The sequence below is a fragment of the Podospora pseudocomata genome, chromosome 7 (assembly GCF_035222375.1).
Source record: "Podospora pseudocomata strain CBS 415.72m chromosome 7, whole genome shotgun sequence".
Taxonomy (NCBI): domain Eukaryota; kingdom Fungi; phylum Ascomycota; class Sordariomycetes; order Sordariales; family Podosporaceae; genus Podospora; species Podospora pseudocomata.
In genome coordinates this window covers 2,317,283-3,355,853 of record NC_085891.1, presented here as the reverse complement: position 1 = coordinate 3,355,853, position 1,038,571 = coordinate 2,317,283, and the positions used below count along the sequence as shown (strand labels likewise).

General features: G+C 53.0%; 317 protein-coding genes and 15 non-coding genes across 332 annotated transcripts in view; 154 read left to right on the top strand and 178 right to left on the bottom strand.

Moving 5' to 3' along the window:
* CRN1 (Coronin-like protein crn1) overlaps positions 1-6,250 on the bottom strand; it is a 6,312-nt gene extending 62 nt beyond the window's left edge. The window contains exons 1-8 of the mRNA XM_062884336.1: positions 5,817-6,250; positions 4,923-5,715; positions 4,106-4,861; positions 2,497-2,585; positions 2,289-2,431; positions 2,081-2,227; positions 1,448-2,021; positions 1-1,389 (exon numbers count right to left, since the gene is read on the bottom strand). The exon at positions 1-1,389 is cut by the window's left edge and continues 62 nt beyond it. Coding sequence (XP_062739820.1) covers positions 514-1,389; positions 1,448-2,021; positions 2,081-2,227; positions 2,289-2,431; positions 2,497-2,585; positions 4,106-4,861; positions 4,923-5,610 — 3,273 coding nt within the window. The 5' untranslated portion in view covers positions 5,611-5,715; positions 5,817-6,250 and the 3' untranslated portion in view covers positions 1-513. The remainder of the gene's footprint in view (positions 1,390-1,447; positions 2,022-2,080; positions 2,228-2,288; positions 2,432-2,496; positions 2,586-4,105; positions 4,862-4,922; positions 5,716-5,816) is intronic.
* Positions 3,694-3,766, bottom strand: QC762_0114250. The gene has a single exon. It is a non-coding gene; the product is annotated as a tRNA-Val (tRNA).
* Positions 6,251-6,473: 223 nt separating the features above from the next.
* QC762_711140 (uncharacterized protein) lies at positions 6,474-8,301 on the top strand (the record flags this gene model as incomplete). The annotated part of the gene is made up of 1 exon (XM_062893965.1): positions 6,474-8,301. One exon carries the CDS (start codon positions 6,474-6,476, stop codon positions 7,905-7,907), a length of 1,434 nt encoding a protein of 477 aa, XP_062739819.1. The 3' UTR covers positions 7,908-8,301.
* Positions 7,942-11,376, bottom strand: QC762_711130 (uncharacterized protein). Its single transcript, XM_062893964.1, has 3 exons — positions 10,826-11,376; positions 9,324-10,601; positions 7,942-9,265 (listed from the first exon to the last, which is right to left on the bottom strand). Exons 2-3 carry the CDS (start codon positions 9,436-9,438, stop codon positions 8,523-8,525), a joined length of 858 nt encoding a protein of 285 aa, XP_062739818.1. The 5' UTR covers positions 9,439-10,601; positions 10,826-11,376; the 3' UTR covers positions 7,942-8,522.
* Positions 10,587-13,138, top strand: QC762_711120 (uncharacterized protein). Its single transcript, XM_062893963.1, has 6 exons — positions 10,587-10,617; positions 10,856-11,271; positions 11,443-11,651; positions 11,714-12,304; positions 12,355-12,608; positions 12,660-13,138. Exons 3-6 carry the CDS (start codon positions 11,478-11,480, stop codon positions 12,871-12,873), a joined length of 1,233 nt encoding a protein of 410 aa, XP_062739817.1. The 5' UTR covers positions 10,587-10,617; positions 10,856-11,271; positions 11,443-11,477; the 3' UTR covers positions 12,874-13,138.
* A 203-nt stretch (positions 13,139-13,341) lies between these two features.
* On the bottom strand, positions 13,342-14,512 carry QC762_711115 (uncharacterized protein; the record flags this gene model as incomplete). Its single annotated transcript, XM_062893962.1, has 4 exons — positions 13,342-13,621; positions 13,674-13,819; positions 13,911-14,160; positions 14,226-14,512. 4 exons carry the CDS (start codon positions 14,510-14,512, stop codon positions 13,468-13,470), a joined length of 837 nt encoding a protein of 278 aa, XP_062739816.1. The 3' UTR covers positions 13,342-13,467.
* An 849-nt stretch (positions 14,513-15,361) lies between these two features.
* DCP2 (mRNA-decapping enzyme subunit 2) lies at positions 15,362-21,179 on the bottom strand (the record flags this gene model as incomplete). Its single annotated transcript, XM_062893961.1, has 2 exons — positions 18,266-21,179; positions 15,362-18,207 (listed from the first exon to the last, which is right to left on the bottom strand). The coding sequence occupies exons 1-2, from the start codon at positions 18,294-18,296 to the stop codon at positions 15,362-15,364; spliced, it is 2,877 nt and encodes a 958-aa protein (XP_062739814.1). The 5' UTR covers positions 18,297-21,179.
* Positions 19,068-20,404, top strand: QC762_711100 (uncharacterized protein; the record flags this gene model as incomplete). The annotated part of the gene is made up of 2 exons (XM_062893960.1): positions 19,068-19,792; positions 19,852-20,404. Exons 1-2 carry the CDS (start codon positions 19,503-19,505, stop codon positions 20,402-20,404), a joined length of 843 nt encoding a protein of 280 aa, XP_062739815.1. The 5' UTR covers positions 19,068-19,502.
* A 296-nt stretch (positions 21,180-21,475) lies between the features above and the next one.
* RNR2 (Ribonucleotide-diphosphate reductase (RNR), small subunit) lies at positions 21,476-23,325 on the top strand (the record flags this gene model as incomplete). Its single annotated transcript, XM_062893959.1, has 3 exons — positions 21,476-21,505; positions 21,580-21,834; positions 21,899-23,325. 3 exons carry the CDS (start codon positions 21,476-21,478, stop codon positions 22,841-22,843), a joined length of 1,230 nt encoding a protein of 409 aa, XP_062739813.1. The 3' UTR covers positions 22,844-23,325.
* A 349-nt stretch (positions 23,326-23,674) lies between these two features.
* QC762_711080 (uncharacterized protein) lies at positions 23,675-24,453 on the bottom strand (the record flags this gene model as incomplete). Its single annotated transcript, XM_062893958.1, has 2 exons — positions 24,172-24,453; positions 23,675-24,094 (listed from the first exon to the last, which is right to left on the bottom strand). The coding sequence occupies exons 1-2, from the start codon at positions 24,241-24,243 to the stop codon at positions 23,675-23,677; spliced, it is 492 nt and encodes a 163-aa protein (XP_062739812.1). The 5' UTR covers positions 24,244-24,453.
* Positions 24,454-24,503: 50 nt separating this feature from the next.
* On the bottom strand, positions 24,504-26,045 carry QC762_711070 (uncharacterized protein). Its single transcript, XM_062893957.1, has 2 exons — positions 25,599-26,045; positions 24,504-25,546 (listed from the first exon to the last, which is right to left on the bottom strand). The coding sequence occupies exons 1-2, from the start codon at positions 25,951-25,953 to the stop codon at positions 24,783-24,785; spliced, it is 1,119 nt and encodes a 372-aa protein (XP_062739811.1). The 5' UTR covers positions 25,954-26,045; the 3' UTR covers positions 24,504-24,782.
* Positions 26,046-26,215: 170 nt separating this feature from the next.
* Positions 26,216-28,517, top strand: OAC1 (Mitochondrial oxaloacetate carrier protein). Its single transcript, XM_062893956.1, has 3 exons — positions 26,216-27,036; positions 27,113-27,789; positions 27,861-28,517. Exons 1-3 carry the CDS (start codon positions 27,020-27,022, stop codon positions 28,097-28,099), a joined length of 933 nt encoding a protein of 310 aa, XP_062739810.1. The 5' UTR covers positions 26,216-27,019; the 3' UTR covers positions 28,100-28,517.
* A 116-nt stretch (positions 28,518-28,633) lies between these two features.
* CTU2 (Cytoplasmic tRNA 2-thiolation protein 2) lies at positions 28,634-30,125 on the bottom strand. The gene is made up of 2 exons (XM_062893955.1): positions 29,894-30,125; positions 28,634-29,832 (listed from the first exon to the last, which is right to left on the bottom strand). The coding sequence occupies exons 1-2, from the start codon at positions 29,989-29,991 to the stop codon at positions 28,719-28,721; spliced, it is 1,212 nt and encodes a 403-aa protein (XP_062739809.1). The 5' UTR covers positions 29,992-30,125; the 3' UTR covers positions 28,634-28,718.
* Positions 30,126-30,311: 186 nt separating this feature from the next.
* Positions 30,312-31,302, bottom strand: QC762_711040 (uncharacterized protein; the record flags this gene model as incomplete). Its single annotated transcript, XM_062893954.1, has 3 exons — positions 30,312-31,117; positions 31,168-31,233; positions 31,284-31,302. The coding sequence occupies 3 exons, from the start codon at positions 31,300-31,302 to the stop codon at positions 30,312-30,314; spliced, it is 891 nt and encodes a 296-aa protein (XP_062739808.1).
* A 546-nt stretch (positions 31,303-31,848) lies between these two features.
* Positions 31,849-33,449, bottom strand: QC762_711030 (uncharacterized protein; the record flags this gene model as incomplete). Its single annotated transcript, XM_062893953.1, has 4 exons — positions 33,242-33,449; positions 32,840-33,162; positions 32,306-32,787; positions 31,849-32,251 (listed from the first exon to the last, which is right to left on the bottom strand). Exons 2-4 carry the CDS (start codon positions 33,083-33,085, stop codon positions 31,849-31,851), a joined length of 1,131 nt encoding a protein of 376 aa, XP_062739807.1. The 5' UTR covers positions 33,086-33,162; positions 33,242-33,449.
* Positions 33,368-36,377, top strand: QC762_711020 (uncharacterized protein). Its single transcript, XM_062893952.1, has 2 exons — positions 33,368-34,797; positions 34,858-36,377. The coding sequence occupies exons 1-2, from the start codon at positions 34,561-34,563 to the stop codon at positions 35,887-35,889; spliced, it is 1,269 nt and encodes a 422-aa protein (XP_062739806.1). The 5' UTR covers positions 33,368-34,560; the 3' UTR covers positions 35,890-36,377.
* Positions 36,378-37,580: 1,203 nt separating this feature from the next.
* Positions 37,581-38,882, top strand: QC762_711010 (uncharacterized protein; the record flags this gene model as incomplete). The annotated part of the gene is made up of 1 exon (XM_062893951.1): positions 37,581-38,882. One exon carries the CDS (start codon positions 37,581-37,583, stop codon positions 38,880-38,882), a length of 1,302 nt encoding a protein of 433 aa, XP_062739805.1.
* Positions 38,883-38,945: 63 nt separating this feature from the next.
* QC762_711000 (uncharacterized protein) lies at positions 38,946-40,885 on the bottom strand. The gene is made up of 3 exons (XM_062893950.1): positions 40,379-40,885; positions 40,175-40,321; positions 38,946-40,117 (listed from the first exon to the last, which is right to left on the bottom strand). The coding sequence occupies exons 1-3, from the start codon at positions 40,457-40,459 to the stop codon at positions 39,146-39,148; spliced, it is 1,200 nt and encodes a 399-aa protein (XP_062739804.1). The 5' UTR covers positions 40,460-40,885; the 3' UTR covers positions 38,946-39,145.
* Positions 40,886-41,884: 999 nt separating this feature from the next.
* Positions 41,885-45,892, top strand: PUB1 (E3 ubiquitin-protein ligase pub1). The gene is made up of 5 exons (XM_062893949.1): positions 41,885-42,980; positions 43,045-43,140; positions 43,199-43,846; positions 43,908-44,034; positions 44,093-45,892. The coding sequence occupies exons 1-5, from the start codon at positions 42,609-42,611 to the stop codon at positions 44,308-44,310; spliced, it is 1,461 nt and encodes a 486-aa protein (XP_062739803.1). The 5' UTR covers positions 41,885-42,608; the 3' UTR covers positions 44,311-45,892.
* Positions 45,893-46,105: 213 nt separating this feature from the next.
* On the top strand, positions 46,106-50,931 carry YAK1 (dual specificity protein kinase yak1). Its single transcript, XM_062893948.1, has 6 exons — positions 46,106-47,500; positions 47,566-47,765; positions 47,824-47,983; positions 48,037-48,775; positions 48,832-50,753; positions 50,819-50,931. The coding sequence occupies exons 1-5, from the start codon at positions 46,691-46,693 to the stop codon at positions 49,650-49,652; spliced, it is 2,730 nt and encodes a 909-aa protein (XP_062739802.1). The 5' UTR covers positions 46,106-46,690; the 3' UTR covers positions 49,653-50,753; positions 50,819-50,931.
* Positions 50,932-51,761: 830 nt separating this feature from the next.
* QC762_710970 (uncharacterized protein) lies at positions 51,762-53,399 on the bottom strand. Its single transcript, XM_062893947.1, has 3 exons — positions 53,272-53,399; positions 53,066-53,208; positions 51,762-53,012 (listed from the first exon to the last, which is right to left on the bottom strand). Exons 1-3 carry the CDS (start codon positions 53,330-53,332, stop codon positions 52,197-52,199), a joined length of 1,020 nt encoding a protein of 339 aa, XP_062739801.1. The 5' UTR covers positions 53,333-53,399; the 3' UTR covers positions 51,762-52,196.
* Positions 53,400-53,896: 497 nt separating this feature from the next.
* QC762_710960 (uncharacterized protein) lies at positions 53,897-56,251 on the bottom strand (the record flags this gene model as incomplete). The annotated part of the gene is made up of 1 exon (XM_062893946.1): positions 53,897-56,251. One exon carries the CDS (start codon positions 56,249-56,251, stop codon positions 53,897-53,899), a length of 2,355 nt encoding a protein of 784 aa, XP_062739800.1.
* An 834-nt stretch (positions 56,252-57,085) lies between these two features.
* POL1 (DNA-directed DNA polymerase alpha catalytic subunit pol1) lies at positions 57,086-62,263 on the top strand. Its single transcript, XM_062893945.1, has 3 exons — positions 57,086-57,519; positions 57,587-59,964; positions 60,016-62,263. The coding sequence occupies exons 1-3, from the start codon at positions 57,228-57,230 to the stop codon at positions 61,768-61,770; spliced, it is 4,425 nt and encodes a 1,474-aa protein (XP_062739799.1). The 5' UTR covers positions 57,086-57,227; the 3' UTR covers positions 61,771-62,263.
* QC762_710940 (uncharacterized protein) lies at positions 62,015-64,313 on the bottom strand. The gene is made up of 4 exons (XM_062893944.1): positions 63,801-64,313; positions 63,479-63,748; positions 63,224-63,428; positions 62,015-63,172 (listed from the first exon to the last, which is right to left on the bottom strand). The coding sequence occupies exons 1-4, from the start codon at positions 64,041-64,043 to the stop codon at positions 62,301-62,303; spliced, it is 1,590 nt and encodes a 529-aa protein (XP_062739798.1). The 5' UTR covers positions 64,044-64,313; the 3' UTR covers positions 62,015-62,300.
* A 35-nt stretch (positions 64,314-64,348) lies between these two features.
* On the top strand, positions 64,349-70,596 carry QC762_710930 (uncharacterized protein). Its single transcript, XM_062893943.1, has 10 exons — positions 64,349-64,376; positions 64,439-67,695; positions 67,753-67,767; positions 67,837-67,990; positions 68,067-68,104; positions 68,186-68,845; positions 68,914-69,549; positions 69,617-69,748; positions 69,813-69,915; positions 69,977-70,596. Exons 2-10 carry the CDS (start codon positions 65,014-65,016, stop codon positions 70,381-70,383), a joined length of 4,827 nt encoding a protein of 1,608 aa, XP_062739797.1. The 5' UTR covers positions 64,349-64,376; positions 64,439-65,013; the 3' UTR covers positions 70,384-70,596.
* A 327-nt stretch (positions 70,597-70,923) lies between these two features.
* QC762_710920 (uncharacterized protein) lies at positions 70,924-72,012 on the top strand (the record flags this gene model as incomplete). Its single annotated transcript, XM_062893942.1, has 1 exon — positions 70,924-72,012. One exon carries the CDS (start codon positions 70,924-70,926, stop codon positions 72,010-72,012), a length of 1,089 nt encoding a protein of 362 aa, XP_062739796.1.
* A 1,190-nt stretch (positions 72,013-73,202) lies between these two features.
* Positions 73,203-74,637, top strand: QC762_710915 (uncharacterized protein; the record flags this gene model as incomplete). Its single annotated transcript, XM_062893941.1, has 3 exons — positions 73,203-73,650; positions 73,716-74,170; positions 74,230-74,637. The coding sequence occupies 3 exons, from the start codon at positions 73,203-73,205 to the stop codon at positions 74,635-74,637; spliced, it is 1,311 nt and encodes a 436-aa protein (XP_062739795.1).
* A 1,330-nt stretch (positions 74,638-75,967) lies between these two features.
* TRP3_2 (anthranilate synthase / indole-3-glycerol phosphate synthase) lies at positions 75,968-78,731 on the bottom strand. Its single transcript, XM_062893940.1, has 2 exons — positions 78,136-78,731; positions 75,968-78,082 (listed from the first exon to the last, which is right to left on the bottom strand). The coding sequence occupies exons 1-2, from the start codon at positions 78,447-78,449 to the stop codon at positions 76,126-76,128; spliced, it is 2,271 nt and encodes a 756-aa protein (XP_062739794.1). The 5' UTR covers positions 78,450-78,731; the 3' UTR covers positions 75,968-76,125.
* On the top strand, positions 78,172-84,790 carry QC762_710900 (uncharacterized protein; the record flags this gene model as incomplete). The annotated part of the gene is made up of 4 exons (XM_062893939.1): positions 78,172-78,590; positions 78,641-79,176; positions 79,241-83,342; positions 83,396-84,790. The coding sequence occupies exons 2-4, from the start codon at positions 79,106-79,108 to the stop codon at positions 84,788-84,790; spliced, it is 5,568 nt and encodes a 1,855-aa protein (XP_062739793.1). The 5' UTR covers positions 78,172-78,590; positions 78,641-79,105.
* Positions 84,791-85,431: 641 nt separating this feature from the next.
* ATG1 (Serine/threonine-protein kinase) lies at positions 85,432-90,399 on the bottom strand. Its single transcript, XM_062893938.1, has 3 exons — positions 89,208-90,399; positions 86,491-89,035; positions 85,432-86,439 (listed from the first exon to the last, which is right to left on the bottom strand). Exons 1-3 carry the CDS (start codon positions 89,343-89,345, stop codon positions 86,297-86,299), a joined length of 2,826 nt encoding a protein of 941 aa, XP_062739792.1. The 5' UTR covers positions 89,346-90,399; the 3' UTR covers positions 85,432-86,296.
* A 3,268-nt stretch (positions 90,400-93,667) lies between these two features.
* On the top strand, positions 93,668-98,730 carry GPI10 (glycosylphosphatidylinositol anchor biosynthesis; the record flags this gene model as incomplete). The annotated part of the gene is made up of 3 exons (XM_062893936.1): positions 93,668-96,929; positions 96,983-97,213; positions 97,267-98,730. Exons 1-3 carry the CDS (start codon positions 96,675-96,677, stop codon positions 98,728-98,730), a joined length of 1,950 nt encoding a protein of 649 aa, XP_062739790.1. The 5' UTR covers positions 93,668-96,674.
* CAR2 (ornithine aminotransferase) lies at positions 93,760-96,467 on the bottom strand. The gene is made up of 2 exons (XM_062893937.1): positions 94,442-96,467; positions 93,760-94,371 (listed from the first exon to the last, which is right to left on the bottom strand). Exons 1-2 carry the CDS (start codon positions 95,648-95,650, stop codon positions 94,234-94,236), a joined length of 1,347 nt encoding a protein of 448 aa, XP_062739791.1. The 5' UTR covers positions 95,651-96,467; the 3' UTR covers positions 93,760-94,233.
* A 591-nt stretch (positions 98,731-99,321) lies between the features above and the next one.
* On the top strand, positions 99,322-100,125 carry QC762_710860 (uncharacterized protein; the record flags this gene model as incomplete). The annotated part of the gene is made up of 3 exons (XM_062893935.1): positions 99,322-99,531; positions 99,588-99,736; positions 99,809-100,125. The coding sequence occupies 3 exons, from the start codon at positions 99,322-99,324 to the stop codon at positions 99,945-99,947; spliced, it is 498 nt and encodes a 165-aa protein (XP_062739789.1). The 3' UTR covers positions 99,948-100,125.
* An 89-nt stretch (positions 100,126-100,214) lies between these two features.
* On the bottom strand, positions 100,215-101,189 carry QC762_710850 (uncharacterized protein; the record flags this gene model as incomplete). The annotated part of the gene is made up of 1 exon (XM_062893934.1): positions 100,215-101,189. The coding sequence occupies one exon, from the start codon at positions 101,187-101,189 to the stop codon at positions 100,215-100,217; it is 975 nt and encodes a 324-aa protein (XP_062739788.1).
* A 325-nt stretch (positions 101,190-101,514) lies between these two features.
* On the bottom strand, positions 101,515-105,095 carry QC762_710840 (uncharacterized protein). The gene is made up of 3 exons (XM_062893933.1): positions 103,524-105,095; positions 102,169-103,467; positions 101,515-102,104 (listed from the first exon to the last, which is right to left on the bottom strand). The coding sequence occupies exons 1-3, from the start codon at positions 104,379-104,381 to the stop codon at positions 101,667-101,669; spliced, it is 2,595 nt and encodes an 864-aa protein (XP_062739787.1). The 5' UTR covers positions 104,382-105,095; the 3' UTR covers positions 101,515-101,666.
* Positions 104,996-106,750, top strand: QC762_710830 (uncharacterized protein). The gene is made up of 3 exons (XM_062893932.1): positions 104,996-105,513; positions 105,572-105,953; positions 106,008-106,750. The coding sequence occupies exons 1-3, from the start codon at positions 105,511-105,513 to the stop codon at positions 106,424-106,426; spliced, it is 804 nt and encodes a 267-aa protein (XP_062739786.1). The 5' UTR covers positions 104,996-105,510; the 3' UTR covers positions 106,427-106,750.
* Positions 106,751-107,219: 469 nt separating this feature from the next.
* Positions 107,220-110,930, top strand: QC762_710820 (uncharacterized protein). Its single transcript, XM_062893931.1, has 3 exons — positions 107,220-108,613; positions 108,699-109,860; positions 109,914-110,930. The coding sequence occupies exons 1-3, from the start codon at positions 107,884-107,886 to the stop codon at positions 110,152-110,154; spliced, it is 2,133 nt and encodes a 710-aa protein (XP_062739785.1). The 5' UTR covers positions 107,220-107,883; the 3' UTR covers positions 110,155-110,930.
* A 134-nt stretch (positions 110,931-111,064) lies between these two features.
* On the top strand, positions 111,065-113,618 carry SEC63 (secretory subunit). Its single transcript, XM_062893930.1, has 2 exons — positions 111,065-113,373; positions 113,425-113,618. Exons 1-2 carry the CDS (start codon positions 111,411-111,413, stop codon positions 113,592-113,594), a joined length of 2,133 nt encoding a protein of 710 aa, XP_062739784.1. The 5' UTR covers positions 111,065-111,410; the 3' UTR covers positions 113,595-113,618.
* An 841-nt stretch (positions 113,619-114,459) lies between these two features.
* Positions 114,460-114,998, bottom strand: TIM9 (protein transporter tim9; the record flags this gene model as incomplete). The annotated part of the gene is made up of 3 exons (XM_062893929.1): positions 114,460-114,723; positions 114,843-114,912; positions 114,991-114,998. 3 exons carry the CDS (start codon positions 114,996-114,998, stop codon positions 114,529-114,531), a joined length of 273 nt encoding a protein of 90 aa, XP_062739783.1. The 3' UTR covers positions 114,460-114,528.
* Positions 114,999-117,148: 2,150 nt separating this feature from the next.
* On the bottom strand, positions 117,149-117,604 carry QC762_0113860 (uncharacterized protein; the record flags this gene model as incomplete). The annotated part of the gene is made up of 1 exon (XM_062884335.1): positions 117,149-117,604. The coding sequence occupies exon 1, from the start codon at positions 117,440-117,442 to the stop codon at positions 117,149-117,151; it is 294 nt and encodes a 97-aa protein (XP_062739782.1). The 5' UTR covers positions 117,443-117,604.
* SAC7 (GTPase activating protein (GAP) for Rho1p) lies at positions 117,162-121,577 on the top strand. The gene is made up of 3 exons (XM_062893928.1): positions 117,162-118,585; positions 118,700-119,071; positions 119,157-121,577. Exons 1-3 carry the CDS (start codon positions 118,360-118,362, stop codon positions 121,286-121,288), a joined length of 2,730 nt encoding a protein of 909 aa, XP_062739781.1. The 5' UTR covers positions 117,162-118,359; the 3' UTR covers positions 121,289-121,577.
* Positions 121,578-123,499: 1,922 nt separating this feature from the next.
* TNA1 (High-affinity nicotinic acid transporter) lies at positions 123,500-125,852 on the top strand. Its single transcript, XM_062893927.1, has 5 exons — positions 123,500-123,950; positions 124,010-124,743; positions 124,870-125,389; positions 125,443-125,648; positions 125,709-125,852. Exons 1-5 carry the CDS (start codon positions 123,932-123,934, stop codon positions 125,739-125,741), a joined length of 1,512 nt encoding a protein of 503 aa, XP_062739780.1. The 5' UTR covers positions 123,500-123,931; the 3' UTR covers positions 125,742-125,852.
* A 175-nt stretch (positions 125,853-126,027) lies between these two features.
* HET-Q1 (Gasdermin-like protein HET-Q1) lies at positions 126,028-126,864 on the bottom strand (the record flags this gene model as incomplete). The annotated part of the gene is made up of 1 exon (XM_062893926.1): positions 126,028-126,864. The coding sequence occupies one exon, from the start codon at positions 126,862-126,864 to the stop codon at positions 126,028-126,030; it is 837 nt and encodes a 278-aa protein (XP_062739779.1).
* A 791-nt stretch (positions 126,865-127,655) lies between these two features.
* Positions 127,656-128,798, bottom strand: KTI12 (kti12, chromatin associated; the record flags this gene model as incomplete). Its single annotated transcript, XM_062893925.1, has 2 exons — positions 128,686-128,798; positions 127,656-128,624 (listed from the first exon to the last, which is right to left on the bottom strand). Exons 1-2 carry the CDS (start codon positions 128,689-128,691, stop codon positions 127,656-127,658), a joined length of 975 nt encoding a protein of 324 aa, XP_062739778.1. The 5' UTR covers positions 128,692-128,798.
* Positions 128,799-129,723: 925 nt separating this feature from the next.
* Positions 129,724-130,314, top strand: QC762_710760 (uncharacterized protein; the record flags this gene model as incomplete). Its single annotated transcript, XM_062893924.1, has 1 exon — positions 129,724-130,314. One exon carries the CDS (start codon positions 129,724-129,726, stop codon positions 130,312-130,314), a length of 591 nt encoding a protein of 196 aa, XP_062739777.1.
* A 613-nt stretch (positions 130,315-130,927) lies between these two features.
* QC762_710750 (uncharacterized protein) lies at positions 130,928-133,268 on the bottom strand (the record flags this gene model as incomplete). The annotated part of the gene is made up of 2 exons (XM_062893923.1): positions 132,214-133,268; positions 130,928-131,926 (listed from the first exon to the last, which is right to left on the bottom strand). The coding sequence occupies exons 1-2, from the start codon at positions 132,292-132,294 to the stop codon at positions 130,928-130,930; spliced, it is 1,080 nt and encodes a 359-aa protein (XP_062739776.1). The 5' UTR covers positions 132,295-133,268.
* A 279-nt stretch (positions 133,269-133,547) lies between these two features.
* On the top strand, positions 133,548-137,899 carry QC762_710740 (uncharacterized protein; the record flags this gene model as incomplete). The annotated part of the gene is made up of 2 exons (XM_062893922.1): positions 133,548-135,784; positions 135,920-137,899. Exons 1-2 carry the CDS (start codon positions 135,725-135,727, stop codon positions 137,897-137,899), a joined length of 2,040 nt encoding a protein of 679 aa, XP_062739775.1. The 5' UTR covers positions 133,548-135,724.
* A 284-nt stretch (positions 137,900-138,183) lies between these two features.
* On the bottom strand, positions 138,184-139,934 carry cyp8 (cyclophilin peptidyl-prolyl cis-trans isomerase Cyp8; the record flags this gene model as incomplete). The annotated part of the gene is made up of 2 exons (XM_062893921.1): positions 138,184-138,450; positions 138,477-139,934. 2 exons carry the CDS (start codon positions 139,932-139,934, stop codon positions 138,184-138,186), a joined length of 1,725 nt encoding a protein of 574 aa, XP_062739774.1.
* A 156-nt stretch (positions 139,935-140,090) lies between these two features.
* Positions 140,091-142,508, top strand: PTM1 (Membrane protein ptm1). The gene is made up of 4 exons (XM_062893920.1): positions 140,091-140,579; positions 140,644-141,277; positions 141,328-141,570; positions 141,623-142,508. Exons 1-4 carry the CDS (start codon positions 140,505-140,507, stop codon positions 142,342-142,344), a joined length of 1,674 nt encoding a protein of 557 aa, XP_062739773.1. The 5' UTR covers positions 140,091-140,504; the 3' UTR covers positions 142,345-142,508.
* A 6,871-nt stretch (positions 142,509-149,379) lies between these two features.
* QC762_710710 (uncharacterized protein) lies at positions 149,380-151,658 on the top strand. Its single transcript, XM_062893919.1, has 2 exons — positions 149,380-150,515; positions 150,570-151,658. Exons 1-2 carry the CDS (start codon positions 149,839-149,841, stop codon positions 150,907-150,909), a joined length of 1,017 nt encoding a protein of 338 aa, XP_062739772.1. The 5' UTR covers positions 149,380-149,838; the 3' UTR covers positions 150,910-151,658.
* Positions 151,659-153,095: 1,437 nt separating this feature from the next.
* On the top strand, positions 153,096-153,524 carry QC762_710705 (uncharacterized protein; the record flags this gene model as incomplete). Its single annotated transcript, XM_062893918.1, has 1 exon — positions 153,096-153,524. One exon carries the CDS (start codon positions 153,096-153,098, stop codon positions 153,522-153,524), a length of 429 nt encoding a protein of 142 aa, XP_062739771.1.
* A 1,087-nt stretch (positions 153,525-154,611) lies between these two features.
* On the bottom strand, positions 154,612-155,958 carry QC762_0113740 (uncharacterized protein). Its single transcript, XM_062884334.1, has 3 exons — positions 155,597-155,958; positions 155,088-155,258; positions 154,612-154,948 (listed from the first exon to the last, which is right to left on the bottom strand). Exons 1-3 carry the CDS (start codon positions 155,618-155,620, stop codon positions 154,808-154,810), a joined length of 336 nt encoding a protein of 111 aa, XP_062739770.1. The 5' UTR covers positions 155,621-155,958; the 3' UTR covers positions 154,612-154,807.
* An 8,581-nt stretch (positions 155,959-164,539) lies between these two features.
* On the bottom strand, positions 164,540-166,856 carry QC762_710700 (uncharacterized protein; the record flags this gene model as incomplete). The annotated part of the gene is made up of 2 exons (XM_062893917.1): positions 165,635-166,856; positions 164,540-165,582 (listed from the first exon to the last, which is right to left on the bottom strand). Exons 1-2 carry the CDS (start codon positions 166,398-166,400, stop codon positions 164,540-164,542), a joined length of 1,809 nt encoding a protein of 602 aa, XP_062739769.1. The 5' UTR covers positions 166,401-166,856.
* A 2,573-nt stretch (positions 166,857-169,429) lies between these two features.
* On the top strand, positions 169,430-170,074 carry QC762_710690 (uncharacterized protein; the record flags this gene model as incomplete). The annotated part of the gene is made up of 2 exons (XM_062893916.1): positions 169,430-169,498; positions 169,577-170,074. The coding sequence occupies 2 exons, from the start codon at positions 169,430-169,432 to the stop codon at positions 170,072-170,074; spliced, it is 567 nt and encodes a 188-aa protein (XP_062739768.1).
* Positions 170,075-171,043: 969 nt separating this feature from the next.
* SLC1 (1-acylglycerol-3-phosphate O-acyltransferase) lies at positions 171,044-172,853 on the top strand. The gene is made up of 2 exons (XM_062893915.1): positions 171,044-172,352; positions 172,410-172,853. Exons 1-2 carry the CDS (start codon positions 171,635-171,637, stop codon positions 172,607-172,609), a joined length of 918 nt encoding a protein of 305 aa, XP_062739767.1. The 5' UTR covers positions 171,044-171,634; the 3' UTR covers positions 172,610-172,853.
* Positions 172,854-173,149: 296 nt separating this feature from the next.
* TUP1 (General transcriptional corepressor TUP1) lies at positions 173,150-176,662 on the bottom strand. The gene is made up of 4 exons (XM_062893914.1): positions 176,076-176,662; positions 175,923-176,004; positions 174,454-175,858; positions 173,150-174,401 (listed from the first exon to the last, which is right to left on the bottom strand). The coding sequence occupies exons 1-4, from the start codon at positions 176,215-176,217 to the stop codon at positions 174,159-174,161; spliced, it is 1,872 nt and encodes a 623-aa protein (XP_062739766.1). The 5' UTR covers positions 176,218-176,662; the 3' UTR covers positions 173,150-174,158.
* Positions 176,663-182,005: 5,343 nt separating this feature from the next.
* Positions 182,006-184,000, top strand: ERG3 (c-5 sterol desaturase). The gene is made up of 2 exons (XM_062893913.1): positions 182,006-182,822; positions 182,890-184,000. The coding sequence occupies exons 1-2, from the start codon at positions 182,575-182,577 to the stop codon at positions 183,677-183,679; spliced, it is 1,038 nt and encodes a 345-aa protein (XP_062739765.1). The 5' UTR covers positions 182,006-182,574; the 3' UTR covers positions 183,680-184,000.
* Positions 184,001-185,093: 1,093 nt separating this feature from the next.
* QC762_710630 (uncharacterized protein) lies at positions 185,094-187,257 on the top strand. The gene is made up of 5 exons (XM_062893911.1): positions 185,094-186,026; positions 186,050-186,295; positions 186,366-186,484; positions 186,540-186,664; positions 186,728-187,257. Exons 2-5 carry the CDS (start codon positions 186,256-186,258, stop codon positions 186,894-186,896), a joined length of 453 nt encoding a protein of 150 aa, XP_062739763.1. The 5' UTR covers positions 185,094-186,026; positions 186,050-186,255; the 3' UTR covers positions 186,897-187,257.
* On the bottom strand, positions 185,096-185,485 carry QC762_710640 (uncharacterized protein; the record flags this gene model as incomplete). The annotated part of the gene is made up of 1 exon (XM_062893912.1): positions 185,096-185,485. One exon carries the CDS (start codon positions 185,483-185,485, stop codon positions 185,096-185,098), a length of 390 nt encoding a protein of 129 aa, XP_062739764.1.
* A 324-nt stretch (positions 187,258-187,581) lies between the features above and the next one.
* QC762_710620 (uncharacterized protein) lies at positions 187,582-189,749 on the top strand. Its single transcript, XM_062893910.1, has 8 exons — positions 187,582-187,823; positions 187,919-187,963; positions 188,042-188,073; positions 188,141-188,251; positions 188,319-188,406; positions 188,473-188,935; positions 188,989-189,133; positions 189,178-189,749. The coding sequence occupies exons 2-8, from the start codon at positions 187,951-187,953 to the stop codon at positions 189,316-189,318; spliced, it is 993 nt and encodes a 330-aa protein (XP_062739762.1). The 5' UTR covers positions 187,582-187,823; positions 187,919-187,950; the 3' UTR covers positions 189,319-189,749.
* A 585-nt stretch (positions 189,750-190,334) lies between these two features.
* Positions 190,335-191,493, bottom strand: QC762_710615 (uncharacterized protein; the record flags this gene model as incomplete). The annotated part of the gene is made up of 3 exons (XM_062893909.1): positions 190,335-190,736; positions 190,792-190,902; positions 191,152-191,493. The coding sequence occupies 3 exons, from the start codon at positions 191,491-191,493 to the stop codon at positions 190,608-190,610; spliced, it is 582 nt and encodes a 193-aa protein (XP_062739761.1). The 3' UTR covers positions 190,335-190,607.
* A 950-nt stretch (positions 191,494-192,443) lies between these two features.
* On the bottom strand, positions 192,444-194,863 carry pli1 (E3 SUMO-protein ligase pli1; the record flags this gene model as incomplete). The annotated part of the gene is made up of 6 exons (XM_062893908.1): positions 194,162-194,863; positions 193,653-194,048; positions 193,302-193,603; positions 193,140-193,239; positions 192,857-193,082; positions 192,444-192,804 (listed from the first exon to the last, which is right to left on the bottom strand). Exons 1-6 carry the CDS (start codon positions 194,307-194,309, stop codon positions 192,444-192,446), a joined length of 1,533 nt encoding a protein of 510 aa, XP_062739760.1. The 5' UTR covers positions 194,310-194,863.
* Positions 194,864-194,905: 42 nt separating this feature from the next.
* Positions 194,906-195,546, top strand: QC762_710605 (uncharacterized protein; the record flags this gene model as incomplete). The annotated part of the gene is made up of 3 exons (XM_062893907.1): positions 194,906-195,263; positions 195,320-195,367; positions 195,422-195,546. The coding sequence occupies exons 1-3, from the start codon at positions 195,101-195,103 to the stop codon at positions 195,544-195,546; spliced, it is 336 nt and encodes a 111-aa protein (XP_062739759.1). The 5' UTR covers positions 194,906-195,100.
* An 802-nt stretch (positions 195,547-196,348) lies between these two features.
* Positions 196,349-199,277, top strand: LAS21 (major facilitator superfamily transporter protein; the record flags this gene model as incomplete). Its single annotated transcript, XM_062893906.1, has 7 exons — positions 196,349-196,572; positions 196,635-196,679; positions 196,744-197,035; positions 197,093-197,220; positions 197,272-197,872; positions 197,922-198,170; positions 198,375-199,277. 7 exons carry the CDS (start codon positions 196,349-196,351, stop codon positions 199,275-199,277), a joined length of 2,442 nt encoding a protein of 813 aa, XP_062739758.1.
* A 411-nt stretch (positions 199,278-199,688) lies between these two features.
* On the bottom strand, positions 199,689-201,989 carry NOP4 (RNA recognition motif-containing protein; the record flags this gene model as incomplete). The annotated part of the gene is made up of 1 exon (XM_062893905.1): positions 199,689-201,989. One exon carries the CDS (start codon positions 201,987-201,989, stop codon positions 199,689-199,691), a length of 2,301 nt encoding a protein of 766 aa, XP_062739757.1.
* A 229-nt stretch (positions 201,990-202,218) lies between these two features.
* Positions 202,219-206,109, top strand: YCG1 (chromosome condensation complex Condensin, subunit G). Its single transcript, XM_062893904.1, has 2 exons — positions 202,219-205,352; positions 205,414-206,109. The coding sequence occupies exons 1-2, from the start codon at positions 202,607-202,609 to the stop codon at positions 205,944-205,946; spliced, it is 3,279 nt and encodes a 1,092-aa protein (XP_062739756.1). The 5' UTR covers positions 202,219-202,606; the 3' UTR covers positions 205,947-206,109.
* A 109-nt stretch (positions 206,110-206,218) lies between these two features.
* QC762_0113590 lies at positions 206,219-206,329 on the bottom strand. The gene has a single exon. It is a non-coding gene; the product is annotated as a tRNA-Leu (tRNA).
* A 526-nt stretch (positions 206,330-206,855) lies between these two features.
* On the top strand, positions 206,856-209,222 carry ade1 (Bifunctional purine biosynthetic protein ADE1; the record flags this gene model as incomplete). The annotated part of the gene is made up of 1 exon (XM_062893903.1): positions 206,856-209,222. One exon carries the CDS (start codon positions 206,856-206,858, stop codon positions 209,220-209,222), a length of 2,367 nt encoding a protein of 788 aa, XP_062739755.1.
* Positions 209,223-209,678: 456 nt separating this feature from the next.
* On the bottom strand, positions 209,679-209,796 carry QC762_0113570. The gene has a single exon. It is a non-coding gene; the product is annotated as a tRNA-Gln (tRNA).
* A 550-nt stretch (positions 209,797-210,346) lies between these two features.
* Positions 210,347-211,090, bottom strand: QC762_0113560 (uncharacterized protein; the record flags this gene model as incomplete). The annotated part of the gene is made up of 1 exon (XM_062884333.1): positions 210,347-211,090. The coding sequence occupies one exon, from the start codon at positions 211,088-211,090 to the stop codon at positions 210,347-210,349; it is 744 nt and encodes a 247-aa protein (XP_062739754.1).
* An 890-nt stretch (positions 211,091-211,980) lies between these two features.
* QC762_710560 (uncharacterized protein) lies at positions 211,981-214,184 on the top strand (the record flags this gene model as incomplete). Its single annotated transcript, XM_062893902.1, is given in 2 exon segments — positions 211,981-212,009; positions 212,021-214,184. The coding sequence occupies 2 exon segments, from the start codon at positions 211,981-211,983 to the stop codon at positions 214,182-214,184; spliced, it is 2,193 nt and encodes a 730-aa protein (XP_062739753.1).
* A 3,045-nt stretch (positions 214,185-217,229) lies between these two features.
* Positions 217,230-223,316, bottom strand: QC762_710550 (uncharacterized protein). Its single transcript, XM_062893901.1, has 2 exons — positions 221,218-223,316; positions 217,230-221,156 (listed from the first exon to the last, which is right to left on the bottom strand). Exons 1-2 carry the CDS (start codon positions 221,498-221,500, stop codon positions 217,663-217,665), a joined length of 3,777 nt encoding a protein of 1,258 aa, XP_062739752.1. The 5' UTR covers positions 221,501-223,316; the 3' UTR covers positions 217,230-217,662.
* A 625-nt stretch (positions 223,317-223,941) lies between these two features.
* QC762_710540 (uncharacterized protein) lies at positions 223,942-226,496 on the bottom strand (the record flags this gene model as incomplete). The annotated part of the gene is made up of 1 exon (XM_062893900.1): positions 223,942-226,496. The coding sequence occupies one exon, from the start codon at positions 226,494-226,496 to the stop codon at positions 224,682-224,684; it is 1,815 nt and encodes a 604-aa protein (XP_062739751.1). The 3' UTR covers positions 223,942-224,681.
* A 1,087-nt stretch (positions 226,497-227,583) lies between these two features.
* QC762_710530 (uncharacterized protein) lies at positions 227,584-229,995 on the top strand. Its single transcript, XM_062893899.1, has 3 exons — positions 227,584-227,994; positions 228,159-229,391; positions 229,454-229,995. Exons 1-3 carry the CDS (start codon positions 227,953-227,955, stop codon positions 229,583-229,585), a joined length of 1,407 nt encoding a protein of 468 aa, XP_062739750.1. The 5' UTR covers positions 227,584-227,952; the 3' UTR covers positions 229,586-229,995.
* Positions 229,996-230,559: 564 nt separating this feature from the next.
* Positions 230,560-230,631, bottom strand: QC762_0113510. Its single transcript has one exon. It is a non-coding gene; the product is annotated as a tRNA-Met (tRNA).
* Positions 230,632-231,313: 682 nt separating this feature from the next.
* QC762_710525 (uncharacterized protein) lies at positions 231,314-232,877 on the top strand. The gene is made up of 2 exons (XM_062893898.1): positions 231,314-231,699; positions 231,780-232,877. The coding sequence occupies exons 1-2, from the start codon at positions 231,579-231,581 to the stop codon at positions 232,355-232,357; spliced, it is 699 nt and encodes a 232-aa protein (XP_062739749.1). The 5' UTR covers positions 231,314-231,578; the 3' UTR covers positions 232,358-232,877.
* Positions 232,878-233,043: 166 nt separating this feature from the next.
* On the top strand, positions 233,044-235,622 carry QC762_710520 (uncharacterized protein; the record flags this gene model as incomplete). Its single annotated transcript, XM_062893897.1, has 2 exons — positions 233,044-234,155; positions 234,236-235,622. Exons 1-2 carry the CDS (start codon positions 234,112-234,114, stop codon positions 235,620-235,622), a joined length of 1,431 nt encoding a protein of 476 aa, XP_062739748.1. The 5' UTR covers positions 233,044-234,111.
* A 1,216-nt stretch (positions 235,623-236,838) lies between these two features.
* QC762_710510 (uncharacterized protein) lies at positions 236,839-238,870 on the top strand (the record flags this gene model as incomplete). The annotated part of the gene is made up of 3 exons (XM_062893896.1): positions 236,839-237,318; positions 237,374-238,319; positions 238,378-238,870. 3 exons carry the CDS (start codon positions 236,839-236,841, stop codon positions 238,695-238,697), a joined length of 1,746 nt encoding a protein of 581 aa, XP_062739747.1. The 3' UTR covers positions 238,698-238,870.
* A 1,714-nt stretch (positions 238,871-240,584) lies between these two features.
* POB3 (FACT complex subunit) lies at positions 240,585-242,794 on the top strand (the record flags this gene model as incomplete). The annotated part of the gene is given in 4 exon segments (XM_062893895.1): positions 240,585-240,650; positions 240,663-240,962; positions 241,036-241,258; positions 241,325-242,794. The coding sequence occupies 3 exon segments, from the start codon at positions 240,952-240,954 to the stop codon at positions 242,792-242,794; spliced, it is 1,704 nt and encodes a 567-aa protein (XP_062739746.1). The 5' UTR covers positions 240,585-240,650; positions 240,663-240,951.
* Positions 242,795-243,457: 663 nt separating this feature from the next.
* On the top strand, positions 243,458-247,090 carry LOS1 (pre-tRNA nuclear export protein; the record flags this gene model as incomplete). The annotated part of the gene is made up of 3 exons (XM_062893894.1): positions 243,458-243,469; positions 243,600-245,133; positions 245,182-247,090. The coding sequence occupies 3 exons, from the start codon at positions 243,458-243,460 to the stop codon at positions 246,681-246,683; spliced, it is 3,048 nt and encodes a 1,015-aa protein (XP_062739745.1). The 3' UTR covers positions 246,684-247,090.
* Positions 247,091-249,138: 2,048 nt separating this feature from the next.
* Positions 249,139-252,739, bottom strand: QC762_710480 (uncharacterized protein). The gene is made up of 5 exons (XM_062893893.1): positions 252,676-252,739; positions 252,020-252,618; positions 251,748-251,986; positions 249,327-251,689; positions 249,139-249,214 (listed from the first exon to the last, which is right to left on the bottom strand). The coding sequence occupies exons 2-5, from the start codon at positions 252,145-252,147 to the stop codon at positions 249,152-249,154; spliced, it is 2,793 nt and encodes a 930-aa protein (XP_062739744.1). The 5' UTR covers positions 252,148-252,618; positions 252,676-252,739; the 3' UTR covers positions 249,139-249,151.
* A 568-nt stretch (positions 252,740-253,307) lies between these two features.
* Positions 253,308-256,648, top strand: QC762_710470 (uncharacterized protein; the record flags this gene model as incomplete). The annotated part of the gene is made up of 2 exons (XM_062893892.1): positions 253,308-254,881; positions 254,932-256,648. The coding sequence occupies 2 exons, from the start codon at positions 253,308-253,310 to the stop codon at positions 256,646-256,648; spliced, it is 3,291 nt and encodes a 1,096-aa protein (XP_062739743.1).
* A 1,285-nt stretch (positions 256,649-257,933) lies between these two features.
* QC762_710465 (uncharacterized protein) lies at positions 257,934-259,121 on the bottom strand (the record flags this gene model as incomplete). Its single annotated transcript, XM_062893891.1, has 4 exons — positions 257,934-258,437; positions 258,505-258,567; positions 258,640-258,795; positions 258,846-259,121. 4 exons carry the CDS (start codon positions 259,119-259,121, stop codon positions 257,934-257,936), a joined length of 999 nt encoding a protein of 332 aa, XP_062739742.1.
* Positions 259,122-259,780: 659 nt separating this feature from the next.
* On the bottom strand, positions 259,781-265,443 carry QC762_710460 (uncharacterized protein). Its single transcript, XM_062893890.1, is given in 5 exon segments — positions 259,781-259,902; positions 259,915-261,722; positions 261,781-264,321; positions 264,424-264,526; positions 264,593-265,443. 4 exon segments carry the CDS (start codon positions 264,805-264,807, stop codon positions 260,358-260,360), a joined length of 4,224 nt encoding a protein of 1,407 aa, XP_062739741.1. The 5' UTR covers positions 264,808-265,443; the 3' UTR covers positions 259,781-259,902; positions 259,915-260,357.
* A 6,147-nt stretch (positions 265,444-271,590) lies between these two features.
* On the top strand, positions 271,591-274,366 carry QC762_710450 (uncharacterized protein). The gene is made up of 2 exons (XM_062893889.1): positions 271,591-272,907; positions 272,969-274,366. Exons 1-2 carry the CDS (start codon positions 272,625-272,627, stop codon positions 274,351-274,353), a joined length of 1,668 nt encoding a protein of 555 aa, XP_062739740.1. The 5' UTR covers positions 271,591-272,624; the 3' UTR covers positions 274,354-274,366.
* A 414-nt stretch (positions 274,367-274,780) lies between these two features.
* On the bottom strand, positions 274,781-276,831 carry MMT2 (mitochondrial metal transporter). The gene is made up of 2 exons (XM_062893888.1): positions 275,675-276,831; positions 274,781-275,595 (listed from the first exon to the last, which is right to left on the bottom strand). The coding sequence occupies exons 1-2, from the start codon at positions 276,564-276,566 to the stop codon at positions 274,982-274,984; spliced, it is 1,506 nt and encodes a 501-aa protein (XP_062739739.1). The 5' UTR covers positions 276,567-276,831; the 3' UTR covers positions 274,781-274,981.
* Positions 276,832-277,182: 351 nt separating this feature from the next.
* Positions 277,183-285,604, bottom strand: QC762_710420 (uncharacterized protein). The gene is made up of 2 exons (XM_062893886.1): positions 278,739-285,604; positions 277,183-278,673 (listed from the first exon to the last, which is right to left on the bottom strand). Exons 1-2 carry the CDS (start codon positions 279,172-279,174, stop codon positions 278,519-278,521), a joined length of 591 nt encoding a protein of 196 aa, XP_062739737.1. The 5' UTR covers positions 279,175-285,604; the 3' UTR covers positions 277,183-278,518.
* QC762_710430 (uncharacterized protein) lies at positions 277,245-278,465 on the top strand (the record flags this gene model as incomplete). The annotated part of the gene is made up of 1 exon (XM_062893887.1): positions 277,245-278,465. The coding sequence occupies one exon, from the start codon at positions 277,245-277,247 to the stop codon at positions 278,463-278,465; it is 1,221 nt and encodes a 406-aa protein (XP_062739738.1).
* On the top strand, positions 279,791-286,231 carry ESP1 (separin protein; the record flags this gene model as incomplete). Its single annotated transcript, XM_062893885.1, has 1 exon — positions 279,791-286,231. The coding sequence occupies one exon, from the start codon at positions 279,791-279,793 to the stop codon at positions 286,229-286,231; it is 6,441 nt and encodes a 2,146-aa protein (XP_062739736.1).
* A 969-nt stretch (positions 286,232-287,200) lies between these two features.
* QC762_710400 (uncharacterized protein) lies at positions 287,201-288,094 on the top strand (the record flags this gene model as incomplete). The annotated part of the gene is made up of 1 exon (XM_062893884.1): positions 287,201-288,094. One exon carries the CDS (start codon positions 287,201-287,203, stop codon positions 288,092-288,094), a length of 894 nt encoding a protein of 297 aa, XP_062739735.1.
* A 244-nt stretch (positions 288,095-288,338) lies between these two features.
* CAF17 (ccr4 associated factor) lies at positions 288,339-289,604 on the bottom strand (the record flags this gene model as incomplete). The annotated part of the gene is made up of 1 exon (XM_062893883.1): positions 288,339-289,604. The coding sequence occupies one exon, from the start codon at positions 289,602-289,604 to the stop codon at positions 288,339-288,341; it is 1,266 nt and encodes a 421-aa protein (XP_062739734.1).
* A 4,874-nt stretch (positions 289,605-294,478) lies between these two features.
* QC762_710380 (uncharacterized protein) lies at positions 294,479-295,318 on the bottom strand (the record flags this gene model as incomplete). Its single annotated transcript, XM_062893882.1, has 1 exon — positions 294,479-295,318. One exon carries the CDS (start codon positions 295,316-295,318, stop codon positions 294,479-294,481), a length of 840 nt encoding a protein of 279 aa, XP_062739733.1.
* Positions 295,319-300,226: 4,908 nt separating this feature from the next.
* QC762_0113330 (uncharacterized protein) lies at positions 300,227-302,002 on the bottom strand (the record flags this gene model as incomplete). Its single annotated transcript, XM_062884332.1, has 1 exon — positions 300,227-302,002. One exon carries the CDS (start codon positions 302,000-302,002, stop codon positions 300,227-300,229), a length of 1,776 nt encoding a protein of 591 aa, XP_062739732.1.
* A 189-nt stretch (positions 302,003-302,191) lies between these two features.
* On the bottom strand, positions 302,192-305,018 carry QC762_0113320 (uncharacterized protein; the record flags this gene model as incomplete). The annotated part of the gene is made up of 3 exons (XM_062884331.1): positions 302,192-303,986; positions 304,076-304,864; positions 304,939-305,018. 3 exons carry the CDS (start codon positions 305,016-305,018, stop codon positions 302,192-302,194), a joined length of 2,664 nt encoding a protein of 887 aa, XP_062739731.1.
* Positions 305,019-306,091: 1,073 nt separating this feature from the next.
* On the bottom strand, positions 306,092-308,564 carry QC762_710360 (uncharacterized protein; the record flags this gene model as incomplete). The annotated part of the gene is made up of 3 exons (XM_062893881.1): positions 306,092-307,155; positions 307,210-307,360; positions 307,416-308,564. The coding sequence occupies 3 exons, from the start codon at positions 308,562-308,564 to the stop codon at positions 306,092-306,094; spliced, it is 2,364 nt and encodes a 787-aa protein (XP_062739730.1).
* A 769-nt stretch (positions 308,565-309,333) lies between these two features.
* On the bottom strand, positions 309,334-313,045 carry QC762_710350 (uncharacterized protein). The gene is made up of 4 exons (XM_062893880.1): positions 312,589-313,045; positions 312,028-312,520; positions 311,691-311,967; positions 309,334-311,607 (listed from the first exon to the last, which is right to left on the bottom strand). The coding sequence occupies exons 1-4, from the start codon at positions 312,633-312,635 to the stop codon at positions 309,617-309,619; spliced, it is 2,808 nt and encodes a 935-aa protein (XP_062739729.1). The 5' UTR covers positions 312,636-313,045; the 3' UTR covers positions 309,334-309,616.
* A 400-nt stretch (positions 313,046-313,445) lies between these two features.
* Positions 313,446-314,879, bottom strand: VPS21 (Vacuolar protein sorting-associated protein 21). Its single transcript, XM_062893879.1, has 3 exons — positions 314,368-314,879; positions 314,215-314,278; positions 313,446-314,158 (listed from the first exon to the last, which is right to left on the bottom strand). Exons 1-3 carry the CDS (start codon positions 314,440-314,442, stop codon positions 313,602-313,604), a joined length of 696 nt encoding a protein of 231 aa, XP_062739728.1. The 5' UTR covers positions 314,443-314,879; the 3' UTR covers positions 313,446-313,601.
* A 581-nt stretch (positions 314,880-315,460) lies between these two features.
* Positions 315,461-317,563, top strand: kri1 (Kinetochore protein Spc24; the record flags this gene model as incomplete). Its single annotated transcript, XM_062893878.1, has 1 exon — positions 315,461-317,563. The coding sequence occupies one exon, from the start codon at positions 315,461-315,463 to the stop codon at positions 317,561-317,563; it is 2,103 nt and encodes a 700-aa protein (XP_062739727.1).
* A 3,148-nt stretch (positions 317,564-320,711) lies between these two features.
* Positions 320,712-321,137, top strand: QC762_710316 (uncharacterized protein; the record flags this gene model as incomplete). Its single annotated transcript, XM_062893877.1, has 2 exons — positions 320,712-320,801; positions 320,880-321,137. 2 exons carry the CDS (start codon positions 320,712-320,714, stop codon positions 321,135-321,137), a joined length of 348 nt encoding a protein of 115 aa, XP_062739726.1.
* A 1,753-nt stretch (positions 321,138-322,890) lies between these two features.
* On the top strand, positions 322,891-326,297 carry QC762_710310 (uncharacterized protein; the record flags this gene model as incomplete). Its single annotated transcript, XM_062893876.1, has 2 exons — positions 322,891-324,008; positions 324,062-326,297. The coding sequence occupies 2 exons, from the start codon at positions 322,891-322,893 to the stop codon at positions 326,295-326,297; spliced, it is 3,354 nt and encodes a 1,117-aa protein (XP_062739725.1).
* A 907-nt stretch (positions 326,298-327,204) lies between these two features.
* On the top strand, positions 327,205-329,620 carry QC762_0113240 (uncharacterized protein; the record flags this gene model as incomplete). The annotated part of the gene is made up of 3 exons (XM_062884329.1): positions 327,205-327,999; positions 328,645-329,510; positions 329,562-329,620. The coding sequence occupies exons 2-3, from the start codon at positions 329,330-329,332 to the stop codon at positions 329,618-329,620; spliced, it is 240 nt and encodes a 79-aa protein (XP_062739723.1). The 5' UTR covers positions 327,205-327,999; positions 328,645-329,329.
* On the bottom strand, positions 328,204-329,448 carry QC762_0113250 (uncharacterized protein; the record flags this gene model as incomplete). The annotated part of the gene is made up of 1 exon (XM_062884330.1): positions 328,204-329,448. One exon carries the CDS (start codon positions 329,446-329,448, stop codon positions 328,204-328,206), a length of 1,245 nt encoding a protein of 414 aa, XP_062739724.1.
* A 381-nt stretch (positions 329,621-330,001) lies between the features above and the next one.
* Positions 330,002-332,473, top strand: QC762_710290 (uncharacterized protein; the record flags this gene model as incomplete). The annotated part of the gene is made up of 5 exons (XM_062893875.1): positions 330,002-330,043; positions 330,105-330,652; positions 330,761-330,937; positions 331,014-331,316; positions 331,524-332,473. The coding sequence occupies 4 exons, from the start codon at positions 330,002-330,004 to the stop codon at positions 331,147-331,149; spliced, it is 903 nt and encodes a 300-aa protein (XP_062739722.1). The 3' UTR covers positions 331,150-331,316; positions 331,524-332,473.
* Positions 331,329-333,118, bottom strand: DBP8 (putative RNA helicase; the record flags this gene model as incomplete). Its single annotated transcript, XM_062893874.1, has 2 exons — positions 331,329-332,391; positions 332,451-333,118. The coding sequence occupies 2 exons, from the start codon at positions 333,116-333,118 to the stop codon at positions 331,329-331,331; spliced, it is 1,731 nt and encodes a 576-aa protein (XP_062739721.1).
* Positions 333,119-333,727: 609 nt separating this feature from the next.
* Positions 333,728-336,903, top strand: MKK1 (Protein kinase C signaling pathway involved MAPKK protein). Its single transcript, XM_062893873.1, has 4 exons — positions 333,728-334,509; positions 334,711-335,451; positions 335,510-336,171; positions 336,235-336,903. Exons 1-4 carry the CDS (start codon positions 334,465-334,467, stop codon positions 336,368-336,370), a joined length of 1,584 nt encoding a protein of 527 aa, XP_062739720.1. The 5' UTR covers positions 333,728-334,464; the 3' UTR covers positions 336,371-336,903.
* Positions 336,877-341,787, bottom strand: PUS7 (multisubstrate pseudouridine synthase 7). Its single transcript, XM_062893872.1, has 3 exons — positions 341,124-341,787; positions 340,957-341,065; positions 336,877-340,899 (listed from the first exon to the last, which is right to left on the bottom strand). The coding sequence occupies exons 1-3, from the start codon at positions 341,240-341,242 to the stop codon at positions 338,110-338,112; spliced, it is 3,018 nt and encodes a 1,005-aa protein (XP_062739719.1). The 5' UTR covers positions 341,243-341,787; the 3' UTR covers positions 336,877-338,109.
* Positions 341,788-343,361: 1,574 nt separating this feature from the next.
* On the top strand, positions 343,362-346,392 carry ain1 (alpha-actinin). The gene is made up of 3 exons (XM_062893871.1): positions 343,362-344,130; positions 344,203-345,182; positions 345,262-346,392. Exons 1-3 carry the CDS (start codon positions 343,393-343,395, stop codon positions 346,160-346,162), a joined length of 2,619 nt encoding a protein of 872 aa, XP_062739718.1. The 5' UTR covers positions 343,362-343,392; the 3' UTR covers positions 346,163-346,392.
* A 208-nt stretch (positions 346,393-346,600) lies between these two features.
* Positions 346,601-350,010, bottom strand: QC762_710240 (uncharacterized protein). Its single transcript, XM_062893870.1, has 2 exons — positions 346,995-350,010; positions 346,601-346,925 (listed from the first exon to the last, which is right to left on the bottom strand). Exons 1-2 carry the CDS (start codon positions 349,194-349,196, stop codon positions 346,752-346,754), a joined length of 2,376 nt encoding a protein of 791 aa, XP_062739717.1. The 5' UTR covers positions 349,197-350,010; the 3' UTR covers positions 346,601-346,751.
* Positions 350,011-350,511: 501 nt separating this feature from the next.
* ATG15 (putative lipase atg15) lies at positions 350,512-352,978 on the top strand. The gene is made up of 3 exons (XM_062893869.1): positions 350,512-350,935; positions 350,998-352,367; positions 352,418-352,978. Exons 1-3 carry the CDS (start codon positions 350,714-350,716, stop codon positions 352,728-352,730), a joined length of 1,905 nt encoding a protein of 634 aa, XP_062739716.1. The 5' UTR covers positions 350,512-350,713; the 3' UTR covers positions 352,731-352,978.
* Positions 352,979-353,140: 162 nt separating this feature from the next.
* QC762_710220 (uncharacterized protein) lies at positions 353,141-356,812 on the top strand. The gene is made up of 2 exons (XM_062893868.1): positions 353,141-353,699; positions 353,756-356,812. The coding sequence occupies exons 1-2, from the start codon at positions 353,640-353,642 to the stop codon at positions 356,465-356,467; spliced, it is 2,772 nt and encodes a 923-aa protein (XP_062739715.1). The 5' UTR covers positions 353,141-353,639; the 3' UTR covers positions 356,468-356,812.
* A 102-nt stretch (positions 356,813-356,914) lies between these two features.
* On the bottom strand, positions 356,915-358,156 carry QC762_710210 (uncharacterized protein). The gene is made up of 2 exons (XM_062893867.1): positions 357,815-358,156; positions 356,915-357,724 (listed from the first exon to the last, which is right to left on the bottom strand). Exons 1-2 carry the CDS (start codon positions 357,996-357,998, stop codon positions 356,994-356,996), a joined length of 915 nt encoding a protein of 304 aa, XP_062739714.1. The 5' UTR covers positions 357,999-358,156; the 3' UTR covers positions 356,915-356,993.
* Positions 358,139-359,313, top strand: RER1 (retention in endoplasmic reticulum protein 1; the record flags this gene model as incomplete). Its single annotated transcript, XM_062893866.1, has 4 exons — positions 358,139-358,622; positions 358,687-358,804; positions 358,862-359,161; positions 359,228-359,313. The coding sequence occupies exons 1-4, from the start codon at positions 358,296-358,298 to the stop codon at positions 359,311-359,313; spliced, it is 831 nt and encodes a 276-aa protein (XP_062739713.1). The 5' UTR covers positions 358,139-358,295.
* A 675-nt stretch (positions 359,314-359,988) lies between these two features.
* Positions 359,989-361,583, top strand: QC762_710190 (uncharacterized protein; the record flags this gene model as incomplete). The annotated part of the gene is made up of 3 exons (XM_062893865.1): positions 359,989-360,241; positions 360,306-361,368; positions 361,502-361,583. The coding sequence occupies 3 exons, from the start codon at positions 359,989-359,991 to the stop codon at positions 361,581-361,583; spliced, it is 1,398 nt and encodes a 465-aa protein (XP_062739712.1).
* A 246-nt stretch (positions 361,584-361,829) lies between these two features.
* On the bottom strand, positions 361,830-364,010 carry QC762_710180 (uncharacterized protein; the record flags this gene model as incomplete). The annotated part of the gene is made up of 2 exons (XM_062893864.1): positions 361,830-362,152; positions 362,221-364,010. 2 exons carry the CDS (start codon positions 364,008-364,010, stop codon positions 362,101-362,103), a joined length of 1,842 nt encoding a protein of 613 aa, XP_062739711.1. The 3' UTR covers positions 361,830-362,100.
* An 822-nt stretch (positions 364,011-364,832) lies between these two features.
* RPS22 (40S ribosomal protein S22) lies at positions 364,833-365,519 on the bottom strand (the record flags this gene model as incomplete). Its single annotated transcript, XM_062893863.1, has 3 exons — positions 364,833-365,022; positions 365,077-365,146; positions 365,387-365,519. The coding sequence occupies 3 exons, from the start codon at positions 365,517-365,519 to the stop codon at positions 364,833-364,835; spliced, it is 393 nt and encodes a 130-aa protein (XP_062739710.1).
* On the top strand, positions 365,395-367,200 carry RPS12 (40S ribosomal protein S12). The gene is made up of 3 exons (XM_062893862.1): positions 365,395-366,228; positions 366,362-366,674; positions 366,731-367,200. The coding sequence occupies exons 1-3, from the start codon at positions 366,226-366,228 to the stop codon at positions 366,853-366,855; spliced, it is 441 nt and encodes a 146-aa protein (XP_062739709.1). The 5' UTR covers positions 365,395-366,225; the 3' UTR covers positions 366,856-367,200.
* A 57-nt stretch (positions 367,201-367,257) lies between these two features.
* QC762_710155 (uncharacterized protein) lies at positions 367,258-367,977 on the bottom strand (the record flags this gene model as incomplete). Its single annotated transcript, XM_062893861.1, has 3 exons — positions 367,710-367,977; positions 367,468-367,570; positions 367,258-367,412 (listed from the first exon to the last, which is right to left on the bottom strand). The coding sequence occupies exons 1-3, from the start codon at positions 367,860-367,862 to the stop codon at positions 367,258-367,260; spliced, it is 411 nt and encodes a 136-aa protein (XP_062739708.1). The 5' UTR covers positions 367,863-367,977.
* Positions 367,978-368,302: 325 nt separating this feature from the next.
* On the bottom strand, positions 368,303-371,269 carry GEF2 (chloride channel; the record flags this gene model as incomplete). The annotated part of the gene is made up of 2 exons (XM_062893860.1): positions 369,955-371,269; positions 368,303-369,897 (listed from the first exon to the last, which is right to left on the bottom strand). The coding sequence occupies exons 1-2, from the start codon at positions 371,075-371,077 to the stop codon at positions 368,303-368,305; spliced, it is 2,718 nt and encodes a 905-aa protein (XP_062739707.1). The 5' UTR covers positions 371,078-371,269.
* QC762_710140 (uncharacterized protein) lies at positions 369,201-373,483 on the top strand (the record flags this gene model as incomplete). Its single annotated transcript, XM_062893859.1, has 3 exons — positions 369,201-371,359; positions 371,439-371,877; positions 371,929-373,483. The coding sequence occupies exons 2-3, from the start codon at positions 371,498-371,500 to the stop codon at positions 373,481-373,483; spliced, it is 1,935 nt and encodes a 644-aa protein (XP_062739706.1). The 5' UTR covers positions 369,201-371,359; positions 371,439-371,497.
* Positions 373,484-373,980: 497 nt separating this feature from the next.
* QC762_710130 (uncharacterized protein) lies at positions 373,981-375,989 on the top strand (the record flags this gene model as incomplete). The annotated part of the gene is made up of 3 exons (XM_062893858.1): positions 373,981-374,416; positions 374,476-374,990; positions 375,147-375,989. The coding sequence occupies 3 exons, from the start codon at positions 373,981-373,983 to the stop codon at positions 375,987-375,989; spliced, it is 1,794 nt and encodes a 597-aa protein (XP_062739705.1).
* Positions 375,990-376,139: 150 nt separating this feature from the next.
* Positions 376,140-377,683, top strand: QC762_710120 (uncharacterized protein). Its single transcript, XM_062893857.1, has 3 exons — positions 376,140-376,343; positions 376,417-376,443; positions 376,505-377,683. The coding sequence occupies exons 1-3, from the start codon at positions 376,269-376,271 to the stop codon at positions 377,609-377,611; spliced, it is 1,209 nt and encodes a 402-aa protein (XP_062739704.1). The 5' UTR covers positions 376,140-376,268; the 3' UTR covers positions 377,612-377,683.
* A 14-nt stretch (positions 377,684-377,697) lies between these two features.
* QC762_710110 (uncharacterized protein) lies at positions 377,698-379,524 on the bottom strand. Its single transcript, XM_062893856.1, has 5 exons — positions 378,978-379,524; positions 378,536-378,800; positions 378,334-378,474; positions 378,049-378,277; positions 377,698-377,977 (listed from the first exon to the last, which is right to left on the bottom strand). Exons 1-5 carry the CDS (start codon positions 378,990-378,992, stop codon positions 377,893-377,895), a joined length of 735 nt encoding a protein of 244 aa, XP_062739703.1. The 5' UTR covers positions 378,993-379,524; the 3' UTR covers positions 377,698-377,892.
* A 1,056-nt stretch (positions 379,525-380,580) lies between these two features.
* On the top strand, positions 380,581-381,831 carry SUR2 (Sphingolipid C4-hydroxylase sur2; the record flags this gene model as incomplete). Its single annotated transcript, XM_062893855.1, has 2 exons — positions 380,581-381,292; positions 381,362-381,831. The coding sequence occupies 2 exons, from the start codon at positions 380,581-380,583 to the stop codon at positions 381,829-381,831; spliced, it is 1,182 nt and encodes a 393-aa protein (XP_062739702.1).
* A 2,003-nt stretch (positions 381,832-383,834) lies between these two features.
* QC762_710090 (uncharacterized protein) lies at positions 383,835-387,048 on the top strand. The gene is made up of 2 exons (XM_062893854.1): positions 383,835-384,883; positions 385,214-387,048. Exons 1-2 carry the CDS (start codon positions 384,849-384,851, stop codon positions 386,541-386,543), a joined length of 1,365 nt encoding a protein of 454 aa, XP_062739701.1. The 5' UTR covers positions 383,835-384,848; the 3' UTR covers positions 386,544-387,048.
* Positions 387,049-387,262: 214 nt separating this feature from the next.
* On the bottom strand, positions 387,263-402,297 carry MDN1 (AAA ATPase midasin; the record flags this gene model as incomplete). The annotated part of the gene is made up of 2 exons (XM_062893853.1): positions 396,711-402,297; positions 387,263-396,652 (listed from the first exon to the last, which is right to left on the bottom strand). Exons 1-2 carry the CDS (start codon positions 402,198-402,200, stop codon positions 387,263-387,265), a joined length of 14,880 nt encoding a protein of 4,959 aa, XP_062739700.1. The 5' UTR covers positions 402,201-402,297.
* Positions 402,298-402,483: 186 nt separating this feature from the next.
* Positions 402,484-403,690, top strand: MNP1 (54S ribosomal protein L12, mitochondrial). Its single transcript, XM_062893852.1, has 2 exons — positions 402,484-402,981; positions 403,138-403,690. The coding sequence occupies exons 1-2, from the start codon at positions 402,775-402,777 to the stop codon at positions 403,465-403,467; spliced, it is 537 nt and encodes a 178-aa protein (XP_062739699.1). The 5' UTR covers positions 402,484-402,774; the 3' UTR covers positions 403,468-403,690.
* A 737-nt stretch (positions 403,691-404,427) lies between these two features.
* cdc17 (ATP-dependent DNA ligase Cdc17) lies at positions 404,428-407,624 on the bottom strand (the record flags this gene model as incomplete). The annotated part of the gene is made up of 4 exons (XM_062893851.1): positions 404,428-405,030; positions 405,094-407,019; positions 407,110-407,494; positions 407,590-407,624. The coding sequence occupies 4 exons, from the start codon at positions 407,622-407,624 to the stop codon at positions 404,494-404,496; spliced, it is 2,883 nt and encodes a 960-aa protein (XP_062739698.1). The 3' UTR covers positions 404,428-404,493.
* An 832-nt stretch (positions 407,625-408,456) lies between these two features.
* On the bottom strand, positions 408,457-410,373 carry PDA1 (alpha subunit of pyruvate dehydrogenase; the record flags this gene model as incomplete). Its single annotated transcript, XM_062893850.1, has 4 exons — positions 409,918-410,373; positions 409,550-409,683; positions 409,027-409,481; positions 408,457-408,968 (listed from the first exon to the last, which is right to left on the bottom strand). Exons 1-4 carry the CDS (start codon positions 410,062-410,064, stop codon positions 408,457-408,459), a joined length of 1,248 nt encoding a protein of 415 aa, XP_062739697.1. The 5' UTR covers positions 410,065-410,373.
* Positions 410,374-410,792: 419 nt separating this feature from the next.
* On the bottom strand, positions 410,793-414,553 carry QC762_710000 (uncharacterized protein). The gene is given in 6 exon segments (XM_062893846.1): positions 410,793-411,763; positions 411,831-412,179; positions 412,237-412,599; positions 412,658-413,235; positions 413,295-413,891; positions 413,901-414,553. Coding segments are annotated over 5 exon segments (1,968 nt in total). The 5' UTR covers positions 413,733-413,891; positions 413,901-414,553; the 3' UTR covers positions 410,793-411,523.
* Positions 414,554-415,843: 1,290 nt separating this feature from the next.
* On the bottom strand, positions 415,844-418,134 carry QC762_710030 (uncharacterized protein). Its single transcript, XM_062893849.1, has 3 exons — positions 417,546-418,134; positions 417,446-417,462; positions 415,844-417,375 (listed from the first exon to the last, which is right to left on the bottom strand). Exons 1-3 carry the CDS (start codon positions 417,576-417,578, stop codon positions 416,460-416,462), a joined length of 966 nt encoding a protein of 321 aa, XP_062739695.1. The 5' UTR covers positions 417,579-418,134; the 3' UTR covers positions 415,844-416,459.
* HAT1 (histone acetyltransferase 1) lies at positions 418,020-419,865 on the top strand (the record flags this gene model as incomplete). The annotated part of the gene is made up of 2 exons (XM_062893848.1): positions 418,020-418,319; positions 418,388-419,865. Exons 1-2 carry the CDS (start codon positions 418,298-418,300, stop codon positions 419,863-419,865), a joined length of 1,500 nt encoding a protein of 499 aa, XP_062739694.1. The 5' UTR covers positions 418,020-418,297.
* A 222-nt stretch (positions 419,866-420,087) lies between these two features.
* QC762_710010 (uncharacterized protein) lies at positions 420,088-421,720 on the bottom strand. Its single transcript, XM_062893847.1, has 2 exons — positions 421,057-421,720; positions 420,088-421,003 (listed from the first exon to the last, which is right to left on the bottom strand). The coding sequence occupies exons 1-2, from the start codon at positions 421,501-421,503 to the stop codon at positions 420,353-420,355; spliced, it is 1,098 nt and encodes a 365-aa protein (XP_062739693.1). The 5' UTR covers positions 421,504-421,720; the 3' UTR covers positions 420,088-420,352.
* PRO3 (delta 1-pyrroline-5-carboxylate reductase) lies at positions 420,848-423,736 on the top strand. The gene is made up of 2 exons (XM_062893845.1): positions 420,848-422,093; positions 422,149-423,736. Exons 1-2 carry the CDS (start codon positions 422,036-422,038, stop codon positions 423,078-423,080), a joined length of 990 nt encoding a protein of 329 aa, XP_062739692.1. The 5' UTR covers positions 420,848-422,035; the 3' UTR covers positions 423,081-423,736.
* A 335-nt stretch (positions 423,737-424,071) lies between these two features.
* On the bottom strand, positions 424,072-426,651 carry SSL2 (DNA repair helicase RAD25; the record flags this gene model as incomplete). Its single annotated transcript, XM_062893844.1, has 1 exon — positions 424,072-426,651. The coding sequence occupies one exon, from the start codon at positions 426,649-426,651 to the stop codon at positions 424,072-424,074; it is 2,580 nt and encodes an 859-aa protein (XP_062739691.1).
* Positions 426,652-427,139: 488 nt separating this feature from the next.
* On the top strand, positions 427,140-427,911 carry QC762_709970 (uncharacterized protein; the record flags this gene model as incomplete). The annotated part of the gene is made up of 2 exons (XM_062893843.1): positions 427,140-427,449; positions 427,545-427,911. The coding sequence occupies exons 1-2, from the start codon at positions 427,445-427,447 to the stop codon at positions 427,909-427,911; spliced, it is 372 nt and encodes a 123-aa protein (XP_062739690.1). The 5' UTR covers positions 427,140-427,444.
* Positions 427,912-428,012: 101 nt separating this feature from the next.
* Positions 428,013-429,357, bottom strand: PRE6 (Proteasome subunit alpha type-4). The gene is made up of 4 exons (XM_062884327.1): positions 429,163-429,357; positions 429,065-429,071; positions 428,562-429,002; positions 428,013-428,505 (listed from the first exon to the last, which is right to left on the bottom strand). Exons 1-4 carry the CDS (start codon positions 429,191-429,193, stop codon positions 428,178-428,180), a joined length of 807 nt encoding a protein of 268 aa, XP_062739688.1. The 5' UTR covers positions 429,194-429,357; the 3' UTR covers positions 428,013-428,177.
* Positions 428,787-429,258, top strand: QC762_0112900 (uncharacterized protein; the record flags this gene model as incomplete). Its single annotated transcript, XM_062884328.1, has 2 exons — positions 428,787-429,017; positions 429,202-429,258. 2 exons carry the CDS (start codon positions 428,787-428,789, stop codon positions 429,256-429,258), a joined length of 288 nt encoding a protein of 95 aa, XP_062739689.1.
* A 374-nt stretch (positions 429,358-429,731) lies between the features above and the next one.
* DLD2 (D-lactate ferricytochrome c oxidoreductase) lies at positions 429,732-431,438 on the top strand (the record flags this gene model as incomplete). Its single annotated transcript, XM_062893842.1, has 2 exons — positions 429,732-431,345; positions 431,406-431,438. The coding sequence occupies 2 exons, from the start codon at positions 429,732-429,734 to the stop codon at positions 431,436-431,438; spliced, it is 1,647 nt and encodes a 548-aa protein (XP_062739687.1).
* Positions 431,439-433,067: 1,629 nt separating this feature from the next.
* QC762_709940 (uncharacterized protein) lies at positions 433,068-434,937 on the top strand (the record flags this gene model as incomplete). The annotated part of the gene is made up of 4 exons (XM_062893841.1): positions 433,068-433,071; positions 433,192-433,224; positions 433,330-433,922; positions 433,987-434,937. 4 exons carry the CDS (start codon positions 433,068-433,070, stop codon positions 434,935-434,937), a joined length of 1,581 nt encoding a protein of 526 aa, XP_062739686.1.
* Positions 434,938-435,932: 995 nt separating this feature from the next.
* On the bottom strand, positions 435,933-437,938 carry QC762_709920 (uncharacterized protein). The gene is made up of 3 exons (XM_062893840.1): positions 437,659-437,938; positions 436,355-437,587; positions 435,933-436,301 (listed from the first exon to the last, which is right to left on the bottom strand). Exons 1-3 carry the CDS (start codon positions 437,758-437,760, stop codon positions 436,185-436,187), a joined length of 1,452 nt encoding a protein of 483 aa, XP_062739685.1. The 5' UTR covers positions 437,761-437,938; the 3' UTR covers positions 435,933-436,184.
* A 127-nt stretch (positions 437,939-438,065) lies between these two features.
* On the top strand, positions 438,066-441,008 carry QC762_709910 (uncharacterized protein; the record flags this gene model as incomplete). Its single annotated transcript, XM_062893839.1, has 1 exon — positions 438,066-441,008. The coding sequence occupies one exon, from the start codon at positions 438,066-438,068 to the stop codon at positions 441,006-441,008; it is 2,943 nt and encodes a 980-aa protein (XP_062739684.1).
* A 1,696-nt stretch (positions 441,009-442,704) lies between these two features.
* TRK1 (low affinity potassium transporter) lies at positions 442,705-447,293 on the top strand. The gene is made up of 3 exons (XM_062893838.1): positions 442,705-443,996; positions 444,051-445,750; positions 445,809-447,293. The coding sequence occupies exons 1-3, from the start codon at positions 443,858-443,860 to the stop codon at positions 446,745-446,747; spliced, it is 2,778 nt and encodes a 925-aa protein (XP_062739683.1). The 5' UTR covers positions 442,705-443,857; the 3' UTR covers positions 446,748-447,293.
* Positions 447,294-447,556: 263 nt separating this feature from the next.
* On the bottom strand, positions 447,557-448,781 carry QC762_709890 (uncharacterized protein; the record flags this gene model as incomplete). The annotated part of the gene is made up of 2 exons (XM_062893837.1): positions 448,574-448,781; positions 447,557-448,492 (listed from the first exon to the last, which is right to left on the bottom strand). The coding sequence occupies exons 1-2, from the start codon at positions 448,628-448,630 to the stop codon at positions 447,557-447,559; spliced, it is 993 nt and encodes a 330-aa protein (XP_062739682.1). The 5' UTR covers positions 448,631-448,781.
* A 711-nt stretch (positions 448,782-449,492) lies between these two features.
* QC762_709880 (uncharacterized protein) lies at positions 449,493-451,931 on the bottom strand (the record flags this gene model as incomplete). The annotated part of the gene is made up of 1 exon (XM_062893836.1): positions 449,493-451,931. One exon carries the CDS (start codon positions 451,929-451,931, stop codon positions 449,493-449,495), a length of 2,439 nt encoding a protein of 812 aa, XP_062739681.1.
* A 2,919-nt stretch (positions 451,932-454,850) lies between these two features.
* Positions 454,851-456,784, bottom strand: QC762_709870 (uncharacterized protein; the record flags this gene model as incomplete). Its single annotated transcript, XM_062893835.1, has 2 exons — positions 454,851-455,131; positions 455,208-456,784. The coding sequence occupies 2 exons, from the start codon at positions 456,782-456,784 to the stop codon at positions 454,987-454,989; spliced, it is 1,722 nt and encodes a 573-aa protein (XP_062739680.1). The 3' UTR covers positions 454,851-454,986.
* A 1,327-nt stretch (positions 456,785-458,111) lies between these two features.
* cdc42 (GTPase Cdc42) lies at positions 458,112-459,994 on the bottom strand (the record flags this gene model as incomplete). Its single annotated transcript, XM_062893834.1, has 4 exons — positions 459,155-459,994; positions 458,760-458,879; positions 458,249-458,627; positions 458,112-458,177 (listed from the first exon to the last, which is right to left on the bottom strand). Exons 1-4 carry the CDS (start codon positions 459,172-459,174, stop codon positions 458,112-458,114), a joined length of 585 nt encoding a protein of 194 aa, XP_062739679.1. The 5' UTR covers positions 459,175-459,994.
* Positions 459,995-460,504: 510 nt separating this feature from the next.
* Positions 460,505-461,245, top strand: QC762_709850 (uncharacterized protein; the record flags this gene model as incomplete). Its single annotated transcript, XM_062893833.1, has 1 exon — positions 460,505-461,245. One exon carries the CDS (start codon positions 460,505-460,507, stop codon positions 461,243-461,245), a length of 741 nt encoding a protein of 246 aa, XP_062739678.1.
* Positions 461,246-461,983: 738 nt separating this feature from the next.
* Positions 461,984-464,863, bottom strand: QC762_709840 (uncharacterized protein; the record flags this gene model as incomplete). The annotated part of the gene is made up of 1 exon (XM_062893832.1): positions 461,984-464,863. One exon carries the CDS (start codon positions 464,861-464,863, stop codon positions 461,984-461,986), a length of 2,880 nt encoding a protein of 959 aa, XP_062739677.1.
* Positions 464,864-465,384: 521 nt separating this feature from the next.
* Positions 465,385-466,527, top strand: CYS17 (Cysteine synthase 1; the record flags this gene model as incomplete). Its single annotated transcript, XM_062893831.1, has 1 exon — positions 465,385-466,527. One exon carries the CDS (start codon positions 465,385-465,387, stop codon positions 466,525-466,527), a length of 1,143 nt encoding a protein of 380 aa, XP_062739676.1.
* A 115-nt stretch (positions 466,528-466,642) lies between these two features.
* On the bottom strand, positions 466,643-468,418 carry QC762_709820 (uncharacterized protein). The gene is made up of 2 exons (XM_062893830.1): positions 467,810-468,418; positions 466,643-467,735 (listed from the first exon to the last, which is right to left on the bottom strand). The coding sequence occupies exons 1-2, from the start codon at positions 467,922-467,924 to the stop codon at positions 466,654-466,656; spliced, it is 1,197 nt and encodes a 398-aa protein (XP_062739675.1). The 5' UTR covers positions 467,925-468,418; the 3' UTR covers positions 466,643-466,653.
* On the top strand, positions 468,105-469,096 carry QC762_709818 (uncharacterized protein). Its single transcript, XM_062893829.1, has 2 exons — positions 468,105-468,432; positions 468,500-469,096. Exons 1-2 carry the CDS (start codon positions 468,264-468,266, stop codon positions 469,060-469,062), a joined length of 732 nt encoding a protein of 243 aa, XP_062739674.1. The 5' UTR covers positions 468,105-468,263; the 3' UTR covers positions 469,063-469,096.
* Positions 469,097-469,534: 438 nt separating this feature from the next.
* QC762_0112740 lies at positions 469,535-469,605 on the bottom strand. Its single transcript has one exon. It is a non-coding gene; the product is annotated as a tRNA-Gly (tRNA).
* Positions 469,606-471,081: 1,476 nt separating this feature from the next.
* On the bottom strand, positions 471,082-471,181 carry QC762_0112730. Its single transcript has one exon. It is a non-coding gene; the product is annotated as a tRNA-His (tRNA).
* A 323-nt stretch (positions 471,182-471,504) lies between these two features.
* QC762_709790 (uncharacterized protein) lies at positions 471,505-474,259 on the bottom strand. Its single transcript, XM_062893827.1, has 2 exons — positions 472,796-474,259; positions 471,505-472,735 (listed from the first exon to the last, which is right to left on the bottom strand). Exons 1-2 carry the CDS (start codon positions 473,364-473,366, stop codon positions 471,525-471,527), a joined length of 1,782 nt encoding a protein of 593 aa, XP_062739673.1. The 5' UTR covers positions 473,367-474,259; the 3' UTR covers positions 471,505-471,524.
* Positions 474,260-476,628: 2,369 nt separating this feature from the next.
* Positions 476,629-481,531, bottom strand: TIF32 (eukaryotic translation initiation factor 3 subunit A). Its single transcript, XM_062893828.1, has 4 exons — positions 481,474-481,531; positions 480,523-481,381; positions 480,057-480,320; positions 476,629-479,997 (listed from the first exon to the last, which is right to left on the bottom strand). The coding sequence occupies exons 2-4, from the start codon at positions 480,523-480,525 to the stop codon at positions 477,070-477,072; spliced, it is 3,195 nt and encodes a 1,064-aa protein (XP_062739672.1). The 5' UTR covers positions 480,526-481,381; positions 481,474-481,531; the 3' UTR covers positions 476,629-477,069.
* A 100-nt stretch (positions 481,532-481,631) lies between these two features.
* On the top strand, positions 481,632-483,753 carry STE18 (Guanine nucleotide-binding protein subunit gamma). Its single transcript, XM_062893826.1, has 2 exons — positions 481,632-482,492; positions 482,553-483,753. The coding sequence occupies exons 1-2, from the start codon at positions 482,035-482,037 to the stop codon at positions 482,671-482,673; spliced, it is 579 nt and encodes a 192-aa protein (XP_062739671.1). The 5' UTR covers positions 481,632-482,034; the 3' UTR covers positions 482,674-483,753.
* Positions 483,754-483,902: 149 nt separating this feature from the next.
* QC762_709760 (uncharacterized protein) lies at positions 483,903-484,891 on the top strand. The gene is made up of 2 exons (XM_062893825.1): positions 483,903-484,098; positions 484,371-484,891. Exons 1-2 carry the CDS (start codon positions 483,994-483,996, stop codon positions 484,773-484,775), a joined length of 510 nt encoding a protein of 169 aa, XP_062739670.1. The 5' UTR covers positions 483,903-483,993; the 3' UTR covers positions 484,776-484,891.
* Positions 484,892-485,279: 388 nt separating this feature from the next.
* On the bottom strand, positions 485,280-487,091 carry QC762_709750 (uncharacterized protein; the record flags this gene model as incomplete). The annotated part of the gene is made up of 1 exon (XM_062893824.1): positions 485,280-487,091. One exon carries the CDS (start codon positions 487,089-487,091, stop codon positions 485,280-485,282), a length of 1,812 nt encoding a protein of 603 aa, XP_062739669.1.
* A 181-nt stretch (positions 487,092-487,272) lies between these two features.
* Positions 487,273-488,734, top strand: RPO26 (subunit common to RNA polymerases I, II, and III). Its single transcript, XM_062893823.1, has 4 exons — positions 487,273-487,517; positions 487,598-487,864; positions 487,925-488,044; positions 488,101-488,734. The coding sequence occupies exons 1-4, from the start codon at positions 487,483-487,485 to the stop codon at positions 488,135-488,137; spliced, it is 459 nt and encodes a 152-aa protein (XP_062739668.1). The 5' UTR covers positions 487,273-487,482; the 3' UTR covers positions 488,138-488,734.
* A 318-nt stretch (positions 488,735-489,052) lies between these two features.
* On the bottom strand, positions 489,053-489,155 carry QC762_0112660. Its single transcript has one exon. It is a non-coding gene; the product is annotated as a tRNA-His (tRNA).
* Positions 489,156-489,162: 7 nt separating this feature from the next.
* QC762_709730 (uncharacterized protein) lies at positions 489,163-489,852 on the bottom strand. Its single transcript, XM_062893822.1, has 2 exons — positions 489,384-489,852; positions 489,163-489,290 (listed from the first exon to the last, which is right to left on the bottom strand). Exons 1-2 carry the CDS (start codon positions 489,419-489,421, stop codon positions 489,200-489,202), a joined length of 129 nt encoding a protein of 42 aa, XP_062739667.1. The 5' UTR covers positions 489,422-489,852; the 3' UTR covers positions 489,163-489,199.
* Positions 489,853-491,140: 1,288 nt separating this feature from the next.
* On the top strand, positions 491,141-495,962 carry GLC7 (type 1 serine/threonine-protein phosphatase catalytic subunit glc7). The gene is made up of 5 exons (XM_062893821.1): positions 491,141-493,043; positions 493,240-493,587; positions 493,688-494,089; positions 494,166-494,465; positions 494,522-495,962. The coding sequence occupies exons 2-5, from the start codon at positions 493,408-493,410 to the stop codon at positions 494,609-494,611; spliced, it is 972 nt and encodes a 323-aa protein (XP_062739666.1). The 5' UTR covers positions 491,141-493,043; positions 493,240-493,407; the 3' UTR covers positions 494,612-495,962.
* A 2,382-nt stretch (positions 495,963-498,344) lies between these two features.
* On the bottom strand, positions 498,345-500,798 carry PFS2 (pre-mRNA cleavage and polyadenylation factor (CPF) complex subunit). Its single transcript, XM_062893820.1, has 3 exons — positions 500,463-500,798; positions 500,185-500,328; positions 498,345-500,129 (listed from the first exon to the last, which is right to left on the bottom strand). The coding sequence occupies exons 1-3, from the start codon at positions 500,526-500,528 to the stop codon at positions 498,444-498,446; spliced, it is 1,896 nt and encodes a 631-aa protein (XP_062739665.1). The 5' UTR covers positions 500,529-500,798; the 3' UTR covers positions 498,345-498,443.
* Positions 500,799-501,095: 297 nt separating this feature from the next.
* On the top strand, positions 501,096-503,508 carry QC762_709700 (uncharacterized protein). The gene is made up of 3 exons (XM_062893819.1): positions 501,096-501,990; positions 502,052-503,069; positions 503,129-503,508. Exons 1-3 carry the CDS (start codon positions 501,619-501,621, stop codon positions 503,368-503,370), a joined length of 1,632 nt encoding a protein of 543 aa, XP_062739664.1. The 5' UTR covers positions 501,096-501,618; the 3' UTR covers positions 503,371-503,508.
* Positions 503,509-503,620: 112 nt separating this feature from the next.
* On the bottom strand, positions 503,621-504,671 carry STE14 (farnesyl cysteine-carboxyl methyltransferase; the record flags this gene model as incomplete). The annotated part of the gene is made up of 2 exons (XM_062893818.1): positions 503,621-504,380; positions 504,637-504,671. The coding sequence occupies 2 exons, from the start codon at positions 504,669-504,671 to the stop codon at positions 503,642-503,644; spliced, it is 774 nt and encodes a 257-aa protein (XP_062739663.1). The 3' UTR covers positions 503,621-503,641.
* Positions 504,672-505,194: 523 nt separating this feature from the next.
* On the bottom strand, positions 505,195-505,855 carry QC762_709680 (uncharacterized protein; the record flags this gene model as incomplete). Its single annotated transcript, XM_062893817.1, has 3 exons — positions 505,724-505,855; positions 505,366-505,665; positions 505,195-505,315 (listed from the first exon to the last, which is right to left on the bottom strand). The coding sequence occupies exons 1-3, from the start codon at positions 505,735-505,737 to the stop codon at positions 505,195-505,197; spliced, it is 435 nt and encodes a 144-aa protein (XP_062739662.1). The 5' UTR covers positions 505,738-505,855.
* Positions 505,856-506,150: 295 nt separating this feature from the next.
* QC762_709670 (uncharacterized protein) lies at positions 506,151-508,226 on the top strand (the record flags this gene model as incomplete). Its single annotated transcript, XM_062893816.1, has 1 exon — positions 506,151-508,226. One exon carries the CDS (start codon positions 506,151-506,153, stop codon positions 508,224-508,226), a length of 2,076 nt encoding a protein of 691 aa, XP_062739661.1.
* A 428-nt stretch (positions 508,227-508,654) lies between these two features.
* QC762_709660 (uncharacterized protein) lies at positions 508,655-509,366 on the top strand (the record flags this gene model as incomplete). The annotated part of the gene is made up of 2 exons (XM_062893815.1): positions 508,655-508,855; positions 508,902-509,366. The coding sequence occupies 2 exons, from the start codon at positions 508,655-508,657 to the stop codon at positions 509,364-509,366; spliced, it is 666 nt and encodes a 221-aa protein (XP_062739660.1).
* Positions 509,367-510,068: 702 nt separating this feature from the next.
* On the top strand, positions 510,069-510,749 carry QC762_709655 (uncharacterized protein; the record flags this gene model as incomplete). The annotated part of the gene is made up of 1 exon (XM_062893814.1): positions 510,069-510,749. One exon carries the CDS (start codon positions 510,069-510,071, stop codon positions 510,747-510,749), a length of 681 nt encoding a protein of 226 aa, XP_062739659.1.
* A 3,413-nt stretch (positions 510,750-514,162) lies between these two features.
* YTA7 (TAT-binding protein-like protein 7, AAA ATPase) lies at positions 514,163-520,167 on the bottom strand (the record flags this gene model as incomplete). The annotated part of the gene is made up of 3 exons (XM_062893813.1): positions 519,813-520,167; positions 516,567-519,705; positions 514,163-516,508 (listed from the first exon to the last, which is right to left on the bottom strand). The coding sequence occupies exons 2-3, from the start codon at positions 519,597-519,599 to the stop codon at positions 514,163-514,165; spliced, it is 5,379 nt and encodes a 1,792-aa protein (XP_062739658.1). The 5' UTR covers positions 519,600-519,705; positions 519,813-520,167.
* Positions 520,168-520,961: 794 nt separating this feature from the next.
* On the bottom strand, positions 520,962-522,802 carry RPA49 (DNA-directed RNA polymerase I subunit rpa49; the record flags this gene model as incomplete). The annotated part of the gene is made up of 3 exons (XM_062893812.1): positions 520,962-522,225; positions 522,285-522,598; positions 522,658-522,802. 3 exons carry the CDS (start codon positions 522,800-522,802, stop codon positions 521,392-521,394), a joined length of 1,293 nt encoding a protein of 430 aa, XP_062739657.1. The 3' UTR covers positions 520,962-521,391.
* Positions 522,803-523,514: 712 nt separating this feature from the next.
* On the bottom strand, positions 523,515-523,884 carry QC762_709630 (uncharacterized protein; the record flags this gene model as incomplete). The annotated part of the gene is made up of 2 exons (XM_062893811.1): positions 523,515-523,689; positions 523,814-523,884. The coding sequence occupies 2 exons, from the start codon at positions 523,882-523,884 to the stop codon at positions 523,515-523,517; spliced, it is 246 nt and encodes an 81-aa protein (XP_062739656.1).
* Positions 523,885-524,703: 819 nt separating this feature from the next.
* QC762_709620 (uncharacterized protein) lies at positions 524,704-525,839 on the bottom strand (the record flags this gene model as incomplete). The annotated part of the gene is made up of 3 exons (XM_062893810.1): positions 525,579-525,839; positions 525,439-525,517; positions 524,704-525,382 (listed from the first exon to the last, which is right to left on the bottom strand). Exons 1-3 carry the CDS (start codon positions 525,784-525,786, stop codon positions 524,704-524,706), a joined length of 966 nt encoding a protein of 321 aa, XP_062739655.1. The 5' UTR covers positions 525,787-525,839.
* A 40-nt stretch (positions 525,840-525,879) lies between these two features.
* Positions 525,880-527,271, top strand: QC762_709610 (uncharacterized protein; the record flags this gene model as incomplete). Its single annotated transcript, XM_062893809.1, has 3 exons — positions 525,880-526,235; positions 526,292-526,491; positions 526,606-527,271. Exons 1-3 carry the CDS (start codon positions 526,139-526,141, stop codon positions 527,269-527,271), a joined length of 963 nt encoding a protein of 320 aa, XP_062739654.1. The 5' UTR covers positions 525,880-526,138.
* Positions 527,272-527,362: 91 nt separating this feature from the next.
* On the bottom strand, positions 527,363-532,173 carry SWC5 (swr complex subunit). Its single transcript, XM_062893808.1, has 2 exons — positions 528,124-532,173; positions 527,363-528,068 (listed from the first exon to the last, which is right to left on the bottom strand). The coding sequence occupies exons 1-2, from the start codon at positions 528,450-528,452 to the stop codon at positions 527,411-527,413; spliced, it is 987 nt and encodes a 328-aa protein (XP_062739652.1). The 5' UTR covers positions 528,453-532,173; the 3' UTR covers positions 527,363-527,410.
* Positions 529,086-530,126, top strand: QC762_709590 (uncharacterized protein; the record flags this gene model as incomplete). Its single annotated transcript, XM_062893807.1, has 2 exons — positions 529,086-529,141; positions 529,202-530,126. 2 exons carry the CDS (start codon positions 529,086-529,088, stop codon positions 530,124-530,126), a joined length of 981 nt encoding a protein of 326 aa, XP_062739653.1.
* On the top strand, positions 530,477-532,225 carry QC762_709580 (uncharacterized protein; the record flags this gene model as incomplete). Its single annotated transcript, XM_062893806.1, has 1 exon — positions 530,477-532,225. One exon carries the CDS (start codon positions 530,477-530,479, stop codon positions 532,223-532,225), a length of 1,749 nt encoding a protein of 582 aa, XP_062739651.1.
* A 268-nt stretch (positions 532,226-532,493) lies between these two features.
* SNF2 (transcriptional regulator) lies at positions 532,494-537,657 on the top strand (the record flags this gene model as incomplete). The annotated part of the gene is made up of 3 exons (XM_062893805.1): positions 532,494-533,217; positions 533,290-537,339; positions 537,400-537,657. The coding sequence occupies exons 1-3, from the start codon at positions 533,125-533,127 to the stop codon at positions 537,655-537,657; spliced, it is 4,401 nt and encodes a 1,466-aa protein (XP_062739650.1). The 5' UTR covers positions 532,494-533,124.
* An 805-nt stretch (positions 537,658-538,462) lies between these two features.
* Positions 538,463-538,534, bottom strand: QC762_0112470. The gene has a single exon. It is a non-coding gene; the product is annotated as a tRNA-Thr (tRNA).
* A 110-nt stretch (positions 538,535-538,644) lies between these two features.
* ZRT3 (Zinc transporter) lies at positions 538,645-541,658 on the bottom strand. The gene is made up of 2 exons (XM_062893804.1): positions 540,548-541,658; positions 538,645-540,415 (listed from the first exon to the last, which is right to left on the bottom strand). The coding sequence occupies exons 1-2, from the start codon at positions 540,609-540,611 to the stop codon at positions 538,932-538,934; spliced, it is 1,548 nt and encodes a 515-aa protein (XP_062739649.1). The 5' UTR covers positions 540,612-541,658; the 3' UTR covers positions 538,645-538,931.
* Positions 541,560-542,741, top strand: NUC1 (nuclease; the record flags this gene model as incomplete). The annotated part of the gene is made up of 1 exon (XM_062893803.1): positions 541,560-542,741. One exon carries the CDS (start codon positions 541,560-541,562, stop codon positions 542,739-542,741), a length of 1,182 nt encoding a protein of 393 aa, XP_062739648.1.
* A 3,769-nt stretch (positions 542,742-546,510) lies between these two features.
* Positions 546,511-547,272, top strand: QC762_0112440 (uncharacterized protein; the record flags this gene model as incomplete). The annotated part of the gene is made up of 1 exon (XM_062884326.1): positions 546,511-547,272. One exon carries the CDS (start codon positions 546,511-546,513, stop codon positions 547,270-547,272), a length of 762 nt encoding a protein of 253 aa, XP_062739647.1.
* A 1,583-nt stretch (positions 547,273-548,855) lies between these two features.
* QC762_709540 (uncharacterized protein) lies at positions 548,856-552,801 on the bottom strand (the record flags this gene model as incomplete). The annotated part of the gene is made up of 3 exons (XM_062893802.1): positions 551,142-552,801; positions 550,050-551,077; positions 548,856-549,999 (listed from the first exon to the last, which is right to left on the bottom strand). The coding sequence occupies exons 1-3, from the start codon at positions 552,603-552,605 to the stop codon at positions 548,856-548,858; spliced, it is 3,636 nt and encodes a 1,211-aa protein (XP_062739646.1). The 5' UTR covers positions 552,606-552,801.
* A 2,620-nt stretch (positions 552,802-555,421) lies between these two features.
* QC762_709530 (uncharacterized protein) lies at positions 555,422-559,576 on the bottom strand (the record flags this gene model as incomplete). Its single annotated transcript, XM_062893801.1, has 2 exons — positions 555,422-559,480; positions 559,544-559,576. 2 exons carry the CDS (start codon positions 559,574-559,576, stop codon positions 556,952-556,954), a joined length of 2,562 nt encoding a protein of 853 aa, XP_062739645.1. The 3' UTR covers positions 555,422-556,951.
* Positions 559,577-559,679: 103 nt separating this feature from the next.
* QC762_0112410 (uncharacterized protein) lies at positions 559,680-561,879 on the bottom strand (the record flags this gene model as incomplete). The annotated part of the gene is given in 5 exon segments (XM_062884325.1): positions 559,680-559,766; positions 560,659-561,021; positions 561,099-561,293; positions 561,310-561,439; positions 561,854-561,879. The coding sequence occupies 5 exon segments, from the start codon at positions 561,877-561,879 to the stop codon at positions 559,680-559,682; spliced, it is 801 nt and encodes a 266-aa protein (XP_062739644.1).
* An 8,251-nt stretch (positions 561,880-570,130) lies between these two features.
* PDX1 (pyridoxine biosynthesis protein) lies at positions 570,131-571,943 on the bottom strand. Its single transcript, XM_062893800.1, has 2 exons — positions 571,601-571,943; positions 570,131-571,540 (listed from the first exon to the last, which is right to left on the bottom strand). Exons 1-2 carry the CDS (start codon positions 571,677-571,679, stop codon positions 570,297-570,299), a joined length of 1,323 nt encoding a protein of 440 aa, XP_062739643.1. The 5' UTR covers positions 571,680-571,943; the 3' UTR covers positions 570,131-570,296.
* On the top strand, positions 571,891-573,214 carry QC762_709510 (uncharacterized protein; the record flags this gene model as incomplete). Its single annotated transcript, XM_062893799.1, has 2 exons — positions 571,891-572,129; positions 572,195-573,214. The coding sequence occupies exon 2, from the start codon at positions 572,195-572,197 to the stop codon at positions 573,212-573,214; it is 1,020 nt and encodes a 339-aa protein (XP_062739642.1). The 5' UTR covers positions 571,891-572,129.
* On the bottom strand, positions 572,657-575,462 carry cbp3 (Serine carboxypeptidase 3; the record flags this gene model as incomplete). The annotated part of the gene is made up of 2 exons (XM_062893797.1): positions 572,657-574,909; positions 574,967-575,462. 2 exons carry the CDS (start codon positions 575,460-575,462, stop codon positions 574,332-574,334), a joined length of 1,074 nt encoding a protein of 357 aa, XP_062739640.1. The 3' UTR covers positions 572,657-574,331.
* On the top strand, positions 573,626-574,231 carry QC762_709500 (uncharacterized protein; the record flags this gene model as incomplete). Its single annotated transcript, XM_062893798.1, has 1 exon — positions 573,626-574,231. One exon carries the CDS (start codon positions 573,626-573,628, stop codon positions 574,229-574,231), a length of 606 nt encoding a protein of 201 aa, XP_062739641.1.
* A 165-nt stretch (positions 575,463-575,627) lies between the features above and the next one.
* QC762_0112360 lies at positions 575,628-575,701 on the bottom strand. The gene has a single exon. It is a non-coding gene; the product is annotated as a tRNA-Val (tRNA).
* Positions 575,702-575,872: 171 nt separating this feature from the next.
* CEM1 (Mitochondrial beta-keto-acyl synthase) lies at positions 575,873-577,412 on the bottom strand (the record flags this gene model as incomplete). The annotated part of the gene is made up of 3 exons (XM_062893796.1): positions 576,864-577,412; positions 576,087-576,809; positions 575,873-576,034 (listed from the first exon to the last, which is right to left on the bottom strand). The coding sequence occupies exons 1-3, from the start codon at positions 577,293-577,295 to the stop codon at positions 575,873-575,875; spliced, it is 1,317 nt and encodes a 438-aa protein (XP_062739639.1). The 5' UTR covers positions 577,296-577,412.
* Positions 577,413-577,495: 83 nt separating this feature from the next.
* Positions 577,496-580,845, top strand: QC762_709470 (uncharacterized protein). Its single transcript, XM_062893795.1, has 4 exons — positions 577,496-579,214; positions 579,277-579,691; positions 579,750-579,955; positions 580,017-580,845. Exons 1-4 carry the CDS (start codon positions 577,914-577,916, stop codon positions 580,744-580,746), a joined length of 2,652 nt encoding a protein of 883 aa, XP_062739638.1. The 5' UTR covers positions 577,496-577,913; the 3' UTR covers positions 580,747-580,845.
* Positions 580,846-581,743: 898 nt separating this feature from the next.
* On the bottom strand, positions 581,744-590,600 carry QC762_709450 (uncharacterized protein). Its single transcript, XM_062893793.1, is given in 10 exon segments — positions 581,744-582,407; positions 582,429-582,634; positions 582,696-583,083; positions 583,120-584,986; positions 584,999-585,351; positions 585,370-586,565; positions 586,622-587,667; positions 587,733-587,950; positions 588,024-588,468; positions 589,383-590,600. 5 exon segments carry the CDS (start codon positions 589,461-589,463, stop codon positions 585,659-585,661), a joined length of 2,697 nt encoding a protein of 898 aa, XP_062739636.1. The 5' UTR covers positions 589,464-590,600; the 3' UTR covers positions 581,744-582,407; positions 582,429-582,634; positions 582,696-583,083; positions 583,120-584,986; positions 584,999-585,351; positions 585,370-585,658.
* On the top strand, positions 583,895-584,929 carry QC762_709460 (uncharacterized protein; the record flags this gene model as incomplete). The annotated part of the gene is made up of 1 exon (XM_062893794.1): positions 583,895-584,929. The coding sequence occupies one exon, from the start codon at positions 583,895-583,897 to the stop codon at positions 584,927-584,929; it is 1,035 nt and encodes a 344-aa protein (XP_062739637.1).
* Positions 590,601-591,457: 857 nt separating the features above from the next.
* Positions 591,458-595,299, top strand: QC762_709440 (uncharacterized protein; the record flags this gene model as incomplete). The annotated part of the gene is given in 3 exon segments (XM_062893792.1): positions 591,458-593,864; positions 593,920-594,986; positions 594,997-595,299. The coding sequence occupies 3 exon segments, from the start codon at positions 593,288-593,290 to the stop codon at positions 595,297-595,299; spliced, it is 1,947 nt and encodes a 648-aa protein (XP_062739635.1). The 5' UTR covers positions 591,458-593,287.
* A 135-nt stretch (positions 595,300-595,434) lies between these two features.
* Positions 595,435-599,892, bottom strand: QC762_709430 (uncharacterized protein). The gene is made up of 4 exons (XM_062893791.1): positions 599,592-599,892; positions 599,394-599,514; positions 596,540-599,313; positions 595,435-596,483 (listed from the first exon to the last, which is right to left on the bottom strand). Exons 1-4 carry the CDS (start codon positions 599,592-599,594, stop codon positions 595,818-595,820), a joined length of 3,564 nt encoding a protein of 1,187 aa, XP_062739634.1. The 5' UTR covers positions 599,595-599,892; the 3' UTR covers positions 595,435-595,817.
* Positions 599,893-599,905: 13 nt separating this feature from the next.
* On the top strand, positions 599,906-602,622 carry QC762_709420 (uncharacterized protein). The gene is made up of 2 exons (XM_062893790.1): positions 599,906-600,492; positions 600,548-602,622. The coding sequence occupies exons 1-2, from the start codon at positions 600,154-600,156 to the stop codon at positions 602,504-602,506; spliced, it is 2,298 nt and encodes a 765-aa protein (XP_062739633.1). The 5' UTR covers positions 599,906-600,153; the 3' UTR covers positions 602,507-602,622.
* A 246-nt stretch (positions 602,623-602,868) lies between these two features.
* On the bottom strand, positions 602,869-603,873 carry QC762_709410 (uncharacterized protein; the record flags this gene model as incomplete). Its single annotated transcript, XM_062893789.1, has 1 exon — positions 602,869-603,873. The coding sequence occupies one exon, from the start codon at positions 603,871-603,873 to the stop codon at positions 602,869-602,871; it is 1,005 nt and encodes a 334-aa protein (XP_062739632.1).
* A 1,307-nt stretch (positions 603,874-605,180) lies between these two features.
* Positions 605,181-606,272, top strand: QC762_709400 (uncharacterized protein; the record flags this gene model as incomplete). The annotated part of the gene is made up of 1 exon (XM_062893788.1): positions 605,181-606,272. One exon carries the CDS (start codon positions 605,181-605,183, stop codon positions 606,270-606,272), a length of 1,092 nt encoding a protein of 363 aa, XP_062739631.1.
* Positions 606,273-608,800: 2,528 nt separating this feature from the next.
* DUS1 (tRNA dihydrouridine synthase) lies at positions 608,801-610,751 on the bottom strand. Its single transcript, XM_062893787.1, has 2 exons — positions 610,395-610,751; positions 608,801-610,331 (listed from the first exon to the last, which is right to left on the bottom strand). Exons 1-2 carry the CDS (start codon positions 610,521-610,523, stop codon positions 608,844-608,846), a joined length of 1,617 nt encoding a protein of 538 aa, XP_062739630.1. The 5' UTR covers positions 610,524-610,751; the 3' UTR covers positions 608,801-608,843.
* Positions 610,752-612,104: 1,353 nt separating this feature from the next.
* On the bottom strand, positions 612,105-616,572 carry BNI4 (bud neck involved protein). Its single transcript, XM_062893786.1, has 4 exons — positions 614,317-616,572; positions 613,228-614,206; positions 612,798-613,174; positions 612,105-612,743 (listed from the first exon to the last, which is right to left on the bottom strand). Exons 1-4 carry the CDS (start codon positions 615,382-615,384, stop codon positions 612,696-612,698), a joined length of 2,472 nt encoding a protein of 823 aa, XP_062739629.1. The 5' UTR covers positions 615,385-616,572; the 3' UTR covers positions 612,105-612,695.
* A 4,420-nt stretch (positions 616,573-620,992) lies between these two features.
* Positions 620,993-621,784, bottom strand: QC762_709360 (uncharacterized protein; the record flags this gene model as incomplete). The annotated part of the gene is made up of 1 exon (XM_062893785.1): positions 620,993-621,784. One exon carries the CDS (start codon positions 621,782-621,784, stop codon positions 620,993-620,995), a length of 792 nt encoding a protein of 263 aa, XP_062739628.1.
* A 2,518-nt stretch (positions 621,785-624,302) lies between these two features.
* Positions 624,303-627,101, bottom strand: QC762_709350 (uncharacterized protein; the record flags this gene model as incomplete). Its single annotated transcript, XM_062893784.1, has 2 exons — positions 624,303-624,449; positions 624,504-627,101. The coding sequence occupies 2 exons, from the start codon at positions 627,099-627,101 to the stop codon at positions 624,303-624,305; spliced, it is 2,745 nt and encodes a 914-aa protein (XP_062739627.1).
* A 1,126-nt stretch (positions 627,102-628,227) lies between these two features.
* Positions 628,228-630,335, bottom strand: QC762_709340 (uncharacterized protein). The gene is made up of 2 exons (XM_062893783.1): positions 629,018-630,335; positions 628,228-628,955 (listed from the first exon to the last, which is right to left on the bottom strand). Exons 1-2 carry the CDS (start codon positions 629,542-629,544, stop codon positions 628,682-628,684), a joined length of 801 nt encoding a protein of 266 aa, XP_062739626.1. The 5' UTR covers positions 629,545-630,335; the 3' UTR covers positions 628,228-628,681.
* An 875-nt stretch (positions 630,336-631,210) lies between these two features.
* On the bottom strand, positions 631,211-633,498 carry QC762_709330 (uncharacterized protein). Its single transcript, XM_062893782.1, has 3 exons — positions 632,796-633,498; positions 632,566-632,647; positions 631,211-632,451 (listed from the first exon to the last, which is right to left on the bottom strand). The coding sequence occupies exons 1-3, from the start codon at positions 633,092-633,094 to the stop codon at positions 631,762-631,764; spliced, it is 1,071 nt and encodes a 356-aa protein (XP_062739625.1). The 5' UTR covers positions 633,095-633,498; the 3' UTR covers positions 631,211-631,761.
* Positions 633,499-633,822: 324 nt separating this feature from the next.
* On the bottom strand, positions 633,823-636,590 carry QC762_709320 (uncharacterized protein). Its single transcript, XM_062893781.1, has 3 exons — positions 635,854-636,590; positions 635,154-635,728; positions 633,823-635,020 (listed from the first exon to the last, which is right to left on the bottom strand). Exons 1-3 carry the CDS (start codon positions 635,866-635,868, stop codon positions 634,255-634,257), a joined length of 1,356 nt encoding a protein of 451 aa, XP_062739624.1. The 5' UTR covers positions 635,869-636,590; the 3' UTR covers positions 633,823-634,254.
* Positions 636,591-641,029: 4,439 nt separating this feature from the next.
* QC762_709310 (uncharacterized protein) lies at positions 641,030-642,205 on the top strand (the record flags this gene model as incomplete). The annotated part of the gene is made up of 2 exons (XM_062893780.1): positions 641,030-641,753; positions 641,807-642,205. The coding sequence occupies exons 1-2, from the start codon at positions 641,652-641,654 to the stop codon at positions 642,203-642,205; spliced, it is 501 nt and encodes a 166-aa protein (XP_062739623.1). The 5' UTR covers positions 641,030-641,651.
* Positions 642,206-642,546: 341 nt separating this feature from the next.
* Positions 642,547-643,415, top strand: PAM18 (mitochondrial import inner membrane translocase subunit TIM14; the record flags this gene model as incomplete). Its single annotated transcript, XM_062893779.1, has 2 exons — positions 642,547-642,660; positions 642,716-643,415. The coding sequence occupies 2 exons, from the start codon at positions 642,547-642,549 to the stop codon at positions 642,986-642,988; spliced, it is 387 nt and encodes a 128-aa protein (XP_062739622.1). The 3' UTR covers positions 642,989-643,415.
* A 128-nt stretch (positions 643,416-643,543) lies between these two features.
* QC762_0112170 lies at positions 643,544-643,633 on the bottom strand. Its single transcript has one exon. It is a non-coding gene; the product is annotated as a tRNA-Phe (tRNA).
* A 2,423-nt stretch (positions 643,634-646,056) lies between these two features.
* STB3 (DNA-binding proteins Bright/BRCAA1/RBP1 and proteins containing BRIGHT domain) lies at positions 646,057-648,024 on the bottom strand (the record flags this gene model as incomplete). Its single annotated transcript, XM_062893778.1, has 3 exons — positions 646,057-647,542; positions 647,776-647,871; positions 647,910-648,024. 3 exons carry the CDS (start codon positions 648,022-648,024, stop codon positions 646,359-646,361), a joined length of 1,395 nt encoding a protein of 464 aa, XP_062739621.1. The 3' UTR covers positions 646,057-646,358.
* A 2,378-nt stretch (positions 648,025-650,402) lies between these two features.
* Positions 650,403-653,566, bottom strand: TOP3 (DNA topoisomerase). Its single transcript, XM_062893777.1, has 3 exons — positions 652,927-653,566; positions 650,992-652,876; positions 650,403-650,931 (listed from the first exon to the last, which is right to left on the bottom strand). Exons 1-2 carry the CDS (start codon positions 653,365-653,367, stop codon positions 651,344-651,346), a joined length of 1,974 nt encoding a protein of 657 aa, XP_062739620.1. The 5' UTR covers positions 653,368-653,566; the 3' UTR covers positions 650,403-650,931; positions 650,992-651,343.
* A 77-nt stretch (positions 653,567-653,643) lies between these two features.
* On the top strand, positions 653,644-655,057 carry QC762_709270 (uncharacterized protein; the record flags this gene model as incomplete). Its single annotated transcript, XM_062893776.1, has 3 exons — positions 653,644-654,214; positions 654,271-654,335; positions 654,391-655,057. Exons 1-3 carry the CDS (start codon positions 653,855-653,857, stop codon positions 655,055-655,057), a joined length of 1,092 nt encoding a protein of 363 aa, XP_062739619.1. The 5' UTR covers positions 653,644-653,854.
* A 1,259-nt stretch (positions 655,058-656,316) lies between these two features.
* QC762_709260 (uncharacterized protein) lies at positions 656,317-659,270 on the bottom strand. The gene is made up of 4 exons (XM_062893774.1): positions 659,060-659,270; positions 658,661-658,995; positions 658,206-658,592; positions 656,317-658,099 (listed from the first exon to the last, which is right to left on the bottom strand). The coding sequence occupies exons 1-3, from the start codon at positions 659,095-659,097 to the stop codon at positions 658,426-658,428; spliced, it is 540 nt and encodes a 179-aa protein (XP_062739617.1). The 5' UTR covers positions 659,098-659,270; the 3' UTR covers positions 656,317-658,099; positions 658,206-658,425.
* On the top strand, positions 656,974-657,780 carry QC762_709265 (uncharacterized protein; the record flags this gene model as incomplete). Its single annotated transcript, XM_062893775.1, has 1 exon — positions 656,974-657,780. The coding sequence occupies one exon, from the start codon at positions 656,974-656,976 to the stop codon at positions 657,778-657,780; it is 807 nt and encodes a 268-aa protein (XP_062739618.1).
* A 3-nt stretch (positions 659,271-659,273) lies between the features above and the next one.
* Positions 659,274-662,264, top strand: YKU80 (ATP-dependent DNA helicase yku80). Its single transcript, XM_062893773.1, has 4 exons — positions 659,274-660,015; positions 660,070-661,053; positions 661,105-661,789; positions 661,844-662,264. Exons 1-4 carry the CDS (start codon positions 659,519-659,521, stop codon positions 661,853-661,855), a joined length of 2,178 nt encoding a protein of 725 aa, XP_062739616.1. The 5' UTR covers positions 659,274-659,518; the 3' UTR covers positions 661,856-662,264.
* Positions 662,265-662,897: 633 nt separating this feature from the next.
* Positions 662,898-663,320, bottom strand: QC762_709246 (uncharacterized protein; the record flags this gene model as incomplete). The annotated part of the gene is made up of 1 exon (XM_062893772.1): positions 662,898-663,320. The coding sequence occupies one exon, from the start codon at positions 663,318-663,320 to the stop codon at positions 662,898-662,900; it is 423 nt and encodes a 140-aa protein (XP_062739615.1).
* A 223-nt stretch (positions 663,321-663,543) lies between these two features.
* QC762_709245 (uncharacterized protein) lies at positions 663,544-664,493 on the top strand. The gene is made up of 2 exons (XM_062893771.1): positions 663,544-663,737; positions 663,796-664,493. Exons 1-2 carry the CDS (start codon positions 663,575-663,577, stop codon positions 664,104-664,106), a joined length of 474 nt encoding a protein of 157 aa, XP_062739614.1. The 5' UTR covers positions 663,544-663,574; the 3' UTR covers positions 664,107-664,493.
* A 417-nt stretch (positions 664,494-664,910) lies between these two features.
* On the top strand, positions 664,911-669,604 carry QC762_709240 (uncharacterized protein). Its single transcript, XM_062893770.1, has 3 exons — positions 664,911-665,987; positions 666,105-666,183; positions 666,297-669,604. Exons 1-3 carry the CDS (start codon positions 665,981-665,983, stop codon positions 669,571-669,573), a joined length of 3,363 nt encoding a protein of 1,120 aa, XP_062739613.1. The 5' UTR covers positions 664,911-665,980; the 3' UTR covers positions 669,574-669,604.
* A 534-nt stretch (positions 669,605-670,138) lies between these two features.
* Positions 670,139-670,230, bottom strand: QC762_0112070. Its single transcript has one exon. It is a non-coding gene; the product is annotated as a tRNA-Phe (tRNA).
* Positions 670,231-670,365: 135 nt separating this feature from the next.
* dpm2 (Dolichol phosphate-mannose biosynthesis regulatory protein) lies at positions 670,366-671,320 on the bottom strand. The gene is made up of 3 exons (XM_062893769.1): positions 671,157-671,320; positions 671,010-671,090; positions 670,366-670,919 (listed from the first exon to the last, which is right to left on the bottom strand). The coding sequence occupies exons 1-3, from the start codon at positions 671,157-671,159 to the stop codon at positions 670,722-670,724; spliced, it is 282 nt and encodes a 93-aa protein (XP_062739612.1). The 5' UTR covers positions 671,160-671,320; the 3' UTR covers positions 670,366-670,721.
* A 300-nt stretch (positions 671,321-671,620) lies between these two features.
* On the top strand, positions 671,621-674,551 carry CWC22 (pre-mRNA-splicing factor cwc22; the record flags this gene model as incomplete). The annotated part of the gene is made up of 1 exon (XM_062893768.1): positions 671,621-674,551. One exon carries the CDS (start codon positions 671,621-671,623, stop codon positions 674,549-674,551), a length of 2,931 nt encoding a protein of 976 aa, XP_062739611.1.
* A 254-nt stretch (positions 674,552-674,805) lies between these two features.
* On the top strand, positions 674,806-677,882 carry QC762_709210 (uncharacterized protein). Its single transcript, XM_062893767.1, has 6 exons — positions 674,806-675,370; positions 675,675-675,905; positions 675,967-676,286; positions 676,366-676,418; positions 676,476-677,174; positions 677,233-677,882. Exons 2-6 carry the CDS (start codon positions 675,755-675,757, stop codon positions 677,798-677,800), a joined length of 1,791 nt encoding a protein of 596 aa, XP_062739610.1. The 5' UTR covers positions 674,806-675,370; positions 675,675-675,754; the 3' UTR covers positions 677,801-677,882.
* A 2,977-nt stretch (positions 677,883-680,859) lies between these two features.
* Positions 680,860-683,712, top strand: PACC1 (pH-response transcription factor pacc-1). The gene is made up of 3 exons (XM_062893766.1): positions 680,860-681,519; positions 681,578-681,872; positions 681,976-683,712. The coding sequence occupies exons 1-3, from the start codon at positions 681,259-681,261 to the stop codon at positions 683,208-683,210; spliced, it is 1,791 nt and encodes a 596-aa protein (XP_062739609.1). The 5' UTR covers positions 680,860-681,258; the 3' UTR covers positions 683,211-683,712.
* A 4,236-nt stretch (positions 683,713-687,948) lies between these two features.
* QC762_709195 (uncharacterized protein) lies at positions 687,949-690,084 on the top strand (the record flags this gene model as incomplete). The annotated part of the gene is made up of 1 exon (XM_062893765.1): positions 687,949-690,084. One exon carries the CDS (start codon positions 687,949-687,951, stop codon positions 690,082-690,084), a length of 2,136 nt encoding a protein of 711 aa, XP_062739608.1.
* A 531-nt stretch (positions 690,085-690,615) lies between these two features.
* Positions 690,616-692,388, top strand: QC762_709193 (uncharacterized protein; the record flags this gene model as incomplete). Its single annotated transcript, XM_062893764.1, has 1 exon — positions 690,616-692,388. The coding sequence occupies one exon, from the start codon at positions 690,616-690,618 to the stop codon at positions 692,386-692,388; it is 1,773 nt and encodes a 590-aa protein (XP_062739607.1).
* Positions 692,389-692,984: 596 nt separating this feature from the next.
* Positions 692,985-693,773, bottom strand: SOL1 (suppressor of los1-1; the record flags this gene model as incomplete). Its single annotated transcript, XM_062893763.1, has 1 exon — positions 692,985-693,773. The coding sequence occupies one exon, from the start codon at positions 693,771-693,773 to the stop codon at positions 692,985-692,987; it is 789 nt and encodes a 262-aa protein (XP_062739606.1).
* Positions 693,774-695,034: 1,261 nt separating this feature from the next.
* PHO13 (p-nitrophenyl phosphatase) lies at positions 695,035-697,112 on the top strand. The gene is made up of 4 exons (XM_062893762.1): positions 695,035-695,968; positions 696,034-696,055; positions 696,118-696,186; positions 696,238-697,112. Exons 1-4 carry the CDS (start codon positions 695,903-695,905, stop codon positions 697,005-697,007), a joined length of 927 nt encoding a protein of 308 aa, XP_062739605.1. The 5' UTR covers positions 695,035-695,902; the 3' UTR covers positions 697,008-697,112.
* Positions 697,113-698,680: 1,568 nt separating this feature from the next.
* QC762_709170 (uncharacterized protein) lies at positions 698,681-700,432 on the top strand (the record flags this gene model as incomplete). The annotated part of the gene is made up of 1 exon (XM_062893761.1): positions 698,681-700,432. One exon carries the CDS (start codon positions 698,681-698,683, stop codon positions 700,430-700,432), a length of 1,752 nt encoding a protein of 583 aa, XP_062739604.1.
* Positions 700,433-703,212: 2,780 nt separating this feature from the next.
* Positions 703,213-704,963, bottom strand: efg1_2 (rRNA-processing protein efg1; the record flags this gene model as incomplete). Its single annotated transcript, XM_062893760.1, has 2 exons — positions 703,213-704,386; positions 704,450-704,963. The coding sequence occupies 2 exons, from the start codon at positions 704,961-704,963 to the stop codon at positions 703,566-703,568; spliced, it is 1,335 nt and encodes a 444-aa protein (XP_062739603.1). The 3' UTR covers positions 703,213-703,565.
* Positions 704,964-705,239: 276 nt separating this feature from the next.
* On the bottom strand, positions 705,240-706,094 carry efg1_1 (rRNA-processing protein efg1; the record flags this gene model as incomplete). The annotated part of the gene is made up of 2 exons (XM_062893759.1): positions 705,708-706,094; positions 705,240-705,652 (listed from the first exon to the last, which is right to left on the bottom strand). The coding sequence occupies exons 1-2, from the start codon at positions 706,024-706,026 to the stop codon at positions 705,240-705,242; spliced, it is 732 nt and encodes a 243-aa protein (XP_062739602.1). The 5' UTR covers positions 706,027-706,094.
* Positions 706,095-706,477: 383 nt separating this feature from the next.
* QC762_709150 (uncharacterized protein) lies at positions 706,478-709,775 on the top strand (the record flags this gene model as incomplete). Its single annotated transcript, XM_062893758.1, has 2 exons — positions 706,478-707,690; positions 707,758-709,775. 2 exons carry the CDS (start codon positions 706,478-706,480, stop codon positions 709,773-709,775), a joined length of 3,231 nt encoding a protein of 1,076 aa, XP_062739601.1.
* A 3,740-nt stretch (positions 709,776-713,515) lies between these two features.
* Positions 713,516-719,002, bottom strand: FUN31 (serine/threonine protein kinase). Its single transcript, XM_062893757.1, has 4 exons — positions 717,867-719,002; positions 717,592-717,778; positions 714,357-717,499; positions 713,516-714,296 (listed from the first exon to the last, which is right to left on the bottom strand). The coding sequence occupies exons 1-4, from the start codon at positions 717,898-717,900 to the stop codon at positions 714,028-714,030; spliced, it is 3,633 nt and encodes a 1,210-aa protein (XP_062739600.1). The 5' UTR covers positions 717,901-719,002; the 3' UTR covers positions 713,516-714,027.
* A 2,988-nt stretch (positions 719,003-721,990) lies between these two features.
* On the top strand, positions 721,991-724,072 carry QC762_709130 (uncharacterized protein; the record flags this gene model as incomplete). Its single annotated transcript, XM_062893756.1, has 1 exon — positions 721,991-724,072. The coding sequence occupies one exon, from the start codon at positions 721,991-721,993 to the stop codon at positions 724,070-724,072; it is 2,082 nt and encodes a 693-aa protein (XP_062739599.1).
* Positions 724,073-724,619: 547 nt separating this feature from the next.
* On the bottom strand, positions 724,620-726,309 carry HUT1 (UDP-galactose transporter; the record flags this gene model as incomplete). The annotated part of the gene is made up of 3 exons (XM_062893755.1): positions 724,620-725,138; positions 725,231-726,021; positions 726,080-726,309. 3 exons carry the CDS (start codon positions 726,307-726,309, stop codon positions 724,906-724,908), a joined length of 1,254 nt encoding a protein of 417 aa, XP_062739598.1. The 3' UTR covers positions 724,620-724,905.
* A 1,425-nt stretch (positions 726,310-727,734) lies between these two features.
* Positions 727,735-728,983, bottom strand: HEK2 (RNA binding protein, heterogenous nuclear RNP-K like protein; the record flags this gene model as incomplete). Its single annotated transcript, XM_062893754.1, has 3 exons — positions 727,735-727,884; positions 727,940-728,517; positions 728,578-728,983. The coding sequence occupies 3 exons, from the start codon at positions 728,981-728,983 to the stop codon at positions 727,735-727,737; spliced, it is 1,134 nt and encodes a 377-aa protein (XP_062739597.1).
* A 111-nt stretch (positions 728,984-729,094) lies between these two features.
* QC762_0111900 (uncharacterized protein) lies at positions 729,095-729,809 on the bottom strand (the record flags this gene model as incomplete). Its single annotated transcript, XM_062884324.1, has 3 exons — positions 729,095-729,199; positions 729,426-729,482; positions 729,777-729,809. The coding sequence occupies 3 exons, from the start codon at positions 729,807-729,809 to the stop codon at positions 729,095-729,097; spliced, it is 195 nt and encodes a 64-aa protein (XP_062739596.1).
* A 4,951-nt stretch (positions 729,810-734,760) lies between these two features.
* Positions 734,761-739,233, bottom strand: QC762_709100 (uncharacterized protein; the record flags this gene model as incomplete). The annotated part of the gene is made up of 2 exons (XM_062893753.1): positions 736,937-739,233; positions 734,761-736,815 (listed from the first exon to the last, which is right to left on the bottom strand). The coding sequence occupies exons 1-2, from the start codon at positions 738,413-738,415 to the stop codon at positions 734,761-734,763; spliced, it is 3,534 nt and encodes a 1,177-aa protein (XP_062739595.1). The 5' UTR covers positions 738,416-739,233.
* An 838-nt stretch (positions 739,234-740,071) lies between these two features.
* Positions 740,072-740,167, bottom strand: QC762_0111880. The gene has a single exon. It is a non-coding gene; the product is annotated as a tRNA-Ile (tRNA).
* Positions 740,168-743,829: 3,662 nt separating this feature from the next.
* On the top strand, positions 743,830-746,730 carry CPP1 (tyrosine/serine/threonine protein phosphatase; the record flags this gene model as incomplete). Its single annotated transcript, XM_062893752.1, has 1 exon — positions 743,830-746,730. The coding sequence occupies one exon, from the start codon at positions 743,830-743,832 to the stop codon at positions 746,728-746,730; it is 2,901 nt and encodes a 966-aa protein (XP_062739594.1).
* A 524-nt stretch (positions 746,731-747,254) lies between these two features.
* TPT1 (tRNA 2'-phosphotransferase) lies at positions 747,255-748,653 on the bottom strand. Its single transcript, XM_062893751.1, has 2 exons — positions 748,040-748,653; positions 747,255-747,978 (listed from the first exon to the last, which is right to left on the bottom strand). Exons 1-2 carry the CDS (start codon positions 748,253-748,255, stop codon positions 747,289-747,291), a joined length of 906 nt encoding a protein of 301 aa, XP_062739593.1. The 5' UTR covers positions 748,256-748,653; the 3' UTR covers positions 747,255-747,288.
* Positions 748,654-749,763: 1,110 nt separating this feature from the next.
* On the bottom strand, positions 749,764-751,706 carry STE3 (a-factor receptor; the record flags this gene model as incomplete). Its single annotated transcript, XM_062893750.1, has 2 exons — positions 749,764-750,995; positions 751,049-751,706. The coding sequence occupies 2 exons, from the start codon at positions 751,704-751,706 to the stop codon at positions 749,764-749,766; spliced, it is 1,890 nt and encodes a 629-aa protein (XP_062739592.1).
* A 798-nt stretch (positions 751,707-752,504) lies between these two features.
* Positions 752,505-753,264, top strand: RIM1 (ssDNA-binding protein, mitochondrial; the record flags this gene model as incomplete). The annotated part of the gene is made up of 2 exons (XM_062893749.1): positions 752,505-753,146; positions 753,209-753,264. The coding sequence occupies exons 1-2, from the start codon at positions 752,771-752,773 to the stop codon at positions 753,262-753,264; spliced, it is 432 nt and encodes a 143-aa protein (XP_062739591.1). The 5' UTR covers positions 752,505-752,770.
* A 550-nt stretch (positions 753,265-753,814) lies between these two features.
* On the top strand, positions 753,815-756,186 carry MTO1 (Mitochondrial Translation Optimization; the record flags this gene model as incomplete). Its single annotated transcript, XM_062893748.1, has 2 exons — positions 753,815-753,918; positions 753,977-756,186. The coding sequence occupies 2 exons, from the start codon at positions 753,815-753,817 to the stop codon at positions 756,051-756,053; spliced, it is 2,181 nt and encodes a 726-aa protein (XP_062739590.1). The 3' UTR covers positions 756,054-756,186.
* Positions 756,187-756,229: 43 nt separating this feature from the next.
* QC762_709040 (uncharacterized protein) lies at positions 756,230-758,568 on the bottom strand. The gene is given in 5 exon segments (XM_062893747.1): positions 756,230-756,610; positions 756,666-756,915; positions 757,079-757,425; positions 757,490-757,915; positions 757,930-758,568. 4 exon segments carry the CDS (start codon positions 757,747-757,749, stop codon positions 756,466-756,468), a joined length of 1,002 nt encoding a protein of 333 aa, XP_062739589.1. The 5' UTR covers positions 757,750-757,915; positions 757,930-758,568; the 3' UTR covers positions 756,230-756,465.
* Positions 758,569-759,415: 847 nt separating this feature from the next.
* TOS9 (Gluconate transport-inducing protein required for gluconate-H+ symport) lies at positions 759,416-760,957 on the bottom strand (the record flags this gene model as incomplete). Its single annotated transcript, XM_062893746.1, has 1 exon — positions 759,416-760,957. One exon carries the CDS (start codon positions 760,955-760,957, stop codon positions 759,416-759,418), a length of 1,542 nt encoding a protein of 513 aa, XP_062739588.1.
* A 3,147-nt stretch (positions 760,958-764,104) lies between these two features.
* On the bottom strand, positions 764,105-769,881 carry QC762_709020 (uncharacterized protein). The gene is made up of 11 exons (XM_062893745.1): positions 768,392-769,881; positions 768,088-768,300; positions 767,825-768,018; positions 766,951-766,991; positions 766,778-766,851; positions 766,656-766,716; positions 766,406-766,539; positions 766,156-766,343; positions 766,026-766,082; positions 765,412-765,876; positions 764,105-765,240 (listed from the first exon to the last, which is right to left on the bottom strand). Exons 1-10 carry the CDS (start codon positions 769,295-769,297, stop codon positions 765,723-765,725), a joined length of 2,022 nt encoding a protein of 673 aa, XP_062739587.1. The 5' UTR covers positions 769,298-769,881; the 3' UTR covers positions 764,105-765,240; positions 765,412-765,722.
* A 636-nt stretch (positions 769,882-770,517) lies between these two features.
* QC762_709010 (uncharacterized protein) lies at positions 770,518-773,111 on the bottom strand (the record flags this gene model as incomplete). Its single annotated transcript, XM_062893744.1, has 3 exons — positions 770,518-770,773; positions 770,843-773,011; positions 773,086-773,111. The coding sequence occupies 3 exons, from the start codon at positions 773,109-773,111 to the stop codon at positions 770,518-770,520; spliced, it is 2,451 nt and encodes an 816-aa protein (XP_062739586.1).
* A 209-nt stretch (positions 773,112-773,320) lies between these two features.
* On the bottom strand, positions 773,321-774,376 carry QC762_0111780 (uncharacterized protein; the record flags this gene model as incomplete). Its single annotated transcript, XM_062884323.1, has 3 exons — positions 774,040-774,376; positions 773,662-773,814; positions 773,321-773,400 (listed from the first exon to the last, which is right to left on the bottom strand). The coding sequence occupies exons 1-3, from the start codon at positions 774,089-774,091 to the stop codon at positions 773,321-773,323; spliced, it is 285 nt and encodes a 94-aa protein (XP_062739585.1). The 5' UTR covers positions 774,092-774,376.
* Positions 774,377-776,172: 1,796 nt separating this feature from the next.
* QC762_709000 (uncharacterized protein) lies at positions 776,173-781,750 on the bottom strand. The gene is made up of 4 exons (XM_062893743.1): positions 779,420-781,750; positions 779,222-779,300; positions 778,797-779,155; positions 776,173-778,739 (listed from the first exon to the last, which is right to left on the bottom strand). Exons 2-4 carry the CDS (start codon positions 779,236-779,238, stop codon positions 776,923-776,925), a joined length of 2,193 nt encoding a protein of 730 aa, XP_062739584.1. The 5' UTR covers positions 779,239-779,300; positions 779,420-781,750; the 3' UTR covers positions 776,173-776,922.
* Positions 781,751-785,468: 3,718 nt separating this feature from the next.
* On the bottom strand, positions 785,469-786,044 carry QC762_708990 (uncharacterized protein; the record flags this gene model as incomplete). Its single annotated transcript, XM_062893742.1, has 1 exon — positions 785,469-786,044. One exon carries the CDS (start codon positions 786,042-786,044, stop codon positions 785,469-785,471), a length of 576 nt encoding a protein of 191 aa, XP_062739583.1.
* Positions 786,045-786,339: 295 nt separating this feature from the next.
* ARP8 (Actin-like protein arp8) lies at positions 786,340-789,319 on the top strand (the record flags this gene model as incomplete). The annotated part of the gene is made up of 3 exons (XM_062893741.1): positions 786,340-786,976; positions 787,039-787,117; positions 787,180-789,319. The coding sequence occupies exons 1-3, from the start codon at positions 786,937-786,939 to the stop codon at positions 789,317-789,319; spliced, it is 2,259 nt and encodes a 752-aa protein (XP_062739582.1). The 5' UTR covers positions 786,340-786,936.
* A 1,441-nt stretch (positions 789,320-790,760) lies between these two features.
* Positions 790,761-791,957, top strand: QC762_708970 (uncharacterized protein). Its single transcript, XM_062893740.1, has 2 exons — positions 790,761-791,148; positions 791,198-791,957. The coding sequence occupies exons 1-2, from the start codon at positions 791,076-791,078 to the stop codon at positions 791,914-791,916; spliced, it is 792 nt and encodes a 263-aa protein (XP_062739581.1). The 5' UTR covers positions 790,761-791,075; the 3' UTR covers positions 791,917-791,957.
* Positions 791,958-791,960: 3 nt separating this feature from the next.
* Positions 791,961-794,805, bottom strand: QC762_708960 (uncharacterized protein). The gene is made up of 2 exons (XM_062893739.1): positions 793,749-794,805; positions 791,961-793,586 (listed from the first exon to the last, which is right to left on the bottom strand). Exons 1-2 carry the CDS (start codon positions 794,347-794,349, stop codon positions 792,232-792,234), a joined length of 1,956 nt encoding a protein of 651 aa, XP_062739580.1. The 5' UTR covers positions 794,350-794,805; the 3' UTR covers positions 791,961-792,231.
* Positions 794,806-795,073: 268 nt separating this feature from the next.
* On the bottom strand, positions 795,074-796,075 carry QC762_708950 (uncharacterized protein; the record flags this gene model as incomplete). Its single annotated transcript, XM_062893738.1, has 1 exon — positions 795,074-796,075. One exon carries the CDS (start codon positions 796,073-796,075, stop codon positions 795,074-795,076), a length of 1,002 nt encoding a protein of 333 aa, XP_062739579.1.
* Positions 796,076-797,029: 954 nt separating this feature from the next.
* Positions 797,030-798,483, top strand: QC762_708940 (uncharacterized protein; the record flags this gene model as incomplete). Its single annotated transcript, XM_062893737.1, has 2 exons — positions 797,030-797,036; positions 797,114-798,483. The coding sequence occupies 2 exons, from the start codon at positions 797,030-797,032 to the stop codon at positions 798,481-798,483; spliced, it is 1,377 nt and encodes a 458-aa protein (XP_062739578.1).
* A 70-nt stretch (positions 798,484-798,553) lies between these two features.
* On the bottom strand, positions 798,554-799,135 carry TIM13 (protein translocase subunit). Its single transcript, XM_062893736.1, has 2 exons — positions 798,885-799,135; positions 798,554-798,826 (listed from the first exon to the last, which is right to left on the bottom strand). Exons 1-2 carry the CDS (start codon positions 798,966-798,968, stop codon positions 798,656-798,658), a joined length of 255 nt encoding a protein of 84 aa, XP_062739577.1. The 5' UTR covers positions 798,969-799,135; the 3' UTR covers positions 798,554-798,655.
* Positions 799,136-799,525: 390 nt separating this feature from the next.
* QC762_0111690 (uncharacterized protein) lies at positions 799,526-800,263 on the top strand (the record flags this gene model as incomplete). The annotated part of the gene is made up of 1 exon (XM_062884322.1): positions 799,526-800,263. The coding sequence occupies one exon, from the start codon at positions 799,526-799,528 to the stop codon at positions 800,261-800,263; it is 738 nt and encodes a 245-aa protein (XP_062739576.1).
* A 1,793-nt stretch (positions 800,264-802,056) lies between these two features.
* QC762_0111680 (uncharacterized protein) lies at positions 802,057-805,647 on the top strand (the record flags this gene model as incomplete). The annotated part of the gene is made up of 1 exon (XM_062884321.1): positions 802,057-805,647. The coding sequence occupies one exon, from the start codon at positions 802,057-802,059 to the stop codon at positions 805,645-805,647; it is 3,591 nt and encodes a 1,196-aa protein (XP_062739575.1).
* Positions 805,648-806,058: 411 nt separating this feature from the next.
* On the top strand, positions 806,059-807,656 carry QC762_708900 (uncharacterized protein; the record flags this gene model as incomplete). Its single annotated transcript, XM_062893735.1, has 4 exons — positions 806,059-806,588; positions 806,658-806,681; positions 806,756-806,826; positions 806,888-807,656. The coding sequence occupies exons 1-4, from the start codon at positions 806,496-806,498 to the stop codon at positions 807,654-807,656; spliced, it is 957 nt and encodes a 318-aa protein (XP_062739574.1). The 5' UTR covers positions 806,059-806,495.
* Positions 807,657-810,061: 2,405 nt separating this feature from the next.
* On the top strand, positions 810,062-812,650 carry TPK2_2 (cAMP-dependent protein kinase catalytic subunit; the record flags this gene model as incomplete). Its single annotated transcript, XM_062893734.1, has 4 exons — positions 810,062-811,003; positions 811,061-811,689; positions 811,751-812,046; positions 812,090-812,650. 3 exons carry the CDS (start codon positions 810,062-810,064, stop codon positions 811,776-811,778), a joined length of 1,599 nt encoding a protein of 532 aa, XP_062739573.1. The 3' UTR covers positions 811,779-812,046; positions 812,090-812,650.
* A 274-nt stretch (positions 812,651-812,924) lies between these two features.
* QC762_708880 (uncharacterized protein) lies at positions 812,925-815,425 on the top strand. The gene is made up of 4 exons (XM_062893733.1): positions 812,925-813,512; positions 813,573-813,656; positions 813,719-814,615; positions 814,685-815,425. The coding sequence occupies exons 1-4, from the start codon at positions 813,426-813,428 to the stop codon at positions 815,162-815,164; spliced, it is 1,548 nt and encodes a 515-aa protein (XP_062739572.1). The 5' UTR covers positions 812,925-813,425; the 3' UTR covers positions 815,165-815,425.
* MRH4 (RNA helicase) lies at positions 815,419-817,281 on the bottom strand (the record flags this gene model as incomplete). The annotated part of the gene is made up of 1 exon (XM_062893732.1): positions 815,419-817,281. The coding sequence occupies one exon, from the start codon at positions 817,279-817,281 to the stop codon at positions 815,419-815,421; it is 1,863 nt and encodes a 620-aa protein (XP_062739571.1).
* A 585-nt stretch (positions 817,282-817,866) lies between these two features.
* Positions 817,867-821,850, top strand: QC762_708860 (uncharacterized protein). The gene is given in 9 exon segments (XM_062893731.1): positions 817,867-819,052; positions 819,111-819,815; positions 819,874-820,286; positions 820,344-820,479; positions 820,532-820,556; positions 820,612-820,677; positions 820,951-821,126; positions 821,180-821,692; positions 821,705-821,850. The coding sequence occupies 8 exon segments, from the start codon at positions 818,874-818,876 to the stop codon at positions 821,361-821,363; spliced, it is 1,884 nt and encodes a 627-aa protein (XP_062739570.1). The 5' UTR covers positions 817,867-818,873; the 3' UTR covers positions 821,364-821,692; positions 821,705-821,850.
* A 2,019-nt stretch (positions 821,851-823,869) lies between these two features.
* TPK2_1 (cAMP-dependent protein kinase catalytic subunit) lies at positions 823,870-825,939 on the bottom strand (the record flags this gene model as incomplete). Its single annotated transcript, XM_062893730.1, has 1 exon — positions 823,870-825,939. The coding sequence occupies one exon, from the start codon at positions 825,937-825,939 to the stop codon at positions 823,870-823,872; it is 2,070 nt and encodes a 689-aa protein (XP_062739569.1).
* Positions 825,940-829,363: 3,424 nt separating this feature from the next.
* UTR4 (enolase-phosphatase E1) lies at positions 829,364-834,095 on the top strand. The gene is made up of 5 exons (XM_062893729.1): positions 829,364-830,634; positions 830,783-830,823; positions 831,232-833,138; positions 833,189-833,564; positions 834,069-834,095. The coding sequence occupies exons 1-3, from the start codon at positions 830,592-830,594 to the stop codon at positions 831,850-831,852; spliced, it is 705 nt and encodes a 234-aa protein (XP_062739568.1). The 5' UTR covers positions 829,364-830,591; the 3' UTR covers positions 831,853-833,138; positions 833,189-833,564; positions 834,069-834,095.
* Positions 831,213-836,881, bottom strand: BMT2 (25S rRNA (adenine2142-N1)-methyltransferase; the record flags this gene model as incomplete). The annotated part of the gene is made up of 3 exons (XM_062884320.1): positions 831,213-831,957; positions 832,019-834,855; positions 836,019-836,881. The coding sequence occupies 2 exons, from the start codon at positions 836,879-836,881 to the stop codon at positions 834,804-834,806; spliced, it is 915 nt and encodes a 304-aa protein (XP_062739567.1). The 3' UTR covers positions 831,213-831,957; positions 832,019-834,803.
* Positions 836,882-837,088: 207 nt separating this feature from the next.
* RPL25 (60S ribosomal protein L25) lies at positions 837,089-838,054 on the top strand. Its single transcript, XM_062893728.1, has 3 exons — positions 837,089-837,230; positions 837,440-837,504; positions 837,565-838,054. Exons 1-3 carry the CDS (start codon positions 837,206-837,208, stop codon positions 837,943-837,945), a joined length of 471 nt encoding a protein of 156 aa, XP_062739566.1. The 5' UTR covers positions 837,089-837,205; the 3' UTR covers positions 837,946-838,054.
* A 67-nt stretch (positions 838,055-838,121) lies between these two features.
* On the bottom strand, positions 838,122-838,815 carry TIM8 (Mitochondrial import inner membrane translocase subunit tim8; the record flags this gene model as incomplete). The annotated part of the gene is made up of 2 exons (XM_062893727.1): positions 838,122-838,650; positions 838,701-838,815. The coding sequence occupies 2 exons, from the start codon at positions 838,813-838,815 to the stop codon at positions 838,475-838,477; spliced, it is 291 nt and encodes a 96-aa protein (XP_062739565.1). The 3' UTR covers positions 838,122-838,474.
* Positions 838,816-839,493: 678 nt separating this feature from the next.
* HSP98 (Heat shock protein hsp98) lies at positions 839,494-842,274 on the bottom strand (the record flags this gene model as incomplete). The annotated part of the gene is made up of 1 exon (XM_062893726.1): positions 839,494-842,274. One exon carries the CDS (start codon positions 842,272-842,274, stop codon positions 839,494-839,496), a length of 2,781 nt encoding a protein of 926 aa, XP_062739564.1.
* Positions 842,275-842,806: 532 nt separating this feature from the next.
* On the top strand, positions 842,807-844,729 carry QC762_708790 (uncharacterized protein). Its single transcript, XM_062893725.1, has 2 exons — positions 842,807-844,379; positions 844,433-844,729. The coding sequence occupies exons 1-2, from the start codon at positions 843,284-843,286 to the stop codon at positions 844,462-844,464; spliced, it is 1,128 nt and encodes a 375-aa protein (XP_062739563.1). The 5' UTR covers positions 842,807-843,283; the 3' UTR covers positions 844,465-844,729.
* A 1,225-nt stretch (positions 844,730-845,954) lies between these two features.
* QC762_0111550 lies at positions 845,955-846,025 on the bottom strand. The gene has a single exon. It is a non-coding gene; the product is annotated as a tRNA-Gly (tRNA).
* Positions 846,026-847,399: 1,374 nt separating this feature from the next.
* Positions 847,400-849,636, bottom strand: QC762_708780 (uncharacterized protein; the record flags this gene model as incomplete). Its single annotated transcript, XM_062893724.1, has 5 exons — positions 847,400-848,515; positions 848,563-848,821; positions 848,905-848,961; positions 849,017-849,301; positions 849,355-849,636. The coding sequence occupies 5 exons, from the start codon at positions 849,634-849,636 to the stop codon at positions 847,566-847,568; spliced, it is 1,833 nt and encodes a 610-aa protein (XP_062739562.1). The 3' UTR covers positions 847,400-847,565.
* Positions 849,637-850,018: 382 nt separating this feature from the next.
* QC762_708775 (uncharacterized protein) lies at positions 850,019-851,104 on the bottom strand (the record flags this gene model as incomplete). The annotated part of the gene is made up of 1 exon (XM_062893723.1): positions 850,019-851,104. The coding sequence occupies one exon, from the start codon at positions 851,102-851,104 to the stop codon at positions 850,019-850,021; it is 1,086 nt and encodes a 361-aa protein (XP_062739561.1).
* A 729-nt stretch (positions 851,105-851,833) lies between these two features.
* Positions 851,834-853,616, bottom strand: LEU2 (3-isopropylmalate dehydrogenase; the record flags this gene model as incomplete). The annotated part of the gene is made up of 4 exons (XM_062893722.1): positions 853,275-853,616; positions 853,122-853,214; positions 852,128-852,854; positions 851,834-852,069 (listed from the first exon to the last, which is right to left on the bottom strand). The coding sequence occupies exons 1-4, from the start codon at positions 853,323-853,325 to the stop codon at positions 851,834-851,836; spliced, it is 1,107 nt and encodes a 368-aa protein (XP_062739560.1). The 5' UTR covers positions 853,326-853,616.
* A 2,534-nt stretch (positions 853,617-856,150) lies between these two features.
* On the bottom strand, positions 856,151-857,416 carry QC762_708760 (uncharacterized protein; the record flags this gene model as incomplete). The annotated part of the gene is made up of 1 exon (XM_062893721.1): positions 856,151-857,416. One exon carries the CDS (start codon positions 857,414-857,416, stop codon positions 856,151-856,153), a length of 1,266 nt encoding a protein of 421 aa, XP_062739559.1.
* A 965-nt stretch (positions 857,417-858,381) lies between these two features.
* HRT1 (RING-box protein hrt1) lies at positions 858,382-859,704 on the top strand. The gene is made up of 3 exons (XM_062893720.1): positions 858,382-859,095; positions 859,153-859,231; positions 859,297-859,704. Exons 1-3 carry the CDS (start codon positions 858,970-858,972, stop codon positions 859,464-859,466), a joined length of 375 nt encoding a protein of 124 aa, XP_062739558.1. The 5' UTR covers positions 858,382-858,969; the 3' UTR covers positions 859,467-859,704.
* On the bottom strand, positions 859,664-860,815 carry QC762_708740 (uncharacterized protein). Its single transcript, XM_062893719.1, has 3 exons — positions 860,346-860,815; positions 860,223-860,282; positions 859,664-860,168 (listed from the first exon to the last, which is right to left on the bottom strand). The coding sequence occupies exons 1-3, from the start codon at positions 860,394-860,396 to the stop codon at positions 859,971-859,973; spliced, it is 309 nt and encodes a 102-aa protein (XP_062739557.1). The 5' UTR covers positions 860,397-860,815; the 3' UTR covers positions 859,664-859,970.
* Positions 860,816-860,842: 27 nt separating this feature from the next.
* On the top strand, positions 860,843-864,382 carry QC762_708730 (uncharacterized protein). Its single transcript, XM_062893718.1, has 2 exons — positions 860,843-863,355; positions 863,407-864,382. The coding sequence occupies exons 1-2, from the start codon at positions 862,070-862,072 to the stop codon at positions 863,990-863,992; spliced, it is 1,872 nt and encodes a 623-aa protein (XP_062739556.1). The 5' UTR covers positions 860,843-862,069; the 3' UTR covers positions 863,993-864,382.
* Positions 864,383-866,083: 1,701 nt separating this feature from the next.
* On the top strand, positions 866,084-867,311 carry QC762_0111470 (uncharacterized protein; the record flags this gene model as incomplete). Its single annotated transcript, XM_062884319.1, has 5 exons — positions 866,084-866,215; positions 866,296-866,366; positions 866,447-866,876; positions 866,931-866,966; positions 867,021-867,311. 5 exons carry the CDS (start codon positions 866,084-866,086, stop codon positions 867,309-867,311), a joined length of 960 nt encoding a protein of 319 aa, XP_062739555.1.
* A 1,478-nt stretch (positions 867,312-868,789) lies between these two features.
* Positions 868,790-869,912, top strand: ADI1_3 (1,2-dihydroxy-3-keto-5-methylthiopentene dioxygenase). Its single transcript, XM_062893717.1, has 2 exons — positions 868,790-869,659; positions 869,733-869,912. Exons 1-2 carry the CDS (start codon positions 869,258-869,260, stop codon positions 869,850-869,852), a joined length of 522 nt encoding a protein of 173 aa, XP_062739554.1. The 5' UTR covers positions 868,790-869,257; the 3' UTR covers positions 869,853-869,912.
* Positions 869,913-870,023: 111 nt separating this feature from the next.
* QC762_708700 (uncharacterized protein) lies at positions 870,024-871,909 on the bottom strand. The gene is made up of 3 exons (XM_062893716.1): positions 870,968-871,909; positions 870,436-870,904; positions 870,024-870,380 (listed from the first exon to the last, which is right to left on the bottom strand). The coding sequence occupies exons 1-3, from the start codon at positions 871,145-871,147 to the stop codon at positions 870,271-870,273; spliced, it is 759 nt and encodes a 252-aa protein (XP_062739553.1). The 5' UTR covers positions 871,148-871,909; the 3' UTR covers positions 870,024-870,270.
* A 279-nt stretch (positions 871,910-872,188) lies between these two features.
* On the top strand, positions 872,189-874,086 carry CSE4 (centromeric DNA-binding histone H3-like protein cse4). Its single transcript, XM_062893715.1, has 3 exons — positions 872,189-872,708; positions 872,765-872,889; positions 872,978-874,086. Exons 1-3 carry the CDS (start codon positions 872,639-872,641, stop codon positions 873,197-873,199), a joined length of 417 nt encoding a protein of 138 aa, XP_062739552.1. The 5' UTR covers positions 872,189-872,638; the 3' UTR covers positions 873,200-874,086.
* On the bottom strand, positions 873,805-878,433 carry QC762_708680 (uncharacterized protein). The gene is made up of 3 exons (XM_062893714.1): positions 876,010-878,433; positions 874,010-875,522; positions 873,805-873,914 (listed from the first exon to the last, which is right to left on the bottom strand). The coding sequence occupies exons 1-2, from the start codon at positions 876,142-876,144 to the stop codon at positions 874,305-874,307; spliced, it is 1,353 nt and encodes a 450-aa protein (XP_062739551.1). The 5' UTR covers positions 876,145-878,433; the 3' UTR covers positions 873,805-873,914; positions 874,010-874,304.
* Positions 878,434-878,498: 65 nt separating this feature from the next.
* QC762_708670 (uncharacterized protein) lies at positions 878,499-880,603 on the top strand. The gene is made up of 2 exons (XM_062893713.1): positions 878,499-879,714; positions 879,774-880,603. Exons 1-2 carry the CDS (start codon positions 879,673-879,675, stop codon positions 880,527-880,529), a joined length of 798 nt encoding a protein of 265 aa, XP_062739550.1. The 5' UTR covers positions 878,499-879,672; the 3' UTR covers positions 880,530-880,603.
* A 761-nt stretch (positions 880,604-881,364) lies between these two features.
* On the bottom strand, positions 881,365-883,233 carry QC762_708660 (uncharacterized protein; the record flags this gene model as incomplete). The annotated part of the gene is made up of 1 exon (XM_062893712.1): positions 881,365-883,233. The coding sequence occupies one exon, from the start codon at positions 883,231-883,233 to the stop codon at positions 881,365-881,367; it is 1,869 nt and encodes a 622-aa protein (XP_062739549.1).
* A 1,168-nt stretch (positions 883,234-884,401) lies between these two features.
* On the top strand, positions 884,402-888,735 carry CTR9 (protein required for normal CLN1 and CLN2 G1 cyclin expression). The gene is made up of 2 exons (XM_062893711.1): positions 884,402-887,395; positions 887,452-888,735. The coding sequence occupies exons 1-2, from the start codon at positions 884,786-884,788 to the stop codon at positions 888,664-888,666; spliced, it is 3,825 nt and encodes a 1,274-aa protein (XP_062739548.1). The 5' UTR covers positions 884,402-884,785; the 3' UTR covers positions 888,667-888,735.
* A 13,712-nt stretch (positions 888,736-902,447) lies between these two features.
* On the top strand, positions 902,448-905,197 carry CUP9 (homeodomain superfamily). Its single transcript, XM_062893710.1, has 2 exons — positions 902,448-904,164; positions 904,218-905,197. Exons 1-2 carry the CDS (start codon positions 903,309-903,311, stop codon positions 904,481-904,483), a joined length of 1,122 nt encoding a protein of 373 aa, XP_062739547.1. The 5' UTR covers positions 902,448-903,308; the 3' UTR covers positions 904,484-905,197.
* A 5,306-nt stretch (positions 905,198-910,503) lies between these two features.
* Positions 910,504-913,746, bottom strand: QC762_0111380 (uncharacterized protein). The gene is made up of 8 exons (XM_062884318.1): positions 913,525-913,746; positions 913,013-913,468; positions 912,667-912,910; positions 912,435-912,599; positions 912,338-912,379; positions 912,083-912,289; positions 910,891-912,034; positions 910,504-910,835 (listed from the first exon to the last, which is right to left on the bottom strand). The coding sequence occupies exons 2-8, from the start codon at positions 913,223-913,225 to the stop codon at positions 910,658-910,660; spliced, it is 2,193 nt and encodes a 730-aa protein (XP_062739546.1). The 5' UTR covers positions 913,226-913,468; positions 913,525-913,746; the 3' UTR covers positions 910,504-910,657.
* A 475-nt stretch (positions 913,747-914,221) lies between these two features.
* Positions 914,222-914,317, bottom strand: QC762_0111370. Its single transcript has one exon. It is a non-coding gene; the product is annotated as a tRNA-Ala (tRNA).
* Positions 914,318-914,412: 95 nt separating this feature from the next.
* On the bottom strand, positions 914,413-916,607 carry QC762_708610 (uncharacterized protein). The gene is made up of 3 exons (XM_062893709.1): positions 915,954-916,607; positions 914,807-915,889; positions 914,413-914,751 (listed from the first exon to the last, which is right to left on the bottom strand). Exons 1-3 carry the CDS (start codon positions 916,027-916,029, stop codon positions 914,579-914,581), a joined length of 1,332 nt encoding a protein of 443 aa, XP_062739545.1. The 5' UTR covers positions 916,030-916,607; the 3' UTR covers positions 914,413-914,578.
* A 266-nt stretch (positions 916,608-916,873) lies between these two features.
* QC762_0111350 (uncharacterized protein) lies at positions 916,874-917,279 on the top strand (the record flags this gene model as incomplete). The annotated part of the gene is made up of 2 exons (XM_062884317.1): positions 916,874-916,991; positions 917,203-917,279. The coding sequence occupies 2 exons, from the start codon at positions 916,874-916,876 to the stop codon at positions 917,277-917,279; spliced, it is 195 nt and encodes a 64-aa protein (XP_062739544.1).
* A 323-nt stretch (positions 917,280-917,602) lies between these two features.
* On the top strand, positions 917,603-920,509 carry QC762_708600 (uncharacterized protein; the record flags this gene model as incomplete). Its single annotated transcript, XM_062893708.1, has 3 exons — positions 917,603-917,901; positions 917,948-918,824; positions 918,880-920,509. 3 exons carry the CDS (start codon positions 917,603-917,605, stop codon positions 919,999-920,001), a joined length of 2,298 nt encoding a protein of 765 aa, XP_062739543.1. The 3' UTR covers positions 920,002-920,509.
* Positions 920,510-920,585: 76 nt separating this feature from the next.
* On the top strand, positions 920,586-922,389 carry QC762_708595 (uncharacterized protein). The gene is made up of 2 exons (XM_062893707.1): positions 920,586-921,263; positions 921,322-922,389. The coding sequence occupies exons 1-2, from the start codon at positions 920,922-920,924 to the stop codon at positions 922,309-922,311; spliced, it is 1,332 nt and encodes a 443-aa protein (XP_062739542.1). The 5' UTR covers positions 920,586-920,921; the 3' UTR covers positions 922,312-922,389.
* On the bottom strand, positions 921,816-924,176 carry QC762_708590 (uncharacterized protein). Its single transcript, XM_062893706.1, has 3 exons — positions 923,293-924,176; positions 922,649-923,233; positions 921,816-922,573 (listed from the first exon to the last, which is right to left on the bottom strand). The coding sequence occupies exons 1-3, from the start codon at positions 923,539-923,541 to the stop codon at positions 922,436-922,438; spliced, it is 972 nt and encodes a 323-aa protein (XP_062739541.1). The 5' UTR covers positions 923,542-924,176; the 3' UTR covers positions 921,816-922,435.
* Positions 924,177-925,104: 928 nt separating this feature from the next.
* QC762_708588 (uncharacterized protein) lies at positions 925,105-925,215 on the bottom strand (the record flags this gene model as incomplete). The annotated part of the gene is made up of 1 exon (XM_062893705.1): positions 925,105-925,215. One exon carries the CDS (start codon positions 925,213-925,215, stop codon positions 925,105-925,107), a length of 111 nt encoding a protein of 36 aa, XP_062739540.1.
* An 873-nt stretch (positions 925,216-926,088) lies between these two features.
* QC762_708585 (uncharacterized protein) lies at positions 926,089-926,742 on the bottom strand (the record flags this gene model as incomplete). Its single annotated transcript, XM_062893704.1, has 1 exon — positions 926,089-926,742. The coding sequence occupies one exon, from the start codon at positions 926,740-926,742 to the stop codon at positions 926,089-926,091; it is 654 nt and encodes a 217-aa protein (XP_062739539.1).
* A 187-nt stretch (positions 926,743-926,929) lies between these two features.
* QC762_708584 (uncharacterized protein) lies at positions 926,930-927,619 on the bottom strand (the record flags this gene model as incomplete). The annotated part of the gene is made up of 1 exon (XM_062893703.1): positions 926,930-927,619. The coding sequence occupies one exon, from the start codon at positions 927,617-927,619 to the stop codon at positions 926,930-926,932; it is 690 nt and encodes a 229-aa protein (XP_062739538.1).
* A 2,417-nt stretch (positions 927,620-930,036) lies between these two features.
* QC762_708580 (uncharacterized protein) lies at positions 930,037-932,414 on the bottom strand (the record flags this gene model as incomplete). The annotated part of the gene is made up of 3 exons (XM_062893702.1): positions 930,037-931,156; positions 931,211-931,326; positions 931,389-932,414. The coding sequence occupies 3 exons, from the start codon at positions 932,412-932,414 to the stop codon at positions 930,382-930,384; spliced, it is 1,917 nt and encodes a 638-aa protein (XP_062739537.1). The 3' UTR covers positions 930,037-930,381.
* Positions 932,415-934,185: 1,771 nt separating this feature from the next.
* QC762_708560 (uncharacterized protein) lies at positions 934,186-935,379 on the bottom strand (the record flags this gene model as incomplete). The annotated part of the gene is made up of 1 exon (XM_062893701.1): positions 934,186-935,379. One exon carries the CDS (start codon positions 935,377-935,379, stop codon positions 934,186-934,188), a length of 1,194 nt encoding a protein of 397 aa, XP_062739536.1.
* Positions 935,380-936,011: 632 nt separating this feature from the next.
* PDS5 (Sister chromatid cohesion protein pds5) lies at positions 936,012-940,619 on the bottom strand (the record flags this gene model as incomplete). The annotated part of the gene is made up of 3 exons (XM_062893700.1): positions 936,012-936,740; positions 936,792-940,229; positions 940,281-940,619. The coding sequence occupies 3 exons, from the start codon at positions 940,617-940,619 to the stop codon at positions 936,012-936,014; spliced, it is 4,506 nt and encodes a 1,501-aa protein (XP_062739535.1).
* A 1,505-nt stretch (positions 940,620-942,124) lies between these two features.
* QC762_708540 (uncharacterized protein) lies at positions 942,125-943,873 on the top strand. The gene is made up of 4 exons (XM_062893699.1): positions 942,125-942,388; positions 942,706-942,824; positions 942,887-942,986; positions 943,054-943,873. Exons 2-4 carry the CDS (start codon positions 942,737-942,739, stop codon positions 943,649-943,651), a joined length of 786 nt encoding a protein of 261 aa, XP_062739534.1. The 5' UTR covers positions 942,125-942,388; positions 942,706-942,736; the 3' UTR covers positions 943,652-943,873.
* A 113-nt stretch (positions 943,874-943,986) lies between these two features.
* Positions 943,987-945,112, top strand: NIP7 (ribosome biosynthesis protein nip7). Its single transcript, XM_062893698.1, has 2 exons — positions 943,987-944,436; positions 944,498-945,112. Exons 1-2 carry the CDS (start codon positions 944,392-944,394, stop codon positions 945,002-945,004), a joined length of 552 nt encoding a protein of 183 aa, XP_062739533.1. The 5' UTR covers positions 943,987-944,391; the 3' UTR covers positions 945,005-945,112.
* Positions 945,113-945,277: 165 nt separating this feature from the next.
* Positions 945,278-947,315, bottom strand: PRO1 (Glutamate 5-kinase; the record flags this gene model as incomplete). Its single annotated transcript, XM_062893697.1, has 5 exons — positions 947,062-947,315; positions 946,914-946,955; positions 946,657-946,844; positions 946,485-946,595; positions 945,278-946,420 (listed from the first exon to the last, which is right to left on the bottom strand). Exons 1-5 carry the CDS (start codon positions 947,081-947,083, stop codon positions 945,278-945,280), a joined length of 1,506 nt encoding a protein of 501 aa, XP_062739532.1. The 5' UTR covers positions 947,084-947,315.
* Positions 947,246-948,665, top strand: ATP23 (Mitochondrial inner membrane protease atp23). Its single transcript, XM_062893696.1, has 2 exons — positions 947,246-948,235; positions 948,308-948,665. The coding sequence occupies exons 1-2, from the start codon at positions 947,645-947,647 to the stop codon at positions 948,533-948,535; spliced, it is 819 nt and encodes a 272-aa protein (XP_062739531.1). The 5' UTR covers positions 947,246-947,644; the 3' UTR covers positions 948,536-948,665.
* Positions 948,666-948,695: 30 nt separating this feature from the next.
* Positions 948,696-951,208, bottom strand: IPL1 (spindle assembly checkpoint kinase). The gene is made up of 3 exons (XM_062893695.1): positions 950,128-951,208; positions 948,999-950,075; positions 948,696-948,939 (listed from the first exon to the last, which is right to left on the bottom strand). Exons 1-3 carry the CDS (start codon positions 950,236-950,238, stop codon positions 948,811-948,813), a joined length of 1,317 nt encoding a protein of 438 aa, XP_062739530.1. The 5' UTR covers positions 950,239-951,208; the 3' UTR covers positions 948,696-948,810.
* Positions 950,876-953,773, top strand: TIP41 (Tap42 interacting protein). Its single transcript, XM_062893694.1, has 2 exons — positions 950,876-951,920; positions 951,975-953,773. Exons 1-2 carry the CDS (start codon positions 951,123-951,125, stop codon positions 952,122-952,124), a joined length of 948 nt encoding a protein of 315 aa, XP_062739529.1. The 5' UTR covers positions 950,876-951,122; the 3' UTR covers positions 952,125-953,773.
* QC762_708480 (uncharacterized protein) lies at positions 952,513-954,369 on the bottom strand (the record flags this gene model as incomplete). The annotated part of the gene is made up of 1 exon (XM_062893693.1): positions 952,513-954,369. One exon carries the CDS (start codon positions 954,367-954,369, stop codon positions 952,513-952,515), a length of 1,857 nt encoding a protein of 618 aa, XP_062739528.1.
* Positions 954,370-954,753: 384 nt separating this feature from the next.
* On the top strand, positions 954,754-955,538 carry QC762_708475 (uncharacterized protein). The gene is made up of 3 exons (XM_062893692.1): positions 954,754-955,073; positions 955,140-955,223; positions 955,355-955,538. The coding sequence occupies exons 1-3, from the start codon at positions 954,809-954,811 to the stop codon at positions 955,402-955,404; spliced, it is 399 nt and encodes a 132-aa protein (XP_062739527.1). The 5' UTR covers positions 954,754-954,808; the 3' UTR covers positions 955,405-955,538.
* QC762_708470 (uncharacterized protein) lies at positions 955,313-959,125 on the bottom strand. Its single transcript, XM_062893691.1, has 4 exons — positions 957,586-959,125; positions 956,393-957,476; positions 956,076-956,337; positions 955,313-956,023 (listed from the first exon to the last, which is right to left on the bottom strand). Exons 1-4 carry the CDS (start codon positions 957,854-957,856, stop codon positions 955,598-955,600), a joined length of 2,043 nt encoding a protein of 680 aa, XP_062739526.1. The 5' UTR covers positions 957,857-959,125; the 3' UTR covers positions 955,313-955,597.
* Positions 958,322-962,416, top strand: PDR6 (member of the karyopherin-beta). The gene is made up of 9 exons (XM_062893690.1): positions 958,322-958,709; positions 958,821-958,846; positions 958,909-959,016; positions 959,096-959,277; positions 959,342-959,683; positions 959,733-959,859; positions 959,919-961,707; positions 961,761-961,951; positions 962,016-962,416. The coding sequence occupies exons 3-9, from the start codon at positions 958,972-958,974 to the stop codon at positions 962,409-962,411; spliced, it is 3,072 nt and encodes a 1,023-aa protein (XP_062739525.1). The 5' UTR covers positions 958,322-958,709; positions 958,821-958,846; positions 958,909-958,971; the 3' UTR covers positions 962,412-962,416.
* A 434-nt stretch (positions 962,417-962,850) lies between these two features.
* Positions 962,851-962,921, bottom strand: QC762_0111150. Its single transcript has one exon. It is a non-coding gene; the product is annotated as a tRNA-Gly (tRNA).
* A 1,100-nt stretch (positions 962,922-964,021) lies between these two features.
* On the bottom strand, positions 964,022-968,706 carry QC762_708450 (uncharacterized protein; the record flags this gene model as incomplete). The annotated part of the gene is made up of 4 exons (XM_062893689.1): positions 964,022-965,010; positions 965,067-965,845; positions 966,101-966,197; positions 966,257-968,706. The coding sequence occupies 4 exons, from the start codon at positions 968,704-968,706 to the stop codon at positions 964,371-964,373; spliced, it is 3,966 nt and encodes a 1,321-aa protein (XP_062739524.1). The 3' UTR covers positions 964,022-964,370.
* Positions 968,707-970,269: 1,563 nt separating this feature from the next.
* Positions 970,270-972,079, bottom strand: QC762_708440 (uncharacterized protein; the record flags this gene model as incomplete). The annotated part of the gene is made up of 4 exons (XM_062893688.1): positions 971,805-972,079; positions 971,471-971,659; positions 970,525-971,337; positions 970,270-970,448 (listed from the first exon to the last, which is right to left on the bottom strand). The coding sequence occupies exons 1-4, from the start codon at positions 971,998-972,000 to the stop codon at positions 970,270-970,272; spliced, it is 1,377 nt and encodes a 458-aa protein (XP_062739523.1). The 5' UTR covers positions 972,001-972,079.
* Positions 972,080-972,457: 378 nt separating this feature from the next.
* SNF5 (SWI/SNF chromatin-remodeling complex subunit) lies at positions 972,458-974,861 on the top strand (the record flags this gene model as incomplete). Its single annotated transcript, XM_062893687.1, has 2 exons — positions 972,458-974,362; positions 974,427-974,861. The coding sequence occupies 2 exons, from the start codon at positions 972,458-972,460 to the stop codon at positions 974,859-974,861; spliced, it is 2,340 nt and encodes a 779-aa protein (XP_062739522.1).
* Positions 974,862-977,077: 2,216 nt separating this feature from the next.
* PBN1 (protease B nonderepressible form) lies at positions 977,078-978,830 on the bottom strand. Its single transcript, XM_062893686.1, has 2 exons — positions 978,478-978,830; positions 977,078-978,423 (listed from the first exon to the last, which is right to left on the bottom strand). Exons 1-2 carry the CDS (start codon positions 978,762-978,764, stop codon positions 977,223-977,225), a joined length of 1,488 nt encoding a protein of 495 aa, XP_062739521.1. The 5' UTR covers positions 978,765-978,830; the 3' UTR covers positions 977,078-977,222.
* A 114-nt stretch (positions 978,831-978,944) lies between these two features.
* QC762_708400 (uncharacterized protein) lies at positions 978,945-982,644 on the top strand (the record flags this gene model as incomplete). Its single annotated transcript, XM_062893685.1, has 4 exons — positions 978,945-979,423; positions 979,487-979,588; positions 979,646-979,953; positions 980,007-982,644. The coding sequence occupies exons 1-4, from the start codon at positions 979,325-979,327 to the stop codon at positions 982,642-982,644; spliced, it is 3,147 nt and encodes a 1,048-aa protein (XP_062739520.1). The 5' UTR covers positions 978,945-979,324.
* Positions 982,645-982,744: 100 nt separating this feature from the next.
* On the bottom strand, positions 982,745-988,499 carry QC762_708390 (uncharacterized protein). The gene is made up of 3 exons (XM_062893684.1): positions 987,054-988,499; positions 983,727-986,985; positions 982,745-983,650 (listed from the first exon to the last, which is right to left on the bottom strand). The coding sequence occupies exons 1-3, from the start codon at positions 987,302-987,304 to the stop codon at positions 983,645-983,647; spliced, it is 3,516 nt and encodes a 1,171-aa protein (XP_062739519.1). The 5' UTR covers positions 987,305-988,499; the 3' UTR covers positions 982,745-983,644.
* A 2,529-nt stretch (positions 988,500-991,028) lies between these two features.
* Positions 991,029-994,024, bottom strand: CLA4 (Protein kinase; the record flags this gene model as incomplete). Its single annotated transcript, XM_062893683.1, has 4 exons — positions 991,029-991,438; positions 991,513-991,612; positions 991,670-993,650; positions 994,008-994,024. 4 exons carry the CDS (start codon positions 994,022-994,024, stop codon positions 991,029-991,031), a joined length of 2,508 nt encoding a protein of 835 aa, XP_062739518.1.
* A 20-nt stretch (positions 994,025-994,044) lies between these two features.
* On the bottom strand, positions 994,045-994,887 carry QC762_0111070 (uncharacterized protein; the record flags this gene model as incomplete). The annotated part of the gene is made up of 3 exons (XM_062884316.1): positions 994,045-994,131; positions 994,252-994,359; positions 994,837-994,887. 3 exons carry the CDS (start codon positions 994,885-994,887, stop codon positions 994,045-994,047), a joined length of 246 nt encoding a protein of 81 aa, XP_062739517.1.
* Positions 994,888-996,748: 1,861 nt separating this feature from the next.
* On the bottom strand, positions 996,749-999,433 carry GRS1 (Glycine--tRNA ligase 1, mitochondrial). Its single transcript, XM_062893682.1, has 2 exons — positions 997,378-999,433; positions 996,749-997,317 (listed from the first exon to the last, which is right to left on the bottom strand). The coding sequence occupies exons 1-2, from the start codon at positions 999,181-999,183 to the stop codon at positions 996,919-996,921; spliced, it is 2,205 nt and encodes a 734-aa protein (XP_062739516.1). The 5' UTR covers positions 999,184-999,433; the 3' UTR covers positions 996,749-996,918.
* Positions 999,419-1,001,057, top strand: RPF1 (Ribosome production factor 1). The gene is made up of 2 exons (XM_062893681.1): positions 999,419-1,000,370; positions 1,000,426-1,001,057. Exons 1-2 carry the CDS (start codon positions 999,665-999,667, stop codon positions 1,000,986-1,000,988), a joined length of 1,269 nt encoding a protein of 422 aa, XP_062739515.1. The 5' UTR covers positions 999,419-999,664; the 3' UTR covers positions 1,000,989-1,001,057.
* Positions 1,001,027-1,003,460, bottom strand: QC762_708355 (uncharacterized protein). Its single transcript, XM_062893680.1, has 4 exons — positions 1,003,078-1,003,460; positions 1,002,293-1,003,016; positions 1,001,423-1,002,246; positions 1,001,027-1,001,372 (listed from the first exon to the last, which is right to left on the bottom strand). The coding sequence occupies exons 2-4, from the start codon at positions 1,002,623-1,002,625 to the stop codon at positions 1,001,327-1,001,329; spliced, it is 1,203 nt and encodes a 400-aa protein (XP_062739514.1). The 5' UTR covers positions 1,002,626-1,003,016; positions 1,003,078-1,003,460; the 3' UTR covers positions 1,001,027-1,001,326.
* QC762_708350 (uncharacterized protein) lies at positions 1,003,442-1,006,136 on the top strand. The gene is made up of 5 exons (XM_062893679.1): positions 1,003,442-1,004,291; positions 1,004,482-1,004,676; positions 1,004,743-1,004,884; positions 1,004,941-1,005,476; positions 1,005,536-1,006,136. The coding sequence occupies exons 2-5, from the start codon at positions 1,004,631-1,004,633 to the stop codon at positions 1,006,117-1,006,119; spliced, it is 1,308 nt and encodes a 435-aa protein (XP_062739513.1). The 5' UTR covers positions 1,003,442-1,004,291; positions 1,004,482-1,004,630; the 3' UTR covers positions 1,006,120-1,006,136.
* Positions 1,006,137-1,008,368: 2,232 nt separating this feature from the next.
* On the top strand, positions 1,008,369-1,010,643 carry QC762_708340 (uncharacterized protein; the record flags this gene model as incomplete). Its single annotated transcript, XM_062893678.1, has 2 exons — positions 1,008,369-1,009,555; positions 1,009,617-1,010,643. The coding sequence occupies exons 1-2, from the start codon at positions 1,009,185-1,009,187 to the stop codon at positions 1,010,641-1,010,643; spliced, it is 1,398 nt and encodes a 465-aa protein (XP_062739512.1). The 5' UTR covers positions 1,008,369-1,009,184.
* Positions 1,010,644-1,011,150: 507 nt separating this feature from the next.
* Positions 1,011,151-1,014,561, top strand: PEP3 (tethering complex subunit; the record flags this gene model as incomplete). Its single annotated transcript, XM_062893677.1, has 3 exons — positions 1,011,151-1,011,729; positions 1,011,785-1,014,401; positions 1,014,477-1,014,561. Exons 1-3 carry the CDS (start codon positions 1,011,471-1,011,473, stop codon positions 1,014,559-1,014,561), a joined length of 2,961 nt encoding a protein of 986 aa, XP_062739511.1. The 5' UTR covers positions 1,011,151-1,011,470.
* Positions 1,014,562-1,014,742: 181 nt separating this feature from the next.
* On the bottom strand, positions 1,014,743-1,016,527 carry QC762_708320 (uncharacterized protein; the record flags this gene model as incomplete). The annotated part of the gene is made up of 3 exons (XM_062893676.1): positions 1,015,344-1,016,527; positions 1,015,273-1,015,285; positions 1,014,743-1,015,204 (listed from the first exon to the last, which is right to left on the bottom strand). Exons 1-3 carry the CDS (start codon positions 1,015,376-1,015,378, stop codon positions 1,014,743-1,014,745), a joined length of 510 nt encoding a protein of 169 aa, XP_062739510.1. The 5' UTR covers positions 1,015,379-1,016,527.
* QC762_708310 (uncharacterized protein) lies at positions 1,015,989-1,019,507 on the top strand. Its single transcript, XM_062893675.1, has 2 exons — positions 1,015,989-1,017,898; positions 1,018,095-1,019,507. Exons 1-2 carry the CDS (start codon positions 1,017,674-1,017,676, stop codon positions 1,019,310-1,019,312), a joined length of 1,443 nt encoding a protein of 480 aa, XP_062739509.1. The 5' UTR covers positions 1,015,989-1,017,673; the 3' UTR covers positions 1,019,313-1,019,507.
* A 1,080-nt stretch (positions 1,019,508-1,020,587) lies between these two features.
* Positions 1,020,588-1,022,425, top strand: QC762_708300 (uncharacterized protein). The gene is made up of 3 exons (XM_062893674.1): positions 1,020,588-1,020,937; positions 1,021,155-1,021,639; positions 1,021,716-1,022,425. Exons 2-3 carry the CDS (start codon positions 1,021,164-1,021,166, stop codon positions 1,022,002-1,022,004), a joined length of 765 nt encoding a protein of 254 aa, XP_062739508.1. The 5' UTR covers positions 1,020,588-1,020,937; positions 1,021,155-1,021,163; the 3' UTR covers positions 1,022,005-1,022,425.
* A 194-nt stretch (positions 1,022,426-1,022,619) lies between these two features.
* On the bottom strand, positions 1,022,620-1,025,856 carry GPI13 (mannose-ethanolamine phosphotransferase gpi13; the record flags this gene model as incomplete). The annotated part of the gene is made up of 1 exon (XM_062893673.1): positions 1,022,620-1,025,856. One exon carries the CDS (start codon positions 1,025,854-1,025,856, stop codon positions 1,022,620-1,022,622), a length of 3,237 nt encoding a protein of 1,078 aa, XP_062739507.1.
* Positions 1,025,857-1,027,132: 1,276 nt separating this feature from the next.
* On the bottom strand, positions 1,027,133-1,028,233 carry QC762_708280 (uncharacterized protein; the record flags this gene model as incomplete). The annotated part of the gene is made up of 2 exons (XM_062893672.1): positions 1,027,133-1,027,700; positions 1,028,160-1,028,233. 2 exons carry the CDS (start codon positions 1,028,231-1,028,233, stop codon positions 1,027,133-1,027,135), a joined length of 642 nt encoding a protein of 213 aa, XP_062739506.1.
* A 1,232-nt stretch (positions 1,028,234-1,029,465) lies between these two features.
* On the bottom strand, positions 1,029,466-1,032,880 carry QC762_0110950 (uncharacterized protein; the record flags this gene model as incomplete). Its single annotated transcript, XM_062884315.1, is given in 3 exon segments — positions 1,029,466-1,029,748; positions 1,029,974-1,031,830; positions 1,031,843-1,032,880. 2 exon segments carry the CDS (start codon positions 1,030,126-1,030,128, stop codon positions 1,029,466-1,029,468), a joined length of 438 nt encoding a protein of 145 aa, XP_062739505.1. The 5' UTR covers positions 1,030,129-1,031,830; positions 1,031,843-1,032,880.
* Positions 1,032,194-1,037,836, top strand: PUF3 (mRNA binding protein puf3). Its single transcript, XM_062893671.1, has 7 exons — positions 1,032,194-1,032,940; positions 1,033,272-1,033,705; positions 1,033,802-1,033,997; positions 1,034,053-1,035,572; positions 1,035,623-1,036,178; positions 1,036,229-1,037,720; positions 1,037,745-1,037,836. The coding sequence occupies exons 2-6, from the start codon at positions 1,033,652-1,033,654 to the stop codon at positions 1,036,585-1,036,587; spliced, it is 2,685 nt and encodes an 894-aa protein (XP_062739504.1). The 5' UTR covers positions 1,032,194-1,032,940; positions 1,033,272-1,033,651; the 3' UTR covers positions 1,036,588-1,037,720; positions 1,037,745-1,037,836.
* The last annotated feature ends 735 nt before the right edge of the window (positions 1,037,837-1,038,571 follow it).

Genomic DNA, 1,038,571 nt, shown 5'->3' with positions numbered 1-1,038,571 from the left:
TTTATTGATCTTGTCATGTCTCAGAAACGGTGACTTTAAATGTACATATACGCATAACAAGAAAAATAATGAAAAAATCATGGGTATTTGAATTTTTTTTTTGCTTGTTCGCTTTGCCTGCTTGCTTCCCCTCCCCTCCTCCCCCCCAGTAGTCTTCTTCCAAAAAAACACCTCCCTCCCCTATTCTTCGCTAGAAAGACTTTGCAAAACAACCCAAATCAAATCAAAAAAGCCAGAGATAGACCAGGACTTTTCTCTTTTTTTCCATCCGACCATGTCTTCACAAACAGAAAAACACAGGAAAGAAAAAATCCCTCCAGTCCTTCCCCCCCCCCCTCCCCAAATTAGTCTTTAATAAAGAGAAAAAAAAACTCAAACAACCCATATCGCTCGTAATGACATACATCTCACATGCATTGTTCTGTGTGTGTGAAATTCGCTTCCCAGAAGCAAAACCAAAAAAAGATCCAACGCCAATCTTTTCAACTCGAGGTTGGTCAAAAAGTTCACCCTTCAAGATCGGGCCTCTTCCAACTCCAGCTCCAGAAGCCGGATCCGCTCGCTCTGCTCTTGCGACCCGGCCTCGACCCGCTTCTTCAGGGTCTCGACGTCGCTGGCAAGGCGGTTGATGACGTTGGTCTGGGAGGTGATCTTCTCGCTCTGGGAGCTGATGATGACGGCCTGCTGGACCAAGAGGTGCTTGATCTGCTCCAGAGACACTTCGATAGGAGTCCCAGAGGGCGTGGCCGCCGCAGCCGCAGCAGCGGCGGTAGCTGCCGAGGGAGTAGGGGTATGCTTCACAGAAGGTGTTACATTGCCGGGGGATCTGACAGGGGACACCTGACTAGGAGAGTGCTTGGTGCCGGGAGGGGGAGTAGTCGCGATCGGGAACGGCTTGTTCGGTGACTTGATGATGATGCTCTGGCGCTGAGCGGGACGCGAGATCTCCTCGAAGCTCGAGGCCTCGGAATCATTGCCAGACTCTTCATCGTCCTGGAACTTGTTGGCCATGGCCGAGATGGAGGTCTTTTGGTCAGCAACCGAAGGAGCAGGGGCGCGGGCGACAGGAGCCGGCTCGGGCTCCTTCTTGGGCGAGGCAACAGGCGCGGTGGCCGGGGCGGGAGCCGGAATCGCAACAGGAGGCTTGTAGTCGGAAGCGACCTCCACAGGAGCATTGCCGTCATAGATGCTTTCCAAGTCGATCTTGTTGGGAAGACCCTCCTTGCCGTCGAACCACTCCTTGGCAGTCATGGCGGGCTTGACACCGGTAGCGGGAGGGAAAATGTCGGATTGGAAGGTCTCGGCGCGACGAGGCACGGTGAAAGAGATGGGCTCAATGTAGGTATCGTTGACCGTCTTGTAACCTCTCATAACCTCATTCTCGTGAACCTGTTGTCTGTTAGAGAATCTGTTGCCGAAAGAAAAGAAGAACAAAAAAGCGACTTACGTTGATACCGCGACGAGGAACAAAAGCAACACCACGCTGGGGATCACCAGACTTGTACTCGGCGAGAAACTCGAACTTGTCGTTCTGATACTCAAAGTAGCGAATGTTGCCGTCACCCTTGCCAGCGAGATAAAGGCAGTTGGATCCGTCGTCCCAGAAGGGCATGCAAACGCCAGAAATGGAGTCGAGAGAAGTGAAGCCACCAATGGGTTGCGCGCGACCAGGTTCCCAGAGAGCGATTTGCCGCTCACTCATCCTCGAAAAGCCGGTAGTGGCAATGCGGTTGTGCTCGCCGAGCCACACAGCGCGGCTGTTTTTGGCACCCTCGTGGCCGGGGTGCTCGTGGACCGGCTTCTCCTGCCTGACATCCCAGACGCGGAGCTTCTTGTCTCTCGAGGTAGTCACCAACATGGCGCCATTGGCGCTCCACGACAAGCTCTGCACAATCTCGGGGTGCTTCAGAGTGTGACCAGCCTGCCCGGTACCGATATCCCACAGCTTAATAGTCTGATCGCCGGAAGAAGAGGCCAGGATGTTCTCGGCGGCTGGGTTGAAGAGAACATGTCCAACTTTCCTGGAAACCAATCAGCCTCGCAGCCCCTTTCGACAAGCAGCCAAAGCATCACTCCCTACCTGGAATGTCCACCCAGCTTGCTAACAGGAGCTACATCAACAATCTCTTCCGCATCGGTATGGAGTGTGAACCCTTGCGGCACCTCCCAGATGAACACCTTGCCGTCATCCGAGGCCGAGGCAATGATGCGATCGTTGAACGGGTTCCTAATCGCAAGTCAGACCATCTCCTTTCGAACCCCCAACACTCCAAGGATATTATGCGCACCAGTCGGTATCCAACACAGCAGCAGTGTGTCCACGGAACAGCGGTATTTGGTCGGGGAGCTTGCCGCGCTCGTTTACGGGGATGACAGCGAAAGCACCACCACCACTTGACTCCCAGTTCACGGAGATGTACTCGGGGTTGACCTAGCCAGAAAACCAACATTGGTGAGCTTCACCACTCCGTTTCTTTCTCGGGTAGCAACACCTACCTTGAGCAAGTTGGTGTCCCAAGCATTGCGGCTGATGTGAAGGTTGTCATAACAAAACTCCTTCTTGGTGGGCTTGCCAAAGACGTGTCCTAAAACAAAAAGAAAGCAAACGGCCTGTCAGTATAATCCTTCCTCTTACTACAACACTCTTTCAGTCACAATCGCATGCGCTGGCGTCGGGAACTGCCCAAAAACACCAGAGCACGCGACTGATGAGGCTCGGTGATTATGCAATGCAACAAGCTGCTCGTCGGAGTAGTCGGTCGGTCGGTCGGTCGGTCTCTCTCTCTCTCTCTCTCGGTAGGTAGGGGAGGTGGGTTCAAAAGCTTACGATATTTCGACGCGCGCACGAAACGGCCAGCCATCTGGAATTGCTATTTGCTCTTGCTGTTGACCAAAAAAAAGAGAGAGGGGATATTGAAAGAAAAAAAAAGGAATTACAAGAAGAACGAAGAGAGACGGGTGGTGGTGTGTGTGTGTGTGTGTGTAAAAGTGGTGAGAGTAGTTAAGTGTGACTTTTTTTCCTTTCTCTTTCCGTTCACAAGAAGTCGTCGCTCGTTGAAATGCTCCTAGGTTAATGAAGGAAGATCGGCCCTGTTGAAGCTGAGATAAACCACCCCCTCCTCCCCCAGGTTGCTAACGAAAAGGCAGCCAGGCCTATGCACACCGTGCACGGCTCCAAGATTAGCGCGGTCTGAGGCGCCCGAGGTGGTGTTCCCTGGGAGAAGGTGGTCCGTCCACTCCCTGCTCCGTGCAAGACATTGGTTGCTTAGCAGTCGCTCCCGCCGGGAATGCCCCTCCACCAGTGTCCAGCGTCCATCATTGGGCTTGGAGATCGCTTCTATCTTTTGTAGTTTGGTAACTGTACGGTCGCATTCCACCCCTCTTGCCGGCCTTCTAGCGTCAAGGGAGAAGAATTCTTTTGTCTTCCTGGTGTGGGCAGAAAAGGGGTCAGATGGAGAAAAGCCATTTACTCAGCGACGGGCCTTTGTTGACACTGTGATAAAAAAAAAAACCGAAACTCGCATCGGTCGATTCAGGGGAATTAGGGGGGTCGCAATATTGACAGGGTGGGGCCCTCCTATTTCTGTCTCCATTCGCCATGGAATTGCTGAAGCTCCTCCGCGGTCCCCCGCAACTCCATACCGTCATGCATCTCCATTATAAATCACATCAGCGACTGCCATCTTCATCCGAGGCCGGCTGGTGTAGTGGTTATCACGTTTGTCTCACACACAAAAGGTGCCAGGTTCGATCCCTGGGTCGGTCAAAGTCAGTATCATCAGGGTCTCTTGAAACAGTTCCTCCAATTCTTTTGACCATTTCTTTTTGTTTTCATTTGGGCATGAGAAACATCTTTTTGTCTCCCAGGCGCATTAACAACAACACAGGTCACAAAACTAAAAGCTGACCAACTGTTTGTATAACTTCTGCCTAAACACTATATCTTGCCTTTCGGCCTTGCAAGCTACTCTCTTCCTTTCAATGTTCCCAAGAGCAGCACCAATAAGACCACCAACCGTTGAACTCCAACTCCAATCTGACTACCAAACCGCTTTTTTCGTACCATTACTCTGATATCATGCTTTGCTTCATTACTCCATCTCACCCTCAAGCTGCTGTGAGGTACTCCAGCTAATCTGCGATGCCTCCCCAACCTGCAACAGCTCCTCCCGCAGAGACCGCCTCGGAGTGCTCGCACACATGTTCGAATCCCCTTCCAAGATACTCGCCGTTGTATTCTTGTCATCTTGCTCCTCTGCTCTGTTCAGCTCCAACTCTGCTGCCTCGTCAGCACCAACCTTACTGCCGCTGCCATATGGACCACAATGTCCCCTCGATGAGGCCAACGAAACCAGTGACAACCCCCCAAGTTTGTTCCTGAACAGTGCCTCCAATTCCTCATCACTGAGTTGGTTGAGCTCGCATAGGCTTCGCTCCATCAGACGAGACTGGTTGGCGCTTCCGCAGGCGGTGCAAACCGGTGCCTCTGGTGACTCTGGCGACCAGGAAGAATCCGACAGAATACGGCGCTGGCGGGAAGGGATGCTGACATTGGATGAAAGCGTCTTGGGGCTGCTCAGCGAGTTGCTGTTGCCATTCACCGTCGTGTCCAGCGATGTCCGAGCCGAGTCTTGCTGGCTACTGCTGGGAAGAGTTGGCGAGTCCGAGGAAAAATCCCGAGGGGTCCCCGACGGGTTTGCACAAGTTGACATGCTTGGACTAGTGAGGCAACCGTCCCTCGCACTGGTCAGCAAACCGATTCTTGTGTCATACAGACGTGAAGCTTCCTCTAGTGAAGAATTCATCGAAGCTATGGTAGCAAGCGGTGGCAATGTCGGACGGCTTCGTGGGCCAAGGGATACTATGGAGGTAGGTCCTGGTCAGCCATGTCCGTTGTGATGTGCAGAAAAGCATAGACTTACCAGGTGTGTCACAAGCAGAGTCCAAAGAGAAGTTCTTATCGACCGTGTCCTGGACAGCCTTCTGAACGCCTAGTTGAAAAGAGCTTCGGCGGCCTAGCCAACCTGCTCTGGTCTTGACATCCGCCGGCAAGGCCAGGACGGGAGCTTTTGGTACGACTGGATCGCAGACGCCGATGACATGGTCACTGCCATTGTCATCATCATTGCTAGCCCTTTGCTGATAGTGACTCTCGGGGCTGGTGGGGCTTTCTTGTTGAAACCTGCCACGGAGCGAGAGAAACATGGAGCTAGTCGTCCTCAACAACCGCCTGGCGGGCGAGTGAGGAGGGGTTGGGCCATCTCTGTTCGAGTACGGTGTTGGTGTAGTTGGTGTAGTTGGGGTTTCTGTCCTTTCGTCGCGCTCAAAGTGGTCCCGAATGTTCTGCCGTTGAGAGTGCCGGTTACCTACAGAGTTGAACCAACGTCGTCTTTGCTGTGGTTGATAATCTGTAAAGGGCACTGGTGTTTGTGAAGGTGTGTTTTTGGTAACAAAAATTCGGGAAGTCTTGCGACGAAGCGTGGCAAAGATGGAAACGCGAGACTTGGGGTTCAACTTGGTCTCCTTGTCCGTAGCCGTTGGGGACATGGAGCTCCCCGATGAGGCGCTAGTCAGGTTTTCCATTCTGACAAGGGAGTCTGATGATAACATAGAGCAAAAGAAAGCAAAGGCCTGAGATGGTAACGACAGGCCGGGAGTACAACAGTGGCAGGGAGAAAGCTGATGCCACTGGGATGACGATGGAGGATGCAGACACTGGAGCTGTCAGCAGAGAAAGGTGGGTAGAAGATTCCATAGTTCTGGGAGTTTGAAGGCTCGACCAAGCCTCGTATCCTCTGAGGCTTCGGAAGGCGCACCGAAGCTCTCCCGCTCCGGAGGGGAAGGTGTTGTTGAAAAAACAGCAAGACCAGAGTGGCATATTGTGGGGAAAAAAAGGAGAAAAAAAAGGAAAAAAAAAAAAAAAGAAAAAAAACAAAAAAAAAGAAAAGAAAAAAGGAAAGTCATGTTTCGGACAACAAGATTGATGAGATCTTTCCTCCCAAAATAACCAAGACAATCGCTCGCGGCTTCCTCGAACGGACATCATGTCATTTCTCAGCACCGAATAAGGGGGCAAGAGCGCCCCCTATTCGCATCTTTTTGCTCAATGCCTCTTTTGATGCAGATACCAAGAAGCAAAAAAGGAACACGGTTGACCCATCACGTCAAAAAAGTATCAAGAGATATTTGAACGGTATAGCTGCGCTGGCCGTGTTATTATCTGCCGTCCGGTCCCAGGCGTTGAGCTGTGGTTGTTACTTGGAGAAGAAGCTTTGACCAACCAGGAAATGTCCAAATAAACCAAGCGCATCTTGAATCTTTGAATCTCGAAGCTCTTGCATGCATTTGAATCCCACGCGACAACGCGCCCCCCAGCGAAAACAGCACTTCTTTTATTCAAGACACAACATCCAGCGCCTCCAGTAACACAAATTTTTATCCCGATCCAGTCTCCTAGACATTAGTGAATCACCATGGCAAGCAAAGCCAAGTCCCGCTGGGCAGACGACGAAGAAGACGCCCTGCGCGAAGTGCAATTGAAAAGGGAAAAAGAGGAAAAGAAGCGCCTCAAAGCCGAAAAGGCGCGCAAACTCGAAGCCGAAAGAAAAACTCGCGAAGCTGCCGCCGCCGCCCAACAAGAACAACCACCGCAACCACAACCACAAGAAAGCCCCAACGGCCCTCCCCCAAAACGAAGACGAGTCTCCCCCGAACAACAAGAAACACACAACGGAGTCCCCCGAGAAGAACCAACCACCACCAACCTCCTCCGCTTCACCCCCGGAACCATCTCCCGCTCCCGCAGCGTGGAAAACTACGACAAGCTGAACGACATCGAGGAAGGCGCGTACGGCTGGGTCTCCCGCGCCCGCTGCCTCTCCACCTCCAAAATCGTCGCCCTCAAGCGCCTCAAGACCGATCCGAAAGACCGCTCCGGCCTCCCCGTCACCGGCCTGCGAGAGATTCAAATACTACGAAACAGCTCCCACAGAAACATCGTCCCCCTGCTGGAAGTAGTGGTTTCAGACTCGACCACCCCCTTGGAACCATCCATCTTTCTCGTCCTCGAGTTCCTCGAACACGACCTCAAGTCTATCCTCGAGGACATGCCCGAGCCGTTTCTGGCCTCAGAAGTCAAGACGCTGATGTTGCAGCTCTGCTCCGGGGTGGCGTATCTACACGACAACTGGATCCTTCACCGGGATCTCAAAACGTCGAATTTGTTGTTGAATAACAGGGGCCAGCTAAAGATTGCGGATTTTGGTATGTCGAGATATGTGGGCGATCCGCCGCCGAAACTGACGCAGTTGGTGGTTACGCTGTGGTATCGTGCCCCGGAGCTGTTGCTCGGGGCAACGACATATGGCAGCGCGATTGACATTTGGAGCGTGGGGTGTATCTTTGGGGAGCTTCTGGCCAGGGAGCCGCTTCTGCAGGGGAGGAACGAGGTGGATGAGCTCACGCGGATATTTGAGCTGTGCGGGCTGCCCTCGGAGGAGTCGTGGCCTTCTTTTCGGAGGCTGCCGAACGCGAGGGGGTTGAGGTTGCCGAATAACCCGACGCCGGGATCGACGAACTCGAGGATAAGGACAAAGTTTCCGCTTTTGACGTCGGCGGGGGTGGGGTTGTTTAATGGGTTGCTTGCGCTGGATCCGGAGAGGAGGCCGGCGGCGAGGGAGGTGCTGGAGCATGAGTATTTCCGGCAGGACCCCAAGCCGAAGCAGGAGGCCATGTTTCCTACTTTTCCGAGCAAGGCGGGCCAGGAGAGGAGGAGGAAGAGGGAGACGCCCAATGCGCCGGTTAGGGGACAAAAGGCGGCGGATTTGGGGGCGGTGGACTTTAGTGGGATTTTTGCTGGGAGGGAGAAAGAGGAGAGGGGGGGTGGGTTTGCTTTGAGGATGGTTTGAGAAGGAGGTGGTTTACATGGACGAGAATAATGATGTGATGTAATAGCACCTAATGAACATAGACTGCGACACATGGATACCAAAAAGCCGTGGAAAGGGGGCGGCTGTATATATAATGCAATATCAACAAGACCAACAAGACAGAAAAGTCAAGCTATACCCTTCGTCATTAAAGCTACCTGAAATATATGTATGTATGCATGAAAGTCGTCATCTTTCCGGAAAAAGCTCGCCATGAATGTGTGTGAGATGTCCAAAAAAACAGATACAGGTGAAAACGAGAAATCCATCCCCTTAGTCAACAACTCAACCGCTCTGCCGCTTCTGCTTTCGACTTTTTCGAAACCAAATCAAGCGTACCGAAAAATATGTTTCTAGCCAACGCCCCCAGCCCCGAAAAATAGAACCAATTCTTTGTGCCAAAGACAGAAAAAGTAAACAGCCAACCAAATTACACTTTTCTGTCTTCCCATATTAAGCGTAAGTATTCCTCACCTCTTTTGGAAAAGACATTACAGCACTGTAGATCTCGCCCCCATTTTCATTTTATTCTTTTTCTCCTCCCACTGTACGACGTGACGAAATCAACCATTTTCAGATCAATTACAGACACATCTACATCAACCCACCAAACCCAGCCACGAACCACGTGAAGCTCAATACTGTGATCACACTCATCACGCCCGCGGCAGCCACGGCCTTGCTGTCAATCGACATGCCACCCGCACCATTGCAAGAGGCGCATTTCCAGCCGTCGCTGATGGGGGTATAGACCTTGGGGGTGTATAATCCGAATTTGAAGCTGTTGAAGGGCGCAAGCATGCCCGCAGGTGCCGCGCCAGTGGGCTCCGAGTCAGAATCGTGGATGATGAGGGTGTACTGTTCCACCAACAGAGGAGACGCCACGGCTGTCCGGTCGTATGCGCCCGTGTCCCAAGTGTAACTTCCTTGCTCCTGAAACGTCATGTTCTGGGTGAGGGTCCACGTCTGCTTGGCTACGGTGTTGGTAACGAGCACGTCGATGGCGGTGGGAGTTCCTTGCAGGTTGGTATAGTTCCAGGCCCAGGTGATGTAGTCGCCAATCTTATACAGCTGGTAGCCTTCCATAACCGAAGGGGTGATCATGACGACGGCGCCGGCTGGGTCTTGTGGATTGAATTCGGTTTGGCGGGGCTTGCCGGAAGTGGTGCCATTCGGTGCTGCGCTGCCTGTGGCCTTGCCCGATTGCGAAATGCCGGCTGTGTTGAGGTTTGTCCTGAGTGGTGTGGCTGGGCCCGTTGTGGTCTTCTCTTTCTCCTCTTCGTTGTTGTTATCATTGCTCGAGGGTGTGTTTGTTGGCTTCGGGGAGTTGGTCGTTTCTACATGTCCTTGTTAGCCGCAGCCGAGTAATGACGAGGCAATTGGGGTGTTCCGTACCATCACTGTTCTGCCTTACCACCAGACTGTCAAGTTCTGGCAAGAAACCGGGCCATGCGAGCGCGGAGACTGAAGAGGAGAGGCCCAGGAGGGCAACGGCCGACGAAAACTTCATGTTGACAAACTCGGATCGATCGCGTCTGAAAATGCTCGAGGGGCAGGCGACCAGGTCGACCAGGTACCGAGAAGAGGGAAGCGAAAGTAAAGATGTCTGTTCAACGTCGGAGAAAAGGCTCGGTCGCAGTGGTGTTTGTGCCGGTGTTCACGTCGGGTGTCTCTCTCAAAGTGGTACGGGTGCGTTTGCTTGCTGGGCCACGGCGGGTAACCCCTATTGGCGGTTTGGCCGAAAATGAGACCCGCGCGAAACGGGCGTGGAGTAAAAGTAACGAGGGTTGGCCAGGTAGGGTATGTGCGTGAAGGTTCAGCGAGAGTAGGCGTCACTTGGGACAGCTAGACAACAAAAGTAGCGAGCGTTCAGAAAAGCGAATGTGCGGTTCCGGTTGCCCAAGGAACAGAAAACGATGGAACAAGCCCAAAAAAAAAAGGCAGCGCTTTCAAGGCACGATGGAGTTGGGAGGCGGCTGGAATGAGAAAGTCGAGGGTTGGAGTTCCAGGCTTTGCGTGCATTCCACGACCAACGACAGGCCGGCGAGCGAGCGACTCCACTCAATGCTGCAACCAATTAACAGCGTTGCAGCATCGGGCTTAGCGGGAGCCCTGAAGTGGCGTCGACAAAACAGGAGACCGCGTTACCCACTCAACCCTGGCTTTTTTTTAATGCTCCTTCGTATCCTGGCTTCGTGTCCAGATGCACGGCTAAAAATATCCTGATCGTTGTGTTCATCATCGTAACCGCATAAATACCCAAGGTGATCTCTTCTTCGCCGGTGACAATTGGCCGTATGCCGGTATATCTTCTTGCTGTTTCCACCGCAGATCGATCACCATCGCCAAGATGCTTAAACTGTGGGGACCAACCAGTCGGTGGTCTGTCGGCCATCGACCTCGCATCTCCGCACCTCTTCTTTGCACGTTGGCTGTTGAAGTGTTGGCCGTGCAACGCTCGAGTACCGGCAGCATGATAGAGATGTCTTTTTCAGGTGAAACTTCGCCGCCCAAAACCCCGCCGTCCGGACATCGCACTTGAGACCAAGCAATGGCCGAGCGCTGGATCAGTGGCTTCGGAGTGAAGAGGCAATATCAGGAATCGTTGTGCCTCTGCTCCTATACGGCACTGGATGGCGCAAGTGGTTGCAGCTGTCAGTCATGCTGTTCCTGCTGTTCACACATTCCAGTCAGTCTAAATATTATGGCTGCAGTCGTGCCATGTAAACACTTAAAACTGTCACAGCCAGTCCAACGGTTTTCAAGGGAAAGATATGAGCCAGTGTCCATGTCATCCCATCTTTTCCCAATGACCTGCATGAAGCCATGAACGCCTGGTCCCCAGCCTCTGAATCTGGCTTTCACGGCTGCCATCTCATCATCCCGAAGTCACTCACTCACTGACAGCCGTATGGTGGGACATCCAGCCAGCCTCATGGTATCATTTGCAGGCTCAAAGACAACAGAGAGGCAAAAAAGCGGTGGCCATGGCGGGATACTTTGACGCTAAGCCGGGAGATGGTGAGCAATTGGGAAGCAGCTGGCTGCATCATTCACACCGCACACGTGAAGATAAGCGTGCGATTGGGGAGAGAGCTGGAGGCTGCTCCCAGTGGGAAAGTCAGTTCACTTTGAATTGGATGAAAAGGAAAGAGCTCGCAGCAGGGTCCATATCATGGCGCGGGCAGCTTCCACCAACCAATACTTTGTTTAAATATTTTGGTTCTGCACTTTACAAGCTCCCGATACCCTCAGTCTGCGAATTCTGAGTTCTCGTCAAAATGTCGTCCTCTTCTGACACGGTCACCATCGCCCGTGCCGATCTTGATCTCCTCTTGCAAAGGTATGTTTTGTGTCTTCTGTTACCGCCTTATCCTTATCCGCGCAACATCCCGAACCCGACTCTTTGGGAAACCGTTCACCAACGTTGTCACCTAACGCTGACCTGCATCTCCCGCTTCTAGGGTTCAGCTTGTAAGTTAAATTCGACACACTAATTCGACACTTGACATAGGGAAAGAAACATTCTGACTCGCATCAAGAGCATCAATGCTCCAGACTCGTTGTCTGTTTCACAGGTTGAATATGACCAGCTCAAGTCCATTGCAAGACAATATGGTGAGATCTATTGCGATATCTATCAGTTCAACCAAGCTAAGTTATTTTCCAGAGAACCTCAAGCGCAACCTCCTACGTGGTGGCGTAGACGAGGCTACAGTAGCTGTAAGCCCATGTCCCCACCATAGTCATTAAGTTTGAGTTGCGGGTTGCTAACGGTTTGACAGCTCCTTAGCCAAGGTGATGAGGCTTTCCAATCCGAGAATAACGAGGATACACACGCCTCTACTACGGACCATGGAGGTGTTGGTCTCTCCTCATCCTCGACGACGCAGCGTCATCATGCCTCTTCCCACCAACATGGAAACGGTTATTCGCATTCCCATTCGCATACTGATTCCAGCAGCAACTCCTACGGCCATTCCTACGACCATCCCTGCCACCGTTCTCATCGCCAGTACCAACAGCAGACCGCTTCAACATGGGATGAAGGAGACTATGACGAGGAGGACGAGGGGGACGAAGATGTCTCAATCGAAGAAGGGTCCCCTGTTCCTGGCGCAAACTACACAGGACCACCTCAGGAAGTGAAGCGCCATCAGTACGAGCGCAACTGCCATCGTACCCTTCAAATCATGCATCTCGCCGAGGGTACCACTCATTCTGATATCACAAACTCCGTGCGCGGCGGCCAGCTCTTAGACGTGTATCTTCGCTCTCACGACCGCTCAGCTTCCGTCTCGTTTCTTCATGCGGCCGATGCTCAGAAATTCTATGGCTATTGTCGTCGTAATGACTTGTATATCAGAAACAAGAGGGTAGGCAACTTGGTTTTTGAGTAGGTTGACTTTTGCTAACATGAGGACAGGTCGAGGTCAAGTGGAACGAGCGTCAGTTTGTGCTGCCAGGCCATGTGGCGGGCAAAATCTCGGCCGGAGCCAGTCGCAACCTTGTCATCATGAACTGCGCCAGTCAACATACCGAGGAGGTGATTCGCGAAGACTTGGATCATATCCACAACCTGGTTGTGATCAAAATACAGTTCATCGGCGGAAACTGTCATATCGAGCTCAACTCGGTGCACAATGCCATCTATGCTCGCACCTGCATGCTGAGCCGAATGTATGTTTCATTACGCAGATTCTCACTAGGGGAGGCTAACATGTTGGACAGGAAGTACAAAGGCAGAAGAATTCAATTCGACGTGGATCAGTGTGCCCACCCTTACACAGCCCCCATAGTTCTGAAGACCAAGGAAGCTCCTCAGCCAAAGAGGCAATCATCGGTCAGCAATCGCTTCCAGCTCTTGAATATCGACGATTCTGAGGACGAGGAGAACGCGCCACCCGGGTTTCGGTCTAAGAAGACTCCCCTAGTGGTGGCCTGAGCTGGCCACGGGCTCGTCATTTGCAGAAGGAGATTGTAATTGGGACGTTTGTTTGGTCTGAAAAGTTATGAGATGCTGTAACTAGCGTTGGAGATACCCATGGTTACGTCTTACCCCTATGTTCAGTGGAGATACAAGAGACATTATTGAGCGACGTCTGGCAAGATTGTGGAGGAACCTATGACGGTGTCACTTGGCACCTTGTTTCTAGTGTAGCAGTAGTAACTGACACCTGTAGCCAATGTTACTTTGACCCTGTCACTCATTGTGTTCTGGTAGTAATTCATCTATCTGTCTTCAGGTGACCAGAAGTTGGGGAACGGTCAGAATAGGGCTGAGTTTCCCCACCTTCCCCGCATCTGTCAGGTGGGGCTTGGGGTTGTTCGCTACGTCAGGGTGGGATGGGGCTACCCTGTATCTAGCTTATCGCGATCTCCTGATGTTGATGCTTTCAAGTTTCTGATGAGATGTAGCACTCGAGAAATAAATCAACTTTTGGGCTGACTACGGAAAGTAACTTGCTATGGGACACAAAGAAACACAACCGCCGGAACCAACCAAAACCCAAGGAAAAACCGCATTTATACGCATCATCTACACAACGCCCCATGCCCGATCAACAGGCAACTCAACCCCGTTGATGGTCCTCGCCTGATCACTTACCAGAAACAGGATCGTCTTGGCGACCTCGAGGGCGGTGATGGGTGGTAGTGGTGCGATGGGGTTTGCCTGAAGGGCGTGGACTGGTCTGTCACTGTCAGTCGATTTGTTTAATGAGATAATGAGGAGGTTGAACATACTCGACAGCTCTGTACCCCTCCAGATCAACCCTTTGTTCTTTTGTTATCCTGTTCCCGACTGAGGAGTCGACTGAGCCGGGGAGGACGGCGTTGGCGCGGATGTTTTCGTTGCGGAAGCGCCAGGCGACGTTTTTTGTTGCTCCTATCTGCCCCGGTACTTCACGTCAGTTTTGATTGGGTTGGGAAACGAAGTAGGGGAAGGGGGATCTAAAAGGGGAAAAAAGGGCGAGGGATTACCAGCCCGTGCTTTGAAGCTGTGTAGGCAACCCCAGCAACAGCACCACTCCTCCCCGCGGTGCTAGCCACATTGACAATCACGCCCCCTTCCGGCCTCTGTTTGAGGTAAGGAATCACGGCCCTCATCATTTTCACGGGGACGGTGAGGTTGACGGCGATGACGTTGTCCCAGTCTGGATCGAGGAGGGTGTCGGCTGAGGAGAAGGTGTCGAGGATGCCGGCTACATTGACCAACACATCAACTCTCCCGCTAAAACAAGCATTAGTGATAACACAAAAGGGGGGAAACGGGGGGGGGAGGGGGGGAAGACATACCCAAAATGGTGAGCAATTCTCACACCTTCTTCTATCTGTCCTGGGAGGGTTAGGTCCCCTAGATGAAAATGAAATCTACCGTGGTCTTCCACCCGCAAAAGGTCGTAGTCAAACGGTGCGATGTCCAGCCCCACGACCTGGAACTGGTGGGAAAGAAAGAGTTGCGTTGTGGCGAGGCCTATGCCGGAGGAGCAACCGGTTATGATTGCTAGGCGGGAGTACCCTAGGGGATCGATGTGGTGAGGGGGGGGGTGGTAGAGGGTGTCTGGGGTGGGGGTGTAGAGCATTTTGTTTGGGTGCTATACGTAGGTTGGTTGAGTAGGTAGATGTTGTAAGTCAGGTTGGTTGATGTGTAGCCTCAACAGCAATATCTCAATGCTGCCCTCGATCTTCGAGATATCTTAGGTAATCAAGTCAATTTGATGAAGACAAAGGCCAAGTTCAGTCCTGAGATGGGCGAAACAAACTCCAGGTTACGAACCTTGCCCCTATCTTATACCTCTTCTCTCCTCATTCCATCCCAACAATTCCCTCTCCAACATCCATCACACTCACAAAAAAAAGAAGAAAAAAAACACCAGCGGCGACGCGGCCGGCCACGCCCACAAAGTGGTATGATCCATCCTGACTCCTCATCACAGCGAGACTTCATCTTCAGCCCGCTCCCCCCCAAAAAAAAAGGGGGGTCAGCCAAGCAAACCCCAAGCTCGTGGGGTGGTCTGTTCTACGTGGGGGAGCACACCCTCTCCAACTAGAACATCAGACCACTTTCTTGCGTGCCTCACGACACCAACACACAGCCAAATGATCACACAACCGCCAACTCACTATACTGAGAAAGTGACCCAAACACCATCCAGAACCAGAGTCATCATAATACATGTATCCTTTCAATAACCTAAGTAGCTAGCTAGCAAGAGCCTGCTTCATAAGCACCTTTGTGCAGCAACCGCTGCAAATAATGTAAACCATTGATGGAAATTTCGCTTTGATGTATGCACCGGTCCAAATTACAACCACCATTTGCTGTTGGCAAGAAATCACAAAAATCCTCACCACCATATAAAATCCCTTTACACTAAAAGTCCCCAAGAACAAACAGAAAAACAGCATATGCCCTACTTCAAACCCAGATATTATGTTTGGGAGCGCGCCTGATTAGACACCGACTCCAAATACAAAAGCAAAAAGTTCCGATCGGCCGGGGAGATGGGTGTCTGGCTGCCCCGGCGAGAGTTGGTTGCGCTCGGTACCCGACTACTGTTGCTGGTTGCATGGACATTCTCCACGCCTGTGACTGACGGAGCCATGCCGCCGGCGTTGCCCTGTGACGCAAGAGACGCAACTCTCGATCTGGGAGTAGTAGAGCGGACTTGATCATACACCATGGACTCCTTCATCTTGCCGTTGGCCGAAAGCCCAGTGGGCGAGGGCTGTGCCTTTCCGAAAAGCGACAGCAACTTCTGCTTCTGGTCCGCGTTGCCACTAGGTTGACGCTGATGATGCTGATATTGCTGATGCTGCTGCAGTTGCTGGGGCGGAGCAACAGGTTGCTGAGGCGGGAAAGTAGGACTTGCGTACGGCGACTGGCGCTGAGGCTGAGGCTGACCGTATGGAAGGCTGGCCGCCTGGGCTGGCGGGAGCTGGGGGGACCTCTTCGTCTCCTGGTCAAGCTGATGGAACAAAGAGCGGTCCCGCGGAGACGGAAGACCAGAGCCTGAATTCCTGGCATCCTTCCTCTGGGGGCTCAAGCGTCTCTGAAGACGATGGATTTGCGAGTCCATCGAGTCATTGCTTTGGGCCGACTCGGGCTGCTTGGGCCGAGTGAGGATCTGAACGGCCCTGTATGGAAGGTTGAGCTCTGGATTCATCTGGACGGGAGCACCATTGGCTTCAGCAGCTCGGGCGATGGCCTCCGCATTGGAAGGTCCGCCATATGGCTGGCTATTATTGGACCCATATCCTGGCCGTCCACCGTCCGACTTGATGGAAAATCTTGTGATTTCGTTGCTTAGGGGACTTCCACGGCCTGGTTTTTTGAACATGTCCAACAACGCCGAGCGGTGCGACTCCGTTGATTGCGGCGGTCTTGGGGCCACAACTGGGTTTGCGGCGGCGTGTTGTGACACTTGTGGAGCCACTGCATGCTGCGGCTGAGGCCCATACCGCTCACCATAACCCTGAGGAACATTCGCCGCGTGGTGCGGCAAATACTGCGCAGCTGGGTTGGGAGCTTGTGTATGGGATGGAGCACTGGGCCAGCCCTGTCCAGACGGATGATAGCCAGCGTGCTGCTGTCCCGCGGGAGCGACATCGCTTTGAGGGGTAGCCACCGGCGTTGTTTCTTGTGTACGGGAGGTATTGCTCTTGAAAGCATTCAGAAGAGACATGTGATGATGTGTCAGCTGAGGAGCAGCCTTTCGAGGTGCTCCTTGATTCTGATAACCAGTTCCATCTTGCCCCTGAACCGGGATCGAATGGTGGCTTCCCTGCGGCGCTTGCATACCATTGTGGTGAGCAGTCTCTGGAATGTTGGGAGTCTGAAGAATGCTTCTGGTGAGAAGTGATTGCTGAACCTGGGGGGGCAACGGCTGCGGGTGGAGAAGAACGGGTTCCTTCTGCACTGGACGCGGGCCAGCCATGTACGAGTTATCCCCGTAGGCCTGGGTAGGCATCTGGTGGGGGACCCGCTGTTGTGTAAAGTATTCTTGAGAGACATTTTGATTCCCGTGAGGCTGGATAGGGAAGTTGGGCGGCGGCTGATTAGGTGGTACAGGTAACCGGTTGGTTGGATGATGATGGTGCGGAGTGTGCGGCTCCGGAGCAGTCGTGTAAGTGAGCTCCAACGGCGTGTGCGGGACTTGGTTACCGTACTGCTGCTGCTGGTAATACTGATGTTGATGCTGCGGAGGCTGTTGGTGATGTTGCTGGGGCAGCTGTTGATAATGCTGGGGCTGCTCGTGATACCCTTGAGGAAGATGAGCCGCCTCGGTCTCAGTATTCTTTTGAAGAAGGGCCAACAGAGCGTTCCCTTTGTTGGCTGTCACCGCCGGAGCAGGGTGCGGGTTCACATGTGTCCCACTAGGGGGAGGCTGCACCTGGAGAAGACGCTGAAGCTCAGCCGTCGCCCCTTCAATGGTTTCGATGCTCTCCGTGGGCCCAGCAACAGGCTCTGTCTGGGTACCGAGGTCATCCTCTGTGAGAGGTTCTTCGATAGGAATATGGACAGGTACATGCGATCCGCGGGCTGCGTCTTTCTGCTTTTGCTGTTGGACCCATTTCTTGAGTTGGACAAGAAAAGGAGCCACCATGTAGAACTTGTTCGCATTCGAAGCCGCAGCGGCATCATCCTGTTGATTCCCCTTGCGGTTCCGAAACGCGGGAAGCTCAGAGAGCTTGTACCACTGAATTTTACTGATCTCTTTCCTGGTCTTTGGATGGAAGTTGGTGTCCATGGGCACATTCCGGAAAACATAGAGTCGAATTTGCTGATCCCGCATCGACATCTGGATGTACTTCACTTCATCATCCCTAGGCACCAGCCCAGCTTCCCTGATGTCGAAACCTGTTTCCTCGTAGACCTCTCGAATGGCGCAGTCCAAGTCATCCTCGTCCTTGTTGATTTTGCCTCTGGGGAAACTCCAGTTGGCGCCCTTCTTCCAGCCCTTGACCAACACAGTCGAGTCCATGGCCTCATTCAGCAGGATAGCTCCTCTGACGGGAACTCTGGTCTTGTACTGGAGAAACTCCTCGAACGCTCGCATGTGGTTTTCAGCCGAGAAGGAGGCCAGCAGGGGACAGTGCTGGAAGATTCGAAGACAGAAACTTCGGAGCGACATCGACGGGAGTGTAGGGTCCAGCGGACGTATAAAATCTTCGTAGAACCATTGTGCCTCTTCGACCTGGAAGCAAATTCGGGCCACGGATGACAGATCCTCCTTGGGCAGGTTTATGATGAATCGGACACAAAGGTCGTCCAACCCTGGGCAAACAGGTCAACAGGTGTCATCCAATAGAGCGGTACCAAAAAAGATACATACAATCTTCGAGTTGCATCTTGTTTTCGGCCATGACAGTGTGCTGTGGTGTGGCATATCAACAGCCTGGTTTCCTGAGGGGTGGTCGTCTGTAGGGCAGCAACAGCGCAAAAGGCAGTCCAGGTTGCGTGGGAACTACTTTGCGGTTCTAGGTCGGAGGTGTTTGCGGGTACGGAGTGAGGTAAGGAAGTGGTCTGTGTTTCTGGTCGATCGATTTGTGTTTGTTTGGCGAGGGCTTCGCTGGGGGACTGGCTCGGCAGGTTCAGGCTTGGACCGCCAAATCGCAAAGGTAAGAGTTTCCCCACCGCAAGGCAATGCGTGCGCTTCAGAGTCTAGACTGGACAAGCAAGAGAAAATTTGCAAAGATACAAAGCAAAGCAGTGATAGGCAGGTGAGAGAAAAGGCTCAGGTGGTGGCCAAATTGGGTGGGAGCTGTCGACAAACGCTATCGGCGGGTCAACCATGGAATCTTGAATGGGATGGGGAGAGACGTGTGCAGACGTGGACGGCAGTGATTTGTCTCCACTGGCGCAGACTGGAGATGTTCACAGAACCCAACTGTGGCTAGAGCCCAATTCACCCCACCAGTCCAGGGATTCAACGCCACATCCTGCTCCAGTTAAGCTTCTGCCAGGAGCGGATGTGGCGGTGCAATGCCCCTCCCCGCACAAGATGGTGCATCTGGAAGAGGCCAACCACAACACACAAGTGTGTGGCAGTCCCGCGCCACACGGGCACGCTGAGCAGGGGTTACACCTTGAAGCTGCAGGGAGGTCGCCCAAGAACGTCATCACGCGGAAACAAGAAGACGTTTGATGCACCGGGCTAGATGTTGAGCCATGGGGCCAGCCAGCAGACATAAAGCAAGACGGGAGCTGCCACGGTCCAGCTGGTGCTTTTTTACTTGACCTTGTCGCTTCTTGTCTCTCTAGTACACCAGACCAACACCCCGACCCTCTGGTTCGTTGACTCTGGCGCCAAAAGTGTTTCCAACTTGGGTCTGACAAGCGCGAACCTGAAACCGACAAAGAGCCTGCCGCGACCAATACCTCACTTACAACCAGCTGGAGGCCAATTTGACAGCCGCCGGAGCCCGCAACAAAGCGTCGACTTTTATATCAACTCTCGGCCTCTATTTTTTTTGTGTTTCTCGTGCTCTGTATGTTTTGTTTCCATTCTTTTATTTCATATACATTCTTTTGAATTTTTTTTTGATCGACATCGATCACCGCAAATCACCATGAACGTGGCCATCAAAATCCTGGAGAAGAAGGCACTCAAGAAGCTGGGGAAGGACAAGACAAATACCAACTCGGAGAACCCTTACCTCGAAAAAGTCCCGGTCTACAAGAACGGCAAGGTCGCAAAGTACAAGACTCAGGAAAGACCTATTCCCCAAGGGCTTTCCAAGAATGACGCCAAGATTCTCAGAAAGATCCGCCGAAGAGCCTATCGTTGGGACATGGGGTTCAGTTGTTGCTGCATCCCCATCCGGTTCGGCTGGTCCGCCATCATCGGTTTGATTCCTGTGTAAGTATACCAGCAGCTGTCTCTGTGTGACCAAACATGGGCTAACAAATGTTCTGTAGCATTGGCGACTTTGCAGATTTCCTCATGGCTCTTGCTCTCATCAAGAAGGCCTCAAAGGTCGATGGTGGTCTTCCCAAGCGTCTGTATGGCATGATGTTCACCAACATCATGCTCGATCTGGCAATCGGTTTTATCCCTCTCATTGGCGACATCGCGGACGTATTCTACCGAGCCAACACGAAGAATGCCTGGCTGCTCGACGCTTTCTTGACGGAAAAGGCAAAGGCACTCCAGGCTGGTGTCGTTCAGGATCCAGAGACGGGCAGTATTGTCGAGATGCCGGACGAACTTGCAGGGGCCGAGGGGGATCGGGATGTCGAAACCGGGGTCACAAGAACGGGTACGATACCATCGCTTGCCACTCCAGCCGCCGTAACGCCGGCACACTCTGGACGGCAGACAGGGGACATGACAGCGGCCCCGCAAAGTGCACCGGTAGCTCCCGTGAGGAATCTTACACCACCGCGAGCTCCGATCGGGGGAGGCCTTCCGGGTCGTCAGATTACACCAAAGGACCCCAGAGACAATCGTGGGAAGGCTGGTCGGAGATAGTGTAGTTGCCCAGGTGACGTCAGGAGGTGTCAGGGGCCGCTTGGATATGGTGCTAGGAGGGCAATGCTGAAGCGATGTGTTTTTATATTTCATTTGTTGCTTTTCATGAGCGAGGAGTTTTGGGAAACAGACTGCATCAGGATACCCAGAGGCAAAGGACATTTGAATAATAATAGTTTTCCTCGTCTGCGAGACAGCGGGAATGTGTATTCTTCGAGAAAAGGTCTCAATGTTCCAAGACCGGGGACAGGGCTGGGTCAAAATCAATTAATAATGAAGCCGCGAGACAGACGCGATTTGACGCGTCTCCCAGTTTGATCTGGTCAAGGATCCCATCTGATAATCTTTTCAACCCCACCTCTGCCCAGAGAGGTCCATGGCTGCTCACGGTGCAACAGCAGGATGGGTCAAAGTCTTGCAAGTTGCAACAGGGGAACCACAGTGTAGGCCGATTCCAGGAGGACAGATCGGGACCCGTCGGAGCTGCGAACAGTTCGCGTGTTTGGATTCTTGGAAGTGGAAGCCCAGCTGGTTCAATTCCAGGCAGGATGGGCCCGAGTGTGTCATGGTGGGGTCCATGGTGAAATTGTTGCAACGTGCATCCGAATAAATAAACTCTGACAAACGCCCACCCAACAGGCCGCTGGAACAGGCATTGAATGGCGCGGTTGATGATGGATCTGATAAGAGCGAGAGGGCCGACTAGGAACAGGGAGCAAGGGACTGGTGGGATTGCCCGGTGATGCCCCTCTTGGAACAACCAAATGAGAGGCTGGTGTTGATGGAGGGCATCAGTGACGCCGCACAAAGTGCCTGGGCCACCCTGGAAAGAGACTATAGGCGTGTCGACGCGTATCCCTGCCATGCAGATTTAGTAAAGTGGGCCGCGTCCCGACGTGCAGCATTTAAGAGAATTCGCGACGCCCATATTTTGCTTGAGAAATTCTCTTTGTCTACACTCACAACAACTCTCCCAATCCCGCTACAGTCGTCACTCAGCAATTGCCTCTGCTATTTCTTCTTCTTGTGGCCTTTGCACCTCCCATCTTTCAGCCCTCAACTATCTTCACAATGGCCGCCGAAATCACACCTTCCAAGCAGGTCAGTAGCTAGCTACCTTTCCACGCGTCAGCTACTTTACGCGTCCACAAAGCTAACATCCTCTACTTTTGCAGGCTGCTTCCGCCATTGACGCCTTCAAGATGGAGTCTCCCGTCAAGAAGCTCAACTTTGCCCCATCCGACAAGGAAAACAAGCCCTTCGATGCCGACCTCACCACCCTCGAGGCCGAGATGGATGCCAAGTTTGAGAACAAGAAGGAGGAGATCAAGACAGTCGCTGCCCCAGAACCAAAGCAAGAGCTCCTCGATGAGCCGCTCCTCACCGAGAACCCTCAGCGCTTTGTCTTGTTCCCCATCAAGTACCATGAGGTATGTGACGCGACTTTGACGCGTTCTCAAGTTGGATCACGCGTACTAATTAAAACCCTTACAGGTCTGGCAAATGTACAAGAAGGCCGAGGCTTCCTTCTGGACTGCTGAGGAGATCGATCTCTCCAAGGATCTCCACGACTGGAGCAACAAGCTCAACGATGACGAGAAGTTCTTCATCTCCCACATCCTCGCCTTCTTCGCCGCCTCCGATGGTATCGTCAATGAGAACCTTGTCGAGCGTTTCAGTGCCGAGGTCCAGATTCCCGAGGCCCGCTGCTTCTACGGCTTCCAGATCATGATGGAGAACATCCACTCCGAGACCTACTCCCTTCTCATTGATACCTACATCAAGGAGCCATCTCAGCGCACCTACCTCTTCAATGCCATCGACACCATTCCCTGCATCCGCAAGAAGGCCGACTGGGCCCTTCGGTGGATCTCCGACAAGGATGCCTCCTTCGCCCAGCGACTTGTTGCCTTCGCTGCTGTTGAGGGTATCTTCTTCAGTGGTGCTTTCGCCTCCATATTCTGGCTCAAGAAGCGCGGCCTCATGCCTGGTCTCACCTTCTCCAACGAGCTCATCTCCCGTGATGAGGGTCTCCACACCGACTTTGCCTGCCTTCTGTTCTCTCACCTCAACAACAGACCCAGCAAGCAGCTCGTCGAGGACATCATCCGCGATGCCGTCACCATTGAGCAGGAGTTCCTCACCGAGGCTCTTCCCTGCGCCCTGCTCGGCATGAACTCGAACCTCATGAAGCAGTACATCGAGTTCGTCGCTGACCGTCTCCTTGTCGCCCTTGGCAACGACAAGATCTACCGCTCCACCAACCCCTTCGACTTCATGGAGAACATCTCCCTCGGCGGCAAGACCAACTTCTTCGAGAAGCGTGTCGGCGAGTACCAGAAGGCCGGTGTCATGAACAGCACCAAGAAGTTTGAGGAGTCTGCTGAGGAGAGCAAGAACGAGAACGGCGGCGACTTTGCCTTTGACGAGGACTTTTGAACGTCTTGTCATTTGCGCTGCTGCTGATTTCTCTGCTCTTTTTATCTTTTTATAACGACTAATACCCTCCACGCATTTCTTTTTTTCTTCTTTTCATAAACTTCTGGTATAGACAGAAGGATAACGTCACACAGGCGGAGCGGGCGGACAAACCTTGTATGTTGGATAGTAATCCCCTGAAGGTCATGTACAACAAAGACTTTTTTGTTACGGGTTACGGTAGGCAGGCGTGGATTTCCAAATCATTGAAAGGCGTCTGGAGTTTTGTTTTTGCTGAACGCGCAAAACAAAGAACGAAATGGGTTCTTTTAGGGATGGATGATGGATGCCTCATGAGTATGAGGTGGGATATTTGGGAAGGAAAGAGACATACATAAGTAGTATGGGATTGTATGAGTAGGACCTCATCTAATGAAGGGATTACACTGCACTGTTTCTCGCATAAAATATCTTGGTGTCGAATGTGATTGTGTCCAGTTTTGATGTCTCGGTTGTTACTATGCCATTTTTGTTGTCGTGTGGGAAAGACTGGCGTTCACCCATGTTGTCCACGACTTGATGCTGCCCATTTTGTCTAGAAATCTTGATAGTCCTCTCCTGCTCGCACCCTGCGCCTTTAACGAATGCTTCCCATTCCCAACAGTCACACGCGTTCAACCGTCTTGTGTGGCCCTTTGAAACTCTTGGGCTGGTTTCTTTATTATATTTAATGATTTCGACTCTGCGGTTACCTCTTGACGTCCCCTTCCTCATCATCCCCCCTACCCTCCCTTATCATCCCCCTACCCTCCCTTATCATCCCCCTACCCTCCCTCATCATCCCCCCACCCATTACCTCTTCCCCTTCTTCTTCTTCTTCCCCCCACCACCACCTGCCCCTCCCACCTGCGGTACTTGCTTCTCAGCAGCAGCCACAACCGGCATAGCAATCCCACTCCCCTGTCCCTCCCCAGCTCCCCCGTCCGCCGCCGCCTCCCCCATCTCCACATCCCCCTCCTCCTTCTTCACCCCCCTTTCTTCCTCCCTCCCAGCCGCCCTCCCCGCCAACGTTCCAAGCATCTGCACCAACCTCCCCACCTCCTGCGCCTTGCTAGTCTTGTACTTGAGACTAACCCCGCTCTTTGGGTCAAACGTCGTGATCACCAAGTGTCCCCTCTTTCCCCTCTTCTCATCCTCAACTACCCGCTCGGGCGTGGCAGACTTGGGGGTTCGGCGGGCGGGGGAGAGGTGGTAATTTGTTGATATTCTTGTCTGCCATACCACAAAATTAGTTGGGACAATAAACAGGAAAAAAAAAAGAGGGGGGGAGGGGAGGGGGGAAGACAAACGGTGGTAGGTCGAGCGGCGAGCAAGAGGGAGGAGTGATGCAGCCAGTCTTCTGATTTGGAGTAGTAGGGCATCTTGACGGTGTTGTTCTGACACTCGGTTCGCAGCGCGTAGTTTGTGAAAAAAGTTAAATGGGGACAGGAAAAATCAATTTACGCACGCGCTGCGACTGGGAGAGGTCGTGTCGTCAAGGTTGAATGATCAAACAAGGTCGCAAGCTTCGATAATTGGGTGTCATCGGTGAATGTCCACACCTTGAGCGACAGTTTCCGGTGGGGCCAAACTGGCTGGACTAAAATGCGGGGCGCTTGGAGAGCTTTCTTCCCCTAACTTCAAACAGCATCGATGTCTCAGCAGCTCAATAAATAAAAATAATGCTCAAAAGATAACCCCAAATCAAATTATTCAACAACACTACTTTTGTCCACAAAGCTTTTTTGCCCGCGCCAATACGCCCGAAATATCCCATGGGTATCATAACTGCTACTTTACAACCAAAAAATAAATAAAAAATGGCACGCCCCTAACCATCCTCTGGAACATTGTCGTCCCAAGGGATCTTGTCCTGCCATAAGAAATACTCGTCTGCCGACTTCACCCCATACTTTTCTTTCTACGAATTGGGGGGGTCTGGAAGCCAAAACAGCAGCTCCTGGTCTGCCGTCGCAATCATGTTGTACCGCGGGTTGTACGCCACCACGGCTGCCTCTCTCTTCTCTTCCAAAATATGCGCCGGCTCTAAAACTTGCTTCGAGTCTGGTGTCATGAGCGTGTCCCAGACCAACAAGTCTGATTTTCCACCGCTCAAGACATAGCGACCGTCAGGGGTGAAGCAGCACTCGCCGCTGCTTTCCACGTGTCCGCCGTCGTTCTCGCCGGCGGCAAGCCGTCTTGTACCACCGTTGGGCTTCCTAAGGAAGGCTTTGAGGCTGCCGTCAAACGAGTCCAGCAGGAAATGGCCGTTGCCTCGCGACCCAAGAAGGATGTGCTTCCCGTCGTTGGAGAACTCCAGCTTCGTCCATCCCCTAAAAGCCATTTCTGGATCGGTGGGCCCTCTGGCTTTGACGAGGTCGAACGTCGAGAACGGCGCTTTATGGTAGTTGCGATAGTCGTAGAGGAGAATGCTTCCGCTACTAGGGCTAGCAACCGCGAACACCTGGCCCGACGGGTCCCACGCCGACAGGTAGGGGGTGTTGAGATAGAGTGTACCAGTCCAGTTCTTGGTTTGGGTGTTCCATAACCTAACCGTGTTGTCAAGGCTGCAGGAGATAAAGTTGTCGGTGCCCGGGTGCATGGCGAGACAGGTCACGGCGCCTTCGTGGCCGTCAAAGTAGCGGATGAAGGAGCTGTCGTGGGTTGCGAGATATCTGATCGCGTCTGTTCTCACTTGTTAGAAGCCATTGGGTAGTCTGGCGGCAGTGATTCCCACCATTTTCGCGAGTACTGGCGTAAATGACACTTGAACTTGTGTGGGTGAACTTGGCAAGCTTCACACCATACTTCTTGCTGATGAGCATCTTGTCATGTCGACCCTCTTTGACATTGTAGATCTGAATCGTCCTATCGCTCTCAGAGGTCATGCAAAGCTCACCCGGGTCGTCGAAATCGATCGAGAGAATGTAAGGATTCGACTTGTTGTCCTCGATGTCTTCACGACTGAACAGCTTGGTTGGCCTGAAGTTTGCAATCACCTCGGTGACTGGTGCAGTGGGAGGGCCATTCACACCACCTAGACCCCGCAAGGCAGGAGACGCGTCGTCGAGGTCCATCGGTACGGGCGCCATGGTGAAATATGTTTGGATGTAGCGAACGCGACGTACAGACGAGTATGCAAACTGATGTTTTGATGGCTGACCGAGTACAGAAACACGGCCGCAGTTGAGCAGCACGACAAATGGGCCCCACCAACTGCCCGGTTTCTGCCAGGCGGTCAAAATAAAGGCGGTGAGTGTCTGACCGGCTGGCAGCGGGCTTGTGCACCAGCAAGCATTGGCCAATCAGTCCTGGAGAAACCCTAACCCGGAGTACCGTACAACCACACCGAACGTTCATCTCTTCCCCACACCGCAAGCGGCCCTGCGATCCACACCTGTCAAAGGCCAGGGTTCCCAGTTCCCCAGATTAAACCGTCCGACAGCCGTCCACCCGCCCACCATCCCTCCCCGAAAGCCGGAGCTCCCAAGTCTTTGACCCTGCATCGCGAAGACTGACAGCGAGGAACAAATCCCGCGAAATCCCTTCCTGTTGAGCTCCGACTCCGCAGTTTTCCCATCTCGCCGGTCATCCCGGTACTCGGGGCGAGCTGCCGGGATAGGTACAGCTGTACCTTCCCAGTTGAAACCCCCAGCAGCATTGCGTGACACGGTGACACAGTGACACGCAGTCCCAGTTTAACCATAATCGAGTCAGCGTGTGAGTCCAGACGATGTTCCGGGTATAAGCGGTCCTCTCACTATCCTAGTCCCCATTGTTTCATCCGCTCGTTTTTCAAAGGTCCTAGTATCAGTCTATCTCATTTACTCTTTTCCCCGACATCCCAAGCCTACCCGCGACCTTTTGTACCTATCGTGAAGTTCAAGAGAGAGTGGTGCTGCCACCCGGGGACCTCGACCCTCGTTAAACCCGCGTCCCCCCTTCCCTAAGGAATCGCAGCACCGAGAAGTATTTGGGCTCCGACAACCGGCACCAGACCCGGCATTGGTTCTTACCAGGTTCGCTGGCCGCTTCAAGCCGTGAAATAATTATAACCGCGAACCAAGCACCACTACCCCTCGGTCAAACTTGTTGTCAGACAACACTTCGTAGAGCTTCTGCACAAAAGAAGATAGCCCAACACTACTCTCTTGCACAATGTCGACAACAGCTGGGTAGGTTTTCCGTCATACACATACCTACTTCACAAGAGAGAAAGAGAGCTCTAACATGTCCCCTCCCGTCCTAAAGCGCCTTCATAGCAGGCGGAATCGCCGCCTGCGGGGCCGTAACGGCCACCCACCCCTTCGAAACAGTCAAGATCCGCATGCAGCTCCAGGGCGAGCTCCAGACCAAAGGCCACCAACCTCACCACTACCGCGGCCCCCTCCACGGCGTCTCTGTCATTGTCCGAAACGAAGGCATCCGGGGCATCTACCGCGGCATCGGGTGCGCCTACATCTACCAGGTCCTCCTCAACGGCTGCCGGCTAGGCTTCTATGAGCCCATGCGCGCCGGGCTGGCGAAGCTGATACTCAACGACGCGGCCAAGCAGAACCTGGGCATCAACATGTTTTGCGGCGCGGCGTCTGGTATCATGGGCGCCGCGGCGGGGAGCCCGTTCTTTCTGGTCAAGACGAGGCTGCAGAGCTTCTCGCCTTTTTTGCCGGTGGGGACGCAGCATCGGTACAGGAATGCGCTGGATGGGTTGAGCCAGATTTTCAGGGCGGAGGGGGTGAGGGGGTTGTATAGGGGTGTTGGGGCGGCGATGATCAGGACGGGGTTTGGGAGCTCGGTGCAGCTGCCTACGTACTTTTTCGCAAAGAGGAGGTTGCAGAAGCACCTTGGGATGGAGGAGGGGGCGCCGCTGCATCTGGCGAGCAGTACGGCTAGTGGGTTTGTGGTTTGTGTTGTTATGCATCCTCCTGGTATGTTTTTTCCGCCCTCTTTGCAGATCTCCCCCTTGCAAAGCCAATGCTGACTATGAGATTCGACACAGACACAATCATGTCCCGCCTCTACAACCAGAATGGCAACCTCTACAAGGGCGTCTTTGACTGCCTGGCCAAGACGATCAAGACGGAGGGCTTCTTCGCCATCTACAAGGGCGTGTTCCCACATCTGGCCAGGATCCTGCCGCACACCATCCTGACGCTCAGCTTGGCCGAGCAGACCAACAAGTTGATGAAGAAGCTCGAGGAGAGGATCCTCTCGCCACCAGAAACACAATCGATTTAGACGGCATGATTTTAGCGCTTACATCCTGTTTCTGCTTTCTTTTTTCTCTTTTTCTTTCCCGCATTAGATACGGCGTTTATATCTTTTCGGCTTTGTTTTTTTGGGCGGGCGAGCTTTCCTTCAATGGGTTGGTTGTTTGTGGATGGGCGGTGGTGGTGACTTTTTTGAAAAATGAAGACATTTTTACACTCGACGCCCCTCATGGATCAATCCCCCCCGTCGTCTTTGAGATTTCTGGAATCTTGGCTGGGCTGGAGGATATTTGCTGTGTTTTTGATCCTGTCTGCCCTTTGGGCGTCAGGGATAGAGCGGAGAGCGGGGTTTTGTGTTGATACACTTGTCAAAGTTTGGTGGGGGTAATCATGGCGTGTTGTTGTTGTTGTTGTTGATACCATTGTGTGTGGATATGGACTGGGGGATTGGGTTGGGGGGGGGGGGGCAATCTCTCTATACAAAAGCGATTGTGTACATAAGATAAAGACAAAAGGGGACGGATGGACGGGGAAAAGATGACCAGAGATCGTGTCAACCAGCGATCTCTTTTTACTGGTGCTTTTTTTGATCTCATTCTACTGATGCTTTTTTCTCTCCTTCCATATCTGGTGGCTGAACAAGTACCCTACCCCAAAGCACTCCTCTGACACCCATAACACAACCACCTCCTCCCCTCTCTCCTCCGTGTCTCCCCCTCCTCCGTCTCCCCCTCCTCATCGCCCACATCCCCCTCCCCCAGCTCCCCTCTCCACCTCTCATCCCCCTCCCCATCCATCGGCATCCCACAAAGCCCACACCCCTTTCTGTCCTCATCAAATATCCTCACCAACCTCGCGCTCGTCCTAGCAACATTGGCAACCACACTGGGGTAACTCCTCTCCACATCGGCAAAATACCTCGTCATGACCTCCTCGATGCTCAAATCCTTGTGGTTCAGCACCTGATGAGCCTCAGGGTTGTTGCTCTTTTCCACGTCAGGGATCAGTCCCGTCAAAGGCGGGGAGGTGAGCTTGGTGAACTCGACTAGTTCCTTGCGGAGGATGTCTCGGAGGGGGTGGAACACCAAAACGGGTTGGGAGAGATTGGGAAGGGAGAGGAGGCCGTCGTTTATTGTCCAGGGGAGGGAGAAGCCGCGGCCCTTGGCGGTTTGGGAGAGGGTTAATTCGGCGATGGCGGTGGTGCTGTGCCCTAACAGGAGGGCCTGGCTGGAGGTGGAGAGGGTGAGGGAGAGGAGGATGTGGCGGGTTAGGAGGCTGATAATGTCTGATTGGGAGGCTTGGGAGGGGGGCAGGGAGGAGAGGAGGGTTGGTAAGGTGGGGACTGGGGATGGGGGGAGGGATAGGGCGGAGAGAAAAGAGGGCCAGTCTATCGAGGGGAGGGTGAGGGAGGATGATAGAGGGTGTGAGAGGAAGGTGAATGTTGGGTAGCGGGTTTTGTGTGGAAGGAGGAGAGAGTCGGCGGTGGAGGGGGTGGTGAAGGTGTCGTTGTAGATGTGGACGACTGTTAGCTCAAAGGGGGCTGGCCGGCCTTTTGAGAGTTGGAACTGGCAGTTTTCGTGGAGGAGCTGGAGGAGGCAGGTGGAGGAGACGCCCAGGGAGAGGCCGAGAAGGTAGCGACGGGTGCCGATTTGGGGAGGGCCGGAGCCGGATGGGTTGGGGATGATGGGGGGTTTGGTCTCTTTGCCTAGAATGCCGAGCTGTTTGACGGATTTGGTGTTGATGAATTTTGTGAAGCAGTCTCTGGGGGGGAATGGTTAGTGTTTGATCAACCGGTTTTGTGAAGAGAGAAAAAAATACTTACACGCATACGGCGTGACTTCTCTGGTCATGCGTAGCCTCCTGAGTACGGCATTTTGTACAGAGCTGGGGTGATGACCCCGCTGTCGAGTTCGTCGTCATTTTTCACGGGGGACTGCGGTTTGCAAGTCGAAATAAATCGTTTCAAATGAGTTGAACTGCCGAATGCTGAGCCTGGATCGGATTTCCCTTGGTTCTTTGTGTGTAATATCTCAGGTTGCCATCTCACTTGTGTTCTTGAGTCACCGAAAGTTCATCCAGGGTTTTGCCTTTTGAACTTCATCTGAGATAGGGTTAGGGTTCATATAATGACTGGGCACGCTGGGACGAATAGGGGATCCAACCCTCTCCCACTGTTGTCTCTGTCTTGAGCACTAGATTTGGTCGCTTAAGAACTTCCGGTGCTATTTCACCATCCAAAGTCAAGGAAACACCTCATACGCCGGCCTCCTCATAAACATCCTCGACATCCTCTCCCTATCACCCACCTGCCCTCCCGCCGTTGTCTTTTGCTTCCCCATGGTCCTCCCAGCAACAAAAGCATCAGAACCTACATCCCCCCCAGTCAACAATGTGTTAATCACCGCCCCAAGAATCGTCAGAGTAACAACCCCAGCAAACAAACTACTTGCCGTCCCTCCCATGCTAATGTCTACCATCGCCCCCGACATCAACACTCTTATCAACCTCGGCGCAGCAGCAACAATGCTCTGATAGGCACTGAACCCCATCACTGCCCCCGCAGCAGCCGCCCAGTCGAGACTTCTCGCCCACAAGGCCGCTTTGGCGTGGAGTTCGATCATGCCCTGAGAGGAGAAGTATATCTGGATCATGTTGGCCAGTATCGAGGCGATGAGAGAGAGTAGAAGTGGGAAGCCAGACAAAACGATGAAACTGGACTGGAGGCTGAGGGCTAGGCCGGCGAGGGCGAAATTTCCGCCGCCTTTGGACAGCGGGATGGAGCGAGCGAGGTCGGATTCGCGCTTGGAGTTGAGGATGCTGGAGGAGGAGGTGCAGAAGAGGGGGGGTGGGCCGAGGCATATTCCTATGACGGAGGTGAGCATCAGAGTTGATGGGACGGATAGGATGGGAGATGGGGTACCATAGAAGCCAACTCGTAGGTCGACAACAATGTCTTGCCCGCCGATGTTTATTGAACTGTCGGTGCGGGCTATGACTGGGGAGATGTCGCTAAGGGAGGTGCTGCTGCAGCCAAGGGAGAGGATTACTGCTTGTGTGAGCATAACCCAATAGGGGTATTGGAGAAAAAAGTCTCACGGTAGAGAATAAAGTTGAGCATTGGAAACACCACCACAAGAACCACCCGAGGAGCCTGAAGGATCCCTATGATATGTCAAAACGATTGAGAAAGGGATTAGAGAAGCTCAACCTACCAGAGGATCGCGGTGCCATTGTTTGCGGCTACACACCCTTCAGTCCTGGAATTGGTTAGAGGCCCAGATGCTATGTGCTTTGATCAGTTTATGGAGGCCAGCGGGCTTGCATCATCACTCCAAGCCGAGTGAAAAGAGATAACTCAATGGGTGGAAACCAATTCAGAGCCCATATGGCATCACCAGTAGCAGCGAAAAGATGAACGCAACGTCCATAATACAACAAGGAGGCAACAGTCTTTATTCAATCCCAGACGAACCAACAGGCCAGATCATTGATGCCATTCCGGAACGCTCGGAATTCCAATCCGCCGTGTTTTGCAGACCGAGCCGGCCTCTCGAGACTCGCCGTCCAGAGTTTCAAAGCCCAGCAGGAGCCAATCCGTCTTGTCAAAATCTTGCATACTTGCCTCTCCAATTTCGACGAGCCGTCATTCCCCCATCCGGACTTCCCAAGGCGGGAAATGGAGGTAAAGGCGGCTGTTTGCCCTCTCGTCTCACATCACCATCACCACCCAACAGCCGCCGCCGGCAAAACCATCCCGCGGATCACGGAAATCGCAGATCACGACCTGCCACTAAACAGACAAGCCAAATCCCCTGCCTCAAACCACGTGCGATCTTCATGCCACGCCTTGACAATGATTTCCTTGCCTTTCGCCATCACTTCTGCGACTTGCTCTTCTGTACCCCAGCCTTGGGCGCGAGATCCCCAGACGATGAGGTGAGTGCCGAGTTGGATGGCAATGCGATAGGCGAATTTGTCGTCGATGTTGCCGTAACCAGAGACAAAGCCCTCGATGATCCACTTGCCTTCTTCGATGCCCTTGAAGAGGAATAGTTCGTAGAGTTCGGCCATCATTTGCCCTAGATCAAGGGGGTGGACGTTGAGCTGGCACATTTCCCAGTCTACGATGAAGATATTTGGGCGTTTGCCATCTTCAAGGGGCCGGTCTGCGAGAAGTGTGCTGGGGATACTGTGAACAACGGGACCGACACAAGGGTGCTGGGTATCGACTTACTTTCCCGTCCAGAAGTCACCATGTATGACTTCCAACTTCCCGCTCCCACGTTCTTCTGCTGCCATTTTTTCCACTTTCTCAAAGACCTCCTTTGCATCCGAGAGTATCTCTGGACAAGTGTCAACATCACTAACCAACGTCTGGTAATTCGTCATGTGTCTCAGTTCTTGGAGGTTGGCATTCAACTTTAGTGCTCCACGCAGACCAGACTGCTCTGACTGATTTGCCCAGTGGTGGAAACTGCGGAGCCATATGCCTAGACTCTTGCCAATGTCGAGACATGCTGGTTTTCTGGACACATCACGGGCTGCGGAGAAGTGCTTGAGGGCGTAGTCCTTGAGACTGATGGCATCTGGGAGATATTCCTGGACTTGAGTGTTGGTATCCGAGTTGTAGTAGTAGAGTTTGGGTGTCCGGGTCACACAGGGCGCTTCTGGAATTGGCATGCTTTGAACGGCTTTGAGACACTCTTCCTCTACTTGCTGGTCTGTGTTAGTGACATCGAGTTGTAGATAAACCGGCCGGAAACTTAACGCAGCGAGTTGTGGGAATCACCCAGTCACTTTCGGGCATTCCAGCAATGAAGCTCTCCCCATGCTTGATGGCAACATTGTGGGACGAGTCGGGTAACGGATTGGTGAGACGACCTCTGAAGAGGAAATTGGCAAGTCCTCCTGACAAGGGTTCAAGAGATGTGAGCTTGTACGGGGTGCCGTTGAGTTCTTCCTGAACCTGCTCGGCCACCTGCTGGCTCCTGGGATGGGACTTGGAGGCGGCCATGATGGTGAGCTTGGAGCTATCGTTGAGTGATGGGTGTCAAGTCACACATGATGGCTAGGCAAGGCGTTCAAAAGCATCTTGTAGTAGATAGTGTCACTTGTAAGTCAACTGACGGTTCAAAGTCAGTCCGGCCAGCCAATGGCGTCTTGCTCTTACTGTCACTGACCGGCTGACTCCTCCCCGGCAACGTTTGGCATTCCGGATGCTGCGATGAGACGCATCTCCACAAACAATCGGAAGCCTCGCCCCCTCCAACTCGGACAGAACCGACCTTCCCTTCTTCGGTCGACACCGGTCGGTTCGGAAAGTTGTGTGTTGTCGTGAGAACAGTGTGATCTCCGCCGAGGCCGAAACCCACCCCTCATTTCTCGTCCATCATTTCTCATCTCCGGTCTATTGGATTTGGGTGGGACACCCCAACGGCCTGAGAAAACCGTTTCATTCTTCTGGCTGCATTGCATAAGTCTCTGTCTGCCCGTGTATATACTGTAGGTATTTGCAGTCCTCGTGATTGCTGCTTCAGTATGCAGCATGATTCGACTACGTAATTATGGAAGCAGAGCAGCGCGATGATGTCGAAAGCCCCTCCACCATCAGCAAAGAAAAAGAAGCATTTCCCCAGCTTTTTGCCCTGTCGGATGGGTCTTGGCGACATTGGCAGCCGGCAGATTGGCGCTGACCCACCCGGGCATGATGCTTATCCACCACCGATGCACCAATCAGCCCCTGGAATGCAATACAAAAGCCAACGGTGGAGAGCCGCCGTCATCTCTGAAACCCAGTCGCAGTCTCACGCTCACTCGTCTTTTTGTCTCGTCTTCTTTGTTTTTGGACTTTTGATATCGCCGCCCTTCCAAACAAACAAACAAAACTGTACTTTCCGTATATTCAGATGGAGATTCTCGCCTCGTCTTTTCGAACCGACCCAGCAACAGCTCACGAGTTCCGAGAAACACATTAAGCTCGAGTTGGCCGGCTTCAACCGTCGGCGCGCGGCTACGACTCAGCTAACATAGACTATAACAAACAGGCCGCATCTTCGGAGGCCATCCTGACAACATCTGGTGGTTGGCAACGCCCAAGTTTTGCAGACGGTTTCACCACCCACAGTCTGTTGCGGCACGAGCCCAGCGGACTCGTCCGGTCCTGCGGTGCGCGCCTTGTGAAGCAATCCTGGGGCACAAGACACTGACATTCCACGCATCTTGGGAACTGTGACCCACTCGTGGTGTTGGACTTGTTATTTTTCTTGTGATCGGTTGGTTCCTGCATCGCAACATCGGGAGCCCCTGCGCCGCTGTCTCCTGCGCTGTCCACGCCTTCACACCACTTGACTACCTGTCATTCGGGCTCGGTCATATATTCTGTCTCTTACCACGAGGGTGTCCTTCGCTTAGCATTCCCGTCAACCCGATCGATCGACCAACCCTCTACTCACTGCTCGATACTACCTCTCATCTACATGCACAAACACCATGGCCGCCGAGGTTCAGACACAGTTGGCGACCATGTCGCTTGGTGCCAAGCCAGAAGAGGCTCGTCGCGAATACGTCGAGCTCCCGCCTACCTCTATTGCGATCCCACCGCAGCCGACAGCCAGGTTGATGAGCCGCCTTGCAGACACCTACTCTCCAGTCAACCAAAATGGCAGTTTCGAGTTTGACCGGGTTATCAAGAGTGGTTACGTACAGAAGCGTGCGCGAAAGACAAAGGTAGGTGGACCATTGAACTTGGACTGTGCGTGTCATGATAACTAACAAGGCATTGTGTAGACATGGAGAACTTGCTACATCGTCCTTCGCCCAAGCACACTCTCAATCTACAAGTCGGATAAAGAGGAAAAACTCCGGCACAAGATCCACCTGGCAGATCTGACTGCCGTCGCCATGCTCAAAGACCCCAAGAACAAGCGCCCGAATGTGTTTGGCTTGTTTTCGCCCTCCAAAAACTACCACTTTCAGGCTTCGTCTCAGCAAGATGCGCAAGAATGGGTGGATCTGATCAGACAGGGTGCCAGGATAGAAGAGGAGGAGGAAGAGATGTTTTTGGCGAGCCCGGCAGTGCGACGGCCTTCTTTCTTCAACACCTCTCCGACTCACGAAGTAGATCCGCAGAACACTGCGAGCGCAATGGATCGGCTCGCATCAAGCTCCCCAGAGCCGCTCGAACCCCCGCCACGAACCTTTGCCAGGCCCTCCCCGCGGCGGCCATCGCATCTGGAATCCTCGGGCATGTCGGGAACTGAGCTCGCATCGCATTCGGACTTTTCAGATTATGATGTCCAGAGGGTTCACGGAGCGTCATTTGAGAGTCTTGGCGTCCAGTCTCCCCCAACGGCATCGAGCGTACCAAGCAAGGCGCCGCAAGGAGGAGGAGCACCAGGGGCGCAAGCCGTACCTAGTGCCAGCCAGGCAAGCGGCATCAATCTCGAGCAAGACCCTGACCGGATCATCTGGCAAGGGTGGATGTCTTTTTTGAGGAGCAAGGGAGGTGTGCGACAGTGGAAGAAGTCATGGGCCGTACTGCGACCCAGAAACTTCAAGCTTTACAAGGACGACTCGGAGTCGTCAGTTTTGTTCATCGCCTACCTTTCCAACATTGTCAACGTGGTCGATATCGACCCCATGAGCAGGACGAAGAAGCACTGCTTGCAGATCATCACGGACGAGAAGAGCTACAAGTTTTGCGCGACAGACGAGGAGGCGCTGGTTCGATGCCTGGGAGCATTCAAAAGCCTCTTGGCCAAGAGGAGGGAACTCGAAGCCAAGGTGGCAGCGCCAGCACCCGCCCCTCCCGCTGCTTGAATCTTTTTTTTCTTTTTCGTGTTCATTTTCATGGTTGGCTCTTCAAAAAGGATAGATACCCTTGTTTCTGGTTCGTTGGACATGTTTCTCTTTTTTATTCTTCTTTTTTTTTCACACTGTCGGAATACCCGATGAGACAAGCCAAGTCACTCTTTTCTTGTCTCGGACAGAGAGGTTTGAGTTTGACTGGAGTTGTTGTCTCATCACATCACGACAGACTTTTGGGGTTGGGCTTAGCACACATAGTTTTGGCGTATGCATGCATGGCACACACATCGCTGTTTTTTTTGGGGGGGTGGTACAGAAGCATGAGCATGGCGGGCTGCTTGCTTTGGTAATAGCGTTGAGAAAGTGCGTTCGTTTTTTGGACTTTGTTAATGTTTCACTTTACGACGTTATGACGCAGACATAGCAATGATGAGAGGGTTGTAGGTATATATTTATGGGTGGGGGTTTAATGAAGATTGAGGTTTGGGGTGGAGAGATAGAGGGTGAAGATGTTGTGGTGTGGAAGTTGGAGGGAAAGAGAGAGTAGCATTTTGGAATAATATTATTCGGGGTGCTGACCTGTAATTCCTGGCCTTCTTTTCCCGTGTATGAGCATTTGACTTGAAGCGTCACCAGACTGAGACGGGTTTGACGTGATGTTTGTTGTACAACACAAGAGAGATGGGTATCCGAGACAAGCCATCACGCAGCTGAGGCCTCACATTTACATATGAAAGTTATTAGCCCCGCATCATCACATGGTGGGAGTGTTGTCCATGTGGTTGGCGTTTGGGTGCCAAAACTCAACACTATTTTCATCCGACCAATCAGATAGCTGTGCCTGACTTGCTCTTTCGCCGAGTGAATCTCTGGCGGACGGGAGCAAGTAGAGCTCGTTTTGCCTTCTTGATGGTGGCAATATTGATCCCGTTCTTTCGCAGATTTAGGGGAGCGAAGGGTTTTAAGGAATCATACGAATGGAAAGGGACCTTATATGCTGCAAGGGGTTTGGGATGTGAGGGTGGGGCTGTTATTCGTTGAAGAGGAAAAGCCTGGTCACAGGTGCGTATCTAATGGGTGGCCAATCAGATGGGTTGGGCAGGGGGTTAGGGAGAAAGGTAACATACAAAGTCAGCTTTTGACTATGTTGATTACTACCGAATGATTGTTTTTTTTTCATGGGGTTTGGGGGATCAATTTGATGGAAACGTGTGCGGTGAGCGGTGGTGGTAGGTAGGTAACGTCACGGAGGTACGAAACCCTGTCTTTGATGGCAGATTGTAACCCACCCGGGTTTTGTTTGGTTATTGGTTGTTTGACCGGTGACCTATCCAGCCTGTGAGAGGGGAGGGAAAGGATAGGGGGTGGCTAATGGGTGGTGTAGGGGAGGATGTTCGTTGAGATGGGAGGGTATATAGATGGGTGGTATGGACGGTGGCGAGGTTGTAAGGGGTTCTTGGACTTTTTGTGGTTCACGATTCCTTCTTCATACCTTCCACTCGTTTTTTTGGATGGTGGTTTTCATGATTGGTGTTTGAGAGACTGATTGCTTTGCCGAATAATACTCTGTCCTACCGAGAGGGGGCTAATAGCCGTTGCTTGTCACCGGGGGAAGACTTGACTCGTCCAGGGGAGGGTATATCTACCCTTTGAGGCTTCCCTTTCTATTTCCTCTGAGCAGGTTTGTTTCTTCAACCAGCACCATGAAGGTCCTGTCACTCCTTCTCACCCTCGTCACGGGCATATCCGCCCTCCCCAACCCTCTCCCTCAAGACCCAGCCCCAACCCCGGGAGTGAAAACCCCCCCACCCCTCCCCCTATCAACCTCCTCCCGCTGGATCCTCGACGCAAATAACAAGCGCGTCAAACTCCGCTGCATCAACTGGGCCGGCCATCTGGAGACAAACATCCCCGAGGGCCTCCACCGCCAACCCCTCGACTACATCACCACCTGGATCGCCACCCAAAACTTCAACTGCGTCCGCCTCACCTTCTCCTCTGACCTCACCTTCTCCGGCCCCACCACCCCCGTCCACACCTCCTTCACCACCGTCTCCCAGCAGCAGTCCAAACCCGCCCTGATAAACGACATCTACCCCCTGATAATCACCAAAAACCCCTGGATAACCCCCAACACCACCACCCTCGACGTTTTTGCCGCCGTAGTCGACACCCTCTGGTCAAAAGGAATAATCACCATCCTCGACAACCACGTTTCCAAAGCCTCCTGGTGCTGCAACCTCACCGACGGCAACGGCTGGTGGGACACCGCCTCCGGCTACAACCCCTTCAACTCCCGCTTCTTTTCCACCTCCTCCTGGCTCTCCTCCCTAGCCTTCATGGCCACCTGGGCAAAGTCCCACCCCGGCGTCGTCGGCCTCGGTTTACGTAACGAACTTCGCGCGTTTCTCCTGCAGGACTTGAACGGCAGAAGGGACTGGTACGCCAACATCCAGAGAGCGGGCAATCTAGTCCATCAAGCAAACAAAGACTTGCTCATCCTCGTCGGGGGCGCCCAGTCGTCAACTGATCTGGTGCATCTCAAGACCAGAATGCTCGACACCTCCGGGTGGGAGGGAAAAAACGTCTGGGAGATGCACGCTTACTCTTTCACCGTGACATTCCCCGACCCGTTCAAAAACTGTGACTTGGTCAAGGCTGGGTATGGGTTCTGGTCTGGGTTTGTGCTGGAGCAGGACAGGCCCTACACTGGACCTTTAATCATGAGCGAGTTTGGGGTTGGGATGCAGGGGAGTGAGGTCGACTCTCAGTACGGGGGCCTCAACGAGCAGGATCATAGGTATTTGGACTGTTTGGTGGGGTACCTCGAGGGGAACGATGCCGAGTGGGCTGTTTGGGCTATCCAGGGGGGTTACTATATCAGGGAGGGGACGGTGGATTATGACGAGACGTGGGGGTTGATGGATCGGGAGTGGAAGGGGTGGAGGAATGAGAGGTTCAGGCAAAAGATTCAGGGGTTGTATGCTGTTACTCAGGGGCCTTAGAGAGTTGCTGGCTGGGAAGTGGTGGTTCGTTTTGTAAATATTTCATGTTGTTACTCAGGGGCCTTGAGGGTTGACTTGCAAGTAGTAATTCGTTTGCATATATTTCATGTTCTTATCATCGTGCTACTCAATATCATATCACCACTAAAAAGACAGACCGCAAGAATTATTCGACTTTGCCTGCAACTTCCGTTTGATCCATTCGCTATGCCGTAACGCTTCAAAGAACAACTCCAGACCCCGCGCCTCTGCCATAACACCCATTATTGAGGGAACCCGAAATCATCCAGCCCAAGATTATTGCCGCCGCCGCCGTTATTATTGTTGTTGCCCGAAGTGGCAGCACCGCTGCTGGCCTCCAGGTCAAAGTACATGTCGTTGAAGTTGCTGTTATCGCCCGCAGAATCACCTCCTTCCAAATTGTAGTCCATATTCATGCTTATGTCTTCAAACAAGTTGTCAATCTCGTTGTCAACGTCCATGGTCGATGATCCGGACCCCACACCAAAGTTATTCGAACCATCAAGCTTGGTCAGATCGATTTGCTGTGGTTGCTGGTGCTGACCTGGCTGTTCGGCTGAAGGTGCAACAGTAAAGGTCATATCGGTGAAGAAGTTGTCGCTGTTGGCCTGTGGAAGTCCCTGGGATTGTTGTGGTGCCGCTCCAGCAACAGGCGTGCTGTTCGCCATGGCTGGAGATGCGGACATGTTCCGAGCAGGGACTGAAGCGGCTTTGGCCTGCATGGTAGGAGGCCCCGAAGGAAACTGTGGTGCCGCAGTACCCGGCCTAGGGATCTGCGGTGGGAGGATCTTGGATTCCTTCTTGGGCGGAGCACTGGCAGGTCGTCCTGCGGCAACGGCAGCAGCAGCCACTGAAGCCAACTGCGGTGAGTTCTTCACCGGCTTGTTTCGGGGGACTGTTTTCGGACTGGGTGAGTGCTTCAGTTCGGGAGATGAGAGATCAATGCCCCCCATGTTTGGAATGGGTGCCACTGGTTTGTTCTCCTGTTTGGTGGGATGTACAGGAACAGCCACAGGCGAAGACGCTGGTCGACTGGAGCCTGGCATATTTCCCTTGAAGACCTGAGCTTTCTTTGCCATGACAGGCGACTCCATAGGCGCCGGCGGGATGGAGGCAGCTGAAGGAGCTACCGGCTTTTGCTTTGGCGGTGGAGGTGGTTTCCGGCTTGCCTTCAACTGATTCAGATCTCGAAGGAGGACGGCTTTTGCTCGCAGCTGGTATTGCTAAGTGTTTGTTCATTGGCCACTGGCGGTTGGAAGACCTTGACTTACGAGATCACACTCTAGATCATCCAGCGCATTGTTGAATCTTCCTATCACCGCCGGGACCTGCGCGTTGATGGCTGCGGCTGTCTCTTGCGGTGTTCCCTTCTTGGGATCTTTGCCAGCTGCTCTGAAGGCCTTACCGGTGAGGACAAGCTGGAGGTTGTGTTAGACAGAGACATGTGCCATGGTCTTCTGTGAAAAGAAGCGTACTATTTCGTTGAGTCCCTTCTCAAGAGGTTCAAGCACAGGCACTTTAGGCGCTCTCACTTGCGAAGCAGAGGGTGCCGCCATCCTGAGTTGATGCTGAAGATGTTACCCAGCCGTGGTGAGTGGGCAGCTGGTGTTGAGGCCGAGGACCGGAATGAAGTGCTGCGTGGTACCGATGATATGGATCGTGGAGCGCGTCCGTCCCAGGAGTTCTTTGTGAGTACGGTAGGACTTGGCGGGATTGGTTGGGTGGTTGGCGAGAAGAAAACAGACGCTCAAACGCACCAACAACTGACAATGGTCCTTATCTCCATTCCAATCGTTTGTCTTTGCCAAAAAGCGGGCCTGACAAGAAAAAACAAACTTGAAAAGGCGATATATTAAATCCTGGTTTTAGCTCTCAAAATCCTTGCTCTCAGTTGCTGAAAGCTTTGGAAGTTGAAGTCGTTGACCCTGACTTGATTGCTTACAGCGCTTCTCTACTCCAGAGTATATCGTTGCCTGGTGACCAATAAGAGAAATTGTAGTGGGACACACCCCATAGGTGGGGCCAGTTCGTTTCTTAAGAGCTGCCCCCAGTGCCCCACTATCTCACTCACTAGTGTTATCCCAGTGAACCCGAAAGCAATCAGTGAGCAAACGCAACAAAGGAATAGATGGAAAGACCTTTTCAAACTGGCGGAGAAGAAATTGTAGGTGAAAATAACATCTGCCCGACAGAAAGATAAGGTATGTATATATATATATATATACAAGTATCCCCGTCTTTAAGCTTAATTTTTTTTGTTTTGGTGCAGTGGGCAGGGCCATTGCTGAAGCGTTGTATCTCACGTACCCAGGGTTTCCTGTGGTTTTTATGATTGTGTACTCAAATTCTACAAGTATTCTTTTGCTCCTTTTGCCCTTTTTGCCCCTCAAGAAATGGAGGAAATCTTTGGTCTTTAAAACAACGAGGCCTTGCGTGACAGGAACTTAAACATGTGTGTGCCCTAGCACCTCGGGCTACAGCTAGGCAGATGTTGCCTTGGGGTGAGACGCACAAGATGCGAATGCTTTGGAACATGCATGCATGTCACTTCACTTGGCCTTGCTTGGGATAGCCAAAGACTCGGCTAGCAAACACGCCACATCCAGAACGCAAACAGGCAACTAGGTGATTGTGTTCGAAGCGTACCATCACGAGTCCAGTTGCACTTGTACTCGTCTCTCCATCTCTCTCTAGATGGTCCCAAACAGCCTCCGTTAAAGGTTGGTGCCCGGTAAACGCTCCCACCAACACCAACACCACCCCTCCTCGGTTCCCCGTAGATAGCCTTGCGTGATAGAAGGCTGGCCACTACATCCAGGCCAATTGACAGCTGCCCTGCAGGGAAAAACACGGGACGACTTCAGAGCACGGATCACCGATAGGCATAGCGTGCTCCAGAGGGGCCAGGCCGTCCCTCCCAATCAAGGTGCCGCCGCACTGTGTGCCGCTTCTCTCAATTCCAGGACAATGGCACGATTGGAGCAAAATCCTTCCCCTCCCATCACCTCCTTACTCTCCTCACTCTCTGGGTTTTTTCTCTCTTGTTTCCCCTCTCCTTCGTCAAGTAGTCGGCGCAGATACCGGGCTGCCAGCTGCTAGCAACTCTCGGGGGTTTCTCCTTTGATTGTCTGTTTTTCTCACTGTTGGTCTCGGTTTCTCTTATCATCATCACCAACCTTACCTTTCAGTTTTGCCTGGCTGAGCTTGTCTCCGCTTTCCTACCGTTAGCTGTCATATCGCAAGTATCGCAAAGCTAGGACGACAGCCCTCAACTCCAAACTTCTACCCCCGTACACTCTCGGCGCGGAACTCAACGGAATCCATCGACACCGGGAAGGAGGTGCTGACGCTGTCGTTATCCCCCCCGCTTTCCGCATCTCGCATCGTTGGCCAGGCTCAAAACAGCCCCGCCAGGTTCAGTCGCGACTACAAGAGTCGGAAATTTTTCTGCTCTATTTGGCGCTTTTCCTCTTCTTTCACATCTCTCTCCGCTTTGCGACAATAGGAACCAGCACTCCGGTTCTTTTCTTTCGCAAAGTATTCTTGCTCGCTTGCTTCCTTGCCAGCCCAGCTTCACAGTGGGGCTTTCTTTTGCCAAGAAGACGACAGTCTTCCTTGCCAGCTTCGCCCAACGTCGCGATTCTTCGAACTCTTCAAGAACTTCCGTATAAACATTCATCGGCCACCAGCGAACAAACAAACAAAATGGCTGACAACGGTTCCGCTTCGGCCTCCGGCCAACTCCCCCCTCCTCCCCAGGCCAACGCCGGCGCGCCCGGCTACGAGAACGGCCAGGGCAATGGCAACCCGGCGCACATGCCCCCGCCGCCCCTCCATATCCCGCAGAACACCAACCCTATCCCAACTGCGATCACATCGCCGTTGGGCGGCGGCGACAAGAGTGGGATCATCTCTCCCACGAGCGGTGGCCCATTCGCCCGTCGTGCCGCTCCCGAGCCCAACAAGCGGGCCCTTTACGTGGGTGGCCTCGACCCCCGCGTCACCGAAGACGTTCTCCGTCAAATCTTCGAGACCACTGGACACGTCCAGAACGTCAAGATCATCCCGGACAAGAACGTGAGTCGCACTGTCGAGTTCATGGCCTGATACAAAGCAACATTGACTGACTTGAATGCCACAGGCGAAGGGTTACAATTATGGCTTCGTTGAATATGATGATCCCGGCTCGGCTGAGCGTGCCATGCAGACTTTGAACGGCCGTCGTGTTCACCAGGCTGTAAGTTCGAGTTTTCTTGGATGATTTGTTACTTGAAGCTGACGCCTTTTCTGTACAGGAAATTCGTGTCAACTGGGCTTATCAGTCGAACAACACGAACAAGGAGGACACTTCGAACCACTTCCACATCTTTGTCGGCGATCTTTCTAACGAGGTCAACGATGAGGTCCTTCTTCAGGCCTTTTCCGCTTTCGGCTCGGTTTCCGAGGCTCGTGTCATGTGGGATATGAAAACTGGCCGTTCTCGCGGTTATGGCTTCGTTGCTTTCCGCGACCGTCCCGAGGCTGAGAAGGCTTTGAGCTCCATGGACGGCGAGTGGCTCGGTTCTCGCGCCATCCGTTGCAACTGGGCCAACCAGAAGGGCCAGCCTTCGATTGCCCAGCAGCAGGCCATGCAGCAGATGGGCATGACCCCGACGACCCCCTACGGCCATCATCACTTCCCCACCCACGGCGTTCACTCTTACGATATGATTGTCAATCAGACTCCGGCCTGGCAGACAACTTGCTACGTGGGCAACTTGACCCCGTACACCACCCAGAACGACTTGGTCCCGCTTTTCCAGAACTTTGGTTTTGTGGTTGAGTCCCGCTTCCAGGCGGACCGTGGTTTTGCCTTCATCAAGATGGACACCCATGAGAATGCGGCCATGGCCATTTGCCAGTTGAACGGCTACAATGTCAATGGTCGCCCCCTCAAGTGCAGCGTATGTACCATTCTTTCATCCTGACTTTGTCATGTTCGAGTGCTAACAGTACAATATATAGTGGGGCAAGGACAAGACTCCTCAGGCTCAGCAGGCTCAGTTCGATCCCAACCAGGCGTACAGCCCTCAGAGCGCACAGACCCCCGCTTATCCTGGAACTCCTTCTACCTACTTTAACCAGTACGGTGGTATGTTCTTTCTCCATTCCGATCGCGATTGTAACCAACTGGCTAACCGTGTTTGTAGGCAACTTTGGTCCTGGTCAGCAGGCCGCTTACACTGGAGCTCAGGCTCAGTCTCCTGCTGCGTACGGCGGTGGCCCCATGGGCTACAGTGGTCCCCCCAGTGCTGGCGGTTACGGGCGCGGTCAGGGTCCGAACCCGAACAATGCTCAGCAGTGGAACCAGGGCCAGGCCCCGCCTCAGAACTTTGGCAACAACGGCTATTCTGGTTACCAGGGTTAGTTGTCCGGGTCTCGTCGATACCAGAGATGCGGCGGCGGAAAAGTTGCGAAGCCTCTTTCCTTTCTTTCATCTGGCCAGAAGGCCCTGGCGCGTGGGCGCATGAATCCACGTCGTACCGTTCGCGCTCGCCATGCGGTTTGAGGATCATCTGAACGATGAACAACGGTTCGGATGGATATTTCGGGAATATGGGTTTGGGATCTGGGGCCTGCTATTGCGTTTCTTCCTCCTCTCTTCGGATGCTTTACTCTTCTCGTTTTCGAATGCGTTTTCTCTCTGTTGTTTCTCTTCTCCTTTGCTGGTGATATTTTCACGTCACGATTTACCTCTGTTGATCTTTTTTGATTTTGGTTTGATTTTGATCTTGGACTTTCGACATTTCTTCTCGGGATTTTGTAGTTTTGTTTTTTCTCTGGTTCTGATCTGACTAACGCCTCTCACAATGATTTGATCTGTTCTTTTCTTCTTCACTGCTCAGGATACCACATGGGAGCACACTTTCGGGCCCTTTTCCTTAGCTTGACTTCCCATTTTCTCATTGCTCTTGATATCTGATGAGAACACGACATTTTTGGTATACTTGCTCTATTAAAAGGTGGAACGTGGAGTCGCTCTGCTAGTTTTCCTGTACGTCTGTCTTCTTTTCCTGACAGGTCCCACGACCGACACCTAATATCGGATGGAGTATGCACTTGGACTGGGGACTGGATTGGGATGGAAAGCGGGAAGATTGTAAAAAATCGGTGCTAAGGCTTGGACACAATGGGCCTAACGGGCAAAAACCACGCGAGGGTTATGAATTGGAAAGTCGATGATTCCCCTTTTTTCCTTCTACTATTACGCATTTTCATCTTTTGAGCTGTGAGAAGTTGTACGAAGTGGTGATATCTGTGTGCAGCAGCGCGGATCTTGATTGGTCGCCCGGTGCGGCATTCTTACGATTGGCTCACCGGTGGCTATCAACCCAATGCATGCAAACAGCAGGGGAAAAGGTTTTTTTTCTGGGCCGGACGATTGCTTGACTGCTGCGGAAAGACGGGCGGCTATGCTGACTCCTGCTGCTTGAAGGGGCACTGAGACATGGGGGGTTGAGGAGTTGATGCCCAACATCACAAGTTTGCTGACGTCTGTTCATCTTCAGATTGAACCCCAATGACAACCTCTGTAGCCTTGGTGTTGTCAATTCGAATAGTCGACGGTGAACCCGGGCGGGACCAGCACCAGAATGCAACCACTGTAAGTCGCTATCGAAGAGGGTGGTCACTGATATCGTTTACGGAGGTAGGTTTGTGATTATGCCAGCCATCAAGACGAAACTCCGTAGTCATGTTCAGCCACCTCATATACTGAGGGTCAAGAGAATCCCGGCTTTTCGAGTGGCGTGGAAGTTTGAATGAATAGCTGCATCCCCGTCTAGGTATGGCAACTGATTCTTGCTCACACACCCGGTTGGATCCCGAAGACCACACTCGATATGCATCTCTGTTATCGCGCTGCACCCTCTGTTAATATAGATTTAGTAACAGTCTTCATCTTGCTGAAATCAGCTTGGAAGGATCATCGCGAAAAGTGTCGTAATGCGGTAACATTCAGATGCCAGATCAGCGGTTTTTTTGCCCCTCCAGCGCGTATTCGGTGGTATCAAGCTTGGGCCACATCTTGTTGTGTCGTGTGTGGCATGTGTGTGCCAAAGACCTCCAGCTGCCACAGGCAGACCTGAAACGACAAGATAGAGAACAAGATAAAGAGTTTTCTCGCAACGACAGGGGAAATGTCATTTTGTAGACAGTAAAACGAGTAAAGAGCCAATTCCGTCGAAAAAGGAATTGTCAGCAGGCAGCCCGAAGCTGGCTACCGAGCGATTACTTTGCAAATTGCTTTCACGTTGGCGCTGACGTGACACGGCCAAATCGTGTGGTCCCCACGGTGCCGTAGATACAGTGCGTGGTGTTGCTCTCCCAAACTTTCCCACTCCCGCCAAACTCAGCTCTTTCAACCCCCCACAACAGGTACCTCCTACCTCTGGCACAATGAGATCCTGATCCGTCTGTCCTAGGTATTTCTCGTCCATCCTTTTTTTGTTCTGCTCTCTCTCCCGCTTCTCCTAGCTCGCGCAAAACAAGAGAAGATCCCAAGCGCCCCTGTCCTGCTTTGACCTAGGCTCCAAGCTCAGGTCGTGCTGAGAAACGGCTCCATCCCTGAGACCTTGCCCGGTTGCTTGGCTCGACAGTGACCCGCCTCCGCCGTCGCTGAGCGGGTCCCCCCTCCCACTTTCGAGCCCAAAGGCCCCAAACCCTCTGCGACACAAGCAACTCCAACATCGCATCGCAAACGACGACGCAACCCACTCCGAGCGAAGCATCTCGAGGTGCCCGCAGCCATGGAGCAGTGGCAGTCATACACCGAGCCGACCAGCGCTGGCGGTTCACGACGATACAACGGCTCCAGCCAGATGTCGCCCAGAGAGTACTCCAGCAATGGACAGCCCGCGGCGCAACCTCCAGCCGGCTTCAAGTATGACCAGTACCAAGGCGGCTTAAACCCGCAACAACAACAACAACAGCAGCAGCAGCAGCAGCAGGTGCAGCAGGCATCTTCATCGTCTTCGCCCATGACCAGTCCCCAGATTCGCGACGGCAACGGAGACGTCGCCATGCAGGATGCCCATGATGGCTACTCCGGCGTCAATTCCAGCGTCAAGTATCCCCTGCGCCCCCATCATTCCCACCACCTCTCTGGTGGACGAGCCGCGAACTTGCAGCAAGAGCCCTCGACCGCTGCGCAACGATACTCACCCATGGAAGTCTTGTCTCCTACATCACCATACAAGTCAACTGGAGGTAGCCAGTATGCGCAGCCCCAGCAACGACAGTCGCCGACCCGGTCGTCGGACTATGCCCCGCAGAACCCGTACTATAACAGTAGTCGCCAAACCGCCTCCCAGCTACCTCCTTTAAACCCCTACTCCTCCATTCCAGACAACTACTCGCCGTCGAATAACATCTCGGCCATGGACGGTTCTTACATGGATCCCAAGTCTCCCAAGCGTGTCCCCCAACAAGCCATGCAATTGCACGACAAGGGCCCGGTGCCCGAGTTCAGGAAGATCCGAGGGCCATCTGACCTGAAGCCCAAGATCAGCGCACAGCCGCCGTTCCGGAGAGCCAACCCTGAGGGAGGCTTCATCAGTGTACGTCCAGATTGCCGAGATTTTGAACCCATGCCGGTGACGTATGTACTGACACTTCTCAACAGCCTCTCCAAGCTCTCACGGCGCACCTTCCAGCCACGTACCAGATTTGCAATCCCAGTTTCAAGTACTCTTCGGCACGGAATCCCCGCCGTGTCCTGACGAAACCGAGCAAGGGTGTGAAGAACGATGGGTTTGATAACGAGGATAGTGACTATATCCTCTATGTCAACGATATCCTGGGCTCTGAGGAAGCCGGGCACAAGTATGTTGGAGTCTTGATTGGGATAGAGGTTGAAGCGAAAGCTAACTGCGAGGGTCAGGAACCGTTACTTGATTTTGGATGTTCTTGGCCAAGGTACTTTCGGCCAGGTTGTCAAGTGCCAAAACCTCAAGACCCAAGAGGTCGTGGCTGTCAAGGTGATCAAGAACCGGACCGCCTACTTCAACCAAAGTATGATGGAGGTGTCTGTGCTTGACTTGGTAGGTCTATCTCCCTCACAGAGCTGATCTTGTGTTCTAATCGCGGCTGGCAGCTCAACACCAAGCTCGACAAGAACGACGATCATCATCTGCTCCGGCTCAAGGATACATTCATTCACAGGCAGCATCTGTGCTTGGTCTTCGAGCTGTTGAGCGTCAACTTGTACGAGCTCATCAAACAGAACCAGTTCCGCGGGTTGAGCACGACGCTGGTCCGAGTCTTTGCCCAGCAGCTGCTTAACGGGCTTACGCTGCTCAACAAGGCGCGGCTGATTCATTGCGATCTCAAACCCGAAAACATCCTGCTGAAAAACCTCGAGAGCCCGATTATCAAGATTATTGACTTTGGCTCCGCCTGCGACGAGCGTCAGACTGTGTACACGTACATCCAGTCGCGTTTCTACCGATCACCCGAAGTTCTACTAGGCTTACCATATTCGTCAGCAATCGATATGTGGTCGCTGGGGTGCATCGTGGTCGAGCTGTTCCTGGGTCTACCCTTGTTCCCAGGATCCTCCGAGTACAACCAGGTTTCGCGGATCGTTGAGATGCTTGGAAATCCACCAAACTGGATGATCGAGGTGGGCAAACAAGCTGGTGATTTCTTCGAGAAGAGACAGGATGATTTTGGCAGGCGGACATATCACCTGAAGAGCATGGAGCAGTATTCCCGGGAGCACAACACCAAGGAGCAGCCCAGCAAGAAGTATTTCCAGGCGAACACGCTGCCTGAGATTATCAAGTCGTATCCAATGCCCCGAAAGAACATGAAGCAGTCGGAGATTGATAGAGGTATGTTGGAGCCTATACGCAGGCGAGGGGGGAAAAGGCTGACTTGGATTTTGCAGAGATGAATAACCGCATCGCGTTCATCGACTTTGTCAGGGGCCTCTTGACGATCAACCCACTCGAGAGATGGTCGCCACAGCAAGCGAAACTGCACCCTTTCATCACCCAACAAAAGTATACCGGCCAGTTTGTGCCGCCAATGAACCTCAAGTCTAGCGCCCTGAACAGATCGCCTGCCCCAGGCACGACGCAGCAGATTCAGGCCGAAGCTCTGAGCAAGCAGAGGGCACAGCAAGCGCAGGCTCAGGCTCAGGCCAGCTCGGCGGCGCAGGGAGCATACGGGTCTATGGGTGCACCGCAGTATCAACAACCAGTGCATCCACAGCAACCACCTTTGTACTCCAACAACACCATGTATTCTCCTAGCGGGTCACATACCGGCGCGCCACCTGCATATGCCAGCCAACCGAGCGGGTACGGCCAGATGGGCGTACAACAACCGCCTGCCCAAATGCCGCCAGCAAACTATGCTGCCGGCGGTATTCCACAGGCCAATATGTATTCGCAGCAAAACCGTCAGCAACAACAACCCAGACCGCGTGCCTCGACCATGGAGCAGCAACAAAGCGGTATTCCCGCTGCCATTCAAAGGGTGGCCAGCCACCTCGACCCAAGCCAGCCGATTCGATTACAGCCAAGTCCTGCCTATTATCCACCACCTCCTGATGGCTTGGTGGGCATGGACCAGGGCGGGCCATCGACCAGGACAGGCAGAAGAGGCAGTCGCGCCCAGCAGCCAGGACGCAACTTCATCCGCAACCTGGAGGAGCGAACACTCGAGGAAGGGTTCATGGGGAATAACCAGAGCCCCTGGCACTGATTTCACCAACCAGTCAAGCCACAAGTTGGATAGATGGGCGCAGCCATGGACCTATGCTGGGCAGGGGGGCGTTGGAGTTTGCTACATGCAGCGGATGGTTTTGACATGCGGCTCCTTTGGACGCATGTCGTGGGTCTTGATCTCCCAACAGCCAAACATTGTTTCTGGAGCGCAATGTGGAAAGATTGTTACAAATTAGCCAAAGGCAGGATGCATGGCCGATCGACCGGAGTCGCAAAAGCCGAGATTGACAGCAAGCGCCGGATATCATGGCGTCTTATTAGCCCCCCTCCCTTATTGCATTCAGAAGACCTGGTACGCCCACATGGACAGCGTGAGGTATACAGAACTACACTCTGTTGTTGACTACGAAACGCTGCGGCGACCCAGCCATCAACGATTACAACCAGGGAGAAACATGGGAAAGAATTACGAGGAGCAAGCGAGGAAGGAAGCGAAGAGGGAGGGAATGGATAAAGCAGAAGGAATTTCAAGCAGGGACAGCGGCAGGGAAGGAAGGGGGCGAGGGCAAGAGAAAGCAAGAGAAGCAGGCAGCAGGCATGAAACGCACTTTGGCTTTTCTTTTTCTTTTGCTTTTTTTTAAACTTTTTGTACTTCCCTGTCCTTTTATACCATTATGTTCACAGTCACAGTCACACACACAGAGAGCACAGCACATTCTACCCCGCTTTGAAGTTGACTTGCTTGCGCTTTTTTTGTCTGCTGAAGATTTGTGTTAGTGCTGGTTGTTGATGTGAGGAGAAGGGGGGTTGTTGGTATTGAGGTGGCTTGGGGATGTTTTGTGGTTGGGAGGTTGCTCTTGAAATGGTTTCTTTACTTGAGTGTGGTGGCTCTATGATGTCTGGGAGGTTGTGGTCGTGGGAGGGATGGGTTTTCTTGTCTTGTGTAATTAGCCAACGTTTTTTTTTCTTGCGAAATTACTTTTTTTTGATGAAATGATGTGATGTTTTGCGTGGTGATAAGTCTATAGGGGTCGGGTGGGATGTAGGATGAAAGATGTCCGGGGTACATGGTGATTAGTGAAGGGGTGGGGGAATAAAGGGGGTGAGAGTGAGGTTAGGTGGGTAGTGAGTTTATGAGGTGAGCTACATGCCTATCTTGTCATGTATATTGTGGGATGCTGATAGCTTTTTGCATCTTTTGAGATCGAATCTAGATTTATATGTCCGAGTTGCTTTGTTTACTGTTGCTTTTGACATATCTTTTGTGTAGGAGAGAATGTGTGTATATAACTTTGAGGATGTAGGAAAATATTTGCAGAGAAGATGTGTATATCTCGGTGTAAAATACTTACCAAGACAGCAGGTTAAAGTTAGGTACTACAGGAAAATGTGACAGCTGTTCTGAATGGATAAAAAAACCACCCCCAACCGCTCCCCCAACCAACTCGAATAAAACCCTCCAAAAGACCCAGTCCTCTCCGCTTGTCCTGAAGTAACTAAATCAAAGACAACCACCCCAAGATTTCCTCATCAATACTCCACCCCTACCATCACCCCTACCACCACCATCACCACCATCCCCACCCAGCATCCAGTCAAAATGTCGTGAGTGGGAAATGGAGGAAGGCTTACACATATGGGGCAGCTGTTGTGACCTCACAGGCATATCACATGAGTGGCAGTCTTGTTTTTAAATCTGGGTGGTAAGTCTCCCTATGAGTATCTCTGTCATGCACCTAAAGACAGACAGCCGTAACTATACAAGTGGAAAAGGGAGGTCCGACAACAAAAAAGAGAAGAATGCCAAAGTTAGCATGGTGGCCAAGTTAATACTGGGTCATCGTGAGTAGACAATTATATGCCTGTAAATTCGACAAGATATTTGGATATGAGGTACGTTATGGAAAGATCCCAAGTATTGATAGCCAACGGCAACGGTATGCCTTTCGGCTGGATGGGTTGTAAAGATGGTAGTTAGTCGTCATAAATGAAGGTAACTATGTAAATAATGAAGCTTGAAGAACAGCTGTAATATATTGAATTGTCCACCCAAATCATTACCCCACAACCGCTTCACACTGATTATCTACATTTGCTATCATTGATCGAGGCAAGCTCAAAGTAATAAGAGCTATCCATGTCGGGGGCAGAGGGGTTACCAGCAGAAAGAAAAAGCAGAAAAACGCCCTCCAACGCCATGCCAGTCCCCTTCTTTTTCCTCCTTGTCCCAATGCCCTCATCCCATGTTATACCCCCATATCCTTTGTGACTGTTGCATAGCCATGAATAAATCCTCGCGCTTGCTCTGCTTCGTTGCATGCTTTGCAGGGACAGTCTTTGCGACTATTTGTCCCATCGTAGGTCTTATAAAGCCAAAACTCCCTCCCAACCCATCCTCTGCCCCTCATGATGCCAGCCTTGTCCGCCCCTGAGAAGACTGGCCAAGGAATATCAACCTCCAACTCGTCACTCGTAGCAATAATTGGAGAGGAAGATGGCGTTGCCATGTGATGTCGGGGGAGGTCGGCTAAACATATGATACAGATCCTCGCGTTTTTGCTGCTCCTTCTCTCGGGTTTATTCATCTTCTGAAACCCCTGCCCCATCGGTTGGTGTTGGCCTTACTAACCAAGCTATCAGAGTACAGGCTCGGTCCAGTAGGAGGTGGCTTGCCGTTGCCACCAGAGGATGATCCATTAGAGTCAACCTGCATGGGCTCTTCAAACCCCCACCTACCGTCGACAACGCTATCGTCCTCATCGTAACCGCTGTTTCGGTTATTCTGACTGCTGGTGTGAGGGGCGCGAACATTCGGCACTTTGTGGTAAACGCTCAGAACCCTCCCATCGGCTGTTTGTTTGTCGAACATGGCAATAGCATTATCGGCACCCTCCTTGCTTTCGAAGATGATTTCGGCGATGACGATCGGGCTCTGTTTGAGTATCCGGCACGATGTAATAATTCCACCAACAGGGGTCATGGCAGACTCGATATCGGCCGCGGTAGTGCCTGGGGCGAAGTTTTGGGCCATGACGACATAGGGCCCAGCAAGACCACGGATGCTGAGGCCTTTGTTGAATGCGTTGTTGTTGGCAGAGGGACCAGTGGGAATCGGCTTCTGCTTTTGCTTGGGACCTGAGGGTGGCTTGGGGCCTGAGGGTGGCTGGACCTGAAATCCCGATCTTTCCAAGCCATTCGCTATCTGCGCGGCGCGACGTTTCGCACGGGGGCCGGTGGGTGCGTGTGATGGGGGCGCATTGGGGTTCGTGATGCGGGTGGCGAGAGAGGAGGTATTGCCGTTCATGGCCTTGGGCCCTTTCGGAGGTTGGGTGTGGAGATCGTGAGTCCATTCACCGTTGATGTTGCCGGTACTATGCCGGGGGCCCTTGGGAGGTTGCTAATATGGTCAGAATAGGAGCCGCAGGTGTAAAATAAACGAAGAGATCGAACCTTCTTCACACCAGCACGGCTGGCGAGAGTCCCGCCAGGTGCGGCGACCTTGGGAGCACTGCCATTCGAACCGGAAGTGCTCGAGCGACGACCTGTACTAAAGATTTTGGCAGCGAGCGCCTCGTTCTTCTTTCTGGCGCGACCTGTGGCCAACAAGAGGGATGGTTAGAACTCGTCATCAAAACCTTTGACGCAAATACTCTTACCGTCCTGAATGATTTTTTCAAAGTCGCTTGCGACTTTGACAGTATCCTTGGTGGGAGCCATCTCGAAGTTGCTGGGTGATTTCGTATGCCAGCTCCAAGTTGCACCCACTGCATCGCGCTTTGGAGCGCGTTCAACCGGGCGCAGGGCCCGAGCGTGTCGGTGGAGCTGGCCTTCACTTGCGCACGTGCCAATGTCAAACCCAAGTCTTCACTATACACTCCAATCCCTGAAAGTTTGTTAAAGTGGGGCCGTCTTTAACAACTTCACAACTTTCCTCTACAACCACCAATGTTTACGCGGAAAAAAGGGTATTGCCAAACTCGAGGGCCTTTATTCACCTATTTTACCAATTTTCCCGCTTCGTTGTAGTTATTATAAGCCAAAAGGCATGGTTATTTAAGTTACCGGTCCGAGCGCCCGAGCTAACAGACCTTCAAGTCGTAGGCTGTATGAGGGTAACATGCTTCAGAGCACCAAACTGCAATTCTTGGTTCAAAGACATCTCGGTTGATTAGATTAGTCCATCGAGATACTTGCAGCAAATAGTCTTATACGCCAACATCGTACATCCGTATGTTTGCTAACTATACACAGAGACACCACGAGCCTCTCACAACCCCTTACTTATTCCCACCTCCAATTCTCCTTTACATCCTCCGTGATCTCATCAGTACTCGCATTCTTTACCCAGTCTTCATCCTTCAGATCTGGGCTTGGGTTCTGCCGCCCTGCTCGCCTCTCTGGATATAACCTCTCCAAAAACCCTTCAATCATAATACTGAGACTCCTCCTCTTCCCCATAAGCTGCTTCGCCACCGCCGGTCTCACAAGCCTCTCATGACAAGCCACATCAATGGCCGAGATCATATGCCGTGCAGTAGCCATCGCCTCCTTTACCTCTTCCTTGTTGGCTTCGAGCGCTTCCAGCGGAGACTTTGTCGGCTCCTCCGACCAGGCCAGGGTCCTCGCGTGTGTGTTCAACACTGGGAAAAGCCGGAGGATGGTGTTGCTAATCTGCTCTCCGTACTGATATCTGGTCTCAATATCCTGCTTTCGGAACTTGGTCTTGGCGATACGCGCCAAGTGCAGGTACAGACGCATGGTCAAAAGATCGGGCTTCTTCAGCTCCTTGAGCATGATGTCGATGATTTTCGTTCCGTTGTCAAAGACGTTGGTGTTGTTCCGGTCGTTGACGCACGAGTTCATACCGAGACGGAAAGTCACTCGGTTGAGCATACTCGGAGGGTAAGAGGCAATGATTTTGGCCACCTCACCTGATGCATGACCAACTCGCAAGCACTTGAGGTATGTGTTGTAGTTGATGTGATCGGGCTCGATCTCGAGCATCTCAGTCATATACTCCCAGTACTTTGGCGCAATCGCTGTCTGCTTCAGATCAGAAAGAACCTCCATGACCAATGTCAACGTTTGTCGTCCCGGGTTGGCGTATTGAATCGTGGCAGCCGGTCCTGTCCTGGCAAGACCTGCCCTCAAGGCGGGCGGGGGAGGGGCCTTTCCAACTTCGTCAACCTCTTCTTCCTCCAAACCCTCCTCCTCTTGCTCCCGTGCTGCTTGCTCTGCCGCCCTTTGCTCTCGCGCTTGTGTTGCCCGACGAAGCTTCCTGCTGATGGAATCTGGCACCGGGAGCAACATGGTCTGTTTCAAGAGATCAAAAATGCTCCCCTTCTCCTTCTTGTCACCCGGCAACAAAACTTGGCTCATGGCCAACACCAGCTGCTCATCCATGATGAGCCTGCCGCTTCTCCATCTCGCCACCACGTCCTCCCAGACTACTCTCGCTTTCTGGATGGACTGCTCCACATTTCGTCTGATCTGGGCATCCGAAAACTCGGAAAACTTGTATGTGTGTGATTTGACCTCGAATCTCAGGGCGTTCAACACGATGGTAAACGTGATCGAGTCGGGGCTTCTCAAACCGTTATTGGCGGTTTCAAGAATTTGAAACATGCTGTCGAGATCGTTTGCTCGCCCGCAGACGTCAAGGACCGCATTCATGTGAATGGTTGTCGGCTCGAGTGTCATGCCTCCGACTTGGTGTTTGCTGAGCATGGAGCGGTAGATCTTTGTGGCTTCGGCCACTGCTGTCTTGGGATGCGCCGAGGCAGCACAGCCTCTGAAAAGAACAGTGTATGTTCTTGCGTTTGGCCTTTGTCCTCGCTTTTTCATTTCATTGAAAGTCTTGATGGCAGCCTGGAGGCGCCCCTTGTCCAGTTGATAGTCGATCAGGTGGTTCCAGGACACCTCAACCTTGGTATCCACCGAGGCCATACGGGTCATCATGAGGGCCTCGTCCCAGTTGCCGGCAGCGAGTGCTTTCTTGACGTGGTTGCCGATGTGAAGGGGGTCTTTGAGGTACTGGAGATGCTTCTTGGCGACCTTTTTAACCTTGAGCAATTGTTGACTGGGCAATTCTTCAGATCCAGTATCCGTGAGCTCCTTGTTGCTCGGGTACGAATTTCGGAATGATTCCTCGGGCGTACTGGCAACTTTTGGTTCCTCTGATTCTTGCGCCTGCTTCAACGCCTCCTCAATATCCTCGGTTGTAAGAACGCTGGACTGAGGCGGTTCGGAACTCGTTTCCCATTCGGCATTGGATCTCATGGCCTCCCGCATTTTGAGCTTCTTCGGTCGTCGGAGAGCCTGCTTCTCTTTTTCTCGCACGTAGGGCCCGTTCCGCCTGCCATCCTCTCCTAACGCTGCTCGGATCTCGTTCTGGTCAAGAACCATCTCTGCTGGCACATCCACCCCTATCCAGCCCTTGACCTGCTCCAACCCTTTTTCCAGGTCTCTTCGATTGACGCCATACGCTTCGGCGAGGGACTTGTGTATTGAATATTTGCGGCGGGCAGAACTGGGGTTGCGGATGGCTAGTTGCAGAGGGCGCAAGAGCCTTGATTCGAGCAGTATTGGGGGGCGCATCCCGCCCATGTTGATGATGCATGATCGACAGACGAACATGACTGCGGTATCTAGTGCGCAATGCGCAGCACTTTACTTTGTTTGATAACTCCGTCCAAGTCCTCTCCCGTTGGCTCCTTGACACTCTGGCGCAAAGCGATCCTTGGAGTTCCTGTGCCGTACAGATTTTCGTGATAATTTGTTTCGGCCGGTAGTTTGACAAGAGTACTCGGTCAATCGATCAAAGGTCCCTCGAGGTTGGGGGTTGGCTGATGGTTGAGCTGTGCTGGCTTATCGGGTCCTCGATGTCCATATTTTTTTTTATCCGTCCAGCCCACTTGCGTCAATCTTTGGCGGGCGGGATTGCCAAGGCCAGCTAGACGGGTGCGGGTGGGGCCATAGATCGGCACTGGGCTTGCACCCCATAATCAATGTCGTGCAAGAGTTCGAAGTTCGAACAGCAGGATGCTTGTGGTTTTTGGAAGTGAAAGAAGCTTAGAAGAGAGTTATGAATCTCTTTTGAAAGAGAGAAAACAGAACACAATACCTGATAGGCTTGTGCACTAGAGCTCTACATATAACTACCGCGAGCTTGAAGGTATTGTCCTATCACCATGGACCCATGTCATGATCTTCTGGTTATTGAGGCTTCAAGTTACTCAGGAAACTGCAATCTACATGAATATACCATCCTGAAAAACTTCACGTAAGTATAGCAAGTTGTGGTTGAACACGGCACACATATGTTGCTGTCTTTGGTGTAAGTGACGTTGAATTTGGCGGTTTGATCCCAGCTTTGTTGCTGAGTGACCCTTGTCACCAATCAAACAGGGGTACGCGCCTCGAGACGCGACACACGAAAAGGCGCGTCCAACCCACTTTAACACCAGCGACCAATTAATGGACAAAAGTTGAAGCCCACCCTCGTGACAGCATCCAGCATTGCCCACCGCCGCTTCCTGTCTAGGACAACCAACAGAGTCCCCAATCTCTATCCATTTTCCTGTAGTTCGGAAAACAACACAACCTACCAGCCATGTCGAGAGCAGGGAGCAAGCGGGACAAGTTCGCCGAACTGCGCGCCCTTCGAGAGTCCGGCAAAAAGAAGTTCGACACATACGAGGTCGAAGAGGTGGAAGATTTGTACGAGGAGGTCGACGAGAACCAATACAAGAAGATTGTGCGCCAACGTCTTAACGAGGACGATTTCGTTGTTGACGACAACGGGGAGGGCTATGCGGATGATGGCCGAGAGGAGTGGGATCGCATACCAGCTGCCTGTGACTCGGAAAGCGAGGATGGAGTTGAAGAACGAAAGGAGCGTAAATGTATGTTCTATCTTCTTCTGGATTTGGGCCCATCAAAGACCGTTGGCTAATCTAGCTACAACTTCAGCCAAGAAACAGCGAGACGAGGAAAAGGCGAAACGGGACGCCAATGATCGAAATATTACCGAATACTTCACCAAAGGCGCCACCAAGAGACAGCCCAAACCCAAAGTCGTTAAGACAGAAGATGACGACAAATTCCTTGCCGACCTCCTCGGAGAGGTTGACGCCAATGTTCCCGCCCCCGTCGTGAGATCATCCAAGAAGAGAGACCGCTCAGCCGAAAGGAGAACGACCCGCGCCCTTTCTCCAGCACGAGAAGCTCGTCAACCGGCCCCCAAGAAGAAGAAGGTGATCGATGACAGGCTTTCTTCACCATCCCCCGACTATGATATGGGTGAGGACAACTTCTTGCCTCCTGCCGAGGACGAGCCAGCAGCAGCTCCGGATGTCATGATGAGCGATCCTCCGTTGCCATCTTCCCCTGCTGCAAAGGTTGCGCAACGGAGAGTGCAACCAAAGGCTGTCATAGAAGAGGAGGAAGAGGACGAAGATATGATGGAGGTTGCTTATACTGGCGCGGTAACTGCTGCTAGCGTCAACATCTCTGCTTCTCGTCCGGTCAAAAAGATTATCAAGGCGGAGCCTCTGCCCAGCGCCGCTATTACATCGTCTCCTATGAAGGCTGCCGAGCCTGCCATTGACGCCTCCTCTTGGAACGGCCTAAACCAAAAATTAAACGTCGTTGGAAGCTCGCAGGCCGAGGCCAGAGGGATAGGCAAGATCGACTACAAGGATGCTATCGAGGAAGATGGCAGTCTCAACCTTTTCTGGACCGACTACACAGAAGTCAACGGGAGTCTCTGTCTTTTTGGAAAGGTACTCAACAAGAAGACCAATCACCATGTCAGTTGCTTTGTCAAGATTGACAACATCTTGCGCAAGCTGTATTTCTTGCCCCGCAAGACCCGTGTTCAGGGCAAGGTCGATACTGGAGAAGAGGTTGAAATGATGGATGTCTACAACGAGGTCGACGCCATCATGACCAAGAAGAATGTTGGCATGTACAAGATCAAGGCTTGCACTCGAAAGTACGCCTTTGAACTTCCCGACGTCCCGCAAGAGGGTCAGTACCTCAAGCTTCTCTACCCCTACACCAAGGCCCCCATCGACATGAACACTACCGGGGAGACCTTTTCACATGTTTTTGGCACCAACACAGCTCTGTTTGAGCAATTTGTCCTGTGGAAGAACATCAAGGGCCCTTGCTGGTTGAAGATTGAAGATGCCGATTTCGGTGCGCTGAAGAACTCGTCTCACTGCCGTTTGGAAGTCTTGGTGGATCATCCCAACATGGTCGCGCCCTTCAAGGACAGCGAGAATGTGGAAGCGCCTCCATTGACTCTCATGAGCATTGCCCTGCGCACCATCTTCAACGCCAAGGCCAACAAGCAAGAGATTCTTGCCATTAGCGCGAGAATCTACGAGGATGTCTCTCTTAGTGACACCACACCTGCCGACAAGCTGCCATGTCGAACATTTACTGTTGTTCGGCCCCAGGGTACTGCTTTCCCCTTGGGCTTTGAAACGATGGCCAAGGAGCGCAAGAGAGGGCTCATCAAGCTCGTGAAGGAGGAGTCAGCCATGTTGTCTTTCTTCTTAGCGCAGGTGGATGTGGTGGATCCAGATGTCATCATGGGTCATCAACTAGAGGGCGTGGACTACAGCATTCTACTTAACCGCCTTCACGAGAAGAAGACTCACCAGTGGTCTCGTCTGGGAAGGCTGAGAAGAAGCCAATGGCCGGCATCGATGGGCAAGGTTGGCGGCAACGTATTCGCCGAGCGCCAGATCATGTCTGGACGACTGCTCTGCGATCTTGCCAACGACGCCGGCAAATCAGTCATGATGAAGTGTCAATCCTGGAGCTTGACGGAAATGTGCAATCTGTACCTGCCTACCGACGTTCCTCGCAGGGATCTCGACAATGAAGCAGCGCTCAAGAGCTTGGCTGTGACGAAAGACGGCCTTATGGACTACATCTCGCATGCTGAGATTGATACGTACTACGTTGCTGCTTTGGCTCTCCGAACTCAGATTTTGCCGTTGACCAAGGTTCTTACCAACCTTGCTGGTAATTCTTGGGCCAGGACGCTGACGGGTACCCGTGCTGAGCGCAACGAGTACATTCTGCTGCATGAGTTCCATCGGAACAAGTATATCTGCCCAGACAAGGAGCCTTTCAAGGGTCGTGCTCGGCCTGAGGATGAGGAAGACGGTGGCGATGCTGGCAAGAAGAAGGACAAGTACAAGGGTGGTCTCGTTTTCGAGCCCGAGAAGGGTCTGTATGACAAGTTTGTTCTTGTCATGGACTTCAACTCGCTGTATCCCTCCATTATTCAGGAGTACAACATCTGCTTCACTACTGTTGATCGAACGTTTTTGGTGAGTTGACAACAGCCCCCCTTTTGGGTGCCTTTACTAACATGAACATAGTCCGAGGAAGATGGCGTGCCACAGGTCCCTGAGAAACAGGACCTCGGTGTTCTCCCCAGACTCATCGCCACCCTCGTCGACCGCCGTAGGCAAGTCAAGAGCCTAATGAAGGACAAGACCGCCACCCCCGAACAACTTGCAACATGGGACATCAAGCAGCTCGCCCTGAAGCTAACAGCCAACTCCATGTACGGCTGTCTGGGATACACCAAATCCCGCTTCTACGCCCGACCCCTCGCCGTCCTCACCACCTTCAAGGGCCGCGAGGTTCTCCGCAGCACCAAGGACCTCGCCGAGAGCATGCAGCTCCAAGTCATCTACGGCGACACCGACTCGGTCATGATCAACGCCAACGTCGACAACGTCGCCGACGCCCTTCGCGTCGGCCGCGAGTTCAAAGCGGCCGTCAACGGCAGCTACAAGAAGCTCGAAATCGACATTGACAACATCTTCCGGCGCATCCTCCTCCAAGCCAAGAAAAAGTACGCCGCTGTCAACCTGGTGGAGACGGACGGGAAGTATGTCGAGAAGATGGAGATCAAGGGTCTGGACATGAAGCGCCGCGAGTACTGTCCTCTGTCGAGGGAGATCTCCAAGAAACTTCTGGATGAGATCTTGTCAGGCAATGACATTGAGGACTCGGTGCAGAAAATCCATGATTACCTCCGCGAAATCTCGTCCAAGATGCGCGAGGGGAAGGTTCAGATCCCAAAGTACATCATCCTCACCCAGCTGGGCAAGTCGCCTACCGAGTACGGCCAGAACGGGGATACGATGCCCCAGATCCAGGTCGCGCTGCGGGAGATGGCGAGGGGAAAGACGATGCGGAAGGGGGATGTGGTGTCGTACATCATTACCGGCGACGTGAAGCAATCCTCGGAGCACTTTGCCAAGCGGGCGTACACACCCCAGGACGTGCTAAAGGCTGGGTCGGAGCTGAGCCCGGATGTGGAGTGGTATATTGGGAAGCAGATCTTTCCTCCGGTTGAGCGTCTTTGCGCGAATATCACCGGGACTTCTACAAGTCAGTTGGCGGAGAATCTTGGGTTGGACCCGAGGAGGTTTGCGAACAACAACTCCAACTCTGGGAGTGGTTCTGCGGGGGGACAGGATCTGGAGATTCACCCGCTGGAGTCGCAGATTCCGGATCAGGTTCGGTTTGCGAATTGTAAACGGCTTTTGTTGAGGTGTAGGGCGTGTAAGGGGACGGCTGCGTTTGAGGGGTTGTTGGGGTCGGTGGAGATGGTTACGCCGAAGGGGCTTGCCTGCCCTTCTTGTTCGGCTACGCTGTCTACACTCTCTATTGTTGCGCAGGTGGAGGCGCAGGTGAGGGAGCAGACGTCGCGGTATTATGAGGGGTGGCTTGTCTGCGGGGATGCGGATTGTGGCAACCGAACTAGACAGATGTCAGTCTATGGGGACCGGTGTCTTGGGCCGAAGGGGCTGGGGAGGGACTGCATGGGGAGGATGAGGTGGGAGTTTGGGGAGAGGGATATGTATAACCAGCTCGTGTATTTTGCTTCGTTGTTTGATGTTGACAAGGCCAAGGAGAAGGCTACGAGCAGGGCGACGGGGGGTGAGACGGGGGAGGTGGTGACTGGGGAGACGAGGGAGAGGGTGATGGTCATGGCGGAGCATAATAGGGTTCGGTTTGGGACTGTGAAGGGGGTGGTGGATAGGTATCTGGATAAGTGTGGGAGGCAGTGGGTGGCGATGGATGCTTTGTTTGGGAAGTTGGGGTTTGTGGCCAATTGAGGGAGTGGCTGGTGGAGGGATCACTGCTTATGGATCTGTCACGTCTTTTCTGGTTTGATGGGTTCCATAGTAATAGTCTGGCATAGGCGGATGGCGTTGTCTTGCTTTGGCTTTGATGATTTTGTAGTTTATCACTAGGCGTTGCCTTTTTATTGTTATGAAATAATACACACCTTATATACTGCTCCTCTGCACCTTCCTGCCAGCGAAGTAGCTGATAAACTTGAAGCAATGGCAGCTTCGGCAGCTTTTCAGACCACTCTGGTGGTGTTTGGGTTACTCCCTTCGCTTTCAGTTCGATTTCTGGGGATGCTTTTTTTCGGTAATTTTCTCCCACTTTCTGGGAGCAACATGCCGGTCTGGTTGACCATTTAGAAAGAAGGAGCAACTTCGCAGTTGTTAGCTGTTCCTACTTTTCTGTCTTGATTCCATTGTTCACACCGGTCAAATACGCATTGAATAATCTCTCGTATACTCTTACACCACCTCCCCCCCACAACACCCCCCATCTTCCACACACCCCCAATCCCTCACTGCACCACATCCCCCCCAAACCCAACCGGCCTCCTCCTCCCCCCATTCTCTGGCAATATCGCCAAAGCCTGATAAACCTTCCCCATCCCCCCGGGCCCCCTATCAACCAACCTCCTCCAAGCCTTCTCCACCGCCCTCCCCTTCTCCTCCTTCACCGCCCTCTTAGCCAGCACCTCAGCCCGTTCCCTAATCCCCATCAACTCCAAGAAATCCCCCTGAGCAACAGGTCCGTGAACCTCCACCCCTTCACTCGCTTTCGTAGCCGACTCCGCAATGCCCGCAAAATCGACATCAACTGACAAATCAGTAAGTCCGGGCTCGGCAAAAGGGGAGACACGCCTATGTTTGCGGATGCCACGGAGGGAGTTGGTGGGGATGGTTCCATCTCCGGGCCCGTAATCAAGAATAAGAGCTGCGCCGGAGGGTTTGGGTTTTGGGTGCTGGGGGGAGCCGCCTATCCGGGCTGCAAAGTCGCTTGCGTAGAGGGAGGCATCGGGGCAGACTTCTAGGAGGGCGCCGGGGCCGACGGTGGATTTGAGAGCGCGGAAGCGGGGGGAGGATTCGGGGAGGTAGAGGGAGTGACGGGTGGAGGAGGTCGCACGAGTGAGTTGGAAGTCAGGGGGTGGTGTCTCCCTGGATTGGGTGGCTGGTGTCTTGAGGGATTCGTGGGTTGAGCCGGGGGGTGTGGGGGAGACGAGCATTTCGCGCCATTGGAGGGTTGGGGTGGTGGTCTTGCTGGAGGGGGAGGAGTTGTCTGTTGAGGAGGGAGCTTCTGATTTGGAGGCGGGGATGGAGACGAGTTCGAAAGCGTGGATGGGAAGGGCGTCGAAGAATTCGTGGGCGACGATGAAGGGCATTTTTTGGGGGGCTATTGAATGTTAGGTTTGAGCAGTGTAGATGAGGAGTGGAAGTCACTTACCAGTAGGAATTGACTTGATGGTCTCAGTCCACACGATGGGCAGGGCGTTGTATTTGCATACGCTGTGATAGCCAACCTTGGACTCGGTCATGGGGGCATCTTCGCCGCAGAGAAGGTTCTTTTGAGCCATTCTGAGCTCGGGACTGGCCTCAACCATGTAGATGGCGTCTATGCTATTGGCCATGGCTGGGAAGCTTTGTATTGTCTACCAGTTGTTAGCTATGACCTCAATTCAGGAGACATAGTTGTACATACCCTAAGAACATCATCCATGAGAGTGCCACGTCCTGGCCCAACTTCAATTAACTCGACGCCCCGACTCTGGCGTCCCTGAGCTAGCCATTCCGTCAGGAACCATACACCAATGAGCTCGCCAAATACTTGGGAGATTTCTGGTGATGTGACAAAGTCACCCTTTAAGCCAAACTGATCCCGGTCTTTCTCAATGGCTCCAGTGTAATAACCTCCGATATCAGAAGTCAAACACATGCGCATAAAACTGGCGAGGGGAATTGGTCCAGTCAACTAGTGATATTATGAGTATGAGCATGAGATAGGTACATGAGTGAGAGCTCACCTCAATGGCAGCTGCCAGCTGCTTGGCAAGAGGAGTTGACCATTTTCGATCTTTATCCTCATCAATATCTCGTAACCCCGTTGTAGCAGAAAAGTTACGGTGTTGTGATGTCAAAGTGGTGGTGCCACTCAAACGGTTGTTTCCAAGTCTTGGTAATGAGCTTAAGCTCGAGCTCCTGGTGGAGGAAGCTCTTGGGAAGATACGGCGAGCGTTGCGAAGGGCTCGAGGCACGGCAGACTTCATGTTGGACGACTGATGCAGAAAGTCTCAGTCATGCATCTTCTAGAAGATCATGAAATTTGGAACAGAGAATATATGACGGGCGGGGAAAAGATCTCTCAAAACGTTCGAACCTGCCTGGTGTGTTACACATGCGCTCTTGCTTGATGCTAGATCTCCCGAATGATTATCGTTATCTCTTATCTTGTCCGAGACCTCATAGAACCCTAACCCGATATCACCCAACGACCTATCCGACCCAAGTGGTGACCTTTAACTCAAACACCAAAAGTGGATGGCTTCTTGATCCTTTTCTGTGTCGTGTAAAAAGCAAATCGAAAATTCGACTCCATCGAGGTAGGTTATTTTGACACCCTCTAAATCACCACGTTGCCTGTCATTTGTTTAACCAACTGCAGAAAGCTTGAATAATGAGGGGCTACCAACAATTGCTTGTTTGCACCACCTCTCGACCAGCCACCATGCAAAGATCTTTCTCAGTTATGCCCAACAGGCCGGGACCGCGGGAAGGATGCAAAATCCCTCCTATCCGGGCTTGCTCCTCCGCGGAGCCTCGCCTTGGCAATGTCACAAGTTCCAACAACCAGTCCCACGATTTGGAGTCGCAACATGACCCCTTGACCAACGAGCTGTTTTTTTTGACAAGATCTAACAAGAGCTAACCTGTACGACTAGCTGGAATCCTACCATCCTATGCAACATTGGGGCCGCAATTACAGCGTTTGTGGCGCTGCCTGCAGCCATCATGCACGATGTACCACACACACGGTTTTTCTCAGCCTCCTCTCCTGGCCTTCGAGACTTCTGACCCCTGTACATGTTCTCAACCAAGACAGACATAATAGGCGCGGCATGTATAACAGCTTTTTCCCTGCTCACAGCAACGTGATGGCACTAGGCTGGCGAACCATTGTCTAGCCTGCCACTGGACAACTTCACGCCCGAAACGAACTGCCTACCAAATCACTACACCATGGCGAGCCCGCATCGCGGCAATGAAACAGAGAAAACCCATCCGCTCATCGAAGCCGCCAAAGCAAACGATTTTGAGAAGGTCAAGGAGCTGCTGGATCAGGCAGAGGATGTGAATGTGAAAGATGAAGCGTACTATGGACAAACCGCCATATCGTGGGCTGCCGAACTGGGTCTTTTGGAAGTCTTCAAGCTTTTATATGAACATGGCGCCCGTTTGGACATTCTGGACGTCGACGGCAACAGCCCAGTCTTCTGGGCTATGAACAAGGAATACGTCAACGTGATTGAGTATCTCCTCGCCAACATCAAAGAGGAAGACATCTCACACAAGTACTGCGCCGGCAGGAGCATGCTGTTTGTGGCTACCGAGTATGGCTCGGCAGAGGATGTCAAACGTTTCGTTTCTTCGGACTCTAACGTGCGCGACGACGATGGGCTGACGCCGCTCATGTTTGCGGCTCTGTATTCTCGCAATGCAGTTTCCAATGCTGCTGCATTGCTCGAGGCCGGTGCGGACCCTCTCTTGGAGGATGATGAAGGCCGCACTGCGATATACTATGCTTGCCAACGGGGGAAAGCCGAATTGGCCAAATTGTTGCTCGATAGGGTCGACGGCGGCTTTGATGTCGACGGCAGAGGACCCGAGGCAAGACCTCTTATCGAAGCTGCTAAACAGGGCGATGTCACGATGATCCAGCTCCTGCTTGAACGGGGCCCTCAACTCGAATTTCCCGATGAACAAGGCAAAACACCACTGTATTGGGCTGCAAAGAACGGCCATATCGAAAATATATGTGCCCTCATAGACGCTGGCGCCGACCCTTACAGACTATGTCGCCCACCAGTTCCTAACGGAGACTGGAACCTGACTGCCTTTGCTATTGCAGCAACCAACTGTGAAGAAAAGTGGCACGACTTTATTCACCAAGACCTCAAGCCGGACCTCACAATCCGGAATGACGAACGTGGCGCAACGGCTTTCCACCTCGCTGCATATTTCGGCGTTGAACCCGCAGCTCTGCAGCGGATGTTTGCCGCCGGTTGTTTAGTCGACACCCCAGATATGGATGGCAGGACGCCGCTTCTCTTGGCCTCGGAGCGTGGCCATAGTTCAATCGTTGCTATTCTTCTTGAGCATGGCGCAGATACCGAAGTGACGGACAGCAGGTTCAACATGACGGCACTCATGTTGGCCGCAGCGAATGGGCGTGATCAGGTCGTGGAACAGCTTATCCCGGTTAGCAAAGTTGATGCCCGAGATGGCGAGATGGCCACGGCTCTGCATTTCGCAGCCCGTAGTTGTTCTGCCAGCACTGTAGAGGCCCTGATCAAGGCCGGCCCATCTCTGATCGACGCTCCCAACAGCTACGGCGGGTCGCCTCTTTTTTGGGCCGCTAATCATGATCGCCCAGAAGCCGTCCAGGCTTTGATCAGAGCTGGGGCAGATATCTACATGGTCGATGTTAATGGAAGGCCAGCGATATCATTCTGTATTCACAACTTGAATATGATCAAAGCCTTTGTCGATGAGGAGAGAGAGCAACCTGCGCCTGGGAATAAGGAAACGCCCCGTGTGCGTGCGATAGAACTAGCTCTGCGGTATGCGTGTGACGAAGAGGAATATTCTGGTTCTAGATCTCCAATCTTCCCTCTGGACAGCACAGACGACGAGGTGTATCTCAAGGCCGTGGACGGGAACGGCAGGAACTTGGTGTCGTGGGTAGCCCAGTACGGACACTCTTTGGAGATGGAAAAGCTGTGTAAGAAGCCGAATCTCGACTTCAGAACGGCAGATGACCAAGGTCGTACCCCTTTGCACTGGGTGGCCCAAAACAAAATCACAAGCGCCACCGAAACGGTAATGATGGTCAGAAGTCTTCTCGACCTCGGGGTTTCTCGTGACTCTCGGGACAAAGCCGGTCGGACACCACTTTCTTATGCAGCAGAAACCGGTCTCTTGGAGGTCATGCAGCTTTTGGTAAGAAAGGGCGCAGAGGAGGACAGCCAAGACAACAATAAGAGAACGGTGCTTTCTTGGGCTGCCGCAGGGGGGCACGAAGACTGCGTCCGATATCTTCTGAGTGTCAAGAGTGTAAGGCCAGACAGCAAAGACGTCGACGGCAGAACTCCACTCTCCTGGGCCGCTGGAATGGGCCGCTTGGAAGTTGTCAAAATGCTGCTTGCTCGGCGTGATTGGAAGGGCCCGGGTGAGGATAGTCATAATGGTCGGAGCAAGAAGGGTGCTTCGGCGACAAATGAGGCGGCTGTGGATATCAACTCGCGTGACAACAAGTCACAAACACCACTCTGGTATGCGGCTGACAATCAACATCTGCCTGTATTCGAGACGCTGCTCTTGTATGGGGCAAAATCAGGCATCAAGGACAACAAGGGAAGGCTTCTCAAAGACTACCTCGACGAGAGGATACAGAAAGATTCGGTATCGGAAACAAGAACTCTGAGGACCATGTTTGGGAAGCTGAATCCATCCGGATTTCTCTGGCGTGAACCATCAACTATGACTACTCGGGTTGACAGTGAGTTCAGCGCAACCCTTCTGTATTACTCGAAAGATAATCTCGAGATACACACCCCGACAGTCGCGTCAATCCTGCAGGGGAAGCGCCCACCTTCCAGAGAAGACATGGCGTGTGTCTGGACACATCTTCCTGCCAACAACGTGAGTTTGACTTCAGCTCACCGTATAGAAACCATGCTAACGGTTTCACATGCGTAGATGCGATGGGTTGAGGTATGTTCGTCAAATACACAGATTAAACAACCTCACCTTAGGTGACTAACCCTGTGCCGAAACTCTCAGGTGCTCATGGCGAAACATTATGAGGCTTTTGGAGAGGGCTGGCGAGCCAATGTTGTTTTGAAACCAAGGTTGTGGGAGCAGCATCAACACAAGTCACAAGATGGGCAGTACCACGCAAGGTTCATGCGTCCGGCGTGTCGTCCGTTCGCCTTTCGTAAGCCTCGATTCCTCAGACACAGATTCTCTGGGACTTTCGACAGGGGCTAACTAAGCCGGTTTGACACTCGCAGCCGAAGAAGATCCAACTGAACAAGGCTTGGTCCTTTTTGTGAGTAGTTGGCGTCTAGTCTTGCCATCTCCTTGCTCTTTAGATAGCATGGTTCACAGTGAACTAACCAGCTGACCACAGATGCCGTATTTGCATTGGGAGCAGGAAGAAGAACAGCGAAAGCTCAAAGACGTCCTGGTAAAAAAGTCCGAAGCCAAGAAGAAGATATTTCCGACCGAGGATGCCGCCAAAGAGTATCGCCGTAACCTCGTCCGAACAGCACTTGATGATAGGAGTCTCTGCGGAACCGAAAAGCTGTATTGGGCCTACCTCGACGAAGAGCACCCGCTGCATGGTCGACGTACGCTCGACCAATTCTATTACCACACGCTCGCGGACACGGAGAAACGTGACCAGGACCAGACCTCTTTGAGGTACTTTAATGAAAGACGACAGACCCTACACTCGAAAGAGTCAGAGGATTTGAAACCCACAATTACCATGGTAGACCAGCTATGGATGTGGGTGCTGCCAAAGTGCGGGAAATCGCCGAGAACCATCATCACTGCCTTTCCACAACGATCCAACAGGATGACGACAAAAACCTCGAAGATTATGACATCACTGGTATCTAATATTTTTGATCGATTTCGCGAGCAGTCAGCGAAAGGTGATGCATCGGTTGACGAACTGGCAAAAATCATAGTCGCAGAGTGTGCTCGGATATACTTTGATCCTATGAGTAACCGGAATGAGTTGGTTCAGTTTGTCGAGATATATCGGACATCAATTGGTGAAATTGTGTGCCTCCCTCTTTAAACTGTCCCCGGCATTAACTGTGACTCATTCTAACAAACCTGTGCCACCAGACTGAGGATGAGACCAACCGCTTCCTGTCTTTTCAAAACAACATTCCAACCGCCGATGAGGAACAGCCTGACGCTTCGTCTGACAACAAGGCAGGCGAATCAAAGGCTCTATCGTCACATGCCGAGTTTGATGAGGTTCCCAAGAAGTTGAATGCCATGATTGACATCAAAGCCGATATTGAAGACTTGAGAAAAATCAAGGACATTCGCGATGAGCTTCACATCATCTCATCGATTTTCCATATACAGAAGAACATTGTGGAGACTCTAGATCATATTCTCGAAGACTTTGAAGAGCAAAGAAACACCGTGATCCTAGAGCAAGAGCGGAACCTCGGGCCGCCACCTCCATTCAGAAGACGAGATGACAGCCGTGCTTTCTCGAGACGCACTGTTAGCCCACCTTTCAGACGCCGAAGCTCCAGCCCCCCATTTAGAAGAGGCAACCCCTACCCGCCTTCTAGGGGGTTCCGCTCGCCTTCCCGGAGACGAACCCCAGATATTATTTACAACAATGCAGGGATCGAACAGGATTCGGATCGGCAGAAGTACCATTCGCCAATGCTGGAGGTTGTTACTCGCAACATTGCAGAGGTCGTGCGCCTGGAAAAGTTTGCTGAAAGAGCTATCCAAGCGGTAAGTCAACATGGTTGTCTTCCCTGTTGTTCGCGAAGCTTATACTAATAAGATGACTGCTGCTTAGATTGAACAACTGCTGGATTTGAAGCACAAGCAGGCTAACCTCCAGCTGACGAGGGGAATCTACAAGATCAACGATGAGAATGACAGGCAGGGCAAGACGATCATGTACTTTACTGTTGCAACCATTATCTTTGTAAGTTTCCCCTTGTAACCTGAAGTTATTTGCACTTGAGCAGCTTCGCTGACCGGAAATACAGCTTCCGCTATCATTCATGGCCTCCTTTTTGACCATAGAGGTTGAGGAATTTCCACGTGGCGACACCGGGAACCTGTCGTTGAAATTCGTCCTCATTATCATATGTGCGTATAGAAACATGTCGCTAGGCTCGCTGCACACTCGCTGACCGTCTTGGAAAAACAGTTTCGATTTCTGTTGGCCTAATCATTCCATCGGTGTTCCTGGCTTTCAATCTTGACAAACGAACTCGTGACCAACGGTGGCAGAATTTGCTGAATAGCTTCAAAGAGATCATGGGGCTCACGGTGAGGAGTACAAGTGACGGTTTGAAGGCAGGCAAAAGTTGGGTGAAGAGGCGGGGCGATCGGGCGGTCAAGACCAAGCAGCGGGATCCTGAGATTGGGGGTGGTGTCACCTTGGTTGGTGTTGACAATTCCCAGTTTCGGTCGGGAGTTGAGAATAGGGACGGTGATGTCGGTCAAAAAGGGGTGACGGTCACTACGGTGATCGGCTCGGGGGGTCTACATAAGCGGCAGGAGGCGAAGGCTACTTCTCATGTGGGTTCTAGCACTACGGATGGTATCAAGTAGGGGACTCGTATGTTGATGCTGGTACCTTAAGGAAGGCGCCGAAGACAAATCCCATACTATGACAGAGGTTTTACCCAGCTACACCTTACAACATGGATTGAACATCAGAAGGAGTTGAACGATTGGTAAAAATACTTAACGATGATGGTTGGGCACATGTCAACCTCTATTGGCTTACCGTACGATACTGATCCGTTAACATTTCACCGCCACCAAAGTCCAACACACTGTTATATATCGAATATTAGTTAATCCTACGGGGGTTACGGACTTCGAGAATTTTCCTTAATCAACGGTAACGGACGTGGTCGTATAAGTTGTTCTTTGGCTGCTGCATACGTACCAACGTTGTACCCCCTGACAAGGGTTAGGGTTGCCATCGCAGAGTGATGTCAGGCCGCAGCGGGAGCTTGGGGAGCTCCGCCAAGTGTCCGTACAGTGCTCGCCAGCCAGCAACGAACAACTGTCCAACCTCGACATCTGACACCTTCAACTTTGCAACCCTAGAAACAAACCACTTCACACCCACCAACCAACACCATGGTTCGATTCATACCCGGAGTGACGGCGAAATCGCCAGTTACCAACATGAACGGCAGCGATCCCCTGACGGACCTCACCCTACTGCTCAACCGCCTCCAGCGCACCATCCTCCACGCCGACGCCGAACGGGAAGCCAGGCTCAAAGAGAGCGAGTTTGAAAGAGAAAAGGTGCTGCGCAATATCACTTATGCCCGGTCGCTGCTCACAAAGGTCGAGCAAGACACCCTGGGTATCAAGATCCATGCGCGTCGGCAGGATCTCCAGAGGGATCTCGTGCGAAAACGGGAGTTGCTTGAGCAGTTGGCGGAACGGCTGGCTGATTTGGCTGAGGTGGGGAGCAGGCGGGATAATGAGGAGGAGAATGAGGATGATACTTCGGAAGGGGAGGATATTCTAGCTGATATCATTGTTACGCCGAGTGCGAGTGAGAGTCAGGATTCCATTTCGAGACCGACGGATGAGGAGGAGCTGGATGAGGATGATGATGATGATGGGGTGTTGGGGACGCCGCAGTTTCAGGGCGAGCCAAGGCTGCCGAGGCTACCGCCGCCGCCAGTGCATACGCCTTCTCAGGAGAATTTACAGGCTGGGATAGCGGCTGCACAATCAACGACGGAAACGAAGGCTGAGCTTCGGCCGAGGAAGGGTCGGGATGATGGGCCGACGAAAGAGGACAAGCCGTCGGCGATATCTTCGTCTTCTGCGCTGTTTGGGGACAGGAACAATAAGTCTGCGCCTACGACTGCTCTCTCGGCGGTGACAACGACGGAAGCTATTCTTGACCACCAGCGGGCGGAGCAGGATGCCTTGTCGGAGTCTATTTTGCAGCTTGCATCCCAGCTTAAGGCATCCTCGCAGGCGTTTTCGATGAGTTTGGAAGAGGATAAGGAGGTGGTGGAGAAGGCGGGGGAGGGGATGAACAAGACGGGGGAGGGGATGGATGCTGTCACGAGGAGGATGACGACGCTGCAGAGGATGACGGAGGGGGAGGGGTGGTGGGGGAGGATGAGGTTGTATGCGATTGTGTATGGGCTGATGGTGGTGTTGGTTTTGGTGGTTTTTGTCATGCCCAAGTTGAGGTTTTAATTCCTGTGGCATAGATATGAGAGGGTGTATTCATGATATCTGTTTGGTGTCTTTGGTTAGCATCTTTTATATGGCGTCTTGATGGGCTATACTCGATCGCGCCCTCCGTCTCTGGTAGCAGCCCGTTCTTGCCATTCCAAGTATTAAAGCCAACGTCATCTTATTTCTCAACAAGGCAGGGTAATTGACCTGGACAGGAAGGAGCGGCCTCTTTTACTTCGAGGTTGGCGATATTCTGAGATCATTATCTCAAGTCTTTTCGATCCTCACCCACAATTTCACCTGTGCCACATCATTCCAGCATTCTTACTCACACTATTTACCATCAGTCCCGCTTGACCGAAGCAGAAGCTACCGACGGACAGACATTCACTCATTCGTCTGTTCACAACAGAGTCCCTGAGATGGTGACCGGTCGAGGAGGTCGTCGATAGGTATTCGAGATATCCTATTATGCATTCTAATACAATTTACACGCCTACTTATTCTTCTTTGACATCTGTTGACTATCTTTCGAGGCCTCACATACTGGCGGCATCTTTCAGATTTCCTTCATCCGATCTATCGTCGTCTTGAGGAAAGAGCAAGCCAGCGAAGCCATCACGATAAGGGGCAGCTCATCTTTTTTGTGGCAATTTCCTGGCAAGTCTCTGCGAGTCTTGTCCACACCCGTTCGGTCCAAGGACACATTATTATCTTCTCTGCTCTTAAAGGCAGTAAGCTGACGAAGCCATCACGGAGCACAGAAGATTATGATTCAGCAGTCTCTGACAGTCTTTACTGACCCCTATTCATACCAGCACTGTTCCTTTTGACATATCGATACCTACTCATCCCAACTTACATATCTTTGAGAGCTTCGCCCACGTACCAGCTTCAGAACTCACACCATACCTTGATCAAACTACACCACAGTCCATTCCATCCCTTCTACGCCATGAATATCTAGGAAGGAGCAGACAAAAAAGTCAGCACGATAAGATATTATCCCCTCAAACTTTTCTCCCTCTCTTATCGAATTAATCTCGTTCCTCCATCCATATTTATGAATATCTTCCCCAGCTTCAAATATCCTCGGCGACTTCTACCAAGCATCACACTTTGATCCACGTCCATAGTCTGAACTTCGACCAGAACCCCCAACACATTTCGACATCTCACACAAGATACACATACACAAGCTCATCATCATGCCCCGCGGCATCCGCTTCAAGGTCAAAGACCTCACCTTTAAGGAAAAGGGCATGTTTGCCAAGTTCACCATCGCTGTCTGCGGGTCCTTCAAGAACAACCCCAACACCCACTGGAACGACACCAACCTCCACCGCTGGATCACGCTCCGGGGCGGGCGGTATCATAAAGGAGCTACCATCACGAGGGACGTCACTCATTTTGTGACGGACGAGGATGAGCTGAGGTCGAGGTCTCCGAGGGCGGTGGAGGCGTTGAGGAACAAGAGGATTCAGATTGTACCGTTGGAGTGGTTGGAGTTTAGCATGATCAACAGGAAGGTCTTGCCGGCGGTGAAGGGGGGGGAGTATGACTTGCGGGAGGGGGTGAGGAGGGAGGGGGAGAGGGTTAGGAGGGAGAGGAGGGTTGAGATGGGGAGGGTGTTGGGGGAGAGGGCGGTTAATACTAGTGAGTTTGGGATGCGCCCTTTTTCGTTGGTCGAGGTGGGAGGGGACTGACGTGATGATATTTAGATTTATACCGGGTTTACACGGATGGGACATTTTACCGGTATGAGGTTGAGTTGTTTCGGGAGTCGAATGCTGTTCAGGGACCAACGCCGGAGACGACGCAGGTGAAGCTGCAGCTTCCGGCTTTGTCTAAGGGGGTGTCAGATCTAGACTCTGAGGTTGAGACAAAGGCAGAAATGGGATCAGAGAATCAGACACCGACAGAAAAAGAACCGGGTTTCTCTTTGCACCATCATGTGGTCATCTTTGAGGATGGCCCTGAGCTGGATGCTCAGCCCAAGTATCGCACACCCATGGATTTGCAGCTGGCTTATCGTCAGCTGCCTACTCTCACGACTGTTACCCCCGAATCTCAAGACAAAGTTGACCCTGAGGATGTTGAGATGGACATTGAGGCTGAACCAGAGACACCCACCAAGACGGCCAGAGTTGACCGTGGGGAGAAGTACACACTTACGGTAAGCCTGTTCACCCCCTCCTCATTACCCCTCTACGTACACTAATTTCCACATGTCAGCTCTACGAATCCCTAGCCCAACCCCCCCTCTACTTCTTTTGCGCCAAGTACTCCAAGTCCAGCACGGACACCTTTCCCAAGTATTACCGTCCCTCGGAGACACCGCAGCTCTTTTGGACAGAGTACACTCACTTTATTGAGTTCTTCCACAAGAAGACGGGGGTGGAGTGGCGGAAGAGGTTGCTGTTCTGTGGTGAGGGGAAGTCAGGTGCGGGAAGTAAGAGGAAGGGGAAGGGGAAGGAGGAAGATGATAGGGAGGCGGGGGAGGGGGAGGGGGTGGAAAAGGGGTGGTTTACGTACTCTCCTCCTGGGGGTGGGAAGCCAGCTGGGTGGGTTCCGGAGGAGTATATCCCCAAGGAGAAGGAGGGAGAGGTAGAGCGCAGTGGGGGGACGGATGGGAGGGAATAGAGGATGGGAATGGGAATGGGAGGGTATTATGAGAAGACAGAGAAGGCATGAAACAAAAAAAAAAAAAAAGGGGGGGGGGGGAGGCGTTAAGTTCATATACCGAGGGGAGTTTTTATTGTTGTATGCGTTCATCTATTTCATTTAAATGCTACTATCATGGTTCTATACCATGCTTTTACCCAACTATGCATGTGCTTTCCTTTCTATACGCTGTTTTTATCTTTCTATGCGTTCATTTATCTTTCACTTCCCTGTGTACACAGTATAGCTACATGATCGTGCACCTTTCGTATCAAATATAACACGGTCGCTTTATGTTGATCTACCTTGTTATACAACGTGAAGGTGCCTAGGTGTTATAAGTCGTATATAAAGTCCCATTTCAAGGTGTAAATGATGTGAATGAATCAGCTGTGTCAATGATATGAGAGCCTTTTGACAAGTTCTTATGTATACATACGAAACTAGACAACAGAAAGGCATTCTACGACTGAAAGAAACATATATACCCTTTCCATATATCAGGGAAATACCTATACAATGGGGCTGTCAGCCAATGGGATCTACCCCTTACTCTAGGTTTATTTACATACTTGATAAAGCTGTTCAATGTCAGGTACACAGATGTCCGTCTATGAACGAGCTCGGACAGTGTTTTCGGGTGTGGTGCTGTGATGAGGAGAGTTTAATAACCCAAAGGGGAGTAATTCGATTATGGAATTTCGTCCCGAAGCATATCCAGAAATCTTGTTTTGTGAAACTTATCCCAATAACTACAGGAATTCAGGTGCTATCTTTATATAGGCTACTTCGACAGCTTCAAGACTAATATTAATAGTGTTCGTCCGAGCTGGCGGTGATATACCCAATTAGTAATAACCTCTTTTCCTAACTAACTTCAGCACTTTAGTTGTTGCTTCGTCCGAGCTACTACAAGAACATAAAACCCAATGGGAACATTGTTCGTCCGAGCTGCCTTGAGAACTATCACAGGGAAGGGTAGGCGCAAAAAGGTCTCGTCCGAACAAGAACATGCCGAAGACTTCAGACGGTTAGGCTTTTACTCTTCCGACTACCACGAATTCGACTCATACTTGGACCTGGGTTTTCGACTTCTACGGTAATGAAAGCTGTGGAGCTTGACGACTATAAATACGACTATCACCACGACTATTACCACGATAACGCCGAACATGAAGTAAAGTTCCAGCTCGCTAATCACACCACCTTCACCAGTTGCGTCACGTTCTTGGTACTAACCTCCCTCTCAGATGGTGGCGAGGACAGAGTTTCGTCTGAGCAATCACAAAAGACTTGTATGACAGCAGCACTTCGGACGAAACAGTTAAGTGATTTTAGGATGTGAATAACAAAACAAGCAGTCCATCAACCCCCTCACAGTAAAATGAGCAAATCACCCTATACATAATGACCACCAACTCTATCAAGAATACTCATCTATGATCCCACAACACCGCCCATTAACCTCTACCGAATAGCCTTCGCAGCCTTGACAAAAGCCCTAATCTTTTCCAAGCTCTGCTTCCCATCCTCCTCTACCCCACTGCTAACATCAACACCAATAACCTGCCCGCCCAACGCACCCAAGGCCTTCACAGACTCGGTCACGTTCCCTGGCTCCAGACCACCAGCCAACAACACCTGCAACTCAGCATCCTTCTCCAACTCGGCCTTGACACTCTCAACATCAAGCAACTTGCCTGTGCCAGCGCCAGAATCTAGGAGTGAAACAGCGTGGTACCCCCTCACTCCAACGCCAACCTGCCCAGGCTTGAACTTCCGGATGACTGGTACCGAGATAAGGGACGCCCACTCAAGTGGCTCGTCACCGTGAAGCTGGACGATATCAAGGTTGTACAGCCTCTGCTTCTCGAGCACTTCCTCCAGGGGCTGGTTCATAAACACACCAACAAGAAGAGGGCGGTGTTTCCTCAGGAGCTCAGCCGAAACAGAAAAGAAGTCCGTGGCTGTCTTGGGGAGTTTAACCGCCTCACCAGCAGTGGCCTGCGCATCATGAACAGCCTTCGAGATGGCCAGGGCCGTTTCATCAGAAACACACCGTTTCGTGCCAGGCACAAGAATCATGCCCACAAGGTCAGCACCAGCCTTGATAGCTTCCGTGGCCGCCTCGGCAGAGCGGGTGCCGCAGATTTTGACAAGCAGAGGGTTGGTAACACTCTGAGGAGCAGCCGCCTCAGGACCAGCACAAAGCTTCCTGATAAACTTGGACGCGTCGGGAGCGCGCATTATGGCCTCGCCAACAAGAATGCCGTTGATACCATCCCTCTTGCAGTCGAGAATATCCTGGTGGCTGTTGATGCCGCTGAGAGCGAGCAAGAATGTGTCCTTGGGCACCATTTCCTTCAAGCGCCCCGTGGTTCCAAGATCGACCTCGAAATTCTCCAGGTTGCGGTTGTTGACACCAATGACCTTGGCACCAAGCTTAATGGCAATGGTCATCTCTTCGGCGTTTTGTACCTCTACTAATGGTTCCATGCCGAGTGAGAGCGAGTACTCGTACAGACGCTCGAGAAGGTCGGTCTCCAACATCTTGACAATGAGAAGCACAGTATCGGCACCTGCCAGACGGGCTTCCAAAATCTGGTACTCCTCAAAAATAAACTCCTTTCGGAGAACAGCCGGGCGGTTGGGCATGCCATTGAGTACTTGGCGCACAGCGCGGAGGTCTTCAATGCTGCCCTTGAACCACTCTGGCTCGGTGAGAACGGAAATGACACTGGCTCCGGCAAGAGCGTATCTGCGGGCCTGGGTTGGGGCGTCGATATCGAGAGCAAAGATGCCCTTGGATGGTGACCCTCTCTTAATCTCTGCCGCCAAAGCTACATCGAATGGGGACTGACGAAGACGGTCGACGAGGGAGATCTGAGGAGGGGCGAGGTTGAGGTTGTACGCCGCTTGCAAGTCGGATGGTCTTTGTGAGGGAATCTGCTTCTGGGCGGCCACGGCCTCCTTACGATGAGCATAGATCTTTTGAAGGATGTTGTTCTTGGCTGGAGTGGCCTTTTTCAGGACAATCTTGGACTCTTGGGAAGCCTTTTGCAACCGCTCATTCTCAGCCCAAGTGCCCCCCTGCATGTACAAAAAGTTCTTGAGCATGAGGCGGCCATCGGCAGACAGGATACTTTCTGGGTGGAATTGCACACCCTCGATAGTGTACTCTGTGTGGCGAACACCCATGATGACACCCTTGGACCCATCTTGATTGGCGATCCAGGAGGTGACCTGGAGGCATTTTGGAAGAGTAACGTGAGTGCCGGCGAGGGAGTGATAACGTGTTACTGGCAGGTCCTGGTCCAGGCCAGCATAGACACCTTTTCCATCGTGACAAAGGGGTGAGGTCTTGCCATGCAAAATCTCACCAGCAAAGCTCACTTCTCCACCGTACAGATCAATCATGCATTGCCTGAAGACGTATTAATGAATGCTTTGAAAGAGCAGACTTTTGGCCAGACTTACTGCCCCATGCAAACACCAAAGATGGGCACCTTGCCAGCAAAGTGTTTGATGGCATCACGACTGATACCCGAGTCTGTACCTGGATGGCCGGGACCGGGGCTGATGACCAGTTGTGTTGGCTTCTTGGCAATGAGCTCTTCAAGAGTGATCTGGTCGTTTCTGAAGACGGTCACTTTGGCGCCCTCCAGAACAAGATACTGATAGACATTCCAGGTAAAGGAGTCGTAGTTGTCGATGAGGATTAGGTTGGACGCCGTTGGAACGAGGGGAGACGGATCGGGATGGTGGGGTGAGTGATCGATAATGGCAGGCATTTTGATTTGTTTTTGGCCCCGAACTCGGCAGCTGAGGCTGGTACAAGGGACGTCAGACTTTTGGGTTCTCAGGGGGTGTATAGTCTTTCTCAAAGACTCTGGAAGGCTCTGGCGACGATGGTATCAAGTGTCTTGAAAAATGTAGTGAGTCACCCCTCTCTTGGTTGAATGTGTCTCTTACAAGGGAGCAGCACTCTGGACTTCTGGACATTCACTTCAATTCACGGCAGCTTTCGGAAAAGGCCCCGATGGACCATAAAGGCAATGGTCCGTGCGTTTATGGATTCCAAAACAAACGCTAAGCCAGGCACAGGGCCCCAGCTTATCGATTAGAAGCTGGGAAGCACTGGTGGACCCCCTTGGCTGAAAAATAGCGGGCTGCGTTGGGTTGGCAATCGCTGGAAGATCCATGATATGGGAGCTCTGCAATTGCAGCCCGCGTCTGAGCTGCCAACTGCAGAAGCGCGTCCAAAGTAAATTCTACTTTTTGCGATCCTGAAACCAAACAAACCACCACTTGCCGATAGCTCCACCACCAACACCACCGACCATCTCCTCTGTCGGCTCATCATCGCGAATACTTGGACCACGCTCGGGGCATCGCATATTGCTGGTCATTGGTGGCAGAGTCGACAAACGAATGGAGAGCAGCACCAATGGCTGCCCCAACTGACAAAACATACTTCCCCCCCCTCGAGGACTGCTTGAAGGGCAGGGCTCCTCTTCTGTAGGTTTGCGCTTCCCCCAATGCTTGTTGCCTTTCTCTAACCTCGCACCCCCCGGCTCTGTAGCTCATGGAGACTTGTCGCATCCGCCCTCGAAGATTCGAATAGCGACCGACTGACCAGCACTGCCGTATCGGATTTTCTTCGAGATGGCTTCGTCCATCAGCTATTAAAAGAGCCCACCAAGCCATTTAGTCCCCCAACAAACCAGTCCAAGCTCGATTTCCAAACCAGGACGGGCGCCATTAATGTTGTACCATCACCAAAGGACCCCTACGACCTGAAGCAGATCAAGGAGGACGCAACATGGCTAAGCAAGAATGCGAATGTCAACGAGGTGGCTGCGCTGCGCATTGTGGTGGTGGAATATCAGTCGCGCGCCCACAGCCATCTTACCGGACCCTTCTCAACACAGGATGCCGCCAACATTCGGGAAGCTGCCGGTGTCAGCGATGCCCAGGCCTCGAGCTTCCTTTCTAGTCTCAACGTGGTGGCAGTGGTGGATGCCGAAGCAAACTGGGCCGAGTTCGAAAGCGAGACGAAACGTCGCCAGCGCCTTATCACGACGTTTCTAACCGAAAGACGGTCTTTCTTCGCCTCGGCTGATGCCTTTACAACCTTTTTGCTACATTCGCGACCCGGTAATAGAACGCCAGCGGCAGACGAGTTACGGCAGGACATTATGAAGACTGCCTTCAACTGGGATGACCGCGACTTCCAAGTTGCCGACCCATCGCTCCTCAAAGCCATAGCACCCACCTATTTTGCAGTTCTTCCCGAGTTGGTCGAGGAGGTGGAAAAGGGTCCACGGGAGCTCGAGAAGACGGTCTTGACCTCCCAGATCGAGTTGGATTGGAGTCGGACATCCATCACCGAAGTTATCCACGCCATGTCGGTGGCATTTCAGATCATGGATCTTGAAGGCCCACAATTCCATTCTCCGGAACTTGTTGCGCAATGGTTTACCCTCATGGATAACTACCGATTCCTGGAGCCCATCATGCCGATTCTTGAACAACATGATATGCTTGCCGAGCTGGTCCTCCCTGTTCGGAGCTTAATGACTGTCATTTCACTCAAGTTTCTCAATATCGACCGTGCGCTTTTGTACCTGTCGCCCCCAGATGATGTCGATCGGAGTGAGGTGCTGGTGGATGGTGAAGAGCCCTACCTCAACTCGGCCGAGCTTCTAAAACAAATCCATGACATCCTCCAAGCGGCTACCAGCGTTGGTGTACCAATGGCTGTTCCGCTTGCCTTTGCGTGGTCCTTGATCATTCACCAGATGCACGTCGGCTACCAGGATAGAGCCGAGCGGAGGGATTTGATCAACAACCAAAGGGCCAGAGGCACGTTCGAATCAGAGGCCATCGCACCTCCTACACCGCCAGAAGGGCGACAGCGACGAAATTCCGGCGGAAGTTTGATCTCGATCGAGCAATCGCCCTACGACGCCTTTCTGGAAGTTGCAAACCTGGAGCGAGACATGCAAGTGGCCGAAACAATGGCCATGGTGGCTACCTCGAGGGGCCATGTCTACAATATCATCAGCGAGATGATTAGCTGTCTGGGCTATGGCGAGACGGCTGCTTTTCGACCGATGATTGGTGCTCGTTCACGCGTGGTGTTTGAAGACCTCTTGAAGCGGACTTTCCACGTTGTGGGCTACCAGACTGAGCCTGTTGCATGTCTGCTGTATCTGTTGTCTGGCAGCAAATCATACTGGGACATCTCTTCAGATGTCCCCAACTCGGCCGCGCTAGACATATACACTCAGATGCTCACAGACCCGCTCTTGAGAACACAGTACACCGAACAGTCGCACAATAGATACCCATACGAATTCATTCCCTTCACCGAGATATGTCGATCGTTGTTGGCAGCTCTGGTGTCCGACAAGCAGAGCTCGGAGCAGATAGTCGGATGGCTTTACAGAACACCAAGTCTGACCATCGAGTGGAATCCCGTGTGGGATCGATCATATCATCTGGTGAATGAAGATGAAAATACGAATTCATTCTGCGTGGATGAGGACATCGACCTGTTTAGCGCACGATCCTTCAGGAAAGTCGCGCCTCAAGAAAAATTCACCATTCCGAGCGGAACATACGGCCGGTTCGTCACCGATGTTGGCAGAGTAGCCAAGCTCGAGTTTGAACACTCGGCTCTGGCGCTGCTTGGGAAACGCCTCGAGGTATACCTGTCGGACGGGGCGTGGGACAGCGGGTTAGGGCAACTTACCACGGACGACCTTGCGGAAGCGATATCCCTCCTGGCTGTCGTGTTGCGGACAGAAGTTCTCAGGAGCACGGGTAGATCACCCAAACCAAACACAGAAAGCGCCATCAAGGTTCTTCAAGAAACCAGCAGCAGCCTCCCGCGTAACAACGACATCATCAAAGTCGTGTGTGGGATCCTGAATGGCTTGATTGAAGAGGATCCTACTCAGCTGGATGCCGGCAAGTTCAAGGTGATGACGGCCTCCCTCCAGTTCCTCCATGCGTTGCTACCAGTGGTCCCCGGCCGGGTTTGGTCATACATGTCCAACTGTGGTCTCATCAGCAGCGAGGGGCGGTCCGGTCGACTCTCCAGAATCACCGGCAACCTGGACATGTACGCCGAGCGGGTAGACTTCCTGCAGTCCGCTGTGAAGCTGTTCTCCAGCTTGGTGGAAAACGCAATGTCGAGTGCTGCGCAGCGGAAGACGGCGGCAAGCCCCAATGCCCGCGTCAGAATTGACGAGAACCCATGGGCCGGCATGTCGGAGAAGATTCTGTCTCAAGTGTGCCTTGCGATAGCCCAGACCGCTGTAGACATCTTTGAAAACTCAGCGACATGGAGATTCGAGTCAGAGGTGGGCGAAAGCATTGTGATCACAGAGGTGGTGAACATCATGACCAGCCTGCTCTTCTACACATATAGCATGGGTTCGCCGGAATCGCCCAAGAACTTGACAAGCTGCCTGTTGGAGGCTTCTCGGTACATCATTGAAGGCTTTTTGGCTCCCGCGTCCAGCTCGCTTCGATTCCAACCACTGTTGACCTCGCTCCTGGCCGCCTTCAAAATCACCGACTCGACACTCTACCCTTATCGATCCCGTATTGTATCGGAAAGACTCACGGGGGTGGTCTCGTTTGCCACCATTATCCTGAGAGTTGCTAGCTACCTGGACCACCCCACGGCCGCCATCCAAACACAGCTATTCAAGTGCGCCGCCCTTGTTGCTAGACTTCCAGCCATCAAGCACTCCTTCAAGATGCCTGTCATAGCACTGCTGAGCGCACTGGTCGAAAATGCCGGCAAGGGTTCCGGTGAACCGCCATCATTGCTTGGCTACCTTGGCCCGCAAGTGTCTCACTCGTTCATTCAGATTGCCTCCCAGTTGGACAAGCCCTTTGACAGGATACCCGAGGTGGTGAGGACCTGGAACTTCTTTTCCATCATCCTACGCAACCGGCAACAGTGGATGGCGAACTGTCTTCTCACCGGCAAGACCCCTCGCCAGGCTCTCAAGGGTGACGCAAAGATGGCAGAGATCTCACCAGACTCGGTACTGTCCACAGCGTTGGAGAAGCTTCGGTCTATTGCCACGCAGCCTAGCCAGGAAGCCCTCGCCATTCTGGACTTTTTCACGTCGGCACAGAACTACTGGGCTTGGACCATCTTTGCCATGCAAAAGGATAAGTCCTTTTTGGGTAGCCTGCGGTCCTATGTCAAGAACCTCAAAGCTCCCGAGCTCGTCTTTAAGAACGACCCGGCCGAGGCGGGTTACCAAGCCAGGATAGCAGCTTACATTGCCGAGACCTTTGCAATGCAGCTTTACCACTTGCGGCAGATGCGGCAGGCGCAGGACTTTGCCACCAAGATTGTGGAAGACCTCGACTATTTCCTTAGGCATGGTGTTCAGGTAGCGGATTATAATGTCTCGCTACACTCTAACTTTGCAAAGAATTTCAGTCAGAGGTATCCAGGTCTTGAGTTGGATGACTTTAAGAGGACCGTCCTGGTACCCAAGAATCTTGGAGCACAGTACTATTATGGCATGGATTTCGCTGAAAAGATGCTCGGATATGATGCGGGTTGGGCGGGAGCCGGGTCTAAGAAGAATGGTTTCCGGACAGAGATGGAGAAGGCCAATCTCAACCTGTCGCTTGTGGAAGCCGAGGTGGTGAGTGTCTTTCTGTTCATGCGATGCAGTAGTAGATTACTAACTGATTGCAGGCCCTCTTCCATGCTTGGGAGTATCTCATTCTCGAACTCAGCAGTTGCTTGTTGCCAAAGAGCGGCATCATTTCGAGGCAAATGATTCAGGTGGCAGAGCAGTGCCTGGAGGCCAACCAAAGACCTTCAGCTCCGGACCACATCTTTGTCCGACTTGCCGAGTCGAGAGCTAACTTGACCCTGACGCTGCTGAAGCGTTTGGCTGATTGCTCACAGCTACCCAAGGACTTTACCCAGCTCCTGACTCTGGTTGCCACAACCATCAATGTGGTCGACAACCCTTTTGCCACAGAAAACATTACCTACTTCCGCACACTCCTGAGGATACTCTTCGTCACGCTCCGCGGAACCAAGCTCTCTTCCAATGCACCCGCTCCCGCAAAGGCGGGCCCCGAGACCTCGGTAGCGGCCACGCAGTTGGTGATCACCATTCTCGACCGTGTAGTGGCTCAGTCTTTCCGTGCATTGGCTGGTCTTGTCCACGAGCCTGGCTCCCCTACTGAGCCTGACGACATGGCTTTGGTGACTGGCATCCTCCAGGCTTGTCTCGCCGTCCCCGGCCTCGACCAATGCCAGGGGCAGATCATCACCATCATGTCCAACCACAACATCTTCCAAGTCGCCACCTCACTGTTCAGCTGGTCCGACAAGCTCGTCGGTCGCAACGGCGACCCAGTCTACGGCGAGATCTCCTTGCTGTTCCTCCTCGAACTCTCGTCCCTCCCCCAGATCGCCGAACAGCTTGCCGTCAACGGCATCCTGGGTCACATCACCTCGGCCAACATTGCCGGCTTCCTCCGCAGGAAGAACATCACCCCCTTTACGGAATCAGTCAACAAGATGCGTTGCTACTCGATCTGGTCTCGTGCCCTTCTGCCAATGCTAATCAACATCCTCGGCGCCTTGGGTCCTACCATCGCGCCCGAGGTAGCCTTTGTGTTGAACCAGTTCCCGAACTTGCTTGAATCCTCTATCGAGAGGCTCGCAGCCCCTGGAATGGACAGAACAACCCCCACCATGTCCTTTGGCTCAGAAGACAGCACCAGAACCCACCCTTTTTACATTACCCTGGCGACGATGAACGAGATTCACTCTTTGAGTCTGCTGGCGAAGGTGTTGGGGGCGTTGAGGGAGAACAACACGAGGGATATACCCGAGGTGACGGGGTGGGACTCGGGAAAGGTGCTGGAGCATGTCGAGTTTTGGCTGCAGAGTAGAAAGGTGCTGAGGGAGAGGTTGCTGCCGCTGACGGAGAGGGAGAGGGAGTGGTGGGGGATGAAGACCAGGGAGGGCGCAGGGGGGGGGGATTGTCAGACTGTGCTGGAGGAGAAGGTTGTTGGGGTTTTGGAGGGGGTGAGGGATGTTTTGATGGCTGGGGAGGAGGGGGAGGAGTAAGATTGGGATGATGAGGGTGGAGGGGGGATGTTGGATGGAAATTAGGTTGAGTAAAAAGGGGGGTGGGATGATGGTTTTGTAGGAGTTGATATCATCATGGTTGTTTTGGTGTTTTGTTTTCATTAGGGTCGGGGTTGGGCGTCTTTGATGTTTTTGGGTGATTTGATAAGGGGAGAGAAAGTGGATAAGTGTAATTGAGCGAGAGAAGGAAGAAATTTTTTATTTTTTTCTGTTTCAGGATTCGTGATGATGATTGATTACTGTGACCACCTTGGATGTTTTTAACTTTTCGCGTTGTCTGTTTTTAAAGCGTGTTTGGCCGCTGCAGTTGAAGACAGAATCAATGGCAAATTTTTTTTTTTTTAATCTTGAATCTGGTGGTTTTCAGTTCAACGCTTTGTTAGTTTTCAGTTTTCCCTTTCTCCTGAAGGGGGGCACATGTTGTCAGTCCTTTAGACTTTTGGTGAAAATTGATAGCCAACAATAGACACTCCAAGTGATCAAAACATTTTGTAAAGAAAAAACCATGCAGATTCTCAAAGGGCAACTACCCATTTATAAATCTCATGTCTAGTAATATATTATCCGGGGGGGGAAAAGCCCATTCCCTGTACCATTTACACCACTTGCTCTCAACAACATGTTGTGTTGTCTATTTATTATCTGCATTCACATATATTTATGAATTTTTCATATGTTTCACATGTTTTGATAGTTTCCCATTCTCTTAGCATAAGGGTATGCCTATTTGCTTCCTCCTCTCCTTTCTTCTCTCCTCAACTCGACCCAACCACACAAAAACACAACGGGAGATATGCAAATAATAAAAACCCCACAAGGAGTCACCAGAACAAGACCAAGAAAAAAAAAGCAATGTGATAAAACACTGCTAATACTGCTCCCCATTCCGGTTCCTTACAGTAATAACCAAGAGAGGAGAGAAAACAAAGATCCCCATTTCCCCGCTAAACCCCTCCGTTTCCTTTCCCGTTTGTTGCCCCCATAAAAGATTGATAACAATAATATCTACGCCCCGAACCAAAACCAACAAGAGAAAAATTGTTTAAAATAGGCCACCTCCCGTGCCAAGGGTCCGAATACAAGAAAGGTCCGAAACCAAAAAAAAAGACAAAGAAGCGGCAAAAAGAAAAAGAAAAACGCGCTGGTCTGTCCCCAAGCGCCCTCAAATTCTGAGGCATGAAATGCATAGGCTTGATTCCGGCTTCATCAAGAACGAACAGCCATGCTAACCGCGCCATATATGCCCCCAGGAAAAAAAGTATAAATATCGACGAAATAATCAGCGGTCAAACTCCGTTATAATGTATGATGTGCCAAACCATAAACACGAATTTGCACAAGGAAAATAGTCCCCGAAGCGATCGTCAGGCCTTTGAGGCCCTGACAAGGCCGGCAAGACCGTTAGCCGCGGGGCTCAAGTGTGTAGTAGCAGCGTGTATAGGTGTCGTTTGTTCGTTAGTCGTCAGCTTTGGGATCGTCAGACGTTCAGACCGGGACACTGCGTGGTGCCAGCTCGCCGCTACGACGTCTGACAGAAATTATGTCCTGTTGCTGCTGTTGTTGAGCTCGAGAGATGGCAAGCATCTTCTTCTGGAGGTTTGCGAGACGTGCTTTAACCATCTGGATCACTGTCAAGCTGTTAGTACGGTAACCAAAACAAAAGAGGTAAATCTACTCACTCTTCTGAATAGACTGCTTGTCCTCGCTGCTCATCTCGGAGGTGTCCTCGCGGACAGCAGCTTCAGCCTTTTCGTCCCTAGACGAGGTTGATATCCTGCGCTTAGGAAGATGGTCGTCATCGCTATCCAAGACAGCCTCGAGCATGCGAATCGCAGTCGAATAGAATATCTCGCAGCCGGGGAGGTCTTCGCTCGCAATCTCGTTGATGGCTGCAGTTCTACTCATCTCAACGGCGCGGTCGTACATGAGCTTCTCGGCGCTGATACCAGGCGAAAGAATGACACCTTCGGCACCCGTCACCGAGCCGACCTCGGTTTGATGATTGCTGGGGTGGCTGGGGTGATCTTCGGGAAGCTGCTTTTGAGCCTCGATGAGTTTTAACCGCACAATCTCAGCCTTCTCCAAGACCTCATTGAACCGGGACCGGATCCACTGGACCACCCTATTGATCTTCAGTGCCAACGCCTGGCTGTTAACCGAGTCGCGAGCGGCTGAGTGGATGCTGTTGCTGTTGTCTGACCTGCTCTTGCGTGTCCACCATAGGCTAGCAATGTCCATGGATTTGGCAAGAAGAGACAGCGCCTTGACGTACAATACCAGGGCCTCTTCTGATAGAGAGACTGTTGCCTCGAGGGTGAGGCCATCTTCTTCCTCCATCTTGTCGGCAGGAACGCCGCCGAGGCCATAATCCATGGAAGGGGCCAATGGAACAAGTTGCTTGTACTTGACCTCGGCAAAGCCATAGACCACATCGCTTCGGGTGGCCCAATCCTCAATGCACTGGGCCACGCGGGAATCCTCGTCCACCGGCGTGGTGTGCTTCCCATCCGAGATCAGCCCGGCCGGTGCAGAGGGCGTCGGGTATGCCGGGAAAGGGCTGTAGATCTGGGGCGGAGACTGGCCCTTGCTGAGCAGATGAGGCGCCACGTTGAACCCAAAAAGCCGAAGACTGGCGTCCTGAATTGCCTTGGAGATGGCAGAAGTTGTCGAGCCGGGGCTGCTAGAGAGTGGCTTGTCATATGACCCTTGTCGAAGGTGGTTGTTTCGGGCGGAAACAGCACCAGTCGTTGATGTTGGGTGCCCTTGCTGGGTAGCGCGCCGCACAATCTGACCCGACTTGGGGACCGATTGCGGGTACATGGAGATTTGGTCAGCCAGTGCATTGACCTCCACGCCCTTCTTGTCGATGAAGATGTAGTCACGCTCCAAAGCAACATCCTGAGCAGCCTTCTCCTCCTCTGTCAGGGGCTTGGTCGGCCTGCTCTTTGGTCGAGGTTGCGATGCAAGGGTTTGTGAAGGATCCGGCACGATGGATTCTCGTGGTGGTCTCTGCGAGGCGGTCGAGTTTGCTCGAGAGCGGTCCACGTACATGACGGGGCGGGCTGGCGCTGAAGTAGATGGCTGAACAGCTGGCCGGCGGGTAATTCCCAACCCATCTCCAGCAGGCGAGTAGCTCAAGCCAGCACGAGGACCTGGCACTTGCTCCAGTGGGTTCGGTTTCTCGATTGGTGTCGCCAGTGGCGATGATGGCCGAGGCCTGGGGGAGGACAGAACGCCTGTGGCCGCTTTGCCACGCTGGGAATCCCGACGTGATAGAGACAGTGACCCTTCGGGCCGCACTGTCTCCTTCACCTGCTGTGGTTCTGGCTTCGGGAGGTCATCCTCGTGGAGATTGGGGATGGGCCCTGTGATGACGGTGTGGTTGAAAAAGTCGGCGAAGCTGATCCGTTCCACGGGATTCCGCTTCAGGAGAGCTCGGACGAGGCTCTTCAACTCCGGACTGACCACGCTCTCGCGAGGAAACTTGACCTGGTCCTCAGCAGCTTCTATCTTCCTAAGCAGCTCCACATGATTCCCGGCCCTAAAGGGAGGTCTCCCTGTCGCCATCTCGTACAGAACGGTGCCCACCGACCACAGATCCGCTTTGGCATCGTACCGTTCATACCGGAGAATCTCAGGGGCCATGTAGAGCGGTGACCCACACAGCGTCTCAGCGAGTGACGTCGAGGGCAACACGCGAGCAAAGCCAAAGTCGGCAAGCTTGAGCATAGGCAGCGACGGAAGTCCTGCTGCTGGCATCAGCGAGTCGTAACTAGCACTCAAGATTTGCTTGGCCGATTGGTGAGTTTCCCGAAAGAGCGGCGACGGCAGCAGCAGCAGGTTCTGTGGTTTGACATCTCGGTGAACAAAATTTCCTTCCCTCAAAAACTTGAGCGCACTTGCGAGCTGCTTGAGGAAATGGCGGGTGATAACCTCGTGCAAACCCTGGTTATGCTCAATGGGATACCTGCGGGCAATATCACGGGTAGCCGAGTGTGTAATCAGCTTCTCCCGCTTCTTAATAAATAACGACAGATCACCAAGCTCGCAGTATTCCATAATCAAGTTGATGTGCGTGGCCGACTCGACACAGTCATGAAGGGCAACGATATGTGGGTGGCGCAACGTCTTGAGGATCTTGATTTCGCCGTACAAGTTTTCCTTTAGTTTCTTGTTCAAGCGACTGAGCTCTACGGACTTGATGGCGACCAGGGCGCCCGTGACCTATCGTAGGGGACCATGTTAGCGGATTCGGCGCAACCGAGACGATGAGATTAAAGACACGTCCAACTCCCACTCCACCTGATCTGGCAGCACGGCACGCCATCCGATCGGCAACTCGCTGTCTTTCTTCCCGGGGGGGTCAACTGGCGCAAAAGAAATGGGGAGTTCGAACCTTGTGCCGGCCAGAATAGACCTGGGCAAAGCTGCCCTTTCCAATCTCCTTGTCGATGACGAACTGCCCGACGGCACCATCGGTTGGCTGTTTTTGCCGCCTCGACGACGAGGCGGACGATAACTGTCTGTCGGCCATGGCTACCTGCTGATGTTGGCAAGCACGGGGGAGCTGGCTTGAAAAGAAAAAGAAAGCCCGAGGGCCTATGCTATGCGAAAGACGTGGGCGGGAGGCTCGATCGACATGTATACTTCGTGGGTCTCGGTTGACAGCTATGGATGTGGCCAAGGGTGACAAAGCTGATATGCACGGCGCTCGAAGGTGAAAGAGGGGAGGGTTGAGGCAGAAGCCAAGGGTAGTGTTGCCTATAGGACAGCGCAGGACTGGAGGACGAGAGAGACCGAAAGGTAGATATCCGATAGGTTGGGTGGTGTAGGAAAGTGGAAGCGGCTCCAAAAGCTGAGGGAGGAGAGAATGGGCAGAGTTTCTTTTGTGGGTACGAAGAGACACGCGGGGACGCAACAGCCACTATACTGGGTGTCTTGAAAGCTTGTTGGTGATGCAAAGGTTGATGGGTGATGGGTGCCCCGACAGGAAGGGTGGCGGATAGAGTGGGTGACTGATTACAGCAGCTACTTGTTGAAAGCGAGGAGCCGGCTCGGTCGACGGACACAGCAGAGTTGGTGGTTAGCGGCGGTGGTCCCAGGCTTTCTAGTCTGGGGTAACGGCGGTCCGACGGTTGCGACGGTGAGGAGATACCGAGAGAGTGAGAGAGAGACTGGAGGAGTGGCACGGAGGAAGAGCAGTGGTGAATGGTGATGGTAGATCGGGGATACGCTACTACTACAGCGCCTGGGAGTTTATCGCTATCAGTAGGGTCAGGCTGGGGGAAGCTAGCTCCACCGCGGCACGCTGACGTCCAAAGTCGACTGAATGACTCAGATTCGATCGACTGCAGGATCCAGAGCTCGAATTCCCCAGGTTTCGCAACAATAGAAGGGGCGGGCTAGAGTACAGAGCGCAGAGGGCGAGGGCACAAAGGGAGGAGGGAAGATGAAAGACGGGCGGTGTTGGGAGAAACAGCAGAAAAAGAGCAGGAAGCTGGGAGAGACCTGTGAATGAACGAGGGTGACGACGATACGGACACAGCAGATGGAGCCAGGCCTCTTCTGTTGCTGGGGGTGCTGCAGCGGCAGAAAAGCAGGGGTTTTGCTGTGAATGCTGCTCGTGATGCTTCAGAAGTAGTTCGAGGTATCGATGCACTGGCCACCAGCCGTCAGGGTACGTTGCAGGTACCTCGAGTCTGTTACGTCGAGAGAGAGACCGGAGGCCACGGCTGTCTCCCGTGACTGGTCCCAAAACGGCATTTGGGGCGATAAGCCCCGCGATAACAGCACAGTGTTCACAGTGTTTGGAGCTCTGTAACCTTGACGAACACCTGAACCCAGACACAAGCCAGAACCGCCATCTGCATCATTTACCGCTGGTCTTGCGTCTTGCGCCTTCGGAGGCCATCCTGATGAGCTAAGCACGTTTGCGCCCTCAAAATGGCGAGATGACTGACCAACACAAGATACAACGGCGAGCTCGCCCTTCTTCCCCCATGTGTGGTCCAGATAAAACAACCGGTTCACTTCTCTCGTTCAATACAACGGACTCGCACTTACAAGACAGCCCGTCATGATGAATCGACCAACCGGAAGTCGAGTGGCTGCTCCACCTCCACAGTGGAGTCACAGACAGACAGCCAGACAAGACACCCGCACAGTCACCGGCTGCCCCCCACCCATAATGTACACCACCTCTCACCTGCATCGGGGGGTGCATCGATGTCGATGCTGGTGAGCCGTTCCATTGCTGCTGTCATGGTCATACAAGCTTCTTATTTTCAAGAAGAGAGAAACACAAACCAGGCGGAGCCAGGGCACACATCCGATCGACATGGACACTGGACACAGAAGGGCGGCCACCCAAACGAGCCACGGAGGAATGGCACGGCGGTATCGTCAGGTGGTCAATACGCCCGCGCCGTCGACGCACCACGGCTAGGAACGATTACCAAAGAGGTTCCAAGCTTGTTCCATGCTCCAATGCGCCAGCAGCCCAGCTCCATCAGCTCCAGCAGCATCGGACATCTGGACACAGCTCCGCCATCTCTAGTAAACTTCTGCTTCTAGCGCCTTTCTACGCCGGTCTTTGGCTTTTGCTCAATACTCCGTACCACAAGTTGTCCCAAAAGCCGGTGGCTGCCCGTTCTATGGTTCCAGCCAAAAACACGGGCGGATGGCGCATGCAGCAACCAGGCCTGCCGGAAGTTTGTCTCATTTACACAGCAGCCTCCGAGAGTGAGGCTGTCGAACGAACAGTTTATCGGACAGGGCAGGGGGGCCGGGGGCCGGGGGGCCTGCCTTATCCCTTATCGGTGTTGTCGGTGGGACTCTTAGCGCAGCCATCCATCTTCCCGCCCTTTCGCCCTTTCGTGTCCGACCTCCTCCTCTTGACATCTTCCACCTGTTAATGTGTGTGAGCATGGCGTCTTCCGGTTGGCCGCTGCATGTGTTTGTCCAGAACTCCAGCAACTGCCTGCCACCGCACGCGTGCTGTTTGAAGCTTGCTCACTGGTCAATCCCAAGAATCCGTGCACTGAGCCAAGTCTGAGGACAGAAAGAGGATGACTCTGTCATATGCACCTCCGGACGTCTATTGTTATTACTACTGACACCTTTTTTATCAGATGTGCTGGTCATCGGATACAATGGGATACAGCTTGCGAAACAATGTCTATTTGTTCCCCCATATCAGGGCCCTTCTCTTCACCAGCGTCATATTTCCTCAATCCGTCGATCGATTATCAGAAGGGGGCACAATCGTGTTGCTTGTCCTTGTTTTTCTTTTTTTCTTTTTTTGGTGGTGGACCACCCCCCCGCACTCTTGTTCAAGGCACAGGGACTGCCGGCCTTGGAAACCAGCTGCCAAATGTCTTGTCCTTTGGCTTGTGTTTTGTAGTGGTGTGGTGGTGGTGGTGGTGATCCGGCAAGTCCCAAAGAGGAAGGGTAACACGGCTGTAAGCCACTCAGGGCATTTTTTTCCCTCCCACACATGTCGACCCCTATCCGCAGGCCTGCATCTCGCTAGCTCAGATCTCGTGCACCTTCCCGGCTCCGACTCTACATACAGACAGATACACACTGCTACCTCTCAATCTAGACAAGATAGCGTTCGATAACGGGTTGGGGGGGGGGGAGTGTGTTCCTCCGACGGATCATCGACCTCGCACACACACATCGGAGTTAGATTGTTCGATAAGGTAGCTTAAGGCCGACAAGTCGATATGTTGTTGAGGTTGATCTATCAACTACCCATCCGCCCACCCACGAAAGATGGTGGTTGGGCGGATGAATGGGATGGTTTATGTACGTAGACAACGCACGGTAGGACTGTAACCTCTCACGTGCCTGCCGCTGGTCTTAATTGAAACAAATCCAAACGGGAAATATATCACTCGAATGATACAAGGACACACACACACACAACTGCTCCGCCATCATCATCGTTTACCCAGCAAACGATGATGATGGCGGACGGAGGGTTATTCATTGGCTACTACTAAAAGCTAAAAAGGGCACACCCAGCTTTTGGAAAAAAATACGGACACTGTGTGTGATTTAGCAGCAACAGAGACTCAATGGTGGTGTCAGAGAGTGTGTGTACCCGTACCCGTTGGATAAAAGGACATGTAGGTAGTGTGGTGGTTGGGGAGGAGGGAAGCCTAAAAGGCAGCAGCAGCAGCAGCAGTAGCGGGTAGGTGTGTAGGTATGCATGGATCTTGAACTTACACAACAGGACAACACAGCAGCTAGACCGTGGGGATTGGACAATTGCTGGGTTCTGCCTTGTGAGAGAAAACAACTCATAACTGATGTGGACCCCTGGGGTAAGTAACACATCGCCTATAATTTGACCCAGTAGAGGTTCAGTCCCCTCAACTGTTCTGTTACACTGCCTGTTATGCTATCCCCTGAATAGCAAAAACCAACTCGCAGCTTTTACAATTGGAAATTGACATGTCAAAAAGTTGCCCTGACCGACGACTGTATAGCGTTAAGTTACACAATATCTACCTGCGGACCTCCATCGAGGATTCGTCACCAGAACCCGTGACAGGAACAGGAATACTCCATAATAGCTCGTCTCATCAGGGTGCTGAAGTATCATGCACATAGATCCAACTGGAGTGTACCTTGTCTCTTGTCTAGGTAGATCATAACCCGACACTCTCCCCCACTCTTACTTTCTGCCTCACCCACTCAACCAGGGCGTAGAGAGCACCTACATATAGAACTTGTCACATCACTTTCCCTTAGCCAAACATCTATATGCAACAGATCGAATGAACAACTCATCACTCACCACCCATCGGCCGAAAAGACACCGGTTCCAGGAAATTATTTCCGGTCAGGACACTGGCAAATCATCCAACACATTTCCACTTCACCACACACATACACACACACACATACACATACATACACACACAACCAATCAATCCAACTGATCCTACTAGGCAGGGACTTGGTATTATTCTGGTACTTCTCTGCCCAAATATCCATCCATCCAATCAAACCCCCTCTGGACTTCATGTCAAGTCTAGCCCAGCCCAGCCCGGCCCGGCCCAGTCCAATCTCCTTGATGCAAACATCTCGGTATCATTTCCATGCATATACTACCATAAGAGCCAAACTCTGCTGTTTTACCCAATCTAAATAATGCTTGTAGTGGTATCAAAACATCCAAAAAGGAAACCCCATTGAAAAAAAGATGTGTCATGATCCCGGGGAACATATTCCGGTTCCCCCCTGACTTCTTCACCTGCCTGCATTTTGCCCCAGCAAATCGGGTGGTCTTCCTTCGGGCCGTCCCCGGTTCCCCCCCCCGCAAGATCCTTCCCCGGATTTTTCTGAAAAGCGATGTCTGTGGTGGTGGTGAGCGGCGAGTGACTCATGATCATGGTGCGCTGATATGATAATCAGTGCGCCTCGTGCTTGGTGGCATTTGGCAACTCCTCCAGCGCCTCCTTGATGGTCTTGAGGGCGCTTCTGAGTTCATCTTCGGTGATGACCAGCGGTGGTGCGAAGCGAATGATGTTGCCGTGGGTCGGTTTGGCCTGTTCAGCATGGTGGTGAGTTATCATTGTCGGGAACGGAAAAGGAAAGGGAGGCGAAAAAAAGACATACCAAAACACCCTTCTCCTTCAACAACATGCACAAATCCCACGCCGTCCTCCCATTCGTCTCGCTCTCATCAATCACCACCGCGTTCAACAACCCCCTCCCCCTCACCAGCTCCACAATCTTGCTGTTGAACCCTCTGATCTCGCTCCTGAAAATCTCACCCAGCTTCTGGGCCTTGTCGACCAAGCCTTCCTCTTCGACCAGCTCCAAAGCCTTGATACTAACCGCGCACCCAAGCGGGTTTCCACCGTACGTGCTCCCGTGAGTGCCAGGCTCAATAACCCCCATAATCTCCTTCGAGCTCAAAACACAACTGACAGGGTACATCCCCCCGCTGATCGCCTTCCCCAACGTCACCACATCCGGCTTGATCCCATCCCACTCGCTGCACAGCATCCTTCCCGTCCTCGCAATCCCCGTCTGGATCTCGTCGCAAATCAAAAGCACATTATACTCCCTGCACAGCTCCTGAACTCTTTTGAGATATCCATCCTCCGGCACCACCACCCCGGCCTCACCCTGAATGGGCTCAATAATAAACGCCGCCGTCTCCTTCCCGAACTCCCCAAGTATCTCCTCCACATCCTCCACACTCCCATACCTAATCGCCTTCCCCGTGCTCGGGTGTCTCGCCCCAATGAGCGGCACATACGGCCCATGATTATCCCTACTCTCCGGATCAACACTCAGACTCACCGCCACCATCGTCCTCCCGTGAAAGTTCCCATCCACACTCCACACCCTCGCCTTCCCTTGCTCCACCCCCTTGACCTTGTACGCCCATTTTCTTGCCAGTTTGATGGCCGTCTCGACCGCCTCGGCGCCCGTGTTCATGGGCAGGACCATCTCGTACCCAAACACGTCCCTGACCTTCTTGGCCCACTGGGGAAAGACGTCGTTGTGGAAGGCGCGGGAGGAGAGGGTGAGGCGGGCGGCTTGGTCGGTGAGGGCCTTGACGAGGGCGGGGTGGCAGTGGCCTTGGTTGACGGCGCTGTAGGCGGAGAGGAAGTCGAGGTAGTGGCGCCCTTCGGGGTCCCAGACGTGGCAGCCCGAGGCGCGGGCGAAGACGATTGGGAGGGGGGAGTAGTTGTGGGCTGCGTAGGTGTTTTCTGTTGTGATGGCTGTTGTGGTGGAGGAGGCGTGGTAGGGGTCGGTTGGTTTGGTGGTGGTGGTGGAGGAGGAGGAGGAGGAGGAGGAGGCGTGAGGGGCCATGGTTGGAATTGTTCGTGGTATTGGGGGTTGGGTGAATTGGTTGTTGAATTGGCGGTTGTTCAAAGGTAGGCAAGATATGACGGTAGATGGGAAGACAGACAGACAGACAAAGTAGTAGGTAAGAAGGTAAGTTTGCCCGCTGGGAGGAGATTAAATCAGCGGTGTAAGAACAAACAAAGTGTTGTCAAAACTACGCCACCTTTATGAAATTCCAACAAAACCTTGGATGGCCAATTGGTACTAATATATGTAGATCCCAAGCAGAAGAAGGCAATGGGAAAACAAAGAAAACAATCGCAGAGAAAAAAGAGGGGAATATATATAAACCCGCCTCACCCTGCCTCTCCCTACCTTCACCCTCCCAAACCTACACTACCTCCGCTTCGGAAGGTGTTGCCGTTGCAATCATGCAATTCCACCGAACGACACTATACCTCTAAGTGCAAGTCAGATAGTCCCAAGACGCTCACAACACCTCACGTGGGCCCAGCATCCTTGGACAGTCCCGCAAAAAGCATGCCGAAGGAAACCGCTTTTATGACGAAAGGTCCTGTAACCTTCCTTTAAAAGTGTGACAGGTCCGGGGTCTTTCAGCTCATGAAACTAAGGGTGTGGCCTGTCATGGAAGTGGCGATATTATTCATACAAACTGGAAGCTTAAAACTTGATAGGTACTCAGACACAATACATTCACGATACCGGATATCTTTCAGAATCAAAGATAGATAGATAGATAGAAGGTGTCATCCATCCATTGCTGCGATGCTGTGGTTCCAGCGGGGGAGGGGCGGGCGGTGGGAAATGCAGGGATCTCTTGAGCTTTCAGCCAATTGTGGGTCACTTGATTACCGCAGCAAGCTCGGTAGGGCTGCGGGGGAACCAATCAGCTGCAGGGGTGCTCCGTGTCAGAGCTGCCAGATGGCAAGCAGCTCTGTCTGACTGACCGACAGTTGACGCGACTTTGGATGAGATTAGGTGCGGCCCCCGAACTTCATCAAGAACTACACTTGACGAGTCGTGTTTGATGGTCAAGATGGAGAAAGATACCGTCAAGAAACCCCCAGGGCCGAGAATAGAAAAGCCAGCCGAGAAAGATGGCAGGGTGCACGCGCAGGTCGCGGCTGCTCAAGTCGGGGATATTCTCAGTGTGTTGCTGGCATTTCGGTTCATCAACTCTCTTTTTGTCAAGACATTCTTTCAACCAGATGAATATTTCCAGGCCTTGGAGCCGGCGTGGAGGATGGCTTTTGGGGAAGGCAGTGGTGCTTGGATGACTTGGGTATTTTCTCTCATTGGATTTGATGAGAACCATGTGCTGACTGATATGGTCAGGAATGGGAATATCAACTGCGGTCTTCACTTCACCCAGCCGTATTTGGCGCCGCGTACAAGCTTGCCGAGACTGTCATGAGTGCCATGCATTTGTTTCCACCCTTCATCGCTTCCATGTTGGTGGTTTTGCCAGGGGCTTTGCAGTCTGTGTTTGCTGCCTTGGGAGACTTTTACATGTGGAAGCTGGCCATGGATGTCTATGGGAGGGAGAGTTATGCTCCTTGGGCTGCTGTAAGCATCCCGACTCATCTGAACTACCGGGATGTATCTAACGATGAATGTAGTTGTGGATGACCGTTCTCAATCCCTGGCAGTGGTACTGCTCAACAAGAACATTTTCCAACTCTCTCGAGACAACCCTCACCATTGCTGCTCTTTCCTACTGGCCTTGGGAGCTCCTTGCAGATGCCAAGGAAACCAAAGAAGAGCGCCTGAAGCAAAAAGGGAGACTCAACAGCTTGAGAACATCCCTCTTCCTAGCAGCCATCGCCGTCCTCCTTCGCCCAACAAATCTCTTCATCTGGCTCGGCATCATCGCCCTGACCCTCACCCGCCTCACTCTCGACGGCCAGTCCCCCATCACACACACCACCTTCCCTGCCTTCCTCAGAGAAACCGTCCTCTGTGGTTCCGTTGCCCTCGCCATCTCGGTTGTCTCTGACCGCCTCTACTTTGGCTTCTGGACCTTCCCTCCTTACAAATGGCTCTACTTCAACATGTCCCAGTCCCTCGCCGTCTTTTACGGCCGGATGCCCTGGCACTATTACCTCTCCCAGGGCATTCCTCTCCTCACCACCACCTTCCTCCCCTTTGCCCTGCTGGGCATCTACAAAGCCACCCTCACCTCCGCCAAACCCACCACCCTCCTCTCTGCCCGTCCAACATCCCTCTCCACCACCTCATCCAACACCCTCAAGACTTTGTCTTTTGCCCTCATAGGCATGATCACCATCCTCTCCCTAATCTCCCACAAAGAAGTCCGCTTCATCTACCCCCTCCTCCCCATCCTGCACATCCTCGCAGCACCCTACGTAACCAGCTTCTTCACCACTCCTCCCACCACCCCATCCAAACCTTTGGTGCTGCGCCACAAAATCTTCCTCGCCAACATCCTCTCCATCAACCTCCTCCTCGCGGGGTATCTCTCCCTCTTCCACCAGCCCGCGCCCATCTCTGTCCTTTCCTTCCTGAGAAGTGAATACGAGCGCCTCCACCCTGACTCCCTTTCTTTGAGTGCTCCCCCACAGGAACAAAAAGAATTATTCGCCCTATTCCTCACCCCCTGTCACACGACACCGTGGAGGTCGCATCTTGTCTGGCCGGGGCTGAGGGCTAGGGCGTTGACCTGTGAGCCGCCGTTGCATACTGCTCCGGGGACGCCTGAACGGGAAAACTATCTCGACGAGGCGGATAGGTTTTACGCGGAGGATGCAGAGACAGGGAAGTATGGGGGGGTGTTTCTGAGGCGGGAGATGTGGCCGCAGTTTTTTGATGGGGGTGACGGGAGAAAAGGGGAGGAGATACCGAGGTTTGTGGTTGGTTTTGAGGGGATTGAGGGGGTGTTGGGGGAGTTTTTTGGGGGTGAGGGAGAAAAGATGGGGGTGAAGATGAAAAAGGTTTGGGAGGGGTGGAATGGGCTTGTTAATGAGGATTGGAGGAGGGGTGGGAGGTTGGTTGTTTGGGACACGGGGGTTTATCCTGATGGCGGTGGGGAGGTGGTGGATGGGGGAAGTAAAGATGAGTTGTGATGGAACGGGAGTAGAATGTATGTATGTTATGGTGGGAATTGCTGTTTATTTCTTTCCTCTGTGGTGGATTTGATTTTGTCAAAACCCACGCTGAATTTTGTAGAATATGTGGAACGGGCTCTAGATACCTTCTTGACTTGCCAGGTGCTCACCAGATTGTTTGAGATATCGTCCTTCTTTTGAAAGCCCTCTCGCAGTCTATTTCAACCTCGACAAGCAGTGAGCTCTACTCTACAAGCTTCCTGCGTCTCCCTCCTACCCAGGTTCCCTCCCGTGATGCAACACAGAATACCAGATACTGGCCAAACAAGGCCGCCATTCCGTGAAACAATCAACCCCTAATCCAGCAAACAATCCGAGGCAGCCCACAAGCTCGCTTCCCTGACCTAACCTCGCACAGAGCCGCACACCCGGAGTCAATAATACCCTGCCTTCTGGTGCCACCCATCACCACGTCACTGCCACCACTGGAATGCCATGACGTTTGTTGAAGGCGGCTGTTCTGTCAAAATGCGCCTTCCACATCTGCCATCCGAACTCGGACGATTCGCCCTCCTGACCGTTCGAGAAAATCAACTATTCAGCTTCTAGATGTCCACCAAACCAAGGCTACCGAACAGCACACCATACCACCCTTCCACTCTCTCTTACCCAGCCACCAACCACGCACACACAACCGCCATCACAGCTAACATGTCTCCCCTCCCCAAACGCACCATCTTCCTCCTCGGTCTCTTCCTTATGACCACCCAAGCAAACCCCCTGGACGCCCACCCCAAACCACGGCGTTCCATCGGCGGCGTAAGTCCCCTCCCTTCCTTTCCCATCATCACCCCCTCATAGCTGATATGGTTCAGGTCCTAATCTGCACCAACCCCAACGCCACCGGCGTCTGCACCCACGAAACCTACCAACTCAACAAGTGCTACAACCTCCCCGACGCTCTTCGGAACAACGCTGCCACCTTTGCGCCAGACCCCGGTAATTTCTTTTGTTATCCTTACCTGTGAGTCTCTTTTTACTTTTATTTTTTAAATTGTTTTTTAATGAGGCAGGATATATGTTGACAAGAATATAGCAAGGTCTGCGGCGGTATTTGCACCTCACCTGAGGGTTGCACCATGGGACCTGTCGACTCTGACTACCCCCACCGGTACAACCTTACGGCCGTGAGCTGGGACCGGTTTATTACTTCGTTTGATTGTCTTTTGAAGTGATCTGAGAAGGGGGGCTGTCGTTGGTTGGGTTACGAACCTGTCGCAGGAAGAGAGGCTTCTTTCTTGTCGATCACAAGCTGTATTGGTAGTCAGACGCAATCCTCACAACATCAATACGCAGAAAAGCAAACAGCAAAATAGATCACTGTTTTGATAAGCAAAAGTGTACAAATCCCGAATAACCCCATCATAGCTTGCCATGAATTTTAACCTGCCTGCTTGCTTTCAAAATACAATACATAACCCCCCCCACCCTTTTTCTCCCCTTCAAAGCAACCCAAGATGCCTCGCCGCATGCTCAACATGCTCCCCACTAAAACTCGCCATAAAGTAATAACTGTGATCATAGCCCTCATGATACCTCACCTTCAACCCCTCCAACCCCATCTCCTTGACCACCGCCTCCAGATTCTCGGGAAGCAGCTGCCCATTCTTGTAGAAATTGTCCCCGGTGCCAACATCGACGAGGGCCTTGAGGTCACCCCCCTTCCAAATCCCCGATCTCAACAACTCGACAGCGTCGTGCTTCTTGCCTTCCTCGAGTCCACCGGCTAGGTACCCCTTGAACGCCTTTTCCCCCCAGGGACACTTTGTCGGGTTTGCAATCGGGGCGAAGGCACTGACAGATTTGTATTTGTCTTGGTGCTTGAGGTAGAGGGTTAACGCCCCGTGTCCGCCCATGCTGTGACCCGTGATGGAGACTCGTTCCTTATCAAGGTAAGGACCGAGATGGGGGGAGGAAAAGAGGACGGAGGGGAGTTCGGTGGTGATGTAAGTTTCCATCTTGTAGTTTTCCTTCCAGGGATCGGCAGTGGCGTCGAGGTAGAAGGATGCCGCCTCGCCAAAGTCCCAGGAGTCGGATTGCCCCGGGATGGAGAGGCCGCGGGGGGAGGTGTCGGGGTAGACGAGGGCTAGGCCGAGCTGGGAGGCGCGGTGTTGGAAGAAGCCTTTTTCCGTGCAGTTTTCCGGGGAGCAGGTCAGGCCCGAGAGGTAGATTAACACGGGGGCGGGGGTGGTTTTGGAGAGGGCGGAGGGGGGGATGAAGAGGTTTAGGGACATGGGGGTTGAGGTTGTGGTGGAGGGGTGGGTGAGCTTGTAGAGCTTGCCGTTGAAGGTGGTGATTTCGGCTTTGATTTCGAGGGCCATTTTGACGGTGGTGGTGAAGGAACGGGTGGTGGTGTGAGTAAGTTGGGGGACTTGACGAGTGAGTTGACGACGGGCGAGAGTCGAGATGAGGGACATGAGAGTTGTTATTAAAGACCGCTATGGAGATAAGTTTTGGTCAATAAATCCCCCCTTTATCAGCTGCTACCCCGCCCTTGTTATTCCCCAATTTGACTTTCGTCATGGTAATTGCTGTTAAGCAAGAGACGTAAATGGGTGACAGGAGAAACCCCACCTTTATCGACTGCCGACGAGGGGTAAAAGACGAGAGGGTGGAACACACTTTTGCCATGCGGTGCCATGCGGTGCCATGCGTGTGCCATGCCGTCATTGCAAGCCAAGCTCTCTTGTGGGAACAAAACAGATCCCGAATACCGAATCATAGCCAGCCACCTTTGGGGCTCTGCAAGACATGCACCTCTAGCAACGACTCCAACTGTATAGTCTGACAAGATAAAGCCCAGGGAGGGGGCTTCATCATAAAAACTTCCTTAACATCTCCAACAATCGTTTCATTTCAAACCTCTTGAAACCAACCCCCTAATTACAATGCCCTTATATCACCCTTCTCCCAGAGCTAACCCTCTTGCTATCAACAGGACTCACCACGCCCCCCTCCCTCCCCCCTCTTCCCTCCTGCTCAACCTCCTTCTTAATCCTCACATACGCCAGCTTCTCAAACCGGCTCAGGCTCCTCCACCAATGCTGGCCCGCCTCATGCTCAGCAATCCTATCCAGCAACTCGGCCGTCTTGACCCTCACGTCCCTATCCTTGTGGAACAGTCCCAAGGCAATATAAAACAGCCCCGCGTGAGACTCCGGCGCAACACTCAGCAGCAAACAAATCTCGTCATAAGACCAGACATAGTTGTAAAGCGCCTCAAAAATCTCCTTGCTCTGCTGGGGAGTCAGCTTCTGCGTCCGCAACCGGTCGTGCATGTGGGCCAAATCCAAACCCTTGAGCGGGCGGACCGTGTATGACTGAGCGACGTCCTAATTGTCTCCCGCATTAGCAAACCCATTCTCCCTTTCCAATGAAAAGAAGCGTTAGACAAACCTGGATAAACGAATAGTAACTCCTAGTATTCCGCCACCCCTCAATCCTTGTCACATTCCCCGCCAGCTCTTTTGCTTTAGTCGCCTCATCGGCCCATACGTACCCATGCCCCATCGCCGCCTGCCCCAGGTTCCCATCACCCCCCCCTCCACCACCATCCCCATCCCCATCACTCCCGATATAAAGCGCACTAGCCCCGAAAACCGTCTCCTCAAACGCCGCCGCGATCCTCGTAAACTTGAGCACCCACTCCCTCCACTTCGCCCTCACCACCCTCTCCCCCGACCGGTTGGCAATACACCTCAGTATATCCGCCATGAACGCCGCATCCCCCGTCAAATCCCCCGTCTGCTGCCCCGCCGCAGCCGCGCTCCCCGACCCGGCCGACGCCCCGTTGATGAAGTTCGCGTACGCCGGGTTCTGCTGCTGAAAGTACACCAACCCCTCCGTGATGGGCGCCGACTCAATCTTGGACGAGATCTTCATCTTGCCCGAGGGAATGTCGCACAGCAAATCCCACCACTCCGGGTGGTGCTCAAACGTGGGGTTCGTCACCCCGGCGATGAACCCGGGCACGTTGAGCAGGTCGTCAATCTTGGTCAGGTCCGTGTAGGGAAACGCGTGCCGGGTGAAGCCCCTGAGCAACCCCCCTGATACCAACGCGCAGGCGGCCAGGACGGCCTCGGCTACTTCGCCCGAGGGCATGTTGTGGCCGAGGAAGATGACTCTCTTTTGGGTCAGCAGAGCATTGGCCAGGACGATGATCGGGTGGGTTGTCGGGCCGTTGGTGGTTAGGTGGGGATGAAGGGCAAAGGTTTGGGGGGATTTGGCGTGGGAGTCCGAAAAGTTTTGGATTAGTTTAATCAGGGAGAAGTCACCGACCGTTTCGGGCATGACGGCGACGGGGACTTTGATCGGGATGGGGATGCCTTTGTACATGACTTTGCTTTCGAATTCGTGAGTGTCCCGCGGCACGGCGTAGGCGCCCGTGTGAGTTTCAATGTAGGATTTCGTGCCTGAGCGGAAGATACCTGGTCGTTTTGGGGGGCTGCGGCTGGCGTCAAAGGGCTGGTCTGCCACGTCTTCTGCTGTTTCTTCCGAGATGCGGGCTTGGATCATGCGCTCAAACTTTTCGACGAATAGGTCCTTGTTATCGCTGGCTTGGAGCAGGTGTCTTTCCAGCAGGCTGAGCTTTGGCATGAGAGAAAGGTCCATTTCGTTGACGGCGTTGAACAACATGGATAGTGTTTCTGGTACTGGTGATTTGAAGTACTCTTCTAGAGCGAGTAGTAATAGGGGCTGTGGAGTGAAATGTAAGTATGTACGCCGTGAAAATTCACCTGGTCAGATCTCACCTTGTATATGTGAAGAAATGGATGCCGCGTGCAAATAGCCATAGCCTTGACCACGGCACCTCTCTTGACCGTTTTGTCCTGCTTGGTATTGACCAAGTTCAACACATAGACCAACGGCGGTCCCTCGCCGCCTTCTGGCTCCTCATCGGTTGACACATCATCATCCCAGTCGTCGTCGTCATTGTCCAGGTCCTCCTCACCACCGTCGTCCTCATCATCCGATTCATGTAATATCCCCTTTGCCCGGTCCCGTCTGCGCCGTCTCCGGGCTCGCCTACTTTCTTTGGCCTGCCGTTCAGCATCGTCCTCTTCCTGGCTGCTATCTTTGTGAAGAAAGAAAACTGTCCAATCCTGATTTCTGACGTGAGCCTGATCCGGAAGCATCAGTTCCGCAAGCATATGTTCATCTCCAGTGATAGCGACAGGATACTGGTGCTCCATGATCGGCCCCCTATCGATATCGAACGAAGCGACCAGGATGTACTCGACGTGGCTCTCGGTGCTACTCCTTGGGTATTGAGAGCGCGGCTTGCGCGCCCGGCGCAAAGACGGGTCATGGCGTACTTTTGGAAGGGGCACCGAGAGAGAGCTGTGCTGCGATGAGGGGTTGGTGCCGGTTGAAATGATCTTGTCCTTGACATTTGGGTCGGATAGGCGGTCCATGTCGGCGGGATTGAAACCATGGGGTAGCGGGGAGCGAGCGGGGCGCGGGGGAGGTTGAGACATGTCGGCGGCGAACTTGGACGTCGGGACGGACGAAGATGATCGGCGGTGGGAGTCGCTGGGGGGGGCCTCTACAAACGCGGATATGCTGCTTGTTCTCGGGGCATAAGGCAACGGTTGTTCGGCCGATGCCATTTCTCGAGTGTTGGGTTTTTGTTTGCCGCCCCCTTATTCCCACGAAATCCTTCCAAGTATCCTATCCTGGGTGCGGGTGGTACACACTGCTTTGCGACCCGATCCAAGCTATCGGTTTGTGGAGTGGTGTCAATTGATCCGAGAACTCGATCACATCGAATTGGCGCCTGTACCCCGTTGTATGTTGGTAGCTGAGCACAGATCGACACCGGGTGACCCGCGGTTGTGGTCGTGGATCTGTACCTATTATTGTTTCTATTAAAGGTCGGCGCCGGGCCTGTGCTATCGTGTTGTCTTACAACAACAAGAGGAGGATTCTGAGTCGGGGAGGATCCTAATGGTACGGAGTAGCGTTGCTGGATATCGGATAAGGTATGGTATCGGGCGGTGGAAACGGTGACCGTGACTTGGCTCCGGTCTCCGACTTTCCCTCGACGGCTTGGATCTTGGCTCCCGGGGTTAATGCGGCTGCCCGCGTGTCTACCGCTGTGCAATGCAAAGGCAGACTGCCGAAACCTGCATTTGCGTGTATGTCTACCTTTTCTTGAGATGTCTTCCTCTCTCCAGCTTACCTGCCTCCTGACAGGGGTCTGTTATCGATATCGACGCAGAGACCAGCTGAAAGGTGAGGGGTCCCCCTTCACCCCCTGTACATCCCATGCGTCTTTGGGAGGCCTTGAAACAAGATGCCCGCGCGGCAAGCAGAAACAGGTCACTGGAAAATGGCCCCGCACCATCTTTTCCAGGGTCCCTGCCACTACTCTTCCAGAAACGCTCGGGCCATGTAACACTGTTGGTGGTTGTCTGGTCACTTTGTTTACTTTTTGTTGTCCCCGCCATCGAACTTTCATCCAAGGCTAGACCGTTGATCTCCAGTGACGATATCAATCACCCACTCAGAGCCAGACAAGCGACCGGGGGATATTCTTGATTTCGAGGCGCCGAAAGTGAGTTGTTCTGGCCGTTATTATTGTTCAAATTAGTGATACAGACAAAGGCCATTGGCGCGTCTTGTTGCTCCGTTGGCAATTGCTGACCGCATCCCTCAAAAAACAACAAACCAAGAGGTGGTTATTCCCCTTGCGTTTTTGACCGCTAATAAGTCGATACAGATCTCTGCAAGATCACGATGGTAGGAGACGATTGTGGGGACAAGGACAGGATCTGAACCCACTGACATCAGGACACAGGCCATGCCATTCAAACCATCCCCGCTGGGCTATGGGTCGCCCCGGACTTCACCTTTCCGTCGCCCAGTGTCGCCAGGATCTCCCAACACACTACGTCAGACCACACCCACCGCATCGCCAACAAAGACAGCAGGTCCCCCGAGTCCAGTGCTAGATTTCAAATCCTCACGAGCCTCTCCGGGTCGCGAACTGCCAACTCCACAAGCTCGCCTTTCTCCCAGACCTGTAGCATCCAAGACCGGACCAGTAGGTCACGGGAGCGCCATGTCTCAATTACAGCCGTCGCAAGTCAGAACGTTGCGAGAGGGATTCCAGATTCTGGATAGAGACAGCGATGGTGTTGTGAATAGGGAGGATGTCGTGGATATGTTGAACCAATTGGGTGAGAGGCTGCGTTGTATTGGTCCAATTGGCAGTCATCTAACAATGGTGTAAGGTCTTCCATCAAACGCGTCAGAGGTCACCCAATTCTTCCCTCCCTCGGCGCCACAAACAATGACGATGGCTTTGTTCATGAACTCGATAGCAGGGTCTCTGGCGGCTCTGTCGCCCAGCGCCGAGCTCCTATCGGCCTTCTCGGCATTTGACGACGACGATAGCGGGCAGATTGACGTGGCCGAGCTTCGGGACGCGCTGCTCAACACGGCGCCCGAGCCGGGCCAGCAGCCGTTGACATCGCTAGACGTCGAAAAGGTAATCAACGGTTTCACCAGCCGTCGAGCCTTCACCAAGAGCAAGACGGGTGGTGGGCTGGGCAAGCGGGGGGAAGTATTCCGGTACCAGGATTTTGTAAACTCGGTGGTTGGAAACAACACGGGCAGCGAACGGGCGTCGGAAGATTCAGAGGAGGCGTAATGTGTGTCGAGGTGGTGGTGCCAGAGGACGAATGGTGGCCAACCAGTGATTGCAGGCGCAGGGGCGTTTGTGGGGTCCAGTTATCATGGTCAACAGGAACGGCGAGGACATTGGGTAACGATAACGGCATGCGTAGGATACCACGGATACGTAGTGTACCGTGTTCGGTACTTAGCTAGGTAATACTCGGTAGTGTGTAGTTTTGGCGCTTCTGGAGGGCGGGGAATTTGCTGTTCATTGTCCAATTAAACAAACGTCACATTTGGACTGCTACACTGCCAAATTGTCACCCTCTGCCAAAAAAATGTTGTGTGTGTGGTTGTGCTGGGTGGCTGTCACAAATTGCTCCCCAGACGGTTCGCCAAAAGGCGCGGGAAGCGCTTGCGGATGATCCCTCCAATCTGGCCGGGTTGGACGAGCATATTTATTTCTGACTGTAGCACTATGTATTGAGAAGTACCGAGAGGGGAGGGGAGGGGAAAGAAAGAAAGAAAGAAGGGAAGTAGCTGATGATACCTACTGATGGATATCTTGATATCGAGAGATGAAGATATGGACGTCAGCCTTGCAACTGACCGCTCATTACAGCGAAAAGCCGCCGACTGCGGACGGGCCGACCCACAGAAGCTTCGAGAACTAGTGTGTCAACCCCCCCTATTACGGTTGTGATTTGTATTTTATATTCCTCAAACGGGGCACCAGCCTTGGACATTTGGTGTCTTTCACCAGGAGATCGCTGGGGGGTACTTGACGAATGGCATCACTGGTCCAGTTGCTGGTCTCGCTGGTGTCCCAAATTTCCAGAGCAACGCTCGCTTTTGCCCCCAGCCAGCCAGCTTGATGCCTGGCTCTGCCTGTGGCTCTTCGAATTGGAAGAGACCCGAACGGGGCACAGGAGAGGGCTCCATCGTCCATGTGTCCATGATTTGCTTGATTTGCTTGGACGGCTGAGAAAATCATCTAAACCCTTTCAATCAATCCACCAGGAGTTAGAAGAGACCATTTGGCTCTGACTCCTTGACTCCTTGACTCCTTGACTCCATCCCCGACCTCTTGACTTTTCCACTTTCTTCTGTATTCTCCTGGTTCCCACGTTTTCCACCAGCTACCAGAAGAACTTCACTGTACGGCTGCTCCCACACTCCCGCTTCGCCCACACTTCAACCCCCCCCCGCGCCCTTCCGCCCACCGCCGCAACTGCACCGCACAGCCCTTGAGCCGACCTGCCAAAAAAAAAAAAAAAGGTGTACCTTGACGCCCGGTACCTGCCGCCAGCCTATTCACCTATTTTTGCCTTGATGCCGCTGCATTGATACAAAGGGTGCAGCTTGCCAAAAGTCACCAGTATCTTTTTTGCTGTCTTTTGTGACTGGGTCCAACGGCAGAATTACTGTATAACAATCAGGGCCTTGGGTGAGACGGTTTTTAGTGTTAAGCCACTGCGGAACCCACTGCAAATGAAGTTTTTCTCCAAAATCTCGAAGAAGCCCAACTCCCCGGACGAGGAGGAACCGTACGCTTACGAGGATCTTCCTCCAAACTACGAAACCGTCATCCAAGAATCCCAACAGCAGCAGCAGCAGCAGCAACAGCAGCACCCTCCCTCGCCCACAAAGGCGCCCACTCCCAAAACATCCTCATCCCGGTCCCCGACCAAAAAGTCACACCGGTCGACGTCGCCGCCCACGCGCGAGTCAAAGCCGCCTTCTTCATCTTCTTCATCCTCGAGACCCTCCCGCTCTTCTGCCCGGCACGCAACCGACCCCATCTCTTCGTCGTCCTTCCGCCGCAAGAAGATCGACCCCGAAGAGCATCCCCTCAACCTGCCTCCCGAGGTGCGCAACAAGCGTTTTTCCGAGCTGTCTGGCCTGAGCGAAAGAAAATCAATGGACGTCGAAAAGGACCCCGTGAATGGCGGCGCCGCTGCGGCTGCCTCTGGCCAGCAGAAGCCCACCGCTCCTCCTCACACCAACTCTTTCACGGTGCCTTTGAGCAACGGTACAGACGCCTCAGCAAACGGTGCTGCCACTCCGGCTGACGAGGCCGTCCCCGCTCCCCCGCCTCACCGGTCGTCGCCTTCCAGCCCCGTGCAATCAGAGGCTGAGCAGGCAGAGTCTTTCAAGAACGATGGCAACAAGTTTTTCAAGGCCGGCGATTACAAGCATGCTATTGAGTTCTATACCAAAGGTGGGTCACCAACAAACACTGAAACGCAATTTTTTTCGGTCGAGATGCGGGTGTGACTAATGCTTTTTTTTCTTTCCCTGTGTAGCTGTCGTTCTTCAGCCAAACTCGGCGACCTACCTGGGCAACCGGGCTGCTGCTTTTATGTCTGCGTGCAGATGGACTGAGGCTTTGCAAGACTGCAAGAAGGCCGTTGAGTTGGACCCTCACAACATCAAGATTTTGTTGCGCTTGGCTCGTATCTACACCAGCACCGGCCAGCCAGAGGAGGCTATCGCTACCTTCAGCCGGATCCAGCCAGCACCATCAGCCAAGGACACGGCCCCGGCCAAGGAGATGCTCCGTCATATCAGAGCTGCTCAATCAGCGCTCAGGGATGGCACCGCCGCCTCTATGGTTTTGCACCCTCTGGACATGGCCGAAAAGTTGCTTGGTATGGGCGCTCTGAAGCCAAGAAAGTGGCAACTGATGCGCGGTGAGGCCCTTCTCAAGATGGGCGACGTCAACTCTCTCGGTGAGGCCCAGAACATCGCCATGTCCCTGCTCCGCAACAACAGCCGGGATCCTGAGGCTCTTGTTCTGCGTGGACGTGCTTTGTATGCCACTGGCGAGAACGACAAGGCTGTCCAGCATTTCCGGCAGGCGCTTAACTGCGACCCCGACTTCAGGGATGCTATCAAGTGGCTCCGTGTGGTCCAGAAACTCGACAGGATGAAGGAGGAGGGTAACAGCGAGTACAAGGCCGGCAGGTGGCAGTCTGCTTTCGATCTCTACACCAAGGCTTTGGAGGTTGACCCCGCCAACAAGGGCACCAACTCCAAGCTGTACCAAAACCGGGCGTTGTGCCGTATCAAGCTCAAGCAGTACGATGAGGCCATTGCCGACTGTGAGAAGGCTGTCAGCCTCGACCCTTCGTATCTGAAGGCTCGCAAGACCAAGGCCAACGCTTTGGGGCTGGCCGAGAAGTGGGAGGCGGCTGTCCGGGAATGGAAGGCGATCCACGAGCTCGATCCCGAGGACAGAACAGTTGCCAAGGAGGTTAGGAGAGCCGAGCTGGAGCTCAAGAAGTCGCTGCGCAAGGATTACTACAAGATTTTGGGGATCGAGAAGACGGCAACCGAACAGGAGATCAAAAAGGCGTACCGCAAGCTCGCCATTGTTCACCATCCTGACAAGAACCCTGGAGATGCGCAAGCCGAGGCTCGCTTCAAGGACATCAGCGAGGCTTACGAGAACCTGAGTGATCCTCAGTAAGTTTATCCCGGGATTTGACAACCAAGCTTGTTTGCTAACAGCATGATAGGAAGCGTGAGCGTTATGATAGCGGCGTTGACCTGCAAGATCCGGCTGACATGTTCGGCGGTGGCGGCGGCATGCACGGCGGCATTGACCCCGAGATTCTCTTCTCCATGATGGGCGGTGGTGGTCCCTTTGGAGGCGGCGGCGGTGGTGGCTTCCCAGGTGGTGGCTTCGCTTTCAACGGCGGTGGCGGTCAACCTCGCGGAGGCAGAGGTGGATTCCCGCACCACTTTCAGTACTCTTGACAGCCCGAGGAGCGAGACGCTGCCGACACCGGGAGCGAAGATGATGGTGACGAGAAACAAGACAGCAGACATACGAATGAAGCAGAGGCGAGCGGCGTCAAGGCGGCGTGGAGGGCCGAGGCCGACGACGAACAGGATAGGTGGATTGAAAAGCTGCGCCAGATTGGGCTCTTTGGAATGGCTGCTGTTGTGCTTCTCCCCCCGGAGCTCTTGCCTGTGCTCCTGATCACGGCTGGAGTGTTGTACATGTGTACGATTATGGTCAGGCGATACATGGAAGCACAGTGAGGAGCCGGGGGACTAGACAGGTGAAATGGATACGGGGTGCTGCTGTTCTCGCCATCGGTTAAAAGATTGGGTCTAACGGTTTTCTTTTTCTCGTCGTTTTTCTCGGGGGTGGGGAGGGGGGCATAGACTACCGGTCTGTTTCATATACTATCACAACAACATCATCATCATCATCATCATCATCATCATCATCATTGGAGGAAGGCGTTCCCGATGGCATTTTATCATGAGTTTTTCCTTTTTGACGGTTTCCTCTCATGGCGTGTGAACTCTTTGCTCTCGATACCTCGTTTCAGCATAGTACTGCAGATAGATAGGGTAGACAGGGCAGCTTGTATGCTTGTGATCTTGGCTATGATGATGAAGCAGATCAGCGTTTATTGAGTTTATGTTGAAGTTCAACTTGTGCGACAGCGTAGTGTACTGGTACTGGCTCTAAAATGGCTCGAATAGGAAAGGAATATGAATATAATAATCATCATAATTATACACCTGACGGTCACGTTGCAGCCACCGATGGCCACCGAGCCAAGAGGCGGCAAAGCGGGCGGGCAGTTGGCGGGGCTGATGCCAAGGGGGCAGCCAGGGAGCTTGGACCCCCTGCTCTGGATTTCGAGGCCACGATTCACTTCCGGGCAGGCGCTGCCGCTGGCCGCGAAAAAAGTATCCAGACAAGCAGCACCTTGTGAGAAGCCGCCACATTGCATCCAGCACCCGCCCGAACTCTTCAGGTTGTGTGGACTTTGACTTCCAACCTTTGTCAATCTGTCCCCTTGGTGCAGTAGCAATATAGGATTTGGATCATAGTTTGTCTTTTCTTCCCCCCAATTGCCCACACCACGCTCGCCTTCGGAGGACACCTACCTTGTTGGCAGCTTGATACTTCACGACCCTCCCGAGAAAACAACAGCAACCAGACTGCGACACCCAGCTTAACCTAGTCGTGCCCACTCGGCAGAACCGCCGACATGAGCACCGACTACGCCTACGACGAGGAGGGCTACCTCTGGCCCTTCTTCGTCTTTACCCTGACGCTCATCATCACCCTCCCACTTACATACATCCTCGTCAAGAGGTCGCGAGACCCCGCCGCCTCGTTCCCGCGCATTCGGACAAACTTCAAACATAAACACACCGACGTTGTCGACTCATTACGCAAGAAGGAGAAGCGCAAGGACCGCAAGCTATGGCTCATCATCGCCGTGGCCGTCGGCTGGGTTGTCATGGGCTACATGCTCGTCCTCATCCAGAACACCGAGACGCCAACGCAGAAGCTATGGAACCCATATGACATTCTCGGCATCTCCGAGTCGGCCACCGAGAAGCAGATCAAGAGCGCCTACAGGAAGCTGTCCCTCAAGTTCCATCCCGACAAGATCAAGCCTGATGCTTCCAAGAACGAGACCATGGACGATCTCAATGCCCGCTACGTCGAGATCACCAAGGCCCACCAGGCCTTGACCGACGAGGAGGTGCGCAACAACTATATCCAGTATGGTAACCCTGATGGCAAGCAGGGTTATAGCATCAACATTGCTTTGCCAAAGGCCATTGTGTCTGACGGCAATGGCAAGTATGTTGTGCTTCTGTACTCTGCGCTCTTTGGTATTCTGTTGCCATACCTGGTTGGGTCATGGTGGTACGGGACGCTTAGACGGTCCAAGGAGGGCGTTCTCATGGAGAGCGCCAACCGGCTGTTCAGGGAGTACAAGGACAACATCGACGAGGGCGGCGTCATTAGCGCCCTCAGCACGGGTCAGGAATACGACGAGCTGTTCAGGGGCGACAAGGCCGATTCTGGCTTGTCCAAGGTTGAGTCCAGAATTCTTGCCGAGGGCGAGCTCTCTCCTCTCGCTGGCGGTCTTTCTGTCAAGGACAAGGAGAAGTTGGAGGATCTCGAAAGTGGCCCCCAACGCAAGGCCTTGGCACTTCTCTGGGCCTACCTCGGACGCGTCGAGCTTGACGACCCCATCTTGGAGAAGGCTAAGTTCGCCGTCGCCCCAATTGCCGAAGCTCTCAACAAGTCTCTTACCGCCATCTCTCTTGCCTACATGAACACGGCTCCTCTCCTGTCTTCATACTACGCCAGCCAGCTCCTCATTCAGGCTCTCCCACCAAAATCTTCGCCCCTTCTCCAGCTTCCTCACTTTACTCCAGCGACTGTCAAGGCTGTCGATGGCGACTCCAAGGTTCACACCAACGTGCAGGACTTTATGGACAGGCCGGACGCTAAGCGCCGCAGCCTGGTTGTCGGCAAGGGTCTTCTCACTGATGAGCAATACCGCGAAGCCGTCTCTGTTGCTAAGCAGCTACCCTTCTTCCGCGTCGCCAAGGCATACTTCAAGGTTACTGGTGAAAAGTTCATTCTCCCCTCTTCTCTCGTCACACTCGTCGTCAAGGGCCGCTTCGTGCCACCAGGCAGCGAAAACGTGCCCGAGATTGAGCCATTGGATCTCGAGGATATCGACCCAGCCGAAGACGACCTTGACGCCATCCTCGGCCGCAAGGCCAAGAAGCAGATTGGCAAGGACGAGAAGGGCAGACCCATTTACGAGGAGGCCCCTGACGAGCCCATCTCTGCGCCATTGGCCGCGTCCCCATACTTTGCGCGCGACCACTCTCCAAGGTGGCACGTTTTCCTCACAGACTCGAAACAAGGCCGTGTGGCGGTGCCACCATTTACCTTTGCGCAGTTTGACAAGCCGATCTTTGAGGCGGATGGCAAGACGCCTACTTTTGCGATGCAGACCCTGAAGGCGCAGTTCCAGGCGCCACCACAGGCGGGGCACTACACTTTTGTGATGCATGTGGTTTGCGACAGCTATGTCGGGTTTGACACCAAGATGGAGGTGACGCTGATTGTGGAGGAGGCGAGCAAGGCTGCCGAGATGGAGCAGGTGGTGGAGGATGAGATTAGCGAACCGGAGGAGGGTATGTTACAGTCTATTGCCCTGGAGGTATCTGATGCTAATGTGAAGACAGATTCTCTGGCGGGAATCATGCACGCCGCCAAGGGTGGTGCGCCACCAAAGCCCAAGAAGAAGGTGGTGAAGGAGAGCGACGAGGAGGACAGCGACGAGGAGAGCGGGACGGACGAGGAGAGCGATGATACCAGTGATACGAACACGGACACGGAGGAGGAGGATAATTAGGTTTCTGATCCTCTTGCGGTGGTGGTGGGGTGTGTTTTGTCGACAATTATTTATTTGTTTTTTGAACGGAACCGCCTGATGATGAGTGAGTGAGATTTGATGTTGAGTAGAGATGTTGTTGTTGTTGTTGTTGTTGTTGTTGTTGTTGTTGTTGTTGTTGTTGTTGTTGTTGTTGTTGTTGTTGTTGTTGTTGTTGTTGTTGTTGTTGTGGTGGTGGTGGTGGTGGTGGTGGTGGTGGTTGTGGGTAGTAAGAAGGGGGTGGTTGGTTGTACATATTTTTTTTTTGATGGATTCTTTTTGGGGGGGAGGGTTTATGTTATTTTTAAAGGGCGTTTAGAGAGAGTTTGTTTGTTGCCGAAGCGGAAAACAAAGAGCGTATGAGGGGTGAGAAGGGGACTCTGGCATGGCGTTTTGCATCTTTAGCTACTTTTGAGAGAGGGAGGGGTGGTAGAGGGGGGAAATTGAGAAGCATGAGAACAGTTTTGTGATGGTGTTGGTGAGTTTGTGATATGGTCAAGGTCTCCCTATTATCCATTCTGGTATCACTTGGCTCTGTTGCTTTTGCAGCAGCTGTTCTTTTAACCGATTGTTCGAGGGCTAGGGAGTTGTGTCACGTTCCAGAGCGAGTGGTTGGTTGATATCTGAACAGAGAGTTTTTTTCCCCCCTCCCTTTCCACTCTATTATCCTCAATCATCATTCCCTGTATCGGCTTGATAGAATACTCAAAACATGATTTCGCCAACCAACAACAAGGCATCAATTCCATATTGTTACACGGGATATTTCCCCCCATCCGCCATCTATCCCAGCCCCCCCTTTGCGTTCCCACCCTTCCCCCCCCTAACCCCCCTCCCCACACTAAAACAGTGATATTGCCCTGCCCCCCACCCCTTGTGTTTTATATTGTGTCGTGTAGGTATGGTATGGTGTAGTTCAACGACCCCCCCTCTGCTGCCTCTCCATCTCAGCAGCATTCAACTCGGCGAACCGCTCGCCCATCCGCTCGTTGGTCGCCATCCACTTGGAGACGCAGCGGGACAGGCAGCCGGTCTCGCGGCCGGAAAGGGCTTTGGACTGGAAGTCGTCGACGCAGGAGGTGAAGCAGGAGTCTACTAGGTTGCCGAAGATCTGTACGTACTCTCAGCGTCAGCGAAGAGGCCCCCCCTTCCATACGAATACCACCACCACCACCACCACCACCACTACTACTACTACTACTACACCCTCTTGGGAAGAGGGGAACGTACGCCCATAAACTGCTTCATCTGCCGCTTTTGGATGCGGTCGGCGAGGATTTGCTGTTCGGAGTTTGTGAGGCTTTTCACATCTTTATTAGCGACATTCTTGCGGGACTGAGGGGAAAGGAAGGGGGAGCGGGGGAGGGAGGGGACATACCTGTCCATTTTGGTTGTGTGGGTTGTGTGGTTGTGGTGATTGTGGTGGTTTGACGATGGTAGGCAGCGATGATGTCGATTGAGACTGAGCTTCCACTAGGTGTTATCGCCGATAAGAAATTTCCGTGCCTTGGGACTGTTAAAAATGGTCTGTGCGCAGCGTTTGTCCTATGACGAAGGGGAGCGGGTTGTGCCGAAGCCGAGCCGGCAGGCCGGGGAGGTAGGTTCACAGCAACAGGAATCTTTCACCATATGGGGATGTTCCAAAAAAAGAAAATGGTATTTTTTGGGGGAGTTTTTCGGTTAATGGGGCAAGAGCGGTGAGTGAATTGGGGAGTTGGGTTGTGTACAATGAGAGGGGATGGGGAGTTCACTATGGGTTAATATGATATGAGGCTGGAGTTTCCCCTGCATCTGGATGACTTTGTGTTGAGGTAGACTTCTCTTGAGCATATCCGCTTGGCTATTCATCATGTTTGGTGGCCTCTTAGTAAAACGTGTTGAACATCCGCGAATATCTTAAGCCGGTGTTTTCCTCTGGAGAATCCCCTTTCTGGTACAGACTTGGCCCGCATATCTAGATGGAGATGTAGGGATGGCCAATCAGAGATGCCCCAATGGCGCCGGCAGCAAGCTGAAGGAAGAACGACCTATGACGTTGGCAGAGAGAGCTCGTATCACTCGAGAGGGCTGAGAGATGAAACAAGCGCTTTTACTTCTGGTCTGGAAGAAGGAAGAATATTGATTACCTACCTAGCTATATTGCGGGGTCTGGATGCTCTGGAGTTGAGGTTCCAGAGTCTCTTGTAAAAATAAAAAATGTGACCTGTAAGGTACCACCAAGCATCTGCCGCACTGTGTTGAAATTCAAGCGGGTGCACATGACCCCCAGAATGGCGGATGATGGGGTCGACCATAACCAGCCCGTCGCGAATCAAACCCGCTGGAAACCAACGACCCAGAACTCTGGGGAGCTATAGGAGGCCACCATCATCCTCGGCCGCATCCAGCGCCTGGTTTCTCCAGGCCTACCTTACCCGCCGGCGAGGGAGGTTGCAAACCTGCTATAGATCGCCAGCGTTATTGCGTCTGTTGCCGGCGGCGGCGGCGGAGGGAGGTTGCGCTAATGGATCCCTGCAGGATCGAGCAGTTCCCCAAATCGAAGAGCTGAACAACACATCGCGATGGGGAGAGGCTTTCTTGCTCGATATTTTCCATGCAGGGTCAGCTGACGACAAGCCAATTGCAGCCGCATACTTGGTGAATAACTGCAGGCAAGCTCTAGTGGACGCTGTCAAGAAGGGTTTCATTCACATAACAAAGTGATGAAGGAGGGGCAAAAAGGATGACGAACTCCCCAGAGACACCGCTGTGCTATATTTGGAAAAATATATCGCGTGGCCAGCAAGGGAAGAAAAAGCCGCCGTCAATCTCCGTTTTCCAGTGGACCGGTTTGGCGCTCCAAAAGTTGGGAAAGGCTGGAGTTGGTTCCCGGCGGACAAAATAACAATGAGCGAAAACGAAAGACTCCCCGGAGACGAAAGACCTTTTTTGTTTGTTTTTCTTTGTTTTTGTTTCTTTGCATTGTTGATTCATAAAAAGCTCAAAATGCACCATCAAACAAGCAGATGCACGTCGCGGCAGCGGCTGTTGAGAAACCACAGTCTAGAAGTTGTCTATTGCTGCAGTGAACCCTACATACGTCATTAGTCCCATCTCTCGATATGGGTTTAGATAGAATAGGTAGATGGCTCCCTCTTCCAGGCTTCAGCTGTTGCTGAGAGGAGCAATTCAGGGACAATTTCCATGGCATCGCTTCCACGATTGGACTGATTTCGTGCGCCATAAGCGACCCTCCAAAGATGGACAAGATCTTCCTGTCGACTTGCAGATGGTGAATCCTGTTCTGGGAAAGCAAGTGTGCTGTAATTCTGAGCAAGGTCTCAAAGTCCCACCACGCCAGGCCTGGTTTGACATGTCTTGTGAGGGCCGAGGCAGAGGCTGGTGCGACAAGCGTGTGCTGCGGCAGGGACCGGGGGAGCTCGACTTCGGGGGACGGAGGAGGGGGCCAGCTGAGCGTTGAAATGGAGGGGTAGCATTTTTGACTGTTGAGAGAGCGTTTCGTTCACGATGGTAGCATGGTGGTTATTATAGCCGTATCAAATGCCGGGATCTGCGGTGAAGATCTCTGTGGTCATTCCCCCTTCTGAAATGCTATTCCCGCGAGCAAACCCATCGAGAAACAAATGGCCAGGTGGTCGCCGGCCAGAATTAAAACCCCTCCCAGGACGGCTATGACTGGGGGGCTTGAAAAAGAGCTGGGCAGCGGGCACGGACGGGCAGGGCTGTCCACTTTGATCCATTGTCCGGAATCCAGAATCGAGCCTCCAAAGAACCACGTCCCTGGCAGCCGCAGTCTTGGGGGAGGGCCTGGCCAAGTCGGAGTCTGCCATCCTTTGTGATTTTCTTGTCTTGGTTGCGGGCACGGCCCTGTATTCTTGAAGCAAACGATCCGTGGTACCTCAGACTCTCCACGTGTAGTGTAACCGGGAATCTAGGTAATCTACCGTGGCGGGTAATGGAAATGAAGAAACGATCTCCAAATACGTGTACTCTCCAATATTTACTCTTGCAAGAAAAACAACTTGACTCGCTCCAGGCTGGGGGTTACGTACGGAACACCGTTGAGTGAACATCGTCCTGACGCCAAGGTCAGTGCGGGGACAAACTTGGCACTGTGGGCTGGTTCTGGGGCAGGTCGCTGGGGGAAGCTCCTGTCCCCTGTTCATTCTGCCCAAGTGTTCCCGGGGCAGTCTTGAAAAGCAACCGGCCGTCCCTTCCTCCTGCGTCGCACACCAGGTCCATTTAATCAAACTCACCTCTGCAAACACGACACGCCCTCCGTCTCGTCTGCACAGCGAATACCCTCCCTCCCCTCCCCGCGCGACATATCGCCGACCGTCGACCGTCCTTCGAATGTGTCCCCGACCGAGCTCGAATCACTCGAATCCATCCGCCGTCCTTGCCGACTACTACTACTACAAGAAAACGGGGCCCAGCCAGCCGCCGCCGCAGCAGCAACGGGCAGTAACAAGTCCAAGTCAACCACCATCGCGCGTCGCAGAACCCCTACCGACAACTCCATACAACCTCGCCCCACGCGCATAATTGTTTTGGCACCTGCCCACACCCGTCCCGCCGTTTTTGGTTGTTTTTGGTCCCGCCAGCAAGCATAGCAAGCATCGCGATCTGGATTTCTGATTTCCCTCCACATCCCACGTTGAACCTGGCGAACTCCAAGGCAGAGCCCTCAGCCTCGCCAGTGCTGTGGCACTGATTCAGTTGCCAGCCTACGCGCCGACACGCAGCCATGACGTCCGCCGCACTACCAGCACCACACCCGCCTGTTGCTTCCCAGCAGCAGCAGCAGCAGCCCTCCCAGCATCATCATCAACATCAGCACCACCACCAGCATACGCCCTCCATCCCCGCGGCTCCCACCCAGCTGTCATCTGCTGTTTCTCCGCCCAGCAAGCGTGATCTCAAGTCTTGGTGGAAAGGTTTCAAACTCCCTTCCAAGCACCAGGAAGCAAATGGTAACGCAACCTTGTCCACCCCGTCCTGTAACACCAGATCCAAGCAGCCCGGAAGGAGACCCATATTTGCGGAGGACATGGAGGGATTGTATAAAGAACTTCCGTCCGCCGCAGTCCTGCTCCAGAACATTGTGCTAGAAGAAGAGAAGCGAGCAGCTCATTCAGCAAGTGCAAACATGAGCCCGCCGCTGCCCGAGAGACCGAAGCGACCAGAGGTGCCCAAGTTGGATGCCATCGCCCGCATCCTAACCTGGCGCCTCAGGAGATTCGCGAGAGGATCGTGCCCAAAACCGTTGTGCCGAGCCGGACCGAAACTAATAGTCGCAGACCAAGCCCGTCCCCAAGGCATCTTTGGTGTTCCCCTCCGGCAGAGCATCACGTATGCCAACGTCGCCATCTCGCTCGTCGACGAGGACGGCAAGAGCTACATCTATGGTTATGTGCCGATCGTGGTAGCAAAATGTGGTATTTTCTTGAAGGAGAGAGGTGCGTGTCCCGTTGTGTACTGTAATCGGGATGGAATAAAGCCGGGCTTTTGTGACTGGGTGTGAGAACTAACATGACGTTGAAGCCACTGAAATTGAGGGCATCTTTCGCCTCAGCGGGTCTGAGAAGCGAATCAAGGAGCTCAAGAACATCTTTGACTCGCCCGATAGGTACGGCAAAGGTCTCGTCTGGGACGGCTACACGGTTCACGACGCCGCCAACGTGCTTCGCCGATACCTGAACGATCTCCCCGAGCCGGTCGTGCCCCTGGATCTTTACGAGAAATTCCGGGAACCTCTGAGAGGGGCCACGAGGCCGGGCGCCGGTGAGGCCGAAGGGCCGCAATTCGTCGAGACGTTCGATATGGACGCCGCCATCAGGAGGTACCAACAGCTCATTACGGAATTACCGCCCCTCAACCGCCAGCTTCTGTTGTACATCCTGGATTTGCTTGCGGTCTTTGCGGCCAAGTCGGACCAGAACAGGATGAATTCGCAGAATCTGGCTGCCATCTTTCAACCCGGCATGCTTTCTCATCCTCACCATGCGATGGCGCCTGAAGAGTACCGGCTGAACCAACTCGTCATCATTTTCCTCATCGAAAACCAGGATCATTTCCTCATTGGCATGCAAGGCACAGGATTGGACGAGAAGACGGCTCAGCAAGTGCAGAACCCCAAGCCTCCGCATACTCCCAACAGGAAGTCTGGGGTTCATCGGTCTGCTTCGACCGCGAGCGCCGGAGCCGAGAGCGTCCGAAAGAATGGGTCGATTCGTAGGAACAAGTCGACCTCTTCAAGACGTTCCATGGCCTCCAACGGCGCCCCGAGTCCTGCGAGCCCAGCTGTTGCCACCACCCCGACCGGTGGACTCAACAGGAGCAACACTGTCCCATCAAAGAAGTCCCCAGCACTGCAGGCTGGCAGGTTTGGTAATCGCGGGGAGGCAGTTGTCAGTCCACTGACGCCGGTGGCTCCTCCTACCACCGCAGTCATACCTCCCCCAGCAGTGCTAGAAGAAGTTGCTACGCCGGAAGAGACGGAAGCAAACACGCAATTACCGCCAGCTCCGGTACCGGTACCGGTACCGGAAACCACGGCACCAAGCGGGCCACGACCCGAACATCTAGCCGTCCCGCTACCAAACCTGGCTGTGCCAGGTCAGGAGAAGTTGCTCGAGCCCATCTCCCCTGTTCCTGAAGTCACGACACCATCCAAGGAACGGAAGCTGCCAATTTTGTTCCAACGGATTGCCACAAGCGACGGTGAAGGCGGAAAGCCAAACAAGCTGAGGAAGAAAAGGATGCCAGGTAGCGCCAACCCCAGCGCACACAGCTCACAAGCATCACTGTCGCACTCCGCAGCCGCGTCACCAAACACCGAAACACCCAATCCTCTGGAGACAATCTCTTCTGGCTCCAAGCTTGCCATTCCGGGAGATGCTCCAGCTGAGCCAAAGTCGGAAACAGCATCTGACACGACGCCACAGGCGCCAGCACCTCCAGCACCTCAGCCTACGGTTGCCGATGCAGAAACTCAACACCACACTCTTTTGACGCCCAACGATGCAGAAAACACCTTGAAATCGAAAAAGTCCCCGCCGACGTCACTGAACAGCTCGTTCAACGAGAGCTCGGACATGGACCAGGTGGATGAGCTGACGGCTGTGACGTCAGAAGTGACCAGTCCTGAGTCGGGAGAAAAGAGCCAAAAGAAGAGATGGCGTCTGTCACGGAAAAAGGAGGACACGGGCCCGTCTTACCCCCCGCTATCCTCTCCCCGGCTGCTCGGAACGCATTCCAACGCCGAAACCAGCACCACGTCGATCGGAAGCTCGGGCTACAAGGGGAGGCAGAGCATGACGGGCGACTCCCTCGATCGGGCCATTGCCAGCGGCGAAGTGTCTTCAGGCGAAGGCGGCGGAAATGGCGGTAAAGATAAGATCTCGAGCTGGATCAAGAACAAGTACCGTGAGCACAAGGAGAATGTCGAGCAGCGCAGGGCCAAGTCGCCGCCTGGTGGCGAGAGGACGGTTTCGATTGGTTCCAGCCTTTTGTCGTCTTCGAGAGGGAAGAGTCTGGATCTTAAGCGGGCAGAGGAGGAGGGTAACAACGTGGCTGGCAGCGGCGGCGTCCCCGCTCCGGCTCCTCCTCCGGCTGTTCCCCCGTTGCCGGCGGCACCACAGCAGGGTACGAATACGGAACCGCAAGAGACGTAGCAACAATGATTAAAGAAAGGGTGGAGAAGAAGGGTACGGGAGATCTGCGCAACTCCACACACAAACGGGCTCGGTTACGGCTTACCTAGTTGGTCGGGATGGGGTTCATTTCTGATGATGACGGCAAACGATTGTTTATGAATTGGGTTTCTGTCCGGGTGGGTTTCTTGTTTGTTTATTACAACTTCTTTTTTTTTTTTGGTGTGTGTGTGTGTGTGTGTGTTGTGTATTTGTGGTGTAAAGAGGGAAAATTGGACGGTGGTTTTATATACAAAGTTTTGGAAGAACGGGGGGTGTGTGTGGTATAAACAGTTGGCTTTTGGTGGTGGATTTGGTGGAGCTGTATGTTGTGTGGTGGGGGGAAGGATTCGTTGACGGGGATGGGGATGGGGATTGGGGGGTGGGGGGTGGGAAGATAGCGAGGTGTCTTGGTGCGGCAACGGTTTTGCGATCCAGGATACCCAGGAGTGTGTTGGCTTATTACGATTGTTTGGTGTTGTTGTTGTTGTTGTTGTTGTTATTTACCCTTTTTTATTTTTATTTTACACACACGACAACACACAGACACACCCCTTTTGAACATGGTTTTTTTTCTCTCTTTCAAGAGGTTTATGATTATATTTTACGAATCTTTTTTCTTGTTATTGTTGTTGTTGTTGTTGTTGTTGTCATCATGGTGAAAGAACATGATAATGGATGAATTGTCTTTTTCATTTTATGAGAGGGGGGTTAAAAGGGGGTTGGGGAGGGGAGGAGGTATAAAACTGGGTGGGTGGGGAGAGGGAGTGAGTGTATGTGTGTGTGTGTGTGTGTAGCAATGGACAATGCCAGCAAATGAGAGAGTTGCTCTGTAGGGAATGGCAGGGGACGTGTAAAATACAAATGGATTCCCATATCAACACTTTTTTCTTCTTGATCTGTGATGAGAGCTTCAACGGCTGGTTTATAAAAGTGAGGGGAAACAAACACTGATGACGTCTTGGCATTTTGGGGACAGTGTTCTTTTCCCCGCAGTTGGAACGGGCTTAAAAACGAGCCTGTCAGAAAATGGGGAGGGGCGGAGGGCGGGGAACCCTGCATTGCTGAAGGAAAGTGGGAACAAGCCACGGAAAGCTTTGCTTTGACTCTTGATGTTGTTTTTTGATGAGATGGCAGTTGGACAAGCTGCGTATATGTCGAAGAAATGAAGGTAACCGTTTATTTATTTATTGTTGGCTCAGTAATCAACAGTTCGGTATCACCGTGAGGGGAGAGTGTTCTGCAATGGGCTTACGGGGTACACACCTGCTGTGCTGAACAATCGGATTCTCTTGCCCCCCAGCTTTTTGGCAGTTACATTACACCATCATGGTTTAGTGGTTGGAGGTTTTTGGAGGCGAGAAAAACAGCGATTTTTGGGGGGGATTTTTTTATATATTTTATATATATTTATTTGGACAAAAAAACCCGGAGTACGCCGGTCAGATATGGACGGAACTGATCCGCGTTGCTCACCGATGCTAGCCACCTTTTCTACTGAACAAGAGCACATGGCAAAAACCTTCCTTGCCGCTAGGTCGGCTGCCGGCCGAATCCCGTGACACTTCAACCTCTCTCCACAACGTCCGATGCTCGGCGATGTTGACCGCCGGTGAGCAAAAAATGCCGGAATTGTTATGTCCGTGAAGCCCAGACCGAGAACGGCCAAACTAGTGAGGAGACTAAGAAATGGGCCGGACTTGATGGTCTGTAGGGCTGTTTGAATAGAGTTAGCATTAGAAGAGTAGAATTGGGGAGGCTATTTGATATCTATGTGGGTTATATTTGGTGGAGCTAGGTGTGGGGGGTTGGTTGGATGAAGGTTGTGTATAAAGATGCTGTTTTGGGTATATAGATGCATTGAGTATTTATCTCGAGCAAAGTTGGTCAGGTGAGCTGATGAGTTTCATCGTTAGGATCGAGATGGTTATCTACGGGAGCTAATCACGTGGTGATTGGGGGGGGCACAAGAAAGGGAAGATCATGAAGACGTAATCTAGATCTCTCTCCAGGGGACATGGAAAAGAATACCCAACAGACAAGTCAGATAATATCCACTTTCAGTGTCAATATTAGGAAGTGCTGCTGCGAGACCGCACATGTGTCATGCCCAAAGCGTTGACGAAACAGGAAGGTGGATGATGTAAGTGAGCTTACTTTTCCCTGCGGCAGTTTGGAGTTCAACAAGAATATCCGGGGAAATGGAGTTTGTTGCGGGTGTAAGACAGATTCTGGATTCGCACGCGCGCCTGTCGATCATTGACTGACAGGGAAGGAAGGGGGGCGACAAGACCTCGGGTTAGTCCGCCGAAGGTAGGAGGAGGGAAAAGGTTAAGAGTAACGTTGTGGGTTTGGGAATGTGCGTGTGTGTGCGTGTGTGTGTGACCGGGTACTGGGAGGAGGAGGAGAGATCGGCGTGGTATATAAAGTCGGGTGTGTGACCCTCGCACAGAATGCTTGCTCGCATGGTTTTGGTTTTTGCGTCACCTTTTTTGTGTTTCTGTTCGGTCGGTGCAAGTCAACGGTTCGCCGTCGGTTGGAGTTTAGGACTTAGTCTGTTCAATCAAGTCCGCTTGACTCGACTGTGAGGTGCTCATCCTATCGTCATTGACGATAAAGTCCAAAATGGCGTCTCAACCTCAAGGTGACACTTACCTCTCACCCACCGTGTTCCTCACGATAACCTCACTAACACCTCGTCAGTCCCTCCACCAGGGCCACCACACCAAGATGAAGAAAAGGCCGCTCACCGTCACCACACCGGCTCCTCCTCCTCCTCCTCTCTAGGCATCACCCCCACCGCTCCCGCCCCCGTCATCTGTCCCTCTCACACCACCCCCCGCAGGCTGACAACCAAAATCGACCTCCACCTCGTCCCCTTCGTCATCATCCTCTACCTCATGGCCTTCCTCGACCGCGTCAACATCGCCAACGCCCGCGCCTTCGGCCTCGAAACCGACCTGGGCCTTTCAGGAACACAATTCAACACCGCACTCACAATCTTCTTCGTCCCTTACATCCTCTTTGAAATCCCCTCCAATATACTCCTGAAGAAAATCTCACCGAGGATATGGCTCAGCGGGTGCTGTATCGGCTTCGGGTTCATCACCATGATGCAAGGCCTTGTGCAGAACTACGCCGGGATTTTGACAACGAGATTCTTGCTGGGGTTGTTCGAGTGCGGCATGTTTCCTGGGTGTTTTTACCTGCTGGGGATGTGGTACAGACGAGAGGAGGCACAAAAGAGGTTTAGTTTGTTTTTCTCGAGTACGAGTTTGGCCGGGGCGTTCGGGGGGCTGTTGGCGAGCGGGTTGGGGAGTATGGATTATATGAGGGGGTATAGGGGGTGGAGGTGGATTTTCTTGATTGAGGGGGCGGCGACGGTGGTGATTGGGGCGATCTTTTTGTTTACTTTTCCTGGATTTGTCGAGGAGGCGGTACGTGATCTCTTTTTTCCCGTTGTTTAGGTGGGGGGGCGCGAAAGGGGGTTTTGGTTGAAAATCTTCAACCACCGGAACAAAAATATCCAAATGATGGGAAAAGGAAGCTAACAATACTAACAGAAATGGCTCCGCGACGACGAAAGAGACTACATCAAAGCCCGTCTCCACGCTGACCAAGGCCACTCCGCCGCCGAGCGCAGCATCACCCTCAAGGACGTCGGCAAGGTCATGTCCGACTACAAGGTCTGGCTCGGCGGCTTCATGTACTTTGGCATTATTGTCCCCGCCTACTCGTACGCATACTTCAGTCCCACCATTGTCCAGAGTTACGGCTACGACAAGATCCAGACCCAGCTTCACTCTGTGCCTCCCTGGGCAGTGGCGTTTGTCTTCGCCATGGTCATCGCCACGGCGTCAGACTGGCTGAAGCACAGGTTCTTGTTCACGGTTCTCCCGATCTGTATCTCGATCAGCGGGTTTGCGATTCTGCTGAATGTGCACGATAATTTGCCGGTGCAGTATGCGGCTTTGGTGCTGATTTGCATGGGCATGTACTCGGCGATGCCGATTCAGGTTTGTTGGTTTAATATGAACTTGGGTGGGCATCACCGGAGGGCTGTGGGGAGTGCGTGGCAGATTGGTGAGTTTTCCTGGGATATTGCATTTGGAAACAAGAGACTGAACATGGGATAGGTTTCGGCAACATTGGCGGCATCATCGCTACATACTCGTTTGTTGGAGGCGACTTCAGAAAGGGGTACATCATCTGCGTGTCCTTCATCTGCCTGAGCGCTCTGTCGTGTATCATTTATGCGGTATCCATCATGGCTGAAAACAGGAAGAAGGCGAACCAGACTCTCCCTGAGGGCATGACGGAGCAGGAAAAGGCGGAGCTTGGGGTGAGTTTCTTTCGTAAACACCGTTGATCGACGAGACGGTATACTGACAATCATGGATAGGATCTGAACCCCGATTTCAAGTATATGCTTTAATTTTCACAATGGAAATCGGGATGGTAGCTGTTATGTAATGAACAAATGAATGTAAAAGGAGGTAGATGGGATGAATTCCAAGGCGCTGATTACTTTGAAGAATTTACCGAACATCAACTTAGACTCTTGGTTGACAGAATCCTCCAGTGATTGTAATTCGAACCATCATGTATTCCAGCTACATATCCAAAACATTGTACTCCTCAAAGCACAAGAAATTAAGCCCGTCATCCAACCCGTCATCCAACCCGTCACCACTATCATCACACATCGATTATAACCTTCCTCACGCCTTGGCGGCAACATCAAAACTCCCCGTCGCCCTCAGTTTAACCTCGCCCTCCTTAAACTCCTTAAACACCGGCACCACCTCACCCCCCTTCTCCACCACCGGCCCCTTTCCCCCAGCGAAGAGGACCTTCCCCGTCCAATCCCCCTTATCCTTCACCGTCCCCCTCACCCTCGAGTAACCAAACTCCCTCACCCTATAAGCAAAATCCAACCCGCCCTCCCCCCTCACCTCATTACAACTCTTATCGCTCCTCTCCCTCTCCAACCCTACCTCCACCTCCCCAATCACCTCCACCCCCACCTTCCCACTCACCCCAGCCTTCCTCGTCGCATGCCTCGTCTCTTTCATCTCCACCCTCCCAGCAGTAGCCACCCCAACAACAACAAACATCGGCTTTCCCAACCCCCTCTTCGCATAAGAAATCACATTTTTATCCTTAAGCAGCACATCCATGTAAGATTTATCCGCCCGAAAAACAGTCGCCTTGACAGTTCCCGAGATGTTAAGAGACGAGCTCACCCCCTGGGAGCGGGAGGCTTCCACCCCGCCGCCGAGGGTGAGGATGCCCTCCAATGCCGGGGCGGCTTTGGCAAGGGTGGAGTCTGACTTGCTGAGCTCAGTCTGGACAGACATTCGCACCTCTGGGGTGGCGTCGCGGAGGAGGTTGGGGGGGATGGGGGGGATGCTGTCGAGGTTGAGGGAGGATTCCAAGTCTTCTGGGTCGGTGAGGACAGACCCGAGTCGGATGAGGGTGCCTGGTTTGGAGGAGTAGCGGGGGACGACCCAGCGTTCCGAGCCGGCGAAGGCGTGTTGGGAGGTTTTGGTGGGCATGTTTAGGTTCTTCTGAAAAGAGATATTATGTTGGTGATTATGACAGAGAGGGCATACACAGTATGCTCGAGTTACCTATTATTGATAAGTTAGGTAGGAAAGAGATAAGAGAAGATGGTGCTGATGATGATGATGACTCCATAGCGCGGCAAACAACGTGGTTTGTATACTTTTCGTCTCCTTGCTTACTTGGACAGCTCATCAAGCGAGTGGTGGCCGACTCTACCCAACCCCCAGCCTGATCACCACTACATCGACCTCCCTGCCTGTGGCCCACCACCTGACTGTGGACTCAACTCCAAAAATAATCTCATTGAATATGACCGCGCTTGCCCATCGGCCATGTTGAGACATGATAACAGGAGAGGTAACACAGTAAATGGAGATGTCGTGAATGGATTCAGCCAATCAGAGCCCGGGAAGTAAAACCAACAACCGCCCAGATGGGTACTAGTCCCACCTCCATGGCACCATCCAGTGTTTGATGCGTGTCGACGGCGGCTAGTACCAGACTGTCGGGACAGCAAATCTGGATAATGCTCATACTGTGGTCAAAGGTTGAATATGGAGGGGGCCAAAAGCCTTCAGAAAGCTCGGTGAAAGAAACTTGTACTGTGGACAAAGCAGGTCTCCAGGTCCCATCACAACCCTTCGTCTTGATCGATCGCTATGCGCGCGGCTGCAATACCGAACTGGTTGTTTGATCGTTTATTTTCGGATTGAACAGGCGAAACACACACTGTCGGCCATGCAGGTCAACTCGACACACCACCATGACCTCGCGTCTCACCTCACCCATCCTTCTCAAAAGCATCATTCAGATACCCCACAAAACTCTCCCTCAACCTCCCCGCCGCCAACTTCCCGACCCCCTCCAGTCCAATCCCACCCCTATTCAACCCCACAAACGCCCTCCTATACCTCAGCAACTGCACCATCCCCAGCTTCCTCCCGGGCAACTCCAACACCAACTCCTCCCCCCCATCATCCCCCCCCTTCACCTTCGGCAACCTCACCGTCCCCCCCTCCCCCGCCTCATTTTGCTTCTCCAATATCCTCTTCACAATATCCTGCGTCTCCTTCTCCAACACATACAAATAATCCCCCCCGGGATCCTTATCCCTCTGCACGGTACTCTTATTGGGTATAACCTTCTTCTTGGCCCCCTCCCCAGCAACACTATCCCATATCTGCTCGTACACCCTCCTCGCCTGCTCCTCATCATCATCCCAAATAACCGTAAACAACGGCGAGTCCCACCTCGTCATGGGATTCGGCTCCTCATACCGAAATACCAGATTGTCCCAGTTCCCAGTTGAGTAACCTTCCAACCCACCCTCAGTCCGTAACCTCTCCTCATTAATCTCCCTCGCCTTGTCGACAGGGCATCCTATCTGTAATATCACCGACGGTGTAGCGAGGTTTTTTGCTTCACAATGGAGCTGATACCGCCACCCCTTGATGTAATTCATGCCATCGAGGATGACGATATCTTTTGGGGATAGGACTCGCTTGACGGCGGCGTAGATGGAGGCGCGGGCGTCCTTTTCGGAGGCGTTTGCGCTGCGGACGTGGGCGGGGAGGGAGGAGGGGTCGAGGTCGTAGACAGTGCGGGAGACGGACTGGGTTTCGTCTGAGATGAGGTGGAGGCGGTAGGGGGATGGGGGGTTGGAGGAGGCGATGCGCTCGGCGAGGTAGGTTTGTAGCTGGGCGGCTCGGTGGGATTTGCCTGAGGTGGGGAGGCCGGTGAGGATTATTAGCTGGTAAGAGTTGGTTAGGTGGTCTAATTGGTAATGTATTGTAAGGGGAGGGGGGGCATACAGGCATGTTTGCAATGGTTTATAAAGACAAACTGGGTCGCGCGCGTCGTGGTGGTGGTGGTGGTGGTGAGAAATGAGAACCTTGAAAACCTGGAGGGGCAGAGCTGTGTGGGGCCCATTTGATGGTACCCATCGATGAGGAAAACATGGTGGGTTAGGGTTGTTTGTGATGATAAGGGTGAACCTTGATGGCCAGCCTTCTTCCATCCAGTTCAACATCTGTTTACATAAAATCCACTCCCTGAGTACCTGACACCATCGGCTCGAAGATGAAAGCGACATGAATTTTGTTGAATATGACGCAGTTTGTGACAGCCCTTAGCTTACTCGCCTTGAGCTGGAGAGAACGGCTTCCCTCGATAGATCAGTTTCAAACCACCTGAGCGGCGTTGGTGAGCGACAACCAATGAGACGTGTGGGGCAACAAGACAAACACGCCAGACGCAAGCGCCTTCATGAGGCTGAATCGGCTGTTAAGGCCCATAATGGTCCGTTTATGTCAGCTTTCAGTCTTCAGCCCACGGTTGGAACAAGGACGGTTTGGGAGCTCCGGCCCAGCCTAGTGGTCAAGAGCTGACATGAGCTTGGTTGAAATGTCCTGCCAAGAGACAATCAAAGGAATTTGTATCCTCAGCTTCATGCTCGTCTTCTAATTATCAAGAAAAAACTTCATTCTTGAACCAAACGATCCAGTACGTATACCCATGACTGAGAGTACAACATCTGACTGTGAGCCCCTCAGCACATTCCTAGTCCGGAATGACCTCCCTCTGTATTCTTGTCCTCCCTCAGTTGTACCTAAATGTAAATAATTACTTCAAAATGGCCCTCCACCCCTCAACAGCATCTCCATCGTCGAGCTAGCAATCTACACCCCCGCCCTCCTCATCGCCATCCTCCTCTCCACCCGCCATGGCTTCCGCAAAAACCCGGCTGGTTCTACCTCATAATCTTCACCGCCCGCATCGTCGGCTCCTCCCTCAACCGAGCCACCATCGCCTTTCCCTCCAACCCCAACCTCATCGTCGCCTCTCAAGTAATGTACTCCATCGGCGTCTCCACCCTCGTCATCTGCCTCTCCAACCTTTTAGGCCGAGTCCTCCTGGGTATCCGACAACAAGGAACCCAGACGTTCATCAGCCCACGCCACCAGAGACTTGCGCAAGCGGTGATGTTGATAGGGTTGATACTTTCGATTGTAGGGCAGAGTATGATGAGTGGTGAGATTGGGGATGCGGTTAGTGGGACGACGGGACAGCAGGCGGAGGTGGTGACTGTGCCGAATGAGAGCCAGGCTGGGTTGGGGTTTGTAGTTTTGGGGACGTTGGTGACGATGGTAGAGATACGGGCGGTGGAGCCAGGGGAGAAGAGGTTGTTGTTTGGAGTTGGGCTGGCGTCGCCGTTTATGATTGTCAGGATCGTGTTCTCAGGGTTGGCTACATTTGGGACAGATCCGAGGCTCAAGAGTTATGGCGGGGTGGGGAGTTTTGTGTGGTATTTTCTCGGGATGGGAGTGATTATGGAGATGATGGTTGTGTTGATATTGGAGGGCGCTGGATTGACGTTAAACAGGCAGCCGAGTGCTGTGCCGGTTGGGAGGTGGAGAGAAGGAAAGTTTGAGGGTTATTGATGGGAAGAGGTCACGATGGATATATTTGTCGGGCTATGTGTATTAATTTCATTCTATCCCTTTGTCCATCACCTGGCATTCTGCTAAATGTCCGCTCGAATTCTTTCCTACAATATGTATGACAGAAAACTCCTTGTTATACTTGGCAACAGACTGATTTTCTTTTATCCCCTTTTCTATTCCGAACCTCCAAAGCTGGTCACTGCGATCATGACCGAAAGTAACCTTCAATAAACCAACTCGCTGATACTTGATGGGTGAATTCCCCCCAACCTGCTCCAGTATAATACAAGTCAGAGTACGAGTATCATACTCTATACCAAGGGGTAGACATGTAATTGTGAACCCGACACTAGCACGGACATCCACAGTATCCCAGCACAGGCACGCAGACATAAACGTGTGTTCAATCCGCAACTGGCAGGTCTGGGGTTCCTTTTCACCGTCAATACTATGAACAATTGGGAAAACCAGGTAACCGGAGACCTCAAGGTGTGCTCTAAAGACCCTTCCGAAATACTGTGGTCCTTTAGTTACACAGCTAACGCTTTCAATCCTCGGGATGGTATGGAAACAGTGGCCGAGCTTCTCCAGCTTATAATATAAGGACGGTTCAATAGCACTGGTCACAGGACCACGAAGGTGCGCGGTAAGGAGTGGAGAGTCTGTTTCCCGGAGTGTTCACCTTCCAGCCTAACTGCCCTTCAAGATTCTCTCTCCACATGCCTGCAAGATACGTGCGAGCTGGTTTGTCTCGTAGAAATGCCTTGGCTAGGCCCGCCAAAGCAGGTAGCTTGTCCTCGTCATAGGTCAAGCTACAGTTTGAGTAGATCGCGACAACTGATTTCCAACCATCCAGAAACACATCATATTCTTTCCCAACATGGTTTACCGCAGGCGTCGACGAAGATAAGGAGGCAGACGATTCCGCGTCGTGGTCCGCAGTCACTTCCAGTCTGTTCCTCATTCCTTGATATTGGATTGACCCTTTTGTGCTCTTCTGGGACAGAAGAGTCGTATAGAAAGGAGCTGCTTCGCACTGGGTCTCTTTGCGACATTCCCACAACATCTGGCTGTCTGCAAAATGAAGAACCCGTGGCGACATGATTCGCTCCTGGAATGCCCAGCCTCTTGACTGTAATGGCCCACTGGAAATACACCTTTCTGCGAAGCCTGGATCGAAAACATGATAATCATGATTGTCGCGACATGGATGTCCGCTAGGAGCCTTGATCTGTCGAGTGAATGGTACGGGGTCTCTCTTCCGAAACAAGCCATCTTCTGGACTTGTAGAGGCGGTAGCTGCAATTGTGCAAAGCGAATTCGCGTAAACCTTCCACATGGCGGCACCTTCGTGCTCCCAGTCTTCAGTAGAGTCCTGGATGATGCAGAGGGCATCGATCCACATGTAACGAACGCCGAATGCCCGGGCAAGCACAATCAGATCCTGAAATGTTCGAGGAAGCTCACTGATCGGCAGTCCCTGGCGGAAGAAGTCTAAGGTTGAAGATAAAAGCATGACCCGTTGAATCTTTACCCCCACATGTAGCTCAGAGTAATGTACTGGGCTCGGGCGTCCACCCCGTCCTCTCCGGTTAACACGAGTCTCAAGCTTCCAGTCGCTTCGGGTCCGATATCCAGAAGCCGCGAAGGAAGGTTAGCTGTATTGTGACCCGAGGGTTCCAGTGTTGATGCGCATTCCTTATGAGATGTTTGACAATGTCTAAGCCAATGAATGGCCAGGCGCATGGTTGGACTTGTCCCCATTGATGTATCATTGTCCCGCGATATATCACGGTGCATGTGATGAGCCCGCAAATTATCTGTGTGTAGTTTGCTGAACTCAGCATATTAACAAGCTTTCCGATGAGTAGTGTCTGGTAACGAACGGGGTCTTACCAAAGTATGGGACCAAAGTGAGGCTGGTGAAGGTGTATTCATGCTCGTTCCGGTATGTAGCAATGAAAATGTGCTTGCCATGTTTGATCCAATCTTTTGGTCCACTGGTGATTGTAGATGATGTAGTGTCAGGAAACTGGCAGTCTGGTTCTACCCCTGACTTTTGTTTCCCTTTCTGAGCCCATGAAGTCTGACGTCTTGCATGGCAATGCAGCAGATCGCGCAGCCGTTTTGCACGGCGTCTCGAAAGGACAGCTGATCATGGTGGCATAATCTAAACGTCCCATATCCCTTCACCCTAAGGTCCATAGGGTGAGGAGGATAAATGAGGCTGGTGCAAGCTGAGCGAAGGGTTGTAGGGGACGTAGAAATCGGCCTACTACCCTCAACTTCTTCCACTCGTGGACTGCACCGCTGTCTCTTTCTTTGCATCATATTCATTACCTTCTTCATAGTTCTCCGCAATGTTTGTATTTGAAAGTAAATTCAGAAGCCTTCAGGAGTAAACGAGGTTTTCATGAATGACGTCCGTGGAAAGATCGGTGTAACGCCTGGGGGGGCCTTGTTGCTGCCTCACTCTACCAGGCTGATTCGTCGGCCTGCGATAATATTGATGCGGGTTGCTGGCTTGGCCAATCGGGCGGAGATGATGGCAGCTCTTTGGCTGCGTGACCGGACGCGTGACAACCACTGTACGGATTATTTGATGTCCATCAGCAAGAAGGCTCATGGGTAAGTCGATGACGAACATGAATGCAGCATTTTGCCCAAGTGCCCAGCTTGGAGGGTATCCCCCAAACGTAAGGTAGCTACTGTGAGCCGATGAAAATTTCAGGTGTTTGATTCAAAGATCCAACGTCCCACTGCCGGTGCTCATATGATGGGCGTTGTTGGTTGTGGTTGGTAGGTATAGCCCGCAGCCTTGTCTGCGGTGTGCCTAGGAGCCTCAAAGCCCCGGGAACTCAAGGATAAGCTCGGGCGGGGTAAGCCGCCTCGATCAAGAGGTTGTAGAGCAAGATCTTGAATATGGATTCGTGTGACGATCAGCCTTATTTGATATCGCAATTTTCGCGTATCCTGGCCTATGAGTTCATGTTGGACAATCGAGAGCTGTGGTGGTTGTGGTACTTTACTGTGCAGTACAGGAAGTCAATCCAAATTGTCTCATTGGACAGAAGGGGTTAGGTGGGTAATGGGGTTCATCCGAAGTGGGGGAAACGGGTCCCGAACCGATTTGGGATCCGGGCTCGGCCCGATAATGCCAAGAATATCATTGAACCCCACGCAAACACTGATTGATCACTGATTTTCATCCTACACTCCTCAACCACTGTTCTACATACAGTCCACTGGCTTCAAAACAATCGACTCTGACTGCCGATATATGCGACACATGACTACAAGAAGCCACAATGTGATTCAAGATGCTAGACACCAGTGTGTCGACAAAATATTGAAACACCGCCACAAGTGCCACTTCCTCACAAGCGCCGGCAGTGGTAGAGAAAGTTCCACAGCGTACCAATAGCACAGCGGCCCGACAACTCTCCTGACTTTCGGGAATCCCATATACTGACCCATGAGTATAATCTCCATCCATCTTATGCCGCATCCATCCCCTAATTTGCGCGCTCGTAATAACTTGAGCTTACAGATGCATGGTGTTAAGCCTCTGCCTGGGGTTATGTTCGAAATACTCGACAGAATAGGAAGGCCAGAACTGACATCTGCCGGCCCCTGCATGGCGTTCTGCAGCCATAAGCTTCGTGGAATCGTGATGATGCTCTGGCAAGGGGCTATGTTTAATTGTTGTAAGAAGTGGTCAATGCATGGGCTTTTCCCCCAGCTTTGCCTGATGGAGTCTAGTGTAGGGCTGTGTGCGGGTTAGCGCCATCTGGAGGATCTGCGTGATTTGACATCTGGTGAAGGGAAGGGAAGCCCTTCTGCGCCTCTTGGATATTTTGTCCAGATTCGGCCACTAACAACCTCTGCTGCGAGAAAGTCTCTCGCCTCAAGATGATTCCATCTTTGGGACGTTACACCGAGACGCTATTCGCCAAAGACCGACCTGCCTTCGGGCGTCTGCAGTTGCTACACACACACACACACATACACACACACACAGAGCATCTCCATCCGGTGCCCGGTGCTCAATGACGTTCGTGGGGGGACCAATGTCACATGCTGACCGAACACAACTCCCCGCTCGGTCCTGAAGATGTCTTCAACAACGATGATCCCCGATATACCGTGTGAAGACAAGTCTGCCAGCCATATGCCCTTCCATCCGGCGAATCAGTCATAATATAAAACAGCATCGTGCCATGGTACGTGTCGACGCTTTGTCTAGGCAGAGGCAGCCGTATCCACCCCCTCGCTAGCTAGCTCGACGTCGTTTAAGTATGGGCGGTGACGGCATCACAGCATCTCAAACGCCCCAAAACGTCTTCCGGACTAGCAATTCCGCACACTCTCGACATTTTCCATCCCGTATTCCGCACTTGGCGGCACATAAGTGAGCAGCCACGCCGGCGAGAGAATGTTTCTAGAAGGGCTCTCCAGACCCAGCATGCAGCCATCGCCAGCCATGGGCGCCATGCCACCCATAGCGAGCTCTTCCCCTTCTCGCTTGAGGTGATCTCGTTGACGAATCAGATCTCGCGGGGACCTTTTTAAGATTCGAGCCCCGGTCTCGTCTGGGAGCGCCGCCAAGCCTGATCATGTCCCCTTCTGCTGGGAGAACGCCTTCGCACAGGTGTCCCAACTAGGAAAGACCCCTGTCATCTTCGTCTCTGCTCCACACCAGCACCGGCCAATGGTTAGATGGTGACAACACCATCGAGAATCGAGGGTTCAGACACATTGGTGAAGGTCTCGCTTCACGACAGCAACACGCCCAGTTGCCCCGAGCGCCAAGGTACCCGTCTAACTAGAGGCTGTGGTGCCGCTGTCAGGGGCTGTGTGGGCAATATCATGTCGTGGGCAGCGGGGGCTGCTTGGCGTTTTCTCCAGCTTCATCACATTTGCAGCCAGTTGCAGCCCATAGCCCTATGAAAATCAACCCATGAACCGAGGAATTGACTCAAGGGTTCCGCGGGAGACACGATACAACTCTGGTCAACCTCAACCGCCCCGGACTTGAACCTGCGGCCTCCTGTGCACCTCCTCCATCCTCCACACCCCAACTCTGCTTATTATAAGACCTCAGCCGGACAGGCTCCTTCCTAGGCATTCTCCCCACACCTCGGCCGCCACTCAAACACAGCATTCTCGTTCTCATTCGACATCCTCAACGACTGCCTTGTGCCTCCTTCCGGATAGCGTCAGCTCCCTCCCGGTGAGCAGCCATAGCAGACGGCCACTGAGACGGACGACCGACCCCAGCTCGGGAGCTAACTTGAGGCTCTTTGGTCGATGCCAGCGGCGAGTGAGACTGTGCCGTCAGACGCGTTGTGTTGAACCCGGGACTTGTACCGTGTTTGGCATCAACCAGCCAGTTCCAATCTTCAAAATGGTCTATTGTGGGAAGCCAAGTAAAGGATGCTCCAACTGTCGTGATCGAAAGATTCGCGTGAGTAGCCATTTCCTTCAGCCTATTTGCCACCGATCCCACTCAAGGGTGCTTGTATAATCAGCAGACAATCCATCGCGACTCCATCTTCTGCCCTCACTATCAAGCCACCGTCCTGGCTAACATAGCGCCCAGTGTGATCAGAGAGCACCAGGATGCGGCCAGTGCGAAAAGAGGCATCAGACATGCCCTGGCTATCGAAATCTAGTGGATCTCATGTTCCGCGATGAGAGCTCCCACGTCATCAAGAAGGCCAAGGCGAGGGCCCGCAAGAAGGGGAATCTGATCGTCGAGCCATCAACACCGTCTGGATCCGAGGGGAGGTTGTCAGTCACACCAGAACCTCGGGGAAAGCCATCGGTAACGATAGTAGTTCCCGCCACGCCAGCCCCAACCAGTCCCGCAGATTCGGATGCATGGGGATTCGACGACAGCCTACTGATGTCACCAGAATCGGGAAGCTGGCCAACAACACCTCCCGCCATGGCACTCTACAACATTCCGGCGGTATGCCAGGAACACGGCTTTGCCTTCTTCTTTTCACGATTTGTGACAGCACACGAAACGGCCTGTCACCAGAAATTCGACTTTGTCCGAGAAGTCTGGAAGCCCTCCCGGACCAAGCGGGAGCGGCAGGTCGACTCTGTCCTCGCCAGCTTGACAGCGGTGGGACTGATGGGCATGGCTAGTTTACAACGGAGGAACGATCTGATGGATGCTGCGAGGAAGTCGTACGGGGTAGCGTTGGGACTGACCAAGGATGCGTTGAAAGATCCGGCAGAGGCGGTCAAGGACAGCACCATGCTTTCCATCTTGATCCTCGGTGTCTTTGAAATGATGGCCGAGAGCCCAGCGCGAGCACGAACAGTCACTGCTTTCCAGGAGCATGTCAACGGTGCTGCCGCCTTGGCTAGAATACGAGGACCAGCCCAGTTCCAGACCCGAGCCGGAAGACGAATGTTTTCGATGCTCTGCCAAAGAGTTGTGATCAGCTGCGCAATGAAAGATATGCCTATGCCACAACACTTGAAGGAGCTTTGGCATGAGATGGCCAAGACTCTGGAGCCTGAGGACCCTACCAGACACCTCATGCCCCTGGTGTGGCGGGTTCTTCAACTCCGTCACGATATCAAGAATCATGTCCTTACCGATCCAGAGATCATTGTCGAGCAAATCCTCTCTATCGAGAACGACCTCGAAAAAGTGACAGACAACATGGCCCCGTCATGGCGATACCGTCAGTTCAAGGTAACCCAGCACCACGACGCCGTCTTCGAGGGCTACTGCCACCTATACCCCTCCCTCCACCACGCCAACATCTGGAATTGCATCCGGACTACCCGCATTCTGATACTGGAGACCATTCTGTCTCAAATATCCGAGGACTTTTCCTCTTTCAACCCACGTCTCAATTCGAGCCGCTACATCGAAGAGTACAACCACGCCCGCCGTAAACTCAAACGCCTCGTCTACGATATCTGCGCCTCGGTCCCCCAACACCTAGGACTAATGGACCCAGTAGACGGCTCCATCGGCTCCCAAGACGAAGACGACACCTCCGCCCGCATCGCCACCGTCGAGGTCCGCGAGACCCCCAGCCCACCAACCTCGCCTTCCTCTCGATCGTGCGACTCCACCAGCCCTTCCGAACCCCGCCGTCACCTCGCCGGCCTGACAATCCTCGACGTGACAAAAGCCCGCGACGAAGACGACGAAGCAGAGCGGTACATGCTCCTCGTATCAGCAACCAGCACCGTCGTCTGGCCGTTGTATCTGGTGGGGATGAGCACTGCTTGCACCGAAGAAATGAAACACTGGGTTGTGGGAAGACTGAGAATGGTGACGATGGAGACGGGGATCAAGCAGGCGGATGCGCTGGCTAATCTTATTGCTGATGAGGGGGGTGTTGGCGGGGTGGACTGGATTGATCCTACTTTGGAGCAGACAATGGGGGGAGATGGGCTGTTGTTGTCGCCGGATATGCTATCGCATGATGGGTGGGGGAATGGAGGGGGGTTGTATGGATTGGGGTTGTCGCCGTTGCAGGTGCCGATGGAGTATATGGGGGATGATTTTGGGGTGGGGGTTGGGGGGGGGGATTTGGTTTGGGTTTGAAGAATGGAAGGGGAAAAGATGATGAATGATACCAGACTATATGAAATTCTTGTACATTTGTTTTTTTTTTTGTATATTATTATGGCCGCTGCCGCTGATGAGAAACGCAGATGTGATGATGACCTGAAGTCATGAAATCTCGAAAGATTTATTACAAAAGCCACTTCTTGCAGTGTGACAAAAATTTTAATTTTATTGCCGCTTTTCCTGCCAACATATACACATGAATCATTCGCATTGTTCAGGTAACCCCCAAACGCCAACAATGCTTTTTCCACCCATAATCACCACCCATCAAAATTCCCAAACCCCCCTCCCCGCACCCTCGTCTTCTTCTTCACCGGTTCCTCCCAAGTATCCGTCTCCCCTTCCCCCTCCCCCTCTTGTCTCTGTCCCTTCACCTCCTTCAAATACTTGCCCACCCCCCCTTCCCACCCCCCTCCTCCCCCCCTCAACCTCTTCCCCGTCCAAGTAGTCCTATCATCCTCCGTCCCCCCCTTCCTCTCCACCTCCTTCTTCTTCTCCTCCTCCCTCTCCTTCTCCCCTTCTCCCTCAAAAACTCCTCAAAACAATCCACCAATACCACCACCTCCTTGATCTTGATATCCTCCAAAGGCCTACTATCCCCCGCCACCCTCGCCCCCTCCATTTTTGCTAGTGTCCCCTCCGAATCAACCACCCTCCCAAAAACGGTGTGCTTCCTGTCCAAATGCCTCGCCTCCCGATAGGTGATAAAAAACTGACTGCTGTTCGTGTTCTTCCCCTTATTTGCCATGCTCACCACCCCGCGTTTATCATGCTTCAACGGACCCTCCAGCTCGTCATTAAACGTCTTCTTCCATATACTCGTCCCACCTCTCCCCGTACCAGTGGGATCACCACCTTGGATCATGAAATTTTTGATGTTTCTATGAAAAAGTGTGTTATTGTAGTATCCTTTCTGGGATAAGCGCAAAAAGTTCCAGACGGCTTTGGGGGCGAATTCGGGGAGGAGTTCTAGGGTTAGGTCCCCCAAGGTGGTGGAAATGCGGACGTAGGCGGGGTGTTTACTGTTGGAGAGGCGGCGGGGTTTGAGGAGGTATTCTTCTTCTGAGAGGAGGGCTAGCGAGCCGGAAGTGGAAGGGGTGAGGCCGGTGGAGGTGAAGGAGGCGGCGGCGGCACCGGTGGTGTAGATTGCCGAGTTGGAGGGTTTTTGATTTTCTTGGATGAGGGATTGGCGCGGGGTGGTGGTGGAGGAAGAAGATTTGGTGAGGGTTTTGGAGGAGGCGGATTGGTTGATGTCTGATGCCGACTGGCGAGCCTCACGGGCGCGGGCGACGGCTTCTTTTGCGCGGAGGACTTTATCCCCTATTCTTCCCAGGGCGTCGATGTTGATGCCGCTTTCCTTGCGGGTTTCGGCTTGTTCTGGTGTGAGTGCGGCTTCCTCGCCGTCTTGAATATGTTTAAACTGGCTGAGATCACGGCTGGCGGCGTTTTGGGGGTCTTGCAAGGTGATGATGTCTTTGCGACCGAACTCGGCGTCGTCGACGAGGTCGCGCCACATTTTGGGCTTGATGTTCATCCGCTCGACGGTTTCCCACGCAAAAACGTTGGCGTAATTGCCGTGGCGGATCGCAACGATGTGGGTGTTGTCGGTGAAGACCTTGAAGGTGACGGGGTCGATGAAGTCGCCTTTGCCGTCGGTGGGGATGCCATTGCGATCGTTGCTGTCGTTGGTGTCGGCGTTGCGCGCAAAGTTGAGCTTGATCAGGTCCTTGGCGGAGAGTGGTTTGCCGTCGACGGGGTTCGTTCCTTTCTTTTCGAGCCAGGCGCTGATGACTTCGACGTCGAAGATGGTGCCGTCGGCGGTGCAAACTGGGTTCTTGAAGGGTTGGAGACTGGCGGCGCAAAAGTTGAAGGGAAGGCGCTTGAAGCTCGCATGCGCTCCAGTTCGTTGCGCGCGTGATCCTGCATTTGCGCCGACACTGGCGCCGTAGGCATCGGCGGATGACCACTCGGAATGGGTGATATATAACTTGTCCGTTCCTTTACCCATCTTTGCGACAAGTTTGGTTGGGGGGTGGTCACTGGTGATTGGGGTGTGACGTAGAGATGGCGGGACGGGAGCAAACAAAACAATTGTTGATTTCCAGAAGGTTGTCAGGCACACCTCTTATCTTATCGGCTGGCCAATTCACTAACTGAATCTGACAGGGGGCCAGGGGTTCAGCTCGCAGTTGGCGATGACGCCTCGCACGGCACAGTGTGCTGATTGGCTCCAGCTGCGTTTCATACAGTGGGTGCCCGTTGGAGCAGGGAGCTTGCGCAACGTCGACCAGCGCACCCCAGACAGTGATCAGTGCAGTAGCAGCCCATCTCCAACTTCAACCTGGCCTGCATCTTAAACTTTTTGAAAATCGACCTCTTTTTTTTCTTATCAAGACGAAACTCAAGTCTCACCCGACGAAAGCAGCCACCAGACACTGAAGCGCGAGACGGTCGAATCCATGGTGCAATTCGCCGCTTCAACTTTCTAGACCACATCGGGACACGTACGCTCGCTGTTTAACATCAACCCGAACCGACATTCGACGACAGCCAGACACACACGACATCACCACCCACCATGAGGGGTTGGGCATCCACTTTATTCCTACTGGCGTCGTCCGCATGGACTGCCAAGGCGTTGGAGATCGCATTGGTGAGCACTGTGCTCTGCCAGCTTTGTTCTCTAGCCATGAGCTAACAATGCGCCGGAATAATAGGACCAGACAGACGAAAACAGGCAACGATGTGCCGGCATGTACGATAAGCAAGCCTGGGGCGGCCCCGTCGACCCCTTTATCCTCGTCAAGTTCACCGACGTCGGCAAGGACTCGGGACCCGATCCGATCACCAGTCTCCTGATTGTGGAATGGAAGGACACAGACTACATCGGCGTGGGACAAGAGGGTGGCGGTAGGGAAGCCATCTGCCGGCCGAAGGATGTCGAGATGGGATACTGCAAGGAGGCCCAGCTGGGTGAATTCATTCTCGCGCCAAACGCTACCGAAAAGTCCGAAAACTTGATCCTCACCAAGGCCGTCCACCTCAAGAAAGCGAGCCCGATCAACTACCCCATCACCAAGACTGGTTACTACTGCGTCATTACCGATCAGTTTACTGACAATGATTACGAGGCTATCGTGGAGTTTAGAAACGCATATGGAGAGCTCCCGGCCACACAGATCCCGAAGCTGCCGTTTTATGGAGGAATAACGATCCTCTATGCGCTGGTGTTGGTGTACTGGGGCTTTCTCTACTATCAGCATCGCACCGATATCTTGGCTGTGCAGAACTATATTACAGCAATCCTCATCTTCCTCGTCGTGGAGATGTTGATGACATGGGGATTCTATGGTGAGCATGTCATGATGTTGCTGGTGGACTGTTTCACTAACGAGACCTAGACTATCTCAACAGACATGGGTCAAATCTTGGGTCCAAGATCTTGCTGGTCGTGGTTGCCGTCCTGAACGCTGCGCGCAACTCGTTTTCGTTCTTTCTGCTCCTGATCGTCTGCATGGGTTATGGTGTCGTCAAGCCCACACTCGGCAAGACCATGATCTATGTCCGCTGGCTCGCCATTGCGCACTTTGTCTTTGGCATTGTCTATGCGGTGACAAGTTTAGTCATAACACCCGATAACGCCGGTAAGCCAGGAGTCCTACCCCTTTGTCGAAGCTCACAAGCTAACCCAATTAGGCCCCTTCGTACTCCTGATTGTCTTCCCCCTGGCCGGCACTCTCACAGCCTTCTACGTCTGGACCCTCAACTCGCTCAACTTCACCCTTAAGGACCTCCGCGAGCGCAAGCAGCACGTCAAGGAGACCATGTACAAGAAGCTGTGGTGGGGCATACTGATCTCCATCATTGTCATCTTTGCCTTCTTCTTCTTCAACTCCTTCACCTTTGCCTCGGCCAGCGACCCGGATTTTGTGCCCTTCCACTGGAAGAGCAGGTGGTTCATTCTCGACGGCTGGCTTAATATTGTTTACTTTGCCGACGTGGCCTGGATCGCCTATGTCTGGAGGCCGACGGCGAACAACAAGCGCTTCGCCATGAGTGACGAGATTGCGCAGGAGGACGACGGGACGTTTGAGATTGCCAATCTTGATATTGGGAATCCGGATGAGAGCGATGATGAGGATGAGGAGCAGAGGATTGGGAAGAACCAGCAGCAGGAGAGAGGGTTTGCTGGGGCGAGTGTGGCTGGTGGTGTGTTGCATCCACCTCAGCAGAGTGGGGTTGCTTCTTCGTCTTCTGGGCAGGGGCAGCAGCAGCAGCAGAGGAAGGCCAGTCCAGAGAGGGACTCGTTTGATGGGGAGACGATTTTTGCGGTTGGGGAGGATGGGGATAAGTTTTCGAGTGATGATGAGGATGATGATAGTGAGGAGGAGGCTAAGTTGGTGAGGGGGAGGAAATAGATTATCTCTTTTGGGTAGGGGGGGGAGAGTAATGAGGAAGGGAAGGTGGTATATAATGTGGATATGAAGTAGGGAAGAAGGATGGTGGTGAAAGGGGGAGGTGGGGTAAAAGGACAACAACAACAACAACAACAACAACAACAACAACACCAACAACACCAACAGACGATGTTCTTTAGAACAGATATAACGGACGTGCTCGAAAAGGCGGCAGCTCGTCGGAATATTGAAAGTTTATTCGTGTACTTGTAGTGTTACATTTTCGCAAGGTCTGTCTTATGTGTTGACGGTGGGTAGGCATAGGCGTCGTCGCATTTTTGCATTTTTGTTTGGATTAATGGGAGATGGGAAAAAAGAGAAAGCATTCTACTACTGTTCGATGGTTTATTGGGATGTGTTTCACCACCATGATCTTTCATCTACAACAACCTCATCAACACCAGCACCCTTACACACCATATGGGTTTATAGTGTCTACTCTCATTGTAGTGAGGCCTTTTGAGATATTAGCACCGTCCAAGCCATGGAAAGCCTCCCTTGGATGCCTTTCGGCTTTGGAGCCCGGTTTAACAACGTCTACACTCATTAAAGAGAGCATTCAGCACCGTAAAAAACCATTATGCTCCGGGGGCAGCCAATTATAGGCTTGAGGCTTGAGTAGTAGCAGTAGGCGAGGGTACCAGGGCTTGTTGTTGGTGCTGCTCGAGATGTCATAAGGCAAAGAGGGCGGCGGTTGTGGCTAGTAGAACGCAAACATCTTCGTAGGCAGTCTTGACGCTCGAACGCGAGAATACAAGTTATGGCAGAGCAAGCCACATGGTCGGCATAGCCAACACAAAATTCGTAGTCAACCGCTCTGGTCAGCCAAACTGTATTTTGTCAGGACTTCGTACACCGCCTCCGATTTACCATAAATTTCCTTTTACGTTTAACATCCGACTCTGCAGCCCGAAACATACCTTGACCTGCCAAAAGATAAAGGCTTGCGAATATACCATGTCCTCCTCCATATGCGTATGGCCCTACTGGGCCCGGTTACCAGCAGAAATACGTCAACTTGTGCTGGAATCGCTTCACTAAATCACCCCATCGAAACCGATAGCAGTGGGATCCATCCAATAACCCAGCTGGCAAATCATCAAGCCTGCAAAGGATCGTTCTAAATACGCTGCTGTTAACAGAGAGTTTCAACACTTCTTTGAAGCCATCAACTTCCGCCACCTGGCGCTCTCACAGCACGACCTCCCCGACTTTGGCCGGCTTGTATCTGGCCGACGCATTTATAGATTGGGCTGCACTCGCTACCTCTGGTTGCGTGTGCTCCTGCCAACTTAGGGATGCGATGCTGCCAGAAGGACGAAGACTCAACCACCCAGGAAAACAACAACGCGACATTCACTAGGGCTCTCATTCAATTACTGGATATTCTGTCTCGGTGGAAGAGAAAAGACGCACTCGTGGAACACTAGGACCCAACAAAAGGCATGACCTTGGAGCTCTGATGCTCAGACACGTCTCTGCTGAGGCTAGATCGCGACTTATGGGTACAGAGCCGTTGTATTTGAACTTTAGGAACAGCCCGTTGCGCGGTGGCCGATGCAAGGCGATCAAGACTCCCTCGGTGTGAGATTGTCACAGGACTTACCTTCCGCCGGCAGTTTCATCGAGCAGTGAACCCATATGTTCGTTATAGGCTGCTTGGGGAGAGCTTTGTTTGTATGCAGCGCCTCAGGCTCGAGTTTTGGTGTCTCAATCTGGTGGACGGAGTTTATGATGACACGAGCAGAATTTACGGTATGTTACCTCTCCCTACTTTGGTTTCTCCCACAGCTTTAAAAGTTATGTCAACTAACGCAATTCAAAAGGCAATTCAGAGAGCTGTGCGACCTCGTCCTTTTTCAAGTCTTCAGAAGGCCCCAACAAACCCGCGTCATCAAGCTTTATTTTTATGTGGATTTTAACCTCTTGATTAACGGGTGGGATTGCTTCCATAAGCCTCCAGACGCAGTTAACATTTTCGGAGCTGCGTTGGATGTCGGGAGTTACGACCTCGAAGCCTTGGCGAGTTCGTGGGATTCGGACGCCGAGGATTTCTTTGCATCATTCGACGTTGATCTTTTTCACCACCACCGTTATGAATTTCGCCTAGAAGATGGGTTTGTGGGGTGGGAGCCTCAGTGGTCGAACCTCAAGCGTCTTGCTTTGACAACAAGGGTCCTTCACCCCGAAAGCTCGCACATCAGAAAGAATCAGCTGCTCCTTTGGGCCGCCCACGCTGCCATCAAAATGCCAAAACTGGAGATGATGGAATATGGAACTGCTCGGGCTGGACGGTTGAGACGTCGCAGGCCTGCGTCTTTCGCTACAGCTTCAAGGAGAGAGACGCCCTTCATAGCCGAGGATGACCTTCCACTTGATGAAGGATGTCATGCCTGGCGCAACAATACGGCCATTATAACTGAGCTTGAGCTGGGGTCGGATATAATCCATTTACTCTCAGCATTTCAGATATGCGGAAACAGCACAACGAACGTGGGCTTCTTTGCAGTGATCGAGAGTGCTACTCACCACCTCCCGCGCTCGCAAACCCTCTATCCTTGCGTCAGCAAACCATCACCCGTGCAACCGCCAGACTTGCCCCTTTTCTCGTTGTATTTTCAACTTCGCTTCCTCGCATACCACCCACCACCGTTCCCAAGCCACCACCATCATCGTTCACAAGGCCCCCCTTCCTTTATTGTTCCTCGCTTGCACGCACTCCCGGTTTCTGGTTCTTTGCTCACTCGCGCCCCTGTTTTTTCCATCAAAAAAATGCCTCCCAAAGGAGCGCCCGCCCAGGGAACCTGCCGCTCGCGGCGCCAAGCCAGTTAGTTGATGTGTGTCTTTGTCGTCTGTACTCGTCTAACTTGGTCCAATATAAATAGACGAGGAGCCCGAGTTTGAGAGGTTGCCCTCTCCTAAGCACCCCCACCGCCAGCACCACCAACACCTCCAGCGCGGCTGCCTCTGCTTTGAATTTATGACCCGGCCGACTACCCCAAGGATAGGATCAAGAACACTTACATTTCTGAGGATCCGGAGGACGAATCCTTTTTTTTTTTTGTTGTGATTTTTGTTTGTTTTGTTTATGTTGTTGGAATAGGGGGAGGAAAAGGGGAAGGGGGTTGCTGTCCGTGGGATTGTTTTGTTTTGGGTTTTTTTTTTTTGCTGGCTTTATTGGGGTAGGTGTTATTTTATATTTTTCTTAGGGGGTGGTGGGTTTGTTTTTGGTATTGTTTTTATAGGTTGGGTGATTCGCCCGGTGGGCAGGGGGCTTGACCCCAATATTATAACCATTTGTTTATGGCTACACTTTGTCTCTAATGCTGCTGGTTTGTGACGTGCTTGTTGGACTTTGTGCGTTGTGGGTTTAGGAATGGATTTGGAAGTGGATGGAGCACCGGGTTGACAGTTAATATAGTTGAAGGGTTAAGTGAGAACGCCTGTGGTGCTATAGGTTGAGGCCCCACGGAATTGTACATTACAGCAGATACATGAGCACTCCGCAAATGTATTGCGTGGCGCTTCTAAATAATTAAGGTGTCAAGTGTAAGAACGGGGCTCGCAAGGCCATGAACGAGTCCTCTTGCAGGGTCGGGTGCAGCTTAGGGATGGGCTCGTAACTTTTGAACAGTATCATCCTCAGGTATAAGCTATAAGTTCCATTCAAGCAGGCAGTTCTGCATGGAGGTGAAGCAGAGTTGCTAATGGGACGCACATTTTTCAGGTGTGGTTCCCATGGTACAGTAGGCCTTGCGGCATATTGGCGAGGGAATTCTAATCTGTCTTTGCCTTTTTTTGTCTGGCTTCTGAAGAATTTCAGGGAGATATATCATTTCAATCCGAAGAGGTGATAGTAGCTCAGAATTCTTGGAAGCTTATCCTGTTACCGGACGACGCCAGGAACTTTGGTTTGACAATCTTTCAGATGTTGATGGCATCAGAGTGTGGCTAGATCCCGAGCATTATAGCGAGTTGTTGAGGCTGGGTGAGAATGCATCATAGTCCATATGAGAAATGGAACGTGAACCGACCTGCAATAACCAATGATTGGACCAGAATGTACATTCTCCGATATGCAAGCCATCGAATATGGGTGGATGACTGCATAGAGCTGCTGTCGAAAACTGGACAAATACGAGGTCGGCTCGAACGGGAAGAATTGAGGCTCCTCATGTGAGATATCACTGTTGATCTTACAATGAAATACCGGTTTTTGCTGCGAGTGTGTGTGGGCCTGGACAGCCGTTGGAAATCTTGCATCATGAATCGAACATGTGCCTCAGGATCACCGTCTAAAATCCTGAAAGGTTTCTTGTCACGGCCATGTTGGGGACCCTGCTGGAGGAGGTGCAAAAAATAACTCGATGCTGTCAGAGAGGAAAAAAAAAGAGAGAGAGGTCGGATGAAGTGGTCGGGCACAGGTTGATGTTGGGTCTCACAAAAGTTGTTCTGACGTTGCATTAACGGAAAGCTTGCACCACAGGCTGTGGGGAAGCGAGGGTGGTGTGGTGTGGCTTGGTGGCTGGGGTTGGTGTGGCTTGGTGGCTGGGGAAGTGGCTGAGATTAGATTATCGCCAAGAGAGGCTAATGGGTGTGTGGATCCCTTTTCGTACTCCATCTTTCTGGCAGCCTTCTGGGACTTGCAGCTTTCTCCAGTTACCTAAACACCCGACTCTCGACTTACACATGTGTGATGTCTCAACGGGTTACCTATTTCGAGCTACTTTGCACCTCACAATAGAACGGCACGTGAAGCAGCCAGCACATATTTCAACCTAACCATGCTGTGGTGTAACTCTAGCATCTTCGTGAAACTTTTATCACCAGGTCGCTGGAACCGTCACCCTCAAGGGGCAAGGGAAACAGTTGAAAGGTAGGGTGGTCCCGTCTATCTCCCTTCTTCCCGTGGCCGACTCTACTGTGCCAGGCCGGTCGTCGCTATTTGGCCGCCAAGGATCGTAACATCTTCGCTGGCACCTGTCGACAGTGGCCGACCTTGAGATAAGCAGAGGTGGACTGACTTCGTCAACCACCACCCGCAACATCTGCCTCTCGTTCTGACCACGGAATTGGTTCGACGAACACGCCTCTTCGCTTGGGGGGCTCGAGATACGACATGGGGACTCACCTTGCATATGCACCCAGGAAGCCCAGCCAATTGCTAGCAAGTTGGAGACACGATGCAGTGGAAACTTCGAGTCGACGAGTCTTGTCCTTGATTTTGTTGTTCTGATATGCAGCATTCGGACATCTCGCAACTACCATCTGACAAAGCAGCAGCAAACATGGCACAAGTGAGCCCTCCCGAGGGCATACAACCTGGACACAAGCAACTCGGATCCGACTTGCACAAAGGCGGGATGTGCTCTGTGACAGCTCTTAGGTCCTAGTCCATCTAGGTCCAGCCCCGCCCATGTGCGATCGGGATCTGTTTACTGGGGGTTGACCCCACGGTCCAATGGCGTGCCGTTGTCGCCCCAGTGCCGGTAAACCGAGCCAGCGTCCGTGGTCCAGCTGGTTGATTTCTCGGGTATGACGCCATGAACACCTCTGACCCCTCGGCACGAAAAGGGTCGATAGTGAGGGGAGGAGGTTTGGTCGCATTAATATCGCACGAGCCGTGAATTACGTGTGGGAGAGCGAGCCGTCCCCACGTCAAGTTGTCGAACCTGCAGATCGAGGAGCTGCCCGCACTAGCCTCTCTCAACACGAACAGAGAAGCGGCCGTGGCGGCATGCATCCTCTGGAGAAGCAGGTTCATGACAGACAAGCACACGCCTGATCTACAAGCATTCGGCCGGGCAACAAATCAGCCAGCGAGCGGTCAGCCACGACAAGTACTGTACCTACACCACAGGACGGTAAACAGTCAACGAGGGCAACAGGTCCGTTCCTCCCTCTGCCCTGATCCGCTCGGTGCGCGGTCGAATGCCCCGCACTCTGTGCCATCAGAACCGGCTGCCCATCGCCAGTTTTTCCTGTCCATCACCGCCCTTCCGGCATGGACGAGATGCAGGGCCCTACACTACAGACTGGGCATGCAAGAGTTTGTGCTGCAGACAGCCACCCTAGACACGGTTTCTGACAACAAAAGCTGAAGGGCACATAAACAGCGTCAATAGCTCCAAGACAGAATGTGTTGTTTCCCAGATTAGACGCAAGCTTCGCCCGAATCGGTCAACTGTCGGCCCGGTCGACAGCGAGGTCTGGTCATGGCCGGAAACACGTCAAGGCAGGGCCAAGAAGACCAAGAAGAGCGCCAAGTCTCGACGCAGGGGCTTGGCGAGCTACCGTCATCGCCCCGAGGGGAAACGATGTCATTGGCAGGGGTCGAGATCGTCCCAAGAAATCCACAGACAACAGACGGTCAGGGGTCAGCCGCAACCCCTGCCATCACTTGGTGGAGTCCCGTTACCCCCCCCAACGTCAACCGCCTTGACGGCCACTTCCAGGCTTACACCACCCTCGCTTCTGTTTCTCACGCAAAGAGTTGGGCCTTGTTGGCAGACCCTAAAAGGACGATAACATTATGAATAAGCACAGATGGCAAAGCCGTGGGAATCCCAATGGCTGCAAGCTGCCGTGCCGCTGCAGCTCTGTCTTCTGAAACAAGCACAAGTGCAGCTTTCTTCTTTTCTCCCTATGCTTGCCTGAGGACTCTACGGGCACCCATTGCGGCCGCCTCTATCCGTTGGTTGCTCGAGTCAGCCGAAATCGGTTTTTTTTTCTCGCGATTACTTACTTGTATGCTCTTCCTAGGTGGTGCGCAGGGGGGTTGGCACAGACACAAGCACTGCACATGCAGCGCAAGGACCTACATACATGCGACTCTGCTATGTACTTGGGTACAATGTGTCAAGAATCTTGCTGTTAGCCTCCTCCTGGACTGAGCGGTCTCTTCCTGCATGACCCAGCAAGTGGCCTTACTGGCCAACCAGAGCTGTGGTGGGTGGTGCTCGCTCAGGTACTTCGATTTCAGTCTTCCAACTAGGGCGGAAGTGCGGGCATCTGCCCAACCTCACAGTTCGCGGGAGGAGAAGCTCCATCCATTTGTCCAGTTTTGCGACCTTTCAAGTCTCCACTCTCCATCCTCCATGGCCGGCACCACGCAGTCCAGTGGGCTTGTCTCAAGCGTCTTTGTTGGACAGCAGCAGGATGTCATGGCATCTCCGCCGTCCCTCGCTCCCATGCTACCACCTCAACCGGGGTGTTGCCCTCGTTGTGTATAAACATCCTGCCTCCCGGTTTCCCTCGTGCTTCCTTCTCTACCTCCATCACCAGCCTCCTCGCAGTCACTCGTGATACCAACCGGCTATTTCTTAGGTTCTTTCTCCCTGCCATCAAGTAACTCGTTCGCTAAGGTTACTTATAAGACCCTCGTTGCTTCCGTCCTCTACGACCTTCGCTACAAGCCAGTCAGTCGCTGTTGATATCCCCACTCACTCAGTCAACATGAGAGCAGCTCTTTCCCTCCTCGCCCTCGCGGCCACCACCCTTGGCGCCAACATCCCCCGGGGTAAGAAGTGGGAGACCGTGGTCACCGAGGTTGTCGTGACCTACACTACCGTCTGCCCCGTCACCGAGACCTACACCAAGCCTGGTCACACATACACCACCACCTACACCACCACCAGCACCGTCAAGACCGTCAAGCCCACAACAATTGTGGTTACCGAGACTGGCCCTGCCGTGACCAAGACTGCCGATGAGGTCGTCTACACCACCCTCACTTCCCTCTGCCCTGTCACTGAGACCACTGTCGTCGATGGCTCTACTGTCGAGGTGACCTGGACCTCCACTTCCACCATCATCAAGGTTGCTCCCACCGAGGTTGTTGTTACCCAGACTGCTCCTCCAGTGACCAAGACCAACGCTGCTGTCGTTGTTACCACTCTCACTGAGCTCTGCCCTGTCACCGAGACCACTGTTGTCGATGGCTCCACCATCGAGATCACCTGGACCTCGACTTCGACCATTGTCACCAAGGTTGCCCAGACCGAGACTGTCTACACCACGTCCCTGGTCACCGAGTATGAGACTACTGATGTCTACGAGACTGTCACCTGCCCCGAGACCACCTACACCACTGTCATCGAGGGCGAGACTGTCAAGGTCACCAAGACCAACACGTAAGCTGTCCCCTCCGTTCTTTTGTTTATGCCCGACTCTAACACATTGCACAGTATCACCAAGGCTGTCACCGATGTTCACTACGTGACTGAGATCATCCCGGTCACCATCACGGAGCAGGTCGATTACATTGCCACTGTTCCCGTCACTGACCGCAAGACTGTCACCGGTTACTCCACCGTTGTCGTCTCGGCCAGCAACATCATCTACACCTCGGAGCCCCTGCCTCCTACCACCATCATCATCCCCACCTCGGTCACCGCTGCCCCCATCCCTACCACCACTCCCAACAACGGCACCGCCCCCATTCAGACTGCCGGTGCCAACGCCAACAACAAGGCCCCTGCCGCGGCCTTCATTGCTGGTCTCTTTGGTGCTCTTGCCATGCTCTGAGCTTTCGGCAACTGGGATTTTCTGTTTTCGGCTTAACATTCTTATCGATCCTTTGATTGAGGAGCTGTTCGGTTCTTTTCTTCACTTCACAATGGTTTCCAAGCGAAGCACCTTTTTGCTCGACTCAGCTCACCGGGGCTGTTGATTTCTTTTTTTTGAGATACCACTTGCGTGAACAGCGAAGAGAACATACCGGATACACTGGACACACCACACCACATAGGCGCATACAGGGCGCACCACGCACACATACGGAGCACATTCTGCCTAGGAGGTACACATGGGATCGGATCGGATCGGACATACGACACACTGCACTTCACTGCGCAGAAAAGGGGTCGGCTTATCGGAGTTCTTTTGGCTTTTTTGACTTTTCTACCATTCGATGGGGTGTGGTGCAAGCAGACGCAAACGCAGGGCCAAGGCGAAGCTGATACCCCTAGACCCGGATCTTCCTTTTTACAAAAAGGAAAAGGTTTGGGGGCGTGATAGCTTGGAAAGGGGGGGAGGGGAAGGGGGTTGATTGGTCGGCTGGATCGGGAGTGGTGGGAGTGATTGGGTGGCAACACACATTTTTAATACCTAACTTCGTGTACATAGCCAACTTGAGGGTAGGCATAGGGACTTAACAAATAGATTGGGGAATATTCACACTACTATCGTGACGACTTTCTTTGCTAGTGACTCCATCATGGACCAATCCACCATAGACTCTTCATAAGACATGAGGATTCAAAGCTTTCTGCGTGTCGATGCCGATTGGCTGGTCCCGATCAGTTGCCCTCGCTTCAAGGTGGTCTGTTTCGTTTCATCCCTTGGCTATGCGTTTTTCCCATTTGCAAGACATCGCAGCCCAAGGGCCGAGAGCAAAGGAAAGCTTTTGTACCTGCATACGGCAGAGCAAGCCCCCTCCCTCCCTTTCGATCACAAACAACCTGGGCCTTGCCGTAGCCTCAAAAGAGCCGGCATACACCATTGCATTATGGCTGGCCGAAATGTCTACAGGCTGAACTATGTTCGTGGTCTTTGGCTTCGAATTCTGTTACCCAACATATGATTGCAGTTCGTGCTCCTTGCCAGAGGGTGCTATCACCGTAGCCACCGACAATGCCGTCGTGACCAGAGCTCTGCTATTATTGCTGGATGTCCTATCGCGGTGGGAGAGGAAAGATGTGCTCGACCACGACCAGGCACCGAAAGGCATGAGCTTGGAGATCAGTATACAGTCACCAAGTGATTCCCCACACTGGTTTCAGCACTTATTTTCTCTGCGGGAATGTCATCCATACAATCCGTTTCCCCCAGGGAAGCGGCTCAAGGAACGATTTGGCGACTGGTTCGGTTTCGTTGATAGCCAGTTTTCCATCAAGCATAACACTGATGAGACACATTGCATTCGTAACGGTGCGCTGAGATACTCAGATTGTCCTGATGGGGCAACACTACGGCTGTGTGGAAACTTGTTGGACTTCAACTACAGGATTGCTCCCCGTCATGGAACCCGTCGCAAACGCAAGACATTCCCAAGGGTCGAGATCGCGACTGGCCTCGCTTTTCGGCGGCAGTGTCACCGAAAGCTATCTCCGAATGTTGTCAGTAAAGTCATCACAGAAAGTTTTGTCTATTTGGAGGACATGCGGAGTGAGTTCAAGCTTCCGTTAACGTCATTATCTTCCAATTATCAAAAAGGTATGTTGTGTTGTATCAAACCATCCCAGCCTTTTTTCTTTTGTCTTCTCACATGGGGCAGGGCCACTCTCGGGCTTATCTTGGGGGTCTTCTTCTTCTTCTTCTTCTTCTTCTTCTTCTTCTTCTTCTTCTTCTTCTTCTTTTACATTAATTATATATGTAAAAAGGCCGAAACTAATCCGGTGTTATTTTCAGAGCTCAAAAAGCTTGTTAAGACTGGTTTCCCGAGTACGCTTAGGCGGCTCAGTATATGTAAAGACTTTGACCGACGACATGAAAGTTTCACAAGGCCATCAAGATTAGCCCTGGGCCGCGTCCTCAACAAAGCAAGCCGCGAACTTGAAGTTCTGGCCGGTCCTTGATATATAGAAGCGGAGGTTTTCTTTGAAAAGCCCCCTAAACTTCAGTATGGACCAGAACTGTCCCCTCAGTGATCAAGTCTCCGTCGCCTCGCGCTGACCACAGCCGAACTTCATCCAGAGAAACTCGATAGCACAATGAACAGGTTCCTTGAACTAGCCATGCAAACGGTCAGCTGGATGCCAAAGTTGGAGATAATGGAGATTGGGAATAGCGGGGAGTGGACCGAAGAAAAGGGACATGCCTGTATGTCTCGCTACACCTTCAACGAGAGGGATGGACCGATGGTAACGTGGTCTAGCACTTGGCCAGCCGAAAAGGAGCTCGTGCTGAGCCCGGATTTGATTCAAAAGTGGCAAGTTATAACGTCGCATACCGGCCACCAGCTTAAGGTTGAGAGAAAGCCTTTGGTCGGTGTAGGACTGGAATGGCCCTACCAACTATCGTGCCTCCATGTGGCTGTGGTCCCCTGGCTTCTTCTCAAGAAGGACATTCTAAGCGGATTGTCCAGATTTCAGCTCATCAGCGAGTTGCACTCACGCTTTCGGGATAGGGAGTTGTGTTGAAACCCAAATTCGGGGGTTTGTGGCACTTTCATCTGTTGACGGAAGTACTATTACTGTAAAGTAAGCTGAATTGACTGTGAAAGATAGCCAAGATACCTTAAAAGATGGTCAAAATACTGTGAAAGACAGTCAAGATCCCCCAAAAGATAATCATGACCCCTTGAAAGATAGTTAAAACTCCTTAAAAACAATTAAACGCCATTGAAAAATAATAATTACACTTTTAAAGATAGTTGACGGGCCTATTTATCTATCATCTTGAAAGGCATAATTTAACGGGTATTATACATTTGCTGACTTGCAGGACCGATTATTCGTGGGCTAGGGGCGCCATTGCACAAACATCAATTCAGAACCGCATGCCCACAAACCATACAGCCCCTTCCTTCTGTAACATGAAAAAAACAACCCGAGAGAAGATTCCATAAAAAGCAACCAGGAACAAACCCCAAACACCACCCCCCGCCAGTCACAGAAAGACATACCCTCCCTGTATTCTCCCCCCTCACCCCTCCACTAAACACCCCTCAGCTATATCTAAAAACCCTTCCGTCTATATTGTCAAGACCTTATTACTATCTTTCAAAGCTTGCAAAATTTGGGTGGATTATTCTTTTAATTAGGAAGGAATTTACCACCATCGATTTCCCGCAGGTAAGCATTACCAGACTTCAAAGATTAAACAAAAACTTAATTCATGGCCCAAGGCCTAATCCAACCAACCTCCAACTACCTATAAAACCCCTCTCAAAAAACAACCAAAAGAAAACCAGGTCCTAAAAACAAAAAACAAAAAAACAAAAACCACCCCAATCACCCCAGCAACCCCCTATTAACCCCTTTTTTTTAAAAAAAAAAACCAAAAAAAAACGAAAAAAAAAAAACCAACTACAAAACCACCTTCCCCAGCTGCCCCACCCTCAAAATAAAAAGAAGAAAAAAAGAATCATTCCCCTTCTTTGTTATGAGCCTCCGAGCCACAGTTGGGAGGATCACACTAAGTCTGGGACCCTCACTAGCCATAGTTTAAAAGGCCTTGCCTTGGGGACGCTTCTTAGGGTCTCCTTATTTTTAAATCACTTTATACCTTAGTTTATATTTTTTCTTTTACATTGTATTATTCATTCCTTCTATATTTTCCTTCATTTTTACGGCAGCAGAGTATGCCCGGTGACCCTCCCAGCTACTTTTCCTATAGTGAAACCAGCTCTTTCGAGTTACTCCGCATCCTCCTCCGCCAGAGACTCTCCCAGCGAAGCCTCACCCTCGTGCGCCTCCGCTGTCTACGCCGCAAGCCACTTCCAGGACCCCCCTACCGGAAGGCCACAACATTCTTCCTCATCATCCCTCCTCCACCACTTCCTCTTCTTGGTCTGCTCCGGGCCGAAATAGAAAGGCCCTTGCTGGTGCAGTGAGCGTGATAACTATAAATAACCCCAAAAGTTAGCTTTATCTATTAACCGAAAAAAAAAGGGATTGAATGAAAGAAAGAGAAAAAGAAAGAGGAAAAAAAAGAGAAAAAAAAGAACAAAGAAGGAGAAAAAAACACAGAAAGGGACTTACAAGGGACGCTAGTGCTGACGACTGGCGGCTGGGGGGAAGTAGGGTGGCCCGAAGAGCAGCAATTGCTGCCGCGTTTTGCGCGTCGCGGTGGGCGCGCTCCGCTGAGGTAACCGCCCGGGGCAGGCGTGGCGGCAGCGGGGGGGCTGGGGCCGACCGGGGCTTGCGGAGGGGCTAGCGGAGAGGCCGGAGGAGGGACTGGAGAGGCCGAAGGAGGGACCGGGAGAGAGACCAAAAGAGAGGCCGGGGGAGAGGCCGGAGAAGCCGGGGGGGCCTGGGAAGGGATCGGGGAGGCCGGGGGAGAAGAGAGTGGGGAGTCTGGGGGAGAGGAGAGAGGGGACGAAGCCACTGCTGGTTGTTGCTGCTGCTGCTGTGGTTGTTGTTGTTGTTGCTGCTGCTGGGGGTGCGGCTGGGCTGGGTTGGAAGTTCTGGTTGCTGAGACCTCGTGTCTAAAGAGAGAAGAGAGGAGAAGAGAAAAAGAACTGGAAGAGTTGGGGAGATTCAACACGTACCAGCTGTAGCGTACGAAACGTCATTTCGAAGACAACGAAGGATAATCGAGAAGGTACAGGGTAGCAGGAGATTACTGACACAGTATGGAAAGTATCGAGATGTTGGTGGTTGCGGTGATTCACGACGAAGGTAACGACGAAGGAAACGGCGACATAGAACACGGAAGGGGGCCAGGGCTGTCGAGGATATCGTTCTTGACTTGGCTGGACGCATACCAAGAACCATTTCTACATCCATCTCCACGCAGCTTTCTGCTTACCTTATGGACTGATTGCCAGTACGGTGTTGAAGAGTGTCCGCGGTTGGGTGGCTTTGACGTTAGGAAGCGATAGAGGCTTACGAGGGGGCAGCGACGACATCGAACACGAAGGGAGGCGTTTCGAGTAAAGGATGGGGCCTGTAGCTTTAAGAGATATGTCCTGGCTTTGAGCAACGGATTGGCCGTGGGATATGGAAATCGTGGGTGAGCAATATGTGACAGTTGACGGAGAGCTCAGCTTCATTGGCGATAGGTGATAGAGGTGTCGTACCTGAAATCAAGTGGCGCGACTCTTGACAATGGGAGAACAAACTGAAGGATGCTTGGGCCGTTTGAAAACATGCCAGGCTGGGTTCTTTCAAAGGAGTATCGTACCGACCCAGATGCGCCTGATGGAAGATGATTGGTTGGTTGATGTAAGTCGCGTTCACGACGTGGTCTGGGATGGACAAGTTCTGCCGAGGTTGCGCATGCGCGACACGTTAGACCCAACTGTGGAAAGAATGCGGTATAGACAACCATGATGAAAGAGCTAAGTGGCTAAGTAGCTGGTTGAGCAGTCTCTTTGTAACCTGGATAGACACAAATTATCTCGTGCCTTCTGCTTTTCCAAACCCAGACACGCGGTCCCATGGAAGTCAGCCGCGTCGGTAGATCAATGCGGCACATCGAAGATTGCGGCGAGGAAGGTGTACGTATTCTTTGTCACAGGCTGGAAGGTAGGCAAGAGTCATAATTTCAAAGGACCATCTTACTCGGTTGCACCAAACTCCAACTGATCATCGCTTTCTTTATTCATGTCTCCTCAGATTCAGGGGGTAACCGTGGCAACCATTTGGTCAAGATGGAAGGGGTTTGTTTACTTTCAGGGGGACATTTAAGAGCCCTCAACATCTGAGTCCTTGCGCTGTCAGTCACTGTCAGTCAGCCTGTTCCTTCTCTGGCGGTCACTAGAGTCGTGTTCTTTCTGCCATTGCATTTTGGATGCTTGCGCATGCGAACCTCGGCAAGACTCGTGCATCCTGGACCTCGTCGCAGGCTGCTTACACCAGCCAGCTACCACAATATGCGCCTAGCCTTCCCTCATCGCACATCCTGCTACTCAATGTCAGGTACGACATGTCTATCCGCTGGCACATTAAGCTGCCACAGCTCAAGATTACCAATGTCTCTTTCGCACAGCCTATCCGTTACTCGAAGTCAAGAACGATATCCTGGAAACTCCAGTCCCCTTCCCTTCGTACCTCGATATCGTCATTACCTTCATCGCGAGCCTTTTCAACTTCTGAAGGTCGAAACCACCCAAACATCAACACTACTTCCCCACATCAGATTGTCGATTGGTCGGTCGATACCATAAGTCGGAAGTTGCATAGAGATGGATATGCCTGTGAGTTTTTGGTGTGCGCCCTCCCAAGATAAGAGCGATATACTTGAGCAGTCCAACCCCCCGTCGTACCTCGATGTTAGCGTTGCCTTCGTCGCGAGCCTTCCAGCCTTCCAACTTCCCAGCGTCAAAACCACCCAACCATCGACGGTCGTCTCCCACACCGTGCCTGGTATACGTACCTCCTCCCATTGGTCCGTTCCTTTACCGCTCATACTTTCTCATCGGTCCCGGTTGATGCTGTTTCCCTCTTTTGAGTATGACGTTTCTAGCGCCGCCCAGCTAATATGTATTCAATCCCTCTATCTCCTCCAGCTCTTCTCTTCTCTTCTCCTCTCTCCTCTCCTCTCTTTTAACCTCGACAGTAATAGCAACAGTAGCAACAGCACCGCCAGCAGGCCATGACTATCACCGCCCGCCAACCATTACTCGCACTCGCAGGCCCTCTTCCCCGGCACCCGCAAGCCCTGACTCCTTTCCTGCTGCTTCTTCAGTCTCGCTCCCTCGTGCCCCTCGCCCGCTCCCTCACGCCCTCCTTTTAAAAAAGAAAAATGTGGCTGGAACTCGCCGCTCCCGTCGTCAGTTGATTGTTGTATTCCTGCTGTGTGAATCTGACCGGTGGACTGACTTTTTTGTGATGACAGAATCATCCGAGGCCGACTTGCCCGCCGCTAAGCCCCTCCGGCCGGGGAGGAGAAGAAGGAGAAAAGAAGGAGGAGGAGAGGAAGAAGGAGGAGGTGGTGGTGGAGGAGGAGAATGAGGACGAAGATTGGGAGGAGATGGCGAGGGATGATGATGACCTTACCTCGGACGCCAACGATGATGATCACAACGGGGGTGATGAGGGAGGTTTTTATGAATGGGTGTAGTTTTCGTGGTTTGTCAGAGGGGTGTATGTTAACCACGTCCGAGCAATTTCCAGCTGGATCGTCGAACCTGGCTACTTAGCGTCCAGCGTTAGAGGACTGATTGGGTGGGGTGCCATGCCAATTAGGGACTAGATAGGACTTAAAGCTGTTACGTTTCTAGAAAAAATAAAATGAAGTAGAGATCACCGACAGGAATAAAGGCTTTTAAAGATAGCTAGCATACCTCTTAAGATAGTGAGTAGGCCTTGAATATTATTGATAGGCCTTGAATATTATTGATAGGCCTTGAATATTATTGATAGGCCTTGAATATTATTGATAGGCCCTGGAAGGTAGCTACAGGGTCTTTAAAGATAGTTGCAAGGCCTTAATAATATGGGTAATAAGCTCAATTGGCTTTGGAAAATAAATATTTATCTATATATTACGACTATGAAGGATGTAAACTTTATGTTAGATATGCGATTGTGAGATATAAAGGAATTTAGTGATAATGATGGGTAGTATATTTATTATTCATGGAGAGTAGAGTCAATAAAATATTGAAACCTGAAGGGGGAGGTTAATAATCATTAAAAATAATACGTTAGATTTAAGTGATAAATGTAACAGGCTGAGCCTGGCATGGACCTCGGCAACCCTCGGCCCTGGTGAAGCTATTCCCAGAACGCACAGACCACTACTCCAGAACCTTCTATCACCGCGCACTGGCCAACACCCTCAGCCATACCAGAGGCTCATGTCGACAAACCTTCTATTCCCCTTTTCCTTTTCTTCTTCAAGTTCGGTGTACTCGTAGAGTCGTCACCAGATAGTTGTAATACACTCCTGGAACCGTTACATTACACCGAACTTTCACCTCGCGGAAAACAGTTGGAAGAGCCTCAGCGCAGACCCAACTAGCGGAATTCGGCGCATTGAGTACGTGCGTGAATTCAACAGTAGTGACCTCGGCACGAGGGCCAGGGACAATGACGCAGGAGGACACCATGGCGGCGCAAGCCGAGACCTCCATGCTGATGCAGACGATGCGTCAGTTAGCGGAACAGATTGCTGCTCTTCGACAGGAAGGGCAGCAGGCGAACGAAGCAAACCAAGCGCAAATCCGAACCCTTCAGGATACCATCGCATCTATGCAGGGAGAACGATCTACTTCGGGTGTCTCGACCCTCACACCAGCGACGAGCGTAGGCACTGCACCGGTGGTACATTCGCCAACGATACCAGATGCGAACGAATATTCGAAGAGAAAGAAGCCGACACTTCCTGACCCTCCCGCTTTAACGGACTTAGGAAGAGGTTCCGCACATGGGAATTGGAGATGAGGAGTAAGCTCCGAGTCGATGGTTCGGCGATCGGCTCCCCGACCGATCAGTTCGCATATATATACGCCCGCTTAGAGGAAACACCTCAAGCCATGGCCGCCGCTTTCTTTAAAAGAGGTGGCCCAGATGGAACTTCGAACCCTGAGCACTTTCTCGTTTACCTTGCGACCTGTTACGGCGATCCTAACATCGAACAACGAGCTCTCGGCAGGTTGGAATCAATGGGTCAAGGGGAAAAAGAGAGTTTCGCTTCCTTTCTTCCAAAGTTCGAAAAAGAGCTAGCAGATAGCGGAGGTGCCGAATGGAGCGACGTCGTGAAGATCAACTACCTCAAACGGACCATTAACAGGGAGATGAGGACCGCCCTGGCGAGCCAGTTGAACTTACCTAAAGATTATCCCGAGTTCGTTAGCAACCTACATAACCTGGGCGCTAATCTCGACGAGCTGCGCTTTTATACGCGGAAACCGAAGACCAGGTCACGCTCTTCAACCCCTGATTTTTAAAGCACCAGAACCGAAGCACCGACCAGTCATCACCACCGCAGCGGTAGACGAGATGGACTGGGAGCCTACGAAGATTAGCCAGGCTGTCCACAGAGCTAACAAGGAGCTGGAGGGAAAGCGCGCAAAATGGGTTAATCAGAGCGAGATCGACCGCCGGAAAAGCGAGGGGCGCTGCTTAAGATGCGGGAGGACAGGGTGCAAAATAAGCAAGTGTCCTCTTTTGCCTGCAAGACGTCCGCGCCAGGACAACGAGACCGGGATTAAAAAGACTAAACCAGTATTGCGAGCGGAGGTGGAAGAAGAGAATGAGGAGCAACCACCAGAGTAAGCGCTGGCTTGGTTAAGGGCGGAGATCAGGATCAGGAGTTAGACGACCCCGCGGATAAATCGGACCCCCCAGAGAACCCCTTTTCCGAGGAGCCTTTGAAAAGCTTATGGGACCAAGGATTGGAAGCCAATCACCGCTACTGGCTGATCAGACGTATGGTCTTAAACGGAGAGCGTCAACTGCCCTCACAGTGGGGGTTACCAATATCTATTGCGGAATGTTTTATCGACGAAGGAAAACGCTTGTGTTGGAGGGGCCGAATATGGCTCCCTCACTTTGAACCGCTACGTACCCGGGTTATCCAAGAGACGCACGACTCTACGCTGGCTGGCCATCCTGGAAGGGATATGACGAAGAGCCTTATCAGCCGAAAGTTTACTTGGCCAGGCCTAAGTCAAGATGTAAGGAGATTTCTAAGGAATTGTGATGTTTGTGGAAGGACAGCTGTATGGCGGGAGAAACGAAGAGGATTATTAAAGCCCCTCCCTATTCCCGATCGGATATGGTCAGAGCTTTCCATCGACTTTGTTTCCGGATTACCTCCATCGGGCCCTGACAGAGCAACCGAGATTATGGTAATTACGGACAGACTGTCCAAGAATGTGATCTTCGAGTCTATGGCATCTACGACGGTAGACGCAGTAGCAGATCGTCTCATCCGCTGCTTGATCCGACACCATGGCCCGCCGAGGGCCATTGTCTCAGACAGAGGACCCCAGTTCGTAAGCCATATGTGGGCTAGGATATGCAACCTGCTTCGAATCACACGACGACTATCGACAGCAAATCATCCGGAGACGGACGGAGCCACTGAGCGGATGAACCAAGTCCTTGAAGAATACTTACGCTCCTACACAACTTATTGGCAAGACGACTGGGTTGCACTTCTCCCGATGGCTATGCTAGCGATCAATAACCGCGATGCGACCTCGACCGGTATCAGCCCCTTTTTTATGACCCATGGCTACAACGTTGACCTTCTGGATCTGATCGATGCAAAAGAGCCCCTAAGGACTACAGAGAAGTCGCCAATCGCTCGGGGAGAAGCTCTTGTAGCCCGGCTACGGGAAGCAACAGAAGTAGCTCAAGCAACAATGGCCTCAGCTCAAGAACGTCAGGAAGAGTACGCCAATAGAGCTCGTCAGATAGCTGAACAATTCCGTGTTGGGGACAAGGTATGGCTACGATTAAAGCATATCAAGACAGATAGACCCTCGGCGAAACTCGATTGGCTAAACGCTAAGTATACTGTCACTGAGCTGATCGGCTCCCATGCTTGTCGGTTGGATACTCCACCGGGGATTCATAACGTCTTCCACGTTATGCTATTAAAAAAGGGCAGCGGAAGACCCTCTACCATCACAACAACAGGACGACACTCAGCCCCCAGCGCTGATCGGAAGCAACGACGATGGAGAAGGAGAAGCGGAGTGGCAAGTCGAGGAGATCTTGGAGGCAAAGAAGGTGAGAGGAAGGACAAGGCTCCTAGTGAAATGGTCTGGCTATGCTAAGCCTACATGGGAGCCCCTAAGTAATTTCTGAGGAAACGGAGGCGTTGGATATATTTGAGGAGAAGCATGGAAAGATCTCTCCCCTGATCGGGCACCTTGGGAGAGGAGGGGTATTGTAACAGGCTGAGCCTGGCATGGACCTCGGCAACCCTCGGCCCTGGTGAAGCTATTCCCAGAACGCACAGACCACTACTCCAGAACCTTCTATCACCGCGCACTGGCCAACACCCTCAGCCATACCAGAGGCTCATGTCGACAAACCTTCTATTCCCCTTTTCCTTTTCTTCTTCAAGTTCGGTGTACTCGTAGAGTCGTCACCAGATAAGTTGCAATACACTCCTGGGACCGTTACAATAAAGGCTAAATACCGTAGTAAAATATAATGATAAGGACGTGAATAGGGAAAGTATTTAATGTTTACTAAGTCCTTTCCTCCATAAATCTAGTTTAAATCCTTTATTTTATAATTCTATATTACTACCGTCCTCCTATAAGTAATTTATTCAAGAAGAATAAACTCCGAGGTTTATATCTTAGTATATCATATAATGGAATCTTATTATTGACCTCCTATATATACTCTCCCCTTGCAACTATATATACAAAAAAGTAAAATATCACTAGTGCCTGTGCCTTCACAATATGTTTGGCGTGGAGCGAAATACAGTGCTTTTGACCGAGACAGCATCATACAGCTATCAACAGGATGAAAGACTCAGTATCGATCATTTCCGACTATCGAACCCAATTAATATTACCACATATCTAGACAGCCAACTATGCAGTCACCAAGCCCAGTGCAAGACGTCAGCTACAAACTACATCCTACCAGCAGTTGGGGGTATCATTTCCTTCGGTCTCTCGATCTCCCTCCTTCTCCCTCCCTACACACCCACTCCTAAAATCCAGCAAAAATATCATCAAACTCATCCCCCTTCTTCTTTTTCTTCTTCTTCTCCACCACTCCACTCCCACCAACCCTCTTCCTTGGTTTCTCACCCCCCAACCCGCCAAAGATATCATCAAACTCATCCCCTCTCTTCTTCTTCTTCTTCTCCGGCTTATCCTCCCCCAAATCACCAAAAATATCATCAAACTCGTCTCCTGCCGCTTTCTTCTTCTTTTTCTTGGGGGGTGTCTCCTCACTTAGGCCACCAAAGATGTCGTCGAACTCATCGTCTGGCTTCTTCTTCTTTTTGCTGGCTGGTTTTGATGGTTGGGATGTGTTATCGCTGTCGTTGTAGGGGCAGTTAACCTCGTTGGATGGTGTATCTCTCTTTTCGGCTGCCTTTTTCTTGGCGGATTTCTGGTTCTCAAAAGAGCCAAAAATATCATCGAATTCATCCCCACCAGCAACCCTCTTTTTCTTTTTCTTTTTCACCACCCCCCCTTCCTCACCCACTCCTCTCATCACCACCTTCCTCTTTTGTACCGTATCGACATCCCCTTCCACACTCTGCAGTACCTCCTCCCTCTGAACCTTTACACCCAAATCCTCCCGCTGAATCACATCCCCTATATCCACCTCCCCCTCCCCATATTCTACCCCCTCATTTTCCCCCTCCACCCCCTCCATCCCCTCCATCTCCCCATCCATATCAGGCACCAACCCCCCAAGCACCATACTCACCCCCCCCAAAACCCCCACCAACCCCAACCCAACCTGCGCAAACTGCCTATCCCCCACCAGCCTCCCAAACCCCACCCACCCCTTCACCACAACCCCCTCCTTCATGAACCTCACCCGTTTCAGCACCCTCTCCACCCCCTCCTCCCACTTCCTCGTTTTCTCCCCCTTCCCTTTGCCTTTCCCCTTTGCCAACTGGCCTGACGATGGTGGTGAAGGGGCATAATCAAGACAGTCCTCGATTTCGGAGATCAGTTTCCCCGTGTTCCTCCTCAAAATATCAAACGCCGACCACCACCTCGACGAAAAATGCTGGTTCTTGTTGCGGTGGTGCAGCCGCTGGAGAATTTCCCTCAGCGGATAGAGACGTTCGAGTGATGACTCCAATAAGGGGGGGTCGATTATGGCTGTTGGTTCCGCCATTGTGAAATGGTTCTGGGGGTGATGGGAAGTTGTGAATTCTTTTCCCAAGATTTAAAGAGAGAGTTCAGTTGAATAGTTGGACTGGTGGGTGGTGAGATTTTGCGGGGGGGGGGATGGTGGTGCAAGGGCTGAGGTTGTTCCAAAAGCGTGTAGGTCAAGTTAGTGTTGAAAGAAACCTAATGAATGAACCTTGAATGGCTTTTGATGGTGAAAGTGAAAACTGAAGGTCCAAGCTCCCCGAGATAAGCTGGGTTAGGGTTAACGCCGTCAACACAACATCACCGGAGATAAGCTGGGTGAGGGTTATCTTAGCTCACTCGCACATCACCGGAGATAAGCCTCACACCTTGCAACAACCCATCTTCGTTATTTGAATAGTCCAAACCAATATCCCTATGCATACTCCCTAAATTACCATTCCCCCAGTTCCAGAATCATAACGCCATGCAAAGTATATACATCCCCCCTTCTCATCTTGTCAACAAACCTTAACCCCACAAACCTCCACCCCCTTCGTCACCACCGCCGCCCTCTTCCCCTCAAAATACCTCCCCACCACCTCCCTCACGAACTCAGCATCACCCAGACTCCACACATCCAACCCCATCTGCGCAAGCGCATCGCTATCCACCCTCACCCACCCCCCTCCCTCCCTTCATACCCTCTTCCTGATAATCATCACTCTCACCCCCAAGCAACCGTCCCTTTCATCCTCCCCCTTCCCTTCCGCCACCCCCACCCCCAGGCGTCTCCCCATAATCCAAATCCAGACTCATCAAATCATCATCATCCCCCGAGTCCACAATCTCGGCCAACACCCTCAAAATCCCCGTCGTCAACCTGTGGAAATACGCAATAATCGCCAGCTCCACCCCCGCCTTCTCATCATCCTCCTCCGCGTCCTCCCCCGGTTTTCTTGCTGTCAAGGACGACAAACTATCAATCATTGTCCCCGAAACCGCCGTCCCAAAACTCGGCCTCCGTTGCGGCACAGCAGTCATGGAAGGCGACATGGGCGGCCCCAAATCAGCAAGCAGACTGGCGTCGTGGCTTTGCTCGTCGATTTCATCAGAGTGTCTTTTTTCACCGGCCGAAGCCCACCACATGAAGCCGTTGTAGGCCAACGCAGCCCAGGTGGTTGGTTCGACGATTTGGTCGGCGTCTTCGTCGGATATGATCATTGCTTGGCGGGGGTGGTTGCCACTTGATGTCCCTGGTCTCGAGGAGGAGGTAGCTGCGGGTTTGGATAGGCGGATGGCTGGCGCGGAGGGGGTGGGTGCTTCGTCTGGGGTTTGCACCTCTGGTTGGGGTTGTGACGCAGAGTGAGAGACTTCTGCTGCAGCGGCGAGGTGCGCCAGGCCTGCTCGGAGAGTGCGGAAACGGCGGAGGTCGCGCTGGGTGGCCTTTACCGGGACGCCCTTGGGGCATTCGATTGTTGGCCATGCCCTTTCCTTGGCGTTGCTCGAGTAGACTGGGGGCAGGGTGATCAGCATGTCCCAGAGATCCCCCTTCATAGCGAGAATGCTGTCTGTGGTGCAGGCTACCCAGCCCGAGGTAGAGTCCTCGGACGGATCAAAATGCTGATCGTCTTGATTAGGGCGCTTTTTCATGGCGGCCTGGTGTTCCATAAGATACGAGATATCATGCACACCGATGGTAAAAAGAGGTCGCAAACGCTGTACAGGTGCTGATGGGTCTATCACGTCGCAGATGGACAGGGGAATGTTGGACAAGACAGAAATATCATACACTAAGATTCGTCAGCAGACATCAAATACCAGGGAGTGTCCCGGTAAACATACCAAAATTGCAAACTTCATGCACCGGTGCATGGCAAGAAATCAAAATGCGCTTGCGCAACAGGGCGGCACGATGAACCGGAAAGATCAGCGGCCCAAACGTATCCAGCAACGACGTCAAACTCCACGCCGGATGATAAGGCGACAGCCTGTGTCCGGGAGGTATCAGGGCGGTGCCATCCGAAGCAGACCTATTCCTAGTATGGCCTCTCCCCAGCGGCGGACGGACAGCCCTAAAGCTAAGCGCGGGGGAGGCCAGAGGTTCATCCTTCAATGGCTGCGGCGCCGACGTCTCGCGCGCGCCGTTTCTCTCCCAGTACTCCTCCAGTATTTGCGTCTGCTTGCGATCCTGAACCAGCTTGCTGGCCATCTCCTTCAACCCCTCGGCATGGCGCCATGCCCTCCCCAGACGGCCATAGCTTAGCGGCACCAAGACACCCACAGCAATCATGCGCGCATGACGTGTTTCCTCCTCATCGGTGGGGGTGTTGATAAACGCGCTGAGCCCGGCGTGGCTGGCATCGTGGACAAAGTAGATGAGGTCGTCGGTGACGGTGTGCAAGCCCGACGGCAAGCTCTTGTATTCGACAGCGCCCTCGAGCTCGAGACCGGGAACGGCCCGTTTCCAGACGATGGTGTAGCCGGCCTTGACGTCGAAATCGATCAAAAAAAGAGCAGAGACGGGAGGGAGATCGGGTAGAGCGACCGAGGCGCCGGGCTGCGGCAGCCGTACGGATAGGTTCGGGTGTCCGCGACGGGATTCGGCCATTGTGACTTTGGGGATGTCTCGATGGTGAGGATAGCTGGGATGGGACTTCGATTGTCCGAGACAGACATGCGCTTGGGGTGAATCGGAGGGGCTATCGCTGGACCGGAAGCATCATTGGCGCCCAGGGGCGACCGGAGGCTGTTGATGCAAAAGGCTCGAACCTATGCCGCTGTGTAGCTGGTGAAGTAGGCGGGAAGCTGCTGTGTTGCTGCGGCCATCCGGAATGTTTTGGTGAGCTTTGTTGGTGTTCAGTGGACGTCGAATCAAGCAGTTGGATGAACCATGGCTAATGTGCTAGGGCTCCCTTGGCCTAGGCCATAATTAGTGGGGCTTCTAGAACAGCAGGAGGCGCTACGACCACATCTTGTTTTCATTCATTGTAGTCTCCCGAGACATGAACACGTACCTGTACAGTGTGTATTGTGTTTCCATGTTAGGTATTGAAAGAGATTGACCCTGGAACTATTCTCAAGACCAAACACTAACCTTGGTAAATATTTGTATTGTAAAGGCAAGTCTCGGAGCCTCGTCCGTGCTGATCTGAGCCCTGTTGTGTTCACAAGGATGATTAACGTGATCCACCATCGAGCGGGACACCCCATCGACCGGGACACCCCATCGACCGGGACACTTTTCCAGACCACAACCACAACAAACTCTAAAATCCCATAAAACACTAATCAAATCAATTGCAGCTACTCAGCATCACTTGAAGCATCTGTTTCCCCAGCCTCTGGGCATGTCCTTGCATTGTGGCCAGTCTTGCGGCAGATGCCACAGTGCCGCGAACCCATCCGACGCCTCTTTGACGACCCTTCATTTCCGCTTTCGACGCGTCCTTCCGCTTCAACTACGCCCTTCTCTGCCATTATATCCCTAGCCTGGCTTCCATTAATGGCCCTCTCCATCTTGGAGACGCGTCCGTTTGGCCCTCCGGCGCTTGGAAAGTGCTTCGTTGGCCTCCTGAAGTGTCCGTACCTCGGCTTGTAAAAGGGTCACCTGATGGGAAAATACCTGCATTCCTTTCGAAAGCTGATCAACAGCAGCTAAAATCGGAGTCGGAGAGCTCGACTGATGTCTTGCAATCCGAACTTTAATAAGGGTAGACTGCGAGAGGGCTTCGTTGGTAGTCTTGGGCGTCTTAAAGAACCAAGGTGTTGGTGGCCCATCAGGGGTCCCAGGGGGTTGGTGTCCGCAACTTGACATCTAGCTTCGAAAGGACGGCCTGCGGGTCGTAGGGGATAAGTCCAGACCCCGAAAACCCCGAGAACGTTTTCTTGGGTGAAAGTCCGGCTGAAGGCGGCTTTGAACGCAAGGAAGAACTCGGGCTTCGTGATATGCGTGATCCGGGCTTTGATGAAGTGCTCGATTTCAGCACCGTACATCTTCTTTAGGACGCTATAACAACCCACATTGAGAGGCTGGGTAAGATGCGAGGAATGGGAAGGCAGACAAATGGTGACAATGTTATTCTCCTTGCAATAGTCCTCGAATTCGGCGTTAACATGGCTCTCATGGCCGTCGAGCACCAGCATCCGATATACACCCCTCCGACGGTGTTTAGTGTGCTCATCAAAATGCTGCAGCCATTCCAGAGCAGTCTTATTATCTGTCCATCCGTTGGTTGTTGTTGCGACGGCCCAGTCGTCAGGTATCTGATGTTCGGAGTACCAGCTGGCGAGGTGGAAACGGCCCTTCACCACCAAGAAAGGCGGCACCACATACCCGTCGCCAGCAATAGTGCAAATCGCTGTCGCCCATTCTCGATTGCCCGGCTGAATAGCCTTTGGTTTGCCGACCCGATCGGAGCGCGTGACCACCATCCCTGGCCGTATCATGCCCATCATAAAGCCCGTCTCGTCGAAGTTGTAGAAGTCGCAGTCGAGGATGCCGTATTTCGCACGCATGTTGGCAACCAGTCGGAACCATGGCTCGATAATTGCAGGATCTTCACAGAGGCCTCTTTGATAGTCATAGACGCGATTAAAACGCGTCTTTTAACTCTGGACGTCGGGTAACGAAGCGGTCTGGCCAGTTCTTTCCGACCTGTCGCGCACCGCGTTTCCGAAGCAGGAGATTGGCCATATCACCCACGTCGACAATCCGGGGCGAAAACCCTCGCGAATCTCGGTCGAGTACATATTGAACAATCACCTCCTCTTCTATCGTAGTCAAATTCGAACGTGCGTTGTAACTGTCGAACTTCGCAACTCGGCCCTTCATTCTCGCAGCAATTGTGGACTTGGGCACGTTGTATATTTCTGCGGCGCGTCGGATGCTCAAGCGCGGTGTTGATCGAATCGCATTGATCGCTAAAAGGACTCGATTTTCTGGCAAGCTGTCGGACATTGTTGTGATAGAGAAAACGCGAATTGAAGTTGGGTGGTTATAGTGGGAGAAAAAGTGTCCCGGTCGATGGGGTGTCCCGCTCGATGGTGGATCACGTTATATGATCTTGGCTGAGGCTAACAAAAAGCCAATCATGAACTTCATGATGACAGGGCGCTTAAGAACACCACATTGGAGCTGTAATATTCGAAGTTGGCTTCAGGCAGGCCTTGGCCAAGCTCAATGTGTCATCATTAACATCGTACCAGAACCCAGAGCCTCGCCCGTACCCATGTATATGGGTGTAAGACACCAGGAAGGAGTATCACCGTCATGGCTGAGCAACGCCCACTAGACCTCTACAGAAGCCCTAACTTGCTTGCCTGCTTCCTGTGTGCGTATGAAAAAGACCAGACGAGGAGATGTGATATCTATAAGCGCGTGGCTGCAGACGGCCACCAACTGGCTGGATCACCGCGATTCATCCTGAAAGCCACCCACAGTTTGCACAACTAGCGCTGAGAGGCTGAAACACCCATGATGGAATCCCCCGAGAACCTCGCCATACTGTTGGCCCCGTCTTGCCCTCAGTCAGGTATATAGCTTGAGGGAACAAAGTAACTCCAGTTTTCGTTCTGTCAAGTTAGCCAGCTTCTTGTCACTACAGTCATCAGCAAAACATCAACATCAAGAACCGCACAATGGGTGGACTCTCCGCACCGTCTCGGTGTATCCTTTTCCTCCTCTTCATATACTTCGAACCCATCGCAGTGTGGAGAGGCACCAACACGAACCAGTTTCGCGAATGGTACCCCCAACATGGCCACATATTTGAAGCTTTTAGGTAGAAGTACTGCATGACCAAATACCGACAATACCTTACTGGCAACACATCTGCCGTCGAACGTGACATTCTCGGTGGGGGTGGAGCCAACACTGTGTTGACACAGCCTGTCATCCAATGTGTCCTGAACAGCACGAGCGAGCATGTCAAAAATGGCATGACAGCAGCCCAGGTTCTCCTCGGCGTCATGCCCACCGTCCTCGCCCTGATGGGTCCTTCGACCGAGGAAATGAGCATTCTCGCGAATGTAGCACGGCGACCTCTCCTCGCACTCATGCTTGCCGCCGGATCGCCCAGCGTGTACTTCAGCCGGGCCTTTGAATACCATGATCCCGCCCAGATCCTCCACGACCACCCGAGCAGACTCCCACAGTGGCGCCCAAGCATGTGGTACTACAAGCTGTCCATCTCCATGGCCGAATACATCATCGCCCTGGCTGCCATAGCCAACATTGCTACTCTCAACTGGGAGCTCGGCGTCAAGGCCACATGCACCCTGTGAACGAATCGCACCTTCGGGCCAACGATATGGGCACTGCTAGGCCTGATCGTACACATTTTCGAAACCATAGGTCTGCGGCTGGCGAGGTCCAAAGAAAGAGGTTCTCGAGGCAGTCAAGAGAAAGGAAGGGGCAGCCAGGAGAAAGGAAGAGTCGGCCTTTCATATTCGAGAGAGGCTCGCGCCGGCAGGCGGATGGATTTCGAGCATTCCCAGGCGCTTGCTCGGCCTTCTCAAGACAGAGCCCATACCGAGTGCCTCGGAAGGTTATGACGTGCGCATCGTCACCTTCCAAGAGAGCAAGCTCTTTTTGGTCGCGGCCTGGGTTGGATCCATGGCCACCGTCCTTCATATCAACTTCGGGACCCTGATCTTTTCAAGCACCATCTTCGTGGGCGTGGAGGATGCGCTATCCACTGTGGGACGGTACATGGTTAGTGTTTCCATCTGTCGAATTATCCTCATGTATGAGCTGGCTGGACTTCGAGAGTCGGTTGAATCCATCCTCCTTCTGCCCAGACGGGACACAAAGGTCCGGGAGGTGTCAACACAGACAACAACCCTTTCCCATGATTTCGGCGATGACCAGATGATCAAACGGCAGGTAGGCGCAACGGTGTGGTGTCGTCGCAGGTTTAGCGATGTTGGATGATCATATGGTGGGAATTATCACATGCTTTCTTTTCTCCAACTTAAACATTTTTTGTATCTCCGTTCCCGTCCCCGCACGATCCCAACAAAAGATACTTGGGGGGGTTAGGTGAAACTACACTGTGGCCATGAGATGAGACTTGTAGCAATTCAGTGATGAAGAGAGGATAGAAAACACCAAATACTATTCAGCAACACATGCACATGTTGGGTGATGTTTGTTTGTGCCCAACTAATCGACAGATGATGCGGCGAGACCCGAGTTTTTTAAGTGAAGCTTGACTTCTCAGTCTTGACACGATATCCCCGCGATTGCCAAGTTTTCTGGTCACAAGGGTTGCAAGGGGCTGCAAGGGTTGCTGGCACCTGCCCCACGTCCCGCAAATTTTAGCCTCAACGATTCCTCAACCTCGGACACCCCACACTCTCACAGTGCATTCTGGCTTTGATTTGATTGGGCTGCAACTTCGAGTGCCGGCCCGGGCCATGAAGAACGAAAGTCAATAAGCAAGACCTTTTTGGTGCCACGGAGCCCATGATTGCTTGTTTCTTAGTATTCCATATCCTTAATCACCAACAAATCGTCCATCGTTTGGCTTAGAAACCCCTCGACGCACAACGACACCACCTGGATTGGGGTCGCCTGTCTCTCTAGCATCCACTAGCCCTGTAGTATCCCCATCCAGACGCCACATCGCCAGTCCCCGTCCCCCCAAAAAACTTTCCGGCCACCCGCTGCTCGAGCACCGGTCCGGCAAGCCCATTCATCATCACAGGATCCAAGCCGAAAAACGACTCAAAGCCTTGCGACTGCGCATCCCCCCGTGTCGGCCTTCCGAGTCCCCTCCTCCCCCTCGCCGTCCTTCGGGCTCAACCCCGCCCCTCCTTCGTCGTTCCTTCTCAACACCAGCTATGGCGGCAATTATAACATACACCGGCTACTTCTTCGCCTACTACGCCGCCCTCATCATGTTCTTCCACCTCCTCGGCCTAGTCAGCTCCAAAGCCGCGTTCGTGGCGCGCTCGCTGGCCATGTACATCTCGATACTCATCGCCTCAGCATACGGACTCGGCGCTGCTGTCTTTCTCTCCTTGATTGGCAAGCGCGGTCTCTCACAATGGGCGGTTGGGCGGTGCTTCAAGCTGTGCATGTTGCTCGGCACAGGCCTCAAGTTTGACATTGAAGACCCAAAGAACCACCTCGGCACCGTCCGTCCCGCCGTTTTCATCGGCCCCCACCAGACCGAAGTCGACCTCTTGATGCTGGGCACTATGTTCCCACAATACTGCAGCGTCACGGCCAAGACTCAGCTCAAGAAGATCCCATTCTTGGGCTGGTTCATGACCCTGAGCGGCGCCGTCTTCATCGACCGCAAAAACTCCAAGGATGCGCGACAGGCGATGCAGGGAGCTGGCGAGCAGATCACCAAGAGGAAGCAGAGCGTGTACATGTTCCCCGAGGGGACCCGGAGCTACACCAAGGAGCCTACCATGCTCCCCTTCAAGAAGGGCGCCTTCCACTTGGCTGTCCAGGCGCAGGTGCCTATTGTTCCAGTGGTTGTGGCCAACTACAGCCATGTGTATTCCCTCAAGGACATGGTTTTCAAGTCGGGGAGCGTGCCGTGCAAGGGTATGTTTTGTTTCATTTTCTTGAATTTTTCACCGCAGCAGGCTGACACAACCACAGTCCTCGATCCCATCCCCACAGCCGGTCTCACCACAGCCGACGTCGACGAACTCGCCCGCGAAACCCGTGAGGTCATGCTCAGGGAGATGATTGCCCTGACGGAAAAGGCCCGCGGGAAGACGGTTCCTCTGACGGTCCCCGCCAAGCAACAAAACGGCGTCGTCAAGGTCAGCGGGACAGACATGCGCGTTGCTGCGTAAAAAACCTCCTCTCCTCAAATGAGAGGGTTGATTACAAAAACAAAACCTGCCATGTCAAACGGGCGGGTCTGTGATGTCTAAACGGCACAACGAGGCGACTGACAAGCAAACCGAACGACGATGCTACTACTACTACGCCGTGCCAGGTGTATGTGTTGTGTGTGTGTGTATGTTTGTAAGGAAAGGACCGGGAAAAGGGCATTTTGATACCCCATCTAATAGAAAGAGGATGGATGGATGGGATGGATGGATGGGATGGATGGGATGGATGGATGGGATGGATGGATGGGATGGATGGGATGGATGGATGGGATGGATGGGATGGATGGGTGGGTGGAGTGGGGGGCAAGAAAGGGGAAGCGTAAGTGGAAAGGGGGGAAAGCGAAAGCGAAGCAAGCGTGTATTTTACCAACAGGCGTTTTGGAAAGAAATGGGGGATCTCTTTTTTTTTTTGGTTTTTTGAAAGGGTAGATGTGGGGGGGGGGGGTGACTAGGTAATTAATCTAGAAGGGAGATAGATATCTAGGATGGGTGGTGGGTGGTGGTTGGTTGTATGATTTGTTTGATGTTGGGGGTTAGAATGAATGGGAAATGAAATGGCCATGTCCATTTGAGACTTGTGTGTGTGTGTATCATACAAAGAGACAACAACAACAACAACAACAACAACAATGGCACTCTTGTTCCCCCCTGACTGGTGTACACACCACACCTTTCTTGATAGGACAAACTTGGGAACAACAACCGCGCAGAAGGCGATGTGTTGATTTCCAGGTAGGTAGGTAAACTTATATGCATCCATCCCTTTTTCATGTTTTGTTTGGAGGGAAAAATTCTTGATAGATTCAGCACATAAGGTAGTAAAAAAAAGACCCCTGACCGAGCATAGATACTGACAGCAAACCAAAGGGGTTCCTTGACTTTAGACAGAGAGAGAGAAAGAGAGAGTGTGTGTGTCGAGGTTGTCAGAGTGTGCCTTGGTTGGAAACGTCAGAACAGCAGCAGAAAGTGTTGGAAGATGGTTGTCCAAGGTAGGTCACAAACAGGGCTCAGGGGTAAATCCACACCACCCCCTACCCGAGGTCCCATGCTCATTCAAGTCACCCAAATCACAATTCACCATGATCCTTTCAAAGAAAACCCTTTCAGTTCAATACACCCCCCCGCCCCCCGAACCCACCACTACCATAAAGCCCACCAACTAATAATACCCTTTGTTATGTTGTCAAAGTTGTGTGTGTAAAAAAAAACAGACAAAAATACCCTATCAAACAGACAAAAAAAGAGAAGTAAGAAAATAAAAAAGCAAAAAAAGTAGGAAACAAGAAAAGTTCAACAACCCGAATTTCCGCTTCCTACTTGCTTCAAAAGTTCCACATACTCCTTTCCCTTTCCTTTCCATTTTATCCCACACACACGTTATTCAACTTTCCATTTCCGTTTGAATTTGGATTAGTTACAAAGGTCCCAACCCCTCTGCTTCAAGCTTGCGTAGAACGCTTGCGAAGTTAGCAAGCTTCCGTCTGATTGATCGCATCCTTTGTTCCTTCTAGTGGCGGATACGACTGTACGACCAGATGCGTGCCCTCATGTCACCCGAACCGGTCGCAAACCAGCCGCCCGAGTTTCCTGACGCAGGGCTTGGAGCCACAGAGATAACCGAGTTCTTGTGTCCCTGGAGCATGAGCTGGGTGTGTCCGGTGCGGGGATCCCAGAACTGAACGCCGCGGTCCTTGGAACCGGAGAGAACCCATTCATTGTCGGGGGTGAGCGCAACACTGAGGACGAAGTCCTATTAAAAAGTTAGCAACGAGGCCTCGGCTTCAAGACCTAGAAATACATACCCTGTGTCCCTCAAAAGTCCTGATGCAGCGGCCGACCGGCTTCATGATACCGCCGGGCATCTGGTTGTGATTCCGGGGAGCGGCAAGCTCCCACATCTTGATGGTCTTGTCCAAGCTACCGCTGACGAGGTCACGAGAGTTGGGCGAGAAAGCAACAGAGTAAACACTGTCCTTGTGGCCCTCGGGACCCTCGAGACGCTCCAGCAAGAGGCCTGTCTTGACATCCCAGACCCTGACACTCTTGTCAAGCGAGCCGGCGGCGACATACTTGGCATCGGGCGAGATGGCAACGGTGGTGACGCCGTCCTCGATGGTGAGCGTTGCCGTGTTCAAACCAGTCTCAATATCCCAAAGCCTGACAGTGCGATCGCCACTGCCAGAAGCAATGGTGCGGCCATCACGGGCAAAATCCAAGCTGTAGATATCCTGCTCGTGACCAGCGAAAGTGTTGCGAATCTGCCTGTTCTTGATGTCCCAGACTCTGATGAGCTTGTCTTCAGCACCGGTAGCCAGGTACTGCCCGTCTGGACTGAAGCAAACGCTTCTGATATAAAGATCGCCGTTGAGATCAATACTCTCGTCTTGGAGAATGCAGACCTTGTCACCGGTCTGAACATCGTAGATCTGAGCAGATCTGTTGCATCCCGTCGCGACAAATTTGCCATCGGCGCTGAACCTCACGCAGCAGACCACACTCTCGTGCTGGAGAGTGTGAACCAAATCAACATCCAAAACACGGGGCACCGCTTGGTTGAAAATGGCCCACCAATCGTCCTTGACCTTCTTGATGTGGCTTGGGAGACGCTCGGGGTCCAGGTCGCTCAATGCGTTGCTCTGAGAAGAAATCGGGACAGGCTGGTGCTGCTGCTGTTGCTGCTGCACCATGCGGGTGTGGTCGGGGGTGGGATGGGTCGGGACCTGGGGAGACTGGCCGGGGCCGTTGTAGGGAACCGGAGTGTTGATCTGGGGGGTGGCGGGACCGCCGGCAGGGGGTCTCCCGATCGGCTGGCCTCTCTTGCTGCCGGGGCCGGGGCTAGCGGTGCTCTGGGGGGGCTGAGATGGAAAACCGCCGGGGGCTGGTCCTTGGTACTGTTGCTGGAAAGGGGGCTGCTGAGACGGCGGGGGAGGAGGGGGAGGAGGTCCCTGCTGGAGTCCCGGTGGCGCGGGGGGCATGTGGGGAGGCTGCTGTTGCTCTTGAGGAGGATGAGGAGGGGGGGCCAGGCCGCCCTGTCCGCCCTGCCCGGAGAGGATCCCGTTGAAGACACCACCTCCCCCCATGTTGCCTATCTGAGGAGGGGGTTGCTGGGAAGGGCCAGCATGCTGTGGTGGCGGGTTCATAGGTCCCGGGGGGCCACCGCCGCGAGTTTCCAGCTGACGACGAAGGAGGTTGATTTCATCCTCGTATCTGAACAGGCGCGCGCCGCGTTAGAAGGCTTGTGTAGTTTGTCCAAGACATGCTTCAAGCTTACTTTTGCTTCAGTTGGACATGCTGCTGCTCCATCTGATAAACCTTCTCGCGAATCATTTGCATCTCTTGAACCTGGGCCTGGACTGTGGCGGAAAGACTGTCAGCATTGTCGGGATGGGACAAGGCACGGCGGTGTTGTCGAACCAAAACTTACTTTGGTGTTCATATCCCTCGATCTGTCGTTGATGCGATTCAAACTCGGCGCGGATGCCCTCCAGGAGCTCGTTCTGGCGGCTGCCATTGGGGTTGGCAGGGGGCGCGACGCCCATGCCGCGATGGCCGGGATACATCGACATTGTGTGCAGTGGGCGACGATGATGTCGGGGTGGATTGGGTTGATGGGGGGCGATGCACCAGAGAATTTACGAATTTACGAGTAGACAAAAGTCTTGGCGAGAAATGGGTGCACGTCGCCCGATTGCGGCGGCGGCTCGGTCGAGGGCTGTGAGCTCTTGGTTCCCCCGTCGATGGTGTGGATGAGGCCGTCGCGCGTTCCGAAGAAAGAAAGAAAGAAAGAAAAAAAGAAAAAGACACGGCGCGGGTGGTGTCGGGTGTCGGGTGAGTGGTGATGTTTTTGACGCAGGTGTTTTGGTGGAGGTTGTGGTTGCAGACAGAGAGGCAGGGAAAGGAAATGGAAAGAAGGTGAAGAGCAAGCAAGAGGGAAGGAAAGGTGCCAGAGTGGAGGGGGGCGTAGGGGCGGCTGGAATCTACCTGGGACGGTCAAGCAGGACAGAAAAAAAAAAGGTACCTTTGCCGACGTGTGGCAGTAGCGCTGGAGTCAAGTACCACGTCCCGGCAGGGACCAGGACCGGGGGGCAGATGCGGCGCTCCTGCTCAAGAAGACCCACCCCAATGTGGACCAGGGACCGTGCACGCGCAGGCTGTCTTAGCGTGCGCCGTTCTGGAAAGTGGAAAGGAGGAAAGTGGGGGAGTGGGTCAAAATGGGGGCGTGTGCAGCAACCTGCAGCGGCCCCAGGGATGGGGTGGCTGCAGCATCGAGCACACACGTTTTGTTTCCCGAGAGACCAACCATTTTCAGCAAAAGCCTGGGCTCCTGGAAATTTGTGACAGAAGTGAAGTCAACCTCTCGTGCCTCTGTGGGTGACACAAGTTTGTCTTTTCCTTCTCACCTCACCTCACCCTCCCACCTCACTTCTCACCATGCACAACACAAGCAGCAAACCACTCTGAAGGGAAAGCACAAGGCATCCGTATTCCGATAATGAAACACAAAGTTTCGAGGGTTGGGTGAGATATCTCATCTGTGTGGTAAGAAAATAAAAACGAGCACAAAGAACAGGGGTCCAATTATCCGGTTCGTCACGGTGCTGCAACAAGTGGCCCTCGGCAAACCAAAGCAACATCCCCGCTTGCCATCCACCCCCATCCACACATCCACCCCCATCCATCCCATCTCGTTCATCACATTCCATCGGCATCGTCGTGGTGGTGGTGGTGGTGGTGAGGAATACCCGTTTGGGCTCCCATGCCAATGTTCGGGATGACCCCCAGCCTGCGTTCCGCACCCGAGAATAGCCCCGCTGTCAGCACATGTGCCGTCATGGCTCTGTCTCGAGCACAGATCACAGCAGGCAGCATGTCTGCATTACATGTCTGCACATTATCTGCCCAAGTCTGGTTTGCCTAGAGGGAAACGGAGGTCTTATCACCGCAACGTTTTGATCTTGCCTGCTCTAACGCTTCCTAGATCCTGGAACACCGAAGAGGCTCACCGCCGGCTGACAGTCTTGTAGTAGTTAACACCATGTCAATGCGGGGAAGTGGTCCGACCATTTTACCAGCATACTTTTCTTTACCTATGTTTTAGACCTGGCCGTGATAGGTGGCCACCGAGGAGAGCCCAAGATATAACGAAATCTGACCCGACGTAGCCGATGGGGATCGACATCTGCATCGATGCACTCCCAGGCTTTGGGGTCATCACCTGGAGGATACTCGGAAGCTCTCTGCCATGACGGAAAGTTCCCCCGGAGATGGGGGCGCACATTCCAAGGGAGAGAAAAGAAGCGGGTCCCTATCTCCGCACCAGCTGGGCCGAGCCGGGAACCTGTCCAGTGCGGGCCGAGACAAAGCCACCGGCTCAGCCTTGTTGATTATGTGATCGAGAACCACTACATCTTGTTGTTGTTGCTCAAGCTCAACGGTCATCCAGCGAGGCCGCTAAATCTCGTCACTAGTCAGTTCCAACATGGAAATATGGTGGCTTCCTTCTACTTCACGAATTCCCATACCAAACAACATCACACCTGCTTTACCATCCAGTCACAACCGTCATACCAAAATCGCTCGGAATAAGTTAAACTCACCTCCTTCACGCCTGTTATGCAGCAGCCCTCTTTTTGTATCACAGGCCGGCCGCATGTCTGACCGCAGAAAGGCCTGCGGAAGCTTTACTACTAGCACTCCTACGTCTTGAATCTCATTCTCGATTTGGACACTGGGTATTTGCTTGAAACAAAAGTTCTTGCGTAAGGTATCTCATTCATGTCAGAGACAGCGAGGTGCATCCTTATTCTTCTCATCATCTCATAGTCGATATATGTTATTGTTAACAAGTAGCTAGAGAGAGAGTCTCCTCGGCCTCCATCTACCGCTTTAAGCCCCCTCACGAGCACGCCACCGAAGTTGCTGACGACCCCTCCTCAATCACTCCCCGTTTGAACTGTGTCGGCATCCTCAACGTCACCCCCTTCGGGAACCTCCACGGACAGGTACCTGGCAACCCCGGGCTCGGGCAGAACGCGGATCGTCTGTGCTTCTATTGGATTTGGTTCTCGTATTCCATGGGAAAATCATGTACGACATCGGGGCTGTAGAAATATGGATTGGGCCAGAGTTTGGGGTCAAACTTTCTTGGTCATCTCACCGGGTTGGCCCAGCGTGTTGGCTTTTGGCGATGACGGCTTTGAGCTGCTTGACGCCGCTCTCTGTCTGCGGGTCCGTGACCCGAACCCCAAACATTTTGGAAATTCCCGCATATAAACGTCTTGTATTGCCAGGTTTGGGCAGACTGCAGTAGATGCAAAGTTGCTGTTCAGTTGTTGGTGGTGTGATAAGTATGGAATCGGGTAGGAAGTCGCTTGGGCGGGGATATGGAATGTGTGTGGATTTTCGGGCTGGGGGAGGTTAGCTGGAGTTTGGTTTAAGGGGGAAAGGGGGGTGTATGTACCCTTGGATACGGTTGGCAAGGTATGAATGAGAGAGCGTGGGCCTCTGGGATTATAGTTGTGAGAGGAGAAAGATGATACTGGTGAGAGGAGTCATGTCGTTGAAGGCGAGGGTTTAGGTGGTGTTGATGGTAGATGGTTGGAACTCGAGCTGGTTGGTGACTTCTGTTTTGAAGGAGGGGAGGGGGAAATAGTTTTTATATCATACTGGCGTTGGTTCTCTTTTTATTATTTCTTCGTTTCGGGTCCAAACTCGACAGAAACCGATTCAGTCGTGCTCTGGAATATTTCCTTCGTGACAGCCCCGTGTTGTCTGTGTTGTCCCGCCTTATTGGTGTCTCTACCGCTTACAGCTTTGACCCCTTGGTTGATGGTGGTCTCCGCCGTACACCGGCTCTCTTGGGTGTTGTATTCCCTAACCTTGATGAAAGCGTCCAGCCTTTTGGCAACTTCCAAGCGCAGGTAGATGTTGCTTGATCTGGATTCAATGGGGCGGTTTTTCGTATATGCTCGGGTGATCTTCCAGTTGATATCATGCTCAACCAGGGCCTTTCCATCTCGGGGAACCGCGATATTGGACATCTGCCATCAATCCCACAATGGCGGGACATGGCGAGGGCCGGGGAGAAGAAGACGAAAATGATGAAGAAGCATGTAAAGGTGTGTTTGAGCATTATGACGGTGGTTTGTTCAGCAGTCATTTTGGTTCTGTTGGGAAGGTCTTCACGGAAACTGCGGCAGGAATAAGAAGATTTGGCCACGAGGTAGTCTACTCCAGTCATATAAACTATCCCGACTGTCCCCTCTTCTGGCTTCTTGGGCGGCCTTCCCATAATGGCAACACTTGGCGATGAACACGAAGCAGAGACAAGACTTTCAAGGTCGTAAAAGATGTCACCAAATCCATCCACTCGGATGTCGGCAGTCATTCTGGCGTGCAAAATTCGGCGAGAGGTTGCCGAGAATGACGCCGCTTTCAGGGGAGGCCGTGGATAAGGTCGGCTGTTGACGCCGTTGGCGTGTTTTATGATCTTCGCGCATCATGAGGCACGGCTAAAAATAAGAGAAGGCCAAGAGGCAACATTTCTAGAAGATGGTTGTGTGTTTGCTTGGGATGTTAGAAGAAGGTGTCACATGCTGGTGGAACAAGAGGTGAGAAAGGGGTTGCTACATTGATAGCCGCTACGCCAAGATGGTTGAGTGACACTTCATATTTATTGTACACTGTGTTACTAGGAGGATTTCAGAGCACGTACGGTCAAAATGGGATGAGATTGCTATGATGCTCATGATCTGCCTCACAGGAAATCAAGATCACCGCGTTGTTTCCATCGTTACCGAAGCTCAGGAGTCGGTGGTCGAAATGGGCATCTCAAACAAAACTTTCAGAGACATCCCCTGTTATCTTGGCAGTTTTGAGAGGGTGCTTTGGTTTCATTATGCCCAGTTTGGCTTAGGTTACATCTGTGACATCAGGATAGGCGACATCTGGGGTCTCTCTCAGGGGTAAGGGTTTCGAATGATTGGAGATGGTTGACTCTTTGTGAACAGGTCCTAAAGATCGCCAGCGACACTGGTGTTTGTAGGCGAGTTTCCGACCTTGATAACTACGCTTTGCATGGAATAACTACACTGCGAAGTAAGCCAAAGCAGAATATTACTTCAAACCCACCTCAAAAACTGTTAAAACACTTCCAAAGACAATCAACAAGCCTCGAAAGATAGTTAATAGACGTTGGAGAGCAGTGACCCAGTATGTTTCCTATCTCAAAAGGTGTAAGTAGACGATCACCACAGGTTTTACTGACTTGCAGTAAAACTTTCATGTCCAGGGCGTGCATGGTAGGGATGTGATAGCACCTGATCGATCAACTACCTTGGACCCAAAGGTTTGTAATATTCAAGGTGGCGTGTAGAGTCCAGAATGGTATCCCATGGGCACCCAGCACGCTGGTTTCCGGGCGACTGGTCAACTATACTGGAAGCGTCCCATGTGACACAGAAGGTTTCGACGATTGTGTCGACAGACAGTGTTCATGAGCTGGCCATAGAGCGATAAACAAGGCTGACAAGTACCTCTGAGATGAGACCTCGTGTTGTTGGTTCGAGCTGCAACTTTTGTTTGGGGCTGGACAACTCAAACTATCAAGATAAGGGGAAGACCAACCCTCATGAAGACGGTCGTGATCTAGGCTGAACATGACCTCTCGTGATAGCCACGTTGATATCCAGCATCTGTCTCGACTGGAGCTACCAACTAAGTGTCGTGCAGACAGTATGTAGAAGCAGAGAAAACTGCCGCACGGCCTTGTTAGTTCAGTATCGCGTCGGATTGCTTCGAGAGGGGATCACTTTTCCACGGGGATCTAGGCATATCGGTACGTACACGGTGATGGCAGATCACAAGATCACAAACCAGACAGAGCGACCGTCGAACAAGATTTGTAGGAGGTTTTGATGGCATGCCGAGAACTCCGGGCGACATGGCCCGTGAGAATGGCAGAAGCTTGGGCCCCAATGGGATCAGAGATGTGCCTGGCAGGGTTCGGTGGCTTCGGGCTCGGTGTCGCTGCTAGACAGACCGTGGTCGGTGCGCGGAAGCCGCTTGATCTCGCAGGTGCTTATCAATCTATGTGGGGAATCCAAGCCAAATCAGTCTGCGATTGGCCAAACCACAGTCTGGTTAGCAGGCTCGGCCTCGGGTCGTTGAACGGACACCATCCCATCGAATCAAGAGCTCACGCCATTTCTGCCGCATGGCAGCTTCGAATCTCCGGGAGTTAGTGCCAGATCTGGGCGAATCAAAAGCTTGAGAGCCAAACGGATCATGCAACTCGACAGTTTGGTTGCACGACCACCGCCAAAGCGAATTGGATTGACGGCTGTTGTCCCAATTCTTCATCCCAACTGGTGCCATTCCAGTTTGTCGAGACCTGCTCGGTCCAGGGGTTGCGGTCCAAGACGGACGATGATGGACAGCTTCTTGATTAGGAAGCTCAACCCACTGCCCTTTTTCAATGTCTATCAGCAAAAGTATATTATGTGTATACAGCATTCCAGTCCGATCAATTCCAATCTCAAAGATACCGGCCCCCATCTTCCAGACACCTCTTTCACTCTGCAGGGCTCCGTTCTTGTGCAATCATCCCCGTCCCGTTCGGAAACAGCGCGGCCGAAGAATCAGAGGCTCCACCGTTCTTAAGATTGCCCCCTGCGTCCCTGCCAGCGAAGGTCGTTGCCAAGGGTGTGGAAATCGCACTAGAACAAGCCGGGGAGTCGCCCTCTCGCTCACGCAATTTTCTCGACCGCTGCTTCTTTTTCTCTCGCCTCCTCCCCCCCTCCCCCCCATTCTCTTATCTAGAGCAAGCTCGCGTCGCGTGGGAGAGGGACCGTCTCCGTCAACTTTGTCTTTTGCTTCTCATTTTCTCCCGTTTTGCGCATTCCACTGCGCACAATTCTTTCAAGATGGACGTCGTCCTCGAAGTTTGCGATACCTTTCTGTTCGATTACATGTACCAATGGGTGCTCCCAGCGCGTCCAGCTCCATCCGGCCTCACATCCCAGACCTTTGCCAATGGCACCTCCATGTCAACATGGCAGTACAAGCCCGCGACAGAGTACCTGTACCTGACACCATCACAAGCCGCATATGGCAGTTTATGGGCTAGAGATAACATCTGGCGCCAAGGAGTGTCGCTGTTCCTCATTCTCTGGTTGGTTTACCCCTTCCCTCTCACACGCAATGCCCACCCGCAAGTGACACTAACCCTCCCTCCCCAGGATCTTCGGCTTCCTCGTCTACTTCGTCTTCGCCTCCCTCTCCTACCTCTTCGTCTTCGACAAGAAAACCTTTGAGCACCCCAAGTTCCTCAAGAACCAAATCTGGCTCGAAATCAAGCAAGCCAACGAAGCCATGCCCATCATGGCCCTCTGCACCGCCCCCCTCCTCGTCGCCGAGGTCCGGGGTTACGGTTTCCTCTACGACACGCTCGACGAAGCCCCCTGGCCGTGGTGGAACTGGTTCCAAATCCCCCTCTTCCTCTTCTTCACCGACTTTGGCATCTACTGGATTCACCGTGGCCTTCACCACCCCTGGGTGTACAAGCACCTCCACAAGCCTCACCACAAGTGGATCATGCCCACGCCCTTTGCCAGCCACGCCTTCCACCCTCTTGACGGCTATGCGCAGAGCCTGCCGTATCACATCTTCCCCTTCATCTTCCCGCTGCAAAAGGTGGCGTACGTGGCGCTGTTTGTGTTTATCAACTTTTGGACGATTATGATTCACGACGGGGAATACATTGCCAACAACCCCATCATCAACGGGGCGGCGTGCCATTCGATTCATCACTTGGCCTTCAACTACAACTATGGCCAGTATTTTACTCTGTGGGATCGGATTGGCGGGAGTTATAGGGCGCCGGAGCAGGAGATGTTCCAGAAGGAGGTCAAGATGAGCGAGGAGCATTGGAAGAAGGAGGTGGAGGTGATGGAGCAGATCCAGCTGGAGGTGGAGGGGGAGGATGATAGGGAGTATGAGCCTGAGATGGAGACGAAGAAGAGGCAGTGAGAAGCTGCTTCTTTCGATATCAAAACTTTCTTGGGGGGGTTGGCTTGGGGTTGACCGTTCTTTTGGGTTACCACCCCGCGGCGGCTGGTGGTCTGGGGTGAGGTTGAGCAGAAAGCTCACGGTCGGTGGTGTTCATGATGAAAATGTAATGGAGGGGTGGTTTCATGTTGGGCTTTTGGGAAAGTAGGGTTTTTTGTCCAGTGCTGGATAGTGAAGGGTTTTTTTTTATATGAGGAATGCGCGTCTGTATATAATAATTATCTTTGGGTTGGTTTGGACATGTTAATATCATTGGGAGGAAGGAGGACAGGTGGGGCGGGGGGAAGGCATGATCCAAATGGACAGCAAGCAAGGCGAGGGAGTAGGGTTGGCGTTTTTTTTAATGAATGAATGGTTGGTTGGGTGGGAAATAGGGGGTGGGGGGAGGAGGGTGGAGGACCAAAACACAAATTAGGGGGGTATTTCCTGATGGGAGATCGCTCTTGAGATACGTACATATTAGTATAGGTATTCTTGTAATATGACCCGTTGGCAATGGGTTGGGTTTGAGAAAGGGATGAAAGCTTGTGGTTGGAGAGTAATGGTAGAGGAGGCCTCGGTGGCTCTTAGTAATGATGAATGGATGTGTCCATTTTGAAGGAGAACACTATGTCTGGATATAAGGGTCTCACCGTGACATGTCAAGATTGGGATATGGTCTTCAATATCTGCTATAGTAAGTATCAAAGATCGCCTGGTCAACCTGAAATCGCACAGATTAGCAACTATAATCCGAGTTTTATTAAGAACCATGCTTCTAGTTTTAATGACTGTTCCTTCAAGCACATTTCCCATCTTTTATTGAGGCCTATATAAAAGGCAAGAAGCTCTCGAGAAACACTGGAAAAATGGGATAGCTCTTTGAAGACATTTTGGTATATCTCCAAAAGACATCCAGTCATCAGGCTTCTTCACCCTGAAAACAACACTGAAACCTGATCGAGCGGGATACATCTCTTTATTTTTCGCCTGCGTATGTAAAAACCTTCAAACTCCCTCCTCCCCAGTGGTATCAAATGTCCCTCCTTCCTTCTTACCCCCCTTCCCGCCCCCCCCTTTCTCGCCACATCATGTGCAATCCGTCCGGCCAAGGAAACCCGTCCCATGTAAACGCCTTCGCAGATTATCCCGCTCCAAAATATGAAAAAAATCAACAAAAAGAGTAAAAAGTAGTGGAATATGTAAATAAAAAAAAACAATAAAAAAATCAAGATAAAGAAAAAGAAGGAAAAGTAATTAACGATAGTGGTTGGTTGGTTTATGAAGCCAAACCCATGATATATGCTCTGTTTTCCAAACAGCAGCAGCGAACAGGAAAAACCTTAACCAGACCAAACAACACCCCCCCAACAGACTCTCGGATTTGCATTTTCCCCCTCACGAGAAACTAACAAACTTTGGATCCCTCGGCCTCCCATCCGCCCCAATCCCATTCGCCGCAAACCTCTGCTCCATGTACACCCTTCTCGCCTCGTCAAACTTCAACCTCCTCTTCTTCATGATCTGCAAGATCTCCCTCTTCGCGCCCTCGTCCAGCCCCGACCTGGAATCGCCCGCTGCCAGGTTGGCGTTTAAATCGAAATTCGACGACGAGAGACCGGCTTCCATGTCGGCTTCAAAGGACGAGTTCCCCGGGAGGCGGGAGTAGAGGTACGAGGCTGTGCGGGATTGAGAGAGATGGGGGAGCCAGGTTGCGCGGAAGAGGTAGGCGAGGGTGGTGAGGATGAAGGTTAGGAGGGTGAGGGTTGAGTAGAAGAGGTAGGTCATGGCTGCGGTATATCGTGATGGAAGTTGATGTGCGCCGCCTTGGGAAAGGTTGAGAGAAAACGTGTAAATCGACGTCCTGGCGAGGGTGTTTAGTTTATGAGATGTCGTCGGGGCAAAAGGAGGTTGCGTTTGCGGCCCGGAGATCTGGTGGATGTAGTCTTGCGGCGGAGGCCTCGGTTCGTTTCACTTCGGGGAGATCTCGAGATGCGGCGTAAAGCACTGACGTGATGTGATGGTTATGGAGGGGTGGTGATAGCGTCGGAAAGCAAAAGGAAAAAGAAACAAAAAGAGTGAATGAATGTAGAAGGGGTCAAGACAGCAGCAGTCAGAGGAATGTGGTTCTGGACATTGCAGTTGCGCTAATGCGACTGGTGGTTGATTGACAACTTCCCGGGTTTCCGGATGGTTTGGTTTGCTGCCGAATGGGCAACGAGGCGATGATCAAGCTGATGACATTTCTTGGGGCTTGGGGCCAAGGCCCGAGCTTCGTCAGCAGGTGAAATGACGGATGCGGTGCTTGGGAGAACAAAGCACGGGCCAGCTTATGCAAGCCAGCTCGGCCAGCCGCCAAGAGTTTGCTCTCAACTGATAAGAAGCGATAAGAAATTATGGACTAAACCCCTTCGGGATAGTTAGGCGAGCCCACATTGCTGCGAGCCAGGCAAAAAATCCAGGCGTTGGATCTCGAAATTCAAGATCACGAAACGATTTCGCAGACGACTTCACTCGAACCGCCTCGCCCAACCCCAAACCACCCACACACCGCCAAAATGTCCAACGTCTCTGCTGATCTCATCTGGGAGGTTACCCGTATGTCTGGCCCGAGAATCCGTCACGAACCTTCAAGCGAGCCCCAGCTAACGAAAATGCACACACAAAGGCCTCCAGAACGCCTTCCTCGTGAAGCGCAAGGAGAGCGGTGGTATCCAGTTCTCCCGCGACCCCCTCAACCTCACCAACGTCCACTCCCGCAAGTACGCTGGTTACGTCAACGACAAGGTAGGATAAGATACGAGTGAAGGCGTCAACAGGAACTGATATATACATGGGTTAGGCTATCGGTGTCGTTGCCGGTGAGAACAACACTATCCAGGTCATCTCCAAGAAGGTGTCCGCTGGCAACAAGCCCGCCTCCGGCAGAACCGTCTCTACCATTGGCGCCTCCAAGGCCAACCGCAAGTCAGTAGCAACCCACTCGAAGTGAGGGTATCGCCAGCCATGCTGACAGTGATGGATTTACAGGACCTACAAGTCTATTGCCAAGCAGACCGCCAAGTACCGTGGCGATCTCCGCCAGGTCGCCGTTGCCCGCGCCTCCGCCATCCGTGCTTCCCAGAGACCTGTGAAGCCCTCCCCCGAGCCCAAGCTCCGTGGCAACGCCGCCAAGAAGGCCGCCGAGAAGTCCGAGTAAAGGATGGAAACGGGAAAAAAAGGGAAAACGTTTATAAAGCTCTGATGTTGAGTCCGCAACTCCTCGGGTAGACAGAGAGTTGCATGACACGAATGGGATGCCGGGGCAAAATCGGGACAGGGACGGATTGTCAAATCTTGCATTCAGGAATGGGCATGGCGTTTGATATCCACAAACAGAGGATCACCCACTCAGTCGGGATCTGTTTTGCAGCCAACGGGCGGTGTTGCGGTCAATATACGAGGCATTCATAATGATCATTCGCTGAGGAATCGACGAGCTCAAGTGACGACATGTGTAGTGTAAAAGATGTCTTTTGGTTCAGGGGTATTTATTTATGAAAACAGCCATTGAACCCGCCGGCGGGTTCTCACGAGCCTGTTTGGGATTCAAAACATGGAATGCATCCCGATCTTGCCCGAGTCCAGTACCCGAGTGTCGGGCCTCGGAACCCACATGTCGGCCAGTTCCCGCAGTCATGGCCGGCCCGTGCCGCGAGTTGTTCGCGACTGAGGACTGATGACCGACGGAGACGTATCACGGCTGTGGTAGCTGTGGTAACTGAGGGAGGGCAGCAAAAGGGGATGCGTCAATTGAGTTTTTCCAGGCGGGAGTCTCCCCGAATAGGCCGATGGCGTCTTTGCTCGCCTCATGTTTCTGTGACACACTGTTGTACACTTGGCCCTCCGGCAATAGTAACGGACCCCTCCCTGGCACCCCAGCAAGACGCCGGCTGAGGGGGAGGAACGCGGGGCAACTGACGACACGGGATCGCGGTCAGCCAAGCATAACCCCGCCAACTCTACTTAAGCTTGAGCCCCCCAAGCTTCCCCCTTCTCCCGGATCCAGCTCAACCAGATTCCCATCATCCCAATCCATTGACCGTTAGATTTTAACTCTAACAGCCCCTACGCACTCGCCTTCATTGTAGGTATTCCCATGTGATTCATTGCTGATTCTGAACCCCCTTTATCTCCTTCTCAGAAACACCGCAAAGCTGACAATCACATTGCGCTCAACAGCTACCCCTCTATATCCCCTTTATATTTTCAAGATGGTCAAGGCCGGTAAGTGTTTGCCCGAACCGCGCAACATGTGCGCATAACTGGCATGGAAACGAGACGGGAGTCTAACATTGGGAATAGTGGTTGCTGGTGCCTCTGGCGGTATTGGTCAGGTATAGCTTCCTCCGTCACTACCATCGCCGTCATGTTTGAGCGGCATTACTGACCGGACGTCCGCAGCCGCTCTCCCTTCTTCTGAGCCTCTCCCCGCTCGTTGACGAGCTCGCCCTGTACGATGTTGTGAACACTCCCGGTGTCGCTGCCGACTTGTCCCACATCTCCTCCAAGGCGGTAAGTGACAGACACACAATCGCGAACCGCGAACCCGCGAACTCCGGCTGACCTTTGCCGCAAACAGAAAACCACCGGCTACCTTCCCGCCAATGACGGCGCCAAGGCCGCCTTCAAGGATGCCGACATCATTGTCATCCCCGCTGGCATTCCCCGTACGTCCGACTGGTGCCGTGCTGCTGTCCCGGCGCATAAGTGCTGACGATGACCCCCCACTCTAGGCAAGCCCGGCATGACCCGTGACGATCTCTTCAACATCAACGCTGGTATCGTCAAGGGCCTCATCGAGGTTGCCGCCGAGGTCGCCCCCAAGGCTTTCATCCTTGTCATCTCCAACCCCGTCAACTCTACCGTCCCCATCTCCGCCGAGGTCCTCAAGTCCAAGGGTGTCTTCAACGCCCAGCGCCTCTTTGGTGTCACCACCCTCGACATCGTCCGCGCCGAGACCTTCGTTGCTGAGATCGTCGGCAAGGCCAACCCTCAAGAGCTTACCGTACCCGTCATTGGTGGTCACTCCGGTGAGACCATCGTCCCTCTCTTCAGCAAGGTCACTCCTTCCGTCACCATCCCCGATGACAAGTACGATGCTCTTGTCAACCGCGTCCAGTTCGGTGGTGATGAGGTCGTCAAGGCCAAGGATGGTGCCGGTTCTGCCACCCTCTCCATGGCCTATGCCGGTTACAGGTGAGCATAATCATCAGAGAAAGAGGTTGGGCTATTGCTGACACACATACCAGATTCGCTGAGAAGCTCCTGAAGGCTGCTGCTGGTGCCAAGGGCCTCGTTGAGCCCAGCTACGTCTACCTCCCCGGTGTCCCCGGCGGTAAGGAGATTGCCGAGAAGACTGGTGTCGACTTCTTCTCCGTCCCCATTGAGCTCGGCGTATGTCCCCCCAGTCTTGACCTCTTATGCTGACAAGCGAATAGCCCAACGGTGCCGAGAAGGCTATTGACATCCTTGGCGACATCACCGAGAAGGAGAAGGCCCTCCTCGCGGCCGCCGTGTCTGGTCTCAAGGGCAACATCTCAAAGGGTGTCACCTTTGCCCACAACCCTCCCCAGAAGTAAACAAACCCCCATACCCAAAAGTTTCTTTTTCTTTTCTCTTTCCTACCTCTCTTCGCGCGCGACAAGCCATGTGTAGTTTACCAAGTAACTTCTTTCGTGGCTTTTGTTTGTTTGTGCTGGAGCTCAGAGTGATGAATGTGTGACAATGACCCCCCGATAGAGAGCAAACAAAATAGAAATGCACTGTTTGAATTTGTAACAGAAACAGGGTAGCTGATTGGTCTTTTTCTCTCTCTTTAGGTTGTAAAGGGCATCGTCTGCGTTCATGACTAAGCGATAAGGCTGGCAGGAGTGCCTTGTGAGCTCTTGAGATCCTTCTAGACGGTTGGAAGGACGGGGGAGGTTGTGGAGTCGACAAGGGGGTTGGGGGGAGCATATAGAGTGTAGTCTTTGCCAGTTTTTACATAATATACGCGGTTATTTCTCTTTGAGCACAGTGTGAACTTGTCTGCAGTTAGGAAACATGGTGTGGATGAGGAGGTGTTCAGTGTTGGGTGTGGGTGTCTTTTCTTGGTAGTCATATATGGGTGGGTATGGGGGGTGAGGATCTGTCGAGTCTGTACTGTGTGGGAAGATCATTCCAAGCATTGGCATGACAGCAAATGGGTGTCATGCATGAGAGAGTATGCAGCTGCGGGTACGTGTGTAGAGGGGCTGGTAGATAATCGAGGTCAAATATGGAGCATATATCTCGAATTTTCTACCTCTTCAGTACCCTAACATTGACCTCTTCCTGGTCCTCCAAATCCTATATCTGTATACACTCTTCAGTCTATCCTATCTAGCTTGGCAGAACGGGGCTGGGAAATGATGGTGAGGAGAGAGACAATGTGAAAGGTGTATGTGTATGTGTGTGTGTGTGTGTGTGTGTGTGTGTGTGTGTGTGTGTGTGTGTGTGTGTGTGTGTGTGTGTGTGTGTGTGTGTGTGTGTGTGTGTGTGTGTGTGTGTGTGTGTGTGTGTGGACAAGCAAACGTAGATATTATTCTCGCAAAGACATTGTAATTTCACACGGATGTCGTCTCTAAAGATTTGAGGCCATGATATAAAGTCATCAGGTGGTCACAGCAACACAACACATTAGATATAGAGATACAAAATTATAATTCAGTCAAACCCCCTCTCATAAGAATCCATTAGGTATCACTACCCCGGCCGTTCCTTTGAACTCCAAAACTCCCATATGCACCTTTAAACCCGGGATGATGCTGTTCATAAAGTTTCAAAACCCAATGCTTGTCCTGTCTCTAGGCCCAGCTATGATCAACGATGAAAAGGAGAGAGAGGCCAGCTATTTCGCAGGCAAAGTCTTGATCTGAAACACCGCCCCTGGCAGCTCCGTCGTCTCGGCTTGAACAGTGGCTTGTATCCCCATCGCCGCGAGGGCTCCCCTCACGATGCCGCAGGGTACCCATAGGAACTGTTTACGTCAGTGTATTTGTGAAGATTGGGTGAGAAGGGTGGGTAAAACTTACCGGTTGGGCTCTTACAACAGCGGCCTGTTGCGCCCCTCCACTTCTTCCTCCCGTCTCGACGCTCATCCGACTTAGTGGGCGGAAGTTGTTGTCCGTCAGGACGTACACGCCCTGTTTCCACCAAAATAAATTGTCAGCATGTCCTTCCCATATAAAATTTCCCTTTCACGTTGCCCCCCTTCCCGGTAATCCCTCTGTGATATCCAACTCCTTTCCTAGAACACATCTCTGTCCAAATGCGCCTGACATCTCCGTGCCTACCCCAATCCAGCACCCCCTTCCCCTTTCACCCATCTTGATCCCCTTCCCACCATCACACAACCCACCACCCCCCCCTTTGACAGAAAAGAAGAAACTCACCCTATGATTAGTTTTCAGATTATCCACCTGCTTCCTAAAAACCAACCCCCAAAGATCCTTACACACAAACTTGATCACATCCAGCGCGTCCCCAAACTTTCCCCTATCCTTCGCAAACCTCTCCACCAGCCCCTGCCCAACCCGGTACCCTATCCCCTCCAACCGGTAAAACGCGGCCTCCCTTTCCTCCTCTTCTTCACCCTCACCCTCAGAAATCTCCGAGTTTATCCGATACGACATTGGCACAACCTCAATCAACAAAAAATCCAACGCCGACGACGAGAGGAAGCGCGCGGTGGGATCGAGGTGGTTGTAGGGTGGGGGGACGGGGTCGAAGGACATTTTGGATGGGGTCAATCAGTTCGCGGTGGGGTGATTGTAGGATGTCGCGTCGGGGAGGTGAGGTGGTAGTTTAGAAATCGCGGGTTTGTTTGTTGCAAGTTGGAGCTCGAGATGATGCAAGTTGTTGAACAAGAAGTGATCCCCGCCAGTTGCTTCCCGGGAGCTTGAAGCGCAGAGCCAAGCCAAGCCAAGCCAAGCCAGGGACTGTGGGGCCAGACGCATGTAGCAATACAAAATATGCAACTAAGACGTGTATCTCAGGAAGCTGATGACAAGACAAATCATAACCATCTCATCTATCCTGGGTGCTTCTAAACTCTGAAAAAATATGCCAACTGCTTGAAACATTCAATGCCTATCTCCCAAAGCCATCTGTTACATTTCAACAAAATCACATTGGCTTCACCCAATTTCAGTCCACTCTCACAACCACATCACCAAAATCACACCACCTTTTATAAATCATTTACCAAATTTCTGGTCGCAAAGCAACCAATGGCTTAAAAACAACCCACAAACCATGGGTATATCAACCCTCATTCCCTAGCAGAAAAGAATACCTGCTGCACAAGATTCCCTAGCCCGCAGCCTAGTCAACTCCCGCTCCGTCCCGGCTGCCCGTTTGTGATGACGCCCAAAATGAAAATTGCTCCCGCTCAAAACGCCAATGCCATGCCCAGCCACAATCGGGAAATGCAAAAAAAAAATCCCGGGGTTTTGTAATTATACACATCAAAAACATCACACCAGCATACCTGTCCCCAACTCACCAGATTCACACCGCATAACCAAGCCCGATTTGTGTATCTGTGCACCGCCGGGTTTACCTGCTATGCTCCTCTTTACGGTGCAAATCAGTCCCGGTAACGTCCTCTCGACCGGCTCTGGGGGAAGAGTTTTCGTCTCAACACTGTTGCGCCAAGTGCTCCCACTTCATCAATATCCTGCCTCTAGTAGTACCTCGGGCGCTTTGCGGGCTGGGCATCATCTTCATCGTCAGAGGAAATCAGGTCAATGACCTCGGGAGCGGATCGCTTGCTAGAGGACCGGGGTGCAGCAGAGGTGTCTCTGGAAGCACCACTCTGTGGCGTCCCCAGATAAGCAGCACTCGACGGATGCTGTGCAGAGCTGTAACTTGGCTTTCTGGGGTTCTCATAAACCACGAGATCATCGTCGTCAATATAGCTAGCCTCCTGACTCTTCGAAACTCCTGTGTCCTTTTTGGCACCAGGAAGAGCCCATTCTCCATTTGGCTCAATGGTGACCTGCTCCGTAGATTCCGATGTGCGAGCCAAGATGTCACGCGCGTACCTGGAACATGTCAGCGAACCACATGCAGAACCACCACCGCAGGGATACCTACTCATCAATCGCCAGCTGCTCAAACGGGGTGACCTTGTTGCAAATGGGACACACCCACAATGGGCTTTGCTCTTGCATCTGGAGATAGGAAGATGCATCGAAACACTGAATGTGGTTGCACTTGACGCCGCGGCATGGATTTGTCAGACGCATGTATGTGATGGGGCATTTGAGGCTCAGGTTCTGCGATGTCGCAACCACATCTGGATCACTGGCCGCCTTGGTAACTGTGCGAACAAATATCAGCAATGATCCACAAATACAAACAATAATCGTGTGCCTACTTTCATCAATAACGTGCTCCTTCCGGATCTTCTGCCTGATCTGCGGCACCAGAGCATCCACCGTGGTCGTTTTGCAGAGGACCACGGACAGATAAAACTTCTGCAGCAAAAATGTTAGCGTTTCCAAAGGTAACCACGCAGGGATTGCCGCACCGTGGGCACCTTTTGAGTCAAGGCATATGTCACCTCGATGCGGTTGGTATAGCTCGGAGGTCGAAAGCGCAACAGGTGCGTCACATCGACAGGCTTCGTCGAGCCGGGCTTGTTTTTCAACCCTCTCAAGTTGGCCTTGACCTCCTCGCCATTTACTCGTAGTTCGCATTGATAAGGAAAGGCAATGTCCTGAATTGGCGTTGTCCCGTTGGCACAAAACACCAGAACCCTCATGGATGGGTTTTCATCGCACACAGACATCTCCGACCCTCTCAACTCGATCTTTTCCGTGTTCCTATGACTCGTCATTACTATTGCGTTGTCAGCAGATGCAGTAACTCTATATATAATTCAACATACCCTCCAACTCTCGGGGTTTGCCCAGCTGGTGCCTCAGCTCGTAGAAAGGGCTCGACTTAAAGGCAAAATGCTCGATTAGTCGAGCAGGTGGTGGTTTCTGGATGGGCATCCCGGCCGAGTGCGAGTTGTAGCCGCCATATGCCGCCCGATAACCCGAAGAGCCATAAGAGGACGCCATGGTAGCATATTGGGGCGGGGTCGCCGGTCGTGGTGGTTGGTATTGCGACTGACTGTTGTACAATACAGCTGGAAGGGCAGCTTGCGGAACAACTACCGCAGGGCTGGCTGTCGGGGTGGCTATAGGACGAGATGCTGGAGGAGTGGCACGCGCCAAAATGTTCTTGCGGAGTTCCTCGAACTGCTGCCAATCTTGCTTTTCAGACACGTTTGATAATTCTGGAGGTAGGCAGTTAGTCACTCTGCGCGATTGAAGCGTGGGATGAAACGCAACATAGGTAGGGTTGTAAATAAATAGCAAGTAAACCGGAAAAGAACTGGAAGGGACTCACGTTGGGTGATCCGCCTTTGTAGATCGACTTTGTTGCCCGTCTTAGCGAGGCCATTGACCTGACATATCTGTTGGAGCACCGTCTTTTGCAGAGCAGGATTCTGGACGGTGCGGGTCAGGTTCTGCAGTTCGGCTGTCTTGTCGGCCATGGCCCGATGTCCTTGAGAGCGAGGGCGCGGCAAATTCAGGCCGCCGACCTCCAATATTTAAACAGGGCAGCCACCCCAGGGTTCTCGGGGCGAGGGCGCGGGAAAGAGGGAAGGAAGGAGTGATGCACCGCACCTCTCTCCCGGTCTCCGGGGTCTCTAGGTCCCGTTTGCTTACGGTAAGAAGCGGGTGCGCGCAGCCTGTTGATGATGCCCTGAAGCGATTCTTGTTCAAACTCGATATCCTGGATGCTGTGATGCCTGATGAAGTATCGGAGACGCGTGTAACCTGCTAGACTTTGACGCCCTCGTCACCGGCAGCTCTGCGCTGTCGCGAAACTCTAGGGTGGTCGTCGATACAAAAAGGCGGAGTTAGGCGGCAGAAAAGCCCACGACCAGCGATCGTCCACTGTTGCCCTTTGGCAAGGGTACCGCCACTGTCGCCGTCGGATCCTCGACCGAGTGCGGAGGAAGTCTCGGGTACAAATAGTTGATTGGGTCTGGAGGTCTTGGCTGCCTGAAGTTGTGCTAAAATAGAGTTCGGCAGGGGAATTTGGTATCCACCAAAAAGTACCAGTACTTATCCTAAGTTTGGAGCTTGGACCAGGGTTTTGGTTATCGAGGCGTCGAGAAAAAAAATCAACTTTGATCCCATGCTCTTATCCGTGCCTTGACTTTTTGGCCCCATCTTCACTCACCAAGTTGCTCCCATTCACCAGTTGTCCACCACCACCAAGAAGTTTTGATAGTTCCGTTTCGCCAGCAATTTCACGTTACACACACAAACCGCAAAAATGGGCAAGAGTTCGAGAGCCAGCACTATCAAACAAAACAACCGGAAACTCAAGGCCAATGTCTTCGGGCCCGTCGAGGCGGCTCGTGCTGAGCGTCTACATGCCAAGTTGGCAGAGCTCATTGCGCAGCCCAAGCCTGTGAAGGAGGTCGAGATGAACGACGGTATGTCTGGAAATATTTAACACAACTGAGTAAATATGTGCTAACACTGTCTGCAGAGCCCGTGGATGAGGAGGCCAAGGAGGTTGAGGCTGAGAAGGAGGAGGGTGAGTTTGACTCTCGGAGTGAAGTCAAGTGAATTTCAAACTGACATAATTCAGCTGCCATGGAGGTTGATGAGAAGCCAGCGGCGCCATACAAGGAGAAGGAGCGCAAGCGGAGAGGCAAAAAGTCCAACATTGTCTTCCGCAAGAAGGGCCCCAAGACCAACAGCAAGAAGAAATGAGTTTTGTGGTCTTTCAGAGGCTTTACTTTTTTTGATACCCAACAGGTCAATATTCACATCGGGGCCATGGCCAGCTTCAGACTTGGAGTTGGCCACTCAGTTCTGAGCCTATAATGGGCGAGGAGAGACAAGGGGCCAAGGATCATTGCCTTGACGGAGCGGAGGCACACGCAGCATGGAGACAGCGCAACATTGGACTGGTTCAGGCGTTTGGTCATTTTTCTGGCGTTAATAATGGGTCGTGGAAAATTGTTGGAGTCGATGCTCGTCTGATTCAAGGCGAGTTCTGATACCCTCGGTGGAAAGCAACAATCACTCGGTGGCAATGACCCGGAAGAGGAGGGCACCATCTCGTGAGAAATACATTTGTGTCATGCCACAGTTTTCCCCCATTTGCTAGCTTGCGAAGATTGATCAAAGACCTTCCTCATGGTGTTCAGACCTGCCGTTTTGGTGCAACGGCTTGCGGCAAAGTGTGGGGCCTCGACGTCTGGGGCCAATCTTGGACTAGGGGTCCGTCCAATCACGAACCCCGCCTGCTGCTTCAGACATTCCAGAAGGTCCAAATCCCAAGACATGGGGTCAAACTGCACCAAGATGGATATGTTCAACCTTATCTCTGAAAACTGAGTTGACAGTTGTCTCTTTTTCTTCTTCTTCTTGGAGTTTTTGGGGATGGCCTGTTGTACGCAATAGACTGGAATTTCCTTCGAAAAAGAAAAAGAGACATCTCTTACCACACCCCACCAAGCTTCAATTCCTGCTCACGCGCGCCTCAGATACCGGCGTTAGAAAGTTGGACATGTCGCCGCGTCGCAGTCGCGATGGCGGCATCTTGAGCACTCTGCTGCTGGTGGCAGCAAATCTTCTGGTTCCAATCGCCATATTCGTCTTTGGCAAGGGGTTTTTTCCCTACAAGCCACTTCTCCCTGGTCTTGCGACGTATGGCGAGAGCTCCGTTTATGGCGAGCCACCAAAGGCGCAGTTTGACAAGCTGGTGTTTATGGTTGTTGATGCGTTGCGGAGGTATTTCCCCCCTTAGCCCTTCTTCATACAGTGTGCGCTTTATGCTGACCCTTTTGCGACAGTGATTTTGTCTACACAGCAAACAGCGGCTTCAAATTTACCCAATCGTACGTCTCTGAATACTGTCCGGCGCATATTGGGGGGGGGGAAGGCTGACCGAGAAGGGAATAGACTGATTCGCGATGGGGGTGCTCTACCGTTCACGGCACATGCCACTTCGCCGACTGTTACGATGCCACGGCTCAAGGCGATAACCACGGGGTCTATTCCTTCGTTCCTGGATGTGGTGCTTAATCTGGATGAGGGGGATGAAAGCTCAAGCTTGGCGTCGCAGGATACGTGGTTGGCGCAGATGAAGAGGAAGAAGAAGGGGAAGCTGGTCATGTACGGAGATGATACATGGTTGAAGCTGTTTCCGGGCATGTTTGACCGCTTTGAGGGGACGACTAGCTTTTTTGTTTCGGTAGGTGGGATGGCTCTGTGAGAGATGGTTTAGGGGGCTGACTGAGGGGTTGTGTAGGACTTTACCGAGGTCGACAGTAACGTCACGAGGCATGTTCCAGAGGAACTGGAGAGGAAGGATTGGAATACTCTGGTTTTGCATTATCTTGGGTTGGATCATATTGGGCACAAGGGCGGGCCGAGGAGGTAAGCCACTGCTGGTAAACGGACATGTGCTGGTGGTACTGACGGTTACAGCCCCCATATGCTCAACAAGCAGCACGAGATGGACGGCATCGTCAAGCAAATCTACCAGGCCATCGAGTCCAAAGACCACCTCAAGTCAACCCTCTTTGTCGTCTGCGGAGACCACGGCATGAACGACGCCGGCAACCACGGCGCCTCCTCCGCTGGAGAGACATCCCCAGCCTTGTTGTTCCTCTCCCCCAAGCTCAAGAAGCTCAACAAGAGACTTCGAGCACCGCTGCCAGAGAACCCCGACTTCCAGTACTACGACACCGTCGAGCAGTCCGATCTGGCGCCCACTCTTGCCGCCTTGATGGGCGTTCCAATCTCCAAGAACAACCTCGGCGCGACCATCCCTGACTTTTTGCCGTTTTGGTCTAGCAGTGAAGTCAAGGCCGAGATTCTCATGCGCAACGCGGATCAAATCATGCAGGTGGCCCACGCGGCTTTTGGCCAAAAGATGTATGAGTGGTCCTTTAAGGAAGACGGCAAGCCCGAGACAGACGATGAGAAGCTAGCTGCCGGTTACATGGAATTTGAGCAGTTGTATCAACAAGTCTACCGAGGAGCCAGTCCTGACCTTTACCAGGAAATGATCCCCAAAGCAGGAAACGTAAGTTCCCCCCGTCTCTTCCCGCAACCACCTTGACTAACAAAAGCAGTGGCTCCACGAAGCCCAATCCTTCCTCTCCGGCATGGCGAGCAACTATGACACTCCACAAATGCTCCTCGGTTTTGGAATCGCCCTTTCGGCCCTCGTCCTCGCTCTCATCTCCTCCCCCACCCTCCCATCCATCCCCTTCTCCCTCGTCACTCTCGCCTACGGCGCAATGATGTTCGCCAGCAGCTACGTCGAAGAGGAGCAGCACTTCTGGTACTGGGGCACAACCGCCTGGTTCGGCTACCTCCTCGTCCGGGGCCTCAACCGCAAGGCAGCCCACCCAATCGCCCATGCTGTCTCCTTTGGTGTGATCCTCCTTGCAGCTCGCATCATCAGATCCTGGAACCAAACCGGTCAGAAATTCGCTGGAGAGCCTGACATTGTCACGCTCTACCTCCAGACGTCCCCAGTCCTGTTATGGTGTCTAGTCGGGGCAACATACTTTTGGATCCAGCAACATCTCACCTTTGGTCTCTCCAGCCTGCCAATCTGGCTTTCTTTTGCGACGTCGATTGGACTTGTGCTCGCGGCATTCACCTTCAAGGTTGCCTTTGTGGTGGAGGATGCGCCGGAATTGTTGACAGAGTTTGTGAAGAAAATGCTGGAGATTAATTTCAGTGGTGGGGGGAGGGAGCTGGTGGAGAGAGCGCGGGCGGTGTTTATCGGGTTGGGGATCCTGATGGCTGCTAGTCTGGGATTCATGGGGGCGAAGAAGCAGATTAGCCAGGGGCAGCCGGGGGTTTTCACTGCTTTGACGGAGCTGACGCTTTTTTTGGTGACGCAGAGCAGGGTTACTGATATCCCGCTTTTTTTGCTTTATAATCTTCAGTTCAGGCTACTACTCTCGTATGTACCGGAGTTGGAGCTGGGGGAGATTACGCTGTCGAGTCTACTGCTGCAGTACGCCTCGTTCTTCGCACAAGGCGGCTCCAACGCCATCAGCTCGATCGATTTATCGTCGGCGTATAATGGGATCGCAACGTACAACGCGACGTTCGTGGGGATATTGACGTTCTTGTCGAACTGGGCTGGGCCGGTGTATTGGGCGGTAGCGACGGTGATTTTGCTGCTGAGCAAACGACAACATCTGCTGAGCCGCCGCCGGGGAGGGGAAGAGGGAAATGTGTACAAGTTGCACGTCTCCCTCATGACGGTGTTTATCACCGCGGCGACGGCTGCGGTCATGGGGGCTTGTGGGGTGTTGAGGGATCATTTGTTTATTTGGACGGTTTTCAGCCCAAAGTATCTTTATGTTGTTGCCTGGGCTGGGGGGGTGCATTTGGGGGTGAATGTCGGGATGGGGGGTTTGTTGTATTGGCTTGGGGTCAGGGAGGGGAGTGGGAGGGAGAAGGCGTGAAATGGGGAACGGGGAGAGAGGACTTTCTGGAAGATGGGCACCTTGTCGTCTTTCCCCTTTTGGATGATCACAAGACGCATTCTGTCAATAATACTTGGGACCTTTGTCGTGTCGGACTGAAAAGGGTGGTATATAGTAGAGATACTTTTGGCATCATTTTGTGTAGGAGTCAGATCATCATGCGAGTCAAAATAACCTCCAACGGTTGGGTTACGGCAGAACGAAAATAAATGTGATTCAGTTGGGCTCCCGAGCAGTAAAAAGCCTCCATTTCATGGTAGACAGAGCACACACACGACGGTGTATTGGCGCAGATAATATCCTCATTGAATTACACCCCTTTGATAATGCTAACAACAACCGCTCGAATCTATCTCTCCCAAGCCCATACACAAAACAACTCCATCAGCCTTACTTCTCACCCCTGAGCTCCGCCTTCTTCTTCCTCATCTCCCTCTTCCTCGCCACAATCTTCGTCCTCATGGCCAACTTAGCCTCCGCATTCTTCTTCCCCTCCTTCGTCTGCGGCTCCGCCTTACCCTTCTCCTCCTTGGGAACAGCACTCTTCTTCCCCTTGCTACTCTTATTCCACGTATCTGGCCTCTTCTTCTCCTCCTTCCTCTCCCACCTGTTCTTCCTCCCCCTCTCCCTCTCCCTCTCCCTCTTCTCCCTCTCCGCCCTCGACCCCGGCGCCCTCGGCCCCTCCTCCCGAATCTTCTGCTCATGCTGCCTCCTCCTCTGCACAACATTCGCATTCTCAATAGCAAACTCCACAATCAACCTGCTCGTCTTCCCCGCCTCACTCTTCATCGCATGACCATTCAGCCACCTCAACCCCATCAACGCCCAGCGGTGCGAGGTGTACTCAATAAACCCATACCCCCTGCTCTTCCCCCCTCCCTCCGCCTTCTTCTCATCAATCTTGCTCCCCTGCACCGTCTCAAACACAATCTTGGCTTGCTTAACCACCCCCTTCCCCTTCTCCTTCCTGTGCCTCTCCGCCTCCTTATCCTGCTCACCACCCCGGAGATTCTCCTCCTTCGAAAGCGGCGCCCTCTTCCCTTCCTTGACATCCTTCGCAAAACCCACCACCGCCTCCCTGGCCAACGCCTTCAGGGCCTTAGAGTCCATATTAGCAGGAATATTCCTTACCGCCAGGCGGGTGAGCGAGATGTGAAGCGCCGGGTTGCTCTCAATAAGCTTCTTCCTCTGCTTCGCGCTCGCCTCACGCATCTTGATCTCCTGATCGGAGAGCGTCCTGAAAACGGGCGAGCTAGCGGGGATTTGACCCTCCTGAAGCAGAAAAAGACGGCGCTTGTCCTTGTCCTTCTTGGACGCGCTCATTTCTTGCAGCCGCGCAGCCTCGCTCTTGTCAACGGCAGGGGCGACCTGGAGGATGCGGCCGTCAAGGGTGTACGTTCCCTCGGGGTCGAGGGTTTCGTCCTGCAGGACGGAGTGCTTGGCCAGCGTGGGGGCAGGGCGACGGGGAGCGCCCTTGAGGCAGGAGACATAGTCGTCGTGGTTGAAGAAGCAGACGAATCCAGTACCCGCGGGCCGGTCGGTGCCGCGCTCTTTGACCACGCGGGCGTACCTGACTGCACCAAAGGTTTCAAAGTGGGCCTTAAGCTGCTCGTCGGTGGCGGTGTAAGGGAGGTTGCGGATGAAGACGGTGGTGGAGTTGTCAGTGGACAACTTCTTTTCCGGCTCTGCCTCTTCCTCCTCGTCGTCTGATGCATCCTCAAACTCGGCATCGCCATCCTCGTCCATCTCCTCGTCTGAATCCTTCTCCTCGTCATCATCTTCGTCCTCGTCCTCGCTGTTGACATCTTCATCATCATCCTCCACCTCATCCTCAAGATTCTTGCCGTAATTCTTGAAGAAATTCGCTAGATCGCGATCCTCCTGTGTCATGTTCGGGTCCTCCTCCTCTTCCTTCTCCTCCTCCTTTTTCGCCTTCTTGGCCTTCTTCTTCTCAGTCTTGGTCTCCTCACCACCCTCCTCTTCCTCCTTGTGCTGCTCCCAAGTCTGCTTATCAACCGCCCAATCAACCGCCACCGTCCGCCCGTCAATCTCCTTGCCATTAATAGCCTCCAACGCCTTCTCCGCATTCTTGCGACCCCGAAGCGTGACGAAACCAAAACCAGAAAGCTTCCCCTTCGAATTGGGCAAATCCGCAAACTTGATCTTGCCAAAAGGCTGGAACAGCTTGGCGAGCTGCTCCGACGACTTGATGCTCCAAGGCAAGTTACGAATAATAAGCTTGGGTGCCTTTCTCTGCTCAGCCAGCTCCTCCTCCCGCTGGCGCTTTTCGGTGACGACTCTTGCAGCGACCTCGGTGCTAGCCTTCGCGGCATCGCGGAGACGGGGCTGGGCAATGTCGAGCCTCAACCTGCGGCCGTCGAGGAGCTCGTTGTTGAGCTTGATCTTGGCCTCGATGGCATCCTCGGGGTCGGCAAAGGAGACGAAGCCGTAGCCGCGGGAGGTTTTGGTTTTGGGGTCGAGGACGACGGTGGCGTGTTTGACGGGGTAATGTTGGGAGAAGAAGTTGGTGAGGGACTCGCTGGTGGCTGATGGGGGGAGGGATCGGACGAAGAGGGATCGGTTTTTGTCGACTCTGGGTCTTTTGTTGGGGTTGGAGGAGGATTGGTCGGTGGAAGAGGTGGTGGCCTCGACGGGGCCGTCCTCGCGTTGGCGTTTTTTGTCTGCTCCCATTGTGCGAGTTTGGTATGTGAATTTTGGTGGTTTTTCCGAGGAGCTGGTCCCTGGCTCAATTGACAATTGGAAAGAAAAAAAAATCCCAGGGAGATGGGCTGATAAGAAGCTTATCGTGCGAAAAGTGGGGGCTTTCGTGCTCCTTGCCGCTAGAATCACGGCCTTTGAAGATGGTCGTGATGCCTTCAAAGATGATTGATAGGCCTTACATAAAGTGCAATAAGCCTTTCAGGATGTTAAAATGCCTTTACACTTTTAATAAACCTCCAAAGATAGTCTGAAGGCCTTTAAAAATACTTGGAGAGGTTGTTGAAGATGGTCGACGGTATCGCTGTTATCTTGTTAGGCCTTGCGACGTCCCTGCCAAGCTGTGGGTCATACCCCTCCAAACTTTCGCGCGCTAAGCTAGAACAGGAAATTGCTGGGTAAACAAACAACATTCGCAAAGTCGCCATTCACTTGTCAGGCTCCTTTTCTGTAACAACCACTGTCATTCTCCTACGACACGACGACACCCTTCACAACGACACCCCCAATGTGATTCCTGAACCGGATGAAAAATACAACTTGAACATTTAGAAACCAGTCCACGGCGCGCACAAAACCCCGTCGCCAGCATGGCCCCCCGAGCAACAAGATCAACCCGCTCCTCCACCGCCGGCGGCGGCGCCACCTCCCGCGCCAGCACAACAGCAACAGCCACCTCCCGCTCCTCCCCAGCCGTAAACTACAACATCCCCGAAGAAAGCCCCGACAACGCCCTCCGACAGCAAGTCGCCGCCGTCTTCCGCGACGCCCAGCGCACCACCGCCTCCCACCGCAAGCTAGCCGTCACCCTCCGCAAGATGCAGGAAGCCTGCTGCTATGAGCCAACGGCTACCAAGAAAACTGCCACGACTACCAACCTCGGCGACTTTGACGAGGATGACTTCAACACCGAGTTTGTCCGCTGCGTTCTGCGCGTCATGCCCGTCAAGAAGTCGGAAGGGGTAGGCGAGAAGACGGTCAGGTTCATTGGGCTGTTTTTGCGGCATGCGATTGACAAGGACAATGAGATTACGGGCGAGGCGGATATGGATACTAGTACTATGCCTGAGACGCCTGCTACGAGACTCACGACGTATCTGATGGTTACGATTTTGCCGTTGCTGCAAGCGAAGGACAAGTTTGTGAGGTATCGGTCGACGCAGTTGATTTCACACATTATCAGCTCGCTGGATGCGATTGATGATGATTTGTTTCAGAAGCTGAGGTCGGGGTTGTTGAAGAGGATTCGGGACAAGGAGGCCATGGTAAGGGTGCAGGCTGTGCTCGGGTTGGGGAGACTGGCGGGGAATGAGGTCGAGGCTGAAGAAGATTCGGAGGATAGCGAGGGGGGTGGTGCGGGCAGTGGTCTCTTGGATAAGTTGCTGGAGGTGTTGCAGAACGATCCTAGCGCTGATGTCAGGAGGTCGCTTTTGGTGAATCTGCCTATTCTGCCCAAGACGTTGCCTTTTCTGCTTGAGAGGGCGAGGGATCAAGATGCGGCGACGAGGAGGTCGGTGTACTCGCGGCTGCTTCCCGCGCTGGGTGATTTTAGGCACTTGTCACTTTCGATGAGGGAGAAGCTGCTCCGATGGGGCTTGCGCGACAGAGATGAGAACGTCCGTAAGGCGGCCGGTCGTCTGTTCCGTGAGCGCTGGATCGAGGATTGCGCGGGGACGCCACCGCCTGCTGAGACCGGTCAGCCGGCTGAGGTTTCACCCCCTAACCTCGACGCGCTCCTTGAGTTGTTAGAGCGTATCGATGTCATCAACTCTGGTGGCGAGAACGGCATCGGTCTTGAAGCCATGAAGGGTTTCTGGGAAGGTCGTCCAGACTACAGAGAAGCCATGGTCTTTGACGACACCTTCTTTGAGACTCTGAGCGCCGAGTCCGTCTTTGTCTGCCGAACCTTCAACGACTTTTGCCGCAGCGAGGGCAACGGCAAGTTTGAGCAGCTCGTCGAGGAGAAGCTCCCCGAAGTCACCAAAGTAGCCTTCTACCTCGAGCGCTACATCAAGGTCCTGATCGACGCCATCAAGCGTGCCGAAGAGCAGGAAGACCTTGAAGAGGAAGAGGAGGAGGACACGGTGGAGCAGGAGTTCATAGCAGAACAGCTCCTCCACATCGCCCTCACACTCGACTACTCTGATGAAGTCGGTCGTCGCAAGATGTTCTCCCTCCTCCGACAGACCCTCTCCATTCCCGAACTCCCTGACGAGGTGACTAAGTTGACTGTCAACGTCCTCCGCGACATTTGCGCCCCTGACGCTGCCGGGGAAAAAGAATTCTGCTCCATCGTCCTCGAAGCCGTAGCCGACGTGCACGACACCATCGTCGACGAGCCGCCCGCGAGCGAGAACGATAACGACGATGAATCGTTCCACTCGGCTCAGTCAGAGGTGTCCACCCCCGACGGCGACACCACCCCGACCAAATCCTCCAAGAACAAGAACGTCCCTGCGCTGTCCGAGGAGGAGGCGGCCAAGAAAGCGATCAAGGAGATCATGATCAACATGAAGTGCTTGCATATCGTGCAGTGCATGCTCGCCAACGTGACGGGCGATCTCCAGCAAAACGACCACTTGGTTTCAATGCTTAACAATCTTGTTGTGCCAGCTGTCCGTTCCCACGAGGCGCCTGTGCGGGAGAGGGGTCTGGTCTGTCTGGGTTTGTGTTCGTTGTTGGATAGGTCGCTAGCGGAGGAGAATTTGACGCTCTTTATGCACTTTTTTAGCAAGGGGCATACGGCGCTGCAGATTACGGCGCTGAACATCTTGACGGACATTTTGAATGTGCATGGGTCACAGCTGTTGTCTGCTAACCCTACACTGTTGAAGGTCTACATCAAGGCTTTGAGGTCGGGGGCGAGGCATCCTGAGGTGCAGGCTTCTGCTACGGTGGCGGTGTCGAAGTTGCTGCTTGGGAGGGTGATTTCTGATCATGACTTTTCCGCGGAGCTGCTCAAGACGTTGGTTGTGGCGTACTTTGAGCCGGCGAGCAGTGACAACCAGTCTGTCAGGCAGGCGCTGAATTATTTCCTGCCGGTGTTTTGCTACAGTCGGGCGGAGAATCAGGACTTGATGAGGATTGTTGCGCTGGATGCGCTGCACACGTTGTATAATGTGAGGGAGGGGCTGGAGGATGATGACGCGGATGTGGATGAGGAGATGGTGAGTTTGGCGACGATTGGCGCTTGCTTGGTGGACTGGACGGATCCGAGGAAGTGTTACTACCCGGGCAAGGAGGAGGGGGTGGAGGGGGAGAGGAAGAATGTGAATGCGGATGTGCATTTGGAGTTTGCGAGGGGGATTTTGGAGAGGTTGTCTGGGAGTGTGCCGAGTAAGTTTGATCCGTTTCCCTCTCACGTTTGGCCGTGTGGAGAGTGCTAACGAGACGACAGGAGAGGAAAAGAAGATTATTGCTGCGCTGCTTGGCAAACTTTATGTGTCTCCGGCCTCAAGTGAGGAGCTCACTAGAGACATCTATGCCCTGGTTTGTGAGGCTGTTGAGAATGGTCTTTTGACTGATGCGACGAGTCGGAACTCGCTGTACAAATTGCATGTTGGGCTTGGCAAGATTGTCAACCAGCTTGATGCTGCTGCTGTGGCGGCGCAGATGAACTCGGCTGAAGGTCAGGTACAGAGGTACAGGAGGAGCGTTAGCAGGGCTAGTTCTGTTGGGCTGGGGAGTGTGGCCGGTGCTGGTGCTGGAAACAATGCTGGAAGGGAGGGCTCAGTTGTTTCATCCAGGGCGGGGAGCGTCATCAAGGAGGAGGATGAAGAGGAGGAGGAGGCGACGGTTGTGTTGAGCAGGACGGAGCCGGTGATGAAGAGTATTGAGGAAGATGATGCGGAGGAGGATGGAGATGATAAGAGTTTGGTCAGTGAGTTGCTGGATGAGGATGAGGAAGATGAGGGTGAGGACACTCTGTGAGTGCCCGGGGATGATGGTGTTGGATAGTGGTGTAGGGATGAACATATGGGATGGCGGGCTGGAAGGATAGCATGACTGGCTGGGTTGTTTGTTTTGTTTGACATGTTATGAATATGATTTGAAGACTGATGTTATCTTTTGAAAGACCTCGCGCGATATGGGACATATGAGGAGCTCTTGTGGACGGTTGGTCTTGAACATTCGCTTGGTCGGTTGACCTTGAGCAGCATCATGAGCCGTCGCTCTGAGCTTGTCCTTCAACAAATCAGTACGGTGAGATGGCCGAGCGGTCTAAGGCGCCACGTTAAGGTTCTCCTTAATCAACATCTTCTCAAAAGATTCCGTGGTCCGAAAGGGCGTGGGTTCGAATCCCACTCTCATCATTCATTTTTGGAATTTTTGCATTCCTCACTTCATGCAACCCTTGAGAGTTTCAAAATGGTGTTGGCGAACAAGTCAGGAACCCTGGTTTCACGATAGAGCAGTGTGAAGATCAGAAATTGGACAGCTCGGTTGGTACTGAGAACAAGGGGCGCCCTGAAGCATAACGCTAAGGCTGGTGAGAGCCAGAACTCAGCGACAGCTCACAGAGAGCTCCAGTGTTCACTCTATCATCAGCTATTGCGTCCAGCTTTTCCACAGCCCAACTCACATGCTGAGCTTTTTTTTTTTTTTTTTCCTCTTTCTCTCAAGGTACGTACTCCGTCCCCATCCGCTAATCAAACAGGGAATTGGCCAATCAGCGGTGCCCTGTCGATAACAAGCGCGGGGGAGGGGTAAAATTTCTCTGCCCCGGATTTTCATTTTGACAGAAATGGAGGGGCAATCCGAGAGCGCTGCTGGGTCAGGGACGACTCACTTTGCTCCAGTCACGCAAGTGTGACAACCACCCCCAAACACAACTCAAAAATGTCGTCTCTTCGGATCCTGCTGGTCGGCAACGGTGGCCGCGAGCACGCCCTTGCCTGGAAGCTCTCCCAATCGCCATATGTGGAGTCCATCATCGCCGTTCCTGGCAACGGCGGCACCGCGGGGTTGCCCAAGGTGACCAACACCACCGCCGTTAAGCCCAACGACTACCCCGGCCTCGTCGAGTTCGCAAAGAAGAACAACATTAACCTCGTCGTCCCTGGCCCGGAGGCGCCCCTCGTCGACGGCATCGAGGGCTACTTCCGCGAGGCCGGCATCCCGGTCTTTGGCCCCTCCAGGGAGGCCGCGCGCATGGAGGGCAGCAAGACCTTTTCCAAGGACTTTATGAAGAAGCACAACATCCCGACTGCCGCCTACGAGAACTTTTCCGACTACGAAAAGGCTAGCGAGTATCTGAAGACTGTCAAGCACAATGTTGTCATCAAGGCCACTGGTTTGGCTGCTGGCAAGGGTGTTATCCTTCCCCAGACTCAGGAGGAGGCTCAGCAGGGTTTGAAGGATATCATGCAGGACAAGGCGTTTGGTGATGCTGGCAACGAGGTCGTCATTGAGGAATTTTTGGTTGGTGATGAGCTGAGCATCCTGTCTTTCTGCGACGGTACCACGATCAAGTCCCTGCCTGCTGCCCAGGATCACAAGCGAATTGGCGATGGCGACACTGGGCTGAACACTGGCGGTATGGGATGCTATGCGCCCACTAAGCTCGCTACCCCTGAGCTCCTCGCTCGTGTTGAGCGCGAGATTCTTCAGCCTACCATTGATGGTATGCGCAAGGATGGCTTCCCCTTCAAGGGCTGCCTTTTTACTGGCCTGATGATTGCCCCTGATGGCACCCCCAAGGTGCTCGAGTACAACGTCCGCTTTGGCGACCCGGAGACTCAGACGGTTCTGCCATTGCTCGAGTCCGATCTCGCCAAGATCATGTACGCCTGCGCCGGCCCTATCCCCTACCTCGAGGACGTCCCCGTCAAGGTGTCCAACAAGTTTTCCACCACCGTGGTGGTTGCTGCCCCTGGATACCCCGAGTCATACCCCAAGAATATCCCCATGCAGGTGTCAGCTGCTCCCCAAGATATCACCATCTTCCACGCTGGTACCAAGCTCACTGGTGACGTTTTGGTCACTGATGGTGGCCGTGTCATTGCTGCGAATGCTGTTGGCGAGTCTCTCCGTGCCGCTGTTGATAAGGCGTATGAGGGCGTCAAGCTCATCAACTTTGATGGCATGTACTACCGCAACGACATTGCTCACCGTGCTTTCCGTGAGTCAGAGGCTTCTGGCAAGCTCACTTATGCCCAAGCTGGTGTGAGCATCGATGCCGGAAACGAGCTTGTCGACCGCATCAAGGCTGCCGTGGCCACCACCCGCCGCCCTGGCGCCGACGCTGTGATCGGTGGCTTCGGTGGAGAGGTCGATCTCTCCCAGGCCGGTTTCCCCGGTGCACCCATCGTTGTCGGTGCCATCGACGGTGTCGGCACCAAGCTCATCATTGCCCAGAAGATGAACAAGCACGACACCGTTGGTATTGATCTCGTCGCCATGAACGTCAACGATCTTGTCGTCCAGGGTGCTGAGCCCTTCATGTTCCTCGATTACTACGGCTGCAGTCGCCTTGATGTGTCCGTTGCTGCTTCTTTCGTTGAGGGTGTTGCCAAGGGCTGCCTCGAGTCTGGCTGTGCTCTTGTTGGAGGTGAAACGGCTGAGATGCCTGACCTCTACACTGGCGATGACTACGATGCTGCCGGCGCCGCCATTGGTGTCATGAAGGCTGAGCAGCGTCTCCCCCGCAAGGATGCCATGGTTGAAGGCGATGTCCTCATCGGTCTTACTTCTTCTGGTGTTCACTCCAATGGTTTCTCTCTCGTCCGCAAGGTCGTTCAGAAGTGTGGCCTTGAGTACACAGATGCCTGCCCATGGGACGGCTCCAAGTCTGTCGGCGAGGCGCTTTTGACCCCCACGAAGATCTATGTCAAGCCTTTGCTCAAGGTTCTGGCTTCTGAGCCCGGTGCTGCTGCTGTCAAGGGTATGGCGCATATCACTGGTGGTGGTCTGACTGAGAACGTCCCCCGCATGTTGCCCAAGCACCTCTCTGCTGAGATTGATGTCGCGGCGTGGGAGTTGCCGCCTGTGTTCAAGTGGCTTGCCGAGAGCGTTGAGCCCGCGGAGATGGGCAGGACGTTCAACACTGGTATTGGCATGGTGGTTGCTGTTGCTGCTGAGGGTGTTGAGGGTGTTGTTAAGGGGTTGGAGGAGGCTGGTGAGAAGGTGTATACTTTGGGTAGGTTGACGAAGAGGCCGGAGGGTGGTAATGGGTGTGAGTTGAGGAATTTGGAGAGCTGGGCTTAGTTATGAGGGGACAATGAGATGATAGAATAAAAACGTAAGATAATGAAATGGGTTGGGAAATCAAAAATGTAAATAGTGAGAGGGTTAATTATGAATTTTGAGGCATTGGGGGGGCTTTTCTTTGATTTTACTATGATGACTTCGCATTAAGGACTGTGAACTCGCCAGTTGTGTATGATTTAACGGTTGGTTCTCAAACAATCGTCTGTCACACTACACTCTTTTGTTCAATTTCATTCCATAGTTTTGAATTGCACATACCACACCCAAAGATACAATAGGATTGTTTTTTTGGTTTTTTTTTTCTTTTTTTTCCCCCTCGGAATGAATTGACCTTGAGATGTTTCAGTGTTGAGATGTTGGCGAGTGCTTTTCTGTATCCCGTTCCACGCCGCCACCACATATGTTGAGTGATATGGCAGTCGTCTGACCTGTATGGGCATGTTCCAATAAATTGGTTCTATAGTGTAGCGGTTATCACTCCGGATTCTGAAAACAATCTCTCGTGCCCCATCATACAAAGTACGTAAGAGAAATTCTTCCGGCAACCCCGGTTCGAGTCCGGGTAGGACCTTTAGTTTTTTGGGTTTTTATATGTGTTTTGGGGGGTTAGGCAAGTGGTGTTTGGTTTGTTGTTCTGGTAGATTTATGTTTTTGGTGTTTATAGTTTCTGAAAGGCGGAGCTGTATGTGAGGGGTTGGGGAAGTGTTTTTGTCGTCCTATCTTTTGAGGGTATTTGGGAAGCGCTGTTCTTGTGGGTGTTTGTGTATTGTAAGAGGGAGATTTATTGTGGTTGTTGTGTCCTTTCTGCTCGTCAGGGTGTGTGTGCGTATGCTCAAAATATCCCCAGGATTAGCTCCCTTTTCTTCTTCTTCCATGCTAGATACTCCACACTCGCTTTTTTCTTTGGGCAGACCCTTACCTCGCCCTGATACCCCCGGAGAAACGATGGAAATATGGCCTGGGCTTCATCAGCTTGCAGATGAAATGATGACCTGCACAAAATCTGTCGCCAATGGTAGTGACGCATTATCAGAGCGTCATCCTAGAGCTAAATACGCCTTTCGAGCATATTTACCCTCCAAAAAGCCTTGTTTAACGACGCGCAAAGTTTCCCACATCGTCTACGATACGAAAAGTTCTTCCGGTTTCCTGTCCCACTTCGCCTTGCCCTCCTCAAGTGTCTCCTTCTTGGGGCTAAATTGTTGGCAGAGCCACCTGAGAGCAGGTTTGTGAGGGTTCTCCACATCTTGTAGCATCAGGGAGTGGTGGCGATGGAGATTCCCCAAGAAATTCTTGATGAACCATTCTTTCCCCTCGCCCACCCTATCCCTAATTTTTACTATGCCATCCCAATAGTGGAAAAAACGGCCCTGATTAACCAACAGGCTATAGTCGCGGGAAGGCCTAACAGGATGATCTGTGAACATGCTTATGAGGGTCAACATGGTGGCGAGAGGCCAACTTTGTTCGGGGGGTCGTTGAGACAAGGCCGCTTCATGCTCAACCAGGTCTCCATTTCGGAGCTGGTAGTGCATCAATGGAAGAGACAAAGCCAATGCGCCGAAGAAAGACGAGCCGTCCTTGTCCACGGCCAGGTGCTCCTCGGGGGGATTGCGCACCCCTCGAAACCATTGGGCTTGTATAATATTGTTCACATCCATGCCGAGCAGTTTTTGAAACCGTTTGCGCTGCTCCGTCAGCTCATCCCGGGAAGTCCAGAATTCCCTCTCCTGTTCCCGAGCCTTGAGCCACTCTTCGGGAGTGTTTGGTGATGTCTTCCCCCCCTGGCGAAGAAATGAGGGAAACCAGAGATGCCAAGAGTTGTTTGACCACGTGTTGATGTGAAACATCATGTTTCGCAACATGGCGAAGTCTGGGGAACTCCAGGTCGCCTCTATTCGTCCAGGAAAGATGCCATAGTTTGTGGACGGTGGCGTGCTTCATGTCTAAATCTGATAACTCCAGACCAGAGTTGACTCGCATCAGGTCCTCGAATGCATCGAGCCAGCCAAAAATTGGCTTTTGGTCTGCAAATTCGGGACGATAAGTAACATCGAGCGGGTTAGTACCGTCGAGAGCGAAGGACTTGGGTGGTGTGTAGCCACGGGGGGTGGGTTCCCAGCCTAGTTCATTGGCGAGACGGACAGGCGAGTAGACACTTTCGTGAAGAAAGGTGGCTATGAGTTTTGGCAGTTCCACCGAGAGAGACTGGGCTGGAGACATCAGTGTCGATGCCCTCCAGTTCGACATTTTTTTTTTTGGGAAGAGCAGGCTTCCCATCGGGGCCTGTCTCGGACCGATAAACAGTGATCTGGGCGGGTGGCACTCCTCAACAGAGGCTTTATACAGCCCCCCTGCTGGTCCGTAGAGTCTAAGTTGTCGACAATCATGTGGGAGGCTTTTCGACTTGAGAGGTGAATCGGAGATGTTAGGCATATATGTTTATGAATGAAACGTGGTGTTGATATATGTCTCTCTGGTCTTGATCGACCAGCCAATCAGAGGCCTTTCCAGCTGGACTGGGGTAGAATGACAAGAGCGGCAGGCAGATGGCCGGTCCACTTCTCCCCCATGTTCGATGGTGCGCCAGCGCCACTTCGCATCGCGGCACGAAACCAACGACCCATATCTAGTGTGAGAAATTACAACCAAATTTACTACTGAGTACCGAGTGCTGAGCACTCAGCACTACTCGGAACCCGACAGCTAGACCGACCGACCGACTGACCGACTCACTTACTCCCACAAACCACCCATGACCAACCTCGAAACCGAGCGACACCGGTGCGCTTCAGTTTGCCGGGGGACGACAACAACAACACCAAGATGTACCTCCACCCAGCTTCGAGTCCGCCATTAACAGGCCGCGCCTGGCCCGGCTGGCTACCCTCCTTTTCCAACGATGCTGGCGGTGGGCATGACGATGGGGACCATCCCGACAAGGATCTCCAGAACTGGTCGAGTCTAATCGGCATAATAACCGCCATCTGCGGCAATGTCCTCATTGCTCTGGCTCTCAACGTCCAGCGGTATGCGCATATTCGGTTACACAGACACAAAGTGGCAATGCGGGAGCGCGCAAGGCAGGCACTGAAGCATGCCAATTCTGCGTCGCAAAGCTCTGGACTAGGGGGCTATGGAGCGGCCGAGACATCCCACTCGGACGGTGTGCTGAGCGAGATCAGTGAAGAAACCCGTGATTCGACCGAGACGGACCCCCTCACGCATTCGTTCCGGTCCGACGACTCTCGCTGGAGCGGAAGCTCTGACAGTGACGAAGCCAAGGTCCCCTCGACGTATCTCAAGGACCCTTACTGGTGGTTGGGGCAGGTTCTCATCACGGTGGGTGAGATGGGCAACTTTTTGGCCTATGGCTTTGCGCCGGCGTCTATTGTCAGCCCGCTCGGCGTGGTTGCTCTTGTTTCGAATTGTGTGATAGCGCCCATCTTTTTCAAGGAGATATTCCGCCAACGCGACTTCTGGGGTGTCGTTATTGCTATTGGAGGCGCGGTTACGGTGGTCTTGAGCGCAGATTCGGAGGAGACCAAGATGGGGCCGCACGAGGTGTGGGATGCCATCACCACCATGGAGTTCAAGATTTATATGGGCGTCAGCTGCGGTCTGATTGCGCTGTTGATGTATCTCAGCCCTCGGTACGGGAATCGTACCATTCTTATCGATTTGGGCCTGGTTGGCTTGTTTGGAGGCTACACAGCGCTTTCAACCAAGGGTGTATCCTCGATGCTCTCATCAACCCTCCTCGGTGCTTTCACCACTCCAGTCACCTATGTCCTTCTCTTCGTCCTCCTCTCAACGGCCATCATGCAGGTCCGCTTCCTCAACAAGGCCCTCCAGAGATTCGACTCCACCCAAGTCATCCCGATCCAATTCGTCCTGTTCACGCTCTCCGTCATCATCGGCAGCGCTGTCCTCTACCGCGACTTTGAGCGCACTACCAAGGAACGCGCCGCCAAATTCATCGGTGGCTGTCTCCTCACCTTTTTCGGCGTCTTCCTCATCACGAGCGGCCGGCCCCGCCACGACGACGAAGACGAAGCCGCCCTCTCCGACGCCGAAGGCATAGAAGAAACCATCGGTCTCTCTAACCAAGATCCCGGCACCAACTCCCTTGCCCGGACCTCCTCCCGCAGAGGTAGCGACTCGGCAGTTGTAGGACGATCCAGGCGGTCGTCCCGCGTGAGCTTCACAAACAAACCCTTAGCCGCCCTTTCCAAGCAGAAACCCTCTCTCATCAACGAGGACGATTACGATGAAGACCACGAGGATGCGCCTTTGTTAGGTCCATGGAGGGACAGCACGCCCCCTAATCCTAACCATTTCCGCCACCCAGGGATGGGGGCACATACCATTTCTTCGGATTCCGTTCCCTCCGTTATACCGTCAGCGGCAGTCTCAGATACAGACCATAACCCATTGGTGACTTTGTCTTCAACTCCCCCACCAATAACCACCATCCCACCTACCACACCCAGAAGCCACCCTCATCCGAGGATCTTCACCACAGTAGGCGTAACAGCGGGGGGAAACCCGGTTATTTCCCCCTCTCCCTTCTCCACCACCTTGACAGCAGTGGTGACAGACAAATTGTTATCACACCTGGAAGGTTCCCCAACCCAACTCCTCCCAACCCACAAACGAAACCGACCTTCTCTCAGAAACAGCCTTTTTGTCCCGTCAGAAGAGGTCTCAGACACGGAACAGGGTCAGGGCCAGGGTCAACAAACTGTCAGCGCGGGGGTGGAAAGTACTGGTAATGAAACGGGGTTTATCAGAAGGCGGGCAAGAAGTTTGAGTCATACATTAGGGGAGTTCCTGGGTGTTAGTGCTGCCCCGTCAAGAGCGGCTTCTCAAAGTGAAGAGGATGGAGGGGGTTTGGCTAGAGCGAGGACGTCGGGGGGGGAGGAGAGAAGGGGATATAATAGTGTGGAGACTTTATAACCTGAACTAGCATTGTTTGTGCTTGTTTTCTTTAGGGTGGGTAGGTGGGTGTGTTTATTGGGAAGGAGACTTTGGCTTTAAAGATCGTTAGCATTTGTTTTTGTGTGGCGTACTAGCATAGGCATTTGGACATGGGCGTTTTTGTGGCTTGGAGTTTGGGTTCAGGATGGGGGAGGAATATATATGTTTATGGGATACACTTTGTTTTTATGGGTGACAGAGGGGCAGCAGGGGGGGGGAAAGTAATCAGGAGGTTGTATAAATCATCAGCTTTGTTCAATACAGCGTTAGGAGATGGGGTAATATGTCATCTATTTCCACCCCCCAAAAAACCGTTACGGGGTAACTGAGGGGGCTGTGACTGAGTATGGGGTGTCTCTAAAGTTTGTTGTCTGATTGTGACTCTTTACCTCGAGAGCAGTGTCATGTCATTGATAGCACCTCGGTTGGGGAGGGCAAAATTTGTATGACAGATGTCATCTTTTTTTTTGAAGGTCCTTGTGGTTCCAGTCATTGTCCTGCCTGCCAGTATGTCCTATTTATGATCTGCTAAGGTGTCCAAGCATCTATTCTGTACACGTCCTCTCGGCTATCTTTAATGTCTTCCATAGGAATTTCGTCAATATCATATCATCACTCTCGTACAGGTGTGTAATTATTGAAGTTGAACGAAGCCAGGCAATACTCTTCACAAGGAAGGAGCGTGTGGGAAGGTGGGCTATCGCTCCTGCCTCGTTACCTCAACCCCACGCGTTCCTTCCCTGAGCTGTTGCCCTGCCTAAAACGCGAACCTGTTTTGCACAAAAAAATCGAAGCCCTAATTCACCCTGCAACTGCCCGCAATTAGAGTTTTCGTCTCAACATCTTTGTCTCAGCATCTTCAACCCAGCTTAGCCACCAGGTCAACACCTCCTCAGAGCCCCCCCACTACCTCGACTAGGGGTGTATTGAGGATGGGCCAAAAAGCGATCGATATCGAGGTATGTTTTCGACTTTTATTGTGTTTTGTGCTAGACGGCCATTGATGGGTTTGTAGATGGTGATGAATCCAAACACGATATCGATTCAAACTCTCCCACAACTTAACAGTCTTGATCTCAACATCTTTGGCTGTCTCCAACTACCAAGTCAACGCCTACTCAGAGCTTCCTCCCTATCCCAGCTCTCAGACGGTTACTATTGAGGTATGTTCGACATTGGTTGTTTCATTGACCATCACTAACGTTTCTGCAGCACAAGGTGAGCTTCCCGCCTGCTGGCGGTCAAGTGTGGCTTGCTCGCGCCCAAACCAAGTATTATCTTTCGCGCCTTGACGACCAGACGCCCACCTCGCCAAGCTTGTAGGCTTGTTTCAGCAACGGGATGCGGGCAATCTTCTTGACTCGGGCATAGTACCGGCTTTTCATGAGATCAAGTCGCACAGTACCTATCTCGTCCGATCCCGCGCTGTCATATCCCAGTCTGCCCTTTCCCAGATTGCCTCCTTCTCAATCAACATCGTCTTTCCCCATCTTGACTTTAGACTTGGGACTCCTGGTGCTAGGGACATAACAACCACCAAGGAGGCCGTGATGAAGCATCTTCATGCAGCAGCAGACAACAAACTCAAGATCAAGATCCGGCGTTTGCCATCACAAAAGGTGGCTCATGCCCAAATCATCGCACAAGCGGCCGTTGTCCAAGTCGCTGATCAGCTCCTCGCCGTCTATTCCCCTGCGAAGATGACGATGGACGCGCATGCAACCAGTCTTCGTTATGTCAAAGCACGTAATCCCGAGCTTGGTTTGCATCAGTCACTTCACAAGTATTATCTGGATCACCTAAACCGCTTTCCCGACCTTCAACAGGCGCTCTCGTCTGCGAGCGCACCTGCAGCACTCCCCGGAACACGAGGACGAGACGCAGCCGAGTCCGAAATCGTACTTCCTCCGGCGAGAAGCGAGGGCCCGCATGTTGAATACCTCTTCGCCGTGAGCGAACGCGCGGACCTCTTTCCAGACCTCCAACAGGCGCTGGATACATGCACCGGTGCGATGACCGAAGAAATTTGAGGGCTCATCAAGGACGTCTACGCTCAGTATCTGGAGCAGTTTTCCGGTGTTGTGCTGGCAACGCCTTATGCTGTCACCAGACCAAAAGTCGTCCGTACATACTCTGCGACACCGCCATCGTTGGCGAGGCAGGCAAGTTATCCGCATGGTCGGTGATCCAGCCCAGCACGGACCCTTTATCGGAGTTTGCTTTGGGGCGCTTGTAAGCGTTGATATTGTCTTGCTGTTTATTTTGCCTATTTTATATGGTTACTCCAGCATATTTTTATCGGCGCTTGCAGCTGGCAGCTTTCCATCCAAACTCTCTTTCAACACCGTTCGCGGGCTCGAATGAACATTATCAGCAGCGTTTACTAGCCTAATATCATCCATCCGAGCCTTGGATCAGCTGTGTTTGCGAGCGCTGCATGACTCAACCGAGCTTTATATATCCACAAATGAGTAATGTCTTTGATGGCTCCGTTGTTGGAAGACTGGGTTTTACTCGACGAAGATAAGATGAGACACTGGAAAGGCTTTGAGGGTTTGAGACAGTCCTTGATGACGAAGACGGTACAAGGTGAAATGAAAGGATGGTGACTGGGTTTTGGAACGGGCCGTCAAAGATAGTTGATATGTCTTTGAGAATAGTCAGTAGATCAAGCGCAGCGCCGGCAAGAATACAGTAAAATGTGACCCGGTTGGCGAACATGCATCGACCAAAGGGCAGAGTATGGCGAATCTTGCATGCAGAAAGGTCATCTTCAAAGATAATTACTGGGTTTATGAAGATGGTTTCTAGGTGTTGAATGTGTATCGATGGGCCTGTGAGGATAGTTTAAAGGCGTTGAATGATAGTTGAAAGGGGATTTAATACAAGGTAACCTCTATCAGGAATGCAGACTTTATAACAACTCTCTTCTGTAATACTGGGAAACATATATCATGATGCTGGGTGCGTGCCGTTTTTTCGGGGATAGCTAAACATCACCAACAAACATAACCCACAACAAGGTCTGACTCTAACAACTACTCAATATACTATTAATTATTCTCTAACCCATCCAGTCCGACTCTATGCCCCCATCCATCCCATTCACTTTCTACCTTGTCCTCCCCAATAACCGTCATGCTATGCACAAAAGACTCAGCAAGTAATTACAAACCCCCAATCTTGATTAAAAGCTACCTGTATACATCAACCTTCCGTAAAACCGTACCGCCATGCCGTCATCGTACTCGTACTCATCTCGGGGTCATGTTTCCAAAAACAAACAAGTCATCAGACATCCCCCGCAAGCCAAATACAACAGTAGTGGCAAAACAGACACGCCTGCCTCACGCTATACGTCCGACGTTTTGCCATCTCGTCATTATATTTCTCCAATTCATCCCATAACATCATTGTTTTCTTTTTCGCAAAAAAAAAAGAAAAAAGTCATGACATCTCAAACATCCCTCACACCCCTCTGTATCCTCCTCATGGCATCCCGGTGCGCCTCCAACATCCCCCGATCCCTCCTCATCCGCTCCTCAAACTCCCTCTGCCTCCCCTCCCTCTCCAGCCTCGTGCTCTCCAGCCTCGCCGCCTCGGCCTCCTTTTGCTCCATCATCACCCCGCGTTGAATGTCAATGTTCCTCTGGGCTTCAACACTACTCCCAGGGGTGTTTCCACTGTGCCGATCTCCTACGGATTGGAAAGCACCCTTGAGACTGGTCATGGAGGTGGTACTTCCTAAATTAAGCAACCCCCCCGAAAGAGGCGGGCCGTGGTGGAAGCCATCACCTCCGACAGACCTGTGTCGGGCCAACGTCTTTGGCCGTGCGTTGGCCCGGAGGTCAGCTTGGACGCTGTTGCGGAAGTTGGCGAGCTGCGCCTGGCGAACAGCTTCGGTGGGTACTGTGCTATGACGGAGAGGCTGGTATGAGTCGAAAGTGGTAGACTCTGTTGTTGCGCATGGGGAAGGGTGAGAGGTAGCAGGTGGCGTAGGACTTCGCAGCCCTGAACGCTGGCGTATAAGCGCCTGCTGGGGCTGCATAGACATACTGCTCTGTCGGATCAACGCACGGCGTTGGGATAGTGGCAGGTCATCGAGGTCGACGCCGACTGCTGGGCTGGAGCAATCGCTAGGGACATTGTTAGGTGCAGAGTGGCTGTGCAGACTCTCGTGTTCAGAGGAAGGCCTTGCGACAGGAAAGGTTGGTATTCCGTAGGGAATTGGTTCAGCAGTCTGAGCGTAGATTGACCCAGACGCTTTATTGCGGAGGAGCGTCTCGCGCACACCCATGAGAGTAGGCGGAGAGTACAAGGATTGTTGGCTGATCCGTGTCATGTTCGGGACCGAGGTTGAAGACAACAGCCCATGAGGGAACGCAGATGCCGAGTTTGTGTTCGGCATGGTCCAGGTTGTATCTGAGGGAAAAGAGGTTGAAACGTGTTCAGTTGGCTCATGATCGCCCTCTTCCGCGATGGGCTCGGCGATAAGTCTCGAATTTCGCCCCTTGAGCATCACGCCCGTCATGGAAGAGGAGCGATAGGGACTGTTCAACTTTCCTTGCTGCAAGTCAGGCGAAGAGCCAGGCTGGATAGCAGAGGCATTCGAATCTGGATACGCCGAGAACGATGTCCTGGAACTGCTCCTGCTGACAGGTTGGCCTGTGTAGTTTGACATGGCGCTAGCCGATCGAGGGGCGTATGGAGGAATGGTCGCATTCTCGGCTGTTTGCTGAAGGTCGACAATGTCAAGGGGCGCCGGTTCTTCGTCTGAGCCGTCTTGTGCTGCAACGATCTCTTGCTGGAGCTCATCTGGGTCAGGGATCTCAGCCACACTCAGGTGTTTCGCCCACTCATTTGTACGATAACACAATGCTACTCGGGACAAGGCTGGTGGAAGATTCCCTCTCGTCAGACTGGCGGCAACGGAATCCAATGATTCCCCTCTGACCGCAGCATCATCCCCATCTTTTGCACCGTCCTCATCATGCTTGGGGCTTCCCACAGGGTCCGCCCGCGAACTGTCCTCGTCAGGATCCATCTTCTTCTCGACCTCGAAGTCGGCCTGGAATTGCGGTAAGGGTGCAGGATTCTTTTCTTCAGGAACAAAGCCTCCTTGTTCAAGAGCCGGCGAGGACTTGGCCAAGCGTGACTCGGCAATAGCAAGTACGTCCACGTCGGAGAGCCTTGTGGGTATCTCAGGAATCATATCACCAACCTCCCCAGAGCTCAGCGACGTTTCCTCCTCTTGTTTCATCTCAGGGACTGCCGCCTCTGTCCTTTTGGCTCCCGGCGTACTAGAGTCGGCCGACTGGGGTTTTGATTTCCAGGCGGGCAGTTCCATTTTCACATCAGTAGTTGGCGATGGTGTCGCCGAGACTTCTCCCAGAGAGCTCAAGTCGTCCAAAACCGCAGCAAGAGAGTCGAGGTCGTCCCTATTTTGGACAGACTCGACAGCCAACTCTTCTGCGCTTTCGCCCACTCCCTCGATGATCCCACGCTTGCTGTGGGCAGACCGCCGGGAAAGGCCCCTAAGCAGCTTGGCCGAACCACTTGACAGTCTCTCGGCAAGCTTTTCCGCCGTTGAATTTCTAATCCGAGGTCCAGGCACGTTCTCCCGGCCTTCCTCGTCGGCACAGGTTGCAGCAAACGAGGAACGACCCTCCTCGCTTTTGGCATTAGACAGCGGGAAAGGCAGACTGAGAATGGGAACCTCAGGGGTGTGAAGCGAGTTTCGTTGAGAGTTACGTTGTGAGCTGCGTCTGGAATTCATCATGATATAACTCTCGCGCCTCATATGACCATCGTGAGTGTGCGAAGAGGTAACCTCAGGGGTCGAGCGCCCGCGAAGCTCGTCCTCACTAATCCTGACCGTGAATCTTCTCCCATCGCCGACGTCTCTGGCGATAACAGTCTCATTCATGTCGGCCTTCTCCGAGGGCGTAGGGTCCGCCAGAGGGTCGACATAAACCTCGGCCGCTACAATCCCATCAGTATCAGTCGGGGACTTGGTGCGTCTCGAGTAGGCCAGAGTGGCAGAGCTGTGACGAATTCGCTTCTCGTCATCCATATCGCCCAATGCCGAGTCGGAGGCCTGGTGGGTCGGGGTGTTCTCGCCATAGATACGCTCCCAGCGACGGAGCTCGCGAGCCGTCATCTCCTCAACTTGGCGGCCGATGATCTCCTCTTCGATACGAAGGTTCCGCTCTCCTTCGGCAATCTCCTCCTCACGTTTGCTTCGACGGTCTTTGATGAGACGCCAGAGCCTGAGCTGAGAAACAATGCCGGCGAGGAAGATGAGTATTGTGACAGCGAGTTCAACCCGAATGCCGCGTGTGAGTGGGTAGGTATTCGCGCCAAGGGGGAACAGCTTGTCGTTGAGTGCCCAAATGTACGCCCAAAACTCCTTGAGACCAGCGCGAGTGAAGCAATCGATTCCGAGAACAGTCAGGGTGGCCCCTGAGAAGGAAATACATGCGATAAGTGCATATGCCCGAATCTGAGTCCATGGCACAAAGTACACCCCAAAGCCTGAAAAGGTGAACGAGGCAATGAACAAAACCTTGCCAACAGTTGATGGGACAAGTCCACCGGGCTGAAGAGTCAGCAACCACATGCTGAGACAAAAGCCGCCCAGAAGACCGGCCAGACACTCGGTGAGTTCCTTAAAAACGATGGCAAGGCCACCTAGAACAGCTCCGGTGCAGACAGCTGCTACCACGTATGCTCCTTGGACAGCGTCACTGACTGGTGGCACCATGACGTACAAGATCAGCGCTGTTGTCCCTAAACTTGCCAGGTAGGCGGTTGAGAAAAAGGTATGTAGCCATTTTGTCTTGATCCCCACGATAGCATAGACGAAGCCGGTGATGAGCATAATGGCACCGGAAACAGCCCATCCGGGGGTGATGACAGGCTGTAGGGGAAGCTGGTCATCTGGAAGCGGAGCTGGAGAACGGTAAGCTATGGTGCTCAACAATCAGATGCTGGCAGACCAGATCCCACTTACCATCGAGGGCGCTGGTGTTGAACAGAGAGGCCGGATCAACAGTTGATTTGGCAGAAGGCGGCAATGTGGACGAGGGATTTAGAGTACCAATGACCGGAGAGCCAGAGGGGGCGATTGACCTTGTCGTTTCCGATCCGGCCTCTGTCAACGTCCGAGTCGGCGTGACCGTTGTCGAGGGGGTCACTTCGTCTCGCTTTGCTGGCCCGAGACCACCCGCAGCAGCGAAGCCAGCCAGAAGCCCCAGACAAACTAGAGCTTTTCCAGAGCTCTGTGCAAGCTTCATATTGGCCAGCCTGCGAGTTGCGCGCTCGATATCGTGACCGTTATCCTAAGTTGCGCGGAGGCCCTACTGGAAACCGACGGGAGCAGTTTGCCAGCTCATAGCACGGTGAAGAAGCAGCGATGTTCTTTGACACCGGATCGCCTTTCAACAAATACTGCCAGCGTTGGGTGGACTTGATGGCGGTGATACGGAACGGATCAGACTGAAGGAGGCCCGGCAGCAAACACCGGGTGCTGAAGCTCAGTCTAGACGCTTGCCTGGGACAGGAGGGGAAGAAGACGAGGGACATGCGGCAGATCAAACGATATGACAAGGCGGAGAACATATAACAGGTAGCTGAGAAAAACCAGGGATTACTGGCGGGCGGGGAGGGGGGTTGGAGCCAGTGTCAAGCCACTCGAGGCAGGCCCCAAGGATGAACTGGTCCATGATCCGCCGACAGTAACTGGCATAACCCGTCCACGAGAAACAAGATCTGAGATGGGGCTGCTCGTCTAGATCACGGTACGGTTAACGGGATGGATATCAGGAGACGCCGGGAAACAGCAGGAGGCACGAGCGCCTAAGGCGTCCGCTGGGAGGCCGGCCATGGCACACCAGGAGACGTCCATCGTCGACATGATGCTGGGCAAGCTGTAGTTCGAGTGGATGGTCAGCGAGGCCAGCACTCGAAGCAGGAGATTAGCGGGACGTCAACGAGGTTGACGACTCGACGTGGGGTGCTCAATGGGGTGTGTGACTGCGGCAGAGGCGTCCAAGCTAACGACCGGCCTCCGCAGAGCCGACAGGGTTCAGCAACGCCGCCAAGGGGTTGGCGCATGCCGTATCCGGACCTGAGGTTGACAAAAGTGGGCGCTTTCATCCAAGATTGCCCAGATCAAGACGCATCGTGCGGCCGTGATTCGCTGTGATGTGCTGTTGCCCATGCCTCGAGCTCCGCTTCAACGACACCCCAAATCTTGACACAGCCAAATTCGTGGAAATCCAGTCCAACGTCGGACATTTTCCTCCCCCATGCTGGAAACCTTGTGGACTCGTGTAGTCTACGCTACCACTCTAGACGCAGTTCGTCCCCAAAAAAACCTGGTGTCTCTCCGGATGAGACAGAGTTGACGCAGGCTAAATTACCGACCTTTCGCTGGTTGCTGTACGGAATCAGCCCGGCAGTGAGCGGCGGGAGGCATGGTGAAGAACTAATTTGATGGCGGCTGTTGTTACCGAACGTGGCTCAGCTTGCCATCTTCTGGCTAGGCTGGTGAGGACTGGTTTGTTATCCCGGTCTCACATGTCGAGAGCACGAGATGCAATCGGCCGACTGACTGCCGGAAAACCGAAGGAAGTTGTAGTTGCTCCCCCACAGATAGCCGGTACCTGATTTCCATTGATTAGCAGTTTGCGACGCCAAGACGCGGGATGTTACTTGGACGCGCCCAACCATCCAGAGGCCATCATACGGTCCACGTACCGTGCGGATGAAGAGATAGATGAGAAACAAACCACGATAAACAAAGACAAAAGAAGAAAGACCTGCGTCCTCCGCTGCACAATGCTCGTCGATGATCTCGGGTTTATTGGATATGGATCTGCCAGCGTGACAGCCAGCAGCATGAGCGGGGAATGAGAAAAACGAGAAAAAGCTGGTATTTTCCCCTGCTGTGGCTTAAGACCTGCCCTGATCTGGCAAATGGGACACACTATCAGTCAGTACATTGGCCCCTCTTCAAGCGGTCAACTTCTTTCTGTTCTTGGGTTGTTTTGTTCCTTCCACTTCATATACCAAAAGTCCCTTCCCCAACCTCCTTCTGATGCAGAAAAATTATCGTTCTCAATTGGCAGTGGTGATGTCACAATGCGATGTTAAAAAGCTCCGGCCTCTCCACTCTTCCCGCAAGGCTAACTTTCAGCTAGCGCCATATTCCCGCCAAGCTGGAGCTAGAAAAGGACAAGTGGAGTGGCTTTGCAGGGCCCACAAGTGCACGTCCCTCATCGAGGCTGCCATGGGCCGAACCTGAAGCTGACCACTCTTCAACCATCATGCCTTCCACATTTGGCACCAATGCATTTATGCACGCCCTTTCTTGGGCTTGTGTTTGTTTGAAGACTCGATGAGGAAGGACAGTCCACCTCCGGACGCCTCAACTGCCCGTCTCGGCGCCTCTTCCAAGACGTTGACAATGACAACCGTCACAACTGTAAGCAATATGAGACAGACAGTGGAAACATACAGATACGAACATGTTCACTTTTTGATCTGATAACTGTAGCCGAAAAGAGCTGGACTTACCCAACCCTGCCAGGATATCCTTGCCTTCTGAACCTGGGCCATTTACCGGCTCGCAGACGGGCAAGAACCAAACTGTCAGCGTGAGCCCGGCAACGAGGAAGACTACTAGACCATGAACAAAACACTATCTGCACCAGGCCCAACTATCCAGGAAGCTAGTTAGTCCTGGTAAGTCGTTGACAACTGACAACCTCCTATGGTTCAACATCTGGGGCCCAAAATGGCATCAACGCTCAATATCCCTGGCAAGCAACATCTTCGGCATGTACAAGTATCTCTGCAAATTGGAACCCCCCCAAGAGAAAGAAAGAACGGAAAAGAAAAGAAAAGGGTCAAAAAGAGATGGTGTTCACATTTTTATGCTATCCCACCCATTCAACGCCTGTAGCAACGTTTTAATATCTACATCAAGTACACACACTATACTCCAAGGTAGATCTTCGCACCAGAATAGTAGAAATAACTCCACCGACCCGCTTTCGACCTCCGTGTCTCAAAAAGCTCTCTCCTATCCTTTACATCATCCAAAAGTCCAGTCCCTCCCACAGTGTAACACCCCCCAGATGTACCCAACACTCAATCAAAGAACATCACCTTCTTCCTTAGCTTCACCGCTTACAACCCACACCACAGCCTACCATCTTCGCCCCAACCACAATATCGTCAAGACTTTATAAACACACACATTCCCTTGCAATAAAAGACGTCTGTGTAAAGTCATAGTAAATAAAGTTCATAAAGAGCCATTGCTATCGAGTAGCTAACGCTATAGCCAAAAGCCACCTCCCTGTTTTCATTATCCACATAACCCATTCCAAACCAACCCCCATCCGCTAGAAAGAAAAAACACTCTCGCCTCATTCATACATTAACCTACATATCCCCACCCCACCCCAATCACATCCTCCGTCCAAGATACCCCTTCCCCCCACTGGCACCACTCCCGCTTCCACTCCTACCACCACTCATCCACTTCTCCACCCCTTTCCCTTTTACCACTGATCCATCCATCTCGCCATTCCCCCCACTAGCACCACTCCCACTTGTACTCCCGCTCCTCCTCGTCTCCCTCTCCATCCCTTTCCCTTTTACCTCCGATCCATCCATCTCCCCCTTCTTCTTCCCCCTCATGACTTCATCCCCCCCTTCCTCCTTAATCCCCATCAACCACCCCACACCCGCCAACACCTTTGCCAACCCCCTAATCACCTCCCTGACAGGCAACATCAAAACCCAAACCGCCCCCCCCAAACACCACCCCACCAAATCCCACTCCGTCCCCTTCCGCCCCCTCCCCGCAACAACAGCACTCAGGCTAATAGCATCATCCACCCTCTGCCTCAAATCCCTCAACCTCCCCTCCGTGTGCACCGCCAGGACCCTAGCCTTCTTCTCATACCTCCTAACCGCTCTATTCAACGCATCAATATCAGGCTGTATCTGATTCCTCACCTCCCTGACAAGACTGGCATGCACCCGCCTCGTGTTTGCCTCCACTGGTGACGGAGCATTGGTCAGTCCCCGTGTTTCGAGTTCATCCAACCTCGCAATCAACTCCCTCCATTGATTCATCGTGACTTTTTCCTGCCGGTAGGGGTTGGAGTTGCTGTGGACCAGTCTCTGGAGGTGGAGCGTCTGGGCCTGGATAAGCTTCATAAAGTGTGACACGGGCGATATCTCCGCCGCAATAAAAAAGATGACAAGGTTAAAGTTTGACACCAACCCCTCCGAGCCTCGCGACAAAAGGTTCCGGCCGTGGTGGAGCATCCAAGCCGCCAACCCGGGGGCGACAAAGCAAGCCAACAAAGCGGCACACTCCAGAAGACCGAGCAGCGTGAGGGCTTGGCTGGCGGTTTTGGCGCGGCGGTCCATCTTGCTGGTCTGGGGATCTGGCTGTGATGGCTGTTGTTCATCCGGCCCGGGGTTCTGTTGCCGAGGGCTGACAGCATCATCGCTCCCGCTGTCGTCCGGAAAAGCACTCTCCACAACCGACCCCTCCTCCTCCCGAACCTGCTGTGACGCATGATACCACTTCCACGGCACCGTTACCGACCAGTGCAAAAACACGGCCGCCAGCCCCAACAAAATGAGGTCGGTGATAACCGAGCTGCCGTTTTTGAAGACTAGCCCGACCAGTGCCGGGAGGAGGGCAAATACCAAGGGAAGTGTCGCTCCCCATGATACCTCGCTTCGGTGTATAAACGGCCCTGGATCGAGAATCTCATCGTGAAGGCCACGCCCAGCTTCGTTCAAGCTGTACACTGAGAAAGTGGAGCTTCGACGTCGGCCGCGGTCGTCCTCGAAAGCGCTGGGGGCGGTACCACCGGACATTGGTGAGCGGTGCCCGGAGTGGACAGACTCCGACTCCTCGTGCATGGTTTCCAGGGCCGTTGATATGCCCTGGGAACTTGGACCAGGGCATGAGTCCAACGAGGTCGTGAGTCTGAGGCGATGATTCATGACTGGGATATGGAAGAAATGTTTCCCTTGATGTGATGGCAGGGATGTCCAGTGTCTCGGTTCAGCTGGAGGGCGTGACGTAGCGATGGGTGGTATTATACTGGCAAGACGCATGTAACAGAACGGAACAACAACAAGATAATAAATCTTTTTCAAAAAGCGGTTGGAAAAGTCATAATGGTGACAGGAATAAACAGAACAAGAACCAACAGTTGAGCTTCGAGAGAATTGGAGAGAGGTGGGTGACGGCATTGACCTGCCCGTTCTTTCCCCACCCCAATAAGCTTTGCGGGGTCCCGCGTTAGGTGCCGGCCTCCCGGCGCCTTCCCCACATCTTCAGCGGGGGATCTGTTACGTTCCCACTAATGATTTTCTGTGGTGATACCCTAGTTGCAGTTTTGGATATGTACCTTCCTTCCAGGTTGTCTGCTTGCACTTGGTAGGCGCGCATTGTATTTTAGAGCATCATGGACGTGGGAATGGGCACATTAAAGAGGCGGGAAGGTTTCGGAAAGAAATACCCTTGCAAAGTTGAAGAATTGTTGCTCGATGAGCAAGTATGGGAATGGAGCGGCCAGTCGAACGGCTCGTGGGGGATATAGTTTAGGATTTTGCAGAGATATAACACGGGGCGGTAATGCCTCGGAGGGTGGTTTGGTCAAGTGGTATTATGGTACGCTCTGTTTACTCACGAAACCAGATCACTCCGAAAAGAGATACGTAGGTGTTCTGACTGTCATCAACCGACGGGTTCGATTCCACTTTCAGGCGCTGAACTCTTTTTCTGTTTTTGCTCCAAGACCTGACACTTTTTAGGATCACTTTTTATGAGCATTGTCGACCGGCTTATAGCCAGGCCATTCATGGTTCACGTTTCTTCTGTTTGGTTCTCCAGGCAAATTTGAAGTTGACGTTTTCTCTCGACTCGACTCGACCAACTCCGCGATAGAGTCTCAGATGTAACAATCAACCCGGACTTGAAGTACTAGAACCGAAATGAAAAAGAATGATGCAGAAGAACTCTTCCTCTACGAAAAAAGACAACGGACAAGAATGTCGATTACACGACTGATCCACCTACGTGGAACACACACAAATCAGGCAGTGTCTACCTAGCAAGTGAATGAGGCTCAATGAATTCAAAAGTCTCTGGCCTCGAAGCTATAGCTACGAAACTCATCAGTTAACCCCCCGAAGATGATCATCCTGTGAAGTTGTGTTGATGAAGATCGTACTGCCAAGATAGACACAGCCGCCAGCTGCCGCCGGGTGGCACATGTAAAAAACCGCGGCACTCCAACACGTCGTCGCAAATCAGAGGTCGGCGTCACGCTGTGTCGGCCATCACAGCGATTTCCAATTTATCCCGTAGTCCAATCGTTTTCATTTCTAGAGAGTATTCCATCAAGTCCGCATCCCACGCCGCCGACCACTGTCAATCGTTTATCCCCTGGGCCACGACTCCGACAAGATTGGCAGTCGGCAATCCACAGGCGCGATACAAGATTTTACTAGCAGGGAGGATACTAACTGCTAGTAATTTTGATGAGCTGATTGTGATTGCACCAGCCGAAGATTGCGCCTGCCCACCGTCTCCAGACACTTACACATTCTGTACCTAGAGGAGGCCGTCCCCGAGACGGCCATCCCTAGAACATCTTTCCGACGGCTTCCCACGCGCCCCCCCACGAGCAAGATACCGCCCTAGATGCGTCAACCGCCGCCCGACCGACCCAGCACACAAACACGAGTCTGTCGTCTCCGCCGACCAAGCAGCCCCCTTACCCCTTCGATTCTCCCGTGCCCGCCGCTCCGCCATTCGAACCAGTAGCGCCCGGCCGGCCGTTGCGCAGAAAAAGCAGTTTGTTACGGCGGGGCCGACCCAGCGCCCAGGAATCATCCTTCCCTGATCAGTCCCCATTCCGGACCCGCGGTACCCCTTTCCACCGACCACTCCAACGAATTTCGCCCGCCCGTCTGTGGAACCCCACCAACTCGACCCCGAGAACACCAACCTCTTCCGACGGCACTGCTCGCAGACGCCGTGCTCCGTCTTCACCTCCTCCTCCGCCCGTCCCGCTGACAGTTACCTCTGCCACTGCCGAGGAGCCCAGCAGGGCCGCCGCTGGTGAGCACCCACTTTTACAGAGTCCCGAACAGCGACCGCGTCAATCCATCTCAAACCGGATCAGTCTTCACCTCGAACGCAACGCCGGCGCCGAGCAGCGCATCAGCCTTCCGCCATCGGTTCGCGCCACACCTTCACCCTCGCCGGTCGAGGCTTGCCATCCAGGGCCATCCTTTTTGCGGCAACAGCCCCCATCCCAGCACCTCTTCTCCGTGTCCGAATTCCGAAAAACCAGAAGCCGCGGCCAGAGCATCTCGTCACGTCTTCGAGTACCATTCGGTCTCAGTTTTGATCAATCGACAGCGAAACACCAGAGGGGAGACAGCAAAGGAAAAGGGAAAGGCAAAGAAGTCATGGCGCCACCACCATTACCGTCCCAGCCGGACAACAATGTCGGCGCAGGAGATCGTTACTCCTGCGACCTGGAACGTGGGCCGGACGTGGCCAACCCCCGTCTGTCCATGGCCTCCCGCATGTCAGGCATCGGCTCCGAAATGTCATCTGACTCCTCCATCATGGGCGACCCAGATGAGCAACCTGACAATGGCGAGGAATGGGGCCCCCAACATCCCTGCTACCCACATCTGAACCCTCACGTACCGATAGACTCGCCAGAATATACCACCACACGTATAATCCGCATCCGTAGGGACTGGCTGTTGGAAGGTGACCTCGCCCCGACGTTCTCCAACCTCTACCCGGACATCTTGGACCCAGCAGGAGTAAGCGAGCAGGAATTTAGGAGAGTAATAGAAAAACTCAACAGCGAGCTCGTGCCGGCTTTTAGCGCGTACAACTGGAGGAACATTTTGGACGGTGTACTCGGTTTGGCGACGGGATGGTTGTGGGATGACTTTGGACTTACGGGGGTGAAGAGCAGGCTGAAGGGGTTGGAGAAGTGGATTGAAGAGTGGAATAAGGAGATGGAGAAGACGGTGAGGGCGGATCACCCTGGGGATGAGGGGGGGAATGTGATCCCGCCCAAGATTGTGCCGTTGAGGAGGACGGGGTACATGAGTGTGAGTTCTTGTTTCTTCTTGGGAGTTGGATGGGGTGGCAGATGGCTAACTTTGCGGGATAGCTTGATATTCAAATCCCCGATCCAGAAATCGCCCCGGCGTCGCCTACCATGTCTGGGGCCTCGGGCGGTGAAGGTGATGGGCAACCGCAAGTACCAGACTTGACGGTTCCTCCTCCTGCTTTGACTGCTTAGGTTTTTTTTTTCTTTTTCTTTTGCACAAACCACTGTTATCGGTCTTGACATATCTTGTACGCGTATGACTGATGAGTTTTTTTGTTTTTTTTTGTTGTTGTTTTTTTTTCATCTTTGCACATAAGTTTTATCACTGTTACATACCCCTTTTTGTCTTTTGGTGTTTAGTTATTTGTTGTTTGTTAGTTGGGTGGAGGGGGGTTGTAAGATGATGGGGAAGTTGTTGATGAGATTCTGCTCTAATATACCACGGGACCATGAACCTAGGCGTTTGTTCTTTTTTCTGTTTGATCACTGACAGAGGGAGGCGGTGGTGATGTTGAGGTGCTAGGATAGGAGAGGCAGAGGCTGCTAGGATATTTGAGTTGATGTATAGAGGAGGGGAGTTAATGCTATGATTCATAACCCCTATTGCCCTTCTCATCATTGATGTGTTACTGGTATTTTTGCCTTGCTCCCCTGCAGTGGACAGAATAATTGGTGCTGTACAAGTAGTAAGCCAATGTACATCATATTCTGAACCATGCCTTGATAGAAGGTGAATAGGCGTCTTGACTATTTGAAGGCGTCTTGACTATTTGAAGGCGTCTTGACTATTTGAAGGCGTCTTGACTATTTTGAAGGCGTCTTGACTATTTTTTGAAGCCATATTGACTATCTTTTAAGGCCTCTTGACAATCTTTCAACACCATTTTTTTTTTAAAAAGCTACAAGTTGACAAAGATTGCACACTTTACTGACTTGCAGTGCCAATTCTTCTGTTTGTTCACAGCCTGACAGTGAGGATGGCTTATGCAACCTGCATGTACCCGCTCAGAGCCACATGCGCATCCTTGCCTTTCATTCATCCACAAACCCACAATGCCGTCCTCAACTTTTTGAGGACGAAAAAAAAACCCACAATAGTAGTGCCCATTAATCCACAATGATAAGCAAACTTTTCATCTGCAGCAAACATCAAGAGGTGATTAACAAGCTGCATGGCGCAGCGGAAGCGCGCCGGGCTCATAACCCGGAGGTCACTCGATCGAAACGAGTTGCAGCTAATCTCTCATTTTTTGCATTCATTTTTTTCCTTCAGGCAATCCAAGTTATTAGCATCAACGAGGCTGCAATCACGCAGTTCATGATAATCAATTAAGATACAGCACTCATGGGCAACGCTGAACAGCGCTCGATAGTATTGTTCTCCTAATCTCACCAAATTTCCTTGAACATCTTGGCTGGCAAACCACTCGACGGCATCGGGAGACCATAGACGTAACCCTACTGGGCTGACATCTACCTACACTCAGTATTCTCCGAGCAGCCTGCAGCAATCCCACAAACGCTCATGCAGCAGGCTACCATGCCTAGCCAGCATGGCAGACTAGTCCGATACGTTGCACTTTCATTGTGTGCCCATTCTCTTCTCCTACCTAGACCACCGGGAATGAACACAAGCAACAAAGAGCGCCCCTCCCGTCTCGCGGTAATTAGATAGGCATATTCCAGGTAGCACCGTAAAACCTATATGGAAACTGTCTGCAAATCCGGTTCCGGGATATAAGTTAAGTAGGTTGGGTAGGTGTCGACACCTTCTAGAAACCTCTCGATCCTGGCTGTCACTTGCAAGGACCTCTCGGCTCGTTTGCTCCGGCTCCTGCTTGCTAGGTTATAACATCACTCCCATCTGATGTCAAGCGGCAGGTGTGTGTGTGTGTGTGTGTGTGTGTGCACATTTTCTTGTCAATAAGAGCATTTTAGACTTTCTTGCTTCCCAACCCCGCGCTGCGCACGCACTATTTGACTGACTTGACAAACTGTCGCTTTGTTGCTATCGACTTTGGGAAAGCTAAACACCACCGCCCCCGCTTCACGACTTCAACACCACCACCACCAGCTTAAGCCTCGATTCGGTGGCTGTGATAACTTCGATCACCTTGTCAACAAAACCTTTTTTTTCTCTCTCTCTCTCTCTCTCCCGATAACCACCCCCTCCAGCCCAGTGAAAATGTCCCTCCTCCACGGCGGTTGCCAATGCGGTCGGAATATCTACATTGTGCAATTCCCCAAACAAGAAACACCGTCTTCTTCGACGGGTAGTCAAGCTGCTCGTCTGCTGTTTAATCAACGTACGCACCCTCCTCCCCCCTCCCCTCCCCCAACATCTCCCCCCTTTACATCCCAAGCCAAGCTAACCACCCCCTCTCAGGCCACCCCCTCACCCCCCTCCTCCGCGTCCCCCTCTCGTCCTACCGCTCCCTCACCCTCCCCGTCCTCCCAGACGAGTCCCACTCGTTGATTCACCGGTCTTATACACCCCCCAACGCACCGAATACTCTGCATACGTTTTGCGGGTACTGCGGGACGCCGCTGTCGTATCACACTTCGAGTCCTGAGGGGGAGGGGGAGTATATACAAGTTACTGTCAACTCCCTCTGGGAGAGCGATTTGGGCAAGATTGATAACCTGACTGGTACGTCGCCTGGTGATAGTGATGCTGAGGAGGAGGGAAAGGGACAAACGGGGATTGATGGGTTGGAGGTGAAAAGGGGGAGTGATTGGTTTGAGGGGTTGGTGGAGGGGAGTAGATTGGGGAGGTTGAGGAGACGGGAGATGAGGAGGGTTGTGAGGGAAGAGAGGGGAGCCCGGGGGGTTAGAAGGGTTGAGTATGAGATTAGCGAGTGGGTTGATGGGGAGGAGCTGGAGGGGGAGACTGAGGGGGAAGGGGGGAGGAAGAGGAAGTTTGAGTTGGCGGAGGGGGGTGGTGGGAGGGAGATGGGCAGTTGAGGGGGGGGCATGATGGTGAGGTTGATGGTGACCGGTAAAAAAAAGGGGGCGTGGTTGTGCTAAGGGAACTCAGTTGGTATTGCTTGGGTTGGTTTTTCTTCGGTATGGTGAATCGGGGTCTTATTGATCATCTCTTCTAGAGAGGACAACAGTACAGGTGGGACGTTGTTTGCAGAGAGAGGGAGGGAGCATATCTGGAGTTTATTACACAGTAATTATCACGTCTTTATTACGAGTTGTTGAAAGAGAGAACTAACTTACTTTACTTAACTTTACCGTTTGTAAGAATAATGTCAGGTGGTTGTCTGGTTTTGGACCAACATCAAGACACAAATATGGCAACACCAAGACACCAGACAGGAACAATCAAAACAAAACAAGATGTTGGGTCACCGCCAGAGAATATAATCATCGGAACGAATTACCGTCTCTCTCTCTCTCTTTCTCTCTCAACCCGAAGATATCCCGAAGCAAGTGCTCGGCTGAGTAGATCGTAAGATAAATTCATGTAGGTCCGGCTTGCCGGGAGATGCAAGGAATGAGAGAGGGATCAAAAGGGACGGTGTTCCGGACGAACAAGCAAAGTTGAAGCTTGTTCCGGGTGGGTTGATGATCACTGAGGGATGTGAATCGTCAGTTCGGCCGAGGATTAGCCACAGCCGGCATTTTGCCCTACGCGACACCGCTTTTGTATCTAGGAGTTTGGTTGTTTTCGCGTAGATACTCCGGGCGGCAGGTTGAAGAGGCTCATCTCGGCAGCGCGGGCGGTGTCCTGCCGTTGATTGAATTGCCACCCCTGCCTGTTGAGAGGGGGGAGGGACTCGTGATCGATAAACCTGAAGAGTTTCCCCGAGGTTTACCCAGCCGGAAGGGCGCGCTTGATTCTTTGCGGCCCGGGATTCCGAAAAGCGGGCTGTGGGTTGGGAGAGAGTTGATCAGTTGGTGGAGGGGGAAAAAGTGTTGGTGGGGTTTTGCGCGGGTTTAAAGGATAATATCATTTTGTGATTCACATGAGATGTGTTGTTGTTGAAGAGGGGTTTCGAACGGGGCAGTCTTTTTCATGAGAGAGAACAGTGCTGGGTCTTTTGCGGCTCTACGAGAAAGCCTTGCTGTAAGGTACGGGAAACAAAAACTGGGGTTTGCTGCTGCTGCCGGGGGTAGGACCGTTTCGACCGTCTTTCTGGAATCACTGGGCGAATGCCAAAAGTCCGGATCTTTCTTTGCTTTCCTCCGACGCTTGAGGCTGGGCGGGGGGTTGTGATTGGGTCACGGATATGTGTGTGATCGTGGGAAAGGGTCCCCCTCCCTCTCCGCTTCCACGGGATCTGCAGGTCACTTTTGTGAGGAAACACAATCACAATGTTACCCCCATGCCCCATATCTCCTCCATCTTGTTGTTGCTTGAGCTAACACGCAAGAAAACTGATATTACCCCGCGGTGGAGAAGCAGACAAACTGGGGTCCTTGACCCGGTCTTACAGCGGTATGCGTGCCATGATGCAAGTGCGCAACGCGGCTAGGTACAAACCCGCCCATCTCAGCCTATGCCTAGCCTTTTTCTCGGTGTCGACGGTCCGAAACACGGGAGAATGGGGGGGACAATGGGAGGAGTAACGGCCATGAAACCCATGGCAGCATATCAGAGGTTTGTGTATATATAACACATGTCCTCCCCCCAAATCTGTGTTGGCTGCTTGAGAGATTCTGTCTTCAACCTACACCTCCCCCAGAAACAAAAGAGTTAGCTGCCCATCATGTCTCTTCCCAGTGATTTCCTGTGGGGTTTCGCTACCGCTGCGTGAGTTTGTCCCTCATCCACCTCTTATCTGCCTTACCTACCTCATCAGCATGGCTGACGTTGTTCTCCCTCACACACAGGTACCAGATCGAGGGTTCCGCTGATGTCGATGGCCGTGGCCCCTCCATTTGGGACACCTTCTGTGCCATCCCCGGCAAGATCGCTGATGGCAGCTCCGGTGCCGTCGCTTGTGACTCGTACAAGCGCACCAAGGAGGACATTGACCTCCTGAAGTCGTTGGGCGCCAAGGCCTACCGCTTCTCCATTTCCTGGTCCCGCGTCATCCCCCTCGGTGGCCGCAACGACCCCGTCAACCAGAAGGGTCTTGACCACTACGTCAAGTTCGTCGACGACCTCCTCGAGGCCGGCATCACCCCATTCATCACCCTCTTCCACTGGGATCTCCCCGACGCCCTCGACAAGCGCTACGGCGGCTTCCTCAACAAGGAGGAGTTCACCGCCGACTTTGAGAACTACGCCCGCGTCCTCTTCAAGGCCATCCCCAAGTGCAAGCACTGGATCACCTTCAACGAGCCCTGGTGCACCTCCATCCTCGGCTACAACTCTGGCTACTTCGCCCCCGGCCACACCTCTGACCGCACCCGCTCCGCCGTCGGCGACAGCGCCCGCGAGTGCTGGATCGTCGGCCACAACATCCTCATCGCCCACGGCAAGGCCGTCAAGGTCTACCGCGAGGAGTTCAAGCCCGTCAACGGCGGCGAGATCGGCATCACGCTGAACGGCGACGCCGTCCTCCCCTGGGACCCCGAGGACCCCGCCGACGTCGAGGCCTGCGACCGCAAGATCGAGTTCGCCATCTCGTGGTTTGCCGACCCCATCTACTTTGGCAAGTACCCCGACTCGATGCTCAAGCAGCTCGGCGACCGCCTCCCCACTTTCACTCCTGAGGAGGTTGCGCTCGTCAAGGGCTCCAACGACTTTTATGGCATGAACCACTACACGGCCAACTACATCAAGCACAAGACCGGCACTCCTCCCGACGACGACTTCCTCGGCAACCTCGAGACGCTCTTCTACTCCAAGAGCGGCGAGTGCATCGGTCCCGAGACGCAGTCCTTCTGGCTCCGCCCCCACGCCCAGGGTTTCCGGGACTTGCTCAACTGGCTGAGCAAGAGGTACGGCTACCCCAAGATCTACGTCACCGAGAACGGCACCTCGCTCAAGGGCGAGAACGACATGAGCCTGGAGCAGATTGTCGAGGACGACTTTAGAGTCAAGTACTTTGACGACTATGTCCACGCCATGGCCAAGGCCTTCTCCGAGGATGGCGTCAACGTCCGGGGTTACCTGGCCTGGTCGCTGATGGACAACTTTGAGTGGGCTGAGGGGTACGAGACGAGGTTTGGTGTGACGTATGTCGACTATGAGAATGATCAGAAGAGATACCCCAAGAAGAGCGCCAAGGCGATGAAGCCGCTGTTTGAGAGCTTGATTAAGAAGGAGTAAGAAGGGGTTCGTGGAACATGGGATGGATGGGTGGAATAGCGAGCATTGATAGTTTTTCCTTTTTTTTTTCTTTCTTTTTTTTGTATGTATGTATGACATGGAATGGAAATGTCCTCCCCAAAGGGAAGAGGATGATGAGATGAAGATTGATGGGTAGTTGATTACCTGGTCCTTGATGTGTGAATGTGAATGTGAAGATGAAACGACATAATGCTTGTTATTCCGATGTGGTTGCGAGGCTGACCCTGCCGCGAATAGCATCTCCCCGAAAGAGCGATTCGATGTCGTTGCCACTTTCCAGGCTTTGGTTGATGATGCTGGCCCAGGTTAGCTTGCTGAGAAAAAACAACGTGGGCTGCTCCGTAGAGGCCAAGATTGGGGAAACTGTGGGGTAATTCCAGGTACGGTTTTCTGAGAAGGGACTAGACTTAGACCGGAACGTGGGGTGAAACTCTTGTTTTCCTCTGACAAGTTTGCCTTCTCTGGATATCTTTTCCATCTCATCTCTTGCTGTCTCTCTCTCTTTGGAATACCAACACTTGATGATACACAGAAAGAGTTGAACATGTGAGAATGAGGAGCGGCAATCACCGGCACCTCCGCCCTCTCGGTCGGTCAAGTGGATTACCCCAATCCGGCCTAGCCCTGGGCATTGCGCGGATGCGGGGAAGTTGGCCCGCTTGGCGATCCTGTTGCTTGCACACGGCGGCGGCACGCTGTGGTCCCGGGGCCGCGCTGTTCAAGCTTTGTGGACTCTGTGTGGGCTTCTCGATGCCGAGGAAAGGAACCCCCCCTTTGAACACGGTTATGCTGGAGATGTGATGTAGGTATGGGGTGCCCCGGACGGCTGGATGTTTTACCTGTTTTTGACAGTCATATATATATATATATATGTAACTATACCTCTCCTCTCCTCTCCTCTCCTCTCCTCTCCTCTCCTCTCCTCTCCTCTCCCCATCCTCTCTTTTCTGTTGCTGCTACTAGGTACTAGGTGTTCGCTCGCTCGTCGCTGGTTCCCTGTTCCCCCTTTTTCCTTGTCCCTCGCTGTTGACGTGGTCGTTGGCGTGTTGCTATCGTCTGTTTTCTCACTGGTTTGGTTTTTTTGGTCTCTCGGTCCAACGGCTTTTTCCCCATCTTTGGTTACTACTAGTTCACCGGTGTTTGTCGTTGCTTGGTTCCCATCCGCCGTCACCGTCAACCCTCATCGTCATTCACAATGTCAGGCCCCTCCAACCGCCTCAGAAACGTCCTCGGCCACATCTTCCACTCGGCTACCCCTGAATCAGCACCCCACCACTTCTCCCACCTCTCGCCAACTTACTTCCTCGAACGCGCCGCTGCCATTGAGCCCGATGCCGAGGCCGTCTACCATGTCACAGCCAACAACAAGATCCTCCGGCGGTCCTACATGGAGCTCGCTGACCGTGCCCGTGGGCTGGCGTACTACTTCCGCAAGCATGGCTACAAGCGCATTGGTCTGCTAGCACCCAACACGCCGGCGTTTTTGGAGAGCATCTTTGGGATTGTTGCTGGTGGGGGTGTGATTGTGCCAGTAAACTACAGGCTGAAGCCAGATGATATCACCTACATCTTTGACTTTGCCGAGGTGGACTGCATCATTGTCGACAAGGAGTATGAGAATCTGTTAAAGGCCTTTACAGAATCTCACCCCAATGTCAAAATCATCGTTGATCTTGTAAGCCCCCCACGCTCTCTCATCTCCCATAAAAGCTAATAACTAACACTATCAGGACACCGACGCAACAGAAGGCGTCCTCTCCGGCCCCTTTGACGAAGCAGTCCTTGAAGGCCTCATCCTCGACCGCACCACCGGCTCAAAAGGCTGGTCAAACCTCATCTCAGCCCGCGTCCCCGACGAAGATTCCACCATCGCCCTCCCTTTCACCTCTGGCACAACCTCCCGCCCAAAGGGGGTAATCTACACCCACCGCGGGGCCTACCTGGCAACCATGGCCAACATTGTCGAGTCGGGCCTCAACCTCCCAGACGGTAGGTGCAAGTATCTCTGGACCCTCCCCATGTTCCACGCCGTAGGCTGGACCTTTCCCTGGGCCATCACCGCCGTGAGGGGAACCCACGTCTGTCTGAGGAAGATAGACTACCCGCTTATCTGGTCTCTTCTCAAAAACGAGGGGGTCACCCACTTCAACGCAGCACCAACAGTCAACACCCTTTTGTGCGCCGACCCCAACGCCGAAGTCCTCCCCAACCCAGTCCGTGTCACTGTTGCTGCGTCCCCCCCAACAGCGAGGTTATTCGAGCAAATGACCGCGTTAAACCTCTACCCTGTCCACGTCTATGGTCTTACCGAAACATACGGTCCAATCACCAGGGGTTACCTCCTACCAGAATGGGACCTCCTGCCCCCCCACGAGAAGTTTGCAAAAATGGCAAGGCAAGGTCATGGATTTCTCACCTCGCTTGGTGTGCGTGTCGTCAAGACGGCCGAGGATGGGAGTAGCCTAGGCGGGGAGCCGGTAGACGTTGCCAAGAACGGAAAGGAAGTAGGCGAGATTGTTTTTGAGGGGAATATCTGCTGCAAGGGGTACTACAAAGACCCGGAGGCGACGAGGAAGCTCTTTGAGGGGGGTGTTCTCCGCTCTGGGGACCTGGCAGTCTGGTGTGAGGATGGGAGTATTTTGATTCAAGATAGGCAGAAGGATATCATTATCTCTGGTTGGTTCCCCTTCCAAAAAAAAAAAAAAACCTGACAATTTCTGTTTGTTTTATATAGGTGGTGAAAACATCTCCTCTGTCGCCCTTGAATCAATGCTAGTCGAGCACCCCTCCGTCCTCGAAGCCGGCGTCGTCGCAGTGCCAGACTCTCACTGGGGGGAGAGGCCAAAGGCTTACCTCACAGTCAAGCAAGGACAGACGATTGACGAAAAGGAGTTTATCGACTGGGCGAAACACCAGAGCAGTATCAGTAAATTCATGGTGCCGAGGGAGGTGGAGGTGGTGAGGGAGTTGCCAAAGACGAGCACGGGGAAGATAAGGAAGAACGTCCTTCGGGACTGGGCCAAGAAGGGGACGCCCGGGGATGTTGAACTTTGAGTGAGTGAGGGGGGTGGTGTTTGTAAAGGGGTTTATTCAGGGAACTATATAATTAGCGAGCAAAGGCGGTTTATAGGTTATGCATTTTATTTCATCATCAGCAGTGATTGTTATGCACAAAGTAGAAGAAGTCCCCAGAACCAACAGCTTATTAATGCTACGTGGAATATTACATGCTTGGAAACTACGGAAGGAGCGCTTTAAGTAACTTGGTACGAGCGATGACACAAAACGGGCAAAATAATTAGCACCAAAGTAAGTAGGTTACCTCTATTATAGTGTAAACTATACCTTGAAGGATAATTATTAGGCCTTTAAAGATAGCTAAAAGGCCTATTGGTTTTCCTTGGAGGCATGGCTCACAATATGATATAGGTTAACTGACTTTTGCTGTGCCAATTGTTGTGTGCGGAGGGTGCTGATATAGCTACAAAACTAAAACACAGATCCTGAACACTGACTTTGAACGAGCCTTGATTTTTCTATGTTCTGGTAGTTTCTCGAAGGTTTGACTTGATCACTTCAACCTCACTCATCCGCCCCACAATCATCCACAATAGTATTGAGCTCTCAGATCCTTCCTTCAACCCAAACCAAACCCGTTACGCTATGGCGCTCGAAAAGCCTTGCTATTCAACTAAACGAAGTAGCCTCACGACGATCATAAACTATAAAATGACCTACAGCAGTTAGTATCTATGTACACGTATGTATGAAGAAAGCAGGGGTGCTTGTATGTTGATACTGGGTAAAGTAAAGTGAAGAAAGCTTACCATATCCCGCAACTGCATGTGGTCGTCCACCTTGCGATTGATTCTCAGTTCAAACTTGTTCATCTTTGCGTTCACGTCTTGCCGCAATGCTTCATGCTTCTCGCTCAAAATTTTTGGAGGCATTGGTGATCTCCCGAGAAAGTTGATTGTACAGGACATCTATGTGCTGCTCGAGACCATCGATTCAAGCCTCAATTCTGCCGATTGCAGTATTAATAGTCGAGATACTGCTGTTGTTGTTGCCCAATATTGTGTGCCTGAGATTTTTTATCTGTCAAATTGTGTGAGGTTGTTGAGACTTTGCGTGGGTCATCGAGGTTGTCCATTCGGCTATTGATGTTGGCGAAGCCCGTCTCGATAGGTCTTGAGTTGGTTAATGCGCTGATCCATGTTGGTGAAGAACTGCTCCATGTGGGAGAGACTCTGCTCCATGTGGGTGAGGCGCTCCTCCATGTTGGTGAGGCGCGTATCCAGGTTGGTGGAGCGCAGATCCATGTAGGCCTTTATTTCCTGGGTAAACTAGGACAAATTGAAACCGTCCATTTTGGGATTGGTCCGTGTATCTTGAGAGATGGTGTGTGGTGTGGTTTGACGGTGATGCTTGGATAGCTGAACCAAAGATAAGATGGTGCGTTGCAAACTGTTCTGAACCAGTGAAGGTGATGAGGTGTAGCCTGTTCTGAACCAGAGAGTAGATTTTGGGATGCAATTGGGAGAGACAGGTGGTGGCAGGTATTTAAACTTTGTGATAGGTGTCGATTTCTAAGCAAGTAGGCTTAACTTTCGAGCAAGTGGGCTCGACTTTCGAGCAAGAGAGGCAAGAGGGCTTAAACTTAGGCAGGATTAAAGAGAACTTTGGACAAGAGCGTGACATTCTGCCCCAAACTATATTAGTTGTTTCCACTGAGGCGCGAAAGTTTCCCAACATGGACGGCATACATACGTACTTACATGGACGGCATACTCAAGGTAGGGGAAATTGGGGCTGCAAACTAAGTCAACACTCGATAATATTTCACGGTTTTGCGGTTTCCCTGTTAGCCACTTGTTCACTAGGCCTAATTTGGGGAGCATAAGAATAAGACAGCCAAACGTATGTTTCTTTATACGTGCCGTCCAGCAGCACACTCGGGAGCGTTGTAGGTGGTGCTCCGAGATAAAAGTGAACAAAAGAGTCGACCCCTCGATACACCCCCCACCTTTCTAGGGGCTCTCCTGGCCCAAGCTTTTCCCTGCAAGCCAAAAGCCACCTGCTGTCCTGGAAGCCACACCGCCCGGCAGTTCAGCTACTGCCCCAGAGCCGCCAAGAAAGGGACACGGACCACCAATTTAGCTTGTCGCGTCACGGCGCCGATTCCCTTTCAGAGGCGCGCCGAGTGGAAGTTCTTTCGACGCCGCCTTCAATTCTGTCTCCGACAACCTCCAGTCACCCACAACGCCATCCAAACCATCTCCGAGACTTTGGATAGGAAACCATCACCATGGCCGCCATGTACGTTGTTTACTTCTGAACTCCATTTCCATGCGCCTGATCGCTTGACCTTCCCAGACTGACCGCTGCGCAGTGAGAGTTTCGACAACATTTACCTGGACCTGTCCAAGGAGCACGGAAAGTGCAGATTCGCGGAGACCGGTCTCGGCTGGAAGCCAGTAGGCGGCGGCGACACCTTCACACTCGATCAGGGCAACATTGGCGGTGCGCAATGGAGCAGAGCCGCCAAGGGCTACGAGATCAAGATTCTGCAGAGGAATTCGGGCATCATTCAACTAGACGGTTTTCAGCAAGAGGTGGGTGCCTAATTTTCGACATTGACACAAGCCGAGACAGCTGCTGACAGCCCCCCGCCCCAACAGGACTACGAGCGCTTGAGCAAAATCTTCAAGAACTGGTATAGCACGAACCTAGAAAACAAGGAGCATTCGCTGCGCGGCTGGAACTGGGGCAAGGCCGAGTTTGGAAAGGCGGAGCTCACATTCAACGTCCAGAACCGTCCCGCCTTCGAAATCCCCTACTCTGAAATCTCCAACACCAACCTTGCCGGCAGAAACGAAATCGCTGTTGAGTTTGCTGTTGGCGAGGGTGGGAAACCCGGTCAGAATGGTGCCACCCCTGGAAAGGGAAAGAAGGCGTCCGCCGGAAAGGACCAGATGGTCGAGATGAGGTTCTACATTCCAGGAACAACCACCCGGAAAGAGGCCGAGGGCGGTGATGCTGGCAGCGATGCAGACGAGGAAGAGAAGAACGCCGTCACTCTCTTCTACGACACCCTCATTGAGAAGGCCGAGATTGGCGAGTCGGCCGGCGACACGATTGCCACCTTCCTCGATGTCTTGCACCTCACGCCAAGAGGTCGTTTCGATATCGATATGTACGATACATCCTTTCGTCTTCGCGGCAAGACATACGACTACAAGATCCAGTACGAAGCCATCAAGAAGTTCATGGTTCTTCCCAAGCCCGACGAGGTTCACTATCTCCTCTGCATCGGGCTGGATCCACCCTTGCGCCAGGGTCAGACCAGGTATCCATTCCTTGTGATGCAGTTCAAGACGGACGAGGAAGTGACGCTGGATCTGAACCTCCCTGAAGAAGACCTCAACGAGAAGTACAAGGGCAAGCTCGAGTCTCACTACGAGCAGCCCCTGCACAGCGTGGTGGCCCAGATTTTTAGAGGACTCGCGGGCAAGAAGATTCTCTCACCTGCCAAAAACTTCCAGACACACCGGGCCCAGTCCGGCATCAAGTGTTCGATCAAGGCCAGCGAGGGCTTCTTGTACTGCCTGGAAAAGGCGTTCATGTTCGTGCCCAAGCCAGCCACCTACATCGCATACGATCAAACGCAGTCCATCACCTTCTCTCGCGTTGGGGGAGCTGTCTCCGCCCTGTCGACGTTTGATATAACAGTCCACATGAAGGGCGGCGGCAACTCGCAGTTTAGCAACATCAACCGTGAAGATCTTAAGGGACTCGAGGACTTCTTCCAGTACAAGGGTCTTCGCGTTAAGAACGAAATCGATGAGGATGCCAACATGCTTGCTGCGGCCATGAGAGCGGAGGACATGGCCAGCTCAGACGAGGAAGTGGTCCAGAACAAGGCCGATCGCGGCTCAGCCGACGAAGATGAGGAGAGCGTGGATGAGGACTTCCAGGCTGACTCGGACAGCGACGTCGCCGAGGAATACGACAGCAATCACGAAAGTGATGGTTCAGGCAGCGGAGAGAGTGATGTTGATAATGAGGTGGATGATGACGAAGACGAGGAGATGGAAGATGCTGAAGAGGAGGAGGAAGAGCGGCCAAAGAAGAAGAAGAAGACTGGTTGAGTCAGCGGGGGGACAGTCTTGAATTGGGGTAATTATGAGGAAGGAAAATAGGGGGTCTGTTTTGGAGCCAATGTATCTGGTTATGGCGTTGGGGGTTTGGCAAAGGATTTATGAATATCCGTATGCAGTGTATCACAATGGGCATTCATTGTCTTGTGTTCTAGAGAGGAGAGAGAGATGGTGGCACGTGCGCGTGCCCCACCAATTCAGGTGGCAGTCTGGAAGCCTGGCCTTTTACTGTAGAGGTTGACTTTTTTGACTCCCTCTGCCCCACCATCTTTTGCAGCATCCCATTTCCATCCACCGCTTTGTTTCCCCAGATTGAGAACGAGTCGAAATAGAAACAAACTTCCAAGCAACTCACGCCGCGGCTGTACACACTGAACAAGAGTGTGTCTTTAACTGTGCACTGTCTCCATCCGAACAACCCCCCATCCCTCACCGCCGCCCTACCTTGCTTATTCCCCGCAGACCATGGAGGCCAACTGAAGCAAGGTCGACTCATGTATCTTCGGCGCCACATCTGCCGTATCTGAGAATGCCGAGTGCTCTTCCACCACAGCTTCCACAGTTATAGCAGCCTCGCGTCAAAAATAATAGCCCACCGAAATATAAAGACTCCGAATCCCTCACCACACACCACATTAACCACTGTGTCCGGCAATGGACGCCCAGGTAAGCCCATGATCTAGTTCCCCGCAAAAAGCGCCCAATCTCCCAACCCCGCTACCACCAGAGGAGGGATAACCGTCGCCGTTGTCTGGGCCGTGTCGCATGACCATGCTAACATGCTCTGCCCTCATAGATCGAGAATGCGATCGAGGTCGCCTGGAACCCTAGTTCCAGCCAGGAGCTCAAGGGCCAGGCTTTCGAGTACCTTAACCAGCTGCGAGTAGACCCCCAGGCCTGGCAGGTCTGCATCGGCCTCTTTACCCGATCCCCCCCAGCGTCCGAAGTCGTACGACTAGTCTCGCTCGAAATCATAAACAATGCCGTTCATTCAGAAGCCCTGGATGCAGCCAGTCTCGTGTACCTGAAGCAGTCTCTCCTCGAATATATCGGACGGACATACACGAGCAACACCCAAAGTCAGGTCGACCCAGCACATCTCCAAAACAAGCTGACGCAAACCCTCACATACCTCTTTGTCTTCTTGTACAGGGAACACTGGAGCAGCTTCGTACAGGACTTTTATGCCATTGCCCAGAATGACAACCTCCCTGGCGTCATATTATACCTCCGCATTCTCAGCTCGATTCACGACGAGATTGCCGACTTGATGCTCAGCCGGCAGGAGCAGGAGGCGAAGAGAAACAGTGATCTCAAGGACCTTATTCGTGAGCGAGATATGGCCAGAATTGCCACGTCATGGACCGATATTCTGTCTCGGTACAGCAACCAGCACGATGGAGTCGTTGAGATGACGCTCAAAATCATTGGGAAATGGGTGAGCTGGATCGACATCTCGCTGGTCATCAACCAACAAATGCTCGGTCTTCTGCTGCCCTTGGTCGGGAGGTCAAATGCTTCAGGTGGCGAGGACAAGGTCAGAGATATAGCTGTTGACACCTTTACCGAGATTGTCAGCAAGAAAATGAAGGCGAGCGACAAGATCGAGATGATCAACTTCTTGCAGCTTCGCGAAATCATCACAGAATTGCTGGCCAGTCCTCCACTCAATGAGTGGAAGGGAACCTCCCAGTACGACACGGATCTGGCCGAGGTGGTCGCCAAGCTTGTCAACGCCGTCATGTCAGATATTGTTCGCGTGCTTGAGGACGGCAAGGTTGACAACGATACAAGGGCGAAGGCTGAGCAGCTTCTGCAATACTTCCTGCCGTCCCTGCTCCGCTTGTTCTCGGACGAGTACGACGAGGTCTGCTCGACAGTTATTCCCTCATTAACCGACCTCCTCACTTTCCTTAGAAAAGTCGGGACTCTTCCAGCGACCTATGCCGAAATGCTTCCTCCCATCCTGAACGCCATAGTTCTCAAGATGAGGTACGACGAGACGTCCAACTGGGGCCTCGAAGACGAGCAAACAGACGAAGCAGAGTTTCTGGAGCTGCGTAAAAGGCTGCAAATTCTCCAAAAGAGCGTTGCTGCCGTTGATGAGAACCTCTGCATTGAGTTCATGAGCAACCTAGTCGGAAACATGTTTTCCACCCTCCAGCAACAAGGGTCTCAGATGGACTGGAGAGATCTGGACCTGGCGCTTCACGAAATGTACCTGTTTGGAGAGCTTGCGCTGCCCAACATGGGACTGGCTGCCAAGAGTCAGCCAAACCCTGTAGCCGCGGAGCGCCTGGCTCTCATGATGAGCAAGATGGTTGATTCTGGTAAGTTTTCTTCCCGTCTTGAATACGAGCAATGCTGACACATCAAAGGTATTGCCAACTACGCCCACCCAGCTATCTTGCTCCAGTACATGGAGATTTGCGTCCGCTATCACAGCTTCTTTGAGTCTCATCAAAACTACATCCCCCGGGTCCTTGAGAACTTCGTAAGGCTGGTGCACCATGAGCACGTCAGGGTGCGCACACGCTCTTGGTACCTGTTCTTGCGCTTCGTCAAGACTTTGAGGGCGCAGGTGGGCAATGTCGCCAAGACTGTGATCGAGTCCATCAGCGACTTGCTGCCCATCAAGGCTGAGGTCCCTAGTAATGACGCTGACGACGACATGTCCTCTGATGAGTCTGATCACTCTGCCGATGCCGTCTTCAATGGCCAGCTCTACTTGTTTGAGGCTGTTGGCTGCGTGTCTGCTACATCTGCCACCCCTGTTGCCGACCAGGCCTTGTATGCTCGGTCTGTCATGGAGCCTCTTTTCTCAGATATGAGCGTCCATCTCGAAAGAGCCAAGGCCGGGGATGCGCAAGCCATTCTCCAGATTCACCACATTATCATGGCCCTCGGTACTTTGGCCAATGGCTTTGCCGACACGCCCCTTGGCCACACCAAGGCGCGGGCTCAGCCAGCACAGGAGATCTCGGCCGAGTTTACAAGAGCTTCCGAGGCGATTTTGATTGCTTTGAACCAGCTCAACTCGAGTGACGAGATCCGGGCGGCCTGCCGGTCTGCCTTCTCCCGCCTGCTCGGCGTCCTCGGCTCTGCCGTTCTTCCACAATTGCCACAGTGGATCGAAGGCCTGCTCTCTCGCAGCTCCAGCAAGGACGAGATGGCTATGTTCCTTCGTCTGCTGGAGCAGATTGTATACAACTTCAAGGGAGAGATTTCCAACATTCTCGATCTTCTCCTTACACCACTTCTTCAGCGGGTCTTTGGTGGCCTTTCTGAGCCGATCAACGGCACCGATGATGAAATTCAGCTTCAGGAGCTGAGGCGGGAATACGTTTCTTTTGTTCAGGTTATCTTCATGAATGATCTTGGAGGCGTTTTGGTGTCTGCGGCCAACCAGGGTAACTTTGAGTCTCTTGTGTCGTCCATCTTCAGCGTCGCCAAGAACCTCAACCATGGGAACCTTGTGGCCAGCCGGATCGCCTTTAACGTTCTCAGCCGCATGATTACGCAGTGGGGTGGTCCCGACATCATCACCCCGGGTGAGAACCCAGTCGCTACCGGCCCTCCCTCTCCCACCATCCCCGGCTTTGAGCAGTTTATGCTCTCCCAGTTCCACGGCGTGTGCTGGGACGTTTTGCAGGACGGAGGGTTCCGACCGAGCAGCGACGCGACATCTAGACAGATCCTCAACGAAATCGCCGGCATCCAGCAGGCCATCTGGATGAAGACGGCGGATCTCTATATCAACCATGTCCAAAACCAGCTTGGTCAGGACAGCAACGACTTTTTGCGGACGCTGACGACGACGACGACGGGGCGCAAGCCACTGGTCGATTGGTTTTTGGCTCTGCTCAAGGGCCGGAAGTAGGTTCTGGCTTGCAAGAGGCCAGTGTGGCTGTTGTGTACTATTTAGATAGAGGAGGAAATGGAGAGAAGGGGGGATGGAGGATGGGAGGGGTGGAGGTTTTGATTGATTGCCTATACAATTCCCCAAGAGCTTGTGCAGATACATATTTTCTTATGTCTTCAGAGAGACAAAAAATGATGCATTTCAGATAAATTCTTTTGTTGCGTCGTTGGTGTTGGTTATGGTTTGGTGAAGATGACGTGAGGGTTGTGAATCTTAGAGATGGTGTTGGCACTTCATTATGTGCGGCGTGGCACTTGGTGACGCGGCGCGGTAGAGTAAATAAAGTCGAAATGGCTTTTTGGGGCTGCCGAAGTGTTTTGAAGAAACTGATATAGGTATCTCGATAAACTTGAAACTCTTTTGCCTCGCCGCCCACAATGACGTTCACAAACGACCAAGATAATATTCACAAGCAACCAGTATCGCCCGTCTGCCCGAAATGTACTACTACCAAACCGCTGCCGGGCGAGTACGGGTCCTCACAAGCTGGGAGATTGCCCAAATCGCAGGAACTTTGCCGCCTACTTTTCCGAGTCCCTCGGCCTGACATCCAGGTCGCAAATCGACAGTATGTACCTATCGTCACACCACCAGACGGGACTGCATGCTGGGTGGGCTGAGGGTGTAGGGTGTGTTGCCTCTCCCTTTTGCAATCTCATTTTGGTTTCCGCTTGTGGTAATGGGGTCATCACATCATATTCACCTCTGTTGCAAACCCCTTATTTACTTCCCCCCAACCCCCTATCCGTTGCCCCACCAACCAACCAACCCCCTTTTTAAAACCCGCCTTCCCCCTACAGATTCTCCCCCTCCCCATTGGTACCATTCTACACCACCACCCACCTTGGCCTCTGTTCGTGGGGGAAAAGTAGATTAGGAAGAGTTCTCGGGATTAGTTTACGGGAGGAAGAGGACCTTCAGGCGGGAAAGGACTCGTGACGGAGGAGGCTGACTGTGCTAAAGCACAGGATACAGATGAATGAAGGAATGTGACTCTGAGGTTGGGGCTGCTAATCATAGGCTCATGGTACATGCTTTATTTAAGACAAATCCACCGCGACTTCTCCGCTGTGTTCGTCCAAAAAATTCAAAATTTAAAAAGAACTCGGTCAAGTCTCTCCTGTTTACCCCTGAGTAGCAGGATATTTAACAATGATAACAACCCTTGTCAAGAATCGCAAATTGCCTCTCCCAAAACCTTCCGTCCCAAAAATGTGATATGGGAAGGAGTATATGTACTCTCCCGCTCGCTCGCGCGCCCTGATCCGTCCGTCCCAGCTTACCTGACTCTCCCACTCGCTCGCTCAAGCAGCCAACCAACCACCCGCAGGCCGGTCCGGCCCGGTCCGTATGGAAGCGAAGATGATTTTCGCCCACGCCCCGCATGATACCTCTGCTTGGCCTGTGCCTCGGCTCTCCCACCAGCAAGATCCCGCCTCTCTCGTCCACAATGACGCCGCCTGGGCAACCCCGAAGGTCACCACACCTCGTCTCTCTGACGGCACGGTTGCCCAACGGTATAGGATCCCGTCAGCGAGCCCTCATGATGATGGGTTGCCCTCGGGTAGGCAGTCTTGCGTGGCCTCGCTATATCAAGCAGCATCACCCGCGCCTACTCGCTCATCCAAGATGGCATCACACTCCGAAGAGACGACCGTGCCCCGAAGTCCTCTGGCCCGGTCATCTCCGCAGGTGGCCCAATGGTGGTTAAGTTTCCGTGACCGACAGGCGAGAGGACACAACGGAAAGGGAAGATTATGTTATGCCAGACTGTACACGTTAGAAACTATCTGATGATGATGACCTGGTTAGAATCTACAGTGTGTCAAAGACGGTTTAGATACCCCTGCAGACAAGCCGTGAGAGAAATACTACACCGTCAAGACGATGGACAGCTGTTACTAGTTAACAACCTTGGGCCGAAGAAATCTATCCAATCTAGGTCAGAATTAGCGATAGCTGTACGACTGTCAATGCCGAAGTGTCAAAAAGCTAAAGAAATAAACACCAAAACTCCCAGACTCGAAAGCCATAAACCTCAATCATCAGCCTTAAAGAGCCGCTAGCTACAGAAAACCATCATTACCAGCTGTGCGTAACCCCATGCTCTATCCAAGTAAGACACATTCAAACATCAATCACATCTTCATTTCTCATTCTATCCTCTCATCTCATCTCAGTCTCAATCTCAGCAACTCATCCTCACACACCAACCTCAACAGCACACAAACTAATTACATCAACAATCTCAACAAACAAAAACAATAAAACCCATAAAAAGAAAACAACGCCATGCTAACCCCTCCATATTTAATTCAAATGCAGTAGCACACGCACCCGACCACCACCATCGTACACACTTTCCCCAGTGTAACAACAGGTACTTTCACCAAGACTATCAAGGTAATCGGCCTCAAGGAAAAAAATTACATATGTCCCTCCTTCTCCTCCAACTCCCTCATGTACTTGACAAACGTCTTCTTGTGAGTCTATGATTTCCCACACATGTTAGCTTTTTTTCTTTCCTCTTATCATTTTTTCACCACAAAAAAAGAAACATAAAAAAAACATTAAAAAAAAAACAAAAAAAAAAAAACTTACCATCCCCGCATACTTCCCATCCCTCAGTATGCAAATATACCTCAACCCCAACTTGACAAAACACTCATACACCAAGTCCATCGGCGACCTAATGTCCAGCGCCACCGGCGCAGGGTCAATGTACGGCGTGAAATCCGTCGGATCTGGCATCCCATCATCCGAGTCGTCAATCGTCGGCACGCTCGCCATCAGACACAGGCTCGATCCCTCATCCTGCAGATTATCCAGCGCATACTCCAAATCCGGCGCCGGAATCAACCCCACCAGGATGCCGTGCCTGACGATCGGCAACCCCCCGTCCAGCTCGCCCGCCCGGTGCAGCAGCTCCAGCTTCGTCCTCAGGCTCATCGCCGGCACCACAGGGCTGGTGCTGATGTCAATAATCCTCTCCTTCCTCACCCTCGGCACAATGTCCGCCAGCTCCGACGTGAAGACGGGCTTGTGCTTGTTGTTGAGGAAGGGGTAAGAGTTCATCTCGGTCAGCAAGTCGTAAATGCTCAGCGGCTCAATCGCGTCAGCCACCCACTTGGCCACCAGAATCGCCAGCGAAAACGGCAAGACATAGTCCAAGCTCCCCGTCAGCTCAAAGAGAATGACCGCCAGCGTGACCGACAGCCTCGTCACCCCACACATGGTCGACCCGGCCGCAATCAACCCATACACCCCAGGCTGGATACACGTCGCGCTCGTCGCCGAACAAGTCCCCCAAACCGGCCACTCCCTCGTCGCCATCACCCACCACTGCACCACGTGCCCAATCGTCCTCCCCATCAACCCCCCCACCACCATGGACGGCACATAAATCCCCGCCGGCACCTTGATACCAAACGTGATGATGGTCAAGAACCCCTTGATCAAAAACGCCGTCAGCAAATCCCTCAACACGGGCGGGATGTCCTCCGCCCTCTCCGGACACAACCCCAGATCCTCCAGGTTGTTATCCCGGTCATCACACGGCGCCGCCAGGTTGTACAGCAACTTCGCCACCGGCAACTTTGTAAACACGTTCCAGTACCCAATCAACCCCGTCACAAAAGCCACCAGCACCACCTCCAGCAGCGGGTACGACTTGATGACGGGGATCCGCCTGAACGTCTTGGCCCAGCGCCTCGAAGCCTTGATGAACAACGCTCCCGCCGCTCCTCCCAAAACCCCCACCAGAATGAAGCTCCCAATCTCGAAATACTCCCAATCCACCAGATACCTCACCTGAAACATGACAATCTTGTGCGTGCCGTAGGGGTTCAGAAACTTGAGCGTCAACGCCGCCGTGATGCAGCAGAAAAACGTCCTAAACAGCGTCTTGGCGGGAAAGAAATACGCAACCTCCTCCAGCCCAAACAGCACCCCCCCCAGCGGCGCGCCAAAAGCGACCGCCACACCGGCCGCCGCGGCAGCAGAGAGGACCTCCCTCCTCTTGGCGTCGTTCCGGTCATACTTGCTAAACAATCTGCAAGCGATATTCCCGACACAAGTGGCGATATGCACATACGGCCCTTCCTTGCCAAGCGACAAACCAGACGCCACACTGAGGATCAACCCCAAGCTCTTGATCAGCAACGTCTTGAGACCCAAGAAGCCGTGAAGAACAAAACCGCTGAGGATGACCCTCACCTCGGCGACACCACTCCCGGCGGCGGAGTAGTAAATCATGGGCGCGCTCTCCGCAGACGACGACCCCTGCCCATCGACACACGAGTGGCGCGGGCTGATGTTAGCACCATCGTCATTATCGTGATCCCCCATGTGCGCAGCATTCTCCGCCGCCAGGTTCTCATCCAGCGTCGTGAGCCGATACGCCGAAGGCACGACCGTCTTGGTCGTTAGCGTCATCAGACAAGACGCCACCGCCAAAGCGATCACCATGACAATGTAAACAAACCACTCGGTCCAATCCTTGCCAAACGGCCACCCATTCAACACCTCGCCCCAATCCCTCCAGTCAACGCAAGGCCCGTGAGGGCAGCACCTCTTTTCGTTGATCAACCACCCTTTTTGGCAATACCCATCCTTGAAGTCAAACACCGTCGCCTCGCTCACATTCACCGCGTAAGCCAGCACCGCAACGATGAACCCGACCAAGGCGCTCAGGATCCAACCTTGAGCCCCGTCAAAAAGAACATAGACCCTCCCCCAGAAATCTTTTCTCTGCCTGAGGGCCTTGACGCGGTAGGCGTCGGCGATGGAGTCGTGGACCCAGTCGGTCGAGGTGAATTGATCGTACCAGACGCGGTCGTCGGGATAGAGGGAGGATTTGGAGTCGGCGATGCCGCCGTAGGATTCTTGCCTGTCGCCTAGGGCTTGGATGAGGCGGGAGCCCCACGAGTTGGCGCGGGAGTGGTGGCGGTGGGATTTGACACTGTCTGTAGATAGCACCGTCAGTGATGACTGCCAAAGGGCAACGTAAGGAGGGGGACACACCGGCGTAGCTCTGGTTCCTAGACAGATGCGGCACCCTAGGTGACCCATGCGCACTCGCGATCCTTATCCGCGACGTCCGGTTCGCGCCGAGCAGGGAGGTGCGCTCGTCCGGGACACCCTCCGAGTTGGACGGTCGACGGGACATGATGCGGGGCCGGCGGAAGGAGGTTGGGGAGCTGGGGAGGGAGAGGTATTGGGATGATTGGGAGGGTTGATTTGATTCTTCGTTGTTGTTGTTGCTGTTGTTGTTGCTGTTGTTGTTGCTGTTGTTGCTGTTGTTGCTGTTGCTGTTGCTGTTGTTGTTGTTGTTGTTGTTGTTGTTGTTGCTGTCTGTATCGGTCCCTCCGGAGGCATCTCGGAAGACGTCCCGCAGGCGCGGGGTGTGTCTCCTTCCTGTCATGATGACAGTGGAGATGATGAGGTGTCAGGTGGTGTTGTTGATAAGACGATCGGCGGCGGCGGCAGGCGCAGGACTTGTTCAGGTCGCTGCTTGCTTGCCCGGTTTGAAGAGGGTAGGTTAAATCAGGAAATCGAGATTCGAGATTGCGTCGGTATTAGTTTCCGAGTTGGAGGGCCATGAGACCTGGACGGGTAGGTGCAGGATGCGGGTTTCCGACGGGTGTTGTGATACGGCAGTATATCGCATGAGGGAAGGAAAAAGCCGGAGAAAAGAAGGAGCAGGAAACACAAGCAACTATCCTATCCAACACATTTTCTTCAAAAAGAGAGGAAGGAGAAAAAAAGAAAAGCACCTCCGCCGCAATGTGGGCGGCCTTGTTCACCGGGAATTTCTGGTCAGTTCGGTAGGTAGGTGGTGGTTGGGGGGAAGCAGATGTTGGATGGATGGCTAAGCCCCCAGTTTATCGAGTCCCTGTTGGAGGTGGTGGTGTTAGGTGGTGCTCCACTGTGCATACAGCGAGTGTCTCACTTGGCGTCATAGGCTCGCGGCGGTGCTTGCTCAGATGATTTGCTTTTCTGGCAGCCTTCTTCCCTGTTTTGGACTGTATGATCTGGTGTCAATATCACTCTCATTCACTTGTCAGTCAATCAGTCAATGTCAACAACCTGATCAGACGGGAACAAAGCGGCCGCCTCGGTCCAGGAACCCGGAGCCGGTGTTGTTCTGTCGGGGGGGGGAAACACGCTATGTCATAATGGTCCCCCCCCATTGCGCACCCTGCGTCTGTCATTGGTCATCTTTTTTAGGCGCCGGTGCCGCGACTGTTGCGGTAAAGGGTCCCTCCCGGCAGGCAATTGAGGCCTGAAAGCTGGGGAAATGCCAGCAACAAACAAATCCAACGGGCGGCCCGTTGGAATGTAACCGTTGGTTGAAGACGACACCAATTATATATCTACCGACAGAATAGACGGGCTTCTTTTCTTTTTCATGTCAAGCCCCATACATACCCCATCTCCATCATCCGACACTCAACTCAAACGTCGCGTGTTTGCATGACTCAATCACAAACACCAGGAGGCTAAGCGGGGGAAGGAGAGGAGAGGCGAGGAAAGGAGAGGAGAGGAGAGGAGAGAAGAGGCAGTACAGCATCAGCTCGTACGATGTCGTCAAAAGAGGAGCAGAAACGGCAACGCGCCGTGCCCAAGTTCGGATCCTTCCAGCCGAAATCCACACCCGAGCCCGAAGCAGGACCCGCATCGGGGGAGGCACAGAAACCTGTCAGAGACCGGCACGGGGACCCCGGTGGGGAATCCAAAAGGGGGCATGATGGCCGTCACCGTGAGAGACGCCGTGATTCTCGGAATCGGGGAGATGAACGTCGTCGGGATCGTGAGAGGGACGGAGACAGAAGACGAAGTGGGAGCAGGGATGGGGATGGGGAGAAAGAACGGGACAGGCACCGTGAGAGAGACCGAGATCGAGACAGGAAAAGGCCCAAAGACAGGGAGCAGCACCATAGCTCAAGAGAGGATTCGGTCCAGCCCAAGACTCTCAGCGACAACTTCTTCATTGACAAAAAAGGCGACCCTCTCATCCTCCGCTACAGCGGCAACGACCGCTCCAAGATCCCAGCTTACCACCGCTCTGGCCATGGCAAAATCCTAGGGTCAAGAGGCCATCTCATCCTCCACCGTGACGGCCCCAGAGATTTATTTTCTCTCTCCTTCTCCCGCGAGGGTCTGGGTTCGGCCTTTAGGGACAAAGCCCTCCTCTCACAAATCCGACGCGCCAAATCTCGCCGGATCAGGTCCTCCACCAAACCACCTCCCTCACCAACAGATCAGTTCATCTCTTTGACACCCCCCTCCTCCAAAAAGCGAAAACGCGGCCGGGAAAGCCCCTCATTATCAGACCCGGAGGATCAACAGGACCGAAAGCCAGACTACAGGTCTATTTACGGCAAGGCCAAACCTCCCCCATCAGACTCCGAGTCTGAGTCTTCAGATTCGGAGACCTCATCCCCAGAACAAGAGAAAAAAGAGGTTTCCTCTGCCAGAAAAGAATCCGTCACCCTCACCCGCCACCTCCGCTCCTCACCCGCCGACATCCCCTCCTGGCTCCGGCTGATCTCCCTGCAAGACGCCCTCTTTGCCCAAGACGTTGGTCATTCCCGTCCCCGGACAGGCAATGAAACCATCGCCCTTGCCGAGTTGAAGCTGTCGCTTTATCAGGAAGCGCTTGCCCATCTGCCATCTCGATCTAGTGGTGAAAAGGAGGTTCTCATCCTAGGCATGATGACCACGGGGCTTAACATATGGGATGACAAAACCGCTGCGAAAAAGTGGGAGAGTCTCCCGCAAAAGTATGGCGTAGCACCGGACGGGAGCTTTGAGCTGTGGCGCGCGAGGGTGGGTTGGGAGATGGGGAGGGTGGGGTCGTGTACGGTGGACAGGATGAGGGATGTGTTTGTTGAGAAGCTGGGGGGTTTGTCAAGGGGGTTGGTTGGGGTGGAGGAGGGGGATGAAAGGGGGGAGGTGTGCCGGCAGATTGTCTATGTCTTTTTACGCCTGACAAAGCTGTTGTTCGAGGCTGGGTATACCGAGCGGGCGGTGGCTTCTTGGCAGGCGTTGTTGGAGATGACGTTTTGCCGGCCCGGCACGGCGACATCGGCGGAGGGGTTTGAAGAGTTTTGGGAGAGTGAAGTTGCGAGGTTTGGGGAGGAGGGGGCGAGGGGGTGGAGGTGTTTTGTTGAGAGTGGGGGGATGAGTTGCTGCCTGATCCAAGGTTTGAGGACAAAAGGGATGGGGTTGATGTTGAGGATTATAAAAATCCGTACCAGCTCTGGGCGGCTGTGGAAAGGAAGCGGGCTGCGAGGACGAGGATGCCGGCGAGGACGCTGGATGAGGGGGTTGATGAGGATCCGTTTAGGGTGGTGATGTGGGGAGATATCAAGGACTTTGTCGTCTGGTTCCCGGCCGGGGTTTTGGACACTGCGAAGAAATTGGTGGTGGAGGCGTTTGGGGTGTTTGTTGGGATTCCCTCCGGTTGTGAGGAACCGTTTGTGAAGGACTGGCGGCGAGATCCATTCTTGGCTCCCAAAAGCCAGGCTTTCCGGCCTTGGGAGAGACGCGAGGGACAAAACACGGAGAGCGTGGATGTTGATCTGTCAAAACGCCCCCCTGAATTCGCTCAACAAGGCGGTGACATGGCCACCTCACCCGAGCTTCTCTTCACCAAGGAGGGCTGGTTCAAATGCCTGGACTCCTGGGACAAAACCCACCCCCCTGAAGAAACCCAACTCGACCTCCCATGGGTGCTAGCCACACTCGAACGACTAGTCACAGACCATCACCGTGAAGACCTAGCAGAAATCTACCTCGCCACGGTCTGGCTCAACACCGACGCCAAAACCACCAAAAAGGTTGCCAAAACTCTGCTCAAGCAATACACCACCAACACCTCCCTCTACAACGCCTACGCCTTGTTGGAGCACTCCAACAACAACCCGGAACTCGCTTTCAAAATCCTCGACTCAGCCACCAACCTCCCCAACAGCCAGCTCCTGTTCAACACCCAAACCTGGCTCCACCTCCTCTCCTCCCGCAACGACCTCGCCCTGACGACGCTCTGCCGCTCAGTCGACCCCTCCGTCTCCTCTCCCCCCTCCCCAGCAACGCTCCTCAAAGCTCGGTCTCAATTCTCCACCACCCTCGACTTTTCCCTTTCTTCCCTCTCCCTCCCCACCGCCGCCGCCCACGCGGAGAGTCTCCTCTTACTAGCCTACCTCTCCCCTTCCTCTCCTCCCAGTGAACTAACCTCGTCCTCCCAAGGCAACATCTCATCAGCCCTGGGTGCAATCACAGATATAACCCAGAAATTCACCTCCCGCTCTTTAGAATCCACCCCCTGTTTGGAAAAGCTCCTGCAAACCGCCTGCAGGCTGTCACACCACCACTCCCAGACAGGGCCTTACCGCCCGGCGCTTTTCTGTTCAACTGTCCTCTCTCACCTGGAGCTCTTCCCTTCCAACACCATCTTCCTCGAACTCCTATCCTGGGCACAACCCCCCCTGTTGGTCAAGGATCCAGTCAGGGAGCTTCTCCAAACCATCGCCCTCCAACCTGGACATGACTCCCCCAGCACCCAGCGGTTTGCCATCATGCACGAAGTCCGCAACGGGAGTGCCCACTCGGTTAAAAAAGCTTTTGAATCTGCCATCACGGGGAGCGGGAAAGGGAATGGGGAGATCTGGAGGGGTTTTGTTCGTTTCTGTGCGGGCAGGAAGGAGGGAAAAGGGGTGTTTTACCGGGGAGTGGAGGGGTGTTGTCTGGATAAGGGGTTGTATCTTGCTGCTTTTGAGGAGGGGATGGTGATGAACATGACGGGGGAGGAGCTGAGGGGGGTGGTGGGGACTTTGGTGGGCAAGGGGGGAAGAGTGGGTGTTGAGTTGGAGGAGTTTCTGGGGGGGGGGCGGTTGGAAAGTGTAATGTTTCTCAGGTGAATAGCACATTATTCAGAACCAAGCGGCACACGTTGTAGACACCGCAACGCGTGGTGTCAAGGCCTTGGAAGAGATGAATAGATATGCTTTTGGACGTTGTGTTGGAGGCTTTTGCAACCATCTTTCAAGGTCTATAAAAATACTGAACAGGCCAAATATCATCTCAAAGGCATCTTGACCACTTCGACAAGACGTGCCAACTATCTACCAGTCTGTTCTCTCCCCCTCCCCCCAACCTTGTCCACGTCTCTCATTTCTTTACCCCAAACACGACACTCTCTTCCACGCAAACCACACTTCCCACTCCCAACCCCAGAGCCCTGGGCTTCTCACCAAACACCATCCATCTCTTGGCAAACCCCCTTCCCCCCCCTGCCCGCCATTTGACCACCCCCACCATCCCCAAAATAGTTTGGCAACAATCCAGCTAGACGCGCAAAATCTCGCGTTTCATCAGTTTTTGTTAGCCCCCTCCCCTCCCAAACGCGGTTAATCCTCTCCCGCTAAGATAGTGGCTGCCACGTGGGATTTACACCGCTAAACCCCTTTGGGTTTTGCAAAAAAAAAAAAAATGAAAAAAGAAAACCACTTTCCTGCATTTTTAAACGTCTTTACGGTTGGAACGGTCCCGCCACCCCCTGTCTCTTACTCTGTCTGTCTCGACAACACCACCACCACCATCACCAGGCACCCCAAAGCTGAGGGGAATGTGACAGCTCCCTTACTTTCTCACGCGTGGGATTCATTCGAAGCCGAACAATGACACTGGTCGATGTTTTGGTTGGAAGTTCTTTGCTGAGCATTCGAGCCGGACGTGGGGGGTTCACCACATTCCAGACACACAAAGACAGCACGACTACTACTCACACGCGGCTCGCCGCCAACGTTCACGATGGGTAGGGGGCACAGTAATGTTGCTGAACACCAGAGCCAAAGTCACAGAGAGCAAAGCAGTGGCCTGTGTGTAAATAAATCAAAGTTTTGAGTCAAGACAAACAAGTAAAGTCAAATCCAACATGTGAAGTAACTTCCCGTTTTAGCAACCAAAAACAAAAGAACAAAAAAAAAAAAGTAAATAAACCCCCACCAAATAAAAAAACCGGCTTGGTATCTATAACCCCTTACAAAACCCCAGACATGAAGCGTGTGCAGCAAGCCCAATAAACCCCAAACTCTAGCAAATTAAAAATTTCAAAAGCAAAAGATGCGTCCGTATGCTCCCTTTCTACGCCCTGAAAGCCATGAAAACAAACAAGCCACCCCCTCCCCTTCCCACCAACTCGGGCTAACCCCTAGCCAAACTCAACAACCCCCCCACAGCCTCCAACCCCCTATTATCCCCCTCTTCCCTCGGCAACCTAGGCAGTTCCAACTCCTCCCCCTCCCCCTCCGTCTCCTCCCCCCTATCTTCCTGCGATAGTTGCTGCTGCTGCTGCTGCTGCTGCTGCTGCTGTTGTTGTTGTTGTTGTTGTCTCTCCGCCTTCCTCCGTCCCATGACCTCCCACAACCTCTCCCTCCAATTTTCCTTCTCTTCCACAACCCCCGCCCCACTGCTCCTCCTCTGATGATGCGTCCCCCTAGACGTCGACGGCGGTAACATCTGCTGCGAACCACATCTCTGATGCTGTTGCTGCGACGACCTCTCACCCCCCTGCTCCCTCACCCTCCCCTCCCCACCCCAAAGCCTCACCATCAGCCTCCTCTCCAACTGATCCAACGAAACATCCTCCTGCCCCGTCCTCACCTTGTAATTCGCCAACCCAAGCCTCAGCCGTAAGATTTCCGCTTTCTTCATCACACCATTAGCTGATTCGCCCAACAACAACCAAAAAAGGATTACTGGACAAAAAAAATACCTGACGAGCCTGTTCACGCGTCAAACTCCTCCTCTGCACTGATGCCGATGCCGATGCCGATACCGATGCCGATACCGATGCCGATACCGATGCCGATACCGATGCCGATACCGATGCCGATACCGATGCCGATACCGATGCCGGTGCTGGTGCAGGTGTTGAATCAGGAATGGTGGTAACCATCGAGACATCCCCCTCACCCTCCTCGAGGAGGAGGAGGTGGTGGTGGTGGTGCGGGCTGGAAAACACCGACGATGCTGGCCCTGCTGATGCGGGCGGTGATGAGGAGTACTACGTCTGTCAACAACCGGAAAATTATGGAAAGGTGGGGAGGGACATACGCTTAACCTAGCTTTCTTTACCACCCTCTCCTCTTCCGCCACTGCCCTCGAAGCTGTGGGCGAGGAATCGACTGTTCCAGTCCCAGACAACACCCTCTTCTTGACCCCCGTCTCGGGCGGCGTACGCGTTTGCATCATCTTCGTCTGTGACTCGAACGGGCTTTGCAACATCCTCTTCTTTGTTGGCGAAGACGCGTTGTTGGGATTCAAAGAGCTGAGTGGGACGCGGGGGGTTTGGGTTTGGGTTTGGGTTTGGGTTTGTGTGGTGGCGTCCATTGCTATCACCAATCTTTTCTCCCGAGTAAGGTATTGAAAGCAAAATCGCGTCCAAATCCCTTTAACGCGTCTTGTATCTGTTGAGAAAAGGAAAGGGAAAACCAGGAATGAGATCAAAAGGTAAATAAGTAGGACGTGAGTGAGAGGGGCACAAAAGTCGCGTCCAAAAACCACACAAGTCGCGGTTTAAAGCTTGTGGATGGTAGGTGGGTGCTGAAGAACAATGTGAGCTACAAGGTGTAAGTACCTACACTAGTGAGCCCCTGTCCCCCGAAAGCTAACGAAAACCCCACTGTGCGGCGCCTAAAGAGAAGCATCGGGTACCTACCTACCTAGGAGGGTACGTACCTCTTGTCTTTGGTGTGACAAAAAGCTCGTCGCGTTCAAGAACTGAGATTACTGCTGAGGAAAAAAGCCTTGATCAGGCAGCAGTTTATTCAGTTCCCCTTTCACTGCCATCCACACACCGAATACAATAAACCTGTTCACATCTCATTCTCCACGTCAACTAAAAGACCCCAGTCCTTGGCACCCAGCCCACAGTGGATCATCGCGTCTTCCTGCATGGATTGGCGCGCCCCCGTCTCTACTCCCGATGCCCCCGCAGCAGCAGCAAGCATCATCAATGTGAACTTCAACACATGCCAAACAAATTGTCATATGGTGTGATACTTTTGATCTCTCATTCAATGTCCCCCAAAAACCCCCCTTTTACTAGTATAATATACAATTCGTATACATCCAATAAATCCACCCAAAATACATCCATCCATCCATCCATCCATCCATCCATCTTTCTTCAACCTCGATGCAAAAAAAACAAGAAAAAAACAAGAGACAAACTGGAAAAAAAAGAAAAAAAGAAAAAAAGAAAGCAAGTTCACGGGGGGTATCACCCTATCTGCCTGACCTGAGAAACCGTCCATTCGACCCGCGAGACAGAGAAAAAAAATAAGAAATATAGAATGCTTCCGTATAGCCCAATCCGCACAATTACCAAACTCCCTCCCTGCCCCGAAAACAAAACCGCAGCAACACTCATATAAAGAGACGCTGAGAGAAAGAGAGACAAGGAAAAAAATAAAACCAATAGAAAAGAGGTATTAGACTACCCTTCTCGTGAATGCCCAGACCAACCCTGCTAGCTTTTCCCATATACCATGTACCCATGCACATTATATATATAAAACTGCCACTCCGCTTCATCATCATCATCATCACCTAGGTATCCAGAACCTAAACCGATGCATCCATCATGTACCCGCTGTTGTCAAACTGAAACGGCTTGCTAAAGTCGTTCCCCATCGTCATGTCTTCAAAGGTGAACTGGTACGCCTCCTGCCCGCCGCCAAAACCACCACCCGGGCCGTACAGGTCGCTGTCCACCAAACTATCCAGCGAATCCATGTTGATCCTGTTCATGTCCATCAGCACATCCTCGTTGAAGTTCTGGAACGTCAAGTTGATATCCAGCCCGGTGCCCTCGAGGATGTCGCTGTTCGGCTCCGAAACCCCGCTGTCCTTGCTGGCCGTCGACTCGGGCGTGTCGTTGGGCGTGATCGATCGGTACGTCCCAAATTCGTGCATCATGTTGCCCGTGGTCGCGTCTATCGTGGGCCCCAGCCCGGCAAACAGATTCTGCGGGTCGATCGTCGTGCCCGCCCACATCTCGTCCACCGGCGCCATGGGTGTGCTCGCCGCCATCCGTGGTGTCGCCGTGCTCTCCCGTCCTCCCGCGGCACTGCCCTGTCGTCTCATCGACGCGTCGCGAGACATGGGCGTCGCCGCCAGATCAGGCTTGCTCATGGGTGTCTGGCCTTGCTTGGAAAGACTGCCACCCATGGCCGGCGCCGAGACGGGCCTGCCCTGTTCGTCAAGCTTCAGTGCCGCAGCCATGTTCTCCCGCATGAAGGCGACAGGATCTTGGAATGGCCGGATGTGCTCGTCCTGCTTGTGCATGCCAAGCGCTTCCTCGCTCTCGAAACCCACAGACATTTGCTCGCAACCGGGTTCGGGACACATGAATTTGGGTGCCGTCTTGGCCGGCTCCTGCTTCCGGCTGACAACGGGAGAGGGCGCCTTGACGTTGGGCGACAGGGAGCCAGTGCCCGGCTGAATGGCCGGCGGCGAGCTGTGGTTTGCTCCCGTCTTGGGCTTCTTCCTGGCAGGTGGTGCCTGGAGCCCGTCTCGTGTGAGAAGCGGCTCGCTCAGGTATTCCGGATTGCCGGCCGGCGACTTGTGAGCCCCAAACGAGAAAGGCGGCTGCGTGGTCGTCGGAGCGGCCGGGGCGGCAACGTTCTTCGCGGCCGTGCGGTTCTGCGCCTGCTTCAACGCCTGTGTCTGCTTCTCCAGATTGGCTTGGCTCAGAGGCGTGGGTGCTTGCGCGGGCCGCTGGGTTGGCGTCCCGCCGTTCGCCTGACTCCAGCTATTTTGCAGACCAAGCGAAGGTACGCAATAGGTCTTGATGTCAGTGGCCATGTTCTTCAGCATCTGCTGTATCTGGTCGAGTTCCTGGGGCGAAATGGTGAGGACGGGCCGCAAGATGGTTGACGGCTGTGATGCGTCCTTGTTTGGAACGAGCTGCCTGTAAAGTTTGTGCCGCTACACGACATGTCAGTCAGCCTCCCGTGATGCAGAGACTCGATCCGGATATACGTACTGCTCGAAGGAAAATCCTCAGACGTTCCTCGTCCTTGGTCTTGAAGAACCATGCCTGCGACCACGCGCTTACACCTCTCATGGTGCTCAATGCTCCCAGGAGCGTCCTGCGGGTTTTCCCCAATAGTTCTGCGTCCATGGGCACCGGCACCTCGTTCTGCCCTTGGGCTAATAGCTGTTCTTCCGTGGTGATGGCCGTGATGCGCTGATGAAGTCGCAAGGTGGCATCATACTCGGCCCTTTCCTGCGACCCCAGGGCCACAACCTGTTCCTCAGGAAGCGGCTTGAACGGTGGGGGTGCACGGATATTGGTCTGAGCTCCAGGTCCCGGCGCTGGTCGTTGAGCGGCATTGTTCGCTTGGGCCGCACCTTCGGAATCGTCCGGCTTTCGCTTGAGGTTGTGCCTGGGGGCGGGCACGGGGGAAGGGTTCGGTCCATGTTGCCCCGGCTGTTGCTGTGACTGCGGCGCCGGCTGTGACTGCTGTTGAGGTTGCGGTTGTTGAGGAATCTTGGGCGTCTGTCTGGCCGGCGTGGATGCTGGAGGAGCCACCGGGGTGCTCGAGGGCTTTGGCGGCATGTTCGGCTGAGCCATCGGAGGGGCACCTGGTTGTGTGGTGGGTGTTGGGGGTACTATCTGTGACGGAGCCTTTTGGCCGCCAGCATTGGCATTGTTGATTCCCTGCTGCTGCTGCTGCTGCTGCTGCTGCTTGTTGTGCTTCTCCCAGATCTTCTTGGCGTAGTCGGTGTACTTCAATCTTCTAAGTATCTCCGAGACCATGGCCGGGTTCTGGTTCGCATGATTGGCACTCCTGCTCATGAATGCCTGGACCTCTTGCGGGGTCAGCTGGGCGACGTGCGGGGGGTATTCCTCGCCGGGGGGCAGCTGGGGCGGCTGGAAAGGAGCGCCGGGGTTGCCTTGGGGTTGGTTTGCTTGCTGCCTCTTCTGTTGTTGGTTCCACATTACTGTGAACTGCCTGTGCTGGACGGCCTGCAACATGTTCAGTTGCGCCGGGTTGTTGACTGCCAGGGCCTTGAGCTGAAACCATTTCTTAATGTTTGGCCCCACATGCGTTCCGTTGTTCGCAAGCATGCCGAAAACACCAGGCGCTATGTCCATGTTGTCAATGGCCGTCTTGCCGTGTGGGGTTTGCAAGTATTCCAACATCTTGGCCTGCACTGCTGGGTTTGGTGGCCCGTTCGGTCCCGGTCCCTGATTCGCCATGTTCATCTGGCCGGCTCGGAGTTGTTCCGGTGCCCCGGGCATCTGGCCAGGTGTGCCCATCGACAAACCACTCATCATGGCCGCCCGTTGCTGTTGATTCCAGTTGCCCATTGCTCCTTCGGGTATTCCTCGACCTCCGGCCAGCGCCGCGCCGTTCATGACACCTGGCATCGCCGAGGGCGGTCGTGTGTTGTTCTGATGGCTGAATTGCGGGTTCAAGCTGCCCATGGCCGGGTTACCTGGGTTAACGGGCGGTTGTCTCCCCACATGCCCCATCGGAACGGGCGGCTGCTGCATCGGCGCGTTCAACGTGTTCATGGCTGGACTCTGAGACGTGGTAGGGGGCCCGGCGAGACCGCCCGGTTGTCCTTGCATCGGGTGTCCCATCATCGGTCCTCGGGCAACACCAGGCTGCTGAACGCCAAAATTCTGTCCCGCCGGCATTGGTCGAGAAGCTTGGTTCACGCTCGGTTGAGCGCCCGGCATCCCGTTCATCGGGCCTGGCGTAACAGTTCTGGCCTGGCCGTTGCTCGCCGGGACAACCATCTGTCCCTGCTGCTGGGCGAGCAGAGCTTGTTGACGCTCGTTCCGTATAGTTTCGATGTTGGCGCCGAGCATCGGGCCATTCGGCATGACTGGCTGCTGTGCTAGTGGATTGATCATGAGTTGGTTCGGGTTCATCTGTCCTGGTTGGCCCTGCGGCATTCCGTTGGCCATTCGTTGCTGTCCAAGAGCTTGAGCTTGCCTCTGCCGGCTCGCAGTCATTTGCCGCAGGGCCTCTTGCTGAAAATGCCACACGAGTACATCCCCGTGGAACTGAGCAGCACGCGGGCCCAGGTTCTCCATGATTTTCTGGCGCATTTGGGCTTTCTGGGGTTCGGGAACTTGGCTCATCAGCCTCTGCGCGACCTCGTTGACGGCATTGATCTCATTAGGCTGCAGTTGGCCCATGGGACCCATAGGACGTGCAGGCTGTCCCATCTGCATTCCGAACGGTGGTTGCCCGGGCCTGTTCTGAGGGTTCCCAGCCAAGCCCATACCAAGCTGGGCTTGTGGGGTTCCTTGAGGAACTTGCATCGGGTTTTGCATGCCTGGAAATCCAGGCTGGCCGGTCGGCCCCATTCGAGCAGCAGCCATCTGGTTCATGAGCATCTGTTGCTGCTGATGCTGCTGCTGACGTTGCTGCTGCTGCTGATGATGCTGCTGTTGTTGCTGCTGCTGCTGCTGCTGCTGCAGCTGGTTCTGAAGCTGTTGCGTGTTGCCCTGTCTGCGTGCGACCATCTCGTCGATTTTACCTTGCAAGGCCCTGTCGTACATGGCCTGGAAAATGTCAGAATACAGTCCGAGCTTCTGTCTAAAAAGAAAAAGAGAAAAATGCAAACGGTGCAACGAATATACTGGAAGGGGACGTGTGGCGCTCACCTTATTTTCAGAACTCAGCCAAACCTTTTTCTCGAAGTCGGTTGCGTGTTGAAAGACAGCAGTGAAATTGCCGGTCGACATGGCAAGTATTACGTTTGTGACGCTGCAGTCCCGTTAGTGACCCAGGCTTGTCATGCACTCAGTTGCATCTCAACAGTCCAGTACTTACAGGTTCAGAGTCTTTCCATATCGCTCGTTATGAGACATGGCACTCTGCCATGTGTTTGGAGCGGCCTCAGGCTGCGTATTGACAACATAGGTCATAACAAGTTGGTTGATTTGCTGCTGCTGCTGTTGGGATTTGGCTCGCTGCTGCTGCTGTTGCTGCTGCTGAAGCAGCATCATATGGTTGGGAACCATCTGTGGCGGTATGTTGGCGGCCATGGCCGCAGTTGAGTAGTGGAATCAACTCCTTGCTATCCTTTTCTGCAGCGCACCGGGGCGAGAGGGTGAGGCAGCTGCGGAGCCAAGCGTCGGCGTGTTGGGATGTTGACCGTGGCGGATTCCCATATACCTACGGCTTTGATGGCGATGGCAAGCTTCGGCGCGCGTTCAAAGCGGCGGTGTCGCTGGGGCGACAGCGGTTAGGCCTTTGATCAAGATGTCGCCAAACAAATCCCCTCAGTGTACGTTGACCAAGATCAATTCGGCGCTCGTGGAGCCCACAAATAACAGAATGTCAGTGAGAGAAGTCGAGGGCGACCGAGAGCGCGTGAGCTAGGGTCAGAAACAAAGCTGCTGTTCGTTGTGGTCGTGGTCGTGTCGTGTCGTCGTCGTGAGAGAAGCGGCCCAAAAAAAGAGGTGGAGGACGAGGTTCCGGAGCCGGCACGCAGCACCTAGCAGTTCAGTTGTTGCAATTATTAGACACACACGGTGGTTGAGTGGCCGAGTGGCTAGGTGAGAGCAGTTCCAATACTATGATGAAAAGGTAGGTAATGGAAGAGAGAGAAAAGCTTCAGTGAAGGTTGAGGTTGAGGTTTGGCGACAACGCAACGGTGGTGGGCACGGAAGAAGAGGGAGGCAGGCGGTGGTGTGCCCAGGAGTGGGAATGGAAAGTTGGGAAGGGAGAAAAGAACCTGGAAGGATGGGGATGTGGGGCCTACTACGATGGGCTCTGGCTGCTCTGCCCGCCGGTGTCAGACGCTACTTGGTTGGAGGCGGAACCCCAGGGCAGCCTGTACCAACAGGTACCCTTGGTACTCGCGAGGTACCTTTGGTGCAGGGGTCTCTAGCGCCTGGTGTCTGGCGCTTCTTTTCTCTCTCTCTGTCTCTCTGTCTCTCTGTCTCTCTGTCTCTCTTCTCTCTGTCTCTCTGTCTCTTTTTTTTTTCAAGACGATAGCTTTCATGTCTATTATTCTCATCCATCTTGGCTTCAACTGACTAAACGACTGATCACTCCCCGCCACCCGTGAGCAGACAGCAATGACCGCCCGCCCAGGTCGACCTAGCATGGTGTCACGGTCTTGGCGACAAATTCAACGGAAGCTGATAATGCTCTGCTTCCACCACCAACAAGCGAGGACTCGAAGTAATGAAGCAAACCCTCAACTTTCACTGCCGAGATGGTGACAGTGACAGTGACAGTAAAGGGGTTGGGCCGATCGCAGCGAGAGCCCAGCAACCAAGCACGTCTGGCGGGCGTGGCCGGGGTGGGAGAGCCAAGTACCTCGAGTACCTCAGGTACTCCATCGATACCTCGATGGTAAGAGGGTCTACCTGCCCGCCTACACCACAAACCGTCGGGCGCCCCCCCTGCACCTGGAACCCAAAAGCGACCAGGGGCAGCAGCGCAAGATGAAGACGAGAGAGCGAGTGAGAACAAGCTGCAGTGCTGCCGAGCACATCAGTCCAGTCCCCCAATTCACCGAGAAATTCATCATCTCGCCAGCAGACAGCAGACAGCAGACAGCAACTTGAGCCCAGGGCGGCGGCCGTTCAAGAAAGACAGGCAAATTGAGCCCAGCCCACCTCACCCACCTCACCGCGCACCGTCCGCCAATGAGCCATCAAAAGCCAAATACTCAATCAAGGTGAGTATCTGGTTAGGCCCCCGCGGCCCCCAACCCCAGAGCCTACTGTGTGTGTACAACTCCAGAGATCGATAGATAGGCCTCCTTTTCTGGAACTTTCATGGGCACTACCCGAGTGGGAATTCTTCTTGATGAGCTTTCTATACGACAGAGAAGGCGATGGGCTTGGCCTATGACGGGACCTTGCGTAACTGTTCGGGTCCGAGGTTCAACAACGTGGAATTCCCCTATGGTCTTGAGAGGAACCAAGTGCATGATCAAGGAAACTCGAACGAACACCTCAGCCATTGTCAGATTTCACGCTTCGATTGCGGATTTCTGTCAGATTCGTCTGTCGAGTAGCGATGAGCTGCTGACAAGTGGTCACGTACGCTTGAGTGCAGCGGTATGGGACTGTACAACCAACGGCCTCGCTGTCGCCGTTGGCCAGCATCGGTAGACGGTGGAAAGCATGACTGTCACAGTCATCCGGGCGTGACAAGGCAGGCTCTCCAGACTCTACCGCCTTGCGATGATCGGTCGGTCGTCCGCCGTGCGTTGCCGTGCCCTTGCACCGAGCTCTCCCGCCCGTCGCCCCCGTGCTGCGGCTGCCCTACAAGGCCCCGATAGCGCAAGAGCTCGCTGCGCTCTCGGTGGGCAACCGTGGTTCATCATCTTCTTTCCATACAGCCTAGAGTGCGCACCTACATGGAGTCATGGTGCTGCCCAACTAATGCCTCCCGGCTGTTGAGATCGAAAGAGGAAGTGCCAGGGCCAAGGGCCCGGGCCCAGGATGACCCCCTTGCTCAGCCGCTGCCGCCCACTCTACCAAGCCCGTTTCGGATTCTTGGAGCTCTCTTGGGCTGCTTTTGCTCACGCTTGCTTGCGAGGGAGAGGACGGTGAAGCAGAACCCCGCGTCGGCTTCCTCAGCGTGGGGGAGGGCCTCTGTGAGGAGTAAACCTCTCTGATTGAAAATAAACAAAGACATTTCGTCGAGGCGAGGTTTGGCATCGAAGCTGGACAATCAAACTCTCTCAGGCCCTCGTGCGCTGGGGTTGGTGGGGACCATGAAAGAGGCGGGTATCCCTCCACCAAAGACTCCGCTGATTTAAAAAAAAACCACAAAGCTTGACGGTGGTCTGTGCACACAAGTCTCGCTGTCTCTCTTCAGACAGGATTCCCACAGTCTGCGCTTGAGGATCTACGAGAGCTAAACTCAATCGACTGGACCAACGTCGAGATCTGAAGCACAACACCTTTCAAAGGCATCTGTCAGTTTCGGTCCATGTGCAGCCATTGACCAGTCTGATACACCGATATCAACTTGAAAATGAAGAAACATGTTTGATTTCCTCTGTTTAATTCGAATCCGAAGCCTCTTGAACCCCCTCCCTCATTTTCTCTCGCTGACAAGGGCTCAAGCACCATCCCAAAAAGTGGGGCGATCAAGTGACAAATGACAACGCCATTGTTCACCATTTCAGAGTGACGCTGCATCGTCCACCGTCATTCCGTCCAGCTCCTCTCTCCCAAGCCATATCGCTCTACAATGATCATACGAACGCGAGAGAGGACCAAAGCTGCCTATAAAAGGAATCCCCTATTGCATCTCCTCCTACAAACTCCAATCAGTCCCCCATGATCCATTCCCGTTTTTCTCCAACATCCGCAATATATCTCCCCACATAATCACTCTATTAAAACGCACATACATCCTCCCGTTCCCCGCCTCTCTCTGTCTTCCGTGTGTAGCAGAGACCACGAGTTCAAGCAGAATAACCTTTTGTTTTCTTAGCTATAGCATCACCTTACACAGGTAAGTTTTGTTGGTTCTGTACAACCCGTGTCACAGGTGATTTAGCCTGCCATGACATCTACCACCCCCCCAGACTTTTGGGGTCAGGGACAGAGAAAAAGTCACGATCTGTACAAGCGGTCATGTGAGGTCTCACTTACTCACCTCATCGAGCCTTACTTGTTGTACATTTTCATGAGAACAAGGACAGCAGCAGCTCTTATCTGAACAGCACCTTTTTTCTTAATCAAGTCTATAGGCTTTCATCCCAACCAACTATCCATCCCTTCCTGCGCGCTGATCCCCCACGCTCTTTTGTCCTCCTAGATACCCTACCGTAGACAACCCCCCCATCTTCATCCCATCCAGGTAGTCGACCCGGAAGACCGGGATCAAGCCAGCTCATCCTCACACGCAATACCCTCGCGCACAGCCAACTCTCTATAATTCCAAAAACTTCCTCCTCGACTGATAACCTGTACCTTTCTTTTTTTTTTTGCGGCGATTCTTGTTGCCAAGAAAAGAGGTGTGCCAGCCTGCAGCGTTGGGACGGAGCTGGAGCCACACAACCACCCACTCAGAGACCGCAGAGACCACACCTACAAAAAAGATATTTTTTGCCACATTGGCTTTTCTATCGAAATAGACAGTGTGGAATGTGGAAGTTGGAATACCTAGAGATTTGCTGGAGAAAGGCGGGAATAGTTGCCACTGATACTCAGCTACGAGTGCAAAATGGGTCGGAACTTTAGCTGCAAGGTACGAGGGGGATGAAAAGAAAACATGATAAGAATGAATAGCTGCAAGGTACGGGAGGTGGGTGAAGAATATCTGTAGAGTGTAAAAAAAAAGAAAAAAGAAAAAAAAAAAGAAAAAGTAAAAAAAAAACGAAAAAAATGAATGAAAATGTGGTGGTCTTTTTGCCTTGGTTCAGAAGTGTCCAACACTGCTGCATCATCATCCTCGCTCATTTCACCACAACCAAAAGGCTACGGTCCCCTTCGCCTCACAAGGTAGCAGCAGCCATCATCATCCCCGGATCTTCCACGACAAACCCTTTCCCATCAGATATGTCGGGTAGCTATGACATTTCCTGGAGAATGTTGCTTTCGACCGAGAGTTGACAACAAGGAGTTGACACAAAATCCTTGTCTGATCGCCCGCCGCCCGCACCCGCCAAGGATCGTCATCGTTTGTGCAGCCCTTCGCTCGATCTGGGAAGGTTGAGCTTGGGCCAAATCCTATTTCCGCTCTCTCTCTCTCTCTACCTTGATCGGTTCAGAGTGTCTTTGTTGGTATCATGGTCGCAGATTTGATCTATCATGGGGATATTTGCAACACACACTGTGTGTAGGGATTGGGACGTCATATTTCGCGTATCTGCTATCCGCATCTCTAAATCCTCCGCTAATTGAACAAGGGGGAAGGGGTAAGGGAGAAAAGAAAAGACGAAAGACAAAGGCGCGTCACTATCCCTCCCTTTCTTTCTTTGGTTTTTTTGGGGGGAGGATTTTTTTTATTTGAATTTTATTTTATTTTAAATTTCGGATGAAAAATTGTAACGGGGAAAAGATGGGGGAAATTCGCCGATGTAAACGGTGAGTGGTGGTGGTGGTGATTGGAGATGAGATGTAGAGATTGGCGAGGTGCATCTACCAAGCATGTCGACCCCTAACCCTGAATGGTGTTGAACACCTTCATCTGGGCAAATGGGACCGCTGGAAGGTCCGGAGTACGAAGCAAAACGGGCTGATTAGTTCAACAGCATGAGAGAGGTGAGGTGACCAAAAGGTGAGAAAAGCCACGCAACGCGAGATGCTGGGATCATAAGTTTAAACTTGGGAAGAGTGGGGCGGGTGGGTTGGCAAAGGGACGGAGCAGGCAAGGCAAAGGTCCAGGTGAGCAGGGGTTTTTTGAGGTACTTGGGAGTACATCCAGCTGCTTCAAACTACCTGGCATGTCACCAACAAGACTTGCGAGGCTTCAAGGCAGGGACCTGGATTGCAAGACACCAGCTTCCATTCGATCGTATTCCAGAAAAAAACGGTCTATCACTCAATTGGGAGTTTGAGGACGGGGGTAGGAATCGACTTTGTACCTGGAGATCACACCTCGCCACACCTTTCCTGAACTTGGCTCCCCCCGTCCTCGCCTACCTACCCAGTGACGGCCCGGATGAATTGACAAGCTGACAACGGACAGATGGAGAAGGAGGAGAAAATAGATCTTCGCCAGGAACGAGGACTGCCCCCGATGGACAGGTGCTATGCCATGCCATGCCATGCGAATGTGTCCTGCTGCTGCGATGCGCGCGCTCGTGATATGCGACGTAACCCTAATTTTTTTGGAGATTCCGCTTTTGCCTTTCAGCTATTTCTTTTTCAGGCACCTCACACGAGGAGAAGTTGCAGGTGGCTCCATCTTTTTGATATATATATATATATATATATCTATAGAAGATGTATTTCAGCTCGGGGCTCGAACTAGGTGTATCGAGGGTTTTCTCCAGCCTGATCACCATGTTGGATACATTTGTGCACTATAAACACAGGCCAAAATCCCCATCCATGCAACCAACTACCCACTATGTAAAAGCCACAGGCTAGGAAAAGACAAGACGGGAAAACTGGAGAGGATGTAACCTGACAACGTGGACCAAAAAGCTTGGAAGCGAATCCCCCTTCTGAAGCGACGGTATTACTCATCTGATGATGATGATGATGATGATGATGGGAGGAGAGTCACACCGAGCTACGAAACCGGACTGGAAGCTCCAGGCTTCCACCAACTTTGGGTTAGCCATGGGATTGTTTACCATCAACATCATGTTGAGCCTCATGGTAACAGACGGGAATAATTGCTGGTGGAATTGCTCAGCAAGAAGGGTAAGTAATACTCCAGAATAGAAACATAACAAGCAAACAAACCTCTTTTCGTTGATGCAAACCCCGAGACTAGCTCCAGGAAGGATGTTTGCCTCTAGAAGAAGCGTTTCAGATTTTGAACCAAGGATCGGACTGAGAATGAGTCGCTTCTAGAAAGTTGCCTAGGTGTCTATGGTGCTGGGCTTGGAGATAAGAATAGATGTTTGCTTTTGGACACTGCAAGATGCAAAGCATGGGACTTTGCAAATGAAGTTCAAGTGCTCATCCAAATGCAGCAGGTGTTTACAGAGTCGAAGCGAGTGTGAAATGCACAAGATACACTGACAGCAAAGCAGATGCAAGCCTCCGAGGTGGTCATCACCAAGAAGGCCTCTCACCAGCCCACGCGACTGACCACCTGGTGTGTTTAAATGACTAAAGTAGATCTAATAGGCCTTTTCTTTTTCCACTGCGATTGTGAAGCGCAACAGTCATTATCGTGCCATATCCCTTTATCGAACTCTACAAGAGGCAGCCTACCTACAACACCGCCGTCCAACCAATCACCACTTGCTAACATTACAAAAGAGCAGGACCCTCCTGCTTGGTGCCTGGTAGGGCTGGCATCATGGCTGTACCCCGTGCCCGCTGCAAGGCCTCCCTCCCTATCTTGCCTGACCAGGCGAGGCGAGGCAAAAAAGGTGAGGCGAGATTCAGGCGGCCAGATAGACACCTTCCCCAGGCCTGCCTGCCCACTCACTCGTGTCAACCGTATTAGGCTAGGCGGTGGGTCACCCTACGTGTAATCCAATTCGGTGAGGGTGACTGATTGAGGCTCAACTCCTGTCATGAGTTTTTGGATTTGGGAAGTCGTGGTGGTAGGTAGTTCCGGAGCTGCCTGTTTGGTGATGGTGAAGACGGAGTGGCGGGATAGCTTAGACGCTTCCCGGTCCTTGCTGTTGATCATCGGGCCGCTCTCGTGCCGAGTAGTGGTTCGGCGGAGAGGTGAAAGGAAGTGGGGAAGCGGGAGAGAGAGGGGATGCGTAGGCACGGTGGGTAGGTAATGCCGGGTGTTTGATTGGTTGTATGGTTTTTGATGGGACGGGCGGGTTGGGGATGAAAGCTTCCAGAGCAAAATACCTATTGAGCCCATCATTAACCTAATAGCAAAATCCAAAGCTCAACAATTGAGAGAAAAAAAGCATCAAATATAATACCCTCCACAGACAATATTTCATGATAAATCCAACAAGGAACCCTCAACCCTCTCCCCTTCCCCCCCCCCCCGCGCCGGCCCCACGGAACCCCACCGCGGCTACCGACTCCATCAGGCCAGTGGGGTGATGATGTTGACCTTCCTTCCCCCGCCCTCCGAGCTGCAAGCTGTGACTTGAAAGGGAGAACTAGCAGTTTTTACCCCGCCAAAAACGTAAGAGAGAGTGAAAGAGCGAGCCACCACCCAAGCAGCTGTTTCTTCTTTTTATTGATTCCGTCTTTTTCTTTCTTTTTTTTTCTAAATCCCTTTCTCTCAAATGCTGTGTATAAAAGGCTGCCATCACCAGCGAATTGCGTTGAGGACAACAATAACAGCAAAACAACACACCACTGCTGCTGCTGCTGCTTGTAAAAGGGCGTTCACCTCGTTTTCTTCTTCTATTGCTCGCCCCTCTTTGAAAACCCCATTTCGACTTCGACCTCTTCATTACACAACAGCTCGCGTGCCCTGCTATTACTTCTCCTCCACCTCATCCAAAATGGCACCCCCTCCCGCCTCCGCCCACGAGTTCCTCGACTTTGTCAACGCCTCTCCCACCCGTTTGTCTCCCCCTCCTCTTCCTTTCCTCCCATCAACTAACCCCCCCCCTCCCCCGTCTAGCCTACCACGCAGTCCAAACCGCCACCTCCCTCCTCCAAAAAGCAGGCTTCCACCCCATCTCCGAACGCACCCCCTGGACCCCCTCCACCATCTCTCCCGGAGGTAAATACTACCTCACCCGCAACGCCTCCTCCCTCATCGCCTTCGCCGTCGGGTCTCGATGGTCCCCCGGCAACCCCATCGCCATGATCGGCGCGCACACTGACTCCCCCTGCCTCCGTGTCAAACCAGTCAGCAAACGCACCGCGAACGGGTACCTCCAGGTCGGTGTCGAGACGTACGGGGGCGGGATCTGGCACAGCTGGTTCGATAGGGATTTGTCGGTGGCGGGGAGGGTGCTCGTCAGGGTAAAAGAGGGTGGGTTTGAGCAGAGGTTGGTGAGGGTGGAGAAGCCAATTGTGAGGATCCCGAGCTTGGCGATTCATTTGCATAGGCAGAGCAATTTTGATCCGAATAAGGAGGAGGAGATGGTGCCTATTGCGGGGTTGGTGGAGGAGGTTCTTAACAAGAAGGGGGATGTCGAGGAAGGGGAAGAGGAGGAGTTTGAGCCGCTGAAGGCTATTGACGAGAGACATCATTCGGAGTTTTTGAAACTCATTGCCAAAGAGGCCGGGGTGGACAAAGTGGAGGACATTCAGGATTTCGAGCTGATCCTGTATGACACGCAAAAGGCGGTTTTGGGCGGGATGAATGAGGAGTTTATCTACAGCGGGAGGTTGGATAACTTGGACATGACGTTTTGTGCGGTCAAGGCTCTGATCGGGAGTGTGAAGGATGGGAAGGGTCTGGAGGAGGAGACGGGGATCAGGCTGGTGGCGTGTTTTGACCACGAGGAGATTGGGAGTTTGAGCGCCCATGGAGCGGACTCTAACTTGCTGCCGGCTGTCCTCAGACGGCTGTCCGTCCTCCCTGGGGTCGACGGGAACCAACAATCCGAAAGCAACGAGACGGCCTTTGAGCAGACCCTCGCGAAAAGCTTTTTGATCTCGGCGGACATGGCGCACGCTGTTCACCCGAATTATGCGGGCAAGTATGAACGGAACCACCAGCCGCAGATGAACAAGGGGACGGTGATCAAGATTAACGCCAATCAGAGGTATGCGACGAATTCGCCGGGGATTGTGCTGGTGAAGGAGTGCGCGAGGAGGAAGGGGGTGCCGCTGCAGCTGTTTGTGGTCAAGAATGACAGTCCCTGTGGGAGCACGATTGGGCCGATGCTGAGCGCTAAGTTGGGGGTGAGGACGTTGGATCTGGGGAACCCGCAGCTGGCGATGCACAGTATCAGGGAGATGGGGGGGAGCTGGGACGTGGAGCATGCGATTGGGTTGTTTGAGGGGTTTTTGGAGGGGTATGGGGGGTTGGAAGGGGGCTTGGTTGTTGATTAGGGGGTAAAGGCAGTATGGGATTATGGGATTATGGGGTTATGGGGTTATGGGGTTATGCCATTATGGGGTTATGGGATGTGGGATGGGGGGTTTGTTGAGTAGCTGTAGCTGTCGATATGTACCTGGGTAGCCCCTGAAATGAGAGGCTTGGTTTATCAACTCTCTTGTTGTGAAGGGTGTGTCCTGAATGCCATGTGCTTGGACGTGACAGGGGGGGAAGCCTTGCTTGGTGGGACAAGAATGACGTTTGCCTGCGCGTGTGCTTGTGTGTCATTGATCTGAAGAAGCATCTTGGGAGCTGGACATCAGAATAGATCGAGCTCATAGTTGCTCATCTCAGAAGAAGAATCGCGTCCATGATTAGCTGTACCGGTAGTGTCAATCCCATGCTCAATATCACCCATGCTTGCTTGTGTACAGTTGCGGTTAGGGTATCAAATTTTTCATGTTCTGTTTGTCAGCTGTGTGTCCTGCTATATAAATCTAGTAACTAAGTACAGTAAAAGTAAAAGTAAACAAATATGTGCAAGTAACCCAGGCCTTCAGTGGGCGAGTATTCCAGCCGCCCCCCTTCTTTCCCCAGCCTGCTGTTGTCATGCCATACGATACTCCTCCCCTCCTTTCCCCTTTACAACTCCTTCTTATGCTCATGCCCATGATCATGCCCATTCCCCTCCTCCTCGGGCTCAGGACTACTCCTAGCACTAACCTCCCCAGCAATAAACTCCTCCCCCAGCCCCCTTCCCCCTTCCAGCCCTGTAGGAACAAACCTCACCCTAACCCTCCTCACCCCCCTCACCTTCCCCCCGACCCTTTCCCTAACCTTCTCCTCCACTTGTCTCACCTGCTCCACCGTCCAATCCCCCGGAACCCCCAGCTCCAAATCAACAAGGTAGTTCTGCCCCGACTTGACCCCGCTCACGTCCGTCAACTCCACGTTCCCCGACTCCCCTAGCTCTCCAATACTCTTTGAAACCTGTGACTTGATCGAACTGCGAACTTCCTCATCAATAGACCGATCAGCGAGCTCGTACAGTGCAGAGAGTGTATTGCTCAACCCAGCTTTGATGACAAGTAAAGAGATCAACAGCCCGCCGACGGGGTCAAGCCAGGCCGCATTCGACAAAAAGTTCGCTCCGAGGATGGCAAGGAGGGTTACGATGCCGGTTAAAGAGTCAACCCTGTGATGTACCGCGTTTGACGCCAGGACGGAGGATTTTCTTTCGCGGGCTACTTTCATTGCTGTTGCACGGGGAAAAAAAGGTTGGTTAGTGATGGGATGGGAAAGGGAGGGGGGGAGGGGAAGGGGATATATACGCACTGGCATGATACAACCACTCCTTAACAGCCACCGTACCAGCCGCAAGCCAAGCAGCGTGTAGACTCGGCGCTCCTCCTCCATGACTATGCCCATGCCCATGCCCATGATGGTGATGACCATGTCCATGTGACAGCGCCTCTGCCGCCGCGGCGGGATCCAACATTATGTGAGCGTAGAGAGTCTCGCAGCTGGACATGCACATGAATATTCCTCCAAAAAGCAACATGCTAGACACCCCCAGCGAGCCGAGACTCTCGACTTTTCCAAAGCCCATCGGGAAGTTGGCCGTTGGTGGGCGGAGGGACCAGGACACGGTCGCGAGGGTGAGGACGTCAGACGCCAAATCGGTGAGGGAGTGCCAGGCGTCGGCGATCATGGATTGGGAGTTGAAGGCGTAGCCTCCTAAGCCTTTGGCGATGGCCATGCCGAGGTTGGAATAGAGGCCTATTCTGGTGATGCGGACGCCGGCGTCGGATTTGTTTTGGGAGGTGAGGTAGATGTTGTCGTGGTGGTGGTGGTGGCCGTGACTGTGGCCGGCGTGAGTGCGGTGTTGTTGACCCATTTTCAGGGGTGATTGTGGTGGTGATGACGACGTTGTTGGTCTTGTTGTTGTAGAGAAGTAATTGTCTGTTGTGGAGAAGGAGGAATTGGGATGTAAAGAACGGTCGGAAAAGGCCACCCTGGAGGCTGGGGAGAGGGCAGTGTAGTACACGCGTCGTTGTAGGGGTGGTGGTGGTGGCCGAAGTGGGTGATGTGTTCTCGGGCTAAATTGAAATAATAATGGAGGATGATAGCTCCGTGCCTGTCTTGTTAGACGGAGCCGTGACGACGCTGCTACCGGAGACGCCGTCGCACAGATGCGCAATCCCGGACATGGCCTGCAGGCGAGCATCTGGGGTTACAGGAGGTGAGTGAGAGTTGATATTGCGTCTTGAACCGCCCCAGTAATCGTGTTCAATGGCAAATATTGTAAATAACGGCTTCTTCGGAGAGGTCGGTCGGTCGGTCGGTTGATAATGGAGCGACTTGAGTGAGGGAGCGAGAGGAAGAGAATGAAACAAAATGTCCCTTATCGACCGATAAGACACCAAAGAAATTAACACAAAAGGTGAGTATCAATAAGAAGAGAACTGCTTATTTCAAACTTTTAGGATCTGACAAAAAAAAAAAAAAAGAGGTGGTGGACACCGACATGAGAATGAGGTGCTCGAAAATAATGGCCCGACATCGCACCACCGACCACTCAAAGCTGCATCCCCAATTGCAGTGCCCTGAAGATGGCTGCATTCCTGGATTAGCGCCATCTAACAGGGGTTCAACGGAATCCCACAGCAGCCAAGCAGCCAAGCGAAGGACGCTAAGCTCTGCCCCACACCTCACATTCTGGGGGAAGTGGTGGGAAGTGCCGTGTCTTCAGCCGCATCTTTCCATTTGATGTCATGACGTCTTTATCAGCTAAATATCAAAAGATCTGATATCTCGGTTACATCTCCCGTCTCCATCTTGGTTGTAGTCTCATTGGATCTAGTCTCACCTAGTCTCATCTAGTCTCATCTATTCCCACCCAACAATGCCAACCTCATTCATGCGAATCCCCTACCGAGATCTCCTCCCACCACCAAACATCATCCCCCCATCAGCATCCACCCTCCCCGGCGCCATCACCGCCCTCCAAGAGTTCTTCCACAACCCACCCCCATCAGGCCTACCGCCCTCAACAGTCGTCCTCACCGGCGCCGGCCTCTCAGTAGCAAGCGGACTGGCCGATTACCGAGGCGTCAAGGGCACCTATCGCGTCAACAAGACTCACCGCCCCATCTACCACCACGAGTTCATCTCCAGCCATGAGACCAGAAAGCGATACTGGGCGAGAAGCTTCCTCGGCTGGACGACCATGAGCATGGCCAACCCCAACTCTGGCCACTACGCCATCCGAGACCTCGGGAAACTTGGTGTCGTGAAAGGCGTCATCACTCAAAACGTCGACTCGTTCCACCCTCGAGCCCACCCGGACATGCCCACAGTTGAACTCCACGGCTATCTCCGGTCTGCCGTCTGCATCACCTGCCGAAATGAGTACCCGAGAGATGTCTTTCAAACCGAGTTAGCCAGATTGAATCCGGTTTGGAAAGACTTTCTGAAAGAAGCCATCTCCTCTGGAGCATTAGAAACCGAGGACCCAAACGAGAAGCGGACGCGGGGCGTCAAGATGAACGCCGATGGCGATGTTGAGGTCCCCGGCGCGCCATACACCACCTTTCGGTATCCAGCTTGTCCAACATGCCTGACTCGCCCACCACCATTGGCGGATGGCACCAAGGGTGTGGTCGAGGTAGATCAGGACGGCGCATTGGAGCCCATCAGCAATGCCGGTATATTGAAGCCGGCCGTGGTCATGTTTGGCGACAGCATCTCTCCCGAAGTCAAGCATGACGCTGACAAGACCATCGATAACGCCGGCAGGTTGCTCGTGATGGGTACCTCTCTCGCGACATACTCTGCCTGGCGGCTAGCCAAGCGCGCCAAAGACAGAGGGATGCCCATTGCAGTGATAAACATGGGCGGTGTGAGAGGGGAAGAGGCTTTTTTCACCGATTTGGATCCGAAGCAGGCAGGGGGTCAGGGGGTGAGAACCGAGATATCCACCGAGAGCCTATTGCCAGCCCTCGTTCAGGCAATGCGCAAACCGGAAGCTCGGAGCCGCCGCCACCACCACCATCATGATGCGCCTCATGCGGTGGCCTTTGAGCGAACAAATCCCGCAGAGGTTTTTAAGGATTTCTTGTCATAGATTTTTGTAGAAATATACCGCGCGCACCTTAAGGAATGGGGGTGTTTAGCTTGCTAGAAGAAGCCTTGGCTTGAAAGAGCAGATTTGGGGGCTGGGCGTCTTGCAGCAGCAGCTTCAGCATCAGCTTTGACCTGAGCAGCAGCGGCAGCAGCAGCCTCTGCCTGCTGTCTCTTTCGTGTAGCCTCCTGTCGCTCGATTTCTTTGAGGACTATGAATAGTGTCCGTGTCAGTGTTTTGTTTGCTTTCACCTGTTCTCTGGTATAAAAAACAAACCTTCATCCCACTCTTTTTCGCGTTCTGGATCACCTGTGCCCAAGACCTTTTCCACGTCGACGTCTTGGCCGGATTGGAGTTTTTCGACTACTTCGCGGAGGAGGGAGATGCGGGCGTCGGACTGGCGGGTGAAGGCTTCGTAGTCTTTGCGGAGGGCGATTTGCTGGATGGACATGGAGCCGATGAAGAGGAAGATGCAGATGAAGAATGTGGCGGGGTTCCAGTCTTTTTTGGGGGATTGTTTTTGGGCGGGGAGGGAGCGGTGGTGGTTGTCCTTTCGGAGGGGCTTGGGGATCATGGAGCGCCAGAAGGATGGTTCGGTGACTGTGCTAGATGCCCGAGAGGGGAGGGCTGTGGTGGCTTGGAGAAGAGGGGTCGCTGTCGTTTGGGAGAGGAGGGGGGAGAGGAGGGTGAGGCGGAGGGTTGGGCGGTACATTTTGACTTGCGGATCGAGAGGGCAGTTGGTGGGATCGCGAATTGAACTGGTCGGTGGTGGTGGTGGTGGAGGTTGAGACGTTGAAGATCAAAACTTTGAACACGAATGGATCCCACCAACGGCTGTTCAACCAACCCCTGCAGGAGAAAGCACCCCACCCCATCTGAACGTTTCTCTTCCCGGCAGGCAACAAGTGTGGAGATGGCTAGATTGTTGCCTGGTCAACCACCCAGCATGCACTGACTTTTCTCCGTGGAGTCAATAATCTCTTGGCGAGCCCCATTCTGGGTGGTAGGAAACACATTCAAACCAGTCCATCCAGTCCACTGCCTCCACGCCAGACGACATCACTCGCCCACCCACTTCTTCGACAACATCCTTGTCTTCTTGTCTTGATAACTCCATCACTTCGTATCGACGTCAACAACTTTCTTTTCCTCTCCTCCCACCATCTTTTTGGTCGTTTGTTTAGAGGAGACAGATGTTTTAACGAATTGCGACCTCGCTTTTGGCTGTTTTGCGACAATTGCGATTAGAAATGATATGATTAGGAAATCAGAAACTCGTTTGTAAATCGACAGCCACAAGCAGACATTTTCTCTTTTTTCCCTTCGTAATGGATACAAACAACAACAACGCCACCACCAGTCAAACGGCTGCTGCCGCCGTCCGCAGCGCTGTTGCCTCGGTCGCGACGTGCACCCCCGCGACGTCTGCGTTGTTGAAGAGTTTACTCCTCCCAAAAGAAGAGAGCAGCAGCGGCAGCAGCACACCTGCAGTGGACGAGCCACCGTCACGAACAACCTCCCGCGCCGCGACTGCTCGATCGCGGGCTAATACTGCTACCTCAAATGTATCCCGAGCACCCTCCCGCCGGGGCAAGACTCCCGCCCCAAACCCCCCAGTAGATACCGCCGGCGGTCTCTCAAGCCGTGACAAAGCCACCCTCGCGACGCAGGTCATCAACGCCGCGCTGAAAGCCCTGTCGGAAGCAGCCAAAGCTTCATCTACTGTCACCCCCGCAACAGAAGACCCCCCGCCGTCGCCGTCATTAGTCAAAACCGCGACGACAAGGCAGACGTTACGACGAACGAGCTCAGCACCGATCTCACCCCTCCAACCCCGCCCGTTGAATCGGCAGTCGACGTCCCCTTCTGTCCCGCGACATGTACGATCACCTTCCAAGCCGAGCCTGTTGGGTTCTTCCCCGAATTTGTTATCGCTAGTCGAATGCGCGCGCGTTGCGCTGAGTACATTGAGGCAGATTGTCACCGCGGGAAAGGTCACGCTGCCGGAGCTCCAGCTCGAGAGTGGGATTTCTGCTCTGGTGAGCAGGTTGATCACACTTGGTTTGCACGAGCAGGCTATTCGGGAACTAAGAACCCTGAAGAGGAGATTGGAGACTTTGTCGGGGAATGAGAAGAAGGCGCCAGTGACAGAGCCGAAAACCACGGCGGAGGCGTTTTCCGAGATTCTTGACTTTGGCTCTGTCAAGCTGTCCGGTCCGGCGCTGCTGCTGGCTGTCACGACGCAGATCCAGGCGTTGAGGGTGTTGGGACTGGGAAAGAAGCCCTCTGCGATAGAGGCGGTGGTGGCGCATTTGGGATATGACAAGACTTGTTCCCCAGTCAGGTTGCTGCTGCAGGCTGCCGCGGAAAAGGGAGCGGACAAGGGGAAACTGGGAAGGCAGATGGAGACTGCGGCTCAGTGTCTGCTGGCGCTTTGCCCGAGTGTGTCGGGTAAGGATGATGGGGTTGCTACGGAGCAGAGGCTGAGTGTCTCCCCCGGCACAGCGCTGGAGCTGCAGGTTTTGGGACTGGAGATGAGGTTGCAGTGGTGGGAGATGGTGAAGCATCGGGGGGATGTCGAGAAGGAGGTGATGGTGCCGTTGTCGAGATTTTTGGGCGCCTTTATAAGGAGGACGGCGGCCGATGCGAAGACGAGTTATAAGGTTGTTGTGGGGGCCTGGGAGAGGGTTGATACCCGGGTGAGGGGGCTGAATTTCAAGCCGAACGAGGGATCGAGGATGCCGCTTGCGATGATTTATCAGACTTTGGCTACGCTTGCGAAGGAGGGGGGATTGGTGAAGGAGGCGGTGGGGTGGGGGGTTAGGTTGAGGGATATGATTGGGGGGGGAGGGTCAGCCGAGTCGGTTGTGAAGAAGGTGTCTGTTGCTGCGCAGTTGTTGGGGTGCCAGCTGAAGGATAGGACAAAGTATTTGCATGATGATGGGCTGATTGGGGAGGTTGTGGCGGGGATGATGGGGCCTTTGAGGGGGGATATGAGCGAGTTGGATGAGCTGCTGGGGAATGTGGTGCAGGCGAGGAAGGCGGCGATTTCGGTGCTGGTGGTGGAGAGGAAGAGTGAGGTTTCGTCACTACAAAAGGGGACGAGGGACCAGTTGGAGATGTTGGTGTTGCAGACGCCGAGGTTTTGTTTGAGGTGGTTGGGGAAGCCGCCTGGACCTAAAGGCAGCACGAAGGATTATTTGAGGTATGAGCAACGACGACAACTGCTGCAGGGGAGTTTGCAGCAGAATCTGGAGTCGGCTTTTTTGGTGGTCAAGGTTAGGTTGGAGGAGGGGAGGATGGCGTGGGAGGTGACGGATAGTGTTTTGGGGGATTGTGTCACGTTGTTGGAGTATACGGGGAGTAGTAACGGTGGAGGAGAAGGGAGTTCGATGTATGTCAAGATATCGCATTTTTACTACCTGCAGTATAATGCGCTCCGGCAGACGATCGCGGATCCCAAGGACCCGAGTCCGTTGAGGGCGCTGAGGAGGTCGGTGGACTGTGTCAAGTATCGGAGTGGGAAGGAGAAGGAGAAGGCGCAGTTGATTCTGAAGTTGGAGAGGCAGAGTGAGTTGGCAAAGAGGTTGGGCAGGGGAGAGGAGGCGATCAGTGCGCTCTTTGCCATCAGGACGAGTTTGCTTGAGGATGGGGTGCTCGCTACGGTTGCCAAGGGGCTGGCTACACAATCACCGGTGGCGGTCTGGGAGCGTGATGAAAAAACCGAGGCGCTGTCACGGGCCCTGGTGGCCATCGCGCAGATGGAGCAGGTCTGGATGGATTGGACTGTCGATTTATCCGAGGCTGAACGGGCGGCTGCTTTGGAGCACAGACTGAGGTATGTCTTGCTGAGAGCAGGAAGCAGCTACACGGATGTCACGCTCGAGCACCCCTGTGTTGATCAGCTGTTGAGGATATACATCCCCACGAGGTACCCGATCCGACGGCTTAGGGTGCTGCTGAGTCTGCTTTGTGCTGCTCTGGGGAAGCTCGATAAGGCAGAGGAACTCCTCGCGGTTGCGAAAGACGCCTCGCAGGTGGAGGATTTGGGCGAGGACACAGGCCTGGTTGGGTATCTGCAGCACATGAAAGCTCTCTTTGGGAGTCTGGCTGCGGCAGTGGACGGATACAAGAATGCAGGCGCCCTTCGGGAGAGCGTGGTTGTCTGGCAGGGCATCATCAAGTCATGCCAGGACAAGGCCGCCCTGGAGAAGCAAGTGGACGATGTTGCCGGTCTTCTCGACTATCTCCAGTCTATCGCGGACTTCCTCCGGATGAAAGGCAAAGACGAAATGCTCGCCTCCGTACTCGAGCTTGTCACAGACATCTCCCAGGTAGCCGCTACCCAGGGCTCCAAAGCCGAAGAGCTGATTCAGCACAACTCTGCCCTGGCCATGCAATACACCAACCTAGGCCGGTCTACAAAGGCAGAGCAGCTCTTCACCAAGGCCCGTCAACACCTCGGCCCGCAAGCCTCGGGGGAAACCACCGCCGCGTTTTACCTCGCCTGCGCTGAGCACGCTGTTGCCTTGGGCGACTTTCAACAAGCGGAAGAGCACCTCGCCTCCGCCCGGACAGCCTACACCACTTCCTCTACCAGCACACACACCCGCCTCCAGAAAAAACAACTCGTCGCCTATGCGTTTTATCTGCATTCGATCCTCGCCCAAGAAAAAGGCGACTCCCACCACGCGCTGGTGTACTCTAGAGAAAGCGTCAGGGCGATCATGGCGGAGTGGGTAAAGTTGGAAGCCCAGCTCGTCGCTTCTTCTATCACCTCCTCCTCCTCCTCCCCCGATCCAACCGACCTGTCCCTCGCTACCGCAACCCAACACCTGCCTGTTGCTGCTTCTGGACCGGCCTTTTGGAAAATGTTTCATGGCTTGTTTCGGAACACGATGAGGCTCTCTTTCGTGTACGCTCACTTGGGCTTGTTTCAGGAGACGATGTACTATGCTGAGCAAGCGGGGAAGATTGCGGGGCAGGTGGACAGCGAGTTTTACAACTGTGCGGTGGCGGGGTGGATGGGGGAGGTTTCTTGGAGGTCGGGGGGGATTGAGAAGGCGGGGGAGATGTTGGGGAAGGCGACGGGGTTGTTTACGGAGGTTGCTGGAGAGGGGAACTGGTTTGGGGCGGCCGAGTTGGCGGTTAGGTTGTCAGAGATTTGTGTTGGGGTGGGGAATTTGAAGGGGGGGGGTTGGTTGCTGGAGAGGGCGGAGGGGATTGTGAAGGGGTTGGTGAAGGACAAGGGGGTGGAGGACGTGGAGGAGGGGATGAAGAAGTTGAAGATTGAGGAGGGGAGCAAGGGGACGACAGCGAGGGGAGGGGTAGGGGGGAGGAAGGTGGTTGGTGGTGGGGGGGTGAAGAAGCCTGTTCGGAAGACAGGGGCTGCTGGGGCGAGGGCGGCTGCTACGAAGGCGAAGCCGGTTGTTAAGGCCGCGGCTCCTGCTCCTGAACCCGTGGTAGTAGTGGAGGATGCGCAACTTGCGAAACTTCGGGCTTCCATTCTCGTCCAGAAAGCGGTGCTGATGCTCAAGCAAAAGGAGTGGGCTGGGGCTCAGAGTATTTTGGGTGAGGCCGCTTCTGCTACGACGGTCAAGTCTTCTGACCTGTTACCTACGCGGCAGCTGGCTATGGCGTCGTGCTTGTTGGGTATGAGCATGGAGCAGATGGCTCAGGATCCGGTCTTTTCCGTCATTCAAGATTCCACCATTTCATTCCCGGCGCTATCGGGCATGGAGAGGCTCTCTTCAGTGCAAGCCTCGCCCATGAACGCAGCTACGTCACCTAAGAAGGGTGCGAGGGCTGCTGGCAAGGGCGAGGGTGCAAAGGACCTGTCACAAGGTGTCTATGTCGACAACCTGAGAGAAGCACATGATTATCTGCTCGAGGCTCATTCTGTCGCGTCCAAGAGCGGGGACTCGGCGCTGATCCACAAGATTTCTGGCATGTTGCAGCATGTTGGGTTGTTTCTCACTGCTACTTCCTCCTCGAGAACCAAGGCGACGATTCACTCTGCTCAAACATCTTACTCTGTCGAGCTGGCGAGGAATCTGATCTGGAGAAGGGAGAGAAAGGCGATGATCCAAGAGAAGCACGCGCCCAGACATGACGGCACCGAGTGGCCGCCCGCGTTGCAGTCTGTCACCTCCCGGAGATCAAGTCTGGGATTCACGCTGGACTTGCACAAGATTCAGAGGGACTACATTGACATTGTCCCCAAGAATTGGAACGTCATCTCGATTGCGCTTAGCGAGGGGAATCAGGACTTGTGCATCACCAAGCTTCAGGCTGGGCAGAACCCGTTTGTTATCCGGTTACCGCTTGAACGCGCGACGTCACGAGATGCGGATAGCGACGTGTTCAACTTTCAGCAGGGAAGGTCTGAGTTGTTGGATATCATCAAGGAGATTAATGCTACTTGCCACAGCGCAAAGGATATGAATCAAAAGGGCGCGAAAACGGAGTGGTGGAATGCGAGAGAGGCGCTGGATGAGAGGCTGAAGGAGTTGCTGGAGAACATCGAGCAGATTTGGCTCGGGGGGTTCAGGGGCATCTTTTCGCAGCACTGTCGGAGGGCGGATCTGTTGGCCAGGTTTCAGAAGAGCTTTTTGGCCATGATGGATAAACACCTCCCCTCGCGAAGACAGGTGAGAGGAAAAAAGACCAAGGTTGCTGCTGCTGGTCAAAAGGTGCAGCTGGACCTGAACATCCTCGAGCTGTTTATCGGGTTGGGGGACGCGACGAGGCCGGGCACGGACTTTGACGACGAGCTCACCGATCTGCTGTACTTCGTCGTGGACATTTTGCAGTTTCACGGCGAGAGGAACGCGTACGACGAGATCGATTTTGACTCGATGGTGGTGGAGACGTTTGATGCGCTGATGGGGTATCATTCGGCTGTGAATGAGGGGAGGAGTAGGAGTAGCAGGGGGGTGGAGGAGGAGACGGGGATTCATACGGTCTTGTTGCTGGATAAGGCGCTGCATGTTTTTCCTTGGGAGTCGCTGCCTTGCATGCAGGGGTTGGCGATTAGTCGGATGCCGAGTTTGGCTTGTTTGAGGAGGTTGATTTTGGAGCAGAGGTTGAGTGAGACGCCGGTGGGCGAGGGGGGGTTGTTGGATGTGGAGGGGCATCATGTTGATTTTGGGAAGGGGAAGGGGAAGGGGGCGTATATTTTGAATCCGTCGGGGGATTTGGCGGCTACGCAAAAGACTTTTGGGCCGGCACTCGAGAAGAATCTTTCATCGTTTGAGAGCATCATTTCGAGACCTCCGACGGAGCCTGAGTTTGAGAGGTTTTTGGCGGAGAAGGACTTGTTGCTGTATTTTGGGCACGGGTCTGGAGCGCAGTATATCCGTGGCAGGACCATTCGTCGTCTTGATCGGTGCAAGGCTGCTGTTCTGCTCATGGGTTGTTCCAGTGCGGCCCTGACAGAAGCTGGAGAGTTTGAACCCTCTGGTCCAGCGTGGAATTACATGCTCTCTGGCAGCCCAGCGGTGGTGGGGACGCTCTGGGATGTGACAGACAGAGACATTGATCGGTTTGCCGGCCGGATGCTGGAGACCTGGGGTGTCTTGCCCAAGGGCGCGGTGGAGGATGATGGCAAGGGGCGGGATACAGGCAAGGGGAAGAGAGCCAGAGGGGATAAGAAGAGGAGTTTGGTAGAGGCGGTAGCGGAGGCGAGGGAAGGGGGGTGTAGGTTCCGATATGTGACTGCGGCGGGAGTGGTTGTTTATGGGGTGCCTGTTTATGTCTGGAAGGAGTAGGTTGGTTGGGTAAACTGTCGAGAGTATTTGGATGATTAAGAATTGGGGGTCGTTGAGACAGTGGTCGTTGTGAAGCATATGATTACTACAAGGCATGGGAAAGGATAGATGATGAATGTCTGATGGGATAGGGAGTTTTGTTGGTATTATGGAATGTGGGATTATTAATTGGTTTGAATAGGGGCGTTTGAGGGATGAGGAGTTTACTTTGTAGGGATAGGGAGGGGAATTGGAAGAGTTTCACGTTGTAAATGATAGATGTGTTTTGAGGGTGGCATTATTCTCTATTACTTGCTTTTACATGATGTGACCCAGATATTGTACCTACTTGGTTGATGTCTTGATCGCAAGCAAATCAATTTAAACATCGCCCCAGCATGCAAACCACACACAAGCAGACGAGAGTCTACCACAAGGGGTCCTCCCCAGAATAGCCCTGGCGCTTCCAAACGGAGACCTCCCCACGGTCGAGCGTGAACGAACTCGGCTCTCTAATCAGAGGCTGGTAGGATTCATCTGAGCTGTATACACCTAGATAGACCATACTTTGAAAGAAAGTTAACAGGCCTCGTGAATATCTTTGAAGGCCTCTTGACTATCTTTCGAGGCCAATTTTCTTTTCAAAAAGGTACAAATCAACATTTTATCTCACTGGCAGTCTTTTGTCCACGAACAACGTGTTAGGCGTTCAGTGTCCGGTTCAGGCTTAGCGTGACTCATTTAAAACATCCCATATAACCGACCCAACTACACAAGCCCGCAAAGCGCCTCGACGTCCTCATTCATTCATTCGCATTGCATCACATTTTCTCCCCAGCGCAAAAAAACAAAAAAAAAAAAAGGAAAAAAAAAGAAGGAGAAGAAAAGAAACGACACACACACACCCCCGACACAAAACACCACTCTCTCTCTTTCCCAACCCTGTAACTCTCCCCACCAACAAATCCAACCCCCAAAACAAAACAAAAAATGGCAGACCAAGACCTCCTCCTCTTCGCCCGCGAATCCGCCTCCCGGTCCGACGACCTCTACGCCCTCCTCTCCCTCGACGCCACAGCCACCGACCAGGACGTCCGCCGTGCCTTTCGCAAAAAAGCCCTAACCGCGCACCCCGACAAGGCGGGCGACAACTACGACCCCGCGTTGTACGAGCGGCTGGAGCGCACGAGGGATGTCCTCCTCAACCCTGAGGCTAAAGAAGTCTACAACAATGGGATGAAAGCCGTTCTTGAAAAGAAACGACAGAGGGAGCAGATGGGCGCGAAGAGGAGGCAGTTGGTTGAGGAGCTGGAGCGTAGGGAGGAGGAGGCGAAACGGCAGAAGACGGATGGAGAGGGGGATGGCGGGAGGGACAAGGTTAGGGATATGGCTGCGCGGGGGAGGCGGAAGATGGAGGAGTTGAGACGGAAGAGGGAGGAGGCCGAGGAGCGGGAGAGGGCTGTAAGGGAGAGGGAAGAGGCGGAACAACAACAGCAAAAGCAGGAGGAGAAGGTGGAGGAAAAGGATTATGATGGGGAGATTGCCGAGCTGGAGAGGAAACTGGCCGAGAAGCAGAGGTTAAAGGCGGAGAAGAAAAAGGCCAAGAGGAAGGAGGAGACCAAGAATGAGGACCAGGCAACATCATCATCACTCCCTTCTGACACCATCAGGAAAGAAAAGGATATGGCTGACCGTGGTGACAAGGTCTCGGCTGCGACGACGACGACAACCACGACAAATGCGAATAGTGATGCTGGGGCGACGGGGCAGCCGGGGAACAAGTTTGCTTCTACTATGGCGAGACTGAGGGCTGCACAGGCGAAGAAGGATGAGGAGAAGAGAAGGAGAGAGGAGGAGGAGGCGAAGGCAGCCGCTGCTTCGTAGATTTTGCACCCCGTTGTTAGATTTTCTAGACGTTTTGCTCATGATACCCAGAACAGATCTTTCTCTTCAATGCATTGACGCAGTTCCCAGCTAGGCCTATCTATAATCATGCGTCACTGTACTAACCCATCAGACTATAATGCTAGGGCATCATGCAACAGCACAATTCCATAAGCCCAAGACTTGTTGTACAGTATTATACATGTGCAAGTATCTCACAATCAAGATACACATTTCATCATCATCAATGTCTCTTCCCCTTCTTCTCCATCTTCTCCTCCAACTTCTCCCTCAACCACCCCGGCACAAAAGCCTTAACCCTCACCTTCTCCCCTTCCTCCCCCTTAACCTCAACCTCAAACTCATCCCCCTCCTTAAACCCCATCCCCGTCCCCACCGCCGCCTCGCCCGGCAGCTTCAAATCAGTCATCATCTCCAACCTCCCCAACACCAACCCCAAATTCCCCCTCCCCCCAAGCCACTTCCCCGCTGGTCTCCCCCTCGCGCCCACTCTCGTAACATTACTCCCCGCCTGAATCCTCCCCGCAAGATCCCCCTCTTCATACCGCAGTGATGTCGGTGGGGAGGACGCAGAGGAAGGGTAGAGCATGGCAGGCAAAATCCTCTTCCTCACCACCCCCCTATGCTCCGTCCTAATAGTCAACTCCTGCCCAACATAGCACCCCTTCCTAAAATCAACCCCCCCCAACAAATCCAGATTCGACTCGTGAGGCAAACCCCCATCCCTCACAATCTCCTCCTGCCCCTCCGCCACACCATTCGCGTACCGCAACAGAGTGTAGACCTCCTCCGATTGCATCTCAACCCCTTCCAATCCACTCCCACCCCCCAAAACTAAACCCCTTTGCCAGGATGGAACCCTCGGGTCGGGGCAGTAGCGTAAACTCTCACCTTGAGCCGGGATAGAATCCGGACTCCCCCAAACAGCAATCACGCTCGCCTCTTCCTGCGGGAGAAGGGCGATGGCGCATTTAGAGCGGAGTTTATACCGCTTCAGATGCTTGACTAGCGTTGCTGCTTCGAGGGTGGAGACCTCGATGAGGAAGCTATCTGGTGGTGAGGAGGTTGACCTCGGGTCGAGGTAGATGAAGACGTCGTTTAGGATCCTGCCTTGAGCAGACAAAAACGCGGCGTAGGTTAGGGTTGAGGGGGTGGTGGGGAGCTCGTTGGTGATGATTCCTCTTAAGAACTTGGCGGCGTCTGGGCCGGAGAGGGAGATTAATGATCTGGAGGGGAGGGGGGAGATGCCTGAGTGGGGGAGGCCATTGTCTACCGGTGTTGTTTCGGAGGTGGCTTCTTGACGGAGGAGGGGAGAGGTGGAAAAGGGGCGGTGTTGCCGGGGTAGAGAAAGGGGTGTTTGTTTTGGTCGTGATAGTGGTGGTGGTGAGTAACTTGGCCGGGATGATGATGAAAAAACCCTTGCAGTGGTGGTGGTGCTCGGCAGGCTACCGGCAGCGATTGCTATCCTCCTTCTTACGACAGGCTGCATTTCTGAGATCGTAATGAAACAGAACAATTACACCCGTTGTAAGGATTTCACAAAACCAATGTGTTTCGTGGAAGCTCTCGTCGGATCAGAATCTGGCCGTCAGTGACGTAGACTTTTCGATGTTCGGCAACGACAGTTTTGCCGATCGGCGAAAGCGGGACTTGTCTAGGCCGAGGGGTGGTGATCTGTGCGCGGGCTATCAGCCTTGTGAAAGAGAAAGAGACTCGGCGTTGTCGGGGTTGGCTCCGGGCGGTCGGGTGTATCGATAATCTCCGCTCGTTATCTGACACACCTCACCCACTGACTGATGGACAGTGACTGGATCAGTTTTTTGCGGGGGACGAGAGATATCTCCGTTCGCTCCGCTTTGTTGATTGATCATCCCGTTGATTTTTGGTGGGGGTTTTTAGTCCGCTGTGGATCGCTTATTACACTAACACTTACACTGGCCCAAGTCAACAACATATCGGGCGTTTTCAAAGAAAAGGGCGTGTGTGTGTCCCTCAAGAATGTCTAATTACATTTGTACTTTGATGCCGAGAAATCCACGGTGACAAACCTTCCGGGCAGTAAGCGATACGCAGGGATGAGCAATTTCAAGGACTCTGCAGCAGTACAGTATTTTTCATCAAAACATATCCCGTCAAAGCTGACAAAACAGGGGCGACAGTAAACTCCGGGATGGCCCGGTGAAGTGTGGAAGAAAGGGAGGTGGATGACTGAGCCACATGTCATCGACTACGACCCTTTTCCCGTGTGTGTGTTACGGAAGAAGCTCCGTTCAACGGACGGAATCGGGGAGGTGGGTGTCAGTTGACTCACGCCGAAAGTGCCGCAGACAGAGACGAAAAGAAAACCTGATGGGAAAATTCCCTCGCGCTATTTCCTCATGACTTGTCGACTTGTTCCTATCGCGAGTCTTGCTGTCCTGCGTATCCTCTCTGCCCGGCTGCACCCGTACCCGATCGTCAAGGAGCGAGCGAGCGGCAGATGCCCCGGGTGACCCCGCGGTGGCTTCGCGTCTCCAGCAAATTGAGGTGTGAGCCTGACCGATGAGAATCAAGACCTCTCAAGGAAAGGGGGGTGTCCCTTGTCTCACCCCCCACAGTTTACCGATCGCCAAAACATCACGAACTGGGACAATCATAAAAATGAGCCTTGCAGCCTTCAAACAGGGCAGTCGGTCACGAACTTCATCGTGTCAGACATGGTCATGATGTTGATGTCCTTCACCGCCTTGGGTATTAACTCGCTGCCTGGGCGCATGCCATAGGTCATCATGGTCCTTCCCGCCTTTTTGCACCTGCATACGCAGGAGAACACTGCCTCTGCCCAGAGGCATAGGGAACGTAACATCTCGCTCTTTGGAACAGTCACACAAGGCGTCCAGTTTTCTCCCTTCCCCATAGTTCTTGACGGGTTCCTAGTTTCTGATCCCTCACGTAATCATCATGTAGGGCTGAGAGGGAATTCTCATATCAAGATGCAAAGAACTTTTCTGTTGAACTGTAAATTCATACAGATTACCTGCTGTATAGAGCTGTGATTGACTGATCGGAGGGCATCAGTCGCACCGCAGTGAACAGGATCATGAGCATCAGGCCGGGAAGAGCCCGGCACCGAATATAACGAACTGATCGTCTTGCACCCTCGGATTCAGGCCATGCCGTGATGTTGTGACGATCCCCAGTTCCAACGGGCACAATCAACATCGAAAGCCCTCAATACGAAAATTACAGGCCGATGTAGACGGTCGTCAAGATTACTCATGTTGCGCTCATGATACCTTTTCAATGTTGTTTCCACTAGGTCAACTGATGGCCTCCAACACAAGAAGAACCTGCAACCGTTTCACACCTGACCCTGACTGGTGAGGCCTGAAAGTGTGGCCGGTGATGCGATCCGCCTACAGCACCGTTCCCTTGCCGTTCCCTACCCGCGCAACCCTAAAAAGAGGTGCCGAACCCGGCAGTCTGGGGCAGCGGGTCGTCGTTGCGGTTTCGTTTGGGTCGATTTTCGAATCGCGGCGCCGCTGCATCGAAACACCAGTGAAAGACACCACGCCGCCGCCGCCGCCAACGCCGCCTCCAGTGTTGGCCGCCATCATCTTCAACATTGAAACCCCCGCATTTTTTGTATTTTTATTTTTTTGTTTCTGTCTTTAAGAGAGAAATGATCTCGTTTTGGCTGTGCTATATGCCGCCGGGTTCTGCAACCTCAGGCAGGCTGTGTGATACTGCGTTATACTGAGCGATTTTCTTGTCCCAATCCCGAAGGTCTGATGTTGATAGAGGCCAGGCCAGACCAGGTGGTGATACCACTCTCCAATCAATCTTTTGCTTCATCTTCAAACCTCCGGTGTCGTCCACAAGGGCAGTGCCCATCATTCACTGCATTCTTTTCCCCAGACAAGCAACGTTTCCGTCCTGTCGTGTGTCGCTGTCGTCACGCGTAGGGTATGCACAGCCCTCTCCATGGTACACACATCAATCAATCAGTACAGTACTCGGAAATTCCCCCCTTTCGGTCCAAAAAATCCCAGACCCAGCTCTCTGGAAAAGTGGCTTTTTTGTGGCTGGCTTTGCGTTCTCCCCCAGTCAAGTTGAGTGTCGATCCAGTTCGACAATTCAACTTCTGGAAACGGGAGGCTCTAACTGGACGGATTACGTTCCCCAAGTCCCAGCCCTACGATGATGTTCGCTAACCCCTGCCATTAGGGGTTTCTGGAGCAGAAAACGGAAATACCGTACTGCGGCGTAAAGAAGAAGAAGAAGAAGAGATCTGATTCCTTTTTCCCGATCTTTGGGAAATTTAGCGTCGTTGTCAGGGTATCAAGATATGTACACAACAGCAGGTACGTGCGCAAGTGCGGTGAGCATACCTAGCCAACAAAGCGATGCGTTTGCACCATTTCAATCTAAACTGAAGCAAAGCAACCCTCAGGAGGTGTTATCACAAATTGTTTGATGATGCATTGCGATCAGATCACTGATCGATAGCTAATACCTTGACCGCCTCAACATTTTTGCTTTTTGCTCGGTAGTTGCTGTTCAGCTCTCATCAGACTGCCACTTACATATGTTGGTGATTTCCCTAATCGGAACCGCTGCCGAGCTGCGACATTATCAAAACACCAAAACAAAGACCCGGATATCTTCCCCCGTATCATGATCCCCATCAGCCGCAATTCGTTTGTATTTATATAGGGTATGAAACACATCACCCTCCCAATCTGACAACGGAAACAAGACCCGACCCTTTGAAAGGGCTCCCGGCCGCCGCGACCCGCGGACATCAATCCCGAGTGCCGCCCGAAAAATCATCGCAGACAAGCTCGGAAGCCCGAACCAATTCTTCCCACAACCCGTATCTCAGCTCCACCTCATTCACGTTTTTTTTTCTTTCATCCACATCGTCGTGCAGGAACCCCATCGTGTAGAGAACTCCTCTCACCCCCGCTCCGGGGAGCATCCCGGTTTCTTAACTCCCAGTCACTCACCGCTATCGTCATAGGTTTTCACCAATTGTCAACAAGCTATGTAAAATTTGACAACGCACACAATACTTTTCCCTCTGTCTGAAACTTTAGTTTTGCGGGGAATGTTGTGAGGGGGTTGAAGCAAACGTGCAAAAGTAGCTGCCTGACGGATGATATTGGACGTTTGCAACAAGAAGAGGCTGTGAAGCTGACCCGTTCGCCCGCCCAGCTGTGCAAAAGTCCCATCTTGTCAGTCAGATCCACCACCAGTGTATCGTATTCTTACAGCACCACTCACTACCAATACCAAAGGAAAAAAAAAAAGGAAAACAAAGCCCAGCGTCCACGTAAGAGACTTCATCACTGCTGTTTCTGTCAATCCGACCGAAGCAAACACGAGCACCCCCCGCCCCATATTACCGTTGGCTTCGAAATCATTCTACCCAACCGGTAGAAGTTTTTTTCGCTATAGAGATCGCATTTACAAATCCTCACCCAAGCCAAGACATCGATTGGAAATTGATGTCAATGTCAAAGTCCTGAATCCCGCCCAAGTGTTCTACAAGGCTTCACCCCCCCCCCCACATCCCCAACACTCCGGCGTGCACCTAACACTTCCATTCAAACCACCCCACCAAATTCCAGGTCCCAAAGTTCCAAATCCCAAACCCTTCCTCCAAACTGTCCAAAAAATAAAACGGCGCGCGCACTACAAACTAACTCTTTCAAACCATTGTGTTAATCCCAAAAAGAAAAATATGTCTTTTGTTATATCAAAGTTCCATGCTTCATGTCTTGTGTAGAACTTTAACCCCGAAGCCTCACATCCCGTGTTCTCCAAAAAGGCGAAGAGCCGAGGTCTTGGAGACACAGTATTCGTACCCAAAAAATGCCGAATCCTCGGTTAGGACTTCCCTACCATTGGCACCGTTTGCCAGAAACACATGCTCAATTGAGACACACATTCAATTCACGATTGCAAACAGCCAACTGTAAAATGTTGTGGATTATTTTGGTATTGAATAGAGCTTGCACACTCAACCCTCAGGGAGCGAAGCAAGTACTCTTGTGAATAGTAAATAAATAATAATATGAGTGTGGTTTTGTTTCCTTCCCCATTGATTTCATCCCGCTTTCCTCCCATTGCATCATGCTTTCCTTATTCCTTTCCATATATATCCCCACCACCCCCCAAAATGATGATATAAGAAATGATGCCGCTGTGTATTTTCCTCCTCGCTCGCTGTGTGATAATGACCCAAGCAAAGAAACAAAAGAAACCAATGGTATCAAAGTGTAGAGTGAGTTGTTGTCTCTCCTCGAACCCTCCCCTCCTAAAAAATAAAAAAAAACGCCTACCCAATGCAAATGATGACAAGAGAGGAAAAGACGGCGACTAGTAGATCGATATCCTCGCCGGGTTTCTCGGCGGGAGATAGAACCCTTCCTCATAAAAGGCGTCCTTGTCCCCGTGCCCCGTCGCACTTTGTATCGTTGTGCTCTTCTTGTCGTCAAAAGCGGGTAGCGTAGTGGTTGGTGGTGATGGTGGCATGGACGACTCGTCGTCGGTGGTGGAGTCGGAATCGTCGAGGAGCTCGGGTGGGGAGGATGGTGCAGAGTGAGAAGATGTTCTCTGGAGGGCGAGCTGGGTGTAGTCCTCGTCGTCGTCTTCCATGTCGTAGTCCTCCTCTTCTTCGTCTCGGTAGTTGTAGCCCTTTGGTGGGAGCATGCTGGCGTGGGAAGGTATCCTCCTGAGGGCAACGACCGCGTCGGCCATCTCAACGTCCTCGTCCGAGTCGAGGTCATCCTCGTCCTCGTCGTAGCTGCAGTCCGAGTCGTCGGAATCAGAGTCGGCGTCCTCGGCTCTCCAGTCGTGCTGGGGCTCTTCCATGTGGTCGGCCCATTGGATGTGGCGGTTGTTGGTGGATGGTGGTGGGCTCTGGGTGGCGCCACGGACGGATTGGTTGAACCACGATTCTTGTTCCCTCTCGGCGTCGGCGAGATCTAGCATGAGGGAGTCGAGCAGGTTGGCGTGTCCGACGAGCAGGCGGAGGTTGTGATCAGGGCGGGCGGCTTCCGAGGAGAGCTTGGCCCTTGCCTTGTGGGCGAGGAAGTACGTCTGGGCAATCGACATGGTGGGACTCTTTCTGAGGTGGTATGGTGATGGTGAAGCTGGGTAGATTGATTGCGAAGCTGCCTGGAGCTTTTGAGAGTGTGTTTGGGTTGTTGTGGACATTTTGTAATCGGGGTGCTGACGGCAGCAGGCTTCCCTAATATTTGTTGCTTTTGGCGTATTTTCTTGCGAGTGACTCAAGGCACCGACGAGCCCGATCCCGGCTGGACCCAGTATTGACAAAGTTACAGGGTCGGGGGTGCGTGTGGTGGGTGGTGGAGGGGTGTGGGGATAGGCTAGGCTGTCCTCTGTCCTCAGGTAAGGTACAACAACTCAGTGTCAAGATGTCAAGATGTTTTGTTGACAAGCAGTCACAGTGTTGAGTCTGGAGTAGAGAGCAAAAAGCTCATGAAGATGGACACTTTCAACTGACGGAGAACGGAGACATCAGAGGGGGGGCGGTCATGCTCCTTTTGTAAACCCCTTGACCGTCCTTGTTGGTGTTCGGCTCCGTCCAAGACACCGCAGGGTCACCAGCGAATGTATCATCCGCAGCAGCTGACAAAAACCGAGAGTCCGACACCCCAGTCCGCCCGCTTCCCGCCCTTTTACTTCTACCCTTGCAGGCTAGCAGGAACGCGGCCTTAAACCACCACGCCTCACCGCTGTAATCTTTCGTTTTGTTACAGACTGGGCCAACGCCTAGGTCTTTGTCTGCCCCCTCAACCTGCCACGCACGTCCATGTCTTGATGCCTTGCCCACCGACGTGGCTCTCCTCCTCAGACTGGCACGAGGCCGATTGATTGACGTGCCCTGCAATGTTTGGCACGTCTGGGCATTATCCAGAGGACTGCATGTCATTTGGGTTTCCTCCCAGGTTTCCCCAGAGTTTGAGGGTCCTAAAGTCCACGAATCTCCGATCTCCGATGGATATCGCTTGATGATGCCATATCAGAGAGATCAGAGAGATCCATGAGCTGTTACTAATCAGCAATCAAAAGCTAAGCTATAGCTGCCCGCACCCGACCGACCGGATGGAAGAGAGAAAACGGCGGAGAGTTTCGCCCTTCTGTCGGCTTCTTCTGCAACCGTCCTCGCGGCATTGAGAGGTTATCTAATCAACGCAGCTCGTCCAATTTCACATAGAGTCGGTTGCCTTGATTTCTAATGGGTTCCGGCATAGAGTCATTTTGTCATCCACTTGACCACCACCCACCACAACAAGGCAGCGAGGCAGCACCGCTGAGCAAAAGCAACCAAAGCCAAGCCAACCCCAACAACCCCTCCCATTCTACCCCTCGGCAACAATCCACGTCATGAGCCAACGACTCGAACACGACGACACGACGACCACCCCATCACCAACCACATTTGAACATCCCACATTGGCAGACTGGGCAGGCTATACCAATACATGCGCCCTGTCTTGAACGCATACGGTACATAGCTAAGCTACCAGCGCGTTCGGTAACAGGATCCCGCGGACACGGAGACGGCACCAGTATCTGTGCAGTACAAGACAGTCATCTTCATGCCCTGGGGAGGTTAAATAAAAAATGCGCCGCATGCAATTCGTCGGTTCGTTAACATGGTAGCATTTGCCCTATCCGTATGCACGGAACCCCTTCGCAGCGAACGCAATTTACCCCAGATGGGACACAGGAACGAGAGAGCACCGCCTCATTTGAAAAGGACCATTGTCTATGTAATACCGGCGGTGTGAATGAGATGATTCATTAGCTCAGAGTCGCCTGTCGATATCTGGCGAGCTGTACGACACCACAAGAGTAACTAAACTCCGAGGGCGTCAACCACCACCACCGAATAGAATATCTTTTTTGCACCGCCTCCGAAAATGTGTGTGGCTACGGGACGGGACAACTCGAGAATTCCTCGTTCTCCTCCCCGCACAATCCCCCCCTCCCTTTCTGAGCAACGAACAAAAGGCCGCGAACGCCGCACACGTTACAAGACCCCTAAGATGGGTCTTGGCACGGAATTCGGGCCCTGATTCGTGCCCATTGGCCCCCACAGATAGGGCTGATAGACACTGGGTGGAATTGGGGTCCAGGGGTTTATCTCACTCTCTGTCTGTCTCTACCAGTCGGGGTCCAAGGGGAAGGTAAAACCGCAACCACCACCACCACCACCACCACCACAGTCAGTAACTGGGAGGCACAGCCCGCGAGACCCGTGGAGTTCGTGGAAGAAAACCACATGGCGGTCCCGGCGGCGTTGAGCTTGCACCGGGGGTTGTTGGCTGCTGCAGAGCGGGAGCGGTGGTTTTCTCCTGATGGAGATGACCGTCTGCCAGGACGGAAAGGTGAGCGGCGTGGAGGCGCTGGGCGGGGAGCACAAAATCACGACATCGCGGGCGTCACAGCGCCAGGGGCTGTCGATGCGATGGTATCATGGCTTCGATTAAGGGACAGGGCTGAGCTCACAGGCAACAGAGTATCACAGGTCGGGTCTGCATGAAGGGATCGTATCGTATCGTATCTACCACCGCCAGCTATCACGGATCACGGATCGTCATTGATCAACTCTCTAAAAATCCGAGCAATGCTGACGGTAAACTTACAGGACTGAAAATCACCCAACGCAGATCAGGTCATTTTGAAGAAACCCCCAAAGGCAACGTTAACATTTTTTCCCCATATTTTCTTCGTACTCCGGACCCCATTTTACTTTAAAGGGGGGGTATATCAGATCGTATAGGTATAATACATATCATCAGGACTTTTGTTGTCAGCCTTGTTGTCCATCAATCTGTCTGTTACAATCCCCAGTTTAAATCCGACCCTCATTTTTGGGGGGTTTTTTTTGCGCTGTTGCGTTCTCCTAGTCCCCCGTCAACGGCGGTAACAGCACTAGTATACGAGCCTGAATGTTACTCTCTCTCTCTCTGTCGTTGCCCATCTCTACCGCCTGCGCGCGCTGCCCGCGGTTGCAGCATCGTAATGTCACAGTAAGGCAGTGCTGTGCCTCGCAACCCAACCAATCGCTGGACGGGAGACCTCAGGCCAGCAGCCGCTTTTTCTATCCCCCCCACGGATCTCGGTCGGCGGACGGGCAGACGGTAATACCGCGAGTGACAGCGTGCCAGTCTGTCGGTGCCGCGCCACTGCGTACCTACCTACTGTCGTATTTGGAAGGTGGGTGGAAGGTTTGGAATGCTTCTATGCATGCATGGGCGAAGGAGGTCTGGGAACTGTCGGTTCCGGGGTTTGACATTTTAGGGGTTGCCGAAATGGGGTTGAATCATGGTGCTGTTTTGGGACAGTGAGGATGACTGGAATGTAACAAAGGCTGAAAGTGCTGATAGTGCTGATAGTGGAGTGGTGAGAGGTGAGAGGTGAGAGGTAAGGGAGAGGTTGTTTCACCACGGATGCGGTCCGATGCGTGAGTGGTGTCGTGTTCAACATCCGGTCCGGCGTTCTGGGTCAGGAACGAGGGGGGAATGTGGCTGGAATGAAAATCATGCACAGGTCAGCTCCGGGGAGGTGTCTGGTGGCTGGCTGGGGAGGGAAAGAATACCGAGGGAGGTGATTGGGGGGGATAGGGGGGACACTGCCGTGGAATTTCTGTATTGTAGGGCTCTACATGTCTGCTTATTGGTGTACGAGCCTTGCATATGACGCTCGGATTGCTGGTAAGTGAGGTGATTATGAAAGCAGTTTGATTACCTCAGGTATGGAGTGTTGGGTGACTAAGTGGTGAGTGTTTGTGACAACGGTTGGGCTGACCTTGTTATGTAAGGGGAATGTATGTCCACTTAACGATACAAATGAATAAGCTTTACATTTCTCATCACGATATTCCTCGTCCTATCGAGCATCTCATATCTCAAACCTTTCCTTGGGATAACCAAAATCTACTCATAAATAATAATAACAGTTCTAATCAAGGTCACGACCGGGACACTGGCTCTACTACAAAACTCATATCGATTCTAAATCTCAGCTAGTCCCCACGATAACATAGCAAGTCGACCCCCAATCCATAAATGGATAACACACAACTACCCCCATCATGTCTAATCTTCTCTACCCCCTTTCCAATCCAGCTCTCTCCCCTTACCCCCCTCTATTATCTTCCATTACTAGCAACACCCACCAACCAAACACCAACCCAAAATTATCCACCAGCAGCAGCATGATATACATCCTCTATGTGGCCGGGGTTAGGTCCGGAAATCCCACAATCACTACCCGCCTACGACATGTGTCAAGGGCAGCTTATACAGGGAATAATTGTGGTGCAACCGACCAAAGCTTTGTAAAGAGATTCTTTAGAGATCAACAATATCAGACTACTATTTTTACTCGGCGGATATGGGACATGACCTATCGGCTGCTCCTCTCGTTGCAGTTAAAAGGGGAAGGTTAAAAGATATTTAATAAGCCTTAAGAGATAGTTAAGAGGCCTTAAAAATAGTAAAGAGGCTTTAAAACATAGTTAAGAGGCTTTAAAAGACAAGTAGGAGGCTTTAAAAGATAGTTGAGAGGCCTGAAAAGATAATTTGAAAGCCGCTTGCTACAGTCATAGGAGAGATGTGCACCACTATTCTGCCGCCTTTCTCTGCGATTTCAAAGCACCACCCAACATTAATATGATAAGTATAATTGCATAGGTACCATAATGTACCTATTAGCTGTCTAGGTAGACAGACCCGAAACACTCGACACATATAGCTCTTTATGCCTGCAGTGAAGTAGTTACCTATGTGGGCATTCCCGTCATCAATGCTTTTCCTCAGAGTTGTCTTCCTGAAATGCAGGACATATCAGCTCATTATTGCTACAATCTATATATTTAGCCTTCTTGCATCCTGGAACTATTATTATAGTGTATATTCATGAAAAGAAATTGCAAAAAGTATTTATCTTCCCAAAGTCATCGAGGACATTTAAGGTACTTCAAAAAGATCGCTCTGGTATTATTTGAGCATGTCCTATGATGATTTACGACGAATAAAAGTAAATACCCTAAGAAACAACTTAGCCATACCTCTGTAATAGTGGCCATCATCAGTAAAGCAGCTCCGGATTTGGCAGACCGCTGAACCTTCCTTCTTTATACTCTTGCAACATTTTAACGACACTGTTTCCTTTTCTCCACCAGCGATATCTCCCTTCATAGCTTGTGCCCTTTCCGTCAATCGCGGCGGCGATATCAAGCGCTGTGCGGTCCCGGTTATCTGTCAGATCAACGTTGACTCTACCAGTCTTGAGGAAGGCAGTGATGATGTGAAATCCTCTCCTCCTGTCGAACCTATCCGATACATTCGGTAGTAGATAATCCAAGGCGTGTACAAGTGGTGTACGGCCTTGCAAATCCCTTGCGTCCACATCCACTGTGCCAACCAAAAGAAGCTCTTTTACAGAGTGATAAGGCCCGTTCCCCGCCGCCCAACTCAATGGCGACCGCCCACCATCGTCTTTGGAATTTATGTCAACATTCCCAGTCCCTAGGAGAAGTTTTAAGTTGAGCTCATTTCTCGAACGGGCAACAGCATAGCTAAGTGGCGTGCGGCCATCATTGTCCTTAGAGTCAACCTCGACCTTCCCGGTGTCGAGTAGTAGCTTCACCGTAGCGTGATTATCCGAACGGGCAACAGCATAGCTAAGTGGCGTGCGGCCATCATTGTCCTTAGAGTCAACCTCGACCTTCCCGGTGTCGAGTAGTAGCTTCACCGTAGCGTGATCATCCGAACGGGCAACAGCATAGCTAAGTGGCGTGCGGCCATCATTGTCCTTAGAGTCAACCTCGACCTTCCCGGTGTCGAGTAGTAGCTTCACCATAGCGTGATTATCCGAACGGGCAACAGCATAGCTAAGTGGCGTGCGGCCATCGTCATCCTTAGAGTCAATCTCAACCTTTCCTGTAGAGAGCAGAAACTTCACCACGTCCTGACCTTTATAAGAAGCAACAGCGTAGCTAAAAGGCGTCCGCCCTCTTTCATCTCGAAGATTGATGGCACTGGCTCCATGCTCAAGAAGCCACTCAACCATCTTCTGGTGACCCCCTTTAACCGCCATCATCAGCATCGTTTCTCCCCACTTATTCTTCGCTTCAAAATCGAAGTCGCTGCTAACAAGAATCTTGAGACAATCCACATGGCCCTTCTTGACAGCGTACACTGCAGGTATGTTCTGATAGGCATCCTTGGCATTTAAGTCAGCCCCTTCTCGAACAAGAAATGACACAATAGCCGTGTGGCCTCCTTCAGACGCGTATGAAATAGGCCTTCTCTTTGTGCTGTCGGGTTTGTTGATATCTGCACCCTTCTCACAGAGGAACTTCACAATGTCGACATGCCCTGCCTTAGATGCACATGAGATAGGCGTTGTGCCAAAATCAGAACTTGCTTCAATGTTGGCACCTTTCCGATAGAGGCATTCCACAACCTTCAGATGTCCGTTGTTGTCTGCAGATAAAAGAGGCGAGATATCGTTCTTTCCAACAATGTTGGGGTCTGCTCCTTCTTGACAGAGAACCTTCACAACATCGCTGTGTACCCCCAGAGCGGCATACCATAGAGGCGTTCTTCCCTCCTGGTCGCGCTTGTTGATCTCCTCGTGGCCAAGAATCCTGCCAACAAGATGGCAAAGTGCCACGTCCCCATATTCCACAGCATATGATAAAAGACCCCTTTTCTGCGAAAACCGAAAGCTAGTAGTGGACATTGACGGGAGTGTTCCGGTTTCTGACCTCCATTCACCAACAGTCGATGGCGGAATCTGCTGAAGGGCCGCTAAATAATCCACGAAGGCATCAACTGCACCCCGACTCTTGGATGCCATCGCGGCAAGGACAGGTGAGCCATATCGCTCTTGTTCTGTGGCGAGACAGGCGGAAGCACTGAACTTGGGTAAATATATTCTGGTCAAGGCGGGTAGGTTGTGCTCTGCCACCACATAAAGCAGACTGGCCGTATATGTGGAGTTGTACCGGCGAGCCTCATGTACTTCCAGAACATTTCGCAACAGCAACTATATCCGTAAGTCGAAGTCTTTATCGAGGAACCCTTGTTGCGAAATAGCGCCAACTTGAGTAATTTGTGCACATTCAGCATGCCAGAGGACGTTTAGGGTAGCATAACCTAGAAATGGAAAGGTCTCTGTAGCCTTCACGCGGAGGGCACGGCCTTCCTCAGCTGAAGCTTTGGGAAGTGCAATGTCGAAACCAACGCTGAGGATGGTCAGAATGTCCCTCCGCATATAGTACTGGAAACAGCATTGCTTCAATCTCTCATGGCTTTGCGCCTCAAAATCGTCGCCAAGCTCGGGCCAAACCACTCGCAACCCCCTTTTTTCTTCTTTCAGAAGAAAATCTCGCACCGATTCATGGATGAACTGCACAACTGGGGCTTTCTTCGACTGTGTGATCTCAGCAAGGCCCTTGGAAATACTCCGAATGAATCTAGGGATATCAGGAACTGTGGCTCTCAAAGCATCCCCGGTCGCAGAAGTGCCTTCATCTAGGGAATGTGAATCCTTGTCTGGATCTGATTGAACATGAAAACTTGGACTGTGCTCAGAATCAGAGTTCTCCCCGAGCACTGCGTAGTCGTCGAACTCTGAGTTGTCCTCAAACACTGAATCGTCGTCAGTCTCAATCCCGGCAAGAAGAGCATGGTAAAACTCCTCCGGACCCAACGGTTTTCGCGTGAACAATAGCAACTGGATACAAAGCAGGAGCTGGTCTTTGTCCTCCTGGTCTCGGTTCAAAATGCTTTTGAACAGCTCCCATAGATCGCCCGGGATCTTTTTGAGTTTTTTGGTGACTAAGTGATTGGGTGTCCCTTTGCGCTTCTCCTTATTCAAGATGTCCACGACCAGGACAGTCCACATGAAAATCCCTGATGCCCTCAACAGTAATTGATCCTTAGTCTGCTGATCACCAGCCCTCAATTCCTTCTGAATATAAGTCTTGATATCCCTGACATGCCCCTCCTGGCCGTCAAGCAAGAGGTTGAGACAGGTGTCCAGTGAGATATCTGGATAAGGTCGACTAGAAAAGAAGATACGAAAGCGCAGGCCATTGGAGACAACTTGTTCGCCGATTCTCTCAAAAAGTCGAATCATCGGCTCAACCTGCTCGTCATCACATTCGTCCAGCGCGTCGATGAAGCATGTCACTTCTTCCTGACCAATAGACAAAATGGCGTTTTCGAAAAGCTCTTCCAGAATTGCGACGGACCACTCGCGACCTTCTCTTACATTCCAAGTTTTGATAGCAGCCGACCTGAAGACATCCCTTTGAAAATGGGGCATTTTCTTCTGCAGTATCTCCAGTAGTTGAACGAGAAGTGCCCGGTACATCCCTCTTGTGGTCTTCTCCAGCTCAGCACCCCGCGCGTTGAAGAAGAAGTGGATGACCGTAGTACCCTTGCTGCTCTTGGAGTTTTGAAAGCTTCTGAGGGTCGATTTGATCAAAGTTGACTTTCCACTTCCTGCTTTTCCTCTCATCCAAAGGAAGCCGTGATGATCCTCCATCTTGTTGATGTCAAGCCAGTCTTTGTATTCTCGTGTTTTCGTTACCCAGACGCAAGTGTTTTTGTGCGCCACCCGAATGCTTTCCTGCCGTGAGTCGATCTGCTCAAATCTCAACGAATCCAGCAGTGTTTGAATGCTCTGGTGGTCCAGCGAAATCGCCTCCGGGGGTTCTTGCTCATCAGGAAATGAGGCGGGCAATCCCACGTCAGATGTTGATGGGGACACCGAGACTTGTTCCGCAATACGATCCAGAGCTGCTGCCACCTTTTGATACTGGGGGTCATAGACGCTAGAAAAACGACTAGGCGACGAAGAGGTCTGTCAGCTTAAATTTCAGGCTGTAACAGCAACGCACAAAAGAGGGATGTTTGAACTTACCACATTTCACGGTGGTCCTTCCCAATTGAGATGGTCATCTCAGTCTTCGGGAAGTTCAGGCATGACGAACTATTTTCCACGACCCTTTGTCCAAGACCCGACAGTGCAAGCCCTTCTTGAAACGAATAGATGATCCAGTTTTGATCTTGAAGGACCGGATTGAACTCGTCCCTCAGCTGCCTACACTCCGAATCCGGCAGCAAAGTGTTGAGAACATGCTGGTTAGCCTCGAATCCCAATCCTTTGGCAAGTCTCTCGATAATTCCCACGACAAGTCCACGTGGATCAGCGCCTCCGTGAGGTGTCCCAAAGAAGAGTATGCCAATGGTCGAGTCGAATGTTTGTCTAAGCTGAATATGTCGATTCTGATTGTTGTACGCTTGCCGCAAGGCCTCTTTGACCATTATGCCGCCAAGGCTGTGAGCGATGAAAAGGAGAGGCCTGGAGCTATTCGATCTGCGAAGGGCTTCGAGTCGATACAAGAAATCTTTCGCCATGTCATAAATGGTACTTTTGTTGAGCATTGGACCGACATGTCTATGTCTGATATTGGTATCGTAACCGAAGGTAGCGACCCGGGCATGCGGTAGGTTCTTTGGAAGAAGGTCTTGGGGCCAATATACAGAGGCAGAAGAAGGAGTCGATTTCTTTTGTTCGTGGGGCCTTGAGAAGATGTTAACTTTTCTGGCTTTGGGTGGTGGCTCAGAAGCCTGATCCAGTCGTTCAGATCCTCCGTTGTGAGTCCATGTCCGCACTGGATGGCCCGTAAACCCATGTACGAAGACTACACTGTTTGCGGATGTCAGCTCATCGGTCCGCCGTCGATGATGCGCGAACAGATGCTTGGAAATAGAGCAACTTACTCCAAGTTTGCCTCCCCCTCAGGCTCATAAATGACGGTCAGGCCAATAGCAGGTATCTTGTCTCTGGATATAGCAGCCATGTTGAGTACACACTTGCAAATCCCAACAGAGAAGTTGTAAAGTTTGGAAGTGGTTTTCGAAAATGGGAAACCCCGCTTCGTGCCTGCCAGCCTCATCAAATTCTGCACTTTGTGTGACTCTGCGGCTGAGCCTGCTAGGCATTCTCAACAGAGAAGGAAGCCGCAATGCAGCTGCCCTATTAGATGCCGCCATCACACACATACATGTCACCGCCATTCACAGGCGTTTTATTGTGTCCGAAGGCTTGTTGATAATCTTTCATGGCCCAAATTTCACGTGGCAGCCTCCATTACTTTGGAAAGCAGCTTTACGGAGCCCCCTATTTATCTAACCAACACCCCCCCTTTAAATAGAGTTTAACTATATTTCGAAGGATGATTATTAAGAGTTAAAAGATATTTGATAGGCTTTAAAGGATAGTCAAAAGACGTCAGGAAAATAGTTAAGAGGCTTCAAAAGATAATTAGAAGGGCTTAAAAGATAGTTTCGAACACCTTGAAAGATAATTCAAAGGCTCATTAATTTTCTTTTAAGACCTTTTATTATAAGGAGGGTGAGTGAAAAGGTAGAGAGCGGGGCGCTGGTAAGCCCCTACCTCCCACAACAGCGCCTCTTCTCCTCCACCAAAATGAACAAGACCACCGAGACCACTCGATCACACACACACATAAGCTCCTACACATTCCTTTACAGTGAGCAAAACGGCCGCCATTCTGTGTTCTTACGTTTCTTTGACTCTCCAACACCATCACATCTACACACCTCACACTAGTTCACACACTTGACCAAGCTCCCCCAAAGCAGACCACAAGATAAAAGTCCCCGCTCACCCAACTCAACACAGTGGAAGAGTCTTTACAAACTTAAATATCCATTTCTTTCTCACTATATATACCCCCAACCAAAAATTACATGATATATCCTCCTCAACACCCCCTACTCCCAAGTCCCATATGCTCCATTCTTTCAAAAAACATGGCACCATTCTCAGATAGTACCATCTGTATTATATACCCCCTTAAACCCCCTAAATCACCCCTAACCTCTCCACCCATCACCTCCCCACCCTAAATCACCTCCCCTCCCACCACCTCTCCCACTCCCCCAACACCCACCCAATAGCCTGCACATGCACCCACCGATCAACAACCCAAACCACCACCCCGCCCAAAACCCCAATACTCCCCAACACCTCCAAAACAACCACCCCCTTCCTCCTCAAGTCAGCCGCCACTTCCAACAACCCCAACGGGTCATGATCCGAGTTTTGCTGCTGCTGCTGCTGCTGCTTCCCCTCTGGTTCCTTCCTCAAATTACTCTCCCTATGCACCTGCCTCACTTGCTGCTGTCTCCTCACATTATTATACCTCTGTGACTCTAACCCATCACTCCCACTCCTTCCACGGTGGCGGTGGGTATGCTGTCTACTATTCACTGGGACTAGACTCCCCTCTTGGATACACTCATTAAGCCGTTCCGTCAGCCAGAGGGCACGGTCACCACGGGCAAGGGCCAGATACTGAGCCCTCTCGTTGGCAATGGATTTCTGCAGGTCAGCAGCCCAGTTGGCAAAGCGGACTTGGGCGAGGCGTTCCTCTCTTTGGGTGTGGTCTGTGATTCTGGCTAGGGCGTACGATGGAGGGCTACCAAGCGGGTTGAGCATCTGGCTTCCAGAGACAGAATTTTGGCTGAAGGAGTTGGACATGCGGAGGGACCGCTGTGACAGCGATGGTGGGCTTGGGGACTGGGTCTTTCGCCATTGGATGTATTTACGGGCGGCTGCGTGACGGAGGCGGGAGATGCCATCTTTGTTGAAGACTTGCTCGACGAGGGTGGCGAGTTCAGTTGGGAAGAGTGGTTGGACGTAGTCGGGAGACATGAGCAGGCTTGCGTCCATGTTGTCGTGGTCTGAGCCGTTGGCACTGGATGTGGCGTATACCCCTTGCTTATCGGAATTGAAAGAGGTTGTGTTGAAAGAGAAGAGGCGGATATTGGCCTCTTTCAGCTGGCTGTAGATTTGCTCCTTGCTTGCGGCAACCTGGTCCGCAGACATAAGGTCAGTTTGCGCCAACAGGATAATGATGTTGGTCAAGGGTGAGAGCTGTTGTAAGTAATGAATATCAACAGGGCGGAGGCCTAATATCGAAGTCAGCATATACCGGACCCCAGACAACGAGGACCTCTACTCACGGTTCGACACCATATAAAACACCACATCAACCTGCACACCCCCCTCCCCACCCAGCATGCTCAACACATCCCCATCACTCAACGAACCACTACTAATTCGCTGAAGATGACCGTGAATATACTCCGTCACCGGCGTAATAGTATCCATAGACTGCCATCACAAATTAGCCCTCATTCATCTCAACCCCCTCGCTCATAAAACTCACCGAACTCCCAAACCCATACCCCATCGTATCAACAAAACAAACATTCCTATCCAGCACTTCATCCCCCAAACTCTTCCTCCTCCCCAACCCACCACCACCCGCCTCTACCTCACTCCACCACTCAGGATAAGGCTTCGTACTAGCCCAAACCTCGGTAATCTCCCTCGTCTCCCCACTCCCCTTCCCCTTCCCCCTCCTGCCTCCCACAGGCAAACTCCTCAACATCCCATTCCCTTCTCCAGCAACAATCGAATCAACATGCACAACACTCTCACAGCTCTGCACCACAGCCTTGATCAAACTAGTCTTTCCCACACCACTATCCCCCGCAATCAACACCTTCAATCTACCCATCTGTTTCCCCTGTTCGGTAAACGGCCGTCGAGAAGGCATCTGGATACTGGGCATAACCAGCTGCGGCACACTCCCGCTGCTTTCCATGATTTCTGTCTCTTGCAATTGTTGCTCGTCTTCGTCGGGGTATAAATGATCGTCGTAGTCGGTTCCGATAACAGACGGGGCGGAGGATAACGACAATGAGTTTCGTCGAGAGGAGATACTTCCCAGTGTTGAAGCTGGACCGGCGGACAGAAACGGGGTGGTAGGGCGGGAGTTGGAAGTAGTCGATAACGGCGGTGGAGGACGGGGTGATGATAACTTTGGGAAATTGCCCGAGGTCACTGGCATAGGCGTGGCCAGGTCATCGCTGTCATTAGGTTTGGAATCGACAGCAGTGTTATCAGCAGCAGCCACCACAGCTTTGCCTTTGGAGTTTGAGCTTGAGCTTATCGCTCTACCGCCGCTGACGTCGCGGTCTTCGTACTGAACAGCTGGTGAGCTGCGTGGCGGATATTGTTTGGGAATATGATGCGAATAATGATCAGGATGATCCAGCGAAGGGAACCTCTTGCTATCCTTCGACCTACTATGATGATGATGATGATGATGATGAAACGAAGCAGGTGGTCTCGCATTCGAAGAATCCCCAATGGAAGCTTCATCAGCAAAGAAATAAGTCATTTGCGGAGCAGCAGCAGCGGCAGCAGCAGAAGACATGTTCAAAAAGGCGGGTGTGTCGCTGTCGCCGCCCGCCATGGTCGAGGTCCGAGGACGCCCACCAAAGGCGTCATCACCGGGGAGTGGACGCATCGCTGTGTCGTGAATAATGGGATGGAAATGTATGAGTGAGGCAAGAAAGTTACATAAGATGGAGAAGAGGAGCTGAAAGTGGTCGGTGTGGTTTACAGACAAGTAGTAAAATGTTTTGATTTTTTTCTTTGATTGCAGTGTAATCAGTTGTCAATGAATAAAGCTGGACATCATCAGAAAGAGCCGTCGTTAAAGTTCACGCCCCAGGGAGGGGTTGGCAGCAGATCTAGTGGTAGGACACGGGAAGAGAGAGATGGTACGGAGGCAAACGGAGGTTGTCAAGATGCGGTAAGTGATATGGAGAGAGGTACCCATGCACCCATGTACCCCCACCACGATAGGGAGCTGTCAGTTGGAGACAAGCCCCCCGTTTGGGGGCACAAGCGTCAGCCAACCCCGCAGTTCCCGCCCGGAAGTCAACCAATGCTTCCCCTTAGGGGCCACCATCTCCACGCCACTAACACCTCACTGGGTGCTAAAACCGACCACGCGGACGCTTGTTGACGATGATGTCTGGGCGAGCTGGGCATGGGATTGGACGGTGAGGGAGGGATGATGCAGGCTGTGTTTCTTGACTGGGAAATCTGTGTTGATGAATGCCGGTATAATAAGCTGCGACCCTGCATATCACTGTCACCTCAATGGCATGGTTGTGGTAACCTTTGGTGTGGCTGAATGAAGGCGTAACTAAAACATGGTCGACTGAGTGTGCTCAACTGGCTAAGTAGAACACGAGCTGATGGCGTGGTAGGGACACAGTAACCTGAAGCATAGAAACACCTTCATTCTGTGAATAGCGTTGATAAAGACGGTAGGTACAAGACACAATTATACTCCGATCCCCAGTCTTATAAATACATCACACTCAACCATAATTATATACACCAAACAACACCCCACCACCAATGCCAACGTGAACATCGCTTTTCATCCTCTTTTCCATTTCAGCCCCAAAAAACCATCTTCACAAAAAGGGCGCTTTTGATTTCCGAGTGACAACCCCCCTATGTAAATCTACAACCACCCTACAACACCATGCATCTCACCACCCATCAATCATAATCTCTTCTCTCCCTTTCCTCTCCCTCCCCATCCACTACCTCCCCCCGTCTCCCCTTCCTCCTACTCCTCCTCCTCTCCCCATCATCCCCCTCCCCATCCCTATCCCGTCCCCTCTTCGACCCAGCAATACTAGCAAAACTCGCCATCCGTCGCGTCTCCTTAAGCAACCGCTCCCTATCCCGAGCAGCCCGTTCGGCAGCATGCGGATCCTGCACCGCAGGCCCAGTCGTAGCAGCACTTGACCTTCTCCCACCAACGACGCTATCACCAGCAGCATTCTCTCCATGACCCTTCGACCCACCACCACCACCCTTAATCTCCAAACCTTTACTCTTTGACGAGCTCCCATCCTCAGCCCCATCAGCAGTAGACTTCCCACTCCTATGACGCCTCTCCTTATCCCTATCCCGCCTGTCCCGATCTCGATCACGACGCTCCTTCCTGTCCCTATCACGATCTCTCTCCCGGTCACGGTCCCTATCCCTATCTCTTTCCCGATCCCTATCCCGGTCACGATCCCTATTGCGGTCCCGGTCCCGCTCTCTATCACGGTCTCGGCCGCTGCGATCCTTATCGTAGTCCCTATCCCGATGAGATGACCGATGGCCGCTAGATTTATGTCTGCTGCTCTCATGCTCCCCATCTCTATCCCGATCCTTCTCCCTATCCCGTCTCTTATCCGAGTCACGATCCTTCCTGCTGCTGCGATGGCTCGATCTTCGGGACTCATCCGCCGGAGGTGACGCCGAGCGCGAGCGGGTATGCTCATCCTTCTCCTTCCGATCATCATGCTTCCTACTGCTGCGATGCGACCTATGCCGGCGGTCCTCCCCATCATCTTCCCTATCCCCATCAGGCGAATGCGACCTCTGCCGTCTACCACCCCGATGCCTCTCCTCCTTCTCCTTCCTATCCTCACTCCGACTGCGACTCCCACTCCGACTCCCCACCGCAGAAGGCGAATGCGTCCTCGTCGACTGCCCCTCGTGCCTCGAAGACTTGCCCCTCTCTCTCCTCGAAGAGTGATAAGCCTCATGATCCCTATCCCTGTGAGAGTGATGGTGATGGTAATCCTCACCACCACCGCCCCTCCGCGAGCCACTCGGGGAACTACTACGTGACCGGGGGTGATCGCCCGCCTGGCTAGGCGCCGCAGTGCCATTCGCACTGTTGGGGGTATTCGGCTTCCCGTCATCCACCCAGCCTCTAGCTTGTAGGTGAATGTAACTCGTGTTGGGAAGACCGCGCAACATAGCCTTGGGACCCTTGGGTGCATTAATCAGAACTTCATCAGCTGGCTGGGCTGGACCGCCCTCTTCGCCTTGGTGTGCCCCCTCTTCACCACCCTCTCCCTGATGATGCGGAACCCCGTCTTGGTGGCCATCAGCGGCGCCCTCAGCACCGTCATCAGCGCGAATAGAGCGCCCAAACTCATCGACGGTACCATCATTCGGGCCAACAGCACCTTCGCCATTCTCGCCGCCACCAAACTCGCTGCCCTGACCGTTCATACTGCCGGGATACTGCTGTCCGTTGTTGAAATTCTGATCATTATAATTCCCACCCCCATACCCCCCATTGTGGAAGTTTCCTCGTCCATACCCGCCGCCGCCATACCCGTACCCGCGGCCGCGACCTCTACCACGGGGGAAACCCCCCCACTGATTCCGGCGATAGTCATTGAACTGATTTGGGTGGCCATAATTACCTTGATTATATCCTGTTTGGAAGCCAGAGTTAAACGAGCCATAATCACCATTGCCCATGCCAGAAGCGCTTGGATGATTGTAATTATCTTGGCCGACATTCCATGATTGCTGTCCGCTCCAGTTATCGGCCTCGCCACCGTACCCTGCTGCTGCTGCTGCTGCTGCTGCTCCCATGCCCATATTCATGTTCATGCCGTTCATGCCCATGCCTTGAAAACCCCCGCTCCACATTTGCATCATCATCGCCGGGTCCATGTTCATGCCTGGCATGCCTAAAAGTTGGGAAAAAGAGTTAGCATCCGAGAAACTTTACACACAACATGGCAGGATTACACGCAGGTAAAGTTGGACTGACCCATCATTGGAAAACTGCCAAAGCCGTTGTTCATGGCCATCATCATTGGCATTTGTTCAAAGTTGCCGCCAAAGCCCATGCCGAAACCGCCAGTCACGGGCTTGGCTGTACCATCTGCATTCTGCTCTTGGTCATTCCCATTTCCATCCCCCTCCTCGCCGTTGACTTCCTCAGTTTCCTCGCCCTCGGCAACTTCAGTGCCTTCTTGCTTCACCAATTCGGTTGATGTGGCTTCTCCTACGCCCTCGCCCTCGGGAGCAGGATGTGAAGGTTGGTCCTTGATCATGGTTAGCAAACTGTGTGTTTTCCGTAGAGGTACAAGTCCAAGAGAACTTACAGAATCAGCAGCATCATGCTCTAAAGTCTCGTCATTCTGACCAGGTGCCGCTTCACCATTTTCCTGGCCATGGGAAGTCTCGACGGAAGTTTCAGCAGCAGGTGCCTCCGAGCTGGATTGTTCTTGATTATCCCCAGCAGGCGCCACAGACTCAGCCGATTGCTCATTCAGCTCAGGTGGCACTGGGGCAGTTGCCGAAACCGGGCTAGGATCGACAGGAGTGATGGGAGTAGCCTCCTTTGGCCGATTTGACTCCCTCTTCTTCTCCTCTGTCCGAAGAAAAACCTTAATGGTCGTCCGCAGTGCTTTGTGAGCCTTGCAATCGTCGGCCGAGAGCGGGGAGTGTTCGCAAACAGGACACGACGCAGGCAGGGTCGACTGACAGCCCTCGCAGATGGCCTGGTCGCAGCAGGGCAAACGGAAAGCGTTGACAGCTAGTTTGCTACAAATAGCACATCGGAGCTTCGCAGGTATGTCTTCCTGGGGTAGAGACCTGTGTGGTGCGACTTTTTGTTAGTGTCATCCCTTGCAAAAAGAGAGCGGCTTGGGACAGAGACGTACCGAATAAGCTCGGCCTGGGCCTCGGTGATGGTGAATGACGCCGCCATGATTTCCCTGCAATCCGCGATAGTTGCGGTGCCGCCGCCCAAGAAAAGGGTCAAGTAGAGTGGTGGAGTGTCGCCGGCATCGAAATTGGGGATGTTGCGTTACACTTGCGGAGGCGAGAGCGGGCAACGCGCGAAGCGAAAAGTCGCCGGTCGTAGCCTGGCAGCGAAAGACGTGGCCTTGGGGAAGGGAAATCGACGCCGGTGGGTTCTTCTTGTTTCCAAAAGTAACGGCTCAAAAATATGAGCTATCGAATGTCGTTTTCAAAGGCTGAATCAAAAGCGATGGCGGTTTGAGAGTCGAGCTGGATGCGCTCTGCTGTCGCGTTTCGCAATCTGGGCTCAATAAAATTTTGGGAGACCAATTCAAGCAGCACGTGCCCCACCGCCGCTTGGGCCACCATTAAATATTGGAGCGCCAGAACGTTGCACTTCACTCACTCAGTGGGGCAACTTGGAGAAATTCCCATGGTGATGTAGACAATAGGGGCAATTGATGGAGTTCGCTTGCGAGTATTGTCATTCTACCTTGTTCGAGCTGATGTTCAAACTGTTTTGCTTCTGCCACATTCAAGACTGCGCGTATGTGGCTTCCTGTGAGGCATTCATGAGTGGCACCAGCAAGGACACTCTGAGGTCCAACCGTTGAGGCATGGGAATCCGCCTCGAAAGAAAATATACTTTACAAAGGCTGGTTCAACATGAGATTGATTCAAGTCTTGATGATTTTGTGACGATATGTTCACTCTTGTCAAAAGATACGGACATCACAGGGTATCGAGTCCCTCAAACACCAAGACACCATACAGGAACGCAATGGCATTAAAAACGACAGAAAACACCTAAACCACTATTTACTCCTGCCCAAATGAGAAACCAGACACTCCTGTACCCATAAAATGCAAATCCCGTCGCAGCCCTCTCCCATCCACCAAAAGAAAGCCCTCCACTCCACATCCCAGCCCATCATCAACAAGCACATCCCTCCTTGGCATTTGGATCCCGAGGACCATTGAGGTTGACCCTCTGCTCCTCCGTACGAGCAGCCGCAGAAGAGGCACCAGGACCCCGAGCTGTCTTGAGCGATGTCTCAGGGATGGCATTTGCAATAGCCGTGAACACCTCAGTGACGTTGTAGCCCGTCTTGGCACTGGTCTCGAAGAAAAGAAGCCCCTCCTCCTCAGCATACGACTTGGCCTCCTCTGTCGTCACCTTTCTGGCATCCTCTCCATCACCAGCACCAGCCCCTTCCCCGTCTCCACCAGCACTATCGTTTGTGAGATCGAGCTTGTTGCCGACAAGAGCAATGACAATACCGGGCGAGGCCTGCCGTTGCAGCTCGGCAACCCAGTGTTTCGCCTTTATCAACGAGGTGGGCTTCGTCAGGTCGTAGACCACAAGCGCTGCCTGGGCGTTGCGGTAGTACATGGGGGCGAGAGAGGCGAATCTTTCCTGGCCGGCGGTATCCCAGATCTCGAACTTGATGGTGCGTGTGGGTAGATTGCATTTTTGAGTCAGGAAGGCAGCTATTTGAGAAGGAGTCAGTATTGCAAACATCAGAGTGTACCCCGAATCAACATACCTCCTATTGTTGGCTCCTTGTTCTCTTGGAAATCGTTATTGACGAACCGCAGAACGAGAGATGACTGGAACAGGTCTTGTTAGCAGTCGTACGATGGAGATGGAGCGGGAGGGGTAAACATTGACGGTGTTTAGAGGCAGCAAAGAGACGTACTTTTCCCACAGCAGCTTCACCGAGCAGCACCAGCTTGACGCTGCTGCTTGGTTTGGGAGCACCTGAGTCGGCCATTCTGGGATATTGCAGCGGGAGAGAGATCGGAACACCGGTCGGCGAGGGCTTCAGCAAGCAAAAAAAGACAAAAGCAGGGCAGAGCGAGAAGAGAAGAAATGGCAGATCCTCTTGGTGATGGCAAGATGCGTATGTGGACTTGCAAAGTGTTGCGTGGTGTTGGCTTCGATGCTGGAATCGAAGTGACGTGATAGGTAGACAGCGTTCGGGAACAAGGATGCATGCGACGACGGCGGCGGCGATGCATGGGCAATGGGAGTTCCGAGCCAACTCCAAATCAGGCTTAGTGTCAAGGCGATTGCGCCCCAACAGTGCACGTGCCACATTGGCACCAAGAGGCAAGACAGCTTCAGGATGAAATGGAATTTGACTGCAAGTAGCTTAAACAGGTACATTTTCCAAAGCTGAAGAACCAGAACATATTGTCAGAGAGTTCCAGTGTCTTTTCTACATTGCCATCCAATCTATAGAGATACCTGGAGAAGTGATTTATAGCTGAAGGCTTAGGTAACAACTAACAACACATGAAGATCTAGGCAGCTGCCAACCCTGTGTACTTTTGAGAATAACCTGGAAGTTATACGCGTGTCATGACGTCCCATGTCAGGTAGATATGAAATGAAGAGTCTGTTTTTCCTATTTCCAAGCCGTAGCAGTCCAAATAGCATCCCAGGATGGTGTGAGAAAGACACGGGAGCTGCCAGGACATCCACTCCTCATCCTCTATCCTCTACCAATATCTTGCCAATTCCATTCCCATAATATTATGCTGTAAAATCATATGTACATATCATCCATCATCGAAACTCTTCTTGGAGTCAGTGTCAGTGTAAGTGACCCCGCCACTGGTGGAGCTTTGTCTTCTGATCGTTACATGTGGTCTGTGCATGAGCCCATCTCCACTTCTAAGTAGCCCCACTAAAAAGTTCAACACCGGTGTTTGCAGCTCCCTCTTCCTTCTCCAAAATTTTTCCTTTTTTCGAATTGGCCGCCCAAAGATTGCAAGGTTGACCCAAAAATGGCCTCAGCTTCTGCGAAAACCGCCCGGAGCGGCGACAAGATTGTCCCCAAGAAGCAGTCCCTTTTCGATGACTCTGCCTCCAGCAGCGAAGATGACCAGGAAGATGGCGGCGTTACTCTCGGTGGCCAGACACCCGGCCTCAACATCAACGAGGAATACGCCCGCCGCTTCGAGCACAACAAGAAGAGAGAGGAGCTTCACCGCCTGCAGGAAAAGTACGGCGCCGGCGAGGAGTCCGAGTCCTCTTCTGACGACGAATCCGAGGACGACGAAGCCGCCTTGATCACCGAGGACTTGGACGCCGAAATCTCAGCCACGCTCGCCGCTATCAAGAACAAGGATCCGCGCATTTATGATAAGGAAGCCGTCTTCTACAAGCCTTTCGACCCTACCACAGATGTGAAGAAGGACGATGAGGAAAAGAAGGAAAAGCCCATGTTCCTCCGCGACTACCACCGCGAGCGCTACATGGCTGGCGACGTCGGCGCAGACGATGATGCCACCGCCGCCGACCCCAACGTTCCCAGGACCTACGTCCAGGAGCAGGCCGAACTCAAGAATGCCATCATGGCCGAAATCAACAACGCCGCCGGCGCCGACGACGAGGAATGGAGCGACGACGACGCCTTTATCAAGCCCGTCAAAAAGGCCGAACCCGCCCCTGCTGCCAACGGCGTCCACCCTTCCAGAGCCGCCGTCGTCGAGGTGACGGAGCTTGATGTGAAGAACGCCGACAAGAACCCGGAGGAGTTTCTGTCCAAGTTCATGGCTTCCAAGGCGTGGGCGCCTGACCACAAGTGGCAAGCATTTGACTCTGACGAAGAGGATGCCGAGGACGATATTGCTGACGAGTTCGAGCATGCCTATAATATGCGATTCGAAGACCCCACCAAGAGCAATGAGGTCCTGAAGACGTACTCGAGAAACCTGGCCAATGCGCGCTCCGCTCGCAAGGAGGAGCTGACTGGACGTAAAAAGCTGAGAGCTCTCGAGAAGGAGAGGAAGGAGGCTGAGAAGAAGGAGAGGGAGGCGGAAAGAGCGAGGCTCAGGAGGCTCAAGGTGGACGAGGCGTCTGAGAGGTTAAAGAAGATTAAGCAGGCGGCGGGCATGAGCGGCAAGCAGCTTACGGATGAGGAGTGGGTTGAGTTCTTGGATAAGGCATGGGAGGATGACGACTGGGAGGAGGAAATGAAGAAGCGGTTCAATGATGACTACTACAATGAGGTCGACGACATGGTCCTCGACAGCGAGGAGGAGGAAGCCTCTGGCAGCGAGGACGAAGACGGCAAGAAGAAAAAGAATTCCAAGAAGCCCAAGAAGCCCAAATGGGACGACGATATCGACATCAAGGACATCATCCCTGACTTCAAGGAAGACGAGGAAGAAGCACCCGCTATTGCCCTTTCCGACCTCGAGGCTGATCAGCCTGCCCCTTCAGTTGAGGGTTCCGACTCTGATGATTCAGACGACTCTGACCGCCCAGCCAAGAAGCGCAAGACCACCAAGGATCTCAAGAAGGAAAAGGCGGCAGCCAAGAAACAAGCCAGGGCCGAGCTTGCCAAGATTGAAGCCTTGGTCGACACCAAGATGGAGATTGACCAGCCCCGCGCGCTGGAGAAGAAGGGCAAGGAACAGTTCACCTTCAAGTACCGCGAGACCTCCCCCACATCATTCGGTCTCACGGCCCGTGATATCCTTCTGGCGCCCTCGGACGCGGCGCTGAATGAGTTTGCGGGGTTGAAGAAGCTGGCCTCGTTTAGGGACGCGGAGAAGAAGAAGAAGGACAAGAAGAAGCTGGGGAAGAAGGCGAGGTTGAGACAGTGGAGGAGGGATACTTTTGGGAAGGAGTTTGAGGAGTCGGGGCCGACGTATGGGTTTGAGAAGCTGTTGGATGAGGGGAAGGGTAAGAAGAAGGAGAAGGGGAGTGGGGCTAATTCGGTTAGGGTTGAGAAGAGGGAGAAGAAGAAGGAGGGTGGAGAGGAGAAGGAGCAGGAGAAGAAGGTGGCGGTGGATGGGATTGTGGAGGGGGAGAGGAAAAAGAAGAGGAAGAGGTCGAAGAAGGGGAAGGCTGCTGGGGGTGATGGTGAGGGTGACGAGTAAGGGTGTAGGAGGGAAGATGTGATTTTGTGCATATAGCGAATGGACGTTTAATTGCTTGGTGGCTTTTTCATAAGGCTTTCTTTTGTATGGATTTGCTTGTGTATATAGAGGAGAAGACTGGTATTGGACTCGGTGTTGAGATTTAAACCACCGGGAGGTGTTTGTTGCCCTTGTGCAGTTATTTATTCAGAAACTGGACTGCCACCCCCAACAATTCATATCACTTTGCCAACAATACCTATCAAGTCAGCTACCTAGGGTATTGGCCTCTTGGCTCTGCCAACCTGCTACATATATAGTTCACAGCTTGCACGCTTCTACGTATAAGAAAGCTGTCCGGTTAAACATTGTCTTTCAAGAACACTCTGGTTGCTTTTGTTGATATCCCTCGCTACATTTCAACTCCATTTCAAGCACAAGTGGTCAAAGGCAAATACTGTTTTTGAGCAGCAACTAACTGCCTTCAAAATTCGCATTCTTATTTTCCTAGCTTGGTTTGGGCTTGGAATGGGAAGGCTTGGTCGTGATAATCCCAAGGTTGGTAAGTCATGATAGGCCTAAATTGATAGGTATCTATCTAGGATGGGACATCTTGATCAAAGCCTCGAGTTCGGTGGTGGGGATGGAACGGGAGCATGCGATTGCAGAACCTGGGAGCTGTGAGGAAGAAGGGTCGAAATAAAAAGGCCCAGAAAAAAATGAAGAGCGTTGGGCTTTGATTTTTGGGAATGACCACGAGCAATCGATAGAGTATTTGCTTGTAGGTTGGTATGGAACTTGATCTCTCGGTCTGTAGAGTGCAATGGCTATGTGGCCATACCCAAGGACTCAGGGATTTTATGACAGCTGTATCCACACTGTCAGAACCATTCCCTGGCCTCCTACACACCGGAGTTGCAATTCTTTTCACATGTAGTCTTCTCAAATCGGATGAACCGGGACCGACTACACTGTCAGTGATGCCTTGCACCCCGCCCGGAAACCCAAATCGGGCTTCTACCTCGTCCCAATCGACTCTATTCAAGCCATCAAATCAAGCATGATGGTCCGTGAGACCAAGGAATAACACCCTACCTGTCCTGTCCCCCATGTCTTTCCTTGACCGCCAGGGTGCCTACCGCGATCTTGATGAATGTAAACCAAAAAGAATTGTCAAGCGGGAAAGGCATCAAGCGAACTTCTCCATCAGAGGGAAAGCAATCATGATCGGTACGATGAACCGAGCCGAAGTTGCCCCCGAAATACAACCTCTAAATACCCGATTGGTTGGGAGTCAACACAACGGCAAGCCAAGACCTTTCTGTAAGTGTATGTATGTACCAAGATGTAAGTCGGGCAGGTAGAGAAGAAGAAGAAAGGAAATGAAGGGAGTGCTTGTTTTTCATATATGCGTGGCGCTGAAGAGATTACCTCAGGGACGATCAAATTTGGGTTGATTGGTGATGCTAGTGGTTTTTGTGTTCGGTGAGGGAAGAGGTAAAGGCTTAGAATTGTACAACGGTTGCCCTAGATGTGAAATGAGTCCTTTGAAACAGCCTGTTCGAATTTACCCCGTTTTCTCTTCATCAAAATACTTCCGCCCGCCCCCAGATTTCATGACTGGATAGGAAGGAGCCTTTGCCAGCCGAGCTATGTCGAAGGACTATTCTAGTCAGCCATCCACCACAACTCTGTCACGGTTGAACCCGCCGTTGTCTAAAGCTGCGGGATAAACTCCGCCAAAGTGGTGTGTTTCTGACGTGTAGTGTGAGCAACGATCCAGGCTGGCGGAGAGCAGCAGCACACATCAAGACGAAGGCCTGCATCGTCCTGAAGCAAAGAGCCGTAAGCGGACCATCCGAGGTTCCGATTGGATCTTGGAGAGGCAGAGATTGAAGGCAGACACGGCGTAGCATGCGTGCGATTCCTGGTCGTGCTGCAAGTGGATGCAGAGGTAACCCCGACGTTTCAATCCAGACCTCTACAGAGCATTCCCCTCGTGACTATAACTGACCAAGCGCAACATTTCCCAAAGGGGGCAGACGGGACCGCGAGGAAACACGATCATCGCTGGGGCCGTTGAAACTAATATGCAGATCCCGTGCCCACGAGCATATAATGCTGTGTGATAACGTCCACACACCACGCAGACGACTCACTTGTTGGAAGCGCCCTTTGATGACGGGCAATATTCGAGGTCGCAATGATGAACAGAGTCATCACCATGAAGCTCAACCTTGGGTTGGATGACAGGTTGGCCACTTGGCATCTGCGAGGACGATGAGAAACGCAACGCTGTTCTTGTGAGCTTGGTAGGTCGCTAAGACCAAACCTGAACGCTAGGCGGCCGGTTTGATCCTGGATTTGAGGTGGTAACGGTCCGGAAGAGGGAGACGGTGGCTCTGGGGTAGTAGTCATGGAGGTGGAGGAAGGCTATGAGCTGCACTGCGGATAATTGTCGGTTTGACAAGCCAATATAGCAAATGCCAATTCGGAAGCTGGAGGAAAAAGGACGGATCGAATCGAGCCGTGTAACCCCCCTCCATGTTTCCCGCTTCCCCAGCTTGGACGGCTGGGCTCGCTCTTGACTGCTGCAGTCATGCCTGTTGTAGCACGAGCAATGCTGACATTTGGGGTGACTGTAAAGATAGCTACAGTGAATAGCCCAGCTGGTGGCGATCCCGCGCGATCCGAAGCGTGTTGGAAGGCAGAGAGGGATTTGTTGGCTGCCATTTATTTCGTAGGTGGTGTGTTGCTGTAACTTAAAATCGATATTATATGTTGAGAGGGCTGTGACCATCTTACCTCGAGATACATGGCTCCTACGAGAGTTGGTGGCGACCCAATATGGGCCAGGCTTCTCGCATCAGCATCGACCTGCAAGAGAAGGCACCGAAGCTTCCTTTATTGTTTCTTATGCCTACGGAGAATTCATGGCGGCACGAGACGAGAAAACCGCCGAAGGGGTGACTAGTTCCGCTCAGAGTGAGAGAGTGTATATCGTTGTCGATGTCCACGTAAGTATTGAATATGGACTCGTAGTCGACGATGCAGGTCCACCAAATATTGACGATGATCCTTTCCAAGCTTGTGATCTTGGGCAGATCTGACAGACTGACACTGACAGGAGCAAGAGGTTGATTTTGGGCCTTGCTCCAAGTGGGGTTGGATGGAGCGCCACAAAATTGGCAAGGTCACGCCCACACGCCGCCTTCCCACGAGTTCAGCAAGGGTTTGTGGAACATTGTTTCCGTCAACCGTAGCTGTCACTCGCTCGCTGTGTTACAGAAGGTGGTATTCTCCTTTTTGCTCGTTCGCTCTGACATTGAGCTAACAGAACACATTGTGCGGCCTGGAGCTATCCTCGAGAAAAAAGCAAGGGAAACTGGGCATCACCGGAGTTTCTGCCACCCGCCAAGACACGGCGGTCATCAACGGAGACGAGTCAAGACGCTTCGGCCCCAGCTGGTCCCGGCTTTCTGGGCGCGACGGGACTCGCTGTTTGCTCGGGGCTTGGTCGACCGAACCCTGCTCCGAACCCCGCAACATTACCCGTCTTCCGGCCCATCCCTGCCACTCCCCACAAACGTCTTGATGCCTCTGGGTTGTGACAGAGATAGAGACGGCCTGTACGACGAAAGGGAGCAGGTCTGTATCGACAGAATCCGGGGATAATATAGAATAGGCACACATCGCTGATAAGCCCAATCGACGGCACCAGCCAAGCACCCCGGTCATGCTGTACATCCTATATTGCCTGGCGGCGTATTCTCGGAATTTTGCCATGGCAGGCTGGCGGATGGATCAAGATGACAGGCCCTCGCTCATACAATTATATCCGCGCGCTGAAAGCTGTTGCTCCCACCACCCCTCCGACACCGACTCGACAGACGAACGAACCGGTTCCTGGCCCTCCCACCCCCATCTCAGTTCGTTTTGCCCGCTCTATGTATCATAACAGGGGATAAGAATATCTACACACACCACCTACAGTACATCCCCGGACGAAGGAGCGGGCGCCCGTGCGCGGCGTAGGTAGTGCCTAGCCTGGAACCAGTCCACTCGCGAGAGCTCTGTGAGCATCCATGATACTGCTTGGTGTGGTGGCTTGCTTCAGCTGCAAGGAAGAACGTGTGTCTCTTGTGCATGCAGGAGGGGTGGTAGGTGGCCCGCCTCGACCTTGTCTGCTGTGAGGTACGAGAGTTCCCCATGCTCTCGTCTTGATATGACGGAAAATGAGGGGAGAGGGCGCTTGATAGGTGCCATTAGAGAGCCAGCCGGCCCGCCGTGGGCTTTACGACATCCTTTGGACCAGCCTGTCACCCTGTCTCCGCGATCAATCTATTTGCCCCATCTTTTCCTTGATGCTCCCCCCATACTCTCCATCCTCTCTCTGGCCTCCCCGTATATTGACTTGCAGGCCCCTGTTTCCCTGTTCCCCACGTCGTCACATTCTCAACAAGACCGAATCCGACTGCGACTAGGCCGGCTCAAGCACCCAATTGCAGACCAGACAAAACAAAAAGGACATAACGGCCTATTCGGTATTACGAGGTGGCTCCCTGCCTGTCCTCCTTGCCCTGGGCGGTCTAGCTTCTGGATCGTCCACACGCAAGAAAACCGAAACAGCATGTTACCCCACTGGACAGCCGCCGAAAACGCTTCTCTTCGCTAGTTCCGCCAGACCCTTCTCTTGCTGATCCACCAAGCCGGCCTTGGAGACGCCTGTGGTTGGGAAACGCCAAACGCCAAAAGACTCGAACCCCGGTTGCTGTCGCCTGTCGCCTCCCCCTTCTGCCAGCTTCTCGGAGTTGTCTTTTTCCACTACTTTTCTCTCTATCCTGCTGACTCCCCTCGACGGCCCGTACGAACGACCGCGACGACCTTTTGCATCACCTCTACCTTACCTTGCTACTCGAGAACACACGGCCGATCGCATACCAAGAAATCGACAAGACAGTCAAGGCCGGGAAACACTCCGGGTATTACGCTTCGACAATTCGCATCCTGGAAAGCGCTTTGTCGGAAATCCTCAGGGGACATGTCGATGTCAGGTAGTAGCTCGTGACACCACACCACCGCCCCCTATACCATGCGATATTCCTGTGCACCACTACAAATCATCGTCGCCGTCCCAGATATTCCCAAGTGAAGTGAAGGAGAGCAAAGTTGGGGTTTGGTCTGGTCGTATAGTAGGAGTTTCGCAAACTAGCTACGGAGTACCGAGTCTTTTTGACGGTATCTCGCTTGACCGTTGCTACCGTTACTTGCCCAGTGGAGGGTACCTACTAGGTCACATACCCACCTGTATTTTGCACGAGCCCAAGAGTGCCATCCATCCTTTCGCCATGTCGCTGGAGCTCGATTTCTCGCCCTCGGCGGACAACACGGACGGTCACCACGCGCAACCTGAATCATCCGCTGCTCTGCAAGCCCTCAAGCTGGAGTCATCCAATGACGGGATGGGAACCATTACGGCAGCAACCCACGATCTTGTAGATGCGACCCATTTTGGCGACTTTCAGTTCTCCTATCAAGACGACTCACCGATGGCTGGTCTAGCTCCAAACTTTGACGATCACACTCCAGACGTGTTTGCGCATTCCCATCCACCTTCGGTAACCTCGATGCATGACCAACAGAACCAGGCCACCTCCATCACTGTCCAGACCTCTTACAGCGACACCAATGGCCGGCGGCAAGAGAGCATGGACACATCCGAGAATGGCAGCCCCGACAGCAACCAGAACGGCGGCAATTCCTTGGAGGAGCCAATGTCGGACGAGTTTGGTCTTGCCACTGGAGGCTTGGGGGATGGGACAGACATGGGTGGAAAATCAAAGGGTGATAAGACAGATGCGACACCGGCATGGAGCGAGCTGAAGACGAAGGCGGGCAAGGAGCGCAAGAGATTGCCCCTGGCCTGCATCGCGTGTCGGCGCAAGAAGATTAGATGCTCGGGAGAGAAGCCAGCATGTAAGCACTGTCTACGGTCTCGCATTCCATGTGTCTACAAGGTGACAGCGCGCAAGGCGGCGCCGAGGACTGATTATATGGCCATGCTGGATAAGCGGTTGAAGAGAATGGAGGAGCGCATCATCAAAGTGGTGCCAAAATCAGAGCAGGATTCTATGGCGGCGTCGGTGACCAGAGCGGTTGTCAAGCCGGCTATTCCAGGGACTCTCACCAGCACCAAGGGCGCGGCGAAGAAGCGCGGTGCTGATGAAGCTTTCGGACCAGACTTGGACAATTGGGCTCGTGGCACATCAAGATCCAAGCTGGATGGACCTCACAAGCCTTCAACGATGTTGGTTCAAGAGGCGGAGGAATCGAAGCTGTTGCTCGAGGGCGGCGATGCTCTGCCATCAAAGGAGATCCAGGAGCACTTGGCCGAGGTGTTTTTTGAGAACATTTACGGCCAAGCTTATCACATCCTTCATAAACCAAGCTTTATGAGAAAACTCAAGTAAGTCGGCTCGCAGCTGATCTGTGAGTTTCATTATTGACTGTTCGAAACAGGGCCGGCGCTTTACCTCCAGTGTTGATCCTCTCGGTATGCGCCATTGCTGCACGCTTTTCCAACCACCCAAAGCTAGCCACGAACCCGAATTTCCTTCGTGGAGAGGAATGGGCTTCGACGGCCCGCGATATTCTCACCAAGCGATACGAATGGCCAAATATCACGATTTTGACCTGTCTTCTGATTCTGGGTCTGCACGAGTTCGGCACATGCCATGGTGGACGGAGTTGGTCTTTGGGAGGACAGGCCATCCGGATGGCTTTTGCGCTTCAGCTTCACAAGGATCTCGAGCACGACCCCCTCCGGATGACGGGAAAGACACAGCTGAGCTTTATCGATCGAGAAATCCGGAGACGAACGATGTGGGCGTGCTTCTTGATGGACCGTTTCAACTCATCAGGAACCGATCGGCCATGTTTCATCAGAGAGGAAACCCTCAAGATCCCACTGCCCATCAAGGAAAAAAACTTTCAGTACGACATGCCCGGGCCGACCGAGACGCTCAGTGGGCAAGTTCTAGAGCCCACGACCGAGGGTCAAGCGACCGAGGCCAAGGACAATATGGGCGTGGCAGCCTGGATGATCAAGGCCATCGCTTTATGGGGGCGCATCATCGGGTACCTCAACCAGGGCGGAAAGGAGTTAGATCCTCACCCCATGTGGAGTCCGGAATCCGAATACGCGAAACTACTCAAGCAGACCGAAGACTTTGAGCTGCCGGAGTCTTTGGCTTACACACCAGAAAACCTTCACTTGCATGAGACAGACAACATGGCCAACCAGTTTCTGTTTCTGCACATCTCGGTCCAGCAAAACATTCTGTTTATGAACCGGTTCGCCGTCTCATCGCCAAACGGTCAGTCACAACAGGACGTGCCGAAGGCGTTCGTCACCAAGGCAGGCGCAAAGGCATTCGCCGCCGCGAACCGGATATCAGAACTACTCAAGGATGCCGAGTCACATTTCATCACGGCACCCTTCACAGGATACTGTGCCTTCTTGTCTAGCACAGTCCACATCTTTGGCATCTTCTCGGGCAACCCCTCGATGGAGGCAACCTCGAAGCGCAACCTCGCCACCAACGTCAAGTTCCTCTCCAAGATGAGACGGTACTGGGGCATGTTCCACTGGATGTCGGAAAACCTCCGCGAACAGTACCGCACCTGCGCTGACGCAGCCAGGCAAGGCAACCCAGCCCAGGAAAACGCCGCCTCGCCCATATTCCAATACGGCGACTGGTTCGACCGTTATCCTCACGGCGTCTCTCAGTCCGACTTCCTCGACCCGGCCACGTACAAGAAGAAGGAAAAGGGCGAGGACGCGGTGCTAGAACAGAAACCAGAACTGCACACAGTCGAAGAGTTTTTTACCACGCTCTCTCCGCAAAGTGGCGAACATGCTGGTGGTCCGAATGGCATCTCCCGCCCCGGCCAGCACCTCAAACGGAAATCCATCGTTAGAAAGGCTTCCACTGCTGGCGGCTCCCAGCGAGGTGCCAACGACCAGGTTTTATCACCGTTGCAAACCGACTTTGCCCGCGCCCAACAACATCATCATCATCATCAACAAGGCGCGGCTGAGCAGATGCATGCTGCTGCGAGGCTTCATCAACGGTCTTTCTCTGCCAATGCGGGTGTTGGTCCGCAGTCTAGTGGTCCCAGCCCGTTCAACCCCTTGACAATAACGAACGCGTCGGCGTATCATGCCTTGTCGCCTGTCTCCCCGGTGGCGGTCTCACATTTGTCGCATCATCACCCTCATCATCCGCACAATTCGTTTTTCCCCCCGGATCCGTTTGCCTTGGGCGCGTTGGGGGCTCATGGGCTGCCGGGGCTGGATAGGCAGTTGGTGTTTGGGGCGTATGGGAATGGGGTTGAGCATCATCCGCTCGCGTCGGGTCTGGCGGGGTGGGCGGCGCAGGATCATGATGGGACTGGGGGTGGGAGAGGGGGTGGTGGTGATGGGGGAGGGGGGAGACATCATGGTGGTGGTGGTGGTGGTGGTGGTGGTGGTGGGAGGGGGGGACATACTGCTCAGCAGGACGCTGCGCTGCATGCTGCTTTTGGGGCGGAGCCGAGTTCGGCCTGGTTTATGCCTTTTAATATGGAGCCGCCTGAGATTGGGGGGCCGGGGGATGGGCTAGGGGGTGGGGTTTTGGGTGGGCAGGGGGGGGTGGGAGGGGGGATGGATGCTTTTGGGAGTATGTTTGGGATGGGGGGGATGCATCATCATTAGGGGGATGGGGGGATAAGGGGGGTGTGTTAGTATGAGATGGGAGGGGGTTTCTTTGGTGTGTGGTATATTTGAGTGTGTGTGTGTGTGTGTGTCTGTGTGTGTGCGTATATTTCGCTTTTTTTGATCAATTTTCTGGATCGCATCTTTTAGCAGGCGGGTTATTGGAAAGGAAGAAGGTTATTGGGATTTGGATCAGGAAAGGGTATGGATCTGGAAAAGGAAAGGGGGGAGTTAGCTTTTTGGAGGGTTCAAAGAGGGCGGGAAATACCAGTCGTGATGACAACGTTTGATATTGAGGATGAGATGGGGAGATGGGGTGGTGTGTATCTACAGTGTGGTCTGGCTGGTAGGGATTGGTGTACACATTAGGGTTGCGTATCCGCGTGAATGTGTGTGTGTGTGTGTGCGTATGGGCAGCTATCTGAGAGATGTGCTTGGTTTCGAAAGTTGATATAGTCACTTTTTCCTTGAGAGATACCAAATTCCATTTTTGTCCCTACCTAAGCGTGGGCATGCATTGTGCCTGGCTTTGAAGATGTGTATCTGAGTTGGGAGTGGTGACTTCATCTCAGGGGATGGTTGCGGACATCAGTCTACATTATGTATATATCCTGCTGAGGTTTACTTGATCCCGTGTCGCGATTACTCCTGAACAAAAGGTAAGGGTGCTACCCTCTCGGTCAAACCTATCAAACCACCAAGAAGATAATGATTTTGACAGCTTTTGGCTCGGTGTGTGCTTTAGTATGGTCAGGGTTTGGTTTGATTTGTAGCCAGCCTCGCTTGGTTGTAATCATTTCCCCGAGATCTGTTCGCCCCACGGACAAACATCTCTTTCGTGTTGTTGCTTTCCACAACTGCGCAAAGCCTACTTCTAGAATAAATAGGTAGCTTTACCGGGCATGACAGACGAAGTAAGGTAGGTAAATCGTCTGAATACTAATTATTCAAACAGAAGCTCGGCTCGTACTACCTGCCTCCTCCCGTCGACTAGGCGTTCTTCTCTCTACAGCCTACAAGTCGATTGGATGGTTTTGGAGGTTGTAGGCTAACACAAACTGTCAGGCATCATGCATTTAAAAAAGAGATGCAGAGCAAACAGTGGGGATTGACTGAACTGCTCGAGGGTTTTTGCACCCATTGACTGGGCAATGATATATACCTGGAAGGGCTCGACCCCGAGGTTTGGCATCCTCATTCATTTCCCTCAACTCCCCTCTCTTGACAGCAACAACCGCACTCTACCCTCAGTGTACTTTCTCAATGCTTGAGGTACCAGTCCCGAATTACACCTACAACACCTTGAACAGACACACATATCAAACCACTTTACTTCCAACCCAAAAGGAACTTACCACCCAGCTACCCATCATGCCCAACCCCACAAACCCTTCCACTCCCGGGGGAAGGGAGAATATACGGGAGTTTGGTTCTTTAGTTACTTAGGGGTCTGGTGGTGACTGAAAGGGCAGTGACTATGTTTTGGGGAGGCAGCTTGACATAGAGAGGGATGAGGGTGGCAATTGTAGGAGTTATGATGGAGGCTTATTGCTGGTGGGCAAGATGTGCTCGACTCGGCCGCTGGTGATATTGGGAGTTTTTGGTTCTGATTTTGGGTAAATGGAGTTTTCCGGTTGTATATGGTTGGGTGTTGAGGATTTTTTCGAAGCGAAAAGGTCCGGGATGAAGGATGTACATTTGTGTATGAATATGGTTGTTTTTTCTTTTTTTCTTATGTGTTCTTCCGTGGCTCTTTCCCTTCTCAAATGTTCCCAAGAGTGTCAAGTCCATTGCACCTTCCCTTCTCAGGTTGCTCTTCCCCAATGCCTTATCGCGCCTTCCTGAAATAGGTATACAAAGGTACAGCTGGAGGCAATTGCTACCCGGCGAATCCAGTCAGCTGATCTCAGGGTTTCTCCAAGTTCAAAATCTTGATCGCATTCTCCTCCAACACCATCCTCGCCTCCTTGCTCCCCTCCCCCAGCCCCTTATTCACAGCCTCAGTATTCATCACCACACTCCCCCATTCCTCCTCCCCTTCCTCTAACGGTGGGAAGAAGGGATGATCAGTCCCAAACATCAGCCTCTCCACCCCTCTCTCCCCCGACGCCTGAATCGCCGCTTTCAGTCCAACCTCCCCATACACCACCGCATCCAGATACACCTGACTGTTCAACACCTCCCATATCGACCTTTTGATCTTCCCACGCCCTTCCTTCTCCTTCTTGTGCAAATACCCATCATGCCGAATGCAACTCTCAATCCTCGCCGCCAAAAACGGCAACGTCCCACCCCCATGCGCCAGAATGACTTTTAGCTTGGGAAACTTGTCAAACATGCCCGACAGATACATCCTCGACACCGCCACCGTCGTCTCCATCGGGAACCCTAACGCCAACGATAACACATGCCCGTACTCCCCCTTCTCCGCCCTCTCTCCAAACACCTGATTTGGCAACCCATAATGCGGGTGGAGAAATATTGGCAGGTCATCTTCCTCCAACATTTCAAAAACGTCCTCCATGTCCGGATCATCGAGACCTTTTCCCAGCCCATTGGTGCCGATGATGACACCTCGGCAGTGTTTGAATTTCATCTTCATGGAGAGAACCAATGGGAGTGCACACAAGGTGTTTTCGGGGTGGAGGGGGAGGACGCCGAAAAAGTAGAGCCGGCCGGGGTGTTGATTGCACATGACTTCGAACTCGACGTTGATTCTGAGAGCGGGTTCCAAGAGGGATGAGGGGTCGGGGGAGGTGGAGAGGAACTCGAGCCAGGGGTTGGCGAGGGAGAGGACCGAGATGGAGATGTTGTGCTTGTCCATGAAGGCGATCTTGGCGTCGAGGGAGGTGTAGGCTTCTGTCAGGGGGCGTCCTGGAGGGTGGGATGGGGAAGGGTTGGAAAGGAGGGGGACCTCAGAGGGGAGGAGGACGAGGCGAGGTTCAGGGTGGCCAGGGAAGGACCGGATGAGGGGAATGGTGTTGCGGGATTCGAGAAGCTTGATGTAGGAGGCGGGGTACATATGGGTGTGGATGTCGACGATGTTGGGCTTGTTGGTCTGGGGATCTGTTGTTTCGACTGCGGGGGCGGTTGGGTTGGAGGGTTCCCCCTGTGCGGGTTGCTGGGGCTTCTTCTTCTTGCTGGAAGGCATTTTGGGTGGCTTGTTGGGGGTGAAGCTTGAGGGTGTGAAGGAGATGTGGTTGAAAGAAAAAGGTTTGGGAAGATGAAGTATGCTATGTAAGGCAAGTTGACTGATGTGAGTAGCGAACGAGGGGTGCTTGCTGCAAGCCAAGACGGGATATGGGAGAGCTCCTGCTGTGTAAGTCAACGTCTATCACCCCACATTCCCACCTTGAGTGCCCGCGCTGTTATCGTTGTCGAACAGGGGGCATGTTAGTCTTATCATTGACTACCACTGTCTGCATATGACCGTCAATTCCTCCGATAGGAAGGTCTGGAATATGGCACATGACAATGCTGGCTGTGAGATATGATAGCTCCTTGCGAGGGCTCTGAGACATACATTATGGGCGGCAGTACCCCTCCCGGACAGCAGCACGGAGAGCTCCGGGTTGATGTTTCAACGGCTTTGTAGCACAAAGGGAACTCTGCAGCAGCATACTTGAAGCTTCACCCCGCTCTTGAACCTGTATGCCTGTTATGTCTTTAGTTCTTCAGTCATTTCCCTGAAGTGAAGCTTCAAGATGGGCTCAACAGCAGTGGAACAAGACGGCCTCGTCATTCCTGTAGCTACCCCCCTCCCCCTCACTCTCATCCCCTCCCATATCTACTAACACTCGCCCTCAGATCATCAACTTTTCCGATTTCCTCTCTGGCTCCCCCGAATCCAAAGCTGCTACCGCCAAAGCAATCCTCACTGCCTTTCGGACTTCAGGCTTTCTCTACCTCTCCCACACCCCCATCCCCCCCGACCTCTTGACCTCTGTCTTTGTCAACTCTGCCAGCTTTTTTGATCACGGAGAAGACTTCAAGAAGAAGTACCTGTGGACCACACCCGATGCCAATAGGGGGTACTCGGCCCCCGGCAGAGAAAAAGTGACGCAGCTGACGAAGCCGGACGAGGTGGAGAGTTTAAGGGAGAAGGTGCCCGATCTGAAGGAGAGTTTTGAGATTGGGAGGGAGGATGAGCCTGGTCATCCTAACTGCTGGCCCGAGTTGGCAGGGTTCAGGGAGGTGATGACTGAGTTTCACAGACGGTGTCATGAGCTGAATGTGGAGGTTATGAGGGCTATTGCTGTGGGTATGGGGTTGGGGGAGGGGTTTTTTGATGGGTTTGTGGACAGGGGGGATAATACGTTACGGTTGTTGCATTATCCGGCTGTGGGAAAGGAAAGGTTTGAGCAGGGGGCGATTCGGGCGGGGGAGCATAGTGATTATGGGAGTATCACGCTTTTGTTTCAGGATGGGAGGGGGGGTTTGCAGGTTAGGGCGCCGGGGGGGAGGTTTGTGGATGCGAGGCCTGTTGAGGGGACGGTGGTGGTGAATGCGGGGGATTTGCTGGCTAGGTGGGCGAATGATGGGTTGAAGAGTACGATTCATCGGGTTGTTGAGCCTCCGCCTCCGAAGGAGGAGGGGGGGAGTGAAGAGGTGAAGGAGTATCCGGCCAGGTATAGTGTTGCGTGAGTACTTGCTGGGAGAGAGAGAGAGAGAGAGAAAGAGTAGAAGGATGTGATGTGTGCTGATGAAGGAAAACAGGTACTTTTGCAACCCGAATTTCGACAGCTTCATCGAGGCTATTCCTGGGACTTATGGGGGCGAGAAGGGGGAGAAGAAGTATAAGGGGATATATAGCGGGGAGTATTTGGTGCAGAGGTTGAGTGCTACTTATTGATGTTGATGTCTTGTGGTTCGGTTCAACTGGATGAGATTGTCATAGGCTGATTGTCGAACATAGCAGACCGTGGAGTGTGTCGTTCAGTCAAGTGTTGTGCAAAGAGCAATTATGGATTATGATGAATGAATCGGGTATCTTCGTTGTCCCACTCAACATAGCTACATCACCACAAGCACTCAAGTAGCCCTCAGCTTCTCCATCCCCCTCTTCCTCTTCCCGCCAACCTCCTTCCCCTCCTCCAACTCCAGCAACGCCTCCCTCTTCTTCTCGCTCACCAACTTCAACGCCTCCCTCACCACCCTCGTCTCCAAGTTCACGCCCTCCTCCTCCCACGCCTCCATCTTCCTCCCCACTCTCTCCTCAATCGCCAGCACCAAATCAACATCCCTCTGCCCAACAAACGTGACCGCATCGCCCTTCCTTCCCGCTCTGGCCGTGCGACCGACGCGATGAATGTAATCATCTGGATCTCTCGGGATATCATAGTTGATCACCATCTTCACTTCAGGAATATCCAAACCTCTGGCCGCCACATCCGTCGCCACCAAAATCCTTGCGGCCGACGCTCTGAATCTGCCCAGGTTGTCTATCCGCTGCCGTTGGGGCAGTTTAGAGTGTAGACTCGTTACCCTATGGTCCAACAACCGAAGTAAATGATGGAGGAAATCAGCTGTTGACGTCCTGTTGCAAAAGATAATAATGCTCTTGTCGACGTTTTGCTCCGTCAGCAAAAACATGTGCAAGTAGTGCTCCCTGTGTGTAACAGGAACCTGTAAATGCATCTGCTTAAGCGTTGGTGGAATCGCCAACTTCTCCGTGTCAACTTCACACACAAACACCGGCTCTCTCCCAGGTTTTCTGGGTATATTCTTGAGAGCCATGACTTCCGGGGTGATGGTAGCGGTGAACAAGAGTGTCTGCCGTTTCTCGGCCGGTGGCAAGGCGGAGAGACACTCTTCCACGTCTGGGAGCATGGAACCAGGACCGTTGTCGGCAAGCAACCTGTCTGCTTCGTCTAGCACGACGAATCTCACGCGACCCAAGCCGCAGACTGTGTCGTAGCCGGAAGTGCGGATGTGGTCGGCTAGACGGCCGGGGGTGGCGATGACGATGTGTGGCCTTTGGGCGAGGGCGATGGCCTGGGCCCGCATGTCTGCGCCTCCAGTGACGAGGATTGCTTTGAGGGAGTGAGGGGAGGAGATGGCCTTGACTTGTTCGAAGATTTGGAGGGCGAGTTCACTGTGAGTCGAAATTAGTATATGAGATGAAATCGTGCGAGGGTGAGAGGACAATCTTGCCGAGTAGGAGTGAGAATGACGCCAAAGATGGCCGATGGATTCTCGGCCCATTGTTGAAGGATGGGGACTGAAAAGGCGACTGTTTTGCCGGAACCTGTCCTACTGCCACCGATGCAGTCTCTTCCTTTGAGAAGCATGGGGATGCTTTCTCTTTGAATGGCGGTGGGCCGTTTGATAGCCATGTTGGCGAGGGACTGAACCAGCCACGGGCGGACTCCTAGGGACTCGAAGGTGGTGTTGGAGTCGGTAGAGACCGTGACCCCGGTGGTGGGCTCCGGGAGGGTCGCCTTTACGGCCTCGGCCTCTTTGTCGGCCTGGGATTTTTGAGGCTTGATGCGTGACGCTACGCTGTAGGCAGACTGGATGACTTTTGGGACATCATCTTCATCATCATCGTTGTCGTCGTCGTCGACGACTTGAACATCTTTTGGTTCTGTTCGGCGGCGTTTTCTGGGGCTGTCGCTATCCAGTGAATCCGAGTCCCAGTCTGAGTGATTGGAGTCGTCTGAATCAGAGCCAGAATCTGGTCCTGAGTTTACATCATCTGAATGGATATCCTCATCCACCGGCACCGGCTTGACCTTTCCGGTCTTTTTTGAGGCAGCTGATGGCATGACGTCTGTGTGGTGTGATGAGATATAGTCCTCGATGAGATGTGTTGCTGCCATCAAAAATTTTGGTTGGAGATTTGACGTCTAAAATGTGGGGCGGCTTTTAGCGACCCACAGGAACGACAAGATGCATCAACCCCACTGTGTGGGCGGGCGCTTATTAGGACTAGGGCTGGGCGCTTGGGAAAAGCCGTTGCCTTTTTGATATTCGACGCCGTCACATCAAGGTCTCACGGAGTGAACCAACAGACAGCCGCGATGTGCCCGAGGCGTCCATTCAACAGTAGGTAATTTCTGGCGATCCATGCACCCTTCGTCGCTTGTTGAACTGCTCACGTCAGTGGTGTGTACGAAGTGTACGGGGACGGCTCCCACGGCTCCTCCGCGCTCTTCCTTGCCTCAGGGCGGCATGTGCTGGTAATTAGCTTTGCTAAGATGTAATCCCATCTTGACCGAAAAGCCATTCCTCATCAGCCACCAGTCATGACAGCCTTCCTTTCTTCTCAGGATAAGTCCTAAAATGGCCATATCGGTCGAGGCGGCCCCGTGTAGTTTCCGCTTTTCAGGTACCTTAGCCACGAGATTATGGAAATGGAAATGGACAATGCTGTCAAAATGTTCGCTAGTTCAAACTTTGAAACTTGGACGTTAAAGAAAGTCTTTGTCTGGTGATGGCACCAGACGGTGCCCCGCCTTTCACCCCCAACGGCCACCCCTGGACACCCGGGTCCTCGCATTGGCCAGCGGCCGGCCAAGCAAACCTCAGAGGCCCCCTGGTCCTAGAACCACAGGCGCCCGGCTTGCCTCGAACGTGCAGATGTCTTTCTTGTCTTGTTCGTCTGGTCTCAGCAGCACAGGGGCAAATATCTATCTAGGACGATTGGACTATTCTATCTCTGACCACCACCTCAACTCCTCCATCACCCTCAAATCCCTCTTCCTCGCTCTTCCCGAATCTGCGGTCACCCAGGACTCCCTACTCCGTAGTCAAGGACAACTCATCGAGAACAGGACAGGACAGATCTGGCCCGATTCCAAACCGGCCATATCCCTAGCGAGCACCACACCACCCCACCACCTGAAAGCCGTGCCTTGCCTGCCTGCCTTATCCGTGCGTTCCATCGCTGTCGGCTCGCTGCTGTTCGTCGCACGAGCTCTTTCCACCGCACCGCACTGCACCGCATCGCATTTGGCCATTTGCCCTCAGATATCTCGAAAGGGAACCTTTCTCAGCCCTACATCCTCGAGATAATCAACAGTTGCATTCGCACGACTCGATCGTTCGCCCACCGCCGAGTCTAGCAGCCCTGTTTACTCGACTAGCTGCCGCCCCGTTCCCCGCTAACCCCCCTCCTCTGCTGTGAGGTGACCCGACAGCGCAGGAGTTTCCAACAGCGCCCAGAATGGTCGCTTCAGACAATCAGAGCAGCGAGGCCGCTGCGCCTCGGGTATGGACCTTTTTCTTTCCAATCAATAAAAATTTCTCATCTCTTTCTCTCTCCCTCTCCCCGTCAGTGCCTGTCTGTGCCGGGGCTTTTCTCAAACAATCAGGCGACTGGTGGACCCATCCCACCGGAACCTTGGAACAATCAGTCCTCTCCAGTATCATTGTAGATATCCTCAACTAACCATTGCCAACCATGTCAAAGCCTCAGCCACCAAACCTTACCCTGGAGTTCCCATCACCACAGCCCTCGCCCGGCTCCTCCGTCCCGAAGATGAACAGCGTTCCCCTCCTCCGTCCCGCCCTCCCAGGAGGTAACCGCTCCGGCGGACGTGCTCCCCGTCTCGGCCTCGCCATCCCTCCATCCCCCAACGCAAAACCACTCAGCAACCCCGGCCCGGCCCCAGGTAGACCAGCACTCCCGACTCTTCATCTTGCTACCCCCATGGGAAGCAGCAGCGTGGTCCCGCAAGAACAACCACAACACATCAAGCCCGCCCTCAGTCTCCAATCCGCCAGTGGCGGCAGCGAATCCAGCGCCGCCCACTCCAGATCCGGCTCTTTCGGCCCCTTTGACGGCCGCGCGAGCAACCCAACCAGTGCCGGGTCGCAGTTCAGCGCTTTGTCGTTTGCTGAGCAGTATGGCATTGGACCGACTAGACACGCCGGGACAGGGGACCCGGTATCAGCCGTGGGATCGCTCTACTCAAACGCCAGCGAGAGCGTCGGCATGGAAAGAGAAAACAGCCTACACGGGCTGGAGAGCTTCGACAAGCTGAGCCTAGACAAGGCGAGGAGCGCGGATGTGGAGGATCTGGACGATGAAGGCTGGAGGATCGTGAGCATGGAGAAGAGGATTGTCGAGCTGGGGAGTTTGGGAGAGGGTGCGGGTGGTGCGGTGACGAGGTGTAAGCTCAAGGGGGGGAACACGGTTTTCGCTCTCAAGGTGCGCGCCCTTTTGACCCCTTTATCCATCACCATGTCTAAACTAACGTACCCAAAAGGTCATCACAACCAACCCCGACCCCGACGTCAAACGCCAAATCGTCCGCGAGCTCGGCTTCAACAAGGACTGCATGTCGGAGCACATCTGCAGGTACTACGGCGCCTTTGTCGACCCCTCGACCGCCACCATCTCCATCGCGATGGAATTCTGCGAGGGCGGCTCGCTCGACTCCATCTACAAGGAAGTCAAGCGCCTCGGCGGCCGCACAGGAGAAAAAGTCCTCGGGAAGATTTCCGAGGGCGTCCTCCAGGGCCTGACCTACCTCCACAGCAAAAAGATCATTCACCGTGACATCAAACCGAGCAACATCCTCCTCTGCCGCAACGGGGAGGTTAAGCTTTGCGACTTTGGTGTGTCGGGTGAGTTTGGCACCAAGGGAGATGCCAACACTTTTATCGGAACGAGTTACTACATGGCTCCGGAACGGATCACGGGGCAGTCATACACCATCACGAGCGACGTCTGGTCGACGGGCGTGACGCTGCTGGAAGTTGCGCAGCATAGGTTTCCGTTTCCTGCGGACGGGACCGAGATGCAGCCTAGGGCGGGGTTGATTGATTTGTTGACGTATATTGTGAGGCAGCCGATTCCCAAGCTGAAGGACGAGCCCGAGGCGAGCATTTTTTGGAGTGATAGTTTTAAGTATTTTATTGAGTGCTGGTAAGTGATCGCCGACAAAGGGAAATGGTTGGGAAGATTGCTGACTTTTTTTGGGGGGAATAGTCTGGAGAAGGATCCGCTTAGGAGGGCAACGCCGTGGAGGATGCTGGAGCACCCTTGGATGGTGGAGATGAAGACCAAGAGGGTGAATATGAGCAAGTATTTGACGCAGGTTTGGGGGTGGGATGATAAGAAGTGAGGGGAAGAGTGTGAAGATGTGGGAGAGTTGAGGGTAGAAGCCTCTCCGAAATGGAAGGGGTGATTGAAACGACATTTTGACTAGGAAGAGGAGAAGAAGATACTAGCTTGTTATGGCTAGGAGTCACGGTCGGGGTTTAGGGTTGGTGATCTGGTACGATATTTCCAACTTTATCTTGGTTAGATATACGGACGGCAATATGGGAATTGGGGTTGGGGTTGGGGTTGGGGGGGGGCAGGTTGGCGCTGGCAGGAAGGGATGGATGATGATGTTGGGCCAACACGCACGAACTACATTCTACAACAACGAAACACACACACACACACACTTACTTACTTACTTACTTTACGCCTTCTTGTCTCTATCCTTAATGATGAATGCCTTGAGATTTTAGGTCGAGTATTTTACAGAAAGATTTTACCGAGATGAAATATATACACGGGCTGGGCCTATTTACATTACACTTTTCTTTGATGCTGTGACAATTGGGAATGTGGGTGGCTTCACAAATTACAAGGCGGTTTCAAGATTGGATCTAGGTGTAGTTATCACTTCAGTGAGGACCATGCTTCAACTGCTTGTAACATACATAATCACATCACCAAAACAAAACAAAAGAAAAGAAAATAGCAGTAGACTTCTCCTCATTACCCCCAGCCATCACACACTAGCTAACAAAGTCCATCATCTACTACCCTTCCCTCTTTTCTCGAGAGGGAAATAGAAAACCGAAAACCGAAAACCTAGTGTTGTCCTTGTGTTGTGATGTCTCGGAATGCTCGCCATAATCCCACCAATCTTCTCACCCTACAAATCCCAGCACCCATTTTCTTCCCTTCCTCACAGGGATATCTTCCTTTTCTCCTCTCCTCAAAATCGCAAAAGTGGGTATCTCTTATAATCAATCAAATCTTGACGACCAAAAGAAGAAAAGAAATGAGAGAGAAAGAGAATGAAGAAAACAACCATCCCAAACTTTTGCCCTTGTCCCATCCATCCGTCTATAAATCCCAAACACCGTTTTTATGTATGCCGAACCGGAACTCCACGCAAAGCAAACCCACCCCGAAGGAAAGAAAAAAAAAAGACAATGACGACCAATGAAGAGGAAAAGAACCCCCAATGCCTCAAAACTCGGTAACGTCCCCAACTCGATGAGAACCTCCCGTCGTGCCAAAGATTTTGTTTCGGTAATGTCCCCAACTTAATGGGAGCTTCCCGCTAATGGTGTGCCCCCCCAACTCAGTGAGAGCGGCTTTCTGACATGTCCCCAACTGAATGAGAGCTTCCGACGCGAGAATGAACAAAAAAGTCCTTGGCTTTGAACATGGCTTGCAATGTCTCGAGGTCGCTAACTTAATGGCAACGCTTGCTGAATTGCTTGCAAGAAAATCGAGTCGATGTGCTTGGTACGGCAGTAGCCGTGCAGCGAATAGTGTACAGGTCGAAGACAGTTGATGTAGTTATGCTTGAGTCGAAGAAAGTGAATAGTTATGCTTGTAGGATCGAGCTATGAAAAGCGGCTGCGTATCCGTCAATGTGTATACGGCAAAATGAACCATCGTGGCAATCAGGAGCCCATGTGCTCCACCAGATGTTGCCGAGACGCGATGACATCGCCTCAAATGCGATCAGAAAACAGAGGGACAAGAAATTTCAGTACAATCTCGTCCTGTTGTGGATAGCTTCGGTTGATCAGGCAAAGCCACCTGTAGGGTTGGTGTTGAAAAGTGGGCACACTACTCGACGGTAGTACCCATGAGCTCACGGAGCACAACAGTGGCATAGTTGCTAGTCTTGAGCTGAAATTTGAGAATGACAGCAATCTTGCGCGCCCTGGGGTCGAGAGTGTCGACGTCGACAATGTTCTTGGGAGGCAACAACGGGTTGTTGGACGCCGTGTAGAATTTGGGCAAGGGGACACCATTGATCAACTCTTCGACACTGGAATCCGACTTGCAGTCGTCCTCAACCTTGACGAGCGCCTGGGAGGTAGAGGGCGCTGCGTCGTCTTCCTGCTCAGTCTTGACGAGAGCAGTCGGGCCGCCGAGGAGACCAGCCAATTCCTTCTTCCCGTACCATTCATCGGATTCTGACTTGGCAACCGAGTCGCTCTCTTCTTTCTTCACAATGGTCGTAGGAGGCGAAGTTTGGCCAACAAAAGGGTCGTCCCCGCCAGCGGCGTAGAACGTGTCAGAAAGACCTCGGGCGCCAGAGGTATTGGGACCCTTCGGGACGCCGAGACCGCCATCCCCAGACAAAATACCAGGCTTCTGCTGGAGAGGAGCGGCAGGCTCAGCGATGGGAGAGTACGAGTCAAGAAGGGAAACACCCTTGCCGACGGGGGGCGACTTCAAGAGGAAAGCAGGGCCCCTGGCAGGTGTAGGGGCGCAAGGGGTGTCGACCATTTCGAGATCCTCTTGGGGGACGACAGCCGGAGCCTCCGTGTTCCCAGGGAACAGCGCGGCTTTCATGCGAGCCTGAAGCTCGGGATCAGAAGAACGCCTGGTCAAAGCGTCGGCCTGAGGAGTCTCGGGCGGTGACTCAATCTCTTGCTGATGACGGGCAACCTTGACGCGCTTAGCGGAGCCGTTGACACCAGTTTCGACCCAAGTCTCCTTGATGACTGTCTTGACTTCAAAAGCAGGCCCTTCGCTAGCCTTGCGCCGGCGCTGAAACTCAGCCAAAGCATCATCAAATGCCGCAGGATTGGCGGCAAAGGCATTCCAAGAGTTGGCAGCCTGGCTGGCTGGCTTGGGCTGGGCCAGAGACTTCTTCTGCTGGGCCTTCTTGTGAGTAGCAAAATCCAAGTCAGTGGGGTACATTTGCTCAGTGTCATCGACATAAGCCCGAATGGCGTATTGGGGCTCAGTAATGAAGCGACCCATGAGGGCGCGGTAGCTGCCGCTGAGAGAGAACTCCCGATTCTTGCGACGCATGTCGTAGGGATTCAGACCGCCATTTTCCTCCTTGCCCATGAACTCGACGTAGAACTCGCCAATCTCATTCTGGGGATAGACGACATCATAGCCGGGAGTGGGGAGAACGACATCGAAGATGGTGTACTTCTCAGCGGCCAGGTCCTCGGCAGTAACCACGTGAGCTTGGGGGAAGACATGAGCGACCTCATTGTCGTCGTAAGTGTCGAACTCATCATCCTCGCTGGGACGAGTGGTGGCATCCTCAACATCCTCGTTCAAGACAATGTCGCCTTCAATGACACGAGCGCCATACTTGGACCAACGACGGGATGCAGCGTGGTTCCAGACGTAGGACTGGAAGGCGTGAATGTACATCATTCGCATACTACGCGTGATGCTCAGAATTGCACCCGTAAAGTCCTTTGGGTTCTTGCCAAGGTGGCGGATGAGAGCGATTTCAGAGCTGAATCTCTTGGGTAGGCCCTCCACAGCCTTGCTCGCATTCTTGGAAGTCTTCCAGATGGTGATGGCGCGGGCACGATCGTAGTCATCGCGGTTGGCAGTGCTGGCGTTGTTGCCATTGCCGTGGCTGTGATCAAAATCACGCTTGGTCCCGTGAGATGAGCCAACGTTATTGAAGGCCTCCTGAATGTAGTGATCATCGACATAAAGAATGGCGTCGATGACGCCCTCGAAATCGCCTTGCAGGATCTTCATGCCAAGAAGGTGGGTCCCGATGGTGTGGGTGCCGAAGCGCTGAAGACCAAAGTAGTTGATGTATCCGTTATGCTTAAGATAGGCAAGGCCGCACTCGACCGTCTGTTGAATCATCTTCATGCGCTGAGCAACAGAGCATTCACTGCCACCGAGAGGGGAGCAGTTCTTGAGAGTGATGATGAACTCATTGCCACCGTGTTGACCAAGAGAGAGTGGCTGCTCCTTGTGCACAAAATCACCAACCTTGACGTTAGGGATACGGGTGTTCAACCAAGTGAGGTTCGAGGCCCTCTGGTAGCGGACACTGATCCGCTGAACAGTCGCGGCACGGCGATCTTTGGTGCCGGCAAAGCCAAAGTTTGTGGCCTTGATCTTCAAGAGACGGGCGATTGTGTTGATTGCGTCCATCGTATCCTTGTTCTCCTTGTACATGGTGAAGTGGAGATATTCACCACCCAGCTTGGCGAAGCTGACGTTGCGATCTTGACCTCTAGTATTGTCGCGACGGGAACCAAATGTCTGGCTAGGAGTGCGGTTGTTACTGCTGCCACGGGTGACAGCCCACTTGGAGGGGGTCGCAGTGATGACGCCTTCAGAGTTGGCAACAGTCTCCACACGGCTGTTGAAGATGCGACGAATCTCCTGATGGACTTCGGCACGTTGAGAGCGATCGTCAATCGGGTCGAAGACGACAGTGCGGTTTTCGGCGCTCATGAGCACTTTGCGTTGCACATTGTTGTCGACCTCGATGAGCTTCTTGGCTGTCGACTCGCCGATCAACTTAATGAGCTTCTCCTGGTCCTCCTTGGAAATCTCTTGGACCACAATAGGGGCTTTGTTTTCCTGCTTGCGAGGCCCAGTCGAAGCGGGAACAAGAGCAGTCGACTTGTTCTGGAAATGGGGTTAGCACAGTCTGTTGGTCAAATCACATCAAGACAACCATCTCACCTGAAGCTGACTCTCAGTCGGGGAGTGAGCCGGCTTGTCTTCAATGAAGTCGTAAAGGTGGATGACAGAACCATCTATGTTGATCTCATACACAAGGAAATCGGTATATCTGCATTTTCCAGTCAGAAAAATCACAAAAGACAGCGATCAAGGACAGAAAGACTTACCGCTTGCGGATATCGCCAGTCCAGGCAAAGTTCAGGGCGGCAGAACGATGGGTGATGCCCAGATTCTTCTCAGTCTCCAAACGCACCGCGGGCAGGTGTGTGTTGGGACGCTGAGCCATTGTTGATTTGATTCTTGGCTTTGATCAACAAGGACTCTTGTGATGCTGCGTGATTTGCGGTTGTGATTGTTACAGTGTTGGCAGAACGAAGCGGTTATTGCTGCACGACTCGATGTAGCTATAGCTCAACTAGCAGGTTAACTCAAGGCCAGGATGATGGAGTCGCTGTGTCGGTAGTGTCGATGGATGTGAAGGAAGAGAGGAAGGCGTGGGAAGAGAGAATGAGGCGTGAAAGACAGAGTGAAGATGAATGTTTTGATCTGAGAGGTGCAGTGTAGGTGGGGCAGTGAAAATGGGACCGAGTAGTGGCAGTCAAGGCGACTCGATTGGGGTGAGAGGAAAGGTGGTGGTTGAAGGAAGGGAAGGTGGAATTGTGAGAGAAAAGAAGATGTCTACGTACCTTGTGAATGCAATGAAGCAATGGGCAGCTCGCCGGCGATGGCTCGGCGGGTGCGGAAACGGGTCACTTCTTGTACTGCAGCTATGTCGGCAAAGTTGCAGGTCGGTCTGTGCCTGTTATTTTTCTTTGGTTGTACAGATGGAGGAGAGTCAGCGAACCGTAGGGACGTCAAAAAAAAGATAAGCCAAGCCGATTAGTGGGGGAGTTTCCTGGCAGAATAGTGGGGCTGGCATCCGGCAGGTCGGGCGGTGAGCCCTGCCAAGCTCGGGCCAGGGCAAGTGAAGTGCAGGGGTGAAGAGCATTCAAGCCCCCCTATTGGCTGGCTGTCAACAGATCTGGTTCCCCCACAGATGGGGTTCAACGGCGTGTCCAGATCAGTGGATCTCCTGGTCAAGGGGTGCAATGCCAGGGACATTCAGGAACAGCCTCCAGTTGCCAGCTCGTCATGGAGAAAAGGATTGCGATGCATTATTACTATATAGATGGCAGTCATGTTCAAATCTCAAGCCTCGTATCACATGGTCTGTCAACATGATTTTGGAAACCTTCATACTCACCAAGGCAGTCTGGGCTTGAGACAGCCATCAATTCCTTAGATGGCGCAATCTGCATCTCATCGTGACACAGCAGATGACTGTCAGAGCATGGCTGTTCGGCTCCAACATTGGGTGAAATGGGGCACCTCGTGAACAAAAGTAGTGGACTTCTACACAATTTTCTTTTCAGAACAGGATTGCAACCTGAAATTCAAGGGCTTTTGACCTTCATGTCTATTTTTGTCATAGCCAACTTTCAAGGCCTTGAGAACATGTCAAAATTGGGGTTTAATTATGTTGTCAACACTTGCTGGCTTATTGCTCCTCAGTGCCGACTTCGATGTCTGCAACCTGGGTGGCCGAGGTCAAGCTTTCTCTGCTTGGAGACTGAGCAGTTCCTGTGGCGACCCGAAAGCCTGATGGCTAAATACATCACAGTATTCATCGGCTACACATGAAGCAGATGCCGTCGGATTCTGCTCGCTTGAAGGACCCAATATTCATGCGACAATGGGCCGTCTATCGCTGACCAGGACTTTGCCAAACACAAAATGAACATCGACTTCATAAAAGGATCTATTGAGGGCACAGATGTCGGTGATATTTTCGTCTCTTTCCAGCCAGGATGCCACCAGCATGAATGACTGGCAGTCGATTTTCACCAGTAGAGTGGTATCGATGTGTGTCGCTGCCCAGCAGTCAGGGTTCTTGGTGGCAACTGTAACTTGGGATCGTCTTCCTCCCCACCTAGGAACAAACAGCCGGATCTACGATCTCGCTCTACGATCGGCACGAGGCCGGAGTCCCACCAGGGTGCGACATTTCAAAATACTTGACAAGATGCATTGACAACAGAAGGCCGGCGGGCTGCTGTTGGAACGGGAGACCTTGGACCGTGGTGTTTCATCCTCTCAGCTGTAAGAGAGTGCTTGCGAAGGATAGCATATGCCGTGCCGGACATACCATGGAGTTGGCTGTTGGCGGAAGGGACAGAGAGAAATATAAGCTGTAGATCCCCCAGGAGACAACTGCAAGACACATGTTGCATCTTGTCTTGTTCTTGAAGCCCGGCGCTGTTCGACTCCCCTGGATTTTTTTCTTTTTGTGTTCGATACCCAGGTGCTACATACCCCTGAGCAGGCTCGGCGTGGTGCATCCGATCTTGGGACCAACCTTATTTTCTTATCGTTATCAGGGGCTCTGTCGGGCCAAAAATGGCAGGATTTGACAGTTGTGCCGCTGGCAGACAGCCGGCACCAGGCCTGCCCGGCAACAGCGTGGGGTTGGGGTTGGAGCTGGAGCGATTCCCTGATCTCGATTGTTTACAGCAACACTCGGGCAGCCACAGCGCCACCACCACCACAACCATTGTCAACCGCCCCTCCGCGCTCTCGGTGTCCTCGGTAGCCTCCTCCAACGGCTCATCCGAATACTCCACGGATACCACCTTTGACATCTGCGACAACAACGCCGACGACGACGAATACAGACGGGCATCCATCGCCAGCACCGCTTCATCATCGTGCACTAGCCACACTACCCACTGTACTGACGACGTCCCCACCGCCAAATCTCCATCATCCCCACCTGGTGGTCTCGGTGTTCACACGGGCAGTCCCCAACCCCAACGGCCACCACTCACCCGCAGCCGCCGCGACGCCAAACAGCTGCATGCCGCCCGACTGCAGCGTTCAGGCTCAACCAGCCTAGCCCTCGCCAGCAAGAGGGAAAACTCGTTGAAAGGCCGCTTCAAGCGGGCCTCGAACACCCCCGCCGCCGACGCTCTCGCCGCCACCGAACCTCCCCACGAGCAGGGCCTGACCAGGATGGCCTTCGCCGAGCAGCAGCGCTGGATCACCGTCCAGCAAAAGACCTTTACCAAATGGCTAAACACAAAGTTGGAAGTCCGGAACCTCGAGGTCAAGGATCTGGTGCAAGACTTGAGTGATGGCGTATGTTTTTTTTATTATTATTCTCTGGCAAAAGCCGTCGGAAGTATATATGCTGACCGTTTTTTCCAACAGGTAATGCTCATCCACCTCCTCGAGTGTCTCTCGGGCGAATCACTCGGCCGATATGCCGCCAAACCAAAGCTGCGTGTGCAGCGCTTCGAGAACGCCAACCTCGCCCTCAACTTTATCAAATCCCGAGGGATTCAAATGACGAATATAGGCGCCGAAGATGTCGTGGACGGAAACAGAAAGATTATCCTGGGGCTGATATGGACGCTTATTTTGCGTTTCACCATCAGTGACATTAACGAGGAGGGTATGACGGCCAAAGAAGGTCTACTTCTGTGGTGTCAACGTAAAACAGCTTGTTACGACGAGGTCGACGTACGGGATTTTAGTGCGAGCTGGAATGATGGCCTGGCATTCTGTGCCTTGCTTGATATCCACCGTCCCGACCTGATCGACTATGACGCTCTCGACAAATCGGATCACCGGGGCAACATGCAGCTGGCGTTTGATATCGCTCATAAGGAGATTGGCATCCCCAAGCTGCTTGATGTGGAGGATGTGTGCGATGTGGCCAAGCCTGACGAGCGCTCGCTCATGACGTATATTGCCTACTGGTTCCACGCCTTTTCTCAGATGGAAAAGGTTGAGAACGCGGGTCGGCGCGTGGAGAAGTTTGTGAACAACATGCAGGGTGCCTGGGAGATGCAGAGCGCTTATGAGAGGAGAATGGCTGCTCTTCTCAAGGCCATCCGTGCCCAGATTGAGAGCTGGCAGACTGCAAAGTTTGAGGGGACTTATGCTGACGCCAAGGCGCAGGCGGGTGAGTTTGCGTCTTACAAGAGGGGTGTCAAGAGGGAGTGGGTGGCGGAGAAGAGCGAGTTGGCGACGCTGTTGGGGAACATCAAGACCAAGTTGGGGACGTATCGGTTGCGGCCGTATGATCCACCGGCGCATTTGAGTCTAGATACGCTTGATAGGGAATGGTCGAATCTGACCAAGTCTGAGATGGCGCGCGGTCAATTGATCAATGAGACCATTAGAGAGTGAGATCTTGCCCTCATCCTTTTTTTTTTTTTCTTTTTCTTTTTCTTTTTTTTTGGATTCCAAAACTGACAAAGACAGCATCAAAAACGCCCTCCGCAAGTCCTTTGCCGACAAGGCCAACGATTTTGCGCTCGCCCTCAACACGATGCAACTAGCCATATCAGGGCTGGAAGGCGATGTAGAAGACCAGCTGCACCATGTCAGAAAGCTGTCGGATAACTTACCACCTCTAGACGCCTACCTGGTGACCATCGCGGCAGTAGACGCCAAGTGCCAGGAAGCGAACATTGAAGAAAACGACTTTACGACTTACACGTACGACGAGCTGGTGTACGAGCTCTCGCTCGTCAAATCGTCAGTTTCGAAAAAATTGGCCTTCTTGGACAACCAAGTCGTGGCACGGAGCATGACGAACCTCACGCCTATCCAGCTCGAGGAATTCGAGTCTGTCTTTAGGCACTTTGACCGAGACGACAGCAATTCCCTGTCGGAAATTGAGTTTTCGGCCGCGTTGGCGTCGCTGGGCTTGGTGTTTTCCGAGGATGAGATGCACGAGTACTTTTTGGCGACGTCGAACGGGCGGGACAGGGTGACGTTTGAGCAGTTTATTCGGTTTATGGTTGATGTGACAGAGGATCAGAACACGGCGGAGCAGGTGTTTCAGAGCTTTAGGGAGGTGGCGGACGGGAAGCCGTATGTGACGGAGATGGATCTGCGGCATAGCTTGGTGCCGGACGAGGTGATTGAGAAGCTGGTGGAGATTATTCCTGAGCACAAGGGGCCGGATGTGAAGGAGGACAGGGGGAAGAGGCAGTTTGATTATATTGCTTTTATGGAGAGGTTGATTGCTGATGAGGGGGGCAGGCCGGCTAGTAGTGGGAGTGGGAGGAGTAATGTTAGTGGGATTTTGGGGGAAAGGACGAATGGAAGGACGAGTCCGGCGAAGAGTGTGGCTAGTGGGAAGAATGGGGTTTATTGATAGAGGAAGGGGGCGGTTGAGCAAAGGAAGCGGGTTAGTGTTACTGGTGCACCACCCTGCCCCTGGATTTTTGGTTTGCCTTTTTGGTGGGTTTCTTTATTGTATACGGGTTTTTTGATTTAATCTTTGTTGGCTGGTGGCATTTAGGTAGGTAGCATCTGATATCAGGTTGGTGTGGCTGGGTGGATAGTTGCTGCTACTGGGTGGTGTATCGTGAATGATGAAAAGGTGAATGAATGAATGGTTGGCTGGGATGGAAGGAAGCATTGGGTGGAAAGCTGGATGGATGGATGGAGGTCAAATTTGGTTTTTTTACACCTCACACAAGCAAAGCAAAAAGGATAGGAAAGGGGAGGGGAAGGAAGAAGTAGGGTAGGATTAGAAAAATAAAGAGTACTCTTATACAGTTTTGCTGATTTCAATTTTTATGTGCTTCAAACTGCTGATAATGATGATTTCATCTCTCTTGACACTTTCTACCTGTCATATCCTAGATTTGTTTATCCATTCCGAATGCAAGATGCCACTCACCACATACATCCAACCTTTTACCCTCATCTATTCCAACACACTTAGGTACCCAACATCATCACTCCTTGAACCCCCCCATCTCCTTGATCGCCCCAGCCAACCTCTTGTAGTCCTTGAGCAGCTCAAACACATCCCCCACTTTCATTTCGGCGGCATTCTGCATGTTCACAAACTTCTGTATCGGCCCCTCGATTTTCTTTGGCGGGAGTGACCCTGCCAGATCGGGAAATGCCTTTTTCGCACAGTCGTTAGCACCGCTTGCCCTTGTTATATCACCAGTTGTGGTTGGACTTGGACTCACAGTAGCCAAATCACCCCCTTCTGTCCCCGCAGCCCCGGTCGTGACTCCCAACCCACGGGTTGAGAGAGTAGAAACAGCATCCTTCGTCGGCGTGGGTGGCGCAGGTGATGACGGTGTGGGCGTTGAACGGCCAAAGTTGCGAAAGCCGCCGATGCCGGCCGAGATCCGACCCAAGGGGTTGAACGAGTTGCCTAATTGTCTCATGGAGTCTAGGGGGCTGGTCACAACTGGACTACCGCCCCCTCCTGTGGCTACTGCTGTTGTTGTTGTTGTTGTTGATGCGGGGGGGCGTAAATTGGGTTCGTCTAGGGCGCGTCGTGAGCCCCCGCTGCGGGTACTATCCGCGGAAGGGTCGCGAGATATTTTGCGGCCTGTGCCTGAGATGAAAGACAATAATGGGGGGCGGTCTTCTGACACCGGACCCGGGCCAGGGGAGGGGGAGTCAGCCCTGTCGAGGGGTGGTGGCGGTGTCCCGATCAGTTTCCTTGCGTCGTCGAGGGTTTTGGGCACGAGGACTTGGCCGTCGGGTTGGGAGAGAGGTTCGCGGAGCTTGCCGAGGAGGAATTTGTAGCTGTCACCGAGGGAGTTTCCTATTGTTTTTAGGGACTGGTCGGCGGTGTTGACTGTTGAGAGGACAGCGTCGGAGGCGGCGTTGAAGGCTTGGGCGGGGGTGTTTACTAGGTCTGAGAGGCGGCGGTTGCGGAGCTGTTGCGAGACTGTGGAGCGGAAGCCCGCTGCGGCTGCTGAGGAGGGGGAGGGGGAGGGGGGCCTGATCAAATTGGCGGAGAGTGAGGCTGTTGCTGTGTTGGGGTTTGGACTGGAGGCGGCTGCCGCCGCGATGGCGGTGGCGGCGGTCGGGGGAGAGGGTGAGGTGGGTGAGAAGGCTGGGGGAAAGGTGTTTTCTTTAGGGGGTGAGCCGGGGGCTTTCATAGGCCCGCCGGGGGTTTCGTCGGCGCGGAGGGTGGATAGATCCACGGTTTCGAGGAAGCTGATTGTCGCTTCGAGAGTTGTTAGGCAGTAGGAGGCCTCGCCGGTTAGCTTTTGTTCCCAGCGGAAGCGCTGGATGAAGTTGATGTCACTGATGGCGTTAAGGTTCTGTGGTGGGAGGGTGATGAGAGTGTAGATGAGCATGGGCATGAGCTCATCGGCCGAGGACGAGGGGTGGAAATGTGCCAGGGTATCAATGATGCTCTTGAAGGCGGCCTTTAGGTGGTTGATCTTCCGAAGGGGATACCGCGCCTGGCTCATCAACGTGAGCTCTTTCCTTGCGCCCTCTAACCACTCCTTGACCTCGGCCGTCTTCTTGGCGATCGCTTCTGGATTATTTTCCGGTGTGCCGAGCTCGACACCGAGATCCACGGGCCCAATATCAACCACGGCGAGGGCAGCAGTTTTTGACCGAAGTTTGGCATCCTGTGCTTCGTCTTGAGTGGTACGATGGCGGTAGATTTTGCTGTAGACTCCTTCACATAACCTCCTCTCCACGGCTTCCTCCAAGAGTCCCTTCTTCTGCTCCAGCGCTCTCCGCGCCTTTTTCCTTTCCGCCAGCTCTTCTGGTGTCAACATCTCTGACTCCCTTCTGACAACTCCTGGCTTCGTCTTCTCCTTGGTACCCAGCGAAGCAGCCTTGGCCCGGAGCAAGCTGGCAGCAGATGCTCTGGTCGACAGGGCTGGCGTCGGAGACACATCTCGCCTCTGCAGAGTAGCCAGGCTGTCGATATGGGTCCTGATATGGGCTGAGGCAGTAGCATAAAAGTCCTGGAACATTTGCGACAGCCTGTCAATATTTGGCGGAGTGGAATGGACCTTGGCCGACAATGAGTCAATGAAGCCGTCGGTCAAGCTGACCAGCTCGATGGGCAGATCGTCCAGGTCAACTGAGGCCCTCGGTGGTTCAGAATCGGCATTCTCCTCACTAATCCGGCTCTCAAAGGTGTCTGGCCTTTCCGTCTCGCTGCCCAGCCTCACATGCGTGCCAGACGCAGTACGGACCATGGACTTCGCACCAGGCGTTGGTCCCGTCATGATGGTACTGGCTCTCTTTGGACGAGACGTTGGTTCCGGGGAGGGTGAGCGCTCGACACGAAAGGAACGAAGAGGTCTCGAGGAGCCAGAGCGCTCTGTGGCACTTGGTGGGTTGGACGACATGATGCTGCTGTCGGTGCTGCTGTTGCTGGGGTTTGGGCTCAGGCTGGACAACATGTCAGTGCTGTGTTCAAGTCTCTATCCGCAGGATCCGTGACCACAATGCGCTTCCTTCAAAGCAGGGGGGTTTCTGGAGAACAATAGCAGAAGAAAAGTCTACAAAAAGATAAACGAGCGGGAGATCGCCGCATCCCTTGCGGCTGCACTGGGCATAACCTAATGACAGAAAAAAACACAGGATGGTCAACATTGGCCGTTTACCTTACCTGGCTGGCTGATGCTGTCGCAGTGGCTTATGGTAGTAATTTTAGGGGAGCCTTGAAACCACAGGCCCAGCCGTACAGACCACCCACAGACCGAGCCACTTCAAAGAGCCAACCCGTTGGAGAAACAGAATGAATGAACACTGAAGCTGGCGGTGAAAAGTGAGGAAGGGATTGAGAGAGGGGAGGAGAATTCGGAACGACGCGAGTCGCTAGAACAGACAAGAGACACTGCGTCGCGGGAGAAACGGAGCTCTTGTTCGAGCTGTCACAGTTGAGGGTGCCGGTGCTGGGCGAGGTACGTACTCGTGGTGGGTCCGATAAGAGGTTTGTTATCGGACGCCGCCAGCCTTCAAGGTGCGCACGAGACTGGCCTCGCCTTCTGGAGGACCCGAATTCTGAAATGACTGGGAAAGAAAGGAAAGGGGCTGCAAGGTGAGACTCGTAGCCGATGACGATTGTAGGGACAGACGGAAGGTATGCATGTTTATAGCACATGGACTACGATCTTGGAGCATCACTGCTTCAACCAGTCATGGCCTTGGGATTACACTATACAATGGATATTCTTCGAGAGCTACTGAGTGCTGAGAATATACTGAAGAGAAGTGGTTCAGCGAAATCTAGTTGGAAGATCTAAAAAGACGAAAAAAAGGTCTTTGTCACCGCCTTCAGTCATCAGCAGGCACCAACCAACTCAACGGGTGAGTTGTTGATGTATGTCATGGGACAACGAGGCCCAGCAGATCCGGGGTTAGATGAGGCTGTTATCGCTCCACTCGAAGCGGAGTACCTTTTGCTGTCCAATGGCAGGGAAGATACTTGGCCTGCCAGTTGTTGTTATCAATGCCATGCATCTGCTCGCAGCAGCGTGACACATGCTCTGGAGGTATCTTTGGGAACAAGGTCCATAAGATGATGTTGAGAAGGGAGGCAAGATAGATATATTCAGCGATTAAATGACTTAGGAGACTTCAATATTATGAACTACGCATAGATGAAGATGAGAATATCGAGTAACCAAAAGTTGAGCCTCTTTGATGCGCCATAGGCAGGTACCGCAAAGGTTTAGCGGCGCTGATTGGCGGTGGCGTATCCTTTTCCGATCAGCGCGCCCATGCACCCAACCTTGCGTCGTCATATGGATGCCAGCAACACGCGGGGATCTAGTCTCTCTCTCTCTTTCACCGTTCATTCAACCAGCGATTTCACTCATGATTCACCCGTAGCCAACAGTTGACGGACAGCATCTACCATCAACCGTCATCACCTTACCCTCAACCCTCCCATCGCCACAATAACACGCCGGCCATGATGTGGTGGAGGAGGAAGGAGGCAGGTGCCCAGTGCACATCGAATGGACGGGTCACCGCCCAGCTACTGTTGTCCTTCCTCGCCCTCTCCGGGACTACCATCGCGACAGCGCCCAGAAATCACCAGGGAGATGCGCAACAGGTGCTACCTATACCAATAGACATCTCTCCGATTCCAGGTCTATCACCAGAAGCCCCACAGCCTGCCGAACACACCTTTGTAAGTCTTGTTATCTTATCGCTGTGTATGACGAGTGGGCTAACCCATCAATCTGCCACCAGACCTTGCGCCACGTCTTCCACCATGGTACTCACAAGCACCCCGGCCTTCACCGAAAACAGGATGTCGATGCGACAAAAGCGAACATCTTTTTGGCCGCCGAAGATGGATACGGCCGCGAGCGCATTGGCCCGCTCCGAGCGCAGAGTGACGCGGTGACGATACAGCGGTTGGTCGACCGCAGACCCGCCGTGGTAGACCCCCTCGTGGCTCAATCAAGACAACAGGGTTTTGTTTCGGTTCTTGCCCCATCGGCGTGGACCATGGACGAGGTTCCAGGGCCCAATATTACCGATAAGCAGACAGTCCTGACGATGGCATACATGGCAGCCGACGCCTACGTGGAGCACGAGGGAGAGGCCGATTGGGAAGAGGTTGGAAGGCCGTTCAACAGAAGTGCCGACTTTGGTTGGCAGGGCGATGGATTGCGTGGACATATCTTTGCGGATCAGACCAACTCGACGGTAGTGATTGGCTTGAAGGGCACCTCGCTTGCCGTCTTTGACGGTGATGGCACGACGACCAACGATAAAGAAAACGATAACCTCTTTTTCAGTTGCTGCTGCGCTCAGCAAGGACCCTGGACATGGCGGCAGGTTTGCTCTTGCGCGACGTCGACCTATACTTGCAACACGACGTGCGTTACTCAGGCGTTGCGGGAGGAGAACCGCTACTACCAGGCGGGCCGTGAGCTCTATGCCAATGTTACGGAGCTCTATCCCAATGCCAACATCTGGTTGACTGGCCACTCTCTCGGAGGTGCTGTCAGCTCTTTCCTCGGCCTTACGTATGGCGTTCCGACCGTGACCTTCCAGGCCGTTCCGGAAGCCTTGCCGGCCAGCAGACTGGGCTTGCCCGTGCCTCCTGGTGCTGACCCGGAAGCACCGCAAGCTAGGCGGTACACGGGCGCCTTTCACTTTGGACACACCGCCGACCCGATCTACATTGGTACCTGCAACGGAGCCACTGCTTCTTGCTCGTACGGCGGTTATGCTCTAGAAACAGCCTGTCACACAGGCATGGAGTGTGTGTACGATACGGTGGCTGACAAGGGGTGGCGCGTCGGAATTGGTACGCACAAGATTCGATCCGTCATTCACGATGTCATCCTCAAGTATGATGAAGCGGCCAAGTGCAAGTTTACGCCAGAGTGCAGAGACTGTGGCAATTGGAAGATGTACGAGAGCAACGGCACAGAGACTACGACGACGTCGACATCGGCCACGTCCACCGAAAAGACAAGGACCCGAACTGAGACTTGCAAGACACCAGGATGGTGGGGCTGCCTGGATGAGACTACCACCACCACCACGGGCACAATTACTACTACTACTGTTACCACAACGGCAACGACCACCACGTGCCTGACTCCGTAAGTTTGTGAATATGGACTCAATAGAAACACTGCGCTAACAGATCTAGGGGATGGTTTGGTTGCAAGGATAAGACAACCTTGACAACGACAATCACTTCAACAACTCCCACGCCCACTCCCACTCCCACCACCTCATGCGCCACCCCAGGCCGATTCTGGGGATGCTATGATGATATCACAACAATAGGCACAAGCTCCACGACAACTACCGAGCAGTCCACTATTACCCCTCCACCAACCATGCCCAGCACGACGCCTGCTCCAACAGTAACAGAAACAGCCGGCTGTCGTTCTAGGGCATGGTATGGTATGTGCAAAGAGTACGAGGGCGAGCCATCCGTCAAGAACGACGAGATGTAACAACAGGCTTCTTTCCATGTTTTTTTTCCCCTTTCTGTAATATCGGTTTGGTTTGAAAGGCGTAGGGTAGGATAGGGGGTTTAGGCGTTGATGAGTGTTCCAGATTCAGAAACTTGTTTTTTTTTCCTTTTTTTGCATAATGTCATATACATGGGTTTTTTTTGGGGGGGGGGTTTTTTGGTAGTAGTTGGAATCACAACATGCACGGAAATCCGGCATTGGTTCTCACGAGGAGGCGGGATGATAGCGAGGTGGGAGAGTGTTGAGGTATGAATAAGGGGGGAAGGGGGGGGGGTTGGGTGGTCGTCATTTAGTTGGGTAGATTGCATAGACGACATGGTGTGCGTACATAGCCTTGCATTATTTATAGCTGTAATGAGTTTGATATGACGAGTTTGTGTGCATTTCTAGACGATTTGAATCTGGGAATCCGGTACTGATCGTTTATCCATCGGTATATGCATGATCCTGGGGGGACATCAGTGGAGATTATGGAGAGCCCCACGATTTGCCCCGCCTGGTGATGGGCGGGCAGGGCGAGCTGCAGTTGGATGGAGAGCGATGTCAGCAAGCTCAGCCCTGCACTTTGAGGTTGATTTTGACGGTGCCCAGTTTTCTCGGCGTGGATTCGTATTTGTGTATGTATATACTCGGGACCCCGGAGAGGGTTCTAGTGTCTTTTTTATCTCGGGTTTCTTGCGGATTTAACGCTGTAGATCTTTACCTATCACCCCCGCCGATTTGGTGGTTCACACCGATACTTGCAACGATTCAAGGACAAGAACACAGCAGTTGGGCCCTTATTTTTTCGTCAACTCACCTTACCCCCCGTCCCGAAATCGATCCCGCCCGCCCGTTCGTTCAACCACACTCTCGGGTCCGGGGGCGACGGGCCCTTACTGTCTCACGATGTCGACCTCAACCAACCCAGGCCCGGCGATTTCCCTAGAGGCGGAACTCACCTGCTCCGTAAGCCCCATCCCTCCCCTCCTACCCCGACGACTACTGATGTTCCCGTGCTGCAGATCTGCACCGACCTCCTCCACACCCCCCTAACCCTCCTGGACTGCCTGCACACCTTCTGCGCCCCCTGCCTGAAGTCCTGGTTCTCCTTCCAAGCCTCCTCCCTCCTCTCCCGCCCCGGTCCCCCTCCCCCGCCCGATTTCGCCGTGTACACTTGTCCGAGTTGCCGGGATAGGGTAAGGGACACGAAACATGATGCTAGGGTGGCGACACTACTAGAAATGTTTGAAAGGATCAATCCTACTTGTGAGAGGATCAAGAGCGAGGAGGAGAAGAGGGAGATGGATGGGCAGTATAAACGGGGAGAAGACATAATGCCGCGACTGCCGTTTCAGGATAGGACGAGGGAGGAAGTGGAACGGGATGAGGAGGAGAGGAGGTTGTTGGAACGGGTGCAGGCTGTTAGTTTGAGGGAGGCAACGGAGGGGTTGGGGCGGAGAAGGGGGGATAGTGGTGAGCGAAGGAGGGAAAGGAGGAGGGAGAGGGAACGGGAGGTTACTCACCAGAGCAGCCTCAGGAGTTTAATCAGTACGGAAGGGGTGGATGCGAGGGATATTGAACGGGAGGTGGAGGAGTTTGCGAGGCAGATTCAGGAGGAGGGGTTGCTGGATGGGTTGGATTTGGACAATATTGATTTGGAGAACAATGATGAACTTAGTCGGAGGATAACGGAGGCGTATAGACGGAGGCATAGGGAACGGGTGAGGAATAACGAGGGGGGGAGGGTGAGGGGGAGTGGGACTAGTTCGAGGAGTCATAATACTGAGGGGGTCAGGCCGAGGAGTAGGACGGCGACTGGTGTGGTTACGACGACGAGGGAGGGGTCACGGCCGGCGAGTAGGCATACGGTTCACTCACGGGCGCCGAGTCAGAGTGGGAATGAGAGTGACAGGGAGCCTAGGGGGAGGTATCCACCGAGTACCAGTTTTGCTGGGAGACTGGAGGTGCAGGAGCCGGGGAGGAGTAGGAGACGGACGTCGAGTAGTGGGAGGAGCGCCACGGTTCCGTTGCCGCCGGCGCAGTTTCCTGAGCCGGTTAGGGTGGGGAGTAGGGTGCAGACTGATCCGGTGGCTTTGGGGGATGCGCCTGCTCCGTTGAGGCCGAGGTTGAGAGGAGGGACTTCGAGCTCGCCTACTTCTGCTACGGTGACGACGACGACACCTTCGTCTCGGAGGGAGTCGCCGGGAGAGAGGGCTTCTCCGCTGAGGGAGCCGATACCGCTTGTACCTGCGGGAACGATGCCGATACCTTTGATACCAGCTGGAACTATACCAACACAGCAATCACCGACGGAGTTGCCGGCCGAAGTTGGTCCGGCTAGGAGGGAACTCGCTCGACATGACTCTCCTACTCTTGCGCCGACGTCAGGGCCGCTGAGCAATGATATCAACTCTCCGCCATTAGCGTCCCCACGACGAGCCCAGCCAGTGTGGTATAAAGAGCCCCTGATCCAATGCAACCACTGCTCCAGGGAACACATCCAATACGATCTCCACTACAACTGCAATCTCTGCCACGAAGGCAACTGGAATATTTGTCTCGACTGCTACCGCCGCGGCAAGGGATGTCTACACTTCTTTGGGTACGGCCCAAACGCCCTCCAGAAGTGGAAACGACTTGGCCCAGACCTCCCACCGCCGCACACACTGGTTGGGAGCCGCTACCTCCCCCCCTCTAACCTTCCGGGAGGAGCAGAAGGTCGCCGGACATTAACAGCTGAAAACCCAGCCGATCGGTTACAACGAGGCACCTTCTGCTCAGGGTGCTCAGCCTTTACGCGCAACGACCTCCACTGGGGATGTGACACCTGCAACGCTGGGGACTGGGGGTACTGCAACACCTGCGTCAGCAAAGGAAAATCTTGCCCCCACCCCCTCACCCCCTTCACCTACATGTCTAAACCCTCCCCTCAGCAATCCCCCTTTGCGCCATCATCAATAGCCGTCGCAAACAGTACTACCCGCAGCAAAGGAGTCTACCACCCGTCCGACCCAAAACAGCACTGCGAGCAATGCACCAAGCCCATACCTCGCAATCAAGTTTATTATCACTGCTACTCCTGCCCTTCCCAACTCCCCTCTGCCACTGCTGGGGATTGTACAAATCTCTGCGTGGCGTGCTACAACCACTTCCTCAACATGAACCACCTCCCCGTGGAAAACGGCCCAAAGGGATGGCGCCGCTGTCCAAAGGGGCACAGGATGGTCATGTTGGCTTTTTCGCTTTCTTCCCCCAGCGCGAGCGAGACGGTTTACAAGAGAAGAATATTCAAGGACCTTGTCGGCGGGCGACGGTTACGTATCGAATCTATTCCAAAAAACTCATCATATCAAACATGGAGTTGGAAAATCGACCCCAACAGCAGCAGCAGCAGCAGCGGCGGCGGCAGCACGAGAAAAGCGAGGTTGGTTGGGGTGGACATGGTTACGTCAACAAAGGGGGTAAACCCCAGGAGTGTTGCCGATCTAAAACCAGAGCAACTCTCCGAACTTGTCCAGGACGAACACGATTTCCCTCCCGATGGGGGGACAGACCCAAAAGCAGTGGCGAACTGGGGTTGGGTTCCGGCCGAGGGGGTAGGTGATGAGTTGTTTTTCCCTAAAGGGGCAGAGATTGGGGAGGTGGAGGATGTGAATGGGGAGTGGTTTCACGGGTGGTATCAAGGGAAGGGGGGGCTGTTTCCTGGACCGTATGTAAAGGTTCTTGGGGGGTGACAGCCCAACCAGAGGGGGTTGGATGGAGATGCGAAATAAGAAGAGAAAAATCAATCTGGAAAAGCCTTCAGATTGCGGCGCACACCGCTACAGTGGCCAGGCCCGAACTGCTATTATTTACTGCCCTTGCGAAGGACTTTGGTGTACATATATTACCATGATATGGCTGGACCTGGCGTTCCGTTTGGGCAGTCGTGTGGCAGTGCGCCCTCTGCCCACTAGTGCGGCTTGCTCTGCAATCTGGGGCGTTTTTCGGGGTGCTTTTGAGTAATAATATCATTATACTACTTGCCGTATGCAAATTGTTGAGGACATGCCTGGTGGACAGTGTATATGATGCGGCCGGTCTTTAGAGAATTATTTTAGATTCTAACAAAAGGCAAAGGCATCAAGAGCTGTAAGGTCACACAAGACTGTAGATACATATCCAGGACAGGTGGAATAAAAACTTGATAACTTTTCACAGATCTTTTACACCACAACTATAAACACCTCTTCCTTTCTACCAGCATCACTCCCCCCACCTCTACTGATCCTTCCACTGAGCCTTCCTCTTCTCACCAAAAGCCCCCATCCCCTCCTTCTGATCCTCACTCCCAAACAACGCGTGAAAAACCCGTCTCTCAAACTCGACCCCATCCCTCAACCCCAACTCCTGGCTCTTATTCACCACCTCCTTGGCCGCCTGCACCGCAACCTTGCTGTACCCCGCAATCGTCTCCGCAGTCTTGAGACTCTCCTCCATCAACTCCTCATAACTCCCAAACGCCCTCGCAGCAACCCCCCACTGTTCCGCCTCCTCCCCAGAGAAACTCTTCCCCGTCAATATCAGCTCCATAGCCTTTGCCTTGCCCACCGCCCTCGTCAACCTCTGCGACCCGCCCGCTCCGGGGATGGTTCCAAGTTTGATTTCCGGCTGCCCGAAATTGGCGGTTTTGGTGCAGTAGATTATGTCCGCCATGAGGGCTAACTCACACCCTCCGCCAAGTGCGTGGCCGGAGACGGCGGCGATGAGGGGTTTTTTGAGGGTGGTGGTGAGGTTGGACCAGGATTCGATGAAGGAGTTGAGGTAGGCCGAGCTGAAGGTTAAGGGTGCCATTTCCTTGATGTCGGCGCCGGCGGCGAAGGCTTTCTGGGACCCGGTTAGGAGGATTGCGCGGATGGAGGGGGTTGATTGGAAGGTGAGGAGGGCGGTGTTGAGCTCGGTTATGAGGGGGGTGGAGAGGGCGTTGAGGGCTTTGGGGCGGTTGAGGGTGACTGCAATGGGCGGTTAGTAAGTGGGTGATGGAAAGGGGGAAAGTAAATAATGGATATGTGGTTGAGGGGGTGATAGTTCAGGAGACATACTCTGCCCGACGCCCGGACGGGGCTCAGTCACTTGGATGAACTCATACTGGGGGTTTGATCCAGAGGAAGAAAAGCGGACGACGACACGGGGGAGTGTGGATGGCTGGAAGCGGGAGAGACGAGCTGTTCCGGCAGCAGCACGGAAGCCGCTGCTGCGAACGGCGAGGCGGGCGGTGGGGTGCATTTTTACGATGTGTGAAGCTCACGAATGGAATTGAGAAATCTAAAGTCTTATATTAAAGACGAATTCCATCAGACGGAATGGAATGCGGGACGGCAATGTTTAGGATCACCCTCCCCCCATTCTTCGGGACAATGGGGTAGCTTCTTCCCCCCACATGCTCGTCCCTTCTTAACACCCAGACGTCACCGGTAAAACATGACCACCCCTGCTTGCGGCAACTGAACAAGGGGTTGCTCGCTACCAAAAAGTCTCAGCCACACTTTAGTGTGAAAGGTGCCGACCCCACACCCTGGCCAGATGTGGCAGGTTCTTGGTCAAAAATTTCCACTTGTGGGTAGGCCCCCTAAACTTGCGGGAAGTTTTGTGTGGCTAAACCGATTGATCTGTCACGTATCCTCCTATCTGAGAACGCGCAATCAGCCACTGCCACCTTTCTGCTGCTGCTGCGCTTGTTCTGCTGTCCACCAGCCTTTGATAACTTTGTGTCTTTTCTTCAGCTTCACAACGCCAACGACCACGACGATCCTATTTTTTGACGGGAGAATTATACACAAGATGGACGCTGTCGAGGAACCAATGTCGGCCTTCGGCGCCGTGACTGCGCAAACGAACAAGCTGTCGAGGGTATGCGATACCAGACTCTGGGTTTGGACATAGAGGAAGAGACAGAAAACTAACAGAAAGACAGCAATACCAAGCGCTCCTCGACCAGTCGACTCCCCACACTCTCTACCGATGGGTCGGCACCGGCGTGCTGCTCGTCTTTTTCTTTGCGCGCGTCTTCTTTGCGCAAGGCTGGTATATCGGTATGTCTACCTGACCTCTCTTCTTGTACCGCGTGCTAACGATGGAACGATTCACAGTGGCCTACGCCCTCGGCATCTACCTCCTCAACCTCTTCCTCGCCTTCCTCCAGCCCAAATTCGACCCCTCCAACGAGGCCCTCGACAATGACATGGAAGACGGCAGCCTCGGTTCTCTCCCTACCAAGCAGGACGAGGAGTTCCGCCCCTTCATCCGCCGCCTGCCCGAGTTCAAGTTCTGGCACGCCGCCACCCGCGCCATTTCCATCTCGTTTGTGTGCACCTGGTTCGAGGTGTTCAATGTGCCCGTGTTTTGGCCTGTGTTGGTGATGTACTGGATTATGCTTTTTGTTTTGACCAGTAAGTCTTTTCCCTATTTATCCTTATCCTCTGCAATTTTCAGCATCTGACACCAACTTGCAACAGTGCGCAAGCAAATCCAGCACATGATCAAGTACCGCTACGTGCCATTTACCGTTGGCAAGGCGCGCTACACCAAGAACAGCTCATAAAATTGCAGAGTGATCATGTTTGGCTTTTTTTTTGGACGGAACACAAAAAGTGATTTGGTCGGCGGGCGGGATGGAGGCGTTTTTCTAAAGTCAGGCACACGCGCTCGCAACGGAAATGGATAAGCATTTTTTGCGCGGGTGGATGGATGGGTTGGTTCAAGGTGGGATAGACAACAAACTCTCTGGCAGGGCAGGCTAGATTGCATGTATCATGACACATGGTGAAGATGAGGGGGGAAGGACTTTACGACAACCCCTTGTATTAATGTTATATATTTGTTTTAATCGAGTCGAGGGGGTTGTTCTTTTGGGAAGGGAGAGACAGAGAGTTGGGTAGCGGTAATTTGAGGATAGTTTTTGGAGTGATATTCGGAGTTTGAGTGAGGATTGAATATGTGATATATTACGTCTCTGCGATTTCAAGTGCGATCAAATGTCAAAAAGAATGATTCTCTTAATAGGTAGGTACCTGTGTTTGGCCACAGCGCTGAAGCTGGTCGGGCCCACTCTTATTCTCAACTCGAACTTAATCGTCCACCGGCTTGGACCGCGCGACTCCAACAAATTGAACCGCGAACACGCGCCTCGCCAAATTCTTTCTCTCTCTCTCTCTCTCTCTCTCTCTCTCTCTCTCTCTCTCTCTCGACAACCAGGACCACAACCAAACCGGCCATCATGTCGCGACCAGAAAAGTACTCGCAGGATTACATTGCGAGAATCCGATACTCCAATGCCCTCCCTCCACCTCCCATCCCGCCGAAGCTGCTGAACATCCCCAGCGTTGGTCTAGCTAGCGGCCAGTACACCAACCCCAACTTCGCGTCCCATCTCGCCCGCATTCAGCCATTGAACATCGAGGCCGATGGCGAACTCGGAATGCCGCTCGATCTGGTGGGGATGCCGGGTGTTTTTGATGGCGATGAGAGCTGTGCGTCTTGTCTCGATTTCCCATTTTCGAGTCGTTTGTAACGTAACTGACTTTCAGCAACCAGCAATCCAAGCCCCCTCCGAACCTCCCCCGATCCATCCCCACGACAGAGCCCTCCTCCGTCCCCTCGGCAGCCTAGGCAAGCCCAAGTCCCAGAACCAGGGCGTGTCCTTCCTCCGCCGGACGGAATACATCTCCAACACTCCCACCACCGTCTCCCGCCCCAAAGCCGACCCCTTCCTTCGACCCTCGGCCGGCAACGCCGCTCCCAAGCGCCCCATCAAGCGCAAGGCCTCCCCAGAGCCAGACAGGGGAACACCAGCCTGGATCAAGCGGCGCATCGAGAAATCATTCGAAGCCGCGGCCGTCGGCCTGGCGGACAGGACCAAAGTCAAGCACCCCTCCAAACGCACCAACTGTACCATTGTCGAGTCGTTCCCCCTCCTGCCCGACCTGGAAGCCTTTCCCGACTCTGGCGCCTACGTCACGGTCAAGTTCCAGACCAACCCCGTCACTGCAACGGACAAGTACGACACCCGCATGCTGTCTGGTATCCTCAAGCCCATCACCCGCTCCCAGGCCGAGGACGAGGCCTACCAGCAGGCGTATGAGGCTTGGGCTCGCGATCCGGATCACACCCCCAAGCCGTTGCAGATGATGAACTACGACTTTTACCTACCGCAGGATGGCAAGACGGGGGAGAGGTTCCGGGAGAAATTCGATGTGGACAACCCGGATAAGGAGAAGGAGTCGTTGTATACCGCTACTGATGGCGAGGGTAGGGGTGTTTTCAAGTTTCCGAGGGTCAGGGCGTATGAGACGGCTACGGAGAAGGAGATGGATCACCATACGAAGTATGCGGAGGAGGTTATCCTTGCGTATCGGAATGATGAGACGGGGAGCAAGGGACGGAGGGATGATAGTGCGCAGAAGGGGGTTTATTACTACCCTGTCATGCAGAGGACCACGATTCGGAACCAGAGGACGAAGAATATTGCGAGGACGATTGGGGTGCTGCCGCAGGGTGAGGAGGAGGAGGCGAGGGTGGGGGAGCTGGAGGTTACGGTTGGGGAGCCGAGTGAGGAGTTGAGGCAGGAGTTGGAGAGGTTTAAGAGCATGCCTGTTGGGTACTTTGGGGGGGAGGATGAGGAGGAGGAAGAGGAGGAACAAGATGGGGGAAGGGAGCAGGAGAGGAGGGGGAGTGTGGGGAGTGAGGAGGGATATGGTGGGGAGAGGAGAGAGGTGTCTGGGGGGGAGGAGGATGCTGAGGGGGATGAGGATTGAGTTGGAAGAAAAAGTGGCTTTTTTAGGCTCGGGGCTTTGGCGCGTTATTGAGGGTTGATGTGTGGTATGTTAATCAAGCAGCGAGAGAGATGTATGGGTTAATAGATTTATTGACACCTTTTCGGTCAAATCTTTGCGTGTTTATTTTGATGATTGGGGCCTCTGAAAGTTTGTTTGAAGTGGCTAACACACCTCGTGGAACGGTTGAACCAGACCTGCGTTGGTGATTGATCTTCATTGTTGATAGCACAACCCTTGTTGTTTTCAAGTGCAAAGCAGGTAAAACGGAAGCAAGATGATTCAGATTGTGTTGCATTTGTGATCTTTGATATGTTTGAGTGTCTGTGTTCTATACCTGTCCTGAAATCTACGCATCCCCGGTACCTTGATTGTGTACATGTTATACATATTATTATAATTCATAACTTACCCGCCCACCACCACTGCTGTAGACATTGCTTTGTTTCCCATCCGCCATTATCCAACCCGTTATAATGTCGACTGTTTTTGCTGTTAACCCTTGACCCCTTATATACTCACTCCTGTTTTTGAAATGTAAAAGAACACATAGTTTTTCACATATCAAACCCGATCCTCTCCCTATCATCATCCACCACCCTCCCATACCTATTTTTTTTTCTCACATGTCAGCATCAAACCATCATCACACATGATCCAGGACAGGGAAAACTCACTCCAACAACAACCTAAAAAACCAAACCTCCATGTCCTCCCCCCTCAAAACCTTGCCCGCCCACTCCCTCCCCTGCATCGCCACCCTCTCCCCCTCTCGTTTTCCCTCCCCCTCCTCCCCGAAATACCTCACCAGCTCCAGCCACTCCTCCCCCTTGAGGCTCATGGGCACATAGTGCGCCCACGGCCTCAACCACTCATAATGCCACTCCTTGAAGATGGCAAACTTGAAAACCAAGCTCTTGCTCTTCAAAAACGCGTGAAATCTCCCCGAAAAGGCATTCCCGTCCATGTCAAGCACATGCTTGTACTTGAGCGCGTCTTCCTGCTTGGCATACTCTTTAACCTCAAAGAATTCTTTCTGCGCGGCACAATCGCCCGGGTCGCACTGCCCAATGTGGCTGAAATAAACATCCAACAAAGACTTGTAGTCCCCCCGGGGAACAGAAGCAACCGTCCAGTTAGGCGAGGTAGAACTGCCCACATTGGTAAGAACATTAGCCTTGTCCACCGCATTGAACTTCTTCACCACCCTCTGCCTGTGCTGCCTCCTCCAGCCTCCATTGCGCGAGAAACCCCCCGTCGTCGAGCCACGCCAGTACAACCGGTTCATCTTCTCTTCCCAGTCCGGATCCTTCTTCGGGTCGTACGGGACTTTCCCCGAGTAATACCACGGAGAAGGAAAGATCAGATCCTGATAGCTCGAAATCTTGCTCGGCGAAAAAACCGGAACAAGATCATGAACGACAGAATACGCGTTCGGTCTGTCAAAAAACCCAAACGTCGACTGGAGCGAAGGCGTAAGACATATATCTGCCATCGCAGTCCAGTTCGTCACAAACCCCAGCTCCCCCATCGAGTACCTCCCCCGATCATCAAACTGCTCCCCCTCCTCCAATATCCTCGCCGGGCTCCCAGGCGGGCACGAGATCCTCGAGTGCGTCCAAGTAGGCTGATGAGCAAAAGTGTTAAACCTCGTCAGCTTCCCCTCATCAAACCGTCCCTCGTAGTCCAACCCTTCCACTTTTCCCACATCAGTCCACCCATTCCTCGGCTCCTTTTCCCGCTTTAGTTTCGCCATGTTAACCCCCAACCCCACCTTCACCAGCCTCTCCAGATCCTCAAACGGCACCACAACTCTACTCTCATCATTGACATTAAACGCCAAGTCCATATCCGGCAACCAACCCACAAACTTCTCCAGCATCCCCAGCACACCCCTCTGATGCCACTCTGCCGTCCTAGCCTTGAAAATACTAGTGACATTCCCCTTCCTGATCTGCACCCCCATAAGCGAATCATCAAACCCGATCACCTCCCTCGCCCTCCTCCTCGTCGTCGCCGGCTTCAGCCCCCAGAATGGCGTGACTAACTCCATGACGGTATCAAACTCATCAACCAGCACCACCCCCCTCTCCGTTGCAAAATCCCACCACTTGTCAAAGTTTGGGGGGGGCGGTATCCCGTACCGGCGTTTATACTCCCCCACCGCTTCTCCCAAAGTTCTGCTCTGCCTCCCTTTCACAGCTTCAAACTCCTTCTCTGCTTGGTTGGTCAGGTACCATATCGGATGCGACCCCTCTGGGGCAGGGGCGGGTTTGGTGTCTTTTGTGTTGGAGTCGTCGGTCCAGGTGATGGGGATTGCTATCCTGGGTGGTTCAGGCGGCTTGTCCTCCGGTTCCTTTTGCGGTGAACGGGGCCGGGGTAAACCCCCTGGGCTTCTTGACAGAGAATAAACACAAAACACCAAGAACAGAAACGCCCCCAGGACGCCAATCTGCCTGTTGCGCATCGTGACCGCGGCCGGGGTGCGTCGCCCGGCGGTTTAGATCTCCGAGGGCCGTTTCCTTGCCAAGTAGCGGTTGTTGTCGGAGTAGAGCGTGTTCATCGAGGTATCAAAATGTCGGTCTCATACAAGATGTCCGAGTCGCATATGTTATGTACAATAGATAGGTCGTTCTCGTCAGTGAGCGCGCTGTTCTTCGTCTCTGGTCGTCGTCGTCGTCGTCGCGGGCGGTGGTAATCCCGCTTCGGTTCGCATCGGTGGCAAGACAGGTTTGATAGATTCAAAAGGGGAAAAAAGGAGAGACCTGGACAAAGTTGATGCGAAGCGTTGGCACTGGATCCATCCCCCCAAAATTAACAACCACTGACGCATGTCGCGTTGGTTTAAAGGTGGGGCCAAAGCCGTGAAGTCGCCTTGCCAAGCTTCCATCGAGCTTCCCCAAGGGGCTAGGCCACGCCTGTAGCCTGAACCCCTATCGTGGTCTGCCTCGTGTCTATCAACGACATGGATAGAATTGTACGAATGACTTCCTCAACATAGAGCCGGCCCTACGGGAGTGGATGTCCAGTCTTACAAACATATCACAAGACATTGCCATCACACGTTGCAGATACACCAGTGTCACGCTCAAAATGCTGGGGTCCCAAATGGAGACACGATTTCAGGTATTGCTCATATCTGAATCCTCCATGCGCAACCAGTGCCGTCTGAAAGATCTAACCATTTTCCAGATCAGAACTCCCAATGAAACAGGGGTATCAGTCACAACGCCCAAAATATGCCATCGCTCTTGGTAGTCAGATTTTCATTGCCTTTGTGGTTGCTTGTCTAGTAGAAGAAGCCAATGATCTTGCCAGAGACGTGGCGGCGACGGGCCTCCTCCTGGTCCATGATACCGGCCGAGGTGGTGAGGATGACGTAGCCGAACTGACGGGCGGGAAGGAGCTTGACAACCCACTTCTCGAGCTCAGAGAGGCGGACGTTGTAACGGGGGGAGATGACACCGCACTTGTTGAGGCTGGGAATGGTTAATTTGTGCTCTTCAAGTCAGGTCAGACAGACAAAAACATACCGGCCGTTGAGCTGGACAACGATCTTGCCGGAGCGGTGGTCATCGATCTCCTCGAACTCGCCAATGTAGCCTAGGAAAGAATGTCAGAAGAAAATGTCGCGAAGATTTAAACATTGGGTCATCATTGGCAACTCCGATAACGTGTAAGATCCCCGCGTGGTGTATAATTTATCGGCAACTTAAAGGGCTAAGTCGTGGAGCAGATTGAGACAGTCGCCTAGTTATCATGCCGAAGTTTGTGCAAGGGAAATCGTCGCGAGGATCTTGTCGTTTCGGAGGCCCAATGATTTCCCATCTGACAACCACATACCGTGCTTCTGCATGACCTGGAGGAACTTGACGATGACCTTGGAGGAAGGGCGGATCAAGACTTGGCGCTTGCCGGCCTTCTCGGCGTTGTTGATGCTGTTGAGGGCATCGTGGAGGACGGAAGTGCGGACCATTTTGGCGGTGTTGAGGAGACGGAGATTCTCAAATCGGAGATGTGGAAATGAGGTATCTGCCAGAGGTTCGAGGTTTGTGTTAGCCTTTCGGTCGAGGCTCGACTGGGTGGAAGAGTGCCCTCGTTGATGATTCTTCAAGAGGGTTCTGCCCGCCAGCTGCTGACGAGGAGGAGCGTATCATGTCGTCGACCCGCGTTTTGCCAACACGGGCCTCCATGATTGCCCTCCTCAGCCTGTGCGAAAGGCGTCGTCCTGCTGTTGAGTCATGTCCCGAGAGCGGGATGAATATACATACCTCGTTGGTGATTGACGGATAGTGGTCGCGGAGAAGGTCGGTGGGCGGGCGTCGACTTTTCAACAAGGCCTGGCAGAAGCAACAACCCCAGAGAAATTTGTCGTCGCCTAGCTTGTGGGTCGTGGTGGTGGCCCGTGCTCCTCGAAACTTTGCCCTAATGCCTACTGCAGCAACATTTCGCCAATCCCCTTCTGGCAGAGCGCCCCGCTTTCGCGAAGCACACACCAAAATTTTGATGGATCCAGCCAATTGGGTGGGGCGCTCGGGGCTCGCACATTATTCTCGAATTTCTGTCCACCGGCCTGTTCTAGCTCCCCTCCCTCCTGATACCTACACACGAATAAAAGGATCATTACCAATTTACTCTTCGAGGATCGCACCGGCACTTTACTTGGAAAGTAAATCATCAAGATGGTGAGTACCGTCCACCCACCAACGACGACAACGACTTGAAGTCGACGATCACCTACACCACCAAACACAATGACACCGCTCTTTTCTCGCCGCCGTCGAGGATGACACCCCGCTAACAAAGTCGTGTGTCTAGTCGGACGTAGAAGAGACTCAGCAGGTTGCCGACGTCGAGGTCGAGGTTTCGGCCGAGGCCAGCAAGGGCCAGATGTCTGTCCTTGACGCTCTCAAGGGTGTTCTCAAGCTCTCCCTCATGCACGACGGTCTCGCCCGCGGTCTCCGTGAGGCTTCCAAGGCCCTCGACCGCCGCCAGGCCCACATGTGCGTCCTCAACGAGTCCTGCGAGGAGGAGGCCTACAAGAAGCTCGTCATTGCCCTCTGCTCCGAGCACAAGATCCCTCTGATCAAGGTTCCCGATGGAAAGCAATTGGGCGAGTGGGCTGGTCTCTGTGAGTACCCTTTACAATCTTATAGTGTCGCCACCAATACTGACTCTCTTCCACAGGCGTCCTCGACCGTGAGGGTAACGCCCGCAAGGTTGTCAACTGCTCTTGCGTCGTCGTCAAGGACTGGGGTGAGGAGTCGCAGGAGCGCTCCATCCTCCTCGACTACTTCCAGTCTGAGGCTTAAATTTCTTGACACCACCGCCGCTTAGGGGAGTGGGGGGAGGTAGCTTTTAGTCGTTCTTCACTGCAACGATTGAACTGGAAGAGAGAAAGGGGGTTTTCATACCTGGGACGGGTTTTTTCGGCGTATCAAAACGAATTCGGCATTAGACTCGGAACACCTCTTTCACAGCCACGACCGTGGATGGGGGCAAGGGCAACAAATCTCTGGGCGCATTTATGGTCACAAACGGATGGACACGACAAATTGGGGAAATTCGGGCAAGCTACCTCCTTTTTCTTCCCTCAGAATGAGGACGAGACAAAAATCAAGACAGTCAAAAAATTCAAAAGCCTTTTGATCTGGGACGGTCAACCAACTTTTGTTTGTTCCACTCCTGACTATGTGATTGGTTGATGTTAAAAACTACTTGCGTCCCTCGACCATGATGACATGATAACCCTCGGACGTCTTGGCCATCCCCCAGCTTGGCTTGTTGGTCGTGCTGGTGGGTAGTTCGTAAGCCACCTTTTCAAACTCGGGCAGCAATGACCCCTTTGTTTTCCAGCCTAGTGATCCTCCTGTATAGCTTGATTAGTTATCATACTGGCTGGGCACCTCAAAGTGAGAACATACCGGACCTGGCCTTATCCTGCGACATCTCCATCGCGACAGTGTTGAAGCTCTCACCGTTCTGGAGCCGCTCGATGGCTTTTTCTGCCTCGCCCATTTTGTTGCACTGGTTATTCTGTCAGCTTCTTGAGTTATGATATGTCTAGTTTCTGGTGGTCCAACAGGCAGTACTGTTTGGTAGGTAGGTGTGTTGGTAGATAGCACCACACCAGTAAAGACCGAAATAGGAAAACAATGAAACTTACAAGAATATGTCTAACGTTGATGCTCTGGGCGCCCTTTTGCTGCTTCCCTCCACTGTCATCACCGCCACCTCCCTTTCCCTTCCCACCTTTCCCACCCTTCCCGGCGTCTTTGCTGCCTCCTCCTCCGCCGGATTTGTTGTCTTTTTTGCCCATGTTGAAACCTGTCTTTACTTGTTCTACTAGTGACTATGTCGAGGAAAGAGAAAACCAGGCAAGATGGGGAGTAAGAGGTCCAGAGTGACAGGTGGAGGGGTTATCCAAAGTGAGGGAGTGAACAAATATGCCCCGCTATTTTTCGAGTGTCTTCAAAGCTTCATTCACTTGAGAAAGGTGCGACTGGGAGGGAAAAGGGTTAGGGTTGTACACTTCTCATTCATCTCTTCTTAAAGGGGAGGGGGAGGGGGGGAGAAAAGGGGTAACCCAACCACCAGTCTTTTCTCCAACACGAGCATACCATTCGAGAGTCAACCAATAACCAACGTTCCGAAAAAAAAAACCAACATAACCGTTAAAACCATCTTTTGTAACCTTAAATACCCAAAAACACCCGCTATCTATCATATATCATTACACATTCCCCCTTCCCCCCCCTATCACAAAAGATTACTCCCCCCATCCCCAATCGGACTAACCACCTCAACCTCCTCCTCCCCCCTCCCAACCCCCAACAACCCCTCCCTCTCCCCATCGCCCCCCTCCCTCGCCACCCCGCCACCCATCGGTTCCCCCCTCCCCGCCGTCCTCCTCGTCTCCTCCGCCCCATTAAGCACATACCAAACATCCTTCTTAGTCAACAACCCCTGCAACACCCCCCTATCCACAAACATCACATACCTCAACCCCAACTTCTGAAAGTACGACACCGCCAAATGCAACCTACTCCCCCTAGGCAGCGTAAGCGGCGTCTGATCCATCCACTGCCTCAAATCCAACGTAGTCCTCGGATCAGCCAACGGCTGATGCGCAAAAAACGCCTCCGTCTCTGGGGGTAACAACCTCGGTGGCTGCGTCGACGCATGCAAAATATACGCCAGCTCCGCCCTGGAAATATACCCCAGCAAAATCGCATCCCTCGGGTCCGACACAACCGGAAAGCCACGATACGGATGCTGCTCCATCACCGCCGTCAAGCTAGCAATCGTATGCCCCGTAGCAGTCAGAACAACCAAATCCTCAATCCGAGTCATGATTTGGCTTGCCGGGATGTCAGGAATCGGTATCTCCTCGCTGTTGTCGAGGTAGGGGTACTCGTTGAAGTGAATCCAGGATTCATAAATCCCCCTCCGGGAAAACGCGTCGCCTACCCATTTTGAGATCATCACCGCGACCATGATGGGGAGGACATATGTCAGGACGCCGGTGAGCTCAAACATGATGACTACTATTGACACAGTCATCCGAGTGACACCGCCCAGGGCGGCGGCGGCACCGATGATGGCGTAGGTGCCGGGGGTTATGCACGGCACGTCCGGTTCGCAGGAGCGAAAGGCGATAAAGTTGGGGTGGTTGTGTTGCCAGATTTCCATGATGATGCCTATTGCGCGGCCGACGAGGGCGCCGATGGCCATGGAGGGGAGGATGATACCGGCGGGGATCTGAAGACCAAAAGTGATGGCCGCGAGGAAGAAGCCCAGGACCGCGGCGAAGATGAGGAGGATGATTGTGCCTGCTGAGGCGGCGCCTGTTTTGCAGAGGCCGAATTGGTCGTCTGTGAGCTTTGAGCACTCGGAGAAGAGGTTAGAGACAAGATCGGAGCACTGGGCTCGCATGTAGTTGTTGGGGTAGTTGAGAAGAGCCGTCAAAATCGCCACGGCAACTACTTGGATGACCGGGCCAGGAAGCCAGGTTGCCGACTTTCTCCATCTTGCAACCCACATGTTTGCTTTGATGAACAGCCCTCCATACACCCCCCCGAGAAGACCGAGGAGGACGAACGGGACAAGCTCAAAGCCGTGCCACACCGAGCTGTAGGTTACCTGGTACATGACCAACTTCCCCGATCGAAACGGGTCAAAAGCTTCCAACACCATGGCAGCTGTCATGGCACACACAAAGCTCTGCCACATGGTCTTGTCGGGGAAATAGTACGACAGTTGCTCAAGACTGAAGAGCACACCCCCGATGGGCGACCCAAAAGCAACCGATATCCCCGAAGCCGCAGCAGCGGACAAGACCTCTCGTTTTCGAGCTATGTCCCAAGTTAGCTTTCCCCCAACCGAACAACAACCCGGACCAACATACATACCCTCATTGTTATTGATACTCGGAAACAACTTGATAAACAAGTTCGCACAGCAACAAGCAACATGCACCAGCGGCCCCTCCTTCCCCAACCACATCCCCGAAGCCACCGCTAACACCAACCCCAAGCTCTTCGTAATCAACGTCCACAACCCCAAAAACCTCCTGATAATAAACCCACCCAGCACCGTCTTGATCTCAGGAATACCAGAATGCTTAGCATAAACAGCATACTCCTTCACCAACAAACTCGCCGACAGCGCAAACATCACCGCCAACACCAAGTAAACCGCATACTCCACAAACCAAACACCCCCCCTTGACGTCACCCCCAGCGCATTCCCCCACGTCTTCCACCCCTGACATTTACTAATCTCATCATACCCATAACAACAAGCAGTTTTACTCAGGTAAAACGCCCCCCCATCCGTCGTCGAACAAAACCCATACTTGATATCCCCCAGCCAATCCGTCGTGACGTCTATCCCCGCCGTCAAAGTCCCCACCGCCAAGCCAGATAATATGAGAATAACCCATACTTGTGAGGCATCCAACACCCGTTGTAAGAACCCCAATAAAGGAAACCCAAGAGAGGTCGTCCGTGAGAGTAGTGATCTCTGTCGCTGGCGCTCTTTGGTGTACTCGAAGATCCAATCGATGGCTGTCAGGTCTTCGTATCCTACCCTCCTTCCTGGCCCTTCGGCAAGCCAATCTGTAGGTAATGAGTCTGATTTGGAGCCTCCACTTCCGGGGATGTAGTCTAGTCTTGTTGCGCCGGTGGGGGGTTGTATTGGTGGTGGTGGTGGTGGTGGGGGGGGGATGTCGGCGCTGTTTCTTGGGGGGTTTGCTCGGCCGGTGAGGGCGTTGAATAACCTGGCTGGTTGAGAGAAGATGCCCGTTCGTTTCTGCTTGCGCTTGAAGGAGAGGGGTTGTTGTTGTTGATGTTGTTGTTGGTGGTGGTGGTGGTGGGAGAGGGGGTCGTTGTCGAGGATGGCGGCTGTGTCGGTGTCGTCGAGGAGGTCTAGTTCGTCGGCGTCGGAGGTGGCATAGTGGTGGTCGTTGTTGAAGGGGGGGAAGGGTTCGGAACTCGACGATCCGTTGTTAATCGGGGACATGGTGGGCTGCATATGCCATTCTTGATTGCGGCGGACGAGGGCTGCTTTTGCGATTGGGAGGTTCTGGGGGGTGGATCGCGTTGGCTGATGGGACTTGGTCTTTGGATGCGCGTCCCCTGATCTTATGTAAGTTGCTGCGCTGGGTATGCGCGGCGGGGCACCGTTGTTCGTCGTCGATGTCAACTGGGATGGCTGGTGAAGAAGATGGTGGACAGGAACGACAGCTATCAGTATCTTATCGATTGCGCACGTTGTTGCGGCCACGGTCTGTGCACTCTTGGCAACCTTAAATCGGTACGTACCTCTGCTCTCCTCCACTCTAGATCACACCCTGGACCTGGGCATTGCTTGTCGAGTTGACTTCATCCAGAAGAACTTGGATCATAATGTCTGTCTCGACTAGTTTTATAATTTTCAACAGTGGCAGACAAGATGAGTGAAACGATGCCATCAACAGCTGAGGAACAGCAGGGTCCAGCTGCCTCGCTAAAAAAAATCCAGACCCTACTCAGCGCAAAGGACGACACATCTCGATTCGTTGGGCTGGCACTGCTCAAGTCTGTCCTGGATAATACACCAGAACTAAGGGCAAACGAAGATGGAATCGCCAGCTTGTGGAACAGTATTCCCCGAAAGTTCCTGGATCGTCTGATTCGGACTGGGTCGAAACAGCAAGCAAAAGGCACCAATGATATGTTGGATCTTGCTGTTTCTGTCCTCCACACCTTCACTGTGCTATTACCAGAGAAGTCAAAACAGGAGAGCAAGTTGATAAACAGGATACCTCAGTTGGTGGCTTGTCTTTTGTACTGGTGAGGAGCTCTCTTTTCTTGATATCCCATTCCTTTGCTAACAGTGCCTAGTTCTGATGAAACTACTAAACTGGTCCTTGAGACTCTTATGAGCCTAGTAAACCAGCCTGAGGGTGCTGAGGTCTTTGACTCTATAGACGACTTGTCGACTTTGACTGAGATTGCACCTTCTCAGCCTCTCGTCCTGGACACTTTGTATTACGCATGGCTAGGTGCCATGGCTACAACAGCAGACAAGAAGGCTCTGCGCGCCAAGATTGACCAGGCCATCGGATCATTGGTCATTTCTTTCAAAGGCACTGATGGCGTCACTTTGTTGAAGTTTTTGGGAAATTTTCTTCCAAGACTCGACCCAGAGCTGCTCCCACCCAACCCGAAATGGCTTACACCACTGGCCAAGTTCGTGAGAGACCTTGTCATCAGTCGTCCTACTGCCGACGGCCGCGCAGCTTTGGCCAACCTCTCCGCCGCTCTCCTCGAGTCTTACCCAGTACAATCGCCTCAACTTCTCTTTGCCGACGATGTCGACAGCAAATCAACAGCTACAAGCGAAAGTCCATTTGCGTTTCTACTAGTCAACCTACTTCTCATCGACATTCGCTCGACGATACCGACTCTTTTAGGGCAGCTAAACAGCCCATCCTACAGCATAACAGCTCAGCGGCTCACCTCTGCCTATAATGCTGTCTCCAACTTTATGGGCTATCTCCTCCGAACACTGGAGGCGTTAGACAGCGGTGAAAGCAGCAACAATCAGTGGATCATGAAGCCTGACTTGCTGCTCAAGCTTCGCACATCCATCTCAGAAACCATGTCACTCACGGCCGAATACCTTCGTGACCGCTGGGACGCCTCGATAGCTGGTGCCATGGGCTTGCATCCCGAAGCACGAACCGGGGCTGCCAACGAAAGCGGCATTTCGCATTTTGCTCTGGCGTGGGACTCCAAGAGTGTACACTCCAGCCAAGACCCATTGATACTTGCAGCCATCAGAACACTGGCAATTTGGCTGAGAGAAGACGACGGCGAACAGCTAAGAAAAGAAGCAGCCGGGTTAAGCGACATGTTTGTCGAGCTCTATCAAACCAGCAGCAGCCCTGAGAAAGGTCTAGACTTTAGAAGACCAGTCCTCGTGGCATTCGAGGGCATCCTGGAAGAAAGAAAAGGCAGGGAAGCCTTTTTGGAAAATGGAGGGTGGCAAGCGCTGGTCAACGATCTCGGCAACATCCTTCAAGCCAGTTCAACGACAAGTGATGAAAACGAGGCCGCACGAGGGGTGGAGATTGTGAGGAACTTGCTTCAGATTGCCGAGGCGGAACGACCGGGCACTCGGGAGGACTGGATGGACTTGATCACTAAGACGGCAGCGTGGGTGGTTCCGGATGAGAAGCAGCCGCCGATGGTGGAGGAGTTCCAGGTGGCCGTGCTGCAGCTTGCCACGGCGCTGTTGGTGAATGCCCATCCGGGTCTTCGCAGGAGGTACACTCATTCTACCACTGCGATTGTTGGCATTGCGAACCAGCTGCGGGACAAGGTGAAGAGGGATGAGGGGCTGGTGGAGGCCCTCTCGGATGTACTCGAGACTTTGACCGTGTTGCGTCAGTGAGTACAGATACCTATCAGTCCGGCGAGCCCGGCTTGATCCGTCTCGATCAAAGGCGCCACATAGCACTCTCACCTTGTTTCACTCAGACTTGAATATGCCTCCACGGCACCTTCCTTCACAAGCCTCACGATTACGGCCAAACCACGTGGGAATATGGGAATATGGGCCCTGGTCTTTGTTCCTTCCCTTTTCCCAACCAGCACGCTGGTATCGGGCTCGGGGCCGAGACGGGATAAACAAGTCGGTCATACCTCACTCTTTTACTTTCACTCAGGTAGTCGAGATGGACCTCCTCCCACCAGCCGCTGGACCATCCTTGGTTGATGTCATGTGGTTTTTTTCGCTCGATGTCCCGACATGGGAACAAACAGCTTCGATAATCAATACACCTCCTTCTTCCTCTCGTTATCCTTTCCTCCCTCAATCCTCGAGATGGACCATAGTATCATGTATCTTACATAGACCTTTCCTTCAACAGCAGCAGCAGCAGCAGCAGCATGTCCTCCATCTTCCGCTTCTCCCGCCACCGCGGCGGCGGCACCCCAGAACCCAACGGCCCCAAGGCCGTTCTCCAAAGAATCCACGAAGTCTTCCACCCCCACCACCGACATTCCTCCATCTCCTTCTCCCAAGCCGAGGATACATGGGCCGACTCACAGCGGAGGCGCCTCAGTATCACCAGCACGAGCGACACCACGGTCAACGACAGCAGCAGGCCGGGACTGGCTATCAGAACAGGAAGCTTCTGGCGGAACGACCCTCTCAGGAGCGCAGCAGCCGCCGACGATGATGATGACGGCAAGCTCGCTCCCCCATCTCACGACAGACGCCGTGTAGCACAAGAAGACGGGAGTTTCTCCCTGCAGCAGTCAAGACACACTTCCAAGTCTGACAAACAGGGTGGTCAAAGTAGTGGTGTTGACACCCGCTCCAGTATGCTTCCCTCTTTTCCCCTCCTACCTACCACAATGTATACTAACGCCCGCTACCAGGCTCAACAACAGACCCCTTCTCCCCGTCCGAACTCCTGACCCTCTCGGACACAATCCGCTCCTCCCTCCCCGACTCCCTCCTCTTCCCCGACCCCTCCGAACCCACCCAGCAGCTCATCTCCTTTCTCGAATGGGCCCTCACGGCAGAAACCACACCCCCCCACCACCCCTCGCACGACCACCGAATCGAGTTCAACACCATACAGCATGCCCACTTGGACAAACTTTTGTCGGAAATTTTGCTCACTGGCAAATCCCTCCTCCCCCCGACCACCACTCCCAACTGGCCGCTGTCTCAATGCATCGACCTGGCCGACTCGCTCCAGCGGGCCTGGAGGCGGAGGTTCAAGGAGAGGTACTTTCGGATTGACGAATCCCGAACCAGACAGCTCCTCACAAAGGGTGGGTTGCAGGGTGTTTGCTGGTCTGATGACAACCCCTGTCCTTCTGGGGAAAACAGCCCGTCCCCGGTGATGCCGCGGCAGGAGCAGGAAAAGTGGCGGCCGAGATTGGAGGTTGACAAGTATGATGATGACAAGAAGCAAAAAACCACGGGAGGGGAGGGGCAGCTGGAGGGGGATGACTCGTTCCAGGCGGGGGATTGGTGGTTGAGCATGGCCTGCGCGAGGAGGGACGGGATGGTGGGGACGGAGGAGGAGAGGGTCAGCCAGGGGAGGTATAACGTTTACACGCTGCCGCTGTTGAGTGGACGAGAAGAAGATATTGGGGGGCATGGGAATAGAAGCAAGTATGTGAGGACGGGGGGGTTGAAGGAGATGCATGTCAAGCTGATTACGCTGGTGGGGAAGGAGGTGAGGGTTTTGAGGGGGTATTTGCTCCGGAGCGGGATCGCGCCGGGGGTGGGGGTGCGGTTTGATGGGATCTGGAAGCTGGCGAGTTATAGACATAAACTGGACTTGGGGACGGGGGAGTACAAGCTCGAGCTGGGGTTGGAGAGGGTGGCGAATGGGCAGAGGGCGATGAGGGAGGTGTTGAAGGTGCCGAGGCCGAGCCAGATGGATGAGTGGGACTTGTTTGAGAAGTTGGAGGCTGACAAGGTGAGGCAGGTGCAGGGGGAGGCGGCGAGCTATGCTTGGAGGATGCAGAGGGAGGAGGCGAGGGTGGAGAGGGAGATGTGGAAGAGGGCGCATAGGTTCAGGGAGAGCATTTGTTCTTTAGGGTCTGGGGGGTCGTTTGTGGAGGGTCTGGGGGGGGTGATGAGGAAGAGGAGTGAGGTTGTTTTGAAGACCGTTTTGCCCGCGCCGCCGGGGAAGGTGAAGGGAGGGGGGGAGGAGGCTAGGAAGAAGGTGAGAATGGATAGTAGGGCTAGTATGGTTGTTTATGATGTTAGTACTGGGGAGGCGTGGGAGGAGGAGGAGGAGGAGGGGGTGAAGAGGTCGTCGACGAGGATTAGCTGGGAGGATGTGTTGAATGATGCTTTGGAGATTGCGAAGGGGAGTGTAGGGGAGTGGGGGCCGGGTGGGGGTGGCTCTGTAGATGCAGGAGAGGTGTAGACTGTAGAGACTGTGATATTATGTTTTGAGATTGAACGTACTACTTTGAGATTGGTGGTTGTGAAAAGTGGGATTACGTCACCGTGCCAAGCATTTGACTATTTGACAGCATGTGAGTGGGACCGGACCCTGGAATTCATTTTCACTTTTGGACAGTCCGCCCGCCTTTTGGACATCGCCCTCTGTTTGTCTTAATTCTTGTTCGGCTTTTTCACTTTTAGTTTCTCGAGATATCCGCAACGAGTTAACTTTCGGGTCAGCAAGTATACAATCTTCAACATGCCAGACTACAAAGACTTGCTCAAAAACGGCTGGCACCCCGAGAAATCCGGGACCTCGATCAAGGGCTCAGTGGTACGTCGATCTCCTTTATGTAGGATAAGCTTTTCTTCTGGGCGGATGACAGCTAATCTTTCTTGATTTCTAGAAATCTCTAGTCGGTCGCGGCGACGATGTGTGTCTCCATCATATCCCCCTTTCTCGACACTCCCTATTAACCTGAGCTTGCTGGTCAGAAAAACAAATACGAGCACCACACCCCCCGCCCGCTTTCGTCTCTCCAAGACCCTGCCAGCTTTGCCCCTCCCCCGAAAAGAACAAACACCGGCTCGATATCGTTGCAGGAACAGCAACAGGCAGCTGGAGAGGAGGAGGAACGGGAACGGCCGAAGCCACCGAAGCCATGGTCGTTGAATACTACTGGTTTGTCGACCGCTAACCTCCCGCCCCCACCGGCAAGAAGGGATGTGCCGTCGCGGCCGTCTTCCACTTCTAGCACCGGGGGGTTGGGAGGACCGCCGCCGCCACCAGCTCGTTCCTCCCCGGGAGTAGGACAGAACCCGCGAGTACCACCACCAGCATTACCGCCCCGTCTCCCGCCCCGGTCACCAGCAGGGGGAACGAACGCGCTGGATAACCTGACAAAGTCGATTTCTGCCGCGAGCATCAACAACGACCCGACAGTCCCAAAACCGAATCAAGGAGCAATGGGGAGGTTAGCCGCCGCGGGTGTGAATGTCCCCGGTCTTGGCATCGGTACCGCTTCCCACCCACCACCTCCCCCACAACCGCCACGGACATCCTCCCCATCATCATCATCATCCTACACCGGTCTAGCAAAAGCTGGCCTCAACCACTACCGATCCTCCGCTCCCGAGCAAAAAGCCTCCCTCCGAAACGCTGCCGCAAACTCCCTTACCCAACAACCCCAGGACAGCACCACGCAATCATCCTCCCCCCACACCTCTTTGGCAAAAGCAGGCCTCAACCGCTACAACAACTCCGCCCCGGAGCAAAAAGCTGCCCTCCAATCCGCTGCCAAGACGGGCTACCACAGATACCAGTCCGCCACACCGGAGCAAAAGGCTGCCGTCCAAAACGCGGCGTCGTCGGCTGTGAGGGGTGGTCTCGAGCGTTATAATAGTGCTGCCACAGCGCCGGAACAAAAGGCTGGTGTTTCGGGAGCAGCAACCTCGATGTTCTCGGCCGCGATAACAGCCAAGAAGAAGCCCCCTCCGCCTCCTCCCCCGGCCAAGAAGCCGCAGTTTTTGGTGGGGAGGAATAATACGGGGGAGGACGGTGATGCGCCACCACCTATTCCGTTGGGGACAAGACCTTTCTAATGGGAGCATTTAATAAGTGCATGGATATTGGAGGATAACCGCATCATAATCACACGCATTAGCATTGTACAAGAACTTAATTTTTGGTAGAAGACACCCCGACAATTCCAGATTTTCATCACAGCACTCAAGTCTATCTAAGATGCGAACACCTAAATGTTGCCTGTTGCCTTTTTGTGTGAAGAAGATCTGTGTTTTTGCCATATGAGCCCACAAACCGGCCTCACACCTTCCCCCCCCCTTTTTTTATTTTTATATACTAAATGTTTTGGTCAAAACATTTAGCACTTTTGGCCCTTGAGGCCAGCCTTCCAGAAGAGGAAGTAAGGGGAGACACCGTCCTCCATGTAGTTGGAGAGGATGACCCTGTTGTTTTGACATCAGCTCTGCACTCTCGGGGGAGAGGTTAGGTTGGAAGAAGGGGAGAGTAAACATACATTCCATCGGGGTTCATGGAGGCACCGGTGTAAAAGTCGAGGTCCTTGAAGTTGGCCTGAATCCACTTGGCGAAGGCCATGGCCTTGGGCTCGAAGATGGCGATCTGCTGCTCGACCTTCTTCTTCTCGGCCTCCTGCTCCTCGGCGGAGAGGGCCTTCCACTGCCAGTCGTTCTCCTCGCGGTTCTTTTGGGCCCAGGGGATGTACTGCTTGGTGGACTTGAGGTAGCCTGCGGGGGCAGTTAGTTTTGAGGGGAGAAAGGGATGGGGGGAAGGGGAAACGCACCCTTGAGGTAGGCCATGTAGGACTTCTTGTCGAAAGAGGTGGACTCGAGGAGGCCGGAGGAGACGACGTTGATGACCTCCTTGGCGGTGTCCTCGGCACCCTCGTCGTCACCACCCTCGGCGGAGGCGTTGGCACCGGTGTCTGCGGGGAGAGGGTCAGTGTTTGTTGGTGAACGATATTGCGAGGTAATGGTGGTACATACCGACGTTGGCGGCAGCCTCAGTCACGCGCTCGCCTCTGACAAAGTAGAGGATGGACTCGGCCTCCTTCTTGGCCTTGACGTCGGCGGGCTGGCGCTCCCACTCATCGTCGACACCGAGGACGTCGCCGACGGTCTTGGCGGGCTTCTTGGCGAGGGCATCGATCTCGTCGGCGTTGCAGGGGATGAGGGTGTAACCGTCGGAGATAATCTCGTCGTTGGGGGCGAAGGCGAGGGGCTCGTCGGCGCTGGAGGTCTTGATCACATCCTGTTTGGGGGTTGTCGGTGTTAGCTATCTATCTGGTGATGTTTGATGTTCCAGGTAGATAAAGTGGTGTGGTCTGGCACTATGCGCCCACAGCTGCAGAGGCACAACGGGGTTGAATTTCTGCGCCGGGGAAAATTGTGCGATGGTGTGAGATGAGATGGTTGGGGGGCAACGTACAGAGTAGACAATCATCTTGGCGGTGTTTGCGAGGGTGACGAGATTATGAGGCTGGTCTGGTCTGCGGTGGGTTGTCAAAGGAATGGAAGGCACAGGAAGGGGGGAAAAAATTGATGGATGGCGGCGGGCGGGGTGGTGGGTGGTAGTTAACAAGGCAGGCCAGCGCGGGGGACGGATTCAAAGAATTGAATGGGGAGGGGTAAAAAAGATCGAGCGGGGCAACTTTTTTTTTTTAAGTGGTTCAGGGAATCGAGATGGACCCACATTGGGCCACCCTTTTTCAACAACAGACTTTGGATTCACTTGATGAAATACTTTGATACTTTGCACAGGCGGCAATTTACCTGGGTTATTTGGTTGTGGTGTGATGATGATAAGTGGGAGGATATTGAAGATATTGAAGAATAAGTTTTCAGAGGTGTAAGTCGAAGGCTGTGTGAGTTGTGAGGGCAAGCCATGCACCACCGTTGAGTTGAGGTGGACGCCATTCACGTGGTTTTGTGGTGCAGTACGAAACTCAAGTGAGAGGTGAGTGGCAACATGCAACAATGTCACAAATGTCTATAGGTTGAAGTTCAGCCTCGTTGGGCGATTTGACTGCCGAAGCCTCCAGGAACCATTTCTGTTTTTTCTGCATATCTACTTCTCTCTCTTCTTCTGTCAACAACGTCAAAATCTCAATCTCAAGATAAAACTCAAAAACTGTCTGGCCGTTTCACGTCACAAAGGAAAACCCTGGGACAACCCCGTTGTCAAAGTTCTGGAACTGATCTTCGGAACCACCGCCAAGAACTGCGGTGGCGGACAGTTCTGCCTCTGACCTCCCACTAACCAATGACAGCGCATCATGCAGATAGGGGTCGCGAACGCGTTGCTAACATAAGCCAGCCATGGATATCGATGATCGATCAAGCAGAAAACTCCCTCCGACAAACGGGCGCATGGGATTCCCGTCGTCACCATCGGATCAGATAACACCAAGTGGAAAGACCATCGTCCCATCGGTCACCCGACGGCGTCTAGATACGGAAATTGGAGCACACCTTGTCACCTTCTGTAGGGGTTTAGGTGTGTTGAAGTGTTTTGTAGCGCATTTCCAGGGGGCCAAGGCGTTCTTATTCCAAGGTACCAATCGGGAACCGCGGATGGATTCCACCCCGGGGATCACTTACAAACCGCCCGTTTTTTTCCTCAAAAACACCGAACCACTTTCTTTCTCTTCCGCCCAGTCAGCAGTTTCGCCTCTCTCTCCCTCTCTCTCTCTCCCCCTACCTCCTCAAAAAAAACAACAAATGAACTTAAACAGTGGCGGTCAACGTCGTTGTTTATGGTTTTGTTTGTTGCCCTTTTTGTTAAACTCTGTTGTTTGGTTTTTCCCTCCCCTCAACTAACTAACCAACTAAACTAACTATAACCCTCCATTGATGCGGTCAACCTAACGTTTTCACCACCGCGCGCGCTACCTACCTTACCCTCCTCTGTTTGAGCACATCGCTTGCTCTTTAAATCTTTTCCAACGTAACGGGCAGCACCCACCACCGCCCATCATCATCATCATCAATCAATCAATCAATCAATCAATCAATCGATCAATCAATTCACCATGGCCTCCTCCTCAAACACAACCACCGCCTCCTACCCTCCCCTCCCACCCCTACCATCCTACGAGCTAAAACCCCTCCCGGACCTCTTACCCTTCATCTCAGACTTTTGGCTCTCCATCATCCTCCCCCACGTCGCCTACTGGGTCGTCTCGGGCATCTTCCACCTCATCGACACGTACGACCTCTTCCCCCAGTACCGCCTGCACACGCCCGAGGAGATCTCGCAGCGCAACCTCGCCTCTCGGTGGGAGGTCGCGCGGGATGTTGTCTTGGAGCAGATCCTCCAGGTGGCGACGGGCGCGTTCTTGAACCTGACCGAGGCGAAGCAGATGACGGGGTCGGAGGGGTACGATGTGGCGGTGTGGGCGAGGCGGATCAGGATCGCGCAGAGGGCGCTGCCGAACATGCTCGGACTGGTGGGGTTGAACGCGAGGGGATTGAGCGAGAAGGTTGCTTTAGGGGGGTACCCTCTGCTGGCGGGGGCGCTGGCGGGGGGGGATTACCCTTTTCTGACGACGGAGCTGGTTGTGGAGGGGGGGAAGAAGGCGGTGATGGAGACGGTGCCGGCGTTTGCGGTCTGGGAGGTTGTGCTGGCCAAGTTGATGTATTGGGTTGTTGTGCCGGGGTTTCAGATGTGGGTTGCGGTTGCGGTGATGGATACGTGGCAGTATTTTTGGCATAGGGCTATGCATGTGAATAAGTGGATGTATAGTATGTTTCCACCTCCCCTATTTTGTTACTTGAGAGTAAGGGAAAGCTAACGTGACTGGTGCCGTGTAGCAAACTGGCACGCCCGCCACCACCGCCTTTACGTTCCCTACGCTTACGGCGCGCTTTACAACCACCCGGTCGAAGGCTTCGTCATGGACACGCTTGGAGCTGGCATTGGGTACAAGCTCTCGTTCATGACCAACAGGATGGGCATGCTGTTCTTTGTGACGAGTATGATGAAGACCGTCGACGACCACTGCGGGTATAAGCTCCCCTGGGACCCGCTGCAGCACATCACGAGCAACAATGCCGCCTACCACGACATTCACCACCAGAGCTGGGGCATCAAGTCCAACTTTTCCCAGCCCTTCTTCACCATCTGGGACAGGTGGCTGGGGACCAAGTGGGAGGGGGATGTGCAGCTCAAGTATGAAAGGACAAGGGCGAACGCGGCGGCCAAGGATGAGAAGAAGAGGTTGGTGACGGGGAAAGAAAGGAATGGGAGTGTGACGGTGAATGGGAAGGTGAAGGCCAAGTGAAGATACTGGGTCTGATAAATATGATATATGGGACTGTTAATGAAGGGATAACGCTACCTATGTGCTTTTTTTTTTAATGGAGGAGGGGTGGTGGGTTTGGAAAGGATAATTTGGAGGGGGTAGGAAGGGAGGTGGGAAAACCAAGTGGGCTTGGTGGTTGTGGTTTTTTTTTTTTTTTTTTTTTTTTTTTTTGTTGCTTTCAAACAAACCTGTAATAAGATTCTTCTTGTGGGGTGGTGGTGGTGGTGGTGTTTAGTAATGGAGACTCCTCTGGCTTCTTTCTTGGCTCCTTTCTTGCTGGGCAAAAGGGGGTTGAGGGAGAGGGGTTTGGGGGAATTTGTAGTTACTGAAGTTGTATTTTTTGGGGTGGTTTTTGATACTTTTTTTTGTTTCGGCTGGGTGTCAGTGATGTGTTGTTGTGGGTTTTGTGAGTATCATAGCAGGGAAGCTATACAAAAATATATGTTCTGGGGGAGGTGGGGGGCGTCGGTTGATGGGACGCTTTGTTTTTGATGTGGTAAAGGAATTGGATGGTTGGTACCTGCGTGTTAGGTAGGTACGGTTGGCTGTTGTGATCGATGGGAGGACAGCAGCAGGGAGATGGGTTCGTTCGCGTGTACGTACGTGCAGATATGATGAATGGGTTGGGTTGCCTGGGTGGTTGCAAGCAGTCGGGGAGAGGCAGAGAGACGTGAGGGGGGGTCATGAATATAATGTGTAATATGACTATTTGAATCAGGCCTCCCTTTATCATCATCACAATACTACTACTCCTGATCCGCCATGTCTTATTGGGATTGTATATAGTGAGATTTTCTGGGATACATGGGCGTCTCGGTATCCTCAGCGGCACGACACACATTTCGCCATGGGGAACTTGTTGTTTTGTTTGCTTCTTGTTTTGTTTGGGCATATGACTCGGGTAGGGGCTGTAAGCAGAGCGCAGAGGAAAGAAATCGGGAGGTCGGGGAGTCGGTCTTGAAAACGGGCCTGGGTGAGGGTTGTGCCACTTCCCTCGAAGATGGCGGGTCTTATAAGACCCGTTTTCTTTCAATCTTATATGAAGGTATTGTGGGGCAACATCAACGGGAACGGGGACGGCGCGGTGGCGCGCCGGGTGGCTGCATGTGGGTTATTATCTGTTGTTGTTGAGGGGGGGTTGTTCGTCCGAAGCTGATCAAATGTTTACAACAAGCTTGATACATACATGATGATGAGAAATATTCCGGACTATTTTACTATTACCACTACCAAGATGATGATGATGATTGCGGACGTAGGAGAATTATGATCTGGAGGAGACTTTGACTCATGGTGATGTCCGAGACATATAGCACAGTGTACACGTACGCAAGGTAAGGTAAATGGTGATGCTGCTGCTGCTGTGAGATGGTGGGACTGCATGATGGGATGTAGAGCTGGGGAAGGGAATGGAATTTGATTGCTTCTGTTTACGGGGGAGACTTGGAGAAATGTTCTTTTTTGCCGATCTGTATGACCTGTTGTTTCTGATCCGCAGACGGACGGAAGCAAAGGAAGGAAGAATGGAAGAAAGTTTGCTTTTGATCAACGGTTTGGAAGGGTGGAGGATGCATATTACATATGTGAGTCTCGGTTCCTTCGGGTGGGATGGTCCGAGAGGGGGTGGGTTGGTGCCTGAGTTGAGTTGGGGGGGAGGGCTGGTTGTCAGCAGGTTGTTGTCCCTGAGGAGGAGGAGGAGGATGAGATAGATGATGGTTCGTTCCGGGTGCCTGGATGGTGTGAGCGGAGGGATGAGGCGGGAGATGTTCATATTTGATTGAGTCAATTCGAAGCAATTATTTACGGAGGGCATTTTATCGTCTGGTGAAAGCGCTTCTCTACTTGAAACATGGCGATTGCTGCAGCATAATGCGCCCATTGGCCAATCAGTGTCGTTGGTAGTGGGTCCCACGGTCCAGATTTAGCTGCTGGACCCCTGGCAGTTGATGGGACGGCGTGAATGATCTCACCATCCCAGCCCGCTCCATCGTCGTCGTCGGCCGACAGGGCCACACAGGGCGCATGGACGGCTGAACTCGAAAGCCCTGAACCAGATTTTTGTCTTTCTTTGGGTTTCTATCTTTTTTTGCGCAGTCTCCTCTGATACCTCTGAGGTGTCACCAACCCCAGTTCAGAGCCTCGACGAACTCGAGAATCTCACATGATCCCACAGCTCTGTCTCTATCCGGACTTGTGCGACAAACACACAGAGCAGCAGTTCTACTGTAAACAATTGCCCAACAATGAAATGCCTCGAGAAGCGGGAAGTGATGCAACCATCCGCTAGATCGACTGCACCCTCGATCCAATTTGACAATCGATGGTGCATGAAGGCCAGGGGTCTCCCGGCGACGGCCCTGGCGAGATTGGCGGTGCATGAGGACGGCCCAATCCCAAGCCAGCTTGCGTCCCTCCAAGCTGTCCCAATTCGATCACCAAAGACACCAGGGTCGGCCAGCCCGGGGCAAGCCTGTGAGGGCTGGGGACGATGGGTGGTCCACCGTGTTGACACAGGTGCGAGACAAGCAGGTTTATTGCTTTAAGCAAGCCTGGTCCTCGTCACCACTCTCACAGCCCCCCTCCCTCTTTCTCATCTCATCCTCCCTCGATGATTCTTCACCATCGTCTCTCCGCTTCTCTCTCTCAGGGTTCCATCGCTTCACTTTAACCGCGTTGACGCTGCGGCACAGGATTACGGCATACTACCCACCCTGAGACAGTCGACCGTGAAGCGTGGTTAAGCGCCAACCACTCAGTCGCTGTTTGCTCAGAATCACGGCGCTTCCGGGCCCTCTCTCATCCCTTCCATTGGCTACACGCCGCATCCTCCAATTCCCTGCGTCTACACGTTGCATCCCAACAGCCTGCCACGCGTGGACCAACAAAGCCATTGTTCCACTTATAAGACGATCCGGGATCACCCATTCACCACAGCCCTGCCTTGCCTCCTCTGAGAAGAGACTCGCACTTGAGTCTCAGCCTTTGTGTAATTCGGCATGGATCCGACCGCTACCCTCTTTACCTTTATGTTGTGAGTTCTTCTTGAGCTTTGGTCTACTTTTACTCTCGTTTTATATACCTCGACACACAAACCAATCTCGATATCTCTCTCCATCTCTCAACAACCTGTCACTCTCTCTCAACACACGCAAAACATATTCACTCTTTTCATATCTTGTCTTGTGTGTTCGGCATCTAGCTTCGCAGTCTGGCCCTGTGATTGCTACTTTTCGGTCTCTCTCTCTCTCTCTCTCTCTCTCTCTTTAATAATCAAGCTGTTGCTGTATGTTTTGATTTTTGATTTTGATTTCTCAAGTCTATCAAGTCTACTACCCTTACAGCCCACTGACATACAGCACAGGCAAACCCATCCTTCAGTAAATACTGTACATCTTATTGGATCCTGGGACAACTTCAACAAGCCATACACAATGGAACGCGACAGCAGACGGAACAAGGGTCAGTGGAGGGGGTGCCACAACTTTGAGGACATCATCTGTGATGGCGATGTTGGAAACGCCCCAAAGCGGAGTGGTGGACTCAAGATGGGACAGACGTACTACTACTATTATGAGGTCAACGGGTCATCCGAAATTCACGATCCCTCCTTGCCCTCGACCACCGCCTGCCCATACCTTCCCGGCCAACCAGTCAACACCCTCTGGATCCCAGTCGAGCAGTCTCTTCGCAAGCGTAGCGGGTCATTGAACTCCCTTCGCTCAACCGACTTCAAGACCATGGACCCTGCAGCCAAATATGCGAAGCTCAAGCCAGCCGCACCCATCGTTGACACTGCCGCTGCACCTCGGCGCTTAGACACGGCGCCGCAGCGCATGCAGCAGCAGCACAAGCGCTCAGCCCGCAGCATCTCTCCCGGGTCGGGCTGGTCTTTCTCGCCGCGCAAGCTCTTCAGCCGCAAGACCAGCTCCTCTTCGCTCAAGGAGTCGACTCTGCCGCCAACAGCAATGTCTGATGATGAGCGAGCCACCGCGCGCTCGGAGGGTTCCCGGTCGAGGGACATCTCCCCCGAGTCTCTTCGTCGGTTCTTGGTGGATGACGCCCCTTTGGAAGAGGAGCAGTCTGCCAACAACACACTAGCCATCCCGGAGGACATTGTTGAAGAAAACGAAGACGACGACAACTTTGCTACTTCGGCTGTGTCAGAGTTTATGCAGTACACTGGGCTGTCTCCCCCTCCTCAACGGGGTGCTTCGCCCGCTCCTACTATCGCCCCTGCCTCGCTTTCAGTAGAGTCGGTGGAACTCCCTGGCTCATCACCCCTCCCCGTCAGCAGGTTTAGCAACCTCCCTAATCAACCTTCTCCTATCGTCCCTGTTTCATCGCGCACTGGCGTCCTCCGATCCAGGTTTACCACTGCGCCACCGGCGGTGTCGGAGCCGCAATCCCCTGACTCGGTCGGTGGCGTGCCCGGGTTCTACCACTCGGACAATGATGATATCGATGCTGAGGATGATGATGGGGAGGAGGAAGAGGTTGAAGAGAAGAAGAGTGAGGTGGCGGGGTTGGGATCAAAGGTCAACAAGTCAACATACAGCCTGCCAAAGACTGCGGGCACGGTGGGGGATAAGCCCTTCGAGAGTGGACTTCCGGTGTTGGGGGGGTTGGGGGGTGGGTTGGTGGATGATTTGAGGGAGGAGTTGGGGTGGATGGCGGATTTTATTACTGCTTAGATTTAGCTATCTGGCTTGGGGTCACAAAAAGGGGTTTTTTTTTTCATCTTTTTTTGGGGGGTTTGGATTTGGCATAGCAAATGGATAGAATTGGGGTGGGTCAGCGTTTGGTATTTATAAAAAGGGGAGGCAAAGGGAGGGCTGGGACTTTCTTGGGAGGGATTTTTTAATGGGGTTTTGGTGTTTGGGGGGTAGGGGAAATGAGGGTATGACAGAACCTGATTGATGGGTGATGGATGGTATGGTTGATAGGATAAGGGGGGGAAATGAGAGGAGAGAGGATATAATATTTCAATTATAAGGTGAAAACCTGTCTTGATGTTGCAGTTCGAGGTGAAAAGAGAAACACAGGATTTTCTTTTTACCTCGAACTACAACATCGAACGGTTTTTTATCTTGATATAACCTACTACTGCCCTTACCACTGTGAACATGACCAAGTTGGAATATATGTAGACTCCAGAGTTGACACGCATAGTCTCGGCAAAATAAAAACAAACAAAACACCATTTTATTTTCCATTCCCCATGCATGAACCAAAAAATTTGCAAACGTTTCCCATTCCTTTCCCTTCCCATATTTCCCAGCCCATAAAACTCCCAAAAATGCAAACCCTCTCCCAATCTATCTTCTCCCTTCTTTTTGTTTATTTATTTATCTTCATTTTCTCCTTTTCATATTTTCTCCTCCCCCATCATCACCACCTACCCACCCACCCCCTAAGCATTCACCTCCTGAAACCAACTCCTCAACACCCCCGCCAGCGCCCCCGGCAAGTCCTCCAGATTGTGCACAATCAAGTAATACTCAAACGGAAAACTATCCAGATACCGCCTCACAACCGGCACTCCATCAGCCCCAAACCTCGCCTCCTTCAGCTCGAGCACGCTATGCCCCTTCTTATCCCTGACGTCGTCCATGACAACAAAAACAACCATCACCCTCTGCTCCGTCGCCTCCCTCAGCAGCGGTCTCAGCCTGGCATGATCCCTCGACTGGACCAGGCCGTCAGACAAGATTAGCGCTAATTGCCAGAGATCCTCCCCTCCCTGGGACATTAGGCGGGCGTCACGGAACTGATCGATCACCCCGCGCATGAGCTTGATCATATCCGTCCCGGCAGACTGAAAGGTGAAATTCTGGAGGACCCTCGCGCCTGTGTCGCCAGAGGAGAAGGAGGGTGAGGTTAGCGAGTGGGCGGTAAAGACTTCTTCTCCGAAGCCCAGGACTCCAATTTGGCCTGATTCGAGGATTGTCAAAGCGCGGGCGACCATCACTAATGATTCGAGCGCGAGACGGCCAGAGGAAGACCTGTTTTCGTCAGACATGGAGCTGGAGTCATCCACACATAACAGGATTTGATATGCGCGCTTGGAGGGGATGGCTCTCCTCATCCAGATCTTGTCCCGCTTGTACGACGAGGCGATGTAAGGGATTATTTTCTTGATGTTAAGTCGCTTTCCTGTGCGGAAGGAGCCCGAGAGCTTGGTTGATTGGGTTGGGGCGAGGATCAGCCTCAGTTGGGAGGACAGAGACTGGGAAAGGCCTTGGGTTTTCTGCTGGAAGGTCGACCAGAGCTCTAGTGCCTCGTCGTAAGGGCGGAGAGGGCGGTCTTCATCCGTAAGATGGGTGGCGGAGAGTTGAGTAGAAGTTTCTTGAACGTCTTCGTCTTCGGCGCCGTTCGGGGCGGATTCGTCACCGGGGTTCTTGTTGTTGTCTGGAGCGCCCCGGTGGGTAGCCACGCCTGAACGGCCGTCCTCACGCTCGTTCTTGATGCCATCTTGGGGTTCGGCCGGCTCGGCATCCTCCATATCGACATCGCCCCCTTCCTCGGGTTGTTCATCTTCGGGAAGAACCTGCTGCCCTTGCTCCTCCATCTCGTTGTCGATGGCCATAGCATCATCCATGGGTTTTGCCTCCTCGTCCGTCGCCGTCCCCAAAGCCTGCGCGTCTGCCTCGGCGGCGTCATCCTGCAGATGCTGAAACTCGGCCTTGGACATGTCCTCCGCCTGCTTCTCGGGCCTCTCTTGATCGTCAGCCGCCTGGATGTCCTTTTGGTTGCGATACCACCTCTCCAAAGCATCACCCAGCTTCTTGAACGGCTGAGCCTGCTTGGAGTCATCCTCCGGCTGATCAGAAGGACCCTGCTCCTGGTCCATCGTCGACAATTGACCCTCCGTACCAGGCGCCTTGTCTTGCTCGGCCTGCTGCTTGCTCACAGCGCCAGACTCCCTCTGCGCAGCCTTGTTCTCCGTCTCATCCTGCTCCACATCATTCGCATCATCTTGCGCCTGACCACCCCCGTTCTGAACCTCGCTAGGCGCGACTTCATTCTGATCAGCACCACCGCCATCATCCTGCATCGGCTTGGGCTTCTCCTCTTCATCTTCCCTGCCTTCGTCCCCTTGCTCGTCAACATCCATCTCCTCTTCTCTCTCACCCGCCGCATCAATCTTTTCTTCTTCTTCTGCCCCCGCCTCGTCAATCTCCTCGTCTTTCTGATGTTCTTCCTCTCCCTTTTCTTGTTCCTCGCCATTATCGCTATCAGCATCATCCTCCCCAGTTATCTTCTCCTCTTCATCAATCTTATCAGGATCAACGTCACTCAACCCATCCAAATCATCTTCCTCCTCCCCTTCACCATCACTGATGTCAACATCCATATCCTCGGGCAACGCCAACGTCTCCTGCTCATCCACATTTTGATCCTGCTTATTCAACTCCTCCATCGCCACCCCCTCATTCTCATCCCCCGGCTCCCCTTCCTCTTCTTCATCTTCCCCTTCTTTATCTTCCTCTCCTTTCTCATTCCCCTCCCCTTTATTTTTTTCCTCCTTCTTTTTATCGTCTTTCTTCTCCTCAGCAGCAACAGTATCACTCTCATCCCTCTCCCCCTTCTCCCCCTCCCCCTGCTGATCCTTCTCCGCCTCATCCTCCCCACTCCCATCCCACATCTTCTCATCCACCGCCGTAGGATCAAGATCATCCACATCCCCAGCCTGCTCATCCACATCCTCATCATCCCCCTCATCATCACTCCCGTCCTTATCCTCCTCTTCCTCATCCTTACCCGCCACATCCCCAAGCTCACCCTCCAGCTCATCATCCCCCATGTCAACCGCGTCGTCGTGCTCCTCAATGTCACCCTGCGTGTTATTATTCTTGTCTTGAGCCAGCTCGGTGAGGTCCTCGTCAGGTTGGATGTCCTTGCTGATATCCTCTGCTCCTTCCCCGTCGCCGAGGCCAGTGCCGTCGTTTTCGACGTTGCCGGTTTCGTTGGACTTCTCGTTGGACGGTTCGCTGGGCGTGCAGAAACCTTGGGAGGAGATGATGGCGAAGGAGGTGGAGAGGGTGTAGCCTAGGCGGCAGAGGGTGCGGTGGAGGGAGGTGAATTGGGTGATGTTTTCAAGGCAGGAGGCCGAGTATTGTTGTAGGATGGGTAGAACTAGTCGTAAAATCGGGGTGGCGACTGATGGTGTGGGAATGGAGCGGAGCTGGGAGATTAGAGAGTTGATGTCGTTTGTGATGGTGGGCATACGGAGGGCGTCGATGGACTTTTGGAGGGCCTCCCCGTATGTCACAAGCCAGCTTGGGTCTTCTGTTGTTGCGGGGAGGGTGGAGGCGACCTTTTGGAAGTTTTGCAGGGCGACCAAGATTTTGCTTGAGAGGGTCAGGGCTGAGTTGGCAAAGGTGTCGATACCAGAGTGTTGGGGGCCGTTGGTGATTTCGGCGGTGGTTTGGATGTCGGTCCAGAGGTTGATTTGCTCCATCACAAATGCCAGATCAGGACGCTCTTGAGCGAGGACTGGAAGGTCAGTCTTCAAAGCGGCCAACTCCCTCTCGACGTCGGCTTGGAGAGTCTCCTGGGGCAAGGAAACAAAACCCTCGGGAAGCTGAGGCAGATTCAGCTGAGTCTTCTCCAACTTGGCAAACGTCTCAACCCAAGCACCCAACCTAGACTCGACAGGCTCATTGTCAATCTGACCAAGCTTGCCGTGAACATCAACAAGATGAACACCAAACTTGACAATCTGCACCAACCACTTCAGCACCTGAGCGTAGTTGGTCTGCTTGGTCTCCGGCGCAAAAGAGCCTTCTCCAGCAATAGAAAGCTGCCTGACGTAGGCAATCGCCTCCTCGAGTGCCTGATCAGCATGCGCAGTCTTGGACAAAAACTGCCTCTGCTTGAACATGACATGCAGCACGCCCTCAAAGAAACCAACACTCCTCCCCACAACCTCCCTGTTGAGATCCTCATTATGATCATTGGCAGCCTTGCGGACCTTGGGAGCTAGGTCAAGAGTCTTGTGGTAAAAGTACTCAAGCGCGTCCAATTCCGGCCCAGAAAGATGAGGCACCAACCCCGACCCAACAAGAACCTTTTGCGTACTGCTCTGCTTGTCGAGAATGTTCGTGCCCAAGTTGCGGCTGAAGCCCATAGCGCGAAGGGTCTTGAGGGTCTCGCTAAAGAGCGTAACCTTGCGAGTCTTGAGATGTCTCACAGCCTCCTTATTCTCATCCGTAAGGGTGCTAGGCGTCTCCTTCCTCAACTCGGCAATTGAAGAGACCAAATCAGTGATGTACTCATCCACCGTCTTCGCAGCCCCAACAACACCCGCAGGCAGCGAGCCATGTCTCCCCATAGCCTTCAGCACCCCGGGTAGATTCACCATCCGACTCCACTGAGGATGAGCCTCAATCCCAGGGACCATCTCCCGACACACCTCGGTAGCCTTGGGATCCACACTGTGCTCAACCTTTTTGACCACCATCTCCCCCTCAACAACCCCCTCATACTTCTCCTCCGGCAGCCCCTGATCAGTAATGACCCTGACAGGCTGCTCCAACACCGCCCTGAACTTCCTCACAAGCTTAAACAGCTTCTCATGAGACTTCCGTGCACTCGCCCTCAAAGCCTCAATATTCTTATCCCTCCACTTCCCCATCAACAACACATCCTTCATACTCCTATCCAGCGGCTGCCTCCCATTCTTGATATATTCCTCCACCTTGCCCAGATACCGTCCATAGTACCTGATACTATTCTCCACCGCATCGCCAACAACGCCAAACTCCTTCTCATCCCTCGTCAGCAGATCAAGCTGGCTCTTCAACTGCCTCAACAACCCCAACCGCGCTTTGAACTGCCCAACAGTGCAGCGATCACCAGTAAAGTACGTCGAGAGGGTTTCCAAAAGTTCAACCGCATACTCCTTGAGCAACCCCTCCTCAAGAAACACGCACGACTTGAGGATAACGTCATTGTACGCGTCGAACCAGAAAGCTTTGGCCGCATCATGCGTCTTCTTGACCTCGACATCCAGCAACCGCGACCAAGACGACAGCTCCAACCTCCTCCAGTCACAAATCGTATCCCGCAGCTTCTCATACAGCGCCACAGCCTTATTAGCAGCCGTAGCCCAGCCGCCTTCATGCCACTCGTAAACATGAGCATGCAGCTTCTCAATCGCTGTGATAATCTTGGCAAGCGGGTCGTCAATAGCCATCTCGAGAACCTTGTCACACGCAAGGATAACATCAGCAAGCGTTTGATGATGGCCAATCTCGTCGATCCCTTGCAGTTCAAGGAACCGATTGCGGATGGCATTAACCAGGTTCAAGACCTTGCGAACCTCAGCGAGGTGGGCATCAGTGTAAAAGTTGTAATCGCCCGTCTCGACACTAGCCGAAAAGGCCTTGACCGAGTCCTCAAACACAAGCAGCGTAGCGGGGAGTAGCATGGCGTCCATCTCCGGGCCCGTTTGCCCACCCTTTGATCTGGCGACTGTCCTGGCAACCTGTGTGCAAAGCTCCTTGATCATCACCTGCGGCTCTTGATTTCCAAGGAAAATCTTCTCATGCGCCTCGGCGAGCATCACCGCGAGATCCTTGCCCGACCGCTTCGACTTTTTGGGCTTCCTGACCTTGGTCTTGTCGTGATCATCATCGTCGCCCTCGTCTTGATAATCAGGGAAGAGGCTGTCGAATTCCTGCCGGTCATACTCCTTCTCGTCCTCCAAGCTGCCCTTGTGGACATAACTCAGTCCGCTAGCTTCGACTTCCTTGCGCTTGTCCTCTTCAAACTTCTTGCTGTAGACTTCGTGGATGAAGGCCAGTGACTCAAAGAGCTGTTTCCTCATGGATGGGGGAAGTTGATTCCTGCCTTCAACAGCAGCAACCGTCTGGACAAAATACAAGAACGCAAAGTTTCTCAGGGGAAGATCCTCCGTCTCGGCGCGGTAGACCGTCCCCTGAAGGAAGGGCGTGACAGAGACCAAGACCTCGGATTTGTTGTCCTCGTCTTCGTTATCCTCAGATGCCGTGGCAGGGGGTACAACACCCCTCCCAAGGGAAAGGCCCATCTTGAGGCAGCGAAGGAAACTGACCAGCGGCATGGTCAGATCCTGATAAGCCCCAAACCGGGAAGTCAACCGGTGAATAAGAAGCGAGACGTTCTGCTCCACCAGCGAAAGCTCCTCAGTAACCTCAGTCGAAGACGACATGATAGACTTGAGATGCGTCGTCGCAACATCGTTCGCCAAAAGGGCACCGAGAACATTGCTAAACTCCCCCTGCAAACTGCGCAGCTCACCACCCCCAGGACGGTAAATCGACTGAACCGCAGGCGGCTCTCCCAACCCACCCGCCTCCTCAGCCAGAGCTTTCAATCGGATGCCCGTCTTCTGCCCGGTAAACGCCACCTCAAAGGCCTCAAGAGCGGCAATCTCCCTCTGAAGACCCACGTAAAGCTCATGATGCTCCTCGGCCTCAATCTGCGCCCGATGATGCGGATCAAAGATCTTATCCGGCACAAAAAGCGTCACACACCCCAGCGCAAACCTCACCCACGCAATGCTCGCAAACGCCGACCTAGGCTGCAACCCCTTCCTCGCCGCCACCAGCGCCAGCAAAGCCTTTGCAAAGTGACCTCTGAAAACCTCCACCACATGCCCCGGCCAATCTCCCCCCTCCATCATCTGAAGCTGCTCACTCTGCTCCAACCACCCCCCCAACTCCCCCAACTCCACCGCCCCCATCCTAGCCCCCTTGACCAAACTCTCAAACAACACCTCCACTGCCCCTTTCCGGGACGGGTCATGAGCACTCATCACCTCACCCATCAACCTCACCAAAAGCCCCTCCGCCTTCCCCAGAGGATCAGCAGCAAGCGCCTCACTCGCCCCCGCCAACGCCCGCCCCATGATAGGCATCTCCACCTCCAAACTCCTCAGCTGGCCCAAACTCGCCGAAGCCGCAGCCTCATACCTCCTCAACAACGCCTTTGAAAGCTCCCCCTCCCAAGGGTGCACCACCTCACTCCCCTGTCCCTGTTGCGCAAGAACACAATCCACCCCCTGCAAACCCGTCCCCTTCATACACTGAATCCTCATCAGACTGGCAGTAGGCAAGCTCGACAAAACATCCACATCACCACTCCCCTCCCGGATCCTCCCCCCGGTTGATATCCTATGCAACACCTCCACCTGCCTCAACCCCTCAAAACTACTCGCGAAAAAGGGCTCGTGAGCGGCAGAGTGCACCCCAATCTTTGCCTCCAACGCAGAAATCTCCTGTTGGAGGTCCTTGACGAGAGAGGCACCATCCACCTTCCCCGTGCGAACAACAGCATAGATCCTCGCCATGGAATCCTGAACTGTTCTCAGGGTGGCGATATCAACATCAACCCTCCACCTCATCTCATCAAACCTATCCGCCAACCTCTCCAGCTCCATCACTTGCTCAAGCGTAGCCTGGTCAGCAATAGGATCAGGACGTAAAGCCCGCCACATCGTCTCCATGGAGAGACCTGTCAGAAGCTTGAACCCAACGACAAAGTCCCGCTCGAGAAATTCCCCAATCGAGACAAGTAGTTTCTGAATCCCCTCATCATCTCGACCAGCCATGGCAAGAGATCGGCGGAGGAGGTTAGCACCCTGAGTCAAATGGGACTGGAATCTCGCTTCCTCAAACTGAGACGCAATGAGGAAGGAGAATGTCCTCTTCCAAAAGAGGACCACGCGGCGGAGGATAGCGCGGCGCTGTTTCCAGTTTCCAGGCTCGGCAGTGCTGGTGGAGATGTACCCCTTGATCGCCTTGGCAACCGACACCAAAAACCGGACAGAGTTGACCGTGGAGTCCTTGGCGAGGGAAGCGACCTTGTCCGCGACAAACGACCTCTGCAGGCGGTTCAACGAGGATGGCTTGCTGACGTTGACCTTGGAGAGTTGGCCAGCCATGGCTTTTTCTGCTTTTAGGATGTCGATAAAGAGCTCGTAGCAGACTGCCAGCCAGCAGGTGAGTCCCTCGCGGGCTTGGTCCAGGAGCGGCATCATAGGGGAGTTGATCAACGGGTGAAGAGGCATGAGCATCTTGTCCGGGGACGGGGTGTACAACCCCGCGATGGCCTCGCGGAGTTCACCGGCGTCTTCATGGTGGATGTAAGACAAGAGCAGGTCAAGATGTTGCAGGACGTCGGGTGATTGAACAGGAGATGGCGAGCCATCGCTGAGAGCCTCGCGGATGATGTTGATGTAAGCATCAAGACGGCTGCTGTCTCCAAGGGAGATGGCATCAAACGCCAAAGGAATAAGCTGTCCCTCTTCGGTACCCTGAGACGACGCCAACTTCGCAGCAGTATGGTATCTCTGAAGCGTCCCATCAACAGGTGCAATCCTCTCAACAACAACACTTGTCTCAGCAGGAAGAACATCAAGATAAATCTCCACCGAACGATTCCTCATAGCCCTCGACAGCTCTCCATACCTCGGATCGACCGTCAGGAAAATCCTAAAATCAGGATGGGGCTTAATGATCCTCGGCTCACCACCCGGACCACTGTGCTCATTGATGCTGAGGATACCATTCGGCCGTTCCAAGAGCGAGTTCAGTCTGTCCAGCACAGAAGCACTGCAAAGGTTGGCATTATCGAGGACCAACCAAGCGCCAGTCTCGACAGCCCGAACAATGACACCATCGAGCCACTCGAATCTCGGGTTCTCGAGCGTCAACGGCTTGTGCAAAGCCTCCTTTGCCTGATCCAAAAGAGTGGCGAGCTCCTGGTTGACAGCTGGATCGACCTGAAGGCTCTCAATGAGTGGCAGAAGAGTCTCATACTGATGAGCCTCCCTGGTCAAGGAGGACCCCAAGGTAGTCAACACATCTAGAGCCACACGCGCCACCATGCTTGGCAGAGTGCTGAGAATCTGGTCCTGAAGAGCCTGTCTGAACCTGGACAATGCCACTTGCACCTCACGGTGAGGATCAGCCTGCTCAAAGCCACCAATAAGATCCATGGCATCGACATCCGCATTAAGCGGGAAGATGACCATAGGCTTACCAGCCAAAGCCGCAACGTGGGCCAAAAGAGACGACTTCCCACTACCCGAAGGACCAACCAAGATACACGGCAGGTCCTGCTCAATAGCAATCAAAATCGACTCAATCTCCTTGAGCCTGGCAATTGGATCAATCGCCGGGAAATGCGTCGGCTGCGACAGCGCATTCCGCTTGATGGTAGCAAGCCCGACCTGGCAGAAATAGGGATTGATATCATGGTACAGGCCATGCTGCTCAGGCATCCGCTCAAAGATCTCAGCAAAGAGCTTGTTGACCGCCTCACGGTCACGCTCCGACCGGAAACGCTGTCGAATAATGACATCAAGATAGTCATCCGGCTTGCGGTCGGCCAAGAGGGCTTTGTCGGAAGTCAACAAATCGCCCCAGCGAAGGGTATCACGCAAGTTGAACTCCCACGGAGACCCGAGCGCACCAAACGACCGTCTGCCAACAACCTCATCATCAAGCTTCGACATAAACTCAATAAGACGATGCTGAGTATCCTCCCCAATCTTGGCGAACTTCTTGGCCGTAATATGAAGCAAATCCTCCTTGGTGAAGACGTCCGAGTAGACCACAGTGAAACGGTTGACAAACGAACTAGGAAGACCCTTACGACCACCGCCCTGGTGATGAGGATTCTGGGCAGCAAACAGCTTGAAGTCGGGATGGCGCTTGAAAACCTGGTCCAGTTCGGCAATGTACACCTCTCCACGATGGTCAAGACAGGCGTTCAGACCCTCCAGAACCGTCTGAGAAGCCAAGTTCATTTCCTGTAGAATCATGTCAGTCACAGCCCCCCTATCCCTGATCCAAAACAGTGTCACTTACATCCAACAAGACCCACTCCCCCTTCTGCATCGCCTCCAAAAACGGCGCATTCTGCCAGACAAAATTACCCGCCTCCGCCCCCTCCACCGGCACATCCGTACCAAACAGATCCATCAGATCTGTCTGATCACTCAGGTTGATCCTCGTCAACGGCCGTCCACAAGCCCTCGCCAAAGCCGTAATCAACGTAGTCTTGCCCACACCAGGGTTACCCTCCAGCAAAATCGGCTTCGTCCCTTGCAGCGCTCTAATCACGCGCATGGCATTCATCTTGGTGGTAGGAACGGCAAACTCATCACCGGCATCAGGCTTGGCAGCCTCGGACCTCTCGACACCAAAATCCCCTATGGAGAGAGCTCCGGGGGTGATCTCGAGCTCTGGCTCTTGAAAGTACAGTTGGCTGAGGTCCTTACCGCAAAGAGAACCAAGCTGCTCGAGACATTGCTGGCGCTGTGAGGCCATCTCCTTGGGGTCGACCGAGATGAGAGCGGAGGGGTTGGCACCGATGGTGTCGATAAACACCATGGCCGCACCGTGAAGAAGGGCGAGATCAGTGGATTTGAAGGGGCACGTGTTCATGAACTGGACCCAGGAGAGGATATCTCTGACCGAGAAAGCAGTAGCCGAAGAAGGACGGAAGGTCTTGCCAAACCAATAAGCGAACTCGACGATGATCTGGGAGACAGGCTTTGACTTGATGCTCTTCCCCTGCTTGAATCTCTTGTCGAGCTTGGAGACGACAATGTCATGAACATCCTCCACATCCGAAAAGGCGGGCACCCAAATCTCAGTGAAACGGTTGCGCAAAGCCGGAGAAAGCTCCTTCTTTCCAAAGTCGCCACCGGGGTTCATGGTAGCAAAGAACTGGAAGCCTTCGGTGCCCTGAACAAAAGAGTCGTCGACGCCCTTCTCGGCCAAAAGAAGCGTACGCTGAGGCTCAAGGACCGAGTTGAGACGCTCCAGGACCGAGTCATCTGCGAGAGAAATCTCATCAAGAAGAAAGTAGCTGCCCTCCCTCATGGCATGAACAAGACTACCGTCACTCCACTCAAACAGGGCCTTGCTTCTCGTGATCCCAGCATGAATCTTTGACCTCAACGCCTCCGGAACCCTCGCCAGCTCGTCAGCCGACAGAGTCCTATACCACTCCTGCAACTCCTCCAAAGCCCCCCTCTCCCTCCCAAGCAAACCCGCCAGCTCCTCCAAATCCCGGAACAGAGCATCCACAACCGCCCCCCTATTCCTCACCGGCCTCTGACTACCAATCAAATCCCCCGTCTCCGTATTCTGATGCGCATTCACAATGTGCAAACCCTGCCCCTCAAACTCGGCCAGCAACTGCACCACAGTCGTCTTACCACAACCCGTCTCACCCACCAGCAAAACCGGCTCATTGTTCTTGATCGCCCTCTTGACCAAAACATACAACCGCCTCATCGCCCTCGTCCAGATAACCCCCTGGCTATTCCTCGCCTTGACATTTCTCAGCTCAGGCGCAGTGTCAAGATCATACAGCTTGGCCGAGTCAATAGTGACCCTGAACTCCTGCTCGATAACCTTCCTAACCTCGTCCCTCTCCTCCGGCTTGCGGACTCTCTCAGCCAAAAGCATGTAGCCATGCTCAGCGATCTCCTGTCGTGTCTCCGACTCTCTAAGAGCCCACCTGAACAAATCTCTCAACGTAGCAAAAGAGTTCTTTTGCTCAAAAACACGGGACTCCTGACGGAGGCGGGTGAGCTGCTTGTAAACGTTGACGATTCTCCCGCAGTCAGAAGGGGCCGTGTTCCTGCTTCTCTGCTGCAAAATCTCTTTGAGTTCGCTTTCTGGAATATCATCAAAGTGAAGCTCCAAGAATCTGTTTCTGAAAGCGCGGGACAAGACTTTGCGGCCACCGTACAAGCCAGGGGGATTCTGCGTGGCGAACAAACAAAAGTTCTCTGCCGGCCGGACAATCTCTTGAGTTTCGGGGATGAGCAGCTCCCTGTTGTCGTCCAACAGGCGGTTGAGAGCTTCGAGGACATCGGTAGGCGCCAGGTTCAGCTCGTCGAGCACGATCCAGGAGCCTTCCCGCATGGCCTGGACGAGCAAACCCTCCTGGAACCTGAGCTTGCCTTCCGAATCAGAGACATAAGTGCCCAGGTATTCTTGGAGATCGGTGTGCTCGTGGTTGTTGATGCGGACAAACTTGTTGCCAGTGTAGTTGGCCAGGTACTCAATCATGCTTGTTTTACCTGCGGATGTGGGACCTTGGATGAGGATGGGGTACCTCCGAGTAGAGGTGGCGCGGACAAGGTTGAGAAGATTGCGCTCCACGTAGCGAGTGATGATGTAGTCGTCTCGCACAATGGGCTCGTGGTTGCCTTGGAGCAAGAAGTACTCATGGGTCTTGTCCCTGTTCTTGAAGGAGATATAAGGCTTTCCATCGAGGGGCTTCTTCGGTGGTTGAGTGAGAATATTGGACTTCCTGAGGAGATGCTGGTGGATAAGCGGCCTGACTGTGCGCTCCGACTCCTCGCTGAGCAGAGTAGTAAAGCACATGCAGAAACCCTCATACAAGGCACGGTCGAGTCCATACACAGGAGCCACATCGTTGGCGTATGTCAGGACCCGCGTCAGGGTACGCAAACTGAAGTGAGGAACCTCACTGGCCTGGTCGACCAACTGCTTCGCCTCTGCCCTCTGCTTGATCTCAAGATACAAATCAGCAACATCATCAGCCAAGCGGTCAATGGTGCTGTTGTTGCCCTTCAGATAAGTCTTAATGATGGTAAGCAAATCCTTCTTATCCCGATCGGGGCTCTGAACATATATCTCGGTGAAGCGAGATCTCAGACCGAGTGGGAGATCTCGCTTGCCCACATCGGTGGCTGGGTTCATGGCGCCGAAAACACGGAAGTTTGGATGTGCCTGGATCCTCTCGATTTCTCCCGTCTCTGAGAGAAGAAGAGAGGGTGTCGTCTGGAAGAGACCAGCAATGCTCTCCAGCGTGTCGGGCGAAGCAAGGTTGATTTCGTCCAGGAGAATCCAGTCGCCATTCCTGGCAGCCTTGACAATCTTGCCCTCGACAAAGGCAAAGGCGAAAGCACCCCCGCTGGCAACCTGCCTATCGAACTGATCGAGACTCTGAGAAAAGGTATCCCAGCGAGGTCTCAAGTCACGCAACCGTTGCAGCTTTGTCGACCCAGTCTTGCGGCGCTTGGCTGGCTGCTCCTCGGCTGGCTCATCTTTGGTCTGGGCGCTCTCCAGCTTCTCAAGAATAGCCTCAAACATCTTGGGAGCCTTCCGCCACTCCTTGGAGACTTCTCTCCACTTGCCCCTGACAAATCTCTTGGCAATACGATCGAGATATTCCCTGTTCTTCTCAGCAGAGACACCGGTCTTCTCAAGAAGATCCTCAAACTCCTCCTTGATGGGCATGGCAAGACTTTGGGCGCTGACCGGCTTGAAACCGCCAAGCAAATCACTGGCTTCGCTTTGTTGAGACAAATTGACGGCAACGAGCTGGTGACCGAGCGACTCGGCAAGTTGCTGAACCACCGTAGTCTTACCGATGCCGGTCTCACCGACGAGCAAAAGGGGCTCACGGTGCTTGACAGCAACGGCAATCTGCTCGAGCAGCCTCTTAGCATGAACGGTAGTAGCGAAGGGTCTCTTTGACTTGGTGATCCTGCCAGACCTCCGTGACTTGACAAAAGAGGCACGGCCAATCGTCAGCCGTGACTCGGAGTCCACCATATCGGGGATGTAATGTGAGAGATAATGCCGAACGCGTTCAGGGGAAAGATGCATCTCCTTGGCAATAGCTTGAATCAACAGATTGCGAGCAGCAATTTCATGAATGTTGCTGACGAAACAGTCCACAGCCTCCAGGAACATCCGGTCTCTCGTAGTATCCGTGACGGGCTCCTCCCCAGTCTTGACACCAGCCGAGCGCAGGATATCGTCCAATCTCCCGCACCACTTCAAAAGATCCCTCGTACCAATGGGCCGGTCCAACACCGTCCGCCCAAGAGACAGTCTCGAAGAACCACTCGTCGAAGCAATAAGCCTGTCGAAAACGGCCAAAATCCCAACCGTATACCTGTGCAGCAACGGATATCTCCCAACGATGACCTCCCTCAAGTCATCCCTCGGAAGAGCCTTGATATGCAGCAACTGCCACAACCGCTGCCCAATCATATTCGGTAGATTCTCCTTGTCGTTCATTCCCATCAACGTCCGAACCGTCGCAAACATCCGGAACCCACTGGTAGCCTGTATCCTCTCCCCACGCCCCGGAATCAGAAGCTCTCCACGCTCAATAAGGGGCAGCAGCGTGCTCATAACCTCGGTCGGCGCACGATCCAGGTCCTCAATCAAGACCCATCTTCCTTCCCTGACCGCTGTCGTCAAAACACCTGGGCGCCACGAGAAGGAACCGGGCTTCTCATCTGTCGTGTACAGCCCCAGAAGCATCTTGGCGTCCGTCTGCTCGTTCAGATGCAGCGTGACCATCTCACTCTGCTTCCCCAACTCCCTCGCAACCTCCTGAACCAACGATGTCTTGCCCGCACCGGACAGACCATGGAGCAGAACAGGACCTGGCTTCTGCAAAAGCCTGCCGAGATTCTCGAGATTTTCCACCGTCGTCGAAGTGAGCGCGAGAGTACTTGGCGTGTTCACAGGACCGAGGGGCCGTGGAAGGACAGTCTTGCCATATGTGACAACAAGAGGGGTAAGATTTTGAATTACTGGAGCAACCGGTCCTTCTTGCTGTTGCTGCTGCTCAGTCTGGATACTACTGCGAAGGCGCTGGACCTCTTGGCTCCTCGCATCCTCATACAGGCTCAGAAACGAATAATCCGCCCTTCTCCCGTCCAAATCCGCAATCAGGCTGGTGTCCTGGGCAATGTATTTGGTGAACAAAGCCTCCAGCTTCTGGTCCGAGGCGTCGTGGAGCTGGCAGAAAATCCGGATGGCGAGACATCTCACTGCAGGGTTGGCATGGGTGGTGAACAGAGACTGGAGCTGTGACGGGCTCGAGAGTGGTGAATAAGTTCTCTTGTCAAAATTATTGAGTCTCCATAAGGCGAGGAGAATAATGGGGAGGTCGATATCACTAAACGATGTCAAGTCAAGGTGGTCGAGTATTTGCTGTCCTGGTCTCAGTCCTCCGGCTCCTCCTCCCCCTTGAATATGCGATGTAAGAAACACAGACAGAGCCGGCGCAAACGGCAAGATCCTGGCAAACGACGCAAAAACTTTTACATCGAGCTTTGGGTGGGACAAGACCCATCTGGCGCAGATGTCGGCAAAACAGCTGTCCAAGTGGGCGAATATCCTGTCTGTGGCGGGCGCAATGAGGGCGGCCGTCGCGATGGCCTCTAAGAGCTGGCTCGAGTGAGTGTGGTGGTCCTGGATGATAAGGACCAGTTCCCGCGGCAGGAATTGGAGCGTGGCCGCGTCTCGGAGCAGAGACCGTCTCTGCAGACTCACGTCGATGGTGGCCATGATCGAGGATCCGTCGAAAATGGCGTGGAATTGTTTGTATCAAGTCTTGTAAAACAAAAGACTTGTTTGTTACTATCAAAAAATGTCGTTCCTTATCCCAACTTTTTTTTTCTTCACCTTCTCCAAATCGCCCAAAAAAAAAAGGTGGGGCAAGGGCCCGAGTCTCCAAATTCTCGACCTCCATGCATGAGCGGCCAGTGCCCACCTGCAGCATTTCAGCGACTGGGGGTGACCCACACAGCGCACCACACCGGGCACTGAAGCCGTCCCTTGTCACAGCGCCAAAACAGCGCCCTTCAGCACACCGGATTTATTTTGCTCCAGTGCAAGACTTTTAAGGTACAGAGTAGATGGCCCAAGCTTTCTTGAACATCATATTGCCAAGCTCTCCAGACGAACACCCCTGCGCCCAAGCTTCCCAGCCAATCAACCGCCAGCCAGAACTTTTCGTTCAACGACGGGCGAAAAAATCTCCGGGATTCACGACGACGACGAAGACGGAAGAGAACCAGCACGGCCGTAGCCACCCACAAGCTCACCACCTCGAACCTCTCACTTCACAATCCAGATCAAAATGTCCGTCTCGTGCAGATACGCCGCGCAATCCTGCGCCCGCCAGCTCCGCACCACCGCCGCCAGAACACCCCTCCGTACCTCCTCCGCCGTGGCCCTCCAAAGGAGATACAACTCAACCGAGACCAGCCCCAAGATCTCGGCCATCGTCGACCAGATTAGCCAATTGACCCTCTTGGAGACGGCCGACCTTGTTGCGAGCTTGAAGGTAGGATTATGTTCCCAGGAGGGGATTGTATACACGGTTGGAGGGGCAATATCAAATTACCACCACCGATAACCGAACTCAATAACCGGAACGGGACTACATTACAAGAAGACCATGTCACTAACGTGGCCTTTTTCTTTCCTTCCTTACCTATAGTCCCGCCTCAACATCCCCGACCTCCCCGTCGGTGGCTTCGCTGCCGCCGCCGCCCCAGCCGCCGCCCCCGCTGCCGTCGAAGAAGCCGAGGACGCCGCCCCGGCCGCCGCCGAAAAGACCCTCTTCTCCGTCAAGCTCATGGCCTTTGACGCCGGCGCCAAGCCCAAGGTCATCAAGGAGGTCAAGAATTTGCTCGGTCTCTCCCTAGTAGACTCCAAGAAGTTTGTCGAGAGCGCGCCCAAGCTCATGAAGGAGTCGGTACCAAAGGACGAGGCTGAGAAGATTGTCGCGACGATGAAGGAGTTGGGTGCTACTGTGGTGATGGAGTAAGGAGGGGAATTGGGGGATTTGGGTTGTTTGAAAGAATGGTTTTGCTATATCTGACTGGGAGGGGAAGAGGAGAGGTTGGATGGGTTGGGCAAGACCAACAACATGTGTGATGATGTATTAAAAAGAGAGAGAGAGAGAGAGAGACAGAGAGAGACAGCCCGTGGCTTTATTCGCTGCATGTACAAAAGAGAAAGAGGCATGTAACATTACAACTGATTATACCAACATCACCCCTACTTTATGATCATGTCTGTGAGGTGTCACAGGGAAACATACATCGCAAAGTTCTCCCAGAGAGACCCCTTCATCAACAAAGCACACTGGTGAACTGGAACAAGAACAAATTTTTATCTTTTTATACTATTTTCATGAATTGACTACCACAGCACACCAAACCCCGAATGTCATTTCACACTCGGTAAAAGGTCTATCAGCAAGCCTTCACTCATCTCACAACCCGCTATGTATTCTCCTCCTCTTTTATCTACACCCTTCCCTTGATATGTTCTACCAAAATCACCGCTCACCTCATTCTCAGCATCACCAACCCCTTTCAGTCGTCACAAATATCCTTCCCAAATCCCCTTACCCAACTCCTACCATTTACCTACCGACCTCCCCAAAGGTAAGATACCTCCATCAATTGATGTAAAAAAACTAAAGTAGACACCAGTTCCTTTTTTTTCTTTTTCTTGTCAGACATGACCATACATACTACACTTTGCCAAAAACCAAAAATGCCCAAAACTGGAAAAAAAAAAAATAAACACTATATTTTCATCAACACCACCTCTCAAGCTGGTATTAATCAAGTTCATGGCATCCATATATCCCAAAGCTAAACAGAATATTGATAATGACCACCAGACCACACATGCAAAACAATCATAGACATACAAGCACAAAAAAAAAAACACCACAACTCTCAATATCAACGACTGATTATCATCTAAACTCCCATACCTCACTTTTATGATAAAGAGGAAAAGATTATACAACAAGAAACACCCCTCCTCCAATGAGTACCTAATACTCAAAATCATCATCCACACTCGGCCCCTTGCTCTTACTCACACTCTCCTGCTTCCGATACATCTCCGCCACCTGCCGACTGCTCGTCGCCTCGTCCGGCTTCTTGTCATCCCTCACCTTGATAAACCTCGGAAACCTCAAGCTGATCCCCTTCTCCCCGCTCGGGTCAACCCCCTCCTTCATCCCCGCCTTGTACCTTGGGCTCAGCGTCAAGTCCGCCGTCTTGACCTCCCAGACATATTTAGGTTCAAACCACACGTCCGGCTGGTGCTGGCCCCCGCTGCTGTGGGCGTAAAACGGCTTGGGGCGATCAATCGTGATCTTGGAGAGCTGGGCATGCAGCTCCTCGAGAACAGCCTCGCTGAAGCCGGTGCCAATGTTGCAGACCGTTTCGTACGTGTCCGTGCCGGGGTTGTAGCACGCCAGCAAAAAGGCGCCGTAGACAGAGGTGCGCTTGCCCTTGCCAAAGTAGGCGCCGAGGACGACGAGGTCGAGCGAGTCGCCGATGCCGGTGAGGTAGTCTTTCTTGATCTGTTTTACATTAGCACACTTTTTGCTCGCCTGTGACGATGTGGAATGAAAGACCAAACACACCTTCAACCAATTCCTCGACCTCTTACTAGGCTCATACCCGCTCTCCTCCCCATCCAGCATCTTCACCATCAACCCCTCACACGAAGCCTTGACCGACTCATCCAAGAACGTCTGAATCTCATCCAGCTCCTGCCCATTCATCGACGTCGCAAACGCAAACTCGCCCTCGACAGGAGTAAACGACTTGTGCAACAGCTCCCTCCTCTCCCTGAGCGACTTGTTCACCACCGCCTCCCCGTTCAGATAAAGCAGATCAAACGCAAAGACGCAAACCTTGACCTTGACTTCCTCAATCTTGACGTCCTTCTTCTTGCGCGTCATCAGCTGCTGGAAAGGCAATACCTTCTTCTCATCCACATCCCAAGCAACCGACTCACAGTCCAAGACAAAGCTCTTCGTGTCATCCTTGACCCAAGTAGACAGCTTGGCCAAGACGTCAGGGTACTTCTTAGACAGATCCTCCGAGTTTCTCGAGAAGATCGCCGCAACACCATTACCCACCTCCTTGCTGGCATTCGCGGCCGACTGGCTGAGCTCTTCAGCAGTGTCCTTGGCCACATAGTGAATCTGCGCTCTTTCACCATCGTACTTGTACTCGCAAGTGAACAGCTTATTCTCAAACCGGTCCAGAACCTCGGTGATAGCCTTGGTAGGATTGGCCAACATGGGCTTGAGGGGAACACCAGGCCTCAACTTGCAGTGATCCCTCAGGTTCATGATCCCGTGCTCAACCATAGCCGGAATGATGACATCGTAGCTTGGCAGCTCGCTGTAGACAGTCTTGAGGATCGCCTCGCCCTTCTCAAAGTCAGCCGCACTGGGCGCAACCCCCTTTTGAGCCGCCTCGTGCGCAACCACCGCCTGTGACAAGCTGACAATGACCGACTTCTCCGCCAGACCTAATCTCAGCTTCCCCTCCAGGAACCTGACCAGATACTTGGCTTCACTCGGCCCGCCCTTGTCCTTAGTGATATCAACCTTCTTCGCCCCGTTGGCATCAGCCTGGGAAAGCAATTTCTTGATCCCATCCACCTTCCTTCCCTGAGCTCCATTGCCCGTTGTTGTGGCAATGCCCATCAGCCCCTTCAACACACCCCTAACAGTCAATGGCTTTGGTTTAAACATGGTCGGCTGCGTCGACCTGCTCTTGACCGCCACCAAGCCCAGATCACCAATCTCCTTCTGATCTTGCTTGATAATCGCCAGACTTCTGCCCGTCGACTCTCCGATAGCCTTCATGATCAAACTCTCTCCGATGCCCAGCTCGATACCCGCATAGTCAGGAGCAAGCTTGTTGATCATAAGCAGCACCACCGGTAAAAGATCATCCGGCGTGAGCCTCAAAACCTGTCTCAAAAACAGCGCACAGTGCGCCATAATCTCCAGCCTCTTCGTCGTGAGCTCCACCAGCGAAAACGTAGTGCAGAGAGCAGCATACGGCACCGGCTCCCCAGCCTTCCAGTCAGGAAAAGGATGCTCATCAGCACTCTTAAGCGTAGCCTGCACCTTCTGCCTCGCCTTCTTGGCCACCTCCGGCTTCTCCTCCTCCTCCTCCTCCTCCTCCATCTCCACATCCGAAGCCAACGACGCCGTCTCCTCTCCCTCCTTGACAACCTCCTCCTCCTCCTTCTCAACCGCCTTCTTCCCGGCCTTCTCCCCCTCTTCCTTCCCCGCCTCCTCCTTCCCAACCTTCTTCCCCCCAACAGCAACCAACCTATCCCCCTTAAAAAGCTTCGGTGGACTCCCACCCTTATAATCATACCCCTCCGGCGACTCCACCCCGAAATTCCACTCCTTCTCATCCTGTCTCACCTTCTTCCCCTGCCTCTTCTTCGGCGTCGCATTCAACATCCTCGGCTCACTCCCCTTCTCATACTGATACCCCTCCGGCGAGGACACCCTGTCATCCCCAACCGGCGCCGGCGCCGGCGCATCCTCCATACTCTCATCCCCATCCTCCTCATCCCTCACCACCCTCCTCCCCCCCTTCCTCGCTTTTTTCTGCGCAGGTTCCGCATCCTCCATACTCTCATCCCCATCCTCCTCATCCCTCACCACCCTCCTCCCCCCCTTCCTCGCTTTTTTCTGCGCAGGTTCCGCATCCTCCATGCTCTCATCCCCATCCTCATCAACCTCCTTCTTTCTCGTCTTCTTTTCCGTCGTAGTGATGATGGCAGCCTTAGCAGGCCGGCCCCGTTTCTTCTTTTTCTCCACCGGTTTAAACCCCTCCTCTCCCCCCTCAGCATCAGATCTCACCTCCTCCTCTTCATCCTTCTTCTTCCTCTTGGGGCTCTGCTCCCCCCCCACCTTGGTCGAAAAACTCAACTTCGTCTGCGTTTTATTTTGCGCCGCCACCTTTGGCTCCGGAATCGCAGCGCCGTTGGCCTGGGTGAAGAATTTCCTGTACCGTTCAACTCAGTCAGTCCCAACTGTCCTCTCTGCCCCAATAAATCGCAACAAAACAACCGCCCCTCCTCCCAACCAGGCAATACATACCCCAGCGTAGCCTGCCTACTCCCCTTAGGAGGCATCGTAATCAACCCACCACCAGCACTAAACAATGACCTCGAGCAATAAAATCCTCGTCGTAAAAGTTGTTGCTGTCGCGGGAAGATCGCAGTAAAAGACAAAAATGACAAAAGCCGAGGAGCCAGCTTTTCTTGAATTTGTTGTTGCTGGAATTAGCAAGTGCTTTATAAAAAGTAGTCGCAAAAAAACCACAAAAAAAGTCCACGTCCAATAATGATAATAATAATAATAATAATAGGCAGCAGGCAGGGCGGCAGGCGGGCAGCGGTGACAGGGTGCTTCAAATCGGCAGGTATGTACGACGACAAACCAATTGGAAGGACAAAAGAGTGACGCGCTTCCGACGCGTTTTCCCTCCCCTAATCTTCTCGCGTAAAGTAGCATGGTCACATGAGCATAGTGGGCCATTTTGTTCATCCTCAGGCAGCATCGAAGGGTCCAAGCTTAGGCATCAGCTTAATGCATCGAGGGACTTGCCCTCCATGTGAAAATATCCTTCTCAATCCCATATGTATACCACCGTCCGCATATTCTAAGCATTACTCAGTCGCAAAACGCAAAGCAAATAGAAAAGAAAAGCACCATTGTCCCATTCCCAAATCTCAAAAATCATTTTCTTCATAACCGTATTTTTCCCTCCGAAAGCTCTATGACGGACGATTAGGAAGGTAATGTACAAAAAAAGGCCAACCACACGAGAAAAAAAACCAAATGCTCAGCGGTAAAGCTCGAGTAATTTCACTGTTTGTATAAACGGCTCTCTCTCTCTCTCTTTTCCTCTTGTTCAACCCCTCACCACCTCACCACCTCATCACCACTCTACTCTCCAACCATTTACTGCTTGAAGTAGTAGTTCTCATCCAGGATGCGGCCACGGATGAAATCGGGCTCGGAGCCTCTGACGTAAATGTCCTCGTACAGGATCTTGGGGGTGGCCTCAGGGACGGCCATGGCCTCGGCGGCGGCCACCTCCTCGTTGACGAAGCTGCGCGCCTCCTTGTCGATGTTCTTGAGCTCGTCCTCCTGAGCAACGCCCCAGTCGAGAATGTGCTGCTTGAGGCCGGCGATGGGATCGTTGGTGGACCGCATACGCTGAATTTCCTCACGGGTGCGGTAGGTGGTGCCGGGGTCCGACATACTATGACCACCGTAGCGGTAGGTCACGTACTCGAGAACCAACGGACCATTGTCCTCCTCAGTCCACTGCTTGCCGTACTGGACGGCCGCCTTGACCGCAAGGACGTCCATGCCGTTGACCTTGAGACCGGGGATGTACTGGCCGCGCTTGTAGTAGTCGGTCAGGGCGGAGGAGCGGGCAGCGGAGGTACCCATACCGTACTTGTTGTCTGAGAGCCACAATGTTAGCAATGACCCCTATGTTCGTAGCAGTGTCTGGAAACTCACTCTCGCACCCGAAAAGGGCGGGCAACTTCCAAAGCTTGGCCATGTTGAAAGCCTCAAACACCTGACCCTGGTTGGAAGCACCATCACCATACAGGATAACAGTAGCCTTCTTGCCACCGGTATACTTCTGGGCAAAAGCCAACCCGGCACCGACAGGCACCTGAGCGCCGACAATGCCGTTGCCGCCATAAAAGCCCTTGGCGAACATGTGCATAGAACCGCCCTTGCCGTACGCAATACCCTCACGGCGACCAAGAAGCTCGCCAATGATGGAGCGCACAGTGCCGCCTCTCATATAGGCAAAACCGTGGCATCTGTAAGAGGTGATGACATCGTCCGACTTGTTGATCGCATGCTCGATACCGACGGCGACGGCCTCCTGACCGGTGGAGAGGTGGCAGAAACCCCGAATCTTCTTCTCCTTGTATAGTCTGTCGGCAGCCATCTCCATTTGTCTATGATCCGGTATCGTTGCGTCAGCACAAAGATCACGGACCTCCGAAAACCCATGTGCCTTTCATACCTGACGACAACCATATCCTTATACATCTGCTTCAACTGCTTCTTGGTAACCTCAAGCTGGTAAGGTGGGGGGTCGAGCTCGTACGTCTCGAAGCTCTCGTCGGAAAGGGTGACATGGAAGGGCTCATCTTCGGACTGTTGTCGTGATAATAACAACAATATCAGCAACAGACAAAAAAAAAAGTGACGCAAAACCTCAACAATAAAAAAAAGAGCGATTTGACAACGTTCGCAAATAAAAGAGATATATCGCAAACATTCCCGCAATGCAAACGATAATGTCCCCTCGATATCCAAGCATCCCGGTGGGTCCGGAAAGCACAGTTCCTACTCATGACACAAGCTGCTACACCTCCACACTGAACATACCTGGGGGACGGAGCTCTTGTCAACCTGCGCCGAAGCGGCATTGGTGGTGACGGTCCTCCGGGCAAGCGAAGCCGTGACAGGGCTGGCGCGGGCAGCAGCAACGCGGACGGGCAGCGCCCTTGTTAACCGGGTGGCTCGCGAGAACATTGTGTGATGGGGTGAAGGGCTGGTTGCGCAATGAAAAAAAAGGGAAAAAGAAGGTGAAGGGAAAAAAAAAAAAAGAGGACGGAGAGGGATGGTCAGATCCAAGCGAGAAGGGACCGCGATGTCGGGAGCTGGATAGGGTGGGAGAGGTAGGTGTGGCAGCTTCTCAGCAACAGCAGGGCCCAGCAACAGCACAGCAGCACTGCAAAAAAGGAATGGGTCCCCCAAGTTTTTGGCGTTGGGGTGGGCGGTGATGCTTGTTGAGAATCTACGCGCTAGCCTTGTTTAAGCGAAGCCAAACATGGTTGGGGGTTTCTCTCTTTGCTGCAAAAAGTCCCCACCTGCCAGCATTTCCAACAGTGACAGCACCACACAAGAGGGGCCGCAAGCACGGATACAACCGAACCTCAAGAGTGGGACTTTTCCAGAGCTGTTTTTGCCCATTCTCGGCCCTTTTCATTTTATGGAATAAAAAAAATCGCTCTTTCTTAGTCAATTGCTACGGTATTATCAACCTTCGTGGAAGAAAAGTCCCTATCGGAGCCCACGGGGGGAAGTCCCGTAAGCATTTTAGTTTTGGTGTCACCAAATCTCAGATCTAGAAACACATCTTGTCCGTGCTATGTCCGCTGACTTCATCTTCCTTGACAGGGACTTGGAAACTCCACCACTGAACGGAGTAGGTTCGGAGTTAAGGACTGGCAGCTTTTCAATTTCAAGATATCAAGGACAAAAGACGAGAATATATCTTTTACTCTCTCTCTCTTTCTCGTCTATACACGGGTTGATAAAAGTCTTACTCCGTACTTGGACACAAAACACCGCCGCACCGCATCGCTCTCCGGCCCATCCGACCCGACCCGACCGATCTGATAAGACACCGATACACCCCCCCGACGCCCAATGCAAATGATATCAGCAACGGAATCCACTCACTGAGCTCACCCCACACTCATCCCCCTCAAACCCCCTCCACTTTACACCACCACCACCGTCATCTCTCATTCATGTTTGATAACAAAACCACTGCTCTCATATTTATTCAGCTGTCTTCTATACAGAGTTGACAGCACCGTCCAAAAAAGAAAGCCTGAAGATGAGAGAGAAATAAGTGTGTAACAAAAAAACAACGCCATAACAATGCGCTATCACATATTTCCTCCCTCCAGTTTCCTAATAACCAACATACAACAAACATAACAAAAAAACTCCATCCAGTCGATACCCTTCGTTTCCATACAACCAACCACCTCCCCCAATTCGATACAGAACGATCATGTTGCCGTTGAGACCCAAAAGATAAATAAACCAACAAGAATGGGGGTATGCGCAAAAATAATAACCAGCCAAAAAAGAAAATAAGCAAATCAGCGGATGACGCCAACAATGATAACCCCCCTTTCTCACTTCACATCATAAGTGTATGTGTGTATGTACCATAGCGTTGAGAATCATCTCGTATTCATGGATCCCGGAAAAACATGCCACCGCTCTGTTGAAGTGGCGCGGTGGATGGTCCTGCGTCGGGCATATCGACGTCAAGCATTCCATTGCCGCTACTACTGCTTCCAGCACCCCGGTAGTCCAGAGCAAAGGCGCTGAGTGGTCTGCTGCCGTCTGGTGCTGGGGCGTCGAGGGTTCTCTTCAGTGGGATAACAGGGCGGTCGTTGAGCATTTCTTCTGGTGGCGAGAAGTTCCAAACCTGTACACATGTCAATACTCCGCTGCGTGCTCAGGACGGAAAAAAAAAAAAAAAAAGGGGGGCTTACCTCCATGACGGTCCGGCTATTCTTCAGCGCCATCGCGACGCACTTCTCATCCTCAAACGCAACCCTCCACACAGCCTCGCCCTGCGTGATAAGCTCGCGAACCAGCTGGCCAGTCTTGAGATCCCAGACCTTGACTCGCCCGTCGCTACCTCCGCTGACAACCCTCGTGTCGTCAAATTGCAAGCTCGTCACGCTGTTGTCGTGGGCGGCGAGCCGGTGAATAGGGCAGAATCTCTCGAGCGACCATACTCTCACAGAGCCATCACTGCCGCCCGTGACGAGTGTGCCGCCACGCATTTGCAGTTGACCCACGAGGGAGGTGTGGCCCTGGAGAACAGCTTGACATTCACTGTGGAATTGTGTTAGTTAGCACTGGACTTTGACGAGATGTCAGATGGAAACCTACCCTGTCTGCGCATTCCAGATCCTGACACTAGTGTCAAGACTGCCAGTCGCCACCCGGTAGCCATCAAAGGCGATTGCATAGATTTGGCTGTAATGCCCCGAAAGCGTGTGAAGGCAGCGACCTTCGGAAATACTCCACACCTTGGCGGTGGTATCATAACTGCCAGACACCACGATGTCACCCTTGATCTCCAAACACCGGACGCTGGCCTGGTGGCCGACAAGCAGCTTGATCAGTGTGCCGTTTCTGATATCCCAAACCCGAAGGGTCGTGTCTCTGGATCCGGAAATGGCCGTGTTGGCATCTGACATCTTAAGACAGCGGACCGTAGAGGTGTGACCCCTAAGCGTATGCAGGCAGTTTCTGTGATCCAAAAGTCAGCCCAGAACCGAATGACCACCAAACCCATGATGAAACTTACCCAGTCGTCAGGTCCCAAACCCGAACCTCTCTGTCACAGCCACCACTGACCAGGATATCATCCCAGGGCACCATAGCCCAGACACCCATCACATGGCCCTGTAGGGTGCGAAGCGCGTTTCCTTCGGTATCAAACACGTGGATCCTGGCATTATCAAGAGCCACAATGATGTACTTGGAGGTCAAATGCAGACTCGTGACCACGCCGCCATCCTGGGTGAGATTCTTGGAGATGTTCCGCCCGCCCGTCCTCCAAGCCACATCAACCAGATATCTCTGCTTAAAGTGTGACTTGTACGACGTGAGCCTCGGCCGCGCGCCGGTGCTGCTTCCAAACGACGCGGGTAGCGAGTTGGACGTGAGCGCGCCGGAACAGTCCCCGGCGGCCGCACCGTCGTCTCGCTGAGCATGACCGTAGAATTCTGCCCGCATAGCCTGGACTTCCGACATCCTACGCTGATAATCGTGCTTTACGCATAGATTCTTCCACGTCATGTCATCACTCAGCAAATCCCGCCATCTTCGGGACACTTGCGATGCGCGCACAAGCACCTTGGGATCGTCGATGAACGAGAGGATCTAAGCGGCACACGGTCAGTTACATGCAAAGGCGTAAAGCCGGGGAGCGCGAGACCAACTCTAAGACACAGTTCATCTGGGAGAGTAGTGAATGGATCCTTCTTCAGCAGCGGGCTGACAAACTGGTGTACAAAGCTCAGCTGTTGACTGGTGCAGAGGTTCAGCAGATCAGACAGCAGCCGCCCCCTCTGAGCACTGTTGCACTTGACAAAGTACTGGCGAATCGTAGCAAGGTAGGCCTCCTCGGTTTCGTCGGCGCTCTTCCAATCCGGCCTCGAGTTGGATGGTCCTGGGGATGCCGCCGGCGTGGGTGGAGGTGGTGGAGAGCCGGTAACCTGATCGAAGTCTGCCGCGGGCGTGCTCATACTCGGTGTTGGTGGCCCTCTGGGACGCGGTTGCGCCAGGCTCTTGATGCCATGATGTGTATTCAGCGACAACTCCTCGTTAAAGACGGCCCCTCTCCTCTCGGAGAAACTCATTGGTGGATTGTAGGACATTTCGTATGTGTAGGCACACTACCAGTTGAAGAGGTAGGTGGTGTTGAGACGGCCTGGCGGGTCAGGCTGGGGACTCGAGAGAAAGACGACAGCGATGTCAGGGACCAAGCAATGATTTTTTTTTCTCTTCCACCACACCCTCACGAAATGCAGGTACACAAAAAAAAAAAAAAAAAAGAGTGAGCGGCGTAAGAACACTTGGGCAGTTTCGAGTACGGCAGCGGTATGTTCGAGTCGCGGGTGCCAGGAAGCGCTAACCGCTAAAGGTGTGATTCTCGGGATATCCCGACTCAAATCGCCGCGGTGACGGGAGGAGCTCGGAGGTTCGAACGGGGGGAGAAGTGTCAAGAGAAAGAAAAATGAAGTCGTCGAGGCCGAAGAGGATTGGAGGTTCCAGGCCAGGGGGGAAGGTCGCCAGTTGGTGGTTGGTAGTGGTGGTGGTGGTTGGTGGTCAGCGTTAACCGGCAATTCAATCTGAAAGTTGGCAGGAGGAGACGGCAGAGCCGAAACCGAAACAGGGAATTGTTAAGGGCGACGGGAGGCGCGCGCGCGCGCAAGTTCGAACGGGTCCGGCTGGGGCTGCCCGAGCTGAGGCGTTTGGAAAGAAGGGATGGATGACGGAACAAAGAATGGCTACGAGACACACACAACCATAACTAGCTACACATCAAACCAAAGGGTGAGTGAGGTGAAGGTGAGGGTGAGGGTAAGGGTGAGGGTGAGGGTGCGAGTGAGGGCTGAGAAGGGGAGGTGAAGCAGAAGAAATACGAGGCGGGAAGGGGGCGTCCCTTTACCTTTCCTTTTGCTCTGTTCTGTTCGAGACTGGGACTTGTAACTTGGTACCCGCCCGCCCTCTCTCTCTCTCCCTCTGTGTATGTGTCAGCGGTTGGGCCCCACCCAAGCCTAAACCTGCACGCCCAGCGCCCCTCCGCGACTCCAGCCAGGGAGTTACGCCACCTGCAGACCACTGCGATCAAGACCCCTTCGAATGGAGCCAGCGACGATGTGTTATCGAGCAATACTACCGTTTGGCCCATCTGGCTGGACAGGTATATGTTGCCATGGCCGTTGCTGGCAGTTGGGCATTTGACATTTTTCACTCTTGGATCTCTACTTAAGTCTGTGATCAAAACACGGCATCGCATCAGCATCAGCGAGCGACACACCAAACCCGCAGCAGCCTTAGCGGTGGTCCCCCTCCAGCCCCCTCCCGTGAGACTCTCAACGGGACTTTCTCTCCTCTCGAATCCACCATCTCAACTCACAACCTAACAATAACATGGAGCAACACCCCCTTTCTCTTTTGACTTTGCCCCCCCTTCGGGCCGGAGTGACCTTCGCACAGAACTCGTCCAAGAAGCAAATCCGGCGTTTGCATTTTACTAGGGCACCCCCGACCTCCTACCTCATCTCCATGCCCGTCATGCATACACCGATCTCACACATTCATCTATCTGTCTACAACAGGAATAGCAGCGGCATCCCCTGAACTAACAACCACCTAGCTGGAAATATCACTGGGTATACAAACCCACGCCTCTTCGCCGCTCATTGCATGAAAAGCGCCACGGTAACAAACACGCCGTAAACTGACTGACCCTAGGTCCTGTCTGCTTAAACCACAGGTCCCTGGCTAGGTAGATTGCATCACAGCCCACATGGAAATTAACCTACCTATACACAACAGGTATTATTTCTAGGATTTACATCATGCCCTGCAGCAAAAAGGCAGTCCATATATTATTAACTGCAGTCAGCTCCCAAATCCGAACCCTGGTGTCACTGAAACTGAACTGTGTAAGTCAAAACCCGGATGTCTGCCAAAGATTCTTAGGATTCTTGAATATCCCATCCATCCATCCATCCATCCATCCATCTTTTGACACCCACCCCAACGATTCATCGTAGCATCCAACGCTCCCTTCCTGTCATAACAAAATGATCGTCTAAACCTGCCGCTCATCTTTCATCTCTCAAAAACCCAAAACATCCGGACATGCCCAAAAAAAACCTGACTACTTCTCTCCCCTCCCCCAGAATCTGAAACGTCCCACCACCAGGAGCAGGCCAACAGTCCCAGCCCCAGGCCCGCCCATCCGCCCCGCACACACGCACAAGCATATCCACACCACCCACCTCACCACCAACTTTGTTAGTGTAGTAGCTTCGAAGAGCAACATTTTCAGCCATCCATCTCAGAATCCTGTATGGATTTCCCCCTGACCCTGCGGACCTACAGGCCCTTCCTCCATGGATGTGGCCGGTTTATTTCGGGCCCGTAATCAAGGTACGGAAGGAAAGGACGACTTTGTACAACCTGACTCGAGACCTGCTTTCCGAACCGATGTGTGAAGTCCAAATCTTACACACACGTTAGGTCTCCAGAACGAGTAAGCATACATTCCCATATACCAATGATAAAGCCAGGAAAAGAAACCTGATATGATCAAGCAAGGTAGTGGTAGTCGTACATTTAGACCCTTACCTAGTAAAAACAACGCCTTTCGTTCAACCCCACTGCTACGCTGATAATCATACACACCCATCACCCCCCTTTTTATCCCACAGAAACAATAAACATCGCTATCCAAGCCCGCCCTTGTCCCAATAACGCCATCTGGAAGAAAAAAAAAACCACACATCACCTCTCCTCCCCCTAATGATGATGATGCCCAAACCTCGTCGCCAAAGGCAGCAACATCCCCACCACCGTCCCCAAAGTATCCCTCAACTCCAACCTCCCCCCCCTCCTATTCCCCCCATTCCCAACCTCTGAATAACCCCCTCCACCTCCCTGCCCAGCATGATCATGCCCCCCAACCCCAAAAGAATTCTCCTCCTGCATAGCATGCATAGCCACATACAAAAACGTCCCCCGCTGAACAAGAGCAGCATCCCCGTCCACCACTTCCCCCCCCTCCTCCCCTCCAAATGCTCCCCCCCCAGCATGCCCACCATGAAATACGTCACCAGCGCCCCCACCGGCGCCGCCAGGCTGAACACCATGAGATGCACCCTCGCCGCTCGTTTGCTCAACCCTTGCTTAAGCAGCGTAGACGTGAGCCCAAACGCCGCGGGGGCCTTGTGGACCAGAATGGCGAAGAAGATGATCAGGCCGACGTTCATGTTTGATGTTGTCGCTGACGCCCCCATCGCAACCCCGTCTGCTGCCGCGTGGATCACCAGTCCTATTGTCGTTGCTAGTGATCGTGATTGTTTCGGAGAGGGTGTCAAACCCCCGAGGAAGGACTCGTCTTCGAGGTCGGAATCGGGTTGGTGAGTGGAGAGGTTGTCGAGGGATACGTGGCGGGATTGGGGGGGAGGGGTGAAGCGGTCTGTTAGATGGCGGGGGAGGCGGTCGATGAGGAACATGAGGGCGAAGCCGAGGATGAGGGAGAGGCCGATGTGGAAGGCTGGGAGCTCGTCGTCTTCGGTCTGAGGGAGATCATCGCGACGGTGACGGTGCGGGGCATTATCGTCGTGGTGATGGTCGGAGGAGGCGGAGGCGATAGCTTCTATGCCCTCGGGGACAATGACTATAAGGCATGATCCAACTAAAAGACCCGCGCCGAGGGAGGCGACGAAACGGAGTTGGGATTGGGTGAGGCTGATGGATAAGGGGAGTGCGCCGGCGAGGAAGGAGCTGTAACAAACGCGAAGAGAGGGGGGTCAATTAGATGGTGGCTTGAGGAAGAAGGTTGTGATGAACATACGCCACGGCCATGACCACCTATGGAAGCGAGAAACAGTGAGTTAGCCCGTTGTCTTACAAATCGCCGCGGGGAGGGGTGGCTGGCGCATCATCAAACTTACCGAGGTCACGACGAGGAAGATTAAGCCACTCATGATGGGGCACCAGGCAGGTAGATATTTGAAATTAAATAGGTATATCTATTATTTGACGGGGGGAGCAGGAGGAGAGCGGAAAAGACCCCTTTGTCGATTCATGAGGGTCAAGACGGGCCCAACCACCAAATTTGCAACGGCCGCACAGAAAAAGATAACGGTGGTGTCGTCGCAAGCGCAAAAAGGTTGGTGATCAAATGGCGGACGATCTGGCCGCAAGATGCGCAAGACGGCCCCACCAGCCCGTTACGCTTGGCTGAATTGGGTTAGGGTTGTACAGATTGAGGTGAGAACCCCTGGTGGGAGTCTCGATTGGGAAGGGCTGGTTATTGCAGAATGCGAGGAAACTGCGAGGAACTGCGAGGAGAGGATGGGTTGGACTGTGTGAATGAGGGGTGTTGTGGTATTGGGTAGCCAGTGAACACATGGACTTCGTACAGTCTCTTGTTATTCACCTAGTTGTGAACGTTGTGAATGTTGCCAGTTGGAGCTCAAGTGGCAGCAAGGATGTCAAAGGTGGTCCGAGCTTTCAATTAAACCGTCCCAGTGGAACGCGCCGTACGATTAGAGCGCGTCGCGAACCACTTTCACGTCGACGACTTGAAGCTTTTGTTGTCGCATTCAAGCCGCACAACCTCACCAGCCGCAGAACTTATTTTGCTTACCAGCCGCATACCAGCCGCATACATCCTATAGCAACCGCCAGCCGCATCACCACCATGGCCGACGACGACGGCGCCTGTAAGCTACTCCAGCTTTCTTCACTCCACGCAAACCAATTTACTAACCAGCTTTCCTTACCTACCTAGGGACGGCCTCCGCCAACGAGGCTTTCGTGATCTCTCTCGTTGCCCCAGGCTCCAATGGCAAAGAGTCCAAATTCCACCCCAGATTCACATACCCCATCTTTGGCGAAGAGGAGGAAATCTTTGGCTACCAAGACCTCCAAATCAACCTCCGCTACAATGCGACCGATATGCGCCCCAACCTCCAGATCAAGTTCAGCAAGCAGTTCCCCGCCATAGGCGACGCCGAACCCCTCGACATCAAGGAAGTCCTCTCCGAGTTCCTCCCCGAGGTTGCCTTCCAACCCCTGAAAGATTGGAAATCCGAACTTGCCAAGCCCCGCGACGACTGGACACCCCCCGGTGAGCTCCTCACCAGCTTCACCAACAAAGCCGGCCGCTTTGAAGTCTGGAAAGGCTCCCTCTCCGACCCAGCCGTCAAGCAGCTCGTCAAGCGCATCCAGATCCTCGTCCCCCTCTTCATCGAGGGCGGCACCGCCATCAACGTCGACGAGAAAGACGCCGGCCACTGGACCGTCTTCTTCCTCTACCAAAAGAAAACCGACCCCTCCAACAAGAAACCAACCTACATCTTCGCCGGCTACTCCACCGTCTACCGCTTCTTCTTCCTCCACCTCACACCAACCCCACCAACCACCCCCCTTTCTGACAACACCTCCCCAATCAACGACCCCATCGTAATCAAGGAAGACTTCCCCCTCGGCACCCCCACAGTCGACATCACCACCCTCCCCTGCCGCTCCCGCATCTCCCAGTTCCTCATCCTCCCCCCCTTCCAGCACCTCTCCCTCGGCTCCCGCCTCTACCACACGGTCTACCAAACCTACCTCTCCCACCCCCCCACAAAGGAAATCACCGTCGAGGACCCAAACGAGGCCTTTGACGACATGCGCGACATCAACGACCTCCGCCGTTTGCGTTCCCTCCCCTCCTTCCAAGCCCTCCAGATCAACACCTCCACCCCGATCCCCAAAACAGGGCCCGTACCCAAAAACATCATCGACGAGGCCGCCGCCGAAAAGGTACGCAAAGAGGCAAAGATTACAAAGAGGCAGTTTTATCGCGTCCTGGAAATGCAGCTCATGTCCCGGCTGGGAGAGTCTGTCCGTCCGGGCATCGGCCTGGACGAGAGCAAAAAAGTTGCCACTGCGACGGAGAGGAAGGAGTACGCGCTCTGGAAGTTGATGCTCAAAAAGAGGCTGTACGTGCACAATAGGGACGCGCTTGGACAGCTCCAACTAGAAGAGAGGGTGGAGAAGCTGGGGGAGGTAGTGAAGGGGGTCGAGTTTGATTATGCGAGGTTGCTTGTCAAGATGGAGGATCAGGAGCAGAAGCTGAGGGAGGAGGGCGAGGGGGTGGTGGTGGTGATGAATGGGAAGGGGAAGAGGAAGGCGACGACGGAGGGGGTTGACGATAATGGGGAGAGTGTGAAGAAGAAGGCTAGGGTTGAGGATGAGGATGAGGAGGAGGAGGAGGAGTAGTAGTGGTGGTGGTGGTAGTAGTAGTAGTAGTAGTAGTAGTAGTAGTAAATTTGGTAGCAAGCAAAGCTTGCTAACAGGCCAGGATCATGCGGATTATTTCTCTGGTTTTTTTTTTCTTTTTTTCTTTTTGTACGTTTACTTTTGTGTGTAAATTTTACAGCGGCGTTTCTGGTTTGGTGTTGGGAGGCAGGCAGGCAGGCAGGTAGTCGGTATAAAACAGCACCCCGTGTCAATAATTAAGCTACAGTTCTTTTCCCAGACGCTTCTTCAAAGAGGCCTGTACCTACCTCCAACTCCCACAAGATATATATATACACACAAGCACTATAGGTATGGTATCACACCTAATCAACAGCCGTCCAATCCTGCTTTTCCTCCCCATCAAAATAAAAATAAACGCCCCAAACACCCGCTGTTTCCCCAAGTTATTATTTCCCCCTTCCCAAAACGCCATACGTACCATAACAAATCTCCACCAGTAAAACACTCAAGAGTGATGATCCCCATTAGTCCTCTCCCCCCAATGCCCACACCCACCCCCCATCGCCTCCTCCCACTCCTCCCACTCCTCATCACACATCCTCTCATCATCCTCCCCCAGCTCGCTCGTCTCCTCCCACAACTTGCTCAACTCGGCCTCATTCTCCGGACTAACCGCCCAAATCCCCTCCCTTTGCCTCTTATGCCGCTCCCTATCCTCCTCAATCCTCTGCTCAACCTGCTTCCTATCCAACTTCATCTTCCCTTTCCCACCACCACCACCACCACCAGTAGAAACCCTAGTCTGCGGCGTAGGCACCCCCCCACCCCAACCCACATCACCATCCCCAACAGCAGTAGTAGGCGACGACATGAGCGCCAGATCCTGCTGCGCGGCAGAATACCTCTCCCTCAACACCTCCTCAATCTGACTCAGCAGCTCCCCATCAAGAAACGACTTTGCCGCCAACGCCTGCAGGACCTTCCTCGCAACTTTGACGTTTGCGATCCCGGTCCCATCTTCGGGAGCGACAGCGTCAACGACGCGGATGATGTCACGCTGCATGAGAACAACGTATTCAGGGTGGGATTCCTTCTGGGCAAGGTCGAGGAAGTGTTCGATAAAGTACATAATGTTGGCGCGGGTGTTCATGTTGTTCTGTCCTTTTGTCAGTAATGATGTGTGGATTAAGGGGCGGAGGGTAAAGGGACCTTTTCAAGCTGCTCCAAAATGCAAGAATGCAAATCCTCCCCCATCTCATGGTGTTTAAGCGCGAACTGGGCCGCCTTTTGGGCAGACGTAACCGAGGCGTTGAGTTGCCTCAGCTGGTTTGTGAAGCGCATTCGCACTTCGAAGGGGTCGGCCATTTTTTTGGTGGAGTGATGGTGGTGATGATGATGATGATGATGATGATGGTTTGTGCCGGTTGGGTTGTTGTTGTTGATGTAGTTGGAAAGGTTTTTTATTTTTTGGCTATTGTTTTTGGACCATTTTGTATTGTTGGGGGTGTTATTGACTTTTGGACCATGACCAGCGGCGGCGCGTTCTGGTTGTGGGTTTTGTGGTTGCTGTCTTGGCACAGTTGTATTTGAAGATGATGGTGGTTGTTGAGCTGCTGGACCTTGATGGGCAATTGGAGGCTTGTGAGAGTCGTCCATTACCTAGTGATGGCTCGTGCACCACCGCCCTGGGGATACGGGTAATCTAGGCGCTTTTTGGGTAGGCGGTGAGGATTGTGGCGGGGGATAGTGGGGTGAGTTTTTGGCCACTTGGACCCTGGGAAATGGTTTTGGAATTTTGAGAAAAAGATGTTGGTGACACAAGAAGAGGGTGTTGGAGATGAGTTGTGATGGGTTTGGTGATGAGAGTTCGGTGTGATAAATGGTAGAAACAAAAAAAAAATTTTAAAAAGAACGGTCAGCTGTTGCCCATGATTGATTATAGTGTGTGTGTTCATGTTGCTCTTTCCTTTTCTTCTGTCTGTTATATTATCAAAATTGCCCCTCTCCGTCACAAGAGTGTCCACAAAAGTTGAGTGAGTCTTCAAACGCAGCAACTTACACGCACCTTCTTTTTTCACATCTCACTCCGAACTTTGGCACAAGTTTTCTGTGAGCACATCTCAACTCACATAACCCATCGGTCAATCTCACATTTATACTACACATCTAAACCCAACTGCACAACACAATGAGCGCTTCTCAAACCACCAGCTCCCCCGAGCTCACCATGGCCGTCATCGGCTGCGGTATGTCCCCCCCTCACCCCCCTTCCCACCACTCACATAACTAACTTTCCCCCAGGAACAATGGGCATAGCAATCCTCTCCGGCATCCTCGCCTCCCTCGACGAGAAATCCATCTCCCCCACCCCCTCCGGCACCTCCACCCCCCTCTACGAAACAACCACCACCCCCCGCCTCCCCTCCAAATTCATCGCCTGCGTCAAACGTCCCGAATCCGCCAAAAAGCTCAAGACTGCCTTCTCCTCCTACACCACCCCGGTAACAATCCTCACAAACTCCAACCTCCCCGCCGTCCAATCCGCCGACATCATCCTCCTGGCCTGCAAACCCTACATGGTCAACGAACTCCTCTCCGAACCCTCCCTCGCCCCCTCCCTCAGTGGTAAACTCCTCATCTCCATCCTCGCCGGCGTAACCGAAACCCAGCTCTCCCAAACCCTCACCACCGCCAACGGCGGCCAGCCCGTAAACTGCCAAATCGTCCGCGCAATGCCAAACACTGCCTCCCTCATCAGGGAAAGCATGACCGTCATCGGAATCAGCAACCCCCCTCTTGACCCCGAGACGATGGGGACGGTTACCTGGATTTTCAAGCGGATTGGCGAGGTGGTCTACCTCCCTCCGTCAAACATGGATGTTTGCACTTCGCTGTGTGGGTCAGGGCCGGCTTTTTTCGCGTTGATGCTTGAGGCTGCTATTGATGGGGCTGTTGCGATGGGTTTGCCGAGGGCGGAGGCGCAGAGGATGGCTGCGCAGACTATGAAGGGGGCTGCGGGGTTGGTGCTGAATGGGGATCACCCTGCGTTGTTGAGGGATAAGGTTAGCACGCCGGGGGGGTGCACCATTGGGGGGTTGTTGGTTCTGGAGGAGGGGAGGGTGAGGGGGACGGTTGCTAGGGCTGTGAGGGAGGCGACGGTGGTGGCTAGTCAGTTGGGGCAGGGGGTGCAGGGGGTTAATGGGACGCGGTTTCCTGGTAATAACTTCCAGTAGGGTGGGGAGTGAGGAAAAATCTCATGGGGGTGGTGAAGATAAGGGGGTTTGGGTGAGTTGGGACGTGGTATCCTCCTGATTACTTCCAGCAGGATGGTGGGAATGGGGGAACCGGTGTGAACTGTCAGCAGTCTCGGTGGGGGAGTGATGTGGTGAATCATGGGACTTGGACGGCGAATTCTTCAAATAACCGCCTGCCAGATTGGAAGATGAGAGAAGGAGAGTATGGCATGAGGCCGTCCGACAGCGACTATTCCCAGCAGGATGGGAGAATGAGAGGGAGACAGCTTGAGATGAGGTCGTCTGGGAGCTACAATTCTCAAAAAGACGGGGCGTCAGTAGATGGGAGGGCGGCATCAGATGGTGTATCATTCTCTCCAAAAAGATGGGAATCAGTGGGTAGAGGGGTGGAGGACAATCTTGGTGCTGCTCGTGGAAGGGGGTTCGGTTTGTGCGAGGTTCTCGCCGAGGCAGTGAAGGGGGCGTATAGATCTCTCACAGATTCATTAGACTTTCGAGCATTGTTTGAAAGAATACCAACTTGGGTTGAAAAGGATGATCTTGATTAGACTGTTTACCTCTTTGAAAGGGGGGGGGGAGATTTGCCATGGCAGGTGTATACATCAAAGACACTATGCCCGACTTAGATCATGGCTCTAGAATTGGTTTTATTTTTTTTATAGAATTTTGATGTTCCAGAGCAACAGGCAAATGCAGTTCACGATGGCATCATGTATTTGTCATGCAATTAACAGTTCTCACGAAACAGAGCCAAAGGCAAACTGTCTATATACCCCCTTCTCGGAGCAAGCCATCCAGCCCAACCCCATCCCAAGTCCAACGCCATTGGTGATATGATGCTGTGTTAATCTTGTTGATCCAAAAAAAACAAAAAAATACAATCTAATACACCCTTTGCCCTGCTCGCTAAACGTCTCAAAACGCCAAAAGCCACTGCTACGACAACGCAAAGCCGCAATGGACACGCCCCTTATCTTGCCCCCTTAATCTTTTCCTTCTCCCTCTGAATCTTCTTGAAGAACGAATTCTGCCCCCCAGCATCCGCCTTCTTCCCCGCCCCCTTGCCCTTCAACCCCTTATTCGCAGCCTTGTTCTGCTCAATATACGCCATATCCTGCCCACCCGACAGCTCCCCAAGCGTACCCGCCGTCCTCCTAACCCCATTCCCAGCCTTCCTTCCCCTGGCACCCCCAGCACCTCTCCTGCCAGAGGGCTTCCCAAACAGATCATCAGTCTCGGCGTCTTGCTCAAAGCCCTTCTCATTGTCGACCAATGTTCGTTGAAGAAGCTCCCGGCGTTCCTGAGGCGTGGCAAAGGCAAGATCGGGCGTGTCGTTGATGTTGGCTAACTGAGTGATAACCTTGAAGGCGTACCCCTGATCAACGAGGAAGGCCTGGCGCTTGGAGGAGTAGTACATCTCTTGGGTGTCTTTCGATACCAGAGAGTAGAAAAAGGCGTTGAAGCCTTCATCGTTACGGCGCTTGGCTCGTAGGATACGGCCGAGACGCTGGGCCTCTTGCCTACGGGAGCCGAAATGAGAGGAAATCTGGATGAGACAGGTTGCTTCGGGCAGATCGAGGGAGGTGTCGCCAATCTTGGACAAGAAGAGAGTGTTGACATCGGGATTGTGCTGAAAGTTTTCGAGGACTTGCATGCGCTCCGCCTGGCCGGTGCCGCCGTAGATGAAGACCTTTTTGAGTTTGAGAGCATACTGTTTGAGAGAGTAAAGCTCATCAGAGAAGACGATGATCTTGTCGCCGCGCGCTTCGTGATAGTTGATCAGGTACTGGCAAGCTTGGAACTTCCTCGGGTTCATGGCGTAGAGCGTGCGCTTCATGTGGGAGTTGGCGCGGAGATACTCGTCGTAGAATTCCGGGGGCATGGAACACCACACTTCTGCGCACTGGACCTTGGCGATGTGGCCTTGTTGGGATAATTCCATCCAGTTGGCCTCATAGAGCTTGGGGCCGATGAGGAAGTTGAGATGGGAGATCTTGTCATCCTCACGGAGGAGGGTGGCGGTGAGACCAAGCTTAGAGTGCGACTTGATAGACGAGATGACGCGGCGGAAGACATCGGCGGGGACGACGTGGACTTCGTCGAGGAGCATCAGACCCCATTCTCGCCCTCTGAGGAAATCCATCATCTTCTTGCTGTCGTGAGACCGTTCTCTGGAGTTGGTCACCATGGAGTATGTGGTGACAATGATGCCAGTACTCCCCGAGAACTTGTTCTTGCTGTCGGCTGTGAAGACAGCGATGTCCTCTGGGTTGATGTTGGACCACTTGAGGAACTCCTGGCGCCACTGGACGACTGACATAGAACTCGTGCAGAGGACAATAACTCCCTTCCTGATGGTACAAGCAGCCGTGATACCCACCAACGTTTTGCCCGCTCCGCAAGGCAAGACAATGATACCGCTCTTGGCTCTGCCGTTGCCAAACATCTTGCTGAGACTCTTCTCCTGGTACGGCCGGATCAGAGTGTTGGGCCGGAGGTCAATCTCGAGGTTAGGGTTCACATTGTCGTTTCGGAAGTCGTACTCTTCGAGGATTGGGAAGCCGATCTCCAGGCACTGTTTCTGCACCGTTTCGACCGAGGCATCCGAGATCTCAAAAGAGTGAACGGCTTCCTTCTCGTCATCATCATCTTCTTCATTCAAGGCAGCAAAGACATCGGCCTCGGCGCCTGCCTGCCCTTGCTCGCCATTTTGATTATTCCCCTGCTTCAGATCGGCCTGGTGGACGCCGGCAGCGTTCTTGGTGCCGGGAATGACCAAGCCGGCCATGGTGGGCGCATAGCTGGTGCTGATGTCAGTAGTCCCAGAGATGCGGGCTGCACGAATTTGTGGATCAGCCAACAGCTTCTGAAGCAGTTGTGTATCAACGCTCTCTACAAAGTACTTGTTGTTCTTGAGCACGAGCTTTACCTTGCCGTAGCTCTGGGTACAACTGCTAATGAAGTTGAGAATCCTGGGAGGCAGCGGTGTCTTCAGGAAGCGATCGAGCGTGTTTATGATATCTTGCGGCCTGAGACCAATCGACACAGCGGCATACAAGCTGTGCGTTGTGATGCGGTACTCGTGAAGCAGAGATGGACGCGACTTTGGCTCGGCAATGGTGATCAGAAAGTCTGTGGCCTGCTCTGACAGCGGGCTGAAGCGCTCTAGCACAATGGTCCCGTCCGGCTCGATCCAGAGCGGGCGGTTCTGGTGATCGGGCTTGAGCTGGTAGTGAGAGTAGTCTCTCTTCTTGAAGTACTGAGAGGCGGCATCGTAGGTTCTTTGACCCGCCTCCTCACCGCCGTCCACATTCTTGGAGGTGAGGGCCCACTTGTTCACGAACTGGTCCGCCTCCTTCGCGAGCATGTCCTCGCGCTGCTTCTGAGCCTCATCGACATCCTCGTCGTTCAAAAAGTCCTCATCCTCCTCGGACATCATGGAGCTATCAAGACTGCGCGGGGTGCCAGGACCGGGCGTTGAGAGCGCCGAGGTGCGACCAGCTTTCGCCGCCGCACCCTGAGTGCCAGGCGCCTTTCTTTTCGGCGGCATCTTGTCCCAATGTATCTTATCGGTACGGGCGCGGCGAGGTTGCCGCAAACAAACGCCGGGCGATGGGATGGCAGCGACTCTTTTGTCAGTGGCAATTGGGTGGTGAGAAAGAGAAGTTGAAAGTTCAATGGCAAGAGTTGAAACGGCGCTCTGACATAGTGGCTGCGGCTTGGTTGCCTGTTGGTTGACTAATCCAAGGGTGTGCCTTGCGAAGCCCCACAGTGCAGTTCTTCCCACAGCCCCTTCCACGTGCACGGTGCGCTCCCGAGTCCCGACCACCGGTACCTGTTCACCCACTTCCCGGGTACCTCTTCACTGGTCTCTACAAAGTAAAATATTCACTACAAATCTTACTTAAGCCCCAAACCACCAACCGACCAACAACATCCCTCTTACACACCAACAGCCCCATTCTAGAAGCTCCATCTGTTGGTTCTAAACCTAGATCTTCTCATGCACAGTTCCTGGAGTGCATCCATCTCTTGCCCTGTAGAAGCCCCACGTAATAAAGGTACATGTCCCCACACTTCTTATAAATAATGCCAAGCTTTTATCACCGGCCCCACTCCACCGCTTCCGCCACGCCCCCCCACCCACCCACTACCTACTACAACTTTCTACACCATGATGATGAGGGCTCCTCCAAAGCCGATACCTAATTTAACAAACCACGGGATAGCCAAGCCGTATCTCCGATCCTTGCCCACCCTCCGAATCTCACAAACCAACTGCCTCACGATAATCACCAACGAAAGCTTAACCACCACCGCAAGGACTACCCCCCTTTGACAACATGTGGTACGTACACCTCATTTCCCCAAACAACACCATCACACCTTATCCCAACCAGCCCATCACAACATAGGTCTCGCTCGCTGACGCTCGCCTCCCAGTAAACACATCCTAAACGCCCAAGTCTCGATCCGCTCCCCCTGCTGCAGGAAATGGTTCGACTGCGTAGACTGCCACACCGAATCCCAAACCCACCCCCTCCTCCAGTCCTTCGAGATGGTCTTCGCCTGCAAAAAGTGCAAAAAGTGCTTCCGCAAGGACGTCAAAGAGTTTGAGGAGGCGGACGAGTACTGCCCCCACTGCGACAATCACTTCGTCCTCGACGCCCTCACCCCCAAGGCCGCCATCACCGTCGAGGCCGACGACGTCCGGGTCGACGCCAGGATGCTCAAGGATGACAGGGTAGCCGCCAAGAAAGAAAGGCCGACCGTGTTTGATCCCGATGCCGATGTTGACAAGTTGGGTTAAGTAAGGAGGAAGAAGACCAAGAAGCATATATATAAAACAAAGCGAGCGTTTACTACTTACTGGATTTACGATACCCATGGAAGAAGAATAAAAACATACATCTGGGAGACTACAGCATGGAGTCTTGCCATCTTTGATATGAATTCATCGTGTGAGCTGCAAGTGGGTGGTATTATCATACATTTGAATTCCTCAACCAACCAGCGCTCGCTTCTGCTCTAAAAGCCAGGCGCCATCCCATCTATCTCTGCTCCTTGACCAACACCCTACTGCTCAGACTCATCCTTTTGCCGAGTCAATATGGCAGCACTGCCCTGCCCTGGAGTCCGGCCCTTCTTCTTCTTGTCCGCCTCTTCTTGCTTCTCCTGCTCGATATTCTTGACGTAATTCTCAATATCCTCCACCGGCAGCAACTCCAACGTCTTGCCAGGCGCCATGATGGCAATCTCGATATTCTTGGCGCCAGTTTGCACCACCTCCAACAAAGACTTGATGGCGAGTCTAACAGTGGCTTCCCGGTCCATATCCTCCTTGTAGTTGCGCTCGAGGAACTCGCGGACTGTCTTGCTGGAACGGCCGATGGCATTCGCTTTCCTTGAATGGGTATCAGCATCCTTCTACCCCAAAATCCCAGAATCAAAAATCCTTACCAAGCAGAATAGATCCCCGACGGCTCCGTCTGATACAACCTCGGCACCTCACTCCCCTTATCAAACCCCACAATCAACGTGGAGATGCCAAATGGTCTCACGCCACCGCTCTGTGTGTACCGCTGCTGCACTCCGGCAACGTACTTGGTGATGTACTCGATCGTGACGGGGTCCTCGAGGTTGAGCCTGTGAGACTGGGCCTCTAACCGGGCCTTGTCGACGAGGATGCGGGCGTCGGCGTTGAGGCCGGCAAAGGCGAGGCAGACGTGCGTGTCGATGAGGCCGATCTTGGAGGGGGTGATGCGGGTGTCTTGGAGCTTCATGGCCGAGCGCTTCTCGCAGCCGAGGACGACGACATCTTGGCCTTTGACGCCTACGGCGCAGGTTCCTCGCTTGACGGCCTCGCCGGCGTATTCGACTTGGAAGACGTGGCCGTCGGGACTGGGGAGGGGGGGGGTTAGTTTGGGTTTGAGGAGAGAGGGTGGTGGTGGTGGGAAAGGTACCTGAAGACTGTACGTGGTAAGGGTTGTTAGTGATGGCTGCAAGCAAGGATGTGGGGAATTGGTGGTGGTGTTGGGGTTGGATGGGAGGTAACACGTACCTGAGAGCGCTCTATCGTAGCCCGATGCCATGATTGTAGATTTCTGGGGGTTTGGATGTTAATTCTGGAGGTTCGAGTACTGGTTCGGAGGTTTAGATGGCAATTCGGGCAGTGGGGTTGGGCAGTGGAATTCGAGGTCGTGGTGGTTGATGTTGGCTTTGGTTTGGAAGGGCAGGCTACCACAGCTGTGACGACGAGCTTGAGGCTGACAGCTCCCCCCAGCCCAGCTCCAAGAGGGGAAGCACAGACCATTCTGCCAAGCCATATCTCTCAGTGTTCTCGCGGGGCAGCTGCTGCCGCTGCTGAAAGTCAGTTGCAGCTGGCAGCGGGGTTTAGGCGGGCCGGCTGTTTTAACAGTGTGTGAACCGATGTCGCTGCTCTCATTGAAATCTCAAAGTTGAAGTCATACTCTCTGTTATATATCGGCCCCCAACCCACGGTCTTGGACGAGACAGGCGCTCAGTTTATAATCAGTTCCTCTGCCGGGCGCACCATATAGATCCAGCTTTCCCCCCGAATTTCTGTTCAGCTGGGAAAAAAAAGTTGGATATCTACCTAACAAGCTCACAATGGCCGCCCGTTGCCAGTTAACGCCCATCTTGAGAAGGCTCGCCAGATCCACCACAGAAGTGAGCAGACAACCACTCCTGAGGCAGTCCCTCTCCCGCCATACTGTCAGACACATCAGCACATCGAGGCCAAGACTTTTCCAACCGACAGCCGTGTCCCAAAAGGGCGAGCTCACCAGTGAAAAGTACCCCGACATCCAACGAGACTCGAGATTCGCCCAAGTCACCCCAGAACATGTTAAGTTCTTCAAGGACGTACTGGGAAGTGAGTCTGCCGTGGTTGACGGTGTGACAAGCGACGCTGCCGACGACATCGCCCCCTTCAACAGTGATTGGATGAACAAATATCGCGGCCACTGCAGATTGGTGCTCAAGCCGGGTACCACGGAAGAGGTCAGCAAGATCCTCAAGTACTGCAATGACAACATGTTGGCCGTGGTACCTCAGGGTGGCAACACCGGTCTGGTTGGCGGCTCTGTTCCGGTCTTTGACGAGATTGTCATCAACATGAGCCGCATGAACAAGATTATCGAGTTCGACGAGGTCAGCGGCATCTTGGTGGCAGAGGCGGGAACTATTCTGGAAGTGGCGGATCAGTTTCTGGCGAGCAAGGGTTATATCTTCCCATTGGATCTCGGGGCCAAGGGCTCATGCCACATCGGAGGAAACTTGGCTACCAACGCCGGAGGCTTGCGTCTTCTCCGCTACGGGAGCTTGCACGGCACCACCCTGGGTATTGAGGCTGTTCTGGCCGACGGCACCATTGTGGACGACCTCTGCAAGCTTCGCAAGAACAACACTGGCTACGATCTGAAGCAGCTGTTCATCGGGGCTGAGGGCACCATCGGCATCATCACCAAGGTCTCGATCCAATGTCCCCAGCGGTCGGCGGCCCAGAACGTGGCCTTGTTCGGCATTGAGTCCTACGAGCTGGCCCAACAGGCTTTCCGTGAAGCCAAGGGTCAGCTGGGCGAGATTCTTTCAGCTTTCGAGCTGATGGACGAGGGCAGTCAGCAGCTGGTACGAGATGTCACAGGCAACAAGAGCCCATTGGAGGAAAAGTATCCCTTCTACTGCTTGATCGAGACCAGCGGTTCCAACGCCGAGCACGACGCAGAGAAGCTTCAGTCATTCCTGGAGGACGTCATGGAAAAAGGCATTGTGGCTGATGGAACGCTTGCCGAGAACGAGACACAGATCAGGTCGTTGTGGACATGGCGTGAGGGTATCACCGAGGCGCTGGGCCATCTGGGCGGCGTGTACAAGTACGACGTTTCGATTCCCCTGAAAGAACTCTATCAGATGGTCGAGGACGTCAAGGCCCGGATCGACGCCGCTGGTCTGCTTGGCGACACGGACGAGTTCCCTGTCAGAGCGGTCGTCGGGTACGGCCACATGGGCGATGCCAATCTGCACCTCAATGTGTCCACGCGGCGGTTCGACGAGCGGGTGGAAAAAGTGCTAGAGCCATATGTCTATGAGTGGATTGCGGAAAGGCAGGGCAGCATCAGCGCCGAGCATGGGCTTGGCCTCATGAAGAAGAAGTACATCGGCTACAGCCGCAACCCGACCATGGTTGGCCTGATGAAGAACATCAAGAACACGTTTGACCCGGTAGGATCTTTTCTCTCTTTCCCCAGACTTTGTGGCAGCCAAGGCTGACCTAGGCGATAGAACGGTATCCTCAACCCATACAAGTACCTGTGAGAAGGTATTTCTTGCACACGCCAATATCCGAGACGCAACACTACCAACAGCATGACAACGGCTGTGCTAATTGGTAAGCTGGCACGACGCTGATGATACCTCCTACCGTTCTTGTACATAAGTTTCGACAGCGGCTGGCCCCAAATTTCAGGCGACGCGGCAAAGTCGACGGTCGTCTCTAATATGACGGAGTTGAAACCCGAATTCCGGAACTGTTCCGTGTGGATGATGCAAGGTTCAAAAGATGCTTAAACTGAGTCAGCCTGTGCACACCATCTGTGGATATCTCGACATCACACGCCGAAGGCTACCTACCTACCTACAACTGCAGCGTGCTCCCTCACGGTTCCCTTCAAGGCAGTCGGCGAGTTTCTCTCCAGATGCCCAGTGCCCCATGATATGCGATGCCTTCATCGGGGAGCAGTTGGCGCTTTCCGTTGGTTTCATTGGTTCGGTTGCGATAATTGGATTGGATCATGTATGGCCTCCTATGGAGCTCCCGCCTGCGCCGCATGCCAAACTTGGTAGTCGGCCAATAGCCAATTCGTCCAATGAAACTGTCGCTGGCTTACCCCTTACCGTCCCCCCTCGTCAGCCACCTCAGCCTGCGTCCCGAACATGCTTGCACGCCTTCTTCACCTAACCATTTTATCATGCCCCATGCTGCAACGCCCGTGTGCTCAGCCCTATGCCTTATGACTTCTCGTTCTCGTTCAAGCCTCGGCCGAGTATACCTGTCTCTTGGTGGAGTACGGCTGGAACTGGCCGAGTGCCCTCCCTCCCGCTCGTTTGGGAGACCACACATGACGGCCGGTCAGTTCCAATCTTATTGTTTCTTTGAGTCCGACTCCGCTCTCAAAGCAAGTGAGTTCTTACTGCGTGGGTCCGCATACCGCGACTGCGACTCAACGCCAACGGGGCATGCTCGTGTTCTCACCAGATGACCCCATGCAGCTAGCATCAATGTTCTTTCTTTCTACCAGGCCCTCTATGACGTGCCTTGCCTCTCAAGCTAGGAGGGGGTGGGGGGTGTTGGAAAAAGCGAAGAGAGGGTGGGGAGGGTGTTGATCTCAGCCTACCACCATGTGGTCGTGGTGAGTGCCAAGGTAGACGCCGTTTGGTTAGGAACTCTCCAAGATCCAACAAGAAAATAAAAGTTACTAAACAACCGCGCTTTCCCAACTTGAAGATATCTTTCACGAGTTACCTGCAGGTCATGTACGGTAGCCCAGTCGCAGGTCTTTGATGTTCTAGTACCTAGTTGACCCCCCCTCTCCCTTCCCAACGGCAGTGCCGATCCAAGTCACCACCCAACGATATGAGCCGGACGGCGTCGGGTACTAGAAGAGTGACCTGTTGGATCGAAGAGTGTACCCATCGCCCATCATCCAGTTTATTCTGGAGCCAACAAGAAAATTACGAAGAAAGGTGTATTGCGTGGCTTGTTTTCTGAACCCCCCCCTTGATGGATGAGTTACCTGAAGGCAAACCATAGGGGGAAGAATAAGTACAAATGGGCCGCGGAACACACCACCATGAGCATCTGTCTTGTCTGATTTTGTCGTTATTGCCGTTTCAGTCTGCCGAGTCGTCGCTGCATATATACCTACTAAGCTGATAGTCATCAATATGGGTGAGTTTTCTTACTTCTCCTTGTGGCAAGACGTCACCGGCCCTAGCACGGGCTGTTGGGTAGTTACGGTACTGTCCTTGTCCACAGAGGGAGATATCTTGCTGACTATCCCCGGTACAGTCGGAGTTCCAGGAAAGTACAAAGGCTGCAACAGTAAGTCTGGCGTCCAAGCTGTCGGGTTTAAGTGGGAGGAGTCATAGCTGACGGTGATATCTAGCTTGCCGAGTTCGTCGAGTCAAGGTAAATTCTTCCATATAGCCAACCTCGAGGATGACCATCATCTTCTGGAAGAGTCTCAGAAACTAACCCAGCATCTCCAGTGTGACAACGAGCGCCCTCTCTGCAGAAAATGCCTCGACAGCGGCCGAGAATGCGCCGGCTACGAGCGCGAGACGGTATTCATCATCGGCACTATTGAAGACCAAGGGCGGTGTTCCTCGCACCCTCCCCGGGTGGTCAAATCCAAAAAGAGCAGCGGAAAGCACTCGTCATCCAAACGAAGCGACGACACCGGCAGCTTCCAGCTCGTAGCCAATACGCCCCTTCGGCCGGCATGGGATGACTTGATTTCAGTCTCTTGCGGAGGACAAACCTTTCAAGTCCAGATCGCGGCCCTTTTCACACCACTAAGCTCAGTGACCAGAGCCTACGCCACCGATGAAGACGAGGGGGAACAAAACCGGACAATCTTTGTGTCGTTTCCTACTTACCAATCCCCTGATCTGACGCCCTACCCCGGGGAGGACGATTTCCAGCTGTTCTCGCAGTGTATGGTCCACCTCGCACCACCGAGCGAATCCCGAGGAGGCCAAGGAACGCAGACGGATAGTATATTCATGTTTCTCTACGAGGTATCTGCCCCTTTTTCTCCCCTCCCCTTCCCTCTCCCATTCTTACCCGTGATGTGACGTCTAGCACAACAACTCCATCACATACAACTCCACCCTCCCACCATGGAAAGACCCCTCCCTCCAAACCTCCACCGTCCGCCGCCTCGGCCCCTCCGGGTTTCGTCAGTTTCCAAACCACCACTTCTTCGCTCGCATCTACCGCCCAGCAGCAATCTGGACGGCCCTCCTCTCCTCCACGCCAACCTTTTTGTCAAGTCCAGAATGGCAAACCACACCCTACGAATCCCACCCCCCATCCCCGCTCGACAATCTCTTGTCCCTCCTATCCCTCCTCCCGGCCTTGTTCGCCAGATTCAACAGCATCACCTCCCCTGACACACCCCCCACCCTCTCCCGCCGGTTACTTGCCCAAGACCTCTTGTCAAACATGATGGATATTGAACTCCGACTTTCAGCATGGTTCACCTCCCTCCCCCGGTCAGCATTCTGGATAGCGGACCCAGCCACCCTGCCATACCAACCGGAGATTCCGTTTATGGAAACGTTTGCGTTTAGGGATACACAGACTGGGCTTGGGTTGTTGTTTTACTGGTCGGGGTTGGTGCTGCTTTGGCCGAAGATGTGGAGGCTGTATTGGGTTTTGTTTGAGGCGGTAATCGACGGCCCAATAGGGGTGGAAGTTACTTTATCCGGGAAGCTAGCGGGCGTTGACCCGATGAGGTGGGGGTGGAAGGAGACGAGGGGGGTGGCGGAGAGTGTCTGTCGGGGGGGATATTGGGTTTTGCAGGGGGCTGCGCAGCCGGATTTGGTGGGGTGGGTTGTTGAGGTTCTGGACTGGTTTTATGGTGAGCTGCCGGGGATGATGACGGGGTGGGATGAGGGGGTCATGGTTGGCGGGGACGGGAGGTTGGAGATGGGGTGGGTGAGGGGGTTGAGGGAGAGGGTGCAAGGAAGGGGGAGGGATATTGGGGAGGTTGTTGGGGGGAGGGGGTGGGTTGATTATGTGAGTTTTTGAGGGGGAAATGGGATTTGTGTAGAGATGGATAAAGAGAGAGAGAGAGAGAGAGAGAGAGAGAGAATACAGCGGGACTGTGTTGGGCTGTACTAGAGAAGGTATTCCTTTACTGGACGAGTGGGGGCTCTGTTCTTCTTTTCTTTGGTATATATACTGATATCCGGATTGGGCTTTTGGACGCTTCTCACTGCTTTTGTTGTTTTACGTTGCATTCTTTTTCTTTGCCTTTTCGGTTTATTTTCTTCCAGAGACTTTGGGTTTGGTTGGGTGGTAAATAGATTTTAGATGATGTATGGCATACATCAACATTTGAGACGGCTTTAGATATATTATATTGAGATTCAAGTGTTTAGGTCAAGATACTATCTCTCTACTTTCTCACAGGTAATTTATCATGAAAACTTTAGCTACATGTCATGGAATCGTCTCACTCGCCTTGCCCTTACATCACAGCTGACATCAGCAGCATGTCCAGGATCACTCTCAGGCACACTCTCAAGCGGATCCGACCTGCAAATGTCTCAATAATGATACTGCAGATCCTACTCTTCTCAAAATCAAACTCTCCTGGCAGAGCCACCTCCAAAAAGACCGATGTCAAGTTTAAATCCAGGGCATCTCCCTAACTGGTTACAAGCTGCTACTTTGCCTACAGTCCCCTGCGCCAAGAGAGAGTGTACAAGTGCCAGCTGAACCTTCGCTCCAATCACACATAACCTACGCAACCGCAACTCTTTACTCCAGAACAAGGAGTGTTCCGAATCTCGTTCAGCTCGTACTTGCTGTTCGGTCTTCAGCATGTCAAAACATGGAAATTCACAGTAAAACAAGTCCGAGGGAGGCCGCTCATCGCTCTCTCCCGAGGGAACAGGAAAAGAGGTGTGGTCAATATAGACTCGAGCCTCACCCGCAAACAACCAATGAGGATCAAGACACACGTTCCTTCCCGCTTTTAACTCCCCCTTTATTGTTTGGTCAGAAGCTGTTTCTTTCGTCCGTTCGGACACCGACCAAGCCACATACTACACCCCAGTGGTTGAACTTCATCGACATACACACAAGATGATGTATCATGATTGCCAAACCCCAGGACTGGCACTCAGAAACTCAAGGCATAGCTGAGCTTTAGAAGGTGTGCTTTCATGTGATGATAATGTACGATGGTTTCCTACCATATGCAACCACCCAGCTCCAGCCTACGCACTCGGCCAAATGCATCTACTCATGCTCCCACAGTCTCAAAGCCATCAATACCCAGCCGGCTCCGGCACCTTCGGCAAAGAAACCGTCTCCCCTCTGCTCATCCGACATTCCTGCTTCCAGTTCTTGGGCGTGAACTTATCCACAATCTCCTTAAAGGCAGCCTACATCCCAGTCAGCAAACTCACCCATCCCAAACACATCAAGTCTCACTCACCAGAGTACAAAACGACTCATCCCCCTCCAAATGCCTCCCCTCCATCCTACACCCCGGCACAGTAACCACCTCATCATTATACCTCAACCTAACATAATACCCCTCCAACTTCTTCTTCTCCTCTTCCCCCAACTCCTCCGCCGGCCGTCTCCCAATCTCTTTCCCCTTTCCAAACAAACCCCCAAACCACCCCTCCCTTTCCCTTCCCCCTTTCATATTATCCCTAAACAACTCAACAGCAACATGACTAGTAAACGGCACCCACCTCTCCGTCCCAAAAGCCCCCAAACTCGCCAGCATCCCCGCAAGCGTAGTATCATGACACCCAAGCAACCCAAACCTCACCCCATCACCCCTCCCCTCCACACTCTTGACCATCCGCTCAACCAAATCCCCGACCAACCCCCCAATCCCCAACCTCCTATACTCTTCCGATTCTCTGTAACCCTGAAACCATTCCTCCACCCCAATCTTTTCGATTATCCCCCTCGCCTTTTCATCATAAAACTCCTTCGGTAGTTTTGTCTCGGGTCCATGCGCCAAAGTAGCATTAATCGTATCCATCACACCAGAAAGTCTCGGCCTGCTGTCAACCGCCACCTTCCCCCCGTCCATCCACTTGCCTATCAGCTGGTTGAGGTATTCCATGTCAGGCGTGTTGTTATGTCTATCCGCCGCCCTCTGCGCAAAAGCCCGTGACAAAGCCGCAAAGCGCCTGCAGTTGCCATCGTTGGGGTAAAGCGTTTCATCCGCATGGGCCCGCGTGATGATCACCGGTGTAGGGAAGATGCCCGTTTCAGGGGAGGGAAGGCGCGTGTTAGGGGGGTAGAGGGTAGAAAATGTCTGTTGGAGGGATTCCAACGCGCGAGGGACGGGGGTGGTGCGGAGGTAGATTTGGGAGGGGGAGGTTATTGCCGGGGGGAGGAAGCCTAAGCGGGTGATGTAGAGGTCCCGGAGGCGGGCGCCGAGGGAGGAGGTTGTTTGCCGGCCTAGGTCGGTCAGGGTGCCCATGTCGCAGATGTTGTCTGGGTGGGAGGTGGGGGAGAGGGCGAGGGTGGGGGAGTCGGATTCCCGCGAAAAGGTCTCGAGGCGGCGGGTCCATTGGAGGGTTGTGAGAGAGGAAGAAGAGGGGGAGAGGATGGTGGAGGTTATTTGGCGGACTGAGGTGCAGTAGGGCCAGAAGGGGGGGAGGCCGGTGTTTTGGAAGCGGGGGGAGACGGGGGTGCGTTCGCCCTGGGGGATTGGGGGGGGTTGGTTAGACGTATGTTGGGTTCGTGGTATAGGACGGTGAAGGAATGGCTTACATGGCGCATGAGGATCTGGACGAGCTGCAGGTCCAGGTTGGGGGGGTAGAGCTTCTGCAGCTCGGCATCGGTATACGGCGGCCGGGGTTGGAGGGTGGTCATCTTGATATTTGTTGATATGATAAGATGAATATCACCAAGATATCAGGTCAAAGGTTACAATGACGTATCGGGAGACCAAGTTGCCCCTTTGGGGTACCCTCGGGTGCCAAGCATGTCAATGGATGCTGCCTGTTGTCGAAATGTGGGGGATGTGGGGCATTTTTGTTCCTGGTCCCCCCCCAATTGGCTTTGGCCGTTTCGCTTTTGTCCCCAAAATTTTGAAAGCTAGAGCTTCTTTTTATATGTAAACCTCGACACAACTCGCAATCGCAGTTGACAAAAGGTCGGCGCATTCAAAACGGAACATGCGCGATCTTGGGAGGAACGTCTGTCTACGATGCGAAGTCCAGCTGCTGGCCGCCGTCAGAGGGCGGGGTCCTCGTCCTTCAACACCACGAAGTTATAGCTCCAACTCCAGCCCCAGACCGAGACCTGCTCGAACAGCTACGAACAGCACCCGGCAGCAACATGAAGAACCCGAACCACCGTCCGATCTACTCGAGGCTGCCTCGAGAAAACGTGCCGCTGCCGTGGCCATGTTTAGGTCCATTCTTGGGGATATAGCGCAACCAGATGGTCCAGTCCGACCTCCACCTACTCCCGCACCACCAGCTCCTTCTGTGCCGTCGATCAAGCCGAGTGGACCAAGTACTCGCAGTGTCAAACTCTCTTCGCCCTCGGTGCCCCAAGCAGCCCACCCTGCGCCGGTCTCGGCTCCAGCTGAGGCACCAGAGAGGATAGAGCCAGCGCCGATGCCAGAGAGCAAGGAGACGATAGTGGAACAAGCCGTCATGGAAACGACAGAGACGCCCGAGAAAATCGAGACACCAGAAGCACAAGAGATACCCGAGGTTTTAGAAGCAGCAGAGGAACCAGAGAACCCCCAGCCAATATCGGAAACGCGCAACGCACGGGAAGAGACACGAGAAGAGAAGGAGGGCATCAACATCAGTCCCGTGGGCAGCAGCCTTGAATTTTTCGAAGATGTGGCCAAGTTGAAGCAGATGATGACTGTCGACCATGACTACGAGGCCGCCCTTGCCTTCTTCGAGGAGAAACTGCAGCCACTGATGGAGGCCAAGGCCGGCATACGCGAACTCATGAAGGACGAAGTGGCTCGCGATTTTCTGAGCTATCTCACAAGAGTCAAGATCGCCAACCCGGACGACCCCAGGCTTCCCTCTGTCTCGCGTATCACCGAAGTCACGTTTAGGCTGTCCAATTTGTACTATGTCGCCTGGGGCAAACTGATTCTCACGTTGGTCCAGCACATCACCCGGCAGGAGACAACACCAGATGCCTTTCAGACGTTGCAAGACTATGAGGCCGCCATGGCCAACCGTGCAATCCTCATAAGAGACCTGCTGCAGTCGTGGGACGTTTTCATCGAGCACAACCCCGAGTTCCTGAAAGAAGTGCCTCGACGAAACGCCGCTCCGACGCCCGATACGAAGACGCTCCATGAAACAGTCCATGGCTTGGAGACGAGCTTGGCAGTGCCTTATACTCAGCTCTTTATTTCACTGTCCCCTGAAAAACTGCAGCTGAACACCTCTCGGTACAACATCAGCTGGGCAGCCTATGCGACGTATCGAATGCTCACCGACCGCATCAACACCAACTACCAGACGAGGGATCAAGCCTCGATGTTTACCAAGATGATGAAAAATGTCCTGACGCGGGCGAAACCGCCGAATGATCGGGATCTAGAGTATAACTTTGCCGAGTATCAGGATCTGCTCAGGTACATCCGCGACCTCGGCGAGGAAGACGGCAATCACATTTGGTACATGCGGGTGAGGACTCCGGAGGCGGAGCGACGTCAACAACGGGAGGGGATCCACCGCAGGATTGGAACCGCTCTCAAGAGGGCCAACCTTCGAGAGGTGAAGGCGGCGTGGGTTGACTTTTGGGGACCGGACAAGAACCCGGACGAGGAGAGGATCAGAGTCATGAGTGAGGATCCGACTTTGTTTGACTATTTTATTCAGGCGTTTATGCAGCTCAGGCAGACGGAACTGACGAACCATGTCTGGGAGAGCATGCACAGGGTTAATGTCAAGCCTACGATCAGGACCTGGAGCGCGCTGATTGAGGGGTGTAGCAGGGCTCGGTCCAAGGGGGCGCTTGATAAGATGTGGGAGAATTTGATCACGGCTGGGGTGAAGCTGGATACGCATATCTGGACGTCTCGCGTGGCGGGGTTGTTCAAATCCGGGGATGCGGAAGGGGGGATCAGGGCGTTAGTGGATATGGAGAGGACGTGGGCGAGCAGGGAGAAGAATCCGCTTGTGGCGGTCAAGCCGTCTATCGAGCCTGTCAATGCCGCGATATCGGGCCTGCTCAAAGCGAAAAGGCAAAAGGATGTCATGACTGTGCTTGCGTGGGCGGGGAAGCAGGGGATTAACCCTGATATCCATACATTCAACATCCTGCTTCGGCCGTTGGTTCTCAAGATGGATATCCCTGGCATTCGGAGGCTGCTGTCTCAGATGCAGGACGCCGGGATTGAGGCGGATGCCGCGACGTTTACGATTCTGTTCGAGGGCACGATGAGGAATTATGCTGACCGGCCGAAGGGCGAGCAGCTCGCGCATGTGAGGAAGTTTATCAAGGAGATGGAGGCTAGTGGGATAAGGGCGAATATGATGATTTATGCCAAGATTATCAAGCTGCTGGTTGATCAGGGGGAGGAGGGGAAGGAGACGCTCAAGGCGGTGTATGGGCAGATTTTGCAGTCTGGGTTGGAGCCGACGCCGCATATCTACACCATGTTGGTGGAACACTTTTTCAATCAGAACCCGCCCAACTCGAAGGCGGTGGCGGATTTGATCAAGAACAGACGTCTTCACGGGCCAAAGGCGAATGTGGACAGGGTTTTTTGGGAGAGGGTCATCAGCGGGTTTTGTCAGGCTGGGGAGGTGGAGAAGGCGAAGGAGGTTTTCCGGAAGGAGTTTGAGGGGGAGAAGGAGGTGGGGATGACGTTTGGGATGCTGTGTGATTATTTGGTCGGGTTGCTGAACAGTGGGGATCGGGAGGGGGCGAGGAGGTTGGTGAGGAGGGCGAGGGAGGTGAGGGAGGATTTGGTTGTTGTTGATGGGGTGAAGGACGGGAAGGGGGGGATGAGGTTGGAGTCTGTCAGGCCTGGGGCGGGGATGGGGAGGGAGGAAGGCGAGTTGGTGATGAAGGCTAGGTGGTGGAAGCATAGGTTTTGGCATATTGCTGAGAGGGCAGGGGTTATGAATTAGGCTTGGGGGGCCAGTTTAAGTACATAAAGTGTATATATATATATATATAGATGGGAGTGTAAGAATAGATGAGATATAAAAGGGTTCTTGCGGGTTAGACAATAAAATCAAGGTTGACATGATGATATAGAACTTGGGAAAAATAGATGCTCGTGCAATGTTGTGGTCAAACAAGTGGGCTTTCTTTCTCTCTGTATGCAGCTGGAATAAGTTGATAAAAATGTTTTGTGATGTTCCTCAATTTCAGGTTTGGCAGGTTGTACAGCCTGGCTACCTAGAGGCTCAGTGGCCAACAGCAACATAATGGCTCCTGTTGGCAACCTGGCACGCTATGGACAAAACAACAAGCCTACTAACATCTTTGGAGATCATGTGTGGTAAAGAGCTACTTGTGTAGGTCACTGGACGGCCGTAAAGTAGCCCACCACGAGCCATTGGGCATATTCGAGGTTGACAAGATGTCAGTTGGCATCCCTACCCACTTTGGGCGTTTGTGGCATGCAAGTTATCACGATGGCTGAGGTGTTTGATGTCTTGTCAGTGTGTGTTGTTGGTCTTTGAGTAGATGAGTTTTTCCATCCAGTGGCCGTAAAGATTCTAGTTTGTACGGGAAAGTCCTTCGGCTCTTGAGAGATTCAGGCACCTGACAGTGTTGACCGTTGCTTATGTTGAGCCAGGTGAGCAATCAGGGGTGTTAGGTGTGCTTGACACCAAATGGGAGTTGTCCATCTGAACTTTGGACTTGGGAGAAATATGCAAGCTTCCCAAATTGCTGCCTGTCTAGCGGCGCGGCCATCAAGAGCTGCCAAACTTGCTTCAAAACGCAGTCATGCCGTGGCAGATGCGATATCGCAAGAAAACCATTTGTTTGATATATATCCCACAGAGCTACTTCTGCTCCCATTTGCAAGTTGAAGCCCACCAACCTCACCCCCAACTGTCGTGACAACATATCACAAAAATGATCACGAGCCCTCAGTCCGGTCCCAAGTTATACGTACTACTTTCGGAGACAAGCAAGCCACTCTCAAAGTTGCCAACTGTGGTGACATGAAACAAACCCAGAGTGTGGTGGAGGTGGTGGAGGAGGAGGAGGAGGTGGTGGTATGTTCCGAGAGTTACACACTGAAGAATCTCTGGGGAGGAGACAAGTGGCGTATCAGAACCAGTACCGAAAAAGGAGCAGGCGGCAGTTGGGTGTGGCTCGGGTGTGTGTTGTGTCTGTTGTAGCGCCATCTCGGTGCCCTTTGTGCCGCCCTCAGTTGAGTCCCATCCCGTCATCTGGTCCTTCCGAACAAAGCTTGTCTTGTCATACCCATCTCATGCGGGGTTGTTATTGAAGCAAGAAGGGAAACAAAATTGCGCATATAACTAAGTGTTGCATGTCAGCGGTGTGGTGTTTGTGAAGCTTCGGCGGTAGGGAATATGCCGTGTCGTACATCATCAGAGTAAGCTTGAGGTTGCAGTTCTAGACCGTGCTCCCCTCTGATCTTCATCCGACATCGTGGTTCTTAACAGTGACGACATTGTCGAGACAACAGTAATGGACGGGATCCGGTTGGTTGGCTTGGCGATGGAGACCCCTGTCGCAGGGTGCATATCGAAGACTGTGAAACACTGACACTCGCTGGTGGAATTTTTTTATATTTCTGATCCATGATGCAAACTTTCCGAGGTGGTTTGAACAAGCGTGACGCTCGCTCTTAGGGAGCACAGGACGCTAATGCTGTGCAATTGGCACTGCCCTCTGATTATTCTCCTTTGTCAGCGAGACCGCTTTCAGGGCGTCTTCCCGATGCTGGATGTTGCCCGCTGGATGGAAAGCTTGGGAGATCTTGGCTGGGAGGCTGTGCAAAAATTCCATTGATCCGCAAGCGCTGCTCGGGAGGGAGCAAAGAGCGCGGGGGAAAATCGAGACACAAGACGGGAGCAGGTAGACAACATGGAGATATAAAGATATCCGTACATACAGTGGTATTGCTGTTGACAGAATCAAGTTTTGCTCTTGGTGGTTGTCCTCACATTTTGTTCATCGCCCCCACGTGTCCCAGAGGTCCTGCTGCCAAAGCGCACAGGATTCACCATTGACCGGGGTGCGCGGTCTGGACCCATGCCTCAAATGCTCACCAACACCGGGACCAAGTGGCTTGGCAACTTGGCACCTTGGCAACCGTCCCTCGGATCTCTACTTCTTGAATCTTTTCCTTGGCACTTAAACTGTTGGTTTAAGTGGTCAGCCACCACGCCGCTACAGCGCTACAGCGAACAAAAAGGTCATCTACGTCCATCGCTTGACGCTCTGCTCGCCTTATTTTAACTTGCTCCGAAGGGCCATTACCCTACCAAGAAACTGCTACCCCAGATAGGAGATTTTAATTCACTCTGCACCGTTTACGACCCTGCCAAGTCCTGTTCGCTCACCGCCGGGATTCCACCTATTCTGGGCAGCTACCTACTACCCAAGATATCTATCGCCTTCAGCCACCACCACTACCGCTTACCTTCGCGACCAGCTGCCCGCCCGCCTTGCTACTTCCCCCACTGTTCACCTCTTCCTCAAGGTCGTCATGTTGGTCAACCGCGCCTGTAAACGTGGTTAGTTCCTGCATCGCAGGAAGCCGCAGACTTCTCGAGGAGAGGCCAACTCGACTCTCGACTGTTCACAGCTCTTATGTGATCTATCCAGACTTTGCGTTTTACCCTCTCATCTACCGAAAACACATCAAACCATCTGTTCTAGCCGCCACCTACTTGGCTTATCCTCTCAACCTACGTCTCAACCCGCATCATTCTAGACTCGCTGCTATCCTACTACCCTTGAGCCCTCCCAGGACACAACCACCTCCACCATGGAGCGGTTCAAGCAATGGATCGCGACCAAGCCTTTCACGGCCCAGCGCTGCAAGCAATTCATCTATACTAGACCCCGCTGGCTCTTCGAATTCATCTTTCCGCAGAACCAGGGCTTCCCCTTCATAAGATATCACTGTAGGTGGCCGTGTCTTTCCCCTGTAGTCCTCGCGGTGCTGATTGTGATGGCAGACTATTTGATCATATCCCTCGCGCTGATCGGCGCCCTCATCACTTGGGGAGCTGGCAAACACAGTGGTGGTACTGCCGAGATTAGATTTATCGACGCCCTCTTCTTCACGGCCGGCGCCTCCACCCAGGCCGGCCTGAACACGGTCGACATCAACCTTTTGACCACCTTTCAGCAAGCCATTTTCTACCTGTGGCCTATGATGGCAAATCCCATCACGGTAAACTCGCTTGTTGTTCAACTCCGTCTCTACTGGTTCGAAAAGAAGTTCCAGCACATAACCCGAAATGCCCGACTCGTCAGGGTCCCTCTCGCGAAATCGTTTACCAAGTCGCGGACTAAGGCGAAGCAGCAGGATGGCGACGTCGAAAAGGGTGTAAATGGCAGAAAGATTACCGTTATGTTGAACGGAAAAAAGTCACGCATCAACAACGACGGGACCCTGCTGGACGATGCTAAGAATAAGGGCAGGCATGGTCTCGGCCTCACGGCGGCAAACCGGACTGCCACAGATGGGGGCTTGGACGGCCCATTGGATAAGGCAGATCGGCATACAGGCCCAGCCGTCACATCATCCATGACGGAACCCCGGAGGCCAGCTCTCAAGTTCGCCGACACGGTCACGAAAAGTGACGGTCTGGGCGAGGATTTCCTCAAATTCCCACGGATGCGATCGGACGAGGAGCATATTGCCATAGTCGAACGACAGAAGAAGGGAGACGACGAGGTGCTGCGAATCCCGAATCCGAGAGACGTAGAACGCGGCCTGGGCCCCAAGCGTGTTGAGGCTGGAGACAATGAGGACGAATTGCTGTCACCTCATGCGGAAGCTTTCAATTTGGATGGAGAACCTCGAGCCCAAGCAGCTGACGGCCGCCATCCGGCCATCACTATTGAGGAGCCTGATCGTCGCAAGTTGCAGGAGACAGATTCGGATGACTTCGTGGACGATGTTAGAGCCGCTGCCCACACGTTTGACTTTTTGAAGCCGCATTTTCCTCGGCACAAAAAGAAGCAAGACGACGTGGAAAAGGAACCCGTCATTCCCGGCCCTTCCCAGAACAGGCGTCGTCAGTCGATGCAGACGCTGCGAACCGCCTTTTCCAACAACAAGGCCGAAGGCACGCCGTATCTGAGCTGGGAGCCCACCGTCGGCCGCAACTCTCTTTTCCCGGAGCTTACTGAAGAGCAGCGCGAAGAGCTGGGAGGAATTGAGTACAGGTCTTTGAAGACGCTTGCCCGGGTCCTGACGGTCTACTTCTGGGGCTATACGGCGCTGGGTGTGGTTGGGCTCTTGCCGTGGATTCTGCAGGCCACTCAGTACGGGCAAGTTGTCGAGGCGGCAGGCCCAAACAAAGTATGGTGGGCTTTCTTTACTTCGCAATCGGCTTTCATGGATCTTGGTTTTACTTTGACGCCAGACAGCATGAATTCATTCAGCACCGCGACATGGCCACTTCTGTGGATGAGCTTCCTGATCGTCATCGGCAACACTGGATTCCCCATCATGCTCCGCTTCATGATTTGGGTGCTCTCGCTCATTGTACCCAAGAATTCTGGCATGTATGAGGAGTTGCGGTTTTTGCTCGACCACCCTCGCCGCTGCTTCACACTTTTGTTCCCTTCCAAAGCCACCTGGTGGCTGCTGGGCTTCCTTGTCCTCCTAAACGGCCTCGACGTGATGTTTTTTATCGTCTTAGATGTAAGCTCATCTCTGTTTGGTTCCGAGGCGATGACCAGGCATGCTAACTCTCGACCAGCTTGGGCAAGAGGGCCCTGTAGCCTCGATGTCGGACGGCCAAAAAGTTCTTAATGGTATTTTCGAAGCCGCATCCACGAGGACCGCTGGTTTCTCCTGTGTGAATCTCTCACTGCTTCACCCCGCCGTCCAGGTTTCCTACATGATCATGATGTACATTTCGGTCTTTCCCATCGCCATATCGGTTCGTAGGACGAATGTGTATGAGGAGAATGCACTGGGAATCTACTCGCACGGCGAAGAAGAGGAACACTCCAAGGCAAACCACAACGACTGGTCGCACGTCGGCACTCACGCTCGCCGCCAGCTCTCGTTTGATTTGCCGTTTATTGCCTTGGGCCTCTTCATTTTGGCCATCTCGGAAGGGCCGCGTATCATGAACCCCGAGGACGCCGCCAATGGCTTCACCATGTTTAGCATGCTCTTCGAGTCCATCAGCGCTTACGGCACAGTCGGCATGAGCTTGGGGTACTCGACAATCAACGCATCACTTTCGGCCGAGTTTTCGGACGTTGGAAAGCTGGTTATTATCTGCTTGATGATACGCGGCCGACACCGTGGTCTCCCGTACGGTCTGGACAGGGCCATTCTTCTGCCCAGCGATGCGCTCAATGCGAAGGACGCAATGGCTGCAGATACAGAAGGCAGATTGGCTAGGCAGATTTCTCGCATGTCTGTGGCGACACACCGCAGCGACACGACGCACAACCAGAGGGGCCTGGGACATGTCCTGGCTGCCATTTTGCATCCAGGTCCTCCCGTGCCGCCCGAGCCCCCGATGGAAGCTATTCATAGGAGATCGACCGACCCTTGCTCGGACGCGGAGCCGCAACCTATGCGGGTCACCTCGAGACGTACCGAGCCCGGTGTTGTGCGGAGATCGGTTAGTCACTTGTTTTCGCCCAGGCCTAGGACTGCTGGTGGGCATGAGGATGATTAGACTTGGGCTTGAGGGTTTTAAAAACATGGCGGTTTTTTGGGGGGTTTTTTGTGTTGATTTTTTTTTACAGGGTTTGTTTCATTTTCGCTCGTTTCGAGAATTATACCCCCGGTTTACTCAACACGAGCATAGCACATCAAATGGGTTTTATCCTAGACAGGGTGGGCGTTTATGTGTGTTTTTCTCATTTTCGTTGTTGATGGTAGTTGGTGTTAGATGAGGGTTCGTGGCGTTTATGTACAGGGAACAAACACGTTATGACAGTAACGTGATGCATGGTCGGCATGACATGGTGTTTACATTATTTATTTTTGGTATCAGGTTACCTTCATGATTTAAGAGAGATGGTTGAGAGGGATTGTGGTAGGAAAGGGTTACAAGAAGAAGACTGTTGTTGATGGTGGGGAGGGAATATGTATATGCTGGGGGTGGTAAGGAAAAGGAGAGTATATATGGGATGTTAGGGTTATGGAAATATAGAAGGGTAATGTATGTAGAATCTAATATATGCCGCTGCTGGGAGGTGGTTGCGGGTGATATCTTACGGATAGTTGGTGTGTTATGTGCTTTGTATTTCTGTGACATGTTGAACCGATAACTGATTATTCGGTTCATTTGAGTTTAGTGAGGCTCGATATTGCGAGCTTAGGGCATCAAACAAAAACATCATTGGCAAACAGAGTCCTACTCGTTCGTACATGAGAGTACCACAAAGAAAACAAATCAACCGCCACGTTCACTGGTATCACAACATTCATCCATCACAGCCTACCATCCCAAACGTCTGCCCACAGATAAAACAAGAGAAATCAAGACTCGTCCATCCTATCCCCCTCCGCCTCCTTCCCCGTCCCCTTTTCTTCTGCTTCCCCCACCCCGAGCAACCCAACCACCCGTTCCAAATCCCCCACCTCCATCGTCTTCGGCCCCCCGACCACCATCTCAGCATTATCATCCCTCACCGCCCCGTCCCTCGTCAACTCCAACCCCCGCACATTTTCCAAATGCCTCCTCGCAGCAGCCTCGACATATTCCAGCCTCTCCCTCCTCCAATCCCTCGTTGTTGCTCCTCCATCCTCCGCCGCCGTCTCCTGCGCCAACCGCGGCAGCAGTCCCCCCAACTCCACGCTCAACTCCCTCAAGCTCCCCAGCTGACTCCTCCCAAACCTCGCCGTCGTCTCCAACGGCCTCTCCCTGTCCACCCCCTCCAGTCCCCTCCGTCCCTCAGCCAGAAACCCAAAAACCGACTTCTCTTTCCCCCCCTCATTCCCCTCAGATTTAACCCCCCCCTGTGTCCCAACCAACCGTCTCAACTCCCCCAGCAACCCCTCATTCCTCGCCCTCTCCGCCTCGAGCATAACACCCAATTTCATACTCTCCTGCAGTCTCCTCCTGATTTCGTTCACCCCGCGGACTCCCACCTCCTCCTCTCCGGTTTCAAAATCCAACCCCCTGTAGTGCGACAGCGTGGTGTACGGCTCGTCCTCAGGGTTAACAGTCAAAAGAAAGCGCATGGTGTAGATCTCGAATTTGTCAAAGTTCTTGTCCAGCGCCGCGAACAGCAATGTCTCGAGTTTATGCACCCCCTCCTCGACTTCGTTCCGGTGGCTGTCGGCAGGGGAGGAAAACGCCGGGGGTCGGAACCCGAGCGCGGAGGGGGGCGCGTTCAAGAGCCCGGATTCGATTGAAGTGAGGGCGCGGTCGGCTAGGGTGTTGGTTGTGTTGATTATCAGGTCTAGCAGGCTCTATGGACACGGTTAGATGCAGAGAAGGTATAGGGGCTGGAGGACAGGAAAAGGGAACGGAGGGGGATGGTTAAAACATACCACCGGGGGATACCCAAAGTGCTCAGTCAAGAGCTCAGTGTCGGATCGGCTCGCCATAATGTGCGAAACTTTCTCTTTTGATCAGGACATAAACTTCTCCTCTGAAAAGTGACCTAAAACACGCGCAACGGCAGAAAAGCGAACAAAAAGTGTGAGCGAACAAAAAGTGTGAATGACCAAAAAGTGCCCCCCCTCCCCCAAAATCGACCTTGACAAATATGACGTTGAACAAAATCCGACGACGCGTCTCAGTCGCGTCTTACCTTCTCAAATCAGGGTTAGGGTTACCCTTTCCATCCCCTCACATCACCACCCATCAAACAAAACAACCCCCTTTCTCATACCGTGCACATTCCTCACATACCACACATCACACATCATCACAAGAACACACACACACACACAAGTAATTCATACCCTTCAATTCACTCCCTAACCTATCACCCCCTCACTCCCAACTCCAACCATGTCACCACCACCCTACCCTCCCCGTATACCAAATCCAAAACTACCGCTGTTGCCAAATGCCTTGCTACCATGCCATCCATCTCTCCCTCCCAAAAATAGTGCATATATCATTCCCCCTCTTCACCCTCCTCCCACCTGGACTTTTCATTTTCGGGATTTGAAAGTTAAGAGAAATGCCAAAAAAAAACAAAAAAAGATACAATCGAAAAAGAAAAAAAAGAATGGGCTTATTACAAGGAGCGAAGGGTTTTGCAAAAGGAGCAACAACAACACATGGGTAGATAAACAAGAAAAAACGAAAGTGAAACAAGAGCTATCACCCAATTAAAAAAAAAGAGCAAGATTACAAACAAATACCCTCAAGTATAAAAAATAATAAAAACTTTGGATCCCGATTCCCACCCCCTTTTGTCCATGCTCTCTCTCTCTCTCTCTCTGTCTCGGTCTTCCCTTAGTTGACAACCTCCTCCTCAACAGTCCATCCATTCATGTTTCCCTGAATGGCCAACCCGAAACCGGATCCCATGCCACCGTAGCTGGCCTGGTACTGGTGTCCACGGCGCTGGCCATCATCGTTTCCACCGCCCATGTTGCCGTTTCCAACGCCGTTCTCGAAGCCGGGGGCTAATACTGGCAAGCTGACGGCCCGGTTGTGAGAGCCCCTGGTGTTGACGGGAGCGAGAAGACCGCCGATGGTGGTCGCGCCAGAGCTGGTGGCGTAGCCGTTGGAAATGCTGGCCGACTGCTGGTGGCCCATGCCTCCATGACCCTGGGGGACCTCGAGGGAGATGCCGGGCTCGTTGGGCGAAGACTGAGCAGTGCCGAACAGAGCAGCCTGTTGAGCGGCCAGCTGGTGGTGCTGGTGCTGTTGTTGCTGCTGGGCCTGGTGAGACACATGAGTGAGATACATGGTCAAGGGGTTGCTGTTCTGGTTGAACAAGGCGGCAGCAGCCTGGCCGTTCTGCTGGTTGTGACCGTTGCCGGTGGGCGAGTGGCCGCTCTGGCTAGACCCGTTGGCCGAAGGGGAAGGCACCTGCTCGCCACGAGGGGACTGCTGAGCCTGCTGCTGGAGCTGGCGGGGCGGGTTGCCGCAACGATCCTTGCCAAAGTTGACCTTGAACTTCCTGTACTCCTCCTTTCCACGGACAGCTTCGATAGCCTTGATGGCGTTGGCAATGTTGGTGAAGTTGACAAACGCGCAGCTCTTCTCACGCAGCGTGTTGACCAGCTCAATTTCACCGTACTCGGAGAAATCCTGTCTCAGTCTGTCTTCGGTCCAGGTCTCGTCGAGGTTACCAATGTACACGTTGCGCGAAGCACCACCGCTGACAGCCAGGGCAATGGCGGGAGGGAGAGCACCAGAGTGCTTGCCCCAGCCAATCTTGAGTCTGCGGTTGTGAATCATCAGACCCTGCAGGTTGCTGAGGGCATAGAAAGACGCAGCAGCTGTGGGATCAATAAAGGTCACAAAGCAGATGTGCTTGTCGGGAATGTACCGGATGTGGTGCAAAAGACCGCCGCGAACAACATTGCAAATCTCCTCGATGGTGGTCTCGGGATGAATGTTGCCGAGGTAAATGGTCCGGTTGCCCAGGTTGGTGATGCCACCGGCCGTCGTGGCTACGGCAGCGGCAGCGACCGACTGCTGAGCCAGGGCGCTGGAAATCAAGTCACGGTCGGCACCCGTCAACATGTGGGCATAGCCAGGGGCGATTCCAAGGTACTGGGCGGCATTCTGCTGCTGAGTCTTGGACACATAGGCGCACCGGTCCTTGCCATAGTACACCCTGCGGGGCGCCTGCCACTTGGCCTCCTGGGGAAGCTGAGAGACGGCCTTGATGGCATTGGCAATGGACAAGAAGTGCACAAAGGCAATGTTCTTCTCGCGCACAATCTTGATGGTATCAATGGCACCAAACTTGCCGAGATCCTCACGAAGTTCCTCCTCAGAAATGTCCTCGGGCAGGTTGCCGAGGTACACATTTCTGGAAGCACCAGACTGCTGAACAGCCAGGTGAACCGAGGTGGGCACCTGCGAGGGCTTGCCCCAGCCAATCTTGATATCCTGTCCTTTGATGCAGAGCTTTTTCAAGATGGCATCAGAGTGGAAGTGAGTGGCCGAGGCAGGGTCCAGGAACGAGATGAAGGCGCAGTTCTTATCGGGAAGAAGACGGACCGACTCGATCTGACCGCTGCGAACGTGGCCCAAAATCTCCTCGGCCGAAGTGTCAGGGGGAATGTTGCCCAGGTACACAGTTCTACTGGTACCAGTCACAAGACCTGGTGTCATCGGCATGGGAGAAGCAGGCTGAACGGGCATCTGCAGGCCAGCCATATTGTTAAAAGACGCCGTGGGCGACTGGGGCGAATAGAACTGGGGGGCGCCATAAGCCGAAGGAGAGACGATTCCGCCGTACATCTGGGAAGAAATGCTCTGCTGGATCGGGCTCGACGCGCCATTCTGCTGCTGAAGGTTTTGCTGCTGAAGCTGCTGGAAGCTGCTCACATTCTGGAAATGAGGGCTCGCAAATGCGGCAGGAGTGCCGGGCTGGAAGGGGCTGAGGAGAAGCTGGGACGGCAGCAGCGAGGCAAACTCGAAACCAGTGCCAGGAGAAGTCAGCTCGCCATTGTGATGGTTCTGCTGCTGCTGCTGCTGCTGCTGTTGGTTATATTGCTGCTGCTGTTGTTGCTGTTGCTGCTGCTGCTGGTGAGAGACAGGCTGGGTGTTGATGGTCGGAATGTTTCCGCGTCTCGGATGCCTGTCAGCAAAGCCAGAGATGTTGGAGGCAAAGGCACCGTGGGAAAAGCCGGTATCGCTGTTGGAGGGCTTGGAGGCGTGGCCGAAACGGTGGCTGCTAGACCCCGTCTGGGGGGCAGAGATATCCTGCATCCCGAGAAGATGCGGGGGGACAAGACTGTCCCTGGTGACGTGAGATAGAACCGCCGTTTTGAAGGATTAGACGTGCCTGGTGAGAGGCACGGGAAGAAACAGACGCGTGCTGGAATGTATGGCCCCGGAAGATGCGGTGAAGCGAATCACCCCCTGTTCACCAAGTGTGTTTTGTCTTTTTCAGAGGGCAAAGACGGGCTAAAAAAGCGGGATAAGCGTGGCAGATTCGTGTGAAAGAAAATGCTGGCTATCAATGAAAGACGACGACCCAATTGACCGAGGGGTCCGACGTGTGGCTGGCCGACCGAAAGGACTCAGGAACGTCTTCGTGCGGGCTGTTGGCGATTTCGAACAAAGAAGAATGCTTCGTATTAAAGTTGTTATCGTATAATCGATTCGACGAGCGAGGGCTTTAGGTCCAGTCCGAGAGAGCGAGAGTTCTCTGAAGACGGGTGTCGACGAAGGGTGGGTTGAGATGGTCGTCGACTAGGGGTCAAGTCAAGGGGTTGCGTGGGCGGCTCCAAAGAATTATTACCTAGGATATAGTAAAAAGAATGATGCCGAAGGGAAAGAAAAGGCAGGTTGGTTAGGTTAGAAGGCGGAGGAAAGGCGGCAACAAAAATGAAGAAGCGAGAGGTGCCAGCGACAATAAAAGAGAGAGGACGCTCAGGACGGAGCGAAAAAAGGGGAGAGGTGAAAGATTGGCAAGGACAAGAAGGTGAAGTGGATGGAGCTTTAATTGCCTGGCCACTTAGCGCCGTACCTTTGTCCAAAGTCACTGTGGCTAGTCACTAGTATGCATGAGATACTTGGCCTAAAAGTACCCTCAGGGAGTCCCCCCCTGCCGCTCAGCATTGCAACCAGCGTCGCTTTAAGGTAGGGGAATGGGGTCGGCCCAGCACAAGACCACGCATTTCTTCTGCATTGTCCCTACCGTTGAAGGACATGTCATCATGCCTCTTCCCGTCGAGTCCATCTGAAGACGACGACCAAGACGACATCGATTGCCCCTCTCTTTTGTCTTGTCTCTTGTCTCTTGCTCTCACCGTGTCCAGGTACCGTAATCCGAGACTTGACAGCACGAGGCTTTCGCTTCAGAGTTCAGACCTCACGAGACAGACAGACAATCACAATCCTCTCTTCACGGACAATGTCTGAACAACAAGAAAGAAATCACCAGCAAGCAACGCAAGCAGTGTCCGTGGCCACAGTCTGCCCGTTCCGCGCTCTCTCCCGACCTCCCGACCGCCCGTCCCACCCGGACCACCACCACCACCCGCCTCATCATCATTGCCTCCGAACCAAGCCATCCCAATCTTTGTCACATTTTACCATTCAATTCTCCCGATTGGGCCCAGCCATTATCTTGGCTTTGCTGACATTGTCTCTCTCTCACATCTCAGCAATTGTTCTGTTCTTTTTTACTCACCTTACCCTCTCGAAATCCTTCCCAATATCAATTTCCGGGAGTCCGGGCACCGTTTTTCCCCCGTTCCCCCATGAATTACGTCGCCCTGCCACGAATTAGCATCTTTTTACAATTGAGTTTAGATCCCACACTTCAATGAATCGAAACTTTTAACTTTCCCCAACCACACACCCCAAAATAGTTCTCCATAGCACCAAGAGAACAAAGACCGTTACCTGGGGTAAGGTAGTGGTGTGGTGAAACCAGGGGAAATAACGCCCCAAGCATTCTCACCTCTCTCTCTCCACACTGTGTGTGTTATGCAACCTAAACCAAAACCAAACCAAACCAAACCACCCACCGTTGAAAGAAAGCTTCGGTGGGAAGAAGAAAAAAAAAGAAAAAAAAAGACCAAAATGTCTTCGTGGCACCATTCAACATTTTGCTTCACTAGGTATGTAGGCGCCTGCAGGCTGCACAGGTCAGTACATACACATCCGACATAGAAATTCTGTTAGAAGTCGAGAAAAATAATGCTCGCATTTGGATGGTCAGGAATCGCCAATGGCTGATGCAGGTACCGCGGTGGTGGCCGCCTTATCCAGACCGCCGAATTTGATACTACCCCTGAATAGATGGATGGATGGACGCCCGAATCACTTGACCACACGCACATTGGCCCCCAACAAGGCTTATCAACGGCTACGCATTCCGTGTTTACCCAAGACTCAAGTCTGAAGGAAACACTCTTTCACTCTGTCCCGTATGCATGGATATTCGCATGATATCCCACCCTTTCTAGAATCATAACCCACAAGCCCCCAGGGTCCTCTCCCCCGAAACCACCCGTTTCAGATATTCTCCCCGTACATCCTGGAAAGACAGATATTCAAGGGTCCAGTCCAGATCTACCCGCCCGACCGCCTACCTGCCTGCCTGCCTGTTGTTGATCAGTTAACCCAAACAAATCCTCACATCTGTATCATACAGAGTCAAACCCGAGAACCCGGAAAAGGAACAAAAGAACTGCGCCGTCTTTCCCCCAAAGGATTTCCCCCCCAAAAACCCGAAGATGTGGTTCTCCCCAACTGTGGCCAATTTGACTCGGCCGAGTACCTTCGCCTGATTCCTTCAACGTAGGCAACATGCTTATATATATGTAATCCATTAGGCTCGAAACAAAACAAATACGAATCCAACAAATGAGAGTTTTTTTTAAAAAAAAGAAATTAAATTATAAAAAAAATTATAAAAAAAAGGCATCTCATCATCCATTTTGCACAACTTCAAGATCAGGGTTAGGGTTGGGCTAATCTTCAACCACGACTTTGACCTCATCATCCAACCCCCGACTGCACCGCAGCCACACTCATGGCATAAAACAAACAACAACGCTATTCATCTCCTTCAACTTCACATAGTCCGAGTTCTCTTGCATCTTGGCGTTGATAGCTCCCTCGCTGCCGGATGGAATCCAAACAGCATGACACACACATCACCACTCAAACCCATAACATCTAAATCCATCTTTTCATCTATGAGAGAAAGACTAAAATGTAAACCTAAAGCCTAACCTCATCCCCCAAACTCCAAGCCTTCTTTTTCCCCCTCCTCTCTAAAAGAACCCCATCCCAGTTCACCTTTTCTCTAAGGCTTCGCACGCCCCATAAATCTAGGATACAAACTGCACGTCCTCACAGTATGCTGGTTGGCAATCCAAGCAATAAACCGCTCCAACCCCAACCCATACCCACCGTGCGGGCTGGTGCCGTACTTTCTCTGCTCCGTGTACCTATAATAACCATCATCATATTAGCATCATCATCATCCTCTAACCCTCCCCCACCCCCCGGCCTAAGAACACATACCAGTAGTAAGGCTCATGCCCAATATCATTCTTCTTATACGCCTCAATCAACTCCTCATAATCAAACATCCTCATCGACCCGCCCACAATCTCACCCACCCCCGGCATCAGCACATCCACCGACTCCGTCACCCTCAAGTCTTTGGGGTCCTTCTGCATGTAAAACGCCTTGATCTCGACAGGGAAATGCGTCAAGAAGATGGGCCGGTTGATAATGTCCGTCATCTTTCTCTCCGCAGCCTCGGCAATGTCATCACCAAACACGTGGGGCTTGCCCTCCTCGTTGAGAATCGGCTCCTCCTGCGCGTTGAGCCAGTCGATCGCGTCGGCGTACCTCATCCGCATAAATGGCCTGCTCGGCTTCTGGAAGCCGGGGTTGAGAAGCTTGAGGTAGGCCGCAGAGGTGGGGTTGGCAAGCACCTTGTCGACGACGCGGCAAATCAGCTCCTCAATGTGCTCGAGCAGGTCGTCAAATTCGATAAAGTCCATCTCGGCCTCGACGTGCGTGTACTCGGATAGATGGCGGCGGGTGAGCGACTTCTCGGCTCTGAAAGACTTCTCGATACAGTAGACGTTGCCGAGCGACTGGATCACAGTCTCGAGGTACAGCTGAGAAGACTGGGTAAGGTAAGCCTCCTCGCCATAGTAGGGAAACCCGAAAAGAGTAGAACCACCCTCAACCTGAGTCTGGACCATGGCAGGAGGCGACACCTTGGTGAACTCCATCTCCCTATAACTATCCACAAACGCCAGCTCAATCGCCTCCCTCAACTTCATCACCGCGCTCGCATTGTCCCCCCTCAGCACCAAATGCCTGTTGTCCAACATGCTCGCTTCCCACGGGTCCTGATCCTTGCTAACCTTGTTGCTAAACGCCTCCAAATCACTCGGCGCACCACCCACCACCTCAAAATAATCCACGTGCAGCTCCCTCCCATCCGGCGCCTCAGCCCCCTCGGGAACCCTCTTCAACAGCCCATACACCGCCAGCGCAGTCTCCTGCGCAAACAACAGCGCATCATGGTTCCTGGTCAGATCCCCAGCAGGAAGGATACACTGCAGCTTCCCATACCCGTCCTTGATCTCCAGAAACGTCGCCGCCTTCTGCACCCTAATCCTGTGAATCCGCCCAAACACCTTGACCCTCTTCCCAATCAGCCCCTCGTCCTTCTGGCTCAGTTTGATCCTCTCCGCCTTGGGGAGCGACTCGTCCTGCTTGAGGACGATCTTCTTGCTGTCCTCCAGGTTCTTCAACCTCTGCAGCCGCTCCTCCTCCTCCTTCCTCGCGGCGTCCTTCTCCTTGGCCAGCTTCTTCTTGTACGCGTCCACGCGGCCGACGGCCTTTTTGAGCGCAGACTTGGCGGGTTCCTCCCACGAGGTGGCAGCGTCCTCCTTCTTGACGAGCGTCAGGTACGTGGGCGCGGGGGTGGTCTCGAGGTGGGTGATGAGGGCGTGATACAGCGACTGGAAGGGCTTGGCCTCGGTGCCGTCGGCCGAGGCGTCGTCTTTGCCCGAGGCGGGGTCGATGTACACCTTTTGGGCAGCGGTGCGGTCAGCGAGATCTTGGGTCGCGGCCATGATTGCGGCGGCTGCTGCTGGTCGCGATAGGTATGTAATGTCCGTGTGTGTCTTTTTGTGGTTGGGGGAAAAGAAAAGAAGAGGGAGAAAGAGAGATGGTGGGGGTGAAGAAAAGCGTATGGCGGGGCACCACTTGTCGATTGAAGGGGACCAGACCCCTCACACAAGGGGAAAAAAAAGGCCAATGACTCAACGGCGCGCACCTTCCGTGGTCGGTAGAGCTATCTGTTATCAAAGCAACCCTCAAAAGCCACAACCTGTAAAAGATAAGATCAAGTTTCACATGATTCACCTGTAACACGTTTCCTTATCAACTTCGCCCCCAGGGGTGAGAAACAGACAAGACACCTCCTGGATTGAGTCAGGGCGGTGAACCTTGAAGTAAATACCAAGCCCTCTTTGTAGATAAGACCAACCTCGGTCCTACACTACGACTCTTTGGCAGCTGCACTCAAAGGATATTTCTCCCTGGTTTGTCGAGTTCGGGTGATTCTCTCCCCGTGTTCATCTCAGAACCCAATCAGACCCCTCGTCCGATTTGCAGACAAACCAGCGGAGTTTTGCTCAGACCTGTTACACATACATGACCCGGATATCAATCAGTCAGAATCAAGTGTAGCTCTCCAATACCCCGAGTTATCAAAAAATCAGCACAAGTAAACAAAACAAAAAAATGGTAAGCTTTGATTCAATTGCACTCCAATCACCAAACTGTCCTATCGAAAGCTTCCTGTATTCTCGGAGCAGGTACCTTACACGGTGGCCCACCCGCGCAGCAACAAGGGGAGGGGAAGGGGGATAGAATCAAGAAGGAAGAAATGTGCTAAACAGGCCGTGGAAGAGATACCAAGAAGTTGTTCGACTGGGTTTGGAAGATGGGGAGGAAATTCCGTAGAAGAAAATGAAACTCTGTTCCAGCCTGACCATTTCGTTCCCAGCTTCGGAGAAGGCATCTCCCATACCAGAAATTACCCATGCCTGTCCCGGACCCAAGCAGCTGAGGACGGCGGTTGGCGCATAGTTCGTCGTTGAAGATCGAGGCTGCCGTTCAAGGTAGGGAGGGGGATGAGAATAGTGGTGCGTAGGTATCGGGGGGTGTGCGTGTGTGTGATGACGATAATGATGATGCTAAATCCCAGGCCTGTAGCGTTGCCGCTTTATGGTGCATTGATCTCTAGAAATCACCCAACCTGCCAGAGGTCTATTTGGTTTGCTGAAGACAGGGCTGGGTTAAATCAATGTCCAGATTCGCTCTTCCAACTTTGACGCTGCTTTCCACCCTGGGTGGTATTTTGACTAGACAACAAGATATATCCAAACTCGTGACTCAAAGAATCTGGCACTTGTGGCGGCTCTTCTTGGGTGTGGGTGGTTCTAAGGCAGCAACAATAGCCTAGAGCAATAATTGTCAGTTTTTTTTATTCTTTTTTTCTTTTCCAAGGCAAGAACTCTGCCATCACCTACCTCATCAAAGACATCCTTCAACTTGTACTGCGTGAGGGCACTGCACTCGACATATTTGACAGCACCGAGATCCTTCGCCATCCTCTCACCGTCGGCTTTTGACACGGGCGACATCTTTTGCTTGGCCAGCTTCTGCTGGACCGAAGGATCGTCACGCAAATCCACCTGAGTGCCGACGATCAGGCAGGGAACGCCAGGGCAATGGTGGTGCACTTCGGGGAACCACTTCTCGCGGACGTTTTCGAACGAGGCCGGAGATGTGACGCTGAAGCAGACCAAGAAGACGTCGGTCTGTGGATATGAGAGAGGACGCAGGCGGTCGTAATCTTCTTGCCCGGCAGTATCAAACAGGCCCAATGTGTACGGCTCATCTCCGATCCTACATAGTTCTCGTCAGAACAAAGGGCAACAAGCAGCGGGTTTGCATGTGGAAGCACAAGCGTGTCTCGGGTAGGGCGCCATGGCAACTCGTCGTGACCATGTCGCCAGCGGGATAAGGGTTTCAACCTACATGACTGTGACGGCATAGTTGTCGAAGACGGTCGGGACATATTCCGAGGGGAACTTGTTTGTTGTATAGCTGATCAGAAGACAAGTCTTTCCGACAGCACCGTCACCGACGACCACGCACCTAGGTTATCGCAGTACATGATTAGCAACAGGCTCTTGGAACTATAGATTTGCAAACGGATGCGCCGGCTACAAAATCGCTGTCGGGAGACGCGTCCAGGATGGAAATGTCGCTGTTCCGAGCCATGATGGTCGAGTCGAGTCGAGTCGAGCGGTGTGGACTTGATCGGACTCGGCCGCATCGCGTGGGGAAGCAGTCGGTTTGTGTTGGCAGCGACTTATAGAGCGCAGCTTGCGTCAGGCTGGGAGGGAGAGTAAATAAAAGGGCTCACACACTTGATGGTTCCTAAAACCATTTTGACGGATGGCACAGGGCTCTCGGTTTGTCTTGCCGGGCTGTTCGATCACAGGGCTCTATCGTCGACCGCCTCTCGTTCAGAAGCCTTGCGTCCAACAGCAGCTCTCCCCTTATCGCGCGACTGAACAGCTCAAAGGGAATGGACCCGGCAAATGCAATTCGAGGGTGCGAAGGGGACCGATGTGGAGTCGGTAAGGGATGCGATGGGGGGGAAAAGCGGGAAGGTCAAATGGGTGTGGTGGTGGCAGTGGGCAGCGGGCAGCAGCGGGCGATGACGAGGTGTGTGAGGTCTGAAAGTAATTCGTCGGTGTGTGGTATGCGGCTGTCGACGGGTGACTGACTCCTGCACGGACAAAGAAAGACGACAACCTTGGACTGAACGAAGGCGGGACACAGCGTGGAGCAAGATGAGCAATTGGGTTTCTTGGGGGGGGGGGGAAGAGACGACAATTGAATTTACGGATACCGAAGGGGGGGATGGTGGTTTTGTTATGCAGCCAGGCCAGCAACCTCGTAAGATTACAGGCCGTGAGGGAAGCACGAGCATAGGAGTGATCAGTGGGCGAGTTCCTTGTTTAGGTCGTCCGCTGCCTGTGGGGGAGTGGTAACCGAACACCGTATTATTACTAGCGCAGTACTATCACCCGCGCTAAAGTCCTACTATCAGAACTTAGCACAGTTACGCCTCGCTGTAATTCGATACGCCTCTTGAGAGCCAGGGCAGCGATAGCTCTTCGCATCCACTTGCCTCTTTCATGGCAAGAGAGGAAATAGGACTGGGAGCACGAGAGTGGGAGAAGTGGGAGAAGTGGGAGAAGTGGGAAAGTGGAAGAAGTGGGAGAGAAAAGCACATCATTTTTATGAACAGGCGTGTTTGTGCAGTCCTGTCCTATCAGAGAGGCAGCAGTCTCATCAGATGCCAGCTCACTCAAGAAGGGGGGACCAGTTGCACGGCGGACGCCTGGCCGCGGCACCAGGGTTATGGCCTCCGTAGCTTGAAGAATGCATGTCTTCAGTGGTACAACTGCTTCCATTGCATAAAAGGTCTGCAGTAGAGGCATTCACAGTCCACCTTGGCAAGGGTCCTGCAGTTGGAGTAGGTCCTGCGTGTAATTACTTGTTATACATGAGACAGCAAACAGCCATCAGCTGCCTCGGAAGCACTATCCAAGTTGATGAAGCTGAGACGGAGCCGTGCTTATCGCGGAATAAACAATTAAATGGTGGAAAGTGGGGCGTTTGGTCTTTCCAACATCTCACAACGCATCAGCTCACTTCAAGCTCACTTACTCACTCGTCAACACCACACATCGATAACTTCAACCAAGATGTCTACCGACAAAATCGACTCCCTCCTCCAACAATACCTCCTCCTCCTCAACGAATACACCACCCTCCGCACCACCCTCAACAACCTCCAGTCATCCCTCTACCAGCACCTCGCCCGCGCCAACTTTTCCGCCCAACCCGGCGTGAGACACTACGGCCAAGACTACTACGATGAGCGAATGCAATCCACCTCCCATCTCGACATCACCATCTCTTCCGAAACCGACACACCCGAGTTCAGCCTTGTAAGACCACCAGTCACAAATGATAAACCATCAGAGAAGCCAAAACCCAACGACAACACCAAAGAGCAACCCCAAACTCAGGACGGGCCAGGATCAACACAGCATGCCAACAACAGCAACCCATCGTCACCACATCCACCGCCCAAAGATGAAGCTGGTGATGGCAAGGCCAGAGACGAAGCAGAGTCGAAAAGGGATGATTCGCAACCAACCCCAACATCAAAACACAAGAACTCCACCAACCCCCTCCACTGGTTCGGCATCCTAACCCCCCTCCCCCTCCGCCTCGCCCAAGCAGACGCCAAAACCGCCGTCGAGGATATCATCCCCAAACTAGCAACCCTCAGCGAGCAGATGAAAGCCCTCGAAGTTGAAGTCAGACGTGAGAGAAAGAAGAGGGCCAAGGCCGAGAAGGAAGAGTCCAAACAACAAAAAGATCAAAACAGAGGCCGCTGTGGAGGTATAAGCAACTATCAACCTAAACGTGTAAAGTAAACAGATAAAAATAAAAACTTGACGAGTAAAACGACGGGCAATCTTGAGCTGGTCTAAAAGATGATAGATTCAAACTACGTAATTGAACAGTTTGCTTCCGCTGTTATGCCAACATCACTGCTGGTTTATTATGTTTTCTTTTCCTTGTCATCATCATCATCATCATCATCATCATAATACCAATACCCATCCTACAACGTCGTATACCTGCCCAACATTTATTAAACTCGCTGTTCAAACCCAAGTGCAACGACACATAGTCTCTTTAACCAACCATCCCAGCCCCGCAAAATCAAAACTAATCAACAAACAACCAACTCTTTTCAAACGTTGTATCAGATTGTTCTTGACTCGGTATCTACCCACTATAACCCGTTTCTCGTCAACATCAGAAGACACCCGTTTCTGAAAACCTCCTTGCTTCTGCCTCGAGCTATATAATATACATACCCACCTACCTAAATAACATATCTAAACTGTCCCAACTTTGACTAACTAACGCAGCCGAAAAAGCCCATAACAATGCTTGTTCAAATACTCTTCCAACATCCATGGTTAGGTATACAACCAACCAACCACCGATTATTCTTTTTCTTCTCTCATCAAAGCAACTTTTTCCTCACCCTCCTAACATATATCCCTCCCTCTTTCTACCCTCCTCCTTGTTTATATACCTGTCTCCTCTTCCTGCCTCTCCAGATGCCCCACCACAAACCTAGCCTGCACAAAAACCACATCCTACTGCGTTTGCACAGGCTGGTGGTGGTTATTCTGGTCAGCAGCCATACCCACCTCCGGGACAGCAGGAGGGGCATCAACTACTACTGGTGACACAATTGGAGGACGAGGACAAGGAGGAGGGTTCATCACCACTCCAGCTGGAGCAGCGGGCGCAGAACCACCACCTGCATGCGTTACAACCTGCCCAGGAGAAGAAGGCATCACAACCGGAGCAGCAGCAGGCACAACAACACCCTGCTGCCCCCCCCCTCCCTCCATCTTCACCACCGACTCCGCCCCCTCAATAGGCACCAACCTCGCCTCCACCACCCCCACCTCCTCCGGCATCTCCCCCCGAGCAACAATCCCGCTCGGCCTGCTCGGATCCGTAAACCTCTCCGGCACCCCCTTCGCCGCAAACACTCCCCATCCCCTCCCCACATAACTCCCCAGCAGCGAGCTCCACTTGTAATCCCCCTTGCTCACCCTCTGAATCTCCTTGTACGCATAACTATTATAGTAATGCAACCCCGTCTTTGGGTCTCGGTATCGGGCAGGATGGTTGGTAATGACACACAGCGGCGGGTGCGCCGGCTTGGCCAGCCGGTTCATCTTCCGACCGAACAAGATCTGGTTCTGGATCTGCTTGTCCTTGATGGCGGCGTCGTCAAAGTTTTGGAGGATGATGCAGCTTCTGGTGACTTTGCCCTGTGGTTGTTGGTCTTGAGCTGGCGGTTCTGGGTTGGTGGCGGCGGACTGGGGGAGAGCTGATTGGGGTGTGTCGGGCTGTTTGGCTGTTGTTGGGGTTGCCGAGACTGGGGCTGCTGATATTGGTGTCGCCGAGACAGGTGTTGCTGATACCGGCGTCTGAGCTGGCGCCGACTTCTGCTGAGCAGGAGTTGACGGAATAGGAGGAGTGGGAATGTTCAGTTTTGGTACAGTTGGTGGTACAGGGGCGGACATAGTTGGGGTAGATAATATGGGCAGCGCTGGTGCGGGAACAGCCGGAGCAGAGAGCGGCATGGAGAGTGGTGATGGGGTATGTGATGTATTGGGCAAAGCGAGGACATTGGATTTCCCGCCTGACGGAGGAAACCCCAACATTGGCATCTGGGCTCCAAGCATTGGGCCAGGTGGTGGTGCGAGAATAGGGGCAGCAAGAACCCCTGATGTGGGCGGTCTCGCCTCTGGTGGTGGTGGTATCGGCGGTGGTGCCATTGAGGAGGCTGTTGGAGGTGTCATTGATAGTACCGGTGCTGCCGGCCCCTTGGGTGGTGATACTGAGGTTGTTGGTGGAAGTGGAGGCGCAAAGACTGGACCTGACGGTGGTGCCGAGGCAGCCGTGGGTATTTGAGCGGGTGGTGGTGGTGGTGGTGGTGAAGGAACTGGCGGTTGGAATGTCCCCAAAGCAGGAACCGGTGCTGGTGCTGCGACGGTTGGCGGTGGTGCGGGCATTGCTACTGCTGGAGGTGTGGGCGTTGAACCTGGAGCAGAGACAGCCGGTGCTGGGCTTGCCAGTGGGGTTGGGAGAGGTGCTGCTGGTGCCGAAACTGGGGCAGTAGATGGTGGCTGCGTTGCTGGAACAGACACTGGTGGTTCCGTGGTTGGAGCGAAGACTGGCCCCTGTGTTGCCGATGTTGATGTCGCTACCGGCACAGCAGGTGAATTCACCGGAGCAGCTGTCGTCCCAGCGTTTGGCGTCTCTGTTGGAACAGTGCCAGCCAACATCTTCGCATCAACCTTTTCAGCCTTGACCTCCCCCTCCTTCCCACCCACCTTCATCTTCTCCCCCTCCACCGGCGTCGTCGTCGGCGTCCCCGGCTCCTCACCAACCCCCATCTCCTTCGCGGCCAACACCGCCGCCGCACTCTGCCTCTTCTTCCTCGGCGCCCTCTCCTCCATCGACACCAAGTTCCCCACATGCTTCCCCTGCCCCTCACTCAACTCTTGAATCCCACTCCAAAAAGTCACCACCGGCCCATCCAGCTTCCGACTATTCAACGCCGCAATCTTCTTCAGCCTCTCCTCCTCCCTCTGCTTCTCCGCCTCCTCCCACCGATTCAAACTCCTCGCATTCCTCTTCTCCACCTTGGCCGCCTCAGCCAACCTCTCCGCCTGCGTCATAGGCGGCTTCTTCATCGCCTCCAGCAACTTGGCCTTCTTCTCCATCCTCTCAATCTGCTTCCTCCTCCTAATCTCATCCGTCACCATCTTCTCATGCAGCTGCTGCTTGCTCATCCTCGTCGTCGACCGCTCCGACGCTCTGGTAGGCATATCCGCTAGCGTAGGCAACCAACTAGCCCTCTCACTCTTCTTCTTCGGCCTCGGCGGCTTCGGCGCCGGGCTGGCAACCGTGCTCCCCGCGTTTGAGCTCCCCGGCGGTTCTATCCTAACCTTTTTGCGGAACTTGGCCGGGATAGCCTCTTGAGTTTTCCTCTTCCGCTGAGCCGCTCTCTTTTCTCTGGCTTGTCTCTCCAGCTCTTTCTCACCTTCGTCCTCGTCGGCGTTGGCGGCATCGTTGTCTTCTTCGTCCGAGGAGCTATCCATTTGGACGTCGGACGCGTCATCTTTGGCTTCGGGGGTGAAGCCGGCGTCGTCTTCATCTTCGGCGAACAAGAGTTCGAGGTCGTCGGCGTCGGCGTCGGTCGAGGTTGTGGTTGTGGTGAGGAGGGGGGCTTCGTTTGCGAGGAGGGCTTTCATGCGGTTGCCAGCTGTGGAGCGCTTGGTGCGGGAGGTGGCGAGCCATTCTGTTTGTTGTAGGTGGGGGGATGGTTTCTTGACGGAGGTGGCGTCGATGTCGGAGTCGGAGTCGGAGTCTGATGAGGATAAAGAATCGAGGACTGGTGTGGAGGGTTTGGTGGAGGTGGTCTCGTCGGGGAGGGGGGTTGGGGGGGTCATTTTTGGGCGATGAAGCCTTCAAGCGGCTGGGTTCTTAATAATAATGATGATTTGGAGCAATTCGAGCCATGGAGAATGATATCAGATTTGTGGTATATCCGACAAGAGGTAGTGGTGTGAGGAACTGGGTTGATGGCATTTACGTTGAACTTGAAAGGCTTCGTTCGTCACTGTGCACCGCGAACAAAATACAGTGGAACCGCGACTCTGAAGATGTGGCAAGGATTTGACACTGGCCAAAAACTGCCGGCCGGCAATGGCGGGAGGTTCCTTACGTAGCTTAACCTTTCAGGCGGGTTTAGCGCTTGATTGCGCCATTGACTGTTGCCCCACCTCGGTCTACAAGCCGCAACGGTGCTCTCGGGGGTGAGGGGGGGGGTGTCATTGAAAGAGACGAGGCGAGCGAGGTCGGATTTTTATTTTCTTTTGACTTGGGTAGAGCTTCAGTTTCTCATTGTTTTCTTTCCTTTAAGTCTCCCGCAGTATAGTTGCCTCATTGGCAACCACAAACCACCGAGAAGATGTTCCGCCCACGTCCCTCCACCATCCGCACCTTTGCGACCACCACCCGCCGCCTCGCCAACGCCCCCCTCCCCCCAGCACCCCCCTCCGACTATCTAATCAACCTCTCCAAATCCCAAGGCGTCGCCCAAGGGCTCACCGGCGCAATCGGCTACACCCCCCTCATCCGCCTGAACCACCTCTCCTCCCAAACCGGCTGCGAGATCCTCGGCAAAGCCGAGTTCATGAACCCGGGAGGCTCAATCAAAGACCGCGCAGCCCTCTACGTGGTCAAAGACGCCGAAGAAAGGGGTCTCCTCCGCCCCGGCGGCACCGTGGTCGAAGGAACCGCAGGCAACACCGGCATCGGTCTCGCCCACGTCTGTCGGTCAAGAGGTTACAAGCTGGTCATCTACATGCCCGACACCCAGTCCCAGGGCAAGATCGATTTGTTGCGGTTGTTAGGAGCTGAGGTCTACCCCGTGCCTGCGGTCGCGTTTGAGAACCCACAAAACTACAACCACCAGGCAAAGAGGCATGCCGAGAGGTTGGACAACGCCGTTTGGACAAACCAGTTCGACAACACCGCCAACAGGAGGGCGCATATCGAGACGACGGGACCGGAAATTTGGTATCAGACTGGGGGCAAGGTCGATGCGTTTACTTGTGCGACTGGTACCGGCGGGACGTTGGCGGGGATTACGAGATATCTCAAAGACAAGTCCAACGGGAAAGTCAAGAGCTTTTTGGCCGACCCCCCTGGGAGTGTCCTCCACTCTTACCTGCAGTCGGGCGGAAAACTGATTGAGAGGTCTGGGTCGAGCATCACGGAGGGTATTGGACAGGGCAGAGTAACCGACAATCTCGCTCCTGATGTGGAGTTGCTGGATGGCAGTTTGCACATCGGTGATGAGAAGAGCATCGAGATGGTGTATAGGTGTTTGGATGAGGAGGGCTTGTATCTCGGTGCCAGCTCCGCGTTAAACGTGGTAGCAGCCAAGGAGGTTGCGGAGAAGCTTGGCAAGGGGCACACCGTAGTCACGGTTCTCTGCGATGGCGCATACAGATATGCCGACAGGTTGTTCTCCAAGAAGTGGCTTGAGAACAAGAATTTGCTGAGCGCGATCCCGGAGAATCTCAAGAAGTACATTGTCCTCCCATAATAAGCATCTCGATACCAAAAAGAAAAGAAATATTGTTACAAGTAAATACTCTTACATATGTACTGGTACATAGTTTGGGAAATATGTCATCATATTTACTGCTCCTCTCTTTTTGAAAGGGGCCTCTCATGGGTTCACTTCCGCTTCCACCTTCTTCTTCTTCTTCTCCGCCTTGATACGCCCCAGCATCTCCTCCGTGTTAAACAACCAGTTATACATGACCTCTCCCGACGCCGGCATCCGCTCGTCCCACTCATACGCCTGTCTAATCTCGTCCTCCAGCGCATCCGCCCTGTTCTGAAGCTTCATCGAAAGACCCGGGTCCACCACCTTGGCAGCCATCTGCAAGCCATGAAGCACAGGCGACACATGGTAAAGGAACTCGTTGCGGTCGAGGAGATATTGTACGTTTTGCGGGTCCTCATACGCAGCATCGGGCTGGAGGTCGAGGATGCCAGTGTTTTCAGGCCAAAAGTGAACCATCTGCTCAGCGTACTGAGTCACCTTCCCGTCCTCATCCTGGCCGTCCCTGGCTTTTACCGCAAGAGTGGCGGCAAGGTTGAGTCTCAAACCGAGGAACATCGGCTCGTGGTAGAAGGGCCTTTGGGTCTTGGACCTGTTGCTAGGCTGGTGCCTCTTGCCTTCGAATTCCAGCAAGTCAATCACTTTCTCCGTCTGCTTGAGCGCCTTCTTTGCTGGCTTAGGATTAAAGCCGGACTCGATCGCCCTTGTCTGCGCCCCTACGAGGAGGGAAGACAGCTTCAAGGGTGAGTCGAGCTTGAAGCCCGTCAGCTCGACCTGTTTGGCGCAGTCGATGACAGCGTCGAGGCGGTCGGCTTGGTGGGCTTTCCTGATGATGTGGAGGGCGAGCTCGTCGTGAAGTTTTCTGTTGGCGCGCTTGAAGCCTTTCAGGATGAGGTGGAGGTTGTGGTAGTCTTCGTGTTGCATGTGTTCGACAGCCTGTCTGACTAGTTTGGATGCGCTGGGAATGTCCTTTGTGGGATCTACGTAGCGGAACTTGTGGATTTCGCCGTCGATTTCCATGGTGATGGGGTCGTTTCGGAGCTGTTCTTTGTATTTGGTCTTGGTGAGCTTGCGCTGCTGCTCCTGGCTGAGGTAGGAGGGGAGGACGATCTTGTTGTAGAGGGTGTCGAGGCGCTCTTGGAGCTCGGGGTTGGAACCCTTTTTGAAGACGATGAAGCCGCCGGCTAGAGTAAGGGGGTAGAGTCAGTTTTAACCCCTCTACAAAAAGAATCTATCATATAGAAGTGCTGTGCTGTACCTCTTTGCGAAGTTACTGAGAATAACCTCCTCTGAAGGCTAGCATTGTGACACACCGTCGTCTCCAATCTCCTCGCTCCGGCCCTGAGGGCACCGGCGCTCGATGTCGTGAACATGGCGCACTTGCACTTGGGCCTGCTTCTCCCCTCGGTTCCAAAGCGGTGTATATCAAATGAGCGTCACAAGAGCTTGAACTTCCTCACCACACCTCGAAAGCCGGTACCGTCGTCCAATCCCACTGCTGGTTGGCGGGTCAGAAAATTTTGTGGAGCCGCACCTAATCCCCTGTCACCCCACCACAGCAGTCTAGTTTTGACCAATCACAGCCCGCAATTCAGGCTCAGGTTCAACCATCTTGAACGTCTCTTCCCCAGACAGCCAGCCGTGAAGGTTGGTAGAGTTGTCAACTAACCCCCTCTCCGAGATCCCGCGGGAGATCACCACACTCACCCAAGATGAACGTCACCCCTCTGGCTAGACGGCCTCTAAGCTGTCTCAAGACCAGCCTCCTCCGCCAGGCGAGAGAACAAAAGATGTTTTCCCGCTCCTTGGCGACAGAGGTTCAAGCTGTTGCTGCTGCTGCTACATCAAAAACACCATCACAAGGCCCCGACCAGAACTTTTGTATGTTTCTCTCTCTCTCTCTCACCCCCTCCTCTCTACCAACTAGTTGCTAACACCTGCAAAACAGACCGACTAGTCGACAAAAAAACCAAGTCCGTCCGCTCCGCCTTCGCCCTCTACCCCCCACCCCTCGCCGCCGCCGGCAAGCCCCTCTCCCCCCCCTCCACCACCAACCCCGTCGCCGCCCTCCACGACCTTCAAATCAAAAAGCTCGACCCCACCGGCGCCCGCACCGCCCTCTTCGCCCGCACCCGCGAGGCCGCCAAAGTAGGCGACATCCTCCTCGTCACCCACCGCCGCGGCGGCGAGCCCTTCGCCGGTGTCTGTCTCTCGATTCGCAGGGCAGGTATTGACACTGCGGTGCTGCTGCGGAACCACATCGGCAAGGTGGGAGTTGAGATGTGGTTCAAGATTTACAACAGGAACGTTGCCGGGATTGAGATTGTGAAGAGGAGGTTGAAGAGGGCGAGGAGGGCGAGGTTGACATACATGAGGAAGCCGAAGCATGATATGGGGAGTGTGGCTGAGTTTGTGTCTGCTTGGAGGAAGAGCAGGAGGGTGTTCCAGACTAAGGGGGCCAAGGGGAAGGCTGCGGGGCAGGGTGGGCAGGGTGGGAAGAAGAAGAAATGAGGGTGAGGATAGAAGGGGTGAAGGGGAGGGGGCAATGGGGGAGGGGGGGAGGGGGGTTGCCTGTGTATATCACTTGTGGAATATTGAAAAAAGATTTGTTGTTGGGTTATGAATCTATTTGGATGCGTGAGAAGGGGGATGAGTGAGATAGGAGGGGCGGGTGGCTTGGAAAAGCCTGTCAAGCAATGATCTTGAAGATGGGTGACATGAGCAGTCATCTCGCTTTTGAGAGAAAGTCCAGTCTCGCATTCTATGAGACAATTTCTCAAGGGCATTGTCGATCTGACTGGTGCAGCTCATATCTGTACAAAAATCCCCTTGAATTAGATACAAGCTCGAATTTGTTACTGTCTTGGAGGTATGTGACCATCGTGTTAGCTCTTCTGGACTCCATTCATGGGTTTGTCATCAGACTCAGGCTCTGTCGATGTTGAACCCACATTCCGAATGGATACAACATCCCAAAAGATCAGCATCAGTGGTTTAGTGGTAAAATCCATCGTTGCCATCGATGGGCCCCGTGTTCGATTCACGGCTGATGCATATTTTGCAACATGCATGTCCTCGGACAATCATGTTGTCAAATATTTTAGTTCTTTTTCACCCGCATTATGCTGTAGGAGTTAACCAAGTGGTGTGTGGTTATGGAATAGTTGTGCAAGGATTTCTCACTGGTGCAGGTATGTATGTCAACAGCTTTTTCTCCTCTCTTGTTGACAGAAATGTCATTTCGCGATTCCTTCACCAGATGAAATCCTTCGGCACAAGGCGGCGGAAACACAGCAGGTGGTTTTCTTTTCCTTTCCCTCCTATGCAACGATCAGCACGAACCTGAAGTCTCCAAATGCCCACCCACCTCGCCCTTTGATTTCAAGTTAAGTTTTTCTACAAAGTCTCCTCACAGACAAAAGGCAAAAAGAAAGCGAAGCTATCCACCGTTTCAACCCCGTACCCGGCCAGGATTTCAATCACCGGCCTGTAGCTACTTCCTCGAATAGATTCGCTCCGGCTCCCCAGGAAGAACCATCCTAGCGAGACTCCGTCCGGGTTTTCACAAGGCAGGCAGAGGCAGGAACACGGGTTTACTTTTGGTGGATTGTGGGTTCTTTTAGTTGAAAGAGGAGTTCCGCTACTTTCGCTGGAAGAAGGGGGGAAGGGAGGTTGTACATATCGTGTGGGTGTTTGCTTATGACGGAGCGGCGGGTCATTGGGGGGGGGAACTTGAAACAAAGCTTAGTAGTTGGGTTGGAAGAATGAGAGTTGGAAGATAGAGTGCTGGAGATGTTGCTAGTATCTGGGTGGGTTGTTCCAACAGGCGCTGATCAGGGTAGGTAGGTGTACACTCGAAACACCTTACACGGTTGTAATTCGTTACCAAGAACTACCTTAACGTTCACCCTCTTTTCTCTTCCTTCAACATCATCTCGATACTTTACATCTAACACAATTAAGTTGTGTAGTGATTAACTCGGACAGTGACTCTCTCCCCCTCTTCGTCTCTCCGTCACTCATCATTGCGCCCAACTTTCTTTCCTCTTGATATCCATATCCGACCTGGGTAATCTCCATCTGGTCTCATTTCCTTCTCCGCCTTGGCGTCTAGCTTTTAAACTCTCCGCTGAATTACATCTAGTCTCCCACACATAAAGCCACATCATCAGATAAAACTACAGTTTCCTTTCACCAACCACATAATCACACCCCTGCAAGAGCTTCAGGACTTATACTCTCCCGACATTGGTATCATCACTTATAGACGACAGCAAGATCAGGGTATGAAAGCCAAGGTAGATGGGGCAGGAGAAAACGGTCGAGATATCTTCCTTGAATGTCATGAGACACCGTCAAGAAGATAATGCGGCAGATGCAGGGCCATGCATGCCTCATCAGATGCTGTGGAGGAAGCAGCTACCCCCGAAGAAAAAGAAAACTCTAGTGCAAGTGTTTTCCAGATTGCTTCAACTCCAAGCCAAAAGAGAAGAAGAGTGGGGAGTAAAAAAGAAGAGAGGACAAAAGATATGGGCGACCCCGGAATCGAACCGGGGTTTCTTCGGATCGTATGTGATGTTTCTTTACAAACAACCACAACGAAGCGTCCTGACCACTAGACTAGTCACCCGGTGAGGTATTATTGATTGATGCTGTGTGGGTGCGGAATTACCCCTCATATTGTTAAGGCAACCGCCACCTTCTTTCAGCCAACCTACCCTCTCCCCCAACACCACCATTTCTTATCCACATCAGTTTTTCCAGCCACAACAGCCTGCAATACCCTGCTTCTCTTTTCTGCGTAATAAAATCATGTCGCAAATAACAAGAAACAGCAACATACCAACAAACGGTAAAAATCTCATTAATAATTACATGTCAACTCACATACCTCCAAAGAGCGTAAGAACTGTATCCCATACCTATCATATCACACCTCCCCTCTTTCCCCCCAACCTCTTTCCCTTCCCCCTTTACTCGCAAAACTTATTACACTTCCCCTTAACATCCACATTCCTATTCACACTCAAACAGTCATTATACTGCGCCCTGCACTTATCCTTCGCCCCATTAAAGCTGTCGCTCCACCCCCCCCAGAAAGTCCTCTTCTCCATCTGCTGAAAGTAACTATCCTGCCTCGGCCTAAACTTATTATTCCTGCACCCCTCGGCATAAACATCCAAGCAGTCCTCGTACTGCTCCTTGCACGCGTCCTGGCAGGCAGTGCTCGGCGTCGAGCGGCTGTACTTCTTGCACTTTCTCGTGTCAGGGTTCGAGTACCGCTTGAAGGGGTAGCTAGGCCAGTCCGAAACCAAGTCGTTGCAGGTCACGACGGGCATGTCAATCCCGCCGACGGGCTTGCCGGGCTTGTAGCCGTAGTAGTTGTTGGTGGGCTGCTTGCAGATGTTGGTGGGCGCTGGGGTGGGGCAGATGGTGGTGGTCGTCGCGGGCTTGGTGGTGGTGGCAGGCTTGGTGGAGGTGGGAGCGGCAGTAGGGCAAGCGGTGGTGACGGTCACGGTGGTGGCGGGGCTGCCTCCCTTGGGGGGTTTCTTGCCGAAAAAGTCGTGCTTCTTGCCCTTGGGGGTCTTGACGCAGTAGTCGTCGACATCGGCGCACCACTGGCCAAAGTTGAAGCACTCAAGAGACTGGGGGAAGCCGGCGTTCTTGAAGCAGGAGGCAACCTGCAAGAGGCAGTTGGTCCAGGCGGCCTTGCACGACTTGGCGTCGTTCTCCCAGTCGGGAAGGGGGTTGGAGCACCACTTGCCGCACTTGTACTCGCACTTGGGAGGGATGACGGTGGTGGTCACGCAGACGGAGCTGGTGGTGGAGGTGGTGCTCACGGGCGCGGTGGTGGAGGTGGTAGGGGGGAGAGTAGGAAGGGGAGTGCTGGTGCTGGTGGGCTCCTCGACAGTGGTGCTGGTGGTGGGCTCCTCCTCGACAGGGGGGGTGCTGGTGGAGGACTCGGTGGTGACAGTGCTGACGACAGGGAGCTCCGAGCTGCTGGAGACAACGGGGGGCTCATAGCCGCAGGGCTCGAGAGACAGGAGCTCGTCGGCGGCGTAGAGGTTAAGGCGACCAGGGCCACCGCACTTCTCGTCAGGGGCACCGTTGCAGGCCATGTTGCACTCGGAGGCGGGGGCAGAGTAGGTGTCATTGCCAATGACAACACCGCAGTAGCATTCACCTGCGTCATGTTAGTTTCACGAGATTTGCTGACAGAAGCCTCGGATAGATGGATACATACCGCCATACTCAGTACCGGCAAAGGGGAAACCGCCGGCATGGCAAGCCTGCAAGCACTTCTCAGTGGTCATGGTGGCGCCATCGACGGAGTCCTGGCGGTAAGAAAGGGCTCTCCCCTGAGGAGAGTTGTCGGTCCAGCATCCAAGAGGATCATAGTCGGCAATGGTGGTCTGGTCGACGGGGACGAAGGTAGGGTCCTGGTAGATGGAGAATTTGCCGTTGGCACCGCAGATCTGGGTGTCATCACCCTTGCAGGGGAAGCTGCACTCAGACTCCTCGGTGAGGTCACCCTTCACGGTTTGACCGCAGTAGCAGACGCCGTAGTAGACGAGACCGGCATATCTGTAGCCATTGCCCTTGCACTCAGCAACGCACTTCTCGACGGTCATGTCATCAGGAGTTGCCGGGCTGCGGTAGGGGAGGATCTGGGTGCCACTGGCCTCGGAGAAGCACCCCGAGTAGACGAAAGGCTGGAAGGGGTCCAGGCATGGTGGGAGGAAGACCTCGGTGGCGGTGACACGACCAACCAAGGTGACTGCCGCGAGGGCAGCCACGGCCTTGAGGCTGGCCATATTTCAACAAAGTCGAAAAGAACGAATGTATCGACAAGTAAAGAGGCCTTGTCGTAGATTAGTTGATTAGGTATCACTGTCGTGTTCGCGGCTATGAGGAAGACCCTGAAGAGCAAGAGAAGAAAAAAAAAAAGAGAAAGCATCGTGAAGTCGGGGAAGCTGGTCTTATGTAAATACTCCCCCTCCCCAATCCCGTCGCCGACATGGCATGGGAAGCATCCGCACACTATTGGATCCATGGAAGGTGGGCCAAGCCATCACCGTGGTAGCGCTTCGACACCAAGGGTCAAGGCAGAAGAGACGTGGAAAGCTTGGCTCCAAGAGTGTACCCAATATCCGATTTCCGGGCCTCGTCGATGGCCTGTTTTTGGCAACTTCGGCAAGCCCAAAAGCCCCAAATCAGGTACCCATAGACGAGCGGCGTGATGGAAGCAGAGCACCCGGGGAGAGAGCCTCATCGACCAATTCTAAGCCGCCACAGCACATGTCTCTGAGACATTGTTCTTGTTCCTGGCGGCGGCACATCGACAGCGGAACAGCAGTCCCTCATCTCTACTCCTAGAACCCAAAATAAACAGTGAAGACGAGAGAGTAAACCAGAGGGAAGGCTGCTCGGGTTCGGACACACACTCCACCGCGGGATGGACAGTCGGTTACATTGTCAATGTGACTCTCTTGACGTGTTGCTCCTTCAGCTCGGGGACCCAAGTGGGTAGGTTTGCAGTCATTCGCAGAGCTTGCTGTTGTCGCACAGAGCGCCTGTGGAGATGAAGAGGTCGTCCCAAAGAAGAAAAGTCGACGTCCTTAAGAACCCTGCCATTGGTCGGCGTACCTGCAGCTCCCGTTCTCCACACCCGCTTTGGCCAGACCCCCTCCAACCCTTGCCAGCTTGGACCCTGAACGCATCGACCCCCCTTTTTTTTTTCCTCTGCATCTCACAGCCTCGATCGATTTGACGGGAGGGAAGGGGGGCAAGCCCTGATGTCAGCGACGGGCATCTCACAGGAGAATTCAAGCACGCAATGGGTATTTCTGTCTCTTCATTCGTCCTTCTGTTCATTGATTTTCCGGGGAAGAAAACAACAGAGAGACGGACCCAAAATCCCGGGTTCTCCTCGATTAAGGCTGCCTGTCAACTGAGAAGCGAAGAAAACCACCCCCTGAAATTGATCAACCGCTACGGCATATCCTCGACGACCCCACCAAATCACGATTCAAGCTCTGTTCGCTCGCTCCCAGCTTCAATGCCGAGCCTTTTTTGATTTATTTTTTCTTTCCTTCAGGCTCTGTTCAGCCTTTCCTTGGCCACTGAGGTGGCCTCCCCGTCAGCTGACAGACATGATCAAATAAACCCTCACATCGAAAGATGTTTGCCCACGAGACGCGCCAATTTTGAAGTTATTGGAAAAGCTCGCGTACAAGTTCTCAGCTGGAAGCTGCACCTAGAGAGTTGGCGTCGTGTTGGGGACTGGAGAGCTATGCTGCACTACGACCTGGTATAAGCCACTCATGTAGAGGGCGTCCTACCCCCAACTGCTGCAATATCTCCTGTCATGCAGACGACGCACCATGCAGACGCCAATTTCCGCTCTTCCCAAGAGAAAAATATTTGTACAACAGAGCCATCAGAAGAGACAACCTACCCAAACTCCGGGTTGGCAACACACACAACACACACACACACACACACACCGTCATCATCACAATCTTTTTTCTCTTTCAGCTTTCAATCTACACAGCAGTGAAGGACCTCCGGATTTATATGAGCTTGTCCACCCTGTTCCTCATCCACAAAAACCCACCGTACAACCCACCGAACGTTCGCAGCACTTCCATACCAGCCAGCACTTCACGGAGTATTATTATAGCGTCTTTCTCTCGGCCTTGACCGGACTATTGATTTCTTAGGGCTGAGGTAGTCGTAACAAGTCACCATCACCATCACCGCTTCTTTTTACGTCCCAACCCATCCATCTGCAGTACACCCCCCTCCACACCCATCACCGATCGTGATCTCACGCACGGCTGCCCATATCTTCCGATGTGGCTGCGGGGTAGCACGACACCCCATCCCATCACAAAAAAAGGTACCCTGCCCGTGCATACGAGCTAACCACCACCCCTTTCCCAACCTTTTTTCTCCTTCCAGCAAAACGTCCTTCTGGCCGCAATTGGCAGCTTTTCAGGTGAGCAAGGGTCTGAACGCTAGCTTTTTGGCTTGGGCATCAACCTCCGCCGGACAACCGATCGCAGCTGCTTCTTCAGTTTTGAAGACCGTTCGTTTTGTGCTGGGCCACGTGTATGTATCGCTTCAAACAGGCGAAGCCGAGAGGAAGATGATGAACGAGATTTGTTCGAGAAGATATGGCTTCTGGCGCGGGGTTCTTTCGCCACTGGAGGATGTCTACCCCGTAAACAGGGAGCGAAACATTATTTCAGAGCTCATCTTGGTTTCCATCCTTTGTTCTTTCACCTTCGGCAGGAGGTAGGTGGGCTCAACTGAAACACATCACAGCCTCAATTACCAAGGAAGAGCAGCCAAAGAAATACCAAGGACAATAGTCAAAAAAGACGAGAAAATAAAACGTTTCAGCCTAACTTTTCACTGCGCTCTATTTCCCAAGACGTATTTGTTAGGTAAAAGAAAAGATGTCTGTGCAAAAGAGGACGACGACGAGACTGCCATTCTCGGAACTCAATGTGGAGTCTGAAGAGAGAAGGATCAAATAAATATAAACCAAAAACATCCCGGAATTCAGATACATCCAACACGCCGGAGGGCTGTCAACTTTGCGAAAATTCCCCTAACCGCCGTACATAAATCCATACTTCCACAGACTCATCGCTGCCACACAACCGCATGCCCGCCCCCCAATCAAAAGTGTGGGTAGCATTTCCTCGTGTTAGATATCATGATGCCCTCATCATGCCATGTTCCTCTCACCGAAGGAAGTGGCCCTGCGAAAGCCTGCCTGCTACTTTTCCATCCATGGTGCAGTGGGTGTTGGAAAGGTCAATATTGGACCCTTCAACGGCACGGGATCCCACGCCATGTTCAGTCAATTAAGTTCTAGATTGCGTCAAGCCCTATGAGGAAGTGATCGACAACAATTTTCAGCATCCGATGGCGCCAGATCGGGTAGCTCGTTGCGATTCGCGATTGTCAGTCGAGCGGGTGGGTTGTGGTAGCCGCGGCTTGATGATGATCTTCCCCGGTATCTGGAATTGTCGATCACTGACCTCAGTCCGAACTTTCTCACATGAGTGCCGATGTGGTTTTATGCCTACCCACACAACTCATACACAGCAAAACAATACACACATGCCATGCAATTTATATTCATCAACTCAACAGTAAAAGTAAAACACAACCTCATCCATTCCTGTCATTCTTCCTAACGCAGCAATCACTTTTGTTCATTGCTGCCCCTGCCTCCCTTCGCTATCGAATGACGAGAAATGCTACTTCTACACACATGCAAATCCGGAGCAAGGAAAAAGGATCAAGGACCGAAAAAATAAAAACCTTTTCTTTCCCGTACCCCTTCCAGACCCAGAAATCAAAACTCCAGAAGAAGCTGCATCATGCCCATCCTTCGTGTCGCATGTCATGTGTGTCATGTATGAACCGGAACCCAGCAAGCGCGAGAGATGGAGGGAAACAGAAAAATGCCAGAAACTCCCAATACATGCCCGCTTTTGTTTAAGCATTATCTCTCCGCCACTTGGGAACATACTTGCCCGGAGCGCCGCTAGCTTTCAGGGGCTCAGGAGTAGCACCATCCTTGGCAGGCTCACCACGGCCGGAACCTTCCCTCTCAATGGGGGCACCACCGCGACCAGAGGACACTCTGCCTTGAGGAGCAGGGCGCTCGGGAATGGGAGCACCGCCGCCAGCAGCTCTAGCAGCCTCTCTCTCACGCCAGCTGGAGCCTCCAGTCTTGCCAGCAAGGGCGAGGCGGGGAGGACCACCAGCGGCAGGAGGGCGCTCGTTGGAGTCGGTCCGCTCGACAGGAGGAGCTCTGGCCGGAGGAGGAGCGGCGGCAGCGGGCTCTGGTGGGGCACCACCGGCAGCCTTGGCCGCTTCGCGTTCTCTCCAGCTGGGTCTGTTGCCGGCAAGGGCAATACGGGGGGGGCCGGCGGCCGAGGGGGCCTCCACTGGTGGAATCTCCCGGCGGATAGGAGCAGTGTCGGCAGCCTTCTCGGCCTTGCGACGGGCCATAGCTTCCTCCTCGCGTTGTTGCTGGCGGGCTTGGGCCTCGCGAGCCTTCTCGCGCTCCTTCTCGCGTTCCTCCTTGATTCTGGCCATCTCCTCCTTTTTGGCCTCCTTTCTCCTCTCCTCCTCCTCCTTCTCCCTGGCGGCACGCTCCTCGGCCTCGCGGAGGGCACGCTCCTTCTCCTCACGCTCCCTCTTCTCGCGGATCTTGCGATCGCGGTACTCCTTCTTGCGAGCATTGATCATCTTCTCCAACTCGCGGTCGGCATCACGACGTCTCTTCTCAAACTCGTCGCGGCGGCGCTCGTGGAGGTTAGATCTGAACGACTCGTAGAATGGCATCAGGCGAGACAGGCGGTGCTTGATCTCGACATCAGCCTTGTGCTTCTCCTCGGCCTCCTTGAGAGTTTGGGCCTTGGTCAACTCATAGGCCTTGAGATCACGCTCGCGCTGCTTAGCATAGTCCTCGGGGAGTTTCTTAGCCTCCTCCTTTCTGAAAGCACGCTCCAAGTGGTCAAGACGCTTGCCGGTGATGCGGAGCTTCTCAGCAACCGTGTTCTTCTCACGTTCAAGCTGCTGCAGCTTGATCATGCGGATCTTGTTGCTGTCCAGGGTATCGAGGTCCTCACCAGCCAGATCCTCAAGCTTCATATCCTTGAGCATGCTCTCGACCTCCTTGCGCTTGATCTGCTCCCGTTCGTTGGCGAGACGCTTGGCTTCACGAAGCTTCTGCTCCTCAGCCAAACGGGCAGCCTCGGCTTGCTGGAGAAGCTGCTCCTGAACCATCTTCTTGCGAGCGTTCTCCTTATCCCGGGCGGCCTGAGCCTCAGAGGCCTTGTCCTTGCGCTTCTGAATAATCTCCTTTCTGGCGAGGATCTCGAGGTGCTCCTTCTCAGCACCAGCCTTGGCACGAGCGAAAGCAGCATCGCGAGCCTGGATGCGGGCCTCGTTGAACTTGGGATCAATGTACTGGCATGTGGTGTAAAGAACCTCGGCGACGCGGGTGAGCTGAGAGCGCACAATCTGGGAAGGAGTGCTCTGGAGACGCTGAACGGAGCCAGTCTCGCTTTCAGCAGAGCCGGCAGAGGAGCCAGCGTGGGCAGCCTTGGCGGAGGAGAAGACATCGGCATCGAAACTAAGGACACCGGTGGCATGGTCCATGCGGATGGCGAGATCGCCCTTCTTGTTGCCGTTCATGATGAACTTCTCAATCGTGGCGCGGGTAACCTGGAAAGGCTCGGGGAACTGAGCTAGGGACTCGACAAAGTCCAGGTCGACAGTCTCGTACACCTGAGAAAGCTGCTGGAAGAGACGAGTGAGAATGACCTGCTGAAGAGGAATGATGTACTTTTGCATCTCCTCATCGGCCCCAATCTTGGCCAAGATGGGGGAGATCTTCTTGCAAATCGAGAGGGGGTGGAAGTCGACCTCGAGAATGTTGTAGAGGTCGCGGATCTCGGGGCGGCAGCGGCGGATCAAAGACTTGGACAGAGCATCACGGAAGAGGAGCGCACGGGTAGGGGCCTGAGACATGCCGAGGAGGTGAGTGAGACGCGAGTTCTTGTTCTTGCGAGCCTCGTCGAAGTCGACCATGGCACCGCGGGAGCGGGAGGTGCTGATGACGGGAATGGACAGGGCCGAGAGAACGACGAAAGTGGCAGCCTTCTGGAGATCAGCCTCACTGGTTGGGGGGTTCTCGGACTTTTTGCCACCGGCCGCAACAATGGCAGCAGACTGGCGGAGCAAGTTGTAGTAGCGGGACCAGGCAGCGGCGTGGAACAGGTAGTTCTCGCCGACGAGGAAGATACGGGTGAGCTTCTCGTAGTAGTTGGCCATCATGATGTTCTTGGGGGGGCGCTTGCTCAGGTTGAGGAGGGTGTGGATGTCCTCAACACTGCGGAAAGCCTCCTGCCAGAGCTCAAGCTCGACCGCCACGTTAAGCTGCTGGAAACGAGTCTCGAGGTGGCGCTGTAGGGTATCCGGGTCGCTCAAGTTGATGGCATGCATTTGAGCCGAATACTTGGCAGCAGTTTGGACATGGTTGCGGAGAAGCTCGCAAAGACGGCGGAACTCGGTCTTGCGGGTGTACTTGAGGCAGAAGTCGAACGCCTGCATGGCAGTGCTCTGGTAGAGCAACTCGAGACGAGCATTGTTGCGGAGAATGTCCAGAACTGTGCGGTACGCCTCCCACAGGAACTTTAACCAGGGGGTGACAATGGCACGGTCGGTACGATCGCGGGATTGCTCGCCGGAGACGGTGGCCAAGAGGATGGACTCGGGGGTTTCACTGGCTTCGAGATCCTCAACGTTGTCGGAGGTGGTGGTCGCCTCGATGCTGGACTGAACCTCGTCGGCCTTTTGCTGAGCAGCGGTGACCTTTTCGGCAGCCAACTCGATGAACTTCTTGAGAACAAGCTGCAGTACTTTTGTCAATACCGGCAATATAACCCAACTTGACTCCACTCATAACCCACCTCGATCGTGCCAACATTGGTGTTCTGAGCAATATTCTTGTACTGGTAGAGAGCATCCTTGGCGAGCTTGCCCTTCTTCTGTTCGACCGAGAGCTCGACCAACAGGAGCATCACAGGCTCCAACGATGTGATGGGGACATTGCGAGACCGCTTCGATGTGATGTGCTCGTGGAGGAGGGTGAGGGCCGCGGGGGCCTGCTTAACTCCGATGAGTTCGTGGGCCCTCTTGAGAACATTCTCGGGCTTCTGATGGGGTGGGGGAGGCTATGAGAAGGTCAGTCGAGGTGTTCGTGGTCATAATCGGCCCGTCCGACGGCGGCGTAGTGATAGATGACGACAAGGTGTAGTAGAGGTGGCGGCGGGGAGGAGGGGAGGGGGGGGGGCAGTCGATATGGGCATTTGCAGGCGAGATAGTCGATATAGCTGCCTTCCGGTGGGGGATATGTAGAACAGGATCGCGACTCACCATGATGGGCAACCTCCTCTGCGCGTTGGCAGGTCTCAAGGAAGTTTAATGGGTTTCTGGAAGAGCAGCGCAAGGCGGCGTGAGGGGTTGCTTGCGACTTGGCCGGCCTGTACCAGAGATTTTTTTTCGCCTCGTGGAGAATGCTGCGTTGGTCGAAGCCCTGACAGGGCAGTTTGGCACCGTTTGCTTAAAATTTGTGGGTTCAAATTGTACCGTGGGTCACGTGACGGCAGCCTGGAAATGGATGTGGTTTTCAGCACCAAGAGCAGTGTATTTGATTTCAGTTGCCAGAAACTACTTGGGAAGGCCTAAAGAGTATGCTCTCGCGGGCGAGTTTGTCTTGCTCTTTGACCGGGCAGCCTCTTCACCTCGCTGAGCAGAGCACAAACTTTGGGGCTTCCCTTGTTGTTTTGGACTTTGCATTGCAACCTTGGCCGTGGTGGGGCTCTTCTCCCTTATATGCACATTGCGGGGCCCTAGGCAAAAAGGCGTTGAGAACAATGTCAAAACGCTTCTGCCAAGGCACATTGTCGATGCCTCATGCGGCCGAGAGCCATCGTTGCAGACCTTGCAGTCATAGCGGATGCGCAGAAAGGCATCATCAGAAGGGAGTTGTCGGCATTGGTACAGTATCGGTCTGAGAAAGCGGCCCGAGAATGTCGAATCTCGAAAGACCCAGTTTGTTCTTATCCCGAGACAAGCTCTCGAGAAGAGACAGAGGTCAAGGTTCCCCGTCCATGAAACAGCAAAAACCCTCAGCTGCTGCAAGCATGCGCGAGTAGCTAGCCACTGGATGGGGGCCCGCCATGTACCTGTCGGACACCTCTTAGCTAGGTCGCTAGAGGTCAGTCGATGACGCCTGCACAAGAGCACGACATATAGTCGGTCGGTATTCTGGATATTGATTGAATGGGCAATTCCCTCGGAGAATGGAAACGGGATCTATTGTACCTAGAAGATATCTATTGCATCTAAACAGACAGAGGATTCACTACATGCTCACCCCCGAGATGCGTTAATTGGTCGTATGATTTGCTATCGGGCTAATCTAACCTCCCCTGGACATCTCATTTACTTTTCGCCCAGCTTTTTGGTAGTAGGCAGTCAGCACGGACCATCACCCGCTCCTGAGCAAGAGAGAGAGAGATTCCTGAATCAACCCCCTTCCCGAGTTCTTGCTCCCGCTCGCCGTGTGTCGCTTCGCCAATCCCATCCGCCCATCCGCCCATTCCAACCAGCTTGTGGTCAATCGAGGCAATCGCATACCAGTCATCCGCGCGCCTCTTTCTCTTCAATCCATTCATTCCTTGACAACCGCCACAACCGAAACACAACCTTTATCTGCTTTGAACACAGGTGAGTGCCAGCTTCCCGTCTCCAGCAATGGGGGACAAACTGTGCGACCCGCTCCTTCTAGCCTTTTCAATTGGATTGGAAGACGACAGCATCAGTCACCATCCATCAAAGCACAATTCGTTTGAAACATCGCGATAGGGTCACTGACACGCCGTAATGGACCAGCAGCCACGAAAATCTCACAACTCGTCGGCGTCGTCGCGGATTCCGACCGCCGAGCCGCAGCACCAGGGCGACATCAACGACGCCAGCCCCCGTGAGCCGCCGCAGCAATCAGAGCAACAAGAGCCATCGCGGCCAGTTAATTCTCCTTCATCAATACCCAACGGCCGGCCTCGGTCGCCAGTTTTTTCTGCCAAGCCAGAAAGGAAGCCGCCACCAGCGTCTCTCCCCTTAATTCCCAAGCGCGACTCTGCTGGAACCCCAAAGTCAGCACCGAGAAAACCTCCCAAGATGCCCCAATACACATCGCGCGATGTCGGCGACCCGTCGCAGATCAAGAAGACCAAGCAGAGCATGGCGGATCTCAAGCTTCGTCGATTGACAGAATTGAACAATCGGCTACGTGAAGATCTCGAAAGAGAGCGCATCCCCGTAAGCCAAGCATCGAAGAGGTAGGGCGCACCACACCCGCATCGCGTCGTATCCCCTTACTGACGCGCATTTCTCTCTAGTATCATCGCCTATTGCAACAGCACCAGAGACTACATGGTGCCCAGCGTCTGGGGACCTGTGCCAAAGGGCGAGGATCCCTACGCACCACAACAGAGCAACGGCTGCTGTGTAGTGATGTAGGATGAGCTACAGAACATGTCGAGTCGGAAGCGCAGACCCTTTGCTCGTGTCCCTGGCACGGCTCGGAATCGGCTGTGTATTTTCTGAGTGTCTTTGATGTGGTGCACCCCCTCTTTCGCCGGTGTCTTGTTCGATTATTCCGCCTCGACCCCGACGAAAAGGCTTTGTGAGAACAGAAACGTCTTTTGGTATTTTAGGAGCATTCGGATTGGGTGGAATTTGGGCCGACAAAAATGGGACATGCGCGTTGGATGGAACTGGGAGGACAGCGACCGATGATTTTTCTTTTTCCTACAACCAAACCGCCATCGCTCTCACTCACGATCCAGCACGGACGGACAGACCTCAACTTTCACCTTGACCCATGGCAAACCAAGCAAAGAGAGAGGAGAGGGAGGGAGAGGGGGGGGGCATCGACAGCAAGAAAAAAAAAGGGGGGGAGGATCGAGAACGACGACAGCAACGGCTTTTCCTACAACGATTACGCCCTCAAAACACCAAAACTCATACCCCATTTTTTTCTCGGAACCTTTTTATTTTATTTTCTTCTACTACTACCCTACCTTTGACGGCGAATCGCAAATTCTTTTTCGGCAGGGAAGGTCTCGGACGGACAGACTGTGCAGCTTTTCGGCCTGTAATACCTAAAACTTCCTTCCTGTTTTTTTTTCTTCCTTCTTAGTTTTGTTTTTTTGCTGTTTTGACTATTCCCCCAAAGTTGTAGCTGTAGCTCGGCTCTCTTGTCGTTGCCCGTCTCTGCAAAGCTCCCCCTGTTTTTTGTTCTTCTCTTCACCCTCTCTCTCCCTCTCCTCCCCGACCACACAACACCCCCTTATTATTTCTTATTATTATATCTGGTCTGGTTTTTTTTCCTCTCGGGCTCTCTGTATATAAAGTACGCTATGGTTATTGTGTTTTTTTTAGCCCATGGTGTGGGTTCCTGCTAAATGGGTTCACGAATGAGGACTGAAGAAAGGCGAATGAAGATATACCACTATTAAACTTTAAACGTGTGTGTGTGTGTGTGTGTGTTTTGCGATGTGAAATTGTGTCTTGCCATGGGGATGTTTTGAAGGAGAGTTATAAAAGTGATCTTCAATATGGGAAAACCGTTTTGAGAGTGGATTTTCTGCAAGTCGAATGACGCAGTTTACGTACCCATTTTATGCAGGTACCGCTTTTTTAGTCTGCTTTCCTAATGTATGTATGTATGTATGTATGTATGTACGTCTTTGTTAAACGAACGGGGGAGACAACTCATCACGCATATCCGCCAGCCATCGGTTTGAGATTGTTTGGCAACCAGCAAATCGGGACACGATGGCAGAGCAGCAGGTTACCGAAAGTACGGCCACGACGACCCGACTGCCGAGGGTGACGATACAGTTTTGTACGCAGTGCAAGTGGATGTTGAGGGCTGCTTATGTGAGTTCTTTTTCTCATTGCATCGTCTCGAACCGTTATTGTCGGTTGAACTTGGGAGAACTATTTCCTAAACGCCCCGTGTGTTTTGCCAGGTCCAGCTCTTGTTTCAATCCAGGGAGTTGATCTGCTTTTTTTCTTCTTCTGCACCTCATACTATTATATCGCCTGGCACAGTTCATTCCCCGCCGATGTATACCACACCAGCACTTCGTCACTCCTCACCCCTCCCAATAGATTCGCTAGCCTTCAACTAACACAATAACCCCTCAAAGTTCGCCCAAGAGCTCCTATCAACCTTCTCAACCTCCCTAGGCGAAGTTGCCCTCCAGCCGTCAACCGGAGGTGTATTCATCGTCGAGATCACCACCTCTTCTCCCGCTACTACTACTGAAGCCGGGAGTAGCGATCAAGTCAAGCTTCTGACGAAAATCCTCTGGGACAGGAAGACCGACGGTGGATTCCCCGAAACAAAAGAGCTCAAGAGACGCGTGAGGGACGTTATCGATCCCGGGAGGGGGTTGGGGCACGTGGACAGGGATTATTCCAAGCCCAAATCTGGTGAGGGAGAGGACAAGGGAGAGGAGGGGGTAGAGAAGGGGAAAGAAGAAAAGAAAGTCGAGGAGGAGGGAAAGGTGTGCACCATTGAGGGGAAGGAGAATTGTGAGGATTGTCAGTAGGTGGTGGTAGTTATCAGTTATTCTTGGAATATAGTCCCTCAAATGAACACTAGTCAACAATCGTCTAGTAAAAAGAGGCTGGGCCGTAGCATGTCTACAACATTGAAGGAAGTGGCTTTGATTATGATCAAAACTGATTTGTTGTTAATTCATATAACGCTCTGGCTCTCCAAGATAAATGATACCTACCTTACAGACCCACCCTTCGCTGCCCACATTTCTCTCTATAGTATATCTATCGATATTACCCCTAGAAAGGGTGTCAAACCGCTTTTGTTGTAGAAAACATAACCGAACTTTTTGATACCATCATAGACCCCATGCCATGCCTAGCACAATATATCCGTCACCCCCAAAAGAAACAATACATACGTCGCTATAACACAATAGGAAACCGACCTGTGCCAAACATAAAAAAACTGGTATCTCTAATTTAAACCCCCAAACGCCATTCCCATGCCCATGCCCTCCGAATTCAGCAAACTACAAACCAGCCCAGTCTCCCTAATACTGACCATGGCCAAGCAGTTCGTTCATCACATTCCAATCGGCGTTGGCGTGGGTGTCCCCTCCGAGCATATTCGCCAAAGCAGGATAAAAGTTGGGATCTAGATCCTGCTGTTGCTGCTGTTGCTGATCATCTGGCCCCTGAAGCCGCATGTCCATTGTCGAAGCCTGCAGCTCCGGATCAAGTGCAAGATCGTGAGGCGCATCCCCAGTCAGATCTGGGATCCCCGGCTCGTTCTTAAGATCGTTGAGAATATGGTCCTGGTTGCCGTACCTGTTGGTCGGAGCAACGTAGGCGCTGTTGGCGGTGAGAATATGGCCTTGATCGCCATACCCAGCATCAGGCACGACAAGCATGTGGTCCTGGTTTCCATATCCGTCTTGAGCGGCAGAAAGAATAAAATCTCGGGGCTCATATCCTGCCTCGACGGCAACATTGGGCTGCGCTTGTTGAGCATATCCATCATCGATGCTTGAAGCCTGTCTCTGATGAGATTCCAAATGCTTGTTGAGATCCGCATATCTGATGAACCTCGCTTCGCACCCAAGTACACTGCAGGCAAGCTTCTTCTTGTCGACTGCCGCCGTCATCTCGTCCACCTCGTCCGGTCCGTCAAAGTTCAGGGTGATGGTTCTCTCCGGACGCTTCCTTCCTAGGTGAACAAATCGGATGTGCTCCTCAAGCTTGAGCTTGCTAACAAACGGAGCCTTGCAACCCTCCTCTTGCCAGTTCCAATCCGCGATATCGGGCGTGTTGAAAGTGTTGACCTCGCCACAGACAAACTTCTTGCCTTCGTGCGCACTTCGGTAGTGCGTCATCATGTTGGACTTTCGGGTGAACATGCTCTCGCACCCTGGCCAGTTGCAAGGCACATCCTTTCTCTCCTCGACCGATTTTCCAGAGTGCATATTCTCCATGTGCTCCTCCAGTTGAAACTGCCGGCCGATCTTCTTGTCGCAGAAAGGACACGCTCGGTGCTCGGTTCTGGCATGAGTCTTGAGCATATTCAACGTCGTAAACCCAACCCTTTTCTCTTCACCATCCTCGTCCGTCTCCTTGGCGCACTCGTCGCACCAAAACCGTAGTTGCCCATGCTCGCGCTCCGTGTGACGCCGGAGAGCACCGGCGCTGTCGAAGCCCTCTTGGCAACCGTCTTGCAGACAAGGGAAACCGGCCTGGTTGAGGTGCCTGGTCCGAATGTGCCGCTGCAGAGTCTCACGCTTCCGGAAGCTCTCACTGCAACCCTCATAGTCTCGGCATCGAAATCGCTCGGCACCTTCATGAACGGCAGCATGCCTCTTGAGTCTCGTATTGGTGACGAAAGCTTTGCCGCATCCTTCGACGTTGCAGACGTAGTTCTTCTCGTGGGTGTGGGAACCCTTGATGTGTTGCGTCAGGTGTTTCTCTTCGAGGTAGGATTTGTCGCATCCTTCATAGGTGCAGCGGTGGATTCGATCGCCGGTGTGGCTTCGAAGATGAGACACCAGGCGAGCAGGTCGGTTGAAGCTCTTGTCGCAGCCAGGGAAAGTGCACTTGATCGTCTTCATATCGGAGGGGAACTTGCGGCCTCGGCGGGAGGTAGAGATCGAGGTTGCCCCAACGGTATTGGTGTCGCCTGGGGGAGAGGCAGTATCAGAAGCAGCATCGTTGCCATCGTAAATGGAGGTGGATTCTGCAGTTTCTTGCTCCGGGCTGCCCTTGTCGAGCTCCTGGTCGGCCAGGTCGAGTTGCTGGCGCTTGGTCGAGTCTGCCGACTCGCCGCCGTTATCAGCCTTTCGTTTCATGGCTCTTGTTGCTCTGGCAGACATGACTGGCCAGAGCAAGCAAAGAGGGTGGGTGACGGGAGTCTTGAGGTCAAGGACCAGTGCGTTGCAAGAACAAGGTTCAGCTCAATGCGATAACGTCGATATCGAACTTTTTGGTAGGTGCGCCTGAGCTCCCGGCCGGCAAAGCACCTAGACCCACACCCCCCCGCGTCGCCAACCAGTCGCGCTGAATGGTCAGCCTTGCGCATTGCGCAGGGGCCCACTTAAATAATTTTACGATCCCTCCTTCAGCCGCCTGCCAGACTTGCTTCACCCAGTTCAACTCAACATCCATTTCATCGCCGCAACAAAGCCGACATTGTTGCCCATCACCACTACGCATATCCTCACACCCAGTCTCTCTCGGATCGTATCATTCCATCAGATCAACAACATGTCTGACTTTGGCGACGACGACCGCGATCCCATGTACGCGCCTCCCCGAGTTTTCTGCTTTGCTTCTGCTTCCTTCTGCCGAGGAAAGGCCAATCGCTGACTGATTGATACAGCGCCGATGAGCCCGCCTTCGAGGAGGACCCCGATGAGTACTACGAGCCAGTGGAAGATGACGAAGCCGACAACCGCCCCGTTGGCGATGACGAAGACCCAAACCAAGTAGTCAACTCTGGCGACCCCAACGCGGCCGCCAACCACGGCAAGGGCACTGAGAAGTCGCACAAGGACAAGAAGATTCCCAACGACCAGCGCAAGACAACACCATATATGACCAAGTACGAGAAGGCGCGCATTCTCGGCACAAGAGCTCTCCAGATCAGGTGAGTCGCGTTGGTTGTAGCATTTGAGAATGATGCCTGGGGATTAACAGCAACCAACAGCATGAATGCGCCTGTGCTGGTTGACCTTGAGGGTGAGACGGATCCCCTGCAGATTGCCATCAAAGAGCTCAGGGAAAAGAAGATTCCCCTCATTGTGCGCCGGTACATGCCTGATGGAACGTGAGTTTTTCGCCAGCTTAGCGGTCTGAGCTATCATCCACTGACATGCTTTTTAGGTACGAGGACTGGACCTGCGAGGAACTCATGCAATGATTAATTCACGTTTATACGAGCACATACAACAAGAATGAGAAAAACCAAAACTGCATTAGCGACGGCGTTGGGGTATTTTGCCATTGGTGCGTTGGATTAGACAGAATGGGCTAGGTGCGTCGTGGCGGTTGTTGTGGCTGTTTGCACGAGTCTTCTCTGCGGTAGTCACAAGACTCGACAGTTTCGCAGACAGGCAAACACGCGCCGCGGTGGAAGGGCAGCATATTTGAGAGCTACATAATTTGAGAGCTGACGGAATCAAACTGTCGATGTCTCTATTTGTGGTAGCAGCTGGGCTCGACCAAGAAAGCGCCTAGGTGGATAGGTTGGTCTGTTCAAGCTGAAAGAGGTCTGGACGAATTGAATCTTCGCTTATCGCGCTCATTCTAGTCTTCATTCGCCATCACTTTACTAAAGGCTTAGGGTGCCTATGAGCATCAATCATTCTCACAAGGATGACAGAAAGTATCTCGCGATCTTCAAATTCGAAGGAAGACGAGTTCTTCTTGTGGAGAGTTTGATACTTGGCAAGCACAGCGAGCCAATACCACTATTGCAGAAGATATCACAATGCATATTGCCCGCCGAAATTCTGTCTTGTGTATCCTCTTTTAAAGCCTTTAGCTGTGTGTCATCCTCTCAACAGATATCTGCATTTGCATTCTCGATCATCTTCCTGTGGCTCGGGTGCATGCTAGTCAAGCTTCTCATCTTACGACAAGTTGACAACCGTCCCCAACCCAAGCCTCTTTCCAGCTTCCCACAACCTTTAAGCCACAACCCTCTCATGCCCACCCACCTACCTCCACATTCTTGACTCACATAAAGCCCCACAAAGGCAACCCACAGTGAGAGGCTTCGAAAAGCCCTCTTTCCACACCGGCCAGACATCAAATTCAGGTAAAATACCTCACCGGGTGACTAGTCTAGTGGTCAGGACGCTTCGTTGTGGTTTGTTTGGGAGACAAACATCACATACGATTCCGAAGAAACCCCGGTTCGATTCCGGGGTCGCCCATTTCTCTTTTGGACTTTTTTTCCCCTTACCTGGTAAGTTTAGATTCAAATTGGAACCTTGCCCCCGGTTCCGTCTATGGGGGATTTGGTTTCTCTTTTACAACTCGAGAGCCCCTTTTGAACCAGAAGTACATTGCTGAATAAAGTGGACATGATTCAGCTGAGAAGTATGTTCCGTGTCGGAAGTAGACATCGAGCGAGAATTTTGACAAAAAGGGAATTTGCTCACATATTGTTTGCAGCCCAATATGTAGGATAGAGTAACATTGGGTTGGAATCATGTGGAGAGAAGAAAAAGAAGAAGATGAAAGAGATCTAGACCACAGAAACGAAAGACGGAGAGCAAAAGAAGGAGCGCAAGATCTCCGGAAGGAAAGAGGTGATGTTTGTGAGTCTGGTTTTGGGCTGAGGGGGGAGGGAGGAAAGAAGAACGGGGAGAAGGGGGTTGGATACGAACCCTCCTTATTGTGAGTGTTGTGTTGAGAGGTGGATAACTTAACTGTTTGGTGGTAAAGGGAGAGGAGTAGCAGCAAACGCGTGGTAGTAGTGACAGCAGTATTTTCTTTGCTGATGATGAAAGATATGTCGTGGTGTGGTTGGCTTGTGGTTGCTGTTGAGTATAAAACTAGGAAAAAGTTCGGCGGCTGCTTTTGTCAGTAGTGAGTCTGGTGAACTGAGGGTATCATGAAAATTGATTTAGCTCTTGTAAGGGGTCTCAGTATATGGAATGCAGTCAGTCTCATTATAAGTTGCTGCTTTGTGTGTTTTGGTTACACATGGAGATGGTAGTTTTGTGTAACTGACATCGACTTTTTTTGTCGTACCCGAGGAGATAAGCTCTCTGCTTCTGACGAGTCATCAATTTGGAACTCTGGGGAACAAATTCTTGTGTAATGTTACTGGGCAAGGTGGGTTGTCTGGTGTATCGTGAATATTCCGTGACACAGGGCGGCTGGTGCACTTCTTTCTGAGAAGTCAACATCCCCGTGTTACGTAGCCTCGGTTGATTTTGTCGACATAGGTACCCGGCCGAGATGGGCAATCCTGGGGCTATGATACCCTCCCCAACCTATCCACTGCAAAAGAGGCTGTTCTAGCGCTTACTCCTACATCAGTCCATGATCATGACTTCAGTTTGCCTTGCCATCATCATAATGGGCCCTGTCGCAGCAAGGTGGCGCTGGTTGCCTTGGCTATGCCGTGTAGATTTTCAAGGGTAGCTGCATGACCCCAATTATCAGCGATGTTGATGTGATCTCGTGGATACCATGACTGCATAGAGAAGCAAACCAGGCCGGCAACTGCCTGCCGCGGGTATGTTTTTTCCACAGATATCGTTGTGTCGGTCCTACGTAAAGGGTTTCAGCGTGATTGTCAAAATTACACTGATCGCTCTCTGATCAGCAATCCAACGGCTCCAGCATGACATATACCCGTCGAGAGACCATTTGCTGCGAGTAGCCGAACAGGGAAGGTATTTGTGGAGTTTCTACCCCAGAGAGAAAACGAAGAGGAAAAAGAACGGTATGGACTTGATTGGCGCGATGTACTACCGATCGGGTTACATACAGAAACGCTCGCCTGTCTATCCTCGACTTGGGCGGAGTGATTGGGTAAGAGAGTGGAAGGCAGACGGGGTGATCATGTGATTTGTGGTCTGGTCTGGAACCTTTTTCAATCAGAAATGGATCATTGCTATGACAGCATCGTTGGAGGGGCAGAAATGGGCGGGCAGGAAACGAGGGGCAGAGGGGAGAACCCCGCCTTGGCCGACAGTGTGTAGGTGGTGCTCAACGCAACGCCCAACAGAAGTCCATTGCGGCAAATGAGGGGGAGCACAAGAGGGGCAGGTGTCCCGGTGCTCTGGTGCTCTATCCGGTCGAAAGGGGGGGACAAGGTCATCTTAGCTCTCTCTGGTGGGAAACCCCTTCATGGGAATCCGGTCTTGTTCTTAATTCGCAACGTCTCTTCACCGAAAGGAAACACAGTGGATAGTGCCCGGTGAGTCACGAGTAGCCTCTTGGTGGAAGCTGGGTGCTGCACCTGTACGATTTGATATGTAAGCCATGTAGAAGCACCCAGTAGCACCCAACCAGGTTCAACGCCACCACCTATAGAAATATTCGGCCAGAAGGGGCTCGGCTAAGGTAGTCTGCGAGAGGTCTCGCTCGGTGCTGGTTCTAGTTGCTATGGTGTGAAACCAGAATAGGGGGAAACATGTTTCCATGAGGGGGGTGAGGTAGATGATTGCCATGTTAGGGGAGACGTCGGCGAAGGGAAGAGTGACAGCGAATCAGAAAGGATCCCACGACTAAGGCAAGCGGCAACGCGCTCAAAGGCACAAACTTGATACCTTTGGACCACCTGGCCTGGGAATCCCCTGGGGCGCAGTCCAGGAGACCCGGCGCCAAGTCTAGGTCTGCGTGGGAGACATCCAAACTCGAGTTGGTCGAGGCCCGGCCCCCACCAGCACCTGGTTGTATAAGCAGGCAGGTTAAAGAGCTGATGAGGATTGAAGGGCAAGTACAAAGAGCTTCACAAAGCACCTGGGCCTATCGTATATCCGTAGAGACGTGCTCGGAAACAGCGAAGCGAAGCCCAGTCGTTTTCTTCTTGGGTTGTTTGGCTACCGTCATAGCGTCGTGTTGAACAGCCAGGAGAAACGGGAAACTGGGCACGAGTGCTTGGTACACGAGGCTACCATAAAAAAGAGGCGTCGGCGGTGAGATAAGACGGAGGACGGCCAGCTGCTGGGGACCAGAGACCAGAAAAAAAGAACAGAAAGAATAGAATAGACAACCATAGGTAGCTCGGCCCTTTTGGGGAGAAATATCAGGCCTCGCCGCCGTGGGGTATTTGGCAGGCAAAAGTAGCACTGCTTGGGGGGGAGGTCAAAGAAGATCCGTTTTAGATTGCCAAGGGCGAAATGGGCAGGGAGGAGAGGGTCGAGGGGTTGATATCCACAGCCAATCCCGGCTCAGGAGTCGACAATGCATCTAGTAGGGTAGACGGACTAACACTTGGGGCACTGGTCTGCGGGCGATTATTGTTAGCAGATGACGCGCTTCTCCCTGTCCTGCAGTATAATTTTTCGCGGGTAGTGGATGGAGCGCCCCAGTTGTCGGACAGTCAGTGTGTGCCCCCCCGTGGTCTCCTCCTCCAAAAAGTCTCAAACAAACTTGCCAACTCTGAATTTTTCCGACCTCTATCCCAACCCACGGGTCCATTCGTCAACACATCAACACACAGAGACGGGCTTAAACCACGGCGACACGATTGTGATCACACAGAAAACTGCGCAGTTGACGATAACAGCCTCCATCTGAAATTAAGACACCGCCCGCGAATTCCTGCCGACGGAGCATCATTTGCACCACCCGCAGAAGAGCAGAGCGCAGAGCAGAGCAGGCCAGAGCCCATCCCGTTCCCATTCCCGACAGTGGCAGCCTCTCATCACCCTCCCGTCCCCCGAACACCCTCACTTTCTCGACCAAGACGACCGGCCCAGCCGACCCCTTTGCCTCCTCCCTCTTAACAGGACGATAACAAAGCGGCCATCCTGCTGCTGACCCCATAGCGATCTACCCAGCGACACGTGATTTACTTTTTTTGCAGTTCAGGTTTACTCCGTTGACGACGCAGCACCTGCTCTCCGCGGTCGCCCTCGCTGAAAGTTGTCCGCTGCAATCCCGCCAGACCCGGTGACGACAACCCACTTTCGCCATCTAACGGCCAAGGTACCCAAAAAAAATAAAAAATAGAACCTCTGCAAATACCAAACCCCCCCAAAAAAGCAGAGAAACACGAAGGGGCCTCTCTCCCCCCCGAATCTCCCTCTCCCGTCACAGCCACTCGTTGCTGAGATCGCTTCTGTTTTGCAGCGTAATAGGTGAGTCGCTGCTGCTTTCCACAAACACTACTAGCACAAAGCAAACCCACGCTTCGATTCGTCGCGCATTCACTCTTCCCTGGCATCTGGCATCTGGCATCTGGCCTGCAAGAGACCCGCTCCGCGACTTTTCATCCCAAGTTTTGTGTTTCGAGCTTGACTAATTCATCTGTTATTGTCCATTCTCTACAACCAGCTCCCAGAAGTGCATCATCGCTCCGGTTTTCCAGCGCGCTCGCCGTTCTTTTTTCTTGTCCTGTCTCTGGCTGCCTGGGATCTGCCGGTCACTACCAACAACTCGGTCTTTTTTTTTTTTTTGCGTGCGCCAAAGCCGAAGGCTGGTGAGGATTGAGGAATATTTACAATGGCGGACCAACACGAAGTCGACCTTGACTCGATAATCGATCGCCTCCTGGAGGTGCGGGGCAGCCGACCGGGCAAGCAAGTCCAGCTGCTCGAGGCCGAGATTCGCTATCTTTGCACCAAGGCTCGCGAGATCTTCATTTCGCAGCCCATCCTTCTTGAGCTTGAAGCTCCCATCAAGGTAAGACCTTTTCCGCTGACGCGTGGTCTGGAGTGGAACACCGTCCTCCCCCAAAATCTTTGCCTTGCGCACCTGGCTAACATTGTCTCGTCCTACGCAGATCTGCGGTGATATTCACGGGCAATACTATGACTTGCTCCGGCTGTTTGAGTACGGTGGATTCCCCCCCGAGGCCAACTACCTCTTCCTCGGTGATTATGTCGACAGAGGCAAGCAGTCCCTGGAGACCATCTGCCTGCTGCTCGCCTACAAGATCAAGTACCCCGAGAACTTCTTCATCCTCCGTGGCAACCACGAGTGTGCCTCCATCAACCGTATCTATGGTTTCTACGACGAGTGCAAGCGTCGCTACAACATCAAGCTCTGGAAGACATTTACCGACTGCTTCAACTGTCTCCCCATTGCCGCCATTATTGACGAGAAGATCTTTACCATGCACGGTGGTCTTAGTCCCGACCTCAACTCTATGGAGCAGATCCGCCGTGTCATGAGACCCACTGATGTAAGTTGTTTTACGTTTGCTTCTAACCCTACCGGGCTCGGAATGCCTGAGCCAGATACTAACCGCATGCTTGCAGATCCCCGACTGCGGTCTGCTCTGCGATCTCCTGTGGTCCGACCCAGATAAGGACATCACCGGGTGGAGTGAGAACGATCGTGGTGTCTCGTTCACCTTTGGCCCTGATGTCGTCTCTCGCTTCCTGCAAAAACATGACATGGATCTTATCTGCCGTGCCCATCAGGTTGTCGAGGATGGTTACGAGTTCTTCTCTAAGCGTCAGCTCGTTACGCTATTCAGCGCCCCCAACTACTGCGGCGAGTTCGACAATGCTGGTGCCATGATGAGCGTCGACGAGAGTCTCCTTTGCTCATTCCAGGTGTGTATTTGCCCTGCCACAATAACCAGTTTGCATATGGCTAACACCATCTCCAGATTCTCAAACCCGCAGAGAAGAAACAAAAGTATGTTCACGGCCTCGGAGGCGGAAGCAGAACCTCCACCCCCCGGAAAGCTTCCAAATAATTGTCAAGTATTCATACGAACTTTTCTCCCCCATCTTTTAGGTTCGGACGTCGATAAATTCCCCCTACCGCATCGCCAAATCACGAACAACCAAAGTCACTTCCCCTCGTCGGCTTTTTCCACCACCGTCCCCTTCTCCACGAGTCTTTGCCCACCACCCAGGCACCCAGCCTCGTCTCTCTCACCGTTTCTTTCGACCGCTTCCTCCGCATCTTATATCGGGCCACGGCTTTCACACATTAGGCTGCCCACTCCCCATCGCCACCATCGTCCATCGACTACCGAGCGAACAGAAAAAAAACATTAATCTCTGTGTAAAATGGGTTCAGAAAGGGGCAACTGCAAAACTTTTTGGGAGGGGGACGAATAACGACTTTCATTGTCACGCCTCATAATGATGGGAAAGGTATAGATAAGCGGGTCTCCATTCATGTTAGGTTCAGGGAAAGGGAAGGGAGGGGTTGGGGAATTATCAAGTTGTTGTCTTCTTCTCTCTTCTGTTCTTTTATCGCAGTGAACAACGTCAGGGGAGGGGGGAACTGCTTTTTGGTTTCTCTTCCTTCTCTATTTTCCTTGTCTCTGGGCTTGGCTGCCCGATGCTGCCGAATCTATCATTTTTTTTCTCTACCCAGGGGTTGTCGTTGTTCGTTCACCTTTTTATTAGTCTACTTTTGTTGGTAGCCCGCCAGTTTTCAGATCCAGTCAGTCGCACACACACAAAACACCCGTTCGGTTTTTTCCACATGACGAGAAAAGGTTGTTGGGGGGGTTGTGGTAGGAGAATGGGGTGGGAATGCTGTATGGCGCCTGTACAATTTCAGCACAAGCAAAACTTTTTCTTGTCACTTTATTCCTGCAGCCTGCATTGATCCTTGTGACCTTGATCATGACTCCATGTTGGGGTTGGAGGGACACAACAAACCAGAGAGGGAAATGAGCGGGACGAGGGGTTGGATGTTGTAATATGACTCTCTTAGGAGTTCCAAGGCTTGATAGGCGTGGGAAAATGGGGATGGGGAATGGGAGGTGTAAAGAAGTGAAGAAGTGTGTGTATGATAGTTTTGGAGGCGAGGTATAAGGGGGTAATGGGGGGGGATGAGAGGTGGGGGCGGTTGTTGGTTTCTGTTTGTGTTATGTTTTTTTTTTGTTGTTGTCTTGTCTGTTTATGGAGGGTTGGGGGTTTAAAGCCGGGAGTATGAGAAGGAAGGCAGGGGGCTGTTGTTGTTTTTTCGTAGTAAGGGTGTGTGTGTGGTATAGTTTATGTCAACTTATACTGTCTGCTATTACTTTGTGTTATGTAAATGCTTGTGGGAAGGACCCCGGAAAGATGTGTCCGAGCCGGGCCGGCCGGGTGGCGAACGACAAACCACATAAAACACGAGATCGGATGGATGACTCTTTGAGCGGAGTCGAGACGGAGGCTAGATATTGACGATTTGAGTCCTGCTTTGGAGTGCCCCAGCACGCTGTGGGCATCATCAAAACTACCTACCTACCTACCTAACTACAATTCATCTTGCTCGATCTGACAAAGTAGAATCTATTTTCTGCCATCACAACTACTCAACTCATGTCCCCACTCCAAGCGCGAAGCGCACACCTTAAGTAAAATTTATCAGTTAAATTTCCAAAAAAAAATTAAAAAAATAAAATAAAAATAATTTAAAAAAAAAAACCAAAAAACAAAAATAAAAAAGACCCGAATCTACCTAGCTGGAGGTATGATTTGTGTTTTATGTGAAGAAGAAAAAGTGTGAAAGATACCCAAGCCAGTGTGAATGAATGTATCATTGTTGAAGACTAAGGCAACAAAGATTGAGAAGAAGAAAATAAAAATGTAAAGCGAAGATGTTGTACCCTTTCTGTACCTAGCTGGAACAGATATCAGTCTCCTTTTTTCCTCAACCACTAACCCGAAGGACGCGAGAGGGCGGGATTCTGACGGAGAGGCGGGGGTTTGTTTCCCTCCTTGGATGTTTGTCGTATACGGAAATTCTTTGTTGGTTGGTTAGGGGAAACCTTGGCTACTTTCGCTGGGGGAGGGAAATGGAAGGAGGTATATATTGTGTAAAGGTAGGCAAGCTTGTTGGTGTAAGCTGGGATGGAAGAGGGTGTGTTTGCTGGAAGGGGACTTGTCATGATGGTTGGATAGATGGCTGTATGGATGGTGTAGAAGTTTGACTTGTGAAAAAGAGGGTGGATTTGGGTTTGTTTAGATTGTAAATAATATCCATGTACAGAAGAACTCCCTAAAAGTGGTACGTATGATAGTAAGGTATAGTCCTTTCCGGTACAGCACTGTTATCATCACCCAACAATCCTCCCATTCTCACCGGCCTATATCCCCGTTGATGTCCCCCCTAATTACCAAAACCAAGACGCCACAAAGATATCCCGTTCAAATCTATCAACAATACCCGCCCCCCCCCCCGGTGTCTCCCAAGACATCCCTAACCTCTTCATACTCCCCCCAATCCCAGGAAAAAGGTTTATACCTCCTAGCACCCACAGCCAACTCAACCTCAGAGGGATCAGTCACGCCCTGTACCCAGGGATCGCCCACAGACATAGCGGCTCACCCGCTCGTCCCAACGGAGGTGGCCTCCAAAGGGGTAAAAGATTTTCCAGCAGGTTAAACACTGGGCCATATCATTACATACTGCCGTACACGTGTGGTTTTGATAGTCTCTCAAGTGGGAAAAGTCTTTCGAGCAGGTTAGACACCGGACCACATCTACTGCCGCACCCACAGTTGAATTGGTTGCCGTGGTTGTCGGTGTCATGATTGGTGTGGTTGGCACGGTGGAAGTTGGGGTGGCGAAAGGGTCGGAAGCAGCAAGAGTCGTGACCAAGGCCTCCAGTTCTTCTACACGGACTTCAAGATTGGGGATTGTGGATTGCTGCGTATCAGCCGTAGTGTTCTTGTCCAGAGAGGTGGAGGAGGAACTGTCATTTTCCGATGCGGAGGAAGTAACGTTGGCGAGAGCCTGGGAGAGCGAGGTTAACGTGGTATATGACCTCTGAAGCTCGGCTTCCAATAATTCGGCCCTGGCTTGCGAGTAACTCGACTCTTTCTCCAAGCTCTGGATTCTCTCCTCTTTCTCCTTAAGTCGTAGAAGAGCCACATGGGCAAATTGAACCCAGTACCTGAAACGGAGATACCAGAATGGTCCTGGTGGCTCGCCTGGTGTTCCGGCTAGGCGGCAAGCTTCGTTGACGTGATCGTTGCATCGTGTTGTGAGCTTGGGGACGTCATCGAGATCGGAGGTTTGGACGTCTTCCTTGTTGGTGGGTAGTTGACACGACGGATTGGAACGAGGTCGGATCTGTTGCTGAGATGGATCGCTGTGGATGGAAGGAAGATGTTTAAATAAAAGAGAGTGGTGATGAGCCGAAAGATCTGACGTGGCGCCTCTTCCACCTTTCATGGTTTGTAACATGCTATCCGTAAGAAACTTTATCTCGGGTTTAGACTTCCAGTCAGGCGCCTGGGTGAGAGATTGGGTTGTGGCTGGGTGAGGAAACTCAACCTTGACACAGTCAAACTCTCATTCTATGTGGCTGAAGCTAGCCCTGCCTTGAGACATCACTTCATATAAGGTCAGTAAAGCAATCATGTGCGTACTCTCGGCAGAACAATCTCTCGACCACAAAGCATAAAGAGGTACACCCTGTCTAATAATGTAGCACTCGATGGAACCCGATGCCCGACTCTCATGGACACACTCAAGTTGTAGAGTGCATATGTGATCAATTCGCTTGGTTTAAACATTATGATACAAATACGAATCTCCACTAGTCCTTTGTCCTTCCTCTCCACCCGGCCTCTTTCCTATCTCGCTCTGGTATAATGCCCCCGGTTCTGTTCCATCCGCAGACTCTCCTCCTGACTAGGAAGCGGTGCTCGTCTTCGGCCGCCCGCCTCACGATCCCCATGACCGCCGTCACCAAAATTCTGGGCCGCAGCTTGAGCAGCCAGATGGGGCGGCGGAGGAGGGAAACCAGGTGGCAGAGGAAACCCTGGAGGCGGAATGAGGCCAGGCGGAAGCATCCCTGGCGGGGGAGGCGGGATACCACCCGAGCTGGGAGGTGGTGGCGGTGGAATACCAGCCTTTTTCATCATCTCGGCAATGGCAGCGAAATCGGGAGGATTCTTGGGATCGATTCCGGGGAGCGGAGGCGGTGGGAGTCCTGGTAACGGGAAGGGTAAGTTGGGTGGAACACCGGCACCTCTTCCGGCAAGACCAGGCGGCGGTGGAGGACCTAGGCCGGGCAGAGCTGAAACTCCTTGCATGGGCAGGCCTGGAATGTTGCCAAACCCAGGAATGCCAGGTGGCTTGATGGGCATCTTTTGGTCGACAAGGCCGTCCATCTCATCCTCCATTTCTTGTTCTTCTTCGACTTGACGCATATGACGGTTCCCACGGCGATCCCATGTGCCTTGGGCCTCAGCGGCGGCTTCGCCAATGTGGTAGCGATCATTGAATTCAGTTTCGCCCGGTCGAGAGCGGGTCCAAAAACGGGTGATGCGGTCGTTGGAGCCCGATGCTAGAATGTGGCCAAGCGGATGCCAGTCGAGCGACCAGATAGCAAAGTCGTGAGCATAGGGTATCTTGTGGGCAGGGTAAATAGTCTGGGCAGGGCATGACTGAGGATCGGGGCTGTCGTATACAGCAATGGAGGGCGCGTGGCCCGGAGGGGTGTTGGGCTCGTCAAGCAAGTAGTGAAAGAGCGAACCTTCGGCGCCGCCAGTGCTAAGAAGATTTGGGTGGATGGGATGCCATGTCAGGGTGGAGATATCCTTTTCGTGACCGCGGAGGAGGACAATATCTCTCATCATGCGCAGGTCGAACACACGAGCAGTTTGGTCTCGGGCAGACGTGGCGAGGCATTGGCCTCGTACCTTCTCAAAGGAAGTCTTTGTGATGGTGTTCTTGTGGCCATGGAGTGTGGTCAGGCAGCGACCTGTTCTTGGATCCCAGAGCTTGACGAGATGGTCCTTTGATCCCGACACAATCAGTCCCTTTGTGGGATGCCAGTCGCAACTCTTTGCATCCCATCCATGACCCGTCAGTGTCTGTTCAGAAGCGGCAGCAGCAAAGTCGAAAATCTTGAGAGTAGAGTCGTCCGAGGCGGTCACAAACTTGGTGTCGTTCGGGCTAAAGGCAAGATCTCGAACAGGATCTTGATGAGCGCGGAAACTCTCCAAGTTGTTGAAATTGGGTTGCCAATATTTGATCATGCCGTCGTGATCAGCAGACACAAGCCAATCGTCACTATGGGAGTAGGCTAAGGCGCGGATAGCAGAATCGTGAGCCTGCATGATAGTTTCGAAGTTGAAACCTGTGCCATTCCAAAGCGTGAACTCGCCACTGCTAGAGGCCGTCAAAAGTCTTCTGCCTTCTGGCGTCCATCTCACCACGTTGACGGGATGTTTGATCTTGTTGAGGGAGGAGTGAAGGTGCTTGGTTGGCACCGTGTCAGCTGGATTCGATCTTCTGGCAATGGGTGGAAGCATCTGTCGAGGAATTAGCATTGATTATTGCACCGGAAACAAGAGTGGAAGTACTTACATCGACAATATAGCTAGCACTCGGTCTCTCAACCTCACCACGGTAGGAACCCTGGTATCCCGGCCGGCGGTTTCTCATCCAGTGGACGATGGTGGCACCATAGTCGGTTACAGGACCTGGGGGGGGGAAGGAAGGTTCTGTTAGCTTTTTGGTCCGTTTCTGTTTCTGTTTTTTGCAAGTCATCTTGGTGATCAATGTTGTCGATGTATCAGGATGTATCCAGGGTGGGGGAAGTCGCAAACAGAACTTAGAGTCGCAGCAATAAGGCGAAAACTTACGTCGACCTCGAGCTCTCGGTGGCATAGGACCATCGTGGCCACCCCCGCCAAAGCCCTTCTCGCCATGGTCTCTGCCCTCGTATGCCATGGCAATGGCAATATCAATATGGCCGGGATCGAATTCGATGAGACTCGGCAATGAATGAGACCAGTACCTGTATCGACCTGTACAAGACCTTGGTGATAAGCTGGGTAAGATTTCTGTCGAGATTTATACTATGATGGCTAATCTCATGGGATTGGGTGTAGTGACGACGTTGGGACAAGCAACAAGTCGAGCTAGTGGTTTTGGGTGCAATTTGTGAATTGTCTATAAAGTAACAGCTCTCTGAAGCTTCTGGCTTTGTCGCGTCCCATGGTGGGCGCGAAGCAATTAACATGTGGACCGTGCACGAAGCAAGTGTGGATACTACAGTGTGGTGGTAATATAGACACGGTGCATCTCCTTGCCCTGGTGGAGCAGGCTGGCATGCGCCAAGACAGCACCACCCCTGCCATGATATGCCCCACCGTTGTGACGACTGCAGGAATTGCATGTGCAAACCTGAAAGCAGGCCTGCAGCTTTTCACGTTCTCCGTCCAATGTCGACGCTGCTTTCGATATTGAACTGCCTGTAAGAGCTTGGCTCACAATGTCTCGTGCTCTTGGTGTACCCTCCAGCAAGATAAGAACTTGTGGACTTTAAACAACCACCAGTTGCTTGTTATCTATCTTCACCATCACTGCTTCTCTCGTATAAACGGACACTTTGAGGCTCCCGGTTGCAGCAGCCAACGGTGTTCTGCTGCGGGCCTAGCTACCTTAGCTTTGCTCCCTTCCTTGCCCTGCCCTGCCCACCCTGCCCCTTTGGCCCCTTATTACATACATCAAGCATCGATATCACGTCCTCGCGGCCTGCTTCTGACCCATTCATTCGCTTCCAATTGTCTTCTCCTTCCTCGGCCCTTCCGTGCCATACCGAGGAATTAGTTCCATCGGCATCTCTGCCAAATAAAACCAGCCCAGTGACGCACCGTTTCTTGGACCCTGACCAGCCAAAAAAAGCGATTTGATTTGTTATATCGCCACCACATTCTTTAAACATTATAACGTTCGCTACTTTTGTTTATTTCACCCACACCATTTTCCATTTTTATTCTTGTTTGTTTCAATCTCATGTCTCAGGCGTCATTATCGCCTACCAATGATTCCAAGATGAACACGGCTACAGCGACGGGCACTCGCCTTGATGACCCCGCGAATGGCGTCACTCGCAGAACAGGAGGGGAGGATGGGGGAGTTGTGAAAAAGACGGACCAATTGAATGGCAATTCCAACACGGAAACAACAATTTCAACACCAGAGAAACCGAAACGATCATATCGCAGCAGAAAGTACCGCCATGTCGAAGCTATTCATTCTGAGTCGCAACCCTCATGTCTTAGCCATGACACAACCGAGACACCCAGCTTTTTGGGGTTTCGCAACCTCATGGTGATTGTCCTGGTAGTTGGCAACCTCCGTCTTGTCATTGAAAACATTCAAAAGGTAGCCGGCTCCCTTGGTTTTCACCAATGATTCTCCTACATTCACTGACATAAAACCCCAGTATGGCGTCCTCATCTGCCTCAACTGCCACGACTTCCGCCCCACCGACCTCCAAATCGGCATCTTCCTCTACTTCCTCATCCCCTGCCACCTCTTCCTCGCCTACTTCATCGAGCTCGTAGCCGCCCACTCAGCCCGCAGCTCCCTATTCCCAAAACCCAAACCTTCCCCTTCAGGAACCTCCAGTCCCACCGAAGCCCAGCTCTCCAAGTTCCAATCCACCTGGACCCTCATCTGGATCTTCCACGCCCTCAACATCACCACCTGCCTTGTTTTGACGACCTACGTAGTCTGGTACCACGTCCACCACCCCCTCATCGGCACCCTCTCCGAAGTCCACGCCATCATCGTCTGGCTCAAAACCGCCAGCTACGCATTCACCAACCGCGACCTCCGCCACGCCTACCTCCACCCCGTCACTGGTGAACTCGACGCCCTCCCGGAATTATATAGGGAGTGTCCCTACCCCAACAACATCACCTTTACGAATCTAGTCTACTTTTGGTGGGCACCAACCCTAATCTACCAACCCGTCTACCCCCGCACCTCCAAAATCCGCTGGGTGTTTGTGGCCAAACGGCTCGGCGAGGTTGTCTGCCTCTCGGTGTTTATATGGTTCTGCTCCGCGCAGTATGCCACCCCGGTGTTGATCAACTCGCTCGATAAAATCGCCTCGTTGGATTATTTCAGTATAATCGAACGCCTCCTCAAACTGAGCACCATCTCCCTCGTCATCTGGCTAGCCGGATTTTTTGCGTTATTCCAATCCTTCCTCAACGCCCTGGCGGAAATCACAAGGTTTGGGGATAGGAGTTTTTACGAAGCGTGGTGGAATAGTGAGGGGTTGGGGATGTACTGGCGGACGTGGAACAAGCCAGTGTATCAGTTTTTCCGGCGTCACGTCTATTCCCCTATGCGCTCGAGGGGGTACACGCACAAGACTGCGAGCTTCGCGGTTTTTTTCCTGAGTGCGGTTTTGCATGAGTTGCTGGTTGGTGTACCTACTCACAATCTCATCGGTATTTTTCCCCTATCCCCCCTTCCTCCCATCAAAGGTCGTGATGCTAACGGATAGTAGGTGTCGCCTTTCTGGGCATGTTCTTACAGCTACCCCTCATCCAAATAACCCAACCGCTGGAGAAAAGAAAGTCGTCGAGCGGGAAGCTGCTGGGCAACACCATCTTTTGGGTCTCTTTCACGATATTCGGACAGCCGTTCGCAGCGCTCATGTACTTTTATGCTTGGCAGGCCAAGTACGGGAGCGTGAGCAGGCAGCAGCAGCACCAGAGCGTCCAGGCTGTTTGTCCTGCTCCTCACTGATTTCTTTTTTTTCCCGTTATATATAGGGGAGTGATCGTATAAGCTGCTGTTGTATATAGCCGGACAGTAATGACAAGTAGATGGAAATGAGAAAATTCACACGTTTTAATACACTAACCACCACTTTGATCTCAAAAATCATTCTCTTGATCCCTATCCCTACCATAATCTATGATACACCCCCCCCCCCCTCCCATTTTCCGATCCCAATTCCCCCAAATAACCCAAACCTAACCCAACTCCAAGTCCCTACCAAACCAACCTGTCGACCTCAAGGAACAAAAGGAATCTTGGTCCCCACCCTCCTCCTATAATCAACATACTCCTCCCCAAAAAACCTCACCAGCGCCTCCTCCTCCACCTTGATCCTCCCGCTAAAAAACTTCCACAGCACCGCCGCATACCCAACAAAGCTTACCACGTTCCCCATCGTCAGCTGCGTCCCCAGCGCCCACCAAAAGAACCCAAAGTAGCTCGGGTGTCTGAACGCCGCGTATATCCCGCTCGTCACCAGCACATGGCCCGCGTTCCGCTGGTGCTGAACCAAGTGGTTGAAACTAGGTCCAGCCTGGCACATGGCCACCGTGCGGACCGTCTGTCCAATCAGTGTCAAGGCAAAGCCAGCCACACAAACAAGTTTCCCAATGTGAAACGGCGCCCACTGTGCGTTTGGAAAAAACACATTGGTGACGAGGCATTCGAGCGTGGCAAAGGAGTGGGCGATGGCGTAGCCGGGCCAGTTGGCCGTGAGGAGAAAGGACGAGACCTCGGCTGCTCGGGTGTTGTACGCGGCCGTGGTCCAGAATTCGAGAAAGTGAAAGGTGGAGAGGGAAGCGAGAAAAAAGGGCAGGCGCCAGAGCGGGGAGGAGGTGAAGAGGAGGATGTAGAGCGTGCTCGAGATGCCAATTGTGAGGGCTATCCCGAGGCAAAAGGAGCGGACGGCGATCCCGGCGAGGGACTTGGGCTGTCGAGGGTAGTAGAGACGGTCTGGGTTGTTGTAGGCCGGAGCGCTGTCATTTTCAGAGTCAGCTTTGGGATCCTCCTCGGTGGTCTTGACACGATCGACAGGATGGATCTTTCTTTGTGAGCTTGTCGAAGAGGTCGTCGAACTACGGCCTGTGACCTTGCGCGGAGATGGCGCTTGGCCGTTGAACTCGGTCGTGTGAAGGGTTGCGCGCTTGGGTTCCCCCATGGCGTTGATGCAGAGGTTGAGGTGAACAAAGTGGTTGAAACGGGTTGGAGAATATCAGACAATTATAGACTTACCTGTCAGGCGCCCATGCTCGGTATGCTCTCTCCATCTGAAAGCGGTGCGGCTCGGAAGAAGGCAGCTTGGAAGCCTCGTGCAAACAAAGGCCCTTGCTGTGCGCTTTCTTCTCCTAACCCATTCCCCGGTGTGATCGCTAGTATTGTAGCGCAAGTATTGTTGAACTCGCTGTTGTTTCTCTTCGTCTTTGAGGATTTGGCTGGATCGTCGTCTGTCAAGCTTCTGAGTCTCTGAGTGTCGGATCGCGTCTCTGCCCTGTCAACTGAAGATTTGGGGCGCCGGCAGGCATGTTAGAGCGCCCCCACCATACAGGGGTGGAACCCCGTTATGACGCAATAGCTGGGATCTCTCATGCTGCATAAATCAATGGAGCTGTCTCAACTTCAACGTCCTGAGCATTGAAGCACCTATCCATTAAAACAGGCGCAAGCTTTTCTGGTCTCTCTCTCGTTGTGTTTGTCATGACCGTTGACTGGGCTTACTGTTGACTCTGTCAAACCCAGACAAAGAGTGCTACTCAAGCCCAGGAAGCGCAAAAGCCGTTGTCTCGGCGCCAGTTACAGACCGCCCTGGATTCTGAAGGACGCGACCAGCAGCACCAAGACGTTGACCCAGCCCCATACAAACGGAACCCAGGTCGACATGGTGAAGTTTCCAGCAAGATAGCCAGCACCGACCCTGCAAACATCAGCATATACACCCTGACCAGCAATAGCAGGGAAACCAACATCAGCCCGACAACACTGCCGGCTATGACAGCTTCGCACGCAGCGATAAAAGCATAGATCAGGGGCACAATCCAGAGATATTTCCAGGTAGACCTCCTCTTGCCGATCTGCATCAACACGGCTACACCCACGGCGCCCAGATGAAACAGGCCATAGAGGATGAGGGTCCAATAAAGTGTAAACTTCCAGATGTCGTCGAGTTCGTAGAGCGCGACCTTGGAGTCCTGGGGCGGCCAGAACAGGGACGGGAACGGCGGTTGGGTATAGCCTGGGGGAGGAGCATCGCGTCGGATATGGCGACTGCATGGTCAGGTTAGGATACTGGCAATGATAGACAGCATTCAAGGGGCAAACTCACGATATGCGGTCCATCGCGACCAGGCAGCGCCAAGTTCCGGCCGTGTCGTCCGTTGCAGGAATGGATATCAGTATCGCCGGTGGATCAAGCTGCAGCTGAGCCCCGTAGTTATTAGATGGTGGTTGGTGCTGAGTTCAGCGCATCGGGGCACTAACAAGGCAGAGCTGGGCGAGCTTGGTTAATGCATAACCCGGCTATGAGCATATGCCTCGGCACCGACGACACACCCAGGCGCGGCGCACCTTTGATGCCGAGCACGCGCACCTGCCCCTCGACTTTTGTAGATTCACTGCCTTTTCAATATCAAACTGTAATTCTGTCGATTCGCTCATTGTTCTTCTCACCATCGGTGCTGCTTGTTCAGAGTTGGACTGTTTCTCCGTCTCTCTTATGAATTAATCCAAGTTCCGGTCGACCGCAACCCGCCATGTCTATCGACCGCCTACTGACCAAGGTCCTGGAGCTCTACCAAGACGTTCACGACGATGCGCGCACCGAGCAGATTTATGGGTCAACCACGGCGCTGTTGACCAACCTTTCGAATCCCCTGAATCTTTCGCTGCTCACCTCACAACTATTGATTGCGCCGGCAATATGGGGCCGTCCGGATGCCATGCGCACATGTTATCGGGTCATCAGCATCTTCAACTCAGCCGCCATTCACGTGCGCCGGAACGAGCTTGAGAACGCCAAACACAAGGGTCCGCGGGCGGGTGGCGGCTTGGGCAGTGACGCATGGGCAGCAGCGGTTCTGAAGGGAGCCGACGGTCAATCAAACAGATGGCAGCATCTTTTGGTGTTTGCCGGTGTGTTGATGGGGATGGAGAGCGGGAACCGGAATTCGTTAAGCGGAGGGATGCGCCGGACGGTTGAGCGTGCTGTTGTCACGGCTGCCAATCTTGCGCTGAGGAAGAATGAACCAGTCCCGCAAGCGCCTGCTGGACCTGTCACTTTGGCGCTCAACTTTACGTTTTCCTTGCTGTCGGAGTCATCACGCGCCTCGTTGAACTGCGATGCTCTGATCCCGGCTGCGACGACGGCCATGCTTGGTGCTGATGGTCTTGAGGATGGGTATTTTCTTGGCGCCGTTGATATCGATGTTCGACAAGCTGTGGAAAGGTTCACGTGGGAACCAAACTCGCCGTCATACCTCCATATCACTCAGCTGGAGAAGAAGCCATTGGTGTCTGGCCTGGGCCCCCTTTCGAGGTTGCTGGGGTACGCCATTCAGAATGCTCGGAATTCCCAAGTAATCCTCCAGCTTCAGGATGACTTGATCGCGTTTACGGGGAAGCTGTTTCAGCATTGGCAAGTAAACAACAAGCTTTCTGAGCTGGAGATCTCCGAGGAAAGCATCTACCTCACCCCGGAAACCATGTCAGGGACATGGGAGGGGCTCTGGAACTTCCTCAAGAAAGTCATGTATGCCATCGTCGCCGTCTCGCAAGCCGTCGTGGCCCGCAGTCTTCTTGACTGGCGCCTCAAGAAGCACGATGTGGCGCCAGTGGTGGCCGCCAAGACACTACACACCCTTCGAAACCTTTACTTTATCTCTTCCAGGAACGGAAGCGACTCCTTCCAGGTGTACCAGTTCACCTACCTAACCTCCCTCGACACACTCTCCCGCTTCGGGGACGCCTCAGCAGCGTTCCTGGAGGAAATCAAACCAAACACCGAAGGCACAATCCCCTTCCATCCCCTCCACCGCACACTCGACTTGTTCTACCTCAACGTAGCCGAACACCTACCACTCCACCTCCCACCAGAAGCGTGCGACAAGTTGATCATCCAGCCGGCAATCACCTACCTGACCAACGCAGCAGCGCCCCTATCACCTCGCATGATGGAGCTGTTCGAGTCAGCCCACAGCGCGGTTTTGTCGGTCTTATCATGCCCACACAACGCACCCATCACCGTCAAGATCGTCCCATTCTACGCAGAAACTTTGTTTTCCTCATTTCCCAAGCACATCTCCCCACGGCAATTCCGTCTAGCATTCAAAACAGTCATGCAGATTTTATCACCCCCCTTCCCTATTGCCGCCAGTCATCCACAGCTGGCGGAGACACTCCTTGAGATGGTCCGCTACCGAGCTAGTATTGCTGGACAAGATCCTAATGGGCAGGCACCGCTTCCGCCGCCGCCGGCTGCTGATCCCCTGGAGGCTCAGGAGCCGATGTCGGAGCAGAGTACGCTTGTTTTGACGTTGATTGATGCGTTGCCGTTTTTGCAGTTGGATATCTTTGAGGATTGGATGACGCTTGCTGCTCACGCGGTGAATGAGATTAGGGATTCTGCGTTGAGGGAGGTGGTGAAGAGGAGGTTCTGGGAGGTGTTGGTGAGTGGGGAGATGGACGTTGAGAGGGCCGCTATCGGGGTGGCGTGGTGGGGGACGAAGGGGGGACGGGAGGCGGTGTTGTTTGGAAGGGCGCCGGAGAGGCAGGAGGAGATGTACATGATGAGTGGGGCGCTTTCGAGGCCGGAGAGGGGGAGTAAGTTGTGAGAGAGACGGTGTTGCGAGCCCTGTTTTGGGGAGGGGACGTAAGAGCTTACGTGGGAGGGGCGGACAAGGGCGGTTTCAAGGCTGTGGATTGTGTGTGTGTCAGGGACATGTTACGTGTTTGTTCGGGCTCAGCTGAGGAGGACTCGCTCCCATCGCCGGCCCGTGTGGAATGATCCGGTGTTCTGGGAGACACGGCAGTACCACCTGGCCGGTCCCGATCACACTTTGATCAGGCGGTCAGCTCGTTTCATACCGGAAACACTTTGTCCTTCCAACCGAGAGGGGTGTCTGGTGTGGGAGCTGGGAGGGGGGGGGAGGTGATGCTGTATGTCACAGATGCATACACATGTAATATAAGACCCCGCAAATAGGGGAGCGCAAAGGGACTTTTGTGTGAACGGGACACAAAGCGGGTTCTGGGATGATTAATGAAAGGGCCTTTTTTTTTTTTGGCATCTTTGAATCGTGTGAGAAGGTGTATATATACTCCCCTACCTCCTCCTCGTCCTTTGAACCCCATCATCACCTACCTACCTATCTCATCCCATCATACACATTTAACACCGAACTACACCAGTCTGTTCTTCAGGATGTCTCAATACTTTCGCCCCAACGAGCACCCCACCGGGGTAGGTTGTTTATTTCCAATCATGTTGATATATGCTAACAGAATAGCACACCTCCCTCCCTAACACCACCACCACCTCCACCACCCAACCCACCACATCCGCCACCGAACCCACCACCACAACCACATCCCCCGACCAACCCTCCACCCGCACCATCACCACCCCCTACTCCACCCTCGACCAAACTGCCACCCTCCCCACAACCTCTGCTCCAGCCGAGACCTCAGCCCCAGAGACAGTTTCCGGGCTGGACCAGGCACACGTTAAGCGGCCTAAGCTCACCAGTGAGGAGGATGAGGAGGGGGCGGAGCTGGAGGGAGTAAAACAGAAAGATGGCAGACAGGAGGGGGGGAGATTGGGGGAAAAGATCGAGGGACGGATTCGGGGGGCGGTGGGAGGGGTGTTTGATGATTTGAAGGGGGCTGTTGGGCAGGGGGGGGAGAAGGAGGGTGAGGAGGGGAAGGAGGGGAAGGAGGGGAAGAAGGGGTTGGGGTTGCTGTGGAGTTCTTAGGGTTGAGGGGGGCGTGGTAAGTTGGAGGTGGTGAGTGGTAAGTTCAGGTGAGAGATTTCCCAGGAAGGGCTCCCCGTGTGGACCTCAATGGCTTGCGATGAAGGAATTGAAAAGATGGTTGCTGGACAAGTGGAGGCAAAGCTGTCGTGGCAGCTGATTTGGGTTTGTGAGTGTGAAGATAACATTTGCTTTGCCGGTTGGAGGGCTTGGAAAAGGAGGCTTTGGCTGCTGGGTCTTGCTGGATAAGTGGAGGCGAAGCTGCCATGGGGGTTGATCTGAGTTGTGAGAGTCAAGATGACGTTTTGCTTGCTGGCCGGAGAGCTTGGAAAAGGGGCTTTGGCTGCTGATTTGAGCCGCAAATGGGAGGAGATCGTGGCTTGATGGGAAGATGTGAATCAGATAGGCGTGATCTAAGTTTTGTTCCGGGTGGTTAGACTTTGGAAGATTTTCTTTATTCAAAGTATGATTTTGTGAGGTTATTTATTTATACCTATTACCACCAGCCTCACTCTTGGCCACTCCCTCTCTTTACCACTCCCACTCTTCGCCACTCTCACTCTTCGTCTCTCACTCTTCGTCTCTCTCACTCTTCGTCTCTCTCACTCTTCGTCTCTCTCACTCTTCACCACTCTCGTCACATCCTCGTCGTCACCACCACTCCAGAGACTCAGCAAAAACCATCCATTGGACTCAATCATCAAAATGTCTAACCACTTGCCAACGACCTATTACCGGCCCAGGATCGCCTCTGATCCCGCCGTCGTCGAGCGCCTAGAAGCGCAGTTCCGAGAAATCAACTGGGCGGTGTACACCAGACGCATCGATTTAACCCACAATGAAGTGGGCTTGAGGATGTGGAACTGGGCCAATTGGTTCAAGCAATGTGCTGAAGCGCGCGGGGAAGCCATCAGCTGGTCGCAGAACCCGGCCTCAGATGGAGGCGTCTTCGAAGACAGAGCCACTCCTGTCAGTGGACCCTTCGAAGAAAATGACGAGGCCACAGAAGCCCTCAAGGAGGACATGGGGGAATCTGGAACGGACGTGGAGAACCCCAATAAGAGCCTCGAAGAGGCCATGGGAGACTTGAATAAGACTCTGGAGAACTTGAATAAGACGATTCAAGATTTCAACAAATGGATGCAAAACTCGCTGAGGGATACGAAAAACCTCGGTAAACAGGACAAGCCTCCCACCTTCAACTTTTCTTCCACCATCACAGGTGGAATTTCGGCTGTTGGTACACAGATCAACACATCGAATTTGACAGTGAAAGCTGAAAGTCCAGCTTCGGAGGCGGGTTTGTCGGTTCATGAGGCCTCCAGAACTAAAGGCTTAGCGGAGGTGAAGCCAGCCGCTTCTTGTGGGCAGCCTTGGGGTCCTTGAGGAAGGGTAGAAGGATGGAGACATTTTTGGAGGATTGGCTAGTGATGGTGAATGTATTTTTTTTCTTTTCTTTTCTTTTCTTTTTTTTTTTTGGTGTAGGAGATATTGGTTTGATGTGGTTGTTGCCATGGATGACAATATCAGTTAGGGCTGGGCACGTTATAGACAAAGAAATAGAGATTGCTGCGGAATGATACACCCCTACAGTGGAAGCTTAGATAGGTATGGTATAAATATCACCACGATTTTTACTCTAACCCTGACCCCGCTCCAGGTGAGCATAGTACGGTAAACTCAACGTCGGTTAGAAACTTGTTCTAACAACCCAACCTTGTCACTAGTTGAATCAAACGCTCTGTTATCCTGAGCACAATTTAACTCGTGCACGCCATAGACAGAAGAATAGAGACTGCGGCAGAATATCAAGTCCTCAAAAGATAGGTATAATATAATGCCTTTATTTTGCCCACAGCGTGTCCCGTTATCAGACTAGAACACAATCACCTTCCGAGCAACCTGTCAGCCAATACTTTACTCTCTATACTCTTGTATATTATTCCCAGCACCAGGTAGGTAGTCATACAGGAGAGATTGGACAAGACATATGATACAACCTCTTCGCAATCATGCCATCAAGCTGGAGAGCTGCTTTGAGCACCTAATCACTGGAGGCCCTAGATCTACCACCTTTTCAAAACGATACGGTCTCAGGTGTTTCACCTGCGGTGGCCTGGCCATGAACCTGATGGCGAGTTGTGATTTACCGAAAGGTTGGACCTTAAAGAAGGAGAGTATGAGATTGAGTATTTCATGTATCTATTATTTTAAAGTCGAAAATTCCAGGTTGGTATGGGAATGAATTGGAAGTTGTCTACCTACTTCGACTGTGCCGTGCTTTTGGTGTCCAAGTCTTCAGAGAAGTGCTGTAGCAACCAGGTGCTTGACAGCCTTCCCACTCTCACGTCCTAGACAAAATAGCCAGGTCATGAAAATCAGTTACGTGTGATGACGCTTGACCTATACCATTCTGGTGAGGAAATAGGTTTGTTGACTACCGTTCAAGTTTTTTTTTTTTTTTTTTTGGCGTGTGGACTATATCCCGCCTGTTGATTAGGGTATCCTTTGGCGTCTACTAGCTCCCATTTAAGGCTTCTTGACCATCTTTGAATGGCTTCAGAATAAATATCAAGTGTCATTATTTTACCTATCAAGAGGAGAGTCCGCTGGATGATGTAATTCCAGCAAGTTGTCCGGTGGCCAGCTAGGAGTGGTGCAACGCCGGTTTGTCAATGACCCACCAAAACTCCTGAGAGGGTATTTATACTTCTCAACCAAAAACATTGCACTTGTTCCTCTTTCCCCTGTGCTTCATCACGATCGAACTCGCCTTTATACCTTACTACTGGAAGCTGACCACTTTCTCCATCATGCCAAGCACCGCTTGTCGTGGTCATTGAATGATGGGACAGGGGATGGGACCGGAGGCAATGAACTACCTGTCCTCCGTAGTCCTGCAAAGGTACTTCGATGCTACATAGAGTAAATTTATGACTGAAAACTGCAATCGACTCCTTCTTTGCACCTAGACCAAAAAAAAGGCTGATCTCTACTATTCCTGGGCTCACTACTGGCTTGATTTCTCTGGACATACAATCGAGCGGACCAAGCACTACGAGACTGCGAAAAACACCAAGACCGAACATGAAGCCAACACCTGCGGCTTAAACGACCCCTTCTTGGTCGCCAAGCTACATCAAAAGATCAAAAGCCAAGCAGAACTCATTGAACAACTCGAAGACCTGGTCAACAAGTTTGAGCCGGCTTTCTCAGCTGTCACGACAGCAGTAGAGGATTCCACCTCGACTCTCACCCGGATTGCAAACACCACTATCTCTCCTTTCATTGGCAACCAGGCCAGCACACCGACCACGACCGCAACATCAAGTCCAATTCCCACGCCGGCCACCTCCACCGCGTCCACCCCGACACTCAGCCCGAGAACCGACACGTCAACTCCCACGCCAATGATCCCCCCGTTCACCCTGACCATCGACACAACCGCCACCCCTAACAGCACCCCGTCATGCCCCGAGACCACCTCGGCCACCACCCAGCCTGACCCCAAGACCACCTTGAACAACAGCCAGTCTCACCCGAAAACCACCTCAACCACCGTCCAGTCCACCCACAATTAAACCCTCACCTACCCCATCCCCAGCCGAACCAATTGTTTAAACCGAGCAGTCTGCTATTCCCTCTCGAGAAATAGTGCCATTTTTAAGTGCTCCGGGTGCTCACTGATGCTACCTACGGAGGTACAGCGGCGAGATCAACTACCGAGAGCACGGTGCAACAACACCAATAGGCTTCCGATAGCTAGAGGTGGGCGGTAAGAGGGGTTGATATGAGGGGGGGGGTGATGTGTTTTGTTGAGAGTTTGTGATGTGGGCTTGATTTATTAGTATGCGAATGGAAATGTAGAGAAGTTGCGAAGAAGGGATGGTTAACAGGCCCCTTCTCACTACCTGTCTTTTTAAAGCAATGTTGACCATCTTTCCAAGAGTCTGAACCGTATACTAAAAAAGCCTGCTGGCTATCTTCAATATCGGCTCAAGACCTGTTAACCCAGCCCTTGTTCCCAACCGCAGTCTCTATTTCGTTGGGTATCAAGGATAGACTTACCGCTTTACTCAAGCCCATGACACCCTTAAACTCGGCAAAGTTCTCTTAATCTTGTTTTCTTTCTTCTCAACTCTTGTACTCCCCTCCCCCCGTCTCTCTTCATAAACAACCCGCAATAGAACCAGACCGTAGTACATGGGGTTTTGATCCTCAAGTCATTTCAAGGATTTCCACGAGGTTTTCAGCGGCTACAGCATTGCATTCCCAACTTCCTTCTGGAAAGGTCTGATACCGACAACAGCCCTGCGGTGGACAAAAATATCCACATTTCACGACAGCAACCACCCCCCCTCCCCCCCCTTCACCCCCCAGGTTAAACTTCAGCTGTCCAAGGAGAAGGTCAATAGCTTAGGCAAAATCACCAAACCTCAGACTCAGAAGACCATAACTCAATTTCATCGATTCTTTTACCCCCCCCCACCAACTCTCTCTCTAAATAAACTAACAGAAAATGACCCAAGAGACCAAAATATACACCCCTGCCTGACTGACATAACCTACACAAACTTGATAAACCCCCAACGCCGAAGCAATCCCCATCAACAACGACAGCAACGACAGCAAAAACACCCCCCCCCTTTCTTTGAATTCTTTCTCAATGCACTCGTTAACCACTACAAAGATCAAATTTTATACCCCCACCAAACTACCATAAAAAGAAAAACCCACGCTTCCCATCCCATCCCATATTCCCCCCCATCATAATACACAAAACCTGCCTAACAAGAAGTTCACCGCAAATAAAACCACCCCTCCTGCTCCTTCTCACCCCTCGTATTCCCCACCAACCCCAACCCAGCCCAAAACCCATCCCCCCCTCGTCCTTGCGAACTCCCCTGACTTGGCCTCCCACCGCCCTCCACACTCTCCAAAACCTTCTCCTTCCCCTTCCTCTTCTCCTCCTCCTCCTCCTCATCCCTCTCCTCCTCCACCAGAACCCCCTGCACAAACTCGATATCCCCAATCGCATCATTAAACACCCCCGCCACCCGGCTCAGCACCGCCATCCTGTTCCAGTCGTGCCTGCTCTGCCAAATCTCATCCATCAGCTCCCGGTAAATCTGCTCCAGCTGTTCAATCGAACACCCCGCTGTCCTGTCCGCCAGAATATCCAGAAATTCTGACAGCCGACCCTCGTGCAGGACAGGTTGCTGAGATGAGTGGTGAGATCCCTTCGATCCCGGGGTGGGAACACCCGAGATGACGGTAAGGGGTCCGGAAGTGGTTGTTGTTGTCGTCGAAGGGGTGTTTTGGGAGGGTTTGCCACCGCTAGAGGAGGCATTCTCGTCGTTGAGAATGTTTGCCAAAGGTGCTGCCGCGGCCTTTGGCGCGGGTTTTTGCGACGAGGTCGGGGAGCCTTGTTCTGAAATGGTGACACGGTTGACGTTGGACAAGGGATGGGAGGGCGTTCGTTGAGCTGTGACCTGCGGGACGCCACCCCTAGGTTGGAGAATCCCTTGTGCTATGCCCGCTGCCTGGGAGTGCGCCCAGGCTTGGCTGCTTGATGATGAGCCTTGGCTGTGGCTTTGTCCAGCCAGGAACCCGCTTGGGTGGATGCTTTGAGACTGCGTGTCTTCCAGCTGGGACGTCTCGTCAGGGTTGTTCTGCCCCGTAGTGCCGTTGGTGTGTTGTGTGCTCCAGTTGTTGGAGTGGTTTGTCGACGGGTCCGACGTCTTGGTCGTCGAAGCATCATTCAATAATGCCGACGGTGACATACCCGGCGGAACAGAGGTGATAGCAGACCGCTGCGACATATTCCCCGCCGTTGCTCTCGCCGAATCACCCAGCGGACCCCCAACATTCCTAGGTATGGGCCACTGCAGCGGCGAAATCAAATCCCTCCCAGTCAACGGCTGAGTATCCTCATCCATCCCACCCATCTGCACATCCCCATCACCCACCTTCGACGCCGGCGTGCCGTTCGTCAACGGCCTCGACTGCGTCGAATCCCCATGGCCCCTAGAAGGCGGACTCAAAATCGGCTGGAACCTCGCCGCCGTCGTCCCCGCATTGCGCGAAAGCGGCAAACCAATGCCCACGGGCCCCTGAGAGTCACTATCCCCATCACCTGGAATATCCGACTGGATCAGATCAATAACCGAGTGAACAACCTTCCTTTTCCTAGCCTTCTCCTCCGCCTCCCTGACCCTCTGTAGCTGCCTCTCGTAAATCTCGTCAAACCTGATCCCCTGATTCGCCAGCGAGGTGCTGATATCATGCACATCCACCTCGACGTTAGTCCTCAGCTCATTGGCCTTGAGTGTCCTGTCCTTGTCACCAATATTCTTCGCATCCAGATAAAGCCTGTTGATGTCCTTGTAGAAATCATGCGGCCGGGCATAATACCCATTGGCAAGCCTCTCCTCGATGGTGGTGGTCTCCAAATTGTAAAAAAACTTGCCCGTGGCCGTGTCCCTGATGCCCTCAGTGCCCTCCTTGTCCCGTGCAATCTCATACGGCCTGTGCTCGCCCTCGGCAAGATCAGGCCGGACAAAGTTGGGATCCTGCTCATCAAACAGATACGCAATCTGCTGAAGGGGAATGACCGGCTGCCTAAACTTCCGATACTTGCGGTGAATCTGATCCATAATCGGTTGCAACCGCATTTTCAAAAGATTAAGGTGGTGCAAGTCAGCCTTGCGCTGAGCTTTGATCTCTTCCTTGGTGAGGGTCCTCGGTGGTGGAGGGGGGGCAACAGGGAGCTCTTCAATAACCCGCTTCTTGCGGTTGGCAGGGTCGGGGAACTCGTGCGGCGACTTCCTCAGGTGAACAAGCAAGTTCTCAAAGAACTCGAGGCGGTATGATCTCTCAGGAGGCTCAATCACGGCCCGATTTTTCTTGGAGAACCCAAACAGCTTGACCAAAAGCTCTGGATCAAGTAACTCAGGAGTGCACTCGGCAGTGCCCAACAACAGAACCGGGTCCGACGGCGGGATGCGCATGATAAGAGTCTTGAACATCTCAACAGCCACCTCCGGTATGCTGCGGAACCAGAGATCAACATTAGGAATGAAGATAACCGCTGGTTTGTGCCTCTTGACCTCGACAAATCGGCTGGCAATCACTTGCTCAACAGGCTACCAACAGTTAGCAATCATCCCTTCACATCATCCCAACAAGATAAAAAAAACTCACCCTTCCATCCCCAAGTAAGCTCGACACATCCATATTCTCAACATGAACCCCCTCCAAATGATGCAACATGGCAGCCGCCAAATAATTCTGCCCCATCCCCGGCAGCCCCGAAATCAACAACCTCGGCCTGAAAACTCTCGACCTTCCAAACTCAGCATGCGCCGCCTCCCGCGCAAAACCAGTATCCGCATCGGCATAAGGCTCATACATGGCCTCCTCCAACGCAGTGATCTTCTTCTCCCGCGGCAGAATATTATCCAACACCCCAATCAAAGCCTTGTGCTGGTTCCTCAGCAACGGCTCAATCGTCCTCGGGAGCGGCACCGCCGACGACGAAGTCGACCTCTCAGACGAGGGAATCATCTTCTTGACCGAAATCATAAAGTCCGTCGCCGAAATCGTAATCTTGGAAGGGTCGACAACAAGCTTCTCCTTGGACGAGTAGATTTGCGGGTAGGTCCTCTGGATGGCATTCAGCGCAGCCTCGGTGCAGAGCGCTCTCAGATCAGCACCTCCGTAACCCTTGGTGTTTTCCGCCAACGCCCTCATGAACTGCGGAGACAGACCCCAGTCCTTGGTGTGAATGTCCAGGATGGAAAGTCTGCCTTCCAAATCAGGCAGAGGAAAGTAAAATTCTCTGTCGAAGCGACCCGGTCGGCGAAGAGCAGGGTCGATGTTGTCTGGTCGATTGGTCGCACCAATAACGATAACCTGACCACGACCATCCATACCATCCATCAGCGCCAACAACGTCGACACGATACTGGCATGGATCTGCTCCTGCTTGCTGGACCGCACGGGCGCGAGACCGTCGATTTCATCAAAGAAGATGATGCTGGGTTGGGTCCTCCTCGCCTCCTCAAACAGCAACCGAAGTTGCTTCTCGGCCTCACCCACCCACTTGCTGAGGGCGTCAGCACCTTTTCGCATGTAGAAGCTGATCTTGCGGCCTCCATGACCGACAGAGTTGGCAAGCGCTCTGGCAAGGAGCGTCTTACCAGTGCCAGGCGGACCATGAAACAGCACACCTCTAGGTGGCGTGACGTGGAACCTGGTAAAGAGCTCAGGATACAGCAGCGGAAGCGTAACCATCTCCTTCAGCTGGTCGATATGACCCTGCAAGCCGCCAACTTTGCTAAAGTCGACGTTCATATCAACACCGAGAGGATCGGCGTCAGCAAACGCCTTTTGATTCTTGACCTTGCCGACTTGGGGAGTCGCGCCCCCAATACCTCCAGGCCCATCATTATGGGAACCGAGAGGGTTGAAGAGACCGACTGGTGGCGCGGCAGAGGTAGGCGTCATGCCGACGGTACCGCCAACGCCAGAGCGCATGTTCATCTCGTCGTCACTACTGTCAGAGTCTACACCACCGGTAGCTCCAGTGCCCCATGGTCCGTTGAGTAGGGAACCAGCCCCACCACCACCGCCGAACGGACCAAACGTAGTGTTGAGAGCACGCTCCCAGGCTTGAGTGCCGCCGCTCTTGCCACCTCTGCGGTTTCTGGCAGGCGTGGCAGCTGGCTCGGCATCATCATCCTCAACCTCGAAAGCAGCAGGGTCGATGGCAGGTATGCTGTAGTTGACCGGCTTTGTGCGACGCTTCTTGGTTTCCCGTTCCTCATACTGGATAGACGGTGATCTGCGACGAGTTCGGCGGGGCCGTGATCTACTACTTTCACGCAGCTCCTCCAGCTCTTCGGCCATCTCATCCTTGTCGAGTTCGATTTCTTCGTCCCCGGAATCTCGCTGGTTGCGACGGCTCCGTCGACTCGCAGCTCTAGAGCCGCGACCACGACGAGGTGTGGGAGTGGACTCATCATCCTCATTGGGTGCCTCCTCATTAGGAGCCTCTGACGCAGACATGTGATCGGCAGATTCTTCACCAGGTTCGAAGTCGCTACTAGGCTCTTGCAAACTTTTCTTTCCACGAAGGCGCGATTTTCGTGTAAGACGGCGACTCCCTCCGACGGTCTCCGGTTCTGGTTCCGCAGCCTCCTCGGCGGGCTGTGACGCAGCTGCTCGCGCACCGCGTGTCCTTCTGGTGATTGGAACATCGTCATCATCGTCATCTTCATCATCGGCTGGTGCGGATGGCGCGGCAGATTCGGCGGCCTCTGCAGGTTGATCTTCCATCGGAGCATCTTCATCTTCTGGCTGGGCTTCTGGGACTTCTGGCTCGACATCACCACGAACTGGAGATGGTTCCTCTCCCCGACCCTTAGTCACGGACTCTGCCTCCTCTCCTTCCATAGCCGCGGCAGGTTCCTCGTCCTTGGACTCGCTTTCTTGCGTTGCTTCCTCGATGGTGGGCTGGGGTGGCTGTTTGAGGCCTTTGCCAGCTCCGCGGTTTCCGCGAGTCGCACGAGCCAATGCTTCTGGGCTCTTGCTCCTAGAGGCTCCCCGAGCTGGCTGTGCGTGTCTCCCAGAGTTGGTCAGCTCAAACAGTGGCTCCTCGACCTCCTCGGTACGGGCGCGAGTTCGGCGCGTTGGATGAGCAGGTGCCGGCGGTGGCTTTGATGGTGGCTCCTCCTTTCCACGCTTGGATGATCGTTGTGCTTGTGCTGTCTTGAGCACAACAATTCTTGATGGTTTATTGGCCGATTTCTTTGGGGTTTTCTCCAGCTCGCTGGCACTGTCACCGGATTCCTTGATCTCCTCCTCCTCTTCAGCGCTGCTTTCTCTGTAGGATTGGTGCTTCACCGCAGCCTTCCTCGCGCGGCGACCGGCGGCATTAGTGGGCAAATCTTCGTCGGACTCGTCTTCGTGGTCATCATGGTCATCGTCGGCGAAGGAATCTTCCAGGTCGCTATCCTCGAGCTCATCATCGTCTTCAATATCGGACCCTCTGTACCTGTTGGATCGCTTGCCGCGAGCGCCTCCTCCTGTTTTCTTGGTCCTCGTCGACCGCGACTTCTTGGCGCTTCGTCGTGGTGCTGGTGCGTCCTCTGTTGGATCAAAGTTCTCGTCTTCCGAATCCGATTTGTTAGGGTCGAATCCGTCGAGGGGATCGCGTTTGCGCTTTGAGGGCATCTTGACGGTTCCTCTTTCGATGGGATGGGATGACGCGAAAGGCCAAAGTTTGATGGTACAATGGTACAACAAGGGTAACGTGTGTCGTTGATATCAAGACTCGAGACTGGAAAGGTGTGCGGTTAGCATCAAGCAAGCAAGCAACATGCGCTGATGTAGGATGCAATCGGCACGAAGCTATGACTTCGATGGTAGCAAGGAAGGGATGCTCACGTTGTTCGCTCAGGTCTCATCAATTCATAGGCGGCATGAGCGATCAAATGGGGTATACAGAGTCGGTGTAAGTGGGAAATTCACAACTGCGGCCTCTTGGACATGGGATGAGGCAGAGGTGGTCGTGAATGGGCAATCGCTTGGAACTTGCAGTTGGTTGAGGTAAGCTGAGCTCGTGATGGATGATTGATGGCGACAGATGCATCGATGGATGCGACGCGAAAAAGAAAAAGGTTGTCGTCCCAGCAATTGGTGATTGTCGCGAACGGAGCAATACGGGGAGGTGTGTCTGCCCTGCTTGGTGCAGAGTTGATGGTGGTGACAGGACGAGCACTCTGCTTGCTCTTGGATTTGCCCGTGGCAGGTTAAACCAGTCTGAGTGCAGGAAAAACGCACTTGCCAGGGCGGAGGTTCGCGTGTTCTGCCTTTCGCGTGGTGCCCGGTTGGCTGCTGACACGGCCATTCCAGCCAATCAGAAGCCACGCAACAGTGCATGAGTGGAGTCAGAGGCCCCTGCAGGCAGCAACCCATTGTGAATCACTTCAGAAAAATGGCAATTAAGAAGCGCTGTGCAGTCAGGTCGACGCGTCGCAATGAAAACCATCAATTGTGCTCACCAGATGCATCAAGAGCAAGATGTAATGGTTTGAATCAGCAGCGCTCATTATGTTGTCTATTTTGATTGTTTCTACTGTCTCTCATCATCGATATACGATCTGCCATAGCCAACCTCCAATTCAACAGCTTCACAAAAAGAACGCGTTTTAAGCGCAGTCAGACGTGTCTATCGCGACAGTTACAATGTCGTCATGGGATCGAGTGTGCAATTGAGAAGAGGTGGTTGCGGTTGTGTGGAGAGAGAACCCGACCAGATTCCCACGTGGCAGTCGATGTGTGCGGCTCAAGACTCGCCCCGACCAGCACCCGACCAGGGGATCCGGTCGCCGAAGAACTGCCCTGTCCCGTTGGCTTTTGCCTGCCGTGGACCAGAGTCTGTGTGAGCGGTTGAAAGCGCAGGGTTGACTGGGCTTGGCCACTCTCTGCTTGGGAGGAGGCGACGGAGAGGGGGAGGGGTCTCTCCTCTGCTTTGCTGGAAAAAGGGGGAGGGGGGTTGAACACACACCGTCCTTGCTGGGTGCACCCCGCCTTCTCACCCCTTTGCATATCACAAGCAACCAGAGCTACCTGCAACCGGAGGAGCGTGCAACACAGATACATGTCTTTGCAGAGACGGCAGAAAGATAGCTCTAAACTTTATTTCACTTGTTTGTTTGCCACATTTGTGACTCGACTTTAGACTAACAACTCCAACGCTTTATGTAGCATCCCCTTCTCCTTTCCGCCTGTTTCTCTCTACTGAGCCCAGAGTTTTTGGTGATGTAAGTCCTGGCTTGTTATTTGTCAGGCTCACCACCGCTCAAGCAGAACTGCCCGTCAAAATGCACCTCCACACACTCTCCTGACCCGTCCAAAATACGCCTAGCAACATGATTTTCCCAATCCAGCGCCTGATTAAAAGCAACACTGTTTCGTTGCACCCAACCAATCTCCCATCACCGCACCGCACCGTTTCTTCTCATCATCTCCGTGCCCCTGACCGAATCCTAGGGAACACCAGTGGCAGCTGCAACTTGGCAATATGCTTCATGACGCCGCCAGCCTTGGACTGCTTGACCCGTGCACCCACCTCCATGAAGTACTGGGCAAGCTGCTTCTGCTCCAGCTTGAGATCCTCTCTCAGGTCGTTCATGTTGACCTCAAAGTTGTCAATGATGCTGGCAAAAACACAGCAGTGCGTCATGAGCAGCTCCATGTGCTCCTTGCGCATCACACCATTATCCGAGAATTTCCGACGAATATTCTCAATGACCACCTCGGGCGCTGGGGACAGAAGCTCTCGCAGCTTGTCCCTCTTCGCAATGGTCTTTGTACCACGCTCCCTGCCCTTCCCGGTAGTGACCCAGAGGATGATGACCCACAACAGATATCGCAAAACCTGCAACCGTTCCTTGTCCTCCTTGTTGGCTGCCACACGCGCAATGCGGTGGGCAACAAAACGCGAAGGAACGTTGACAGCCTCGTTGTTGCGAACAGCTTCCTGCCAATCCATGACCGGCACCGCGTTGAGAATCTCGGATCCGATGATCTCTCTGGGGATATACACATCCTGGATGTGCTCGGCATTGTAGTTGCCCTTGGGCACTGGTCTGACCTGATCGACAGCAGCTTGCAGCTCCTCCTTGGTGGCCGATTTGGCGAACACCTCCTTGACATTTTGCAACATGGTGTTCTCGGCTTGTCCCAAGTTGTCGGTCGAGGCCATGATGGCATTATCGGCGACGGACTTGAGCGCCTTCTTGGCTTTTCTAGTACCGAACTCTTCGCCGAGCGCTGTTCTCCTCTCGTAGTTGGTCTGCACATAATGGTAAGCCTTGGTGAGCACCAAACCAGCTCTTCCATAACAGAACATACCTGAGCGGCACTCTCCTCCCCTGGTTCCTTGCGCTCCTCTTGTTGCGCTCGAACCTTGTGTCGCACCATCATCTTCTTGGCTGAAATGATTTCGATTTCCTTGGTCTTTGGATCCACAATGGCGAGATAGTGATTGAGCATTTGCTCGGTCTCGCGGGCCGTGTAGTCTATCGATACGTGTGTGGAGGAGTGGAGAGCCATCTCGGGCGCTTGGGGAATACCGCTGCTCTTTCGGCGCTTGTTGGCCTGTTGGGGGACCTTTTCGTAGACATCGAATGCGTGCTTGTCGCGGAGAAGGAATCCTGGTGTTACGGCTGATTTACCAAGTCAGCACAGGTCTCTGGAATCAGTCAAAAAGCGCAATCGTCCATACCTACGACAGGAGGCGAAACCTGCGGCGTGTGGACTTTGGTTATTGAAAACTCCATGGCGGCACCGGCGCCCTCAGACTTCTTCTTCTTGGACTTTGGAGTGTCATCCTCGGCTCTCCTTCTCTTCTTTTCGGATGGGTCGCCCATTTTGACTGTGTGGAATTGCGAATTTGGGTATAACTTCTCGGTTCATAATCGCAAGGTGGTGGCAGATGGAGCACGGAGGGTGCAGCGGGCAACTTTTTTCTGCCGGAAAATAGACCCGCTGCGGGTTCACCGCTTTCAAAAGTTCCGGGCTTCCCCACACCCATCACCCACCATGACGAAATGCAAAAGTCGCTAAAATACTGGGGTGGGCTCAAGTGAGCTTGAGCTTCAATTGAACTGGGAGCTTGGGCTAGTTGCTGTAATTATTCGATCTTGATGAGATTAGCTACGCAGAGGTCTGGAATGAAAATACCATAGTCGGCGCATAGGACTGGAGCTACCTTGTTCGACCAGACAGACAGCGTCGAGTCGCAGTATCGTGACAAGTTGACATTGACCACCAATGGGTCTTGACAGCTGATTTAAGGTAAAACATGAAAGCAAAGTTCGTTGCGACTCTGGCAGCGAAAAGTCAAGAAAGCAATAACTAGGGTACACGACTGAAACACAATTTGATCACACGAGCACACGACAGTAGAGCACAAAGTGTTGTTTCTCAAGCTCGAGATATGTCAATTCTTGCAAACCATAAACCCCAATCTGCAGTCCTATGAAATAGCACAAAGCTTGCCCAATGTTCCATAAACGCCCATATTGTCCTCTCAACCTATGATTGGTGTGCAACCAGCCATATTCATTTTTTCATGATCCATCAGACCTCCGCGCAGTGAATGCCATTGTTGTAAAGTGTTGTCCCGGGGAGAACGTGGTTGCTGAAGACTCGGGGTGGTTGCCGAGACCTATTGGCCCACTTGACGACGGGCAAAGTCAAAGAACGGTTTGCGTCGCCGTGGTAGTCTAAAGGGACGACCAAGGTGCTGAGTTCGCTGATGGCCCAGGTTCAATTGTTACTGGGAGACTGATTGAGGTCGAGAAAGCGAGTCGTTTATTTGCTGTGGGCGACTGTCAGTAGCTGTAGTAGACCAGGAATGGGTGGATTGTGCGACTTACGATCTGGCTCTCATCTTTCTTCTCTTGCGCTTCAAGCGTCTAACTCTCTTTTTTCTCCACTTCGCTCTCATCTTGACTGTTGGTGATGTGTTAATTAGCACAGGAAGGCGAGAGGGTGTTGTTGTTGTCGAAGGGCACCTACATGTTACTTCGGAGATGAGTGATTGCGTTGGTGATGAGGGAAGAAAGAGGATGCTTTTTCGGGAGGGGAAGTTGACTTAACTAGGTAGGGCAAGGCAGGGCAGGAACCCTGTGGGGCAGATCAGGTGATTTCTTTGATCAGGGCCCAAGCTCCCTTCCCGTCTGTGCGGGGTGCTGCGGGAACTGCTCTGTGGTGGGGGACAACTCTGGTCAGCTGCCAGCGACGAGCAGTGGCAGACGTCATGTCGGGTCACTTTGCTCACCCTTCCTTGTTGAACAGCGGCAGAGATGAGATGGACGGGTCTTCTCAATGCCTGAGAAGGACTTCTTTGAAGTGAGAGAAGCATTTGGGTGACTCGGTACAGCTCCTTGTCAAGCCTAGCGCTGGGCATTGCGTCCAGAGCTAATTATAAGATTCTAACGTGCAGCTTTTGCATCCATACAAACAGCAGTTCTTCATTTAAGTTTGAAACCTAAGCACATGTCTTCGCAACTGTAACCAAGCATATGAACAGTCAATATATGTTTTCAGCGTCCCATCACAAGCCTGGAATGACCTCACCCTCCCAAACACGACCACCGCAAGAAACCTTTGCTGATGCAGACCAGGACGGCACCGCCCTGGCCAGGAAAGTGCACACAATAGATGGCAGCTGGTTTCAGTAGGTCTAAAGAGTACCTGGCCATGGTGACGCTATCCAGCCCAGCATCACCAACCGAGCCCTCCTCCCCATCCGACATCACCACACCTACAACTTCGCCCCATTCTCCTTCCTCCAAAGCTTCCCCCACTTCGGATCATCCCCATTAGCCAAAACCTCCACATCCCTATACGGCAACCCCAAATGCTTATAAACAAAATGGAACCTATCACTCCCAAAAAAGGGCTCCCCCTCCCCTTTGTCATTCGTAGCCCATATCCACGGCGCCCCATAAGCCCCCCTCTCCAACGCCTCGTCAGTCGTCTTCTTCAGCTTCCCTTTAAACTCTTCTGCTTGAGCCCCCTTCATAATCTCCTCCACCTGCTCCGCACTAAACAACTTCTTCTTCTTTTCATCATTCGCCGTAGGACCGGAGAACCCCTCCGGCACAGCCAACAGCGTTGACTTGAGGTTTTCAGGAACAGTAAGGTTGAGATTGGGAGGTGACCAAAAGATGTGGAAGAGGTAGAGGAGGGTTTGGTCGAGGGTTTCTGGGGGAAACTTGGACTTGATGCAGTGCAGGGCACGAAGGGGAAGGATGGTTTTCCCGTTTATAAAGAGGTTTTCCGGGAAGGTGATGTTGAGGGGACTGCCATTGGGGTAGGTGCCCTGGCGGGCGATGGAGCGGGCTGCGTCGAAGGGGCCGTGGGCGGCTTTGGCGGGGAGGGTCCAGGGGGGTTTGTTGCCTGTTGCTTGGTTGAGGGCGCCGAGGAACGTTGGGTGGAATCTGGCGGGGGGGTGTTTAATAAGGGAGGGGATGAAGGGATGGGAAAGGGGACTTACTCGACGGTTACACCGTGGGAGGCGAGGATGGGGCGGTTGCGGAGGAGGTCTAGGTATGCGAGGTAGGAGTATAATGAAGCTGTATGTGATGGTGAGTAATTGATATGAGGGTGGGAAGGGATGGAGGGAGGAGAACTGACCTATGTCAAGGTAGCAGTCGATTTTACCGCCCATCTTGACTGTTTTACATGGGTATGGTACAATGAAACGCTTCAATAGTGATACAGACACACACAAATACACTGATATGTAAACATATAGATATAAAGATGAAAAGCAATGTGAAATAGGAAGTTGGAGGTTTGTATAAGATGCCTGGGACATTCCCCAGGTTCCACCCCCCCGCATTGTTCAGGGGGTGATGGTTCTGGGGAAGCGTGCCAAAAAGGGGAAGGGAACGGCGCCACTGCCTCGGCTCAGCCGCCCCACTGCCGGCCGGGTGCCTTTGTGAACCCCCAGCCTTTCGTTGACAACTTCATGATCAGTAATCCCATCGAGATATCTTCAAACTAGGTGGATATTGTCAAGTAGAACTTGCCGAAGATTTCGGTTATGTAACTTTGATGAAGTTGTATTTATTGAGTTGCTTTGATGGTTCTTGTTGTGCTTTGACCTTCACTCGCGATCTCACCACTTACACGCCCTCACGCTCAACAGCTCGGCACTCACACCCCTGACCCATCTCTTCAATACCACCAAGATGTCAACATCGACCAAGCCCATAGCCCTCGTAGTAGGCGCTTCAAGGGGCATAGGCCGTCAAGTAGCCATCGACCTCGCCAAAGCTGGCTACCATGGTAAGCCACACCACCACCATCAACGCCAGTAACACCACCACTAACACCCCCTCCAGTCATCGTCTCCGCAAAATCAACAACGCCCCTCTCCTCCCTCACCACCCTCTCGCCCTTCCCCCCCGACCCCAACTCCCCTCAATCAACCATCACCACCGTCGCCCTCGAGATAACCCAGCTCGGCCTCTCCGCGACCGCGATCCCAGTCGACACAACCTCCCAAACCTCCATCGAGAATCTCATTCACGATATCATCACTGTATGTTGTCCCTTCCCCATTTCCCATCACCCACAAACCCCCAACCACCACCTCTTCACCCCACCAGCTATTTCACCCTACCTCTCATCACATCCCAAACTAACCACCCCCCAGTCCCACAAAAGACTCGACGTCCTAATCTACAACACCGGCGCCATCCACTGGGGCCCCCTCTCCACCACCCCCCTCAAAAAATTCCTCCTCCTCCAATCCGTCAACCCAACCGGCCTCTACATCACCCTCCACCACTCCCTCCCCCACCTCAAATCCTCCCCCCTCGGCGGCCGGATAATCGTCGTCTCCCCGCCAATCTACTCCCGCTTCTTCCGCGGAAAAACCGCCTACGCAATCGGCAAAGTGGGCATGTCCGTCCTTGTCAAAGGCCTGGCAATGGACTTCGACCGAGAAGCCCTTCCGCTCCCTGACAAAAACCGCCAAAAAGGTATGGCCATCACCGGCATCTGGCCCGCCGTCGCCATCGAATCCGCCGCGACAGAACAGTTCACACGACGCGACCAAGAGTATAAACGGGATTTGAGAAAGCCTACTATTTTCTCTGACGCCATATTGGCAATCTTGGACGCGCCGGCGGAGAGGGTGAATGGGGAGTTGTTACTTGATGAGGATTTCTTACGGGAGGAAAGGGGTGTGACGGATTTTGGAAAGTACTCTCTGATACCGGGGGCGAACCCAAAGAGGATTATGCCAGAGGTGTTGCCTGATTTGAGGGTCAAGGAGCAGGATGACGAGGGGATGAGGATTGATAGTTCCAAGCTTTGAACAAAGAGGTCAAGATATGGTACGAAATGAGAGTTGTAAATTGTGTGTTAGATATTATCCTAACCAACTTGAGGTGGGTATATATAAAACTCCTAAACGCCCTTGTAAAAAACAAATGATACAAAACAACCCCCCCCCCTTAAACCTTCCCAGCCATCCTCGCCCTCCTCGCCTCCTCCTCCCTCAACGCCTCGCTCCTCGCCAAAAAGTCCTGTCTGGCCGCATAAGAGTCCTTGCTCTTCCCCGCCAGCTCCAGCTCATCCTTGATCCCCTCCTTATCCACAAACCCAGCCCAGTCCATCCTGCTCTTCTCGACAGTATTCAACTTCTTGGCCTTGGCCGCAGCAGCCTCTCTCGCCTTGAGCCTAGATGCCACCCCCAAGTTAAGATCGCTTCTCCTCTGACCCGTCGCCGGATCAATCGGCATCACCGGCTCAAACACGGACCGGAAAGCTTTTTTGAGTTTTCGGGTCGGTTCTTCTGATTCGGTCGTGTCCGTCCTCCCGGCCTGTTCGGCGAGGTAGAGTTTTGCCTCTGCTGATTCCCGATGGACGAGTTTCTCTTCTGTGTGGACCTTGCCAGCAAAATTATACGTGCGTTTGATTTTGATGAGGTCTTTTTCCGCGGCCGTTTCCTTAGATGGTTTTCCTGCTTCTTTTTCCTGTTGCTTTTCTTCTTGTGATGGTGGTGGTGATGGTGGTTGGGGTGCGGCGGCCTCGCTGGTCATTTGCGCCCAGAGGGCATCGACGTCGATGGTTACCGGGCCGGTGGAGACGGCCGCTCTTTTTTCTGCTTTTCTGTAGTGATATTGTCAGTGATGAAAATGGCGGAGGGATTACCAGGTGGACTTACTCTACCGCACGCTGGGCTCTGGTCTTGATGAGCCCGCCCTCGCCTCCTTCGTCCTCGGCATCTTCTTTTGTTTGTCTCCTCTTTTTCTTTTTGAGACCCTTGGATATTATAGCTTCATCGCCCGAGTTTTCGAAACCGGCATCTTCTGCTGCATCGCCACCGGCAGGGCGTTTTCGTTTCGCGGTCGGTTTCGCAATCGCGTCTTCATCTTCATCGGCAGAAGCAGAAGATTCCTCTGCTGCTGGCGCGTTATCGTCTTCGGGGGCAAAGTCGGAGTCTTCTTCTGAAACATACTCCTCTTCGAGAGGGTCTACTTCCGGAGGCGCCATTTCGAACTGTGTATCTGCTCTTGAACTGGTTCGAACAATGATGGAAGGAAAGAAATAAAGTGGATCGCGTCCAAAGTTCCTCGGTTGCCTGCCGCGTTGTGCTCACCAACGGCGTGTCTTGGCGGTCGTAATGATGCCCCTCCCCCGCTTAGGTTTAACTCCGGGATTCATTCTCCTCAACAACATCGGCTGTTTGTGAAGAGCATCGGTTGCACATCATCTTACGTGGGGACGGCCTGGGGTCTCTAAGCGATGATAGCACTATCAGTCTTTCCCGGACAAGTGAACCCGGCTCACGGGTCTAATCAATACCGCTATCTCGAAGCTGGGAAAGCTTGTCCTGCCCGTCGGTTCCGACATGTGTCAAGTTGTCCAATGAGATGTTGCTGGTTAAAATGGTAGGGCGTGCCCCGCATCTTGAAGCGGCCAGTCGTCGTCTTGGATCCGCCATGGCACGACGTGCCCGTGGAGTGTAGTGATCACGAGTCCGGGGATAAGGCATGAAAGTTCCTGCGGTTTGTAGCATAAAAGGAGGGGTGGGTGGTGGTGGTGGGAACTGTTGTGTGAGTTAGGAGAGGAGGAGGTAGCTTCATCAACCCCCAGCTTCTCGTACGTTAGCCACCACATATCAAAATGTCAGCCCTCACGCCCGAACAAAAGGAGCACTTCCTCCAGCATGGCTGGGTCAAGTAAGCCATTGCCATGTCCTTTCTACTTGGCCCGTTCATTCCTAACTCCTTCCTCTATAGAATCGAGAACTGCTTCACCAGAGAGCAAGCAGAGACCATAACTTCCAACGTGTGGACTCGCCTGGGCATGGACCCCAACGACAAATCAACATGGCACACCCTCCGCACCAACATGCCCTCTCATTTTGACTTTGACTCGTCCACCTTTGCCCCCAAGGCCTGGGCAGCCATTTGCGAGATCTGCGGCGGGGAGGACCGCATCGACCCAGCATTCAAGTACTGGAAGGACTCCCTCATAGTCAACCTTGGAACCCCAGAAGGAGAAAACAAGCCTGTCCCTCCCGAAAACTTTCCCGAGTGGCATGTCGATGGGGACTTTTTCGTACACTACCTCGACAGCAGAGAGCAGGGTTTGCTTGTCACACCCCTGTTCACAGATATCGAGCATCACGGTGGTGGAACCTACATCTGCCCTCCTGCCATCCCCAAGATCGCAAAGCACCTGTACGAGAACCCAGCCGGTGTCTGCCCAAGAATGGAGCCCCGTGGCGCACCAAACTTCAACCAGCAAGAGAACCTGGACTGGTTCAACAACTGCGCCAAGAGCTGTGCTGGCGAACCGGGGGCGTTTGTCGAGGCAACCGGCAAAGTGGGGGATGTGTATCTGATGCACCCTCTCATGCTCCATGCGCCGTCGGATAACTCGCTCAGGAGAGTGAGAATCATCACCAACCCACCTATTGCGTTGAAGGAGCCGATGAACTTTGACAGGGACAATGAGCAGGAGTACAGTCTTGTGGAGAAGGTTACGTTGAAGGCGCTGGGGAAGGATAGGCTGCCGGGGTGGAAGATTACTGGGCCGAGAGAAGCAGTGACTCCGCTCAGGGTCAAAATCCAGGAGCAGATGAGACTGGAGGAGTTGAAGAGACTGGAGGCGTTGAAGAAGCAGGCTGAGCAGACCCAGACTGTTACTGCTGCTGCCTAAGACAAGCGGTGAAAGGCTTTGTACCCAAGTAAAGAGCAAGATAGTGTGTTCGCAACAAACAAATTCAACAGACTTAAAGACAGATAAGACAAGATTAAAAAGCGAGACCCAACCAACCCCTGAATGTCGACATGATCAAGATCGCTTGGCATTTTGAGATCGGATCGCGGGTGCTCCCGCCAACCTGGCACCCAGACGCTAAGACTTGGCGACAAACGCGCCAAGACGTTGTCAGACACGGTCCAACTTGAACGGTTAGATTTTAACATCCAGCACCCCTCGCTTTCGACGTCACACTTGGTCCTCACGTCCCCAGCTCTTCCACCCTAGCTAAGCCCAACTACAGCCCAATGGCCAACAGCGACAGCGACGACTACTGGGTCCAGGAGCCCGAGTTGGCTCCTAATGATCCCATGCGCAACTTCATGCCGACGTCGTTTGGCAAGACATCCAAAGAAGCAAACATTGCGGCGCAAATAGAGCAGACAAGAAGAAAGGTCGAGATACCACAGAAGGAAAAAAAAGAGAAGAAGGCCGCTTCTGACTCGGACAGTAACAGCGATTCTGACGACGATGATGATGACTCCGAGTCCGACGAAGAAGACGAAGCCGCAAGATTCCCAGTCAGCCACGAGGTTGTCTTTACCACCCACGACCGCGCCGTCACCAGCATCGCGCTCGATCCAGCTGGCGCGCGCATGCTGACCGGGTCACTCGATGGTACCATTAAGTTTCACGATTTTTCGTCCATGACGCCGACGACCCTGAGAGCATTCAAGAGTGTGGACCCGTGGGGGAGCAACAAGTCGGGCTCGACAGATTCCCATCCGATCCAACATATCGAGTTTAGTCGGCATTCGGGCGGCGCATTCTTGTGTGTCACTGCGCATCCACAAGCCAAGATTATGTCGAGGGATGGCGATGTCTTGACCGAGTTTGTCAAGGGGGATATGTACCTGCGCGACATGAACCACACCAAAGGCCATGTGGGCGAGGTCACGACTGGGACATGGCATCCGACCGATCAGAATTTCTGCATCACGGCAGGTTCTGACAGCACATTGAGAATATGGGACGTCAACAACAAGCGGAGTCAGAAGGAGGTTATTGTCTTCAAATCCAAAGCACCTGGGTGTGCTGGGCGAACAAGGATGACGGCGGTGGCATGGGGTGCTCCATCATCAGGGGGCGCGCCGGTCATCGTCTCTGCTGCGCTGGATGGGTCCTTGGTCATGTACAGTGGAAACGGGCCATTCTCACGACCAGCGGCGGAAATCAGAGATGCGCACAAGGCCGATACATGGACGGGCGGTATTGATATCAGTTCCGACGGGCGGATGGTGGTTACTCGGGGCGGTGATGGGCTGATCAAGCTGTGGGACACACGCAAGTTCAAGCAGCCGCTGGTCAAGGTTGAGCACCCTTCCACCTCTGACCGTTACCCCATGTCCAACATCAAATACTCGCCAGATTCCTCGTCCATCATCGCTGGTTCGGCATCAGGGCATCTTCACATCTTGAACCCCGGAAACCTCAGGCCAGAGCACGTCACACCTATCACACCCGGTGTCCCGCTCATTGTGGTAGACTGGCACGAGAGGCTCAATCAAATCATCACGGGCTCTGCCAACTCCGAGACACATGTTCTCTACAACCCAGAAAAGTCCCATCGCGGTGCCCTCGAGGTCATGTCCCGGGCCCCGAAGGTGCGGCACATCGACGATGACCCCTCTGCCATCATGGATCAGAGCTCGGGTATTTCTGGAGATGCCATCGTGGCACCAGGGGCTCTGGGAGGAACCAAACGGGGTGGTGTTACGGCGTCCGGAAAGTCGAGAGATCCGATGAGACCTCAGATGCAGACCATCACACCGTTTATGCGCAGTCAGCCAGACGCAAAGCATATTTCGGAGAATATCCCACTGAGCAAGATGTTGCACGAGGATCCGAGAGAAGCACTGCTGAAATACGCAGATGCTGCCAAGAAGGATCCCATGTTTACCAATGCGTGGGCAAAGACGCAGCCGGTGACGCAGTATGCTGAGACGAGTGATGGGGAGGGGGAGGAGGGGCCGGATAGGAAGAGGGTCAAGAGGTGAAGAGATGGGGAGCATGATGATTTATGAGCATTGTTTGAGACTGTACATTGAATAGTCAGATACCAAGTGAATTAATTGATTGTTGCTCTCACTCATAACCCTGAGGAATCATGACAGGGTTGTGTGTTGCCGGAAACGGCAAGTGGCATGGGGTGGCAGTGCTCTGACTGAAAACAGGGGCGGCACGGCAGCTATTAGGTAAGCCAGGGCGTACTAAAAATTGCGCAGGGAGCCTTGGGCACGGGGCCACCATCGCCCGCGCGCCATTCAATCTTTCTCGGCTCTTTGCTTCAACCTCTCCATCACTCAAGGGGTGACGGCGCGCATCAAAAAAATCACCAATCTACCTTTGCGATCCATCGAGGCCATCGTGAAATCGCCGACAAAACACGGGACGCGCTGTTCCCACCAACGACCACACGACATCCACACCGTCCCCCGCAACTTTTCGCGTCTTTCTCTTTTTTCACCACGCCCCGACCAGCCGCGGCCACTTCTTGTCGCTTTTAACACATCCATCCACCCACCCACCAAACCCTCGTTGCACCACCACCGACGCGACAACCACCGCGCTTCCACATCGACACAGTCGCTGTCCACATATAACACACCCACTCCCCACCCCCGGATCAGTTTGTCATCGGTTCCCGTCGTCAACCCGGTCGCCCTCTCTGACGCGCCCGGCACTGGACCCGGCTTTACTTCGTGTCCAATACAGAGACGGAGCCCGCTGCCACTCGTTTGCCTGCTCTGTTCGCGACCACCACCACCACCACCATTGACATCCCACCACGGGGCTCCACTTCCGCGACCGCGACCCAGATATGCTCGCACAGTAAAGGAGCAACATAATTGAATTGACTTTTGGTTGCCCCTCCCGACCTCACTGCCGACATATCATGGCTAGTGTTCAGATGTCGCCCGCGGTCCAGCACCCTGGGTCTGCCGGCCCTTCGGGGATGAGCGCCCAGCAAATGCAGGAGCTTTACCATGTGCGCATCCCCCTTTGCTCTCCTGCTATAGAGTACAATGTATCTATTCGACCCTGTGCTGACCCCGTGTAGAAATATCAACAGATGAAGCAACAGGGTGTTCCTCCCAATGACCCCGAGTTTATCAAGACATCGCAAATGGTTGCCCAGGCGCAACGACAGTGGGAAATCATGAAGCAACAAGCACAAATGCAACATCAACGGCAGGCAATGCACCAGCAACAGAGACAACAGCAAATGCAGATGCAACAAATGCAGATGCAACAGCAGCAAATGGCCAACGGCGCCACCGGTGTGATGCCGGGACAGCCCAACCGTATGCCTCAACCCGGCGCCCCTCAAGCCACCGCGCCTCCATCATCAACTGCCCTGGAAGCCTCTGCTCTACCGGCGGGTGCCAATCCTATGGCGGCCAACCCTGTTGGGCCTCCCCAACCGCCAAAACAGAACAAGATGTCTCTTTCACAGGACCAACTAGCCCTGCTCCGGGACCAAATTTTGGCCTTCAAGATGCTATCCAAGAACGCTGGCATTCCCGCAAACCTTCAAAAGACAGTGTTCGAGCGCCGGCAAAGACGCCAGCCTTCGACCACTGAACAGGAGATGCAAATATCCGCCGCCAACGCCGCCGCCGGTGTATCTTCACAGGACACCCCCAAGTCTGGTCCCAACGGCGCAGCCCCAGCCCAAGAGAGCACTCCCTCAGTGCCTAATCCTAAGGTGTACAAGACATTCAAGAGTCCTTATGATGGGAGCCTCGTGCGCAACACCATCTCTTACATGGATCACTCTCGTCGGAAGAATCGTCTCATAATACCAGGCGTTTTCCCGGCAGGCATCGATTTCGAGCAGCTGAGGACAGACCGTGAGAAGATTGTGTTCAACCGGATGAGTGCCAGATATGCCGAGCTCAAAAGCCTGCCCGGCAATTTAGCTCACTGGGACGCAGCGAAGGACAGCCTGGAGGCGGACGACACCCTCAAGCGGAAAGCCATCATTGAGATGAAGTCATTAGCGCTGTACAGCAAGCAGCGCGCCCTGAGGGAGAAGATTGGCAAGCAAATGCTGCACTACGACAATCTCGCCATGACGACCAACAGAGCGTCGTACCGCAGGATGAAGAAGCAAAATGTTCGCGAGGCCCGCATCACCGAGAAGCTCGAGAAGCAGCAGCGCGATGCTCGCATCAACAAGGAGAAGAAGAAGCAATCCGAGTACTTCCAGGCCGTCTTCACCCACCGCAATGAAATCCTCGGCAATGCCCAGACCCAGCGTAACCACTCGACCAAACTCAACCGCCTCATGTTCGCTCATCATTTCAACATTGAGAAGGAAGAGCAGAAGCGCATGGAGAGGACCGCCAAGCAACGTCTGCAGGCTTTGAAGGCCAACGATGAAGAGGCGTATCTCAAGCTGCTTGATCAGGCCAAGGATACCCGCATCACTCACTTGCTTCGCCAGACCGATGGCTTCTTGCATCAGCTCGCCTCGTCCGTCCGTGCGCAGCAACGACAGGCTGCCCAGAACTACGGCAATGAAGAAATCCCCGAGGAGAGCGAGCCAGAGGAGGAGGATGAAGAAAGCTCGCGCAAGATTGATTACTATGCCGTTGCCCATCGCGTCAAGGAGGAGGTCACAGCCCAGGCTGACATTCTTGTTGGTGGCAAGTTGAAGGAGTACCAGATCAAGGGCTTGCAGTGGATGTTGTCGCTCTACAACAACAACCTCAACGGCATTCTTGCAGACGAAATGGGTCTCGGAAAGACCATCCAGACCATCAGTTTGGTTACTTACCTGATCGAGAAGAAGCACCAGAATGGCCCGTACCTGGTCATTGTCCCTCTGAGTACACTTACCAACTGGAACTTGGAGTTCGACAAGTGGGCGCCCTCTGTCTCCAAGATTGTTTACAAGGGTCCCCCAAATACCAGAAAGCTGCAGCAGGAGAAGATTCGCCGCGGCGAGTTTCAGGTGTTGCTCACAACTTACGAGTACATCATCAAGGACAGACCGTTGCTCAGCAAGATCAAGTGGTTCCACATGATTATCGATGAAGGTCACCGCATGAAGAACTCGAATTCCAAGCTCAGCGCCACCATCCAGCAGTACTACAGCACTCGTTTCCGTCTCATTTTGACCGGCACCCCTCTGCAGAACAACCTGGCCGAGTTGTGGGCCATGCTCAACTTCGTCCTTCCCAACATCTTCAAGTCAGCCAAGACCTTTGACGACTGGTTCAACACACCCTTTGCGAACACTGGTGGTCAGGACAAGATGGAACTCACGGAAGAAGAACAGATTCTCGTCATTCGTCGTCTGCACAAGGTTCTGCGTCCCTTCTTGCTGCGTCGTCTCAAGAAGGATGTCGAAAAGGATCTCCCAGACAAGACGGAGAAGGTCATCAAGTGCAAGTTCTCCGCCCTGCAGGCTCGTCTCTACAAGCAGATGGTTACCCATCAGAAGATTCTCGTCAGCGACGGCAAGGGTGGCAAGACTGGTGCTCGCGGTCTCAGCAACATGATTATGCAGCTGCGCAAGCTGTGCAATCATCCCTTTGTGTTCGATGAAGTTGAGAACCAGATGAACCCCATGAGTGTCAGCAACGATTTGCTGTGGAGAACGGCCGGCAAATTTGAGCTTCTCGACAGGATTCTGCCTAAGTACAAGGCCACTGGGCATCGTGTTCTGATGTTCTTCCAAATGACCGCCATCATGGATATCATGGAGGATTTCCTGCGTTTCCGAGGGATTCAGTACCTGCGCCTCGATGGTACAACCAAATCAGAAGACCGTTCTGATCTGCTCCGCGACTTCAACCGACCCGACTCGCCCTATTTCATGTTCTTGCTCTCCACCCGTGCTGGTGGTTTGGGTCTGAACCTGCAGACCGCCGATACTGTCATCATTTACGACTCTGATTGGAATCCTCACCAGGATTTGCAAGCTCAGGATCGTGCCCATCGTATCGGTCAGAAGAACGAGGTCAGGATTCTTCGCTTGATCAGCAGCGCCTCGGTCGAAGAGAAGATTTTGGAGCGTGCCAGATTCAAGCTTGACATGGACGGCAAGGTCATTCAGGCCGGTCGTTTCGACAACAAGTCTTCCGAGACGGATCGCGATGCCATGCTGCGGACTTTGCTAGAGACGGCGGATATGGCTGAGGGCGGTGAGCAAGAAGAGATGGACGATGAGGAGCTCAACATGATCTTGGCCAGAAATGACGACGAGCTGAGCATCTTCCACAAGATGGATGAGGAGAGGTCTCGGGATCCCATCTATGGTACGAAACCAGGTTGCAAGGGCGTACCGCGTCTCATGGCCGAGAACGAGCTTCCGGAAATCTACCTTACTGAGGGTAACCCGGTTGAGGAAGAGGAGGCTGTTGTTTTGGGTCGTGGTGCCCGTGAGCGCACCAAAGTTAAGTACGATGATGGGCTCACGGAGGAGCAATGGCTCATGGCTGTTGACGACGACGATGATTCACCCGAGGCGGCTGCTGCCCGCAAGGCCGCTCGCAAAGAGAGGCGGGAGAACAAGAGGAAGAGCCTGCTTGGCGGGTCAATCGAGAACTCCCCATCAGCCAGTCGCGCTAGCACCGAGGAAGTTGAGACGCCAGTCAAGAAGCGGGGCCGCAAGCCGGGCAGCAAAAACCAGGAGAAGCGCAAGGCGGAAGAGGGCGACGAGGAGCCGCCAGCCAAGAAGAGACGTGGACCACAGGGACGTACCAAGTCGCTTGGTGCCAACGGCTTATCGGGCGGCGGCATGTCTTCCGCCGTGAGGGAGAAGCTGCAGAAGAGCCTCAAGCGGGTCTACGACGGGCTTATGGACCTCGCCGTGGACGACGATGAGCCGGTGCCAGAGGACGAAAAGGACGACGACGATGGTCCGGCTAAGAGGCTGATCATCGGGCCGTTTGTCAAGCTGCCTCCGAAGAGGGACTGGGCGGATTACTATCTGATCATCCAGAACCCGATCTGCATGAAGGACATTGAGAAGAAGATGAAGAAGGAGGAGTACGGCAGCCTGGGGGCCATGAGGAGGGACCTGGATCTTTTGATCAAGAACTGCAGGACTTTCAACGAGGAGACGAGTGGGATTTGCATGGACGCTAGGATTATAGAGGTTTGCTTCCCCTTTTCTTTTTTTGTGTCTCGACACGGTTACTAATTTGAGAAAAAACAGCAATTCTTCATCTCGGAATTCGAAAAGGAGCTCCAAGACCCTGACCTGCGCGCGTTGGACGAGCCGGCGAGCTCGTCGGCTGCTGGGTCTACCAAGGACACGTCTGTTGCGCCGTCGCTGACGGGTGACACGCCTCAGCCTTCCTCGGCTGCCCCTCCAGCCGGACCGACGCGAATCAAGTTGGTGTCCAACAGCGGGTCAAACGGGCAATTGAATGGCGGGGTGGGAAGTAGCAGGGCGCAGACGGAGGAGGATTAGAGAGATCAAAGAGGGAATGGGTATGATTAATTGGATTTACTGTATTAACGTATGGGGGTTTTTTTTCCTTTTACCTAATGGGGGTTTTTATGGCGGTGGTTGGTGGGGGTTGGTGGGGGTTGGTGTTGAAATGATTTTTTTGGGCGTCGTGGCGTTGTAGTCTGGTTTTTCTTATTTTTCTTTTTTGTCTTGGTGGGAACTTGAGGAAGGGAGGGGGGTAAGGAAAGGAAAGAATTTTTCAGCGAAGGTATGGATGGCTGTTTTTGCAAGGGGGGACTAAACTTACTTTGCTTGTGATTTTTTTTGATTGAGAGTTGGGGTGGGGGGGCCGGGGGGGCCGGTGAGATGGTGAATGATGGAGCGAAGGGGTTGTACAAGATAGGGAGAGGGGGAGTCGTAGTTTCTAGTGGAAGAGCAAAGAATCTCTTTTCTCTCTGTTTTACATTTTTTTTTTTGGTGATGGGCTGTGTGAGGATGGGATGGGAGATGTGGGGATCGTACATGGTGAGAAAGGGTACTGTGTGTAGCTTTTGTAAACAGAATAGAGCCAGATCTCTTGTAGCTCTTTGCATGGTTTTTGGCGTGATTGCTACATCCTTCGAGCGCAATGTAATTGGTGGTTATCAGCTGTCAGCTCTACACCTTCCACCCACGATCATCATCCACACCTATGGTAGCCCAGCTGCAAAAAAGCAAAACTTCGATGATGAAGATGGAAAACAGAAAGTGATGTATGTGGTGGTATGTATGTATGTATGTATGTATGTGGCCAAAAGATGGTCAAAAGAATGTTCATTCTGTGGAATGCCTACTACAGGAATCGAACCTGTGCTCTTCGCATTACAAGTGCGACGCCTTACCACTTGGCCAAGCAGGCATGTGCTTTGCTGTTTGATGTTTATATGGCTCAGGATTGGCCTTGATGTCCGCCTGCCTTGCAGGATGACGAAGCCACAAACAGAAGGTCATCATCGTCGATGTCACATCTCGTCCATTGTCCCCTGATATAGACTTTCACATTTAACGCTGACACTCCTCAGCACCGAGCTAGTGAAACCAAAACATGTGAGTGTAACACATCATGTTCTCCTTCTAGCTAAAACGCCATCATACATATATCATATCCAAACCGTCTTTAAACTCACGTCTAATTCACAACCCGTAACCCATCCCAAAAACACCTAACTCCGACCTCCAAAACATGCAATCGCTTTCAACCCACACGCCACCAAGCCATCTACCTAATCCTCAAAACAAACCAATAACATCCAAAATCAATGCCCCTCCACCAAAGAATTACACCCCCCCAAAACCACCATCCCCACCACCCCCCAAAAAATACTCAACCGCCTGTCATGCCCCAACCCTAAGCTCTCCGCAAACAGCTGCAAACCCACACTCGTCATAATCCCCGCCGTCACCGCAAAGATAACCGCGTACGCCGTCGCATTGATCTCGAGCTGTTGCCTGTTCGCAATCTTGAACCACACCACCGCTATGCTTGCCCCCAGGGGCTGCGACAACCCCCCCAACAGCGAAGACCAAGCAATGGCCTTGAAGCGGGACCCGAGAGCCATGTAGAGGGGGAGTGACATGGCAAACCCCTCGGCAATGTTGTGAACAAAAAGAGCCATAAAGACGTTGAATCCGAGGGCCGAGTTCACGTGGTTGGTTGCGTAGGTTATGAAACCCTCTGGGAGCTTGTGGACTGCAATGGCAATGACGGTTTGGAGGCCAATGGCGAGGAAGGCGTTGGTGGGGACGTGGTGGTGGTGTTGTTGGTGGTCGTTGTCTTCTGGTTCGGAAGGGTGGGAGCAGCAGGAGGAGATGCTGGATGCGTCGGTGGGGTCGGTGGTGTGGGAGTGGGAGTGGGAGAGAGACTCCTCGTGGGCATGGCCATGGTGGTGGTGGTGGTGGTGATCGTGGAGAGAGGCACAGGAATGGGAGCGGCTGATGTTATGGCTGTGGTGGTGGGAGCTGGTCACCGACTCAACGTGGTCTTCGGCGATGGTCGTGGGGATGGACTTGATCGTGGCGTTCCGGGACAGTGCCGTGCGGCCGTTAACGTGCTTAAAGCATTCTTGTCCACAAGGGTCCGTGTATCCGAAGCAGGGCCCGTCTTCGTCGCAGTTTGGTTTCGTGTCCTTGAAGAAGGACATTACTCGCTTAGAGAAGAAGGAGGGTCTTCTAGACTCGGAGGGTCGGCGGGTGTCGATGCTGGGGAAGTGGGTGATGACCTCCCCCCCGGGCTCGGCGTTGCCGTTTACCACTGGAGTGTGTATGTGTGCGTTTCGTTCGGTGGGTAGTAGCGGGGTGGCCTCGTTGACTTCCACCATGCTCGGGGGACCCGATGGCCGCCGGGATTGCCGCCGGGGCAAATGTGCCCTCGAGTGGTGGTGGTGCCGGTGATGTTGGGACTCTTCGTCGGGGATTTCCTCGTGTGTGTGGTCACATTCCACTATGTGCGACGGGAGGTACTGGTGCAGGACGTGTGATATGAGCTGGATGCCAAAGAAGCCCCCAACAAAGCACCCCATCATGAGTAATCCCGCCTTTTGCCTGTCCCACTCATCCTTAAGAAGATAGCGCATGGCCGAGGGAAGCATACTGTTCAATGCCGAGAACACCATGACACCAAAGCTCAAGCTGAGGGAGCATGCGAGGAAGACATTGCTTTCTTGGATGCGGAAGTCGCGCTGGCCGGGTATTAGGCGAACAAACACGTCGATGCATATTATTGAAGCGCCCGCGATGCATGCTAGACAGAGAATTCGAGGTTAGCGAAGTGGACAAACAATTGACAGGAATCCGCCTTCAAAACGGTGAGAACTGCTCGTCGCATGGCGTCCTACACGACCAAACGGCCCTCGGGAATGATTGCGTCACGCACCTATACCGCTCACCGCACACATTATCCATCCCCTCGTGTCATTGTTAAGGTCGCCTTGGACCATGATGAACTGGGTGCAGTCCGCTCGCTCGCTCGCTCGAATACTATCTAGGTCCGTTGGTGTCTGTTTTTGTTTTTGTTTTTTTGGTCTTTGCAAACGGTTTGTGGGGGACGAGGAACCCTGACTCGCGGCTTTCAAGGTGGTTGTTCTCTGTCGGTAGGTCTAGCTCCGGTGTCTGGATTACGGATTTGGTGCAGTCGAAGAAAGATTGACATTCGACAATGTTGGGATCAGAATCAAAGGAATGAATGGAAGGTAATCAGGAAACGAGGGGGGCGGGAGGCGAACAAAAGGAACCCCAGTTAGGTTGTCGTGGGTGTCATGCGGCAAAAGGTGGGTAGGCTTTGAGAACCTCGATGGCCTTTTGCCTTCTTTCGGTACTTGTCAAAAAGCGACCTTCCTCTTCTCTGTCCTTCGAGACTAAGCCTCCGATCGCTCCCCGGAGAAATGCCAACTCGAGCAGGTAATACTCTATCTATGACTTGGCCGTCTGAACACCCTCTTTGAAGCGATAAGGCGGCCTTGCTTGTTGGCCAATGTGCCGGGTGTCATATGTGCGGCAGAGACAAAAAAAAATGATTTGAAAGATAAGCAGAACTCCCTCCCCCACTGCATCCAGATCCCACCCCATGGCATCATCGTCATCATCATCAAACTCCGCCGTGGAGAGTTGCGCCCATCCCCCGCCATAGCTGTGGAACAAGGGTCTCTTTGACCGCCCAGCCTCCATTGCCAATCACCAACAGGGCTGACCTCACTCCTCAGCGGGCACCTTGATGGTTTGCTGAAGAAGGTGTCTCGACGTGGCCATTGTGTCGCCTGTGCTACAGAAAAGCATCGCCTCGTGGGCACTATCGTGTAACTAGAGCTAATTAACTCCCATGCGAACCATGCTTCTATCCCACTTGTGTTCCCATACAGATAATTCATGATCTTCCACTTCTTTAATCGATGAGGCTCGGTGGGGTCGAATGCTTGAATCTGTCTGACCCCACGGTGCCTTGCAGGGGTCTTTTTACTGCCGATCAACAAATCACGGGAATTTTTTCCAAGACAGCCTTGCCCACCCACCACCACCACCATCCAAAGGCTGAGACAACCTTGATAGACACTCTTCAGCGGTGTGGCCACCTCTTCAACCGCAACACCACCATGTCAAAAGTAACCTTCGCCATCGTCGCCGGCGCCGGCGCAGCAGTCGGAGCAGCAGCCACAGCCGCCCTCTTCAACAAGTCCTCCTCCTCCTCCCCCGAAGGCCCCAGGGCCCCTTCTTCTCCCTCCCCCGCCGCCGCCGCTCCCGGTGCCAAACCCCCATCCAAACCCCCCTCCGGCCCCTCCCCCGTCAACCCCTCGGGTCTCTTCGACTACGGCTTCCCCGGCCCCACCTCCGACCTCGCCTCCCGCACCTCCTTCATCTCCTCCTACGACCGCCGCACCCGCAACCCCCACTGGGTAGCAGAGCACATAACCCCCCAATCCCTCTCCCTCAAATCCGGCGACCGCAAAAACTCTCAATTCCTCGAAGACCCCTCCATCCCCGAAAAATTCCGCGCCAAACTCAAAGACTATTTCCGCTCCGGCTACGACCGCGGCCACCAAGTCCCCGCCGCGGACTGCAAGTGGTCCCAGTCCGCCATGGACGAGACGTTTTACCTCAGCAACATGTGCCCCCAGGTCGGGGAGGGGTTCAACAGGGATTACTGGGCGCATTTTGAGGATTTCTGTCGGAGGCTAACAAGCAAGTACCCCAGTGTGAGGGTGGTGACGGGGCCGTTGTATCTGCCAAGAAAAGAGGAGGACGGGAAGTGGTACGTCAAGTACGAGGTGGTGGGCAGCCCGGCGCCGAACGTGGCGGTGCCGACGCATTTTTACAAGGTCATCTTTGCCGAGGAGAAGGACTCGAAAGATGGGCCGGTGGCGGTGGGGGCGTTTGTGCTGCCCAATGCGGTTATTTCTAATAGCAAACCTCTTCAAGAGTTCGAGGTCCCGTTGGAGGTGGTGGAGAGGGCGTCGGGGTTGGAGTTTGCGGACAAGTTGGATGTGAGGAGGAGGAAGAGGCTTTGTGCCGAGACGAGCTGTAGTGTGATTGTCAAGGAGTATGCGCAGAGGCAGAAGGCTTTTGAGAAGAAATAAAGGGGGGAAGGAAGGGGGTTGTGTATATATAATCTGCTGTAGGTAAATATGGAGAAAAATAATAATCAACATGTAGCAACTGCCTTTCGGGGTGCTGTGTGTAGGGTCTGCCCATAATGCGGCCCGGTCACGTAAGCTCATGTTTGCTTATTTTCCATGCAGCAGTTTAACTGCCTGGGAGATGAAGCGCCCCTACCTTATCTATGAGGCAGTTCGTGAGCTGGTATACACTATAAAAAACATACAAACTACGGGCCCACCAAGAGAAAATCAAAGGAAAGATAACCTTAGGTTCTGTAGCTGTGTATAAAATCCAAGCGTCAATCAGATCAGGAACAGCTGACACAGTTTACGGGAGAAAACACTAGCCATCTCAAGCTGATGGACATTCTTTCAAATTGAAAATGTGCTAGATAGTTTGTTTTCCCCTGCTAGACCTCACTTCTTCTCTGTTCAAATGTCGGGCTTTGCAACTTGGCCTGTTGCCGTTACACTTGCAAGATACTAGTATCATGAGCATCAACGACGAGAAGGCGGATAACTTGACCCCTAAATTCCCTTGAATCTTGCGTTGGTTGAACATCCCGCGCACGTAAAATACTTCTCTTCTTCAAGATTTCACCAGCCGTAGTTGGCTTGTGTCGGTAGATTAAGGTATGGAACATCAGCGGTGTAATGACCCTGACTGAGGCGCACGTAGGCTAGACTGGAGGGGCGAATGTGTTGGTCGCAGTTGAGCTGGATATATTGGGAGCAACTTGGAGCGTGAATCGGAATGCTATTCAGGTGGGTGAGCCTATATATTGCAGTGTTTATTGGGTTGGCAATCGCAATAATAATTGGAGCAGCAGCTGGAGCGGTAGTCCAAGTGGTAGTCTGAATAGCAGTGGGAGTGGTGGTTGAAGCGTCAGTTCCGATGGAAGTTGGAGTCTTGACAGCAAGCTTGTCGATCGAGTCTTTGCGATCCTTGGCGCGCTGTTCCAGTCTCTCTGGCCCAAGAGTTAGAGATACGCCGTTTCCATGGCTGATGGAGACTGATGACGAAGTCGGTGTCGTGATGGTCAGAGTAAGGTGTGAGGGCGTCGTTGAAAGCTGGATGTTTGTTCCAAGGGTTTCATCCTCAGTGTCAATAGGAGTGATGGAGATGGAAGGGGCAGCCGAGGAAGGAACTGAGATAGATTGTGTAGGTGCAAAAGGGTTGCCCTCAGCTCTTGCTTTCTTCAGCTCGTTTTCCAGGCTCTGAATCCTAGTTTTCTGCTTATGTAGCCGTCTCACAGCTTCCTCGGAAAACTCGATGAAGTACCTCCACGATGAGTAACCCCTTTCTTTGTCTTCAACGGTGCTCTTGTCACAGACGGCAGTCTCGTAGTATGCCTTCCAAGCGTCGTGTTCCCATTCATAGAAGTATTCAGTGGTCGGGTGGATGTCAACGAGGTCGGAAGGCTTGAATTTTGGTGGAAATTTCTTGGGCCATTTTGGCCGGGACTGTTGGTTGGGAGACAAGGACCATGAGGGATTGCAGAGAAGCGAAGTTGTTGACGAGCGATATTGTATGTAGTTTTGCGGGAGAAAACAGGCTCATCAACCTCACGCCCAAGAGCAAAAACTCTAAATTTCCGAACTCTGTTTCTCGGTTCCGAAGCAGCCACCGACGTATCCTGCTGCCCTCGGAGATTCCAGGACAGGGACCGGAACCTACCATCTTCAGATTACAGCTTGCTCATCCGTAGCATTGTGACACGGGTCAGCATGGGTTAATTCGCTTGACATGTTCTGCTATTGAGGTTGATCCCCGCTTGATGTATTCTGCTAATGACTGGTTTTGACGTGACTGACATTGACTGAACCTGTTGACTCCAGGAAATAACTCCTCTCACCCTTCGCAATACATAAGATATCTTCCTCCCAAACTCTTCATTCCAATATTCTTCTACTTGGCACTTCTATCATTTAGGAATTCGACTACCATATGACGACAGCAATGCTAACAGAAGCCCACTCCCCCCTTCTTACTATTCCACCACTCACCCCTCCGTCGCTGTCCTCACATCAACAACCAAATGGTTAAACCTTAACATCGGCGGTCTCAGCGACGAAGAGGCCGCCGCAGCCCTCTTACAATGGGCGGCCTACTGGCACCAGCTTGCCTTGATCGCAACCGAATGGCTCGAAGTCGCGGAAGCCGCCACCTAAGAGCACTGCCACCACCAGTAACCCCCACCCCCTTGGAGGAGCGAAGAAAAGAAGGGAGAGAACAAGTCAAACGTATATTCTGTCGCGCAATTCAACGGCTTAACACTCTATCTCCCTCCAAAAGAGATGACAGCGTGGAAAAGTCTTATCAAGCGGCTGCACAAGACGCGCGAGGACGCACCTGTTGGGAGCACTGGGGGAGAAGGGTGCTCAACCGGATCTAAGAAGTAGGGTCTGAGGCAGTAGGTGGTTGAGCAAGTTGCTGCTGTACACACAAATATCAATACATGAGTCAACTATCGTTCACAATCACAGAGAAACAAAGACCAGCCAACATCGCCCGCTTCGTGAGTATTCTCGGCCCAGGTGAGTGATCTCCACCATCCCAATGAATATCTACCTTTTTCATCTCAGTCCCCTTCTCCCAATGTTTCCCATCATACCAACCCCTATCAACCCCAGCACCTGCAACTCACATATCAACACAGGACCAGTCCAAGTAGCGCCATCCCACTAGGTACAACAATGTCCATCCCCAATAGAAACCCCTCCGAAGACGATACTCGCACAGCGACTGAATTCATCGAAACTTCCAGGTCGCTCCTGCGTCGCCTAGTTTCCCAGAAGGAAGGCGACAAGACCGTCACAAGGGGGATGCCCTGTTCTTCCACGCCAACCAGTGTGAAGTGATCCACAGACTTCTCCTCAACAAGTTTGGCGAAGTGGAATATTGGAAGGAGAGGGTGAAGAAACTGGAGAATCTTGGGTCACCGATAATGCTAGTAGAGGTGGAGGGAGTGGAGGAACAGGAGAGTGCGCAGGAACTAAATAAACCGTGCTCGAGCGGTGCATCCGGGATCCTTGTCCTAGATGGCCCCTCGACTTCTTGAAACATGACCTAGAACATAGATACCGTGGCTGAGCAGGAGATAGTAATCGGAGGCCTGGAGAGGCAGGTCGAGGAGTTAAAGCTGAGGGTTGAGGAAAACAATATGCAACGTACTGCGTGCGACTGGCTGGATTTGTGACTAGGGGTTGACTAGTTGGAGTGAAGGTTACTTTAGGTAGACAGTCTTCAGGGACAGAATGGTCAGCAGCAACTCCCCGTCACAATCCAGTCACACCCATAGCCATAGCAACCATAAGAGACATCTCAAATATTGTATCCACACTCTTTCGCTTTCCCCCCATTTAAAGCCTTCCAAAACAAGAGGAATGACTCCCCGGCCATTTACCTTACCCTGTCTTCACCATTTCTCTCAGATCTCCGTGAAAGAACCTCTTTCACTATTGCCACTGTGTATCTATCTACCTGTCCCATCCCGATCCTCCATCAGCAATATTTCCTCCCAATTTCCCACGCACTAACAACTCCACTGCCACTCAACACTACCCCTACGCTACCAAGCCCAGTGCCAGCAACACTCCCGTCTCTATCAAGCCCCATCAAAGAAATCCAACTCTCAGACACCACCCAACTTCACGAAGATGACATACGAACTTCCCAGCAGAATGGATCCCATGCACCATATCGTCAACCCCAATCTTCGTTACCTGATGGATAATCCTCCTCCAAATGGCGAGAATACTCTCAGGTGGCATTGGAGAGAAATTTGGGACGACGAGAATCCTCCCCTCGACGATGGATGGAAAATACAATGGTGTAGACGAGGTCAAGTTTCTCAGGTCATGGGCTTACTACTGGCACGACTTCTCCAAGGAAGCTTTCGCCCGGCTCGCCAAGCTGGGAACCAGGAACAAGGAAATCGAGTCATCCGAGACGAGACTGAGGCGGTTGCACCACGGGTGCATAGGTTCCAGAATAGCAGTTCATGGCATCTTCACCCGGACTGAAGACAGCGGCCAACAGACTACCATCGACGCGCTGGTGAAACGTGTCGAGGATCTTGAGGGCATCTGCACTAAAAACACCATGGCCGATCAACAAAAAACCATCGGCGCCCTGCTGAAGCGGATTTGGTCATCTCGAGGACAGCAGGTTGATAACCTCCACGACACCAACCTCCAACCTGTCCTCACCAAGCAACAGAAAATCATCAGGGGCCTGGAGGAACGCCTGGAAGATCTCGAGGACGAAACCACCGGCCAGACCGTAGCCGAGCAACAAACAGACATCGGGGAACTGAAGGAATGTCTGGAATACCTCGAGGTTAACAGCACCAGCAACACTCTAGCTGCTAAACAAGAGACAGCAATCGACACTCTCGCTAAAAGGGCTGAGCAGCTCGAGACGTCCATCAAGAAGTTCTCTGCCTTTGCCTCTGCGGCATCTACCATTGAGCTAGCGGTCACTGCTGGAGACGCGGATGCCCGTTGAGCTAGAGTATCGCTCATAACCGGTGCAAGGTACCAGGAAGCTAGGAAACTGCCGGACAAACACTGCGCACATCGAGAAAGATCTGGGAAGGAACAGTCAGAAGTTTGCCTCACAGTCATAGCCGCATCAGCACCCATAGTTGAACGGGTCATCACAAAGATATACCTACCTTGCCTTAATCATCCGCGAAACCTCCAAAAACAAAGTGATACTTGACCAACAGCCCTTCTCACTCTTTCTCTCAGAGTCCCGTGAAAGACACATATCTCACCGTTCCCACTACATATCCACCACCAGCAACATCCTTTTACCAACAAATTCCTGCCTTACTTCCCACCCACGAGTAACTCCCCAGCTCTCAACCCGCCCAAGTCCACCATCAACCACCACCCTTTTCCGTCTCCATCAACCCCCATCAAAACAAGACAAAGCCAAAACTCCCTGCTCACAAAAATGTCATCCCACCGCCCCCTCCCACGTCTCCCCCCGCACCATCGACAGCCTCCTAGAGCAACTAAACAGCAACAAATAGCACAAGAACCTCCTCCGGATACAAAAAGCAAAAATCCTCGATACCCAACACCGCTTCCGCAATGATACCGACGAGGCCGTGTTCTTCAAGCAACGGGCCCGCTACTGGCACGAATTCGCCCAGATCACCGCCGTTCCGACTCGCCAAAGTGGAAGCATGGGGGAAGATACTGAGGGATTCACACCACGGGTGCCAACAGACAACCACCATCAGCGCCTCAACAAAACGAGTTGAACATCTCGAGGCGTTCATCAAAGAAAAAACATCCACCACTGAGCCACCACCACACTGACGCCCCATGAAAAAGCCGTTGCCCCCAAATATCCCACCTGATTGAAAACACACACCCGACGATCGGAATATCCCAAGGCGAAAAAAGAAAGCACAGACAGACAGGGAAGCAGACATATCAAGTTTGGCGGATCATACCTAGCTAGCTAGCATCATCATCCATAGTCGCAGGAAATATCAAAAATATTATATTCACACCTCTCTTATCTCCTCCCATAACCCTCAAAAACAAAAAGCAATGTCACCACCAACTATGTACCCCCCACCTCCCTCCACTCCTCTCCTCTCCTCATTTCATCCCCTCAAAACTCCAGACACCATCGCGAATAACAAACCAGTCAAAATGATTATCAACTCCTTTCCTCCCTCTTTCCCCCATTCCCTACCATCCATCCGATGTGCTTCCCTCCCAAAGTTATACCCCCACCTAAAAAAGAAAATTAAAAACAAAACAAGAAACCAAAATCGCAAACTCTGTGTGTTTAAAAATAAAAGAAAGAAGAAAAAAAACCTAACGGTTATAGCAACTAGAAATGTAATTCTTGAAGAGACAAGACCAAACGAGAAAGAAGAAAGTGATAAAAGAAAAGACAAAAACTAACCGGGGAATCGATCAAAAACGCATAAGTAAAGAAGAACCCCCCCCCCCCAAAAAAAAAAAAAAAAAAAACAAAAAAAAAAAAAAGAGCCGCTGGTCACAAGTCCCAAGCCAAGAAGAAAGCCCCCTCCTTCACCCATCAATATCATACACCCCCATCACTTACTTCCTCCTAGCAGAGCTCCTAACCCCTTTCCTAAACTTACTCACATCCGCCCTCTTCCTCCTCCCGCTCGGCGTTCCCGCCTCCACCTTCAACCCCCCACTCCCCTTGCCAACATCAACCGGACTAGCGGTAATAGTATTCTCATCATCCACATCAAACTCCAAGTCTCTCAACGCCTCCTCGTCCATATCCGTCAACTCTTCACTCAGACTTCGCACCGCTTCCCTCCCGGCCCACTGCTTCTCCACCGCTGACGTCCCCTTCAGCTCAAACTCTTCAAGGTACCACGGAATACCACCGTCAGAAAGGACATTATGGTGTCCTTGTTGTTGGTTGATGCCGAAGGAGCCGTTTGACTGCGGTGGACTCAGTGGACCGGAGTGATTTTGTGGTTGCGGGTTGGAGGCAGGATTGTAGCCGGCAAAGGAGGGTGGTGAGTTTGATTCCTTGGGGATGCCGTTGGTAAGTATCTGCGGGATGTCGGTCCGTTGAGTGTCGTTGTTTTCTTCTGCTGTGACGGAATGGGCAGAGGACAAGGCACCGTTTGTTTCGGCGTCGTGCTCGTCGGATTTGACCTCTATGCTTCCATCGCCAATGTGCTCGGTGCCTTCCATGGGATCGTCTGGATCCCCGTCGGCATCGACATCTTCGTCTAACTGATCAGCGACGATAATTTGGCCTTCCACAGGTGCGTCCGCCATGTCGACATCTTGTGAAATACCGGGGGCCAGGCTGCCGTCTCCTGACACCATGATAGTAGCTGCCGGACCGGGCTGTCTCAGCTCAGTGCTAGCCTCGATTATGGCCTCGAGTTCCGCCTGCAGACCCTCGAGAGGCTTCTTGCATATTTCCGCCTCTGCCTGCAAGGCGGATTCGAGAAGTGGCTGGAGTGACTTGAGCATTCGCTTTCCTATCCTTCTCCGGTCTTTGACATCTGCATTGCCGCCGTTCTTGACTGGAGACGCATCGATGCCGATGCCGCGAGATTCTTCGGCTGCCGGCACGGCTGGCGGATCGTTGATGCCTGCGTTGATGGCTTGGCACAAATCGGTGGCAAAATGTAGTGTGGTGGTGTAAAACCGCTGGTCCAGTTTGTCTTGCAACTCTCTAAAGCCCGGCTTGAAGATGTTCTTGTCAAGTCTATGATGTGTCAGTAGGTGGCCAACAATAAGGCGGCACGCATAACTTACAGGAAAGCCTTGTCAAGCACCGGTTGGAGCTTTTTGTAGACCGGGAAATAGCAACTGTCGACAAAGTCCTGCTCCAACTCGGCCGCTTCCAGCTTTGAGGCTTCACGCTGGACAATTGCATCAGACAACTCCTTGAGCTGTTCCAGGTCTTTGACGAGGCTGCCGCAAAACTCGATCCTTCTGGCCAGTCTTGTCTTCCCAGACGGACCCATGGCGGCAAAGTTGCGCCGTGTCAACTCCATTGACGAGAACGTCTCCATTTGAAGCTGCAGCCGTTTGAGCAGGGCGGCTCCACGCCTGGCCTCGCGCTTGAGGGTCCAGTAGCGACATGTTTCGGCGACATAGTCTTTGCGCTTCCGTATCGGGAAGCGAGAGAGTGAGCTCTCCACCGTGTCAAACACAGCTTGGGGGATAATGGGTGCACCCGACGGCAGCTTCCAGATATTCTTGGCCGGCTGTCCCTTTTTCTTATCCCCGAGAACAGTATTCATTTTGGCGCCTGTCAACTGGGACTCGTCAGGGGGGTGCTCAGTTATGGCATGGCGGTGGGTAGCGGCTAATTGAAGGGCCGACGCTTGACTATTGGCCCAAATGCGCCCCTTCATGGTCCGCTTGTAGAAGCGCTTCGCATCTTTTGTCGCTTCAGCGACCGCATTCTCCTTTGCATAGTCCTGAGGACAGTGCTTGTCGCAATACGCCTTGAGCGGCATGCTGTCCAGCACAGCGAGAGCGCCTTGGCTGTTCTTCATCTTGAGAAACAACCGGCAGCGCCGGGCGCAGGTGACATGGAAGGCCTGGTAACAGTTTTTGTTAGAACACTGGATGCAGGCTCCCATGCGCTGACTGCAGATATAGCACGTCAACTTCCACCGCGTCTTGGGCACTTTTTCGACCTCCATCACCGGCTCCATGAAGGTGTGGTTCCCCAAAGACACCTCGGGGATCCACATGGCGCATAGCAGATGTGCCCATTTGGACGAGTTGGTCTGCTTGAAAGCCCCGTCGGTATTGGGGCAGAAAATGCATGTCTAAAAGAAATCAAAGTCAGCATCATTCGACACCTACCCGACAAAACTCGGCGAAAAGACCTACCGGAATACCACGACCAATCAACTGGCACTTCCTGCACAACCATTGCCCCTCGGGAATAAACGGCACACCATAGCATTCTTGGTGAACCGCCAAATCGCAACCGTCACAAAACACGATCGCGTTGGTGTTCTCGCAGTCACCGTCGTCGCAGATGGCACACTTGCTGTCCTGCTCTTCTCCAGCTTGCGGCTCGCCATTAACTGCAGCCGCAGAGCTGGATCTCGGTCTGTGAGTCTGTGGCGGCTTCGGGTTGGGCTTCGGTATCCTCTTCTCGAGCGCATGCCACTCCTTTTCAATTTTGGTTATTGTGATCTCAAAGATCTCACGAGTTATTGGATCCAATTCGGTCGCCTTTCGCCGACTGTTCAGATCCTCGAGCCACATATCATCTTGCTCGTCCATATCGTACTCCACACGCCCAACCACGCCGGCCGTGTGCTGGACTGGATCGCCTGCCGCCGAGACAACAGCGACCTGTTCCAGGTCCTCCTCAGTGTTGGCATCTATCGCCTTGATGAGCTTGCGATCAGGCCGGATGAAGTTGTCGCTCTCCTGATAGCCCACATTCATCATCGACTTGTCGACATATCTCGCCTGGCCAAACGTCTTGCTCTCAAAAAGGGCGATACGGTCGATTTTTCGGTATGATGGCATCTTCAGATCCAGCCGCTCTTTCGCGTTCTGGCTGTGAATAGGCAGTACTTTGGGGACCTGGGGGGTTAACCCAAGATCCAGTGGTCGGGTGGCATACAAGGAGACCGAATCTCTTGTTGGCCTGGCAAGTCGACGCCTACTCGGGGTATCTGCTAGGCTGGAAAATGATGGCTTTCCCTGGCCATTAGGCGTGCCCTTTGCACCTGTGAAGACAAACGCGCCGTCCTTAGTAGGGGTACTTGCGCCATTCACGAGGCTGGCAGTATCTAGCGCAACAGGTGTTGGGGGTGCTGGTTTTGTGACTATGCCGTCTACTTCGTCGGCAGGAAGCACCGCAAAGGTGGCCTCGATGTCAAGATTTGGGTGGAACTCCTCCCATCCTCGCTCCTCTCTGGGCTTGTACCCCTCGCTCTGGACGACAGCGGCCGCCAGGGCTGTTGCTGAACTGTATTGCATATCGTCGAGTTCGTCTCGGTTCACGGCCGTTCGTATCCTCGTGCTTCGTTCTCTGCGCGGATAAACGGTAGGGGAGGGTTGCGCATCGGTCCGGGCTGAGGCTCGCTGTCTGGACACGGTAGTTGCTGGCCCTAGATTTTCGGGTGGGACTTCGCCACCATCGTCGTCTAGATATCTCCCACCACCTCCCGGGCCTCCGGGGACATATTTACGCTTCTTCAAGGGGGGTTCTGTTGCCGGGAGGTCTTCTGGAAACTTCCTGACGCGAGACGCGCTAGTTGAGCCGGTGCCCTTGGGCCGTCCTCTGGGACGGCCCCTGGACTGACGTCTCGGCGTTGTTGGCCCTGACGCCATGGCAAAAGGTGAGTAAGGTGGTTATCGGGATAGAAAGTGAGGTAGAGGCTGCTCGGCGATGTCGTCGGCGGGATCAGCGCGTAGTTGTTGCTCGATGCGGGGTCGCTCGAGCAGGGCGGGGTTTATTGGCTCGCATTGGTCATGTGTGAAAACCGTGTTCTTTGTCAACGCGGCGGTGTGCCTGCTGGCAGTTGGTGAGCTTATTTCGATGGTGGGTGATGCAAAGTGTCAACGAAACTCGACAAACATTCAGGGCATGTCGTCAAAACGCGTGGTGTAGTTCCACAAAATGATTAGGTAAGAGGAGCTTTTGACAGATGAGGCCCGTGCGTGACCAGGGTGTGCAACACTCAGATGCACGTGCTTTTGAAGATATCCAACTTAGATTCTAGCTTTGGTGTCAAACTCGTAATCGCAAAGGTGGCGCGCAATCACTACGAGGTAGAGGAAATATACACAAGTGAAATCCACGTCTCATTCACGTCTTTTTGTAAGAGCAAGACCAGGAAAGCGCATGAGGTTCTAGAACTGCGTGGGGACGCTAGGCCAGTGAATATCACCACAATTGGAGCCCCGCTTGTTCGGTTCGCGACACAATGCTTCCCTCGTGCAGAAGGGTTTGAAAGAGCAGTCCAACGCGCAAAACAAGATCAAATGGGATCGGAAAGGGTCAATTGATTCTGTATATATTTCAACTGCTCTGCAAAACTGTCAGGTGACCCCCATTGGCCCCTCCCTCTCCCCGTCAGCCCCCTGAATCCATGTTGGTTCCCCTGATGCAGACTCGCCTTGTAGGGCTGAAAGCTGCAAAGCAGTTTCTATTTTGGAGTTCCCAATGACGTGGTCCGCTCCACTCTGCATCTTGAGCAGAGCACCTTTGCGACAGGCCAATGGCTTTGTTTCCTCTGCTCTGGGACTCCAGTCGAGATCGAACTTGCATAACTGCCATCCGGGGGGGTTTGTTTTCATTTGCCATCATTGGTCCCAAGCTCTTGGGTCAACTTGAGATCCATCATCCCAATCTTGAACTTTTGATCTCCGGCCTCCGCATTTTGTTGCTTCTTCCTCTGCAATTTTCACCGACTGTGGTCATCTCCAAACATTGCCAACCGCTTGTTCTTTGGACGGTGCCCAACCTCCCTCTTGAAACCCGATGACACTTCAATCTACATCATTAAAAAAACTTTTCGCACTCTGCCCATAGGGATTTGTGCCGACGAGGTGCTCTAGGTTCGTTGAATCAATCATGACAGCAATCATTCAGATTGACTTGTCCTGAATTGACTAATTGATCAGACAATTGAGTAAAGTGAAAAACAGTAGGTCTGCACAGAGTCACCCTTCGGCGGCATCATAGGTTTTGAAGATTGCGTTGCCCACAGGCTGCCATCCGTAGCCACAAACCACGCTCGCTTGTTATCAACAGCCTGTCAATATTGGAACGTCACACAGCATCCTAGGGCTGCAGCAATGGCCAAGACCTACTCAAACGCATATTCGCAGACCGGTAGTCAGTATGGAAAGTTCCCTTGTTCCCAAGGACATTTTGACAGTCCCGTAAAAGATTGGCTAATCGAAAAGCCATACAAAACACCCTTCCCATAGCAGTCAAAGACCACGCACCTTACGTAGGTTTCATGAGAAAAGGCCACTTTTAGAGTCCTGAGACCAGCTACCTCCTCTTGGTTTGAATGATAAATCGCAGAGCTTGCTCGAGAAGCCTCAGCTTTGCCGTGCAGTTCAACATCAAAAATTCCATAAACATCATTACAAAGAAGAAGCGCATCTCGGCATTGTACCTCCCATCAACTCAACCTCCCCCCGAAAAAAAAAGAAATCCATCCTCCCACGTGAAGAAGAGAAATTTACGAGATCGAGTATTGGTATGGTGTTAACATCGATGACTGTAACCCCAAAGCTATCTGATGCCAGTTATGGGGCTACTCATTACTCCTTCCTCCAACTGGACTTAGCTACCCCTTCCCGACCACCCCTTCCCCCTCCGCCCCTCCCTCCAGCTTCAACAACAGGCCCAATCCCCACCACCACCACCCCTATCCAAGCAGCAACCCCTCTACTTCCCTCCCGAGACAAGAACATTCGGCCCCTGTGACTCCCGTCGGCATTAAACAACTTTGGTCTCTTTTTATGCCATGGCATTCGATTCCAGTTTGATGACTGAACCGGGCTAGAGTGGTCTTTTTTTTTTTTAATATTTTTTGGTTATATTTTTTTGGTTATATTTTTTTTGTTATATCTTTTTTAAAAAAGCATTGCTAGTAGCCGCCTCGCACCACTAAAAACACAGGAACAGCTCAACAATTAAAAGTGCTCAGAATCGAGCACGAGATAGGCGCTCCTAGCGCGATCTCACCCGTATAACTCAGATAGCGTGTGTCATGCCAACCATGCCCTCATTCAGCGTGAATTTGATTCCAGTATATCGACAACAATACATGGCCAAATACAACAGAAGAGAAGGACTGCGAGACAAGGAGTCGAAGCCAGGAAAGACACCTACCCGGATGCTGATTTGGACCATGTTATTCTTCGAGACAGAGTGGTATATGGCTTGTGTTTTCCGTGTGTGAGGCATGGGGTTTTGGTACCCATGTTGGCAATGTTTCGGGCATTGGTGACGGATGCGCTGTTCTAGCTATCAGGTATGTCCAAGGTAGGTAGATAATCTCCACCAAGCTAGCTGCGAAAGAGCTTGTGTATTACACGCGTGGTTTAACGTGACTATCAACATGTACCTTGCTTTGTGTCTACAGAAGGGATATACTCGAGGCGGGTGAATCGGATATCAGGAGATAGTTGAACGAGGCTATGACCATTTGATCAGCGCTGTAATATGACAAGACATATCGATGCTGAGAAATCCGAAATCGAAGTACACAATCAACCGACAGTATGCAAGTAAATCAGTACTAATTCGAAAAGTTCTCAATTCAAATTCAAATCTACCACCCCCTATTCTTTCTGCCTTCTTTGTTGCAAAACTAGAGCCCAACCACCAGGGCTGCTCTCCTTGCTTCCCAGAACACTCACTCTCTTAGCTGCCGATAACTGGACTGACTCTCTCTCCTCATCTTGAAAACCTCCTTCTAGACCTCAAAATCAAGAAAACCAACACAAAAACACCATCTTTTCCCTGACCACTTCATAAATATGCTTTGATCAAACAACTCAATAACTCAGAATGCAACTTTTACCACCTCCACTCCTGCGAAAAATGCCACTCTAGCAAGTGCAGCAACGAGACAAGAAATCGCACGCAACGACAACCACGAAGACCAAACGCATAAAGGGTCCAGAATATCATCAGAAAAACACCAGCCAGAAAAGAAGGAGCTGAAGGGTGAACATAAACAGAAACAACCACTCTGTCCCAGTCCACCCCTCGAACCTCCCTTTTCATCCCAGCGATATTCATATTTCATGTCATCCTTCTGTACTCTCTCTCTCTCTCTCTCTTCTCTCTCTCTTTCATCTCCCAATTATAACCCCAACCTTTTGTACAAGAAACCCACAACACAAACAACGCCACCAAACCAACATCTATCCCTCTGAAAAAGAAAAGAAGAAAGATGTGTATATAACATATGTTCCAAAGGGCCAAGAAAGAAAGAGGGGTATATTAAAGACATTCAGATCCCGCCTGGCAACGAACAAGTCATCACCAACAACAAGATTGAACATCATCAACAGAAAAAAGCAAAACATGAGAAGAAATGAAGAAAACTTTCTTGACCCGTTGGAACACATGTGTATATAACCACCCACTCCTCTTCCCCCTCTACTGACACCTCCTGTCCCACAATGCATTCTCTCTCCGTCTTTCCTCCAATGATGAATGATGATGAGAAGATGCTGAATGATGCCCGCCCCCGCATTGATGAGAAGAAAAACAAAGCCAAACCTGCAAACTCCCAACGCTATGCTCCTGACAAATGTTAAACACAAAAAGCTTTGTATGAACAACGAATATAAAAAACCAAGCCAGCCTCTTTTTCAAGAGGTGGCAGGAAGAGAAAAGGTGGGGGTGAAAGATGGTCAAGTAAGCTTTTCCCAGTCCACTGTCGTTGCTGTTGCTTGCTCATCGTCGTTCAATCACTCCAGTCATCGTTCGTCTCTAAAAAAAAAAAAGAGCAAAATCCAACAGCACATAGCAACATGATCCATCATCAAGACATGAACACATGTTCATTTCCCCCCCTTTCCTTCCCTCCCATATAATGCCCATTCCATCTCCAATTCCCTCCTCTCTGTTTGTGCCATTATAAACTGGCGGGGTATCACAGAATGATGAAAATGATAAGAATTTTCGGCAATAATCTTCTTCTTCAGCCTAGCGTGCGACCGCTGTGGATCGCTTGCACGCTGGCAGCTCGAGGTGTGATTGAGTGGGGTGAGGCAGCGCCAAAGTCTGCCGGCTCGTGATAGTCTGGTGGAAGGCTGGTGGGGTAGCCGCCTTCCTCACTGAGCACGCTGAGATAACCACTCCCGACCTTGTCGCGGAGGGCCTCGATTTTTCTTCGATAGATCTCCCCACCAACGTCCCACTCCGTGTTGTTCTCGCCCGTATCATAGACAGGTGGAAGTTGCGGAATGACGCTGGTGTCGATTCTGGGGACCTCTGGCGCAAGGCCTTGGGGAACTGCAACGGTTTCCCCAAGGACGTTCGCCGTTGGCCGTTGTGTGTCTGGTGGTTGTGAGGTCCGGTAATTGGACTCTGGCTCGAGCACTGCCGTGGTCTTGATACTTGGCACGCGGGTCTGATTGTCGATTGGCTGGGCATGGGGTATAGGGGTATCATTGGTTGCCAGATCGACAATCCGCCGCTTGGGTGCTCTCCGGCGCCGGGTAGAGCTGGTGTTGACCTCGCTCGAAACAGTCTTGGGCTGAGGACGCTCTTTACGAAGGACAGCGGGTTCCTTGATGGGGGCATCATAAATGATAGCCGGCTTGCTCACATCCACGGCAGGAATCTCCTCGGGTGGCGGCTTGACCACGGGAACAGCAGGAGGCAACGCTGCCCTCTCTACCAGATACCGCTTCTCCGAGTAACTAGGCCCGCTTCCATCGATGGTGATGTCCTCAGTATATCCGGGTGTTTGACGGAAGAGGTTGAAGATGGTGATGCGGTAGTCGCGATGAGTGCGTGTAAAGGGGTTGCCATCCACATAGATCTCACGGATCTCGGGAATTCCCGTCAAGCGAGCCAGTTCTGATGGGTCCGTCAGACGGTTGTCCCGCAAGTCTAACCTTTCCAGGGGAAAGAGCTTTTCGATTCCGGCAAGAGACTGCAAGCGGTTGGCTCGGAGGTTGAGGGCAGTGATGGCTGGGAGAGGGTTGCGGGTGAGTGAATGCAGCGAGTCGATCATGCAGTGGGCAAGGTTCAGGGCGCGCAGCGAGGTTAGCGTGGCGACACTGTCGGGGATCTGGGTAAAGAGGTTAGACGACAGGTCGAGGGAGTGCAGGCTGTTGGCCAGTGGTGCCAAACTGGCGGCGGGAATGTTGGTCAAAGAATTATCCGTCAGGCTCAAGTGCTTGAGGAAGCGCCACTTGGAGGCTGGGAGGATGCCCATGGAAAGGAGGTTGGAAGCGCTTCCACGGCCGTTGTGCCACGAGTCCGAGAGACTTGACTGAGAGCTTCCAGAACCAGATCGCCGGATCTTGTAAGAAGATCCGCGCACGTTGGAAGAGCCGTTTCTGGAACTATGAGGGCGTCGGGGAGAGTGACTCCGTGGCCGAGTATCCCTTGCTGGTGACTTGAGCTCATCACTGTCAATCCTGACGATCGAAGGCCTCCTGCTGTCGGTGGGAGTCCGGCCCTCTTGGTCTGTCCCAAGTTCACTGCTTAGAGAGCCGACAGGAAGATCGTTTGCCGATTTCCGGGCATCAGGGGAACCAGGGGCAGAGGTGGACTTTGGCAAGTCCATGTGCGACACCGTCGGACTTCTCCGAGGGCTGTTCACAGCTCCTGGCCAGGTTGACTGTGTGGTGGGTGATGCTTGGCTCTTGGATGTGCGGCGCCTGCGCTTGTCCATGTCGTCCAAGACAATATCGATCAGGATATCTGCTGGGTCCTCAATGCTGGCACGCTTGAGCGTGAGCGAACGAAGCTGTTCTGAGAGCTTATCCCAACCAAAGAATTGCCTAAAATCGATATCGCTCACCTCCAGTGCCTGGACGTTTTTGAAGACGTACAGAGGCACTGCTGAGTCAAAGGGAAACTCCTCGTAGCCCCTGATGAGACGAGCGCGCCAATCTGGAGCAAGTCTCAGGCAGGGAATCTTGGTAAAGGCGGAGTAGAGGTATTTCAAGTCATTTTGGATCGCCGCCTTTTGCCTTTCTGTTCGAGCGGCGGAAATACCCGATCCGATTCCGAAGCTGGCCCAAAGAGCGGACATGCCTGACATAACGCTCCGAAGACTGGAAACCGAGTGAATGGAGCCGACATCGGAGCCGCGACTCTTGGAACGCTGAGATTGCCCGAGGAAGGAGACATAGTTTCCTGAAGCCGTTGTATCATGCAGATTCTCCAAGCGAATTTTCATGGGCCCGACAGGTATGCTAAGCTCTTCGAATCGGGAGAGCAAATAAAAGAGGTGATGTGGGGTGAGGGCGAGCTTTGCTGACTTTACGCTGTGCGAGGTGAGGTTCAGCGAGCCCAGAGAAAAGGCGGCTGCCAGTGTGCTCGAGGTTGAGGCTGACGTAGCAGGCCGTTCCGTTGTTGATGGGGACGTCGGTGCGTTCACAGGGGAAACCGACGAGACACTTTGTGAGGATCCATGGCGAGGTGTCTGCCGCCGAAACTGAAGCGCATTCGCGAGCGCCTTCTCGTGTGTTCGCACAAACGTTGCGAGTTGCTGTTCAGACAAGACAGTTAGCTTGGTTGATGGCGGCGGCAGCAGTAAAGACACCAAACATACCTTGACAAAAAACTCCCCGTCTTCCGAGTCCATTGTGTCGGCTAGTAAGAATGCATGGGGTTATGATGGTGACGATCAAAAGGAGCGGATGACTGCACGTCTGGAGCGGGGCGAGGAGGATATCGTCCAAAAACGCCTATCGGATGCCTGCCTGCGATGCAATTATTTTAAACCCTGGCGAAGCTGGGTGGAATTTCTGATGTGGCAAGGGTGGAACAGCAGCCTGCCAAAGTGTCATATGTTAGTCGGTCGATTCGTCACCTCGCACAGATGTGCTGTGTGTTCGGTGAGGAAGTGAGTCTGTGTTTTCCCCAGCGGAACGTTGGGCAAAGTGTGGAAAGGCAACGAGGTCGGCCAGCCTGTCAGCGAACAATAATAAGACGGTTCTATCGAGGTACACGGGACGGTCCAGAGACAGTTTCGAGATCGCAATCCGGGAGAGAAGCCGTCGGTGTTTAAAGACAAGTTGGGCGTAGCACAGCGGTCGTTCAAGCTGGCTGACAAGTGGTCAAAAACTAGGTATTGTCTAATCGGTCGGTTGCGGGGAGGGCAGCGGCTGTGCGGCGCGTAATATAAGGTAGGGTGGTTTGCTGGGACAGGACTCCGGGACCCCAACCCGCTTTGTGGTCATGCTCTGGTCGATATATGGCCGATGGGGTTTCAAAACCAAAGACCCGTTTCAAGGCGAATGTTGGTGCATTGCCGGTGTTGACAAGACAAATAAATCTTGATTTTTGTATTTGATATCGCGAGGCAGCAGGCAAACAGCCATTTGTGGTGGTTGTGTGTTTCGAGGACTGCGAATGCTGATAACGGTGGTTCGGTGTTGGGCGGTACCAAAGAGGGCGGCTCAGCACGTACCCGTTCCCGGGCACGGCGATATGGCGAGGAATGAACCACAGATCACGCGCAAGCAAGCAGGAGGGGGCGGAGGAGCTGAGAAACCAGTCACCGGATATCGATCCAACATTCGAGGGGCGGTGGGAGGTGTGTAGGTCTCTCTGGGCGATAGCCGGGGCGGAGGAGTGTGCAGGACGCGGTCGCTCGATAGTTCGCTGGCAGGCTGGACGCAAAACACGGCCAAGGAAAATACAAATGTGAAATATTCAACTTACCGGGAATGGTGGTGGCCGGCGGGAGACCAGACTGTTCGGACCCAATCCGGGGGGGCTCTCGGATTTCTGTCGAAAAAGGCGGCCGGCGGAACGGGTGCCCAAGCAAGCGACAGAGTGAAGTCGAACGCGGGTGCGGGGAAGGGTTGAGTTGGGTAGGTGTGGTGTGGTTCGGTCTGGTGTGCCAGGTGAAGCCGAGTGGAGCCCTTCTGTATTATGTATGGCGAGATAGGTATTAGGGTGAGGGGTTGGGCTGAGGTGAGGTGAGGTGAAGAGTTTTCGACCGACAACAACAACAACAACAACAACAACGGCGACGACGTCTTTCTGCTGCTTCTTCCTATCCAGATATCCCGGCGCTACCACCTGCAGGAAAAAAGAGAGAGAGGGAAAAGAAGGGGTCCTCTTGGTGGTGAGGGGGGCAGATAGCGAAATTAAAATACCAATCCAACCACGAGCTGCACCTTGCACGGGGGCACTCCAGATTGGCGGCACTGAAAAAGCAGCGCTACTGCAGAGATGGTGGCGCCTAGTGGTATCGGTGACATGCCTGTCCAGGACTGCCCTCCACTCCTAGGGTCTGCCTGCTGAAGTGCTTCCAAGCCTTGGTTCTTCTCTCTCCTCTCACCAGCTTCGCACTGTGGTTGTGGTCACCCCAGCAAACCGTTTTTTGGTTTTTCTCCATCCGACATCAGGGTCCTGAGTCCCGTCCTGGGTCTTGGGGGTCTTGGGTCTGTCTTGATCACCGGCCGAGTTGTCGGTCGGGTCGAATCCACCAGAGACTCTGGAGATCAATCACCATCTCTTGCGGGTCGAGTGTTTCGCAGCCCGTCTGTCCGATCACTGTGCCTCTCTGATGTACACACTCTTACACTCTCACACTCTCACACTCTTACACACCACTCACCGTCATTTCGCTTTGACTGTTTCCTTGACGACCGCCGGCACCTACCAGACCACCACCACTGCTACCTACCACACTCGGGGCGTCCAAGTCCAACCTACCTATCTATCTACACTAGAAGGCCCCCTGCTGCTCCGTTATTATCTGTCCGACGATATGATATTGAGAAGAATTATGCTATGCTGTCCCATAATCTATGGTTAGTTCAAGACATGCAGCAATGGAATTTCATCAAAGTGCAGCTGGACCTCTCCCTGCCGTCATCTGAACCCAGCCAAGTGCTGGCTGCATCACTGGATTCTCGGGCCAATGGCCGGCATCATGACCATATGCGGGCTTGCAGCGCTTCGGCAGGATGATGCATGTCTCAAGGCTGGTGAGCACTCACAACCTCTGGATGATGCAGCCACTTCAGCGCCCGGCTTGAAGCGCAGCTGCGGCGCACACGTCGATACGAAAAAAAGGCTGCCTCTGTGAAGCGGTGTAGTATGTTGTGCTGTGGTGGCATAGTGTAAGGTCGTTTGTGGTGGGTGAGAGGTGAGCATTCGCGTTCATCAGCGGCGATATCATATCGGTTGGAGTTTGATAATGATATTGATATCCGGAACGGCGCCGATGAGCGGACGGAACTTCTCGTCAGACATTGATCACAGTACCCAGCACTGTACGGAGCTGAGTTTGGAGCTGAGCAAAGGCTTGGCTGCACGGCAGATCAACAAATCAACCGCCCAAAGGGACTTGCACCATGACTTTTTGTGGCCTGGTGATCTTTCCCATCATGATCCCATTCTGATCACCCGAACTTCCGTGTAGCCGACACATGCTGATGCTCAAACATCTTCTAGAAATCTTTTTTTTGGGGGTGCTGTCCTCGACATCCACAAGCATCACAAGCATCAATGCTGTTTCCCCAGCCCTGGCGCTTTGTTTACTTGCACTCGAACGATGGTCGCTAAAAAGCTCCGGGCCCCGGTAATTAGGTCCTTATGCGTTGCCCCGACTGGCTATAGCACCCAAATTACAGGCCAGCCTAAACATGTCGTCAGATCTTCCGTGCGCACTTATCTCAACCCGCCGCATCTGTGCGGTCTTAGAATTCTAGGATGCTATGTAGCCCAAGATGATATCTCAAGTATAGGGTTGTATACTTACGTGTCGCTGACCTCGAGCAAAAGCTTCTCCCGCTCACAACATCCGGAGGGCAATGCGGATTGCCCGATGTTGCCCAGAGCCAAGCCCTGTCGACAAGGTCATCCCATGAACCCTAACATCCAGGGTTCAACGTCAGTCGCCATTCACCTCACGGGCCCCCGGCACGCCCACACTTTCCCAACGACCTCCCTCTTTAAACACAAGGGCCTTGGCGTACCGCCGTGATGCCATCCTTCCAGCATCCCATTGCTTGGATCAAGACGGGATGCCTTTTACCAACCGCTTCAGCCGGAGAAAAAAAAGAAGAGAACGACATTCGAAACATTGTCGTGGAGCCCTGACGTTACTCGATCACGCATGTCTATGACATGTCCGAGTTGGAGATCGATACGGCATTCAACTACCACGACGACTCCATCCTCAACTATCAAGCCAGCACAGCACTTACACGTTTGTTGAGGGGGCGGAATTATGTCATACTCTGCAGCAACCGCAACGCTCTCTCGTCGGTGATTGGGAAGGGTGGCCGAGTGGCATGTCATCCTGCTTCGCGGCTAACCCAACCCTGCAGCAGACAGCGTTGCTTTATCTATCTGCTATGCTTCCCCCACATTCAGAACACTTTACAGCGCTTGTGTGGACACATGGAAGCAACGCTAGGAATGGCTCTTGTCTGGAGAGGAAACCGGGTTGTACGAAAGGGATGGAGAAAGATCTCAGTCGAACACCCTCTTCTTTCTGGTTTGTTCGTTTTCCCCCTCCTCAGCTCGGTGTTGCATAGCCCACAATGCACATTCCTTCCAATGACCTAGAGATACGCCGGCCTGTCAAAGTCTGGCCCGGGAACGTGCATCTCGTGCGACCAACCGGTGGTGTATCGTCAGAAGGTGCGATCTTTGCGGGATGGTGCGGGACATTCCGGGAGCGATGTACTATCGAAGATTGCCGCCGGCGGGGTTGATGTTTAGAAACCCAAGTCCCTCCTTATGGAACAAAAGGCTCTGCCTCACGCCAGCATCCTGCGGTCTCACCGCCTCTGAGTCTTGAGTTCCATGTCGAGCAGGATAGGGTTCGTTATGACTGGTTGGTTGAGCTTGAAATACCTCCGAGTGGTGGGCATGGTGCAGGAGTTGCCGGTTCAGGTAGCAAGCCCCTCATTCAGAGACCAACATCACCACTATCCAAGATGTCTGTTTCTGGGATGCAGATCGAGTCCAGAGGTGTCATAGACCCAAGACAGATATTATCTCTCGATAACCCAACGGAGAAATCAAAGAGAACATCTTCGGCTCAAGACACCAAAGCTCAGCTGGATATGCCCATCAGCGCCAAAGATCGTTGCTATCCCATGCAGGAGTCTCGCAAGATCATCTTGATCGACTCATTTTCCATCCTCCTCTTTTCCCAGCCCCTCTCTTCTAAACCAGTCGATGAATTTCTTGCAAAAGAGATGCCAAGAATGCACCCACCCATCATCCATCCATGCATCCATCCACCCAACCCACAACCATCGTTTTGAAGCCTTGCAGGTCTCATGCTGTGCCATTCATTTCACTTCTTCTCCCACTTACCTTACCACCAACTCCACACCACCCACCATTTAACATCCTGCTTCCCGTCATGAACAATGCGACATGGGCGGGTGGAAAGTGGGAGTTGTGTCTATGTGGAGTTTTGTGCATTACCCCGCCCTATCCTATCGCGTCCCGACGGCTTCGACCGTTGAGGAAAGAAAAAATGATGCCCTACAAACAGCAGTTGACCTTGTTCAACATCTCGATAATGACGTAGAGAACATCTGATGTTTTGAAGCCAGGTGATGCGGTTCGACATATCCCGGTGTAGACTGCCGTTTGTTCCGATCATGGATGGGCATTTTACCACCACACCATCTGAAGGGGATCATGACACCTGAGAGAAAGCGCGGGGTTTTTGGTATCACGAGGGTAGAGGGAGGGGCAGTCGCCTATGGCGGTTGGGAATGGGAATGTGTGCGTTTCGTTTCAAGGGTATAAGAAGCCTTGATATAACCCTGGTACACTATTTGGGGACGGGGGGGTGAGCCAAGGTGAGAGGGCTCGGTGTATCCCGATTGGGAAAGCCTAGGTAGTGTATTGACGCCACACCTCTACGCTGCATCCTGTTAAACAGGGTATAACGTAGTCAATTACGTTAATTCTGATGTTATACGAGGAGAATTCCTGGGGAGTAGGTCAAAGCCGGATATAGTAGTTTAAGTCCTACTATTTAAGTGATAATCTTATTAATAGTAGATTAAAATAATCAATTTAATATACCCTTAACTAACGCTTTATCTAGAACTTCTAAATATTTTATTTTTAATTCAAATCTCGTGGTAGTTTTAATATTCTATAAAGTCTATTATTCTCATAATATTTCTATAATTTTTATTCAATAATCTTTATTACTTTCCTAATGTTTTTATTATTATTGTCACGGCAGGCCGGACCACTGCACTATACCTACTGTGATTGTGTTACGCCCCAAGCGTAATACCCCTGTACAGGAACCACTGGGTGGTACCTGTCAGAAAGAAAGGAGTCTTACTAGCAAGGAGTCCATGGTCTGTTAGCGGTGGCCATGGTCTATTAGCGGTGGCCATGGTCTGTTGGCCGCGACCAAAAGCAAGCAATACAAGCACACTGAGCAAGGTACAAGGATACCTCAGAAACATATGTAGATAGCTTCACATAAATAGGGGGGAGCGCCGGGCGCTCCCCGTGTCGAGGAATCTGATTCCTCATGCAAGCAATTCAAGTTCATTTGTCTACAATCTACTCTCAGTAGCTCTTTGTTAGAACAACCTGTTGTTGACAGTGAACCCGTGTCTGAGACGCTTGTCACAACCTTCGATCATCCTGTCATATTCACCTCTGGCGTACTGCCTTGCAGTCTGTATCCATTCCTGGTGCAGGTTGTAACAGATTGCTATCAAAAGCTACAAGTGAGCCAAGCTTGCAGGCTTGGCTCGCTCTAGTGGTATATATATGGTGACGCTGTCACACTTAATAAATAATTTTATAACAATAATAATATAGTTATAATTGCGTTAAAAAAACTACATTATAGTAATAATTTAACTATAAATTATCAAATATAGTATAAGGTAATTAATTGTGTCAATTCTAGTATTATGTAAAGGAGAGTTCCTAGGTGGTATTGTGAAGCTAGACCTAGTAGCTCAGGTCTTACTGCCAAGGTGATAATTTTGCTAACAGTGGGTCAGGATGACCAAATTTGACACATCCCCCAGAAAATGTGTACTTTTTCACAGTGTAAGCGAATGTTGAAGGGAACCAAAGTTGGGTCAGAAACCCCCACACGGAGAGCCGAATGGGACGGTGAAGGGGGGAATGGTGTGTGTGGTTCGCTTCCATCCTGACACACGGACCACAAGGGAATCAGATATTCAACACCACCACTACCACCACCACCACGAGGTCAGACATTCTCGCTTCCATCCTGTGTCCATCAGGTATGTGCTTTGTTAGCTCCTCAAGGAAGAAAACGGCACATTAGACGCGCATGCGCCCGCGCGGGGTAAATGGGATTGGCAAAGAAATGATACGCCAATTCCTACCTACCCACCTCTTGTCTTCCCTTCACCGCTCCTCTTGGTTGCAAATCTTTTTCCATGTGGTTATATGCCGGCGGCGCTTCGACAAGAAAATGAGGGGTAAATGCACACACAGGCAGCACATAACATGGGATTTTTTGGTCCTGGTAAGTAGCTAGGGACCAGCAAGACGGCCGGAGGTTTTGCACCAGAAGGTACCTTACCTACCTTGACTACTGCAGAGAATGTCTTTCCCCGAGGGGACTATCTATTTGTGAGGTTGTAGCGCAGTAGCTTCATGTTTCGTTTCCTTTCGCGAACGAAGGGAGGGATCGTTTGACCCCTCACTTGTTCTTTTTGAGGGTATCGATATGTGGTGGGAGAACAGATCAAATAGCGGTCTGAGAACATCCTATCCTACCTTACCCTGCCTGCCGGTGCTGAAGAGAAAGAAGTCCTCGCCATGGGCTTGCAGTTGGTTCTTACCGTAGCCGGGGGGTTACACTACATGATATCTCCCTTGGTCTTTTTTCCTTCGAATCCCTCTGTACATTAACACCGACGAGAATCTTGCCTTTTTTGGGGGCTGGTTTTCATGGAGGGGTGAGGTAAGATCCCTTTGTTTTTTTATTTTTTGTTTTTCTTTTTGCCTGCCTTCCTCCTCACCAGGAGGGGCTGTGGGTTAAAGTGCTTGCATGAAGGATTGTGTATCAGTAAGTAACATCAACTCAGAGGCATGATTATGGGCATACACATGTATGTACGGTGTTTGAAGATTTTTTTTCTTTATCTCATATCACCTTGTTTGCGCGGTTGAGCTCGAGGTTGGTTGTTTCTCACCGCTTAGGTCTTCGCTGGAATTTTTTCATACCCTTCGCAACGCCACCTCGGAGGAAGGATAAAAAGGATGGGCGCACAGCATACACACCTTCAAAAGGAGGGGGAAGATCTGGAGGGGATGGACGGGATGGATGAGGAGTGGGAGAGAATGATTGCCTCCGTCTCCCCGGCTGGATACTAGGAATCACAACCTGGACCGGAGCATGGGGGATATTGCCGAAATCGGGGCCGGAGAACTCGGGAGACACGGAATAGATGTAGATTGTTTGACCTGTGGAGAGCTGCTGTGATGGGGATGATCATGGACCCTGAGCTGATCATGGGGGCGGGTTTGGGGGCGGGGAAAAGGGCTAAGGTAGGTAGGTATGTTACGCAGATATTGGGAGCTGCATGTGTGGATGGACTGGGTTGGCGGTATGCATGAGTGAGAAACGGTGAAGAAGGACGCTGCGGCGCGGGCTGTTTGAGCTATCGTGGGTAAGGTAGGTCAAGAAGAAGATTAAGGTGAGTCTTTGCAAGTATGTCTTGGTTCAACGTGGTCTGGTTGTTGGAGGCCCTGGCCTGGACCGCATCTGTCAGAGCTGAGCGGTTAGAATGATGTGCTGTTCACAAGGTCTGTCTTGTACAACTATTAGCCGAAACATGTCTGGGTTGAAGGGTTTGGTGGTTGACGCCTTCATGTTGGGTAAGGTAAGACGTTGCCTGCTGCCTCCTGCCATCTGAACTCATGACTGCGGGATGACAGTTGTGCGCTAAGTCTCCTCTAAATATTGGATATTCACTGGGTCGTCGAGTCGGGGATACTGTCACTGCATAGCTGGTTTGGTGCGGTGGAAGCGGTGACCACATGGAGCATATGTCGCCCATTGCGCCGTGTATTTGTGGCCTCGTTGTTCGTTGTTGGACATAGGGCACATGGCGCACCGCACATGATGTCAGCTGGCCAAGGAGAGGATTGACATCTTGTAATCCAGCGGTGTCGGTCATCTAGTTGTTCAACATGAGCCCCTGAATATCTGCCGCTGCATAGATTGCCCCTTTTCTCGAGCAAGCTGGCTATTTGTGTACGTGGGCTGCAGACATATGTCGTTGACCCGGATTGCGGCGACTGTGCCATTGATGAAGTTACACCTGCTAATATGAACCTCGTTGCTATCCGTTAGAAAGAGACGATGGCTCAAATGACCAGTTGGTAGACTGATTGTCGATCTCGCATGAAATTTAAAGTGATAAGCTTACAGCTGTAAGAGAAACGACAATGACAGGCGGTCCCGGTACACTAAAGACTATCCTGTTGCGCGAGCATAAGGACACCAGCGACGCCAACCGCTTGACCGACGTTAGCTTCTCGAGGCGAGAGCTTATCACTCGCTCCTTCCTCACCACAACCCCCCGCCCCTCCACCAACCATCTCCACCCCATCCAAAGAGGAAGCAGCTACTCCCATAACTTTCCCCTCGTAGCCAGCAACTTCCTCGTCCTCCCCAACAAATCCAAGAGCTCTACCACATTAGCTCAGCGGTAGGTGGCTCTGTCCCCCCTCAGCCACCACCACAGATGTCAAAACATCACAGGTTCGAGTCCTCTCATTAAAAAAAAGCATCATGTAGTTACCTGGTCAGCTACTTATGGCCGAGGATAACACCATGTATCATCAAATCATCAGCAATAGCTCTGGACTTGATCAACCCAGTTGAGCTAGATGACTGAGAAAGAAAATAACAGGGCCCCCAGACTTTGTTTCTGGGTGAGCCATCGTGCAATGAAGTGGGTTTGGTCACTTGGGGGGGGGGAAAGGATTGCCTGCTTGCTTGGTTGGCGCCTGTGGATGATGAGTTCTTCTTTTTGATCTTCCAAGCAGACTCTCAAATATCTATTAAATACATGTTGGCCAGCTAGGTCGGGAGATGCTGATGAGTCTACCTTGGACTTTATCAGTCTAGAGGTAATTAGAATTGGGTGGTCTAGACTTAGTGGGGTTGGTGCAATGGAGCTGGATCACCTACCCTCAATCTTGTAGACAAATTAGCAATTGGTCTCTTGTCATAGACAATGCTGCAGCTGGCAGGTTGCCTGGCAATTCTCATAAAGATGTGGAATGATGAGTTCTTTTTTCTCTTGCGTTGTGTAAACTGCTCGCCTCAACTCTATCCATCGTCAAACTGTCCTCTCACTGATGATAGGCAACTATTCTTGTTTCCATGCTGTGGCAACGAGCTTGCGCGTAATCGAGGCGAGTACCCGACTCCAACACGGAGTTCAGCAAGTACGGCAATGCCGGCTGGGAGGGTTGCTTTGTGCTTGTGTCAAAGCTGGTGTCAAAGTTGGACTTGTGAGCCGTTCCTCTCTACGTGGGGTTATGGGACTTGACAACTAGGAATGAATCATATGCCTCTCCACCTCGAGAGAATATCGATCAAAGGATGAATACCCCCTAGGTCTGACCGGGCTTTTGAAAACTGCCTTGGAAGGTTTAACATTGAGCAGGTTGTCTATTGTCTCGCAGGTGTCTCGGGTGACGAAGACACGAAAGATAAACGGAAGCAAGTGGAATCAAGCTGTCTTGGGCCCCTTGTTTCTCGGTTCCGACTTAAAGGGACGGTTTGATGAGGCAGGCGAAACGTGCCTTCTGTTCCCGTTGGCCGGTTTGACGAGACATGTCCCTGGGTTTGAGGTTGTTGCACGCGGTTGCCGGACTTTGGCGGGAACTAGGTGCAGAGGATGGATAGCCTATGGCTAGTAGATCCTATTAGCAAGGGCAGATAAGGAAAATAATCGTGACAAGCAGCTAATGGAGCTGCGGTGTGGAGGAACGGTAACTTGTATCCCGTGATTGGAAAGGGTAACTAAAAGTAAATGGAGAGGACGATGGGTCGGAGACCGATGTGTACCCAAGCTGGCAAATCTATTCATTAGCAGTTGAATTTGAAAGTCTGAAAATGAGTGCCGACGGAAGTCTTAAATCAACGAGCATAAGAGCCGGATTACGGAAGAAACAAAAGTGGCCAGTCATATATGTCCGTCCATACATTCTATACATATCAAAGTTAACCAGTAAGCACGCAAAACACGCCCATGGATAAACACATCTATACTTGTCCCGTTTCATCATGCTAAACTCCGACACACCCATCCTTTTGAAAACGCAAAATAAAGAAGAGTTTGTAATCACAACACCAACCGCCCTGGCTCATTCTCCAACACCAGCTTCACTCTCTCCAAGAAGATCTTTGCTCTCTTCTCCTCGTCTCTGGGGACCTGCAGGCTGAAAACGTTGGGTCCAACAGCCGACAAACCGGGGGACAACTTAGAGGCGGTGGCCTTGGGTTTGGGTGAAGGGCTGGCAGCCAGAATGTCAAAGATGTCCTTCTTCTTCGCGGGCGCAGCAGTAGGCCTGGGAAGGACAGCTCCCTTAGGAGTAAGAGAGCCTACCTGGGGAACGTAGGCACCCCTGGATACCTTGGCTCCACTGTGGGCCTTGTCTAGACCAAGGACCTGGTTGAAGAGCTCATCAGCTGTGGGTTGGTACCCCTTGGGCACCGGAAGTTCGTCGTTGGCCAAGTCGGTGGCGCGGGCGATGAACGTAGAGATAGGGAGGAAGATGCCGAGGGAGTCGTTAATCTTCTTCTGGGCCTGGAGAACCGCTGACAAGGAGACGGGGAGAGTAACAGTGGCTTTGACGGGCGCCGGAGGAGGGGCAGGAGCGGCTTCCTTGGCGGACTTTCCAACAGGAGCAGGCTTCGCAGCAGCGACCTTGATGTTGCTCAAATCCAGGTGGGACTGCTTCTCGAATCGGGACTCAATCTTGGCAGGAATGTCGGCCTTGATTTTGCCGAGATAAGCCAGAACATCACCCTTGAGCAGACGTCCGTTGGGTCCGGTGGGGGTGATCTTCTTGGCTTCGGATTTGTCGAGGCCATTAACCTTCAAGAGGTGTTCGACAGATGGGTATAGGGGATAGGTCCTGTGCGTTGTCTTGTGTCCGGGCTTAACGGCGGCTTTGGGGGTGGAGTCGGACTTGGGTGGCTCGGCGGGTTCGGAGGGGTTTGGGGGAGCCGGAGTATAGGTATCCGGAGCTTCCGCAGCCTTGGTAGGTTGAGCGGAGACCTCGTCAGCGGGAACCTCGAGGGCGCTAATGTCATCACCCTCTTCGGCGACGACTGCTATCCGTGTGCCAACTTGTACACTCTTGCTTCCGTCGCCGTGCATGATCTTCATCATGATGCCGTCCTCCTGGGCCTCCACATCCATGGTCGCCTTGTCGGTTTCGATCTCGAGGAGCACATCGCCGGCCTGGAACTTTTCGCCCTCCTTAATCTTCCAGCTCGCAATGTTGCCTTCGGTCATGGTAGGGGAGAGGGCGGGCATGGTGAAGTTTTGAGCCGCAAGGGCGGCGGCCGATGTTCGGAAACCTATATGAGGGCATATTAGTGACGCGGGCTTTTGCTGTGCTCAAGCTCAACAGAACGGACTTTTAACTGTGACATCCTGCTGCAGTCTTCTGGTGGCCAGGCGCGCAGACACGCGGCAAGCAGCCGCAAAGGATGCCATGATGATGACGACGATGCTGGTGGATTCCGACGAGGTTGCGAACGTGGGGACCTTTCAAAGGGTCTCGAAGAAGGGAGCTGGGATTATGTATCCAAAGTGCCAGCTTCAAGAACGGTTGGGGAGCCACCAAAAAAGCTTGGGCCACCTGCGACTAAACATTTTTGATGGATCCAGTCGACAGCTTCAAGGGCCAGGGTCCAAGGAATGCGACCGAGAAACCCACTTCCTCCCACGCCGTCGACCCTCATGTTCCTTGTTTGTCACCTCAGCTCGGGAGAAGCCGTCCCGCATCTAATCGTAATCTAATCTCTTTTATCGCAACCGACGCCAAGCTGCACCTGTCGCCGAAACATTGCGCCGGCACCGACATTTTTTGGCTGGTGCCGTAAAGTGACAAGGCCTCTACATCATCGTGTAAGTGGTCAGCCAATTGAACCGCCTTTACTCAAGGTATGATATAGCTTCTAGATTTCAGGAAACTAATACAAATAATATCGGAACTAATATCTCCTCAGATGGCCTCCTTCTCCCGAGGCCTGCCGGCTCAATGGCACTTCTTCACCCTCCGCCAAACCCAACTCCCATCCTGCAAATGCACACCACCACCCCTCCAAACCCGCTTCTTCACCACCTCCCTCCGCCTCCTGAAGAAAGCCCCTAAACCAAAAGTCCCTACACCGCCAGCCCCCAGACCCTCCCTCCTAGTAAAACCAACCCAATCAGTCCCCAAGCCCTCCATCTCCCCCCTCCTCGCCTCAACCCGCGCCCCTCCCTCCTCCTACGCCAACATCATCGCCCAGAAACCCCGGACCCTCCTCTACGAATCCCCTTCCCACCTCTGGTTCCGCACCGGCTGCTTCGCCTCGGGCATGTTCTGCATCTCCTACTCCGTCTACCACTACTGGACCATCCAGCTCCACCCCCCTGAAGGCCTGGCATGGTGGATCCCCCACGCCTACGGCGTCATTTGCCTCGCCATGGCCGCCATGGCAACCTACTTCATCATGGGCACCGGCCGCATCATCAAGACCATCACCGCCGTCTCCTCCTCCTCCTCCTCCCTCGTCAAAGCAGCCGCCAAACCCTCCGGTCAGGGTCCCCTGTACATCGAAGTAACCACCCAAAGGATGTTCCCCTTTCTGAAGCCAAAGAAGAAGCTCTACATGCCTCACGAGATTGAGCTGCCCTTCAGGATGAGCAGCATGTTTGAGTACAACAAGCGGATCGGCGTTGCGGTCGAGGAGCCGTTGAGCGTGGCTGAGCAGGTCAGGAAGCAGAGGGCCGCGATTGAGGCGGCCAAGAAGGAGAGGGAGTACACCATGAACCATCTCCTCACCGCTCCGTTCAGGGACGCCAAGAAGGCTTTCAAGGGGGTGTGGCCGGGCATTGTGAGGTCGTTCAGCAGGGAGGGCTTCACCAAGATCGTGGTTGGTGGGGTGACGTACAAGTTGGACACGACGGGTGGGTGGGCGTTGGATGACGGGAGGGCGATGGATAGGTTGTTGCCTATTAGGCCGAATTCCGTGAATCCATAAGCTGGTGTGTGAGGTGGGGAGATAGAGTATTGTATCAACAGACTTGTACATATGGTTGATCTTTGCATGATGGCCTGGGTCAGCTGAAAATGCAAATCACCAGATTCAAGAAGCATGGAAATCAACTCGTCAAAGCTCTGAACAAAAGCTCATAACCTCCATAATCACCCCGATGTCTTGCAGAACACACATCTCTTCAACTTTGTATCCATCCATATCGTTCACCTAACCTCTCCGAAAAGTTGTCATCTCAAAAGACACAACCAGCCAATCACACCACCCCGTTTCACACCTTTTTCTCCCGCCCCACATTTTCTCGTTCCTCGTGCATATGATTCATTCCACACGACCTTTCACTCATCCCAACCTCAACCCCCAAACATATCATTTCTCTTACAAAACAGCCAAAATATGAGAGAACTAACCCTCATCCTAGCCTCCACCCCCAAAATGGGCATCGGCCTCTCCGGCACCCTCCCCTGGCCCTCCCTCAAGAAAGAAATGGCCTACTTTGCCCGCGTCACCAAACGCTCCCCTTCCCCCAGTGTTCAGAACGTCGTCATCATGGGACGCAAGACATGGGACTCCATCCCGGCAAAGTTCCGCCCTCTGCCAGACAGGTTAAATATTGTTGTCAGTCGCTCCATCGGGGGGGTTGAAAAACGGGAAGACAAATCACTCTGGGCTGGATCTCTGGAAAAGGCGCTGCAGTGGGTTGGGGAGGACGGGAAGGGGGAAGCGGGGAGGGTGTTTGTTATCGGTGGGGCGGAGATCTATAAAGCTGCGCTCGGGTTGAGAGAGACGAGGCGGATTTTGTTGACAAGGGTGGAGAGGGAGTGGGAGTGTGATGCTGTTTTCCCGTTGGAACTCAAGGAGGGAGGGGAATGGCAGAGGGTGGAACAGCAAAAAATGGATGAGTGGGTTGGGGAGGAGGTGCCCAGAGGACGACAGGTGGAAAAGGAGGGGACAGACGACGAGACGGGGTATGAGTTTGAGATGTGGGAGAGGGTTGATTAGGCTCACGGCACGGAACGTATAACGATGGAGGTTTTCGTACTGTGTTGGTCGGGATATAATACATTCCATATATCGTACACTCCCCCCGCCTTCTTTCCCCTCAAGAACCAAACCTCGACCCCTTCACCCCTTCCTTCACAGCCGGCTCACTACTGCTCAACCCCTCCGCATCCATCAGCCCCTTCACCTGCGAACTCGGCACGTCCACCCCCCTCAACTCGGCCTTCACACCCCCCCACTCATCAAACACCCTCTTCCCCTTCATCACCAAATCCTCCTCCCCCTTATGCGCCAAATCCGCCATCCCCCTCCTCATATATCCCACCGCCGCCGCCAACCTCCTCACGTCCACATTTTCGTCAGCCTTGTACAAATTCCTCCAAACCGCCCCGGCCAAAACAGCATCGCTATCCTTGGCCAAGGCCTCATCATACGCCAGCACCAACCCCCTCCACTGCACAAACAAATCCTTCAGATACTTCTGCCTAATCACCCTCGACGTGAGATTATGCACCAGATCCATCTTTGCCTCCGCCTCATAAAAGAAATGGTTTACAAGCCCGTCCTGAAAGGTCGTTTGTTGGATCTTGGGCATGTCGCGGAAGCGGACGACGAGGAGGTACATGTGTAGCATGGTGACCTGGGACCATGTACTGAATGTTGGTAGTAGTCCCATTTCTGTCCATCACATTAGCATGTACTTTGGTTGGTGGGATAGAAGGGGGGAAACAAAACCCTCATGCCAGACACTCCCCTTGGCAGAACCTCCCTCCCCACCACCGCCCCCGCTCCTCCCAATCTCCTCCCCGTCGGGAGTGTGCTTCAGCTTGGACGCCTTCCTGTCTTCGGGGTCGATGGTGTACTCTGCCTGGGCGGCGCAGGCTTTGTGGAGCTGCTCGGTGGCTTGGTAGATCATGTAGGACCTGCCCGTGGTCTGGGCTATGCCGGTTTTTTTGAGGATCTCGGCGAGGGAGATTTGGGGTTTGGGGGTGGTGTGGAGGGGTCTTTTGGTGGTGCTGCTACATGGTGATGCTGGGGAGGGGACTGCTGCGCGGGCGCATTGTGAAGAGAGAATTCTGCTTGTTTGGGTAGATGTTGGGTGTATTTGACCTAGTATCGAGATTGGTCGCCTTGACAAGCTGGCGCGACAGCAACTTGGGGTCGCCATTATTGTGTTTCTGGGGGTTTGTTGCGGAGGGAGGGATATGGGAGCTTCCAAGCTCAACGTCATGGAGCTCAAAGGAGCTTTGATTCAAAAAAAGTTGTCTTGGCGTTGGAGGGAGCTTTTGTTGATAAGGGTTAGGGTCGACAATGTAGGGATATCCAGGGGAATAGTTTCAACCAGGGGGGCAAAAAGAGAAGTTTGCGGGATTTATGAGTCCTGCCGGAATGGTTCTGATTTCGTCCAGGCTCGAACTGGAGACCTTCAGTGTGTTAGACTGACGTGATAACCAACTACACCACGAAACCATCGGTTACTGTTAGGGTTGAGTGGCAGAAAAGTCATACATGATGCAGTGGCTTGAAGCTTGGACAATGTGAGGGTGAGATATTTGTCAGAGATATTTGTCTCGAACAAAAGAAGAGGACGTCTCACACTTGAATTCATTTGTGTAATTTTTACAGTTTTGTATTATGCAGTTAGTCCAGCTGGGAGAATACCAGCGAGGCATTGGTTCCTCCGAAGCCGAAGCTGTTTGACACGGCCACCTTGACCTTCTTCTGCTGCGCTTCGTGGGGCACAAAGTTGAACTGTGGTCCAACATCTGGTCTCTTCAGGTTCAGTGTGGGCGGGACGACGTTCTGAAGTTGTCAGTTTGTACGTAAGATAGGTGTCTGGACGGGGAGAACTTACGTCTCGAATGGCAAGAATGGAAAAGACAGCTTCGATCGAGCCAGCCGCTCCAAGCAAATGTCCAATCGCCCCCTTGGTGCTGCTCACAGTAACTTGGCTCTCGTTCTCCATACCTTGTTCACCCATCATCAAGGACCGGATGGCGGCAGCCTCGGCGACATCGCCAGTTGGTGTTCCGGTGGCGTGAGCATTGATGTAGTCCACCTCCTCTGGCTTCAGTCCAGCATTTTTCAGAGCCTTCTTCATAGCTGCCAGAGCTCCTGATCCATCTCCCCTCGGCGCTGTCACATGGTGAGCATCTCCGCTGCATCCATATCCCCTAATCTCAGCCAGAACGTTGGCCCCTCTGGCTTTGGCATGCTCGAGTTCTTCAAGCACAAGAACAGCTGCCCCCTCACCCACCACGAAGCCGTCACGCTCCGCATCAAACGGCCGAGAGCTTGCTCTAGGATCGTCGTTAAATGCCCGAGACAGTGATTTCGACCTCCCGAAGCCGGCAAAGGTCAGTGGGTGGATACATGATTCGGCACCACCAGCAACCATAACATCAGCGTCACCAAAGGCGATGAATCTGGATGCATCTCCAATGGAATGTGCGCCTGTGGTACATGCTGTGGTGGCTGCATGATTTGGTCCGCGAAATCCATACTGCATGGCGATATGACCGGCTGCTAGATTGATCAAAATCTTGGGGACGAACCATGGCAACACCTTTTTGTAGCCCTACAAATTACATTCAGCCGTTGTTCTATCCATGGGGATGGGAAAGCTACATACATCTCTCTCAAAGTCAACACTCGTCTCATACATATCGTGCAGGTTTCCTATCCCACTTCCCAGACAAACACCAGTGGCATCAAGCTCTTCCTGTCTTGTTGGCTTCCACCCCGCGTCCTTGAGGGCCATGTCTGTCGCAGCAACAGCATACTGCGCAAAAGTCGACATTCGCCTCTGCTCCGAAGCCTTGAAGTAATAATCTGCCCGCCATAGTTCATCTGTCTTGAACCTGCTGTGGCTTCCGTCAGCAGGCGGCACTGGGACAATGCCGGCCACTGTGCTTGGAAGCCCGTTCCATTTTAGGTCTTGAAGGGAACGGTGGGCGAGACTGACGAGTCCCGACTCGGAAGCCAGCAAACGCCGCCAGGTTGACTGGATACCGGCGCCGAGAGGGGTGATAGCACCCAGGCCTGTTACTACAACACGGCGCATGATCGGTCCATCTCTGTCTCCCGTAGAAAAAGTGTGTGATCAACAAATGATTGATCAAATGCAGAAACAATTCATGGGACGTCGGCGCCCAGGAAAGCTAGACTGGATTAAGGTTAGTGCTATCGGGTAGCTTAAGCGGCTCAGCTCCAGGGGCCCCTGTCCGAAGCTGTTGCGACGGGGGAATTGTGGGGACAAAGGCCGTTCGGGGCGCCACCTGGCCGGAAAGCGCCTTGAATAAACTACACCTTGGCTCTTATATATCTTCAAAATACTGCTGTTTCAATTGTTTTTTGAAGCTTGGAGCGAAGCGTTTATTTACTTTCTCTTGATTGATCTGACATATATACTGAGCTACACGAACCCGGGGAACGTTTCACCTTAGGCCAACGCCGAGTACACGCCTTCTTCCTGAATTCGATTCATTCGGACCCTGTTGACAATATTTGTCTGCTCTTTCTTTCATTGAACCTCACAGCCTTGCAATTGATGACTTTAGAAATGATGAGCTTATGAAAAGATCTGACCAGACGAAAACACTCATCTCACTCAACTGACCGGTCATGACCTAATTTGTACCCGTCTTGTCGCCCTGCCCCTCCACCAGGACGAGAGCTCACCATGGCCGATCAATCTTCTTCAAAACCATCCGCCGCTGTCCCTGAACAACGTCTCCTCGCAGACGAACCAGATTCGGACCATGATATCACCCCCAAAGCAACACCGGGTCCTTCCCAGAGCCGTGAACCCCCAGAACAATCCTCTCCCCGGAGCCCGGTAGCTCGCCTCAAGGAATCCCTCAACAAAGCTCGCCCCGCGCTCTTCGGCGACCACCTCACAAACCCCTTCGAGTACGATGATGATGACAATACCTCGGAGAAAGAGCTGTTGCTAGACCCCAACCTGCCCGCCAATTACGAAGACCGTCACCGGCCTTTGCCCCGGCACCCACCATCATCTGTCCGCTCTCACAAACGCCCTTCCCACGATGACGGGGACGCAGCCGACGCCTTGGAGCTCGACTCACTCAACTCTCAAGACCCATTAGAGACGTCCGACCACGAAGAAGAAGTCGAGAATTCGCCCTACCCCGAGGTCCGCGCTGCTGTCTCACCATACGATGACCCAACGCTACCATGCAACACCATCCGTGCCTGGACCATTGGCCTCTCGCTCATCTTTCTCGGCGCAAGCATGAACACCCTCTTTTCTCTTCGCTCACCATCCATCTCGTTGGGTGCCCTCATCGCCCAGGTCATTGCGTGGCCGCTGGGTCACGGCTGGGCAAGATTTGTCCCGGACTATCATGTCAAGATCCCGTTTGTCAAGCAGAAACTCCGTCTCAACCCCGGCGGGTTCAACATCAAAGAACACGCCATCATTGTCGTCATGGCGAGTGTTTCTTTTGGTGTTGCCTACGCCACTGATATTATTCTCGCTCAAAAGGTGTTTTACAAGCAGGATTTTGGGCTGATGTGGCAGCTCCTCTTGACCATCTCAACCCAGAGCCTGGGGTATGGGATCGCGGGAATGATGAGACGGTTTTTGGTCTATCCAGCCGGCATGATCTGGCCTGGGAACTTGGTTAGTGTTACGCTTATGAATGCCATGTACGAGGAAGAGGAAACGAAAGGGGGAGAGGGAGATGGGACGGTGCATGGCGGGAAAGGGGTGGGTGTAGGGGGGAGTATGCCTAGGTATAGGTGGTTTTCGGTCGTGACGGCGGTGGCATGCGTGTATTATTTTGTGCCAGGGTTTTTGGCGCAGTTTCTGAGCAGCTTTGCGTTTGTTACTTGGACGGCGCCCGAGAATGCGGTAGTGAATCAGTTGTTTGGGTACAGTACTGGGCTGAGTCTGTTGCCCATTACGTTTGACTGGACGCAGATTAGTGGGTTTGTCGGGAGTCCTTTGATTCCGCCTTGGTAGGTCTTGTTCTGTGTCGGTGTGGAAAAAAAAAGGGGTTGCTGACGAGAAATGGGGACAGGCACGCGATAGCAAACACCATGATCGGTGTGCTGACGTTCTTTGTGTTCCTGGCAGCGACGCTGCACTATAGCGGGGCGTGGTACTCGTGGTACTTGCCAATGAGCGACTCGAATACGTATGACAACACGGGGAAGCAGTATGATGTTTCGAGGGTGCTGTCGCCAGACTATAGGTTGGATGAGGAGGCGTATAAGAATTATTCGCCTCTGTTTTTGAGCACCACGTTTGCGCTGTCATATGGGTTGTCGTTTGCGGCGATCACGAGCTTGATTGTGTATACGTATTTGCACCATGGGAAGACGATTTGGAGGCAGTATAAGAGCAGTACGACGGAGAAGGCGGATATTCATATGAAGCTGATGAGGAGGTATAAGGAGGCGCCGACGTGGTGGTATACGAGTCTGTTTGGGCTGGTATGTTTACCTTTGTGTGGTTTGAGTATGTGGAAAGTGCTGACTTGCTGGAAAACAGATGCTTGGACTCGGCTTCTTGACCGTGTTGGCATGGCCGACGAACATGACTTGGTGGGCGTTCTTGTTGGCGGTCTTCATCTCCTTCGTCTTCTCGTTACCAATCGGTATCATCCAGGCTGTGACAAACAACCAGATTGGCCTGAATGTTCTGACGGAGTTTGTCTATGGGTATATCCAGCCTGGACGGCCATTGGGTCTCATGATGTAGGTTTTTATTTTATTTCCTGTCGTGCTCCTAAAAGCCGGACACTAATATGCTACACAGCTTCAAAACCTTTGGCTACATCACCATGTCCCAAGCCCTCACCTTCGTCTCCGACCTCAAATTCGGCCACTACATGAAGATCCCACCCCGCACCATGTTCATGGCCCAAGTCGTAGCCACCACCTTCTCCTGCTTCGTCCAAGTCTTCACCCTTAACTACGCCCTCAACTACATACCCGGTGTCTGCACCCCCACCCAACCAGAACACTTCAGTTGTCCCGGAGGAAAAGTCTTCTTCTCCGCCTCAGTCATCTGGGGTCTCATCGGCCCGGCCAGGATCTTCTCCCCCGGACAAATCTACTCCTCCCTCTTCCTCTTCTTCATCCTCGGCGCCGTCACACCAGTGGTGATTTATCTCCTCGCCCGACGACGCCCAAAGTCATGGTTACGCTTCCTCATGGCACCACTTATCTTTGGAGGAGCCGGCTCGATCCCACCGGCTACGCCATTGAACTATCTAAGCTGGGGGATTGTAGGGTTTGTGTTCCAGTATTGGATCAAGAAGAAGCATTTTGGTTGGTGGTCGAGGTTGAATTTCTTGACGTCTAGTGGGTTGGACTTGGGGCTGGCGCTGGCAACGCTGGTGATCTTCTTTGTGTTTACGCTGAATGAGATTGATCCGCCGAAGTGGTGGGGGAACGAGGTTGTCACGGGCACGGTGGATTATAAGGGGACGGCGGTGCAGATGAGGGTTGGGGCGGGGGAGAGTTTTGGGCCTACGACGTGGTAGTAGTATAGTAGTGGGATACCTACACTTGGAAGCTATTCACATCCATGGCGTATAGACGAAGAGCTAAAGTCACCTCACGAGGTGTGAGTGGAGCAGGCCATCGTCGATGTGATCGATCGATCAAATCTTTCCACATTTTCACCACCTGCCTTATCTGAGACTTGTCTGTCTCCCTTGGCGGAATGGGGGAGATGGACCCGTGAAACACCAGGCTAGTCCCGTGATAAGGCATGTCTTGTAAACCTGGTCATGTACCTCCTCCAGATATGAGATATCACCTTTTGAAGCTATTCCCAATTTTTGCATTCTATCCCAATCTTCACAACTTCCATACTCAAGTCCTGACTCACGTCCTTCGGGGTTAAGAATCCCCTCCAAAAACTGGCTTACACAACCAACCAACCAACCCCTGAGTAAGCGCCAAACTTCCATCAGCACCATTCATCGACCGCTACAGTAAATATCCCATAAGCAGAAACAATGCATTTCTGCTCTGTTTCCCCTTTCAGCCCTAAATGTCGTCAGTCAAAGACTCACGTGGCCGCCTACACAGCCTGTCAATCTCACTTGCAGGGCCTGTGTGTGTAAGCCAGCACTTTTGATCAACAACCACCACCACCACCACCACATAGGTACTTTGCATCGTTCGGTCACCGAATCAGTCAAAAATGTCCTGAATTCTAAATCCCAAAACTTGACGTTTGCTTTCCCAATTGGCGAATTGGGCCCGGCAAAGAAAGGTGAGTCAAACCCCCAAGGTGTAAGTACCTATCTAAGCAGGGGTGTCTTTTTTCCTTGACCGCTTCTCCTCCTAACTCCAAAATACGAGGCATTCCCATCACCGTGCTGCTCCCCCTCCGTAATCGGACACTGGTATCATTCTCCCGTCATTTTGTTTGTGCAGCTGTCAAGAAAAAAAATGATTGATATAGTGGTATCTCGAAAAAAAGAAAAACAAAAGAAAAAAAGAAGAAAAAAAAAAGAGAAAGAAAAGAATGCCATGTATGCCAACACAGAATGTTATTTTTTCCATCCCCCATCAAACTTTTCTCTCCACTTTTTATAGCATTTCCGTCGATCCAGTCGACAATACTGACCGCCCAACGCAGGCCAGATTCAACCTTTTTTTCCCGTGACAAACACAAGCGTCTGTACCCGCCTCTCTCCGTACCTATGTGCCAAGCACACCCTTCAGCATCAAGTCCGTGCCGTGACCGGGGCCTGCTCCCTATTGGACCATCACCGAGTTTCCTGTCTCTCCCCTTTTTTGAACCTCACAGATGTCAAATATTTGGAGCCGCATGCCGCGTTCCGGATTCTTCCTTTCGCTCACTTTGCCAGCAAAGCCGACTCGGTATGGCGGCATGCGAGGCCGGTTTCCTCGACCCTTAACCCCCTTGTCCCTGCTCTCCCCAACAATCGTACTTTCACCGGCAGTTGCGTTCAAAACGGGAGACTATCTCCGTCTTTCGGTGGTTGCTGACAAGGGGGGTGTAGGATGATGGTCCGGCGCACCGGGTCCGAGCCGCCGCCGAGAGGCTGGGTCCGCTTGTCAAGGAAGGGAAAATGCAACCCTTTGATGGGCTTCTGGCGGTGTTCTTTTTTTCTTGGGTTGCTTTTGCCTTGGACTTGATGTTCGAGTGAGTTCGTCGGCCATGCAAGTTGGTGATGATGATGATGATGATGATGATGATGATGATGATGATGATGATGATGATAGAGAGATCCAGCACCGAAAGAGGTGGTGAGTGTAAGTGGTGGTAGTAGTAACAGCCCCACAAGCCAAATAGGTCGTTGAGTGGCTCATCTTTTTCCAGAACAAAAGAAGATCAGCCTCTAGAACGATCAATCTGTGGGTAATTCTCGACGCTAGTGGTCCAAGAGCTAGCTGCAAGGCGGTCAAGAGGCTTTTCCAATCCTCGGGTGACACTAGTCAAGGGGTTGCTTACAGCTTGACAGTTGACACGCCATGCAGGACGGTGAGCCCGTCTCTTTTCTTTTCTTTTTCTTTTATCATGTTTGACCCATGCATACGGCACTCTCCTTTTTTTTGTCTGTTCTCGATGTGTGTGTGTGTGTGTGTGTGTGTGTGTGTGATACGCTCCGAATGTGCCGGGATTGATCACCACACGACATACATATGCTCCTCCGGCATTTGTTCCGTGTGGTGTGTGAAGCAACGTTGTCTGTCAGCCCAGCCCTGTTTGATGCAGGCGGCCAGGGAAAATGGTGTCAGTTTTGGAAGGGTATCACACACACACACAGACAGCAGTGACAGGCCGTCCTGTGGAACATCAGGTTTTGACACCTTGGACGGCTATATCGGTCTCAAAAGGACTGACTGACTGACTGACTGACTGACTGACTGACTGACTGACTGACTGACTGACTGACTGCTGTCATCGGAAACTCACGGGGTGATGAGCTGCCAGCTTGTGGTTTCTGGCTGGTAGGTAGATGAGGCAGTCAGTCAGTCAGTCAGTGCCCTTGGCGCCCGTTAGAATCAAGTCTTCATGTCTTGCCTTTTTTTTTCTTTTTTTTTTGGCTTGCCATGTCTTGGTTCCACACTCCCGTCCGTTCCCGCACCGAGACCTTGATGGTCCTTTCACCGCTCGCTGAAACGGGTACCAACTCCTTTTTTTTTTTCTTGGTAGGAGAAGACACAATCTCCAAAAAAAAATAAGGCCATTCTTGTCATGGGAAGGGAGGAGCAGCCATGATCTGATACGGCCGAGGGCTCAGGGGCCAAGTGTCCACACGGCGGTCAACGGGAAGGAAAGGAGCATTTCGTCCCGATGGACTGTTGTTGAGCGTGCCCAAGTTCCAAGGGAGATGGTGACAACCCGGTACTTCTTTGCGTGACGCCCCCCTCCCCCCCCCCTGACGTGTAAGTACGCTGCGTAGTCCGAAGAGGCACAGTGTGACGTGCGATGACGGGGGAAACACGAGTACACACCTCTCTCTCACCGACGGTTGTGAGGGAGTATATATCGGGCCCACGTCGCCCCGATCCACTGCCTTTCCTTCTTTTACTTCAACTCCCTTGCCATCGTCGAATTTCCTTGTCTCCCAGTCCTCGACTTGACCACACATCCCCAAGCACACAACAGCACAACCTTGGACAAGCACAGAGCCATCTACCACCACCATGGGGCAAATGATTCCAGACCTCGCCGCCACCAGCAGGGCATCGACCACCAAGATCAAGCCAAACGGTATCCCCAACGGCATAAACACCGCCGGCAAGAAGTGCCAACACGACCCAACCTTCACCCAAAAGGTCATCGCCGCCACCGGCCCCAACGCCAACCCCAGACTCGCCCAGATATTCCCAAGTCTAGTCCGCCACCTCCACGACTTTGCCCGCGAAGTCAATCTCACAGTAGGAGAATGGAGCACCGCCGTCGACTTTGTATGGTTACCCCGCCTCCCCAATCCCACCCTTTCATTAACACCGCCACCACCACCACCACAGCTGAACGACTGCGGCAAAATGTCCTCCGACCGCCGCAACGAAACCCAACTCCTCTGCGACATCCTCGGCCTAGAATCCCTCGTCGACGAGATCACCAGCAAACAGCTCGCCACATCCACCACCCAAACCCCCTCCGCCATCCTCGGCCCCTTCTACCGCAGCGACGCCCCCTTCCTCCCAAACGGCACCTCCATCGTCCAGGGCCTTTCCCCTTCGGTTTCGTGGTACGAGAAAGCCCTAGAGGACTCGGCCTTTTTATCCGGCAAGGTCCTCTCCACAGACGGCAAGCCGATCGAAAACGCCGTCGTAGACGTCTGGCACACTGCGCCGAACGGGCTGTACGAACAGCAGGATTCTGACCAGCCAGAGATGAATTTCCGCGGGAGGTTCAGGACTGACCAGCAGGGGAGGTACGCGCTGTACGCGCTGAGACCGGTGCCGTATCCCATCCCGGACGACGGGCCGGCCGGGAGGTTGCTCGGGTTGTTGGATCGGCACCCGAACCGGCCGGGACATATCCATTTCATTGTTAGCGCCGAGGGGCATAGGGCTTTGACGACGCAGTTGTATGACAGCCGGGATCGGTGGGTGGATGATGATGCTGTTTTTGCTGTCAAGGATGAGTTGGTTGTCAGGTTTGAGCCGAGGGAGGGGGATCCGGGAGCGAGGTGGGAGTTGGGGTATGATTTTATTCTGGGGAGGTGTTGAAGGGTTGAGTTGGGGGTGGCAGCGATTGTATATATATATATATATGTGTGTGTGTGTGTGTGTGTGTATGTGTGTGTGTGTTTTGATCGACTGGGATTTCGGGCGATGGCGTTTGGGTTGGTAGACTGGTTGGCAGATGTAGATTATTTTGTTGAAGCAATTCAGATTGTGCTCTCGATAGCTCGCGCTACATGATGGTCGTGCCTGACCTGTTGCTCTTTTCCGTCTTTCAAGCGGGGACCATGCTGTTGGTCCACAGGTCGGTGGCGAATGCTGGATGGTTTGACTGACACTGCGGTCTTCTTCTTTTGCTCGAGTGTCTGTCATTGACGAGGATGTGAGTCGAATGGTTGAGAGGTGATATACACAAAGGTCGATTCGAAGCCAGGCTTATTTTAGGTATAAAAAAACCAAAAAATACCCAAAAAAAAAAAGATAAAAGAAAAAAAAGAAAAAAAAACCAGTAGACATTATCTTTGTTTCTCGGGGTTGTCTGCTCTTCTTCCCACTCTCAACATCTTCATTTCTTTCCCATCCTTGTGGAACCAATTTCCTCAGTCTCTGCGGTCCCATGTGGGGTTATACTAGTGTTGTTGGTCTGTCCCTCCATCACTCTTCATCGGAACGTTGGTTTTCAAGGACTCCTCACGAACCACTGCTGCCCTTGCCTAATCGGACCCCTGTTATGCGGCGTTGCTCCAAACACTACTTTTTATGTGTTCCTGATCATCAGCCAAATGTACTCGAGGAGTGATACAAGGGTATGTTATTCCCATGATGATGGTGCTGATGATGATGGTGCCCCATCCCCGCATGCCCGATCGCTGGTTGTCCCCCAGCGACAACCGAGACGGGAACCCCAGGGGGAGAGAGATGAACAACAACAGGAGTGGTGGTGTACGCACCGGGAAAAGGCTCCGGCTGGGCTGCCGCCGCAACGGGGGAGAACTGCGGTGGCCCGGTGAAGGGTGATATGCCCGCCGTGGGAGTGGGAGGGACGATGGCTGGTTGGGGGAGATTGAGCCAGTTGTTCCAGAGGTTGTCAAAGTCGAATTCGATCTCTCTGTTATAACCAGGGGAGTCGTTTTGGGTTTGTTGTTGGGGTGGTGGCGGTTGTTGTTGTTGTTGTTGTTGTTGTGGGAGGAGGGGTGACATGCCGTTCATGCGGGTGTCCTGTTGGGTTGTGGGGGCGAGGATGTCAGACAGGGGCATTTTGGAGGAGGTTATTTGGGGGGGAGTCAACAGGCCCGGGTCGCTGAAGCGGTGGTGTTGGGGGGGATAACTGGGATGGGATGGGTCGGGGTGGGTGGTGGTTTCCTGGAGGGGACTTGCCACTACTGGTCCTCCAGACAGGGTATTGGCAGGCTCGGGTTGGGGACTGGACGGGTGGCTGTAGAGGAAGGAGAGGTCTTCCGATAAGGGGGGGGCGTCGTATTTGTTTTTTTTTGTCCATTTGTCTACTACTTTTGCGAAGCGGGTGATGATGTCGAGGACACGCTCGGCTTGGGGGTCGAGTTTGGTGCAGTATTCCATGAAATCGACTGCGTCGCGGATGGTTTTGTCGTAGGCGTTTGTGTAGTAGAGGCACGAGAATTGGTTCATCAGGATGACGAGGCTGGCGGCGAAGACAAAGTATCTGGGGGCGGTTAGAAATGGGAGAATGCCTTGTCCCCGTGAGGGGAGAACACTTACATGACAAAAGGGTTCCTTCGAGGGAGCTGTTGTTCCTCTCGAGCTTGCTGGACAAGCTGAATCGTTTGGTAGGAAGCCAGGACGCAGGCCTCTGAGAACCTCGCCATGGGCGACTCGTGAATTGGTGAGGGCTTCTTCTTCCCAGACCGCTGCTCGACAAGCATCCAGTTGTGCATAACAAAGAGCTGCCTGGTAAGAAGGATCAATGAATGGAGTGCCAGAAGGTTGACATGTAAGGATGCCATGCCATGCGCCGGGCTTCGAGCAGGACCGGCGTTTGATAGACGGCGTTGCAGGGCAGCTTGTAAATCATCTTCCCAGTCTATAGACATGTCGTTGATGATCTCCTGCACCTTTGTGGTGGAAATCTTGCGCGAAGAAAAGACCCTCAACGTGTCGCCAATAATCCGACAGGTCTCGACACAAGCATGCAAGCTCTTGGCGTGAACCGGGTCAAACTCCCCAGTGATCTCCATAGAGTTGACGGCATCATCATCCGAGAAGATATTCATCGAGCAGTCGTGGCCCGAGATGGCGGTGGGTCTCCCCAAGGTTGCCGCCAAGAATCGATCCAAGATGAACAGTGTCTTCCACAAGTTCCGCCTGACTTTCATCTCTCCCGGCGTAAAGATGACATCCCTCAACGTCTCCTCTCTATGCAGGCCCAAAGCATACGCTGACCGAACAGCCATCCCGAGATAAGCATACGCCGTGTTCCTCTTGGGGATAGTCAACATGTAGAGCGTCATCAACGACAGCGCCTGAACCGACCAAAAGTCAGCGTCCTCAAACCCAGCACCGGGATCACACATCGTTCGAGCGCTCCTAAAGTACAACTCTGCCCTGTCTGGCCTTGCAGAGAGCTGCTTGTTGATGACATGCTCTTCCCGGCTACCTGGGGTAGGCGCAGCAAAGAGGAGACCAAGAGCCAGCACCAAGAAGAGGTGACACAAGAAGTAGTTGTTGGCCGATGGTGGGTCCCGATAGCAAGCCTCCACCGACTGCATAAACTGTTTTCTGTCAAACACCTCCACGATCCCGCAGGTCTAGACAAGGTGGGGTCAGCCGCCGTTGAATGTCAGAAAAAGGGGGCTAAAAGGGGTGGACCCACATTTGTAAAATAGGAAGCTATGAGAACATGGGTTGTTTCCTGGTCCGGCAACAGGGTCGGTACCCGTGTGTTCTCAGGAAAGTCAATGATGGTTTCCTGAATGCGATGCCTCTTAGGATCGTCGATAAAAGGAGACCCCATCTCTGTCCCCGATGTGCTTTCGACAATAATCCGGATCAGCTGCAGGATGGACAGTGTCGAGGCATCTCCAATGTAGACTGTCGTAAGAGCATACGTCAGCAAAAAAAAAAATGCTGTGTACCATAAGGGTGGGTGCAGAGAGAGACTTACGAAGCCGTCTTGACTGGTCTTGCAACATTCTCGTCTCGGTGTATATGTTGGTCTCCTCAGCGTAGCCGCTGGTGTTGCCCGTGTTGCTGCGGCTTGGCAGCTTCTTCGTCCCGTGAATCGAGACCTTCTTCACATGCCCTCGGCCTGCTAGAGGCGGCGGTAACGGTGCTGTCGGCGAAGATAGTGCTGATCCGCCTATCGAGGCCTGGCTTGGCTGGGCGGCCCGCGCCTCATCCCAAGACTGCATCGCCTCGCGGGCCTGGGGTGAGCTGTTGTTGGCCTTCTCGAGTGTGGCGGAGATGGAGGGAGGCGACGTCTCAATGTGTCGCCGCTTCATCGGTGACCCAGCAGACTCACCCGGTCCATAATCCGAAGCGTTGTTGGGCGTGTACGAGCAGGTGAGTTTTCTTCTGAGGCAGGTCTGGCAAGGTTTCACGCCATTGCACTGGAACAAGATGTATCAGTAAACGAATCCCAGATATCGTGAGGCAGAAAAATCGCAGGTGATGGAAACCTGGGCTGTCCAAGAATAGCTCCGAGGATAGAGACACAGGCACAACAAGTTACTCTGCTCGGTGGCGTCTCCAGGGTCTCAGCCAGAGATTTTGGAAAAATCCGCGGAGAAGGAAGCATAGAGGGCATTCCAGATCGGAAAGATGAACGCATCTGACGACGACGTTCCGACCTGAGCTGAAATCGAGTTTTCGAGCAACGGTGGAGGAGCGGACACGCTTGTGCCACTCGAGCGGTTCTCGCCTTTCCCCGTCCCTATGACTTTGTGCTTCGTAACAAGTGGGCGAACACGACGCCAACCCGGGTATCTCTCTGCCTGCTTGAGGCAGGCATTTTCCCTCGAGCTCCGAGTGACATGTGTGTTGGACTGCGGCGCATCCCGACAAGAAAACGGGCGTGTGTGCGTATGGAAGGAGAAAAAAGAAGATTCGGTGGAAGACGACCGAGACATAAACCAGGAGAGCGGGTGTATAGTAGATAAGAGCGGCTTTCCTCTTGGGTCTCGTCTCGGGAAGCTTTCGACAGAGCCCAACCAGCCCATAGATGGACAAGACAGACGGCCCTCAGGGAGGGGCACAGTTCTGTGTTTCCATCCCATATAATCCCTTCTGATAAGAGAGGCAACATTCTTATTCTTCTGCTTCTTCTTCAGTCCGGCAACACTTACACTTGTACACTTGCACTACACCCACACACATTTCTCTTTCTTTCTCTCACTCCAGAACAGGACAGAGACAGCCACCCATCCACAGGGCTGAAGGCACAAAGCAAAGTGAAACCAAAACTGAGACCCAGGACCGAAGTGAGATAATTAAAAATAAAAAAAAATAAAACACATGAACCCACCTTTTGCTTCCGGCGTTTGCAAGAGTCACAAGCCTGAGCAGTACGCTGGCGCTTGTCGTCGGGAACCTTGGGTCGCGTCATGGTGGAGAAGGGGTCCGGAAGGGAAGGGGGCTCAGATGGGAGTAGAGACGGCTCTCAGGCGCCCCGCCATCGGGTAGCAAAGGTGCAACGGGCGATCTGGTAGACGCGAGCTCAGTCGAGGAAGGCGAACGGTGCTCCTAGTGCGATCGGAAGCGGCGCCGTTGGAGGAGGGCAAGGGGCCTTGCGGAGCGGATGATGCACGAAACAGCGTCGGCAGCAGGTCCGGGAATATGGATAAGGGGATAGGTGATAGGGGGGAAGGGGGGAAACGGGGTGTCGGAAGATGTAGTGAGGTATGTAGTATGTAGTATGTAAGGTAGGTCGGCGTCGGCAGGGGCCTGGGCTTATTCCTAGGTAAGGTATTTGCTGGGTTTTGCTTGGGCTCCTGGCAGGCAGTAAGAGAGTTCCTTTCCTGTTCCTGCGGGAGAAGGGCTGGTGGCACGAACCACGGCTGTGCCGCGCTCTGATTCCGAGTCGCAGTTGAACTTGGATGGAGCCCTAGGCCCGGAGTCAGGTCAGCGCTACTGACGAAACTATATCTCACGGCTCTGGCACTAGAGTATATCAACTCGGCTGTTGGTGCTGCCCGAACTTGCTGCTGGTGCGATGATCCAGGATGGGAGAGGAAGAGGGAAATGGAGATCGTGGGGTTCGGGGGGACAAGGACGTCGGATATGGGATAGGTATGGGTTGGGGTATGGATGGGATTGGAGATGGGGATGGGGATGGGCTCCAAATTAAGCAGAGGCAAGCCAAGGTAAAGAGGACCGGACTACAGCACGACCTGATGAGGGTTCGACTACTACTCCTACTTAATGCAGGTTTGCCTCTGGTTCTCCTCCTGGATGAGGCTGGTGCCGTCCGTCTGAACTGCTGGCATGGGGCACTTTGGATGAAATCGACCGTGCGGCATCGCTCCTTTTTTTGCGCCCAAATCTACCCAAGGTCTCTCGTCGATGCATGGTAGCCAGTGACTGTCTTGTCTGGCCGAGCTGGCATCGAGCCTCAGCAGCCAAGGCGCGTGGGCCCAAGTACTTGGATAACGCGCTGCCAGCTACAACGCTGCGGGGAAAGAGGACGGGACTTGATGAGGTGGATGGGGGGCAAGGGGGGAGAGGAGAGGAGAGGGAGGGGAAGGGAAAGGTCAACAAGCCCACCCACCCTCCATCAGAGAGAAGAAATAGAGAGACATATGCAGGACAGTGACAATCCTGGCCGGAATCCCCGCACTCGAGACGACGTGCCGGGGCCGGTGTGATATGACATGATAAGAAGGAAGAAGAAGATGAGATATCTGCGAGCCATCGGCAGCCGCGGATCGTCAAGTCTTCATCAGAGAGAGAGAGAGAGAAGTGAGTGTCCAGCTGCTAGTGGCTGCATGAGAGCCCCATGGGACGAGACTCGCCGAGATAGCCCGAACAGTGTGACACATCATCTCGATGCTGCAGCTTCACAACTGGGCGTTACGACGGTGTTGGATGGGTGTGTGTCCGCCCAATGTAGCTCTGGCCGATCAATCATGAAGTTTGACTGCCATCTCGGGCTTGAATGTGTTTCTGTTGGTTGTTGAGAGTCCGAAAACGAGTGGTGGGGGTTCCAGGTGAAGTTCCGTTGTAATTTGTAGTTATGAGACTATGAGTTCGTGATATCGAAAAACAAATGCGGGGTTTTTGGCAGCAAAAAGGCCATCGGATAATGCACCTAAAATGCCTCGATTTACAGTGGGATAAGCGCTACAAAGCCCAACAGCACCAGCAGAAGAGCTGCCCAAGCAGTGGAAGTGGACCCTTCCAGATGTTAGCGTCCACTAAGATCTCATCAGGTAACGCGCTGGCGGGGCCGCTGCGGCAGGTGCCTAGCGCATGCGTTGGACCCCCGAGAACGGGTGAAAGTGGAGAACTTCCCGCTAATACGATCAGAAACATTCCCTGTCTTGGGTCTTTGGTCTTGGACATCCCATCCCGTCGTCCCGTCGCTTCCACAATTCTTCAACACTTTTTTTCTTTTTTTTTTTTCGACGCTGAGACGGTGCCCCCCACGACACGGAACGGCAGGAGAGGCAGGAGAGATGGGAGAGGTGGGAAAAGGTCTTGCTCATCAGGCGGGGTGATTGGAGGCCATCCCCGAACATTGGACGCAGCTTGCTTTTTCGGCATTCCACTTCGGACCCCCTCGGCTGATATTGGATACTACCGGTACACTAACTATACAATAAACAAACTCAAAAGATGGGGGGTGGGCGCGGCAGCAACCGCTCTCCTCCCCGGACACCAGGCTCCTCGGCTGCTTTCTGCTGTGTCCCCAAGGCCGACGCCGCGAGGCTTGAGAGACAGACATGCAGGTAACACAGCTCATAAGACCTGCAACCACCGGGCAGTCCTGACGAGCCCAGCTGACTTGGTTGAGGTGTTCCAGTTGAGATGAAGATGTGCCGGAAGACCCTGGGACACGGGCCTGGGAACTGGTCTGGACACACCAGCTGGACTTTCTGGAACGCGGACCACTTCAGCTCGCTGCAACGTCGGGGCCGGGAGAACTTTGGTCTCCCTTGATCTTTGTTCATATCTGCCAACGTCTGCCGGTGCCCGCATCGCCGGCTCCGTGCCGCACACCGGCCGATTGCCCAGGCTTCGTCTGATGCCCGGCTGAGTCCTCGGCTCCAATGGCTCCAGTGGCTCCAGTCCGGGATCATGACGACTTGACCAGCATCAAATCGGGAAAGGATGGTCTCCCCGCACTTAGCCTGCGGCTGCAAGCATTCCCCAGAATCGCCAAATCGAGGTTCAACAGGTCCCCGAGCCCAGTTGCCTGTTCTTTTTCCCAGCAGCCACAGAACCTACATCACATCACGCTAACCCCACAGGACGAGGGGGGGCGAGTGCGGTCACAAAACTACCTTGTGTCTAGAGCACCGTTCCCCCGCATGCTCCATGATGCGGCTGGTGTAACCGCTCCCGCCAATGGTTTCCTGAGAGCCTGGGACCGGACAGGCGACCTTTTTGTGCCCTTCGACCCTTCGCCGCCGCCGCCGCCGCCGCCTTGATATCAAAACCAACCCGGCGTCCCAAGTGGGCTTTTCTTTTCTGCCGCGTGATCACAGGCCGGCCTGGTTATACTTGGATACTACCTGCATACGCATCCTGTGCCAGCCCCTGAGCCCAGTCTTGTCTGCCGTCCGAGCCTCTTTTTGTTTCTGCCAGGTCCCGATAAGAGCACTGCCGGCCCGAAGCATCCCACTTCCCAGTCAGGCTGGCTGTTGCGGAGCGTCTCCTGAGGGGCACGTGGTGCTACTATGGATACTCACGAACGCCTCTCTAGTCCTCTTGCGGCTCGGGTCCGTCATGCCAGTGGTCGGAAGAAGGCGAGACGAGGTGCGGGCTGCAAAGCAAGATGTCGCCTCTTTTCCTGATGTTGCTCGGACCCGCACCCCCTTTCTGTGAGCAGATTTCCCGTTTTGTGGGGATCTTGGACCGGAGGGGGTGGCATCCATCCCGTCACCATGGATATGCCGTCCATGGTATCATGTCGTTGACTGTCAACACGTGCCGAACATCACAGCCAGGCCATTTTCGTTTGTCCCCCATCTTGGCGGGTCTCACCAGGATCCTGGATGACCTAGTGGAATATCTCCGGAGACTGACGTACGTCCGTTGGAGGAGATCATGATGTCTCTGAGACCAGTCCGCCGGAAAGCGTATATATATATATCAGATAGCCGCCCATTGTTTCCGTCCGATTTGCTCTCGCCGTCACTCGAGTTGCCCCTTCTTTGAACATATTTCACTACTTTCCCCCACAATAAACCATCCATCCCAACCTGCGGTATGGACTCGAGCCCCACAATGTTGGACACAACGCCCCTCCCCTCGTGGGAGCGACAATGGCGAGGAGGGAGCAAGAGCAAGAGAGCAACAAAGCCTCTCCACAAGAAAGAGGTCAATCATGTCTCCCAGCAAACTCTTCTCCTTTTCTCACAGCTCCGGTACTACCTGGGGACGTGGAAAATGGACAACAAGCAGATGTCCAGAGTCACCCCGAAGCCCAAGCCGTATTCCGTCATCGATGGGGCCAGAGAGGCATTGACCTCTCTCGAGGAGCTTTGCCGACATGAACTTCCAGGCAACTTTTCGACTCTGGCTGGAAATGTCAACATCACCTCGTCATCTGGCCAGGGAAACAAAGTTCACTTTCCCAGCCCTCTCAAGGAGCAAGATGCCACGGCAGCTATCAAGGGTCTGGAAGCTCGTGTTGCCAGCGCCATTGCCGGTCTGCGGTATGGCGCCGAGAAGCCCTTAGTCACGGTCGACGTTGATAAGATTTCTGGCTTCTTGATGTCTGCTTACCTGACCACAATCGACGGGATGGACAAGACGGACCCCGGAGTCAAGGAGAGGATACCGGGTATGCTACCGTGAGAGTTTGATGAGACTCGAAATAGAGGCTAAACAATCTCCAGATACCGACCTCAACAGGGCCCAATCCATCCTCTACCGCCGCCTCTCAGCCAACCTCTACAGCACCAAGAACCCCGGCGAGTACTACCACATCCACGGCTCCCTCAACGCGGACATCACCCTGCAAATGCTCGGCCTCCCCAAGCACCGCCCGGACTTGACCGATTACCGGGAGTGCATTGACACCATTGAGGCGGCCGTCATGAGGCACACAGCCGCTGAGCTTGACGAGCTAAACCTCAAAAACAGACAAGCGGGCATCAAGGCGTACACCTGGGAGCAATTCCAGGAGCTGCCTCACGGCAAAGCGATGTGTTCGCAGCCACCTTTTACCGTCAAGCCCAACCCGCTAGACACCACCACCCCGCCTGTCCCCTTTTCTTCCTCATCCGGCTCAGGACCGCGATTCGCCCTAAAGGGGATCAAAGTCCTCGAGCTGTGCCGTATCATTGCCGGCCCGACAATCGGCCGCTCCTTGGCTGCCCACGGAGCCCAAGTCATCAAAATCACCTGCCCTACCCTTCCCGACGTCCCATTCTTTCAGCTGGACGTCAACACGGGCAAACACTGCATCTCGCTCGATCTCAAGTCCTCCGCTGCTGATCGGGAGACTTTCTCGTCCCTCCTGGCGGAAGCGGATGTTCTGATTGACGGGTATCGCCCTGGTGCCCTCGCCAAACTGGGGTATAGCCCCTCCCTCCTCGCCGAGGTAGCCAAATCCCGAAACAAGGGCTTTGTTTACGTGGTTGAGGACTGCTTTGGCGGAACGGGGGCAGAAGGGGCAGAGTGGGCGCATAGGCCAGGCTGGCAGCAGATTGCGGATTGCGTCTCTGGTGTTGCTTACGCTCAAGGGAAATTCATGGGCCTGGAGAACGAGCCGGTTGTGCCCCCCTTTCCGATGAGCGATTACGGGACTGGGGGGTTGGGGTCCGTGGCTGCGATGGTTGGGCTGGTGAGACGGGCGACGGAGGGGGGGAGCTGGGTGGGGAGGACTAGTTTGGTGCAGTACGATGTTTTTCTCCAGAAATTGGGGTTGCTGCCGGAGCGGGAGCAGGAGAGGTTGAGGGGGGTTTTTAGAGAGGCGGAAAAGGGAATGGGGGGGCTTCTTTGAGTTGAGGCACAGTGATAGTGTTGATGAGGTTGGGAGACGGGCGTTGAGGGGGATGAGGGGTGTGGTGCCGTTTTTGTTTGAGGGGGACCATATGATGAGTGAGGGGTTTAGTAGGGGGTTTGGGGGGGTGGTGAGGTGGCCGAGGGAGGCGGTCGAGGTGGAGGGCTTGAGGGTTGGGCATGTTAGGGTTGCGAGGCCTAATGGGTGGGATACGGGGAGGAATGAGGGGGGCATGTGGGAGGGGTGGGAGGAGGATGAGATTAGGGGGTGATGATGGTTGTACGATGATGGATGGGTGAATGGGCGGGATTGCGTTGCTTTTTATGGGAGGTAGCTTTGCTTTGTCTGCGTGTGTTTTGCAATGACTGGACTGGTCAAAATTGCTCGGTTTATGAACGGTGGGTTGGTTTTAGTGATTTTTATTTTTTATTTTTTTTTAGGTATCGAATTGATACTGGCGTTTATGAATCAAGAAGTGATGTGTTGTACATGTGTGTATACCAATTTGGAAAGGTAACGTCAGTGATGCCGACTTGTACCTTGTTACCTTATCCTCATGTTTAACAGGAAACCCCGACTCCCACTGTCAAAATTGTCTCTGATGTTAAACTGCCAATATGCTTGACAACGACTACGCAATGCCCAACCTGCTAACCTGATCAAACCTCAACAGTCCCCAGCTCCTTGCTTATACTTGTCTATACTATGCACGCCTCCTCCCCAACCCCTATCGTTATGGATCTCTTCAGTCAATATTACTTCCCCCCTTCTCTTCATTATAACCCCCTCCTACAAAACATACCCCCCACCAGCAGTAACAACCCCCCAATCCCTCACCCCCATCCCATCCTCCAGTTCCACAACCCACCACAACGCATCCCTCGCCTTCTCCGCCTGTCCACTCTCCTCATACGCCCTCGCCAGAGCGAACCACGCCTCAGAGTAATTCCACCCCGACCCCAACTTCGTCAGCCCGCTCAAAAGCCCGTACGCCCTGTCTCTCGCTGCCAACCGATCAATAAGCGGTAGACTGGTCGCTTTATACGGCGGCGGGAGCTGCGGGCCTAGCAGCCTCGACGGCGATGCCTTGGAAACCCCGTTAGCGGTTTCATCCTCTTCCTCGTGGTCAAACACCGCTTCGCAATCCGGCTTCCTGCTTGCAGTCTTATGTTTAGGCGAACCAAGACCGAGGGGTTCAGACGGCAGTTCAGAAAACCGGCTTGGCGGGGAGGCGATGAGTTGGTGGTCTTCATGTGGTTCAGAGACGAGGGATGCGCCGCCAAGGTCAAGGCCGGGGACTGCCGGGGGTGGGAGAAGCTTCTCCGAGCAGATATCCAAAAGAATATTCGAGAGCCCGACGATGGCGACAGGGTGGTCGGGGAAGTGCGTCAAAGCTGTTTCAAAGTCGGCGCGGGCTTGGTAAGGTCTTTCCAGGGCGAGAGAGAGTTCTCCCTTCTGTGGTATCATTAGTGGCCACGTTTTTTTTTGTAATGGAAAACACCGAAACATACCTCGGTCCAGACATCAGCCAAAACAGCCTCAACACTCTTCTCCATGCCCCATCCCGCCGTCCTGGTGTTCAGTGCTCCAGAGGTATCGCTGACTACATCGCCCTCAAAGCTCTGTACGATCTTCTGTGCTTCCTCAATGGCCTTTTGGGCATCGTCAAGCAGACCAGCCCGTCGGTAAAACCCGGCAATAGTAAGCCAGACCTTGACGAGAATGCCCTTTCTTTTTCTCTTGCTGTGCTCCTGGGAGAATTGTACAAAGGGCAACAGAGGTGAGAAACTTTCCAGGGCCCCTGTTCCGACACCCACCTCCGAAGGCCCATCCGTCGTCCGCTTTGTCGAAGCGGACGAGTTTGTCGTCTCTGGTCTCAGTGTCCCGGCCGCAGTCTTGCTGGCATGAGTGAAATGCTGCGGGCTGCTGGGGTCCTCAAAGGTAGGCTGGTATTTATCTCCATTGAGAGGCGGGACTGGCGGGCCGCTGCTCATGGCGCGTTGCCGGCTGCCGCTCCGATCTCTTTTCCGGAGGCTGTTCCTGCTCCTACCATTAAGACTGCCCGACCTCAGAGACCTGCGGCTAGGCTGCACGTCGATGGCTGTCTCGCTGCTGGTCTGCTGAGTGAGCGTGGTGTTGGCAGTTTGTGGCCTGGAGGTTGCCACGCTCTGCCGTGGTTGGTGACCCTTGGCTGCGCGACCGCCAAACATACTATCTCTGAGGCTGCGCATCGTGGCCATGGTCTTGGGAGGCTCGACCTTTGATATTTCCAGTGTCGGTTCGCCGAGATCGCCAAACAGCCTGGGAAACAGCGTGAGCAGCTCAGTGCTGGCGTTGACAGCCACGGTAGGACCTTCAACGAGTTCCAGAATGGCAAGCTGGGTCATCTTGATCTCCAGAATGCTCTCCTTCTCGAAGTCGTCCATCTCGTCCACGATGCCATCACCGCCAGCCTTTTCAACAGCCGCCTCATTAAGGTGCTCACTCCTGAAACCGCCGTTGAGTTCCCTGCTGCCAAACAAGACGATCGGATCCTTGAACTGCTCAATGGCACCTTCACACGCCCGCGCAGCCAGGACATAGTCTTGACGTGCGCTCAACATAAGCGCCAAAAGATGCCAGAGCGGAATCAACGATCTTTCCCTCCAGTAAGGCCCATTATGCAGCTCCTCATGCTCCTGCACCGCCTTGTCCGCCAGCAGCGCCGTCTTGACCAGTTCAATAGCCACAGACAACTTTCTCTGCTCTGCGTACAAAACACCCAACGCAAACACCCCCCTCACATCAACCACACTCCCAAACTCGGGTGACAGAGACCACCGCAAACACTGGATCGCCTTCTCCTGAAAGGCGGCCCTCGATTCCGACTCGTACGTCATCCTAGCCCACTGCGCATTCGCCAACCCAATACTCTGCCACGCCAGCGCCATCGACCTCGGCGGCACCAAGTCCCTCGGGTCCGCGCTCTCCGGATCCAGATCCCCCCACTTCTTTACCAGCCCCTCCAGCTCTTCCGAAATCTTCCTCGCCTTATCCGCTGACTCCCGTCCACCATATCTGCACAGCGCCGCAACGGCCGCAGAGATGGTCTCCAAAACCGTCGCATTGTCATCCAGCGCCGGCTCCCTATGGCCCGTCTTCTCCACCCTCGCCTTCCCCTTCTTCACCAGCTCAAACCAGCTGTCAAACGACACAAACGCCAAATCAAACTCTGCCACTGCCAAATGTACCGTAAACAGATGCCTGAGTATCGCCGTAGAATGATACGTCTTTGTCGCCGCGCCGTACAATGTGTCCAGCGTCCCTCTGCTCAAACTATCCCTCCCTCCCGCCCCCAGATCATGCTCCTTCCAGCCCCTCCCATTCAAAATAGTCCAATTCCTCATCACCCTCGCCACAAACTCTTCCACCTCTTGCCTTTCCTCATCTGCCCTCGGGAACTTGGTCTCCGAAAACAGCAGACCCTGATAGATGGTCTCCACCTTCTTGAGTTCCGCTCTCAACTGTGCGCGGGCACTGATGGTCTCCCCATTCGACACCGGCACCGTAACCCCAGAAGGGGGGTAAGCCAAGTCCCGCTGCAGAATCTCGGACAAGGCAGAGTAATACTCGCTCCAGACCTGCCTCCTAGGCACCGATCCCCGGAACCCATATCCCCCCGCCCCCGAAATACCGGCCTGATCCTGCGCTGCGACCGCCACGCCCTTGGCAGCGCCAGCCCAGTATCTTGCCCAAGTTCTAAACCCAGAGAGACAGTTCCCCTCCGAGAGTGACTTCTCCCCCTCCCTCGTAGCCTGGCTAGCCAACATGCAATACTCGGTGAGGAACAACTCGGCCCAGTATCGTATCTGCTGTCTCGCTGGCCCTCCTGGCGCGGCATTCCAGACAGTGTTCAGACTCGGCAACGCGATTTCGAAGGCTTCGAGGGCACCCTTGCGTTGTCCGTCGCGCGCTAGACAGTTTGCTCTCAGATAGGCCGTTTTCAAGGCGCAGACTTTGGTCCATTCTGACGGTTCGACTGCGGCGTCGGTGGTGGGGAGCTCTTCGTCGAACGATCGGGGGAGGCGCTCAAGGGCGAGGGAGTATTCTCTCAGCACCCAGTGTAACCAGCCGGCGCAGACGCGGGCTTGGAAGCGGTCTTGGGGGTGGGTTTGTTCGTTTTCGATGACGGTGAGGAGGGCGGGGAGTTGGGAGGCGGCTTCGAGGGAGGAGGGGGTGGTGTCGGGGGTGGATTTGAGCGAGGCTTTGATGATGGAGTGTTCGGTTGTTGCTGACTGGGAGAGGCCTGAGGGGGGGGGGGAAGAAGGATGGGTGAGCATGAGTTTGGTGATGGGGAGAGGGAGAGAGAAAAGAAGAAGAACGTACAGGCTCGTTCAGGGGCATGTTTCCGCACCTTGCGGACTAGCTCGGGGACGGCATCCCAGTTGTCATCGCAACGCGCTTCGTCGAGCTGTTGGATGTAATGCGCTGCTTTGACTGCGTCGGGCTGTTTTTGTTTTGTTTTGTATTCGTTAGAAGGATATCGAGGAGAGGTGAGGTGTCAGGGAAGCAGTAGGTACGTACCATGTTGGCGGTGTTCCAGCAAGCCTGCTCGCACTACGATGACTTGATCAGACAGGGCATGCGGAGCGCAAGAGCATAGCCTTTGGGAAAGGGTCAAGTTGTAGGGTGTTGGAGGTGAGATTCAAAAGAGTACGTCAGCTTGTAAATAAGGAGGCGTTCGGCTGGGCAACAAGACGGGGGCACTAAAATGAAGCCAATGGAGCCCAGGTCAATCCAAAATCTTGGGGTGCACTAGGGGGTGATGATGTCGGGCCCATCAGGAACAGGAATAGCACCCAACCGCGCACAGGGATTGGCTGGTTTTAGTGGTTGCAGCGGCCAAGCCAGCCAGGGTCCCGCATTTCGGTAGCTCTAGCGGAAAAGTTACCGATAAGATAGCGAGAACATCTTTAAAATGTTTTTGCAGTAAAACACCACAAATAAACCAACATTGCGCCAACTCACACGTGGGAATAGTTTCTTTGTCTTGATTTTGACAGAAATCAAAAGTTAGGACCATCATCACGAGTAGGGTCTATCCCCACAGTTCTAAAGGCAGAGACTCGCAGACATCAAATATCTAATGGCATCACCCCCATCAGACCTGCGGGTACTTGTCCGCAGGCTCGCTTCGACACCGGCCGATCAACTCCCAAGACTATGCCCAGTTCTGGTTGGACACGTCCTAAGATGTGGTGAACCACTCTCTGCTTCAGATGCTGGAAAAGGAAAGGACAAGGGCGCTGAGACGCCTATGCTTGTTCACAAGCTCAGGACACACATCACCACGCTCTTGACGGGAAGGAACGCTTCGGGTCGCTTTGCCGCCGTCTGCTTGATCAAGGCTGTTGTCGATGTGGGAGGATGGGAAAGTCTCAGGGCTGCCGACCCCTGGGTTCGCGGCTTGATCAGTGTTGCTCAAGTGTGTATCTATTACAGCATGAGAATTACTGATTTAATACTGACATTTTCTGTAGAAAATCGACCCTCTTCCTTCCAAGGAGCTGGCCGTTATCACCTTGACCAAGATCTACATGCTACTCCAGGGCTACCCGACTTTGATTAGAGAGATGGCTACTCCCACTCTTCCCAGCTTTGTCACAGCTTGCCTTCAGCTGGTCAAATCTCCATCAACCCCTACCAGCGTGATTGAGACCGTGGCCAGCTCTCTGTCCAAGCTGGTGATGCTCTACCCCACCACTTTGCGTCCATTCGCCGGTCAAATCAAGACCGCACTCAGGACTTACGTTGCGCCAACCACTTCTGATTCTGTTGTGGTTCCTCATGCTCTCCGCGAGAGCTCTCGCCGGCTTTTCATCCTCCTTTCTTACACCGCCCCCAAGAATGGAAGCAGTGACGAGTGGGTCAAGTCTATCAAAGCTGCCATTCTCGACTGCCATGCCACCGCCGACCAAATCTTCCGCGGTGTTGTCGAATCCTGGGAATCGTCCACTGGTTATCGTCCTCAGCCAGTCCGCAATGAGCTTGACCCCTCTGGCGGCGGTGACTCCGTCGACGAGTTCCCATCCTGGGAGGGCATTCAGCCAGGCTCTCAGCGCCTGGTCGGCCTCCTCGAGTTCCTCGCCGAATACCTCGACAGCCCCACCAAAGCCCCCGTCACCGTCCCCGTCGGCGAGCTCCTCGACCTCACCACCCGCCTCACCCTCGTCACCCCTCCCAGCCCCTCCTCCGAGGAAACGATGCAAACCAACCCCTCCATCAGCCGCGACGAAAAGGCCGACCTCTGGACCGTCCTCCCCGACATCCACACCGCCGTCCTCCGTCTCCACGGCTCTGCCATCCGCCGACTCGCCGACTCCGCACTCCCTCTTTCCACAGACATAACCGACCACACCGTCCGCGTCCTCTCCTTCCACCGCACCAACCCCGCCGTTCGCGAGAAAGTTTACAACCTTGCCTCCCCCCTTCTCACACTCGCCGGCCCGACCCTTCCCAGGTTGACAGTCGACTCCTTAACCCCCTTAATCCGGCAAGTCTGCCACGACATCCTCCTATCAGCAGGCCACCTAGACGACGCACCCAGACCCACCCTCCCCGTCGAAAAAGCCAAGCAAACCGTCCAAGGAAACGCCGACGCTTTCCTTTCCACCCCGTCCGCCACCCCAGCGTCTTTATTCAGTCCCCTCCCAGCCTCCCTCCTCGCTTCGGCTGCTACCCTCCTCCCATTATTCCTCTCCCACCTCCCACAACCGCACCTCTCCCCCGATATCCGCTCCCTTGTCGACCGCACCGCTATTTTATCCTCCAACAAAGAAGCTATGCTCGCGTCGGTGTTGCAACCGTATAAAGACTCCAGAGGGCGGTACTACCCCTCTATCCTTCCTTTTCTCGTTCAAAAGTTTGGAACGTCAAAAGAGGTGGAGGTTGTCCGCAGCAACCTCGTCCGTGCCGGCCGTTACGCGCAGCTTAACACGGATGAGTACGACCCCTCTGCCAATCTTGATGATTTGTTGGCGGATAGACAGCTCCGGGGCGAGGAGGCGGCGGATGAGGAGATGGGTGACGCTGGGGAGCAAAGTGATGTTGTTGCTGTTGTTGAGAAGGAGAAAAGAGTTGTTGTTTCCAGCTGGGGAACCGCAGTCACAAATGGTACAGTTCAGGAGGCAATGGAGGTGGATGATGACACACCTGTCGAGGTGAACCCTTTTGCTGTTACTGTCAAGGAGACGGAAACCGCTGTTGTGAACAAGAAGAGGGCCGCGTCACCGCTCAAGAGGAAGAGCAGCGGGGGTTTGGAGGTGGGGGAGGAGACAAAGGTCAAGAGGGTGGCTGTTGCTGCTGCTGCTGCTGCTGTGGCTGTTGACACCAAAAAGGTGGAAGAGGAGAATAGCGATAGTGATGATGAGGGGAGCGTGCAGATTGATATGTCGCTTGATGATGAGGATGATGAGGACGAGGAAGAAGATGATGAGTAGATGTGGTCCAAATATGGATGTAGAATGTGGGGTGTATACAGGACATGATACATTGTACACAAGACGTTTCATATACACCACACACAACGTCCCGAATTTGACCAACGCTGTCAATTACTTCTCGCTTCCATTTGTACATACAAACCCCTATTCCCTGAATACATTTCCATCGTGCCCAGCCTCCCCCGGCCGAACTACATACATCCCAAAAACAAACCCCCCCCCCTCTCCCCAACGCCCTTGACCTCTCTGCCTGCCTCACAAACAAGAACCAAACCTTTATGCCAATTTTACCAGCCAACACCCACCAAAATGCCCAAACCAGAATCAAAAACCCCCAAGCAAAAACGCCCACCCCCAGTCTAATCCCTCAACCAAGCCCTCCTCTTCTCCTCCTTCCTCGCCCTCCTCTTCTCCTTGAACTCCCTCAGCTCCTTCTTACTCGGCTTCTTCCCCGCCCTCTCCGCCTTCAAGCTCCTCCCATCATGCATATTCGCCGCAGCATCCACATCAAAAAACGCATTCAGCTGCCTCTTGCTCTTCTGCTCATCCGAATGCCTCTCGGCCCCCTGCTCCGGCATCTGCCACTGCCCCGTCTGTTTATTAAAGTAACCGCCCACAGCATACTCCGCCGGTGCAGGGGGAATAACACTCTGCTCCGCTTGTTGCTGCAGCGCCCTCGCGTTGACGGCATACCAGGCGTTTTCATCGTATGAGCCGTGAATGGCGGGGTTGTAGCCTCCTGCGATGGAGGTTGGGTTGGAGATGGAGGTAGGGTCCGTTTGGGGGGGTGTTGGTGCCGTGGGTGGGGCGGTTTGAGGGACGGTGGTGGATTGGCGGGGGTTTTCGAGCTGCCAGTGATTGCTGAAGCGGTTATAGAACCAGTATTGGTTGTCGTTTGGGTTCCAGTGGTATTCCCAGCCGTCGTCTGCCGGTTCGGGGGCTGGTGTGGGTTCGGCGGGGAGGGCTGAGGAGTTGTTGTTGTCTGCTCCTGGCAGGGGCTCGTTTGGTAATGGGGGGCAGTTGCCAGGGAGAGGCTCGTTGGGGAGTGGTGGGTGGTCGTGGTCGGCTTCTGATTCGGAGACTTCGCCTTCTTCGTCGGATGAGCTTTGTGATGGGGAGGGTGAGCCTTCTCTGGGGGAAGTGACTGTCTCCTCAGCATCTTTGGGGGAGCTGGTTGATTCATTGGGGTTTGGTTCGTTGCTGTTGGCTTCATCGGCTGGGGGAATAGCTTTGGCAGTCTGGTCCGCCTCTTTTAGGTCTGCTTCAGGTGATGTCTCTTGCTGGGGAGTCGCGTTTGCGTTCTCGATGCGCTCCTCTGGCGCAACTGGTGGCGCTGGAGACTCGGTCTCGGCTGGCGTCGACATGGTGATGTAGTGGTGCTGTTAATTGGAAGGGCGTTTTGGGGTTCGGAGTTCAAGAGAGTTGGTTGATTGTTTGCCGATCGTCCCAACCTTCTTAAGGGAAGAGCCGGGAAGAATGCGAGTTCGAAACGAAGGGAACAAGCTTGGAGTTGGAAAATCGAGACCCTTCAATCGCGCTTCCAGTGCATCTCTCGGTTTCGGTGGAGACAGGCGAGATCCAGAATCGCAGATCAAATTCCTGTAGCCGATTGGGTAAGGTATGGCTGCGGATAATTGCATTATACATGTTGTCAGGAAAGCCCTGCTTAAATGCATCAGCCAATGACGGTGTTTTGATTGGACCACAAGCTAAGCTCTTTGCCAAGCTCGAGGTGGGGATCACGAAAGCTTATTTCACTTTCCTCTTCAAACTCCCAACGACAAGTTAAGCAATTCATCACTTCAAGCTCGATGGTTGGTGTGCTTTCTCATGGCTCAGACAGCTTTTCTCCCACTGTATATCTCGCATCGACAGCACTCTCGGTTGTCATTTTCATGAAGGGACACGAGACCCGACACTCCTCCAGGCTTATGACATTTTCAACAATCTGGAACATGGACAACCATCAATTCTCATCCTCAGGCCACGTTCCAGAATAATTGCAATCCCACTCTTCTCTCCCTACTAAATTGGAAAACATTTCACAGCACCGAACCCACGTTACGCAGCATCATGCCCGAAGTTTCTCTTTCTTCCCGTTCCTCCATTTTTAGGATCTCGGCCTGGCTACCCTTTAGCCGGATAAACAGTGACATCCACTATGGACGCCTTGTATGGAAGAATGCTGATCCTGGGGCCTGGGTCACTCTTATACCACACATTCGCTGCCTCGATCAGCTCAAACTGAAGCTGATTCGTCGGGGCAAGTGCCCCTGATACCACCCGTCGAGACAGAGTGTTATTCAAGCCTGGATCCTACTTACCCAGCCAGGCATTGACCAATAGATTGAAGAAGGTTGTGGTTTGATCTTACTACAAAAAGTCTACTTGAGCAAACTTATAAGCTGGTCAAACGGCCCTGCCTGTTCCCGTCGGTCCGTGACGACTTGAAAACCGGCCTGGGATCTTGGCGGTATATGAAGTTCTCTCACGCCACCTCTCCTAGCTTATTTTGCAAATACTGATGTATGAGTGCATATCCTCCTATTTATCTTTTTCTCCTAGTTCATTTCTGTGCTCTGTACTGGCTTAATTTTCATTTATATCACGTCATATTGCTTTACACGAAGCCTGTCATTCTAAAATACCCCTGGACTGGGGCGACATCGCAATGGAGATTCTAAGCCTCCTCCTTCTCGGCGGTGCTGTGGGAGTCAATGCGCAACAAGCACCTCTCACCGAGGATTCCAGATGCGGTTGCTATCTCATGAAAGGCAATGAAACAGCATATTTCAAGGAACATCGCTTTTTCGACTTTCGAAACCACCACCACCACGCAAGCGTACCCCCAGTCATCACAGAGGTCAAGGACACATCCGACGCACCTATCACGAGCCCTTTCTTCAACTCGACCGAATGGACGGATTTCTGGATGATAAGCAACTGGAACAATAGCCATGGCATCCGCGAGGACTCTACATTGCTGATGGTCAACTCACCAAACAACGTCTACCTCGAAGCAAACCACGACGCTGACTCCTCCCCCAAATCATGGCTCTCACTCCGCACCGAGCGTCTCCAAAAGTTCCAAACCACAGCAGAGATAGAATCCCTCTCGGCAAAATTCAAATTCGTCTCCATCCGGATGTTAGCCCGCACGATTGGCGCTCGTGGTGCCATCACAGCCATGTTTACGTACCGCCACTCGGAGGACTACTACCAAGTACAAGAATCCGACCTGGAAATCCGCACCAGCGACCCCAAGAACGTGATTCATTGCACCAACCAGCCTTCTTTGGACAGTGAGGGGGATGTGGAAGTCCGTGCCAGCAAAAACGCCACCATGCCCAATGGTCTGGAGTGGTCAGATTGGGCTGTTCACAGGTTGGATTGGACGCCGAGGAGCACGACGTGGTATGTGAATGATATACAGGTGGCGAATATTGAGTTTCAGACGCCGAAGGATGTGAGCAATATTATTTTGAATGCATGGAGCGATGGGGGGGAGTGGACGGGGAATATGACGGTGGGGGAGTCGGCGTATTTGCAGTTGCAGTGGTTTGAGATTTTGTATAACACGACTGAGCCGGAGAAGAGACAGGAGCAGGGACAGGGTGTTTGTCATTCGGTTTGTAGTGTTGACGGGTCTCCGGAGGTGGGGAGGCCGGTTATGCTTTGGAGCAATGGGGGAGGGCGGGGGGCGGGGGTGTTTATGGGGTGGGTTCCGGTGATGATGGTGACGGCGTTGTTTTTGCTTGCTTGAATAGGGGTTGTTTAACGGGTGTTTGGCGTTTGGAAGGAATTGTTTGGTAGTTTTATGTTTGCTAGTTTATAGGAACCATGTTTATAGAACAGTTCTGTCAGTTTATGATTTCGGTTGTGTGTACAACGGGATTACTTCGTCAATATCGCCTGCGGTAGAGCTCACTCGGGACTCAAGAACATGACTTTCTTGAAACATTCAACCCTCGCCATCAGGCAAGGAGGTCATAAACCAATTCTCGCTCCCAAAACATCACATACGACCATAGACAGCTGAAAATACGGCATCCCGTCCGCTCTGCCCGAGTCAAACAGCTGATCGCCAGACTAGTACTCAGGTGGGTGACCACTGGGGAATCCCTGGTGTTGTATGTTTTTATTACTTTTTAATGGTGTCCACTCAACTCCATCGAGATCTCTTGGCGTTCACCTTCCTTTTTGCTGCTTCTCTGAACAGATCAGGTATGATCACTAGCTGGGACTTTAGGAAAGAGAGGGAAATAGGGAGAGAGTATGATTACTTGACTGGAGAGGCAAGATTCAGAGAAAAAAAAAAGAAAAAAAAACATCAAGTTGACAGATGCTGAAATTGGCATGGAACGACAGCAACGATGGCAACCTCAATATCATCAACACTCGCAGATAATTACCCTATTAATTCCAGACTAATAAACTGAAATCTAAGGTCGATGGGTTGGTTAGGTACGAGAAGTAGAGCAAGCAATAATGGTCAACAACAAAAAGCCCCGGCCGAAAAGTCGCCAAATATAATCAACATATGCAAAGGTACTACTGACTAAGTGGGAACAAATGAAGCACAGCCATCATCTTCCTAAGATAATATAGGTAGAAAAAGCAAAAGCTCACCGGTCAACCCCCTCAGCGTTCTGAGAGAGGTGGCCGGTTACGAAACCCCTCGAGAGGGGTTTGCTTTTGAATCGAACTTGGGGGCTATCGGTTGCAAGCCCCCCGGGGGGGGCGAGTTTTAACAGCCCCAACATCCTTACCATTTGACCTGATCACAAGGGTGCCCTGGTAAGGATATTGGAGCTGTTGGAAGGCACGTGGCTGGGGACCACCTGAACCCAAACAGAATATACGAGTAAACAAGACTCGCCACTTGGACATTTGGCCAGAACTTCACAAGGCTCTTCAAGTGTTCAGAGGCTTGGATGCCATCCGGCACCCTCAATGGATCTGGATCGATCAGATATGCATCAATCAGGAAGACGAGGACGAGAAAGGTGTCCAGATTGGAATGATGGGTGACATCTATAGAGAGGCGGAACTCGTCACCATCTGGGCCGGTGACGGTGACTCGAAGATGGAAGAGATCCTGGAGAAGACGAGGGAGTTCGCATTTGCGATACCGCGGTGTCCGCCTATGAGAACACAGGGTTTCGTGGTGTTGGGTATGTACAACCGCCACTTGGAAGACTATGAAGCCCTCTTTCAACGCCAGTGGTTTACCCGCACATGGACACTACAAGAGGTTCTCTTGGCCAGGAGTGCACGGCTGGTTTGCGGTCGTTCCATCAAAAGCTGGGATGAACTAGCCACCGTGTACTTGCGCTGTCCGGAGAGTGTCAAAGCAGCATAGGTGTGGCTAGAAGGGCAAGCCTTGGATATGGGGCCCTAAAGCCTTTTGGTATGATTTCTGCTCTTCATTCAAGGAACTGGTTAAGCCGTTGACTAACAAAAACGGCAGATACTCTTCTTCGCTGCCAGGAGCGGAATTATTCTCGTCGCTACGATCTCGAGGTGGTCACTCTTGTTCGGCAACGGGATTGGACCGAGCCTAGGGACAGAGTGTATGGAATACTCGGGCTTGTCAGTCCGGAAATCCGGACGCAAATTACTATCGACACCACACTTCATCATCCACGGCATTCAAAGACTTCGCCAAGGCCTTCCTCAAGCATCATGGGCCTGATCTTTTCATCCTCGTTTCTGAACGGGTTGATGCTGAGCAAGAGTCAGAGTCAGAATCTCAAAGTGACACAAATATACCATCCTGGGTCCCCGATCTAACCCTGCCTCCCCTCATGACACGTACTTGGTCTCGTCACGAAGCGGGGAGACGCTTCTCAGGGCTGACGCCGGAACACCCACTGTTCAACGATGATGATACTGCGATTCAAGTCGCTGGAATACACATGGCCACCATCAAGCAAGTTTACCCAAGCGTCGATATCGAGACCTTGGCGCCCCAGCTGGATGCAGACCACAGGATGAAGGAGAGATTGGGATTCCAGGGGCCTTCTTTCACTTCTATTGATCTTGCCAGAGCACGCCAAGACATTCGTACTTTGATACAGCGGACACACTCGCATTTTGGATACAATGCAACCCCGTCATCTCGGCCGTGCCGATTTCATTCGCACTTTGAAGGGAGGGTGATGGAAGTTACAAGGTAATTGGCCCTGCTTATGTGGATGAGTTCATGGATGGAGTTGCGTTTGAAGCCAGAAAGCCGCTGGAGAACTATGAGATCATCACCATCAGGTAGAGAACCCAAACCCAGCCCAGTTTGCAGTAATGATCATTTATTCATCTATATTCCCTCGAGATTTCAGCCGCTAACAAGCTCGCTCGTTTGGAACTCCGTCTGCTTCTCCAGCTCCTCTTTCACGGCCTCTACCACCTTAGCATCCCCCCCATTTGTCTCATCGCCCTTCACCCTCTTCTCACCGCCGTTGGCCTCCTCCTCCGCTACCCGCTTCTTATCCTTCTTCCCCGGCTGAATAGCACCTCTAGCCATCGCCTCCTTGGGCAACGGCCGAATGATAGGCTGCACACACCACCAAGGCCTCTTACACCTCAAAATCGCCGTCGCGCTCGTCTCCGCCGGACCCATCTCCTCCACCAGCTTCTTTAACCTCTCTTCCTCCGCAGGATCCTCCATTGACTTCCCATCCGTCTCCTCGTACTCGATGAGTCCCTCCGCAACCTTCTTCTCAACCATCTTGTATATCCCCTCAAACTGCTCCAACTCTCCTAACCTCGCCCTAGCCAATGCATCTCTTACATCATGGTGCTTTGAGACAAAGTGCCGTAAGAGGTGGAACATGTGCGCCTGAAGGGCACCATAGTTGGGGTTACCGAATGCCTCTGATTTCGACCCCTTTTTCGGCGGGATCACAATCTCCTCCTTCATCCACTCCGTATCCATCCCCTTCCCAGGTACAAACAATGGCCTCCTCGCCGGTGGCTCACCCCCCTTCACATACTTGTGTAAAATATCCAGATACCGCCTAAAAACAGCATCAACCCTCCATCCCCCCTTCCCATCCCTCCCCCTCCAGAACTCATCCTCAAACGCCCCCGGCTGAGGCTCAGGCGCAAAAATCGCCGGGTTAGACAAGTTCCCCTCAGCAGACATAACCCCATCCGCCCCGGTAGCAGCAATACACTCCTCGATATCCCCGTGCTCCAGAACATTCCCGTTCGCAAAAATGACCGTCTCCGCCGGTAGGTTATCCCTCAAATACCGAATATACTCCCAATCCGCCACCCCCGTCAAATGGCTCTTCTGCTCCCTCCTCCTCCCGTGAACAGTCAATATACTCGCCCCGGCACTCAACACATTCTTTGCGTACTCCAGCGTCTTCTCCTTTGTTTCCAAAATCCTAATCTTGGCCGTTACTGGGATGGGAAGATTCTCGTGAAGGGTGTTGATCAACCTATAAATCAACTCCTGATCCTCTTGCAGGAAACTGCCGTAGTGCCCCTTTTTGGCGATACCTTGCGGGCAGCCGAGGTTGAGGTCTACCGCGTCGCAGTAAGGGGCGACTTTTAAGGCAGCAGCCAGCAAGTGCTGGGGGTCGTTGGCGCAGAATTGTACAAACAACGGCCTGTCGCCGACAAGGGGGTTGCCGTCGAGCCAGAGGGTGGCGGGGTCTTTGGGGAGGACGCACTGGAAGTGCGAGTCGCGGTATTTGTTGTAGGGCGGCTTCGGAGCGTCTTGGGAGAACAATCGGGCGTGGAACATGGGGGTGTAGGCGAGGAGTTTTGACTGCAGCTCGGGGGGCATGAATGAGCGGGAGAGCATACGCCAGGCCTGGAAGCAAAAAACCATCACGTCAGCCAAAAGTCAGTCATGAACAGAGAAGGGAGGGCATACAAATTCGGACTGATCAACCATTGGCGCGAGGATATACTTTGGCGACCCGATACTCTCGTAGAACTCCCTCCCGTGCAACTTCTTCGCCGTCGCCGCCGCTGGGGCATCTGTTGTCGGAGCCGTCGCCATGGTCGAGTACAACCCTCTGCTGCTAAAGAAGAAAGAAGAACCAGCCTGCGAGGTACCACCTCTCCCACCAGCGGCGTGGAGGAGCCTTCTTCCCAGAGTAAAAAACGCCACGATTTTTTCCCTTCCCAAGTTCACCTTTTCAGTCGTCGTCGTCGTCGTCGTCGTCGTCGTCGTCGCAGCAAATCTTCACTTCAATTTTCGTTGTAATCGCAAATCCGCAACCCCTCCAAAACAAAAACAACAAAAAAAACAAAAAAAAAATCCCATTATCTCAGCCTCTCTCACCCAGCCAGCCCTGCAAGGCTGAACCCACACTTCTTTGCGCGCCGCGTCTGATTGGCCTATGCACTTCTCGAGGCCCCAAGCACAGTTAGCTCCTCCCCAAACTCACACTGTCCCTCCTTCAGGACCCCTGAACGCACGGCACCCACCCCCACAAACCCTTTCTTCACACTTGTGCGCAGGCAGATCATAAACAAAAAAAGTTCGTATTTCACAAACGAACCAACCCCCATACGGAGAACCGGACGCAACGGACACGCGGGGAGTGGGAGGACACCGAAGTGGTAGTGTGGTCCTGCACACGAGAATGACTATTCATGCAGTACATATATATATATATATATATATACTGGCAATCTATGACACCACTGACCAGCCCACTCCCGTAAAGTGGTTTGCCTACACACTCTAACACGGACGGGGCTCGGTCGTTTGCTGCTGCAGAGGGACAATCATACATGTGAAAGATACCGGATATCCCAACTCGGGTCGTGATCACCTGCACACCACCGACAGAATTCTTCTTCTTCTGTTGTTTCTTCTGTCCCCGTAGAACCCAATAGAAACAAATCCCATCTCGATCTTCCCCATCCCCATCCCCTCATCCCACTCTTCAGCCCCAAGCTACTGCAAGGTTCGTGACCGTTAGCCAAAAGCACCGCCAACCAAAAAGCAAGGCAGGTCATCATCCAACGGCCAGTTTCCATTCGTAAACTTCAGGAAACTAGTTCCCACCTTGGCCCGGCTCGGTTGCGCCGTGCATACAGCACATCTATAACGGCCTCGCATATACCAATTATAAGCTGATGATAACACATCACAACCACTACTCGTCAAGCTTGTAAACCCATATATGCCATTCCAACTCGACAATAATATCTATCTACTTTACACCACCACCACACCCAGTAGAATTACCCCCACTCCCTCACCATCATCATCCTCCCCCATTCCGCAACTTCACACAAGATACACCTCAACTAGCAAACATCCCCCAAAAAGCGCAAAAGAAAAGAAAAAGATGATATATGTATTTTTGAACTTGTCTCTGAATGCCGAATTGACAAAAAAAATCACCTCCTCCACCCACCATCATCACCACACCACCATCACCATTACGTCTTGCCTTTTTCTCCCCTTACTTGCTTTGTGTTTTGTTTGTGTTGTTGATGTTGTTGTTGTAGTTGTTCCTCTTCATCGTCGTCTCTCTTCGTCCCTGTTGTTGTTCAACTCCCTCCATAGTTCACCACCACCACCACCACGACATCACGCCACTCCCCCTCCTCACAACACCATCCCCCCCCCCCTGGTCAAAACACCAGACACATCTATTAAAAAACTTCACGCTGTCTTCTGTCTTTCAACATCACTCATCACCCATCAACCCTTACACCTCTAGCCACATCTCTGCTTGTTAAAGATAAAATTCGCTTCACTTTCGCTGACAGACAGTACTCAACTCTCAACCACGTACGCACACACGCACACATCTCCCCACTTCGCTGAATGAACCAGAAACATAATTTTGTTTAGGAAAATAAGAAAAAGGATCAAGGTGAACCCGTGGCCGTATTCACCCCCATACCCCGCTTGTAATTAAATTTCGCTGTGCTGCTGTGTGCCAGATTCTAGACGGAAATAAAGAGAAACAAAAAAGTTTGTCGAGATCAATGTGAGAACAAGAAAAAAAAGACTTAAATCAACGCCATGACACCTTACTATGCTTTGTCCCATGAGAGAAAAAGAAAAACGCCTGGGAATTGTGCAAATCCTTTGGTCAAATACACGACGGGAGGTCGTCTTCGCCGCCCTTGGTGCAGAAAAAAGAGAATCGAGCCGAGAGAGGTGCTGCTGTGCTTGAAAGGGGTGCGGGCCATTCGTCTTGAATCATTAGAAGAAATGCGTGTAAATCTTGGAGTTTTCGTGAACCTCCATCTCCTGGTTGGTTGTTAGCATCTCATGCATCGCTCGAATTATCAGTAGGAGACCCACCATCTTGAATGTGTTCAGCTCTTCCTTGATCTGCTGAGCAAGCATTGGCGTCAGGCGGTTGCACGTCGCGATGTCACCACGGCGATCGTACTCCCCGCTCGGCCATGTCTCAAAGGTGATGATGCGGGGGCTGAAGGTGGCGTTGCGCTTCAGGCTGCCCTGAGGGGTTCCGGGCGCGCTCTTGGTGTCCTGGCGGAGACGGAGGGCCGAAACAAAGTAATCCTCACTGCCAATGGTGACAGGCGCAGTCCGTCTGTGTCCTTGCTGCTCATCATTGGGGGTGCTGGGAGCGCTGGAGGTAGGGGAATCGGTGACGTTAGGAGCATGAGGCGGTTCTGTAACGCGTGGAGATGGGCTGGCGGAGCCATTGCGGTCTTCTAAAGCAACAATGTTAGCAACATGCTTCTTCACCGGAAAAGAACAAACGTACTCTTCAAGATGCCCTTTCGGACAGCAGCCAAGACCTCGGCACGTTCCTTCTCACCGCCAACAATGCTCTTTCGTGCTGCCGAGCTGTCTGTGCCTGTGCTAGATCGTGGGTCCGCTTCGAGTGTGGGTACATTGGCGGCGTCGATGGAATTTCGCTCGAGACGAGGGAAGCCGGTACCGCCACCGGATTGCGTTCGAGGGTCGGCGTTCACATTGACACGCTCGCGCTCGGCCTCGACATTGACCATGGAGACGGTAGCTTCCATGGCCTCGGGCATCCTGGCATCGGCCGCCGGCACACCAATGATGGACTTAGGCCGGAAAAGGCCGACAAGGGAACGACCGCCCTTCTTCATTCCACGACCCATCTTCCGAATCATAATCGAAGCCGAGGATGCCGTTGATGAGATTGATAGGTTATCGGTCGATCCCGAGAAGAGTCTGCCGCCGTAGATGTTGCTGCCGATGCCAGCCTCCTCTTGTCGCTGGGCGATGCGGGCTTGTTCCGTCTCGTACGCATCCTCCTGGTTCTGCTCCTTCTGGAGCTTGCCTGGCCCATTCTCGGCGGCTTCGCTGTTAGCATGTACCGCTTTCCGGAACTCTGCCGCGCTGCCAAAGGAGAAGGCTCTCCTAAGTCTCGATGTCTTGTTCTTTGGCTTCCCTCCCTTCTCGTTGATGGCAGCCAGCTGCCTGGCGGCCGGACTCTCGACGCGAGGCGTGGTCGGCTTCACGGCCTCCTGAATCGCGCTGTCGGCGGCATCGGCCGAAACGCCATTCTCAGTCTCCGTGCCCATTGCCTTGGAAAGGGGAGACGAATTGACGGCACGCTTCGGAGTTGCAGCATCGGACGATGAACTTCGTGGGGGAATGTTGACCAGCCGGGGATAATCTTGGCTGTTGCCCGTCTGCTCAGAAGGCGAGGAGGAAGACGGGGCGGGGTTTCCGGTGGGGTTGGAAGCCTTCGCGCTGCGGTTGGCCGACTAAAGTGGTAGGAGTTGATTAGCGCTGGTTGATCCAACCCCCAACATTGCCGCCATAACATGTGATTGGACAATGCAGCCACGAGATATGCAGGTCAGAAATCACTTACAGAAGAGGAAGCTCTGGAATTGTTGCTTCCAGCGCTGCGGCCAGAGGACCGGCTGTCCGAGCTGCCAAGACGGGCGTCAGTAGTAGCGCTGCTGTTGTTTCTGTCGCCGGCCTTGTTGCTTCCAGCTTTGGTGGTTTTGTTGGGGTTGTTGTTCTTCTTTTCGGCCACCTTGGCCGATGCTGGTCGATCTGGACGGCTTGGTAGTTCCGGCTGCTTAAGCTCGGGCGGGGTCAAGGGCGTGGAAAAACCGGCAGAATCCAATGCGGGCAAGCTGCGTCTGCGAGTTCTTCTAGGTTCCTCTTGTCCCTGACCGCGGACAAACCCCATGTCGTCAATCGCCGACCCAGATACCGAGCCGATATAGCTGTTTGGCCTGTTCATCTGGTGCAACTGGGGAGTCCGCAGCATCACAGGCTTTTGATCCGATGCACTCCGAGTGTGGCCTGGGCGCCCAGCGGTTGCCGTTTCCTGGGGCTGTTTCCCTAGGCCCGAGCCCGCCGAGTCAGAAGACCGCAGCGCAGTTCTCCTATATCTTTCCGGTGACACCCGCGGCGCCGCCTGTGCAATCGGTGGCGACAGCGATGTTCCGTTCATCTGTGATGCCTGCGCACCGGCTCTGCGTGTTCCTGATGACGGCAGGGCTGAATCATCCCGAGACCCGGCACCCGTCAAACTGATGGATGCCGTACTAGGCAAGTTTGTCATGGAGTTGCTGGCCGCGTACCGGGAGCGGGCCACACCAGGCTGTAGATAGTCCAGCGTCTGGATAGTCGGCACTGCTGGCGAGGATGATGTCCGGTGTGACCTGACCTGTTGCCATTGTGTCGTCGGATTAAGGCTGGGTGTGCCTGTGTAGGCATAAGGTTGGACAGACCCTGAGCCGCCACGGTACACCACAGGAGAAGCCACTCCTGTGGGCAAGCCGTGGATACTATTTCTATGAGCTCCACCCTGAGCATATTGCGCATTCGACTGAACTGGCAGCATGCCCGAGGCTGAGGCCGGTCTGGTCTGAAGCATTGTGACTGTCCCAGATTGCTGTGGATATCCTTGTACCAGTGCGGCCATGATATCTGGAGATCTGTTCAGATCCAAGGCAGAACTAGATGGATGTTCTTGTTCAAAGTCTCGGAGAGATGAGCTGCCCGACGGTGCTCAAACTTTGACAAGCAGATTGCGAGGTTGAACGAAAGTATTAAGGCAGGGTTTCTGCATGGAGTCTGTCAGCGAGACCATTCATCAAGAGTCTCGGGAAAAAGACAATGGCAAAGTGCGTAGCTCAACTGAGGACAGAAATGTGTGTTTGCTGAAAAAGGCAAGGTGATCCCCACGTTTTTTTTTTGCAATTGTGCTGATCAATGGGGGGGACGACAAGTCCCAGCATCGAACTCACCTGCCAATTGCGTTGACAAGAACGGAGCCTTTTCAAATAAATCGAGACCCCGTGTATGGTGGTACGAAGACCTTTTTTAACGATGGTGACACTATAGAACTGAAGGTCGCCCGGCGGCCAAAGAGGGAGGTAGATGATGTTGTTCGTCTCTGAAGAAGAAGCCCACTGTCACCGTGAACTTTCTTGCCTGGTCTGGCGGTCTCAAGCCCGGTCACAACCCGTCGGGAGTCGCAGGCTGAGGGAAAGGAGTATGGGGTAGAGGCAGTGCCGCGTCACGACTGACAACTGCAAATTCGGCCGTTACTGGAGACGGGACATCGGGGAGGGCCAGAATTATCGGATGGGAGTTGGGAGCAAGCTGGTCCGAGCAGACGGCGTGGTCAATGTTTTTTTTTTTCGGTGTGGTTCGTTTCTGCGTGAGGACAAATAGCGAACCGAGAACGAAAGAGATGCGTAGTAGACAAGCAAACAGACAGCCCAGAGACAAGATGCTATGAGACGACACGGGCGAGCGAGACTGAGATTTCGAGTTGGGACGTTAACGACAAAAAAAAGAGAGAGGCCGAGATGGGGAGCTTGTAGAAGGCGGACGCGAATCGAAAGGTGAAAGGGTGGAAGGGGCGCTTTCTCGAAACACGGCGAGGCACAGAAGGGCGAAGGTCGTGGTGTCGAAAAAAAAAAGGAAATTTCGTAATCGGGGGGCCGGAGCGTGTCGTCGGTTCGGTGAGGTGGGAAAGAAAGAGTGATGGGGCAGGACTAGAGGGGGGGATTGGGGGTAGAGGGGACTTGGGAATGGGATTTGGGTGTAGTGTGAGGAACCTAGGGAAGTTGTCCTCTGGTGTCTCCTGTCGTGGGCTGTCTGGAGGAGGCCAGACGTGCAGCGACTAGTTGAGACAGGGCAACGGCTTAGGACGGCGGTGCACGCCAGAACCAGGAGGGAACGAGTCGGCCTCTTTCCGTGCATCGGGCGCCGGCCAAAAACCAAGACACTCCACCCACCGGCTATTCATACAGTACAGTCTGACCTACCCAGGCTAAGAAATTAATATCCGATCTAATTACCTACTACTACGTTTTTTCATTAGTATATCTTGACTTTCTGTTCGATTCATGAAATCTCAGATCTCAGTTTCAGCAACGCAAACTGTCAATGTAAACTGTGTCTGTCTTCACCCCACCTATTTCCAACCTCCTAAACCTCGGACCCAAAGCTCCTCCTCTGTTCCCTCAGGCCATGTGTTGATCCCCCAGTCTTCGCCCATTGGCCAGCGAGGGAGGAACGAGCATTGACCCAAGGCGCGCTAGCAGGGCCCATGCTGCAAGCCAAATGTCGCCGTGCAAGGGTGCCAGGGGCTTCCCATCTCCTTGCGACGAGCCCACCGAGGCGACTCTACACGGCTTTTGTGCATAAATCCATCCACGTCTCCTTGCAGAAGCTGCACTACGAAGTGCTCACAGAAAGAAGTTTCCCATTTTATATGTTTCACGCCACTGCCTGTTACTGGCTACTGTGTTCATCCTATTACATCTCAGTCACTGCCCGTGAGGATCAACTGGAATGGAGCCGGAATTTATTCCTTATCGCCCCAGTGGATTGCCGGATGGACCACCGCCCCGTTCCAATTTCTCGTTCCGGTCAAACCGTTAAGCAGAGATAGTCTCTCTCTCTCTTCCTCTCTTCCTCCAAAGAGCAATGTGAATGTGTCAGCGGTCTGTTTGCCTGGGGAAATGCCCAGTCACGGAACCAAACCTGCCCAATGTGGACAAGGCACCGGCCGTTGCTATCTCTTGTTTTATTAAGGTTATTATTCAATATTATCCCGCCGATATTATTTCCTTTCGCATATGCAATCTTCCAAGCTCTCTCTTCCAGAGTCGCATCGCATGTACACACTATAACCTCTTTCCATTCAAAAACCTGCAGTCACGCTCTCTTTTGGCAATCGCGCCTCGCGTTTCGTTTCCACTTTGCCAACACAGTGTTGAAAGTCAAACCGTTCTCCACACCCACCGTTGATGGGCAAGCAAAGCTCCACAGATCAGATCAGGAAACTCAAGTCATGGAGACGGCAGGAGGTTTTTAATGAGCCTCACTAGTTGCATGTGCAACTTGCAAACACTTGCACTGCATGTATAAAATAATGTTTTATACATCCACGACGATGATGACTGAATGCAGCAAGGAAGGCCCTCTCGGGTCGGCGATGGTGTGGCGTGGCGCCTGTCGCGTTCGGCCATCAACAACAACTTTGTTCCCCCTTTTCTTTTGCTTTCTGTGCGGTGCCGCTCGTGGGCGGAGGAAGAAAAAGAGAGACATAATAAACAAGAGCCTCGCGATTTTCTTTTTCCCTTTATAATGCCAACAACAACAACAACAACGACCAACAGCCCTACCTGCCAAGAGAGGCACATCTGGGGCTCGCTTTTCATATCGCTCTCTTGAACTTTACCAACATCATGACCTACTCCGCCCTACACTAAATCCTCCGACTATCCCCATTATTTTCATTGCAAATCCATAACCATCCTTGACGTCGTCTCCTTGCGGGGCTTATAGCTATGCACTCCTGAACATTCAAGATCGATCAGACCGAGGCCTACCCAAACAACCCAAGATCAAGAAAGACTTTAGCCCAAGCCAACCTTTTTCCGAAGCTGAAGATAGATAACCCAACATCGAAACCGGGCAGAATGCCAACCCTTTAATAGTTTCTCCCAATATTTTCCCCGTCCAATCTCCAGAATAAGGGGGGCGCATCCAGCAGGCGTGCGGCACAAGATCTCCCGCTCTGAGAAAAGGATCAAATTCAGCGTGTGCGGCGGAGGCACGACAGGTCTCCACACACAGCCCAGCCGTCTTCACAACAAATTGAATCTGGCGCTGTATGAATAGAGTATGCTGCAAGCTCTCAAAACAGGTTGGTAAAGAGTGGGGGAACATGGTTGCACAGCGGGATCTGAAACTCTACCTTACAGAAACATATGCTTTCATGTAAGGCACTGTCAGCAAAGAGAATGTCCGTGATTTGATCCAAAGAGAGAAAGAGAGAGAGAGAATGAAAAACCAAGTTCAGTGTAAAGTGCGTACGTCAGTATGGAAGCAAGGAGTTCGGTTGTTGCAGTTGAACCCTGAAAATCCAAAGAGTCTGTGTGCCCAATGACCTAGAGGATTGGTAAAGGCTGGCTTGTGAAGAGGGCTTTGAGTGACAAGCTCGAATATGCCTCTAGACGTCAGCTCAACCGTCATTGACTTCTCTAGTACAGCTATCTGTCACTGTCAGCTTGTCACAGGAGGCTGGTAAAAGCGGCCGGACCAGCGGTTACCCGCTCGTCCCAAGCTCAACTTTGGGGTTTTGACCATCTGCATGTGAGTGAGTTGGGCATACACTATGATCCAAACGTTTTCAGTGTCCATGCGGGTTACGCCATCTGAATTTTTTTTTTTTTTTGATGACGGGCCTTTTCATTCAGAAAGAAAGGAGAGTTCGTCCGGACAAAGATTCCTTCATTCTCACCTTCTCTTTTCATATGAGACACGCACACCTTGATGCAAAACCAGAAAACTTGCTTGCAGATCAACCCGGCTTTTTCCCCTCTCGAAAACGAGGCTCTCTTGTCTCGGAGCTTTTCTCAATCCTGCTTACCTAAATGGTTGTCATCCAATGATAAGCTTTTGGCCTATGCAAGACTTCTGGAAGGATCAAGCAACGACAAGACGGAAACAAGAATAGGCCGCGTTGCTTGGCATGGACAAACTCTAAAAGACAATCGTTTCGGACGTTTTCTGGTCACCGCTCTTCTCTCTTGAGAGAGAGTGTGTTCCTGGAAGCGAGAGAGGTTGGCTTGGAGAGCTGTGATTTGCTGCGGCAATCCTTTCTCAGGACGGACAAGGCAAGCCACCCAGCGCTGTGATTTACGCTGTAAACGGGCAACATTCAAGGTACCGCTCTACATGATGCATATTGACCAAGCATTGGCCAATCATGACGGTGAGTCTTCGGCCGGTGTTGTGGAAAAGGTGGTGTGTGTGTCGGCGGCGAGCATCGAGCAGGGTGGGATGCTTTCGGGCAGGACGAGATGCGGCGTGTGGGCGGAAAGCCGTGTGACGGGACCAATGCCTGGCCTTTTTTGGCTCCTTGCCGGCGGTGCTTGGTATACAGGCACCTTGGACGCCACTATCATTGCTATCTTTTGACGTGAATGGCGAAGATCTCTTCCTCGGAAGCAGGCAGGGAAGCCACATGCTGGCCTGCTCGAGTGAGGTGGTTGGGATATGCATTGTTGATGTCTTGCTCGAGGTGAAGAAAAAGCAAAGCGCCTCCGGAGCGGGCGGCGGGCCACCCCCTTGGCTGGTTGTGGTTGAGATGGTGTGCCCGTGCCGGGAGGCTTCGTGATTGGTTCAGGCCTGGTCTACCGCCGAACCACGAGTTGGCAATTGTTTGACAATGGGGCTGCCCTCTTTTGTCTGGCCCGCTCAGACTCTCGCAAGTCGTCGTCAGCCATGACAGACAGGCGGTGAATACGAATAGAAGTTGCGATCATTGTGCCGTGGTGAGGTGTTGCGCAGAAACTGTGGTTCCCTTTGCTCGCTTACTCATCACTTTGTGGGGCAGATGCCCACGAATGCCAAGCAAACGTTTCTTTCCCTGGTCCTTGACCCATGTTTATCAAGGTTCCAGCGGATTTTGAGAATCGAACGTTGCATGGTTGTTGTCGTGGGACTCGCTTGCAACCGATAGCATGAATTTAATTCTAAATATCTGGGGGTATTCATACAAACCATATCATGATAGTTTCTGAGAGTGGCTGTGAAAAGCAACGCTCAACGGCGTTGATATCGGATCTTAAGGCCGAGTCAGGATCATCTAGTGGGAGTTTGTAGCGGGGACTATGGAACAAGGACGGCTCTGGTTGAGACTCACTCATATCGGTTTGAAGTGCATCATCCATTGAGTTCATCTCATGCTGATATCACCTTTGATAGGTCTAAGCACAATCCTATTCAACCCAATGAGCATCGGGACGTTGAGCAACTCGAGTCATTCATCCGAGATACATACAGTTCATCCAGCGACGGCACTACACTTCTTTTCCGAGTTGATCACAACTCGAACCAAGATTTAGATCCCAATTACTATTATGTTTCGGATAGCTAGTTCCTATCATCCAGACATATTCGCGGCCCATAACCAACGCCAGTCAGTCAAAAAAAAAAAAAAGAAAAAAAAAGAAGAGAAAAAAAAAGAAAAAGAAAAAAAAAGCCCATATCAACTCTATCCAAGTTCACCCAACCAGCACTCTCTCAACCACAAACCCCAACGCCTCCCCCCCATAAACTCCCCCATACCCCCCATGAACCTCCTCATTCTCCCCATCCGAACAAAACGGATCCCCCTCATCACAAAAACTCGCCATCCTATCATCAAACACCGGACAGCTGAACCCCTCCGGTCGGGCAGCAAATCCTCCCACCTTCGCCGTCCCCTTCTCCCCCCTCCTTTTCCCACCAGTAAACCTCGGACTCCCCATCAACACCACCGCCGCAATATTCCTTTGCACCTCCCTCCTAACCAAAGGCCTCCCAACCCGTCCCCCATCTTCATCAGGTTTTCCTCGTCCAGTAAAATCATGAGGCACCCCGCAAAGCGCATCATCTATGATCTGCCCTCCCTGGCTGAACCCATGGAGGATGAGTATTGTCTCTGGACACAGGGCGTTGAATGTAGAAAGCCGTTTGATGACTGCTGCTGTTCCGGTTGTTACTGAGGCGGCGTATTCGGATGTGTTGGCGCCTAGGGCCGGGTAGTCTATTGCTTCGGCGGTTATGGTTGGGTGGGTGGGGGGAGGGGAGGAGTGGTTGAAGGTTGAGAGGAGGAGTTGAGTAAGGGTTATGGAGGAGCCGAAGCCTGGGGGGGCGGTGGTCTCACGGGCGGAGAGGATGTGGAGGAGGGGGCAGGGGCCGGGTTGTGGTGTGACTGGGAGGGGGGAGGCTGATGGGAGGGTGAGGGGGAGGAGGAGGAGGAGGAGGTGGTGGTGGTGGTGGTGGAGGTGAAGAGGTAGGCATGGGAGCTTCATGTTGTTGTGTCTGCTGAGGTGATGGTCAACTTCAAGTAGGGTGTGTTTGGTCTGGTGAAACTAATGAGGCGTATCGGTATCATTGGGAAAGATATGTACGGAAGGTAAAGGCAGTGCCTCGAGTTAAGGAGAAGAAGAGCAGGAAGGACTGATAGGAGGCAGCTTTGACTCTGCTCTGGGACCCTTGGGTGTTTAACCTCCTGACAGCCCACACAGACACCTACCTGCCCTTCCGTCTGATGTTTGATACTAACTGTGACAGCGGCACGGGATGTGCCATCCCCACGAGAAAGTCCTACCTTCTTGCCGTCCGCTCACACCTCAACGCAACGACATCTCGGTGCTGCTGTGCTTTCGGTCGAATGGAGAATGCTCTTTGTCATCGTGAACTCCCTGATCGCCATACACTGCATGACGATCCCAGGGTTCGGGAGTGGTTGTTGGCAAGGCGGTGTGTTTAGCCGCATTTGCAGTCACAAAGCTTTGATGCGTACTGGGAGGTTGTCACAGTGGTATAGACTGCCAGAGGAGCTGTGATAGATGGGTCTGTGGGTAAGGTTAGAGTCAGCATGTAACATCGGGCCATTGAACATGAAGATACCATAACGCACGCTGCTTCGAGATCAGAATGAACAGTATCACCCTAGTATCACACCCCGTAAGCTTACAATAAACTAAGAAACCCTCAAGACCCTTGACCTTCACTCTTTTGCATTTCCCGTCCCGTTTGGACCTCCAAAACACCAGCCGCAAATCACAAAATAATTCCTCGAGAAGCACTTTTTGCAGTGGTCCCCAACGTTTGAGCTTCCCATTTATCGCTAGGCACTTCCTCCCAAAAGCTTGTTCATTCGGAACCGGAAAGGAAGCCGGGTATTATGCGGGGTGTGCATCGTCAACTGGGTCGAGTTTGTAGATCATCTTCAATGTAACCTCGCAACTTTCCTTTTTTGGGCTGACGATGAGAGACGCTTTGATGGTGATGTTGGTTTAAGGTGATTACATTACTCAGCGGGAAAGGGGTCTTGGAGGGAGACTTTTATGGGATCGTGTTGGACAAGCTACTATGTCGCGAGAGAGTAGAAGTGTTGATGTCATTAGCTCTTGCTTTGCTTGAGTACTTCAAGTTGAATCTCGATGAACAAACTACAAAGGATAACTTTAGAGCAGGCTCGGCGGTGAGTTTGAAATTTGATGTTTTCGAGCTTATTATGTTGGAAGGCGTGTTTGGTGGAGGCTGTGCCTTGACACCACCTTTCTTCTCGAGTCCTTCATCAACATCAGCCACCTGCCCGAGTCTGTTTTCAAACGCCACATTGGGAGAGATACATCCCTCACTTTGGAAGTTAGGGTAATGGTTTGTTCGCTCTGGGGGCAGCTACATGCAGGTATACGAAGCGTCTTAGCGAAATGGTTTATGCACTTGAGTGATGTTCCGTACTTTTCATCGAGATTTGTTGTGATATTGAGCGGGGAACTTCATGGGATCTTGACTGTTGCTGCTGGTATATTCGACATGCACCTGATGTAGGAAGGCTACCTTGGGTATCTTAGGTATGTGGTGGCAGTGACGGCACTGAATCACCACAAGCACGACGGTTGCGGGTCAAGCAGCAAGCTCAACTCACTCAAAGCCTTCCATAATAACAATGATTTTCCATGCCGCAACCTGGAAGTTGGTCAACACTTTGCCATCACGTCACACCATCATTCCACCCAGAACAACAGAAGCCAGAACAACAGAAGCCAGAACAACAGAAGCCAGAACAACAGAAGCCAGAACAACAGAAGCCAGAACAACAGAAGGGAGGAGCAACCCCTACCAGAGTATATACACCACTCTCCCCACCCACCTTCCAACAGCAGCTCCAGTATCCTTACCAGGGCATCACACTTGTGGTCAGGACAAATGGTAAGGATGTCGGAGCTGCTGTTTAAATATCTCCCCCCCCTCCCCCCACAGTAAAACCTTTCTCAACTGGGTTTTCGTAGCCCGCCCACCCAGGGCTGGTGAGCTTTTGCTTTTTCTTCACTCATCATCGATCGATGACCCAATATAAAGACAACAAGGTCAAACCATCTTTCACGTCCAAGATGGTCAGACAAGCGAGGAGTTGGTTCATCTGCCTGGGAGGTCGCTCCGCCATTTATAACAGCACTGCTTTTGATAACAAGAAAAGTCGAACGGTTCTCGTTGTTTATCACTGAATCCTTTATTCCAGACAGTTCCATAACAAAGCGACCTGACCTTATACCTCAATTCTCCAGAACCAGCAATGGCGATACGAGCATCTGGATTCTGCTTTGATAGCCAAGAGTCATTAGCAACATTCACCTCACTTATGAGAGAAAGAATCGGACGACTGTCTTGTTCTCATTGCCCAGCTCACTCACTCACTCACCCATACCAAACAACTAACCTAACAAAGTAACCCAACCTCACCGCATTAACACACCCTCAAACACGCATACCCCCCATTTATCCCCCAAGAAAGAAACTCAAAAAACCACCCCAAACCTACGCCCTCACCCCCCTGGCACTAACCTCCCCCCTCTCCCCAATCTTCAACGCCTTCCTGCAATCCGGACAATACCACTTCGTCGTCCTCGCCGGAATGTCCTCCAACCCGACACACTCCAAGTGAAACCACTCCTGTTTGCATTGCTGTTTCCCCATTAGCATTTCCTTCTCCCCCCCGCCACTTCCGGGGTTACTTACATCAACATTGTCACACTGAATCATCGTCCCAAAGCTGACCCGATTACACAGACAATATCTCGGCTCCTCCGGATCAATCACATTCCCCTCGTCGTCCACCTCCACCTCTGCCGTCCCGCCGTGTGTTTCCACCGGCGTCGCCGCCACCTCTTTCTCCTTCTTGTTACCGCCACCAGCAGTTCTTGACCCGGCAGCGGCGCTCTGCTTCTTCCTCGGCGCCGCCTTGCGCGTACCCACGGCGCTGTTACCGCCGCTGTTGGTCCGGCTGATGACGCCGGGAGCAGGGCGCTTGCCGGCTCGTTTGCTGGCCGGTCTGGTGGTGGAGTTGCCGGCGGCGGTGGGAGCAGTGGCGGCGGTGGTGCTAGCAGCAGTGGCAGAAGTCGTCGCGGTTGCGTGAGAAGATAGGGCAGCGGCTACATCTGGAGGGGCAGGGGTGTTTCGGGCGGTGCTAGTCCGGCGGGGACGGTCTGCTGCCAGAGATGGGGGGTGGTGAGGTAGTGCTGGCTCTTGGCTTGACGCTTTTCCTCTCGAAGCTGGGCGGCGGGTTACGACTGTTGATGCTGGTTGGGCAGGGGCAGGGGTAGGAGCAGGAGCAGCGTCGGGATCTGGCTTTGGTGCAACCAGCTCGGGGCTTGCTGTCCTTGACGTGGTCTTGCTTGCGACTCCTGACACGGCCCCTGGTGGAAGCTGCTGTGGTTGTGACTGTTGTTGCTGATCTTGCGACCGAGTGGCCTGCTTCTGGCGGGCCTCTCTCACAGGAGGCAGGATGGGCGTCACTGACTTCTTCGGTGAAATCACTGGCGGTGGTATAGGTGTCTCGGTAGTCGGCAGTTTGATGGGTGCCAATGTCGGGACGCTCGAAGGCCCGGCGGTGCTACCGGCGGGTGAGGTAGCTGATATTACTGATGCCGGCTTGGCCGTTATTGACTGGTCCTGTGAAAGGTTTGGTAAAGGTATAGGCGTTGTAGAGTGCAAGACCGCATTTGTCCTCTGGGGAAGCTGGACCGGCGTTTCCTGAGGCGGGCCCAAAGAATTCCCAGAGGTTATTATTGGCGGCGGTACAGGCGTCTCCGTCTTGGTTCTCTTAAACTGTGGCCTCTGAGCCTGTTGACTGCCATCCGCCGCGGTCTCCTGTTCTTCAGCACCTTCGGCCTCAGTTCCCGGCATCGAATCTCGTTTCCGCTTCTTCGGAGCCTTGCTCTTGATTGCTTTGGCATCCGCGACAGCAGCTGGTTGAGGCACGCCCCCCATAATCATCCGTGCCTGTTCCCGGAACATGGCAGCCGACTGTTCGGCTTCGTCCGCTGCCAGCTTGGCCAGTTGCTCCCTCTTGAGTTTCTTAGCCTCGTTCAGTTTCATGCCACGGTTTGTGATATTCTTGTCATCCGACGCCAAAGCATCCACAGTCAAAGCCCCGAGCGGCATCCTCTTCTCGCCGGTGTGAGGGTCGATCGTCGGCACCGGCATCGCCCCTTCAAACACCCTCCCCTCGTCCTCTGCCTTTTTCTTCGCAGCTTTGAAGGCATCGACGCCTCGTCCGAGCGCGGCTAGCTCTCGCGCAACCATGGTATCACTTGGAGTCCAAGCCGCGTTCTTCTTCATTCTCTTACGAAGTCTTGCCAGTTCAAACGCAGTGAGCTGACACCATGGTGCATCGGCGCTTCCTGGGACTGCGTTTTCGGGTGGAGGGACGAGCTGTGCCATGACAGCACTGGTGGATAGCCCACCGGGCACATTGGGAGGGGGGACAGATGTCCTGGGTCTTGGCGCCCTTGGAACACTCGACTTGGGCGGCCTTGTTGATCCTTTCACGACCTTGATGCGCGGAGCCGGAGTGACCCGGCTGGAAGATACTGCGTCATCCTCTTCCTCCGAACTGCTCTCCGATCCCGTGGTGTATGCGTCAAAGTTAATATCGTATGGCGCTAACACCTCGCCAGGAACTGTGATCCTAGGCACTCTCGGCCTGCGCACTTTCTGTCCGTCTATTTTCAGTGTAATCTTTGGTACTCTCGACATCTGAGGCGATCTGTTGGCCACTGGGCTCTTTTGTTGCTCCTCTAACTCTTGGTAGTTATCCTGCATAGCCTGCAATTTTGCGAGAATGGTCTTGGCACGGTTGAGATGACGGTTCACATTCTCGGCCATCCGTTGCGCTTCGGCATGGGAATAGACGCGAGAGTTGAGGGCATGGTGCAGGTTTTCCGACACGTGGCTGCGCAGCTCCACCGGTGTGTTCTTGCTCTTAGCACCAGCCGGGAGGCCGGGGAGCTGGCCCCATTGTGTTGTGAGGTCGTCGATGTTGTTCGAGGAATCGATGTAGGCCTGGTCAAGTTGGCCAATCAGGGTCAAAGAACGCATCATATCGGCCGGGAGGTACTCGGTAAAGTCGAGGAAGTCACTAACGGTGGCCTGGGCATCGGGGTCGGCTCGGAGGTCGAGGGGATTGAGAGGCGTGATATTTTCGATGGACTTGATGGACTCGTGCATAGCCTGCTCGATGGACGGTGGCGCATCCTGTCGCGGAGAGATGGCCTCATCGACAACGGGTTGAATGGCCTCATCGACAACGGGTTGAATGGCCTCCGGAGCAGCCATTTTTTGGTTGTTCCAATTCGTCCTCTTGTTTTTTTATGTGTGTTTTTTCACGATGTTTCCGGTGTTGACGTCGACGTCAGAGCAACTGGTTGGATGTTGGCGCAAAAGGCCTAGCCATGAGTGGGTGCAATGCGAAGCAAAAGTGAATATTAAGCTGCAGTATAGTGGTCCTCAGTGAAAACACTATCTCGTGGGCGTCGTGGAGCAAGGTTTCCAGCTCTCGTTGGGCGGTGGATGAGGCTGTCGCGGTGGTGTCGTTTGCAGTGAAGTCGGCGGTTGAGAATGTGATTGTGGAACAAACGCGCCTCGTGCTCCCGTCGCGAAAGTCCAAGCTCCATTCGCTCCTTGGCTTGGCCCGCAGCCCGCAGCAGAAGATACAAAGTGGGTCTGTGCACCCCCACATGATCATCCTGGCTTCCTGTAGCCGGCCGGCAGACCTGCAGCCTGCAATGTAACCCTGACAAGGAACTGTTGATCTTATCTCTTTAGCATCCCAACCCTCGACCGGCTCCCTCTCGAAATCGTTACCGATCGGTGGCTTCACCTCCCGTCGTCTGCAGCATCTCGGCGATCAAATCACATCTCTGAATCACTCACCGGCAGCCTGCCTGCCTTGGTCTGCCCGTGCCTGCAGAAAATGCCTTACTTAATTTCTCCTAGATCAAAAGCCTCGCTTCCCCATGTTATCCGCGGCAACCGCCGTCTTGACGATGTGTTTTGCAACTTCCATACCTCATGTGTAGACAAGACAAGCATTTGTGGATACAGACACAAGGCCATTGCAGGCAGCAGCTCCCCTTCCGTTGTTCTTGAAACCCCGGGTTTGCACACTTGAGCAGCACAAACTACTACTAGGTCCCGATGTGGACTCTCCTGAGCATGCCTGACGGCGATGTCACCCAGCTAAGAGTTGAGGACATCTCGAGATGGCATGATATTGAGGTGATAGTAAGGCAGAAAGCGGGCTCTCTTGGTCTTGGTTGGGTCTTTGACTTAACACGTCTCCCCCGTGTTGTATGTCGACTACTACCGTTTTGAATCTTGTTACCTAGACGGTATCCCTGTCCATGATGATGCCAGTTGATGACGCGGACAGCTTATTCGCACCAGAGTTGAGGGGTTATGATGTTGAGTCCTGTGCCAACGTTGACACAGGTACTGAGCTCTATTGTGATGTTGCTACCTAAACGGCCATGCCAATGGCCAACTCTAAATGCTGTTGCTACAGCCAACAATGAATTGAAGTATCTGAGAACAAGAAACCAATGCCAATGTCATCCCCAAAATAATCGACGGCTATGAGCCTGTAACACTCTGGACGTAACAGAAACATGATAACAAGGAAAATATGACAGTAAGAAAACCCAGTATTCATAACTCATCATGCCCCTTCCCCAGAGTCGAGATGCCAAAGACTGAAAAGGAAAAAACAGGAAACATGCCAGACATAAAGAAACAGCCCAAAAGTCTCGGTGGTATACAGTGTCCAACCCAAATCCCATATGCCCAGCCCAACCAATGTCAAACAGAGTCATGAAACATGAAAGAAACCACAAAAGAAATATCAACCAATCTCCCGCTCAACCAACATAACCACTCCTCTGCACCAACTTCGCCCCATGAACCGTCTCGCTCTCCGCCTCATACCACGAGCTATCCACCGTTGTGAGGGAGGCATGAACCGTCAAGTTCCTGCACTTCAAATATCCGTTCACCGTCAACGCCCCCCACACCTCCAAGTCACCATTGACTTCCAGACTCCCGTTGATCTTCAGCTTCCCAAAGATCTTGACCTTGTCCCCGAATGTGGCGTTTCCGTTGATTTTCACATTGCCCATTGACTTCATTCGTGAGCTGGCTTGTTGTTAGTCTTCTGTTCTTCACAGAGAAATTGGGTGAGAAGGGGGGTTACAAACCTGCAATTGAGTGTGCCGTGAACACCCACATCCCCATAAGCCTCCACTCTATCCCTGACGGCAAAGTCCCCGTCAAACTTGATGCTCGCCATTGACTTGACTGAGCCATCGACTTCCAATGGGCCGCGGAGGTCAATCGAAGTCTCAGACTTGATGCTCTTCTTCTTCTTGACCACGGCTCCAGAAGCAGATGAGGGGGTGGTGTACGACGAGGAAGAGCCAGAGGGGTCGTAGCCCATAATCATGGGCTGGTCAAAGGTCATGATGCTTTCGTACTCGTACATTGTTGTTGTTGTTGTTGTTGTTGTTGTTGTTGGAATGTCTTCCGTTGCAGATGAGGAAGGAATGTTGACTGTTGTTGAAGGTGAAGGAGCAAGAGTTGTTGATGTCAAAGCTGGCGAAGGAGCAGCAGTAACTGTTGTTAAAGAGGATGCCGGTGAGGATGTGTGTGTAATTGTTGCTTCAGATGCTGGTGACGATGGGGTAGATATAGAACTCTCTGTCGAAGGAGAGGTGGCTTCTTTCATATCTTTTTCCCTTGTTCCCCAAGCCCAAACTAGAACCAGGCAACGACAAGCCAAAGGGAAATTTTCCAACGATGACACAACAACGACTTCGCTGAGTGTACGTTGCCCAACTAGTCCAGTAGTCCGAAACAGGAGATGACCAAACTTCAACACCACCTGACCGGCGAGTCCGTCATGACTTTGTTTGCCCGTGATGGTAATGCTAAAGCGAGGCGGCTTGGAATAGGCAGGTAATAATATCTGCAAAAGGGGATTGGCTGTGTTGTCTGTTCAAACACATCTCCATCAAGAAGAGGAGGCGAGCCTCGGGGAGATATATAGAAAGCGGCAACCTCTGGGGCGGAAAAACAAGAAAAAAAAACAAAAAAAAAAAAGAGCTTAAACCTTAGCTTCAAGGTCAAGGCAAGGTTGTATGTAAGTGGTGCTTCCAAGACAAAACATGTCAGTACTCCAACCCAGACTAGGACTTCCCAACCTGGAGAGCTGTAAACTTCCAATGTCACCTTTGCCCAAGACAACAAGACTTTGTTACCTCAAAGACTGGGCCGTCTCAGCAGCAGTGCCTGCCTGCCTACCTACCTAACCCCAGCCAGGGAGGGGTGGTGGTGGTGGTGGTGACGAAGGAGAAGAAGAAAAGGATAGCCCCATCCCGAAAGCTGTGCTGATGTGGGTATGAGTCGTCTTTCTCGCTATCCCCTGCTCATCCCAAGAAAAAACCAAAGAGGGAGAAAGAGGCCATCAGACATAACGGGGGGGCGTCTGATCACGCGTCTCACAGCCTGCCATCTCCCCCCCAAACCGATATGTAACATCAAAAAGTAGCTTGTCCCCCAAGGTAGTGTGTGGGTGCGGTTGCGGTGTGGTGGTGCTTCCCCCCCCCCCCCATTCTTAGCCCCGAGAAGCCTCAATACCACATTCGAAAAGGGAAACGACTTTATCCCAGCTATCCCCCATCTATCCCCCCGAAAACGTGATCTTAGACGCTGTGCAGAGGGCAAAAGGGCAGATTTGGATTCAATCTGGTTTCCAGCGCGGCTCTCACAGGCTCTCTTTGCCCATTTCAGTCACCACATCCCCTCCCATTGGTCAGACTCACAGCTGCACCTCACCATCCAAACTGCGCCTCGCTTCTATTGCATGTTTCTCTGCACCGAAATTGAAGGGCTTCAGCAAGATCAAAAGAAGAAAGCCGGTTGCCGCAGCCGTGCTCAAAGCCATCCGAAGCCGAAACTAACTTTTTGGTTTCGCATGGCAAAGTCCGTTCCAATTCTCCTCCTCCTCCCCCTTTGGCGGCCTCAGCTTCAAAAAGCAGCCGGTCCCGTATAGTGGACACCCCGCCTACGGCGTCCGGGTCCCGGTACACTAATGAGGCGCCGAGAAGGCCCGCTAAAAATATGGCGCAGCTCCTGGGGCTGAACAATAGCAACAAAAAAATACTGACACTCACTCACCGTCCCAGTCCCCAGTCCGTTCCCCCAGTCGTATGGAGCAATTATCGCGAGACACAATAGGGGGATGGAAAAACGGTGAGCAATGATGACAACAACCAGAACTCAAACGCCCACCGTGCCCCCTGCCGACACCGGAGAAAGCCTTGCGTTTCCCTTCCCGGTCATACCAGCTATTCAGCTGGGCCCCCGGGCCTTGGGCTGGAAAGTCGTCATTCTAACTGATCCCGGCTTGCCATGTGCCGGCGCTGCAAACTCGCTTCATACTATTAGCTATCCGCATTATATCCTACATACCTACATACGTAGCACTCGCCCCGGTGAACAGCCGCCGCTTGTTGGGGTTGCACGACACACACATGCCGCGGCTGTTGATACTGCTGCCATCGGCTGTAACGAGGAAGAAGGGAAAAAAACCGTTGCTTCAAGCCATCACCATTACCGTATCCACCACCACACCACCGCAACCGCAACCCTCCTTGCTACCACCACCCTCCGCGCTTGTTAAGCGACCAAGATGGATGCCTGCTCATATGGAAGCCCGGTCCATGCAAGATCCGGCAGCCGCAAGTGGTGGTCTCCTGTCTTCCTATCCATTCCATCCTAGATGCATCCCACATGTTGCCGATGCCTAAGCTTTGCGAACCCACCACCACGACCCCAGCTCCCCGTACCTTGCGTCATCCATCGCATGTCGTAGAACCCTGGCCGGGAGAGAGTCATCCCATAGCCGCTTCACCGAACACCCCCTCTTCCACCTTCACCCGCCTCAGATGCTCCCCACATACGTCAACGCCACGCCCGTCAACACAACCGCCAATCCCCAAACACCAGCATAGACCCCCGCCCCAACCTGATCAACGCCCCTAATCCCCAATGCCGTATCCAAATACGTGCCCACAACCGTAGCAACCACAGCCGCGCCCGTCCTCACAACCGAAACCTTCGTCTTGTCCCTCCACCCCCACAAATTCCACTTGACCGTCTCCTCCAAGCTCGCACTCGCAGGATCAAACCTCTCATTCTCCTCATCCCCGACCGTCCCCTCGGGAGCCGTAACCACAGGCGCAAAGATGAACCTCCTAGCAGCCCACCCCATCAACAACCCCAAAACCCCCGTCGCGACCCCATCCGCCCCCGTAAAGATGCCCGCCGGCTCAACGGCAGGCTTGACAGTAGGAATCCCCTCAAAGTGGAGCACAAACACATCCGACAGGAACGTCCTGCCAGCCAGGAAGAGCACAACACTGTAGACCAATCCCGCCTGAAGGCTAGTAAGAAGTTGAATCCACTTGTCGGTGACGATCTCCCTGTTCGGTGTGGCAGCACTCTCCTTGCCCCCGTCACCGGAGAGATGACGCAAAAGGAGGAACGGCAAGGCAGTTGATACGACCTCCACACCGAGATAGGCGCCGGCGGTCAACCAGCGAATGCCGTAAAAGACAGAGACAAGAAACGTCTAGGTAGCATATGCATGTCAGTTTTTGGGGCTGTGCTCTGGCTACCAAAGACGGAAAATCCCCGGATTTTTTGCATTTGCGGCAATCGGAGAAGAGAACGGAACAAAACTTACCGCAGGACCATGCGAAAGCAAAGCCAGCGAAGCCAAATCCCAACCGTCAAAGTCACCGAGCCAACCCAGTGCTAGTACGAGTCTGTCCCCCCAACCGGTCATGTTAGCTTGGTCTCATCCCCATATCTGACCGAGCGGAGATATATCGTTTTCTCAGCCCTGCCTCAGCCTTGCAAAGCTGACCGAGCCTTCACCTTTCAACCCAACACACAACAGAAATCTTGACTTACATCCTCCACCCAACCACAACCAAATCATCCCTCCCATCCTCCAACATCCCATCAACCCCCTCCCCCTTGGTCAAATACCTGACCACCCACCTCCCCACCACCTCAACCCCGAAACTCATCCCTACCCCCAGGGCAAGTCTCGCCGTATCCCGGGGCAACGACCGGGCGATGGTGGCAGGAGCAGCAACGACCGCATCCCCCGCAGCGACCTCGGCGCGCGTGGCCAGGTGGGCAACCGTGTCAGACGCCTTTTCCACTGCAGTAAGGGCATCCGCCGCCGCCTCTTTGATTCGGGGCATGATGTCGGCGCGGTGAATATCTGCTGTCAGATCCACGAAACTGTTGTCGTTTGATGGGTGGGCGCTGTAGCCAAAATCTCGTGTGTGTGTGTGTGTGTGTGTGTGTGACGACGCGCGATGAGCGCGCTCGTGAGATCTAACCTCTCCGTATCGCCAAAATGGGTGAAAGGCTGTGTATGAAGAAGAAAAAGATTATGTAAACTTCCTATCCGTCCTTCGCGCAATGATAGGTAGCTTGTCGATATCAAAATTCTCGTGTTCCCAAAAAAAAAAAAACGGAGATGGAACCAAAAGCGCAGAAAAGAGGCTTGTCCTCACCGCGGCGGCGGCGGCGACACTCGCGTGGGAACAGGGGCCCCCCAAAATCCGTGTGGATACAGTGACGTCTTGCCTTCCCAGTCCCCACCACCTCGCTGCATCTAACCCCGCGCTTCTCTTCTCCCCCATCCCCCCAGTCCTACCTACCTACCATCTCCTTGTCGCCTTGTCGTCGTCTGTTTGTCAACAATAACCGACTGCTGCCCAAAGCTCCCATCCACCTTCAACAAGCCAACCGATACAATAAAAAGAGATGCACAGAATACTACCCTTCACAAAACACACACACACACACACAACACACACACGCCCAGTTACCATCAAGCTTTGAACACCACCCACCACCTATGTCGCTGACACGAACATCCAAGTCGGTAGCAGCCTGAAAGTCTGTTTGTTGGTCCTCGTCCGACCAATCCCAGCTTCAGTCTTCACCGTTCGGAATTCTCCTCACCATTGCATTGCATCTTGTTCTTTCAACTTTGTGCATTTCTTTATTATTTCTAGTTTGATTAGAGCAAAATACTCGTTTATTTTGTCTCTGAAAGACAGTCGCTCGCTAACCGCTCGAGGAATCGCTCAACGCTCGCACACAGCCCTCACTTTAACCTCGTGAAGCTGGTCGGCTCCCCGGTCCATGCCGCGGGACATGAACAGGACGCGACGCTCTCCATTCTTCGGTGATAAGGGCCGTTGGCGGAGCGACCTCATTTACAATAGTTCAACAATATAAAGGTACATAAGAAAACAGAATCCCTCGTCACATCATAAAAGCCCGCCCGAGCGAGACCATGGCGAGGCGTTCCCGCTCGAAATAAAAACCGAACAAGCCCGCCGCGAGCTTATTCCTCCATTCGGCCGAATACACCGTCGTCGTCCTCTTCGCTTCGGCCGCGGGAGCGCATGTCCTCGTCGTCTTCGTCCATGACGCTCTCGGCTTCCTCCATCTTGACGTCTACACGGCGGAGCTCTCCTCGGGTGAAACTCTCAGGAGCCCTGCTGGGGTAACTGTTCATGAAGCTGCTGCCCAACATGGCCTCCTCGAGGAACTTGGTAGGGAGGGGCGGCACGGGAGGTGCGTCGGCCGGAAGGTGGACCGTCCGCGAAGACCCGTTGTGGCTACCGAAACTGCAACCCAGCAGGGCAGCAGCAAGCTCGCTGTCGGCCTGACCGGTAGCATTTTTGCCAGACGATGTTGGTCTTTGGTCCTGGCTCAGCTGCCGGAAGTGGCCAAACCCGGATCCGTTTGGAACGCTGCCAAGAGCTGAACTTCCAAAAGGCGCAGACTGATATGACCGGGAAATCCCACTGCCGTTGCTGAACCTCTTGCTGAAGTTTCTGTACGACCCGTTCGCAGCGCCAACAGCGTCCAGCTGCGGCGGTGGGGTGGTATCGGCCGAGCTCCGGTCCTGGGGATCCGAGAAGCCGCTTGCTGGGGGCGACGCCGAACCCTGTTCGCTGTTGAAGTCCCGGGCCGAATCTGGGGGCGTGGTGGCTGAGTCCTTGTTCATAGCAACGAGTACCGAAGCAGCCTCGAGCAGCTGCACCTGCTGATGCTTCGAAATCAAGAGCTTGGAAGTGTAGGACCATTCGGGGGTATGTTCCCACCTGGGACAGAGACAAAGTCAACAATAGTGTTCAAACAGCACAGTCGACAAGCCACGACCGGCACGGAATACCTCGCTCCACACTCAGGGACCACGTGGTGGGAGAGGGTAGGGAAAGGAAAATGGGCACAAACAAATGCTTGGTCAGGCAGCTGCTATGCTTGTATCCCTTCCCGCACTTCTCGCAGCGAAGCTCTGGGCGATTGCTCTTGCGTCCACCTTCCTTGACCAGGGGCTGTCCGTCGCTTGCTCTTCTAACGCGAGCTTTCTGGAAGGCCGAATCGGCGTCATCCCCCGATGCGTCATTGAGTTCGTCGTCGATTGCATTCTCCTGCAAGTTGCTCATGCCTGTCCCGGCCAGGAATTTGCGACTGGGCAGGCTTGCTGGCGGAGACGGCAGGCTGCCAGCCACCACGGACCGGGAGAGGCCATTCTTGGACAGTGTGTTTCGGCGGGCCGAGATCTGGAGGGGCATGGGCCCGTCGCCGGGTTCCGTAAAGGCAGCAGCTACGGCTGCAACATTAGCGCCCGTGTTTGTCATGCTCTTGCGACGGGTAACGCGGTGGGTGCCGTTGAGGGTGGCTCCGATGATGGAGTGGGAGTGGTTTCGGGAGTGGGATTGGCGGCTCAGGGTGAGGCCCCCTGGGATGGACGACGACGAGGTCATGGAGGGTCGGTGGTTCAGGGGTCGAGAGGTCTGTTGAATTTCCTGAACGAGTGAAGGAAAATTGTGGTCAGCACATGTTCTCATGTTTCTGTCTGCTCAAAAAGTCCTGCAGTTGGGTGGGAGCCGACGCCGCGCTTTGCCGGTGGTGTTGAGAGAGACCTAGCTACCTTGGAAGAGGCCATTGCGAAAGCGGTGCAGTAATCCAACTGGCTGCACAGCTCTGGCAACCTACTACTGTATCCAAACACAACAAGTTACCAAAAAAAAGAGAAGAAGAAAAAGAAAAATAGAGAGTGCTGATCAGAAGGCGTGCGCTGGTGTGGTGAGACGCTGTGAAAGTGTGTCGGTGGCGGCAAGGGGAGAGGTTCACGAAAAGGTGTTGGTGGTTATGTCCAGTGTTTGGGATGGCCCGTCGAGATTCCAAGCGCGGGGAGCAATAATAATTTCGGGCGTAGCAGCTTAGGAGAGAGGGTGCTAGGGTATGGTCCAGGGGGGGTGTGGGTGACTCTTCAGCCAATCTCGATGCTCCGCCGTGATATTTGTCCAGAAGATGAGAGATCGCCGAAAGAAAATAATAATTTCCAATTGCTTCTGGAGAAAGGTGGAAGGAACCAAAAAAATAATAACAATATCAATAACAGGAGATGATGCGAGCAGGTAAACCTGAGTGGCTGTGCCTGCCGTAGGTCACGGCACAGACTGAACAAAAGAATGGGCCGCCAGGAGGGATGGATTGTAAGCTAGGCTTGACGATTGCTGGGGTGGAGGAGGCGGGGCGCGTGGCATGCGACGGAAACAAGGCAATGGAAAATCGATGTTGAATGATTCAATCGCTGAGCCCTGTCTCCAAAAAAAAAAAAAAAAAAAAAAAGGGTGCAGAAAAAAAATAATCTGTAAAAAGGGGGATTTTTTGTTCACAAAGACTGGACAAGACAAGACAAGCCGCCGCTGTGTGTTTGGCGGGAGGCTAGACACACCACTGGTTCCCTACCAGACCACCTACCTAGTAATAAGATACCTGACCTGGCTAGGTGCACTGTGTTGAAACTGACAGCCCTCAGCACTGGCAACGCATGCATAATTCATCCAACCTGAAAAAGAGCCTGGCTGGCTGGCTGGCCTTGGACGGCCGTGGAAGGGGTGCGAATTGCAAGCAACAACGAAAGCCAAAGGAGGTCGGGGCCCGGGGGTACGATCGGGGTACGTGGCCCACAAAGAGTCCGGCCTGCCCTGGTTTGCAACCCCTTCTCTCACCCCCCTTGAGCTTTCTCAGGGAGAGGCCAGGTGCCAAACCTAGTAGTACCTTTACCACCTCGGACACTGGTGCTGCGTCTGGAGTAGGTGGCATCTCGATTGGTACAGACCCAAAGCCGTGAACAGTGAACAGTGAAGATAACTTGGAACACCAATCTTCATGCCCTTGCCGAATGCGTCAGCTGGCCTCTCGGGTCTGCTGCCAGCTGCGCAAAAACTGCACATAAGGACCACCTACCTGATGCATGCACTGTAGGAAAGCTGGTGCGGGTGACCATGGACAGTGGTGGGCCAATATTGCGACTGTTTCTGGAAGTTGCCTGTCCGTCCCTGCGTGCAACAGCGTCAACTCAACTGCAGGCTGGGGAAGCTAGCTGATTGGGATGCCCTTTTCCATAAGGTGGGTGGTGTGAAGCCGATATTGGAATTGGCTCGGCATCTGGATATCTGTCTCTTCACCTTGTGGTGATGTGCATGGAGGGTCTCCCGGATCGAGATAAGCTTTTTGCTATGGGCTATCGGAGCAAGAAAATCGCTGTTGATCTGGGACCTGCCATGCCGAACTCGGTTCAGATCGCCCATTCTCAACATTTTGGACATTTATGTACTGTAGAACACCGGGCTCTACATCCTGCTTCGGTCTGTCCTTTTCTCTCTCTCTCTCTCTCTCTCTCTCTCTCTCTCTCTCTCTCTCTCTGGCCCTCTCCGTGCAGACGCGGCCTCGGTGTAGCAACCGCCGTGTGACCCCCTCTGAATGGAACTTGGAATGCCTTGCTTGGGACAAAGCGGTGGCAGCTGTCGCCGTGTCACGAGTCCTGAGCCATGGCTAAGAAATGTCCGTCTCCACAATGACTCAATGGGTTTCTCTCTCTGTTCAGTGACCGAATTGCACAATTCCCTCGGTCAGTTTCGTAAGCAACATCAGTTGACGCTTGCCACAGTGGTGCTCGCCAAATGCCAAAAAAAAAAAAAGTCACGGCAGAGGAATAGTGTTGTGATAGCTATGCTACCGGCCTAGGAACAGGAACGCAAGCTTGATGATACCCGCATGTCGCTACTTATGTACCCCGCCTGTCGTGTTCCCCATCCGGGATCGCCATCTTTCCTAGCTTGAAAGCCATTGCTGGGAAGAGGGGCTGGATCTGGATGGGGTCATGAGGTGCTGTGGAGCCAAGCTTCTCCTCATGAAGCTCTCGGCAGTGAGGCCATTCAGCACAAATTAGAGAAATAATAGGATAAACTGAGTTGAAATAGACTCTCAACAATCGTAGGAGGCACTACCTATTCAAAGCACATGAGTCTTTTCCCAAATCTGACAACCACACTCATTGATTCAGACCATTCTTTAGCTCAGCCGTTGTATACATCTATCTTGCACAGTAAGGATCCAAGCCATGAGAAACCTGGGTTGGAAGTTTTTCAGAACGTAAAGCAACAACTGCAAACGTGTCACTGCGGAATTGTTGCTCTGAAACTTTTTATGATTCTAGACACAGCAGAGACCCATTACAATTGTCTCTTTATCTTTGTTCGACTGTCTTATCAACGTGCCAACTTCACAACTGGCAAAGATCCACATTTTATCCTTGAAGCCGAGCGGTCGCACTGTGCATCGGGGCTGTCATCGGCGCTAACAACACCCCCTCCCTGCACAAGGCCAAAGCCTCCGCTTTTAACTCCCTCGGGTGGTTCATGCAGCGCGCCAGCTTCAACTCAAGGAACTGGCGCACCAGGAACAGACATCCATGCCCCTCACTGGAAGAAAACATATTTGAGGCATAAGGTAGGGACTTGTCAGTTGAAACGACACCAATTGACTTTGACAGAATGAAGGGGGATATCGGTCCCCATTCTCGGCTCACCAATTGACCACCACCACTTATAATCCAGCCAGGCCTACAGCTACATACATACCTACCGGTATCTATATATCCTGCGGAGTATCTTAAGCAAGAACAAAGCGAGCTCGAGTCCTTTCAGCACTCCGCACATCCACTCCCGACACAACACCAGCCGCTTGACCAATAACCTCGGAGCACGCAACCCCCTCTTTCACCCGATTCGGTTCTTTTTCTTTTGACGGGGCTCCAGTCGCTGTCGGCGAGAGTGTCCCACAGTCCTGGAAAATGGGTACATACCGGCCAATCGTCGAGATCACCGGGTCGTGGATCAAGGGGAAACAAGACGGGCCAGACTGGCCTTCGTGCGTGCCTAGCTTTCCACACTTTTTTTTCCTCCCAAGGCTAGTAGTGTGTGTACATAGCTCTACATACAGCTTCACCTAACACAATGTCCCCACTATCTACGCCGCCTCACCAAAGCAGTTGGACGGCATCACTGCTACCTCGCTCTTAGACGACGCCAATCCGAGACCAACCATTGACTTTTTGGCTTGCTGACAAGTCGAATCTCCGAAGAAGAAAATTTTTATCCTCAGAAGACGGCACGGAACTGGAACCAAGAGATCTCCTTTGCCAGACCACTGGCAAGCCACACAACGTGGCTCGAGATCTCATCACTCGGTCGTCTGCCCTTGCTTGCCTGCCCTTGTCATCGGGCTCTCTTTCAGGCACATATTTGTCGGTCCACAACATGGGATTGCTACGTCGGATTGTGATGTGTCTTCTTTGTTGCTAACAAACCAGGGCCTTTCATTTCTGCCGGACAGGCAGAAACCGAGTGCCGGTTCATCAGAGTGACCAGAGAGGAGGAGTTGCCGTTGCGTTTCAAAGAAGCAGACAAGGGCATTCGCCGGAACAAAAACAATGGCCATCACAGCAAACCCTAATAACCTGGCCATCAAACAAATCTAACAACATCTCCCTTGCCCGGTACCACAGGGCGCATTTAAGCATGAAGACCCGATGTGTACCACCACCTCTTGTTTAGTCTGACACCCACACTTCTAGAATCCGAATACCTTTTGAGACCAAAACCCCCCTGCTGAGGTAAGGAGGCATATGTTGTCCTTTTTTTTTTTTTTTTAAAAAAAAAAAAAAAAAAAAAAGCCAGCCACATGCCTATTCATGTAGCCTCGGGTGACATGGCGCAGGAAACCATCCTCACTCACTCACTCACACCCGTTTAGAGAAGTGTGTGTGCAGTGCCATGGAAGACGAGGGGCAAATGACTTTGAGAAAAGCGGCCAGCTGACTTTTTCTTTTCGACAGCCACGACAGCTGCCTTCTCTTTTGGGTAGGACGGAATAATCCCTATGAATTGGCACTGTCTAGGTACACTAGTACTATGTACACGGTAAAAAGTTGGAAGATGGGTGGCATTGGAATCATCACCAGGAACGAACCGCTTTTTTTCTTTCTTTTTTTCCTTCTATCACCGAGACTCCCGGATTTTTAAACGGTTTTCGAAAACCCGCAACGGCACCTAGCAAGGTTGCGGTTCTATTTCACCCAGGGATCGACCAGCTCCGGAGGGTGATCGATCGATCGGTCGGCTCGGGTGTTTTCTGTAGCTCACTCGGCTGGAAGTAGCGAGGCATATGGGCAAGGAATATCATTTGTGGGGATGAGGTAGAAAATAGCAACACTTACATATAGAGACATACACGTAAACAACAACGACAGGTACCAGCGTTCCTGTGAAGGGATGATTATGTCGCCATTGATTTCATGCTGTAAGTCAGCATGCATGTAGGTAAACAGTAGCTCACCCTTTTTTTCAGGGCTGACAACACGACGGTTCCTGTACCTGACTAACATACGTGCCACGCGACAGGAAAAGGTGTGTTTCTGGAAAATTACCGATACCGTGGTTGGGAATGAGACCTTTTTTTGGCTTTCCGGATGGGTTTTATAGCTTGGCCGGCGATTCCGGTGGTCTTTGCATTAGGAGAAAATCTAAAAGCTGGAATTCTCTCCGTGACGGAGGGTTCCTAAAATAAGATGGTTTGGAAAGCTGAGGACAATAACAGACTTGTTGCGTGTTGACACCTGCGTTTGCCACAATTGATATATCAAAGGTCCCGGTGAACGGAGGAGGTGTGGTTCATGATGTGTGGCTTGAATTTGGGAAGACTTTGGGGATTGGGGAGTTATGGAACACTGCCCCCTCCTCAGCTTTTCACGAGCCGGGCTTCTCCGATGGATTTGAAATGACCTTCCTATTCACGGAAACAGCACGTATACACAAGTGACACTGGAATTCTTTGCTCCATTCGGTCTTGCATGAGCGACCTTGGAAAACTAAGGCATATCCCAACCGTCCGTCTTCGGCAGACATATTCTTCTTTTTTTTTTTTTCCCAGCCTTGTGTGAACATTACGACATTCACACACCACCTCAACCCAAATTCCCTCAGCCACCTATGCATAACCAACTCAGATCTCGCAATTTTCCCTCTTCTTCATCATGTGCTCCTTCCAAAATCCAAATTGTGGCGTCGAGTAAGAATACGTACGCCCAGTGTGGTGATCAACCTCCAAGAGGTGGGATATCAGCTTGGCAGTTGAATTTCATGAGTGAATGAATGAGGTGACTTGCGATAAGGAGTCTCAAAAGTGAGGGGTGTAACTGATAAGAGGGATAAGGGAAGGGACTACCTACTACGCCTGAACCTCACTTACCACCTTTTGCCCCCTTTTTTTCAGCTCATGGGAATGAAACTCTTGACTCTTACATCTCAAAACCTAGTGTATCAATTGGCCTAGAATAAACCCATTTTTTGAGTTCTCAATTGCTGCTGATCTTGCAACATGTCCGACGACGTATTTCGTCGTACGGGCCGTGGTGGGGCTGGCAACTATTACAGCAAGAAGGATATAGAGGATGTCCAGAAGGCTTCGGAGGCTTCTGCTGTGAGTTATCACTCCTAGTTTGTCATATTTGTACTTGAACTAACACCACAAAGGACCTCGAAGCCCAAGCCGACCTCACCAAGACTGCCACCACCATCCAGCAACAACCCGCCCCCGTCCCCTATTCCCGCGGCGGCAGAGGAGGAGCCGGCAACTTCTACGGCGCAGCAGACACGGCTGCCTCGGCCAAGCAGCAGTCCGAAGACGCGGAGCGCACCAAAAAGGCCGTCGCCGCAAGCATAGCAACCCGTCAAAAGACCGGCGGGACTGGCCGTGGTGGGGCAGGTAATTACGGAGCGGCTGCCATCCCAGGGGCGGACTTGCCGACGCCGGAAGACGAGCAGCGGAAAAAGTTGGCGGAGGAGGAGATGGAGATGAAGGTGCTGAAGGAAGTCGAAGATCAGCTGGGCAAGCCGCCGGGGGCATACCATAGGCCTGGGCCGGAGGAGTGATGAGTTTCAGTTGTGATGTCCTAATACTCGCAAAGTTACTGTAATGGGAAGCATGTGTCAAAATGCCGAGAACCCGTCCATCCCCGCTTTTTATTGCATTGTTTCAGTGAAATACCCGTAACATTGTAAAAATTTCAGCCAGTCACCGGCCGGCAAGCGGGCGGCAAATCCCGACTTCTGCGACTTTTCGCAAATCGCAAACCCCTGGTCAAAAAAGTTGATTCCATTGCTTGCCGTCATCATCGTCACCGTCCACCACATCGCACCACCCGACGACGACAACCACCGCCACCACCACAACGCGCGAAAGTAATATCCGCTTGTCGCATTCCAACCGCTACATGTCCAAAGCCCCCGCGCAGACACCCCAAACCTCGTCTCAACAAACCAGCAAACCCGAATCCGAAATGTCCGCAGTAGCCATCGGCGCAGGAGTAGCAGTTGCTGCCTTCCTCGTATGTCCCTCTATCTATATCTATCGCAAAACACCTCGCTAATTTCTCGGTATAGGGCAGAGCAGGCCTCGTAGCCTGGCGTCGCTCCCGCGGCGGCGTCGGCGCCCTCGGCAAAGCCTTTTACAAGGGCGGCTTCGAGCCCAGGATGAACAAGCGCGAGGCGGCGCTGATCCTGTCGCTTCAGGAGAGCTCCATCACAAAGGACAAGGTCAGGAAGGCGCACAGGACGCTGATGCTGCTCAACCATCCTGATCGCGGGGGGAGTCCGTACTTGGCGACCAAGGTGAATGAGGCGAAGGAGTTTTTGGAGAAGACTACTTCTTCGTAGGGGCGTGAGAGTTGTGGCGAATTGGGGGGATAGCAAAAGGGGATGGAAGGGGTACGAGGGAAAATGGTGGGATTGGTGTGGTTGACTGTACCAAAAAGATACATTGCGTTTCGGAGGGTGCATAAGAGGGTGGTGTATGTGCATCATAGCATTGGCGTTACGGCACTCTGGTTTTTATGGTTTTGTTGGTTGGTGGACAAGGAAGCATTGGTGCTGCTGGTCGGTTGGGTGGGTGGATGGATGGTTATGATCTGGAGTAGGAGAGAAAGGGGGGTTATGTTGTATGAGGAAGAGCTGTATTTTTATTGCTAAGGGGGTGTGTAGAGAGGTCATGGTTTGATCGGGGAACTCTCCTCTAATACAAAAACAAAGCTTAAAATCAACAATCACTTGAGGTGTTGTTGACACAGTGAGTATTTGGCTAGAGGGTGAACCCAAACACAGCTGCATGTTGAGACTTGAGAAGCAAGCAAAGGAGCGCTTTGTTTGTGCAACTTGATGAAGCTGACAATACCCTCATATGCACTATTCCCTCCCCCAACACCATCATCAAAAGCGGGTTTAGCTCAGTTGGGAGAGCGTCAGACTGAAGTCCACTTCAATCAACAAATCTGAAGGTCATGTGTTCGATCCACATAAACCGCACTTGATATTCTTTTTTCAACTTTCCCATTTACAACCACCACCCCATATGAACTGAACTTGTGGATAGGTAGTTTCAAGCACCATCATCTTTAATTTTTCCCATGCCATCCCCATCCCACCTACTACGTCACTTTCTCCCACCCCAGACTCTCTTTCAAGGTTCTTATACCTTGTACCATCCTCTCTCATTCCTATTTAGGACTGCCAGAGAGCATGGCGATGGTATCAAAACCCGTCGCCCACCCCCCTTTTTTCTCGTCTCCAGGTTGGGGAAGTTAGGGTTTTTTTCCCCCCCGTGCGAATTTCACACACAAATATTTTGAAGAGGTATTGAAACCGAAGCCCGCTTTGTCCCCGCGTCATGCCATGTGTAAACACATCAGCAGATGCCAGCATAATCTGATAACACACACCTTCACCCCCCCACAATGTTTCCACACAGTGTTGTTGCGAGCTCCTCCACAATGACCTCTCCACTATGGATCTCGAAATCGAGATCTTTGAACATCCTCTATCTGCCGTTCCTCTCGATCTGCCACTTCATGAGGGGGGTTAAACCACTTCTTTCTCCCCAAGATCAATTTCACACAATGTTGCGATAGGTGAATTACCTGTGCATACAAAATCTTGAACCGTCAAAAAAAGCCGTTGATCATTCCCAGCTCATTGTAAACGTCGATCCCGATCAAGGATCTCGCCCAATACATCCACCCACCACCACAACTTAGTGGATCTTCCTCCTCCACAAAAGTCCACAAATATCCCGAAACCCTACCCACCAGACAAGCGAAAAGCCAAGAATGTTTGTTGAGCTGGAGTTTTGCCTGGGCCCGGCTGACCCGCCCCGGCTCCCCCGGTACCCGCCCCCCTCCGTCCGGCAGTCCGGGACCGGCTTTTGATTTCCGGTACCGGTCCTACGGGAGAATTATTCGCTGGAACTCTGCTATCAACCACAACAACAGACAAGAGAAAAATCGTGCGACATGTAATATGCTTTATTTGTCCTTTGGTATTTTGTTCTTTTTTCTTGTTCTAGTTTGTTGTTGTCTTTGTGACCGAGCACACGAGGTGTAGCTAAGCTTCTGTGGTATATATCCCCAAACAGAATGTAAGTAAGGTCCTGATCGTAGCAAACAAAACCAAGGGCTCAAGGTCCAAGCATCAGTAATCCCCCAGTCTCTCTCTCTCCGCCTTCACCCATTCCATCATGCCTCATAATTAAAAACATCCTAAACCAACCTCAATGTCAAAACCCCCAGCTTCTCACAAAAGAAACATATATATATATATATATATGCATGTATATGCACGTAACCACTTTCACCATCACCAACACGCAGTGCCACAGAACAAAACAAAGAGCCCACAAAACACCAAGACCAGAATAATCACATCAATCAGTCAAATTGCCCCCTTTGATCAAGCCTTCAAATCAGTCGGTCCAATCACGCCCATCAACAAGCTCGGTTTCTCTCGGTCCAACAATTCTCGCTTTCTTTCTTTCTCTTCTGTGCCTGTGCCTGTGCCTGTGCCTGGTGCCCGTCTTTAGCTCCCCTCAGGTCTCAATGCCTTAGATCATCTTTCCCCCCAAGGTACCATCGTGCATTTGCATAGAATCTCGCTGGCCCGCCCCAGTGCCAGCTCACCGGAACTCCATACCCGCCCGCCCCAGAAAAAAAGAGGGCTAGTGTTATTGGCGGGTCGTGCCGCCGTCAAAACCACCACCCCCTTTGAGGCTTGTGGAGAAACACCATTCCTTTCTCGGCTTGACGATCCGAAGCTTGGGTGCACTTCCCCCCCTGTCAAGTGTCAATCCAGAAAGTCGGTGACCGCTATTAAAAAAAAAAGATGCCCCCTTGTCAACAAACGAACCACGCAGCAGCAGAACGAAAAAGAAAGAAAGGAATCGAGATGGTACAAAGAAAAACAATGCCCAATTGTGGATTGTGTTTGGTGGTGTTGTTGATGTGTTGTCCTTAGCGGCCCCCCCCCCTCCCCACCGTCCCGTCCCGCAGCAGCGGTGTGATAAAGTGAAGCAAGCGTGTTGCAATAATGGAGTTGAGAGTTGTGTGATGAAGAAAGTGCGTTGTTGCAAATGTTCCCAGCCCCTGTCGTCCTGCGCCGAAAATAACCGGAAACGCCCCCCCATCGTGAAAGGAAGAAGGGAGAAAAAAAGGAAAAACCTAACCCCAACAAATGTGAGAAGAGAAAAGAATATGCTGTGTAAAGTGTGTTGTAGTAAATAGTGTGTTGTGTGGGTTTTGATTGTGTTCGAGGAAGAAGGAAATTCGAGAGAATTGCCATGCCTGATGTTTTGCTTCCCCGATTCCATGTTTACCTTCCCCAATCCCCCCCCCAAAAAAGCCCAAAGATATCAAAGTTCATTCCATGTGTCATCCCTTCTCTTTCTTTTACCACCTGAGAACCATGAATTATAAATGTTTCCTGGTGCACAACATCCAGGCTTTAATAAATAAAAAAAGGTATTAACAAAGCCTCCGGCGCCCTGAGAAAAGAAGTGAAACCAACCCTACTCCCCCTGCCCCGCTTCCCAGAACAACTCGCCAACCAAACGACAGGGAATTGTATGTATATGTATTGTGGTTTGTTTGTCGAATGGTTGGTTTGTGTTCGTGATATGAGTGAAGATGTGATGATGATGATGAATGCTTGCCCCGCCCACTTGTTGAAAACGCCGAGCCAGATATGCAGATAAAAGATGCTATTAGACAGATCCAAGCTGAAGAAGAGCCTCCACGGCGTCGCGCTCCTGTGCGTCGGCCACCATGACTCCCGCCAAGCCCGATGGTGGGATCTTGAAGTTGAGCTGAGGTGGTCGCGCCATGCCGCCGGAGAAGGAGCGCATGCTGGAAGAATATACGTTGTTGAAAGGGGAGAGGTGTCTTTGGTTGTCGGACTGGGCCTGATAGGATGACGCTCGAAGCGCCGCCGCACCGACGGCTGCCCAGTCCTCGTCGTCGGTTGCGTCCTCGGGGTCGTCGCGGTCCATGGGAAAGTCCTCATCGGGCGCCTCGGAGCACGATGCGGATCCGGATCCGTCGAGCGACATTTTGTCGGCCTCGTGGTCCATCATGTTCATGAACCGGTCTTCGTTGAGACGGTCGTCATGAGAGAAGGCTGCTGATGAGGCGCCGCCGGCGCTCGTCCCGAGCATGGCTGCGAGTCGAGACCGGTCCAAGTGGTGCCACCCGGGGCCGCCCTTGTTGATAGGGATGCTTGTCGGGTAGGAGCTCCCGCCGGGCGACGTGCGGCGCGAGGGAGGGTCGTAGGCGGCAGCTGTAGCTCTGCTGCCCTGGCCCCTCCGCTTCGCATGCCACCGTCCCCAGCCCACCTTGATAAACTCTACGTCACCATCCGGGCCACTGCCCACGCCACCGTTTCCCTTTCCCTCTAGCGCGGCCACGACCAGCCGCCGGGCTTTGGCAGGCGGGATGCCCGCGAAGCCGGGGACCGTGGTGGTCAGATAACCCATAATGTGGCGAATCGGCAACGGGCCCTGACCCAGCAGGATCTCGGGCAGGTGGCAGTTGGCCAGCATTGCTGACGTGATGGCTCCGGCCGAGTCGTACGGGGGCGATCCCGGACCGGAGTGCTCATCGTCGTGAGCGTCGCGGTCGTGCAGTTCCAGGTCGGAGTCGACCGAGGGCTCGACGCCCGCTCTCATCAGGTGGGCGCGAAGGCCTACCGGAGGCAGGTTGGGAGATATCGAGTTGGGGGGAGTCGGCAGGTTGTTCGGATGGGTCGTCACAGGGACACTCCGGGCGGCCGCTACAGCAGTTAAGTTGTCTCGGCCGGGAGAGGGGGAGGAGGTCGTCGCGATATCGCGAGCAGCAGTAGCCATGGTCGCCATATTGACACTTTTGGGTGTTGGGTTGCTTCGAGCCGCTTCTTCAAAGTGCCGCAGGCCGTGTGTTAGCAGAGGTGTTCCTGATGGAGCCAGACACGGTGCGACGGGCCGGGAAGGGGTAATGATGGGCAACAGCGATAACCATCGATCTCTCTTGCTCGCTCGCTTGTTTATTTACAAGCATAAAGAAGTGTCGCGTTGTGTGTGCCCAGGTTGGCGACAACAAGGAAACTGAGGACTGAGGACTGAAGACTGAGAACTGAGTCACACTCACCAAAGGACCGGAGCAAGTTGATATGGGCAGCTTTGTTACTTTTTGACCGGGGGAAGACGGTTCGTGTCTTGTCGGGCAAAAGAGGTGTTGGCTGGGCTATTCGGCAGATGCTGCTGGCGATGATCTTCTGTGACAAGAGAAGGACTCTCTCTTGTAAGACTTGATGTCGTCGTGGTTTAGTTGGTCGCGATGTTGTTGCTTTGTCGAGACCAAGAGAAGGGTCAGAGGCAGGAATCGTGGACAGGCCATGCTAATATAAACCAAGCCTTGTTGGACAGGCCGGCGAGTACAGAGGGTGTGTCTTGCCCTGGTAGCGGTACCTTGGTAGGTACCGAGAGCAGCACCCTGGCGCTGACGAGTGACGACTCACGGCGGGCACGGGGTACACACACCGTACATCAGACCAGGGTGCCAAAGACGGGCAAGTGGCTTGTCACTGATTTGAGAGCGGGAGGCGTGCACACAGCGAAATCATCACACAAAAATAGGTGTGTCTCGAGAGAGAGAGAGAGGGAGAGCGAGAGGGAGGCCAGTCTGCTTTGCCCCGTGCTACCTTTGCCCAGCTTTCTCTCTGTCATCATTTCTCGGAATCTGAGGCAACTGTTTTCTATCCCCATTCTCTGTCTCATTTCCTGGCTACAGTGTTGTGTTGTTATTCTCAATATCGCGACGTTTAATTAGTTTGAGCCTCCACCCAAACAAACCCTGAATTGACAATCTCCCGAATGGATGTGCGCGCGCCCACAAACATTTAGGGTTTTGCGACGATAAGGACCAGGTCGTCAATCGTGGATCTTGGTTATCATCACACGTCGAAATGGGTGGAGGCATTTCCCAGTGGGCTGTGTAAGTGCACAGTGCGAAATGTTTGCCCTTCAAAAGGTCGCATCAACAGGGAAGAAAGGAAGGACGGGAAACCCAGTTCCCTGGATGGTCTGGACGTTTGATGACGACTTGTTCGTCTGCCAGGCAGCGCCATTTTTACCCTTTTCTCTCTTCGTCCGTATTCTCTGTCCACTAACGCCGCCTCGTGCTTCAATGCAGCACAGGCAACTCTGGCACTTTCTTCAGCAACAAGAGCTCCAATCCCAGCCCCCAATTGGAAGTTGACCCCCAGCCCATGTGCCCTTATCTAGAGCACCCCCCCCCTTCTGGCCCCTCACCCCCCCGTGTGTCATGCTGCTGATAGTGATAGGCCTTTTCAATCCATCTCCATCCATCCAGCCAGCAGCATGGCCATGCAGCACATTCCAGTTCCCTCTCCTTCGATGATACCGACCGGCAAGCGATAACGGCCATTGCTGCTGACCCCCGCTTTCTTGCCTTTTGCTCTTCCTGTCAGGGCGAGCGATTTCCCCAGATTAACACCCACACCACATTTTCTTTGTGTATGGCCCAAACGACATCATCCGGTGATCTGTTTCTTTCAGCCATCCCATCTCCGTCTCGGCTCTCTCCTTGTGGGAGGCTTGAAAATACAACCGCGAGAGATGATCGTCAGGACCAGTCTCTTCATCGTGATGACGGTTCATCATGATGAAGGTCACATTCCGATTACACCCGTCTTCTCTTTGTCTTTATGTACACTAACATGTCTACTTCAGTCAAGCCCCAATGAAGAAAGCACATTGGCCAGGCCAACCGCTCTGATTGGCTCGTCTATAAGAGGGCTAATCCGAGTGGGCAGTGGGGCAGGTCATCTGGTTCACTAACACCTGCTGCTCTCACTCTCAAGGTATTATATCAAGTAAGCTGATACAAATCACAGACAACTCCCCAGGACAGGACTACCCGGGCTCCAACAACCACCATCAACCTCGACGGGAGCTTCGCCTCTTCTCGTTACGAGTCGTTTCGAGGTTGGGGGCTCATGACAGGTCTTTGCCACCCCCGGATCACCAAAGCGTGGTGGATGCTTTGCTGAAGAGAAGCCACCACCGCCCGAGTGGTTGCCCCAGGTTTTTCTTTTGTCCCAAGACAAGCCAGTCCCAGTTCCCCACGTTTTTTGCTTGTGCCCTGTGTAGCTTTCTGTATCATATGCCGATTTTTGTGCCTACCCTATCAGTTTTTGTGTGCCCTATTTTTCTATCTTCCCCTCTTTCCATACATACGCACATGGCACATCATTCAGGGTGGTACAACCACAACTTCCAAGAAACAATCCCTTCCAAAACCTCCAAGTGACCCAGACTGTGTGTGGGAGTCCACTATCATGGGCGTACAGTACGGATTTGCGGCGCTAGACATGGGGTAGGCACGGAACCACACGGCTCACACCCACGAGGGGGGAATGGAATCCACCAACCGAACGACCCGTCAAGGTTCACTGGCCGAGGAACCCCGCCGCTGGTCCGACCCGAACAGACGGCGGCCATCATCATCATCGATAGCTTTCACAATGATTGTGAGATTCATTGTGTGGATTGACTACCTATCCTCTAGTATAGTTCGGCTTTCCTCAACCTCCTGTACCTTCCGGGCTCCCCCTTTCCGCCGGTTCAACTAGATAACCTTATGTGGTTGTTGTAGTTTTTTGTGCGTGTAACCCGCTCCCACATGTTTGTTGCACCACTTCTACACACACACACACACACACACACACACACACACAAAACAACCAATTGTGACACAAACACACACCTCTCTGGCTGCTTGCTTTTACTGCAACGAACCGGAGCCCGGAAAACGGAACGGGAGTGTCAAAGAAAAAAAGCCATGATCTTTTTACCAACCCCCGGACATCCGGTTATCGGAAGGAGGGGGGAAATAGCACCCCCAATTCCGCCGCGGCCGAGGAATTGATGGGAGGGGAAGAAGAAGGGGGGAGCTCGTGATGGTCCACACCCGCGCACCAGCGACATGCAGGTAAATCCCGCCCGCCATTTCACGGCAGGCAAAATGTGGTGTTGTTGATAGGATGCACTGCTGCTGGTGCTTTTGTTCTCGTTGGTTAGAGAGGGCGGGGACATTTGTTTCAGGTTGGGGGCGTGTTGTGAGTGGTTTGAGAGGGTTGTTGTACTTACTATACGTGAGGGTGTATAGGTGAGGGAATTCGTGCAGTGCTGTTCTGTGTGACCAGCCTCTGATATACTCGGGAGGAGATATGTTGATCGTTCATTGCCCGTTGCCGTTGTTGAAGACGTATTGTCTGCAGGCCTGTGGGTGTGTCAGTATGTCAATCTTAAAATCAAATCAAGTAAATGTAAACAAACTCACTGCTTTGAGTGTATTGAGCTCCGCGGAGGACTGATGGTATACCGTCCTGTACTGGTGTATGTTGCTCTGCAGAAACTCTTGCTTGGTCGACCTGCCCTCGCAGATGGCTTTCATCATGAGCTCCGTCTCCTTTCGTAGAAACGGCTTCCCAAGACTGATCTCGAAGCTCATCCTGTCGAAACCCATGATAAGGGCAACTCCGAGACTGGTCGGGATAAACTCCTTGACACCATCACCACCCCCTCCTCCCCCAGCACCACCGCCTCTCGCCCCTCCTCTCCCGCCACGAGCAGCTCGTCCACCCCTCCCCCTTCCTCTCCCACGGCCTCGCCCAGCAGCAGGAGGAGGCTCATTATCTTCCTCGGCACCACCAGCTCCTCCCCCTCGGCACCGTAACCACATATTGCCTCTCCTGAATCTTCTCAATGTGCTCCGCCATCGTGGCATCCGTCCCAATCCCATTCGCATCCATCAACGCAATTAGATCCGCCTCGGTCAAGTAACTCGGCGGGCTCGTCTTCCCCTCCGTCATCATGGCCTCGGTCGGCTCAAACCTCTCCCCCACCTCAAACTTGGGCAACATGGCCGTCCCCGTCCAGTTTTCGTAGGGGTACACATCCAGATAATTCCTCTCCAGCACAATAACCCCATGCGCAGCAAACATCTCCTCCCCATACCCCACCTCCACATCCGTCGCCATCCCCTTGGCATCATCCGAGCAACAAGCCAAAAACCTCCTCACCACAAACTCATACACCTTCCTCTCCTGCTCATCCAGCACCGTCGGCGCCGCGTAGGTGATAGGGTGGATAGGCGGATGAGCCTTATCATCATTCTTCCCCTGCCTCGGCTGGTTGAACCTCCCCCCCTCGATCAACTCCCTCGCGAAAGCCCCCCACCTCCCATCAGGAAACTGCTTCTCGACCAACCCCCTCAGGTTCATCCCCTTGTCAAACCTGTCCGTCTCTGTCCTCGGATAAGAGATAAACCCCTTGTTGTACAGCTTCTCCGCCACCGTCATAGCCTGCTGACCCGTCATCCTCAAAAACCTCGTCGCCATTTTTTGTAATTCCACCGTCGTAAGCGGGAGAGGCTTCCACTTTTTGGTGGGCTTCTCCTGAACCTTTTTCACCACCGCCTCCCTCGCCCTCAGGCAGCGTTCATACAGAATCGTCACCGCCGCCCGATCAAACAGTCGATTCCGCGCCCAGCCAAAGCTCACCTTCATCCCCTCCCTCTCGTGAACAAGCTTGATACTCCAAAACGCCTCGGGAACAAAATTCTTGACCCGAAAGTACCGATCGACGACGAACCCCAGAGTGGGAAACTGACAAGACCCATAACTGATCATCAACTCCCCCATCGGACCCCCCAACCCCCGCAGGTTATTCGTCAAGAACCTTGTGAAAGCAAACCCGATCCTCAAATCCAGCTCAATCCTCGCCGCCACGGCATCAACCTGCCGCTGATCCAGCGCCACCAACCTCCTCGCCGCGCTGAGTATGTGCCCCCTCTCCACGTTTGAAAACCGCGCTCGCCTGACCTGGATGTTCCTGTTCCCCTTGAGCGCGGCGTCGCGGATTTCGGAGCCGATGTGCTCCCCCTCGCGGTCGCAGTCGGTCCAGACGATGAGGACGGAGGAGGACCGGGCGAGGGTTTCGATGTTGCGGGCTATGGCTTTGCAGTCGGGGGTTGTGACGGTGGTGATGGGGGCGTCGAAGAGGGAGTCGGGGGGTGGGTGGGACCAGGATTTGTAGGTGGGGGGGAATTCGGCGGTGGTGAGGTGGCCGCGGACGGCGGTCATGGTTACGTTGGAGTCGCCCAGGCCGGGGCCGAAGTTGAAGGTGAAGGAGTAGTTTTTGGTGTATTTGTCTGAGGTGTTCGCCTGATGGAAAGTTAGCAAAGGGTGGCGTGAGATGGGGAGGGGGGAAGTACAGTTTGATATTGGCCTCCGGAGAGGTGTTGGGCGACTGCTTTGGCGATGGAGGGCTTTTCAGCCACGCAGAGGACGCGTGTCATGATGTTGTTGGGTTTTGTGTCGATGATTGGTTGTTCAGTTTTTGCTGATGAGGTCTTGGTGGAAACCTTCGATATCTTAGTCGATGAAGTTGGTGACGATTTGGTTGTTTTGGTTGAAGTTGTTTTCGTAGTTTTTGCCGTGGACTTTGCTAGTGAAGGAGAGTGAGTGGAGAAGAAGAAGAAGAAGAAGAGAGAAGAGCTGCAATTGGCAACATGAGATTGAATGTTGGATGAGACTCCAAATCTAGACTTCTTCAAATTGTAGATATGATTTGCTCTCACAACCGAGTCGCGATGAGAGGAAAGCCTGCTCAAGACTCCAACCTGCACGTATAAGCTCCTCTTCGTGCCTTTCATGAGAGGCAGCAGTCAACACTGGTTGACAGCTTTCCTCGGGTTCAGATAATCTCATCTGATGAATTTCACTTTCATGGATATTAGGCAACAATCCCGCCTTTTCAGTTCACGAGGCCTGAATGGGGTGGTGAACCGAGTTGAGATGTGAAATTTCATGAAATACATGCGCGAACGTGATGTGAGCCCAAACTCGATATGCAACTAAGCGAACTTAAAGTAAATACACGATACCACGTAAGAATGGAAACCTTTCGAAGGGGCAATCGCGCCTTGGCGGCTTCCTCATCACGCTAAACCGCCCCTAACCCTGGGCGATCCAAGCGTTTCTCAGCCCAACACCAGATCGTTGCCGCTGGATGTGATGACGCTCACATCAGTTAGTTGGCCACTCATCAAGCAGGTATAACTTGACTTTCCAGTACCTATCTCATGTTGCAACTGAGGAAGCAAGTCATATCCGGTCATTGAGTACACATCCGAGTCAACAATGGCGTTTCCAACCATCAAAGCGCTCGAAGATTGCGCCGACTTCTCCAAAACGGTGGAGCCGTTTATCCCCCAGCTTTACACTCTGCCCAGCAAGGTGCTTGATGTCATTGCACGCCGTGAGGGTCTCCTGGACCTCTACGCAGAAACAAACCCACTCATATCTGGATTCGCCATCTCGATAGTGCTGGGTGCTATCTTCCTGGTTGCCGCCGAGATCAACCGCAACTATTCACAAGTTGACCGGGCATGGAGTTTGTTGCCCACCATCTACATTGCCCACTTCAATGCCTGGGCCCGTTTGGCAGGAATTCCCAGTCAGAGACTAGACGCAGCGCTCTTCTTCAGCGCTGCATGGAGCGTAAGTTACACCGTCGCTCATGGGGTCAGCTCAGAAGTGCTAACAACATGATGAAGGCTCGACTCACTTTCAACTACTGGAGAAAGGGCGGCTATAGTGTGGGATCGGAAGACTACCGATGGTGTGTGTACTCGCAAGTCTTTTGACCTTTATCACGGCTTACTAATTCCGGGCAGGGAAATCATCCGTCAATATGTCCCCAAAGCTGCCTTTCACGTCTTCAACTGGACCTTCATCTCCTTCATCCAAAGTATCCTGCTTTTCGCCCTCGCAGCCCCCGCCTATCCCATCCTGCTGGCATCTCAGTTTGAGCCCAACCTGACCAGCTCCGACATCGCATATACGTCTGTCGAGCTCTTGTTGATCCTCACGGAGTGGATCGCCGACCAACAGCAGTGGGAGTTTCAGTCTGCCAAGCAGCAATACCGAAAAACCGCCAAGGTTCCGTCAGGCTTCAAGCGAGACGACCTCGATCGTGGCTTCATCACGACGGGTCTGTGGAGCTACTCGAGGCATCCCAACTTTGCTTGCGAGCAGACCATCTGGTTTGTCCTGTATCAGTGGAGTTGCTATGCCACAAGGAACTTGTACAGTTGGGCTGGCGTGGGTCCTTCCTTTCTGATCATGCTCTTTCAAGGGTCGACGTGGCTCACGGAGCTCATCACGGCGGGGAAATACCCAGAGTATAAGGCGTATCAGAGACAGGTCGGCATGTTTGCTCCAACTTGGATCACGGGCTACAAGGTATCGCCAGCAAAGGCACCCAAGGTGATCCGCACCAGCGAGATCGCCAAGCAGATTGAAGAGAAGGAAAGACGGAAACAGAAACAGAAACAGAAGTGAGGTCTGTGTCAGAGGTCGGTATATGCAACCTTTCTACTACGAGACTTCAAAAGTAGATTGATGGGGGCACAGCAGCCGTCAGGGACGGGCCGGTCCAGATGGCCAACGATTCTGCATCTTGATGCCCGTCGCGGACGAGACCCGAGCCCAACAGGGCTGCAACCCTACAGTTCAGACGAGCGGCGGCAGATGAGCTGTGCAGATGAGATGTGGGGAAGGGTGGTGCGCAGGGGATCTTCTTTCAGGTGGAACATGAGAATATTATCGTTAATCACAGTGTAAATTACCGACCACGCCTTGGTCCACCACTTTCCGACTCAGGTGACCAGAGCTCATGTCCGTATTCTTGATTATCCACAGACAATTGACACAGAGAGAAACAAAAAACAAACGAAAAAAAACAAAAACAAAAAAACATCAGGCATCACCACCTTGAGGCCATATTGGGCTGGGAAACCAGCCGAAGATATCCATTCTCAGGCATCGTTCTTCTTCGCCAAAGCACTCCGGCTTTTAGCGGCTCCCTGAAATGGTGTGAGCATCCCACAGATCTGGACACGAGACAGGGGTCCTCCCACGCTGCTAGCGGTGACGACCCGCTAGTTAGTGCGGGATTCCAGAAGGTCCACATGACCAAACTGGCTGAAATTGGCTCTTTTTTCAACGCTACCTCGCGTGCTGGACTTGCATGCAGCTGCAGATTGGTTGAGCCCCGTTTGAAACGTGGGGTTGGAAGCCAAAGAGACCAGGCCCATCTTCAATGCCCAAGGTGTGTGTGTGTGGGGGGTTCACCGTGGAGGAGGGCCATAACCACACCAAATAAGAGCATGAAACTGTGAAAAAGAGATGTTTATATCCACCAGGCCCGCCTGACCTGACCACCCAGTTGGTCTTGTTGTCCCGCTCTCCGCCGATTACCGCAGGCCGTTATTGAACAACACAGCGGTTCCCAGAATAAGCAAACCCCCAATTTTGATAAACCCCCCGTGAATTTGACATATAGGGAGTGGAGATGGATCATCACGGGAGATGGGGAAAATCTGGGTGGACTGGGCCCTCTCCGCAGTCCGGACCCTGGTCCTAGTCCGGTCAGAGCGCGGGAGAGCCTCCCCGACCACCACCACCACCGGGCATTGGTTGTGACCAGCGGGTCGGGCGGACATGAAAGAGGGAGGAGAAGAGGAGGATGTTTGTTCGTGAGGGTATATATTACGGCAGCTGCCTTGTTTTTTCTTTTCGGTTCACTCTTGATGTCTTGAACTCGTCACATTGTTGTGTTATTATTCCTCGGTCTTTTTGGCTCTTCTCGAACAAAACGTGAATATCTCTCAGTGAATAATATCTCGTCTTTCGAGTCACAAAGCAAACATATTCACTTATTATTCATCCCACCTTGTCATCTGAGCACCTCAAGCTTTTTGACAGCAAACCACCTCCATCACCCTCCGAGCTCAAATCCGACGGTGTTTACGACTCGAGCACAGTTGCCCGCCAGTAGCTCCCGCCACAACCGTTCATCCCATCCGCGACCAGCAAAGTCACCAAAGCCCTCGAGACCTACCAACTTCCCCGCCTGTCTTCACCGGCTCCCTTCGCAGGCACCGCTTCTTTCCACGTTTTGTTTTGTTGTGGAACCAGCCAAGTTAGTAGCGCCTGCAAAGAGCACAAAGTTGAATCAAGCTTCACTCGGCCGTTTGCTCTCTTGCTCAGGGAAAGACCCTGAAAAGAGTCAGGGGGAATCCAGTGACAGCCAGCAAGGAGGAAAAGGCTTGTCTTAAGCTTCGCGACCAGCCCAAAAACCCCACAAGGGACCGACGATTTTCACTTTTTGGAGCAACAGAAACCCCAATTCACCCTACCCATCAACCCACCGACCTTTTTAAAGAGCAGCATTCACCTCTTCACATTCTTTCACAATGGCAGCCTCCTCGTCCTCAAACCCCAACCGGTTCTCCTTCCGCAACCCGTTCCAATTCTTGATTTCCTCTTCCTCTTCTTCGACAGACAACGACAGCGCCAACAAGAAGGAAAGCAGCAGCAACAGCCGACCAACCAGCAGAAGACTAAGCAGACCCAGCTCCCCTATTTCCTCAAGCTTCTGGTCATCCCTCTACCGAAAAACATCCTCTACCTCAACCAACACCGCAATGTCCACCACCACCACCCCCTCCGCCGTGTCGGACACCACCACCGCCGCCACCACCACCACCACCACCCCACCAACCCTCTCCTCCTCCCCCGCCACCTCAACAGACAGCTACTTTCCCCCCGTCACCACTCCTCCCACCCCCACCGACAACAACAACAACAACAACAACAATAACAACAACAACCTCAAGCCTGCTGCTACCCTCACCCAATGCCACAATTGCGGCTCAACCACCTCCCTCGCCATTCCTACCGCCACTCCCCCCGCTGCACCAAAGAGGACAGCCACAACCCCCATAATTCACGTCCAACCCCCCGTCCCGGGCCGCAAGCAAATCAGAGTCGACCCCCTCTCTACCCAATTCCCCAAGCCGGCCGCCGAGTTGAGCGTGGAGGAGCTCCTGGCCAGGAAGCCAGGCCGGTGGACGCTGACGCAGTGGGTGGAGAAGCAAAAGCTGGTTGATCAGCAAGAGGAGGAGAGGGAGAGGAGAAAGGTGCAGGAGGATGCTGAGAAGAGGAGGAGGGAGATGGAGGAGGTGAAGAGGGAGTTGAGGGCTTTGGCTAGTGGGTTGTGATCAATCATCGTTTGGAGGGCAAAAAGGAAAAGAAAAAGAAAAGAAGAGGTTGGATGGAGAGGTTGCGAAACCTGGAAACTACTGGATCGAGATTTGGGTGGGTGGGTAGATGGATGGATGGATGGATGGGTTGCAAAGCCCGCCGCCGCAACTGGATTCTGAGACTGGATGCATGGGTAGATGAATGGGATGGAATATTTGCGTTGGATCGTTGACACGGAAAATTGGCGGGTCTATTAATACCACAACACACAACAAGCGGCGGGATTTGTGGTATTTTGCTTTTTTTCTTTCACTGTCTCCTGAGAAAAAGGGCATTCTATAGCGGGCGTTAATTTGTCATTTTTTTTGAGATATCTGGGTTTGGGCGTGTAAATGGATGGGGCTTTGTTTTTGTCTGTAAATGTGTATGTTGTATAACCAACCTACAGAGCAGAAACACATGAAAAAAACATGGTGTAATAAACCAAATTTGTCATTCTTGCTGCCATGTGACTTTGTGCTTTGCGTGTGTGTGTGTGTGTGTGTGTGTGTGTGTGTGGGAAGAGACCTTGACCTTGACTTGAGACGTTGGACCTGAGACGAACTATGCGCTTTGAACTCGGGTGGGGAGCAAGGTACTTGCTGGTAGCCTGGGGATTGGTTTTAAGAGAGTCTCTTGGACAGGGTAACGCCGTAAACAAGGCTTCCGATAAAGGTGCCTAGGTTCAGGAAGCTGGACACGCCGTGGAGGATGCCGAATTGCTTGTTGAGGGCTTGCATTTCTTGCGAGTGGGGAGGGGAGTCCCAGGATTTTTTGCCGTCTTTCTTTTCTGTTTTTTTTTGTGGCATTAATAATTACCGAGTGATATATGTAATTGTAGGCATGGAGTACACATACCCTGGAGCTTCCTCTCATCCATGACCTTGGTCGTGAGAGGACCGACGAAGGCGAGGTTGGCAAGGGCGGACACAAAGGTGGCGGTGATGGGGACGAAGGTGGAGTAGCGGTTGGAGGAATGAAGGAAGCCGGTGATGCCACCGGTGATGCCGAAGGGGTTTTGGCTGGCGGGGTAGGTGATTGCTAGGACGAGGGGGAGGGCGGTTTGGATTGTGAAGTAGATTGGGAAGAGGGAGGACATGAGGGAGGAGAACTGGGGGCGGGGGAGGACGCGGAAGGAGACGATGCCGCCTACGAAGGTGTGGAAGAAGGTTGTGCCGAGGAGGAAGCCGTAGCTGAGAGGGGGGGGTTAGTTGAGGGTGATGTATGTGGTGAACTGGTGGGGAGGAGTGGTGGTACCTGATGATGTGGTACGGGGCGGGGGAGAAGAAGCCCATTTTGAGAGTTGTGAGGTTTTGGTTGTAAGGATAGGGAGGAAGATGCTAAGGAGATACAGACAGTTGAGGTCAAGACTCTCTGTGAGGGGGCATGATCTTATCAATCAATCATTGTGCAGCTCAAGCGTGCACTTGGCTGTTGGCCTTTGTGGAGAAGCTGGTGGTTGGGGCCATGGCCCGAGCGTCTTTTTGTTGCAGGCAGGAGGGTTTAAGTGCTGGGTGACGCGAAGACATGTGCCCACGCGCGAGAGGGAAAGGCAGCAGCTGCCATCCCAGACCCAGATCAACGCGCGTGGGTCCTTTGGCGATGCTGCCTGGAGATCGTGTCAACGGCCATTTATTCGAACATCTGACATTGAAACTCATGAATTTGTCTCAATTCTTCCATTTTCACTCCAGTTGATGAGCAAAAACACACAGAATGGCCGACAAGGAATCCACAGTCTACGTCGTCGACCTAGGCGAGTCAATGGCTGATTGCCATAACGGCCGCGTCGAATCTGATCTCGATTTTGGTATGCGCTATGTTTGGGACAAGATTTCAGATACCGTCGCGGCAAGCAGGAAGACGTGGACCATAGGTTTCGTTGGCTTCAACACCGATGAGACAGAGAACGAACTCGCGGATAAAGATAAGCTCGAGGGCTACGATAACATCTCTGTGTTGCAGCCCATCGGCCCCATGAGCATGACGGAGCTCAGAGAATTGCGCTCCAAGGTCCAGCCGTCCAGGAGCTATGGTGCCGATCCGATTTCTGCTGCTGTGGTGGCACTAAAGATGCTTGAGAAGTACAATCCAAAGCACAAGATCAAGCGGAGGGTAATCCTTGTCACCAATGGCGAGTCGAACATTGATGATGAAGAGCTGGACCACATCGCTGCGGTATTCAACGAGTTCAAAGTTGAACTGATTGTGATGTATGTTTCTGTTTCCTGACGACAAGAGACAGCGCCAGACTGACATTCTTTTAGTGGTATCGATTTTGACGACGCTGACTACGGCTTTAAGGAAGAAGACAAGTCTACCAACAAGAAAAACAACGAAAAGGCACTTCAGCAACTGGTAGAAAAGTGCAATGACGGCGTGTTCGGCACCATGCAACAGGCCGTGGATGAGCTGTCAATACCTCGGATCAAGCCAGTACGACCATTCAAGGCCTATGATGGGCCTTTGACCCTCGGAGACCCAGACAAATATCCAAGCGCCATCAGCTTCCACGTGGAGCGTTACTACAAGACCAAACGCGCTTCTGCGCCATCAGCAAGCACCGTCGTGGTCAGCAACAATAACGGATTCAGTCAATCACAGACCTACAAAGACGAAGATGGGGATTCTGAGATGGGCGGAGCCGAGTTCTCCGGTGTCAAGCAAATGCGCACCTACAAGGTCAACGATCCCGACGCCCCAGGAGGCAAGAGAGACGTTGATTTTGAAGAGCTTGCAAAGGGCTACCAGTATGGCCGCACGGTGGTTCCGTTTGGCGAGTCCGACCTGTCCATCACAAAGTACTCGACCAAAAAGTCATTCACCATCATCGGGTTCGTCCCCTTTGACAGTTACAATCCCTTTATCAACATGGGCGAAACGGGTCTGATTGTGCCCCAGAAAATGAACGAGGAGGCCGAATTGGGACTTTCGGCATTCATTCATGCTCTCTACGAGGCTGACTCGTATGCTGTTGCCAGATATGTGCAAAAGGATGAGGCTGCAGTTCAGATTCTTCTTCTCAAGCCCAACACTGGTCTTGAGGATGAGTTTGAGTGCCTTTACGATGTACCTCTGCCCTTTGCCGAGGATATCCGAAGTTACCAATTCCCGCCCTTGGACAAGGTGCTTACCGTGTCTGGGAGTGTGCTCAAGGAGCATCGGCTGTTGCCAAACGATGATTTGAAGGACGCTGTGAGCGACTTTGTTGACGCAATGGATTTGTCAAACTATGATGTTGATGAGGATGGGTATGCTTTTCGCTCCATGTATCCCGGCAGTTTACTAACATGTCGCAACAGAAAACCAGTAGACTATGCACCCGTAGACGAGGTGTACAACCCAATCATCCACCGGATGAACCAGGCCATCCGAGCCCGGGCTGTTGACCCAGACTCGCCCATCGGGCAACCAGCCGAGATTCTGTTGAGGTACTCCAAGCCTCCAAAGAAGCTCCTCGAGAAAGCCAAGCACGAAATCGGCAACCTGATCGATGCCGCAGAACTCAAGAAGGTTCCCGAAAAGGCCAAAGGTCGCTTCGGCAAGAAAGACGCCGTCAAGCCCATCTCCGGCCTCGACATTGACTCCCTCCTTGGCGGTCAACCCAAACGCGCTGCCATCTCTTCAGAAAACGCTATTCCCGAGTTCAAGCAGATGCTCGCCGCAGCTGAGGACGACGAGACGATCGAGAAAGCTGTGAAGCAAATGGGCGAGATTGTTCGGAAGTTCATTAAGGACAGCTTTGCTGATGTGTTTTACTCGCGGGCTGCTGAGAATTTGGGAGTTATGAGGGAGGAGTTGCTTGGGTTCGAGATGCCGATGCTGTACAACAAGCTTCTGAGAGCGCTGAAGAAGAGCTTGCTGAGTGGTGAGCTGGATGGTGATCGGAGGGAGATGTGGTATAAGCATATTGTGGGTGGTGGACTGGGACTCATCACGAAGGAGGAGCTGGATGTTTCAGATGTGACCGAGGAGGAGGCCAAGGCTGTGAGTACATGGTTTTTCCATTCTGAATGAGGATTTGGGCTAATATTGGAATAGTTTGCGAAGTGAGCATTGGTGAGCATGGAGGCACGATGTTGTAATGATATTTATTTGTGGAAGATCGATCGGATCTGGTCTAGGCAGTTTCGGTGAGCGAGGAGTTTTTGGTCGAGTGTGAAATTACTCGCCATCTTTGTTGCAAACACAACCTGAATATTGCAGGATCTGAAGGTAGCAATTATTCCAGAGGGCAGAGGGGTGTAAAATGATTGAGGTACGGGTGAACTTTAGGCACTGAGAAGACCTTAGTTAACTAGCAGCCACATGTCCAAGCTGTTCTTCATCCTGCTTGCCAGCATTCTGTTGTATAGAGTGTGGTCGTGAAAAAAAGTCGAAAAAACTCACCGGTCAAACCCAGAAGGAGGTGGCCGGTTACGAACACCTCGGTGGTTTTACTTCGAATCGAACTCGGGGAATATCCGGTGCAAGCCCCGGCGGGGGGAGGTTGACAGCTCCAATATCCTTACCATTTGACCTGACCACAAGGGCGCCCTGGCAAGGATATTGGAGCTGTTGGAAGGTGTGTGGTTGGAATGGTATATATACTGTGTCTTGCTTCTGCCTTCATGTAGACTGGGAGTCGCGCGAGATGGGAGGGGAGCATGATACGATCTTACAGGCGATGTTTCCTTGTTTTTTTTTCATTTTATATTACAATTATATTGCCTATCTTCTACAGCTAGTGTTCCTTCTCTCGAGGCCATCTTCTTCGAAAAAGGTAATCTTCATCATCGAGCCTGACCCCCAACTTCTCGTCGGTCATGTCATACTCCCGGAATTTGAACGCTTCCCATTTCCACAAGTTGAGAGCAGAACCATCATCATCATCATCGCATCATCATCATCATCTCTCTCGCGTTTTACTCGCTTGTCTTCCCCAGTTTGGTCCGTCTCCCGGTTGTTTAGTATCTCGTGTTCCCAGCTCGTCGGACCAACCTGCCCCAAGCAGCAAAGTCGTACTTTTTAGGTCTCTCTGGTATAGACTCCCTCTCTGAATGGTAGTCCTCCCTCAGGAGATCGTAGCCCCCCCCCTCTCAAGATAATAGTCTGGTTATGAATCATCCTTCTTGTCTGTAGGGCAATATGAACTGCCAAACGTGAGGTGGATCTTGCCGTGGAACATGACCTCGGCGTTGGGCTTCCCGTCGCCGGTGATGAAGATGGGGGACAGGGAGTGGTATTCTCGAGAGGCAATCTTGTAGCGGAATGGTACGTCCGGGTTGCGTCTTGAGGCGTAGATCCAACCACCAGTTATCCGTAGCTCGGTGCCACGAGTTCCGTACTCGTCCCTTATGAACTTTTCCAAGCGATGGCTTACATCCTTGAAATCCCATACGCCGCTGTTTCCGTTTTTTAGATCTGTGGGGTGGGTGTCAAAGTACGTGAACCATCTTGCGCCGCCGGTGAGGTTGCTGGACTGGGCAAGGATATCGGTGACGAACTTGTTGATGCTGTCTTTGTCTCTGTTGTCCATTTTGATCTGACCAGTGGGATTATGTTGCAGGATGAGGGAGAGAGTTAGATGCCTATGTGAGAAAGGGGGAGAAGATATAATTCTCAAAGAAGGCTTGGTTTGTGTACATGAGGCAGGGGGGGTACATGTCTTTCTCAGGGTTAAGTATGGGTCATCAGGGTTAATTGCGTCACTTTCTCAGAGGGTTGGTCTTCCAACCTAACGGATTGCTCTTCTCTCTCTTCTTTTCACAAACAAAACAAAACCACAACAACATGAATCCAATTACTCGCAAGCCGGGGATTGAAATCCCGAGTTTTATCTTCTACTTCTTCGCCATATCAGACGACCCCAAACGAATGTATGAGCCCTGGCTCGACTGCTTCACTGAATATGCCGAAGTCACCATGGGCAAGAAGGTTGCGAGAGGTCGGGAAGGTGACCAATGCCTCCCTGCATACATATGTTGGAAGACATAGGCTAAATGGACTTCCAGAGCTACGGGAGCTGAGGCGCGGCATGTGGAAGGATGTAAGGTCAAGAAAGCACCACGATTTCAGCAACTTCTACGCCGCTGCTTCTGATGCATTTACAAAGTTCAAAAGGGAACAAGGAGAGGACGAGGTTGAGGTCATGTTCAGCGGAAAGGTTACTTTGGAGGTGGTCTCTGGCGAAGGGCCTGAAACCGAGCAAAAGGTGGTGGATTGGGCGGCGCAGGGCACGTTGGTTCGACAAGACTGGGAAAGCGAGTCTGGAGGAGCCGAGAAGTGGAAGTGGGCGAGGTATAGAGTTTGGCTGCAGAGTTGAGACAGTCTGAGGAGGTTGACTTCTCAGCATATCGTATAGAGGATCGGGACAACGTGGATGACTTGTTGGGGCAGACTCCAAACTCCACCGCCTCTCTCTCCAACTTGGAGTTGTTCATGTGCCCCTGCTTCTGGCTTCTCCACCTTTCCACGCAAGTATTGGCTTGTCGGTGTAAGGGTGGTGGTTTACTAAACCTATGGCGTATGCAGATGGAATCTGGCAGAAGACAGAGTCTAAGTGAGAGAGACGATTCTTGAGATGAACCCGACTGGCAGGTGCATCGTCTGGTCATTTGGGAGGAATGTAGTCGTTATGGACGAACTCAACTGATAAGATATGACGTGCTGCGGTGAGTCGCAGGTGGAGTCAGAGGGGGAATGCGCTGGGCGAAAGGCGGGGTGACCAAGAGGGTACTTGGTCGACTCATGCGGCATCAGGGGGATCACAACTTGCTCGATGGTTGAAACCACAATGCCGGGTTGACATAGGTAACGGTTATTGTTACCGATTTCCAGTTTTTGCACTTGACCAAGTCACCAGTCCTCTCGTCCGTCATCACGGTACAGTGCTCCAATCCGAGCCCTGAATGCATGATGGATGACCTTGACCACGGGCATTATGGAATGACGTATGTACCTAGGCAAGGACTGGAGGCCCGGAATCAAACGGGGCTGCCGGCACTGCTTGGACACACACCTCAAAATAACCCGACACTTTCCAGCTCTCACGTGGTGTATTTGCTTGACACATATGACACCCGCCCTTTCTCTGGGAATTCAAAAGTGAGGCGGCACTGCACAAATACCGTCTCGGACCGCAGAGCGCGTACAAAGATAAACCCCGCCATTTGCTGGGCTTCTGGCTGATAGCGTGGTAGCGCTGGGCTTATCCCATGCTTATCTTGGGGTTCATTGGCGCTATTCCCGTCAGGGCTGAAGTACCCCAGCATGGAGTGGATTTCCCTTGCTGCAGAACCCCACCAGCCCGCGCAAGGGACCGAACCACGAGCCACACACCCCCCTCCCCCCCTTTCCTGGGCCCTTGTGCTGCACCCAGCATTCACAGGTGCGCCGTCTGTCAACCTTGACCCCAGCTGGCTGTGGCCGTCCTCGCTCCCCGTCGAGTCACGGCCGGTCCAGTCCATCCAGGCACGGCCAGTTCATCCAGCACTGGCTATCCGTACCACACACCATAGCTAGGACGGTTATTCCATCCATCGTCTTGCATCTTCTCTTCTTTCTCCTTTCATACAACACCAGATACCAACATCAACACCAACCAGAACCACCACCATAAATTTCTTCTCTCTTTCTAGTCTTCTTCTGTTATTCCCTCTTCCTTTACTAGTCTCTTGATAATACACCCCACTGCATGCTGCATACTACCTCTCTACCTTATCGTAATACTTATAGAAAAAGGCTGGCTTTTTGTTTCGCCCGTGTCAGAAGACCTCACGCGCTTCCTGTGTTGGACAGCGCCTCTCTCTGGGATCTTCCGCTCCTTTCTTTGTCCTTCTCCTCTACAACCGACACTCCGACCGACCGAGGCGCCTACGCCATTGTTGAGCCGTTGATAATCTAGACAGCCCGAGCGCGCATCTACACTACAACCAACACACAAAGAGTCACCCCGAAGCACCTGTCATACTTCGATCGCAACTCCCTGTTGCACGCGTACATACACTTGTCAGCGACGACCGAACAGATATCGAGACTACCGCCGGTGCCTTGACTTGAATACATACTGTTCGCTTTACTGCTGATATACCTTAATTACCCTTCGGCCGGCACCTTCTTCGTCCAAGCGTTGAGGGGTGTCAGCTATCTCGTTACGCGAGCGGTATAACTGCTCGCTTGACTTCTGGGTCGCCATTCATGCCAGGTCTGTGTTTTGTCATGTCCTGATGGTATTGGCTTGCATTCTGCCCATGCTCTCAGATACCACTGAACCCCCCTGTGTTGTTCTACAGAGCGCAAGCTAACTGGGCGCATCCAAAAGTCTCCAAGAAAGACCGGAAGAATGGCAAAGAAGGCGGCGGAGTGGTCGCAGCGGTGACAAAACAAGGTGCCAAGTTCACGTGGGTTCCCTCTACCCTGGTAAAGAAGAGCAAGAGCCTGGACACAGGAAGCTGGAAAAGGAGCGATTCGGGAACCTAAGGAACTACAAGGCTGACCACTTTAATTACATCAGTAATGGGAATGGCACCGGCACCACTAAAGGATCATCCAGTGCCTCACCTGTGATCTCTCCAGAGATCAAACCGGCTAGTGTCTCGTCCAACGAGAACCCAGTTGCGTCGCCCCTCTTGGATGCTGCCTCGACGGCATCATATGCGACGAGCACCTCGTTGAACACCAGGGAATGGACTCGGGGGATCTCCGCAGGCATGGCCGGTTCCCCGGGAAACCTCATCAGCTTAGTCGGCGAGTCTCCGCCGACGGCGCCTTCCTCCTATGAAGATCCCCGCGGCATCCCGTCAGGCTGGTCCTCGCCGAGACCCTCGGTGGGCTATCACCCGCCTTCGGCCTCTCCCCCGCTTGCAGGAAGACGTCCCTTGAGCTTCCACGTGGACAACAACTATTATTCGCCTCCAGACACCCACAGCCATCTTGGATCGATCGCGGCAGCTAGGCGCGGCTCTATGCATTCCAACTACGCCCATAGAGCTGTTTCAAATCCGCCTTTGCCTCATCAGCCCCAGGCTCATTTCTACGGTGCCCCCGAAATCGACCTTGACTCGCAGTCGCATTCCGGGATGAAGGCGGGAGAAAAGGGCTACTATTGTGGATTCGACACCCTTCCTTTGCCGAATACCGACCCTGCCAGCAGCAAGTCCAATGTCGTCCTTGCCGGCTATGAAGGTGGCCTCGAGATCCTCACCGTTGGAAAACGGGAGGTCGAGACTGTTGCTAACCTGAAAGGGCTGCGTGGCGGTGTCTACCATGCCAAAATCCTTCCCTGGATGCCGCATGAGTCGGATCTTTTCCCGTTAGTCGCAGTCGTTATTCATGGGCCGAACCTGCCCGCGCCTGCTCCCGCTATCAACGTGGAAGGTGATTATGATGCGGTTTCTGCCGAAAGATCGGAGGCCATGACCAACATCACGAGCCTTGACCCGTCCTCGAGAGAGAGCGTCACGGGCAGTCGCCCGGCGCCCGGATTTGCCGAATCTTATTACACCTCTGTAGAGGTCTACTCTCTCAAGACAGGCCGCCCGGTGAGCGTTCTTCTCGAGGCGCCAAAGGTGCCCCTCAAGATTCCCATCACAAGCGCAGCATTCAAGGCACCTCCTCCCACCGGTGCCTTCCACATTCATGCTGAAGGCGGCAGTATCGTGGTGTCGTCGGGAGTTACCGGAGAATGCTGGATCTATCGGCAGGCACCCGTCGTCGCTGATCAGCCGCTGCACTTCAGATGCCACGGCAAGGTTTGGACGACTCTCCAGCAGCCGCTCAAAGGAGAGCCTGGCCAAGAAAACGAGCGAGGCCGGTCACCAGTTCCACCACGACCGAGACCTCAGGTTGCCATCGTCAGCGTCAGTTCCAGATGGATGGCATACTGTCCTGCTACGCCGTCCTCACAGATAGCACTGCGTGCTTCGGTTCCCGTTCTCATTCACGGCCGCGCCCCTGGGTTGACGTCCGTGACTCCCCCTCAGCTGCCCCAGGCGAATGCGGATCTCGACCTGCCGCTTTCCGAGAGCGTGGTCAACAAGCTCATGCGCGACGCCACGCAAGAGCTGATTCAAGGTGCGAAGTGGGTTGGGAAGCAGGGCTTACAGGCTTGGAACAATTACTGGAACCCCCAGCCTTCCCAGACACCGAGGTCACCAACACAGGCCCCTCAGAACTGGGGCCTGGGCGCCTCACCACCTCAGTTCCCTCCCACACATGGTGCTGTGACGCCACCTGTCTCCAAAGAGCCAGGTCTTGTGTCTGTTTTGGACATTGATAGTCTTGGGCCATCCAGCAATCTCCATCCCGTCACTACGTTCACCATTCCTCATGGGTGCAGCTTCCTCTCACTATCACCTTCAGGGCTTTTCCTGTTCAGCGCGAGCAGCAAGGGCGACGTCCAGACGGTGTGGGATTTGATGCGGGTTCAGAACACCAAGTCATCGCCTCTCCAGGCTACTGGCTCACCTGTCGGAGGTCCACGTGTGCGTCAAGTTGCCCAGTTCTCGCGCATGACGGTTGCTCGTATTGTTGAACTGGCCTGGACCCAGCCCCATGGTGAGCGTGCTGCCATGGTCACTGAGCGCGGCACCGTTCACCTTTTGGATCTTCCGTCGGGTGCCTTCTCCTGGCCGCCTCCGCGTCGCCGACTTCCCGAAGAGACCAAAGCTGCTGTTCCAGAAGGCTCGACTTCGGCTGTTTCGATGGCGACAAACGCCTTGAGCTCTGTCCGGGAAGCCGCCCGCCCGCTGATCAATCGCCAGCGTCGGAGCAACTCGAACACCCCAGCCTTTGCAGGCGCTGCAGAATATGCTGCTCATGGTGGCAAGGTGATTGTTCACGGCATCAGCCACTCCCTGGGCAAGACTGGGAATGCAATCAGCCAGCTCAGACACACCGGAGACAACAGAGTTTCATTGCCAAACTCTTCCGTGCTCCCCGAGCCCGGTTGCGTAGCCTGGGTCGCCAAGCGTGACCGCTCTCTCTCTGTCTTGGGAGGGGGTCAGGTCAGAGTATTCCAGAGCAAGAGGTCTGGTGCCCACGGCAAGCGGGGACAGCGGCTCTCTAGGTACACAGATCATCAGCTCCCGTTGCTGCCTGACGACTCCATAGCTCCAGCGGTGAAGCGCATTTTGGATCCCGATGAGTATTTGGATTTCTCCGAGCGGGACCTGGACCCCTTCAACAATACTCTGGTGCTGAACCAGACCAAGCCTAGCTTGCGGGCCCGGTATGGCGGCGTTGAGTCGTCTATTCCCCAAGCCGAGATTGAGTCCAGCGCCCCGTACCAGCCTTTCCACACCGACAGACGCATCGCCTTGTATGAGATGACGTCCTCCTCCAAAGCCAAGTCCTTGGAGATCACGTCCATTTTGGCCGAGACTCAGTTGGAGGACACTCAGGCAGAACCATCAGCACCGCGCAAGAAGAAGAGCAAAGCCGCTCGTGCGACTCCGCCCCCTGTTGAGGAGGCTGCTGCTGCTGATGAGGCTGCTGCCGCTGATGAGAACGACGCCGATGATACCTGGGTGTTTGGCCTGCCGATCAGCGCCACCAAGATCGATCTCGGTCTGCCCCATCTGCCAGAGGACGAGTCATTCAACATTGACCTCGAAGCCTCGCGTGCGTTGCCCGCCTCGGCGATGGAAAGGGTCCTTTTCCGCGGGGATGACGACACGCAGATTGTGATTACCACAAGACGCAGACGGGGAGCAGGTGGTTCGGGGAATGGCGAGGACGGGTTTTTTGAGGATGATTGCGAGGTGTTGGATTTTGCTGATCAGCGGGTTTGAGCGAATGAAGCGAGGAGTTTTTTTTTGGGGGGAAGGAAGGGATTTTATAGATGGGTCAGCAGCGGCAGCAACATGCGGGAGTTGAGACCGGGTTTGTGTTGCTTTCGTGTGTGGGATTAAACATCAATAACTACTACTAACTCTACTCTTGGGGGTTGGGCGTTTGGGTAAGTTTGGCTTTTGTGTCTATTTTGGACAGAGGGGTCAGGCTTTGGGGGTTATGGGTTGGGTTTGGAATAGGGGCCTGTTACTGAGGAGTGACGGCGAGTGGAGGGTGGGCATGATAACAACAACAACCAGAAACCGACAAACACCAATCAAGTAGATAGTTTTTGTCCCGATGAAAACGAGGATGAAAGTGAATAGTCGGGATTTTTTTTTTTTTTTGATTTTTTTTTTTTTTTTTAGTTGGACATTGATCCTCAATAAAAAGGATGGTGTTTGACAAATCTTTTTGGGTTCCAATATGAAAGTGATTGTGTATGTGGTGAAGGGGGGAAAGGGAAAGGGATAGGGAAAGGCAGATATGGACTGTGATATTAAAATGATGATGCATCAACAAGTAGCGGGTTTAGCTCAGTTGGGAGAGCGTCAGACTGAAGTCAACTTTGGTAATTTACAATCTGAAGGTCATGTGTTCGATCCACATAAACCGCACTCATCCTCTATTCTTTTGGAGATTTTTTGGTAGTGGTGTGGGGAGCACGGAGGTATAGTAGTGGAGTTGGGAAGGGGGTGGTGATGGATGGAATATCCCAGTAGCTTTGTACGAGAGAGTGAGTATTGACATGGTTTTTGATATAATGGCCGACAGGTTGCATTGGTTGATATGAGACAATATGTGGCTCTTGGTGTGTTTTGATCTTGCTCTTCTGTTGGAGGAGCAAGGGTAGGCAAGGTATTTTATTAGTCTTTTTTCCTTTTTTTTTCACTTTCTCTCTGTCTCGTTATTTCCCACTTGTTGCTGTTGTTGTTGTTGTTGTTGTTGTCCCAACAAGATGGTTGTGGTGTATTATAGATAGATAGATCCCTTCCTTTTCTCACGAACTGCCTGCCACCCTGGGCTAAATCAACCCATCCTTCTTCACAGTGATAATGGCCTCCTCCTCCTCCTCCAACAATGCAAAACAAATAGCGTAGTGTTTGATTCAAGACTTCTTCTTGGCCGCCTCCTCGGCCGCCTTGGCGGCCTTGAGGGCCTTTTTGCGGTTGGACCTGATCATGACGATGGAGAGGAAGGAGCCGACGACGGCGGAGCCGAGGAGGACAAGGATGACGGGGAGACGGATGGCCCAGACGCGGGGGGGGAAGAAGTTTTGGAGGGGGTGGTCGGAGTCTACGAAGGGCTGTTGGGTTTTTGGATTATTAGTGATGGGTCTGGGTGAGGGGGGTTAAAAGGAAAAGGGGAGAAGGGGAGGAATGAAGGAAGTAAGTACCATAAGAAGAGTCCAGATTGTGTAGTAGAGGAAGACGGCGGAGGCTGCTGCTAGCATGGCGAGGCCGGTGAGTTTGTCGAGCTGGAGATTAACCAGTGTTAGATAGGGCGGGTGGTGGCAAAGGGGGGGATGGGGAGGAAGACAGACCATTGTGAGATTGGGAAAATAAATAAATAAAAGGTGTAAAGGAGTGAATTGAATTGAATTAAACGTTAAATCGTCAAGGTTGTTGACGGTGGTGGACGAGGCAAGTGGTGGTGGTGTTGATGGTTGGTGGTTGTCGCAAAGTTCGGGACAGCAACGCTGAAGCTCAGTTCCACGGTGGCCTGGCCAGTGGCGCGTCAGGGGTTCGCGTTTTCTTGGGGGGGGGGAGCTTCCCGGCAGGCAAGAAGAGAAAAGTAAAAAGTGGGGCCAACGGTTAGTGCAACTGTAGGTGCAGGTTGCGCTTGAGGACGGAAACTGTTGCAAACACAGCCTTGTTAAACTTTCCATCGGCAACGAAATTGTCAAATCGACATCGCTTTTCTGCGAAACTGAGAAACGAATTGGCGCGCGAGAGTTTATCAGGGACAAATCATTGGAAAACACGCGTGTGGGATAAAGAAAAGACGATGGCGACACCGGAGAGGGAGGAGAGCGCCTCGATTACGCGACAGGTTGAGAGGTCGCCTAGTCCACGCCAGTCGAGGTCAAGATCGAGATCGGTGTCGAAATCAAAATCGCCGACGCCGAGGAGAGAAAGGGAGATGTCACAGGATTCTCGAGGACGATCGTCGACGCCGAGGAGAGATGGAGTTGATGAGAGGTCGCCGTCCAGAGAGTCGGGAGAGCACCGCCATGAGGAGAGGTCTAGATCCAGATCACCGATGGAGAATGGGGAGGTGCACTCACGCGATGCTTCTCCTCAGAGATCCCCGACGCCGGCCCATTCCCGCCGTCAATCGCCAGCGCGCAGAAACCGATCCTTCTCTCCACGGGACCGACGGTCTTTTTCGCCGAGGGACAGAGATGATGAGCGCCGCTATCCGATTAGGGATCGGAGCCCCCCTTCGAGACATCATGGCCGGTCGCCGCCTCCGAGAAGACATTCCCCGCCCCCTCGCCGCGATGGGCCGGATCGGTACCGCCCTGCTCCTGTTGCGCCGGCCATGAGAGAGCGCACCCCCCCTCCTCCTGCGCCGCCGGCGAAGACGGAAGAGGAAAAGCTTGAGGATATGAGGGCTGAATACCAGAAGCTGCTCAACCTTCGCAGTCAGGGCGTGTATCTGCCACCGCAGAAGCTGCGCGCTTTGCAGGCTGCTATTACGGACAAGACGAGCAAGGAGTATCAACGCATGGCTTGGGAAGCGTTGAAGAAGTCGATCAATGGCTTGGTCAACAAGGTCAACACGGCGAATATCAAGTTTGTGGTTCCCGAGCTGTTCAATGAGAATTTGATCAGGGGCAGAGGGTTGTTTTGTCAGAGTCTGCTCAAGGCGCAGCATGCTAGTTTGCCGTTTACTCCTATTTACGCTTGTCTGGCTGCCATTTGCAACACGAAGCTGCCGCAGGTTGGGGAGTTGCTGGTCAAGAGGTTGATTATGCGGTTCCGGAAGGCTTTCAAGAGGAATGACAAGGCGGTTTGCTTGTCGAGTACCATGTTTATTGCGCATTTGGTCAACAATCAAGTCGTTCACGAGAACCTCGCGGCGCAGATGCTGCTGCTGTTGCTGCGGAAGCCGACGGACGACAGCGTGGAGATTGCGGTTGGGTTGATGAGGGAGGTGGGGTTGTTTCTGGAGGAGATGTCGCCTACGATGGCGCACGCCGTGTTTGATGAGTTTAGGCGCATCTTGCACGAGGCCGATATCGACAAGAGGACGCAGTACATGATCGAGGTGCTGTTTCAGGTCAGGAAGGACAAGTACAAGGACAATCCGGTGATCAAGGAGGAGTTGGACCTGGTGGAGGAGGAGGATCAGATCACGCACAAGATTGGGCTGGATGAGGATATCAAGACGGAGGATACGCTGAATATTTTCAAGTTTGATCCGGATTGGGAGGCGAATGAGGCCGAGTATAAGAAGTTGAAGGCGCAGATTTTGGGAGAGGAGAGCGGGAGTGAGGATGAGGATGGGAGCGGGAGTGAGGAGAGTGATAGTGAGGACGAGGAGGAGGAGGAGGAGACAAAGGCGATTGAGATCAAGGATCAGAGCAATGCTGATTTGGTCAACTTGCGGAGGACGATTTACCTGAGCATTCAGTCGAGTGCGGATCCGGAGGAGGCGGCGCATAAGCTGATGAAGTTGAGGTTGCCGGTGGGACAGGAGCCCGAGTTGGTGTCCATGATCGTGGAGTCATGCGCGCAGGAGAAGGTGTATCTCAAGTTTATGGGGTTGCTGGGAGAGAGGTTTGCGAGGCTGAATCGGATGTGGATGGAGCTGTTTGAGGAGTCGTTTATGAAGTACTATACGACGATTCATCGGTACGAGACGAACAAGCTGAGGAATATCGCGAGGTTCTTTGGGCATTTGTTGTCGTCGGATTCGATTGGCTGGCATGTTCTTTCGATCATTCACCTGAACGAGGAGGAGACGACTTCGGCGAGCCGTATTTTCATCAAGATTCTGTTTGAGGACTTGCAGGAAAATATGGGCACTGTCAAGCTCAAGACGAGGCTGTCGGAGGATATCTTGAAGCCGAGCCTGGAGGGCCTGTTCCCGCACGACGAACCGCGCAACATCCGCTTCTCGATCAACTACTTCACTTCGATCAAGATGGGCTACCTCACCGACAAGATGAGAGAGTTCCTGCAGAACATGCCGAAACCAGCGCTGCCGGCACCACCTGCGGACTCAGACTCGGAGTCAGTGTCCAGCTACTCGTCTTATTCGTCTTACTCTTCTCGGTCTCGTTCTCGGACACCACCGCGCAAGGCCATCAGCAGGGGCCGGTCTCTGTCTCGCACTCCGCCTCGTCGGGCGAGGGACGATTCTTACAGCCGTAGCAGAAGCCGCAGCTATTCTCGTTCCGTTTCTCCCAGACGATCTATTTCTCGTTCTCCCCCACCACGTGCTGGCCGCCGCGACAGCCGGAGCCTTAGCAGGGACCGCAGCATGAGCAGAAGCCGTAGTAGGAGCTGGTCACGGTCCCCTCCGCCACGGGCTCGGAGTCCTGTGGGGAATGCCAGGGATAGGAGCTTTTCACCGCCACCCCGCCGTGGCCGCAGCCGCAGCCGTACGCGCAGCATGTCGTATTCGAGATCTGGCTCTCCCGTTGCTGATCGGTCCACGGCTGTCAAGCGGAGGAGGGATGATTCTTACTCTGTTAGTAGAAGCCGGAGTAAAACTCGGGGTTCTCCTCCTGCTAGGAAGCAAATGCGGTATACGCGCTCGCCCTCACCTTTAGGGCATCCGCCTAGGAGTCGGGATGGGGATGTGAGGAGACGGTCGCCTTCAAGGTCGAGGTCGAGGTCTGTTGGGGGTTATGGGAACAAGAGGAGGTATTACAGCAGTTCGAGATCGAGGTCTAGGTCGCCGGTGGCGAAGAGGGGGAGGGTTTAATAATCAAAGGGGAGATTGTAAATTGCAGATTTTGGGAGTGAGAGTGCTGTGGGGTAGAGATAGTTTAAAGCATTGAAAATAGCACTGGGATTCTGAGGATGACTTTCATCACATTCTTTGAGCACTCATGTTCGCTCTCTGGGGAAATCCTTTGCAATACCTGCTGAGGTTCCCCCCATGGCCTTAGTTTTTGAGGTAACACGACAGGCAGAGTTACTGGTTAATATTGTACATGAGAACTGTTTTATGCACCAGAACAATTGGCTTGGATGCCTGGTGTGCTTCCAGCAGACAGCGATGGTGAGCCTGGGTGAGCCATGCAGGCCGCTGGGCTCCACCAATGCATGCCCAGTCATACTAAGGAATGAGCCTCATATTTACTTTCAACATCACCCCTTGGCCAACTCTCTTGAAGGTAAACAATCTCGCCCGAAACGTGTGAAGGGAACAATTTCATGTTATTCTAACCCATGGTTTTGCTTGTCTTTGACTCTCATACTGTACTCTGCCAAGTGTTTGTCCGTTTGCTTGCTCTTGGTGCCCAATTTTGTCTCCTTTTCCACCCACATTCACTGCGCTCCTTGCTTCCTTCCTTCCTGAGAACTCTCTCCCTCGCACAACCGACTTTGAGGAACGACTAAGCGATTAGTCGTCGTCTGCCACCCACCTACCCCTCGCCCACAACGACATCATCAAGCACCAGGCTTGCTTAGTCTTGAGCACCCACCCCCGTCATCGACGACACCATTGCCCTTGCCGCTTAGTTGCCGTCCCCAAGAAATCCAGGCTGCGAGTATTTGCAGCGCAGACCTACGACTGGTAAGCTTTTCCCTCTTTTCTCTTTCCCTAGAGACCGACGAGCAATTTGGCAAAGAAATTTGCCAAAGATGGACTTTTCTTTCAGCACCCCCTGGTTTGCGTGGGCCCCCGCCCTCGCGGGCGAGCGAGCCCAAAAAAACGCCGCGGCCGCTGACGCGGCGCAGAGAAGCGCTGGGACGAGAGATCCCGCGCGTGCCGGCGACGGAGAGTCGCCTGCGCTCCCGGCTTGTCCGGTTTCAGCCGGTGAGGCTGTCCGCGAGCGAGCCAGACTTTGACGGGATCTTTTTGCTGACCAGCGAACTAGAGTTTGAGGACTGGACCACGTCGGAGAGCGACGTTTCCTCGGTGAACGAGGGGAAGACCAAGGACCCCGTGGACACGTACATGATGTCCACCAACAACATGTTTCCTGCCGAGGAGCGCGAGGCCGACGAGGCCTTCATTGAGCAGTTGGTGGCCGCCACTGGCGAGCCCGATTTGTTCAAGGGCATCGACCCTTCTTTCTGGCGGAGTGTGGATGAGGAGATGATCGAGCGTGAGCAAACTTTTATCTTGATGTGGCTGAAAGGTTATACTGATGGTTTTTACTCAAACAGAGATGACTTATGACTATGATCAGTACGACTCTGACGACTCGACTGGTGGCATGATCTTCAATATTAGGAACCTTGAGGTCAAGGACTCCACCTCACCGCACCGGCTCAACTTGGAAATTGCCTCGCAACTGATCAAAAAGGACAAGACCAGCAAGGCGAGAGCCATTCTTGAGGACATGCCCGAATTCAAGCTCAACCCCGAGAAACTTGAGAAGGAAGGCCTCATGTGGAAGGAGACGGGTCTCGAGAGAGGCGATCTCTCTCCGGGGGGCACCGAGTTTGTTTCGTGGAAGATGGTCCGCGGTTATCCCGAGATGTTTGTTGGCAAACGCAATGGGGAGCGTGTAAGTTGGGATTTTCATCATCACTTGACCGTGTTTGATTGACTAACGAGTGTAGGCCAAGGAAATGTTTACTATCGAAGGACTTCACAAGAACCGGGTCTGGGATATGTAAGTTTTGATCTTGTGGGATGGCAAATCGACGGGGGCTGACAGATTTGACAATAGTTATTACCTTCACCAGCCCAAGACGATCCATCCCAAGCCTGGCCTGTTTGTGCCCACCTACCAGTTCCAGCATATGTTGGACACGATTAATGCTCGGTTGGAAATCAACCTTACCATCCCCCCCGGCAAGAACGAAGCCAAGTTCAGACTGGTTTTTGGCCATGGCAACACGCCTCGACCTCGTTTTCTTGGCCGCACCCACAGTGCCGATGAATTCAAGGACCTCTGTGGTCTTGTTCCCCGCCCGAAGCCCGAGGACAATATCCAGCAAGGAACCGAGGAGGGGCAGGCGAAGCTCCTCTCTGTCTTGAAGATGATTTCCAACTCCCACAAGAAGACTGAAAAGGCTAAGAAGAACGCGTACAAGCGCTTTGAAGCCCACCTTGCTTGGGGTCACGGATTGAAGCGCACACAGTGCTACCTTGGTCTCCGCGACCACAAGACAGCTGAAGCCACTGCCCAGCCCTCCGCGGTGAGGTTTGTGTGTATCGATGTTGAAGCCTGGGAGAAAAATCCGAACATCATCACCGAGGTTGGCGTCGCCATTCTGGACACACCCAATCTCAGGGACATGGCCCCAGGTGAAAACGGCCAGAGTTGGTTCGAGGCCATTGAAGCTCGCCACTTCTGGGTAGCGGAGTACACTTGGGCTCAGAACAAAAAATACGTCAAGAGTTGCCCTGAGAACTTTGACTTTGGGTAAGTTCTGCTCACTCTCTTTAATCACAAACGAGGAACACCCTAACAGCGCGAATAGTGAAACCGAGGTTGTTCAGGGTAAACATGTGCCCGAGACCATGGGAACCATCATTAACAACAGCCCTTACCCGGTTGTGCTGGTCTTCCACGAGTCTGGTTCTGATATCAAGTTTCTCGAGGCGATCAAGTACAACATCTACAAGGCCCAGAACGTTCTCGAGATTATCGACATCAAGCATATGTACCAGTATGCCGTCCGCAGCAACAAGCAGCCCAGCGTGAGCACTGTCTGCGAGTTCTTGGGGATCCAGACGAAGAACCTGCACAATGCTGGCAATGACGCCGTTTACACCTTGCAGGCCATGATCAGTTTGGCGGCCAAGCAGCGTGAGGAGAGTTTGAGAAGAGCTCGCGGAGAGGGTGTCCAGGTGCCTCGGATTGCTCAGCATCATGTTCCTTTTGCCGAGCTGGTTGAGAAGGAGGGTTGGACGAGTGGTGGTGAGGATTCTGACGGTGGTCGCCCGGTTAGACCTGCGCAGTTTGAGATGAATTTTTCGACGTATGCGCCGGTGCAGAGCGGTGGGGTTGATGATTGGCAGAGGGGGAAAGAAACATTGCATGCTTAGATAGGGAGTATACCCGTTTTCAGCTCTCGGAGGGAGAAGCGCAATGCGAAACAGCCAGCGAGCTGCATACTTGAATGAGAAAACTTGCGCCAGTATGCGCGTTTGTGATTTTGATGGTGTGTCTTGCAATTAATAGGGCTTTTCTTAATTAGGGGCAGGTCAACTGAAACCTTTTTGCCGTCTCACGGGTACGCCTCGGGACTCGATTCGATGATCTCCTACGGTGAAAAAGGCCTGCTGAAGATAGTATCACACCCACTGCCGATTGTGGGAGGTCTCTTGAAAATAGCATTGATGGCAGAGTTCCTGCAAAATAGAAACAGGTTTAGTTGATGGTCCTTACATGTCTAGGTAATCGAGACTTGAACGCCTATCCATCATGACTTCAAAACACTTTTCCGAATTACCTACCAGGATTGTTTACAACCGCTTCCTAGCACTACATTGCAAGAAGGTGGCAGTGGGTAGGTGTTTATTATCTCGGCCGAGCTTGTCTACCTTGAAGCAGTGGTTGGCAGTGAAGCTCGTACGATCAGATAACAACAGGGTAATAGTTGCAGGTGGCTATGGGGAATAAATCTGTCGGAGGATGTTTGGAAGTGTATATCATGAGGAAAAGGGGCGGGGGGGTTAAGGTGTTGGGGTGGGTGGTTAGCAGCAGGTGTTCTCCGGAGATAGGTACGTAGGCTTTATGTTGGGTGATAAGACTTCGGCTGCACCGAGAGGAATGACGTCTCTCAGCTTCTGGGCGAAGATATCTCGATACGTGTATATATGTATGCCAAGTGGTTGCCACTTGTGCTTTGGGAGTTGTTGGGGGCTTGGTGGCCTCTTATCATAGGTATGCTGACTGCACATATGTTTCCTTGATTCATTTACTGGAAGGTAGGAGTAACCACACACAGGTGAGGGAAATCATCTGGGCATGGTGCGTTGGCTGTCTGAGATCTTGAGTAGGTTTTGAGGAAGATAGTGCTTGAACGGGATATCCTAGCTGTGTCCGATGATAAAAAGATCGCGCCGAAGTGATCTTCATTGTGCATTCTACCTCTCCCTACAGACTTGAAACGATGAATGATCGATGGTCTTGTTACCGATCCTGTATACCTAGGAAGATGAACCAGGAGGTACCTAGGGTAACCTGCCATGTCTTCAACCCCAAGCCAGGAACTCCCTTGAGTAAACGAATGACCTTGAGTCTAGACTGCGCAGGTATTAATGAACTCATTATCGATTTCAAGACAATGTCGACATCTCCACCTCAATGTCGAGACTGAGTATCTCTGGGATAGCCTTGCTCTGATTTCGGATCAGCCAACCGGTGTCGGCGAGCACGTGTTGATGTTTTTCGGCTTGTGATAGCGATTCGGATGTTCACACGTGGATTTTATGCGCGGATTTGTTTACATGCGTCGAGATATCTTTCTGGCCCATTTTTCTTGATTGCAAAGTACTTCACTGGGGAAAATAAGCGGGGGCGTGAAATCCCTGGTGACAACAGCAATGGTGGTTGGACGTGGTCGTCGATGTCGATACCCTCACCTCCATCTGTTGTCGTTGATCGAATTGTTGATGTTATTGTTACACTAAACCCGACGTCATCTCACCTTTCATTGTTGATACCAAGCTTTCCAAGAGAATCCCACGAGGAAACGGGCCACCGCTTGTCCCGGGATCCCGAGAGGACCCAAGAAGTCAAGGAATCCGCAGAGAAGGCCACGGATATCTTGGCCCTGTTGGAGGTTTTGAACCAGAGAGAAAAATAGCTTGGGCAATCTTGGAAAAATCAACCGCGCAACCGATGCGGGTGAAAGGGGGGAGGAAAGGGGGCAGCAGACCGTAGGAAATCCAGCCAAGAATTGCGAACCACCTCTCGGCATCCTCGGCGTGGCTGGGCACGTCTGGGCAATTGCTGGGCATGGCTTGGCGAGCGGTAGAAAGACCAAGAGTTGCCAAGAAGGAAGTCCAAGCTGCCGAGGAGAATCGCCAAGATCAAAGATGATGTATAGTAGGTGTGCGATGTGGTTGCTTTGACGGAGCGTGTGCCGTGTTCGATGACTGGAGACGTCTGTCTCTGCCGGAAAAATCAAAGTGACTGGAAAGGAGTTGTTGATAATCCTCAGAACCCCACAGGAGCGCAAAAGCCTGGTTGAGGTTGGGTGATCCAATCAACGAGGCTGTGGGGTGCAACTCACCTCTCTCTCCACTTCATCTCGCCTGGGATGGGGACCCAATGCGCGGGGTCGCTCAACATAACGGACGACAAACGTGGAGATGGTGTAGCACGTGCTGTTTGGCACGCAGCTCAGGCAGCGGCTTATTGTTTTTTTTTTCCTGGTTTTTTTAGTTTAGCGGACGCTGAACCGCCGCTTTTGAACCAACGTTTTCTGCTCGCTTCGAGAAAGCAGCGCGCAGGTTGGCTCTTGTTGACCCAAACTGATGGTAATCGCCCAGGCAAAACGGTATCAAAGAAAGTCGGGGTCGCCAAGGGCTTGGCACGCGGAGGTGTGATCTCTTGGCCTTGGCAGCTGCTTTTTGTGTGCAGCGGTGCTGTTGTGATCAGAAGTGGCTTGATAGTGTTATCAATCGGCAAGCAGCCGCAAAAACCAAACAATCGCCCATCCAGAATTAAGAATGATGCCCAACATGGATGACCCGCAACAACACAGCTGCCAGAGTGGAACGATGAACTTCCTTGCCAGTTATCGCGATCGAAGATGGCAGCTGTCAGGGGTTGGGGTTGCATAAGTGCTGGAGATGTGGGCAAAGCGTAAAGCGTGTGACTCTCGTGGAGGGAGGCAACAAACGGACGCCAAGGGATTCCTCGCAAATACCAAGCCCTTGGCGTCATCTTGGCTGTCCTTGGCGGCAAAGTAGTGCTGTTAGAGTTTGTTAGGGGGTCCGGGCGTATGACTGGCGGTTGCCTCAACAGCAGAGTGCAGCAGGTACGACGGGCGGGCCGACGCTGCCACCATCAGCCAATGATGTGAGCTTGGCATCCGAGGCGCCGACTTGCCAAGCGGGCCAAGGAGGCCAAGAGAGTTTTGCCAAGAGTTTCCGCCATGTATTGCCATGAGGGCAAAAAGCTGTAATAAAGGACATAATGGCCCGCTGTTCTCCTGAATCCAATACTGAAGCATTTTCCTCTCTGCAACAAACTTTGAGCCACTTCCACCAGCAGAATCAAAAACATTTGCAACAAGCATCGCTGTTTCGTCCATATTTGCTGTTGCGGGTTGTCTGATTCCATCAAGCACACCGCGTCCCGACAAGACCAGTTCTGCCCAGCCAACACGCTTCTCCCGGTCTTGGCATCTTCCCACCGCAAGCAGTCCATTCTCGGCGTCCTTTGAAAAGAGTGGGGCTAGGGCTTGTCTCTCTCGACTACCCCACGTGACTACAACAAAAAACCAACCCTAAGCTTCTTCACGTGCACTTCACGTGATATCTCGACAGCCATGTCCTCCTCGGGCATCTCACCTACACAGGTGTCGCCAACGGCACCCGCTGCCGATACCACCACTGCTGCTGCTTCCACTCCGGCTGCTGCTGCCGCCGCGCCCTCCTCCGGGTCGTCCAGCTCTACCTCCAACGGCGCGACTCCCGCGCCATCCACCGCTCCCACTGCCAGCTCATCCAGCAGCACTGCCCAAGATGAGAGCCTTGTGTGCCGGTGGTCTGAGTGCAACGAACGGTTCACGTCTGCCGAGGTCCTTTATGTAAGTTGTTTGTTCACTTGCTGTGAACGAGAGCGATCGCTGACATTCTCTTTTTCAGGAGCATATCTGTGAGAAGCACGTCGGCCGCAAGAGCACCAACAACCTCAACCTCACATGCCAGTGGAACGCTTGTAGGACAACCACTGTGAAGAGAGACCATATCACTTCCCACATCCGCGTCCATGTTCCCCTGAAGCCCCACAAGTGCGACTTCTGTGGCAAGTCGTTCAAGCGCCCTCAGGATCTCAAGAAGCACGTCAAGACTCATGCCGATGACTCTGTTCTGGTCGGCAGAACCCAGGACCAGCCCGGTGGCATGAACCCCGGCTACCGTGCTCACCCAAACTCCAAAGGTATGTGACACATATGCTACTCCTCCTATCTGTTGACTACTCGACGTACTCGAACAAACACGTTTTCGTTCTCCCAGAGATTTCGAGGCTAATCCGCCTCTAGCTCCCCCCGCTTTCTATGATCATAATGGCCACATGCGCGGTACTAACACCGGCCCCTTTGGCCACCCGCACCAGCAGAATGGTCAGCCTAGTTACTACGGCCAGCACCCCGCGGCTCCCCAGCACCCATCTTATCACGCTGGGCCCCCCATGTACTACTCTCAGCACATGGGTGCTCCCCGCGGAGATTTCATGAGCCACCATGCCTCTTCCTATGCCGACCCCCGGGAGAAGCGCCAGCTGGATAACTTGAACGAGCTCTTTGGAAACCTCAAGCGCCGTCAGATTGACCCCAGCTCCTACCAGCAGGTAGGCCGCTCTCTGATGCCCATCCATGGTCTTGGCTTCCAGGCTGGCGGCGGTGTAGCGACCGAGTACATGGCCCAGGCTCCCCACACCCTCGCCATGGGTGGTGGTTCCCATGCCACTCCTCTCACCCAGCACTACTATCTGCCACCCATGCCCAACCTTCGCACCAAGGAGGACTTGACCCAGATCGACCAGATGCTCGAGCAGATGCAGCACACCGTGTATGAGAACACCGGGTCTCCCAACTCTCACTATGCCCCTGTTGATCTCCGTCACCCATCGCCTTCTTATGCCGCTCGCCCAGCCGTCGACCCCTATGCTGCTTCTGGCGCTCAGCAGGTGGTGTCTCCTCTCAGTGCCGCCCCGTCCCACTCCAGCAGCGGCACCCCCGCCGTCACCCCTCCCTCCAGCAACATGTCGTACACTTCTGGCCACTCGCCTACCACCTCGTCGTCCGGCATGTCTCCCATCTCGCGCCACAGCTCCACCTCGGTCGCCTATCCCAACCTCAGCAGCCGTGCCAACCCTCTGCCTTATCCTCCTACGGCTGCTGGTCTCGGGTCCAACTTCACTCACAATGAGCGCCGCCTCTCTGGTGGTATGCTCCAGGCTGCTGCCCGCCGCTCTGGCTCCGAGTCGGACGGTGCCCGCACTCCCACCGCTGCCCAGCCTGGTGCCTCCTCGGTCAGCTCACCTAGTGGCGATTCTGAGGGCCCTGATGGCGAAACCTATGATGACTGGCTCAATAACATGCGCACCATCGAGGCCTTGAGAAGCGCCATCCGCCAGCGCCTTGAGCGCCGCGACTACGAGGAAGACACGGATAACAGCCGCATCGACCCGGCGCTCGCTGATCGCTCTCGCCCCAGCCCTCCCACCGACCCCGGCCGGGTCACTTACCCCGTGCTCCCTCCCGCGGGGCACTAAGTCATGTGGAGTTGAGAACAAGTTGGGTACATTTGTTAACGATGGGGGCTCTTGCCCATGAAAAATACTTGCTTGGGGTTTTGTGTTGTTTACTACACACATTCTTATGTTGTTGTTTTTTTGCGGAAGATACCTCCACTCATGGCCTGTTGCTGTCGGTCGGCTGAGGGGAACAGGCTGGGAAATAGTTGTTGTTTGCTGTCCTTTTTTTTTTATATTCTTCTGGTAATGGGGGGCGCTTGAGCGGACGTCGATGGGGATGACTTTTGTCATGGGTCGGTCATGATGATGGATGGGATGTTTATATCCGTCATGGACCGCTGTTGCTGTCTTTTTTATATGAGGGAGACCTCTTTTGCAGCGTGGTAGGCTTTATAGCCGGGAAGCAAAGAATAAAAAGTGTTTGATTACTAGATATCGACTTTATTGCTGGCTTGTGTAATATGACATGAAATGTTTCCGTCATTTGACAACGGGCTGTGATTTCCTTTGAACCTCTCACGTCCAAGCTTTGGGGGGTGATAATCGCGAGGAGGCGCTGCTCTTTCGACGATTTTCATCTGATTTTAAACACCCATTTGATGACAGGTATTGCAAGGACGAAGAGCATCGTGTGGAAGCGCCGCTCTGGTAGAGATCCCCGGCAAGCAAGCCAAGGGTCACAGACAAAAAAAAAAAAAAAAAAACGTCCAGTCGTCCCCTGAGCTGAAACACGGGCAAGCTGGGTGGTAATGACAAGCTGCGAGGAGCTCTCACATGCAGTCGCTGATGAAGGAGCGCTCCAGGTCCTTTGAGAGGCCATTCAACGCTTCCTCGCCTGCTCGCCTAGCTGACGAGGGATTACTCAACCTCTTACACTGAGAGAAGCTGCGCGTGCGCACGAGTGAACACCATGCCCTTGCTCGCGATCTACCAGCCTGCGAACAAGCTGCATCAATTCTCCCCACCTTACCCTCTCGAGGAGACCACTCTTCACGGCCAAGAGACCGAACAAGCAATTTGGCAAATTTCTTGAGAGAACCTTCACGGAGCCCCCTATTTGTCTTACCAGCGTCCCGCCCCCCTACCTATTTACTTACCTTTCCGATAATATAGTAAAAGGCCTTAAAAGAAAACATAATAAGTTTTTAAATTATCTTACCAGCCCTTTTCACTATCTTTTAAAGCCTTTTCATTATCTTTTAAGCCTTTTTAACTATCTTTTGAGGCCTCGTAATTATCTTTTAACGTCTTTTAATTTTCTTTGAACGTTTTTCTAATTCTATTTTAACGCCTTTTAGCTATCCTTTAGAGCCTATTGAATGTCTTTTAACCCTTAATAATTATGCTTCGCATTATAGTTGAATTCTATATTAAGGCGGGGTGCTGGTAAGCTAAATAGGGGGTTCCGTATAGGTTCTCTCAATTTCTTTGCCAAAGATGGACTTTTCGTTTGCCGCCCCATGGTTTTGACTGGGCCGACGCCCTCACGGGCGAGCGAGCTCAAGAGAATGCCGCAACTGCTAACGCGGCGCAGAGAAGCGCTATTCTCTTCTCCTTTCGGCTTGTGCGTGCCTCTTGAGAAGGCTTAAGGGTACCATCTATCCATCAAGCTAAAGCCTGTATAAAGGATGGCTTCTTCTCTGCCATTAAGTCGCTCACAGTTGGTTCTTCCTGCACACAATACCGCCAACATACCAGCCTCTGTTCGAGCTCTTTCTGACGGTTTCGCCGAGCCAGGTTGAGAGCTGGAAGTGGGCAGATGCTTGGATGCAGTCTTGATCTCTTGCACGCGCTGCTTGCTGTAAGTTAGCCAGATAACATCCAGTCATTCTGTCCACTTTCACTTTGGTTGGCCTTTGTTTTGGCTTGGTGGATGAGAGGATCTTATCAGGTTGTGTGGGTAGCTGATTGGTCTTCACCTTTCTTTAACTTATACCAGTAAGTAAAAGGCAATTATTCCCAATGAACCACCTACCTTCCTCTCCCAATCGATCTCTCTACCTACTCAACCAAACTCACAAACAACCCCGCCACCGAAACCTGCTTCCCCAAACTCCCCTTCTCGTAGGGCCCACCCCAAGAAACACCATACAAGTTCCCCTCCCCATCCTCCCCACTTGCTCACCACCCCCCGATCATTCTACCACATCTCCTCCGCCCATCGAGTCAGCACCCCCCTTATACATCCTCTCACCCGGGTACGTCTTATCCAACTTTGCAAGATTATACGTAACTATCCCCTTGAAAGCCTGCTGGTCATTATTACAATTCCCATCCCCCCCACAAGACTCGGTCAGAATCCCCGAAGAAGACACCATCAAAAGACTAGAACTCGCCACCGCCGCATCGGCGATATTCCTCGCTTGGGAAAGACATTGACTATCCTTCGTAGCTGTATAAAGATCTATTCCCCGTTGGCAGCGGTTCAACACAGGCTACCTTCCATATAACACACCAACCGACCAACCCCCCCACCCCCAGCACCACCCCCTGATTATAACTCCACTCCATCTGGCCATTATTTCTACAACTCCCATCCTCCCTCAACCCATCATTGACGAGGTTCTGCTCGTTAATCATCCCACCACCCCGAAACCACTCCCACCCTTGCCTCGCCCTCGCGAGATACACCTCCTGCTGCGTACGCAGGTACAGCCCCGGCGCGAGAGGCAGGTGGCGCGGGATAGGGGGACGGTGGTGAGGAGGATGTGGGAGGGAAGGGCTTCATTTTTGTGACGACGAGAGAGGTCGAGTGCGTAACAGGAATTTGTCGTGGGTTGACTCTGTCTAGTTGGAGAGGTTGGTTCAATGACAACCAAACTGTCTATGGTCAACGATCTCGACACCGTTCCTGTTCGCCCGCCCAAGGTACCTACCTAGTTACAGCTTTCCGCCTTCTGACCTGCCATTTCAACCAAGCTCGCTCATCTGAGCTTCTTCTTCCCCAGATGATGACCATAACTTACGGCCCTACCGTGAGCAAGCTTGGACACCTGTGCATCTTTGCGCGTTGTACCTGACAAGCCCCATACTTCAGATTCCGCCGTTTGGTCATGGCGATATGTACCACGGCTGGCCATGCGGACAAGCAATGACCAGAAAGAAGCTTGTGCCCAGGTCCACTCGGACTCGACGACCAAAATAGCAGAATCGAGTCTCTGCCGGGCCCTTTTGTGCAAGGAAAACCTGCCTCAACATGTCAACGCTCAGGAGCTCAGGGGGTGGCTGTATTGTTCAAACGGTGTAACCACCATCCCGCCCACCCTCACCGACGCAACAGTGTCTGTCCCTTTTCCAAATGAACTCTTTAGCTACCTCTCATCCGCCCTCGGAAACGCTCCCACCCACACATTTCCCCCTCAGTGACGTGTTGAAATGCAGGTCCTGATGAATAGGTCACATCCCCAACTTGGGAACCCTTCTCGAACACAGTGTGTGTGCCTCGTAATCCCGTACATATAGGAGTGGTTCGACGCAGGCAACCTGCCGGACACGACAGAAAGAGGCACAGAACAATTCTCTTGCATGAGCACATGGGTGCAGTGAAATGCCGACGTGCATGGGAGAAAATCTCTGAGGAAAAGTCATCATGCAGGTGAGGTGGCATTGCATCCCGAGAGTCGCCTTCTTTTCCCTTCTTTTACCTCTCGGTCAGAGAGGCCCAATATCGAAAAAAAAAACAAAAATGTCTTGCCCGACGAGAACTAAAACCCCCACGTTGGATGTCCGTTGTTGGCGTTACAGAAGGGATCGTCGTGCAATCTCCTGCCCTGTTAGTCATCCCATCCATTTTGTGAGGGATTACTAACAGCCAAGAGAGTTGTGGCTGCGGGAACCAATGCACACTTGCAACGTCCACACAACGCCTCCACCGCGATTGCCGCTATCTTCAACGACAGGCCAGGGAAGGGAAAGAGACGTCATCTAATGTCCCCTCTCGAATATCGAACGAGACTATCGACGACGAGAATTATGAACTGACAGAGAAACAAACCCAGTATGTCTCTCGCTTATGTCCCGTATACTCTGCTCTTGTTATCATCATCATCATCATCATCACGGCTGCCACGGCATAAATGTCGATACGACAGCAAAATACAATGGGCCTTTTTTTCTTGGATCGCAGAAATTCTAGCGAGTCATCGCTGGCACTCTATCCTTGTGATGGACCAACCAGCCCGCCCTGTTGGGATTTCTCCCGCTCTCTAGCCAGTCAAGCTGTGTTTCAGCCGGCCAGGGAGCCAGGGGGTTAACACTCCCCGCGGCGATCGTCTAATTTGAGCCCTGCTGTGGAAAGTGGGTTGGATGCCTGTTTGCAGCGTCACCAGCAAAAGACTCGAAAACCCCGTTGTCCCGTCCGTCCCGGCATCCCGAATCCCTTTTTTTTTCTCTTATTTTCTTTTTGCTCTTATTTTTTCGGTTTATTATCTGCTGTCTTGTTATTGCCTCTGTTTTATACCCCTACTTTATGCGCACGCCTTTTGACTCAAATTGCTTGATTTGATGGACCAGGGGTGTGGTGAAAGCTGATGACCAACAAACAGCCCGACATCCGCGAGGAACAAGGAATCCAGAAACTCATTTGACGGAGAAGAGCCGGGATATCGCCAGTGAGCGAGTCCATGTGCGACACCAGCTGCGGGTCTCGCCGTGTTGCTTGAAGGAAAAGTGAGCCAAAAAAAAAAGATTCCGACGTGCGCTACGCTACTATCCGTGCCTCCCTCGATCCACACGCGGGCAAAACAAGACGGACAAGATGATGGAAACCGCGAGCTTGCAGCTCCCTAAAACGGGCGGCAAGTCTCGCTTCTCAAAGGCCCTCCCCGTCCCTCCTTCTTTGCCTGCTCTTGACTTCGACACGGACTCGTTCGGGTCTGACCTCCCACTGCCTCCGCCACCAAAGAAGGACCTGCCCAAGACACCTGTTGCTGGAGCCCCCCTTCCCATCATCAAGAAGCCCGTACCGGCCGCAAAGGACTGGGACACCAGGAGCACCTTCACAACCAAGACTGCTTATACCATGGCTGCCGTTGCTCAGCCTCCCCCAGATTCACCTCTCCCGCGCCTGCCTGCAAAGTCTCCCGGACTCCCACCCCCGATGAGTGTGCCACGCCGACGGCCCGTCGCCTCCCCGACTGTTGCAAGCCCCTCGGGTCCGGCCCCGACATCTATCCCAAGCCCGACGTTGCCGGCCAGAGTTCCCTCACCTGCCGGCTCATACTCCAGTCTACTGTCTGCCTACTCCAACCACACATCTGATTCTACACCGAGGACATCAACAAACTCTGCCAATGAAGTGGGTTCCATTGTTCCATCCAAAGATTCTCATTCAGCGTCGTCGCCCACAATAGGAAACGAGGCTCGCATTCAGTCGCAAACACTTCCGTCACTGCCATCCGACCAACATGCTCAAACACAAAAACCCAGCACTTTTACTCACCAGATGTTTAAAGAAGACCTCGAAGAGCTACCACCTCCACCGCCTCTGAAAGATGCCCAGCGGCTTGCTAGACCGCAAACGCCGACGAGTCTGCAGATATCATCATCGTCTGTCCAACCACCAGCATCCACGCACACGGCCGCATCCCCGCTAGTAGATAACAGTTCTCCACAGGATCAGCTCTGGAGAAGAAGATCACTAAAAGCCGAGAAAAAAGTTGACGTTCCTGAACTCAACCTTGCTTCCAGCAACGGATCCACCGCTGCATCCAAACAAACGCCACAGCCACCTTCACAGCAGCCTCACTCTTCACAACCGCAAGAGCAACCTCCCCCGTCCACGGCACAACGTGCCCCACCACCCCAAAATTTTGCAGGTGGATTGCCAGGGCGAAACATTCGGCCGGTGCATCCGAGTGAGCAGGCGGTGCCGCAGATCGAGGTCAATATGGGACAAGAAGTGTCCCATGTGAAGGACAAGTTGAGGAGGAAGGGCAGCCAAAGTCCGCCGATCGAAAAGGCTTCCAGTCCTTCCAGCTCGTTGCCGGTTGTGTCGCCATTATCCGCCCGGCGATTGCCGACGCCAGAATACGGGGCGAATGATGTCGAAAGTCCCGTGATGGCCATGGCCGTGTCGCCAATATCGCCGGCGATTACCCCAGAGTTGCCGAGTGAGCAAAGGCCGGTGCCGCCGCCGCCGCCTTCTGTGTCACGAAGCGCGCTCGGCCCCCCTCCGGAGCACGCATTACGACAAGCTAGAAGCAGTCCCAATTTGGCGCCCAAGGCCAGCAACGGGGGATTTAATGGTCGCTCACCAAACGGTTTGCCATCTTCGCCTGTGCCTAGCCGTGACCGGTTCGCGAGCCCCCCGCACTCGGCCCGCTTCCGAGCCGACTCTGGTTCTGGGCTTGGACCGAACCGACGGGATCCTGCAGGTTCGTATCTGGAATTGCAGCCACCGTTTCAAAGGCAACCGCAATCACGACCCCAGAGCCCGGCTTGGGGTGGCAAGCCCGTGTCTGAAGATGGATCAGTCATTACGCTCCGAGCAGCACCGCCAGCAATCCGACCAGAGTTATTGGATCATCCCCTCCGGGAACACGACCCAAACGCACCAGATGAGACGGATAACCCTGGGGCGGGGTTGTTTCCCAGAAACTGGTTCACGCCTGCGCCGGCAGAGGAGATACTGGATGCTAGGCCGTTGCAGGAGAAGCATTTTCGGTGTATTACTAGCCATAGGATCATGACGGCGGGGAAGCAAAAGAATAATCCGATTGCGTGCCGGACGTGTGGGCACAAGGATCGGAATGCGGAGTGTTATATTTGTAGTGCGTGTTATTTGAATGTTTGTTCGGGGTGTGTGGGGTTGTTGAAGAGGAGTCGAGGGGATTTGGGGGTGGTGATCAAGGCTGTTGGGGAGAAGGGGAGGGGGGAGGGGGGTGATGTGTGAGGTTGGGGACTATACGGCGGGATAAATTTTGAAGATTTATGAGTAGATGGGGGTGTGATTTTGGGGAATAATAATGAGGTCAGATGTGATGGACGGAACGTCGAGTTTTGATCATTTACTGGAGGAGGGCTTTGGGTTGTGGAAGTTGTATATTTTTGATACCGTGTACAATTATTTTATAGGGGGTCTTTGGGTCAGAGTATTGGAGGTGTGGGAAGGTTAATGAGATTGAGTTGGATGTTCATCTGAGACTACCTACTTGGAAATGGTGATTGTGAGATTGTGATGTTTGCTGAAGGTGAGATGGGAGGTGACGTTGCAAGGCGCCCCACTTGCTTTTCCCCAGCTAGGGTGGCACAGGGCTGTTGGAGCTAGCTGTCAATACAGGGGCCAATCACTCCATTCAGCCTCGATCGCCAAGACAACAAACAACAACAAAAGTCGGCGTGTGTGTGTTTGGGTTTGGGTTTGGGTTTGGGGTATTTTTGACACCTAAATTTTTACGGCTTGAAATATTGTGGCGATATCATCATGTCGTCCACGCAGAACAGCGCGCTGCCTGGTCGCGCGAGGAGTTTGAGGAAGCCGACTACGGTGGGTGAGCATCACAACAAGGGGGGGGGAGGGAGCGAAAGTCAATTACCGCTCAGGGGGGCATCTTCAACGGGAACGGGAACGGTATCTGAGCGTACACTTAGGCGGGCGGCGGGGGTTGCAAGGAGTAGTAGACCCTTGTCTGGAGTTTTTGGTGGTGGTGGTGATGGTGGTGGTGGAAGGACGACGACGACGACGACGGGGACGGGGGCGGGGCAGGTTTCTTCTGCTTCTTCTTCTTCTTCTTCTACCAACCCAAACTCATCGAGATTGGGGAGGGCGCCGTCAACGAGGCAGGTTTCGGTTTCTTCTGCTTCGGCGGGGAATGGGGATATACCCGGGACGACACGGCTTACGAGGGCGGCGTCGACACGGCAGTTTCCTGGTGCCTCCTCCGCCAAGTCTGCAGCTTCTCCAGAGGGGTTGGGTATTGCGCCTCCTAGACGGACGGGGACGGGGACGGGGACGACTACTACCATCGCGGCAGAGCAGCAGCCGCCAACACCTCTATCCCGCCGCCAGACAGTCACCGAATCAACCTCGCGCAGGCCGACAACATCAGGCGGTCCAATCCCACCACCAAAACGCACCCCCTCCACCACCACCACCGCCACCCACTCACGCGCAAAATCAAGCGTGACCACCCTTTCGAGCAGTAAAACCCTCCGACCACCATCATCGACATCCCAAACCTCCACTTCTACTACTTCCACCACGACAACGGACCGTTCCAAACCCCCCATCACACGCGCCCCTCCTCCTCCTCCTCCTTCTCCTCCTCCTCCTCCTCACAAACGCGCCCCATCTCACCCTTCCCTTTCCACCCAGCCATCAACACCGGGAGTTGGCAGAACCAGATCCCTCAAACTACCACAAGGTGCGCTGGCGGCAAAGACAAAACCAGAATTCAACACGCACCAACAACACTTTTCCCCCTCAAAAAACCCCCAGCTGCCAAAACTGTCCGCCAGAGAAATATTAGCCCCCCCCTCGCCAAGCAAACTACCCGCCAACCTGGCCATCTCAGCAGAGACAGCACGGCTACAAACCGAATTACTTCAACTATCCCTGCTGCATCAGTCGGCCGAAGAGACAAAACTCCAATGGGAGGGGTCGGCATATGAAAGGTTACGGGGCAGATTCGGGGTGCTGGCTGGGCTAGAAAAGGAGGTGGTCAAGTTAGAGGGACGAAGGGGGGAGGATGACAGGGCGAAAGAGTTGTTGGACTGGGGAGGGGGAAAGGGACTGGAGGGGAGGGTGAGGGTTTTGGATGAGGTGCTGGGCAAGGTGTGGGGGCTGACGGAGAATGGGGGGAGGTATTCGAGGGTTGTGGCGAGGTTTGGGAAGTGGTTGGGGCAGGCGGAGGAGGTGATGGTTGCAAGGGAGAAGGGGGAGTGGGGGTTGGTGGAGGGCATTGGGCGGGAGTGGAAGGAGGAGATTGGGAGTATAAGCAGGAAGGTTCATGCTGTTAGCCAGGAGTTATATGGGGTTTTGGACGGTCGTGAGGCTGGTGAGGCGGGGGGGTTGGGGAGGGTGCTGAATGGGGTGAAAGATCTGATTGGGGGGATGGTGGAAGAGATTGAGATTATGGAGGTTGTGGAGAGGGAGGTAAGGGAGCAGGAGATGGAGTGGGTTAGGAGGGTTAATAGGGAGGGTGATGAGGGGGTTGAGACGAGGAGGAGGGCGGGGGCGGTTTGGAGGGCTTTTTGAAGGGCGATTTATGATGCCAGCGACGAATGATTTATTGATATGGCCTAGGAGTGTCTCTGGCAATATGGAGTTTGACGGGGGTTGCCGATTCTCTCTTTTTCCTTGTAACCTACACAATGGATATCATACATACAATCAACCGGTTGCCTGTTTTGAGGATGAACAAAGCTTTATAATGAGAGCGCATACGTAGCTTTTGGCTCGTTTAGTACAGCACCTGCAGTAGAAGGGCAAGAATGTGAACCTCTTCAGCTCTCCTGTAGCGTTTGATCAGAATCAACTGGTGCCAAGAGAACCACATGATCACGGTTTCCACTACACTTCAAGCCAAAATGATGAAATATCAGCAGTGGTTAAGAGTAGTTAAGTGTATCAGAAGGGTCCTGGTCTCAAACTACTCCTCAAAAGTCAAGCGCATTCAAGACATCGAGGCCACCAAACAAATGAAACCCTCTGGGATATCAAAAAATCATAGGACAAAGCCTGTCGTAAACGAAGAAAAAAGAGAAAAATCATAACCTCAACAAAGTGAAGAAAGCTTGGTCATTTCATATCCCTCTTCCATCCCTCTTTTTTTTCTTTCTTTTCCGTCCCCCTTAAAGAGAGAAAGGCCTCCTAGGATAACTAACACCCTCCACCGCATCATTATCCACAAACCAGCTCGCCCTCTCCCCCGCGCCCTCATTCACCAGCGCGCACGGCAACCCGGCCCCCTCCTCAAAAATCTGCTTCATAATCTCCTTCTTCCCACCCCCCGTAGCCACAAACGCAATCCTCACCGCATGCGTCACCACCGGCAGCGTAAGCGTGACCCTCTTCGGAGGCGGCTTGGGACTATCCTCAATAGGCGCCACCCACGCGCTCGTCTCCCTCAGCAGCTCATGCCCGGGAAACAAGCTGCACGTGTGCCCGTCCGGTCCGCAGCCCAACAGCAAAAGGTCAAAAATCGGAAGCTTGACGCTGTCCCTCGAGGCAAAAGACCTGACGAGGGCTTGCTCGTACTGATCCGCCAGCTCCTGGGTGTCGTCGAGATATTCGGTGTCGATGGGGTGGACCGTCGGCTGGCCGGTGCCGGCTGGGAGCTTGTCAAGCAGTTCTTGCTTGAGGAGGAAGTAATTCGAGTCTTGGTGGTCGAGGGGGACGGCGCGCTCGTCGGCAAAGAAGATCTCCCACTTGTCCCACTTGACTTCGTCGTTGGGGCCCGAGGGGGGGGCGAGGAGGGCCTGGGCGAGGGTTTTGGGGAGGGAGCCGCCTGAGACGGCGACTTTGAAGACGCTGTGGCGGGCGAGGCCGGCTTCCTGGCAGGAGATGACGTAGGCGCGGAGGGCGGGAGCTAGGTTGTCCTTGACTGAGGGGAACGAGTAGAGGTTCGCTTGTTTGGCCATCTTGACGGTTGTGTGTGGTTGTTGTGGTTGTTGTGGTTGTGGTTGTGGTGGTGGTTGTGGTGGTGTTGGTGATTGTAGAGCTCCGAGATAGATAAGGACCAGAGATAGCCTCAGCTTGGGGGTTGTGTAGGGATGAGTTGCAAAGCAAAAGTCCAGTTTGGGCAGGGTGAGTTTCTAAGATGTTCCCGGTCTTCAACGGGGGTTGTTGGGAAATTTGTTGTGGGTTCTTGGCGGTTGTGAGACACACAAGCAGGCGTGGGGGAGGAGGTGCGGGGATGGAGCTTTTCGGGGGTTGGAGGGTTAGCTTGACGCGGGAGTCGGCGATAAGATGCTGTGGTTCTTACTGTGGTGTTGTCTGTGTGGTAGTAGATGAGCTGAGATTCCCAACGACGCGGTATCTTGAGTGTGGATGGGTGGGCTGTCTTGCGCGGGATTTTTTGTGGCTGGGTTTCTAATGGAGGGGCGTTTTTCGTGGAGGGCTTTGTTGGACAGGAGGGGTAGCAAATGTTTTGTGAGGGGCAGCTGCAGAAGAGCTTTTTTGGTCTTGTCCGGCTCAGCAACCCCTGTTTGAACCTCTTTTTGCCTGTAGTTGTTAGTGACGAGAGTTTGACACCGGAGTGATCGCTCCTCAACAGAGAGTAATTCGGGATTTTTTAAACTTCGCAGGAAAAGAGATGCTCGACCCCCAAAGTCTGGACATGTCTATTACGTCTAGAAATACCAGGACCGGAGCGCGACAGACAAAGCAGTCCCTGACCCGGAGATGCGGTTCAACTCGCGGCGCAGGCAGCTCGATCCGGCACATCGTCACAATGGCTCGCTGATGGCTGCTAGTGCCGAATACACTTCGGCATCGGCCGGCGCGTGGTAGACACCGTTGGGAATGACGGGCCCGTCGATCAGGGCAGCCGATATCCTTGCCAGGGTGACGGGTTTATGACGATCCGGCAAGATCACATCGATGACATGCGCCGGTAATGGTCTATGCTACACTTGTCGGAGGAACTTCGATGAGGTCCGAAATATGCGCACAGATGCATATAAAGACTTCAACGCCTCTTCGTACAATGCTTTCAACTAGACATGAAAACCGTTTATAAACTGCACCAGACCAACTGTCTGGCCAGCATACGTTTACAGTCGAAACTATGGCAAACGCGGGTAATACGGACCGTTCATGTAAAAGCCTTGATAGCCCTCACATCAGAGTCTCCAGGGTGGAGGTTTCGATATAAGGATTAACCACACCTCCAATCACCAGTGGGCATAAAGTCTGATATGCTCTCACAATGATACGATTTTGTGTTTGGATCGAGTATAATCATGGGGACAAAGGTTGTCAATCTTTGCCATTCGCGGAGCTATCTCCGCAGCCTCTTGATGGAAACAATGGAGTTGCCAAGACCGGCCACGAAAACACAAGGACCGCTCTGGAACAGAAGAGGACTTGGGATTGAGGTTCAACGATTTTTAAATATTTCGAGCGCTCTGGGCGGTTCTCTGTCTTTGTAAAAGAAAAAGTCAATTCCCATCACATGATGGAAGGCTGTGGTCGAGACTTCTCGAAGTTGTTGATAGTTAGCGGGGGAGGGGTGACGCTGCGGGGTTGCTGAGAGCTATGGGGGTCTGGGTGGAATTCATTGCGTCATAGTCCCGCTTTTGAGTGTTTAGGGCAGCAGCTCCACCTTATTTTGTTCTGAGCATCTGGGATTCTTTAGAGCATCGTCGTCTTTTTTCAGCTAGACTCGGGCTGCAAAAGTAAGGCCCAGAAGGACATCAGATGACAGCCAGGCCGATCTCGTCACTCTGTTTTGCAGCTGTCACAGAATCCCGAAGATGCCTGTCGAGTCCAGATTGATCCGACAACAGCTTCCTTCTGCTGCCACAACAATGTAGCCAATCATGGTCAACGGCCAGCTGAGAAGGGGCTTGGGGGAACAGGTCCTTCGTGGAGGCGGCAGATTCGCAAAAGCCCGTAGCCGAATTTCAATCAGATTGACCAAGACCTCACTCAACACACCGCATCGGCGAATACCACTTGACTCAGTCGACATAATCATACCGGGCCCGTTTACCTCTGAAGCCACATTCTTGGTAATACTCTCCATTCCGCCTTAGAATCCTGCACCATGACGACGCCAAAATACCTCACCGGTGATGCGGCCGCCATTGACGAGTTCATTGATCGCTTTGATGTGCGTTGACACTACCAGCTCCCATGCCCCCCCCCTGCCTGTTTGCCATACTCATTGCCCACCAGGTGTTTTTGCTAGACTGTGATGGTATAGTTGCTCTCGCTTTCGGCAGCTCGCATGGTGATCTGACGTTAACAGTCTTGCCGCAGGAGTCATCTGGTCCGGCGAGCATGTGTTCGAGGGGGTTGTGGAAACTCTGGAACACTTGAGATCCAGAGGTGAGAGCCCTGTCTTGCTTCCGGCCCACTCAGATGGCTAACCCCCGATAGGCAAAAAGACAGTCTTTGTGACCAACAACTCGACAAAGTCTCGCCAAGAATACCTCAAAAAGTTCACGGGCTTAGGAATTCCGTCTGACGTGGAGGAGATATTCGGTTCGGCATATTCCGCCTCGGTTTACATCTCCAGAATCCTCAAGCTCGCGCCGCCCAAAAACAAGGTTTTTGTCATTGGAGAGGCCGGCATCGAGCATGAGCTGAGGAGCGAAAATGTACCCTTCATTGGCGGCACTGACCCTGCCTTCCGAAGGGATGTCACCCCTGAAGACTTCAAAGGTCTCGCTGATGGTTCTCTGTTGGACCCCGAGGTGGGATGCGTGCTCGTCGGTTTGGACTTTCACATCAACTACCTCAAGCTCTCGCATGCGCTCCAGTATCTGAGGCGGGGTGCCATCTTCTTGGCGACCAACGTGGATTCGACCTTCCCGATGAGCCACGGCTTCTTCCCCGGCGCAGGCTCGATGAGCATGCCTCTCGTGTACTCAACGGGCCAGAAGCCGGTGGCGCTCGGGAAGCCTAGCCAAGCCATGATGGATGCTGTCGAGGGCAAGTTCCAATTCGATCGTGAACGCACGTGCATGGTTGGGGATCGTCTTGACACCGACATCAAGTTCGGAATCGAGGGGAAGCTCGGTGGCACGCTGGCAGTCCTAACGGGCGTAAGTCAGAAGGAACACTGGGAGGCATCGGATGCGGTTGCGGTGCCAGCATTCTATGTGGACAAACTGAGCGACATTGGGCTTGTCGCGAGGAAGCAGTGAGGTTGTTCCGGGCCCATGACGGGGTTTCCTAGGTGATAGACAGGACAGCTCGCACAAGTAGACAGCAAGCAACCAATAGATTTACGGCGTGTTCTTTACCAGACACTTGTGTTGGAGCTGGGTGATCTAGGTGACACAGATGCGATGCTGTGGCCGCTCGGTTCCAAACGGCGGAAACGATGCCAAGAGGCAAAAGAAACGAGGTGCGAGGTGGTCACTTGTGGTGTAAGGTGTAGGGACGAGCCGCAAGGACACGCAACCCGTCGCCGCAATCAGGAGACCGCCAGACTCCCCATTGGACGAGAGCTGGAACCTGGAACTTGGTCTGGTGTGCATTGGGGGGGTCGTTGGAGGCTGGCTATGACGTAGGTCCAGACCGTGGCATGGGGCACGCCAATGGGTGCCAGGGAGCTATGACGGGCTTGCCACTGGCCAGCTGCCACAGCGAATATGCAAGCCATCATTTGGGGCAGGACCCTGAATCTCAGGGAACCCGAACGCCCGCGGGTTTTTGGTGGGTGTGAACCCTGTTTTAACCGCATCTCACAGGGGTCTAGGTGGGGCCAGGGTCTCGGTCGGTTGAATCTCGACCTTGTCACGACCTGCCATCTTTCCCACGGGCCCATCTCAGCTCCCAACACCGCTCCAATAACCCCCTCCCCCTCCAGACATATCTTGTCTATCGTATCTTGTCGATGCAGGTGTGCGCGTGATGTCTTTCCCCCAACAAGGCTGACGTGTCTCGGAAGCTGGAAGATGCCATATCTGATCGTCATATTAAGAGCAGTACCTCCAGGTACCTCTGAGATAGATGTTTAGGTACCGCCAGGTATGTACGCTACTGCACTCCTGTACTGGGGGCTCCCATCGGCCGGCTTTTTTGGTGCGAGGGCGCTGGATGGGGGTTAGCGCCTCCTGTCTTCCGGAGCATTTACAACGGCCCCTGTGATGGAGGTGTGCGAGGCGGCGCGGGCTGTGAGAGCGTCAGTATGCAGACGCCCGGCGTTACTTGGGTCAATCAAAGCAAGATGGGAGCCCCGTCGATTGTACCAAAATCAAGGTCTTGCAACCCGGTAGCCCTGCGTCTGCTGCTTGGGCTCCCCCAGTTCTCCAGTCACAGCCGTCTAACCACCTTCGCTCGTTCGTTCTTGGCGGGGCTCGCAAAGCCAGGGCACGTCAATTTTAGCTTTGGCAACGACAAACTAGAAAATCCCAGCTTTGTTTCTTAGGGTCGCTATTAGGGCAGCGACCCGAGCCGACGTCCGCCCGCGCCGCTTGAACTTCAAGCGGGAAAGACACCCCCCTACCGATATCTACCGTCGAGGCTAGCTGCAAAAAGAGAGGTCATCGTGGTTGACTCTCGACCAAAAAAGACGGGTCCAACCTCTCCGCCTGTCCCCGTCAGCTCCTCACCCAGGAACAAAAAAATTCCACGACAAGCGACAGGGGCACCTTACAACAGGTAGTCCCTGTCTGTAGCGTCCGGCGCACACATATATATGCAAGGTACCCGACCAAGCCAGAACCCGAAACCTGTTGTGCTTTCTTTCCCTTGGCTTCCTCCCCGTCTAGACCGGTCTATTCTTCTCTTTTGTTTTCGTTGCTCTTCTACCCGACTTGGTCCTTGGAATTCAACACACCCCCCCTACCTAGTCTGATCTACCTGATCGACCATGGAGGCTCCGTCACCGTCCGTGCCCGACGAGAAGGACCCTTGTAGGGAGCACCTCCTGGAGCGTCGTCAGCAGCTGACAGACTCTCTGTCTGCTTCTCCCTACGACCTGATCCTCTACCTGGAGCGAGCCGTGGTCCACTCTGACCTCGCCTACCCGGACCTCGCTGCTGGTGACGCCTACCGTGCTCTTCTCCTGGCCGACGAGGTCCGTGATGAGAGCTTCGAGTACCACGAGCAGGCCTTGGAAGCACTCAAGGGCTACTCAACAACGCCTTGCCCTGTGGTCCTTGACCATGGCTCCCTTACCGAAGGGATATCAGACGGCACCGCTGGCGAGGATGTTATGGAAGGGCTGGAGGGAGTCGGTCCCTATCAGCTCCTGGCCCACCTCGGTTCTGTCCGCGCCTACCAGATCCTGTCCTTGAGCCTGCTTCTCTGCGGGAGCCTAAAAAGCGCGCTCAGATTCTGCGAGAGAGGCCTGAACACGGCCCCGAACAACAGAGAGCTCATCGAGATCAAGGGCTACATCGAGCAAGTCGGCCGCCGCAGACTACGCAAAGAGTCTGACGCCCCCATCGACATCAACAGCCTCCCCGACCGCGGTGTCGTCCGCCGTGAAGTCTACCCATGGAACACCCACGAACCAGACCGCTTCTCGGCCGAGTCGCTGGCCCACCTCAACAAGCAGCTGTCGACCATGGCTCCAAAGTGCGAGGTCCGCGTGTCTAAACTCCCCGTCCTCCTCGATGACGAGAGCAACACGGACGGCCACGACGTGATACCGACGTGTAATCAGCTCGGCCTCTTTGCCAAAGAGGACATCGCCCCGGGTGAGACGGTGCTGGAAGAGTATTCTCTCCTCACAGCCAACAACCGACACAAGGAATCCACCTGCGACGCCTGCGGGACGACCCTCCCGCCCCTCGACCAACACTCCAAGGCGGTCAGCTGCCCGGAGTGCTACGACACCATCTTTTGCGACGACTTTTGCTTCACCAAGGCCCAAGAGCAATACCACCCCGCCGTGTGCGACACGGACGTGGACTCGATCGCCAAAGACCCCGACAACAAGGACATTGACCAGTCCCTCTACCTCTTGCTGCTCGCCCGCCTCCTGGCGATGTCAACACACCAGGAGATGCACCCCCTGGACGTGCCCTCGATAAAGTTCATCTGGGGCGATTTTGTCCCCTCGGAGCTCAACGAGATCGACCGCAGCATCAACGCCGAGCCGCCCCCGGAGTGGACCCTGCCTTTTTCGTTCGAGTACAACATCGAGATTCCGCTTCACATACTCGAGAAGATGGATATAGACATTTATGCCACGCTCGGCCAGCACGACATTTGGGTTTTCAACACCTGCTACGCCAAGTTCCGCGGCACGGCCTCTGCGCGCAAAAACTACCAGGAAGGGCGCAGGGACGGGAGGCCGGACGTGGCGGCGGTTCATCCCTTTTGGTGCCTGGCTAACCACGACTGCGATCCGAATGTGAGCTGGGAGTGGGGGGGCAAGATGAAGCTTTGGGCGAGGGACAAGAGGGTTGTTGGGGGGAGGAAAGGAGGGGTGAAGAAGGGAGAGGAGATCTTGAATCATTACTGCGATGTGGAGCTGCCTGTTAAGGAGAGGAGGGAGTGGGCCAGGGGGAGTTTGGGAGGGTGGTGCATGTGCTCGAGGTGTAGGGAGGAGGCTGCTGGCGAGGAGGGGAGGGAGGTGATGGGGGTTGATGGGGTGGTGGGGGAGAAGAATTAGTTTTTCTTCTTTTTCTCCTGTCTAGTTGTTTTTTGCTTGATATACACGCACAGCGAGGGGGTTTCTTAAGAGGTTGGGGAGGAGGGAAAGGGGGAGCATCAGGCATTTTTGGGAGTGATGGATTTTTCTATCTACCTACTTAGGGGGAGCATATGGAGGAGGGAGGGGGGGGAAGGGATTCTTTTCTTTTTTTTTTTTTTTGAACCAAAAAAAACTTTCCCGGGCGTACATTACCAAGTACACGATGGGGTTGTGCGGCAGCTCTGGGGCGTTTGAACATTTTGACATTTACACATTTTCTTTTTATCTGTCCGATCTGTTTTTTCTTTTGCCAAATCTCCCAAAGTTCTTTGCAAGATATCTGAGCGAATTGAGTGCATTTACCATCAAGTCCCCACCCATGTACATATCAAGGGTTGGGTTGGGGTTGTTTCCAGAAATCCCATCTTTCGCATCACTCTCTTCAAAGAGTCTATCCAATATCCCATGAAAACAGTTCTTGGTTCATCCTCTCTTGCCCCCTTCTCGCCTCAATTCTCGTTGTAACAAGACCTATGGAGCAATGTCGTGGTACTTCTCCTCTTCCAAAACACACATCTCGACCCCGGCTGTCAATCCACCACGCCTTCACTCACATGTTCCTGTCAAAAACCGACGATCACCACACCTGACAAACTCGCATCTGAAATCATCCCAATTACGAAGCAACACAAACTGGGGGACAAGGGAAAGCGATGGCAAAAACCCCAAGAACGATATGATATGACACCCAAGTTCTAGAATCTCTTATGTCAGTAACCAAACGAGGGTGTAAGTGGGGACACCGGCCAATCAAAACCATAGGATGTCGAACCCAACAGAAATAAAAAAAAGTGGCACGCATCGATCAGTGGCTTAGCTCTATGGCGATGCTGATCGCGAGGCTTGTGCTTTCCTCGTAGGGAAAAACAGATGGAAAATCTACCACGCGAGGTCCAACAAACCCTGGGGATCAATTGTGGGTTTCTGGTGGCTAGACCAGGAGCGGAAGATACTCTTCCCGGACGACAGCGGCGGAGGACGTTCTTTTTCGAGATAGGTTTGTGAATGGAAAGGTGATGAGACTCCCCGGCAGTTCTCGTTTCCGAGATATGTCCTAACCACCGGGAATATTCTCAGGGAATTATTAAGCCAAGATGTGTGGAGAAACGAACATTGGAAATCTGAGGTTGCGGGAGAAGCAAAAGAGATTTACGGAAGGCTTGATGGAGGCTTGATATCCCGGACGGTTTGCTCCGGACAGGGGACAGGTCCCTATCCATCTTCTCTGCATACGACAGGGCCTGTTAGAATGACAGCAGAAGGAGAGGATGGCTTGGGTTCTCGGGGTAGGAAACTTTGGGACTGTGCCACCAGAGCTCACGGTTTGTCCCGGGGCGAGGAGGTTCCTTCATTGGCACTGGTCTGGACAGTGTCTAATGGTAAGCTTCCTCTTATGATGTGGAAGATGGAGAAGTTACCTGAGCATGATGATGGACAGGTGGCCTCCTCAAGTGAAGAGGGGCCTACCCAACCCGGGAATGAACAGCGGGCTCCATTGGCGATTTTGGAGCTCTCGCCACGTCCCAAAGTTACCCCAGAGCAGCATTGAGGTTCGGTGACCGACGCTCCCAAGAACAGCAAAGTTGGACATGTCGCCTCTCAAAAGAGGGGTTCATTGGGCTTGGACTGTTGAGGGGGGGTAGGGGTCTATCCGTTCGTGCCGTCCAAGGGTCCCTTCTTGTGTTCGTGCTCCCGCAGCTAACCACCCCACGGGATTCGTTCGTGTGGGTGCTGGCAGCTAGTGCTGCCATGGGGGTGTTGTCGAGGGTGCTACATGAGATTGCAGGGTCATGATGTACCGGTATGTACCTGCCACAAGGCAGCAGACTTATGGCGTGACGAGTGTTCGGATTGGGAACGGGCTTGGGAGCTGTCGATATCCCCAAGGGTCCTGTAATCCAATTAGCAACGTTGGAGGGCTGGCCGGCAGGTGCGAGATTCCTTGATAACCTGTTCTCGTAGGCGAGTCTGGGACTTGGGGTGTATCAACTGACAGAGGATGGATTGCAGGATGAGATAGACATCCGGAACAAGAGGCAAAGCCTAACACTCGGGCTCCTGTGCGATGAGAACTGGTGCTGATCTGGACATCTGTCTGCTGGCTTTGATGCAGAACTTCCAGGTTCGTTGCAGAAGCGAGAACGCTCGGCTCAGGCGTGTGATGAGCTGGCTACTGACGGCCCCCGGTACAAGTGACTGGAGCGACTCATGGGGGCTTTGGCCGGTGATGGTAGGCGCAACCAGCGAGAGGCTCCACATAAGCGATCCAAAGGGGAAGAGCCATCGACATCTGGTTTGGGAAGGAAGAAAGGAAGGGCTCAACTGTGTGTTATTACCACCTTGGCATGCGCGCCCAAAGGGGGAGGTAGGCATAGATGCTGGAAGGGCGGTAGCTGTTCGGCAAACTAATGTCACAGTATGACGGTGTGTAGCGAGTTAACAAACTGACATTGTGGCAGGGAGTTCAATACTAAGCTTATGGTACAGGGCTGCAGACTGAAATCATTGTAGACAGCTCGTTGTGAGCAATGATACAACAATTATGGTCGAAACGGTGAAGTTCAATTTCATGTATAGGAGCATAAAGCCATGGCTATGTATTGCTATTTCGTTTCTCTTGTGCCAATGCCTCACCAACTGATAATAATCACCTTGCCTTGAATCCTGAAGTGAGTCTTGATCGTAAGAGGCTATTATTTCCCAGTTTACTCGTGGGGTCAAGGTCAACAAGCCAAGAAGGGATGTCAACGAGCAGGACAGGGGGGTTGTTACAAAGTTATATTTTACATGGTGAGGCTGGCTGCAACGCATCGTGGAAAATTTGACCGTGTCGGCCATCATACATTAAACTGAAGAAGATTCATCACCAGATACTATGCCAAGCTCCCACCAAAACCAGCCCATCATGAAAGCAAGAGAAAATAGAAGCCTTTCACCGCTCAGAATGGAATGCTTTTCTGCCCTTCAACTTTCATCATGGTCAGTTTCTCGGCATCGACCTCCCCGAACATTGACCACACCCTTTCCCATCCCCATTAGTTTCCCCGCCAACTCATCCCCCCAGCACACCCCTCACCTCACCAGCTCTCTTCCTCTCCTCCTGTTCCAAAATACCCAGTATATTCTGCGCAACCATATCCTTCGCAAACTTCTTACCATACACCCCCTCCACCCTCCCAAAGCCCTTCTCCCCCACCCCATCAGGTATGATCCAACTGTCAGGCCCCATGTCGGCATGCCCATCGAATACTGCATCCTGACCAGCTCTAGCAATCAAAACATACCTCGGCGGTCGAAACCCCAATTTCTCACACAGCGCAGCCACTCTCTTAGAAGGTAATTCCCCTGGTGCAGTGTCATTCTCTTCATCATCCGGTGGAGGGTCAAGAGGGGCTCCGCCCGGGGGGTCAAGTAGTGAGGTGGTCGAGTCTGTTGGCTTTGGCGGGGGAGGAGGTTCAGAGGGGGATGACTGGGTGGGTGTTGTCGTTGCTGAGGAAGAATGTCCCCCTTGAGCAGCAGCATGTGGGTTGGGGGATGACGGTTGGGATGACAAGGGGCTGTAGATCTTGCTCGTCGAAGCCATCATCTTATTCGAGGCATGGGGGAACGTCACGCTTTTCCCATCCTTTGGCATCATCCCCTCTGCCATCAGCCATTCGACGCAGCATTTCGCCGCGTACTTCTTCGCGTCCTTCTTCTTGGCGAAGCCATTCTGGACGAGCTTCTCTGGCTGGGGAAAAACAAGTGGTTGAGAGCCGATGGAGCGGGAAAAGATTAGTATGCAGTTCCATTTTGTGCTTGGAGCTGCGGATATGGCTTCGTCTTTGTAGATGATGGAATTTTCGGTTCTGGCCTTGTGGGCGTCGATGTATCCTGGCTTGGTGTTAGTGATGTGAAGACATGAAGTGAAAGGGATGCATGAAAAAGGTGACATACTCTGCAATAAGCTGATCCAGTCATGACCACCAGTATCAGGCTCTTCATCCTTGAGAGAAGAAGTCAAATCAGTCAGCGCCCTACGTTGGAGAGGTGTGATCGGTTTTGGGTCTTTCATCTGCTGCTCAACAAACAATGCCAAGGACTGGTAATCGATGCCGTCGTCGTTTGCAGCCGAAGAAGAAACCGTTGCTGTCGCCATGGTGCTCATAGGCGCAACAGGGCTGCGAGTGAGTTTCTGTCTGAGCTTTTTCGGAGATGCCTGAGCTTGAGCTATCGTGTCATTGACAAACTGCCCCAGTTTGCGTTTTGCTTTTCTGGGGGGAGGCATGATGCTGATGAGGCGGACGGCTTTGGGGGGATTCGGGCTTCTATATGTGTTCGAGGCTGTCAAAGTGGGGCGGGGTAAGACCTCGTGTGCAAACGAAGACAAGAGTCCCAATTGGATGTGAAGCTGGCGAAGTTGGCAGCAATAGTATCGAGAAAACGAGGAAATGGAACGGGCGATGATCATTGCGAGGAGGTCAAACAAAAGCCACAGAGTCTGCCGCGCGAATGTGGTTGTAAGTGCGCTGTGGGCCTCACTTGATAATGCGCAGCGGCCCAAAAGACAAACAAGGCCTCCTCCACCAGTCGCATTTTGGTTGGCAAATCATAGCTGCACGAGCTGGATGCCTCCGTTTCTACAGAAATACTATTCGCCGTCATGGGTATCATAATCAAGCCCGGGTCTCTGCCGGATTATCGTGTTTGGCAGCACCTCCCCTGCACCCTCACTCCCGTTTTGATCCTACTCAAAGAAGCCGCCACCATCTTCCTCTTCCTCCTCCTTCTTCTTGGCCTTGGACTTCTTGGAGTTCTTCTTGCCGTCATCTTGTGCCCCTTCAACCTCCGCATCCTCGACTGGTCTCCGATTTTGCAGCCTCTCCAGCGCCTTCTTGCCCTCCTCTCTCGTCTTCTCAATCAGAGCCCACATGGGTGGTCTCTCTGTGTGCAAATATTGAGCCGCCTTTTCCTCTTCTCCCTCCGCCGGCTTCGCATATAAACTGATGTAGGGCTCCATAAAAGGGTAGTAAATGGCGTAGTCAATGTCGACCTGCGCCTTGTGAAGATCTTCTCTGAGCTTGGCAATCTCGTCGTCATTCGTCGCTTGCGCCAGCTTCTTCTCGAGTTGCTTTGCAATCCTGATGGCCTTTTTCCGTTCTGCAATAGTCGATTAGTATGTTGAAGTACACAATAGACAGAGAAAATAGCCTACCAAAGAAGCGAACCATGTGGTACTTTGAAATCATTTTGGATCTGATCTTTTTGTATTGGGCATCGGCAATGCGGCGCTTGTGAGCGGCCAATTCTCTCTCCAGTTCCCTCTTCTTGTGAGCAGGCAGCTTCTCGGGGTCATGCGCCAGCAGTCTCTCGATGGCGCGAGCGCGCTTCTTGATGGCAGTGTTGTTCTCAAGGTCGACGGCTTTGTGCGGCTTGGTCTTATGCGATCGCTCGTCTCTCGCTCGTTTTCTGGAAGGGTGCATGCTGTCGTCACCCACGACCTGAGCCTCGGATCGAGATCGTTTGACTCCCATTGTGAAGGTAGTCGTTGGTGTTGCTGTGTAAAGTCTCAAAGTTGCTTGACGAGATGCGATAACTTCCTTGTCGATAAAGAGAAGGCCAAAAAAAAAGGTGGAGCTCAGACAACTGCAGCTGTCCCGCCAAGTCACTGTTAGGACAGGGGTTAGGGTTATTGAAGTTATAACCTCATCTCATCAGCCATGTGAAGGGAAGCTCTCAACAACACCTTGATCCAGCTTCGAAAAAAATAACCAATTCGCTCTTTTATGTTTGACAAGAGTTACTAATTCCACGAGTCTCATACCTTGGATGAAACTTCCTTCTTTGATGATGAAACCAGGTCTCAGCAGATGAACACACGACACACTGCTCAACCACACACAGAGTACCCCGACTGACGAGGTAGCGGAGCTGTTGAATCTCATCACATCGTCTTCACCTCAGCCAGACCGCGCAACTGCCATCATGGATCGGTCCGAGCCAGGGCTGATCAAATGGTCACCCAATGCCTCCTATAGCTCATTCATACACATCAACCTCCAACACCGCATGGTCCAGTTGTATGAGCCGACAGGACATGCCCAGCGCAGACGATTCGAGTACCGGAAAGTTGCCAAACACGCTGACATCCCACCACTTACCACTTATGACTGGTCACCCTCAATGCCCGGTCTGGTGGCAGTGGGAACATCAACGGGCGTGGTCAACCTCTTGCGAGTAGACGACAACTCTAACGCCTATCTTGAGCTGGGACTCAAAATGTCACGCACATGTCACGCTGTGGCCTTCAACACGATGGGGAAGCTAGCAGTAGCTCTGGAAAGAGTGAGAAATGACAACTGCCTCTACATTTGGGACGTCAACCGACTGTCCGGGATCGACTCCTCCGTGAGGGGTTTCCCCACCAACATCAGTGCCCCTTCAGACCCTACCGACCGGCTCGAACCAAGTGTGTCCGTTTCGAGTGTCAAGTTCTTTGAGGACGACCCCAATCTTCTGGTCGCGGGCATCAAGGGGACTGGATTGAGATTGCACGACCTCAGAGACCATCATAACGCGGCAATTACGTTCCGAACAGGGTGCTGTAACAACCTCGCCATCGACTATGCCGACCCACATTACTTTGCCTCCTCCGCCTTGGATAAGCCTGGTGTGATGGTCTGGGACCGACGCTACATTGATCAGCATCATGTCAATCCAGTATATGCCAAAGCTGTGCAGTCCGACAGCCTACCGCCGGGAGGCGCTTTACGTTTGGACCATGCCGTTGAAGAGGAGGCAGATTCAACACTGACGGACAACAAAAATTCATTTATCCGGGCCCTTCGTTTCTGCCGTGACCAACCTGGTTTGCTGGCAATGTTGGCACGGACAGGCCAACTCAAGGTTCTGCACACAAGGCGCGAGCATCTCGAGCCAGAGTTGGTTGTGGAAGGAAGCCCGGAGTTGCTCGAGGTTGCACGGTCGCGCGAACTCGAGCCTCTCTACGCCGACCTAGCTCGCAAGAATGACAAAGTTGTGTCTTTTGACTGGATCACGATGAGCTCCCCGGTTCTTCAACCGCGCATACTGGTCCTTAGGGCCAACGGAGCATTGGATGTGGTCGAAAAGCCATCTTTTACGTCTGAATACCCATACAAAATGGTCCCATGGCAACCGCCACATCGAGGATTTGAGGGTAATTTGTCTCCATCTCACTCACTTTATGGATAACTGACATGTGGCAGAAAACACACCCTATCAAGACCTTATGAAGTTTGAACCATCTCATTCACAAGCCATGCTCGGGCCATTGCTAACCGAGACCGCTCTCCTCGACAAGCCTGTCTTTGGCTCCAACAAAGTTGACGTGGCTGCTGTGGTAGAGCAGACGTTTGCTACACTACCCGAAGAAGTCCTCGCTGTTCAAGTCTCTGGGGATGCCGAGCTTCCAGCAGCATTTCATAACGCAACTACTGTTGCAGAACAGCTGAAGGCGCTGAGATCAATGGTCAAGGATACAGAGGTAGGCACTCAAGCCGAGCCGCCTTCACAACGCCACCGCCATGAGGAACTCCTCATGGAGACTATGAACTTGGCCCGCAACTCGCCCAAAGCAAGAAATGTGCTGGATCACATTATGCTTCTGCGAGCCAAGGAGGGGTACTTATTCAACTATGAGAAAAACATGGAGATTGTGTCGGATGATGTCTGGTTGAGGGATGTGTGGGCGTGGGTTTCTGGCGCTCAGGAGGCGGCATCTGATGGGGGGATGATGTCGCACCCTCTTGATATTGGATACCTGGGCGTCTACACAATATGGTCAAACGATCTCGGAAGCCGACCGCACATGAGACTTTCCGACGGCGAGCCACCACCAGACGAGGCCGGGTGGGAACGCTGCCTCAACGCGATCAACAAAAAGCTCGGCATTCCCAAATATGACGGCCCGGCGCCGACGTCGAGGCCTCACCACCGAGAGATGTGTTTGGAAATGTGCAGCTACGGTCGATCCTCTGAGTCTGAGTGTGAAGAGGCCATGTCTGACAGGACGCTCAAGAAAGACTCAACCTGGTACACCATGGTCGCCGCCAACACTCTTTTCCGAGGTGACATCAAAGGCGCCGTCCAAGTTCTCAAAAAAGCCAGCAACGAGCACCCCGAACTCTTGTTTGTATCCCTCGCCCTCCAACTAATAGGCAAAGACAAGGTCGAAACCCTCGACTTTGACGCCCGCGTCGCCTCCAAAACCGACCCCTATCTCCGCGCCATTTCCTCCATCATCGCAACCGGCGACTGGGCTTCAGTCGCCGACCAACCCTCCCTCCCTCTCCGCGACCGCATCTTCATCGCCTTGCGAACCTTTGACGACGACCACCTGGACTACTGGCTCCAAGCCCAAGTCAACAAAGCAATCTCCTCTGGCGACATTGAAGGGATAGTCCTCACAGGCATCACAGACTCTTTAGTCGACATCCTCTGCAGCTATGTCCACAAGTTCAACGACTTCCAAACCGCCTCACTTTTGCTCTCGATCTGCTCCCCCCGCTTCATCGACGACGTTCGCGCAACCGCATTCAGAGAAGCCTACCGCCGCTACCTCCAACGTCACCACGCGTTTTACCTCCGCGCGAAATTTGACGTCGAGTCCACCAAACGGAGCAAACACCTCGGCCGACCGACAGTGAAACCCCCCGGCCGTCAAATCGCTCTTCGCTGCGTGTATTGTGACGCGGAAACGTCAATGTCGACCCAGCAGAACCACCCTCCTAGTCACGAGGGCACCACCCCCAATTTTATGCTGTTACCCCCTTGTGCGTCAAGCGCTTCATCAACCCACCCATCCCCAGCCACGATATCCATCATCCCAGCAGGCAACACCTCCAAGGCCTCCAAAGGCCGGAGCAACAATCCGTTTACAGACAAGATGATCTCCAGTGGAATTTCTTGTCCCACCTGCAGACGACATTTACCTCGCTGCGTGGTCTGTTTGGAAGTTGTGGGGCTGCCGAGGAGTGACCAGGCCTGGCATTGGCATCATAACACAGGAACGGGGGGAATTGGCGGTGGCGGCGGTGGCGGCGGTGGCAGGATAGGAGTAAGAAGCGGAGAGGATCAAGAGATGAAACTAGCGGCGAGATTTCCCACTTTTTGTCTGCAGTGCCTGCACGTCCTGCATTTGGACCACGCGAGGAAGTGGTTTGCTAGTAATAGGGAGTGTCCGGTTCCCGAGTGTAAGTGCAGGTGTAATTTCAGGGCGAATGAGGAGTTGGCGTATCGGTGAGAGGTTTTGTGGTGGTGGGTTAACTGTGAGGATTTCTTTTAAAATGTGGACTATTGTAGGACGAGTTTTAGGGGCAGGGGCACTTTCTGCTGCCGAAATAAGAAGATGTCTATCTGAGTTGAAACTGTTGAAAGTGCTATCAGGGTGCTCAGAGGAAGCCCTCACGCTCGCGATGTAGGATCGTGGAGATACTGGTGACCGAGATGAAGCTACATGAGCATGATGAATGGTGGAGTATGTATCTGCACAATGTATCACGCCTGGACGAGCAAGATATTATAAACTCAAATCGCGTTTCCTCCGGTAAGTGGGCAATTTCGATTATAGCCTCATGCCAGCTTCAAGGCTGCTTGATATTCGTCCTCCCTTCTACACTAGTCCATTTCCCCCTGATAGACACCCTTGTGTCTTAAACCGCAAAATGCTTTTGCATGAATCGCCTACATCCAAGTCTCCCGTTGTCCAATTCAAAAACCTCCTGCGTCCGTTTCGAGATAAAAGGTTTCTCTTTCGACGACTTGACGTTCAAGCAACAGTCCCACACCTTCTTCTCGAGGTCCCGCGGGTTGTAAGGCGTCATGTCAAGATCAGTTCCCCGATCTTTGAGGAGCTTGTGGAGAACCCTGAGCTTTCCTGTTGGTTTTGGTTGTCAGTCGAGCTTTACTAACTTACTAACGGCAACCTGACATGCCTGGATGGTGCCGGTCGCAACAAGGGCGATGCTCCGCCATTCTCTCGACCGCCGCCACCGACTTCGAACAGTCTCCTGCAACGTTTTCAGTGACGGGTCGCGCCCTTTTTGACCTCCGTGTTGTTGTTCGCAGCCTTGTGGGGAGAGGGAGGTGCGGTGATCTTGGTGTCGGCTTCGTCTTCTGATTTCACAAATCGACTTTCCATCGACGGATTTTGGTGGTTCTGTCGCTCATCTTGTCGATGGTTTGAGTGTAGTTGTTGCGAGAGTGAAAGAGAGAAATGAGGGGGAAGAGGTATTTGTCGTTCTAGTTTGAAAATTGAGGAAGCAATAGGACCTGAGGCAAGGCGGTATAGTCGCAAGCAGGGAAGGAAGGAAGGTGGTGCGGTGCGATTCTGGCTACCTACCTAGGTAAGGCACCAAGGTATCTTGGTGCGGATTGTATCGGAACCTCTATGGATATATTCGTGGTCACCGAGAGATCATGCTTGGAAACAGTTTATGTAGATTTGAACCCGCATTCCAGATAAATTTGTACTTGGCGGCCCCGGTAGCTCCATGCCATATTCGAGACCATACAGGCCCTGCTATCTCTTCTCTGCCAAACCAATGCCCTGTGATACACCCCCTCAGAGGGGACCCTCAAACCGCAGTATGCTTCCCCTTGTACTCCACACAACCACGCTTCCCCTTGTCTAGCCCCCTCCAATCCTGGGTGGCTCTGCTTACAAAAGGGCCCTCAGATATCGATTTCTCTTGTAGACAGCATGGTCACACATTCTTGTGATCCAGTTCACCTCTATGGTGGTTGCTCGTGTCAACATCAACCCCACCCTCGTCGATGAATTCACGTAACGACACGTAATTCCCTAGTTGTTGAGCCATGTCAGATGGGAATTGATGGCTTATCGTGGCATGCCTTGCTTACCTGTGTGGTACCAGTCGCAGTACGGTGATCCTATACCATCCTCAAAAGCTCCAGGCTCGAAGAGACGTTTGCAGCGCTTGCATTGAGTGACTGGGGTGTTGGGGAACTTGTCCTCAGGTCCTTCGTATGGTGGAGGTGCTGTAACCTCGGGGCTCTCCACGGCGGAATTGTTGGGACAGGTGGCCTTGGGGCTTTGTGTAGTGGGAGCGTCTGAGGTTGCGATCTCGGAGTGTTGCCCAGTTTGTTCGGTGGAGGATGCGGCCTCGGAGCTTTGCACGACGGGATCATTTGATGTGGCCTTGGAGTTTTGTACGACAGGATGATGAGAGGATGTGACCTTGAACTTTTGTATGGCTGAAGCATCGGGGCATACGCTCTTGGAGCTTGACGGAACGGAATTATCAGCGAGTGTGCCCATGGAGCTTTGCCTAACTCGATCGTCCCGTGCGTGGCCCCGTCGCCAGGTTGGCGAAAACAGGAGAGGGTAGTCCCCATTGTCTTTGGAGAAGTCAGCGTTGGTCGATTAGATGATGAGGAGAAAGAGCGTAACAGAGAATAGAAGAAGAACGCAATTCCAAGTCTTCAATGCGAAAGCTTGGATAAGACTAACTTGGGGAAGGTGAACAGAACAGCTGTTCTAGTGGTGATGGTGATGATAGAAAGATCATCACACGGAAAAGAAGAGAAAGGCTGGTTAAAAGAGCGAAAATATGACCAAGTCAGACGACGCAAATGACATAAGTGAACAGTAAAGACTCATCTATCGGGTGAACCTGCTCAACTTAAAAGCGCCACATGGGGACAGAGGCAAAAGGGGGGGGGCAGAAAAGTTTGAATCGACTCTTCACATTTTGGGCCACCGGAGACGATGATATGGAGAGCCTCAAGTGACCCGAAATGATGCAGAAATCTTGACGAGAATGACAACCGTGCCTGCATATCAGCAAACCGCTTTGTAAACACCTGAATGCGAGTTTGGCTTGAGGTTGAGAAGTGATACACAGATCACTTCTGAAAACAATAATGCAATCTGAATAGCAGCTTCGCTTCTGGATACGTAACCACACAGTCTTCAACAGTATTCTTTTTCGGAACAGCGATATAGAAAACAGATACCAATGCCGCTTTTGTCATGTCGATGCAGAGATCATTGTAATCCATTTCCTTTTACTCAAAAGCCCAGACAGCAATATCGAGACTAGACAAACTTCAAATACATCGATAACTCTAACCCGTCCACTTATACACGATGTCCAAAAACTTTCCACCCACCTCACAATGTCCAAAACTACCCCAAACAGCCTTTCGTACACCCTCACCTTTATCATATATAAACCCCCTACCTCATCCCGACCCCATCTCCCAATGCTATCCACCCATCTACAACCCATTGAAACGGCCTACAAACAATAATCAGCAAATTGATCGTTCTCGTCCTCGTCCTCGTCCCCGTGCCCGCGCCCGCGCCCGCCAGGAAGAGAAAGGCCATCGACAAGAAGAGAAGCCGGTACATCCCTCCCCAACATCCATACCCGCTTCTCCTGCCCAAAGAAGAAGACGGCGATGACCTCACTTCATCCCTCCCCTTTGCCCTTTCCCTTCCAAGTAGAGGGGCATCAAAACCCGTAGCGAATAACAAAACGCTAACAATCCCCCCAGCAGCCAAAAATCAGTGGGGATCCATCCCCTTATCCCGAGAGGTAGAAATGTCCCTCTTACCCGAGCACGAGCAAGCGCCTGAAGACGTTGACATGCTTGGCGAGGACGTCCCCATCAACGTCAACGCACGCTCGCTCTTCCGAGCCAGGAGACGAGGAGGTAGAGCAGGAGGAGGACCATAACGACGGGGAGTGAGAGACGCCAGATGTGTGGCCCCCTCCTTCTCTTCGTCGTCGCATGGACAAGTGAGGATTACGAAAGTATGCTGAAGGGGACGTGGACATGACTACTTCTCCACAGGTAGACTGTTCACCCCCCCCACCGTTGGAAGAAAGAAGGGGGCCTTGCTGTGTGTGATTGGTGTTCCTGGCTTGGTTGGCATTAGCCCGCTGTTTCTGTCCATCACTGCAAACACCGTTGAATAGCACGCTTGAACGACTCTCAGCCGCCCGCTACACTCACAACTTCTCGATTGACTTAAGAAAAATAATGTATACCAGACTTTACTCCCATGACAACAACAGAGGTGGTGAAAAATATAATGTAGCTCTCCCATCATCATCAGCATCATACACTCTTTCTCTCTCTCTCTTTTCGGTCTCAATCTCCTCCTCTAACCCGACATCTCTTCGTCTCTTCAACACCACAAAAGAAACACAAAGAAATATACCACCCAACCCATCAATTTTCATCCCCCTCATCATCTTTACTCATCTCAATAATCATATACGCCATAAACCATGCATCCACGATTCCCTTTAACCATCCACAGCAGCACAAGAAACAAAGAAAGAAAAACGCTTCAGCTTCTGTTTGTTTTAATCCACAACCAACCCCCCCCAACCCCACCCCCCCCCTAAAACCATCTCTCTGTCACTCTCCATTTTTATCCTCCTTCCTAAAAACCTCGGGGTATCATCACGCCACCGCCTCTTTTCCTCCTCTCTATCACTCTCTTCATCCAACCCCCCAATCTACTCCATCATCCTACACCAAGGATGCGCCAACACCTGCTCGATATCCAGTCTCTGCTCCACGTTCCGATCCAGCATCTTCCGAATGAGATCAATGCTGTCGTCACTGATGGTATACGGCACCCTCAGGTCCCGGTCCATAATCTCATCAATGCTGTAGAACGGGTTCTCCTTGTAGATGATGGTGTAGAGCAGAATGCCCAACGCCCATACATCCTGCTCTTTGCCGCCGTAGGGCCTGCCAGCCAGAACTTCTGGGGCTGCGTAGTCTGTTGTTTCATCTAATGTCAGCAATCCACAGTTTCTGACAAGTGACCAAGAAGTCTCACCAATGGTGCCCACAAAAACATCAAACGGCCCGCTCTTGATATACGCCGCGCTCCCAAAATCAATCAGCTTGATCCTTCCCTCCCCATCCAAGATGACATTCTCGTCCTTGATATCCCGGTGCACCACCAGCGCCTTGGTGTGCAAGTGGTGAATCGCTCTCGCGACCTGAACAAAGATGCTCCGGCACTCTTGCTCCTCCATGTTGGCGCGAAGCTCAATGTAGTCGAAAAGATCCATCCCCGGCAAGCCGTGCGGCACCATCTCAATGTAGTAATTCACTTCGTCCTCGAAAAAGTCCTCCATCTCGACAATGTTGGGGTGCTTGAAGCCGTCGCGACGCAGGTAGTCCAGCACGTGGATCTCCAGCGGGACGGTACCCAGTCGTCTGTCTCGCGTCCACGTGTCGACCAGAATGCGCCTCTTGGTAACATATTTGAGAATGCTGCGCTTGCCGCTGTCGCGATAACGGGCCAGCTTGACTTGGCCGTAGGCGCCTTGTCCCATTTCCTCGAGGATGACAAAGTCGTCGATCGACTTTTTCTTCTTTGTTTCTGACTTGGCATCAGCCGCGATCGCCGGTTGTTGCTGCTCCATTGGTGCCTCGGTGCCCTTGATGGCACCCCCGGTGATTTTGGCAGCGGCGTTGTAAGCAGCGTCCTTCAGCTGTCTCGCCAGCGAGGAGGCGGCCGTCTGTTCCTCCTTTGGCGGCTCGTTGTCGGAATCCGACTGCATTTCCACCGGTGTATGCGCGGGTGTTTGTCCAGGTGACGGTTGGTGAAGCGGGGTGGCAGCGCCAGAGAGCAACGGCGACGATACTCCCAAATTTGTTCTGGATGCGTGCAGGTGCCTAGAGTAGGTTATCCACAAAGCATAAACCATCTCTGTGTGTGGCACCACAAATTTGTCGTTGGCTCCCCCAGACGCCGAGTCGTCATCGCTCCCCTCCTCGACCACCTCCTCGTGGATCGTGGTTTGGTTTTCACTCTTCACCACGCGCATCTGAATGTCGATTTTGAGTTCCGAACCATCCCGATGCTTGGCCGGAAGACCTTCGGGCCGCAAAAATCCCGTTGCAGCATCCGGCCGGCCCTCTCTGAGGGCAAGGAAGGCCGATGCTTTCCTGAAGGAGTGCTCCGGAATCACGATGCCATCAACCAAGTGAATGCCATCTTCGTCCGTCAGAATCTGAAGGATCCTGTCAAAGTTTGGCACCAGGCTGTTGATAGACATCCCGTCCGGCTTCTCGTGACCGAAAAGGGCGCCACAAAAGACAGAGTTTGAGCTCTTGATCTTCAAGCTCTGAGGGGCTACCACAACGATACCGGCAATGTGGGGGAAACTGGACACTCGCAGTTCAGTTGTCCCCCGGACCTGCTCGACTGTGGCCGGAATGTTGATTCTGTCGCAGTTTCGGCAGGTGTAGTACTTCTTCTTGGTAATCTCATAGTAGTCGACCTCGCCGAACCGTGGGTCAAAGCCTTGGCGCGGAATACGGGGTATCAACCGCCCAACGTCCAGGCCAGGCTGGATCGTCTCGTCTCCCCAAATAGGGCCCAGCGCACCGGAAAGCTTGACAACGTTGCCGTCTTCGTCAACGTCCACATACGCAACGTCCTCGTGGATCTCCTCCAAGACCCAGATGAGGCCCACCTTCTTCTCCTTCACCCACAAGCTGGCCGAACCCGTTGCGCCGTTTCGCTTTTGGATCGGGACCACGTCTCCGCACAGCAGCACGCCCCTAGACTTGCTGTTGTTATGAGCATGCCCCGGCTTTGGTGGCTTAGGGTCGCCGTTGTGGATCGTTGCAGGTCGCCGGCCAGTCTTGGGGGCCTGCGTCCTCGAATTGGGCTTGCTCAAGAGTTTTGCCGTGATTCCACCCCCGCGAGCACCGAGCAGACTCTTAGTCGGCGTGGTTACTTTCGTCGGTGACGGGGCATCGTTCTCAGAGCCATCTCCCGCATCGTCGTGCACGCCCGCCTGCAGCTTTCGCGACAGCCAGTTCCGCCTTTCTTCCTGCACCACCTCCAAGATACCCATCTTCCTGACCTCGGCCTTGGTCACACCAAAAAGCAAACAGGCAAGATCGTTGGCGGCAAGAATCGTCCATGGTGGCTTCGACTCTGTGGTGAAAATGGCCTGGGCGGCAGGTACCCATCTCGTGGAGCCATGTGCCGCACCCGGCAGCGAGGTAGCTGTGTTGATCATGGGAGTGAAGGCTTGCTGAGGTGATTTTCGCGAGATGATGTGCTGTGCTTGGACCGGCTCGGTGGCAAGGAATGGCTGGGCCATGGCGTCCATAAGCTTTTGCTGCACCGATATCTGGACAGTGTCGGTCATGGTCCGCTTCAGCGCAGCGTTCGGACGAATAGCAGGTGGAGGTGTCGTCTTCCCGGTTGTGTGCGTTTTTGCTGTCGTGCCGCTCTCGTTGGTGGGGGTTCTCGATGAGCTCTCAGAGTCGGGCTCTCCTCCCATGAGGAGCTGAGGTCTGGGGAGGGGTGCAGTAGCCGGCGCATCCTTCAGCTCAGCAGGTTCCAGGGTCAAGGGGGACAACAAGGGCGATCTCTCAATCGGACCTGGGCTTTCAGTCCTCGGGATGAACTCCTTATCAAACACATTCTCGTCAGACATGGTTGCAGGACCACTCAGTGGACCTGTGGGGATGCTAAGGTCCCCATTTGGAATGTTACCAGCCCCTACCAGTTGGGCTTTCGCGAGGAGGTCCAGCATGTTCTGCATCTCCACGTCACCAGTGACCCGAGCTTGCGCGCTGGCCATGGCAGCGCTCGTCGAGACCGACCAGCCCATCCGATCTTTCATAAACTCGATGGACTTTTTGAGGACATTTTGGCGGCTGTGCAAAAGGTCTTCAGACTGATGCGCAAACGAAAAGGAATGCAACGACTCGGACGGAAAGCGGTTCAGGTCTTCAGTAAAGGCAGGAGAAGTTGGGCCAGGAGAGATGGGTGTGTTGCCCATGTCGGACAGCACCGAAACGGACGAGCATCTGGTGAGAGCGCTGAGAGAAGGTGCCCGACTTCCAGAGGAAGGCATCGTGGGAGCTCGAACGGGATTGTGCTGCTGCCGGATGCGCCTGAGCCCTGACAGGCCCAAGCCGTGATCGTGGTCCGTCATGATTGAGCTCCTGAAAGGACCAACATGTCAGTATTTTCAGCTCAGGCAGTTCAAAGACCAAACACAGTGACGAAGCCCCAACACATCTCGACTCGAGCTAACCTTGTGATGGTGTCATATTCCGTGGCAGAGGGCCCAGCATCAAACGAGAATCGGATTCGAGCCTTTTCAGAGTTATCACCGCCCATATGCCCTAGGTTTCCCGTGCTTCGGTTCTTTGGGATGTGCAAGCCCGGCGAGAGCCTTGACCGGCCACGCTGCTCCTCGGCATCGTGTCGTGTTTCGTCGCCTGTCATCGGGTTGGCCCCTTGTCAGCACTGACTCCGACTGTGCGGGCAAAGAAGAGCGGCGTAGCATTAGGTATCCGTGGAACCCACCATGGTCATGATTCCCACCATATACACCGAGCATAATTGGCGCAAGCAGAGTGTATTCAGTGGTTTGCAGTGTAGCAAATGCGTATGGAAGGGTATGTGTTGGAGAGAGGCTCGTGGTTCGTGGCTCGTGTCTCGTGTCTCCTGGCTCGCGGCTGGCGGGGTTGGCAAGAGTCGAGCCCAAGCTACGTCTGTCTGTCGGGTGTGATCAAGCTCAAAGACAAGACAAGATTCAGAGCCCACCCCTCTTTGTATTTGGTCCCTTAGTACTTTGGCGGCGCAGAAAATAGCTGGTGTCTTGAGTACGGAGGTAGGGCAGCGGCGAGTGCAGGCGACGAGGTGCAGATTTTTGAAGCTCTCGATAGGGCTGCCAGGTGAGGTATGCATGCACTTTCGAAATCGGAGCGCCCGTTGAGGAAGAGTGCGACTGCGACTGCGGCTGCGACCGCGACTGGACAACCGACGGGCAGCAGTGGAGGGATGGGTTCGAGTTGATTCGACCGTGGCTGCTGTCAGTCAGATGCCTTGTGGTTCTCTCAAAGTCTGGATAGGTGCCTGATGGAATCGTGTCGCTGGCCGTCGCACGTTGTTTGCAGCGAAATCGAGATTGTGAGGATGATCTGTCACTCGCTGGGTCCGCTCTTGCAAGTATTTAGCGGGCTGCCCCAAGTTTGGATGTGCATGACGAGCAGTGATGGGGCGGGCAGAGGGGGAGTTCAGGTTGGCCACCATAGGGCAGCCCATCGCGGCACAGTGCGCACACGGTAGAACATTTGGCCGCAGTGATCATCCCGAGGCCAAAAAGCCCCAAACGGCCACACAGACCTCCGCGGCCCGGCGCGGTAAGCGCTGAAGTGGCTTTTTGTTCTGCCGCTTCAAAGGGCAAAAGTCAACAAATGCTCGATACAACAACGGCATGACACAGGTCCGTTTCTCCAGGCATCCAGGACGGGTTAAGGCTGTGTAATATCTCTGATGAACTAACACGCGTGTTCCTGTTCCCCCGCCGGTATCACGAAATGAGGATGGCTGCAGGCTTGCTTCTCTCTGCCCAGTTAGAGACCACCTTCAACCCAACCAGCCAAGCCCGCCACAGTCCCAAGCTGCTGGAAACGCACTGTGGACCCCGAACGAAACCCTCTGTCCTCGAATTCCTTCCCTGCTTTTTGGTGAGATCCGCATGGCTGCCGTTGCATTGGTTGCAGTCCCAACGCGGGGGCCCATGTGAAAAGAACGGCAGGCTAACTGGGGTTCAGCAGGTGTTTGGGTTTTGGTCTCATCGTTGCAAGGCCCTCCGGCAGTTGCCTAACTGACAGATATTGAACTACCTTGGGAGGTATTCAGACGACGACGGCTTCCAGCAGCCACTACGGGCAGTGGCACAAAAGGCACAGAGGCACAACAGCCACTCGGCGAAAGACGTCTCGGGCGAGGTCATCGTGCAGCTTCCCAGCATCTTGTCATGTTGATCATTTCCAGAGTTTGCTGTTTCTTTTCCGCAGGTTAGACCCTGCGATGGTCCCCAATGTCGCACGATCGCATGGCCTGCATGATTTTCGAGGTATTTTATCGCCCTGAATCCAAGACACAACCACGACATCGTGATCTCATTCCAGCGCTCATGGAGGGGAAATGCCAGAGGTGAAGAATCACCAACAACCCCCGCATGCATCCCGCGTGTAGAAGGTCGTATTCCGATCTCGCTTCGAAGTCATACATCCCTAGCAACATCGCTCTCACACACACTACGACCTGTCAAGCCAAAATTACTCAGAGCTCAGTTGTGGGGAGATGGTATCATGGGATCTTGCGGTCAGCTGCTTATATGAGGTGATGCTGTCCACCAGCACATTTTTTCGCTCTTTTTGGGCATCACAGCAGATGGGCCAAGCCTAGGAAGCCACTCGCCAAGCGTGGGGAGTTGCAAGCTTCGGGAAGCACCAGAAGAAGGCCCGGCCGTGGAAAGGCTCCACTTTGCCAAGCTTCCGGGGCCGACCCTCCGCGCCGGGTCGGTGTCCGGCCCACCATCTCGGGTGGATGAAACGGCCAGAAGGACGGGAGATGTTCTCGAGGCCAATGTGGCCAACAAGTCAGAAATCAAACAAAAATAACTACATAAATAGTGATGGTCGACCCCAATTCAAGCAACCTCCAACTGGCATGATCCCGTGGCCATAGTCCCATGTTCCTGCTTGACGCTTTGCACAGAGGAACGGTCACTTGGGACGTTCGTCATGGACGAGTCATGTCAGCAGACTTTGCTCTGCCACCGCCTCCCCACCCTATGCTACTTTTTGGAATCCCTACAAGTAGCCACATGGTTAGTAGATGTGAATGGCGAGCTATTGCCCCGAGCGAACCACCTCGTTGCATGCTGTCCTCTTCTTCTTCTTCTTCTTCTTCTTCTTCTTCTTCTTCATCCAGAATTATGCGCAGCCAAGCGCTGGGTTTACGGCCCGGATGCAAGCCATCTGACCGATAGGTGATGCTCATTGGAAGACCGCTTGCTCACTGCAGGGTCCCCCCTTGCCCTACACACCAAGAAAGCCACCCGCAGAATATTCCCTTTCCGTTCTCTTGCCAAAATATAAGTCCGCTCGCTACCTGACTCTGTTTCGAGGTGGTATTCCTGGCTTCGGCTGGCTGTGTCTATGGCATTGTCGGGATGGCGAATTGGCGGGGTAAAGATTGATAAGTGACAGTGAGGGGCAGATCTGCGCTGGATAAGCTGGGCTGATAAGGGGTCTTTTGGCCACCCACTCCCAGCTCGGAGCTTTGCTGACCACCACTTCCATGGTAACAATGGTGCTGACGGGCTAAACGGCGGCTCCGTCTCTCTTTGTCGAGCAACGCCATGTTTTTGATCAACCAGAATCACAGACAACAGAAGCCAAGACGGGGCCAACATCAACCACAAAGATAAGATAAGACCAGGAGGGGTCGCATGGGCGACGAAAACAAACATTGGAACACCAAGAACCAATCGCCATCAGTGGTATAAGTCACGAACGACTCGATGGGTGCCACGAAGCTGGTCAGATGCGGGCTCTTGAGTGCAGCTGGCCTCCATTTTTTTGTTTTTTTGGTTTTTTTTTTGTTCTCGGGGTCCTCTGGCCCAAAAGAGACGGTGGACGCTTGGATGCAGGGATACTCGTGCAACCACACCACCACAAATGTTGGAGAACCCTTGCCTTTCCCTGGTTATCCTATTCGGACTAAGGGTATTCGGGATGCCATTTGCCTGGTAAATCAGAAATCCGGTGGGGGGGGAGGGGGACAACCAGACTTTTCTGGCTGCAGTCCTAGGACCCTGCGGGAATCCATCCAGGCACAGTATTCGTATCTAGGTATCTGTCTTATCGTCGGTCTCTCTCTTGACCTGTTTCTGACATTTTACATAACTCCCAGCCTTTGCACTGACTCCCATCTCAACTTTTTCTGTTCTCTCCCCTGCATGAAACAACTGGCTCCCATTGCTCCCCGACTGCTTGAGGCTGAACTCCCTGTCCTGGCCAGACCTTCGCAGTTTCTCCTGACGGTCCAATCACTTCCGCACCGGGAAAGTCGGCCACACCATCCCACGGATCAACACACCTCGCAGCCGGCCAGGTCCCAAAAGATCCAATTCCTCCAAATCTCTAGTGCCTCTCTCGCTCTCCCCGCTTTGATCTGCACCAGCTCGACCAGCCAAAGTTTCCAGAGATCCCGAGCTTCTCAAACAGGCACAAGGCCCTAGGAACCGAATCAGGGCTTGACCACGAGTAGTCAGGGAACAGCTGGTGAACTTGATAGGACTTGCCGCTGGAACCACGAGGTTCACGGACTCGTCCTTTGTCTTTGCTGGTCGTTGCCCCTCGCCCACTGCCCTATTCTGGAACACCCCCACTCCACCATTGACTTAAAACAGCGCCACTCTTCCCGGTTCAGCGATCCCGAGGCGCCATTGGAAGGGGGGGAACCCATAAACAACGCACTGCCTTCTTGATAACCGTCTTTGCTGTCCCCCTTTCTTCTAGAATCCGTTATTTTGATTACTTGAAACTTCTTTCTTGCTTTCCTCCGTGGTTCGTTTGCTTGTCAGATTCCAAACCAAAACTCCGGATACGGTTCCCGGTCCTGTCGCCGTTATGGCCGACTCCACTATTTCCCACACGACCCCGGGTTCGCCGGCGAGCCCCGCTTCCGAGGCCGGCAGCTTGGACGTCCAGCCCGGAGGTGATGCTGCTGAGCAATTCCCGGTGTTGCAGCACAAGAGCAAAGGCCGGCAAAGACTTTTGAGGGGTCTGCAGCGGATATCGTCTTCGCAGAGCCTCCGTGCCCGAATCAGCCGTCCCAGAGCGTCGAGCGCCCCGTATAGAAGCTCGGCTTCTTCGCTGTCGTGTGTGAGCCTGGCTTCGACGCCGTCACCGTTTGGCCAACCGAGCAGCAGTTCCTCCTACTTTTCGTTTGGAGACGTGTCAACCGCCCCGACTTCCGTTGCCGCAACGCCGGCTGTCGAGACACCGGGTTATGATGGCATCGAGTCTGTCTTGGCGGTTCGCAAGGTTGACCACCCCGTTTCGGCGCCGATGACCATCTCTTTGCCGACGGAAATCAAGAAGAGGGCCAAGATTTTCAATTTCTGGGACACGATACCGAATGAGATCAAAATCTATGTTCTCTCGTTCCTCTCGCCAAAAGAGCTTGTCCGGATCTCACGAGTGTCAAAGAGGTTCCATGAGCTGTGCTTTGATGGCCAGCTTTGGACGGAATTCGACGCCTCAAAGTTCTACAGAGAGATCCCAGCCGAGTCGTTGACCAAGATTCTGGAAACGGCCGGACCGTTTGTGCACGATCTCAACCTCAGGGGCTGCCTCCAAATCGAGCACATGCAACGGGCTCAGCGCTTGGTTGCTGCCTGCCACAACCTCTACAGCACTTCGTTGGAAGGGTGCCGTAACTTCCAACGGCCGACTCTACACACCCTCCTCAAGGCTAACAACCAGCTCGTTCACCTCAACCTCACCGGCCTCCCAGCAGTCAACAATGCCACCTGCAAGATCATCTCCCGGGAATGCCCCGACTTGGAGACCCTCGATGTTTCTGGTTGCAAACAAATGGACGCCCGCGGCATCCGATTTGTCCTCGAAGGCTGCCCCAAACTCCGCGACCTCCGCGCGAGCAGTGTCCGCGGTTTTTCGTCCGACGCCGACGTAGCAACCGCCATCTTTTCGACCAACAACCTCGAGCGACTGATCCTATCCAACTGCTCCGACATGACAGACGACACCTTCAGAACCATGATCTTGGGACCAACCCCCGAATTCGACATGCTCACCAACCGCCCTCTAACACCCCCTCGCAAACTCCGCCACCTGGACCTCACCCGCTGCAGCCGCCTATCAGACAACAGCATCAAATCCCTCGCCCACGTCACCCCCCACCTCGAAGGCCTCTCCCTGTCGAACCTCACCCAGCTGACCGACTCGGCCCTCGACCCAATTTTCGCCTCATGCCCCAACCTCACCCACCTCGACCTGGAAGAGTTGCCTCATTTAACCAACTCTTCATTCACGGCCCTGTCTCGAGCCCCGTGCTCGACAAAGCTGGAGCACCTCTCCATCTCGGGGTGTGACTCTGTCTCGGACGTGGGGATGCTACCCGTTTTTCAGGCGTGCACAAGCCTGAAATCAGTCGTGATGGACAACACCCGCATTTCGAACCTTACTCTTACCGAGGCGGCCGATATGGTTCGGAACCGAAGCCTATCCCCCCCATCATCGGCTTCTTCTTCTCCTCCCCTCCCGAGGACTACGCTTAAGCTGACGGTGTATGATACCCCCCTTGTCACCTGGACGGGGGTTCTCGAGATCCTATCTAGGAACTCGGAGCCTCTGATGGCAAGACCGGCAAAGGATGGGGTTGTTGAGATTGGCGGGGGGGGGAAAGGGAAGGAGGTGATTGGACTGAGGTGTTTTCATACGTGGCAGATGACTGTCGATGAGCATACGAGGCGGGTGCTGAAGGGGGATCTGGGGGGTGCGAGGAGGGTGGAGAGGAAGTGGGCCGAGTACATGCAGGCGGAGAACGAGATGGAGGTTGCGGGGGGGTGGAGGAGACGGAGGAGGGTGACGGCGACGAGGGCGGTGTTGGAGGAGGATCAGGGGGTGCACCAGCAGGGGCACAGGGGGAGGGAGAGGGGGAGGACGGTGGGGTGTGCGGTTATGTAAGGGGTTGGTTGCTGGGGTGATGAATAGGGGAGTTGGGGCAAAGTAAAGAAAGTGCTTCTTGCTTTGTTGGCTGGGCCCAAACATACATACATACATACATACACGGAGAAGGCGCTCGGTTAGTTTTGGGACCTTTTTTTTTTTTTTTTGTTTGGGACATTTTGCAGCATTTGGATTATCAATTTGGTCGTCTTCAAGGACTGGGACAGGAGGAGATCGAGACACGAACGGAGACAATCTAGACAGATGCTCGGTTTGTCTGCCCAAGTTGCATTTTCTCAAGTACATAGCTTTGAATTGTTAAGCGCAGGGCGTGGGTTTTCTTTTTTTTTTTTTTTTTTACAAGGAGTTTTGACCTGGATGGGATTGGGAGGGTTTTGTTTGCTGTTTTAAGGAGAGAGGTTGTCGTTTGGTTTACGTACAATGCGGGAATTGGTGGCGTAGACAAGCAGTTAGGGATGGCAAGTTTGGCTTGTAGATGAAGTATATGAACAAGTTATTTCACACAAAGATTCGATGGTTGTAAGAGCAGTGGGCGAGAGGCATGTTGCTCCAGTAGTGAGGGTGGTTAATAGAGAGGGTACAAAGACTGGTCAAACAGGGGCAAACTAGGAGCCTATCAAATGCTCTCAAGCGGTCAATGTTCAAATATCATACAAAACCTCTGTCTCTCCAACACCCAAGCAATGCCACAGCAACACATATATACAGTTCCCCCATGCCATGACATGCTCTCTCTCTCTCTCTCTCTCTCTCTCTTTCTTTCTTTCTTATAGTGTACGGTATCTCTGTTTCCCCCCTTTCTATCTATCTTTCCCACCAGAAAAAAAAATCTATTCCTTCTTCCCAGCCTTAGCCGCCTTCTTAGCAGCCTCCTTGGCCAACTTCTCCTTCCTCGCAATCTGCGCCTCAACTCCAATCCCACCAAACACCAGCCCAACCCCCAACCACTGCATCTGGGACAGCGTATGCCCAAACGCAATCACGCTCAGAATCATGGTGAACATCTTCCTCGTCACCGTGACAGTAACGAGCAGCACTGACGAGAAAGTCGAGAGCGTATGGACTAGAAAATTCCCATCCTGTTAGCCAACCCACCCATCCAACCATCATCATCATCAACATCAACAACGACCCTTCAAGATAAAAACAACTCACAAATAAAAACCTGTCCCACACACCCACAAACCGCAAACCCAAGCACATCCCTCCAAACACGCGGGTGCCTCCCCAAAAACTCCAGCGCAGCCACCAGCTCCCCCCCACCCCCAGCAACATCCATCCCAAACCACCTCCCCACCCCCGTCCTCACCAACCACGGGCTCATCACCAAATACCCCCCCGTCAGCGCCCCGCTCAGCAAATTATTCGCAGCCATCATCTGCGGCCCCGTATAGCTCCTATCAGCCCCAAAGATGTAATCCTGCGTACTGTTCGTCAACCCGTCAAACAGCAAGTTGATCCCCAACAGCAACATCCCCCACCCCGTCTGCCCCGAATTCCCTCCCCCTCCCGCCTTGTGCTTCTTACTCCCCGAATGCAGCGTGAAAACCGCCACCCCCGTCGTGACCGCCGCAACAACCAAGTATTTATAAAGCGGGTACCTCTTCCTAAAAACCGTCACATGCAGCGCCATCACCGGCAGCAACTTGCACGACTTGGCCAGGATGAACGTGATGTAGTCGATGTGCCCCAAAGCAGCGTACCCAAACGGCGCGGCCAACGCGTTCGTCACCGCGACAAGCAGCAACGGTGGCAAGATCCCCCTGTTGGGGACCGGACTCTTCATCTTCTCCCCTTTGGGTGTGCTCACCCACGTGAAGAGCAGCCCGCCCAAGCCGGCAAACAGGCTCTGGATTGTGAGGAGAAAAACCGAGAACTTGAACCTTTCCTTGTTCGGGCCGTGGGTGGTCGTTGTGAGCTTTTCTTGGAGGTAGGCCCAGGTTAGACTGTCCATCGTTAGCAATCACGGCTGTTGTTTGGAAAGGGGGACAGAGGAAAACAAACAAGGAGGCATATATCCCCGCCACGCAGACAACAAGCGTCACCACGCCCGCCTCCTTCTTCCCCGGCTTCGTCACCACGACGACGGCGTCTGCAATCTCCCTTTCCACCTTTTCCGCCACCGTCCCATTCTCCTCTTCGACAACCCGTCCACTCGCCGTCCGTTTCAGTTCCCCGGCGGTGTACTCAGACGACGGCTCCCGCCTGATCGGCGCGGCTTTGGTGCGAGCCATCTTGGTCTCTCGTAACCCGTCCGTTTGTTGGTTGCGCGCTGTGTATAGCTTTCGTCAGTTTTGCGCAAACTGCTGCTGTTCGCAAAAGGTGGATTGGAATTTATTTCCAATCTCACTTCCTAAAATTAGGTAAGAAAAAAAAATCAATTGGCGCAATCTGTCCAAATCGCGTTCACAATGAGACGGAAACCGCGTCGCGCTCATCAAGGTGGTGTGTCACCAAAAAGAGGTTCCGGACAGGGTGGCTTTATCAGAAAGATCACCCCTGTCACTTAGCTATCCTAGTGAACTGCTCAGTGCTGCTTCCCCTGTTCCCGCACCGTTTCCCCCCTGGCCCACCCGGCAGCGGCGGGGGGCCCTGCTCCGGCATTCGAGAACTCTGGGGAACCCAGAAAAGAAAAATGCCAAGAGAGGGTTACGGCTGGATAACCCTAGATGATTTTAAAAAAGAGAGCTTAGACAACCCTGGATCATACCTATCAAACCAGACCTTCACATCGACACTTTTATGTACAGTACATCACATAAAAATCAGCCTGGAAGCAAAGGCAAAGTCATCGTAATGCTCATATTGATCTTCTCTAGTCTACACCTAAATACCCCATCTCTACATCCCTCCAGAGATCAGTAGAGACAAGTGAGTAATCTTGGTTCTAGAGCGGTGGCGGAGCTAGCTAGTGATGGTGACCGCAGGCAAAGCAGAAAACCATCGCCTCGTCCACACACAAGACTGGAAAGGAAAAAAAAAGCTGTGAATTTTGGCATTGGCTAGACCTATTCGGTTCGCGCGGCTGTATTGAGCATGTTGAAGTCCAAGCGTCGGTTGGGGGGTGTAAAGGCGGAAAATAAGATGGGTTGGACGTGGTGAAAAGAGTTTTGGTGTTTATCGGTTTTTTTTTCGTTGTAAGCAGAGGGGGTTGTGAGAACTGATTCGAGAACTAAGTGGTGTGACGTATCGGACTGGGGAGGGGAATTCGATTTCGGTGGCTGGGCGTGCTCTCTGTGTGGGTGTGACCCCAAGAGCTTTGTTGCCCACGAGCCCGTATAGTTGTGGTGCTAATTGTTGATGGGGGTGATTGTGATCCGTCGTTTGGCGGCCACCGATGAAGATGAGATTGGTAAGAGTGAGGGAGTGAAATGCCTGCCGGGGAAAAAAGTGGCTGGCGAAATGCTTTTGGTAAGGAAATGTCATCACATCGTATCCCGCCCCCCCCAAAATGATGTGCCTTGCGGCAGTCAGATCTGGAAATGACCCATAGCGAGGGACTGCCAAATCCAACACCAACCAGGAAAACAAATAGTAATAATAAAGAAACGCCCGGATCGTGGCTGGCAGCTCACCATCATCCTACCCTTGGAAACTCCTTCAGGTACATCATATACGAAGTATTACAGCCGGGGACCTCTCTGGTCCTCTTCTCCATCCTAAGCAGAAACCTGACCAGATTGTTGCATCTCCTGGCGACGAATCTTCTCGGCCTCGAGGTTCTCGTACAGAAGATAGAGGGCCGTCTCGTTGGCTTTGGCGCTACCCATGATGGTGAACATGCGCTCACCGGTATCGTCATGAGGGGCCTGTTCACCCCGGTCAGCACACACCACTTGTCATCTCAGATAAAGAGGCACCCACCTTGGCAATCGAGATGCGAGCTCCAGAAGTCTTGCGGATCTCGCTAATCTTGGAACCAGCACGGCCAATGATGCAGCCAACCATATCAGCGGGAATACTGATGTTCTGCGTCTGGATTTCCTCGCCGTTCTCGTCGTGTGTGGGAGGGCCGCGCTGAGCAGCATCGGAATCGGAGCGACGGTTATACTGGCGAGGGCCGCCATTGCTAAAGTCGGCGCCGTTGCCGGTCCGTGTAACACGGGATGAACCGCCATAGGGGGCCCTCTCCTGGGGGTAGCTGCTAGCACCTCCCATCGCCGGCGCGCCCGCGCCAGTTCCTGTGCGAACCACAGGGTTGTAGAGGACAGTGCCCTGGCCGCGCTGCCAGTCGTCGACCAAGCACTTGCAAATCTCCCAAGTCGCACGCTGGATGCCCTCAGGGGTGCCTTGGACCTCGACAACACGCTCGGTAGACTGCGGCAGCATTTCCTTTTGCGCAACCATGCGCACACCCGACACATCCTGGATATGCTTGATTTTGAGACCTTGTCTACCAATAACGGTGCCCATCTGGTTGTGAGAGATAAGAAGCTTGATGGCTGTGTTGCCCCACCAGGTTAGCGCAGTGAACAGAGATGGTCATCAAGTAGAGCACATACGATGAGTTCCATTGGCAGCGACGACGCCTCCCATGCCCATAGCAGGAGCGCCTTCCATCAGAGCAGAGGCAACCTTGGCATAGGCCTTGGAGATGGCTTCGCAGCCGCCGGTGATGGTGAGAACACGGTCATAGACGCCGGGAACAACCTTGCTCACGCCAGCCTTGACGCCAGTCTCATCACGCAAATCAGCGACATTCTTGCCAGCCTTTCCAATGATTACCCCAGCTTCCTTCGAAGACACAATAGCCCGCAAGGTCATCTGAGTTTGTGCGTATTCCTCGTCCGTCTTGGGAGCCGGCTCTCCATCGGGACCAAGGCGCGGCTCGTCGTTGAGCTTGAGCTGGTCGAATGATTCGTTGAGGTCGGCGCCGTTGGACGGGACAGAGTCTTGAGGGGCAGACATATTGAGGATTGGGTTGAGGGGGTTAGGGGGGGGGGGAGGGGGGAGGGGGGAAGGTGAATGGATCGTGAATGGCGGGTGGTTGATGGAAGCGGGAGATGTGAAGAGACAAAATCACTTCAGGGTCGGAGAAGGGATTGGAATTTGCGTGGTTGGTAGAGGAAAAAAGTGGTGGAGGGTGGAGGCGGAGGAGGGAAAGGCGTGAGTGTGGTGGGAGAACTGAGCAGAGAGAAGAGTCAATGGTTAAGCTCTGGAATTGGCTTCTCGGTGCTACCGCGGCAAGGGTAGGAGCTTTTGCTTTTGAGTATTGTACCTGCTGCGATTCTGTTTTTCTGTGCGAAAAGCAGGCGACACAGGCCAGAGGCAGAAAGAGGAAACGGCGCGCCGTGGCCAAGCTACCCTGGACTTGGTGCGGATGGCGGGGCAGAGTGAGAGGAGCACGTACCTTTTTGCGGCGGGCGGTGGACCGGGGCGCAATTGACAACTGGAACCTCAGTTTCCGCTGCGGTTTCAGGAGAGAGAGGGGTGGTGAGGTGGAAGGACGGGATGGGATGCACCGACAGGAACGGGTTTAACACATTCCCGGGTGAGAAGTGATGGGGATGAGAGTGTGAAGAAGGAGGAGACGGGGTGGAAGGTGAGAGGAGAGAGAGAGAGAGAGAGAGAGAGCAGGTTGAAGGTTGAAAAGGGAAAAGAGGGGTTCGAAGTTGGAGAGGCGAAGAACTTCGAGCGAACGAAGAATCAGCAACTCCAAAGAAAAAAAAAACGGCCATTCGAGTGGTCCAATCACACTAACAATCGCATACAGAAAAATCACAACGTCGGCCATCGGCAGCCAGTCCCGACACCTATTTCAGTGGGGCCCGTGTGTGCTCAAGCGCCAAACTGCAGTAGGAAACCTGCCTTTCGACCCCTTCCCCTTCCCACCGGGTCTTCCCACTGGGCCTTCCCCACGGCAAACACATGGTGTTTTTGACGATGACCCCAATCCTGAGCTCTCAAGCTCCATCGGCATGTCGCCGAGAAGGGAGGTGGGGAGGTGGGGGATGATGCAGGCTGCTGGAAGCTCAGGGCTCAGCTTGGCTTGTGCTTTCCGACCCCTTTGTCACTGCGTCTCCCCAACCTCTCCCCATCCTTCTGTGCTGAATTGATTGATGTCTGGGAGGACGGCACAGAAGCAGCATCACACATGAGCTGGCTGGACCCATATCACACCGGGAAACAGCAGGAGATGGCAGCACTGTCCCTCGGAGCCCTCGGCAGCCCCGCAGCCAGTCCCTTGCCAGCACCCTCGTCCCTGGGGAACCCTTCGCTCACCAGCAGAAGCAGGACATCGTCGCATCGAGCTGTAGGTGTTGGCATCGACAATGTGGAGTTTAGACCAGCCCTACTAATCCACCACTCTTTTCTAGAACAACATGACAGGCCCCTCGGCCCCATTCCTATTCCCGGATGCTTGGGTTCCAGTGGGTCAGCGTGGGGTTTCCCCAGCTACCGCCATCTCTGTTGTCGTCGACTTTATAAACCGTTTCCCGTCCACATCCTTCAATTGGCCCCCGAATTCAGACTGTCTTTATGTAGGACAGCCCCATCTTTGGCTCTGGAATTTGTGGGGGTTTCTCCTGGCTGTCTGCAACCCACCCAATTGGCATCCCGCATGCGGGCTGGCGTCTGTTTTATATATCACCTGAAAACGGTCCGTATTTCTACTTGCCATTGTTGGAGGAGAACAATAGCTTGTTTTCCTTTCCCCGCTCAGACAAGCAGGCCTCGCGGGCGGCAAAACAGTTGCTCGGACGAGGGCTTCCTCTGCATATCCACAGAGAAGACATATGCTGTGTGACCCGGTTCTGCAGTGGCTCGCAGGCGGGAAGGGGGGGGAAGCGGGTAGTGAACCACGCAACCACAACCCATTTCATATTGCCTGATTTGTGTCTTGCTTTTTTTGACCAGCGTGACACTCTCGCACTGACACCTCCCTCAATCAACGCCACACTTCGCCGAGGTCAGACGCACCGGACTCTGGGCCGGAGTGTCCGACTGGTCGAGTGAAGCGCACACGAATGGGCAGGCCTCCTACGTTCAAGACATTCTGGATATATCCTCAATTACTCATCGTGAACATTCACGAGCTCATTGGTTAATTCGATGCAAACTCGTGGAGAGTTAGACCTCGATGGGTAGACGGGTATGCCTGCTGCACCCCAGGCCTTTGCCTATGCCAAGTTCTAGTCTATTTGTCTTTTTCTACACTGATATCACAGGACTATGTGTAGGCCATGTCATGTGACCGATGTGTCCTGCAGCCAGTAGTCTTCAGGAGATAAGAACTGACAGGGTCACACAGAGACTTCATGGTTGGTTCTTTGGCTTGTGAGGCTTGTCTGAGTACATACAGCCGGCCATGTAGGTGGGATGCCAGGTAGCTTTTGTCTTTTTGGTGCCGTCGGAGTGGATGTGGAGAAGGTGAAGAATGAATGATGTTGAGGGTACGGCTGAGTTATTGAGAGAAGAGGAGATCATTGGTCAAGCGAGGATAGTTTGGGGCGCAAATGTGCTCATCGGCGGGCATGGCTCAGCTCAAGAACGCCACGGAGTTTCTAACTTGTCAATATCTACTCCAGTATATACGACATGCTTTCAGCTGAGCCTTAACTATCAGCGTTATTGAAGAGAAAGGCCTCATGAAACAGGATGGGGGACTTGCCGCTTGGGGGCTCTAACGGCCATGCTGGCGAGTTGGGTGCTTAGGTTGGGGATGGTGTCTGGGGGTTGATGGGAGGGAGAAAAGAATAGGATTGGGTTAGTGAAATTGTTTTGAAGGGGAGGTTCCAACAATGGATGGTTTTTGGGATTCTGCTATCAAGAACATTCTGAAATCTTTGCCAGTGCAAAAGTCCCCCCATTCTCGTAACTGCAACGCCTTTCCATGACTTGGAAGTCGAAGCGGAAGATTAAAAAAAAAAAAAAAAAAAAAGGGAGCGTGAGCCACCGAATCTGTTGATCTATAACAAATATACCACAGCGACCCGCGTTTTTCTGGGACCAATTTAGTAACTAGGTGAGTGCACTTCAAAATAGAAGATAGAAGACCTACGTGATCGGCCTCGGAGGTGATACTCCAGGAAATCAGCATTGGGGTATGCCTGACCTTGAAAGAAGTATAGTATCTTTCCAACAGAGGCCACACTTGAACCACGTCCACTCCGGGTATTGCTGCTCGCCAGTTGGCTGCTCCTCCCCTTCCTCGGTATTCTCAGTTCGTTCCTCCTCCTTCCTGTTGGGTTGTTCTTCTATTTGGCGGTGCAAGAATGTCGTGGGATAGGTAGGGTCCTGATACCCATATGGACCCTACAAAAGGGCCGAAGATAGGGCCATCACTATCTGTTGGACAGTCGCTGTCCCTTGTCGAGTCGTTGGAGTTCATGTTGGACTGTTAAAGCCCAGAGTAACACACTCTCGACGTCTCAGCTCGGAAACAAAATGTGGATGGTCAAAGAATTTCTGAAGCAACCTCCTCTCAACCCCTCAGCTCCGGCATTGATGGAACCTTGGGAGAAACTGGTGACCACGGGCAATTGGTAAGCATTATATCGATATTGATGTCCAGCCCAAGTCACGACTTCACCAAATCTTACTCTGACCCACGCCAGCCCGACGCCACGCTCCAAACTCGTGTAGAATGCCCGGATACGCAAAGCAAAAACGATAGCACATTGGGAGTTTTTCTCCACAGTGTGCTCCCCCCCAGAGCACATACATCCATGAAAGTACCCCGGCCCAAAAACAACCCCCCAACCAGTGTCCCCAAGCCACCACCCGCGCCTCCATCGCCAGCAGCAGCTCCAGACGACAGGCTGCAGATCCTCCTCGTGAACATGCTCCATCCTAAAGCTCCATACCCGGGGGCCAGATTGTCCTTGATAAGGTCACCAATCGTGGTCAATCCTCCTCAGGATCCGATGCTGTCAACACCTACCTTACCTGCCTTGGACATTCACAGAAAATGATACAAACATACCAGGATGATACCACCGGCAAACCGCCCTCGCCTTCGGACGCTCCTCAGATGTGGTCAAGTACCGCCAGAATTGACTCACCCACCACCCCGAACTTGACCCAGAAGAGGCGGCAGACGTCTGCTTAGGTCGGCAGATATCACAGGAGCAGTTTCTCAAACGCCACATGACAGCGGCTGCAAACCATCCACGTTCTCTCCTCTTCGCATTCTGCTTCCTTTTCCTTTGATTGCTCGTGTTCGTCCGTCTCTGCCCGTGAGGGGGATCTTTCTCGCCGAGATCTCGCAGTATTATCTCAAAAAACGAGAGAAGATCGCCTAGGGTGCTCCTCTTGGTATTGTTGTCGTCAGTGGCCGTTGTGAGAATTCGCGATGGGAAGTTCCAGGTGGTGATGAGGACGGCAATGGTCAAGGAAAAAAATCAAAGGAGTAAAACACAAGTCAAAGTTCCAAAGAGGGCTTAAATGCTTGACACAAACAGCGTTTAGACTCTGAGCAAAACTTGATCTTTCCGACCAAGACTGCTCGGCCTATCTTGATACTGACAGTGAAGTCGATTTACAGTTAGTTGATTTCACGCCTCACCAATAGATATCCATACCACTGATAGGTTATATTCTTCTTCCTCACATAAGATATATACAACACACCCCAAAAAAAAAAAAAAAACCTCCTCAAGAACGCAAAAACCAACGCTAGTCAAAAACATATTTCCCATCCCATTATTGCCCCCCCTTCCCTTAATTCCTTAATCCCATTTGCCCTTAATCCATAACCCATATTCCAGTTCCTAGGTGATTCCTTATTCCATTTTTCTCCCTCCCATCAACACTCCCCCCAATGTTCGATGATGTGTTTCATCTCCTTGTAAAAGACAAAAAAACAAACGCACCAACCGCTTATCCCAACCAACCTTCCAATTATCCGGATATAATCCCCCCTAGCCCCCGTGAATGGGTTGGATTTCCTATCCTTGTTACCCAGAAAGAAACAACCAAAAAATAATAACAACAACACTGGATAGGAGAGTCATGACAACCTCTTCTCAATCCGAAAGAAGAAAAAACCTGAAAACCCCCACCCCATCATGAAAAACCTCACAGGGTAAGAACCGTCCTTTAAAGAAGACTGCGGTGAGATATGCTGATCCAACACCTACACTTCAAAGAAGAAACCCCCCCTCCTTCCCGCTGGAATCATCTTCATCGCCCCCTCCCCCGGCCCTCTTTCAACATAAAATAAAATAAAAACCGCAAACTTCCACCTCCTCCCGATTCTTCATCATGAAATCCTGTCATGACAAGAAAACCCATCTTCATCCAACTTCATTCATCCCCCTCAACCCCAAAATAAAAATGTGTATAAATCATGCATAATGCAATCCATGCCGCCGCCCGAACAAAAACAGGGCTCACAGTAGAAAAAAAAGAAAAAAAAAACTGCTTTTCCACCCTCTTTCACGGAATGCATTTCCCCTCCCTTCCTTTTGAAACAACTCCCCCCTACAAAGCAAACAAACGCCCCCCTCCCCTTTTCCCATTCAACAACAACACTCTCCGTAATTATCATTGTCCGGTCAAAAAAAAAATTAAAAAAAGACTCCAAGCCGTGAAAACCCAGAAACAAGGTCATAAACCGTCATCATCCACAATCCAACAAGAACCCCCTTTCCCTTATCTATACTCCCTCTCCCTCCCCTGCATCAACTCAACCCTCGACTCCCTCACCATCGGAATCCCACTCCCCTCCCTCCTCCTACTATTCAAACTATTACTTCTCCCCAACCCACCCCCGACGAAAGCTGCAAAAACTGCCTCTGCTCCCCCCTCCTCCCCTCCTCAATAATGATCCTATCCGCCGCATCCCCATTCGCCACGCTGCTGCTCTCCCTCATCGGCGTCCCCCGCTCCAGATACCGTCTCGGAATCGGCGTCGTCGGCCCGGAGCCGCTGCTCACCGCAGGAACAATCAACCTCGCGTTCAGACTCGAAGGGACCAACCTCCTTCTCGGGAGCGCAGACGACGATGCACTAGGCAAATCAAGCAGATCAGGCGGCGACCTCGCGCTTTCCCTAGGAGCCGAGGCTGTGACGGCTCCCGACGAGCGAAACGACGAGTTCACTTCTGTCACCGCGCGGGAGGGGGTGCGGTATCTACTGGAATCGCCGTCCAAATCATCGACATCGTTCATTGTTTTCCTTGTTCTCAGCAACAGTGATGTTTTTCTTCCCGCCTCCGTTCTCGGGACAGGGGTTGATTGTTGTTGTTGTTGTTGTTGCTGCTGCTGTTGTTGGGGCTGATCCTCCGGTTCTTCAGTTGTTGCCCTGCGGGTTCTTAGGTGAAGCGATGATCGCCGGCCGGAATCCTCCGGCTCTTCCGTCCCTGCTCTTCTTGCCCTGCCGAGGAGAAGGGATGACTTCCTCCCCGCACCGGCAGAGTCCACAGGCGTGCCAGGTACAGCAGCGTACCTCTGGCTAGCAGCAGAGGGTGCTGATGGAGCAGAAGCAGCGGCAAGAATGCTTTGCCTCTTGACCTCCAGGCTTGTCGGTGCCCTCGGGCTCTTCGGTGGGAGTGGTGTGACGGCATCCGCCGCGGCACTTTGCCTCCTGGAAGCCGCAGCAGCAACGGTGTTTAGGACCACCGGTCTCCTCGCTGACGTCGGGCTCGCCGGCCCATCCTCCTCCCTTTCCCGCTTATTGGAGGATCCGGTGCTTTGCTTCTGAGAAAGCTCGTCAGCAAGAGCAATATAGAGCTCTGTCAAGCTCCTGCAGATGCCATCTGCTTTCCGTCGTAATTGTCTGTCAGTAACGCTACCATTGTTGCTGCCATATCCGATGGCACTGGCACCGCTAGAAATAGGCCCCGGTTGGCCTGAAGTACCGAGCATTGTCGTGAGAGCCAAAACATCGTTGGCGGCAGATTCCATCGCACTGAACGCCTCGGACCCCACGAGACCCTTTGTCTTGTTGAGAGCAGAGATCAGCAAGGGCTGAGTCTCACCCCGGTTCGATGATGTGTTACTGGTAAAGCTGCTGTTGACGTTTGGCTGCGAGGCGCTAGCACCGGAGCCGCGCTTGGGGGATGCTGACATGGTGGTGGCATTCGTCGTGGCAGTCGGGGGGCGGTTTTCGTCAGAACTCCTGGACATGGCAGCACCAGAGCTCGAGGGCATTTTGCCTGTGAGTTCGAGCCGGTTAATTCGTGATTTCAGGTCGTCCAGCTCGTCCCACACTGTAGATGGGGCGGCCGTCGACGAGGAGGACTCGTTGCCCTCGACGCCCTGGTTGGTTTCGGTGCTCGGAATGGGGTCATCCTTGGAGGGAATCATGGGTTTCGGCACCAAGGGAGACGAGTGATATATTCGCGACTGGGCGAGGTTGGAGCTCCTATACTGGGGCGCCCGAGCGCTGGACGGTTGGTTCTCGTTGTTAGCAGTAAGCGATTGCCTTCGTCGCTGGTAGGCCGAAGCGCTTTCCGAGAGAGTGTCCTGGAACTGAATCGATCTCGGGGTGGTGATGGCCGAGGGCTTCAGTGGTGTGCGAATCGACACGGTGCGAGGGGAAGGGTCTTCGGTAGCGGTGATGGTGGTGGTGGTGGTGGAGGAGGTCATTATAGGGTTGAGTTTATCTCGAGGGCTCGTCCGGTAGGCCAGTTCCCTCGTCATTTGCTGTGCTGTGTTGCTCTCTGCCCGCTGGCGGGATCTAGTCGTTTCACGCTGGTCGGAAAGACGACGAGCAAGCTGGGGTGGGGAATTGGCCTGGAAGGTTGCGATGGCAGTAGAGAGCGGCCTGCGGTGCGAAATGCGGGTGATGCGGGACTGATAACACGGTTAGCCCGTTTGCCTTAGCTGTGTTTACCCACGCGACCTCCGAGATACAAGCGTCGGGGAGAATCCGCCGATGGCCTTATATAAAGTCAATTAATCGCAAGCCACTTACAGGCACCGCACTTGGGTCCTCCACCTTCCCCTTGAACTCTGGCACTTTTCGTGTGGATGTCTCGCTGGCGATTCTTAGAAAGAGATCAGCCGTGTTGTCATTGTCTGTTGTGGTCGTCATGTCGCCGGTTTCTTGTGGTGATAGACGGGAAAATTGGTCATCTGTGCGGCCCTCAAGGGCACGAAGAGTCTTGTCGCGCTGGTTCGAGTTGGATTCCTGGCCGTATGCGGTTTCGGCCACCCGACGATCGCGCATGTCGATCACCACACTCTTTCTGAATATCGAAGACCGGTAACCTCGGAGTGGAGGGACGGCGGCGCGTCCACTGGCAGTGCTGCCGGCGGTGGAAGCCGGTGGTTTGTAAGACGAGGGAGGGCGCGGCTTCTTCCTTTCGGGCTCCTCTGGGTCGTCGCCTTCTTTGGGCAGCAACAAGTCCCGCTGACCTTGCGCCCACTCCTTGGTAGTGCTCTCGGGCACGGCGGTTTGGTTACTGTCGCCAGACTCGGTCGGCCGCAGACGCGTGAGACTCGGAGACGGGCGGGGCACAGAGGAGGGTGTTTCCTGCACGGCAGCGGAGGCAGTCAATCGCCGTTTGGTGACAGGTGTCGCGATGTAGGACAGCTGCGATGCCTTGTTCGCATACAGGCTGGCGACCGGTCTGGGGGTGTCGGAAAACGACGCTGGGCGCTTGGTGCCGGCGGCGGATGGGTCGGTGGAATTGGCAGTGAAGGTCACAATCGCAGGCGCAGGCGCAGGCGCAGCGGTGGTGGTGGTGGTGGTGATGGTCGAGGTGGTGGTAGTAGTGTTGTTGTTAGCGAGCGCAATGGTGGTCGCAGTCGCAGTCGCAGTTGCAGTGGCAGCGGATGGCACGAATTGAAACTTTAGCGATCGAGTCTTGGTAAGGGCGGGCTGGTGCTGGTGCTGGTGCCGGTGCTGGTGTTGTGGTGTCGAGTTGGAGCTTGAATTTTGCGCATCTGGCAGTGGTGTTTCAAATGCGACGACGGGCTTGTCGGAAGAGAGATTGTGGGCGCTGGAGATTTGGTGGAGGTTCTCGCGCGACAACAAACCAGGGATACTGCGGGTTTGGTGGGTTTGGTGGGTTTGGTGGGCTTGGGCTTGCTGGGGTGGTGCGCTCGCGTTCAGGTCCGGGTGGTTGTGCTGATTTTCGCCAGGGGGGTTGCTGTTGTCGTCCCTATCATTCTCATCCGTGTCCGCATGGTTCAAGTTGTTATTGTGGATTAGCGAGGGCAGCACGATGGGATCCCTTTTCAGGTCGGCGAATCGAAAGGCCGGCAGCTTGGACGAGTTGTGGCTCTGCCTATGGGCGTGCAAGACGTTGTCTCTGGCATCACTGCCAGTGTTGCTTTCTGTCCCAGTTGCTGTGTTGTACACTGTAGCCATGCCGCCCGTGTTCGTGGTTGTGGTGGGGATGGGCCCACGGCCCGCCTCAGGAGCGAATCCTGAAGTGGCCGATGTCATTTTCGGGAAGTCCCTGGCCAGTCAACGCTGCTGCTGCCCAACATCCAACGAGAGTGACAGACAAGACTGGTCAGATTCTTCCCAGACCTCAACCCCTCCTTTTTTCTTTTTGTGAGGTCTCAGGTCTCGGACACGCACTTTATGTCTTCTCGCCCGAGACTCGGGTGCATTTGTTGAGTTTGTCGCTGAGGCGTCGTTTGTTATCCAGGCCCTAACGTCTTTTCTCAGTAATACATTTAAGCGACCACACTTTGATTTCACGCGTCGTTGATATGGGTCAGGGGGGCTTCCGGGAAAAACGGGCAGGCCAGTCGCGACGATGTGATGGTAAGTGAAAAATTCGATATTAAAGCATTAATCCAGCTATATGTCGGTCGGTATGTTCCTTTCGAGAGAGCGGTGACGGAGCCGGTGTTTAAGACGTTGTGTAGCAGGAGAAAGAACGATCGATGCCCAAAACGAAAAAGAGGGAGAAAATAATCAAAGTCTGGTGATGTGATGGTCGCGCGCGCACCGCAGGGAGAGGGTCGATGAGGAGGGCGGGGGGGGGGTTATCGGATGGGATGGAATGGGTGCCGCCGCGATGAACGTTCGAACCCTGACCTGGACCAATGAGCCCCGGCATAAAATCACAGAAATGGAGCCAAAAGAGCGACCGCTGCCCTTTGGTGGCTCCACAGACATTCAAAAACAGACAAGCTAGAATTACGGCCACGCTTGTCCATGCTTGGGGGATGGGGTGCATGAAGATGCGACATCATGGTAGGGGGCAGGCATGAAGAGGGGGATGCTGGCGAGAGGGAAACACTTGCTGAAGGACCTCTCCCAGGCCGCATTAGGGAATGGGGAAAATGTTACAACGGGATCTCTATCCTCTGTTTTCGTAGTGTCGTCTGCCAGGTGTGTGTTTTGATAGGGGCCCCTTTTTCTAGGTGTTCTTGCCCCCCCTCTTTGTTGTCTAATTTTACCGTGGCCATGGTTGTGGCTCCCCACGCTCCCCCCTGATGAACTAGAAGATGACTTGCACCTAGAAAGTCTCCGCAAACCAGGGGAAAGCCATTCTACGCAGGAGATTCCTATCCGCCGGTGACGGCATTTTGAGCGGAGCATGCTTATTCGAACCAACCCATCACTCTCGATGCCCTTCTACTTGTTCGATGAAAGACAACGAACGACCCGATGACCCAACCAATGCTGACTCAACTCAACCTAACTGCAAGTCGGCAGCTGGAAAAACAACGCTTTTCGGTTGCAGCGCCCCGCCCAGTTGTTCTCATGGTTTCGACCTGAGCCGTCTTCTCACGTGGTGCAGAAGAGGTTTGAGCGTGCGTCTGGGGCATGCCATGATGGGGACATATGGCAAAAGAGAAGCTGGTAGTCGGTGTAGGGTAGGTTTTCAAGTTGTGTAGCATAGAACAGTTCTTTTTCTGTGGTACACAAAAATTCAGGGGTGCCCCAGATGTCAAGAATCTTTTTGCGCAAACTCGGACGCGAAAAGATTGGTGCCCGATGACGGGCCTTTCTACCCTCGATTTCTTTTGTCGGGAGGGCCCAGACAACCAAACATCCGTCATGGAAAAATTGGATCGGATACAATGATAAAATTGGCAGGCGACCTCTAGTCGAATGGCACTTCGAAAAAGGAGGCAAAAGGGTTGGTCCGACCGGGGGTTGAACCCGGGACCCTCGCATATGATGAGTTGCTGAAGCTCAACTATAAGAACGATGTGATAACCACTACACCACCGGACCGACGGATTGTTAACGGGGTCTTGAAATTGGGCTCAAGTACGGAGCTTTGTGTGCTTGGTGGCGCCATTCTGACTTGCAGGAGGTCCAGCACGCCCTTTCCCCGCTTGGAATGCATTTAACGGGGTTGGGCTCGACGGATGCGGACCTGGGTGTAGGCGAACACAAACTCCTTCTCTCACTCTTCACTATTGTATTGCCACGAACGGGCATGTTGTGTTGAGGCGTTGCACCTGTGATCCATCTCTCCATGAACGGGAGGAAGGGGATGAAAAAGGGGGCACCGTGTTCATCCACGGGGGGTTGGTCCAACAGGTCTTGGGACAGAGATGCACAGCTGACGAATCAGATCCTTTTCTCAACACCATTCTCATTACAAAATGCATACGGAGCATGCAGTTGAGCCTCTCTGGTGCATGTGTGATGATTGCTTTTTCTTGCCATCACGAGAACCGAGCAAACTCGCCGATCCTAGCTGACAGTTTTTGCAGTTATGTTCCAACGTTGCAGACGTCAAGCTGTCTTTTGGCAGCTTGGTCGAGTCCACATATCCGTAGTCGGAAGCATGATGCAGGGGGTGCATAGGAGGTCGAGTCAGAACGGAACTGACGGCGAGCTTGAGATATTTACTTGGGTAGCTGGAAATGTCATTAATGGAATGACAGCGAGGACAAGGCGTTACCGACCGTCAGCGTGACGGCGGGCGCTTCCGCGAATTCTGGAGTTTGGCCTCAAGTCATGGCCGCTCCGGTGCCGAGACCAAGCTTTTCGGACCCCACACGGCCGTCTTTCCGGACCCATCTCTCGCATGGCGGGGGAGGCCCGATTCCAGGCCGACCCGGAAGGGGTCACGTCACGGTTTTCCGAGGTCCGTCGAGCAATCAGACCGGAAGCGAGCACGCTCAATCCAGCTTGTCCTTGCGACGCCATGTCACCCTTGTGGTGGTTCGTTCGTTTGGACGACATTGTTTCAGACGTGTGGGTCGAGGGGTACAAATGCCGGCCCAAACTTGAAGCAGATTTGTGGAATGTTTGGGGGCATCAAAAGTATGACGAACAGGCTCGCAATCGCCAGGAACCTGGTAACTTGCTGGAACGGATACCCGACCGAGTACTACCTCGTCTACGTTGGCGAGCTCGAAGCTTTTTTTATTTTGCTACTCCAGACGAGGAGAGAAAAAACAGAAACCCTGGAGGCTGTTTGAAACTTGACCTGTCTGGAAAACAAAGCCCCGTATTTATCGTCTAGTATTGTTGAAAAGGAGCAAAATGGACCCATATTGGGAATGTATCATGCTCCCCTTGCGTGCTGAAGCAAGAAATGGGCGCCGTTTGACACAGGAGCGCAGCAAAGTTGAGACGGAGGAGTGTTCGTTTTACTGCTATCAAGAGAGGTATTACCAGCCGGGAAGCCGAGTTTGGTGCGCCAGACACGTTCCGCAATAGAAGCAACGACGGATCGTAAGCACGTGGTGTTCCCGCCAGGTTATGCGTCATTGACCCAGCACTGGGTATTGACTTCAAGGCCTGAACCATGGGCACGTGAGGTTCAATCTATCGCTAACTCCGCACGGAGTCTGGCAGGCTGGCGGCGGATTGTTGTTGAAACTAGGCTGTCAAACTGTCAGCAGTCACAATCTGGACCGTCCAAAATGGACTGAAGAAGGTCCAGGCCGGTCTCAACGAGAGCACGTCACTCAGCTGTTGGCGTTCTTGTGTCCGAGAAGTCTTGAGGCTCTGCAGTGTTCAGCTCTTGGCGTTTTGATGCCACACTCGGCATGTGAAATTATTTAATAGCGCACAGGGCAATTCCACACGCTCCACCTCTTCAATTTGGCTTGTTTCAGATCCCACCGAGAGCCTGTCCGTCTCCACAGGAACAGGTTGACGTCTTCAACATGAGAATAAAATTCATGATCACAGGTAATAATAATAATAATAAGAAGAAGAAGAAAACAACAAGACGGCAGGGCGAGACTGTTCGACGCGGAAAGTTGAACATAATTCAGACAGACCGGTCATCAAAGGCCTGGAAACTGTATATAAAGCGGTTCAGCACACTTCCTTTTGTGTTCTTGCACTCGGTGGACTGACTGATGCAACCGAGAATCTTGTCTCGGCCGGACTTTGAGCTGCTCGATATCCAGCAGCTTCATCAGATGACGGCTCTGCGAACCGGAGTCATGGGCCGAACTGCGAAAGTTGAAGAAAGAGCGGCTAATGGTGTGGGGGACGTCGGCAACTGGCGCCAACAGTCCTTCATTTATGTTCCTTAATTACCTACCATATTGTAACTCGATATATAAGCAATATAAGCGCTGTGTAGACGGAACATACATGTGGGAGGAAGAAAACAACCTCGGCGAGGCGATAGCTTCTCATAATAATAGGAGAGTCATTCTGACAGAAGCAGAAGGTGGAAAGGATCAAGCGCAGCCGAAGCGCAGAGGTCGAGGCACATCTCTGGGGGAAAATCGAGGGGAATCAAATCGTGGTCGGACAGTGCAGCAAGGATCAGCCAGCCAATCAGGAGTGCCGTCCAATTTTTGCATCCACGGTCGCACTGTCTATTAATAGCATGGATTGTTTGAAAGCAAGCAAGTCGCAAAGGCCGCTAGCCGCCGGTGTTGGAGGACGCTCTCTGATTGGCTGAACACCCCCTGTTCGCGGCCACAGGGCCAGTGCTCCCCACGCAGAGGGCTCCTCAGCGTTCTGTTCTGGTGCAGATGGAGGAATGCTGGTGTCCAGGGGTGTTCTGCCTGCCCAAGCCTAGTTGTCCTGCCCCCCCCCATTCAGCGCTTTCTGTGCGTTGCTGCCACTGCCACAGCGCGGGTCTCCTCTCTCCCATCCTCCCATCGAGACGCCTTTTTTCTCCCTTTCTTGCCAAACCATTCCCTTCCCTTCACTTTTCAAATTTCAAACCCCAGACGAAGGAAGCTGTCGGACGGCACTCGAGCGGGATCCCGAGACTCGGTTCTTCTTGTTCCCTCCCAGACAAAGGCAACCTAGGCCCCGCTGTTCTCACCCGTCAATCCCTTCAGCCCGGGTTCCGATCTTCTCTTCCTGTCTGCTCCCGTCGACTCTCGACATTGTGTGAAGACAGGACCATGTATTGACGCCTTTCTCCTTCTCATCTTTTCTGATCCTGAATCCGCCGTCTCGTCTCGTCTCCTCCTGCTCTGGCTGCGCCGCCGTCTCTCCGCGCAACCATTTAGCGAGACCATCACCCCAGCCTCCACCACGAGTCTACGCGCCCGCCTCAGACAACACCGACAACATCGTGCGCCCTTGTCAATTTCACGGATTTCTTTGCTCTTTTGCTTCTCTTTTCTTCCTGCGACACACTAATTAAATTCTCTTCACTCAACACTCGCCAAGTGTGGATCGGATTCAGCAGCGCTGTCCCTTTGGTCCGAAACCTAGTCTTGTAGTCGACCTTCGATTCAACCAGTGTGCCGACTCAATTCGACATACACACACACACACTAGTTCCATAATTTCAACACCGGTGGTGAAAGACCTCGGCTTTCTATTTTTCGCCTCTCGGCGACTATCAGACGGCGGGGAGGTCAAGAGACCGGGTGGCCAACTTGTGACCGGACCGGAGCAAAAAACGGAGGAACATCACGGCGACGCACTTTTCGCCTCTCCAAACACTGCCGAATATGCCTTCAGCCGCGCCTCGCAGGCTGTATGAGGACCAAATACCCTCATTTATGACTGTTTTGGACGTGGAAAACGGAATTGTGGACGCCTCAAATACCGTCACAGTTGTTGACCCCAAGCTGGTCATGGAGGATACAAAACTGCCACGAGACTCGGAGCCGGCCCTGCGGCCCGGCGTCTTGTCTTCAGATTCCATTCACAAGCACCACGACAGCACATCCACCGCCGAATCTGCAGAGTCTTCGCCAACCACCACCGTGTCTTGCACAGACTCTTCGGATCTTTCTGACCCCTCACCATCATCCTCCCCTGATTCTCCGATTAATCTTGTTCCTCTTCGGCCTTTTGCGCCTGCCTCTTTCGGTGGTCTCCATGGATTGGCCAACCTCACCATCAACACCTCTGGCCGAACCTTGGAGCGGCCGATGACATCGCCAGTTCCCCGGCGGCCAAAAAACATGAAGGGGCTTTCGATCCAGCCACCATCACTATCTTCGACCGAAGTGTCTGAACCATCTTCTCCCTCTTTCATCAAACCCAAAATTCCTACCACGAAGCGGAAGCCAAGTCAGCTCAGCCTCAAGACCAGCACCTCGGATCTCATTGCGCGCACAACACTCGAAGTTCCTAGCTCACCATCAGTTTCGGTTGGTCCCATTCTGCAGCGCCGCGCTCTGAAGCATTCCACTTCGTCGCCACATATGCTCTCAGGCTTGAAGTCGGCCACATTTGGTCCCGCAGGAGGCATGACTATTCCAACAGTGCTGGAGAGAAATGAGACAGGATTGTCTTCTTTCCTGCGACCACCCAAGCCTGCCGTGGCACCTGGCTTAGGATCGACCATCCAGGAAGAAGATTCACCAATACGAACACAAATCGCCAACCGCGCCGCTTATGAGTTTGAGCCATTCCACGAGGTCGAAAATAACGAGGATCAGAAAACGCCCGGATACCCCGACGGCCCAATCGCCATCTATAGCGACAATGTGTATTTGTACCTCGAGCCCACTGCCGAGGAAGCGTCTCGCTTTGACGTGGTGATCAATGTCGCTCGTGAGGTTATGAACCCGTTCAAGCCTTACGCTAGCAGAAAGGACTCTGCGGCTTCGGATGGCCAAACAATGTCTCCCGTGGAGCCAGATACGGCGGTAACAAACTCGAGCTTTGCGACCGCCTTTGAGTATTTCCCAGAGGGAAGCTCGGCTGACACGCCTACGACCCCCAAGGCCCAGTCTTTCAAGGAGCCAGAGTATATTCACATTCCCTGGGATCACAACACCGATATTGGCAAGGATCTCATGGGGCTCTGCGAAACAATCGAAAGGCGGACAAAAGACGGCAAGAAGGTTTTGGTCCACTGCCAGCAGGGTGCCAGCAGATCTGCCAGCTTGATCATTGCCTACGGGCTGTATCAAAATCCCGACCTGACCGTCAACGATGCTTACTACGCGGCCCAGGCGAAGAGCAGGTGGATCAGCCCCAATATGAGGCTGATGTACTGCTTGCAAGATTTCCAGAAAGAAGTCTCGTCGAGGAAGAGATTGGCTGTCCCGAGTGCTGGCTTGAAGTCGCGATCCGGGAGGAGCCCAATGCACAGGGCGACGTTATCCGCAGATCACATCGAGGCACCACCCAAGGAGCCTCTCACCGCACCACTACCAAGCGAAGACCCAGCCTCGAGATCTGGAAGCCCTGAACGAAGCCCCAGCAGGGCAAGGGGCAACTCAACGCCAAACAGAGGTGAACCCATTTCGCCTGGCCCATCATCCGCGCCTTCCAGCTTTTCCTGGACCGAAAAAGAGGACGAGTCGGATCCTGGAAAGTTTGGCCGTTTTAATATCGATTCGTTCCTCGTCCCTTCGCAGCCGGATTCCGGGTTTGCTTCTTCGGACAGCTCATTCGCGAGACCACCGCCATCTCCAGGGTTTGTGCCTCCTACTATCTCCAGAGAGCCACCCTCTCCTGGCTTTGGCGGTTCCTTTACCTTGAGCAAGCCACCACCATCACCAGGTTTTGGGTCGTTCTCTCTGTCAAGACCACCGCCATCACCCGGCTTTGGCTCATTTGCCGAGCCGCCAAAATCCCCCGGCTTTGCGCCTCCCAGCTTTGCATCTCTTACCATCTCAAAGCCTCCAGCATCGCAAAACTTGGCACCGCTCGATCTTTCGAGACCTCCCATGTCTCCAGGATTCCCACCACCAGACCCCTTTGCCAGGCCGCCAGCTTCACCAGGCTTTGGCGCGCATAGATTTGGGGCCTCAGACGGCACCTTTGGATTTGCGCCGATGACCTTTGCTCCGCCGCCGTCACAGCCGGAGAAGAAAAAGTCTGAAAACAATTTCAAGCTCGCCCCGATGACATTTGCGCCGCCTCCCAAGACGGTGGACAGGAAGAAGTCGGAAGCTACTCTTGCACCGATCAATCTCACCCCGCCGCCCAAGAAGCTGGAAAAGAAGTCATCACAAATCAGCCTCGCACCGTTGAAGCTGTCGCCAGCACCGAAAACCCTCGAGAAGAAGAGGTCTATGGGCACGTTTGGCTTCGCGCCTCTGAATATCGCTCCTGTTGTGCCGCCGCCTGTTCCGCCCAGGGACAATATTCTTGCCATGCGAGGCTTTCCACCGAATGCTAGCGACCCAACCCTCTCGCCTAGGGCCGAGGTGATGACGAATAACCCTCTTCATCAGGCTCTTGCCGTGGCAGCGGCGCAGTTTGCGGAGGTGGTTCAAGCTCCTCCTACCCCCGCCGACGAGGCACTGGGGCTTTTTTCGCCGAGGGAGACGATGTTTCCACGGGATCCGTTTTTTCCTTTTGGGAGGCCGATGCAAAATGAGGATCCCAGGAGTCCGCCGACGTTGGGGGAGACGCCTATTGTGAGGAGTATCGACGAGATGATTTGATTCTTTTTTTTTTTTGGATTTTGGATTTTTGGATTTTTTTTTGTTTTGGACTTGTATATGAATCTGTATTGGTATGCTGGGGAGTTGTAGGTTTTGAAAGCTGGCGGGGGGGAAAGTTGGACAGAACCCCCCTTTTTTTTTTGGTTGGTGTTGTTGTGTTTTTTGGTGTGCGCACGCAAGCGAGCAAAGCGAGGGTTTTGTTGGAGTTTTTGAAGAAGGAAAAGTTTACTTTTTGGCTGAAACCTTTTTGGGGAGGGGGGGGGGAAGGGGGAGGAGGTGGTGGATGGAGATGGATGGATAATGGGTATATAATACCAGTTTATTTCCTCCGATGAAGTAGTTGGTTGGGTTGTAAGCTTAGCATTGCTCAGAAAAACACACGCACACACACATACATGTATATCACTCATACGACGACCGCAGAGTCGTCGGCTTTGAATAGCAAGCATTTTTCGGGGTGTTTTTCTTTGTTGTTTTGGATGTAAAATGTTTTTTTTTATATTTTTTTTTTTAAAATATTTTACCTCGACCAAAAAGCCTTGACGTATGACATTATCTTTACTGTCCTCCTCCCCTTCCTCTCCCACCCCGTTTCCCTCCCCTCCCAGCCCCCTTGCCATGAGGCTGCCTGATCTTCAACCCTGGAGGTAAATCACCCCCATCCATGGGCTCTCCATCCCTCCAGATAACGCCCACCAACGCCCCATCCCGCCCGACAACCTCCTTAAAGTACTTTGAGCTCACTACCCCCTCCTCACCCTCTCCCTCTGTGAGGACAACCCCGTTCTCGCTCATCCAGAATTTTAGGTTGCCTTCTTTCATTGCTTTTGGCACGTCAATGTAGATTAACAACTCTGCATCCTTCCTCATCCCAGAAATGACGCCCTCGTCGTCGTCGGGGAGTCCAGTGCTGAAGTGGACGTGGTTCCTCCCCATTTTCTTGAGGCCGCCGGTTGATTTGATGAGGGGCCAAAAGGCGAAGAAGGTGCCGTGGACGACGGTGGGCGGGATGGGGAGTTGGCCTTTTGAGAGGTCTGGGGTGAGGGATAGGGGTTTGAGGAGGGCGTCCGAGTCGAGCTTGATGGAATGCCCTTGGTTGGCGCGGATGAGCCAGTCTGTTGGGTCGGTGGATGTTGAGGTTGAGGAGTGGAGGGGTTTGAGGGCGAAGCGTTGCTTGTCCGAGTCTTTGACTGCGGAGAGGATTTCGGGAAAGGTTGGTTTGAGGGATTTGAGGGGGCCCCAGGAGAGCTAGAGGGGAGGGGGGTTAGTTGGTTGGGGAGGGGAGGGGGAAAGGGGGGGGGGAACGTACGACTTTATCTAGGGGGGCGTAGCCTTCTTTGTCGAGGTCGATGCCGGCGTTGGAGGCTTGGTGCCGGAGGAGGCGGGAGAGGGCGCGGGAGAGGTCTACTGCTCTTCCTCCGGGACGACCTCCTCTTCCTCGGCTGCTGCCGCGTTTACCGTCGCCACGGGATGAGGGGGTGGTTTGGGAGAGTTGGTCGGCGATGAGGTCTGCTTTGTCGTCCATTTTGAGGGGTGGTTGTGAGGGTGAATGAGCGTGGTGAGAAGTGAAAGTAAGGGTTGAGTGAGCTGGTTAGGGTGGTGGTTAGTTGGGTGAGTCTTGTTGCGGTCTTGAGGGATGGACTGAGGTGTTTGAGCATTCAGTCTGGTTGGGAGAAATAGAACAAAATGCGGGAGGCTCACTTTGTATAAGTTGGGATGAGAGATGAATGTGAGTTTTGGATGATGAGGAGCGAGAGGTGAAAATGTGGGGTTACCACACGCACAAACAGTTTGCAGTTGTCGGGTTAGGGTTGTGAGTGCTATTCTCGGTGTGAAGCAAGAATGAGTTGGATAATCCACTTGTCGCTGGTTTCTGTGTCTGTTTACTTCAAAAGTCAAAGAACTATCGTAACTTTATATTTCATCAATTTCAGGTGAACTGGCCTTCCATGTAGAGACTGCTCACTCGGCAAGCCAAACTTAGAAACAAGGCCCCCTGAACCAGCAGTGAGTCACGCCGCCAATAAGCCAGTAACACCAAGACCAAGACTTCACCACTGCATAGCACGTCTCAGCCCTCCGAGTGCTCTGGCCTCAGAACACCACCCCGAACCTCAGTCACTGGCCGAGGCATACTTAGGTCAAGTGCCTCGTTTGCCGACATCTTTGTTAGCTCGAGGCATGCAAACTGATGGGAAAAGGCCCCTAATATGCCCTGAACTACAAGCCAGCCCTATTGTGTAAATCTTACCTCTAGCAGTTCTCAAAATTTGGCATGATTACGTGGTTTATTGCTTCAAACAACCTGGCAAACCCACTCAAGTGTTCAGTGTGTTGTCTAAAAGCAGCAGCACGGCTCTCAAAATCAGGCTACCATGCAGCTTCAAACTAAGAACCAGTTTATGGACATGGATGGGTATTTCGCTTTAGAGGTGTTGAAAGATAGGATGCGATCCTGAAGTTGCTTTATATCGCGTGTGTGCTTTCTTTCTCCAGGTTTGACTTGGGAAAGGATCAAGTCCATTGGCCAAGTATAATTGCCCTTCTTGGGAAGTGATCCAATGTGGTCATGAAGAGGTGTTTCCTGTTGTTTCAGTAAATGTACAATATCTCACACCTGTAATCCAGCAAGATATTGGAGTGTAAATAGCATAGTTGACAGCGGTGCAAAGTCGACAAGGTTAGCTTGGTGTTATGATACATTATCTGTCTATAGACACATAAAACCAGCCCTCGGCGTGCTGGCAGAAGGAGAAATATGTAATGAAATGCTATGCCGCACTATTCTGGTCAGCCTTGTGTAAACGGACCCCTCTTCACCATGAAAATGAAACAACAAAAAAACAAAAAAAGGGAAACACAATAAAAGACTCAAGGAAACAATAATAGCTATATAGCGGCCCATTATCTACCCACCCCTGATATCCCCCCCCCCTAAACACCCCAATACCCCTCCCCCCCAGCCCAACTCCTCCTCCTCCCTCCCCCCCACAACCCACTAACAACAACCAACGACCTCTCCACAACAAGCACCTAACTCGCATGTGTCGGCGTCGTAACCGTCACGACCTGTTCTTCTCCCTCCTCTCTCGGCTCCAGGGTATGCGCAATCCTCGTCTCAACCCTCACCACCCCCCTCCTCTGCTGCTGATGCTCTCCAGCCTCAAGATCCCCATCCCCACTACCAGCAGTAATCGTCGTCACAACAGGCTGAAACCTCGCCGGACTCGGCAAAGGCAATTGACTCCCCGACCTAGGATTCCCAACCCAGACCTGTGTATCAAACTCAACATTGGAAGCCTGATGCCCCACGTCCCAGGGCTCCGCTCCATCCTCGCTCCCAACGTCAACCACCTTTCCCTCTTCAATGGGACTAGTGGTGGTCTTTTTCTTTGGGAGGACAGTAGAAAGTCGAGATGGGAGGGGCGTGGCGTTGAGTGGTATGGCGGTTGCCATCAGAAAAGGATTCCGTCCCGTTGGGGGGCAGGTGGAAGTGGAAGAAGAAGAAGGAAAGTGCGGGTTGTTGTAATGATCGATTTCCTCTGCTGTTAGATCTGGCCAGGGGTTGTTGTTGCTGGTGCTTTTTTCCTTGACGAGCAAAGAGGTTGACCGGGAAGAGGTGGAATTGCTATGGTGCTCCGCGGTGGGGAGGATAGATCCCTTTCTTGAACTGTTGTTGGACATACCCGTCGTGGTCGTCGACCGGCGGCGGGAGGCGATGAAAGAGGATGCGTTTTCGCGGATGGGGCGGAGGAAGGAGGACCACCATGATGCTCTTGAGTTGCTGGTCGAATTGCCCCTTGAAGAGGAGGGGCTGGGGTACAACGGGATCTCTTCTCGTAGCTTAGGGAAGATGTACCCCAACCCAAGGAAGAGAAGGCCCCGGCGGTAAGAGTTGAGGGCCTCGGGGGTGGTGCCAAAGGGGATGAATAGCAGGATGCCCGTGACTTCGGGGATGAAGCTGATGCTCAGCTGTTGAAAGTTCATGTACTCTGATGTGGTGAACGAGACAAACCACTGGTTGAAGGGGTCGGGACCATAGTGGAAGGAGGCAAAGTCATAAGACAAGTCCCATGGGCTCCCCACCTTTAGGTTTCTAACGAAAAAGATGAGGATGAGCGGGAGGACGACGACGATGACGGTGAGGGTCAGAAAGTAAAGCTTCTTGCGGACGCGGGATTGGCGCGCGGCGGCGACGCTGTCGCGGGATTGCATCAGTTTGTTGGACGCGCGCATGATGAGGCGGTAGCGGTAAAAGGTGAGGCCTGTGATGTTTGTTAGGATGTGTACAAAGGGGCAGAAGGGGAAGAAAACCTACAAGCCATGATGGCCGCCCCAATAGAGAATATCGGCGTAGGCAAAATGAAAAACACCAAGAAGACCCAGTTCGGAAAGTAGTAAACCCCACACCCGACCAGTGTCGATACATTATACCGGCCCACCGCGACGAAGTAGGTGAGAATCATCTGCATCGCCGGCACCGTAAAGATGACCGCCGCCGAAATAATCCTGTTGCGTCTCCTCTCCTTGGACGTCAAGGCAGTAGCTCTGTTTATAGCCACCTTGCTCGCCAATCCCCGCATGATCTCAAAGAGACAGATGTTGAAGGCCGTGTCGAGAGCAAACTTGAGGTATGTCTGAATGTCACACCACCCGTAGCCAGCAAACCACTCCTCCACGTTGTCGTCTCGCCAGATGAGGGCATTGACGACGGCGAGGAAGCTGAGGATCATGGTGATGACGCAGAGGACGGTGCCGGCGAACTCGCCGCTGCGGAAGAGGAGACGGGCTGGGACCCAGGTGATGAAGAGGGAGACTAGGCCGAGGAAGACGCGGAAGAAGAGGTTCACTTGGAGGGATGGGTAGGTGTAGGGCTCGTCGGGGCCGATCCTCTCTTCCGGGGTTGTTGTGAAGCCATAGAGAGACCATTTGTTGAAGCCTGGCGTGGCGAGTTCCTCTGGTGTTGAGGATGCCATGTTCCAACTTGTGCTGCCGGTACTCGCGAGGGAGGTTCCAGGTCTGGTGAGGTTGTTGGTGATGGTATTCCGCAAAGCGATCTTGGCGATGATGACGAAGAGGTAAGAGTAGAGGTCAAGATCTCAATCAAGCTGTGAGAGTAGTAGATCTGGATAAAGAAAAGAGTAAAGGAACAAGATCGGCTGCCATGTGGTGCAACCGGCAGGACGGTTATGTGCGTGCTATGGGCTATTCAGTTATTCGGTGTGTTGGCCATCTTATTGGCTTATTCGCGAACCGAGCTCCTTATTGTGATAAAAGTGGTGGTGAAGTTGCAAAGTGGGAGCTTGAGACCGCCATGTTGTGTCTATTGATCTATTCAGAGTCTATTCAGACCCAAAAGTGGGCAGCTTTCAGGAGCTGAAAAGGGGTCTCGGCCTGGCATCAACAAAGACCGGCGGGCCAGCTCCTGGACCTAGTTCCATGACATGAAGCTGTGGTTCCCGGCATCTAAATTTACTTCTGATCAATTGGCAGGGAACATGCGACTCATCATCAAGAATCATCAATTGGCCATGATGTTGTTTGCTGATGATGTCTCTCCAGCACGGAGTATCGCCGAGGTGGTGGTGCCTATGAATTGGTCAGCCCCGTTTTTGCTTATTGTGTGAAAGATCAGGTGTGGGTTTTATTGAGAATCGACTGAATAAGAAGACTTTATACTCAGCAGAGCAAGTCGGTCGCATGATGCTCCGCAAGTGAGAGAAGAGTGAGAGAGATAGTAAGAGTGAGCAGAGGAGGAAGATGAATCCCAAAAAGGAAGGAGTCAGGGGTATGACACCGCTCGGGCTAACCCTGGAACCCACGGAGCACCTGGGAGTTCGGCAGCTCAGCTCCACAGCTTCGACGCACGGTCCCCCACGCGACGCCGTTTGACGCGACCTTGGACCTGGACAGGGGTTTGAGTGAAGAACCCACAACACGATATCGATAGCGTTGATATCACTCTGAAACCAAAAACTGCATTCCATCCAGATCATCCCCGCCATCTTCATATCAAACCAGTCACCAGCCACAGCCCAACATGTCTGCCTTCCTCCGCTCCGTCTCCCGCGCTACCGCCCGCCCCCAGGTGGCTGCTGCCCGTGCCTTCTCCTCCACCCCCCAGCGCCCCTATGCCAAAATCACCATCGTCGGCAACCTCGCCGACACCCCCGACCTCCGCGCCAGCAACAACGGCAAAGAGTACCTCCGCTATGCCGTAGCCTCCAACAGCGGGTCTGGCGAGAACAAGAAGACCAGCTGGTTCAACATCACCGTCTTCCCCACCAGCACCAACGCCCGTGATTTCTACCTGTCTCTCGAGAAGGGGACCATGGTCTTGGTCGAGGGCCAGGCGTCTATCGACACGTACGAGGATGCCGAGGGCAAGCCCGTCAGAACTTTGGGTGTTGTGCAGCGTACGTCTATCGTTCTTTTCTCGCCTCTTCTGCAAAAACTAATGCCGGTTTGTCAAACATAGGCGCCCTCGAGGTTCTTCGCCGCCCCGCCAACCGCGATGCCCCGGCTGAGGAGTAAGCGCAGTAAGGCACAGTCTGGAAAACTATGATATGGATGAGCGGGCTCTATGTGATGATATGATGCGTTGTGGAATGGATGGATGCGATCTGCGCAAGGTAGACTGGGGTCTCAAATATCTCTTCGCTGTGTGTACATTCTGGCTGGTTGAAAAGCCATGCCTGTCAGAGACAGGCAGGTGGGCTGGATGTGGCCTTGTATAACTACCAACCAATTGTGATACCGTATTTTTTTTCTTTTTGTCAGATTCAATTGAAACTACGATGAACACGCATTCGACCTGCATGTATAATAGGCTCGCTTGCAACAGTGATTTTATTCCCGAGCAAAGCAGAGACGTTTGTCACTGTCGAGGTGAAAATCATTGGGCGCAAACATCGAGGTGGCCCGAGCGCTTATCGCATCCCGGCACTCCTTATCAGTTATTTTTCCAGAGATTCAATTCCTAAACCGCCCACCTTTGCGCCGAATATCGTGACGCCGCCCCCCCGTCTTCCATTCTTTTGTTCTTTACGGTAGCTAATCGCCAAGGCTGGGCGCACCCTTCAAGATGATGACGAAGCTCTGGCTTCCGCGGGGCCTCGGCCGAACACCAGTTGGCCGCTCGGTGCAGCTAAGGAGGGCCTTTGCGACAGTGGGGGATGTTGCCGCCAGGTCAGTTTGCGCGCGCGCCTGTGTATCTAGACAGATACTAACATAAATACACCAACAGACCATTCGATGTCATCGTCGTTGGTGGCGGCCACGCAGGCGCCGAGGCCAGCGCAGCCGCAGCCCGAGCAGGAGCCCGCACCGCCCTCGTCACACCCAGCCTCGAGAACCTGGGAGTATGCTCCTGTAACCCGAGTTTCGGCGGGATCGGAAAGGGGACAATTCTCCGAGAGATCGACGCGCTTGACGGGTTGGCTGGGAGGATAATCGACAAGGCTGGCTTGCAGTTTCGGGTGCTGAACAGGAGGAAAGGACCGGCAGTGTGGGGACCGCGAGCGCAGATCGACCGGGCATTGTACAAGAAACATATGAGGGAGGAGTTGACAAACTACAAGGACCTGGAGGTGGTCACCGGCAAGGTGGAGGATATCATTGTCTCCGACGTTGGTTTGACCGAAGAAGAGAGGGCAGAGGGCGCAAGGAGCAAGATTACTGGTGTGAGGCTAGAGTCAGGGGAGGTATTACCGGCAACGTCGGTGGTTATCACAACAGGAACATTCCTAGGAGGCGAAATCCACATCGGCCTCGAAGCCTACCCGTCAGGTAGAATGGGCGAGGAAGCCACCTTTGGCCTCAGCAAATCCCTGCGCGAAGCAGGCTTCAAGCTCGGCCGTCTCAAAACAGGCACGCCACCACGCCTAGCCAAGGGCAGCATCAACTGGGACATTCTCGAAGAACAGCTCGGCGACGACCCCCCCATGCCCTTCAGCTACCTCAACGACAAGGTCGACGTCGACGGCCACCAGCTCAAATGCCACGCCACCTACACCAACCACTCCACCCACGACATTGTCCGCGCCAACCTCGACAGAACCATCCACATCCGCGAGACGGTCAAAGGGCCGCGGTACTGCCCCTCCCTCGAGTCCAAAATCATCCGCTTCGGCCACAAAGACTCCCACATCGTCTGGCTCGAGCCCGAAGGCTTCGACAACGAGGTCATCTACCCCAACGGCCTCTCCATGACTATCCCCGCCGACGCCCAAGAAGCCCTCCTCCGCACCATCCGCGGCCTCGAGAACGTGACGATGCTCCAGCCCGGCTACGGCGTCGAATACGACTACGTCGACCCCCGCTCTCTAAAACGCACCCTCGAAACAAAACACATCTCAGGCCTCTTTCTCGCCGGCCAAATCAACGGCACGACCGGCTACGAGGAAGCCGCCGGCCAGGGCGTCATCGCTGGCATCAACGCCGGCCGAACAGCCCTCAACCTCCCGTCCGTATCCCTCTCCCGGTTCGACGCCTACATCGGCATAATGATCGACGACCTCGTCACCAAGGGCGTGTCGGAACCATACAGGATGTTCACCTCCCGAAGCGAATTCCGCCTCCGCACCCGGTCAGACAATGCAGATGCAAGACTCACACCCCTAGGCCACTCCTGGGGTGTCATCTCCCCCTCCCGCTGGGAAAGTTACCTCGAAACCTCGTCCTCTTCTACAGCCCTATACTCCCTCCTCGAAAGCACGATTTTGCCATCCCCGCAGTGGACAACCACCCACCCGCTCCCACAAACAAACTCCGATATCAACGGGGTCAAGGTGTCCGGTATACAAATGCTTCGCAAAATCTACGAGCACGCCACCACCACCAACCTCTCGTCGTCTTCCTCCCCTCCCCCTTTGTCATCTTCTGTCTCTGCATTGGAACCCACCCTCCCCGCAGTAGGGGAATTCTCCCCCAAAACCCAAGAGAGGGTTGCGATCGAGGCGGTGTACGAGCCGTTTGTCAAGTTTCAGCTTGCCGAGGCGGCCAGGGCGGTGAGGGATGAGCATCTTTTGCTGCCGACCGATCTCGATTACACCACCGTTACTGGGTTGAGCATAGCTGAACAGACAAAGCTGAACGAGACGCGGCCGGAAAGCATAGGGCAGGCGAGGAGGGTGGAGAGCGTGACGCCGAATGGGGTCGTGATGTTGTTGCGGCATGTGAGGAGACGGGGTGGGGGGGATTACCAACGGGGGGGTGGGGAGAAGGGGAGCAAGGCGCTGGATTTGGAACTGCCCGGCCTTCAGGAAGGGGAGGATATGGGGGCTGTGGAGGGGAGGGTTAGGGTTGGGGAGATGAAGGGTTGAAGGAAGGAAGGAAAGAAAAGGGTGTATGTAGGATATTGTGTATATCGGTTGCTGAGGAACTAAAAGCAAGGCATCGGTTCGGATGGGTGGGCTAGATGGGAAGAAAACATGGCGTCGGCGTTTTTTTTTCTTTTTTTTTCGAATCTTGTATATAACATGACAACAATACAAGCAACTGTAAACGAAAATTCAACTTTTTAATGTTGTTCACGGTCTATATACAAGAATGCTTCACAAGGGCAAAGCAAGGCTAATGCTCGCAATAGGGATATGTACAATACTCACGAAAACCCCCTAAACTCCCTGCCCCATCTCGCCAAACACACAGAGCACACACATCATCCACTTAACCCTCCCTCTCCTTCCTCCCCAACTACCTCACCCTTATCTTCTCCCCCAACACCCTTCTCTCTCAGAGTTCCTTCTTCTTCCCCTCCTCCTCCCCCACCACAACCTCCTTCTCCTTTTTGCTCTCCGGCTGCGTCAGAATCTTAACCGCATCCTTGCTGAACACATAACTCGCGCCCGACCAAACCGTCGTCGTGGCGACAATGTACCTATCATCCCAAATCATCAGCAATTTAACCCCCTATTCCCGGAAAAGAAACTTACTGCAAAACCGCCAACGACTGACTAAAATCAACAGCCGTGACAACAGGAGCCACCGTCGTCAACCCCATCAGCCCCAACTGCAAAAACGTATTGAACTTGCTAATCAACGTCGGCCTCACCTCCGCGCTCGGCAGGCTAAAATCCCAGTATCTTGCCATCGTCTTGGGAGGAGGCAGCGAGATCCAGCGGTAGTAAATTGCCGAGATGGCGAGGGCGACGTCCCGGCCCAGGATGAGGACTGCTAGCCATACTGTTGTTTCCTCCATTATTAGCTCATGTTATCACGTTTTAGTCCCTGAAACCAGGCTACCGCATAAAAAAAAAAGGGGGGGGGGCAACCAAAACCGGGTTAAAAATGGAAGCAACAAGAAAAGGAGAACCAAAAAAAAAAGAAAAGAAAAAAGAAGGCTCACCAGGCAACAACCCCTTCATCCCCAACGCCACAACCAAAACCGTCATCAACATCTTGTCCGCCATCGGATCAATCACCGTCCCCACCACAGTCTGCAACTTCCACCTCCTCGCGATCCACCCGTCAAGCGCATCGCTGACACCCGCGTAGGCAAACAGCCCCAGAGCGAGGGCGTGCTGATCGTGTAGGATGGCATAGCCGATAAACGGGCTTGCGATGATCCGAGAAAACGTCAGAATATTCGGGATAGTATAAATATTCTCCTTTTGCGGCACGATAGCAGCCGGCAGCTTGGACTGGAGCTTTTTCGTTAGGGTGGAGGGATGAAGGATTTTGGGGATTTTGGATCTGTTGAGATGTTAGTTAGGGGGGTAATCAAAAAGAAGGGGAGGGGGCGGAAGGGGGGGGTTACTCTTTTGTCCGGAGCGGGGGGGAGGACATGGTGAATGTTCGAAACAGCAGGTTGCTCGGTTGATAAGATGCTGGCCTTGTCGGCGGCGGTGGTGGCGGTTGTTGACCTGATACAACAGCCGAAACCCTCCTCTGTACCGCAATGCTCGACAGCCCTCTCACTGCCAGAAACGGACTCGTCGACGATAACCTCGCCCCAGCAACAGCAACAACAACACCACCACCACCTCTCTCGAGACCCCTGAAGCTGTAAGAAATCATAATTCCTTCTTTTTTTCGTCTGTTCTCTCGTCAGTCCCGAATTTGACTTTCGGGAAATATGCTTTTCGGGTAAGGTAACTTACAAGGGCAGGGTACTGTCCCTGATATGTGTCTCTGAGAGAGACAGCCCGAGTACCGTATGTGACTTTACACAGTAGCTTCAACGCAAAAAAAACAAAACAAAAAAAAAACAAAAAACAATCCAAACCACACACCCGTCCGTTGTTCTTGTCGTTTCGTTTCGTTTTGTGTCGTCCCGGCCCGTCCCGTCGGTAAACCTCTTTTTGACTTTTTCCTATCCCCTGAATTCCCGTGTCGTTGGGAAAAGCCAATTAACAGGGTCGTTTTCCCCCCACCCCCACAAAGCTCAAGGTTTGAACCGTCGGATGATGGGTAGAGAGAGACTGCCCCCTGACCACCGCAAATGATTGCTCGCGCGCGCAAAAAGCTTGGAGACTGTCGTCTGATGTAGATAGGTAGGTAGGCAGGTTGTTTCCCTCAAAAGAAGAGGAATGAGAGACCGGCTTCAAAAAGGCCTCAAGGTTAATGTCGTGGTTTAAAAAATAAAATAAAAAGATGATGCGGGTCAAAAGAGAGAGCGCGCAACAACCCCCCAAAAAAACCCGACCTGCCGTTGATATCTCCTCCTGCTTCACCTTCCCTCGTTGTCGTCACAGCCAAGACTTTTTCCAACACAACAACCACTCAAACTCGCCCTCTCTGTTGCTGTCCTGATTAGCTCAATAAAACAAATGAAATCGGTGCGAGGCCGATAGTAACAAATGTCCAAGTCACCTCGTCAGACCATAAGGAAATTCCTGCTCTTTGCGATCGGGATGCATGTGCATTTCCTTGATGGAGCCATAAAGCACAGACCATGTCTGTGCACCAGTCTGTCGGCCGGCAGCCAAGCCGGCCGCCGGCCGACTACATCCGTTAGAACAGGGCCCGCCATGTCGGCAGGTTTCGCCCGATGACCGTCCGATGACGTGAGTGGAACAAACGTCCCAGCACAATTGTGCGCCCAACACACAAAGACTCATCACCTCCTTCACACACGGCACCAGAGGGGAGGGGAACGGGAGGCTTCTCGCTGAAACTTTGAGACTATAGGATCCGATCTATCTGTGTGTAGACAAAGTAGTACTGTTTCTTATTTTTGTTTTCCCTCGCCACAGAAACGAAAATAACCAACTCGCACTCTATAAGCAAGAATAAATATCAATCAGGGAGAGACGCCGGGTATCCCTTTGCAAGTAACGCATTGTTCTCCGTCACGCCCATCCGGAGATCCGAACCTGAAGAAAAAAAACTGCCCAAAACGAAATATAAGCAAGAAAAGATACATAGTATCGCTGCCACTGCGGTGTGGGCTCGGGACTCCCTCATGCTAGGGTCAGCTCGCAAGACCCTCCAATTGCTCCCCTGACAGTGGTGTGTGCGTGTGTGTGCTTGAGCTCCTCCATGCGCAACAAGCTTGCAAAAAGCAAAGTATCCATCCCCAACTCTGTTCGTCCAGTCCAACTCCAACAACTCCAACCATTTCTCAAAAGGAAATGGTGCCCTCAAAAGCAGTGGTGCCGTCCCTCCCTGATTGTCAATGCAGTCATGCAGTCATAGAGTCATGCAGTCGTGCAGTCATGTAGTCATGTAATCATCATCAGCACTAGGTGCTGGAGGGAGGAAGGTGGTTGCTGTCAGGTGTCTGTGGGAGATGCTGGTTGTTGTTTTCAAGATAGTCCACCAGAATCTGTCCTGGATAGGCCATGTCCCCCTCCGCATAGGCCATGTCCCTAGCCTCATAGGCCCCGTCTGCCCCATCATAGGACCCGTTCCGCGACGGATACGTTCCTTCTTGTCCGGGGTAGGCATTCTGATCCATGGCGTGCGACCCATACTGCATGCTGGGGAAGTGATGTGGCTGGTAAATGGGAGAGTGGTAGTCTACAGCCATGCCAGCGCCATAGTTGTCGCCAAATGGGGCATCCGGAACACCACCATAATCTTCGGCTTGAGTCTGCAAGGCTGGATGACCAACCAGCGAGCTCCTCGGCTCTTGACCACCAACGTCCTGAGCCTGCTGGCCTGTGCTGCCCAGAGTGTAAGCATCCTGTCGGTAGTCAGGAGAATGAGGGTTGCTGTGATCCTGCATGGGGTAGTTGACCATGTCAAGTGCTGGGGGTTGCTCGTGCATCCCGGCCTGCATCCTGGCCTGCATGCCGTTAGGAGCCAGACCGTGGGGAGGCGTGTCGTGGGGAGCCAGAGCAAAAGGAGGCATGTTGTGGGGAGCTAGAGGAGGAGGAGGAGGAGGAGGCATGCCGTGGGGAACCAGACCAGGAGGAGGCATGCCGTGGGGGACCAGACCATAGTGGGGGTGAAAAACGGCCGCGCCCGGCGGGTTCGCGATCAAAGCCTGGTGATAGGCTAGTTGTTGACGCATTGGCTCATACATGGGCTCGAAGAGCCCCAGATCGTCCATGTAAAAGAAGCGGAAGTTACTTTGGAGCAACTCTTGTCGGGGGAAGCAGTCACGAATGTGAGCGTGTTGATAGGGGGTGCTGTAAAGCCCGGACGCATAGTCTTCCATGCTCATGTAAGTGACCAGCTGCAGATGTAATTTTTCCGACTCGAAACTCATGGTTCGCTTGATCAGACCTCCCTTTTTGAAGGGATAGCCCCCGACCAGCGAGCCTATCAGCTTCTGCATACCCATCTCGCCTTCGTGTGGGACCTTTTTTCCATTCGCCAGCTCGATAACCCTGCCGGCGGCAGCCTCTCGGTTTCCAGCGCCGTGACCCCGTATGTTCTGCGTGTTGTTGCGGGCAGAGCTGGGTGCCTTTTTGGTGATTCCGCCGGTGGTGATTTCGCCGGTTTCCGCCTTCTTCGCTGCCTTCTTATTCCTGCCGTTGGATTGGCGATCGATCTCACGGTAAACGAGCCAATTATGTTGGATGCGGCTAGGACTCCAGTCCCGGCCGTCAGTCCAGCGCTTGATGCCCGAGGTATTCAGGTCATAGAGAAACACATTGCCGCTTCGGATGACTTCGTCGCGCTCTTTGTCGTGAGGGCGCCGCGGAATCATATTGAGGTGACCACGGAGAGCAGCCTCCACGATGGCAAGCGCGTTGCCGGTATCTGGTATGAAGCCTGTCCATGTGGGCTCCAATGGCACCACGGGCGATGATGTGCTAGATGCGCGACTCGACATTGTACGAGCTGTGGGGTGGAAATTGGAACGGTAAGAAGGTATGGAAAGGTGAAGGTTGTAGGAGGGAGAGATGAGAGAGGCCTATTAATTATAGAGATGGAAAAGACCAGCCTAAGTGATGGCAGCAGCCAACGACACCGAACGACAGCAGTAGGAAGTGGGTACGTGTTCAGTGGTAAGTGGGAATGTGGTAAGCGGGGGGTGGTGAGTGGTGGCGGGGGTGGTGAGTGGTGATTGCCTACATAGCGCCGAACTAAAAAGACCTTTGGGGGAGACAGTAAGTGGAGTGGTGAGTGCCTACACAGTGCCGAACCGAAAAGATTAGGAGGGGGAAACGGGACTGGAAGGAGAAAGCACCGCTTGAAGGTGCTGGCACTGTACACACCCCAGAGTTCATCCGCTGCACCGTCGGACGATGCAAACTGAATCTTTATGAATTGGCTTTTGGACATGCAGGTAATAAAGGATTTGGGTTTCCATCTATCATGAATACTATCCAATATCAAGTATCAACCGCCCACATGTCACAGATGCTGCTGAGAATGTCTCTCCACGAGCCTGCCCAGAGCAGGCATCGTCTGCTACAGTGCGCACCTATCTGCATGTGCGGGTCAACTACCTAGGTATCTAGGTAGGCTATCGGAACTCCCAACCAGGCAGCGGGGCGTCCGGACTGTCCGCTGAGCGAGGATCGAGGGGCCTTGCTCGATCGTATTCCCCCCGCCCGTCTTGGTCGTTTCGGCCCTTTTGGTTTCGCCCTCGCTTTGGCCTCTGCTGCGGGCGCGTGCGTTGATAAAATTGGCGTGCCTTTTGCGCTGGCAGGGTGTCGATGGAACAGAAGAGCTCGAGGGGAGCGCCTTCATATAGGTATCTAGTATTCTACAAACTCGACTATGTTGCCTTTGGCCTTCGAACGAACGAGCAAAAGAGAGATGGCGTCAAGCTTCTTTGCGAAAGCTCAGGATCAAGCTTCTGCGTCCCGTCCCTACCGCCTACCCGTAGTTCTCTGCAGAAGGGTTTCTCTTGCTTGTCAGACATCCCTGGCATCTTTATTGACTTTCAGGAACCTGAAGTATATTGTGTTCTTGACGGGTTCCTTGCGTTAGTCACTGTCATGAGGTTCTGACCGAGCTGAAGATGGGTTTCCTGTCTCCCTGTGATGGCCTCCTTCTGTCGGCCCAGATGGCCGGCGATTACCAAAAGCCCGACTTCAGATACGAGGCAGTGGACTATGCTGTCTTGGTCGCAAGGTGGCATTATTCGATCATTTCCAGGGCACCATCGGTCGGGACAGCACGGTGACGTAAGATGGGCATACCCGGGCTGTATTGGCGTCGTTCCATCTGGATCACGCCGTCGTCTGGAACACAAGGCGGAGACTGGCCAGCTATTACGACCCCTGTCTGCCAGACCTCTTGGGGATATTGGCCGGCGTGAGAAGCCTGGCGGCTTTGTGACTCCGTTGATAATTTCAGGGACAAATTTCAGCCGTTCCCATCGCAAAACCCAAATCGAATGCCTGCTGTCGCAAGTGCTCGGGGGTGGAGATGGAGGCCGAACTTGGATCCCTGCCTAGCGCAAAGCTTATTTCGACGTCTACACGTCGAGCTCCACTTGAGGTTGGGTGTGGTGTACCCCACCAAGCGGAGCCCAGGTACTTTGGTACTTTGGTGGAGGGCCGACTTCCAGTTTCCAATGCGCCTGCTTTTCAGCCTCTTGCGCCCTTTGTAGCCAGCCCGAGTGGGTCTGGGAGTTTACCTATCTGCGCCCGCTGTCCCCCGCCTGATAGGCCCTATCACTGGAAGTGACATGTGTTTGCCCATCGGGCACTTTGCGCATCAAGTTGAATATTGAATTGAGCCTCACATACATGAGCAACATGGCTGCTTTCTAACGGCTATGGCGGGAGCACCATGAAGGATGGAGGGAGTTGTTGCTCAAAGCTTAAACCTGCGAGACAGTACCTACCTGGTAAGAAACACTCAGCCATCACGGTTTGTCATGTGTAGTCTTCGACACTCAAGACAGCCTGAAAATTTGGGCAAGCCTTGCTAACAACACCTTTGTTGAAAGACAGCCAGGTATCCTCGCGCCCGGTCGTGCTGCCCTGGTTTCGCTTTGCGATGGTTGATCGCTACACAGCCTAACACATCGCAAGGCAAGGTTGCAATTCATACGATTCCAAACCTAATCCACACTGTTTGGGTGGACCGTTCTACCTACTAACGTACCGTTGAAAGAGTTTCATCAACAACACGCTTTCCACGGGACGCTCCGTGAGGCAGGTCCCTAGCAGACTGTTTCTTTCAACGCCACCTAAGCTAACATGTTGTTCAGCATATCCGCTACCAGATTCAGAGAGTATATGTCCTAGACCAAGGCAGCTAGGTAGACAATCACAGCAGCGTGGAATGCGAGCTAGCCGATCCCACCTCTTGCAGAATGAGCCTTTACAATCAGGCAGATCAAACAGCATCTGGCAGTTGTAGTTCTGGTCACTATTTCGAATGCTCTTCTCCAATCAAAAGACGAGGGAGGGAGATATGGCCATCAAGGAAACAGTATGGCCACCTATCAAGTGCTCTACTGTCGTTGAGTTTCAAAGGATATGATTCCAACAAGGTCAGTTTTAATTAACTTTGCCATCGTGGAGAACCGTCTCGTTTCATTCTGTTGCTCCTCGAGGAAATAGGACAACATCGGCTCCAAAGCGGATGGAAGATCAAAATACATTTCAGGTCTAGTATCACAAAGATCTTTGCCTTTGTTCGCATTGCAGGAAACGGGGTGATTGAGGTCATACATGGATTGCTGTCATGGGGAAAAAGTGGGTCTGCCCCTTTTCAAGTAAATAGTGGCTGGTTGGTGGGACAACCCGTGATCCACCCATTTCTTGAATCCTCACTTCCTGAGAAGCCTGATGCCATGGGGAATTTTCCTTGCACCTCGATCATCAAGACTCTTGCGGATAATTCATTCAAGTGGTCAGAAAAGACTTTAGCTCCAAATGGCAGATTTTGCGATTAAAACAATAGAGTTTCTCATATCGACCCTGACCTATGCTAATTCCAAGGCAATAAAACATCTTCATTGTAAAATCATGGTTAAAAGCATGGCCGGAGCTTGCTGTACTTGCTGTGACTGAAGGCTGATAAACGTGGTATTTTTAGCTGTTAGCTGGTCCATTTATATGTCTGGAGCACTTCTTTTTTCGGACACATGGGTGGAGCACCACGAGGTTCTGCCTCCTATGGGCCACCACAGTCAAAGGTATCTTGTAAAGCACCCACGTTCAATCCTCTCCTCACTCCGTCGCCCCCGACCAAAAGAAATGAGCCCCAAACTTGTAGAGAGATATTCTGTCTACCCCAAGAAGTCGTGGCGCTGTAGTCCTAAAATCTGCAATGCTCACCCCCTGTGCTCAAACAAATTACGGCCAAACAACAGACATGGATCCAAAACACGCCTCCCTTTACCGTGACTGCTCCTCTCCCCATCTTCCACATCGCGCCAAGTTGCCTCCTCTCCTGACACGCCCATATCGCCCAATCCCTATTCCAATCACATATACACACAACGCCTTTTTTGGGACTTATTCTCACCCAAACCCCCCTTGGCCAAAGCCGTCGTCAAAACGAGCCCTCGACATCCCATAAGCTCCTGTTCAAAACCGCGGTGGTAATGTCTCATCTCGTCCCGAACGTCGAAAAGGCCCTCTGTCCCGAACTCTGTCCCCAATAACGATTTCCGGAAGCCTAACCGTTACCGAGGTAACCCCCCCCGACCGGAAAAATCCATCTGCTCCTCGGTCCCGAGATTTTCCCCAAAATCTGCCAGCTGGTAGGTCGTGAGCCACTCGTTGTCCTCTGTATGCCGCCCCCAGTCGTCACCCGCCTACCTGCCCAAGCTGGATGTGCTCACAAATCCAGCCATCGAGCTAGTCTTCTTCGAGTATCTTCTTGGCCGCGCTAGCTGCCCCATAAGGCTGTTCCAGAGCCCGTCCTCAAGGCCAGAGCCTCATCCTCAAGGCCAGAGCCTCATCCTCAAGGCCAGAGCCTCATCCTCAAGGCCAGAGCCCGCGGCAGGCAATTGCAATCGTGAACTTCAACCAAACGCCTCCGTGCCAGGGATGTTCAAGCTTCACTGTGCGTGCCATGTTCCCCAAACGTACCAGCCTAATCGCCCTGTCGCCACGAGCTGTTCACCGGCATCTCGCCGGATCCGGTTCTGTTCTCATGGCGCTCCCTCCGCGCATGCAATCATCTTCGTGACCTTCATGTCTCCTATCAGGGTCAGCGACTAGCATATCGCCTAATCTCATATCACGAGCTGATTACCATCATGACACGGCCCAGGCTCTGGCTCTGACGGTACCCACAGCATGCTCCACCGCCCTCGCCCACCCTAGGTTGAAGCCGTCACCAAAACAAAGTTCAAAAAACACATGTACTCACCCTCAAGATTCTCATGCGCGCGCCGTCCGCCTATCTCCCAACAACGAAGTGGACACCCTCCTGTGAAGACAAACTCTGCTTGATTAGACTTCAGTGACATTGACTCCACCCCCCCACCGCCCATAACAAGGCATCGAGACTCCCTCATGTACCTCTGTAAATCGTGCTCACGCAGAAACAGAGTTTTTCAGTTGTTGATAGAGTATCATCGTCACCACACAACAGGTGAATCACCTCCATGCCAACATGGCCAACAATCGTAGAGCCAATGAAGCCCCATGATATCGTATGCCCCCACTGAACCTAATCTGTCAGTTAAACCACGGCACCAACCCCCCTTCACTCCCCGGCATCCCAAACCTCTCCCCCGGCACAACCATCGGCACGGGCACAACATTCTCAAACGCCTCCCAGCTGTCACCCCCGGCCAGTGATGACTCAACAGGGAAAATAACGCCACACTCCCTAAACACCCAACCCACCGGTCCGTCGTTAGCCATGGTCTTTCCTTAACCCAGTCCATCTCCCCATCAACAAAACACACCCCTCAAGCCACCCCCCCAACAAAGCACGGTCACTTCCCCCTGACAAAACTCAAAACACAAAGCACGTACCAGTTCCGACAGTTCAGTCTCACCCCACCGCCAACCTTCTCCCTCGTCAGCCGCCCCCTACCATCACCACGTTAGTCACACGCACCCACGACAACGACACCCACATCCAGCCATATGTTCCCAAACTTACCAAGCACTCTCCGAAAGGTTCCCACTTCCCAGATACACCCACCCACGCCTCCCTCCCGTCCGGCCCACAAACGCCACCTTGGAATGCATTACGACTCCCTCCCTCCTCGATCGACAGTCACGCAGCACCTCCCTCGGAAAGCCCGACGCCTTCCACCACTTTTCCTGAAAGCATATCGTTCCGGCGCCCTAATCCACAATGTCAGCAGTCACGCGAAGCATCCGAAAACCTTCGACATGCAGCCACGTACGTCTCTCCCTCCTTTGCTGGTCACAATCGTCCTCTCCGAAGGGTAGTACACCCTGACATGATCCAACACGTCATCGTCAGACACTTTCTTGTGCGCCGGGGTTCGGGTTGATAATTCCTTGAGGCCAGAGTCGCCTGTGTGTTTGTCAGTAACCTTGAGACGACCCGTAATTCAAACAAAACAAGTCGTCATCGTTGCCGTCGTTGTCGTCGTTGTCGTGATGAATGTATCATGAGGCAAGTCGACCTACCTTGACAGGCGTAATAGAGCGAGTTGATCACGCTACTATTCACAGAACCGAGCGAAGAGCACTGCAAAATCTTCATTAGATCTTCATCTCGGTCTACAAGGTGGAAGGGGGAGACGACATACCACGTAATCGAGCTCGATGGGGTCACTGGACGCGAGACCAAGAGCGGCGACTGCCCGACCGAGGCCAGGGTATCCTACATCAGACCGTTAGCCATCACCACCAACCTTGAGCCGCATCACCGATCATCGGCCATATAGATGGCCATCGCCAAACCTGGACGAGCAACACTCACCAGTCCTTTTCCAAGCCTCATCCGTGGTATGAGAGCCAACACTAGAAGCAGTTAGCTACCTATGCTATCATCCTTGATGATTTCCTCTTCTTTTTCAAAAAGGAATCATTTTTTGCTTCGATGATGTGGTAAAAAGACTAGGTAGAAAGCGCAATGTACGAGTGAAAGAGTGTGAATGTTGAACAGAACGTAAGCAATACTGTTTCCTGATCCCTGAATATAACCTCAAACTGGGGGGGTGATGCAACCGGAACTTGTGAACGAGGAAAACACATCCCAAATTGCTGGCCAGCCTGCTTCCCGATGGCTTGCCCAGAGTCTACACGTCCACTCTGGCGTCCACTTGGGCACCTCCCCAATTTCCTTTACTCTCTCAGCCCTTTCTATCTCCCAATCACCACCAGCTCTCTCCATTCATTTTGTTTTTCTCCGCCCATGTGGCCGCTTGGCACAGGAGTCCCTGTCTCCATCTTCAGGCCAGACAAGTGTTGCCTGTGACGTAACAAGTGATCGCCGGGTAGAAGAAGATAGTGAAACGATAAGAAGTTACAAGACGGGCGCGAGAAGAATAACAAGAGCAAAAAAGAAGCGAGGAATCAACAACAAGCCCCCGTCTTTACCCCCAAGACTACACTTGTCGTGTACCACTTGGCCTTCCACAAACTGCCCGTCATCATGACCCGGCATTCCCATGCTGTCATGGGAAAAACAAAACCTCCGGAAGCTGTCTCCCACCAGGTAGCTTACCCAGGCAACCAGCTGGAAGACATATGCAATGCTTCAAGACGGAAACTACCCGCAATGCAAAAAAAAAAAAAAAAAAAAGAAAAAGAAAAAGGCTGACAAAAACACAAATACAAAACCAGGTACTCACATGGTATGAACAAAGCCATATCTCCTCGTCTCCGAAAAGTCATAGCTCCGCAAGCTATTGATCAACAACGGATCAACCCCCTGAGCCATCAGAAAATACACCAGATCCTCGCCAAAGGAGCCGAGCCCGCCCCCCTGAACCGCGTCTCTCTCCTCTGTGTTCTTGAACTTGGGGAGGTCAATAAGGAAGACCATCTACGAAAACCGTGTTAGTAACCTCATGATCCGATTATACAGCCAGGTGGTTCAAAAACAGGACATGACGCCCCCAAAACACACAATCACATCAACTCTTACATTCTCCATCGTCCCCGTCTCCCCCCAGTCATACGACATGAAATTCCCCGTCGGAACCACAACCCTCAAATAACCCTCATACTTGAGCAGCATCAGCTTCGAATGCATCGCACCCACAGCCTGCATGGCCGGAAAACAAAACCGGATCCTGCTCTTTGGGACATTATTCCTCATCTCGTTCTTCTAAATAATCATATCTTGGTAAGTATGAACCGGGTCCTGGTCCATTCCGGTGTGTGTGGGGATATATATATGTATGTATATATCTTACCTGCGCCTCACTCTTCGCAAAAGCAATCAGATACAGCTTAGTCCTCGAGATATCAATCTTGGACAGCATCCAATCCTCATCCCACTGAAACGAGCTGATAACGGCCAGCTCGAGAATATCCTTCTGAAGGACTTCTTCAATCTTGACATCGTCGTTAGCCCGCGGGTAGCTTGGGTAGATCCAAGTCTTCTTGATGACGCCGCGGGGATATGGGAGGGTTTGAACTTGATGGCTGGTCGAAGAAGACCTGGGTGGAAGGATACGGTTGGAATTACTGTGAGTGCTGTCACTGACTGATTTTTCGACTGCATTTGCTAACCCCCATGTGCTCCCATGACTGCTCCCTGAGCTATTCATCCTTCTTGAACTGGCCTTGACTGCTGGAGATAAAGAGCCAGTATCGTTCTTATCCCCTCGACCCTTGCTGTGGGAAGAAATCCCCTCGTCACCCAACATTCTCGGAATCTGAGTCGACCGGGTGTCCAAACTGGAATACCGAGCCGGCGCCTCAAGTGATGCCTTTCTCTTCCTCTGGGCAAGTCGAGCAAGTCTTTCCTCCTCCATCTTCTTCCTGTCCAACCCGAGCGCCGAGAGGCCCGTTGCTAACGCCTGAGAGGCCGTAGGAGTATCAGATTGCTGTGAGGCAGAAGTCGAGGTCGTCATGACTGCGGGGACAGGCTGGTCCCGGTCCTGGGTATCCTCACCACCAGGTCGACTTGGTCCAGCAGTGTCCCCGGCGGCTGGTGACTCATCATCAAGTGTCAGGTCGATGGTCTCGTGTTTCCTTGGAGTATTGGTACGTCGCGAACCTGGGTCCTGGCCGAGGGAGAGAGCAATGGCGATGCGAAGGTCCTCATCCTCGGAGTCGCTCCCGCCGAGGTCGATGACCTGCCTTTCGTCCGACATGTTCGGTGTGGCAGAAGTGAGAGGGGAAAAGGAGGATTAAAAGGGAAGAAGATGAGAGGCTGGAAACTTCTCAAGTATATGCTTTTTTTTTTTTTTTTTGGTTTGTGAGTTGTGTGGCGATACAGTGTGCTCAGGTATAAAGTAAAGGTTCGGGGATGAAGTCAATAGGTACCGGGTAGGTGAAATATCTCGCTGGCGGTCGCGATGTAACTGCTTTCCCTCTCAAATGTGAGCAGCTGAGTCGAAAATGCTAACACACCGACTCCAGTGTCCTTTTCGTCAACACTGCAGCTTGAATGAGGTCGAGGTTCAGGCTTGCAAAGAAAAACAAAGGGCTAATTGGGCTTGGGAATGAGTTTGAGGCTCACTGAGTATCTGTGGTTGCTTTGTCCTCACGTCCCTCAATGTGGGGGGCTGTTTCCTTTTTGGGAGGGGAAGATGTTTGGCATGTGTGACGTGGATCGCGATTCAGTAAATCGAGGCAGGGACAACTGGCAGGGGAGCAAACGACGCGCGCTCACGTGACCTTCCCCGATATATCACCCACTCAAGAAAACAGAGAGGGAAGAAAGTGTGTCACCAACGGTCATTTTGGCGTTGCAATCAGAAGCTCATCCGAGAACAGAAATTATTGTTGAGTCTCAAACTCGAGAGGTGGGCTTACGAGGCTGAACTTTGGCTACACCGTTTTACACCCTATGGCCAGCAGTCAGGACTGCCGACATCTTGAACTAGTCTTCAAGACAGCTGTCAATGTCACAAACTCCAATTCTCTATAGTCTAATCTCACCGGGAACTAGCATCGCCTCATTTCACGTGTCAGCCTTCTGTTCCCATACGTAATAGCCCTAGCCCTGAAGAACCCCCTTGTTCTCAGAGACAAGCAGTATGAAAATCGAGGAGAAGCAAGCAAGGATGTGTGAATATATGGAGTATTACCAACCAAACACCCATCATAATCCATCAAACATCAATACATACAACATCAGGGTATCTCCAATAACTCTAGCCCGCCACCATAACCAAGCAACAATACTCCAGCCTTGCTACAAGTCAAACAACACCAAAATCCACCGTCATCAGCACTTCTTTTTACTCTCACCGTGTACAAAATATCATATCCTATCCCTTTCCCAACCCATCCCATCCAATCCCATCTTGTCATCATATCCATTATTCATTTCCAATCCCAAAACCAACCACCATCGCACCCCCTCCCATCACCTAAAACTCTTAAAATTCTTATGCGCCAACGGACTCGTAATCCCCAAGCCCGACACCCCTCCTCCCACCCGCACATGCCCATGCCCATGATAACGCCCCCTTTCCCTGTCCCCCTCCCTTTCCCTAACCCTCCCTCCACCACCACCCCTCACCGGATGCCCAGTCGTAACATTCGCACAAAACGAACAAATGTAAATTGACGTCTCCGTCGCATTCACACACCGTTCATGCAAGTTCATCTCACACGATTGACTGCCTCCATGTTAGCAACCCACACACCCTTTCATCATCACATAAAATCTTCAAAAGGAACAAACATACCACTGAACCAACAGCTCATTCCTCCCCACCTCCCCCCTCCCACAAACGCACCTCATCCCCCCTCCCCTCTCCCCCGTCGGCGTCGGCAGACTCCCCTCCGTCATGCTAGCCGGACTCAAGCTACTATTATTATAACTCCCCCTGTAACCCCCCTGCTGATGATTCCCAAAACTCGCACTCCCCGACCCCCCCACCCCCGAAAAGGACCTCCTCACCTTTGGCGCAGAACTCGGCGGCCACTGCCCGCTCCGCTGCCTTGCCTCCCTGACCTTTTGCAGCTCACTGATCGCGTCCCCGGCCACTTTTCCCGTGGGCGTGAGGTCATTCACATTCACCACCGTCTCCCCATCGCTATCATCATCCTGGTGTTGGAAGCTAGCGCTGTACGACGAGCCGGTATGAGACGCCCGGTGAAAAGGATGGACAATCGAGGGTTTTACCGGATCTGGGAGTGCAAAAGAGGTGTTTCTGCTAGGAATGATAATCGGGCCTTCGTCATCGGTAGAGGAAGAGTCATCTTCCTCGTCGGAGGGAGTCCACCTCCTACGTTGGCTGCCGTCTTGAGAGCCCTGGCGCTTTCTTGCACTGGTTGGCTCTTCTGTTTCTACAACGACTGTGGTTTCCACTCTTGCTCTGCCGTTGGCATCAATGGTGAACTTCGCTTGGGTTCGCATTCTTGGACCCGAGGTCTCTGGGATGGATGTCAAGCTGGACAGTCGGGAGTGTTGCTGGCTTTTCAGGGGAGATGTCCTTCCACTTGGACGGGAAGGTTGGCTTATAATCGGCCGGTTGGCACCTACGCCAGCGTTGCTCACCAGTTGTGATTGTGGACGAGGAGCTGGGGCAAGAGTGGGCAGCGCTGGTCGGCTCGACTGCTTCTTCCCTCTATTTTCGCTGAAGCTTCGCGAGAGGCCAGGTCGTCCAACCGACTTGATTGGTGAGCTAGCCAGAGCTCGGTCTGGTCTGCTTGAAGGCACGGTCCTCGTGCTTGACGAACGACGAAGCTCGCCTCGGGAGGTTGTCACTATTCTTTGCGCTGATGGTGCCCTGCTCGTTGGCTGGACAAAGTCTTGACTCGTTTGAGGGCGAGGTGCGATAGGGACTTGCATAGACTGGTCATGAGAGATTGCATCCATGTTGGCTGACTGCGGCCGGCTGAAGATGAGCCCGGGGTTTACCGCGCCGCCGCTACTGTTCATTCCAAAGTTGTCTTCCATGGTCGTGGAATAATCAACCGCGAACATGGCTTGTTCGGGGGCTGAAGTTACGAGGGCAGGCATGGGCGCTTGTGATATAAGGGGAGCTTGGTGATTTCCAGTAGTAACATGACCGTTTTCATGACCGACCATGGCGTCCTGTGCCTGCATCAGATTGGCATTTGCCCAGTCGACTGGGGTGAGAGGTTGATGTGTCTGGTTTTGGAACATATCGCCACCATTGGCGCCATTGGCACTGAAATCAACTTCCATCCCTCCCATGTTGGGATCCTGGTCCCAAAACGACCGCTGTGGTGCATATCCTGGACCGGCAGCCGGTGCTGATAAGGGATAAGAAAACATGTCGCCAGGGTTGGTCACGAAGTTGCCCATTTGTGGCTGGGCAGTCGCCAAAAAGTCTGGGTGGCCGTAGCCCTGATCATTCTGCATGGCGGACGTATCGTGTTTGGGAGCGAGTTTCCGTTCACCCTTCCGGCCAGAGGGCGGCGGGGTTGCTGTTTGTCCCTGAGATTGCTCAACCACTGTTCCACGCCGCACCTTCTTTGAAGTCTTCTCAGCAGTATCTGAATTTCGGCTGGTGGGAGTTAACTGTTGAAAGGTTGGGGTTGATAGTTGGCTCGGAGAGGATCGTAGGATCTCGGACGGTTCCACAGACGGTAGCTGCAAGTTGGTGGTGGGCGAAAACGTTTCCCCAGTAGACAACGTCCGTTTGCGGGCCGAACCAAGGTATGGGGTTGCTGGACCAAAATCGGGAAAGGGATGCTGGCTGCCCCTCAGGTTCCCCGGGGTCGAGTTGAAGACGGAGTAATCCTCGGCAAAATGAGGAGTCCAGCCTCCAGGCTCGTCGAATCGTCCCGCGTTGTTCTTTGGTGTTTCGAAACGAGGACTCGGGAAAATCGATAATGTTGGTGTTTGTTTAGGGGTGGGCGGCTGAGCGTCTGGGTCGCCAAAGCTGCAGGCACCTGAGATCAGCACGGAAACATACATACCTTCCACCGACTCAAGGGAGGGAGTATGGGAGCGCACCTGGAAACTGGCTGATCCCCACTCATAGCAGATTCAAATTTCTCTCAATGTATTTTTTCATGGGCCGAGCGCTCTAGTAAGAATCCACCGGCGTTGCTTCGGACGTCCAAGATGCTCCGGGTAGAGTGGTAATATAGGCAGATTCGAGATGGAGAGGCTCTTGTTGGACGAGCGGGAAGGAAGGATAGGTATGCGGGACACGGGATAGATGATACGGCGTGTATTCGTCAATTTATCAGGGCCCAATGTCCATGTTCATAAGGGGTATCCAAGCGTCGTCGACATTCGTTTCGTAAGCAAAGTAAACATTAAAATCTGGCATCCCAGGGGCACGGTCAGTAAACAGCTTTTCGAGGTTGTCTGCGCGGGGCCAAAGAGACATCAAGGCTTGTTGTAAGGAAACGGGGCCAAGCTACCAAGCAGTTCTGAGCATAACCGTCAATCGTCAGAGAGGAGGGAAACGAAACAGGACAAGAAACCCTTGACAAGCCCGGTGAAGGAGCACAGCGCAGATATATCTCTTTCCCAATCCCTGGGGGCCGGGAAATGCAAAAGCCTGGTTGGAACAAAATGTACCGAGATATATTATTGTCGGGTCTGTGCTGAGGGCGAGTGGATTTGCTTGCGAGGGGCCCTGGAAGCCCTGGTTGGCGGCACGGGTTGCCCCCTGCTCACGTTCACAGCAGCGATCAACTGAGCTCTTTTCAAGAGAGACTCTGGCGATACTCGCTGGGACGGCGGCAATTCAGACAAACACCAGCAGTCTGCGACACAAGACGTACTCTGTGCCTCAAAGGTTGCGTGCGAGGTTGGACCGGGGCGGTAGCTAACTGAGAGGTGTGCAGTTCAGCAAGCCATCAGACAGTGGGGGTACAGGATGGATAGCCTGAATGTCGAGGGAAGGTGCTGCAGTGCATCAGGCATGCAAGCCTCCAATATCCAATTATCAGGTACCCGAGCCCTTGATGAGACGAAGTCTTCCCCGCTCCGGCTTTAGTGCCGACATGCTTGCTGCAGTCCGAGGCCGAGACTGCGCATCGGCAGGCTGGCCACTGCATGTGTAGAAATTAGAGAGGGCGGTGGAATTCGTCCTTCGGTCTGCATGTCAGAGGGGGTACCCAATTCGTCAGGACTGATCTGGATATCGAATCCGATACCTATTCGATCGACATCACCGGAAGGAGAAAAAAAGAGGCACACAGATATCTGATACGGCAACATGCACGATATCAAGCCAAATGAGTCAATTGAGAAAGGACCCCTGTCGGCAGCCTGCTTGGAAGTGGGCTTCTGGCTGAAGTTGGTGGTGAACAAGAAGGTCAACCTCCGCAAGTCAGCAGCTGGAGACATGGGCAGGGTGGAGATCACAGCCTAGGCACGTAGTGGGGTACCTCTTCCATCATCGATCTTCTTTTCCCCATCTTCATAAGTCTTGCTATTCAACAGGTCAAACATCAAATAACTCTGATCTCATTGCAGCAAGCGAAAGATTTCTGCCAAACTCCTCCAAAAGAGAGAAAGCATAGTCCCAACAGCGCCCGCAGACGCAGCCGGTAAAGAACATTCCCAACCCTGGACTCGTGATCGTCTTTGCTTCCCAACCATGAGCCCCCCAAAAAGGAGAGACCAATCCAATCAATTGACATCCCATGACAATCCAGTGGCAATCGCTGGGTTCCTGCATTGGTATTTGCAGCTGCAAAAATCGGCGCATAATCGGTGCTGTCACTGCTGTACCTGGAAAACACACCCACCACCACCGCAGCTCAAGCCTCACTGAGCAGCAAGCGGTAATTAAACACAACCCCCAGGTTCCAAACTCTGTCCGACTCCGGTTCTCTCAATTACTTTTCTTCTCCCACTTTGGAAATCCCACCCGTCCCTGACGTCGGCAAGTTCATGCAAAACCCAAAAATATACCTCCTCCCCAGCCGAGACCACCCACATGGTAACTTATCCCCTCCATCAAATCCATCAATTACTGCAACCTCAAGAGGCTGATGAAACAACTTCAACAAAAACTCCCAGTTTTAGACTGTCATCCCAATCCCCACATCGACTGGACAGGAGCTCGTCCCAAACCTCACCAACAGCAACAGCTTCGTGCATCAGGAGCACACTCCACACCCCCCATTCTTGAACCTCCCTCAAGCTCGGGCTTGTGAACCACTGATTGGCAGGGCAACCGAACCAGTTAAAACATTCAATCCCTCCCATCCATTCATCCCCTTTCCCCAATCCAATCAATCATCCCATCTTATCCCCTCTCGTCTTCTTTCTTACAGCGAAAGAATCAAGAATTGAACACTCCAACCAAACCGGGGTAAATCCTCTTTCCAGTAAGGCGCCCCTCGCTGCCAAGAAGGCTGAAATCTGCAACCACTTTAGATCCCTGTCCGCCCTACCACCCACCACCCTAACCCTGCCCTGCTAGTACACTATCCTTCATCACCTAACCCTGGCTTTTTCTTTTTCCCTCTTCAACAACCCTGGGCGGTTATCCAACCCCCACCACGTAATCATCAGCCTCACGGAGAAGCAGCACATCATCTCGCTGCTCTGTCGCATGAATTCCACAAAATGAAACTGCTACCTACCATCTTGCTCTCTTTTTATCGTCCCGCGTGTGTGTGCAACAGTTCATCCGATGAGAAAAAACAACAAGAAATGATCCCAACCGTCAAGGTTCCCCGCAATTGTTTTTCCTGTATCCGAGCAGGGTTCCCTTGACAAGGGAAGCAAAGGAGAGAGAGGATGGGATGGGATGGATCGCATGAATTCACACCCGCTCAACCACACAATAATCGTGATGACCTGCGTGTGGCGATGAACCGCTTTATGCCGCTGTCGTTACCCATATTCTCCGATCTTGATCTCATCATGCCCACCCACTGGAAAAGCACATGTGAACTGCCAATCAACATCTAGACAGTAGTAATCCTCGGTTCAGCGGTTATGCTGGCACGGGAATACCACCACCACCATCGCCGTACCACAATATCCCAAATCAAGGACTCACCAATCCTGGAAAAGCAACGTAGGATATCGCCAAGCAAAACAGAACAACACACATATGAAAAGTCAAGGCAAGAAAAAAAAGATTAATTGCTATGCAACAACCACTTCCCCTCCCCGATTCCTCCTCTTCCCCCCCCTTTCATCGATCACCCCTCCAACACCAAAATCCCAATTGTGATAATCCTCCTCTTTTCCACCATCCATCCAAAAAAGGGGTATCTAAACTACGTTTCAAAAGGACACTTTCTCCATGCCCACCATCATATACTACCTTCTGCAAAAGAAAGAAGACAAAAAACTATCCTGATTAAAATATCAAAACGCTCAAAAAGCCAAAAAGAACAAGAAACGGATGTACCAGCCATACGAAACAAGGAGAGACAGGAAATCAAAAAAGCCAAAAAGAAAATAAGGAGAAAAAACGAATAATGTGCAAAGAATTGAAGTTGCGTGTCGTCCAAGAGTGGGGAGGGGATGTGAGAGAAAAAGACAGGAAGGATATTTTCTTGTGGTTGGTTGGTAGACAGTAGTTGATCCAAGAAGAAATTAAACCCTTTATAAAAGGGAAGAAAAGAGAGAGAAAAAACGGCATCCACTTCAACCATACGTCCTGAGAGAGAGAGAGAGAAAAATCATGCCATGCTCCATGCCTGTCTATAACCTTGCTCCAAGTAGTGAAATTGTACCCAAAAAAAGAAATGATTTCATCATCATCATCTGGCAAAGAAATGAAATAATGATCTGATCAAATTTTGGTATCGAGGGTCATAACGGCATTCATAGCGATAGTGAGTAAGGAAACCTAGCGGCCAGTGACGTCTAGATCATGTTCGCAAAGCCGTCCATGGGAACCATGGGAGGGATGGGGCTCATGATGGCTGTTCTGGGAGGCTGCGGAGGAGCTGACGTCGGGTGGAGCTGAAGGTGAGGTGGGAGGTGTCGGTGGAAGTGACGGACCGGCGGAGGCTGCAGCTGGATGACTGGCTGCGGTGGAGGATGGCTCTGCTGATGCTGATTGTATTGTTGGTGCTGCTGCGACGGCATAGTATGCGGCTGCTGCCCCTGAGGCTGCTGCTGGTGTTGCGTAGGAGGCGGGGGAGAAGGACCATGTGGCGGGTGTTGGCTTTGAACTGGGGTTGGTGTCTGTCTCTGGTCCAGAGCCTGTTCCAGAGCCTGTTGAGTCTGGTGTTGAGGCTGCGACTGAAGGGGAGCGGGAGCAGGAGTGTTTGTCGTCGACACCTGTGGTGTCATTTGGGGCGTCAACGGATTGGTTGCCGGCTTTGCCATGTTGGTGGCCGCCAGAGCACGGGTATTGCTGCTCTCCCTTCTGCGCTTGGGTGCGTCCTTGATCTTTGGGTGCGTGTGGCACTTGTAGGCATGTCTAAACCAGGTCGTTCCCTTTTTCTTGCTGCTCACCAATGCAATCCATTCGTTGCAGCTGCCGCACAGTCCTTCCCAGACATCAGGGTTACCATCCATGCGCCTCGTGTCTTGAGGCTCCTGGAATGGGCTACCCGTTGCGGCACTGATGCCATGAGTAAAGCTCTTGTCGTACCAGAAAGCAGAGTTCTTCAGGACAAGCCACCTTCCAGGCTTACAAATGCCGCACCATCCTTCCCGCTTGTTACCATGTCCGCGAACCCATCTTGGGGTGTACAAGTCACCCTCAAACCTCAGCTCTTGCTCGTGGGGGATCAAGTCTGGGTCGGGTGGGTTCATATCTTCGGGCGGTGGAGGAATCTGCTCCTCCTGAAGAGAAGCATACAGATCAGGGGGGTCAGAAAGGTCAGCGTAGTGGCTGTGGAGAGAGTGGGGGTCGGCATTGCTTTGAAGCATGCGGAAAAGTCCATGTGAGAGCAGGGGGGGCGCGTTCTCAAACTGATGAGGATGGTGGTGATGCGTGTCATGGTGGAAGACATGAGACGGAAGTTGCGTGGGCAGAAGCATGCTGTTTCTCTGGAATGCCGGCGCATTGCTCATCAGATAGGGGTGCTGCTGCGCTGCCTGGAGGTTGCCGTAGTTCAAGGGGAGGGGGCCGTGTCCGATAGTAGGTGACGAGTGGCGAGACGACATCCGATTGTGCTGGTTGAAAACGTCATGAGGGTGATACACAAAGGGGGAAGGTCTCCGATTCGCCGTCCCGTATGAACCAGTCGACCACCTCTTGTTCCTGGCGCTTTCCACCGAGTAAGGGGCCGCGCGAACTCCAGGTCGTGGAGAAGGGGATGCGCGCCCTCTGCTTTGAGTTCTAACCAACTCTGACCGGCTCTGAGGTGTCATGCGTGGGGAAGCGACAGGAGACAGTTGCGTAGATGAAATCATCGAGTTTCGGTTGGACGGCGGCGGGTACTCAGACGAGAAGGAAGGCGCTTCGGAGAGGGTCGTGGAGAAATCCTCGTAGGGAGGCATTTCTGACATGCCGCCCGACGTGGACACGGTAAAAGACGACCCAGACATTCTGCGAGGGTTCAACCCATGCTCAAAGTTGTTCGAGTCGCCTTCCACCTGTTGACCAGGATACCTGAGGTCAATAATGGGATTCGCCTCGTCAGTGGTGTAAGCCTGCCCAATGTTCATCTCGGGCTCCAACCCATGAATCTCGAAATGGTCATCGCAAGGCTTTTGCGGCCACGAATCTGAGGGGATGGTTAGCCCCTCGAAGCCGCCATAGCCTCCTCTGCTAAAACACTCACTGCTCTCCAATGTAGTCGCCGGATAGAAGTCCTGGTGCATAGAGATAGGTCTCGACGACATGCCATCGCTAGGTGTCTGCTGCATTTGCAAAGATGACGAGTCCCAAGATGGCAGACCCTCGTACGGCTCCGCCACGCAGTACGAGAAGCCTTCGTGAATAGTCGCAGGCCTGGGCCTCATTCCCTGGGATGTCGGTGTTGTCCACATTCCCTGCGGTGCCGTCATCGCGTCGGTCTTTGGAGGCACGGTGCCACCGTTCATGGTGACGACAGGTGTAGGATGGGGCGATGTGATCTCTCTGCCAAACTGGTTCTCGGGATTTTCGAAGTTGAACGCTGGTACTTGGATTTGCTGCCGTCTATAGCATACATGTAAGTCCAGTGTCCCTGGTTTAGGGTAGAGTCAAGCAACGGGGATGGCGTACAATTGGGATGAATCCATAGCAAAACGGTTCTGATTTGGAAAATAGAAAAGTGTATGGTTAATCTAAGATTTACCGGAAGCTGAGAGTAGCCAACCATCCAAAGGTTAGCATGAATGCTCGAGCGGAAGGAACCCTGGCAGTCGAGGGGGCCCCGCTTGTGTATTATGGGATGTTCACAAGCCGTCCTTTGCAACTTACTAGGAACTATAACACGCTTAAGGGCCCGGTCCAGAGCATGAGATAGAGTCGGGTCAACCAAATGGAGAATGTAGGATAAGTAGCAGTTGTCGTGGCCGTTGGCGTCGGTGTTGGTGTGTCGAATCAAGAGTGATATTCAGATTGGGGTTGTATCGGTAACGAAGGAGTGAATAGACTGGACGGTTGCTTTCGAGTTGGATCTCGGAGACAGCAGGTAAAGAATGTAAAGCCTCGCGTTGGGGCCGGGTGTGTGTCAAGATGATGAAAAGTAATACGAGACAAGGAGTGACTGATCGCGGTGTCGGGTGCTGGTTAAGGAGCGTGGTGAGTTGGGTGGAGAGGCAACTCGTCAAACCGTCGGTTCACACTGGCGTCCGTCCGGAGGCGGGAAAGAGAGCCAGCTCTTGGTATTATAGACCAGAGGCCGATATAAGGGGGTGCGAAAAATAATCGTTAAAGGAGCGACTGAGAAGAGGGAAGAGAAGGAACCAGTGTGAACACTTTTGGGGGGTGGGACGACGCGGAAAGAGGGAAAAAGAAGGCCGGATGGCGGGGGCGTCGAAGGACCCTGGGGGTATATGAGAGAAAAAAAAAAGTACTCGTGAACCAAGAAGGCCTGCCCGAGGGGACGGTGGAGGGGGAGGGGCCTATAGCTCAGCACGGTCAAGCTCGGAACGTCGGTAGGAGCTAAGCCGGATTTTCCTGATACAAACCTGACCTGTGTCTGTGGATGTCGAGGACAGGTGGTGTGCGAGAATCTGCTTGGCCTGCCCCAGAGGACGACGAGCAAGGATCATGAGGGGCAGGGTGGGCAGCGATGGACAAGGGGGGTCGGGCAGGGTTACATCTGTTCATCGATGACGGAACATAAGGAGGCGTGGGTGAGGATGAGGGAAGGATGGGTTGAACCAGGGATTGGGTTCAGAACATTCCTTTCTCCATTGGGAAAGAAGGGGAACCTTGACAAAACACCGAAGCCACCAGATGCGAACTGGGGCCTGGGCAGCGAGGATATGAAGCCAGGAGACAACGGCCGGCAGAAGAAGGCCGGGAAAGGAATATTGAGACGAGCAGCCGGATGTTGGTCAACAGAATGAGCGTAGTCTGTTCCTAGAGGAGACAGATGATGGAGGGGTGATATCCACTTGGACAAGACAAAGGGGGTGACAGGGCACGCAAGGCTATTCCAGCCTGGGACTCGGCCCTGTGGAGGCTGAGGCTGGACAGGGCCATGGGGAAGATGCCGAGGAGGTGGCTTGTCTCAGCACCATGCCCTGAGAGCGAGCGTTGAGGTGGCAACGTCGAGATATCCCGTCGGTCGAGAGAATGGAGTTGTTGGGGGTCGAAAGCAAAAAGGAAAATAGAATCAAGAGAAAACAACGAATGGCAGGGTGTGGTCTTGGGTGACATCTTGGTCAGACCCCATCGCGCACCCGCTGTCGAGGCCAAACAGTGCGGGAGCAGCTCACGGACCGAGGGCTGACCATCTCACGATGATTGTTTGACAGGCAACCTGGCACAGCAAGTTGCGATTCTGCACCAAAAATCCGGTGTGGGCTACTCACAATGAGAGTTGCAGTAGCCGCTGTGAGCGTGAGAGGAAACCGATTCGCAACCTGGCCCAGGATCCCCAGTGGAGATCATGGCAGAGCATGTTTGGCAAGACCACATCGAGCAACGGGCGCGGTTTTGGCATCGGCGATCCGGATCTCAAGTTTCTGACTTTTTCTGGGGGTTTTCTCTCCTGTCTTTGCCTGGTGCGTAGATCGAGACCCGGCCGCGTGTCCGTGAGGTGGCCTCGAGGCGGCGCACCACACCGGACGACATACCGACTGACTGTTGGTACCCCAAAGAACTGTGTCTGTCGTGCCAGATAATGGTTGTGGTGTAATAACAAGGCGTGTGATCCTGTTGGTCAACAAGTCGAAGGCTCCCAGTCTTCTAGATACCGCTGGCAGACATCAGTCAACTACATGTTCCATCCCGACATCTGATAACCAGACCTGCGGGCGTGAGTGGCCGGCGTGACGGGTCGGGGGGCGGCAGTCAGTCGCAAGCACAGCCAGTTCGACCGTGCACAGAGATGGAATCTGGAGAAAAGTTTCTTCATTGGCAGGCCCAGGCCATGGGTGAGGGTATTTCCAGCTGTTGGCAAACAACCTGGAAATCAGCGATTCGACAACGGGCAGAGGCGAATGCGAGGGTTTGGGCAGTTTTGATGAAGCTGGTAGCGAATCTGCAAGTGCTCTCGATGTTTTGGATCCGTCGAGAAACATCCGTTTAGCCTCAGTGGTAGGTTGGGATATCGCAGTGTTGAGTGATGGTCAAGACATGTCGTTGGAAGAGACGCGACTGGACGCCCTCGAGCACGGGGCAACAGGTTTGAGGTTGGCGTTGCAGTGGGTCCAGCCCGCGTCCTGATTCGCTGCTGAGGGTAATCGACATCAGGGAGCCCTGTCTAAGCAGGGGCCTCTAGCTGTCTCAGATCTGTCGCAGACATCGACCCATGTCACGCTATGAGTCCTGAGTCGATTGAAGTCTCCGCCTTGTTGTTCGAGTTCGTTCAACGGTCATCAACGACTTCTTTCTTTCTTCTTTCTTTCTGATGAGATCCGCCCAGATCGTTATCCTCCGAATGTTGCGTGACTGGGGACCCGTTGCCGAGTCCCGCGCTCCGTAATTCCACCCTCCAACCACGCCAACCCCGCAACTCGCGCCAGTTCGGCCTTGTCGCCCTCATCAAACTATTTCGGTTCGGCAGCCTCCCGTCTTTGCATCGCATGGTCGATATTAATTATAGAAAGGTCTGTGGACTGCAGATGACAGATATCTCCACAGCCACCTCCAGACACGTCTCCCCCCTCTGCCCGCCCAGTGTTTGACAGTGTATGGAGTAAGAAAGGTGATACGAAGGATGGCTGATCGAGTGGATCTCGAACCATAAAACTTCTCCTGGTGTGTTTCTCTGTCGTCACTTCAGTTGCCCGTTCCTGAACAAGATCTACCTGGCCTTGTTTGGAACTCATGGCATTTTCCTTCTTTCTCGTCCTCCATGGAGTATTCTCATCAGTGGTAGCGGTTATTCTCTTGCTGCAGTGCTCCTTCATACCCCGAGGCAACCATTTTGTTTCCCCCAATCCAGCCTGCAGACCCAGTCTCCCCATCTTTTGTTCGAAACTAACCGACTTTGCCACGCCGCTCGGCCGGTCGTTGTTCATGCTGTCCATCTTGCCCGTCTCTTGGGAGCTGATCTCTGATTGCCTGGGCTCTGCCCTCCACGTCCGCGGTGGCGTCTTCGTCTCTTAGGATCCTGTCTTAAGGCTCGAATGGTCAAGGGTGGCCTGGCGTGATATTCATAGTAATAATCATTTTGGCTTATAGGGCTGTCTGTAGCACATACACACAGACGAGATGGTCCCTATTACTAACGTCGTCCGACCAAGCTTTGGCCCACTAGCTGGACCACAACCGGCAGTCATTCTAGCAAGGGACAAATACATCGGCCTTGTGCGGGGAAGAAAGGCCAGGCCAGAGCTGTGCCTCTCTTTGCCCCCCTCTTCTTTGTGCCTGACAGGCAGTCCCGTACCTGCGTCTTCCCCAATCTGCCCGTCTCACCCGCGGGACTGCTGGGCCGCCATGGATCAATCTACTCATGACACCTCGATCAGTGATTTCCAGAATAACCAATGTCACCATTCAAGAAGTCACTTTCCGGGGACCTTGTATCTCACGGACCACGGACGATGGATTCCGCCAACGTCTTTATCATACCCTGGCACCCATCACCTTGTCAGGTTGAATCCCCGACGCTCAGACGCTAGTGTTTCTTCTACAGACCTTCGATGACATGTTCCACACAGGGATGCCCACCTCTACATCAAAGTTGCTATTCCGGCGAGTCCGCACTCTCGCTTTTTCTTGTCTCCAATAGCCATCCCACCTCGGGGTCCAGTCGGTAGGTGAGCGCGGTATGTGCTCTACACGCACATAAGTGGGTGCCTTGGGGGCTGCTCACTTGACAACTTTTGCATAACAAAGTCATCCCATTTGGGAAATTATTTCGCCTTCCAACCGTCCGTCCGCGGCCCATAACTCGGCTCTTATGGAGATCACTTCACCAATGACGATGTGATCCTCCCCTCAGAAGACCAGACACGAAAGAGGCCGCCTGCTGTCTCTGCCCTCTTTCTTCTCAGAACATACACGTATCTGATGTCGTGGGATTACGTGGACGAACCTTACAGGCGTGGGGTCTTCTCTTCTGCCACACCTATACGAGCAGGGCGTACACCTCATCTGAAATAGGAAGGCCATAACAGCCTCGATCGGCAAGTAAGCGAGTTCAAGGAAGAAAATGTAGGGCAAAGCAAGGCACCCCATAGATATCGGACCAAGCCGTCGGTGCCGAGGGCCTGTGTAGATGGAGCGAGAGATGGTCCAAGGTTCTCTACTGCCGGAAATGGTCCGCTCCGTTCTTCATCACATGGTTCGACCAGTTGCCAGGTCAAGTCGTCCTATGTCTGATGTGGACGGTTTTCCGTCCCGTTCAGTTGGTCAGGGCCGTCAGTTCCGTTCGGTTCTCATTCAGACGAGCACCAGCCCAACGAGGACTCTAGGGATGAGACAACACAAACGTAAGAATTGGATATGAGGGGTATATGTTATATTTCCTATCACAGCACAGCGGATACAGTCTACCCTCCGCCCAAAATCATGATCTGTCCTGAACTTACCAACTCAAATGAGCTTGGAAGGAAAACCGGGACGACAACCCGGTGTGTCATCTCATCCTCATTCTCGCCTCATTTAGGGGATCTGTCTAGAGGAATAACCCACAGTCCTCTCTCCAACACAGCCTCAACTCACAGACATCAACCAAATTTTCCTACCATGTAGGATTTGTTTGCGATTTCCATCACCAGTGCAAAAATGCAACTTAAAACCATCCCATCCTTCATTCACGACCAGATATTCCCCCCCTACGTATACTTGTACAATTTGTCTGCCCAACATGGCAAAGGTATATTCAAATGGATTCAACACAACCCTTGATCATCGTAAGGTACGAGACCCAAATCCACGGGCGCCCTCACCTCGTCCCAACCCCAGACGCATACGTATTCCACCCAGCATCTTCCAATGCCTCGTCGTACACGAACAACCGCGCCGCAAAAGCTTGTACCAAATGGATTCACACTCTCTACCGTCTACCTTACAAGCTGGCATCACCTCCCCGCCCTACACCTTGTCTATACATACATACACTTCCTTCCACAACCGATCCACGTTTCCCCCTGTCCAACTTGGCATAAATCATCCTGCATGTCAAAAAAACTAGGTCCCCCCAGATCAAAAGTATAATTTGTTTTCATTCCATTCCTATTCATATCGACCACGTGTTGTCCACCTAGGTACCGAAGTAAGCTCGCCGAATCGCGGGAATATGGTCAGGATAAGGCCAGAAAATGTGGGAATATGAGACAGGCGGGAGAATCCTCTTGTGTTACCTCCCAGTGAGGACAGACATTAGAAGCTGAGAGGTATTCCTTCAAAACCCACATAGCTGTAGTGTCACACCGAATTTGACCGGACCGGAGTTAACGATGTAGAAAATGGTCGGTAATAGACATGTGAGCTTGTCTTTTAGTGGTGGTAACGTCAACAAAAGAGAAGAAAGGGCCAGGAGGTTTTCCCGAAAGACCGCCACACTGCCAAAAAAACTTATTGAGAGGTCTACTTAAGTTATACAGATCACTGTCTGTAAAATCGTGCAAGGTAAATAGATAGGTAAACTCAAAAAGAATAAAACCAATTCTTATGCTCCAACACCAAACCACAAAAAGCCGAGCTACACAAGCCGTGGTTGTCATTGCAATCGCCATAAGAAGGAACTTCACATATTACCGAACAAAACTTTAACCAGCACAGCATCATCTCATTGGACCCCATAACACCTCCTTCTCTAAACTCATCAACCCGTTGCCCGCTTCTTCATTCACTTAACCCATCCCCCCCAACACACTCCACCCTAACTCTCAGCTCCACCATATCACTTCTCCCCATTAATCCTCCTCCAAACCTCCCTCTCCGCCTCACTCAGCTTCTCTCCCGCAGCTTTAGCATACCCCATCACACTCCCCAACACACCATGCTCCTCATTTTCCTCCCCTCCCCCAGGCTGATACCCCGAATCCGCCCTCTGTTGATACCCCTGCCCACCACCAGTCTCGTAAGGGCTCGGGCCGGGCAACACCGCTGCTCCTGTCGTTGTAGCAGGTGTAAAAGCTGTCGAGGTTCCTCGCTGGTTGTATGGCAGTTCTGGAGGGGGGATTGAGGACTGGGGAGGGGGTGTGTATGTTGGTGCTGCGGTAGTGGTTGGGGCGGCTGCTGGTTGAGGGGGAGCAGGACCGGTGGAGGAGGCTGGGAAGGAGGTTGGTTGAGGAAGATGGGGAACGGCGCCTGGTTGGGGCGGTGGTGGGCCGTTATTGGGAGCAGCTGAAGGGGGGAGAGAGGTTGTTTTCGTTGGTGCTGGCTGATCATTGTTTGGGGGGGTGGTTTGGGGGGTTATGCCTGAGGCTTTGGCGGGGTTGATGGGGGAGTTGGTGTGGAGGGGAATGGGGGGCATGGTTGCTGTTGTTTGAAAGTGCGAGTGGAATGATGATGAGATTGGGTGAATTGGAGAGTGAAGTGTTAGAATCAAAAGGTCTTTGAAGTTGTACTCGAGGTTGCAGGTAACTGTTGAAAAAGGTTGAGGTGTTCATCTCTTGAGGCCGCGTCTGGCAATGCATGTAAGTGGCGACGTCATAGGGCTGGCGGTCAGGTGAAGGCAGCTGGCAACGTTGTTGGTTGTTGGCTGGGTTGACTCAAGGAACTTTCTGCACTTGGGATGAATCTGGGTGAAACTGATGACAGCTTCGGATTTAAAAAATATAGTTATCTTACGAATGTTATTCACTGTTGTCACTTCAGCTTGCTGTGAAGATCTGGTGGTCGTCGTCCAATGTAAGTCGTCGACAAAATCATAAATGTGTCCCCATCAGGAAGGCGGTGAGCATGCTCAAGCCGCCATCCCCAGATTCGGCTAGCGTAGAGGTACAACCATCAGCATCCCCAACGGCGCGCTGTGAAGCTCGCAAACCAATGGCGGCCAAATTCCAGCAGCAGCCAGCTTGAGGCGGCACAAAATAGAAAAGAGCAACTCCAACGTCTTGCCCGCAAACAGGAGCGCACATGGATGAAAATTTGGGCCTGAATAGCCTTGACCAGCCACCATAATACCTCCCCGCGCATATCGGCTTCTACTTGCTCCGTCAACTGTCTCCAGGTACCTCCTGAGACGAGAAGCGCGTTCGGAATTAATACCCTGCTTCCACCGTGTCCAAGCAACGCCTCTGACCGAACGAGTGATCTTAAAGTTTTGATTCCGACGCTCGACCTGCCAACAATAGCTTCGATAGATCCAACAGCAAATATCAGCAGAAGATAAATCAACAGCAACACCAGATACTCCAGCCAAGATGGTCGGAAAAGTCAGCGAGCGTGTCCTCGCCAGGGAGGGTAAGCACCGGTCGATACTTGAAAGACGGGCAGAACCGCCAATTGCTCACCACCATCACCAGGACTCGAGCGCACCGACAATGGCATGAAGCAAACGAGCTGGCCCGACGTGCCACCAATTAATCAGAAGAATTACTACACGTAAGGAATAGCCAGTGTGCTGGACAACCGGGCGCATCAAGTTGCTGACATGGGCTGAGCAGGGACTACATGAAGCGCGATGACCAGATCTTGTCGCTGAGGCTTCAAGCAGAGGCGAACCGAGACCGACTGGTACAAAACGCCAAAGACCGCGATCGCGCACTCAACAACACCAATGGCGACGTTACGCTTCCCGTCGACGACCTCCAGGGCGAGGATGGTGGTCCTTCGTCGTCTTATATGGACCCGTCAAAGATTATCGTGATACACCCGGGAAGTCAAAACTTGCGACTCGGCTTTGCGAGCGATGCCCTCCCCAAGACCATTCCCATGGTACTTGCGACCAAGTACCCGCAAACCGAGTCTGAGATGTACGAGGCGCTACCACGACGCAAGTTTGAGGAGCGGGGCATGGATCAACAGCACGGCGAGGAATGGTCAAAGAAGTACCAGAAGGCGTGCAACGACCTGAAGGTGGACATGCGCCAAAACAAGCGGAAGGTGCTGCCTAATTCCAAGGACCTTGTTGTCAACTTCAACAGAAGAACAGAACCAGAGATTATCTCGCAGCACAATGACCCACTCCAAGTCGAATGGACCGATGTCAGCACGCTGGAGGATGGTGGTTCAGAATCTGCAGTATTCATTGGCCACCAAGCCCAGCGCGTGCCAGACGATTCAAATCCCAAGTTCAAGCTGTGGAGGCCGATTCAGAATGGCTGGTTGAACGAGAACGAGTACCCTACTCAGGCACATCTTTTCAACGACCTTGAGACATTACTAGACCGAGCCTTTCGGTGGGAACTGGGACTGAAGAAGAGCACAGAGTGGAAGCAGTACAGCTGTGTCATCATTATCCCAGATCTTTACGACAAGAAGTATGTCGAACAACTTCTACATCTTTGCATCGAATGGTTCGAGTTTAGCAGGGTTGCGTTCATTCAAGAGAGCATGGCCGCGACCTTCGGTGCCGGTTACACCCAGGCCTGTGTGGTGGACTGCGGTGCGCAAAAGACCTCCATCGCTTGCGTGGAAGACGGTCTCTGTATCGAAGACTCGCGCATCAACCTCAAGTTTGGCGGCTGGGATGTCACAGAGACTTTCATCAAGATGATGCTTTATGATAATTTCCCATATCAAGAGATCAACCTCCGTAGGAGATATGATTTCCTGCTGGCCGAGGAACTCAAGATCAAGTATTGCACTTTGTCGCAAGCCAACATCTCGGTCCAAAACTACGACTTCCACCTCCGCGCTCCGAACCAGCCGACGCGGAAGTACATGTTCAAGTGCTACGATGAGGTTATTCTCGCCCCTATGGGTTTCTACGATCCATCGATATTCGACAACAGCCACAAACTGGACAAGAGGCGACATCTGATCGACCGGTCCTACAACGCTTATGATGTTGACATGCCTGACGACCCTACCTCTGCCGCCCAGCTCGCCATCCTGGCACATATCCAACCCTCCGTCACCCAAACCACCATCCCGGCATCTTCCTTCACCGGCGCCCCTGGCGAGATGGGTATGGCAACCCCAAGTAAGGAAAGGTCCAACCCGTTCAACTTCCTCGGCCACACCAACAATGCCAGCGCGACCCCAGGCACATCCAAAGCCCCCTCCCCAGCCCCGGACGCCGGTGTCTCAACCCCCGTCCCCGCCCCTTACATATTCGGCGCATCCTCCCGTGATCTCAACGCCTCCCCCGCCCCCTCCGCCCGCAACGGCGGCACCCCCGCACCAAACGGCTCCTTCCTCTTACCAACAACCTCCTTCGACAACAACCCAACCTCAAACCAACCCCTCCAGCGAACAGCCAAAGATCTCGCCACAGAGCGGGACTCTGTCCTCCCCGTCGCCCCCCTCGACATCGCAATCATGACATCAATCCAAAACGCGGCCAAGGGGGACGAGAAAAAGGTGAGAGAGTTGCTAGGGAGCATCATGGTTGTCGGCGGGGGTGCCAAGATTCCGCATTTTGCCCCGTTCTTGGAGGAGAGGTTGAGGGCGAGGAGGCCGGATCTGCAGGACAAGATTTTGGTGAGCAGGAGCGCGAGGGAGATGGACGAGCAGGTTGTTGTTTGGAAGGGGGCGAGCGTGTTTGCCAAGCTGGCGACGAATGATAGTTGGGTTACGGGGGGGGAGTATAAGGTGCTGGGGAGTAGGTGTGTTTATCATAAGGTGCTTTGGCAGTATTAGGGGATATAGGACAAGGAGTTTTTAGGGCTAAAAATCGGGGAGGTATTAACATGGGATTTTTATTATAGTTTGATGAGAGGAGCAGTAGGGAAGTGCTATTTGATGATGATGATGATGATTTGAATGGTAGTTGATGGCGATGTTCTGTTTGCTGCGTTTTGTCGTGAGGCTGGTTGCTTGCTACCGTGATGAGCCAGAAATATTCACACCAGGCTATAGCTAAAACTTTCAACATCTCGGCGTATTGTGTACCAGACCTAACTGATCAATATACTCCAAACTTATACAACCTCCTCACACAACCTCCCCACAAGGAACCTCATGATCACGCGATGCCAGACGCACAAAAGCCCGCCGATTCCTACGAATTCCCCTGACAATGACCCACAAATTCCTCTCCTCTCCTCTCCTCTCCTCTCCTCTCCTCTCCTCTCCTCTCCTCTCCTCTCCTCTCCTCTCCTCTCCTCTCCTCTCCTCTCCTCTCCTCTCCTCTCCTCTCCTCTCCTCTCCTCTCCTCTCCATCCACACCTTCCAAACAACACCAAGGGATGACGTTCTCGTTCCACCAGACCCGTTGCTGATGATGACCTTGACTCGAGGGAAGAAGAAGTCGCTCACCGCTTGCCGGCTCCTCCGTCCCGTCCCTCTGCCACCTACCTGAGTGCTTTCTGCTCGCGCAACGAGGAAGTAAACCTACCCTGACGACGCCATCCGCCAGACGACAACCGGAAAGCAGTCCCTACACATTCCCGCGGGTAATCCAGCCGGCCGTCGGGCATGAGCGGAAGAATTCTTCGCTGGGGAAGTTGCTGGCGCGTGTGGTAGTCGTGAGGAGGCGAGGTCTTGCTTTTTGCTGGGGAGTGAGGGTGAGGTAGTCACGCGATGCACGGCTCCGAGGTGGAAGGTCCCACAAAGGTAGTCGGTGTCGGAGTGGATGTTGCTCCCGTTGCTCGCGTCATCGTCGGCTGGACTGGAAGGGGAGGGGACCAGAGTTGCCGTGGGTAGATTGGTTGGTCCCTTCCATGCCTGTCTATGTTCAGACAAGTGCGCACGATGAGATATGAATGGCGAGAAGCTGCTGCCTGCATTATGGATGGAGGGCCCGCCCTGGAGAAAGTATGGTTGGGTGCCTTTTGTGTGGCTAGTCATTCTGTCCCCCGCGTGGATGTTCACGAGGATATGACGTTTCAGTGAGGAACGAACCATCTCCTGACCGGAGGAACGAGACCGGAGCTTGGTTCTCAAGCAAGGCAAATGCACAGCCGAAGGTCCAGGTCCAACTCGTCCATGTCCTTCTTGCTCTCGGGCGAGCTGATACCCGGGAAAGGTGCTGGGCAGGCGTCGCCGGAGGGGCCATACGGCGTGGCTGCTCATCTTGTCTTCCCTATATTTTGCGTTTCCCTCCTCTTCGTACAACCAACTTTCATCAACCAGCTTTCATCAACCAACTTTCATCAACCAACATCCATCAGCCAACATCCATCACCAGCCCACATCGTTCTGTCCAACAATCATGCCATCTCTTTTTGACAACCGGGATGAGGAAAGCTCTGGGCCCATGCCTTATGGTTACAAGGTAACTTGCCGGGCTCTCCGCCGGGACAAGATCCGAGCCGCCAGATTCTTTCAAGACCAGCTGCGAAAAAGCATCAAGTTCCGGGACTGGTCTTTCACCCGAGAGCGGTTTGCTTGCTAGATACACACAGACCTCGGTGTCCTGCACCAATATGTGGATAGAATCAGAGCTTGCCCAAACATGGTGAGCAAGGAATCCGAGTTCAGCCAGGTGGTGCAATATCTTGAATTTTACGCTCTTGCGGTGAGGAAGTGTATGTTTTTTGTCCCCTCACAATAGGCCAATAACTGATTGAGAGACAGGCCTAGAAGCCACACATGGCGATCCTGCGCTCCCCCCGACTCCGGAGTCCCCTAGCGATCTACTGAGAACACACATCATTCCGCCAAACTACTTCGTCAATGACCAACCACCAAAATTCCAGGCCGGGCTCCTTAACCTCCTCCAAATGGCTGCTTTCCCCGCTCAGTTTGCGGGCAGGTATAGCCTTTTGAGAGAATACGCTCAACTCAATTTCAACACCAGTACGATGAATTGGGAGTTCTTCCACCTGCACGAAGACTGGAACCTGTTTGATCTGCCCCGAGACATGCAGACGCTGTGGAAAACCCATCGTTTCGCGCTGGAGTGTCTTGGTGAGACTGCCCGCTGTCCACGGAATCCCGCCATCGTTTTCGTCAAGCTTCGGCTTCACTGGTTACCGGAGGGCAGCTCTATGCCCAGTGACGCCGTCATTAATCTGGCTGACGAAGACATTCTGGAAATGATGAATCTGGAGCATTACGAGGAAGACACGTCTAGGTCTAAGGATGGGTTCGAGGTGATGTCGAAGCCTATATATCCTGATCATGAGGATGGTTTTGAGGACGATGGGTTTGAGGGTTTGCGGCCTCTATACAAGACGGGGGATGTCTATTGCCTGCCTGTACCGAGAGAACAAGTCCTAAGGGTCCAGCAGGCTTTTGACCTTCAATGGCATCTCAGAGAGGCTGGGTTCATGGCTGGAATCAAGTGTGCATGATGGGAGGTTTGATATCATATTAACGAGCGATTGGGAAAAGAAGACACTAGCGAAAAGTTGCTTGTATGCTTCTGGCAAGAAGTGCAGGATTAGCTTGCACTTGTTATGACTTGAACATGATTTCGTTTTTCTGCTTGCTACGATGACGTGGAATGGTGGAGTTCACACCACTGGAGCTGAGCCTCCCGTTACACCACAAGACCACCATCAAGAACCCCAGCAAAAAAACGACATCTTGATAGCCAAGTTACATAGCATGACTATTTCCAAAAGAAAGGCACATTCACATCATCACCACCCTGCTACCCTACCTACCTAGTACAGCCTCCTCTCCACCTTGACCAAAACCACCCCCTCCGTCTCGACCCCCCTTCCATCCATCAGATGCACAAACCTATACCCCTCCCTCAACCTATCCAACCTCACGCACGCCCACGCGGCCAAGCTGTCCTTTCCAATCTCGTCATCCCTCACCAAGAACCTGACAAAGCTCAGCTCTGGCACCACGCCGGGGATGCCCTTGAAGACCAGTTCTTGCCCTTTCCAGTCAGGGTCGACGGTGCCCTTGAGGGACTTGGTCTTTGCCTTGTACTCGCCCTCCTTTTCCTTGCCGTCGTCGGGGATCGAGGAAGAAGCGGCGGCGGTTGTGCCGTGCCGCTCGCCGGGCTCCTCGACGTGGATCTCGACCTTGAGGTAAGGGCGGAAGCCCGAGGGTTTGGTGTCGCCCAGGGGGAGGGGTATGTCCTGCGCCGCGAGGACGGCGATGGTGAGGTCCATTGTGTAGTGCGTCACCGCGTTTGCTTGGGGGGCGGTACCGGCGGAGGGAGAGGTTGGGGGGAGGGGTTCGTGGGGGCGGTAGCCTTCTGGCTTGAGAACATAGCCGTTTGTGCCTGCAAACATCCCCTCGTTTAGCATCATGCCTTCGTCCCAGTTTTGCCAGTTTAGTGCGACGACTTGGATCCCTTTGCGCCAAAAGACTGCTGGGTCGAGGTTTGACGATCGGATCCTTAACCCTGACGGGTAAGCCCGCATGAGGTAGCGGCGGTTGTGCTCAAACAGGTCCTGGGCTGATTTGGCGTGGACTTCGGAGACGCCGGACTCGGAGAGGGAGAAGATGTGGGTCGGCATTGAGGCTTCCGGTTGGGTCAGGGATTTGAAGGAGACGCCACGGGTGTAGATGCCCAGTTTTGAGAGGGCGTGGATGATCTTGGAGGGTTTTTTTGGTTTGGTGGTGGAGGGGTCGATGTTTTCGGGGGGGGTGTCGCTGCCGGGGAGGGAGGTGGAGGAGGCGGATGGGGGAGGGGTGTATTTGACCTTGACGAGGATTTTACCCTTCAAGTCGCCGGGGGCGGGGAGGCATGTGGCGTCTTCTTTTGGTTCGGGGAGAAGGAGGTCGCCCCAGGTTTCGGTCATGATGGCTACCATGGTGAGTTGCTGTTCGGGGCTGCAGTGGACCTCGAGGGAGACGATGAGGGGGGAGTCGGTTGTTTCGAAGGCTGTTTCGCGGATTGCGAGGCAGACTTCGCGGAAGGAGACTTCTTTGGTGAGGGTGTAGCCGTGGTAAACACGAGGTTCCTTGAGGGAGGGGGCGCGGTGGATGGTTGGGCCTGCTGGGCCGGAAGAGGTCGAGGTTGACTTGGTCAGGGGCGCGCCTGAGTCTGTGTTGGAACCTATTTTTGATGATGAGTTTGCGGTCTTCTTTTCCTTGTTTTTGTCCTTCGCAGAGGGAGGTGATGTGGGAGTGGGCGATTTGGTGGCAGTTTTGGTGATGGTGCTGGATCGGGGGGTGGTGATGGTGGAAGCAGTACTGATATGTTTGTCCAATTTCTTACCCAAAGACGTCTTTTCCAACTTGCTCGTCAGGGAGCTAGGAAGCTTGTCCTTGACCGAGCTCAGTCTCTTCTTGGACTTGGACGTGACCCCTTCCTCGTCACTGCTACTGATGCTGGTATCGCTGTCGGAATCCGGCTCATCTCCATCCCAGACATCCACCTCGATGCATCTGCAACCTCTCTTCAAAACATTCCTGTAGGCATCGGCGCTGGAGTCACTCGACAGCTGGTTTCCGGTCAAGTAGGTGTTGTGGCTGGAGCTGATGAAGTAGGCAGATAGGGGCCAAGAAAGGTCGACTTCCTCAGGGGGTGCAACGGCACTGGTCACTTCTGAAGTCATGTACTTGAGAAAAGTGACCAACTCCCAGTCCTTATCGTCAGCCAGTTCCAGGGCAAGTTCCGAGGGTGTATCGTGCTGAACCGTCTTCAGGAAAACAGCCGTCTGTTCGGGGGTCCAGCTGTCCTTGCCGTGGGCACTGTAGACCTTTCTGAGATGATCAAGGACATGAGGCTTGAGATCTCTCACTCGGTGCACGCGGCCAGAGACACCACCACCGGCCTGGTGTGCACCATCGGGAAGATGTTCATATGCTGCCGCCATATTGTGTCACTCTGTAAAGAGCTCAAGCAAACAGCCGATAGAAAGCAAATGTGTAAGTAAGTAAAAGGGGTTGAAAAGCAAACAGGTTAGGTTCGTTCCCAAGAGACAAGTCTTGCAAATGTTTTTTCAGTGAGGTACCCAAGAAGCAGAGCAGCTGAAGTGAGTGAGAAGCCGCCAAGAGGCAAAGCAAAAGGCCAAGAATCGGGTCTTGATAAGGCCTCCAACAACAGCTGTGTTGACCTCTTAAAATATCTCACAAAATAATAGCGAGCTGCCTCCTTGGAGCCACAGTGAGGCAGCTCCCAAGCACAACCCCGCCATTGGCAAGCTCCCCCGTGGGGTGTGCCAATGTGGTCATTACGTTTCACTAAGACCCCGCTCCACTTGCAGCTTTCAGCTGTGAACTGGGCTTTTTCAGAGAGAAAGGATCGTGCTGCAACCTGTAGGATGGCTTATCCCGAGATACAAATCACAGGTGAAAAAGACAAAGCACAAAGCATTGCCTTCGGCTAACTGCTGACTGCGTCATCTCTGCTCATTCCCGCCGTCTTGTGGCCATCGGGGAAGCTGACTGCATGACATGGTCGTCAAAAGTGTGGCCACATGCAGTTCAGGGGGTAGGGGGGTGGTGACCTTCAAGGTGCTCGGCTCAACACTTCCCACGTGGACTTGGACTTGGACTTTCAGCCTCAACTTCATTCTTTCTTGATCTACTATCTACTATCTACTCCATCCCACCCCCGGGCAACTCCTCCAACCACCCATCCAAATCCTCCTTCACCTTCCTCTGAATCGAGCACTTGTTCGCATTGACAATACTCTGGCTCTTCAGCGTCGGACAGTTCAGCCTGTCCTGAATCAAATCACTATTGCAGTTCGCATCCATCGCCCGCTGCAGCGCATCCCCCTTCCACCCAAAGATGTAATCCCCGTGGTTGCCATACCCAGTCTTGTCACCAAACGACCACACAAACGGCTGCGACCCATCCGCTGGCCAGAGCGCCTTGTTGTTGAACGGCCGGGTGTCCCAGTATGTCTCATAAAACACCTCGGGGATCTTGATGGGGTGGGTAGAGGGGCAGTTCCGGTTGACGGGGTAGGCAACGTGGCTTTGGTGGTCGGGGGAGTCGGTGTTTTTGCCGTCCCAGCAGGTAGGGAAGCGGACGGTGACCATGATTCCTCCTGCGCAGGTGTCGGTGGGGAAGTCATATCGATATCCTGAGCGCGTCATGGGGGAGGCAAGGCAGGTGAACTGCAGGGCTGGATTGGTGCGGGCTTGGGCTTGGGTGCGGAAGGCGGGGTTGCCCACTACCATGCGAAAGCCGGGCTTGAAGGCTGTGACCGGGCCATTGGAGATGTAGTAGACTGTTTGGCCTCCGTTGGATGCCGAGTAGCCCAGGCCGTTGCCGATGGTGTTGACACGCTTATAGGTGCCGTTTCGGGCTTTGAAGAAGAGCACGGCGGTCCAGTAGTTGGAGAAGTCTTCGGTGAACTGGCAGGAGGTGCAGGTTGAGGATTCGGAGATGTCGTTGATATTGGGGTCCATAGTGACGTTGAATGAGTTTCCACCGACGATTTGATGAAGATGGGGAGACGGGACTTGGCCGGGGTTGACGAGAGGGTCGAGACGGTCGACGACGAGCTGGGAGCAGGAGAATCGGAGCATGGCTGCCCGTACGCCTGTCAAGGGCATGATGGCCGCTGTGAGAACATTGGTCCAGTGCATGGTGAGTAAAGTATGGTCGCTGGCGTTCCTCTCTCGTTGGGCTCACTCGATACTCCTGAGTATGGATCAGACCAGGCAAGAGACTATATGACAAGGACACAGAAATCTCTGCCATTTAAATACACAACGAGCTCGACTTTGACAGTGTCGATCGAGACCTCGTCCTCGCAAAATTCAAGTACCGACCTTTTGTCAGCCAGCCATGTACCCTGTTCCAAGGTTTGCTCATCAAGTCAACCATTCCGTTAATAACAAGCACTTAGAATAGTGATATGGTATTGGATATGTGCCCTGTGCATGCTTTGTGGGGTACATCGGCAGTCAAAGTCTTCGCTTGTAATGCAGCACCGAATATATTAGGCTGTTGTTACTTCCCGCTCCCGTTACCTTCAAGGCCGTATAGGGCCAAGGCGGGCTGTCAAGATCCCAATCGGGTGTTTTCTGATTGACGGGAAAATCATATCGAGCACGTGGAACGAGTTCAATCTATTCAATAAAGGTCAACAACAAAGTTTTTGGGAGTACGAGGTCAACTTACCAGTAGTTCTGATGAAGAGTCATGACACGGCGTGCTTTTCTGTCTACACACCATCCGTAAGTTATAACCTCCACTGTTTAAATAACGCCTTGTTGAATGTTTGAACCTGGCAGTCCATGATTTGGATTCGCTTTGATTTACCGCATATCGGTTCGCCAAGTCTACTCTGGTGACTTTGATGGAGGGAGATGAGGTCGCCACGAGGGAGCCAACCACCGAGAACAAAGTTTGGACGAAAATGAATCTCGGACATCTTTAGCTGAATATATGGCAAGTCTTACGTCTGATCACCTATGTATCAATATGCTCTCGACTCGATTCAAATGATATTGGCACCCAAAACTTGGCTTCACCATGTTATCATTCCTAGACAGGCGGAGAATATAGGAAGACAACGAATAATTCTCTTGATTCAAATGAGAAGTGAGTTTTAGCTTATGAAAGATGATGTCAGGGCTCCCATTGCCTGCCGGGATAGCTTATCGTCATCCGATAAGCAGCTGTGGCTGGTGAAGCTCCACTTCAATTGACGGTTGACATCTCTCGCGCATCCTCAGTTTGCGACAATGCGACAACACCACCCAACTTCCACTTCCAGTCCCTTTTCACAGCACCACAGGACACAATGAGCAAACCAGTTATCTCCTTCGGCCTCAAAAAATCCGGCCCCCCCTCCAAAAAACCCACCCTCCCCGCGCGCAAAAAGCCAGCCCCCTTCGGCGGCCTAGGCGACGACGACGACGACGACAACGAAGCTCCCCAAACCTCAGTATCAATCACCGAAATCGACGGCTTCGGCACCCCCTCATCAATCAATAACGACAACGACTCCGACTCACGAAAAAGACACAAAAAATCCTCCAAACCCCCTTCCGCCCCCCCAAGCAAAACCCCATCATCCAAAACCCTCCAACCAACAGGGGAATTCACCGACCTCTCCAGCGCCCTAGCCTCCCGAAAATACGCCAAAGAAGCTGAGTCCGCCGACCCTTCCATCTACGACTACGATGCCGTCTACGACTCCTTCAAGGCTGCCAAAAAGCCCAAGTCAGAAGACGAGGCAGCCGCGGAGAAGAAACCAAAGTATTTCTCTGCTCTCCAACAAGCTGCCTCGCAAAGAGAAAGGGATAGGCAAATAGCGGAGGAAAAGCGCCTAAAACGAGAACGGGAGGCAGAGGGGGAGGAGTTTGCTGATAAAGAAAAGTTCGTCACCGAGGCGTATAAGCGGCAGCAGGAGGAGAATAGGCGGTTGGAAGAGGAGGAGAAGAGGAGGGAGGAGGAAGAGGCCAAAAAGAATAAGGGGAAGGGAATGACGGATTTTTATAAAAAGATGCTGGAGCAGAAGGAGCAGGAGCATGCGGCTATTGTTTTGGCGGCGCAAAATGCGGCGAAGAAGCCAGATGGCGAAGCTGAAGCTGGGCCAAAAGAGGAGGAGGAAAAGAGCGCGACTGAGAGGGCTAGGGAGATTAATGCGCAGGGTGGGAATGTGTTGATCAATGATGATGGGGAGGTGGTGGATAAGAGGCAGTTGCTGAAGGGGGGATTGAATGTGGCGCCGAAGAAGAAGGCGGAGGTACAGCAGGAGAAGGCGAGGCAACAGGAGAAGGTGAAGAGCAATGGCCCAAGCCAGGGAAGTAGGGGTGTTTATGCACCTGGTGGGAAACAAGCTATGCGGGAGAGGCAGACGAGGATGCTGGAAGCGCAGCTTGAGGAGACGCTCAAGCGGTCGAGGCAGGAAGAAGCGGAGGAGACGGCCAAGATTGAGCTTGCGACAAAGAGCAGGAAGACGGAGGCGGATGTGTCGAGCGCGAAGGAGAGGTATCTTGCGAGAAAGAGAGCTGCGGAGGAAGCCAAGAAAAAAGAGCCATGAAATACTTGAATGGCTTTTGGGGTGGAGGACGACGGACCGCAATAATAAGATTCATCTGTTGCACCTCAGCCATTTGGGTATCTGTATTCATATACAACTCTGCCCATCCCTGCCCATTGCTCTATGCCAATATCGTACAACATAGTATCATTACATGTCCCAAGCCAATGATTTAGTGGTTGCCCTCAGCCCCTTGCCGTAACCTCCGGATGTAGGTGCCGTTGACCTCGTTCCAGGACGCAATGTACTTCTCGACGCAGTAGGACATGCAGGTCTTTTCGCTCGAGGAGAGGGAGGTGCCGGGCTTGGGAACGCACTTCTCAAAACAGCTGCCGGTGATACCCTGGAAAGAACAAAACATGTTAGGGACTGGGATCAATTGTGAGAGAGGCGCGAGGTACCTCGATAAGAGCACGGGCGTTGGCTGTGTTGGTCTCTTGGAGAGTGGCCTGCACGATGGCTTTCTTGACACCTTCGGAATCCATTGTGAGAGGTTTTTTTTTTGCGGATTGAGGTTTCTGTGTTTTGAGGCGTTCGAATTCAGTTGGTAACAAATAAATGGGTCGGATTTGGGGGACGTCGATCGAGGTTAGGACTGGAGATGCATGCGACTTCCAAGGCCTCGAAAAAGTCCAAGCATGCAGGTGAGGTGTGGCGTATGCTGGAGCTCTGTTGTGGCTGACACTGCCTGGAATCTTTGGTGGGTGCAGCGATTTGATATGGTCTGTGCTTCCCTGTTCCTCTGGGCAAGCCATCCTGGGCTTCCTTTCAGCAATCAAACACCTTGTTGACCATCACTCGTCGACTACTTCATCAAGACATTGTTTTTGCACTGCCTTTCATCCGGCCAGACTTGAAGTGAACTCATTTCAGCAAGACACAATCGCTATCATGCTGAGCACCATCAGAAGCCGACTCCTTGGCAAAGGCACAGCCAATGCTGAAATATGGAACCAATGGCCTGCCACGCCCACATCGCTCCTCTATCTAACGATTTTTCCTTGACAGAACATTAGTCCAGCTCCAGCAAGAGCTACTCGATATGGGTGAAGCCATTAATTATGACGACTACATAGTGGCATGGATGTGCTTCGATGAGCTCGTTGAGACAGCACTTCTGCTTATGCTCGACGAGGAGCATGGCACAATTCGAAGCTCGCGCTCAAAGCTTAAAGATGTTATCCAGCAGTTCATATTCGGCAGAGCATCCGAGCTCGGCGTTGTTGTTTACTTTCGGCACCCCAATCTAAGCAACGACCAGTTCTCTATGTTCGACTTGAAATCGCGGTTCCCGAAACTTGAACTGGTTGTTATTATCACCATCGAGGACGACTTACCTGACCGAGTCAATGAGGCAGTTATTCGTAAGGGAGATGTTGTGGTTAGCAACCTCTCTGACGATGGCAGTTTGGAATACTTGCGTGGAGGCCCATTGGATGAATCCCTTAGGAGAATCGACACTCAAGCTGAGCTGTTTGGTATCTATCAAAACTCAAGTTGCGAGCCGGGCAACCCTGGGCCGCAAGTCATTATCGCCCCTAACACTAAAGGCTTCGGGATGTCACCATTTGGGGATGGCACTCTTCAGGGGTTGGTGTGGGGGATTCGACACCTTCCCTCACTTCTAATTCAAGGCGTCACAGACAACTGCAAGGCCGACGACTCACTGGCTTATCCTGCGACCACAGTTGCAGCTTGTGCGAGGCAGATAACCACTGAGCTATTTGCCTCAAAACAACTGCTGCCAACGTTAGTTCCCATCGTCACCTGTGATCTGTGAGTTCATGCTGATGCTTTGCAAGCTTCCCTAGTCGTTGTTGCAACAGGAGAATCGACGACACTCTATACTTCGGGGCATCTGGATGGCTTACACCAAGTGATTTCACTACACGCCATCCCGCCTATACCAAACAACGATTTCCCGGGACCTGGTTATCGGTGCTATCCTCTGAAGAGTATCGTTCATGGTTACTCAGTCCGAATCGCAATATCTTAGTTTGCACAGGCAAAGAAGGGATTGGCAAAACAATTATGGCATCGACTATCATCCAAACCCTACAAGACAGATTCCGCGAAGATACCACGACAGGAGTCGCGTACGTCTACTTGGGTGACCTTCCCACCGAGCAAGGTCTACCACCCATCATCTTGTGTTTATTCCAGCAACTAGCGCAGAGCCTGTCAGATGTCCACACAACATTGATTGCTACGCATGCCCATTTACCAGCCGCTGATGATCTCGCCGCCATCCTCCAAGGCCTGGATTGGGTTGTTGCAAGCTTTTCACGATTGTGGATCATCTTGGACGGCGTCAACCATTGCCCGCCAGATATCCAAAGCGAATTATTCAAGGAGATGCTTAAACTCCAGGAAAACCACGGCCTCAAGTTGTTACTCACCACATCAGAGCCTATTCCCGAGGCTTTCAAGCGACGGAAAGGCGTCTTGCATCTGAAGATACGACCCAGACATGAAGATCTTGCCCGATATGTGACAGCAAATCTTTTTCGTTTGTCGTTTACCCGCCAGAGAGACAGAGAACTCACGAATCGAGTCATCAATGAGCTCCTTCTGTGGTCAGATCAGAGGTGAGTAACGAGGATAGTGGTGAGGTGCCATGCCGTGGTAGTCATCATCCACACAATCATCGATCATAACTAACTGTTGTCATCTGATAGTTTCCAATTAGTCAAAACACATCTGGATGTACTGACAGGTACAGTGCCCCCAAGCACGTTCCTTTGTCAACCGGCTTCCTCTCTTTCTACATTAGAGACTCGTGGCCTGGTTGTGGCGGCATCTATAAACAACCAGACCAATGTCACAGCCTTCTTGAACCATGGCGTGGATGTCAACACCACCGACAGCCTCGGCAACGCACCTCTTGCTTGGGCTGCTGAAGCAGGGTATGAGGCCCTTGTTGACATGTTGCTGAGCAATAATCAAATAGCTGTTAACCGTCGGAATCACGCCGGCCACACCGCCCTTTCACTCGCCGCAAGCCGAGGGCATGTCACAACTGTTGAGAAACTTCAATTGCACGGTGCAAACCGCAACTTGAACGGTGCCCTTGAGCATGCCGCAAAAGGTGGACATACCGCAGTGGTGAAGCTGTTGTTGACCAGTAAACTCCATGGTCTGAACTTGAGGGTCGGGCGCTCGGGATCTTTATGGCATGAGAGCCTTTCGACTTATGACCCATACGCCAATCTTCTATCGGCCGCTGTTGAAGGGGGACATGTGCAGCTTGTCAGTTTTCTGCTCGCACAGGACGGTATAGACAAGGTTGTCAAGTTTCCCCAATATGGCCAAGACATGGACATGTTGACCTACGCGATTCAAAGGCGCCATGACGAAGTCGCCGAACTGCTATTCAGGCAGGCCGAGATGGGTTTATTAGACCCGATAGCCTCCCAAAACGCTGTGCGGGACCTTCTGCTTCGGGCTGCCAAGGCTGGATGCGCGAGAGTTCTTCGATTGCTCCTGTCAAAATATCGTGCCGACCCAAATCATGAGCCCATTAGCTTTTCCGAACTTTTGGCTAGTGGTGATGCATCAGCCACATGCCTGTTGATGGAGATCGAAGGCGTAGACCCGAGCTACACGGACGAAGAGGGCCGGACAGCACTAATTGTTGCAGCAATGGTTGAAAACGAGAAGGCTGTGGATATTCTCCTAGAAGACCCGACACTGGATCCCAATCATCGAGACCAAACAGGGCGGACAGCACTGGCCTGGGCGGCACTGAGAAGCCATCGATCGATACTGGCAAGGCTGCTCGCGATGGAGAGCATTGATGCTGACATCGTGGATGTCAATGGGAAAACGCCTCTCCTAGAATTATGCACCGGCCTTGACAATTGGAATAGCGGAGCAGAAAGCGAAGCAGTTATTCGTCAGCTCCTTGCTTCTGGTCGAGTCAACATTAACGCAAGGGACAGCGAAGGGAGAACGGCCGTAATGATGGTGGCAAAAACTGCCACTGAAGCCCTTTTCCGGCTGTTTCTTTCTCAGCCAGGTATTGAACTTGAAGCGGAAGACGAGAACAGGGCAAATGTGTTGCTACACGCCGGCATTGGGGAAAACTGGAGGGTGGTGGAAATATTGCTGGAGCTGGGCCGGCTTGACTTGAACTGCAAAATATCAGATGAAGCGTCTCACGAATTACGTCTCCGCGGGCAAACAATCTTTAGCATGGCGATGGCACACGGGCCGGAACGTGTCAGGGAGAGGCTCTTCATGGAAAATGACATCGATGTCAACACCCAAGACAGAAATGGTAACACGTTGCTGAAGCTGGCAACAGAATATGGGCATGCGAGCATTGTTGACAGAATCCTCGGCATTGAGGGGGTGAATCCCAATATCACTGCTCATGCTGGAGAAACAGCCCTCATGGCCGCCATCAATGGCCTGTCCGAAGAAATGGCAGACACCTTGTTGAAACACAAGTCGATTGACCCAGAGAAACGCAATCCTGACGGACGGACGCCGCTTTCTTTGGCAGCGGAGCGAGGTTTGCTACAAACCGTCAGGCGGCTTCTCAGCTTTGACCAAGTCGACCCTGATTCCAGAGATAACGACGGTCGAAGCCCGCTGTCCTGGACTATCTCGCCATCTTGGAACCTAAGGCCTCAAGACACGGCGGCTAGTCGAAAAAAGGTGGCGCAAGAACTGCTCGAAACTGGCCGGGTCGATCTCAGTGCCGAGGATACCGAAGGATATACTCTGGTGGAACGAGCAATTAGTGATTTTCGTGGGGATGATATTCTGGAATTGCTTCTGGCCAGAGAAGACGTCAACCTCAATTGCGTGGACAAGCAGGGTCGGGACTTTCTTAAGATGGTTCTAGATCGAAGAGAGCCTGTTCTGTCACGGAAGATCTGTGGAATACTTGGTGTTTGCTATGAGGATCTTGAAATTCTCGACAATCCTCCTGTCACACACGCGTCAGAAGACACCTCGAGCGAAGGCGAGGACCGAGTGGTAATGGCAATGAAGTGGGGCAGGGGTCTGACTGGCTGTCGACTGGAGCTGGGAGTACAGCGCGAAGCTGACTATGATGGCGACCGCGTGGAGGAATGGAGTCTCTGCAAGAGATGCGATACTATCAACCTCGATGAGGCCTTTTCTCGACGATCGAGCTCATACTGGGGCAATCTGATCGCGAAGTTTGACGAGCCGCCATCAGAGAAAAGTCAGCAGTCATGTGGATTCTGCAGACTGATAGCCAGCGTGCACCCGGCCCCCTCTGCGGATTCCAATACGGCAGAAGAGCAGGACCAGTTCGAACTACGAGCGTTTTCTAGCCTCCTCATTTGGCTGTGCGAAGGCTCGGAAGACTTTTACTCGAATTTGCCAGAAGACTTGATCGACACCCTGTTCCTTGCAGTTGTCACCAGCAGCGGCATGAAATCTGATGGTTACCCTGATATGCAAAACATGAGCGACATCAACGGCTCAGAAACCTTTGAGCCCGTGATATGTTCGGGTTTTATAGCCCGCGTTGGCTCAAACTGCTCTTATAGAGGACGGGCTCTCTCAGTCAAACACGTGCCATTTAATGAGGTGGATTTCGGGCAGATCAAGAGCTGGATCGCAGATTGCACTGGGAACCATTCAGACGCTGTCTGCAACCCAACCCAGGTTCATGAAATCCCACACTTTCGGCTTATTCACTGCGCGACGAGGGATATCGTCCATATAGATACAGCGCCGCCGCCACACACCGCCTTGAGTTACGTCTGGGGTGCCGTCCAAGATGGTCCGCAGAACCAGCATAGTCTTGCCGGCCTCAAAATGGAAACAGTCGTCGAGGATGCGATCAAGGTTACTCTCGCTCTAGGCTACGAGTATCTCTGGGTAGATCGGTATTGCGTTGACCAGACGCCCGGATCGGTCAAAGATGAGCAGCTACGGCACATGAACTTTGTATACCATGGCGCGGAGGTCACCATCATCGATGCAGCAGGAGAAGAGTCATCCTTTGGCCTACCGGGTGTGAGCCAACGATTTCGAAAACGGCCGCCGGCGATAAAAGTGCAGGGATACATCCTGACTACCATCCCTCCTGAGCCGAGCCGTGAAATAAAGTCGTCTAAGTGGGCCACTCGGGGGTGGACCTATCAGGAGGGATTGCTTTCTCGGCGCCGTCTATTCTTTACGCAGCACGAGGTGTCATTTGAGTGCGGTGGCATACTTGCCAGAGAGGCCATCACCGTGCCCCCTATACTAAGCAAGTTCTCAACTCGGCTACGCAACACTCGAAACAATAGGGATCGCCTCCAGCCCAGCTCATGGCTCTTCCCCTTGGGTGGTGTCACCAACATGGAGGAAGACGACTTGGGGGTGCATCAACGACTATCGGAGTACGCACCACGGCAACTGACGTATGAGCTCGATGCTTTGAATGCGATGCTGGGGGTTCTTCAGTTGTATTTGTCGTTGCCGCAACCGGCTTATCACCTCTGTGGCATTCTTATTGTTCCACAGACGCATAGATATGACTGGTCTCCGGGTGGCCCGTCTGTGTACGTGGATGTTGACCCTAATACTCTGGCGGCGAATCTGGCGGGGTTTGTTTATGGTTTGCTGTGGACTAGTCGTCAGCCGGGGACACGACGGGGGGGGTTTCCTAGCTGGTCGTGGACTGGGTGGACGGGCACGGCAAAGTTTGAAGGGCCACGGCGTCAGTGGAATAGTTTGGTTGATGTGTCGATTGTGGAAGAGGGGAAGAAAGGGCTGCTTTCGTGGGGGGGTTATTTTGGTCTTGGTGATTGGGAGAAGAGGTATCGGTTTGGGCATCATCATGTTTTGGAAGTGGAAGGTTATGTGGGGTATGTCACTTTGCGGGAGGATACGCGATATAAATGGTTGGATGGGTTTATTGCTATTATGGAGGTTGGTGATGAGTGGACGGATGGGGATTTTGTGTTGACCAAGAGATGTGATGATGAGGGGGGTGAAGGGGAGTTTCGTAAGAGGTTGCTGAGGGAGACGTGGATGGCGGTGGTGATGACGAGCAATCATGTTTTGGTTGTTGAGCAACAGGCGAGTGGGCTCTGGGAAAGGATGGGGGTTGCGGAGATGTGGGTAGGTCGTTGGATTGGGCCTCAACCGGATGGTGGGGAGGGTTTAGAGAGGAGGAGGTTGTTGCTTGGGTAGGGGGAAGATAGGGGGTAGGATGGGGTCGAGAGATGATGGGACTGGTCAGGGATATATATATGCTACGGTCTGGTATGGCATCAATCAGAACTTGAGCTGTATCACCAATCCAGGTTTTGAGGGAACAGTGGACAAGGCCATGTTGTTATTTCCCCGAGACATTTGGACTAATTTTTCAGTCTCTCGACTAGCCTTTATGGCGTCTCGATTTTGTAGAAGGTACATATATCAATTTCAAGCCCACTCTATTATCAAGCCCCTATCGTAGGTAGCATCTGGAGGCGATAAGTCTGTACAGAATATTGCCATATCTTCTGCATAATCAACGTGATTTATTGGCCAGCTGACCCAAGGGCTCGTGCATTTCGAAGCTGAAGCGGCTCCACTCGTCGCCCAACAGGGGTAGCTCCCCAGCCCCCAAAGACCCGAACCCAGGCAGCCCGCAGCGTCCAAAAGGCCAGCTCACTACGAAGTCCAAACACCAGGTGCCATTTTCCAACGGGAGTCGAAGACATCCAATCCGACGACAGCCGGGGGCAAAGAAGTAACACTCGGCTGAAGTTGCGCTGTACCGGACGAACGAACGACCACGACAATCATTATCTGCCTCTTTCTTTTTTCTCACCACTGCATCTTTCTGTACACCTGGCCTCGGTCAAGCTACCCTTATTTTTTTCGACAACTACTCTACCACGCCACACACGACCACCACACTGCGAATCTTGACATCACCCACCCCGATTTTCCTTCTCGGCCTGCACCTCGATTCTTGACACACGACGCGCACACTGCTGCCGACCGGCACACCAACTCTACGAACACAGACCTGCCCATTGGCGACAACCACAATGCTGTTTAAGTCGACCCTGTCAGCCCTGTGGCTGGCTGCGTCTGCTTGGGCCGCCGGCCAGAATGACGAGGGGGATGTCAAGAGCATAGGGGTATGCTGAGCCACTTGCTGGGAGATGCTGGTTTCGTCGAGGGATCAGTTAGAGCTAACAGAGTTACAGTTGAGGACACACACACTCGTGCAGGTGCGCATGCTCGAATTTCAAGCCCGATCGCATGTTCGATGGGAAAATATATGACTGACGACGAACCATGATAGCCCTACCTTGACAGTGACATGCAAAGTCGGTGGTATGACTTTGGAGGGGACACGATTATCCGTACCGACCAGTAAATCCCCCCTCGAGTCTTGAAGGCTATCCAAGAAGAAATGCTGATCGTTGATGCGCAGGTACATCCGCCTGACCTCGGACCACCCCTCGCAGATGGGATGGCTCTTTAGCAGAGTGCCATTGACCGCCACAAACTGGGAAATCGAGGTGGAATTCAAGATCCACGGCAAGGGCCAGCTCTACGGCGACGGGTTCGCCATGTGGCTCACACGAGAGCGCGGCAAGATGGGCCCCGTCTTTGGCGCCGCCGACAAGTTTGAGGGTCTCGGTATCTTTTTCGACACGTACAAGAACAACCGCCCCGGCGTCGTGTTCCCCTACGTCATGGCCATGGTTGGCGACGGCCACACCTCGTACGACAAGGACACGGACGGAAAGAGCACCGAGTTTGCCGGCTGCTCGGCCAGGGGCATCAGACACGCCACCGTTCCCACCAAGCTTCGCCTGACGTACTTCCAGGACAAGTACCTCAAGCTGGAGCTGCAGTACAAGAGCGAGGGCGAGTGGACCATGTGCTTTGAGACGAACACTCCCCCCACGATTCCCCAGGTGGCGTACCTGGGCTTCAGCGCCGAGACGGGCGAGCTGAGCGATAATCACGACATCATTTCGATCAATGCGAAGAATCTGTATACGTCCCAGCCGAACGCGGGCAAGTCTACTCCTGGGAGCAACAAGGGGGGCAAGAAGTCTTATGGCGGACAGGAGGGGGGTAGCAGCTGGACTTGGTTCTTTATGAAGATTTTCTTCTTCTTTGCGGTGCTGGGTGGTGCGTATGTTGGGTTTACTGCGTACAGGGCCAAGAACCAGAGGAGCCACCGGTTTTAGTGGATGGGTAGAGCAGAGCAATTGACATCAGCAGCCACGGAACGGCATGGGGAAGATGGTGATGCAGGGAAGCTCGACCTTGAAACGGGTATCAGAAGAAGACGAACTCGTCGGAAGGGACGGAGTGCGCTGGTGACTCCTTTCTCATATTTATCGCCGAATTGGGTGAAGTAGGGATAAGCCGAGATGGTCGTGTCTACACACGGGATCTAAACGTGTTGCTTGGGGGTGGGCGGGAAAGGGCAAAAGCGAATGCGGGATGGTTGCCATGTGTATGGGTCATGTCTTTGTTTTTTTTTATAGGGTTTCAATGGATGTCCAGCGAACACAGCAGTTTTTCGGTGCTGAAACCATAAGACAGTTATGGAGGTTCGAGTCCAAGACGGGATGCCCATTTTCAAGACCCTCGGACTAGGTGCTCGTATACTTGGTGCGCCGGTGAGGTCGAGCGAGTCGCTGTAGGACTTGACTTGGGCGGGAAGGCGCATAGGTTTCCATGTGTATTTCTTGACATTTGCACTCCCTTGAGAGGAAGCAGAACTTTAAACAGGGGGTGAACTCCGTATTCATATCAACTCCATCGGACCATTTAACCCGTGTTTTCATACGGCTCGTTGAAGTCCCACCGCGGATCTTTAACAAGTTTAGACACCAGCGACGACACACCCACGAATTCAGGCCCGAAGCTAGGATAAGAGCGGGGATGTGGTATTAATTGCGCGATGACGATGCTTTGACAGGGAGCAGCTGAAGACGCCAACCAGGCCAATCCCTGTGCTTGCTGTGCCCCGCCATCACAGGGCGAGACACGTCAAGCTGCAAAAGGAGATGCTTCACTTCAGCTTCACGTTGAATACCAAGTGCAGAATGGGGGTACAAGGTACTGCACCAAGTGCCAAGATATAAAAGCTACTGTGAGAGAAATTGACATGGGGCTTTGGTTCAGGCGCGGGGTTAGGTATAACCTCCCATCAGAGAGAAAAAGGGGGGGGGTGGAGGGGTGGTAAGTTGTCTTTCTCCTATGGCATGGCCGTGTTGGGAACTGGGACAAAGAAAAAGAGGGCTCGGCTACCACTTGGCTGCCCCGTACCTTACACTGGACACCACACGCTACCGTGACGTTCTCAGCAAGCGACGGCGCAGTCTTTTTGCAAGAACCACTCAGCAGCCTTTCAAACCCCAGGTGCCAGCTCCTTACCGGGCTGCCCAGAGCAAGGAGGAACGAGCGATGTGGTGCGTGGGTCCACTCATCCCTCCAACAGACAAGACAGACAGACAGCCAGGAGCAGACAGAATGGACAATCACTCAATGATGGAATTCTCCTCCCGTCCCTCACCACACACCTAGAATCCTAGAATCCTGGACTCTCCTCTTTTCCAGTCCGACACCTATCGACCATTAGTTCTACAGTCTTTGGAGATATCAACTTCCTATATCCGCGCACAGACACGGATTCAGATACTACACACGTAGCCGTTATTGTTGGCTTCTTTTTTAAGCAGCTCCCCCTCCTTCGCCTCTCTCCCCCCTCTCCTCCCTTCCAACATCAGCCGCCCCCTCCTCTACCCCCCCATTGAAGGCGTCGCTCGGCCTGTTGCTCGAGTCCCTAGCTCTGTGTGGCATCTGTTTCCGGAATTGAACGGCTGCAATTGTTGAGTCGCTCACTCTACACCGTGCGCTGTTAGGCCATTGCAACTAGACGAGAAGCAGAGCTGCCGCCGCTCGAGTGACAGCTTCAAATAAACCGTCGACGGGCCCCCACCATCGTCTGGTTAGCAAAAAGCCTCGAAGGAAAAAAAGCAATCCCATAAGGGATCTAGTCAAGGGTAAGGTGAGTTTCTCCTCCTCCTCCTCCTCCACATCTCAACCACACAAGGCCCGGTTCCAGTGACGTTTTTCTTTGTGCTGGGCTGCGATGCTTGGCTGCGAGCACATAGTTGGTGGTGCCGCAATATCATCACATTGCACGGGGTGTCCGTCCGGATCCATCTCCTGTCCCCACCAAAGCCAGCTTTCGTCACAACAATTTCTTAGGCCTACAATTTTCGGCCGTTTGTTGATTTTGGGCCTTCTCCTATTTTGGACTAACAATTGAAGCTTTTTGGTGCAGACTGCTCCCCTTTTTAACGGCGCGCGATTCCGATTCTGCAGTTTGCCCGGACCGCATCGGAGCAAGCTTCCCACTCTTCGGTTTCCCTGCTTGAAACTCGGTGTCACGTCGCCGACCGACCGCCGAACAAACCCCCTCCGAACGAACACCGATTGCTTATTGGCTCGCCATTTGATTGCTTCGCAGCTACAGCCTCTTGGTGTTTTGCTCTCTCCCGGCATCCCGTCGTCGCTCTGCCCCAATCAGACAGTCCAAAGGCCTCTGCTGGCCTGGCCTCGTTGCAGAACGTCCTTGATGCCTTTAGGTGAGGCCATCGGTAACCTCCTCAAGAAGAAGCGGACCAAAGAGGGCAACCAGGACTCTTCAACGCACAGCAACCCCGCGAGCCCTGTGACACCCACCACAGCCAAGAGCCTCGAGCACCCTACCCTGCCGCTTGCGCCTTCGCAACCGGTGGCTGCGTCATCACAACCTGCTTCCACTGCCACCGCACACCCAGGGCCGGCCGAAGCGTCGGCCGAACCGCCAGTCACCATGAACACCAACAACCCACACACACAGGGTTTCTCTGCTCCCCAGCATACACCTTCACCAGGGACCGAGAACCATCAAAACATCCCACGCATCTCGAATCTCATAAACTACCCACAACAGCATGATGGACCGGCTGGTGGGTACCAACAGCATATGGGAGCTCCCGCTCCTCAGTACACCACACATCCACCCAGCACAGGAATGCCCGGGCAGCAGCAGTTGCCATTGCCACAGCAACCTCAACCTCAACAACAACAACAACAACAATATCCGCAGCAACAGCAGCAGCATGGTATGCTTCACCAACAACAGCCACACCAGCCACTGCCCCAGCAGCAACCACAACAGCAAGTACAACAAGTGCAACAAAACACGGCAGAACAACCACGCGTCACCAAGGGAAAGTATTCTTTGAACGACTTTGATTTTAGGCGGACCCTGGGAACTGGCAGTTTCGGCCGAGTCCACCTGGTGCAGTCACGCCACAACCAACGGTTTTATGCCGTCAAGGTGCTGAAGAAGCAGCAAGTGGTCAAGATGAAGCAAATTGAGCACACCAATGACGAAAGAAAAATGCTGGCCGAGGTCAAGCACCCGTTCTTGATCACTCTTTGGGGTACTTTTCAAGATTCAAAGAATCTGTACATGGTGATGGACTTTGTGGAAGGAGGAGAGTTATTTTCTCTGCTGAGAAAATCAGGGGTAAGTTTTTGAGCTGAAAAGGGGGTTGAGGCTGGTTTGGATATTGACTCTTGGCAGCGTTTCCCAAACCCCGTGGCCAAGTTTTATGCGGCCGAAGTGACGCTGGCACTCGAGTACCTGCACGCTCGCAACATTATCTACCGGGATTTGAAGCCCGAAAACCTTTTGCTGGACCGCCATGGGCACATCAAGATTACAGACTTTGGATTTGCCAAGCGCGTGCCGGACAAGACGTGGACGTTGTGCGGGACGCCCGACTACCTTGCTCCCGAGGTTGTCAGCAACAAGGGGTACAACAAGTCTGTTGACTGGTGGTCGCTGGGGATCTTGATTTACGAGATGCTCTGCGGGTATACTCCATTTTGGGACAGCGGCTCTCCCATGAAGATATACGAAAACATCCTCAAGGGCAGGATCAAGTACCCGGCCTACCTGAACCCGGACGCGCAGGACCTCTTGGAACGGCTGATCACGCCGGACCTTAGCAAGCGGCTGGGCAACTTGTACCAGGGGTCGCAGGACGTGAAGAACCACATTTGGTTTCAAGAGGTGACGTGGGACAGGCTGGCCAGGAAGGACATTGACGCGCCGTACTCGCCTCCGGTGAAGCCGGGGGCGGGGGATGCGAGCCAGTTTGATCGGTATGCGGAGGAGCAGGAGAAGTATGGGCAGACGGGGCCTGATCCGTAAGTTTTTCGTCTTGAGTGAGAGAGATGAGTGCTAATGATGATGATGATGATGATGTAGACATGGGTCTTTGTTCCCGGATTTCTAGATGTGTTCTAGATTTTTTTGGGGAATGGTTTAAATGGTGGAAGTGGGATTTTTGTATACTTGGTACACAATAGCGCGCGCGCATACACACACACACAGGGGACACAAAAGAGGTGCAGGCGGCTGTATGAGATGGACATACATACGCAGAGTAGGGCGAAACGGAAGATCTACTGGTTTCTCTTTTTTTTCTCTTTTGGTCGACCGGAGCGATTTGGGCTTTGTGGATTTGGGTTGCATTTGAGATGGATTAGGGTGAGAGGGGGGTGGTTTTTGTTGTTTTTGATACAAGGAAAATGTGAAAGGGGATGGGAGGGGGTTGGTTTTACTATGGGAAGAGGCGGGGGTGGGCGGCTGTGTGTGAAAAAGGTAATAATTGAGAATGGGATGGATGGTTTGTAAGAATGAGGGTAGGGTTATAAGTGTATTGCAGTTTAGGGGGTAGGGAGTGAAGGATGGTTATGCAAACAAAAAAAAAGGGTTTCCTGGATAGTGTTAGGGATGTTGTAGTGGGGGGAGGGAGATCACGGCCTGTTTTGAAAGGCTGAGGGTTGAATCGAGGGGTTGAATCAAATTATTTGAAGTGTGTTATGTGAAGTCGGAAGTGAGAGTGAGAGTGAGATTGGAGTGCGAGGGTGAGATGGTGATGCCAGCCTCTGACAATTGTAAATCGAGAGGGTTTGTATGGTTGAAGAAGGAATATGACCCCTGTTAAGTCATGAAAGCGGGAGCTAAACGGTTTGGGGTTGATTATGGGGGCTGGAGGACAGGGGTGCGGGGGTTGGGGAAGCTTCTTTTTACTTCAAAAGTGAAGATGTTCACACCTTGAGAGAAAACAAAAACCCAGCGAAAAGAGAAGGAGGTGTGCCCCCCAACGATCGCCTACATCATCATGGAACGCAGCGGCGTCGAGAAGATGATGCATAACAGATGCCGGTGTATGTACGGTTTGATAAGATTGAATTGAAAAAGGTATAGTGTTGCCTTTTCCGACCAATCCACCACCTCAGCCACCTCCGATTTTTGGTGGTTTGCGGCCCCGCATCGGACACAACATGGAGCCTCTCTTGGAGTTGCTTGTCTGTGAAACCATAGATAGGTAGGACAGGGGATGGGGATGGGGATGGGATGGGGATGGGAGGAGCAAGGGGGGGTTGTTGGACAGCTCATCACTCATCACTGAATCGGGAGGAGTACAAAATATGAGGTGAAAAGGTGAGAGGGGGTGATTGGGCAGTTTACCGATTGGCTGCCCAGATAGAGTGTTCGGTCTGTCTTGGATGCAGCTTGAGCTTGGTTATGTGAGGTGCTTCGAGGTGCATTTTGGCGGCCTGGCTTGCCTGCCACCGTCGGTATTACATGGGGTCGAGTGGCTGCTGGGGGGTGGAGAAGTGCTTATCCCGACCTTTTTGTTTATTTTATTTTTTTAATCAAAATGATTATCTGAACTTTTACCTGTAATAAATCTTTGAACGCCTGACACGACTTTCTTTTGGAGTTTGACGTTGTTTTTTTGGTTGAGGGGGAAAAAAAAAGAAGTGGATATGACGAAGAGCGGTCAACATTACTACACACAGCGATAGAAGACAAACGGGGACGGAGGACGGCAAGTGAGGAAGAGGAAAAGGAAAAAAAAACAAGACGAGATATGGATGATTACATGTTCAAGAGCTATGTCGCCGACTGCAAGGTTGCGCAAGAGGCGACGAGTTATCTGGAGATTTTCAACTACTCGGTATGTTTCCCTCTCAATCTCTCATGAAGGGCCGGTTGAAAGCTGATATGGGAAAACCAGGACCCAACCCTCAGCACGGTAGAAGAACACCGCTTCCGACTAGACGAGCTACCAGATGAATTTGGGAACTTCTGCCATCGCCGGGTAATTTTCTCTTCGCCCCCATCACCACCGCCGTGATCTTAACTAACCCCCATAAAACCCAGGGCGCATTCGCACCCCCCAAACTAAAACCCGGCGTCTCCCTCTTCTCCGGTATCCGCCTCATCCTCCAGCAAAACGCCAAACACCCCGAGACCTTCACCCCCTCCTACATCTCCCTCTCGCACTCAAACTACACCCTCATGGTCCGGGCCCTCAAGCTCCCCTTTCGAGGAATCGAATCGACCTCGGTCGTGGGACCCTTCTTCTGGTGCGCCCTCGACCCCGACGTCGACCCTTCTTCTTCCTCCACCCCGCCGAACCTGCAGCTCATCTTCCGCAAAAGCGACGTCCGAAAAAAGGGCCTGACCCGCGGCTGGGAGCTGATGCTGTCGCACGACTTTTCCACGGGCATCACGACCGGTTTTGCCAAAGGAACGCCGAGCAGCGACATGGTCACTGCCATCAAGCATCTGAAGGAGTGCGCCGGGCAGGTTTTGCATCCTTTCCTGCTCCCGATCATTGTTCTGTCTCATGACTTGAGCGCAAAGAATGATCAGAAGCAGAGGGATGCGAGGGAGTGGTTGAGGAAGCTGGAGCACGCGGTTAGCATGAGGAATGAGGTCTTGGAGGAGGAGGCGCAGTATATAAAGGATAACATGGTTGATCTGGACCAGATCAACCGGGATCTGGTCGAGTGTCACTCGCAGGTGCTGTGGAAGAGGCCGCAGGCGTATTTGGAGATTGTGAGGGTTATGAAGGAGGGGATGGCCGAGTTTTGGGCGATTGTGGATGGGATGATGGACAGTGATGGAGGGGGGAGTAGGTATAGGGTGGGAGGGGAGACGGGAAAGGTGCACAGGAGTATGCTGGCGAGGTTGGAGTTTTATCGGGCAAAGCTGAATGGGATCGAGAACTACGCTCATACTACGCTGGAGAGGTTGGGGATTCAGAGGGCGGCGGTTCGTTACCACCCTGTTTTATCGCGATGTTGTTTCGGGGGGTTTTGCTGACTGAGATGTTGCAAACAGCTCTACAACATCATCGCCCAGAAAGAGTCAAAGCTCTCCCTCAAGATGGCCGGGGAACAGCGCCGCCTCGCCCACAACGCCAAACGCGATTCCTCCTCGATGAAGACCCTCTCCCTGCTTGGCGCGATATTCCTCCCGGCAACCTACCTCGCTTCGGTGTTCAGCATGACATTCTTTGACTTCAACGACAACAACAATCACTCCCGCAACAACGGGCCCGTCTCCAGCGGTGGCGGTGGCGAAGAAAGAGAGAACCAGGTCGTGTCCCCGGATTTATGGATTTATTTCGTCATTACTGTTCCATTGACGCTGCTGATTGTCCTGATCTGGAGGATATGGGACAAGCGCCGAGACAAAAAGTACGAAGCCGAAGACGCAGACATCGAGAAGGGGATCGAGGCAATGGAGCAGCAGATCATGACGGCCATGAGGAAGAGGACGCTGAGCAAGGTTAGGACGTGGGAGGTCGGGAAGTTTTAGGAGGAGGAAGTGGTTGCTCATGATGGACGAAAAATCACGACTTGGTATGATTTACGATCACGACCGTATACGAGATTGATGAAGAAAAAGAAAAAAAAGTTGGATACCATTCGGATTCTGCTGGCTGGACAGCACCGTTGGTTCAAAAGAGGACCGAAAGATATGCTCAAAATAAAAACGCCATCTAATGCAGCAGGTATCTCTATAATACACTTCAAAGTACATTCCGACGTCTCCATCATGCAAACACCCTTCTAAATCAGGGCCTGTCCCATATACATGCTCTCCTTCACCTCCGCCACTACATCTCTCCTGTCATTCTTCCCCACCAGCACGATACCCCTTCCTCTCCTCCCCATTCTGCCCGCTCTGCCCAAGCGATGGATGAAATCGATCGTGGTGTGCGGCACATCATACAGCACCACATGCCTCACCGCCAGGGTGTCGATACCTCTCGACGCCAGATCCGTGGCGACAATCACCTTGGTGTTGGGCAAATGTCTCCTGCTCTTGACAAGCTGAGCCCTCTTCTCTGATTCCTCCTTGGTAATCCTGAGGGGCTCGTTGCTGGTGAATGTGGCGAGAGCCTCCGCCTGGCGCTGGTCAGACGTGTCTCTGTGCAGCGCTACCGCATCGATACCCTTGCTGATGAGGTAGTCCGTGACCTCTTGTGTGCTGTCACGCTCGTTGACAAAGACCATGATGCGCTTGACGTCGATTTCACCTGGACCACCAGGGCCGTCGTGAGAGGCGGCGTCCTTGCCGATGGACCAGATGGCATCGGCGCAGGCGAGAAGCTTGTTGTTTCTGTATGGGTCTTTGGACACATCAATCACACCGAGTTGGACACGACGGGGGATAGCATGGAGGTTAGGAGTGACAATGCGTTGGATGTTGGGGAAATGGGCATCCAAGTAGTTGTCGAGGCGACGAGGGATGGTGGCCGAGCAGAGAACCATTTGCTTGAGCGAAGGCAGCGAGCGATCCACAATCTTTCCGGTCTCGGGGGAGAAAGACCGATCAAACAGAGAGTCAGCCTCGTCAATGACGAGGTGGTGAACCCGAGAAAGGATGTTGGGGTCCCTTTCCGCGATCTTGGCGAGAATGTGAGGAGTAGAGATGATCATATCGATCCCGCCATGGCTGTACAAGTTGCGTTGGATCTTGGCGGGATTGTAGTTGGCCGAAAGAGGGCGGACCTTGAACTTGGCCACGTGGGAGATGGACTTCGCAACCTTGTAGACTTGCTCAACCAGCTCGGCTGTCGGCACCAGTACGATGGCGCGGGGGCGAGCAGTATTAGGATGTGGTTCAAACTTCTCGATCCACTCGGATACCGGCGCACCGTTGCGGTGTTCTCTTTCGACTTGGAGACGTTCGTTGTACCTGGTGACGTTCTCATCCTCGGCCTCCTGTTTCCGAAGGTGGTGAATTGTTGGCAAAAGATACGCCAGCGTTTTGCCAGAACCGGTCTCGGCGGCCAACAAGAACTCCTCCCTCTGTAAAGCATCCTTGGACCTCCTCCTTATTCTGAGCTCTTTCAGTGGGTTGCCCAACATGGCTGAGATGGCCAGCTTTTGCACTGGTGTTGGCTTGATATCCGTCATGCCCTTCAAAACCTCGTTTGTGACGGCATCCTTCACGTCTTGCCTGAGGTCAAACTGGTCAAACGATTCGATCTCGGTAAGTCGTGCTTTGACGGCCTGTCGTAGAGAATAGGGTACAGTAGATAGGGCGCGCTGCATCTTCAACGCCTTGAAATCTCGCTCCTTGCCGCCCCTCCTGTCATCCTTGCCGTTCCCATCGTCGCGGCCACGAGTTGAGGCAAACTTCGCAGGGGATCGAGTGCGGTCGATGTTGGCTACTGTTCGGTTCATGCCGGCCCAAGGGCCGTCTGGTTTGTTTCGAGGTTTTTTGGGGGCATCACCTTTCCCAGGCGGTGATGAGGGGCCACGGGCGACTCTGTCAGAGAGCACCATGCGGGACGGCCGCTCCGGTCGCCTTGTCGCAAAGGTTCTCTGGCCCAGCCATGGCTGGGCTGGCTCCAAAAGAGCTCTGGTAGGTGTTGACGCCGACCGGCAGATCAGGCAGACGGATTCCCGTGCTCTCTTCCACATTGTCGAAAAAACTGCGGTCACAAATGCTGGTTTGCTGCAGGGTCCTACTCTCACGTTGCCCAAAAATTTGGGAGAATGCTGGATCGCACTGATTCTGCCATTTTCTACCGCTCTCACCCCTGTCCCTGGCTGCCGCCAGCAAGCGTCTGGCGTCTGTGTTTAACGCCAGACGCCGGACTTTGAGAATTACCCCCATTTTCTCAATATTTACACTGTCCCAGTTCAGGCAATCGCGGAAGAGATGGTTTCTCTTTGATTCCTCTTCATGAATTTCTGGTGGTTCAGTATGCTATGCTTCACCTGACTTCCAAATGTTCACCTCGCCACTTGGCACTCGCCGAGGCCTGTGTCCCTCGTGAAGGTGCGGGGTAAAATCGTGCAAGACTTGGTTGAAGATCTGGTTACAAACTGCAACCGATCTCCAACCATCACCTGGCGGTTTCCCAACGTTGGAGGCTTGCATGTTATCTTAATAAACGGACGGCTGAGGGAGCTGATAACGTGTGACTGGCTGGAGCCGGTGAACATGGCTAAGGTTGCATGCATATTGTGGGGGGGCATGCTGGGCCAGGTGAACAGACTAACGTTGTCCAGCAGCGGGATGAATGGCAGCATAGCCAGCTGTGTTTGCAACGGTAATAACGAGTACAAAGAGGTGAAAATCAAAAGATTGTAGAGTTGCAATTGTCCCCAGAACCCGGGCCAGGCAGGGCAGTTATTCTCAGGAGGAGACATCTCGAAGGCGGTGGAATATCTCCTGTATTATGTATGTCGTCCTTGTTCGGCAGGAGCATGTGCCGCAGCCGCTATCACTCGGGGTCATTGGCCAATGACAGCACAAGCAAAGTGGTAACCGTCCTCTTGGCCGACCTCGCTCGATAAGATGATAAGCCGAGCTTTGTCAAACTTCGCGTCATAGCTTGGTGCTTCAGAGACACCAGCACAAGAGAGAGGAGGGTGGGCGGGGAAGAGGTTGGAAAGAGATTGACTGCCATGGGATCCCAGGTTGGAGTCTCGCTGAGAGCTGGGTGATCTGCCGCCTTGAAGGACCGGATGCTCCACAGTGGGAACAGCACTAACACAGCACTTGCAGAACTGGGAGTTGCCTTTTGTCATGCAAGCAAGCTTGTCGATGATGTCGTCCCCAGCCCATGTGCCATAGCCGCCCTGGAACACTCTCGAATTCCTCCCAGCAGCAGGTCGCACAACCGTTTATTCTCTCCTCCCAGTCCTGCCAAAGCCGTTTGTGATCGTTGAACCTCCAACGTTGCCCGATCGTCCACGGTCTCGTCGCTACGCCCTAGCATCCATCACCACACCCCACCATCTCCACCGAGCCCACCTGTAAACTGAATCGTCCCCGGGCCAGACCCTGCTTTGCGGGCGCGTTGGTGACATCCCCCGCGACGGCTTGCGAAAACACACACACACCACCAGCCCACGAGTTTTTCGCTTGCTTGACTTGTCTGTTTCTCTCTGTGTGTCTCTGAAATCTCTTTTTCCTTTCCTTTGTTGTGACGTCCCAACTGAAGGCTGTCCAAAGACCAAGGCATACCTGAATCTGGAGCCTCGAGCGCCTCCCGCAAGACCAGATGGCCTCGAGAAATAACCCCACCACCTGGGACCAGTATGAGCGCGGCGGAATGTCACGAACCGGCAGTGTTTCTTCGATAGGGAACAGGAGTGTACAGTTTGAAAACGAGTCTCTCCTAGGAAGGAGTGTGGACTCCAACCAGGACGATGGCGAGTGGCCACACCTGAGACGGAGGAGGTGCGTTGCACGATCACGCGAGCTACCTACGGCTGAAATATTGACTTGGCAATCACAGATCCTCCATCACCAACCGCCTGACTGCCCTGACAGACATCGGCGGTGTCAACAGTATCCGTTCCTTCACCCGCAGTTGGCAGCGTGCGGCCGGTTTCAGTGAAGTTATCCCCCAACGACCCTCGTTCGTCTTTGCGCCAGACCAAGCCCACCAGCCGATTCAGTATGGCCGAAGTCCCATCGACACGGCCGAACAAGGCTCCGCCGAGAGGACCTCCCTGCTCCACGAGCACTTCCAGGCCGCTGCCAACCAACAAAGTCTCGCTGACCAGCCCATCAGGGAGGAAAGGGAAAGCCCCGAGCCAGGCGCGAGCTTCTCTCCAGGCCGCCAGGTCGCTGCCGCTGACTACCGTGAACGGGAGGCGAAGGCCCTCGAGCAGGAACTAGGGGGACCATTGTTCCGGACTGGCAGTCATCAGTCGATGTCGGGCACTTCGATCTTTGCCATTCCTCCTCATCTAGCGACGCCCTCGATTGTGGGAAGCTACGGATCTAACATCGACTATGGCACAATACGGTCCAATGTCAGCAGGGCGTCCATGGCCGAGGCGGCTGCGCTTTGGCAGCAGCAGCAGGAGAGCGGTGCCAATGTTCCAGATGACGAAATTGCCCCTATTTTGGTCAAGGAGGTGGAGCAGGATGGCAAGATTGTTCTGGCTGTCGAGGGTCAGTCTACGCTGCCCCAGACTGTGTTCAATTCGACCAAGTAAGTGCCACTGCCTGCTTTCCGTGTTCAGTCTGGTGAGTGTACTGACGTTCCGAAGCGTCTTGATCGGCGTTGGTCTCCTGAGCTTGCCCATGGGTATCAAGTATGCCGGTTGGATCATAGGCATGGTGGCCTTGTTCCTATGCGCTGCAGTAACGGCTTATACGGCCAAACTCCTCGCAAAGTGTATGGATCTGGACCCCAGCCTGATCACCTTTTCCGACCTGGCCTTCATCTCTTTCGGACGCAATGCGCGAATAGCGACCAGTGTGCTTTTTACGCTCGAGCTTCTCGCTGCATGTGTTGCGCTGATTGTGTTGTTTGCTGACTCTCTTGATCTGCTGTTTCCCGGGTTCTTGTCTGTAAATGGGTGGAAAGTGTTTTGCGCCGCGATACTGATACCTCTGAACTTTATGCCACTGCGGCTGCTGAGTTTTACGAGTATTCTTGGTATCTTTTCCTGTCTCAGCAGTAAGTCTTGTGAAATGTTGGTTCGCGTGGGCATTAGATGCTGACATGGTCGTTTAGTTGTGCTCATCTTGTTGCTCGACGGGTTCTTGAAGCCAACTACACCTGGTTCCCTCATTGAGCCGGCAAAGACCTACCTTCTCCCTGAGAACTGGTTGACTTTGCCGCTGTCTTTCGGGCTGCTCATGTCTCCTTGGTGAGCCGACATCGACTCCCGCTCAGAACCACACATTGCTAACTGATCATAGGGGCGGGCACAGTGTGTTTCCAAATGTAAGCGATCGACATATCGACAGGTTTCGTGGGAAGAAAAAACTGACAAGACGAGATCTATCGTGACATGAGACATCCCTACAAGTACGCCAAGGCGCTCAAGTATTCCTTCTCATTCACCGTAAGTGTCGTGTGAATGCCCTTCCATAACCAGTGGTTGCTAACATTAGCTTAGTACATTCTTGACGCCGTCACTGCCGTTGCCGGTCTCCTGATGTTTGGCGACGACGTCCGCGACGAGATCACTTCCAATCTCTTGATGGAAGCCAGCTACCCGCGAGTGCTCACCGTGTTCATGACCTTCTTCGTGGCCATCATCCCTCTCACCAAGATCCCCCTGAATGCTCGCCCTATCGTGTCGACGATCGAGGTCCTGTTCGGCCTGAACACTCAGACCGTTGCCGACAATGCTGGTTTCATTGGGAGGTCGATGTATTTCCGTGGGGTGATGAAGGTGGTCGTCCGTGTCGTGGTCATCATTGTGTTCTTGGTCATTGCGATTCTCTTCCCGGCCTTTGATAGCATCATGGCCTTCATGGGGAGCGCTTTGTGCTTCACCATTTGCGTGACGTAAGTTTCACTATCACCTACGGCTTTCTGGTATCACACTGACCATTCTCCAGCTTGCCATTGGCCTTTTACCTGAAGCTCTTCGCGAGTGAGATTCAGAGCAAGGAGAGAATCGCAGTCATGAGCATGATGATTCTGTCGACGATTCTAAGTGTCATCGGAACTATCTGGGCCTTTTTGCCCAAGAGCTGGATTGGTGCCGAGAAGGTTGCTGCTGACCCCACCTACTTTCAGTGATGGGTCATGATGTATATTGGTGTTTGATGGTTGAAGGTTGTGGTGCATGGATTTATACCCAGGTTGAGGAATGGATGGAAAGGTTGCGAAAAAGATGGACAATGAAGTTGATGATGCTGGCTGAGGCACGATTAATGAATCGTTGGGACATGCAACACACGCGCGCCACGACATATGTGGTGTATGATGGGATGAACTGCGGTCGTCTTTTTCTTGTCTTGTTATTTACTGACGCCTGTTTTGTATCATCATTGTGTACTGTTGGTTTTTGATTTGTCACATAGCGTTTCTGTTTTTTTTTTCTTGCGGTTTGCTGTGAGCATATACATGTATGCATACACGGAGGAACATGGTAATGAGCATATATTGGCAGTAATTGAATCCTTAAAGCTGTTGATTGTAGATGTAATGTGCTATATTCTCTCAGGGAGGCTACAATGCTTCGACAAGCTGTGGACTGTATTTCCGTTTTGGAGTCATTGAAGGCATCATTTGGACACTATAACTTTGTGTGTCCACTGATATCTTCAATATGGCGGTGGTGTTACAATCATGTCAAGCGTATCACTGACTATTTATCCCACCAAGATTCGCTCACCACGGCCAGTCACGCCATGTGACTTTTTGCAAGAACGGGATAACGGTGGTATGCGTTACCTGGTACAACAGTCATTGTGTTAAACACACGAGTTGTCTCGCATGCTTTTTCCCACTCACGGACGGGTGTGGTACCTGACTGCCTTGCCTGTGATACCTCTCTCACCGGTTTGAATACTTTCCTCGGGGACAAATCTCTCTGATGACTGAAATGTCCCCTCAGACACACCACATACACACACACACACTCACACACATGCCAGCTCTCGCCGTCTAAAATCAGCTTGAAGTTTGTTCTGCCCCGAGAGCGCGAGCGAGCGAGAGAGAGAGAGTGTGTGTGTGTGTGTGTGAGAGAGAGAGAGAGAGAGAGAGAAAGAGAGAGAGAGAGAAAGAGAGAGAGAGAGAAAGAGAGAGAGAGAGAAAGAGAGAGAGAGAGAAAGAGAGAGAGAGAAAGAGAGAGAGAGAGAAAGAGAGAGAGAGAGAAAGAGAGAGAGAGAGAAAGAGAGAGAGAGAGAAAGAGAGAGAGAGAGAAAGAGAGAGAGTGTGTGTGTGGGTGGGTGGGTGGATGGGGATGCATTATGTCGAGAAATTGGCGTAGAGAGCAGCCATCAAACTACAAAGCGTCCAAGAAGCCGACTATTAACCCAAGAGTTTAAAAAGCAAGGGTTATAATACTAACATGAGGCGTCTTCGGACTTACCCCCCCAAAAAATGTATAGGTAGGCAGGTATGGATAACCCTCACCCAACGCCTCACTCGATCTTCGTTCCACGACATCTGCCTGTCTTAGTCTTGTATCCATCCCATCCGCTCCCTGTCTTATACCCTGTCATCACACACACACACACACACACACACAGAGCCCTGTCCCACCCACCACTCCTCTACTAACCGTCCCGTCAACAGCAAAGTGACAGGTCTCACAAAGAACGGAGATAATCAGCCCAGACGGCCTTGACAGGCCCGTGGGCTGAGAGACCAAGTCTCAGACCACCAAAATCAACACATCAGGCCCCCATTTACCTATCGTGTCATACACACAAGACTCACGAGAAATGAATCAACTCAATCAAGTAATCAGTCATCAAGGCATCAAGTCAAGTCACAACGCAAAAGAGTCAAAGAGTGTTCGAGTGGGTAACTTCTGGTATTTCTAGACTAATAATCAATCCCTCAAGACCAAATATATCTTTCATACTCAGAAAGCGAGTTGAATGCCAACGATTTTATCCATCCAAAAAAGTGTACCCTTCCTGGATAGCCATGCCTCTCCAATTTTCGCATTTTCCCCTCCCAACTCTCGATGAATGAAAAAAAAGACTTTTTTCGAAAGAAAATGATTTGCTGACTCCTCCTTTGCTTTTGAGAAAAAACAAACTTGCTTGCTGGTGTTGCTGTTCGCCGTCCCCTCCCATGATGAATGTCAATAAAGAGTAGAGTAATAAAGTGATCCAACCCAATGTCCAGTTTCTGTGTGATTGCCACACCCTTTGGAAAAAAGAAAAACCTCCTAACAGACGCCCTCCAGTTTGCCATTTGTCTCATTTCGAATTCTAAAAGAGAAAAAAAAACCCATGCTATGCTTGTCGCCCAAAAAAAAAGCCCCCTATGTAGATGTGGTTCAACCTGTGATTGTAGGTTGTTTGTTGATGATGTTGAAACCCAAAAACTCCTTCAGCCATGACAGGCGAAAACACCAGAAACCGGAAAAATTAATAAACAAAGAAAACAAAAAGAAGGAGAAAACAAAACACCAGCAAGAGTCAGCAAAAAAAGTCTTTCCATACACCGAAAGAAGAAAATAGTAAACATCGATGTCCGATCGATGGAAGGGTATTGGAGAGTGAGGGTAGGATGGTAAAATGGCCCAACCACGATTGGTGACCGGCACCCAGATCAACCCAGCTCTTTATGAGCGAGCCGCTGCTGGCCAGCCACCAACCCACTCGAGATCGCCAAAGGCGTTGCGCTTATCCTTGCGCCAATCAAAATTCCAGTCTCGATCGCGTCCCTTGCTCCATGGGCACTCCTTGATGCGCTCCTTCCCATGGTTGCTACCCCTGCGGTGTGGGGTGTAATGATGATGATTGTTGTTGTTCTTGTTGTGAGTAGAGAGGTTGAATGTGGAAACGGGAGTGTGGTGATCAACGCCGCTGAAGAAATCATGAACGCCATGCGCCTTCGATGGTGTGTTGCTAGGGAAGCCAGCCCCCATATGATGCCCTGTCCGGAGGGTGACCTCTGGGGCCTTGGAAGGTGTAGTGCCGTTGCAAGCCCGTCGGCGCTCTCCTAGAACCGACCACTTGTCCACACCGCTGCGTTTGGGAGAAGCGCGACTGGGGCGCTGAGGTTCCTCCTTGACAGGCGGAGCTTCGTAGAGGAAGAGACCATCCGAATCAAAGTCGTCATCGTCGATGGCGGAGCCCAGGGCGGCGTCAATGGACGGGATCTCGTTCTCCTTGTCGTTGAGGTTGACAACGCTGGCCGTCTTGGTGATGGGTGACAGGCCAAGACGAGGAGTGTCGTCGTTGTCAGCAACGGGAGTCTCGGTCTGACTCTCGTGGCTCCAAGTCCTCGAGTTCATCTCCTTCAGAGCCTGCAGTTGCCTAGCCTGCTCCTGCTGCTGCTCCTCCTCCTCGTCGTCCCAAAGATCACTCCAACTCTTAGAGACCTGGTTGTTCTCGCGGCTGAAGGCCCATGACATGGCAGATTGGTTGCGGTTCTTGGACATGTTGATGGGAAGAGACCCAGCCATGGGTGACACCTTGGCCAAAGCCTTTGCTGGAAGTCTGGGCTGGAAGTTGTAGAGGTTGGAGGACTGGATGGAAGCTCCCAAGCTCGAGTCCACAAAAGATGACATGGGTGTTTGCGTTGGCTTGGAGAACCAGTCGGTGCCGCCGGACCTCGAGAACAAGTCCTCGTCGTAACCCTCGTCGTAGTCGTGGATGATGCTGAGTTGGCGGATGGGCTTGGGAGGGGTGGCCTGGAGGGCCTTGGCCCAAGGGAAGGCACCAGTGTCCACCATGGGGCTCTGCACGGACGGTGTGCGAAGGGGCTCACGGTTGGCGCTGGCGACAACACGGCGGTCGGCGGAGCAGAAGGCATCCACGAGATCCTCATCCTGGGTGGTGAAGCTCTTGACACTGAGGAGCGCTTGACGGGTGGCGGCAAGAGAGCGCTTGGCGGGGTCCAAGTTCATGCAGTGGTCGATAACCTCGAAGGTGTCTGCTGACATCATGGGGAACACGTCAAACAACGACTGCTTGTCTCTGGTGAAGTCCAAGAACAAGGGATCGGCGGGGGTCGGCGTGGCGAAGGGGTTCCGAGAGAACAGGATGTTCAGCAGGCAGATACCAATGGCCCAGATGTCGGCTTGAGCAGGCGAGTATCCGTCACCATCATTCTCATACTGTTCTGGGGACATGTAGCGGTCGCTTCCGACCATGACCTCGGTGGTCCACTCATCCCTGGTAGCAAGTCCAAAGTCACCAAGCTTCATGGAGCCGTCTTGGGTCAAGAAGATGTTCTCGGGCTTGATGTCACGGTGGAAGACACCCTTGGCATGGCAGTATTCCACGGCGTCGACGAGCTGCAACATGAAGCGTCTCACATGTTCCGTCTCGAGGGGGCCATGATCGATGCGGATGGCCTCGTACAGGTCACCGCGCTCGCAGAACTCGAGGACCAGGTACTTGTGATGCTCGGTTTCAAAGTCATCAAGATGGTTGACAATGTTCGGATGAGATCCCAAGTGCTTGTGCACAGCAATTTCCTCCGACTTCTCGTCGATGGCGAACTCGATGCCGGCGTCATTGGCAGCAGACTGCTTTGTGATGCACTTGATGGCCACAGTCTCACTTGTTCGAAGATCCTTGGCGAGCAAAACCTGGCCGAACGAGCCGTGGTTGAGTGGGGAGATGGTCTGATACCGGCCGCCGAGGATGACGCCGCGCTGAAAGTCGTCGCGAAGGCATTCCATTTTTGATTAGAGAAATAGCTGTAAAAGGTATGAAGCGTTGTTGGTGGTACAAGTTCCGACGGAGCTTTTTCCCTCACCCCCTGGTCTAATGCTGATCGCACCCTGTTCCTATTGAGACAACTTTTCGATTTGTACTGCGGAGAAAACAAGCACAACCAGTCGATTGTCGAGAGAGGTTCGCGAGGGGGAAGAGAGGCGGGAAAGGAGAGATATACAGGGGCGGGGAGCGAAAAGAAAACAAAGGTTGTTGAGTCGTTCACTGGCTTAAGCTCATATGTGCGGGTATTTGTTGATGATTGAAGTGTCGAAATAAAGGAAACAAGCGGTCGAAAGGATGTCGGAGAAAATGACGGACTAACGGTCCAGAATGCAGTACAAGGAAAAGGTCGTTATAACATCGATACAAAAATGAAAGGCGAGGTGTGTGGTTGTTGTTGTTTGGTTCGAGGTTGGTGGTGATGGAAGTCAAGGGTTGGAAGTGCGGTCCAGGCAACCAATGACTATAGGCCGGCGGCGAGGTACGAGGATGGCGCTATGGTTGGAGAGGGAGAGCTGATGAAGCTGGGCAGCGGGTGACTAGCACACACAGCTATTGTCGGCGAAGGGGGCAGCCCGGGTAGGTTGTTGGCGATGGGCTAGTGAGACCAGGTGGCAGACAGCAAACCGGAGAGGAAGTTGCAGCTATGGAAACACCTGGCGGGACGTCGTTGATAACATGCGGGAGCTGAGGTGCCTATGGGGAACAGGTGGACGAAGAGATGACTCTTCGGCCCCCTTGTTCAACGAACTGAGGTGTGTGAATTCACAACCGGTGGAGTCCGATCGGAGGACTGGGCAGGTGCTCTCGGCAGCGGGCGGATTCGGGGGGTGACCGGGTCCGGGGCAAAAGTCAGGTCAGGAGAGCAGAGCAGAGCAGAGCAGAGAGAGCGAGTGCTTCCGTAATTGAATTGCGTGCTCGGTGGTCGCTGATTTGCAAGCAAAATTGCCGTGTTATCAACAGCACAGGAGTTGGTCGTCTTCGAGAGACAGTGAGCGGTCGCGGGTGAGCGGTGATGTTATCGCGAGACGGAGTAGCTCAAGCGGGCTCAAAGCCAATCGATGATTCTGCAGCGCAGAGGCAGTCGCAATTAGTCGGAGTCGATGGGGAGCGCTCTATTCAAAGAGACTGATTGACTGCGCGGCGAGTGAGAGTGCGAGTGCGAGTGCGGGAGCGGGCGACAGCGTCGGCGTGCAGAATTATACGACAACTCGTTGGAGGGTGAGTGATGATGATGATGGTAGGAGGTGGAAAGAGGCGGTGGAGAGGGAGCGTTTGGAAAGCAAACAAAAGCGGGAGGCAGCGAGTTGTATGGGGGGACGGGGGGGGGGCACTGGGACGCTGGGGATAGAAGATGCAAGCAGTGACTGGAAGGCAACGGAACGCTGGAACGGGACTGGCCAGACTTGTCATCAAAAGTGGGCTGAGCAACAAGTGCCTGCCACGGCGAGAAGTGACAAGGGGGAGACAAGGGTGTGCCGTGATCGTCAAGTCCGGAATGGGTGGACGAGCACTGGGTGGTTGGCCGGCAACATGGGCAACCTCCAACGTGCCAGCGACCGCTCTCGGCACTGTCTTGGACCAGCGCTGGGAGATGACGACGAATGGCAAGAGAACAGCGCAACACATCCCGGCCTAACCGCTTGGGGCAGCATAAGCCTCTGCGACCTCGCTCTTTTATCGCGGGGCGCGCTGTCGGCCGGTCGGACAGTTTGATTTGGGCACGGCTTTCCAATCAAAGGAGGGCTCGTCATCGTTTTGTCAGTACACAGCTATCGCTGCCTTGCCATGTATCCTCACGGCGAGCTCGTGACTGGGAGCGACTTGCGGGTCGGGTACCATTGCATCTGGCATCTCGCTTCGTCGAATTGCAGCCACGACGCCAAGTATGACTGTGAGAACAAAGCCCTGGCTGCTGGAGAAGCCACGTTACCTGCTGCTCTGCCCTGTTCGAGCCAAGTGTGCAATAATTCAATTGCGTAGTCTCTCCCCTCGAGTTTCTTCAAACAGCAGCTCCACGGGTGTACGCAATTCCCAATGTCCAGCTGATGGGAGTCTTGCTCGTTGTGGACACGATTCAATTGATGCAATGGATGAGCAAAACGGCTGCATCATGCTCGTGATAGGGAGCACCTTGACGGACAAAACGGAGCCCCACCGGTTGCTGCCTCAGGCATTCAACTCTCAGAAGGGATGTGTCACACAAAGGAGAAGACCAAGACCACCTGCTGACTGAACGGCAAAGCGCGGTTCCAGTAGCTTCTGTTTCACCTTGAACACCACGTCCCAACCCTCGATTGGTCACCCTCTCGATATGCACTCCTTTTTTGATGCATCTGGTCCCCTTCCTCCGTAATCCTCTCCCTGCATAATCCATCGCAACGCGGCCACGCGGTTTCTCTCTTGCAATTGCCCAATCGTACAGGCTGCCCGCTAAAATAAGCAACCGTGACCCCGGATTTCTTGTACAAGTGTGTCAGTGTCTGCTCTGTGTAGGCGTTGGAGACCGCCAGGATACTAAGAACTCCTACTTCGATCGAGCGAACGGAGAAAAGGAAGATGATGACGGCAAACGCCGTCAAAAAGGTTGGACGAACAAACGTTCAAGCCTCCGCGGGGCGGGATATCATGGCCGCCAAGACCCGGCAACGGGCGCCCCTTCTGCCCCATATCGCCGCGCCGTGGCCGTTTTGGCAACAAGGTTGAAGCCTCCATGAACATCCAGCACGCAATCCACCAACACTCGACAAGTTGACGCAGCTTTGACGCTTCCGGCACCCCCGTTCGCCCCCGTCGCTGCTCCGGCTTATGCGCCGGTCGACCTTGTCACAACTGCCGAAGCGCAAAGAGCGTCTGGGGAAAAGGTGTACAAGAGATAACCCCGCCGAGGGAATCGGGCGACTGGTGATGCCACTTTCTTTCTCGTTTCTGACGTCGTGTGACCGCCAGGCGCAGTTATCGGCCGTCTAGAAAACGGGTGTCTCCTTGTTCCCCCCGCCAGTCGTGTTCCCCCAACCATTGGGGTCCTTGGTGCATGCTGCCTGTTTCGGCTGGGCCAGTTGAAACCGCCCGCAGTTGGTGAGCTTGCTTGTCAAAGGTGGTGTGGGAGGTGGCCGCCATTGTCACCCACACGTTTAATCTAGGGCGCGTCAAGACGAATACCGCGTCTGATTTCATTGGCCTTGTAGAAATGGGCGAGCTAGATTTATCTGGCAGCCATTGGACACGACCTTATGATGCAGCAAGGTTGCATTCTTGCTGCACACTTGTTTCCCAAGTGCTCGCTCGCGCCTGTGTCCTGTTCCTAGTTGCGGATACAGATATGATATCAGAGTTGTGTCCACGGCGCTGACCGAGCAAGATAGCCCATAGTGTTTACAAGTCTCAGTTTTCATTCCAGAACGTCAATCTTCAGGGTCCTTTGGAGATCCCTAGGAATACGGCATTGAGCGCATTGAGACACTCTACACAGATCTGCGGTGGGGGTGTTGTCTCTAGTTGATTGGGACTTGTTCGTTTTTCATCGACATCTTCAATTCCAGCTGATGATATACCCGGGCAACCAGCCAGCGCTGGCATTTTGTTGTCATGCTTTGTTTTCATCTCATGTTGCCGCATGAACTGAAATGCAATAAATAATTTTGCCGCTGCACCTGCTATCCCCTTTCCTGCCGTCTTGCAGCAGCACAGATGCAACCGCACAGGCGCTTTGATCCTGCCGCTCGGGAAGCCGAAAAAAAGGGATTCAGTCGCCTGATGCTATCCACGGAGACGGGCCTCGGGAGCGCAAGAAATGGGAGTCCATCGGTGCTCGCCTGCTCCGTTGTCGTCGATGTCATTGTCGCGAAGACCAAGGCCAAGGCCGATATCCGTTCCCTAGCACCCACGTTTCCCCTCCTTCTGCTCCCCGTTTACCCCAGCCCACCCAGCTGACGAAGGGCATCATGAGGTCCAGGCGCTAGTGTTATCGATTATCGTTTATCGATTATCACCACTCAGTTCCCACCTCCCCACAAAGGCACATCGCCAGACATGCAGGACTCATGCGCATCGACTACTGCAGGTGTGTGTGTGTGGCGTCGCGGTGCAGGACTTGCAGCACGAGATTGGGCTCTGTTGTTCCTGAGCTGCTGACCGCCCTTTCTACAATAACCCGAACCCCAACCCCGAAGCGACGGTGTGCTATTCGGACGGCTCGTTATGCAGTAAAGTAATACCAGACGTGATAATACACATGGCGATGATGTTAGCCATAGAGTTTTTCGTCGAATAGCAGGTCGACAACGGTAAAAATTTATCCCTCACCGTCAATCTGTTGTCTGTTGTAGAGCATAAAAATTTTCTTGGGCTTTAATGGCCATCTTTATCACGATCCACTCACATCACGACGTTGCTCCCATCTCTCTGCACTGCATCACCTCACTGGCCTCACAGCTTCTCACGAACTGCTCACCGCCTGACAGTTCGCAGTCCACAGCATCTCCAACCGGACCATTTTCATTCTCGGCCCCCATCCTCCGCTCCGAAAAGATCCCTCCTCCCACGCCAGCCTTTCCATCATCCCCGAACCCGCGCCGAGTGCGCTAACATAACTCGCGGGGTCCAGCTTTGCGCAATGGCGTCGTCCGGCCAGCCCAAGGTCGTGCTCCTTGACATTGGTACCAGCCACCCCTCACACATCACTCGCATCCCACCTATGCATTAGCCAGCTTCTTCAGCCCCTCGTGGTTGGATGGAGGGGCAGCCAGATGATCACTGAATGACTTGGAACGGGCGAATTGGCTAATACCAACTTGGCTGCCACAGAGGGCACAGTATGTCCCATCTCATTCGTCAAGGATGTGCTTGTGAGTGCCTCCCCTCTCACCATCCCAACACTTTTTTCCATGGCAAACTCCGTGACTGTGTCCGCTGTGGTTCGACCCTCCGGCCATCACAATGCGGTCGAGCCACTCATGACCGGACCAGCCCCTCCCTTCTCCTGCTGCCCCCAACTGGTCGTTGGTCAATCCCCCGTGGCGGGTGTCTCTGTGTGGTGTGTCACTGCAGGGCCTTAACCTCATACTCTCCAAGTACGGGTAGGGAGATGGGATGCGATGTGCTGTCAAAAAGTTCTGAAAGAACCCTTCTCTCCCTCTCTCCAGCCACACACATATCAGAAACGCAGGAAGACCAGGGCTGTTATCCGGTTGGCCGGCAGGATCTACATCTTAGAACTTATGCTAATAATCATATTCCTGCTTTACTATGGATAGTTTCCCTACGCTCTCTCAGCGCTCCCAGCAACCCTTGAAGCCCAATGGGACGAGCCAGAGTTCTCACAGTACAGGGACGCCTTTCCGGCAGAGCATGCCAGCTCACAAGAAGCCTTGACAGCTCATGTCAAGGACCTCATGAGCCGTGATGTCAAGATCGCCTACCTCAAGAGCCTCCAGGGTTATCTCTGGGAGTCCGGCTACAAGTCCGGCGAGCTCAAGGCCCCGCTCTTCGACGATGTCGCTCCCAAGTTTGTCCAGTGGAAGAAGGCCGGAGAGGAGATCATGATCTACTCTTCCGGATCGGTGGCGGCGCAAAAGCTGCTGTTCAAGCACACCAACGGTCAGCCGGCCGATCTGATTCCCGAGATTTCCGACTTTTTTGACACTGTCAATGCTGGGCCAAAGCAAGAGGCGTCGTCCTACCAGACCATCCTGGCAGCTCATCCGGAATTCCCAGAGGCGAACAGCTGGCTCTTCCTGAGCGACAATGTCAAGGAGGTGGAGGCTGCCAAGCAAGCTGGCATGCAGAGCTTTGTTGTCGAACGGCCGGGCAATGCCGAGTTGTCGTCTGAGGACAGAGAGAAGCACCGGGTCATCAAGACATTTGCTGAGATTTAGCTCTGCCGCTAGCCGGAAGTTGAGATGTCGGATTGAGCTTGAACGCGGAGAAGAAGGGTGGTTACTTCGGTTGTTGGCTCAAAATTGAACCGGCTGATCGGATTTCTGATCTCTCGATTAGATGAATCGCACTCTTCGATTCAGATTATTTCAAGGCATCACCAACAGTCACGACTCAGTCTCTCATATCGTGGTCTCAAACTATGTTATCTACCACCCCGCTGGGCCTGACGGTAGTCAAAAGCCGGCACCCGCTTATCGTCATCATCACGGGGGTGACGTTTTGTCTTTGTCCACGCATGCCACTGTCACAAGCCGTCGAGGTTGGGTTACCATCTAAACAGAAACCACCCCTACTAGCCCCTTATTTTACACTCGACGCTATCTACCCCAAGAATAGCACCATCCGCTGAATTTGGTTCTCCTGCTGCCCAAAACCAAGAGGAACGTGATAACGGTTTCACCCGACCCGACCAGACAGTAAACACCTAACCCATATCGCAATCTTTTGGCTCCCCTCCCTCCTGACCTCATCGGTTGCAACCTCGCTACCAGACGGACATGTGTGCGTTGTTTAGCCCCTGAATTTACCTTTTTACTATCGCTACTAATAAAAAACAACCCCAAGCCAGGACAAGAAGGTAGCTAGGTATGTACCTAGGTACGTTGTATGTAGCTATCAGTTTATCTCAAAATCGCTATCTCATATTTCATCAGGATGTCGTCAACTTTCTCTCGGCCGGCAACGGAGAGCAAAATCCTTATCGCTTTTTAGCCCCCCCCCCCTTTTTCTGTATCAACACCACACTGTTATCGATCTCTCAAAGGAAACTCCTGCTGATCTCTCCCCACAACAACCCCTCTTCCTGATACAGATACAGTTTCCCCCTCCCCCTCCCCTCTTATCAAATCGAGACATGTTTTTGCCCGCGTGAGACCAATTCAGTCTTATAAATGTTCATTCTAATCCTGTTTGGGCACAACCAAACTACCTCAAGCAGGCCACGCCGGCTTTCCCCGTTCAGTCTAGCTTGCGAGGGGGAGAAACTCCACCAAAAATCCGGGGAAGTTGCATGCGCTTGGGCTTGACATGGGCAAGATTGATGCTAACAAATGCGCCACCTCAAGGGTAGGTAGGTGGTCAGCTCTCGGCGGTTAAACCGCCAGCTCTCTCCTTGCTCACAAAAGAGGAGGTTATGGTACGCAGGAGGCAATGAATGGTGCAACAGCCCGTCGTCCATACTGCGGGTTCCCCCGCCATTGCCGCTTTACTGGGAGTGAGCTAGGTAGCTTTCTTTGCCCTCTCTCAAAGATCCAATGAATAATATCTGCCCAGCTTCATTGCTGCTTGGAACCGCCCAGCCCCGCCATCTCCCCCCAAGCCAAAGAAAGGCAAACCCATTGCGCTGCTCTGAGAATATAATCGTCATCATATGATCATCAGCCAGCGCGCCCCTCTACGATTACCCCCGGCTATTTTACTCAATAACCCAATCGCTTCCAAATCACCCCTCCCCCTTATCCTACCCCCGTCCATCCCAACCTGGTACCATCACGGGATCTACCGAAACTCTGAAAGAGAAAAAGTTGTTGAGAGCGAAAGCGCCTCCCGCGGCTGCACAACCGAGCACACACACTTCCTAACGGTGGCTCAAGTGACACCGACGATCATTTCTCGCCTCCTCCTCGGAGAATTCACCATCACCACCACCAAACTTTCTTTGTTCCCACAAGAAATCTAGAACAATTGAGGGGGTGAGGGAACCTCAACTTTCCATCATACCTGGTACCATAGCGATTGCACCAAAAGGCCAAGATTGATAAGTGGCAATTCCCAAGTGATAACATCCCATACATACAACTGTAGAAACCGGTTATCCGTCTCTATCTACTGCCAACCTTCAGAACAACCGTAGATCGTGACCCTGGCCAAGAAACTTCCGATATCGCGATGGCCAGGATCCGTACTTCTTTGTTCTAAACCCGTCACTGACGACGGCGACGAGGAGAAAGGGAGTCGTGATAGTCTGTCCGGTATCGCCCATAGCTTACTCGTGAGAAAAGGCTTCAATTTGAGACATTGAATACAGCACAGACACATTTGCTACCCAACTCTCCTGCCAAACATTAACCAAACGCAAGACCCTGGCACCCAAAAAGCTGTTCGTTATCCACACAAAGAGGGTGTAGTGCCTCCTGCACTGCATCTTAGTCAGTCGTCCACCACCACCACCCACATCACCCATCGCGGACCGGAGTGAACACCGCACACACAAAACCTGCAAAGTGAACTGTCAACCCCATCAATTGGCTGTCTCATTCATCTCCCCAATATGTGAACCATCATAACCCAGTGATAAAAACAAAATGTCTCCATCACAACCAGCCGATCGACCCTCCCCTGTCTCCAAACTCATCCTGTCCAGGTGACCTCTTTTAACCCCTCACGAAACAACAACCCAGTCACGCCCAACAATACTGTCGGAAATTCTCTCCAAACCAAACCATCCCACTGCATGTTGATCGCATGCGCGCTCTGCCACATCAATTGTCTCCCTCTTGCCATCCATTGCTTGACACAGCAGCAGCGCAGATGCAGCATCCCGGCGTCGCCTCCGTCCCCCCTCACAACAGCCTTCCTTCCCGCACCTCCCCAGCGTTGTGGGGTAATCGGACCTTGCAAGTAGACGCCGGCAACCCGCATGATCAGCTCATTGCTGTGCAGTGAAAAATCGTTGAATGGCACGTTGGCTGCGTCTTGGCTGTCACACCGCTTGCTAGCTTGCGAATGAATGCTGAACTGAAGAAAATTGAACACCGTTTTGGATACGTTTGGTAAAGATTTGAAGACGACGACAACATCGCGCCGTCATCCGTCGTCCAGCTCGAGGTGGTCTTATGCGGAACCATCTCGGGGTAGCGGCATGTGTAGAGCAGACAGCGGATAGCTGCTACTTGTCCAAGCGATGTCGTGGCAGGACACGATTGCCAGATGTCAAGGATCTTTGCATGATGTTAGCAGGGCCCAAAAACAGCAAGCAAACATGTATTGAGGAAAGTAAGGGCAATCAGAAGTTAGAACCAGATCAACATTGTGTTATTTGAGATAGGGATAACTCTTTGAAATGTCTCGGTTATCACGTAAAGGGGGGTGCAAGTAAATAAAGCTAAAAGCTTACCCTTGCTTGCGTTGTCGCACACGTCTCGACATGAGATCCATATTATAGCTGCAAATGCCTAGTAAACGGTGACTTGTAAGTCTATGCCAGATCAAAGATATGGAAGTCAACAAGGAAGGTAAAAAAGGTAAGAAATCAGAAGTTAGAACCGGATCAACACTGTTATTCAGATAGGGATAACTGTTTATGAATGCCTAGGTCATCATATTACATGAGGGTATTGGGGGAAGATGAAGGAATCACAATGCGACGAAGAAGTAAAACGTACCGAAATTTGAGTCTGATATCGATTGCCGGCTGTGTCACTGAGGTGCCACTAGTAGAGAACTGTCTTCAAGATGTGAGCTCAGGCTTCCAGCAGGAACGGCCAAACATCGAGGTGAAAAGTAAGGAAAATCAGAAGTTAGAACCAAGTCAACACCATAATTTCAGATAGGGATAACTGTTTAGAATGTCTAGGTCATCATGGTAAGGGGAGAGAGTAAAAAGAGATGCGCACATACCATAAGACTGCCCATCTCGTCTCAGAAACTGCCGGCAAGGTATTCTTTGTTGGGACGACGACACAAGGGCAAAATCGAACATATTGTGCTGATGGCAAAGGCCCCAACTGCCAACCGGCGGTGGAGAGAGCGAGAACCATCTCATGGAGCAGCCTAGAATCGCATTTGTCAGCCTGGCAACCCTTCAACAGGACTTGTGAGAAATGCTTCTAGTAAACTGAAGTGGCTCAGTGCATGGTGAAATAGTTTGTCTCATGGCCCGGAGGCTCTGAAGTAGCAAATACTTTAGGTTGCAAAGCATCATCGCCAGTCATGTGAAATGTAAAGTCATAACATACCTTGATGCACAAGTTGCCCAGATGCCAAGTGCCTTGGGCTCCTGCCACGGTGAGGATGATGGGGACATCACAACCTCCCGTTCCAAAGAGGAAGATCAACCCCGCCCAGCGAACTGGCCAAAACCAACACCAGGATGAGTATTCACCCCAGAACAACAGCAAAGTTGTTCCGTGTCGAGCCAGCCCGTATCTCTTCCTTTCGGAAACGTCGAGCGATGCCTTTGCCTTCTCTCCTCCATAGATAGTAGACCAGCCGCTGAGTCGTCTTGGACTCAACCTTCGCGTACCCAAGCGACGCCATAATCCCAACCAACCTCTCCTCATCCAGATACCGCGAGTTCGTGACACATGGCGCGGGGAGCACCAGGAAGAGACTCGGAAAGTGGATCGTCAGTGAAGGAGCCTCGAGATATCTGCTGGCTGCGCGCAAAAACTCCGTCGTCCGCTTGAGCATGTCCCCTCTTCCTTTCGGATCCGGCACAAAGTTCAGAACGAGCGACAGGCTGATGATATCGAATCGCTCCGCGTCATCCTTGGGCAAAGGCCGTTCCATGAAATCCTGCTGCAGAATCCCTTCGCCTTGACTGTTCAAATCGATACGAGTAATGTCAAAGTAGCCGCTCTGAGAGCAAGCATTCTGTGTGCTGAGCGCGCCAACCTCCAGCATCTTGAGCATCCGACCCGATCCCTCTTTATGAGCCGTGAGGCATGGCTGCAGCCATTCCATCAGAACCCTCGAGCTGTCACCGCCGCGGTCCTCCCTCTGGCCTTGAAGACTGGCCTTCTGATATGCCTCGAGGCCACCTAGAGCTTGAATCTCTGCATCGATCGCGGCGACACCTGCATCATCACCCTTGGCAAGCGCCTGCTTCTTTCTCTTCTCGAGGAGATGGTGCTTGTTGATGAGAGCTTTTGTCGACTTTCTGGTGATGGATTTTGGTTGGCGTTGAAGAATGGGCGGCCGACCAGCGGCTAAGCTCTTTTGCGGACGTTTCTTCTTGAGCGCCATGGCATGCAAGCGGACTGCATGATTGTTGCACCGTTCCTCGAGGGAACTAAAGTTGGGAAGACGAGGTGGATTCGTGGGTAATTTTTCGAAAGCTCCCAAAGCTCATCAAACTGCTTATCTTATCGGGAGCTCCAGGTCCGGGGCTTGGCCAATCACACATTTCCTCCCCCAAAAGAGCGGGGCAGGAGCCACAACCAACCAGCCACAGGTCTCCGCACACACATTCTGTTAAATCGTTTTAGCAAAATTCCGCCAACATTTTTTCCCTTCCCCATCCACGACCGACTAGACGACAACTTCGCCCAGTGCCGACAAACAGCAAAAATGGCTCCCAAGGACGTTAAGAAAGGTACTTGAGAATCCTCTAGGAAATGGGTTGATACAAACACAACAATTTCGGCCGTCGCTCAGTGCGGAGCTTCGCCGCCGACCATGTCGCAAAATGATGGCGGCGAGGTGAAGCATCAAAGCAGCAGCAGATTTTGCGAGTTTGAACAAGACGGTCCTCCCCTTGTTCAGGCGAATGCTTTATACTGACTCGACTCTCCCACGATACAGGCGGTGCCTCCAAGGCTGGCAAGGGTGCTCAGGCGAAGAAGGCTGCTCAGGCTGCCCTCAAGGGTGTATGTTACTTCTTCTCTCCAACTTTGGCCTCACGATCAGAAGTCTAACCTCCTCTCCAGGTCCACGCCCACAAGAAGACCAAGGTCCGCTACAGCACCACCTTCCACCGCCCCAAGACCCTCCAGTTGTCTCGCGCCCCCAAGTACCCCCGCAAGTCGATCCCCCACGCCCCCCGCCTCGACGAGCACAAGGTCATCATCCACCCCCTCAATACCGAGGGTGCCCTTAAGAAGATCGAGGAGCAGAACACCCTCGTCTTCATCGTCGATGTCAAGGCCAACAAGGCTCAGATTAAGCTGGCTCTTAAGAAGCTTTACGACATTGACACCGTCAAGATCAACACCTTGATCCGCCCCGACGGCTCCAAGAAGGCTTTCGCCCGCCTCACCGCTGATGTCGATGCCCTCGACATTGCCGCTACCAAGCTTGGCCTCGTCTAAACGTTCGGTCGTGTGATGATGGATCGGGACTGGGAATGAAAAAAAAATACACAAAAATGGTGTTGTCAACGAAGAAGGGAATTGGGATTGCATTTTTCAATTGGCGTCAGATACCCGGCAATGAAAACAATTGACCATTCCTCGTTGATGATGGGCATATCATTTTGGTCCTTTGGTTGTGTCCTGTCGTGATGTCGAATTTGTGTTAGTTGCCATGTGATACGTAGGGTTCCAAGTAATGTACAATCCACGGTGTGGTGCCGTCTTTTCCAAACAGGTCTGCCATGATATGTAACCGCCCATTCCCATATGGGGACAATATCTCCTATCGTACAGCCCGCTCCCCTGCTTCCTCTCGCCCAGATGTGATATACAACGCTGCCCGTAGTCAACGTCTCAAACTCTATACCCCTTGGTCTGCCCATGTACCATAACATGTCCTCCATCTCCGCATTGTCGAATCCTCATTCATGATCGTGGTGGGGTTGGGTGATTTCAAACCATTCCGAAAGAAGAAGCCTTGCTGTTTCTAGTGACGTCCCCCCATGCCAGCCAGCTGCCTAACAGTAGCCATGTTGACGTCCATGAACCTCTCAACGCAGTTGGCGAGGCAGGCCTTTTCCGTGCCATCGAGGGCGCCCGACTTGAAGGTGGAGGAGGAGGCCATGCACTTTTTCCAGCAGAGGGAGGTGAGGGCGTGGGATTCTATACAGTTAGCAACACTATCTTCATTTTTCGGTGGAGGTAATGCATACGGCTCTGGATCTTGCTCTTTTGCTCCTCGTTGGCGAAGAACTGGCGGAGCTCGGCCTTGTCCTTGTCGTTGAGCTTCTCGATGTCGGCTTGGTCGAGGGCGAGGGAGGAGGACATTTTGGTGGTTGTTTGAGTGCTGATCTTCTTTCAGAAATTTAAAAATAAAGATCGAGGAAGTCAGAGAGGTGGTGGTGGTGATGGTGGTGGTATGGCTGGGTACCTGTCTGGGTGGACTTGGTGTTCAAGCTTCCAAGGTTCTTCCAAAAATATTCGGCGGGCGGTAAGTGACCAATCAGCGGCTCGTATGAAAGGTGAAGAGGAGGCCCACACCGAGCCACGTCGTTCATCATTCAGTGGAGTAACCTCATGACTTTGAATGGGTGTCTATTTAATACAGACAAGAAATTATTCGCCGTAGAGCTTTTCCCGACATTCTCGTGTAAATGGGGCGTGACCAAACTTCATGTCAAACACACATCAGAACACACACACGTCACACATGACGGAAAGAACCAAAGAAAGTACAATATCAACAGTTTATTGATCTCTGATCAATAGTTACACTAACTACACTTCTGTTGTTGTGCCATAAGGCTATGCAATACATGCTATGCATCAAAATGCCTCCCTATCGTAGCCTAGGCCTTTGCTCTGGCCATACAATTCCCTGTTCCATGAATAACCCTTCCGAAAACGCCGTCATTATCATCGCCATAATTTTGTTCCATCCACATCAATGTCATCAATACTCTCCTTCTCAATGTCCCCGGTCTTCTTGGCATCTCAACGACACCTCTAGTCATTGTAGAGATCTTCATCCATCGAATCGGGGGCAATCTCATCCAGAGCATCATCCGAGTCAATCATCATCTCCTCGTCAGAAGCCTCGCTCTCTTGGTGGTTGGGGAGAACAGTAACCTTGTTGTCCACCAGGTCGACACGAGCGACTTCGCCGTCACGAATGCTGCCGCGCAGGATTAGGATAGCCATGCGGTTGAGCACCTCCTTCTCAAGCAGGCGTTGCAGCGGTCTGGCACCATAGGCTGGCGAGTAGCCCTGGGCACCCAGCTTGTCTTTGGCTGCCTCCGACACCTTGATGATGACGTTGCGGTCGTTGTCGCTGAGACGCTTCTGGATTTCGCTAATCCGCAGGTCGACAATGCGGCGAATCTCCTTGCGGGTGAGACGGTTGAAGATGACAATCGAGTTGATACGGTTGAGGAACTCGGGAAGGAAGTAGTTGCGGAGAGCATTCATGACGAGCTCCCGAGTGGTGGGATCAATCTTGCCGTCCTTGCCGTTGGGCCGAGCGAGGTACTCGGCACCCAAGTTAGAAGTCATGACAACGATGCAGTTCTTGGCATCAACGACACGGCCTTGGCCGTCGGTGATGCGACCATCGTCCATGAGCTGAAGGAGAACCGTCAAAACTTCCTTGGCAGCCTTCTCAACCTCGTCGAAGAGGAGGATGGAGAAGGGCTTGCGACGAAGGGCCTCGGTCAGCTGGCCACCAGAGTCGTGACCAACGTAGCCGGGAGGAGCACCAATCATGCGGCTCAGGGAGTGACGCTCCTGGTACTCGGACATATCGAAGCGGATCATTGACTTCGGATCATCGAACAGGAACTCGGCAAGCGCCTTGGTGAGAAGCGTCTTACCGGTACCGGAGGGACCGCAGAACAGGAAGCTAGGAGGCTGGTTGGGGTTGGCCAGACCTGAGCGCTGCAGACGGATGGCGTTGGACACGGACTGGACAGCTTCTTTCTGACCGACGACAATCTTTCCGAGAGCCTTCTCCATATGCAGAAGCTTCTCCCGCTCGGTGGTCTTGAGGCGGGTGACGGGAATACCGGTCCAGCGGGCGACGATTTCGTTGATTTGGTCTGGTCCGACGACATCGGTGATCATGGAACCACCAGAGTCACCGCCGTTGGCATTCAGGGCAGCGTCAGCGGCAGCTTTCTCCTTCTCAAGGCGCCGGATGACAGCCTCTTGCTCGGGGATGGCGTAGTACTGAAGATCGGCAGCACGGCTGTGGTCTCCCACTCTGCTGGCATCCTCGGCCTTGACACGAAGAGCCTCCAACTTCAACTTGGCCTCCTGAATGTCTTTACCGCGCTGGCGCTCTCTCTCGTACTTCTCACGAAGTGGTCTCAACTCCTCCTCAACGTTCTCGGCATCCTGGCGGGCCTGAGCGAGTCGGGTCTTGGAAGCCTCGTCCTTCTCACGAGACAAAGCGTGAATTTCAATCTTGAGTTGGCGTAGCCGGCGCTCAAGGGAGTCGATAATTTCCGGCTGAGACTCGCGGGCTACACGAACTGCAGCGGCAGCCTCGTCGATCAGATCAACGGCCGAATCAGGGAGTCTGCGAGATGTGAGGTACCGAGCAGCTAGGTTGGCGGAGGCCACGATGGCGGCATCGGCAATGTTGACACCGTGGTGGACTTCGTACTTCTCCTTGAGACCACGGAGAATGGAAATGGTCTCGGGAATGGTCGGCTCCTTGACCAGGACTTGCTGGAAACGACGCTCGAAAGCGGCATCCTTCTCAATGTACTTGCGGTACTCGGCCAAGGTGGTGGCGCCGATACAGTGAAGCTGGCCTCTGGCAAGCATGGGCTTGAGCAAGTTGGCGGCATCCATGCCACCTTCGCCAGATGAACCAGCACCCATGAGAAGGTGGATTTCGTCGACAAACAGGACAATCATCTCCTTAGACTCCTGAATTTCCTTCAAAACACCCTTCATACGCTCCTCGAACTCGCCTCTGTACTTGCTGCCTGCGACCAGCGCACCGACATCCAGAGAGAGCAGCTTGCAGGCCGCAAGGTTGTCGGGGACATCATTGTTGACAATCCGCTGGGCAAGACCTTCGACGACGGTCGTCTTACCCACACCGGGCTCACCGATGAGCACCGGGTTGTTCTTTGTGCGCCGAGAAAGAATGCGGACGACGCGGCGAATCTCTTCCTCACGGCCAATGACGGGATCAATCTTACCCTCTCTGGCCATGGCGGTCATGTCGATGGTGAATTTGGCGAGATTCTCGTTCTCCTGCTCTGTGTCGGCATTGCGAGAGTCGACACGCTTGGTGCCGCGGATTTGCTGCACAGCCTCCTGCACTAGTTTTGGCTTGGGGATGTTGGCCTCCTTGAGGGCACCCTGGATCGACACATCTTCTGAGAGGGCTTGGATGAGATGGTCTACCGCTATGTAGGTATCCTTCTGCACCTTTTGCAGCTCCATGGCCTTGCGAAGGACATTGTTGAACGAGGGCGCCATCGAGACCGACTCTGGTGGGGGGTCTTGGCTCGGCAGGCGGACGAGCATCTTCTTGAGAGCACGGTCGAAGAGCTGGGGATCGCCATGGGCGCGCTCAACGACTTGTCGTAGGAGGGTTTGTGTCGTCCCTGGTGGTGCGTTCTGAAGATCTTTGCTCTGGTCGGGGAGGGGATCGAGTAGGGCGACTGCCAAGTGTACTGGCAGCAGCTGTGAGTGTGCGTACTGTTCGGCGAGAACCATGGCGTCCTCCAACGCCTTCTTGGCTCGGTCGGTAAACTCCATTTTCGAGTTCATTGTGAATTAGACTTTCGAGACTGAGCGTCTCGGGAACTGAGTGCGGTGGTTGTTCGAAGTGGTGATATTATATGAGGTAGACGATGTGGTGAAGCTTGGAGTGTGACGTCAGGCTTCAAATCGTTGTGCTGCTGAAAATAGTAGCAGATGATTTTGTTGGTTGTTATGGGTATCGTTGTCAACAGTTTGTTGTTTGTTTTGGTTCAGTCAATGGAGGGAACAAAGAAGAGAGGTAACACCACAGGCGAAGAATTTATCTTGGGCAGCGAGTGGAGAGACTGGGAGAAGTGTAAGTAAGCACTTGGTGCCCGAGGGCGAAGCAGCGAGATGTGGTATGATGGCACAGGAAGCTGCGAGAGCCTGCCAGAGCTCTCGAGAATCCTGGCCCCAGAAGCCCCTCGAATGTTCAGGCATCCTGCGCGGGGTAGCACCTGGCAGTGGGGCAGCGATCGACCAATGAGACCTCCACTTTGATGACTAGTACAAATAAAGACTAGTCCCATCCCCAACTCAGCTCCCATCTTGGCTTTGCCTTGGCACTCTTTGAGCTTGGGTCAACGCTTTCTTCAACGACAACGACAGATGAGTGACGACATGTGGGGGTCCGATCCAGCGCACAAGCAGACCTCTCAGACTCCGTTGACGTTCACGATGCTCTGGCTTCCGTTGAGATGGCTGCAAGATGGTCCTTGCCCTCACAGCAACCAAACCCTTCCAAACACACCATTTTCCTCTTCAAAAGGATGATCACTCGGCTCTATCCGTGCAATTATCGTATACTGGTCATCTAACTTCAGTCCCAGGGCCCAGTCTGAACCGACCTTTCCGAGACACTTTTTCTAGGTAGAGATACTGTGACGTTGTGTTCCCTCTATCTGGAAATCCAAGTGGATGAACCGTTTTTCTTCCATCTCGAGAACTATCACCACCAAACTCAGTGTCGAAACGCCATATTCTCATTCCCAGACATCACATTTCCAAGTATCACCCCAACAGCAAAAGGCCCACCATGACAATGCCCATCCCAACCCCCAATGAGCGCATCCGCCGCTTCAAAGAAGCCCTCTCCATAGTCTACGGCCCCTTTGACAACATCCTCTCCTCCCCGGACCCAGAAGCTTCCGCCTTGTCGTGGACGCCCCCCTCCTCCCCGGGCGCAGCCGGTCACCTAGGCCGTTACCTCTGGACCGATGCCTTTGGCGTAGTCAACTTCATCACCTTATCCAAAGAGCTCTCTTGTCCTCCTTACCTAATCCTCGCCAAAAGACTCGTCACCACCGTCCACGAAACCCTAGGCCGCACCCGGGACCTATCCTCCCGTCTCCCCGGTGCTACAGACGCAGAGCCCCTAAAGGGCGGTCTCCGGATAGGAAAACTCCATTCTGAGGAAGAAGACCCACGTGATGGCGACGGGCAGTATCACCACTACCTGACATTATGGATGTTTGCGCTCAACAGGCTGGCCTTGGCGACGGGGGAGAAACAGTGGAGTTTACTAGCTGTTCAGCTTGCCAAGGCGGTGCACAACAAGTTTATCGTCAGGAACAGGAGCAATCATCATGCAGAGAGGATGGTGTGGAAGATGTCTACTGATTTGTCGCGGGTGTCGGTTCCCACGGAGGGACATCTTGATGCCGCGACGGGGTTTGTCGTTTATAGGCTTTTGCAGAGAACGGCCGAGTACATGCATGGCCCACCGGGGGATTTGGTGTCAGAGATTGCGGATTACCGGCTTTTGATGGGGAGGGAGGGGAAGATGAGGGTGAGTAATGACTGTTTGGACTTGGGGATGGGGTTGTGGATATGCCATTTCTTCCGTGATGAGGATTGGGCCAGGACTTTGGGTAGTCAGAGTTTGGAGGTGGGGAAGATACTCCTGGATGGGAAGAGGGGGGTCGCGAGCAGGGACGCGAATAGGAGGTTGGCTTTCCGGGAGTTTGGAGCCTGTTTGGGGTTGAGGTGTTATGGGTGCGGAGCTGATGCGGAGCTGAAGGAGAGTGTGAAGGGGGTACTGGAGTTTTGGCAGCGATACTTGGAGGGTTCGACAGATGAGGATTTGAAGCCAATTTCGTTGGTCATGTACGCTGCGGCTGGGCTCCCAGGTGGTGAGTCTTTTGTTCTCTGTGTCGATGATGAAAATGTGACTGACAAGGCACAGCATTTGAGGATGGGTATCTGGGTCGCGGATAGACTGGAAGATGTTACTCAATCCAATACAACAATGATTCTTGTTGTGCCAATTTCTATCACGTTCTGGCTTCTCATTATCGTCATCGCGAAGGAATGGTGTCGTGACGAGAAGTTACGTGGCGCAAGCTCTTCGACCTTTGGGTATAATACTATCAAGGATCCTTCCAATGTTTCTATCTTCTGCACGACACCATTTTTATATATACTCATGCCACAATACCTCTACACAATAAAGATTTCAATCAACCTTACCTTACATAACACCCATGCCCTCGCGATAAACTACTCGTCTGTACATGTTCAAGAGTGTCCTGCCCACGGCGCTGAGCATACCAGCCCCGCCTGTTCATTATACCTTTTAGGTGGCTTGGGCGCTTACATTCGATCCTAATGGAGGTCTTCTCTTTCTGCCTCTTGCTTACCAACCTCACTGCCTTTGAGGACTTCCCCCAAACCGGACTCTATTCACAGACCTCGATGGCAAACCCAAGACGGTTTGGTGGCAAACTCAGCGAGCCAGTTTCATCGGCGAATCACCCGGTGGAGATGAGGACGACCACAAGGACTACACTGAGGCATGTCTCCGGACCTGTTCTTCAAGCCACCTAGAGCCATACTCTGTCCCGGTAGCACCCAAGAAAGCGCGACAACGCTCCACCTTTCCACTCGCCGACGCTGGATTGTCCATTGCAAAACGGCCAGCCTCCCCCATCGCCCCCAAAGCGCTACATGCGGGTGTAGATGTGACGCAAGTCCGAACTTTTTGAAGAGTTCAGACAAATGGACCAGAGGGTGATGAAGACTTGTCGTCGTCCAGTGAGGGAAAGGAACAGACAGTACAGGTTTTGGTTTTATATCGTGTAAATACCTAGGAGATTGGGAAAATCATCTGAGTTGATGTCAGACCTGCAGAACAAGATAAAGCATAGTCAAATCCGTGGCGCTGGGGTTGGGCAGGTGGTTTCATGTGTAAGTATCTCGTGGGCAGAGCGATTATTTTCCTGTAGCATATACAGTTGTTTAAGAACTGAAAAATAAAAGGATGGCAAACTTGGCAATCTTCAGATAGAAGGATAAGTCTTCTTCTGTTGAAGTGTTTGCTAATCGTGATGATTTTCTCGATGGTTGACACCGCTGCCAGTAATATATTATGAATGTCAATGTCTTGTGAATAACCCTTTGTTATTCTCACAATGATGGCCTTATCCTGAGAGTCTGGTGTAAAGTTCAAATTGAAGGAAAGAAACTATTCATTGCGATTCAGTAATATAGTCACTGTGCCTTTGATGTTAAACATCATTAGATACCTGGTCAAGAAACGCTGCATGTCTGTGTCTTCATGCTCCTAACCCTCAATTACCTCCATGGATCAATTGTAACTGCAACAGATATTGGAACCTGGCGGTGAAAAGAAAAAGAATTGCCATAGACCATTCTAAGTCCAAAAAAAAAAAAAATGCAAACGCTGGAAGCCAAATACACTATTGTGGTGAGTGGTCAGGATTCGAACCTAAGTCCTTCGCTCGGCGAGCAGAATGTAATACCGCTATATTACGCACGCCACGGATGTGTGCACCCGAATTTCAAGTCAAATAGTCTCTGTCTGTGTTGGGTCCTGACGTACTGGCGGTGTCTCGGGTTGGCAGCTGGCTGGGTCTGTAGGACCGTAAAGAGGCGTTGTCTTGACCGGAGTTCCGTGGAGCTTAAACTGTGACCTGAGAGGTGATGGGGATTGAATCTTGTGATTGAGGACGAGATTTCTTGTCCTTGGTAGTTTGGGGAATTTGATGGTTTCTGTTAGTGGGGCGAGGTGAAGTTTATGATAATGTCGAAATAGAAGGTCTTGATGACGGAATATCTTGATTTGCTACCCACTTACTTCATGTGCCTGAACTTTTGCCAACAGTGTGTCACTGCCACAAGAGAGGACTGGAAAGTACTTGCTGCCGACTTCATGTCCTGAAAGCCTCGAAATCTAAGAAGGCAGTCAGTTTCCAGTGTCTTTATACTATTTATTTTCCCCATGCCAGGCTACCAGCTACGTGTAACTCAGTAGAAATATCATCAACCACTGCCATGGACATCCCTTTGTTCAACTCCTCCACACGTCCCAGTCCCAAGTCTCCCAATGGGCTTTTCCGTCGTAGACTCCAGAGAGTAAATGCTGCCATCAGCCGACAGATCTGGCGGTTCAGGAGAAATACAACAAGGACATCTCCTTGCAACTCCCATGCCAAGAGTTTTACAGCCTATCGAGGATTCATATGATCCCGAGCCCACGACATCGAGCGCATTATCGAGTGCATCATTGAGCGCATCATCGAGCATACCATCGAGCTCATCACGGAGCATACCATCGAGTACATCACAGACCACATCATCGAGCACACGATCGCGCGCATCATCGCGCGCATCATGGAGCATATAAACATCGAGCAGATCATACAGCGCATCATCATTGAGCCCATCACCAAGTCCACCACTGGGCCCACGATTGACCCCACCATCAGCTTACAGCACCCTCTCATCACCAGCTTACAGTACCCTCTCACCACCAGCCAACACCACCCAAGCCTCGCCAGACCCAAACCCACCCACACAGCCTTGTCAACCCAAGATTCCTCCCCAGAGAGAGACTCAAACTCCCAGGTTACTCACGCCAGTCGCCCGTGCAAGCAAAGCTCGGCGCAGACAAAACAAACCCGTCTGGTAGCTCATATCGAAGCAGCCAAAAAAGTACAAACCAAGTCTGATCAAGAGACAGACCAGAAAAGCTCTTCAAGATGCAGATCAAGACCGCTCTGAATGGGCTGAGAGGAGGATGAAGTAACTATAGAGACTTGCAGAGGAAAAGCTAGGGTTTCTGTGAACCAAAGCCGAGGATCTTTGCATCTCATTCTTGGCGCGCAGCGGGCATAGATGGATGATACACATAACTTTGTTTTGCCTGCATCGATACCTTGCTACACACTCTCACCCATTGCCATTCTATCTTTACATCCATCACGTTGAGCAAAGTGATGTTTGTTGACATATTCCTTTTCGTTCACCCAGCAACCAGGGCTACCCCCTATCTTTTGCTTGGCGTTACTGCCCCACATTTACACCTTCCTCCCATCCATCCCCTCCACCGTCTCGGCGAACTCATACACATTTGGCACACCCCCTAACAATCTCAGCAACTGTCTCTCAAACGGCCCCAGCTGCTCCTCTACCATCACCTTCTGGGGTGGTGCATCCTTCACATTGCCACAATACTCCCAAACCCACCTGTAACCCTTGTTATCCATCGCCTGCAACGGGCGCTGCTGCTCAACTGCCGTCTCTACTAACGTTGCGGCATTTGAAGCAGCCAGCGACTCGTCGTCATCTTGTTTTTGTGCAGTCTGATTGTTGGACAGGTCTAGCTTCTTTTTCCAGGATGTTGTTGCAGCTGATGCGGTACTTTTCTCCCATGATGTCACAGTTTTGGGGATGGGATCCAAAAATTCTCGAGTGGTCTTTCGCAAGGCCCATTTCCCTTTCAGTGCCGGAGCTTCCCAGACACCTTTGTCGTTGAGCCCAAGCCCCTCTAACGCGAGACGGACACGCACAGAGCTATGCATCCGCTCGTTGGTATCCTCGAGGAAGTCTTTGGTTTTTTTTCCCGTGATAGGATCTCTCTTCTTATAGGCGCATGGTGAGCGAACTTTGGATCCGGCAGCCTTGGAACCGCGAATTGCGCCGAGCGCCCAGGGTCGAAGGGGGATATTTCTTGCGCAGATGGGCTTGATGGCCCAGTGCTTCTCGCCGATGATCTTCTTCCCAGTATCGGTTGCCGTTGAAAGACTTCGCAGTCGGAATCGCACCCATTCTGGGAGATTGTTCGACTCTATTGGAGGTGGTTCGACTTCTATCAACGGCCTGCTTGGTCTCGGGTGCTTCTGTGCATGCGTACACTTGGGGTCTTTCTCAGCCATGTCGCGGTAAGAGTGTTCAAGCTGGTCAAAAAGGCGCATGATGACTGCCTCATCAAACTCGACGCCAATGGACGCAAGCTGATCCATCATCCCTGGAGGATGTTAGTCGGGATTGATAGTTGTAAGAAATCGCACTCACAAGCCAAAGTAATGTCGGAAATTCCGGCATCTTTCCAGGCCCCGCCTACATTTCCATGATTGCCTGGAAACCAAACTTGGCGTAGGTCTGTGGCACCCAGGTTATCAACGGTGCGCTCCCACACTGTAGGTATAAATGAGGACCTGTGTTCATCGAGGGCAAGTGCATGAAAGGCATACTCGATACGATCTGACAAGTCAGTGTCAAATAAGCGAAATTCGGCGGTTGAATGGGGTATTCCCAAGCTTCCAATAGTGTCCTACACGGCTATTTGAGCGTGAGTATCAAGTCCACCGCAACAAACTATACCCTTTGATGATTGGGACAAGTATACATACCAACAGCCCTCACTTTGATCAGTGGCCTGTTCTCATGGTTCTGATGGATGCGTGTGAGACCCTTCTAATCATTGTAACTTAGTACTCATGAACAAAAACAGAGAGAACAAGCCTACCTCGACAAGCATCTCTCGATACTTCCGTGAAGCATCATCCCCTTTGGGCTTATCACTAAACGGTGTATCCGGAAAAGGATCCTTATATTTGGTATCCCGCCAATGCTGCCTGTCCTTGTAGATGGGGTAGAAATACTCCATGCCTTCGCGGGTCAGGAGCCCTAGATCCGAGACCATTGCCGCAGCTGACCTTGCGGTAAAGGCTCCCCGTGAGAAGCCCACAAGGATGATCTCATCACCATCGGTATAGTTGGCACATATGAAGGAGTAGGCTGACCGGATATTCTAAAACTCTGTAAGCATGTGCGGATTGCTTCAGTACTTTGACTGAGGCACACCTCAAAGATGCTCAAGCCAAAAGCACCGCCGGATAAAACATCTGCGAAACTGCCACTTAAGCCAATTCCGGAGTGATAATCAATGATCTGAAGAGTTCCATCTGTACATGACCGACGTAAAGACCGGGAGAGACGGGTGACATTGGACGGAACAGCCGTTTTTCCAATAGGGTTCCGGTAGGATGATTTCCTGTAGCCCGTGTCACTGTTCATCCACGTGCCATCACAGCAGATGACCAGGCGTTTTTTGGTGATTTGAATTGGTTGGGAAGCGGGTGACATGGCCTATTATCATAAAGAGTTAGGTAGAACGGTCGGTTTTAGGTGTATAGGGATGTTGAAGTACTAGTAAGCATAGAAGGAGGTGAGGCCATTATCACAAAAACAGAACTGATGGGGTGGTGGAAAAGAGGGGATTCCTCGGTAGCCGCGTGACCCTGTGTCCCGTCAAGGCAGGAGCACCCAGGTCGCTCCTTCCCATTACACATGCCTCCCCTAAGTCGGCAAGAGCAACCCATCACTCTCATCAGTAGCATATAGGCTCCCTTTCTGCCTCTCCAAGTATCGCAACATTCAATAGGATGTGAGTTGGCGCAGTGGTTTTAACCACAATATAATGTGGCTCGTGCTGTACCTCCCTGCTCTGAGGACTGAGGTTGCGGCTTCATTTTTTGGAGTTTTCGACTCTTTTGCTTTTTAACTCGGCAAAGTCTTCACTCCCTTCACCAAACAAAATCTCATCCAACAGCCCAATCTCCTCATCATCCCTCCCCTCCTCAACAACCCGGTCAAGTGCCCCGTTGTCGAATGCTATCCCATGCCAAAATAGCACGCCCATCAAACCGGCCAATTTCACCCTCTCGTAGAATTCCTCATCTGTCTTCAGTTGGGGTATCAGACTTGCTAACTCAGACCAGAATATGTCTCTTAATCGAGACCTCCCTCCTACTTCTTCTTCATTAGACGTGTTCAGCCGATCAAGATGTCCCAGTATACTCTCCAACCCATACAACCCCGTCCCAAACGGCAAAAACTCAGCTTCGGCCCAGTCAATGACACCCTTCAACCTCAACTCCCGCTTCGACATCTCACCACCCCTCGACCTCCCTTTACCCCTTTCCTTCCGCTTCTCAGCGCTCTCCAACCTCACCATAACATTATCCGCGCTAAAATCCCCATGTGTAAGCACCCAAGGAAGCTCAACAATCCCAGAAAGCTCTCCAAGAACAGGAGACACAAACGGTCGGAAACGAGCAGGAAGTCCCTCGCTCAACATCACCAACCGCCCCTCCAAACTCCCCCCAACCTTCCCTCTCCGTTCACCACCACACCCACCATAACGATACGCCTGCGCATAAAACTCCGCCAACTCCCTCACCAACCCACCCACCTCAACCCCTCCCTCCCCTGTCCTAAAACCCGCCAAAATCCTCCCAGGAATCAACCCATGACAATAAAACCCCATCCTCCCGCCCTCCTTCCCCCCAACAAACCCAAGAAATTCCGTCTCCGGCGCCCAAGCCCCATGAACCCCCCTCGCCAAAGCTGCAACCTCAAGATCAATGGCATGTTTCTCGGGCCGGAACTGCAAAACGAGCTGCTGGGTGGTGTTGAGAAGCGTGTAAGAGCAGTACCCCTGAACAGCGGGCTCGATGGGCACAGAGGTAGGGAACCGAGCGAGGGCTGTGCCAAAAAGGAGGCGTTCTGTAGTTTCGGGGAGGGAGTTGCGGGTGAAGAAGTTTTCTGGCATGATGCCCAATTGGATTGCGATGTTGAGGGTTCACAGTGGATGGAAAACATTAATGGATTGATATCTACCTACTTGACAGTGAGTGAAGATGGATGCGTGATTTCCCACTTTCCAAAAAATGCAGAGCCACGTAAATGGATGTTTGTAAGTGGTCACCTGTTCTGCCTTGGCTCACTCATTGTGCGGGGGGGGATCACACGTCCAATGGGATTGGTTTAGAGTATATGGCCTTGAGACTGCTTCTCGAATTGGAGAATACCTAGTTTGATGACACTGACTGCAGTGAATAACAGCTGCTATATATACAACGTTCATTCAATTCAGTCATCGAACGCCCGCATGAATGGAGAAGCACTTGCCCCTGATGAGACGTTGCCGTCGGCTCGGTAAGCCTGCCGATGACGGGGACTTGGGAGCAAGCGCCAAGCCCTTCTTGGCTGCCCTTGGCTTCCCGAGTCCGGCCCGCATTTCGGGAGTTCCACTTTAGGTTTTTGACAAGTATGGGGCGCGCCAAACTTCGGGATCGACGTAGGGCATGCTTCCATGGAAATTTGGAGTGAGTGTACGCGAGAGGTAGGCTGGTTTCCCGATATTGGGGGCATACCTGGCTGTTGAGAGCCCTTTTTGTTAGCCAGATATACAATGGGAGCATACACGACCGATGGACTGCTGACTGGTTTCTGAGGATGGTTTTTCATTATTTTACTTCATTTTTATCCTATGAGCTCTCTAAGCCTTGAGGAGTTTGACGAGCTCAGCAACAACGGCATCACCCATGTCAGTTGTGCTAGCCGAGCCACCCAGATCCTTGGTACGGACACCGTTGTCGATAGCCAGCTTAACAGCAGCCTCAACAGCAGCAGCCTCTTTGGGCAGGTTGAGAGAGTACTTGAGCATCATGGCAACGGAGAGGATGGTGCCAACGGGGTTGACAATGCCCTTGCCAGAGATGTCGGGAGCAGAGCCTAACAAGGCACTCGTCAGCAAACAGCGACATAAAAAGGAGGAACGAAGAGAACTTACCGTGAATAGGCTCATAAATACCATTGCACTTGCCCTTCCCATCAGGAATACCACCCAACGAAGCACTAGGCAAAAGCCCAATCGAACCCGGAATAACCGACGCCTCATCGCTAATAATATCACCAAACAAGTTGCTGGTGATCACCACACCGTTCAGCGCCCTCGGGTTCTTGACCATCAACATAGCCGCAGAGTCAATCAGCTGGTGGTTCACCGACAGCTGAGGGAACTCCTTCTCAAACACCTCCGTCACAACCTTTCTCCACAGTCTGCTCGTGGCCAAAACGTTGGCCTTGTCCAAACTCCAGACCTTGGCCGGGGGGTTCTGGCCCAGAGCCAAGAAACCAGCCAGACGGGCGATGCGCTCAATCTCGGGGCGGGAGTAGGGCTCGGTGTCCATGGCGAAACCGGAACCGTCGTCCTCCTTGCGGTCACCAAAGTAGATACCGCCGGTCAACTCACGGACGACGATGAAGTCAGTGCCGCGGCAGACCTCGGCTTTGAGAGGGGAGGAATCGACGAGGGACTCGGAGGCGAAGTTGCATGGGCGGAGGTTGCCGTAGGTGCCGAGCTCCTTGCGGAGCTTGAGGATACCCTCTTCGGGACGGACGGGGGAGGAAGGGCCCCATTCGGGACCACCGATGGCGCCGAGGAGGATGGCATCGGCGACCTTGGCGGCGGCGAGGGCTTCGTCGGTCAGGGCGCTGTTGTGGGCGGTGATGGAGGCCTGGAGAGAAGTGGATTAGCTGGCTGGAGCTATGACTCTCGCAATGGTGATAGCTTGAAAGCTCCCAGGATTGTGCTCCTGGGTCATCCTCCTGGCACAGCGTTTGAACGCATAACAACTCCCCACCCTATCTTTCCGCCAGCTTCAATCTCAAGCCTCGAGCTCTTGACAACTTCACCTGAACTCACTGCGGAGCTCTCCCTTACACCGCACCACTCCCCTTTCCAACCCCCTTTAGCCTCAAGAAGCAAGAGAAAAATAACTTACACCACCCAACAAGTGCTCCTGCAAGTTAAACTTGCCCGCGCTCGGCACATTTGTCTCAATCGCCTTGAGGACCTTGACAGCCTCGGCAACAACCTATTTCCCCTCGTCAGCAAGTCATCCACTCCCTTCTCCCTTCCAAAATCAAAACCATACCTCCGGACCGCAGTGATCACCCCCAAAAACAACAATATTGTGAGTCGCCATTTTTATTCTTCCTTAAACTTTCAAAGCTGGGAAAAAGAAGCGGGGTCGGATAACGTCGGGGTTTTGGGCGCAGCAAAAAAAAGGTGTATAGAGAGCCCAAGAACAGCTATGACGTAGATTGGGTTGAATCAACTGTCAACAGACCCAAACAACAAAAATAGATAAAATAAAACTTTCAGAGGAAAAATCATCCCAAAGCAGGTTGATGTTCGAGCAGCCCCTTTTGACTTGGAACTCCCCAAAGCTTGATCGCCAATTCCAATCCCCCGACCCCGCCTTCCGAAGTCGGCGGGTGGAATTGTACCGCTGTTCGGCGGCCAGCACAACCTTCGGGGCAACGCGGGCCATTTCTTCTCTCAGGGAGGGGGTCAAGATGTGAATCAAACAGGGTCCGCTTCCGGCCATGAGACTCCAAAAGGCAAGCACCTCGGATATAATGAGTGAGATACACACACACACACACACACTCACACACACATGTCTTGAAAATATTCTAGCTGCCTTGTATCCCATCCCAAAAACCTCCAGAGGAGTATCACCCGTCCCCTGGCTGCGGGCCGCAAAGCTCGTACCCCCGTGGGGCAAGGTCGGGTACTTACCAGGTCATAGGGACCGGCTCCCCCGGCCACAACATCCAAAATCTTTGCTTCATAGCCATTCATTCTCTCAGAACCATCCAGATTGAGTAACAAACCCTCATGTAATCTAATGCCGTGTTCGCGTGCTGTGTTCATGACCCAATTACACAAGATAACTTCAGTCTCACAAATCACATCACAGTTCCTCCTCCCCTTCGGAAAACACCAAAAATAGCGGAAAAATATGATGGCTGCTGACATTTCACGAAACTATGTCTGCTAATAACTGGTTCTCTTGTCCATGCGTTATCCTCCCACCATATATTTCCCTCCAAAAAAGTTTTTTCTTTCTTTTGTTTTCTCTTCTCCCCCACCCACCGTCCCCCAAGAGTTTCCGCTTGATCAGCGAGGACGTTGCATTTGCCCATGAAAAGCGCGAGGTAATCGTGTGATAGAATAACCATATTCGAGAGAGATCGGTTGGTCGTTCGTTTTTTGTGTGTGTCCGTACCCCTTGCCATCCTGCCCCCCCGTCATCCTGCGGATCTTCTTCACTCCCCATCTCTGCACACCTCCCTGGCCATTCCCCTTCTTCTGCCTCTTCTTGCTCGTTCACTCACCTACTTCTTCATCATCTCCACCACCTACTCTTGTGCAGACCCCTATAACCCCTCCCCATAAAGCTACACCATATCCCACATCTGGCCATCGTCCATCGTTCAACTATCCTCACCCATAAGACCCGCCAAGTCTTCTCACCCTTGGCAGAGAGCAAAAGCGCCATCCAAAATCATCATCATCATCACCACCGCAACTCCTCCATCCTACACCCACCACCTATCCACTCAACCATCCATACCATCTTCCCCATCGAGTTCCTCTCCCATTCCTCCCAATCATCGTTCATTCCCACCCTCAACCCTAATTTGAAAGACACCCCGCCGCTTGGCGCCTTAAACACCCCCCTTCCCTACACACTCCTGGAAAAAAACAACAGCAGCAATTCCCACCCTCGCCGCCAACCACCACCTGTATTAGTAGTAAACAGGACAGAGAAACCTAATCTCCCCCCAAACAAAACTCCCTTTAACCAAAACAAAAAAAAAAAAAAAAAAAAAGAGTCAGCAAAAATAAGTACAAAGTTTCCCACCCAATATTTGACCAAAAAGAGAAGAAGAAAAAAAAGCCAGTGAAAAATTTCCCGGGTTGGTTGAGTGCAGTAATGGGGTATCATTTTGATGAAAAAACAACAACCCAAGTGCTTCACCTCAAAAAAAAAAAACCGATGAGGTCAGGTGGTAAGGCAGGTCCCGTCCGCCCCCCTTTTCGTGAACTCCCATATTTCGAATGAAACAACGATGAACCGAAGAGGAGGAAAGAGAGATAAAAAAAGATTGAATGATGGTTCGCTTTGCTGGCTGGATGCAACGTGGTATCATCGTGGGTTGGTGATGTATGTCGATGAACAGTAAAAGAAGCGAATGATGATGATGATGATGACAATGTCGTCGTTGATCGTGATAGATTCGAGAAGCGCGGGGCAGGAACTTGGAAGAGGCGCAAACAAAGCCTCGTTTGTTCCCATTCGGGAAACCATCCGTTTTCCAAATCCCAACCCCTCGTCTTGAATCGAAAGATGCCCGCCATGCTCGCCTGCCAATGTGGTTTGAGAAAAACCCGGAGAAACCCATCGCTAAAAAGAGAAAGTCCCAATGCCATCCTCGCCGCCCTCGGTGTATCGTAGTAGAAGTTAGCCGTAGATAGGAAAGAAATCTATAACGTCTTTCTTCTTCAACTGATAAGCCACCCGTTTGTTGTTCGCCTCAAAAACTCGGCATCAAAAGGGGTGAGGAAAAGGAAAGTCAAAGTGACTCCTTCTGATCAAAGATAATGATGCCAAAAATCCAGACGATTGCTCCTGAAAATGAATGAAAAATCAACTCCCAAGGGACCGACCATATCCGAATCATGATAGTAAAAAGAACCCCAGAACCCTGTGACGAGCCGCCGTACCCCTTTCGCCCAGGAGACCAAGTCCGCCACCGTATCGCACTGAAAGCCCTGAAATAAATCGTGATCGCCATGCCGTGCCTGGTGTCGTAGAAAAACAAATACCCTAAACGCCCAGAATGGAGAGAGGTAACAAAACCAATAACATGGAAAAGGTAAATGAAACAGATGAGATGCCCTGCCTTAATGCAGGATCTTGCCAAGAAATGGCGTTCCGTTGCAGATTTGCACCAGAACTTAGGAGCTCTGATAATTTGTTGGAAGGCGCGCTCCTCCTAGATTCAGTCCGTCAATCTTCAACACACGACGAAGATGATCTTCTGCGTCCACAAGGTCTGCCGGTCGGCTGTATTCAGGTCTAGCATACCCGGCAACGGGGTACTGCCTGGGAATGTCGGGTGCCGGGCCCGAGCGGGTGTACTCCAAAGTGATTGGCTTGGGAGGAGCCTGATTTTTGGGTTGGGATGATGCTTTGGTGAAATCCAACTTGATCGGTGGTTGAGAACCAATGGCAAGATACTGTTTGAGCCTCTCTGTGGCATCTGCCGGCGATGACTGTTGTGGAGGGGCGAACTGTTGCTGCTGATGAAAGGTGCTCTGTGGAGAGTTGGCCTGCTTTTCATTGATGCGTCCTGCTGCCCGAAGCCTGTCGTTATAAGGTGTCGAGAAGGCTGGTCCAATGGGGGCTCTTGGGTTGCCGTCCAACTCCGAAGTTGAAATTCCGCTTGATCCATTCCGCTGATATACTGGTCGCTGGTGACGACGGGCATCAATGCCGTTCGGGACTGTCCTAGGGGCCAAAGGAGATTGCGGCTGGGCTGGTGGCGAATACATGCTAGATGGAGGAATCGAGATATTTGCCGTGCTCGCCCTGCGGGCCTCGCTCTCCTTTTCAGCTCTGTGAGCCTTAAAAAAGAAATCAAGCGGCGATTCTTCTCGTGTGATTTCAGCGCTCATGATCCTCTGTCGAGGGGTAGAAGCCTCGGTATCGGTGGCAGGAGGCGAAGGCTCTGAACTGACGCGGCCGGTGTCCTTAATACCGGGCGAATCCAAGGCCTTGGCAGCGAGAAAACTGGGAATCGGGAGGGAAGCAGGAGCCGGCGACGCATGAAATGTTGCACCAGCATACGCAGCAGGGAGACCCGCGGCCTTTGCAGGAGCCGACTCGGGAGGAGAGTTGCGACCATGCCTGGCTGGAACAGGCGATGTCGAAGGGCCTGACTTTGGGCGCGGCTTGTTGTTCGCAGTGCGACCTTTGGGCTTGCCGGATTGATTGGGTTGCGCTTGTGACGACGAGACGGGTGCAGGGCTGTTTGACACAGATTTCTGTGGCGTCAGCGGAATGCCGAGGTCAACCGGTGCGCACGCATCGCTAGGCACATCGTTTTCCGAAGCATAGTTTTTGAGGGCGGGAGAGTTCCCCGGGCGCTTTGGTCGCCGTCTCCCTGGAGTGTGCTTAGCACGCAGTTGTTCGTGCGGTTGTCGTTGTTGCTGCTGCAGCATAGTGGTAAGAGAAAGTCCCGCGGGTAGAGATGGGAAAGAGGGATTTATAGTCGATCAGACAGCGATAACCTCAAGGTTAGATAGACCGTTTGCGGGTGGCGCGCAGAGGGTCTGTGACTTGTGTGCTCCAAGTGACGATTTATGGGATGGGCGGGCGGGGAACGACTCTGCTCAACAACGTCGATGTGACGGTTGATCGGAGGGCAAATGGAGCGCTGGTCCTTGTTGATGACTCGGTAAGACTACTGGAATTGGCAATGATGAATTTTTCGGCGGTCGCTTCTCTGCGCATGTTGTTTTTGGGGTGTTTTTTGAGGGGTTTGTTTATTGTGGTAGGAAAGAGAATCGCGATGGAGGCGGGAGGAGTCAAGTAGCTGGGGCTTCCCTAGGATACCGCATATTTAATGCTGTCGCCGATCGGGCAGGCTGACCTGGCAGCCAGGCCTGAATTCCATCGTGCACTTGGCCCGCGCGCCCTTTCCTGTAACCGCGAACCGCATTCACTCCTGCAAGAGGTCCAATGAGGGAGCAGCATTGCTCCTGGCCAACTTACTCGCCATCAAACCCTTCATTTTGTGCGTTTAATTGTCTACTAGATTCCCCTGAGGCTCTCGCAAAAAAACAAAAAACAAAAAAAAAAAAACGTTGAAACTCAAACTGCCCGGGCTCACATGGCTTGGATTAACTCTCAAGACCTTGAAACCCTTATCATTCATTGCGACGGTTAACAGGATGACCACCCAAGAGGGACCATTTCTTGGCTGATGGAATGCTGAACGCAGAGAGAGTGGCTGTGACTGCCCCCAACTGCCCACTTGCTCCCGTCTTTGTCCCAGCTGCCAAGCTCGCTCTGCCCGGCATTGCTTGGTAGGCCTCACTTCAGGTGTTTGTTCAGGCAGCCCAACAGCCCAAACCAACATGACAAGTCGTTATGATTCTCCTCTGCTTCAAGCCCAATGTAGATAGATGATCTGGATCATGACGTCTCTGCCAGTGAAGCGATCAATGTATTTATGAGGGTGGTATCCGCCAGGGTCCATCGTTGCGAGACGGCAAGAGAAAGTCCCGGTTTCTAGCGCACTGCATGATTTGCATCATACGGGGCCTCTATGCAATGATCCTGGTTGGTATGCATTTATCCAGCCTGACACATCAGTCGGCGCGGGGTTGTGGCGGGGCTGTCAACTCAGCCCGACGGCGGCTGCGACTCGCAGTTGCCTGGTGGATTTGGATTTACCAGGCGCTCTTGGAAGAGCGAGTCTTTCACTAGATCGTGAGGAAAGAGGTTGTTAGTTTTTGATAAGATATTCTCAAGGAGATTACTTGCCTCTGGTTCGTGGTTGATGTCATAATAAGCCCAACACCTTTCTGCCGCCTCTCCTGCACCAATAACAAGCCAAAGCGGAGACTGACCAACGCTGGCTGGTAGCTGCGATTTCAGCACAACCAGCGAAGGCAGACCAAACTTTCCCCCCGCATCGCAGATTTCAGAAAACAAAACACCAACTTGTCCACCACTTCGACCCCGTTTCGCAAAACGACGACAAACAACCATGGCCGACGTTGATATGACCGACGCGACCGACGCGCCCGCCTCCGCGGCCCCCGTCACCAAGAAGAAGGGCACCGCCGCTGACGGAGAGGGAAAGGATGGGAAGAAGCGCTTCGAAGTCAAGAAAGTAGGAAGAATATGCTCTTGATGCAGCTCGACGTTACGATAGCTGACGCGACTCTAGTGGAATGCGGTAGCCTTGTGGGCCTGGGACATAGTGGTCGACAATTGTGCCATCTGCCGAAACCACATCATGGACTTGTGTAAGCTGTTGTCTGATATCATATCACGATTTGCGGCCCGGATGCTAACACGTTTCTCCTTGCAGGTATAGAATGTCAGGCGAACCAAGCTTCAGCCACGAGCGAGGAGTGCACTGTAGCCTGGGGCATTTGCAACCACGCCTTCCACTTCCACTGCATCTCCAGATGGCTCAAGGCGCGCCAAGTATGCCCACTCGACAATAGGGACTGGGAGTTCCAGAAGTACGGCCGATAGAGTATCTAAATTGAAAGGCGGAGCTTGGAAGGGATGTTGCCCGAACAACACAGCTGTCACAATGTTGGAATATGGCACAAGCGAAGGGACACAGACGACTGGTGATAATTTGGGAGTTTGGGACTGGGTTTACAACACGAGCACATGTACTTGAGTCTTGCCTCGTAAGAGGAGTTCACGATATGGGAAATCCCCTGCTTAGAGGAATTCAACGACGTTCACGATCACACTTGGTGTGTGCCAGTATCAAGACACCGATTTGGTGGTCATCCAGAACTTTGGTGCTAGTTAGCAGAAAGACAGACACCAACATCTGTGTTTAAAGTCCGGCCATGAAGTGTTCTCACATCTATGCTGCCCAAGCCACCAACGGACGCTGATGTCCCTCCCATGTAAATCAAGCCCTGGAGAATGCAAAAGACAATGTCCCGAATGCTAACCGCATTTCACTAAAACCATAAATTGAACTGCTCTCAGAAATACACATAGCCTCGTCCGATTCCCTCACCGCAGCATCTTTTCATCGATAACTATATTCGTTGGTGGTGCGGCTCCCGCTACCGGCAACCACTCGACGGGATTCTTGTTGTAGATTGGCCAGGGAGGGACGGTAAGAAGAAAAGTGGCGGCGGTGCCGGCGAGACCGATGTAGACGGCGAGCTTGATGTCTTGGAGGAAGTAGCCGACAAGGAAGGCGATTGCCTGGGGTGAAGTTAGTGCTGTCTGCTGGAAAAGGGGATTGTGGTAGCATCGTACTCCTACTATCGAGAGCGAGATGTTGACGAGATTCTCTACTAGCTTTTGGCCTTCGAAGTCCTGGGATGTATAAGTTAGCTTTGGGGGGGACAGGTGATTGTTGTGGAAGATGGAGGGAAGTACAATCTGGCCTTCAAAGATGTCGCGGGCTTGCTCGAGGAGTTGTTCCGCCATCTTGAGTTATCAAGGATGAGCCTGGACTTTGGACAGGGAGCTGGCGATTGAGGTCGTCGTTGCTATCGCGATTGATATGAATTGTCTGTGATGCGCCGTGGTCTGGTCCACAGTGATTGATGTCAAAAGAGTGGATCTGCAATTGGTTTCAACGTGTCTTCTGGGGGACGTGCCGCTTGCACTTGCCCTCTGGCAGCGCACAGGACAGGGCACCGTGTGCTTGGATGCAACTGGCCAATCAGAATGTACATATAAGCCCCACTTCCCGGAAGATTTGGTGCATTTGAGGAGGTCGCTACTGCGTCGAAGCCCAACAGCCCCTGTTGAGGCTGAACACAACTCCCCTATCATGCACCTGTGCAGTGCATGTGCTGCTGTATTATTGACGGGATGGGGTTGATATCTCTCCTCATTGGCAGTGGAAGGAATTGGGAATGTGAGCTTATCTCTCGGATGGAGCGCCCTCGAGCTTTCTAGCTGCTCTCCTGACGATGGAGGCGTTCTGCCCTTTTTACGTACGCAATTCTGTGACAAGAGTCTCTTGGCCCTTTGATACCCGAATTGCGGGCTTTTGGTTAGCGATGACTAACGCCGGCGGCGCTAAGTGGCCAAACTTTTTCCATCCCGTGCAAAGTCAATGTCAAGGAAAGCCCTCCTGACCAACAACTTGGAATTTCTTTGAGCAGAGGCCAAAAAGTGAAAATCCATCGCCGGGCCCAGAGCACTATCCCTCCATCCCTCCCCCTTCCATCCCATCCTACAACATCTTTCTCGACAAACCTGGTGACCGTTGAGAAGTCACCTCTCCCTGTCAAGCGGAGTGAATTCGCATTCCTACAGGGGTTTATTTAAGAAATTCACCTGTGGCGCAGCCCCTTATCCTTGTGAATCAGGAACGTCATATGCTCGGCATATCTGACTGTCAGCTTCAAAACGCGGTCAACCTGCTTTGCTCTTTTTCTCCTTGCACCACCTAATTATCACTCATCACCAACATCCGCAACCTAGCTACCTAGGAACAGGCCATGCCTGCCGACTGTTCTCCTTAGCAACTACCGCCATTAGCCAGCTTGCATCAATATTGTTTCATAGAAGTCAGCGCCGATAATTTCGACCCCAGAAGCTGGTTTGATCAGACCATCACGATAGCGCGCCGAATTTGCGACATATATACGGGTCCCGAGTCGCACAGGCTGTCTCGACTGCTTCGTCATCACAAACTGGCGGGCACCATCGATTCAACGTTTTCTACTCCTCGTTCACTCCTGGGGCCTGAGCTGGTCTACAGTGGAGTGAACAAGAAGCCGCCTTAACTGGCCTTCAGTAGCCTACGAGTTTAATTTGACATCACAGAAACGAAGATCACCCGCCACCTTCACCAGCGTCGCTTTACCAGAGTCCCGGTACCGCGGCCCTCTTCTCAATTCAGGTGTTTTACAAGAGCGTCGTTGCGGACGGCTCCCGGCCGTTCGCTGCCCCCCGCTGGTGCTTTCTTGCGACGACACCCACGGCAATATGCGCTGCGACTGAGTCCTCACTAGGGGCTCTTGGGCTGGGTTAGGACCCATTGCATCGGGAAAAAGTAAGGAAGCTAAGGAAAGAGACTGAGAAAGGGGACGGAACTATCAATACCACTGGATCACCGCAAGACGACAAGCAGACACACCACGAAAATGTCCGACCAGGAGGAGATGGGCGGAAACTCGGGGTACTCGACCCCTGTTCCAGAGTTGGACGACCACCGAAACCAGACGGCGTCGGTGCATCGCCCTGATCGCGCTCGACGAGGAACATTTGACTCCCTTTACGGGGCACGCCAAGTTGCAGCTGTTGCAGCCGGACAACCTGTTGTTCGCGATTTTGAAGAGGCCATCATCGACGATGAGGGGCCTGAGAACTCGCCCACTTTGAGACGCGCCCGTCGGCCAACCATCGAGTCGATTTCAGATCGCTCTTCGTCGCCTCCTAATTCGGTCAAGGCCTTTGCCGAGGCCCGCCGGCGGGAGCGCGACATGTCGTTCTCGGAACCGAAGCCGGAGCAGAATGAGCAGGAGGAGCCACCGCTTCAGAGGACTGCATCCATTGTCAGTCGGCATAGTTACCGCAGCAAGCAGGTCACTGTGGCGGCGAGTGATGATGCCGCCAGTCTTGCAACCAACAAGTCAGCCGAGGAGGATGTCTGCTTTCCGCTTCAGGACGAGCGGAGTGGTGCCACCCTGCACATTGACTTTGACTATCTGGAGAATTTCATGAAAGCCGAAAGTGAGGCCCGTGAAGCAGCTCGTCGTCCTTCTGTGCTTCGCACATTCCCTGATGTCCGGCCCTCTACCAACCCATCTAATGTTCCAACGCCCATGATCACTTTGGATGGTGACTTTCTGTCGCCAGCCTTTGACGCAGAGAGCCACCAAGAAAAGTCCGAAAAAGGTCAAGACGAGGAACAGGTCAAGCAGGTCCAACTCCCGGTGCTTCAGCCAGATCCAAACCGGGTCAGTTTCTTCTCTTCGGCCTGGGAATCGACAATCAATGCCCCCGATCTCGAAGGATTGCTCGTGGAGGGTGAGGATATCCGTGGTCTCTTCAGCTTCCCCAAGGGCGAGACGGATGGTGTGTGGTGGCTGGATATGAAGAACCCTTCTGAAGAGGAGGTGCGCGCCGTTTGCAGGGCCTTTGGTATCCATCCCCTGACAATTGAAGATATCACGACGCAGGAATCTCGCGAGAAGATTGAACTCTTCCCGTCGTACTACTTTGCCTGCTTCCGGTCGTTCTTTATCGAGAATGACGAGGATGGGGAGAAGGAGTTCAAGCCTTTCAACATCTATGCGGTTGTCTTCCGCGAGGGCACGCTGAGTTTCAGCTATGCCAAGAATTCTCATGCCTCTCACGTGCGGAAGAGAATCGCAATGCTCAAGGATTATGTCTCGCTCAGTAGCGACTGGATTTGCTACGCCTTGATGTAAGTGTATTTGGTATCTTTTAATCAGTTTCAAAGCTGACCAGCTCGCAGCGACGATATCGTTGATTCATTCGCTCCTGATATCCGCTCGCTTGAGGACGAAACGGACCAGATTGAGGATGAGGTCTTCATTGCCCGTACAGATGACATGGCACAGTTCCTCCGCAAGATCGGCACAGCACGCAAGAACACGATGGCTCTGATGAGACTACTTGGCGGCAAGGCCGACGTCCTCCGAGGCTTCACCAAGAGGTGCAACGAGAACTACAAGGTCACGCCACGTATGGACATAGGCATGTACCTTGGCGATATCCAGGATCACGTTGTTACCATGATGAACAACCTCGGCCACTGCGAAAAGATGCTGTCTCGCGCGCACAGCAATTATCTCGCTCAGATCTCGATTGATGGTATTGCCCAAGGGACAAACACCAACCGTATGTTGGGCAAGGTGACTCTGCTCGCGTCCATCATTGTCCCGCTCAATGTGGTGACGGGCCTGTTTGGAATGAACGTCAGGGTGCCGTTTGCGGATGGGGACGGGGCCACTCTCGCGCCTTTCTTTGGGATTCTAGGCAGTCTCTTGACTTTTTGCATTCTGGGCTTTTGGCTGGCGAGGCATTATCGCATGTTTTAGAACTGTGGTATTGCCTCTCGCTACCAACCTATATTGGGGGGGGGTTATCTCTTTGCTTCGATTCTTGCGCTTCTCCCATGGCTAGAACGAGAGGGAGACGAGCATCTTTTTCTATACACGAATAATGGGGTCTGGGCGGTGGGTAATCTTGGAGAATTTGAGCTCTATAGAGAAAAGCATGGAGGGAGGCAAATTGGGGGTTTTTTTTTTTCGAAACCTGGAAAGCAAGGGGGAATAGACTAGAACAAGAGGTTTCTGGGTGGAGTGGCAATTGTGCTTTCTTCGTTACTTTGCTTGGTGACTGGGAGGGCGGGAGCCAGCCTGGGGCAAGCTATAGTTGTGGTTTTCTTGCGTATATAGGGGTTCTATAATTACGTTTGTTCTGTACTGGATTGTGTTGATGTGGTGACGTGATGATGTGGGTGTTATGATGTCAAGTCACAGAATCCGTGTTGTAGACACGTTTTGATCTGTGAAGTTCACGATGGGGGGGGATTGACAATGGAAGGATCTCCCTTAAGGTGCTGTCTTCATCTTCGTCTGGAAACGTTTCATCTTTACACTTACATCTTTGGTTTAATTACTTAACCACTTCGTCTCTACATTATCGGATTGACTTGTTTACAGTTCCTATGAAAGTCAGACCTTGTCTGGGTGCTTGTGGACAAAAGCCCAATCGCACTCGTTGCTGCTGAGCATGGCACAGTAATTACATAGATATACAGATGCTTAGGCGGAACTGTAGAAGATCGGATGGTAGTGACATGTTGGTGTTGGGATCAGATGCTGGAAAAAGATCATGGGGAGACTGTAGACGCTGTGGCTAAAAGATGTGATTTCCCAGTCTCTTACATTTCTCTCTATATCCATAGGCTGTCACTCCTGCTTCGGCCATGGTTATTCCTTTCTGTTATTGTAATTAAAGATACTTAATTTGCAACTCCTGCCACTCCGTTTCTCCCGCAGCATACGGTTTATCTCTCCATTATTACCAGCTCCAGCTTGTTATAGCCATTCTTCAGGTGCTGTTGGTGCTGAGACACCCTGTCCCTACCAATTACCGCGAGTCCGTTTTCTACCACATGAGAATAACCTTCACTCCTGCCGATGAGCTCTCCTACCATTGCTACATAGTGAGAGATTTTACTACAACCCTCCGATGGTGCTTTTGCTCCTGCCACCCATGCAGTTTGCTGTGGCTGCTAATATAATCTGTGGAGCCTGTTATCCAATACAGGTATTCTACTGTTGATGCTTACATCTTTTGCTGGTCTTACTGATATATTCTGCTGTCCTGCTGCGATACCCTGCTCGGCTCAAGTACTAATATATCTGCTGCTGTTGCTGATATCTTTGCTGCTGCCAATATAGCTACTCTGCTGGTTTTGCAATTTGCTCTGATGTTACCAACGTATCTTTCAGGTTGCCCTGCTTGCCTAAGGCACTGCTCTAGTTCTTGCCGTGACAGTCATCCGGTGATACTGCTGTTGATGGCCTAGAATGTTGTTGACGACCTAGAAAGCTGTTGCTGTTGCTTCCACTAAGATATTTTCCACCACTACCCTGTTGCTGCCACTACTTTTCTACCTAGTACGTGACTCCTCTTCTAATACCACTCACTCTCTTCTACTCTTGCCAATGTGCCCCTGCCACTAGTCTACTGCTGCCACTGCCTATTGCTGCGAGGACAAAGAAAACACCATGAATCCCCTGACCTCTTCAATATCTTATCGATAGGAGAGGCCCCACAGGAGCTATGACCATGCCCGTTGATTTACGCAGGGTCACCCTTCCAAAAATAAATCCTCCCCCACGAACGGTCCCCTTGGCACCTCCCTCCACCATCCCCACCTGTCAAACCGCACTGGGTTAGCCTCAACCGCCAACCATGGCTCCCATGACAACCGCGGACCCTTCGATCGACCACTCTTTGAATCCGTCTTGAAGAGACGCTTCTTTTTCACGGAGTCATTTGTAATCTATCGATTCTCCGCCAACTTCAAGGGCGATAATCGCGGACTGTTCGACTATGGTCCCCCAGGATGCGCCCTCCAGGCCAACATCGTCGATGCTTGGCGGAAACATTTCGTCATGGAGGAGAATATGCTCGAGTTGGACTGCACGGTGATTACCCCGGAGTTGGTCCTCAAGACGAGCGGACATGTGGACAAGTTTGCGGATTGGATGTGCAAGGAGAGGTTTGTCATTGCCCGACCTATCTTTGTGAGAATTTGAGCTAATTTTTCCGCCGTTTAATAGGGGATTACCTGCGTGCGGATCATTTGGCTGAGAATGTGCTGAAGGCGCGGATTGAGCGTGACACCAAAAAGCTGACCAAAAACTCCGCCAAATTGGACGGGGGCCCTGCCGCGGAGTATGAGAATATTCTTGCGCAGGTGAGCTTTTTTCTGTGGAAATTTCGATTTCTCCGTGTGTCGGTTGCGCTGATCGTAGTGCCTACGATTTGACTGTCCACTTGGCCTACACTGGGTCCCCTTTGATCGTCAAGGAGGCTCTCTCAGAGCCAGTTAAGGTGGAGGGGTGGCAGGCTACCCTTGACAAGAAGCTCATCGGCCCGCGGTTCAAGAAGGATGCCAAGGTCATCCAGAGTACAGTGGAAGCTCTAGATCAGCCTACTCTGGAGCGTCTGGCTTCAGAGATTGCGGAGAAGGGTATTGTGTCTATCGACACTCCGGCGCTTGGTGATGGACGGACATCTGTGGAGTTGTCGAAGGAACTCTTGACCATCGCCAAGGTTACCCGCGTCCAGAACACACGGGTGTACACCCCCAACGTTATTGAGCCGTCGTTTGGCATTGGGAGAATCCTCTATTGTGTGTTGAAACAGACGTATTGGCATAGGCCTGGTGATGAGGCCCGCGCAGTAAGTGGAAGGTATCGTCATCCATTGGCATTTCTTTACTGATGTTTTGATTAGTTCTTGTCTCTTCCCTTTGGTGTAGCCCCCAACAAGGTTCTCATCGTCCCCCTCTTCGCCCAGCCTTAGTTCACGCCCCTCGTGCACAAGTTATCCGCCCGCCTTCGTTCTCTGGGGATTTCCAACAATGCGGACTCGTCGAGTGCCTCTATTGGCAAGAGATATGCCCGGGATGACGAATTGGGCACGCCCCTCGGTATCACGATCGACTTTGACACCGTGAAGGATGGGTCGGTAAGATTGAGGGACAGGGACTCGACGTCTCAAGTCAGGGCTTCGGAGGACGGGGTCGTTCAGGCTATCAAGAATATGGTGAACGGCATGGAGACTTGGGAGGAGGTTTCGAAGAGGCTGCCGGCATTTGTTGGTCAGGCGGAGTAGACAACTCTTGGGGAATGTCTTGAGGGGCGGGTCAAAGTGGTAGACTGGGTGGCGTAAGCCTCCAAATAGCATTGAATTTGAGATCTACAATACAGTGACTCTTCAAATGTGCATGCATATCTCTTTGTGATAGGCATGTATTAACGGATCTTCCAAAACAAATCATCTCTCAAAATCCAGCTACTTACCTACCTACTTACCTACTTACCTATCTACCTACTTACCTACCTACCTACTTACCTACCTACCTACTTACCTACCTACCTACTTACCTACCTACCTACTTACCTACCTACCTACTTACCTACCTACCTACTTACCTACCTACCTACTTACCTACCGGTCTAAGCAGGATTCGACCCAAATCATAGAATAAATAGTCATGTAAGTGCAGGTTGAACACTACACCTCTGCCATATGTCCATATCTCTGCCTATCCTCCATGCAAAATGCTGTACCGCAGCCAGATTGATTGGCTGGAATGAATGTTAGAGCGCTCGCGAGCGCTGCTTAGCCAGTGTCTTTTGCGCTTGCGCCCGCGGCCAGACTCACGCCTGCTTAGGTCGAGGCCATCTCACGGGTCTGCGAGTTTGGGAAGTTGTCGAGGAGTCCCATGATGTCTTGGATCTGGCGACGAATATCGCGAACGCAGCCAATATGATGTGCTGTACATCACCGGGGCGGAAGTTGGGCGAGGGCTGAAATGATGCTCGGAACAGCCCAGTCGCCGGTCTTTGGAGCTGCTGGGAAGACTTTTTGGGGATGTATTGCATGGGTGTTACCTGATGCCATGCCCGTTTTGGGCAGTTAACCAGTTGCTGGGATGGTTCAAGAAAGCGAGCGAATCTTGGGCGCCTGGTGGTGTACTTGTGCGGCCGTGAGGACGTCATTTATCTGGATACGCTGATACAAACGTAGGCGTCTTATGTCTTGCGAATACGTCTCGAGCTTTGATTCGTACTTATCACGATGTACGCAATCTGTTATTAACTGTGTATCTATTAAGCTAGGGAGACGGTGTGTTGCGGGTTGGGATGGTCTTTTCGAAGCTGCTAAGATGTCTTTGGAGAGCTGATGTTCTGTCCTAAAGATATAATGAATGATATAGGTAGCCAAAAGATATTCAATTACTTTTGAGCACATAGTAAGTATGTTTATAGCCTCTTTGCAATCCCAGCTTGTTGGCCATGCTCCGGGGCCAATGCATTGGTTGAAGATGTCTAGAAACTATCGGGATACGGGTATCTGAGATCTAATTGCTGGGCCATTCATTATACGAGACTTCGTGATCTCGGAGCAGCAAGAGCAGTCATCGTCTTCTCATCGGCCTCCAACAAAAGATACGCAACCTCTTTTAGACATCGTAATGAACACTCGACCCGCACGCAGTAAGCCACGACTTACCTATACAGCAGCATGACACCAGTTTACCTTTTTTTCCTCATAACCCCTGACTTGTGCATCACTACCCCTATTCACCAAAAACCAGGGTTGTGTATGCAGCACACCCACAACCCTTACCCACGTCATCCCGTAACAATACGCTATCAAAACGGTAACAGTTCCGATTGCGCAATTGCGGGACATTTTTGACGACGTCACGCACATCCTCCGATCTTGTCACGCAAAAAGATGTGTGGTTCATCTGGTCTGTTTGACATGCCACTTCTGGCATAATCTGCCCGATATCTTATAGAAAATTTGCCGTGCGTGCTGCGTGAGGTGTGCCTTTTGAAGGCGCAAGTGTTCGTTGTATTTCTGGAAAAAGGCAGCGCCCGCCCCTCATCACCAAAATAATTTATAACCCCACCATCCCCCTGCCCTTTCCATCATCAATTCCACCCATTTCTCACCTCACCTCTCACCTCTCAGCTCTCACATTCACAACTCCAAATCTCACACCCCAAACCTCAGTCTCACACCATTATACTCAAAAGTAGCCCAAAATGAAAGCCTACATCTACGACGACCTCCCCGGCGACCAACGCCTCCCCCACAACTCAGGCACCCCCATCTCCCCCTCGGAGCTCCTCTCCCTCGGCGTCCTGTACCACCACATCCCCTCCCTCTCCGACGTCGACGCCCTCGCCGCCGAGCGCGGGTACAAGAACCGCGACGAGATCACCGTCTCCCCCGAGGCCATGGGCGACATCTACGAGACCAAAGTCAGGTCCTTCTTCGACGAGCACCTCCACGAAGACGAAGAGATCCGGTACGTCAAGGACGGCAAGGGGTACTTTGACGTCAGGGACAAGGACGAGAGGTGGGTGAGGATCTTCCTCGAGAAGAACGATCTGATCATCCTGCCGGCGGGGATTTACCACAGGTTTACTACTGATGATGATAATGTAAGTTTCACTGACTACTGGAAATGGCGGTTGGTGGTGGTGAGGGAGTGATGGCTAACGGGAAAAATAATAGTACATCAAGGCTTTGAGATTGTTCAAGGACGAGCCCAAGTGGACGCCTCTGAACAGGACTGAGGGGTTGGATGAGAACGCTTATCGCAAGGAGTATGTTCAGCAGTTCTTGGCTGCTTGAGCATGATGATGTTATGGAACTGGGGAAGCAAAGCAAGCAAGCAAGTTAGCAAGCTAGTGAGAATTGATCATTCTTGGCCTGGTCTATACACTTTCGGTGCTCCTCACAAAACGCCCGTCGCTCGGGTTTCGTACCCGATCCATACGGATCAGATTGGTAGAACTGGTGAAAGACGCATTTGATAGCAACGCTCGAATAATATTTCATTATATCAGCGCTACTTGCTTCCAGACTGTGGATTCGTCAGGTTCCAACCTGTTGTCCCGATGCCGTAACCTCCAACGCCATAAAATGTCCCATGCTAAGCATCTGTGGCCAGTTTCAAACATGCTGGTAAAGAACTAGACGCAAAGAAACCGACCACCGCTATGTACTGTCATGCAAATACAACCCTTCCCCCAAATCCTTCTTGTCAATCTCATCGCATATCTGGCGCCGGCACCTCCGGACCAGCCCCAGCAACAGCAAACTCGTTATCCACGCCATTAGCAGTCTCGTCGTTGGTCTCTTCTTCTCTTGGGCGGCCCTCTGTGGCCAATGTCAGCACTGCTCATCTCTCAGCCCCCAAATCAAGAAAACCTACCAATCAACCTCCTCCACCACATCGGCGGATCCAACGGCTTGCTCCCATTATGCAGCGGTGGGTACACGTCATTAAAAAAGTACCAAATATGCCCAATCACCACCCCCAAAATCTCATCCTTCGGGATCAAGCCGTGCAACACATAACTCACGGCAATCAACACCCAAGGCAGATACGGCGCCCTAAACACCAGCACCCCCAGAAAGCTCATCAGCGTGTCCGGGTTCCTTCTCGACCAGATGTACACCAGCGTCGACGAGAGCGGGTGTCCGAGAAAGGGCATCCCTATAAAAGGTGATAGTAACAGCAAACTGCTCATCGCGTAAAACAGCAGCCAGCTAAAGTGCGCCGGTGATCGGCCGGAGGACTCTTCGAGGAGGCGGGAGTAACGCTGTTGGAAATAGACGTGGAAGAGGAGGTCCATGGAGAAGGGGCCAAAGTAGAGGAAGGTTGTGAGGAGGCGCCAGTACTTTTGAGGGGTGAAAAGGTTAGCGATACATCAAGTGGGAAAGGGGAGGGAGAAAGTACTGACTTGAGCTTTTACGAATACCGCTCTGTAGCTGTAGAAGAGCTGGAAGGGTGTTAAGAGGTGACATTGCACCAGGCCGGCGCATAACACTGTTGCTGTTGTCCACCATCTTGTGCATACAGGCATTTCCCAGAACCACGCCTCGAGTGGGAAGCGCCCGTTGTTGTCCATGAGTCCGTCCATTGTGCGCAGCCTGTATGCCTACTGCGATCGAAATGGAAAATAGGTGCGGTTAGGGTTGACGACGCCAGTGATGCGCAAGTCCAGAATCCGGGGAAAGTGGGGCGGGCGCTCGCTCGTAGGGGTTGATGCAATTGCCACTTTTGTAGTGGTAGTTCCCGTGCTTCTAGCTGGTGGATATAGCTCGGCGGATTTATGATTTGGTCTCGTTCAGTGTAAGTCTTCAAAGGGTGTCTTGTTGGCTTTGAAATCAAGCGTAAATGGGATTGCGTTCAAAAAGCCATTGCTGTAGAACAATTTGTGCCTCTGAGGAAGATAGCGCAATCTGTCGCAGTAAGTGTGTGTTGGCAGGTGAGCGAAAAGGATTGATTAATTCTCAAGATGTTGAGGTGGCCTTTTAGGAAACGAAGCTTCTTGGTTGCTCATCAAGCATCAGGACACAAGACCGCGGGACAATCAGCAACAGCGGCGTGTCGTTTATCTCGGACCCTTGTCGGGAAGCTGAGCCGCTGCTGCGGCGGGGTCCACAATGACACTCACTGCTGCCAGCTTGCCGTTTCACTATCTGCATATTTCTTTGTCTACGAAGGCTTGGGCCACAAGTCTTTGAACTCCCGCGTTAGCAGCAGTTTTGCCAAGAAGGGCCAAGACAGTGCGATAAGCAGTTCACACTTCAAAAGCATCAATTATACCTAAGTATAAATGCACTAGAAAGTCACTCTATAACAGTTTGAAGTATTGATATATACAAAAGGTTCTTTTGAACGCATTACATCTATTTTTCATAATGTCTTTTTAGGTGGTTAAAGAGATGCGGGAATTAGGAAATACGAGGGTTAGGGTTGTGAGCCGTAAGTGTGGAAGATGAGCACTGTGATCTTTAAACCCCTGCTAACGTGGGAGTCCAAAGACTTATGGTCCCAGCCTTCGTATCGAGCTCAACCCTAACCCGCAGCTGTCAAATGCCTTGTGGCTGGTTTGACAGCAACGCACAAGCCACACATTGTTCTCCCCTTCTTCGAGAGAGAAACAGAGCTCCCCACATCTCCCCAGCCACCCCATTTAACCCCCTGTCAACCGTAGCGCGTTCCGTCGCGACAGCTCCATTTTCTGCTCGCGTCGAGGGGAGAGCAATCTTTCTTCTTTTCCCCCATTAAACACCTAGCCAACCTCCCGGATTTGTACATACTCTCTCTCCTTGCATTCCTGTGACACCCTCCTTTCTGCTCTATCCGTCAACAACCACCATTGCCCACCCACCCCCTTCCTGCAGGTTACGCATAATACATCTACAACACCCAATCGCCGGTTCCTTCCTCCGCCCTCTTTTTGCATCGCGCAAACTCAATTCTCGGAGCCAATCCTCTCGTCGCGCAAAACCATCTCCAGCTTGAATCGCAAAGAGCCATTCGCTAGCTTTTGCGCAAAACCAACCGACTCGCGGCCTTCCCGTCGGGTTTAATCGTTAATACCCTCCCACCGAAAAAGAAAAAAATGCCACCTCAACAAGCCGGCCGTCGCCCCAGTCGCCCTTCAGGAGCAGGAAGGCAATCCAATGTTCAGCGTATGTTTTCCCTCCTCCTCCTCCTCCCCCATTGCCCTATACTAACCCCCCTAAAGCAGGCGATCCAGTCCCCCAAGGCCGCAAGCGCCGCTATCGCCCAGGCACCCTCGCCCTGAAGGAAATTCGCAGATATCAATCAAACACCGATCTCCTCCTGCTCAAGCTTCCATTTGCGCGATTGGTACGTATATATATATATATATATATATCCGAGGAACAATCAAGGGAGAAGAAGAAGAAGAGTATCGTTTTGACACCAAAAAACAAAGGTCCGCGAAATAGCCATCACCTGCCGCCCCATGAACGACGAACTCCGCTGGCAATCCCAAGCCATCCAAGCCCTCCAAGAAGCCTCCGAGGCTTTCCTTGTCCACCTCTTTGAAGACACCAACCTCCTCGCCATCCACGCCAAGCGGGTAACCATTATGCAAAAGGACCTGCAGCTTGCGAGGAGGATAAGAGGTATTTGGGGCGGGGCGGGGTGGGTGTAAATCATCAGTCTTCTGTTACGATATTCTATTTTGGTGATTTCAAACTTTCGATTATCGGCCGGTGCTGGAGTGAGCTGGGTTGAGTTTGAGAAAAGGGGGAGTTAGCCCACCACCATCCTTTGGGGGACCCAGACTTCTCTCAGACTATCCTGGATTGCGGATTTCACCCAAGCTCCCGGACGACTTTGCGGTTCTTTTTTGGGCTGCATACCATCGCTTTTTTTCTTTGGACGACCGCATACCCGATACTTACTTGCTCTGTCATTTTTTGAGCATTTCCCGTCAACTCAAAGCCACCCAGTTTTCGGGTAGGTAACCCTTTAGCAGCACACAGGGAGAAATGATCATGCGCATAAGGGTTTGCAGCTGGACGAAAGAGCAAAATGATGGTCACATCTTGTTCACGGAAACTGTTTTCGTGTCTCGTGGGGGAAGAGCTGTGCAAGAAGGAAGGTGGAATGAAGGGGTTATTATATCTGGAGACGGATATGCTGCTTGCAACAAAACACCCGAGCCAAGGGTAACGTCGTTCTTTGGAGTTTTTGGTTTGCTTGTCAGAGTTGCATTTTTCATCATGTTTTCCCCACGACTATATAGGGAAACCAGCGAGAGAGAGAAGAGAAAGCGTGTGCGATACCACTAGGTGTATTCTATCATGTGGCGGCGTCTTGGGACCTGGTCTCTGGTCGGTTGGGCTGGCTGGCTGGCTGGCTGGCTGGTTGTCGGGTAGAATTAGCAAGAAGACAGGTTACGGCCTCTTCTGTTTTGTTGTCTTTGTAAGAGGAGAGGGGTATAATATCAGTCACGCACAAATTCAACCAAAAAAATACCCCGTCTCAAAGTTGGTCGTCAAATCGTCTAGATATATTATGCAAATAAGGAGGGAGCCCATCCCTCCAAATGTGTACGCATCACATCTATGTGCGACCTTCCTACTCCGTCCACCACCACCACGCCACGACGGGTGCACAAAATACGGCAGGTAGGCAGGTAGAATGTCACACCCCGCCCTTCTTCCTCTTCTAACTTTTAAAACTTGTCGTGTATATCGTAAATCATTACTTTTTTTCTCTCATGTACCACCACATCTGCCCCCAGACCATCATCAACCAGCAGCGCCCTTCCCCTTCCCACCTCCCGTCCCGTCCTTCTCATACGCCTCCCTCATCTTGGCCATCCCCAACAGCAGCTCCTCCCTCTCCCTCTCCAGCTTCTCCCTCTCCTTCTCCAACGACCGTATATACCTCGTCGACATGTCCAACACCTGCGCTTTACTCAACCTCCTCTCCCCCAAGTCCAACCCGGCCCCCCCTTGACCACCACCAGCCTGTCCGACATCCGAATCCGCCCCCGAAGCAGTCGTGGTCGGCGAGCGCATCGATTCAGGGAGCGTGTTCATCAATATCTCAAACTGCATGTTCAGCCTGTTCCGATACTGCTTCTCAACCAGATTGTGCGAGTTCCTAGACTTGCGCTCCTGAGGGGTTTCCTCGGTACGAGTTTGCATATTCTTCGACGTTCTCGAGGCGCTGCGTAGCTTCGTCTTTGCAGCGGTGGTGGTGCTGTTACCGGCACCAGACTTAGGTGCTGCAGTAACCGGTGATGCGCCGCTCTGCTCGGCGTACTGTTTCGCCCGCTTTCCACCACCGCCTGGGCTGCTGGTTCCCATCTCCATGCTGTCGGTTCTAGACGGCGGTTGCGGTGGCAACTGCCAGTTTTCCACCGACGCACCCCCATACATCCCCATGCTCGACTCATCAATTCCAGATCCCGTCGGGCTGGCAACCATCTCGTAGCTCTGCATCACAGGTGACATGAGCGAGCTCGGCGATGCTGTACCGAGGCTCATGGTGCCATCGTCAACGGCGGCTGGCCACGGCTGAAAGTCAAAGCCTGGCTGTTGCGGAGGAGGAAGAGGAGCGGTGGGCGATACATAATCGCCCATGTACGGATCGGTCACATTCGGCTGTGATGCATACCCAATCACCCCAGCGGTGGTGGAAAGCGAGTGTGCCGCAATCGAGACCGGAACATTAGGAGAGACGGCATCAGTCGTATAAGGTGATAGTCGCCAGTCAACCAGAGTCGCAGCAGGTGGAAAAGCCGGCTGGCTGGTATTCAGGGGGTAGACGTTGGGGTGCTCTCGTGACCGGACACGTGCCGTAGAAAGGGTGGTGCTACCGGCCGTTGCGAAGGAATAGTCTGGTTGGCCAAACGCTGAGGAGCTAGCGGCCGATGGCGTGTTTGTGGGGTGATACTCCGGGCCAAGCCGGGCTAGGCCCCCGGCTCCGAACGTTGAGTGATAGCCGCCGGCAACTAGGTGCTACAAAAAGTCAGCGCATTCTTGCATTCAGAGCCAAAAAAATGAGGCCATCGTCAGGCACATTCAGCACGCCACGCCGCATGCTATCATTTCCCGCCCCGCCCCTACCTCAGGAGGGTCTAGACCCCAATGGCATAAGAAGCTCCTGATGGCGCATTGTCCTCCCTTCGCCCCCTTTTTCTCTGAACCCTTCCAACCGGTTCGCTGTTGATCACGCACATGCTTGTGCCAAGTATCGTCAATCAAGCTGTCTGTCTTTCTTCGGGGCATTTTTCTGACTTGTCATCTTCTCCATTTCCCCCTTTTGTTCTCCAAAGGCGGGTTTTCAGTTCCTGGCGGACCACCCCATCACCATATATCCTCATGCTCCCCGTTTCGTCAATCCACTACCCCTTGTCTGCACACCAAGAATGGGCGGAGCAATGGCATCTGGCTCCTGCCAGGGACGGCCAACTCCACTGAACGGGCAAGGAAATTTCAGCCGTACCTCGGGGTTACCAGGGGTGTAATCGATGAAGAAGGCTTCGCTATTATGTTGTATCATGCCCTGGTTTGTCGGTGCATGTAGATGATTCCGTTGGGGCTTGTTTTGAGTGAATCTGGGATCTCGATGGGAACTCATTTCAGCAAACCCCAGTCCAGTGCCTGCTGTGTTATATATGTTTCTTTGGCCGCGTCTCAAGCTGGATTGCTCCCCAGAGCCGTCTACAAAGCTGTCGCCGAAGTATCGGATGCACCGAGTAGCTGTCTTTCGCAGGCTTTGTCCCGTGTGCCGGGCAATTCTCCTATTCCTGCCCTAGTAGGCGAGAGTGTCAACTGCTTTCAGACTTGTGGCATGAATGCTGCAGGCTCCGATGCTACTGAGACCTGTAGCTTGGGAAACAAGGTCTCCCAAGAGCCAACCGGTGAACAGCTTCCGCCACTCCGGGTGGTATCATGCGGGAAGCGGCCGAGGGACCGAGTATTGGATCCCGCTGTCGTATGGAGGAAATCAGCGGCTGACCAGGCGCTGTGGGTGTCCCGCGCTGTCGCCCAAAGTTCAGGACAAGGGAGGCTTCAATGAATCCCGCACCAAGCCGCTAGGTGTTTGGATGGCACAGAGAGTGTGCTGCCTGCCCGTGTGGAATGGCCGGGGTGCTTGATCGAGAGGTGGTGCTCATCAACGGAAAGCCGATGCATGGGAGGGCTGATCGGGTGTCTCCTTTTGATGCTGTTGGGTCCAGCGGTAGTATTATATACCGCGCAGTCCAGCGACCGAGATGGTTCCGCACAGCCAGCCCCAGGCACAGCGCCTCTTTCCTATTGTGTTCCTGGTACATGGACATTGCTTCCTCGTCCTTGACAGGGGGTGTCGGCATGAGCTACTGCACCAAGATGCTTAGATTCCGCTTGAGGGGGCCACACCCATAGGCGAGCACAGCTGGAATAGGTTGTGAGCAGAGCCGTCGACTTGCAGGGCATTCCGTACCTCCCTGGCTCTGTGATCCAAGGCTGCAACTGGTCGGCGACATCTGCAAAATGAGGTAACGAAACCCCAGAGAGGTCCCTGAGCCCTTGGCACATCTCGAGGCAAGTCACATCTGGCATACCTGTCACCTGCTGTGCCGCTCCTGCTGAGTAGCCGCCCCATTCAACATGTCGATCTTTGCATGTGCTGCATGACGGTCAAGCTCGCTAGTCCCTTTCGATATGTTCTCGGGGCGGTGTTTCTCTTTTTGTCCCCCAATCCCCAACCTCGAGCCGGAACGGCAGTGGCCCCCTACTCGGCGGCGGTTTCGGCGGCAGAGCCCGCAGACGGGAGGTGACAATGGCTAGCCAGACTGGCCTTAGTTCGAGTATGACAGACTGCAATGTAGTCTTGGATTCTACATCACCATTGGCCTAAGCCGCTCCTGGGGAAGTTTATGAGCTCCCTGCCTGGAAAGGCTGCAATTTTCGTTGCTTTTGCATGGCATAGAACCAGTCGGGACGGCCATAATGGCTGCCGGACCTTGATAAACGTGGACTCGCAGCATAGCCAAGCGTCCTGTGCAACGCTGATATGCTCGTTCCTTGGTGGTGGGAAACTTGGAGGAGCCGATCGTGTAGGACTATGGCGATCTCCCGGCCGGTGAAGCTGGTTGGGAGTGGGAAAGTCCTGCTCGTCATTCTCGAACGAGGATGGATCTCTCGGGGATCTTGCGAACACCATCTCTCAACTGTCGGCTTAGTGCTGCCCACATCCCACATCCGGTGCGCGAATACGGGAAACGACCCCTGCACAAATCCACTCTGGATAAGACGCAGTAGACTGATCCTTCAAACAGGAGTGGAGATTTCACGTTTGTGGAGTGGGCAAGCACACGGGTTGCGCTGCGGTACAAATCGATGCCATTATTGATCTCGACATCATCGAGGATAAGGTGCAGGTGCATTGACTTGAGACATCATGAGATTGACAGCTGCGAACATGCTGTTGTGATTGCCAAAGAGCGAAATTCCAGAACCGCATAGACCGCATCAGCCTTGCCACAACTGGATCAAAGACTTGGCGAATAGAGGCTCAATGTATGGGGGAATCCAATTGTGAGGTGAATCATCAAAAAGAAGTGTCTAGAGGGTTCAATGTTATAGATACTGTCACTATTGAATAAAAAACCGGTGATGGTGGTCAACTGAGGACCCTTGAAAGGTAAAAGGGTGAGTGTCAGGAGACTGGCTGACGTCTACCTCGGCCAGGCGGCTCGGCTGTCACCACCAGCTCACACTGGGATTGGAGGCCACAAAATGCAAAATACATCTGAATACGGAGCAGGTAGCCGATAGTTCATCAAGATGGAAAGAAGCGGCTTAGAGCCCTCGGTCAAAGGGCAGATGATGATGAATGACAATTAGATGATTGCTGGTGTCGAATGATTCCGTGATTTTCCATGTGTTGTTTGACTAAGAAGGAGAACATTCCGGTTCTCCGTTTGAGCCAAAGATGGGAAAGACACGGTGAAGCTCCTTCCAGCCATCTCTAGTCTTGTCTGCCTCCTGCCAGTTAGTCTTCTAGGTTGGGGCAAGCAGACCAGTCAATAGAAGGGGCGAACCGCTACGGATCACGGGCGGGCTCAGCCGACGGCGAACAGACAGTTCGAGTGATACAACCCCTGAGCCCTTGAACCCTTGAACCGAGCCAAAGCATCTTCGCCTTGAGCAACACATTTTGGTCATGGAGGCATTCCTGTGCCAGCTAAATCAATTCGAGAAGGCCATCTTCCTTCGCCAGATATCCCTCTCAGAGGACGACCGACCTGATCTCGATTACCCCCGACCGGATATGTTTATAGCTCCCTCACGAACACCGACCGCCGTTCTCGACATTCCAAATTCCCGACAACCGACCACCCAACGACCCCGCTGGTTCCACTCGAACGAGAAGCCTTTGGGGGATCATGACCGACCATCCGTTCTTCGTGTCCGTCACGTTGCCCACGCGTATACTCCCTTGCATATGTCTTCAATATCGTTACCTTGTTGATATCTCGTATGCCTTGTGTGTCCAAGGGATCGCCGAAAGAACATAGCCACTCGACCGAAACATGGAGGGAACCAGAGCTTTGTGTTTTGTGTTCCAGAGGCCAACTGAAGACACAAGAAAGGAACTGTGTTCACTTGTGGTGGTACCAGTAGAAATGATACCAGGACCTAGAACCAGGTGTTCGCTCAATCAAAACTGTCTTGAAGTTGTGTCTTTGGAGGTCTTCGCGTCTGCTAATTTGTCCCAGACTTATTGCGGCCGAGACCTTTTTTTCTTCGAAGATGTTCCTGCATACTACCACCTCCATGTTCAACCTACATCCTATTTGTTGTGATACAACAGTCTGTGACCGAGGCTCTAAAGTTCTTATACACCGTGGCTACACAGAGACATCATGGAGCATACCGTCAGCAAGACAAAGTAACCACACACGTCGAAACTGCTTAAATACTCTGCCTCGAGCCCCAAGCCGTGACATGGCCGTCATAGGAGATATCACCGGTTCACTCGTTATATACCCACAGCCATGGAAATTCTCCCGTTAATTTTTGTCTTCGCTGCCTTTGGCCATACAGCTGCCCTTGAAAGTGAAAATCAACCTCGTCTTGAATCCCGTACTGTTATTGCTACCAATACATCGACAGCAGCATGCCTGTATACTTTGAGCAGGACTGTCACACCCGCAGAGACGTAAGCACCTCCCCAAATACCTGGTTCATATCTTCAATAGCTAACAAGCCCATAGTGAGATTGTCACGGTGACTGCCACCACGACAATTATCAGTTCGATCCCAACGCCCGAGAAGCCATCGCCTCCTGAACCCCGAGCCCGCTACCCGTTCCAACCATACCACCCACTTCCCCCTCGAGCCCTAATCAACTCCTCCGCCTCCATCACCACGTCGATCGCATCTACAAAGTCCGCTACCACACTCTCCAGTACCACTTCTGCCACAACCAGCCCACCGTCGTCCAAGACCGCCAGCCCACCCTCATCCATCACCACAACCAGTACCTTATCGACCCTCTCCTCCATCTCCCGAACGCTAACCACTCTTCCATCAACCTCCAAAACCTGTCCCGTGACAACGATCATCGTCACTGCCCCTCCCGTAACCACCACCTCTACATCCACATTCACTATTACCAGCACAATCCCCTTCGATAACTCCACCACCCCTTGCTCCGGCCAAATATGTGGCGCCTACACTCCGTTCCCCTGTGGCGGAAGTCCCCTAGGCTCCTGCCTTTGCGGAATCGACTCCAATGGAAAGTCGTTTTGTTTCCTGAACGATCACTGCAGCGCAGAAAAGGACTGCACTAAAAACAGTGAGTGCGACTCTGGGCACAAGTGTGTGATTGGAAGCTGTTGCACAGGTGGGAAGTGTGTCAAGGAGATGAGGGATAAGTGTATCAACCCGCAGGCACCAGAGATTATCTTTGGGTTGAGGGCCGAGATGAGGAAGGCGAAGTGTAGTAATGCTACTCCGGGAGAGTGTAAGTGAGAGTATGAAGAGACAGAACGAAAGGTTATCAGACCTCTTTGCTGTAATGTTAGAAAGAGACGAAATCACAAGCATCGAACATTGATGTGATTTTCATGATGTGATTCCTTTATAGGAGCCTATTAAACCTAGAGGAATGTTGGTTCTGGAGTATTGGAGTGTCTCTCCTTCCACCCAGCTCTCAGGCTTTAATGCCTAGAAATCATAGTGTACTGGTAAGTTAAAAAATTACCTGCCCTGAGAACACTCTCACCATCCAGTCCCCAATGACCCCAGGACTTTGTCGCACCCCCAAAAAACAAAGAACCACTGTTAACCTGTTGTAGTAATAACAACAATAAAGAAATCCTCACATGAAACACCCCCTTGTCCTTTTGGCCTTCTGCAGTGCTGGCCATGAATTGCCCCAACCATCAACGCCCAAAAACGACCAACCAGCCCCCATGATATCATCCAAATCACCATCTCCAATGCCTAATGCCCAATGCCCGCAAAAACGCCATTTTGTCGTCCTACACCCAAGTCTGCCTTTCAGAGATGTCCATAAAACGAGGTTAAAAATCTGAGAAAAAGAGGCCATCACCCCTCATGCCTTCACTGAAAATTGATTTTTGTTCCTCGCTGTGCATCCTTGATAGATTGCTGGTGGATTGTGTGGTGTATTTTTATTGTACAGAACGCTAGGTATATATACCTATACCGCAAATTTGAAACCCCTGATAAAATAAATAGCTCCTGAAACTGTAACAGGCGCCTCCCTAGGCATGAAAAAAAAAAGAAAGAATGGGTATCACCGAGAAAGAAAAATGCGTGTCGGCGGTGGAAGAGACGGAGACTAGTACCGCTCCCCCCTCATCTCCATCCGAAAAGCCCGTAACCTTCCCAAAAGATTGTTCCTGCTCCTGTGATTCTCCCTCGAATGGTGGACACCGTCTCTCTCGCGGGGCTGGGTTCTGCGGCGGGGAGGAGGCGTGCATGTCCTCTCGTCAGACGAGTCAGGAGATATGTTTCTGTGGCGAGTCCTAGGGGAATGTTCACGAGATCGGCCTCTGTATCGACGCAAAGATGCGCCGCCTTCGCGAGACTGCTCCCTGCGTTGACGAGTAGGTGACCTCTCACTACGCCTCCGAGCCCGCTCCAAAGATCCTTCACGAGTCCGTTCACAAGAGCGATCTCTATACCGACGTTCAGGAGACCGCTCCCCAGATCTTTTTCTGTTCCCCTTCGGCGCAGGTGTCATCTCCCGTCTTCTCCCCCTCTCCCTCCCACCGCCGCTCTCCCTCCTCGGCTCAGCAAACGTCACTCTCTGCACCTCCGGACTGGGAAACTGAATATCCTCACTTGGCGGGCCTCTCCTCCTCCTCCCCCTCCTTCTCTCCCTCCTCCCCTGAAACCTACCCCCATCCTCCTCATCATCAGCATCGCTCTCATTCCCCCTCTTCGGGTCCCCAGATCTCTTCAAGCTCCTCTGTCTCCTCCTCTCAGGACTATACTCCTCCAAGTGAGGATCCCTGCCAAAATCAGACACCTCAGAGGGCGGTATCCCATCGTGGACCCTCATGCTAGTCCCGACAGAGGTTAGACTAAGCTCAGAGGGGTGGATCCCCTCGCTGTCAGAGTCGAGATTGTGACTTGGCGATTGGTTGCAGTATCCAATCCGGGGATACGGACAGGGGGAGTGCTGCCGTGGAGAGGGAGAGCGATCGATTAGTCGGATTGACGACTGGTGTCGAAGACGGTTGATATCAGGTTCTTCCATGGGTGGGAGGCGCAAGGAGGAGAGCTCAGGTTGGAGGGTGGAAATGGCTGACTCCGAGATTGATCTTGCGTGACCGGGGGTGGGGCGTTTGTGGTGGAAGAAGGGAAACCAAGATCTGCGGCGGTTCTCAGCTGGTCGGCTGGGTGCACTTGGTTGTGATGGGCCGGTTGGGTTGTTATCGGTGGCCTGAGGTCCATTTCCCTGATTTGGTGGTGGAACAGGCCCGTTCGGAGGTATGCCCATGCCTTTGGGGAAAGGGGGTAATGGGCCTGGACCGTATTGATATGGAAAGGGGTAGGGTTGGAAGGGAACTGGCTGTCCTACAGCAGACGAGAAACGAATTTCGTTCGCACGACCACTGTTCGAAAAGCTGAGCGGGTAAGCAGGAGGGTGAATAAATACTAGCGTTGGACCGGCGGTCCATAGCATAGGCGCAGGGCCTGGAGGAGGTGGTATGACCGGAGGCTGGTGGTTCCCGCCTACAGTCTTCACCATCTCAATATGCCCTGACGATGGGCATTGGGGACTGGCACTGCTTTCTGACTCCCCAGGCTGGCGATCCCTCTCCTCCCTGATGCTTTCCAGAGAAATTGGGCGAGACTGCGACCGACGGTGAATAGAACCCGAGAATCTGTGGCCTTGGCGATAAATAGACCCAGACATTCTGCGACTTTCAGGACGTCCAGATGGGGTGCCAGGGCGGGAGAGGCGAGGCAAAGACGCTAGGCCGGTGATCATACTCCATCGCCGTGAGGAGGCAGTCTCAGGCTGGCCAAGTTTGCGCCACATATACCACCCCAGACCAAAAGAGAATATGATCACCAGAACTACCCCAACCTGGCCACCTTCACTGAGGCAATCCCACCCATAGCAGTGGGGGTCGACATCTCGGCGAGTGGTTGAGTACCTGGGGACCTGGCTGGTCAGGTATATTATAGGAGCCATCTTGTTAACTGATTTCCTTGATTGTTGATGCTGGGGATACCCCACAAAATGGTGATTAAGGAGAAAAACTGTTGTTAAGATAGATAAGTAGCAGCTCGGTGGGTGAAGTTTCAAAGGCCTTGGTTCACACCAGACAGACCAAGGTCGCTTAGAACAAAGTAATGAGTGAATGAGCTGGTTGTTGTCGTTTGCCCTGTCTTGGCGAGTGATCGAGTCCTTGACAGGTGATTGATTGTGAACGACTGATGGAACAAGAAAATGAACGGGTGTTCCGATCAACGTAAATTGGGGTGCAGCGGCGGCTGGCGCTGATTAACAGGAGAGGTCCATCGTGATGTCGCTTTTGTCAGAGTTGTGTTTCCGGCTTTGTGTACAGGATGGAGAGTCAGAGGCTGCGCGGTGAGAAGAGGGATGGAGACTGAATAGGTCGGCGAAAGCAGGGAAAAGAGGCAGCCTTGCACATTCGATTCACTCTGGTTCTTTCTGCACCTGGCGGAGCTGCCATTCACTGGTGACCTGCCCTCCACGTGGGTCGGGGACTCGGTGGAGAGGGAGGGGAGTGAGAACATGTCTGGCATTTTATCGGCCGAAGGAAATCTTTGACTTGCTCCGTCTCTCTTTGGCCCGGGAGATAGCAGCGGTACATATCGGACGGGAGGGGTTCCATCGATTCCTCACTTCAAAACAATGTTGAGAGCGCTCATTGGCAGGATTGAGGAGCAAGGCAGTGCTGCTGCAGATTGAAGGCTGAAGATATTCACCAGAGTAAGCGAGGCAGCCAGAAGGTAGATAGACTTGATAAGAGTAAGATTAAATTCATCTATGATACGGATGGTAGGAAAAAGTGCAGTCAATATCTGATGAGAGTTAGAACGAGGTCAACAAAGCTAGCACGTGTGGTTGCAAAACAAAGACTTCTTCATCAGACACAGCGCCACAGAGATGTCAAAGATAGTGAATGAGTATAGAAGTCGAAAAAGAAATAAAAAACCCAAATTTAGACCTTTTTCTTGTCCTCGACTTGGAACAGGTGAGGGGGTCGACAATGGTACTTTTGGTGGCAGCCTTGTTGTTCAGGGGTGGTTTTCTCCAAAAGACCCACAGATAGCAGCCAATAGAAATGCCTCGAAAGTGCCGGGATCTGCAGCATCTTAAAATCTTTGCATGGGTCAGCCGCCCCACGCCTTTCAGCCTCATCAACTGCTGCTCGTCTCGTCGTGACGCGACAATCGGCGCTGCCACCGCGAGCTTCCAATTCCATCATCACCCACCTTCAACCAAACCTTGTCGCAACCGACCCTGCGCCGCTCGGATCTTTCCACCATGAGATTTTTCATATTCCAACTTTAATTCGACCCATCGTAAGCCAGTTGATGATATTTTCTACAACCAATCGATGCAAAACCCAACACCCAACTAGCCCGTCGATTTTATCAACCAAACGCGCCGCCGATTCGAGGCCATCAACAATCGACCCGCAGCACCTCGGCTTCTGTCATTCGAAGTCCACCAGTGAACACTCGAGTTCTGCGGCGCCATCACGACAGCCAGAATGGCTTCAACCTACGCCAATGGCTCCCTCAATGGGGCCGCCAACGGACTGGCTACCCATGCCCCTACAAGCAGGCGCTTTGCCGACATCCCTCAAACGATCGATATTCCCGTACAAGACTCGGCCCAAGACCAAGATGAGGACCCCCAGGCTGTCGAAGTAAACCTCGAAGAGCTCGCCGATGACCCGACCGAACTGTGCACCCTTCTCGAGATGGAGCATGCTGCCCGCACCTACTGGATGACGGTGGCTCTTGCCTATGCCAAGCAGAAAAAGGTCGACTTTGCCATTGAGATACTCAGCCGCGGTGTAGTTGCCATGCAGAGCAATCAGCGCGAAAAACTGACAGTTATCACCTGTTTGTGCTGGATGTACCTGTGGAAGAGCAGAGAGGCCCCAAGAGTCGCCCCCGAGGGCACCGACGCGAGGACGAAGGAGTATTACTTGCAGCAGGCCACACAGAGCTTGAACGACGCTTCGAGACTCAACCCCGCTTTCCCACCGCTGTTCTTGGCCCGCGGTGTTCTTCTTCTGCTCAAGGCCTCCCTTCAAAGTCCCAGTCAGGACCCCAACGGTGTCGACGTCCAGAAGAGCGAACATGTGCGCAATGCGCTCAAGTCATTCGAGGAGGCCATCAGGGTGTCGCACGGGAAGAACATGCTGGCCTCGATGGGCAAGGCGCGGGCGCTTTTCTCGCTGGCCAAGTATCAGGAATCACTGGCCGCCTACCAAGATGTCTTGGCCAAGATGCCAGACCTCGTTGACCCAGACCCGCGCATTGGTGTTGGGTGCTGTCTTTGGCAGCTAGGCTACAAGGATGATGCGAAGGGAGCTTGGGAGAGATCACTGGAGATCAGCCCAGATTCCAAGATTGCCAAGATCTTGCTTGGCCTTTACTACCTCGATGCGAGTAGCCAAGTACCAACCAACAGCCCAGAGTTCCTCCGATATTACAAGAAAGCCATGACCGAGTACACCCAAGACTCATTCAAGCGCGACAAGAATCTCCCCTTGACGTGCGCCACTTTCGCCGGTTACTTCCTCGCCCGGAAGCAGTTCCCCAATGTCGACTCCCTTGCTCACAAAGCTATTCAGTACACCGATGTCAACGCTATTGCTAGCGACGGTTGGTACCTTCTTGCTCGAAAGGAGCATTATGAGGGGAATCTGGATAAGGCGAGCGACTATTACAGACGTGCTGATGATGCCAGAGGTGGTGTAGAGCGCGGCTACCTGCCAGCCAAGTTTGGCCTCGCCCAGCTTTCCGTGCTCAGAAATGATCTCGGAGAGGCGAAGTTGCGTCTGGAAAAGATGATTCAACAGTCCAAGAACCTGGAGGCTATGATTCTTCTCGGCACTCTGTATGCCGAGGAGGTATTTGCTAACCAAACAGCGGCCATCAAGGAAGACAAGACTGCCGAGACCAAGAAGGCGCTCACCTACCTCGAGGCGGTCCGGACCGCATGGAAAGACCCCAAGAAGGGCATGCTCCCGGATGCCGCTGTGTTGCTCAATTTGGCGAGGTTGTACGAGACTGAGTTCCCAGATCGTGCCCTACAGTGCCTCCAGCAGGTTGAGCAGTTAGAGATTGATCAGGTGCCAAAGTCCGAGTATCCCGCCGACGCAGAAGACCAGGCCGTGATCCGGTCAGCAATCCGCAAGCACCTTCCTCCTCAGCTGCTCAATAACATTGGCTGCTTTTATTCTCAGGATGGCAAGCACCAGCTCGCCACCGAGTACTTCCAAGCGGCCCTCGACTCCTGCGCCCGCATCAGTAGCCTGAACGACACTGAGGTGGACACCGATGCTCTTCTTACCACCATCTCTTTCAACCTTGGCAGGAGCTACGAGTATGAAGGGGATGTCGATAAGGCTATCGAAACTTACGAGCGCCTTCTGAGCAGGCACAGCAACTACACGGATGCCCGCGCCAGGCTTGCGTACATCAAGCTTCGCAAGAACCCCAACAAGGAGGGTCCCGATGCCGTTGCGAAGCTCTACCAGGACAACCCGTCGGATCTTGAAGTCCGCGCCCTCTATGGTTGGTTCCTCGGCAAGCTCAGTGCCAAAAAGAGACCCGCCAACATCAACGAGGACCCCGAGCACCGCCACTACAAGCACACGCTACAAAACTACGACAAACACGACCGCTATGCTCTTGTTGGAATGGGCAACTTGCTGTTGGGATCCGCCAGAGAAATGCGCCGCGAGAGCGAACAGGACAGGCAGAAGCGCAGCAGTATGTACAGCCGCGCGGTTGAATTCTTCGACAAGGCCCTGCAGCTCGAGCCTAAGAATGCGTACGCAGCTCAGGGTGTTGCCATCGCGTTGGTTGAGGACAAGAAAGATGCCAAGACTGCGTTGCAGGCGTTCCTCAAGGTGAAAGAGACAGTTCAGGATGCCCACGTCTTCGTCAATCTCGGGCACATTTACACCGAACTTGGGCAGTTTAGCAAAGCGATTGAGAGCTACGAGATTGCGCTTAGCAAGGAGGGCAAGGCGAACGATGCGGGCATCCTGTCCTGCTTGGGAAGGACTTGGTTGAACAAGGCGAGGACGGATAAGAAGTTTATTGAGCATTACAACATGGCGTTGGAGTACGCTCAGAAGGTATGTTTGCTTACCCTTTTTGTTGTCTGTTGACTGGATGCTGACCGCAAAACCAGGCCCTCAAGGTCGCCCCTGAGCAAGCCCACTTCAAGTTCAACGTTGCTTATGTTCAGATCATGCTCGCCGACACCCTCCGGCAATTCGCCTCCCAAGACCGCAACTCCTTCCAGCTCGAGCAAGCAGCTGAGGGTCTGGAACAAGCGATCAAGACGCTCGATGAGATCGCTGCCGGACCTAACCCCCCCTATCCCAAGCACGATATTGAGCAGAGAGCCAACATGGCGCGCAACACTGTGCGCAACCAGCTCAACCGTGCCCTCCAAGCGCAGAAGGAGTACGAAGCTAAGAACAAGGAAAAGCGCGACGCCGCCATCCAGCAGCGCCAGGCCGAGCTCCGTCGCAAGGAGGAGGAGAGGAGGAAGGCCGAGGAAGCGGAGAGGCTTAGGCAGGAGAAGATCAGGAAGGAGCGTGAGGAGATTGCGGCGAGGGATAGGATTTTGGCGGAGCAGAGGGCGGAGGAAGAGAAGGCCAGGATGGAGGCCGAGTTGACTACTGATAGTGAGACTGGAGAGAAAGTCAAGAGGAAAAAGAGGTCTGGCGGTGGAGGCGGGGAGAGGGCGAGGAGGGAGAGGTCTGGGGAGCCGTCGACGCAGAGGCCCAGAAAGGGGAGGGCGGAGAAGAAGAAAAAGGGGTCGAGGAGGAGGGATGAGACGGGGGATGAGGAGAGCGATGCTGGTGAGGGTGGGGGGAGGGCGCCACCGAAGAAGAGGGTCAGGCTGGCCAGTAGGAAGGAGGCGGAGAAGGGTGGGAAGTATAAGAGTGCGGAGATTGTGGTGGACTCGTCTGATGAGGAAGGGGGGGGTTATAACGGGCAGGAGGATCCGCTTGAGAGGACGGAGAGGAAGATGGACCGGAATTCGAAGCGCTCGTCGAGGTCTGAGGACCGGTCTTCGGGTACTGAGGATGAGGAGGATACTTATAGGAGGGGGGCGAATACTAGGCGGCAGAGGAGTGAGGGGAGTGAGGATGAGGGAGATAGGATGGCGGTTGATCGGGAGAGTAGTCCCCAGATTAGGGATGATGATGAGGAGGAGACGGTTACGAGACGGCAGGCGAAGAGGAGCAGGCGGGCTGGACGGGTGGTGGATAGTGATGAGGAGGAAGAGGATGAGGGCGGTGCTGGTGAGGGAGGGGGTGAGAAGGAGGAGGAGCAGCGTGAGGATAAGGCGGATGTCAACATGGCTGATGCCGGTGATGATGATGAGGAGTGAGCATATTTTGCGCCATGAGTTATTTGCTTGTGTTGGGATAGTAAAATCAAGAGAAAGGGAAAACAGGTGGTGGGGGGGGAGAAGGGCATGTTAGATAAGATAGCGAGACTGTATATTTTTGTGGTAATACATTTCTGTCTTTTAATCTGGCTGAGCAGGAGGTGCAGATGCTAGTTTGAGGAGTTGGTGATGTGTGGCATGGTGTTTGTTTACTTTCGCCTGTCATAAACACCCCTCTTTGTGCCCACTTGACAAACCCTTTTTTACTTTCCGCTGCTTGATCAATGTAATTGTTTACGAGCAATTCAATCTCAAAACGTCAATTCCTTAACGGATGCTTCATCCTATGCAGCAGAAACACCCAACCCAAAGCCCAACGCCTCCATGATATCTCACATCTCAACCACGACCCTTTTCCCCAACTTCTTGGCATGTGTCAAAGCCAACCCAAAAAAGCCAGGGTATGTTATATGTAGGCTGTATGCGCGGTCTAGTCAATAGCAAGCACCGTGCCGAACGTTGCTGCACAATGCTTGCCACAGAAGAGCAATCAAACCTGCAACCTGCAAGCCTCATCCTGCCACTCCCGAAGGACTATTGATTCCACGCTTTTGAGTACAACTATACGACGAATATGTATCCGGCCCGTGGTCGCCCACTTACCGTAGGCCGTAACGAGATCTCAGTGGTAGATTCCAGTCGCCAGCTCATTGTGAAGCGTGCGCGAAGAGACCACAACGTCACGGACAGTGCGAGGAATGATAAGAGTGTACAGAACAAGGTCCTGAAGAAAAAGCAACACGCCATGAGCTGGCATTTGCAGCTTGAAAGCATGCTGACGGGACCATAACAAGATGCGAGTCTGAACTGCAGCTGTTATTCGGCGACAGAGAGGAAAGACGTCGATGTCTCGCTGATGTCAATGTCGACAAAATACCAACGAGCCCTCGGCACACACAACACTCATACAAGACATACATAACCCCATCGTTCTAACCAGATTCCATCAAGAAGAAAAATGCATCTTGGTAAAAAAGCAAAATCTAAACAGAAACAGGAAAGTGCACGCGATATAGGTCCGCCCTTGCACCGACCGGTGAGATGAAAGGTGAGGTGAACACTACTACTCCCCCGAGCCGGACCCCGAGAGACCAAGACAGGAGATGATACCGACGAACCGGCCGAGACACAACAAACACAGTACAATACCCATATTTCATTGTTGTGACAGTAAAGAACCAACCCATACCACGATCCCTTCCAGATGACTCGGTCAATCTGTTTGCTTGATCATCGTAGCTTTCTTGCTCACGGCTCGCCACCACCACCATCACCACCACCACCATCACCACCACCGTTGCTTCCTTCCGCTTTCACTTCTCCTCGCAGGAAACGACAGGGAACATGGCAGCAACTACCCATCAACTAAGGCAGGCAAGATGATCCTGCAAGCACACTCTTTGGACGCCTTTCCCCGGACCCCTAGCGACCTGTCCACGTCTTCTGACACATTGACATTAACAGGCTAGTGGCCACTTGACAGGAAGGAGAGATCGTGCTAGCAAGGAACAGGGCAGGGACCAGACATCGTAGTGAGAGAAAGAGGCGTGAATGATGGGAATGTGAATTTGAACATGCCCTCCTCCGGGGGGCGGGACGGACAGAAACCCGGTCCAACCAGACCTCTTCCATCACTTCAATCCACCAATCGATCCCCTTCCCCGGCAGGTTTTCGGGGTGGGTTGCGCTAGCCACCCCGGCCTGAACAAGCTCTGAAAGTAGGTAGGGGAGGAATGTGGCTTTGAACTTGTGCTTAAAGCCTTGTCACTGACAGGAGGAGGCATACGAATACACTCGTCCAAAGTCCGCCATTCACAAAACCAAGGAAGACGAGGGAAATAAGGACCTCAATTTCATCGCTCCCATACCTACCAAAGTAGGCAGGCAGGTCCTGAACAAAAAGCGAGCCAGACCCAAACGACCCGAACCAATGGCTGATACAACCCCTTCATATATCGATACCGTCGTAGACAAGATAAATTCTCCGCGAGTGACGACGGTATTGCCGAGAGCCAAGCTGGTTAAGGTACTATCACTTCAACTGCCATCCACAAATCAGTGTACGCGTTTTCTTGCCATGGGCTAACTCTACCTTGGACAAACAATAACACCTCGACAACCACCTCCCAAGAACGCAACCCTGGCGGCTCCGAAGAGCCGGACGTAACGATCCTTCTTGCTGTTTTATCCTCGCGAACCCGGTTTTCGAGGTCTTGGGCGGTGGGCACACGTCGCTTGGTGCTGGTGCTCGGCTGTCAACTCCGCAATATATGAGAGACAAGCCGCCGGCGCGCCAGCTAATCCAACCGGCTCAATATCAAACCGCCATGTTGGCACATGCTGTCAGGGTCAGCTGTGTATAAGCGGCGGTAGCAACCGATGCATCTTGAACAAAGTGAGCGGTTTCTTTCTCCCATGCCATGCCACCAACCCATCCGGACACATATTGCCTTACCATGCTTGCAAAATCTTGGCTTTGCCGTCAATGATATACTGTAACGATATAAAGAGAGGGGAGACCCGGACTATATCCCGACTCGTGTTATACCCCCCAAAAGAGATCGGTCTTTTTGCCATCTTTTGTTGTTCTATACACACACACACACACCTCGCATTTACCGGTACCGGTATTTCGTTTCCCAACCGCCATCAACAACCGGCAGCACTCCCTACTCGCTAAACCACTTACCACACAGGGCAATGATGCCGCCGCCGCCGAGAGACTCAACACTGAGCGGGATGGATTTAATATACCGTTTCCTGGTTCGGTTCGACACATTTTCCTTCTCTCTTTCCTTCTTTCTTGTCGCTGCCAACTCGCTATCCCCTGGTTTGGATTGTTCTCGATCCAAGAGTTCCCTCCACCGGCCTCCCCATCACATCGATATGTAATAACCCCCTGCGTGATGCACTTTTGCCCAGCCCCTAAAAGCCCACCTGGCGCAGCCTCGACCGTTCTCTCGCACGCCTCATCTTTTCCCTTTCAACCTATCAAACAACCCCGGAGCAAAACCCCGATCGGTTGGTGCATACACCACGCCTTCTATCGGGGGGGATGGTCGCGCGCCATCCCGCTGCCAATGTAAACCAGCAGGCATATCGTGGCGTCATGCAACTCTCTCCCCCACCGGTATTCACAAACTTTCCCCCATTCCCAGTGGGAAACAGTGAACATTTCTGGCAGCGGTCCAGTTAAAGTTACAACCTGCACACTAGCGCATTCCTTCCTAGTCTTGGCATTCCCGATTCCCACCCCCCTACTACACGAGGAAGGGGAGTTCGCACTGTTCCATGATCGAGAATTGCTTCTTTCCCATCCTCCAACCCTGAGCAAATTCTTCCATCCTAACCCTGAAACAGTCAATCCTGCCAATCCTGCCACCCCTCATCCAAGATTGGCCGAAACCTAGGCGAACAGAAGAAAAAAGCAAGGAAAATCAACGCGAAGAACGTTTCTTGCCTCTCGATCGCAGGATCCAATCACTCTCAAGGTGATCTTGTCACATTTTACTTGTTTCCCTCATGCCTTGTTGGTGTGCATCAATAAAAATGAGGAAAACAAAACAAAAACCACACTGCCGACGATGGCAGTGACAGTGTGCAATGCCACGATAATGCCCTAGCCCCCAGAATGCATAGAACAAATATTTTTGATCAGGGGTCCTTCCATGAATTTGACACTTCCAACCCATCAACTCCCCCGCGTACCGTACCTATATCACTCGGTGTGATAAGCCTCCCCGAATCAAGGCCACACCTCGCCTTCCCTTCCTCCCGAACCCCCACTCAGAACCTTTCTCGACTCCTTCTCCTCCATCAAGCATCAACATCTTTCTCGAACCGAACCCCCCCAACTGCAACCCAACCCACCAACCGGCAATCATACAACAAACCCGCGAACCGGACGAACGACAACAACGGAGAGAGAGAGAGCGGACCAAAAACCCCAAATCAAGCAGGCAATCTGGAGCCAAGGACCGCTCAAACCACAGACACCACCCCCCTCCCCCCCCCACCCCCTACATAGATCTTGGTTCATCAATTTTGTGCATGTGTTTTTGACAGGTCGGTTCCTCCGCACACACACGCATGGACCAAGCAACACTAAAACATCAACACCCCCGAACCGAATATGTCAAAGCCGCCGCCGCCGCCGCAAAACCCGTTGTACCATACCGTCCCATAAACCCCCCTCACCCCCCGGTAAAACCCACAGACACCTCCGTCATGTCATCCCTTCCGTCCCCTTCGCTTGGAACAATACACACATGCCATGCCATCATCATCATCACCCGTCCAGCCGTCGTTTGGCAGCTTGACGATTGCACGTTTCATGCCAGGGGTGTTGTGGGGATCGCATGTCGAAACACACCCCCAAAAAATGACACGGCGAGCTTATTACCCAAACCAGACCTTCCCTCCGTGTATGTATGTATATACCCCCGCCTCGCCACCCCAAAACCACCACCGCCGCCGCCAAAAAAGACCGTTGTGACCCCCTTCTGTGCATTATACGTCCCATAATCATAACAATAACCATAACCATAACCATAACCATAACCACCACAACAAACCCGTCATGCCATCTCATCATCATCACCACCAAGCGTAGCATTTCCCAACGTACTGTGTAACAAAACAGTTCTCCCACTACAGTCCCTTCCCCCCGTCTAAAGAAAAAACCCCCGACGCTGCTACCATCCCTATCAAAATTTCACTATATTTCGTGCACCACAGAGATTATATGTCATGCGTATCCGTAGCAGCAACACTTCTACTACACTACTACCCCCATATCCCCCCCTGCGCGCGCAAAAATTCGGAATGACAACCTACTCCCAATCCGTACTATACTGTACCGTATATACATACGAATAAGACGATACCCTTTAAAAAAAAAAAAAAAAAAAAAAAAAAAAGGCAGGGAAACCCACTCCCCGGAACCCTCGGCGTTGAAAAAGGGATTTAACTCACCAGTCAAAACCCCGTACTCCGAGCGAGAGAGAAATCGATCAACTCATGATTCGAGCACCTTACGCCAAAAATCGGTTGGGGCGGAGGACAGAGCAGAAAGAGGCAAGTGCGAAAGAGTCATGGTGATCCCGACGAAAGCAACAAAATTCCACCGCCAACAAAACCCAGACGCCATCCATCCTCGAATCTGGAGCCAGTAATAATAAATTTGTTGAAAAGCCGAGCTCACATCTCACCCTCCCACACGTGAACGATCGAACGAACGAACGAACGAACGAAACATGCCGAGCATGTGCCAAACTACCCGCTTCGGTGGAGTCCTTCTCTCTCTCTCACTCTCTCTCTCATTTTGCCGTTCACACGTGAAAGCCCCTCCCCCATCAACCGAAGTGTGTGGAGAAAAAGAAAAGAAAAAATTACCAAGAAAGCCCAAAGTTGCCCTGTCTGTTTCCCCTCTTTTTTTTCTTTGCTGCTCCAACGGTCAAAAACCACCCCCAACTCTAAAAACATGCCGGCGGCGGCGTCAGGGGCAGGGACCAACCGCTTGGCGACTGTCAAACTTGACAGCTTTCTTTGCTGCTGTCAAAAGTGTCATGCTCAACTTTTTGCGGAGTCAACACCCCCCTCCCTCCCCCCCATTCCTACCTTCTCCACAAACAAGCTTGTGATATGAGGAGAAACAATTCCCTTGGCCCAGCATTTAAACTTGTTCTAGCATAGGACACTAGAAAAGGTCCCGCATGTCCCCGTGAGGCCCGCCTGACAAATCGATGCTTTCTTGTCCCGACTTGGAAGGAGGAATGATGAATGGTGGATGACCTACTATCTACTTTGTGGTGAGCCAGCCGCGACTCGAGCCACCACCTACCACCGTCGGGTTTTCTCTTTTCCTTTCCCACTCGGAAGGACCTCGGTCAACGGCCGCCCGGCGGTCCTTCTCTCGGTTCCGCGGTTGATGAGCAGCAAGGGATAACGGAAGGAGAGACCAAGCAAGAAGAGGAGGTCATATCGTCACCACCAGCGTCGTAGCCGAGATCTTGCTGATCCTCCCCCAACCGTCAAGCATGTGTTACTGTGTGTACATCAAGATAAAAAAGAAAAAAAGAAAACCCACCTCGCTCGCTAAACAGCCTATGTATTCGGACTGGCGTGTTCTCACAACAACCTTTCTTTTCGTTGCAGTCTCCCGCGCCTATCTCGTGGTCGTATAATGGGCATGGGGCGGCCAACCGGAGTGTACCGCCGTCGCTCCGGATCCGTCGTCGTGTGCATCTTCCGGCTTGGGCTCTTACCTTCCTTTCCCAAACCCCCCTGAAAGTTTAATACAGAAAGACGGGGCCATCAATATGGAAAGCTGCAGTCCGCAGCGAACGCAGAAGAAAAAAAGAGCGACGCCTTGTTGCTGACGCAAGCCAGGTATGCCATTTTTCGCCGCCCAGGAAATCCTCCAAGGATGCTGCATCTTCGGGATGCCATCGAACCATGACCTCCACTTGTCCTTCCGAACAAGGCATCATACACACAGAACCCTGTCCCTTCGGGGACCGGGGTTGAGCTAAGTAGTCAGGGCTTTTTGCGGAGAACATCAGACGACAGTGACGGAGGAGCTGCACTGTTTTGAGCAGGTCTTCCCAAATGCCGCACCCAAATTTCATTATCAAGGGGGCCCCTATCTTGTGTTATCACCGAATTTTATTTTGCCTTCCAAATCTTCCCGAATCCCGTTCCCGCATGTATCAGGAGCAAGGAAGCTGTTGACAGGGACCTGTTAGACAAGAAGAAAAGTGTGGTGCTGCCCTCACCAGTCCACGTGTCCGTCCGAGGGACGATCCTTTTGTGGAAGACACACAGAACGATGACTCTCGGCAAACTCCGTCCTATACTGGCTTGTTGATATTTACCACCGGAGACAAGTTGACAACCGCTTCACCGCCCGTTCAAGTCACCCTCATGAACAATACCGGCATCGACGGGTTTTTCTCGAGTCCTCCCGCAAGGCTCGGCTGGACCGGTTGGCATAGCTTTCTCCTCGACACGGCCGTAGCTCTGGTGCGGCAGTTGGCAGTCCTTGGCAGTCCCTGTACATGTCAGATATATTAATTAACAGTCCGCGCTGCCTGCGCTGCGTTTCCTGCAGGAACCATCTCCAAGGCAGGCGGGCGAGGATAGCCAACAGACTGGCTCAGGCAGCGCTTCTCCAGACTTTGGCCAGGTACCAGATATCAACGAGTCATCCTTTCACCTAGGACGCTTTCCCTCCAGCTGAAAGACAAAAAGGCAACGGTGGCGGCGGAATCCTGCTCGGAATAAAGGTCGTGTAGCATCGTATGGACTCGTGGGGTTGGACAAGAAGGCAGAAAAAAAAAGGAGACGAGCTTATTAACGGGCGGCTGAGAAGAGCATGATAGATAGAGAATGCCTGAATAATATTTCACCGACTCGGTCCCGCGTTCCAGCACCGCGGGCAACGTGTCAAGCAAGCGCATTGTGTACCGGCAAGACCAGCGACGAAAATTGCTTGGCCACGGTACGGGATGGGAGTTTCGGACTCAGCTCCTGTCTCCTTTTTCTTTTGGCCGTGACCACGGCGGCGGTGACATTTGTGGCATGGCGGAAGAGAGTGTCGCATGTTTTGTGCGACTTGATCCCACAACCGCTTCTCTCGTCCTATCGAAGGCCTCTGTAGCTACCCGTCGGTGGCCGGCGAACGGCTGATGTCATGATATGTTGGGTGAGGTTGGAAGAGCCTGGGGGACGGAGCACTATGCCGTCTGAGCCTTGCCCCAGGGTTGAGCCGCGGGGGGCACTAGACGGCAAGATTTCCCGCAACACCGTGAGATCCTTACGGTAGCATAGGGGACTGCCTGTTTGCTGATTTTGTTGCTCTCATCAATATCCGTAAAGTTGACAACTCGGCCCAAACAAGGATGCATTTGCTGTCCCCACGCCTTGTCATCGGTTTGGCGTGGTAATCAACTGCTATGGTTTCTCCGAACACAGCTGGCCAATGACGGCTGCAGTGGCCCGATCTTGGGAAGCTGAAAAAGATCGATTGTTCGATTGATGCCTTTGGAATAGAGATGCATATGCTGCAACCAGATTCTCAAACCATCGGATGCGCTCCTCCCCGTGACCGGTTCTGATGTCAGTGAGCTTGCTGATGAGAGGATCGCCGAGACTGCCCCGTGTAAATCGTTTTCTGTAACCCCGGTCAGGGTCAATGACAAGCATTGACAGGCCGGGATGTGGGCGCCGGGCCTTATATATCAATGTCCAGATTTGGCCGGCTCGGGGGTCGGAGCACTACTGGTTGCTGCGGTTGATAATCCGGCAAAGAGAGTCAGGTCTTGCTCACCTTCCGAGCGGGGGTTTCTTGCTGGCTTGTCCGCGTGTCCGCGTTGTCCATCCTGCGCAAAGTGTCATCATCTGTATTATTACACTTGAATTACCGTACCGTACAGAGCGGCACCCCAGTCTGTCTGCGAAATCAGGGGTACCCCTGGTGCGGGCAATGCCCTCCCCAGTTGACTTTTGTTTCCCTAACTCCTCTTGGCGAGCCCCCCTGGGTCAGACATCGCGTCTTTTCCCCTGTCCATTCCAGAAATTGTTGCGCAAGAATCCAGCACCCGCAGTTGCCCGTCATAATGCTGACTGAGCGGCCATAAGATGGGACGAAGCGGGACGCGACCCGGGGGTGACCCGGGGACGACACGGGGACGACACGGTTCGGAATAGCCTCGCGCCTGTCCTAGAAGGGATGGCGCTTGCGAGATTGCCGGGCCCTGGCTGTGTGGTTCGTTCCAAAGACGGCTTGCGGAACATGGTGCTGTCAGGTGACAGACGAAAGAACCCCTCACCAACAGAGAACGTAAGCCTCGGCGTTGGGCGACAACCGCACACTTTGAGCTGCCCTTTGGGGGTACCGGCAGAAAATAGGCTTACTGTCATACACCTACGAATATGTACGTCACCGAACGAGGAAACACCAGTTGCCTCTCTGTCAATAATGTTGCGCAGCAAGTCGAACTTCAACCCCTTCGTGTTCGGAGCCTCGATCAACTCGCCAGCTTGCACGACATGGCATGTAATATGTGGCTCTCCTGACCTGTTTCTCGTAAGGTGTCGTTGAAATTTACCAAGCAATGTCGGCCAGAAATTGGAGGCCAGGTCTACAATCTCGACCCATGTAGGCGCTCCATCTGTTGCGCAGAAACATCGTACGTGAAAAGACAGTGGTGAAGCATCAAGGCCGTTTCAATGTTCACTTGCAGCCCAGGAGGAACAGCTTCAGGCGGGATGAACTGGAATCCTGGATTCACACCTGCTACCATGTTGGTGGAGCAACTTCTCGGTTGATTCTAGCCGATCGGAGCGGCAATGGCGGGGTGTTATCGGGATGGTGGTTGGCGGTAGTGGTGGTTGGGGAAGGTTGTTGGTGGTCCAGTCGACTAGGATGGACGACGCTCCGCCCAGAACAGTTGTAGTTCTTCGGGGCGTACAGGACATTTTGTCAGGTATTTGAAGTGACGATGGTCTTGATCGTGCAGCATGTATGTGCTGGCACATTCGGCCTAGCAAATGTCTTGGATGCGAGATCTCCGCGTCTGATGAAGCCGGAAACCTCTATACAGGACACTAGGAGTCAGCAGCCAGAGCCCAGCCAGCTTGTGCCACTACGAATCGCATCTTCCCCGCGTCAGTCCCCAACATCCTGACGGGACACCGATCTGTGTGCAACCCATATTGGTTCGCTGTTGGGTAGTGGGCGGGGGGGTTGCCCACGGCGCAGCGGTCTCTTCGGAACTGACGTGCAGCTGGGGGCGGTTGCTGCTTCATATATATGACAAGCCCTCCCCCTCAGCTGAGGTCGCGAGAGACGCCACAGATGCCACTGCTTGACAGAGATCGATCGTCCGCACAATGGCAAATCGAGCCGAGCAGCTGTGGGCAGTCTTTGGGGGGTAGACGTGCTGTGGTTTCCGAGGCAGTCGATATTATGAGGATACTCGCAGCCTTTCCCCGTCCGGTCTTGTGCAGCAATCCATTGAACACTTGTGTGATGGCTGGATAGCCCAGAGTATTGGCGCAGGTCTTGATTGGCCCCCAGGTGTCATGTGTGAGTCGGCTGAGCTCCTCACCGCTTGACGTGTAAAACACGAGGATACATAGGTTTCCCACGAGCTGGAGGACAGACGGTTGTACAGGACACTTCCACCGTGACATGGAAGGGCAGGCGGTAGCCTTCTGCCTTCTCTTCCACAGCGCTTGGTCTAAATGTGTTTCACGCACTTTCCCTAACTGTGCACATCTGGAATGTAGCTCCGACGCCTAAGTCATGCAGCTAGTCGAGCCTGGCAGAAGGTTGATATTAATAAGACGTTGAAACGTCAGCAGGCTGGCGCGTCGCCGGTGTGCAATGGTTCCGCAGAGCAAGGTAGCAAGGTCCGTTGCCGTGGTTTGTCCGTCACCAGTTGATGAAAGTGCTCGTCGATCCGGTGCCAGAGAGACGGCGATGAAGACGGCGAAGGACTGCACGCAATTGCCGGGACGGATGGGCAATCCGGAGGGCCGTGTGTTGATGTCTGGATGTTGGCTTTCCACTCGGGGACCTGACCAGAGAACTTCCCAGTTTGGTTGACAGATTTGAGGGGACCAATCGCAATCCAGATCAGAGCCCGGCAATTAGTTTCATGACCGTTGCTGACCCCCACAGGCTCACCGAGCAGCCAATCGCCAGGTTCCGATGGCATACATGGCCAGGGTGTCTCACAATCTCACCTTAATTGATCGAACTGGTGCCCGAACGCCTTGCCAAATCTGTAATCAACAAAACCTCTACCTGGCATGTGCCGACGACGACGCTTTTCATGAACATACATAGACTTTCAGACCAGAGGCATTGACCGCGTCTGATGTGCAGCACGCACAGAGTCGCTGCGTCGCACCACGACGGAAAGGCGGAAGGAAATACAGTTCCCATCCATCGGAGGCTGTTCCGACAGGCTGGGTTGGTAAGATGGATAGGCTTTTGGGCTTTGATGGCTTGTGACGATCGGCGCGGAAGATCGGCTGTCCTCGGTCCCCTCTCGTCCAGATAAGCTGCCTGCGGCCCAAGCAGATGGTAGCTGAACCACCTCGTCCCGAAATCTTCATTCGAGGTCCAGAGGATTGGGACCTGCAGGAAGCGTCTCGGTGCCTACAAATAGCGTCAGTTGGCCAATCTCGGCTTGGGGGTTTGTGATATGGCGGATTGCTAGACCTGTCGTTACCGAGCAAAAGCAACAGCCATCCAACAATGTGCCTCCTGGCTGCTGCTATCAAACCATGGCGGGACGGCACTCCCCGCAGATCGTTGGTAGTTGTAGTGTAGTGTACGTGTACGGCATGCTGACCCGGCCGAGACTGGCGTGATCGATGGGGTGAGGAATAAGGTACGTATGATTATGAAATGTGGGAGGCAAAGGAGGAGGGAACTTTGGCATTTCGATGACGAGCTTTCAGGTTGCCCGCCTGCCTCACCTGCCTGATGGTGGTCCCCCCACTTGAAATGTCAAAAAATCAAGTCAGATCTGGCAGCTACGATCGCATCCCCCTCCCCCCACCCCACCACCCCCACCCCACTTCCGGCTCTTGCTCAGTGACAGCTCTCGCTCGCCGGGTTTCGCCAGGAACGGGTGGCTTGATAGCCCGTGCTAATATTTGAGCGAAGATCTGAATCATGGCGCGGCAAACAGATTACTGATCTGTCATTTGACTTTTGATTAACCCGCTCTAGTTGTAAAGTCGCGGCTGCCGGCGCTTGGCTCTGGCCGGTCAGAAGGGATTCCAGGTCACTGTGCAGAGGGTGCCCTGTGCTCCTAGGGAGCAGTAGTGTAGTGTGGCTGCAGTGGAAGACAGTGTCCAGATGCCAACCAATGCCAGGCCAGTTCACAGCACCAAACTCGGCCCTTTGCGAGCAATTTATCTCCAGTCCGATGCTTTTCGGACTTTTGTCAACCGGGATCGAAATGACAGCAAAAGCAAACTCAGCTTCTGGGGATGCAGAAACCACTTGAAATCCACATCACGTCAGCAGTCAGGCAGTCGCCGAATGACAGTCAGGCACCGAGGCACCCACTGAATATGCTAGCCGCAGCACCAACACCACGCCATGACCTCACACTACGCGGTGCATGGGCTTTCGGAATTGCGGTTCACATTTCACGATTCACATTCCCATGCTCCTAGCTAATCACATCACTTACAGTTGAGTCCAAACAGCACCCAGCGCCGTGGGTGAGCCCGTGAACGGCAAGTTTCACTGTTCCTAGTCAGCTAAGACTGTCGTTTCATTCCACGCCCTCGGGCTGCCCTGCTGCTCTGCTCTGCTCTCATCAATCAGTCGTTGTTCTCCTTCAGGAGACTCGCCGGGCTGGTTCCGCACGTCACCGCCGGCCACGGGCATGGGAGTGTGTTCGTCTCCCGGGTTGTCATTCACCAAAAGAGGCAGGGCTGAGATGGCTGTGGGAGTGTGGTATGTTGTCAAAAAGTGCGCAGGACCCAGCGGAAAGCTACGGCGCTTCCTCCGAGCAGCTCGAACAGGACACAACTCCCGTGTGCTCGGCTTGGCGTGGTGCAGTGGACTGTGAATTGGTGCACGCACTGGGCTGGGAGGGCGTGTCTGCAGATGCGATGGCACGCGTGGAAGGGATCCCCCTGTCAGAGAATCTTCTTCCATCGGGCAATTTCATCTAGCTTCGCCAACCGTCGTGCAAGGAGACTGGGGTGGCCCACCGAAACCACGACGGGGGGTGCCGGGGAGGGAGTAGGCTGTCCATGGGTCTTAGCGAAGACCCCTGTCGGCCAACGTCTCTTGCATCTCCCCCTACCTACCTATCTTACCTCTCTAGCACTTGGCCCGTCTCCTGCTCCTGTTTCTCGGTACTGTACAGTACAATCCCCCATGCACGGAGCACGGAGTACCCTCTCACATGGGCCTCGTCTTCCCTCTCTCAAGCCTTGCTACTTGCTACAACGAGGAGAAGCACCATCCTCGGCACGACAACTGCACCTCCCAAAGATTCAGGAATCCCGTCTGGAAAATCTCGCCGCTGTCCCACCACCACCATCACCATCATTCACCACCACCACCACCACAACCACCACACCAAGGCAACGCCACCCCATTGCTGCCGCAGGCCCTGACCCGCCGACGCAGCAGCAGACAGCAAGCAGACAGAGGGGAGGGTTACATGGCACTGTTGCCGTCCGTTTCCTGTCTTTCGGACCCGGGGTTTCTCACATTGTTCGAAAAAGACCCTACACTAGGGACCTTACGCGGTCTTGCAGAACGCTATCCTATCACTTCCCCAATAACGCAGTGCTCTCCGTCTGGCAACTGGCAAACCCGGCTCTCACACTCCACACTGGTTCTTCCCTCCCCCACCCCATGCTCCAAGGACCGGGCCACAGCCGAACTGCCCTTGACCCTGTCCTCCCGCCCTGCCGACCTGCCCGTCTGTCTTTGTTCTGTTTCTCGCTCCGTCTGTACTTACAGTACAGGGCGTATTGTACAGACAGCTATCCACAATACGTACTCGTACTCTCTGGAGCAGCTGCTTGTCCTGGTTCCCCGGGCTGGTGTCGATGTCATCCTCGCCCCCCTGCTCGCATGCCCGGCCTTGTTGTGCGTTAGGGTGGCCCCATACGATCTCAACCTGCTCCAGCTTTTAATATAACTCCCGTTGAGCCTCTTCCTTGCCTTTCCTCAAAACTTGCTTCCGCCCTCTCACCAAAGCTGCAAAAGCCTCGACTGTCGATGAGCGGACCGTTTTCCCTCAACCAGCGCCCAATGTCTCTCGGAGACCACTAGGGAATTTGCTGACCTTTCTAGCCTGGATAGCTTGACCTGTTCGCTTCTTGATAGTAGCGGTTTCGAATTAAGCTTCCCGCCGTTGCGACTGCGTCGACACTTTGTCTAGCAACTTTTTTTTATTTTTTTTTATTTGGGTACGCCATCTGTGCGTCAAAACCCATTGTATCCAATCGTCAACTTAAATCGAGATTTGGGAAGGCGGTCCTGGCACCTGGGACGCAACCGGCACGCTGTACAAAAGGACTCATATCACTCGCCCCCTTTCATCCAAACCTCCCTGCTTCATTGCATCGATACATCATCATCATCCCATTCTGAACTCGGCAGGACTCGAAACATCACCACTTCTTCGCTTCTGCCGAACTCTCAACCTCCTGACATCATATCATCACCGAGACAGCCAAGTTTTCGCCTTCGATCTTTCTCATAGAAAGTTGCTCGCTGTGTGGCAGGCATCTGAAACAGTTTTGCTCTATTTGTTCCACATGGAATATAGCCCTTCAGCATCCTCTTATCGTGTTCGCGGACAAGAAACCGAAAACTACAACACCATGTCGATGATCGCCATGGCCCAACCTTCCCCTCACTCTGCGTTCAAGCGTGAGTTTGCTTGGGACGAGCACAGACAAGCCGATTATGGCTTCAACTCGAGAAGGCCGAGTGAGCCCGAGAGGGTTGCTCTTCCCTCGATTCGACAGGTAATTGACCCGGGAGTGTTTATTCGGTGGTCGTGGTCAGCTAACAAGAGAACCAGATGATTCCTGAGCTTTCGATGCAGTCGAGGCCTTCAGACGCCAACACCAGAGTACCATCCTCGGTAGCATCACCTGTTGCAGGATACCCAGCTGGCGCCATCACTCCCCCTTCCTACACACATTCACCAAACCAGAACAAGCGCAGGCGGTTGTCGGTCGGGGAAGACAGGGATGAGCGTGGAAGCCAGATCCCAAGAGTGTACCCCAGCCCTCAGCGAGAGTATCACGGAGGCCGGGGAATGTCGCCCGCCATCGCTTCTAGGTCCTTGAACGAGACCTGGGCGAGGAGCCCATCTCGGAGAAGCCCCTACGCCTCGCACCGAAATCTCCCATCCATGAGGGAGTCAGCACCCATCGAATCTTCAGACCGATACATGAGTCGGCCTACCCTTCCAAGGCTTCCCACCATGAACTTTGATCAGCGCTCGGCGACGATGCCTCGGATTCGTGGTCCTTCAAGCGAGGATGATTATCCCGACAACTTCCGTCACATCATGGGAGGCCACTCTAGCTCCAATTCCGGGGAGGGCTACCCCCCTCACCACCGATCTAGCGCCTACTTTGGCTACCACCATCCCTCGCGCGTTCAGTCGCTCTCAATGAGCTCTGTTGGGCCTTTCGACCGCACCCCTTTCTCGGCCGGTGGTTACGGCTCGGGCTACCCAGAGTACATGCGCGTTGGTGAGCTGGGAGGCATGGGCATGAACGGCGAGAACAAGCAGCGCAAGCGTCGCGGGAACTTGCCCAAGGAGACGACAGATAAGCTTCGTGCCTGGTTCGTCGCTCATTTGCACCACCCATACCCGACCGAGGATGAGAAGCAGGAGCTCATGCGCCAAACGGGCCTCCAAATGAGTAAGTAACGCCACACCGTTTGTTCATGGTCACCACTAACCGTTGACAACCAGATCAAATCTCCAACTGGTTCATCAACGCCCGCCGGCGCCAGCTTCCCGTCATGCTTAATAACGCGCGCGCCGAATCGGATGCCATGTCCTCGGCGGGCCGCAACGCCGACGGCAAGCTTCTCACTTCTACCGAGCGCGGCGAATACGACATGGGCCTTGGAAAGCGGGACAGCCCCATGAGCGATGGAGACGGCAGCGCCTACGAGGACGACCTGGAGAGCCTTAAGCGCCGCCACGCCGTCAGCATGAGTCGGGGCAGCGTTTAACCGAACACAACGTCAACGGTTCGGCTAGCACCCCTAGCACCACCGGTCGCCTATTTGCCGCGAAATTGAGAATGATCCCAACGGCTTTTTTTGTTTTCCTTGTTCAACGTCATTTTCTCTTCGACCTTTTGGACCGGTCTGGACCTTTTGTTTCCGGCCCGCGGTTTATTTTTCAGATGTATTTTATCAAACAACAAGCCCAGGCCTTGCCCTCTTTTTTTGCTTTTTTTTTCTTTTTTTTCTTTTGTTTTTCTTTTGTTTTTTCTTTTTTTCCCTCTTTAAGAAGGGAGGCGTTTAACTGCTGGAAAGCATGATGGATTCTGCCTTGCATTTTTTGTCATCAGCATTTTTATCATTGTCATTTTCCGGCGTCTCTGTTTAGGCTTTTGGGGTATCAAGTCGCAGAAAGGAGTTTGACTCGAGGCTGAGAACTTTTTGGTGTTTTTCCCTCATTGTTGCTTGTATTTCTAGAGAGATACCAAACGTTCTCACACACGTTTTTCTCAAGTTTTGAAGATGGCGAGGGGAGAAGCAAGATTTTCTGGAGACTTCTTTTACTACTTTTTGGGGAGAAAAAAAGGGTCTAGAATATCTAGAATACAGGCGTTATTACACGCTTCCAAAGGGGTTTTATATATAGGGTAGAAAGAAGGAGCGCTGCAAAGACGCGGTGGGAGAGAGAGAGAAAGAGAATACTCAGAAATTGAAAACAAATTGTATATCTCAATATTGTGCTTTTGCATTGTGACAATGCTTTGCAAACCAACCATCATCAAAACACATCAAATCAACAGATTCATCACATGGACGAAAGCATTCAGGACCAGGCAAGCAATCACCTGCCAAAACCACCTCGTCAACCTCACCCACACGGACATGCACCTCAACAGGGGCAAACCACTAATCACCTTCCTACCGTGCAAGCTGCCGACACCTGCGTCCACTAGTTGTGCCTCCAAGCGAAGGTAATAAATCGAGCGAGGACAGCTCTTCCTGTCTCAGATCACCCAAGACATGCCTCGCAGGGTTTTGGGAAAACAATCGGCAGGTCTAGGATCTCGGAATGTAACGTGCCTCTGTTTTCCTTCCTCCAAGGTATGCACCCACCACCCGGAAGGCAACGGATACTGCAGACAAGCAGGAGAAGTCCCGTCGCCACTCAACTCACCCACCTAGGCAGCAGCAGCATCAGCAGCAGCTGCTGCTGCTGCATGAGGCCTAATATCTGTACTGTAAGTACTGACAGAAGGGGCATAGCGTCCCCCTCCCCCGTTGTTCATCGTGTCATTCGTACATTTTGTGGCGTTCACTTATGTACCTACTACAGGCGGGTAGTATGTAGTAGATGAGATCTCAATGGTTCGTGTCAAGAGGTTGCGTCGGTTCCGGTTATGGGAATGGAGGGGGGTTTTCATGGACCTTACCTAGGGAAAGCTTGCTTCTTTTCCGCTCTAATACTGTTTGCTTTTGGGCATGTGGTGTCTAGCAGTACCTAAATCCCCCCCCCCACACACAAATTTCTGGCTCTACCTACGAACAGGTCGATCAACACCTCCCCCCACCCCCAAAATAACTGGTCAACCCAGCCTTCTCCCCTTCTCTGGAGACCAATAAACAACAACAAACCAGAGTAATAGTACACACGATCTTCCCACTCAGAAATGCCTAAAAAAGGAGAAAATGTACGACCTAACCACTTTACAGACCGCCACTCCTGAAACGAGAAACGCCTCACTTTATACTCCCATAACTACCTTACTTTCCATCTCGGCCAAACTGTTGCCCAACCCACCCACGACATGCACATTCCAACACTTCCCCTCAGATGGCATATACAGCAAAGCATATGTCGTCCCCCCACCCACCCACCCACCCACACACACACACACACACACACAACCGCCACCACACAACCACAATGAACCTGAGCTACCTACCTCAGGTACCTTGCTTACCAGGACAGGGGAACTAACTGTCTGACCTAAAAAGCAGGGAGCACTGCTATCCGAAAAATGCTCCCTCCATGAAATAAAACCTCCACCACCTGTAGTATATCACGATACCTACCCATCATGCCATTTTTACAGATTTCCTGTCTAAAAAATCTGCAAGACGAAAACAGGTCACACATTTGACTCCCCCCACACGTCAGGAAACACAAAGATACTGTACATTAATCCCATGATTAACCCATACCCAAGAAAGCGGTCAAGAAGAAGAAACTACCTGAATAAACCGAAAGCAAAAGAAAACACACACTTGGGGTAGGTAGGTACTAACTATTCCCCCTACTCCTCTCTGCCCCACAGCCGAAAACGAACGCGTGAGTCGTCTTGTGTAAGTGTAACAGCGGATACATCTCACCTGCCTGTCGCTTATTCCGCAGTACCAACCTTACTCTCTTCCTTCTTCTTTTTCTTATTCCCACACTTACAACAGCAAACTCTTCTTCTTTGTCTCTCGGGAGTATAGATAATAAATGGAAAAGGCCAGTTGGTCACAACCCGGAATCGAATCGGAGCAAATAATACCAAGATAATAGGCCCTGTGGCTACTTACTGTGTGTGCCAGCACATTGGACTGGGTTGGCGGGCAGGCTGGGGGAAGGGGACGGAGGTTGACCACATAGCAAATTGACAAAATGTCTCAAGCCAAGTGAACCCGAGAAACCACAACAGAGACCTCGCCCGGTCGTTGGGTGGTTCCGAGAGTCCTTGTTCGGTGACACACCCACCTACCCGGTGAGTCTGCTACTACCAGAACCAGAAATCAGTAAACTATACAAAACCTTACCAGAATACATGGCTTCCATGTGAATGACGGCACTTGCTCCGCGTGGAAGTCGACTCATCCTCCACCCGATCCCTGCTAACACGACAGATCTCTACCTACATACATACAACAACATGTTGGCAGAAACCGACTAACGGAATGGCATGATGGGTAGACAGATGAGCAGCACTACAGCAAGCTAAAGGGAGATCTGTGCTACCGAGATCGGTGGGTGACAGCAGCAAAGCATGGGGTGTGCTAGTGAAAATGCTGGCCCTGTCCCGGCGACATGTTGTTGTTTTGTGAGGGGTGGGGAAGGAAAAGGGCGGCAATGAGGTTGGCTAACAGGGTTGTCAAGATGAGAATGTCTTGCTGAATGACACATCCGAACCAGTCAATACCAGTCACGACTTTGTATACCCGCACACTTGTCGGTTTCGCTTGCAGGTCCCGGTGTGGGATGGGCCACTATGGGGGGTAGAATGAGTATCCGGGAACATATTCTCTCATCTTCAGCGTCAGCAAGCGGGAGGCGTCAAATGTCTCGCCCAAATGAACAGGCTTCGGGTTTCCGCCGGACCTCCTGGATCATGCCCCGCCACCACATCTGCCTCTTGACCAACGCGGGAACTATGGTAGCAGAAAGAAAACCTGCACTGCCTGACCGATGCGAACATGGGCAGCCAAACTCGGGACGATCCAATTTTGAAGCTGTAGCTCTGGACGTGCTAAAGGTGAGGATACAGCTCGATCGTGAGCACATTGTCCGGCATTAGCCGCTGACCTGGCTGTTGAACTGCATAACGAACAATTATCGGAAGAGGGATTGAAGGCCGAGAAAGTGGCGATCGAATGATCGGGTTCGAAACGATCTTTGTTCTCCCCATGCATGCCCCTTGTTAGCCTCTGATACGGGCGCAGCAGGAGCTCAGGGGCAAGCTTGTGGTTCAACATGAGTTAAGCTTTTTTGACGCTAGCGAGGTGTTCGTGACAACGGCAGACAGGGACAAGACGGTCGGCGCGGCGGGCAGAAGTGGCAGAGGCCGAATGTCCCGGTGTCATTCAACGGCGCGAGCCGGTATTGCCTTGTTGCCTGCAAGACCTGGTCGAGGCTGTTAGGGGGTTAGTCAGTTGCCGGAAATCTGCCCCAAAACACATCAATGTCATCTCAGAATGCGATATCGCTTGACAGCTGCTTTGACAGGTACCAAGGAAACCCAGGCAGAGACCGGACAGGTGTCACTAGCCGCCTTGACCCAGTATCGCTATGATGACGCACTGTCGAAAGGCACGTCGAAAGGCACCGTCGAAAGAAACGCTCTCTAGCCACTGCCAACGGACGCTGAGCCGTTGCCGCGCCGCGACGTCATTCCGGCAAAGAGCTCAAACGGCAAACGGCCTACATGCGAGTGGTCCGGTGGGGACGGTCTGCCTGGCGTGATCTCGGTGAATGGGTTTGTCTTGTGATGGAGGCGAGGCAGGGGCTAGCAACTATGTCAGTGTCTGTCGGTCTGGAGTAAGGTTTGAACAGGTATGTACTGTACATACACGCCTTACCGTCGAGCGCTCAGTGCCATCCTTTCAGATGTCTGACACTTTCCGTTGCCGGTCGCCGAGACCTGCATTGCCAGCTAGATGACAGTTTGGATAGCCCGACTCGCCACGCCGTTCACATGTTTCGATGCTCATGGAGTTGGAGTGTTGTCAAAAGTTGGGATGAACATATGGGGAGCAAGTTGTTGATCCAAGGACATGAACTGATCAACACATTGAAGATGACGATGGCGGTTCGACGGCAGCAGATCGTCTGGACAGTCTGTTTTGTTGATTCGACCAGCCATGCGTCGGGATAAGGAACAAGTGATATGCTCTTGTGCTTGGGGAATTGGAAAACTGGTTCTCTGCTTGTCGGCGACTGCCTCGGATGAACCGCCCGCTTCCGCTTCAGTTTAGAGACGTGGTTGGAAGTAAAATTTCTGTTATATTGTTAGTAAATAAGCCGCTTGATGATGTATTGCGCGGTGGCAGGGATCGTACATTGATGGTGAAGATGCTTGGGAAAGAAAAAGTCATGCGGGGGCACACCGGCAAGAGAGAAAGCGTCCATCCAGACTGGCAGCCTGACGATCGCCTTTACTCAGCCAGAGATGGAAGGCAGCCCCTGTCCTATTCCTTCCCAGCCTAGCTACATCGCAACTGCCTCAGTCGAAATACTCATTGTAGCTGGGCAGGCAGGCAACATACAGATTAGATGGACATTGGGTGCACCTTCCTCTGTTCACCACTCGGCAGGCACCTGCCTAAAGTGGGTGGAAGATCTCTATATACATGATGAGATTCCACAGTTGAACATTATCCGTTATCAGAGTACGGGTATAGTCACCTAGAACTTACAGTAAAATTATCCAGATATCAAGCTCTGATGTTTCTTCATCTCACTTCGAGCCTTGCCGAGGACCACCATCCCTGATGCAGTAGCCAAGGTCAAACATAAACATAAATACCACTCACGGCTTCTGAACACAAAAACACTCATAGAAAGACAACTCCCCACCCTCGCGAAGGAAAAAAGCAACACTATGTATAGAAAAATACACACTCCCCGAAACAAGAGAAAAGAATAACACGAATAATAAAACGGACACCATTCAAAGCTTGCAAATAACTACCTGTGTATCCTTCCTTTACCTAGCATAATCCCCTCCACACTCAAACAGCCCGAAGACTATCTAGCTATACCACAAACAAAACCCAACTAACCCCGAGCTTCATGTTAGGAAAACCCTGCGATTCCCAACACACATCAAATAGACAAGGTCGACAACCGCAGACTCCATCTCAACCACAATACCAGAATCCCACCGCGAAGAGATAAAGCGCTACATATGTATCGAGATGCAAGGTAGAAGTCCTGGTCTGATACCGTGTCAGAAGACACACAAGACATAGCCGAGGAAATATAGCTGACTTGTATGAGGATGAAAACCAAGGTCCGGAGGCAAATCATTGATGGATTGTTGCCAAGGTCTCTTCACCATGCTGATAGATATGACCAATATCCGATAAAACAAGGCTTTGAACTGGCTAGGGATGGGCCCTCTAGGTCATCAGAGACAAATGACATGATAAAATCCGTGCATTTATTGTTCAAATGATCATTAAACATTATTGTATTTCCCCACCACATCACAGTCCAAGTCAATGCTCTAAAATTTCGTTCGAAAAACTCATGTCTATAATCACCCGGATCGCCGTCCTCCTTCGATTTTCTCATCCGTAAATTAACACAACTCAATGTCATATCTCGCACAGCTTTTCTGTACCTACTTTTTCACTCCCATCAACGCCACCCAAAAAATAAAAAGAAGAACACAAAAACTTCATAGAACTTTGCCCCCCCGTTCACCCAACGTGAGGCCTTCTCCCTGAAATCTCACACATCGGCATCCCCGCCTGCCAGTTTTGTTCCACATATGGCACCAAGAAGTCTCTCAGCGTGTAGTTTGATGGCTCCATGTAAAACTTGATGTCGTCCGCCGTGTAGTTCCCCCCAAGTGCGGCAAGTAGATCATCGTTGATACTGTCCATTGTCGGCCCATATCCACACATTCATTTCCCAGGGAAGGAAAACTTACAAATCATTAAAAACCAAATCCACCACCCTTGGCTCCTGCCTCCGTCCCTTCCTTCCCCCCTTCTTCCACTCCGGAAACCCAGCGGTAGTCCCAAAATAGGCCGGAATCTCATAGTTGGCGATTCTCGCATGAATCGTATCATCCCCGTCCACCCCAAAGTCATCCTCAGTCGTATACCCCACCTCCAACACCTCTTGCCTCCCCCCACCACCATTACCCACCGGCACTCCCATAATTTCTTCCCTCTTCCCCAAGACCTTTCTCTTCCCCATAGCCCTAAACTGTTCAATCGGTGGGTTGACACACTCCTCTCCTTGCCAGACCCCAAATTCCCTCTTTCCCTTGGGGTCACCGACAAACGTGGTATTATACTCAACCCTCCTCCCCTGCCCCGCGCCCTTCTTATTCATCCGCTCTAGCATCCCCCTCGCCATTTCCCATGGCACCTCGGGAATATACACCACCAAGCTGGGAAACGGCGAAGTGATATAACTATCGTCCATCGTGAACGGTCCCTTGTGCAAGTCAAATCTCGCCATTCCCGTATTGCTGATATGAACCCTCGGAACCTTTGCCCTCTTTGGGTTCAGAATCTGATGGGCCATTGCGTCCGCCAAAAAGGTGTACATCGAGTTCGGCGCCATAAACGGCGCCCCAGTCACCCAAAACGTCTGTGGCGTGCACCCATATACCTTTCCCAAGCCCAATTGATGGCGGTAGGATGTGATACTAGACGAGATTTGAATACCGAGTTGTTTCAGCTGGGATGAGCTGTTAGATGAGCTAGAGGGGGAGGAGATGAAGTTGGGATGGGAGAGAATGTCGTTGTGGAGGAACTGCGAGCCGGGGGCGTGATAGTCAAAGGTAAGACGGTTCCAGTCGAGATACCGACGGGAGTAGAGGAAGGGAGAGGTTTTTTGCTTACTCCTCTTATCAATGGGGGTAGGGTTCACTGGGTTGGCGACAACGGCCGTTCGGTTGGGGTTGGGGACGCCTTTGGGGTTGAGAGGGCCAGTAAAACCGCTGTTGGAAGAGTTGAAGCCCGACATGGAAAACCAACCAAGAGATTCGCAGTATCGACCAGATTCAGAAGCGGTAGAGCTTTGGTCATAGACAACAAAGTCCCGCATGTGACTATGCCCACCTGTGATACGTTGGTTTCTCTCACTCTATGCGAACAGACAATACGTACCAAATATCTGAATCGGAGTGTCAGGATGGGCCTCCCGAATGGCAGAGTAGACAGTCTTCAAGGTACTGGCCTGGCGTCCAGGACGTGCTGAGTTGTGGCCAAGAACAAGGAAGACATCAATAGGTTTGGGATGATGAACCGCTTGCTTGAACCAGTCCTGCTTGATCATATCCGCCGCCTTGGTGATCCGTGAGGCATTTGTATTGGCTGCTCAGGTTAGATATGCTCGTTCCGGATGTGAAGGCTGACACGTACCAGTGAAGTCAAAGAGAACACCGAAAGCCATGATGCGAAGGCCTGAGAAAGACTATCAGTTACGCTTATCCAGCCGAAAATGGGGGAAGCGACATACCATGTTTCGTAGTAAAGTACTTGTGCGTCTTTCCAATGTGCTCCCACTCCTGAGTGTCAGGGTTCATGATTTCTACATTCGAAGTCAAGTACTTGTCACCCCAGGCCCTGCTAAAATTGTTGAATGTCTGGTAGGCCACTTCGGAGGCATACAACTCATGGTTACCTTCAGTCACAGATGTAAGTATGAACTGATGAAAAAATTTGGGAATGAATGGAAATGAGGAACGCACCAAGAGTCAGCAAATCATATCCGGTCTGCTGGACAAAGATCTCATTCGATATCTCTCCATTTGGTGTAGTAGAGTCACTCAAGCCAGTGCCATCATGAAGATCTCCAGAGTCTACAAGAAGTAGGTCCACCTTGAGGTCTTCGGCCGTCCTTTTCATGCTTGCCACAAACGAGACATAGTCGCCCCAGTCTGCACCATAATTCGCCTCCTTGATGTGGCCGGATAGCCATCCGTGGGTATCGGACTGGTTTTAACGTGTGAGCAGAGACCCATACAGTATCCTTTGTTGTCACTGCGGTAAGAAGTGTCATGTATCGGCGAAAATAGAAGGGGAAGCTCAACTGACTGTATGCAACACATTCAACTGCCCCCATTGCAACGGCCTTGTAGGACCATAGCTCGCATCCAGCGCCCCAGGTTGCATGCGTTTCACGACACGCACATGCTTCGAAGCATGCTCCTCAATGGGACCGAAGCAACCGTCGCAAGCCAACACCACCACCTGGACGATCGTCGTGGCAGCAGCTAACAGCCTGGCCCCAACACGGGACAGCTTCATCGCGGCGGCGTTGTCGGCGTGGTCGTCGTTCAAGTTTAGGATGGGAAAACACCGTTGTCGATCTTTGTGAGAGACCTCAAAAAGCAGAAATCGATCGACATGACCAGTCCAGGCTACCAAGAGACCGGGGCAACACCAAGCTTAAGAGAGTACCAACTGCCCTGTGTGGTCCGGCTATCCCGACTCGGGCACGCCAAAGTTTAAAGTCGAAATATTATCTACCGGGCAGAGACAACACGACGGCTGGGAAAAAAAGGTCTTAGTGTTATAGGGGTCCAGGGAACTGTGAAGCCACATACCTGTCCGTCAGGGCTGGGTCCCGGACTGCTTTTATCTCCGCGGTGAGGAACACGATAATAAGTCAGTGTAGTTACACGCCTCTGGGCCGGAGGAACGCCACTTGAGGATTCTGGGCTTATGATCAATCGACACTACCGTTGAGACGAGGTGGTAGCGGGTCACTCTGGGCTGACCCGAGGATGTAACACACGATTTCTCCCGAAAGACGTGCGGAAAACTCATGATGTGGAAGAGATTTATGTGCCATAATGATAGCTGCTACGGTGGACGGCGGCGAAGACTTGCGGTTACAGGATGTTCCTTCCACCACACAGAGCCTTGTACCCTCCCATGATATATCTATGACGCAGCCTGGCGAGATGTGTTATCTTCGGCAGGAACGAAGGCCATTGTTATGCGATGGAAACCTCAGATTTCGACGGAATTAACAGGTGAGGTTGCTTGAGGCTCATGAACTAGTGCTTGAACCGCCAAAAAAGCATGAGAGTGGCCAAGTGGTGAAGACTTCTCCGACGGGCCCGAGAAATTGGAAGTTGTATGTCTCACGTCCTAAAAGAACGGACTTGGCGGATTAACAAACAAAGTGCTATTGTTTTCTGTTGGAGGCCGGTGAGTTAATGACCAAATGAAACCAAGCCCCAAAAAGACAAAGCCAAAATAGTGTCAACTTGACACTAAAGTTGGGCAAAAGAAATTTGGATGCACCCGGGATTGAACCGGGGACCGTTCACAATATAATCGCGCCTTTTGAAAGGATGCGAAGCGAAAATCATACCACTAGACCATGCACCCGTAGTACTTGCTGGAGGTTATCTCTGGAAATCTCCCTTCTAGCTAACTATTCTCAAACAGATGCCTCACAAGTCCTCTTACCACACTGCCCTGACCAACTACACAACACAACAAAGAGTAGTGGACATAGAAAACATGTAAACAACTACACTAAACGCGGGACATGCCCAGGGTATCATTTCGTCTGTATAACTGGTATAAAATGCTTTCCCCATCGAACTCTGGAGACCACTCATAAGATCAACGCTGCTTGTTGCCCCTTCAAAAGTTCTTGACTGTGTCGCCGGCATCCCAGGCTTCATCCGCAAAGTCACGGTCGTCCCACTCCTCGTTCTCTGAGAAATTCTGGGCTGCATAGTGATAAGCGTTGTGATCAAACTCATCGCTCCACTCGAGCTCCTCGTCGGGATATTCATGGGCATAGTAGTTCTCCGCTGCAGAGCTGTTAGCGTTTGCGGTACATTTTGCTGAGGGCTTCAAGCTGCTCACCGTTCTCGTCATCCTCATCTTCAGGGAACTCATCATCGGTTTCATCATCATTGCCGTAAAAGAAGTCGGCGACATCGGGCTCATTGTCAAAAACAAGCAACCCGATACGGTGGGCTGGTACCGCCTGGTCCCGCAGCCGCTCAGCGGGGACACGCTCGTACGTCTCAATCACATAATCATCGTCGTCCGAGGTGTCAATCATGTCGATGTCCATAGCAGAGGTTGATGCAGCTGCAGCCGGGGCCGCTTGGTCCTTAGCGCGTTGCTGTTGGGCCACGTTCTCTGTCGGATGCCGCTCATGATAGCGGAGCTTGGGTGCCTTTGGTTGGAACCGGGACTTGGCTGGGCTGGACTTCGATTTGGCATTGAGTTGCTCCACCCGGTCTAGATTCTTGCTGATTTCACCCAGTGTCCAGGTATCCATAACCCTGGAGAGCTCGTCCATGTCGGCTCTTCGATTGTGCATGGAGGGGGGTACAGAGGGCTTCGAGGTTGTTCCCGATTCGGATGCTAATGTCTTGTTCCTAGGTTTGGTTCCTGGTCGCTTGTAGACAACGGGCTTCTTCTCCGCTTCCTGTGAGGATGAAGGTAAATCCTTGGCAGGCGAAGAACTGGTTGAGGATTGTGTTGTGTTGGGTTGGTCGAGAATCTCCTTCACAACCTGGGGGGTCAGGATTGCGGACTTTTGTCTCTTTGGGCCTCTCTCAACAAAGACGGCAGTGGCACCGCGCTTCTTGGTCACGCCAGCAGATGGTTGTGACGAGTTGGGCCTCGACAAGTGGAATTTACGCAGGTTAACTGTCTGGTCGCTCGAATCGGATGCCTCCGGCGCCAGCACTGTTGCGGGCGCCAACGCAGGCACGGGCTCAAGCGTCATGGAGGCATTGGTGCTCGGGGCCCTGGGGGTTTTCTTGGGGCGATTTAGTCGCTTCTCATCGCCTTCCTGGGTAGGCACAATGGTAGGAACTCCAAGGCTGGCGTCATGCTTTGGCTTCTTTTCCTGCTCGGACGCAACCTGCTTGCGCTGATAGACCCAGCCGACCTCCTCAGAGATGATGCGATACCGCTTGCTCCTATCGACCCCTGCGATACACAGTTGGTCAGTACAGCGATGGTCGCATGGATGGACGAGGTTTAGAGCACACACGGAGAAAGTCGACAGGGGCATCATCGATGCCACGTTTGCGCTTCACCTGGATCGTATCGGGGGGTAGTGCCGCCATTGTCGGAACGTTGCAAGTGGTGGGTTTGACGTGGTCTGCTTCGGATGCGAGGTGTGTTGGAGCGGGCGGTGACAACGGCGATGGGGGACGTTGAGTTGCAGGAAGCCTAACGGTGCCTAATCAGGTCCTTCTTTTTTTGCGCTCTCAAGATGCCTAGCCTGCCGAGAGATACAGGAAAAAGAGGGTCGGGGGCGTCGATATGCAAAGTGTATTCACTTCCTCCAAAATTGATTTCTGGAATATTTCCGAGACAAGACAGCAGTCGGGAAGCGGTCGTCAACCAGGGTACAGGGGGTATTTGATGTATTTGATGCCAAGAGTCCCGTCGAAGATCTCGCGTGGTTTTGCGACAATGTTTCGCAATGAAAAAAGATGAGAGAGCAGGTGAAGAGCAGTCTTCAAAATATCTACCTGGCCAGTTTCCTGATGAATGCCTGAACTAATGCAAGAAGATAGCGAGGACCACAACCAAGACGACGTCAAAAATGGGATTTTGTTTATATAACTGGAGCTTTGGGGAAGAGTCGTCGTGAGGGGATGCTGAGATGGAACCCTGCAGTTGCACCTGAAAATAAGGCGGTGGGAGATGGCAGTAATTGTTTTATCGAGGTTTTTGCCCAAGGTTACCGCCAAGCAGCGCCCGGCCTGTCACCGCTGTCGATGACGCACTGAAAGGTCTTGTCGGTTCTTGGCGGACCGGGCGGGGGATCGACGCTAGCTGCTAGCTCCAGAGCTAATGGGCCGTTCAAGCACCAGTTAACGGGCATTTCAGTAACAGCTGGAGGAGCTTGCTGACCACTGCTGTACCTCATATCGTTATCATTACTTCGTGCCGCCCAAAAACATGGCCCGCTCAGGCTGGGATATCCTGGCCGTTTGGGTCGACGTGCAGCAGCTTGGAGGAGCTTGGGGAGGAGAAACCACACCAGCTTGGAATTCAGCTGCTGGTGTTTGCTGGCACTGTGAGTCCATTTCTTTGTCCAGCCCCCCGAGTTCGGTGAGGCCGAAATAAAATTTTGAGACTCGACATTTTTTTGGAATTGCCTGTCCGTGTTCAGTCTTCAGACCGCTTTGATTTCCTGCGGTGGATGGGACAGAGCTATCATCGCTATCATTGTAGGTCTTCCATCCCCCCCTCCCTTTCCTTATCTTTCAGAGTGACGGTGAAGACAGTAGCTTGGTGCATTGCTCCTTCTAGCCTCTTCTGCCGTGCAACTCTGCCCCGCGCGATTCCTGCCGGCCTTGATTAAGTCCCACACCCCTCGCAGAGCCAGTGGCGTGATGGGAACTTGGAAGGGGAACTCGCCCTGAAACAATTGGGTGCGGCGCATTCTCGACCTCGCTACCTTACCTTTACTTACCTCTTTTACCCCTTTACCTACCTTTTCTCTCCATTACCTGTTGTCAACTCAACCACCAGCAGTTTACTCTTCTTCTGCTCGGTATCATCAACCAGCATCAGCATCCCCAGAACCACATCACCCGTGGTACTTCGATGACGCCGTCATCTCGTCCCTGATCCGAATTCCCTGCCGGCTACCCATCACATCCACCCGTCAACCGCCCGCCCGCCATGCCGTCGGACAAGGTTCCCGTCGTCGTTACATACGAGAAGCCCGGCACGCAGCCGCCCATCTATGTGGCCGGCACCTTCTCGAACCCACCATGGACTCCCGAGGAGATGTCCTACACCACCGATCAGAATGGCGAGCATGTCTTTTCGAAAAAAGTTCTTGGTGAGATTGGATCCAAGCACCAATACAAATTCCGCATTGGAAACGGTGATTGGTGGGATTTGGCACCGGGTCAGCCAACCGTGACTGATTCTTCTGGCAACACCAATCACGAGCTGGAGATTCAACCACCAAAAGAGTAAGGGCACACAAAATACTATCGTCACTCATACTAACGTAGACAGATCGAAACCTGATTCGATCGAGGACAAGAAGTTGGCTGTGGTGGGCGAAGAAAAGTCTTCCGATGAACCAGCCGGGCTTCCCGAAAAGTCTCAAGGTCAAAAGGAGTCAGCCGAAGAACCTGAAGAGGCCGAGGCTTCCAAACCAATTGAGGTGGTTGAAGAGACCCAGGCCCCGCAGGAGTCAGTCAAGGTACCTGAAGAGGCTGAACCTTTGAAGCCAACTGAGGTGGCCGAAGAGACCCCAGCCCCGAAGAAGCCGGTGGAGGAAACTAAGGAGGCTGAAGTTCCAATGCAGTCAATTGAGGAGACTCAAGTCCCCAAACAGCCAGTCGAGGCCGCCAGGGAGGATGAAGCTCCCAAGCAGCCTACTGAGACAGTCGAGGAGACTCATGAGCCCAAGGAGGTTGAAGCTCCAAAGCAGCCAGAGGTGGTTCCCCAGGCTCCAAATGAAGCAACTGAAACTTCTGAGCAGCCTGAAGCATCCAAGGAACCGACCGCGGTAACAGAAAAGTCTGAAGACCCCAAGGAATCGACCGAGGTGGTTGAAGACTTGAAGGAGTCGACCGAGGTGTCTGAAGAGAGCGACGTCCCAAAGATTCGCGTCAAGGACTCCACGACTACCAACATTGTGTTGCCCAATGGTAGCATACTGGAAGCCATCAAGGCTCAGGAGATCCGAACACAGTCTGGTGCTGGCACTCCAGACTTTGTGAAGACTGCCGCCGAGGTTGCTGATTCTGCCGCGCTTCTGCACGAAGAAGTTCCAGCAAAGGATCCAAGAGACGGCTTGCTCGAGAGGGCACCTACTCCCATGTCCAAAACCGCGGAAACCGCTGCAGAAGTTGCGGATACCGCGGAGGTTTTGGACCGGGTTGATGTATGATCTTCCACATCCTAGTTGATACGTATGCACACAGTATTGACACCAACAGGCCATCCTCATCTCGGAGCCCCAGATCGACGACGACGACAACCTCCTCGGCCCCCCAAGCGCCAGCCAAGGCGATGAGCTTCCTGCCCTCAAGTCGCCGCTGTTCCCTCACGAGTGTCCCAGCCCCCCTACGCCCGGTGATGCTGTCGAGCGACGTGAAAGCAGCGACGACAGGTCACCAATGGAGGATATTGACCCTGATCAGATCGACTTGAATGATCCCACACTGGAACGTTTCCCGTCCAGCCGAGAGGAAATTATCGATACAGTACGTAAACTGGAGACGAGTCTCAACGAGGATCAGGCGTCCTTTGAAGGCGTCCCCCCTTCCCCTGTCATCAACTCTCCCCTGGAAGGAACGCAAGATATCACCGACTACATCCTTGGCGATTCGTCAATCCCCACTTCCCATCGAGGTTCACAGCATCTTGAGGTACCTAGGCCCTCCCATGGCTCTGCGTCCTCCGTCCCGGTGTCGCCCTCCCTTCAAGTCATTTCGGAAGCCGAAGAGCCCGCCAGCGAGGAAAACGGAACTACCCCATCACCTATTGTATTTTCTAACCCAGAAATGAAGTCCAGGCCCAGCTCTTTGAAGCCCCGATCGGAAGAAGATGACGAAGGTGTTTCCCTGAAGGATAGCATCAGCCCTAGGACCGCCGAAGCCCCTAAGACCGCCAGCGATATTCTGTTCAGGGACACACCGCCGCTCGAGGCCTCTGGCGACGCTGCACCTACGAAAGCCAACGGTCTTTCGCTTGAGGATCACTCTAACACCTCCAAGGTAGCCGACGAAGCCGAAGCACAGGTCCCTGACGATAGGTCCCCTGCTCCTGCACCTGTGGCTGTCGGAGAGAGAGCCACCGACGATGAGATTGCCGAATCATCGCATACCACGGCCCTTGAGTCGGCCAACAACACCAACAGCCTCAAGAAGAGAGCCGCTCCAGCACCCGAAGTTGAACAAGAGATTCCTAGGGTTACAAGTCCAGTATCGAACCGAACGACGGGCGTTGAGCACAATGGAGTGAGCTGGATCCAGGCCTTTTTCCGGCTGCTCTTTGTGGACATCATCGGAGGCTTCATCAGCAGATTATGTGGCGGCAAAAAACGAAACACGACGTAAGACATTTGTTATTTTCGCTACTACCCCGGCAACACTTGTGAACTGGACGATTCCCGGCCTGTTTTCTCGTGGTGTTTTTCTTCTTTTTTCTTCAGCACCGTTGTTTGCCTTTTGCGTTGACTCATTCAGTTATCTCCTAGGTTGATGACTGCGGGAACGGTAGCGGTATTGATGGGGTTTGGGGTTGGGTGGTGGACACTGGTGGGTAGATCAAGGGGGGGTCTTACGCGTTGAGCAGAGAGTTTTATTTTGTTGGTTCATAGGAGTTTCTTGATGATAAGATTATCACTTTCATGGTAAAGCAAAAATGGGAATTATGAGTTTTTGTTTGGTGCTTTGAGGTCCTTGAGCGGGGGGATGGTAATTGTGATCAAGGGTGTGGGGGGGGGGCGATGAGATTGTATAATACTTGATGGAGTGTGGTTGTGAAACTCTCTGCTTACCTAGGGGTATACCTATTTGTTGATTCCTTATCCATAACCTGCGAATGAACTATTGGTTACGTATAATGAGGATCGCTTTTTGTACTTGTGCATGTTCAACAGTGATGGACAAAAAAGGGGGGGAACATATCAGGGTTAGGGTTAGAAGGAAGTAATATCTTGGCAAACCCCACAATTCCAGCCAGTCGGAGCGCCAGTTGAAGACCTCCAAAAAAGTTCTGGAGCTCGTCTGTGTGTGTTCCCGCGGCCGACTTGCTGCAACGACGAGACGAACCACCACCTTTTTTCTTTCGAGCCGACGAACTCGCCTCTCCCTCTTCGCCCTGCGATCGATCGCTATTTTCTCTTTCCCGTGTCCGGAGTCAACGAACACACACACACACACAAGGGGAAGGCTTGCGGCAAACCACCCGAACGACTCTTACGAGGAGGGGTTACTATATTTGGCTGAGGAAAGGGAAAGGAAGAAGGGTAGGTATGAACTCCCTTCGCACAGCGGCGGCGTCCCGGCCATTACTGGCTGCCATGGTCACCCGGCCAGTCGGTCTGGCGAGTGTGATGATTGCCAGACGGCCAACCACGGCGGTGGTGGCGCCGAGGCGACTGGGTCCGGGGTTGGGGCTGGTGGTGAGGACAAAGACGACAAAGAGCGCTCTTCACCTGCAGATGAATGCGAAGAAGAAGGCGGACGCGATTGCGGAGAGGGAGAGAGAGATGGAGAGGAAGATGGAGGAGGCGAAGGTGCTGGGGGAGAGGTTGTATTTGTGGAATCACATCCAGGCTAATCATGTGCTCTGGAGCACGACGAGGGAGCTGAGGGTAAGTTTCTCCGGAGGGGTGGGTGCAAAGGAAGGGGTGGGATGCTAACTTGGAGTAGGCGAATAAATCCCTGAGACAGGTCCAGTTCACGGGCAAAAAGAACACTCTGATCAAGATCCGCAAGGATTACTGGAGACCTATGGCTACGATTCAGTTTCCTGAGGGGGAGGGGAAGGCGGGCCTGTCGGTTTATCAGAAGCTGGTGGAGCTGAAGAAGAGGCACGAGCTGGAGTGGGATGATGGGGGGGAGGAGGCGAAGAGGTTGTTGAACTTGACCAAGAAGGAGAGGGGGAGGGAGTTGAATGATCAGAAGGGGAATACTGTGGCGGATATGGCGTTTGTGCTTGGGGGTGGGGGGAAGGGGAACAAGGTTGCGAGGAATTTTGAGGAGATTAGGGAGTGGAGGGAGAAGATTAGTGATGATATGAAAAAAAGAAAAGAGTTGGAGAAGGAGTTGGAGGAGTTGGAGGAGAACAAGATGAAGTTGGAGGATACGCAGAGAGAGGTGCAAAGGAAGGTGAAGGATGTTACAGAGGAGGAGGGGGAGGGGGAGGGGCAGGGGGAGGGGGAAGGCGGGGGGGAGGATATGGAGGTGAAGGAAACTAAAAAGATCGCAAAGGTGAAGAAGCAGATCGAGGAGGTTAAGAAGCAGATCCAAGAGCTACAACCACTGGAGGAACCGGTCCCGGTACTTCACAAAGTCCGCGTGTTCTGGGCCAACGAGCTCGATCACCACTTTGCCGAGAGCTGGCCAGACAACGTCGAGCATGTTCTTGGCTTGCCGGAGGATGATTGGACAAACGAGGACTTGGAAAAGATGATCGCCAACCAAGAGAGGCTGGTGGACCTTCACGCCGTGTTGGCGGAGAAGAAGCTGGCGAAGAGGGAGGAGAAGGCGAAGTTGAAGGAGCAGCGTGCGGCGAAGAAGGCGAAGAAGATGCAGCCGTTTTTGCCTACGCCTGAGGGCGAGACTGGGTGGAAGAGTAGACCAAGAGCGCCGAAGCCGTTCACGGGCAAAGCGCCCAAGTGGGCTAAGGAGGGTCTTTAAAGCTAAGAAGGGGGGGGGGTATGAACAATCGTGTATTTTTAGACGGGATGGGCATTTGCGTGATAAAATTGGGAGGAGGATAAAAAAAATGTGTATTATTCAACTTGTGGTGTCTATCCATTGTCTAAACCTTGACGGTGAACTGTTTGAGGTACTCGTAATCGGCCACGTTGGCGTCGACCGTCTCCCTGATCAGCCTTTGCCCTTCCTCGCCGTACTTCTCTTTCCATTGGGCGTTTTCTTCCTCTTCGGTTAGGATCTTCTGCATGCGTTAACATTCTCGAGGTCAGCAATCATCCCCATCACATCCTCTTTTTATGTTCCTAGAAAAACTCACCGGCCCGTTCACCCTCGGCTTCAACTCTGTGCTCCCAATGGCATCGTCGTGAAAGCCGTTCCACTTCTCGAACGCCTCCTTGGCTCGCTTGTGCTGCTCGTCGTCGTCCCATTTGAGCATTTTGGGGTCATAATCGATCCCCACGTCCTCGCAGTACCGCTGGATGATTTCTGCGGGGTGGTCGAGGAGGTCGTCGGCGTCAATGACTGTGATTTTCACGGCATCTTCGTCGTGCTTGTGGCCGTTGGCTTTGTCGGATGGGGGTAGGAGAAGGCCTTCAGCGCGAAGGTAGTCGAAGAGGCGACGGAGCTCGTCATAGCCGGCTTCCGAGGGCATGAAATTGTGGAAGCCAGTTTTGGATGACAGAGGTGGGATTGTGCACCGGTAATAAGAGGGAATTGCGCGGCGGGGGTGGCGGATGAGGAAGGTGAAGTGGAATTCGCGAAGGAGGGAGATGGGGAGGACGGTTGGGTTGTTGGAGTCTGCTGGAGAGGCAAAGGAGGAGAGGGATGGGGGAATGCTGACTGGTTTTTGGTGTGGGGGGAGGAGGTAGTGGGTGATGTCTTTTATGAAGATGCGTTTGCCCTGTATTGAGATGTTGTCAGTAAGTGGTGGATTGGGGGAAATAAGGGGTAGTAACAAACCTCACTGGCGGCAGGGTCGAATATTTGGTCGACAACATCCTTGTAAGTGATCTGGGAGAAACCGCTCTTCTTGCGGCCCTCTGCATCATCTTCGAAACGTTCGCTCAAACGCTCAGGACCGTAGTAGAAGGCATCACCGAATGGCTCGTGGACACAGTGAAGGATATCATGTCTGGTCATGAAGACGCGCTCAAAGGCCGTTGAACAGGCCCTGGGGTGGGTGGCCACGAAGATGGGTTTGTTCGACATGATGACGATTATTTACTTGAACAGCCGGGTGGATAGTTGAAATGTATCAAAGAAAAGATCAAAAATTCCACTCAATAGCGAATGGTCAAAGGTTCAGAAAGATTCAATTCTACATCCGGAACCCCGAGTCGCCGGCTCCCTCCGCCTTTTAAACCTTTTTTCAAAGCGGACGTTGCGCACCGTCTGACAGTCTGACAGGGCTGCAGTTAGAACCAACTTCATGATGCCGTGGTACTCAATACGGTTACCAGGGAGTAGTGGGATGTGGCAACAGACGGGGGGAGCCCCACGAAGCCCAGGAACCGTTCATGTCGATTCCAAGGCACAGGGTCACCCTTAGACGCGCTACAACCCGCAAACGGGGATTTGGGAGAGGTCCCATTGGCGAGTCGTTCAAAGAGCCTGCCGCGATAGAATGTACCCCAACTGCACGTGTCCTTGGCAGAGGGACCTCGTGAGAGGAGAGAATATCTGGATAGAGATGCCGGGTGTGGTCATGATCCCTGTTTTGGAGGAGCATGCTCTGTGGGGGTTCAGCTTTCTTGAAGGTCTCTGTTGGTGGAAGGCGATGATGTCGTTGAAACCCCACATTCCTTCTAGCGCCAAGAAACCGAAGACTGTTCACATTAACACAGGTCAAGACTTTGAATGAATTTGCGAGCTCATCATGTTGCGAAGGTGATTAAAGAGCTACAAAAAAAGAATTATTAATAGCCCAAAAAATATAGAATAAAGTCTCGTCCATCTGCTTACATCTTGTAAGTTAGTTATTGCAATTATCACGGAACTCATAAATGCACTTGCAATATCGACACCGGCAGCGCCGGCCGCAGTCTCAGCCGCCTCCTTCTCCCCCTTTTTATCCTTCTCCCCCTTTTTATCCTTCTCCCCCTTCTCCCCCTCCTTACCAAAGGCCGCCTTGTTCTTGGCCTTGTTGGCCTTCTGCCGCTTACGGCGGCGCTGCTTGCGGGCCCGCCTCACTTCAGCCTTTGCAAGTTAGCCTCACTACGTAAGCCATCTAAGGCGAAACAATGGTGAGTACTTACTTAGGCGGCGAGCTCCTCGGCCGTTTTCTTATTCTGGCATACGTCGTATCTTGTTAGCAATGGCAATGTTCGAGTCCAACATAGGAACGAGTACACATCATAGGGATCTAACGTACGCCATTCGCGGGAGTTTTCTAAAATGTGCTAGCAAGGTCAGATAACATTGAACCAGATGATATGATGCCCTTGCGGCGGCGGCGGTCTTGTTCTGGTTGCGGGGGTTGCCCGCAGATCGGTTGCGTTGCGTCTAGTATAACGTTGTTAGCGTTTGATATAGCGATGGGAAGGTCGTCGATGGGAAAAAGTGCTTGGAATCTGGTAAAGGAAAGGAAGGGGAATGGGGCAAAGGAAAGGAAGGGATCCAGTGAAAGCGTGTAGAAGGGAAGTGAGTGATATCACAACAGCATTTGAATAAGGTCAACAGTGAACGTTTTGGGATCTCGTCATCACTACCAATCTCAGAGTAGAAGCACCTTGACTGAACACATTTGTATTGCCAAAAATGTGGATAGTCTAGCTAAAACAATGGCTTCCTGGCCTTGGACCACAACATGGCATGGGAGACTCGAGAATCCGGCGCGAGGACACGAAGAGGTACATATATTTTTGCGCTTGCCAGCGCTTGCATCCGCGAGCAAGCTCACGGCAAAGGCCGACGTTGTCTCGGGCGAGGCGCCGGCGAGCGAGACGGAGACCGCCACCAACTTCTCGGTCCTAACTCAATTGCAGCGACGAGCGCTAGTCCCTGGCGCAATAGAAAACAGACCGACACTCCTCCTGACCCTCGGGTACAAAAGGGTGCAGAAAACGACGAACTTCCCTCAACAAAAAAAAAGGGCGGCCGTGTGAATAGAAAGACGGACACCCATCCCGAACTAAAAAAGCACAAACAAAACCCTGAATAGAAAGACGGACACCATTCAAGGCTTAAAAGGACGGAAACGCCCTTTTACCGCCCTGAATAATCTCCACTACAATTGAACAAGGCTGTTCAATTGTACTATGAAGATGACCTAATCCTAGCCTTCGTGTCGAGAAAACCCTGCGATTGCTAACAACCGCGGGCACCATCTCGATCACAATGACCACGATCCAGCCGCGAAGAGATGAGGCTCGACACGCATGAAGATGCAAGACAGAAGTCCTGATCTAATACAGTGTAAGACACAACCGACGCTATCGAGGAACCACGACTAACATGCATGAGGATGAGGACCAAGGCCCGGAATCCAATCCCATGTAGCAGGCTCGACACAGCAACCAAGGCACCACTTTCACGCATGGAGACGTTGATTGAGGGCAATCATGGTCCGATACCGCTAAATGGCCCAAAGCTGAAGATGATGATATCGACTCGTTCTGTGAGACAAACCCCGAGGACTGGCGCCTTTCAGATTTGATGTCACAAAACATGAGCGATGGGTTCGATAGGGTACAGGATCTTTCGGGCACGTTTCCTGGCATCCGGAATGTCGCTTGGATTCCGTGTACACGTATAACATCAGCCCTTTCGGACGACGTAGGCGCCAGTGAGGATGTGGAAAGCGGGAGTTGTGTCCACGGTTGTGAAACCGCACTGGACACACATCACTTTCATTTCCTCTGGGTCGCCGTTTGAACGGTCGGGGTTGCGAGTTCGTCCCGTCCAGATGGGCGACAGTCTTTTCATTGCCCGGGTGATCGGAGCCCAGTTGAGCTCGGCCAGCTTGGCTCTTCCGATGGCGAGGTTACGCTCGAGTTGCTCCTTGGCAAACCCAACGACCTCAGGGTCGTCCGATGCCAGGCACGTCAAGGTTGCGCGGATCGCATCGTTCCTAAATCCTTGGTAAAGAGGCAGGGCAATTTTGACTCCAAGGTTTGGAGCCCTCACTCGCTCTGCGCCAAGATACTTTCTCAACGTACCTGTATGAAGGGACTGGAACATCAGGGAAAAATACATCTCCACGATGTTCAGCCACAACTGCTTGGAGTTGTTGAAAGTACTTCCATCTGTCCCAAGAGAGAGAAACTTGAAACGTCTGGTGCTTGTGGCAGCCCAGACCAAGCAAAACAGTGCGGCTTTCCCGACACCACCAAACTCGTCGAGAGGCTGTCCTGTCGCCAATAGGACCTGCAAAGCAATTGCGTGCCTCTTGTGACAGCTCACCCTGGACATGATGGTATCCCTCGTTTGGCCGAAATATAACTTGAAAATGTGGGGTCTTCAGAATCCTCGCCGACTCCGAGATACCATCCTGGGCGATTGGGAAGGTCACCCTCCTCTAGACCCTGAAGGTATGTCTGGTCCGCAATTCTACCTGGAACGACAACGTTAGTTCACATATTGGGGTCAACACACCTTTTCAGCAACTCAAAGAGCGCACGGGACCATGCGCATCAATGAACTGTCGGTAAGGCTTGTTCGTCATACTGGAAGAAATGTCCAATGTCCGATAAAACAAGGCCTTTGAACGGTCTAGGGATGGGTCCTCAAGGTCCACAGAGACTGACAGAGGAACCATCTCCCAGACAATGTCATCATCACCTGTGGACTCGGACACGTCGACATCAGCCGCCTCCCATGTTGATCGGCCGAGTACAACCTCCCTGAGGCGAGCCTCGGAGTGCAGTAGCCTCTGATCAGCTGGAGGCAATCGAGCAAGGGGTTCCTGCTCGGTACGATGCCTCGCACCCAGTTTATTCTTCGAAGAAAGAAATCGGGCATCGACAGCTTGTTGCTTGATAACAGCATGAAGCTGTTGTGTTGGTACAGAGGAGGAAATGGACATTGTATTGTTCCATTCCGCTCTAGAGGCATCGTCGGTATCGGCGAGGAATTTATCGATGTCAAGACGACCACTAGGCTCGAGTGACTCGTAATCCACAGCCTTGAACCCTACGAAGTCATGATCAGCACCAGCTAAAACAAATAGATGACGCAGTCTGTTGATGACTGCAACATTCTCAGGACGAAAGAAAACTTCTAGATCAGCCTCATAAGGTGTCTGGGGTTCGACTTGGCTCCGGCGCTCCATCGCAACCATGCAAACCATGTCGCGAAGATGTGCCATTCAAGCATGACCACCCAGCCAGCCTGCAATCGAGCTACAGATGCGGTTCTTTTCTTCTTCGATGTAGCTGTCTACCAGTCGCTAGGCCTTGGATCTCGCCCTGGTGAAGCTGGGATCCTTGACAACTGGCTCGTGGTAGCCTCCTAAAGTCTGCCAAACGTAACGGTACAAGGTCATGTAGACCCGGTAGTCAGCGCTGGTGAGCGCCTTGAGTGGGGGAGTGGGCGCGGAAACGAGGGGTCCGGGCATGTTGCTGCTGCTGCTGCTGCTGCTGCTGCTGCTGCTGCTGCTGCTGCTGTTGTTGTTGTTGATTGGTGGTGGTGTGGTGGTGTGGTGGTGGTGGTGTTGTTGTTGCTATTGTTGTTGTTGTTGTCGTTGTTGCGTGTGGAAATCTAACACTTCAAAGCACGAAATTTGAAAATTTGCGGTAGGGCAATGGAGCCCTTCTGCTGTTCATGGCAAGTACAAGGTAGGGTATGCTCCTTCCTCAGAAAACTCGGCACCAGTGACATGGCTGGTAGAACTGGCAGGTACCTAATGTGTATTGGAAGGAACACCTTAAAGGTCCAGCACCAGCTCCACATCCAATTCTCTGGAGCATGACATGAATAAGATGCAGTATTTTTACCCAAGGCTCAACCGAGCAGATCGACGAGGTAGATAGGATTCGATCATTGATTTTGGCTGAAGGTGGAAGCAGAACCTTAGTGAGCTTCACGGGTGGATTACATGCTCGTTGAGTACATATATGGGCATGCTACACTTTTCGGATGGCTTTCTTTTGTCAGGCATATCACAAGTTCAATGTCATGCTTCAGATCAGCTATCTAAGCCTCTGAAGCCAACAGGTCCTCCATAGGATCTACACCACCTCTGAAACTGTCAGAATACAAACTCAAACTTAAATAGTGAAAGATAAGCTGACAATAATATATCGAGATCGCAGAGCCACAAGCTTAGCTTTGTTTGTTAGTGAAGGCGAATAAGCAAAGGATCTGACGGCACACATGTATTAGCAGCAATCAACGCAGCGTCAGTCTTTCTATTAGTGTTGCAAATGACAAGCAATAAAAGAATAGCCAATGATTATTTTTAAAACTAAAATGTTTTAAGAAAACTCTCTGATTGCTTTTGAACTGTGTTTTAAGGCTCATTGTATTCTACTTTTAGACTATATCTCATATTTATATATGAGAGTTAAGTTCACAAATATCGTCGACTCCTCCTCGAAGCTTTTACGATGACGGGCATAACGTATATTTTAATCTATAAAGAAACTTGCTTAAATGAAAGGGCAAAGAAGTCATTTTAAATCAACGTATTTTCATCGTTTCACATTGAAAAGCCAAGGAGGGAATGTCACCTCTTCCTTTAAATGCTGTAATTGATTAGAAGAAATCACCCTTGAAATTCTTTAGTAGTAATACTAAATATTTTTTTTTTGGAAAAAAAGAAAACATTCCTAGAATATTATTTAAGTTAGATAGTACGCGTAGGGTAGGTAGAAAGCCAAAAGGTTGTTGTTGGCCCTTCTGGCTATCTAGAAATTACTAGACAATTACTATCAAATTCTGCGTTTTTTCTTTGGAGTAGTTTGGTATTACTATCGAAGTATTTGGAGGGTGGCTTCTCTTTATGCTCACTTATGTGACATTTAGAAGGGTTAGACTTACATTTGCTGCGTTATAGGTCCTCAGGAAGGAGCGAGGGCGTTGTAAATACAAAAATATAGCAAGCATATAGGCTATTAAACCTCATGTCAAAGCTTTGAAAGATAGAGGATAGACTTTGAAATATTGTAAATAGACTCTAAAATATAACAAGGAGGCGTTAAAAGATAATAAATGAGCCTTGCAAGAGAAGAAATATATGTGAAAAGATCAAATATAGGCCTTAAACACTAGACAAAATTTCTTGAAAGATATATTTAACGCATAAAACACAAGAGCTAGCGCCTTCTTTCCTCTTTAAATGCATTTATAAAGCAGTCCTCTCTCTTTCATTCTCTCAAGCCACTCCAGGATTGAGAAGGAAGAAGTGACACAAACCTCAGTCTCTCTTCCAGAAGGCAGATCCTTGACTCGTTTGCTCTTTCCTCCAAAGACCTCGTTCCGCTCTTTCCTCTTCTCTTAAGAGGATAGAGATTAAGTAAGGACTTTGTTCTCAGTGAAACACCCCTGTTTATTTATTTTACCCCTCTCTATTTTATGTTGTACTTGACAGAGTCTTTTGTGACCTTTCTCTTTGTAATTACAACTTTAAATAAAAAGTCTTTGCAACTGCAGACTTTGCACTCACAAGAAGCAACACCACTGGTCCACTTTTACAATAATAATCGCTCTTAAAAGCCATTATAATCTAAGTTGGTTCTGAGAACTCGCCTCAGTGAAGAACTAGTCTTGTAACACGATGGCTCGAAACTCTATTCTGCCTTTGCCCTGGGCATCTGATACAGGATGCAAACTGCTGTTTTTGACAATACTTCCATAAACTGGGTCGCAGATGCTAGCAAGGCAACAAACACAGCAGCCTTCTGTCCAATCCCCTCCCTCTCAACCCACTCCCTATCGAGGACATTCCCTTCATCTTAAACAACCATAAACTCTAAGTCTTTCCCCTCCCCTGGCATGTCTATATCTACAGTTGTGTAATCCATGGTTCTTTGTATTTTCGACTAAACCCATCTATCATCCAAATAGTGAAAAAACCCCTTCAAGATCATCCCCTTTCTTGCATATAACATCTCACAACTTGAATAGATCGACCAAGGCGAGATCCTCAGTGTTACTATCAGGACCAAAAACGGAGACTAAACAACTCTGGAATATCTCCCGTGAATACTCCTTTTGATCTTCCTCAAGAACGGTGTTGTCGCCAGCTTCTCGGTAGCGGCAGTCATTTTGTTTTGCTCTCTGAGTTGCTACATCACCCACTAGACAGACCCAGGTCAGTACCTGTCTCAGCTCTTTCTTTCTTCCGTGATGTTGCCGGAGTTGTGGATCGACAAGTAGGTTGTGTGCTGGTGAAACAACCTGAGTGACAATCTGGAGATGGTGTCGAAGTAGGCCGACTAAAGTGGTGTAACCGCCGAGGTTGCGGGGGTGGTCGGGGAGGAGGTCTTTGAGAAGGAGGAGGGAGGATATACGGAGGGCTTGTTCGAGAGTTGGTGTGATGTCTAGAGGTGTTTCTTCCGAGTGTTTGCTGAGTGGGTTGGGCAGGGTGAGAAGGTCATATGTGACGGATTGGAGTTCTTCTGTAAAGATGTAGGGGTCGAATCTCATGGAGCTGGTAGTTGACTGTCGGGCTAGATGGACTGCTGAGGTGAAGTTTGACAGGGTGATTAAGGTTGTTATGACGGAGGGGTGGATGTCGAGGGGTTGGAGGGTGGAGTTGATCGTGTGGGTAGTGTGAGCTAGTTGGGCTGGTGGTAGGATAGCGGTTGTGGCTGAGGGAATTAGAGAGCGGGTGAGCGGGAGATAGGGAGTTGAGGCGAGGGCTGTAGCTCCTTTGAGGTCGGCGCTGGATTTTCATGTTAGCTTGAGTGGTTAAGGCCAAAATAGGGAGCTGATTTACGTGTGTATCCTCCTTACCACCCACGTTGGCAGGCTTGCTAGCCCTCCTAATACATCGAGCACTTTCTGGAGTCCTCGCATGTGCATATCCCAGTGATCTAACCTTCCCACATAACACTATTTGTTTTCATGTTAGCCTCGTTCACAAATGATAAAAAAGAGACTGTAGATGAACGGACCCCCATCCAAGCCAACATCGCAATACAATGCAGTGTTATCGCATCCACCCCTCCACCCTCACTCCCGTCTAGCTTCTTGTTCAATATGGCGCATATCTTCGATATGTGATATGCGAACCCTCTTGGTTCCGTCTCGGATTCAGATGCCAAGTGGTGCTGACGGTTTAGGACAGCCTCAGCTATTGCCCCACACATTAGAACGCAGTGAAAAGCGGCGATATCAGAGAAGCCGATAGAGCTCTCGTTATTGTCTGAGCGTGCGGGATTGTAGGTCACAATGTCTTCGTAGGGGTAGAGCTGGAGAGGCAAGTGGTGAGTGTTGTAGTGGTGGAAGAGCTCCCAGCCGGACTGGGAAGGGGAGAACGGTGGGGGGTAGGTGGCTGATTCGGCTGGCGGCCAAGGCGGCGGTAGTGGTGGAGAGGTAATGGCAGTAAGGCTATTGACCTGTAGATGCTGCTGCTGGCGGGCATGATACCCCTGAATTGTAGGAGAGAGAAAAGGCTGTTGCTGGAGTTGAGGCTGCCGTTGTGAGGTTGGAAAAGAAGAGCCAAAGAACTGGAATGCTGTCTCTTCCAACCGAGGCGGTGGTGTAGCAACAGATGACCGGGATGGTGGACGAGAGTCGGGAGAAGACAAATATGGTGAGGCCGAGTTTCTTCGGTGGTCTTGCTGTCCCTTTGGCTTTGGAGTTGCTCTTCGCCGTGATTGCTTCTTGGCCTGGTGCTGTTGTCCCGTTTCCGACACGAAGCTGAAATTTGGCGTTCGACCTTGCCCTTCTTGTACACTTGTAGCTGCCCCAGCAGACTGTAACTCGTTGCTTGTATCGGCGAATTTGATCTCTAGAAGAGATGTGGACTTTGAGGGAGACTCCTTCGTCAAGCGAAACGACTGTGTGCCAGAAGACGAAGAATCCTGAGCTGAGGTATTCACAAACGATATCCCATTAAACTTCTGCCTCGACACTTGAAGTCCGCGACGAGTATTAACCAGTTTCCCATCCTTGACAGTCGCATTGAAGTGGTCCATGTTGTCTGGTCGGCGGCGTGTGAGTTCTCAGATTCTGGTCTTGGCTAGAGGGCGAGATGGGTGGGCCACTCTTGCAGTTGGACGACGAAAAGGGGTCGGTTCGAAAGAAAACAAATCGTCGATATAACAATGGAATGCTAGACGCCCACAAGTTCCAAGGAGCAGGGGGACCGGCTGCAAGATAAAGTTTATAAGCATATCGTGCTTCGCCTGTTCCTTGACCATGGCCTTGCCCATGTCCCTGTTTTCTGCCTGCCTGCTCTGCTATGTTACTACAGATGGAGCTAAACAATGACATGCAAGTTGTGGAATTGCCTATGCGACACGCTGCTGCGCGGGCTTCTATGGGCGGCCGCTGGACATGATGGAAGATGGAACTGACCGAAACCACCATGCCCTATTAAGACCGCTGCCCGAGAAGCATCTTGTTAGGCCCCACCGCTGCGACATCTCACGAGGCTGCAGGAACTGACAGATAGATCAATGCTGCATGTATATACTACAGTAGGTATGTCGCTGTAAGGTGAGGTAGAAAGGCAATGGAAAGCATACCGTGGCGCTCTGTGATCACCATCGGAGCTAACCTCATCTTGGAAACACTACCGCATACGGAAGCCCGATCCAAGCATATATGAGGTTCGTTCCATTTCCTGAGGCAAATCATCCTGTGCTCTTCTCCACGAGTTGCCCCTTTGAGCTCCGCTGGAAGCCCTATAAAACAAAATGCGCTAAGTTCTCACAGGTCAAATAATAGCATGTCCACCAGGGCTGTATGAGTAATCTGTTTCGCATATATGATGACTATCGCGTCCTTTCTCTTCAGAAAGCCACTGAGAAGACCTCAGTCAAAACATATGCCAAGAACTATCTCCTCGGCATGTCACTCAAATCAAGAGTGAGCCTCCATCTCTGAACGTCCAAGACACCGATCCCCTCTGCAATTCCCGTATAGCTGGATATGCAGCTTAGTCAATCAGGCTCCAGCTTACAATAGCTGGAATGAGCTCCACGGATGGAACATTGACGGAGACAAGCCCGTGCTACTGCTGGACTTGCAATAGTGCCCCCCTCGGCGACGTCTGACGATTTCCATAACTGGCAAGCGAGATCCTTGACAATATGACATAGAAGAGGAAAAAAAAAGGTTATTCCCACCATCATCCCCGGCCGGGCATCAGTGGGAACCAACGGGTAGATCGTTGGACGAAGTTGTGGTACGGCGCATAAATGCCCGTTGTCATATTCTAGTATGTTGAATCCATCCAGAATCCGGTAAATAGCCAATAGCTTTCCATGGCTGGCTTGTTTGAGGATGCGCGAGGCCAAGATTCGGCGATGGTGGAGTTGTCGAAGCCTCCGAAAGTGCGCTGTTACCGGGCAGCTGGGATCTCACGTCAGCCACCGCCAATGGGTCAGCAAAGACACACTGGGACATGGCAATTTTCCCAACTCCACCAGCTTGTCCGGTCGTCACCGGTAGATACTATATGTCCTTGAAGCCTTGATCAGAAAGTTCCAAGCATTCTTCCATTATATGTCATTCGTGGCTCACGTTCGGCCCGGGAAGGAATTCCGATATGCAAGGGCGTTTGGTATGACCCTAGTAAATCGCAGATGTAACCCGTCATCTTTCTTGCAGAAGCCAAGTCTTGTAGTGTCGTAGCCTAGTATTCATCTTCGGGGCTCTGTTCACTTCCCGGCGGTGGCGGCGACCGGGATCAAGACAGAGGAATCCATAGCCATCTCCAGACACGGCTGCCCGGGTAGAATCCTAGTAATAGACCTTCCCTTTCATCAGCACCCGGGCAGTCCTGTGCAGCTCGGCCGAGACAATCTTCCCGTCCTCAACCGTAACTCCCACATCAAGCTTACCACTCGGGTGCTCAATAGTAACAACGCCACTCTCAGCATCCAGCCCTACCGCAAGCTGATTTGGAATCGTCCCCTCCAGCCTCGCCGCCGCCCCAAGACACAACGCCAGCGTCAACGGAGCCGCCTTGTGCGCCTGCCCCATCGACAGCGCCAAACACTTGATATTCGCCCCCTTCCCCCCTTCCCTGGCCGTCACCTCAGGAGGAAAAACCATCACCACCTTCGGCACACTCTCAACCCTCGGATCCAACCCCATCATCTCCGCCCCCGCCTGCCTAATCTCCTCCAGCTTCCCCTTCAAATCCTCATCCCCCTCCACCCTCCCCGGCGTCAACCCCTCCCACCCCTCAACCCCCAAATCATCCACCCTCACAAAAACCCCCGGATTGCCCACATCAACCAAACTCGCCTCTACCCCCCTACCCCCCCTCAACCTAAGCACATCCACCCCCCGGCCCGTAGGCAGCGTCCTCCCCGTCTTCGCCCCCCCCGGCTCCAAAAACCTCATCACAACCCTGCTCCCCCTCCCACCAACCCCATCCATCTCATACCCCCCCTCACTGTCAAACCGCAACGGATTCCCCCCAACCCTAAACCTACTCTCCACCACCTTCCCAGTATTAGTATTAAATATCCTCACACACCCCACCATCTCCTCCTCCGCTCCCTCTTTTCTGAACCCCACCCCCCTCCTCTTCACCAGCCCGTGATCAAACGCCACAGGCCCAACAACACTGCTCAAATTTCCACAATTCCCCCCCATGTCCAGCACCCCGTCCTTGATACCAACCTGAACAAACGTGAAGTCCACATCTACATCCCTCCTGCTCGGGGGGGAAAGCACGCAGATCTTGGACGTGGACGAGATCCCCGATCCCATCCCGTCGAGTTGTCGACCATGAGGATCTGGGGAACCCATTACTTTGGGCAGGACAGAAGGCCAGTGAGATCGGGGAGGGAGGTCGTGCTCGAACATGACCAAACCGTTTGACGTCCCGCCGCGGGCGAAGATGGCGGGGAAGGAACGTTGGGGTGTTTGCCGGGCTGCTTCGAGGGGGAGGCGCACGAGGCGGGAGGTGATGGATTTTCTCATTGTGAGAGGGGAATGGGGTCAGTTGCCCGAGATTGTGTGATGTGAATTGAAAAGAGTGAAATTTCGGGGTTATTGATTCCGCGACATGTGAACAGCTTTTCTCAGAGTGAAATTGAGTCGTGGTAGTGGTGGTGGTGGTGAGTGGATGCAAGAACATGGAATCCCCTTTCCAAAACTGGTCCGGCAGCGTCAAGTGATTGGATGTGATGGGAAAAAAACCACAACCCTAACCCTCTCCCGCTCGCTCGCTTTTTGCAGTTCGCCAACTCGACTTCCCCTAACCCGTGAATCAGATAAAAACGGCTGCCTGGTGATACTTCATTGCAGACGAACACCTACCAATTTCCCCAAGATATCCATTCAATTTGAGAGACTCGGACACAAATTCCATGAGCAAAATAATCATTCCCACCTACCATATATACACATAAGAATACTCCCCCCTTTCCCCCTCCCTACAGAACGAACCTAACTAACCCTGAATCCAGCTAAGCAAGCGAAAAATAAAAGGTTCCCTCTTTCCTCTCTCAAAGATAGGTAGCAGACAATATATAAAAACAGAGAACAAAAAAAACTTGACCATTCACGCCGCTACCCCCTTCCTAAGATTACCCTACCCGTACTGCACCTCCCTAAGCAGCAGCAGCCCTCCCCCTCGTCGCCCTTCCAGACGTCCTCGTCGGCAATGTAGTCTGCTTCTTTGCCGCAGCCGGCGCCTTTTCCTTCGCAGCTGGTTTCGTCTTTTCCTTTTCCTTTGTGGCAGCAGCAGCTGACCTCCCCTTCCTTCCATTAGCCTTTGCCGGCGGTGGTACTTCTTCCTCCTCCTCTTCTTCAACCTCCACCTCTGCCTCCTCTTCCTTTTCATCATCCGCCTCAACCTCCTGCTCTTCTTCCATCTCTTCTTCGGCTGTCTTCTCATCCGTCATTTCCACATCGCCCTCTTCCTCATCCTCTTCCACTTCCTCAGGTTCAGAAAGTTCACTGCTGTTCTCATCATCCCCCTTCTCCCCTTCATTCCCGGTCTCTACTTCCTCATCCGACCCCGCCTCCTTATCCTCCTCGCCATTCTCATATGCCCACTCCGCCACCCCATCCAGCATTTCCTCATCATCTTCTGACGAGTCCCGCTCCATGTAGGACTGATTGCCCTTTGCCATTGACCTTCCCGAGCGACGCCTATTGGCATCTGAAATTGCCGAGCTCTTGGGGGAGGATGGTGCCTTTTTCGGCTTGGAGGGCTTCTTGGGTTTGGGCGTGGCAATTTTCCGTGCTTCTTTGATCCTGGGCTCTTTGGGTTGGACTCGGGATTTCTTGGCTGCTGGACGGGATTCAGCGCTGCCATCAGTGGTTGATTTGCGCTTCTGATTTATTGTTAGCACCCGTGCCAGTAGAGTAGAGACAAACAAACATACCTTCTTGCGATCCATCGCCCTAAGCAAATCATCCAACTTCTCATCAATCTCATCCGGCACCAGCACCTTCTCCGAAATCTCCTGCGCCTCCGTGTGCGACTTGAGAGGACCATACAGCCCCTTCGGCAGCCCAACCTTGTCAGGCCAGGCATTAAACGTCCAGTTCTTCTTCTCCTGCCATTTGCGAATGACTGCTTGAGTCAAGTCACACAAGACCCGATGGCCGCTGCTCTTCGGATTAAGCGCATCCTGGGTTTGCTTCGCACGCTCCGCATACTTGGACAGCAACCCCAAATTGGACTCAGTGGCAACCAAGCTGACGTAAAAGAGAATATACCTCGCGTGATCAACCAGCTCATCCGGATCAGAGCTATAGTCCGGATGATGCGCAAGGAGCGAGAAGAGACGGGGGAGAACAGCCTCGAGCACATGCTGGTGTGTGCCCTCATAATGCCGCGCTCTTGACCGAACCCAAGTCTCGGTCCTCAACTTGAACTCCGCGTTGGGCTCAAAGGCCATCGAGAAAATCATGGTATAAAACCGGGTCCGCAGCCTGTCATCGGCAAGATACTTCTGCAATTTCCTCACAAAGCCGTGACGGACCTCCTGAGCAGCGTCCTGTGTGGTTAAGGCCAACGTGTTGAAGTCTTCAGGGGTGAGCAACTCGTCGAAATGCTTCTGAATGCAGAGCTTGAGGATAAGCTGAGCAGCAAGCAGCCGCAGCCGGGATTTGTGATGCTTTGGTGTGTTTTTGGTTTTGGTCATCTCGCCCTTGTTGTGAACCAGCGAAATAAGCATCTTCCAGATCTTGGCTCCGTTTTCCTTTGCCTCATCGGCTTCCATGCTCCTCAGCTTGTTTGCCAGAGACTTGAGCGCCAGACACTTGGCTTGGCACTCCTCCTCTAACTCAGCATCGTCCACCCACTCTGGGTCCTTGTCGCCGGCCTCCGTTCGCACCTCGAGAAGGATCTTCTGGATCATTTCGAGGATCTTATCCTCTGCGTCCTGGGCAACCTTCGGGGCAAGGAGCTCGAGCTGGCTCACGGCCGAGAGCTTGTTGAGAAAGTGCTTGGAACCATACGTCCAGTCCTTGAAAATGCGCTGAAGAAGATCCTGAGCATACACAGTGCTCTTGCTGTCCTGTTTCGACAGCAGGATATTCACGGCATGCTTGGCCACCTTTGGCGGTTGGCCATACAAGGCGAAGCTGACCAAACTGTGGACAAAGTCCCGGTCCATAGGAACATCCTTTGGATACTTTCTGGCATATGTCGAACAAGCCTTCAACGTTTCCGCAACAGATGGGTCGTTCTCCCGGTTCTCGTAAGGCGCCTGATCTACCAGATCCTTGCAGAGCTGGCCGATGTGTGTCTTGAAAAGATCAGGGTTGCGTTGTGAGATTTCGTTCAAAACCTCATGTGCAGCGCTGCCCAAGCCATCCTTGTTAGACTTGGAGTAGTCCATGATGGTGGCCAAGTGGCTGCGGTTGAAGATGAAGCGGCCAGATCGGTAGAGGATGGGAAGCAGTGTCTCGTGAATTGTCGAGTCCTTCCCACCCTGAATCCGCTTGATGAGTTCCTTGAGAGCGTTGTGGACTGTCTTAAAATCATGCTCCTGCCCGATGATGTATCTGACAAGCCCACGATTCCGCCGATCGTTGGCCTTGGCGAATTTCAGCAGATCTTGTACGCTCTGTGGGGAGTTTGGCAAGAACTGCGCGATATACCGGACCGTCTTGTGAAGGTTGGCCTGTTTCTTGTCCGCGTTGTCATCCATGACACCCCCGTTGAACAGCTCGCATTGCTTGATGTATGTCTCGAGGATCTGGGCGAACTGTGGCTGCCTCGCTTGCAAGGCGAAGAAGGCTTTCTTGGCCATTGGGTCGAGAGATCGCACAAGAAGCAATATCCTCTCTGCTCTGATAGCATCAGCATCCGCCGCGGCGGCGGCGGCAGCAGCCTGTGATTGTGAGCTTCCATTCGCAGACTTGGAGGTCTTCTTTGCTGGCGGGTAGTTCAGAGGGATCAGGCACTCAAAGATGACGCGGTCCAGCAGGGCATTGACCTCGGCATCATTGGCATAAAATGCATTATAGATGCGGCTTGGAACACCGTCGAGCGCTGCAGTCACGGCCTCATTTCCAGCAAGCAGTTCCCCAGTTCCAACGGCCCAAAGTTTTCCCAACAAGGACATGGCAGCCACCCTCACAGCCGGTCTTCGGTCACGACAACGGTCGGCCAGAGTTGACAGAATGGATCCCTCTCTGGACACGCCCCCGTTGGGCCCCAGCTTGAGAATAACATCGCGGAAGCCAAATGACTCGATCGCCTTAACAGCTGCCAGTCTGACTTTCTCATCGCTGTCTGAGAGCTTCTCTCCAAGGCCTTGGATCAGGGTAGCCTCGTCTTCACGACTGAGCCCGATGCCACCGGCAGACGTTGACAAAATATATCCTACTGCCGTCGTCCAGGCAGCTCTGATGGCTGAGGCTTTGTCGTTTTTCCTGCTGAGGAAATTGTGGAAAACCAGACTGTGTGTTTGCGGGAAGGACATGGCAGAGAGTGGCTTGGTGAAAGTGTTCAGTCCCTGAACTTCAACATTCTCCTCGGCGTCCATGCTGAGTGGTGGGTAGGCAGCAGGATCCAGAACCGGCGGCGGTGGTGGCCCTGCAGCACCAATTCCCGATATCATGTCTCCCAATGTCTCCGTTGCCAGTTGGCGTAAATGCACATTGTCGGCTGATAATTCAGCATCGACCTGAGGAACAACATTTTGGAGAACCTGAGGTGCCGCTTTCCATAACTCCCGAATCAAATCGTGTGCCTTGCTCAACTCCTTCAGATCCGATTCGGAGGGTCCCGATGGGCCCTCGTCGCCATCCTCGTCATCAGCTCCCTTATGTCCACCGGGCCTAGCGGCAAACGAAGTAGCGTCAACAATAACGTCGCTGAAATACTGGCTGACGAACCTCGCCATTTTGTCGGGGAATGTCTGGCACAAGTTCTTGGCTATTTGGTAAGCCTCGGGCTCATCCTTGGCCAAGAGTGTCGCTTGATTGTCGTCGATTTGCACATGGTCGCGCCTCCTTCTGCCCGCCCCGGGGCCAGCTGCTCTTAAAAACTGGGCCATGATGATATCCACGACCTTTGCTGGAAGAGTGGCGGCCTCATCTATCAGCACCCCGAGCATTTCGGCCATGCTAAACTCGACATCCTTTGCCACTTGCTCTCCCGAAGCTGACTTGACCCCTGATACACCGTCGAATATATTGGAAAAGAGGGCGAGGAGGAGGCTGTCGCTGCCGTCCACATCAAGCAAAAGAACGACACTCTTGATTTCGGTGAGAGATCTCAGGACATATTTGTGCTGTGTGTTGTATGGATTCGAAGGGTCGAACAAGGCTGGAATGATAGATGTGACGGTAAGGTTAAAAATGTCCTGGCTTCAGATTAGCAGCAGTAAATACACCACCGAGACAGCAGCCTATACCTTCATCTGGGTGGGGGTAAAAGGCGCATCGGGTGCGCATAATCTAAGGATATCAACAACACAGCAAGCGGCATATGCTCGTACACCCTTGTCCTTGTGGCTCAGTATTTGATGTGATGCGACCTCCTTTGCAACCTTTGTCAACGAGTTTGGGTCGACGACTTCTTGGTCGAGCTCCTCCAGCTCTTTGGACAGGGTGTTGAGATGCTTGAGCAGCTTGTCGAGGGGAATTGGCTTGCCAGGACGCCATGTCAGCGACTCGTTGAAATGCAGCGCGACGAGCTCGGTCTCGGATTCCTCCTCTTCCACCTCTTCCGCAGCGCTCCGGCGAGGCGCCATGATGCGCGATAAGTTCCGACTACTCGGCTGGGTCGATAAATTCTGTGTGTTGATGGATTCTGTGTGTTGATGGATTGGAGTGCTGTTGACGGCCGACCGACGTTCTGAAGCGGGGACGGCAAAACAGAGCACGCGCGCGTGTGTTACCGCAAATTATCGAGTGCTGTTCGCGATTGGCGATTGGAGATGGTTCGCGGTTTGTTTGGGCCGAGACGGCCGAGGGATCGCAGCGGCGTCGTCTCCAGAGTCCAAATGAGAATAGTGTCGCTATTGCTGTTCGTGCCGTCGTGGGTCGTGGGTCATACGTCGTAGGGGATGGTGTTTTCGTCGGCGAGATTATGGGTAGGGACAAGGTATGGTTGATGGTCTGTGGTACGCGATGCCAGGCGCGTAACATTTGGGGTGCATCAAATCGTGGGGGCTGCCAAAATTTCTTGGCATAATTATGCTCCGAGTGGGAAGCTCCAGTTCTCTTTCACACAACGCACCATACAACCAACATTTAGCCTCCTAATCTCAATGCCAGCCTGAGCTACTACCTAGTACAGCCTAGCAGTCGTGGCGGGAATGTGGCATAAAGTTTATCGTCAAAATCATGAACTCTCCTGGTATCATATCTCGTTCCCAACGGCCCATATCAACATCATCATTGGTAGCTCGTATGCAGTCATCGTGGATTCCACAAAAGACTCTCTTCATTCTCCTCTGTTACCACATTGAAAATGTACATGGACTGTGGGCATGGCGAGGTCGGGACGTGACTTCCTTTGTTGAACAATTCCTGTGGGTCTTGGCGCTGCTGCCTCAGGTACCCGAAACTGAGTGAATGGCCGATGACATCCGATGAGAAGGTGCGATGGGCAACTTCATTGTGACTGAGATGATATCACTCTATTTTCTTCATGAAGTCTACATTATGCGTCAAACTCAAGGAGTGCCGTTTTGAGAATGAGGCTCTGTTCAGGTCTTGGCATATCAGGGGCTAAAAGGGGGTGTTCCTAAAGGAAGAATTTCTGCGCATACAGACTTCCTCCTTCCAGCCACCATGAGTTCTAGCAACAATTTCAAGCTACGCTTGATCAGGACCTTGTAGACAAGACAACATGCTTTAGAATTTCAACTCTTGTGTTACTGTGCTAAAAATACCTCTGTTTCAGCACCACCGTTTGCAGAGGTTAGGTAGGTAACAGAAAACTTCAGGTGAATGACACTTACAAGGTAGCCATTCTCTTTGATGCAATAGAACGTACAGTACTAAGTGAGGGCAGAAGGGTCAAGGCCGGCAAGGCAATGGTGTGGTTGAGCTCAGAATCGACTGCTTGGAGTCTTTCCCCGTGACCAAGCGTCTGAAGGCTTCCGAGACCCTAGGCAACGAGAGCTACCTACCTGTCCATGCCTGTCTATGGCGACTCTTTGTGATGGCCGTGTGGTGTTGGAGCTCAGATGATAGCCCTATTTTGCTCTTTCCTTATTTGACCAATCAGGTCCCACGACCCTAATTCCATCCCAGGTTGACAAAATTGCCCATTGACTTGCTCCCTGAGTGGCTGTGACCCAGCTGACATTCACCGGTTCCCTGTTTTCGACCTCGGCCCGGTTTATTTTGCTGTCGTCGTAGCATCCATTTCCGCCTTTCCCTCTCCCCTCACCACAATAACTTCAACTCTTCACCACTCGGCATTTCGCCACAACCGCTCTTTCGCCTCCGTGACTAGCATTCTTGTTCCGACAATCCTGTCCAGCATCATTCTTGAATAGTCAAGAATCCGGTATGTATGATGTTATTGTCTTCTATCCCGCCCACCGCATCGTTGGGGCGACTGCTGTAGCTCGCTGGAGAGGCTCTGTCCCGCCCAGCAAAGCATTCTGCCCACCTCATCTGCCCATATAATCCCCTCCCCTCCTTCTGCACCCTGCTTCCACTCGCACCATCTCACCCAAACCCCACCTAAACTCAGCAGCACGCGGCTCTCCTCAAAACAGTTCGTTGTTTTCCTTCTGCCCCGTGACTCTCACCTTTACCCAACCATCCTGTCACCCATCTACTTGGTCATTCACCATTGCTAACTGCAACCACCACAAACAGTCACTCGTTATCCCATCTTGAGATATTCGTCATGATTTTCACCACCCGCAAGACCATCGGCCACCGTGCCTCCATCCTCAAGTCGATGATTGGTTTGGCTCTCTGTGCTGTCCCTGTTGGTAGGTGATGGCCTTAAAATTGAATCTTTTCTTCGACCTTCGATAGCTAACATCAGTCGCAGTCGCCGGTAGCAATGGCATCGTCGCCCGCGGTGATGAGGTCCAGGCCGACACTCTCTGCACTACCTCTTCCATCAGTGTTCCCGTAGTCACTGCAATCTCGTAGGTCGCAGCCATTGCTTTTTGTGGCCATAAGTTTATCAAAATGTTGACCATCTTCTCCTTTCAGCTCCACCGAGTCGAGCTGCACTGGCGGGTCCGTCACCGTCACTGTGACCGTCACTACCCTCAACAGCGATGACCCCATGCAGACCGCCGGCCCTCCCTTGTCTGGCTCTCTGTCCAGTGGCGATAACATGGTCGGCACCGTCACAGAGACTGTCACTTCCACCGGCACAATCACCGAGACCGCCATGGACTCTACGAGCACCGACGTCGAGACCACCACAACCTCTGATCATGGTTACCTTCCGTTTATCGGCTCCATTTCCTCCATTCACGAGCAGCCCAGCACTGTCAACACAATCTCGAGCACCAACACTGCCACCAAGACTCTGACTGACACCGTGTCTCTGTCGGCCAACTCGACTGTCTATGTGAGCACGACCGTCACTGTCGCCACTGTCACAGTCAGCGGCACTGCGGGCACAATTGGCACCATTCTCCCCTCTCTTGGACACGGTAACGGGAACAGCACCTTCACCTACTCTGTCCCCTCGACTTCGGTCTACCCCTCGTCCGGCTCTGCCAACAATGGTGGCGGCCGTGGTGCTCAGGTTTGGTACTGCATTGTCATGGTCGTTGCTGTGCTGGGATATGCTCTCTAAGCAGTCATGAAAATCATGGTCATCAGTTAGGGGTATCTCTCAGTGATAGTAGATAGCATATTTGCGTGGTGCTATTTCGAGCGGGAGTTGATAGAGTTGTGCCTGAATAACTCGAGTTAGGTAGTCGGCAGAAATACATTGGGTGGTTGCCCAATGAATAATATCGTGCATCAGTGTTCTTTGATGATTTGAAGTGTTATGGGATTAGGATGATCATTCTTGATGCCTGCCATGAGTCCTGCCAAAGTGAAATCTATGCCACCAACCGCTCAAGTCAATATATCGACGTGCTTTCCTAGAGGATCATGATGATTTACCCTGGAAACAACCGTGGATTAAGATGGAGGCTAACCACGGAGGTCTTAACAATCCAAAATCCTTTTTACCTACCACTCACCTCTCTTCTGTCGCCATTCAAAGTGAATCATCAACAAATCACCAGCAAAATGATGAAGTGAGGTTAACGCCAAGCCTCCTCTGCCCAACGCAGCGGCTAAAAGCGGGTCTCTCCCCCACACTGTGGACCCCACGCAGGCGATTGGCATCCTCTGGCTCCTGATTTTTTTTCAGTTGAAGCTTTGCGATAAGCAGCAGCCATCCATCATCATCATCAACACCAGGAAAACGCATCACCCCCCCCAAACAAACCAATTCCCGTTCCCAGCGCCTGTCGCACCTTCCCCCAACATCTCATCAACTCAGCGACACCTTCTTAATTAAATAATACACCCACCGCCAAAATGCGCGCCCTAACAGACGAAGAAATGAAGACGGTCCTCGACAAGGTACTTTTCCTTCCCCATCATCCTCCCGGGACAATTCACTGACATGGACTGTGATTGATAGCTGGCAAACTACATGTCCGACCTAAAATCCCTCATCGCCCCCCTCGAAGACGGCGACCGCTACGTCTTCCGGCTCAACCACTCCCGCGTCTACTACGTCAAGCTCTCCATCGCCAACCTCGCCACCTCCATCTCCCGCGACGCCCTCCTCTCCCTCGGCACCTGCCTGGGGAAGCTCACAAAGACGGGTAAATTCCGCCTCCACATCACGGCCCTCCCCATCCTTTCCCAGGGCGCCCGTCACAAGATCTGGATCAAGGAGAACGGTGCCCAACCCTTCCTTTACGGATCAAACGTCGTCAAGGCCCACGTCGGGAGGTGGAGCGAGGATTGCCCTGAGCATCAGGGGTGCGTGGTGTACAGCATGGCGGATATCCCGCTCGGGTTTGGCGTTACGGCGCGGAGCACGACCGAGGCGAGGAGGTTGGACCCGACGGGGGTGGTGTGCTTTAGGCAGGCGGATTGCGGCGAGTATTTGAGGGATGAGGATACGCTTTTTGCTGGTTAGGTTTGGGGAGAGAGAGAGAGATGATACCCGTGGGGGAGTGGGAACATGTATGGTAAATAAAATAGGGGGCGTCTTGGCGTTTGTTACTAAATCATGTTTGCGTCTTTGGCATATATGCGAATCTGCATAAAAGGGACACCAGCCTCTTCTTCGTTGCCGAATCATGTGTGTGTGTGATGCTTCTATTTTTGTCTTGTCTATATCCATCCGCTCTTCACAACCCAACCAACACGGCCAAGATATCAAAAGCAAAAATGGAATATTGCCTATCATCTACTTACCCTCCTCCCCCACAATTTTGACCTCCTCCACAAACCTAACCTGCTGCCCCTCCTCCTTCTTCCCCCTCATGACCAACCCCTCGTCCTCCAACTCCTTATCCTCCGCCTCCAACCTCCTCTCCTCCTGCGCCGGCGTCCCCGCCCCCCTCCTCTTGGGCGTCACCATCCCCGCCAGGTTAACCCCGCTCCCCACCGGCGTAACCGGCCTGCTCACCCCCCCGCCGTGAAACCCGCTGAAAAAACTGATGCTCTCCCTCTGCGCGACATACTCGCTGTCCATGTACCCCAACAACCCCGGAATCTCACTCGTGTGCTTTCCCTTGATCCTGCTCACCTCCGCGCTCGAATAATTCGTCAGACACCTCCCCACCTCCTGCGGTTGCTGCCCAGGGTGTTTCTTATCCACGACACAGATCCGGACCGCTTCCTGCTGGTGGAAAGTCCCCTCCACGTCGACAACTCCGACGGGTAAAAGACCGGCTTTGTTCAAAAGGGCCTTGTAGCAGCCCGTGTCGATGAACAACGTGCCGTGGGGGCGTAAACCGTGCAGGATCCAGAAGTAGCGATCCCTGACTGGGTGAGGGGAGGGAAGGAAGCGGGTGTGGAGGGGGATGGCTGGTTTCTTGAGGGAGGAGGTGGAGGAGGACATGATTTCTGGAGTGTCGCCCTCCTCCGAGTCGGAGCCGGATTTGGACGGAGAGCCGGGGGACCGGGAGGACTGGATGTATTTGACAATGTTGACAATGTTCCCGGGGTTGGATGATTTGGTAATGACTGTTGTCACCCCCGCCGAGGTGGCCAGTCTGGCAGCGACGATCTTGGTGGACATTCCCCCCGTCCCGAGGGAGGAGCCGGCCGTTGAGACGTCTGCTACGAGGGAGGAGATATCCTCTACTACTTCGATTGGTTGGGCGTCTGGGTTCGTCCGGGGGTTCTTGTCGTAGAGGCAGTCGACGTCTGTCATGAGGAACAACAAATCGGCGTGGACCATGGCGGCTGTGACGGCGGAGAGGGTGTCGTTGTCACCGAATTTGATCTCGGAGACGGCGAGGGTGTCGTTTTCGTTGACGATGGGGATGACGCCCATGTCGAGGAGCTCGTTGATTGTTCTTTGGGCGTTGAGGTAGCGTGATCGCTAAAGGGGGAGGGTGTGTAAGTGGTATGTTACACAAGGGGGGATAACCAGCAAGGTAACTCACATCAGCGATATCGTTCCTTGTAAGAAGAATCTGGGCGATGGGCTGTCTGAGGTGGTTGAACAGGCTGTCCCACAGGCTCATGAGCCTGCATTGGCCAATGGCTGCCAGAGCCTATATTACAGGCATGTCAGCCTCGGGTCCTTCTTGTGAGAGGGGATGAGTCAAGACAAACCTGTAGTTTGGAAAGATGCTTTGGTCTCTTTTCGACGTCCATTCTCCGGAGACCAACACCGATGGCTCCTGAAGACACAATAATGACTCTGTGGCCATCTTTTCTGAGTTTGACTGCTGTCTCGACGATCAACGTCAAGATGGAGAGCAAGGGTTCATGGCTCTTCTCGTCGACGATGGAGCTGGTTCCTGGTGTTGAGGGTTTGGTGTTAGTCAGAGGATTCACATCCAATAATTGGCTCAGACGGACACACTCACCCAGCTTGATCACGACGCCAAGTGGACGAGGACCCCTCATGGCTGGATGTTTATAAGACAACGGTAACAAGTCAGTGGGTATAAACTAAGAGTGGAGAGGTGAGATGAGGCATGAGAGTATGAAGACTCAAAGAAGGGCTGTCCTTACACGACTCGGAATCGGCCTCCATTATCTTTATAAAGGAAAAAAAAAAAAAAAAAGACCACTTATACTCGGCAACAGAGATCAGCTTTCCTTTCCTAGAGCGTTGCGTGTTGCCGTCGTATTTTGGACGCCTGGGCAGATGCAGCTCAACCGTGGTTGCATGGAATCCCAGACACCAAGTGGAGACCCCTTTTTCCCCTTCCCTCTTCTTTGCTTGGGCAATCCTCGAGAGTCAAAATGTTTGTTTGGTGTTGGATGATTGGTCCGATGTCGGGAGGAGGGGCAGCCCGGGCGGTGACTCCATACACCGACGCCTTTTGACCACGCCCTTTGAAAGTTACCGAGCAATTATTCTGCCCCTCTGTCTCACCGCCTGCTCGGGACTGAAAGCAGCGAACAAGGTTCTCCAGCTCAACAGGCCTTGGCAGCTCAGTTCCTGGGCAAAGAACCAGGGGCGCATTTCCATTTCGAACAGCTTGTGATATCGAGATCACATTTCAAGATATCTCGCCTTTTTCTACGCGCCAACACACCGAAATTCCAATTGGACCTATTCAGCTTCGCAAATCCAATTCCCCAATTCATCATGTCCTCCCAACCACCACCACAACCATCACCACCCACCACCACCACCACATCCCCAGACCCAGCCGCCTCATCCACCCCCCCATCACAACCACAACAACCCCCCGGCTACCTCACCAACGACCCCAAACGCACAGGCTACGACCCCTCCCTAGCCTGGTACTTCAACTACTTCCGCATCCTCACCGGCCGCGTCACCCGCGAAGGCATCGAGCATTACCGCGAGGACCGCTACAAAGCCAACGAAGCCCGCGACTGCGCCCGCTGCGAAGCAGACCGCGACTGGCTCTTCCAGCACTCCCCCGTCGTCCGCTACCTCCGCGAAAAAGCCGCCGCCCTCAACGGCGACCTCGGCCCTCACAACGTCGTCTGCCGTCGCTGCCCGGGGAGAATAGCCGAAGATGGCACCGTGGTTCGTCAGACGGGAGGTTTCAGCCCAGATCACGGAATCCTCCTGTGCGCAAATGAGTTCAGAGACAGGAGTCATCTGGAGGACACACTGGCGCATGAGATGGTGCATGCGTGGGATCATCTCAGGTGGAAGGTGGATTGGATGGGGGGTATGGATTTGAAGCACGCGGCTTGTACAGAGGTTCGTCTCCCCCGCTGTTTTGCCCCCTTCTTCTCTCGGGTACTTACTGACACTGACACACTAAAAAAACAGATCAGAGCCTCCATGCTCAGCGGTGAATGCCGCTGGACGCGAGAAACCATAACCCGAGGAAACTGGACCCTCACCCAACAATTCCAAAACTGCGTCCGGATGCGAGCCATCCAATCCGTCATGAACAGACCAACGTGTAAAGACGATGTCCAAGCCACCAAAGTCGTCAACCAAGTCTGGGACTCTTGTTTCAACGACAAGAGACCGTTTGAAGAAATCTACAGGTAAAACATCTCGTAAATGTAGAAAAGAAATTGTAATAAAAAAAAAGGATTAGAATTAAACACACAACTCCCCGCTACGCTATGCAATTGTTTAACCAGTGAATCAAGAGGACAAAACCCCCCTTCCCTTTCCCGTTTGATGTCCCTCCTCCCCCCCACCCCAATCCTCAACGCCCATATACTTGTACTTTGACCGTCATGTCATGTAAAATACCCCATCACTTTTGAAATAAACAAACCAACAACTTTGACACACCCCAACCCCAAGTCTGTGAACGATCAAGACTTCCCAAAACTCAACTTCTCCCGATTCGACGCCCTCTCCCCCTTGACGCAATGCTTGATAATCCAAGGATGATTCTGCACCTCCTCCAACGGCAACCGCTTTTCCGGATCCAGCACGAGCAGCTACATTACCATCTGTCAGTCTCCCATACTCAAAACATGAGAGAGCAAAAAAAACTCACCTTCTTAATCAAATCCCTCGCCTCCTTACTAACCCACTCAGGAATCGTCATATCCGCCCTCGCGATCCTCTTCTGCGTCATAATCGGCGTGTCCTCAAACGGCGCCTGCCCCACCAAAAACTCATACGTCAACACCCCCAAGCTCCACAAATCCACCTTTTCATTATACCAATTATCCTTACTGCCCGACTTGATCATCTCGGGCGGTAAATAATCCAACGTCCCGCAAAGCGTCTTCCGCCTATTATTCGGCGCGTGCACTGACCACCCAAAGTCAGAAATCTTAATCTCCCCGTGAATGCCCATCAGGATGTTCTCGGGTTTGATATCCCTATGAATCACATGCTTCCTGTGCAGATACCTCAGCGCAGACGCCATTTGCGCGATATACTGCGCCGCTTTCCACTCCGGGAACCGACTTTCCTTCTGTAGGTGCTTGTACAGCTCGCCCTTGCCGGCGAATTCCAATATCAAAAAAATTCGCTTGCTGTCGTGAAAATGGCCGTAGAGCTTGAGGATGTTTGGGTGTCGGAGGTTGGACTGGATCTCGATTTCGCGGCGGACTTGTTTTTCCACGCCGGTGCCGTGTTGCAGTTCGGATTTGTAGAGAACCTTCAGAGCGCAGATGAAGGAGGATGTTCTCTCGCGGGCGAGGTAGACGCGGCCGAATTTGCCTTTTCCGAGGGGACGGCCGATTTCAAACATGCCGAGGTGGAATTGTTTTGGTATTAGAGGGGCGTCGACGTAGGAGGTGGAAGACGAGGAGGAGCGGCCGTCGTTGGTGAGGACGAGTTCGTCTGACTGGCGGGAGGATAGAGAGGTGGTGGATTTGTGTTTGGTTGGGGAGGGGATTTCGTTGTTGTTGTTGTTGGTGGTGGTGGTGGTGTCCTTTTCCCGCTGCTTGTTGGGGATGGCGGTGGAAGCGCTGGTCGTGGGTTGCTTGCGCTGGGCGGCCTGGGAGGGGAGAGTGACGGTGGCTGTTACCGTGTTGGCGTTTTGGGGCTGGAGGGCGACTTTGAAGAGGTTGGGCCGGCTGCTGCTATGGGAGAGTTGTGAGGCAGAGGAGGCGGTGACGGTCTATGTTTTGTTAGAATTAATGCCACAAAAATCATGTCCATGTCAAGCGCACCTTTGCCTTCTGATATGTCGATGTCGTTGTCGTCCCAATGGTCTCAAACGGGTCGTTTTCGTCCTTGACAGACATCCGCTCGAAGCGGGACTCCAATGTTCTCGAGGCCATTTTTGCAATGTGTGACAGTCAATGTCAACAGAGACCAAGAAGAGAAAAACAAAATGTGTGTAGCGGGGAGGAAGAGAAGAAGAGCAAAAGATACCAACACCAGGCGTGGAGGTGGAGGTATGTGGTCGCAGTCGCAGTCGCAGTCTGTTGCGTGTCCGGCCGGTTGTTGCATGGACAGAGATCCAGGATGTCGGGGCCAGCTTTAATGGGGGTCAATTTGGGCAGTTTGGGCGCAGCGGGTTGCTAGGCAACCGGGTCTTGACAGCCGCCCCACTTTATGGTTGGGCCAGCACACCAATAACCCTAACCTGGTTTGAGGTTGGCAGGGAGGACGGCGCTTCGGCTTGGTTTCAATGGCAGGAGCCTGGTTTCTTTTGGAACCTGGCTTCATTGAGATCGAGATGCCTTGGAAGTCGTCCGTCCGCAAGATATCTAGAGCATCTCGGATTGATCACTTAAAGTATGAGTGGGTATGTCGCAGAGAACAGACCATGCAAGAATACCCTCCTTGAAAATGAGTATCTTCAATATGAACATCGGCTACTTTGAAACTATTTTGAAGTGAACTACCTTAGCTAGGTAGCTAACAGGTGACAATCGTTTTGGGAGCGGCATTGACTTTCTCCGCAATCTGCAACGGCTCTGCCCCGCGGATAACTGCCCCACCAAGACTTTGGGTTCCTGAACTGCATCTGCAACTCCAAAGCTACAGCCTCACCTCTCCAAACTACATATTTTGCCCATTCGACCACAAGCCCGATCACCTCAAGACGAACTTCGAATTGCAAGTCAAACCCACGAAACAAACACCCACGAAACAAACAAACACCCCCGACTCCAACCACCGAAACCGCTTCTACCTCAACCCCTCCGGATACCCAACAATGGACCCCCCACCACCACCATCCTCCTCCTCTACCACCACTCACCCCCCAACAACACCAACCACCTTCCCATCGACCAGCTTCCTCCCTCCCCCCTCCAGCATCCCCCGCCCCCCCTCCCCAGTCCAACCCCCACCCCGCACCTTCACCCACCCCCCCTTCACCATCACAACACTCAAAGCCCCTATCCTCAAATCCACCCCCATCGACCTCCTCCAGTCCCGCCTCGGCATCCCCATCCCCGAAATGATCTTCGGCGACAACCACCTCACCCTCCACCACACCCCCACCGCCTACACCCTCACCTTCACCCCCGAACCAGCCCTGGACCTAGTAGACAAAACCGGCTCCACCGGCCTCCTCAAAGTCCACTACGCCACCGCCTGGTCAGCCACACGAGAGAAAACCTCTGCTGGTATCAAAGAGGTGGTCAAGCCCTTCGATTGGAGTTACACCACCTCCTACCGCGGAACCGAAACCCCCGGTTTGGGAGGACAAAAGTTGCAAAGGGATGACAAGGCGAGGATACCAGTCGAGCTGTTACAGAGACGAGACCCGATATTGTTCGCCGATGAGGTTGTGCTCTACGAGAGCGAGCTGGATGATAACGGGGTCAGCGTCTTGACTGTTAAAGTCAGGGTGATGGAGCAGAGGATGTTGGTGCTCTGCAGGTTTTTTCTGAGGTTGGATAATGTTTTGGTTAGGGTGAGGGATACGAGGGTTTATGTTGATTTTGGGGAAGAGAGGGTTGTCAGGGAGTATACGGCTCGGGAGGGGGAGTTTGGGGAGGTGAAGAAGGTGAGTTTGCTGATCTGGTGGGAATGACAAGGGGGTTTTGCTGACGGAAGATAGAAATTATACATGGAGGGTCTGATGCCTGATCAAATCACCATTGCGTTCAGGGATGCGAACCAGATTGCGCATTTGCTCCCCGTGGTGGAGCATGAGGTTGAGAGTGTTTGTCTCGCGGGGGAGACGGGGCAGACACAGGAAGGTAGGTGATGGAAGGGGGGAAAGATGCCAATTGAGAAATGATTTATGAATGAATATTTGCTTGGCACATATCTTGCTCACTTGAGAAGTAGCAACTTGGGTGATGTGTATAATTTGTGTATCCAGCTATGTGCAGCTAATCTGGTATGTAATCCCCGAAGAAAAACTCCAAGCTAATGCGGTCGTCGAGGCAAAGTAGTGATATTAACGACTAATAAATCCCCATTAGTACCCGAGTTGTAGTCAAGCAACCGCTATTCCCGCCCCCCCATCCCGTGTTCATCCAGCTATGTAGTGCAAAAACAAAGGTATCAAATCGTCCCATCCCATTTCATCCCAGCACAAACCCAACAGTTTTGCCTTTCCCATTCCAACCGCTCGTTTAAATGATGAAAAATCAACGAGCATCCCTCATCGGACTACTGCTCCCCTCCACCTCCTCAAACGACAGCTCCCACTGGTCCACTTCCTTAAACTTCTTCACCGCCTTCTGCAGCTCCTCACCCAATCTCTCCTTCAGCATCACCGTCGTCTCCGCATCTGGGAGCTCCTCCTCTTCCTCGTCCTCTGGCTCATTGCTGCCGCTACCGACAACGATACTATCGCCTTCTCGGTCACCGTCAACATCACCATCATTCTCCTTATCCTGTTCGTGAGCCTTGGAGCCATAGGTCCTGGTAACGCGCTTCTTCTTCCCCTTGGGATCAGCAGCCACAGCAGACTCTTTTTGCTTGCCCTTATTGGCTGTTGACGCAGTCTTGGAAAGGGGCTTCTTGGCTGCCCTCCTCGTGGGCGGCGGAGCTTCCTCCTCCTCTGAGGCTTCCCCGTCGTCGATATCGAACGGATCGGCACTGTGGGAGCCCTTGCGGTTCTTATTCTTGCTTGAGGTCTTTCTTCGGGGAAGGAGAGACGCGAGATCGGCTGAGCTCTTGGGCGGTGGTGGAGCCTTTTTCTTGACGACTGGGGGTTTGGATTTCGCACGGTAGTTTGGCGAGTGTGTGAGGGAGGGGGGGGAGGAGATACTCGACCCCATGCCGTCGTCTTCCAGCTCTGGGGTCTTGGACGGCACAGTTCGCGTGTTGTATTTTCTCTGCGCGAGCGCATCCAGTGAAGGCCATGCGACCGGGCTACCAACCTCAGAGGCTGGGCTGCTCGACAATGGAGGGGCCATATCCGGATCATTGTCCTCGCTCAACTGTGGTGGGGCGGAAAGTTCCCGGGGTGGCGTAGACAGAGGCGAGGAAATCGGCGGCTGCTCGTCAAGTTCGATAGACTGGTGAACATCCCCATCTTGTTGTTCCCTCGCAGGCGACTCAACTCTCGGTTCCAACTCAGCATCAATATCAAAGTCCAAATCCGGCTCATCTCCAATCCCCATCTCCATATCGCCCCCCTCCACCGCCAACCTCTTCTCCCTCCCATCCTCATGGCTCTCCAAACTCTTTCTCTTTCTCGACCCAGCCGCAACCGGCGACTCATCCACACTCTCCACCCCCCTCGACCGTCCCCTCGTACTCCTCCTCTTCCCCCCATCAACAGGCGAAACCTCCCCCTCATCCTCCCTCCCAAGCACGTCTCTATTCCTCCCCGCCTGGCTCCCCCGCGAAACACTCCTGACCCTCCTCTCCTTCCTCCCCGTCCCAAGTATACTTGGCTCCCTCTGTCTTCTCTTGAACCTCCCAAAGCTAATGGTCGTACTAATACTCGGCGTCCCCTGGCCCCTACTACTCGGCCTAATCAACCCGCTCTCCCCCCTGCCCTGAACACTACTCTGCCTCGGCCTCCTCTTAAACCCCGCAATGTTAAAAGTCGAAGTATCCGTCGCCCTTGACACTCCCTCAACCTCAGTCGACTCATCCCCCAGCCCCAAACTACTATCATCACCCAGACTCCCCAGCGTCACATCCAACTCTGACCCGTCAGTAGACGCAGAGGTCACATCCCGCAACCTGGCTAAGGCATCATCGCGTTGTTTTCTCGAGCTGTCCAACGCGCGGACTTGGTCTGGTTCAAGCTCGAGGGTGTGCTGTTGTTCGGCGGCGGTGGTCTTTTTGGCCGAGGCGCGGAGTTTCCGCCGCTCTTTTTCGGCGTCGCTCACGTCGTAGATGTCGCTTGGGAGTTCAGTCCCGGCTCGCTCGGCCTGCGCGGGCTTGGGCAACACAGGAATAGGCGGTGGCGAGGAGGAGTTCCCCGTCGCAGCCGTGGCCATTGGGCGGGTGCGCGTTGTTGCGCGATCGCGCTTGGGGCGAGGCATCGTGAACTTTTTCTGCTTTGGTGGGTGGTGTTATTGCGCGGCGATTATTTGTCTGTTATCCGATGTTGATGATAATTCGTCCTGTGTGTGTAGAATTCCGATTGCGCGATCCAGATAGTTTTGCTATCCGGTATCAACCCTGGGAAGAAAGTCGCGACCTTCTCTTCGTCCCAAAAGGTTTAAAACCACAAAACGCGTCTTTGCACAGACAACAAAAAGCCAAAGAACGCGTGCCCCACACCCCTCTTGGCGCTCGCCTCCCCCCCCCCTGTTGGTCCAAGCTCACCTGCCCCTGTCAACGACCACCAATTACGTCACGGCTCCCCTATGCACACACCGCAACCCCCGGCTTCACCTCACTCATCAACCAACCACAGCTCACCACTTGCATGTTCATTACCTACCCTCACTCACCCTTTTATGTCCGATCCGGATCATAATGCTCACCACTCTCACCAAACTCTCACCATCTACAGTATCTCCCTCAACAACCAAAATGGCCACCCGTCTCCTCCTCAGCCGCACCCTCCGCCCAGCCCTCAGCCTCGGCCTCACAACCTCCCTCCTCGCAATCCACAACCAAAGACCAATGCGCATGGATGCCATCCCCTCGTCTACCAAATCCTTCTCAACCACCCGTCCCGAGAGAAAAGACCGGCTAGACCCAGAAATCATCAAACAGCTTTCTGGCGGTAGTCTCTCAGGTATGATTTTGAATCCCTCCTCTCACATCGTCATATACAATCATCCTAACACGCACCCCATCACAGGCTTCGCCGTCGGCCTCCTAGTCTCCGTCTTCTCCAAAACCCTCGTCCTCCTGGCTGGAATAGGCATGCTCACCATCCAAGTAAGTAAGGCGACTAATACTTATTTATTGTTATTTCTCATCACCAAGAAAACTAGTGATAATACTTCATCGCTGATGTAGACACGTCTCCGTGCCTCGCACACTTTCATCATTCTTGCTAACACCCTCCACCAGGTCGCCTCTCGCTCCGGACTCGACCTGGTCAAGTACCTCCGCCTCCGTGAGCGTTTCCAGGGTTCCCGCATCCTAGCGGCCCTCAACCAACACACTGCCTTCAAGCTCTCCTTTGCCATTGCCTTTGCCATGTCGGCCTTCATGTCCTTTTAATTCTGAAAAAGTCCGTTAGGGGTATACGTTCTAGACAATCCCGACCAGAAAAAAAAATCAAAATTCTTCCCCACCATGACAACAAGGCAATCAAAATGGCTGCGTCTCCCGCAACAACCAGGCCTTTGTCAGAGGATCGTTCTCAAAGTATCCAAGCGTCTTCTCGAGAATCTTCTTGTTGGCCCGGTTCAGCCAATCCTTTTCATTTGGTGTGAGAAGGGTCTCATCAATGAGATTGCGGGCGTACGGAACCATGGTGACATGCTCGAATCCGAGGTATGGCTTGTCGCCAAACGAATGCTCCGTCTTGACCTCCTTCACAATGGCGAGGTTTTCAATGCGGATACCGAATGCTTCATCTTCGTAGTAGCCTGGTTCGATTGAGAGCACATTGCCAGCGGCCAGGGCAACGTCGATATACTGTTTCCTTGTACCGATGCCGATGGGCCCCTCGTGCACGTTTAGGAACGAGCCTACACCGTGGCCTGTACCATGGCGATAGTCGAGGCCATATTTCTAATCATCTGTCAGCGGGTACCACTTTGCATCCACACATCCTTAGACTCACCCAAAGAAATTGACGGGCCATGACATCAATGGCGAAACCACTAGTTCCCTTGGGGAAGACTACCGAATCCAAGGCGATGTTGCCCTTGAGAACCAAGGTGTAAGCCTTCTTTTCCTTGGCGGTTGGCGTTCCAAAATGAAGCGTTCTGGTGGTGTCTGTGGTGCCGTCCAGGTACTGAGCCCCGGAATCGCAGAGGTAGATGGCGTTGGGATCAATGATCTTGCAGGCACCCTTCTCTGGCTTGTAGTGAATGACAGCAGCACTAATACCTCGTCAGCAACCACCGCATCCCGTCTCTCACAAAAAGAAGTACTCACTTCGCCCCTGTCGAGGAAATAGTATCAAAGGAAAGTCCAACAAAGTCCTTGTGCTTTGATCTGATCTGCTCCAGCTTGTCGGCCGCATCCACCTCATCCAGCTGAGCCTTCTGGTTCACAAGTTGGTCTTCCAACCAGGCAAAGAACTCTGTCAGAGCAGCGCCGTCGCGAATGTGGCAGTTTCTCATGCCATTCAATTCAACATCATTCTTGACAGCCTTGGCATCACCAACTGGACTCCGGACTTCATCGACAAACTTGTTACCTCCCAATGCCAGCTTCAGAGCCCATGACCCCTTACTCGAAATGAGATATTTCCTGGGCTTGGCGTCCTTGGAATCGGCCTCTGCTCGGCGAGCAAGCTCCTCGCTGTCCTCAAACAGAGCACCATAGGGCTTAATGGTGACCTTGTTTCGTTCAAGATAGGTCTTGCACTCGTCGGTCAATTTCGCTTCGTCAATGTAAAGTGTAGCCGAGGCCTGCGTCACAATCGCGTACGAAAAGAAGACCGGGTTGTAAGCGATATCGCTGCCACGGAGGTTGAAGAGCCAAGCGATCTCGTCAAGCATGGAAAGAACAAAACCAGCCGCCTTCTTCTTATCCAGCTCCTTGCGGAGATCGGCAAGCTTCGCTGCCGTGTCCTTTCCAGCGTATTGCTGGCCCAAGAGGAATACACTGTTGCTGGGGCGAGGTGGTTGCTCAGAGCCCCAGACAAGGTCTACCAGGTTTTCCTTGATCCCAACAAGACCACCACCACCGGCATTTTTGATATCCTCATCGAGCTTCTCGGCAATGGCGCTGGAAATCAGCTGAGGGTCGACACCAATCAGCTTACCACCCTCTGCTTCCTGCGTCGCCCATTCCTGCCAGGTTGGTACATCCTGCATACCAGTCTTGAGCAAATACCAGTTGGAATCCAGCTGCTTGGAAGCTTGGTTGAAGTATCGGCCATCTGTGGCGAGAGCTGCCTTGTCCAGGGTCACGATGGCGGTTCCTGCTGACCCGGAGAAGCCAGAGATGAATGTGCGGCGGGCATCGCAGTCGGCGATATACTCGGAGGCATGGCTATCTTCGGATGGTACAACTGGAAGAGCCAGGTGTTAGCTGCGGCTGTTTGAGGAGATAAGACGAAAGGCATCTCCTGACGTTGGTGGATGGATAAGGGCGGCGTGAAAGATCGTTGTATAACCTACCATAGACATGAAGGTTACGCTCCTTCATCAAGGACCGCAGGGCGGCCAGCCGGCTCGTGGTATCAACAGTCACCATCTCTTCAACAAGTGTCGTCTTAGTAGCACTGTTGCTCAGGAGGTGGGCTTGGGTGAGGAATCGTCTCTTAGTACGGAACAGGGCGAGGGGGGAGCTGGTGTTGATAGCTTGGCGAGCTCTAGGTACAGCGGATGCAGCAGAAGCTTGGAACAGAGAGAGGGCTGTTAAGCTAGGAAAGGCCCATATATGGCGCATGAGGAGGCAGGTAGTCTCTATATATCTATTGGTGAGGTGGGTTGGTCGGACCAAACACACCACTCAAAACGTGTTGGCCGGCACCGAAGAAAGGGCCGGAATGCAGGGGACGGAAGGGTATAACGAAACAAGAGAAGAAGCGTCCCACAACCAGAGCAAGCCTTGAATTGTTCTCAAAGACCGGCTTCTTGAAGATGGTTGGTTGGTTGAGTTGCGTTGTCGTAGGCTTCTCAGATTCCCAAGTTAAGTGCTAGCTTGGTGGGAGCTGATGAGGGGTCCTTGAGTGGGTGAGGTTGCCCGCATTCAGTGCATCGAGCCCCACCCTATGCTGCCCGCTCCTCTGCAAGGCGTTGGCCCCGCCGCCGTATTGGGAAGAGGGAACCCGGGCAGCATCTCCCCTGTAAATGAAGATGGCATTTCACGGCAAGTTTCTGATGCTCCTGAAGGTAACCATTGCGATAGATTGGGAGCTCTGGGAGACCTCACGTGGCATTCTGTTGAAAGGACTGGCCTCCACCAGTACCGTCAACTGGCTTGCCGTACGGTTATCCACATGATGCATGGTCTCACCCGCACGGGAACCTGAGGGTGACACTTGTGAGTGGTGTATATGGGGTGCAGCAACGACAGCTGATAAGAGTGTGGTCGGAACTTGAGGTGTGTCCTCGATCTCCAGCTGAAGGGAATGACCAAACTAGCAACCCTGTTGAATATACAAGCACTCTTCAATAGAGACATATTGCTGATATCAAACCCGATAAGGGGAACCCCACTAGAGAGTAAGAGTTGCCTAGCATCACTGAAATGTCCGACAATGCAGCCACGACCGAATAACATTCAGCCCATACAATAGGTAAGCGAAAAGAATTTCCCAAAGACAGTTCTCCTGATTTTAGGTGTCCATTCTGCCACACAGAACAAATAAACTATCCATAACATCAGCAAGGTTCACTAACAAGGGAAGGACCGAGCTTGTCTACTAGGAAAAAGGTCAACCAATCAGAACCACTTCTCTTGACACCCGACCTCTAACAGCACTTCATCTTTTTCAGACCAGACGACACACAACTGCAACATCAGAAACCAACTTTAAACCAAACTTATCCAACACGGCTATGGATCCGTTACCATTACCAACAAGCCTCGCCGAGGTGGAAGCAGTAAGTGATGTCTTCTGCCGCCAGCTGTGTGGCTGCTCGCAAACGAAAAAGAAATCATGTGTTAACACCCAACCCACAGTTGATCCGAGCGCTCTATCAGCCAAACCCCCCTGAAACCATCTCCAGAATACAAGAGGTTCTTCAGCGACTTCAGAGGTCACCGGAAGGGTGGCAGCTTGCCGAGAGTCTCATTGCTCACCCAGAAGACAACATCAGGTTTTACGCTGCGCTAACCCTGATTGTCAAACTCAACCGAGATAGGTACATAGCTCCAGTGCGGCCCTCCTCGCCACCATCAAGACCTGAACACTAACCATGTATGTAGCGCTGGTCTGAATGAAGACGATGCCAAGCTTCTTCTTGAGAACATCATCAGCTGGACCATCCAGTCGCTGAGCGACGGGGCGGCTCCCTTCGTTACCAAGAAGCTGTGTTCGGCGCTCATTACCTACTTTGTACTTTTCTCCCACGTGTGGCCCGCCTGCGTTCGTCATTTTATCTATTGCCTGGATCTCGGCAGAGGCGTGCCCGTGGAGAATCTAGATGATGCCTTGTCGACAGATATCCTCGTGGGTAATCTGGATAGCCAGAAGCTCAAGGTGGCTATTTGGTTTGTCACGTCGTTGGTGGAGGAAGTCGGCAAGACCGACATGAACTCGATCAAATAGTAAGTTCCTTCGATCTACGAAATGTGATGATGACTTACGATAGTACAGTGCAGATGTCCACCAAAGACTCGCCAAAAACGGCCAGGACGCCACTTGTCTCCTCGCCCGCGGCTTTGCTCCACCTATTGACGATGTCGGGCTCAAGACTCAGGAGGAAACACTGGCATGCTTCCAGGTAAGTCACATCGACGGCATCATGTTCTTGACAAATGAAGGAGCCAACAATAGACCTAGGCTTGGATCCTTTACGCCCAACGAGCGTCGTCCGATGTAGACCTGTTGGTGACACCACTCCGACAACTGGTTGATCCAGCATTGCAATGCTTCACCAACGAACATCTTTTCCAAGCTACCGCCGAGCTCTTCAGTGATGTGCTGCAGAACTACTCGGGTTTCTTCACCAAAGCGCACTATGACGCGCTTTCTTCTTTTTTTGAAAGCCAGTGGGCTGCGAACCACTATCAGCAAATTCTCCACGGGAACCACCGCGAGGATGGAATTTCCTTTGGACTACTGATGCTAGCCTATGGCGATGCCCAGGTGCAAGCCTTGCTGGAGGGTACAGACGAGCGGTCTCAGAGATTCCTGGAAAGCTTAAGTGGGCTTCTTGCCACTGACGGATACTTGGTCGGAGATGACGCCATCTTCGTGCCCGCCCTCGAGTTCTGGTCAACCTTCATTGAAACAATGATCGACTGCACCTTCTCGGACGGGGATCAGTCACCTGTCTGGAAACCATATGCTGAACGGCACCTTAAGGCGGTGGTGACAAACAGCTGGCGCAAGATCCAGTGGCCCTCAGCAGAAATCTTTGCTGAATGGGATTCTGCTGAGCGTGCTGCATTCTGTGACGCCAGAAAGGATGTTGCAGATATGCTTCAGTCAGTTTTCACCCTCGAAGGTCTGGATCTCATTTCTTTCTTCGCCAACCTCTTCCTTCAAGCGCTCGCCTCACAGTCGTGGGCCGAGCTTGAGGCCACGGCGTTCTGTCTTGGTGCTCTCTCCGATTGTATCTCTGAGGACAGCAAGTATGATGCCGAGCTGAGCAAGGTCTTTGCTTCTCAATTCTTTGACCTTCTTGGTCAGGGCCAAACCGCTGTACCACTGCGTCTCCGCCAGACGGGGCTGTCGTTGATCGAGAGGTACTGCGAGTACTTTGAGCGCCATGCAGACTACCTGCCGAATGCCCTGAATCTTCTCTTCGCTGCTGTGGGGGACTCTGTTCTCGGTGGCCCTTCGGCACGGTCGATCTCTACCCTTTGCTCTTCGTGCCGTACCATTTTGACTGGCGAGGCCGGCACATTCATCAGACACTACCAGGACATCCGTGGAAGACAGGTGCTTGATGCTCTAGCCGAGGAGAGGATCGTGCTTGCCGTTGCCTCCATCATCCAGTCCATCACGGACGAAAATGAGAAGCTGCAGAAATTCGAGGAGCTTTACACGATCTTCAAGAAGGACTTTGAGTTCGCCGTCCAGCTCAGATCACAGCCTGGCTTGGTGGACCTGACAAACCCAAATGTCCTGAGGGGTCTTGATCCCCCTATTCCCTCATCTCTTCCACTTGTGGAGGGCATCTCCCTCCACATTGCACTTCGGTCAATGAGGTGCATTGCCAGCATGTCGAAAGGCATGCAAGATGTCAAGGAGTCTCCTGTGGATTTGGAAGACGAATCGCAGGTTGCCAGAACAAGCGAGAAGCTTGCTGCGCTACAGGCCGACATTGTCAGCCTTCTCATAGGCGTTCAGCAAGTTTTCAGCACTACAGGAGAGATTGTAGAGATTATCTGCAACATCCTGCGTGCTGGGTTCTCAGAGACGGAACCAGGCCCATTTGTCTTCCCTGCTGACATCGTCACCAACTACTTTGTTCAACAGCCGTTTGAGACACCTCGGATGGGAACGCTTCTCAGCACCGCTTGCTCCTTTGTGGGGTCGCTATACAGAGGGCCAAAGGCGATTGTGCCGAATCAGCTCGTCCGCCTGGTGCCATGGGTCATTGCCTTGCTTCAGAAGCTCCCAGGTAACCCTCCACACCCCTTTTTCTCACTATCTCATCACACCTAGCTGACACAGCCCCAGAACCAGAAGCAGACACGGAGATCTCCCAAAACGGCATCTGCCTCATCGACAGAGTCCTGTCCAAGTACCCCGAAGTCCTCTTCCAAGTCCAACCGGGGCAGATGCTCGAGTTCTTCTTCATGTTCACGCTCAAAGTCCTCAACGGGAAGGAACCCCTTCCCAAAACTGCCGCAGCTGACTTTTGGGTATGTTAACCCCCCACCTCCCTTTGCTCCCAAACCACACTTTTTTTTTTTTTTTTTTTCATAGAGCAACTTTATAACCCTCAAACCCCCCTCCCCAGACCTCGCCTCCCACGTCTCCAACGCAATGTCTTACTTTGGCCCGTTGTTGGCGCAAACGTTAATCAACAATATTGGCGGGAATGCTGCCAGATCAGAGCTGGATAAACTCAGTGAACCGCTCAAGAAGCTGGTTACTCAGCAGGTTCAGGCGCAAGCTTGGCTGGAGGGGGCGCTGACGAGGACGGATGAGGGGGAGAACGGCGGCGGTTTTCCAAGTGCGGCGGCGGAGAGGGTTAGCATGGCTGAGAGGGCGGCGTTTTTGAAAAAGGTGGTTGGGCTGAGGGGGGCGAGGCAGACGAATCAGGTTGTGAGGGAGTTTTGGTTGCTTTGTAGGGGGAGTAGTTTTGCTTATGTTTCTTAGGGGGGGGGGAGGGGGGCATGAAGCAGATATGGAGTGGATTGGGGAGGGGGAGGGGTAGGTTTTGGTTTGAGGGAAGGGGTGGTTTGGTGTATGGGTCGTTTGTGGGTGTTGCATAACTGAGAGGGTGGGAGTGAGTACCTGAAGATGTTGGAGGGGTGTTTACTGGTAGTGAGGGATATTTCTAGTACTATCGAGGGCATTTACGGAAGAGTACCCATGTAGGAAAATGCCAGATTTTACCGCCATGGTGTTCATTGTATCTGTGGCATTGTTTGATTGGGTTGGTTATCTTGCAGTTGTTCCAGAGATGAAGAAGAACATTGACGCAGGTATCAAGAAAGAAAGCATAACAGCCTGAAATGAAAACTAAAAGTAGCGAGAAGAAAAGTGACGGAGTGTGTGGAGAAGGAATGCAAAAAATTCAAAAGAGAAATTATTATGCATCAGCCGTGAATCGAACACGGGGCCCATCGATGGCAACGATGGATTTTACCACTAAACCACTGATGCTGGTTCTTTGATGACGTTGGCAGCAGAGTTAGGTCCTATGTCTCACATTTTTCTCAGCTCAGCATAACCACAAAATATCACCAGCCAGGCAGTTGGCAAGTCACCACTCGATATTCAGACGAAAAGGAAAGGGGAATAAGTGTTTCGGACATGAAACGTAGTAACCACACCCATCCTTACAAAAGAAACCAAGGCGATATGAAGCCAGACGAGTCATGTAATCCGAAACATGATAAATAGCGGACTGGGGTGGCTGGAAAGGAAAGGACTTGAAGCCGTCACCAATCATGCACCCATGAGACAAGTCACAAAGTCGCCAAACCACCCGACATAAATGTAACCCATGAATTTATACCCTCTGTGTAACTAAGACCTCTCTTCTCCCAGGTGACCAACGAATTCCCCCATCCAGAGAGGCAGACACTGTAGAGTATCCATCCCTCAAGCCCAATCCCGTTTGTTCATAAACCCAGTCGCCAAACGTCCAGGTCTGAGGTCTTCCCACAAGTCAAGCGCATCCCGTCTACCACCTTCCCTTCCCTCCGAACCAACCACCACCTTTCCCTTCCCTCCCAACTCCCATGCTCCATCGCCATATACCCAGCCAGGCCAAGTACCTAGTCCAGTCACTCAAGTACAGACCACCACCAACCCCCGGTCGAGGCTAATAAAGGGGCCCCTTTGCCAACTGTTGACAAAGACCCAACAAAGGAATCCCAAACCCCCAACCCCAACCCCAAGTCAGTGTGTCATACACACCGCAGTCGTGGACGCATAAGCAAACCCGCTTCTTTAAAACCACTGATGCTTAATTTCCTCTCGCAAAAATGCGCCTTTCTCGCTAATGGTACACAAACAAAAACAATAAATCGAAAGAAAACCACCACCAGCACCAGCGTCACCATCACCGCCTCTCCTTCACCCCCTTGCCCATCGCTCTTTTTATTGACACCACCCAACAAACAGAAAATGACAAAACCTTCGCTCCCTCCCAAATTCCTTTCCCAACCCAACCAACCCCCGCCATAAATAAAACTCCCAGGTATGATGTTAAAAATCCCAAACCCCCCAAACCCAGTGCCCCAATTCGAAAAAAGCTCAGGTTGTTTGGTGTCAAGGATGTCGGGGGGAAAAACCACCCGAAAAAAAAGTGTATCAACCCGAATGCGTGAAAAAAAGACGAGTCTAAAGGTATGTTCGGTTATAAACACGACTTAAAAAAAAAAAAAAAAAAAAAAAAAGGACCGCGCCGCCGGTGTAATTAATCGGCGCTTGTGAACAACTCTCTGCTTTGTAGCTCCTTCTCAAGTCGTCCGTGTAATATATAATTGAACCGTAAGGTAAAAACAAACCCGGCTCTTCAGACCGTCACTTGCTCCACAACCTTTCTCAAAAAGCCATGTTGCCTACGCAACGGTTTGTATGTATAATAGTAGAAAACAAATGCGTCTACTCGAGGTCCATGACGTCCCCGTCGACCGAGTTCTTGTCATCGCTGTTGGATTCAACGATGGCGGGCTCGGTTCCGACCGAGGTGGCCTTGGTCGGTGTGGTCGGCAAGTTGGCATCCTTGCTTGGGTTCTCCTCCAGGGGAGCCTCGGGAGATTGGTCGCCTAGGGCAGGCGTCTTTTCGCCTTGGGTCATGGCGGGGACATCATCGGTGGCAGCCGGGGATGGAGCCACTTTGTCGGCCTCGGAGTCGCCATCAATGGACATCGAGGTCGTCAGGCTAGGAACCGCAGGTGCAGTCCCGTTGGCGCCAGAGCTGAGGAGCTGCCGGATTTGCTGCGACATGACCTCGGCCTGGGCCAGCATGGCGCGCAAGCTCTGCTGGTCCATCCGAGTGAGCTGCTCGGCGGACTGGAAGTGATCGGCGCTCCCACGAGACATGAGATTGACGACGCATGGGTCGGCCTGGGCGATCAGTGTATCGATCAAGGTGGTGATGGGGGCAGTCCCCTGGCCGCTGAGCTGGGCCAGGTTGCGAACGGCTTGCTGCTCCTCAAGAGTCCGTTGCGTAAGCGGAACGGCTGGGATCGTTGCCGCATTCAATGGCGGGATAGGCTTCCCCTTGCGGTTGAAGCGAGCGCTGCAAAAAGTTAGTCTGGCGATTCGGTCGTCCAACAACACGATGCAGTCACTTACCGAGACAGAAAGTCGGCCCTAATACCCCTCTCCGGAAGACGCACAGTGCGGCCGTACGCCTCGCTGTTCCGCCAGCTGCTGGCGGGCGTGTCTTCCTCGAGAGCGACGTCGATGTAGCCGTCGTTGATGAAGCCGCGGCTGAAAGCAGGCCGAATCACACTGGCTGTCTTGGGCTTGCGGACCCGGTGGGCAGGAGCGAGCACCTCGGGCATCTCAGCCAAGAGCTCGTCAATATGGAGAGGGCACTTCCACGTGCGCAGGACCGGGGGGTTGGCCAAGGGCGGATCTAGGCAGTCGAGATGCCAAAAGATACCACAGGCGCTGCATGGGATAATGGCGCGGTCCGAAGCGCTGTGTTTCTGGCAGCTATGGCAGATGGCAGCATTGCCCTCGGCATCGCGGAGCCTGAAGAAATCAGGCGCCTCTTCATCGCTCTTCTTCTTGCGAGCAGTCTTGACGACTGGCAGAATCTCTTCATACTCGCCCTCGGGTCCTGTGCGGACTCCCTCGAAGCAGTTGCGGATGTCGGGCGGCAAGGCAAAAGCGGTCGAGTTCTTGGCTTCGAGCTTCTCAAAAAGCAGGGCAAAGGATCCCGTGTGCTCGCGGAAAGGTTGCAGTTCGCGCGTCATGCGGCACACGTTGCAAAACCACTCGTTAGGCATCGCATCTCGTGCCAACGGGGGATCGACACAATTGAAGTGAAACGACCGGGTGCAGCCGTCGCAGCAGATGAGCTCGCCGTTGCTGCTGCAAGAGGCGCAATAGTCGTCGTTGTCATCCTGTGCATGGTTAGTTACCTCTTTGCTGGTCATAACTGTGGTAATTTCGCAGAGTTTTTTTTTGGGGAGGGTGGGGGACTACTAGTGATGTCGTGGGAGGGACAAAAGGGTAAGGTAGGTGTGGGAGACACACACACACACACACACATACATGCACACACACACGCGTGTGTGTCTCTGAACCATGATGCACTCGCATTCAAGGATATCGCAGGGCAGAGATGATATTTGATGAAATCAAAGGTGCTTGCTTACCTGAGGATTGCCGACGGGACCGTTGCCGACGGGACTGCTCCGCTCGCCGCTGGGACGGGGAATACCTGCCAAGGGACCCGTCTTTTTCTTCATGGGCCTACACAAACCATGTCAGTAGATTGTAGATTGATTCTCCGTCATCCAAGAAGCACTTACGAATTCTTAACTCTGAGCCCGGTGCGGGCCTTCTTGGCAGGGCGCAGAGTGGCAGGTGTGCCAGCACGTGAGTTGGCGGCAGTAGAAGGCGCGGCTGAGTTGGGAAAGCCTGGCGTGATGGGCGACGTTGGATCTTCAACCTCATCATGAGATCGCTTCCGGGCAGACCGGGTGTTTCTGCCTTCCCGAGCAGCCGGGGTAGAGCGGGAGGCGGGTAGAGTGGCCCGCAGCCGTGTGGCCAACGCGTTGGGTGTCTCCATCATCATGGATTCATCGGCTAAAGGCTGGTCGACGAGCCCTCGAGCGTTGCTGTACTCCCACTGACCGCTGGCATCCTTCTTCGTGATGGCATCCTCAAGAATCTTGCCGTTGGTGACTTCCTTGGCCTGGCGACGACGCTGAGTCTTTTCGTCGTTCTCGTCAAGCTTGCCGACCTTGCTGGTGAACACGATGGCGGGCTTGTTCTTCTTGCCGTTCAGGCTGGTGATGAATGTGTCGACGGTGGCGCCGGGGTCGTAGGGCTCCTCATCGACAAGCGACTGGTCAACGGCTGGCGTCTGGCGGCGGGAGTTGCTGGCCGACTGAGCAGGACGCGGCGCAGCCGAAGCAACAGACGAGCGCCGGGAGGGTGACACGTTCCCGCCCTTGCTCTTGCGTGGTGCATTGGACCGACGCCGCTTGCCGTTGATTGGCTGGGCCGGGGCAGGGCTGTTGCGCGAAGGAGGCGCATCGGAGACCAGGGTCTCCTCTTCATTTTCAATCGCCTGATGCCGGGCTGCTACCGGTGTCAGTGACAGTGAGCGTGCCGTGGATAGCGTTGATGTGCTGGAATGAGACGTCGCTCTGGTGCGGCGGCGCGGTGTCTCTGCGACCAGCTTGCCGTCGACCTCTTGGGTTGTCGTCGTCGTCGTCGCGCTGGCGGCGGCGGCGGCGGCGGCTGCTGCTTCCATCATCTTCTTGGATGTCGCCTCTGAATGTCGAGCTGATTTTCGTTTCTTGCGAGGGGGCTCCTCTGGCTCTTTGTCCTCTCGACGCTCCGGCTCAGCCTGAGGCTCGTTGCGCTGTGGGAGCTCAGGCGTCTGCTCTGGCTCGGTATCGGGCGCTGTGGTGCCAACAGGCTCTGGGTCTGACGGGAGAGGCCCGACAGAGTCTTCAACAACCGGGGGGCTCTCGGCGACAGCGGCGGGAAGTGGTGTCGCTTCCCGCAATGGCAGCTGCACCGGTTCCTGCGCCGGCTCTGGCTGCGCTGGCGACTCTTGCTGTTGTGGTGGTGCACAGGCTGGGGCTGGGACTGTTCGAGTTTCTGGCTCAGGCTCGGGCTGTTCAGTATGACGATCGAGCGTCGATTGCCTCTCGGTCTTGGGGGCTGGTTCTGATTCCTTAAAGTGAAGAAGCGACACGCCAAAGTTGATGAGATGGTTGTAGGGCGCAGGCTTCGCCGGCGGGATCGAGGTTTGTTCGTGGCCAAAAAAGTATTGGAATCCCTGGTTGGAGGCCTTGCCCTCCTTCTTTTTCTTCTGGATATCCTTAGCAAACTTGCTGAGCGTGGGTGCGTCCGCCTTCTGCATGAACACCTTCTCGATCATGGTGAGAAATTCCAGGCTAGTGCAATTTTCATCGTAGAGGGTGCGCAGGGCCCAGGCAGTGGGGTAGCGACAAAACTGCAGCGCTGCCTCAACCGCAGCCTCCACCACCTTGGCCGTGATCTTTTTCAAATCATCCTCACGAGACGCACTGCTTGTGGACGGTTGCTGCTGAATATGATGATGATGAGAAGGATGCGATGAGGCGCTTGCCCGGGACTGACTTCTGCGGTCGGCCGACGACACCTGCGACATCCTGCCCGGACCCCAGTTGCCCGCCTCCACGTCACGCGAAGAAAAAGAGCCATGTGAGCGCGAGGGTGCACTCACTGCAGGAGTCGTCTCCCTGTAATTGATGCCCTCGGCAAGACCTCTGTCCTCGCTCTTGATCCGCTCCAGGTAGGGGGCTTCCGTGTATGGCTCGGCCGTCTCGTCCTCCTCCTCCGTCTCGTCCTCCTCAGGCGCCGGCGGAGGAGGTGGTGGCAGCGCCGCAGGGGTGGGCGTAGATGACGCCGCAGGTCTGCTCGACTTGAGAACAATTCTGGTCTTGGGAGGGTTGGCGGCTGGTGTTGGTGTCGCGGCGCTTGAAGACTTGAAGACGCCGAGCTTCGGCATGGTGCCTAGAGGTGCCATATTGTCAAAGACGCCCTGCCGCACAAGGCCTGCTTCCTGATAACTGGGCTTGCTCTGCACTGGGGGCTCCAACCAGCGCTCCAAGAAAGTGCTCTTCTTTGGCTCTCTGCCCTCGGCAGCAGAGACGGCGGCGGCCGAAGACTCCTTTGTGGCGGACTCGGACGCCGTGACTTGCGGACTCGAAAAACGCGACCGAGAGGCCCGCGTGTTGGAAGATATTGTGGTTACTGGCATGATAGGGCTCGCAGCTGCGGTCGCGGGTGCGAGTGTGGGTGTGGTAGGTGGTGCAGTGCGGGAATCAGCAAGAGCAGCTCCTGGGCGACTCGGCCTCGTTCGCCCCCTTCTTTGATGGAACCAACGCACGCCGTGGTTCGTTTCGCGCCTGCGCAACGTGTTAGCATGGCTGCAGACAAAAAACAAGGCGCACAAGACGTACCTGGTGTCTGCTCCAGAGTGGGAATCGTTGCAAAAATCGTCGCGTTTTTCCGGCGTTGAACGCGCGATTGCTAGTAGCTTTTGTGGGAGAAAAGGGTGCGGGAAAGGAGGTGTGTAGGGGGTGTGTCGCTCCAGACGGAGATCTTGTGGTCGGAGGTGACGGGTGACGGGCCTGACCAGGGGGGTGCCACTGTAGGTTAAGCTTCAGCACTGAGCTGCCTGCCTGCGCCCGATTTTCCTCTCCTCGGTGGAAAAAATAGGACCAACACACGTGGAAAAAATTGATCCTGATTTTTCGGGATCAAAATGAAAAGGAAGTGAGGATGGCTTTTTGATCTCGAGCGAGTCGCTTCTTGTCTGCTGTCGTCGAGCGTGATGCCCTGAGAGTTCTCTGTTTGTGAGCTGCTTGGTCGCTCGCTCTCCTTGACTGCCGACTCGAGTTGATGGATGAGATAAGTGACGCGTTGCTCGGCGCGCCCTTGATTTGCTGCGTTGCCTGTATATCTAGGCAGTGGTGAATGAGAAGATGAGTATGCCGATGGCCACAGGTCGGCGAGTGATTGATGTGGGCGAGAAAGGAGATGAAGGTTGTGGATGAAAAAAAGTGAGTGGTAAACTTTAGGTCGCAGGGGGCTGTTCTGCTTCAGGGGGGCTAGGGGGTTGGTTGTGTTTCTTGCTCTGCCAAAAAAAAAACCCCCCTCCTTCCTTCCGTCTTGCAGCTGCCAGCCAGCACAATAGGCCACCACCTACAACAATAGACACACAATAGGACCTGCCTCGAGAAAACAATCCACGTCAACAACACAATATTCAAGTGAATCCCAGCTTGCTCCTCTCACCCGACACCTCCTCCACCTCATCTTGCTCCAGACCCCGCCGATGACTACACTCCCATCCATCCCCCCCCTTTCCTCCCCTCTCCGTCCTCCCACGTCCTCCATCCTGACGCCACCCACCCGACGTTAACACACGCCTCATAGCGTCACCACCTAGCGTCACTAACTTCATACCTACTGTTCACTCAGCTGCAAGGGATGCCAAAGTGCGATTAACTTTTTTTATTCATATCTGCTCGAACTAAGAAACAGCGATAAGCCAAGGCGGCGGGGGTAATGGATAGAAAACCTTTTTCTCCTACCACATCCCCACACCTTTCGCTTTGCCCCTCCCAGCTTGCCGTTGCTCGACTGTCCCTACTGTTCTGCTGGGCACTTCAAGCCCAGTCCTCCACGTAACAAAGCCGTTGCGGCCGGAGAGCCGAGAAGCTGCTTGGAGGAGGTGTTTGCACCCCGGACATTCCTGTGCTCGGGTAGCGACGCTGAATCCAGCTCAATGCCCCCCATATTCAACCCGCCGTTGCGTTTACTCCTCGCCCTCGGCCTTCTTCTTCTTGTTCTTGTTCTTCTTGCCCGTGTTGCGGGACAGGGGCTGCTCAAGAATCTTGAGGATCTCCTCATCCACAATCTTCTTGTCCGACTTCACCTTGGCGAGGTCCAAAGCAGGGGGAGCACCAACCTTGGAGAGGCCGTTCTTGGTGATGGCTACAATCAATCATTTGTCAGCACATCTCTGTCTGCAGCTGTCCTAGAATGACGTGGAATTCCAAATGTTTCTTACCAACGGTGGTCAAAAGTCTGGCAACAGGCTCGCCGTCCTTCTCGCCACTGGCCTCGTACTGACGGATCACATTGCCACGAACACACTCGATGATGCCAGACTTGGCATCACGCTCATCCTCGAGCTGGCGCAAGCTGAAGGGGAATGTGCCAAACTTCTTCTGCACCTCGGAGAGGATCTTGCGCGAGGTGGGACGCTTGAGGGCGTATGTATTGGCGGTGCGGCGGTGCAGAGTCGTTCTTTGCTCAAACTGCTTGACCTTGCCAGAGCCCAAGCTGACGCCAACCTCGACACCCCAGACCTCACCGACCTCGGGGACGCCCTCGCCCTTGGTGCCCTCGCCAGGCGAGATGACAATCTTCTTGGAGCCCTCGATCTCGTTGCGGTCAAAGAGCCACGAGGTCGTGCTTTCAACAATGTTGCAGTCGTAGGCCTGGGCGACCTTCTCCAAAAGGCTGGAGATCTTGGACTGCGAGGGAGGCTTGACGGAAGCAGCCTTGGCCTTCTCCTCTTCGGTGCCGCTGGCCAAAAGTCCAGGGGGGATCATCAACCGAAGGAGGAGCTCGTTGACATAGTAGGTGGCCAGGAGAAGGTCGGCAGTGCGGCCCTCGATGACGGGCTCGGCTCCCTCCTTCTCGGGGGCGACGACGGTGTCGCAAACGATGGAGCCGAAGCCATCGATCTGGGCACCGAGCTGGATCTTGATGGGCTCGCCGGCCTGGATCTCAGTCGCAGCCTCCTTCTCGTCCGTCTTCAGGGGGGTGTAAGGAGTGACAAAGGCAGCCGGGGAGACGGTGGTGGGATGAGAGAAACCTATAGATCGGCGGAAAAATCTGTGTCAACACCAACAACCGGCACAAGCACAAGCTCAGGGGGTATCGGGAGCCAGTGGCGACATGTCAAGGTGCGGCAGGCAGGATCCCAGGTCGGGCACCTCTTAACGTACCCTTGGTGATCTTCTTGCCGCGGTAGACCTTGGCAACTTCCTCCTCGATGAGCTTGTCGCCCTTTTCGCAGATGTCGACGATCTTGCTACCAGCGACGCATAGCTTCGATACCTCGGCCAAGACCTTCTCCGAGATCTGGGCGGCGGTCTTGTACTTGGTGAGGGTGTCGGGGTTGTTCAGAGTGTAGTCTTTATGGCGGGAAAAACAAGGTTAGCATCGGGCGGGCGCATGATGGGGAGCCCAAGGTGGTCCTGTCCTGTACAAAAAAGAGACAAGAAGCAAGGCATGGGGATCCTATGTAGCAAGGCGAAGGGAAGGGGGGTGTGTACTGACCGACGGGCTTCTCCTCGGTGGTCATTTTGGCGGCTGGACTCGAACGAGCGGTGGACAGTCGGGGAAATAAACAAAATAGTACTGAGCGAGGGGAGGAAGGGGGGGAGAGCAAACAATCAAGGCGGCTGGCGGGGCGTGACGATTTTGAGCCTGTTGCGGTTGCTTGATTTTGTGAAGGCGGGGTTCTTCTTTGCATTTGTGCCTTCGCTCGTCGCTGCACCCCACCACGTTATGACCTCCTTCTGGGCTTCTGAGTGGTAGGCACGGGCCACATTGCTACCTTGATTGCAATGAAGTACTAGCTACCCTGTTCTTCACCTGATCTATACTTAGGATAGAAGTATCTGATACTCTTGAGCTCCTTGACGCTACCTTCTCGCGTCCCATTGGCTCCTGCTGCGACGCGCGCCTCGCCGTTTCTTGCACTTTCGCATCTCTCTGGCGCCCATTGATCTGAAGCCAACACCAGCAGCAGCCTTGCAATTTGCTTTGCTTCACTTCACCATTCACGCTCAACGACAGTCCATTGATACGCAACACAGCAACAAGGCTGCACCCCTCCTAGCCACTATTTGCTAACGTACCCCATCGAATTCCCTCTATTCCACTATATCCAGCAGACACATACGAAACATACCCGCTACCTCGCGGCAATGGCTGCTCTCCAAGGGTCAGCACCACCAGCACTGGGCACGTCGTCCACGTCGACCACTGCCGCCGACCTCCCCCCTGACACCGACGTCCAGGTCGACGGCCCATCATCTTCCCACCAGCCTTCTGCATCCACACCTGCCGATGGCCCAACTAAATCCTCTGCCACAAGCCCCGAGCCCGAGGATGGGGATGCGGCGCTCCCCATACGCGACAAGGACAGCTTCACAAGAGTCATGGTGGACCGCTTCCAGACACGCGACTGGGTTCATTCTTCTCTTCTCGGCGAAGATCAAATACGGCTCGAAAAGACTACCAAGGATGTGCTTGCGCGCACCAGTGACTTCAAGACCTACAAGGAATTCTATCACCAGTATCCGGCTAGGTTATATGGTGAAGGCTACCGCGGTTATGGCAACGGCTACACGGAGAATGGCGGGACGACCAAGCTCATATATCCCTCCCAGAGGCGTCGCCCCGGTCGCAGGGCTACGCCACCTGTCAAGTTCACAAAGTCCCAGATCAAGAAGCAGGCAGAGCAGCCTGAAGAACTGGTTCCCGTCCGGATAGATGTGGACTACGACAAAATCAAGCTCCGGGATACCTTTACCTTCAACCTCTATGAGCGCCTCGTGTCAGTCGAACACTTTGCCGCTGAACTGGTCGAAGACATGGGCCTCGAACCGCCTCTGGCCAAACCTGTCTATGACCAAGTGGTTGCCCAGATGACGGAACAGCTCCAGGATTTTTTCCCCTTCGTCCACTCGGAAGAGGAAGCCCTCGACCCCGAGCTCCCCTATTCGGCATACAAGAATGACGAGATGCGCATCCTGATCAAACTCAACATCACCATTGGGGCACACACGCTCGTGGACCAGTTTGAATGGGAGCTCAACAACCCCCTGAACTCGCCCGAGGAATTTGCTGCTTGCATGGCCCGGGACCTCTCTCTGTCGGGCGAGTTCACAACCGCCATTGCTCACTGCATCAGGGAACAGGTCCAGCTCTTCACGCGCAGTCTGTACAGTGTGGGCCATCCATTCGACGGCCGGCCAATCGAGGATCCAGACCTCCTTGCTGCCTTCTTGCCTACACCCCTTCCATCTGTGTTCCGACCTCAACAACAAGCCAAGGACTACGCACCGTACTTGTACGAGAATACCGAGGCCGAACTGGAACGAACCGAAAACATGTTCTCACGTGAGCAGAGGCGACAGAAGCGTTCTACCAACAGACGTGGTGGGCCTCAGTTGCCGGATCTTAAGGAAAGGCAAAGGACCATCCGAACTTCGATCGTATCCTCGGTGCTGCCCGGTGCAGCTCTAAACATTGAGGAAAGCCGGCTGTTCAAGCGCGCCACTGGTGCTGGGGCTGGCAGGGGAGGCAAGAGGACACTCAGAGATGGTGTCGACCTTTCAGACTCGGAAGACAGTGACGAGTCTGATCCTGATTCACCGGCCGTGTCTCAGCTTCAAGGGACCGCCAGAACCAGGGGTATGCGCGGCGCCGCCACGGCAGCTGCCCAGCGCATGGCCAATATTGGCCGATCCGAGACCCCTGAGGCTGTCATCCACCACCACGAGACCCGAACGTCTCGGCGGTATGGCCGGGAGGCCACCAGGGAGCAGACAGAAGATGTGCCACAGCAATACATGATCACTCTGCGTGTCAACCCGGCTCGACTTAGGAAGTTTATGCGGGAGTACAAGCCGAGGCCGCTGGCAGCGCTAGGCTCAGCTACACCAACGCCTGCTCACCTACGAGCTCCGGGCGTGGCGGGTTCGATGGGCCCACCGTCAACGCCATCAGCAGCAGGCGGCGCCGTGGCCCCTAATGTTCAGAACCAGCAAGATGGCATTCCGGCTCCACCACCGAACCCGGATGGCACACAACCCAAGATTGCAGCCGTAAGTTTGACCCCTTGTCCCACTTCGAGCCCGTGTTGGCTAGTTACTCATACCCTGCCCTTAGCCACCACCACCAGCGTGGCTCACAGCCTGTCTTGATGAGCTTCGCCGCGACTACCCCAACGACATCTTTGACTCTACAATGCGGTACTTTGCCATCAACTCCGAAACAGGGAACTCGATGCCTTTGCCTCTCACCCCGGAACAGATGGCCTTGCCCACGACAAAATACGTATTCTTGCCTAGGATCAAGTGTGCAGACTGTCCGGGCAAGAGTTATACCGTTGGTCCGGAGCACACGGTCAAGGGCTTTGAGGTGCATCTGAGGAAGAACAACACGCATCAGGAGAGGGTCAGGGCGAGGCTGGCCGGAGGCGGCGGGCTGCCAGTGGTGGGAGATGGGAGGAGTCCGAGTGTTGGGGCCGGTAGTGCGGCGCCAGCTGGAGGGACGGGGATCGTCATACCCGCCTTGAATCCGAATCATACGCGGACTTCCTAGAGCCAAGGTCAGCCTGGAAGGGATTTATTTCCTGGACGATTGTCAACCGGTCGGGGATTGGATCCGTGGATCTTTCGGATACTATTCCGAGAAGCCAAGCCCGTACGAAATCGTTCCGTTTTGGTGTACTCCGCTCAGGTTCCTGGGGCGCCGTGGCTGGAAACGTCCGTTGATTTTCAGAGTATGGTGTCTGAGGACGAAAATGAGCTTTTCAAAGACTAGCAGTCTGCCAAGAAGGATCGGCCCCCGGGAGAAGATGCGCCTATTTCTGAGTCGCCCTGTCGTTTCTTAACCAGTGGGCCAGATGATAACATAATCTGGCGGCCATATGCCGACGCGCCTCCCGATCAGGATCCGTTTTTGCAAAATGAAGCCAATTTCGAGTACTATCGTTGGGCGACTAGTGGAAATCATGGCGACGAAGGTCAGCCTTCCCAACACCCGCAGCCTCTTCGGGGGGAAGAACGCCGAGAAGAGATCATGCCCTCTCAAGTTGATCAGCCTCCTGAGGAGAATCTGTCTTTCATTGATGATGATGATGATGATGATGGTGTGTTACCCTCTGGATTTTTGGATGGTGGGTTCGATACCAACGAAGGGCAACCTTCCCAAAATTCGCAGTCTCTTTGGGAGGATGAATACCGAGAAGAAGTCATGCCTCCTCAAACCAATCAGCCTCCTGAAGAAGATTCGCAACTCTTTACTCAAGACAATTTGCCGCACTATGGTTTTTCGAACAGTGGGTTCTCTGCCGGCGAAGGTCAGCCTTTCCCAGACTCGCGGTCTCACGATGGGAACCAGCCTCCCGCAAGGCGTGGGGGTCGCTAGTATTGTCCACTCCCCCATTGCCGGAACGAAACTGGATTCAAAAGTGAAAAAAATCTCCGGCAACATATGAAAGATGTGGCGCACGAAGAAGGTCAGCCTCTCCTGAACTCGCAGCCTCACGATGGAAATCAGCCTCCCGCAGCGGGTGGGGGTCGCCATTATTGTCCGCTCCCCAATTGCCGGAACGAAACTGGATTCAAAAGTGAAAAGTTTCTCCGGGAACATATAAGAGAAGTGGCGCACGAAAAAAAAGAAGCAAAGTCTACCGCGTATTGTTTCCCATGTGCGGACAGAGGAGGAGGAATCCCATGTGATCGGAAATCCCCATGCAAGCAATGTAAAGATCACCAGACGCATGATCAGTGCAAATATGATCCTGTCTTGAACAGGCCTCGAAGGGATTACAAGCCGCCTGCACAGCAACGGAAAACCACCACCGGCCATCAGATCTGTCATCCATGCCAGGATGCTCATCTTGTATGTACAGGGGGGTCGTACTTTGAACAGATCGCGTGCGATCAGTGTAAACTGCGCGACTTATCTGAGCACTGCAAATAGGAGACGCAGCCGATAACTCATCGGGCTATAACCGGTCCGAGGGGCCGTTCAGGGGGGGCGGAAGCAGCGAGTTCACAGGGGTTTGGTGTTTAAAATGTTTCTTTTTTCTCGTATTCTATGCACGCAGACAGGTTTCAGCGGATACCTAGTCAGAGTAGTAGCAGGCTCAATGATGTATGTTTAAGTGGTTTTGGTTGGGTGGAGGAAAGGGAGGGGGAGAGGAGCCGTAAAATACATGTTTTCAGCGTTTTGGGTGGGAAGAAGATGAAGTATACAATTTTCCAAAACAAGAGACGATTATTTTTTGGTGTTTGGTGTGATTCAGACTTGCTGGTTGGTTTTGATATATGCGTGCGTGTGTTGCTCTTGTGGGAGGTATCTAACGCTGTTGGGAGAAAATAAGAGAGAACCTTTAGGGAGCCCCTTATTTTCCCTTACCAGTGCCCCTCTCCTTACCTATTTACTTACTTTTCCTATAATATAGTAAATGGCCTTTAAATTATCTTTAAAGGCTTGTAAATTATCTTCAAAGGCTTGTAAACTATGTTTAAAGGATTGTAAACTATCTTTAAAGGCCTTTAAACTATCTTTTAAAGCCCTTGAACTATCCTTCAAGACCCTTGAACTATCTTTTAAGCCCTGTTAAGTATCTTTTAAGGCCTTTGAACTATCCTTTCCGTCTTTTAACTATTTTTAAAGCCTATGAATTATTTTTTAACACTTAATAATCATCCTTTAAAATATAGTTAATTCTATATCAGGTGGGTGGGGAACTTGCAAGATAAATAGGGGGCTCCGTAAAGGTTCTCTCTAAAATAACTGGCTACTTGCAAAGGTTCTTGAAATATACCTCGAGAGATAAGATTGGTAGGTATCGGATTATGTCTGTATTATCAATCCATCAATCTCATGCTATGAAAGCCTCGCAATGATTCTCTTGTTTCTGTCCCTCATGATTACCTCATCCAATCCCTCTCACTGCTTTTTCTTCTTGTCCTCACCAACCTTCTTCCCACCCATCACCACGACCCCAAGCAACTTGATCACCACCCACGCAAACCCAGCCACCACCACGGCCCCGGTCACAGTCCCGACCCAGTCTGCCTTCTCCAGGTTCAGCACCGGGACCTTGACAGTGTTTACCAGTTTCCCATCCGCGGGCGAGGGATTCAAATGCCAAAACACCGTCCTCTCCCCAAACAACCCATCATAGCCCACCCTGTCCTTCTCAAAGGGGTTGCCCGGGAATTTCGTCCCCTCCTCCGCTGTGCAAGCCCAGAACAATGCCGGGTAGGGCACCTCCGCCTTTTGATACCCGGTTAAACTGGGAGGCATATACCGTAGATGAAGCGGGATTTCGGCTGTCCATTCATTTCCAGAAGAAGAAGAATGGGGGGGAGCAAGCTCGAGAAGGAGGGCAGAGCCCCATGTGGAGGTTACATACTCTGGTGCTTCGAGGTCGATTCCAGGGGTGATATACCGAACCGCAGTCAGGTTTTTAGACGACAGAAAAAGGGGATCGTTGAGCTGGTGACGATCAGGGAAGAGGGTTTTGGGAAGGGTGAAGTACCCGTGTAAACGGCAGGTTTCTTCAGTAGGGGATTTTGCCGGGGGTGAAGGGGAGGAGATTGATAGCTGGAGGGTTGGGTGGAGGCCTGTCGGGGGGAGGAAGTGGGCTTGGAAGGAGGAGGAGGAGTCCCTGTGCCGGGAGGGGAAGGAGAATAATGTTGGGGAGGGGGTGGTTGATTGCCCTAGGACGGTCAAGAGGCCTGAGATGCCGATTTCGTGGGGTTCGAGGGTTTTGGGGGAGGTTTGGGAGAGGATGCCGATTTCGGTGCGGATGGTGGGGGAGAGGAGGGATGCTGATAGGGATTGGGGGGAGTAAGGCCAGAGGGAGGTTAGGCGGAGGGTGTGAGAGATTGTATCGTAGGAGAGGTCAAGTTGGCTGGCTGCGGTGAGGGAACCGAGGCGGGAGGAGCAGGATGAAGGGGAGCCTGGGGGGCAGAGGAGGGATCTGGCGAAGTGGGCGAAGACTTTGAGGGAGGGGAGGGGTTGGTAGAATTGGTGGGTTGTGGAGTGGGTGAAGCGGTCGGTTGGGAGGGTGGTGAAGGAGTCCGAGGGGGAGGAGCAGGAGTCGAGGCCGAATGCTTTGGTGAGGAGGGGGCAGGGGTTGATTCTGAGGGCATGTTAGTACAGTATATGAATGGGTATACAAGACTGGTAAGCTTACGATGCATCACTGCCAGGAGTGTAGAACAGGTGGAAGCCAGGAGGAAGACGTGCTAGTAATGGACTAACAGCCTCATATGCGACGGGACTGACCCATCGGACGTGTAGTTGGGTGACACCCTCTAACAAGGCTTTGAGTTCGGCAGGCAACTCATCCAGGGCGAATGTCAGCCTGTCTTCGCGGACGGCCTTCACTTCTGGGCCCTTCAGTCCGTTGCCGTCGACTTTCAAGGCTGTGGGCTCTATCGAGTCACCCTCCTTTTGCACAAACGTAATTCTTTCCCTCATGGTCACAGTCCTCCTGATTACCCACAGACTTTGATGTTGATGGTTGATAATAGGTGAGTTCACTCGTGAGTTGACGTTGAATAACAGCCCCCCGAAGCCTAAAGTGGCAGCATCTGATTGGTCAGAATGACAGGCTGTCTCGGGTGTCTGATCCACCCATGGTCCTTGCCCAAAGCATCACCGAAGCCCACCCACACTAACCCCTTTTGGGCACCGGCTGCAACGGCGAAACTGCTCAGCCTCTCCTTCAAGCACGCCCACTCACAGCACAGCGCATAACATGGCTGATAGCATAGGTCGTTGAATAAGCGGTGCGGCAGATGCTTGATCTCTGACCTTTTCCATCCCTCTTTACCATTTGACCGTTTCCAAGGCCCCTCTTTCAAACTGCTCACTTCTTGTTGTTTCTACAATCATCATTCTTAATCATTCTTAGATAGCTTCAAGACGAGGTAAATACATCGTTCCTGGCGATAATAGTCAGCTTCTCCGCTATTTGGTTCAGTCCCCTTATTTTGATGGTTACCTGAATCCACGGGGGATTCGCCTCTCTCTCCACCATGGAGCCCACGCCAGAGTTTATAAGGATTCGCTCGAGACAGCCCGTCAATGAACGGGATCAGAGCAGCCTGAGTATAAGCAGCAGCTCTGATTCTGCTGTACGTTTCTCTTTTTTCCTCTTCATCGAGACGGACGGGAAGATGGTCGCTGACATCATTCAGTATGGTTCATCGAGCGAGAGTTGCTCCCCAGCGACACATGATATCAGCCGAGTTAGCTACCATGTCAAGCACCTCGAGAGCTTTGCCCAGGCTTTGGAAGATGTATGTTTGTGTAAGCGATAGTAACGGTATGAGAGATAACCTAACAGATCATCACAGTCAGCGAGCAGGGCATTCCCAAACCGAGGCCCTACCCAGCGATACACCAAGGTCCACGCCCTGATGCTTCACTGGAAGAGCGATGATTTGTTTGTTTTGCCAGAGTTGGAGGACTTGGAGAAGTGCTTCCGGGATCACTACTGCTTCGAGACCGACATCTTTTCGATTCCGTCTGAGAACTCTCACCTGGAGTTGATGCTCAGGATTGGCGACATGGTCAAACAATACGAATCCGAACAGACACTATTCGTGGTCTACTATGGAGGTCATGCCAGGATAGACGAGTCACGGCAGAGCACCTGGTGCGCGTATGTTACGACTCTGCCATCAGACCCTCAACCCTCTCGACTAACTCTTGTAGTAATCGCCGTCATGATTCACCGTGGCTACAATGGTCTGCCATCCAAACTCTCCTCGAAAGATCAATATCAGATGTGTTGATTCTTCTCGACTGTTGTGCCGGAGCAGCCAGTGCCACATTCCCAACAGGCCAAAGCATCACCGAGACCATCTCCGCTTCGAGTTGGGACGCCATCGCCCCTGATCCGGGAAGATATTCTTTCACCAACACCTTGATCGAGGTTCTTGAAGAGTGGAGAGGAAAGACATTCTCGGCCGCGATGCTGCACGCCGAGGTCCTTGCTCGTTTGAAGCATCCACGTCCCATCTTGATCAACGGCAAACACTTCGAGGCGAGATCAACACCAGTTCACTTCATGATGACGTCGAACCACAAAGCACCCAGCATCGAGATATGCCGACTGGTGCCACCAAAACCTGCCAAGTCCCGTCGTGGCATGGCATCGAGCTCAGTCCCAACGGGTCGGGACTGGCACCAGCCATTCCCATCCTCGATGAATGACATGATTCCGACGGCCTCGGAGCCGAATGAGGACGAGCCTCACGTGATGATTTCCCTGGCTCTGGAGGATGACCAGAAGCTGGATTTGAATAAGTGGGAGGAGTGGCTGGCAAGCTTTCCTGCGCTGGCGAAGTTTGTCAAGGTGCAAGGCGTCTTCAAGAGCCATTCGACACTTTTGTTGCTATCACTACCGGTGATGGTGTGGGATTTTCTTCCTGACGATCCAGCATGCTCATTTGTAGCATTCATTCGGTCAAACAACCTGTTGCGAGAACCAAAAGAGAGTAGTCCCGAGCCAACACCAGCTGAAGCAAGCGTCCCTGCCACCGCGACGCAGGAAGTACAGCCAGAGCTCAGCCGTGAAGTCCAACCAGAGCTCGCCCAGGACGATGCCGAATCCTATTCCGGATCTACCCTCGCCCAGACCGAAAACATGGAAACCGTCCGCCACGGGGCCAGCGTACCAAACATCCCCGCAAACCCCTGGACATCAACCCACCGAGCCGATTCCATGCCCTTAACCCCCTACTCCCAAGTCCTCGCCCCTCAGCCCTCCTCCAGCAGCTTATTCACCTCCCTAAGAAACATGGGCTCAGCCATATCCCTCTCAGGCCAACAACAACAACAACAACAACACCCCGGCCCAGCCTCCCTCACCTCCCCCTCCCATCACGCCCCCGACATAACCAGAACAATGATCCTCAACCGCTCCAAATCCTCCAAACGCTCCACTTTTTCGCCGGACGAAGAAATCCCCCCAGGCCACCAACTAGCCAAACACGTCCTCCATCGCTTAGAAGAATACTTCCACCGCGACCCCGAACCAAACCTAGCAGTCCTCGAGCATTTGGCCTCCCATTTGGGGGTGGAAACAAACGACATCAGGATCTGGTTCCACAACCGCAGGGAACAGCACCGGCTGGACACCAACCTCCAGACCTTGCGCCTCCCCTCCAGCGAACCAGTCGACCCGGGTGACGAGCCAGACATGATACTCCCGGGCCATCTGAACCGCCTCTTGGAGATTTACCCCTCCAAGGGGATCTTGTTGGTTGACCTGCGCTCCAGCACTGATTTCGAACGGTCCCACATCCACAACTCCATCAATTTACGAGCCCCACTCAAGTTTATCAGTTGGGCAAGCCTGGAGATGGTAGAAGACACCTTTGTGGACGACCAATCACGACGGTCGTTCTCCAAGTGGTCGACCTGCCGCTGCGTGGTCTTTTACGACCGCGTGATAGAGTTTCCATGGGAGTGCCCGACTGCCTCGGCGCTAGGCAAAAAATTCGGGGAAAAGGGGTGGAAGGGAAGGTGTTTTGTGCTCAAGGGTCATTACAGGGAGTTTTCGGCCAGTTTCGATAGGTACATCTCGGGAGAAAAGATGACGCAAGAAGCGAAGGAGTATCTGGATGGGTTGAGGCAGAAAGGGGGGAGTTTGACTGAGGAGGAGGGCAGGGAGAGGGATGGGTTGTTTGAGGCCTGGTTGGAGGGGTGGGGGGGGAAGGGGAAGGGGAAGGGGAGTAAGGGGAATGAGCTGGTGCCTGGGAGGAAGGTGGAACGACTCAGGGAGGTGGAGGAGAGGCAGGGGGAGTTGGAGAGGGAGTTTGAGGGGCGGTTTCCGGCGCTGTGGAGGAAGGGGTTGATGATGGGGATGATGAGGAAGGATTCTGCTGCTGTGCTACCGGGGGAGGAGGGAGGGTACTCCCCCATCGCGCCGAGTGTGAGTCCGCCTCCGCCGTTTGAGTCGGGAGGAGGACAACAGGGGTTCAAGGATGTGGAGTGGCAGAAGAGGAAAGGGATCGAGGAGGAAGGGGAGGCGGTGTTTGTGGGGCCGTTGGCGAGGGGGTTGGAGAGGATGAGGGAGGCGGGGATGGGGTTGGGGAGTCAGACTCCTTCTCCGACCAGCGGGACTCCTGTCGGGGATCTGAAGGGGAAAATGATGGGGTTTGACTATGAGTATACCTCTGGAGTCACCGAGGAAGAATACGAGGAGATTGATGCTGTTCAAGAGGGCCTCACTCCCGCCACTGCCACGGGCGACATCAAAGGTGGAGGAGGAGGAGTAATAAACAAGGTGGTCAAGAAACGAGGGGTGGTGAGGGAGTGGTTGAGGGGTGGGACGGGGAATAAGTAGATGCGAGATGTGATGATGTGTTATGAATTGTTTTTCTTTTGAATATCTTTAGGTTAGGGGTATATATCACACCGAATAAGTATACACCTGAGTTCAACAGTCTACCTTGTATATACTACTTCCTACTTATCCCATCCACACATCGACCTCCTTTTTTTTTTTTTTTCAACATCAATCAGTCTTTCGTCTCATCTATACACATACCCTTACATACCTACACCATAGCCTCACATAGTCTAGCTGCCCCAACAACGACAACAACAGCAGCCGAACAAGAACGCAACACATATCAAACAAAACAACACAAGTTAAGCCTCTCATTCCCCAGTACTCTTTTTCAGTTTTTTTCCCGTCCTCAACTCTCACCTTGACAATCGACCCTCACAGAGGAATCCCCCTTATCACATCACTGAAAAGAATCAACCACTCAACACAAAATCACCAAAACACAAACCAACAGCAACAAACAACATCCAAAAAAAAAAACGAAAACATTTGCCCATTGTGCAGTACCTAATGAACCCCCCCTTTTACCTTTCCCTTTCCATCCTCTTACCTTATCCCCCCACCAACCCACACCCAACAATCCCATCCATCATCCATCTCTTCATAGGGCATCCCCCCCAAATCATCAATTGTTCACATCAACAAAAAGAACAAACTTGTACTCTTGCAAAAAGTAATCAACAGGAAGAAGTAAGAAAAAAAAAGAATCAGGAAGAAAAACCAACAGCCTGAGATACAGAACTGTTGATTCACCCCCCCCCCCCAAATCCAACCCGCAAACAGAACCCCCACCTAGATATCAGTCGACCAGAAGAAACAAAAGTGGTCGACGAATCAAGGCCCCTCTCAAAAAAAGAAAAAACGCCCGGCACATGCCCGCTGTGCTGTGCCCAATGCTTTATCTATTCCGTACAAGTAATTTGAATTCATCCCAACGCTCGGCATGATGATCATTATTTAGCGTTCTGTTCCGTAATCGTCGAAAAAAAAATCTTCATCTCTGTTACAGTGTCAGATGTGAGTAACATGTTCCCAGTTCACTGACGGCGTCTGTCAGGTTGTGGGCTGCGACCTACACGTCCACGTCGGCTGTTATTGCCTTGCTCCTGCGGCGGCATGTATCCCATGTTGGGTGGCATCTGTCCCTGGCCACCATAGCCATAACTCATGTTCATGCCGAATCCGGGGGCCGGAGGGAATGGCGCCTGTCCGGGGACGTTCGACAGCTGAGCGCTCGGGGGCTGGATCGGGCTACCGGTGTTACGGTACTGGTCCTGGTACCCGTTGAAGCCAGCAGGGACTGCGGCAGAGTAGTAGTTGCTCATGGGCGGCCCTCCCCGCATCATGGCCTGCTGGTACTGCATCTGCTGGATGGAGGCGGGTGCCATGGGCGTGTTTGGTGCATTGTACATGGCTCCCTGCTGGAAGGTTGGGAACTGCTGGGTCAAGCCGGCATCAACCCCCTCGCCACGGGGAACTCCATATGCCATGTCGTAACCAGGAACGCCAGCAGGGGCATTGAGATGGTTGTAGTACTGAGGAGCGGCATTGCCGTTGTACTGTCCACCTTGCTGCTGCTGCTGCTGAGCTTGTTGAGCCTGCTGCGGTTGCTGGTGGTGCTGAGCGTTGCCGGGGGTCTGTCTCGAGCCTGGTCGTTGCCTGTTGTCATTGCTGTGATCGCGAGAGGCGCTGTTTCCGCCGCCTCCACCGCTGCGGGTGGACAGTCCAACTTCATCCATCAGCCGCTTGTAACCCTGTCCCGGCTGGGCCTTGATGCGAATCAACACATTCTTGACCGTCTCGACTACCTGGCTGCGGATTGTCTCGTCAAAGAAGGGCGTGGTGAGCACCTTGAAAATCAAGGTGGCTCCGCAGGCGTGGTCGCTCAGGATCGCCTCCAAAACCTGATCATTGGGGGTGAAGAAGAGCGCCTTGAGAACGGTGTCTCTGGCGTCTCCCTCGGCCTTCTGGTTGATAACCTTGAGGACCGTCAGGTAAGCAACCTTGTGGGTGCACAGATTGACCAAGTAGGGCACAAGCTGGGGCGAGAGAACTGTGCGTCTCTGTGGGAAGGTGCAGGTGTCCAGGAACCAGGTCAAGAGCAGCGCACCGTTGGCATTGGTCGCAAGCTGGACACTGTGGAGAGCAATGGCGGCAGCAAGCAGCCTCTGCTGGTCCTTGGTGGCATGGTGGCTCTCCAGACAAGCCCGCATGGCGCGAGCTCCATATCGTCCCTGCGCCGCCTCCCACATTCTGCTCAGCATGGTCTCAAAGATGAAGTCGTTGTGGGGACTTCCAAACTTCAGGCAGCCCTGGAGGACGTAGTTGCCGTACTGATCCAAGAACAGAGGGATCGTGTAAGGGCGCAAGTGCTGCACAATGAGGTTCATCTGGTGCGGTGTCTTACACACTTCGATAATCTTCTGCGCAGCCCAGGTTCCGTTCTTGTGGACGCCAATCTCGGCCATGTGCGGCGCGATCTCGGCCAGCATCTGATCGCGAACATCATCAGAGCAGTGCTCGAAGAGCTTCTGGACGACCGTGTTGCCAAGGTAATCCGAAGAAAGCTCGGCAATCTCGGGAAGCATGTCAACGGCAATGCTCTCGATCTCGGCCTGGGACAAGGCCTGGTTGTCAATCCTTTTGCGGATATCCCGGAGCTTGGGCGCATCGTGGATTCTGGTGTGCGCAGGTTCCTTGATGGGAGGGATTTCGTCAACGAACTCGCCGTACTGGATCGCCCGCTGGAGGCTAGCCGAGATGTTGTACTTGTCTTCCTCAGTCGCCCCAAACTGGACAACAATTTTGAGAATATCACCGGTCATCTCAGCAAGAGGGGGCACGGTCGGCGTCGCAGTGCCCACAAGCGCAGCGGGAGAAGAGTCACCGGGGGCACCGGTGCCCATACCCTGAGCGTTGTCCTGGCCCTTGGAAAACGGATCAGGGCTGGGCGAGGGCATGGCTCCGTCATGTCCTGGCGTGTTGGAAGCGGAGGGGGGCTTCGCAAAGTTGATGCGAATGGGCCCGGCACCAGGGAAGATCTCCTTTCCATTCATTGTGTTCTTGGCGGAGATGGCACTGTCGACCCGTTCAAAGTTCACAAAGCCGCAGTTCTTGTGAGTCAAGACCCTAGCTGACAAGATAGGTCCGTACGACTTGAACATCTCCGTCAGGGTCGATGTGGTGGTGGATGTGGGGATGCTGCCGAGCCACAAAGCACTAGTTGGACCTTCCAGCCCTTGTTCTTCGGCGCTCAAGAGGCCATTGTTGCGGCTGTTGGACCTACCAAGCGACAACCCAGCAACGGCTTGCGGAAGATCATCGTATTCCTTGTCACCAGAAACACGGATGTCAGAGGCCGTGATGGATTCATCAAGCCTGGAGGGAGTGGGGTAGTAGTTGCGAAGAACGCGGGAGGCCGGAGTATCCAGCACACCAGCGGTCCTGGCACGAGGACGGGCGGCCTGGTTCGCAAAGGCCTGGACGGCCAGGTTGTGCTGCTGGATGGCAGCATTGGTGGCAGCGAGCTGATCCTGAATCTGCAGATACTGGTTCTCCATCATCATGACCGGGTCGTCATAATCATCCTCATCCTCGTCCGCATACCTGTCCTTGTTGTTGACCGAGTAAGACCGGAAACGGTTGGCGGCCTTGGAGAAATCGGCATAGTTGGGAACATATGTCGGAGTAGCAATCTGAGCTCGTGCGGGCTGAGGTGTTTCCGCAAGACCAAGGTAGTCCAGCGTTCTCATATGAACATCACTCTCAGCATTGCCCTCTCGGGAAAAGTGAGACTGCGCGGGAGAACTAGGCCCGTTGGAAGGAACACTGGCAATGCTGGCCAGTGTGTTGCCTCTGTCGCGCCCTGTCCCGGTGGGGTTCCAGCTGCTGAAGATAGACGGACCAAACGGAGAGCTGGTGCCAGGCACGTGGGTGAACGGGCTTCTTTGTGGCATGGAGCCAGCCCTCAGCCTCGAGAGAAGTGCCGAAGCATTGGAAATATCGTTGCCGGATGACTCGATGCCCGGTGATGGAGACTTGAACGGCGTCTGAGAGGGGCTTGGACGAGACGTCTTAGAAGCCAGAGACGGGATGGCAAGCAATCCATTGCCGGCCCCACCCGGGGAGAAGCGAGACGGAACGGTGCCGGCACGAGCACGGCGTGTTGAGGGAAGCTCCTGTGGTGTGGGTAGCTGTGCGAAGTCGGGGAAGCCATCGGTCGGCGACTCGGGGATGTTTTCACGAAGAGGAGTCGAGTTGCCGCTAGTCGGAGGTCCGCCCCAGGGATTCACCGGGATTCCCGGGATGCCTTCTTGAGCTTGGATTTCTCGGGCCCTGGAGTTTGAAAAATCAGCACATGTGTTCACCCGGAGGTGGATGGGAGGGAGTGTCTGGGAGCTTACCGCTTGGAGAACAAACGGCCAGACGCCGCCATCTCGTGGTTCGGAGAACCGGCACCAGAGCGCGAAGCACCCGGCATCTTGGAGGTGGGCGTCAGACCTGGAGAAAGACCATATGGAGACCTCAGGGTGCTGCCGGCGGACTGGGGGTCGTTGGGGGAGGTGCTTGTTGGGGAGTTGGAGCGGTTCTGAGCGGACACGGTCTGTGGCGGGTAGCCAATGGTCAGATGCTCGCCTGGTCTTGAAGTCGACATTATCGATTATCGTTTATTCCGACCCTCGTCAGATACTTGTATGTATTTATTTATTTTTCCCTTTTTTCCGGCCTGGGGGTAATGGCGTCACAACGTCGGGCCCGAAACTGCCAGAGCGGTGCGACGACGTGAAGAGCGCGGTCGGTTGTGGAGAGGGTGATCTCTGGGGGGGGAAAAAATAATGCACGGCGGAAGACCGCACTGCGAGGATCCAATTAAGCGAGGATTGAGAACTAACGGCAAAGGCCGGGCCGAAGGAGCGTCGCTGAAGGGTAGCAAAGTCGAGTCAAATACGAAGTCGCAAGCTGGCAGCTGCAACTCAATTACAAGGTCGATGTGACGAAGAGGAGTGCCGTCGTTGGTGTGGCCGGGGCCTTTTTGTCTATGAGAGGAGAGAAAAGAGAAGAGGGTCGAGGGGTGGTTCAGGTCGAGGTTGAGGTCGAGTCGAGGGGAGGAGGGGAGAGGTGAGTGGTTCAAGAAACTCGATTGACCTCTTTTTGGATGGAAATGCAGAAATGCTGCTGCTGCTACTGCTGCTGCTGCTGAGGGTTGCTCCCGTTCGCGCGTTTCGGCTTGGCTTTCCTGGGGATAGGGCGGGACGGCTCTCCTTTGTGGTCCGACTACCCCTTTGCTAGGTGCTCCCGCTCTTTTTCGAAGGCGGACTACAGAGTATGCAAGTAAATGTTAAGAAAGACCTAATAACAATATACAGGCGTCATTAGGTGGCAGTCTGGGGGGTGAGAGAGAGAGAAAGAGGAGGACGTCGACGTCGTCGTCGTCCAAGAGAAGCCGACGTTGTAGTCGTGTGGAGGAGGGAGGAGGTGAGGTGAGGTTGGGAGAGAGTAGTAGTGAGTGGTAGTGGTGTTCGTGGTTGTAGTAGTGATTGAGTGCCGGTGGGGGGTGGCAGCCCAGAAAAAATGCGATGTTCGGGGGGTTGAGATGACCAGGCGGGAGTGAAAGAGGAAAGATGAAACACTAGGGGTTAGCTGCAAAAGCTGGTGCTTTCAACCACTGGGCGGACGTCAGGTTTTTTGTGCAGGCCCACACCGTGTCCACTTTGTTACCGCTGTGAGCCCTGTGAGCCCCCGGAGCCGGCTTCGAACTTGTTGGAAGGGCACTGACAACTGACAAAGGCTTGCGCACTTTGAACCTTGGAAGTTGTCACGCTGTCACAAGGCTGTCATTTACAGTATCCTAATTAGTGATGGTGACTCTCGGCTCCTCCTTCCATATCTCCCGTCACTTTCTCTCAGAATATTCACAGCGGGGAGCAAGAGCCTGCTGCGGGGATGCAGTCTGTGCCACCAAACATCACCCCTGAATCCGACATGGACGGTGACCTAAGTAAATGCCCATCACTCACCTTGTATGGACTGGCACTTGGCGGCCGTCTATCCGCCCTCGGATGCCATCCATCCACCCATCAGACCATCCTCTTCTCTCTCAAGATGTGCTTCTCGAAGACGTGGCGTCCCTGGTTCAGCTCGTCCTATTTCGGGCGGTATGCAGGTTGTCTTTTTTACCCTTCCTCCCGACCTGCAGCTTGCATTTTGAGCGACGATCGGGACTACGAGTAAAACTATCACTCACGCCTGCCTTGCATAGTCCGACTTTTACGTCCGCAAAGGAGGAAGCATTAAAGACCACCGCATGCCCCTCTACGGCGTGGCCCGTCGGCGATATGGCCCGTGTGCATGACCGTCTGTCTTCTCTGCTATAAGAGTGAATTACACCACCACCCCCTGACTCAACTTGCCGACCCCTTTCTCCGAGCTCTCTGAGACCCTCCTCTGCAACATCTTCCATTTTCGTCACACTTCATCAACACCAGACCCTAATAACCCCCTCTCTCTTAGCTCCCCTCCTTCTCGAAAGCTTCCACCAGCGATGGGGGGGGGTTAAGATCTCTCCTATAAATCTCCTCCAACAGATATCCCCGCCAATCCATATTCATGCTCCCCAACTAACCCCCCCTCCCTCTCCCCTTCCTACCTTACATAGCTAACCCCACCAATCACCCTCCAGAAGGGATTCTACTCGAAGAATCTGAAACGCCGCCCAGATTTTCTGTATTCGCGTCTGCTTGCCCACCTTATACCTATGCCCTTCCTTTGCTATACCCACACCCCACCAGTCTTCTTTGTAGACAAAAGACACAAACTCGGGATACTTTCCAAGACCTCTTTTGCAGATCTCGACCCCGCCAAGGAGGGGGGACAGGAACAAACCGCGATAGGAAAATCAACTCTTTGTCAATCTTCAGAAGCAAAAACGGGGGGCCCTTTTTTGTTAACCGCCTAGGTCCCCGAAAAATCTAACCCCCAAAACTCAATCTGGCAGCAGAAAAGAGACAAACGATATGACGCGGAGGAGATGGCCCGGTCTAAGTAGACTGCATGTAGAATGATATCTCTCGATAATGGAAAGTCTCTCTCATATACACAACACACTGGTATAGACAGATGGTCTGGTCCGTCTTAAATGCCTGTTGATGTAAAACTGGGATCGTACCCAATCATGGCACCCCATCTCACACACCTCATTGGCAAACGTTATCAAGTATAAAAGTCTAGCAGAGACAAACTCAAGGTCTAGCAATTTTCCCTCTTCTCAACCGGCAAATCTAATCAAGGCACACACACAGAACAATACTCGGAAATATTTCCTAAAGCCTTCAACGCATCTTCGGCTATCCCGTGTAAAATACCTCTCACTGACGCAAACACCACGACCCTTCCCCTCCCAGACAAAGAAACCAACCTCTCGATCGCCACGAGGGCGTCCCTTCATATTCACACAATGCCTCTTTAATCCCCTGCCCCCCTCCCGTCATTCTTGCCCCGGATTCTCCCCTTAACCATACGATACGAATATCTCAGAAACACCCGCCCTCGAACGAGGCACAAATCTAGACCTCCCAAATGCCCCCCCCCCCTTTCCCGGCCCCAGTCCACAACTCTACCCAGTCAAAAGAGAGCACAACACAACTCGACCAAACAAACACCCCAAACCCTGACCAGAACGAGAACACAAGATGATCTTGGCCATCAGATCCAAAGTCTAGTACCTCAACATAAATCTTCACAATCATGAGTCCAGAATAGGTGGTGTGAATATTGAATAAATAAATAAAAATCCTCTTTTTCGCTCAGAAAAAAAAAGCAACAAGTAAAAAACACCCATCATAATCACCCAACTCCCACCCATCGAATCAATCCTTCCTACACACACACACACACACACAACCAAGCACACTACATATATATATAAACAAACAAACAACACCCCCAACTTCAACAGCACACACACACAACAGCACACACACACACAACAGCACACACACACACACAACAGCAACACAATATCTTTAGCTATCCTCCTACAACACTCGCTCACTCAAGTCCCTCCATATCTCTTCCGCTCACTATCTTTCCTCAATCACTAAACATATACCTCGACTTTTCTATAACATCACATTTTCCCTCATTCGCCCGCCTTCCTCCCCACCACCCAAAAAAAGACCTTTCTATATCCCTCCACGAAAAGGCCCCTTTCCATTTCCATCCATCCCTATTCCCGCTTATTAAAAAAACCATATCTCGCTCTCCTCACACGTCCAAGTCTCAAAAAGACAACAAGACATCCAATTACCCCCTTCCTAATTAACCCATCCTCCCTCTCAACAAACAATGCCCACCCTTCCCTTCCTTATTTCATGATTGTCTCATTTCGCCACCCTCTTAAAGGCCAACAGCTCGCTCAGACTCGCCAGCGGGCACCCATGCTTCAAAAAGTCATGATTCAGCAGCTCCTGCGCCGACGCCCTGCTCTTGACGTCAACACACAGGCACACCGACAGGAAGGCCTTGAGCTCCTTGCTCAGCTTCTCTGGCTTCTTCAGCCTCGGCGTCCCGTTCGTCGCAATCAGATACAGCGCCTTGAGCGGCTCCTCGTTCAGATAAGGCGGCTCGCTCTCAATCATTTCAATCGCCATGATGCCCAGCGACCAAATATCCACCTTGGGCCCGTACTCCTTTTGCTTCACCACCTCGGGCGCCATCCAGTAAGGCGTCCCGACCATGGTCGCTCGCTTGGACTTGGTCTCGGTGAGCTTGGCGCAGAAGCCGAAATCAGCTGGACAAAAGTTAGCACATAATTGCTTTGACTGACAAAGAGCACTGAAAAAGAAAGAAGAAAAGAAAACATACTAATCTTGACGTTACCCCGAGCGTCCAAAAGGACATTGTCAGACTTGATGTCGCGGTGAATGATGTTTTGAGCATGCAAATGATCCAAACCTTGGCATGTCTGTATCCCATGTTAGCACTCATCCGTCCCTCCATGCTCCCCAATCAGTCAACATACCTCAAGGCAGATGGTAGAAATCTGCTCCTCCGTAATAACAGGGTTGTTCTCAATAACATCCGTCAACGCACCACCCTCCATGTACTCCATCACCACCCAGAGCTCCTTGTCGTTATCCATAAGGAAGGCATCCAGGTAGTTGACAATGTTGGCGTGCTTGTTCTCCTTCATGACCAGAATCTCGTTCACAATCAACTCCTTGCGGGGCTGGTGAGCCAGATCCATCTGCTTGATAGCGACACGGTCGCTACCGCCGCGGGCCTTGAGCTGCGACACCTGCGGAGCGCCTGGTCGTTGCGAGATGATCTTGGCCACGTAGACGGACCCGGACGCACCCTGGCCAATCTTCTTTTGCTTGGAATACAGCTGGTTGGGATCGTGGTTGGACACAACTTCCCTCAACTTGGCCATAACCTCATTCTCAGACATGGTCGACATGCGAACATCCTGCTTGCGCTCTGTCGCGGGAGGCTTAGCTGTCAGGGCGGCCTCGGCAGCCTTGACGGCATCATTGTTTGGCTTGGCAACATTCAGGGGCTTCACGGGGGCGGGCAGGCGAGAAGCCTGAGGTTGAGGTTGTGGTTGCCGTGTGGCAGCCGCCGAGCCATTCTGGTACCGCGAAGGTTGAGCCTGATCAGGCCGTGGTGGTAATCTTTGTTGGCCGGACGGGATTTGGCCAGAGCTGGGCTGCTGTTGCATGGGAGGGCGAGAAGCAGAGCTGCTTGGTGGAGGCGGGGCTGGTCTCTGTGACTTGAGGGCCTGTCCCTGTCCTGGAGCCTTGGGGGCAGCCCGGGATGGGTTGAATCTATCGGTGGCCGGTGGCGCGCCGTAGCCGCCACCGATTTCTTGCTGCGCCAGAGGAACCTTGGTCTTGGGAAGCGACGCATTATAAGCCTCCTGCTCCCGGCGAGCCTGTTCCTCCCTTTCTCTCAACTGTTCTCGTTGTCGTTCCAATTCTCTGTATCGTTGTTCTTCCCGCATGCGATCGGCCGAGATGTAATTTGGTGACACGTTCTGGAGCTGCTGCATGGGGGGTTGCTGCGGCTCGTTCGGTCGCATTTGCGCGTTCGGGGTCGTCGAGTAGGATGCGGGGCTACGCTGTGGTTGGATGGGCTTGGTCTGTCTCGGCGGCGCGATCGAGCTCCCGCTGCTGGGATAGCCAAACTGATCATTCTGCATCATGTTCGGGGAGGGCGTCTGTTGGATGGGTGTAGGGTACTCCTCGGGGTTCTCGGCGCGCTTGGCCAAGTCGGAGTAGAAGTCGAGGACCTCAAACACGGCCTGGGGGTTTCTCTCGACATCCTCCTTGGTGATGGCTGACGAGTTGAGTAGTCGGGTCCATTCTTCCGGAAGCCCGGTGAACTGGCCGGTGTGAGGGTTGAAGCCGACGTGTACGGCGTGTGAGAAGTTGGTAGGGTTGCTGACGCCGCCAGGGCAGCGGGCGTAGATGCAGTCGATCCATTCGTACAAATCATCGTCACTCTTGACGCAGACACGCAGTGATCTCATGCCATTTCCATCGTCGTCGCCTGGCGGCCCGACGTACTGGTTGGTCAAGTGCCGCTTGATCTCAAAGACGGGGTCGCCGTTGTCGTCTTCGACTCGGCCAACACTTACAACATCGGATAGTTGAATCTTGTAGAGCTGCTTGCCGTTCTCGTTCTTGTGGAAGTCCAGAATGTCCTTGCGCAGGATCAGGTATCGCTGCTTCCACTGCTGGAAAGGGTTCTTGCTGGGAAGGCCAACAGGGCCCTGCTTGATGATGGCGAGTCCTCCGGCGCCTTCCATGGTGTTGGATCCTTGTCGGGAGATGGGGAGGGCTATGGTCGATCCGCTGTAGTTGCTCGGGACGGGGGAGTTCAGGCTCATGGAACTCATAGACCCAGGGAGGTTGACATTCGGCATCAGGCCCAGGCGAGGCTTCTCTGACGGAGGTTTGGGGGCAGGCCCTGGGTTCATGAACTGCCCGTTCGCGTAAACACTATATAGGAGAAAAACATCAGCTTGCTTGTCCTCCCCCCTGGCGGGGTCTTTTAATATTAAAGAAAACAGGCGATGGAGTCCATGGCGAGCAGGGAGCCAGCAAGCGGACAGGCCCAGCGGGGTCAGGTCGCAAAGCTCCACCGCTAATAGGGTGTTTCTCTGGGGAACGGCAGCGCAACAAGATGATCCCGACGTGCTTCCCACCCATGCAACCCCGGCCCTTGTGGCTCACAGTGGACAGTGGACAGTGTGGTGTCCGCGCCCGGGGGCCCGGACAGCTCACCCACCAGCAGGCAGAGGAGCCGTGATTAGAAAAGGGGGACAGATGAGCGGTGGCGTCGTGGAACATGCATACCTGTTGTGCATCGCCATGTCGTCGTCGATGAATATTATTACAGCGACTCGAAGCAGGAGTCGTCGTCAAAGTCGTCGTCCAAGTCGTCGTCAAAGTCGTCAAAGTTAATGTAGGCTTGCGTTGGCTGAAGGCAGGGTCTCTTTAGCGATCGCCAACGGTCAGGAAGGGTAGGAAAAGGGGGCAAGGCTGGGCGCTGGCAACAACCTAGTCGAGACAGGAGGAAAAGAAGACAGTGCGGACATACCGATGTCAACGAAACACGACCCGTGATGCTTCGCAATGAAGATGAGAGACAACTTCCACTGGCAGCAACAACTGCAGCACCGCGCAGCGCGAGGCCGAAGGGTGTATTCTATTGCCAAGCAGCCCAGAGGATACAACTTGCGACGTCCACAGCAGTCGCTTGCTTGCTTGCTAGACGTTGTTGGCTGGGATTCTCTCGTTGGAAAAGGTGGAGATGTCCACGTCCGAGTCCAAGTCCAAGTCCAAGTCCAAGTCCTAGGTGACGGATGGGCGGTCAGTCGGTCAGTCAGTCGGCGAGGTTCTGTGCTGGCGCCGTGCCGTATATTTCGGGTGGGCGTGCACTGAGGTGGCTAGTGAGTAGGTAGCGGAGGTAAGTGACGAGATGTTGTTCTTCTTCCCCCAGGCGATCACTCGGTAAAGCTTCCTCGGGCAAGGCTCCCAGCAGTAATGCTGCGTGCGATACAACGGGGGGAACCAGGTGGGAAGGGGCAAAAAAAAAAAAGATCCTGGGATCGTGTTCACAAAGTTGGAGTCGCAGCAGACGAGACGAAAGAGACAAAGGTCGGTAGGTGTGGTGGTAAGGTACGGTGCGATAGAGAGTCGGGTGTGCCTGTGGAACCACGCGCTGTGGCAGCATGGGGGGGGGTAAGTGCGCTCGCCCTCACAATTCTAAAAAACCAACTCCATTCGGCCGCTAGAGCTCTTAGACATGTACCTCTATTCACACGTCTTCTCTTTCATAATAAACAAGTACAGCGCTATCTGACCATCCCCAGGGCCCCTGGTCTGGCGGCCCTTCGAGACATTGAGGGGCACCCGACCACAAAGGATTGGCCACCCTAGACGCGATTCCCACTCGGAGCACCACACACACATGGCGGGCTTGCATGTTTGAGACTTTGGAACAATGGAGACACGGCCCCTTCACCTCACCCAGCAGCCCGTCAGTTGCTGAAGAACATCTTCCCCAAGATAGGTACGCTATATATCTGCAAGTCCCGCCGGCGGCATGATATGTATCGGCCTTGATGCCGGATATAACCGAAAAAGCTGAACATGCAGTTGGTAAGATTTTACACCTACGTCCGGTATATTCGATCTAATGTGCCTTGGGGTCGTCGAAAGAACCTCACCCGCCGCAGCCCTACCTAGGTCAGGTTCCCCCCCCCCTCCTCCACCAACCTTACCTTCTTACAACCTATATCCCAGCTCAGGAGGTCCCCGTCCTCCCTCCTGGCCACCGGCCCAAGCAACCCACTCAAGCCAGGTTGGAGCCTTTTATTTTTTCCAACCATGTGTAACTTCTCCGGGACCTCCTTGGCCCCCCCCCGCCTTTCAGCGATAGATTCAACGCGGATATCACTCAGGCCTGTTGTTGGTGAACCAACAGCCGCCTTGAAGACATTACACACACACACACACATAAACCTCATCCATCAAAGAAACAAAAAAACACCAAGCGCCTAATTGGGAACCTCTTGCAGATCACAAAGCAAAGTCACCCCATTTCTTGAGGATCTGCTGCACTTCCCCCCCGGCCGCCGTTGGAAACGATGCAAGGCCCGGCTTGGCAAGGGTTCAGTCCTTCATCTTGAACAGAAGCTCTCTCATCATCGCGGGGCCCAGTGGCAGCGTTGCATTTTGCCTGAGCGAAAAAGGTATGCGCCGTTTCAGGATCCTCCTCCTACGCTCTTGGTGGTGATCATAGCCCAGGCAGGGGAAGCATCATCGGTATGTGTTTATGATTCGAGCACCCACCTAACGGACACTGTTAGCTAGATACATACCATCCAAAGTGAATTGTAAATGTCATGCTATTCTACAGGCTGTCCAGCCCTAGTGGAGAAACAACCTTTTTGATAAGAGAAACCAGCTGCTCAACATGTCGCAAGAAGAAGCAAAGAATAATTCACATCACAACAGCATAACCAACCCCTTCCCTCCCCCCCATCGAGTCAAGTGGTTTATTAGCCGCCGCCTCCAAAATCTGAACCTACCCTTTCCCGCAACTCGACGACTCATGCCCATTGTTGACTCGTCTCATCCGCCATCCCGCCACAGGGATCGGAAGAGAGAAATCTCATCCCGTAAAAGAAGGGGTAAACTGACAACTCTCCTCCCATCAAGTGATCAACACCGAAACGATGCCCTCTCCCGGTGGAGATAAGGGGTCGACTCAACTGTCGCGGAAAAGAACAAGAGAGGAATAGCCAAAACAACCGGCTTTGACATAGGAGAGAAAAAGAATATGCAACAGAAAACATGTTTTTCATGCTGATTGGGAATCGTTTCCTTGTCAAACAAGACTTTTAAAGCGCCCCGTTGGCGGCCTCTCTCGAAAGCAAAAGCTTCGACCTCTGCTTATTTCCCTTTCTTCCTTGCGGGCAACGTCATCTGGGTGTCCATGTCGATGTCGAGTAATAGCTAAAAGCTGCCACTAGTAGTACCGTTCTGGCCCAAGGCCAAGATAGACAAGTCCCATATTACACCACTAGCAAACAGGTACTAAAATGTAGAAGAACAAACATCTAGATTCCAAAGTGTCCAACAGCCATCTCTAAAACACCCTGCTAATCTAACCCTGCTTGCTTGCTTTGCTTTGCTTGCTGACCGCCCCCCACTATCAAACCATTTAAACTATTTACAATTTTTCTTCCCCAGCCACCCCCTACCTCACAACAACCTCAACCTCCTGCTGCCCCTCAAAAATCGGCAACTCTTCCTCCACATCCTGCCACGTCTTGGTCCCCTCCACCAGCGCCTTGATCGCCGCAATAATCTTGTCCTCCTCCGCCCTCACCTGCCGTGTGCTGTCCCGCTCTCTCAGCGTCACCGTCCCATCCTTCAGAGTCTGGAAATCAACCGTGACACCAAACGGAGTGCCCAGCTCATCATTTCTGCTGTACCGCTTGCCAATGCTGGCAGACGAGTCGTCAATCCGGCTGGACACGCCGGCCGACCTGAGCTTCTGGGAGAGCTTGCGGACCTCGGGGGTAAAGTCCTTGTTGGAGGAGAGAGGCACGATGAGGACCTTGGTCGGGGCGACGGCCGGAGGGAAGGAGAGGACCTGATGTTACAGAGTTAGTTTTACACGAGCTCAGACAGGACTGTTAAAAAGGTAACTCACACCACGGGCCTCATCACCACCCTCACTGGCTCTGGTCCAGTAGTTGTGCTCCATAAGAGAGTACAGAATACGGCCGATACCAAACGAAGGCTCAATCACGTTGGGGGTGTACTCCCTCACGTTCTCAACACGCTTCACCCACTTGATAGCCAGCAAGTCCTTGCTAACCTCCACCTTGCCGTTGTTCACACCAGGCACGTCAATCACAACCTTGCCGTTCTCCTCCAGCTGCTTCACAAGCTCGCCACGCTGCTCCTGGGTGGTGGCCAGGAGAGCATTCTCAATCGTCTTGCCGTCCTTCTTGTAAAAAGGACCAAAGTTCTTCTTGTCAATCGCAATATCCCACTCCTCAATAGTGATCGGCTCCTCCAGGCGCTGACGCACAACAAGCGGCGCACCAGTCTTCTTGGCGTGGACGGACAAGTCGTACGCGCTGCGGTCGGCACAGCCAACGCACTCAACCCACCCGGCCGAAGTGTGAAGCTCAGCATCCCAGCAGTCGCAGGCGTAGTGAGCCATCTCGTTGTCCATGTGCTGGCGGAAGCGGATTTTCTTCTCGTCGATGCCAATCTTCTTGAGGAAGAGGAGGATGCGGGCGAGGAAGTAGCCGAGGGTCTCGTTGTCGACGAGGCCCTCCTTGACGGCCTGACCGATCGTCTGCTTCTTGACGACCGTTGACCCGGAGAGCTGAGTGTGGCGGTCGAGGAAGGCAAGCTCGACGTCGGCCACCTCGTGGAAGCGGGCGTGCTTCTTGTGGCCTTCCGGGTCGACAAAATGCTCAATCTCGGCCATCAAGAACTCGCGGACACGGAGGAGGCCGGCGCGGGGAGAGATTTCGTTGCGGTAAGACTTGCCAATGGAGGCAGAGGCGAACGGCATCTGGCCCGTGTTGAACTCCAAGAGCTTGGCAAAGTTGAGGAACTGGCCCTGGGCCGTCTCCGGTCTCAGGTAACCGGGGAGGTTGCTGCTGGGACCAATTGAGGTCTGGAACATGAGGTTGAAGGAGACGGGAGGCGTGGGCTGGAGGCCGGTCGCGGGATTCCGGAGATCGTGCTTCTTGATCAGCTCGCCCAGCTGCTCACCGTTGTAGTTGTCAATCTGAGCCAGAATCTCCTCGTACTCCTTGACCACGGCATCGTCAAGCCTGACGGCCTCAACACCGCCCTTGTTCTTCTTCTTCTTGGCAGCCTTCTTCTTGTCTGTCTCTTCCTTCTCCTCCACCTTCAGGCCGCGGGCCTCCTTGTCGCCCTTCAGCCGCTGCTCGAGGATGTCCTCGACGAAGTGGTCGGCACGGAGGATCTCGCCGTTTTTGGGGTCCTTGCACATCCAGTCGGCAAACTTGTCGACGTGGCCGGAGGTCTTGAGAACATCGTGGGGGGTCAGGACAGTGCAGTCCACCTCGAGCATGTCCTCCTCCAGGATAAAGTGCTTGCGCCAGAGGTCAATGACATTGGCCTGCAGAGCGCAACCCGGCGGGCCATAGTCGTAGAGGCCAGAGACGCCGCCGTAGATTTCGAACGAAGGAGTGTAGAAGAGACGCCGCCTCAGCATGGCGTCGAGGGCGGCCCTGTCGAGGGGCTGGCCCTTGAGGGTGGTGGCATCTGTCGACATCTTTTCGGGCTTCTTTTTGTTGGTCTGCGGTATCTGGAACTTGAGGCGCGGGGTAGACGGGGCAAAGGCTGGACGGTGAAGCCTACGGAGAGGGGCTACTACAGATGTATAGTTGTTGTTGGAGTGGAGTGGAGTGCCAGCAACAAGTGGTGAAGACAGGCGGCGGGTGAGGATGAGGGACAGAAGAGGCTTCATTCCCCCAATTGCAAGTGTTGGCCTCGTCCCCCTCTCAGTGAGTCACGGTGGCCGTTTTTCTAAGGCACTCCTCTTTTTTTTTTTCGAGACCCGATAGATGAAACCCAGGAAACGGCTGCCACAGCAGGGCACCACACCAGCCATGGCACGGTGGATGCATTCTACGGCGAGACACTGTCCGGGGCTTCAGGGTTGGAGGGGCATGAATCAGCGGAAATTCAATTAACCGCTATTTTCCAAGAAGATGTGCCCCTCACTGTCCCGCCTTCTGGATTTCGATGCACGGACCCGTTGAGAACCCTGTGGGCTGCCCGTCAACAGTGAGTGCTGGGGTCCCCCGGAGCGCATGGATCAACAATCGATTGCAGCCAGCCGTCCAAATTTTTTTTTGGAGATTCCCAATCGCTATCAATCAACCATCGCCGTCACCATCGCAAAACCTCTTCGACCAATTCACTAACCACCGCAAACAATCGCCAAAATGGGGTCTTCACGCTCCGGAGGGTCTTCCCTGTCCCTGAAAACGGGCAACAAATTGAGACGCAAGCAAATGTACATCGAGGACAAGAAGATCGCCAACAAGGCCCGTCACGAAGAGCGCCATCGCCGCAGAAGAGAGGAGGCCAAGAACCCCGAATTGAGAGAGGAAAGACTTGCCAAGAACCAGCCCGCGAGCATTGACAAGAAGAGAGTGTGGGACGATGTCGACGACGATAGCTTGGGGGCACAGGTTGATCTGGCAGCTTTGAAGCGCCGTCGCATGGAACAGGCCGAGCTTGCCGCTGCTGCTGAGGCGGATGCTGCGATGAAGGATGACGAGGAGGAAAAGGACGACGATGCCGACAGCATGTTGGATTCCGACTCTGAAAACGATGGGGAAGACGACGAGGAGCGCGAGGAGAAGCTGCAGAGGAAACGGGCGCAAAGACAACCGAGCATTGCCCCTTCGACGACATCAACAAACCTTGATTTGACGCCAGATTCTCTTACGCGGCAGTTCGAGCACCTCTTTAGCGATGAACCTCCCCCGATGCCCAAGATTCTCGTCACCACCTCGCTCAACGCGACGATACACAAGGAGGCCGAGGAGATCGGCGCCATCTTCCCCAACTCGACCTATATCAGGCGTAGCGGTCACCGCTGGGGTCACAAGTACAGCGTCAGGGAAATTGCAAAGTTTGCAAAGAGTATGTTTTCCCTCTCTACCTCTTTCCCGTAAGATCGCATGCTAACATGCGACAGACCGTGGTTACACAGCTCTCGTCGTCGTCCACGAGGACCTCAAGCGTCCCCACCAGATGAGCATCGTACACCTCAACAGCGAAGATGCCGCGCCAGGACCTACCCTCACCTATTCCATCCGCAACTACCTCCCAGGAAAGTCTCTGTTGGGCCACGGCAACGCCACCAACCACTACCCCGAGCTGCTCCTCAACAACTTCAAGACACCGCTGGGTCTCCTCGCCGCCAAGTCGATGAACACGCTTTTCCCAGCCAGACCTGAGTTGCAGGGCAGACAAGTCGTAACGCTGCACAACCAGCGCGATTACATTTTCTTCCGCCGTCATCGTTATGTCTTCCGTGAAGCTAGAGCCACGGAAAAGAATGTCGTCACGGCAGAGGGCAAGGAGATGGAGGGTATGCAGGGCATCCGTGCTGGTCTTCAGGAGATTGGCCCGAGGATGACGCTCAAGCTTCGTAGGGTTGATAAGGGGATTGGCAGGGCGGGGAGTGAGGGCGAGGATGCGCTCAAGTGGGAGTGGAAGGCCAAGATGGAGAAGAAGAGGACGCGCTTCAACTTGTAGACTGGAGGCGAAATTGATACCCGTGGTTTTCGTGTATACTCAAGTAGTAATGAATGGCCATTTGTTACGATTAATTTGTGACTATGATATTTTGACTATTTATTGGTTTTTGTTTTGTAGCCAAGGTATGGAAGCATTGGGATGTTTGAAAGGGTGTAAGCCAACATCATTTCCCTCTTGCTCTCGCCAATGCCCGAACCCTCCCCCCCCCCTTGAGATCTGTAATCCTGATTTACCGTAAACGCCTTGCCCGAATTTCCTACCCAGAGATATCAACACCCTTATACCAACCCAACCCAAACCAACCCCATCCTACACGACATATGTTACATTTGATTTTACTTCCCACCCTTCTTCTTCTCCTTGAGCATCACAATCGAGTACCTATCACCAGTCAGCACATTCACCCCCCTTTTCACCCAAGGAAAACTCACGCAATAATCCCCCCCAGCGCCACCACCACCCCTCCCACCCCCTTATCCCCCGCCCCCCTCCCACTTGTCACCCACCCCAACCCGACAATAGTACAAGTCTTGACATGCCCCACCACCGTGCTGCTCACCGGCCCCGTCTGCGCGATAATAAAAAACTGGCTAATGTTTATCAAACTAGCATACAACCCGCTCATCCCGATCAACACCCACTTGCTCCCGCTCACACCCCCCCAGCTCTCGGGGAAAGTGTCCACAAACGGGATGACGTACAACAGCATAAACGCCGAAAGAGGTGCTTGGTTGAACAACAGCTGCATGGAGCTCATCTGCAGCTTCCGGTGGTACGACGCAATCCAAACGGTGTAGAGAGACGAGGCAAAAATGCCGAGAAAGGCAAAAATTACCCCGAGGGAGGAGGTGGTTTTGATGTTGGTGTTGCTCGTGGGGAGGGAGTCGTAGTACGAGACCATGCCTACTCCTACGCAGGCGGGGATTAGAGCCAAAATCGCGAGTCTGGGGAGGGTAGCGCGGTAGAGGATGTAGTTCATCAGGGCGACGGTGGGGGTTAGCAAGATCCGGGCGAGTTGGTAAAACGTTACCGAGGAAAAGGCGAGGGAGAGGTTGGGGAGGATGACGTTGAGGGACATGGCTATGCTGAGGGGGAGGATGTCTTTTATGGCGGCGCGCCGGGGGACGAAGAACGCAAAGCGGGGGCGGGAGATGGTGAAGAGGGTTAGGTAGGTGACGAGAAAGTGGAAGGAGGCGAAGGAGAGCTGGGCTAGTTTCAGGGAGGGGTCGGTGAAGATTGCTTTGTTGGTGAAGACCTATTCAACAGTCAGTTCGTGAAGATGACAAAAAGGGGGGGGTTACAATTCCGATTGTAGCCAAAGTGTTGACCGTCATCCATATCAGTGACGACCAGAAAGAACTCTTCTTCGGTTCTGGCGGTGGTTGAGGCGGCTTGGGCGGCTCATCTTGATCCTTTTCCATGAGAAGCGCATCATCTTCGCTGTTGGACGAGTGGTCCCCGTATTCCTCCAGCTCGTGAATCTCGAGGTCTTCTGGCGGGGTGAGCTTTTCCTCGTCGCCCAGTCGCGCCAAGACGGTGCTGCTCCCGACATGCGTCGCCGTGTCGGACGAGGAGGATGAGAAGGAACCGGCCCGTCCCTCGCTGCGTTGTTCGGTCGATGCAGTAGCAGCCATTACGGCGGCCGCGCTCGCTGCTGCGGGGAGAGAATCAATGGGCAGAAGTTGGGGGTTAATTAATTAAAAATAAAAATAAAATGTTATAGTGTCTGCTTAAGCTTATGTTGGTGAGGTGGTATCGTCAAGGAGAGTATGGCCTGCTATTGGGCCATGTATAGCACAATAGCAGCGTCGCTCAAGTCGATCGATCTCAACCTTGCGAGTTGGACGAAGGTTGGAGATATGTCATATGTGGAAACATAAAGTTGAGGTCGAAGCGGAAGAAAGTGGTGAGAATACTCATATCATCACCTAGAAGGGAAAATCAGTGTGTTGGATTGTCAAGCGAGAAGAAGATAAGCCCCCTTCCCCCCCTTCCCCTCGATGAGGCGCGCCGATCCTCCCTATACTGAAAGGCATAAGGTAAGCCGAGCTGATCGGAATTACCACACTGTGAAGTGCCATCTCACCGCGTTCGAGGGGAGGGGTGCTGACTTTGATCTTACCTGCCCTGCGGCGAGGAGAGCAACACCCCCCCCCCCATCCCCCGGGCCTTCTTTCATTGCGGCTGGAATTCAGGGTCGGCACAAAAACTATTGAAATCTGCAGCACAGATCCCGTATAGCGCCGTCAAAATGGACAAGGCCCATTCCAGATGGTGGTTCGAGAAAGAAAGGCCCCCTCCCCCCCCTGCCGTCGAGCTGGAAGAATGGATGAGGATACGGATATGCATGGCGTATTTTGGAATAATACTGCCCGTTTTCCGCGGTCTAGGTGGATGTTTCGTTCCTGACTACACTAAAAGAAAACGGTGACTATTACCCGTTAGGTAGTACGTACCCAATTGAACAACACCTCGCCGACGGGCTTTTGGAATTGATGGAGATAGGTGAACTGCCTGAGACGGGGGATTTGCGCGCTAAAATGATCCCCGCTTGAAGCACTCGGCCCACACTCTGTTTCGGTGGGGGTGCCCTTGCTGCCCTGCCCCTCCGCTGAACTACCGCCAAACCAAGGCAGGGACCCCTTCCTTCAGCCCTTCCAGTCCCCTCCCATCACGGCCGAGAAAACGGACGGGTCCCCTTGTCACATCATCAGATGGCCAACAACCATACCATCTGTAGAGGGCTGGCTGAACACCTCATAAAGGCATGAACTTGGAGACCTGCTTGATGAGGAAGCGGCGCGCTAGATGATAGCTCTCTCTCCATCTACTACGTGGACGTGTGTCTACCTAACCTACGGGACCACCTTGGAGCCTTGTTGGTACTTAGTTTCCATGCTTGGTTACTTCGTGTGCCTGGAAGGAGCTGAAGCCCTGAACTCTGCCAACCAACAAACGCGGGAAAGTGATCAGACGGTGACAGGCTGGGAAAGCTGAAGGAGCAAAGGCAAAGGGGGCTTCTGCGTTTTCCATATCAGGTACCGTTTAACGATTTCCTCGCAGTTGTGCTCACCCTTTCCTTCGCAGCAAAGCAACACAAAAAAAAAAAAAAAGCCAGGCCTTGCCCGTTTGGGCCGATCTTCCGTCTCACTGCCATGAGTGGTGCTGCTGCTGCTGCTGCTGCTGCTTGCTTTCCTGCACATGGTACTTTTTTTGCTTCTGCTTGACCTCTACTTTTTATTAGCAACAAGCCAATGTCACCGACATCAACAATTCCTATGAAACAAGAGGAAGGGTAAGGTACGTATATGTGTCTGTTATCGGCTGGTGCGTGTTGCGGGGAGAGAGAAAGAGAAAAAAAAACAAAAAAAAAAAAAAAAAGAGAGAGAGAGAGAGAGAGAGAGAGAGAGAGAGAGAGAGAGAGAGATATCTAGGGAGGGTTCATCATACTGGTCTGCATTCCTCGCTCGTACTTACTCTTCTGCTCCAGGATCCGGTCGTCGTTCCAGGTTGCTTGCTCTCTCTTTTGAACCAACAGCCCGCCTCAACTTCTTCCTGACGGACAACACGCGCTCCGCATTATTTACCTTTCTCTCTCGCCATATATACCTTTATATCCCACAAAACCTAAAGGAGACAATGACCATCGCGGCTGGGGCAGTCTCGCCCGCTGGGTCAGTCAATGGTAAGGCAGCCCTCGTCTTTTTGAGCATCTAAAAGCCGAACGTCTATGCTCACCGCAATTTTCCAGCTTATCGCCCTCCCGGCCGAAACAACAGCTTCTTCGAGGACTACGGCATCTGGAAGGAGGCGCCCATCTTCACGGGAAGCACCAAGTTTGACCCATTGCCCGATGTCAAGAATATCATGATCACGGGAGGCGCCGGCTTCATGTAAGTTACCCGGCTCGGCATTTCGGTCTCCCAGGAACTGACAATGTTTCCCGCAGCGCCTGCTGGCTCGTCCGTCACCTCACACTAACCTACCCCCACGCCTACAACGTTGTCTCGTTCGACAAGCTAGACTACTGCTCCTCACTCAACAACACCAGAGTCCTCAACGACAAACGAAACTTTACCTTCCACCAGGGCGACATCACCAACCCCTCCGAGGTCCTGGGCTGCCTCGAGCGGTACAACATTGACACCATTTTCCACTTTGCGGCCCAGTCGCATGTTGATCTGAGCTTTGGCAACTCGTACGGGTTCACCCACACGAATGTGTACGGGACCCACGTCTTGCTCGAGAGCGCAAAGAAGGTGGGCATCAAGAGGTTTATCCATATTTCCACCGACGAGGTCTACGGCGAGGTTAAGGACGATGACGACGACTTGCTGGAGACGAGCATTCTGGCGCCGACGAACCCGTACGCGGCGAGCAAGGCGGCGGCCGAGATGCTGGTGCATTCGTATCAGAAGAGCTTCAAGCTGCCGGTGATCATTGTGCGGAGCAACAATGTTTATGGACCGCATCAGTATCCCGAGAGTGAGTTATTGGCCCGGTTTTGAAGCCGTGTGTGTGGTGATGTTACTGACGAGGAATAGAAATCATACCCAAATTCGCCTGCCTTTTGAACCGGGGCAGACCAGTTGTCCTCCACGGCGACGGCTCGCCCACGCGGCGTTACCTCTTTGCGGGCGACGCGGCGGACGCGTTTGACACGATTCTCCACAAGGGCCAGCTGGGCCAGATTTACAATGTGGGATCGTACGATGAGATCAGCAACTTGTCGCTCTGCGGCAAGCTGCTGGACGAGATGGGCATTTCTCACGGGACGCCCGACGAGTTTGGTCGGTGGGTCAAGTACACCCACGATCGGCCGTTCAACGACCACAGGTATGCGGTTGATGGGACGAAGCTGAGGCAGCTGGGGTGGGATCAGAAGACGAGCTTTGCGGAGGGGCTGAGGATCACGGTGGAGTGGTACAGGAGGTTTGGGGAGGAGTGGTGGGGGGATATCAGCAAGGTGTTGAGCCCGTTTCCGGTGGTGACGGGGATGGAGGTAGTGAGCGATCATGAGCCTGTCAGCGATCACCCTCAAGGGGCGGAGGGGGGTTTTAGTAGCAAGAGGAAGACGAGGAGCGAGAATGGGGTTGGTGGGGGGGGACAGCATGTGGTGGCGACGTAGGTGTCACTTTGCGCGGGGGGGGGTATTGAGGGGACGAGGGAGGAGTTGAGGAGGTTGAGGTTGTTGGGGGTTTAGTGAAGAGATGATGAATAGAGTTGTAAGAGACTGACGGGGGGGAGGGCAAAGAGAACAGGGGTTATGGAGTAGGTTTTAAGGGGTTTTCCTATGAATATGAGATATCATTCCTGCGGTTGACTATGCCTCTCTCTCTCTCTCTCTCTCTCTCTCAGTAATAGGTGTGTGTGATGAAGCTGCTTTGTAAGAGTTGCAGTCGGTCGTTGCCAATAAATTGAAGTTATCCAGCCGGCCGGCATTCACACGCCGAGATTGAGCTTGTAGTAAGATATTTGCCATGGCGGCTCGCGGGGACTCGAGCATAATAAAGCATGGCATGTTGACATATGAAAGTGTCTGAGCGCTGGCTCGCTCGCTTCGCTTGTGAGGTTTTCTCTCCGACCGACGACGCTCGGGATGGAGCAGATGCTCGCTTCGATGGACCGCTCGGCGGCGCGTATCCGATATGCTGGGAAGGTGAAGGTAAGGCATCCACTGTATCGTATACCGTAACCGCGCTACCTACTACGAGTGCTTGTGATATGTGTGTATGGATAGCTGTGAAGTCCAATTGTGCGCGAGCTGGTGGAGTTTTGTTTCCTTGTGGGAAGGGGGGGTGGTTGGGGTTGCGAACAGGGAGGGGGAAAGCCAACCGAGGTTCGAGACTAATGACTGAGTCCACTTTGGGGACTTTGGGGAGAGTTAGGAATTGGGTGTGGTTTGCGTTTATTTGATGGAACTCGGGGACATATGGCTAGGTATCTTGAGCCTGTGTTCAGGTTGTTGTAATTCCACAATGTGGCTCGAGTATCCAAAACCAAGAGAATGCATAGAGTAGAAGCTGAAGTCGCAAGTTGTGAATTTGGAATCTTTTGTTAAAGGCGGGACCCGATCCAAACCCTCGGGATCTTTGGAAACAAAAAAAGAAAAGCAAATCTCGTTTACAATGCACGCTTGGAGACCTTTGCTGTCGTGGCGGGTTTTGTTTGGATACCGACAACCAGGACGTGTTCGAAGCTCACATGCGAGTTCCAGGGGTGCTGATAGAGGATCAGTGAGCTAAGGTACCCTAACTAGGGCCTGTGGCATTGGATCGGGTACGCCTAGAAAACAGAAACAGAACAGCAGGATAACAGTGAGTGAGTGAGTGAGTGAGTGAGTGAGTGAGTGAGAGAGAGAGAGAGAGAGAGAGAGAGAGAGAGAGAGAGAGAGAGAGAGAGAGTTGCCAGCAAAGCATATTGAGAAAGGGGATATCGAAAAGTTGAGCGAAACCGACAGACGTAAAAAGATGGGATGTTCCCATGGGGCAGGGTGAGAAGAGTGGACATATCGGAAGGGAAGTGCCGCCCGCGCTGTCGGATCGGAGCGGTTTGGGTTTGGGTGTTACCAGGTTTGAGGGGGTTTTGGAAAGAGGTTGACGATGATCTTTGCTGTGTTAGATCATGGATATGTCAAGAATCGAATGACAGTCCGTCCTGATGAGAGAGAGACTTTTGAAGTTGTCCGAGAACTAGAAGAGCTAGCCGATTTCTCTTCTCGGGGGCTATAGTCCGAGTGAGTGCATTATGTATGCTGAGGGGTGAAAGCGAGGCGAATAACGGTCAAAGAAGTAAAAAGAAAGACACAACAATACTGAACCGCTGCCACGGGTTTGCCCTCTTTTGCCCTGAATGAACAAACCACATTGGAAGGGCCCGTGCTTAACGTCCCAACCCAATGGTTGGTTTCGGTTGGCCCGAGCGTAGTTCCCCACACCCCTGGCAAGGGTTCTCCCGCTCAGTGGTCCGCGAGCGGGGGGGAAGGGATCCCCAGGCGCGCAGCTGTTCATCACAGGCCGAGTCCAGGCTCGACAGACTTCGGGTGTGCGGTCGCGGATGGCGGATGCTGTTAGTGATGGAGAGCATTGAGATAGAGACAGAGTCAGACACAGAGTCAGCCGGGCTCGAGTTGAGCACTGAAAAGAGGATGGAAAGCAAGCACAAAAAAAACAAAAAAAAAGACGGGATCGATTCCGCTCGTTTGGCCTCGTAACGAAGCATCGTAGCGTCGCGGCGGTACCCAGGAGCCAGGAGCCAGGGAATTCTCAGTGGATTCCCTGCTGCATATCGCTAGCGTCAAGAACCGGCCCAGTCCAGATCAAGTCACCCCCCTACCTTTACTTAACCTTACACAGAGAGAGAGAGAGAGAGAGAGAGAGAACATCAAGCAGCCCACAGCTGCTCCCGCTTCGCTCGTTTGTTTCTGCCCGTCTCGCCTGCACGTTTTTTTTGTCCCTTTCTCTCTCTCTCTCTCTCTCTCTCTCTCTCTCTCTCTCTCTCTCTCTCTCTTCCCTACCCTTCCTTCATTGTCTCTCGTTCTCTCCCCCACCCTTTCATCTGACATCTGACCATGGGCAGGTGGCCGAACCAAATCAACGGTATCGGCGCTTTTTGAACATTCCATCCATCCATCCCGTTTTCGGATCCCATCCATCGCAGCGGGACAAACGGCTTTTTTTCTTTTCTTTTCTTATTTTATCATTCTTGTTATATTTTTGGTTGCCACCTTTGCCCTTGACTTTTCCCATATCTCCGTTCTCGGCACTTGGTGTGTGTGTATCTGTGTATGTGTGTGTGTGAGTGTGTGTGTGTGTGTGTGTTTGTGGCCAGAGCCGGGTTTGATACCATATCCGCCCTCTCGGCTCTCGCACCCGCGGTTTGCCTCACACGGGGAACAACAGCCGGTTGTGGTCACACATCCCCAAATCCCTCTCACTTGACCCATGGTGGGATCGGCAACAATTAAAACGCCTTTCTCGTTCCCTACAAACAACCGAGACAATTGCGCGCGTGTTGCGCCTTTCGAATCCTACCCTATGCGCCGTCACCTCTACCTAGTCGAATAGCAGCTTTGTGAGCAGGATATCTTGTCGGGACAACTCTCATGGGGGAAAGCGGCCGAGGTGGGAGGACATAGTCAGCAGTGCTTAGGAAAGGCAAAGGGAGAAAATAGGACAGTGACGAACAGTGGCGATGAACTCGGTCGAGACTATCAGAAACGGAAACGGCTTGTTGCCTGCTACGCACGACGTGCAAAAGAAGGAGGAGTCGCATTGTCGATCGCCGGTTGACAAGACTCCACCACCCTGCACGTTTGGCGAACCTATCGAGGTCGACACGGACCCCGAGACGGAATATCGAGTGGTGGTTGTGGAAGGGGATAGGAGGGTTGTGTTGGAGGTTGACGAAGACGGGGACGAGGACTTGGAAGGAAACGGCTACGAGGAGGAAGAAGAACGCCCGGGTCACGCCCGGTCGGTGTACGCCATGAGCACCTACCCTACCGTCCAACCGGCCCACCAGGTCGAATATCCATTCGAGTATGGGATGGACGCCGCGACAATGTTTGTTCTCCGAATCTCTTCAGCCCCCACATGGGATGTGCAAACTAACCACGACTCGCAGAGACTCGTCCCGAACGCTCTACGCCGAAGATGTCGATTACATAGAAGAATATGGACGAACGTACTGCGGCGACTACTACATGCCGATTGACGAAACCGAACAGACGCGGCAATACGTGGTGCATCAGGTGTTTCTGAAGCTATTCGACCTTGAACTTACCACAGTGCCACTGGACAACCCACAGTACATCCTGGACATTGGGACGGGTATTGGGGAGTGGGCGATCGGCATGGCGGAAAAGTACCCTCGCTGCGAAGTATTTGGGACGGATATTGCGCCTATCCAGCCGACGGACCAGGTGCCGCTCAACATCGAATTTCACATTGAAAACGCCGAGGACGAATGGATAAGACCGATGGATGCAGTGGACTTGGTGCATATTCGGAATATGGACGGGTGTTTTACGGACTGGTCGTTTATCTACAGTCAGGCGTTCATGTGCATCAAGCCCGGGGGGTGGATCGAGGTGATTGACTGGGACGATTTGTTCTCGGATGATAACTATTTGTCCTTCTTTCCCGAAGGTTCAGCGGCGCATATTCTCACCAAGGCATCCATCGAAGCGGCGGAACGGGCTGGACGACCTAGGGGGGTGCATATGAATAAGGACTTGTTGATTCAAGCAGGGTTTGTCGACATCAAGGAGCAGGTTTACGACCTCGGTATTGGGTCGAGGGAAAACGTCAGCTACGGAAAGTTTTGGCTGTTTTCCATTGTGACGGGTATCGAGGCTCAGTGTTTGAGGTTGCTGACCAAGTATCTGGACATGGATGAGAAGTATGTCAGGGGTCTGTGCGATACCGTTTCGAAGGAGACGAAGGCGATTGCGGATGATCCGGACAGGTTGAGTTCGTTTGTGGTCAAGTTGCGTGTCATGGTGGGAAGGAAACCACTGGTGCCTGGGCAGTGGACGGCGAAGGGGCTGGCGGAGAATGGGGAACTGAATGATTACAGCGGGGATGAGAGCACGATTGGGGGTAGGTCGGTACGGACGATGCAAAGGTTATCGGACGAACCAATGGGGTGAGGGAGGCAGCGAGATATCATTGATGTGATCAAGAACAACGGGGGGAGGACATCAGGGTAGATTGGCACCTGTCGGCTTCTTTTTTATTTTTATTTTATTTTAGGACTGCTGCTGGCTATCACTGTTGGGGGGCTGTTGGGCTTGGGGTTGTTATCTTTATGATGAGAGGAAATGGCAGAGGGACACGAGATTGATGTCTGGGGAGCTGGAGATGGGGCGGGAGTGTGCTCATCATTTTCGTATCTATTGAGCTGGCCCCATCCCTCCCTCTCTGTTGCTTTTTTGGATATTCTTTCTCGAGGGGGAGGACTGGATGGATGATATTTCTTTTTTGTATATATAGATACCCAAACCAACAACTCTATGTATATAGTATTGCATGCAAATCATTTGAACTTGTGTTGTCCACACGTGGTGATGAATCAGATGACGAACAGGAGCAACAGGAGAAGTTTGTATAGGGGGGTGTCATGTGGGGCTGACCGGGAGCCGGGTGGTCGGTGGTTGGGGTTCCCGTAGGGAAGGGGGACGGAAGCTTGCCTTTGGAGCTATAGGTTCGGGGTACCTTGGGTGCACCTCTGTGGCGGCGCATCACATTGCCGATCAGCGGTGGTGGTGCCTTCTGCAACGCAACAACACAACTTGCATTAGGTAGGTAGCTAACTCCAACTTTTTGCGACGACGACATCACTTTTCTTTCGGTTGAAGGAACCCAATTCTGGTCAATAAGACACAAACCAACCCCCCCAACCCACAATGCGTACCATCTAAAAGCCTAACGGAAACATTCAAACCACCACGTCTCTCCACCATCCACATAACCCGTCATGGCACTCGAACCAACCACCATCACCACCACCACCACCACCACCACCACGACGAACGGCGGTTTCGTCGCCGCCGACGCCCTCACCGACCTCGCCACTGATACCGCTCTGCCTTTATTCAACGTCGAGCAAGTCCAGCTCCAGTTCCCTATCTACGACGACTTTGTCGCGGGACAGGTAGCCAACAATGTGATCATCCTCGCTCTTTCGTCGGGGCGGATCCTGAGGATTGATCTCAACAGACCTGATGAGATTCAGGGTACTTCTTTCTCTCTCTCCCCCCACCCTCTGAGTATCAGACGCTAATGATATAGACATCCACCTCCCCAAAAAACCCTCCGAATCAGGCATCATCCGCCGCATGTTCCTCGACCCGACCGCCTCCCACCTCCTCATCGCCACCTCCCTCGGGGAAAACTACTACCTCCACTCCCAGTCCGACACCCCCCGCCCCCTGGCAAAACTCCGGGGTGTCTCCATCGAGGCGGTGGCCTGGTCGCCTGCGCTGCCGACGAGTAGTACGAGGGAGATATTGATTGGTGCGGCGGATGGGAATATCTATGAAGCGTTCGTTGAACAAAGTAATGAGTTTTATCGCAAGGAGGATAAGTATGTGAAGCTGGTTTGGAAGGTTGGTGAGGGTGGGCCGGTGACGGGGTTGTGGGTTGATTCCCTGCCTGGGGGGGATAGGAGCGGGGAGGTGAGGAGAGTGTTGGTGGCTACGCGGGGGAGGCTGATGCACTGGGTTGGAAAGGTGGGGAGGAGGGGGCATGAGGGGCACCAAGGGATTTATGGGGGGTTGTTTGAGGGGGAGCAGCCGGTGAGTTTTGGGGATGGGAGGCCGGGGCAGGGAGGGAGTTTGGTGGTGAGCCCGGATGTGGTGGAGCAGGGGGTTAATCCGACGAGGTTCAGGGAGGAAGAGGTGCCCGAGAGGGCGTTTGCTTGGTTGAGTTCGCAGGGGGTGTTTCATGGACGGCTGTTGGTGGATGGGAACACGGGGGATTTGGGGAGCAGGGTTTTCAATGAGGGGAGGCTGTTGGCCAAAGGGCAGCTGACGAATCCGAATGGGGTGGAGGCTGCGGGGGGGAAGAGACAGGTTTCGACGGATGATGTCGAGGCTGTGGCGTTGACGCAGTGGCATGTTATTTGCTTGGTTGGGAGGAGGGTGGTGGTTGCCAATCGGCTGACGGGGGATATTGTCTATGATCAGATTGCGCTGGAGCAGGGGCAGAGGGCGGTGGGGTTGAGCGTGGATGTTCAGAAAAACACTTTCTGGTTGTTTACGCCGCAGGAGATATTGGAGATTGTGCCCAAGGAGGAGGATAGGGATATTTGGAAGATTATGCTCAAGTTTGAGGACTTTGAGGCGGCACTGCAGCACGCGCGCACGCCCGCGCAGAAGGATGCGGTGGCGATTGCGCATGGGGATCACATGGTGGGAAAGGGGCAGCACAGCGAGGCGGCGGGGGTGTATGGGAAGAGCAGCAAGCCGTTTGAGGAGGTGGCGTTGACGTTTATCGACAACGACCAGCCGGATGCGCTGAGGAAGTACTTGCTGACCAAGCTGGGCACGTACAAGAGGTCGTTTGTAATGCAGAGGGTCATGATTGCGGCTTGGTTGGTGGAGGTGTTTATGGCCAAGCTCAACTCGCTGGATGACACTATCATCACGGGGGCGGAGTTGTCTGAGACGTTGAGCCCGACCCAGACGAGAGAGCAGCTCGAGGCCGTGAGGGCAGAGTTTCAGGACTTTGTCACGAAGCACAAGCAGGATCTTGACCGGCAGACTGTCTATGATATCATCAGCAGCCATGGCCGGGAGGAGGAGCTGCTGTATTATGCCAATGTCGTCAACGACTACAATTATGTCTTGTCGTACTGGGTTCAGAGGGAGAGGTGGTCGGAGGCGCTCAAGGTGCTCAAGAGGCAGACCGATGCCGGGGTGTTTTACCGGCACAGCAGCGTGCTTATGACGCATGCCGCTACCGAGCTGGTCGATATCTTGATGCGGCAGAGCAACCTTGACCCACGGAATTTGATCCCGGCGTTGCTGGAGTATGACAGGAACTTCAAGGGGCCGTTGAGTCAGAACCAGGCTGTTCGGTATCTGCAGTATGTGGTTAACCAGCTCGGCTCGACAGACGCGGCTGTTCACAACACTCTGGTGTCGATTTACGCTTCGCACTCGTCAACGGACGAGTCCCAGCTCATGGCCTATCTCGCCTCACAGGGGGACGAGCCGAATTTCGACCAGGATTTCGCGCTGAGGTTGTGCATACAGAACCACCGGGTCCTCTCTTGCGCACATATTTACACCAGCATGGGACAGTACGTCCAGGCTGTAGACCTGGCCCTGTCGCACGACAAGATCGAGCTCGCGTCCATCGTTGCCGACCGGCCCATGTCGAACCCTGCGCTGCGGAAAAAACTCTGGCTTGCTGTCGCGAAAAAGGTCATTTCGCAATCCAACGGCATCAAGGCCGCGATTGAGTTCCTCAAGCGCTGCAACGACCTCCTCAAGATTGAAGATTTGATCCCGTTTTTTCCAGATTTCGTCGTGATTGACGATTTCAAAGAGGAGATTTGCAATGCGCTGGAGGAGTACAGCCGGAGCATTGATGCGTTGCGGAAGGAGATGGACGAGAGCAGCCTGACGGCGGCGAACATTAAGGTCGACATTGCGGCGCTGGACAGGAGGTACGCGATTGTGGAGCCCGGGGAGAAGTGCTATGTTTGCGGGCTGCCGCTGCTGGCGAGGCAGTTTTTTGTTTTTCCGTGTCAGCACGCGTTTCACAGTGACTGTTTGGGGAGGAGGGTACTGGAGCAGAGCGGGGCGGCGAAGGGGAGGAGGATCAGGGAGATTCAGGGGCTGATTGGGAAGGGGGTGGTGAAGGGGGAGAGGAGGGAGAGGGTGGTGAGGGAGTTGGATGGGTTGGTTGCTGATGCTTGGTGAGTTTTTTTTCCGAAGCGGAGAGGCTGAGATGTTTGGCTGACGAAAGAGAACAGTATTTTGTGCAGTGATTATGCTGTTAGGAGGATTAATGAGCCCTTTGTGGCGGAGGGGGAGGATTTGGAGGAGTGGGCTTTGTAAAGGGGGGGGTTATGATGTCAGGGTGGTGAGCGTATTTTTAACAACCCGAGTGAGGTGTGATGAGACCAAGATGGAATTTATATGACGTAGAAAGCAGAGAGCGAAACGTTGATACCCTCGATTTATCAAACACCGACCGTTCTCGTCTCTCCCACTCTGCTCAAAAGCCTTGATGGTGTTCTTACTCCAAACAAGCCCTCCCCTCCCTACTCCTAGTGATCATGAGGATACTAACAATAACGCCATACAACCCCAACACCTCAGCAAAGATGAGGATGAGGACCATGCCGGTGTAGAGCCTAGGCTGCTGGGTAGACGCCCGGATGCCCGCGTCGCCGACGATGCCGATGGAGAAGCCGGCGGCGAGACCGCAGAGGCCGACGGAGAGGCCGGCGGCTAGGTGGAGGAACGAGGTGAAGAGGGGGACGGACTCGGTCAGGGAGGAGGATATGATGACTGAGATCACGAGGCCGTAGATGGAGAGGATTTGGGACATGATGGAGGGGAGGGTGTTTTGCATGACGCGGTCGGGGCGGAGGACGCCGGAGGAGAAGAGCCCGGCAGAGGACTTGGCGGTGCCGTAGGAGGCGCCGAAGACGGTGAGGATTATGGAGAGGGCGCAGCCTATGGCTCCGAAGAAGGGCTAGAGGGTAATCAGGGGGTGTTTTTCTTTTTTTTATTTCTTTTTTTTTTTAGGAGGGGGAGGCTGACGGAGTAGTCTGGGCTGTTGACGGATGGAGGTTAGTTAGGTGTGTATTGGGGAGAGGAGAAGGGAAGAGTACCATCGATCGAGGTCTCTGTAGTGTGCTTCGTCCATGTTTGCTGTTGTCGTCCTCGTTGTAGCAGGTAGTCTTTAGCGGGAGAGAGAGAGAGAGAGAGAGAGAGATGTGGGATTTGAGGTTCGTTGGAGTTGGGGATATCGTGATAGCTTTAATCTTGTCTGTCATGTACAAAGATTAATTGATGATGGACAACCGCAATGGCTCAAAGGCAAAACCAGCTCTCTCCTCTTGCTATTAATACCAGCTTACCTACCTCTCCGTAGCTACTTCTTCCCAGCTGAGCATCAACTTTGCGAAGCATCTAGGCAGCACAATAAAAGGGTTTCCTTCCTCCAATCTCTACGTGTGTTCCAACGTGGAGGTTCTTTGGGTCGCACAGGCCGCGGAAGAGAGCAGCTGACGAGTTCATGTTGCTTGGCGATGTCTTGCGGGCGGAAGGAGCTGCGGTTGGGGATATATATGGGGGATGTGATTGGCGTGTCAGGAATGGCATTTTGACAGCCGACAGAAATGTCCGATGTGAGACGAGAGGCAAGCTGTCGGGGTTGGGAATTGGGGGTTGGGTTGCGCAAGATTCTTTTATGTATGGTATGAGAGGGGGTGTAAGTGAGTGAAGTTTACCTACCCAGCATTTGATGCCCCACAATAAATCTTCAGGCTTCCCCGGACAATTCAACAACGGCCGCTAATACCAGCAGAAACAACACCATGGGTATTAGCCCCAACTCTATCCTCAAGGAGCGCTTTTTATATCTCGATTGCTGAGCCAAAGCAGAGCATTTCCAATCACCCAGTTCCCTCGGAGACTAGTATGGAGATGGCCTGAACGCGCTTTTATATCTTTCACAGTCAGCTATGACCCTGATGTCCACGCAACCACACCCACGCAGCGCATTGCGCACAGATGGGCTGTATCAGATCTGGTCGACGTTTCATCTGCTTCCCCACGTCGTTGAAAGCTTCCCAGGAACAGCCCATCCGGACGATCCGGCTGCTCACTAGTATGATGACGAAGACGTGAGGGGCACGGGATAGCCCGGCTACCCAAAACGGCCTCTACCACACCTCTTCTCCACAGACTTGGGAATCCGGGGTCCATCTCCAAGGAATTGCGATGGAACTGGCCGCGCGTACACTTGACAATACCCTTTGTTTCCTCATGATTGGAATGTCGGCCCTTCTTGACGATTATCTCCTCAACGGGACAAACGGGTGAAGATATCGGAAAGCCAATCAGCATAGGGCTGAAGGGCTCAGTAGCGAGACATGCTAACATCGACGCTAAATATTTTCCTGGGTCGCAATGTCGCAGATCTTCAACGACAGAAGGAAGGAGAAGCTGCCAAAGATCAATGACCCCGATATGGACATTGGCATCCGTCATGATCCTGGTCCGCCAGATCCTCAACTTTGCCTGGTCTCTGCCCATCGTTTCAGTCTGAACGGTGAAGAGAGAGCCAAGGCGAGTGAAAGAGATGGCACGCAATGCATCTCACCCGCCCCCTCTCTCAAGCCAAACCGGGCCCCCGGTTCCCGGCTCCTCTGGGACTCTGGGAGGGATGATCAATGATGAATTGGACAAGTGACTGATGAACGAGTTCGGTTCCATCTCCGGAACCTCTTCTCTTTCTGTCTTCTTTTCCCAGTTGTGTATGGTTCGCTAGTTCGGGCTTGGGCCTCGCTCCTTCCTTCTTTCCTTTCTTTCTCTTCCCTTCGTCCCTTCCTTTTCTTTGACCCCTCGCCCTCTTGCGGGCAATTTTATTTTAAACTTTTCTCTTCTTTCTGTTTTTGGCACATTTACCTACCTTAGCAGGCAAGGTAGTTGCCACTCGGCCCCCCTCCCTCTTCGACACCAAGAACGCAAAGAACAAGTCGCGCCGGCTCGGGCCTTGGCCTACGTCTACGAGCTACCTACACTGCCGCACGTCGCGTTCTTGGGAAGGAGGAGTTTGCTCTTATTACCTTTTTAGGTCCTTGCGGTTGCCGAGCACAAACGGGTTTGCGCTTTTTGCTCTTTTTCTGAACGTCTGTTCGCCGGCTGCTATCCTGCTGCCCTTACCAACCACTCGGGACCTAAGGAGAGACAGGGGACCTTGACGAAGGGGGGCTTACATATAGTCACTCACTCTTTGGTTTTTTTTTTTTTGGATTTCTTTTTGGATTTTTTTTTTTTTTTTGGAGAAGTTGTACCTCATGCTGCCATTATAGCAACTACTGCAATAAGCGGTTTCTTGGAAGAGATTGTTGGGTTTGTTTGTGTCGTTGGTTGTTCGACTACATTTTTATACTCGAGACCATACACTCATTTTCTTTTCGAGAGCAACGGAAGGATGAAGACAGCCACTCCTCTTTTGGTTGTTGCAGCCTCGCTTGCGGGTCAGACGATAGACGCTCTCTCTTTGCCACCGACGACGCCAACACAACAACAACAACGAAGAGATGGAAGTGGACCGAGGGTTGTGGGGATGGATATTCAGAGGAGGACGCCGAAGAACCCATTACATCGAGATCAGCTAAGAAAGAGAGGGAGCATGGAGGTCGGTTTGGACAATCAGGTACGTTCCTTTTTTTTTTGTTTTTTTTTCTTTTTTTTTTTGTTTTTTTTTCTTTTTTTTTTCTTTTTTTCTTTTCTTTTTTTTCCTTTTTTCTTTTTTTTTCTTTTCTTGTTTTTTCCTTTTTTCTTCCTTTTTTCTTCTTTTTTTTCTGGCCTCGAATAATGTGTCAGGATGGTAAACACTTACACGTTTCTAGGAAACCCTCTACTTCATCAACGGCACAATCGGCACCCCACCAAAATCCCTCCGTCTACACCTCGACACCGGCTCGTCCGACCTCTGGGTCAACACCCCATCCTCCTCCCTATGCACCCAGTCCTCGGCGCCCTGTAAATACGCCGGCACTTACTCGGCCAACGGCTCAAGCACGTACGAGTACATCGGCTCCTGGTTCAACATCTCCTACGTCGACGGCTCCGGCGCCTCGGGGGATTACGTTTCCGACACCGTCACCTTTGGCGATGCCACGCTGGACAGGTTGCAGTTTGGCATAGGATACTCGTCCAACAACGCCCAGGGCATCCTCGGGATAGGGTACCCGATCAACGAAGTCCAAGTCGGCAGGGCAGGAATGAGACCTTACAACAACCTCCCCGCGCAAATGGTGGCCGACGGGCTGATCCAAACAAACGCTTATTCCCTGTGGCTGAACGACCTCGATGCTGACACGGGGAATATTCTGTTTGGCGGTGTCGACACGGAAAAGTTTGTTCCCCCGTTGATGTCCCTCCCGGTGGAATCCGAGGCGGGGGTGTATGCCGAGTTTATGATCACGTTGACGAAAGTCGAGCTCGGCTCGGCGCAGGTAGGCGGCGATCTCGCCTTGGCTGTGCTATTGGATACCGGCAGCAGCTTGACGTACCTCCCCGACCGGATGGTGCAAGATATTTTCGACCTTGTCGACGCGCAGTACGATCCTGAGGCTAACGCGGCGTATGTTCCTTGCTCGCTTGCCGACAATGAGACTGCTGTTTTGTCGTTTACGTTTACGGAGCCGACGATCAATGTGGGGATGGATGAGCTTGTGCTCGACCTTGTGACGAGCTCGGGGAGGAGGCCGGTTTTTAGTGACGGGACGGAGGCGTGCCTGTTTGGGATTGCGCCGGCGGGGGAGGGGACGAATGTGCTGGGGGATACGTTTTTGAGGAGTGCGTATGTGGTTTATGACTTGGAGAATAACGAGATTTCGTTGGCGGCGACGAGGTTTAACAGTACGGGGACGAGGGTTGAGGAGATAGGGAAGGGGGAGGGGGGGGTGCCGGGGGCGACGAGGGTGGAGAATCCGACCAAGGCGACGGAGGGGTTGGATGGGCCGAATGGTTTGGGGGGGATAAGTGCTGGGAATAAGAGGGGTTTGGGGGTTGGGGTGGTGTGGTTGGTGGCGAGTATGGTGGGAGTTTTGCTGGTGGTCTAAGGGGTCGTATCTCTGCATTTTGATGGCGTTGTTTTGGTGGTCAGGGGCAGGATCTTCTGGTTCTCTCGAGAGGGGGAAATGGGCGTGGCGTTTGGCTTGGGTATGGGTTGGATTTGTTTGTTGGGTAGGCAGCATCTGAGGGTTTTGCATTTACATGGGGTGTGGGAGAGGGGAGGTAGATCAAGTGAATTCAAGATTTTGAACAAACATTGACCTTGTTGTTGAGTGTGAAAAAAGGTAAGTGGAAGAAAGGGACAGAGGTGTGTGTAATAGTTGTGCATCATTGCTGGTTATAGGAAAGCAACGTTGAAGAAAGAAGAAAAAGAATAGAGAACGGCCGAGTTACTTTCGAACTCGCGCGTCTTGGTATTTTGTCTTCAATGGGGGAAGAACAAAAAGGGATTTCTTACATTTGATTGATGGTCATGTGGTAGCCGTTAAGCTACCAAGAGGGCCAATCAACCAGATGCAAGTGATGATTTTGAGAGGATTTAAAACATCTTATATGGTCGCAGGAGATATCTGGCCAAAGGTATCTAGGTATCTCGTTCAATGACACAAGCTCCGGATTCACACTAACTATTACAAGTTCGACTTATTCCTCAAACACAAACGTCTTGCAATGTAAAATGAAAATAGTATCCCACCAAAAAATAAAAATATGGATGCAGAACATTGGGTTAATCGCCTTTGAGCCATGCAATGGCGATCAACCAGATGCTGAGTGAGTGTGAGAGGTTGGAAAAGAAAGAATAAGATAGGCACATCGCTCATTGGCTGCGCTTCTCAGGAGGTCAGTAATGGAGCAACTGAGGGAGAAGCATCTCTTGGCATGCTGTCACTGACGAGTGGAATTCCGCCATAGAGAGGTCACGTGGTGTCGTGTTTGTAAGTTGCGCGAACAGACACGAGGGGATACACGGTCACGGCTTGATGACATTATATTGAGGTCTTGACGATTTTATAAAAACCACAGTTTTACCAGACCATCTTCCTTCATGACGAGATAACAAAGGCTGGCTCTATCACTTGTGGCCAGCACCTAGCAGACATGGCCAACAAATAGGGACAATTGGCTAAAGGTGAAATATAAGAGAGAAGAGAAAGGGTAGAAGGGGTGATGTAGCCAGCTTTTAGGCTTTTCAAGAGTCAGCAGGCAACAGTCCTTTTGGCGGTCAAGATGAATCCCAGGTCCCATTGCTCCTACCCAAAGTTCCAATGGAAAGCCTCAGTGGAATCCTGCCCCCTTTTGGCTTTTGCTTGCGCAAACTCTGTCTATAATAATAACCTTCCACCAACCCTCTCAAGAATTAATCATCCTGCAACGTTCATCTAGCATTCAACAACAACTACTCGGCATACATGATCAACCTCATTACCAACACAATGGCCGCCCCAAAACCAAACATCGGAACCTTGGACCGATATTGCTTCCCCTCCAGGGCCCGAGGACACCGTCAGCGCCCTCCGATGGCCTCCCAAGGCAGACCATGTGGCCGCCTCTGCTTGGGACGGCAGAGTGTATATCTACGATGCAACAAACGTCGCCGGCGGCACAGGTTCCATCCGCCCTGTCACCGCCATGAACAACAACCCACCCTTTTCTCGATTGCGATTTCAACCAGGTAAGTTTTTGATGAGTGAGGTGATGCATCTATTCGCCCACTCGACCGGATCGAGATTATCGAGGACCGACTAGGAGGATGCGAGGAACATCCACGGATGTTGATGGTGATACGTGGAGGATGCAAATGTGCGTGAACATATATAAACTGGTGATTTAAACAGGCATGTACCACACAACACTGTACTGTCCACATCCGCTAACCTGGACCCCAACAGGAAGGGAACATGATTGCCGGTGCCTCGACCGACGGAAAAGTCCACATCATGGATCTCAACGCGCCAGGTCAAACTATGACACTTTCCGGTCACCAAGCCCCTGTGAGGACCGTCCGTTGGGTGGACCTTCCCTGCGCCGGGAATTCGACCGGTCTGCTTGTTTCTGGGTCATGGGACAAGACACTTCGGTTCTGGGACAAGCGGCAACCCAACCCCATCGCCACCGTCAACCTCACCAACCGTGTATGGGCCATGGATGGGTCCGGTACGACCCTCGCCGCGGGGACAGCAGACAACAAGATCCACATCTTCAACCTGGGAAAGATGACACAGAGCAGTGCCATAAGACCCACGATGATCATTGAGTCGCCTCTTGTGGACCAACAAATCAGATGCATAGCTGTCAAACACGGTGGTCAATACCGGGCGGTGGGAGGTATTGGCGGAAGGGTAACTTTTGGAGCTACCCAACCTAACCCGATGAAGTATACCCCCCTCGTTCGGCCCCCTGGCTTCGCTCTACGCCTTTTACTAACCGGACCTTGTCTTATTCGCTTTTAGGTCAGGAGTGACTTTCTCGTTCAAGTACCATCGTGAAGTGTCGAAAGAATCAAGCAAAGTGACGAACGTGTACGCCGTCAATGACCTTGCCTTTGCCAATTATATTGCCCATCAAAATGGCTCGACGGCGAGGATCGTGATGGCAACGGCAGGTCAGGATGGACAGGTTATGGTTTGGAATGTGACTAAGAAAACTAGCCTGATATCGTATCCGTCTCCCGGGGGGAGTATCACGGCTTGTGGCTTCAACTGGGGCGCGACCATGTTTGCGTATGAGGTTGGGGAATGAGGTGTGCTTATAACACGCCGAATTATTCAAGAGGGTTGGCGCTGCGGAGGGTGGATTATTCGTGGTTTGCTTAGGAAGAGGGTGGAGGCAAAGAGTAGGGGTCAGCGCTGATACCTTTGAGTATATCGTTGATAGGTATGGAGCGTCTTTTTCTTTTGTGTGCTTATGGCTAGTGTTTTTATGTGTTGGGTGGGTATTGGTATAAATAGGGATTATGTTGCGAGGGAGAGGAAAAATGGAAGTCTTGGGGCAGGAAAGGTGGTGTTGGTATCATGACAGGAAGGGAACACAACTTGTCATTCATTAGTTGTTCAGTAGCAACATCGTGGTGAGCGAACATAGCAACAGAACTGCCTTTTCAGTTTGACGTACAGTCTATTAATTATATACAATCCCGTTCATTACATGAAAAGAAACAAGACCCCTTTTCAGGCTCCATTCACCCCCAAGTACCAAGCAGAACTTTTTGACTCCTGCCGTGATGTGTGTACAACCAATCAACCACCTCTCTCTCTCTCTCTCTCTCTCTCTCTCTCTCTCTCTCTCTCTCTCTCTCTCTCTCTCTCTCTCTCTCTCCCTCTCTCTCTCTCTCTCTCTCTCTCTTCCCCTGCCCCCTTACTCAGCCCACCCAAAAACCTCCCCAATCGCCACCGTATTCCCCCTCAACCCCAACAAACTCACCCCCAACGCCACCAAGTCCACCACAATCAACACCACCCCCGCCGTCGCAAACCTCGGCATAAACACCCGATAAAGCATCAGATGCCTCCTCAAATGCCCCGCCCACATCATACTCATCCACCCCTCCACCGCGAAAAAACCGACAAACGCCCCCAGCTTTTTGCTCGTCTCCGCCAGCGCACCCTTCTTCTTGGGTGACGCCTTCCAAAGCACCAAGAGGGGGACGCAAACCGTGGCGAGAATCTGTGCCGCAAAGGTGTTCATCGCCACTGCCAAGGGTGACCAAGGGTAGCGGACGGAAAAAAGGGGGATGAACGCGGAGTCCCATTGAATGGTCGACAGCACAGCCTGATGGCCCGTCTTGAAAAAGTGAAACGAGCCCAGGATTGCGAGCATGACTGGTCCGATCGGGGTTGCAGACAAAGAGTTCGAGTCAAGGATTTCAACGAGGGAGAGGATCTGCCAGAATAGAATGGCCAACGCGCCGCCGCCCATGGGTTTGGAGAGGAGAATTAGGGAGACGAGGAAGTTGAGCGGGAGAAGGAGGTACCGTGCCCCGTGCGCGTTGCCGTAGCCCAAGATCGCGACCTGTGCCCGGGTGGGTGTTGATTTCGAGGCTGAAGTGACGATGCTCACGCAGGGGGGCGCCCACATGAATGCTGTTGTTCCTGCTACAAAGGCCAGGCCGAGGACCATCTGGGCGGTGTAGACGGAGAGGTTTTTGAGCTTTTTTTCGGGCAGGCCAGAGATCCAGTTCCCGTTGTCGGCTGAGTCGAGGAGCCAGTAAAGGGCTGACATGAAGAGACCCGTGCGGAAGACGTACCCGATCCAGGCTGGGGCTAGGCCCTCGTAGGAGCGGGTGGGTTGGAGGTAGGCTTTGATGATTGTGGGAAGGATCAGGCTCACCGCGAAGGGGATGGCGAGCTGCCAGAGGGCAGAGGTTGACGAGGTGGAGGAGGCGTAGTAGGTTGATGTGCAGTAGGGCATTTGCTCTTCGCGGCAGAGCTTGGAGGCGGAGGCAAGGCGGCCGAGGACCACGAAGAGGACCGAGTGGTAGATGGCCATGTAGCGGTCGGCAAGGGACTGGATTCGCACGGCGGAGAGGGCTGTGACGAAGCCAAAGGTGGTGATGAAGAAGAGCAGAATAGAGTCCTCCCAGATTGTGTACGAGTTGGAAGCGAAGCCGATAGACTGGCTGAGAGTGAACACTGCTGCCATCCACCCCCAAATTGTGGATGGAACCAGAGTCCGGAGGGTCTCCTTGATTTCGTAGAGCGACACACCGACAGTGGCAATGCTGGTGAGGGCGGCCATGGCAGCACCGCGGTAATAGTCGCCCGTGCCCTTGAGGTAAGCATGGAGAGCGCCGCCAATAAGGCCCGGAACTGCGCCAAGGAAAGCAGCAGCAACAAGTTTTCTTTCGAGAACATTCTCCAACGGCAGCTCCGAGTCAGGAATGACGCCCATAATCTCCAGGCTCTTTTCAGCATCGTCCAGCTCAGGGTCATCAACAGCCTCATCATCCTCGGCTCCCTTGGAGACGTAGACTAGCAGGGTAAGAACACCAAATCCCATGACGGCGATTCCAAGAATCATGTTCTTGATATTGAACTGCGCCCAAAGGCTCTTGCAGCGAGCCAGAGTCTCCCTTTGGTACTCGGCAAAAGCAGTATAGACAGCAACCCAGTTGCCCTTGGAAACCAGACCCTCAGCCTTGTCCCAAAGATCAGCCGGCGAGCCAGGGGTAGAAGCAGGTTCCTCAGCCATGCCTCTGGCAGCAAAATAGGAGGCCTGATACCGCTTGACACCAGCAGCCGCAACCCTTTCAGCCGCAGCCAAATTATTCCAAGAATTGCCGCGAGGACCAGCAAAGACCTCCTCGATAGGACGCCCCAAATTATTGAAAGGAATAGGAATACCCATCATCAGCGCCAAAGTCGGCACTAAATCAATCTGGTTCACCGGCCTCTCCACCGCCGTAGCCGGCGGGACCGCAAACTCAGGCTTCGTCCTCCCAAAACCCCCCTTTGGCGAGTACATCCAAAGCGCCGCCTGCACCTCATCATCGCTCTCCCCCCCATGATCCCCCTTACTATCCATCCCGTGATCCCCCATCACAATCAACACCGTCCTCTCGTCAATCTTCCCCGCCAGATCCCTCACAAACCCATCCATCTGCCTCAACTTCCTCCCCATCTCGGGATGCTCAGGCCCATACCGATGTCCCGCATGATCCACCCCCAACAAATGCCCAATCACCACATCCCACTCCCCCTTCCTCCCCTCCTCCATCAGCGGAAAGATATGCTCAATAACCCCCTCATCCACCGTGTGCAGATCCCACACATTAAAACTATCATACGGCCTGCTCAGATTCCCCTCAAAATACCCCGGAAAAAGACTCTCCCAAGTGTCATCCCCCAAGTGCACCACCCTCTTCCCGGCCCCCCTCAGCTGCCCCAGCAAATTATCCTCCTCCACCGCCGTCCCCGAAAAGCTGCTCCCCACATCAATAAAAGTAGGCAGCGTCCCCGTCGTCAACCCCTTCAACCTCTGCAGCGTACTCGTGGGCGGATCGGCAATAAACGGCCGCAAAAAAGCCTTGTTCGGCTCCCGAACAGCAGTCTCGTACATGAACGGGAACCGGTTGTGAAACTCGGCGTTGTCGTCCACGGGAACGGTAAAGTCGTATCTCAACGCGTCAATCAACACCACCACTGCCTTGTCGAAGGTCTTGGGGTGCCAGCATCCTCCTTCTGGGGTCCCCTTTCCTGGCCAGGCTGGCAAGATCCCCCCTTCTTGGCCTGCGGGAGAGACGTCGCAAAGGGATTTATCGTCCAGTTGCAGTCTTGTGAGGAGGAAGCCGCTGGTGAAGTACCCCAGCCCGACGAGGTGGATGGCTAGCATCCAGACCCAGAACCCGGCCGTCCATGCCCAGCGGGATTGGTACGCCTTTTTGCGGCGACCTTCGAGGGCTGCTCGTCGGAGTTCGCGGAGCTTGATCTCGTCCGTGTTGTTGGGTTCTACGGCGGTGACGGCTTGGTCTTTGACGGCTTTTTTGGTCGCATCTTCCGCATCCTTTTTGCGCTTGGCGGCGTCCCATTGGGATTTGAGCGTCTTGTAATCGGGGGCGGGAACCGCTTTTTTCGGGGTTGGTTGGGGTGGTGGCATTATGAAGGGTTATGGTGGCGCTTTCGCGCGCGCGCGTGTCGATGTCGTCGTGGGGTTGTCGTCAGGGGTAAGAGATCTGACAGAATGCGATTAAGGGGTGATGGGTGGGTTATACGATTGGATGTCGAATTGCGAAGAGTTGAAGAAGCAAAAGAAAATAGGTTCAAAGATAAAGAACGGGTGAGATCTCCCACGTATCAAGGTTATTACAACAAAAAAGAGTAGAGCCAAAGAAAAAGGCCGTCGACAAGGCGAGAGGATATGGAACTTTTGTTCAACGAGACAGGTAAGAAGAATGCGCCATTTGAACGGCGACGAAATGCCAACTGGCAAGCTGTTGATTTTTGGAGCTTCCAGAAAGCAAAACCATCTCCACAGCTTTGTTTGGCAGCTCCTCCTCCCCTTGTCTCCCAGCAAATCCTCAGGCCGTCGTCATTTGTTGGCGCAACTACCCTAACCCTTGATTTACACATGCCACCTCCTGAATTAGCATCTAGACCAATCCAATAGGAGAATTATGATCATCATCTCGCCTCGGAAGGAAACAACACTTCCTTTCGGCAAGCATGGAAACCTGGAAAGCAAAGCAACAAGCGAGAAACGTCAAAACAAAAAAAACCGTCGGGGGATGCTCGGCCCCATACCAGCATCCCACAAACGGTCGATCATGGACAGTTGCGAGACCGTTCAAAAACGCCCGCCTCGCGGCAGGCATCGTATATTTAATTATACAATACTAGAATGTCCGAGATGACGGTTAGAGAAATGCCACAAACCCGCCATCGAAACGCTGCCCGATCAGCAATGCACCCCAAGTATGTACGTTGATCCTCCCACCGAAAAACATTGAAAAAAAAAGAGTACTCCATAATGTGTGTGTGTGTGTGAATGTACGCGGTTGCTACCCGTTGGCACCATCATAGCATCTATCTATATAGCGGGCACATCTGGTGTGCTCCCCCCATGCTCCCGTTAAGCCAGCCTGCGCGCATCAGGTTATCCTCTCCAAGCTGAATTGTGTCGAAAGTGTTTGGAAGCTGGGTGCCCTCAGAGACCCTCGAATTGAATAAATAGACAAGTGGAAGAAAACAGCAAGGCCGGTGTTTTCTGCAGAAGGAAGGTATGTATGGTATAATTTTCGTGCCCGGTCCCGTTTTTCTCACAAACTCCAGTCGCCCATCAAATCATTAAAAAGTCCGGCTCGTCGTTTGTGTGCGCGAATGAGCCTTCATGTTTGTTGTTGGTTCCCATTGTTTGAGTGGTAACATGTTGTAGTTTAGCGGAACTCCTTCTCCTTGAGTCCGCCAATCTTCTCAATGTCCACCGAGTAGAACTGCGTGCTGCTTTCCTTCTCATAGGCGGGGAGTTGCTCGTCGTTGAGGGGCTCGAGGCCAACGGTGGTCTCGCCAACACGGACGACAACAACACGGCCGCTCTTTGGCCTGCCTTGGTCGTCCTGCTCGTCCGGGAAGGTGATGTGAATCTGGGGAACGTTGTCGGGGGAGTGGGGAGGCGATCGGGGGTTGGCAAGCATGGGCGAGGCGCCATTGTTGAAGACGATGACGCTTTGTCGGCCGTTGCCGGTTTCGATGGTGAGACGTCTGTGGTTGCCCGACTTCTTGACATCATGGTATTGGGGGAGGGTCTCGTCCAACATCTGCTTCTGCCTCCGCATCCTCCGCATCAGCACCAAAAGGGAGAAAGCCAGCAAGCCGCAGAAAGTAAGAGCGAGAAGTGCGATGAGGATATCGACGGTTGTCTCGTTGTCGCCGGTGTCGAGGCCCCGGCGGACGATGTGTGTGAATGAGTCCATTGTGGTGGTTGTGGTGGTGGTGTTGTGAGACCTAAAGCCAGACGTAAGGAATGTAAATGGCGGTCGGTATATACGAGCTGCCGGGAGCTGTAGAGAAAGATTATTAGCGGTGTTGTAGATACATATCAAGTAGATCAACTTCAACTCACAACCGCGCGTGTAATTACTTTTACTCTACTTCCTCGTGTTGTGTCACAGGGACTGCATCAACAAAAATGACTGGACGGAACGGCTGAAAGAATGAAGCCGATACCAATAGGGTTTCCCTGAGGGCGGGAGGAGTGGTGGAAAAGAGAGTGATCGAAAGAACGACTGTGTGAAGCAGTCCCCAAGCTTTGACGTCGACGATGAAGGAAAAAGAGGAGATGGACGAGAGGGCCAGGCAAGGCGCGAGGCCTGGCACAAGTAGTTGCGGTCAGCACTGCCTTCAGGGGATGTAGCGAGCGCTAGCGAAATCAACGCCATGTCCCGATTGGGATGAACCACTCACGAGGACTCCACCGTAATCAGGTACGCACCAATAATGTGTCTCGTATCCGGTGGGCCCAATCTTGGAAGCGCCATACCCCTGCTAAGCGGTTCGCTGAAAAGGTGCGGAAACGTCGTGCTGGAGGTGGGTGCGCCGGTGAAATTGTGTGGGGTTGACAGTTCATGTTGGTGCAAACACGATCTTCACCTCAGCCATTTCGAGATGAGAGATTATCAAAACAATGCCTTGATTATCACCATCCAACGGGCCACGGTGTTGCCGGCAGCCGACAACCGGCCAATCTCTTACATACATGTATGAAAGGTTCTAGAACCCGACACCCTCTCCACCTCGCTGTCGCCAACCCGGCTCTTCTCCCTGACAGCCCGGACCAAAGTTTGGCGCCTCTTCGACAATGCTACCTCACCAGGAGCACACCCCTATCGCCAGGCTGACTTCCCTCGGCGGCAACCTCACACCTTGCCAAGGTGCTGTGAACAGCTCAGAAAGATCGGAACTGTGATATGACGCCACGGTGATCTCGAAGTGACATGAATATGTCACATGGTTCCGGAACACCATTCAGGCTGGTGTAGGTGCCTTCAAGATGTGCTCACTGATCAGTATCTAATGCATAGTAAGCGAATGTTCATCAACCTAATCTCAGCATATATAGGGCCATCTGCCATAATCATGACTTACCACTTACCAAGCTACATGAAGGCTCTCCCACACAGGATGTCAAGTTCGGTTCCCAAGAAAGAAAAGACAGTCGTCGGGCGACCCAGAAGTCTTTCGACAACCTTGCTTCCGATCTCGAGCAATCTGTTGATGTCAGATAATTTCCCAAAGGGCGGTGAAACTGCAAGTCGTCAACGAGGTGTGAAACATTCCCGTGATATCAACCTATCGGACACTGCATGCACAATCCCAAAGGAACTTGAGGATATGACAATTGGACGATATTGTGCTGCTGCGGGAAACGTGGAAGCATACCGTCGATGGGTGTCTTGGCGATGGCCCATGGATAGAAATACCCAACTGGAAGCAACAGAGCCCAGCCAGCGGGCACGTCGAGGACCATTATACCCGGGTAGATGACGTTCTCACCCGGCCAGACCTCCCTCTTGGTTGCTGGCGATGCAGGGAGCCGTGATACCGGCTCTCAGACCCGAGCACAACCTGTGGCAACCTGCCAGCGAAGCAGGTCTGTCTTGTGTTATGGCACACGAGCGCGTCGAGCCATATTGCTAGATGAAGGGTGTTTGGCAAAGCCAGCAAAACAAAAACGTGCTACCGATGTCTCAGACTGACATTGTTCAACCATCTAATTAGGAGAACCTGGAAGCCAGCTAAGCATGGTTACAGCGATGAAAAGGTCAGGACGGCGACGGGTGGTGCGGTTGGGAGATGCCAGCAGACTCTGCATGCTGGCAGATGTCGGCTTGCTGATAATGGCCAAGACCGGCACCGGGCAGGAGGCTGGGGAAGATACGGGTTCGGTGCCGGACATCGGGCGCTTTTCCAGAGTGGAAACAAACAACTGCACGGCAGTCCGGCCGCACATGGCCAGCGCTGGGGGCCCTGCGGCTTTCACTGCGACGTCTTGCCTGTCAAATGAGTCAGCTACCCGAGCATCTCAGTCAACAGATGGTCGTTCCACGGAACGTACACGCTAGATTGTTCTATTTCCTGCGTGCTGCCGGCAGCCGCAATTGTTTCCCCCTTTTCTGAAACAAAGGCCATCAACGGCGGCCGGGTAAGAGGCCCCGAGTGGTCGGCTGAACATGGGGCCTTGGGGGCCAAACCCAACAAACTTAACAACACATACACACCTTTCAGCATAAACCCCAAAAGGAAGAGGGTCGCATGCCTCTCCCGAGAAGGAACCCAAGAGAAGCACGCCTGGGGCAAAGAGGGAGAGGTTGGAGTGTGTGACAAGATGTGTACTGGCGCTTGCTTGTTTGGAAGGGTCACAGATGGCGCACATTTATACACACGGATGGCCTGCCACTGGATCGGGTAGGTATGACAAGGCGGGAGCACCAAGCTCGTCTGGTCTTCCCCGGATCCGGCTGCTGGGAGGCGCATCGCCATCGAGCTGGGCCAGTCAGGGGAGAAGTTTGCGGGCGGGAAGCAGCGAGACACTGGGCGGTGATCTCGTTCGTGCTTCTCGGCCCGTCGATGACAACGGAGATGAAGGCATTCCACGAGGGCAGAGGAGCTTGATATACAGACAGCATCCCTTACCTCGAAGCTATCGAGATTCTGTTTATCAGACCGGTGCAATATTCTGCACATTGCCATTCCCTTGTCGCATCCATACCGGTGAAAGCGCCAAGGGTGTGCTTTTGGGTGAACACTGTGTCCCTGCATCCCACGATGGTGCCATTCGTGACCACGGCCGGTTTTTGTGGCGAACCCTCTCTTACCCCCTTAATATCCGTTAACCAAAATGGAGACAGCCAGCATATGCACGCGCAAGAGACTGTTTGCTAGTGACAAATGACGCCAGACAAGCACAAGCATTCCGCACATGGCCCCAAGTGGAACGGTGCACCACGGCGTACGAATTTTGTCTCTGAACCAGGAGGTCAAGTTGGCAGCGTTCAGTCAGGCCAGGGTTCGGTCGCCCCCCATTGTCTATTTGTCCGAAACGGCCGACTTTTCAACAATTGCTTTGTGGCCGAGAACGGGGCGTTTCGAAACGTATTGGCTCTGAGGGCCTCATCAAGAGTGTTCGAGATTCGAGCTAACAACGCAGAGAGGCCTGAGTAAAACAAAGAAGGGCGTTAGTTAACGAGGGACTCGGCCGCGAGATCAGCGGCCTTGCGGATCGCCCATCGTGTGGCATCAAATCTCGGCCGGAAGACGATTGGACTTTGGCATGGAAAAGGGAAAGCCAACAGTGGGAGGAGGCACGGCACCGAGGGAGCATCTGCTGGGCGCTCGGTGCATGTGTTCGATGCCGCTGATTGGAACACACAGTCCGCAAAGTGGCTTGTGCACACGGTGCCAACTGCCCAAGAAGGCCTAGACAATTAATTGCTATGATATAGTGTAGGGCATGAGGCAACCATCGAGCCAACAGAAAGGAAAATAGACAACAAGAGAGAAAAAAGAAGCAAAAGAAAAAGTGCTCAAGAAAAACACCCTCAAGGCCCCGGTTGCACCGGCGATACATTCACACAGCCACTAGCACATCGCCGTCGTCATGCTACCTCGAAGGACTGAGGGACTGAGGTGCGCTGGTGAGCGGCCCCGGATAGGTGCCCTTCCATCCCCGGAAAAGGCCCCTCTCTACTCCTCCACTTCCCCTCTCACACGGTTTGCCGCTCGCATTTCTGGAGACAGAGAAAGAAAGAGAAAGGCCTTGTTGGCGACCTTGGAAACGGCGCTGACCACGCTGCCGAAACACGCTTCTGGTCCGATGCCACCCATCAGCTATTGCTGTGCCCTTGGAGCCTCGACTGACGAGTCCTTGGGCTAGTGAGGCACACGGTGCCCTTTTCAAGCTCCGGTTCGGGAGTCAGGTATAACAGCTGGTCGCTTGTAGGTAGGGCTCCACCGGTCTTGAGTGGGGACCGTGTATCTAAAACTATCTCTACCTAATCGCGGGTGGGGGCAACGATCGACGACGTAGAGCAACTTTTGAGGTCCCGTCTAGAGGACGTCTACGTAATGGTGTGGATATGGATATGGATATGGATATGGATATGGATATGGATATGGATATGGATAGCTCTCTTTGACCTTTTGATAAGATAGGTAGATTGACGCTCCCATCTCTATCTACACGAAGCAGCTGGCATATCACACCCAACCCCCAATAGACCACCATGAAATAATAACCGTCTGAAGTTGATCGCGTGCATCGCGACCTGCAGCAACAGAGAGCAACAGGAGCAACGAGCGACGTCAAAAAAAAAAAAGACTGGACCCCTCCCCTGCCGTCGGGTGGTCGGTAGCGCCCTAAAAAAAGGAGCCACAGGGTTGACTCGACTCCGCTAAGATCTTAGCGTTCTCCACTCCTCCCTTGTCGTAGCTGGGAGCTTCTCCTGCGCAACACCCGCAAAACCGCCAAAACTGCCCTGCAAGCCCTGCACTGGAGCCCTGTCCGCCCGTTCTCCTTTCGTCTCAACGCCGCGCATCAAGGCCAATCCCTCCAACCCCCGTCGCGAATCCCCATCTCCATCTCATCCCCAGCACCTGGCACCAAGCAGCAAAAGCAGGGCCCCTCCCCGACCCGCTTTTGGCTTCTGCCCGTGGCTCGCCCATCCTCCGCACCAGAGCCATCCCTGGGTCTGGCTACATTCCACCGAGCACCATCGCATCCATTCTTCGACCACACAAGTCCAAAACACCGCCATTCACTTTACTACTTCTTAGCAGAGCAGCCTCCTCGACTCTTCCCCCGTTAACTCGCAAACTCGCAAACTCGCCTCACCCTCTGCCTCGTCCTGCCGACCTGCTTTACCTTGCCTAGCCTAACCTAACCTAACCTGGCCATTCCTCCTCCTCCCGAATACCTACGGTAGCTTTAACTACCTACCTACCCACAACTCCGGATACCAAGACAATCAGATAGTTTCGAGCGAGCGAGCGACCGCCCACCCACCGTCCCGTCTTCCGTACACACACATATGACCGACGACGGCCGCAACAGCACCTATTCGCTGGCCGCCGGAATCCGGTGCATAAACGACAGCACAGGCTGCCCCCGTCCCCGCGCAACCCGAGAGAGCTTGTGAGGGAGAGAGGACGTGTATCGGCGGGCTAGAGAAGCCAATTAATAACGTGCGGTAAGTGCTTGCATGTTGCACACCCGTCTGCAACACAGTACAATTCGCCGCCAGCTCAGGTTCTCCTGCTCTTTACCTTTTGTCCTCGCCGTTCCCTTGGCCTCTCGGCTCCGGCTTCAGGTGGACAATTATACAATTACCTGAAGCTTTGCCGTGCTTGCTTGGGTGGGTGCGAGTGGGCTGTGTGTGTGGTAACCCATCATCATCAGCCTTACAACTTCTCCGACCCTGCCCCCACTTGCCCTTTTTTCCAGCTGCTTCCCACTTCTGATGCCTCTTGCGCTGGCTGACTGACTGACTGACTGACTGACTGACGCTCCTGCCTCTGAAGCTCAACCTCTCTGGTGTCTACTGCGACTTTCTTATCGAGATACCCACGGTGTATATCCATGATCTATAGACGGCGCACATAGCCTTTTGCGTTTTTCTCTCGGCATCCTCTGCTGCTGCATCACTTCTACTGCATTCGAGGCTATCGGCAACAGCCCACTATCCTTTCGGACCCCCAATCGCTCGAGTGCCACGGACCTGTGTGGGCAGGCTTCCACTCGTTTGCGCCCCGTATAAAGGCGCCGACTTCCCCGCAGCCACCACGACGGCTCCACGACCGTCAAGCTTCCCTTATCACGGGCGGATCCTGTATTCACTGGGAATACGGCTCTTCTGCGAATCCATAAAAGCCATCTCCACCTCTCTTACCCTGAGGTTGCAATGACGTCTTCTAGCACACAGCGATCCACCAACGGCACAACCATGGCAGGCACGGTAAGTTGCTTCCCATATACGAGAGACGCATTCGCTCCTGCCTTTGAAGGATATGGCTGCCCGAATCTGGTACTGACGTTCTGACTGATCTTCTAGACTCGACCAAGCAGGTTCCCGAACCTTGCCCCAAGCTCCACAGGCAACGGCGCAAACGGTATTGAGAAGAGCTCCCAGCCCATCACAAACACATTCCCGGCGCCAAATACCTGGGGAAGCGGCACCAGCATCTGGTCCAACACCAACACCATTGGCAACAGCTTTGTGAAGAGCAGGGAGGCTGTGGGCGCCAGAGGTATGTTTTTCCAGTCAGGCTCTCCGTTAGAAGGCTTAACTAACATGCGGTGGAGATTCTAACGACGGATTTGCTACCCCCTCGGGGTCCGGTGCGCTGGCATCCGCATCGGAAATCGATCCATGGGGCAGGCCCGGAGGCCCTTGGAACTCAAACGATAACTCCCAGAACCGCAACGTGTCCGGTCAGACATCTCCGAACCGAACACGCTCAGAGGTCCAGCTTCATGACATGTCAGGCAGCATCCCTTACTATTCGGGGTCACAGACAATGACACAACGTGCCTTGGGTGGCTCAAAGGATGCCAAGAATGGCTTTCCCAAGTATACGTCTCAGTATGCTGACTTCACTGATGACAAGGACAACTCTTTCAGCAACCTGAATGGCGAACCTGAACAGCCTGTCGGCAGGTACCCAGCTTCCCGATCTATGCAAGACCAGTCATTCTTGGGAAATGGGCACTCGCGGGATCACCTTTCCACTTCTGGCCAGTCAGACAATGATTTGCACGGCCAGGGGGCCCCGTATGCCGACTATCCCTTCGGCACACCTCACACTTCGATTCACTCCCAACGTCCCTCTTTGAACGGGCCAACCGGGTCCTTCCATGGCCAGAACCCAAGAAGTTACGACCACAACAACATGGGGCAGCAAATTCCCGATGATGATCTCCCAGAGCGGTTGGGACGCATGGCCATTGGTTCTGGTCTCAATGGAGGCTCCAACGCTTTGGGAAATCTGCAGTCATTCGGTAACGGCTCGCAGGATTTCCAGCTTAATCCAGGCTCCCAGCCATGGGATCATGGTCAAGGGTACCAGGCTGGACACTCGCGGGATAGCTACTCCAACAGCATCTCCCTGGACAGGCGGGGCTCTGGAGTTGATCACAGCTCGCCTGCCGGTAGCACGTACCGTGCTGGTGCGACTGGCGTGGGGTTGAACAGCCCACGAAGCTTCACACCCGCCATCGATTCATGGTCAAGACCGGTGTCACGCGACCTTCGATCGGGGCCTGAAGCGGACCGGCGCAGCTTGTCCCATTTCCCACCGCAGTCACCCTACTACCAGAATGGGTATTACAACTTCCCACAGTACGCACCAGGCCCCTATGACGCTGTCTATGGCAGACAGCCAATGCAGTTTCCGGGATACCCACTTCCACAGTATCCATTTGCTCACAACGGCGTGCCGCCGGTTCGTCCAAGCAGTGACCGGGACCCGGCCAGGGGAGTGCGGAGCTTGAAGCTGGAGGAGTTCAAGACTGGGAACAAGTCCAGCAAGCGATTCGAGCTCAAGGACATCTATGGCTTCATTGTGGAGTTCAGTGGTGACCAGCACGGCTCTCGCTTCATCCAGAACAAGCTTGAGACGGCCAACAGTGATGACAAGAATCAGGTCTTCCATGAGATTGAGCCCAATGCCATCGTGCTGATGAAGGATCTGTTTGGCAACTATGTCATCCAAAAGTTCTTTGAGCATGGGAATCAAGCCCAGAAGCAAGTGCTTGCTGCAGCCATGAAGGGCAAGGTTGTTGAACTCTCGATGCAGATGTACGCCTGCCGAGTTGTTCAGAAGGTGAGCTTCTCGGCTTTCTTGTTTTGTTTTCATGCACTGACTAGCAATAGGCTCTTTCGCACGTGCTCGTTGAGCAACAGGCTGAGTTGGTCAAGGAACTCGAGCCCGAGATTCTCACAATCGTGAAGGACCAGAACGGAAACCACGTCATCCAGAAGATCATTCAGACAGTGCCTCGGCAACACATTGGTTTCATTTTCGATTGCTTCAGGGGACGTGTCAGCGAACTGTCGTCACATGCGTATGGGTGCCGTGTGATCCAGCGTGCTCTTGAGCATGGGAACGAGGCAGACAAGCAGTCCATCATGAAGGAGCTGCACAGCTGCGCCCAGATGCTGATCATGGACCAGTATGGCAACTATGTGACGCAGCATGTCATCACGGATGGCTCTCCCGATGACCGTTCCAAGATGGTTGCCCTCGTCATGTCTCAGCTGCCCATCTTCTCCAAGCACAAGTTCGCCTCCAACGTCGTGGAGAAGTGCATCAAGCATGGTACGGCTGACCAACAGCGTGACATCAGGGACCGCTTCATGTCCCGAGGAGATGATGGCAACTCTTTCTTGGTATCCTTGACCAAGGACCAGTTCGGCAACTACGTCCTCCGTAAGTCCCTCGGAATATCTTGTGATACTCAGAAAGCTAACCCCAGTTAGAAACCCTCCTCAGTGAGCTGCAAGGCCAGGATAGGGATGTCCTGGTCAATGAGGTGAGACCGCTTCTTGCATCCATCAAGAAGATGTGCACGGGCAAGCAAATTGCCGGAGTTGATCGCTTGCACAACGCCATCACCAGCTACACACCTTCGTCGACGGCCCCGACTTCTCCTGGCCTTCACGTCGACGTGAGCTCGGCGGTGCCAACTCCAAACCTCACGATGGGCCCGAACAGCCCTTCAAGCAGTCCGCCAAGCACTAGCGAGAGTGCCGTCGAGGAGACGATTGGTCAGACGGATGCCAAACCTGCCGCGACAGACGCAACGGTCAACATTCAGGACCAGGCCGACGAGGTCTAACTCTTCTCTACCGGTGGCATAGTGCCATGTCTATCCCCAAGCTTCTCTTCGCCTTGCCTTCCTTTCACCGATATTGCGATTTAATCTTCGGCCCTTTTGGGCCCTACGCTTTTCCGTTGAGATTTTGGTCCTTTACCCACATGGACAGGCACTTTGCTCATTACATTGCACACCTCGGGCGCCTCGATTACTCCGCACTCTTAATTCTTCACCAAAACATGTTTTGGTTCTGTATATCTGGAAAGCGCGCCTTGGATTGCCACCACGGGTTCCATCTGCTCAAATGGGTTTCATCTCTGCCTTTTGATCTATTGGCGAATGGGGGCTTTCTTTTCATCGTTCCATACCCGAGCATACCGCATACACTCACCACCTTTATACGGCAATTACGGTCAGTCTTCCCGAAACACACAAACAACACATTTACAGGGAATAGACATGGACAAAAGGATACCCAACATGACGTTTTTCTTTTTCTTTTGCTTTCCTCGTACTTTACGTACCTAGGTTTCGGAATGGGAAGTGGGATGCGACGCCGACTTTTGTGTCGTGGGCTTGCGGTTATGGGTTATGGGGCTTGGGCTTGCTTTTCTCATTTGGAGGAGCCATAGTAGTAACACCCAACACATGATGTTTGTCAGAGTGGCTGGGTGTCGTTGATGGCTGGTTAGCTTCCAAATGATGTTTGTTATTACTTTGCTGTGGTTTTTTTTCTCTTTCAGATGTGTTTTTATTTTTCTTTCTTTGCTATTTAAAACCTTTCCTCTCATGGTCGTTGAGGGGAAAACAAATATCGGGGACAACCGAACCGGGACATATCGTACGAACACACACACCGACAGCTTACATGGATGGGTTGATGAGATGTTTTTGATTTTATTTGTCTTGTGTTTGAAAGCGTGGAGTTTATTTGCTTTTTATGTGTTTTTGAAACCAAAGTTTATTTACACTCCTTTTTCTGTGTTTAAAATCATGCGTTGAACTTGTTGTTGTTGCTGTGGCAGGGGTGGTGGTCTTGTTTATGGCGATGTGGTTTGTGTAATTTTCCCCCCATCTCTTTTTCTTGTCTTTACCACAAAGGGGGTTTTCTCGTTGATAAATACAACAACAACAACAACAACAATAACAACAACATCATCATCATCATCATCATCAACACAATAAATAATGGCGCGAATTGTACTTTTTCGTTGTTGAGGCGAAAAGGGAGTTATAGCGAAGGAGGAGCTATGGGTTACTTGGGCGAACGGCAATACATAAAATATTGGGATGGGATGGGATGGGATCTAAGGGGTAACAACAAGGGGTTTTATTTTTGGGGTGGAAGATTTGGAGGAGGAGGAAGGGGGATCGGTGGTTCTGATGGTTGGTTGGGGCGGGTGGTATGGTGTTCTATGGATGCTGGGTTGGTGGTGGTGGAGGTGGTGGTTTACCTGCTACACTTTTTTACCTACCTACCTACTTATCCTTACCTTATACCACGCGGTATCTTTTTGTTTTGTTTTTTTCGCTGGGCACATATTACCCCTTTACCTTATCTACAATACCTATCTACCTTGCATTCCCACCGACTTTGACTTATCATCACATCTGCTACTACCTCTAACTGGCTTGCCCTTCTTAATTACCCATTGGTTGTTTTATTTTTCCTTGTGCCCTTTGCCATTGATTGCGCCTCTTCCTCTTTCTTTCTTTCTTGTAAACCGCACGATGATAGCCATCATCACACACCATTCCCACCTACCCACCCTACCCTACCTTGCTTTTGTACAGCCAAGAATGAATTTTCCCCAGCACCACTGCAACAGCTTTACATTCCTTGCTTGCTTTGCTCTTGGCGACCAACCACACACTCGTTTATGTCAACGTTGCCCTTTTGCGGTAGGTTGTACAACACAGTTTTTGTTGTGGTGTTTTTCCCTGGTTTTCCCTTATACATATGTATGATTCTGCCGCGTTTGAGAGAGAGGTAGAAAGAGAGGGA

What these genes read in the sequence shown, in the direction of transcription:
- QC762_710010 (XM_062893847.1), bottom strand. Translation starts at nt 421,503, where the DNA reads ATGGACGACTCTCACAAGCCTCCAATTGCCCATCAAGGTCCAGCAGCT. An exon ending in TTTTGGAGCAGCTTGAAAAG is followed by an intron (nt 421,004 to 421,056) that starts GTCCCTTTACCC and finishes ACAAAAGGACAG; the next exon opens with AACAACATGAACACCCGCGC.
- QC762_708475 (XM_062893692.1), top strand. Translation starts at nt 954,809, where the DNA reads ATGCTCACCACTCTCACCAAACTCTCACCATCTACAGTATCTCCCTCA. An exon ending in TTCTGGCGGTAGTCTCTCAG is followed by an intron (nt 955,074 to 955,139) that starts GTATGATTTTGA and finishes ACCCCATCACAG; the next exon opens with GCTTCGCCGTCGGCCTCCTA. An exon ending in CATGCTCACCATCCAAGTAA is followed by an intron (nt 955,224 to 955,354) that starts GTAAGGCGACTA and finishes ACCCTCCACCAG; the next exon opens with GTCGCCTCTCGCTCCGGACT.
- BNI4 (XM_062893786.1), bottom strand. Translation starts at nt 615,384, where the DNA reads ATGGCCGCACTGGTACAAGGATATCCACAGCAATCTGGGACAGTCACA. An exon ending in CCGAAAGGGCATCTTGAAGA is followed by an intron (nt 613,175 to 613,227) that starts GTACGTTTGTTC and finishes TTGTTGCTTTAG; the next exon opens with AAGACCGCAATGGCTCCGCC. An exon ending in AGCTGAACACATTCAAGATG is followed by an intron (nt 612,744 to 612,797) that starts GTGGGTCTCCTA and finishes ACAACCAACCAG; the next exon opens with GAGATGGAGGTTCACGAAAA.
- QC762_710120 (XM_062893857.1), top strand. Translation starts at nt 376,269, where the DNA reads ATGCCAGACTACAAAGACTTGCTCAAAAACGGCTGGCACCCCGAGAAA. An exon ending in CCTCGATCAAGGGCTCAGTG is followed by an intron (nt 376,344 to 376,416) that starts GTACGTCGATCT and finishes CTTGATTTCTAG; the next exon opens with AAATCTCTAGTCGGTCGCGG. An exon ending in TAGTCGGTCGCGGCGACGAT is followed by an intron (nt 376,444 to 376,504) that starts GTGTGTCTCCAT and finishes CTTGCTGGTCAG; the next exon opens with AAAAACAAATACGAGCACCA.
- CSE4 (XM_062893715.1), top strand. Translation starts at nt 872,639, where the DNA reads ATGCCACCTCAACAAGCCGGCCGTCGCCCCAGTCGCCCTTCAGGAGCA. An exon ending in AAGGCAATCCAATGTTCAGC is followed by an intron (nt 872,709 to 872,764) that starts GTATGTTTTCCC and finishes ACCCCCCTAAAG; the next exon opens with CAGGCGATCCAGTCCCCCAA. An exon ending in AGCTTCCATTTGCGCGATTG is followed by an intron (nt 872,890 to 872,977) that starts GTACGTATATAT and finishes CAAAAAACAAAG; the next exon opens with GTCCGCGAAATAGCCATCAC.
- MKK1 (XM_062893873.1), top strand. Translation starts at nt 334,465, where the DNA reads ATGGTCGCTTCAGACAATCAGAGCAGCGAGGCCGCTGCGCCTCGG. An exon ending in GCGAGGCCGCTGCGCCTCGG is followed by an intron (nt 334,510 to 334,710) that starts GTATGGACCTTT and finishes ACCATGTCAAAG; the next exon opens with CCTCAGCCACCAAACCTTAC. An exon ending in ACACGGTTTTCGCTCTCAAG is followed by an intron (nt 335,452 to 335,509) that starts GTGCGCGCCCTT and finishes CGTACCCAAAAG; the next exon opens with GTCATCACAACCAACCCCGA.
- QC762_710630 (XM_062893911.1), top strand. Translation starts at nt 186,256, where the DNA reads ATGTCCAACGTCTCTGCTGATCTCATCTGGGAGGTTACCC. An exon ending in TCTCATCTGGGAGGTTACCC is followed by an intron (nt 186,296 to 186,365) that starts GTATGTCTGGCC and finishes GCACACACAAAG; the next exon opens with GCCTCCAGAACGCCTTCCTC. An exon ending in GCCTCCAAGGCCAACCGCAA is followed by an intron (nt 186,665 to 186,727) that starts GTCAGTAGCAAC and finishes ATGGATTTACAG; the next exon opens with GACCTACAAGTCTATTGCCA.
- SAC7 (XM_062893928.1), top strand. Translation starts at nt 118,360, where the DNA reads ATGACGTCCGCCGCACTACCAGCACCACACCCGCCTGTTGCTTCCCAG. An exon ending in CAAGCACCAGGAAGCAAATG is followed by an intron (nt 118,586 to 118,699) that starts GTAACGCAACCT and finishes CGTCCGCCGCAG; the next exon opens with TCCTGCTCCAGAACATTGTG. An exon ending in TATTTTCTTGAAGGAGAGAG is followed by an intron (nt 119,072 to 119,156) that starts GTGCGTGTCCCG and finishes ATGACGTTGAAG; the next exon opens with CCACTGAAATTGAGGGCATC.
- QC762_708470 (XM_062893691.1), bottom strand. Translation starts at nt 957,856, where the DNA reads ATGCGCCATATATGGGCCTTTCCTAGCTTAACAGCCCTCTCTCTGTTC. An exon ending in GCGTAACCTTCATGTCTATG is followed by an intron (nt 957,477 to 957,585) that starts GTAGGTTATACA and finishes TGGCTCTTCCAG; the next exon opens with TTGTACCATCCGAAGATAGC. An exon ending in ATTTCCTCGACAGGGGCGAA is followed by an intron (nt 956,338 to 956,392) that starts GTGAGTACTTCT and finishes ACGAGGTATTAG; the next exon opens with TGCTGCTGTCATTCACTACA.
- IPL1 (XM_062893695.1), bottom strand. Translation starts at nt 950,238, where the DNA reads ATGGCCTCGAGAACATTGGAGTCCCGCTTCGAGCGGATGTCTGTCAAG. An exon ending in CGACATATCAGAAGGCAAAG is followed by an intron (nt 950,076 to 950,127) that starts GTGCGCTTGACA and finishes AACAAAACATAG; the next exon opens with ACCGTCACCGCCTCCTCTGC. An exon ending in CGAGGGATTTGATTAAGAAG is followed by an intron (nt 948,940 to 948,998) that starts GTGAGTTTTTTT and finishes ATGGTAATGTAG; the next exon opens with CTGCTCGTGCTGGATCCGGA.
- QC762_710350 (XM_062893880.1), bottom strand. Translation starts at nt 312,635, where the DNA reads ATGGCGGCGTCATTCACCATCACCGAGGCCCAGGCCGAGCTTATTCG. An exon ending in GCCCAGGCCGAGCTTATTCG is followed by an intron (nt 312,521 to 312,588) that starts GTACGTCTCTGT and finishes CGCACCACACAG; the next exon opens with GTCTCTACCCCAGGAAGACA. An exon ending in TGGCAGTTTTCCAATGATGG is followed by an intron (nt 311,608 to 311,690) that starts GTCAGTCCAACT and finishes CCCAACTTTTAG; the next exon opens with GCATGCCAGGCATGAACATG.
- QC762_708970 (XM_062893740.1), top strand. Translation starts at nt 791,076, where the DNA reads ATGGTGAGCAAGGAATCCGAGTTCAGCCAGGTGGTGCAATATCTTGAA. An exon ending in CGCTCTTGCGGTGAGGAAGT is followed by an intron (nt 791,149 to 791,197) that starts GTATGTTTTTTG and finishes ATTGAGAGACAG; the next exon opens with GCCTAGAAGCCACACATGGC.
- QC762_711120 (XM_062893963.1), top strand. Translation starts at nt 11,478, where the DNA reads ATGCTCCAGACTCGTTGTCTGTTTCACAGGTTGAATATGACCAGCTCA. An exon ending in TGTATATCAGAAACAAGAGG is followed by an intron (nt 12,305 to 12,354) that starts GTAGGCAACTTG and finishes ACATGAGGACAG; the next exon opens with GTCGAGGTCAAGTGGAACGA. An exon ending in ACCTGCATGCTGAGCCGAAT is followed by an intron (nt 12,609 to 12,659) that starts GTATGTTTCATT and finishes CATGTTGGACAG; the next exon opens with GAAGTACAAAGGCAGAAGAA.
- CTR9 (XM_062893711.1), top strand. Translation starts at nt 884,786, where the DNA reads ATGGCTTCAACCTACGCCAATGGCTCCCTCAATGGGGCCGCCAACGGA. An exon ending in CGTTGGAGTACGCTCAGAAG is followed by an intron (nt 887,396 to 887,451) that starts GTATGTTTGCTT and finishes CCGCAAAACCAG; the next exon opens with GCCCTCAAGGTCGCCCCTGA.
- QC762_709470 (XM_062893795.1), top strand. Translation starts at nt 577,914, where the DNA reads ATGGCCGATCAATCTTCTTCAAAACCATCCGCCGCTGTCCCTGAACAA. An exon ending in AGTCCTTTGATTCCGCCTTG is followed by an intron (nt 579,215 to 579,276) that starts GTAGGTCTTGTT and finishes AAATGGGGACAG; the next exon opens with GCACGCGATAGCAAACACCA. An exon ending in CGGCCATTGGGTCTCATGAT is followed by an intron (nt 579,956 to 580,016) that starts GTAGGTTTTTAT and finishes TATGCTACACAG; the next exon opens with CTTCAAAACCTTTGGCTACA.
- DUS1 (XM_062893787.1), bottom strand. Translation starts at nt 610,523, where the DNA reads ATGGCGACGGCTCCGACAACAGATGCCCCAGCGGCGGCGACGGCGAAG. An exon ending in TGGTTGATCAGTCCGAATTT is followed by an intron (nt 610,332 to 610,394) that starts GTATGCCCTCCC and finishes TTTTGCTTCCAG; the next exon opens with GCCTGGCGTATGCTCTCCCG.
- QC762_710970 (XM_062893947.1), bottom strand. Translation starts at nt 53,332, where the DNA reads ATGGCTCCCACCAAGGATACTGTCAAAGTCGCAAGCGACTTTGAAAAA. An exon ending in TGAAAAAATCATTCAGGACG is followed by an intron (nt 53,209 to 53,271) that starts GTAAGAGTATTT and finishes TGTTGGCCACAG; the next exon opens with GTCGCGCCAGAAAGAAGAAC. An exon ending in GCCGTGCTGGTGTGAAGAAG is followed by an intron (nt 53,013 to 53,065) that starts GTTCGATCTCTT and finishes TGACCATATTAG; the next exon opens with CAACCTCCCAAGGGCCCCCG.
- SWC5 (XM_062893808.1), bottom strand. Translation starts at nt 528,452, where the DNA reads ATGGCGCCTCCGGAAGTAGACCCTCTCGAAGAGGAGTATGTTTCAGAA. An exon ending in AGAGCCCAGCGTGCGGTAGA is followed by an intron (nt 528,069 to 528,123) that starts GTAAGTCCACCT and finishes ATATCACTACAG; the next exon opens with AAAAGCAGAAAAAAGAGCGG.
- QC762_710620 (XM_062893910.1), top strand. An exon ending in CATCCCCGCTGGCATTCCCC is followed by an intron (nt 188,407 to 188,472) that starts GTACGTCCGACT and finishes CCCCCACTCTAG; the next exon opens with GCAAGCCCGGCATGACCCGT. An exon ending in ATGGCCTATGCCGGTTACAG is followed by an intron (nt 188,936 to 188,988) that starts GTGAGCATAATC and finishes CACACATACCAG; the next exon opens with ATTCGCTGAGAAGCTCCTGA.
- QC762_709330 (XM_062893782.1), bottom strand. Translation starts at nt 633,094, where the DNA reads ATGCCCCGAATCAAAGAGGCGGCGGCGGATGCCCTTACTGCAGTGGAA. An exon ending in GTTGTGGTTGGGTGGAGGAT is followed by an intron (nt 632,648 to 632,795) that starts GTAAGTCAAGAT and finishes TTGGGGGGACAG; the next exon opens with ACTCGTACTAGCACTGGGTT. An exon ending in TGCTTTCGCATGGTCCTGCG is followed by an intron (nt 632,452 to 632,565) that starts GTAAGTTTTGTT and finishes TATGCTACCTAG; the next exon opens with ACGTTTCTTGTCTCTGTCTT.
- ATG1 (XM_062893938.1), bottom strand. Translation starts at nt 89,345, where the DNA reads ATGGCCGACAGACAGTTATCGTCCGCCTCGTCGTCGAGGCGGCAAAAA. An exon ending in TCTATTCTGGCCGGCACAAG is followed by an intron (nt 89,036 to 89,207) that starts GTTCGAACTCCC and finishes CCCCTACGATAG; the next exon opens with GTCACGGGCGCCCTGGTCGC. An exon ending in CAAGCAGTCTATTCAGAAGA is followed by an intron (nt 86,440 to 86,490) that starts GTGAGTAGATTT and finishes ACAGCTTGACAG; the next exon opens with TGATCCAGATGGTTAAAGCA.
- QC762_710530 (XM_062893899.1), top strand. Translation starts at nt 227,953, where the DNA reads ATGCGTCAACCGCCGCCCGACCGACCCAGCACACAAACACGA. An exon ending in GACCCAGCACACAAACACGA is followed by an intron (nt 227,995 to 228,158) that starts GTCTGTCGTCTC and finishes TTCCCTGATCAG; the next exon opens with TCCCCATTCCGGACCCGCGG. An exon ending in GGAGGACGGGGTACATGAGT is followed by an intron (nt 229,392 to 229,453) that starts GTGAGTTCTTGT and finishes TTTGCGGGATAG; the next exon opens with CTTGATATTCAAATCCCCGA.
- RPS12 (XM_062893862.1), top strand. An exon ending in GGGCGAGTGGGCTGGTCTCT is followed by an intron (nt 366,675 to 366,730) that starts GTGAGTACCCTT and finishes TCTCTTCCACAG; the next exon opens with GCGTCCTCGACCGTGAGGGT.
- FUN31 (XM_062893757.1), bottom strand. Translation starts at nt 717,900, where the DNA reads ATGCTCGGTGTATATGGTGGGAATCATGACCATG. An exon ending in GAATATGACACCATCACAAG is followed by an intron (nt 717,500 to 717,591) that starts GTTAGCTCGAGT and finishes TGGTCCTTTCAG; the next exon opens with GAGCTCAATCATGACGGACC. An exon ending in TGTTTTTGTGGGCACCATTG is followed by an intron (nt 714,297 to 714,356) that starts GTGAGACTTCTT and finishes ATGAAACAACAG; the next exon opens with ACTACGCAGCCCCAGAAGTT.
- SLC1 (XM_062893915.1), top strand. Translation starts at nt 171,635, where the DNA reads ATGGCGGCAATTATAACATACACCGGCTACTTCTTCGCCTACTACGCC. An exon ending in GGGGAGCGTGCCGTGCAAGG is followed by an intron (nt 172,353 to 172,409) that starts GTATGTTTTGTT and finishes ACACAACCACAG; the next exon opens with TCCTCGATCCCATCCCCACA.
- QC762_711130 (XM_062893964.1), bottom strand. Translation starts at nt 9,438, where the DNA reads ATGAAGTTTTCGTCGGCCGTTGCCCTCCTGGGCCTCTCCTCTTCAGTC. An exon ending in GGTAAGGCAGAACAGTGATG is followed by an intron (nt 9,266 to 9,323) that starts GTACGGAACACC and finishes AAGGACATGTAG; the next exon opens with AAACGACCAACTCCCCGAAG.
- VPS21 (XM_062893879.1), bottom strand. Translation starts at nt 314,442, where the DNA reads ATGGCCGACTCAGGTGCTCCCAAACCAAGCAGCAGCGTCAAGCTGGTG. An exon ending in GTGAAGCTGCTGTGGGAAAA is followed by an intron (nt 314,279 to 314,367) that starts GTACGTCTCTTT and finishes GACCTGTTCCAG; the next exon opens with TCATCTCTCGTTCTGCGGTT. An exon ending in CAAGGAGCCAACAATAGGAG is followed by an intron (nt 314,159 to 314,214) that starts GTATGTTGATTC and finishes CTTCTCAAATAG; the next exon opens with CTGCCTTCCTGACTCAAAAA.
- RPF1 (XM_062893681.1), top strand. Translation starts at nt 999,665, where the DNA reads ATGGGGTCTTCACGCTCCGGAGGGTCTTCCCTGTCCCTGAAAACGGGC. An exon ending in AATTGCAAAGTTTGCAAAGA is followed by an intron (nt 1,000,371 to 1,000,425) that starts GTATGTTTTCCC and finishes AACATGCGACAG; the next exon opens with ACCGTGGTTACACAGCTCTC.
- QC762_708680 (XM_062893714.1), bottom strand. Translation starts at nt 876,144, where the DNA reads ATGAGTTCCCATCGAGATCCCAGATTCACTCAAAACAAGCCCCAACGG. An exon ending in ACACCCCTGGTAACCCCGAG is followed by an intron (nt 875,523 to 876,009) that starts GTACGGCTGAAA and finishes GACTTTTTGTAG; the next exon opens with CACCTAGTTGCCGGCGGCTA.
- QC762_708670 (XM_062893713.1), top strand. Translation starts at nt 879,673, where the DNA reads ATGCCTGTATACTTTGAGCAGGACTGTCACACCCGCAGAGAC. An exon ending in ACTGTCACACCCGCAGAGAC is followed by an intron (nt 879,715 to 879,773) that starts GTAAGCACCTCC and finishes GCCCATAGTGAG; the next exon opens with ATTGTCACGGTGACTGCCAC.
- PUS7 (XM_062893872.1), bottom strand. Translation starts at nt 341,242, where the DNA reads ATGGCTCAGCGTCCCAACACACACCTGCCCGCGGTGCGTTTGGAGACT. An exon ending in ACTGGCGATATCCGCAAGCG is followed by an intron (nt 341,066 to 341,123) that starts GTAAGTCTTTCT and finishes TGGAAAATGCAG; the next exon opens with ATATACCGATTTCCTTGTGT. An exon ending in CGACTGAGAGTCAGCTTCAG is followed by an intron (nt 340,900 to 340,956) that starts GTGAGATGGTTG and finishes CCCCATTTCCAG; the next exon opens with AACAAGTCGACTGCTCTTGT.
- QC762_710240 (XM_062893870.1), bottom strand. Translation starts at nt 349,196, where the DNA reads ATGTTGTCCAGCCTGAGCCCAAACCCCAGCAACAGCAGCACCGACAGC. An exon ending in AAGGGGGTGATTTGGCTACT is followed by an intron (nt 346,926 to 346,994) that starts GTGAGTCCAAGT and finishes TGTGCGAAAAAG; the next exon opens with GCATTTCCCGATCTGGCAGG.
- QC762_710420 (XM_062893886.1), bottom strand. Translation starts at nt 279,174, where the DNA reads ATGTACCGCCCAACCCTCCGCCTCACCCTCCTCTCCCCCCTCCTCTCC. An exon ending in CGAAAAAGAGTGGGATGAAG is followed by an intron (nt 278,674 to 278,738) that starts GTTTGTTTTTTA and finishes CACTATTCATAG; the next exon opens with TCCTCAAAGAAATCGAGCGA.
- CAR2 (XM_062893937.1), bottom strand. Translation starts at nt 95,650, where the DNA reads ATGGCCCCTCACGCCTCCTCCTCCTCCTCCTCCTCCTCCACCACCACC. An exon ending in TGAAGGAGAAGGGTGTTTTG is followed by an intron (nt 94,372 to 94,441) that starts GTATGTCTTTTT and finishes CATGCTGAACAG; the next exon opens with GCCAAACCGACCCACGGCAA.
- ADI1_3 (XM_062893717.1), top strand. Translation starts at nt 869,258, where the DNA reads ATGAAAGCCTACATCTACGACGACCTCCCCGGCGACCAACGCCTCCCC. An exon ending in TTACTACTGATGATGATAAT is followed by an intron (nt 869,660 to 869,732) that starts GTAAGTTTCACT and finishes GAAAAATAATAG; the next exon opens with TACATCAAGGCTTTGAGATT.
- QC762_710210 (XM_062893867.1), bottom strand. Translation starts at nt 357,998, where the DNA reads ATGCACCCCACCGCCCGCCTCGCCGTTCGCAGCAGCGGCTTCCGTGCT. An exon ending in CCGTCCGGGCGTCGGGCAGA is followed by an intron (nt 357,725 to 357,814) that starts GTATGTCTCCTG and finishes CGCCCATTGCAG; the next exon opens with TCACCCTCAACCGCCCCAAA.
- QC762_709020 (XM_062893745.1), bottom strand. Translation starts at nt 769,297, where the DNA reads ATGTCGGACGAAAGGCAGGTCATCGACCTCGGCGGGAGCGACTCCGAG. An exon ending in TGATTGTGTGTTTTGGGGGC is followed by an intron (nt 768,019 to 768,087) that starts GTCATGTCCTGT and finishes CGGTTTTCGTAG; the next exon opens with ATGGTCTTCCTTATTGACCT. An exon ending in CCAGCAAAGGAGGGAGAGAC is followed by an intron (nt 766,344 to 766,405) that starts GTACGTGGCTGC and finishes ATTGTGGATTAG; the next exon opens with GGCGCCGGAACGATATGCTT.
- GRS1 (XM_062893682.1), bottom strand. Translation starts at nt 999,183, where the DNA reads ATGAAGCCTCTTCTGTCCCTCATCCTCACCCGCCGCCTGTCTTCACCA. An exon ending in GTGGTGATGAGGCCCGTGGT is followed by an intron (nt 997,318 to 997,377) that starts GTGAGTTACCTT and finishes CTGTAACATCAG; the next exon opens with GTCCTCTCCTTCCCTCCGGC.
- QC762_710710 (XM_062893919.1), top strand. Translation starts at nt 149,839, where the DNA reads ATGAGAGCAGCTCTTTCCCTCCTCGCCCTCGCGGCCACCACCCTTGGC. An exon ending in AAGGTCACCAAGACCAACAC is followed by an intron (nt 150,516 to 150,569) that starts GTAAGCTGTCCC and finishes CACATTGCACAG; the next exon opens with TATCACCAAGGCTGTCACCG.
- QC762_708310 (XM_062893675.1), top strand. Translation starts at nt 1,017,674, where the DNA reads ATGAAGACAGCCACTCCTCTTTTGGTTGTTGCAGCCTCGCTTGCGGGT. An exon ending in AGGTCGGTTTGGACAATCAG is followed by an intron (nt 1,017,899 to 1,018,094) that starts GTACGTTCCTTT and finishes ACACGTTTCTAG; the next exon opens with GAAACCCTCTACTTCATCAA.
- QC762_710030 (XM_062893849.1), bottom strand. Translation starts at nt 417,578, where the DNA reads ATGAGTGGCTTAATCTTCCTCGTCGTGACCTCG.
- PTM1 (XM_062893920.1), top strand. Translation starts at nt 140,505, where the DNA reads ATGAGGGGTTGGGCATCCACTTTATTCCTACTGGCGTCGTCCGCATGG. An exon ending in AGGCGTTGGAGATCGCATTG is followed by an intron (nt 140,580 to 140,643) that starts GTGAGCACTGTG and finishes CCGGAATAATAG; the next exon opens with GACCAGACAGACGAAAACAG. An exon ending in GATGACATGGGGATTCTATG is followed by an intron (nt 141,278 to 141,327) that starts GTGAGCATGTCA and finishes AACGAGACCTAG; the next exon opens with ACTATCTCAACAGACATGGG.
- OAC1 (XM_062893956.1), top strand. An exon ending in TGTTGTTATGCATCCTCCTG is followed by an intron (nt 27,790 to 27,860) that starts GTATGTTTTTTC and finishes GATTCGACACAG; the next exon opens with ACACAATCATGTCCCGCCTC.
- QC762_708700 (XM_062893716.1), bottom strand. Translation starts at nt 871,147, where the DNA reads ATGGACGGACTCATGGACAACAACGGGCGCTTCCCACTCGAGGCGTGG. An exon ending in CGGTATTCGTAAAAGCTCAA is followed by an intron (nt 870,905 to 870,967) that starts GTCAGTACTTTC and finishes ACCCCTCAAAAG; the next exon opens with TACTGGCGCCTCCTCACAAC. An exon ending in GTGGTGGAGGAGGTTGATTG is followed by an intron (nt 870,381 to 870,435) that starts GTAGGTTTTCTT and finishes CATTGGCCACAG; the next exon opens with AGGGCCGCCCAAGAGAAGAA.
- PDX1 (XM_062893800.1), bottom strand. Translation starts at nt 571,679, where the DNA reads ATGGCATCCTTTGCGGCTGCTTGCCGCGTGTCTGCGCGCCTGGCCACC. An exon ending in GCAGGATGTCACAGTTAAAA is followed by an intron (nt 571,541 to 571,600) that starts GTCCGTTCTGTT and finishes GCCCTCATATAG; the next exon opens with GTTTCCGAACATCGGCCGCC.
- TPT1 (XM_062893751.1), bottom strand. Translation starts at nt 748,255, where the DNA reads ATGGACGACAAAGCAGACCTCATCGCCGACCAACTCTCCCAAACCACC. An exon ending in ACGCCCCCCTAGATAAAGTC is followed by an intron (nt 747,979 to 748,039) that starts GTACGTTCCCCC and finishes CCTCCCCTCTAG; the next exon opens with CTCTCCTGGGGCCCCCTCAA.
- CUP9 (XM_062893710.1), top strand. Translation starts at nt 903,309, where the DNA reads ATGATTCCTGAGCTTTCGATGCAGTCGAGGCCTTCAGACGCCAACACC. An exon ending in CCAAACGGGCCTCCAAATGA is followed by an intron (nt 904,165 to 904,217) that starts GTAAGTAACGCC and finishes GTTGACAACCAG; the next exon opens with ATCAAATCTCCAACTGGTTC.
- QC762_708350 (XM_062893679.1), top strand. Translation starts at nt 1,004,631, where the DNA reads ATGACCATCGCGGCTGGGGCAGTCTCGCCCGCTGGGTCAGTCAATG. An exon ending in GCCCGCTGGGTCAGTCAATG is followed by an intron (nt 1,004,677 to 1,004,742) that starts GTAAGGCAGCCC and finishes GCAATTTTCCAG; the next exon opens with CTTATCGCCCTCCCGGCCGA. An exon ending in ACGGGAGGCGCCGGCTTCAT is followed by an intron (nt 1,004,885 to 1,004,940) that starts GTAAGTTACCCG and finishes TGTTTCCCGCAG; the next exon opens with CGCCTGCTGGCTCGTCCGTC.
- TOP3 (XM_062893777.1), bottom strand. Translation starts at nt 653,367, where the DNA reads ATGAAAGGCACGAAGAGGAGCTTATACGTGCAGGTTGGAGTCTTGAGC. An exon ending in CCGGAGGCCAATATCAAACT is followed by an intron (nt 652,877 to 652,926) that starts GTACTTCCCCCC and finishes ACTTTCCATCAG; the next exon opens with GCGAACACCTCAGACAAATA.
- QC762_708540 (XM_062893699.1), top strand. Translation starts at nt 942,737, where the DNA reads ATGATTTTCACCACCCGCAAGACCATCGGCCACCGTGCCTCCATCCTC. An exon ending in TCTCTGTGCTGTCCCTGTTG is followed by an intron (nt 942,825 to 942,886) that starts GTAGGTGATGGC and finishes CATCAGTCGCAG; the next exon opens with TCGCCGGTAGCAATGGCATC. An exon ending in CCCGTAGTCACTGCAATCTC is followed by an intron (nt 942,987 to 943,053) that starts GTAGGTCGCAGC and finishes TTCTCCTTTCAG; the next exon opens with CTCCACCGAGTCGAGCTGCA.
- QC762_709760 (XM_062893825.1), top strand. Translation starts at nt 483,994, where the DNA reads ATGGCAGAGCAGCAGGTTACCGAAAGTACGGCCACGACGACCCGACTG. An exon ending in GGATGTTGAGGGCTGCTTAT is followed by an intron (nt 484,099 to 484,370) that starts GTGAGTTCTTTT and finishes AACCCCTCAAAG; the next exon opens with TTCGCCCAAGAGCTCCTATC.
- QC762_709240 (XM_062893770.1), top strand. An exon ending in AAACAAGGTGCCAAGTTCAC is followed by an intron (nt 666,184 to 666,296) that starts GTGGGTTCCCTC and finishes TAATTACATCAG; the next exon opens with TAATGGGAATGGCACCGGCA.
- QC762_709820 (XM_062893830.1), bottom strand. Translation starts at nt 467,924, where the DNA reads ATGTTCACGACATCGAGCGCCGGTGCCCTCAGGGCCGGAGCGAGGAGA. An exon ending in CTCAGTAACTTCGCAAAGAG is followed by an intron (nt 467,736 to 467,809) that starts GTACAGCACAGC and finishes CCCTTACTCTAG; the next exon opens with CCGGCGGCTTCATCGTCTTC.
- POL1 (XM_062893945.1), top strand. Translation starts at nt 57,228, where the DNA reads ATGTCGAGAGCAGGGAGCAAGCGGGACAAGTTCGCCGAACTGCGCGCC. An exon ending in AGAACGAAAGGAGCGTAAAT is followed by an intron (nt 57,520 to 57,586) that starts GTATGTTCTATC and finishes CTACAACTTCAG; the next exon opens with CCAAGAAACAGCGAGACGAG. An exon ending in CTGTTGATCGAACGTTTTTG is followed by an intron (nt 59,965 to 60,015) that starts GTGAGTTGACAA and finishes ACATGAACATAG; the next exon opens with TCCGAGGAAGATGGCGTGCC.
- GLC7 (XM_062893821.1), top strand. Translation starts at nt 493,408, where the DNA reads ATGGCGGACCAACACGAAGTCGACCTTGACTCGATAATCGATCGCCTC. An exon ending in AGCTTGAAGCTCCCATCAAG is followed by an intron (nt 493,588 to 493,687) that starts GTAAGACCTTTT and finishes CGTCCTACGCAG; the next exon opens with ATCTGCGGTGATATTCACGG. An exon ending in GTCTCCTTTGCTCATTCCAG is followed by an intron (nt 494,466 to 494,521) that starts GTGTGTATTTGC and finishes CACCATCTCCAG; the next exon opens with ATTCTCAAACCCGCAGAGAA.
- ERG3 (XM_062893913.1), top strand. Translation starts at nt 182,575, where the DNA reads ATGGACGTCGTCCTCGAAGTTTGCGATACCTTTCTGTTCGATTACATG. An exon ending in TCGCTGTTCCTCATTCTCTG is followed by an intron (nt 182,823 to 182,889) that starts GTTGGTTTACCC and finishes CTCCCTCCCCAG; the next exon opens with GATCTTCGGCTTCCTCGTCT.
- PHO13 (XM_062893762.1), top strand. Translation starts at nt 695,903, where the DNA reads ATGACGACGCCAAAATACCTCACCGGTGATGCGGCCGCCATTGACGAG. An exon ending in AGTTCATTGATCGCTTTGAT is followed by an intron (nt 695,969 to 696,033) that starts GTGCGTTGACAC and finishes ATTGCCCACCAG; the next exon opens with GTGTTTTTGCTAGACTGTGA. An exon ending in GTTTTTGCTAGACTGTGATG is followed by an intron (nt 696,056 to 696,117) that starts GTATAGTTGCTC and finishes GTCTTGCCGCAG; the next exon opens with GAGTCATCTGGTCCGGCGAG.
- SEC63 (XM_062893930.1), top strand. Translation starts at nt 111,411, where the DNA reads ATGAGCACCGACTACGCCTACGACGAGGAGGGCTACCTCTGGCCCTTC. An exon ending in GATTAGCGAACCGGAGGAGG is followed by an intron (nt 113,374 to 113,424) that starts GTATGTTACAGT and finishes ATGTGAAGACAG; the next exon opens with ATTCTCTGGCGGGAATCATG.
- QC762_710110 (XM_062893856.1), bottom strand. An exon ending in TGAGGCTGCCGCCAACGTCG is followed by an intron (nt 378,475 to 378,535) that starts GTATGTACCACC and finishes CTCTCCCCGCAG; the next exon opens with ACACCGGTGCCAACGCCTCC. An exon ending in TCCATGAACCCCGATGGAAT is followed by an intron (nt 377,978 to 378,048) that starts GTATGTTTACTC and finishes TCAAAACAACAG; the next exon opens with GGTCATCCTCTCCAACTACA.
- QC762_709450 (XM_062893793.1), bottom strand. Translation starts at nt 589,463, where the DNA reads ATGACGCGACCCAAGGTTCCCGACGACAAGCGCCAGCGTACTGCTCAG. An exon ending in GCAAACGCCGGAAGCAAAAG is followed by an intron (nt 588,469 to 589,382) that starts GTGGGTTCATGT and finishes ATCTTGTTCCAG; the next exon opens with TGCAATGGCGTGAAACCTTG. An exon ending in CGAAGGAACCCTTTTGTCAT is followed by an intron (nt 586,566 to 586,621) that starts GTAAGTGTTCTC and finishes AACCGCCCCCAG; the next exon opens with ATACTTTGTCTTCGCCGCCA.
- MMT2 (XM_062893888.1), bottom strand. Translation starts at nt 276,566, where the DNA reads ATGCTCGCCTGCAGGCCATGTCCGGGATTGCGCATCTGTGCGACGGCG. An exon ending in GGAGTGGTTGTATCATGCCA is followed by an intron (nt 275,596 to 275,674) that starts GTGCGTATATAT and finishes CCCGTGCAACAG; the next exon opens with CAATGAAAGTAGCCCGCGAA.
- QC762_710090 (XM_062893854.1), top strand. Translation starts at nt 384,849, where the DNA reads ATGGATCCGACCGCTACCCTCTTTACCTTTATGTT. An exon ending in ACCCTCTTTACCTTTATGTT is followed by an intron (nt 384,884 to 385,213) that starts GTGAGTTCTTCT and finishes CATACAGCACAG; the next exon opens with GCAAACCCATCCTTCAGTAA.
- QC762_708595 (XM_062893707.1), top strand. Translation starts at nt 920,922, where the DNA reads ATGAACTCCCTTCGCACAGCGGCGGCGTCCCGGCCATTACTGGCTGCC. An exon ending in GCACGACGAGGGAGCTGAGG is followed by an intron (nt 921,264 to 921,321) that starts GTAAGTTTCTCC and finishes AACTTGGAGTAG; the next exon opens with GCGAATAAATCCCTGAGACA.
- QC762_711000 (XM_062893950.1), bottom strand. Translation starts at nt 40,459, where the DNA reads ATGGCGGCACCCTCTGCTTCGCAAGTGAGAGCGCCTAAAGTGCCTGTG. An exon ending in AGAAGGGACTCAACGAAATA is followed by an intron (nt 40,322 to 40,378) that starts GTACGCTTCTTT and finishes CACAACCTCCAG; the next exon opens with CTTGTCCTCACCGGTAAGGC. An exon ending in ATGATCTAGAGTGTGATCTC is followed by an intron (nt 40,118 to 40,174) that starts GTAAGTCAAGGT and finishes TAGCAATACCAG; the next exon opens with CTGCGAGCAAAAGCCGTCCT.
- QC762_709000 (XM_062893743.1), bottom strand. An exon ending in GGCGACTACATTGGAGAGCA is followed by an intron (nt 778,740 to 778,796) that starts GTGAGTGTTTTA and finishes CCATCCCCTCAG; the next exon opens with ATTCGTGGCCGCAAAAGCCT.
- QC762_708740 (XM_062893719.1), bottom strand. Translation starts at nt 860,396, where the DNA reads ATGGCGGAACAACTCCTCGAGCAAGCCCGCGACATCTTTGAAGGCCAG. An exon ending in ACATCTTTGAAGGCCAGATT is followed by an intron (nt 860,283 to 860,345) that starts GTACTTCCCTCC and finishes TATACATCCCAG; the next exon opens with GACTTCGAAGGCCAAAAGCT. An exon ending in TCTCGCTCTCGATAGTAGGA is followed by an intron (nt 860,169 to 860,222) that starts GTACGATGCTAC and finishes ACTTCACCCCAG; the next exon opens with GCAATCGCCTTCCTTGTCGG.
- TRK1 (XM_062893838.1), top strand. Translation starts at nt 443,858, where the DNA reads ATGGAGCGGTTCAAGCAATGGATCGCGACCAAGCCTTTCACGGCCCAG. An exon ending in CCCCTTCATAAGATATCACT is followed by an intron (nt 443,997 to 444,050) that starts GTAGGTGGCCGT and finishes TTGTGATGGCAG; the next exon opens with ACTATTTGATCATATCCCTC. An exon ending in TGTTTTTTATCGTCTTAGAT is followed by an intron (nt 445,751 to 445,808) that starts GTAAGCTCATCT and finishes ACTCTCGACCAG; the next exon opens with CTTGGGCAAGAGGGCCCTGT.
- PUF3 (XM_062893671.1), top strand. Translation starts at nt 1,033,652, where the DNA reads ATGACGTCTTCTAGCACACAGCGATCCACCAACGGCACAACCATGGCA. An exon ending in CCTGCCGAGTTGTTCAGAAG is followed by an intron (nt 1,035,573 to 1,035,622) that starts GTGAGCTTCTCG and finishes GACTAGCAATAG; the next exon opens with GCTCTTTCGCACGTGCTCGT. An exon ending in GTTCGGCAACTACGTCCTCC is followed by an intron (nt 1,036,179 to 1,036,228) that starts GTAAGTCCCTCG and finishes AACCCCAGTTAG; the next exon opens with AAACCCTCCTCAGTGAGCTG.
- QC762_711070 (XM_062893957.1), bottom strand. Translation starts at nt 25,953, where the DNA reads ATGGCGCCCGTACCGATGGACCTCGACGACGCGTCTCCTGCCTTGCGG. An exon ending in CGCCAGTACTCGCGAAAATG is followed by an intron (nt 25,547 to 25,598) that starts GTGGGAATCACT and finishes AAGTGAGAACAG; the next exon opens with ACGCGATCAGATATCTCGCA.
- QC762_710450 (XM_062893889.1), top strand. Translation starts at nt 272,625, where the DNA reads ATGCTGTGTATAAAAGGCTGCCATCACCAGCGAATTGCGTTGAGGACA. An exon ending in TGTCAACGCCTCTCCCACCC is followed by an intron (nt 272,908 to 272,968) that starts GTTTGTCTCCCC and finishes TCCCCCGTCTAG; the next exon opens with CCTACCACGCAGTCCAAACC.
- QC762_708790 (XM_062893725.1), top strand. Translation starts at nt 843,284, where the DNA reads ATGACAATGCCCATCCCAACCCCCAATGAGCGCATCCGCCGCTTCAAA. An exon ending in TGCGGCTGGGCTCCCAGGTG is followed by an intron (nt 844,380 to 844,432) that starts GTGAGTCTTTTG and finishes GACAAGGCACAG; the next exon opens with CATTTGAGGATGGGTATCTG.
- PRE6 (XM_062884327.1), bottom strand. Translation starts at nt 429,193, where the DNA reads ATGGCATCGGGCTACGATAGAGCGCTCTCAG. An exon ending in TCGGGGATCTATTCTGCTTG is followed by an intron (nt 428,506 to 428,561) that starts GTAAGGATTTTT and finishes TACCCATTCAAG; the next exon opens with GAAAGCGAATGCCATCGGCC.
- QC762_709245 (XM_062893771.1), top strand. Translation starts at nt 663,575, where the DNA reads ATGAATCCAATTACTCGCAAGCCGGGGATTGAAATCCCGAGTTTTATC. An exon ending in GGTTGCGAGAGGTCGGGAAG is followed by an intron (nt 663,738 to 663,795) that starts GTGACCAATGCC and finishes ATGGACTTCCAG; the next exon opens with AGCTACGGGAGCTGAGGCGC.
- YAK1 (XM_062893948.1), top strand. Translation starts at nt 46,691, where the DNA reads ATGGAGCAGTGGCAGTCATACACCGAGCCGACCAGCGCTGGCGGTTCA. An exon ending in TCTGAGGAAGCCGGGCACAA is followed by an intron (nt 47,766 to 47,823) that starts GTATGTTGGAGT and finishes TGCGAGGGTCAG; the next exon opens with GAACCGTTACTTGATTTTGG. An exon ending in AGGTGTCTGTGCTTGACTTG is followed by an intron (nt 47,984 to 48,036) that starts GTAGGTCTATCT and finishes CGCGGCTGGCAG; the next exon opens with CTCAACACCAAGCTCGACAA.
- QC762_709430 (XM_062893791.1), bottom strand. An exon ending in ACATGCCCCTGAACGAGCCT is followed by an intron (nt 599,314 to 599,393) that starts GTACGTTCTTCT and finishes CCCCCCCCTCAG; the next exon opens with GCCTCTCCCAGTCAGCAACA. An exon ending in TGGCTGATGTCTGGACCGAG is followed by an intron (nt 596,484 to 596,539) that starts GTATGTTTCGGT and finishes ATGATACCACAG; the next exon opens with AAGGGAGAACTCTCTCTCGC.
- TIP41 (XM_062893694.1), top strand. Translation starts at nt 951,123, where the DNA reads ATGGACCCCCCACCACCACCATCCTCCTCCTCTACCACCACTCACCCC. An exon ending in AGTTTGGGGAGGTGAAGAAG is followed by an intron (nt 951,921 to 951,974) that starts GTGAGTTTGCTG and finishes GACGGAAGATAG; the next exon opens with AAATTATACATGGAGGGTCT.
- PRO3 (XM_062893845.1), top strand. Translation starts at nt 422,036, where the DNA reads ATGAGCGCTTCTCAAACCACCAGCTCCCCCGAGCTCACCATGGCCGTC. An exon ending in CATGGCCGTCATCGGCTGCG is followed by an intron (nt 422,094 to 422,148) that starts GTATGTCCCCCC and finishes ACTTTCCCCCAG; the next exon opens with GAACAATGGGCATAGCAATC.
- QC762_708730 (XM_062893718.1), top strand. Translation starts at nt 862,070, where the DNA reads ATGTCCGACCAGGAGGAGATGGGCGGAAACTCGGGGTACTCGACCCCT. An exon ending in TGGATTTGCTACGCCTTGAT is followed by an intron (nt 863,356 to 863,406) that starts GTAAGTGTATTT and finishes ACCAGCTCGCAG; the next exon opens with CGACGATATCGTTGATTCAT.
- QC762_710830 (XM_062893932.1), top strand. An exon ending in GGATATGTTGAACCAATTGG is followed by an intron (nt 105,954 to 106,007) that starts GTGAGAGGCTGC and finishes CAATGGTGTAAG; the next exon opens with GTCTTCCATCAAACGCGTCA.
- QC762_708355 (XM_062893680.1), bottom strand. Translation starts at nt 1,002,625, where the DNA reads ATGGCTGCTACTGCATCGACCGAACAACGCAGCGAGGGACGGGCCGGT. An exon ending in CTTTGGCTACAATCGGAATT is followed by an intron (nt 1,002,247 to 1,002,292) that starts GTAACCCCCCCC and finishes ACTGTTGAATAG; the next exon opens with GTCTTCACCAACAAAGCAAT. An exon ending in GCGCTGGGGGGGATTATTGC is followed by an intron (nt 1,001,373 to 1,001,422) that starts GTGAGTTTTCCT and finishes GACTGGTGATAG; the next exon opens with GTACTCGATTGTGATGCTCA.
- QC762_710525 (XM_062893898.1), top strand. Translation starts at nt 231,579, where the DNA reads ATGTCCCTCCTCCACGGCGGTTGCCAATGCGGTCGGAATATCTACATT. An exon ending in TCGTCTGCTGTTTAATCAAC is followed by an intron (nt 231,700 to 231,779) that starts GTACGCACCCTC and finishes ACCCCCTCTCAG; the next exon opens with GCCACCCCCTCACCCCCCTC.
- QC762_709340 (XM_062893783.1), bottom strand. Translation starts at nt 629,544, where the DNA reads ATGAAAGAAGCCACCTCTCCTTCGACAGAGAGTTCTATATCTACCCCA. An exon ending in CACGGCACACTCAATTGCAG is followed by an intron (nt 628,956 to 629,017) that starts GTTTGTAACCCC and finishes ACAACAAGCCAG; the next exon opens with CTCACGAATGAAGTCAATGG.
- QC762_0111380 (XM_062884318.1), bottom strand. Translation starts at nt 913,225, where the DNA reads ATGAAGCTGTCCCGTGTTGGGGCCAGGCTGTTAGCTGCTGCCACGACG. An exon ending in TGTTCTCTTTGACTTCACTG is followed by an intron (nt 912,290 to 912,337) that starts GTACGTGTCAGC and finishes TAACCTGAGCAG; the next exon opens with CCAATACAAATGCCTCACGG. An exon ending in GATTTGGTTTTTAATGATTT is followed by an intron (nt 910,836 to 910,890) that starts GTAAGTTTTCCT and finishes GACAATGGACAG; the next exon opens with TATCAACGATGATCTACTTG.
- NIP7 (XM_062893698.1), top strand. Translation starts at nt 944,392, where the DNA reads ATGCGCGCCCTAACAGACGAAGAAATGAAGACGGTCCTCGACAAG. An exon ending in TGAAGACGGTCCTCGACAAG is followed by an intron (nt 944,437 to 944,497) that starts GTACTTTTCCTT and finishes TGTGATTGATAG; the next exon opens with CTGGCAAACTACATGTCCGA.
- QC762_710940 (XM_062893944.1), bottom strand. Translation starts at nt 64,043, where the DNA reads ATGAAGTCTGCCGTGCCTCGAGCCCTTCGCAACGCTCGCCGTATCTTC. An exon ending in TCATGGATGATGTTCTTAGG is followed by an intron (nt 63,429 to 63,478) that starts GTATGTACAACT and finishes AACAACTGGTAG; the next exon opens with ACAATACAAAGCTTCCCAGC. An exon ending in CATCAAGTCAATTCCTACTG is followed by an intron (nt 63,173 to 63,223) that starts GTAAGTGACTTC and finishes AACATTCAATAG; the next exon opens with CCCCCCAAAAAATGCCCTTC.
- PBN1 (XM_062893686.1), bottom strand. Translation starts at nt 978,764, where the DNA reads ATGAGGGAAAGAATTACGTTTGTGCAAAAGGAGGGTGACTCGATAGAG. An exon ending in ACTCCTGGCAGTGATGCATC is followed by an intron (nt 978,424 to 978,477) that starts GTAAGCTTACCA and finishes ACATGCCCTCAG; the next exon opens with AATCAACCCCTGCCCCCTCC.
- PDR6 (XM_062893690.1), top strand. Translation starts at nt 958,972, where the DNA reads ATGGATCCGTTACCATTACCAACAAGCCTCGCCGAGGTGGAAGCA. An exon ending in GTCAAACTCAACCGAGATAG is followed by an intron (nt 959,278 to 959,341) that starts GTACATAGCTCC and finishes CCATGTATGTAG; the next exon opens with CGCTGGTCTGAATGAAGACG. An exon ending in CTTGCTTCAGAAGCTCCCAG is followed by an intron (nt 961,708 to 961,760) that starts GTAACCCTCCAC and finishes TAGCTGACACAG; the next exon opens with CCCCAGAACCAGAAGCAGAC.
- QC762_710480 (XM_062893893.1), bottom strand. Translation starts at nt 252,147, where the DNA reads ATGACAGGAAGGAGACACACCCCGCGCCTGCGGGACGTCTTCCGAGAT. An exon ending in TAGGAACCAGAGCTACGCCG is followed by an intron (nt 251,690 to 251,747) that starts GTGTGTCCCCCT and finishes TGCTATCTACAG; the next exon opens with ACAGTGTCAAATCCCACCGC. An exon ending in ATGGGAAGTATGCGGGGATG is followed by an intron (nt 249,215 to 249,326) that starts GTAAGTTTTTTT and finishes GGGAAATCATAG; the next exon opens with ACTCACAAGAAGACGTTTGT.
- STE18 (XM_062893826.1), top strand. Translation starts at nt 482,035, where the DNA reads ATGGACCAGCAGCCACGAAAATCTCACAACTCGTCGGCGTCGTCGCGG. An exon ending in GTAAGCCAAGCATCGAAGAG is followed by an intron (nt 482,493 to 482,552) that starts GTAGGGCGCACC and finishes ATTTCTCTCTAG; the next exon opens with TATCATCGCCTATTGCAACA.
- QC762_709260 (XM_062893774.1), bottom strand. Translation starts at nt 659,097, where the DNA reads ATGGGCTTCTTCTCCCCCGCCCCGTACCACATCATCAG. An exon ending in GCCCCGTACCACATCATCAG is followed by an intron (nt 658,996 to 659,059) that starts GTACCACCACTC and finishes CCCCCCTCTCAG; the next exon opens with CTACGGCTTCCTCCTCGGCA. An exon ending in GGATGAGAGGAAGCTCCAGG is followed by an intron (nt 658,593 to 658,660) that starts GTATGTGTACTC and finishes AAAAAAAAACAG; the next exon opens with AAAAGAAAGACGGCAAAAAA.
- QC762_709320 (XM_062893781.1), bottom strand. An exon ending in AGCTGCCTGACCAAGCATTT is followed by an intron (nt 635,021 to 635,153) that starts GTTTGTGCCCAT and finishes TCTCTGTCCCAG; the next exon opens with GTGGGAACATACCCCCGAAT.
- QC762_709818 (XM_062893829.1), top strand. Translation starts at nt 468,264, where the DNA reads ATGAACGTCACCCCTCTGGCTAGACGGCCTCTAAGCTGTCTCAAGACC. An exon ending in AGGCCCCGACCAGAACTTTT is followed by an intron (nt 468,433 to 468,499) that starts GTATGTTTCTCT and finishes CCTGCAAAACAG; the next exon opens with ACCGACTAGTCGACAAAAAA.
- QC762_710220 (XM_062893868.1), top strand. Translation starts at nt 353,640, where the DNA reads ATGTCGACCTCAACCAACCCAGGCCCGGCGATTTCCCTAGAGGCGGAA. An exon ending in AGGCGGAACTCACCTGCTCC is followed by an intron (nt 353,700 to 353,755) that starts GTAAGCCCCATC and finishes CCCGTGCTGCAG; the next exon opens with ATCTGCACCGACCTCCTCCA.
- QC762_709730 (XM_062893822.1), bottom strand. Translation starts at nt 489,421, where the DNA reads ATGTTACTCTATCCTACATATTGGGCTGCAAACAATAT. An exon ending in TATTGGGCTGCAAACAATAT is followed by an intron (nt 489,291 to 489,383) that starts GTGAGCAAATTC and finishes CACTTTATTCAG; the next exon opens with CAATGTACTTCTGGTTCAAA.
- QC762_709920 (XM_062893840.1), bottom strand. Translation starts at nt 437,760, where the DNA reads ATGACCACCCTCCAACCCCGGCCGCCGTATACCGATGCCGAGCTGCAG. An exon ending in TCCAGATCCTCATGCGCCAT is followed by an intron (nt 437,588 to 437,658) that starts GTAAGCCATTCC and finishes CCAATCCCCCAG; the next exon opens with GGCGAACGCACCCCCGTCTC. An exon ending in ATGAGTCGTTTTGTACTCTG is followed by an intron (nt 436,302 to 436,354) that starts GTGAGTGAGACT and finishes ACTGGGATGTAG; the next exon opens with GCTGCCTTTAAGGAGATTGT.
- RPO26 (XM_062893823.1), top strand. Translation starts at nt 487,483, where the DNA reads ATGTCTGACTTTGGCGACGACGACCGCGATCCCAT. An exon ending in GACGACGACCGCGATCCCAT is followed by an intron (nt 487,518 to 487,597) that starts GTACGCGCCTCC and finishes TGATTGATACAG; the next exon opens with CGCCGATGAGCCCGCCTTCG. An exon ending in ACAAGAGCTCTCCAGATCAG is followed by an intron (nt 487,865 to 487,924) that starts GTGAGTCGCGTT and finishes AGCAACCAACAG; the next exon opens with CATGAATGCGCCTGTGCTGG.
- QC762_709040 (XM_062893747.1), bottom strand. Translation starts at nt 757,749, where the DNA reads ATGATTTCTTACAGCTTCAGGGGTCTCGAGAGAGGTGGTGGTGGTGTT. An exon ending in CCCCCGCTCCGGACAAAAGA is followed by an intron (nt 757,426 to 757,489) that starts GTAACCCCCCCC and finishes ACATCTCAACAG; the next exon opens with ATCCAAAATCCCCAAAATCC. An exon ending in GATGAAGGGGTTGTTGCCTG is followed by an intron (nt 756,916 to 757,078) that starts GTGAGCCTTCTT and finishes AGGAAACAACAG; the next exon opens with TATGGCTAGCAGTCCTCATC.
- ATG15 (XM_062893869.1), top strand. Translation starts at nt 350,714, where the DNA reads ATGATGTGGTGGAGGAGGAAGGAGGCAGGTGCCCAGTGCACATCGAAT. An exon ending in AGCCTGCCGAACACACCTTT is followed by an intron (nt 350,936 to 350,997) that starts GTAAGTCTTGTT and finishes ATCTGCCACCAG; the next exon opens with ACCTTGCGCCACGTCTTCCA. An exon ending in ACCACCACGTGCCTGACTCC is followed by an intron (nt 352,368 to 352,417) that starts GTAAGTTTGTGA and finishes TAACAGATCTAG; the next exon opens with GGGATGGTTTGGTTGCAAGG.
- QC762_710550 (XM_062893901.1), bottom strand. Translation starts at nt 221,500, where the DNA reads ATGAAGCTTGCACAGAGCTCTGGAAAAGCTCTAGTTTGTCTGGGGCTT. An exon ending in CAACACCAGCGCCCTCGATG is followed by an intron (nt 221,157 to 221,217) that starts GTAAGTGGGATC and finishes ACCGTTCTCCAG; the next exon opens with CTCCGCTTCCAGATGACCAG.
- QC762_708390 (XM_062893684.1), bottom strand. Translation starts at nt 987,304, where the DNA reads ATGTCGACTTCAAGACCAGGCGAGCATCTGACCATTGGCTACCCGCCA. An exon ending in GGCCGTTTGTTCTCCAAGCG is followed by an intron (nt 986,986 to 987,053) that starts GTAAGCTCCCAG and finishes TTCAAACTCCAG; the next exon opens with GGCCCGAGAAATCCAAGCTC.
- QC762_709790 (XM_062893827.1), bottom strand. Translation starts at nt 473,366, where the DNA reads ATGGCCAGCCTCAAGGCCGTGGCTGCCCTCGCGGCAGTCACCTTGGTT. An exon ending in TGCCGGTACTGAGTATGGCG is followed by an intron (nt 472,736 to 472,795) that starts GTATGTATCCAT and finishes AACATGACGCAG; the next exon opens with GTGAATGCTACTGCGGTGTT.
- TNA1 (XM_062893927.1), top strand. An exon ending in GGGGAGTGCGTGGCAGATTG is followed by an intron (nt 125,390 to 125,442) that starts GTGAGTTTTCCT and finishes AACATGGGATAG; the next exon opens with GTTTCGGCAACATTGGCGGC. An exon ending in AGGAAAAGGCGGAGCTTGGG is followed by an intron (nt 125,649 to 125,708) that starts GTGAGTTTCTTT and finishes AATCATGGATAG; the next exon opens with GATCTGAACCCCGATTTCAA.
- HRT1 (XM_062893720.1), top strand. Translation starts at nt 858,970, where the DNA reads ATGGCCGACGTTGATATGACCGACGCGACCGACGCGCCCGCCTCCGCG. An exon ending in AGCGCTTCGAAGTCAAGAAA is followed by an intron (nt 859,096 to 859,152) that starts GTAGGAAGAATA and finishes ACGCGACTCTAG; the next exon opens with TGGAATGCGGTAGCCTTGTG. An exon ending in AAACCACATCATGGACTTGT is followed by an intron (nt 859,232 to 859,296) that starts GTAAGCTGTTGT and finishes TTCTCCTTGCAG; the next exon opens with GTATAGAATGTCAGGCGAAC.
- QC762_710460 (XM_062893890.1), bottom strand. Translation starts at nt 264,807, where the DNA reads ATGGCCGCCAACATACCGCCACAGATGGTTCCCAACCATATGATGCTG. An exon ending in TATGGAAAGACTCTGAACCT is followed by an intron (nt 264,527 to 264,592) that starts GTAAGTACTGGA and finishes ACGGGACTGCAG; the next exon opens with CGTCACAAACGTAATACTTG. An exon ending in GGCTGAGTTCTGAAAATAAG is followed by an intron (nt 264,322 to 264,423) that starts GTGAGCGCCACA and finishes GACATTTTCCAG; the next exon opens with GCCATGTACGACAGGGCCTT.
- TIM13 (XM_062893736.1), bottom strand. Translation starts at nt 798,968, where the DNA reads ATGGATTCCGAAGGTGTCAAGAAAGCCATCGTGCAGGCCACTCTCCAA. An exon ending in ACGCCCGTGCTCTTATCGAG is followed by an intron (nt 798,827 to 798,884) that starts GTACCTCGCGCC and finishes TGTTCTTTCCAG; the next exon opens with GGTATCACCGGCAGCTGTTT.
- TRP3_2 (XM_062893940.1), bottom strand. Translation starts at nt 78,449, where the DNA reads ATGCCTGCCATTATCGATCACTCACCCCACCATCCCGATCCGTCTCCC. An exon ending in TTTGGTGTTTGCATGGGGCA is followed by an intron (nt 78,083 to 78,135) that starts GTAAGTCTGGCC and finishes ATACGTCTTCAG; the next exon opens with GCAATGCATGATTGATCTGT.
- YCG1 (XM_062893904.1), top strand. Translation starts at nt 202,607, where the DNA reads ATGGCCCCCCGAGCAACAAGATCAACCCGCTCCTCCACCGCCGGCGGC. An exon ending in GTTGTCTGGGAGTGTGCCGA is followed by an intron (nt 205,353 to 205,413) that starts GTAAGTTTGATC and finishes ACGAGACGACAG; the next exon opens with GAGAGGAAAAGAAGATTATT.
- QC762_708610 (XM_062893709.1), bottom strand. Translation starts at nt 916,029, where the DNA reads ATGGCGGCACTACCCCCCGATACGATCCAGGTGAAGCGCAAACGTGGC. An exon ending in TGCCCCTGTCGACTTTCTCC is followed by an intron (nt 915,890 to 915,953) that starts GTGTGTGCTCTA and finishes TGTGTATCGCAG; the next exon opens with GGGTCGATAGGAGCAAGCGG. An exon ending in AGATGAGGATGACGAGAACG is followed by an intron (nt 914,752 to 914,806) that starts GTGAGCAGCTTG and finishes ACAGCTCTGCAG; the next exon opens with CGGAGAACTACTATGCCCAT.
- QC762_708860 (XM_062893731.1), top strand. Translation starts at nt 818,874, where the DNA reads ATGGCCTCGAGAAATAACCCCACCACCTGGGACCAGTATGAGCGCGGC. An exon ending in CCACACCTGAGACGGAGGAG is followed by an intron (nt 819,053 to 819,110) that starts GTGCGTTGCACG and finishes TGGCAATCACAG; the next exon opens with ATCCTCCATCACCAACCGCC. An exon ending in TGCTTCACCATTTGCGTGAC is followed by an intron (nt 821,127 to 821,179) that starts GTAAGTTTCACT and finishes ACCATTCTCCAG; the next exon opens with CTTGCCATTGGCCTTTTACC.
- QC762_708960 (XM_062893739.1), bottom strand. Translation starts at nt 794,349, where the DNA reads ATGGCGGCAGCATATGAACATCTTCCCGATGGTGCACACCAGGCCGGT. An exon ending in GTTGGAAAAGACGTCTTTGG is followed by an intron (nt 793,587 to 793,748) that starts GTAAGAAATTGG and finishes CATCAAAAATAG; the next exon opens with GTTCCAACACAGACTCAGGC.
- dpm2 (XM_062893769.1), bottom strand. An exon ending in CAATCTGGACTCTTCTTATG is followed by an intron (nt 670,920 to 671,009) that starts GTACTTACTTCC and finishes AAAACCCAACAG; the next exon opens with CCCTTCGTAGACTCCGACCA.
- QC762_709700 (XM_062893819.1), top strand. Translation starts at nt 501,619, where the DNA reads ATGTCTCAGGCGTCATTATCGCCTACCAATGATTCCAAGATGAACACG. An exon ending in TCATTGAAAACATTCAAAAG is followed by an intron (nt 501,991 to 502,051) that starts GTAGCCGGCTCC and finishes ATAAAACCCCAG; the next exon opens with TATGGCGTCCTCATCTGCCT. An exon ending in ACCTACTCACAATCTCATCG is followed by an intron (nt 503,070 to 503,128) that starts GTATTTTTCCCC and finishes AACGGATAGTAG; the next exon opens with GTGTCGCCTTTCTGGGCATG.
- TIF32 (XM_062893828.1), bottom strand. An exon ending in CCAATGTTGGCACGATCGAG is followed by an intron (nt 479,998 to 480,056) that starts GTGGGTTATGAG and finishes AAAGTACTGCAG; the next exon opens with CTTGTTCTCAAGAAGTTCAT.
- QC762_0113740 (XM_062884334.1), bottom strand. Translation starts at nt 155,620, where the DNA reads ATGACGTTTCGTACGCTACAGCTG. An exon ending in CGTTTCGTACGCTACAGCTG is followed by an intron (nt 155,259 to 155,596) that starts GTACGTGTTGAA and finishes CCTCTCCGCTAG; the next exon opens with CCCCTCCGCAAGCCCCGGTC. An exon ending in CGTCAGCACTAGCGTCCCTT is followed by an intron (nt 154,949 to 155,087) that starts GTAAGTCCCTTT and finishes GGTTATTTATAG; the next exon opens with TTATCACGCTCACTGCACCA.
- CTU2 (XM_062893955.1), bottom strand. Translation starts at nt 29,991, where the DNA reads ATGACGACGAACTCGACAGCGGGGTCATCACCCCAGCTCTGTACAAAA. An exon ending in AGAAGTCACGCCGTATGCGT is followed by an intron (nt 29,833 to 29,893) that starts GTAAGTATTTTT and finishes ATTCCCCCCCAG; the next exon opens with AGACTGCTTCACAAAATTCA.
- QC762_711020 (XM_062893952.1), top strand. Translation starts at nt 34,561, where the DNA reads ATGGCCGCCGAGGTTCAGACACAGTTGGCGACCATGTCGCTTGGTGCC. An exon ending in AGCGTGCGCGAAAGACAAAG is followed by an intron (nt 34,798 to 34,857) that starts GTAGGTGGACCA and finishes GGCATTGTGTAG; the next exon opens with ACATGGAGAACTTGCTACAT.
- QC762_709420 (XM_062893790.1), top strand. Translation starts at nt 600,154, where the DNA reads ATGGCATCACCCCCATCAGACCTGCGGGTACTTGTCCGCAGGCTCGCT. An exon ending in GCTTGATCAGTGTTGCTCAA is followed by an intron (nt 600,493 to 600,547) that starts GTGTGTATCTAT and finishes CATTTTCTGTAG; the next exon opens with AAAATCGACCCTCTTCCTTC.
- QC762_708590 (XM_062893706.1), bottom strand. Translation starts at nt 923,541, where the DNA reads ATGTCGAACAAACCCATCTTCGTGGCCACCCACCCCAGGGCCTGTTCA. An exon ending in TCGACCCTGCCGCCAGTGAG is followed by an intron (nt 923,234 to 923,292) that starts GTTTGTTACTAC and finishes ATCTCAATACAG; the next exon opens with GGCAAACGCATCTTCATAAA. An exon ending in AGCCGAGGGTGAACGGGCCG is followed by an intron (nt 922,574 to 922,648) that starts GTGAGTTTTTCT and finishes TAACGCATGCAG; the next exon opens with AAGATCCTAACCGAAGAGGA.
- ain1 (XM_062893871.1), top strand. Translation starts at nt 343,393, where the DNA reads ATGGCAGGATTTGACAGTTGTGCCGCTGGCAGACAGCCGGCACCAGGC. An exon ending in TGCAAGACTTGAGTGATGGC is followed by an intron (nt 344,131 to 344,202) that starts GTATGTTTTTTT and finishes TTTTTCCAACAG; the next exon opens with GTAATGCTCATCCACCTCCT. An exon ending in ATCAATGAGACCATTAGAGA is followed by an intron (nt 345,183 to 345,261) that starts GTGAGATCTTGC and finishes TGACAAAGACAG; the next exon opens with CATCAAAAACGCCCTCCGCA.
- QC762_710820 (XM_062893931.1), top strand. Translation starts at nt 107,884, where the DNA reads ATGAAGTTTTTCTCCAAAATCTCGAAGAAGCCCAACTCCCCGGACGAG. An exon ending in TATTGAGTTCTATACCAAAG is followed by an intron (nt 108,614 to 108,698) that starts GTGGGTCACCAA and finishes TTCCCTGTGTAG; the next exon opens with CTGTCGTTCTTCAGCCAAAC. An exon ending in GAGAACCTGAGTGATCCTCA is followed by an intron (nt 109,861 to 109,913) that starts GTAAGTTTATCC and finishes ACAGCATGATAG; the next exon opens with GAAGCGTGAGCGTTATGATA.
- ZRT3 (XM_062893804.1), bottom strand. Translation starts at nt 540,611, where the DNA reads ATGGTCCAAGGCGACCTTAACAATGACACGAGGGGATGGATAATGTGT. An exon ending in GTGTGCGGTGAGCGGTATAG is followed by an intron (nt 540,416 to 540,547) that starts GTGCGTGACGCA and finishes TTCTCTGTCTAG; the next exon opens with CATGCATCGCGGGCGCTTCA.
- UTR4 (XM_062893729.1), top strand. Translation starts at nt 830,592, where the DNA reads ATGGCGTCGTCCGGCCAGCCCAAGGTCGTGCTCCTTGACATTG. An exon ending in GGTCGTGCTCCTTGACATTG is followed by an intron (nt 830,635 to 830,782) that starts GTACCAGCCACC and finishes TGGCTGCCACAG; the next exon opens with AGGGCACAGTATGTCCCATC. An exon ending in CATTCGTCAAGGATGTGCTT is followed by an intron (nt 830,824 to 831,231) that starts GTGAGTGCCTCC and finishes TACTATGGATAG; the next exon opens with TTTCCCTACGCTCTCTCAGC.
- ATP23 (XM_062893696.1), top strand. Translation starts at nt 947,645, where the DNA reads ATGTCCTCCCAACCACCACCACAACCATCACCACCCACCACCACCACC. An exon ending in AGCACGCGGCTTGTACAGAG is followed by an intron (nt 948,236 to 948,307) that starts GTTCGTCTCCCC and finishes CTAAAAAAACAG; the next exon opens with ATCAGAGCCTCCATGCTCAG.
- MNP1 (XM_062893852.1), top strand. Translation starts at nt 402,775, where the DNA reads ATGTCCGTCTCGTGCAGATACGCCGCGCAATCCTGCGCCCGCCAGCTC. An exon ending in ACCTTGTTGCGAGCTTGAAG is followed by an intron (nt 402,982 to 403,137) that starts GTAGGATTATGT and finishes CCTTACCTATAG; the next exon opens with TCCCGCCTCAACATCCCCGA.
- QC762_710930 (XM_062893943.1), top strand. Translation starts at nt 65,014, where the DNA reads ATGGCGAGCCCGCATCGCGGCAATGAAACAGAGAAAACCCATCCGCTC. An exon ending in AACAAGGCTTGGTCCTTTTT is followed by an intron (nt 68,105 to 68,185) that starts GTGAGTAGTTGG and finishes AGCTGACCACAG; the next exon opens with ATGCCGTATTTGCATTGGGA. An exon ending in CTGTTGCAACCATTATCTTT is followed by an intron (nt 69,749 to 69,812) that starts GTAAGTTTCCCC and finishes CCGGAAATACAG; the next exon opens with CTTCCGCTATCATTCATGGC.
- YKU80 (XM_062893773.1), top strand. Translation starts at nt 659,519, where the DNA reads ATGGCCGACAAGGAATCCACAGTCTACGTCGTCGACCTAGGCGAGTCA. An exon ending in AAAGTTGAACTGATTGTGAT is followed by an intron (nt 660,016 to 660,069) that starts GTATGTTTCTGT and finishes ACATTCTTTTAG; the next exon opens with TGGTATCGATTTTGACGACG. An exon ending in TATGATGTTGATGAGGATGG is followed by an intron (nt 661,054 to 661,104) that starts GTATGCTTTTCG and finishes ATGTCGCAACAG; the next exon opens with AAAACCAGTAGACTATGCAC.
- QC762_709210 (XM_062893767.1), top strand. Translation starts at nt 675,755, where the DNA reads ATGATGTCCACCAACAACATGTTTCCTGCCGAGGAGCGCGAGGCCGAC. An exon ending in GGATGAGGAGATGATCGAGC is followed by an intron (nt 675,906 to 675,966) that starts GTGAGCAAACTT and finishes TTACTCAAACAG; the next exon opens with AGATGACTTATGACTATGAT. An exon ending in AAGAACCGGGTCTGGGATAT is followed by an intron (nt 676,419 to 676,475) that starts GTAAGTTTTGAT and finishes ATTTGACAATAG; the next exon opens with TTATTACCTTCACCAGCCCA.
- PFS2 (XM_062893820.1), bottom strand. Translation starts at nt 500,528, where the DNA reads ATGGCGAGAAGGGCTTTGGCGGGGGTGGCCACGATGGTCCTATGCCAC. An exon ending in ACCGAGAGCTCGAGGTCGAC is followed by an intron (nt 500,329 to 500,462) that starts GTAAGTTTTCGC and finishes CGGACCAAAAAG; the next exon opens with CTAACAGAACCTTCCTTCCC. An exon ending in GTGCTAGCTATATTGTCGAT is followed by an intron (nt 500,130 to 500,184) that starts GTAAGTACTTCC and finishes ATTCCTCGACAG; the next exon opens with ATGCTTCCACCCATTGCCAG.
- QC762_710840 (XM_062893933.1), bottom strand. Translation starts at nt 104,381, where the DNA reads ATGGCATCGGCCGAACAACCGTTGCCTTATGCCCCGAGAACAAGCAGC. An exon ending in CATTTCTTCACATATACAAG is followed by an intron (nt 103,468 to 103,523) that starts GTGAGATCTGAC and finishes TTCACTCCACAG; the next exon opens with CCCCTATTACTACTCGCTCT. An exon ending in GTTACTATTCGTTTATCCAG is followed by an intron (nt 102,105 to 102,168) that starts GTTTGTCTAACG and finishes GGAGACAATTAG; the next exon opens with GACGTCGCTCAGTCATACAC.
- QC762_708880 (XM_062893733.1), top strand. Translation starts at nt 813,426, where the DNA reads ATGGATGATTACATGTTCAAGAGCTATGTCGCCGACTGCAAGGTTGCG. An exon ending in TGGAGATTTTCAACTACTCG is followed by an intron (nt 813,513 to 813,572) that starts GTATGTTTCCCT and finishes TGGGAAAACCAG; the next exon opens with GACCCAACCCTCAGCACGGT. An exon ending in TGGGGATTCAGAGGGCGGCG is followed by an intron (nt 814,616 to 814,684) that starts GTTCGTTACCAC and finishes TGTTGCAAACAG; the next exon opens with CTCTACAACATCATCGCCCA.
- PUB1 (XM_062893949.1), top strand. Translation starts at nt 42,609, where the DNA reads ATGGCTGACAACGGTTCCGCTTCGGCCTCCGGCCAACTCCCCCCTCCT. An exon ending in AGATCATCCCGGACAAGAAC is followed by an intron (nt 42,981 to 43,044) that starts GTGAGTCGCACT and finishes TGAATGCCACAG; the next exon opens with GCGAAGGGTTACAATTATGG. An exon ending in GCCGTCGTGTTCACCAGGCT is followed by an intron (nt 43,141 to 43,198) that starts GTAAGTTCGAGT and finishes TTTTCTGTACAG; the next exon opens with GAAATTCGTGTCAACTGGGC.
- PACC1 (XM_062893766.1), top strand. Translation starts at nt 681,259, where the DNA reads ATGTCCTCCTCGGGCATCTCACCTACACAGGTGTCGCCAACGGCACCC. An exon ending in CGTCTGCCGAGGTCCTTTAT is followed by an intron (nt 681,520 to 681,577) that starts GTAAGTTGTTTG and finishes TCTCTTTTTCAG; the next exon opens with GAGCATATCTGTGAGAAGCA. An exon ending in TGCTCACCCAAACTCCAAAG is followed by an intron (nt 681,873 to 681,975) that starts GTATGTGACACA and finishes ATCCGCCTCTAG; the next exon opens with CTCCCCCCGCTTTCTATGAT.
- QC762_708300 (XM_062893674.1), top strand. Translation starts at nt 1,021,164, where the DNA reads ATGATTGCCGGTGCCTCGACCGACGGAAAAGTCCACATCATGGATCTC. An exon ending in ACCCAACCTAACCCGATGAA is followed by an intron (nt 1,021,640 to 1,021,715) that starts GTATACCCCCCT and finishes ATTCGCTTTTAG; the next exon opens with GTCAGGAGTGACTTTCTCGT.
- RPL25 (XM_062893728.1), top strand. Translation starts at nt 837,206, where the DNA reads ATGGCTCCCAAGGACGTTAAGAAAG. An exon ending in TCCCAAGGACGTTAAGAAAG is followed by an intron (nt 837,231 to 837,439) that starts GTACTTGAGAAT and finishes CCCACGATACAG; the next exon opens with GCGGTGCCTCCAAGGCTGGC. An exon ending in CTCAGGCTGCCCTCAAGGGT is followed by an intron (nt 837,505 to 837,564) that starts GTATGTTACTTC and finishes CCTCCTCTCCAG; the next exon opens with GTCCACGCCCACAAGAAGAC.
- TUP1 (XM_062893914.1), bottom strand. Translation starts at nt 176,217, where the DNA reads ATGTCGATGTATCCCGGCCATCGCGGCATGGGCGTCGCGCCCCCTGCC. An exon ending in CGAGGGATATGAACACCAAA is followed by an intron (nt 176,005 to 176,075) that starts GTAAGTTTTGGT and finishes TTTCCGCCACAG; the next exon opens with TCCAGGCCCAGGTTCAAGAG. An exon ending in CATGTCCAACTGAAGCAAAA is followed by an intron (nt 175,859 to 175,922) that starts GTAAGCTTGAAG and finishes GCGCCTGTTCAG; the next exon opens with ATACGAGGATGAAATCAACC.